This window comes from Bos javanicus, chromosome 9, assembly GCF_032452875.1.
Source record: "Bos javanicus breed banteng chromosome 9, ARS-OSU_banteng_1.0, whole genome shotgun sequence".
In the NCBI taxonomy this organism is placed as follows: Eukaryota; Metazoa; Chordata; class Mammalia; order Artiodactyla; family Bovidae; genus Bos; species Bos javanicus.
The window spans coordinates 81,570,893-82,724,325 of record NC_083876.1 but is presented as its reverse complement, the minus strand read 5'-3'; the positions used below and the strand labels follow the sequence as shown (position 1 = coordinate 82,724,325).

General features: G+C 39.3%; 2 protein-coding genes and 1 pseudogene across 14 annotated transcripts; 1 reads left to right on the top strand and 2 right to left on the bottom strand.

The window, feature by feature from the left end:
• The first annotated feature begins 98,751 nt into the window (after positions 1–98,751).
• On the top strand, positions 98,752–101,681 carry LOC133254372 (transcription factor IIIA-like; annotated as a pseudogene).
• Positions 101,682–424,042: 322,361 nt separating this feature from the next.
• LOC133254371 (histone H2B-like) lies at positions 424,043–441,666 on the bottom strand. Its single transcript, XM_061428647.1, has 2 exons — positions 441,603–441,666; positions 424,043–424,363 (listed from the first exon to the last, which is right to left on the bottom strand). The coding sequence occupies exons 1-2, from the start codon at positions 441,664–441,666 to the stop codon at positions 424,053–424,055; spliced, it is 375 nt and encodes a 124-aa protein (XP_061284631.1). The 3' UTR covers positions 424,043–424,052.
• A 110,279-nt stretch (positions 441,667–551,945) lies between these two features.
• Positions 551,946–1,107,312, bottom strand: UTRN (utrophin). Of its 13 annotated transcripts, none has more exons than XM_061428217.1 (75): positions 1,106,887–1,107,312; positions 1,100,835–1,100,997; positions 996,343–996,404; positions 976,629–976,721; positions 975,316–975,393; positions 974,880–974,972; positions 972,630–972,802; positions 970,184–970,299; positions 969,310–969,476; positions 965,524–965,727; positions 963,907–964,088; positions 962,911–963,061; positions 961,141–961,260; positions 958,856–958,957; positions 955,499–955,606; positions 955,040–955,219; positions 953,704–953,873; positions 949,008–949,131; positions 944,954–945,041; positions 938,643–938,884; positions 937,468–937,648; positions 935,217–935,362; positions 933,862–934,074; positions 921,895–922,008; positions 920,839–920,994; positions 916,600–916,770; positions 915,366–915,545; positions 910,380–910,514; positions 907,553–907,702; positions 905,671–905,832; positions 904,969–905,097; positions 903,876–904,049; positions 901,538–901,693; positions 896,267–896,437; positions 891,262–891,441; positions 888,813–888,941; positions 886,383–886,553; positions 883,939–884,100; positions 883,376–883,513; positions 875,935–876,123; positions 874,874–875,046; positions 864,538–864,688; positions 863,166–863,341; positions 854,696–854,831; positions 852,903–853,052; positions 849,302–849,377; positions 839,715–839,929; positions 836,313–836,430; positions 833,933–834,138; positions 828,593–828,747; positions 809,380–809,569; positions 720,888–721,060; positions 706,249–706,405; positions 683,413–683,542; positions 668,461–668,729; positions 659,859–660,005; positions 657,052–657,130; positions 653,878–653,938; positions 629,849–629,910; positions 628,267–628,341; positions 620,276–620,477; positions 613,754–613,839; positions 607,499–607,656; positions 604,750–604,916; positions 603,727–603,838; positions 587,826–587,962; positions 581,861–581,899; positions 581,569–581,634; positions 579,760–579,825; positions 568,405–568,563; positions 567,776–568,016; positions 562,887–562,995; positions 561,316–561,414; positions 557,473–557,495; positions 551,946–553,959 (listed from the first exon to the last, which is right to left on the bottom strand). In XM_061428217.1, the coding sequence occupies exons 2-75, from the start codon at positions 1,100,911–1,100,913 to the stop codon at positions 553,951–553,953; spliced, it is 10,311 nt and encodes a 3,436-aa protein (XP_061284201.1). In that variant the 5' UTR covers positions 1,100,914–1,100,997; positions 1,106,887–1,107,312; the 3' UTR covers positions 551,946–553,950. The 13 variants fall into 13 exon arrangements, with proteins under 13 accessions (XP_061284201.1, XP_061284202.1, XP_061284200.1 ...); XM_061428218.1 differs by lacking the exon at positions 1,106,887–1,107,312 and adding an exon at positions 1,106,149–1,106,382; XM_061428216.1 differs by lacking the exon at positions 1,106,887–1,107,312 and adding an exon at positions 1,106,154–1,106,382.
• Between the last annotated feature and the right edge of the window lie 46,121 nt (positions 1,107,313–1,153,433).

Below are 1,153,433 nucleotides of genomic sequence, written 5' to 3'. Positions count from 1 at the left end.
TCTCTAACACTGCAGTTCAAAAGCATCAATCCTTTGGCGCTCAGCTTTCTTTAGAGTCCAACCCTCACATCCATACATGACTACTGGAAAAACAATAGCTTTGACTAGATGGATCTTTGTTGGCAAAGTAATGTCTCTGCTTTTTAATATGCTGTCTAGGTTGGTCATAGCTTTTCTTCCAAGAAGCAAGTGCCTTTTAATTTCATGGCTTCAGTCACCATCTGCAGTGATTTTGGAGCCCCCCCCCCAAATAAAGACTGTTAATGTTTTCATTGTTTCCACATCTATTTGCCATGAAGTGATGGGACAAGATGCCATAACCTTTGGGTTTTGAATGTTGAGCTTTAAGCCAACTTTTTCACTCTCTTCTTTCACTTTCATCAAGAGGCTCTTTAGTTCTTCTTCACTTTCTCTATGACTTTAGGAATGCATAATTGTATTTCTTTTTTGCATTATTTTTCTATACATTCAGCTCTTCACTCTACTATCACATCTTTTGAAATAAGATTAATCCACCTAAATATTTAGCATAATGTGTGTTTCAATGTTAATTATAAAGTTAAGACATTTCTACATGAAACTGGTTTTAAGAGCTTGTACTACTAATGGAGAAAACTGTATATAAACCTACCAGTTCATAGTATGGACTATATATACTAAGGGAAGAGTGTGAAAGTATCCATAATTTTAATGGAAAGAACAGAGTGAAACAAGGAGGAAAAATTGTGAAATGAAAACATCCCCTGCCATATCAATAAACATGAAATATCATAGCCATTAGCAATTTCTGGCCTCCAAATGTGAATGAGGGCTCCCAAAACTGTGATCCAGCAGATGCCTGCCACCCTCCAATGGTGATTGCTGAGGAGCTTGAGGGAATGCAAGAAGCAGCCATCTGCCACTCCTTAAGGTGAACAAGGAGACAGGATTTGCCCCAGATAGCTAGCGTGCATTTGAAAGGAATGAGTTCAGTGAGCCCAGCGGCTTGCATCTTCCCATACATAGAACGCTAAATTCCCTAACTTGATATCTGAGCTTTGATGTTCAGACTACCTGCTCTCTTTGATGCAAACTGTGGATAGCCTGACTCCCCTTCTGGCCTCCTTGGAGCAGTTTTCTCAAAACCACTGAAATTTTATCTCCTGGGGTCCAAGTACTAAACTTTCCCACCAAAGAAAATAACTCTCTCCTTTCAGGTTGTAACTATATTTTTTAGTCTACAAATGTTCCAACTTTGTCCTCTCTTGGCCTTCTGTGAACTTAAGCCTGTAGTGAGTTGCTTCTTTCCTGAAAGGGTGAGGACTGATGCTCAATTCCTGAAATATCAACCATGGAAGAATTCAATGGAAACTCATGCAGCAGTGTATAGTAAATACGGCTACATTCTTTACAGAAGTCATTAATAATTATTTTTTATCTTATTATTCTAGAAAAATTTTCACATTCCTACATAGATTTTTATATAGAGAGTTTAAAATGTCTAACAATGGATTTTGGTAGAATCAGTTCAGTTCAGTTCAGTTGCTCAGTTGTGTCGGACTCTTTGGGACCCCATAAATGGCAGCATGCCAGGCGAATAGAAAGCATTAATCTTCATGCAGTCAATAACAATTGAGTCTTGGTGGGGAAAGTACTTCATAAGGATACCTAGACAGATTATAGTCTGTTTAAGTAAAAAGACACATCATTGCGCTAGACAGACATAAGACAATATGAGGCAAATACACAGTCTTACCTTCCAGCTAATGGTTGTGTGTCTTCATTTAGGAGCAAATGTCTCAGAAGAATCAAACAATCTCCTAAAATCTGGCCTTCATAATAATGAAAGTAAAAATGACAACAAATACTATGTGTAATTCATATGTTTTCTTATTCTTTTCTGAATCATTCCCAAATATCTGGCTGCTTTTTATAGGAATGGATTGATTTAAAGAAAGTATAACTATTTGAAAAACTAACTCAATAATGTTTACAATGCTCGTTCTTACTGCTTACTAGTTTTATTTCCATAAAATGATAGAATATTCAGACAATGACTTATGCAGAAAGGTATCAGTTTTAATTTTATGTATGAAAAGACACACAAACTCAACTACATACTATACTGTACTTATATAGCTACATATAGATTAGATAGATAGAGATGCATAAAGATAGTGGATCCATATGTATCTGTAGCTATAACCAGTAGAAGGACCATTCAGTCATCATATTCTAGACAGATGTATACTGTGAATTACTCATTCACACTATGATGTTGACAGTAATTATTTATACTTCAACACTTCTATTTCCTACTTTACTTGTCTCCCTGTAACTAATATAATCTTTCTGAATAGACCATACCATGCTATTCATTAGGCTATAAATAAATTTAAAATTTTCCCATTACAGCTATTTTTTTTCCTCTCCCAGTTTAGGAAATTTCCTTCAGTTTAAAACAAGCTCTTGCAGACAAATATGCAATCAATTCAAAGGTACCCTCACTATCAGGTTATTTCTCAATTTGCTTCTTCCTGTCCTAGATGATATTTGGAATTAAGGGAAGGTTTATTGTTCTGAAGGGTTGGGACAAGGTGCAGGGTTTTTGCTGGTTTTAGTTGCAGGGGACCTGGTGACTGGTTGGTATTTGCTGAGGTGTGTTTGGGCTGTTCCTATCATGGGCTTCCTGCTGGTGGCTGTCCGTGTAGATCACGGGTAGCACAACCTGTGCAGTATTCAGCTTAGGCCATGCTCTGGGAAGCACAGGCAAATTACCTTGCTGGTGGATCCCATTGGCCCTACTCGTATCATAGACACCTGGTTTCTGGCAGACACTCCCATATGCTAGAGGAAAAAAACCAAATAAACAAAACAGCAAGTCTGATAATCAAAGTGAAAAATTACTTCTTTTTCTAGATGAAAATATATTCTCTCCCAGAGGAAGAAAAGCAATAAAATTTTGAAATAGATTAGAGAAGCTTAAATCAAGTGGTTAAAAATGATTAGCTGTTGAAAATTATTGTAGGATTTAGAGGAGGCAGAGAAGAGATTTTAAAAAGAGACAGGAGTAATGATAAAAAAAAAAATGATGAAGATCTGAAAGTAGAGAGTATGGAAAGAGACCATACATTTTATTATGCATTTTACTTTTCTGAATCCCTCTTGCAGCTTAGTAAAATGGACTCTAACTAATAATACCTACTGAGTGACTATAACTTATATTTGAAAATATATGACCAATATTCTTTCTTATATAACCAGAGCTAAACAGTTTTAGGTAAAAGTGAGTTTGTCTTTGGGTGAAATGCTTACAACAAAAATCTCTGGTGATTAAGCACAAAAAATAACAGCACTCTTGTGGGTACCACCTTTTTCATCATTTGCAACTATGTAATTTCAGTTTAGGAAGGGAAGTCAAGAGGCAATTTATTTAAAAAGGAAGGGGAAGTAGGATAAAGATAACAAAATTGTTTTCTTACTTTACTGCATATAAACTGAGAAAAAGTCAATCATATATGTCAAAAAACGATGGTAATAGAGTTGGTGATGGGGAATGAAGACGTTTTGACCCGTTTCTAGAGTCAGCAGTTTTCCTGATGACAATAGATCCCCGAGGAAGGTAAATCGGCCCACGTTTAAGTGACATGAGATACAATTCGGTTTGAGTAACATTTGTGGTTTCTGGTGACATAAAGATAACCAATTTTTCAGATATTTTGCACAAAAGATGACACATATATATAGGTGTATGTCATAGCTATAAGGAGAAATCTTTTGACTGACTGACTCAAAAAGACAAAAATTAGAAAATGGGGGGAAAAAGTTTTCCAATTGTGAAAGGTACAAAATCAGTACTTTCAGTCATTTTAAACTAAATTTCAATCATAAACATATATAAATCCTATTTAATCTAGTATTTTTAACAGGTGAATTAAGAACTATACTTTTCTGGATTTTAAAAATCTTTGTAATTCTATCAATTTAATTTGAAAAATAATATTTTGAAGATATGGCTAAGTGACTTTTTGAAAATGATGGTGTTACATCTCCTTTTGTCTGTTTTAGTAAACTTTTTCCTTAAATTACCATTTTCTCTGATAGTAATGTATCTTTACTCTTTGTCAATTGTATCTTTTACAGTTACCTTGTTTTAGACCTGTCTTTTGGCTTTAGATATATTTCTTATGAATAGAATTTAACTCTTATTTTTAATCCAAATTGACATTATCTACATTTAAAACCTATTCCATTCACATTTATTATTATCACTGGCATATTTGAGCTTATTTATGTCACCTTATTTTAATTTTCTGTTTACCTTTTCCTTTACTTCCATATTTTTATTTGCCTTATTGAAATGTGAAAGTTTTTACAAATTATGTTTAATGGTTATACTTGAGTTTTTAAATAAGCATCTGTAATTTCCCCAAAAATCTCCCACAGAGATTTAAATTGCCCTGCAATGCTCATTTCTCCTGAAGTGCTTAAAAAGTTATACCTATACTTAAACATGAGGTATTACAGAAAATTCCCTCATCACTTCCCAAAAACTATGCAGTAGCACAAAAAAGTGTGTGTTATTCAATGTTAAGCAAGTAGCAAGGCACAACATTTGAGTGTTTCATGGAGGAAAGTATACCATGTTAGGTCGGCCAAAAAGTCTGCTTGTGTTTTCTCATAAGATGGTACAGGAAAACCTGAATGAACTTTTTGGCCAACCCAATACAATGTTCTCACAAAGTATCAGCTTCTTGTTTGGTCCTTCATTGTCCATTTCCAGCATGTTACATACTGGATTTTATCTCCTCCTGAAGAAACAGTGAATGAAACTTGCAAAACAGACTGAGTGCTACAACTGTGAAATAAGCCAGAGTATCAAAGCATCTGTTCTCACGTAGATGTGCTTAGGTAAGATGTAGACAGCTGAATGGTATAATTATTATCATAAATTTCATACTCCATTGTCCTTCTGCCAGTGTAATTATTGTTAAAATAATTAGAAGTGTCCTAAGTGGATGTTCACTGCCAAGGTAAGGAACTAGTTAGATTCATGATAGGCTTTTAAATTTTAATCACCTCATTTCTTCAAACAAATGTTTCTTACCTGTTTATATAAAAAGAACATATAAAAGGTAAACAAAGAGCAATGAAGAGGATGAAGTTATAAGGTACATAATTATATTCATGCAAGAGCCTCCAAAATTATTGATGCAGCAAGGATAAAACATAACTTTAAAAGTTCTAGTAGGAACATATGGTAAACAGTTTGCAGAAATTGCAGAACATAATAAGCATATGGGTTTATTCCATATGATCTGAAGCAATTTTAGGGGCAGAGAATATCATATCAAAGAGTATGCTCTTTTAAGTATCAAAATAGAGCAATGTTAAATATTGTTGGCCTGGATCCTATGGTGGTGGTGGTGGTATAAGAGTGTGTGAGAGTGTGTTAAAGAGAAAGAGACTATAAAAATAACTGAGAACTTAATTAAAATAAAATATATTCATTATAAACATTTAATTGGACACTTAGGAATTGATTATGTGAAAGCTCATTGGCAGTTAGAGAGCATGGCTTTGATTTTACTAATTTTAACTTTTCTCCATCAAAAATAGCCAGTAATGCTGAGCAGAAATGATGACTCTTATTTAAAAATATTTAAAAATTTTTATTTAAATAGTTTTAAACATCTTAACTATTCAATGTTTAATTCATGTTTTATTTTAGCTCAGGAGTGTATATTTGATTTACTTGGACTATTTTCCCTTTTTTGTATTATTCACATTTGTTATATATTTCATTAATAACAAACTATTCAGAAAGTTTTGATAACAAGTTATTTTTGATTAGTAGCATTTAGTTGAGCTTCTCAGAAACATGTTCTTTTGAACACTGAATTCTAGTTCTTACATGACCACATGAATGGTGATAATATTTAATGCAATAAAATTTTCTAAACATAGTGTGTTAAGAAAAATAAAGTTATTTTTCAAATTACATGTTTTTTTTTCCCCAAAAAATTTACACCCCCTATTCTGAAGAATTAAAATCTGAGGAGTCTCACAAGTCCCAATGAATATATTTGCCACAAGTTTTATTGTTGTATAATACTTAAGGCAACTCACATCAAAATCTTTCAAAACTATTCCTCCAGTTTTTGAGATTTGATTCCTGTTTCTATTCATAGCTCTCCATCTGCTTTCACTTTAAATTTTCTTTCATAACCTGTCTGAAACAGTTATATATTTAAAAAAGTATCTCATCAGCTCAAAGGATATTAGCCCTAGAAGAACCTTCAGAAATATCCTAGTCCAGTAGAGTATTTTTCTATCTAACACATCTGAGTGCTGTAACACCCTTCTGTTAGGAATGAAGGCCCACTGGACTGTAATTTTCAATGGTAAGGTGATGCATGGAAAGTGTGAGAAGAAGGGCGAAACTTTTGACAGAATTTGCCTTGAGAGTAAGTGTGTAAGTTTTCAAAAAGCCACCCAAGAGATCTGAATATGTCCTCATCATCAGGAATCTTTATTCTGTAGGTAGAACATCGTGAGAACAAGTAAATCCCAGCTGTCCAGAGCAGAAATAGAACTAGAGCCAAGGCGTTCTGACTCCTAATCTAATGCCCTTCTTCAATACCATGTTACCTTCACCTATTCAAGTCCAATAAAATCTAGATTTCTTTATTTTCAAGCAACAAAAATTGAATATTCATTGGAAGGACTGATGCTGAAGCTGAATCTCCAATACTTTGGTCACCAGATGCAAATAAACTAACTCCTTGGAAAAGACCCTGATGCTGGAAATGATTGAAGGCAGGAAGAGAAGGGGGTGACAGAGGATGAAATGGTTGGATGGCATCACCGACTCAATGGACAGGAGTTTGAGTAAGCTCCTGGAGTTGGTGATGGACAGGGAGGCCTGGCTTGCTGCAGTCCATGGGGTTGCAGAGTCAGACATGACTGAGTGATTGAACTGAACAAAAACTGACTTTTGGTAATTTAATTCAAAAAGAATTTTTTTTAAAGTACATAGGATAGCTCATGGAACTGAAAAGGAAATGTAAGAACCAGGCTTCAAAGCAGCTCTGGGCACTTTCCCTCAGGAACAACTGAAGAAGGGTTGAATTCCTAAATAAAAATTAAGCTGTTAATAATATTCAAGTGAGGATGAAATGGAGGTGGGCTGCCAGAGCAAACCCTGTCCACTCCAGCGCCCATCTTGAAAGAAGTCTCATTCCAGCAGAGTCTTTAATCCCTGTCTTTTCAGTGACAATCTTGGCATCCGTCTAGATGCCTGTGCAGTGGTCACGAGCAGAGATTCTCTTCCCAACTCACGCCGTTCTCCTACCTATATCCTCCTCCCGCTTAGCCTCCACTTGACAGATGGGAGAAGACACACAGTGGAGGAGGTATTCCTGGAAAGAAGCTTTACGGAAAGGAATAAAATAAGAGTGAACAAAAACTGAACAGAAAACATTTAGCGTTGGAGAGGAAGAATTTGTGGGAATTCATGCCAGCTCTTTTCTGTTTTCTCACTTAGAGCATTGACTGAATGTTACTGAGTCCAAACTCATGCTGCTTGCTGCACGACCCACCAAATAAATCAAGAGATGAGTTGTTGAGGCAAGGAATACGGACTTTATTTGGAAAGCCAGCAGAAGGAGAAGATGGTGGCCTAGTGTCCCAAAGAAACATCTTGCCTGAGTTTGGATCCTAGTTTCTTTTATAGAAAAAGAGGGGGAGGTGAAGAGGTAAAGTAAAAGAGGTGATAAATTATTGCAAATATTTCCTGATTCTGGACATGATCTGGAGGGAATGTGTTCTTCTTTTTTACAGCCACCCACAGGTGGTTCTGGTCAAGATGTTTCCTGTGAACTAAACAAAGGTGTTTTATAGCAATGCTCGGGCATGGGAGGCAGGACTCCCAGAGATGGGCCATTATGTCTACCATAAGCTATAGACAACATCACTTTACTGACTAACTTGTAGCAAAAGCAACAGAACACGAAGGTTAAAGTAAAACATCTCGATCCAATATGGAGTCAGACTTGTTCTTCCATATTACATAAGGAGAGATTATAGGAGTGTTAGAGCCAGCATGCAGCCGACTAGAGGTTACCTAGAAGCCTGTTTCAGAAGAAAGACAGAAATGTGCAAAGACCAGACCGGGTGATTAGACTATTATCTCCTAGTTCTGCTCTTCTTCCCTTCATGAGGCTGAGTGAAGGGAGTAGAAAGTGGAATTGAGTGGTGAAGGACCCAGTGGGAGTAATGAGTTCTTGGGGACTGTGGTGTGAATGTAATTGACATTTTGATGATGGAGTCCAAGTAGAAGGGAATTGAAAGACGCTGGGGTATGGACAAGCTGAGCAACTGAAAACTCTCATTTCAAAGAGCTACTTTTTTGGTATGTGGGGTGTAGACGTGAGCAGCCACAGGAGCTGTGACCATGGGGAGGATTTTCACCATTTGGGGTTCAGACGTGGAGTCTGATTCATGTGTGTGATTGAGGTGAAATAGACATAAAGTTAATAGGACAGGAGCAAAGTCTAAACTGAGGAAAAAATCACTCCCTCAGATTTAAGAAAATATCAAAAAAATAATGAATATAAAAATGAGTGATGAGAACTGATAAGTTATTGCCTTGAGTTGCACTTAGAGTCAAATTATATTGCAGCCTCATCTAGCACATCCATCTTACAGTTCTTTTCTGGGAGGGTTATTCTTTTTCTGGCAATTATGAATGTACCATGCTATGAAAAAACACACTTACTATAGAGAAGTTTAGCCTCTGAGCCTAACTCAGGACTCCATTTTTTAAAAGCTATAAAATGAAAGAAAAGTGACAGACCAACTGCCTGGAATGCTGAAGGGTCAAAGCATTTGTGAGACTGCCAATTTTAGAAACATATTCTGTGGCAGGAGATGCAAAAGTGTGTTCTTCCATGTGAATCATAGCGGTACCATTTTATAGACTACCTCAGGATTTGCTACTATTGAAAAGCAGGATGGTAACACGAGCTTGAAACGCTAAGTAGGAGCCAGCTAAAGGGAAAGGAAAATTGAAATAAGTGAAGGGCAACTAAAACCTCTGGGAAATCTTATCTAAACTCTTGGTTGCACACCCCCTCTCACAAGCTCCCTAAGCTTTGTCGGCAATGCCAACCTGGTCTTAGCATTGCCTCAGGCACTGTGCAGCCTGCTTGGCTAAGAGAGATTTCAGACATTAGAAGAAGAGGGTCAATTCCTCAACACAGGGAATCTTTCTGTCCTCCAAACATCCTGCAGGAACCATTTTTATAGATTTTGTTTGTTTGTTTGTTTCCTTTTACCAATCTTTTCACAAAATGCACTTACTCTGGAAATAGAATAATGGTAAGAAAAAGAATGAATAAATCAATTTATATTTCCTACAACCCCTTAACATCAGTCAGCTTCGTAGCATTGCTGGTTTGCCTATTTTTTTTAACAAATCACCTATATTTTAATAACAAGAATAAAAGCACATCCTGTAATGCTCTATGCTTGTATGTAAAAGCATTCCAAATCATTTTGCATGAGGAAATATGGGATGTCTTACTTGAAAATAAAAGTACCTTTGTCTAGGCTAAAGGCTTTTTTTTGATGATTCAGTGGATTTTGGCAATTTGATCTCTGGTTCCTCTGCCTTTTCTAAAACCATGAACATCTGGAAGTTCATGTATTGCTGAAGCCTGGCTTGAAGAATTTTGAGGATTACTTTACTAGTGTGTGAGATGAGTACAATTGTGCAGTAGTTTGAGTATTCTTTGGCATTGCCTTTCTTTGGGATTGGAATGAAAACTGACATTTTTTTCAGTCCTGTGGCCACTGCTGAGTTTTCCAAATCTGCTGGCATGTTGAGTGCAGCACTTTCACAGCATCATCTTCCAGGATTTGAAATAGCTCCACTGGAATTCCATCACCTCCACTAGCTTTGTTTGTAGTGATGCTTTCTAAGGCCCACTTGACTTCACATTCCAGGATGTCTGGCTCTAGGTCAGTGATCACACCATCGTGATTATCTGGGTCGTGAAGATCGTTTTTGTACAGTTCTGTGTATTCTTGCCACCTCTTTTTAATATCTTCTGCTTCTGTTAGGTCCATACAATTTCTGTCCTTTATCAAGCCCATCTTGATTTAAAAAAAAAAAAAAAGCAAGAGAGTTCCAGAAAAACATCTATTTCTGCTTTATTGACTATGCCAAAGCCTTTGACTGTGTGGATCACAATAAACTCTGGAAAATTCTGAAAGAGATGGGACTACCAGACCACCTGACCTGCCTCTTGAGAAACCTATATGCAGGTCAGGAAGCAACAGTTAGAACTGGACACGGAACAACAGACTGGTTCCAAATAGGAAAAGGAGTATGTCAAGGCTATATATTGTCACCCTACTTATTTAACTTATATGCAGAGTACATCATGAGAAACACTGGGCTGGAAGAAGCACAAGCTGGAATCAAGATTGCCGGGAGAAATATCAATAACCTCAGATATGCAGATGACACCACCCTTATGGCAGAAAGTGAAGAGGAACTCAAAAGCCTCTTGATGAAAGTGAAAGTGGAGAGTGAAAAAGTGGGCTTAAAGCTCAACATTCAGAAAACGAAGATCATGGCATCCGGTCCCACCACTTCATGGGAAATAGATGGGGAAACAATGGAAACAGTGTCAGACTTTATTTTTCTGGGCTCCAAAATCACTACAGATGTGACTTCAGCCATGAAATTAAAAGACGCTTACTCCTTGGAAGGAAAGTTATGACCAACCTGGATAGCATATTCAAAAGCAGAGACATTACTTCGCCAACAAAGGTCCGTCTAGTCAAGGCTATGGTTTTTCCAGTGGTCATGTATGGATGTGAGAGTTGGACTGTGAAGAAAGCTGAGCACTGAAGAATTGATGCTTTTGAACTGTGGTGTTGGAGAAGACTCTTGAGAGTCCCTTGGACTGCAAGGAGATCCAACCAGTCCATCCTAAAGGAGATCAGTTCTGGGTGTTCATTGGAAGGAATGATGCTAAAGCTGAAACTCCAGTACTTTGGCCACCTCATGTGAAGAGTTGACTCATTGGAAAAGACTCTGATGCTGGGAGGGATTGGAGGCAGGAGGAAAAGGGGATGACAGAGGTTGAGATGGCTGGATGGCATCACTGATTCGATGGACATGAGTCTGAGTGGACTCCGGGAGTTGGTGATGGACAGGGAGGCCTGGCGTGCTGTGATTCATGGGGTCGCAAAGAGTCAGACACAACTAAACGACTGAACTGAAGTGAACTGAACTGAGGCTAAAGGCATGCCATGTGCAAACTCTTCCTGTAGAGGCAACGCTCGACTGACTCATCTCCCATAATTCCCATCCTTCAGGCTTCCTACCATCCCTGTATTTATCTGCTCAGTTTTTAATTCCTTGAAGTCATTAACACTACTATGGCTCAATGTGGGCTGTTTATATAATCCTTTATGAAACAAAAGCTGGGCTAGTAGTGGTAAAGTTTCATAAGAAAAAGCATTGAAGAAATGCCAAATTGTAGAACTGGAAGTCATCTAACATAGTCCCAAGGATCATGCATTAAGATCATCACATGTGTTGGAAAATTGACTTCATTTTGTGCTAATAACAAATCTACATTAATGACAGCAATGACCATAGGTCTTCAGAATGATGGGCTATGTTCACGGAGGATATTGTGTCCTAGGATCACGCTTCCACATGGGGAGAAAACAGTAACTCCTGAGGGGTCTCTAAACTGGGAGCTTTAGATTACTCCTTCTGTTGGCAATGACTGATGAGCTTCCTCCCTGAATGTGACCCCAAGCTCTGCAGCAGTGAGTCATGACGGCACCAACTAGAGGACACAGAGCAAGGTTGAACCAAAATTCGTGTTCTGGAGTAAGGCAGGCCTGCGAAGCAAGTCAACTAGTCAGGTCTAAAAAAAGAGTTGAAGGGCAAGAAAGGGAACCACATCAGCAGGTTTGCAGTTTGGGTCAGAGAAGTGTGAACAACTGGGTTTGGAGCCTGAGGATTTTCCTGAGCAACAGAACCCAGGGCTGTAGTTCTCTGCAGAATGTCTGTGGCAGAGCTGGTGGGAGGCAGAGGAGCTATTATGAGCTGTGAGAGGTTCAGTCATGAACAGAATAGTTATAATCATCTCGGTGCATTTTTAGAATGAGATAAGATAATGTACATGACAGCACTTTGGAAAGTGTGTGTCATTATTGTCATTAACATTATTATCATCTTCATAAAGCCCAGAACATCTAATACATTTGCCTGATGGAAAAGAATGAAAAAAAAAAAGAATCTGATTCTTTACCCAATAACTTAGATGCTAAATATCAGGTACGGATATAATTGAAAGTAAAATGATGTCATTAATGTGTGTGTGCTGAGTCGCTAAGTTGTGTCCGACTCTTTGTGACCCCACAGACTGTAGCCTGCCAGACTCTTCTGTCCATGGGATTTCCTAGGCAAGAATATGGGAGTGGGTTGCCATTTTTTCCTCCAGGGGATCTTCCTGATCCAGGGATTGAACCCATGTCTTTTGTGTCTCTGGAATGGCAGGAGGACTCTTAACCAATAGCACCATTTGGGAACCTTCATTAATGTGCAAAAACCTAAATTTAAAATGCATCTCATGTACAAATTTAGGGAAAATTTATGTTAGTGGTACAAAGCTAAGGCAGGTACAACTGTGGACCTAACATGTTAAAAAGTGTTAAACTAAAAAAAAAAAATTCAAGAAAAGGGGATTTCCATGTCAGTCCATGCTTGCACTGAGAGCGAGGGGCATGGATTTGATCCTTTGTTATAGAACTAGGATGTCACATGCTGTGTGGCTGGAAAAAAAAAAAAAAAAAACAGGGTAAAATAGGTAGTCCTTCTGTGAACAACGTGGGAAGCCTTCACGTATCAGAAGAGATTTTAGGATTTGAAAACTTTTTAGTCCTAAATTTTATGGTCCAAATGAAAACCTGCACATTTTCAGATCAGATATTTTAACACAATGAGTAATCTCCTTTTTTTTTTTTTTTTAATGTGTTTTGTCCTGACTAATGAAAGTGAAACTCCTTAAGGGTAGACCTTAAAGTCCCCTGATCTTGCATACTGTCAGAAAACCATTAAGTACACCGTAAGTATTTAGTGAGTACTTGTTGATTATGGCTGAAGTAGCAGTGTGGTCAGAGCAAGGACCAGTTTTGACTAAGGACATAGTCCCAGTGCAGTGAATGAGTAGAGTAACTAGGAAACAGGAAACTAAACAGGACACAGGAAAAAAAAAAGTAAACTAAATGAGACCTTTGAAAAGTGGCTTAAAAAATAATCTTTTAGACCTGAAGAAAGTCACCATGAACTTTCTACAGTGAAAGAAAAAACAATACGCTGAAAAAACAGAGACAGGGACTATTAGTGGACTGAGGAAAGGATAGGATATTTTCAATGGTAGGAAATCCAATGACGGGAAATTATAGGATGGACAAGACTGAGGAAGAAAGTACTATGTAGAGGAATTTGACATCCAAATTGAACTTGAAAATCAAAAGACGGAGTAGACAAGAGAGTGAAGCGTGATATTTGTGTATTAGGATGTTAAAGCAGGACTCTTTGCCTCAGTTTTGTTTGAAGCCCCAAAGAAGGAGGGCAACACTGAGGTGCTAAACACTCCTTTCATATTTCAAAGTATGATGATAGATCCCTTGTGCAGGAATTATAAGGGGAATAAAATACAAGTCAACAAATCTAGTGGTAGATAAGGGGTTGATGTTACAAAGAGGTGGGCCTGGTTTTGGAGATAACTCCTTCAGAAGTAGCTACTCCAGTGCTGTGACAGTCTTGGTGCTCCCTGACCCTCCTCCCCGCTATCACTACAAGGAGTCAGGGGAGGAATGTACTCGTGCTTTCTCCCCACGTCAAGCAGAGACAGATGAGCTTCAAGAAAGCCACTTGGAAAGCTTGACTTGGAAATCTAAAGTTGGTGAGCTTCAGAGACTGGTACCAGACTCACACCCAAAACAACCAAAAGGCAAGATGGTGGCTGGCCAGCTGCCCAGCACAGCAGAGCAGAAAGCGCTGCAGTGGGAGTGGCTATAGTTGTGCTCAAGGTGGAAATGTGGGGAGAGCTGGAGTTATTTTGATCCTGCCTAAGAGGCTCACCTCGGAGAAGGCAATGGCAACCCACTCCAGTACTCTTGCCTGGAAAATCCCATGGACAGAGGGGCCTGGTGGACTGCAGTCCATGGGGTCACTAGGAGTCAGACACGACTGAGCGACTTCACTTTATTTTTTCACTTTCATGCATTGGAGAAGGAAATGGCAACCCACTCCAGTGCTCTTGCCTGGAGAATCCCAGGGACGGGGGAGCCTGGTGGGCTGCCGTCTCTGGGGTCGCACAGAGTCGGACACGACTGAAGCAACTTAGCAGCAGCAAGAGGCTCAACTAGAGGAGTAATAGGACTCTAGATGCATCCAGCCCAGACAGCATCAGTGCCATACCATGGTCTTACCCATCAAGTAAACCTTCCCTGGCTTCACCAGCCCTCTCTCCTACTCAGTCTGTTTCTAAGGAGAAAGGAGCGGCTATCTAGAGGAAGGTGAGGGAGGAGAAGTATAAGGAAGGGAAATGGAGAGGGAGCTGCCTAACAATCCACCACCCCTCACTTTTCCCATCATAGACCCAGGAGAAGAAAATAAATGAGTCAGCCTAGAAGTAAGAAGCCTTTCGTCTACAAAAAATAACTTGCTTTTTCATGGCCCTAATGCTTTTAGGAATGATGCTAAAGCTGAAACTCCAGTACTTTGGCCACCTCAAGCGAAGAGTTGACTCACTGGCAAAGACTCTGATGCTGGGAGGGATTGGGGGCAGGAGGAGAAGGGGACGACAGAGGATGAGATGGCTGGATGGCATCACTGACTCAATGGATGTGAGTCTGAGTGAACTCCGGGAGTTGGTGATGGACAGGGAGGCCAGGTGTGCTGCGATTCATGGGGTTGCAAAGAGTCGGGCACGACTGAGTGACTGAACTGAACTGACTGAATGCTTTTAACTATGGCCAACGGGTAAAAGGTGAAGGAGCAATCTTCTGTCTCTGTATAAGGAGACAAAATTCACTTTTTAAAATTGAAATTTAAAAAATTCAATTTCAAAACTCAATTTTTAAAAAATTTAATATATCTGACATACGGCATTTTGTAAACTTAAGATATATGACATGCTAATTTGATATATGTATATATTATCATTGTAGCAATATTTAGGACATTTATCATATTACATAATTATTCCTTCTTTTTAGTGGATGAGCTAGTTAAGTTTTAGTCTCTTAGCAAGTTCGATGATTGGAGAAGGAAATGGCAACCCAATCCAGTATTCTTGCCTGGAGAATCCCATGGTCAGAGGAGACTGGCAGGCTAAAGTCCATAAGGTCGCAAGAGTAGGACATGACTTAGTGACTAAACCACCGACCACCAAGTTTGATGATTATAGTACAATATTGTTTTCTGTATTCATTATACTGTGCTTTAAATGTTTACAGTTTATTTTCTAGTTTTTTGAGAAACATCGATCTTATCCCCGTGTCCTGCATCTCCTTGTATCCACCATATTGCTCTTTGTTTTTGTAAGTATAACTTTTTAGATTCCACACTTGAGTGATATCACACAGTACTTGCCTTTCTCTGACTTATCTCATTTAGCATAATGTGCTTAAGGTTTCACAAATGGCAGTAGGTTATCCTCTCTCCTCATGGCTACATAGAATTCCATTGTGTGTGTGGGTGTATATGTGTGTGTATATATATACACACACACAGACATGTATTTTTCTTAACAGAACACCAAACTTCAGCATCAGAATTTGCTAAATTTCATCTTATGAGGAGTTCCTAGAATCATAGTAAGAGCATATTTCCAGAGTGTTTGCGGGATCTTCCTAATCTGTTTACAGTTAAGATTCTATGAGCAAAATTCCTAAGATTTTGTTCCTGCCTTTCTTCAAGTGCTAGATTTAACTTTACAGGGCATGGTGGTGATTTCAAACTGCATAATAAAATTTTAAGTCTTCATTATATAAAGTTGTCATAAACCTTTAATGGCCCCCATGAATACTTCTGAAAATAATTTGGCCTGCTCTTGGTTAGAAATCATTGAAATATAGCCAGTGGCTAAGTCTTAAAAGTTTTCTCCTTGATTTCCAAATTCCCCTCCAGAAATTCTCTGTATTTAGTGACATCATTTCATTGCAACTGATCCAGTATAGTGACCTTCAAAATGAATTATTTATCCCCCACGCACTGCATTGTTCTTACGCTATTCCTTCGGCACAGTCTCTATGGATTTCATCCACCTTAGTAAGATAGAAAATTGATAAGACATAAAGAGCAAACCTTGGAATTCGTTACCATATTTAATTTACTAAAGAAGCCTATTGTCTGCCAAGCTGGAAGCAACTGATAGAGTAACGTTAGGGTTCAAAAAGCCACCCCAGGGGAGCCAAGCAGCAGAGGACCCTGCTTGCCTTCCTTCCTTCTGTTTCCTTAGCAACAGTCACAGGTAACTCTCAGGCCTGTTGTGAAAACACATTTCCCTGCCTCCTATAACCATGACAAGTACACCAGGATGCTCATTTATTTAACATGGCAGTTCTGACGGAAGTTATACCTTTCTCCCTATTGATAAGGCAGTGGAGTGGATGGGAAGTGAACAAGCCTCAATCAGCTTATTGAATTTTTCAGTAAATCTATTCTGACTTCTGATTATGTGTTGAGCACAGTCTGGGTTCCATGAGAAAGGCAAAATAGAAATCAGACACAATCCCCTATATGTTAAAATAATCTAAAGAAGGGGCCAAAATCAAGATCAGTGTTCAGGAATAATGCTAAATGTTACCAGAATTCAGTAAAACAGGAAAATGAACTTAGTTTTATCTTCAGAATCAGTTGACATGATAGGTATATGATTCAGCCACTCTTATTTTTTTACTCCCGTGAATAAACTTGCATTCGATTCAACAAGTTTTTGACTCCAGCTAGTGACTCACAGAAATTGGTAAAGTTAACACACATTTATTGTTTTTTAAGCCACTAAGTTCTGAGGTGATTTAAATAATAAGTAGAAAAATAATAGTATATAACTTACCTCCCAACTGCATTGCAAGCTCCTTCAGCATAGAATATTTGTTTGAATTCTTAAAATCCAGGCAGCTATTTACATAACTTTCAACACTACAGCAAAATTAGATACTGCATATGGGATTAGAGAAAGGAATCATCATTTACTGAATGCTTACTAAGGGACTTTCATATGCATGAGCTTTATATGCATTGAAATGGCTACATACATAGATAAAGAACAAGATGTTCTCTAAAAACATAAAACGTTGCACCCAAGCTGAAAAGTTATGAAGTCGATTTTTGCCTTTCTTGCCAGACATAGTTTTTTTAAAGTGAGATTATGTATGTGAGAGCATCTAATAAGCCATAAAGTGTTCTATAGACATAAGGCATCATGGCTTGCATCAGTTTATTTATCCTATCAAGTTTAAGGATTTTAATACTTCTACTCCGGTGCTGGTTTTGCCTTTCTAATACTAGAATTAGACATGTCACTGTGATACAAACGCCTCTGACTTTCTGAAAACCAGTGGAAGCACAAAAGAAAGAAATGGGATGGTTATGGTACTGTTTTATTTCTTTGGTTGTTACATACCCAGCAAATATTTGTGAACAAAATTGCAACAGTCAAGGTTTCCTTCTCTGAAGGAAAGAGATGGCCCACTCGCATGGGTAACTGAGGACAGTTTAACAGGGTTAAGAGAAATGAGAGGAAGACAGGGAAGAGGCAATGGAACTCACTAAGAATGACTGCAGGGAAAGGCCTTCCAGCAACTGTGGGCTTTGGTGGAAAACACAGCCAAGTGGTCTCAGCCTATCAGGGAGGGACCACAGTGGGGCACTTCTCAGACTTCATCCTCCCAGTGCATTTTTCTCTCCTGCCCATGCTCCACACTGGCTGAATGCAAACCATTGCCAGAGAGTAAGGCAGTCAGCTGGGATGATGCAGTTTATACTGATCAGCTTCCTGGAGTATAGGGCAGATTGGAGAGGAGTAGAGAATTAATTGAGGATGGACAATAGAAAATTTCCAACACAAAATGTAGCACTTTTTTATAATGGCAAAATAACCCCATTGATGAATGGTAGACACAGAAAGCAGAGATTTATTTCAAGGGACAGATAGACAGTAGGGCTCATATCAGGTAGGGTCTCAGAGTTGAGATAACAGGAGAAGTAAGGGACTATGTCCTCAAAAAGCAAGAGCTCCAGGAAGTAAGTTAATCATGAAAAAGGGCTTAACGTTCCAAAGGGAATATTAAATACATAGCTATCTTAATGTCACTGCTCTTTAAATCGGTTACATACAATTTCTGAGCTACTTAGGTATATAAATATTCGACTTACCCAGAAGATGTTGAAAAAATCACCTACAAGCTTCAGTCAAACTGACAGTATTCCGTGTTCATTTACAATGTCTTGACTTGATGACAACTTTTAAAAATAATTTTAATAGTAATAATCCATGCCTGACATGAGTAAAAGTTCACATTTTCATAACAAACATAACTAAAACATCTTTCTTATTTAAACTATAAAATTTATGCAATGCTAGTAAAGTCAAATAATTTTTAGACACATAACTTGGAAAAATCTGCTAAATGGCATTTTAGTTTAATTCATGCAATACTTTTACAGTTTTAAATTGTGATAATCCTTAGTTATAGGAAAGCTAGTAATTTTCTCGTATTTTGCATAGGTGTGCAGAACTTGCGGTAAATATGCATTTATGCTGTAGCCGTTTTTTTTATTTGCTCTCATTATGTCAATGTGATATGATAAGCCTATAAAATATTCCTAATTATGTGGCTGATTTTAGAGACACTTCCAGGGTTATATAATCTCTGACAGGAGTCTCTTAGTTGCCTGCTCACAGATCATATTTTTCCTAAGACAGGTACTTTGCTTAATTTAGTGTAAATGCCTGAGATTGCCCAAATTAGAGCAAATGTTTTAAATAATTTTAGTGCATGTCAATTGTCTCAATGTACCTTGGCCAGATTTGTGAACGTAGTTTCACTGGAAATAAATCTCAAATGTTCTTTATCTATGTGTGTGTGCCTGCTAAGTCGCCTCAGTGGTTTCCAATTCTTTGTAACCCTACAGATAAGAGCCAACCAGGCTCCTCTGTCCATTGGATTCTCCAGGCAAGAATACTGGAGCAAGTTGCTATGCCTTCCTCCAGGAGATCTTCCCAAACCAAGGATCGAACTCGTGTCTCTTAGTCTCCTGTATTGGCAGGCGGATTCTTTACCACTAACATCACCTGGGAAGCCCCTATCATCTGTACAGCAGTTTTTCTTTTTCAGGTCTGGGAAACTTAGCTGCTGCAGACAATGGCTAGTGAAATATAACCCTGGGTTCAGCCAAAAATTGTGTCATCAGAATCAGCACACTTGGCATTGCCACTGGGCATGACTCTGCTTCCCCAACATTCAGTCAGCTCCTTTCCAACTGAGCTTCTAATCAAGTCCTCATTGCTTTCCTTGGAAAAATCTTTACTTCTTCTAGACCAGTGGTTTTCAAGCTTGAGAGTCCAGTAGAATCATCTGAAGGACTTGTTAAAACACATCTATACTGTAGAGTTTCAGGTTCAGTAAGTCTTGAATGTGGCCCAAGAATTTGCATCTCTGCTAATTTCTCAAGAGAGGTTAGTGCTATTGGTGAGGGACTCTCACTTTGGGAAATATTAATATCATTTATTCTTGGTAAACATTTTTTCCCTAAATCAATACTGGCCCAAGATATCTGTTATTCCTCCTGTTTCTGAGATACTCGATTTCCATAGAAAACCCACTGTCTCTAATGCAGTATCATTACTGACGCTGTATTCACACCACCTGTCCAGCTATTCCATCTTACCTGACATTTTGTGTGTGTGCATTCTTAGTCACTCAGTCATGTCCAAGTCTTTGTAACCTCATAGACCATAGCCTGCCGAACTCTTTTGACCATGGAATTTTCTAGGCAAGAGTACTTGAGTGTGTCATTTCCTCCTCTAGGTGATCTTTCTGATCCAGGGATCGAAACAGCATCTCTTGCATCTCCTGCAATGGCAGATGAATTCTTTACCACTGCGCCACCTGGGAAGCCCCATCTGACATTTTGGTAGCTACCATTAGAGGAAAGAATTGCAGGAACTTCCTTGGTGATCCAGTGGTTAAGACTCTGTGCTTCTATTGTAGGGAGCACAGGTACGATACCTGGTCAGGGAACTAAGATCCAGGGAAGGAAATTCCAATCAGATAACCAGCACTTCTCAATTATGTGTATGCATTTGATAGGACATTGGAGTGGGTAGCCTATCCCTTCTCCAAAGGATCTTCCTGACCCAGGAATTGAAACGGGCTATTCTGCATTGCAGGTGGATTCTTTACCAGCTGAGCTATTGGGGAAGCCCTGATAGGACATTATCAGACATTATTCCTATAATTACTTTCACATGTAATGATTGTCTGTTTAAGAGTGGAAATTAAATGATAATAAAAGATCCAGTTTCAACAGCGGCACCCTTATTCTGAAGCATCTCCATTAGAATCAATGATCTAGCATTGTATTAAGTCTTGTATATGAAAAGAAAAGGGTTATTTGAGGCTTCTGGTATATTAGTCCAGATCACTTAGGAATTTTCATGTTCACCTTGCCATAGCTACCTTCCTATTCTGGCAAAGGATGAAAAACAGTGACTAGTTCATTTTTGAATTAATCAAATTTTTAAAACATCCTTTGGTTGTATCAAAAGCAGCAACCTTTGGCAACAACAGCCTTTGGCTTCTGGTTATGAATGTTATTTCAACAGGAAGAGGCCTGCATTAATAATCTGAAAAAGAAGAAAGAAAATTATTTGCATATTTTCATGATGTTAAAGAAATATAAATGATGTTAAAAATATAAACAGAATTTAAATATACAGTGGTTTTGTGTGTTAAAGAAATATGATGTTAAAGAAATATAAACAGAATTTAAATATACAGTGGTTTCATATGTGTGTGTGTGTGTTTGTGTAGAGGTTTCTCCATTATTAAATATTCCTCCTAAGAGTGTTTAACAAGAGCTTAATGTTCATGGATAGTCAATTTCAAATAACACTAAGGAATAATTAGATTGAAGAAAAGTTGTAAACTGGGTTTAACCACTCATGTAGCTTACAGTAAAATAAATTTAACACAAAAAGTGGAGGTATACTAGACAATGGCTTTTCAAAAATCTCTAAAATAACTACTTCTGACTGCTGCTGCTGCTGCTAAGTCACTTCAGTCGTGTCCAACTCTGTGCAACTCCATAGATGGCAGCCCACCAGGCTCCCCCGTCCCTGGGATTCTCCAGGCAAGAACACTGGAGTGGGTTGCCATTTCCTTCTCCAATGCAGGAAAGTGAAAAGTGAAAGTGAAGTCGCTCAGTCGTGTCCGACTCTTAGCGACCCCATGGACTGCAGCCTACTAGGCTCCTCCATTCATGGGATTTTCCAGGCAAGAGTACTGGAGTGGGGTGCCATTGCCTTCTCTACAATCTAATGTAGTAGTTCTCCCACTTGAGTAGAGCCACAAGTTTATAAGTTGACATTAAATTCAACAACTTCTTTTGGAGGCAAACTAGATTAAAATAATAGTCCTGATTCTTATTCTTTAGAATTAAAGAAATAATTTTGTATACTTCTGATGCTTTATTTTTAACGATTTAGAAAGGAGAGTTCAAAACTGATTTTGAAAGCACAGTCTACATGGGAAAGAAACTCAAGTCTGCAACTCAGTTCAGTTCAGTTCAGTTGCTCAGTCGTGTCCGACTCTTTGCGACCCCATGAATCGCAGCATGCCAGGCCTCCCTGTCCATCACCATCTCCTGGAGTTCACCCAAACCCATGTCCATCGAGTCGGTGATGCCATCCAGTCATCTCATCCTCTGTAATCCCCTTCTCCTCCTGCCCCCAATCCCTCCCAGCATCAGAGTCTTTTCCAATGAGTCAACTCTTCGCATGAGGTGGCCAAAGTACTGGAGTTTCAGCTTTAGCATCATTCCTTCCAAAGAACACCCAGGGCTAATCTCCTTCAGAATGGACTGGTTGGATCTCCTTGCAGTCCAAGGGACTCTCAAGAGTCTTCTCCAACACTACAGTTCAAAAGCATCAATTCTTCAGTGCTAAGCTTTCTTCACAGTCCAACTCTCACTTAGGAGGTGCTAAAAGAGCCCTATACTTGGTTCCAGCCATGGTAAGGGACCAGGCCAGCTCATCCAGAAACCTGGCGAGAGACACACCCATCTATGCCTCTAAAGCCATGTTTGCAGACATTAGTCTTAGCTGTGGAACCTACAGTGTCCCTGGGGCTTAGATTCAGTCTTACTCAGCTGTGGTCCAGAGTTATTCCTGCTAACACAGGGGCCCATCCAGGCAGCAACCCTTCCCAGGAACTTGGTGGGAGTCACTTAGGCCACTCACCTGGGAATAGGCCCACTATCTGAGAACCCAATTGTTGACCCTGAAGTAGATCCATGTCCCAGTGCTACCCCATTGAACAAGGTCCTGGAGGCCATCCCATCTACCAGGCACCAGACAGGATCCATGTGCACCCAACTCCCTGGTAACATGCTCGTCAACTTCCAGTCACACTGTATATATGTCCTGCAACAGCCTCATAACTGGCTCTGACCAAACATTACTGTGATTTCAGAGGCAACCTCAAGAAAAGTTCTTTGCCTGCTCAAGTCAGTCATGCGTGCATGCATGCTAAGTCACTTCAGTCGTGTCTGACTCTTTGCGACCCTATGGACTATAGCCCACCAGGCTCCTCTGTCCTTGGGATTCTCTAGGCAAGAATACTGGAATGGGTTGCCACCATGCCCTCTTCTAGGGGATCTTCCAGACCCAGGGATCAAACCTGTGTCTCTTATGTTTCCTGCACAGGCAGGCAGGTTATTTACCCCTAGTCCGCAAAACACACCTTCCCTGACCAGGAACTGAACCCAGGCTGTGGCAGTGAAATGCTGAATCTTAGCCACTAGACCACCAGGGCACTAGTCTAGTCTGTCAAACTGGAAACAGAAGCTTGCTCCTTCAAATGTATAGACCCAAAGCAAGGTTACATAAATCACAAAAAATCAAGTAAATATGACACCACCAGTGGATATTTATAAAGCACTAGCAAATGATCCCTCAAAAGTGGAAATCTACAATTCATCTAACACAGAATTCAAAATAATCATCTTAAAGAAATTGAATGAACTGCAAGAGAATTTGAAGAGTCAACTAAACAAAATCAGGAAAACAGCTCATGAACAAAATGATAAGTTTAATAAAGAAATAGAAGCAATGATAAAGAACCAAAGTAAAACTCAGGAGTTGAACAATATAATGACACAACCAAAAATTCAATAGAGAGTTTAACAACAGACTTAATCATGTAGAAAAAAAGAATCAGCAAAATCAAAGACAAGTCATTTGAAATTAGCAAGTTAGAGGAATAGAAAGAAAAATAATGAAAAAGAGTGAAGAAAATGTAAATGAGACACCATCAAATGAAAAAAAAAAATTTGAGTAATAGAAATCCCAGAGGGAGAAGAGAGAAAGAAAGAGGCAGAAGTTTATTTAAAATAATAATAGGTGAAAACTTCCCAAATCTTGGAAGAGATTACAGATATCCAAGTACAGGAAGAACAAACTCCAAGCAAGATCAACCTAAAGAAGATCATTCCAAGGCACACTATAATGTTAAAAGTAAAAGACAAGCAAAAAATCTTGAGAGCAACAAGAGAAAAAAAGACTCATTCTATACAAGGGAACTCCACAGGCTATCAGTGTATTTCTCTGCAGAAAACTTTCAGACCAGGAGAGAGTGGAATGACATATTCAAAGTATTGAAAGAAAAACTGCCAAACCAGAATAGTATACTAGAAAAACTGCCCTTTGGAAATGAAGGAGAGACAAACAAAAGCTGGGACCTCCCTGGTGTTTCAGCAGTAAAGAATCTGCCTGTCAACGCAGAAGACACAGGTTCAATCGCTGGAGAACGAAATGGCAACTCCCTCCAGTGTCCTTGCCTGGGAAATCCCATGGAAAGAGAAGTCTGGCTGGCTACAGTCCATGGGGTCCCAAAAGAATCAGACATGACTTAGAAACTAAACAACAACAACAAGCAAAAGCTAAGGCAATTTATTACCACAAGAGATGCCTTGCAAAAAATCCTGAAAAGAAGTTCTTCAAAACTCCAATGGCATTTTTCATATAACAAGTAATTCTAAAATTCATAAAGACCATAGTTCAGTTCAATTCAGTCACTCAGTTATGTCCGACTCTTTGTGACCCCATGAACCGCAGCACACCAGGCCTCCCTGTCCATCACCAACTCCAGGAGTTCACCCGAACCCTTGTCCATCGAGTCGGTGATGCCATCCAACCATCTCATCCTCTGTCGTCCCCTTCTCCTCCTGCCTTCAATCTTTTCCAGCATCAGGTCTTTTCAAATGAGTCAGCACTTTGCATTAGGTGGCCAAAGAATTGTAGTTTCAGCTTCAGCATCATTCCTTTCAATGAACACCCAAGAGTGATCTCCTTTAGGATGGACTGGCTGGATCTTTTTGCAGTCCAAGGGACTCTCAAGAGTCTTGTCAAACACCACAGTTCAAAAGCATCAATTCTTCAGCACTCAGCTTTCTTTATAGTCCAACTCTCACATCCATACATGGCCACTGGAAAAACCATAACCTTGACTAGATGGACCTTTGTTGGCAAAGTAATGTCCTGCTTTTTAATATGCTGTCTAGGTTGGTCATAACTTTCCTTCCAAGGAGCAAGCGTCTTTTAATTTCATGGACCACATGATAGACTACATGATATCTGATAGACCACAGATAATCCCAAATAGCCAAAGCAATCTTGAGTGAGAATAAAGTTTGAGCATCAATTTTCTGATTTTCTTACACAAAACTGTAGTATTCAAAACAGCATGCATGCTGCATGCTAAATCACTTCAGTCGTGTCCAACTCTTCGTAACTATGGACTGTAGCCTACCAGGCTCCTCTGTCCAAGGGATTCTCCAGGCAAGAATACCGCAGTGGATTGCCATTTCCTTCTCCAGGGTATCTATGTGAACAAGGGATCAAGCGTGCATCTTTTTCATCTCCTGAATTGGCAAGTGGGTTCTTAAATGCAGACACACAGACCATCAGAGTAGAATAGAGAACTCTGAAATAAAGTCTCAGATAAATGGTCAACTAACTTATACGCAGAGTACATCATGAGAAACGCTGGACTGGAAGAAACACAAGCTGGAATCAAGATTGCTGGGAGAAATATCAATAACCTCAGATATGCAGATGATACCACCCTTATGGCAGAAAGTGAAGAAGAACTAAAAAGCCTCTTGATGAAAGTGAAAGTGGAGAGTGAAAAAGTTGGCTTAAAGCTCAACATTCAGAAAACGAAGATCATGGCATCCGGTCCCATCACTTCATGGCAAATAGATGGGGAAACAGTGGAAACAGTGTCAGACTTTATTTTTCTGGGCTCCAAAATCACTGCAGATGGTGACTGCAGCCATGAAATTAAAAGACGCTTACTCCTTGGAAGGAAAGTTATGACTAACCTAGATAGCATGTTCAAAAGCAGAGATATTACTTTGCCAACAAAGGTCCGTCTAGTCAAGGCTATGGTTTTTCCTGTGGTCATGTATGGATGTGAAAGTTAGACTGTGAAGAAGGCTGAGCACCGAAGAATTGATGCTTTTGAACTGTGGTGTTGGAGAAGACTCTTGAGAGTCCCTTGGACTGCAAGGAGATCCAACCAGTCCATTCTGAAGGAGATCAGCCCAGGGATTTCTTTGGAAGGAATGATGCTAAAGCTGAAACTCCAGTACTTTGGCCACCTCATGTGAAGAGTTGACTCATTGGAAAAGACTCTGATGCTGGGAGGGATTGAGGGCAGGAGGAGAAGGGGATGACAGAGGATAAGATGGCTGGATGACATCACTGACTCGATGGACAAGAGTCTGAGTGAACTCCGGGACTTGGTGATGGACAGGGAGGCCTGGAGTGCTATGATTCATGGGGTCACAAAGAGTCGGACACGACTGAGCGACTGAACTGAACTGAACTGAATTTTTGAGAAAGGGACCTAAGAATACTCAATAGGGAAAACCGGATATGCAAAAAAAATGAAGTTGAACACTTATCTTATACTACTCACAAAATTTATCTCAAAATGGATTAAAGACTTTAGTGTAAGACCTGAAAAGTATAAAACTCCTGGAATAAATCAAAGGGAAAGCTGCTTGTCATTGGTCTTTGCAATGAATTTTTGGATATAATATACAACAAACCAGAAATAAATAAGTGGAACAACATCAATCTAAAAACCTACGCAGCAAAAGAAATGGTGAATACAATGAAGATGCAACCAATGAATAAGAGAAAAGATTTGAAAACTGTTGATCTGATAAGGGGCTACTATCTGCAATATATAATGAACTCATATCACTCAGTAGCAAAATCCTCCAAATAACCCAATTAAAAAGTGAGCAGAGGACACGAACCAGCTTTTTTCCAAGAAGACATACAAATGGCCAATGGATATATGAAAAAATGTGTAAAAACAGCAATCACCAGGGAAATCCAATCCAAACTACAGTACTTCCTCACATGGTTAGAACGGCCATCAACAGAAAAAGACAACAAATGTTGGCAAGGATGTGGAGAAAAGAAAATTCTTTTGCACTGTTAGTAAGAATGTAAATTGGTAAAACCACTATGGAAAACAGTGTGAAGTTTCCTCAAAAAATTCAAGTTAGGGGTACTCTTTCTGCCCCCTTCTGATGCCTATGTCAGAAGCTTTCTCTATCTCCTTTATACTTTAATAAAACTTTATTACACACACACACAAAAAAAATTCAAGTTAGAATTATCATATGATCTAACTATCCTATTTCTGGCTATATATAAAGGAAATAAAATCACTTTCTTGAAGAGATAACCACACTTCCATGTTCACTGCAATGTTATTCATAATAGCCAAGACATGAAAGCAACCTAAGAGTCCATCAGTGGGTGAATGGATAAAGAAGATATAGTATATATATGTACAAGGGAGTATTATTCAGGCATAAAAGAAGGAAATCCTACTATTTATGGAAAGGAATGGACCTTGAGGGCTTTATACTATATGAAATGTCAAGACATAGAAAGACAGATACTCTTTGTTCTCAGTGATATATGGAATCTAAATCTAAACTTATAGGAATAGGGAGTAGATAGTGCTAGCCAAGGGCTGGGGGGAGGGTAGAAAATAGGGAGATATTGTTCAAAGGTACAACCCCCTGCTATAAGATGAATGAGTTTTGGGGATCTAATATGCAGCACAGAGACTAAAGTTAACAATCCTGTATCATACACTTGAGAGTTATGCTAAGGGAGTCAATCTTAACTTTTCTCACCAAATGAGAAAAAAACATAATGATGTGAGATAATGGATCTGTTAATTAACTTTACTGTTTCAATCATTTCACAATATGTATGTATATACCTTAAACTATTACAATATTATACATCAATATATCTCAATCAAACTGAAAAATAATTTTTTAAAAATTTAAGGGAAAGAAATACAATCTACATAGGACAGTGTTTTATCAGAAAAAGGTTATTACAGTCATTTCTGCTTTGGGCATGAACGTCATCTTTTTTAAATTTTGTGTTTAACTCTGTTCTCATTTAATACTGGTATTCAACAGTAGAAAGCCTCACCGTAGGATGAAATTACATTAGTAATTATGTGATGTAACCAGAAGCCACAGCAGGCAGGCAGATATGAAGTTTGGGTCAGGAAAAAGACTTTTGTGATCAGAACATAAGGCATAGAACTGACAATGAGCCAGTGTGTGTTTGGCCAAGCACGGAATCAAATTGCACTTCTGAAAGAGGGACGTGATGAGTGGATTTGACTGATTATACATACAAATTCAAATTCAACATCTCCATAGGTGGTACTGTACTGTAAGCCCAGTTTTTCTAACATTGTCAGCAGCTTTTCCATTCACAGCAGCAGCAATCCAATTAAAATGGCCATCAGAGCAGAGCTGATCTACATTAAGTGGCTTCCATTAATGTCATATTTAATTTAGATGTACGGTGTTGAAGGTGCTCATTACTGTCCTCTGCAAATCTTCATACAGCTTGTGGACATCAAATTTTATAAATTATATTTACATCTTTTATGAAAAATGAAGATCAATTGGCTTGTATTTCAAAACCACTGTGTTAGGTTTTTATGTCCTTTTGAATCCATAATAGTCAAATCACCATGCTTAAACCAGTTTTCTGTACTAAACTTCATGAAGGTGTGAGAAGAGAGGACATATACTTTAAAACAAAATTCCAAAGCAAATCTCAAACTGCTAGGAGCACTATTTAAACATGTGTTCCAAGAGACAAAGGATTGAATTAGAAATGTATTCTATTGGATTTTCAGAATTGATAATGTTGAGCCTATTTACCACAAAATTTAGAATCAGGGAATAAGAAGCTTTGATGATAACAAACAAACAAACAAAAATTTACTGAGGAGCCCTACTATTGAAATGGGCTGCAGAGAAGCCATGGCAATAACTCAAGTTCTCCCAAGCATCCATTCAGCACATGACTCAAGACTGGTGAGCTTTAACCAGTCTTGATATTTTCAGCCTGTGAAAGTGAGAGTATTAGTCACTCAGTCCTATCTGACTTTTTGTGACCCCATTGACTGTAACCTGCCAGGCTCTTCTGTCCGTGGGATTCTCCAGGCAAGAATACAGGAGTGGGTAGCCATTCTCTTCTCCAGGGTATCTTCCTGACCCAGGGATTGAACTTGGGTCTCCTGCATTGCAGGTGAATTCTTTACCCTCTGAGCCCCCAGGGAAACCTATTATCAGCCTATCCACCCTTATTCTGACCCTCAAAGGCAAAAGTTTTTAGGCAAACATGTACATATGTAAAACTAGCGGTTTGCATAGACAATACAGTATATAAAGAAATAGACATCAAAATTCTGCAAGCCAGTCTTCAATACGTCAACTGCGAACTTCAGATGTTCAAACTGGATTTAGAAAAGTCAGAGGAACCAGAGATCAAATTGCTAACATACTTTGGATCATCGAAAAAGCAAGAGAATTCCAGAAAAACATCTACTTCTGCTTTATTGATTACGCCAAAGCCTTTGACTGTGTGGATCATAACAAACTGTGGAAAATTCTTCAAGAGATGGGAATATCAGACCACCTTACCTGTCTCCTGAGAAATCTGTATGCAGATCAAGAGGCAACAGTTAGAACTAGACATGGAACAATGGAGTGGTTCCAAACTGGGAAAGGAGTGTGTGAAGACTGTATAATGTCACCCTGCTTATTTAACTTATATCCAGAGTACATCATATGAAATACTGGGCTGGATAAAGCACAAGCTGAAATCAAGATTGCCAGGAGAAATATCAATAATCTCAGATACGCCGATGATACCATCCTATGGTAGAAAGTGAAGAGGAACTAAAGAGTCACTTGAGGAAAGTGAAAGAGGAGAGTGGAAAGGCTGGCTTAAAACCCCAACATTCAAAACACTAAAATCATGGCATCCAGTCCCATTGCTTCATGGCTAATAGAAGGGGAAATAATGGAAACTGACAGACATTTTTGGGGCTCCAAAATCACTGCAGATGGTGACTGCAGCCATGAAATTAAAAGACACTTGCTCCTTGGAAGAAAACCTATAACCAATCTAGACAGCATATTAAAAAGCAGAGACATTACACTGGCAACAAAGGTGTGTCTAGTCAAAGCTATGGTTTTTCCAGTAGTCATGTATGGATGTGAGAGTTGGACTGTAAAGAAAGCTGAGCATGGAAGCATTCATTGTTTTTGAAATGTGGTATTGGAGAAAGCTCTTGAGGAGCTTTCTTGCAAGGAGATCCAACCAGTCAATCCTAAAGGAAATCAGTTCTGAATATTCATTGGAAGGACTGATGCTGAAGCTGAAATTCCAATACTTTGGCCACCTGATGTGAAGAATTGGCTCATTGGAAGAGACTCTGATGCTGGGAAAGATTGAAGGCAGGAGGAGAAGGGGACAACAGAGGATGAGATAGTTGGATGGCATCACTGACTCGATGGACATGAGTTTGAGCAAGTTCCTGGAGTTGGTGACGAACAGGGAAGCCTGGCATGCTGCAGTCCATGGGGTCACAAAGAGTCTGAGTGAATGAGTGAATGTGACTGAGTGAATGAAGTGAGACATCAGAAAGAAAACAAAAATGAAAATATTAAGAATGGGCAAAAGATATGAATAGAAAATCCATGGAAGCAAAAACTCAAATGTCTAAAACACATGAGAATATGTTGAAATATAAGATTATTCAGAGAAGTACAAATCAAAATAGTTTCATAATTACCAGAGTGGTGAACATTAAGTGTAATGGTATCAGGTTTGGACAAAGTTACGGAGTGTGGGAACACTGCTGGAAATGTAAACTGATGAAACAACTCTGGAGAGAAATTTGGTATTAAAATAGAAAATCCACACTAAAATTTAAATGTCTTTTAAATTGAAGTCTCAATGTTGGATTGATACTGTAGAAAATAATTCAATATATATGAGTATAAAATAGATTTATCTCTCCATAACAATTTTTTTCCTTTTCACTTTCTATTTTAATATAAGTTCAAACAAGCAGAGAAGTTTCAAGAACAAATCAAATAACTCACCCAGATATTCCAAATGGTAAGTCATTTGCCTGTGCTCTCACACTGTTAATCTACACTAAATTATTTTTTTGAATGATTTAAGAAAAAGTGTCAAACACAATGTTCTATCACTTTTTAGATATGTCAGTGTATGTTTCCTAAAGAAAAATAATTCAGTCAGAAAGCTTCAGTTGATATTTAGTCACTAAATCATGTTCAACTCTTTGTGATCCCATGGACTGTAGCCTACCAGGCTCCTCTGTCCATGGGATTTCCCAGAAAAGAATACTAGAGTTGGAGTGGGTTTTCATTTCCTTCTGCATTTAACCAGAAAAAAATTATATAAATCAAGAAATTAATCTTTATTCCATATTATTACTTACTTTACTGACCTACTGAAATTTTATCAATTGTTTCCTGGTAGCTCAACTGGTAAAGAATCTGCCTGCAATGCAGGAGACCCTGGTTCGATTCCTTCGTCAGAACGTTCCCCTGTTGAAGGGATAGGCTACCCACTCCAGTATTCCTGAGCTTCTGTGGTGACTCAGATGATAAAGAATCTGCCTGCAATGTGGGAGACCTGGGTTCAATCCTTGGGTTGGGAAGATCCCCTAGATGAGGGCATGGCAAACCACTCCAGTGTCCTTGCCTGGAGAATCTACATGGACAGAGGAGCCTGGTGGGCTACAGTCCCTGGGGTCACAAAGAGTTGGACATGACTGAGCTTCTAAGCACAGCACAGCCTCAAACTTATCCTTTATAGCATAAAAAATTCCAGCTCAAATATTCCATTCCAATGTCACGTCTCGTCTTTCTCATTTCTGACATTTGAGACCTTTAAAGGGTAATAGGCCCATTATTTTGTGGAAATTCTCTCAGTTTAAATGTATCCATGTTTACTCACAGTTAGATTCAGTTTACATGTTTGGCAGGGGCACCACAGAAGTGATGCTGTGTTCTCAGTGCATCTATCAACAGGTGCGTGATATCAATTAGTTTCATTAGAGTGTCATTTATCTTCATCACCTGGGTAAGAAGGTATTTTCCAGTTTTATCCATTTCCAAGTTATCGTCTTTCTCTGTAATTGAGAAGTAATTTGGAGGGAAATATGTTAAGACAATGTAAATATCCTATTATTCCCTGAACTTTCTCCCACTAGTTTTTTTTTTTTAAATACTTATTATTTATTTGGCTGCATCAGATCTTAGTGGCAGCACCCTGGATGTTCATCACACACGGACTCTGCAGAATGTGGGCTCTGCTGCATATGGGGGCCTTAGTGCCCTGACCAAGGATTAAACCTGTGTCCCCTGCATTTCAAGGCTGATTCTTAACTGTTGGACCACCAGGGAAGTCCCATCTCCCACTAGTTTTAGTATCTATTGATAATTCTTGCCTAAGGATATAAGTTTTCTGATGACTGTCAATGGTACTTTTCTAATTTTGCCATTCTTTTCACACGTATTAGTTGGCTTTCTAATCTAGGAAAAGTTTTCCTTCTTTCTCTATTATTTACTCATTAATTGTATTACTATTGACACACTAAAATAATTCTTATTTTACTCAATGGTTTGTAATCTTTACTATCATTATTTTCTTTGATGCTCAAATTTTCTCAGATTTGGCCACTGAAAACCAGCTCCTGTGTCCTTTTGTTCTGATTCCCCTATAATTTAATCACTACCTTATTTTCTGGCACACACAATCAAAACGTTTAGTAGTAAACTAAGAAACCTTAGGTGTTTAAAACAATGCCACTTAACAAAGTACTTAAGAAGCAATAAAGTTTGTTAATGGAGACCTCAGCCCATGAACTCAAAAGACTTGGGTTTAATTTTTACCTTAATCCTTTCTAATTATATACTGTCAGTTATTAAATTTCATTAATCTTCATATTAGCTCGCAGTTTTTCAGGGTAGAATTTAATAAGACCACACATGGAAAAGTCTTTGCATTGTGCCTTACACATGGTAGACCAAAAGTCAAATAAATATATTCTAGACATCAACAAGAGGAGTGACTAGAAATATAATATAAATTATTATTCCTCTTTAAAATGATACATTTATATACAAAGGATGTTCTTTGCCATTCTGGTCATCAGACCTTAAAATTGAGATCAAAGATCTTGGTAAGGTTAGAGCACATTCAATTAAAAAATCAGGAAAATAGGATACGTTTAATAAAAAATATAATATAAAGATGGGTACAAGTATGTGCATGACAAATACTCCATAAATAATAGTTTTCATTTTCCCATTAATGTGTTACTTAAAATTATTTTTGTTGTATTAGGCCTTACGTTTTATTCCTTTGTCTATTCTCATAGACTTGACTACTATCAAAAAAGACAAACAAAACAACAACAACAGAAATGTTTTTTTCTATTAAGTTGTTGGTACATTATAATAGTATTGTATTAAGTACAGTAAGTAACCTACATCCAGGTACTTTTGTAAAATTGTGAACTTTTTTACTTTAAAAATTGTGAACAATTTTACTTTAAAAATTGTGACCTTTTAAAGATGTGAATGGAGAAGTAAATGGCAACCCACTCCAGACTTCATGCCTGGAGAATCCCATGGATGGAGAGGCCTGGCAGTCTACAGTCCATGGGGTCTCAAAGAGTTGGACATGACTGAAGCGACTTGGCAAAGATGTGAAAGTGCATTCCATCCATGTTGGGTGTGAGTGAGATTGCCGCTTGCCCTCTGTCTCCTATTTTTGACGATCTTTCAGCTCTATCGACTCCCACCTCTTATCCCTCTTCCAGTCAGTAACTCTCCTTGCCTGTTCACTAGATGCCGGCCCAGGTACGCCAGCTGTTGTACTGTACTACTGGACTTGTCAAAGAACTGTGTACTGCTAGATTAAAAATGTTTTCTTTACTTTATTTTTTGTATTATCTGTGTGAAAAGTATTATAAACCTCCTATTAACCTATTAGAGTACAGGACTATATAGCTGATTGTGTTAGTTGGGTACCCAGAATAAATTTATTGAACTTACAAACAAATTAGACTTATGAATGCACTCTCAGAATGGAACTCATTCTTATGTAGAAGACTTACTGTATGTTAAGTGCTGTATTAAATTCTTAAACCCTTTAGCAAAGTCAAAAGTACTTTATTAGATACTTATTTCTTTTAAGCAACAATAAAAAGATTTTATTTATAACCCAAGAAAAAGTGACAAATGAGTGTTATAGAAAAGAATGATTTTGTTTATTTGTGAAGCAAATGTGAAATTGAAATTCCTGGGAGGCACAGTAGCATTTCCTCTGTGCCAGGCTTTCTGTTAAGGGTTTTGCATACATTCTCTCATTCAGGCCTCACACCAATGTATATTATACAGATGAGGAAAGTGCAAGTCACTCAGTCGTGTCCGACTCTTTATGACCCCATGGACTATACAGTCCATGGAATTCTCCAGGCCAGAATACTGGAGTGGGTAGCCTTTCCCTTCTCCAGGGGATCTTCCCAACCCAGGGATCGAAATCAGGTCTCCATCATTGCAGGCAGATTCTTTACCAGCTGAGCCACAAGGGAAGCCCACAGATGAGGAAACTAAGCCTCAGTAAGGTAAGTCAGGCGGCAGGAAGTGCTGGAATCAGGTTTTTTCTGTCTAATTTTAACAACACAAACTTTATTTCTTTAATATTCAACATTTTACAATTAATTTTTATTGATGTGGAGTTGATTTATAATGTTGAGTTAGTTTCAGATATATATCAAAGTGAATCAGTTATACATAAGCATATATCCATTCTTTTTTAGATTCTATTCCCAAAAAGGCCATTACAGAGTACTGAGTAGAGTTCCCCGTGTTAAATACAGTATGTTCTTATTAGTAGATATTTCTCCACTTAACAGTTTCTCTTTCTGCAGAAACACTCTTAACAATCTGCCCCAGTCCCGTCTCAGACTACATCCAAAGCCCCATCAAGCAGACAGTAAGCCGCACATCACCAATCCTTCTGGCCAAAGACATATGAACAATTTGTCCAAATATTCATTGGAAGGACTGGTGCTGAAGCTGAAGCTCCAATACTTTGGCCACCTGTGAAGAGCCAACCCATTGAAATAGACCCTGATGTTTGAAAGATTGAAAGCAGGAGGAGAAAGGGACAACAGAGGATGAAATGGTGAGATAGCATCACTGCCTCAATAGACATGAGTTTGAGAAAACTCCAGGAGATGGTGAAGGATTGGGAAGCCTAGTGTGCTGCAGTCCATGGGGTTGGACATGACTTAGCAACTGAACAACAATAATATAGTTGTAAAACATGACCAAGTTGAACCAGTTTGAGTGCTTCCTAGGAACTCTGTATTCAGAGACAAAGAACATAGAAAATCAGCTATAATGAGGATATTGAAGGTTGAGGCTGGTCAGACACAGTATACCTTGTATATTTGAAGGGCAAGCAGAGAAACTGGGTCTTGGGAAGAGAAAAGGTGATATGTAAATGCAGCAAATATGAACAAAAACACATTAGCAATAGTCAGAGTAAGAACCAGAGAGAGCAAGAAGCCAGAAGAGATTGAGACCATGAAAAAGAGAGAGAGGGGGGAAAGAGCATCAGGGATAAATAAACGAAAACTTTTGCTTGTCTGAGGAAAATAAGTGGTCCTGTTAAACTATCACTGGGAGTGTCTGGCAGTGGAGCAATCAATTAAAGTTTGGAAAGTTTATGCCACTGTTGGGGAGGAAGAAATTTTCCTTGACCCCTCTAGATTCTTCTGGCTGATCTAAGAATTAAACTGACTCAGATTGCTAGTCTTCCCCAAGTCTCCAGTCTGCTGGTCTACTCTGTATATTTTAGACTTAACGAAGTCTCTACAATGGCATGAGCTAGTTCCTTAAAATAAGTCTCTCAATAGATGACTGATAGATGATAGATAGAGTTAGAGATACACACATCTGTTGGTTCTGTTTCTCTAAAGAAACTTGGCTAATATACAGGATGAGAAAAAAAAGCATAACTATTTTAAAATTCTTTATATTTCCTTCTGTCATGAAGATATCTGTATGCTTGATATTTTGTAATATTTCTATAAGCTCTCTCAATGCCTAATTAACAAAGAAAAGTTAAATAAATGTCAGAATTGACAGTACTGCAGTAATAGGCTCTCATGAGGATGGTCCAGATCATGGTCACAAATCTTGAGGCTGGAGGAGCCACCCTTTGTAAGCTCTCCAAAAATGGAGGGTAGGAAACTTTCATTGCTTATCATGGAAGAAAATTTCACAAAATAAGGTTGAAAAATTATTTATTCATTCACCAAATATTTCTGGAACACCAATTATGTGCAAGGTATTGTTCTAGGTAATTGGGAAATTATAGTACAAAAAAAAAAAGGTCATAGATTTCTCTCTTGTTTCAGCCTACTCCATGGAGCTTACAATCAAGAGGAGGCAGAAAGAAAAGATAAAAATAATAAATATGTAAAGTATATGTGCATTAAAAGGTGACAAAACTTTGGAAAAAAGTCAAAGGGAGGAGAAGGGTTGGTTTTCCACTTTTAAATATAGATAATAAGGTAGGCTTAATTGAGAAAGTGAGAGTTTAAAAGCTGGCTTAAAGCTCAACGTTCAAAAAAATAAGATCATGGCAGTTGGTCCCATCATTTTATGGCAAATAGATGGGGGAAAATGGAAACAGTGACAGATTTTATTTTCTTCAGCTCCAAAATCACTGTGGACAGTGACTGCAGCCACAAAATTTAAAGACGTTTGCTCCTTGGGAGAAAAGCTAGGACAAACCTAGACAGCATTTTAAAAGGCAGAGACATCACTTTGCCAACAAAGGTCTGTGTAATTAAAGATATGATTTTTCCAGTAGTAATGCATGGATGTGACAGTTGGACCATAAAGAAGGCTGAGTGTCAAAGAACTGATACTTTTGAACTGCGGTGCTGGAGAGAACTGTTGAGAATCCCTTGGACAGTAAAGAGATTAAACCAGTTCCCTTATAGCTCAGTTGGTAAAGAATCCGCCTGCAATGCAGGAGACCCAGGTTCGATTCCTGGGTCGGGAAGACTGACTGGAGAAGGAATAGGCTACCCACTCCAGTATTTTGGCCTGTAGAATTTCATGGACTGTATAGTCCATGGTGTCCCAAAGAGTTGGACATGACTGAGCAACTTTCACTTTCACTTTCATAACAGAAATCAACCCTGAATATCCACTGGCAGGACTGACACTGAAGCTGAAGCTCCAATCCTTTGGCCACCTGATGGGAAGAGCCAACTCACTGGAAAAGACCCTGAGGCTGGGAAAGGTTGAAGGCAAGAAGAGAAGGGAATTGGCCAGCATTATATGTGGGGAAAGGGAGCAACAGGCAGAGGGAATAACCAATATAGAGAGGTAACTGTGTGTACATGCCCAGCATCTTCAAAAGTGATTAATATCCAGGAGTGGCTGTAGTAAGTAGCTATAGTGGGGTGAGAGAGAGATTAATAAGGGTTGAGGTAAAGAGAGGTGACAAGGGAGGCCTATTCTTGCAGAGATGTGTAGAGATTTATAGGCCATTGTAAGGACTTGATTTTTACCCTTAGTGAGATGGAGAGGAGACTTCGGAGGGTTTCAAAGGGAGGTGAGACATTCAGTTCAGTTCAGTTGCTCAGTCATGTCTAACTCTTCATGACCCCATGGACTGCAGCATGCCAGGTTTCCCTGTCCATCACCAACCCCCAGAGTCTACTCAAATTCATCTCCATTGAGTCCTGATGCCATCCAACCATCTCATCCTCTGTCTTCCCCTTCTTCTCCTGCCTCCAATCTTTCCCAGCATCAAGGTCTTTTCAAATGAGTCAGCTCTTTGCATCAGGTGGCCAAAGTATTGGAGTTTCAGCTTCAACATCAGTCCTTCCAGTGAACACCCAGAACTGACCTCCTTTAGGATGGACTGGTTGGATCTCCTTGCAGTCCAAGGGACTCTCAAGAGTCTTCTCCAACACCACAGTTCAAAAGCATCAATTCTTTGGTGCTCAGCTCTCTTTATATTCCAACTCTCACATCCATACATGACCACTGGAAAAACCATAGCCTTGACTAGATGGACTTTTGTTGGCAAAGTAATGTCTCTGCTTTTTAATATGCTGTCTAAGTTGGTCATAACCTTCCTTCCAAGGAGTAAGCGTCTTTTAATTTCATGGCTGCAATCACCATCTGCAGTGATTTTTGAGCCCCCAAAATAAAGTCTGACCCTGTTTCCCCACTATTTGCCATGAAGTGATGGGACCAGATGCCATGATCTTAGTTTTCTGAATGTTGAGCTTTAAGCCAACTTTTTCACTCTCCTCTTTCACTTTCCTCAAGAGGCTCTTTAGTTCTTCTTAAGAGTAGTGTAGTCTGCATATCTGAGGTTATTGATATTTCTCCCAGCAATCTTGATTCCAGCTTGTGCTTCATCCAGCCCAGTGTTTCTCATGATGTACTCTGCATATAAGTTAAATAAGCAGGGTGACAATACACAGCCTTGATGTACTCCTTTGCTGATTTGGAACCAGTCTATCATTCCATGTCCAGTTCTAACTGTTGCTTCTTAACCTGCATACAGATTTCTCAAGAGGCAGGTCATGTAGTCTGGTATTCCCATCTTTTTCAGAATTTTCCACAGTTTATTGTGATCCACACAGTCAAAGGCTTTGGCATAGTCAATAAAGCAGAAATAAATGTTTTTCTGGAACTCTTTTGCTTTTTTGATGATCCAACTGATGTTGGCAATTTGATCTCTGGTTCCTCTGCTTTTTCTAAATCTGGCTTGAACACCTGGAAGTTCACAGTTCACTTATTGCTGAAGCCTAGCTTGGAGAATTTTGAGTATCACTTTACTAGCCTGTGAGATGAGTGCAGCTGTGCAGTAGTTTGAGCATTCTTTGGCATTGCCTTTCTTAGGGATTGGAATGAAAGCTGACCTTTTCCAGTTCTGTGGCCACTGCTGAGTTTTCCAAATTTGCTGGCATATTGAGTGCAGCACTTTCATAGTATCATCTTCCAGGATTTGAAATAGCTCAACTGGAATTCCATCACCTCCACTAGCTTTATTCATAGTGATGCTTCCTAAGGCCTCTTGACCTCACATTCCAGAATGTCTGGCTCTAGGTGAGTGATCACACCATCGTGACATAATATGACATTTAAAAAAAAATGTTTTTCATCATGGAAAGTTTTAATCACAGAAGTATAGAAAACAGTGTGTCAAATCCTTAAACACTCAGCACCAAGCTTCACTAACCACCAGCATCATTCTGCTATCTTTGTTTCAGGTATCCACCGTGCTGCCCCCTCCCCCACCCTCACCTTATCCTTTTCCTCTCAACTGTGAAATACAACACATGGATCTCAGAAATACAGTTCAATATGCAATGAGGTGGGACAGATGTATACACTAGTATAGCCATCACCCAGATCACAGCACAGAACATATCTATTACCCCGTGTGTTTCTTTTCAGACAAACCCTTTCAGCCAGAAAGTAAAGCACTATTCGAGTACTTTTCATTGTGATAAATTCATTGCTCTTGTGCCTGCACTTGCTTCTAGAAACAAAATTTTGTGACCCTTAGCTCACCTATGATGATTTCATGTCCCTCTGGAATTTGAGTCCACATTTTTTTGAAGTTTTATTTTAAAAACCTGTAACTTAAAAAAAAAAAACACAAAAAACCTGTAACTTTAGTTTATCTTTTTTTCCCTTTGCTGTTTTCAGGGGAGGAAAACCTTTCTCACACCCTTCTACCTTGGAAGGAAAGTTATGACCAACCTAGATAGCATATTCAAAAGCAGAGACATTACTTTGCCAACAAAGGTCCGTCTAGTCAAGGCTATGGTTTTTCCTGTGGTCATGTATGGATGTGAAAGTTGGACTGTGAAGAAGGCTGAGCGCTGAAGAATTGATGATTTTGAATTGTAGTGTTGGAGAAGACTCTTGAGAGTCCCTTGGACTGCAAGGAGATCCAACCAGTCCATTCTGAAGGAGATCAGCCCTGGGATTTCTTTGGAAGGAATGATGCTAAAGCTGAAACTCCAGTACTTTGGCCACCTCATGCGAAGAGTTGACTCATTGGAAAAGACTCTGATGCTGGGAGGGATCAGGGGCAGGAGGAGAAGGGGATGACAGAGGATGAGATGGCTGGATGGCATCACTGACTCGATGGACATGAGTCTGAGTGAACTCCGGGAGTTAGTGATGGACAGGGAGGCCTGGCGTGCTGCGATTCATGGGGTCGCAAAAGTCGGACACGACTGAGCGACTGATCTGATCTGATCTACGTTGTAACCAGATGTGGAGCTCCCTGACTGGATGAGACCTGCCCCCAGGCAGTGTGAGTAGACAGAAAGGAGATAAGGAACAAAAACTAAGCCATGGAATGCTCTCTTCCAGTGCCTGACAAAAACAAGATAAACAGCTACTAAGATTGTCCAGGAAGAGACAGATATGAGTGTGAGGAGATAAGGAGGATGATGTGTGGAGTTCCCCCTTGATATTTGTTGGCTGGAGGCACCACCATCTGGAGAAAAGAGACTTGAAACCTGAAGTTTGGCCACTCACTTGACGCCTGTTGAGAACATTTAAGGAAGTTTATTGCTCTTCCTACTGTGCAGAACGCTTTTGTCCCCAGTGATCAGGATGTGAAAAATTGGGGGATGGAAGGTCTTCTTCCCAGTGTGTAGTTGTTCTCTTTGCAAATATTATTTATTATGTGATGTAATTCTGATAAGACAATAAAGCAATCTCTGTTGAAAAACTTCTGGTAAAATTGTCTTTTTTTTTTTTTTTTACCGTTCTCTCCTTCACTAAAGGAAACACTTGAGGACTCTTTCAAAGGGGGTATCTCTGCTGGATTTTGACCAAGAATTCAAGTAGGTGGTTGATGTCTTTTCTATTCCTAGTTCTAGTCCTCTGTGAGATTCTAGGAAACTACCTGCCTTTGGAGACCCTAAAGTATTTCAGCAGTCTAAGAAATCTCCTTTAGAAAAAAACAAAAAAATCATAGATTCCTTTAAGTAGGTTTCTGTTACTGGCACTCGAAGGATTTTGACTAAGTCAAGGGGGAAAAATCACTAATTATTACAGATGACAAAATTTTGGTTTAAGATTGCCTGTACTGTATCTGGCTCATACTTCTCATCTTTGTAATGCCACTAAACCTAAGCACTAAGAGTGACACCATCCTAAATGAAATGGACATTACATGTCTAAATCTTTCAATTTTCTATCTTATCAGGACGAATATTTAGTTTAAACAAGTACTGTGTTTAAGACTTAATGTTCCAAACTAAATGTGGTTGGAAAGGTTGTCAAATGTGGAGGGCTTTAAGAAAAAACATTTTATTTTTTCTTCCTATATAAATGCAATTGGGCTTCCCTGATAGCTCAGTTGGTAAAGAATCCACCTACAATGCAGGAGACCCTGGTTCAATTCCTGGGTTGGGAAGATCCACTGGAGAAGGGATAGGCTACCCACTCCAGTATTCTTGGGCTTCCCTTGTGGCTGAGCTGGTAAAGAATCCACCTGCAATGAGGGAGACCTGGGTTTGATCCCTGGGTTAGGAAGTTCCCCTGGAAAAGGGAAAGGCTATCCACTCCAGTATTCTGGCCTAGAGAATTCCATGGACTGTATAGTTCATGGGGTTACAAAGAGTCAGCCACGACTAAGTAACTTTCACTTTCATAAATGCAATTTCAATACGGCCATAATCAAAGTGGAATATCTAGTGAAGTCTGTATTACATGACTAAAACTCTCAATTTCAAAGCTTTTAGAACCGTTTTAAATGGTTAGTAAGTTTCTTACATACAGGAAAATTTTAATAATTCAGATTGCTTAGAGTATCCTTTTGTGTTATACAAAAGGCTTGTTTGTTTTCAGTACAGTTTGTGTTACCAAATAGCACAGACTAAAATCAATGTTGTTCAAGAAGTAGTTGCAGGAACCGTTTAATGAATTCATTTATTTGTTCAGTATAGTTTTTGAGAGCACAAATGCTGAACTAGGCTCTGTGATTATATTAAGATAATCATAACAACCTTCGATTTTATGCTATTTAGTAACTGAATATGGTTTGCTATAGATTATAGCTTTCCCTTAAATCTTGTTAATATTTTCAAGAACATAGTATTGAATGTAGTAGTAAGGTTGTTTAGTTGTTAAGTTGTGTCTGACTCTGTGACCCCATGGACTGCAGCCTGACAGGCTCCTCTGTCTATGGGATTTTCCGAGCAAAAATACTGGAGTGGGTTGCCATTTTTTTCTACAGAGAATCTGCCCAACTCAAGGATCAAATCCACATCTCTGGCATTGATCGGCATTGGCAAGTGGATTCTTCTGAGCTACCAGGGAAGCCCAAGAACTATAGTACTCTTGGGTTATTTTATTCATTAATTTTGTAACTAATAAAGTAATAGAAATTGAAGAGTGTTAGAGATCTGAATGAAATCTCTATGGGGTGTAGTTCTGTTTACAAAAGTCTGAACCTTACAATGAATTTTAAGGAGACAGCAGAGAATATGAAGAAAATATAGAGTGAGAAAAACCAATAGACAAGAAACATTGTATGATCTGGAATAATAAAAATTAGATTCATATATAGCAAGCAATGGGTTATTACAAAAATGACAATTCTTAAAGAGTGTAAAATGGGAATATTTGAATTATTTACTGTCCTAAATTAAGATGGTAGTTGGTGACCCAGAGGTTTCATTAACTGATATTTTTATTATGCCCATTTCTTGCCTGTAAAAAAGGTTCAAAATGTGAAAACACCATATCCTATGTCATGTAAATAAAATGGATTCTTCTGTGAGGCTGTTGCTATTTGCAATGTAGCAAAAAAACCAAAATCAATTCTACTTAAATTTGATAACGTTGAATGTTTATATGAAACAAAAACTCAATAAACAGCTGCAGTTCAGTATTTGATCAGTTCAGTTCAGTTCACTGGCTCAGTCGTGTCCGACTCTTTGTGACCCCATGAATCACAGCACTCCAGGCCTCCCTGTCCATCACCAACTCCCGGAGTTCACTCAGACTCACGTCCATCGAGTCAGTGATGCCATCCAGCCATCTCATCCTCTGTCATCCCCTTTTCCTCCTGCCCCCAATCCCTCCCAGCATCAGAGTCTTTTCCAATGAGTCAACTCTTCGCATGAGGTGGCCAAAGTACTGGAGTTTCAGCTTTAGCATCATTCCGTCCAAAGAAATCCCAAGGCTGATCTTCAGAATGGACTAGTTGGATCTCCTTGCAGTTCAAGGGACTCTCAAGAGTCTTCTCCAACACCACAGTCCAAAAGCATCAATTCTTCAGCCGGAATATTAAAAACTTTTCTCATTCAGAGTTATATTTTTAGTACAAGATCCCAAACCAAATACATGGTTTGAGTTTATTCAGTCAAAAAATTGATCACCTTATTACATAGGAAGCTATTCAAAGGCAAGTGTCTGGAAAAAAGTGTCATTTGCTCTTGAATCCATACACTAATCCTTAATCATCTTCAAATGATTTTCTAGATCGGTAAAAATGATTTTCAATCAATTCTGAAATTCTTTTTAAAAAAGAAAAGTCCCTTAACCACTTCCTAGGATTCTAGAGCCATTGTTTATTATATTAAAACATTTGAAAAACATTTATTCATAAGCTATTTTTATTTTTCTTGATATTTAGAACATATTGATAGTGATTCACTATTCCTATCTCTGTAGTCTCAGTTCCTCCAAATAAGTGACTGTGTGCTTAGTCATTCAGTCATGTCCAGCTCTTTGAGACCTCATGGGGTGTAGCCCACCAGGCTCCTCTTGTCCATGGGGATTCTCCAGGCAAGAATACTGGAGTGGGTTGCCATGCCTTTCTCCAGGGGATCTTCCCAACCCAGGAATTGAACCTGAGTCTCCTGTATTGCAGGCAGATTCTTCACCAGCTGAACTACCAGGGAAGCCCTTAGTAAAACTAAATGTCCGTTATTTAGGGCATGGTTGGACTAATTATATGCATCAAAAGTATGGAATATTATGCAGCTATTCATAAACAAATTGCTGTCTAGTTAAAGCTATGGTTTTTCCAGTAGTCATGTATGGATGTGAGAGTTGGACTGTAAAGAAAGCTGAGTGCTGAAGAATTGATTCTTTTGAAGTGTTGTATTGGAGAAGACTCTTGAGAGTCCCTTGGACAGCAAGGAGATCCCACCAGTCAATCCTAAAGGAATTCAGTCCTGAATATTCATTGGAAGGACTGATGCTGAAGCTGATACTCCAATACTTTGGCCACCTGATGAGAAGAACTGATTCATTGGGAAAGACTCTGATGCTGGAAAAGACTGAAGGCAGGAGGAGAAGGGGACAACAGAGGATGAGATGGTTGGATGGCATCGCTAACTCGATGAACATGAGTTTGAGTAAACTCCAGGAGTTGGTGAAGGGCAGGGAAGCCTGGCATGCTGCAGCCCATGGGGTCGCAAAGAGTCAGACACGACTGAGCAACTGAACTGAACTGATTAATAAACAAATTAGTGTTATATCTATTGAACTGGACACTTATCTGTTCTTTTGAATTAGCTAGTGAGTAAATGGGTTGAGGAATAGTGAATAGTATGTTTCATTTCTTAACAAAAGCACAAGTGTGTGTGGTTGTGTATACACACACAAATATTTTAAAAATATAAGCGTGTATATATATATATATATATTTGAAAGTATATGTGTGTGTATGCTGTGCTGTGCTTGGTTGCTCAGTCATGTCCGATTCTTTGCAACCACATGAACGGTAGCCCGCCAGGTTTCTCTGTCCATGGGATTCTCCAGGTTAGAATACTGGAGTGGGTTGCCATGCCCTCCTCCAGATCTGTGTATATACATACGTACGGAGAAAGGTATGGAAGGCAATGTCCATTCCCCATGTACATGCCCTGGTCTTTGTGTCAGCTCTGTGTATCCATCCCAGCTTTGGCATGTTTTGCAGCTAAGACTTACCAGTGACGTTGAAAAGTTGCTTTGGGCAGGGGACTAACTCATTCTTACGGGAGCTGGAAATACTTGGGAGTTACAACTATTCCTCCCCACCCCCTCTCCCATGGACTTTTGTACTGGGCTGAGTACAAAGCCTTTGCCTGCAGGCAGACAAACTCTCAAGGCATAATTTACACTCCAGAGCTTTATGTGAGAGCAGATGGAGTTTGGGCCTTCTGAAATTATACTTTTGCCTGGCTCTTTCCCTATTTCTATCCTCTGTCCTCCATTTCCTTACTGGTTTCTCCTGGGTGTAAATCCTTAGTAAAGCACATCCACCCAAATTGTTGTTTCAGCTTTTGCTTTTGGGAGAATTCAACCTAGGGCACTAGGCTCACTTTGACTTACCTCAGGAGGGTATGGAGTGCATCAGTGATTGATTATACATTTTTGCATGGTTACAATAATTACAATAAATACATCATTTAATTAAAAATACAATAAAACATTTAAAAAAATCAAATAGCTTCCAGTATGCTTTGCTTCATATGTAGTGCTCAGGATAGCTAAGAAAGAATTTCTCAGCACCTTCTTATTCACCACAGAGGTAAGTGAACATAGCCTTATATCTGTAGCAGCCCCTGATGTTACACTGCTGCGTTTTTGCTTATGATTTTATGGCAGGGTACCTCAGAATAAAACAAGTCCTTTGTTACCTGGCTTTGTTTGTTCCTGCTTTTAACCATGCAGAAGAATCAGAATGAAGATCCAAAGTTCACTTCAACTTCTTCCTTTTATCATCCTGCCCAGTCTTCAACCTCCAAGTCCACTTTTTCCCTACAAAAGAGAAATATTTTCTCTTACAAAATAGAAATATTTTATAAGTAGGAATGTCTAGAGACAGCTTTGTTTTTAACGAAAACTAAAAATCTCATGCATGCACATGTATTTCCCAATGGTTCTTCTCTGAAAGCTTTTCTCAGATATTCTTCTTTGCCAAAGAAAATCAGTCCTTTCTTGGCAGCTGGCATCTAAATTCAAACTCTAGTCAAGTACTTATGCTAAAAAAAAAAAAAAAAAAAAAACCTTTAAATAAATTGCTGTCTAGAAAATTAACCTCTGAAATTGCATTGAAAAAAATCTAAGGTAATTGTATTTCTCAGAGTTTCCGTTCTCTTTTAGGTTCAAACTTGAACATTTTTTACTCTAAAATATGTAATCAATGGGGCAGACACAAAGCAAGAGACATCACTGATTAATTTTGTTAACTGCCTTTTGGAATGTGTATTCTTAATTGTGTCCCATATCATCACATTATGTTTTCCAATAAAACAATTTTAACAACAACAACAACAAAAACCACTTTGCATTATTTTACAGGAAAAGGAGTTCTCTTTTTGACCAAATATCTACATGATATTTTCATATAATTTGATAAAAGTGTTCTCATCCAGGAGAAATTATTTTATAACTGAAAAAAAGATATGATGTACATAGATAAAATCTCTCTGGGTGAGAAGAAAACCAACAGGTGAATTAACTTGCTAACATATTTGTAAACTATTTTGTGAATGAAGGAAAATGCCTGTTAAAATTGCTGCTGCTGCTAAGTCGCATCAGTCGTGTCCGACTCTGTGCGACCCCATAGACAGCAGCCCGCCAGGCTCCCCCGTCCCTGGGATTCTCCAGGCAAGAACACTGGAGAGGGTTTCCTACTCCAGTGCATGAAAGTGAAAAGTGAAAGTGAAGCCGCTCAGTCGTGTCCAACTCTTAGTGACCCCATGGATTGCAGCCCACCAGGCTCCTCCGTCCATGGGATTTTCTAGGCAAGAGTACTCGAGTGGGGTACCATGGATCCAAATACACATATGGTACTCTATTATGATGAACTCTGTTGAACTGATGGTGGTATTTGTTTGTAGACAATTTCAATAAACATGATTCAGTAAAACACAAAGTAAGAAGAAAGTGTAACAAATGTAGATATTTATGATGGATTCAGTATTTACCAAAATTTTCTCTTTGAATAAATAGATTTGGTATCTCTCTTAATTTTTAAAATTGGAATGTAAGTTATATATAGTAAATTATATGCAATCTTCAATGAGTTTTAGCAATAGTATGTACTTGTGTAATCCGCACACCAAAGCAAGATCGAGAACATTACCATCACTCTAGGAATTTAATTCATTCTATTTTTCAGTCAATTCCACCTAAACAGAGCAGTCTAATTTTTGACTTCCATCTCCATAAAGAAGTTGTTTTTTTTCTTACGCATTCAGATCAGATCAGATCAGATCTGTTGCTCAGTCGTGTCCGACTCTTTGCGACCCCATGAATCGCAGCACGCCAGGCCTCCCTGTCCATCACCAACTCCCAGAGTTCACTCAGACTCATGTCCATCGAGTCAGTGATGCCATCCAGCCATCTCATCCTCTGTCGTCCCCTTCGTCTCCTGCCCTCAATCCCTCCCAGCATCAGAGTCTTTTCCAATGAGTCAACTCTTCACACGAGGTGGCCAAAGTACTGGAGTTTCAGCTTTAGTATCATTTCTTCCAAAGAAACCCCAGGGCTGAGCTCCTTCAGAATGGACTGGTTGGATCTCCTTGCAGTCCAAGGGATGCTCAAGAGTCTTCTCCAACACCACAGTTCAAAAGCATCAATTCTTCGGTGCTCAGCCTTCTTCACAGTCCAACTCTCACATCCATACATTATCTATATGTAATTAAGCAGTAAATACTTTTTCATGACTACTGTTTTGGCTCAAAACAATGTTTTTGAAATCATCTATGCTGCTGTATCAGTAGTTCATTCCTTTTCAATATTGAATAGTGTTTTGTTAGAAGAATGTACCATGGTTTGCTTATCGTTTCTCCTTTTGGTGAACATTTAGATTGTTATTAGTGTTGTGAATTAAGCTGCTGGAAACAGTCATGTTTAAGTTTTTATGTAGACATGTGTTCTTGTTTCTCTTTGGTAAGCATCTTGCTGGGTCATGGGGTAGAGGCATATTTAAAATTTAAGAGCTGACAAATAATTCTCTAAATAAGTTGCATTATTTTACATGATTACCAACAATGCCCAAAGAATCTCAGTTTTTCCATATGCTTGTCAACAATTGGTATTGTCAATATTTTAAATCTTAGTTTTTGTAAAGGATTGTTTTTTGGTAGATTTCATGAGATTTTCTACTAGTAAATAAGCTGTCTAGTAAATATCAAGAAGAAATGGTGACAGCATGGACATCTTTGCTTTGTTTCTAATCTCAAGAAAAAGTTTTAATGTTTCACCAGCTGGTGTGACGTTAGCCATAGTTTTTTGATAGATGCCTTTTATCAGATTGGGGAAAATCACTTCCAAGTTTTCTAATAATTTTTATTAATAATATGAAATGAGTGTTGAAATAGATATTGGGTTTTGTCCATAGCACTTCTTATATCTATGAAAGAGCCCTACCACCATCTTCCTTTCCCTTGGAAGCAGTGAAATGAATGGGATTTTTAAAACAAAATTAGAAACAATCAACAATTTAGGAAAATATGCTTACCACCATTATGGCACCTGGTTAGCATTATAGCAGTCACATAAGATTAAAAGGAAAATACGAGAATCAGTGTTCCATTGCTAATGGGCAAAGAATATAAGCAATAATTCATAAAAGATGAAATGCAAATTGCTTAAAAGCATATAATAATTGATTAACTTAAACAATAATCAAATAAATGGAAATTACAGCCAGTTATCTCATTATTCATTAATTTTATTTGCATAATTAAGGAACAATATTCAGTGTTGTGCTGGTAAAGTATTTTTTTGTCAGACAGGTATTCTCATCTGACAATGTAATCTATTTAGAAAAAAATTTGCAAACAAGGGTCAGGAGCCTTAAGAACATGCATGCCCTCAGTTTCACACATTAAAGACTTTTAAATGTATATAACACTAATTGTTATATACTTTAAAACTCAGCATGATTGTGTACTAGAATATCATACAGCCATTATGATTATATTTAAAATAATGTTTATAATATGAGGAAATGAATAATACAATATTTTAATAGATGATACAGCCTCAACTATTTAAAAAATTTCTTTAAGTACTGGAAAATATATGCCAAATATTAACTGCATTTTTCTGGGTTAATAATATCATGGATAACATTTTTGTTCTTTTAAAATTATTTTTGGGCTTTCCAAATTATCTTTTGCAGTCAGAAAAGAGAAATTGTGTATATATTATACATATTAAAATTCTGAATAATGAGGAGGGCCCACATTAGAACTCAACCCTCTTGGTTTTGTTTTAGTAAAAACATTTAATACTGAGCTAGAAAGTTGATAGTGAAACAAGATATAAAGAAAAAGTCTAAAATTCCACACTGGAAAATTTGAAGATAAAAAGCTAAAAAGTCAAAGTCAAAATAAAAACATTTCATAGAAAAAGAAAGAATTATCAATAAATTTACTGAAAACAGAAAAAAACTAAGAATAAATAAACTCAACGAAGGGAAGCCAACTGTCTTGAAATGTTCAGAATACAGCTCAATTTGAGGTTAATGATAATTATTAACTTTTTATCATTCTGCCTTTTAAAACAATTTTTCAAGAAAGAAGGAAAATATGCTAAAGCTAAAACCTTAGAGTATTTTTATTGCTATAATTAAATGTAATCAAAAAGTTGAAAATTATGCACCTAGAGGTTGAAAGCTGATTTAGTACTCTTGAAACAAAGCTCAGACTATGATTTATGAATTAAGTAATTTTCTCTGGTGATAATAGTTTCTTAAAAATTGGAGCAATGGTAACATTTAACTATATGGGGAAAGAGTTGTAAAGGGAAATACAGATACAGCTGATCAGTTTTTCTTCTCCAAACAGTACTGTGACTGACTCCACCAGCTCAGTCCCAGTCCTGGCTCGGACAGTAAAGAATCTGCTTGTAATTCGGGAGACCTGGGTTCAATCCCTGGGTCGGGAAGATATCCTGGAGAAGGGAATGGCAACCCACTCCAGTATTCCTGCCTGGAGAATCCCATGGACAGAGGATCCTGGTGGGCTACAGTCCCCAAGGTCACAAGGAGTTGGATGACTGAGCGACTAACATTTTCACTTTACTTTTACACAGATATAGCTGATCAGTTTTTCTTCCTAAGCAGTACTGAGAATGACTCCACAGTCTCAGCCCCAGTCACACTGAGTCAGCCGTTTGGTAGCTGATTTCCCTGGATGAGCTTCAAGCATTTCTGGACTTGAATTTTCTCTTAAAATGCATGTGTCATAAATGCTGCCACTCTTTTTCCAGTTCCTCATTCACTTTTAATGTACTTTTCAATGGTGTAATGCAATTCAATCTTCAGAATTTTGAAAACAAGGTAAGATGACACTTCCTCACCTCTTTCTTGGAGAAGGGCATGGCAACCCACTCAAGGGTTCTTGGCTGGATAACTCTATGGACCACGGAAGCCTGGTTGGCTACGATTCATAGGGTCACAAAGAGCTGGACAGGACTGAAGCAACTTAGCACTCACAGCACCTCTTTCCAGCTGAGAGAAGTCATGTGACTTGTCCTGCCCAATCAATTGTAAGAAGCAGAATATTCTTTATTGTTCAACATCCCCAACTTTCTTTAGCCTCTCTCATTACAAGCAGAAAAACTGATGGTGGCTGTTGCATAAGCCTGCGTGCTGGGGTGCAATTCATATGAAGCTGAGCCCCCAGTCAACCCATAATGGACATGCATTATGATTAGAAATAAACTTTGTGGTTTAAAGCTACTACAATTCAGGAGTTATGTGTTACTATAGCATTAACCCTATCTTAACCAAAATATTAAACAGTAGAGACTTAGTTAAATGGTTAGTAATATAACATACCTTGGGGCACTGTGTAGTCATTATAAATTTTAATGTCAGACTACATTTTGAAAAGGTGGTTACAATATATTAATATTACTAGAAAGTGGTCTTATTGTAGTATATGTAAGGCAAATTAACACACATCTATCTGCATAAACAAGGATTCAGTCTGTTCAATTCAGTTCAGTCGATCAGTCGTGTCCGACTCTTTGCAACCCCATGAATTGCAACACACAGGCCTCCCTGTCCATCACCAACTCCCGAAGTTCACTCAAACTCACGTCCATTGAGTCGGTGATGCCATACAGCCATCTCATCCTCTGTCGTCCCCTTCTCCTCCTGCCCCCAATCCCTCCCAGCATCAGAGTCTTTTCCAATGAGTCAACTCTTCTCATGGGGTGGCCAAAGTATTGGAGTTTCAGCTTTAGCATCATTCCTTCCAAAGAACACCCAGGACTGATCTCCTTTAGGGTGGATTGGTTGGATCTCCTTGCAGTCCAAGGGACTCTCAAGAGTCTTCTCCAACACCACAATTCAAAAGCATCAATTCTTCGGCACTCAGCCTTCTTCACAGTCCAACTCTCACATCCATACATGACCACAGGAAAAACCATAGCCTTGACTAGACGGACCTTTGTTGGCAAAGTAATATCTCTGCTTTTTAATATGCTGTCTAGGTTGGTCATAACTTTCCTCCCAAGGAGTAAGCGTCTTTTAATTTCATGGCTGCAGTCACCATCTGCAGTGATTTTGGAGCCTAAAAAAGTGAAGTCTGACTCTGTTTCCACTGTTTCCCCATCTATTTCCCATGAAGTGATGGGACCAGATGCCATGATCTTTGTTTTCTGAATGTTGAGCTTTAAGTCAACTTTCTCACTCTTCTCTTTCACTCTCATGAAGAGGCTTTTGAGTTCCTCTTCACTTTCTGCCATAAGGGTGGTATCATCTGGATATCTGAAGTTATTGATATTTCTCCCAGCAAGGACTAGAATATTTTATACTAAAACAGAATAATGGCAAAATACTACATACCAAAATATTAGCCAGGATAACAGGTAGGTGATACTTTTCTTTTTGCTTATTTCTATACTCTCTTGTTTTCACAGTAAATACATAAAATATGAGTGACATAGAAGGAGTCTAAAATGAGAGAAATGAAACATGTTTGAAGTGTGCTGTAATGTGGCAGACTTTCTATGTAAGTATATTAAAATACTAATTTTCCAGTTCTTAGTATCCAAATCAAACTGTGTAATAAACATACTTGATAAAAATTGTAAGACACTTAACTCTAGGGTAAAAAGGTTGTCCCACCGACTGTTATAATCATCACAGTCTGAAATATCTTGTCTTAGGTTGAAAGACAAGGGTTTCAATTATAGAGGAAAATTCTAAAAATGTGACACCTTCCTGTGGTGACAATAAGACTTGACAAGTAGTGTTTGCCCTGAGGCGCTCCCTGATCTTATTTTCCTCTTCAGAAATGGCTCAAAGAGCTCTTTAAAGGCAGCCCTACAGCAGACATCTGACCTTTTGTGTTTGCTCTGACCCTACTTTATAATAAAAGCTCTGAGAATTGTCAGAGGAAGACTGCCTCAGGGTGTGCATGTGGTCACATTTTAAATCAACTTTCATTAAGTAATGCTTGGAACTTTCTAGCAACACTGGGAAAGATGAGTCCAACTTCCTGAGTTGTTCCAATACTTAAACTTTCTGGAGTCGGTTTTATCCTTCAGTAAACTGAGCACAAAAGCCTCCTTGGGAATATTGACAGGGCTAGATTTGGGGATGTTTCCCTTAGATAGATCTAAGGGCAAGATTTCAACACCCTTTAATGTAACCTTTTAATCTGTTAAGGGTATCTGTGAAAGGGAATTGCCTACAGGCTTTCCTTTGACAGTTTTTTTTTTTTTTTTTTAATTGATATAATGATGCCAATGTACTTTCACCTTCTTTGAAAATGTTCAAAACCTTTCCAACAGAGCGTAAAAAGCAAAATCTGAAACCTCTCTATAGGTAAATCAGGCTCCAACTCTCAACATTACCAAACTTGGGTTTGGCTGCTTGCCTCTCAAAAACCAATAATCGAGAGGCAATTGCCAATAAAAAGAGAAGGTGGTCAGATAATCAGAAAAGCTGGTTATTCGGGTAGAAGGTGGACTCACATCCCAAGATGAACTCCAAAGATTCTGCTCAACCCTGACAGTTTTTAAAGGGAAAAAAGTGGGAAGAAGTTCAGTGAATCATGGAAGCAGGAGGTTGGACTGCGTCCTTCTTTGTTGCATGCAGGCTGGCTGACTCTCTCTTCAGATTTTATCTTGCTGTTGTGACCTGTCTGCAGGATTGCTAAGGGGTCTGTAGATGGTAGTGAGCTAGTCATTCTTTAATACTTAATTCTTCATTTTAATTTCTTTTAGTCTAGGGAAAGAATCAACAGATTGGGTCTCCTGTGCATTCAGGAGAGCTTAAATCAGGAATTAGTGATCTCATTCCTATAATTAGGTTCTTTCAAGTTTACAGGGGAGCATAAATGTACAAACAGGAAAACGGGCAAAAGAGCTACTTTCAAGGTTAGCTTAGCTTAGATGAGTCTTCTAAAATACTAATCTGCAAACATACAAACAGGTCCCCCATTCCTCTGCCTAAGTAAATGAGCTTTGTATGACTTTTCTTATTACTCGCAGAGTCTTGAGGGGAAGAGGGATCCAGCCAGTTAATAGAGTTGTTTTGTTGTTTATCTAGGATTTCACACTTTGAGAAATACTTAGAACTCTCTAAAATGGAGCCAGTAGGCCACTGAAGAAATGTGATGTATGCACATCTCAGCCTGGATGAAATATGACCTTTGACAACTTATTGTCCTCAAGAAGCCATCCAGAATATCCAGAATCTCAAGATACTTACTGGACCTCCCATCCTAAAATAACCCATTGTTACTTAAGCTCAAGTGTTTGCTGGCTGGAGTTAGAGTCAATCACAGCTCCCATCAGGTAACTTTTAACAACTTTCTGACTTTTTGTCTTTATAAGCCCCTGACTCTTTTTCTTCTTCAGAACACTTTCAGCTTTACCCAAATCTGTGTCTCCCAAATTGCAATTCTAAAGACTTCAAATAAACACTTCGCAGCCTCTGTATTGCTTTGTGGTCAACAAGCGCCGTCACCACAGTGCCTAGCGGGTGAAAAGACCCCACTGCCATAATTCTGACCTTTCACTAAAGCCTTACCAAAAGCCACTGCCTTATCACAGCTGCAGAGTTAGGAACAAAGAAAGGTTGGTCCGCACATAGGGAAGGGACTGAATGATGGAGAAAGATGACATCAAGTTTAGGTTAAGCAAGTACTTTGACAGTACTAACATAATCATAAGAAATTTGGGAGATTTGGTAAAGAAGAAATTATTGAAGATAAAAGAAAGGACAGTTAATTGATGAAGTAAAATGCTAAAGGAGAAAGGAGGGAGAAATCAAGCGTAAGGAGAGACAGTAGGGGGAAATATTGAAAATGATGTTGGATTTCAAGAACAGGATGTTATATTTTTTTTCTCATCCTTTAGTGTGTGTGTGTGTGTGTGTGTGTCTTGTGGCTCAGCTGATAAAGAATCACCTGCAATGTGGGAGACCTGGGTTCAATCCCTGGGTTGGGAAGATTCCCTGGAGAAGGGAAAGGCTACCCACTCCAGCATTCTGGCCTGGAGAATTCCATGGACTGTATAGTCCATGGGGTTGCAAAGAGTTGGACACAACTGAACGGCTTTCACTTTCTTGCACGGTGTGTGTGTGTGTGTGTGTGTGCGCGCACGCATATAACAATATAAAAATGCAAGGCCCATTTGTTCACCCAGTTGAGGAGGTTAATATATGTTGTTGTTTTGTAGTCGCTAAGCCATGTCTAACATTTTGTGACCCCATGGACTGCAGCCCGCCAGCTTCCTCTGTCCATGGGATTATCTTGGCAAGAATACTAGAGTGCCTTGCCATTTCTTTCTCCAGGGGATCTTCCTGACTCAGGAATCGAACCCACATCTCCTGCACTGCAAGCAGATTCTTTACCACTAAGTCACCAGGAAAGCACTTGATATATACTCAGTGTACACCAAATTGACTAGGAGGCCTTACATTCTGATGCCAGGAGCTGTTGGCAGACACAGAAGCACAGTGAGTCTAGCCTTTGGTTGCTAAGAAAGAGCAAAGAGAAAACTAAGCGCACCATCCAGAGGCAGAGCAGGAGTAAGAAAGAAAGGAAGTAGTCCAAAAGGCTCATTGCATTCAGAGGGCAAAGGCAGAGGGCAAAAACTGGGTGTGTGAGGAAAGGTGTGTCATAGGCTGAGAAGATAGAGTGAACACGTTCTGGAATGGATATGGGGTACCAAGCCTGGAGCAAGACCCCCCAAAGAGTTCATATGTAGAGTCAGACCTATTCTATAAGGCGTGGGCAGTTACAGGCATGATCATGCCAACAAGCGAAATGGAAGTATTAAGCTTGATCCCCCTTAAGGTTTAGAGAAATATAGTACAAATACATAGCAGAAATCATTTGCTTTCAAGAGAGTGTCCAATTGAATAAGTAGTTGAATTTTTGAGGCAAGTCAGTGTGTTTATTTTTAGTTAAATGGAAAATGATAATTAGGATCCATTTATTTGCCTTTTTATTTAGTACAAGCATAATAGCAAATGCAGAGTGGTTTATAATTCCTTTAAAATTTATTTCCCAAGTCAAATGGTTAATTTTATAAGGCAGCCAGTCCTGTGTTTCATTGAGATAGAAGACCTCCCTTTGAATTCCCGTCTACAAATTTACTTGACTTGCTGAGGTTTAATTTTCATGATTCTGATTAACAAACGGCAGAAGTCAAAAATGCCACTTATTTCAAAGAGTGAAACTGATTTAAGAGATGAAACCAAGGCTTATTCATTGCATATCCTAAAATGTAATTGATCTCTTGGTGAAAGACTTGATGGACAAATTGCTTTCATTAGTCCAAGAGTCTTAGGAAGGCTGATTTAACATAAACAGGTCAAGCACTTTCCAGCTTGATTTCTCCTCATGTAGGCCATTTTTGTAGAGTAAGGAAGTCTGACAAATATTAAACTCTAACATTTTACATCTTTCTAAATTACCTTCCTACTTAGTGTATTTGGACTTCAATCTACATAACAGTAATCAGTGTATATATGTTAAATTGACTCCTTTGCCATGTAGTATCATGGCATATATGTATTGTGTAAGTATCAGAATACTTGCCATTTTAAGTGCATTTTTAGTGTGTCAAAACTAAGTTTTTTGCTTTTATTTTGCTTTGTTTTTCAGTTAGTTCAGTCGCTCAGTCAGATCTGACTCTTTGCAACCCTATGGACTGCAGCATGCCAGGCTTCCCTGTCCATCACCAAGTCCTGGACTTTGTTTTTACTTATTCCTTTAACATTGTTCATCTGGGCTGTAGTCAGTTTTACACCTTGGCAAGTGGTACATCTTTGCTTGATCACTATTGCAGTCTGGCACAGGGAGCAAAGGGAAGCCTTTGTCCATGTTTCAGTGACCTTGGAATCAGAGGAAAATGCAAGTATCAGGTCTGGGGAAAACAAATGCAACCTAAAAGAAGTATCTGCTACAGAGAAGAGACAAGACAGAACACAGGCTGGGTGGTCTGAACAGAGTTGAGATGAATGCTAATGTCTGCGTTGTCTGCACTGCTTCCCAGGACTCGGTCTGGTCTTCTACAGGGAAACAATCCTGGCTCTGCTGTCTAAGGAGAGAAAAATTAAGCGATGAGGGCTTCCCTGGTGGCTCAGATGGTAAAGCATCTGCCTGCAACAGAAGACCCGGGTTCAATACCTGGGTCGGGAAGATCCCCCAGAGAAGTGGCAATGGCAACCCACTCCAGTATCCTTGTCTGGAGAATCCCATGGACAGAGGGAGCCTGGTGGGCTACAGTCCATGGAGTCACAAAGAGTCGAACATGACTGAGTGACTAACACTTCATACAGCTTTATAAAGATGTATTTGATAGCAGATTTACCAAAAAAAAAACACACAGGTCTTACACATGTAACCATTTGAAAAGGTTCTTTTTGAAAATGGAGGGCACAATGTTAAGTGTTTTCATAGTCATTTTCACTTTTGAGTTCTTCATAAAAATGAGGACAATATTAAAGTTATGTGAAGGGCTTTCCACTAGACAGTAAATTTTCAAGTTCAGGTGTGTATTTTCTGGAGATTTAAATGATTTCAGAAATGGCGCTCAGAATAAATTTTAGATTTCCTTCCTATTGCTGTACCCAAACTGCTCTTGTTGAAATTAACATGACTTTCATGTTGCTAATTTCAGTGCAAATCTTTAAGACTAATCTTATTTCACCCTCCAGGAACACTTAATGCTTCTTTCTGCCTAAAATTCTTTTTTAATACTAGTAGCTTACATTTAGCATGCATGATGCTAAGAACTTTACAGCCACATAATCAACTTCATTTACAGGTGAGAAAGCTGAGGCTCAGAAAGATTAAGTAGCTTAATGATCATCTCATAACTGGTGAAGCCCAAACCCTGTGTGTCTGATTCCAAAGCTGGTGCTGCTAACCAGGATACTATCTTGCCTACCTCCTGCCTATTTCTCTATATCCTTCTCCTCTCCCTACTTTCTTTCAGTACACCTTATCTGGCACAACAGTAGAATTGAGAATCAGTAGACAATGGCACCCCACTCCAGTACTCTTGCCTGGAGAATCCCATGGATGGAGGAGCCTGGTGGGCTGCCGTCTATGGGGTCGCACAGAGTCGGACACGACTGAAGAGACTTAGCAGCAGCAGCAGCAGCAGCAGCAGCGGTCCTTAGCCGGACTCCACACTAGTGTCACCTGGGGATTTTTTGTTAAATGTAGATGCCCCATCTTGCTTGGGATCAATGAACCAGAATCTTGGGGAGTGGAGCTGCCTGGGCATCTGTAGGTTTAAAAAGTTCTCCAGGTGATTCTAATGGCAAAAAGGGCTGAGAACAACAGAGCATCTAGAATAGTTCCTGTACATGTGTGCTAAATTGCTTCAGTCGTGTCTGACTGTTTGAGATCCTATGGACCATAGCCCACTAGGCTCCTCTGCCCACAGAATTTCCCAGGCAAGAATATTGGAGTGAGTTGCCATATGCTCCTGCAGGGGATCTTCCCAACCCAGGGATCAAATCCACGTCTCTTACGTCTCCTGCACTGGCAAGCAGGTTCTTTACCACTGGTGCCACCTGAGAAGCCCTAGAATAGTTCTCAAATAGGATTTACTATTAGAGTTAACTGAGAATTTAAAAACCCTGTCTGGGATGGACAAAGAATCTGTGTTTTATCAAAAAAACCATAGAGATTCTGATTATGAATCAGGTTCTCTTTTGATTATCTGCTACTAAAGAAAACTTCACATAGGAGCTTTATGGTGTAGTTATTCTGTGATGTTAAAACATAACAGACCACGAAAAATAGCAAAGCGAGATTTTGAAACACAAATAGAAGTGTTGGCAACCTCCTTTAAAAAAAAATTTTTATTGGAGTATAGTTGATTTAGAGTATTGTGTTGATTTCAGGTGTACAGCAAAGAGAATCAATTATACAGATACATATAGTCACTCTTTTTAAGATTCTTTTCCCATATGGGCCATTATAGAGTACTGAGTGTCCTCCACTATGCAGAGGAATATGTAAAGACGTGGTGCATAGATACAATGGAATATTACTCAGCCATAAAAAGACCAAGATGATGCCATTTGCAGCAACACGGCTGGACTCTGAGACTGTCATACTAAGTGAAGTACGTTGGGCAGAGAATAAATATCATACGATATCACTCGTGTTTGGAATCTAAAAAGGGGTACAAATGAACTTATTTACAAAACAGAAATAGAGTTATAGATGCAGAAAGTAAATTTATGGTTAACAAGGGGTAAAGGGTGCCGGGGTCCAGCCCCGGTGGATCCAGGGAATTCGAAGTGGGGACGGCGTCGGCGAGGATCAGGAAACAACTGCTTGATTAAATGTTAATTAAGGATATAAAGAGTAATAGAATAAGGATAGCTCAGTAGGAAAATTCAGTGAAGAAAAGAGGCTGAAATAAGGATAGCTCAGTGAGGAAATTCAGTGGAGAAAACAGGCTGAATAATTCAGCCAGAAGGTGAGAGAAAGAACGACATGGGGAGACCAAGTTTCGGTGAACAAGGCTCGCACTTTATTTTCCAAAGTAGTTTTTATACCTTAAGTTATGCATAGAGGATAATGGGGGAAGGGGTAGAGTCATGCAGCAAGCCAGGCTTTCTTCCTGCAAACCTATCATATGCAAAAGTTTAGGTGATTTGCATCATCTTCTGGCCCGGAGGCCTGTTAACATTTTAAGACCCTTTCTTCAGAAAACTTATTTTTCTCTAAAGGTGATAAGTCAAGCGCCACCCTCCAAAAGCATTAGATAAAGTTGCATTCCTACAGAGCAAAGGTGTGGTGGGCTATAACAAGAAAAAGAATTAATTCAAGGGTCCCGGGTTACAAACATTAAAGCTACTACTTACACCAATTATATTAATCAATACACTGCCAGGGACGCAGCAGGTAAGGGATATGGAAACTTAGCAGCAAACATTGGCCCAACAAGTGAAAATCCCTTCACCAATACAATTTCTAATCAATCTTTTAACTGCTCAAAGGAATCTGTATTTAGACAGTTTAGAACATCTCATGCCTCTCACAGTTGGGAGGCTCTGAGCAATCACATGTGGCTGGAAAAACCTATTCAGGCAGGCTAGAGGATTTCCAAAGGAGTTTGTAGGTTGAAACACTGTCACACCCAGGAATTATTAACTGGAGCTGTAAGCTAACTCTTTTTCAGAGAGAGGTAGTGGGGGACAGCCCCCCGTAAAGTCAGAGGTGTAGGTGAAAGCACAAAGCAGAAAGTAGGCAGACTCTGGTTTGGGGGGTAGATGCTCAAGAATTTCCAGGGGAACTCCTGAGGCTCGATCCGCCAAGCCTCCTTCCTCATGACCTTTGTCACGGGTGGAGCTCGCTCCCCGCAAAAGGGGAGGGAGGGATAAACTGAGAGATTGGGATTGACATATACCCTTGCAGTCCAATGGACACTCAAGAGTCTTCTCCAACACCACAACGCAAAAGCATCAGTTCTTTGGCTCTCAGCATTCTTTATGGTCCAAAACTCACATCTGTACATGACTACTGGAAAAACCATAGCTTTGAGTATACCAACCTTTGTTGGAAAAGTGATGTCTCTGCTTTTTAATACACTATTTTTGTCATGGCTTTCTTCCAAGGAGCAAGGATCTTTTAATGCCATGGCTGTAGTCATCATCTATGGTGATTTTGGAGCCCCCCCAAATAAAGTCTGTCACTGTTTCCTATTTTCTCCTGCCATCTATTTGCCATGAAGTAATGGGACTGGATACCATGAACCTAGTCTACTGAATGTGGAGTTTTAAGCCAGTTTTTTCACTCTCCCTTTTCACCTTCATCAAGAAGCTTTTTAGTTCCTCTTCGCTTTCTGCCATCAGAGTGGGATCATCTGCATATCTGAGGTTATTGATATTTTTCCCAACAGTCTTGACTCCAGCCTGTGATTCATGCAGCCTGGGATTTCACATGATGTACTCTGCATATCAGTTAAATTAGCATTTAAGTTAAATATTTGTCCTCGAGACCATTTAAGTCCTCCGCATCTGTGAAGCCTCCATGGAGGCAGGCAGAGGGTCAGGATTAGGTGGTACAGGCATGTGATTCCTAGCACTCTGTGCACTTCTCTGTCACTCCATTTATCACATAAAATTGAACTGCTCTGTCCTTGTGTCTGCTCACCAACCAGCCTGTTAGTCCTGTGAGAACACTGACCTTGTATTAGCCATCTAGGTGTTCTCAAACATTTTTCATACAACTGTAAAAATAAAATGTTTCTCATTGAAGAAAACTTCAGAAAAAATATAAAATCATAGGTAGAAAAACAAAACCCCCCACAGTTCTAGAGATAATCACTGTTGATGTTTGGTTTATTTCTCTCCTTTCAAGCAGACTGAGTACATAATTGAAGCTATTTTCTCCACCATTATGTATGATGTATGTGTATGTTTCCCAGTTTTCTGAAAGATAAAGAATCTAAATTTTTAAGAGAAGTTCTGGTTTTGCCCCTAGAATGCCTTGCCCCTGTTCATACCCTGAGAATCTGATTCTTTTTGTACTCATTCCTTGCCACTCACTTTAGCTCTGTCATGCTCTCTACCAGGGCCAGGCTCCATATCACTTTTGTATTCAGTTCTAGAGAAACTGATTGATTATTTACCTCAAACCAATCACTGAAATAAACATTATGGACCATATAAAAATGGGAAGACAGATTCTTTCCTCAGTGATCTATGAGCAGGGAAGGAAAGAGAGACACCAGATGAAAGACTGAAGATGCTGTATTTGGGGGTCTTGTGTAAAGGAAGTTTACTTAGAGGGGTAGTCAAACAGTGGATGGTGAATCTGAGCCGAGTTTTAAGTCTGACAGATGGAGTAGGGCATATTTGGGCTGAAATCAGCAAGAGAAGAAACAAGACTTGCTCAAAGCTCACTTCAGTTTCTTGTTAGAGAGTGGGATTCCTCTCCCCACTGCACTGAGGAAGGGAGGCAATAGGAATATTATCTTAACAAGCACTCCAGGTGATCTCAAGCTGTTGATTTGGAGACAGGCATTTGGAAAGATTAACGTTCAACTTGTAGTCTTGGGTTTCTGTCCCAAGGCTATGGGATATGACACAGGGAAACAGACCTTTTCAGACAATATTGTGGAAGTCAAATGGCAACCTACACAGTTAGTACCTAATTTCTGGGGCAACAGGGAACCATGAAAGATATTTTTGAGCCAGGAATGATGTCATCAGAGCTGTGATTTAGGAAGACAAAAACACAGGGCTTCGTTGCTAAACTTTGGTACCTGCTGCTGCTGCTGCTGCTAAGTTGCTTCAGTCATGTCCGACTCTGTGCGACCCCATGGACTGCAGCCTACCAGGCTCCCCGTCCCTGGGATTCTCCAGGGAAGAACACTGGAGTGGGTTGCCATTTCCTTCTCCAATGCATGAAAGTGGAAAGTGAAAGTGAAATCGCTCAGTCGTGTCTGACTCTTAGCGACCCCATGAACTGCAGCCTACCAGGCTCCTCCATCCATGGGATTTTCCAGGCAACAGTACTGGAGTGGGGTGCCATTGCCTTCTCCCAAACTTTGGTACCTATGGAATCTAAATAGAGCTTTTAATACAGAGGATCAGGGTTTGCATCTGAAATATGGAATCAGTTGCTCAGTGTAGACCCAAAGCCTCCACATTTTTAAGTTCCATGAGAGAGAGATCAGGTGCAGACTCAAGTCCTCAGACCCTATGCCAACGCAGGGATTTTCTCACAGAGGTTGACCTAAGAATTCTGTGAGAACTTGCCTGCCACTTTGTGGTTTCAAATCCTCAGAATAAGACAAATTATCTCCCAGCTTCAACAAGACCATTATAGGGTCTTGTTCCTCTCTCTTGTGGAAGAGCTCCCCTAACTAAATTATCTTGGGCTCAGAAACTAAGCTGAGAAACTAGGCTGCAGGTCTAGCTGAACTCCCTTAAAACCGTTACCTGCCACGTGTGCTTCATGCTCATTGGTTAACCTCATATAGAAGGTGTTGATTCAAGCAAAATAGACATCCAAGCACAATTGAAACGTTACAGGCCAGATTCACATAAACCTCTTTTCAGAAATGGAGACTAGAAAAAGTAAAGTTGCTTATTATCAAGTGGTAATCAGGGACAATTATGATTAAAACTCTATAAATCACTGTCTTAGAATATTTGTTTTGTGTTTTACTCAGATTCACAAATGGCTATTTCATGCTCTCTAGCTTATCTGCAATGTGCGTGCATGCTAAGTCACTTCAGTTGTGTCCAATCCTTTGCAACCCTACAGACTGTAACCTGCCAAGCTTCTCTGTCCATGGGATTCTCCAGACAGGAATACTAGAGTGGGTTGCCATGCCCTCCTCCAGGGGATCTTCCCCACCCATGGATCAAAACTGCATCTCCTGCAGTTCTGCATTGCAGGCAGATTCTTTGACCATTGAGCCACTAGGGAAGCAGCTTTTATGTAAAAATATAAACTTAAGACATGAACCGCTTTAAGAAATAGATGAGCACAGTATCATTTTATATCATTTTATGTTTAAAATATGGCAGCAAGTTTCTCAGAACCAGTTGCTTAATAGAAGGGCTATTATCTAGTAAACAAGGAGCATTCTTTACTCAGATGTATTAATAGTAGTTCATATAATTTTATGAATTTTTCAAACTTGGAAATAAGAAAAGTAAAAGTGAAAGTTGCTTAGTCGTGTCTGACTCTTTGCAACCACATGGACTTTATATAGTCCATGAAATTCTCCAGGCCAGAATACTGGAGTGGGTAGCCTTTCCCTTCTCCAGGGGATCTTCCCAACCCAGGGATTGAACCTAGGTCTTTACCAACTGAGCTATCAGGGAAGCCCATTAACCAATTAACTCTTTTTTTTTTTTTTCAGGTACAAAACCTGAAGCTCTGCTAGGTAAGCTGTGGAGAAAAGACTTGAATCTATGTCTTTCTGAATCCACGGCATTCTGCTGTCAAGACACCTAGGTTTGAATCCTAGGTTAACATCAATTAATCATAGAAGATTTAATAAGACACTTCATTCAACCTTAATTTTCCTTATTGGGTAAAACATAATTAAATTCACTATTTAAAAATGCCTGTGCAGGACTTCCCTGGTGGTCCAGTGGTTAAAGAATCCACCTGCCAATGCAGGGGACATGGTTTCGACCCCCAATCTGGGAAGACTCTTCATGTTGTGGGGCAACTAAGCCCGTGTGCGACAAGTACTGAGCCCACGCCCCATAACCTGTGCTCCACAACGAGAGAAGCCACCTCCATGAGAAGTCACGCACTAGGAGTAGCGACTAGAGAGTAGCTTCTGCTCTGTGCAGCTAGAGACAGCCCGCAAGCAGCAACAAAGACCCAGCACAGCTTCGATAAACAAATGAATAAAATAAAACCCCTGTGTAGTACTAAGAGTCTATGACTTTGACTTTCACTATTTGTCTACTTTCTAAAATTATAACTGTCACTTTGCTGTTGTTTAGTTGCTCAGCCATGTCCAACTCTGTGACTCCATAGACTATAGCCCACCAGGCTCCTCTGTCCATGGATTTTCCAGGCAAGAATACTGGAGTGGGTTGCCTTTTCCTTCTCCAGGGGATCATCCTAAAGTCAAGCTATTTAGATGCTCCTGATTCCTAATCTGCATGTATGATTGTTTGATCATTTCTGCTATAATACTTTAGATCAGAATGCAACTTATATTTTGCATAGTATGAAGTAGAAATTCTGATGTTCTCATTTACTTGAAATAATTTGCCATTACATTCAAAACTGAGAGAAAAGTCCATTCAATTAGAAGTATTTCCTATTTTGAGTTTTCCTAGGTCATATGAACAGAGAAGGCGATGGCACCCTACTCCAGTACTCTTGCCTGAAAAATCCCATGGACAGAGGAGCCTGGTAGGCTGCAGTCCATGGGGTCGTGAAGAGTCAGACACGACTGAGTGACTTCACTTTCACTTTTCACTTTCATGCATTGGAGAAGAAAATGGCAACCCACTTCAGTGTTCTTGCCTGGAGATTCCCAGGGACGGGGGAGCCTAGTGGGTTGCCGTCTATGGGGTCGCACAGAGTCAGACACGACTGAAGTGACTTAGCAGCAGAAGCAGCAGCAGCAGCAGGTCATATGAATCACTTAGAATTGTGTTTTTAATTGGCATATATATATATATATATATATGGAGATTTTATTTCTTATTGTTTTTGACTTCTAATTTAATTGCATTGTAGACAGTGAGTACTTTACAGGAAATTTTGAAATTATTGAGAGCTGTTTGGTAGATTTACTAGAACCTGAATTCATTTGCTTCATTTTTGTTTAGGAAGATAGTATCAATTGGATGCTGACCTATATTTCTAGATTAAATCAGGCTTACTAAGTGGTGTTCTTCGAATCATTTATATCTTTACTAATTTTACCTATTAATAATAGCAGATTGTGTTGAAATCTCCCACTGTGTTGGCAAATTTGTCCAAATCTTTCTTTAGATACCATGGGCCTAATTCATTTGTGTACAAATTTGAAACACACATTTTGATGAGCTGAACCTTTTAACTTTAAGCAGTGACTCTCTCCATCTCTACTGGCAGCTTATTTTGTCTGCTATCCAAGGTCTCTTCAGTTAGTATTTGCTTAATATCTACATATTAATATATTTATTTCTTTGTATTTTTTTTAATAGATACAGTTTTTATTCATTTTTTGTTTGTTTAATGGTTTTTTTTTTTTTTCTTTTGACTGCACTGGGTGTCTTGTAAGAGCTTAGTTCCCTGACCAGGGTTTGAGTACAGGCCCTCCGCATTGAAAGCATGGAGTTCTAACCACCGGACTGCGAGGGAACTCCCTGTTTTAAGTGTGTCTCTTATACAAGGCATGTACACCAAGGTACATAACTATTGCTGTTTTTCATATAGCTTACTGGAATTTTCTCAGGTAATATTTTACATATAACTGGATATAAATTCTAGTTTAGATTCAGTTCAGTTCATTGCAGTCACTCAGTCATGTCCAACTGTTTGAGACCCCATGAATTGCAGCATGCCAGGTCTCCCTGTCCATCACCAACTCCCAGAGTTCACCCAAATCCATGTCCATCGAGTTGGTGACGCCATCCAACCATCTCATCCTCTGTCATCTCCTTCTCCTCCTGCCCTCAATCTTTCCCAGCATCAGGGTCTTTTCCAGTGAGTCAGCTCTTCACATCAGGTGGCCAAAGGATTGGAGTTTCAGCTTCACCATCAGTTCTTCCCATGAACACCTAGGACTGATCTCCTTTAGGATGGACTGGTTGGATCTCTTTGCAGTCCAAGGGACTCTCAAGAGTCTTGTCCAACACCACAGTTTAAAAGCATCAGTTCTTCATGCTCAGCTTTCCTTATAGTCCAACTCTCACATCCATACATGACCACTGGAAAAACCATAGTCTTGACTAGATGGACCTTTGTTGGCAAAGTAATGTCTCTGCTTTTGAATATGCTATCTAGGTAGGTCATAACTTTCCTTCCAAGGAGTAAGCATCTTTTAATTTCATGGCTGCAATCACCATCTGCAGTAATTTTGGAGCCCAGAAAAATAAAGTCAGCCACTGTTTCCACTGTTACCCCATCTATTTGCCATGAGGTGATGGGACCAGATTCCATGATCTTAGTTTTCTGAATGTTGAGCTTTGACTTCTTAATTTTTAATTGCATTTTTATAGTTTTAATTTTCTTGTCTTATCCCATTTACCTCTGTACCTTAGAGAGCTTTCTGCTGCTGTACAGAGAGTGTCTCCTTGTTACAGAGTTCCGGTTATGGAACCAGAGCCTACTGATCTACTCTTATGTTATTACTGTTATATTTCTTATAAGGACTAACCTTGGATTTCATTTCATATATGTGAAAATATATCTATAGGATAGATTTACAGAATTGCAATTCCTGGATCAAAGTGTCTATGTACTTGTAATTTTTGAAGAATATTGCCAAATTACCCTCTAAAATACTGAACAAATTTAAACTCCCGAAGGCAATGTATGAGAATGTTTGTGGACTCAAAGAGAGAGTATTATCACACCTTTAGATAATAATTAGTCTGATTGAAAATGTTTTAAATCACCTTTCCCTTACCATCATTAGCATTAGGAATATTTTTAATAAGTTTTAGGGATATCTGTAGTTCCTTTCATGTTAACTATATGTTCATATGTTTTGGCATTTTTCTATTGCAATGTTTGTCCTTTTTTAACCCATCACAAACACTTTCTGTGTTTGATTAGCCTTTGGCCTATGAGTTACAAATGATTTTTCTCAGTGTTTCATTTGACTTTATTTTCATATTCTTTTCCTTTTTACCATGTAGAAGTTTTATTTAATGTTGTTAAATATATCAAACTTTTCTATTATAATTAATAAGTCATTCTGAGTTTATAAATGAATCATCTCTAGTTTTTTTCCAGTACTTTCATGATTTTAGTTTTTATATATAAATCTTTTGACCTGTTTGAGTTTTTTTTCTAAGTTCCAACTACATTACATTATTTTTAGAAGGTTATAAATTTGTTTCATTTATTCACTGTCCAAAATTTCTGCACTATTTTGAAATGCCATGTTTATCATATACTACTTTCATATGTACTTAGGTCTGGTTTTGGACTTTATATTCTATCATGGGTTTATCTCTGTTTCAAGTAGCAAGAACACGTTGTTTCATTATTGAGGCATTTTAATATGTATCACTATAAGTATTTCCATTTTCCAGGAGTTGTCTCTTAGGAGAACTCAGAAAGTACCCCTGATGATCTGATTTGTCTCCCCCAAGCTGCTGCGTGTGTTTTACTAGCTCATCTAGCAAGGTTCAGTCAGCATGACATCATCAATGCATTGGGCCAGCTAGCTGTCCTGTGACTAGCAAGGTGAGCAAAAAAAAATGAAGGTATGTCCTACTATCTTCCAGCTCCTTTATTTGCATCAAGAAATCTGCTTTTATATCCTTTGTTGGTTATCTTAATTTCAAGTTGATTCCCTTTGAAGTCCTTAATCTTTAGTGTTTTACAACTACTAATATAATGTTTCCTGGCAGACTTTTTGGATTCATCCTGCTTAGGGTACATTGAAGTTTCTGAACCGAATTGATGGTAAAAAAAAATGGTGTGGAATAGCTCAGTCTTTCCAATCAATTTCTTCTGTATTCATTGTTTCAAGCTCTGGATTCAGCTCATTTTTTTTTTTTTTTAAAGAGAGAGGAAACTTTCAGAAATTTTATTTTATGAAACTCCAAAATGCAAGCAAAAGTTTGTTATATTCAGTATCTAATTATATTTTAGTGGGGGAGGCCTTTGAGGTGCTTTCCCTTGAAAATATTCAGCCCAGATTATCTAACACAAATTCTATGTCTGAAATAACCATATTGCTAAAATAATGGGATGATATAAAATAATTTCAAAGATTGTAAAAACACCTGGTATTTTAAAAATAGGAACTCTAGCTGTGTTAAAAAAAATTAGAGTTTATAGGTATTAAAATTGTTTTCTTTCTTTAATCACTATCCTGGAATCTCATTCTGAGTCTTCCTGCTCTGCTTTCTAATGCTGGAAACATTCTGAAGGATTTACTTTTGTTTAATATTTATATATTCTAGATTTCTTACTCTTTTCCTGAAGGCTATATATATATATATATTCATAGTGAATTATTTAGCATCAATCATGGATAACCTTGATGCTGTTTCTTTTCATCTTTTGACCAAGAAGTGATGTTCCTGTAGGTATGTAATGAAACATGGTTTTGAGAGTCTTTAAAGGAGCAGTGTATTAATACCTTTTGAAAATCTAAGTGAAATGGTTTGTTTCCCATCATCAACATTAATATAATGATATCTTTATTTCTGGAGTGGCCTATAATCACATATTCAAAGTTTTAGAAAAACTCTTCTATTCTCTTTGCCAATTTTCTCAAACATTAAAAAAGTATAGTTTATTGTGATTTTCTTTTTAAGAGTAATATGACAGTAATAATCTCTTTCGTTTCTAAAAAGGGAAGACTCATCTTTTGTAGTTATTAATAAATGACACAATCTAGAATTCCTGCTACACGTTCTGTATCAAGCTCTAGATGTTTTACGTATCACCTTAAAATTTTTCTATTGGAGTATATAGTTGATTTGCAATGTTGTGTTAATTTCAGCTATACAACAAATTGAATCTGTTATGCATGAGTGCATGCCAAGTTGCTTCAGTCATGTTTGACTCTTTGCAACCCTGTGGACTGTAGCCCTCCAGGCTCTTCTGTCCGTGGGATTCTCTAGGCAGGAATTCTGGAGTGGGTTGCCACGCCCTCCTCCAGGGGATCTTCCCAACCCAGGGATCAAACCCAAGTCTCCTGCAGCTCCTGCAGTGCAGGCAGTTTCCTTACCACTGAGCTACTGGGGAAGCCCAAATCAAATATACCCATATCTCCTTTTTGAGATTCTTTTCCATATGGGCCATTACATAGTATTGAGTAGAGTTCACTGCAGCCCACATCTGCCACACATCTCCATTACTTCTCTGCCTTGGATTCTACTCCAGAGTTTTCAGTAGTTCCTTGTAAACTTTTATGTAGTAAACACTGTGGTTCTTATTATTTCCATCTTATACTTGAGGAAACTTAAGCTTAGGAAAATGAAATTACTTGGCCAAAGCCACTCAGCTTATAAATAACAGAGCCAGAATTTGAAACAGGTTTGTTTGATTTCAATGACTCATTTCTTAACCACTAGGCTACACAAAAATGTTGAGAATCCTCGCCTGACCTTGGTGCATGACACTGGAACACTGTTCTCAGACGTGTGCTCACATGTCTCTCTGTGGTGCTTTGCTGCCAGCTCCTGGCATCCTGAGGCAAGGTTCCTCTGACTCTAATGAAGTATTACTTTTAGTGTATGTTCCCCTGGAGAAGGAAATGGCAACCCAAAACTCCAGTATTCTTGCCTGGGAAATTCTGTGGACAGAGGAGCCTAACGGGAGACCTAGGTTCAATCCCTGGGTTGGGAAGATCCCTGGAGAAGGGAAAGGCTACCCACTACAGTATTCTGGCCTGGAGAACTCCATGGACTGTATAGTCCACAGTTGTGAAGAGTTGGACAGAACTGTGTGACTTTCACTTTCACACTCTTGATACTGTGTATAAAATAGATAACTAATGAGAACCTATTGTATAGCTCAGGGAGAAGGAAATGGCAACCCATTCCAGTATTCTGGCCTGGAGAATTCCATGGACAGAGGAACTTGGTAGGCTACAGTCCATGGAGTTGCAAAGAGTAGGACACAACTGAGTGACTTTCACTTCCCTTCACTTCATCCTATAAATAACAGGCAAATAACAGAGAGGTACATATACAACTGCACACCACACACATGCATAATCACCAGGATCAAAGCATCCTTGGGAAGAGAAAACACTGGCTCTTTAGGGGAGCATAGTTGTTTAGTTACTAAGTTGTGTCCGACTCGTTTGTGACCCTGTTTTCTTGAGTAAATGGTCAATAAATAAAATTAGGATCTTTTACATAAAAATCGGATTCCAAGCACTTCTTAAAAGTCAGGAGACCTAACAGCACTGGGCTGGACTGAGAAACAACCGTCCGTGAGGGAAGGTATGGGTTTCCTGTGCCCCTGCCCTTCCCTGTGGAGTCCCAGTCACTGAGACCAAAGCACATTGCCTGCAGCTGTCCCACATCAACATGACAGCAGAGTTGACAGGCAATTGAAATAAGTCATATGGTGTTTTCTCTATCAAAAGTGAGAAAATAAAAGAGTGTGTTTCAAGAAAAAAATATGTGAACATATTTTGTTGCTAAAGTGAAGACTAGAACTATGAGTTTTATATAAAGAATGTTTGTGATAAAAGAAAAAACTGATATATCATGAAAAATAATCTATGATAAAAACTGTAAAAACATGTGGGGAAGATGTATGATTTTAAAAATGAAGAAAGAACAATATTTAAAATATTTTGCTTTTCAAGATGATCTTGCTGTGAAATGCAACTATGACTTGAGAGAGCTAGTTTGTATTTCAGTTTGAGACTCCTGGTCTTGAAGGCTGGATTTTGTTAGCCTGCTTAGGAAATTTATTACTAATTACTTAATTTTATTACAGTAGTTATGCCTGTTATATGAAAGGAAAACTTATAGGAGATATAATTTGTGATACAAAGATATATAGGATACCTGATTTCAGGGAAGTATCTAAATGTTGTCATCCATTATTTCAACATTTATTGAGTTCCCAGGAAGGTCAAGCCCTGTGCTGGACTGGTGATTCCACAATGAATAATAGTCTCATCCTATAAGAATTTATAGTCAAGCTGGAGACATATATAACTGAGCAAGTGAGTACAGTGCAGAGTGATCAGTGGGATGAGGGTGGGCGCAGGGCACAGCGAGAACTTAATGAGGCAGATGATGAGGAGGGGATGGGGGGCATGAGGAAGGCAGTGGAAAACAGAACCAAGTATTCTACAGGGAACTGCTTCTTCAGGAAGTCTCATGTGTCTCTTTTCCTCTTAGAGTATCTTTTGCTCTAGACTATCTTTTCCAGGATATCTGTATAGAAAATAGCCTTGGAAGACAGATATCTACCCCCAGAGTAAAGGGCAGGCATACTGACAATCTTGTATAATAAAGATAAGGTCTCCCTCCAAAGTCTTCCCGTTATAAAACTTTAGGGGTTTAAGCTCAGGGTTCTTCTGCTGTAATGCATCCATCGAATATGCAGGTGTCAAATGCGCCCAGCCACATTGTCCCCTGTCCCTTAGGACCTGAGAACAAGGGGAACTGGTGCAAATATGTCAATCCTCCTGCTGCTTGCTGTGCCATGAGCAATAACATCCTTCTATGCTTCTGCCCGCATTCATGAAACTAGCAAACTAACTTGTCAGCTTATACATAGACTAAAATCTCAGACTCTTCACAGTATAGTCTTCTGGAAGGATTTTTGTCTTCTACCTTATTCCTCTGAAAACTCACATTCTGGTGACATCTAGTTTGGAAGAGAGATGTGTTTAAAAAAATAGAACAGGGGAAAGATGCTTTGAGAAAATAGAGTTAAAGACTCTCCTTATCACTGTTCACATTTCTGTGAAGGTGAAATGCAGATAAAGTAGACATCAACTATAATCTTGATGGAGATAGAAGTAGGGGAATAGGGTTTCCTAAAATAGCAGCATGTAGCCAAAAAAATAAGTGTGGAACACTGGAAATGTGATTATTACTGTTCACCATCTAGGGAGGGCCTGGGTCATTAAATATAAACTTCAAACTCCTATCACTATCTACGTTTCTATATATGTATCTATCTGTGCATCTATCATCTATGGATCTATGCGTGTATGTGTGTATGTATGTATCTATTGTCATTTTTCAGTCACTAAGTCATGTCTGACTCTTTGTGACCCTATGGACTGAAGCACTGCAGGCTTCCCTGTTATTCACTATCTCCGACAGTTTGCTCAAATTTATGTTCATTAAGTCAGTGATGCTATCTAACATCTCATCCTCTGCTGCCCCCTTCTCCTTTTGCCTTCAATATTTCCCAGCATCAGGGTAGTTTCCAATGATGCTCTTCACATCAGATGACCAAAGTATTGGAGCTTCAGCTTCAGGATCAGTCCTTCCAATGAATCTTTAGGATTGATTTCCTTTAAGATTGACTGGTTTTATCTCCTTGTAGTACAAGGGACTCAGAAGAGTCTTCTCCAGCACTGTCTGTCTGGAGTTATACCAGTTGGTATAACTATATCTATCTAGTTATACCAACTGGTATAGACACATTGGCTGTCTGGTTCCCACAGTCTTTTCTTACCCTCCTCAAATCTGTGTTCATCCTCCAGCCAGACTGAGCATCAGCTGTTGTTCTGCTGTTTCCTCTAAATGGTTCTGTACAAGGTCACTTATCTCTCATGCTAACTGTTGGGCCCAGGCATGCTCTTTGGTCATGTGGTTGTGTCCAGGAGTTTCCCAGTCTATGAGTCTCTTTAAGGACTGGACATGTTAGCATCTTGAAAAATGTAAACCAAAGATGACCACATCCATTGAGAAGTTACATTCTGAAGCTGGTTTAGATTTTCTGTAACTCTGCTCTTTCTGCCTTAAAGCCCTAAGCCCCTCAATGTGTCTATTTCTGTCTCAAACTTTTCCTGTTCATAAAAAAGTAGTTATTTTGCTTGGACTTAACATTTGTTCTGTCTGTCACCCATCGGCACAGCACCATCCCGGGAGCATGATGCTGGATTCACAGTCAGACAAGCACACACTTCTCCCTTTCCGTAGAGGTTCATCTCAGTAAGTGAATGACCTGGCTGTAGGATATTAGCCTAGTTAGACTCACCATACACATCACACAAGTGTTTTAAAACACACACATTAAAATAAGTCAGGAGGAGGCTGTGATCAGGTTCATTAGGAGAAAGTCTCTTCCTTCAAATCAAGAGAGAAGGTCGGATCTCACTGTGGGGATCGGCATGGATAAACACCACAGAAGAGGTGACAGTGACAACTGAAACCTGGGGGTGTTTTCCACAACCTTTGTGCGTCTGCTCAGATACGCATCATTCAGCTAACTGTCCATAAAACAGGCTGTTTCTTCCTATGTGTGCTTTCTGGGGTGTGTGTGGATGTGGAGGTGGAGGTAGGGGAGTGGATTTGTTATAGAAAAGAGATCAAAAGGGTGAGCGGGTGAAATTTACTGAACATGGCAAAAGCAGACAAAGTGCAAAGTGAAGGGTTTGTGTTTAACTGAAGCTAACAGTGGAAGAGGGAAAGGCAGTTTATCCTCAGACACCACGTTGAGTTTGGAAGCCCAGTCCAGGCAGGGTGATGTTGGATGTCAGCCCTTCCATGAGAACCCCCTTTAAATCTCTTTTTCTCTCTATTCATTCAGGACCAGGTATTGCGCTACTGTGGCAAGGCTTCAAAACTCCCCCTTGCTACAGGTCTTTTTCTATTTTTCTTGTCTCTCTGGTTGCTGAATGAATACCAAGCTCACAGGCTCAGATTATCTTTGCCTAAAGGAAGGCAGCACTTGTGTGCTCTGTAAGATGACGGTTTATCAGCCCAGCTGAAATGCAGTCTTTTAGGATTTGTGCTGTTTTTCTCCAGCTCTGTGCTAATCCTCCTGTTATCATCTCTGTCAGATTTGTTGACTACAATCAGTTTGTCACCTGAGGTAGGCATATCTGAAGACAAGTAGCTAAGCCTGCATCTCACAATGAGATGTTTGCAAAGGGCTAAATCTTATCAAGTTTTAAGCCATGAGTCACCTTTTATCCAATAAAGACAAAAGCCATCTATCATCGTCCATCTACGTATTTGCCAATTCGTATGCATGATCAATTGATATAACTCCCTTAGCTTCATGAACAAGAAAATGCAAGTAAAGGATTCATGCTGATTTGTTCACTGGTCAGTGAGGCAGCCAGGATTGGATTCAGGTACTCAGTGAAATGTTTACAGGCAGAGAGGTTAAGCAGTGAGATAGATTTTCTCCTATAGGTACATGTCTATACATACACACACGCACGCACACACACACGCACACACACACACATGCGCGCACACACACACACACACACACGCGCGCACTTTGATTCCACTAATCTTTAATTTCTGGCAGGAGTAAACTGGATGAGGAAGATTTAGGGCAGTAATATAACAAATTTACATTTAATTACTTCTATGGAGAGTTGTTTTGGAAGAAACACTTTGATAGATAAATGAAGGTAAAGAATGGAATTCTGATGCCTGCTCGGCCTTTAAATGATGATTTACAAAACTTAGCAGCAGCAGCACTTTATATAAACCAAGGACTTTATGCTGTTTGGAAACGGAAAAGAGAAAAGGGAGAAAAAGAGGAAAATTTTAGGCAATGACTCATAGATGGCCATGTCCTGATGGAAGGGACTTTTTCCTCTGACTTTTCACTGTTTCATAATTTTAGCCAAACTCAAAATTTTCTGTGTGGGAATAATTTGGTTGAACCAAAAGAGGATAGAGACATTAAATTAATACATATGTAAATATATAACTTAATAGAGTGATATATGTTATAAAGAAAATGAACCCGGATAATAAAAAACAGTTGACTGGGGTTGCCTGGTTACAGATGATTAGGAAAGGGCTTATAAATGAGATGACATTTATGCTGACAGTGTGAATCAAAAGGATGCCCCTGTTTTTTCTGAGTTAATTAATATTCATGTTCTACAAGGAGTTAATATCTAAGAGGAAGAATCAACAAATGTACAAGGCATTTAATAAAGTTCTACACATTCATTCAGAAATAACTTGATTTATATTAGCTGGAATTAATCTCTATAGGAGACAAGAGAATGACTGGCTGGCCCCACATTAAAGAAGTCTTCCTGGACAAGGAAGAGTATACCAGTTAAGCCTCTTGATTGCAAACTTAAAAATCTAACTCCATTTTGATTTAATAGAAATGGGTAATTATTAAATGAGCATAAAGTGTATCATAGAAGTGATGGAAAAATGAAGAATGGTCTTGGAAAATAGGCAGGAAACAAGATGGCACCTAAATTTGTGTAGCAGCAAAAATCTGACTAAGATGCCACCAGGTCATCATTTCTCTGTGCCCTAGTTGCTGCTGGGGACATTACCTCCATGATGGAACCCAAGCCTGGCAGATATGTACATAGCCTGCTGCACATTAAGCAAATTTTAATTGTCCTGTGCTCTTGAATTACTCCCACAGTTTCAAAATCCTGGGCAAATATATTCAATCTTTTGAGCGAATGTACTATTCCCTTTCCAGGCTCAGGAAGCAGAGAAAGAGTAGATCTGGCTGGTTCCTCTGGCTTTCATAGTGAGAGATAAAGCTTTGCATTTCATTAAGACTCACCCAACAGGAATTTTCCTGGAAAAGAAGTGAGGTTAGATTCTTAGCAGGAAAAATGACAACCATCCAACACAGTTCACCATTTTTGGCTGCCCAACATCCATGTACACATTTCTCTTTATACTAATATTCCAAAATAAAAAGCTCTTGCCTAATGTAACTAATACTTGTTTTGTCAAAAATTGCACTCACTCTACTCCAAGACCAGAATCCCTTTCATCTCTTCCATTTAAATTCTTCCATTTCCAGATCTGTGACAATCCCACTTCAAGAGTGTCTAATGCAGAGCCTAAACACAGTTGTGAGTAGATCATTTAAAAAAAATATTTATTTATATATTAAGGACTTCGCTGGTGGCTCAGATGGTAAAGAACCTGCCTGCAGTGTGGGAGACCCAGGTTCGATCCCTTGGTTGGGAAGATCCCCTGGAGAAAGGAATGGTAACCCACTCCAGTATTCTTGCCTGGGGAATTCCATGGACAGAGGAGCCTGGTGGGCTACAGTCCATGGGGTGGCAAAGAGTCTGACACAACAGAGTGACTAACACAATGTTGTATCCACTTGAGAAGCTATCCTTCCCTGGATGTTTAAAATCCCAATGTCCCTAACTGGTAAGATTGAGAAGCAGAGTTGTGAGAAGATCATTTTTTTTAATATTTGTTTTTTTATTTGGCTGCACTGGGTCTTAAATGCAGCACTCAGGATCTTTGATCTTCATTGCAACATGCGAACGCTCATTTTGGCCTATGGACTCCAGTTCCCTGACCAGGGACTGAACCCTGTCCCTGTGTATTGGGAGCATGGAGTCTGAAGCTACTGGGCCACTGGAAGTCCTGTGAGTAGGTCATTTTTTCCAAATGCCTGTATTCTGACATGAAAGTAGCTACCCCGTATATTGTTTACTGGTTCAGCAGGTGTAGCAGGTGACCATGTGTTCAGTCATGTCTGACTCTTTGCATCTCCGTGGACTGTAGCCCATCAGGCTCCTCTGTCCCTGGGATTCTCCAGGCAAGAATACTGGAGTGGGTTGCCATTTCCTTCTCCAGGGGATCTTCCCAACCCAGGGATCGAACCTGCATCTCTTGTGTCTCCTGCATTGGCAGGTGGGTGTTTTTTTTTTTTTTTTTAACCAGCTAAGCCACCTGGGAAGCTCAGAGCACCTATTATATCCTACGGTTTTACCTCACAATCTCTCCTGACATTGCCTCCAAGCTGGCAGGTGCCATAACTAAGTTGTCAGTCATTCTTTCTCTCATTTTTCTAAGGCCAGTTGCTTCTGGGCACAGAATAAAACCAGTGACTCTCTTTGGCATCAGGATGGGAGGTAGGACATGTCTTCCCACCAAGACTTGTATCAAGAAGGATTTCCTTCAAATAAGAAGGTGGTTTGAACTCACACAATTAAAATGTTAATATTGTTATGTCAACTTCAAACTGGATAACAAGGAATTATGTAGGATGGCATATCTGGTTTGCCACAAAATGAGGTCAAATATTTGTACTTTAAAATAAACCTTATGAGTATTGTCAATAATCAGACTTATCCATTAATATACAAAAATATTTGATATCTCAGTTAATTTTTCTCATATATTTTTAATGCAGTCTTGGGCATTAAATCTCTGATGAGTATAATTTGAATTGATTTACATGTCCTAAGGTAAAATAAAAGAATTTCCTTTAAAACATTAGATAAGTCTGAGTTTTGTAATTGAGATGGATCTTCTTGCTATTCAAGCTAACAAATGAATTTTCTGTACATGTTATGCTCCACGGGATATGAGTGACCATCTAGACATTATCCAACATATGATGATCAAGGTCATTCAAAACTACGTTGTCAACTGAATTTTTAAAAATGTGCATAGGAAAGCAAATGTCAATTTATATCTGGTGGCCTAATAGAATCATTTGAACTATTTGAAGTGAAAACTTCATTTTGAAAATTTTCAAAATTAGCTACAGTTGGGAAAATAATCTCCAACATAGTCAGAATTTAATTGGTTTTGCTTGATGATGTCTTAAATATGAGCAAAAAGTATCTTTAAAGTTTTTTTCATATGAGACTTTTAAATACTTATACACATACATGCATGCCATCATAAAAGTAAATCATGGAAGTCCTCCCAGAGTACCTGATACTTAAGCTTTGTTATGAAGGTAAGATTTCTCCATATGGAGAACACTGTATGTATCAGTTGAAACACCTGTATTAATTAACAGTGTATGGAGGTAATGAAAATCACCATGTATTATAAAACTATAGGGGACTTAGTATGACTGGAACAATGGTGTATATATATATATGAGCATGGGGTTAGAAATAAATGGGAATCAAGTCACAAAAGGTATTATATGTTATCCCAACAAGTTTGGATTGTATTCTGGACTTCAATGCCTTAACCTCACAGACATTATTTCCAAGCTGGCACCATATCTAAATCTTCAATCATCATTCTTTGAATTCTACTAGAGCTAACTGCTTCTGGGTCCAAGATAAAAATCTAATACCTAGATTTAGCAAAAAGAAGTAGGCATTTCACAGAAAAGTAGGCTATTTGGAAATTATACATTGCAGACTGTGAAATAATTTTATGTAGATATCTTCCCCTGGTTTCTGGCATGGAGTTCCTGAGACCCATACAATTTCTTGTGATAAGAGTACTAGACACATCTTTTGTTCTAACATCATTTCCCTGATTCTAGTTCCTGACATACTTCCTAAGTTCCTAGGAGCTTCCTAGGTGATAGGAATGTCTTATATTCTAATGAGGCAACACTCAGCAGGCTCCTAGATGGAAACTGTTTACCAGAAAGACCAAGCCATGATTAAGTGCTTGGAACTTTTCAGTTCCATCAAAAGATTGAGTTAATAATCAATCATGCTCATGTGATGAAGCCTTTAAAGAATCCCCAAAATTGGAGGTTTGGAGAGCTTCAGAGTTTGTGAACACATCTTCATGTGAGGAGGAGGATGCCTCTTGATTCCAAGGGAACAGAGGCTCCTGCACTCAAGATATGTCCAGACCTCCCCTTCCTGTATATGCTGGTGAAAGAAATAGACCTGGAGTCTAATATATCACACTGAGCCCTGGCCATTGCCAGCCTCCCAACTTCCCAAGTCAGCTCCTGAAAAGCCATCATTTCCCCAGAAATGACCTATTTCTCCACCCATAAAGTCTGAAATTCTACATGTATTAATACATTCCTTTACAGAAAACATTTTCTTCCTGTCATTCTTTCAGGGTCTGCAATGTGCCTGGAAGAATAACTGCTTTCCCCTAGAACAAAGTTCAGTTCAGTTCAGTTGCTCAGTCATGTCCGACTCTTTGTGACCCCACAGACTGCAGCGTGCCAGGCTTCCCTGTCCATCACCAGTTCCAGAGCTTGCTCAAAGTGATGTCCATCGAGTCGGTGATGCCATCCAACTATTTCATCCTCTGTCGTCCCCTATTCTCCTGCCTTCAATCTTTCCCAGCATCCGGGTCTTTCCCAATGAGTCAGTTCTTCATGTCAGGTGGCCAAAGTATTGGAGTTTCAACTTCAGCGTCAGTCCTTCCAATGAATATTCAGGACTGACTTCTTTTAGGATGGACTGGTTGAATCTCCTTCCACTCCAAGGGACTCTCAAGAGTCTTCTCCAACACCTCAGTTCAAAAGCATCAATTCTTCGGTGCTCAGCTATCTGTATAGTCCAACTCTCACATCCATACATGACCACTGGAAAAACCATAGCCTTGACTAGATGACCTTTGTTGGCAAAGTAATGCCTCTGCTTTTTAATATGCTATCTAGGTTGGTCATAGCTTTTCTTCCAAGGAGCAAGCATCTTTTAATTTCATGGCTACAATCACCATCTGCAGTGATTTTGGAGCCCCAAAAATAAAGTCTATCACTGTTTCTATTGTTTCCCCATCTATTTGCCATGAAGTGATGGGACTGGATGCTGTGATCTTAGTTTTCTGAGTTTTGAGTATTAAGTCATTTTCACTCTCCTCTTTCACTTTCAACAAGAGGCTCTTCAATTCTTCTTCACTTTCTGCCATAAGGGTGGTGTCATCTGCATATCTGAGGTGATTGATATTTCTACCAGCAATCTTGATTTCAGCTTGTGCTTCATCCAGCCCAGCATTTCTCATGATGTACTCTGCATATGAGTTAAAAAATCAGGGTGACAATATACAGCCTTGAAGTACTCCTTTCCCGATTAGGAACCAGTCTGTTGTTAATGTTCAGTTCTAACTATTGCTTCTTGACCTGCATACAGATTTCTCAGGAGGCAGGTAAGGCAGTCTGGTATTTTCACCTCGTGAAGAATTTTCCACAGTTTATTGTGATCCACACAGTCAAAGGCTTTGGTATAGTCAATAAAGCAGAAGTAGATGTTTTTCTGGAACTCCCTTGCTTTTTCGATAATCCAATGGATGTTGGCAATTTGATCTCTGGTTTCTTTGTCTTTTCTAAATCCAGCTTGAACATCTGGAAGTTCATGGTTCACATATTGTTGAAGCCTGGCTTGGAGAATTTTGAGCATTACTTTCCTAGTGTGTGAGATGAGTGCAACTGTGCAGTAGTTTGCACATCCTTTGGCATTGCCTTTCTTTGGGATTGGCATAAAAACTGAACTTTTCCAGTCCTGTGGCTGCTGCTGAGTTTTCCAAATTTGCTGGCATATTGAGTGCAGCACTTTCACAGCATCATCTTTTAGGATATGAAATAGCTCAAGTAGAATTCCATCACCTCCACTGGCTTTGTTTGTAGTGATGCTTCCTAAGGCCCACTTGACTTTGCACTCTAGGATGTCTGACTCTAGGTGGGTGATCATACCATCGTGGTTATCTGGGTCATGAAGATTTTTTTTTTGTATAGTTCTTCTGTGTGTTATTGCCACCTCTTCTTAGTATCTTCTGCTTCTGTTAGATCCATATCATTTCTGTCCTTTATTGTGCCCATCTTTGTATGAAATGTTCCCTTGGTATCTCTAATTTTCTTGAAGAGATCTCCAGTCTTTCCCATACTATTGCTTTCCTCTATTTCTTTGCATTGTTCACTGAGGAGGCTTTCTTACCTCTCCTTACTATTCTTTGGAACTCAGCATTCAAATGGGTATATCTTTCCTTTTCTCCTTTGCCTTTAACTTCTCTTCTTTTCTCAGCTATTTGTAAGGCCTCCTCAGACAACCATTTTGTCTTTTTGCATTTCTTTTTCTTGGGGATAGTTTTGATCATTGCCTCCTGTACAGTGTCATGAACCTCCATCCATAGTTCTTTAGGCACTCTGTCTATCAGATCTAATCCCTTGAATCTATTTGTCACTTCCACTGTAGAACCGTAAGGGATTTGACTTAGGTCATACTTGAATGGTCTAGTGATTTTCCCTACTTTCTTCAATTTAAGTCTGAAGTTGGCCATAAGGAGTTCATGATCTGAGCCACAGTCAGCCCCAGGTCTTGTTTTTGCTGACTAAATAGAGCTTCTCCATCTTTGGCTGCAAAGAATATAATCAATCTGATTTTGGTATTGACCATCTGGTGATGTCCATGTGCAGAGTCTTCTCGTGTTATTGGAAGAGGTTGTTGTCAGAGATCCCAGGGCGGCTTGGGCAGGGCACATAGATGCTCATATATGCATCCCTAAACGACCCTAAGCATCTTTTCTCCTAACCTGAGAAGAGGCTCCAGTAGTTGTATCAGATGGCCTTAGTTGCCTCTGTCATGTGAAATCTTCCAATAACATGGTTCAAACCTGTGTCCCCTGCATTGGCAGATGGATTCTTAACCACTGGACCGCCAGAGAAGTCCCTAAACTTATCATTGACCACAAGGCTCTTCCCACCTGTTAACTCTGCGTGGAGGTTGGTGTCCATCCACAACCCCACACCACTGGCCACTCGTTCCCTCAAAGATGGCAGAGTAGAAGGACGTTTGCTAATCTTCTCCTACAAGAACTCCAAAACTACAACTCACTGCTGAACAACCATGGACAGGAGAATGTTGGATTCTGGAACAAAAGGAATTGAGGAAATGTGTGTGCTCAAGTCAGGGGGAGTAGAGAGAGACATATCTTTAAGGGGAAAATGTCATGGAAAGGAAACATTTTTGAGAAATCTGGGAAAAGCTTGCTTAATTTCACAAGGTTGCTTATGACTGACATCCCATAATTATCTCATGAGCATAGACCCCTGCTGATGAAAAAAAGAGAGAAGAAAAGATCCAAGTACATTAAATCTGCCTTAGGCACATGGATTGTCTTTAGGCATTAAATGGCTTCTTTAGAACTGTGGCTCCTTGGCAAGAGGTTATTTTCATGACTACTATATTTCAACAATTGCATTCTTCCTCCTTGGATTTTTTCTTGGTTTTCAGATAATACTCTCAGGAATCTTAAATGAATACTAAAAAATACTAGGGTAACATGATTACTAAATGTGTTGCTATATTTTTACTACTCTATTTCTTCTCATAGAGAATATAGTATTTTTGATGACAAACAAAATAATAGAAGAGAAAAACAATACAAAAAATGACTACTTACAAATACAGTTGGTTCTCAAAGAATGTGTCTCAAGTGGGTATGAATATAGCTACACACCTGCCAAGATTGTTCCATCAGATGTGTTGTGTGGTGCAAATTAAGAAAGTGACATCTCTAATGAGATAAACTCTCGCAAAAATATTCCCTGACCTTAGAGTTTTCATTGGGAAATTTTGCTAGTAACACTTTCATTGAAGGAAGTTATATGACTTAACCAGGTCAAATTTGATAATATTTATAGCCTTAAAAGTTTAGAGTGATTGCTCTGTCATTGGCCTGGAGTTATTATTAGGGAATGATAGGGAACGCAGAGAAGACTTGATGTAACCATAAATTTTCAATGTCCCTCTCCTCTCTATTGGGGTATGGAATTGAGAACCATTTGCCTTGCATAATTTAATTAACCTGTCACTTTATTTTGGAGGCTTGCTAATTCATGATCCAAAAGGACTGATTGATGGAGCATTGCGAGGACAAAAGCTAGATGTTGAATAGAATTAACTAGCATAAGCATAGTGTAAGAGTAGAATTATTTTTGAATTAACATCAATTATAAAATGAGTTCAGAAGATTATTTACTGCTTAAGCTGGAAATTCTGTGGTTTATTCACCTGAAGTTTTAGAACCTGACTAGAGTTCCCTGATGTTGCTTACTGAAGAGTTAGAATAATAATTAAATGTAGTAACAACAATCTTTTAATTGTGCCAATGATCTACCTGATATTACATTAGTTTTTATTTACATATATATTTTGTATTCTCACAAAAAGTTGCAAAATGAAAGCTATTATTAATGATTATCAAACTAAGGTCAAGGAGTTTTTATTCCAATTTAGTTTACAAAAAAGTTATTATGGTGCCAAAGAAAAATGAAGAATGTATGAAAAATGAAATGAAAGAACAGTAACATTTGCATTTAGGAGACTATTCTTCAAAAAATTTTAAGTGCTAAGAATCATTTGGGAAAGGTCTCCCAACTATCAATTTCCTAAACAATATCAAAGAGATAGTCTCTTTTAGACTATCAGAAAGTTATCTTGGAAGCTATACAGACATGTGTTCTTTAGAAGTTGGCAGCGTTTAAAAACAAAAGAAGGAGACTGAGTGATAAAAAGTGCAGACATGTTAGTTACAAGGTAAACAAAACTATAAACTTGGTCTTTGAACAATAGTCTTTTCCTTGTTTGGGGGGATAGGAGTGTATGTATTTGCCTAGCACTTGTGGATGTGACTGGTGATGAAAGTAAAGCCTGATGCTGTGAGGAATAATATTGCATAGGAACCTGGAATGTTAGGTCCATGAATCAGGGTAAATTGGAAGTGGTCAAACAGGAGATGGCAAGAGTGAACGTTGACATTCTAGGAATCAGCAAACTAAGATGGACTGGAATGGTGAGTTTAACTCAGATGACCATTATATCTACTACTGTGGGCACGAATCCCTTAGAAGAAATGGAGTAGCCCTCACAGTCAACACAAGAGTCTGAAATGCAGTTTGGGGGTCCAAACTCAAAAACTACAGAATGGTTTCTGTTCATTTCCAAGGCGAACAATTCAATATCACAGTACTCCAAGTCTACACCCCAACCAATAATGCTGAAGAAGCTGAAGTTGAATGGTTCTATGAAGATCTAGAAAAGGAAAGATATACCCATTTAAATGCAGAGTTACAAAGAATAGCAAGGACAGATAAGAAAGTCTTCTTCAGTAAACAATGCAAACAAATAGAGGAAAATAATAGAATGGGAAGACCTTCTGGAATGAACACCCCAAAGAGATGTCATTTTCACTACAGGGGACTGCAGTGCAAAACTAGGAAGTCAAGAGATACCTGGAGTAACAGGCAAATTTGGCCTTGGAGTATAAAATGAAGCAGGGCAAAGGCTAATAGAGTTTTGCCAAGAGAATGCACTGGTCATAGTAAACACACTCTTCCAACAACACAAGAGAAGACTCCACATATGGACATCACCAGATGGTCAATACTGAAATCAGGTTGATTATATTCTTGGCAGCCAAAGATGGAGAAGCTCAATACAGTCAGCAAAAACAAGAACAGGAGCTGACTGTGGCTCAGATCATGAACTCCTTATGGCCAAATTCAGACTTAAATTGAAGAAAGAAGGGAAAACCACTAGACCATTCAGTTCAGTTTAGTTCAGTTCAGTAGCTCAGTCATGTCCAACTCTTTGCGACCCCATGAATCGCAGCACGCCAGGCCTCCCTGTCCATCACCAACTCCTGGAGTTCACTCAAACTCATATCCATCGAGTCGGTGATGCCATCCAGCCATCTCATCCTCTGTCATCCCCTTTTCCTCCTGCCCCCAATCCCTCCCAGCATCAGAGTCTTTCCCAATGAGTCAACTCTTCGCATCAGGTGGCCAAAGTACTGGAGTTTCAGCTTTAGCATCATTCCTTCCAAAGAACACCCAGGACTGATCTCCTTTAGAATGGACTGGTTGGATCTCCTTGCAGACCAAGAGACTCTCAAGAGTCTTCTCCAACACCACAGTTCAAAAGCGTCAATTCTTCGGCGCTCAGCTTTCTTCACAGTCCAACTCTCACATCCATACATGACCACTGGAAAAACCATAGCCTTGACTAGACGGACCTTTGTTGGCAAAGTAATGTCTCTGCTTTTGAATATGCTATCTAGGTTGGTCTTAACTTTTCTTCCAAGGAGTAAGCATATTTTAATTTCATGGCTGCAGTCACCATCTGCAGTAATTTTGGAGCCAAAAAATAAAGTCTGACACTGTTTCCACTGTTTCCCCATCTACTTCCCTTGAAGTGATGGGACCAGATGCCATGATTTTAGTTTTCTGAATGTTGAGCTTTAAGCCAGCTTTTTCACTCTCTTCTTTCACTTTCATTGAGAGGCTTTTTAGTTCCTCTTCACTTTCTGCCATAAGGGTGGTGTCATCTGCATATTTGAAGTTATTGATATTTGTCCCAGAAATCTTGATTCCAGCTTGTGCTACTTCCAGCCCAGCGTTTCTCATGATGTACTCTGCATATAAGTTAAATATGGGAATACCAGACCACCTGACCTGCCTCTTGAGACCATTCAGGTATGACCTAAATCAAATCCCTTACAATTATACAGTGGAAGTGACAAATAGATTCAAGGGATTAGATCTGATAGACAGAGTGCCTGAAGAACTATGGACAGAGGTTCATGACATTGTACTGGAGACAGGGATCAAGACCATCCCCAAGAAAAAGAAAAGCAAAAATGCAAAATGGTTGTCTGAAGAGGCCTTACAAATAGTTGAGAAAAGAAAAGTGAAAGGCAAAGGAGAAAAGAAAAGATATACCCATTTGAATGCAGAGTTCCAAAGAATAGCAAGGAGAGATAAGAAAGCCTTCTTCAGTGAACAATGCAAAGAAATAGAGGAAAACAACAGAATGGGAAAAACTGGAGATCTCTTCAAGAAAATTAGAGATACCAAGGGAATATTTCATGCATATATGGACAAAATAAAGGACAGAAATGGTATGGACCTAACAGAAGCAGAAGATATTAAGAAGAGGTGGCAAGAATACACAGAAGAACTATACAAAAAAGATGTTCATGTCCCAGATAACCATGATGGTGTGATCACCCGCCTAGAGCCAGACATCCTAGAGTGATGGATGGGCCATCACTCCAGGGGTCAAGTGGGCCTTAGGAAGCATCTCTACAATAAAAACCAAGTGGGCCTTAGGAAGCATTTCCACAATAAAAGCCAGTGTAAGTGATGGAATTCCAGTTGAGCTATTTCAAATCCTAAAAGATGATGCTGTGAAAGTGCTGCATTCAATATGCCAGCAAATTTGGAAAACTCAGCAGTGGCCACAGGACTGGAAAGGTCAGTTTTCATGCCAATCCAAAAGAAAGGCAATGCCAAAGAATGTGCAAACTACTGCACAATTGCACTCATCTCACACGCTAGAAAGTAATGCTCAAAATTCTCCAAGCCAGGCTTCAACAGTATGTGAACCATAAACTTCCAGATGTTCAAGCTGGATTTAGAAAAGGCAAAGGAACCAGAGATCATATTGCCAGCATCCTTTGGATCATCAAAAAAGCAAGAGAGTTCCAGGAAAACATCTACTTTTGCTTTATTGACTAAGCCAAGGCCTTTGACTCTGTGGATCACTACAAACTGTGGAAAATTCTTCAAGAGATTAGAATACCAGACCACCTTACCTGCCCTGTAAGAAATCTCTATTCAGCTCAAGAAGCAACAGTTAGAACAGGACATGGAACAACCGACTGGTTCCAAATCGGGAAAGGAGTACATCAAGGCTGTATATTGTCACCGTGCTTATCTAACTTTTTGCAGAGTACATCATGCAAAATTCTGGGCTGGATGAAGCACAGGCTGGAATCAAGATTGCCTGGAGAACATGAGTAACCTCAGATACTCAGATGACACCACCCTTTTGGCAGAAAGCAACAAAGAACTAAAAAGCCTTTTGATGAAAGTGAAAGAGGAGAGTGAAAAAGTTGGCTTAAAACTCAACATTCAAAAAACTAAGATCATGGCATCTGGTCCCATCACTTCATAGCTAATAGATGGGGAAACAATGGAAACAGTGAGAGACTTTATATTTTGGGGCTCCAAAATCACTGCAGATGGTAACTGCAGCCATGAAGTAAAAGACATTTGCTCCTTGGAAGGAAAGCTATGACCAACCTAGATAGCATATTAAAAAGAAGAGACATTATTTTGCCAACAAAGGTCCATCTAGTCAAGGCTATGTGTCAGGAGCCGCATTAGGCATTACTGACAAAATGGAGGCACGGCCCCCAGCCCCCTCTCCACATTCCTCAGGCACGGATCCCGGGATGAAGGAGTTAGGCCTTGTAATTCTGACTTGTCTTTTCCTCTCCTTGGCTGAGTTGACTGAAAAGGAATATTAAGGTGCTTATTGTTCTTGAGAGGAGCATGAGAAGGCACAAAGCCTTCTGCAGTTGTGCTCAGAAAATAATTCATAAAGTTAATCACTGACATTTGTTCAAGGACTTTTACAAAAGAGTGTTCCAGGATGAGCACATAGGCTGTAGCTTGAGGCCATGGGAGGGATTGTATCTGAAGCCTATTTGTGAGGAGAATGTTTGTGGCAAAGGAGTTTACTGAGTTTAGGGCTTAGAAATAATTAAAATAGTTAGAAGTTAAAGATTTAAGGAATGTTGTAAAGTTAGCATATTTTACTATAGCTTATACAAGTTAGGAATTTTTAGAGACACTATAGCTAGAAGCCTTTTTAAGAGAGAGTGAGCTCAGGGTGTTAGGAGCAAACAGGATTTAGGAAGATAAGTAGTAGACTGAGGAATGTAGCATGAGTTACAATGTAGTCACAAGTTAACTATAGGACACAATAGAGGAGGTAAATAATAGATGATAAGGCTGATTCCCAGAGAATCAGTGAAGCAGGAACTCTGTTCGAAGAGCAACGATGATTTATGGAGATGATAAATCTGGGAGAGGGGGAACTGAAAATGTCAAACCTCTGGCCTAATGTTTTTGTAAACGTATAAAAGAGAATCTTAAACTTGGAATAAACAGGCACTCCATAGGAAAATGAGAGGCTGTCTCATTGCCGACACCGTTCACCTCTTCAGGGTGAATCCCTGGTTGCTGGAGTTGGACTCTGGCAGCTATGGTTTTTCCAGTAGTCATGTATGGATGTGAGAGTTGAACTGTGAAGAAAGCTGAGCACCAAAGAATTGATGCTTTTAAACTGTGCTGCTGGGGAAGACTCTTGAGAGTCCCTTGGTGAGCAAGGAGAACAAATCAGTCAATCTTAAAGGAAATTAGTCCTAAATGTTCATTGGAAGGACTGATGCTGAAGTTGAAACTCCAATACTTTGGCCACCTGATGGGAAGAACTGACTCCCTGGAAATGACCCTGATGACCAGAATCAGGGTCATTCGGGGAAAGATTGAAGGTAGGAGGAGAAGGTGACGATAGAGGATGAGATGATTGGATGGCATCACCAACTCGCTGGACATGAATTTGAGCAAGCTCTGGAAGGACAGGGAAGCCTGGTGTGCTTCAGTCCATGGGGTCGCAAGAGTCAGAAAAGACTGAGAGAGTGAACTGAGCTGAACAGAGCACTTGTGCGGCAGGTAAGAGAGGGTTTTAAGTGAATAATATGGGTTGAATGTGGCTTCCCAGGTGACCCCAGTGGTAACGAACCCTTCTGCCAATGCAAACGATAGAAAAGATGCGAGTTTCATCCCTAGGTTGAGAAGATTCCCTGGAGGAGGGCATCGCAATCCACTCTAGTGTTCTTGCTTAGAGAATCCCATGGACAAAGAGCCTGGAGGACTACAGTTCATAGGATTGCAAAGAGTTGGAGACAACTGAAGTGACTTAGCACCCATGCATGAGTTGAGTGGGGCTTTCACATGTGCTAAAAAGTTCTAGTTATTCTTTCATATGCTTGCAGGTCATTATGGGTGAAGGCAAGGAATGAGCTACAGGTAAATGGACCACACAATCAACCTCACATGGGATGGTTAACCTCTCATCACTTGCAGCAATTACTCTTTTTAGACCGAGATAATTCAAGCTCGTTACATGTATTGTGCACTTTGTTTCTATTATTTCCAGGCAAGAATACTGGAGTGGGTAGCCATTCCCTTCTCCAGGGGATCTTCCCTACCCAGGGATTGAACCCAGGTCTCTTGCATTGCAGTCAGCTTCTTTACCATCTAAGCCACTACGGAAGCTCTCATTATTATCACATTGTGATATATAATGAAATAATTATACAGCACACCATGATAAAGAACCAGTGGAATGCTAACATGAACCTATAGGGTGTGGTTTAAATGCAAATGAAACTTTGCTGGGTAACCCGCCTCTCGCCTCCTGCTGTGTGGCCCAGTTCCCTGGAAGGAGGCGGATACCTGGTACAGAGGGCACCCTCTGGGCCCACTTTTGGTTCTGCATCACCCCTCACAGTAGGGGTTCATGGTACTAACACAACTTAGATGCCAGGACCCCACACCTCTCTCTCTAGGTCATGCTTGGGTATCAGAGTTCACAGAGTTTCTTGCTTACTGGTCCTGGGCCTGATTCTAGGGCTCTATGAAATGTAGTCTATTCCCCTGAGGATGGATCACACTACATATGTGATTATCTTTATGCCTAAGGGATAGTCAAAGGGAGGCTGTGCACAGACATGTGAATATACATGAATGTATGTGAGGTGCCTCTGGATGTGGGATGAACAAGACAAGAAGTACCCCAGGTAGAGGTTAACACTGAGACGTGTTTTTTCCTGAACTCTATGTTTCAGCACAGAATTCCAATTAAGATCCCATCCCTCCATAGCATTAGGAAAACATATTTGTCAAAGGAGGAGAATAGACCTTATTCTATTAAAGACTGTGAGCTTTGCTTATAACATCCAAACAGTCAAACAATGTAGGTGAGTTTCCCTTTGTACTCAGCCTGAAAAAGGGGGAGTGTTACTCACTCAGGCATGTCCAACTCTTTGCAAACCCATGGACTGTAGCCCACCAGGCTCCTCTGTCTATGGGATTTCCCAGACAAGAATACCAGAGTGGGTAATCTTTCCCTTTTCCAGAGCTAGGATCTGTTGATGTTGGGGGTGGACATACCAAATTCTTTAGATGAAACTTTTAAAATTTACATTTGCTAAGAGCATAGCCTCTTTCATCCTTAGCATTAGTACAATGTCTGATGTGTAGTAAGTACTCAATAAAGATTTGTGGACCATAAAACTAAATTTAACTCATTTTTATAAACTGAGTGATGAAAAATCACATTCTGGAGCAGAAACTCTTGGAGTGGGAGGTAAGACCTAATATTTTCTACAACAGAGAGTAGATTGCTTGTGTAAATCACTTAGCAGTGTTTCTGTCACTTAGTAAATCCACAGTAAGTGTTACCTACCATTATTAATTATACAGTCTATGGATGATGAATTCTAGAGATTCCATCAGTTGAGACTCAGTAAGTATAGTTTCTGTAGTCACTTTAAAATATGTGATCAATTTCTTAACATCACAAAAGTTCCCATGAAAAGATTTCTTGCTACTTGAAAAATCTAGCATCTATACCAATTGGTGGGTTCCAATGCTTGTCAAAATAGTTATTTGACTAACTCTGCAACTATGACATCCTCAGAGCAGGCATACATTTTATTTTAAACAATTTAAAAGTGAAATGATTTTGTTGCCTTCATGTTCTCATCTGCCTGTTTGACTTTCGTTTTCATTTGTAGGATTCATTAGCACACTCAGTCTTTGGTTCCTGAAACACCCATGTAGTGATCCTAAACACACTGCATGCTGAAACCAGCAAAGACTTTGATTAAGTTACAAAACAGAACATTGTACTATACATAATTGGTCTTTGAACAACATGGGTTTGAAGTGCCTGGGTTCACTTATATCCAGATTTTTTTTTTCAATAGTAAATATTCAAGTAGTACATGGTCTGCAGTTGGTTGAATCCACAGAAGCTGGCTAACCATAGAAATGGAAGGCTGACTATTAATTATAATTGAATTTTCAACAGTGCAGGGAGTTGACACTCTTAACTCTGACTTTGTTCAAGCATCAACTGTGTATTCGATAAATGAATGAGGGAATGCATCTGTTAAGAGAACTTGCTCTAAGAGTGCAGCATCTATGCGGTAGTGTGTCCAAATCTTCCCTTAGTTTATCCCTAACAAGCAGCTGAGCTATAATTATTTGAGGCCTCTAAAAAACAAACAAAAATACCTTAACTGGGTTAGATTCATGTAAACCATTGTCCATATAAAAAGTCAATACCACATTTGCCTATTTGAACAATGCTTCTGTAATAAAACAAGGATTAGGGTTAGGGTTAGGGTTAGGGAGAATGGCATTGAAATATGTATAATATCATATATGAAATGAGTCGCCAGTCCAGGTTCGATGCACGATACTGGATGCTTGGGGCTGGTGCACTGGGACGACCCAGAGGGATGGTATGGGGAGGGAGGAGGGAGGAGGGTTCAGGATGGGGAACACATGTATACCTGTGGCAGATTCATTTTGATATATGGCAAAACCAATACAATATTGTAAAGTTAAATAAAATAAAATTTCAAATAAATAAATAAAATAAGGATTACAATGGCCTACGTTTAATCAGAGAAACCCTCACCTGTCTAGAAAAGTGTGCATAGCAGTGGTGGGACAGATAAGTTTATTGGCCTATTTGACTATGTAGCTTGAGTTGAATCTCTTTTTCTTTAGGAGGTGACATAACTGAAGCCAATCCATTTTCAAAGAATAGTGATTAACTCATTGTAGGGGACAAGTGAAGTCTACTGATATGTTTTTCTGATGTGGGGTCTCTTTCATTTTTATTTATATTTCTCTTCCTTTCCTTAATTTTAATTATATATGTCACTCAAAATCCTTTTGCAAATGGCAGGACACAAGTACTATAGCTCACAGTATAAACTCACCAAAAGCAGGGTTATGATACATTTATAGTACCTGTTCCAATGCCTGCCTCTAGTGTGCTTGCAATATATGTCTGCCATGAGAATGGGAAGGACATTTAATATATCAGAGAGAACCAAAATTCTAATAAGGGATTGCAAAATCTAATAAGATTGCAAAATTTACATAAGCTCTAATTTTACAAGGAGAAATTCTATCTTGGGCAAGAGAAATCAAATTTCAGTGTCTCCGAAGCCCATGCCATCTAATAGCATTACTGACTGAATCAACCCTGCTTACTTTACTGGCACAACCTGTTGCCTGGGAAAAGGCACAGGGGATAGAAATAGAGAGGCCAGTTTTCTGGAAAATTATTTGTTCAGTGTCCTCTGCCACTCCAAAAAAAAGTGAGATATTCACCAAAGAGATATTTAAATATTTAAGAGAATGGAGAAGGCAATGGCACCCCACTCCAGTACTCTTGCCTGGAAAATCCCATGGACAGAAGAGCCTGGTAGGTTGCAGTCCATGGGGTCACTACTAGTCAGACATGACTGAGCAACTTCACTTTCACTTTTCACTTTCATGCATTGGAGAAGGAAATGGCAACCCACTCCAGTGTTCTTGCCTGGAGAATCCCAGGGACGGTGGAGCCTGGTGGGCTGCTGTCTATGGGGTTGCAAGAGTCGGACACGATTGAAGTGACTTAGCAGCAGCAGCTTTGATTTATCACAATGAAAATTGAAGCTAAGTGGGAAAAGTACATTTGACACCATCTTTCTGGATGCTACTCCCTTACATTCCTAGAAAAACACCCATTTTATTCCATATATACTTTCCCATGGTTCACACTGAGGAGTTGTATTCTTGCTGCTCTACTGAGGAGCAGTGCTCACTGGGTATCATTCATCAGTAGACTGGAAGAGGTGATCACAGTCAACTGTATCATGATGAAGGTGAAAGAGGAGAGTGAAAAAGCTGGCTTAAAAAACAACACTCAAAAAACGAAGATGATGGCATCTGGTCCCATCACATCATGGCAAATAGAAAGGTAAAATGTGGAAACAGTACAGATTTTATTTCTTGGGCTCCAAAATCACTGTGGATGGGGACTGCAGCCATGAAATTAAAAGATGCTGGCTCCTTGGAAGAAAAGTTATGACAAACCTAGATAGTGTATTAAAAAGCACAGACATCACTTTGCCAACAAAGGTCTGTATAGTCAAAGCTATGGTTTTTCCAGTAGTCATTTATGGTTGTGAGAGGTGGACCATAAAACGGCTGAGTGCCAAAGAGTTGATGCTTTTGAACTGTGGTGTTGGGGAAGACTCTTGAGAGTTCTTTGGACAGCAAGGAGAACAAACCAATCAATCCTAAAGGAAATCAACTCTGAATATTCATTGGGAGGACTGATGCAGAAGCTGAAACTCCAATTCTTTGGCCACCTGATGCAAAGAGCCGACTCATTGGAAAATACCCTGATGCTGGGAAAGATTGAGGGCAGGAGGAGAAAGAGATGACAGAGGATGAGATGATTGGATGGCATCAACAACTCAATGCATGAGTTTGAGCAAACTCTGGGAAATAGTGGAGGACAGGGAGGCCTGGTGTACTGCAGTCCATGGGGTCGCAAAAAGGTGGAAACAACTGAGGGACTGAACAACAACTGGTATAATACTGTATTCTTAGCTTTCACATTATCTCATTTGGTCCTCACAATACCTATGCAATTCAGAGAAAATAAATGTTACTCTGCTGAATTCAGAGTTGAGAAAACTAATACTCAGAAAGATTGAGGCACTGGTTCAAGTTCACACTATCGCTAAGACAGAAATGTGGCTCTGGGTCTTGCTCTCTGTCTGGCTATGTCCTTTAGGACACAATTAAAATGAAAATTAGTCTGAAAGGAGGAAGAAAAGCACATTGCATAGTTTTCAAAAAAGGACTGTTTTCCTGAAGATTCTGCAAGAATGAAAAAGGAGGATCAACCTAACTAAAGTCCTTAGGAAAATAGTATAAATATTAATACTATCTAAGGCTTTCCCGAGTTGCATAATGTTACAATTCAGTAAAATTCAGTACCTGTGCCATATTGAACCAGCACTGCCATAGATCAGATGAGTATTTCTGCCTTCAAAAAGTGACTTTGTATTATAAGTTAATTTATTCTTTCTCTCAAAAAATGTGAGATGTGCTCATTTTAATAATAAGTAGGTATGCTAAATATACTTACTACATGTCCGGTAATTGTCTAAGTAAGTTTATATATTTTTAACCCACTGAATCTTCACAGTAGCCATAGGGAGTTAGTTCAATAATTATGCCTATTTGACAGACGAAGAAATGGAAACATCCAGTGGATAATACACTGCCCGAGATCAAAGAACTAGAAACTAGCAGAGGCAGAATTTGAACTGGTCCCATAGTTTTGATTTTGAACACTAGGCTCTAACGTCTCTGATAGAAACTTTGCCTAAGTGATAAAGTTTCTTAGTGATGAGCTTCCTCTCACAAAATTTACTGCCAAATATAAAACACAACATTTTATTTTGTGTACTTCCTACTCTCTAGCAAAGCAAATACAATGGTGTGGTCACGGTGATTTCAGGATCAAATGAAACAGAGCAACATAAAAGGGCCCATTTTCACTTGACCTCCTGGGCACTCCAGATGTTAAGGCCTATTGTTCTCTCATATATTTTTTGATGTAAATCTCTAGGAGGAGATAAAACAGTGATGAGACCAGAGTGACTGCCTGTGGATCAGGTGAAGTCAGTTAGCTAAAATCTCTTGAAAGTAGAGATTGTATATCTTATATGAAAAGTCACCACTTTCATCCAGAGACTGTCCTCTCAAAATTGTTCTTTGTAAACACACACAAAAAAGTACAGATAAAGGGTCTAAAAGGAAATATAAAACATGACATAGAAGTTACCTCTAATTGGTAGAGCAAAAATGGGTGTTATTATATTTATGTCTTAAAACTTCTGGAGTACTTGCATGCTGCTTTTAAAATTATTTGGACATTAATATATGTACATTGCTTTAAAAATTATTAAAAAATACAATAAATTAATTACTAAGACAATTAAGCAGAAAAAAATGGTAATTATGTGATGTGATATGGGTATTAGCTAAAGCTATGGTGACAGTCATTTTGTAATATGTAGGGTGGACAACAGGCTGTCCACCTTAAACTTACACAATGGTATGTGTCAATTATATCTCCATGAAACTAGAAAATAATTTTATTTATAAAACCAGGAAGCTGGATGGATTTGGCCAGCAGGTTACAACGTTGACCCCTGTATAAAATACTATGTTCCAAGTACAGAGTTACAAACTATTCAAGCTTGAGGAAAGAAGAAGATGGAAAAAAGAGAACCTATATGATCAGCATTGTTTGTAACAGAAATGAGCAATGTTCACAATAACAACAGGCAACATAATGTCCACTGATGAATGAATGAATAATTGTGGCATATTCATTCAATTTATACATTGTTGTGTGTTCTGTAATTTACAACAAATGAAAATGGAAGAACTGGATTCCATGCACCAACACAAGTGAATTTAACAAACAATTCTGAGCAACAAAGGCAATTGGTAAAATATATACAGTATAATACAATTCTTATAGAATCTAAAAACATGCTAAATAATTCTACGTATCTTTAGGGATGCATAAATATGTATTAAAAGTGCAAATTATGCATTTTCACTTTAGAGTTTTTAAAATTTTTAAAATTAATATTAAAAAATATTATGACAACTTCAGGGGTGATGGAGGTAGGAATGAGATCAAAGAGGAGTTTCATATTTTAAATAGCACACAGGATAAATATTAATATTAAAATAAAATGAAATAGAGACCTAGTTTGAAGATTCCCCAGGCAGACAAAACCAGCAAGCAAAATTTATTTCATGAACATGAGCAAAAATTATTTCTTGTATATATGTCTGATAATCATAAATGAAACTTAAGTCACCTTTTTAAATAAAATGACATAATCACTTTTAACCAATCCCCTGCCATCTGGAAATCCCCACTGTAATAACCAATCATTTTGAAAGTTAAACAGCTTTCTCACTTTCACTTTATAAGCCATCCCAGAACATGGTGCCTCTGAACTTCTTACCAGTTTCAGGTCTGAAGCATCCCTGTTCATGAAAGTTTATTTCTCACTCAATAAAAGATTCATATAAAGTAAAGCTCTCTGAATTTTCTCCTAACATCAGTGTACAAATATTTTATGAGTGAGGAAATGTAAGGAAGAGTAAAGAAAATAAATTCAATAGTCAACAGATGAGATGTCCTCACAAGTTTGAAAGATTTCTGGAGTGGAAATGCTGGATAAAGGGAGCTAGAAGTATAAGAGATGGAAGTTAGAAGTCAGTTGCCAATATTGAGTGCAGGGATTTAAGATTTAGGGTGGTAACAAAATCTGTAATAGATCCACAAAGTGGATGGCTGTAATGTGGAGAAAAAGATCATTACTATTGAGGAGGTCACAAAGCTATAATACAAGGGCCACTGTGTAGGGAAATCCTCTCCCTGGAATTGAAATTGATCAGACTGATAACAGAGTGATAATGGGGAAGAGGGCTGTGGTCCAGTTTTAGTGTATTCATAGGTATAGTCTGCCAGTCTGTGCTGAAGCAAAAAGCAGGGGCAACAGGGTACAGTCTGATTTTAAGATCTGTGTTTTTGGTTTAATTGTTTTTGTTTTGTCTTAATAAAAAAAGAAGAGAAAAAAAATTGAAAGTAAATGAAGAGCAAGGAGGGCATAAACACCTGCTGGTCTAGGCACATGGTGGGGGAATGGGGGGAATTTTACTTGATGATACTCCAAAGAAAGCAATACTCCAAGGGTGTAGCTAATTTCAATTCTATCTAGATCATGAAGACAATGTCCAGAAAAGGGACTGAGGCTTGTTAAAGGCAGTTGCTGTTGACTTTGTCCACTGAACGTGCAACAGCTCGCATGTGCGGGAAGGTGTGGGGAACTGGAATGGGATGGAAATCAGGTGGTTTGATCATATACTCAGCAGTATATATACTGGGATACTGAAGAATGACCTGGGAAACTTGGGCTTCTAATAGCACTGTGAAGCATGATGGTGCTAGCCCTGGCCGTGTCTATAGGAAGGGAAATAACTGATTTAAGTTAAACACCCTGGTAAGTAGAGAAAGAAGATAAGCTTTGTCAGCTTAGAATTCCATTTTTTTCTGCTTTCCTCAGCTCTTCTGTCATCATTCTTCAACACCCAGTTCTACTCAGATCAACCCACTTTCTCCTTGTATGCTGATTCAACTATCACTGTGGTATCTCTTCTGTTTCTCTATGAAACTGAGATGGTCTTTTAAATATTGGTTTTCCTTTTGAATCCCTGACAATACCTAGCAAAGTGCTGGATGCACAGTGATTGTTTAATAAATATTTGATGGATTGGGCCATAAATTTCATTTGTCTAGGTTATAACCAGCACTCGGGCACTCAAGATATGGCTGTAAATTGGAAGGCTAAGGACCCCAGCTTTTATTACAAACTTTTTTATGTTTAAAAGAAAATCTTGGTTTGCAAAGATTTAGCCATTACTCTTGCTTCCTTCTCATCTCCTCACAATCTAAGATTTATAAAAACAGAAGTAGTTGCTGTGGAGACAACAGCTGGGCCCTAGAGGAGCTATTTGAGAATAAAAGCAAAAACTGCTATAATATTCAATAGCAAGACTTTACATTAATCTTTTTGCCTTTAATGATAAAACTGAAAATAAAATACAGAAAAAATGTCAGATACTGTGAACTCACTCTCTTTGTTGCAGAGTTAATAATCTGAGCCATACCAATAGACGCTACCCCTCGTTAAGATACTGAAATCATTCCACACTGGTTACGAAATAGCCATTACCCCTGGACCTGCCCTGAGACCCTCCCAATGGCTCTAGCTTCCCATGGCTTGCCCCTGTATCCTCCCCATTTAGTCCTAATCCAGCAACTGAAGGTTAATATCCAGTTAAGCATAGGCTTAGTTAGCACTGCGACTGTAGCGGACACACCAGTTGTTCAACATGGTGAATTTATCAACTGTTAAAGATAGTGAATATCATTTCTGACTATACGTCAGGTGTTACAAACAAGAGTCCTATATACATTATTTATGTGGTCTTCCTAGGATTTCACATTCTTCTAAAATTGTCAATTAACATTTAAAACTTTAGTGACGTCAAGGGATAATCCAAATCTTTAGCTCCTCCCCCTAAAATTGGAAATCCTGGCAACACTGGGTTTTCATTTGAAGAAATTCACAGAGCAGAGTATGAGTGCCCCCTTTAAATGCTGCACACACTCTCTACTCACCAGGCTTCATCGTATTCCATTGTTCACCCTGTACTGTACTTTTTCATGTAACTAGCTCCCCCTGTGGATGTTTAAGTATCTGTGCCCTGCTCCACAATAATCCCAAATCAGATTCCCTGGGGCTGGGTTTGATTCTAGACTTTATGGGTCATTTGGTACAACACCAGCTCAGTGGGGGTACACTCCTGCTCTGCCTCCTCCCTCTTCCAGGTTCCTTTTGCATCTACCAATTGTAACAGCAACTCACTTCCCTTCTAATTCAGGATGGCATATCCAGACTTTGCAGACAAGAAAACCCTGTCTATGGCGACTACATTCCTAAATAGTTGCAGAAAAGATCTAGAATTGAGGAGAAGTGTACACTCTAGTCTAGATGTTTACCACCAATAAAAGATAGGGATGAAAATTTGTGATCTCTGCTATGTACCTATTTTCTCAGTAAGTGAAAAATTAATATCTGTGGGAAAAACTGCTGCCAACAATTATGCTGCTATTTTTGGGGAGAAAGAGCTCTATCAGGTACAGGTCCAGGGCTTCCACCTGCTCACCTACAATTTCCTCCCTTAACTGTGACTGCTATCTACCAGTGTGTGAATTATCAGCTGCAGCTAATGATAAACCATAGGGAATATTTGAACACTAAATTTATTCAGAAGCCTTGCCTCAGTTTTCTATTCTGCATAACATACCACCCAAAACTTGGTGGCTTAAAATAAGTTGTTGTTTTGTTCATGATTCTGGCACTCAGCAATGTGGGACGGTCTGGCTGGGGTCACTCAGGCCCTTGTAGTCACCTGGCAGCTCAACTCTGATCTGAGATGGCTCCTCCCATACGTCTGACAGGGGAGCATCTGGGTTCTCTCCCACATGGTGGACCCAGCTTCTCGACATAGTGGACTCAGAGCAGCATTCCAAGAGGGGTTGAACGGAAACTTCAGAGTTCTCATAACATCACTTCCACTACATTTACTAGCCAAAGCAAGTCATGAAACCAGTCCAGGCTCTAACCATCAGGAAATAGTCCCCAGTTTCTCATAGAAAGAGCTACAAATCATAGGCTATGGATTCAGGAATGAGAGGAGTATCAATATTACTGTTTTCTGTGCAAACAACCTGCCATATTCCTGTAGCTAGAAGGGATGAAGGCTTGGGTTCCACAATAACAGAAGAGAGGAATTATGATTTAAAAAAAAAAAAAAAAACCCTTTCAAATATACTGGGATCATATACATTGGAAAGTCCCTAGTGAGATGGAGAATGGAAAGATGACGAAGCTTCTGAAGTTGAGTCCTGATTTGGAATTTATCAAAGAAATTATAAAGGTAGGTAGAAAAGAGGGGTGGGAATAAAGGGCAGGTAGTGAGGGCAGGAGGATTTGACAGGAAGAATCCCAATGGGAGAACCTGTTTCTTGAAACAAATGTCAACCAGCTGCCACAGTGGAACCCAACCTCATTTCTTCTGTCTCTCTTTCAAAGCCTAGGCTGTGTTTTCCGATCAACCCACCCTCTTTCCTCTCATTCTCAAGTGTAGGATCTCTGCATCTCAGATCTGATTACTATGGTATTATCCAAACAACAACTCCAGATTTTCCTCTTTTGGTATGTCTTGTGTGGCACACCTGCTTGGCTTATTTTTTTTTTTAATATTTTTACTTCTTTCTGAATAAGTAAAGTATGTTCATATTACAAAATTCAAAAAGTACAAAAGTTACACAGACAAAAACCAGAGACAGAGAAGCAATTTGTTCCTAAAAAATGGCAGAGCCTGGATTTGAATGCAGGCTGGCGTGACACCCATGCTTTTGACCATGAACGGCACTGCTGAGTTATAAAATCAGGGCTTCTCATCAGTTCTGCTCACAGAGAAGTTAGAAATTACATTTTCCTCCATCAAAACTAATAAATCGACCTTGATTAGTGAGAGCGAAGTACATACTTGCACTCTTCTTGGCTGAATCAATAAAGAACAAGAAGACTTACAAGTAGTCAGCATTGTCCCTGTAACAGAAATATGAAGACACCAAACACTACTTGTAAGAAAACATGATGTATTAATTTTGGCAACACTTGTACACCATGTCATGCCAATAAAGACAAGGGAATTGAAAGCAGAAATTGAAAGCTGGATGTGACCCGCTTCTATCAGCATCTCTGGAGTCAGTATGAGATGTGGGAGGAGAGGAGACCTTTGGGAGGTGGGTGATTAGCTCCAGGGACAAAGGAAGGTCCTCTGGCTTCTCTCCCCATGTTTAACTAACCTTCTTACTTGAAAACCACCTTGGAGGAGAGACCTCTGCCATTTTTCTTCAGCATCTCACTGACGAAAAGAGACATAGGAAGAGCCCGCCCCTCCGCGATCACGCCCCCGGAAGTGCAGTGGGCCCACGCGTAGGGTTTCCGGAAGCAGTCGATAGTCACTGGTTTCACGGCATGTGAGTCAGCACGTGGCTGAGTTCTTCGCCCCCAGGAGTCTGGATCGTAGGCCTCTGTCACTGAGGCGGTGTTGTCCCTGACTATCACCGACCCATTCGTTGCAGTCGGCGAGAGTGCGGCCCCGCCTCCCCGCTTCCCCCAGCGGCCCCTCAGAAGTTCATCTGCTCCTTCACCAACTGCAGTGCCGATTACAACAAGGCTTGGAAGCTAGACGCGCACCTACACGAGTACTGGGAGCAGGGGGCGCGGAAGAGACCCTATGTTTGTGACTATAAAGAAAGCTGGGTGCAGAAGAATTGATGCTTTTGAACTGTGGTGTTGGAGAAGACTCTGGAGAGTCCCTTGGACTGAAAGGAGATCCAACCAGTCTATACTAAAGGAGATCAGCAGTACTGGGTGTTCATTGGAAGGACTGATGTCGAAGCTGAAACTCCAATACTTTGGCCACCTGATGCTGGCCGAAGAGCCGACTCATTTGAAAAGACCCTGATGTTGGGAGAGATTGAGGGCAGGAGAAGGGGACAACAGAGGATGAGATGGTTGAATGGCGTCACCGACTCGATGGACATGAGTCTGGATGAACTCCAGGAGTTGGTGATGACAGGGAGGCCTGGTGTGCTACGGTTCATGGGGTCACAAAGAGTCGGACATGACTGAGCAACTGAACTGAATTGAACTGATGAAGGGTGTGGCAAGGCCTTGGTCAGGGACTACAGTCTCAGCTGCCACGCCCTGGTTCACACCCTTGAAAAGTCCTTTGTACAGCTAGCGGCTGTCATCAAAAATTCAACAGAAAAGAAAACTTGGAGAAACATTTTGACCACAAACATGTAAAACCAGCAAAAACAATATGCATGTAGTTTCAAAGGTTGTGAGAAGACCTTTAGGAAACATCACCAACTGAAAATCCACCAGTGCCAGCACACCAACGAGCCGCTGTTCAAGTGTGCCCATGAGGGATGTGGAAAACACTTTTCCTCCCCCAGCAGTCTGAAGTGGCACAGTAAGGTCCACGAGGGCTATATCTGTCGAAAAGAATGTTCTTTTGTGGCAAAAACATGGACAGAGCTTCTAAAACAAGTGAGAGAGACCCCTAAAGAGGACATAATGTGTGGCGCCTGCCAGAAGAACGTTTAAGTGCAAAGACTTCCTGAAGCAGCACATGAGGATGCACGCCCCCGAGCAGAACTTGTGCCGGTGTCCACGGGAAGACTGTGGCCACACCTACACCACTGTGGTCACCCTGCAGAGCCATATTCTCTCCTTCCACGAGGAATGGCGCCCTTTCATGTGTGAGCACACTGGTTGTGGCAAGACCTTTGTCATGAAGCAGAGCCTCAGCAGGCATGCCGTTGTGTGTGACCCTGACAAGAAGAAAATCAAAGTGAGGCCATCTAGTGAGAAGGGGAGCCTGGCCTCTACACTCAGTGGGTACTCCCCTCCTAAGAGGACACAGGGCCTGGCTGTGCCAGGCCCAGAAACGGGGAGCTGATGAGCTGCGTGGAAGGCCACACACTTTCCATGTCGCCATGCTCACTGCAGCTGTACACGGGACTGTGCTGTGTGGAGGTCCACAGACCAGCCAGCTCGGTTCTCTCCCAGAAGCACTTGTTTGTTAAAGTCACTGGGGCAGGACACCAGATGTCCCATCTTTCTCGTCTTTCCCATTTCAGAGTGTCTCCTCTCGGGGTGCCCCGAGGTGCTCTCCCTCCTTTTTGCTCTAGGGAGGAAGAACACACATCACAACCTTGCCCCCTCTGATGGGCTGTGACCTAGATGAGAAGGTTGCAATTCTAGAAATGGTCTGGACAAATCTATTACATGTCTCCTCCTAGAAGAGGAAACAAAAGGCTAGTGTAAAACCAATACCTCTGGTTCTTTCCGGTGTTAATGCTTATCTAATACCCATAAAGGCCAGCATTCTTGAATTGCTATATAAGGGATTTGCTAAGTCAAATCATATAGACCTGGTTAAGCTAATGGAAACCTGTATAATAACCAGGTGGTTATACGAACTCCATGTAACTAGGCCAGTGCGCTAAAGGCTTGATAGTTTTGAATCCTCTGTCATGGCACCAGAGAGGCTGTTTTTGACCCAGATCACCCGTTCACAAAAAGTGCAGAGTGGTGGGTTTGGGCACTGGCAGGGCCCCCTTATCCCCCCAGGTTGTCAGCCCAGTGCTATTCCCAACCGTCCTTCACAGAGTCATTGAAGTGGTTAGAAAAAGACAGACATGTGGTTCTAGAGATTCTGGGTGGGCTGGACTGGGATCAGGGCCTCGGTCACTCTAGCCTGGAGGTAGGGCTGAAAACCACTGGAGTAAATGCTGCCTTTATTGGCTGCTAAGCTGTGTAACTCCAAAAGCCAAATCCTCCAGACTTATCCTGGGACAGTAAACTGACACTTTCTAGAAGAATTTGGCTTGAATGCTTCTCATAAGCATTTATAAAGAGGAATCATTTTAAAAAGATGAACCCATACAGTTTCTCGTTTTCCTATTTAAATGTTAGACCCTCTACAGTCTGTGAAGTAGAATAGTATATAGCCCTTAAGTTAGGAAGTAGTGTTCTCACATGGTGAAATACTTACATTATGGTGGAAAAAAGCTGTATACATTTTGCATTTTGAAAACCCAGTTAGAAAGCTGCTACCAAGACTGGACAGAATTATTAGTTACTTTTCTCTGCCTTTATGTTTTCCAGGTTTTCTACAGGTGTATTTATAAGATCAGAAAACAAAAAGGCACAAGCAGTCACTCAGGCCTGTTTTCACTTACCATTTTGTTCTAGGGTTCGTCCGCACTCTTTCCTTTACCGTAATCTGGACTTGATATGATTTTTTAATCCACTGTGGTATCTGTTTACTCTTTGTGTCCAAATCATGTTGTCCAATATTTGAAGAAAAATTAGTTGCTTGGTCAGGGTGGGTCCTAGGTTGACAAGAGTGAGATCTGGGGCTGGTCTTTGAGGCCTGTGTTTTATCACACATTCATCCTAAGGTCTACACTGATACAGGCCCTCCTGTCTGCCTGGTATTAATGGTTTCACACTCCAGTTAAATAGAGGACACAGACACAAGGTGAAATACCACTATTTTAGTTGCCGAGTAAGAGTACCTGGACAGGGAATGCTTCCATTTATCATTACCATTGTTTGATGAAAGAACAAAAGAATGGTCCTTTAAAGAGAACCAGGTAATCCTTTTTTTTTTTTTTTATTTTGGGTGGTGGATAACAGGTGTTCACTGTATTTTTTCTTTATGCTTTTTTAATTTAAATAAAAGTAATTTTTCAAAAAAAAAAGACATAGGAAGAAGAATGATCATTTCGGTTCTGAAACACAAATCTTGGCCTTTGGGTAAAGCATCTAGATATATGTATGCTACAGATAGTGCATGGTGTCTTCGTCTGTGTGTGATCCTGCAGTGTTTGCAGGGATGTGCACACTGGCCATTGAACATTTACCAACAGTACCTTCCGTGTGGTACACCTGCAAGGCCCATGGGTCTTGAACATTGGTGTTAAGAGCAGAAGGAGAAGAGGTAAGGTCACCCTGCCTGCTGGACTGTGCACAGCTCCATCCTACAGTCAGGCAGACTTATCTGAAGCTGGACTTTTCAACCACTCTTAACTCTGTTAAATTTCTGGTAACTCCTTCCCACTTACTACACACAAAAAAATGTCTTGCTAAAAGAAATTTTTATATTTCTGGTCATTTGGACCTATTCTTTCATAAGATGTATTTGTACCCAAAGGATAGATATGATCCATTTTTGGAAAAAAAAAATCATGTGAGGCAGTTTCTGATGCTTTTAATCAGTCACCTAAGCCACTTAGACCAATGAAAGGTAGGTTGATCTTCCTGCTGCTTAACAAATGAAATTTTCCTGTATCCACCATGCCCATGTTGGCCTGGACTTTAGCATTTGTAAACAAAAATATTTTCCCTGAAATAACATTAATCCTCAAAGCTGGAGTTTGAGTCCAATTCCTCTTGTAGAAGAAAATTCTTTTTTTTTTATTTTCTCCTTTCCCTTGAACTGATAAATTTAGGGGAGGTTAATAGGTCAGAAGAACAGTGAGAATGCTTCTGTACATTACATAAATTCCTATGATTCAACCATAAAAACTACTTACCTGAACACCTTAAGTTATTCCCCATTAAGATGGATAAAGGCAAGTACATACAGGTTGATAAGATTGCTTGTTATACATAAGAGGCTGCCTGGATTCTCAGAAATACCAGACCATGCATCTTCATAAAGTGTTATTCTACTTCATATGATATAATTTTGTAAAAAAAGAAAAAGGGTGTATGCACATTTGTAAAATATAATTTGAATGTGTATGTAAAAATGTTATACAAATAACTATTTAAAATGATAGAAATTATATCTGTTGTGTGATGTATTGTTCTTGAAAGGTAAAATTTGGCACTGCCTTATCTCTGTGAGTGCATGCATGTATGTGTGTGTGTGAAAGTAGAAGGGAATACAAATAAGGGTGAAAGGTTTAGCTTCCTATTTGCATTCTGGAGACAGCTGTATACCTTCTGTGTCTTTAGCAATTGCAGTCTAAGTATGGAATTTGAGAACATGACCACCAGGGTTCTTGCTCCAGTAACAGAAACACCAAGACCAAGGCAGGCAGGGCCCAGAGCCAGGCTTCTCATGACCAGGCAGTCATCAAATACCCTTCAGTCACTCAGTCGTGTCCGGCTCTTGTGACCCCATGGACTGTAGCCCGCCAGGCTCCTCTGTTAGTGGGATTCTCCAGGCAAGAATATTGGCATGGATTGCCATTTCCTACTCCGGGGGATTTTCCCAACCCAGGGATCAAACCCCCACCTCTTGAGTCTCCTGCATTGGCAGGCAGATTCTTTACCAACTGTACCACTTGGGAAGCTCACTACAGTGGAATATAAATCATACCTTTATGCTGTGGGGTGACAGTGGCCTCTGCCTTACAACACATGTTTAGTTCATAGTGACAACAGTAAGCAAGTTTCTCAAATAAAATATCATTTGGATGAGGATCAGAAAGAGAAACCCCTCTCCTTCCCACTGAAATAAGTGTTTGCTTTAAAAAAGAAATACGAAATCAGTGCTAGACTAAAAGCCAGTGCTAAGTACAACCCCCTGCTTGGCCATCAAGACTGTAGATAACATGGGCAAATTCCTCTTCATCTCTGAATTTTTAGTTTCCTCATCTGTAAAGCCAGGCAGCTGGAACAAGATGATCTATTATGTCTATTCCAGTGTTGAAATTCTATGATTTTCTGATTCTGTCTGAGTCACTAACAGAAAATAGAAATAAGCATCAAAATATCAAAACATACATATTGCCTTTCATCATGAAAACACATCTCCAAACTCTCAAATCCTCAGTTCATCAAATTATATTTCATAATTACCATGCAATATCTACTGGTATTATCTCCAAATGCTGTATTTTGTCAAGAATTAGCGTCTAAGAGTAATTAAAAATTCAGAATATTGAATTCCTTACAGAGTGCACTCATCAGCCACCAATGATTATTCATTTTTTGTTTCACTGTTATTAACTTACCACTGGTTTTATTATTGTAATGGTTCTAGTGCCCTCATTTTTACCTAGCTTAATAATCTTCCAGGAACATTCAGAGAAATATTAAAGTAATATTTTTATAATATCAGGCTGAGATACAGTTAATAATTACTTTTTGGAATATGAAGCAACAGATGGTAATCAACTATTTTTCATTTCCACAAGGGACAAAGAAAGGCTAAAGAAAGAACAGGAAAGTTTGTGAATACAAAAAGAAGTTCTGGTAATTTTTACTTTATAGAATTTGGTACCAAGAAATATCAGCCAACCTGTTTTTCTGAATATATTTGAGAATATGGCTGGTATATTTGTAGAGGCTGAGTTGAAGGGCCTCATGAAAATTAGACAGAAAATTATATTCCTCCCAGTCCCTTTCATGAACACAGTTTCTACAAACTGTATCTAAGCTCAGCCCTGGGAATCATAAATATGCCCCCAGGTAACCTGGACAGACCCATCTCTACTTCAGCATTTCCATGGGAAAGTTTTCTAAAGTATCTTGGCTATTCCTTTGGGGGTTCATAAGCTCATGAGGACTGTGTCATTTTTATCTATGGTCAGAAGTCATTGCAGAGCAGAGAATAGAATGGGCTGAAAAAAGACCTGACAAGAATTAAACAATAAATTAGTATTCATGACAACTGTATGTTACCAAATTTTACACATTCTCTCATATAATTTCCACAACAAACCCAAAGCCAGATTCTCAGAAATGTTCACTTGCCTATAGTTTTGCAACTACTAAATGGATGAGTAGGAATTTGAATCTAAGAGTGTTGAGAGGACCAATCATGAACAATATTTCAAATAGATGATTGTTGATTTGAGGGTCTTTATCTACATGTTTATCCCATTCATTTATTTGACCTTCTGGGACCAATAATTGATAGAATTTCAAAGCAGTGAAGAAAATATGGATTCATTAATAAAGAATATTAGGTAGTCATCTAGGGAAAAAAAAAAGTTGGATCCTTACATGTTGGATTCATATTGTTCAAAGATTTTAATAGAAACTGAAAATGAAACCATAAAAATACTTGAAGAAATATGGGGGGGACTTTTTAATAATCAAAGAGTAGAGAAGGCTCTTTTAAGAACAGCATAAAACTCAGAAAACATAACAGAAAAGTAAATTAGACTATGCTAAAAATAAATTCAACAATATGTGAACCGTGAACTTCCAGATGTTCAAGCTGGTTTTAGAAAAGGTAGAGGAACCAGAGATCAAATAGCCAACATCTGCTGGATCATTGAAAAAGCAAGAGAGTTCCAGAAAAACATCTATTTCTGCTTTATTAACTATGCCAAAGTGTGGCATAGTGACTTTGTGGATCACAATCAACTGTGGAAAATTCTGAAAGAGATGGGAATACCAGACCACCTGACCTGCCTCTTGAGAAACCCGTATGCAGGTCAGGAAACAACAGTTAGAAATGGACATGGAACAACAGACTGGTTCCAAATATGAAAAGGAGTATGTCAACGATGTATATTGTTACCCTGCTTATTTAACTTACATGCAGAGTACATCATGAGAAATGCTGGGCTGGAAGAAGCATAACCTGGAATCAGGATTGCCAGGAAAAATATCAATAACCCCAGATATGCAGATGACACCATCCTATGGCAGAAAGTGAAGAGGAACTAAAAAGCCTCTTGATGAAAGTGAAAGTGGAGAGTGAAAAAGTTGGCTTAAAGCTCAACATTCAGAAAACGAAGATCATGGCATCTGGTCCCATCACTTCATGGCAAATAGATGGGGAAACAGTGGAAACAGTGTCAGACTTTATTTTGGGGGGCTCCAAAATCACTGCAGATGGTGACTGCAGCCATGAAATTAAAAGATGCTTACTCCTTGGAAGGAAAGTTATGACCAACCTAGATAGCATGTTCAAAAGCAGAGACATTACTTTGCCAACAAAGGTCCGTCTAGTCAAGGCTATGGTTTTTCCAGTGGTCATGTATGGATGTGAGAGTTGGACTGTGAAGAAAGCTGAGTGCCGAAGAACTGATGCTTTTGAACTGTGGTGCAAGTCCCTTGGACTGCAAAGAGGTCCAGCCAATCCATCCTATAGGAGATCAGTCCTGAGTGATCATTGGAAGGGCTGATGTTGAAGCTGAAACTCCAGTACTTTGGCTACCTCATGCGAAGAGTTGACTCATTGGAAAAGACCCTGATGCTGGGAGAGATTTTGGGCAGGAGGAGAAGAGGACAACAGAGGATGAGATGGTTGGATGGTATCACTGACTCAATGTACACGAGTTTGAGTAAACTCTGGGAGTTGTTGATGGACAGGGAGGCCTGGTGTGCTGCGATTCATGGGGTTGCAAAGAGTCGGACACGACTGAGTGACTGAACTGAACTGAACTGAAAAATAAATTCAAGATGGCTAAACCACTATAAGCAGTCAAAAGAATGCCACCACCTAGAAGAAGATTTGCAATTTGTATCATAGTCAAAATTTTTCTAAAGTGTAAACACAATATAATTTTATTAATTTATTAATTATATGATAATTAATTATTATATAATCAATATATTATATTAATTAATATATTATAATTAATTAATTATATTAATTTCATGGGTAATATAAAAATACCCACAAAAGGCTGTTGATAATAGAGGAAACTATGTATGTGTGGGAATAGACGGTTTGTGGAACTCTCTTTGACTTCCGTTCAGTTCTACTGTGAACCTATAACTGTTCTAAAAAATAAAGTCTATTTTAAAAATCCATGAACATCCAATAGGAAAATGGAACATAGAAGGTCAAGAGACAGTTCACATGCAAAAAATGAAAATAGCTCTTAAAGTTAAGAAAAGATATTTAATCTTACTCATAATAAGAGAAAATAAATGATGTTTTAAAGACACTACCTTTTGTGTATTATAGTGGCAAAGATTAGAAGGTCTAACTAACACATCCTGTTGAAAAATGTGGAGAAATAGATCCCTTCACACATTTCTAAGGGTGTTGCTATAACCTCCATATAGGGTAATTTGAGAATATCTCACAAAATTTTAAATGCACATATTCTTTTCACCCAGCAGTTTCACCTCCAGGAATTCATCATTCTGATATAATCCCATATGTGTGAAATTTTATGTGCAGAATGGTATTCATTTTTGAATATTCATATCCATGATTTTTTTGGTAATAGCAAAAGACTGAAAATTCATATACATTACATTTTGTAATAGTAAAAGATTGGAAGCACCTCTGGTGTCTATCATTAAGAGACAAGTTAACTACATTTGAGTGCAGTCATAATGTTGGGGTGTGGAGAAATGTTACTGTCATAGACTTGGTTTTCAACAGTAAGAGTTTTTCCTTAATGTTTTAATATCTTGCACCACTGCTTCCTGAAGTGGATTGCCTAATTATTGAGTTTGAGTGAGAAACTGCCAGTGCACCTGATCTGTTTGCCCATCTTTCTTTTGGGGATCTACCTGCTCCATATTTATGTCTATTTCATCAGGTCATGAGCCTTTCGGGAAAGCCATTCATGTAGGAAGGTCCATGACTCTCTGAGTACTTCTTACTAAGTTGGTAAAGTTGGTAAGTCTGTCTAATTTGAGGGTTCAGTGTTAGGAAATCATTGTCATTGTGTATCTGAGCTGCATTCTCCAGCATCAGCTTTACCAGTAATACATATATATTTTTTCATCTTCATCTGCTTTGCACAGTGTTCTCTCAGAGGTTTCAAAATTCAGGTGGGACACGCACAGGTGTCATATACTGTTCCTCTTCTATTTAACACACACATTTGGATCCTATCCACTCACAGAAATGAGAAAGTGTTCTGGGTACAGAGAGGATGAATCTCCAAGTTAAATTGATGGCAGAAAAGAGCAAGGTGCAGAACAGCCTGTGTAGAGTGCTACCATTTGGCTAAAAGAAAGTGGAGGAAAGAACATATGTTCATTTGTATCTGCCTAACATATCTCTGAAAGGATAACACTTGAAATTGATAGCAATTGGCTGCCTCTACAAAGGGAAAGAGTGTGGCTGGGGAAAGAGATGGGAGATTTTCCAGTGTCCACTTCTGTGCCATCTAGATTTTGAATATATGAGAATGTATGTGAATTCATTTCCTCTGTAATACATGCTTCTAAAATTATCTTTTTCTCTTCCCTCTCTTTCTTGCTCCCCCATCAATGTCTATTCCACCAGTGCTGGTGTTCGTGTGTGCTAAGCTGCTTCAGTAGTGTCTCTCTGCAATCCTATAGACCATAGCCTGCTAGACTCTTCTGTCCATGGGATCCTCCAGGCAAAATTACTGGAGTGGATTGCCATGCCCTCCTCCAGGGTTCTTCCCGACCCAAGGATCAGGCCATCTTCTATTATCTTTTCTGCATTGGCAGGCAGGTTCTTTACCACTAGTGCCACCCGGGAAGCCCACTGCTGTTCATAAAACAATATAATTGTGCAATGTGAGAAGGGGAAAGACTTACCTATGACAATTCTTGGTCTTTATTCTTCCCTGACACCTAAAAAGGCTTCTCTCTGCTCAGTCCCTTGTTGGCCCTCCTTATCCATGAAGGGCTCTTTCCACCAGGTGACTGGGGCTTTGATGATGCAGAATCAAGAGACAGGGATTCAGGTGGAAGTCAGCTCAATGGGAAAGAGGCTGGAGGGGGAATTCAGGTTGTCTGAGAGGTTGGCACAGACTGAATTGAGAGATATGTGGAAAGTAGGTGTAAGTATGAGGGAAGTAAGGTGTAAGTATGAGAAAAGTAGGAAGTATTCCTGAGAATTGCATAAACTTCATGGTTCTGAGACAGGACTGTGTGGGTCATAGTTTCAGTGGACTTAACAAATATGACTTTTAGCTGAAAACCATTGTGATTGAGCCTGGCTTCTTTGGATGACCTCAAATATTAGACTGCAGCCATGAAATTAAAAGACACTTGTTCCTTGGAAGAAAAGCTATGATAAAGCTAGACAGCATATTAAAAAGCAGAGATATCACTTTGCCCACAAAGATCCATCTAGTCAAAGCTATGGCTTTTCCAGTAGTCGTGTATGGATGTGAGAGTTGAACCAAAAAGAAGGCTGAGCACCAAATAATTAATGCTTTCAAGCTGTGGTGGTGGATAAGACTCTTGAGAGTCCCTTGGACAGCAAAGAGATCAGACCAGTCAATCCTAAAGGAAATCAACACTGAATACTCATTGGAAGAACTGATGCTGAAGATGAAGCTCCAATACTTTGGCCACTTGGTGTGAAAAACCAACTCACTGGGAAAGACCCTGATGCTGGGAAAGATTGAAAGCAGGAGAAAGTGACAGAGGGTGAGATGGTTGGATGGCATCACAGACTCAATGGACATGAGTTTGAGCAAACTCTGAAAGATAGTGAAGGACAGGGAAGCTTGGCATGCTGCAGTTGTGGAATAGCAAAGTGTCAGACAGGACTTAGTGACTGAATAACAACAAAAATAACAATATCAGCATTCAGTAGACATATAAAATAAGTTATAAGGATTAAAACCCTCCCATTGATAGCCTTCTACTGATTCATTTACTATGGAGAATAAGTGAAAGTCACTTAGTCGTGTCTGACTCTTGCCAACCCCATGGACGACATAGTCCATGGAGTTCTCCAGGCCAGAATACTGGAGTGGGTAGCCTTTCCCTTCTCCAGGGGATCTTCCCAACTCAGGGATCAAACTCAGGTCTCCTGCATTGCAGGTGGATTCTTTACCAGCTGAGCCACAAGGGGAGCCCAAGAATACTGGAGTGGGTAGTCTATCCCTTCTCCAGCAGATCTTCCCAACCCAGGAATCAAACCTGGGTTGGGAATCAAACCTGGTCTCCTGCGGGCAGATTCTTTACCAACTAAACTAGCAGGGAAGCCCTTATTACAGAGATGCCTAGCCTATTACCTTTTCCTTCCAAAAAATACAATAAGGGCACTGATATCCTGTGTCCTAGGAGCTTCTAGTGAACAGATCTGTGTGTTTGTTTTTTCACCAGCAGGTATCAGATACAAGCAGTGGGCATGCACTGTGGACACTGAGCTAAGTTTACTGGCACATCCATGCCATAAAGTCTTGATGGAGACCTAAGTGAAGTCAAAGCCCTTCTGGTGGTGGGGAGAGCTCACCCAGACCCTTTTCCCAAATCTACTGACCCTATGATTCACACATCTCCCATCCCTGACTTCTGTTTCTTCCTCCAGCTGATCTGCAAAATGCTTGGTTTGAATGTTCATATAAGACATATTTTCATTGGTAAGACTGAGTTCTGTTTATATTATAAAATACAAAACTACGCCATTTTATGCAGATCATTAAAGAAGTATCAGATTGTCTTCCTTATAAATTTTCTTTCTTCTCAACATGAAATTCTGTTCACATATTTTAAGTTTTCACAGTTTGTTGCTCATATAGCTCATTACTTGGAAATACATACACTCAGGGAAACTTGGGCTTAAGTAAGATTTAGCAACATTGCCCCTCTCTGCTGAGATCTGCTGGGGATTTTGTTAGAATCCTTGAGTTCTGGAATTATCATTGGCTTCTATGACAATGGGAGTAATACGAAATAATCACTGGTAAGAACTCATTTCCTAGTCAGAGAGGTTTGGGATATATGGAGAAACAGCTTAAAGATTTGATTTAAAACTTGAGGGAAAAAATTCAACAATAAATGTTGAGTATCATTCAGATACCTAAGTAGAAGCAAATTCCCTACAGAATAGAAACTTTTCTGAAATACATAGCAAAAAGACTTCCTTTCTTAGACTTTTTATAATTATCTATGGAAGCAGGAAGAACAAAGCTAAAAAACGATATGCTCTGGATGCTTTTCAATGCTCTGATTTTATTTTCAGCTATATCCGCCCCCTCCCTCATTCATGAAAGTCAAATCATCCTAGCCAGATATTATTTTCACTTGGGAATGCTGCTTTCAATAGTAAGGTTTAATAACATTGAATTTATAGTATGTATGGACTTTCAAAACCTTGTAGCAGTCTCCCTGTATTTCTAAATCCACAAGTATTTCTTCTCAGTGGAATATACTAATTCCTTGAATTGCTTGTGGATTAGCAGTTATAAGTCTATTTGTTCACTTACACAGAATTGCATTTTGTTTAATAAGACATCACCAGCAAACAGTACCCTATTTCCCTAAACTTTGATGAATCAGAGTAAATGACAAAAGAACACCTCTTCCCTCTTTTCAAGGCAAGCTCCCAACACCAACTACACATTGGATGATGCACATCAGTGGCAACTCCTCTGATGCAAAGAAGAGTAGGGAGCCCTTTCCTGGGCCAGATCCCTGAAAACTGGGAAAGCTTGGAAGCACTGCTCATGGAAAAAAAGTGAACATGAAAGTTAGTCTCACCCTCGTGTCTGACTCTTTGCAATCCCATGGACTGTAGCTTTCCCGGCTTCTCTGTCCATGAAATTCTCCAGGCAAGAGTACTGGAGTGGGTTGCCATTTCCTTCTCCAGGGGATCTTCCCTACCTAGGGATTGAACCTTGGTCTCCTGCATTACAAGCAGATTCTTTACCAACTGAGCCACTAGGGAAGCCCACTGCCCATGGAAGAGCTGACCAAATACCCGAAAACAACAACTGGCCTAGTCTTGTGCCTAGAAAGGCAATTTAGAGCAAGGGATTCTGTAGTTCCGAATTTGTCCTTCATTCTTGGGATTCTTCCTGCCATTCCACTGAGTTTTTTAAGGCATTTGATTGAACAGTGTTATTGTAGCCCTCACTTTTCAGATATGACTTCAATGGAAATCCCGCTAAGCCTGGCATATACTGGGCTAGGCAACAAGTAGCTTGATTCCAACTATGACGTAGAAGGGGGCTTTCCTGATAACTCAGTTGGTAAAGAATCTGCCTGCAGTGCAGAAGACTCCAGTTCGAATCCTGGGTTGGGAAGATCCCCTGGAGAAGGCATCAGCTATCCACTCCAGTATTCTTGGGCTTTCCTTCTGGCCCAGCTTGTAAAGAATCTGCCTGCAATGCAGGAGACCTGGGTTCAATCCCTGGGTTGGGAAGATCCCCTGGAGAAGGGAAAAGCTACCCACTGCAGTATTCTGGCCTGGTTGCAAAGATTCAGCATGATCCCTGGGTTGGGAAGATCCCCTGGAGAAGGGCAAAGCTACCCACTGCAGTATTCTGGCCTGGTTGCAAAGATTCAGACATGACTGAGTGACTTTTATGTCCACTTTCTTTCTTTCATGACACAGAAAAGGGGAGGGAGTAGGGCTGGTGGTAGATAATATAAAGAGGTGAGAGTCATAATCTCTTTTGTTCTATTTTCTATTGTGATGAAAAATAAGACCAACTAAAATCATCTTCTTCTTCTTCATCTCATCTTCTCAATTTAATCATCTGATTATAGAATGTTTAATGGTTCTCTCATATTTCCCATCATTATGAATTTTGTTTTCCTCTTTGGCATTTGGCCATTATATTACATGGAAAGAACGGGCCACAGGCACCTTCTCTTGCCACTCATACGGTTAAGAGTTTCATGATGCTCAAATGCTATGTAGTTGCTATAAAATTGCATGCATGAATAATCAACCAATGTTATTCTAAATTTGAAGGATAAACAACTTGCTACATCTTGGTTACAAAACTGCAACTATAATCAGTCTCTGCTCAATTTGGCTGAAAACGACTAATGATTAGAACAAGGTTATATCACTCCAAGAGCATGTCATGTCTTAAAGTTACAGCCTCAAGTAATAGAAAACTGCCTTGCCACAGTAAAGACTGAGATTACAGTCCTACTATTTAAGGTAGAAATACTCTGTGATTTGTCAACTCAACTTGTAAAAAAAGAGGAATCCATATACTAAGGGAATCCACCCAGTGTCTTGAACTGGTCTACCTCTACATGAGTGAGTATATTAGGGCACCATTATGTGCCACCTGATAATCTGGAAATGAATTTGTCTCTGTTAATTTAAGTAAAATTCACATCTCATATTGAGTGGGCTTCCCAGGTGGCACTAGTGGTAGAGAATCCACCTGCCAGTACAGGAGATGTAAGAGATGCAGTTTTGATCTCTGGGTTGGGAAAATCCCCTGGAGTAGGACATGGCACCTCACTCTAGTATTCCTGTCTGGAGAATCCCATGGACAGAGGAACTTGGCAGGCTACAGTCTACAGGGTTACTAAGAGTCAGACACATCTGAGCAACTGAGCACACATGATTACTTGTGGGAGTAAATTCTTAGAGATTACCAGTAGATGATTGCAAAACCTCAATAAATGTGGTCAACTAGTAACTTCAGAATTATTAATCAGACTCTTTCAAGATGGCAATAAACAAAGACATACCGTGATTACCTCAAATCATGGACAGTAATTGTAAAGAATCACAAGGAAGGAAAAGAGTCAAGAGACATCCTCAGGAGCCTTATAACCAGGGACTTTAGACCCTGAAAGTCTGCTCTGGAGTCAATAGGAGCCAAGAGAATCGCTTCCATCATAACAGGTCATCTGCGGCTCCATCTCCAAGCTTTGCCACTGTGATGAATCGACAATTCCACATCTCTGTTGCTTCTGCTCCCCCCATTGCTGACTCAGTGCACGCTCCTTATTGGGGAGGTTTCTTCTTATTTAAGGCTTTAGTGCCTCATGGCTTTTTGCTGTTTCTGATATTTTTTTGCATTCATTTTGCATTTCTTGCATTTTTGCATTGCAACTATTTTTTTGCATTCTTCTAATAAGCCTCTTGATGAAAGTGAAAGAGGAGAGTGAAAAAGTTGGCTTAAAGCTCAACATTCAGAAAACTAAGATCATGGCATCTGGTCCCATCACTTCATAGGAAATAGATGGGGAAACAGTGGAAACAGTGTCAGACTTTATTTTTTGGGCTCCAAAATCACTGAAGATGGTGATTGCAGCCATGAAATTAAAAGATGCTTACTCCTCGGAAGGAAGGTTATGACCAACCTAGATAGCATATTAAAAAGCAGAGATATTACTTTGCCAACAAAGGTCCATCTAGTCAAGGGTATGGTTTTTCCAGTGGTCATGTATGGATGTGAGAGTTGGACTGTGAAGGAAGCTGAGCACCAAAGAATTGATGCTTTTGAACTGTGGTGTTGGAGAAGACTCTTGAGAGTTCCTTGGACTGCAAGGAGATCCAACCAGTCCATTCTAAAGGAGATTAGTCCTGGGTTTTCTTTGGAAGGACTGATGCTAAAGCTGAAACTCCAGTACTTTGGCCACCTCATGTGAAGAGTTGACTCATTGGAAAACTCTGATACTGGGAGGGATTGGGGGCAGGAGGAGAAGGGGACGACAGAGGATGAGATGGCTGGATGGCATCACCAACTCGATGGACATGAGTCTGAGTGAACTCCAGGAGTTGGTGATGGACAGGGAGGCCTGGCGTGCTGTGATTCATGGGGTCGCAAAGAGTCGGACACAACTGACTGACTGAACTGAACTGAACTGACCTAACTTCCAGGCTCCTTCCCTGCAAGTCTCCATTGAGTGTGTTGTAGGAGAGATCTAAATAGGATGGCCAAGTCACTAGTTCACAGCGTCCTCTTGAACAGGATTTTCATATCAAGCCACTTGCGGATCCACTGGCAGATCTCTGGCCAGCACAGAAACCTCTGCCTTGGGGTCATAGGCCCATTCAGCCTTGTCCTCATCAGCTGTGCCCAAGGAAGCAAGAATGTGCAGTACAAAAATGACCCACTTAAAAAAAAAAAAAAGACCCCTATGTGTAAGAAACACTTCAGAAGGGTGTGGCAGGCATTCTGAGGATACTAGAGGACCTCCTTCCATGAAATCAGGGCAGGACTGTGACTTAGGCAGTGGAACCTAGTATGCTGTGTTGTGTTATATTGATAGAGGCACTCCTAGATGGTAAACAACGAAATTCCTAGAAGCAGTAGGAGTCCAGTTGTTGCCCAACAGAGAACAAGCTTAAGGGTCAGTCCATCTGAAATCTGCTTCTATTGTGGAGAGGTGTTTCTTTCATTGAAACCATATATTAACCTTCCTTCTTCTGAGCTCAAATAACCTTCACATAAAACCAACTTTATGTGATTTGACTACAGGGCAAGTATATATGGCTCTTTCAACAGGAGGATATGTGTGTATACAAACAAATCTACATATAATACAAAAAGTCCCTGAGTTAGGATGGTTAAACTTAAAAATTTTTTTGACTTTATGACGACATCAAAGAAATATACATTTAGTAGAACCTGTCCTTTGAATTTTGAGTTTTGATCTTTTCCTGGGATGTGCATTACGATACACTAATGATACTGAGCAGGGTAGTGAGCTGCAGCTCCTAGTCAGCTGCAAGCTTGTGAGGGCAAATGATTGATACATTTACAACCTTTCTGGTTTTCTCTTGCAGTGAGTACTGTATTCGATAAATTACATGAGATAGTCAGCACTTTATTATAAAATAGGCTTTATGTTAGATGACTATCTGACTGCGGGCTAATGTAGGTAAGCTAAGCTATGATGTCCAGTATATTAGGTGTATGAAATGCATTTTTGACTTACAATATTTTCAATTTATGATATCAGGATATAACTCCATTGTAAGTTGAGAAAAATCTGTATATCTGTATGTGTTTATAGACAATGTACATAGACACAAATAGATTTATATAACATATACAGTAATGTGTAATATGCATTATATGTATTCCATCATATCATATATATTCTATTATAAATGAAAGCAAAAGTCGCTCAGTTGTATCCAACTCTTTGGGACCCCATGGGCTAATACAGTCCATGGAATTGTCCAGGCCAGAATACTGGAGTGGGTAGCCTTTCCCTTCTCCAGGGGATCTTTCCAACCCAGGGATCGAACCCAGGTCTCCCACATTATAGGTGGATTCTTTACCATCTGAGCCACAAGGGAAGCCCAAGAACACTGGAGTGGGTAGCCTATCCCTTCTCCAGAGGATCTTCCTGACCCAGGAATTGAACCAGATCTCCTGCATTGCAGGTGGAGTCTTAACCAACTGAGCTATCAGGGAAGCCCCATTTTATAAATGATAGAAATATATAATATGTAGTATACTCTTGCCTGGAAAATCCCATGGACAGAGGATCCTGGTGGGCTGTAGTCCATGGGGTCGCTAAGAGTTGGACACGACTGAGTGACTTCACTTTGACTTTTCACTTTCATGCATTGGAGAAGGAAATGGCAACCCACTCCAGTATTCTTGCCTGGAAAATCCCAGGGATGGGGGAGCCTGGTGGGCTGCCGTCTATGGGGTCGCAAAGAGTCAGACATGACTGAAGAGACTTAGCAGTATATATTTATAGATAAAATGTAAATAAATATGTGTATCATATATGTATATATATTTCCATGATACTTACAAATGTAAATTTATCCCTCAGAGATAGAAGAACTCACAAAAATTAAGATTCTGGCCCTCAAAAGTTGAGAATCAGCCCCTAAAATATGATAAATGCCTCCAAGGGAAATTTCTAGCTGCAGCTCAACAAGCCTCCCCCTTATTCTACACCTCTGACTCCCCATGAACAATAAACCTATTGGAAACTTCAATACAAAGCACTTCCTTGTCAAGGGAATCCCATATGTATTCACTCAATAATTGATAGGAATCATTTTAATTTAGCCGGACTGTTGGCTATTACATTGCACACCAGACTCACAAATAATTTTCCAAACTGAGTCATGGGAGATGGTTAAAAGGATGAAAAAAATGTTTCCAAGATGTTCTTAAAAACAACCTGAAATGGAGATAAATATACTATTATTTGCAGATTTTAGGCTCAACCTTGGCTATTCAACAGCATCAGTTTTCCACCGTCATTTCTGCCTCCCTTCTGTTCATGAGCACAATACACTTCCATTACTGACCACTCTCACATGCACAGTGAGTTTCAGTAAGGTGGCATGCACACAGCAGAGGACCATTCTTCCACTGTTCTACCTTATGAAGACTTTCAAAGCACTGGTCTACTGCAGTCTAGGTAAATGGCATCTGGAGTTGCACAGTGTATCGACTGCACCACTGTGTGCCTCAGTTGCATATAACTGACCTTCTAATACCTTTGTTTGGTATACAGTCTAGGTTTAAACTACTCCTGTCTATTCACTTTGTCTTTTGAATTCTTAGAAAGCATGAAAGGACTAAAATTACAAACAATTAGGGGACAAAAACTCCAATGTACACACAGGTACTAAAGGCAATCGGTGATGAAATGTTTAATGCTCAGGCTCAGTGAAAACCACAGTGCTGGTGGAGTTATTTACATCATTCTTCAAGGTTCTGAAAGAAGTAAACTGTGTCAGGAGGAAATATTGCTTTGTGTCTGGGGCCGAGGCTTGGAAGATGAAGGTTAAATACAAGAAATTGCTTGGGGTGGATTTAACTGTGGTCAATAATTCCAGGGAACACACTATTTTTTCATTCTGTGGAAATTAGCTTCTGTAAGTTTCCTGTGTGTGTGTATGAGAGAGAGAGAGAGAGAGGCAGGGAGGGAGGGAGAAAAAGGCTGTATATATGCAAGAATGTCTCAATTCCTTCAATCAGAAAAATCATTTGGAGTAAAAATTGATTGTGGAGGTGGTTATGAGATTCTTTCAACTTAAAAGTAGCAATTCTCCACCCCATTAATTTCGTCTTCAAAGTTCACCATTATTTAAACATTGCTGTTTGTCTCCTCAAAGTTGCTGGTTTGGAAAGACTCCTGCCACATTCATTAACCACTGAAGCAGGCAGGGCTCCTGTTGCATTATCTTATTAAATGACTGTTTGCTTTTTAAATGCCTTATATACAAAAAAAAAAAAAAAAAGGCACAAGATCTATTTCCTGTCATGAAATAACCACATTGATTAAAACACAAATCCAGCAAGATGGCCTCAAAATTTGCTTCTGCCAAATTGGCAATGACTGTGAAAACTAAGATTGCTGTAAAATAGCTTTAAGATGTGAAACCCCACCAGTAACTATTATTGTGAGGTAGGAACAGCATGAAAATAAACAGTATTCTGAGAAGAATCTGGCAAGGCAGAATGGTCTGAACCATATGCTAAAAATGCTTCGAAGCATTTAAGGTGAGTATGAATTAGAGACCTAAGGAACTTAATACCAACTGACTGGCCGTGGCTCTTACCCACTGGCCTTGATCTGTCCCTCTTCCTCCTTCAGGACAGTTCCCACACTGCCACCAAAACATTCTTTCTTAGATATTAGGTAATTAAAACTGCTAGATGTTTCCCTCCTACTTACAGATCAAGTCCAAAATTTTGGCATTGAGTATATTGCCCTCCCTCTGTGTGTTCTGATTTCTTTGTCTCTCCAAATGATGACCCTCTCCCACCCACGCTGGAGCACCAAACCCTGCAAAATCTCTCTGTATCCGTGTTGTCCTCTAAAGCACAACTGATCCTTTCTACCTGGTGTGCAATTCCTTTGTGGTCTTTCAAAATCAACTTCAGAGATCATCTCTATGGGATCCCTCCCCAGACTCCTTTCCCTCCTCTAAATATTTTGTGGCACCTCTCACTCTGGTAGGATGGGACACTGGTGGAGTCATCTGCTAGAAGTATTTGGGGATATTTGAGGCTGGAGTAACTGCCTGTAAGTTGTGGTTGCTCCATAAACACACTGACTTACTTTGACCAAATGTTCGTTTGGAGGATTTAGGGATGCTGATAGAGGCATCTGAAGCCCCGAGGCTTCAGGGTAGGGGCACTGAGCCCTCTTAGCCTGTCTTGGCAGCCACAAATCACACAGCTTATGTTTACACCTTCCATCCATGCCTGCACTGAAGCCCCTTTGGGGCAGAAGCATTTTCATTTCTGCATCCTTCTGGCTCACAGACACCCTGAAGTACTCAAGAAGTGCTTGCTGAACTGAATGCTTCCATCAGTCAGAGCAAACATATTTTGAATATTTAAATCCTAATGGACAAAAACATAACTTTCCTGAGAAAAGAGCAATCGTTCATTAGGAAGTAAACCAATCTTTAGAATTCCTCAGGAAATTGACACATATTTCATTTAACCCTCACAAATAACTCTGTGAACACAAACCACAGCATAACAGAAGGCACCATCAGACAAACATGAGAGATTATTAGCTTCTGCATTACTTCCTCTTCCTGAGTCTGGCTTCATTTCTCATCCCTCCCATGCCACGCTGTTACCAGGCAAGGGCTGTGTTCCAACCAAGATAAGTTCTAGGGCTGGCAGAGAAATCTCACAAATTGAGTTTCCTACAGTAAAGTTGCCATGGACAAAGGCTTAATCCTTTGTCCCAAATGAATCCTTAGTCCCAGTTACAAAGGCTTTGTATCTTAATACCTTCCCTCAAGGAAATTTTCCTTGAATTAAAAAAACATGGATTCTTTCTAAATGGTCCCACAAGACTCTGTATTTACCTCTGTCCAAACTCTTAACTCTCTATATTGTTAATATCCATGTCTATCTTATCAGATTACTGACTTCTTAAAGACAAGGTTAGTCCTGTCTATCTGTATCTCCTTTAGAAGTAGGATGTCAGTACAGGTTTGATAAATAATGAATGACTGAATGTATTCAGTTTGGAGATGTTTAATCTTCTGGACAAATGTCATAAGATTCTGAAATATAAAACTATACTGTCAAGTTAATAGTTTCACATTTGGAAAAATAGCTGTCAAGCTATAGCAACTTCATGTCTTTGGTCACAAGGTATGTGGCAAATTTGGAAAACCCAGCAGTGGCCACAGGACTGGAAAAGGTCAGTTTTCATTCCAATCCCAAAGAAGGGTAATGCTAAAGAATGTTCAAACTATTGCAAAATTGCACTCATCTCATATGCTAGCAAAATAATGCTCAAAATTCTCTAAACTAGTCTTCAGCAGTACATGAGCTGAGAAATTCCAGATGTTCAAGCTGGATTTAGAAAAGGAGGAGGAACCATAGATCAAATTGTCAGTATTCACTGGATCATAGAAAAAGCAAGAGAATTCCAGAAGAACATCTACTTCTGCTTCATTGACTATGCTTTGACTGTATGGATCACAACAAACTGTGGAAAATTCTGAAAGAGACTGGAATACCAGACCACCTGACCTGTCTCCTGTGAAACTTGTATGCAGGTCAAGAAGCAACAGTTAGAACTGGACATGGAACAACAGACTGGTTCCAAATAGGAAAAGGAGTACGTCAAGGCTGTATATTGTCACCCTGCTTATTTAACTTATATGCAGAGTACATCATGAGAAATGCTGGGCTGGATGAAACAAAAGCTGGAATCAAGATTGCAAGTGGAAATATCAATAACCTCAGATATGCAGATGGCACCACCCTTATGGCAGAAAGTAAAGAGGAACTAAAAAGCATCTTGATGAAGGTGAAAGAGGAAAGTGAAAAAGCTGGCTTCAAAATCAACATTCAAAAAACTAAAACCATGGCATCCAGTCCCATCACTTCATGACCAATAGATGGGGAAAAAGTGGAAACAGTGACAAATTTGATTTTCTTGGGCTCCAAAATCATTGTAGATGGTGATTGCAGCCATGAAATTAAAAGACACTTGCTCCTGGGAAGAAAATCTACAACAAACTTAGACAGTATATTAAAAGGCAAAGATATCACCTTGCTGGCGAAGTTCTGTATAGTTAAAGCTATGGTTTTTCCAGTAGCCATGTATGGATGTGATTTGGACCATAAAGAAGGGTGAGCACTGAAGAATCGACGCTTGTGAACTGTGGTGCTGGAGAAGACTCTTGAGTCCCTTGGTGAGCAAGAACAAACCAGTCAATCCTAAAGGACATCAACTCTGAATATTCACTGGAAGGACTGAAGCTGAAGCTCCAATCCTTTGGCCACCTGATGCAAAGAGCTTACTCATTGGAAAAGACCTTGATGCTGGGAAAAATTGAAGGCAGGAGAAGGGACAACAGAGGACGAGATGGTTGGATGGCTTCACTGACTCAATGGACATGAGTTTGAGTAAACTCTGGGAGTTGGTGATGGATGGTGAAGCCTGGTGTGTTGCAGTCCATGGGATTGCAAGGAGTAGAACACAACTGAATGACTGAGCAACAATACATATAAAATATTAGAAACAAGAATCTAGCAAGTTTTCTGAGTATAAAATACATTTTTAAAGGCTCATTGCATTTCAATATATGAGCAAAACCAGGTAGAATGTATAATTTAGTTTAAAAGATGGCATTAAAATAACATTTAAACAGTAAGTATTCTAAAAATTTAAGGAAATTTAAGGAAAAAAAATCAAATATTGTGTGCTCATTCGGTAAGTTGTGCCTGACTGACTCCATGGACTGTAGCCCACCAGGCTCCTCTGTCCATGGGGTTTCTCAGGCAGGAATACTGGAGTGGGTTGCCATTTCCTTCTCCAGGAGATCTTCCTGACCCAGGGATAGAAACCATGCCTCCTGCATTGGCAGGCAGGTTCTTTACCAGTGAGCCACCAGAGAAGCCTCTAAAAATCATTAGATGCCACAAAAAAGATTGACAAAAGACTTTAAGAGCCATGTCATCAAGGAAGTCTCTGTGGTACATCACAGAAACAAACATGTGAAAAGATACTCTAACTCATTAGTGGGCAGAGAAATTAACCACAGTACATTCTCTTCTTACCAGATTTGCAAAAATTAAGTGTTGTCAGTGATATGGAGTTACCAGTATACTTAAGCACTCCTGGTAGCGTGTAATCACTTCAGCAAACAATCTAGCATTATCTAATAAAGTTGATTTCTTTTAGTGAATGCAGCTCAAAAATTCCACTGGTGGAATATCTAGGAAATACCCTAGAGAAACACTTTGACATGTACAAATGCCTATCCACACCAGAATGGGAAAAATACAAAATAATCATATGATAGATTACTATGTATCAGGGGAATTGAATGCATTTCAGTTATCCATAAAAACACAGATAAATATCAAGAACAAAATTGAAGAAAAAAAGCAGAGTTGAAAATGAATATGTATATATATATATGTATATATATATATATATATGATGATTACATTTATAAAAGTTTAGAAATAGGAAAAACTAAACACTATATTATTTAGGTACAGTCACATACTTAATAAGTCTATAAAGTAAAGTAAACACAAAAATCAGAGTAATCATTATGAATTAGAAAGGAAAGAATGGGATATGGTTTTTAGAAGGACATAGGGAGAACCTGAGAGGTAACAGCAAGTTTTTCATCTACATGGTGAATACCTAGGCAGGGCAGATATTCAGCTGGTACAAACTAGTAACTAACATATCCTTGTTGTTGTTCAGTCGCTAAGCCATGTCGGACTCTTTGTGACCTCATGGATTGCAGCATGCCAGGCTACTCTGTCCTTCACCATTTCCCGGAGTTTGCTCAAACCAGGGGAAATGTATTGATGGTTGAGGCTCTGGAGTGAAGAGAAAGGAGGCAGAGTGGACATCGTTCCACATCCTCTGTAGCTGCCAATCCGTGGGAGAGTAGAATAACAGCTAGACATGCGTGTTAGGCCCTTTTTAATTTTTTACTTCAAGTTTAGTCAATCAGCTCTCTTTAGAGTGTTAGTTGCTCAGTCGTGTCCAACTCTTTGCAACCCTGTGGACTGTAATTCACCAGCTCCTCTGTCCATGGAATTCTCCAGGCAAGAATACTGGAGTGGGTTGCCATTGCTTTTAGTAACACATGTTTATTATTTATTCTGAGTTGGGACATGCTTAGCTATCCTACCTACAATAAATATAATAATGCTTTTGTTCAGTCACTAAGTCATGTCCAGCTTTTTGAGATCACATAGATTTCAACATACCAGGCTTCCCTGTCCTTCAATATCTCCCAGAGTTTGCTCAGATTCATGTCCATTGAGTTGGTGATGCCATTCAACCATCTCATCCTCTGTTGCCCCTTCTGTTCCTGCCCTCAATCTTTCCCAGCATCAGGGTCTTTTCCATGAGTCATCTCTTCTCATCAGGTGGCCAAAACATTGGAACTTCAGCTTTGCATCAGTCCTTCCAATGAATACTCAGGACTGATTTCCTTTGGGATTGACTGGTTTGATCTCCTTGCTGTCAAAGGGACTCTCAGGAGTCTTCCTGACTCCTTCAGGACTCTCAGGAGTCTTCTCTAGCACAACAATTCAAAAACACCAATTCTTTGGCATTCAGCCTTCTTTATGGCCCAACTCTTACATCTATACATGACTATTGGAAAAACCATAGCTTTGACTATATGGGTGCTTCCCTGGTGGTTCAGCTGGTAAAGAATCTGCCTGCAATGCAGGAGACTTGGATTTACTCCCAGGGTTTGAAAGATCCCCCAAGACCCAGTTTCCCACACAGTCAGTCTCTCCCATCTGGAAGCTTCTATAATCCTCTTATCCATCAGAGGGCAGACAGACTGAAAACCACAATCACAGAAAACTAATCAAACTGATCCATGGACCACAGCCTTGTCTAACTCAATGAAACTATGAGCTATGCTATGTAGAGCCACCCAAGATGGGTGGGTCATGGTGGAGAGTTCTGACAAAACCTGGTCCACTGGAGAAGGGAATGGCAAACCACTTCAGTATTCTTGCCTTGAAAACCCCATGAACAGTATGAAAAGGCAAAAAGATATGAAAGATGAACTCTCCAGGCCAGTAGGTGCCCAATACGCTACTAGAGGAAAGTGGAGAAATAACTCCAGAAAGAATGACGAGATGGAGACAAAGCAAAAACAATACCCAGTTGTGGATGTGACTGGTGATGGAAGTAAAGTCTGATACTGTAAAGAACAATATTGTATAAGAACCTGGAATGTGAGGTCCATGAATCAAGGTAAATTGGAAGTGGTCAAACAGGAGATGGCAAGAGTAAACATCAACATTTTAGGAATCAGAAAACTAAAATGGACTGGAACGGGTGAATTTAATTCAGATGACCATTATACCTACTACTGTGGGCAAGAATCACTTAGAAAAAAATGGAGTAGCCCTCATAGTCAACAAAAGAGTCAAAAATGCAGTACTTGGGTGAAATCTCAAAAATGAAAGAATGATTTATGTTCATTTCTAAGGCAAACCATTCAGTATCACAGTAATCCAATCTATGCCCCAATCAGTAATGCTGAAGAAGCTGAAGTTGATTAGTTCTATGAAGACCTACAAGACTTTCTAGAACTAACACCTAAAAGAGATGTCCTTTTCATCGTAGGAGACTGGAATGCAAAAATAGGAAGTCAAGAGATACCTGGAGTAACAGGCAAATTTGGCCTTAGATTACAAAATGAAGCAGGGCAAAGGCTAACAGAGTTTTGCCGAGAGAACACACTGGTCATAGTAAACACCCTCTTCCAACAACACAAGAGAAGACTCTCCACATGGACATCACCAGATGGTCAATACTGAAATCAGGTCAATTATATTCTTTGCAGCCAAAGATGAAGAGGCTCTTTTCAGTCAGCAAAAACAAGACCTGTAGCTGACTGTGGCTCAGATCATGAACTCCTTATTGCCAAATTCAGACTTAAATTGAAGAAAGTAGGGAAAATCACTAGACCATTCAGGTATGACCTAAGTCAAATCTCTTACAATTATACAGTGGAAGTGACAAATAGATTCAAGGGATTAGATCTAATAGACAGAGTGCCTGAAGAACTACAGACAGAGGTTCATGACATTGTAAAGGAGGCAGTAATCAAGACCATCCCCAAGAAAAAGAAATGCAAAAGGCAAAATGGTTGTCTGCGGATGCCTTACAAATAGCTCTGTAAAGAAGAAAAGTGAAAGGCAAAGGAGAAAAGGAAAAATATACCCATTTGAATGCAGCGTTCCAAGGAATAACAAGGAGAGATAAGAAAGCCTTCCTCAGTGATCAGTGCAAAGAAATAAAGGAAAGAATAGAATGGGAAAGACTAGAGATCTCTTCAAGAAAACTAGAGATACCAAAGGAACATTTCATGCGAAATGGGCACAATAAAGGACAGCAATGGTATGGACCTAACAGAAGCTGAATATATTAAGAGGTGGCAAGAGTACACAGAAAAACTATACAAAAAAGATCTTCATGACCCACATAACCACGATTGTGTGAGATCACTCATTTAGAGTCTGACATCCTGGAATGTGAAGTCAAGTGGGCCTTAGGAAGCATCACTGCAATAAAAGCTAGTGGAAGTAATGGAATTCTAGTTGAACATTTTCAAATCCTAAAAGATGATGCTGTGAAAGTGCTGCACTCAATATGCCAGCAAACTGGGAAAACTCAGCATTGGCCACAGGACTGGAAAAGGTCAGTTTTCATTCCAATCCCAAAGAAGGGCAATGCCAAAGAATGCTCAAACTATCACACAGTTACACTCATCTCTCACGCTAGCAAAGTAATGCTCAAAATTTTCCAAGCCAAACTTCAAGAGTACATGAATCGTGAACTTACAGATGTTCAAGCTGGATTTAGAAAAGGCAGAGGAACCAGAGTTCACATTGCCAACATTTGCTGGATCAGAGAAAAGGCAAGAGAATTACAGAAAAGCATCCACTTCTGGTTAATTGACTATGCCAAAGCCTTTGAGTAGGTCGATTACAACAAACTGGAAAATTCTACAAGAGATGGGAATACCAGACCACCTTACTTGCCTCCTGAGAAATCTGCATGCAGGTCAAGAAGCAACAGTTAGAACTGGACATGGAACAATGGACTGGTTCCAAATTGGGAAAGGAGTATGTCAAGGCTGTATATTGTAACCCTGCTTATTGAACTTATATACAGAGTATGTCATGCGAAATGCCAGACTGGATGCAGCACATGCTGGAATCAAGATTGCTGGGAGAAATATCAATAACCTCAGATATGCAGATGATACCACTTTTATGGCAGAAAGTGAAGAAGAACTAAAGAGCCTCTTGATAAAGGTGAAAGAAGAGAGTGAAAAAGCTGGCTTAAAACTCAACATTCAAAAAATTAAGATCATGGTATCCGGTCCTATCACTTCATGGCAAATAGATGGGGAAACAGTGGAAACAGTGGCAGACTTTATCTTGGGGGGTTCTAAAATCACTGCAGATGGTGACTGCTGCCATGAAATTAAAAGATGCTTGCTTCTTGGAAGAAAAGCTATGACCAACCTAGACAGCATATTAAAAAGCAGAGACGTTACTTTGCCAACAAACATTTGTCTAGTCAAGGCTATGGTTTTTCCAGTGGTCATGTATGGATGTGAGAGTTGGGCCTTAAAGAAAGCTGAGTGCTGAAGAATTGATGCTTTTGAACTGTGGTGCTGGAGAAGACTCTTGAGAGTCCCTTGGACTGCAAGCAAATCCAACCAGTCCATCCTAAAGGAAATCAGTCCTGAACATTCATTGGAAGGACTGACGCTGAAGTTGAAACTCCAATACTTTGGCCACTTGATGTGAAGAACTGACTCATTGGAAAAGACCCTGATGCTGGGAAAGATTGAAAGCAGTAGTAGAGGAGTACGACAGAGGATGAGATGGTTGGATGGCATCACTGACTCGATGGATGTGAGTTTGAGCAAGCTCCTGAAGTTGGTGATAGACAGGGAAGCCTGGCATGCTGCAGTCCATGGGGTTGCAAAGAGTCGGACACAACTGAGCAACTGAACTAAACTGAACTGACTGTATGGACCTATTTCAACAAAATGATGTCTCTGCTTTTAAATATGCTGTCTAGTTTTATGATAGCTTTTATTTCAAGAAGCTAGCGTCTTTTAATTTCATGGCTGCAGTCACCATCCATAGTGATTTTGGAGCCCAAGTCTCTGCCAAAATGATGTCAAATTGAATCTTTGGCCTTGATTTTTAACTCTTCTATTATTAGATGTATATATAGAAACAGAAATCTGACAGCGATGATAGCAGGGGTTATTGTGACTTTATAAAGCATACATTTTCCTTTTTTCACTTAATAAGCATATATTACTAAAATCATACAACCCTGTGTAATACAATGAAGCAGAAAGAAAGATAAATTATCTTAAGTATTTTTCCTCAAAGAGTACAGAGTCTAAGAGCAAAGATAAAGACATGGTACAGAATGTTTACTAAGGTTTCATTTCTTTCATCTTCACAAACGGTTGTTTTTTGCATTTGTTAATAAAAATAACCAAAAACAGTTAAATGCTATCTAAAGTACTTCATTTTCTATTTAAAGTAGGAGCTTTTTAAAATTATCTACTTCTATAGTGAAAGAGTCAGCTGTCAAAGTAGTATAAAGGACATGAAGATAGAAAGCTGCCTATTTTTGTTTTATTATGAAGGAAAAAGCAGTCAATGACTCAGGGCATTTTCTTTCCGCCACTGACTGACCTTATGACCTTCAGGAAGTCAATTCAACCCTAAGGTCTTTGGGTTTCCTGTCATTCAGATATCTTTTCCCAGTGTAGTTTTCAAGTTTGGGGTTTATTTTAAGGTTTGTCTTTATTGTTTCTCCTTGTCTTTCTGTTCAAATATCTTTCTCTGATTTTGCCCGGGAAGACATCCTGGTGACCTGAATGAGTCTGACACCCCAAACAGAGCCTGGTCTCTGGAATCTGGACTCTCCCAAATCTCTTGTCACTCTGCTTTCCTATGTCTCTGTCCCCTAATCCCTTCTCTCAATCCTATTTTCTGCTTCCAAGGACTTAGCTACCCTGATAAACTAACATGAACCTATGTGTTCATAAGCCTGTTGCTTTATTCCCATCTTAAGTAACACAAATGTAGGACAAGTATAGTTTTATGGAAGAATTTTCTTCCCACAAAGAGCACTGCTAAAAAGGTGAACATGAAGTTCCTTGGTGTGTGGGATGACAAGGGAAGTCCTGCATCTCTGGCCGATCAGTTGGCTGTTCCTATGACAGAGAATGGACATGTCTATAGATAATTTCAAGAGAACACCTGCCATAATATCTTCTCCTATCAATAACATCTCTCCATTTAGCCAAATTTAATATCCTCCTGAGCTTACATTGGTTATATAACAGTGCATAATGAAAGGGTGTTGAAATTTGATCAAATACTTTTTATATATGTAATGAATCATATGGTTCCCTCTTTTCTTTCATAACTGTGCTGAATTATGTCAGCTGTTTTTGAATGTTAAGCCAAACTTGCATTCTGGGAATAAACCCAACTTTTTATGATATGCTACCATTTTTGCATATTCCTAAATTTGATTTGCTAATAGTTTGTTTAGGATTTTTGCATTTGTAATTTTCCTTTCTTGCAATGTCTCTGTAAGTTCTGGTATCAAGGTTATGCTATACTCATAAATAGAATTGGGAAATATTTCTTCCATTTTTACTTCTCTAGAAGACTTTATGCATATTTAGTGTTATCTCTTACTGAAAAGTTTGTAGATTTCATTGCTAAAGTTATCTAACCCTGGAGCAATTTTATTGAATGGCTTTTAAATTATATATTTATTTTTATTTTATATTTGACTAATATGTTTTATTTCTTTGTATCAATTTTTTGATGTATTTTTTTCAAGGAATTGTTCCATTTCATTTAAATTTTCAAATTTATTAATATAAAGTTAGTTATAATATTTTTTAGTTATCCTTTTAATGAATAAAATAACTATAATGTTTCCTTTTTCACTCCTGGTGTTTTTAATTCACACCATCTTGTGAATTACAAAGAGTTTTTCATTTTTATTTAACTTTTCAAAAAAGTAATTTTTGACTATGTTGACTGTCTCTATTGCATGGGTATTTGCCGGGAGCCAGTGAGGCATTCCACTCGTGACAAAGGTCATGAGGAAGGAGGCTCAGCATACGCAAAGGCAGGATCGAGCCTCAGGAGTCCCCCTGGATATTCTCAAGCATCTTCCCCCAAAAAACCAGAGTCTGCCTACTTTATTGCTTTGTGCTCTCACCTCTGACTTTACTGGGGGCTGTCCCCCACCACCATCTCACTCTCTCTGTCAAAGAGTTAACTTACAGCTCCAATTAATGAAGTTCCTGGGCAATTAGGAGTGTTTAAACCCAAACCCCTCAGATGGCTCTCTAACTCACCTGACAAGTTTACCCGGACTCCTGCAGCTATGCATACGATTGTTTACAGTCTCCCAGCCTCGAGAGGCACAGGAAGCTTAAGATATTCAAATAGCTTAGAACATCTCAGAGAGTTAGAAACTGTCAGAGTAAACTAGTAAAGGATTTCATTGATGAGCCAATGATTGTTGCCAAGTTTTCACATCCTCTGAATTGTATCCTTGAATATGTATTAATTAATAGTTGGTATGTAGAAAAAATAAGTAGTGGCCTTGGTGTTAGTAACTTTAGACCCTTAAGGTAATAAATTCTTTCCTTTGTTGTAAACCCATTACACATCCGCCCTATAGGAATGCAATTTTATCTTCGGAAGATGGCGCCAAACCTTAAAATAATTACTCTTAGAGAAAATAAGTCTTTGTTGACAAGTCATTGTCAAGAGTCATAAAATGTTAATAGGCCTTCTGGCCAGAAGATGATGTAAATCACCTAAACCATTTGTATACAATAAATTTGCAGGAAAGAAACCCTGGTTTTTGATAAGAATCAAAGACTGCTGACTTTGCATCCCCTATTATCCTCTATGTGTAACTTAGGGTATAAAAACCCCTGTTGAAAATAAAGCTAAGGGCCTTGCTCACCAACGCTTGGTCTCCATGTCATTCTTCCCTTTAACTTCCAGCTGAGTCTCCATCTGGAGCACAGAACCCACCATGCTTACTAATTTTTATGCCTGGGCTTCTAAGACCCACTTGAGAAGGTGTCTAGGGTGAGGCACCTTCTGCTATTCGAGAGGGCGCCTGCGGCCTACGTAAGTGGTGCAAACTTCTTGTCTTGAAGTTTTATTGGTCTCCCGAGTAAACCAAGCTACTCAGCTTCTTTTCTCCACTGAATTTTCCTACTGAGCTATCCTCATTCTATTACTCTTTATATCTCTAATTACCGTTTGAATAGGTCGCCGACACCGTCTCCCCTTCGAATACCCTGGATCAGCCGGGGCTGGACCCCGGCAGGTATTTGAAGTTTTATTCTTTGAGTTTAATTTATTATTTTTCTAATATTTATATGGATACTTACAGCATTGATTTTCAGCCTCTTTTATTTCTCACACTTGCATTTGGAAACAAATTTTGAATAGTGGTTTTAGAGGCATCATAGGTGAATGATATGATTATAATGAAATATATGGTCTGATTCCCACTATGATTTCTTCTTTGATCCATGGTGTACAGAAAGGAATTAAATCTGACTGCTAGCCTTTGAAAGGCCTACAACCAAAATTGGCTCTTGGCTAGCATCTAGGAAATTACATCTGGGGAGTTTCCACCATTCTCAGAACTGATAAGAGTGGCTTACTCAGACTAGTCTATACAAACAATATGGTTTATGCTGATGAACTGCTGTCCTCCTGGAAGTCTGGAATTTTGGGACATATAGGAAGAAGCTGGTCTGACCAGCCCCCAGTAAAAACCCCAGGCACTGAGTCTCTATGAGAGTCACTGGTTGGCAGTAGTTCACCATGTGGTCACATTTGTTGGGGGAATTAAGTGCATCATGTGTGACTCCATTGAGAGAGAGTTCTGGCAGCTTGCACCTGATTTCCCCCAGATTTTGCCCTAAGTACCTTTCCCTTTGCTGATTTTGTTCTGTATGTAATAAATCATAGCTTTGAATACGTCTATATGCTGAGTTCTGTGAGTCCTCATAGTAAAACATTGAACTTGAAAATGGCTCTGGGGACCGTCAACATATATGAGTTCAAACATTAAGAGTTTTCTCCCTTTTAAGTGCATCTGTTTTGCTTCATTGCACTTAATTGTCAGAGAATGTGAGATGAACGATTCTAATTTTAAACTGACTGTATGAAAAGTCTATATGAATAAGTTTTCCATATGTAGTTGTAAGGTATATTTATTTGGAAGTAGTGGGCAGTGTTTATATAAATCTACTAAGTCAAGTTTGTTAATTTTAGTTTTTAAATTTGCTGATTTTTTTGGATGTTCTACCAGTTAAAGAAATGCATTAAAATAACCTACCATGATTGTAAATTTATGTATTTTTCTTGCTATAAAAATTATATCTATTTTGCTTTGCATATTTTAAAGCTATGTTAGCTATATTATTACTTGCATTAAATATATAACTGATAATTTCTTCCTTATAGACTGACCATTTTACTATAATGAAACTTCTTATCACTAATAATATTTCTTGTTTTAAAATCAAAACATTATCTTCTCATGTTAGTGTATGTGTATGTTGCAAAGTGAAAGAGGAGAGTTAAAGAGTTGGCTTAAAGCTCAACATTCAGAAAACTAAAATCATGGCATCCAGTCCTATCACTTCATGGGAAATAGATGGGGGAATAGTGGAAACAGTGGCTGATTTTATTTTTTGGGCTCCCAAATCACTGAAGATGGTGACTGTAGCCATGAAATTAAAAGACGCTTACTCCTTGGAAGAAAAGTTATGACCAATCTAGACAGCATATTCAAAAGCAGAGACATTACTTTGCCAACAAAGGTCCGTCTAGTCAAGGCTATGGCTTTTCCAGTAGTCATGTATGGATGTGAGAGTTGGACTATAAAGAAAGCTGAGCACAGAAGAATTGATGCTTTTGAACTGTGGTGTTGGAGAAGACTCTAGAGAGTCACTTGGACTGCAAGGAGATCCAACCAGTCCATCCTAAAGGAGATCAGTCCCAGGTGTTCATTGGAAGGACTGATATTGAAGCTGAAACTCCAATCCTTTGGCCACCTGATGCGAAGAGCTGACTCATTTGAAAAGACCCTGATGCTGGGAAAGGTTGAAGACAGGAGGAGAAGGGGAGGAGAGAGGATGTGACGGTTGGATGGCATCACAGAATCAATGGACATGAGTTTGGGTAAACTCCAGGAGTTGGTGATAGACAGAGAGGTCTGGTGTGCTGCAGTCCATGGGGTCACAAAGAGTCATACACGACTGAGTGACTGAACAAGATGGAACTGATGTTGCATGTGTTCTTTCTTTAGGTTTGCAAGGTACATATCTTTTCTATTTGGTGATATTTTATATTTCTGTGTCTTTATATTTAGGTATGACTTTGTGGTTGCTTCCCGGTGGCTCAGACAGTAAAGAATCTGCCTGCAATGCAGGAGACCTGGGTTTGATCCCTGGGTGGGGAAAATCCCCTGGAGAAGGGAATGGCAACCCACTCTAATATTCTTGCCTGGAGAATACCATGAACCAAGGAGCCTGGTGGGTTACAGGCCACGGGGTTGCAAAGAATTGGACATGACTGAGCGAATAAGCAAAGCACATCCTCCAATAAATTGGACTGTAAAGAAGGCTGAGCACTTAGGAATTGATGCTTTAAAATTGTGGTGCTGGAGAAGCCTCTTGAGAGTCCCTTTGTACTGCAAGCATATTCAGTTCAGTTCAGTTGCTTAGTCATGTCCAACTCTTTGTGACCCCATGAATCACAGCACTCCAGGCCTCCCTGTCCATCACCAACTCCCAGAGTTTACCCAAACTCGTGTCCATCGAGTCAGTGATGCCATTCAGCCATCTCATCCTCTGTCGTCCCCTTCTCCTCCTGCCCTCAATCCCTCCCAGCATCAGGGTCTTTTCCAGTGAGTCAACTCTTCACATCAGGTGGCCAAAGTATTGGAGTTTTAGCTCCAGCATCAGTCCTTCCAATGAACATCCAGGACTGATCTCCTTTAGAATGGACTGGTTGGATCTCCTTGCAGTCCAAGGGACTCTCAAGAGTCTTCTCCAACACCACAGTTCAAAAGCATCAATTCTTCAGCACTCAGCTTTCTTCACAGTCCAACTCTTACATCCATACATGACCACTGGAAAAAACATAGCCTTGACTAGACAGACATTTGTTGGCAAAGTAATGTCTCCTACATCAGTCAATTCTAAAGGTAATTAACACTGAATATTCATTGGAAGGACTGTTCCTAAAGTTAAAGATCCAATATTTTGGCCACTTGATGCAAAGAACTGACACATTGGAAAAAGACCATGATGCTGGGAAAGATTGAAGGCAGGAGGAAAAGTGGAGTGACAGAAGATGAGACAGTTGGGTAGCATTACTAACTCAATGGAAATGTTTGAGCTCACTCTGGGAGATAGAAAACAACAGGGAAGCCTGGCATGCTGTAGTCCATGAGGTCTCAAAGAGTCAGACATGGCTTAGTGACTGAACAACAACAAATCTTCTGAAAAATTGTTTTTACAAAAACAAGCAACCAACCCGTTCATAGCCAATCTTTCCAGCTCTTTCCAATATTTCCAACTCTAGAATCAATTACTTTTTTCTTTATCAGAGTCCCAATCAGTTCCTCCATTAATTCAAATAATTTTGCTTTTTCTTTTTTCTGTCTCAATATGTTTTACTGATTTATTTTCTAATTCACTGATCTCTTCCGTGTGTCTAATCTGTAATTAAACCATCCATTGTATCCTTAATTAACTATTATATTTTTTACTAAAACATTTTTTCCATTCGATATTTACATAGATTCCAGTTCTCTGGAAGCTACCTATTCTCTCATCTCTTTCCTTTGACATACTAATCATACCTGTGTTAAGTATGACTGAGCAACTGAACAACACATTAAAGTCTATAGCTATTAACACCAATATTTAAATGCCCCATAGTTATATTTTATTATCTTTTTCTCTGGGTTTTCAGTCATTTGTTAACGTCTTCTAGTCTGCTTGGTAAAGTAATAATTGTGTATGAAAATTATGGAGATAATTTGAATCTCTAGCCAGTGCTATCTTTTTCCAGATAGAATTAACTTTTGCTTTCTTGTAAACTTTCAGAATAGGGTAAGTAATCTAAAATCAGGCTGGGATACAGTTTGAAGGTGTATCAATCTTTTCTGTATGCTGGTTAGTTTCTTCTTTAACCTTAATCCTAGAGCACAGATCCTATGGGAGCCTCACTGGAATTCTAGAAGCCCCTTCCCTTATAGGTTTTGATTCCAAGTTCAGTGTCCCCACCTTCGTGAGGCTGTTGGAAACTCAGTTCATCGCCTATCCTCTTAGGCAAATCTTTCTGCTCTGATCTGTAGCCTTTAGCTCTGCACTCCTTATGGACTGGTAACTACCTCAAGGGGAAATGTAGTGCATGATTGGGTTTACTTCACTTGTTGTTCCTTTTTCCAAGACCATTTCTCAAGTCTTGACTGTGGTCATAGTGTTGCTGTTCAGTCTTAAGTGAGACCATTTAAAGCTTTGCTCATGATCCCAGCCCTTACCTTCCACAGAGTCTCAGCTTTTGTTAGACTTTTAAAAGACCTCCACTGGTCACTGGATTATTTCTTTCCTGAACTTGTAATAATACACTTATTTCAGCTTTAGTTCACATGTCTGTCTAGGCTACGCATTCCCTTTGTCAGAGCCTAAAACTTTAAGATGGCAGAGTACTGTCTTCTGGGTCTCAACTTACCTTGATAACATCAAACAGACATCCTTGTTGATTAGAATTAAGTACAAAATAGTAGTTATGGTGGTTTCTTCTTTTTTAGGAAGGAGGGAAGTATCACTAAATTAAGTTGAGCATTTATCAGACGTGCTCCTTTTAGCCAAAAGAGATTTTCAGCAGATGTATAGCATGTTGAATTACACACAATACTTACTAAATCTTGCCTCTCAGATAGTTTTGTGATTTGTATTAGATCACAAAATCTCAGTCTGTGAAACAAATATAAGGGGAAAATGCCAAACTGGAAAATCAAATCAGAAAAAAAGAATAAAAGGAAAACCAATTATACATACAAATGAGTAAATGGAGGGAAAACATAAACATATGTGAGTTCTAATTAGTTGTTGATTTCTTTCTAAATTGCAAATATATGACCACTTATTTATATATAAAACTGAAAATGCTTAAAATAAAACATATTTAAAGAATACAGAATGGGATTTCAAGTAGAAGTTGACTTTGACTCCAGCACCAAAGTACCAAATCTGGAGGGAAATAAGGAGAAAGGCTTGTAAACTCAGCCAGCCAACTTATTTCCAAGGGTGGACCAAATGCTGGTATATGACTGCTTTCTCCAGACCTGTCTGTACCCGCAGCAGGCAACTCCAAGGAACAAAGTGATCAAACAACAGTGGAGCTGTTGCAGCAGGAGTTGGTGAGCTACCTTTAAGACACATTCGGATGGAATTTACATGTTAATGGTGTTGGCAGGTGTGTAGAATTTTCAAATGGGCATTCTAATTTTAGCTTGATCTCCAAGGGCCAGATCTCCCTCTAAAGTGGCTGCAAGCTGTGCTGCTTTCCATTCACTTCAGGAAATATACAATTGAATAAGCCATCCTGGGGTTGGCCAGATCCTCCTCTCTGGCTCCTTACAGATGGATTCTCTTTTTTTCTCTCCTAAGCAGACCAACAACCAGGTGGGAATTCAATATCAAAGATGATTGTATTTTCTGATTTAATCAATATGTTTTACATAAGATTCTGTGTGGCATTGATAGTTCTGTTCCCTCAAACGTCTGTGTCCCCTTCTACAATGCAGTTGTACTTGGGGAGAACGTGCCTCATCAGTAATCCCATTTCCAAGCACTACCACTTCCTGCTAAGTGGTGCCATGCGACTAATTCTCACCAGTGGAATATAAGCAAGTGGTGAGTGTCACTTCTAACTTGGATATGCATATTCTAGTCTCTTTTCCCATCTGTTAGCTGAATTTTGTTGCTGCAAAAAACCAAAGGTGTACTTGTTGAAGGTAGTAGAATCTCCTCAAGCTGGGTTTCTAATAGGTACCAAAAAAGAGTATGTTCATTCTCCACCAAGCAGGAATACATACACTAGACTTTCCCAGAGCAAGAAAAATATGTCTAGTGTGTTAAATTGCTGAGAATTTTGTTTTATGAATATGTTAGTTCCAATAGCCAGCATTATCCTCACTAATGGTGCCCTTATGGACTCCTACACCTACACACACACACACACACACACACACACACACACACACACAGATAAGGACTTTTAGGCAACTTCTTACTTCATATTCTCATGGACTAGCTGTTTCAATCAACATTCAGATGGAGATGCACAAACTTCCATAGGATGTGTATACACATGAGAGTAAAAATGTTAGTTGCTCAGTTGTGTCAGATTCTTTGCAACCCCATGGACTGCAGCCTGCCAGGCTCCTCTGTCCATGGAACTCTCCAGGCAAGAATACTGGAGTGGTTTGCCATTCCCTTCCCCAGGGGATCTTCCCAACCCAAGGATCGAACCCAGGTTTCCCGCATTGCAGGCAGATTCTTTACTGTCTGAGCCTCTAGAGAAGCCCATGTATATACATAAATACCAACATACACAATAAGTATATTGTGTGTGTATGTGTGTGTGTGTGTGTGTGTGTGTGTGTGTGTGTACAAAGATGTTTGTTACAAAGATTTGACCTTACTTCAGTTGTGGGAGGTAAGCCATCTCAGTGAGGCTGTTGTCTCTGCATCTGATTCAGGAGTCTGAGATCCACAGACAGGCTGTCTGAAGGCAAGATGCTAGAGTGTAAGGGAAGGCTAGGGTAATTTGGAATCCACAAGGACAGACTGGAATCAGTGTCAGTTCTTCATTCTCAATGCTTCCAGAACTAAATATATGAGTATTCCACAGGACACACTGTCACCCTTCATCATGGTGCTAAGCTCAGTGTAACATACAAGTGGCAGAAACTCAAGGAGGATCTGAGGGCAGGCAAAGTTGTTTCAAGCCTGGCTGCTTCTCCATACCAAAGAAGTGAGAGCAGATAAGCAAAAATGAGCTACAAAAATATCAGACAACCTTGGTTCAACCTTAGGCATTAAAAGACAAGATGGGTGCTGCTTCTCTTCCACTCTCCAAATTTCATGCAAAGAATGTCTTTTGTGGATCATTCTAAAAGAAAACATTTAGAAAAAGAATATCCTGTAAACATAGTTGAGCCTAGCCAAGTTGACATATTACACAGCCCCCATCCAGTCTGCTGATTAAATTACCAGACAATTGTTCCTTGAAAAATTACTACTTACTTATTCAACAACTGTGCATTAAATGCCATCTATTTTTCAGTATCTGGGAAGCACTGAGGATAAAGATATGCATAAGATGTGTTCCCAAACTTCTGCAACCCATTATCCAGTGGAGGAAACAAAACTATAAACAAAATCATGATGCTGTCACTGCAATGGTATCACTGTTCACAGGGCATTGTGCAAACACAGAGAAGGAGCAGTGTAGGGTACTTAAGTTTACAAGCTTAAGTACTAGACTACCTTGCCCACACCAACACTTGGTATTAAGGCAGTGTGATGTCCCAATACCAACAACTTCCAATATGCTTTTTGCCATCAGCAACATCCCCTACTATCTTCCAAAGATGTTAAAATAAGAGTCATGTAAGTGTAGAAAGAAACAGTGAACTTCATCTTAACTTTAGAAATCAGACATGAGGCTAAAAGCAATCACTAAAAGAAAATGACACCAACTGCTTTACTTTAAATTGAAAACAGTATAGAGAAGAGGCTAACAAAAAGTGAACAAAGATCTATAGACTTTGTATAGAGTCATTTTTCATATATATTCACTTCACCAGAAGTATGACTTAGTAATATAACAAGCAGAGAACTGACAAGAAATAGGGATTCATTTTTCCTTCCAACACATTGAGCAGTAAATTCTATGTCGGTCCATCATCAAGGCATGGAACATACAAAGTGCTATTCATACTGCTGAAGGCATCTCACCAGAATTCTCTAATTAGCCAACAAACATGAACAAAATTAAAAATCAATTAGTATAGCCTTCACTTCCCAAGTGGGAAAACTGAGGGCAAAGACAGACTTTTTCAAGATGAGGAAAGATTTATGACAAAGTGAGGAAGCCCGTATCTCTGACTCTATTTTGGTGTCCACAGTGCTGGCCTCAAGCACCCTGCAGTAAATGAAATGAATTGTAGGTTCAGGATATTCCACCTGCACACTTAAATTGACTTGCTATTTACTTGCTATTTCTTCTCCTCCTCCTCTTCCCTGAGCACTGGGTGTATGACTAGCAGTGTCTATTTCAAGTGGTTTAAATAATCTGAAATATTACTTCCTGAGGAATACAACCCAAGTAAGGGAGATGCAAATTTGTGGGTCCCAGAGCAGGTTAACCCTAAAGTGACCCAGACTCCTGGAACTTGGAACTTCAGTTTGCTGCCGTGTCGAAGGGATTTTGACTCTGACACTAGATGGCACCTTTTAAAAATCAAAAGCACTGAGTGTAAATGCTGAATTTTTTTTTTAATGAATTATTTTTTAGTGTTTAATAGTGTGCTGCTGCTGCTAAGTTGCATCAGTAGTGTCCGACTCTGTGTGATCCCATAGACGGCAGCCCACCAGGCTCCCCCGTCCCTGGGATTCTCCAGGCAAGAACACTGGAGTGGGTTGCCATTTCCTTCTCCAATGCATGAAAGTGAAAAGTGAAAGTGTCCACATAGGTAGAAAGATACTGTTTATCATTCAAACTGGGGTATTTTTGAAAATGAATGGAGGCTGATTAGTTATTATGCCCAGAAAGTAAATAGAAACAGGGTTTCCTGGATAAGCTGAGACAAACCAGATCAACCTAAATTGTAGCATGCTTTTTTTGTTAATGGATGGGTAGAGACATTGGCACCTTTGGTGAATATCCATATCATGTATAATTAGTTTGCCTTGGTAAGCTGCTTACCTTATTGTCCCTCATTTTGAGGATCTAAATTTAGATAGCATATTAGTTTCCTAGGGCTACTTTAATAAAGCACCACAAATTGAGTGGTTTTAAGAAACAGATACATACCACCTCAAAGTTCTGAAATCAAGGCATTGGCAAGGAACATTCTTTCTCTGAAGGGTCTCTGGGAGGATCTGGTCCATGCTTTTCTCTTAGCTTCGGTGTTGCTAGAAACCTCAGACATTTCTTGGCTTTTAGCATCACTTCAATGCTCACTCCATCATCACCTGGCATGCTCCCTGTGTGTCTGAGCCTGAGTCTTTTTTCCTTTCTTCATGAGGACACTAGACATTGGATTCGGGCCCACCCTAATGGCCTTATCTTAACTTGATAACATCTGCGAAGACTATTTCCAAATAAGGTTGCATTCACAGATCTCTGGGGTTAGAATTTCTATGTGTCTTTCTAAGGGACACAACTTAACCTCTAACAGGTAGCAATGGGATCAAAGAGCATATATTTAGAATGAAAAAAGTAACAATGGCCTGGTTGCTTCTAGAACATACTTTTCAGTTCGTACTTTGTTTCTTGGACCAAAGTACCTATAGAGAGGTTGGGGACAAGTGACTGAAAGAGGATATTGGAGAACTGCTGATCACAGAGAAGGTTATTTGAATGCAAGGTTCAAATCTATAATCTGGAGAAAATAGTCTTTAGGATATAATGTGCCTTCTTTATGGCATATCCCTTTACTGAAGCATTTCCCGGCCTTGAGATAAAGTCTGTAATTCAGGCAGCACAACCTTTTGATTATTTCTTATTCACTGTGTTAGGAAAAATTGCCACATCTGTTTTAAAATAGCTCTTGGGACAGCTAGTGATCCAGTGCTCGTGGCTGTGAGCTCCAGTGACGCAACAGGATCACATGGCCAACTGCTCACCTTCATAGCACACAGCTAAATATAGCCACTGATGCAGTTGATAAATTATTCATGCTATTTCTGCCTAAAAGCAACACTACCGTTAAATGCTTATCAGATCCACTTCTTCGTTACTATATTCTGATGTTTTCTGTAGACAAACACCTAGGAGAAATCATTATCATGTCTTCCTGAGGTATCATTAGCGGCTTCATGCTATCATTTCACAGGTTACATTACCCAGAAATAAATTAATTTTTATCTGGAGTGATATAAAATCAGAGATGGATTGTTATCTAGAAAAGCAAAAATAAACAAGGGAGAAAATATTCATGCCTTCAAGCATTGGTTTATGTTTATAGAGTATTTCACATTTTATTGTTCAAGTTTATTCCACTAAAAATGCTTTGGGCTTTTACTCCTATAATTTATGGAATAATGCATTTTGAGACTCTTAGTTTATTCACTAACAGTGACATAGAGATATGTCTCAAATGCAATTAAACACAATCAAAATATCCAAGTATGAAATCACAGAAGTGATTTATTATACTTTAGTATAATAAAGTATGGCACCCCACTCCAGTACTCTTGCCTAGAAAATCCCATGGATGGTGGAGCCTCGTGGGCTGCAGTCCATGAGGTCGATAAGAGTCGGACACGACTGAGCGACTTCACTTTCACTTTTCACTTTCCTGCAAATGGCAACCCACTCCAGTGTTCTTGCCTGGAGAATCCCAGGGACGGGGGAGCCTGGTGAACTGCCATCTCTGGGGTCACACAGAGTTGGACACAACTGAAGTGACTTAGCAGCAGTAGCAGCAGCAGTATAATAAAGTATTTATTATACTTTATTGGGAGACAACAGTTACTGTTATAAGCTTCATGGCATATCACAACTACTCCATAAACTTTTTTCAGACCTACTTAAAATGGATCATCTTCTTTTTGTCCAGAAAATTGGCATGCATTTCTAAAGGACTGGTTTACTTAATGCAAATGGATACTGCATACTGTATGGTAAAGTCTCAATTACACATGCCTTCAACAGTAACAGTTGCTTTGTGTGCTGTGTGTTGGGGAGATTTTATTTTATCTTGTGTTTTCATGTGTCACTGTGTAGACATCCAAGAGGTAGATTAAGAATGTTTTCAGTTAAGCAGTAGAGCGGAATATTTTAATCAATTTGAGCTTGAAAAGGGGAGAATACAGGGGAATTTGATCAATAATAGAGACAATGATAGGATTTCTGGTACTGCCATGACAGGTAAAGATGATGACACTGACCTTATACTAAGAATGAAATGCCCCCAAACTGCAACGGACTTCAATTTTTAAATACCATCAGGTGTCATACACTGTTCTTACTAATATTATTAATACAACACTTTACCTCCTAAATATATTGGAAATTATGGTAAAGTATATCTTTTACATTTATAGTCATTTTGACTCAATTTCTTCTCACAGCCTTTTTGTTTTAATAAAGACTAATGTGTGAAGAACTCATTAATTGCTCAGCTGCTGCTGCTGCTGCTAAGTTGCTTCAGTCATGTCCGACTCTGTGCGACCCCAGAGAGGGCAGCTCATCAGGCTCCCCCGTCCCTGGGATTCCCCAGGCAAGAACACTGGAGTGGGTTGCCATTTGCATGAAAGTGAAAAGTGAAAGTGAAGTCGCTCAGTTGTGTCTGACTCTTAGCGACCCCACGGACTGCAGCCTACCAGGCTCCTCTGCCCATGGGATTTTCCAGGCAAGAGTACTGGAGTGGGTTGCCATTGCCTTCTCCAAGTGTCTAGTTAATGGATCAGTAGTATCAATGCTTTTCTTTCCATTGATTTATAGTCATTTATTTATTCTCTCCAAAAGTTGCTTTAACTCCTAGGAATTTTTATGCCAAATAAGATCGTCTTAGGAATACTCTTTGAGAACACCTGTGTCGTTCATTTGCCAGTGTAGCAAGTCAGAAATGAACTCAGGAATGGTTCCAAATGGAGTCACTGAAAAGCAAACTTTTGCACATTCTCCCAATTCTCTTTAAAATTGATACTTTATTATGCCCTCTAAAGGAATTGATCCTTTGACCTATTATTGTATTGACATCTACTGATAGGAGGAGGGAAGTTATAGGAGATCTGCATCAGTTACAAAATCATGGGTCTTGTTAAAGTGCTGTGATGAACTAAACGTGTCCTCCCACATTCATACACTGAGGTACTGTCCCCAGTGTATTTTTCCACCCTCCGCAACCTTACGGAAGAGATTTCATTTGTGCATGTTTCGTAATGCTATGCAGATAACCTTAAGCATTTGTCATCTCTTTATTTTGGTTAAAGTTCTCCTTGCCTGAACCAGAATATGACTGCTCTGTTAGTTGGTAAACTAAAACAAGCCAGATCTCTGTGAAATTTGGCTAGGATACCTATTACATGAGCACTAGGAATAGTAATCATAAAATATTAGCAGCCAACATTCACTTTTCCAGGCATTATTCTAAATCAGTTCAGTTCAGTCGCTCAGTTGTGTCTTTTTGCGACCCCATGAATTGCAGCACTCCAGGCCTCCCTGTTCATCACCAACTCGGAGTTCACTAAAACTCATGTCCATCGAGTCGGTAATGCCATCCAGCCATCTCATTCTCTGTCATCCCCTTCTCCTCCTGCCCCCAATCCCTCCCAGCATCAGAGTCTTTTCCAATGAGTCAACTCTTCGCATGGGGTGGCCAAAGTATTGGAGTTTCAGCTTTAGCATCATTCCTTCCAAAGAACACCCAGGACTGATCTCCTTTAAAATGGACTGGTTGGATCTCCTTGCAGTCCAAGGGACTCTCAAGAGTCTTCTCCAACACAGTTCAAAAGCATCAATTCTTCAGCCCTCAGCTTTCTTCACAGTCCAACTCTTACATCCATACATGACTACTGGAAAAACCATAGCCTTGACTAGACGGACTTTTGTTGACAAAGTAATGTCTCTGCTTTTGAATATGCTATCTAGGTTGGTCATAACTTTCCTTCCAAGGAGTAACCGTCTTTTAATTTCATGGCTGCAGTCACCATCCAAAAAAATAAAGTCAGCCACTGTTTCCACTGTTTCCCCATCTATTTCCCATGAAGTGATGGGACTGGATGCCATGATCTTAGTTTTCTGAATGTTGAGCTTTAAGCCAACTTTTTCACTCTCCTCTTTCACTTCCATCAAGAGGCTTTTTAGTTCCTCTTCACTTTCTGCCATAAGGGTGGTGTCATCTGCATATCTGAGGTTATTGATATTTCTCCCGGCAATCTTGATTCCAGCTTGTGCTTCTTCCAGCCCAGCGTTTCTCATGTTGTACTCTGCATAGAAGTTAAATAAGCAGGATGACAATATACAGCCTTGACGTACTCCTTTTCCTATTTGGAACCAGTCTGTTGTTCCATGTCCAGTTCTAACTGTTGCTTCCTGACCTGCATATAGGTTTCTCAAGAGGCAGATCAGGTGGTCTGGTATTCCCATCTCTTTCAGAATTTTCCACAGTTTCTTGTGATCCACACAGTCAAAGGCTTTGGCATAGTCAATAAAGCAGAAATAGCATAACATGTATTTTCTCACCTGATCCTTATAACTCCTTAAGACAGGTATTATATTTGTCCTATTTTACTCTTGCCTGGAAAATCCCATGGATGGAGGAGCCTGGTAGGCTGCAGTCCATGGGGTCATGAAGAGTCGGACAGGACTGAGCAACTTCCCTTTCACTTTCATGCATTGGAGAAGGAAATGGCAACCCACTCCAGTGTTCTTGCCTGGAGAATCCCAGGGATGGGGGAGCCTGGTGGGCTGCTGTCTATGGGGTAGCACAGAGTCGGACATGACTGAAGTGACTTAGCAGCAGCAGCAGCAGAGATGAGTGAACTGAGTCATAAGAAGTTAAGACCCTAATAAGTAACAAAACCAGAATTTGAATGCAGGCAGTCTGATCCTAGAGCATATTGTTTTAAGGCTTTTCTGAACTGAGGTAATATTAACAGAAAGGCAACGGGGAGAGAGACAGTGAATACAGTGGTGCTAGTCTATTTTGGGATGAAGGTTTCAAAGTGTAATGGACCACTAACAGTCCTTGAAGCTGGTGTTTACAGCTGACACATTTGTCTAACCTGTTTCCAACCACCACAAGTGTCACAAGTCTTTACTCTACCGCCATTAATATGCCTACCATGCTTTAAGTCAAAAGTACACAAAGCAAGAGCAGGTGCCAAGGATGGGAAATCTGGGGAGTTGCAAAAATACAGTTAAAAAGTTAAGAGAGGTGATAAAACGAATTAATGTTGGTCCCAATGCAAATTAAGGCTAGAAAATGCTTCTAGCAGTATAAGAAAGATGTGGACTTTCTTCAGTATGAAACCGACACAGTAGTGGCTCCATCCAAGGTAGAGTTTACATTTCCCAAGTGGGTGGAGTGTCCTTCACCTCTTAGGACTTCACATAATGGCCATTGGGAATTTAAAGAACACCTTGCCATTTGTGCAGAAGCCAAAATTATTGCCAAGAAACAATTTGATCCAACATTATCCCTTGACAGGGATGTCATCGTTTGGAAGTCACTAAGAAGCAGCATAGCCCAAATTGCTTGCCTCCCCCTCAGTGGAATACACCACACAACTCCCCATCAACAACAAACAGGAGAGTAAGAAACTCACTGGGAAAGACAAAGTTGTGACTTTCATAGAGGAAAGAGGAAAAAGAAAAAAGCATTTAAGAGAAAAATGAGCCTGCTTTTGAACGTTGCTAGAGTAAGAGGAAAGGGAGACCACAGTGAGGACCATGTGGCTGTCACTTGCCATATTTAGTGTACTAAGCACTGCAATAGACACTGATACCCTATTGTTAGGAGTTATTATCTCTATTTTTAAGATAAGTTTGGAAAAATAAAGCAATTTGCCTTACATTCCACAGCCATTCTTTCAGTGCCTAGATGTAAGCCCATTTTTCTGTTACAACCAGAATTGTACTCTCCACTGCTAAACTCCACTCCCTCTGAGTAGAAAATAAGGCTCTAATTCCATGTTTCAAATGCTTGTAGACAGAATTCGTTCATGATGCTGCATTCCCTGCCTGACTAGACTGATTTCAGAATGCACTAAGGAGCTATCACAGAGAACCACAGGGGTCATGGTTTTTCTGTAAATGGCCCAGAATTGAGTGGTCTCCTGTCCCCCGCTCATGAGGCTCCATAGAGATCTGGTTATGTGATACATACACTACCCTCCTGGCCAAAGGGATTTGGACAACTTTTATGCAAATTCAGCCTGAGTATGAACCTTGGTTATTTTTCAACATGGCATGCCTTTTGTTAATTAGATCATAACCCTTGTTATGCAGCAAGATCACCTGAAAAACACCGATGCATACTCTTGATTGGAGGTGGAGCCCAGGAATCCATGTTTTTACTTAAAGGACCCCAACTGATTCTAATGTGCAGTCAGGGTTGCAGAAACACTGCTCTGCCTGATAGACTCTGACCCAACCTTGTCTTCTATATTCTGACTGTATTGTAGTTCATCTGACTCTCTTATCTTACTGATTTTAATTTTTGTCTCTAAAGATCTCTGTCCTTCTGTTCCCAGGTGGTAACCTGGCTTCAGTTGTGACTACTCTCTGAGTTCCATTTTGGTTTCCTTGACCCTAGACTGCAGATTTTAATTAATTTGCTCTAGCATTTCAGCAGCAAAAGCTGAGTTCCTTTCTCTGATTCTCAGTAGAATGCCAACTCATCTCACTGACAACCAAGAAGTAGGGAGAAATTCTGGGACTGACAGGTGGACCTAGAGAGACAACAATTGACACTGCAAAGGATAATTGCCAAGTTCCATGTTCAGGAAGCTTTCGTTTATTAGTTCCATGTAATTTCACCTCCAGGTTGGCTAGATTGTCCTTGGTCTCCAGCAGTGTCTAGTTAAATTCTTCTCCTAAGCAGCCTCTTGAGACTCAGAGCTGGTGGCTCTATCCTCTGACTGTCACTACTCGGAAATCCTGACAACCCTCCTGGAGAGGCAAATCCTGAACTCTACCTAATCAAGGTGAGTCTTCACTTTGATTCTATAAATCTCCCAGTCAGCCTGCTTCATGCCACAGAGCATGAACAAGTAGAAAATGGAGCATGCAAGCATTCTCCTTATCATAGTCCTGAGGCAACAGAGCAGAGAATGTCACCACGCCTGGATCCTTTTGTTGATAATGTGAAAAGTAGCGATCCTTCAACAGAGGGTACAAGAATTTTTTTATAATGCCATCCACACATATTTAAAAAATAATTGATAGGTTATATAAACTCATGCTGTGCTGTGCTTCGTCACTCAGTCCTATTCCACTCTTTTCAACCCCATGGACTATAGCCCACCAGGCTCCCCTCTTCATGGGGATTTTCCAGGCAAGGGTGATTGGCAGGTGAAGGTCCCGCAGAACAAGACTGTGAGGCAGTTATTCACTTGGAAGCTCATCAAGGCCAGTACTCAGTTTAACTTCTTCCTCTGCCAAACCCTGTTCCCTGATTCCTTTCATAGGTATCAGTTCAGTTCAGTTCAGTCGCTCAGTCATGTCCTACTCTTTGCAACCCCAGGAACCCCAGCACACCAGGCCTCCCTATCCATCACCAACACCCGGAGTCTACCCAAACCCATGTCCATCGAGTTGGTGATGCCATCCAACCATCTCATCCTCTGTCGTCCCCTTCTCCTCCTGCCCTCAAACTTTCCCAGCATCAGGGTCTTTTCAAATGAGTCATCTCTGTGCATCAGGTAGCCAAAGGATTGGAATTTCAGTTTCAACATCAGTCCTTCCAATGAACACCCAGGACTGATCTCCTTTAGGATGGACTGGTTGAATTTCCTTGCAGTCCAAGGGACTCTCAAGAGTCTTCTCCAACACCACAGTTCAAAAGCATCAGTTCTTCGGTGCTCAGCTTTCTTTATAGTCCAATTCTCACATCCATACATGACCACAGGAAAAACCATAGATGGACCTTTGTTGGCAAAGTAATGTCTCTGCTTTTTAATGTGCTGTCTAGGTTGGTCATAACTTTCCTTCCAAGGAGTAAGCCCCTTTTAATTTCATGGCTACAATCACCATCTGCAGTGATTTTGGAGCCCAGATAAATAAAATCAGCCATTTTTTCCACTGTTGCCCCATCTCTTTGCTGGTCAGGTGCCATGATCTTAGTTTTCTGAATGCTGAGCTTTAAGCCAACTTTTTCACTCTCCTCTTTCATTTTCATCAAGAGGCTCTTTAGTTCTTCTTCAGTTTCTGCCATAAGGGTGGTGTCATCTGCATATCTGAGGTTATTGATATTTCTCCCGGCAATCTTGATTCCAGCTTGTGCTTCCTCCAGCCCAGCGTTTCTCATGATGTATTCTGAATAGAAGTTAAACAAGCAGGGTAACAATACACAGCCTTGATGTACTCCTTTTCCTATTTGGAAGCAGTCTGTTCCATGTCCAGTTCTAACTCTTGCATCCTGACCTGCATACAGGTTTCTCAAGAGGCAGGTCAGGTGGTCTGGTATTCCCATCTCTTTCAGAATTTTCTACAGTTTATTGTGATCCACATAGTCAAAGGCTTTGGCATAGTCAATAAAGCAGAAATAGATGTTTTTGAACCCCAATAAATATATTTGGTCCAAATTCCATCTCAGCATTTGTGGCAAACACCCAACATTTTTCATGCACTTATGTGCCAGGAAATCCTCTAAGATTTATAAGCATTATCTTGTTTTCTTCTGCCAACACTCTTACAAATTAGGTATTATTACTACTCCATTTTGCAGAAGAAGAAACAAACATAGAAGGTACAGATTTAGAATTTTGACCTGAACTGCCCAACTCCAAACCTGGGTATTCAGTCACATTTTATTTTCTATATTTGGGGAATATTTGGTGTTCTCTGGTAGCTTGGTATACAAGGTATGGTTGGAAGACTAAGAATATGAAAGGTATTGATGAGAAAGAAGATTTGACATTCAAGAAAGAAATTAATACAGGGGGTAAAGATTAAATCAGCAAAAGAATCAGTATGAAAAGGTGATCTACTGGAGATCTTTAGGGGGTGAGCAGAGTAGTCAGGAGTTCAGAGTTCTCTGATCTCAGAAAACTTAGGTCCTTCTCCAGTATTTCTTAGAAGAGGAATAAGAGGACTGGGTCAACTCTGGAATTTTTTTTCTTTCTAGCTAAGAAGACAGAACATGATGAAAGAAGAGACATTTGCTTTGTTTCTTCCTTCCGGTCTCAGTGACAGGCACTCGATCAATTGTTCTCAAGCTTTGGTCCATATGGGAATCAGCTGAGGAACTTGGTAACTCACATAAAGGCCTATGCTGTATTCAAGGAGCCTGGGCCTCTCTCGGCTTTCTCGTCCCTCTAGATAATTCCAATGCACAACAAAGTTTGAGAACTCCAGCTAGAGAAGTAGTTCATCCAGTGTCTGAAGGAAATTTAGAAACACTGGTCCCCAGATGAGATGCTAAACCAATCCCAGCAATGATTTATTTTCAGGCTTCTTGCCATGTAAAAAGAAAAAAAAAAAAAAAACCTACTTAAGTTATTTTAAGTAATTGTGGCTAAAAGAATTCTATGTTGATACACACCCAAAGCAAAAAAAGGAATCACAACCAATTTTAATATCTCTGATGCCCATAGGATCAAAATGTTCCAGTTGCTCAGAAAAAATTCAACTTGGGTCCTGAGGCCAAAGAAAAATCACTCCCCTAGGCCTGCATAAAGGAGACACTGCTTGCTGTGGTAAATAATACTTTCAGCAATATCCCTACTAGAGATAAAAAAGAGAACATTTGGTACCATCTTTTTACAGTGTCTCATTGCAAAATACCAAATCGTATAACGGGAAAAATGATTCCGGGGAATAAGATATAGATTGCAGGGTATCTGAATTAATCTAAGAATGAAGTTTAAAATGTTTGGATGATTAACAGTTGCATAATATGAGAAGGTGAAAATCAAGAAGCAAAACTATGAAAATTGGTTTGATTTATTAGCATTGATGGGCTTATAATTTAGCTTGACAGTTTTTTCTCTCTTCTGATACAAACACAAGCTTCTAATTTATTCATAATTACCCAGTATTTACCAAATAGAACTTAATAGATCTATTTTCCTCAACTTTATCATTAGAGTACAAATCAATTTCAACTCATCTTGTTCCAGTTATATTTTATTTTTTGCTCTGCATCTCTAGGTATATTCTCAAGCTATTGTACTTACCTATCCCAGCAATTTCTAAAAAGTGTTCAAACACTGCTGCCTTTAAAGAAAAGTAAGAATTGCCTTAGCTAACTGTGGTCAGAACTACTCAGGGAAAATCAAGGGAGAACAGCCATGAATGGAGAACGTTGGGCCACGTGACACAAGCACTGATGAAGCAGAATTGTCCCAGGGCTGGCCCAGCAGTACTCTCTTTTTTTTTTTTTTAACTGATTTATTTAATTGGAGGCTAATTACTTTACAATATTGTAGTGGTGTTTGCCATACATTGATATGAATCAACCATGGGTATACCTGTGTTCCCCATCCTGATCCCCCCTCCCACCTTCCTCCCCATCCCATGCCTCAGGGTCATACCAATGCACCAGCCCTGAGCACCCCGTCTCATGCATCAAACCTGGACTGGTGATCTATTTCACATATGATAATATATAGCAGTACTTTCAAGGTTTAGACCTGGAGCTGGCAGTATGTAGCAAAACTATTGTCTTATATAGTAATAGAAATTACAGTCTTGTGCTGACATGGCTTAATTATCATTCACAAAAAATCCATAGTTCAACAAGCCAGTATCTCCTTTTGCCCACACTGAAGACAACCAAAGCTTGAGTGCATTTCCATGAGATTCAGGGGAACAGACATTTTAATTATCTTCCTTTTTGCCTTAGATTTTTCTCAGGGTCTATATCTATACTTTCTTCCTTTAGCCCTGTCTCAGAGGAAAGATTACTTTGTCTTTTTGTAAAATCATCATTCCACTTGTTATCTTGATGCCTTTCATCCTTCTGTCCTCTGGGACTTTACTCCATCAATCATCTCTGCTCCTTCATCTTGAATCCTTCACCTTCCTCTTGTTTCTTCCTTCTGATTACAAACGTGTTTCTCTGTATCCTCCCCCAAAACAAATCCCTCCCTTGATCTTGCTTCTGCATTAAACTACTGTCTAATCTCTTCCCGTTAAGAGGGAACTTCTAAAAATAAGAGGCAATGCTCTAAGACTTCACTTATAACAGCCTCCACTCCCTCTTCAGTTTATTTTCCAACATATTGAAAATAGGATCTTTACCTAACAATCCATTTTATTTTGTTTTGTTTTGTTTTTAGAATGACTTCGATAAACTAATTATCCAAGTCAATTGCTTTTCTACATTTTTATGTTCCTCTCTATGCCATCTGACATGACTGATCACTCTGTGCTTTTGAAATTTTCTTCACCCTTGGTGTCAATAATGACACTATTCTTCTGATTCTTACTGTAACTTCTATTCATTCCTGACAACTTTTAACAGTTTTCTTCTCAGAGAAATTTGCTGCTTCCCCATCTACTAGTATGTATGTGTGCATGCTCAACTGCTCAGTCATGCCTGACTCTTATCAATGCCATGAATTGTAGCCTGCCAGGATCCTCTGTCTATAGTAAGAATACTGGAGTTGGTTGCCGTTTCCTCCTCCAGGGTACCTTGCCAACCTAGGATCAAATTCATATCTCCTGCATTGCCGACGGATTCTTTACCACTAAGTCACATGGAATCACACACACACATACACACACACATTCATATACATGTGCGCACAAAGGCTGCTGTGGGAGAATGATGCCACATCCACTCTCATCCTCAACTAAAAGTGACTAGTCACCAATGTCAGGCTAAGTTAGGGGAGTAAAGTGAGGTGATCGAGACTTGGAGACTTAGCTCTCCTTGGAATATAGGCAATCTCAATACCCTAATTTTGTTCCTGGGCCCTTTCCCATCTCATTTTGATGATATGCTGTTATTCAGTCTCTAAGTTGTATCCCAGTCTTTGCAACCCCATAGATTGCAGCATGTCAGGCTTCCTTATCCTTCATTATCTCCCAGAGGTTGGTCAAATTAACCTCCATTGAGTATGTGATGCTATCTAACCATCTCATCCTCTGTCGCCCTCTTCTCCTTTTGCCTTCAATCTTTCCCAGCATCAGGGTCATTTCCAATGAGCTGGCTCTTTGCATCAGGTAGCCAAAGGACTGAAGCTTCAGCATCAGTCCTTCCAATGAATAGTCAGGGTTGATTTCCTCTAGGATTGACTGGTTTAATCTCCTTGCAGTTCAAGGGACTCTCAAGAGTCTTCTCCAGCACCACAATTCGAAAGCATCAATTCTTTGGTGCTCAACCTTCTTTATGGTCCACCTCTCACATCCATATATCACTACTGGAAAAACCATAGCTTTGACCATAAGGATATTTTTTGGTGATTACATTAATCATAATTTATCCCTAAATGACATTCACATTTATTCACACTCAGCTTCAATCTTTCAATTCCAATTCAGGTCAGTATATCTAATTGCCTGTTATTCTTATGACTAAACTGACAACCTCTCTAACGCCTCTCTAACAACCTCTCTTTTATGTTCAAAGCTAAGTCACAACACCCAGGACTAAGCACGATGCATTGTTAAATAGCAAAACAAATATCTGTTTAATTGTTTATCTATAGTTCAGAAAGTTTAAACAACTATATATTATTTCAATAAAACTAGATTTTAAAGCATATTGTGCATGAAAATTATGTCTAGTGACCAGTATTTTTAAAGCCATGAGGAGGTTTTACCATTGAGCTACCTTGAATGACAAGGCTTAATGTATTCATGGCTTTTTGCACTATTTTCCAAATACATAATTTTTAGACCCTTTAACAGCAGGGGTAAGGGTTAGAGGTTGTTCCTCTCTGGTCAAAGTGTGTTTTATAAATATTCTTTTTAGAAACATGACTTCTGAAATTGTCAAAATAACAGTTCAGGACTATTGTATAACTATGTAAGTTTTGTAGACACAGCTAACCTAATAACCAGTTCGGCTTGCTATTGGGCTGCTTGCTTCAATTTCAAGTAATAACTAGGGTAGCATGGACTTTATGTGTGTGTATAATAAGTATATAGATGAAAAGGAAAGTGATGTTGAACAAGGGTTGGGATTTCCCTTTTATAGGTAGGCTGTCCCACAGTGCCATTCCATCAGCAAATATAACATTTAAAAATGGATCCACTGTTTCTTGAAAATAGATGTGGAAGTAGAAAAGTAGGTCTTTCTTTAAGTTCCATGGATGCTCCAGTATGATTCGATGATTAGACAACAGATGGACAAACACATAAACACTAAAGAAATATGTGCCAAATTCATGTCCCAGGATTTATTCATGAGCCTATGAAAACTTGAACACTCATGTGTGGCTATGCATATTTATGAAGCTGAAAACAATGGTATATTATTATTTCCTAACCTGCAGGGCTCTTGATTTTATGTGTGCATAAAATGACTATAATTTTGAGATGCAACATTTTTCACCTGCAGCTGTCTTCTTACATGATAAGCGAGGGAGAAGGGCTCCAATGTCATATAGATTCATCTAGAATCATAAAGCTAAAATTGAATTCAAGACCTCATCTGACTATTAAAAATTGTCAATTCTTTGCTATTTGCTTTATTGAGGAGTATGATGACTTTGAGAGGTCTGTTAAGTCCCCACTAAAGGCAGCCAAAGCCAGTATTAGCCATAGAAAGAGCTGAGTCCAAGTTTATGCAGCAAAAATTGGGCCCTGTATTATTGTTACAGTTACTCCGTGAGGTGAGGTAAAAGTGGAACTGATTTCTCATGCTGAATATCCAAAAAAATAGCAAGATTAATTAACATTTTTGAGGGTTCCTGTGTGCCAGGCACTGTTAAAAGCACTTTGCATGTATATTAATTCATTTTAACGTCATCATAACCCATCAGAATGGGTAATATTGTTAGTTTCCATTATACAGATAGTAAACATGAACTCAGGGGCAGTCTCATTGCTAGTAAGAGTAGAGTCAGATTCCAAATTTAGGAAAAGTTTTCCAGAGTCAATGTTTAACTTTTCTGTTATGTTAGCAGTTTCTCAGATAAATCCAAGTCACATTTTAATTTAGTGGTAATGCTGTACATATTTACTTCTGCTGTTATTCGCTCAATTATCCACAAAACTCTTGAAAACTCTAATAATGAGGCATTCACTAACTGAAAGTTGAAAGTACAAGATGCCAATATTTGGGGTTTGCCACAAACTCATCTGCCTTATAAAACTTTTCAAGGAAAATACCTCAAAGTTTTGGGGAGCTGTGCCCCACCATCTCAATGCATCGATATGAAATTTTGTAGTACGACTCAGTCACCCCAGCCACACCTCATCCCTGGGATGGGTGCATGATTTGACTGAGCCAATGACCGCTGCCTTGGGAATCTTGGGAGAGGGGGCGCCTGAGCTGTGACATGTAAAACATGAACATCTTTTGAAAGTAACATTCCCCTGTGTGGAACAGCACAAAGTAAAAAAAAAGTACATTCATGGGGGAAAATCCAAGATAAAAGACACACAATAAAGGTTTCCCACCAGAGGACCAATCCTGTGGCCCATTTTTAAGCCCAGCAGAAGCATGCCTTTTGGTTCCATCACATCTTTAGCTTACATACACTTTGGGATATATTTCTGGTATCTTTTCTCTTTTGGCTTTAGCTGGCTCTAATTACATTTCTCCTACTTGCAACCATAGAACCCTAACTAGTTTACAGTGAGACACGTTATATTTAAACAAGTTGTACATATTTTATATTCGTTATGTTTAATTAAATACATTTAGAAAGTATTTTAAAAATATTTGCTGAAATGTGTGTCAACTATTCTTACCAGCTACATCAATCTGAAGATTAACCCTTTGATGGTAGAATTGAGAGGATAGTTAGGTTTTACTAGGTAAGATTCATCAATAAAACTGAGCCATTTACAGCTCTGCTTCCCCAAGGACATATAGTTTTTTTTCTCATGTCTATTATGTAAGATCATGAAATTAAGTCTCCAGCATGTCAAGAGAATGTTGAATGCATCATATTTCTTTTGACCTCTATTTCAAGTTCCTGAGTCAAAATGTTACCTGACTTGGGCATCTTTCCAGCCATGCTGTGGGCCTCTCAAGAGCCAGAGGCTCTGGGACATTGGTTATGAGCCAGGTGTACATGTGGGCAGAGTAATGGAACTTGAAGAATAATGACTGCCCCTACCCATCTCTGAATATTTCCCTCAGATGCCTTTCCCAGTGAGAGTGCTTTCATGAGAAAAAGAAAAGAATGAAACCCCAAAACCATCCCACCACTGTCCAACTATGTTGGTCAAATGTCAAGTCAGGAGTAGAGACAGTCATAGAATGAAAATGCTGTCACTCAAAGGAGCAGTGACCAATATGGTCCATTGACTAGACAATAAAATATTAGATCAGAGCCAATTTTGTGGCATTAGCAGAGCCTGCATTTTATTTAACTGAACTGTTCTCAAGTTTAGGTGGTACTTTTATCATCAGGAACCAGGTGGCTAGAATGTAATAGTGCTGTTTCATTTAGTGAGAGTATTTACTCTGCAATAGTTAATGGGTGCTCAGTGTTTGAGAGAAAGAAAGAATAGGGGAAAATTATCACGGGTAATCTGAGTTAATGTTCAAAAGAAATCATTGCAGTTTTAGTTTGGCTGAATGGTAAATGGTTCTCTCAAATATTTGAGAAAAGTGTGCTCAGTGTTTGAAAGGTAAAAAGAATAGGAAAAAATTATCACAGGTAATCTGAGTTAATGTTCAAAAGAAATCACTGTAGTAATAGCTTGGCTGAACGGTAAATAGTTCTCTCAAATATTTGAGAAAAGTCATTCGCCACTTAATTTAATAGGTCATTCTTGTTTTGCCCAGCGCTCCTTGCAGTCATGTCCATATTTGACTGTAGATACAGATTCAGCCTATGCGGTCAGAATCACTGTGTATGGGACAGAGAAATAAAAGTAGCCACATCCTGGAAGCAAAGGCCAAATTCCTGGAGCCTAGGAGTACTACGTGTTTCTGAAACAGTCACGTGGGTCAAGAGAGCTGCAGGACAGAGGTGGAGAAGCTGCTCTAAGAGCCCAGGAGAGTTCTCCTGAGAGAATCAGCTGTCCCCTGGTCCCAAGAGCCCCAGGTTTGTCTATAACAAGTTCAACCAAGGTCTTTACCACTTCTTTCTTCTCAGTTCCTACAGAAGAAGCATCAGAAAACTAGGTGGCAGACCAGGCAAAGGAAGACAACTGAAAATAGAACAATAGAAAAGGTATCACTATATTACTGGGCTTTCCTGGTGGCTCAGTGGTAAAGAATTCGCTTGCCAAAGGAGGAGACATAGGTTTGATTCCTGGGTCAGGAAGATTCCCATGGAGAAGGAAATGGCTACCCACACTAGTATTCTTGCCTTCGAAATTCCATGGACTGAGGAGCCTGGTGGGCTACAGTCCACGGGGTCATAAAGAGTCGGATATGACTTAGTGACTACAAAACAACCTCATTATAACTTCATTTTCCATTGAAAATGGAAGTTTCACCTAAAGCAAGGGTTGGGGGGAACTTGATATTATATCAAGTTGAGAATTATGGTTACAATCTAAGACTAGGAACCTGGTTTCTAAATGAGAATACACTCATTTGTAACTTAGAGTGATCCAAGACACTGTTACCTAAAAATGAACAGAAAAGCCAAGGAGACTTTGAGCAATTTTAGGTAGGGATCAATGATGAATACATTTTATCAGGTGGCAATGGGAGACAAAAACAAAGCATTCATTTAAATTATATCCTGAGTTTTCCTTGTTCATGAATTTTCTAAAATTATTATTTTATTTTCCGGGCACTATACTAAGTGATTTATATGTATTACTTCATTTTATTTTAACTCTCACATCAAATATATGAATTAGATATAATCGTTTCTCTTAGGAAAAAAATAAAAATTTGAGAAGTTCCATATTTTGCCCAAGGTCACATATTTAGTAAGCAGAAGAGCTGGGATATTAACTGGATCTGTCTGACTAATAAGTTCATGCTCTTAAGTACTATGCTTTCAACCACCATCATGTACTACTGGCACAAATAAATCATTCATACTTAAGTAGAAAGGTTTGAGGGAAAGGTCTTTCATGAAACAGCAAGTAAAATATCCCAGTTTCATAAGTTAAAAGATGGATAGCTGGTGGGAAGTTGCTGTGTGGCTTGGAGAGCCTTGTCTGCTGCTCGGTGATGGCCTGGGATGGGGGCTGTGGGATGGGGAGGGGAGGAAGGCTCAGGAGGGAGAGGATATATGTGTGATAGTGGTTGATTTGTGTTGTTGTGTGGCAGAGGCCGACGCAGTGTTGTAAAAATTTTAAAATAAAATAAGTATTTCTATGTGTGTATGACTATGTGTAAAATGTTTTTAAAGCATAGAAGGATATACCATTATTTTTCTCCAGTTGTTTGGAGGTTTTTCTATTTGTTTAGCTTTCTTTCTTTCTTCTTCTTCTTCTTCTTCTTTTTTTTTTTTACTGTTATTGCTTTTATAAAAGGAAAACATACTTAATTTTTTTTGCAGTAATTGAAAGTATGTTGCTTCTCTGTCTTGTGTTTTATTTCCTTGAGTTTAATTATGTGACTGCTCCTTTTTAAAATTAATTTCAATATTTCTATCACTGTTTGGTTTAAATTGGTAAATTCTGGCCCCCTGAGTGGCTTCTCCTGGTCCCCATGTTGATTGCCAGTGCCTGAAGCTCCCCAAGAAGTGCTTCATGGTTAGGGAGACAGCTTGCTTTTTCATACAAGGATGTTTGATCATTTCAGAGCTTATTGCACAGAATCTACACATTAATTATTTTCTATCAAAATATAACTATTTAAAATACAATGAAATTGTATGGCATCACTTGCGTAACTCAGCAAAGGGAAAATGAGTAGAATAGAAAGCAGATCAGTGGTTTCCAGAGTCTGGGAAAAGGAGCAGGGTTTGACTACACATAGACAGAGGGTAATTTGGGGTAGGGGGTAATAAAATTGTCCAATAAGGTGGTTATATAACTGCATATATTTGTCAAAACTTGGCGAACTGTACACTAAAAATAGTGGATCTTATAGGAGGTATATTCAATCTTAATTTTTAAAAATGAGAAGAAATACAACATATATCCTGCTGTTCCATTGTCAATTTTTCTTTTTTGTCATATGAGAAAAATAATATTCAAGAAAAGAGCTTATTGCTCAAACTCTCTTCTTTCTGTCAACATCACTGTGCTTAATTTTTCTTCTCCTCTAGCTCTCTCTTCTCTTCTCATGGTTAACAAGCTCACTAAAGAAAACTGTTACAGCCACACATCATAAAGGCATCATCTCACTCCCTCTCTAGCCTCCACATATCATGGATCAAAAATTAACATTTTAATTCTTTGTTTTAAACAATTAACTCAATCTTTAAATTTCATTATGAGGAAAAGCCTGCTTCTTCAAGAAAAAATGGTTAAGATCATTATTTTATTCATTCTGGAAAACATCTAGAGCAGAGGCTTGAGATTTTGGCTGCACAGTGGAATCACTCAGAGAGCTTTACAAAAATCACTGGACCTGGGATGGTACCTCTAGAGATTCAGACATATTGTTGGGATACAGACCGAACACAAGCATTTTAAAATTTCCCCAGATCATTCTAAAGTGCAGCCAAATTTCAGAGCCACAATCCAAAGTTTTAAGAATAGACTTTTCTCTTATAGAAACTTCTTTCATAGCTATTCTTAAAGAAGGAAATGCTTATTTTTAGCAAAGAAATTGTGTGTGTACACAGAAAGCCATCACACTGTGATGTCCTCATTGATGAACTGATGTGAGACTGTGTTAACGACTAATGATGGTTCATTACATTTCCTTTCCAGGTAACAACTGTAGCTGCACCAAGGTCTCAGTGACACCTCACCTTGGATGCAACTTACATCTATAGTCAGTTGACTTTAAGCAGAGCAGGGTAACCTCAAAAGTGTGGGTGAGCCTCATGCAGTTGAAGATCTTAAGAGCAAATATCTGAGTTTTCCCAGAGAAGAAGGAATTCTTCCTTGAAGCTGAAATGCAGAAATTCTGCCTGAATTTCCAGCCTGCTGAACTAGCCTGTGGATTTTGGACTTGCCAGCCTCATCCATGTGAGTCAATTCCTTAAAATAAATCTTGATCTCTGTTTCTTTATGTGTATATATATATATATATATATATATATATATATACACACTCTCTCACTCCATATGTATACATATATATTATATAAATATCATCTCTTTCTATATATATATACACACATATATTTTATATAGAATACATTCTATTTTATGTTAAATAATTTTAATATTATATTAAATAATAATATATTAATACTTTCTGCCTGTTCACCTTGGTGGATGTATTATTATAATATGTTTATTATAGATATGTAATATATTATTAAATAATAATATACTTCCTGCCTGTGCACCTTGTGGATGTCTATGAATGGTGGTTGTACTGGGCAGAAATTGCTAATTCAAAAAAATTCTCAAACATTTTTGTTGCTTACATTCTTAAACAATAGTTAAGAAAAGTTCAGACAGGCATTGGAATGTCATTAATAAAAATTTAAAATACAAAAAAGTATTCTTGGTTTCTCTGGGCTCTGTGGAAAACTAAAAAATCTATACTGGAACTATGAACAGCCATCAGGAAAGCCCAGTGAAATAAAATACTCCCTGAAACAGAATATTGATTCTCCACATTATTTTTTAATGCAAAAGAAGAGCTCTTCACTAGCTTCCTGGTCACCTTAAAGTGCTTCTTTGAAAATGGTCTAGGTGGACGCAAGCTCCCAAGATGTACTGAGTCAAAAATCTCGTGCAGAACAGTCACCTCCTTCCTTTCTGAGCACCCCTCCTCTTACACCATCAGCCAGGCAGGGCCACAAAGAAAGCCAAGACTTGGAATGATGATTTACAGCCAGTGGTGGCTACAGGAATAAAACGCTAAGAATTCCTTCTGAATCTCCCACCGCGTTGATCCTTTATTACAAACACAGAAGGTGTCAACCAGCAGCATCTTTACAACCCAGGTGCACAACATCACAGGTCTGGCCAGGAGACCAGACTAAGAAAGCACCTTCAGGATCCAGCAGAAAACCCTGGGCCTCAGGAATTGCATCTGTACATGTGCTCCTGCACTGGTCTTCCCTGGTGGCTCAGACAGTAAAGCGTCTGCCTGCAACATGGGAGACCTGGTTTCCATCCCTGGATTGGGAAGATCCCCTGGAAAAGGAAATGGCAACCCACTCCAGTACTCTTGCCTGGATAATTCCATGGACAGAGGAGCCTAGTAGGCAACAGTCTATGGGATCACAAAAAGTAGGACATGACTGAGCAACTTCACTTATTTACATGTGCTCCTACTAGGAATCTCATTTCTGCTACTAGGAAGACAGAAGTCTCATGCACCATCAAATTGGAGAGTTATTTCACTATAATCCGATGATCACAGGCAAAGGGAACAACTCATTTTTTTTTTTTTTTTACCCTGAAAGGTCTACCTATACTTACTGCAAATAAGTGTGGTTATTTATTGTTGTCAGTCACTAAGTAATGTCTGACTCTTGGTGACCCCGTGGACTACAAGACTCCAGGCTTCCCTGTCCTTCACTCTCTCCCAGAGTTTGCTCAAACTCATGTCCATCGAGTTGGTGATGCCATCCAACCATCTCATCCTCTGTCATCCCCTTCTCCTCCTGCCCTCAAACTGTCTCAGCATCAGGGTGTTTTCTAGTGAGTCAGTTCTGTGCAACTGGTGGCCAAAGGATTAGAGCTTCAGCTTCAGCACCAGTCCTTCCAATTCAGGGTTGATTTCCTTTAGGATTGACTGGTTTGATCTCCTTGCAGTCCAAGGGGTTCTCAAGAGTCTTCTCCAGCACCAGAATTTGAAAGCATAAATTCTTTGGCCCTCAGCCTTCTTTATGGTTCAGCTCTCACATCCATACATGACCACTGGGAAAACCATAGCTTTGACTATAAGGACCTTTGTTGGCAAAGTGACACCTCTGCCTTTTAATACACTGTCTAGGTTTGTCATAGCTTTTCTTCCAAGGTGATAATGATAGAGTCTAACTTTCAGTTTCATGCCAAGGTCTCCTGCTGATTTCTCCCTTTTGCTTATTTCCTTAAATCTTTTTAAAAAGTAAACTTTAGCATCCACCTGAATATTTTTTTATTTGGGCTTTGTTATGTGTTCTTGTTTTGACTATTCAGCAGCTACTGGAAACATTCTCAGTTGAAGAGTGCTAGGATCTTTTCCCTAGAAGTTTACTTCTGCCTGTGAAAAGGGTTATTTATTATTTTAATGAGCAGAGATTTTCATTCTTGACTTTTTAAAAAAACAAACAAAATAGAATGTCCAAGGATACTAGGATTAAAAAGATAAAGTTTGTAGTGGGGACTAGTTGTCAATTTACTTGGCCCCTCCTTGATTCCCAACTTTCTTCTTTTTTTCCCCATTTTAATTTTGTGTGCACTTTTTCCCCTTCCCCTTGACCTTCATAGCTTGTCCCACAGGACTGGAGCCGTTTGCTGACCAATCTCATAACTGTTGTTGTTTAGTCATTAAGTCATGTCCAACTCTTTGTGACACCATGAATTGCAGCACACCAGGCTCCCCTGTCCTCCATTATCTCCCAGAGCTGGCTCAAATTCATGTGCATTGAGTCAGTGTGCTATCTAACCAACTCATCCTCTGTTGCTCCCTTCTCCATTTGCCTTCACTATTTCCCAGCATCAGGGTCTTTTCCAATGAGTCGGCAGTTCGCATCAGATGGCCAAAGTATTAGAGTTTCAGCTTCAGCAACAGTCCCTCCAATGAATATTCAGGGTTGATTTCCTTTAGGATTGACTGGCTTGATCTCCTTGCAGTCTAAGGGAAGCTTAAATAGAACAATGATGTCAAAGACAAACCCAAACAGTGCAAATTTACCTTTTCCTTTCCTAGAGCTTCAAGATGCAATGGAGAACATATATTTAAACCAGCATTTAAACTCCCTACCACCATACTAACAGCTAAAAATAACTATGGAAGTTCAAAAGCAGAAGCTGTGAATTTCTAAGAAAGGACCACGTCTCAGATGTTGTATCGTGAGGATACCAGCTTCCTTGCCTCTGCTGCACCCAGATCCTTCTAGCGGTCTCTCTCTCAGACGCCTGCCAGACTGGACTCAGGCAAAATGCCAGTCAAAGGGACGCATTTAAGCTATGCTTATGCTCCTCCACAAAACGTTTCAATGTTTTCAGTAACTTAAAGTAGAAAAGCATTTAGAATCCTCAAAACTCTCTTTTCTCCAGTGTTTCACTCCCTTGCATGTTCCACAAACACCAGATCCCCAGTGCTTACGACCTAAGGAGCCACTTTTCCTTCAACCCCCATTGACCAAGAAGAGGCATAGGAGGAAAGAAAACTCGACTCCTTTATTCTTTTCCACTGATCTCATTATCTCCTCTTACCTCTCTGAAGAGTGCTCTTACATTTTCCCTGATTGTTCCCCCACTGAGGGTGTCATATATTGGCGGAAACTGTTTTCAAACAGTTCCTATTCCTAAGATCATAGGGTTAATACCCAGCCAAGTAGTGTGGGGTGCATCATTTTATGCCCCCATCTTGTTCCAATCATCCATCTGTATCACCACAGAGAAAGTGTTAGAAGGAATAGGTTCTTTATCTTGCCTTTTTGTCTTGATGTAAGCATGAATTATTTTTTAAGCAGGAAGCTCAGCCTCCATGAACTTAGAGGTTTCAATCTATTTCCTTCATTCTAGGGGAAATATTAAATTGATACTATTCTAACCCAGGGCAAGCAGGAAAATAAAATAAGAGTGGGAAGAAAATTATTGAGCATAGATTTCCTTTAAATTTTGCCATTCACCTTCCAACAGGGTATCTCACTAAGCTAAAAACTATCCTGTAAATCAGGTATTATTCTTCCCAATTTTATTTGAGTAAATAGGCTAAAAGGTTAACTAACTGCCTAAATTTAACTCAGAGTCGTGTAAAGCATAGAAAAATAAAGTGAAAGTGAAAGTGGGAAGTCGCTCAGTCATGTTGATTCTTTGCGACCCCATGGACTGTAGCCTGCCAGGCTCCTCCATCCACGGGATTTTCCAGGCAAGGATACTGGAGTGGGTTGCCATTTCCTTCTCCAGAGGATCTTCCCGACCCAGGGATTGAACCCAGGTCATCTGCTCTGCAGGCAGACTTTTTACCGTCTGAGCCCCCAGTAAATCATAGAATTTATTCACAAACGACCAATTGTTCCTAACCAAAACACACTGTCTTTCAAAAACAACACAAAACAAAGAAGGGTGGAGAATTCAAAAAAGACGGGAAAATTAACGGAATCATTTTATTAGCAAGTAGGCAAGTCTGCAAGGGATTCTCAGGTGGTGCTCATGGTAAAGAACCCACCTGCCAATGCAGGAGAACCTGTTTTCTAGATAGGAAAAGGGCATAGCAACCCACTCCAGGATTTTTGCCAGGGGAATCCCATGGACAGAGGAGCCTGGTGGGCTACAGTCCAAAGGGTCCCTAACAGTCAGACACAACTGAAGTGACTTAGCATGCCCCAGGGAAGTCTGTGAGTGCTTTCACTGACTCTGGCAACACCCAGACCACACCCGCTGACAAAAATCCCTCCATTTTGATACTCTTTAGCTTAAAAATGATTCCTGGTAAAGAAATTATGCAGAAACCAGTATATTTTTAACAATTTTTTTAAATCAATTATACTTTTAGTGAAGGAACTCAATCCTCTTAGGAAGAAGAGTTACGTTTAATTTCCCCTCAAAGCATTGAAAACCCTGAGCATTTGGAACTCCTCTGCTGAAACTGTGTTCAGGGCCAGTTTATCAACCACATAAAGATATCTGTTTCATTGCACATATTCACATATTTTTATAAACCCAGTTTGTTTATCTGCTTTTTTTTTTTTTTAATTGGGCTCTAAATAGCTTTTAGCTATCTCCAAAATGAAATTCAGTATTAAAGGATAAAGATTGGCTGCTGCCAAAGACAGTTCAAAAAATGTATGTTGGATTCTGAAAAGAATTCCAAGGGCATTTTAAGCAAGAGCAAAGAGGGTAAATATATGACTTTCAAGGAGCTACTTTTTGATGGTGCTCAAATTCCTCTGAATGTAAAACTTGGGGTATGTTTGTCATCATTTTCATTACCTGCAGAGTAGCATTTCTACTTAGAGCAGGCAAATTAAAAAAAATATATAAAGCCCTCCTATTTTCTAGATTGAGGAATCCAGGCAGAGCATTTGACATGAACCTGCATGATTCATAGAGGTTCTCAGAGCACTGCTTTTTGGCAGTATGATCTTTTGTCAGTCTGCAACTTGTAAGATAAAGGGATATATATAGACCAGCAGGATCGTGAAGGAGTAGGAGGCAGCTCTGCACAGTGTGCAAAAAGTCCAAGGATAAAACTCCCAGAGGCTGCTAGAACCCCCACTTCCTGAGATCTTCTCAAAAGCACAGGCAACTTGACACGTCAGTTGGAACAGATACTGGCAACAAATAAACACTGAAGCTAGAATGTTCAGCCAAGTAGTATAGGACAAAGAAAGAAAAGATGGAAAAACTGTCCAAATGTGACACATATTGGAAAACCTGTCCATGATGTTACAGACAAAGCACAGAAGCTCAAGACTGAGCCCTCTTTGCCAAGATTGATGGAAGGAGGGAAAGAAGGAAGGAGAGAGGGAGGGAGAGGGAGAGAGAAATAAAGAAAAATAGAGCTTCTTGTCTAACAAGAGAACTTTGTGGAAACCAACAGGAAAACTGTATCTTGAGTGAATACTGATCTGAACATTAGGAACATCTCTGTTCAGAACTATTGAAGCAAGTCTCTATTGGGAGACAATTCTCAGTGGGTCTCTCCTATTTGTGCTGGAGGTACTGACACCCTTTTCTCCTGGACTATCTTTTCAGGGGTCTTCGTTAAGCAAACAACTCTGGAAGACAGAAACAGTGTCTCCCTCTGGGGCAAAGGCAGACTTTTAAATTTATTTTCTATTTTTTGTTGTTGTTGTTGTTGTTGTCTAGGGCAATAAAGATAAGATCTCTCTCTGGGGCAAAGATTGAATGTTGTTTGCTGACAGTCCCATTAAAAGAATATTTCCTCAGCTCCAGTTCATTACCTGGGATACAAGGCCACACTGTGGGTATAACATCTACCTCGGCTGCCCACTTGGGACCAGGGAGCCAGGGAAATAATTATGGACATGACACCTAGAAGGCCTGCTGTGCCATAGTAATCAAGTCCTTTTTTTCAGATGCAAGAGTTCTATGTCTTCTGCTAGCATCATCCGTGAAACTGTTGCAGGTTACCTTTTTAACTTGCAATTAGGGTAATACTTCAGATCTTTCACAGTTTGTGACATTCTGCAACTTCCAGAGAGAGATTCACTAGGATGTTTCTATAATCTTTCTCAAAGCAACAACATTTTATCTCTTAGAAGACAATTAAAGCAGACATAGATGTCGATGAGAAAAAGACAGGCCCAAGCATGGAGGAAACACACATACATACACACACACACACCCCCAGTATTAAGCACAGGATGAAAATGATATTTTGATATTTTGAATAACATAAAGAGAAATGATAGGTATAGATAGAAAGATAGATGAGCATAGAAATAAGAGCACAGAGACAGACAAACACAGGGACACAGAGAATAAAGTGCGTATTTGGGGGTGTGAGTGTGTATCTGTATTTTTCATGTGTGCGTATCAATACTGAGCATTAATATACAAGGTAAGAACACATCATATAAGAATAAAATACATTTTAAGATTTTGCAACTTAGAATTTTTATTTTAAAAAGTGTTTCACAAGATATTGAGCCCCCCAACGAGATGAGTGGAGGATGAAGTAGGTTGATTTTCTCTTTATTTTTCTCTTTGATTTCTATCTTTGGTGAACCTTCAGGAGAAATGATGCTGTATGAAAATTAGGTTTAAAATTGGATCATTCATTTCAATTTTATTGCTTGTTCCCTAAAAGAAAAGTGGAAGAGCAATAAACGATCTCTCGCCTCAGCGTTATCAATTTGTATTCACTGTGCTTTATATCTCCCATTTAGACATGGCTGTGTCCTGACCTTCCTTTTAATTTAGTTCCAACATATTTTTAGCATTTCATCTCATGGTCAGTCTCAAAAACTTCTAGAGCATTTCGCAGCTTGCTGAGGTTACATTTCATGAAGGTCTCAAACAGTTTTTTTTTTTTTTTATACATGTCACTTAAATGCAATGAAAACTTTTGTTTCAGAGAATTCAGATAGACTTAGCATATTCCCTTGGACTTTGTTTCTTCAGGAAAGTTGGTGTATCAGCACTAATCTGGGCAAGAAAAAGAACTGAGGCAACCTGTAGGTTTTATCTAATCCCTGGAAGACATTTTAAAAGCAGCATACACAAAGTAAGAAAATCTTTCATCTCCCCTAAACCACTGAGTTTGTGAAAAAGACTTCACTTCATAGGGTGAAATGAAGAACATGAGTGAATAGGATGAATTGACATGAGGTCAGAACCTCAGAGGTGAGCTTCCCAAGCTGCGTGTGTGCTAAGTCATTTCAGTCGTGTCCAGTTCTTTGCGACCCTATGGCCTGTAGCCCACATGGCTCCTTTGTCCATCAGATTCTCCAGGCAAGAATACTGGAGTGGGTAGCCATTTCCTTCTCCAGGGGATCTTCCTGACCCAGGGATCAAACCAGTGTCTCTTCTATCTCTTGCATTGGCAGGCAGATTCTTTACCTTAGCACAAGCTGGGAAGCCCAAGGGAGGAGGGAAGCCTAATGTGAGGTCTCTTCAAAAAAATGGTTTGGTCTCTCACTTTTGACCTCATTACTTTTCCTGCAGTAGTGAGCATAGTTCCATTTTCCAGAAGAGCATATATTTCTATGAAAGTGATTGAAAGAATTATTTTTGCTCACTTGCTTTTAAGACATAAAATTAAAAATGTGTACAACGAAGACTCTGAGGTGGGAGGGTTTATTGCACCTGCTGGTCCTGACTCTTTCCCAAGAGTTTGTTATTTCTTCTCCTCAGAGTTGTCAGCTTTGGACACAAAACAAAACCACAGAGTATCTTGTCCAGACCTCATGAAGGTCTAGCCAAGTGTCACTAGCATCACACCTCCACTTAGAAAGTTCCCAGTCCTCTGTAGGCTTTCTTGGCTTTAACCCAATCTTTTTCCACTTTCGATCTCTACTTTTTTCCCAGGTCCTCTGAGTTCATTTTCTGCTCACAGGACATTTGTGGAGCAGTTACACTTAAAGATTCCTGGTTTTCCTAAAAGTTGAAACCCTTCCTTGATCTGCCAGAGCTGCCAGCTCTGTCACTTTCCTGAGTTCCTCTTGGATGACGTGTCCCTGTGTGAATTTCTTGGAATCTTGTCATTGTAACTTTATGTAGCAGAACTATTTTAAGCATACAGTAAGAACATGCTTTTTATTCCTTCTAACTCTTCACTACCAGAATGTTTTCTTTAGTCATTCAACAAACATTCCAAGTGTCTACTGTGTGCTGGTTAAGCTGCTAGGCACCAGGAACATAAGATACTTTAGACATGGTTTCTGCTTTTTTGAGGTTCGAAGCTCTCAGAAATATTAGCAGGTGTCTTCTTTTATTGTACCTAATCAATCACTAACACTCCAGCTATGAAATATCAAATGCACTCAACTCTTTGAGTTCCTTCTCAATTCTATATCATGCCTTTCATTGACTAGTCTACATAAACAACTCTTAATGGATAAAACTTAAAAAGGAAAAAGCCTAGCTAGAAAGACATAGCCTTTAACATAGATTTCACATTATAAGCTATTTAAGAAAGAATTGTCTGTAAGTGAAAATGAAAAAGCCCTCAACCAATATTGAGAAAATATGGGCTCAGTCACCAAAAAATAGCTAGATGGCTGCAGAAAAGCCACTTAACCTTTTAAATTTCAGTGTCTGCATCTGTTAAATGATGGGTAGGAGTAAATGTCCTCTTAGTTCTCGGATCTAAAATTCAATGAATTTAAATGTAAAAGTATTTCAGTTATGAAATGCTGTTTGAAACACATTTCTCATGGAAATTCAGAGAAATGTAAAAATTCAGGCAGCAGACACAGGAGGATTCACTAGATAAATAGATGAGGAGTTACACTAAAACTCCCCATCTTGAGCACTCTAGGAGGAGGGCCAGATCTGCCCAGAGGTATGAGGCATATTTGGCTCTGAATCTGCTCCACAGCTCAACTTCCTCTCTCAGCAAAGTCACACACAGGGCCATCAAAAGATTTGGGGTTGACTGTGACTTTTCTTCTGTATCTGGTGATGATCTTCCCAAATTTATCAGCAAAATTTGACTGAAAAAAAACTACTTGTTATTGGATATGCAGGCTGATCAGAGACATTACTTTGCCAACAAAGGTCCATCTAGTCAAGGCTATGGTTTTTCCAATGGTCATGTATGGATGTGAGAGTTGGACTGTGAAGAATGCTGAGCGCCGAAGAATTGATGCTTTTGAACTGTGGTGTTGGAGAAGACTTTTGACAGTCCCTTGAACTGCAAGGAGATCCAACCAGTCCATTCAAAAGGAGATCAGCCCTGGGTGTTCTTTGGAAGGAATGATGCTAAAACTGAAACTCCAGTACTTTGGCCACCTCATGCGAAGAGTTGACTCATTGGAAAAGATTCTGATGCTGGGAGGATTGGGGGCACGAGGAGAAGGGGATGACAGAGGATGAGATGGCTGGATGGCATCACCGACTTGATGGACATGAGTTTGAGTGAACTCTGGGAGTTGGTGATGGACAGGGAGGCCTGGCGTGCTGCAATTCATGGGGTCACAGGGAGTCGGACATGAGTGAGCGACTGAACTGAACTGAAATGAACTGATGCAGGCTGATCAGATCAAGACAGAGAGGAAATCATATAATAATATGTACATGTGATGAAAATGGATCTTTTCTGACCCTGTAGAGATCTGCCATTTCCAATGCTGTAGTTTACAGAGAACCAGAAAGTTAAATGTGGCTTATAAAATCATATTAACAATTGCTGAGGGAAATCCTAAACAGATGGGAATACCAGACCACCTGACCTGCCTCCTGAGAAATCTGTATGCAGGTCAAGAAGTAACAGTTAGAACTGGACATGGAACAACAATCTGGTTCCAAATAGGCAAAGGAATATGTCAAGGCTGTATATTGTCACCCTGCTTATTTAACTTATATGCAGAATACATTATGCAAAATGTCGGGCTGGATGAAACACAAGCTGAAATCAAGATTGCCAGGAGAAATATCAATAACCTCAGATATGCAGATGACACCACCCTTATGGCAGAAAGTGAAGAGGAACTAAACAGCCTCTTGGTGAAAGTGAAAGAGGAGAGTGAAAAGGCTGGCTTAAAACTCAGCATTCAAAAACTAAGATCTTGGCATCCAGTCCCATCACTTCATGGCAAATAGATGGGGAAACAATGGAAACACTGACAGACTTTATTTTTTGGGGCTCTGAAATCACTGCAAGATGGTGACTGCAGCCATGAAATTAAAAGAAACCTGCTCCTTTTAAGAAAAGCTTAAAGAAAAGCTATGACCAACCTAGACAACATATAGAAAGCAGAGACATTACTTTGCCAAAAAAGGTCTGTCTAGTCAAAGCTTTGATTTTTCCAGTAGTCATGTATGGATGTGAGAGTTGGACTGTAAAGAAAGCTGAGTTCTGAAGAATTTATGCATTTGAACTGTGGTGTTGGAGAAGACTCTTGAGAGTCCCTTGGACTGTAAGGAGATCAAACCAGTCAATCCTAAAGGAAATCAGTCCTAAATATTCATTGGAAAGCCTGATGCTGAAGTTGAAACTCCAACACTTTGGCCACCTGATGCAAAGAACTGACTCCTTGGAAAAGACCATGATGTTTAGAAAGACTGAAGACAGGAGAAGGGGGCAACAGAGGATGAGATGGTTGGATGGCATCACTGACTCAATGGACATGAGTTTGAGCAAGCTCCACGAGTTGGTGATGGACAGGGAAGCCTGGTGTGCTGCAGTCCACGGGGTCGCAAAAAGTTGGACACAACCAAGCAACTGAACTAAATTGAACTGAATAGCAGTTGCAGTGATGATGATGGTAGTTGTGGCTTTCCCAAGGACAACAAAATAGGGAAAAGAGCAGACATTTTCTTTATGCAATTTTATGGACTTAAAGAAAGAAATGTTTGTACATAGAACTAATTTTTGTGCAAAATAGTCTTAGAGATGAGTATCCACTGCTCATTTAATGATTATTTGAAGTGTATTTTGGGATATTGATTCTGAAGAAAAAATGTGATATTTTTCCTTTTAATAATCATTTCTGCTTCTGCTATTCTTTTTGTTAAAGATACATTTTTAAGACTACCTCTTCTGAGCCTTTGGTTCCGTTTGCATATCATGAAAAAGTTATTTGATTTTTTCCATTGTTTTATAATGGATAGTGTCATAAACTAATATAAGCCTTAGTTTCTACTGGCTTAAAGACATAAAGTCAATGACAGATCTCCAGTTTTCCATTTAATGGCCAACACAAGGCATTCTAAATTAATATGCTTACCTTCATTAGACTTTGGTCAAATATGAAATTATATAGCAAATTATTCATAGGCATACATTGGACTGGCCAAAATGTTCGCTGGGGTTTTTCCATAAGATCTTACAAAAACATCCTGAATGAACCTTTTGGCCAACCCAGCAAATACTACCGTAAAATCAACTTCATGGTGCAAGAATTATACTCATTTTATATATTCCCCATGTTATATTTTGGAAACGCAATATTCATCTCTAGAGAAACATAATTTAGCTCACGGCATTCATAAACCTGTGCTATGAGAAGGAGATCTCCAATGGCTTTACTATAGATGTATATATAAATATTACTTGTGTTTCAGTTCAGTTTAGTTCAGTCGCTCAGTCGTTTCTGACTCTTTGTGACACCATGAATCGCAGCACTCCAGGCCTCCCTGTCCATCACAAAATTCCAGGGTTCACCCAAACTCATGTCCATTGAGTCGGTGATGCCATCCAGCCATCTCATCCTCTGTCATCCCCTTCTCCTCCTGCCCTCAATCCTTCCCAACATTAAGGTCTTTTCCAATGAGTCAACTCTTCACATGAGGTGGCCAAAGTATTGGAGTTTCAGCTTTAGTATCAGTCTTTCCACTGAGCACCCAGCACTGATCTCCTTCAGGATGGACTGGTTGGATCTCCTTGCAGTCCAAGGGACTCTCAAGAGTCTTCTCCAACACCACAGTTCAAAAGCATCAATTCTTTGGTGCTCAGCTTTCTTCACAGGTCAACTCTCACATCCATACATGACCACAGGAAAAACCATAGCCTTGACTAGATGGACCTTTGTTGGCAAAGTAATATCTCTGCTTTTGAATATGCTGTCTAGGTTGGTCATAACTTTCCTTCCAAGGAGTAAGCATCTTTTAATTTCATGGCTGCAATCACCATCTTCAGTGATTTTGGAGCCCCCAAAAATAAAGTCTGATGCTGTTTCCACTGTTTCCCCATCTGTTTCCCATGAAGTGATGGGACCAGATGCCATGATCTTCATTTTCTGAATGTTGAGCTCTAAGCCAACTTTTTCACTCTCTCACTTTCATCAAAAGGCTGTTTAGTTCCTCTTCACTTTCTGCCATAAGGGTGGTGTCATCTGCATATCTGAGGTTATTGATACTTCTCCTGGAAAACTTGATTCCAACTTGTGCTTCTTCCAGTCCAGCGTTTCTCATAATGTACTCTGCATATAAGTTAAATAAGCAGGATGACAATATACAGCCTTGATGAACTCCTTTTCCTGTTTGGAACCAGTCTGTTGTTCCATGTCCAGTTCTAACTCTTGCTTCCTGACCTGCATACAGGTTTCTCAAGAGGCAGGTCAGGTGGTCTGGTATTCCCACCTCTTGAAGAATTTTCCACAGTTTATTGTGATCCATACAGTCAAAGGCTTTGGCATAGTCAATAAAGCAGAAATAGATGTTTTTCTGAAACTCTCTTGCTTTTTCCATGATCCAGCAGATGTTGGCAATCTGATCTCTGGTTCCTCTGCCTTTTTTAAAACCAGCTTGAACATCTGGAAGTTCACGGTTCACGTATAGCTGAAGCCTGGCTTGCAGAATTTTGAGCATTTCTTTACTAGAGTCTGAGATGAGTGCAATTGTGTGGTAGTTTGAGCATTCTTTGGCATTGCCTTTCTTTGGGATTGGAATGAAAACTGACCTTTTCGAGTCCTGTGGCCACTGCTGAGTTTTCCCTGTTTGCTGGCATATTGAGTGCAGCACTTTCACAGCATTATCTTTCAGGATTTGAAATAACTCAACTGGAATTCCATCACCTCCACTAGCTTTGTTGGTAATGATGCTTTCTAAGGCCCACCTGACTTCACATTTCAGGATGTCTGGCTCTAGGTGAGTGATCACACCATCGTGGTTACCCAAGCTCTTTTTTGTACAGTTCTTCTGAGTATTCTTGCCACCTCTTCTTAATATCTTGTGTTTAATATATGTATTATTACCCTCTATTGTTATCTGAGTCTCTCAGAAGCAGAACAGACTTTAAAATATCTAGAACTGTACAGATTCTATACAATTTGAACAAAAACAACCATTTTCCTTGATGCTATACAAAGTTAAAAGACTATACTGGATAGAAACAAATTTTATTGTTTTCTTTTTAGTTTTCAAATGTAAAAATTAGTATCACATATATGTATAAATAAATCACTTTACTGTATACTTGAAACTAACAACATTGTAAATTAACTGCACTCCAATTAAAAAAAAAAGTTGTATCAGGTCGTGGTTATTGGGTGTCTAGAAACTTGTGTGCCATAGTAAAGATCTGAAGAGATGGGAAATATTTTTAGTGTGTGGGTTGATGGGTATGTTGAATGTTTTCAAATTTTATGTGTTATGCAAACTAACTATGATATTACTTTAGAGTCACTAAAAGTTGTCTTAAAATTGTTTTTTTTTTTTTTTTTGCCAAAGCTATCTTTTTTTACTCCAATTCTCACCTTCTCATAAATATTCTACCAAAAATTGCTGTGTGCTTACATAACTCATTTTATGGATTGAGGCTATAAGTATTAACAAATTAACTGCAAGAGAATTTGGCAGCTTAAAACTGTGTCTATCTTCTTCAGAGCTTGCTAAGTCAGTTTATCAAGTGATAGAGGTCAGTTCAGTAGATATGAACTAAATTGTAAATCTCAGATTAAGGGAAAATCATGTATGAATTTTCAGTATATGCCTGAAGCCTGGGGCTTCTGAAACATATACTTTTTTTTTTAATTAAAAAAAGATTAAGTTTTTTGTTTTGTATTGGGGTATAGCCGATTAACAGTCATGAGAGTTTCAGGTGGATAGCAAAGGGACTCAGCCATACATAAACATGTATCCATTCTCCCCTAGACTACCCTCCCATCCGGGCTGCCACATAACGTTGAGCAGAGTTCCATGTGCTATTACAGGAGGACCTTGTTGGTTATGTTTTAAATTTGGCATTGTGTACATGTGTATTCCAAAGTCCCTGACTATCCCTTCCTCCCAGCAACCATAAGTTCGTTGTCTAAGTCTGTGACTCTCTTTCTCTTTTGTAAGTTCAAGTGTATTATTTCTTTTTAGATTCTTGCAATGCAGGAGACTTGGATTTGATCCCTGGGTTGGGAAGGTCCCCTGCAGAAGGGAAGGCTACCCACTCCAGTATTCTGGCCTGGAGAATTCCATGGCCTGTATAGTCCATGGGGTCACAAAGAGTCGGACACGACTGAGCAACTTTCACTTTCACTTTCAATTGTAGCATTTCTTTTTAGATTCTCTATATAAGGATATCATATAATACTTCTTCTCTGCTAAGACATATGTGCTTCCCAGGTGGCACAGTGGTAAAGAATCTGCCTGCCAATGCAGAAGACTCAAGTCATGTGGGTTTGATACCTGAGTCCAGAAGATTCCCTTGGAGTTATGGCAACCCACACCAGTTTTCTGGCCTGGAAAATTGCATGGACAGAGGAGCCTGGCGGGCTACGGTCCATGGTGTTGCAAAGAGTCAAACATGACTGAGCATGCATGCATGCTAAGACATACACTTTTCATTCCACCCATCTTCTCCATCAATAATGGAGGTTTAACTAGCATTTTCTCCTCTTTTATAAGTCAGCCCAAATGGAAACTCACTGGAAACTTTCTGAATGGTTTTCTGATAGTGCTGACAAAGTATTAAAGCAGAAAGCATATCTTGTAGTATCAAGTAATCAAGTATGCTATAACATAAATGTCATATAACATCATATAATTATGTCATGACATTTGTCAATAACATCTTTCCCAAGAATATTGTTGAATTATCCTGGAACACACTGGCAGGATAAACTTGGAGGAAGAGTCCATCTTTCTCCGTTAGAAATGAAGATCACTGGAGTAATTTGTTGGGGAGCTTTGGCAGGAATTTGACATTCTCACTAATCTTTATCCTCCTATGACCTCAAAAATGCACTGTAATTTTCTTCCCTCAACAAGGCTAGTGAATTTAAGATATTTTGATTTGGTTATATGTGTCAGGGCTTCCCTCATAGCTCAGTCAGTAAAGGGTCTGACTGCAATGCAAGAGACTTGGGGGGGGTTCGATCTCTGGGTTGGGAAGATCACCCAGAGAAGGAAATGGCAACCCACTCCAGTATCTTTGCCTGGAGAATCCCATGGACAGAGGATCCTGGCAGGCTATAGACCCCAGTCTATGGGGTCACAAGAGTCAGACACAACTGAGTGACTAAGTGTGCATATGTGTCAAATAAAATAATGCACTTATTAAAATACAAACAGACACAAGATGTTAGTCTAAATTTACTAAATCATTTGATTGAAATAATACATTTATTTAAATAAAGAAGCCAGAATACTTGAACCGCTATATGCTACCTATGAATTACATGAAGTCTATAGGTGGAGAAAATTTAAGAAATTATAGGAGTTATATCATTAAACTGAGAAATGGAATTATAAGGAATTAAAGCATTAGATGAAGAGAATCCACAAGTGGCACATTGCATACGTAAAGGAAAAGCAGACATGTAAGAATTATGATAATCCATATTCCTCAGCAGGTTTATCAGGGGCTTTGGGGGGATCAGGCTAAAGTTTGCATTGCAAAAACATTTTAGTAATGTCATATATATTCTTATAATTTTATGCTTCCATTATCCATAATATTTTGGTGATTCTTCCCTGAGTACCCAACTTCAAATAATTTGACCTAATCAGTAATCTACTTAAATTAAGCTTTTCATTGGAAAGTAGTCATACCAATTATAGAAGTTGTCTGGGGATTTCTATATATAAAGTAGATTAAAATATGAGCAATATAAATTCAAGGATATGCTAAAATGACATGTTTTTAAACAATTTCAATCATTTTTAAAAATCCATTCTTCTTTGTGCTTAAAACTTTGATGGACATTAGATTTGTTTTCACATTTTTCAGAAACTATGCTTGATGTGCACATTTTCCAAAGTGAATTCTCATAAATATAGCTCTACTTAAGTTATTCTCCATTAGCATAATGAGCAACAAGGGAAATAAGAAGGCAAGTGGGAAGAACTTCTACTTCACTCTCAAAGGCAGTATGTACATATAAATGTATAATATACAGTTTTGTCCTTTGTTGAGAGATTCAGACTTATCTTTGGAATTAATATTCATTCTAATTAGAAAGACATGGATGGCAGAGAATTCTTAGTTCTGGAAAAATTATGAACTTGATTATTATGCTTTTTTTTAAAAAAGTAGGACTTACATTTGTTGCTATTGCATTTGTAGAATACCTATTCTTTCAAAAACGTAAAAGACTTCAGATCACAGCCATTTTGGATAAATCAAATTGGGAATTTTGAATTTATATAATCAATAGGGCAGAATACAGTTTTTGAATAAAACCTTGTACTTAAAGGATTTTCAACCCAATTGCAGCTAGTGCCTACAGACATCTTTAGGATTCTCCTTTAAGCAAGAATAAGTACAAAATTATGAATGACAGAAGCTTAGAGTAAAAGTGGGTTCCCAGGCAGTGGACAAATTGATCTGAGAGAGATATTTGAGGTGTCCTGAACAAAAGGAAAGAACTGTAAAGCTCTACTAAAAAGTAACTTCTTGGATTTTAATTCAAACATCCAACAGGTCTGTTCAGGTGGGTACATGGTCACTTTTCTTTGGTGTTGGGCAGAAAGTGAAGAGGAACTAAAGAGCCTCTTGATGAAAGTGTAAGAGGAGAGTGAAAAAGTTGGCTTAAAGCTCAACATTCAGAAAACGAAGATCATGGCATCTGGTCCCCTCACTTCATGGGAAATAGATGGGGAAACAGTGGAAACAGCATCAGACTTTATTTTTGGGGCTCCAAAATCACTGCAGACGGTGAGTGCAGCCATGAAATTAAAAGACGCTTACTCCTTGGAAGAAAAGTTATGACCAACCTAGGTAGCATATTCAAAAGCAGAGACATTACTTTGCCAACAAAGGTCCGTCTAGTCAAGGCTATGGTTTTTCCTGTGGTCATATATGGATGTGAGAGTTGGACTGTGAAGAAAGCTGAGCACCGAAGAATTGATGCTTTTGAACTGTGGTGTTGGAGAAGATTCCTGAGAGTCCCTTGGACTGCAAGAAGATCCAACCAGTCCATTCTGAAGATCAGCCCTGGGTGTTCTTTGGAGGGAATGATGCTAACGCTGAAGCTCCAGTACTTTGGCCACCTCATGTGAAGAGTTGACTCATTGGAAAAGACTCTGATGCTGGGAGGGATTGAGGGCAGGAGGAGAAGGGGACAACAGAGGATGAGATGGCTGGATGGCATCACCGACTCGATGGACGTGAGTTTGAGTGAACTCTGGGTGTTGGTGATGGACAGGGAGGCCTGGTGTGCTGCAATTCATGGGGTTGCAGAGTCGGACACGACTGAGCAACTAACTGATCAGCATACTAAGCTCTTAATGATTGAAGTGTTCATTTCACTCAGCAATTTTCCCTCTTGGGCATCTCTCCAATTAGACAGTGAAAAGTTAGTAGAAAACAAAATTCTCTTAAAAAATCGCTTCTTGTGCCTATTTTGCAATTCAAGTGATATGGAAATTAATACCTGTGTCAAAAGGGTTTTCATCAGGCTTGAGTGGAGGCTGGACAGAGTGTTTTCCTAAAGCTCTGCTTTCTTGGGAAGTACACAGTGTTAAGATAAATATGGAATGTTGTATAAATTTTGTTGTCTATATACCTAATCTGTAGGACTATGCTTGGGCTGTGGAGCCGAAAGCAGGCCTTGGACCTATGTGGGGGCTTCCCAGGGGCTCAGTGGTAAAAAATCCGCCTGTCGATGCAGGAGACCTGGGTTGGATCCCTGGATCAGGAAGATCCCCTGGAGAAGGAAACGGCAACCCACTCCAGTGTTCTTACCTAGAAAATCCCATGGACAAAGGAGCCTGGAGGGGGTCAGTCCATGGGGTCGCAGAGAGTCAGACATGACTGAGCACACATGCACACTTGGGACCTACGTGACTACACGAGTACAAAAGATCTGTGGTAAGTCTGGCTCCTGTCTGCAGTGACTGCACTGGTCTTGAATGGGGAAGAGAAGAGAGGAGGTATGTACCTGAGTAACTGCCGTTCCCCCATGAGGTGATGCTGAAGCTTTTGCCCTGTAACCCTCTATTAAGCTAAGAAAATGTGGCCTCAAAGCTTATTTATACCTTGTGAGTCTCACTGCCAATTTGAACCTCTACTTATGACCACGTTGATACAATATCATTCGAGGCTCTCCTTTCATCACCCCTTCTGCCCTGCTTTCCAACCCTGCAGATGTGGGGAATACCAACACAAAACACAAATTAAGAATGTGACTCAAAGACTATGTATTGAATGCCCGCTATGTGGGAGGAGAAATGAGATTTTCAACAAAATCTCTGGAGAAAGTTATTTTTTTCTTTTTTTCACAAAAAGATGCATACGCAGCTGCATACTCACAGACATACACACAGCCTACGTGTCATCTCTCTGCACCCAGGTAGAAACAAATGGGAGGAAAAGTCATCTATTACTACAGGCTGTGACAATCACTGAGAAAATTTACTGCAGAAAATTAGTCAACAGTATTTCAGCAGGAGGTCCAAAAATGATCTATCGAAGATTCAGAGACTTGGGGCAACATTTCACCTCATTTATTCAAATGCTTTGGGCAAATAAAATTATGATAAAGCCTCTGGCAACCTGTGTGTCCTGTGCATTTTGACAAGATTACTGCTAATTGATTATTTGGGTCCAGTTTGAACTCAAAAAAAAAAAAAAAGATTACATTTAATTTTAGTTGACATTTCATATAAGGGCATGTAATTTATTTTTATTTAATTTTATGAAGCTGAAATTCAATTCTGTAACTCCTCAGGAGGAAATAGAGGGATCATGATTTGGCTCCATTCTATGGTTTTCAAAAGCAAGTGACAAAGTAGCCATCCAATTAACAACACTATGAAGAAACAATTGGTCAAGCATTTGTAAAGCATGGGTGTTAATCCTACACCATTTAAACGAGCCAATCAAACTTGGCATGTGGAGAATGTTATACAAATAAGGACACAAACAGATTTCCAAAAGTGGTCTTCAAGCTCTGTTGCTGTTGTTCAGTTGCTAAGTTGTGTCCAACTCTTTGTGACCCCATGGACTGCAGCACACTAGGCTCACCTGTCCTCTGTTGTCTCTTGGAGTTTGCTCAAATTCATGTCCATTGAGTTGGTGATGCTATCTAACCATCTCATCCTCAAGCTTAGCCATTTTCAAGTAACCCATATCAGTGTCTTAACCCTTTTTGGTCCTGGTAAAACCTAAATATATTTTAGGAGATGTGGCAGCCATGTTAACAAAGGGTTTGAAAGCGTCCTACTTGGAATCTGCTTTTAATGTACTGATAAAGCTGTAATTTAGATGACATAAATATATCAGCATTAGCAATTAACCAACCGTGGGATTCACCAAATACGTGTTGAAAAGCTTTTGTTAACCCTTGTGCAAACAACTCTAAATAAGAAACAGACTCATACTCAGGCAATTCAAGTCTACTGCAGGATGCCAGATGGCTAAAGAGCTAACAGCAATAAAACACAGTGAAGGGAACAACAAAAAAAAATGTGCATAGGCTATTTGGAAGTTCCTAAAAGGTATGCTAAGCCAACCTGCTCAGACTAGGTTTCCTAAATGTGGTAACTGGACAACAGGATCACCTAATAACTGACAATCAGTGCAGAAAGTCAATTTGAAGGTCTTCTAGTACCATGAGTCTCAGGGTCAAACTAGGAGTGGGCAGGAATATACATGAGGAGACATGTGTACTTTTAGAAAGTATAGAATGGGCTTTCTTAAGCTAGAGAACAGGGGTGGAGTTGCACTAGAACTAGAAAAGCAAAGTACTCCTAACCAGAAGGCATGCTATCTTGGAAGCCAGTTGTGAGCTAAGAAGCACGGAAACACTGATCTTTTTGGTTGGTTTTGAGGAGAATTAAGGTCTTGTCAGAAGGCATTGTCAGTAAAAATTTATTAAAATCCTATTGTACACAAGGTGATGTCTTAAGATTGAAATTAAAATATATGGTAAAATCTCTTCTGTCCAAGGTCAGGGAAAGGAAAAAAACTTGCCTTTCTTTTGTAAAGGAAGTTGAAGTGTGCATGAGAATATGAAAAATTAGACAGAGAGAAAGAAAGTTAGGACACAAAAGTTGATCAGGTTATTGTGTGCAAAGGAGGAAGTCAAAGAACAGGGAATGTGAAATGATGTGTAAACAGCATCACAGAGAATGTGTGCTCCACCACGTGTTTTTGTGCAAGACAGGCTAGGGACAAACAGTGCAAAACTCAACAGACATAAACAGCTGAGACCTAAAGAAAAAAAATGTTCATGTTCACATCCTCTCCCCACTCACCAACTGCTTTTTGGTGTCATCAGTTACCTCTGCATATTTTAAGTTTACTTTCAGTTGAAGAGTTTCCATCCCATTTAGCATTTATTCCAATAAGAAATTTTTACCTAGCTTCTTGAAAAAAGACAAACACTTTAACATGGTGAAACAGACTACATTTTCCTTGTAAATGTTTTGTAATAAATGAGAAACTGTACAGCAGTTAGTTCAATATTACCCATGCAGGATGAAGTCTCTGAGCAATTACCTTGTTTCCATGGCAACAGCATATCTGCCCATCCTTCAGTGTGATACAGGAAAGCCACCAAATTGAGCTTGTTCAGTAAAGCTAAGGAAAGCTCAGTGAATTGGGCAGAAGGAGGGGTAAGGGGGATTGTAAATGTGATACTAACGGGGTTAACAAACAAACAAATTGCTATTTATATTATTTATCAAGTGGTTCATTTAACCAACTGCAAGGAAATTTCCAACTGCAATGCTGGAAAATGGAAACCAAAAAAAAAAAGTTTGTTAAAAAAAAGAGGACAATGACAGCTAGACTTTCTAGTACCTTTGCCAATACCTAACCCCTTAAGAGAAGACCTCTGAAGAATTTCAGGATCTTGAGTGCAGAACGGAAACTGATATCCATAGACAGCCACGACAGGACATTTACCTGGACCCTTCACTCCACATACAGCCTGCCTAGGCCAGGAGCTAAACCTTCTATTTTTAAGCTTATTCTGGAAAAGGAGGCCAGCAAGTGTGCCTCTGACACTGATGAGAAACATACTATTACTCTAGCTGTTACACTCCAAGGAAGTGCAAGAAAAAATAAGTCAGAAAAATTGTATCAACAGACACTGAGCTATATAGGGCAAATAGAAAAGCTGCTTCAGGCTGAGACTCTCTGGTCAACTACAGCTACCTGTTTCGAGGAGGTTTTAAATAGAGATTTAAAGTTGGAAATTAAAGATATACTCCTCAGGGGAAAGTGGACATTATAACAATGTTGTGTCTGGTTACCACACTTGATTACAGGCTCTCGAGGGAGCTGCTTCTCAAACAGTTTTAGAAATAGGATGTAATTTGGAGACATTTTCTTGGTGGGGATGATAAGGGAGGCTCTGAGCAGGAGGTGGGGAAGGGGAAGGGGATGTGGAAAAGGCACCGGGAGGATGCTGGCAGAACTGTAAGCTGATATGTCACACTGCTTGAGCAACATGACATGTAATTACCTCTAATTACAGGCATCTCTTGGAACTTCGACCACAGAGTTGCAGATAAATATAAATGCTTTGGAGAAATACCTGGGCTGATATACTCAAGGACTTTTTCTATTAATTTTTTAAAATTAATTTTTATTGGAGTATAGTTGCTTTCTAATGTTGTGTTCGTTTCTACTGCACAGCAAAATGAATCCTGCCCGCCCATTCAGGTCATCACAATACATTAAGTAGAGTTGCCTGTGCTATATGGTATGTTCTAGCTAGTTATCTATTTTATACATAGCATCAATAATGTATAAATGTCAATTCCAATCTCCCAATTCCTCACCCCTGCATTCCCCCCCCCCAACCTTGGTATCCATACATTTGCTCTCTGCATCTAAGTTTCTATTTTTGCTTTGCAAACAAGATCATCTATACCATTTTTCTGGGCTTCCCTAGTGGCTCAGTGGTAAAGAATCCACCTGCCAATGCAGGGGACATGGGTTTGATTCCTGGGTCAGGAAGATCCTCTGGAGAAGGAAGTGGCAACCCACTCCAGTATTCTTGCCTAGGAAATCCCATGGATAGAAGGAGCCCAGCAGGCTACAGTCCATGGAGTCGCAAAAAGAGTCATATACAACTTAGCAAATAAGCAATAACAGCATATTATTCTTCTAGATTTCACATATATGCATTAATATATAATATTTGTCTTTCTCTCTCTGACTTCACTCTGCATGATGCTTTCTAGGAAGGACTTCTATTTAGATGAATAAGCATATTAATACAGAATCTCTAAGTGTTTATACTTCTGAGAAATTTGCTTCTAGTGAGGACCAAAGAAATATTTTTCTGGGAAGCAAAAGGCATAGAGAAACGAAAAAGTGGAACACAAAAGTATTCAAGGGATTATTCTATTTTATAAATTACTCTGCCTTTAAAGTGCTTACCTTTTAAAAAGTGAAAAGTTAAGCATGAAGGTAAAAAAAACTGATAAGTGAAAAGATAGACATACTTTAAAAATTATCTTAAAAATAGGATTTTGAAATAACAACTTTGTGAATCTCTTTTCTATATAAGGACTTGGGAACACATTATTTGTATTTTAAAAACTATATGTTTGCATTGCCATATCAAAATTCCTCAAGATTGTCAGGAAAAGTATTTCTAAAAGTAATATTCAAAGAAAATGTTTTGAGGAAATACCATTTTCCTTCCACTTGTAAAAGCATATATATATATTGAAATTTTTATTGCTTAATTTAATGATACAAAATTTAATGTGTACAAAAAGCAAATATATTAGATAACCTATGTTAGTTAAATATTTAATATAGAAAACTATAATATAAGAGATCTATGCCTCAGTGCTCACATTAAAATCACCCATAGATATAGCTAGATCAAATATCAATATTCAGTCTGTTCAAAATTAATAAATTCAGTTCAGAAATTTTTACCAGTATCTAGTACTAGGAAAATCCCATGGATGGAGGAGCCTGGTAGGCTGAAGTCCATGGGGTCACCAGGAGTCAGACAGGACTGAGCGACTTCCTTTTCACTTTTCACTTTCATGCATTGGAGAAGGAAATGGCAACCCACTCCAGTGTTCTTGCCTGGAGAATCCCAGGAACGGGGGAGCCTGGTGGGCTGCCTTCTCTGGGGTCACACAGAGTCGGACACGACTGAAGTGACTTAGCAGCAGCAGCATACTAGCCTAAGACATAACATCAGCAATCGTAAACAGTAAACAAACATTTGTTCAATGAATTAGTTAATGCAAGTCGAAATAATCAGTTCATTTTAATTCACCAGAGTTCACCACATTGTTTGGGAATATAGGTGTAACCACAGGTATGTCTAAATTATCCATCATTAAAGGACTCTTGCTCCCTCCTATAATGAATGGCATTATCTCTTCTTCATCCCAAGTTCCTTCTGCAGGTGTCTTTAACTTTCTTGTCATTATGGAGTTCATCTTCATTGTCTTTTTTGTTGCCTACAACCTCCATGGTTTTTCCGGTCAAGATAATCACACAAATTTAACAGACTTACTAAACATCACCTTCGTGTCCACTGCTTCTTTTCACTATGAGTTTCAGCATAGTTTCTACACTAACCTATTGGGAGAGGTAAGACAGACACACATAAGGAACAAATCTACAGTGAATGATTAGACTGATAAATATAGATGGTGCAGAAACAAAATCCTATGGTAGCTTACAAAGAGCATTGGAAGAGAATGAGTAGAAACTCAATAGATGGAAAAATACAGGAAAATAACCATGGAGCAAATGTTTTTCATCAGACCCAATGAGAGGGGATTTCGTTTCATAGTATTTCATTTATTTCTCACATCCAAAGGTTGAGATGTACTTTTTCATAATTATATAAGATATGAAGCCTAGCAGGGTTTCAAGCCTTGCCTTGGACAATATTGATTGTAGGTCTCTAAGCAGACATTCTAATTCAAGTTGATGCTATTTCCATCCCAAGAAGGAGGAACATGAGTGTGCACTAAGGCACCAGGCTAACATTATGTACAGGTGTGTTGGACAGACTTGATGCAGAATCACATCTAGAGCAGAGAGAGGTGGCAAGACACAAGCTTGGAAATAGCAGGTTTGGAGATGCACAGACTCTTATCTCTAGCCTCTTTTTTGGTTTTCATTTTCCTTAGCATTTCCAGTAGATGACTATTGAAATAATTTTAAAAATTGATGAGTGAATCTCTGTTTTAAAAATTCCTACATTTACATATGTTATTGCATGTTATCTACTTTATCCATTAGTGTCCTTAGTATATTAATCTTTTGTTGTTCAGTCACTAAGTCATGTCCAACTCTTTGTGACTCATGGACTGCAGCATGCCAGGCTCCTCTATGCTCCACTATCTCTTGGAGTTTGCTCATATTCATGTTAATTGAGTCAGTGATGCCATCTAACCATCTCATCCACTACTGTACCCTTCTCCTTGTGTCTTCAATCTTTTCCAGCATCAGGGTCTTTTCCAATAAGCTGACTCTTCGCATCAGATGGCCAAAGTGTTGGAACTTCAGCATCAGTCTTTCCAATGAATATTCAGGGCTGATTTCCTTTAGGATTGACTGGTTTGATCTCCTTGCAGTCCAAGGGACTCTCAAGAGTCTTCTCCAGCACCACAGTTTGAAAGCATCAATTCTTCAGCACTCAGCTTTCTTTATGGTCCAACTCTCACACTCCTTTTAAATTCTTGGTCTGCTTAATTCCAACATCCCTGCCGTATCTGGTTCTGTTGCTTGCTCTTTCTTCAAATAGGCTTTTGGCATTGGAGGGAGGGGGGTTGTTCTTACTTTTTTGCCTTTTTTAATAATTTTTTCTTGATAGGTGGACATGGAGTACTCAGTAAAAGCAACTGCTATAAGTAGATCTTTAGTACAATAATACAGTGGTGAGTGTGGAGGGCGGGGAGCATTCTGTAGCCCTGTGATTAGGTCTTAGTCTCTGAGTAAGTCTGTGTTTCTGAACTGTGGAATTCACCACTGCTTCTGTGGTTTTTTTTCTCTCCCCATAGGTGGGACAGGATGGTTGGAACTGGCTGGATGGTTTTCTTTCCCTAGGTTGATTAGACTTTGGTAATACCATAGCAGGTTAGGATCCAGTTATACTCAGACTCTTTAACACAGCCAGTGAGGCCCTGTGTGACCAGATCTGGCCTCTGTCCTCATCTGGTCCCCTCACCCCTTTGCTCACCTCCTACTCCAGCTACACTGATCTTTCAGCACCCCCAGGGACCAAGCACTTCCTAGCCATCAGCCAGAGGCCTCTTCTCCCAACTTGCTGCCCAGTTGGCCCTTATATCCCATTAGGTCTCAGCTGAAATACTACCTCTTCAGGGAGGTCTTCTCTCACTATTGGAAGGTAATCCCCTATCCCATTCTCTCTAGCCCTAATATTCTATTTCAGTGATGTGTGTTCCTAAATGTTTACATTTATTTGATTATATCCTTATTTACTATCAGTTCCTTGGCTGTGTTGGAGCATCTTGAAGACATTACGCATGTCAGGTTTATTCATCACAGTTTAACTGCAGTCAAGGACTAGGCCTAGAATATAAAGGTCAGGCAATAGGTAACTGTTAATTAATTAAAGAATAAATAAATGAATGAATCTTTTTTTTTAATTTTAGTCTTAGCATGAATCAATAAAATAATGTCCACCACTATTGTTTAAAATCTTTTAAATAAATGATGACTTTTGACAAAACTATTTAAAAGTGACAGGTATTCACAGCCAGAAGGCAACAACATATGGCCACTGGTAAAATGATAACTATAATGTGGTGAGAAATCATAAGAAAACAAATTACTTTTAAAGTTAAATGTTACTGAAATCCTTATGAGCTGAACAAGAACAGTATTCCACCCACCTTATCCACAGTTTTGTTTTCCAATGTTTCAGTTACCTGCAGTCAACCATGGTATGAAAATATTAAATGGAAAGTTTCAGAAATAAACAATTCCTAAGTTTTAAATGAAGCACCATTCTAATAGCATAATAAAATCTCATGCTTCATCCAGCCTGGGAGGTGAATCGCCCTTGTCCAGCTTATCCCTCCTGTTAATGTCTTAGTCACTGGCTCAGTTATCTGATCCACTGTGGTGGTGTCACAGTGCTTGTGTTCCAGGAGCCCTTATTTTACTTAATAATGGCCTCAAAATGCGAGAGCAGTGATGCTGGCAATTCAGATATGTCGAAGAAAAGCCATAAAGTGCTTCATTTACATGAAAAGGTGAAAGTTCTCGACTTAATAAGAAAAGAAAAAAATCCTATGCTGAGGCTGCTAAGATTTATGGTAAGGAAGAACTTCTATCCATGAAATTGTGAAGAAGGAAAAGAAATTTGTGCTAGTTCTGCTGTGACACTTCACACTGGAAAAGTTATGGCCACAGTCCATAAGTGCTTAGTTAAGATGGAAAAGGCATTATATGTGCACAATAAGATATTTTGAGTCAGAGACCACATTCACATAACTTTTATTACAGTATATTGTTCCATTAGTATTTTATTATCAATCATTTTGTTAATCTCCTACTGTACCTAAAGTTATAAATTAAACTTTATGTGTGTATGTATATATATATATATACTATTCATGGTTTCAGGGACCCAATGGGGGTCTTGGAACATACCCCCCCCCCGCCCCCAGGTTACAGGGAGTTGACTAAGTTATCATTTTTATTTATAGACATCATCAAACCTGTCGTGGAGTTTTCAAATAAACAACAAAAAAATTTTTTTTCTGTGACCCCAGCAGGATTTGACATTCATAGATGGTCTCACTTTTGCCTTCATTTGCAGCTTTTTTCCAGCCCCAGACTCAGGTTACACCTGGCAGGTCTTTTAAGTCTGCACTTTCTCAGAACTTGTGATCCTTGCATTAGGTAGCAGGTTTAATGTCAGAACTACCTCCATCATTAACAACCCTCAACCATGTGTGCATAGGAAGGGACTCTCAGGAGAGAAATATGTGTATCAACAGTGGTTGTATTTGGATAGTGGGGTTAACAAGCAATTTTTAGCTATTCCTTGCATTTTGTTTTTCAATTGGGAAAATAAAGTAAAATAGCTTTGTTGTTAAAAAATAGTAATAAAACCAGCATGATCCTTGAGCTTACTTATTGTGAAAATGAGCCACCTTAAGGTCAATTTCCTCACTATTAAAGCTAATAATAGAACTGGTGAAAAGAATAGACTTCACGTGGTGCTCTCCTGATGACATTTAACCAACTGTAATAGTAGGAATAATAGAGCTGATTGTCGGTATTATATTGAAATATTTAGTGAGCAATTACCATGTCAGGCACTGTGCCAAGTGCTTTACATAATCTTACCTCATTTAATCCTCACAAAAATTACATAAAATATTATTATTTCCCCCATTGTACACTAAGGATAATAACAAAGAGAATTGAAAAGATGGGTATTGGCCCAGTGTTCAGTTCAACTCTGAGATATCCATTTCACATTTTATTTTAAACCATTCTTTCATATGTTTATTCAACAAGATTAAGCATAAACTATGTGCCGAGGCCTATCTTAGTCATTAGAAATATGTAGATAATCCCTCAAGTACTCAAATCTAGTGGAGAGACAGTTGTATAAACAGACAACCATAATGAAGTGTGCTAAGACAAAAAGAGGCAAGTTTTCAGAAGGACACAAGAAAGGATCCCCTAAACTAGACATGGGTGGGAAGGACAGATCAGAGAGAGTGTCTTGGAGATGGTGACATCAGATCTGAACTTAAAAAACAAGTAGCAGTTGAATTTTCCTAGGTGGCTCACTAATTTGGGAATGATGAGTCAGAAAACATTTAATATCATTGAGTCTAAACCAAACGCCTGAAACCAGAGACTTCACAGCACATAAGAGGAGGTATAAGCATTGAACTTGGACTGGTGATCTATTTCACATATGGTAATACACATGTTTCGATGATATTCTCTCAAATCATCCCTCCTTTGCCTTCTCCCACAGAGTCCAAAAGTCTGTTCTTTATATCTGTGTCTCTTTTGCTGTCTCATGTATAGGGTCATCATTACCATCTTTCTAAATTCTATATATATGCATTAATACACTGTATTGGTGTTTTTCTTTCTCACTTACTTCACTCTGTGTAATAGGTTCCAGTTTCAACCATCTCATTAGAGCTGATTCAGATGTGTTCTTTATAATAGCTGAGTAATACTCCATTGTGTCTATGTACCACAGCTTTCTTATCCATTCATCTGCTGATGGACATCTAGGTTGCTTCCATGTCCTACCTATTGTAAACAGTGCTGCAATGAACATTGGGGTACACTTGTCTCTTTCAATTCTGGTTTCCTCAGTGTGTATGCCCAGGAGTGGGATTGCTGGGTCGTATGGCAGTTCTATTTCCGGTTTTTTAAGGAATCTCCACACTGTTCTCCATAGTGGCTGTACTAGTTTGCATTCCCACCAACAGTGTAAGAGGGTTCCCTTTTCTCTGCACCCTCTCCAGAATTTATTGTTTGTAGACTTTTTGATAACAACCATTCTAACTGATGTGAGATGGTACCTCATTGTGGTTCTGATTTGCGTTTCTCTGATAATGAGTGATGTTGAGCATCTTTTCATGTGTTCGTTAGCCATCTGTATGTCTTCTTTGGAGAAATGTCTGTTTAGTTCTTTGGCCCTTTTTTTGATTGGGTCGTTTATTATTCTGGTATAGAGCTGCTTGTATATTTTTTAGATTAATTCTTTATCAGTTGCTTCATTTGTTGTTATTTTCTCCCATTCTGAAGGCTGTCTTTTCACAGGGCACTCAAAGCCAGTGCACTGGGACAACGCAGAGGGCTGGGATGGAGAGGGGTTTCAGGATGTGGGGCACATGTATACCCATGGCTGATTCATGTCAGAATATGGCAAGAACTACTATAATATAGTAAATTAATTAGCTTCCAATTAAAGAAAATAAATTAAATTTTTTTAAAAAGAGGAGGAATAACACATGAGTGAAGAGACACCAAGGATTAAAAGATCAATGAAATGCCAGGCTTATATTATAGAAACATGACTTCAGCACATAATGAATAACCTAAGAAAGACTTAAAAAGCTAGAAATTTTGTTGGGAAACTGATGAAATATAACAGTCAAAAGAGAAAAAGGGCTTTCACTGGGGCAGTGGTGTCTGAGTTTCCGGGAAAAGGGAAGATTTGTGATTTGTGAAATATTTATGAAATAAAGCTTGCAACATTAATTTACAATGAATGAGAGGTTCAGAAAAAAATTAAAAATAACTCTCAGAATGTCAGCATGCAATATTAGGGCAGTGAATCCCTGTGTTCTTGTTCTCAGTGGAGACAGAGAAGGCAAGAAGAGAAGCGGATCTGGGAAAATATTCAGACAGGCCAAATGGAAATGACTATGGGATATTGTGTGGCTATCCTTAAAATTTTGGAGCTTGTAAGAGATTTGCACTGGACAGAGATTTGAAGATCTCATATTAGCAGTAGGTGAAAGCAAACCTCTGGCGAGATATTTCAAGGAGGGTAGGAAACATAGAACCTTGCAAAGAAATACAAGATTGGACTTTTGAAGCATAGAAGCAGCAGAAGAATGAGATGGGTCATGAGCAAGGACAGAGTCTGGAAGAAGGGACATTTTAGGGATGGTTCAAGACAGAGGAGCACACAAACCCATGCAGGTTAGGATTGATATCAGAAGTGCAGAAAATCAAATGACAGTAGTCATTTATAGGCATTCACGCCCAAATTCTGATGGTGGTCCATACTCATGACATCAGTATAAAATTCTATGCCCTTGGATTCTGTTAAACTTTCTTTAAAGATCCGCATCCTTTGGAAAAAAAGTCCTGGCACTAGCAACTTATTTTTTTCTTTAAATTTTATCAGACTTCCCACTGGATTGCTATTCCTTGATATGTTTATAACCTATTTAGTAAATGACCTTCTTTCTACCTTCCTGAGAAAATTGAAGTTGCTGGGCATAATGTATCTTATTCAACTTTCTCTATTACCAAATCTATCTACAGCCATTCACTCTTCCCTCCATTCCAGCAAGCTTAGTGGGAACAATGTTTTTAAGGTCAACTCACTCCTCTACACCCTTACTTCCAGCCGCAACCATCTCTTCCCACACAACCTGTAGATGTGTCACTACTCTGAGATGATATTCCTCCTCATCTCCTTTCAACATCATTCTATACATTAAATCACAAATTAACCCTGCCCAACCAAAACCACAGTATCACTCCCCAACTCTTTTTTAAAAAATATTTTGGGGGTATAAATAGTGAAGGACAAGGAAGCCTGGCATGCTGCAGTTCATGGGGCCACAAAGAGTTGGGCATGACTTAGCAACTGAACCACCACACCACCTAATGCAAGAATCACAGGTACTGAGGAAGTGCAGATTCAAAAGATCTGATGAGGGGATGAGGATAAAGCAAAGGGTAGAAACCAACATCACCCAAAGATCCTGGAGGCTGAGTAAGGCCATGAGAGTGTAGGATTTCTCCCGACTCCTGAATACAATGAGAATTTGGGGAAGAGGGTAGGCTTTGGACCTGCACAGACTACAAATTTGAAGATCTAAGCTAGTCTGAACCACTGTCCTGGAACACTACTGCTCCCACTTTAGCCCCCTGGCCAACATCTGTGATGCACAGATATTCACTGAGCAAAGTTCAGGCCAAATATTTAGGTGGAGCTGTTTGATAGATAAGCAGCAGGATGAGAGAGGCCATAGCATCATTTAATCCCAGAACATAATGGGAAGAAATATTAACTAGAACAGTTTTGACTCCAAACATCTGACAATTAAACAGCATCCAAAATAGACTCCAATATGAACAGATTGCTCCTTGAGAAAGAAGTACAAATATCTCATAAACATATGAAAAGATGGTCAACCTTACTCATAATCAGAGAATTGCAAATTAAAACTCTAGTGAGATGTCATTTCTACTTAGTGGAGAAACAGGCACCTCCTAGGCAACTGTTGGCCAAAGTGTAAATGGGTACATTTGTGGAGGGTAATTTGGCAATATTTACCTAAATGTAATGAGCTTCCCTGGTGGCTCAGTGGTAGGGAGCCCACCTGCCAATGCGGGAGACATGAGTTCAATCCCTGAGTCAGGAAGATCCCCTGGAGAAGGAAATGGCAACCCACTCCAATATTCTTGCCTGGGAAATCCCATGGACAGAGGAGCCTGGCAGGTTACAATCCATGGGGTCTCAAAGAGTCAGCTACAACTCGGCAATTAAACAACAACAACAACATTCTAAATGTAAGATATTTTTCAAAATGTAAAATGTTCATGCACTTTAAGTCAGCAATTCAGCTTCAAAGAATATCCTATAGCTATTACAACTAGTACTTGTAAGAAATTGCACATATAGAAAACTTTTCATGGCAGAATTATCTCTGATAGCCAAAGGTTAAAGCAACCTGAACATTCATTGGTTTGACATTGATTAAAAATAATAAGGATGATGCAAGCATACAAAGAATATTATACAGCTATGGGAAATAATCAGCAGATCCACATGCACAGATGTAGCAGAATCTCCAAAATCTAGTGTGAAGTGAAAAGATGTAAGATAGTGTCGCTCAGTCATGTCCGACTCTTTGCGACTCCATGGACTGTTGCCTGCCAGGCTCCTCCATCCATGGAATCTTTCAGGCAAGGATACTGGAGTGGGTTGCCATTTCCTTCTCCAGGGGATGTTCCCGACCCAGGGATCAAAGCCAGGTCTCCTGCATTTTAGGCAGACTCTTTACTGTCTGAGTCACCAGGGAAGCCGCAGTGTCTATAATGTTCTACCAAACATGTATACACACAAACACACACACTTGTGTGTTTATAAGTGTTGTTTACAGGCACACACACAAATGTTTTAACTTGTGTATTTTAGAGCACATATCTAGACAGATGTATAATATATTTGAAATAATCATCATCTTCTTAAAAGGAAACTACATATGGAAGTGGCAGGACCATAAAAAACTTGCTTTTTACTATATACCTGTGGCTGAGTGGTAAAGAATCTGCCTGCCAGTGAAGGAGATATGGGTTCAGTCCCTAGATTGAGAAGATCCCCTGGAGAAGGAAATGGTAAATGCCATGGACAGAGGAGCCTGGGGTGCTACAGTCCATGGGGTTGCAAAAGAGTTGGACATGACTTAGTGACTAAACAACAACAACTATTTTTTAACCTTTTGAATTTTGATGTTGTACATGTATTGATTACTTGAAAATAAGTTAATTAAAGTAACTACATAAAGCAGAATAGCTTCCCTGTTGTTTTGGTTGAAGATTAGCCTCAGCAATTTGCAGTGAGAATGAAGGGAGGAAAAACAAGAACTTAAAAAAGACCAATGGACAGATTTAGTGATCCACTCAAGTTGAGGGACCACAATTTGAGAGGGTAGAACTTGGCATGGCTAGGGTGTTTTTTTGTTTTCCAGAAAAACTGATGAATTCTGTCATTAAGAATGAGGCAGGTGAAGGAATTCCCTGGTGGTCCAGTGGTTAAGACTTTGCCTTCCAATGAAGGGGATGAGGGTTCAATCCCTGGTCAGGGAACTAAGATCCCATATGCCTCTCAGCCAAAATAACCAAACATAAGCAAAAGAAGCAATATTGTAACAAAGTCAATAAAGACTTTAAAAATAGTCCACATCAGAAAAAAGAAAAGAAAAGAATGAGCAGGTGGATTTTCAGCATTTAGCACAGGATTGAAATTTTGAAGAATAGAAGCAGCAGCAAGATTGAGTGCCAATAAATTGAGAATGACAGTATGAGAAGAATTCAGCTGATCAAGTTTGGGTCTGGCCTAACAGACCAGAAAGATATGCCAGAGGGACAGATGGAATGAGAGAAAGCAGCAGCTTCAAAAGCCCAGACGTCTGCAAGATACCAAAGACAGCTCCAGTTGGAGATGAGACGGGAAAGGTGGTATATCGGACAGGAAAAATGTCTAACTAGGTGTTTTCCCAGTGAAGACACGGTCCAGGTTGGGGGTAGCTGATTGGAGAAGAGGTAAAGGTCACCTGAGGAGAGAGGACCTGAAATTGTGTTGTTGCATCATTGAGTGTTTTGTCTATCTGGGTGTTGAAAACATCCAGAACTCGTGTTCAAACGTGGGGAGGAGATGCATACTATGAAATGGGCGCCAGTGGTTTTTTGGTGTGTTTTTATTATTTAGAGGAAGAGACTGATGTTGAGGGTAACCTGTGATGGGGTGAGAATAGGGGAGAGAATTATAGTTTGCAATACTTAAACTGACTTTAAAGATAAGTTTAGATGTTTGATCTCTGTTACTAAAGTTGAGATTTGAAGAGTCCACGCAAAATGAACCATATTCAGAATAGTTAATATTTTAATGTAAGTTGGGGTTAAAAAAATTAACTCTTATAGTCAACGAGCATGAACCCCACAGGTTCTACAAGCTCCAGCTCCAGTCATGTCTTCCCTGAGTCTTACCACTTCCTCCTGGGGTCACACTGTTCCGGCTCACAGGTCTCATTGCTGGTCCTTAAACTCTCCAGGCCAGATTTACATCATAGCTTGGCACGGCCCACTCCCTCTGCCTGGGAAGCTCTTCCTCTGGTGCTGCAAGCTTCCCTCGGCTCTGTTCATGTGTCACCCTCTCAGTGAGGTCTACCTGGACCACCCGCATGTAAAGCAGCAACTTTCATCTGCCTTTCTTCCCTGCTTTGTCTTAACCCATAGCACTTATCATCTTCTTAATCTTGTTTCTTAAATGTTTCCATGCACTAGAACAGAAGCTCCTTGAGGGCTGCAGAATTTTTAAAAATTGTCTTTTAAACTATGTCTTCAATTGTTATCTCCCCAGTTCCTAGAACAGTGACTGGCAATATTTAACAGAAAATAAATATTTGTCAAATGAATGATGTTAGTTTTTGAATAGGTAAATAAGTAGTGGGCTTCCCCGGTGGTGCTAGTGGTAAAGAACCCACCTGTCAATGCAGGAGACATAAGAGACGCAGGTTCAATACCTGGGTGGAGAAGATCCCCTGCAGGAAAGCATGGCAATCCACTCCAGTATTCTTTCTGTGAGAATCCCATGGACAGAGAAGCCTGGCAGGCTACAGTCCATAAGGTTGCAAAGAGTCAGACATGACTGAAGTGACATAGCAAATAAGTAGTATTCTCAAAACAAATTATTTTCCTGGATATGTGCACTCAAACATAAAGTGCGTTGAATGTCTCACCGATCAGTTTTTTCTGCGTTGCCAGCTGTTTAATGAGCATTTTCCAGGTGCGAAGCACTCTGCTGGCATGGTAATTGGAAAGATGGTCTCAAAGGTTCCTACTCTCAAGGATTTCACCAACTGGTGGGCATTTGAAGACCTCACTACAACTCAAGGCACAACAAAGTAGGGACAGCCAAAGTGCTGTAGGAATCCAGAAAAATCAGCAGTTTATTTGTTGGTTTCCAAAGTCGTAAATAGAGGAACGGTTTGCAGCAGGTAAGTGTGATACCTTGATGGCACTGAGAGCGGATCGCCAGCAACAAAGTGAAAGGCGATGGTGGTGACTAACGTGCTTGGTTTAAACACATTGCACGTATTCTCTCATGTCAGATTCTTAACTGCACAAGGCAGCTGCTATCATTACTTGTTTCACAGAGGAGGAAGTTGAGATGCAGTGAAGTGATGTAACTTACCCAGGGTCACCAAGTTCATGGTAGAGCTAGCCTCTTAAAAAAAATTATATTGGAGTATACTTGCTTTACAATATTGTGTTAGTTTCTGCTGTATAGCAAAGAAAATCAGCTATATCCCATTTAGGTCACCATAGAGCACTGAGTAGAGTTCCCTGAGCTATATAGTAGGTTCTCATTAGTTTTCTATTTTATACATGGAGCTGTAGTCCATGAGGTTGCAAAGAGTTGGACACGACTTAGTAACTGAACAACAATGATACATAATACTGCTGCTGCTGCTAAGTTGCTTCAATCGTGTCTGACTCTGTGCAACCCCATAGATGGAAGCCCACCAGGCTCCCCCATCCCTGGGATTCTCCAGGCAAGGACACTGGAGTGGGTTGCCATTTCCTTCTCCAATGCATGAAAGTGAAAAGTGAAAGTGACGTCGCTCAGTCGTGTCCGACTCTTAGCGACCTCATGGACTGCAGCCTACCAGGCTCCCCCATCCCTGGGATTCTCCAGGCAAGGACACTGGAGTGGGTTGCCATTTCCTTCTCCAATGCATGAAAGTGAAAAGTGAAAGTGACGTCGCTCAGTCGTGTCCGACTCTTAGCGACCTCATGGACTGCAGCCTACCAGGCTCCTCCATCCATGGGATTTTCCAGGCAAGAGTACTGCAGTGGGGTGCCATTGCCTTCTCCATACTAAGTCACTTCAATTATGTCTGACTCTTTGGGACCCTATGGACTGTAGCTTGCCAGACTCCTCTGTCCATGGGATTCTCCAGGCAACAATACTTACTGGGTTGCCATTTCCTTCTCCACGATACATAATAGGAATCTAGAAAACTGGTACAAATAAATGTATTTGCCAAGAGCTAGCTTTTGAATTCAAGCAGTGTGCCTCCAGAGCTCTTTATTTTTTGGGGGGGAAGGTTGGTATTGTTATTATATAATTCTTTGATAATTCTATAATAATTTTTATTAATCGTTATATTATAATTTTATAATTATTAAATAATTACTCAATTATTATATTATTAATAATATAATTACAGTGAAAATTATTATATATTAAAATAATAATTCTATAATGATAATTCTTTAAATTATTTTTATTGAGGTATATAATTGATGTACACTGATGCTTTTGAACTTTTGAACTGTGGTGTTGGAGAAGACTCTGGAGAGTCCCTTGGACTGCAAGGAGATCCAACCAGTCCCTTTTTAAGGAGATCAGCCCTGGGATTTCTTTGGAAGGAATGATGCTAATGCTGAAACTCCAGTACTTTGGCCACCTCATGCGAAGAGTTGACTCATTGGAAAAGACTCTGATGCTGGGAGGGATTGGGGGCAAGAGGAGAAGGGGACGACAGAGGATGAGATGGCTGGATGGCATCACTGACTCGATGGACATGAGTCTGAATGATCTCCAGGAGTTGGTGATGGACAGGGAGGCCTGGCGTGCTGCGATTCATGGGGTTGCAAAGAGTTGGACATGACTGAGCAACTGTACTGAACTGAACTGAACTGTGTAAGTAGTAGAGCTTCCTGTTCTTAACAGCTGTATGTTACTTTCTCATTTATCAGCTGAAGAGGACCTTGAGTAGCTGAGCGAGGCTGGAACAGAGTTTGTATGGAGGCAGGTGGCAAGAGAGAAATTTGGATGGCGTAGTCAGAGCAAGGCTGTAGGGGACCCTGAGCTTGTTGCTTTTAGGTGAGGACATCACTCTGTCCAGTGGAGAGCTATTTTAGGGTTTTAAGAAAGGGCATCATCTGTCCTGGGTTGCAAAATGAGAGCTAACAGCAGCCTGAGAGAGAAGGAGAGAGATGGTGAGTAGGTAAATTCGGCTAAAGGAAATGTATCAAAGGAAGTGGGTCGGGAGATATGTCAGAGGTGTAACCAGTAGAACCAAATGACACCCTGAGAGCTTGAGGCCGGAGAGGTCTGTTAATTGAGAGACAGCACACAGGAGATAAGCACAGAGAGTTATTAGAACTACACCCATTTTTATATTCACTAGTGTCAAAAAACTCCTTATTATCTAGCCATAAGGATAAACATTCTAAGTTTAAATAGTTTCCTGAGCAGAAATGGAAATTAAATATTCCTCCTTCCAGTCTAAGAGAGATTTTACCACCTGCTGGTGAACTCAATTTATCAAGTTAATTAAACTATCTGTAGTAAAAAGTGTACATATGTTTCCCTGAAATAGCTTTAATGGGGTTTGGAGCTTTTATGGGAATCTTTACCTGAGTCTGGGATTATATATTTAGTTTTCTATTAAATTTTTCTCTTACATTTTCCCCTAGAAGCGGGGGGGTGGGGTGGGGTGGGGGTGGGGAAGGTTGGGAATGACCTTCCAAAGAAATTAATTTTAATTTCAACTTATGTTTAAATATTTACTGTCCTGAATATGGCTCACTTTTCCTTAGACTCTTCAAATCTCAATTTTAATAGCAGAGAGCAAGCATCTATACTTATCAGTAATGGTCAGCAGGGTTCTGACAGTGGTGAAGACTGCCCTGCAAGGCAAGAAACAAATTCTCAGCTGCTACTGCAGCAAGAAAACCTCAGACATCACCACACTCGCCTGAGCCTACTTCCCTGATACTCCGTAATATTTATTCATGTTTTTATTCCATTGTGCATATATTCAGCAAATACCCATCCAGGGTCCACCCTATGCAAGTCCTGGAGAGAGAGAGAAATGAATTGCTGCTAAGTCGCTTCAGTCGTGTCCGACTCTGTGCGACCCCATAGACGGCATCCTATCAGGCTCCACCGTCCCTGGGATTCTCCAGGCAAGAACACTGGAGTGGGTTGCCATTTCCTTCTCCAATGCATGAAAGTGAAAAGTGAAAGTGAAGTCGCTCAGTCGTGTCCAGCTCTTAGCGACCCCATGGACTGCAGCCTACCAGGCTCCTCCATCCATGGGATTTTCCAGGCAAGAGTACTGGAGTGGAGTGCCATTGCCTTCTCCGAGAAATGAATTAGCCACTTCCTATTATCAAGGAGTTTTCAGTTTGAGTATTACAAACTAAATCCTTATGATTTTAAAGATTAATATACTTCCCTCGTGGTCCAGTGGTTAAGAATCTGCCTGCCAGTGCAGGGAATACAGGTTTGATCCAGGTCTGGGAAGATCCCATATGCCATAAGGCAACTAAGCCCAGATGCCACAACTACTGAGCCCCTGTCCCTGGATCCCGCACTCTGCAACAAGAGTAGTCCCTGTTGGCCACAACTAGAGAAAGCCTGCACTCAGCAATGAAGGAAAAAAAATCCTCAAAGACCTCTCAAAGAAATGATCTATATTTTGAAGCCAAAGTAACCAATCCACTTAAACACATTCAGTACTTTTGATAGGTGTTTCCTGAGTAATAGTTTACTTTTTAGCCTTTGTAAAAATGGCTAGACTCAAACAATTAAGGAGGAAAAAAGCCAGCCTGGATCAAGTGCCTTTTGTCATTAGTATCATTGTGCCATATTTGTACAAAGAGGTCTGACTCAAGAAAGCCAATGGAGAGCTTCCAGGAGACTCTCAGTTCTCTTCCAGCCCTGGCTTTCACATTTAAAAAATAAATTGCTTGTCTTTGGGTATTATATGGGGCAGCCTCTGTAACTTTAGAAATGTCTGTGCTTCTGACCCCTCATGCCCTCTGTTACCCACTGTCTGCAGACATAGAGAAGGCCAGGCCTCCTGGGTTGGGGGTAGGCAGCATGTTTTCTAGGAAATGGCAGGAAGACTGCACGGGGGCAGCTTTTGACAGCCTGTCTCACATGCATTTATCTTCACTGACCAAGCTCCATTTCTAGAAAAAGTGTCAGGGGTCCTGCTGTCAGGCAATGGGGTGACCATGGGAAGCCTAGTTGCTTGTGACAGGAAAATGTTCCCCACTGGGCTGGCAGGACCACAGCTGTCAGCACTGTTTAGACAGAAATGCTCCCTGTTCCCCACTTCAAGGATCTGAGTAGAACATCATTCCCACAGGATAATACAACAGATCACCTCTCTTGTGCTCAGTTTTTCTTGTGCTTTTACCCAGGAAGCACCAGTATATTCTCAGCCATCTTCAGAATATGAAAGACATCAGAGAAGCTGAGTGTTCAGATCTCCTGATTCGTTGGAGGCTGAGATACGTCTCTTATTAGCAACTAGTCCATGGCTTGGATAATGGTAGATCTATGCCTCCAAAATATGTATTGAATTAATTCATTAATGATTTAGTAATATAATTAATTTATGGGCCTATGCCTGGCTGAGCACTGAAGAATTGATGCTTTCAAACTCTGGTGTTGGAGAAGACTCTTGAGAGCCCCTTGGACAGCAAGGAGATCAAACAAGTCAATTCTAAAGGAAATCAACCCTCACTATTCATTGGAAGGAATGATGCTGAAGCTGAAGCTGCAATCCTTTGGCCACCTGATACAAAAAGCAACTGGATACGAAGAGCCAACTCATTGGAAAAGACCCTGATTCTGGGAAAGGTTGAGGGCAGGAGGAGAAGGAGACTACAGAGGATGAGACGGTTGGATGGCATCACTGACTCAATGGACATGAGTCTGAGCAAAGTCCGGGAGATAGTGAAGGAAGCCTGGCATGCTGCAGTCCATGGGGTCACAAAGAGTCAGACATGACTGAACAACTGAAAAACAGCAACAATATGCCTGGCATTTTGCCTGGCATGGTACCTGGCACATGGCAAATGTCAATAATTATTTGATGAGTGGATGAACCAGCTGCAAATCTGCAACTCAGTTAAGCTCGGGCTCCAGCACCAGATCCACGGTCATGACTTGATGGAGCAAATGAAGTTGTTCCAGCCTCTCCCATCCTCACTGTCCACTCCAGAGCACTCTTATCAGGGCCTCCTCAGCTCACTCTAAACAACCTGTCTGCGTGTGGTGTGGTCCCTGGACCAGCAGCATCAGTATCACTTGAGAATATACTAGAAAAGCAAATTTGTGGTCTCCACCCAGATCTACTAAATCAGAAGCTCTGTGGATGAGGTGTTATAAGACGTCTTTCATGTGGTTTTCTTGCATACTAAAAGTTTGACAACTACTGCTTAGGTTTCTGATTTTGTTTATTTCTAAAAAACCAAACAACAACAAAAAGTACCCACATGAGGCTCACCCAGGAGTGTTTTCTGGACAGATGGTTTGGCCTCTCCCCTAGATACTAAGAATCTGAATCTCTAGGGCTGCAGCCAGGAGGATCTGCATTTTGAACAAGTGATTTTTTTTACGTGGTAGAACCACTTCCCCAAAGATTTGCTTTATTTCCATCATCCATTAGTTTATCAGTTTCAGCAAAATTTTCTAGTGGATTAGATTCATTTTATTATATCAAGTAAGGTGATAACCAGAGATATTTTCATGTTTAACAGGGAACTAACGTTCCCTCTGTCCTAAAAGAATAATGTGCCAATATAAGAATGGAAATTCAGAGCCTGTCGTAGGCAGTAAAGGATGCTCTGGGTAAGGGTGGGAGTTTTGCCCTCAAATTAAAAGGCATCACTGGATTCCTAACTGACACAGTGAGAGGGATGAGGGTCACATTGTGTTATATCAATATATTGGCTATTATGTCTTTAGAATTCATCTCTTAAAAAAGATGTGGCTCACATGTGAAGCTTAACTTGCAGATGTGTGAGATATTTTTTGACCATTAAAATGTGCTTTATACATAGAAAACTACTATGTAAAAATCTGAATTGCCATCCATCATGACTTGAAAGTTTGAGACTCTGACACATTGTATGTATAGCCATCAACTAGATGGTATGGTACCCATCTGCATGGTAGCCATCAGCTAGATCTGAGTAGAAGCTGCTCCTTCTAATTCAGTAGTTACCACTCCTTCCTGCTCCCCATTATCTTACTGACCCACGTCATCACCATCTTACACTGCATTCCTGTTCTCTGTGGGCATTTGAGTTTGTAACTTCTGCTTTACATAATCCATGTAATATACATGTTTCAATGCTATTCACTCAAATCATCCCACCCTTGCCTTCTCCCACAGAGTCCGAAAGTCTGTTCTTTATATCTGTGTCTCTTTTGCTGTCTCGTATATAGGGTCATCATTACCATCTTTCTAAATTCTATATATATGCATTAATATACTGTATTCATGTTTTTCTTTCTGACTTACTTCATTCTGTATAATAGGCTCCAGTTTCATCCACCTCATTAGAACTGATTCAAATGTATTCTTTTTAATAGATGAGTAATATCCCATTGTGTAAATGTACCACAGCTTTCTTATCCATTTGTCTGCCGATGGGTGGACATCTAGGTTGCTTCCATGTCCCAACTATTGCAAACAGTGCTGCGATGAACATTGGGGTACACGTGTCTCTTTCAATTCTGGTTTCCGTGGTGTGTATGCCCAGCAGTGGGATTGCTGGGTCATATGCGAGTTCTATTTATCTGCTTTACACCACCATCACCTCAGAGGGAAGCCTTTGGGGAAGAGGAGGGGTCCTTATGGGGCTAAGAGAATGGATGCACAGGTATCCCAGGCAGTCCTGCTCTCTCTGCTGTTGCTGCTGCTAAGTCGCTTCAGTCGTGTCCGACTCTGTGCAACCCCATAGACAGCAGCCCACTAGATTCCTCTGTCCCTGGGATTCTCCAGGCAAGAACACTGGAGTGGGTTGCCATTTCCTTCTCGAATGCATGAAAGTGAAAAGTGAAAAGTGAAAGTGAAGTTGCCCAGTCGTGTCCGACTCTTCTCGACCCCATGGACTGCAGCCTACCAGGCTCCTCCGTCCATGGGATTTTCCAGGCAAGAGTACTGGAGTGGGGTGCCATTGCCTTCTCCGCCTGCTCTCTCTACATCCCTTCAAACGATGAAGATGCTGTGGCTGTCATCTGACCCCCATTACTCAGGTGTGTGTTCAGGTAGTACTTTCTTTTTTTTTTTTTTTTTTTATTTTTTCAGGTAGTACTTTCTAAGCATTTGGGTTTTAATATGTTTTCTTGTCTCTTTTAGCCAGGGCAGGAGGATTTTCTAGGCTTCCATTCCTTAACTACTGACTTTCTTTCTAGAATTCTGCTTAGCATTTTAATGCATTTTGTCAGGTTGCAATATTTTTTCCCCCCAAAAATTAAATAAGTATTTTATTAGAAACATTTTTCATGTGTTAAAATTGAATCACAACATTCACTTCAGCTAGTATTCATTTGATTATGATAATGGCCATTTTTAACTAAGCATATAATAAGACAATACAAATTATTGTGGGTCCACTTAATAGCATTTCCCCACATACCTATCAGAAATATTATACTGCTTACACTATCACTGTATTGTGCATAATGCATTAATAAATAACTTTATAAGTTTATGTTATCTATTCCCACTACAAATAATTTCCCCCACCAAATATTCCCGGGATTTCCTAAGCACATGAATTAAATAAGTAAATGTAGCAACTGCCATTCAACCCACCCCCTCCGACCACCATGCACACACCTTTTCCTGCTCTGAAATCTATTTGGTGCTTTATATTCATTTCATGAGAAACCTGGGAGTGAGAAGATTTAAATTTACAGCTCTAATAGCCACTCTGAAGTAGAGGTTAAGGAATCATAAGGCTTGCTCATGATAGAGTAGGTCGGTTGAAAGACATCATAGCCCTTTCCTACTGATGATTTTCACAACTCCATGCCAAGGTAGCTGTTATTTCCCCGGTGCTCCTCTAAGGAATTTCTATTTGCTAAATCAGAAGAATATTGTAAAACAAGAAGACTATAGAGACCTGAAACCATCCCCACATCCATGTAGGTCACCATCCACTTTTAACAGTACCTAACTATTCCACAGCCTTTGTCAACAAACAGGACTTTACCATTCCAGAAACTCCTGCCCAGGAACATAAAAGTCACAGCTAATGTCATAGTTTACTTTGGAAAAGTCTCCAAAATCCCATTTCACCTAGTATCAGGCTGTCCAGCTTTCTAAGAGGTAGAAGCAAATGACTGTTGACTCTCCAAGGCTCTTGGAAACCTCATCATAAAACCCTTGCCTTGCTGTACCCACTAATTTTATTTAATTTTTCACTTTACTTAGTATAATTGACAAATAAAATAGTAAGCTACTTATAGTGTTCAATGTGGTTATTTGATATGCATATACATTTTGAAAGGATTCCTCCATCAAATTAATTAACACATTTATCACTTCATATATTTACCCTCCACTTTTTTGGGGCTTCCCTGGTGGCTTAGCTGGTAAAGAATCTGCCTGCAGTGCAAGAGACCTGGATTTGATCCCTGGGTTGGGAAGATCCCCTGGAGAAGGGAAAGGTAACCCACTCCAGTATTCTGACCTGGAGAATTCCATGAACTTTATAGTCCATGTGGTCACAAAGAGTCAGACACGACTGAGCAACTTTCACTTTACTTTTTCGGTGAGCACATTTATTCTCCTCTCCTAGCAAATTTCAGCTGTAGAATAGTGTTATCAACAATGGTCACCATGGTGTACATTAGATCCTCAGGCCATTTCCTTATAACTGAAAGTTTGCATCCTTACATCTGCTGCTGCTGCTGCTAAGTCGCTTTGGTCGTGTCTGACTTTGTGCGACCCCATAGACGGCAGCCCACCAGGCTCCCCCATCCCTGGGATTCTCCAGGCAAGAATACTGGAGTGGGTTGCCATTTCCTTCTCCAATGCATAAAAGTGAAAAGTGAAAGTGAAGTCACTCAGTCGTGTCCGACTCTTAGCGACCCCATGGACTGAAGCCTACCAGGCTCCTCCATCCATGGGATTTTCCAGGCAAGAGTACTAGAGTGGGGTGCCATTGTCTTCTCCATCAACCGTTCCTATTTTTCTCTCCCCCTTGTTTCACTGCTGGAAAAAACTTTGTTACTCTGTTTCTGAGTTCAACTTAAAAAAAAAAAAATTCCACACATGTGATTCCAGCAGTATTTATCTTTGTCTGGATTGTTTCACTTAATGCTTTCAAGCTTCATTCCTATTATCCAAATGGCAAGATTTTCTTCTTTTTAAGGGCTGAATAATAATCTATTACATATAAGTATATGTAATTTTATACGCACACGTACTCACCACGTTTTCTTGGTCCATTTATACACTGACAGACGATTGGATTGTTTTCATACTTTAGATATCTTTACTCTGATGTTCATTACACCATCACATTCATTACCATATCATGGTTTCTGTGTGTGTTCGAACCTAGGTCTCCAGCATTGCAAGCAGATTCTTTACCATCTGAGCCACCACGGAAGCCCATCGTGGTTCTTACCCAGTCTCAACCCACAATTACAATAGATGCCAAAGACTCAAAAATATCCTGAGTTTGCCCTCCTTTCTCTTTGACTTTGTGAATAGTAAACTCAGATTTGCCTAGTCATCCAGGCTTTTCAGGGGCATTTGAAGACAGCCAGCATCCAATACCCCAAATGACCAGACTCATCAATGACTCAGTTGGTATGTTTACCAACAATCTCTTTTCCAAACACCCTTCACAAAAGTTTCTGAGTCTATTTCAATTGATTAGGTTCTGCCCCCAGTGAGACAGGAAACTGATCAGGACTGCATTCCAGCTCTGCAGCTTCCTATGACTGCTCGACCTGGTCAGTGAGCTCCATCTGTTGCTCTCATTTGCATGGAAGACAGTGTTTTATTGTCCTCAGTTTTTATCATTTGCAACACACCTTCTTCCGGAAGAAGAACTAGCTTAGTCACAGAGTAAGCCTAATTCTGGCCTCATCACACAAATACTTTAGCCACACATTACTCACTGTTTTTATTTCCAGGATATACAAATACAAAGGAACACATTCCTGGGTCCTTGACAGAATTCAGTGTTGTGATGTGCTGAGCCAGTTTAGTATGTATACCCCAAAGCCGATTCCCATCAGAAGGAGGGATCCCTTTATCCTTGTGCAAATATTAAGTGCTTTAAAATACATTAAAAATGATTGTAAAAATCATAACTCATTAATTCAAAGTGTTTTTTCAACAAGTACAGTATATATAGCAGAGAGGTCTTATGTTCAGCCCTGGGTGTACAGTGGGGAAGAGAACTGATGCAGTGTCTCCATGATGGAGATTAGTCTAATTTTGAGTGTCCATGAAGAAAATATTTGCAAAATAATTGCCTACGTTGCAATTGTATGAAATTCTATGAGGGAAATAAAGAAGGCTACCTGTAAAGTACATGCTGGGAGAACCTAGCCAAACAGGAACTTGGGGAAGCTTGTGCCAAGAAGGTGATCTTAATTATGTATTTTTTTCTATTTTTTGACAATGGGATCTTGGTTCCTCGACCAGGGATTGAACCCATGTCCCCTGCAGTGGAAGTGTAGTTTCTTAACCACTGGACTGCCAGGGAAATCCCAGAAAGTGATCTTTAAACTAAGACTTAAAACTATGTGATCCAATCTGGCTTCACTGGGAGATCTTGAATCTTATGACATTAGTTATCAGCATAAAATCTTAAAAGGATGCATGTTATTTCTTTACTTGTTTGAGATACGTATTCTGGTAAAAATTTTCCAAGATATCTAAGAAAAAGAAAAGATTGGCACATTGAAAGTTCATGGGTGAAATTCCTGATACAAATTTCTCTGGTTGAATGTGTCCAGTTATTACTGATGAATGTCTTTTGGTTTTGTTGGCTTGTTGGTCAACATAGATATTCATTTGCATATGAGAGATATACTGTGATAATCCTCAAATTTCTGGTCAAAATTTTGTTTCATCTTCTTGTGTCTGTAAAGCTAAGAACTAAAATCTCACCTAGTGATTTATTTTAATTTTCATATCTTTGAAAACTATTTTACTCAGTTTCATTTGTAATATTTTTAGCTTTCATATACTATTTTTCCTCCTGCTTATAGTGGACGGAACATGTCACAAAATGACAGGGCTATAGAACATCCTGGAGAGGTTAGACGATTGTATTATATCTGTTTAGAAAACACAAATGAGAACTTCATGAATATAAATTAGTGTTTTATTTTTTCTAGTGTCACATACAATAAATCAGTTGTCTGGCAAGTGACAGTGATATGAGCAGTAAAACACCTCCTCATCTCTATGCAAAATAAAGGATTTGTAGATAAATGAAAGGAAAACCTGGGCACGAAAAGAAAAGCATTCTTGTCTTAGATAATAACAAAGGGTGGGTAACAGAGAAGGAGGAGGGTTTCATAATCGGGTGATTCCCACCGCACCACGGAAATCAGGCAGCAATCCTAGTCAAGCGTGGCTTAAAAATTTCACAAATATCTTGAAAATCAATATACTAAAATAGGGTATTTTCTCAGCCAATCCTTCTATAATTTCCACCTATGTCCAGAAAGCAATATAATAAGAAGGAAGAGGAGAAGGAAGGAAAAAAGGAAGGAATGATGTGAGGGAAGGAAGGAGGAATTGGTTGAGGAAGGAAGGAAGAAGAGAGAGGACTTGCCTCCTTTGCCACATAGACAAACAGGCTTTGTTTTCTGTTTAAATAAAGAAAACTACCCAAAACTAACATTTTAGAGGGCCTAATTCATACCTACTGAAAATGAGTTTATTTACAAATATCCTAAAGAAATCGGGGAAATAAGTGAAAAACCATTCTGTAAATATATAGACATGCAAAATCATACATGCTGAAGATTACTTGGTCCTTGAGAATTCAGGGAGAAAAAAACACTGAGGGTTTTGTGCTTATATAAGTGTATTTTCAATTGCATTACGGTATTAGAGTCCTTGTGTTATTAAATTATCTCTCAACTCATCCAGTTCCTGTTTCCTGTTTGCTCTACACATCTACATCCAGAGCTGTCCCATGAGATAGCAAGGTAAATTATACTAATTCCAGATTGAGCTATCTTTATTTTATTTTATTTTTTATTGCTGCAGCCCCGGTGGGGCGAGAAGAGCTGGGTGCTCTCGGCTCAGAGCCAGCCGTTCTACCCGGGACCGTAGCTGCAGCGGCTCCTGGGCCTGAGCTATCTTTAATTAAAGCTTTTCTATGCAAGAATTTCCTAATGACCACAGAAACATATGGAACTCAGAAGTCCTAACATCTTAAAGTTTAATCAAATTGATTAAAGTTCTTCATAAAGTTGCTCATCTTTGCACAACATAGGAAAATCTTGCCCCTTAGGCCTTATGATGAAAGCTCTCCCTAGAGTCAACAGTATGTCTCTCTGTTTAGCTGCTCTCTTTTTCTTTGCTTTCTTTGGATTTCCAGTTCAGGAGCAAGATAATCTTCCAACCAGATATATTACCCCAACTTTGACATCTTCTGTTTTTAAAGTCTGAATAACATTTTGCACTTGAATGCTAATGAAGCAATTTATCTGAAGAAAACACTAAATTGGACTCAGAGAAATTAAGAGAGACAATTTCAAAATGCCAATATAATTCCTTAATCTGTCTGTTAAGCTGCTGCAATAGCTTAAAATGAGAGCCAAACAATTTGATCAAGTGGCTGAGTTACTCAACAGGAAAGTCTTGGTCCTCTGCTTTTCCAGGATCTCATCAGGCTTCTGGAAAACTTAGCTGAATATGGCTCAAAAATTTTCACCCTTTGTCAGATTTTCTATACCTCTTATAGTATGCTTGGAACTAGAAAGATGGGTGTATCAGTCTCCAACACAACATAAATGATAATGAACCTTGGTCATATTGCCCTGGAGTGATTGGCTGTACTCTGATATCCAAGTTTTCATCACCTTATTTTTTTTCCTTTTTTTGCTTTTCTTTTTATGACCCTATAAAGTTTTTACCATAACAAATAATCTGATCATTTGTTCCTGAATGTTTAACTGTGATTCTGCCACAGAATATAAAGGAATAGAGTTGGCCTGTGCTGTTCAATCCAGTAATCACTAACCACATATAGCTGTTTAAATTTAAACACACATTAATTAACATTTAATAAAATTAGAAACTTGGCTCTTCAGCTCACAGCTACACTTCAAGTAGTCCATAGTTATATGTGGCTCATAACTACTGAATTGGCCAGTAAAGAAAGAGAACATTCCCATCTTCACAGAAAGTTATATTAGACAGTGCTGAGCTCAGTGATTCAGGAAACTCTGTGTGTGTGTGTGTGTGTTCAGTCACTCAGTCATGACCAACTCCTTGTGACCCTTTGTATTGTAGCCCACCAGACTGCACTGTCCATGGGATTTCCCAGTCAAGAATACTGAAGTGGGTTGCCATTTCCTCCTCCAGGGAACAGTCTCCACTCAGTGATTGAACCTGCATCTCCTGGGTCTCCTGCATTGCAAGCAGATTCTTCACATGCTGAGCCATCAGAGAAGCCCCTAAGGAAATTGATTCCTTAATTCAACTGGGCTAAGATTTTTTTCAGCATGTTCTTTAACTTCTCAACTTCTTTAGAATATAGACATGCCTCTCAGAAGCCTATAGTTAGGCTAGCATCCAACTTGAGAGGTTAATTCAGTATCCAGGGAAGAGTTTATCAGGCTGCGTGAGCAGATGCGGAAAGAGGATGCCATGCCAAAAAGAACCATTTGAATTGGGCTGTCTATCTGGAAGAGGCAGGATTTCAGGAAATCAATGAAATTCTTTTTTATGGAGCTGAAGTTATGGACTAAATCGGAGGACAGAACAGCAGAGCAGGATGCAAATAAGAAGGAAAGTTAAAGCCCAAATGCAATTGCTGGCAAAGGAGCACAGAAGGGCCAGGGGTTCCCCAAGTGGGAGTCAGAGTACAGTGTCAGAGGGAAGTGGGTCCTGTTTAAACAGAAAGGCAGATTGTGTGTCCAGACCACATGGGAGGGCTCACCTTCCTTTGAAATAGCCACTAGAATTGCCAGGCATGGCACTTCTTGGTTCAGAGGACTGGGCTCATGCAAAACTGAGAGTAGCCTACACTGAGGACATTAAAGAAAATCTACTCTCTGTGAAGAGAGGGTTCTCTCTCACTTATCTCTCTAGTTTGTGCCCACTCTCTCCTCATAGATGCTTCTAATCACTAGTTGTGATATTCAATATCTCAATTTGTACTTGGGGAAAACATCAGTGTGTGTACATGTAGGGGGAAATACAGTGTGTGTGTGTCTGTGTGTGTGTGTGTAGAATCAACGACCTAAGTAATGGAAGTGTGAGCCCGAGTCCACACCACTAATGACTGCAGTGCTCCACATGGTGGGGCAGGGGACGGGGGGACGGGTGGGTGGGCGGGTTTGGGGAGGGAAAAAGTACCAAATTATCCAGTGCTGGAAGGTTATGATTTTGGAGATGTTGGGATGGGATGACTGTATTTTGCTTGTGGGAAGGATATGAATTTGGGGAAACCAGAGGTTGGACTGTAATGGATTGAATTGTGTCTCCCCAAAAGATGTGTTAAGTTCTAACCTTGATACCTGTAAATTTGATCTTATTTGGAAATAGGTCTTTGCAATATAATCAAGTTAATGTGAATCCATACCAGATTAAATGAAAGTGTTCAGTCATGTCCAACTTTTGCGACCCCATGGACTATACAGTCCACGAAATTCTCCAGGCCAGAATACTGGAGTGGGTAGCCTTTCCCTTCTCCAGGGGATCTTCCCAACCTAGGGATTGAACCCAGGTCTCCCACATTGCAGGCAGATTCTTTACCAGCTGAGCCACAACGGAAGCCCATACTGGATTAAGGTGGGCTTTAATTCAGATAGCAATGTTGCTATAAGATAAGGGAAATCTGAACATGGACACACTTATGGAAGAACACTGTGTGATGATGGAGGCAGAGACTGGAGTCATGCATCTACAAGCCAAAGAATGCCAAAGATTGTCAGCAACACCTGAAGCTGGGAAAAGACAAAGAATGACCCTTCCCTAGAGGCTTGGAGAGCATGGCTCTGCCAATACGTTGATTTCAAATTTCTAGTCTCTAGAACCATGAGATGGTAAATGTCTTTTATTCTGAGCTACAGTCTGCTATCATTTGTTACAGAGGCCCTAAGATAATAACACATCCAAGTACATGTTATATCCTATTCCTATGGTTGGATGTACCTCAGCAGAGAATGCACCTCAAGAGAGTCCAGGAATTGCACCATTTTACACGGTTACCAGATCAGTGTTGAGGTGGTAGCTCTGTTCAAGGCAGATTGCTCTTCAGTAGACAAGGTAGATATTAGGATGGCAGGACCATCTGAGTTTTGGTGACCTTATATGGCAGCAATATAGTAAAAATGAGAACAGCAAATGGCCTGACTATTAAATAGACTATAATGCATTCCTGAGGTTGTCGCAGTTGTCACAAAAGAGATTTCAGGAAGAGAAAAAAGATACTCTTGCAAACAGGTGGGATAAGGGTTTAGCATCATCTAATTTGAATATGGGGTTTCCTTGGTGGATCAGATGGTAAAGAATCTGCCAGCAATGCAGGAGACCTGAGTTTGATTCATGGCTTGGGAAAATTCCCTGGAGAAAGGAGTGGCAACCCACTCCAGCATTCTTGCCTGGAGAACTCCAAGGACAGAGGAGCCTGGTGGGCTACAGTCCATGCAGTCACAAAGAGTCAGACACAACTGAATGACTAACATACACACACAGTTTGAATAAGAGAAAAAATATGATCTATTTGATATCTCAGGACAATGATGCAGATGTATTGGTTGCAATAAAAATTCCTTCCTACCTGACAAGTTGCACATTTAGGTTTTAAGAAATCCACCCCAAGGACAGGAGGAAGAGAACATACTCTACTTTGCTTTAGGACCAAAAGCAGTAAGAACAAAAAACTCATATAAAGATGCTTTTTGTGATCCCATGGACTGCAGCATGCCAGGCTTCCTTGTCCATTACCAACTCCTGGACCCAAACTCATGTCCATCGAGTTGGTGATGCCATCCAACCATCTCATCCTCTGTCGTCCCCTTCTCCTCCTGCCTTCAATCTTTCCCAGCATCAGGGTCTTTTCTAGTGAGTCAGTTCTTCTCATCAGTTGGCCAAAGGATTGTAGCTTCAGCATCAGTCCTTCCAATGAATAGTCAGGACTGATTTCCTCTAGGATTGACTGCTTTGATCTCCTTGCAGTCCAAGGGACTCTGAAGAGGCTTCTCCAACACCACAACCTGGACCTAGATGCCTGTTCTAAAATCTGCCACTCAGGCACTAGCCACTGGGATGTGGGCCCTTGGTATAAATGAGCACCATGGATCTGGAAATAATCCTGGAGATTCAGAAAGGAATTTTATTCTATGGGTATCAGTCTATGCCTCCCCATCTACCCAGCTTCATATATGGAACCAACCTCAATGGTCCTTCTACTGAGATCCTTTGCTCTCTCTGACTATCTATCTTTCTGTAGGATTAGAGACCAGTCCTGAGGGTTTAGCTAGCCAATTTGAGGAGCTGAGGCCATTAGGTCTTTCTTCTTCTTGCCCATTTCTGTTGGAACTCTTCTCATGGTTCTCAGTATCAGCTTGTACCATCCTTCCTTGTTAAGAACCTGGCAGGCTCCACACGACCCTGAGAAGACATCTCCCCCAAAGGACAGGGCTGTGCAACACCTACGGTCATGACACCTGAGCAGGGATTCCAGATTGTCACACATTCATTAACTTAGGCTCCTGGTCCCTTCCCAAGAGGGAAGAAGGAAGGAAGAAACCTTGCTCCACTACTCAGGTTTTCCCTATCCTGCCTCAGCCCACAGTCTCGTCCTATCATGCTCATTTCTCCTCTGGAATAATGCAGTATAGCTGGGGCCCCACCATTAGCATAAACAGCAGAGGATCTATTGCACACATGGAAACTATTTTTTATATTAAGCTATGTATTTGGAAGCTATTTTATTATTACTGATATTTCTTTATTGCTTTAGGAATTGAAGTGGGAAAGGTATGCATGATTAAGCATGTTAATCCACCAATAGACTAATGTACCACCAAATAATAGCTTCTTCTATTTAATGTGCTGGAATCTTCAAAAAAAAAAAAAGATGCACAATTTTTTGACCAGTGAATGTATCATTCAAACTACAGTGATGATGAGAAAGAATTGCTTTTACCTTGGTTCATTGGCAGAGCATATTATTGGGACATGCTTGAGCAGTTTTCAGTTTTATATTTATCTTTTCTTTTGTGATATTGTATCAACTTTCTCTGTCCCCTGGAGGAGGGCAACCCACTCCAGTATTCTTGCCTGGAGAATCCTCATGGATAGAGTGGCCTGGTGGGCTACAGTCCAGTGGGTCACAAAGAGTCAGACATGACTAAGCGACTAAGCACAGCACATACAAGTCTCCCAACTTCAGGGAATATTAGTGTAAAACTAAATGCAAATTACTTGAGATATTGGAAATCACCAAAAAAATCTCTGAGTACATACAAGAGATCTACAAAAATTCAGTCTTATGCTTAAACTTTGAAGTACGATATACTTTACTTTTCTTCTAACCTACTGGCCAGGTTACTTATTCCTTACCTTCTTTTCTGAGTTTCTAAAACCTGGATACTAATTCAGGTATAAAATATTTCTGTTGTCAATGTGGTCAAATAGGTAACTTTTATTCTAACAAATATGTTTGGCCACCATCACATTGGAACATATAAAAATGAACTTACTTATTGAACAGAGACAGACCATTTTTGGCAGAGTTATACCAGAAACTTTGGTTAAACTTAATCACTGTTTCCTGTACAACAAAATCCTAAGTGACACTTCTGAATGCCTGTCAACTGTGCTTCCATTTATACTGACAACAATAATTAATTTGACCCAAAGTTGTCACCAAAACACTTCTTGGAAACCATGGCCAGGAAGCAGGGAGTCACCAATTTGAGGTAAGGACCATCTTCAGAATCAAGGGAGAAGGTTAAAAGGTTATTCTCAGAATTGAATCCAACAAAGAACAAGATTAAAGAACGCTATGAATTTCTTTCTGAAAAAAAAAATCTTATTTCAATAGATATTTTGTTAAAAGTATTGCTTCCATCACACAGCAGGAATTGGAATGGAATGTTAGGACTTGGAGCAGAGGCACCAGGGGCTCTCCTCCCCTATTAAGGGATGGCTCAGTGCACAGAACTCCACCTGAAATTGCCCTGGCTACCCTGTATCATGTTACCACTCTTCTTTTATTAGTGGGGTCAGATCCTTAAACCAATGCCACTTGATCAGAGGCATGATTTAATATCTTGACAATTCCAGACTTTGGGGTAAAAGATATCATATTCTAAGATTTTCTACAATGGAGAGGTCCTTCAAGTCTTGTGGCTCAGTTGGTATAGAATCTGCCTGCCATGCAAGAGTCCTGATCTCTGTGTCAGAAAGATCCCCTGGAGAAGGGAATGGCAACCTACTTCAGTATTCTTGTCTGGAGAATTCCATGGACAGAGGAGCCTGGTGGGCTGCAGACCATGGGGTTGCAAAGAGTCGGACATGACTGAGTGACTAACTTTCACACTTTCACTTTTGAAACTAATAGGGCCCAGTCTCCAAATTGAGACTCTTGGTAACAAGCTAGTCTAAACCGCTCCTGGAAAGCTTCTTTTGGGGGGATTGTGTGTGTTGGATCATCCAGCTCTGATTGCTGGGGTCAGCCTTAGTAGCTTGCAATATTTCTCCTGACCAGTGCCCTTTGCCTTTGAGCTGAGTGTTCCAGAACCAAAATAACTTTATGGTGTAACATCATTTCTATTTCTCAGAGGAAACCACAACTCAGAGCTGTTAAGATGTTGTTCAAGGTCATGTAGCTAAACTAGGTTCTCTGAAGTCATTTTGTCTAATTCTAGACCATCTGTTCTCTTCACATTCTCTTCTCTACCACTCAGTCTCCCATTATTTCTATTCTGAATAATTCCAAAAAGGATTTAGAACTTTAAAATTAATAACTGAAACCTGGTTTGTAAATCAGCCTCCTGTGCATTTGGGTGGAGAAGGCAATGGCAACCCACTCCAGTGTTCTTGCCTGGAGAATCCCAGGGATGGGGGAGCCTGGTGGGCTGCTGTCTATGGGGTCGCACAGAGTCGGACATGACTGAAGTGACTTAGCAGCAGCAATGCATTTGGGTAGCATGAACAGATTCAGTGAAATTGAACTTAGTGATAAATTGGTCTTCAGTATCGTAGATCCAGAAACTGGACCGATGATTTCACCTACATGCAGACACCCCATGCATGTGCACGTGTGTTAGTTGCTCAGTCGTGTATGACTCTTTGTGACCCCCTGGACTGTAGCCTGCCAGGATCCTCTCTCCAGGGAATTCTCCAGGCAAGAATATTAGAGTAAGTTGCCATGCCCTTCTCCAGGGGATCTTCTCAACCCAAGGAATTGAACCCAGGGCTCCTGCATTAGCAGGCAGATTCTTTACCATCTGAGCCACCAAGGAAGCCCTAGACACCTGTAACAAATGCTCTAATCGATTGCGGGTATGGAAACTAAATGGGAACAGTTTGGCCTCCACAAGTCTCCATGTATCCACAGACACTCTGGATAATGCCACTTAAGAGACTATTATACACTGAGACTTGAGATCAGTTGCAATTGTCCTGGCCTCCCAACCAGTCACCTTAACAGCAAATTGAGTTTAATGATTAAACCTTATCTTCAAGCTCAGAATAGCTGCACTGGGGAGCAGAATGAGTCAGTCCCTTCAATACATTCTCACCTTATCTTACCACATTGTAGCACCACCCAGCTGCTGGCACAGAGATCTCTCCATAATTCTCCCCAGCTCTTTCAGCTGGATCTTAATCTTGGAAGCCCAGTGGGTATTTGCTGTGCTTCACTGATACATTTATCCCCACTTCTTTTCACAGTGATTCTTACTGGATCTCCTTTAAATAGAACTTTAAAGCCTTCTTCCTTCTTAGTGGGCCGGTCTCATTGGCTATCTATCTAAAGAGTTATCGCCAACAGTCTGACTAATGTTACACACACTCTCAACATTATGTTAGCTCATTTACTATCCAAGCCTCAAAAGCCAATTTTTCAATCTCTAAAAAAGAAATGAAGGTTTTCTCAAAAATGGCAGGGCATTTCTTTACTTGGTCTGTTCTTTAGTAACACAGTGGTTGGGAAGAACGTCTCTGGATTCACAGATGAGTACAAATACCAGCACTAGCACCAGTTATATGGTCGTGGGCATCTGCCTTAACCTGTCTAAACTTCAGTTTCCATTTCTATCAAATAAGACTAACAAGCTACCTTTATATACATCAAGAGAAATGTAGATAAGGCACTCATAGCTATTGTTATTCATTAAAATATTATCATAAATCAAAATAAATGAATATCTCTGAAAATGAAAAAATGAAAATTAGTGCTTGAGAGGTGGAGTAGAGAAAAGCATGTGTGTAACCAATGTATTCATATGTGTCCCCTGGATTAGGGTTCCATTTAGCTTTAACATGTCTCCTTTCAACTTTCCCCCTATATGATTAATGTAATACATGTAGCAGAGGACTGATGGTGTAATATCTCTAATACCTGGCAATAATTCAGTTCCATTCTGTTCAAAAGACTTCAGTGGATCCTCATCATCAAATAATTCAAACACAATGCAATCTCTTTGTCTTGACACCCTTCACCCCTATCCAAAGGGCCTTGAAATGTTAACTATGAAGAATCTAGCAGAGGGCTTGGGACATAATCAGCACATATCAAGTCTGGCTTTACCTTCCTTTCTTTGAAAATTATTGCCCAACTCAGTTACAACTCCCTCTGCACTTCCGTGGGTAGGGACAGCTCAATGTCTCCTGAAAAAATCCAATATTCCCATCTGCCTCCGCTCCTCATCCCATCTGTCAAGACTCCTTTTCCTTCTAGCTCAACTCAAATGCTAACCCATCTATAATTCTTTGCCTCGTATTTCTCTAAACTCTCTACTCTTGTATAGTTTATTACCTACTTCTAGAATTCCCCCAAAGTTTTATACTTTGTTGGAAATGCTAGGGAATCCCATTTTAGCCAAAGGTAGTGCTATATGAAAAATGGCCTGTTAGGAACCCAGCACCCCTCCAAGTTTAGGAGTTGACTGAGGCCTGAGCATATGAAAAAGGTTTTGAAATCTGGTGATCTGGGTTTGAGTATCATCTCTGGGATCTAACAATTACCTGGCCACGGGCCATTCCTTTACCTCCATGAGAACTGGTTTCCTCTAATGAAAATGTTAGTCACTCTGTTGTGTCTAACTCTTTTGAGACCCCATGAACTCTAGCCCGCCAGGTTCCTCTATCCATGGGATTCTTCTGGGAAGAATACTGGAGTGGGTTGCCATTTCCTCCTCCAGGGGATCTTCCCAACCCAGGGATCAAACCCAGGTCTCCCACATTGCCGGCAGATTTTTTACCATCTGAGCTACCCAACTAATACCCATTTTTGAGGATTTGTCCTGCAGATTTGCAATAATACATGAAAATCTCAGAGCCCAGCCAAAGAGTATCTGCTGAGTAAACAGCAAATATACTTATTATTTAATCAACTGGCAAAACTATTGGTCTACTGGGTCAACCAGTCAATCCTTAAGCCTGTACTTAAGCCTCATAGGCGTTCATGGAGTTTTTCTAGGGATTAGGGTTTAGGTGAAGGTGTCAGTTAAAAAGTTCAGCTCAGCTATGAAACCCCAAGTGATATCTTGCTTTGAGAGGCCCAGTCAGATTCTTCCTGAAGAATATGAATCATTTTCATGAACACATTAGATCACAAAAGAAGTTATTCTGACTCAGCGTTATATCCATATTTCCCTTTGAGAAAGCAGACTTACTGGAAAATGCACTGATTCTTTATCTTTTAATGTAGGCATGAGGATTACATCTTCATGTGTAACTAAGAAATATGAGTCCCAGGCATAGATGTATGTTTGTCCAACATTTCATACTTATCTAATGTTAGAACTAGCTCTTAAAACTAGATTTTTTGACTCCTAAATCAGCCTTCCCTATATGAGGTACCTGAAAGAGCCTAGCATATCACTAGCATACTCAATAAGTATTCCTTTTATCTCCCTTTGTTTTTCTTTTCACTGATTCCAGGTTGAACCTCTATTAATTACAACTGCTCCAAGCTTGTTTCAGTTGGGAAGTTGCTTTTGTTTTTGAACAGGAAGAGAAGTGGTCTAAACTGATGGCAATATAATCCCTTTTCCCATGGTGAAGTTGTATATTGTTCATGCAATGGAATCAATTTGGCTAAAGAATTCAAACTTTAAAGGAAAATCTCTTCATCTCTTCACAGTGGGTAAGAAACAAGCACTTCTTTTCTCAGTATGGAGAAAATTGAAGTGCAGATAGATGAAAGCTATGTCTAAAAGATATCAAAACCCTTTTTCACTCTGCATCTGGATGTTTTTGACATTATGTAGAGTCAAAGCAAAGTCTTATAAAATCAGAGTAGAGGAATAAAGAGTAAAATCGAGATTTTCTAGGCTTCTCTTTTATCATCACTTTATACAGTTGGCAGCAATGCTTCTGTACTCTTCATGGCTTCTAAATGTATCTATATTTTTTCTCAAAATCAAAGTTGCTTTTGAAAATGTTTATCATCCTTAAAGTACAGGAATTACTTCACAACCCATTGACTGACAAACTAATTATTTTTGGAGACAAAGTAAGAAATTATGTTAGATTAAAATTCTCATTGATGAGCATTCCAGGATGCTGTTTACCAAGCACTCTTATGTTTGTTTTTTAAAATGTAATATTAGATAAATGGGTATTTGTGCAGTTTTTTGGGTGAATTAGCTTTTTGAGTAGGCACAATTCAAACATATATTTAAAATACTTCAGAAGGGGTAACCCGATCCATCCAAGAAAAGAAAACCTTCTTCTGTAATGTTTTATAGGTCAAGATAAGGAGTATCTGAAGGAATACAATCTTTATACTAGACAGAGAGAGGCCTCAGCCATTCCACAACTGAGGAAAGCATTCTCTCAATTTTTCTTCAAAATTTACACCAAAGGAAAGCAGAAGTAATTGTAAAAAATAGTCAGATTATTCACCAGATCTATAAAGATTCAAAACCTAATTGGGTTAAAATTGTGTATACACATAGAATATCTTCAGTATGAAACAGCCGTTCAATAAAAGCTGTCCATTGATTGCAGTAAAGAGATCCCGTAACAGACACTTTGTTGCCTATTAACTATCCATTGCCTTTTATTCTACATTATCACAATCCCAATTGTTTCCATGATATCAATTTTTCTTCATTAAAAAAAAAATTCCCAGCCTCCTTTGCAAGTACGTGTGGCCAGTGACATTTTCCTGGCTAATGAGGTGTAAGCGGAAGTCATGTGTGCTTCTCAGAAAACTCTTTAAAAGCAGGTTGACAAAGACCTTTGACTCTTTGCACTTTCAATTCTTCCTGCACGGAACACTGATGTGATGGTATAGATAGACAGCCATGGGTTAACCCTGAGGATACAAACATGAAGAATCTGAATACAGGGCCTCGAGTGGCATCATGGAAACTCTTTACCAGCCTTGGAATTCTAACTTCATGCATTCCTTATTCTAGGGGACAAATAAAAATAAAAACAATTTAAAGAGCTACAACTGAATAATTGGAGAAGGAAACGGCAACCCACTCTAATATTCTTGCCTGGAAAATCCCATAGGCAGAAGAGCCTGGTGGACTACCATCCATGGGGTCGCAAGAGTGGGACACTAATTGGTGAACTGAATAATACATAATATAGTGAGTTTTCTGTTATGTGCATCAAGTATTACTTTTTCTCTTAAATAGTAGGCTTATTTATCCTTTGAAAAGGAGAAGTTAAAATCAACATTGCTTCCTTGTGGCATTATTTTGTGATAGAATGGATATTTTATCAGCAGCATAAGGATTTCTGTATTTATCATGCTCACCTTGGAAATGTCCACAACCCCAATTAAAATAAGAATATTTCACTTAAGTCAGAACCAGTAACAGAACTGATTAAATCATCAAGGAAGATAGGAGGACCTATTTTATATGGACTCAAAGTACTCCTAGACAGCATACCAAAAGGTAGAGACATCACTTTGCTGACAAAGGTCCAGACAGTCAAAACTAAGGTTTTGCCAGTAGTCACATAGAGAGGTAAGTGTTGGATCATAAAGAAGGCTGAGCACCAAATAATTTATGTTTTTGAATTGTGGTGCTGGAGAAGACTCTTCAGAGTTCCTTGGATAGACAATCCTAAAGGAAATCAACCCTGAATATTCACCGGAAAGACCGATGCTGAACCTGAAGCTCCAATACTTCAGCCACCTGATGTGAAGTGCCAACTCAGTGGAAAAGCCCCTGATACTGGGGAAAGACTGAGGGCAGGAGGAGAAGTGGGTGACGGAATTGAGATAACTGGATGTGAAAGTGCTGCACTCAATATGCCAGCAAATTTGGAAAACTCAGCAGTGGCCATGAAAAGAAAGACAATGCCAAAGAATGCTCAAACTACGGCACAATTGCACTCATCTCACATGTTAGTAAAGTAATGCTCAAAATTCTCCAAGCCAGGCTTCAGCAATATGTGAACCGTGAACTTCCTGATGTTCAAGCTGGTTTTAGAAAAGGCAGAGGAACCAGACATCAAATTGCCAACATCCGCTGGATCATGGAAAAAGCAAGAGTTCCAGAAAAACATCTATTTCTGCTTTATTGACTATGCCAACGCCTTTCACTGTGTGGATCACAATAAACTATGGAAAATTCGGAAAGAGATGGGAATACCAGACCATCTGATCTGCCTCTTGAGAAATTTGTATGCAGGTCAGGAAGCAACAGTTAGAACTGGACATGGAACAACAGACTGGTTCCAAATAGGAAAAGGAGTACGTCAAGGCTGTATATTGTCATCCTGCTTATTTAACCTATATGCAGAGTACATCATGAGAAACGCTGGGCTGGAAGAAACAAAAGCTGAATCAAGATTGCCAGGAGAAGTATCAATAACCTCAGATATGAAGATGACACCACCCTTATGGCAGAAAGTGAAGAGGAACTGAACAGCCTCTTGATGAAAGTGAAAGTGGAGACTGAAAAAGTTGGCTTAAAGCTCAACATTCAGAAAACTAAGATCATGGCATCTGGTCCCATCACTTCACAGCAAATAGATGGGGAAACAGGGGAAACAGTGTCAGACTTTATTTTTCTGGGCTCCAAAATCACTGCAGATGGTGACTGCAGCCATGAAATTAAAAGACGCTTACTCCTTGGAAGGAAAGTTATGACCAACCTAGATAGCATATTCAAAAGCAGAGACATTACTTTGCCAACAAAGGTTCGTCTAGTCCAGGCTATGGTTTCTCCTGTGGTCATGTATGGATGTGAGAGTTGGACTGTGAAGAAGGCTGAGTGGCAAAGAACTGATGCTTTTGAACTGTGGTGTTGGAGAAGACTCTTGAGAGTCCCTTGGACTGCAAGGAGATACACCCAGTCCATTCTGAAGGAGATCAGCCCTGGGATTTCTTTGGAAGGAATGATGCTAAAGCTGAAACTCCAGTACTTTGGCCACCTCATGCGAAGAGTTGACTCATTGGAAAAGACTCTGATGCTGGGGAGGATTGGGGGCAAGAGGAGAAGGGGATAACAGAGGATGAGATGGCTGGATGGCATCACTGATTCGATGGATGTGAATCTGAGTGAACTCCAGGAGTTGGTGATGGACAGGGAGGCCTGGCGTGCTGTGATTCATGGGGTCGCAAAGAGTCAGACACAACTGAGTGACTGATCTGATATGATCTGGATGGCATCATCAACTCAAAGGACATGAGTTTGAGCACACTCTGGGAGTTAGTGAAAGACAGGGAAGCCTGTTTTTGCCTGACATGCTGCAGTCCATGGGGCAGCAAAGAGTGAGATACCATGAGTGAATGACTGAACAACAAAGCACTCTCTCTTTACTTTCTGTGCTGTTACTACTACTGCTCTACTCTATTACTATTAATATTAATAATGCATAGAAACACTGAAATATATTGAAATGGGAGGAGTTCTCTTTTTAGACACAAATGGCTAAAGCAGATTTTTTCAACTCAATTCAGTTCAGTACAGTCGCTCAGTCATGTCCGACTCTTTGCGACCCCATGAACCGCAGCATGCCAGGCCTCCCTGTCCATCACCAACTCCTGGAGTTCACTCAGACTCACATCCATTGAATCAGTGATGCCATCCAGCCATCTCATCCTCTGTTATCCTGTTCTCCTCCTCACCTCAATCTTTCCCAGCATCAGGGTCTTTTCCAATGAGTCAGCTCTTCGCATCAGGTGGCTAAAGTACTGGAGTTTCAGCTTCAGCATCATTCCTTCCAAAGAACACCCAGGAGTGATCTCCTTTAGGATGGACTGGTTGGATCTCCTTGCAGTCCAAGGGACTCTCAAGAGTCTTCTCCAACACCACAGTTCAAAAGCATCAATTCTTCATCGCTCAGTTTTCTTCACAGTCCAACTCTCACATCCATACATGACCACAGGAAAAACCATAGCCTTGACTAGACGGACCTTTGTTGGCAAAGTAATGTCTCTGCTTTTGAATATGCTATCTAGGTTGGTCATAACTTTCCTTCCAAGGAGTAAGCGTCTTTCAGTTTCATGGCTGCAATCACCATCTGCAGTGATTTTGGGGCCCAGAAAAATAAAGTCAGCCACTGCTTCCCCTGTTTCCCATCTATTTGCCGTGAAGTGATGGGACCAGATGCCATGATCTTAGTTTTCTGAATGTTGAGCTTTAAGCCAACTTTTTCACTGTCCTCTTTCATTTTCATCAAGAGGCTCTTTAGTTCGTCTTCACTTTCTGCCATAAGGGTGGTGTCATCTTCATATCTGAGGTTATTGATATTTCTCCCAGAAATCTTGATTCCAGCTTGTGCTTCCTCCAGCCCAGCATTTCTCATGATGTACTCTGCATAGAAGTTAAATAAGTAGGGTGACAATATACAGCCTTGTCATACTCCTTTCCCAGTTTTGAACCAGTCAGTTGTTCCATATCAGGTTCTGAATTTTGCTTCTTGACCTGTACACAGTTTTCTCAGGAGACAGGTAAAGTGGTCTGGTATTCCCACCTCTTTAATAATTTTCCACAGCTTGTTGGATCCACACAGTCAAAGACACTAGCATAGTCAATAAAGCTGATGTCTTTCTGGAATTCCCTTGCTTTCTCTCTTATCCAACAAGTGTTGGCAATTTGATCTCTGGTTCCTATGCTTTTTCTAAACCTAGCTTATACATCTGGAAGTTTCATTTCACATACTACTGAAGCCTAGCTTGCTGGATTTTGAGCATAACCTTAGTGGCATGTGAAAAGAGTGCAACTGTGAGAGTTGGAACATAAAGAAAGCTGAGCGCCAAAGAATTGATGCTTTTGAACTGTGGTGTTGAGAAGATGCTTGAGAGTCCTTTGGACTGCAAAGAGATCCAACCAGTCAATCCTAAAGGAAATCAGTCCTGAATATTCTTTGGAAGAACTGATGCTAATGCTGAAGCTCCAATACTTTGGCCACCTGATATGAAGAACTGACTCATTGGAAAAGACCCTGATACTGGGAAAGATTGAAGGCAGGAGGAGAAGGGGATGACAGAGTATGAGATGGTTGGATGGTATCACCAGCTCGATGGACATGAGTTTGAATAAACTCCAGGAGTTGGTGATGGACAGGGAAGCCTGGTGTGCTGCAGTCCATGGGGTCGCAAAGAGTCAGACACAACTTAGTAACTGAACTGAACTATACAGTAGGCTGAGCATTCTTTGCCACTGTCTTTCTTTGGGATTGGAATGAAAACTGACATTTTCCAGTCCTGTGGTCTCTGCTGAGTTTTCCAAATTTGCTGGCATATTGAGTGCAGCACTTTCACAGCATCATCTTTTAGGATTTGAAATAGCTCAGCTGGAATTCCATCACCTCCACTAGCTTTGTTTGTAGTAACGCTTCCTAAGGCCCACTTGACTTCACATTCCAGGATGTCTGTCTCTAGGAAGTGACCACACCATCGTGGTTATCCAGGTCATTAACATCTTTTTTTGTATAATCTTCTGTGTATTCTTGCCACCTCTTCTTAATCTTTTCTGCCTCTGTTAGGTCCTTATCACTTCTGTCCTTTATGTGCCCATCCTTGCGTGAAATGTTCCTTTGATAGTTCCAATACCATGGATCTTCTTTATCCATGGTAATGTTCTTTGTTTCAAAAGTTTACTTTGTTTGATGTTAGTATTAAAGTACTACAGCTTTCTTTTGATGTGTATTTTATTATTTCTCATTTTTGATCCTTTTACAATGAACAACCTGGTCTTTTATAATTAAACCACATTTTTCTAGATAGCTTATGATTGGGTCTTGCTTTCATATCAGTCTTACAATCTCTGCCTTTTAATTATACTATTAATTTTTAATGAAATTATTTTTAAAGTAAGGCTTAAACTTACTCTGGCTATTTGCTTTCTATTTGTCCTACCTAATGTTTGTAGCTGGGATTTTTTTCCTCTTTCTTATTGTTTTGATTTTGATTAGTCCCCTTTATCTACATTATTGACTCATTAGTTAAACTCTTTTGGGAGTTTTAATTGTATTTCTAAAGTTTTCAATATATATCTTAAACTTCTATTTTCTGGTAATATTATACAACATCGTGTACAGCATAAGAACTTACAACAGTGTATTTCCATTTCTCTGCTTTTTCTGGCCTTTGTATTATTTTTTCATATTTTATTTTACATGTTATAGATCCCAAAATATACTGCTATTTTTGCTTTTAAAAGACTATTATCTTCTAAAGTCTTTAAAATACTTTTGAAAGCTTTTAAATGTTCCCATGTAATTACTGTTTCCAATGTTCTTCATTCCTTTGTGTAGATCCAAACTTCTGGTAACATTTTCTTTCCTCCTGAAAGATTTATTTTAATCTTTTTTTGTAGAAAATATCTGATCATAATAAATTATCTTAGCCTTTTTATATCTGGGAAAAGTCTTCATTTTAATTTTATTTTTAAGACATAATGTTTCCTGGATATGGCTTCCTGTGTTGATTTTTCTTTTTTTCTACGTTCTTTAAAGATATTCAGCCATTTGCTTCTGGCTTATGTGGTTTCTGATGACAAGTTGGCCATCACTCCTTTATACTTAACATGTCTTTGTTTTTCCTGGATGATTTTAACATAGTCTCTTTAGCACTGATTTCAGCAATTTTATTAGGATGTACACTTTGTGATGGTTTCTTCATGCTTATTCTGCTTGGGGTAATTTGGGGCTAATTTGTCAACTACTGAGATAATAACTTCCTGAAAACTGTATCCAGTGCTCTGTGCTTGAAGGTATTTCTCACTCTGGTTTTGAGGAAAATTAATTGTTCATGAGGCTTCTCTGGTGGCTCAGTGGTAAAGAATCCACCTGACAATGCAGAAGACATGGATTTGATCCCTGGGTGGGGAAGATCCCCTGGAGAAGGAAATGGCAACCCACTCCAGTATTCTTGCCTGAAGAATCCTGTGGACAGAGGAGCCTGGCGGGCTACAGTCCATGGGTTGCAAAGAGCAACTGAGTGACTAAATAATAATAACACAACAACAACAATTGTTCATGACCCTATGTGCACTCGGGATTGTTTTGCCTGCTCCTTTCCCTGATTCTTTACCCTGAGTCAGTTAGTTTCCTAATATGCAAACCTAGATCAGCAGTCTGATAAAGATTTGAGAAGTCTCCTTTTCAGACACCTGGAAATGTAAATATTTTATATATATCACGAATGAATATATACATATATACTCTCTGTCTCTGGTCCTCTGCCTCACAAGCATGGCTTCTTAGAATTTTCAAATTCTAGATTCTTTCCTTCCTATAGTAAGACTACTGGATTCTCAGCACATTTTTAAAAATAGGTTAAATTTACCCTTGCTACTTTTCTGATTCTTCTTTTTTTTTTTTGGTCTCTCTTACATTTCTAGTCTCTTTTTTTACGCTTCTGGGCCAAAAGAGTTCCAGAACCACCCCTTATGTCTTTAGTACAATGTAAGGTTACTTTTAGATACAGCTGAAATCACAGTATGATGGAACTTACGTCCACCAGGAATCAAGTGTTCTGTATTCCAAAATTACCTATCTTGCCTTCCTCCAATTACTGGAGGTCCCAAAACCTAATGTAGAATTACCATGTTGATAAATAAAAGAAACAATGAATGTGTTATAAATTTTAAATAATAAGCCAAGCAGTTGTCCATGTGGTATAATTTAAGGAAAGGCTACCTGTTCAGTCTAGTATTGAAGTTTAGGAAATTCCACCAGCTTCTAGTGACTCAAGTAAATGCTAACTTATCTGTTAAACTAAACTGGTCAAACCAATTTAATTTGTTTATGACTTAGTGGGGTTTCAGAATTGTAAGAGATCATATAATATAAATAAGAAAATTCCTATTATTACATAGCTGTGCAATTTGAGAAAGAAAAGCACAGATGCTTGCCTGAGATGTTTAGCAGGAAGATGATAAAATTGGGACTAGATCCTTCAGGATTTATTTATGAATGAAGGAAAGGAACAATGAATACCTGGGCAGAAAAGAACTAGAAGGTGAGGAAACACTAATATAAAATTTATGTGATTTTGACTTGTTGGAATGTTAAATAGAGCAACCTGAAAAACTCAGATGAGCATTAAAAATAAAAAAAATCCAGAAAAAACAAAACCCCAAATGAGGCTAATTCACAAAGGAATACAAACAGTAACACACAGTATCAAAAACTAATCTAAGGTAGAAACATTTGAATTAAGATTATCTACCTCCACATCTAAGTAGCCAAATTTGAATTACAATTGTAAGAAGTACCACACAGTTGGGATGGTAAATTAATAACTAGAAGAAGATATATAACTGAATACCATTTTTTTTTCTTTCAGATTAAAGTTTCATGTGGTCTTGGATTAATTTTACACGGCTTCAGTTAAATGAGAATACTGATTCAATGAAGGAATTTTACCTTTCTCAATATTTTTATGGTTTGACTAATCTAGTTTCTATTTTTCTTGCCTCTAAATTGCTCCACCAGATGGCAGTAACTGCACCACCTAATACTTTTAAAAATGGAAACAACCTGCTGAATCAAACAAAGTTTATCTCCTAGTATTTGACAGAGTTAAATTTTCATTGGCAGGAGGAAAAGATGTGCAGAAAAAAAGTAGGTTGACTGTTTTGTATGTTAAACTAGAGATATTGTCAGAAGGCCCATGACAATGAAAAAAACTTTTTTAAAAACCAAAATGGAAAATACAAAACTCTGACCCTTGTAAAAAAATTACAAGTTGAGCCAATAAAAGTGAAAAGGCCAAATTGGTCACATTTTAAATACATTTAGTAAGTTTTAGGTTTTTTTTTTTTTTTAATACTGGTAAATTATGGTGTCTTTGAAATAATCTTAGATTTTTCACTTGTAAATATGTTTGTTTCTCCATAATTTGACCAAAGTACTTCAAATAGATAATTAATATGTATCTTCAATGTCTTTCAATTTACTGAAACCAGTCAAGAGAATTGAACTTTTAATTCTACCAAGTATTACAGCGGAGCTTTCTTTGACTCAACTTAATCTAGGTCAACAGATTGCAGGATTGTCAAAATGGATCAGTATATACAATCATAGATTGCATTAACAGAACTGCATTAACAGCATTCAGAGCAAAGGAAGGAATAGTCTAGTCTATTTACATTGGTTATCCTGAGTCATTAGGCTCTGAAACTTTGTCTTTAAGGTAAAGTGAAAAAGAGTTTCTACAGAGCTTTGATTTCTACCAAAATCTGAGTAAACTGAGTAATGGTGAATATTAAATCTATAGAAAGGAAATAGAATGCCATAACTATCTGCAAATATATAAAGGGCTGTTATGCAGATATACCATTCTAAGTGCAGAAAGTGAAAAGAACTAGAGTACTGCAATGAGGATGAAAGAAGAGTGTGAAAAAGCTGGCTTAAAACTCAACATTCAAAAAACTAATATCATGGCATCCAGTCCCATCACTCAAGGCAAATAGATGGGGAAAAAATTGAAACAGTAACAGAGTTCATTTTCTTGTGTTCCCAAATCACTACAGATGATGATGACAACCATGAAATTAAAAGATGCTTGCTCCTTGGAAGAAAAGCTATGACAAACCTAGACAGTGTATTAAAAAGCAGAGACATCACTTTGCTGATTAAGATCCATATAGTCAAAGCTATGGTTTTTCTAGTAGTCACGTACAGATGTGAGAGCTGGACTATAAAGAAGACTGAGCACTGAAGAACTGATGCTTTCAAACTGTGGTGCTGGAGAAGACTTTTGAAATCAAACCAGTCAATCCTAAAGGAAATCAGTCCTGAATATTCATAGGAAGGACTGATGCTGATGCCGATGCTACAATACTTTAGCCACCTTATGCAAAGGGCTGACTCACTGGAGAAGACCCTGATGCTGGGAAAGATTGAAGGTGGGAGGAGAAGGGGGTGACAGAGGATGACACAATAGGATGGCATCACTGACTCAATGGACATGAGTTTGAGCAAATTCTGGGAGATAGTGAAGGACAAGGAAGCCTGGCGTGCTGCAGCTCACATAGTCGCAAAGTGTCAGACAGGACTTAGTGACAGAACAACAACAATTATGTGAAAAAGGAAGAAGACCTTTTAGGTGGCATCAGCAGACAGGTGGAAACTGCAGTGAGAAATCTTATAAAAAAGGAACATCTTCATAGGACAGAAAAGAAGAAGAAAAGAAGGGATTAAGGTGGGATGAGAAACAGGACTGTTACTGGATCCAGAAATTTACCCTAATGACAGTGTCTCTAACATTGAGTCAATGAAGGAATTTAAATCTTGGGTACAGAGAGGCAGGCAGTTAGAAAAGAAATCCCTGCAAAGAAGCAGAAACCTGAAAGGGATACTCTAAATAAAAGGTGGCTGGAGAAAACTCTTGCCTACCAAATCAGAGAGAAGTTTGGCTGTATTGTGGTGGAACAAAACTCTTTCAGAGTCCAGGCTGCCCAAGTTCCCACTGTAAGAGGGACTTTTCTCCTGGCTGACATTTCCCAGAAATGGGATTTACTGCCTCAGGGGCTGGTGAGCTCCTAGCCTTTCATACCATGGAAATAATCAAGCAAATGCTGACTTTGGCAGAGCCCCGAAGCTCAAGTCAGCGTCTGGCAAAGGGGCTCTTTAGGTGGGATCCTTGAAACACACTAATAAATACAAATTTTAGCTTTTGTTAAATGACACATCCCATAATATACAGAAGCTTTTCCAAATTGTATTGGACCTATACCTTTGCCAGAGTCAAAGCCTAACTTCTAAGAAAAGGAAACAAAGCCTTGAGTCAACTGTCTGGAACATTTGACTGTTTCCTATTTTGGAAACAGATGTTGCCCTTTGTCAAAGAAGGGAGGAGATACCTGGATTTCAGGAGGTTCACCTGCTTTTAACTAAAAACACTTTGAAGTTATGTCAAACTATGTATCCTCTTTGGCTATATTTAATTAATTTCAACATACTTGTGAAAATAATAATGACAATAGCTACCAGATAGTGTGTCAGAACTCAGTATGTGCCATGGAACAAGCTAGACACTTTGCTTTTTTTCTGTTTATCCTCAGAAAAGCAGAATGAGGAAAAGTCTAATGAAGTATACGGAGAAGTCAAAGTTTAGGAAGGTTAAAAAGTTTATCCAAGGCCACAAAACATGTCACACGCACCATGGGACTTTGATCTTTGGAAACTCCAGCTCCTAACACGGCTCGATTGCTAACTGTGTGTTACTTAGGGATGGCTCAAAGGACCTGTCTGGGGCCTTGTGGGTGTAACGGCGGTAATCGGCTGGCTGAACAGAAGCCACCCGGAAACTCCAACAAGCAGGCTCCAGGTCTCCACACTGGAGATGCTGATTCTGAATGAGGGCCCTAATACCTTATTTTAGTGACTTGGTTCCTTTGGTGATGCTGAAGTACTTCTACTTATTTAATTTTTTCTTTTTCTTTTTTTGGTAGTAAAAGTCACATAAAACATACCATTTTAACTATATGTAACCGTACATTTCAATGACATGAAATACATTCACATTGTTGTACAACTCACCATCATCCACCTCCCGCATTTTTCACTTTTCTAAACTAAAACTCTGTTCCAGTTAAACACTGACTCCCCATTCCCCCTCCCCCTCCCCCACCCAGTCCAGCCCCTGGCATCAACCAGTGAAGCACATCTACTTTATAACCACCATCACAGAGAATACAAACTCGTATGTCATGTGAGTTGGCATAGAATAATTCCGTCTCCTTTCAACTTGCGATTATTTTAATTATGTGAGAAATGATTCAGTTCAGTTCAGTTGCTCAGTCGTGTCCGACTCTGCAACCCCATGAATCGCAGCACTCCAGGCCTCCCTGTCCATCACCAACTCCCGGAGTTCACTCAGACTCATGTCCATCGAGTCAGTGATGCCATCCAGCCATCTCATCCTCTGTCATCCCCTTCTCCTCCTGCCCCCAATCTCTCCAGCATCAGTCTTTTCCAATGAGTCACCTCTTCACATGAGGTGGCCAAAGTACTGGAGTTTCAGCTTTAGCATCATTCCTTCCAAAGAAATCCCAGGGCTGATCTCCTTCAGAATGGACTGGTTGGATCTTCTTGCAGTCCAAGGGACTCTCAAGAGTCTTCTCCAACACCACAGTTCAAAAGCATGATTACAGACCCTTGAGCCCAGAGAAGCTGGCCATCCAGAAGGAAAATGAGTCAACAGACCCAAGCTGCCTACAAAAAAGACAGCATTTCAGGTTTAAAGATGTTTTGAAAGAGCGTTCCATGCCTTCCTATGGGAGAATGGCAATCTATCGCAGTACATTAAACTGACAATTTCCAGTACATTAGATTGACAATTAAACAGTAACCTATTTAATTCTATTTAATCAAGCATTTCCTCAACATATTATTAAATTTTTATTTGTTTTAATAATTTTATTTTTTGGTATGTAGCATGTGTAGATCTTAGCTTTCCCCACCTGAATACCCCACATTGGAAGTGTAGAGTCTTAACCACTGGACTGCCAGGGAAGACCCTCCCCAATATAGTTTAACACTGACTTTTCTCTTGTAGCACTTTTGAATTCCACAGGAATATTTAAGATTCAAGCACAAACATTCTGGTAGCTGTACCAGCAACTGCTGTCAAGACATCCGGCTTTCTGTCCTATAAACCCTTTGCTTCCCAGATCCTCTCTTCTTTAGCCTTGAGCTTTTCTGCCCTTGCCTGGCTGCCTAATCTCACAATAACCAAGCAGATCTGCATAGCACATCACACTCCTGCCTTCCACTTTGGCCTTAACGCATTGTAAGGTGGATTTGACACCTCTGAGGTGTTTAAACTTTCTCAGCCAGCATTTCTCAATAGCTGGTGCAAATACTGTGCTAAGTTGCTGAGTCCTGTCTGACTCTTGTGCAACCCCATGGACTGTAGCCTGCCAGGCTCCTCTGTCCAAGGGATTTCCCAGCCAAGAATACTGGGGTGGGTTCCCACTTCCTTCTCCAAGGGATCTTCCCGACCCAAGGATTGAACTCGAGTCTCCTGGCTTCTTTACCACTGAACCACCTGGGAAGACCTGGAGAAGTCCAAATGAACAGAGTAATAAGCCAGGAGGTTGACTGTACCCCTGTATTATCTTCACATATTTAAGAAATAGTCCTGCCTCTAAATATTTAAGAAATAGTCTTGAGGAAATGGAAAGCTTGTCCTCTGTTTTTTCAGGGGCTGTAACCCCTGAAAAAGTATTTGGAGAAGGAAATGGCAACCCACTCCAGTATTCTTGCCTGGAGAATCCCATGGACAGAGGAAGCTGGCAGGCTAAAGTCCTTGGGGTCACATGGGGACACAACTTAGCGGCTAAACCACCACCACCAGCCATTACTTTTGGAAAAGGACTTTGTTCTATCCAACACTAGAGTGGGAAATCCCATCACCCAGTATTGTGACTTACCCTTGACAAATTCAAGTTATGGCTGGATACCATCCCCCAAAGTTAGCTTTTAAAAGGATGCTTGTAGAAATCTGGGCTGGATAATCCAAATTCTAGAAGCCTAGTCTTTTTTAAAGAGAGTGCACATTCTTTATAGAACATTTGCCATGGGTGAGCTGATTAAATCACATCTCCAGTGGTTTTAATGTAATTAGCAGGGCCTGGCAAACAACTGAAGCAATGACATAACCAGTCTGACTGTTTAAATATTCAAAGCCAGAGTCAGGGAGGACCCCTGAGGATGGAGGAATTGTGTGCTCCACTTAAACATATGCCCCATACTAAAATGAATCTGCAAGTTTCAATAGTTTAGCCATTTGACTAACCTAGTGAAAAGGCATTATAGAAGAATTACATGTACACTTTGGTACATGGAAAAATGTAAAATATTTAAACTGTCTATTTTAAAAGCAAGTAAAATGAAATGATTACTAATAGATTATATATTATGTGGTAGGGGTGGCATTGTCCTATTTTCTTTCCTTCTAGGAGCATATTCCTGTGCATGACAATAGGAAAGGTCATTTGCTATAAAAAATATACTTCATTACATACAAATCAGAGAGACCCCCTGATGTAAAACTGAGAATATCTGATGCTGGGACCTTTTTGCCCATTATTTATTTGCAAATGAATTAGTCCTTGATTAGATTTTTGCAAAATGAAGTTTTTGTATTAGACAATTTGAAAGAAGATAAAAGTTATCCTACTGTAATAAACCTAGTTGTGCTGCTTTGTTCAAAAGCAGAAAATTTTTATGGCTGATCTTAGTTTTGGCAAATCTTCAAAGAGCTCTCAGCAGACTTATTAATAGAATTTTGCAGTGGAAGAAATTGATGAGGTTATACAAAGAATTGGTAGCAGAATGAGGAAGAAAACATTTAGGATTCCAGAGCCTTATTTCTGGAGATGCACTGCCTATCAGATCCTTGGAAAGTGGTGTCTAAACTCTTTTCTTAAATTCTGGTTAATTTTCAGTTGAGTAAATAGCAAGAAGGCAGCAAAATGTCACCAGAAGAGTCAAGGGTCATAGGGATGAAGATCAAAGAAAATCAACAGTCATGCCTTCAATCTGTGACTACCTGACACACTCCAAATGTGCTGAGCAAGTAACTCTGGAATGGCTTAGACAAGGATAATTGACAAAGGTAAATGAGCTCTGTGAGTAGAGGTAGGTCTGCTGCTGCTGCTGCTGCTAAGTCTCTTCAGTCGTTTCTGACTCTGTGCGACCCCATAGATGGCAGCCCACCAGGCTTCCCCGTCCCTGGGATTCTCCAGGCAAGAACACTGGAGTGGGTTGCCATTTCCTTCTCCAATGCAGGAAAGTGAAAAGTGAAAGTGAAGTTGCTCAGTCGTGTCTGACTCCTAGCGACCCCATGGACTGCAGCCTACCAGGCTCCTCCGTCCATGGGATTCTCCAGGCAAGAGCACTGGAGTGGGGTGCCATTGCCTTCTCCAGGCCTTACTCAAGTCTATATCTTTACAAGGGAAACATATCTTTACTAGGTCTTACTTAGTAGGTAGGTAAGGTAGTAGGTAGGTCTTGCTCAAGTCTATATCTTTACTAGGGAAACAGTAAGCACTAGATGAATGCTGTTGAGTAAATAGATGGATACTATATTATGTTTATAATTTAAGTTTAAATATAGAAATAAAATTTTGGACAAGATGGTTAGTCAACAGAGTAATTCAAGGTTTTATTAATAGAACAGAAACTGAAGGGAAGTAGTTTAAAATCTGTGAGAGCAGATTTCAACATCGTGAGATCCTGTAAGAAAGAGGACCCATCCTACGTGAAGAGAAGAGAGGAATCGGTGTCCTTATTTTTTCAGTCTATTTAAAAGTTTAGTTCAAAGTTATCACTTCTTTTTTCCCTCTCAAATTAAAGTAAGCTTAAAAGAACTTAGTCATCTTTTGAGGTGGTACAAGTCTGTGACTCTTATTACATGAAAATTTGATTAAAATATATTTCCATTACAAAAATATTTTCAGAAAAAGGAATTTAGATTCTTTGATAAAGTCTAGTGATTCTGTTCTGTTTTGTTTTAAAATAATGATGCCTACCATTTTTAAACAAGCCACCTAAAGAAGATGTGAATAAAAAAGCAAAATTAGAAAAGGCAATTATTAAAATTTGATAGATAAGGAAAATTTGCATCATTTCTAGCTTTTTTTTTTTCTAATTAGCTGTGTTTTTACATAGCACTGTATCTTATCCCTAGGCCATACAGCTAATAGGGGAAATGGAGCCTTTTTATAGACTTTCTATACTTTTTCTTTGTGCATTGTCTAATGCTGTCTGATGCCAGAAATCAATTAGTGATAATTCAGCAATGAGAACTTTAAGGAGAAACATTTGGAGTCAGGAAGTGTTATCTAAATTTAAATATGGTCTTTGAAGTACTTAAACTAATCAAGCTAAACATTTACTGACTCAAAACCACTTTTACTATTCACCTATAAACATGATATAAATGGTTACCATAAAGAAGACTGAGTGCCAAAGAATTGCTGCCTTTGAACTGTGGTGCTGGAGAAGACTCTTGAGAGTTCCTTGGACAACCGGTGATCAAACCAGTCAATCCTAAAGGAAATCAACTCTGAATATTCATTGGAAGGACCAATGCTGAAGCTGAAGCTGCAATCCTTTGGCCACCTGATGCAAAGAGCTGACTCTTTGGAAAAGACCCTGATGCTGGGAAAGACTGAGGGCAGGAGGAGAAGTGGGTGACAGAGGATGAGATGGTTGGATGACCTCACCAACTCAATGGACATGAGTTTGAACAAACTCTGGGAGAAAAAACTCTGTCTGTGAAGGACAGCAAAGCCTGGCATGGGGTAGTCCATGGGGTCGCAGAGTCAGACATGACTTAGCAATTGAACAGCAGCAACACCAAATGGTTAGCTTGCTTTCTGTTTGGAATAGCTCAGATATCTCAAGCTAACAAAAACCTCAGATATGCAGATGACACCACCCTTATGGTAGAAAGTGAAGAAGAACTAAAGAGCCACTTGATGAAAGTGAAAGAGGAGAGTGAAAAAGTTGGCTTAAAGCTCAACATTCAGAAAATGAAGATCATGGCATCCAGTCCCATCACTTCATGGCAGATATATGGGGAAACAGTGGAAACAGTAGCTGACTTTATTTTTGTGGGCTCCAAAATCACTGCAGATAGTGACTGAAGCCATGAAATTAAAAGACACTTACTCCTTGAAAGGAAAGTTATGACCAACCTAGATAGCATATTCAAAAGCAGAGACATTACTTTGCCAACAAAGGTCCGTCTAGTCAAGGCTATGGTTTTTCCAGTGGTCATGTATGGATGTGAGAGTTGGACTGTGAAGAAAGTTGAGGGCCAAAGAACTGATGCTTTTGAACTGTGGTGTTGGAGAAGACTCTTGAGAGTCCCTTGGACTGCAAGGAGATCCAACCAGTCCATTCTAAAGGAGATCAGTCCTGGGTGTTCATTGGAAAGACTGATGTTGAGCCTGAAACTCCAATACTTTGGCCACTTGATGCGAAGAGATGACTCACTGGAAAAGACCCTGATGCTGGGAAAGATTGAGGGCAGGAGGAGAAGGGGACGACAGAGGATGAGATGGTTGGATGGCATCACCGACTTGATGGACATGGGTTTGAGAGAACTCTGGGAGTTGGTGATGGACAGGGAGGCCTGGCGTGCTGCGGTTCATTGGGTCACAAAGGTCGGACATGACTGAGCGACAGAACTGAACACACTTCAGAGTTAGAGAATGGACCACTGAGCCGAACTAGAGCCTGACTCATTCTTTGTGTCCCCTGATCTAAGTAGCTAATACAGCACAGATTCCTGTCTGTACCCTATCCAATATAACCTGCAAACATCACTCCTTTTAGTGCAAAATGAGATTTTTCTCCTCAAAATTTGTTTGTTTTGAAAAAAAATTAGTTTTCCTTTTCAGTACTTACTATTAAATAATATACACCAGGCACTGTGCAAGGTGCACCAAATTTATTACATCTTTGGAGACTCATTTCAGCTCTGCTAATAGGTCATTATCCTTGTTTTATATAGGAAATTGAGGCCTGTTAAGACAGTTATTTAGTCATTATTTTCCAACAGCAGTTTTTCCTCTAAGTTTGGGGAATCGTTTGAATCTTCAGAAATGATCTGTATCTCTTAAAGAGAATGGATTTGGTGACAACAAGATGGACTCCATTTTTACTATTAAATTTCCAACTATTTGACTTCAGTTTAGATCTTTATCTGGTCCTCATTTTACTGCCTATCCACCCTAGTTTGTGGGCTTCCCAGGGGACACAGTGGTAAAGAATCCACCTGCCAGTTCAGGAGACACAGGAGATGCAGGTTCAATCCCTGGGTCAAGAAGATCCCCTGGAGAAGGAAATGGACTCTAGTATTCCTGCCTAGAAAATTCCATGGACAAAGGAGCCCAGTGGACTACAGTCCATGGTGTGGCAAAGAATATGACACGACTGAGTGACTGAGAACACTACCCTAGTTTGTGAAGTCAAGTGTGGGTGTATTGTGAAAACCTGGGTTCAAGATCTTCAGAATGACTATTAGAAATCTGATTCTGGGTGTCACAGAGGATTTCCCACCAGATAGGGTAAAGAAATGAGATTCCAGTATTCTCTGCCATCCACAGAATCATAAATGTGCCTGAGGCGAGCACAGAAAGCAAAGGCAAACTCAGAGAAAAAAAATGAGCTAAACCAATGGCTCCTGTTGGGGCTCCAGGGAAGATAGGAGCTGAACGAAAATGATGGGCACTGTACATCGACTGTACGTTGACTATAAGGTAATATTTTGTTTGTGTGGCAAATATACCTTGGCTTCTAGGTTATGCCTCTCTTCTAACTGGTAGCATTTCACGTTCACCCAGTGTACTTGTATCTAGAGTTTGAAGAGACCGTGCTTCAGTGGCAGTGGGCACAGCAGGGAGTGGGGTGGGATGGCTGAGAGGTCAGGGCAGGAGACTTGGGGCCCACCGCTATCTGTGACTGACTAGCTAAGAATATTTTAAACAGACCCCACAATATCTATGAATCTTACTTTCCCATAAATTCAAACACATACATCATCCTTAGGGCCATTTCCAGATTTATGATTCTAAAACTCCATGAGTATTTTCTTTTAATTTCAGTTTCTTTTCCTCAGTTATTACTTCATCCACTCCATGTTCAACTGGCATATATTGTTTCTATCTGTACCTGTCACACTGCTAGTATTAGAAATGGTCACATACAGAGTACTCATGACATATATACATATTAATATAAAATATGGAATTCTGCCTCCTTTGTGTGTGACTAAATTAGACCATATGGATGTATAAATTGGTAGTAAGCTAACAATTATTAGCTTTAGAATATTTATTTGGTTAATAAAACCATTTCTTATGATATACACAATCCTATGGAATATTTTATCATTACCAAAATGAAGAAACTGAGACTCAAATTAAGTAAGCGTGTCAAGATTAATCAATGGATGATTAATTAACCCATGTTAACCCATATTCTTCTAACTTCACAAATTAATTTCTTTCCACCATACCATGTTTTAAGTGGCACAAACATATTGCACTTGTTGCAATTTAGATTCGAGAGTGAAAGAATAGCATTATGAAGTTTGTGTTTCCAGGTTAAATGAGGCCAGAAGTTGTGTTTGCAGTCATTGATCAGTGAAGGAAGCTTATAGGCTAACATGGTCATCAAAGGGGTCTCCAAGAAACATTTTCTGAAATAATATACAACCACTACTGGGGAAAGTCAGGCTTATTTCTAGCAGAGTCTAAGCAATGGACATTTCTTCTTTTTTCCTGCTAAGCACTAAGTAAAGAGCAAGGATCAGAAGATCTGAGGCATGAGATGCTGATGACACATTTATTAGGACCTAGGACCTCTTGGATTTCATCAGGACAGTGAGCCAAGGCACGGAGGAAGCAGAGGCTGAATGAGGAGTAGACCAGATGAGGGAGGTGCTGACTGCTCAACCGTAGAAAAATAACTGGTGCTCAGGGAAAAGCGCATGCTGGGAGATGAGAAATTCTCATTGCCACACCTAGCATCTTTCCTCCCATGAGAGATACAAACTAGCCCCTCAGATTTAAGCCATTTACTAAGAAAGCATTTGCTTTCTCCTGCTAATGGTTGCAAAGAAAAGTGCATTGCCAATCTTCTTTAGAACTTTTTTTTAAGGGCTTCAAAATCCAAATAGAGTACCCTTGTGAAATCTCTTTTGTAATCAAGGAGGGTGGTTCAAAGCTGTCCAGGTGTGGTTTGAAGTCTTTAAAATATTCCCCCAAAAAAGGACACCCCCAAATGAAGGTGGCCTGGCTATAGCAGACACGTCTAATGGTATCAGCTCAACACAACCACTCTTTTTTTTTCCCACTGTTTCAAAAAGAATTTGGCCAGAAGATTAATTTCCCCAGGAAGAGGCAGAAGGACAACAAACTAAGTTAAGATGATGCAAGGAAAGCCTTTAAAGAGGTTCATTTATTTGAAATCGGTCCTGAGGAAGAAAATGCTGCTTTAAAAGCCTTGCAAAGGGCCTCTTACCCCTAGGCAAGCTCCTGGATGGAGGTAATCACCTCCAGCTGACCTATAATTACCTAGTTTGGACCAAATCCACTCCAATCACCTACGGTCAAATGGATTTGACTGAAATTCAGATTTGCTAAAAATAAAATTGCTAACGACCCAGAGCAAGTTAACAGTCTCTAGATGATTCATCATAAAGCCTAAACTTAGCTAGATTATCATGTCTGCTTGCCAGAGCAGTTGCTGTCTTGCTTTCATGAACATGAAATTTCATCTTCCTCTAAAATGTTTGAAAATCAGCAATTCTGTGGAAAGCCACATGTGTCTTGGAGACTGAACTATGGCTTTGTGAATAAAAAACCAGCCCTCTAGCCAGAGGCTACTGCCATGATGACAGTAAGCCATGCAGGGAGCAGTCATGATTGCTTAGCCATGCTGCGCTGAGAAGGAAAAGCACCATTGCACTAATGCACAAAATTCTATGACCCATAAGACGGATGATGGTGGCTCTTACTGACTTACCACTGTGCACAAAGACTCAGTATGCTGGGAGGGGAGGTCACACAGTTGGAGATACAGCCCTTGCATTGAGGAAGCTCCTCCCATCATTAAAGAGACCAAAGAGACTAGCTATGTGTACCTGGAGGGTCTCCCCTACGATTCACCTGCTGGGTGAATTAGGGCAAGCAGTAGAAAGCGAATAGTATGAGGATAATAATATTGTTCTTTTTTAATTAAAAAAAATATTTCAGTATAAGTGATGTATAACATCGTATTCGGGCTTCCCAGGTGGCTCAGCAGTAAAGAATCTGCCTGCAATGCAGGAGCCGCGGGTTCCATCCCTGAGTCAGGAAGATCCCCTGGAAAAGGAAACAGCAACCTACTCCATTATTCTTGCCTGGAAAATCCCATGGACAGAGGAGCCTGGTGGACTTACAGCCCACAGGATCGCAAAGAGTCTGATACGACTGAGACAACAACAACATCGTATTCAGGTGTACAACATGATTAAATATCTGTATGCATTGGAAAACGATCCCCACAAGAAGTATAGTTAACAACCGACACAGTTACAGATTTTGTTTGTAACTATGATGTGATGAAATCTTTTAAGAACATTATTCTTAAATGAGATGCTCTTTTGTAAACACAAAAGCAGACAAATGCTAGTTTCGCTTATCAGAAAAGTTGACAGAAATGTTTACTGAGGGCTTCAAGTCTAATGTGTTTGAGCCCCTCTTCCTTCCTGCCCAATTCGCTTTGCTGGCTCTTCCTCAGCCCACACATTGTAGCAGCAGCAATCGGGATGCTCAGCAGAGCATAGTCACTAAAATAATGTTCACTCTGGAGCTCGAGGATAGAAACCTTAGGCAAGCCTCATTTTTTAAACTCATTCACAGGAATGTTCTTCAAAAACATATATGGTTGGTTGTTCCTTTGATACTGGCCCCTCATGTTAACCTTACAGAGTAAGGGGAAGTGAACAGATTTGATGAGCAGGTGCTTGGTGCTTGCACTGGAGACGAGAGAAGACAGATCTCATTTTGGTCCTCTGCCATCCTGTTAATTGAACACGGTACACCCGACCTGCACTCACAGACCCAGATCCTTCTTTCCAAGGATGGCCATCCTCCATGGAAAATTTCTGCTCTGCTTTTCGACTAAGATTGAGATTGGCCAGCCCCCAAATAACGCTCATGAGTAGAGAGCTGACATCTACAAAATGGGACAAAATACCTGTCTAAGTTTCAGGAGACAAAAGCCTAGCATGATGGGAAAAACAAAGCCAATGTTCTCTGAAGTTGTCTGCAAATAAGCAGGGACTGTTTATATAGTGTAACTTCATTATCAGTTTCACTATGCAAAAGATGATAGATGCTATTTCAAAACTGTATTGAGATGGATTTCCAAAAGAAGGAGCCACCTCCTACTTGTCTTAGGCTGACAATGTCTAGGAAGATATGTTCTGAATCCGGGACAATTCTATTTTAAACAGTTTTGCATTTGGAATCCTATATAATCAATTTTTGACAAATTAACATTTCAAATCTGGTCATTTAAAAGGTAGTGGAGGACTTCTCTGGAGGTCCACTGGTTAAGACTCCACAGTTCCATTGCAGGGTACGTGGGTTTAATCCCTGGTTAGGGAACTAAGATCCCACGTGCCACAGAGTGCAGCCAAAAAAAAAAAAAAAAAAAAAGTGGCATAAGCCTAACTTAGTGAAAAACACAGAGCTGAAAAATCAAACTGTATTTTCAGCCCTGCCAGTTATTGAATGATTAACAAATACTTATTGTGTGTGTTAATCGTTCAGTCATGTCCTACTCATGACCCGGTGGACTGTAGCCTGCCAGGCTCCTCTGTCCACGGAATTCTCCAGGCAAGAATACTGGAGTGGGTTGCCATTTCCTTCTCCAGGGGATCTTCCCGACCCAGGGATCAAACGCTGGTCTCCTGCATTGCAGGCAGATTCTTAACCACTGAGCTATCAGGGAAGCCGCTACTTATTGAGCTGATAAACAAAACTAGGAATGACCTTGGGCAAGGCATGTAATCTTTCTGCCTCAGTTGCCACATCTGTATGAAGGGGAGAGTAATACTTGCTTCACTATTTTAGCTCTCAGGGCTATTGTGAAGACAAACAGGAAGATATAGGAGAACACAGTGTCCTTCAGAGTAAATGGTCCAACTAGCTAAGTTTCCCAATATTTTTAGTATTGAAAAATGCGCTGCTTATCATACGTAAAGGAAGCACTTTGGTTCATCCCAGCCCGATTTTCCCATCTGACATGCTTCTAATGTAGGGAGAGGAAAGTGCTATTAAAAGATACTGAGCTCTTCCCTGAGAGTTCTGAATAATAAACCAAGGGCTATGTGACCTTTCAGCCCTTACAACAGCATGAGGAAAGGCCATTTTATAAAGCAGAGGAAACGCAGTGTCACAAGTGTATGAGTAATGATAGAATCCAAGGACATTTGATTCTCAGTGGCAGTGTGTGCGCTCTGCTTTAGCAAAGGCCTACCTTATCACTCTAATAGCATAAGTGAATCCTTTCCCAAAATGGAACTTCACATTGATATTTCTGCTGCTGCTGCTGCTGCTGCTGCTGCTGCTAAGTCGCTTCAGTCGTGTCCGACTCTGTGCGACCCCATAGACGGTAGCCCACCAGGGTCCTCCGTCCATGACATTTCTAGAGGCTCCAAAATGCACAAAACAGGAAAACAAGGAAGAAGGACCCTATCTGAGGTGTTTCGGTTTTCAGTTCAGTCGCTCAGTTGCGCCCGACTCTTTGTGACCCCATGAACTGCAGCAGGCCAGGCCTCCCTGTCCATCACCAACACCCAGAGTTCACACAAACCCATGTGCGTTGAGTCGATGATGCCATCCAACCATCTCATCCTCTGTTGTCAATTCTCCTCCTGCTCTCAATCTTTCCCAGCAACAGGGTCTTTTCCAATGAGTAGCTCTTCGCATCAGGTGGCCAAAGTATTGGAGTTTCAGCTTCAGCATCAGTCCTTCCAATGAACACCCAGGACTGATCTCCTTTAGGATGGACTGGTTGGATCACCCTGCAGTCCAAAGGATTCTCAAGAGTCTTTTCCAACACCACAGTTGAAAAGCAGCAAGCTTGCTCTGGGCTCAACTTTCTTTATAGCCCAACTCTCCCATCCATACATGACTTCTGGAAGAACCATAGTCTTGACAAGATGAACTTTGGTGACAAAGTCATGTCTCTGCTTTTTAATATGCTGTCTAGGTTGGTCATAACTTTCCTTCCAAGGAGTAAGCATCTTTTAATTTCATGGCTACAATTACCATCTGCAGTGATTTTGGAGCCCAAAAAAATAAAGTCAGCCACTGATTCCACTGTTTCCCCATCTATTTGCCATGAATTGATGGGACCGGATGCCATGATCTTAGTTTTCTGAATGTTGAGTTTTAAGCCAACCTTTTCACTCTCCACTTTCAAAACCTTCATCAAGAGGCTCTTTAGTTCCTCTTCACTTTCTGCCATAAGGGTGGTGTCATCTGCATATCTCTGGTTATTGATATATATCCTGGCAATCTTGATTCCAGCCTGTGCTTCCTCCAACCCAGTGTTTCTCATGATGTACTCTGCATAGAAGTTAAATAAGCAGGGTAATAATATGCAACTTTGACGTACTCCTTTTCCTATTTGGAACCAGTCTGTTGTTCCATGTCCAATTCTAACTGTTGCTGCCTGACCTACATATAGGTTTCTCAAGAGGCAGGTCAGGTGGTCTGGTATTCCCATCTCTTTCAGAATTTTCCACAGTTTATTGTGATCCATACAGTCAAAGGCTTTGGCATAGTCAATCAAGCAGAAATAGATGTTTTTCTGGAACTCTCTTGCTTTTTCCATGATCCAGCAGATGTTGGCAATTTGATGTCTGGCTCCTCTGCCTTTTCTAAAACCAGCTTGAAGATCTGGAAGTTCATGGTTCACATATTGCTGAAGCCTAGATTGGAGAATTTTGAGCATTACTTTACTAGTGTGTAAGATGAGTGCAATTGTTTAGTAGTTTGAGCATTTTTTGGCCTTGTCTTTCTTTGGGATTGGAATGAAAACTGACCTTTTTCAGTCTTGTGGCCACTGCTGAGTTTTCCAAATTTGCTGGCATATTTGAGTGCAGCACTTTCACAGCATCATCTTTTAGGATTTGAAATAGCTCAACTGGAAATACATCACCTCCACTAGCTTTGTTCGTAGTGCTGCTTCCTAAGGCCCATTTGACTTCACACTCCAGGATGTCTGGCTCTAGGTGAGTGATCACACCATTGTGATTATCTGGGTCATGAAGATCTTTTTGTACAGTTCTTCTGTGTATTCTTGCCACCTCTTCTGTCCTTTATTGAGCCCATCTTTGCATGAAATGTTCCCTTTGTATCTCTAATTTTCTTGAAGAGATCTCTAGTCTTTCCCATTCTATTCTTTTCCTCTATTTCTTTGCACTTATTGCTGAGAAAGGCTTTCTTATCTGTTCTTGCTATTCTTTGGAACTCTGCATTCAAATGGGTATATTTTTCCTTTTCTCCTTTGCTTTTCACTTCCCTTTTTTTCACAGTTATATGTAAGGCCTCTTCTGACAGCCATTTTGCTTTTTTTGCATTTCTTTTCCATGGGGATGGTCTTGATCCCTGTCTCCTGTACAATGTCACGAACCTCCTTCCATAATTTATCAGGCACTCTATCTATCAGATCCAGTCTCTTAAATCTATCTCACTTCCACTGTATAGTCATAAGGGACTTGATTCAGGTCATACCTGAATGGTCTAGTGGTTTTCTCCACTTTCTTCAATTTCAGTCTGAATTTGGGAATAAGGAGTTCATAATCTGAGCCATAGTCAGCTCCCGATCTTGTTTTTGGTGACTGTATAGAGCTTCTCCATCTTTGGCTGCAAAGAATATAATCAATCTGATTTCAGTGTCGAGCATCTGGTGATGTCCATGTGTAGAGTCTTCTCTTGTGTTGTTGGAAGAGGGTATTTGCTATGACCAGTGCATTTTCTTGGCAGAACTCTAGTAGCCTTTGCCCTGCTTCATTCCATACTCCAAGGCCAAATTTGCCTGCTACTCCAGGTGTTGCTTGACTTCCTACTTTCGCATTCCAGTCCCCTATAATGAAAAGGACATCTTTTTTGGGTGTTCTAGAAGGTCTTGTAGGTCTTCATAGAACTGTTCAACTTCAGCTTCTTCAGTATTACTGATTCAGGTGTACAGTTGGATTACCGTGATATTGAATGGTTTGCCTTGGAAATGAACAGAAAGCATTCTGTCGTTTTTGAGATTACATCCAAGTACTGCATTTCGGACTCTTGTTGACCATGATGGCTACTCCATTTCTTCTAAGGGATTCCTGCCCACAGTAGTAGATATAATGGTCATCTGAGTTAAACTCACCCATTCCAGTCCATCTTAGTTTGCTGATTCTGAGAATGTTGATGTTCACTCTTGTCATCTCCTGTTTGCCCACTTCCAATTTGCCTTGATTCATGGACCTAACATTCCAGGTTCCTATGCAATATTGCTCTTTACAACATCGAACCTTACTTCAATCACCAGTCCCATCCATAACTGGGTGTTGTTTTTGCTTTGGCCCCGTCCCTTCATTCTTTCTGGAGTTATTTCTCCACTGATCTCCAGTAGCATATTGGGCACCTACGGACCTGGGGAGTTCCTCTTTCAGTGTCCTATCTTTTTGCCTTTTCATACTGTTCATGGGGTTCTCAAGGCAAGAATAGGTGTTATGTCAACATAATTTACTGGAGGACTTACACTCCTACCATCTCCTTGATAGTGACCAGGATCAGGGCTAAGTGTTGGCCCCAAGTAATCACCATGTTCCCTGTTCTGTTTGGAAACATCCAGCACAGTACTAGGACACAGTAGGTGTTCTATAAAAGCTCAATGATACAGAATCTAATGTCACACCTCCTTTACTGACACTCTTCTCGTGTTGACTATCCCTTCTGAAAGATCAAATTTCATTTTTCATTCAAAGAAGTTTTCACACACTGAAAATCTTTTGAGAATTTCATATATCCAAAGGGCATGAGCTCAATAAACTTAAACATAGACCTTATCTGTGTTACAGAAAGTAGAGCTGCAAACTGGATCACATAATCGCTCCTACTCATCAATCTCACCTGAAGAACTCCTCCCCTGGACATTCTAAAAGAATGACCATGAAACAGTGCAGCTGTCCTCCCTTCTTAGAGCTCAGAGGTGACTGTCCCTGACCATCCAGTACCCAGTGATGACTGAGGATCTGCTGTGCTGAGAGCACCAAAATAGAGGAAGCAAGCTCAATGTTTAGAGCAGCACTATTTACAATAGCCAAGACACAGAAACAACCCACGTGTCCATCAACAGACCACTGGTTTATCCAGACTCGCAGACTTAGAGAATGAATTTATGATTGGAACTGTCTGGGGGGGGAGCGGGTAGGAATAGTTAGGGAGTTTGGGATTGACATGTGTCAGTTCAGTTCAGTCACTCAGTCGTGTCCGACTCTTTGCGACCCCATGAACCTCAGCACACCAGGTCTCCCTGTCCATCACCAACTCCCAGAGTTCATTCAGACTCATGTCCATTGAGTCGGTGATGCCATCCAGCCATCTCATCCTCTGTCGTCCCCTTCTCCTCCTGCCCCCAATCCCTCCCAGCATCAGAGTCTTTTCCAATGAGTCAACTCTTTGCATGAGGTGGCCAAAGTACTGGAGTTTCAGCTTTTGCATCAGTCCTTCCAATGAACACCCAGGACTGATTTCCTTTAGGATGGACTCTTGGACCTCCTTGCAGTTCAAGGGACTCTCAAGAGTCTTCTCTAACACCACAGTTCAAAAGCATCAGTTATTTGGGACTCAGCTTTCTTCACAGTCCAACTCTCACATCCATACATGACCACTAGCAAAACCATAGCCTTGACTAGATGGACTTTTGTCAGCAAAGTAATGTCTCTGCTTTTGAATATGCTATCTAGGTTGGTCATAACTTTCCTTCCAAGGAGTAAGCGTCTTTTAATTTCATGGTTGCAATCACCATCTGCAGTGATTTTGGAGCCCCCCAAAATAAAGTCTGACACTGTTTCCCCATCTATTTCCCATGTATGCATTGTTATATTTAAAGTGGATGACCAACAAGGTCCTACTGCATAGCACAGGGAACTCTGCTCAATGTTATATCACAACCTGGGTGGAGGAAAGTTTGGGGAAAGAATGGATACATGTATATGTATGGCTGTGTCCCTTTGCTGTCCCTTGAAACTATCACAACATTGTTAATTAGCTGTACTGCAATATAAAATAAAAACCTTATACAAAGAAACAGACCATTGGGTTAAGAAGATATTGTGTGTGTATATCAGTTCAGTTTAGTTCAGTTGCTCAGTCCTATCTGACTCTTTGCAACCCCATGGACTGTAGCATACCAGGCTTCCCTGTCCATTGCCAACTCCCAGAACTTGCTCAAACTCCTGTCCATCAAGTCAGTGATGCCATCCAACCATCTCATCCTCTGTCATCCCCTTCTCCTCCCATCTTCAATCTTTCCCAGCATCAGGGTCTTTTCAAATGAGTCAGTTCTTCGCATCAAGTACGTAAAGTATTGGAGCTTCAGCTTTAGCCTCAGTCCTTCCAATGAGTATTCAGGGTTGATTTCCTTTAGGATTGACTGGTTTGATCTCCTTGCAGTCCAAGGGACTCTCAAGAGTCCTCTCCAACATCCACAGTTCAAAACCATGAGGTTTTGTTGTCTTGGTAGGTAGTTTCTCTCATATTGATGACTTATGAAGTGTTCATTCCTGTTTATCCTATTGCCTTCTTTGTTATTGGTATGTACAGATTTTATTATTTTGAACTTTGAGACATTAATAATTAACATCAAAACTAGATCTTCATAGAAAAGTCCATGATAACTTCAAGTTCTTAATCTTGATGCAAACAGAGGGAGTGTTTCCCCCAAATCCATCAAAACATCATAGATTTTGTAGAGTGAAGTATGAAAGAATGATTCAAAATTTGTGATAAATAAAGCACCAAAATGGCATTGCACTGCAGCCAGGATTCATTTGCAATGCACCATGGCTGAGCTGACATTTGATGACCTTTCTGAACTGGCCATCTACAACCCATAAGCATTTCTCAAGCTGTCAGATGAAGACTGGTAAAACAACAAGAAACAAAACTTACCACTACTTCTCAGTGTTAGATAGGCTAAATAAATAAGACAATGACACAGGCCAATTTTATTGGTTGTACTGTTTTTGGTTGTGGATCAGTGCGGGTAGTGGCACTGAAACTGTAGTTCTCATGAATCTGTAGGTTGAGATGGGACTTTGAATAAACCACCATCAGCATTTGACTGGCTAGGGTAGTAAGGGCTGACTTACCAACTCATGTAAAAGAAGTTTTACCTCTCCCCCAACCCCCCTGCCAGAAATACCACTACATACTTTTATCCTGCTTTTGCAGTTGTGACTTTGATGGGCTTTAGAAAAAGACTGCAGAAATCCCCTCCCCAGGAGACATGAGAAGAAGGCATAGTGGTTCTGGGATGCTTCACTTTTAACCAGGAATCCTGACCAGCTCTCTGTGCTTAACTGACCCTTTTTTGTTTTTTCTATTTTTCTTCTTTTGTTTTCCTGCTTATCTTCTTGGTCTACTCATTTTATATCCTATTCTGGGGCTCCTTGTCCTTCCCTTTCTTTTGACTGTTTCCTGAGCACCTACTATGCCCCAAATTAGGTATTACATTCTGGGGCACAGAAAGGTTCAAAAGACAAGTTCTCTGCCCTCAAGGAAGCATGGTCCAGGGTAAATGTTATCTCCTTTAAGCCTCACAAAAACCCCTGCTGCTGCTGCTGCTGCTAAGTTGCTTCAGTCGTATCCAACTCTGTGCAACCCCATAGACGGAAGCCCACCAGGCTCCCCGTCCCTGGGATTCTCCAGGCAAGAACACTGGAGTGGGTTGCCATTTCCTTCTTCAGTGCATGAAAGTGAAAAGTGAAAGGGAAGTCGCTCAGTCATGTTCGACTCTTAGCAACCCCATGAACTACAGCCTACCAGGCTCCTCCATCCATGGGGTTTTCCAGACAAGAGTACTGGAGTGGGTTGCCATTGCCTTCTCCGCACAAAAACCCCTAAGAGGTACTTATTAATTATTTTTGTACTCACAAAGGAAGAAACTGGAAGTCAGGAAGATTAAGGGGTGGGCCCAAAGTAACACAGCCAGAATGAGGCCCTGAGGAGGCTGATTCAAGGGTCGGCTTCTGAGCTTCTCCATCAGCCCTCAGCTCCCTGAATTCCCCACCTCACTCTACCTTCATTCCTCACTTAGTGCTTCCCCAGTTTTATTCTAACTTCTAACAATTTCCCTTCTGTGTTCCCCTTAGAAAAGGCAGACAGTTATTTTTAATTGATAAAAGTCCATTGGTTTTCAACTCAGTTTTTAAAAGCCCTGTGAAAAGAAAAAGATTTGATGTTGGCCCAGCCTTCCACAGATGATCATGAAAACCAGACTTCAAAGGGACTTGGAGAAAATTTGATCGATTCCTTACAGAACCCTTGCCTAATTCTCCTTTGGGCTATCTGATCTTTTTAAGGTTTATGGGTGTGGGGATTGGACCCTGATTTCATAACTCAATGTCTTCAAATATTTTCCTTGACCCCATTGTTAAGAACTGAAATATGTTTCCCAAAGCAGACCTGGAATATAATAGCTCAGGAAAAGAAAGGAGGAAGGGAAAGAGAGAGAAAGAGAAAGGAAGGAAATAGGAAAGAAGAAAAAAGGAAAAAAGAAAGAAGGAAAGTCTACTTTCCAAGTAGAAAGAATAGAATGCCTTCATTCATATGTTGTGCAAGTTTGCTATTAACCAATCCCAGGGTATCATTATTAAAATGACTTTCCACAAGAAAACAACAGGAAACAAAAGGGAGACCATGAAATCTTTGGTACTAAATTAATGAAGCAAAGAAACAAGTATAAATAATATAGTATAATAAGCTCAGTGGTATCATTCCAGAGCAGGAAAGAGAGAAATAAATCAATCTCTTCATGTCAAACTTCAGGAAAACAGACTTCTTAGAAACAAACACTCCTACAACAGAATTGATCTCTTAGAACAAGAGAATGGAGAAGAAACCAGTAAAGCAAAAAAAGTAATGAAACCGAAATGTAGGGTTAATGTTCACTCATCAACACCTCATGACTCAGTGGTAAAGAACCCAAGTCCCAATGCAGGAGATGCAGGTTTCATCCCTGGACCAGGAAGATCCCCTGGAGAAGGAAATGGCAACTCACTCCATTTTTCTTGTTTGGGAAATCCCATGGACAGAGCCACAGAGCCAGGCTCTGGTGGGCTACATACAGCCCACAGGGTCAAAAAAGAGTTGGACATGACTAAACAACTGAACAACAACATCAATACATAACACCTCAGATTAATGAAGCCCTGGCAAAAGAGTCTAACTTTTCCATATCACCAACGTCCAGTGGAAAAGGATGTGATTATCAATCAAAACATGATAACAAGGGAAGGGAATCGATCACTTGCTTCTCAGTATTAAATGAAGGTCGTTCACAGAAAGAGCTGGAGCCTGCCTACCACCGCCCTCAATAAGAAAACAAGATGGCATTAATAAGACTTCATCTGTGAAAACTTTCCATCAACACTCACAAACCACACTGTAAACAAGACTTTCTACTGGGACAGGGGTCTGGATTAAAAAACAAACAACAAAGCTTTACCTCTGATTCAATCTGCAACTAAATAATGGCATAAATGGAATGCTTTTAATAGCAGATTGCAAAGTTTTCCCCCTAATGCATAGCTTTTAAAAAATCATTACTTTCCTGGCAAGCACTCTAATCTGATTACATATCTTTTAACATACTTCTATCTGAATTTATAGTAATTACATATATGAACAAATACAAATCAATTCGTTTCATTGCCATCATTAAATTATTTAAGACATTCCAAATTTTTAATAATTTTGGTTCTGAAATATATGTTTGGTTAATAGAATTTGCAGCAAATTATATGGAGAGAGGAAGAGAGTACTTTATCTCCTTCAAACAATAGAAGCACATCCATTTGTTATTTTTTAAATGGTGACAGCAAAATCAATTCCAAGGGGGTGAAAAGAAAATGAGATTCTGAAATTCTCACCATACCTTCTCATTCCCCTTGACACACTAATTAGTCTCCCACCCTCTTCTCTTTTGCCTTACAGAATGTTTGCCTGGAGGAAAAATGAAACTGGCAAAACAGAAGAGAAGCAGCAGTGACTAATGAAAAGGACAAGAGAGAAGTGACAATTCCTTTGAATGGTGCCATTAGCTGCACGCTGTTTTCAGGGCTCCAGGCCTCAATATTCTAACATTTTCAATTGTTTACAGAAATTCCTATGGAGACTTATAGACTGTACAAAGCGCCATCCTTGATAGTTTGCTCTTTGTACAATTAAGGATGGCATGCCCTTTCTAAACCACTTTTCAAGACTATTATTAATCTTCTCCGAGACACAAGAAAAGACACATAATGAATATTGTCTCCTTACTACCACCATCCTGTAGTGAAGTTCAGAAGAAAACCTTTGCCAGGTTTTGCATATCAAATGACAGCAAAAAGTCTCCGATAACTTTGAAAAGCAATCATGCACACAGTTTGTGATCAAAATTTGATATTTTGAAACACAAAATGTGTTTCAATAAGGGGAACTATTTGAACACATATTTTTAGGGAATCCTTGACACAGAGAAAAATTAGAATTGAGACTTCACTAAAAATTACCCAACCCTGGAAAGTATGTGACTGAATCCACTGTAATCAACAACTTGTGAGTACTAACACAAAAGAAATGTCTGTTATTGTGTTGCTTCAGGTACATTTCTACATAGAGGAACTTGTTACTCAAATGTCCTGTATATGCCTGAGGACAAATAAAGCATATGTAAAAGGGGAAAGCAAACACACATACAAGGAAATGTCTTTTAGCTTTTTCTTTCTGTCTTTAGCTATATCTTCCAAAACTAATAAGAGCTAATTGATTTTTTTTTTCACTGCAGCATGATCTGGGGTTATTTGTGCCTGTTAGAGTTCTGAAAATTTATAAATAGAATTAGCATTACCTAAGACATGATTTTAAAATTTAGAGTAAAAGCATCAAATTGACATTTGGGGCCAGTGCTCAGGGGGAAAAAAGAGTATAGATGCATACCTTAAATTGCTCTGTATCCAAAGGTTAATTCTGACTTTAGGTTAACCTTATACATACACACACACACACACACACACACACACTGAACCTGAAGAGACAAATCACCGGCTTTACTTAAAGAAAGTGATTTCCTGGTAGTAGTTGCTCACCTATTGTTACAATCAAAGATGGTTCCTACTAGTTGACAAGGTTTGCTGGATCATAAAATCCAGTTCGTTTCCTTAGGGAACACCTGTCTGGGAATAGTCCTGTCCACTTCATGGGCTTCTCTTGGTGTCTTTCCTCTATGGCTTGTTGTTTAGTCTCTAAGTCCTGTCCCACTCTTTTGAGACCACGTGGACTATAGCCCAACAGGTTCTTCTCTCCATGGGATTCCCAGGCAAGAATACTGAAGTGGGTAGCCATTTCCTCCTCCAGGGGATCTTCGCAACCCAGGGATAAAACTCACATCTCTTGCGTTGAAAGATGGGCTGTTTACCGCAGAGCCTCAGGGAAACCCTCTATGACTTACAACCTTCTAACATTTGAGTGAATTCAGTGGTTCCAGGGACGGCAGAGGAAATACCAAGAAAAGACCTGAACTTCTACAAAGAAAGCTGATCATGCATTTCTGCTTGCCAGCTTCTGATATTAATGGACATTTCATCTCTCTATGCATCTCTGATTTCTGTCTATAAAATCTGAGGCACATTCTTTCCCTACCAGAATGATGAGTATTTAAAAGAAATTTCTGTCAAGTCTTAGAAACTGTTTGCTAAAATTAATGCCATAATAGATATCAATTTAGCAGTTTAGTGAAGACAACTGAATCATCAGAGTTCTTCAGGTAAAAGGCCCATAAAAATGTCTTTCAAGTTCCAATATGGACTAATTATTATGAATATGTGGATTTTATCCTGACTTGGAGTGTTGAACAGCTGTTTGTAGTGGCCAGGGGCTTTGGTGTTTTGTATAAATTGCTTGTCTTGAACAAAAGAATTTGTATTTCTTCTTCACCAGCAAAATCAATCCACAAATGCTACCTTGCAAGAAAGAAACACCCTGGCTTTACAAAATGGCAGAAGGAGAAAATCCAACATCAAAATATTTTGATCTAGTTTTATTCTGCTTTTATTCAGTCTTTTTCTCTTTTGAGCTTTGATCAGTCTTTATTTTTTTCTGTCTTTCTCTGTCAGGAGAAGAGATTAATAACTAGAACAAAAATTGCTACTAAACCATATTTTGAATTTTAACTCAATATTTCTATTCTTCATTTACCGATCAGGACTGTCATGGCAAAAGATGGATTAGAATCTTTGTTTTGAGACTTTTGGTCAAGTGGATGGAGATTTAAGGAAATCAACTCTGAATATTTACTGGAAGAACCAATGCTGAAGCTGAAGCTCCAGTACTTTGGCCACCTGATGAGAAGAGCTGACTCATTGGAAAAGACCCTGATGCTGGGAAAGATTGAAAGCAGGAGGAGAAGGGGGCAACAGAGGATGACATGGTTGGATGACATCATTGACTCAATGGACACGAGTTTGAGCAAACTGCAGGAGACAGTGAAGGACAGGAAAGCCTGGCATGCTTTCAACCCCAGTTCATGGGGTTGAAAAGAGCTGGATGTGACTTAGCGACTGAACAACAGCAACGATTGTCCTTATAACTAGGAAAGCTGTATAGTGAACAAGAAGTACAGATTTCAAAGGTAAGCATATTTTAGATATCCCATTTCCTATTTAATATTAGTTCATAATATGTCGAATAATAGGAACAGAATTGATCCAAAATGCTTTAAGAAAGAAATGAAAAAATATTTGATCAGAAAAAAATATGGGTCCCAAGCCGGGTTGTCCAGAGGTCCATGTCATATGAACTTTTACATTATTTTCTGCAATTTTCTCCTGTTGGTTCCCCACAGATAGCATCTCTGAAGGAAAAACTTATTCTGACACTTGTTACAACAGTTAGGCATGCTTATTGTTATAAGCACAGGGACTCTTAACAATGAGGTTCTGCAGTAGGGGATAGAGATTGGGCTCGACTCTAAATGCAACAAGGAAAACAGGATCAATGGCCAAGAAGCAAGGGAAGGGGGTCAGCAGGTGGAAAGTTATTAAGAGAAAACATCAGGGCTAAGAGAGATTCTGTCTAAGCCTGCTTGACAGGATTCTTGCTGAAGATAAGCCAAGGTGATCGATCACATATCACCTGAGGGATGGTGACATGAGAAATCTGATCAGATATTAAGGGTGATCAAATATTGAAGGGGAGGGATTCTCAATAACCTGGATTAGGATTCTTGTTAAAACTGGGCTCTTGAGAAGATGCTCAAGATAGGGTCTAGTTGGGCGCAGAGGAGTCTGTCTAGGGTTTGGTCAAGAGAAGAGTCTTTGCCCCAGTTCCAGACACCCCCCCACCCCCGTCTTCAAGGGACACCTTGTCATGGACGTGAAGGAGCCCAGGTCCCAGCCTCCCTGCAGTGGTGCAGGGTACACCCTGACTGGGCCATCCTAGGACAAAAACTTCCCCAAGAAAGTGAAGACACTCAATTTAACCGAAAGCCATCAGAGCCCACCTCAAGAATTGGAGTGGGGCCATTGCCACTCAAGCAACACAGTGGATAAGTAAAGAAATACAGGTGGTATTACAAGAAATAAGGAGGAAAGATGCTGCCAGTCAGCAAACAGCAGAAGTGCCTCCCTCTGAGCACTGATGGCCTCATAGGTCTCTGTGGGACTCCTGTCAATGGTTAAATACCTCTGCAATCCCTAACATAGCATTTGGATTATTTTACAAACACGCAAATACTCGATTCCTTTCTATGCTCTTCCTGCAACTCATAAATAACAGTGAATTTTTAAAGAGACTTGGTCAGACTTACATGGGCTGCCTATCATTCATGGAGCACGGTTTTCTTTGACCCCCAAATGTCCCCCAGTTGGTATATCAGCGTAGTAGTAACTGACTGAAGTAAGGGACAACATAAGGTAGAGAGCACCATCATTCCTTAGATCTTCCTCACGACCAGATTTCCTTTTCTCTGTATCAGCCACAAACGTCTTAAGATGATCATGCTGGGGGATGACACATACCCAAAGGCTGCCCGTCTACAATAGGGTCCTGCCACTTCCACTTTTTTCAGAGGTCTGCATTGCTCCTGGGCACAGAAAACTTCACTCCCAGAAACTCCCCTAAAGGCTCATAAGCACTAAGGGAATATTTAAAACATAATGGAAGGCATTCCATACGTTTAGTTTCAGCTTGTGACATTATGAGAAACCCCCTTTTGGAGATGGACTAGAATACAGTGGAATACTTTGAACTGCTTGTAATTCACTGAGTTTCCTCTATGTAAGGATTGGTGTCTTTCAAGAATTATGATAAATTCTCATTCACTATCCCTCAGATATTGCCTCTTGAATTTTGTTGCTATTACTTATCCCTGAAATTATATATATAATATATATTACATGTATTAAATATGTACCTTGCCATTCTTAATAGTCCATAAGCACATATTATATATGTATATACATCACTCCTATCCTCCATAAGACTAGTAGTTATTCTGTTTTTCATAATTCCCTTCATTTGTTTTTCTGAATCTATATTCTGTACTTTTACAGTTCTATCTTTCAGATCACTAAGTTTCTTTCTCTTTAGCTCTGTCTAACCTGCTATTCAATCTATCCATAGGATTTTAAGTCTATTTTGTATATTTTTAATTTCTAAAATTCTATTTGATATTTTTCCTGTGTGTTAGGATATTTTTATAGTCATCTCTGCTCCAATTTTCAAGCTTAATTTGAAGTGATTTAGACATATTCCATAGTTATTTCATATTAAATTTACAATAATCTCCAAAGTCTTTATGGGTCTGTTCTGGTGTCTTTTGTCCCACATGTTCCCATGGGGCTTCATATGCTTTGGGATTATTGACTATGGGCAGCTCATTCTCCTTGGAATTTTTTCTGTAAAAACACTTTGAAGGCTGAGTTGAAGTTAAGTCTCTCCAAAGGTAATTAGTATTTCCTTGTGTCACTAGCCTGGAGTCACTTCCAAACAAGGATCACTCTAAATTTGCTACTTGAGTTTTTCCAGACTACATGTATAAAATAAATCAAGATCACACATATCCGTGAGGGCTGAATTTAGTTACACATTCTCAGATGAGATTTTTTTTTCCTCTGCCCCATGTCATGGTAAACACAGTTAAATTTCTTTGCTCTCTCTCCTTCTTTCCTACTTAACTTATCAGTTCATTTCAGTTCAGTTATTCAGTCATGTCCGACTCTTTGCGACCCCATGAACTGCAGCATGCCAGGCTTCCCTGTCCATCACCAACTCCCAGAGTTTACTCAAACTCATGTCCATTGAGTCAGTGATACCATCCAACCATCTCATCCTCTGTCGTCCCCTTCTCCTCCTGCCCTCAATCTTTCCCAGCATCAGGGTCTTTTCAAATGAGTCAGTTCTTCACATCAGGCGGCCAAAGTATTGGAGTTTCAGCTTCAGCATCGGTCTTTCCAATGAATATTCAGGACTGATTTCCTTTAGGATGGACTGGTTGGATCTCCTTGCAATACAAGGGACTCTCAAGAGTCAAAGCATCAATTATTCAGCACTCAGCTTTCTTTGTAGTCCAACTCTCACATCCATATCATCTTCCCTATGGCTCAGAGGGTGAAGCACCTGCCCACAATGTGGGAGACCAGGGTTCCTTCCCTGGGTCAAGAAGATCCCCTAGAGAAGGAAATGACAATCCACTCTGGCACTCTTCCCTGAAAAATCCCATGGACGGAGAAGCCTGGTAGGCTGTAATCCATGGCATTGCAAAGAGCCGGATACAACTGAGTGACTTCACTTTCACTTACACATCCATACATGACTATTGGAAAAACTATAGCTTTGACTAGATGGACCTTTGTTGGCAAAGTAATGTCTTGGCTTTTAAATATGCTATTTAGCTTGGTCATAACTTTTCTTTCAAGGAGCAAGCATCTTTTAATTACATGGCTACAGTCACCATCTGCAGTGATTTTGGAGCCCCCCAGAAACAAAGTCTGTCACTGTTTCGACTGTTTCCCCATCTATCTACCATGAAGTGATGGGACAAGATGCCATGATCTTAGTTTTCTGAATGTTGAGTTTTAAACCAACTTTTTCACTCTCCTCTTTCCCTTTCATCAGGAGGCTCTTTAGTTCTTCTGCCATAAGAGTGCTGTCATCTGCATATCTGAGGTTATTGCTATTTCTCCTGGCAATCTTGATTCCAGCTTGTGCTTCTTCCAGCCCAGCATTTCTCATGATGTACTCTACATATAAGTTAAATAAGCAGGGTGACAATATACAACCTTGACATACTCCTTTCCCTATTTGGAACCACTCTGTTGTTCCATGTCCAGTTCTAACTGTTGCTTCCTGACCTGCATACAGGTTTCTCAAGAGGCAGGTCAGGTGGTCTGATATTCCCATCTCTTGAAGAATTTTCCACAGTTTGTTGGGATCCACATAGTCAAGAATATAAAGAATGTACTTCTCCAGGGTTCCAGCTTTATTTATAAGGCTCTTGTTAGGTCTTCTATTTTATGCAGTTCTGAGGACTTCCATCCATCTCCTTTGCTTGTATAGCCTCAGCAGGAAAGCTCAAGGTATCAGTGCAGATAACTCTTGAGCAAAAGCCAGCATCAAAACTTGCTCACTCCCCAGCATTCCCATTTAACTTTTGTTCTGTCTCTGCAAATCCCTTCCTTTTTATCAGTGTGTTTTACCAGATGTTGAAAATACCTTTTATCCAGAATTTTAATTGCTTCAATCACAAGATTCATTTTCAGTGTCTAATTTACTACATTGACAGAAATAGATATCCTGGGAACAAAGTTATTTAGATTTATTTTTAGATTCTGTTTTTGTTTTAATTATAATTTGTTATGCACTTTGTGTTCAGTCACTCAGTTGTGCTGACTCTTTGCGACCCCATAGACTATAGCCCACCAAAATTCCTGTCCATGGAATTTTCCAGGCAAGAATAGTGGAATGAGTTGCCATTTCTTCTCCAGTTATGCACTTTGCAATAATATAATTCATGAGTGTCCTACTCTTGTTCCGTTTACAGTGGGCAATGTTTACAAACTGATACTTGATAAATAATTGCATACAAAGTTAAATAGAGCTAATTTGTCTAGGAGCCCAGCATCTAACTTTTAAACAACTGGGGGAAAAAACTGTGTCACTGATTCTTCATTAATCACAGTGTAAGACCAGGACTAAAATAGATTCTATGCATGTCACCTGTTTGTCAACCACAAATCATGTACAGATTGCTACAGGACTGACTGGCATAAAATAATCTGGGGTAAAGTAATGGATAGCAACTGAAAGTCAAGCAGTGTCGAGTAGAAAGTCAACTATCAATAGTGAGCCTAATTACTTTGGTTTACATTATGTCTTTATACCTTTGAACATTTATTTTTATCATTATTTGTGAAATCACACAAATAAAGTCATTTAGTTTCATAGGTTTTCTTAATAATCAGTTTGAACTTCAGATTTATAACTCTAAATTTTCAAATTCTATTTTTAAATATTATTGGCTAAGTAGTTCGCTATTTTTTGTCAGAACTATTTTTTAAATTCATTCTTTAAAACTAGCTTTGCCTTACTCAGTTGCTGACAATTGTTTAAAAGCTTTCTTTCAAATGCAGATGATAAGATAATTCAATAAAGCTGTTGCCTTTTTTTAAAAAGTAGTTTTATTTATTTATTTTTGTCTGTACTGGGTCTTCATTGCCCTGAGGGCTTCTCTTTAGTTGTGTTGAGCGGGGACTATGCTAATTGTGGTGTGAGGGCTTCTCATTGTGGTGGCTTCTCTTTGTTGCAAAGCATGGGTTCTAGAGCACAGGCTCAATAGTTGTGGCGTACAGGCTTAGTTGTTCCACAGCATGTGGGATCTTCCCAGATTAGGGATCAAATCCAGCTCTCTTGCATTGGCAGGTGAATTCTTTACCACTGAGCCACCAGGGAAGCCCCAAACTATTGCCTTTGACATGGAAGAAAATTATCACTCTCTTGATAGCCTAATCTGCTCTGAATTTTTGGATACATCAGTAATCCTACAAACGTGTGAACTATTTTGAATAGTCATGAAAATAAAACTCTGGTCTTGTTGACCACAGATCTTATCATCTACACAAACCACTATCAACATACTAATACTTGCTCTCCGCAAGCTTTATTTCACCTTAAAATATCAGTTACCAAGTGACACTGGACATCTTAATTTCTTTTAGAAATTAAGCAATAGCTTATATAAATTGACCACAGGCTTCCCACACTGACTTTCAAAACATCAGAAAAATTTAAAAATATTTAATGGGTAAGAAAAATGTGGGAGTGACACCAGTCACCAAACTCCTAATCACATATTCTTGGTCCAAGACATTTTATTCTTGAAGTTTCTTCTACAAATTGGATGTAACCATTGGTAGATTTGAGGCTGATAACTCCCACACTCCCAATGGTTTGTTGAACCATCTTTCTTAGGGATGTTTGCTCTTAGAACAAAGTTTACCACTCAGTTGCCCCATGCCTGAGTTAACTAGTCATCAAAAGCAGGCATGGTCTTGGGTTATGCATCTTATCTAAGATGTTGAAAAGTTTATTTGTCACTGATTTATTTATTTCTAAAACCCATTCAGAGAATTCAAGTTTTATTAATTATTGGTTCAATTGATTTAGCATACTAAAGAAAAATCAAAATATTCTTCCAGTTGGTATTATTGATTAACAAATACATTTATTGTAGTTTTACACCAAAATACATTTGATATCTAATTCTAAATGAGCCTGAATTTTATGACATTTTCTATAATCTTAATATTCTATGGAATTCTCCCCTACCAGTAAGAAAATCACAAACAGAATTAACAAACCTATTCAGAGATGAGAAGGGAAGGTAAGAAATCAAGAATGACTTGGAAATTTGGGGCTCAAATGACAGAGAGATTGTTGGGAACCATAAAAAGAAATAAGGAAGTAAAGAGAAGAAAGTAAGTCTACAGAGATATAAAAGAGGCTAATTTAACTTTTTTACTTATTGATTTTGAATTAAAAATGCAGAAGTGAAAGATTGTTGAAAAGTATGGGTAATTCAAATTCTAAGAGCAATTTAAAATATTAATAAATATGACACTTTATGGAAACTTTTGAAAGACAAGAAACATCACAAGTAAAGTCTGAAGACAACTGATAAACTGGATTTTTGGCAACTGATAAGTAAAAGGCTAATATCCTTAATTTACAAAGGACTCCTAAAAATTGAGGATTAAAAAAACCACATACAGCAGCACAGGAAAAATAAGCAAAAAAGTATGAATGAGCAATTCACAGAAAAACTAACTAAATTTTAACCATAGGGAACAATGATTAGCCTCACTCATATGAGAGATACAAATTTTAACTCACTATGAAACCACTTCCACAGATCGTGTAGACAAAATCCATAGTCTCTTTTGATAAAACTGTGGGGAAACAACTGTTGTAATGTATTCTTGGTGGGAATGCAAAATTATATAACCCACATGGAGAAAATGTGATAAAACATAAATAAATTAGAAGTGTATTTATTTTCCATTGATTTAGTAATCCCACTTCTAGGAGTCTACAATATGTATAAGATATATGTCATATACATAATATATGGCAATACTATACATTAATATTATCTATATTAACGGTAGTAAATATAAAATATTAATACCACATACAGCATAATTTATGTTTACTATGCTGCTGCTAAGTTGCTTCAGTCGTGTCCGACTCTGTGCAACCCCATGGACTGCAGCCTACCAGGCTTCTCCGTCCATGGGATTCTCCAGGCAAGAACACTGGAGTGGGTTGCCATTTCCTTCTCCAATGTGTGAAAGTGAAAAGTGAAAGTGAAGTCGCTCATTCGTGTCTGACTCTTAGCGACCCCATGGCCTGCAGCCTACCAGGCTCCTCCATCCATGGGATTTTCCAGGCAACAGTACTGGAGTGGGGTGCCATTGCCTTCTCCCATGTTTACTATAAAAAATTAATAAACAATATAAATATTAATATAACAATATACAATTAAGCAACTATTATATATATAAATTTATACTTTCTTTTCTTATGCAAAGTTAACAAACTATACTATTCTGCACCTGCATTTTTTCACTTCACTTTCTATCGAGGTGATTACCCATATGTAGAAGTTTACTTTATCCTATCTTATAGTTGAATAGTAGTTCTTTGAAAAGATGTGAATAAAAGCAGTTTCTTCAACCAGACTGCTATTGCTGGACATTTAGGTCTCTTATCTTTCGCTATTACAAAAAAAATGCCACTATGGTGTTGCCTTAGCTTTTATAGTAGCTTTTTTATAGCTTTGCTTGCAAAGACCAGAAGGAAAGATTCCAATGATCAGAATAGAAGTATGCTTTTTGCTAAAGTCATTAGGTTAATGGGGAACTTTACAATGAATTGATCAGATTGATATAAGGAAAACCCATGAAAATATTAACTTTTGTCAAACAAGACAAGTCATGATATGCCTAATGAAAGGATTTCTTAGGAAATTCACAGCATCACCATGTATGATACATTCTTCCAGCCTCTACATCTAATCATAAATTTACAGACATTACTGGGTATATATGAAACAAGATTGGAAAAATATTGATAATTTTTAAGTTAGGTGATGGCAACATGGGAATTCATTGCATTATTCTGCCTTTCATACATACTTTGTGTATTATGAAATTTTCCATTAAAGAATTTTTTTAAAAAGAAATATAGCAAATATGGAAAATTCAGCAGTGGCTACAGGACTGGAAAAGGTCACTTTTCATCCCAATCACAAAGAAAGGCCATGCCAAAGAATGCTCAAACTACTGCAAAATTGCACTCATCTCACATGCCAGTAAAGTAATGCTCAAAATTCTCCAATCCAGGCTTCAGCAATACATGAACCGTGAACTTCCAGATCTTCAAGCTGGTTTTAGAAAAGGCAGAGGAACCAGAGATCAAATAGCCAACATCTGCTGGATCATGGAAAAAGCAAGAGAGTTCCAGAAAAAGATCTGTTTCTGCTTTATTGACTATGCCAAAGCCTTTGACTGTGTGGATCACAATAAACTGTGGAAAATTCTGAAAGAGATGGGAATACCAGACCACCTGACCTGTCTCTTAAGAAACCTGTATGCAGTTCAGGAAGCAACAGTTAGAACTGGACATGGAATAACAGACTGGTTCCAAATAGGAAAAGGAGTACGTCAAGGCTGTATATTGTCACCCTGCTTATTTAACTTCTATGCAGAGTACATCATGAGAAATGCTGGGCTGGAAGAAGCACACGCTGGAATCAAGATTTCCAGGAGAAATATCAGTAACCTCAGATATGCAGATGACACCACTCTTATGGCAGAAGAACTAAAGAGCCTCTTGATGAAAGTGAAAGAGGAGAGTGAAAAAGTTGGTTTAAAACTCAACATTCAGAAAACTAAGATCATGGCATCTGGTCCCATCATTTCATGGCAGATAGATGGAGAAACAGTGGCTGACTTTATTTTTCTGGGCTCCAAAATCACTGCAGATGGTGATTGCAGCCATGAAATTAAAAGACGCTTACTCCTTGGAAGGAAAGTTATGACCAACCTAGATAGCATATTCAAAAGCAGAGACATTACTTTGCCAACAAAGGTCCATCTAGTCAAGGCTATGGTTTTTCCAGTGGTCATATATGGATGTGAGAGTTGGACTGTAAGAAAGCTGAGTGCCGAAGAATTGATGCTTTTGAACTGTGGTGTTGGAGAAGACTCTTAAGAGTCCCTTGGACTGTAAGGAGACCCAACCAGTCCATCCTAAAGGAGATCAGTTCTGGGTGTTCATTGGAAGGACATTGGAAGGATGTTGAAGCTGAAACTCCAATACTTTGGCTACCTGATGTGAAGAGCTGACTCATTGGAAAAGACCCTAATGCTGGGAAAGATTGAGGGCAGGTGGAGAAGGGGACAACAGAGGATGAGATGGTTGGATGGCATCATCAACTTGATGGACATGGGTTTGGGTGGACTCTGGGAGTTTGTGATAGACAGGGAGGCCTGATATGCTGTGATTCATGGGGTCGCAATGACTGAGTGACTGAACTGAACTGAACTGAATGGAGAAATACATTGAAAGAAAGCTTAAGGTTATAAATTAACAAGGAAGTCTACTATACAGAAATGGAGAGATTAAATAAATGAGATTACTTAAAGATGGCAAGAAAAGAGAATCAAGAAAAAGCTGTAGGCAAATACAATATTAATAAGTATGAGGGTAAAAGGGAGTAGAGATATTTTTACAAGAGATAGAGACCAAACCGGGAGGAAGCTACATTTTAGACGCCTGTGTCAGTACACAGGGCTGATGATGATCGTATGATTGAAAAGAGAACAAAATGATGCCTATCTTGAGAAGGGGAAAAAGAAAGGATGGGTGTCAATATTAAAACAAGGCAAATCTCCTCATCTCCTGTGACTGGGTTGCTGAGAGGAATTGCTCTAACTCAGCAAAAATAACTCATTCTTTCCTCTATTTGTAACCAAGAAATAGGCAGCTTCTTAGACATGGATGCCTGGCTATTGAGAAGATGCAACTAATTGCATTTGACATGACAAGAAAGGCTATATCATTGGCATAGAATCCCCTTAATGGAGTTTTTCTCTTTGATAAGAAGATCTAGAGGCTACAAAATCTGCCAGAAGAGGGAAGGTTTATGGTTCTATGATATCTTGATGAGACGATATTATCCTGCACTTAGAAAATACCACTTAACATTATTCTCTACTATAAGGTCTATAATTAATACCCAGTATGTACTATAATTCTCAGTCTTACCTCATATTGAATTCAATGTTTTTCTTCCAATTCTTGAAGGATTTTTGCTTTGGGTAACCCCTGGGTATAGGTGATAGAGATATGGAATTGTGGATAGAATTTTTAAAAATATTTTCTCCTTGCCTCATCCAATTTTCTTCAGAGGCAGACATAATTTCTCCCAACACATCCGTTACATTATACAAAGTCTTTTGTCCAATCTCCAAGGAATAAAATTCAGGCTTCTTATTGCTGAAACCTATAAGAAAAATTAATTCCAAACATATTGTCAAGTATAATACATCTGGGAAAGAAAGTTACTCATGGCCTCAGTGAAATTTTGGCAGGATTTTCACTGTCACACCATTAGTGTCTACAAATGGGAAGAACATGTGTATTAACAATTAGAGAAACCTCATATGGGATGACATCATCTATATACGAGCTGAAGTGTATACTCCTATAAAATAAAACCAAATATTTTTCTGGCAGAAATCTAGCTCATTAAAACCTCTAAAAAGTGTAGCCTGAAACAAAATTCCCAAAAGTTGGCACATACAGGTGAGCTTCATCAGTTCCCAGCTTTACTCACAACCCCTATGACACAGTATGATGATGTTTTGATATGCTATGCGGGAGCATAAGTGCCACTAAGATGTGATCTTTGTTCTATATTTTGTGGTGTGCTTGGTGAATTAAGATGCCCTTTTCATTATAGGGGACTGGAATGCAAAAGTAGGAAGTCAAGAAACACTTGGAGTAACAGGCAAATTTGGCCTTGGAATACGGAATGAAGCAGGGCAAAGACTAACAGAGTTTTGCCAAGAGAACACACTGGTCATAACACTGAAATCAGATTGATTATATTTTTTGCAGCCAAAGATGGAGAAGCTCTATACAGTCAGCAAAAACAAGACCGGGAGCTGACTGTGGCTCAGATTATGAACTCCTTATTGCCAAATTCAGACTTAAATTAAAGAAAGTAGGGAAAACCACTAGACCATTTAGGTATGACCTAAATCAAATCCCTTATGATTAGACAGTGGAAGTGAGAAATAGATTTAAGGGCCTAGCTCTGATAGATAGAGTGCCTGATGAACTATGGATGGAGGTTCGTGACATTGTACAGGAGATAGGGATCAAGACCATCCCCATGGAAAACAAATGCAAAAAAGCAAAATGGCTGTCTGGGGAGGCCTTACAAATAGCTGTGAAAAGAAGAGAAGCAAAAATTAAAGGAGAAAAGGAAAAATATAAGCATCTGAATGCAGAGTTCCAAAGAATAGCAAGAAGAGATAAGAAAACCTTCCTCAGTGATCAATGCAAAGAAATAGAGGAAAACAACAGAATGGGAAAGACTAGAGATCTCTTCAAGAAAATTAGAGATACCAAGGGAACATTTCATGCAAAGATGTGCTCGATAAAGGACAGAAATGGTATGGACCTAACAGAAGCAGAAGATATTAAGAGGTGGCAAGAATACACAGAAGAACTGTGCAGAAATGATCTTCACGACCAAGATAATCACGATGGTGTGATCACTGACCTAGAGCCAGACATCTTGGAATGTGAAGTCAAGTGGGCCAAGAAAGCATCACCACGAACAAAGCTCGTGGAGGTGATGGAATTCCAGTTGAGCTGTATCAAATCCTGAAAGATGATGCTGTGAAAATGCTGCACTCAATATGCCAGCAAATTTGGAAAACTCAGCAGTGGCCACAGGACTGGAAAAGGTACGTTTTCATTCCAATCACAAAGAAAGGCCATGCCAAAGAATGCTCAAACTATCGCACAATTGCACTCATCTCACACGCTAGTAAAGTAATGCTCAAAATTTCCAAGCCAGGCTTCAGCAATACATGAACCATGAACGTCCAGATGTTCAAGCTGGTTTTAGAAAAGGCAGAGGAGCCAGAGATCAAATTGTCATCTGCTGGATCATCGAAAAAGCAAGAGAGTTCCAGAAAAACATCTATTTCTGCTTGATTGACTATGCCAAAGCCTTGACTGTGTGGATCACAATAATCTGCGGAAAATTCTGAAAGAGATGGGAATACCAGACCACCTGACCTGCCTCTTGAGAAATCTGTATGCAGGTCAGGAAGCAACAGTTAGAACTGGACATGGAACAACAGACTGGTTCCAAATAGGAAAAAGAGTATGTCAAGGCTGTATATTGTCACCCTGCTTATTTAACTTCTATGCAGAGTACATCATGAGAAACGCTGGGCTGGAAGAAGCACAAGCTGGAATCAAGACTGCTAGGAGAAATATCAGTAACCTCAGATATGCAGATGACACCACCCTTATGGCAGAAAGTGAAGAGGAACTAAAAAGCCTCTTGATGAAAGTGAAAGAGGAGAGTGAAAAAGTTGACTTAAAGCTCAACATTCAGAAAACTAAGATCATGGCATCTGGTCCCATCACTTCATGGGAAATAGATGGGGGAAACAGAGGAAACAGTGTCAGACTTTATTTTTCTGGGCTCCAAAATCACTGCAGATGGTGACTGCAGCCATGAAATTAAAAGAAGCTTACTCCTTGGAAGGAGGGTTATGACCAGCCTAGATAGCATATTCAAAAGCAGAGACATTACTTTGCCAACAAAGGTCTGTCTAGTCAAGGCTATGGTTTTTCCAGTGGTCATGTATGGATGTGAGAGTTGGACTGTGAAGAAAGCTGAGCGCCAAAGAACTGATGCTTTTGAACTGTGGTGTTGGAGAAGACTCTTGAGAGTCCCTTGGACTGCAAGGAGATCCAATCAGTCCATTCTAAAGTCCTGGGATTTCTTTGGAAAGACTGATGCTAAAGCTGAAACTCCATTACTTTGGCCACCTCATGCGAAGAGTTGACTCATTGGAAAAGACTCTGATACTGGCAGGGATTGGGGGCAGGAGGAAAAGGGGACGACAGAGGATGAGATGGCTGGATGGCATTACCGACTCAATGGATGTGAGTTTGAGGGAACTCCAGGAGTTGGTGATGGACAGGGGGGCCTGGCGCACTGCAATTCATGGGGTCGCAAAGAGTCGGAGAAGATTGAACGACTGAACTGAACTGAACTGGTGGATTTTGTTTAGGGATATTTGGTCAGTCGGAAAAGAAAATCCTACCAATAAAATGTATCTCAGTAGGTATAGCACTACTTCCCTGGTGGCTCAGCCATAAGGAATCCACCTGCAATGAGAGAAATGCAGGTTTGATCCTTGGATTGGGGAGATCCACTGGAAAATGGAATGGCAACCTGCTCCAGTATTCTTGCCTGGAGAATTCCATGGACAGAGACGTGCTGGCTACAGTCCATGGGGTCGCAAGAGGTCAGACACGACTTAGGGAATAAACGACAACCACCACCACCAGGTGATAATAATGAACTGAACCAGACAGCCAGAGGAGATGCTAGACAGGACTAAGTTCATATAATAGAGTGAAATATTTGAATGTTATCAGTTTTCCCAAGTGTTGATCATATAGCAAACCTTTGGGTAACATCCACTTTCAAGCCTGCTAAAAAGATACCCTCAGATCATACTATTTACTCAATAAAAATTCAATTAATTGATCCAGCCCATCACTTAACAACAAGCAACCTGAGATTCTTGTACTCCCATGGGAAGGTGGCTAAAGCATATGAGAACAGGGAATTAGTTAAAGACCTGAGTGCCCATCCTGGCTCTGTCCCTTAGTAGCTAAATGACCTTGAGCAGGTTAGTGAACTTCTCCTATACCCTTTCCTCCTGATTTAAAATGGGAAAAATAATAACTATCTCACAGGATGAGATTAGTGAACATATGTAAACATTTTCTTCTATTTTAAACTGACTCCTGAACATCAGGCCTTGGGAGTCATCATTTTCCCCTCCAAAATGTTGACATATAATATTTGTGTTCCATGTTATTTCTATCAACTAGGTAATTAACTTGGAAAATATTTAAACTGCATTGCATATTTTATTAACTCTACTTGTTTCTGATAGATGCTTAAAAGTTGGTTCTAACTCTTAAAAGGTCTATACTCTTTGCTTTTTACACATTTAAAAAATAATTCTTAAAGTATCTTTATGATGGTTCTTCATGCCTCTTTTAGAGTATTGGGAATTTAATTAGATGTGTATAGGGTTTAAGCCCAAGCAATGGAAGCTAATGGTAGGAATTCAATAGGTTGAAGAGTGAATGATTTGAGAACAGATGGGCTTTTCTAGTGACCACAAGCAAATTTTATCAAAGTAATACCTGAAAGTGCTTCTGAGTATGAAAGTCATGGGTGCTGAGCTAGCATCTCAAAAGAAAGTTCAAGGAAGCACTCGCTAGAGTTGTCCAGTAGAACTCTGTGATGATGGATGGTCAATATCTGGACTATTTAACCCTGCAACCACTAGGTACATCATGAATACTCAGCACTTTGAATGTGGCTACTGTGACTGAATTTTTTACTTCATTTTAAAAAGAATGGATATACACGTATACATCACGGAATCACTTTGCTGTACACCCGAAACTAACACAACATTGTAAATTAACCATACTCCAGTAAAAATAAACTAAAAAAGAAAAAAATTTTTTTTATGTAAATTGGACAACCTGGTTCTACATACTTCCTTAAAGCCAGAACCCCTCTAACCTTCACTAGTTGTACTTTTCTGTCTCTTATGTTTATTCAGACAAGTTCTATGATTTTTTTTGATATGTATATCTGACAGCCATCATTCTTTTTCTATTTCCTTCACCAGCTTGTTTAGGGACCCCCCTCAATCTATGCCAGTGAAACCTATCAGCTTCCAATATTCTTGTTTCTAGATTCTCCCTCTCTAATTCAGTTGCCATTATAGCTTCACAAACTACCAAATTTACTACTGCATAAAATCTTCCTTCACCAACACTGTGAAAATTCATGTTCTTAGCTTGACTTCAAGACTATCAGTTCAGTTCAGCTCAGTTCAGTTGCTCAGTCATCACTGACTCTTTGCAACCCCATGGACTGCAGCCCACCACATTTCCCTGTCCATCACCAACTCCCAGACCTTACTCAGACTCATGTTCGTAGAGTCGGTGATGTCATCCAACCATGATCCTCTGTCATCCCCTTCTTTTGCCTTCAACCTTTCCCAGCATCAGGGTCTTTTCCAATGCGTCAGTTCTTCGCATCAGTTGACCAAAGTATAGACTATATTATGATCCAAAGTTAAGGTCTAATTATGACTTGGTATGAGGGTTCACTTCCAAACAGGTGACACTTATTTTTCTTCCAAGAAGATGTTGTGTTTGGTATTCTCTTATTGCCTGTTCATTCTGTTCCTATAAGTTAATAATCTTCCCCAGTCCTTCCATGTATTCACACATTGCTGCATTTCTGGATCCTCTATGATAGTGCCTTTTAAACTATTGTTTTTACTATAACCGATAAAAGGAAAATTTTTATCATGATTCTATTGGGCTTCCCAGGTGGCTCAGTGCTAAAGAACCCACCTGCCAACAAAGGAGACACTGGCGACACATGTTCAATCCCTGAAAAATCCCCTAGAGGAAGAAATGGCAACCCACTCCAGTATTCTTGCCTGGACAATCCTATGGACAGAGGAGCTTGGCAGGCTACAGTCCATGGAGTCACAAAGACCTGGATACAACTGAGCACAAGAACAATAGGATTCACACTGATATCTTCTATTCTGTTGTACTTTATCCTATTCCATTCCTTTTTTTAATGCTGCTTTAAATCACTAAACTGATTTCATGATGATACTGTGTCATGGGCTGAATTCTGTCTCTTAAAATTTATATGTTGAAGTTCTAACTTCAGTACCTCAGAATGTGACCTTATTTGGAGATAGAGTTTTTAATGAGATAATGAAGGAATGATGAGGTCTCACGGTGAGCCCTAATCCAATATGATGGCTATCTTTATAAGAAGAGGAGATTAGTACATGCACGCACATAAAGGAAAGACCATATGTAGACACCCAGGGTAGAGGGCCATCTATAAACCAAGAAGGAAGTCTTTAGGAGAAAGCAGGCTGCTGACAGCTTGACTTTAGACTTCTAGCTTCCAGTACTGTGAGAAAAAACATTCTGTTAAGTCATCTATTGTTTAAGTTTGCTAGCGTGGAAGCGCTAGCAAATTAATACAATGCTTTAATGGGCTGAGATCCACAGTTCAAAAACCACTGCTCTACAAGGCTTTCCTCAACTCCCACAGCACATTTTAATCATCTTATTTTGTAGAACTTACTTTCTCTACCAGTCATTTAGGCATGAAATTATATACTAATCTTCAGCTTTGAGTGTATGCCTTGCCCCTCTGCCTTGATTATAAGATCCGTACAAAATAATCTTGTTTTGTCATCTACAAAAAAACAAGTACTTTCATAAACACATAATTATTAAGTATATTTTTGTTCAGTGAATGAGATTTCTCTTTTTTCAAGGCAACCAAACAAAATCTAACCACCAAACCCTGTAAGCCCTCTGTAAAATCTTTTTTTTTTCCATACCCATCTTCCAACATCTCAATCTAAGTCAATGATAGCAACATGCTGTCAAACACAGCCTCACAGCTCTTCTTGGCCCTGCTCCAAGCAGCTATTCCCAGTCTATCCAAGCTGTCATCATTGTTCAGAACCAACATCAGAGTTGGAATGAATGGAGTAGGTATGCAAAGGTATTCTACATTCTCTCATCTCTAAAAATTATTTTATTTGATTTATTACTTTTTTAAATGAAACCACCTTGTACCATTCTGCCTCCTTCAGTTTCAGCTCTTCCACAGTTAAACCTCTTGAAAGATTCTATATCCACCCTGTTTCCACTTTTCCATCTGCCATTCTTTTATCAATCCACACCAATATGGCTTCTTTCCCACAATCCACTCAAAAGACTCTTGCCAAAGTCACTAGGAATCTCCAGCAAACCAAATGCCATAGATGGGGTCTTCCCTTATCTGTCCTACCTCCCAGCATTACTAAATATACTTGCTCATTCTTTATTACTTGAAATATTCTCTCTTGAATTCTATGACCCCTGTGTTTCCAGTTTTCCTTATACTAACACCAGTTATTTTACTATTCCCCATTTGCAAGATCTCAAAGTATTATTGTCACTCAAGACTTAACTCCGGGCCCTCTTCTTTCCTCTCATCTTAATGGCATGTATGTCAAATATATGTACGTGTATATATATGTGTGTGTAAATATATATATATATATGTATGTGTGTATGTACATATACATATAGACAGTTTATTGGAATCATCAGTTTCACAAAATAATAGGTTTATGCATCTGTATGATTCTCTCTCATACTTTCTACTCCATTATATCTTATTCTATTTAATTTTTTAAATATTGGTCTTAACCCACTAAATTGATGTGATAACACTAATGGATTGTGACTCACAGCTCTAAAAACACTGCTTCCCCTGCAAATAACTGCTTCCCTTTAAATAACGTCTATATGCTAAACATTCCTTAATTTATCTCTGTCTCCTCACTTCCAGGCTTATAAATCCAACTGCTTCCTTCCTTTATCCATTTGGCCATCTAGCAAGAAATCAAATGTAACCTCACAAAAACTAAGGTCTCTACTTTTCCCACAAATCTACACTTTTCCCAATTAGCAAATGACACTGCATTAAATCTTGTTGAGCAAGCCTGAAAACTCTGGGCCTTGGTTTGCCCTCTTCTTAGTTTCCTTCACTCACACAGAAAGAATGGACACTCAGGTCTTGTCAATTCTACACAGGGGCAAAGGTGATGAGCAGGACAGTGCAACAACTTCATTCTGATGTCAAAGCATGTCAAAATGGCCTGGGGTCACTCAGGGGCTTGGTCCCAAAGCTGCACTTCACTGCTTTGGGACAGCTGTGTTGCACCAGGCCTGTCAGGGTAGGTCAGCTCTCTCAAGGGTCATGAATTTCTCTCTCCATGAAGCCCCAAGTGTGTTTCTGCCTCATCATCTCTGAGTGGACAAAGAAGTACAGCTGAGGCCTATTCTGAGCACAGTTCTGCAAGCCTGTGAGTTTCACCCATTCCTTCCTTCCTGGTCTCAAAGCTGGCCTGTAAACGTCGCCTCACAGCTTGACTGTTATAAGAAAGAGAGGCTATAGTGGACTCAGAGTTCACTGAGAGGCCACACATTAAAAGATCAAGTTATCAAATGGTTAATTTCCTACTTTTATGTATTTATTAAAAATAAATTATTTAAACTGTTTATAATGCCTTTAATACTTAATATTGGGTTCCCTTGTGGCTCATCTGGTAAAAATCCTTCTGCAATGCAGGAGACCTGGGTTCGATGCCTGGGTTGGGCAGATCCCCTGGAGAAGGGAAAGACTACCCATCCCAGTATTCTGGCCTTGGCTGGACTGGCAACGTTTACAAAAGCTGTGGGAAGCCAGGGCTCCAGGGGTCCAGATCTGCACATCCCTCTCCCTGCCTCAGTCTCTCTTTGCCTGGGACTATAACCTCCATCTTTCTCCCACTGGCAGTAAGTTCCCATACCTTGCCTGCCAAGAACCAAGGCAGAAGAGAGAAAGGAGTAGGAAAATTGAACGTTCTTTTTAAAAAGTTGTTATCGAAAGGCAAAACTATTCTATGCTATTAGAGGTCATAAAATAATTCAGAGAGATGCCCGGAAGGGTATGAACTGGAAAAGGGGTACAGGGAATGAGCTTTCTGGGTGCTGGAAATGTGCAACATCTGGACCTGGTTACACAGGCATATATGCATGCTAAAATTCATCAAGCTAGTGGTGTGGAGAAGACTCTTGAGAGTCCCTGGGACTGCAAGGAGATCCAACCAGTCCATCCTAAAGGAGATCAGTCCTGGGTGTTCTTTGGAAGGAATGATGCTAAAGCTGAAACTCCAGTACTTTGGCCACCTCATGCAAAGAGTTGACTCATTGGAAAAGACTCTGATGCTGGGAGGGATTGGGGGCAGGAGGAGAAGGGGACGACAGAGGATGAGGTGGCTGGATGGCATCACCGACTCGATGGAAGTGAGTTTGAGTGAACTCCAAGAGATGGTGATGGACAGGGAGGCCTGCTGTGCTGCAATTCTTGGGGTTGCAAACAGTCGGACACAACAGAGTGACTGAACTGAACTGAACTATCTTTACCACTTATTTGTTGTTGTTCAGTCCTTCAGTCATGTCCAACTCTTTTTGACCCCATGGAATGCAGCATGTCAGGCTTCCCTGTCCTTCACCATCTGCCGGAGCTTGCCCAAACTCATGTCCATCGAGTCTGTGATGCTATCCAATCATCTCATCCTCTATTGTCCCCTTCTATTCCTGACTTCAATCTTTCCTAGCATCAGGGTCTTTTCCAATGAGTCAATTCTGTGCATCAGGTGGCCAAAGTATTGGAGCTTCAGAATCAGCATTAGTCCTTCCAATGAGTATTCAGGACTGATTTCCTGGACTGGTTGGATCTCCTTGCTGTCCAAAGAACTCTCAAGAGTCTTCTCCAACACCACAGTTCAAAAGCATCAATTCTTCTGCACTCAGCCTTCTTTATGTTCCAACTCCCACATCTATACATCACTACTGGAGAAACCATAACTTTACTATATGGACCTTTGTTGGCAAAGTAACATCTCTGTTTTTTAATATGCTGCCTAGGTTTGTCACAGCTCTTCTTAGGAGAAAGCGTCTTTCAATTTCACGGCTGCAGTTACCATCTGCACTGATTTTGGAGCCCAGGAAAATAAAGTTTGTCACTATTTCCATTGTTTCCCCACCTATTTGCCATGAAGTGATGGGACCAGATGTCATGATCTGAATATTGAGTTTTCTGAATGTTGAGTTTTAAGCCAGCTTTTTCACTCTCCTCTTTCACCTTTATCAAGAGGCTCTTTAGTTCCTCTTTGCTTTCTGCCATAAGGGTGGTATCATCTGTATCTTTGAGATTATTGATATTTATTCTGGCAATCTTGATTCCAGCTTGTGCTTCATCCAGCTTGACATTTCTCATGATGTACTTTGCATATAATTTAAATAAGCAGGGTGACAATATACAGCCTTGATGTACTCCTTTCCCTGTTTGGAACCAGTCTGTTGTTCCATGTTCAGTTTTAACTGTTGCTTCTTGACCTTTATGCAGATTTCTCAGGAGGCAGGTAAAGTGCTATTTCTATGTTATACCTCAACACAGAGTAAAAACTGAAATCCATGAAAATTGCTACAAATATTCCACATCATACTAATTTTTATAAAACTTCTACACAGTCAAAAAGGCTTCCCAGGTGGCTCAGTGGTAAAAAAAATATATAAATACACACACATATATATATGTATATATATATACACCTGCCAATGAAGGAGATATGGGTTTGATACCTGGGTTGGAAAGATCCCCTGGAAAGGAAATGGCTACCCACATCAGTATTCTTGCCTGGAACATCACATGGACAGAGCAACCTGGTGGGCTACAGTCCATGGGGTTGCAAAGAGTCAGGCATGACTAAGCAACTGAACATGCCTGCATGCACATAGTCAAAAGAATTATTTTTTGATAATTTTGGCAAATTTAGTCGTTATTCACATAGCAACACCTAAAAAACCCTAAAAATTGACAAGATGTTTACAGGACAGAAAATGACTTCAGAAAGATTTGCAAAAGAGCCGGTTAAAACTGAAAAATCCCATGTGATCCACCAATACCACTAGTGAGCACATACCAGAGAAAATGGTGACTCAAAACAATACATGCACCCCAGTGTTCTTTGCAGCACTATTTACAATAGTCAGGACGTGGAAACAACCTAAATGTCCATCAACTGAGGAATAGATGTAGATGTGTGGTGAATATATATGATAGAATATTATTCAGCCATAAAAGGAACACAAATTATGGCTTTTGAATTATGGTTTTCTCTGGGTATATGCCTAGTAGTGAGATTGCTGGGTCATATGTTAGCTCTATTTTTCATTTTTTAAAGAACCTCCATACTGTCCTCCACAGCAGCAGTATCAATTTACATTCCCAACAGTGTAAGAGCTTTACTTTTTTTTCCACACCCTTTCTAGCATTTATTGTTTGTAAATATTTTTGATGAAAGCCATTCTGGCCAATATGAGGTGATACCTCATTGAAGTTTTGATTTGCTGATATTGAGCACCTTTTCGTGTGTTTGTTGGCCATCAATATATCTTCTTTAAATAATAGTCTATTTAGGTCTTCCACCCATTTTTTGATTTTTTTAATATATATATATATATATATTGTGTTCAGGAGATGATTTTATGAGCCCAAATTCTTGCATCTTTTCACATCTAAAAAAGCACTAAAGTCATTAAGAGAAACATCTGCTGCTGGTGATAACCAGCAACCTTCTCACGACTAGCAGCAACCTTCTAGCAATCAAAATATGTTTGATTGCACATATCCCCCAAATCACATAAACACTGGCCTTCCCCCCTTACCTCTTCAGAGAAGTTCCTTAGAACTATCTGATAGGCTGTCTCCTGGGCTATTGTACTCATTTTGTCCCAAATAAAACTTAACTTACAACTCGCACATTGAGCATTTTTTTTTCCAGTCAACACCAGATTACAATGAGTTGAGGCATGGGTGGGAGAAGATGATACAAAGATATACAATACAGTTTTTTTTAACTTGGCTGCAAGTGAAATAAAAGTGTGACTAAGAATGCAAATGTAAAATTAATTCAAATATCAGAAAGTCACATTCTACCCTAGAATCTCAAAACTTAACATTGAGTAAACGTTGAAGTAGACCTACTTTAGACTGCTGAAGCATCAAAAGTAGTTTTATAGAGATGTTTTGCCTATAAGGAAGGCTCCCCAGTGTTCATTCCAGGAGCATATTGGAGGAACCTAGGTCACTTACCTACGCACTCTACACACACTCCTGAACAAGAAGGTACTCTTCATTCATTCAACATTAGACAACTGGACCCTGAAGGCCCACAAAGGATGAAGCCCCACACCTGGTGCTAAGGACACAATAGCAAGCAAAATGGACCCAATCTGTACCCTTCAATTACTTGTATAGATTCACAAAAATAATTCTAAGGGCTGTGAGGAAAAGATGCAGAGTAAGATCACTTAACAAGAGGGACTTGAATTAGTCTGAGGGATGGGAGTGGGGTACGAAAGACTTTGCCAAGGAAGTAGAGTTTGAGGTGAAATCAGAAGGATGAAGAGGAGTTACTTTGACTGGTGGAGGTGGGGGTGTATGCACTGGGAGAGGGGAAGCATTTTAGGTGTAGGAGGGAGAAGGCCGTGAATGAAAGATGGACTGTGGTGGGAGAGCTGAGACCAAGGGAGTGGGCGGTAAAAGATGAGTGAAGAGTCAGGTAGGGGTAAAAGCATGAAGGGTCCCATGGCATGTTTCAAAGACTTTGGAAAACCACGGAAAGCTTTGTTTTTGGCTGTGCTGTGTCTTCATTGCTTTGTTTGAGCTTCCTCTAGTTGCAGTGAGGAGGGGCTACTCTTTATTGTGGCCCACAGGCTCTCATCGCTGTGTCTTGTCTTGTTGTGGAGCACAGGCTCTAGACCTTGAGGGTTTCAGTAGCTGCAGAGCCCATGGAGCTCAGGCTCAGTAGTTGTGGCACATGGACTTAGTAGCTCCATGGCATGTGGGATCTTCCCAGACCAGGGAATCAAATCCATTTCCCCTCCTTTGGCAAAATAATTCCTATCCACTACACCACCAGGAAAGTCCCTTTGGAAAGTCTTTAAGCAAAGGAATAACATAACCAGATTTTAATTTTAAAACATTTTAGCTGAAAGAAGGATAAATTGAAGGGACATGGTGATGATAGGAGAAGTTAAAAAAAAAAGACAAAATTTTAGCAACATTAATAGGGTTTGGCAAATTAGTGAAGAAAAAAGGTCTTAAAGATTGTGGGATATAATGAGCATAGAGTCTAGAATACTAAGAATACTTGTTCTATGGGTCCCTTGATATTCTGAAGAAGAGCAACAGCAAAATGAGCCACCAAGGACATACTAAATTTGCAGCTTCCTATTTCTGCCTATTTGTATGTCATAAGATGATATAAAACCAAGTACAGTGGCTTGACTGAGTATCTGGCTGGAAGGCAGTCCCACAAATGTACATCTGCAAGGTCTGGACCGGACGTAATTAGAAAGTCTGAAGAAAGTCAGGTCATCTCTTGAAAACTGTGCCCTAGGTTTTTTGTCCTGTATAGAACTGCTAGCTGGAAATAGCGGGAGAATGCTATTTGTAAAATTGAGCTGAGTGTTGGTTGCAGCTAAATTAGAGTAATACATCTGGTGGACCCAAGAACATCAGGGCATGCTCCATTTTCCCCTCCTTGATTGTGTGTATTTATTCTTGAAGACTAAATCTGTAGGTCATGTTGTGAGCCGTCTGTCTCTCTTACTGTTTAAGGTACACACCACAAGCATTCTGGTCTGACTTGGCTTGATTAGATACTGTAGAGCAATCTAGTCACATGTTGGCAAGATGTGTTAATTCTTGTAGGCAGGTAGCATCAATTAGCACTTGGGAGTGGTCATTTGGTCAATTCAGTTCCAGTCAATCAACATTTATTGAACACCAGGCAGTAATGTACTAGGCACTGAGCTATACACTAGGAAGTAAAGATCCCTAGGAAATAGCCATTGTCTTCAAGGAGTCTATAGTGTAGTCTGGGAGTTGCTGATGGACAGGGAAGCCTGCTGTGCTGCAGTCCATAAGGTCGCAAAAAATCGGACACAATTGAGTGACTGAAGAGACTGATAGTGTAGCCCAAGTGGCGCTAGTGGTAAAGAACACATTTGCCAATGTAGGAGATGCAGGAGACCAGGGTTCAATCTCTTGGTCAGGAAGATCCCCCGGAGGAGGGCATAGCAACCCACTCCAGTCCTCTTGCCTGGAGAATCCCATGGACAGAGGAGCCTGGTGGGCTACAATCCATAGGGTTGCAGAGCTGGACATGACAGAAGTGACTTAACATACTTACCTACAAGGAGCTACAGTTCCCAAAGATCCTCTGTTCATGGGATTTTCTAGGCAAGAATACTCTAGTGGGTTGCCATTTCTTTCTCCAGGGGATCTTCCCAACACAGGAATCAAACCTGCATCTCCTGAATTGGCAGGTGGATTCTCTACCACTGAGCCACCAGGGAAGCCCAATTCTGTACAGATTGTTAAAATCTGTTTCAGTGAATACCACATCATATTGTTATTGAATTCTCATACATTTATTTCTCTCGGTAGCCAGTGACTTCCGGAAGGATGAGGGACATGTCTAATTAATCTTTATAGCCCCTAAACTGAGTACAGTTTCTGGAGTATAGATGTTCAATATGTATTTATCGAGACGGAGGTTTTATCCCCGGCTCTATTGAGCAATTCATTTAATAACTATGTGCTTTTAGCTTCTTGTGAAAATGTAGATGAGAATGGCCTGTCTGCCTCCACAAGGTCAAATGAGTTAATAAGAGTGAGAACACTTTGGGAACTAACAAGACAGAACCGATAAATTATTATTGTTATGAGGGAGGGCCAGACTGTTTAGTAAAGCGGTAGAACTGAAAGTTGTCTATAGAATATATGGGGAGATTGCTTTTGTGTTCCTCTTATTTACATGCAGTTCTCCAAATGAAATGGAAAAACCTTGGAGAATTGCATGTAAATTCTGTCTCTGAGGGGAGACAGAAGACAAGAGGAGAAACAATCACCCAGGTCCCAGAATCCTATGACCAAATTCTCACCCTTCATTACCTGCAGTGTTTGGTTAGTGATTCTCCTCACACAGGAGGTGGCTCGGGAACACTACAGCAGAGGCTGCAGCTGTTCTGTCCATCTCTCCCCCAAGCACCCACTGTTCTCAGGGACACCCACAGCTTCTGACTGCCACCTTCTAACTTTCTGCTCAAGGTTTTCTCTGTGCTCTGTCTGTACAAAACCCAGGCTCGAATTCCTTGGTGCTAATGTGCTTGGCAGCAGCCGTCAACCAATTATGGAGTAGATGTTGGTGGATAAATACCCCAGTTTCCTCCCCTTCTGGATGGGAGAACCCAGAGCTCTGCTTTACAAAGTGGCTTAGAGGCCACCTGAGACATGGAGCCCTAAGTGCCCAGAGCAGACTCTTCTCACTGCGTATCTGCAGTGGCTTCCCTTTTATCCCAGTGCCTTTTTCTCCACTTCTTTGTCAGTATTCCTAGAATCCCCCTGCCAAGAAACTATCTGTATCCAAATCCTTATCTGTGCCTCTAGCGAATCCAAGTCAAAATAACCCACCTCCCACAAAGCATTTGTTTTAATACAAAAAAAATATATATTTGCAAGTGAGTTTCCCTGGTGGCTCAAAGCATTTGTGTTTTAATATAAAATATATTAACAAACAGGTTTCCATGGTGGCTCAGATGGTGAAGAATCTGCCTGCAATGTAGGAGACCTGAGTTCAACCCCTGGGTTGAGAATATCCCCTGGAGAAGGGAATGGCTATCCACTCCAGTATTCTTGCTTAGAGAATTCCATGGACAGAGGAGCCTGGAGGGCTATAGTCCTTGAGGTAATGAAGAGTCAAACACAACTGTTTCACTAAAACACACATGTTAAAAAATATAGAGATTTATTAAACAATAACTATAGATGTAAAATAGATAATGTGAACATATAAATAAAAACATATAAACATACGGAAACAGACCTCAGATATATTGCAGGTTCAGTTCCAGACCACCACAACAAAGCAAATATCACAATAAAGCAAGCCATGTGAAGTTTTTGGTTTCCCAATGCATATAAAAGTTATGCTTACATTTCATTGTAATCTATTGAGTATACAGTAGCATTATGTCTAAAAAAGTACATATCTCAGTTAAAAAAAATATGGCAAAGAAATGCTAAAATAATTACATAGTAATATAAATAATCACTTTATCAAAAATCACAGATCAGCATAATAACCATAATAATAATGAAAATTATGAAATAGTGTGAGAATTACTAAAATGTGATACAGAGACATGAAACGAGCAAATAGTTGTTGAAAGATGGCACCAAAAGACTCACTCTACTCAGATTTGCCACAAACCTTCAATTTATAGAAAATGCAGCATCTGCAAAGACCAATAAAGTGAAGTGCAATAAAATGAGGTATGCTTGTAAAATAAATAAAATGATATGAAATTAAAAATTACTACTGCCTCTTGCGCAAATCCATCTTTGGGTTCATAAAGAGTCTTTAGTACAGCATTGTTTTATCAGAAGAACCAAAGGGCAGAATAGGTTACTGCTGACACTGGAATCACAGGAAGCTATTTCAAGAGCATCATTCCAGGGGGTCAGGTGGACATGAGGTCAATCTACTGCTCCCTGGGCGAGTGTAGGATGGTGGGGCCCAGGCTCAGATCTTCAAGGATATCAGTCCTTCAGACATAAGATGAGATTTATCGCAAATGACCCAAGTACCTTCACCCTTAGTGCCGGAGCTTCAATCTCTTTCCTGAGTTTCTTTTCAGTCACTGGGAAGCAAAGGACAGGACATGTCCCTTGTCTTTTTCTTTCTCCCAATGTTGAAATGGTTGATTAAAATGAAGAAAGACCGCCTTTTATCAGCATTCTGACAGCCATGGCAGATTATTCCTCAAACTTTACTACCTTTAGATTTCTAGCTTCTTCCCCAATATTGTTTTCAACATTTCAGAGAATAAATTAGATACAATTTTTACTGTGGCTTGAATATACACTATGGATATCAGAGCTGAAGCCTGCCTCCTTACCAGTAAGGTAGGTCCCAGAGAAGTAAAAGACAACCACAGAAATCATTTAGTCCCAGAACCATGGCCAGGGGATAAAAAGTGCCATAGAGAGTGTAGAAATTGAAAAAAGCGTGCACATTTTAGCAAACAGACTGAAATCTTTTACTTTTTAAAAACTCACTTGAGATCTCTCAAGTGAGAGATTAATGAGTGATAACAAAGCAGCTCTGGAGACAGCTGGAGAGGGATAATATACAAACTTGATCTGAACATAAGGGTGTGCTCTAGCCATTTCAGCCACTTTCCCAATCAGACCTAATGGCAGAGAGTAAGTCACGCTGATTGCTGAACAGCTGAAGTGATTACGTCACCCACTGTGTAACCGTTCGGGCGTTTGCAGGTGACAGGGCATTTGCTGTGTAAAGTGACCGCTGGCAGCTGTTCAGAAACCCTAGCTAAATTTAGAAATGGGTTTCAGAACAGTATCAGCTGATGTCAAATCAATTCAATAATTGACCCTAGGTGAAGAAACTAAAAGGGAGCCTGTTTTGGAAACAGAACATTTTCAAATTAAAGGGTTGATTTTGTCATATCATCTTCATTCTGGGATTCTTTTTCATTTGTGAATTGCTTATTTTACTGCTTCTGCACAATTAGTATAGTAAATTGTTCACTAGGCATTTCACATTTCATTCATTCATTCATTCTATACATATTTATTGAGGACTTACGACTACCTAAAATTTACCTAGAGAGAATTAAGTTATTGAGGATATGGACTGTGTCACGTAACTGGTCATGGCAAACATAAGGCTGATGGAACTGAAGATACTAGCAGGATCTGGAATGCTGTGTGGCCTCTCTCTCCCTGTCTCTCTCACTCTCTCTCTCTCAGACAGACACACACACACACACACATACACACACACACACAGACTCAGCATTGTGAGCATTCAAGGTCCATATAAAAATAGCAAAACTATAACAGTAGAAAAATACCTCCATGATTTCTGGGAGTTAAGAGACCCAAGGGCTAAGCTAGATTCTGCCAGTGACTTTCAGTTTGACCTTCAGCAAATAAATTCATCTCGCTCCACCTCAATTTCCTATGAAAGTGAGAACTTTCTGTTAGTTTTTCTGCTTTATCCTCAGCTTCCAGAATAGAGCCTAGCACTGGTAAAAGCTCAATAAATATCTCTTGAATGAATGAGTAAAATGGTTTGGCTTCAGATGGCCAGGGTGTGGTGGGCTAGACCACAGATGAGTTAGAAAGACTCGTTGACTGTCTCTGACCTATGGCCTTACTAAAAGCAGACTGAGTGGCCTTCACTGGCCTTTCCCTTTAGACTCTCAAACTAATCTAAGTGTTAGATCTCTAGTCACTCTGATGGTGAGGGCTGGTGAGCCTGAGAAAAAGAAAGAGCAAGGGGAAAAATTCACTCCAATGCCTCACACAGAACTGGTGCAGGTGTTGGATACAAGAAGGGTGAAGTGGGGTGCGTATGGGGAGATGGTTTTGGTGGAGATAGAACACATATGAATTTCAGTCTTGTCATAGTAAAAAGGCACTGAAACAAAAAATGTCCAGCAACATCTTTTCTGATTACTTTGGGCAAACTTCAGTGCTAATTCCTCTGTGATTCCACTCCATCTTGTATTACTAACACTATAGTTCATTCCCCTTCATGAATCACAACCTTGTCGTGGTGAAGGGGCTTGCATAACTCAATGAAGCTGTGAGTCATGCTGTACAGGGCCACTCAAGATGGACAGGTCATAGCAAAGATTTCTAACAAAACAAGATACACTGGAGGAAGGAATGGCAACCCACTCCAGCATTCTTGATGTTAGAACCCCAGCAAGAATATTGTTCTTTCATGAATAGTATGGAAATGCGAAAAGATATGATACTGGTAGATGAGCCCCTCAGATTGGAATGTGTCCAATATGCTACTGGGGAAGGGTAGAGGGCAATTACTAATAGCTCAGGAAAGAAGGGAGCACCTGGGCCAAAGCAGAAACAATGCTCAGTTGTGGATGTGTCTGGTGGTGAAAGTAAAGTCTGATACTAAAAAAAAAAAAAAATATATATATATATATATATATATATATGTATATATATATTGCATAGGAACCTGGAATGTTAAGTCCATGAATCAAGGTAAATTGGACATGGTCAAGCAGGAAATGGCAAGAGTGAAACATCAACGTCTTAGGAATCAGTGAACTAAAATGGATGGGAATGGGCGAATTTAATTCAGATGACCATTAATCCCTTGAAGGGATTAATATGGCCAAGAATCCCTTTGAAGAAATGGAGCAACCCTAATATTCAACAAAAGAGTCAAAGATGCAGTACTTGGGTGCAACATCAAAAATGATAGAATGATCTTGGTTACTTTTCAAGGCAAACCATTCAATATTACAGTAATCCAAGTCTATGCCCCAACTACTGATGCTTAAAAACCTGAAGTTGACCAGTTCTATGAAGATCTACAACATCTTTTAGAACTAACCCCCAAAAAAGATCTCATTTTCATCATAGGGGATTGGAATGCAAAAGTAGGAACTCAAGAGATACCCAGAATAATAGGGAAGTTTGGCCTTGGAGTACAAAATGAAGCAGGGCAAAGGCTAATAGAGTTTTGTCAGGAGAACCGGCTGGCCATAGCAAACACCCTCTTTCAAGAGACAACTCTCCAAATGGACATCACCAGATGATCAATACCAAAATCAGATTAACTATGTCCTTTGTAGCTGAAGATGGAGAAGCTCTATAAACTCAGCAAAAACAAACTGGGAGCTGATGGGCTCATATCATGAACTGCTTATTGCAAAACTCAAGCTTAAATGGAAGAAAGTAGGGAAAACTGCTAGGCCATTCAAGTATGACCTAAATCAAATTCCTTATGATTATACAGTAGAAGTGACAACTAGATTCAAGGGATTAGATCTGATAGACAGAGTTCTTGAACTATAGACAGAATTTCATAACATTATATAAGAGGCAATGACCAAAACCATTCCAAAGAAAAAAAAATACAGGAAGGCAAAGAGGTTATCTGAGGAGGGTTTACAACTACCTGGGGGAAGAAGACAAGTGAAAGGCAAAGGAGAAAGGGGAAAAATACACCCCACTTAATGTAGATTTTCAGGGAATAGCAAGGAGACATAAGAAAGCCTTCTTAAACACACAATGTAAAGATATAGAGGAAAACAATAGAATAGGAAAGGCTACAGATAGCTTTAAAAAAATTAGAGATATCAAGGGAATATTTCACTCAAGATGGGTATGGTAAAGGACAGAAATGGTAAGGACCTAACAGAAGCAGAAAAGATTAAGAAGAAGTGGCAAGAATAAACAGAAGAACTACACAAAAAAAGGTCTTAATAAGCTGGTGGTGTGAGCTGATAACCTCAATGGTATGGTTATTTGCCTTGAGTCAGACATCCTGGAGTGTGAAATCAAGTGGGCCTTAGGAAGCACTGAAACAAAGCTAGTGTAAGTGATGGAATTCCAGCCGAAGTATTTAAAACCCTAAAGTATGATGCTATTAAAGTGCTGCACTCAATACGTCAGCAAATTTGGAAAACTCAGCAGTGGCCACAGGACTAGAAAAGGTCAGTTTTCATTCAAGTCCCAAAGAAGGGCAATGCCAAAGAACGTTCAAAGTGAAAAGTGAAAGTGAAAGTTGCCCAGTAGTGTCAGACTCTTCACAGCCCCATGGACTATACAATCCAAAGAGTTCTCCAGGCCAGAATACTGAAGTGGGTAACCATTCCCTTCTCCAGGGGATCTTTCCAGCCTAGGAATCAAACCCAGGTATACAGTTGTGCTCATTTCACATGCTATCACGGTTGCGCACAAAATCCTTCAAGCTAGGCTTCAACAGTACATGAACCAAGAACTTCCAGATGTACAAGCTGGGTTTAGAAAAGACAGAGGAACCAGGGATCAAATTGACAAAATCAGTTGGCTCATAGAGAAAACGAGGGAATTCCAGAAAAACACCTGCCTCATTGACTACACTAAAGCCTTTAACTGTGTAGATTGCAATAAACTGTGGAAACTTCTTAAAGAGATGGGAATACCAGATCACCTTACCTATCTCCTGAGAAACCTGTATGCAAGTCAAGAAGCAGCAGTTAGAACTGACATAGAACAGTCCAGTTCAGTTCAGTCGCTCAGTCATGTCTGACTCTTTGTGACCCCATGAATTGCAGCACACCAGGCCTCCCTGTCCATCACCAACTCCCAGAGTTCACTCAAACTCATGTCTGTCAAGTCGGTGATGCCATCCAGCCATCTCATCTTCTCTCGTCCCCTTCTCCTCCTGCCCTCAATCCCTCCCAGCATCAGAGTCTTTTCCAATGAGTCAACTCTTCGCATGAGGTGGCCAAAGTACTGGAGTTTCAGCTTTAGCATTAGTCCTTCCAAAGAAATCCCAGGACTGATCTCCTTTAGAATGGACTGGTTGGACCTCCTTGCAGTCCAAGGGACTCTCAAGAGTCTTCTCTAACACCACAGTTCAAAAGCATCAATTCCTCGGCACTCAGCTTTCTTCACAGTCCAACTCTCACATCCATACATGACCACTGGAAAAACCATAGCCTTGACTAGACGGACCTTTGTTGGCAAAGTAATGTCTCTGTTTTTGAATAGCTGTCTAGGTTAGTCATAACCCTCCTTCCAAGGAGTACGTGTCTTTTAATTTCATGGCTGCAGTCACCATCTGCAGTGATTTTGGAGCCCCCAAAAATAAAGTCTGACACCGTTTCCACTGTTTCCCCATCTATTTGCCATGAAGTGATGGGACCAGATGCCACGATCTTCGTTTTCTGAATGTTGAGCTTTAAGCCAACTTTTTCACTCTCCTCTTTCACTATCCTCAAGAGGCTTTTTAGTTCCTCTTCACTTTCTGCCATAAGGGTGGTGTCATCTGCATATCTGAGCTTATTGATATTTCTCCCGGCAATCTTGATTCCAGCTTGTGCTTCTTCCAGCCCAGAGTTTCTCATGATGTACTCTGCATATAAGTTAAATAAGCAGGGTGACAATATACAGCTTTGACGTACTCCTTTTCCTATTTGGAGCCAGTCTGTTGTTCCATGTCCAGTTCTAACTGTTGCTTCCTGACCTGCATATAGGTTTCTCAAGAGGCAGGTCAGGTGGTCTGGTATTCCCATCTCTTGAAGAATTTTCCACAGTTTATTGTGGTCCACACAGTCAAAGGCTTTGGCATAATCAATAAAGCAGAAATAGATGTTTTTCTGGAATGCTCTTGCTTTTTTGATGATCCAGCGGATGTTGGCAATTTGATCTCTAGTTCCTCTGCCTTTTCTAAAACCAGCTTGAACATCTGGGTGTTCACGGTTCAAAACCAGCTTGAACATCTGGAAGTTCACGGTTTAAAAGCTGAAGACTGCCTTGGAGAATTTTGAGCATTACTTTACTAGCGTGTGAGATGAGTGCGATTGTGCGGTAGTTTGAGCATTCTTTGGCATTGCCTTTCTTTGGGATTGGAATGAAAACTTACCTTTTCATTCCTTTTCATAGAACAGTGGACTGGTTCAAAACTGGGAAAGGAGTACAACAAGACTGTACATTGTCAACCTGTTTATTTATTTTATATGCAGAGTACATCATGCAAAATGCTGGGCTGGATGACTCACAAGCTGGAAACAAGATTACCAGGAGAAATATCAACAATCTCAGATATGCAGATGATACCACTCTAATGGCAGAAAGTGAAGAGGAACTAAAGAGCCTCTTGATGAAGGTGAAAGAAGAGAGTGAAAAAGCAGACTTGAAACTCAACATTCAAAAAGCTAAGATCATGTTATCCTGTTCATGGTATCCAGTCCCATAACTTAATGACAAATACAAAGGGAAAAAGTGGAAGCAATGACAGATTTTCTTTTCTTGGGCTCCAAAATCACTGTGGATGGTGACTGCAGCCATGAAATTGAAAGACATTTCTTAGAAGGAAAGTTATGACAAACCTAGACAGCGTATTCAAAAGCAGGTGATTCATGTTGATGTATGGCTAGAAACCAACACAATATTGTAAAGCAATTATCCTTCAATTAAAAATAAATAAATTAAGAAAAATATCAGAGATGTCAGTTTGCTAACAAAGATCCATATGGTCAAACCTATGGTTTTCACAGTAGTCATGGACAGATATGAGAGTTGGACCACAAAGAAGGCTGAGAGTCAAAAAATTGGTGCCTTCATATTGTGCTAGAGAGGACTCTTGAGAGTTCCTTGGACTGCAAGGAGATCAAACCAGTCAGTCATAAAGGAAATTAACCCTGAATATTCATTGGAAGACTGATGCTGAAGCTGAAGCTCCAATACCTTGGCCACCTAATGCGAAGAGCTGTCTCATTGGAAAAGTCTCCGATGCTCAGCGAGACTGAAGGTGATAATAGAGGATGAGATGGCGATATAGCATCACCAACTCAATGGACATGAATTTGAGCAAACTCCAGGAGATGGTGGAGGACAGAGGATCCTGGCCTGCTGCAGTCCACCAGGTGGCAAAGAGGCAAAGAGTCCGTTGTTCAGACTTAGCTACTGAACAACAACGATAACTGTAGTTCATTCTCAACATTTGTTTGCATAACCCTAAGGTTATGAGTTCACAGAGACTAAAATGCTTAGAACACAGTAGGTGCTTAATACAAACATTTTAAAGCTTAGTTTATATGTGATAATTTTCTTGCCCGAAGAAACAAAGATGATAATGCACCTTTGTTCACAAAATGAAAGAGGGAAGCTGTTTCCTCACACTGTCCTCTGAAACATTTTTCAGCTCTCTTCTTCTTCCATGCAAATGATTAATGACTTCCTTATCTTCCAACAATTGGTGCTTTAGGTCACCCACAAAATGCAAACATAACCTGGTAAGGTAAAGAGATCTTGTTCTCCAAACAGACAGCATCTTTTTTTCTGTGGTGAACATACTGTGCTTGCAATAAATAAAATCAGAAAGAAAGAAAACATTGGCTTCATTACAGCAAATGATTCCCATACAGCCAGGAAGTGGTTTTCACATGGATTCATCAGGAATCGTTATTAAACAAAATTTATTGTAGGCAAGCAAACAAACCTGTAAAGCATAGTTACAATCATCCATCTGCCAGTTTATCATAGACATAGCCTCTTTGGATAGTCCTTAAGTTCATTCTAAAATGCTTCATTTGAATACATTTTAATATGTTATATGGCATTATAAGTTGGGAAGGGACCCCCCAAAACAACCTGTTTGTTCATTTAATTACCTGGGGGCACCATTGCCAGTTAGTAATTGGCTCCAGCCACTGCCCCAGGGTGGCTCAGGGAATTGGCTCCAGTGATAAACAAAAGTGAAGTGAATTGGATCTAGTGATAAACAAAAACTTGATGCGTTAGGTTCAATGTTTGAAAACTTGATGCATTTGATTTCTTAGATAGGGATTCTAGTTGTTGAGGATCTGAGTGAGAAGGCAGAGGTTCAGCTTCCTTGTCAAGAGGATGGGGTCTTCTAACTGTCTGATTTACAAGCCACTAGGGACTCTCTGAGCTAATTTTTTACCTGAGTTCTCTTAACTACTTCACTTGGAAACTGTTGGACTTTCCCATCTCCACTCCCTGGCATCTCAGAGTAGCTCACTGGACATGATTCCTTCACGGAAAGTGACCTCTGTAGAAGGAATGCTGACAATCTTTGGTTTATAGGGCTTTGCCCCTGAAATTAAAAGACGCTTACTCCTTGGAAGGAAAGTTATGACCAACCTAGATAGCATATTCAAAAGCAGAGACATTACTTTGCCAACAAAGGTCCGTCTAGTTAAGTCTATGGTTTTTCCAGTGGTCATGTATGGATGTGAGAGTTGGACTGTAAAGAAAGCTGAGCGCCAAAGAATTGATGCTTTTGAAGTGTGGTGTTGGAGAAGACTCTTGAGAGTCCCTTGGACTGCAAGGAGATCCAACCAGTCCATTCTAAAGGAGATCAACCCTAGGATTTCTTTGAAAGGAATGATGCTAAAGCTGAAACTCCAGTAGTTTGGCCACTTCATGCGAAGAGTTGACTCATTGGAAAAGACTCTGATGCTGGGAGGGATTGGGGGCAGGAGGAGAAGGGGATGACAGAAGATGAGATGGCTGGATGGCATCACTGACTCGACGGACATGAGTCTGGGTGAACTCCAGGAGTTGGTGATGGACAGGGAGGCCTGGCATGCTGCGATTCATGCGGTCGCAAAGAGTCGGACACGACTGAGCAACTGAAATGAACTGAACTGAAAGCAATAATAAATGAGCTTTCTTTCAGGCTGGGCATGGTGAGATGACCACTCTTTTACTTTGTTTATGTGAAGCATTTTAGGCTTAAAATGAATGTCTTTTTTCACCTTTGTATATGAGGGATTCATCAGTTTAACTTGAACTGCCAACTCAGGTTAAAATATGATAAGAGTCAGTGATAGTGACTGACTATCACTAAGATAAGTGATCTTATTTATTATAAAATTAAATTTCATTTATCATAAAAGTTTTATTAGTAAAATTAGGAAAGAAACATTAATTCAAACATTGGTAAACTATTCTATTCATTCAACAAATTTGTATTGAAAGCTTTTTATGAACTGAAGTGTTGTGTTGGGTTTTTAAATAAGAAGGACTCACAGTCTATTACAGGAGATTAAGCCTAAGAATATATTACTACTATACAGAGTAAAAGTGAGAACATTGAGAAAGGACCTTGACTCAATTTCACCTGAGTTCCTATCCTGTATTATGAGCTCCTGGGTATTTTACATTGTCTCACTGCTAAAAGACTGACATAATCAAAGAATCATTGAGAATAGTAGTAGCCATTTTTACAACAGTTAAGGCCTTAAAAAGACATTTTTATGCACTCATATGGAATCAGTTCAGTTCAGTTGTTCAGTCGTGTCCAACTCTTTGCAACCCCATGAACCACAGCATGCCAGGCTTCCCTGTCCATCACCAACTCCCGGAGTCTACCCAAACCCATGTCCATTGAGTTGGTGATGCCATCCAACCATCTCATCCTCTGCCATCCCCTTCTCCTCCTGCCCTCAATCTTTCCCAGCACCAGGGTCTTTTCAAAACGAGTCAGCTCTTTGCATCAGGTGGCCAAAGTATTGGAGTTTCAGCTTCAACATCAGTCCTTCCAATGAATATGCATAAATAATTCAGGAAGTGTGCCTGCATAAAAATAGGTGCTTGATCTTTGTCCAGATGGAGATGATGGGGGTAGAGGAAAAGAGAAGGTGATAGACGAAGAATTTGAGAAGGGTTCCTGAGAACTGTAGCTAATGTAATAGCTGGAACATTTTCACTTATCCACTTGTCTACTAACCAAGTGCACGTACTTCCCTATATAGAAGTGGTCATTTAAAAAGAAAGAGATCCTGGCAGGAAGAGATTGGTTAGAAAGAAGAAACCAGGTAAATGTATCTGGGGAAATGATCTGTTTCCACTTGTCCTGCCACAAGCTACTGTTAATGGGCATCAGCTCTACACGAGGCACTAAACCCAGACGCACTGAGAAAATCAGCTCAATTCCACAACACGGTACTAGCCAGGCATTGTTATCCACTTGTACAGATGAAGACGCCAGCCTCTGAGCAGTAAAGGATGTATCCAGACTGACTCTTAGTGGCAGAACTGGACTAGGAAGCCAGGTCTGTTGTACCCCACTACCTATACCCCACCACCACCCCAATTTAGTGTTGGACTGTGCATGCAGAAGAATGTGTGATAGCCAAGATTAAACAGGGAAAATATTTAGGGATGTCCTTGGGGAAAAATATCAGAGCAAAAACATATTCACTTGCATCACAGAGGAGACAGACTATAAACTCCAAGTTGCTCATTTCTGCTGGCTTGCTTTTGCCTGATCATTTCTGGGTTTGTATTTGGTATTATAAAAACCGCCAATGCTATAACATAGAATTAATGAGACTGAAATGACAAAAGCTATAAACAAAGAGAGACAGGTTTCATCTAACACTAGTAAGTGAAATATACAAAAAAGAAAATAAAGTGGCAGGTTTCATAAAGTTCAACTTCTGCAAAAGTAAAGGAAAAATATGTTTCATGTTCTACTAATAGTAGTAAATGTATCCTTTATGAGTAGTCATGTAAATTTTTAAAGTATTCAATTTTCCCTTCTTTTTCTTATTTTACAGTTTCTTACACTGACTTTATTTACAATACCTTCCTAATTGCTAGGGGTTTTTTTTTTTTAATTGGCTAGTGAAATAATTACAAACAACCTTGCAGTGAAATTCTTTGAAACTAGGAACTCTTGGCAATGATACTATGTCAATTCAGATTTCTGAACTTTCAAAATTGTTGGCCCAGTAATAATGTTTGATTGGTTATCTTTGTCAGGAGAGCGTTCTTAAGTTTCAATTAAAAAAAAAATCTTTGACATCCTTCACAGCATTTTTGTAGACCAATTATTTTCTCCTTGGGTTATTACTAAGATCTCTGCATGGTATACAAATTTTGCTTTCTGTTTTTCCATTTTTCCATTCAAAATGTAACTTCCTTATAGACAATCAAGACAATAAATGTCTTGGTCTTCAGTACTGTAAAAACTTGAAGCTCTATTTTGACTAGGCTTCCCTGGTAACTCAGCTGCAATGCAGGAGAATCGCAGGAAGAATCCACCTGCAATTCAGGAGACCCCAGTTTGATTTCCAGGTTGCGAAGATCCCTTGGAGGAGGGCATGGTAACCCATTCCATTATTCTTGCCTGGAGAATCCCCATGGACAGAGCAGCCTGGCAGGCTACAGTCCATGGGGTTGCAAAGAGTCAGACACGACTGAGCAACTAAGCATAGCACGTAGTCTGACTAATTGTGATGATGGTACCTTGTTAGAACAGGAATAGAAATTTAGCTTTATGTTTTATGTTTAGCTTTATGTTTCCAAGATCAAGAATTTTCATACCTCAAGAAACCCTTTTACTTGTTTGCTAGAATCAATGGCCAGACTTATACTTTCAAATACCAACGCCTTCAGATAATACGAACTATCAAAAAGACTTCTAGGACTGGTCCTTCCAGCCTAAATCTGATCTCTCTATTCTCTCTTGGCTGGTGTGTGTGCATGTGTTCATTTATATTGGTATGAATCTTGAAAGACAGATAAATGAATTTTTCAAAAGGCAGGTAGGAATATACAAAGAAAAAAAAGGGGACTGAATGAAATAGCACTATACAATAGCCAGGGTTAACTTCTAATGCTAGTAAATAAAATACACTTGAAATATCTGGGAAACCTGCCAGATAAAAAATATTGAATATATGTTTAAGGTGGTTTTTTTTTTTTTCTTTTTTAATGGTTAGATTGAGACTTATGACAAAACATCCTGATAGAATGGGGAAAAAATCAGTCAATTGTATGAATATTGTGTCTCCAGATTCACATCCAGCCACGGGTGAATGGCCAACTTTCACATTTTCTCCCTCCCCAAACGTTTCACTCAACATTTGGAATTATGCAGATAGGACTGAAACATAATCAAATGAAATAAGAGACAATGTCCCTGAAAACATTTTGTGAATTGCAAACAACCACAGAAATATAAGGTATTGTTTTCAAATAAATGATCCTCTTAAGAGCATTAACTATAAATAGTAATAGAAGCCAGACAGCAGATTTATTGAGAGCTTTCAAATAGATTTCCTTTGTTGTGTCCTTCCCTGCTGGCCCCATGAAATAGGGATGAGGGAGAAGCTGAAATCAAGACTGTGAGATTGTGAGACGCTTCTTGCCTTAAGAACCCCTGAATTTCTTTAACAGCAACTGTGGGAACATATTTGTTCTCTGCTACATTTATTGAACAATTTTTGAGCATAGTGATTCAAAGCCTGAGGTTTGGAATCAAGCAGAACAGTACTGTCTCTTATCAGAACTGAGACCTAGGGCAAACTCTTTAACCCCTCGAAACTTATCTCTTCACCTATAAAGAGTGGGGATCCAGAGTTATCATTTATTCTCTGTAGGGTGCTGTGCTTCTTTGCACTAATGCTTACTCTTCAGCATTTAGACAGTGCTCTACAAAGCCCTTAGCACCTTGGCAGCACCCAGAATTCCTTTATCCACACAATAAGGATTACGTTGTTCTTAAAAACAGAGCCAATAACTCTATGCGAAACATTTGTCATACCTTAAAATATAGCAAATCAAGCAATACATGATATGGAACAGAAATATTCCTGTTTTGTTTTCATGTCAGTCTCTCCAACCCATCAGAGCAAATCACAGCAGAGTAAATGGAGTGCAAATTTAAGTGAGCAAAACTATACGCCCAGTCCCTTGAACGTGCCCACCTACGAGACAGAAGACCTCTGTGTCCCGGGGATTCTCTAAGTCTGTCACTGCAAACGAGCATTCCCTCTGCCAGCTGTCTGTTCCATCTCCTCATGCTCAGGCTCTTGACCTCTCAGACAGACATCGCTGGGCTCTGCCTTTACCTCCTGCAGATTAACTGCAGCTTGAAAACCATATCTGCTCCAACTTTGTTTACTCTCTGGATACCCTTGATGCGCTCTTGGTTCTTGCCTGACTTCTGAAGGTTTCCAGTGGGAGAGAAAAGGCCACTTCACTCTTGAGTCTGTCCTTCACAGCTCCCCCTCTCTGAGACGACTTTGTGTAACATAAGGAACACTTAATGAGATAGTCGAAAGCATTTGCATTTCAACACCTGCATCTATACCCCAGCTTCTGTAACACTAGTAAGTGAATACTCTCTTGGTAATTATATGACTAGGGGTGATAGGGCCTTGCCGTCTTGATCAGAAGCTAAGTTTTGCCACCAGTTTTAATGCCAGTGTTTAAGATGATCGATAGACCATGTCCAACTCTTTGTGACCCCATGGACTGTAGCATGCCAGGCTTCCCTGTCCATCACCAACTCCAGGAGCCTACTCCTGAATATAGTTATGGCCAAAGAAAGAGTTCTACTGGACTACCACCTGCCTCACCAGTCATGGGCTAGGTCAGGGTGAAGAAGGTTTCTGTGCAGAAGAGAGGGCCATAGGAGTACATGTAGGCACAGAAACTTAATTTTTGTAGCCCAGGTGGTTCTCTAGACTCACAAAAACCTGGTTTTACTGCTCAAAATGTTAACACTTTGCTCTAATTGTAGGTAAACTTAGGAATGAGGTTAAATTGGCTACATGCAGAGGGCGAATGAGTAATCACATAAAAGGTGCATGGTGAGGAAACCACCCAAAGAATAATTGCCATAATAAAAAATGTGCACCAAACCAATACAGCCTGGTAATTTGCCTTTGGACTCTAAGGATACTTATATCTCGAGGACATTTTGGCCCAATGTAGGACAACTTCAGCTCCGGGACACCTCGTGATCAGTTATAAGGCCATGATTGAGGCTGCATCAGAACTCTACATTTTCCTCTATTCCATCTGACTTTTTTGTAAACGAGAGCCAAATCCTATATATTCCATTTGGTTTCCGTGTATACCCATCTGTGATGCTCTATTCATACCTATCCATTCTTTACCTCTTTTCTTTAAGTGTGAAGACTGTCTCTGTTAAAACAAGGAACATCTAAATTTACCACTTAAAAAAAAAAAGCAGGGGGGTGGGGCTTTCCATAGATTTCATTATGGAGTTTTGGAATTGATGCCGATTGCACTAGTTATCCTAATTAGTGGAATTGCTTTCATTTTACAGACTTGGACTTAGAGCCTCTTGAACTTGATATACACAGCTGAGCAAAAACATCCACATGCTTTTTCCCCCCCCTTTTTTTTTTCATTTTCATTAGGAAATAAGGGCACATTATAAGGACTAAATTTTTCTTTTGTAGTGATAATCCACAATCAAAAATATTTTGAAAAATATCAAACATTTTTTTGAAAAATTTTTGACTTTTGAAAAATATTTCCAGAGACTAAGACTTAATCATTTCTTAATTGGTATTCGTGAATCTCTTGAAGTTAGGCTATTTCCTCTCCAAAGCCCACAAGAAAATTCTTCATCCATGAAAGGACTATTGCCATAATGCTGCAGGCAATGTAAAATTAAGCTCCCAAGAAGACTAATTTCTTAACGATTACTACCTCTTACTATGGTAGCCTAGATGAAGGGTCAGCAAACTATTGTGCAGAGTCCAAATCCTGGCCAGTGCCTGTTGTTGCAAATTGGCAAAAAACCAGGTCAATTCATTTACACATCGTCTGTGGCTACTTCCGAGCCATAGTGACAGAGTTGAGTAGTTTCAACAGAGACCACTTTAGGCCCACAAAGCCTAAAATATTTACCATCTGGTCCCATGCAGAACAGATTTGCCAGCCACTGGCCTAGATTTTTGTATTACTTCCTTATCTCAGGAGAAAGCATGGACCTTTGAGAATAAAAATCAAAACATGTACTTTTTTAAATGCCAGAGTCAATTAAGTTGAGACAGAGAGCTATCAGAAAGATCTAGACAGAACCAAGAGCACACACAGCGAGGGGCACTGCTCATGTGGACAGTAAGCAAGCCTAGCAGTCATTCTTGACCCAGAAGGATGTTGATTCCTTTGCAGATGAAAAGTACTATTAGATAGAAGTATTTTCAAAGGGTATGGTTTTTTCTAACATCTTAAATAATACAGTACAATGAATATGACAACTAAAACCAATGTACTCGCCTCAACTGGATCTTGGATTTAAAGATAAAACATAACAGATATTATTATGATTAATATGGAAATGTTAATATGTGCAATAAATTAGATAATAACATAAAATCAATGTTACATTTACTAAGTTGATAATTGTACTGTAGTTTTACAGGAGAAAGTCCTTGTTCTTAGAGGACTGAAGGTTCATAATTATCTGCAACTGAAATTAAAATGGAACGTTAAGAAATCAGAGAGAAATTGAAAGGGAAAAAGCAAATGCGGCAAAATGTTAACAATTGGTGAATATACTTAAATGACATGTGGGTATCGAATGTACTATTCTTGCAAATTTTCTGTAGGTTTGACAGTTTTCAAAATAGACTGTCAGAGAAAAAGCTTTTAAAAATAGATATTGAAAGTTTTTTTCCTCCCATACTTCAGAAAAGAGTGGAAAAGATAAAATCCCATTCTTTTTACTGAGAGTTAAATTTGTTATTAGCAAGTTTATTTAGATATGCACATAAGATTATATTTCCTTCTCTTTTTACCAAGTCTCATCTCAGATCTCATTGTACCCTTAAACTCTTCATTTGGTTTCCTACACATAAGAAAAACTGTATAAATATTTTCTCCAGGAAAACATTATATATATTACACATGAGTATACCTAAAGCACACATTATAACCATATCCCTCAAATAAATATTTTGCTCCAGTTAAACCAATCACTGTTTTAAAATCTTTTGAGGAGTATGTCATGTTATGATACAAAGAGAAGATAAACAAACTAGATCCAAAGGGATCTCCAACACATGTCCCTCATCACTTCTCAGAAATATGGTAGTGTGTAACCTTGCAAGATTGACACGTTCACAGATGACAGTAGACAACACCAAGGGGAAAACAACTGCGTCTGGCATCATAATTTATGCTGCTGCCAACTGCGGACAGATATTCCACATGGGGTTTGGCTTTGTGGTTTCAATATGAATTTTGAATTGTATTTGAGAGTCTACATCTCTGAGAAATGGAGGGGTAGCTTTCCCAGTGTCCTTCATAGCAATTCCTGAATGTTACTATGTCTGCCTGCAAAGAGAAATATGACCAGCAGCCTCTTGGATAACAATCATCTTGTCAGAGAAGGGGGCCACTGCCCAGGTAGCTCAGACCTCACTAGAGTTGTTAAACAAAACGGTACAGGTCTCTGATTCCCAAACCTACAACCGATATAAAAAATTAGGTTCTTAATTTGAATTCATTTCTTCTGCGCAGAAGACATTTTACTTAACTGAATTGGAGACTGGATCTTCCTATACTCTAGTTCTAACTTTCAATTTTCAAAAAAAAGTTCCAAGGCTTTTCAGTAGACACTACTTTTCCTTAGAGTCAACAGCTAGGGCAGAGGTACACCACAGCATTATGCAGGTGGCCAGGAGAATGGAAAACTGTGCAGTAAAAGCTCTATATGTATCCATTGAGGCTAAAATTGATAGGCTGCTTACATATGTCAAATGAGTTTATATCAGAATGACAAATTCTGCCCTGTCCCAGGGTTTGGTTGCAACACAGGCAAATGGGCTGACAGAGTTGTGACATTAAACTATTATAAGAATAGATAACACCAAGGATGCTGTGTTACTTGCACAGTTCCTGTTCGTGTTCCACATGTGAAATGAGCAAAACTCCTAACAATCCATTATGATGAGGGGGTCAACAATGTGTATCTTTTCTGGGTTAAAATACCAAGTGCATCTCAAGGAAATTTACTTATTTTTTAAGACAAATTAAGTAATTCTTTATCTTAAATATGTAGTTTGTGGGGCTTTTTATCTCCCGAAATTATCTAGCAAAGATCTAAGTGCTTATTTTATTGATGGAGGTAGACAGGATAATGATAAAAGATGCCATCTAAACTCCTGCTTATTTACCAGTTACACTATGGGAAGAATAAAACAAACTATTATTTTTTTGGCAGTGGGGGACAGAGCTGGTTCAAATAAGCCAAAAGATTCTGTGGCTTCTACAAAGTCAACATATATGTCTGAATAGTAGGATATTGTTATTTTAAAGTAAAAGAGAAGACTCAGTAAATCAGGTCATGGGTACTAATTGGGAGAGAAGCATAGAATACATCATTTAAGTTTTCTGTCCTATTTCTTCAGCCATAATGTCTAAGATCAAAATAATCCATATGTTTCCCACACCCTACCCCTTTTTATGAGCTTCTAAATAGTAGATACTGTTCATGACTTATAAGGACAAAAAAATGAGGTTAGAAAATTAGTCCTAAAGCCTTGGAAAGCAAAAGAGATAAGATATAAGTTAAGTCATTATCTGTTTATCTAAAATGAATCCTTGGGAACAATTACCACTTCATTTAAAGAAATAAATATGAAACTGTAAAACCTGCATCAGAAGCCATCTACACCCGATGGCCAACTTCATCAGCATCCAATGAAAGAATATACAGACTATAAGAATAGCTTACAGTGGATAAATCTCTACCTCGACCTAACTGTTCTTGTAATTAGAAAGGAAATGAGAACTAATAAAAACGAAGGCAAAACTCCAGGGGTGGGCTGACCGGCTGGCTCACTTAACAAAATTAGTCTATATTTTGTTTAAAACTGGAACTCATGACAAAGTTTCAATTTTGGTGATACACCACATAAATAGCATTGACCACAGAACACCCCATCCACAGTATTCACACGCCATTCACAAGTCCCTATCCTATCTAACTTGGAGCCTGTACACAGTAAGCATTTGGGTAATAGTGAAGTTATGGAAGGTAAGAGGGATGGTATGAAGACGTGAGTATGTGAATATATGCGTGAAAGTGTTAGTTGCTCAGTTGTGTCCTACTCTTTGCAGCCCCATGGACTGTAGCCCACCAGGCTCCTCTGTCCATGGGATTCTCCAGGCAAGAATACTGGAGTGGGTAGCCATTTCCTACTTTAAGGGATCTTCCCCAGGGATCAAACCTGAGTCTCCTTCATTGCAGGCAGATTCTTTACCATCTGAACTACCAGAGAAGTGAAGGGTGAATATGTGAGTGAATAAAGAAATAAATGTTGAGTTGATTGAAATAAGCTGAGAAAAATTACTCACATTAACAAACATCAGAGCTTCATTATAAGAATCTGTTCAGGCAGATTAACTGCTCATAGTATATAAAAAATACATAAATTGTGTCTAGATGTTAGAAAAACAAAGCTTAGAAAGCTGTGTCTATCACTGCTGTCAGTTCAGAAAGTGCCACAAGCAAAGTTCAATGAGAATTTTCACAAACTTTCATCATGAAAGATTTGGTTTGCTTGAGTACCTTGTCTCACCAGTTCATTTCACTCCTCTTGGCTTCTGAAGGACAGACTATGGGCACCAGGCTCAGTATGGGGTGAGGAGGATGGGGAACAGATGAGAGAATAACCAGCCACCCTTCTCAAACATTCCTGTTCATTTCAGGTTTTTGTTTTTAGGTTTTGTTTGTTTGTTTGCTTGTTTGTTTTACAAAGCCTTTAGTTCTTTGGGTGGCGTGCCTTCTCATCAAATGTGTTACTTTTATGTTTTTGTCCAAAATGTTTTATAACAGTCTTCCATAGTATTTCTGTAGCAATTTGCATTTCTTCCCCTGAGAGTTGTCTGATTTCTTTTTCTGTGCTTGGTGTTTGAGTTTCTTTTGCTTTATTGTCAAAGAAAGAAATTGCACAATCTGGTAAGCCTCTTAAGAAAAGCCACAGAAACCCCAGTAATCTACTTTGGGGAACATATAGGTGATTGAATATGGTTTCCTATAGAATTAGGAGTAGCACTGAAAAGACTGAGGAATCCATACCTCAAGCTGCTACCTAGTTCCTACCTAGCCTTGATTAATGACTTAACCTGCCAGAACTCCTTTCCCTTCCCTCTAAATGGTTGGAGAGGGGGAGAAAGAAGAAGGGTGAAGAATGGGTGGCAGCTTAGTTTCCTATCTTCCTCAATTTCAGGGACTACTGTGAAGATTAAAGAAAATGTGAAAAGATTTTAAAACAGGAAAGGAGGGCCTTACTAGCTAATTGGGATTGCTTTAAGTTGTTAGACCTTACTAGTTGCCTGTCATGCTGCTGCTGCTAAGTCACTTCAGTCATGTCCGACTCTGTTCGACCCCAGAGACGGCAGCCCACCAGGCTTCCCTGTCCCTGGGATTCTCCAGGCAAGAACACTGGAGTGGGTTGCCATTTCCTTCTCCAATGCGTGAAAGTGAAAAGTGAAAGTTGCTCAGTTGTGTCCGACTCTTAGCAACCCCATGGACTGCAGCCTACCAGGCTCCTCCATCCATGGGATTTGCCAGGCAAGAGTACTGGAGTGGGGTGCCATCGCCTTCTCCAGTTGCCTGTCATATTCTCCCTAATTATGGTAGCTACTTATTCTTTTGATTCTTGACCTATACAAAAAGCTGAAATGGTCCCCAAATTAGCACAGTGTCAGACAGAAGGTCTGTAGCTTTTGAACTGTTCTAGGTTCTTATTTGGGAAGATGAATGGGACTGGGGAGAAAGGTGATCTAAGATGGGGCATTCCCAGTATCTCTTGATTGAGGGAGGTAAGCAGAAATTGGCCTGGATGCTTAGGGGGTACCTTTGTTGGTAATAGGATCTTCCTTCAAGGATGCTCTTGCCCTAAGCAAGACCAAGAGAGTTCTTTCCTCTCAGGTACAAGTGGTTAAGAATCTTAGTTTATAAATGCCCACAGCCATGGAAAAATTATTCTGAGACAGAGATGACTATGGAGAGAAATCAATGGGAGAGGCTGAGAAGAGTGTCCTAAGACTAGCATCATCCCTGTTCTTTTTATTTTAGTTTCAAGATTTTTTTTTAACTTAAGCTGATTTGAATTGGGTTTCTCTCATTTGCAACCAAGAAGGCTGGTTGATAAGACAGCATTCAAGTTTGCAACACTTCGGAATAAGAGTGCTGACTGACCCCTCTCCTTCTCTCACACCCCCAGATGCAATCCATCAGCGAATTCCACTAGCTTCTTCTTCAGCAGCTATCCAGGATCTCACCACTTCTCACCTCTTCAAGAACTACAGGGTTTTTGGTCACCATCACCTTTCCTCTGGATTCTTGCCTTCTATCTGGTCTCCTGTTCCCATGCTTTCCCTACCATACTCTTTTCACAGTGGCCAGAGTGATCCTTTGAAAATAATTATTTCTCCAACTAAAATACTTCAACGACTTTTCACCTCACCCAAAATAAAATCAAAAATCCTTATCATGGCCTCCAAGACCCTCCATGATTTAGCCCCTTCTGCCCTCTCTGACCTCATCTCTATTACTCTGTTCCTTGCCCACTGCACTATACCCATACTGGCCTCTTTGATGTTTCCTGGACACACCAAACAGCCTCCCAAGTTAGGGCCTGAACTACCTCTGCCAGGAAAGTTCTTCTCCCAGCTAGTGCCTGCCACTGTCCGCTTTTCACTCAGGTCTCTGCTCAAACATTAGCAGAGAGACATTCAGTGCCCACCTCAACTGTAATAGCATCCTGCCAATAGTCCCAGCCGCATTTCAATCTCGATCCTCGTTACTCTACCTCATTTTTAATAGCACTTGGCACTATCGATTATATTAAACCCATACGTATATATTTTCTTTCTTCCACGGAATATTTCCTGAGGACTAGGACCTTAGCCATTTTGCTCTATCAGCACCTAGAACAGCTCCTGACATTCAGGAGGACTCTGGATATGAGTTGCATAATGATACACACATGGCTGAGCAAATCCTGTGCTCACTCTAGACAGAAATCAAACCATAGGTAACTGGCCTATGAAAGCAAGCAGATGCAGTCAGAACTTCATCAGCTACTGTACATTAACCTCTGCGAGGAGCCCTACGAAACAAGACACTATGTAGACAGAATGAATGATGCTGGTCTCCGGGCTCACTCCTCTCAGTCTCTTCTAGGAGGACATTGGACAGTAAGTCATCCAGCCTCCCCAGGTGACAATAATAACAACAACCATAACCCAAGATCACCTACTTTATGCCCACTGTTTTAAGCGCTTTGCTTTTGCTAGCTACTTTTTTTAAGTGTCACAATTTGTTCATTTTTATAAACATATAGTTGCTTTTAAATGTGTTTCAGGTTTATATCAAAGTGATTAAGTATATTTATTATTTTTAAGGTTCTTTTCCAAGTTTGCTGTTTTCTTTTTTTTTTTTTGGCTGTGTCATGCAGCATGTGGGATCTTAGTTCCCTAACCAGGGATTGAAACTCTGTCCCGTGTATCACTTCACGGAAGCTCAGAGTCTTAACCACTGGACTGCCAAGGGAGTCTTTTGTTAACTTCTTTTAATGACCACAGTGACACTGCTAGGAAGGCCCTGTTATCACACTCATGTAAGATCAGAAAATAATGTCAGGAGTGGTCTGAATAACTTGCCTAAAGTCGCAGAACTACTTAGTTGCAAGCCGAGGTTTGAACCATCACATGCTGGTGCACAAATGTAGATTAACCACACCGCCACTGGCCTGCACCATGAATTATAGTTTGAAATATAGACCTCATTGTCTCCTAGTACACACACACACACATCGTAAAAAAAAGTAAAAGCTTCACAAAACAGTGTTTGCCCACTAATTATATACTATAATTATCTATTATCTATCTTATGACCAGTGATACAAAAAATAAAACAAAGGGCCCTGTTTGAAGTCCTCTCTAGTCCCCACCACATCCACCTCCATCTCTAATCTTACTTTTAAACAGATTCCAGGGGTTAATTACACTTAAATCCCCGCTGGCTCAGTGAAGGGACCTTATTAGACAGTTCAATCTATAAGGAAAAGGACACATCCAGAAGAACCCACCTAGAGAGAGGAGAAAATAGGACGAGAAGGACATATTAAGTTCTCCTATCGAACAATGCTGCCTAAGGCTACCCCCATCCTGCCTACTGGAGAATTTCTACAGAACAAGAGGTAAAACAGTGTTGTGCAAATAAGAAGGTCGCTTCGATTGAGGCTTAGTAGCATTCCTCCATGTCTGAGGAATGTTAGCTCAGGTCCCTTTCTGCTGTTTAGAGGGCAGTGCCTATACACCGAGGGACCCGCTGGGAGAGGACAGGATGTGCTTGTGCTCAGTCCTCAGTCATGTCCGACTCTTGTGACCCGTGGACCGTAGCCCACCAGGCTCCTCTGTCCCTAGGATTTCCCAGGCAAAAATACTGGAGTGGGTTGCCATTTCCTTCTCCAGGGGCTCTTCCTGACCCAGGGATCAAACCCACATCTCCTGTATCTCCTACATTGGCAAGCATATTCTTAACTACTGAGCCACCTGGGAAGTGGTCAGATATTTATTTTTAACTTCATTTATCTAAATGAGGTTTTATTCATATCTCTTAGCATTATTGTTAGATCTTTAAGATATTTTAACTAATTGCCTTTTTATCTCTCATATTTATGCCTTAAAACAGTTTATAGGTGAACACTTTCAAAATAGCTAAATAAATGATTAACCTCTGAATAGAATGATTATCAGCTTTTATAAAACCTCAGGTGTTCACTTGTACAGTCACTGTGTTACCCAAGGTAGCTTTAAAGTTCTTCTCTAGATATTCTAGAATACAGTATACTTTATCTGAATGGCAGCTGTTGGTGAAAATATTGGGATACATTAGTAGGCTTTATAATTAACTTATCAACCTAAAGCTTAGTTCAAAGAATCAATGATGGAGAAATCTACTAGGAAGAGTTTTATCTAGTTGTAGTTATGGCTAGTTGTATTCATGGTTTTTGACCTATTTTCAATGGATTATTCTAAACACGGCACAAGGTCTTCAAAAATCTCAAATCCTGATTCTAGGTACTATGTAAAATGTCTTGTGTTGCTTCTGCTCCTTTATTTTCCCTAATATTTCACCACTCACTTTTAAATTCCCAGGTCTCCTCTTAGAAAACTAGTCCAGGCTGATCCCCAACTCACAGCTTGTCTCTGAGTTGCAATCCCCAGTTACAAACACCCCAAGAACCTAGTCCAAAATTTAATTTGCAATTTCCTCAGTGAATATGCAAAGACATGGAGAAAGTTTTTTTTTTTCCCCCCTTTGGAAGCTCTAGAATTAGCTCTTAAATTATTTCTCCTTCCAAAATAGCTCTTAGGGTGCACAGTAAAAACTTTAACCATCTTAGTTGCACTGCACTGAGTAAAAGTATGTGGTCTTGGAAATAATTAAACTCAGAAGGTCACAGTTCACATCTCAAATCTACTGTTTATGAGCCATGTGAGCTCTGGCCAGTTCTTAGGTTGGGGTGAGCCTCTGATTTCTCATCTAGAAAATGGAAGGTGGTAATACTTCCTTCCCTGCTGTGGCTGGTATCAGCAATATCACAGGGAAAGCACCTGGCACATGTTATCAATTAGATGACAGAGTGCAAGGCAGCCTGGTACTAAGAGGACAGGTTTTAAAGCAGGTCCAGAGCTAACGCTAGTGGCATGCGTGCTGAGTCGCTTCAGTCGTGTCTGACTCTTCGCAACCACATGGACTGCAGCCCGCCAGGCTCCTCTGTCTATGGGGTTCTCCAGGCAAGGATGTTGGACTGGGTTGCCATGCCTTTCTCCAGGGCATCTTCCTGACCCAGGGATCAAAGCCGTGTCTCCTGTGTCTCCTGCATTGCAGGTGGATTCTTTACCCCCTGAGCCACCTGGGAAGCCAATACTGGTGGAAACTTTAGCAAATTATTTAACTTCTTTGTGTCTCTACTTTTTCATCCATAAAAATGATAACAAAAAAGCACATAGATCACATGAGGGTTTAAAATATTTTAAACATTCCAAGCAAATCTTGTCACATAGTAAGGAAAATATGTGAGCTTTTAGATCCTAAAAATTAATAATACACATCCCTTGATGCATTCTGGGGGTAATCTGAGGGATGTGGGATATTTTCTTCAAAATGTAGAAATCACATTTATCTTTCTCCCCAAATGGGCATTAAAAAGAGAAACACTGAAGGAAAATTTTCTCTGCAACTCATTTATGTGTTTGTTTCCTGAACATAAGGCTATTAAAATCATTTAAGTTCATAGAATGTTAAAACATATATTAGACCAAGGGAAATGCTGATGCTGAAAACACTTGCTTGCATTATGTGGCTGGTTAAATAACAGAAGCATTTCATTTGGCCAGCGAAATATTGCTTCTCAGAGAACTCGGAGAAGATGAATTACCCAAATGCCCCCGAAAGTTCCCTCTGCATAAATCCAATCTAGCCTAGAGGCATAACTGACAGCAGAAAAAAAAACCAAAAACTTAACAAAAGCTGAGCCTAATGTGTATTCTACCTGGTGATGAATAATTTAACTAGTCTCCCAATTTTTGAGAATCATGAGAGGAAAAGTTTTACTGTGCATATGACAAGGTGTAGTTACACAGGAGAGAAAGCCAGAAAGATTTTCCCTCTTGGCGATAATGGAAATGTCCTAAGTTAACTGATTTAGGACACCTCGGGAAAACTTTTTGGAATTGTACTAGTTCAGCTTTGCTTCCATCATTGAAGTGCACATTTAGGAATTAAAAAATGTATATTGTCCATGGTATGTTTTTGAGTAGCAATAAATAGCAGAAGGATCAAGTCAAGCTGAGAAGAACTCATCTCATTAAAAGCTGAGAAGAAAAACTCATCTCATTAAGTATAATTTAAAGGGTTTTGTATTTTCACTTTACAAGCTTAGTGCCATCAGTCCTTCCCAAGTGGTGCTAGTGGTAAATAACCTGGTTGCCAATGCAGGAGATGCAAGAGTCACAGGTTCAATCCCTGGGTGGGGAAGATGCCTGGAGAAGGAAATGGTAACCTGCTCTAGTACTCTCACCTAGAAAATTCCATGGACAGAAGAGACTGGCAGGCTACAATCCATGAGGTCACAAAGAGTCGGGCACGATTCTTACACAATGCCATCAGATCATTCTTACTATAAACCAGAAACGACTAGAAACAGTATTATAGGGCAATGCAGTTCACCTCTTTGTGGGTTTGACACTGCATTTGCTTGGGGTGATCTGGAACCTGTGGAATGGGCTGTCAGATTTTGGAAGGTCTCCACCTGGCCTAAGCAGCTATAGTTCATTCTATAATGAAAGGTTAGAACCTGAAGAAGGACCTCTACATGGATGTTGGTCATTGGACTATGGAGTCCCACTGATATCCTAAGGCCCACTGATCTTAAAAAGCAGTCACCACTTCCCACTGCTGTCTCTACACTGATCTTAGAGAACCCTGAACTCATTCTAGTAACTAGCAGAAGTATAATTCCAACCTGACCTTGTGTACCTGATGGTATAACTGATGAAAGGCTGAAACATTTGGATTAAGACTTTCTCAAACTCTCAGCCATAATAAAAGAGGAAAAATATACATTCCTAGAATAAGGTGACTGCAGATACTCCTACTTAATGCATCTCACTTGCTTTCTGGGGCTCACAGTATCTAACTCATCCTCTTTCTGGGTTCATCTCCCCACAGTGGATACCGGCATTTCCTCCATGTCTTCTGGGAGACATGGAGCTAGATATGCACACTCTTCTGTTCAGAACAAAGAGAAAAGACTTAGAGACAAACATTGTGTTCTCTCCCCTCTACCTAAGACCTACCTTCAGTCTTCATTTCTTATCTGAGAAGCTCCTCTTGCCCTTAATTGACATCAGACTAACAGTAAAGAATTGCCTGCAATGTTGGACACCTGGGTTCAATCCCTGAGTCAAAAACATCCCCTGGAGAAGGGAATGGCAACCCACTTCAGTATTCTTACCTGGAGAATTCCAGGGCAGGGGGGTCTGGCGGCTACCATCCATGAGGTCACAAAGAGTCAGACATGACTAAGTGACTTTGACTTTCACTTTTCACTTTCCAGCCATTCCCGTAAGAGAGGCCATCAGTGTTCCACAAACAGAACTAGTCTATGGGCCTCAGCTGAACAACCATATCTCAGTACATTATGGCTCCTGAATAAGAACAAACATACATATTTTATTTCATCCTTATAGCACCCCCTTGATTTGAATAATTGGGTTCCTCGAACTAGTAGATTTTAGCTTCTGCAAATAGTAAAATTTGTATTACTTTGGAAGAACTGAAAAAGTTCTGTGATGCAAATCTGGGAAATGAATTTCAAAAGAAACATGCTATCAAATAAATTTTTTATACCGTAAGTTAACACCATTAAGTCATAGTATTATGCATAGAACATTTAATATAAACTGAAAAGATCAATAGAAAAAAAAACAGGCACATGAGAGTATTGCATGTTGATAGGACCTGGGGGTTAGGGTAGGAGATACCAAATTTCTGCTTTGTCTGTCTCTTCAATGATGCGATGCAGGCCACATAAGCAATATCAAAAGATTGAAAGATTGAAAGTTTCAGTATATAGTCTAGGTTCCTATAATATTCAAATTTAAAAGATGAGCTAAAATAAAATATATGGAAATAAATTATTTATAACTGGCAAATTATGACATGAAAATAAAAATATTATTCTCACTTTTGGCATTTTTCCGGATTCTCTTTCTTAGATTTCACTATGTATTACCCACCACTAAAAATACTTGAGGGGGTTAAAGCCCAGTAGTTAGAGAAACACAACTCAGAGAGAGGCACTTAAGATTAGCTCACGACACTTTGTACTTTTTAAGATAAAGAAGCTTTCAGTCAAAGTCTTGGAGGTGATGAAATGAAATTACACTGAAAATACAGTGATATGAGTATTTATATCACGGGGGAAACCTGGAAGGAATTCATAAGAAACAGAAAAAAGAAGAAAAGAAATGAATTTATGAAGTTTCTAGATGTACTTCCTAATTAAGATACATTATTGACTAAAGTGTAGTTTGCAGTTGTTCCTTCCTACAGTTTTTGATTCATTTACTTCTGGTTCATTTGCTTGTCATAAATTCCAGAGTCCCAGAGTCACTGCAAATGCATCACTGAATTGCTTTTTGCCACAGGAACCTTTTATCTCACTGCTTGAGGCACACATTTCTAGGTTGCAAGTTTATCTGGGATAACACCAACTAACTCAGATAGTACAACCTCAATGGCAGCCAAAAAACTTTCGGCTTTTGTACAACAAACTTTTGTATAATTGTACAACAAATGTTTGTATAATTCAGACAGCTTCCTACTGCCTGTAGCCCCAAATTTTCCCTAAATCCACCATCTACTCATTTTCTTAGCCACGCTCACTGACTTTTTATTAACACTTATTCCTGACACTCAAACTCTTTGGAGACAATGGAACTTCACTTAAAATGTTCAACCAGAGAGAGAATCCTTTCTTCATTTGTTCTTTCCTCCCTTCCTTCCTTTTTTCTACTTTTCACCGATACTCCCTTCTTATGCATTCAATGAACATTGAGAATCAACCATATGACGGATTCTGTCTAATGGATATATACTTATAACTGTGACATAGTCTGTTGTTGTTGTTCAGTCACTAAGTTGTATCCAACTCTGTGACCCCACGGACTATAGCATGCCAGCCTTCTCTATTCTCCTCTATCTTCTGCTGCTGCTGCTGCTAAGTTGCTTCAGTCGTGCCCGACTCTGTGCAACCCCACAGACTGCAACCCACCAGGCTCCCCCGTCCCTGGGATTCTCCAGGCAAGAACACTGGAGTGGGTTGCCATTTCCTTCTCCAATGCATGAAAGTGAAGAGTGAAAGGGAAGTCGCTCAGTCATGTCCGACTCAGCGACCCCATGGACTGCAGCCCACCAGGCTCCTCTGTCCATGGGATTTTCCAGGCAAGAGTACTGGAGTGGGGTGCCATTGCCTTCTCCATCTTCTAGAGTTTGCTCAAATTCATGTCCACTGAGTCGGTGATGATATCTAATCATCTCATCCTCTGCTGTCCCCTTCTCCTTTTACCTTCCATATTTTTTTCCCAGCATCAGGCATCAACACTTTGCATCAGGTGGCCAAAGTATTGGAGCTTCAGCATCAGCATCAGTCCTTCCAATGAGTATTCAGTGTTGATTTCCTTAAGGGTTGACTGGTTTGATCTCCTTGCAGTCCAAGGGACTCTCAAGAGTCTTCTCCAACACCACAATTCGAAACCCTCAGTTCTTTGGTGCTCAGCCTTCTTTATGGTCCAACTCTCACATCTATGTATGACTACTGGAAAAACCATAGCTTTGACTATACAGACCATTGTTGCAAAGTCTGGTCTCCACCATAAAAGATGTTACAGTTTGATGGAGAAGACAGACCCTTCAACATACTATGACATTGAAGTGAGATGTGTAAACATGTTGCTTTGGGAGCAGTGACACAGATGGTCTCAAAACTCTGTTAGAAATAAGAGGGACTGCTTCCAGAATGTGGAATGTTTGAGCCAGTAGAAGAAGCTGAAAAGGTAGGCAGGGGCAAGAGTAACTGTACCAAGGAGAGTAAACTTCATCATGTGGACTGGTGGTAGGCAAATACGGACCTTGGGCCAAGTCCCCATCCTGCCATCAATTTTTGTAGATAGTTTGGCTGTAATCCAGCCACATCCGGTTTATTCAATATTACCTGTGGCTGTTTTCATGTTACAATGTCAAAGTTTATTTGAGACAGAGATTATGTGGTCCCAAAAGCCTAGTTATTCACTACATGATCCATTACGGTTAAGGTTTGCTGACCTCTACCATACAGCAGTGATTTCCAACTTCCCCTGACACATCATGGTATGCAAGGAAAATGGTAACATTTGAACAGTACATTGGGTTAAACAGAGATGCTACTCATGACCAGAAGCAGCCAGTCTGGAAGCCTGAGCTACACAGAGCCCTCTGTAAACAGTCTTATGCGGGCATGAGTGGTAGTGTTTTATCAGGCTAGGACCTATTACTAGCATGTGGGTTGGGGGGAAGAAAAACACCCTTTGTATTGAGAAGTCACTAGAGAATGTTTTAAGCAAGAATGTACATATATAATGTTTAGCCAGGAAAAAAAAAGTCAATGAGAAATTCAAAAATAACTTCCTTAGGGAAATCAGAGGTTCAAGGATTTATAGTTCTAACCAGCAAGTCAAAATCAATCGAGCAAAAAAAAAAGCACATATTTAATAACTTTCATCTGAAAAAATATTCTATTAGGTTCCAAAGGGAGACAAAGATACAGGCCTGACATCATCATGGAGCTTGAGTGTTAGCCCTGCTTCCCTCAGAGGACTGGAAAGAAGGGTGCCCTCTGTCTGCCTGTTTATTCCGGAGCTGAGGAGTGACAGAAACCACTTCTTGGAAGCCTTTTGTGACTTGATGCTCCTGACTGAGAGAGAACCCAGAACTTTGAGAAATGCCAGGAGCTGTCTTCTGCTCACAAAAAACAAGCATATTTGGGGATGACTTCATCACTGCTCGTAAGACTACCTGCTGACATTTGTGGCCCAGGACTGTCCCATTACCAGAAATTCTGTCATTAGGAATTCTAAGTTGAAGAATCCCTTATGAAACTGTAAAGATTCCCACCCCCAGAAGTGGCTGAGATACTTTCATCTAAGAGCTTGCCGAAGCTTCATTCACTCATGAAAGACATATTGGGCACATTCACTATTGTAGGTATTGTGCTAAACCCCAGATATCAGGTAAGTCAATGGCTGCAGCTTAGTTGAGAAATAACTAGATCAGGTTCTGTACGAAGAAGACTCAGGGGTGTGTGTGTCTGTGTGTGCATATGAGGGCACTCGAATATACTGGGTGCATGCTGGGGAGATGGCAAGGTCTTTAGGCAAGAGGCAGAAGCAGGAACAGAAAGCAGATACCCTAGAGACAACTTTCAGCCACTTCATACTTGTGCCTCAGGCTGTCTCTGTAAGATAATTTCTTTTTATAACACATTGCAAGAAGCAACACCACCCATGCCTCACCTGCCTGCATGAAGTATTTACATATTTTCATCAGTTTTGTTCTCAGATACCCAATTACTAATATACTACTTTAAAAATCCACCCATTCTGACAGCAAGCCAGGAAAGCAATAGACACAAGAGAAAGATTCTTATGAGAACCAACTGACACATGAAGCCAAGGTGGCATTTTGATCAATAGCTGCTGAGCAGCTTGGTGGTGCTATGGCCTTGGAGGTGCCATTCTGCATCCCTGTGATTTTCATCATTCCTCTCCATCTTTATAGCTGCCCCTTTCCTAGTTTTAGGATGATGGAAAGGAACTAGCCAAAAAACTGATTCCTCAACAGGTAATATTTCAGTAGCTTATGAACAACCATTTCAGGGACTATGAAAAACGATGTCATGAATCCTAGGGTGCACTTTATACCCTAGGTCTTTTCAGTTTCATCCATTTGTAGTATCTGCATTGTCCTGAGACACATAAGATGCATTCTGATTCTCATCCCATTTCTTTACTGGGAGTAGATCTGGTGTCACAGTCCTCACAATTGTGGACCATTAAGACTAGATTGTCTTTGAGATTATTTACCTGATAAATGGCTTATGTCATACTCCAGCAATATAGCCAAGCCTTTATATAATTGCCTCATTACAAAGGGAGCAATTTAAAGTCTTTGCCAGCATAGGGGATCATTTGGTTCAATGACTAAATTTATTCTATTAACAAGGCATAAAGTGATACTTAGAAATGTCATCTGGTGTTAAACCTTAGAAGATATGTTTATATCTGATTAATTTGATGTGGTGCTTTGCCATACACCCAAAAGATAATAGAGAAGTATCATGTTATTTACCTTTTTCTTGCAAATTGCTCTTGAGACAATGCTACTCCCCAGAGCCAACTCACCAAACACTTGTTTCTCAGAACTTGTTTATATAACATTCAAGCCAGTTTAATAAGCATTCTTAGAGAATCTACTATAGCATGCACAAGGTATTGGGCTAGGTACTAGGAACCCAGCAATTTACAAAATGCCCCTACTTTCTACCTTCAAGAAGCTTGGCAGGAAAGAATGGGAAGTCAGTGGAACTGCTATCTACATGGGTGGCAAAATATTCTCCATTTGTATCCCAACCCCTCAGATACTATCTTGGATTTTCCCAGTCCTCTCTACCCCCAACGTCTAACCTACATGGATACTGTGGTGGTTAATCTTATGGATCAACTTGGGTAATACATGGTGGCTGGCTGTTTGGTCAAATATCAGTCTAGATGCTGTTTGTTGTTGTTTCATCACTGTCATACCCAACTCTTTGTGACCCCATGGACTACGGCATGTTAGGCTTCCCTGTCCTCCACTAACTCCTGGAGTTTCCTCACCTTCATGTCCACTGAGTCAGTGATGCTATCTAACCATCTCACCGCTGCTGCTCTCTTCTCCTTTTGCCTTCAATCTTTCCCAGCATCAGGATCTTTTCCAATGTGTTGGGGGCTCTTCACATCAGGTAGCCAAAGTATCAATGCCAGCAACAGTCCTTTCAATGAAAATGCAGGGTTGATTTCCTTTAGGATTGACTGGTTTGATCTCTGTGCAGTCCAAGGGGCTCTCAAGAATCTTTTCCAGCACCACAATTCAAAAGCCTCAATTCTTAGGCAGTCAGTCCTCTTTGTGGTCCAACTCTCACATCCATACATGACTACTGGAAAAAACCATAGCTTTGACTATACAGACCTTTTTCAGTAAAGTGATGTCTGTGCTTTTTAATACACTGTCTAGGTTTCTCATAGCTTTTCTTCCAAGGGGCAAGTGTCTTTTAATTTCATGACTGAAGTCACTGTCCACAGTGATTTTGGAGCCCAGGAAAAGAAAATCTGTTACTGCATCCACTTTTCCCCCATCTATTTTTCATGAAGTGATAGGACTGGATGCCATCTGTTTTGAATGTTGAGGTTTAAGCCAGCTTTTTCACTCTCCTCTTTCACCTTCATAAGAGGCTCTTTAGTTCCTTTTCACTTTCTGCCATTAGAAATGGTATCATTTGCATATCTGAGGTTGTTGATATTTCTCCCGGCAATCTTGGTTCCAGCTTGTGATTGATCCAGCCTGGCATTTTGCATGAGGTACTCTGCATATAATTTAAATAAGCAAGGTGACAATATACAACAACCTTGTCCTACTCCTTTCCCAATTTTGAACAAGTTTGTTTTTCCATGTCTGGTTCTAACTGTTGTTTCTTGACCTGCATACAGGTTTCTCAGGAGACAAGTAATGTGGGTGGTCCGGTACTCCCATTTTTCAAGAATTTGTGTGGATCACACAGTTTGTTGTGATCCACACAGTCAAAGGCTTTAATGTAGTCAACGAAGCAGAAGTAGATGTTTCTCTGAAACTCCCTTACTTTCTCCATGATTCAATGAATGTTGGCAATTTGACCTCTGGTTCCTCTGCAGTACATGAACCAAAGTTCCCAGTTCACGTACTGCTGAAGCCTAATGACATGGTCAAGTAGGAGATGGTAAGATTGAACATCAACATCTTAGGAATCAGTGAACTAAAATAGATGGGAATAGGTGAATTTAAAAGCAAATGACTATTACATCTACTACTGTGGGCAAGAATCCCTTAGAAGAAATGGAGTAGACACTACTATGAAAGTATTTTTAACATGTGATGAACATTTAAATTAATGTACTTTGGGTAAATCAGATTATTCTCCATAACACAGGTGGGCCTCATGCAATAAGCTGAAAACCTAAGAGAAAAGACTGAGGTCTCTTAATAAGGAAGGAAGTCTACCTTTAGACCCCACTACCATCTCAAGATTACAGAGAAATCTTCTCTTGTTCTCCAATCTGCTAGGCTACTCTGCAAATTTCAGACTTACCATACCCTACAGTCAATAACACTCTTTAAAATAAATCTGTCTCTTTCTCTGTGTGTCTCTGTCTTTCTCTCTTCATATATACGTATGGTCTTGTTTCTCTAGAAAACCCTGAGTGATATATCCGTGGGCACTGTATTCTTTGGCTTTGCATTTGCTTTGGTCAACAGGAGGCATAGACAAGGAGATTAGAGGGAAAGGGGAGAGTGAGGTGTTTCTTGGCTCCCTTCTTGTAGGACCCTTGGTTAGCAATGACTGTGTCCCAGTTATGGCTGTGGCACCTGCGCAGTGGCTCTTCCTATTTTAATGTTCTATGTCTCTCTTTTTCTGAGTTATGATAACCACTCTGTCATCTCACCTCTTCAGGCTAGGTGCAGCTATAGTGTATCATCACTGTTTACTTGGGATATTCACCACAGCTTTTCAGGTGTCCTTCAATCCCATTTATACCTATGTAAATAGTTATTTCAGCTAAATTCTCCTAAATGTGTACATTTGAGTGTGCCAGTTATTTCCTATTGAGACTGTGACTCTAATTCACAAACATTCAACAAAATCTCTTCTCATACTTTAATAAAAAATAGTTTTGTAATATAGAGTATATTGGGATCCAATGAGTGGATCATTATTTCACAGTGTCTATTAATTTTTTATAGGTAAATTCTCTTCAGTGTCAGCCTATTTACAAGCAAAGGATTTTGCTCAAAAAGTTTTAGAACAAGAAGGAAATTGATTAATTGTCCAGTTCAGCAGTGATCCAGCACAATTTTCACACTGAGGAAATTAAATATGGAGAGCTGAAAAGACCACATAGGATTACACAGTTGCCATTGGGACTGATTCTAAAAACTGTGTTAAACTTTAAATTGTTAAGGAAATTTTTAAGTCTTAAAATCTATGATTTCAAAAATATCTCAGATGACAAGATATGTGCTAAACAGACTGCAGAAGAACTGCTATAAAGTCATTCTACAGATAAAAGGCGATCTCACCGGTGAATTCCTGCTCACTGGGTGAGCCGATAGTGTGTTTTATTCTCAGTTTGCTCCGGTTACAAGCTTTTCATCCCAAAGTATTGACACTTCACCCTCTTAGCCTAAGTATATTTTTGCACAAAGAACTGTAACTGCTCATACAGAGACCTCCTCCCACCATGATAAAGTACAATTAACAGATAATGTCATTGATGCCTTGGGTGGTGATAAAGGTTTGGTGAATTATTAATAATAAAATTGTGCAACTGGTTTCCATCTTTTCTTATTTCAAATCTTGTTTGTCAATATCTGAGGCCATATTAATATTTATAATTTCTGGTAAATTGGATAACCCTATCTGTCATGGACTGAATGTTTATGTCCCTCCCCTGAAATTCATATGTTGAAACCCTAATTCCAAATGTGATGGTATTAGGAAGTGGGGCCTTTGGGAAGTTATTAGGGTGGTGAGGATGGAGTCCTCGTGAATGGTATTAGTGCCTTACAAGGGGCAGAAGAGACCAGAGTTCTCCTCTTCTGCCTAGTGAGGACAGAGGTGAGAACCAGGAAAGAGCCTCATCAGACATCAAATCTCTTGGTGCCTTGATCTCGGGCTTCCCAACCACCAGAACTGTGAGAAATCAATGTTTGTTGTTAAACCAACTAATCTATGGCATTTTTATCATAGTATCTAGACTGAACTGAGACATCTATCTAAAGTAAACATTATTTCTGAATATGGATCTTAATGTAGCTATAATACTTCACACCTGGGCAATTCTCTCTTATTAACATTTTCAGAAATTTGGAGTAGACGTATATGAAACTACATCACATATAGTCGAGAACTCAAGGTAGACTTTTTTGAAGGCCTATAAAATATTTGTCCAAAGGAACTCAGCAGCTATCCCCACTCAATTCTCATAACCACTGAACAGCTGACGGGCCTCCCTGACACACTCCTACCTGTCTTACCTGGATCAAAACCACTGAAGCTGAACCTGCGGTACTTCACTTGCTAATCCCTGAACCAGGCAGCCCTCCCTCACTGTAAAAAAAGAGATCTTTTTCTGGCTTCCCGCAGGCTCGAGGGGAAAAGAGTTCATTTAGATTTAGATAAGGCTGAGAATCCATCTGAGCCCCAAAGCCACAGGAGGCTCTCCCCAGCTGAGGGCTCAGGCGCCTACATCTCTGCCCCAGAGAAAAGCAGCCATGGCTCCAGCTGAGTGGGGAATATTGCTCCTCTTCATCCCTCCCTCCTCCAGGGCCTTGTCATGCCTGCCACATACTTTTTCAATATAGATTAAACACTTGTAATTCCCTTTTTGGTTAAACTGTATTTTGTCAGCTCCCAGGTGTTTCCTCAGACACCAATGTAGAGATGAGCTTGTGATTTATCTTCTGAGTTCTGCACAGGATAACAGGAAAAAAGAGCTCAGTGTGTTGAGGGATTTTGGGGGGAGAAATGCATGATCATTTAATATAAAGGAAATGGCCCCTGGCCTTTGCTTCTTTATCCTCAGGCTGCGCAAAAATCCACCTCCACAGGAATATGATACCTGCATTGTGTGAAGCCCAACACATGTTCCAAAGGGTCAAGAACGACACCCTTGTAGTTCAGGTGCTCTAAACAGGAAGGAAGAAAGAAAAAATGATGAAATAAAGGAAGAGAAAAAAAGGGAGGGAAGGAGAGAAAAATGGAGGAAAGAAGGAATCAAAGAGGATTAAGAAGGGATTCACATTTTCATGCAGTTCATTTATCTGACATTTATCAACCTTACTGAGCGCTGTGATAGGACCAAGCCAACTTGCTGCTACCTCTCCAGCCAACTGGAAGGGAAGGAAGCCAGTGCACACTGCGTGCTTGCTGTGTGCTGGGTGCCTCACATATTCTGTAATAAAAATAAGAGCTTACGTTTATTCAACTCTGTGTCAGACATTCTTGGGACACAATTTATGTACTTTGTTTTAATGTTTACAACCTTAAACAGGTGCTGCTATTATCCCTGTTTAAAAAGAGGAAAATGGATGATGCCCTAGGACTTAACTAAGTGCCAGAACAAAACTTCGAACACAGGACACTACAAAGTCAATCAGCTTTATTTTTAAAAACTTCTGACTGCCTTAAAAATGTTTTAGTCCTGTTTTAAAATAGAAATAAACAAGAAAACTGAGTATGGACCTAAGTTATCGAACTCATCGAAAATCAAGCTTCCATTGAGTGGGAACAGCATCTGAACCCAGTTCTATGATGCCCAAAGCCTAAATTCCATCTGTGGCACCATCTTAACTTCTTGATTTCTGACTGAAATCCCTGTGTTTATAATCGAAAAAGTGCTGGGTGATGGAGACTTTGAATTACAGTGTTCTCACCCCACCCCTCCTGCCTTCTCCCATATACAAGTCTTCTAAGAAGTTGAACTTGAAGTTCACCTGCACGGCCTCCTCATTGCCACAACTCACCTCGCCTGTATTCTGGCTCTCAGCCTCAAGACCGTGAAGTCCAGGATCCAAGGAAAGAGGGTTCCAATAGTCATTCAGCGGTTTTGTCCTACAGTAGATCCAGACATGCAGCACTCCTGACATTCTCAAGCATCCATTCCACAAACATTTACTGATTATCCCAGTATGAACTATGATAAGTCTTCAAGCTACAGAAATGTGTGTAGTGCAGTGAGAACTCCTGCCCCCAAGAAAAGCCAATGTCCAGTATAGAAACAGACGTACAAACCAAATATTTACAAATAAATAAATTCCCGGGGGCTTTAAGTCAAGTCTAGATTCTGTAAATTGGATCTAAATGGAAGTAGACCAAGAAAAGGGCAGCAGATGTCCTAGAGGTCTCAGAGAAGTTCCTTCAAGACAGGAACTAGCCTATCTTGAAGGAAAAGAAATAGTTTACCAGATCTAAAAGCAAAAGTTTTAGGCAGTGACCCTTCGCATTTGCAAAGGCAGAAGTGAAAGAACACATGAAATTCTAGAAATGACCATAGTTCCATGATGGGAGTGGGATGTAGGGAGACTGGCTGGATCATGTTCTGTAAACACTTCTTGACTGTATTTTATAGGCCACAGAGTCAATACAGAATCTAAATTCCTGGTTGCAGCTTGAGGGTACTGAATCCGTCACTAGCTCTGCTTGGGGGCAGGAGGTAGGTTCTAGGAAGTGGGATGTTCCACAGATGCATCTGCATCATCTCCCTTAGATCTGGGTGAAGGGAACGGAACTAGACTTCCAAGGGCCTCTTGTCCCTCTGATATGCTAGAGTTTCCCAGCCAAAGTGCTGACTGGCCATCACAGCTTCCCTGGCTCAGCTCTCCTCTCTCCCTTCCTCCTGGCAACACTTTGAATCTAAAATAAAATCAGCTTCTGCCCGTAGTGAGTAATTACAATAATAATGGTATCTCTAAGAGCTTTTTGTCTCCCTCCCCCTTTCTGTCCTGTGGCGGCCCCAGGGGATGGATAAACTCAGTGAATTTTACATGATGTGAAAACCAAATCTTTTACCCAAAAGCTGCCTAACGAGGTTACTTTGGAAAGGAACACTACTCATAAAACAGAAATCAAAATGCCGAAAGGCAGAGGAAGAAATGTTTCAATAGTTGCATTCCTGACACCCACAGGCAAAGAAAATACAGAAGGACAAGTGATACTTAAAAGTAATCAAAAGCCATGATGTTATTTTAAGGCGGATCATCTCACAGGTGAGAATATAAATAAGAATAATTCTTTACATCTCCAGAGCAGCATAGCTCTTAGCTTTTCCAAAAATGTTTTCACAAATACCATCTCAGTTGAGACACACAACTGTTTTGTAGAGAATTCACACTCAAGGAAAGTAGGGGTCAAGTGTTTAAAGAATTACCCAAGGTCATGAGACCCATAGTGGTAAAGCCCATATGGAACACACGCCTTCTGCCTCATGGTCAGCATTCTTGTGATAAGCAGAATTTCCCCCTGGAAGAAGCTTTTATTATTCCACAGACATATGATAGTGCTGATTGTGTGCCAGTCAATATTCTAAGTGTTTAAGAATATTGATATATTTAACGCTGATAACAATCCTTGAGGCCTGGAGAGATTTAGTAACTTGTCTAAGCTGCCACAGCAAAGCCAGGACTTGCACTCCTGTGGTCAGATTTCAGAAACAGAGCTCGTAACCTCTAGGTTTGGCTGCTACTCTGAGTTCATATTCATAATTTTCAAACAAAGAAAAATGTTTCATCTCTAATCTGTTGTTTACTTACTTTCTAAAGACTGACCTTTTAGAGGTTCACTTTTGAAAGTTCTTCAAAGTCAGTGCATTTTAATGTCTTAGACCACAGGATCCTCAAGGCCCTATCATGGGATCTTTGAAGCTAGAACTACCTTTATAATAATATCAGAACATTATTTCCCTTTTCACTTTCATTCTGTAGACAAGTGTACAGTGAAGGTTTCCAGAGGTTACCTAATGTATGACATTGCAGTAAGTTGCATACAGAAACAGGATAATGTAGCTTTCATCTATTAAACCAGACATTAAAGTCATTGGCAAAAATGTAAAACAATTCCACTCTTCTCATTACTTGTCTTTATTTGGAAAAGCAATTATTTTTTTTTCATTAAAAATATGTAAATATGTAATGGATTTATTGTTGCTTTTCAAATAAGTTTATTTAAAATTTTTCATTTTTAATTTCCAGTAATGTAAATATCAAAAGATAACTCACATGGGGTCTTTGATGATTGAAAAAGTATAAATGGCTCCTGAGACCAAAAAGTGAGAATTCATCATTCAGTACAGTCATGCACCTCAGGGAATCTAACATGTCCATTGTTTTCCTGTTTGAGATTCTTCCTGGAGCTTTGGCCCTTCTGATCCAACATGTGTGAACTAGTTGCTCTGTCTCTCTGATACACAGTAGGCTAAAATGGGGACTTTCTCTAATGTGTGCTCAGTCGTTCAGTCATGTCTGACTTATTGTGATCCCACGGATTATAGCCCACCAGCCTCCTCTGTCCATGAAGTTTTCCAGGCAAGAATACTGGAGTGGGTTACCATTTCCTTCTCCAGGAGATCTTTCCAACCCAGGGATCAAACCTGCATCTCTTGCATCTCCTACATTGTCAGGCAGATTCTTTACCACTGTGCCATGCGGGAAGCCCTCCTCCTTCCTTTAATAGTTAATTCCTTTTTCTTCCTCCTGTGTTGAATGATCTTTTTCATGGATAATATGTCTTCCTCTTTATTGAGTAGTTGTTCCATTAGCTGGACAGGAAGAGCTGTATGAGACGTAAAAAACTTTTGAGAACTTGCCCATATAAAAATGAATTTATGTGACATTTACATTAGTTTTTTCTTGATATAAAATTCTAAATCAAAATTTTCCTTTGGTGTTTTGAAAGTCACTGTTCCCTTAGCTTCTAGCTTCAGTGCATTGTTGAAAATCTAGTGTCAATCTGATGCTCAGTCCTTTTTGGGATGCCTAGTTTCTCTCCTCCTTAGCTGTATTCAGATACTGTATGATGACAGAAGTCTTTTCTTCTTCACTGTGCTGGGCACACAATGGATCCTTTCAATGTGAAATCATATTCTGTATTACTTCCTTGACAATTACCCCCCTACCAGTATCATTTTATTTATGATTTATTTTTTAAATTTCTACTAATCAAATATTGGGCCTTCTTGATTGCTTCTATAAATTCTTCTTTCCCTAATTTCCATTTTAGCCCTACGTTCTGGGAGCATTGATCAATTTTTGCATTCCATTCTTCTACAGATCTCTTTGAAATTTTTACCACCATGGTTTTACTTTCTAAAAGTCCTTTCTTATTTTCATTACTTTTTTTTTTTTTTTTTACAGTATTCTCTTCTCAATTAATGGAAACAATATCTTCTGTGAGAATGATCAATTATAGGTTTTTAGATGACAGTAGTTTCTTGGGTTTTTTCCTATTTATTCTTCTAAAATTTCTTTTTGTTTATTTCAGTTTATTTCATGTTGGAAGCTTTTCTCAAGTGTCCAGTACAGTTGGTTTTTCACTCATATTTAAGAATGGGGTACTACAGATTTAACAACTGCTTTTCTGTGTGGTGAGAAGGAATGATGTGCTTTAGCAAGGATGCCACCAAAGTAGACATATCTATTGGTCTTTTTAGCTGGTAAAGAAAAGCTGGAGGTTATAAACTTGGTAGGCGGTACTCTGGGAACAGGGTGGAGAGCAGATGATGTGGCAGAGCGATTAATGTCTCTACTGAAGACTTTATTTAATCCTTTGGTTTTTTTTAGCAGTTGACTCCTGCTTTTCAATTTTCCAGGTGCTACATACTGTTATATTGAGTGTGGAGTCTGATTTTCTTCCTGGTTTTTATTTGTCTGGGTCTTGGTTTTGTTTTATTTTTTAGATAAAATACACAGCTAGTCTTGTAATCCAACTGTAAAAAGTTTAAAGTTATGCCAATTTAATGCACAGCAGTTGTAGAGACGGGAATATGGTTGAATGGACAAATCCACTGATCTTGCACCTGAATGATGCTGTCATGAAGCTATGATGATATGGAGTAAAACTATTAATAATAAGAAAAATATGTTTTTGGAAAATGGTACTTACTGTTTTTCACTATGATAAATGCCACAGAGGAGGAGGTGGATGATATAAATATGAAAGCTTTCTGATGGCACTAGTTTAAATGGAAGAGATATATAGTAGTCACAAGGGATCTTCCCAAGAAAGACTTACTACAATCCAGCAACTGAACTGTGGTCTTTGGCTCTATTTAATAATGTAATTATTTCCTCACTAAGGTGAAAGTGATGCCATCCAACCATCTCATCCTCTGTCATGCCCTTCTCCTCCTGCCTTTAATCTTTCTCAGCATCAGGGTCTTTTCAAATGAGTCAACTCTTCGCATGAGGTGGCCAAAGTATTAGAGTTTCAGCCTCAACATCAGTCCTTCCAATGAACACCCAGGACTGATCTCCTTTAGGATGGACTAGTTGGATCTTCTTGCAGTCCAAGGGACTCTCAAGAGTCTTCTCCAACACCACAGTTCAAAAGCATCAATTCTTCGGTGCTCAGTTTTCTTTATAGTCCAACTCTCACATCCATACATGACCACTGGAAAAACCATAGCCTTGACTAGACAGACCTTTGTTGACAAAGTAATGTCTCTGCTTTTCAATATGCTGTCTAGGTTGGTCATAACTTTCCTTCCAAGGAGTAAGCCTCTTTTAATTTCATGGCTGCAATCACCATCTGCAGTGATTTTGGAGCTCAGAAAAATAAAGTCAGCCACTGTTTCCCCATCTATTTACCATGAAGTGATGGGACCAGATGCCATGATCTTCGTTTTCTGAATGTTGAGCTTTAAGCCAACTTTTTCACTCTCCTCTTTCACTTTCATCAGGAGGCTCTTTAGTTCTTATTCACTTTCTGCCACAAGGGTGGTGTCATCTGCATATCTGAGGTTATTGTTATTTCTCCTGGCAATCTTGATTCCAGCTTGTGCTTCCTCCAGCCCAGTGTTCCTCATGATGTACTCTGCATAGAAGTTAAATAAGCAGGGTGACAATATACAGCCTTGACGTACTCCTTTTCCTATTTGGAACCAGTCTGTTGTTCCATGTCCAGTTCTAACTGTTGCTTCCTGACCTGCATACAGGTTTCTCAAGAGGCAGGTCAGGTGGTCTGGTATTCCCATCTCTTGAAGAATTTTCCACAGTTTATTGTGATCCACACAGTCAAAGGTTTTGGCATAGTCAATAAAGCAGAAATAGATGTTTTTCTGGAACTCTCTTGCTTTTTCCATGATCCAGCGGATGTTGGCAATTTGATCTCTGGTTCCTCTGCCTTTTCTAAAACCAGGTTGAACATCTGGAAGTTCACGGTTCATGTATTGCTGAAGCCTAGCTTGGAGAATTTTAAGCATTACTTTACTCAATGGACATGGGTTTGGGTGAACTCCGGGAGTTGATGATGGACAGGGAGGCCTGGTGTGCTGTAGTTCATGGGGTCACAAAGAATCAGACATGACTGCATGACTGAACTGAACTGAAGGTGAAAGTATCCAGTTGAGAAGTGGGAGAAAACTAAAAATAGAGAGGTACAATGAAATATTATTTTTTCCTCTGAATACTGACTTTATGATGAATTTTTTAAATTGTGTGTTTTGTATTTTGGTTTTGTGTGTGTGTGTGTGTGTGTGTGTGTGTGTGTGTGTGTGTTGGTCATGCCACATGGCTTGTGGAAACTGAGTTCCCTGGTCAGGAATCAAACCTGGGCCCTTGGCAATTAAAGTGCTGAGTCTTAACCACTGGACCACCAGGGAATTCCCTTTAAAATGGTTATATTGCACTAATTAGATTAGATTTAGATTACACTGAGTGTACAATTCAATGAACTTTTCATGTGTGTATACCTGTGGAACCAATATCTTGTTAAGACAGAAAATATTCCCAGAATTCCAGAAACTTGTCATGTGCTCTTTTCTAGTCAAATCTTCATTCAGGGCTAATTACTGTACTGATTTCTAAATCTATAGCTTAGCTTTGCTTATTCATGGACTTCATAAGAATATAATCACAGTTTGTACCCTTGTTTCTGGCTTCTTTCATTTTTTCATTATATCTATGAGTATCTGGAATTTCTTCTTGTTGTTGTTTTTTTTTTCATTCTATTTAATGTTCCATTATATGAATATTCCACAATTTATTTCCATTCCTATTGATGGAGAATTTTCTTACTGTTTCCAGTGAGGTTATTATGAATAAAACTGCTGTAAATACTGTTGCACATGTGTTTTTGTGGGCACATGCATTCATTCTCTTGAGCATATCTATAACTGTAGCATTGCTGAGTCATGGGTTAGGTATATGTTAATTTTGGTAGATCCTGCCAAACTCTATTCCAAATATAATTGAGGTTGTTCACTCTTGTCAACAATGTAAGAGTTTCAGTTACTCCACATCTTCTCTAACAGCTGTTCAAATATATGTATTTATTCATATGTTCCAAAATTATCCTATCAATTGATTTCATTCCATCAAGTTTAAATTAAAACCAATTCACTGAAATGTCCTGATTGCAATGATTAGCTTAGGATGAGTTTGCCATAATGGTACCTACCATCCACTCTCTAATAGCTGGAGTTGCATACAACACTTCCTATTAATGAATGACTTTTGGGAATTTTTTAGTCTGGCACTTTCTACACCCTATGTTACTGTTAATTCCCTGAAGTGTCCTTCAACACTTTCACTTTATGTTTTTCATAGAAGAACCTTTTCAGACTGAGTCACAATCATCAAATCTAAATTACTGTTTCTCAACAAGCAGCTTCTTATTTCTTGGTCACCAAGCCGATTTTTTAAATTGATTCAATTACTTGAAAGAATATGGAAGAAACTGTGATACATCTACCAAATGAGAAAATACAGATCAGGTACAAAGAGTCCTATAACACTCAATAGGCTTTATTTTAATGCCAAAGGGGAATTATTCCTATAAGAAGAATTCTGTTGAGTGAATATCTTTTCTATTATCTGGAGATTATTCCATGTTTCAATCGATTTCTTTCCATTGCTCCTCTTTCCCACTTTACATGTAAAACTGAAAACTTAAATTTAATTCCAATAAATTGATTCTTAATTTCTTATTCAGATTGAATGAGCTTATGAAGAGGAGCAGCTACTTGGTTTAACCTAAAATTTTAACACATGATTTAGAAAATTCTGTTACAGGTGAGTTGCTCTTTTTTAAAAGTATATTGTATTAACATGTTTAATATGTCCAAAAATGGTAACATAAGTCATTCTTGAACCTTTATGAATAACTATAAATAAGAAAAGGAAAATCTTGTGGCAATATCAAAGGGTCACAAGAAAGGGGCTGCTTGTGTCTTTACAAGAGGTCAGCTAACTCAAAAAATATGTAACTAGATTCAGTTTGTGATCCTAGCTTTTAAGTTTGGCAATTTGATTTTGTCAGCATACAGAGAATAAATTTATCTCTTATGTCTAATTCATTCTAAATCAAACCCACATAAGACTTGTCCAAAAACCAGAATTATAATTTATGAATTAAAAATGAGAAGTGTAATGATTTTAGTGCTTAGAACACATCAGCATGTTCATTGCATTTTCCCCCAGTAGACACAGAAGATAATCATGAAGCTGTCTCATAAGCAAGGGAGTTACAGCTAAATGTTTACATAGCATCAGACTCTGTAAATTCAATGTCTGCATTTCCACCTAGAAAATAGTGAAGGATACTTTGTCCAGGGCATCCCTTCCTCTAGTTGTGCAAATTTTAAAAATCCACTGTACTTAGTGTAAGCAGAAAAATTATTTATTAAAGAGCATTAATCAGTTTATGGAATCTTGAAAGGGCTAGAGACTTGGAGTCTATGAGCCGGGGGCAACACCAAATCACATGTGCAAGAGTACTGATGACGTCACGGCTTCAGACCACACTAAGCACAGATACTGCTGTGGGCATGGGAATCTTACCTACCGATTCCTGAGAAAACAAAGCAACTCCACTGCTTTTCACACCAGAAAATGAAACCTACTTTGAGCACCTGCTTCCTCATGTTACTTTATTCTGATGCAAGCTTTCACTAAGATGCATTTAATTGGCGAAGCCAAGGTCACATGACTGCTGCAAAGAAAACTGAGAGAGTGAATTGTGGCTTATCCCTTGGGTAGATGAGAATCAGGATGTGGGAAGGTCCCAAAGATCAGCAGGTTTTCAGAAGTTCCTGCTGCTGCTGCTGCTGCTGCTAAGTCGCTTCAGTCGTGTCCTACTCTGTGCCACCCCATAGACGGCAGCCCACCAGGCTCCCCCGTCCCTGGGATTCTCCAGTCAAGAACACTGGAGTGGGTTGTCATTTCCTTCTCCAATGCATGAAAGTGAAAAGTGAAAGTGAAGATGTTCAGTCGTGTCTGACTCTTAGCGACCCCATGCACCGCAGCCTACCAGGCTCCTCCGTCCATGGGATTGTCCAGGCAAGAGTACTGGAGTGGGATGCCACTGCCTTCTCCATCAGTAGAAGTTAAGTTGGCCACAAAGCATGACAAGTACCTGTAGAGGACATTGCCAACGTTTGGTTAATTCTGTAACTCTTTCCCCTGATGTCCAGAAATTTGCTCTTTCCATCAGGGAAGTGGTTATGAATATGGCTATATAAAAATATAAATTTTAACGAATTTTGGATTTAAGATTGGTGCACTTTATATATACATTACAGCTCAATTTTAGAATGACAAATGATAAACAAGGACAAGATATGCTTTCATATTTAAGGACTGGACATCATTTCACCATGATCCTTCATTAATTTATTCCCTAAGTATTTAATATTTCTTTTCCCATATTTTTCTAATTATACAAGCAAAGTAAGCCCTGGTACACCTCTGGGTGCATGGCTTATTCCATGGGAGACATTATGAGAAGTGAAATCACTGGTGAGACATGATGAAATTTTTTTAATGTCTTCGTGCACATTGCTGAATTATCAGAAAAGCTGCACCACTATATCTGCCACTATCAATACCTGGGTGTATTTTTTTCATTCCCCTCAGCAGTTTTATGAGTTCCACTTGGCCTATCTTTATGAAATTAATTAACAAAAAAGTTTTCTTGTTTTACTCTGTACTTCTTTGATAACCAGTGCTGTAAACATCTTTGAATTAATATGAAATCATTTTCTTTACTGTCAGTACATGCTACCCAGAGAGCAGAATACAGTCACACTATGTCATTCATTCTATTCTCATGAAATGGTTTATATAAATCTTAATAAGAGAAAGAAAGGGATAGTGCAATCTGTTCTTTAGGCTTCATTGTATCATAAAAATGTGCAAGTCTGTGCAATTTTATATCGCTATTAGCGGACTGATGGAACCTATTTCCAATGCCTCAGAAAACAAAACACAACAAAATAATAAATGGAAAGTTGTGTTTGATGACATCATTGTCTTTTTTGGTCTTTAAAGAAGGAAGCAGATCCCTCTAGAGGAGAAACTGTGACCACAGTCTCACATGAGATAGAAGAATAAAGCCCCAGATTTCCTTAGGCATTTAATAGAATTTCAGGAAAATGTTACCATCAACAGAGGGCTGTGAAATCGATTCAAGTGATATTTTATTTTAACTTAATATTGTATTGGGGAGAAAATCAAATAACTTTATTGAATAATCCTTCAAACTAATGTCTGTCTCAGAGTTCTTACCCTTTCATCTAATCTTCTGTAAAAAAGAAAAAAGAATTAATTTGGGGCTTGGAAAGAAAAAGAGGCACTTTTTGCTATTTGAACAAAATAAAAATTCCTGAAACCTCTGTTCTCATCTGTAAATTTTTCCTAAAACTTTACTTTCATTTGTCAAGTTCAAAAAAAGTTATACAAATTTAAATTGTTGTAGAGTTATAACATTAATCGAGACAGATTTTTTTACCTTTAAAATACTGAATCTTTTGATCTAGCTAGAAAGCCGGTCTACTCTCATATCTTCCTTAAGTTTTTGTAATTTTCTTCATATGAGACATGCACATCTCTTTTTTCATTGCTTCATAATTAGTTAATGGGATTGGGGCTGTATTGCAAATGGATTTTTCCCCCATTACTTGCTTACCAGTTATTGCTGGTATAGAGAAGTATTGACTTTTGTGCATTTCTCCTGAATCCTATGCTCTTTGAACTTCCACTAATTTAAAATTTTCAATTGATTCACTTGGATTTTCCAAGACAATTTTAGATGTATTGACACTGAAGCCAAGTTATCCCACTGCAATAAGGTGACTCTGCCTCACCCAGTTCTGAGCCTTTCATCCTCATGTTTATAACAGTCTCATTTCAAAGTCGATTGGCCCCACCCACAATGAATATACATGTGCATGTACACACACACACAAATCTTGCCCAAACAATACCTAAGAGATTTATAACAGTACCAGGAATAGCCTTTATCCCCATGGGGCCAGCTTTAGGTAAAACTTGACCCAGTAGCCCTGAACACTGTCACCAAGGGCCTAGGCTCTCTGTCTCCCAACTCTGCATAGTGTCTGTGTTAGTCCACCCTGAGACACCCATTCCATCTTCTAGGACATCCGAGATTTCTTCCTGTGGAAGCCAAAGCCTAAAGTAAATTAAAGCAAATTAAAACTTAAAAACAAATGAATACCAATAATAAAAGACACCAGTTTTGGAACTTACTTTCTTACATTATCCAAAGAAGAATGACAGAGAAGGAGTTAATTTTTTTCTTCTAGAAACTTCTCCTTCATGTCTCCCTCAGCAAACATCTCACACCTAATTCTGTCCACGGGTGTGACATGAATATCCCTGATTCAGTCACTCTACTGAGACACACTGATAGATTCAAGACAGTCAAGAACCACCCCTGGAGACAGGGATGAGGTCAAAACCACACCCATGATGACTGAGAACAGGCAGTAGTGGCCAAAGGAAAGTGAGGAACGAGGACGAATGTTGGACAGCAAAGAACAGATATTCAGCACAGATAGTAGGTGCTAGCTACAAGCTTTTTCATCTCTGTACCTTACAAATCTATACTTATCCAGTCCATGCTTGTCTTAAGGCTGCATCCCTTGCAAGAATTAAAGTCCCCAAATCAGTGCTCAACCAGCATGAATTCCTCATTACTATGATTTCAGCCTGAACAGAACCACAGTACCAGGGTGTGTTTATGATTTCCCAATTCCTGTCTCCCCTTTTCTGAGGAAGCGAAGGCAGAAAGCTTTGTGACCAGAGGGTCTTTGGATTCACTGTCCACTAAAGCCTCAGACTGAAGCACTATTCCTGGTTTGTCACAGTTCCCAAATAGTCCAGGAGGGAGAGGACGAATAACTCAATGGAAAGCCACCACCTGCCACTGGGAAGCCGATTCACACTCTCCCTGCTGTTTCTCGTGGGAATACTGTTTGTTGTAAAGAATAAATTTGCTTTTAAGCAAGACTGTGGTCTTGCTCATACTCACTTTTGATTTCTATCTTTACCCTGGAGGATACCATCGGGTTCTTCCAGATGCAGCTACTTCCTCTGTGACCCAGGCCCCAGCTCCTCTGGACTCTGCACCTTGCTCTCAGATCTGATCATCTCCCACCAGGTCGAGTAGCTGATTGTGAACAGGCCTTATCTCAGTATCCTTGCCTGATTTGTCTGTCTCCTCTACAATACTGCTGACAATGCTATAAACATTCTATGTTCTCAAAAAATATATTTAATGACTTGAGAATTTTATTCCCTTGGAAGAACTACATACTCCCTGAAGTGGAACAAAGCAAGCTGAGACTGTACACATTTCCATGGAAGACAACCCATATTAGTCATTTCTCAGTGAACTTCCTCTTAGATTTTAATATGCACACTTCATAAAACACATGTATCTTTTTTTTTAACTTTTATCACTTTTTAAATTTATTGGGATATAGTTGCTTTACAATGCTGTGTTAGTTTCTGCTATACAATGAAGTGAATCAGCTATATGTATATATATATATATATGTATATATATATCTCCCCTCCCTCTTTGACCTGCCTCCCACCCTCCCACCGTCCTACCCATCTAGGTCATCACAAAGCACCAGGCTGTGTTCCCTCTGCTACACAGCAGCTTCCCAGTAGCTAGCTATTTCACAGATGGTAGTGTATATATGCCTACAAAGCCATAGCAAACAAGACAGTACTTGCACAAAAACAGAAATACAGATCAATAGAACAGGATTAAAAAGCCCAGAGATAAAAATCGTGTACCTGTGGTCACCTAATCTATGATAAAGGAGGCAAGAATACACAATGGAGAAAGGGCAGTCTTTTCAACAAGTAGTGCTGGGAAAACTGGACAGCTACATGCAAAAGGATGAAATTAGAACAATCCCTAACACCATACACAAAAATAAACTCAAAAATGTTAGACAGGACACTATGAAACTCTTAGAGGAAACTGTAGGAAGAACACTCTTTGACATAAATCACAGGAAGATCTTTTTTGACCCACCTCCTAGAGTTACAAAAATAAAACAAAAATAAACAAATGGGACCCAATTAAACTTAAAATCACATGTATCTTTAAATACATGTTTCCCCGTCAATAACGATAAAGGAAAACATTATGTCACCAAACCTCAGTGCAACATTATTAAGAACATGACGTGCAGATAAAAGTCTTAGTAAAAGTGAAGGTGAAAGTGTTAGTGGCTCAGTCATGCCTGACTCATTGTGACCCCATGGACTGTAGTCCACCAGGCTCCTCTGTTCATGGAATTCTCCAGCCAAAAATACTGAAGTGTGTAGCCATTCCCTTCTTCAGAGGGTCTTTCCAATCCAAAGATGGAATCTGGGTTGCAGGCAGGCAGATTCTTTACCATCTGAGCCACCAGGGAAGCCCTAAAATCTTAAGTTACATTCAAAATACAGCCTATCAAAATGCTGTATTTTGATAGGCCTACAAAAGGTATGGGCCTATCCCAGCTATTGCTGGTGTAAGAAAGTGGATCCTAACAGTGGACTGCAGCATGAGGGATCCTGCAGATGCAATGACAGAGATTATCCTGGAACACATTGGTGATATGACAAGACTGTAGTGAAAAACTTAAAAAAAAAAAATACAAAGTTGGTTGTTTTTAGTATTTCTGCATCCAACAGCCTCAACCAGCTCCTTAAAGATTGATCAGTCTTCTGTTCAGGAGCCTTTAGAGATGCCTCAGAACTTCAAAGCTGTTCCTCTGATTTTGACAGTTGCCTGAAATTGCCCTTTTTCATCCAGGCATGCCAACTCCTTACATCACCTCTTTCCATAATCTTTGACAAACAATGGCTTCAACCCTTCTCCCCAACTCCATTCTCAATATTTTTCAGCCTACAAATGACAAGTAATTCATTACAAGAAATGAACTTTTTATTGTAAATTTTTATTAGCTTTTTCCCCTAACACCTATATTTATTGCTATGTATCCATTTCTGTGCTCTATCGTAAACACAATATTTATGACATGGAATAAAAACTGTACATGTTACTGCATAAAATGCATTATTAATAGTCTTACTAAGTGTTTGCTGATCAGGAAGGAATGGTTAATCTTTTTACTTTCCAACTTGTCAGCTACTTCTGCTTAGACTTTTTACTGGGTTGTAGTTATATTTGAGGAAATTGGTTGGTTGTTGTGTGTTGACATGTAATAGATTATAATTTTTCTCCTTTTAAATGGTGAGTCATACAATTTGGTTAGCATTTTCATGCAAAATATCTTATTTTCAGGAACAGATTCTTATCATTACCATTTCATTATATTATTCTGGACATAATTTTTCAGCATTTTTGAACTTTCTACTGTACTCAAAGCACTAGGCTAAGTAATACAGAGAAATCAAGGTGATCATTATGTGATTCTTTCACCCTCAAACAGCCCCAGAATAGTCGGGGAGGTAGACATCTATTCATCAAATGACAATGCATGTCTAATTGTGGGAAGCAACAAAAGTGAGCAACAAAAACAAAGCTCTGTGTAAGCAAAGAGATGCATTTATTGCAATCAAAACAAAAGATAGAGATTTGACAATAAAGCTTAAAACTATCAAGTTAAAAAAAAAAAAAGAGCTTCCAAGCATTAACAAATGTGTTTGTGCATATTCATCACAGCACTAGGACACTAAAGAGAATGGCGAATATGCCCAAATTCTCACTTATCCCCTCAGTAGTAGGGATGAGGTACAATTTTGCCATGTTGGTGAAAAGCGAAGTCTATTAAGAAAACAAATATGGTAAGCAAGAATATAAATGAAATATCTACTTCCTAAGCAAATACGTGCTTGGATTATTTTAAAATTATACATTAGTCATATGGCCTTGGGCACTTACTGTTGGCTTCATTTTTCGCATCTGTAAAACTGGGACATGAATTAAATGATTTCTGGATGTCTCATAAGGTAAAAATGCTATAATTATATCATTCACACACAATTCAAATTTTTATTAAGTGCCTGCCATGTATACAGTACCATATGCACTGGAAAATATTGAATGAACCTAATACACAATGCATAATGCATAGTGACGTCTTTTTGGAGAGGTCGTCAGTGTCAGGATTCATGTGCCCAAGTGCCAAAAGACAGAGTCTAAATAATACACAATTTGGGAATTGAGAGAACAAGAGGATGTTGGAACCACAGGAAGCATCCTGGGGAGGAAAAAAAGGACTTAAAATATTTCACAAAAGAAGTTAGTATCTGAGGATAAAATTAGGAGGAAGAAGAGACCCAAATCCCCTAACTAAGGTACCCCAGAGGGAGTGTACAGGAATCCTTAGAGCTCCAGATGGGTTTCTGGAAAATACTACCTTAAAAATTACTCACTAAAAGTAAATATCTAGGCTATGCTTCAGTGCAATTAGCAAGGACTGGTTTTCAAGTCCTTTATAATATGTAACTTATATTTTGTTTTCTGTGAGTACTGTTCTTAGTTTTATGGGATCATCAATTCAACCTTTGAAAGTAAATCCACAGTCTAAGGAATAGCAATAATGATGAAAACCTTATAATACCTTATACCTTATTCCTAGTGTGTATTATTAATGATGGTAGGGTCTGTTCAATGATTCATACACCTCCCTCCTTGAATGTTCAAGGCTGCTATTAGCTTATTGTTACAGGCATTGTCACTGGGCATACTATTCCATGAGGTGTAATGGTCTTCTGATTATTACATTGTAGCATATGAATAAGGCACTCCATCACTTCATACACAGTCTTGAATGAGACTATATTACTATTTGAGATTTATCAGGAAATGAGGATGAAATTTTAATATCAGAGATGCTTCAGTTAAACACATGGACTTGTTCCCAACACAGTAATCATAGATATTCATTGACACAACAAGTTGGGAAAACTGAAAAAAAGTGAAGTGACTTAGCACGCATGTACTCAGCTCTGTATTTTTTTAACTCACTGCCTTTATGACCTTTCTCTGCCAACCTTCCTAATGAACTGTGTAGACTTCTGACTATTTATTTCCTGTCAGTCTGTCTTTTCTTCTAACTTCATAAATCAGTATCATTATAAATACCTCTGGAGATTGTAAAATTAGGTGGATTTTTTATTAGTTTATAAGGAGTCTGAGAGCACTCAGCTGTTCATGTAAACATATTACCAAGTACTGCATAGATTCAGTGAAGTTGAACAAATTCTACCTTGAGGGAATATGAACCATGAGAAAGGTCTGGCTAATGGCTGGATCACACTAAATATCATGACAGTTTCCCTTTGAGTTCTAAATTTAAATCAAGACTTGTTCCTGATTTTTAATCTCCAAACCACGAATCCTCCTTTGAGAGGCTAAATGGAAATGGAAATCCAAGATTTCAGAGGGAGCAACAGCTATAGTCCTATTCTAGAGCCCTTGCAACAAAGACATTTAAAACCTCAATACATCAAGCCCTTGAATATCATCCTTTGCCATCACATCTAAGGAGGCTGTGTCTCATAATTTCTAATATGACAGGAAGCACCAAAATCCCTTTTCTTGGATCAAGAGACAAGCTTAAGGATTAGAAAGAAATTTGGAAACTAGGTGCTGTTTATCTGGACTCTAGAAGCATTGTCAATTAATGTATAGCTTCAATGAGATGCAAGGTGGAGGGACATCTGAAAAACAAGGAAACTGTGTGCTTTTGTACATTGAAAAGGCAAGGTTTTTCACTTCATGAAAGGTATGACTAAAATTTGTTAAAAGGAGGAATTACACATTTCTTATGAAAACTACACTTGGATGATTTTTGAGAAAAAAAAATTAATTCTCATGGTCACCACATTGTTTATGGTAAAAACATAAGGAGAAAATCAAATCACAGCTCTGTTACTGGGTAAAGATAGAACAAGAGCTGAAGCAACTTTCATTCCCTCAACTCCACCTTCCCCAGGACCAGTGGGCCCCCTTCAGCCACAAGGAGACTTTAAGAACAGAGGAAGCTCCACTGACATCCAGCCAAGATACCTGGGGATGAGACTGGAAAGACACATGGTACTGAGGAAGGTCTCTGAACCCTTGGGTGTGTCCAGAGGGAGAATGTGGAGATAAAAAGGGTTAAAGACAGCTGCATGAGAGGAGTTAGACCATTGTAGGGATTGCCAAGGAGAAGGCTCAGCCACACGAAGTAATTTCAAAGGAAGATTTACCAAGGGAGCCCCTGTTGTATATGTTGTGCTGTGCTTAGCTGCTCAGTTGTGTCCGACTCTTTGTGAGCCCCTTGGACTGTAGTCTGCCAGGCTCCTCTGTCCATGGGATTCTCCAGGCAAGAATACTGGAGTGGGTTGCTGTGCCCTCCTCCAGGGGATCTTCCGAACCCAGGGATCGAACCCAGGTCTCCTGCATTGCAGGCAGATTCTTTACTGTCTGGGCCACCAGGGAAACCATGTTCTTGTGTTATACCAGGGCTTAATTCCATGTGATTTTATCTTGAGGAAAACAGGCAAGGAGGTAGCACCAGGAAGGCACTGGTCAACTCCAGGGAGTGTACAAACCTGCATTCATACCCAGCCTGGGGGACTTTCCTATGAGGTCCCAGAGGCTTCACCATTCCCCTGCACAGACGATCACTAGGAACCATGCTTAAATCTCATAAGTCTTCCGTGAGAACATAGATTCAGTCTGTCTGGCAGTGCTTAAGCACATCTTAAATCATGTCTTGCGATGTTTTAGAATAAATTCACACAAGGTAGAGGTTTGGACTGGATTATTTGTTTGTTTGCGTAACTGTTCTATAACTTCATTGGCAATTGTTCTAAAACTTCATCTGGGTGAAGTAAAATCAGGGTCCTCTTGATTTTATTTTGTACAGACACAGAAGAAGTGGGAGGAGGAGGAGGAGGAATCAAATAAAGAGGAGAAGGGAGGGGAAAACACAGCACAACCACATCAGAGTACTTTATTTAGCCTTAAAAATCCCAGTGCTCAAAAGTCTATAAAAATTAGGTTGCTTTCTTTCTCTAGGCAATATGGTACTCTGCCACTTATCTCACTGGGCTTGAAAACTCCGAGCACCATGAGACAGCCAAAAGTGTTCCACTGAGCCTTTATTTCCTAACAAATGTAGAAACAATATCCAGAAATAACTTTCACTGCCTCCTTCTGCCTGAAGATTGGATTTTCTAATTATCTAAACCATCTTGAACACACTTAGAGAGATTTTCCAAGGAACTTCTTGACATCAGGGACAGTGACACCATCAGCAGTTTCTTTTCAGAAACCTTTCCTAAAAATAGAAAGTCCTTTCTGTACTGGTTTTGATGGCTGGAAGAAGATCACCATAGTGGTTCTTTCTTCTCCTCTATGCCACCCTTGACTAAGGTCCTGGATATTGACAAGTCATTTTAAAAAGAGTTGCCACATCTAGGTGCTGATAGGCTTCCACAAAATGGGAAATGATAAGGTCTGGAACTGTCTATTATGCAAAAGTGAAAAGAAGTGAAAATGAAGTTGTTCAGTCATGTCCGACTCTTTGCGACCCAGTGGACTATAGCCTACAAGACTCCTCCATCCATGGATTTCTCCAGGCAAGAATACTGGAGTGGGTTGTGAATTCCTGCTCCAGGGGATCTTCCTGAACCAGGGATAGAACCCAGGTCTCCTGCATTGCAGGCAGATGCTTTGCACTTTGAGCACCACTTCACAGTGTCCATCATGCAAAGATGGGCACAATAAAGGGAAGAAGTGATATGGACATAATAGAAGCAGAAGATAGTAAGAAAAGGTGGCAAGAAGAACTACACAAAAAAGATCTCAATGACCCAGATAACCACAATGTTGTGCTCACTCACCTAGAGCCAGACATCCTGGAATGCGAAGTCAAGTGGACCTTAGGAAGCATCACTACAAACAAAGCTAGTAGAGGTGATGAAATTCCAGTAGAGCTCTTTCAAGTCCTAAAAGATGATGCTGTGAAAGTGCTGCACTCAATATGCCAGCAAATTTGGAAAACTCAGCAGTAGCCACAGGACTGGAAAAGATCAGTTTTTATTCCAATCCTAAAGAAAGGCAATGCCAAAGAATATTCAAACTACCACACAACAGCACTCAGCTAACACACTAACAAAGTAATGCTCAAAATTCTCCAAGTACATGAACCAAGAACTTCCAGGTGTTCAAGCTAGATTTAGAAAAGGCAGAGGAACCAGAGATCAAATTGCTAACATCTGCTGAATCATCAAAAAAGCGAGAGAGTTGGAGAAAAACATCTGTTTTATTGACTATGCCGAAGCCTTTGACTGTGTGGATCACAACAAACTGTGGAAAATTCTTAAAGAAATGGGAATACCAGACCACCTGACCTGCCTCCTGAGAAATCTGTATGCAGGTCAAGAAGCAACAGTTAGAACTGGACATGAAACAATGGACTGGTTCCAAACTGGGAAAGGAGTACATCATTTAACTTATATGCAGAGTATATCACGCGAAAAATGCCAGGCTGGATGAAGCTCAAGCTGGAATCAAGATTGCTGGGAGAAATACCAACAACCTCAGATATGCAGATGACACAACCCTTATAGCAGAAAGTGATGAGGAACTGAAGAGCCTCTTGATGAAAGTGAAAGAGGAGGGTGAAAAAAGATGGCTTAAAACTTCACATCCAAAAAACTAAGATCATGGCATCCAGTCCCATCACTTCATGGCAAATAGATGAGAAACAATGGAAAAAGTGAGAGACTTTATTTTCTTGGGCTTCAAAATCACTGCAGATGATGACTGTAGCTATGAAATTAAAAGATGCCTGCTCCTTGGAAAAAAAGCTATGACCAACCTAGAGAGCATATTAAAAAGCAGAGGCATTACTTTGCCAACAAAGGTCCGTCTAGTCAAAGCTATGGTTTTTCCAGTAGACATGTGTGGATGTGAGAGCTGAACCATAAAGAAAAGTGAAAGGGAAGTCGCTCAGTCATGTCTGACTCTTTGTGACCCCATGGACTGTAGCCTACCAGGCTTCTCCATCCATGGGATCTTCCAGGCAAGGGTACTGGAGTGGGGTGCCATTGCCTTCTCCAGGGTATTTTCCTGACCCAGGTATAGAACCTGGGTCTCCTGCACTGCAGGAAGATGCTTTACCCTCTGAGCCACCAGGGAAGCCCTAAAGAAAGCTGAATGTCAAAGAATTGATGCTTTTGAACTGTGGTGTTGGAGAAGACTCTTGAGAGTCCCTTGAACTGCAAGGAGTTCAAACCTGTTAATCCTATGGGAAATCAGTCCTGAATATTCATTGGAAGGACGGATGCTGAAGCTGAAACTCTAATGCAAAGAACTGACTCACTGGAAAAGACCCTGATGCTGGAAAAGATTGAAGGTAGTAGGAGAGGGGACAACAGAGGACAAGATGGTTGGATGACATCACCGACTCGATGGACGTGAGTTTGAGCAAGCTCCGGGAGTTGGTGATGGACAGGGAAGCCTGGTGTGCTTCAGTCCAGGGGGTCACAGAGTCGGACACAACTGAGCAACTGAATTGAACTGAACTGGAACTGTCCACACCATGGCAGCCTGATACCATACATTTGGAAGTAACATGCTTCCTGAAGTAAGTGGCTCTGCTACCCAGTTCTCTGTGGTCATTATTGTCTAACACTTTTACATCAATTAATTCAATGCAGGTTTTCATACTAAAGTCTCCAATCGGTTTTTCTATACTACCTCCGTTTAGGGTCATGATGCTTGACTTTGTTATGAATATGTTTAAATGATCCATCTCTCTGTATAGGAAAAAAATTGAACAGATACACAAATATACAATATTTTGGAGGGTTTATGGACTCCCTGAAGCCCATGAACTGATTCCCTAGGTACCCACGGACATTTGGTTACTAAATCCTATGCAACCACATTGCTTCTGGAAATACTTATAACATTTAAGTTGTCTACAGTTGTACTTTGGAAAATTAGCAGCTCCAACTCATTTAAAAAGGCTCAGTCACTTTGGTCCAAATGTGTCTTTAAGGTGAGGAGATGACATTCTCTTAAAGAATGGAAGAAAATTGCCCTAAATGCCAGTAACTAGACTTTAAGCATTACAATAGTACCACAGAAAACTGAACGATAGAACTGTACAAGGACAGGACACATGTCAAAGATACTCAAGAATACATTTAGATAAAGTCTCTTGCCCACATTTGGACTGAGAGTTTCTATACACTTGCCATCATTGGAATACTCAAGAATTACAAATATTTGTCATATTTTATAAACTACCAATCTGTCTTATTATACAGTCAATGTAGATCAGATCTTAATGGAATTTTATTACTTTAATACTAAATCTCACTTTATAATAAAAACATGCAGCTCAACCCCAATGGCGGAGTTTTAACTATAATCTTGCATTATGTTGACATGAAGCAATGAAGCCAATAGCATAATATCTTAAGACAGCAAAGAGCAAAAACATACATAGTCAGTAGGAAAAGAAAGGACAATGAACCCAGAAAGAGGAAAACATCGGAGGCAGAGAAATATGGAACTTTAATCCTTTAGACATAAACTTTAATCCTAGAAAAATACAGAAAGTGAGACATGAAGGAAGATTTTAATACATAGATTTACATAATATAAAAGAAACATTTTAAAGACAGCATGTACTTATTCCAAAGCTAGGAAGGTATAGTATATATATATACATAAGGACAACACCAGCTTAATCCCCTAAAACAAACCTCGAAATCATCATAAAGCACTTAGAATTTTCTCAGAGAATCAATTTAACTTGCAATTTAAGGTAAAGTTTAGAACTGAAAAAAAGCTGACAACCAAAATTCTTTCTGCCTGTTGGTATCAGATTTCATATCTTTCTAATGAAGAAGACCATCTGGCTTGCTTTCTTTATGTATGCTGTCTTTTCAGATGTGGCATTATTTGCTTCTGCTTAATTTTGTAATATTCTCTTTTCTTCCTTTACAGCTTTCTTCTCAAGCATGCCTTAGAGAACAACAGTCTCTAGAATACTGCTGAATTGCATGACTTCTGAGATTCTTGGGGAAACATTTCATTCTTTATGCTATGAGAAAAATCTTTGAGGAAAGTTATTAGTATAGTACATTAAAAATAATAAATATTTATTAGCCCAAGTGAGTAGGAAGTTGGTCTAGATTTTTTTCCCCTTCCAATTTTATTGAGTTATAGTTGACATACAGAATTGTGTGAGTTTAAGATACAGCATAATGATGTGACTTACATACATTATGAAGTGATTACCACACAAGTTTAGTGAATACCCATCATCTCATGTAGATACAACATTAAAGAAACAGAAAAAAATTTTTTCCACTTGATGAAAACTCTTAGGATTTACTCTTTCATGTATAATGTTGGGCAGTGACTATAGATATTTTTTAATGCTAATTTTGTTTTTAAATTATGTAAAGTGTTTATAATTTTCAAAGTCAAGTCTCTGAAGGTTGGTTTGTTTTTCACTTTTTGCAGGTCCATTTTATTTATTTTTCATAAATTTATTTATTTTTAATTGGAGGATAATTGCTCCACAATATTGCATTGGTCTCTTTCAGATATAGACAGTGAACGAGACAGAACGAGAAAAACAAATATCATATACTAATGCATATATATGGAATCTAGAAAGATGGTGCTGATGACCCTATCTGCAGGACAGCAACAGAGACCCAGACATGGAGAACAAACTTGTGGACACAGTGGGGACGGGAGAGGGTGGGATGAATAGAGAGAGTAACGTGGAAATATACATCACCATATGTAAAAGAGAGAGCCAGTGGAAATTTGCCGTATGATGCAGGGAGCTCGGATCAGGTGCTCTTTGATAACCTAGAGGGGCGAGATGGAGCTGGCAGAGGGAAGTTCAAGGGCAGCAGGGGACATATATATACCTGTGGCTGATTCTTGTTAATGTATGGTCTAGATTTTTATATGAGAATATTTTATATAAGGATCTATGACTTTCTCACATGTAGGTTAGAAAAGATTGTTCATGGGCTCAGAAGGCTTGCAATCTAGTCTTCAGACAGAACAAAAAGATACGAAATTTCAGGCAGTGGATGATCAGTGTCAAATAAGTGGGACATACAAGTGTTCGGAGAAAGCAGGGGCTCAGGCAGGGTTGGGGTAATCATGAAAAGTTTCAAGGACCAGTTAGTAACTAATTGCTCTTCACATGGATACCTGAGTATAAGATACATTGGATGAAATATTATGATTATGATTATGATTATGATGACAGAGACTTTGAACCTCATGTCTTACTCATTTTCCTGGTCAAACCAGCTTACAGTCTTTGTGGCAAGTTCTACATGTCTACCCAGAGAACCAAACTCTAATAAAATTCCAGGGATTGAAAAATCAAAGTTGTATTAAAATCAGTCTTACACTTGCTCACTCACTTGATATAATAAACACAAGAAAGGAGAAAAAAAGGCTGTGGGAAAAACATAAAGTAGTAAATGGTGTATATTTAATTGCACTGTGTTAGCCATTTTTCTCTTCTCAGGTGAAGCTAAGTGGCTCCCAGAAGAGATTATCATGTCTTCGTTTTTTGGTTTTATTTTTTTAAAGCTTAGTAAATTTGGTGATTCATTAACATGCTCTCTTATTGTTGGAGTACTAGTGTTTTGAAACTCAATGAAAAATGGTTTCACCACTTATTTTATGGTACCAGATGCCAGCATTTCATGCCAATCTCTCTCACACAGTGTTGGAGCATCTAATGGATGTGTAATAACTAGAAATGACTCTGGATAGAGGAATTTAGGAAAAACAAAAAATGCTTATGAATACTTGAAGAAGATGATAGAAGAAACATACACATCTTCTGGGCCCTGCTACTCTCTTTTGAACTTTAAATTCTGTTTGATGATTTTTGCTTTTGGACCAGATTGAATAGATCTGGTCTAATGAGTAGAAAAAAAAAAAAAATGGATTCACTCATCTCAGTAAAGTCAGAAAGTCAGAAAGATATACACAGACTCCTTGTGCTGGGTGTATACTCTAGATAGTTTCTAATAGGAAAGTATTTAGAAAATAAATTTGGTTTAAAAACTATATAGTTATACCATTAAAACATTTTTCCTAGAAAGATCTTTTACTATTATCAAGTAAAATTTACTAGGTTTCCAGGGCACAGATGGATAAACTAGGGGATAATAGCGTAAAGTAAGACTCTAACTCACATTTCAAACTCCGCATCTCCTTTCCCCCTTCTCATTTCGTACCATCTGGCCCACAGGGAGTAACCCTGGCAATGTGAACCTCAGCTGACACCATAAAGCACAGACTACCTGCTGTTGAGGCATTGAGGCTCCAGGGTCCTGAAATCTACAGGCACAGAATTTATCATCTCCATTCCTAAGATCTGAGGCAAACAGTAGCTCTTCTCACCCAGCCACATCAACCTGGGAAAAGCAAATCAAACCACCTTGGCATCTAACATCCAAAGTCAGTGGGATTCATTCACAGGAGACTATTTTCAGTAGGCTAGGATTTAGGGCATCCCCCACAGCAGGGATGGGGAGGTGGGCATTTCCAACAAGTTCCCAGATGCTGCTGCTGCTGTTGCTCAGGAGACCTCACTTTGAAAACCACCGGTCCATCAATCAACTCCCTTCTTTCATTATCTCTACCCACATGGCCATTTCCAGGCATGCTGAAATCATACAGAATGCCAGACCTCCTTTCTGTGGGGGCAGACTCTTACATAGCGGCACAGCATCTAAATAACTTTCCATATCTGTTTTGAAAACAGTACAATATCAGTCCACAAATGGCATTATGGCATGCATCTATGTCCTCATTGGAGTAGATGGAACAGAAATTGGCTGATTTCAACAATCTGTTTTGTTGTGAAGTGCCTCTTCCATGGCAGATACACTCTCATGGGTATTAATATGCAATAGAAATATCTTTACACTTTGTATTCATACCATATGCCCATCAATGTGCCTCTCCCCAATCTCCATGTCCCCAGTCTTCTCTTTCCCAATCTTCCCATCTTTCTTCTTCTAGACTAGCCAACCAAACCATTCACTATTGCCCAAGTGTTTAGTTTTGTTTTGTTTTGTTTTAATGTGGACCATTTTTTTAAGTCTTTCTTGAATTTGTTACAATATTGTTTCAGTTTTATATTTTGTCTTTCTGATCATGAGGCATGTGGGATTTTGGCTCCCTGACCGGAGAAGGCAATGGCACCCCACTCCAGTACTCTTGCCTGGAAAATCCCATGGACGGAGGAGCCTGGTGGGCTGCAGTCCATGGGGTCTCGAAGAGTCAGACACGACTGAGCGACTTCACTCTCAATTTTCACTTTCATGCTTTGGAGAAGGAAATGGCAACCCACTCCAGTGTTCTTGCCTGGAGAATCCCAGGGACTGCGGAGCCTGGTGGGCTGCCGTCTATGGGGTCACACAGAGTTGGACACGACTGAAGTGACTTAGCAGCAGCAGCAGCAGACCAGAGATGGAAACTGTGTCCCTTGCATTGGAAGGCGAAGTCTCTTGCCAGGGAAGTCTATGTGTTTTATGTTTCATCCTTGAGGCAAAGTAAAAGACCAGATGCACTGCCTGGATACTACCCATTGGGAGGGCTTTTGGTTATCATCTTTTTTCAAGAATATGCCTGAATGGCACTATAGTGCAACCCCCGATCATTTTCAGCTGCTCCTCTTATTAACAATGCTTAGTCTTTTTCCTCTTCCATCAGTTGGTATAAAGGATGACTAATGTTACCAAAGATGTAGACTGAAAAAGAGCCACTAAGACAACAGTGGTGAAGAAAATGGGTATCTGTTCTACCTGCTAGCTCTGACTGTTTGTGCCCCTACCTCTGTTTATGATCCCAGATGAGCATCTTCCACCCTGTGAATGGTTAATTGATACACCTGATCTTACCATGCAGTAACTCTGATAAAATCCACCTCATAATGGACTGCGGCTGCCAAGTCGCTTCAGTCATGTCCGACTCTGTGCAACCCCATAGACGGCAGCCCACCAGACTCCCCTGTCCCTGGGATTCTCCAGGCGAGAACACTGGAGTGGGTTGCCATTTCCTTCTCCAATGCATGAAAGTGAAAAGTGAAAGTGAAGTTGCTCAGTCGTGTCCGACTCTTAGCGACCCCATGGACTGCAGCCATGGACTTGCAGTCCATGGGATTTTCGAGGCAAGGGCACCGGAGTGGGGTGCTATCGCCTTCTCCATCTCATAGTGGACAGTTCTGCCCAAATGAGCACTTGGTGTCCCATGGCCGGGTGTCTGTCTCTTCTAGGGCCAGTAATATGACAAGAGCTATTATTTAGAAGATGTACCGTTCTCTGCTTATAATGGCATAGCCTTTCTCCAATACCTTGTGAACATGTGCTGTCACTTTTCCCAGAAGAACTTGGCATAAATTCTACATGCTGCATTTTTCCACCACAAATATCTATTACCCCACTATATGGCCTGACAGATCACACAGCTCAGTGGCAAGGCATTCACACTGCACACTGGACTTGATACAAGGCTCTTGCTTGCTGTGGGCCTAACTCCAAACTGGCAGCCTTTTGTGTCACTCAATACAGGTCAGAGTGTTATTCTCAAGTGTGGGATATGCTGCATCTAAAACTTAAAAAGTCTACCAAGCATTGGATATTCCTCTTTATGGGACAAGTCACAAAATTAATAACCTATCCTTTACTTTGAGGAGATGTACTGATGTGGAGGACGTGAAGAGTCCCTGAATGTTTAGCCCCATTTCTCTAGGACACATTTGTCCTCACAAAGTTCTCCAACATACTACCCATTTCTTGCTTATCCTTGCTGTTTTACATGATGTTATCAATATAGCAAACCAGTGTCATGTTCTATAGGATGTTCATCTGATCCATATTATGACAGCTAAAGAGAGAGTTGCCATAATACTGGAAAAAATGGTAAATACTACCGTCCAAAGTGAATAAAACTTTCTGTTGGATAGAAAAGAAAGCTAAGGAAAAATTCCTAAGGAAGACTGATGGCTAATGGACATCTTCTGTCAGCCCTTCTATCAGCTGGGAATAGTAGTTCTGGAGAAGGATTCTGAGCAGGCCATAAAACACGCGCACTACACAAAAATTAATATTCTAAGAATTATGAGTATTATTAAAACCAATTTTCAAAAAATAATGTGACTATAGGACACTTTACTATTCATGAAGTATCTTGAAAAATTACGTTTTTCTTTACAACAACTCTGTGAGAATATTGGGTTGGGTACTATTATCTTTAATTTATAGATGTTTAAAACCCTGAGGCTCAGAGAACTTAAACTAATTCCTTATGAAAAACTATCACTTGATGTTTGATTTTTTCACAAATATCAAACATTTAATATTCATATAATTATCAAATGATAAAAAGCCCACAGAACCTGACTTCAAGTTAAGAGCATTTCCCACTCTCCTACTGAGGATTTTTGCATGACAAATAAGATGAAAGATGCAATAATAAGAGTATAACATCACTCTTTCCCTCTAGAATATGAGTGAATTTTTTTTAAACTTTTCATTACAGCTCTGTTCTTTTACACTAAGAAATAATTATAAGGACTGACACTCAAGAAGCAGGTCAATCAGTGCATTAAGAATAGGATTATTTTTAAATTAAGAGTGCTTGACAGTTCTTGCGAGCTGGAGGGAGGCGGCTGTTCAGACTCTGAAATAAAATAAATATCTTCTCGGAGAGCTAAAAAAACATCAATGCTTAAAGGATTAGAAAAGAATTAAGCAAATTCATCTTTGAAAGAAAGACTAGTACCTAGACCCACGAATTTCAGCTCCAATCAGAATGAAAATCTAAAGAACAATAGCAAGCCATATGAAAGGACTTAGTTAACCACGGAAGGAGAGTGGCAATATTGACATTACCAAGTCAGCCCTGTCCCTATTAGAGTGTGTCCAGCCAAGAACTGACCACCAAGGCCCAGTGGGAAGCAGATTCAAAAGACGAAAATGGATGTGAGCTTCCCTGGTGGCTCAGTGGTAAAGAATCTGTCTGCCAATGCAGGAGACAAGGGTTCGATCCCTGATCCAGGAAGATCCCACATGTCACAGAGCAACTAAGCTCGTGCACCACAACTAATGACACTGCTCAATTGAGCTACAACTATTGAGACCACGTGCCACAATTACTGAAGCCTCTGTGCCCTAGAGCCTGTGCCCTGCAACAAGAGAAGCCCCTACAAAGAGAAGCCCATGCACATAACTAGAGAGTAGCCCTCGCTCACCACTACTGGGGAAAAGTCTGCCTGCAGCAGCGAAGACCGAGCACAACCAAAAGTAAATAAATTAATTAAATTATAAAAAACAACAACAAAAAGAAGAAGATGGATGTACTAGGCCATCTTTGGTGGAAATCACCAAACATCTTTGTGAAAATAAACCCTATGCTGATGCTGGCAATGATTTCTATCAATTAGTTAATTAATTAATTTCACCAAATTCATTAATTAGCACCAGTAGTTTTCTGATGGAATCTTTAGGATTTTCTATGTATAATATCATGTCCGCTGCAAACAATGACAGTTTTACTTCTTCTTTTCTAATTTGTATTCCTTTTATTTCTTTTCTTCTCTGATGAAGCATGGATGGACCTAGAGTCTATTGCACAGTGAGGTAAGTTAGAAAGAAAAACAAGTATCATATATTAATGCATATACATGGACTCTAGAAAAATAGTACAGATAAACCTATTTGCAGGGCAGAAACAGAGACACAGATGTAGAGAATGGACATATGGACACAGAGCAGGAAGGGGATGATGGAACGAATTGAAAGAGTAGCACTGACATATATCCACTACCAGGCTTCCCTGGTGGCCCAGCTGGTAAAGAATCCTCCTGCAATGCAGGAGACCTGTGTTCAATCCCTAGGTTGGGAAGATCCCGTAGAGGAAGGTGTGGCAACCCACTCCAGTATTCTTGCCTGGAGAATCCCCATGGACAGAAGAGTCTGGTGGGCTACAGTCCATGGGGTCGCAAAGAGTCAGACATGACTGAGCGACTTCACTTTTCACTTTCATGCATTGGAGAAGGAAATGGCAACCCACTGCAGTGTTCTTGCCTGGAGAATCCCAGGGACAGAGGAGCCTGGTAGGAGGCCATCTATGGGGTCTCACAGAGTCAGACATGACTGAAGCGACTTAGCAGCAGCAGCAGCAGCAGCAGCAGCATACACCACCATGTGTAAAATAGCTGGTTGGAAGCTGCTGTATAGCACAGGGAGCTCAGCTCGGTGCTCTGTGATGACCTAGATGGGTAGAATGGGAGGAGGGAGACTCAAGAGCGAGAGGATATATGTATACATGTGTGTGATTCACATGGTTATACAGCAGAAACTAACACAATGTGGTAAAGCAATTATATTCCCATAAAAATAAATTAACTTAAAAAATTAAAAGCAAAAACAAGTGCTAGTAGTAAAATTCCACTACTAAAATTCTACTGTCCAGGCTCCTTATGCCCATTCTCCACCAAAAAAGAAAAGATTGTCAAGTCACAATGCCTTTCTTGCATGGCAGCCAAAACATTTCATGGAAACTCCCCAGCCACTGGAATTTTTAGACTCCTAATTTTTCACTCAGTTTGTTCTTGGCACCTAGAGAGGAGGAGCAATAAGTATCACAAGACCCATATGGCAGGAGAAGGCCATTTGCTCTGCACAGACTAATGGATAGGCTGACTCCAGAAAGCTTCAATTTCCAGGAGGAATGACAAGCCAGAATCTGTGCTATTCTCTTCTGAGGCAGCCAGGGTTTCTTTAGCAGTGCTCAACCATCACAACAACCTTATAGTAGGAAGATCACTATAAGGGACTGGACCCAGGAAGAACGCCTCTCCCTCAGAAGGCTCTCCTTTCATTGCAACCCTGCCAATGACGCGCCTCACTAGAATCATAACTGTGAAACATTCTAACTGTACAGCTCCTCCTCCAGCTCAGCCTCCAGTCACGGTCATGCTCCATAATCAGCCAGACTCTGGCAAGGAGTACCCTACATGAGCTCGACATAATCTGTTTCAGTGTCTTGCGGAGATAAGACATCCTGGGGCCTATAATGCCCTTAGTGCTTTGTAGGTGTAAGTTGAGAAGAATCAGGGGCTGTGCTCCAGAGGCAGTGGCTCCATCTAATGATGACCGAGTGCCATCTACATTCCTTGGTCTCCTCAGCTATAGCTGAACATCAGTTTTCCAAAGAATCCTCAGGCTACTTCAACATTCTTCACCAAAAGTGAGTGAAGTGATACAGTAAAATAAGTCTATCAAGGAAAAAAAGGAAATGTCTATTACTCCCTTCTTTCTGCCTCTTCTTTACCTTTTAGTATATAATTTGATTGCTTTGCATATAGTAGTAGAAGATAATACATAGCTAATACTCTCTCTCCCCACAAGAGTGTGAGTTTCTTGAGGAGCTGTAAAACTAAACAACTCCAACCAAATGAAAAAAAAAAAGCAAAGGTTATATCTATTCAGTTTAGTTCAGTTCAGTCGCTCAGTCGTGTCCGACTCTTTGTGACCCCATGAATCGCAGCACACCAGGCCTCCCTTTCCATCACCAACTCCCGGAGTTTACTCAAACTCATGTCCATCAAGTTGGTGATGCCATCTAGCCATCTCATCCTCTGTCATCCCCTTTTCCTCCTGCCCCCAATCCCTCCCAGCATCAGAGTCTTTTCCAATGAGTCAACTCTTCGCATGAGGTGGCCAAAGTCCTGGAGTTTCAGCTTTAGCATCATTCCTTCCAAAGAACACCCAGGGCTGATCCCCTTCAGAATGGACTGGTTGGACCTCCTTGCAGTCCAAGGGACTCTCAAGAGTCTTCTCCAACATCACAGTTCAAAAGCATCAATACTTCAGTGCTCAGCTTTCTTCACAGTCCAACTCTCACATCCATACATGACTACTGGAAAAACCATAGCCTTGACTAGCCAGACCTTTGTTGGCAAAGTAATGTCTCTGCTTTGAATATGCTATCTAGGTTGGTCATAACTTTTCTTCCAAGGAGTAAGCGTCTTTTAATTTCATGGCTGCAATCACCATCTACAGTGATGTTGGAGCCCAAAAAAATAAAGTCTGACACTGTTTCCCCTGTTTCCCCATCTATTTCCCATGAAGTGATGGCACCAGATGTCATGATCTTTGTTTTCTGAATGTTTAGCTTTAAGCCAACTTTTTCACTCTCCTCTTTCACTTTCATCAAGAGGCTTTTTAGTTCCTCTTCACTTTCTGCCATAAGGGTGGTGTCATCTGCATATCTGAGCAGAACTCACTGTATCAAGGGAATCAGCAGCCATACTTTGTATTTGGTAGAAATACAAATTCAGGCAAGAGAAAGCTTTATAACTGCTAAAACTGGAAGGCTTCAGGTGTGCTCTGATTGGAAGCTGTTGGCATGAGCAAGAAGAGGTAGGCTAAGCAGAAGTGGTGTGTCTTGTGTGAATAGTTTGGAGAACATGTTTGGCTTTCTGATTGGTCTTGATTTGGAAACAGAGGCAAAAAATAGGGATGCTGGCACTCATAGACCAAGTCTTGACCATTCTTGGCTGATTGCTACAGACTGTGAGTCAGATTTTTATCGTCATATACAATCTGGTCACTGTCCCTTTGTGTGTCAGTCTCTCAGTCTCCCCATTTCATCACTGACACTTTTGCAGAAAGTTGACCAGTTCAGGAAAGGGTAGATATAAGGATGGATACTTTACTGCTTGAGGATTCTCTAGTTGTCTCCATGTTCAACAGTATTACAAAATCTTTTTGACCTTTTTGTTGTTATATCATTCTGACAATCATCTGAGTAGGCTGTGCAAATGCATTTAAGAATCTGGATAAAATACAACAAACCAGCATCATGACCACTAAGACAGAAACAAGAATAATGAATAGCCCCCATAGTGAAAGTGAAAGTGAAGTCGCTCAGTCGTGTCTGACTCTTTGCAATCCCATGGACTGTAGTCTACCAGGCTTCTCTGTCCATGGGATTTTCCAGGCAAGAGTACTGGAGTGGGTTGCCATTTCCTTCGCCAGGGGATCTTCCTGACCCAGGGATCAAACCCAGGACTCCTGCATTGCAGGCAGACGCTTTACCCTCTGAGCCACCAGGGAAGCCCAATAGCCCCCATAAGGTGATTCAAAATCAGGAACTCTGGTTGCCTAACCCAGGACAGGAGAATAAATCTTATATGCTATGAAGATCAGCCTTAGAGAACAAATAGATGTTTCCCTTAAGGTTTTTTTCCTTAAGCTTGTTCTACTTTCCTTGCACCCATTTCATTGATCCAAGTATAGCAAGAAGTATTGACAATGTCACAGATGACACCAGAACCAGCCAATAAGAAACAGTATTAGAAGCTTGCATCACTACTCATGCCAACCAGTTGAAACTGATATGTTTTCCATCTAAGGCGGAGGTGATATTGTTAAAAAGCAGCTATTTGTCTCTTTGTCTCATTACCAACGCTGTGGATACTTCTCTGTTTGCATAAATGAGTCAGTAATTCTTCCAGGGAGAGTGTTTGAATAATTAGGAGCGCCTTCATATAGGGACTTACATCTGATTTATGGAATCATAAATAAGATTTTATTATTTACAAACTTGTATAAATAAAATATCTTCTCTCCAGCTTTGGTAACTTAAAAAATTAAGTTCTCTCCATATGGAGAATACTCAGAATACCTTTCCTGAAGTAAACGAGATGTTGGTGTAAAGCAAACAGGACCAGTGTGCTGGCACGCAAAGGAAGCAGCATCGTATAGGGGCACATGGAGACCCAGGGGAGAAGGAGTCATTTATGACATAAAGTTGGAACCTAGCCATTACATTATCTGGGTTACACATTTGGATCTCCATTAGTCATTTCCAAATGACAAAATGTTTGGTCATTGCCCTTCAAAGGTCGTTGAGTTAAAATTTAGAATTATCGAGGATCTGATCAAGAGATTATAATAATTGGCTCTTTTTCTGGAAAAGAAGGTCACTAGCAAAGTCACAGGTTGATTTTTTTTTTAAGGTCATCTGTTCATGCAGATGCAAGTGGAAATATCACCCTACAGTCTCATTTGATGAAACCAAAATTGCCCAGAGGTTTTGATGACAGGGTCTGGTGATAGACGGCATTTCTAGCAATCAGTGACATTAAGGGGAGTGGATAGCATTTAGGATAACCTAAGAATGAAATTAGTTTATACTCTAACAACTGTTATTAGGAAGGAAGGGAAAAAAATAACTGCAGGTCGGCAAAATCCAGTGATCTTTAGAAAATGATTAAAAGGGTGAATACACAAGCAAACCAAAAACAAAGCAAGAATTCGGCAGGTGTTTCAGTCCAATGTCTTGGGGAAATCTATACATTATCTGAGGTCATTTGTTTGTTTTAAAGTTCTTGGGTTACAGTTTATTTCAGAAAATATGCTGTTTGGAAGGATTTCTGAGAATTCTCAGTTTGAGGTCCCCTATTGGAGTCGTCTTTCAATTATGCAGAATTTCAAATGACCTCTTTAGTTGTGAAAGGTGAACCCAAAGATTGACTCCCTGGAGTTTCACTGCTGTATTTGATGTTAACGTTATCAGATAAGGTTACTTCCAGAGAGGTTCAAGGGCAGTTCTTCTCTGATGTCTCTTCCAATAGATGAAAACTCTTGGTTATCATGAAGCTCCTTGGGAAGATGCAGGAAGGTGGCAACAGGGAATGGATATAGCACATAAGTACCCGTAATATTTTGTCCTATCTGTGTGCAGTAGGGAAGATGAAATCACTAAATGCATGAGCCTTCCAGTCACCAATGTGTCTTCCAGGGAGTGGACCATAGGGCCATGAGACCTAGTGAGAATACTTTGGCCAGGGAGACTCAAGAGTTTCTGAGGTTTCTCCTAATTTTAAGTTAAAGAAGATTTTTATTCTTTCAACCTTTCCAGATCATAGGCAATAATGGGAGTAAAGGTTTTGAGAAACCTAGAGTTGCTTGCCTGGAAAATCCCATGGATGGAGGAGCCTGGAAGGCTGCAGTCCATGGAGTCACTGAGGGTCGGACACAACTGAGCAACTTCACTTTCACTTTTCACTTTCATGCATTGGAGAAGGAAATGGCAGCCCACTCCAGTGTTCTTGCCTGGAGAATCCCAGGGATGGGGGAGCCTGGTGGGCTGCCGTCTATGGGGTTGCACAGAGTCGGACACGACTGAAGCGACTTAGCAGCAGCAGCAGCAGAGTTATTATTCCCCATATAGTGTGTGCCTTGTTCACTGATACAAAAGTTGATATGACAGAGGTTGGAAACACAAATTTAAGCAGATTTTTAGCATCTCCAGGGGCTGTAGATTTCAGCAAGGAAATGCCTCAACCTCTTCTGAAAACAGACAGGCAATAACTAAAACAGTCAAATCACATGGAGGTGGAAGCTGGATAAGATGCATTTGATCGTGTTCAAAAAGCCCTTGAGGTTTTGGTTTCTGGCTATTTCTTACCTTTATAATTTTTTCAGCAGTATGTTGTTGACAGGAGAGGCATGACCCCCAAATAATCTCAGCTTTGTTTTTTAAATTTCCCCACCAAAATTAATTTAAGATAGTAACCAATTTCTCTATTCTATAATGAATAGTTTCAGGCCAAAGAATAGTTTCAGCATTGCAGTGAAGAGTGCAACCAGATCTTTCCCATTCTTCCATTTACAAGCCAGAGGCTAAATGTTGGTAATTTATAATGGCTTCTTTGCATCCCTCTGGGACTTATCCTTTCAGGGATTAGACAGGATAATAACCCGCTTGTTTGACACACTGATCTGCTGGAGTACTTCCTTTAGTTTCTATATTATGTCTTTTTGCACAGGAGAAGGAAATGACAACCCACTCCAATGTTCTTGCCTGAGAATCCCAGGGACGGGGAGCCTGGTGGGCTGCCGTCTATGGGGTCGCACAGGGTCGGACACGACTGAAGTGACTTAGCAGTGGCAACTTTTAGCAGCAGCAACTTTTATAATAGTCACCTCTCTAGGAAAGCTGGAATGTGTTTAAAAGTTCCTTAACTGGCTTTTCATTTCTAATGGGGGTTCTAGCAGAAGTGAGAGTCTTCTTTTGTTTCCAAAGCACTCCAAAGCCATATGCGAAAAGCATATCTGCTGTCTGTATGTATGTTTGTTCTCTGGCCTTTGGTTAATTGACAAGGTCTAGTATGAAAATCCCATGGACGGAGCAGCCTGGTAGGCTGCAGTCCATGGGGTTGCTAGGAGTCAGACACAACTGAGAGACTTCACTTTGACACATTGGAGAAGGAAATGGCAACCCACTCCAGTGTTCTTGCCTGGAGAATCGCAGGGACAGGGGAGCCTGGTGGGCTGCCGTCTATGGGGTCGCACAGAGTCGGACACAACTGAAGCAACTTAGCAGCAGCAGTATGTACAGTAAGTTCTCCATTAGGTCTATTTTACATATGATAAGGTCTTCCCTGATGGTTCAGCAGTAAAGTATATCTGCCTGCAATGCAGGAGATGCAGGTTCTATTCCTGGATAGGGAAGATCCCCTGCAGGAGGAAATGGCAAACCACTCCAATATTCTTGCTTGGAAAACCCCATGGACAGAGGAGCCTGGTGGGCTACAGTTCATAAGGTTGCAAAGAGTAGGACACGACTGAACAACTGAGCACACAGAACTATATCTACCTATGGAAGAGGACTATATTCTAAAGGGGAGTTTGAATTAGTGATAGCGTATCCTGTTTGATAACCTTCAGTTTCAGTTTTGAGGCATGATCCATTAATAATCAGATCAGAGTTCTCAATGAGAGGCTCCAGCAAACACGAGCAGAGTATAGAGTTCCCCAACCGAGGTATGAGGCTCCCCTTCTAACTGTAACAGGACAGTGAAGGGATTCAGGGTATTGCAATGGAGAATAATATGAGAGGGAGACAGTGAAAGAATTTCATGAAAAGTTAACTGGCTGGCTGAAAAGTGTTGCGTGTTCTCAGGCAGCACTGATGTTTGTACTGTATGAGAAGCCATGAGGTCAAGAACGGAGCCTAGACCTAGTTCAGCAGAAGTACCAACAAATTGTACAGCAGCAGCTATCCTATCAGGAGTGAGGTTATAGCAAGCAATGAGTTTTTGATGATTCCCATGAAACTGAGTTACAACTGCAAAATCTTGTCCAGATTGCACAGATGGACAAAAGGGCTTGTTGTAGTTAATGATATTGAAGTGAGGTTGTTGAAGAGCTCTCTCTTGTTAGAGAAGGCCAGTTAATGCTTGGACTTTCTGAAGAGAGAGTTTCTTTACTGTAGCCTCAGTCAAATCCTAAAATGCTGTTGTAATTTCAGTGAAGAGTGGCACCCACCGTCTAGAATATCCAGTTAAACTTAGAAATTCTTTTAGTAGCTATTTTTTGAAGGGTCTAGGATAAGTTTAGATTGTTTTTAATCTATCAGGAAATAGTGTTCTGTCCCTCATTATATAGGTCGTATCCTAAATAATGAACGGTATTTTAGCAAATTTGTCTTTTGAAACTATATGTTCCTTTTCTGCTAAGGCTGAGAGAATGTAAACTGAATACTTTTTAATGAGTTTCCTTGTTCTCTGAAGAAAATAGGAGATCATCCACATATATTTCACAATTGACTCACAAGGGAAATTTAATCTTTAAGTATTGATTTGAGGAAAAAAAGAAAAATACCCGGGGTGTGATTGTCCAGGTATACTGTTGTCTTGCTCAGGTAAAGGCAAAAAGATATTGTCTATTCTGTTCTAAAGCCACACTGAATAAGACAATGATCTAATATAGTAAAGCAAGTGGCTTCAGGCAGAGTTAATAATAGGGTGGTATTTACATTAAGCACTATCAGGAACCAAAGGATAACAATTTTACTAATGGCCCTGAGGTCTGAACAAACTGATATCCTCATCTGTCTAGTTTCTTTACTAGCAGGACACAAGTATTATGAAGATTACTGAGTCATAGCCTTGGGATATAAAGCTTTCAACTATAGGGTTAATCACTTCTTTGGCTTCAAGAGATATTGGGGAAGTTTGTATAAGTTTGGTAGGATCTGCCTGAATTTTGCTACGTTTTGCTTCTATTATTTTTCCTATGTAAATGGCAACTTTAGCTAATAGTGTCAGATATGATGTAAAGACCTTTATCTGGGCTATGTAGCAAATATAATGGAGAAGATAAAGGACCCACCAGAGAAGACACAACTTGATTATGAATAAGAGTACCCTTAAGAACTGTCCCTCTGGTGTGTATTTAATGTTATACTGTCATTTCAGTTCAGTTCAGTTCAGTCGCTCAGTCATGTTCTACTCTTTGTGACCCCATGAATCATAGCACGCCAGGCCTCCCTGTCCATCACCATCACCTGGAGTTCACTCAAACTCACGTCCATTGAGTCGGTGATGCCATCCAGGCATCTCAGGCTCTGTTGTCCCCTTTTCATCCTGCCGCAATCCCTCCCAGCATCAGAGTCTTTTCCAATGAGTCAGCTCTTTGCATGAGGTGGCCATAGTACTGGGGTTTCACCTTTAGCGTCATTCCTTCCAAAGAACACCCAGGGCTGATCTCCTTTAGAATGGACTGGTTGGACCTCCTTGCAGTCCAAGGGACTATCAAGAGTCTTCTCCAACACCACAGTTCAAAAGTATCAATACTTCGGTGCTCAGATTTCTTCATAGGCCAACACTCACATCCATACATGACCACTGGAAAAACCATAGCCTTGACTACACAGACCTTTGTTGGCAAAGTAATGTCTCTGCTTTTCAATATACTATCTAGGTTGGTCATAACTTTTCTTCCAAAGAGTTGCTGCTGCTAAGTCGCTTCAGTCATGTCCAACTCTGTGCGACCCCATAGATGGCAGCCCACCAGGCCCTACCGTCCCTGGGATTCTCCAGGCAAGAACACTGGAGTAGGTTGCCATTTCCTCCTACAATGCATAAAAGTGAAAAGTGAAAGTGAAGTTGCTCAGTCATGTCTGACTCTTAGCGACCCCACGGACTGCAGCCTACCAGGCTCCTCCGTCCATGGGAGGAGGAGCATTTTCATTTCTTCCATCCATTTTCTAGGCAAGAGTACTGGAGTGGGTTGCCATTGCCTTCTCCCTTCCAAGGAGTAAGTGTCTTTTAATTTCATGGCTGCAATCACCATCTGCAGTGATTTTGGGGCCCCAAAAAATAAAGTCTGACACTGTTTTCACTGTTTCCCCATCTATTTCCCATGAAGTGATGGGACAGGATGCCATGATCTTTTTCTTCTGAACTTTGAGCTTTAAGCCAACTTTTTCACTCTCCTCATTCACTATCCTCAAGAGGCTTTTTAGTTTCTCTTCACTTTCTGCCATAAGGGTGGTGTCATCTGCATATCTGAGGTTATTGATATTTCTCCTAGCAGTCTTGATTCCAGCTTGTGTTTCTTCCAGCCCAGCATTTCTCATGATGTACTCTGCATATAAGTTAAATAAGCAGGATGACAATACACAGCCTTGACGTACTCCTTTTCCTATTTGGAACCAGTCTGTTGTTCCATGTCCAGTTCTAACTGTTGCTTCCTGACCTGCATATAGGTTTCTCAAGAGGCAGGTCAGGTGTTCTGGTATTCCCACCTCTTTCAGAATTTTCCACAGTTTATTGTGATCCACACAGTCAAGGCCTTGGCATAGTCAATAAAGCAGAAATAGATGTTTTTCTGGAACTCTCTTGCTTTTTCCATGATCCAGCAGATGTTGGCAATTTGATCTCTGGTTCCTCTGCCTTTTCTAAAACCAGGTTGAACATCTGGAAGTTCACGGTTCACATATTGCTGAAGCCTGGCTTGGAGAATTTTGAGCATTACTTTACTAGCGTGTGAGATGAGTGCAATTGTGTGGTAGTTTGCACATTCTTTGGCATTGCCTTTCTTTGGGATTTGAATGCAAACTGTCCTTTTCCAGTCCTGTGGCCACTACTGAGTTTTCCAAATTTGCTGGCATATTGACTGCAGCACTTTCACAGCATCATCTTTCAGGATTTGAAAGAGCTCAACTGGAATTCCATCACCTCCACTAGCTTTGTTCATAGTGATGCTTTCTAAGGCCCACTTGACTTCATATTCCAGGATATCTGGCTCTAGGTGAGTGATCATACCATCGTGATTATCTTGATCGGGAAGATCTTTTTTGTACAGTTCTTCTGTGTATTCTTGCCATCTCTTCTTAATATATTCTGCTTCTGTTAGGTCCATACCATTTCTGTCCTTTATCGAGCCCATTTTTGCATGAAATGTCCCCTTGATATCTCTAATTTTCTTGAAGAGATCTCTAGTCTTTCCCATTTTGTTGTTTTCCTCTATTTCTTTGCACTGATCGCTGAGGAAGGCTTTCTTATATCTTCTTGCTTTTCTTTGGAACTCTGCATTCAGATGCTTATATCTTTCCTTTTCTCTTTTGCTTTTGGCTTCTCTTCTTTTCACAGCTATTTGTAAGGCCTCCCCAGACAGCCATTTTGCTTTTTTACATTTCTTTTCCATGCAGATGGTCTTGATCCCTGTCTCCTGTACAATGTCACGAACCTCATTCCATAGTTCATCAGGCACTCTATCTATCAGATCTAGGCCCTTAAATCTATTTCTCACTTCCACTGTCTAATCATAAGGGATTTGATTTAGGTCATACCTGAATGGTCTAGTGGTTTTCCCTACTTTCTTCAATTTAAGTCTGAATTTGGCAATAAGGAGCTCATAATCTGAGCCACAGTCAGCTCCCGGTCTTGTTTTTGCTGACTGTATAGAGCTTCTCCATCTTTGGCTGCAAAGGATATAATCAGTCTGATTTCGATGTTGACCATCTGGTGATGTCCATGTATAGAGTCTTCTCTTGTGTTGTTGGAAGAGGGTGTTTGCTCTTACCAGTGCATTCTCTTGGCAAAATACTATTAGCCTTTGCCCTGCTTCATTCCGTATTCCAAGGCCAAATTTGCCTGTTACTTCAGGTGTTTCTTGACTTCCTACTTTTGCATTCCAGTCCCCTATAATGAAAAGGACATCTTTTTTGGGTGTTAGTTCTAAAAGGTCTTGTAGGTCTTCATAGAACCGTTCAACTTCAGCTTCTTCAGTGTTACTGGTTGGGGCATAGACTTGGGTAACTGTGATATTGAATGGTTTGCCTTGGAAACGAACAGAGATCATTCTGTCATTTTTGAGATTGCATCCAAGTACTGCATTTCGGACTCTTCTGTTGACCATGATGGCTACTCCATTTCTTCTAAGGGATTCCTACCTGCAGTAGTAGATATAATGGTTATCTGAGCTAAATTCACCCATTCCAGTCCATTTTAGTTTGCTGATTCCTAGAATGTCAACATTCACTCTTGCCATCTCCTGTTTAACCAATTCCAATTTGCCTTTACAAAGTATTTAATAAATCTTTTGCTATTAAGTTTGCAGGCGTGGTGTCGCAGAGCAGGAAGGAACGTTTTTAGTCAAGGGCCCACTGGTTACAGTTAAGGACTAGGAGATAGGGAACACCTATGGTTATTTGAAATACCTACCATCTGAGTGGTGTGTTTAACTCTTAGACAGCTGAGCAAACGTGGTAAAGCTTAACATAGATAAAGAGGAGTGTCTATGTCTACCAGTAATTGATGAGTCTAACCACTTATATTTATATTTAATTCACACTGAATATTTAAAGTTGAAAATACTGAGCTCTTTTTCCTTCCTTGCATCATCCCTTATTCATCTAAATAAAATAATTTTTCTCCACCTTGGTTTTTCTTTGGATGGGACTACCTTTTTTTTTCCCCCAGTGTCAATTCAATTTACAAACATCTACAACTCATCCTTGGCAATAGGTGGTTAGTTTGGAAGTGAGCTACCTAACAATGTGATCTATAGGACCTTAGGATTATTTGGGTTCTATCTTGTTTTTTGTTCTAAAGCCATTTTAAGATGTTCTGTCAGGTATAATTCAGGTAAAGGGACTATTTAAGATTCCAATTTCATCTTTATTTCCAATTTCATATTTAACTCCATTGTCAAAATGAGATGAAAGGACTGCCCCTTCTTGAATTTCCAAATATATATTTTTTGAAAGTATTTTCCAATCTTTGTAAAAATTTCCCATTATTTCATCTCTCTTCTATTTACATGATTACACTGTGGTGCAGCCAAATTTTTAAATGTTTTAAATTTTTTTAAATATGAAATTATGGTTAAAAAGCATGTAACATAAAATTTAAAATCCTTAACTACTTTTAAGAATGCAGCTTAGTAGTGTTGGGCTTCCCTGGTAGCTTGGACAGTAAAGAATCCACCTGCAATGCAGGAGATGTGGGTTCAGTACCTGGGTTGAAATTATCGCTTCGAAAAGGGAATTCACATCACGACTGCCTGGAGAATTCCATGGACAGAGAAGCCATGAGGTCAGAAAGAGTCAGACACCACTGAGCAACTAATAATAGTGTTAACTACATTTACATTATCATGCAACAGATCTTCAACTGATTTTTACAGAAAATATTTTGGGTATGACTTTTAGGAGACTTTGCTCTATTGGCAGGTGCATTTTTTTGACTCTCAGGTTTATTGAGGAAGGAAGGATCCTGCAATTCCCTTTCTGGGTCAGTCCAATCACCTTTTGCAATTCAGAATTTAGCATCTGAGATTGCAACCAACATGTGTATAACTTAATATAGATCAGATAACCATGGGTCTCACCTGCAATGCAGGAGACCTGGGTTAGATCCCTGGGTTGGGAAGATCCCCTGGAGGAGGGCATGGCAACCCACTCCAGTATTCTTGCCTGAAGAATCCCCATGGAGAGAGGAGCCTGGCAGGCTATGAGTCCATGGGGTCACAGAGTCATGACTTAGTGACTAAGCACAGCAAAACCATGAGTCTAATGCACTCCAAAGAGCTTTAAGTTGTTCTATTTGGTCTTGTCTGCATTTAAGGATATCTTAGTTATAGCTCATGATTTAGTTTGGTTCCAAAGTTTAAATTCTACAGTTGCTTACACATTTGATTCATGGGAGGGATGGATCTTAAGAGGAAACTGGAGTTTCAATTCGTAAAAAAATTAGGTGATCTGGACAAGAAAGACAAAAGGGAGGAGTCCACAGAGGTACAAACATAGAGATTAGAAAGGAAAAAAGAAGAGGAATATTTGATAGTGGGAGGCAACTGGAAGACAAGCCTGGGGAGGAATTACCTCAGAAATGCGTCTTATCTTTTAATATACGAGCTTGTCAAATTGCTCATTGTTGTTAGTCAAAGAATCTTCTAGTAAAGAAATTGTTGATGAGAATTTTATTTGGAGGCCTCTGCTACCAATAAAAAATGTTGCTCATTGGGCTTGAAAAATATTATTCTCTTTCCTTCTAGGGTATCTCTAAAAATGATCAATTAAAGATTGGAGACAAGATGGCAGAGTAGAAGGACCTTGAGCTCACCTCCTCTCAGGAAAAGACAAAATCACAACTGAATGATGAACAATCATCAGTACAAAAGACTGGAACCTATCAAAAATAATTCCACATTCAAAGACATAAAGAAGAAAGCCAACAAGAGGGTAGAAGTCACATTTGCAATATAGTAAAATCCCTTACCCTCTGGGTGGGTGACCAGTTCTCCCACAGGAGTAAGAGTTCTAGCCCCACATCAGACTCCCTAGCCTGAGAGCCTAGATCAGGAGTCCCCAGAGCATTTGGCTTTGAAGGCCAGTGGGGCTTGATCGCTTGGGGAGAACCAGAGATTTACTTTTGGAGGGCACACAAAAGGTCTGGCACGTGATGCCAGAACCCAGGGCAAGAGCAGTGACTTCAAAGAAGCCTGAGCCTACCTGCTAGTCTTAGAGGGTCTCCTGGGGAGGAAGGGGGCAGCTGTGCCTCGCTGGGGTCATAAAAGCTGGTGGCAGAAATATCAAATGAACAATTGTGCTCAAGTCAAACATTCTCCAGGTGGCAATATCAAATGAACAATCGTATTCAAGTCAAATGTTACCCAGAATGGCCACTAAAAGCCAAATCACCAGTGAAGTTATGTCATTAGAGAAATAGATGCAAGATTTAAGAGAGGATTCATAAGAAGCAGAACTTTTTCTAACAAAAAGAGGTGATTCAGACTTAGACAAACTCGTAGCAATGGTCACTGAAAAATAATGATTATGTACCTCATGCCTTGGGCCCCAACTAATATTTATTTGCCTCCAAACACAGACAGTCCTCCTGACAGTCTGCACCTCACAATAGGTGTCAAGCTCTCAGAACTCTTAAAATCAAGCTCTCAGATCAGGAATTACAGATGGAAGAAGACCTCTATCCAGTTTTGTTGTTGACACATTTCTTTTTTTCTAAATGGACACTGGCTTCAGAGACCATAAACTCAATGGTTGATGAAGCTAGCTTTTGCACAATAGGCTTATACCCTATAAAGGTCTTAAACCCTGTAAGTGTCTGTGCCTATTTTCTACTCAATAAGTCTCCTTCTTATCACAACACATTTACAGACACAACCAAACATGGAAGCACAAAAGGGGATGAAAAGGAGTGGCTCAATTCCACCAAGGATGCAAAACAATTGGAAACCAATAACAAAACCCTGGTACCAAACTGAAAATAATACAAAAGTAATTATTGTATTACAAATAATTGTATTTGTAATTTTTGTATTACAAGTATAATAAAATAAAATACAAAAAATTATAATAAAATAAAATACAAAAAAAATTTTATATTACAAGTATAATAAAATAAAATTTTAAAAAACTTTGTATTTTTGTATTACAAGTAATACAAAAACAGCCAAGTTTAGGCCTAGTGCTGGCTCACCTCAGCAGTGTGGATTCAACGAGCATCAAGCAGCAAAATGCAGCGGCCTCCATGAGCATCAGACTTCAAAGTGACAGGCAGAGCAGAGTGGATCTCAGTGGAATCTTCAGGAAAACTGTGGAAATAAACAAAGACCATCCAAATGAGAACGAACAGGCCTACTTATTGAGAACTTTCTACAGCGTGGGAGTCAGTCACCATCACTTACATTTGACAGAGACTCAAAAGCAGGCAAGGGAGTGGAAAACTTTATAGTGTAAAACGGAAGACCCCAGGTGGGCTTTGATTAGAGATTTGTTAACACGGGAAAGCAGGAGCTGGGCTGACAGGAAGCCAGGTATTCTATGTGATTGGTTTGGAGAACACATTTGGCTCTCTCCTGTTGGTCCTGAGCTGAAGTGGAGACAAATAAATAGGGACACTGGCACTCACAGATCAAGTCCCGACCATCCTTGCCTGATTGCTGCAGAAGTGTTGGTTTAACTTTCCAGGCTGGTTGCTGCAGAGATGATGGGTCAAAGCTCTACTGTTATATGTGGTTTATCCATTTGTAAATGTAGTGTCTGAGGGAAAATCCTATGACTTGTATTAACTTTTCTCAATGAGTTCTAGCCCCAGTCCTGGTAAAGAATAGAAGTTCAATAGATATTTGTGAAGAAGAAAGTTGATGAGAGAGAGAGAGATTAAAAGCCCAAATAGCAGTGAACCCTAATTAAGGATGATAAACTAAAGGAAATGTCAGTGCAATGAAGCCATTTGAGAAGATCATAGGAAATATGCCTTCAGGTGGTATTGTTTAGCTGTGATCCACAGAAAGAGTAGTACAGAATCCTTCAACATGATATGCAACATTCTGAAGATGTCACTTAATCAGAGAGAAGCTACAGGACATTATGTGAAAATGAAAAGAGTCATAATGACTGGCAAAAAATATTGTCCTCCCAGGCAAAAGGGATGGTCTTTGAGGTAGTGTCTTGTGGGACTACCTGTTCAAGTAAGTGTCTTTTCAACCCCTTGCCTTTGAGGAGACAGCACTGTCAGAAACTTCTGAAACATGGTAGTAAATAAAAAGTGGCTGTTTACTTCCAGACGGAAGCTTATATTGCTCCCACAGGTACCTGAGGCAGACAGGACATTAATCCAATGCCTTTGCTTAGCACAGACACCTGCGTGCCTGTACACCACCCACACCCCACCGCTACCCCCACGCCCACATACACACAAGGGATAGAGAGAATTTAAATAGAGTCCAACATTACCTGGAGAAAAATAGTTATGGGTTCTCTAAAAAGGAAGCATCAATAAATCAGTGCCTAAGGTATCTGTGAGAGGTCAAGTTAAGAAGCTGGCAGTAAACCAGGGGAGGTTAGCAAAGAAATAAATTGTATGTTAATTTCAAATTAGCATTTACACTGGTTCCAGGCTTCAAAGGACAAGGATCTGAGAGAAAGTACTCAAGAGGAGGAAAATTATTCATCCTAATTGAAAAAGGACTGTTTTGAGGGATTTATACTAGGGAGGAAGGCTCTTGGGATTATTTTAATCTGTCCCCTGTATTTGGCTGAGCAGTATGGAAGTAAAAGCCATCTCCCAGGGCTGAGAAGCTGGGTACCCCATCAAATCAAGTGATGGTCTACGGCATCAAGAGATATTTGGTTTTTAACTCAGAGCTAAAAGGAAATCAAGGAAATTTTAATACCTTGAATGGCCAACAGCTATCTCAAGGTGCTAGAACTATACCAATAACTTCAAAAAGTCTAAAATGATATGGCAATAGAAGAGGAAAAATAATTTTCCCTCAACTCTTGGCTGAGACCCCTGTAATAAAAGAGATTAACAAGAGAAAAACAAGATTTTTAATATGCATACCTCATGTATGCATGGGAGATACCCAAGGAAAATTGAGTAATTCAAAGTGAAGTCTTAAAACTCCAGCTTATACATAGCATCTTCAATAAAGAACTATAAACTCATGGAGAAATGACAAGAGAAAAGAAAGCTGTTTTTGACTTTCAAAGGTAACAAAATGTGGGAAGGTAGATCTATGGGAGGAAGATCAGATCAGATCAGATCAGATCAGTCTCTCAGTCGTGTCCGACTCTTTGCAACCCATGAATCGCAGCACGCCAGGCCTCCCTGTCCATCACCAACTCCCGGAGTTCACTGAGACTCACATCCATCGAGTCAGTGACGCCATCCAGCCATCTCATCCTCTGTCATCCCTTTCTCCTCTTGCCCCCAATCCCTCCCAGCATCAGAGTCTTTTCCAGTGAGTCAACACTTCGCATGAGGTGGCCAAAGTACTGGAGTTTCAGCTTTAGCATCATTCCTTCCGAAAATCCCAGGGCTAATCTCCTTCAGAATGGACTGGTTGGATCTCCTTGCAGTCCAAGGGACTCTCAAGAGTCTTCTCCAACACCACAGTTCAAAAGCATCAATTCTTCGGCGCTCAGCCTTCTTCACAGTCCAACTCTCACATCCATACATGACCACTGGAAAAACCATAGCCTTGACTAGACGGACCTTTGTTGGCAAAGTAATGTCTCTGCTTTTGAATATGCTATCTAGGTTGGTCATAACTTTCCTTCCAAGGAGTAAGTGTCTTTTAATTTCATGGCTGCAGTCACCATCTGCAGTGATTTTGGGGCCCAAAAAAATAGTCTGCCACTGTTTCCAGTTTCTCCATCTATTTCCCATGAAGTGATGGGACCAGATGCCATGATCTTAGTTTTCTGAATGTTGAGCTTTAAGCCAACTTTTTCACTCTCCACTTTCACTTTCATCAAGAGGCTTTTGAGTTCCTCTTCACTTTCTGCCACAAGGGTGGTGTCATCTGCATATCTGAGGTTATTGATATTTCTCCCAGCAATCTTGATTCCAGCTTGTGTTTCTTCCAGTCCAGCGTTTCTCATGATGTACTCTGCATATAAGTTAAATAAACAGGGTGACAATATGCAGCCTTGACGTACTCCTTTTCCTATTTGGAACCAGTCTGTTGTTCCATGTCCAGTTCTAACTGTTGCTTCCTGACCTGCATACAGGTTTCTCAAGAAACAGGTCAGGAGGTCTGGTATTCCCATCTCTTGAAGACTTTGTCACAGTTTATTGTGATCCACACAGTCAAAGGCTTTGGCATAGTCGATAAAGCAGAAATAGATGTTTTTCTGGAACTCTCTTGCTTTTTCCATGATCCAGAGGATGTTGACAATTTGATCTCTGGTTCCTCTGCCTTTTCTAAAACCAGCTTGAACATCAGGAAGTTCACGGATCACATATTGCTGAAGCCTGGCTTGGAGAATTTTGAGCATTACTTTACTAGCGTGTGAGATGAGTGCAACTGTGCCGTAGTTTGAGCATTCTTTGGCATTGCCTTTCTTTGGGATTGGAATGAAAACTGACCTTTTCTAGTCCTGTGGCCACTGCTGAGTTTTCCAAATTTGCTGGCATATTGAGTGCAGCACTTTCACAGCATCATCTTTCAGGATTTGGAATAGCTCAACTGGAATTCCATCACCTCCACTAGCTTTGTTCGTAGTGATGCTTTCTAAGGCCCACTTGACTTCACATTCCAGGATGTCTGGCTCTAGGTCAGTGATCACACCATCATGATTATCTGGGTCATGAAGATCTTTTTTGTACAGTTCTTCTATGTATTCTTGCCATCTCTTCTTAATATCTTCTGCTTCTCTTAGGTCCATACCATTTCTGTCCTTTATCGAGCCCATCTTTGCATAAACGTTCCCTTGGTATCTCTGATTTTCTTGAAGAGATCTCTAGTCTTTCCCATTCTGTTGTTTTCCTCTATTTTTTTGCATTGATCGCTGAAGAAGGCTTTCTTATCTCTTCTTGCTATTCTTTGGAACTCTGCATTCAGATATGCTTTTGGCTTCTCTTCTTTTCACAGCTATTTGTAAGGCCTCTCAGACAGTCATTTTGCTTTTTTGCATTTCTTTTCCATGCAGATGGTCTTGATCCCTGTCTCCTATACAATGTCACAAACCTCAGTCCATAGTTCATCAGGCACTCTATCTATCAGATCTAGGCCCTTAAATCTATTTCTCACTTCCACTGTATAATCATAAGGGATTTAATTTAGGTCATACCTGAATGGTCTAGTGGTTTTCCCTACTTTCTTCAATTTAAGTCTGAATTTGGCAATAAGGAGCTCATGGTCTGAGCCACAGTCAGCTCCTGGTCTTGTTTTTGCTGACTGTATAGAGCTTCTCCATCTTTGGCTGCAAAGAATGTAATCAATCTGATTTCGGTGTTGACCATCTGGTGATGTCCATGTATAGAGTCTTCTCTTGTGTTGTTGGAAGAGGGTGTTTGTTATGACCAGTGCATTTTCTTGGCAAAACTCTATTAGTCTTTGCCCTGCTTCATTCTGTATTCCAAAGCCAAATTTGCCTGTTACTTCAGGTGTTTCTTGACTTCCTACTTTTGCATTCCAGTCCCCTATAATGAAAAGGACATCTTTTTTGGGGGTTAGTTCTAAAAGGTCTTGTAGGTCTTCATAGAACCGTTCAACTTCAGCTTCTTCAGTGTTACTGGTTGGGGCATAGACTTGGATTACTGTGATATTGAATGGTTTGCCTTGGAAATGAACAGAGATCATTCTGTCATTTTTGAGATTGCATCCAAGTACTGCATTTCGGACTCTTTTGTTGACCATGATGGCTACTCCATTTCTTCTGAGGGATTTCTACCCTCAGTAGTAGATATAATGGTCATCTGAGTTAAATTCACCCATTCCAGTCCATTTGAGTTCGCTGATTCCTAGAATGTGGACATTCACTCTTGCCATCTCTTGTTTGACCACTTCCAATATGCCTTGATTCATGGACCTGACATTCCAGGTTCCTATGCAATATTGCTCTTTACAGCATCGGACCTTGCTTCTATCACCAGTCACATCCACAGCTGTGTATTCTTTTTGCTTTGGCTCCATCCCTTCATTCTTTCTGGAGTTATTTCTCCACTGATCTCCAGTAGCATATTGGGCACCTACTGACCTGGGGAATTTCTCTTTCAGTATCCTATCATTTTGCCTTTTCATACTGTTCATGGGGTTCTCAAGGCAAGAATACTGAAGTGGTTTGCCATTCCCTTCTCCAGTGGACCACATTCTGTCAGATCTCTCCACCATGACCCGCCCATCTTGGGTTGCCCCACGGGCATGGCTTAGTTTCATTGAGTTAGACAAGGCTGTGGTCCTAGTGTGATTAGATTGACTAGTTTTCTGTGAGTATGGTTTCAGTGTGTTTGCCCTCTGATGCCCTCTTGCAACACCTACCGTCTTACTTGGATTTCCTTTACCTTGGGCGTGGGGTATCTCTTCACAGATGCTCCAGCAAAGTGCCGTCATTGCTCCTTACCTTGGACAAGGGGTATCTCCTCACTGCTGCCCTTCCTGACCTTCAACGTGGGATAGCTCCTCTAGGCCCTCCTGTGCCTTCCTCCCCTCCTGGGAGGAAGATAGGAGCAGATAAAGCCTAGTTAGCTGTTTGTTATGTAGATTTCTCTGGTGCCTTCTACAACCTAAAGCTGTTTAGGCACAGAGGATTAACTACTGGGGACTAACTTTTGTCCTTGCTGGTGGAGAGGAGAAGGGGGACACGTTTATGTGCTGCAAAATCTATTTAGGCAAATAGGAGGGGAGCAGGGAACATTCCTTGTACCTGCTTCTTCTCAGTTGCTGCAGCTCAAAACAATACTTATGCCAAAGTGGCATATTTGGGGGTGGCATATTCTACTGGGCGTCCCTGGTGGCTCAGATGGTCAAGAATCTACCTACAATGTAGAAGACCTGGCAGGCCACAGTCCATGGGGTCTCAAAGAGTTGGACACGACTGAGCAACTAACACTATTCTACTCCTCCTCCAGGGTGATGGATTCTTTATGCCCTGTATTGGGTTAAACAGTGACACACCACACAGTCCCTTCCCATCCCCCACCCCCAGTTTGTGTCTACCTAGGAATTATGAGGGCTTCCCTGGTGGTCAGAAGGTAAAGAATCTGCCTGCAATGCAGGACACTCGGGTTCGATCCCTGGGTCAGGAAGATCCCCCAGAGAAGGGAATGGCTACCCACTCCAGTATTCCTGCATGAGAAATCCCATAGACAGAGGAGCCTGATGGGCTACAGTCCATGGGGTCACAAAGAGTTGGATACGACTAAGTGACTAACAATGATTGATTGACCAGGACCTTTGATTGTGGCCTTATTTGGAAATAGGTTCTTTGCAGATATAATCAATTTAAAATGAAGACACACTGGATAAGGGTGGGCCTTAATGTAATGACTGGGTATCCTATTAAGAAGAAGGAATCTGACACAAACACAGGGGAGCAGGACAGAGGCAGAGGGACTGTAGTGATACAACCCAAGGAACTACAAGAATTGTAGCAAGCACCAAAATCTAGGCAGGTCAAAGGAAGGATTCTCCTCTGGGGCCCTCTGAGAGAGTGTGGTCCTGCCAACATCTTGATTTGGGACATCTAGCCTCCAGAACTACGAGAAAATAAAATTTTGTTGTAGTAGTTTGTTACAGCAGGGAAGGCAATGGCACCCCACTCCAGTACTTTTGCCTAGAAAATCCCATGGACGGAGGAGTTCCATGGGGTCGCTAGAGTCGGACACGACTAAGCGACTTCACTTTCACTTTTCACTTTCATGCATTGGAGAAGGAAATGGCAACCCACTCCAGTGTTCTTGCCTGGAGAATCCCAGGGATGGGGAAGCCTGGTGGGCTGCCGTCGATGGGGTCGCACAGAGTTGGACACGACTGAAGCGACTTAGCAGCAGTTTGTTACAGCAGTCCTGGAAAACTAGTACAGCCCTGAGAAGAAAACTGGATGGCATATTCAAAAATGGATGACAAATTTCAATACCTATTTATTGTGCACTAACTGTGCCCCAAATTGCGGCTGCAGAGAACACAAAGATACATATGACCAGATCCTGCTTTGGAAGAACTTAGAATCAAAACTGTCCCTGACTTTCGTAGGGAAAAAAAAAAAAAGTTTTTCTTTTCCTTTCAATGACCCTGTCAGGTTAGCAACACAGTGGGGGAAAGATACAAGAGGATCAAAGCTGTGAGTACTCAGCACTTAGGCCATACTACAGATGACTTGTAAACCACTGCAGAGTAAAAAAACAAAAAAAAATTATAATAATAACTTCAGGACAAAGTGGTACAATGCAAATCAAATGGTTTCTTAAGCAGTTCTGTAGAGAAAAGGAAACTTTTTGAACTACTTTTTTTTTCCCTCCCCCCAGGATTCTTTCTTTTCCATAATTAAGAAGCCAACATGAAGCAGCAGGAAGCAAAGTGTTGGTGGGGAGGTAATTACTAATAGCAACATCAGTGCTGACACACACTTGCTAGGAAAAATCCTCTGGCGTTTTTACCTATAACAAACCTGTCATCAGTAAAGGTACTTAAGAAAGCTTCTTTGCTAGTCTTCCGAACACTAGAGAAAATAATTATGGTAATATAAGGCATTTAACAAACACTTCATGAGTGAAAAATTCTTTTGCCCAGTTCTTTCTCAAATGATTAGTTCTTAGGGATGGAAATTAACTTCTCTTTGCCCCCAGATGATCGAATTAGACCAACTCTATCTAGTTTTAATCCCTGAAATTAAAAAAAAAAATGATAATTTATAAAGCCTGGAACTTACTATAGTGTTAGTGTTAATTGTTCAGTCGTGTCCAACTCTTTGTGACCCCATAGACTGTAGCGCACCAGACTCCTCTGTCCATGGAATTCTCCAGGCAAGAATACTGGAGTAGATAGCCATTCCCTTCTTCAGGGGATCTTACTGACCCAGGCAGGGATGGTAGGTCAAAGGACACAGGTATCCTATATCACAGGCAGAATCTTTACCATGTGAGCCACCAGGGAAGACCAACTGACTATTGCTATTACTGAAGTTAATTCCTCATGTGACCTTCCACATCTTCTAATATCTTATATCTTCTTATATCTTTCCTGGGTCAGGAAGATCCCCTGGAGAAGGAAATGGCAACCCATGCCAGACCTCTTGCCTGGAAAATTCCATGGATGGAGGAGGTTGGTAGGCTATAGTACATGGGATCACAGAGTCAGACATGACTAAGCAATTAATTTAATTAATTTATATCTTTCCAACACAGTGTAGGTTTGAGATACATCAAAGAAAAATTTCACTGCATACAGTAAAATAAATGAGGATTTTATTCAAGACCAAGCTGGTTTTAGAAAAGGCAGAGGAACCAGAGATCAAATTGCCAACATCCGCTGGATCATGGAACAAGCAAGAGAGTTCCAGAAAAACATCTATTTCTGCTTTATTGACTATGCCAAAGCCTTTGACCGTGTGGATCACAATAAACTGTGGAAAATTCTGAAAGAGATGGGAATACCAGACCACCTGACCTGCCTTCTGAGAAACCTGTATGCAGGTCAGGAAGCAACAGTTAGAACTGGACATGGAACAACAGACTGGTTCCAAATAAGAAAAGGAGTACATCAAGTCTGCATATTGTCACCCTGTGTATTTAACTTCTATTCAGAGTACATCATGAGAAACACTGGGCTGGAAGAAACACAAGCTGGAATCAAGATTGCCAGGAGAAATATCAATAACCTCAGATATGCAGATGACACCACCCTGTGGCAGAAAGTGAAGAGGAACTAAAAAGCCTCTTGAGGATAGTGAAAGAGGAGAGTGAAAAAGTTGGCTTAAAGCTAAACATTCAGAAAACTAAGATCATGGCATCTGGTCCCATCACTTCATGGGAAATAGATGGGGAAACAGTGGAAACAGTGGCAAACTATTTTTTTGGGCTCCAAAATCACTGCAGATGGTGACTGCAGCCATGAAATTAAAAGACGCTTACTCCTTGGAAGGAAAGTTATGACCAACCTGGATAGCATATTCAAAAGCAGAGACGTTGCTTTGCCAACAAAGGTCCGTCTAGTCAAGGCTATGGTTTTTTTCAGTGGTCATGTATGGATGTGAGAGTTGGACTGTGAAGAAAGCTGAGTGCCGAAGAATTGATGCTTTTGAACTGTGGTGTTGGAGAAGACTCTTGAGAGTCCCTTGGACTGCAAGGAGATCCAACCAGCCCATTCTAAAGGAGATCAGTCCTGGGTGTTCACTGGAAGGACTGATGCTGAAGCTGAAACTCCAATACTTTGGCCACCTCATGCAAAGAGATGACTCATTGGAAAGACCCTGATGCTGGGAGGGATTGGGGGCAGGAGGAGAGGGGGACGACAGAGATGGCTGGATGGCATCACCGATTCGATGGACATGAATTTGGGTAAACTCCAGGAGATGGTGATGGACAGGGAGGCCTGGTGTGCTGCGATTCATGGAGTCGCAAAGAGTTGGACACGACTGAGTGACTGAACTGAACTGAACTTGTTGTAGCCACGCATTCCAGAAACCAAACTCACTCAGAAGGACAATGCAGATAGTGGAGTGCAATTTATTACATCGGCGGGCCCAAGGCAGAGTCTCCTCTTAACCAAGGACCCTGACCAGCATTTGTGAAAATCTTTTATACCCCATGTGTACGTGTCTGAACCCACCACTCCAAATTCCTTGAGACTTACATAAACCAAGGAAAATACAGTCCCAATAACCCCATCATTCACAAGCTATGTGCTCATGTTCTCAAACAGTCAAACAATTAGCCAGTAATCAATAAACCCGAGGTTACACTCCAATAGATACAGAAAAATTTATGGCCTGTCTGGAGGAAGGGGTGATTAGTGTATGTTTTCTCTTAGGCGATGAGTAACCTAGATACTTAGATACCTAGATCTTCAAGGTTCCCCTGTCTGGAGGGGGTCTTATCCTTCTGTTATTGTTTTCGTAGGCACTAAACACAGAGTTCAGAGTCCATTGGAAAGGTGGCCGAGCATGATCAGCATGAACAGGCCTAAGATGGAGTCCAGGACCTGTGAATTCCTTTTTCAAACTGATCTCAGTAGAGGTCGTTGTTGTTGCTCAGTCGCTAAATTTTGTCTCACTCTGTGATCCCATGGACTGCAGCACACCAAGAACCTCTGTCCTCCACCATTTCCCGGAGTTTGTTCAAATTCATGTCAGTTGAAGTCAGTGATACTATCTAACCATCTCATTCTCATCCTCAGCCACCCTCTTCTCCTTTTGCCCTCAAGCTTTCCCAGCATCAAAGTCTTTTCCAGTGAGATGGCTCTTCCCATCTGGTGGCCAAAGTATTGGAGATTCAGTAACAGAGAGAGATTGAACATAACTGTGGAAACCACCAATAGCAGCTGGGTATTTGTAGCCAATGGCTAGGGTGAGGGAGTAGAAAGAAAGTTATGAGGAATTTCGTTTGGTGTCAAGGATTGAGGGGCCCCCTAACTAAACTGGTTTGGCAGGATTCTTGCTGAACTAGGCTGACAGGCCAAAGATAAGGCCTAGTAGAGAAGAGGGCTCAGAGCAGCCCAGCTAAAATGTAGTCATGGAGTGAGAGTCCTTTCAGATGATACACTCAACCAGTCTTCACACTAACAGAGGTGTGATCGCCCAGGGTCCAAGAACTGGAACACATTTACCCACATGTTTGATTGTGTTTGTTTTACTTTCCTTTGGTTCACTGGCCAATTGTTCAAAATAATCTTAGAAATTATTTTGAAGGCATAATTTAGAAATCACCTGAGTCATTTTTAACTAACTGGTATTTGTGAATTTACAGAAAGGCTACAATTCAAATAACTGATATGCTTATATATCAATAAAAACCATCAGGGGACTTCCGTGGTGATCCAGTGGTAAGACTCCAGTGCAGGGGGCCCAGGTTCAATCCCTGGTCAGGGAATTAGAGCCCACACGCTGCAAGTAAGAGTGCGCATGCCACAGTGAACGACCCCGCATGCCACAATGAAGGCTGAAGATCCCACATGCAGCAGCTAAGACTTGGGGCAGCCAAATAAATATATAAAATATTTTATAAAAAATTAAAAACAGCTTTCATGGTAAGTTTGCTTTGTTCCTTGTTCAACAGTTGTTACACGTAATGGAGAAAAGAAAGACAGAGTAGACATCAGTCAGGAACAGGGCCCCGCCAGGTGCACACACAGCCATTCCCTTCTCCAAGGTACCTTACTGACCCAGGGATCGAACCCGGGTTGAATCCCCAGGGACCTCCTGAGGGCCTCCCAGTTCTCCCCATTAGGAGAGCTTCAGACTCATTGTCTGAGTTGCTCAAGGTCACATGCAGAAGCCAGGATTTGAAGCCAGGCCTGTCTGACTCCAAGATAAGATCCTTTCCATTACACCAGCACTTCCCAAACACGAGGCCTTGGACCTGGGCCAACTCAAATTAAGTTATAAGCTGTCAGAAGCAAAATGAAAAATACAAGGACAATGTAGCAGGGTTTTTTGTTTGTTTTTTTTTTTGAACAAAATTAATTCAGTTTAAAGCATTGTTCTTTTTCTGAGATTGTGGCCACTTCTAGTGTTGAAAATGTTCTTTCTATTATGAAATGATAGTGGTTATGATGGTGATTACTTGTGTTTGTTTTTGTTTTTCAATATCCTTACCAGACAAAATTTAAAACTTGGCCAAGCTGTAAATGACACCTGAATGTTTTTGATATTTTGTCACTCATGGAATTTTAGAAACTGGAAATCGGCTCTGCCAAAAGGTAAGTTCCCATGAAACACAGGGGAAATAAGCAGCTTGCCTTGTACATTTAGTGCTTCCCCTAGTTCCATGTTCACATCAACTTCTGAAATTTAGAGAAGTCACTCCAATTAAAAGAAAAATTAACATCTCTAATTGTTTTGGTTTTCTGATTTTTCTTTTTAAAAAAATTTTATTGGAGTATACTTGCTGACCAATGTTGTACTAGTTCCTGCTGTGCAGCAAAATGAATCAGCTATATGTATATATATATCCCCTCTTTTTTGTATTTCCTTCTCATTTAGGTCACCATAGAGCACTGAATAGAGTTCCCTGTGCTATAGAGTAGGTTCTCATCCATTTCAGTCTAGTCCCTCAGTCGTGTCTGACTCTTGGTGACCCTGACTCTTTGCGACCCCATGAATTGAAGCACACCAGGCTTCCTTGTCCACCACCAACTCCCAGAGCTTGCTCAAACTCATGTCCATCGAGCTGGTGATGCCCTCCAACTATCTCATCCTCTGTCTTCCCATTCTCTTCCTGCCTTCAACCTTGCCAGCATCAGGGTCTTTTCCAGTGAGTCAGTTCTTCGAAACAAGTAGCCAAAGTATTGGAGCTTCCCCTTCAGCATCTGTCCTTCCAATGAATATTCAGGACTAGTTTCCTTTAGGATTGACTGGTTTGATCTCCCTGAAGTCCAAGGGACTCTCAAGAATCTTTTCCAACACCACAGTTCAAAAGCATCAATTCTTCAGCACTCAGCTTTCTTTATGGTCCAACTCTCACATCCATACATGACTACTGGAGACTTCTGACAAAATGTGGTCCACTGGAGAAGGGAATGCCAGATCACTTCAGTATCCTTGCCTTAAGAACCCCATGGACAGTATGAAAAGGTTCTTATTAATTATCTGTTTTATACATAGCAGTGCATATATGTCAACCACAATCTCCCAATTCATCCCACCCCTCTTTTTCCTCCTTGGTGTCCATACATTTGTTTTCTACATCTGTGTCTATTTCTGCCTTGCAAATAGGTTCACATTTGTACCATTTTTCTGGATTCCACATATACACATTAATACATAATATCATGGAACAAGGACAGACACCAAGGCACAGCTAGAGAGGATGAGAATGGAGACAATTCTAAGGAGTAGAAGAAAACCAGCCATTGGAGGGTCTAATGGCAGGAGGAGAAGCCAAAGGATATTGCTCAGACTGAGAGGCAGTATGTACGCTATTTCTTCTGCAGAGAGCACAAGCAGAATCATTATTCTCTGTGGAATCCACCTTGTTTTTTATCTCTCCAGGGCTCCACCCCCTGGAGGGATGCTCACCTTCACCCATGAGGATGCACGTTCCTCAGTGAACAGGCAGCAGAAGTACAGACCGATCAGCATGCCTGTATGTGCAAGAAGGTCTTACTTCCCAGGTTCCTCATTTTCAAGGGCTACTATTTTTAGATGACCATTTTTGAAGATGACCAGACATCTCTGACATAACAGGCGGTGTTTTATTTTTCACTTTTGCCTGCTTGCTTACTGGATGTAATAGAAAAAAAAAAGAAGGTCTCATTTCCTACTGAACCAAAACAGACAGTATGTCATATTTAAGAGCCTTACAGTCAAGAACACTGGGTATGTAGCGGTCCATATTCAGTGGGTAATTCAGCTCTCTAAACTCTTGCGGCCTCTGTTTCCTTGCTTATAAAATGTGAATAATAATATTCCCCACTTAATAAAGTTGCTGTAAGAATTGAAAACTGTATGTTCACTACTACATAGACCTCCAGGTATATCCAAACAGTTCAGTTCAGTCACTCAGTCGTTTCCGACTCTTTGCGACCCCATGAACCGCAGCATACCAGGCCTCCCTGTCCATCACCAACTCCCAGAGTCCACCCAAACCCATGTCCATTGAGACAGTGATGCCAGCCAACCATCTCGTCCTCTGTTGTCCCCTTCTCCTCCTGCCTTCAATCTTTCCCAGCATCAGGGTCTTTTCAAATGAGTCAGCTCTTCACATCAGGTGGCCTATTGTTACATGGATTATATTTACTGTAAGTAGGATAGCTGAGCATGTCCTAACACACAATAAATAATAAACATGTACTACTAAAGAGAGTTAATTGCCTAAACTTGAAGTAAAAAATTCAAGGGGGCCTAACAAGCACGTCTAGCTGTTGTTCTACTCTCCCACTGATTGGCAGCTATAGAGGATGAGGAATGATACCCACCCACCCCCACATTCTCCTCACTCAAGAGACTCAACCTTTAATACAGTTCCCTATGTTTCCACATTGGAGTGGAGTGGAGTATGCAGTGTTAGCTATCAGCCACAAGAACTCTAATGATGTTGGTCCCTTCTAGCCAGTAAAAAACACAGTCGAAAGGTCAATAACTCTCTCCTTAGATTGACTCAGACACTGAGAGAAAAATACCATGACAGAATGAGGGCTAGGGCATAGGTGTTATTCCTGAGGCTGGTCAGCTACTTCCATCCTTGTTCCAGATTTTGGGTGGGAATCCGTTTTCCAAAGCTCTTTCAAATTCTGGATAGCTCTTCTAAGTTTATTTCTAAGTATTGGTGTCCTTTCTTATTGCTTCCAGATTATCTCATACACAACCTTTATTTCTCTTTAAGCTATCATCAGAGTTCATTTTAAACCAAGTCTTCTTTTTCTTATTAATTTTTTTCATTGTAAAGTTGATAATCTTATTAGTGTTAAGAGATTTGTGAAACAAAGTTGGATTACTATGAGGGACATCTGAAGCCAGATTCCTGAAGTCAGGAGTTGCTGAACTACAGCCAGCTGGCCAAGTGGCCCTGCAGCCTCATTTTGTAAATACGTTTTTATTGGAACATGGTCACATCCATCCATTTACGTATATTCTCTATTGCTGCCTTCTTGCTACAAGAGTGGAGTTAACTAACTGGAACAGAGGTTGTATGGCCTGCAAAACTGAAAGTATTTACTATCTGGTCCTTAACAGAAAAATGTACTGTTTCCATGCCTCAGATCACTATAAGAAAAAATGGTCAACTCTGAGAAAAATTAGTTGGCTACCATCATGATAATTAAGTAGCCAGTTCTGTCTAAAATTGTCCAGGATCGCAATGTGTCTTAATGAGATCTGACACTTGAAAACATTTTCTATTTTGATGGTTCAAAAGGGGACCCAAATTACCATCTTCCAATGGAAATTACCGAGGTTCTTCTATATGAAGATTCTCTCCTGAAAGCTACCTCCAGCTAATTAGAGTTGAAAACTGAAAAAGCCTCATTGCAGGTCGTTTTGGTGAGAAAAGAAAAGGAAATGACAGTCAAAAGTCTAGATTACATTTAGTGACTGGGGGGTGGGGGTGGAGAATACCTCCAAATTTGAAAATCTTTGAAAGAAAATTTGAAGAACAGTTTACTAAAAATAAGTAAAGTTCCTGTCTCTTTTCTCTTCACAAGAAGCCAACTGTATATCACAGGGGTATCAACACCAGTATTTCTGAGTCAAATCTTAAAACAAATAATGAGCACTTATTATTAATTTGCATTAATAAAAGAAATATATTCTTGATGGGTTGCTCCATTCGCTGAGTAAGAGACAAAGTTTAGGAAAGTGTGACCAAAAGAAGGAAGACCAGAGGAGCTACTTCTGGCTCTTTATGCAAAGACATGCTTATAAATTCTAAAATAAGTAAGGTATACTTCAGTTAAAGCACCAGAGAGGATCATGTTCTATTAAAAATGAATCTTTCTAATATATCTTTATTTATTTGGTCACATGTCCCATGCAGTTCTCCTTTTAGTGGGTTGTGTACATCTGGGTCATACACATTCTGAAGGATGTTTAGCTTTCACTGACTTTCCTTAATTCAATCACCCATGAAATTTGCCTCCCAGTTAAAACCGTCACATCTCTTGTGGAAAGCAATTTGAGGAAAACATTTTAGGAGACACAGAGTGTTCACAGCCTTTGACCTAGTTATCCCACTGCTGGGAATTTATCTTAAGGAAATAATTCCAAAGAAGGAAAAAAAACTTCTTATTAACTAAAGAATTATTTATAATAGCAAAAGAACCCTTTACATCCAAAAATAAGAGAATAATGAAGTGAATTATGATACATCAACTAGAAGAACTGTTAGTTATACAGTCATTAAAATGATTATGGAAACTATGTAATAATACTGAAAGTATTCATGGAATAATGTTAAGGAAGGAAAGCAGAATGTAAAATTGTATCTGCATTGTGATTACAATATGAAAAACAATGTCTGCATGAGAACAAGGACCGGAAGGAACACAAAAATGATTTTTTTTGATGAACTGAAGTACAGGATTACTTAGGGTGGTAGAATGAAGGCTATATTTCTTTCTTTAATAAATGTTGTTTATAAGCTTAAAAACAGAGAACATCTCACTTTCCCCCTTCCCTTTAATATTTAAAATAATTTAAGAACTGTATCAGTCATGGTCCAGTTACAAAGAAAAGAAACCATTCCAACTAGATTAAGCCAGATGGCATTTATTCCTGGACTGAGGCAATGGTTGAGGAAACAGACTCTGAACTGACTTTCCAGAGATGTCTTGAGGCTGTCACGCAGAACTGGACACCCCAAAATGCTGCTTCTCCTGCCATGACCAGTAAGCAGCTTGCAAAACTAGAAAAGGAACACTGCCTCTATATGCACTGCACCAAGGAGATGGAGCTTCATGCTTTTTTCTCTTACTGTGTAACTCAGTTTTGAGTATAAGTTTTGAAAAAGAGCATCAGATTGACAGTACCTAGGTCACAAGCAAAAGGCTTTACAGCTTCCCTGGTATAACCTCAGATATGCAGATGACACCACGCTTATGGCAGAAAGTGAAGAGGAACTAAAAAGCCTCTTGATGAAAGTAAAAGAGTGAAAAAGTTGGCTAAAAGCTCAACATTCAGAAAATGAAGATCAAGGCATCTGGTCCCATCACTTCATGGGAAATAGATGGGGAAACAGTGAAAACAGTGTCAGACTTCATTTTTGGGGGCTCCAAAATCACTGCAGATGGTGACTGCAACCATGAAATTAAAAGACGCTTACTCCTTGGAAGAAAAGTTATGACCGACCTAGACAGCGTATTGAAAAGCAGAGACATTACTTTGCCAAAAAAAGTCCGTCTAGTCAAGGCTATGGTTTTTCCAGTGGTCATGTATGGATGTGAGAGTTGGACTGTGAAGAAAGCTGAGCACCAAAGAATTGATGTTTTTGAACTGTGGTGTTGGAGAAGACTCCTGAGAGTCCCTTGGACTGCAAGGAGATCCAACCAGTCCATCCTAAAGGAGATCAGCCCTGGATGTTCTTTGGAAGGAATGATGCTAAAGCTGAAACTCCAGGACTTTGACGACCTCAGGAAGAGTTGACTCATTGGAAAAGACTGTGATGCTGGGAGGGATTGGGGGCAGGAGGAAAAGGGAATGACAGAGGATGAGATGGCTGGATGGCATCACTGACTCGATGGTCGTGAGTCTGAGTGAACTCTGGGAGTTGGTGATGGACAAAGAGGCCTGGTGTGCTGCAATTCATGGGGTCGCAAAGAGTCGGACATGACTGAGCGACTGAACTGAACTGAACTGGTACACTGAGGAACTAAAAGGAGGCTGAATAGTTAGTAAACAAGCCAGTCTCTAGAATCTACCCCACAAACAATTCCCAGATAAAATTCGAGACACCCAGTTAAACTAGAATTTCAGATAAACAACAAATAATTCTTAGAATTTTCCAAATATTGCAAGGGACACATTGATACTAAAAAAATATATATTCATAACTTACTTGAAATTCAGACTTATTTGGGCATTTTACATTTTTATTTGCTAAACATTACAACCCTACTGCCATGGAAACTGATAGAAAGTGAAATCATTCCCAATTCATACAAAGTTTTGGTAATATTTATTCTCAGATAAGGATTCCTGCAGTAGAGTACCCACAGATTTCTAATGGAAGCATTTTCTTCTTTTAAACTAATAGACATTCTCTCGAATTTATAATTTCTCCAAAAATAGGAAGCAAACAGATGTTTGTATGTTGGTTAGATTCTCGAAACCAGTCAGAAGATATCAGTGCCGGATGGCTCCCTAGAGAGAATGCATTCCTTGGAGGGAACTTTTTTAATCTACTGCTTTCTTTTAACAGATAAGTTAGAACAGAGTTCTCAGAGCCCAGGACTCTCAGACTTGATCCTTTCAGTCAGGTGCCTCGGAAAAGAATAAACCTCCTTTAACAGTTGTGGTAGGTGCAAACTTAAGTTGCTAAGGCAAAAATATGGAATCCTGATTAACCTCTCATGATCACTGAGTGCCAGGGAAAGCATGAGTTGCCACTCAAGAACTGTGGGAGGCAGATTTCCCTGGTGGTCCAGTGGTTAAGAATCCACCTTCCAGTGCAAGGAAGCAAAGATCCCACAAGCCATGGGCAACTAAGCATGAGCACCACAACTACTGAGCCCACAAGCTCTAGAGCCTGTGCTTCTCAACAAGAGAAATCTGAGTGCCGCTACAAAGATCCAGCACAGCCAAAAATAATAAAAAAAAAATAAATAAAATACGTAAAAAAAAAAAAAAAAAGCTGTGGTAGGAAAATCTCTCAACCAGGATGGCCTGGATTTTAGCCCTGAATATATTACCACCCTGCTCAATAAGCTTGAGCATGTGATCACTCTTCTGAGTCACAGTTCCCTCATCTTTAAAAATGAGGTCATTAATACTTTTCCTGTTCCCTGTTCAAGTTTGCCATAAGGACCGAATAAGGACACATCTGCAAAGTTTTTTGAAATGCAAGAGGTGCCATATAAGGAAACTTTACATAGTCTCATGACTGAGAAGTACTAAAGTTTAAAATATTCAATATTTCAACCATGGTCTATCTGTGGTGGGATCGTTAGGTGCAACTCCTTCAATTCTTTCTTATTTTGCTGCTGCTGCTGCTAAGTCACTTCAGTCGTGTCCGACTCTGTGCGACCCCATAGACGGCAGCCCACCAGGCTCCGCCATCCCTGGGATTCTCCAGGCAAGAACACTGGAGTGGGTTGCCATTTCTTATTTTACCCTTGAACAAAGTAAGCCTGGGGCTTCCCAGGTGGTACAGTGGTAAAGAATCTGCCTGCCAGTGCAGGAGATGCTCATTATGTGGGTTTGGTCCCTGGTCCTGGAAGATCCCCTGGAATAGGAAATGGCAACTCACTCCAGTATTCTTGCCTGGAAAATTCCAGGAACAGAGGAGTCTGGCAAGCTATAGTCCATGGAGTTGCAAGAGTCAGACATGATTGAGAACACATACAATGTAGGCTTAAGCAGTGACAGAAGTCCCAAAGTAGAAATGGTTTAAACAAGATAAACAATTATTTATTGCTGAAGTAAATGAATTTTGGAGGTAAATGGGACTTAATGATCCTTAAGGACTCTAATTTCCTCTATTTTGTTCCTCTGTCATTCTCATCATGTGAATTTCACCTGATTTCCCAAGATCCTAATCAACTCTAACCATCACATCTGCATTTCAGCCATCAGAGGGGAAAGTTTTGAAGAAGGCATACACCTTCATTTTGAGTTGAACATGTTTTCTGGAAAGTAAACACGATTTTCACTTACATCCTGTTGCCATAATTTCATCAAGTGGTTACGTCTAATCATAGGAAATTGTAATTTGAGATAGCCACTTGTTCACCTATAAATTGAGATCTCTATAGCTGTCAGTCAAGATTGCCTGCCACAGTAGGTAAAAACCAAGAATCTTTCCATGTGAATTAGAGAGAGACTTAGTTTGGGCTTTTATAAGAAAGCACCATAGACTGGGTGGCATACAAACACTAAAAATTTATTTTTCACAGCCAAGGTCTAAGGTCAGGGTATCATGTCTGGTTCTCATAAGAGTCCTCTTCCAGATTGCAAACTACTCTTCCATGATGGAAAGAAACTGAAAGCTCTCTGGGCTCCCTTTTATAAAGGCATTAATCTCATTCATGAAGGTTCCACCCTTATGACCTAATTACTTCCCAAAGGCCACACTTCCTAATAACATCAACATTGGGAATTAGAATTTCAACAAATGAACTGAGGAGAAGGTAGGGGTCAGATAGAAAGATACTCAGTTCATTTCAGAGTAAAGACTAGAATTTTTTTTTTGAAGATCTAATTGAATTTATTAAATGACTCATGAATCAGGCAATGTCTCATCTGGCATAACACAGAGGTGCTCCAAGGAGTCACACATAATAGGTTTTTGGGACAAGGAAGTCATCAGTAAGGGGGAAAAAAAAAGAAAATTCACTGAAAAAAAGTAAAAGTTCAGGTGAAAACAGCTCCTCATTGGCTGAGCTGAGGTGTTTTTCACTGACTGCATTTGTTGATGGGCAAGAAAGAGGTCTTCCTCCTACTGGAGGAATAAAATAGTTGTACTTCCTGCTTGGGAGTGAAAGGTACCACTCTTCCTGTTGAGGTCAGTAACTCACATTTTCCTGTTAAGGTAACTGAAATCTTCCTTGAATAAAGTCAGTTAGATCTTAAACATTATTCAGTTGTGCCTTCTAGTTCAAGATGGCGGAGTTGAAGGCCTTGCACTCATCTCCTCCTGCTAGTGTTGGAGGGTCTCCTGTGGAGGCATGGGTTGGCAGTGGCTACTTGTGAGGATCGGAGAAGGCAATGGCACTCCACTCCAGTACTACTCTTGCCTGGAAAATCCCATGGATGGAGGAGCCTGGTAGGCTGCAGTCAATGGGGTCACTAAGAGTCGGACACGACTGAGCGACTTCACTTTGACTTTTCACTTTCATGCATTGGAGAAGGAAATGGCAACCCACTCCAGTGTTCTTGCCTGGAGAATCCCAGGGATGGCGGAGCCTGGTGGCCTGCTGTCTATGGGGTCTCACAGAGATGAACACGACTGAAGCGACTTAACCTAGTCGACTTAACACGACTTAACAAGACTTAACACACATGTTAAGTTAAGCGACTTAACGTGACTGAACCTAGATAGCATATTAAAAAGCAGAGATATTACTTTGCCAACAAAGGTCCATCTAGTCAAGGCTATGGTTTTTCTAGTGGTCATGTATGGACGTGAGAGTTGGACTGTGAAGAAAGCTGAGTGCCGAAGAATTGATGCTTTTGAACTATGGTGTTGGAGAAGACTCTTGAGAATCCCGTGGACTGCAAGGAGATCCAACCAGTCCATCCTAAAGGAGACCAGTCCTGGGTGTTCATTGGAAGGACTGATGCTGAGGCTGAAACTCCAAAACTTTGGCTACCTGATGAGAAGAGTTGACTCATTGGAAAAGACTCTGATGCTGGGAGGGATTGGGGGCAGGAGGAGAAGGGGACAACAGAGGATGAGATGGCTGGATGGCATCACCGACTTGAATGGACATGAGTGTGAGTGAACTCCAGGAGTTGGTGATGGACAGGGAGGCCTGGTGTGCTGCGATTCATGGGGTCGCAAAGAGTCAGACACAACTGAGAGACTGAACTGAACTGAACTGAATTGACTTAGCAGCAGCAGCTATGAGGATGGGGGCACTGGCAGCAGCCTAAAATCTTATTTTAATCCACACATGGACTAGAAAAGCCAAACCACAGTTGCTTTAATCATATAATTAAGTCACTGTCTAGCTAGATTATAAGTTCCAGGTAACAATAATACAGTGTCTGCCACGTGTCTGATCATTTATAAATATTTGAAGAAAAAAAACAACTGTTAGAGGCAAAGAGCAAGGAATCATAAATTTTATCTTTGAAGAATCAAGGCTGCCAAAAATGAAATCATTTTGGTATTGAGAGGTGAAGTACAATTACAACTTGAAAAACTGTCTAAACACAAAACAGGTGAAAGTGAAAGTGAAGTCACTCAGTGGTGTCTGACTCTTTGCGACCCCATGGACTGTAGCTTATCAGGCTCCTCCGTCCATGGGATTCTCCAGGCAAGAGTACTGGAGTGGGTTTCCATTTCCTTCTCCAGGAGATCTTCCCAACCCAGGGATTGAACCCCGGTCTCCTGCATTGTAGGCAGACGCTTTACCATCTAAGCCACCACTGTGACATGCAAGCAAATTATTTAAGCTCCAATTTCTCACTTCATTCAGACCCATATGTTCCAAGACAAACTACAAGCTGATTTAACTTTGCCTAAATTCATAAAATCGCTAATTGGAAAACTCCCTAATTTACAAATTCTGACTAGTTCCTGGGAAGCCTGGCCCATATAATCAACTCCAGCCTGCAAGTACATTTCCCTAACTTCATCTTTCTCAAAACACTCTACAGCTACATTGGTATGTATCAATAAATACTAACAGATTTAATTTTGATTGGGTATATTTCTGATGTTCTTTGGTCAAGAGTGATAGACTGTGTGCATGAATGCTATGTAGCTTCAGTTGTGTCCAACTGTTTGTAACCCCATGAACTGTAGCCCACCTGGCTCCTCTGTCCATGGGATTCTCCAGGCAAGAATACTAGAGTGGATTTCCATTTCCTCCTCCAGGCGATCTTCCCAACCCATGGATTGAACCCATGTCTCTTATGCCTTCTGCATTTGCAGGCAGGTTCTTTAACACTAGTTCCGTCTGGGAAGCCCAGTGATAGACCGTGTTTTATTAAATATCACACCTATTTTTAAAGTTTATTTTCACAAAACTTTCTTGAGCAGTAGACATATCAATGTATTAAGAATTTTTTTCTAACACAAATTATATGTTATTTAAATTCTCCCTGGAAAAAGAGAAAAGAAATGAGCTGAAACATGGAATCAGTTCAAATAGACAACGTCAGGAGAGGGAGCAAGCACAGGAAAATAAATACTTTACAATCACTAAATGAGTCAACAGATATCAGCACACAAGTCAGATGAATTTTATCCTTTTGAAAAGTATTGTACTCCAATATATTTGGTCTTTTCTACATGCTTTAAATTCTCATAATTTTAAGTTTACACTCAGAATAAATATAAGTATACAATTTAATTTTGTTTCTTATAATGTATGATGGGGCATATATTATCTGAGTTTTAATTCTCTCATTTGTAGAGATATTATATCACATTTAACTTTGAAAAGCCAACCAAATGGTTCTCTTTTACATAATTAAAGACACTATAAAATTATATTTTATATCTGCATACTTCATTATATATAATCGTTCTGCATACATTATATACTGGTGATATTCACTTTACTATGTATAACTGTATACACAAAATCATGTTTATTACACTTTCTGAGCAATTCAAACAATTTTTTTGACTATATACAGTATTTGCCTGATGTGCTGATTTTAGAAATGAATCATCAAGTAATTTTTTATTCTACTGCAATACCTACAACACAGATGGGTTGATATGAACACATCAAAAGAAAAAAATGGTAAAACTGTCAGTATGCAGTCAGTTCTCCATTTTGTTGACCAAATCTGAATTTTTATTCCTAAAGCCTAAGACAAGCATGTTTAAACAATATAAACAGAAATAGAGTCATCTGTATAGCAAAGAAAATGACTATGTTAATGAGAGCACACAGAAGACCACCAGAAGATGGCAGTCTCATTTCTTTAAGGACTAGGATGACGCTGAGATGAATGGTTGGGACACAAGATGACAGAGAGTGCGGAAGATGAAATTGTTCAGGTCACTGCTGGCTACTGCCTGTTGGCATAATTCTTTCCCCAGGTAAGGCCAGTGAACTCTTCTTGCAGAAAGTGCAAGAAACTGAAAAGCCTAACTTTCAATGCTATGTATTACACCACAAATGATTACATAAGGAGAGAAAGAAAGAGTTCACAATTCACTGGAAACTTTTTCACCACTGCCTTTTTCTCATCTTTCCCGGCGCATTCCTCTCTCATGCTGCGTCAGCACACGTGAATGCTGAGATAAAACTGAGGGCATTCCTCTGCTGTTTTTTCTAGACTCACCAACTGAAAGAGAAAACAGACTTACTGTGGCCAAGAAGAGACTTTGAGGCCAATAATCTAGTCATATCCACATCCTTCAAAGAAAATATTCCAACCTGAAATACATCTAAATCTAAAATATATAAGTATTGATTAACCTCCTTCTCAGCTCTGAGGAGTCAGGCATTAAGGCGTCAGATTGGCCTTCATGCTGTGTGTCTTCAAACACCCTCTCATTGATTTTTGTGACTTTCAGATGCACCACCATGAGCTATAGGCCGAACACAAAGAAATCAAAAATTCTAAATTGAAGTTCTATAATAGTTACCCTGCTCTTTTATTTCCTGCCTTTTTGATAAGCTGCTTCTCTCTAACCTATGCATATAGAACAGAAACAATTTGGTTTGTCCTTGAAGAATCCCTCCCCTACCAAAAAAGAACACTGGCATTATTCATATTTTCCCAATACGGATTTATGTAATGCCTTTTTTTTTTTTTTTTCAGTTCCAATTTGAAGGCTTGGAGAGTGGTGAAAGCTCATATTATTAAGCACACCCATTTAATTTCCAAAGTTAATGAGTGGAGCTCAACAGATTGAGTGCATTGTATCAGAATAACTTTGAATTCTTTGGAATTGCTCTGAAACTCAGAGAGGGTATGATGACCAAATGGTGCTAAACTAATGATCTTTTCATATTAGGATCGGAAAAGAGAGAAACAAATATTGTAGCATGCATAGCAATATTGTCTCAATTTGTAGATGACAAAATGCATTTCATCTCAATTAGCAAGTAGACTTTGTTATGAATTGCTAGCCAGATTGCTAATAATTAAAGACTCAATGTGTCTTCAGTCATTACAATTGGGCAGTGATGAGAGGTTGTTAAAAGTATTTGAATTCTGTTTGCTCTATTTATTTGGGGAAAGGAAAAAAATCCTGATATTCATAATGACGAATTAAGAAATAGTGCATATGATTATTCTGGATCTTCTGGAAAAGATATTATTTCAGTGTTTGCCAGTGATGATACCCCAGTAGAGAAATGGTCCCCAGAGGACCCCAGGCAAGTTCAAACAAGTAACTTTCCCAAACAAGTAACTCCTGGCCCTTGTTCCAAATTCCTGTCTCCCTCCTATTTTTAAAATAGGCTCACTTGTTTAAAAGTTAGCAACTGAGAGCTTAATACATGTATGCTTTCCCATATTTATACTCTCATGTAACTCACCTACATGGCCACTAACACTACAGTGTTAGTGTGTTTTTTTTTTATTTGAGCAAACTAACTGCTTTACCATCTTGTGTTGAGATTACCTTAGTCACCCATTTCTTTCTCTTCCTGCAGTTTAGGTATGTGGGCATGATCTCATGCATGTAAATTATCACTAGCATCAATTTTTAAAACCCAAATCAGTTTAAGACATCCATTTCCTATATATTTTATGCTGAAACCAATTGGTAATGATCTTCAGTATTTATTGATGACTTTTTCCCCCAAAGATTTTTAAATAATGAGCTTTTGCCCTTTCAGCAATTTGCTATTGCAAAGTCCATGTCATGCTGTGGCTTCATATCTTCGGAACGGGCTCTTATTCACCATTATCACTGTAACAAAGAAAATGGACCCTCCTCCACACGTGGCCAACTACGCCAGCTGCTATACACAAAAAGTCAAAAGAAGCACCCTTCGGCCCATCAGAGCTTTGTTTTAGAATTTGTTTCAATTAGATCTCAAGTAGGATTATGATATGACCATTCCTGGCTGAAAAATCCAGACTGAATTTTCTGGCACAAATATTACTGTTTTATGCTGATCCAGAGCTCATTCTCCAACAACAACAAGAACAACAAAACGAAGAGATCAGCAAATGTTAGGGTATTTTTTTATCAGAGTTAGACAGCCATTGTATTTAATTTTCTTTCACATTATACAGACTGCATTTCCCATTTAATCCCAAACACAAAAAATTTGCTCATGTGTGACTCTAATTGACAAGTATGGCAAGACTGAATTTTATATACTCATACTGGTATTTAATATAGTTGGGTGAAGAAATGATTCAGATTATTTAAATCTATCAGATTATTTAAATTATTTAAACCATTTAAATCTATGATACTCACAGTTCAATCCCTATGGTGTTTGACTTAAAAGGTCAAAAGTCTATCCTATGTTCTAGTTTATTTATTTCTCCAATCTCCTAGAATTGTAGAAAGGAAAGTATAATTTTTTTTTTTTTTCATTTTTCTCACTGGCCTTGTGTGGTGCAATTTAGTTGACTTGCAGTAGTCATTCATTCGCAACCTACTGCTTCTGCTGCTGCTTAGTCACTCCGTTGTGTCCAACTCTTTGTGACCCTGTGTACTGCAGCCCATCAGGCTCCTCTATCCATGGAATTTTCCAGACAAGAATACTGGAGAGAGTTGCCATTTCCTACTCCAGGGAATCTTCCCAAAACAGGGATCAAACCCGTGTCTCCCGCATCTCCTTTATTACAGGCAGATTCTTAACCAGTGAACCACTAGGGAAGCCAGATGAATATTTATTGAGCGCCTATTTCATGCCAGAGACTATGCTACATGCTGGAGATCGAATAGTAATCAGAGCAGACACAGTCCCTACTCCTGAGGGGTTTTCAGACATTTTAATAGACAAATTCTGGAAATTAACTCTAGCGGTTCCTTCATTTTCAGATCATTTCTTTATCTACTAAGGTATGATTACCAATAAATTAATTATTGCATATCTAATATTTCCTCAACTCTCACTAGAGTATTTTGACGGAAATATTAATGATATCGGATACTTTCAGATATCATTAATTCAGTAGCAAAAATGTTACAAACTGCATTAATGTCCAGAAGGTAGAATTCTTAATCTTACTTACCGAACTTGGCTATTTTTTATTTTCTCTTAACTGAACAAATAAAAATGAGAAAATTTTTATTTTCTTACAGGAAAATTGAGAAAATATCTTTGGCTTGGAAACTTTTTAACCTAGAGATGTCTTTTAAGAAATATCTTGTGCATTATAGTTAGGTCGTGAATGGCTTTATGAATGAATGAAATCCAGGAAAACCAAATCTCTCCTGGGTTTTTTCACTTCTATGTTTTCGGCACATAAAACTGAGTACCTACTGTGTGTTGGCAATAAAGAAGTGAATTCATTTATATTTATATCAGCAAACTAAAATGGACTGGAATGAGTGAATTTAACTCAGATGACCATTATATCTACTACTGTGGGCAGGAATCCCTTAGAAGAAAGGGAATAGCCATCATAGTCAACAAAATGCAGTTCTTGGATGCAATCTGAAAAACGACAGAATGATCTCTGTTTGTTTCCCAGGCAAACCATTCAATATCATGGTAATCCAAGTCTATGCCCTGACCAGTAATACTGAAGAAGCTGAAGTTGAACGGTTCTATGAAGACCTACAAGACCTTCTAGAACTAACACCCAAAAAAGATATCCTTTTCATTATAGGGGATTGGAATGCAAAAGTAGGAAGTCAAGAAACACCTGGAGTAACAGGCAAATTTGGCCTTGGAGTACGGAATGAAGCAGGGCAAAGGCTAATAGAGTTTTGCCAAGAGAACACACTGGTAAGAGCGAACACCCTCTTCTAACAACACAAGAGAAGACTACACATGGACGTCACCAGATGGTCAACACTGAAATCAGATTGAATATATTCTTTGCAGCCAAAGATGGAGGAGCTCTATACAGTCAGCAAAAAACAAGACTGGGAGCAGACTGTGGCTCAGATCATGAACTCCTTATTTCCAAATTTAGACTTAAATTGAGGAAAGTGGGGAAAACCACTAGACCATTCAGGTATGACCTAAATCAAATCCCTTATGATTATACAGTGGAAGTGAGAAATAGATTTAAGGGTCTAGATCTGATAGACAGAGTGCCTGATGAACTATGGACGGAGGTTTGTGACATTGTACAGGAGACAGGGATCAAGACCATTCCCATAGAAAAGAAATGCAAAAAAGCAAAATGGCTGTCTGGGGAGGCCTTACAAATAGCTGTGAAAAGAAGAGAAGCGAAAAGCAAAGGAGAAAAGGAAAGATATAAACATCTGAATGCAGAGTTCCAAAGAATAGCAAGAAGAGATAAGAAAGCCTTCTTCAGCGATCAATGCAAAGAAATAGAGGAAAACAACAGAATGGGAAAGACTAGAGATCTCTTCAAGAAAATCAGAGATACCAAAGGAACATTTCATGCAAAGATGAGCTTGATAAAGGACAGAAATGGTATGGACCTAACAGAAGCAGAAGATATTAAGAAGAGATGGCAAGAATACACAGAAGAACTGTACAAAAAAGATCTTCATGACCCAGATAATCATGATGGTGTGATCACTGACCTAGAGCCAGACATCCTGGAATGTGAAGTCAAGTGGGCCTTAGAAAGCATCACTACGAACAAAGCTAGTGGAGGTGATGGAATTCCAGTTGAGCTATTCCAAATCCTGAAAGTGCTGCACTCAATATGCCAGCAAATGTGGAAAACTCAGCAGTGGCCACAGGACTGGAAAAGGTCAGTTTTCATCCCAATTCCAAAGAAAGGCAATGCCAAAGAATGCACAATTGCACTCATCTCACACACTAGTAACGTAATGCTCAAAATTCTCCAAGCCAGGCTTCAGCAATATGTGAACTGTGAACTTTCTGATGTTCAAGCTGGTTTTAGAAAAGGCAGAGGAACCAGAGATCAAATTGCCAACATCCGCTGGATCATGGGAAAAGCAAGAAAGTTCGAGAAAAACATCTATTTCTGCTTTATTGACTATGCCAAAGCCTTTGACTGTGTGGATCACAATAAACTGTGGGAAATTCTGAAAGAGATGGGAATACCAGACCACCTGACCTGCCTCTTGAGAAATCTGTATGCAGGTCAGGAAGCAACAGTTAGAACTGAACATGGAACAACAGACTGGTTCCAAATAGGAAAAGGAGTACGTCAAGGCTGCATATTGTCACCCTGTTTATTTAACTTATATGCAGAGTACATCATGAGAAACACTGGGCTGGAAGAAACACAAGCTGGAATCAAGATTGCCAGGAGAAATATCAATAACCTCAGATATGCAGATGACACCACCCTTGTGGCAGAAAGTGAAGAGGAACTCAAAAGCCTCTTGATGAAAGTGAAAGTGGAGAGTGAAAAAGTTGGCTTAAAGCTCAACATTCAGAAAATGAAGATCATGGGATCTGGTCCCACTACGTCATGGGAAATAGATGGGGAAACAGGGGAAACAGTGTCAGACTTTATTTTGAGGGGCTCCAAAATCACTACAGATGGTGACTGCAGCCATAAAATTAAAAGACGCTTACTCCTTGGAAGGAAAGTTATGACCAACCTAGATAGCATATTCAAAAGCAGAGACATTACTTTGCCAACAAAGGTTCATCTAGTCAAGGCTATTGTTTATCCTGTTGTCATGTACGGACATGAGAGTTGGACTGTAAAGAAGGCTGAGCGCCAAAGAATTGAGGCTTTTGGACTGTGGTTTTGGAGAAGACTCTTGAGAGTCCCTTGGACTGCAAGGAGATCCACCCAGTCCATTCTGAAGGAAATCAGCCCTGGGATTTCTTTGGAAGGAATGATGCTAAAGCTGAAACTTCAGTACATTGGCCACCTCATGCGAAGAGTTGACTCATTGGAAAAGACTCTGATGCTGGGAGGGATTGGGGGCAGGAGGAGAAGGGGATGACAGAGGATGAGATGGCTGGATGGCATCACTGACTCGATGGACGTGAGTCTAAGTGAACTCCGGGTGTTGGTGATGGACAGGGAGGCCAGGTGTGCTGCGATTCATGGGGTCGCAAAGAGTCGGACACGACTGAGCGACTGATCTGATCTGATCGGATCTGATTCCGTTTTTAGATTTCAAGCATTTCCCCCCTTTATTGTTTTTGTGAAATCTGTTAGTGTAAGACTGGCTTTGTTGTAAGTAATCTGTCTTTCTTTTTGGCTGTTTTTAAGGTCTTTGGTGTTCTACAGTTGCATTACAATGTGTTTACATGGGGATTTCTTTCTTTTTTTTTTTTTTTAATGTATCCTGCTTAGGACTATCTTTGTTTTGTAGAATCATTTCTCTCTTCCGTTCTGGAAAGTTCTCACTCATTATCTCATTGAATATTGCTTCTCTCTTTTTCAGTTGTCTCTTTCTGGATGCATGCTAAATGCATATGATATCTCCTTATTCTCTTTTCCATCTTTTAGCCTCCCTCACAGTTAATCTTTTTTCTAATTTTGTTGTTTCCTGATGGATTTTTGCTATGTCTAGCTTTTAGTTCAAAAATTGTTTCTTCACTGTGACTAATCTACTCTTCAATTTATTAAATGATTCATTGAAACAGCTGTATTTTTCATTTTTGAGACTGTATTTCAGTTCTTTCCTAAACCTGTCTGCTTCATTCTAATGGTTTATTAATTTATCATGTTTTTATTTCATTTCTTCTTTTTATAATGATTTATACTACATCTTTAAAGAAAGTAATATGAAACTTGATTTCTCATTATGTTAAGTTCTTAGAGGACCTAAATTTGCTTTGTGATACTTCCGGTGACACTTGCTCTTGGTCCAATGTAGAGATCATGGCCCTACAGAAATGATTCACTTTTGCATTAGTGTAGTGTGTCCTGGGGACAATGCTAGTATGCATTATCATCACAAGTACTCAAGAGGCAAACATCTTTTCAAAACAGTGAATAAAGTGAGGCCAGACTTAGGCTTACAAATTCTCAGGGGTGACTTTTTTTTCTTCTATCTACCACAGATATAGATACTTTTTCTCATAGTCTATCTCTGCTGGCACATTTTTTTTTTTCTCAGCCCATCTTTTCACCAACTGTTAGGATTCTGGTTTTATATGGAGTTAAATTTAATTAATGTTCCATCTTACAGAGAACAAGTCTCTCTCCCACTCCAAGGGGAAGTTAAAGCCTGGTCACTAAATCCAGCAAGTGCCCCTAAGACAGTTCAACTACTTGATTTTCACCTTCCTCTCATGGGAGTTTTCCCTTTCTGTCTTTAAAACTCAACCATGCAATAAAAATGTCTTGTTAAATTTTGCCTACCAACATTTGGGAGGCGGTAGTAAGATACCTGGTCAGTTATATTGCTGAAAGGAAGTTTTACAAGGTATTTTTAACTCTCCTTTGTTATTTTACTTTTGATCTTGACACACATAAATCAAAGCTACCATTTTCATCTGAGTTGAAGGTAAAGAAAAGACGATAGACAAACATTTCTCTGGTGCTGGGACATCTGTACTCCTGCCAGAAAAGATGTGAACTTCCAGGCTCCCTTCCTAATGGTACTGCTGCCTGTGTTGCAGGGTACGAAAGAAGTGAAGACTGCACACATATAGATTAACACTGCAAATCAGTCCTTATGAATGTTACTGAACCTTTATTTCTTCTCTTGTTAACATTTCTGTATTCCTTCCTGGTATCCCCTTGACTTGCAATTCTGTTTGAGTCAAGGACTTTTTCTTGAGAAAAAGAATCAGATCTCATCCGATCTGAGTAACATAGAAACACTTTACAGGACCATACCCACAGACTAGGAGCACAGGCTCCCAAGTCATTGAGAGAGAGACAATTCATTCCTATTTTCAAGCACCTGTTTTTCCTCCAACCAATTTCCAGGTAAGGAGGGTGCTTTGTTGTTTAAAAGGAAGTTATGTGCTGTAAAGATAGGAATAGCAATAAAAAAGGAGAAAAAACAGTCCTTAAAAACATCTTCCAGAATGGAAGTCTCCCAGCATGTGGAAGTCATCCAGTGCTCCTGACAAGTTAAATCAGTGGCCTAATTATTTTTGCACAGGAAAGGTGACTCAGAAAGAATATGAAGAATGTCTTACAGAAATCTGCATATTTATCTCATTCTTAAACCTACTCTTTTCAACTCCTACTCCCATATTTATGGACAAAGGAAAGGGTGAAAAAAAAAGTTTAAAGGCCACATGATGTGCAGGCTGATTAAAAGTGAAAGCCAGATCTGCTGACAATTGACAAAAGATCAGGCAGTCATTTATTTAATTAGACTCCAAGTGACAGGAAGGTGAGATGATTATCGAAGAGATTAGTCCTTTGTTCCAACCTCACTGTTTAAGTCATTTCCAATGGAAAAGGAACTTTTTCAATTTCTCTAGGACACCTGCCTGAAGAGATTTTTCAATATTCATCCAGGTAATCAGGATCAAGAATATCATTTGCCTCCCTCACAGAAAGAAGAGGTGATGGGCCACTGAAATGGAAGGGCTGGGAATGTTGGATTTATTACCTCAGCTACATGTCAGTGAGATACAGGGAAGTGAATACTCAGTCTGCGCAGTTTAGTTCTTTGTTCAATGGCCTAAAAATATGGTTCAAAAGAGAAACCCCCAACTTCCTCCCTATCTTCATTGACCTACAGAAAAATTTAATTACTTTACAACTGCTAGAATTCTGACCCAGGAGCATCAGGCTTTTGGTACAGAAAAACTAGATACTGGAAGCAAGCATACAAATATATTTTTCATCTTCTTAGCACTAGATTGATAAGAGAAGAAAGAATTAAAATTTGCTGAGTACCCAGTAAGTGCCAAGTAATGTGCAAGGCACATTACATATTTTATTACATTCTCACAATAACCTTATCATAAGAAGAAAATAGCCCAATACTTCATAGAGGTAAAAATACTTTGAAAACACTATCATTCATGTCTCCAACACTTGGGGGTTCGATTTAAAGATAAAAAATAAGAGTTGACTCCAAGTTAGAGAGATGTGATAGTCATTGTTGTAAAGCTCAAGTGCTGGTCACTCTGATCAAAAAATTACTGCCTTCAAGAGAATGTTAAACATTTGCAAGGCAAACTGAATCCCTATGAATTCTTAGCAGCTAAGGGGCACCTTTAAGGAAAGGGGGAGTAGTGACCCATACTATAATCCTTTCATGAGCGATGACATGGTAGCCTCCCACCATGCTTGATGATTTCATTTCCACAGTATAGGGTTGGAATACATAGGCTAGCTCCGAATGGAAGCAAAAAAATATCTGGAAAAGCATTGCTATCATCAAATTAAATTTTAGTTATTAGTAATACGCGAATACAGGCCACTCTAGAAAGGTGGATGAGGATGCCGTCATCAGGCCTTGGGACATAAAAGTGGCACTGTACAGGCTGAGTGGAAGAGTCTGGAGTTTGGAAGCCTCCCATCCATTCACCAACTCTCCTGTTCCAGATGAACACAGCTCTAGGAAGTTGTGGGTCCCACAAGGTTAACCCAGGAGACCTATGTCACCAAGAGAGGGGGAAGTACCAGATGGTGGCCACACTGAGGTGAGAGTAGGGAGAACCTCTTTTTCTTCTTCTTTATAAGTTGACTGTTAGACCACCTTCAGAAGGAGAGGATCAGATGACCCTTGCCAGAGGTATGTATCTCTGTCACTGCATAGAGTTTTATGTTTATACCCATAAAACAAGATCACCCATTGAGCAGAGACATGAACTCTGAGCATGTCTAGATGATGGGAGAGCATCTTCTCCTCTTGATCTTAAAATATCTCTCTTCCTATGTAGAGTATTAATACAGGATTCCTGGAGGGCAGGGATAAGACCAGCAAGCTACTTTCAACAGAAAAATAGCAAGTGTGGTATAAGGATTTTTTAAGAGATAAAATTCTCAACAGGCTGAATCATAAAGAACACAGGCAACAGCCTTAGGGGGACAGCACGGGCCACAGCTCAGCAAGGATCAGGGCAGGAAGTTGACTGATCATTTCTCTCTTTTTTCCTAGAGTGCAGAAGTCTTTGCTGTAACTAGGAAGTAGCTTTACATAAAAGTCTGCCAATCTCCAAAGGATGCAAACACAACATATATGGTCAATTCATGTCCCAGTGCCTTCCTGAGGCCATCTTTGAATCAGATCCAGCCATGGTCACTGCTAAACTAGATTGTAAAGTCCTGTGATCTATCACTTAATAGGTCCCACCTCCTAACAGAGTAAGCAAGTATTTCTCAAACTATACTCCATGGAGATAAAGATACAGTTATAGATACATAGATACAGATATACTGAAAAACGCAAAGGAATCTGATTAAGTTTATGTAAGTCAATGATTGCCAAACTTATCCAACCATACAACTCTTTAAAAAATAACAAAGTCTTCTGGGACTTCACTGACCATATTTAATAAGCAGTGGTCAAATGGGTAAGTGTATCATTTATAGTCCCTGGGGTAACTGGAAATTCAGCCTTATCTCACTGCCTTTGAGTTTATTCATTCATTTAGTCATCACAAATTCATTCAGAATAAACTACATGTCCACTTTATAAAAATTGCTACATAATACACAGGTAAACAAAACAGATATAGTTCCTGTCATTTGGGAATAAAAATCAGGCAATAAAAAACATCAAATGATTACTAGTAGTATCAAATGCCATGATGAAAATAATCAGGATGCCTAAAGAAATGTGGTCAGAGAAGGACTGGAATGGGGCCAATCCTTAAAGAATGAGGCTGAGCCAACCATAAGAAAGTTGGAGCAGAGGCCTACGGCAAGACAACTAAAGCCAGATGAGCTTGAGTGAGATGCTACTTTATTTTCCATACTGAAATCATACATTATATTTCTATTTTAGGAACTTCCATCAATTAAAGAAACTTTGAAATTCAAGGAATTGTCTTCTTGTTATTCTGAAAGCAAAAGTTGGGATATTACATTTAAGTTTTTTACATTATTCTGTGTTTCTTTTTAAATTAATCATCAAGTTTATTTCTTGTTTCATATCCACCTACCTTGATGAAGTCTATGTTAATGAAGAGTAAAGATCACGCCTATCTTATCACTTGCTGTATCATAAATATTCAAATGTCATTTTTTATATGCTTCATATAATTTATTTTTATGAATAAGTATCTTGATCCTCAGGAATCTGGGCAAAACACTACAGTATCTACTACAAATACCATCCTTTTGGTTGATGTAACCTTCATATTCAAGTAATTGCATTTATTTCACTTTGTTTTTATATATGGATCATTTACGTGTAATTGATTTGGGACACAATTTTTAAATTATTCAATATCTAAAAATATTCTGTAAAGCATGTAATAAAGCTCATGTGTATGTTTTTTTAATTAGAAAAAATATTTAAAGTGATTAATGTGCATTAACCATCTTTAGCAAAGGCTTATCATAGAATATATATTATGAGCTGTATTTTCTATAAGTAAGAAAATATAAATTTTCAAAAATGACAATGATTGAATAAACATCATTTACATTTCAGAGTGAAAGGATGGATGACATAAAAATAACATTTATTTTAAAAAGCAGAGACATTACTTTGCCAACAAAGGTCCATCCAGTCAAGGCTATGGTTTTTCCAGTAGTCATGTATGGATGTGAGAGTTGGACTCTAAAGAAAGCAGAGCACTGAAGAATTGATGCTTTTGAACTGTGGTGTTGGAGAAGACTCTTGAGAGTCCCTTGGACTGCAAGGAGATCCAACCAGTCCATTCTAAAGGACATCAGTCCTGGGTGTTCTTTGGAAGGAATGATGCTAAAGCTGAAACTCCAGGACTTTGGCCACCTCATACGAAGAGTTGACTCATTGGAAAAGACTCTGATGCTGGGAAGATTGAAGGCAGGAGTAGAAGGGGACAACAGGAGATGAGATGATTGGATGGCATCACTGACTCCATGTACATGAGTTTGAGTAAGCTCCAGGAGTTGGTGATGAATGGGGAAGCCTGGTGTGCTACAGTCCATGGGGTTGCAAAGAGTCGGACATGACTGAGAGACTGAACTGAACTGAAGAAATCCACATTCAGTTATTGTGACATTTCTTCTCAGCCAAGCAACTGAGTGACTAAAAAGAAAATGAATGAACACTTAGGAGGAAAGATGTCTAATAATTGATAAGCCACTCTTCCATATCAGAATTAAACTACCTCAGCTGATTAAAAATGCTGTAATTTCAAAAAATCAAACAGAAGTAAAACAAATATATTTGGGATTTTCAAAATTGCCGTGAAATAAACAGAAGTAATTCTGACAAATATCTTAGTTCTAGAACTTACTTTTTTGATGATGATGATGATATACGTGTATGTGCCTGCATGCAAATGTATGTATGTGTATCTGTGTTTTGTGTGTGTGTGTATATATATATATGGAGAAGGCAATGGCAACCCACTCCAGTACTCTTGCCTGGAAAATCCCATGGGCAGAGGAGCCTAGTAGGCTGCAGTCCATGGGGTCTCCAAGAATCAGACATGACTGAACGACTTCACTTTCACTTTTCACTTTCATGCATTGTGGAAAGAAATGGCAACCCACTCCAGGGTTCTTGCCTGGAGAATCCCAGGGACAGGAGAGCCTGGTGGGCTGCCGTCTATGGGGTTGCACAAAGTCAGACATGACTGAAGTGACTTAGCAGCAGCACCATATATATATATATGTATGTATGGACATAGTTCAGTTCAGTTGCTCAGTCATGTCCGACTCATTGCAACCGCGTGGACTGCAGCATGCCAGGCTTCCCTGTCCATCACCAACTCCCGAGGCCTACTCAAACTCATGTCCATCAAATTGGTGATGTCATCCAACCATCTCATCCTCTGTCGTCCCCTTCTCCTCCCACCTTCAATCCTTTCCAGGATCAGGGTCTTTTCAAATGAGTCAGTTCTTTGCATCAGATGGCCAAAGTATTGGAGTTTCAGCTTCAGCATTTGTCCTTCCAATGAATATTCAGGACTGATTTCCTTTAGGATGGACTGGACCTCCTTGCAGTCCAAGGGACTCTCAAGAGTCTTCTCCAAGACCATAGTTCAAAAGCATCAATTCTTTGGCGCTCAGCTTTCTTTATAATCCAACTCTCATATCCATACATGACCACTGGAAAAACCATAGCCTTGACTAGATGGACCTTTGTTGGCAAAGTCATGTCTCTGCTTTTTAATATGCTGTCTAGGTTGGTCATAGCTTTTCTTCCAAGGAGCAAGCATCTTTTAATTTCATGGCTGCAATCACCATCTGCAGTGATTTTGGAGCCCAAAAAAATAAAATCTGTCACTGTTTCCATTGTTTCCCCATCTATTTGCCATGAAGTGATGGTACTGGATGCCATGATCTTAGTTTTTTGAATGTTAAGTTTTAAGGCAACTTTTTCACTCTCCTCTTTAACTTTCATCAAGAGGCTCTTTAGTTCTTTGCTTTCTGCCATAAGGGTGGTGTCATCTGCATATCTGATGTTATTGCTATTTCTCCTGGTAATCTTGATTCCAGCTTGTGCTTCATCCAGCCTGGCATTTTTCATGATGTACTCTCCAAGTTAAATAAGCAGGGTGACAATATACAGCCTTGACATACTCCTTTCCCGATTGGAACAGTCTGTTGTTCCACGTCCAGTTCTAACTGTTGCTTCTTGACCTGCATACAGATTTCTCGGGAGGCAGGTCAGGTGGTCTGGGATTCCCATCTCTTTAAGAATTTTCCACAGTTTGCTGTGATCCACAGTCAAAGACTTTGGCGTATATAGGCTTCCCGATACATATATAATTGCCCCTCATATCTCATTTGGTAAAGAATCTTCCTGTAAGGCAGGAGACCCAGGCTCAACTCCTGGGTTGGGAAGATCCACTGGGGAAGGAAATGGCAACCCACTTCAGTATTCTTGCCTGGAGGATCCCATGGACAGAGGAGCCTGTCAAGCTATATAGTCCATCGGGTCACAAAGTCAGACACAACTGAAGTGACTTAGCACACACACATGCTTGCATGCATATATATATATATAAATAAGCTATATTACGTGTGTTTTCTGTGTATGTATATATATATATATATATATAAAAGGATCCCTCAGTTGATATTGTGGTATTCCATGTGGCCAAACATATGGTCTGTATACACATTTGTCACCGCTTTATCCCTTAATCTTATGAGATGCACAGTGTTAGTTAGAACTTAGATGCGTCAAATGCCCTGATGTCCTGCAAACACAGAATGTGAAAAATGAAAATCTCTCAGTCATTTCCAACTCTTTTTGATCCCATGGGCTGTAGCCCACCGAGCTCCTCTGTCTATGGAATTCTCCAGGCCAGAATACTGGAATAGGTAGCCATTTCCTTCTGCAGGGGATCTTCCCAATCCAGGGATTGAACCCAGGTCTCCTGCTTGGCAGGAGGATTCTTTACCATTGAGCCACCAGGGAAGCCCAAGAATACTGGAGTGGGTAGCCTATCCCTTCTCCAGGGGATTTTTCCCTACCCAGGAATCAAACCGGGGTCTCCTGCATTGCAGGCAGATTCTTTACCAGCAGAACTACCAGGGAACGCCTGAGTACTTGCTTGACACTGATGTGTCCTTCCCACGTATCTCTGTAGAGGGCTATATATAAGAAAATCAGTCTGACTCACAGTATGACTCATCCATTCCAGCAGTTGAGTTAAAAACTCCCAGTAGTTCAATAATATCCCCTACAGCAAGGCTGCTGTTTAAAAAACATTGTTGAGCACAAAGCTCAGGCCTTGAGGACCAAATGTGGTCTTTCACTTTCTCCAAATCTGACTCTTAAAGCCACCAAGTTCATTTATTTCTAGAAAGAGAGAGGGAATAGCTGGCCTGCCCAAGGTGAGTCTGGCTCTGACTAGTCCTCAACCTCTTAAAGAGTGGAAGCAGGAGGTGAAGGTCCTGGAGAGGACCAGAAAACTGTCATGCATTTTTGTGAACACATAATTACTCTGATTACCAGTTACAAGGTGATTTAGAAAGCTAACCTTTGGCATATCTAATGTTTATATCCATTAGGAAAGCTGGTAAAATGCATGTGCCTACCCAGAAAAAGAACAGAAAAGATTTATAAAGAAAATATTAAAAGTGGCTCTCTCTTGGTGGTGAGATATTTACATTTTATATTTTTTGTGCTCTTCTGTATTTTTCCCAGTGGAACTACAACATTCCTATAATCAAGAAAACATATTTTTTTAATTCTGCTGTTTCATATTAACTTTGACTTTTAGTTTATGGTCATGTTAGAATGATATTCTAGGTATCTTATGAAGGACAATATGGCTTTTTAATTGCAGTTGATCACATAGGGAAACAATGATTGATGAATTCTTTAGTGCCATATTGTTAATATAAATCTTTCATAGGAACAGGAGTGCTGATTTTTCAGTTTTGTCAGCAGTCTCTGGTTACATTAACCAAAAGTAGTCTATTTAGAAACATATTTTCTTGGAAAGAACGAAACATATTCAGAATTCATTATTTCCTTTATTCCGTGTTTGAATTCATTGATTGACTTCTATACATGGGGTTTATAGAAATGAACAAAATATAGTCCCAGACTTCAAGGAATTCATAATCTAGTGGGAGAGACTAATAAATTGACAATCATAAACAGTTATATACATATACATACACTCCTGAGCCAGATTCATCTTGCCTAACACAGAGAAGCCAGAAAGCTGAGACACCGAGGTTTGTAGAAAAGGGAAGACTTCTTTACAATGTAGCTGAGCAAGAAGACAGGAGAACAAATCTCAAACCCACCTCCTGAAGGGAAGGGGCTCAGGGTATTTATGTGATCAAGAATAAAGGAGAAGGGAGGTCTGAGGTGTGGGAACCACGGGGAAAAATGACTGGGAAAAGATGTGCAGGCATAACTAAACTACACATCTCTGATGCTCAAAAGGTCACAGAGTTGACTCTTGCACGTGCCCAGTTAAAGTGTAGGTGGCCCCATCCAGTCTTAACCAGCTCAGCTGGAACTAGATGACGCTGACTCCAAGGTTCTGGGAAACAACTTAAGCAGATGTCTCATTGTTTAGACTACCTACCACTTAGAAGATATGCAAGTCTTAAAACAACCTTGATTAGTAAGGCAGGTGAAATGGATTTGACTAATTATCCATGGTTTCATATACAATACGCAGGTATATATGTGTGTGTGCCTCTGTGTGTGTGTGTGTGTGTGTGTGTGTGTGTACACGTACGTGGGCTTCCCAGGTGGCTCAGTGGTAAAGAATCCACCTGCCAATGCTGGAGATGCAGGAGACCTGACTTGGATCCCTGGGTCGAGAAGATCCCCTGGAGGAGGAAATGGCAACTTGCTCCAGTGTTTTTGCCTGGAGAATCCCAGGCAAGAGGAGTCCAGTGGGCTATACCCATGGGGTCACAAGAGTCAGACATGACTGAGTGAGCATGCAAGCATGTATGTACACAGATACACACACACACACACACACACACACACACTATATATATATATATATATATATATATACACACACACACACACACATAGAGTTAAGGACAAACTAAAAGGAACTCTTTCTAAATGAAATGTGAAAGTTGCTTAGTTGCGTCTGACTCTTTGTGACCCCGTGGACTTTACAGTTCATGGAATTCTCCAGGCCAGAATACTGGAGTGGGTAGCCTTTCCCTTCTCCAAGGGAATCTCCCCAACCCAGGGATCAAACCCAGGTGTCCTGCATTGCAGGCAGATTCTTTACTAGTTGAGCCGCAAGGGAAGCCTTTCTAGAGGAGATGATGCTGAAGTTGAGTACGATAGTTAACTTGGCATTCTAGAAGGGAGGAGAGGGAACGATCTGTCCAGCAAAAGTAACAGTATTTGCAAAGCTATCAATTTACAAAATACTTTGTGGAATTCAGTGCCGGGAGCCGGCATATTGCATATTGAGTGCATATTGAGTGCATATTGCATATTGAGTGCAGCACTTTCCACAGCATCATCTTTCAGGATCTGGAATAGCTCAACTGGAATTCTATCACTGCCGGGAGCCAGCGTGAGGAACTCCGCCCATGACAAAGGTCATGAGGAAGGAGGCTCGGCACACGCAAAGGCGGGATCGAGCTTCAGGAGTCCCCCTGGAAATTCTCGAGCGTTTACACCCAAAACCAGAGTCTGCCTACTTTCTGCTTTGTGCCTTCACCTACACCTCTGACTTTATGGGGGCTGTCCCCCACTACCTCTCTGAAAAAGAGTTAGCTTACAGCTCCAGTTAATAATTTCTGGGTGTGACAGTGTTTAACGTACAAACTCCTTTGGAAATCCTCTAGCCTACCTGAATAGGTTTTTCCGGCCACATGTGATTGTTCAGAGCCTCCCAACTGTGAGAGGCAGGAGATGTTCTAAACTGTCTAAACACAGATTCTTTTGAGTAGTTAAAAGATTGATTAGAAATTGTATTGGTGAAGGGATTTTCACTTGTTGGGCCAATGTTTGCTGCTAAGTCTCCATATCCCTTACCTGCTGTGTCCCTGGCAGTGTATTGATTAATATAATTGGTGTAAGTAGTAGCTTTAATGTTTGTAACCTGGGACCCTTGAGTTAATTCTTTTTCTTGTTATAGCCCACCACACCTTTGCTCTGTAGGAATGCAACTTTATCTAATGCTTTTGGAGGGTGGCTCCTGACCAATCACCTTTAGAGAAAAATAAGTTTTCTGAAGAAAGGGTCTTAAAATGTTAACAGGCCTCCGGGCCAGAAGATGATGCAAATCACCTAAGCTTTTGCATATGATAAGTTTGCAGGAAGAAAGCCTGGCTTGCTGCATGACTCTACCCCTTCCCCCATTATCCTCTATGCATAACTTAAGGTATAAAAACTACTTTAGAAAATAAAGTGCGGGCCTTATTCACCGAAACTTGGTCTCACCATGTCGTTCTTTCTCTTACCTTCTGGCTGAATTATTCAGCCTCTTTTCTCCACTGAATTTTCCTACTGAGCTATCCTTATTCTATTACTCTTTATATCCTTAATTAACGTTTAATTAAGCAATTGTTTCCTGATCCTCGCCGACGCCATCCCAGCTTTGAATTCCCTGGATCCACCAGGGCTGGACCCCGGCAATTCAGGAAATTTGCACTGATTCAGAATGGCTGAAATAAGGACCAAATGTGAGTATGACAAAAGATGAGCCTGGAATTAGATCACAAGGATTTTATAAAACCCTTCTGAAGAAATTTGATTGAACTCTTTGGCAATGGGAAGCTATTAAGCATGTTTGTTAGTAAACTCAGAAATCCCAACATCACTTTAAACTCAATACATCCAAACTTAACACATCTAGTTTCTCTCCAAAACTAGCTCTTATATGGAATTCCATATTTCAGGGAACGTCACCATTATCTGGGCTTCCCTGATAGCTCAGTGGTAAAGAATCTACCTGCAGTGCAGGAGACACAGTTTCTATCCCTGGATCAGAAAGATCCCCTGGAGGAGGAAATGGCAATCCACTCCAGTATTCTTGCCTGGAGAATCCCACAGACAGAGGAGCCTGGAAGGCTATAGTCCAAACGGTCACAAAGAGTCGGACACAACTGAGCGACTAAACACACACACCATTATCTGTGCTGTTTCATAAGCCAGAGGTAAATGTAGTACCCTTGATATTAAACCTCTTTGTCCCCGTCTTCATCATGTTGCCAAACCGCTACTAAAATGTCTTTCTAATCATCATTCTATCTCTTCACCCACCATTGCCATCCAAATCAAAATTACCACTCTCTCTCCAGTCTCCCCTATCTCTTGCAATCTGACATTCATATCAAAGCCAGATCTGTTCAAAATGCAAATCTAATACCATCTTAACATGTTTAAAACCTTCACACTTAAAGCTTATAAGAACCTGCATAGTTAGGCTCTTGCTACCTTACCCATCTCTTCTCACCTCCCTCTGTGAATTATAGCCATTGCAGCCTCCTCTCAGCTCTTCAAATGTATCTTGTCCCCCCCTCCTCCTACTCCTATTGCTCATTCTGCTTCCCCCTCTCATCACACTTCTCTTCCACTGTCACTATAACATTCCTGACATCCCTGTGTCATTACATGTTCTTTAGTGTAATTACTTCATTATATGTCTTTCCCAACTGAACTCTCAATGGCAACCCACTCCAGTACTCTTGCCTGGCAAATCCCAGGGACAGGGGAGCCTGGTAGGCTGCAGTCCATGGGGTCGCTAGGAGTCGGACACGACTGCGCAACTTCACTTTCACCTTTCACTTTCATGCATTGGAGAAGGAAATGGCAACCCACTCCAGTGTTCTTGCCTGGAGAATCCCAGGGACAGGGGAGCCTGGTGGGCTGCGGTCTATGGGGTAGCAGAGTCGGACACAACTGAAGTGACTTAGCAGCAGCAGCAGCATCTAATTAAGTATCTGACAAATAGTCAGTGCTCAATCAATCTTTTTTTTAACACATGAAGGAATAACATTAACAATTTGTGATATTAAAGTTTATTCTGATAGCAATATGAAAATTTTCTTGCATGAATAAGATTAAAGGTAAGGAGAGGATCAAGAAATAAATTTAATCATCAGACTAGAGTTGATAGTTGTGTGAGTCATACATGGCAGTGAGAATGGAGGGGAGAGGACAAATCTGAGCAGTATCAAGAAGTTGGAATCATGCGGTATGGCTAAGATTTCATTCTGAAATCAGGAAATACCTATAAGCTTACAGGATTTTCTAGATGACTGTCAGAGAAATGTTTAGATGCTTCTAGGTCCTTGAATCAGGAATATTTCCTCAAAGCAGAAATCTTTATTCATTATTAATGTATAAGATTTTTAAAATAATGACAAGATGGACTTCCCTGGTGGTCCAGTGGTTAAAAACCCACCTGCCAGTGCAAAGGGCACAAGTCCCATCCCTGGTCTGGGAAGATGCCATAGAGCAACGAAGCCCATGCACCCCAACTACTGAGCTCACACTCTAGAGCCCATGAGCTGCGACTACTGAGCCCTGCAGCTCGAGCCAGAGTCCCACACCTACCGAAGTCCACACACCCTGAACCAATGCTCCACATCAAGAGAAGTCACTGCAGTGAGAAGTCTGCGCACCACAACCAGAGAACAGACCCTGCTCACCGCAACGAGAGAAAGCCCACTCACAGCAAACAAGACCCAGCAGGGCCAGAAAAATTGTTAAATAAATAAATAATAAAATTAATTAAAAAAAAAAAAACAATGACAAGAATTATCCTAAGATAAATTTAAGTTTCTCCTGGCAATCTTGATTCCAGCTTGTGCTTCCTCCAGCCCAGCATTTCTCATGGTATACTCTGAATATAAGTTAAATAAGCAGGGTGACAATATACAGCCTTGACGTATTCCTTTTCCTACTTGGAACCAGTCTGTTGTTCCATGTCCAGTTCTAACTGTTGCTTCCTGACCTGCATATAGGTTTCTCAAGAGTCAGGTCAGGAGATCTGGTATTCCCATCTCTTTCAGAATTTTCCACAGTTTATTGTGATCCACACAGTCAAAGGCTTTGGCATAATCAATAAAGCAGAAATAGATGTTTTTCTAGAACCCTCCTGTTTTTTCAATGATCCAGCAGATATTGGCAATTTGATCTCTGGTTCCTCTGCCTTTTCTAAAACCAGCTTGAACATCTGGAAGTTCACAGTTCACGTATTGCTGAAGCCTGGCTTGGAGAATTTTGAGCATTACTTTACTAGAGTGTGAGAAAGAGGAAAGTGAAAAAGTTGGCTTAAAGCTCAACATTCAGAAAACGAAGATCATGGCATCTGGTCTCATTACTTCATGGGAAATAGATGGGGAAACAGTGGAAACAGTGTCAGACTTTATTTTGAGGGGCTCAAAAATCACTGCAGATGGTGATTGCAGCCATGAAATTAAAAGACATGTACTCCTTGGAAGGAAAGTTATGACCAACCTAGATAGCATATTCAAAAGCAGAGACATTACTGTGCCAACAAAGGTCCATCTAGTCAAGGCTATGGTTTTTCCAGTAGTCATATATGGATGTGAGAGTTGGACTGTGAAGAAAGCTGAGTGCCAAAGAATTGATGCTTTTGAACTGTGGTGTTGGAGAAGACTCTTGAGAGTCCCTTGGACTGCAAGGAGATCCAACCAGTCCATTCTAAAGGACATCAGTCCTGGGTGTTCTTTGGAAGGAATGATGCTAAAGCTGAAACTCCAGTACTTTGGCCACCTCATGCGAAAAGCTGACATTGGAAAAGACTCTGATGCTGGGAGGGATTGGGGGCAGGAGAAGAAGGGGACAACAGAGGATGAGATGGCTGGATGGCATCACTGACTCGATGGACGTGAGTCTCAGTGAACTCTGGAAGTTGGTGATGGACAGGGAGGCCTGGCATGCTGCAGTTCATGGGGTCACAAACAGTCAGACACAACTGAGTGACTGAACTGAACTGAAATTTAAGTTGGTGATATTTTGGAAGGGATGCAGTTGGGAGAGAAGAGAGCTTTCAGAACGTGTATTTCAGTGGGTTTCTTATGCAATACTGATATAACCCCACCCCTACTTCCACTTCCCCTTATTGTCCCTCTGATAAGCAGTTTGGCTTGAATCCACTGGGGATCAGAGATGACTGTTACCAGTATGCTACCTGTAGCTTCAGGAATATGTCAGCTCTGAGGAGGGTTTGGTTTTTTTTTAGAGGGTTTTTTTTTTTTTAATAAAGAGCTTATTTTAGATGAATAGAATAATATCCTGTCTCATGTATGTATCAGATGTCTTAGACAAGACTAAGCCATCATAGTGTAGTCTTAGGCCACAATGAATTCCTGAGAAAATCTGACATTGCAGTAATCTATTTCAATGGACTTAGAACAAATCTGAAGACTTGACTATGATAACTCCATGTTCTCACTATCAAATATTAAAAAACAAAATTCAGCTAAGTAAAGAATTGACTTCATTCAATGATTCATGAGTCAGGCAGCATCCCACTTACTAAAGAGAAGGGTGCTCCCAGGGATTGTACAAATGGGAAGTTTTTTAGGAAGAAGAGTAGGGCGAGAGAGTAAATAGTAAGAGGAAAAAAGGATGATTTCTAGGCCAGCACATGTTTTAGAGGGGTATGGCAAGGGTTTTATCATGCAGATGATCTCTTCTTCCTGTGGAGGAGGGGGGAATGGAAAGGATCCACAGGACAGACGACTTTATTGGTGTGTACCAGAGAATTCCAGACTGCTTGATTAACATTACATTTCTGATGAAGGTCAAAACTGCACTCAGGTTAGTTGTTGCATCTAGGTTTGGTATCATGAACTTTCAAACAAGTGACATCATTTTGGGCCTGCGGTTTCTTTCCTTTAACACAACAAACACAAACATCAATCCAGCTCCTTCACATATATCTCTAGGGATTTTCAGTGTGTTTGTAACCCATGAATGTGCCTATTACAAGTCATTTGCAGAAATTTCTCTTTCAGTTGGTGTGCTTCTCTGTGAATGGGCTCATCTTCTTAAATGTGGAGAAACATTAGAGTCATTCAAAGAAATCTGCAAGATGTCTATTAGGGATGCAAATGTGCAGAATATGGACAAAACCAGTATAGTTCCTCTTGTGAAACATTTGGATTATGGAAATTTAACTTACAGAGAAGGCACTGCCACTTTCCACTTGAGAAAAGGTTTTTAATTTTAATTTCTGCATATTTCCTCTCTTATCCCCAGATGTGGTTATGCATTTAGTCCTTGGCATTCTAATCTTCTTGTTCTATACTATGTACGTCAGAGCTCTCATTTACTTTCTTAGCCTCACTATCAAATCTTTGCTTTTGACTTCAAATTTACATCTGCTTCTCAGAAATTTAGTCTAGCATCTCCCACTGCAAACTGGGACATTTTCAACTCAAACTTAAGATGTCATGTATACACCAAGTACATCATTTTTCATGTCCCAGTCAGAGAAACATATTCTATCAGTGGTAATAAACTTGGTGTGAGCCTTCAGTTAAGACTTTCTATGTTGACCCATTCAGATGGGTGATCAAGTGCTATAACTTTCTTACCATATCCTATTACTTCCCACACCCACTCTTATCCACTGGCATTCCCTCCACCTTGCTCACCAATCACTTTTTCTGTTGACAAGCTGGGTATGGAGTTCTTGCTCTCTAACTTTCACCCGTCTCTCAGAAATGCTTATCAACATCCTACCTCCCTCACTCTCAACAGATGTTCAGGCTGTCTATCACAAGCTGCTTAAGCTTCTCTACTCTCCATCTCCAAATCTGTTTCTCAACTTGTAAATATCTGTTCTTTTCGATTTCAAAATAAATATTTTACATTTTCAGTAGTATATCCACTTCCCTGTGTCCTGAACTGTTTCTGCTTACTTTTCCCAGCCTTTAATTCTATCATTTATCTCTGCAGTTCCTTCATTTTCATTCATTTGGTATCCATCGGTATTTTTTCCTCATTTATAAGTGTGTTTAAAAAAATAAATGTGTTTATATTTTACATTATCTAAAAAAAAATTTTTTTTTAAACTGACTATATCCCTTCTAGCTACTGTTCTAGCTGTCTTTCACTTCTGGGGAAAAAAATGTACAATAAAATTATCACTGTATAATTTATCCTCAGTTTTTTCTTCACCTAAGTAACCATTTGCCAATACATGATCAGCCATTGCCCTACTAATGAAATCACACTTTCAAGATCATCAAAAAATCTCCTAATCACCAAACTCAACCTTTTTCAGTCTCCCTTTTTCCTGACTACCCTGTATTACATACCACTTAACTGTTTTTTCCTTCTTTATCTCTTTTACCTGGTTTCCATGACATTGCCCTCACTGCTAAGCAGATCTTTCCCTAACTTTGACTAATCTTTCTAATCTTTAATTGGTTCCCTAAAGTCTGTCTCTATGGCTACGTAAATTTTTCTCCATGACCTTTTATTTTCCTTCAACGACTCCACAGTCTCACTTGTTAATTTTTCTTTTCCTACTGCTTCTACTCCAGGACTCATTTCTATGGAAACAGATCTCAAGTTTCGTGTATCCAGTCCCAAATCTCTTCCCATTCCTCAGGCAATGATTCATTATCACTGCATTTCCCCAAATTCTACATGCCTAAAACCAAACTTACTATCTTCATCAAATGTCTCCATGTCTGTAGTGGACCAAGGATGTTTCCAGTTCCACATTTACTACGTGTATTTATTCAACAAACATTTACTAAGCTCATACCTGTCCCTTTGAAGATACGAACACAAAACCAGAAACTGCTCAAAATGTTCTGTGCAGACAAAAGTTAATACAGGAAATGGGTTACACAAGTGATGGAAGTCAAACAGGGGATGATGAGGTAGCTCATAGATTAGCAAAACCGAATCCTGGCTAGAAGAATGAGGAGAAGAGATTTTAGTAGAAAGTTCAAGATTCAAGATCACCCAGAAGAAACTACAATCATTGGCAGAAGGTACAACAAAAAAAGATGCAGCTGTTGCCAGAGATGCTGCTCAAGCAGGAAGAGAGAGTGAGGAATAAGCTGAATTCCCACTTCGTTTTGTCCTCCAACGTCAGCTAATACCTCTGTCTGGACAAACCAATCCAGAAGCCAGTGGTCATTATAACCCAGAAAATGCAGTTCACAAAATCACCCCCTCCCCACAACCGGAAGGGAAATTATACAGAGCAGAGTCAAAGAAGAATGAAGAATGGATCAGAGAGCAAAACAAGCCAGAGATGGGTCATGATCCATCTCTTCTTGCCTTCCCACCTTATTTTATTCTCATACACCACCATCAGGCTTCTACCCAATATGCTGCAAGTCTTCTTTGTAGAAAGTTATTCTCATACTTACCTCAAAGAAAGGAGACGCAAAGTTCCATCAGTAATTTTGTCTTAATAGTTCATGAACTTCAGGTGATACGCAGTCATTCACATCTATTTTGGGTGTGGTTTCTCACTGGTCTAGTGACTTGTGTATCAAATTATAAATTTTAACACTACCAGCTTCCCTTTATAATAAATATATATATATGTGTGTGTGTGTGTGTGTGTGTGTGTGTGTGTGTGTGTGTATACATATACATAGAGAGAGAGAGAAAGGAAAAGGCTAAGAGGAGAGAGAGAATATCCAGAGCTCCTGCCACCCCCATTTCAGTAACTGCTGCCAAGACCATAGCTGATTTTTTTAAAATAGCAGTTTTATTGAGATATAATTCACATGCTATACAATTCACTTATTGGAAATATGTAATTAAATGGCTTTTAATATAGTCATCAATAATGTGCAACTGTCAGCACAATCGATTTTAGAACATTTTCACTATTGCCCCCAAAAAGAAACCCTATATTCATTAACAGTCACTCCCTATTTCCTCCTACCCCTTGTTGAAGATCACCCCATTTCTCTGAAGATCAATTTAAAATCCAGTCACTCCAGCTTTCAGGCACTACTCCAGACTCTGAAATTGGAAACATTTACTGTCTGGCCTATTCATTTGGATTCCCCACAGTGCTATTCATCTTTTTATGTATATGCTCTGTTTCCCCAATTAGATTATAAGTCTCTCAAGAACAAGACCCTTGTCTTGATTGAAGAGATGGAAAACATATTTAGAAATGTCGCTGCCTCACTGAATTTAATCCTGTTTTATTTGTTCTTTGATTAACTCATATTACTGAGAACTTTTCCCCTAATGGAGATTTTCTTCCTTAATCATTTCCCCCAAGAAAATAATTCAAAACTGATGGAATAGATTTAACGAGCAAATTTAAGGAGTTCGTTAAAACACAAAAATGGAACTGTTAAGAAAAACACATCAAAAATTATTTGTGATTCTCATCTATTGCCAATATGCATTTAAGATGTGCTGGAAATGCTAATGTTTCTTTTGTTCCAGCATGACAACAGTGTCCCTTCACTGTGGTAGATAACAAAGCGTGATACTAACACAAGAAGGGGAATGAAACAGATTCATTTCCTCTAATAAATGTTAAATTTACAAGTTAAATATGGTGTTAGATCTAGTGTACTTTTAATCAATTCTTTCAAGTGTATACATAATTATATGTGGTTTAAAATATGTAAAGATACTTTTTGGTCTATTTCTTGAAATGAAACACTTGAATAATTAACACTTTTTTAAATGTCCTTATTTTTCTTAATAAATGTCAGCATTTTGGATAAGCAAAAGTTCCTTTCTATATCTGTATTTCTTTTCCTTTCTCTTCTGCTTCCTTCAGTCTTCCTTCATTCTTTCCTTTTCTCTCTTCTGTTCTTACTTCCTTCTCTTTTCATTCCTCTTAAGGAAACATTAAGATAACTTCTTATATTTGTTAGGAACAATGTTGAAAAGCTAAAAGAATTAAATTACCTATGGAAGAGGAAGACTGTATAAAATTAGTATCGATTTCTCTCCATTTCTACATCTTACAGTCGTAATGAAAATAATAACAGGTCATATATCCTGCTTTATATTAAGCTCTGAAATAAATCCTCACCTTGTAAATTCTTACCTTGAACAGTTCTTTGAAACAAATAATTTCCAAATTAGACAGCACCAGGTAACATATTTATAGTACTTATTTTGTGTCTAGAATTGTGTAAATGTTGGAGATGTTTCACAATCTAGTGAAACATATAAATGACATATAAATGATAGGACTTCTTTGGTGGTCCAGTGGTAAAGAATCACTTCTCAATGCAGGGGACACAAGTTTGATTCCTGGTCCAGGAAGATCCCACAAGCCATGGGGCAGCTAAGCCCATGCAACACAGCTACTAAGCCCACATGCCTAGAGCCCATGCTCCGCAAGAGAGAAGCCCAAGCACCACAGGAGTAGACCTTGCTCACTGCAACTAGAGAAAGCCTGCACATAGCAACGAAGGCCCTGTGCATCCAAAAATGAATTATTATTTTTTAAAAAGACATATAAATGAAATAATGGCAATGTAGTGACAAAAACGCTATCTGAAGAGCCATGGGAGTGCTCAGCAGTGTTTCACTTCAGCAGTGTTTCTGAACACCATGCTTTTGCCGGCTACTATTCTAGATGTTGGGAATACAGAGTTATTTTCCTTCAAGCAAATCACAGTTAATACAGAATTACCCCCACAGTATAATAACCAATTGCCAAGTTAAAATTGAGGCCAGAATGTCATGGAAACCAGAGGATGGAAGTAGGACAGAGGGAGAGATTTCAGGAATGCCACAAAAACTGTTGAAAAAGTTCACTGCACAGTGGAATCTTAAATGATGAGTAGGAGCAGAATGTACTTAATCTCATAAGAAAAGGGGTGTGTGGAGATAGGAAGGATAAAGAGGACCACGCCAGGCAGCAAAGTTCTTTTTTTTTTTTTAATTTTATTTTATTTTTAAACTTTACATAATTGTATTAGTTTTGCCAAATATCAAAATGAATCCACCACAGGTATACATGTGTTCCCCATAGAGATGAAAACAATGTGCTGCCTTAAAGGACCAAGACTTGGAATCTCTGAATTCCAAGATTCTCCTGAAGACTTTGTAAGAGACTAGACTGCAAGTAAGGACGAGAAGCATGAAAGAATCAGCATGAAAATCTTCTGTTCTGTGCTTAAGGACCATATATTTTATCCTGAAGACAATAGGGAGCCCCTGAGGAATTAAAAGAGAAATAACATGATCAGCTCTGTTCTTTAGAAGACTCAGTCTACTTTCGCAGTGACAGGATATATTAGTGGATTGAGGGTTGTGGGAAAGGTCAGGAAGACAAAGAAACTCACAAAGAATTTCTCTTGTCACTCCCCAGGTGAGAAATGCTAAGCACCTGAATTAAGGCAGTGACAATGGGTATGGAAAAGAGCACCTGAATTAAGGCAGTGACAATGGGTATGGAAAAGAGAGTAAAAAGCTAGAGAACTCAGAAACAATAGGGCTTATTTCTAATTATATAAGAAGGGTATAGAAGAGAGGAAACAAGAGTAATTACATCTCTGGCTTGTAGAACTTGTAATGAACTGAGCAGAGGAATAACTGGGGTGAGAGGGGGGAGAAATTTTGAATTTTGAACATAGTATATGTGAACCAAGAACTTCCAGATATACAAGCTTGATTTAGAAAAGGCAGAGGAACCAGAGATCAAATTGCCAACATCCGTTGGATCATAGAAAAAGCAAAGGAATCCCAGAAAAACATCTACTTCTGCTTCATTGAATATGCTAAATCCTTTGACTATGTGGACCACAACAAATTGTGGGAAATTCTTCAAGAAATGGGAATACCAGACCGCCTTACCTGACTCCGGTGAAACCTGTATGTGGGTCAAAAAGCAACAGCTGTAACCAGACATGGAACAATTGATTGGTTCAAAATTGGGAAAGGGGTACATCAAGGCTGTATATACTCACCCTGTTTATTTAACTTTTATGCAGAGTACCTCATGAGAAATGCCAGGCTGGATGACTCACAAGCTGGAATCAAGATTGCTGGGAGAAATATCAACAACCTCAGATATGCAGATGATACCACTCTGGTGGCAGTAGTGAAGAGGAACTCAAGAGCCTCTTGATGAAGGTAAAAGAGGAGAGTGAAAGAGCTGACTTAAAATTAAACATTCAAAAAACTAAGATAATGGCATCCAGTCCTGTCACTTCATGACAAATATAAGGGGAAAGAGTGGAAACAGTGACAGACTTTATTTTCTTGGGCTCCAAAATTGGTGGACAGTGACTGCAGACATTAAATTAAAAGACTCTTTCTCCTTGGAAGAAAAGCTATGACAAACCTAGACACCATATTAAAAAGCAGAGATATCACTTTGTCGACAAAGGTCCGTATAGTCAAAGCTATGGGCTTTCCAGTAATCATGCATGGATGTGAGAGTTGGACCATTCTTCTGAGCACCGAAGAATTGATGCTTTTGAACTATGGTGGTGGAGAAGATTCTTGAGAGTCCTTTGGACAGCACAGAGATCAAACTAGTCAATCCTAAACAAAATCAACCCTAAATATTCATTGGAAGGACATATGCTAAAGCTGAAGCTCCAATACTTTGGCCACCTGATGTGAAGAGCCAACTCATAGGAAAAGACCCTGATGCTGGGCAAGATGGAGGGCAGGAGGAGAAGGGGGCAACAGAGGATGAGAATGTTGGACGGCATCACTGACTCAATAAACATGAGTTTTAGCGAACTCTGGGAGATAGTGAAGGACGGGGAATCCTGGCATGCTGCAGTCCATGGGGTCGCAAAGAGTCAGACATGACTGAACAGCTAAACAACAACAATACCTACCCCTGTAAGAGAACATAATGAAAGAGGCTGGTGCTGGATGTGTGTGTGATAAGGTCTTCATGGATGAGACCCTGAAGACAAGTGGAGAGAATGTACACAGTAAAAGAATGAGAGGAGACTAGAACCAAAACAGAACCCCAAGATTCCTGCAGAGGAAGAAGGAACTGAATGATAAAGGGTAGATAAGCAGTTCTGGAGAGAGTACTAGAACCACATGACTAGTTTCAAGAAGGAGTAAATGAACATGTCAAATTCCACAAGGAGATATGCATTTATTCCTTTTTACTTTTCTATTTTTTACATTTTTTTCTACCTCCAGCCTACATTTTAACATATAAAAACTCTCATATATAACCACCAGTGCTCCATCTTTTACCTATTCTGCAAATTATTTTATTAGAAAAAAAAATCTATTTTTAAAGCCATGTGGGATGACAGAATTTGTGCTTTAGAAGGTCAGACTAACTGAGAGCAGTTTGGAGGTTCTAATAATAGATCCAGAGAAGATGGAGGGAAGGGAATGCAGTCAGTAAATATCACGCTTATTGAATTGATAGAATGTTATATTTAAGTGAAAGTGAAAATTAGAGGGAAAGAGTAAAGGAGATGAAAGAGCACAGATATTTAGAGATATAAGGCTTGAATATCCAGAAAAGTGAGATTTGAAAAACAATGCAGACATTGGGCTGGAGAGGGCAAAGGCAAAGGCAAAGGATAATGAAAAGCAATCCAGTGTGTTCTCCTGAGTGTATTCTATTTGTTTTTCATCCCAGACAGAGTCTGGTAGTTCTGGGTGATACTCATCATATATTCCTGCTTCCCCACCTCCCTAGCATACAGTAGAACTGCACTTCTTGCCTGTAGCACCTTGTGATAAGCCTTAACCAATCTGCTGTGAACAGGAGGAACCAGAGCACTTTCTTGCTTGTGTGAGACTCCCCAGAGCTCCCTTCCTCCTGACCCTACCTGCCCACCTTTAAGTCAGCAGCTATTCAGACAGCCTGAGTAACTGAATGATAACAATGAGCTGCTAACCCACAATCAACACGAATCATGAATGAGAAGTGGACTCTGTTGCTTAAAGTCACTAAATTTTGGCGATACCCTAGCATAACCTAGCCTATCCTGATGGACACACATTCCCTGGGTGATTTGATAAACTTCCATAACTTCAGCTATGCACTACTATGAACAACTGTAGCTTGATCCTTATTTCTAGCTGCTTTTTTTTTAACTTTTTTTTTTGTATTGAGGTTACAGCCAGTTAACAATGTTGTGACAGTTTCAAGTGAACAGCGAATGGACTCAGCCATACATATACACGTATCCATTCTCTCCCAAACTCCCCTCCCATCCAGGCTGCCACATAACATTGAACAGATTTAGATGTGCTATACAGTACGTCCTTTAAAGTTATCCATTCTAAATACAGCAGTGTGTACATCCCTAACTTTAGGATGTTACAAGCATTTCAAATTGAACATTCTAAAACCAAATTCATTGAGTGACTATATTTTTTTCCAAACAGTTACTCTGTCCCAAGTGCTTATCATACCTTTTATGTAAATTTCATTTCATAGAACAATCATAGAAAATCATTTCATTCACAGAACAATCAAGGGCAAAATATCATCATATCCCAGCTTTAGACTACAAGCTCTAAGAACAGAAAGTGATGAAGGAGAAGAAGTGTTACTAGAGCAGTAAAAGGAGAACCAAGAGAGTCAAAAGAAAGGGGAGTGATAACTAATGCTAAATATCACAGATAAGACAAAGGAGGTAGAAATAAAGTGACTCCAACGCTTTGCAATTAGGAACTTACTGGTGACTTTTAAGGAGATATGAGGAGGTAGAGAGAGTGAATCCTGAAAACTCAAGCACCTTTAAGTGAACAGAGGAGATAAGGTATCAGCTGGAAAAAGGTTGAAAATTTTACTTTGGGGATTGTTTATAAAGAGATGCAAGCATGTTTACAGGCTAAAATGAGAGTTTAAACATATAGGAGAGAGAATGAGAGGTTAGTTAGTTGATGATGCAAACTTTAGGAAGAACTAGATAGAAATGGTACCCTGAGCACAGGTGAAGGATTTAGAGTTAGGCAGGAAGGGGGATTTCTGTTCTTCTGAAGTTAGGTAAGGGTTAGGGCAAGGGCACAGGCAGGTTTAGGGGGAGGAGTCAGGGTTTAAAACGATTCATATTGGTCTCCAGAATCCTTGTTAATGTGGCAAGGCCATCTGCTCAAAATATTTATTTGAGCTTAGAAAAATAATGAGGTTAGAAATAAAACATTAAAGATTCAAATTGGAAAATGTTTTTTTAGAAAATAGTCAACCCCACAACGAGTGAAGAGTGAATGCTGATTCTCAGTCATAACCACCTTCAATTTAACCATGCACGAAGCTATGTATGGCAAGATGATTGGAGCTTACAAGTAATCTTGAACTTCACTGTTGTCAATAGTTTTAATTTCCTCCAGGAATAAGCTTTTTATCAGAGCTACTGATGTGTCCCTGATGTGCGATTTAAGTGATTTCTCCAAGTGGGAAGAAGACTAGTCAGGTGGAAAGATCATTGAACAGAGACTTAACAGATCTCACCCCCAAACCTAGCTCTACCACCAGCTAGTCAGCATCTCCTGAAAGCTGCCTCACTTCTCTGTCTACGCAATTATCCACAAGAACACTCCAGTTCAACTAGTCACTTCTACTCCAGCACCTCATCCACCTATCTCCACATATATAATATTATATAGCAACTATATTTCAGTAAAAAAAAAAAAAGAGAGAAAGTACTGTGATATATGTGTGTGTATGGCTGTGAGTAGTGTACTATTTTACTGTAAAAGTCATTTCTTCTCTTTCATGCAACAACCCAACGTAAGCCTCCTGGTTGGTGAATGTTTCTCTCTTATGCTGTAGGTAGTCCAGAGACCCTCAGTCTTATGACTCTACCATTGCCTAAGGTTTCAGAGCTCACTGCATCGAGGGAGAAGGGGCAATAGAGGGTTGAGAAGGCATTTCTTAAACAAAGAATGATACATACCACCCCCTTGGTGAAGTATTGATCACATGGCCTCACCTTGAAGGAGGTGAGGCTGCTAACGGTGGCCCTTCACAAGGCAGCATATCCCACCAACACTGAAGGTGAAGCATCAGTATTTATGGACAGGAAGCCATCTCTGCACATCTGGTCCCTCCGGTACAGCCCTCTTTCCGTATAGAATACACTCACTGCCTCCCCAAAGATGTCAACCCCAAGTCCCATCCAGTCACTGTATCTGGGACCACACCCAGGATCCCTTGGTGGTGGGTGTGTGGTGTTCTTCATCAGGGCCAGGTGAGTCTCCTTGTGGGCCAGTGACTCACAGTCCAGTGAAAACTTCCTTTGTGTAAAGGGAAGAATGGTTATACTTAGCAGCCATGGCCCACAGCAATAGGGAATCTTTCCAGGAAGAAATAAGAAAGACCCTCTGCCTGAGCAATGGAAGAAACTCCATGCTTTACTCTGCTTTTGCTTTTTCTGAGAAACTCCCTTGTCTATAGCTCCCCAGAGCCTCTGGTTCTGTTCCCTGGGAGTTTCCTTTTGTCTATTATCCTCCATGGTCACCTTTAAAGTGGTCACCTTTAAACCTCCCTCTGTGGAGGTTACACACTGTCTTCAGCCCATGTCCTAATGGTACCTTCAGGCTGATTTATAAACACAGGCCTTTCTCAGTCCAGGCTTGTGATGGCTTTGGCAGTACAATTCCCTTAAAAGCTCACTAACCCTCTGATACAACTGTTTCTGTTCAGCCTCATGTGCCAAGAACTTGTGACATTATTACCCAACATTGCTTAATACATAACACTCATGCTCTTATGTCTTTCTTCTTAATGGTAGCTCCTTGAGGACACCTAAAAAATAGACTTGGGTGAGAAAGAAACATCCTTAATAAATTCTTTGTAGCCAGAGTATGGTTTCTATTTAGCCACAAAAATCCTAACACATCTTTGTTCAAAATTCTTTTCATTCACATTACTTGGCGTTTTGAGTCCAGAAACTAGATTTTCCAACCCTGAAAGTCCCCAAATTTTGAGAATCTCCTCTATTACTTCTGTTCAGAGTCTCCAACTCTTGCCTATGCTCATCTTCTACTTCTGATGACTGTGACATTCCTTGGTTTATGGCCACCTTACTCCAGTCTCTTGTCTCTTTAGTCACATTGCTGCCTCCTCTTCTGTGTGTGTGTGTGTGTGTGAATCAGAGTTCTTAGAGCCTCCCATCAATATTTTTTTCACTTTCATCATCACTAATATTTGACACCAACATCCTATCCAATTCAGATTTGGTCACAACCAAAACTCACAGCTTAATGAAAGGAGGAGCACATTCAGGGCTTCCAGCTATGAGGCTCTCTGTCCAAGAATCTGCATTAATTATTAGCACAGCTTTCTATTTTCTTAAGCTACAGATGAGATCTCCATGCCTCGACGTCCCCTTGAGGGCTTGGGAATTTATTAGATAAAATTGCTCACTCTGGCCTCCTACTAAAAACTCAGAGTGAGAAGAGTTCTAGGGGCAAAACTCTGAACCGTGTCCTTGAGTAAAACAGTTAAAGTCATCTCAACCCTGCAGTTGCCTTATTAAGGAGGTAAACAAAACGAAGAAGTGGGAGGGGGCTCTGAAAGGAGGGGGAATAAGAACACCTGCTTCTTGCTCTGTTGTCTCTACTTTGGTAAAGCAAACAAAAGCCCAGTATTTTCATATACATGAGGTTGTCTTTGTTGAGCTACCTTGTCAAATAAATTGAGGCTTTAATGTGCAGAATGTTTCCCACCCCCTCCCAAACTTTCACTATCAAGAAGACACAGTATCAAAGGGCTGCACACACTCAATTTCACGAACCAATAAACACAGCTTTTGCATTAATTATCATTTTCAGCTCCTTGGAATAGAGTGACAAGAGTTATCAAGAAGATGTTCATTATTGCCAGGCTTTATCTGATGGTAATGGATGTCTGGCTAGTCACAAATTGAAGATTCCCAAATGAGGATTGGCTCTCTCATTTGAGAGAATGGGACTGGTTGTTCCCAGATAGTCCCTTGTACATTTTATTAGCAAGGACAGCTATAAAATTTCTTCCTTATGCGGCTTTCTCTCCTTTGATTGCCTGGCTCGATAGAACACCAGCATTTCTGGGTTTGGTCCTGATACCAGTTCAGATGTCTGTTGGTCAAGCCTTACTCTGTGACTTGTGCCCCGGGCCATCACAAGAAGATCCAGGTAAGGGCTCAAGCTCACCCAAGCTGGATCAGTCATAGACTGCCTCCTACTGTTGGGGAGTGACATTTACTGGAGCTGAGGTGAGGTGATGCCAAGAGATGAAGACGTGCGTGCACAGTCCTTCAGCTGTCCTCATGGACTGTAGCCTGGGGGTCCTGTATCCTGTATTCATGGGATTCTCCAGGCAAGAACCTTGGAGCAGGTTGCTATTTCCTTTTCCAGGGGATCTTCCTAACTCAGGGATTGAACTCGCATTTCCTTTGTTTCCTGCATGGCAGGCAGATTCTTTATTGGCTGAGCCATCAGGGAAGAAGTTGATGAAAGGACATTAATTTCTGCATCTTTGACTCCAGAGGATCTTCCTTCCAAACTCCAGGATCTTCTACTTTTTCTTTAATTTCATGAGCTTCCCTAATATCTTTCCAATGAATTCCTTCTTCTTCTTTAAGCTAGAAAGGATTGGTTTCTGTTTCTTGCAACTTAAAGAAATCAAATTAATATTTCCTTGGGGATGTAGCTTAGAAACCTCCAAGCTCATTATATTTTCAGTATATTGCTGAAAATGAGTTCTAAATCCTCCTGGAGAAGGGCCTCAACATTTTCGGTATATATATTACCCTCCTAACTCTCTCCTCACTTCCCCTGACTCTTAAAAGCAAATTTCAGGAGACTTGAAAATTTATCACGCTCTTCCTACAGACTTGGCCTGTTTTATATCAGAGTGCGGTTGGAGTCAGAACTCCCTGACAGAAGGCAGAATATTAACTAAAGCACAGGGTTAGAGAAAATCCTGTGTTCTGGATGCTAATCCAGAAATCTCCCTTGATAGCCCTTCCCACCTCCCACCCAAGGCAGCAAAGCCCCCTGGAACTGCAGACAGTGGATTTCCAGTGAAAGTCACAAGCCTGAGCCACGGTGATCTCTGTGCCACCCCGTGAGCCGTAGCCAAGTGCTCCTCAACGAGGTCTGGATCTCAGTGCTGGAGGGGTCATTTTCCTGGGCTCTGCCTCCCCTGGAAGTGGCTGCTCCTTATCTTTACCATTTTTGTACCCTACGGTTTTCTTCCTTCTGTTAGTCAACCCTTCACTATATCGTTCTTCTGTTTACAATTTTTATGCTAAACTTTTAATAGTCTCTGTGTAGTTTTTGTCTCCCAGTTAGACATTGGCTGACTGATATAATTAATATCATATACCATAAATACCCAACATATGAGTACGTTCATAAGTCCAGTTGGTTCACAAGTTCAACAAAGTTAGCCTAGGTACCCAACCAACACAATCAGTTATATAGTACTGTGCTCTAATAGTCGTATAATACTTTTCACACAAATAATACATAAAAAACAAACACACACACAAAAAAACGCTTTTAATTTTACAGTACAGCACTTTGAAGAGTACAGTAATGCCAGCTATATCATCTCTGCTTTTGCACTTGCTTTCGGACATGCTGGGCTTGAAATGAAGACACTGTACTGCTGCACTGCATATACTGCTGTACAGTAGAGCACACAAAAGCCTAACCGCTTGTAGGGCAGGCACACAATGACAATGTGTGCCAGACACGTGAACTAACTTACATGATTGGATATACGAGTGCAATTAGCATTTTTAAAGGTTCACAACTTGAAGGTTTATATGTAGAGGACTTACTATATTAATATGATGGTTAATATTATGTGTCCACTAGACTGAGTTGTAAGATTCCCAGATACCTGGTTAAGCATTATTTCTGAATGTGCCTATGAAGGTGTTTCCAAAAGAGATTAGCATTTACTTTGTTTAATTAAAGTAGATGGTGATCCCCAGTGTCAGTGGGCACCATCCAATCTGTTGAGGGGCTTGAATAGAACAAAAATGCAGAGGAAGGTTGAATTCAGTCTCTATCTACCCTTGGCACTCCTGGTGCTCAGACTTTCAGGCTCAAACTGGAACCTATATCATTGGCTGTCTGGCTCTCAGTCCTTCAAACTGGACTGTTGGATTCCTGGGACTCCAGCTTGTAGACAGTAGACTGTTGAAGTATCAGCTTACATAATCATGTGAGCCAATTCCTCATAATAAATCTCATTATGTCTAGATATAGATGTAAACCTCTATATGTGTCAGGTAGAGATGTAGATATATAATAAATGTCATAATGAAAATAAATATATTGTTGCTTCTGTATCTCTGGAGAATTGACGAATATACCTCATTTTAGAGATGAATAAACTGAGGTTCAAATAAGGTAAAAAAGATACCTATGGTCACACAACTACTAAGTAGAAGAGACCGAACAAAACTACCAATTCTGTCTAATTACCAAGGCTCTCCTTCGTGACCTGGAGGTTCCTGTGGCCCACATAATTCTGGACATGTTCAGTAATTTAGTGGGGCAATTGCAGATAATGCCTTTAGGCTTCATGTTTTCTAAACCAGGGCTCCTCAGGGTTGTCTGTGGACCTATGCCAGTTTGCAAATTGTTTGCTACCAGTTTGCAACAAGATAAGTTGAAGAACAGACTGAGCATGTACAGCATTTCATATTGCTACAACATTTGTATTGGATTTTACAAAAGTATCAGGTCCATGACAAATTAATAATTTTGAGAAATAGCTAATTCCTTTCCCATAGATAGTTTTCTAAACTTTGGGCTTATTATTAAGTATAAATATACCTCTGCAGTTCTTGCTGCTCTTTGAATCAAATATTGAAAATCTATTATCAGGTATAATATACCAGGTGTATTATAGCTCGTATAACGGCTACAGAATATAGATGTGTAATAGATAAAAGGTAATTATACCTGGCATAACTGTTACACATCTATATTTGATTCAAAGAGCAGCAACAACTGCACAAAGCTACCCAGATGTAGAAATACTTTAAACCAAGATAATGTTTCAGAAATTACCGTGGGGCAGCTCACGCATAGTACAATTTGGAAGACCAGAGTCCAGTTGATCACCACCTGTCTCACATAAATACCTTTCCTTAGATTCTAATGGATGTCACCATGGAAAGGAGAATGAGTGTCCCAAGTTTTCTTCTGCAGAAAATATAAAAGCCTTCCAGCTTCGGCCTGGTAACTATTTCTTTGTTTGATTCTCCTTGATGATGTAATAGAAATATAATTTTAAGGGCATAGGAAAAAATTTTTTGGAGAGGGTTAAGATAAATTCACTTACTATAACCCTGCTTCCCTTACAAACATGTTGCATTTAACAGAATTCTCTGGTTAAACAAATGAACTACCCACATAATGATAGTTTCCTCTTACATGTCTTCTTAAACATGTTTATAGGAAAAAAAAATATTTAAACACATTATATATATATTCCTGTCTTCTTAATTAAAAGGCATTAAATATAATTTTACTTTCAAGGGAGATAGAATCAAAGAACACAGAGACTATGCCCCTATACTCAATGGAATGGATTGGAATTTTTTGTTTTATTTTTAGATTTAGAATATTTGCCATTCTTGCTGTCAGGCTCTATGTTTTCTTAAATTGTAATTAGTGCCTTTGCTTATTGTAACTGCAAGTTCTTTACCCTTTGTCATTTACTTCTTTTCCACTGATATGAACTAATAAAACAAGTAACCAAACACACTAGAATTGTATCTAGAATAAGGTTTTGAATGAAAATTTGAATTACTCTTCAAGAACTTTAGGTCTTTGACATATATCACTTGACCTTTTATTTGGAAAACCATGTTAACACTCTCTCAGAGATTATAAAAATAATTTATTTATTATAGCAAACTGAAATCATTAGAATAGAAAGTTTAAATGATCATAATGCCACTTCCTAGAGACAATTTCATTTCTATATCCCAAAGAAGCTGAGCAGGACTTCTGGAATAGAAGTATCATCCCAGTCTGTCTGTGACTGTTCACCCAAGAGAGGCCTTAAGAAGACTTTCTGATTCCTAGGAGGGCTTCTCTGGTGACTCAGGGGTAAAGAATCCACCTGCCAATGAAGGAGATGTGTCTTTGATCCCCAGGTCAGGAAGATCCCTTGGAGTAGGAAATAGCAACCCACTCCAGTATGCTTGCCTGTGAAAATTCTGTGGACAGAGGAGACTGGTAGGCTGCAGTCCATGGGGTTGCAGAGTCAGACACGACTGAGCACGCACACTCGTACATACACTGATTCCCAGGAGATGTGACTTTTCATTCCTGCTGTCTACAATTTGATGTCTTCCAAAAAAAAAAAAAAATCTACCCCAATCATCGGGCTTCCATCCCCAGAGAATCCAAGTTTATGAGGACAACCACAAGGCAGATGGGCACCCTCTTCAGTTCGTTGTTCCCACACTGATGTGCTGTCCATCAAATGCTGGCACTTCTCAAAACTACAAAATCATCCACTTTTTGGTAAATGTATCATATTCTATATAAAGAAATGTTGTTATTTTCAATCTTACGAAATCAGTTGGATTACAGTCAGTTTTTGATCAGAGGTTCCTGTAAAAATAAAACTACTAAGGAAAAAAAAAAAACAAAACTGTTCAACCTTGGTTAAAATTAAGAGACAATGTAGCACCCAATAGTATCTAATAAGCCTTGGAAGGAAGCATTCTGCTGACATAAGTCTATTATAGTTGTCTGCTGGAAAGATAAAGTACAAAAGGTTTAAAAAAAAAAAGTAAGGTTCCTTGAAAACAGGATCACAGTGAACAAAGTGCATTTATAAAAGATGAGCCTGGGGAACACATGTATGCCTGTGGCGGATTCATTTTGATATTTGGCAAAACTAATACAATTATGTAAAGTTTAAAAATAAAATAAAATTGGAAGAAAAAAAAAAAAAAGAAAAACGTATTAAAAAAAAAAAAAAAGATGAGCCTGTAGGGGAAAAAAAAAACCCTCTCCTTTACACCCTTACAAGTCCTGTCTCATTATCTCTACTAAAAGCAAGCACAGTGCTTCCAATATGTTTAACTATTAACCATGGAGCTTCTGCTTAAACTCTTAGGAATATAACCTTCAGCCACAAAGCATGTAAAGATCACAAAGCTCATAGAACATTTTGATTTATGAAATAAAATTCACTCCCATAATTTACAGAAGAGCACTCCAAGCCTTATCCTTGATAACTCTTTTTATTTGGATATCATTCACTACCTTCTATTAATCAAATGTACCTCTGCATCTAGTTTTCTCCTTGAAGATGCATGAAGTAAAAAGTGTCTGCAGATTCGAATCTAAATGCACAACCGGAAGGCCATTTTCTTCCACGTTCCTTAAAACTAGTCTGCAAACAAAGTTTCACTGGTCTACACACTCATTCACCAAATGATGATGGAATACCTATTCTGTGGCAGGTAAACACAGTCAGCTCTTTTTCTCCAACACAAAATGTATTAAATTTACAGACGACCTGTTGTGATGTTATGTTCTTCCTCTTGTTTGAGGGTTGAAGTACAGTGATGCAAAATGAAATTGCCTCTTTTTAACATCCTTACTTGGCAAAGTAAAATGTTAACAACCCAGTGCCTATTTGCAATATTATTGCTCCATGAAGTCCAAAACAGCTACAACCACTGATCTTGCTCCTTCCCATCATCCCCAGACTATGTCTATTTGTCACTATATTTTCAGCATCTAAGTCCGTGACTTCCAACTTATGTTTATTGAATAAATGATTACTGGATGGATGGATACATGTATCCATCATTTTGAGGCAGGCAACTTACTGCTTAAAAAGATGCAAGTTGGACCAAACCAGGGAACCAAGGTGTGCAGACATGTCTAAACGGATCACATCTTTCAGTAATAATAATAATGATAGTCAACCATCATTACTACTAATTGCTTAGCATATGCTGTATTGCTGTAAGTACTTTGTGTATGCTAAATCATTTAGACCCCAAAATTAACTTCTACAGAAAAGAGTTGTATAAGCCCCTTTTACAAAGAAGAAATGGAATTCACAGAGAAGATAATAAATGTGCTTAAATGGAGAAGTCCCAGAGTTCACTCTGAATAACTACATTATGCTGCCTTCCTTTACAAGGAGAATGGTAAAAAAAACAAACAGAAAACAGTGACTTCCATCCAGTCCTCATCAAGCTCCCACTCATGCGGCATGAGCTGCAAATTCTAACGGATAGCAATGCTACTCTATTAAATTAATCATAACATCAAGCAGCATCTATATTTATTTCCAAATGTTATTTGTCATAACATCAAGTAACATTTATTTCTAAGTTTTCTGCTGTGTTTTTTTAAGACACATCCCTCAGAATCTCTTCTATCCATCACAGGGCCTAGCATCATGTCATGTTCACAGTAGGCACTCAAAAATACTTTTTGGATTCGGTTAAATTATTTGGGGACTACAATGAAGCCTTTGAGGCTTCCCTGGTGGCTCATACAGTAAAGTGTCTGCCTACAATGCGGGATACCTGGGTTCAATCCCTGGGTGGGGAAGATCCCTTGGAGAAGGAGATGGCAACCCACTCCAGTACTCTTGCTTGGGAAATTCCATGGACAGAGGAGCCTTGCAGGCTACAGTCCATGGAGTCGCAAAGAGTCGGACATGACTGAGTAACTTCACTTCACTTCACTTCTAAATCCTTTGACTATGTGGATCACAATAAATTGTGATAAATTCTTAAAGAGATGGGAGTACCAGACCACCTTACCTGTCTGTTGAGAAAATTGCATGCGGGCCAAGAAGCACCAGTTAGAACCAGATATGGAACAACTGGCTGGTTCAAAACTGGGAAAGGAGTAAGACAAGGCTATGTATATTGTCACCATGCCTATTTAACTTATATGCAGAGTACATCATGAGAAACGCTGGGCTAGATGAAGCACAAGCTGGAATCAAGATTGCTGGCAGAAATATCAATAACCTCAGATATGCAGATGACACCCCTTAGGGCAGAAAGTGAAGAAGAACTAAAGAGCCTCTTGATGAAAATGAAAGAGGGGAGTGAAAAAGATGACTTAAAGCTCAACATTAAGCTAATCATGGCATCCGGTCCCATTACTTCATGGCAAATAGATGGGGAAACAGTGGAAACAGTGGCTGACTTTATTTTTCTGGGCTCCAAAATCACTGCAGCCATGAAATTAAAAGATGCTTACTCCTTGGAAGAAAAGTTATGACCAAACTAGAGCCTGGGTGTTCTTTGGAAGGAATGATGCTAAAGCTGAAACCCCAGTACTCTGGCCACCTCATGCGAAGAGTTGACTCATTGGAAAAGACTCTGATGCTGGGAGGGATTGGGGGCAGGAAGAAAAGGGGATGACAGAGGATGAGATGGCTGGATGGTATCACGGACTCAATGGATGTGAATCTGAGTGAACTCCAGGAGTTGGTGATGGACAGGGAGGCCTGGCGTGCTGCAATTCATAAGGTCACAAAGAGTCGGACACGACTGAGCGACTGAACTGAACTGAACTGAACTGAGAGAGCATATTAAAAAGCAGAGACATTACTTTGCTAACAAAGGTCCCTCTAGCCAAAGCTATGGTTTTTCCAGTAGTCATGTATGGATGTGAGAGTTGAACTATAAAGAAAGCTGAGCACCAAAAAATTGATGCTTGTGAACTGTGGTGTTAGAGAAGACTCTTGAGAGTCCCTTGGACAGCAAGGAGATCCTACCAGTCCATTCTAAAGGAAATCAGTCCTGAATGTTCATTGGAAGGACTGATGCTGAAGCTGAAACTCCAATACTTTGGCCACCTGATGTGAAGAACTGGCTCATTTGAAAAGACCCTGATACTGGGAAAGATTGTGGGCAGGAGGAGAAGGGGACGACAGAGGATAAGATGGTTGGATGGCATCACCAACTCGATAGACATGAGTTTGAGTAAACTCCGGAAGTTGGTAATGGACAGGGAGGCCTGGCGTGCTGCAGTCCATGGGGTCACAAAGAGTCAGACATGACTAAGCAACTGAACAGAACTGAACTGATATATTCTCACCCTGCTTATTTAACTTCTATGCAGAGTACATCATGTGAAATGCGGGGCATAGATGAATCACATGCTGGAATCAAGATTGCTGGGAGCGCGCGCGGTGAGTTTGTGGCCTGTGCCCGACGTCGGGGGCCCCGGGGGCGCGGGGAGTGGCCCGAAAAAAAAAAAAAAAAGATTGCTGGGAGAAATATCAATGACCTCAGATATGCAGATGATACTACTCTAATGACAGAAAGTGAAGAATTAAAGAACTTGTGGATGAGGATGAAAGAGGAGAGTAAAAAAGCTGGCTTGAAAGTCAACATTCAAAAAACTAAGATCGCTGCATCTAGTCTCATCACTTCATGAAAAATAGATGGGGAAAAAAGTAGAAGCAGTGAAAGATTTTATTTTCTTGGGTTCCAAAATCACTGCAGACAGTGACTACAGCCATGTAATTAAAAGACACTTGCTCCTGGGAAGAAAAGCTATGACAAACCTAGACAGCATATTAAAAAGCAGAGACATCGCTTTGCCAACAAAAGTGAAAGTGAAGTCGCTCAGTCGTGTCCAACTCTTAGCGGCCCCATGGACTACAGCCCAACAGGCCCTCCATCCATGGGATTTTCCAGGCAAGAATACTGGAGTGGGGCGCCATTGCCTTCTCCGTTAACAATGGCAAGGCATATTATATTTACTTGGAGCTGGTATACTTGGTGACAGCCTTAGTGCCCTCGGACACGGCGTGCTTGGCCAGCTCCCCAGGTAGCAGCAAGCACATGGCGGTCTGGATCTCCCTGGATGTGATAGTCGAGCGCTTGCTGTAATGCGCCAGGCGCGATGCCTCGCCAGCGATGCGCTCGAAAATGTCGTTGATGAAGGAGTTCATGATTCCCACGGCCTTGGAAGAGATGCTGGTGTCTGGATGGACTTGCTTCAGCACCTTGTACACGTACACGGAGTAGCTCTCCTTGTGGCTGCGCTTGCGCTTCTCGCGTCCTTCTTCTGGGCTCAAAGGTAGAGTCAAAGCTATGGTTTTCCAGTAGTCATGTATGGATGTGAGAGTTGGGCCATAAAGAAGGCTGAGTGCTGAGGAACTGATGTTTTTGAATTGTGGTGCTAGAGAAGAATCTTGAGAGTCTCTTCGACTGCAAAGAGATCAAATCAATCAATCCTAAAGGAAATCAACCCTGAATATTTGTTGAAAGGACTGATGCTGAAGGTGAAGCTCCAATACTTTGGCAATGAACCAACTCATTGGAAGAGACCCTGGTGCTGGGAAAGACTGAAGGCAAAGGAGAAGGGGTGGGTTAGGAAGAGATGGTTAGATAGCACCACTGACTCAAAGGACATAAATCTGAGCCAACTTCGGGAGATAGTGGAGGACAGAGGAGCCTGGCATGCTACAGTCCATGGGGTCGCAAAGAGTTGAACATGACTTAATGCTTGAACAACAACGACAAAAAAATTATTTTGGAGTTGCTAAGATTTGAATCTCATGGTTGAGTTCTATAAACCCACATGATTGAAGGAATAAGATTAAAGCACACAGAAGCAGAGGGACAATTCCTGACATAAAAGAACGTCTTGAGGGATTAAAATAAACATGTATAGAAATCACCTGAGGCTCTGGAAACTTGATTAATTGTTTCGGGAAAATCAGGAAAATATACCAGCCTCGATAAAGCACTAAGCAAAAGCTTTATTATGCAGTACTTTCTTGGTATACTGAAAGTACACCATTAACAGTACTTCTTAACCACTGGCTGCTCAAAGTTACATAAATTATTGCCATGACAACTATTTCTTTAGCAATAAAATTATGAAAACCGCAATTTCCCCTACAGATAACAAAGCCTTATCATTTGCTATTCACAATGAGCTTAATGTTTACCCCTCAGCAGTCATCACAGACAAAGCATCTGTGTAGCAACACAGACCCTACCAACTTGGAAAGGAGGTGCTCTAAAAGAACTCAGGAAGAGGGCTATTTCAATTGCAGGAAGCTTTGTCCCCAGAGGCAAACACATAATAAATAATGGTTGGAGTTCCACACACATCCACAAAGACCTAAATTAGTCATAATTTGGTTAAAATGCACAATATTGAGGAGGGGGGAGAAAATAGTGTGTCTAGATTCACAATTAAAAAGCAGGAACAGTAGTAGAACTGAGGAGTGAAACTCAGTCTGAAAAAGAACTCTTGGACAGTGTCAAGAGCTTCAAGGCTGAACGCAGTTTTGTTACTTCACTTTGTTAATGAACTTCATCTCTAGCCCTCTCTGCTCCTTTCTCGCAGACTTTTATTTTTTCTTCAACCTTTGCAGGCTCCTCTGAGCTCAGGGTCTCTAACATGATGCTTATTCTGTCTTTGAAGCTCTCCCCATCCACCCAGCTTCCCCATGTCACCTGGCTACCACTTACTCATCCTCAGATCTCAGACTAGGGGGCCATTCAGATGAGATCTGGCCCTCCTTATAACACTGCATAGCATCCTGGGCTGAGAATCCATGCATTTCATCTCTATAATAATTATTAGGAATTAGCACAATTTCTTGTGCTTAGTATTTCTTTAACCTTGTCTTCCAACTACAGACAAGCTCCATGATATCAGGGACACTGTTCTTGTCACCTCTATGTTCACATTACATAGCACAGCCTGTGCTCAATAAGTATTTATTGTATTCATGTGTTTTTAAAGCGGCCTCCCTTTTCTTTATAAAAATGTAATATTCACGAGAGTTTTACACCATGATATGGTTTGAGGATATTGCTTAAGAAATGAAACAAAGGAAGAGAAAAGAGATCTTGCCTGAAAGGAAGGGAGGTTAGAATAAGCACAGAAGAATAAGCTTCAGGAAATAAAAAGTCAAAAGAAATGGGCTAACATATCTTTTGAATTCTCTCATTTCAAAGGGAAGAAGCAATTGGTAGAGAGAAACCACAGCACCATACAATGTCTAGACCTGACTAGAAGGAAGTATCATGCAGATAGCATAAGGCTGTCTGCATCAACAATGGGGAGGGGGTAGAATGAAGCCAAGACATATCTGGCAATTTCTTTGTTTAGTATGAACACAAATGTTTGTATTAATAGCTCAGGGAATGGCTTTGCAGGGAAGTATTCTTTTGACTTGACAAACATAGCTTAGTGTATCTTATTTTTTAACTCTTCTTCATTCATTTAAAAGTGTTTTTTTGTTTGTTTGTTTGTTTTTTTCTGAGCACCCATTATGTTACCAAGTCCTGAGTTAGGTCTGAGATACAAGATTAACAAGATGAGTGCTGTTGAAAAACTCACAATGAGCCAACTGGACAAATAATTATGAGACAGTGTGTCAAAGTCCTAGGCTGAAATTGATCCAAGTAAATAAATCATCATGTGGGCTTGGCCAGAAGGAAAGGGAAAAATGTGAATGGGGTCAAGAGAGCTTCAACTGGGCAGAGGAGGCTTGAAATTGAGACTGAGTGAAAGGAGTTTCTCTCCAACAGAGAAGGAAAGATGCTCCTAGAGAGAGAGGAATGTGTGCAAGATATGGGAAAATCCTTTGGCTTGTTTGAGAGAAGAGCAGCGATTCTCTGTGACTGGAATAAAGAATGCATATCCTGGGCATCAGTGAGCCTGGACAAGAGGGGCTAGATCTTAAAGAGCCTTGCAAGTCATGAGTTTAAAATTCCCTCAAGACTAATGACATTCAAAATTCTTCTAAACACAGGCATTCTTTGAGAAAATCTTATACCGAAGCCTATAAAGTAGATAAGACCATAGCTGCTGTGGGCTGCTGAGTGGCCACCTGACCCCTTGCCTCCAACCTCCACACACAGCCTAAGGTCCTTCCTTGAAGACCACAGACCATTGAACACTCTGCCTGTGGACACCACAGAGTTGTTAGGGCAGAAAAGGTGCTCAGTAAATAAACTAGCTAGAGTCATGTGATCAAATGAGACTTTCGTTTGTAGCTCTAATTTTTGCTTTTGAGTTTACTCTGACTGCAGTGGGGAACGAACAGGAGAAGGGAAGCTAACTCAGCATGGGACAGGCATTCATTGAGCAATCCAAGGGTGGAAGGAGGCTAAATGGTGGGACAGTCTTGTTTCAGGCTCACTATATTTTCCCACCCTCCCTGACAACCCCCTCTCTGTTGGGTCTAGAGCTGCAGGGGAAAATTATGTGATTGCTCCCACAAAAGAAGTTGTCTTGTGACCTTTTCAGCCTAAGTGCAGCTGATTCCAGGAAGAAGAGAGATTTGAAGATGGAGCAAGAAGAGATCTTCCCAAAGTGGAAGGAAGACTAAGATGAGAACAGACCAGACCAAAGGTTCATGGGTCTGAAGCTTATACAGTTTGAGAGATCTTCTAAGAAAATGAAGTTATGAATACAAACTTAAATTTAGAAACATAAATCACAAGTTACAAATTTTAAAGATATTTAAAAAGAGAAAACATCACAAATCCATAATTACATTTTTATGGATGAACTGCCCCACACACCCATGATAATGCTTTTGTTTGTACTTTCCAGCTGCACACTCTTCTATTATTTCTTCATATGATAACCACATATTTTCTATAGAAAAGGTACATAATTCACTATTTCTTCTAGCATGGTCAGTTGCATTTTGATATATTATCATCTTTGATTATTACTTAAAGTTTGGAAAATTTTCTTTCAGCTTACTCCTTTTTGGTAATATGTAAATTTTAATAGTCAAATTCAGGAAACTTCTATCAAGTCAATTTTATTTATGAGGTGGAAGACTTCAGGTTATTTCAAGTTTCCTTTTCCTGTGACAAATCTTACTCTTTCAATTGATGACCTGCAGCGACGTTTGTCACTGTCTTCATTGTAGTGTTGCACTGTGTGTTTATAATATGATCACTGAAGCCACTTTCATGTCAAAACAACAAGAAGTTTAAATTGTTTTCCAATGTGTCCATGTGAATCACTCCTCTTCATTAATTAGATTATTAAGCAATCCAAAGGCAAATTCGATATCTTTTTGTATCAAGTCCTGTCTCATACAGAGAAAATGTTTGGCTGGCGAAAGAATTTAAAATCATTCATAGGATTTCAGTAAGAAGAGTAGCATATGCTAGCCAACCAGTCGAATATGGCAAAGACAACAATCAAGTGTGGCTTCCCTGGTGGCTCAGTGGTAAAGAACCCACCTGCAATACCGGTGATGTGGGTTCAATCCCTGGGTTGAGATCCCCTAAAGAGATGGAAATGGCAACCCAATCCAGTATTCTTGCCTAGAGAATCTCTTAGACAAAGGAGCCTGGCAAGCTATAGTCCACGGGGTTGCAAAGAGTCAGGACATGACTGAGAGCCTAAACAATGACAATAAAGTAGTAATGTCTGGCATCTGTTTTACTTACCTAACACTTCATTTTTACACTCTTCCCATTATTTAATTCTAAAAAATGATTTGGGATAATTAAGTCACATTTCCTTTTCATTTTGACATTTTTCAATGTGCTTATTAGGGCTTCCCTGGTGGCTCAGATGGTTAAGCGTCTGCTTACAATGCGGGAGACCCAGGTTCAATCCCTGGGTTGGGAAGATCCCCTGAAGAAGGAAATGGCAACCCACTCCAGTACTCTTGCCTGGAAAATCCCATGGACAGAGAAGCCTGGTAGGCTACAGTCCACAGGGTCACAAAGAGTCAGACATGACTGAGCAACTTCACTTTCTAATGTGCTTGTATAAAACTGAATCAAACGTAGTAATCTGTTCAATAAGTCTTATGACTTCAATAATTATCATTATTTCAAGAACATCACTTTTCATTGTAACCTCTGAAAGGCAAATCCCATTCACTTGAAAATTTAATTGGCATAAGTACTCAATTAAATAATAACACTAAATATTGTCAATAAATCTGTTCTCTCTCCCTTTGGTTCTTCAAGGTGTTCATTTAGTGCATTTGTATTTGATTGATGTGTAATTCAAGAACCTTCTTGTCTGTGGAGTCCTCCTGACTTTCAGGAAGTTCTAATTTACTGAAAACATTTTACAAATTATATAATAATACAATATATACAATGTCTTATCTTGGACTCAGTAGTTGGAATCTTTTAACAGTTGGAACATTGGGTTTTTTGCTGTTGCTCATAATATCTACTTGAAAAATATTTCTAATGTCTATTGTACATTCTGTTTAATTCTCTGTAAATGTTACTGCCATCATGATTTTAGGGGAGAAAAACAGCTTTCTTTCATTAAATTGTACTATCAGGACAAATATGGTACATATCAAAGTCAGTGAATTTTCCCAATAAAGTTGTTGAAAGCCCCTCATGCTCTTGTGATTATACAAGCTTTAGTTTCAGTTGCAATAAGAGGTTTTGGTGTGCCAAATTCTGTCTTTTTGTGTCAAACTGTCTTTTGTCAAAATTGCCCATTACATTTTTTGGTTTCTACTAGAATACTCTTGGAGAAGGCAATGGCACCCCACTCCAGTGCTCTTGCCTGGAAAATCCCATGGACGGAGGACCCTGGTAGGCTGCTGTCCACGGGGTCGCTGAGGGTTGGACATGACTGAACGACTTCACTTTCACTTTTCACTTTCATGCATTGGAGAAGGAAATGGCAACCCACTCCAGTGTTCTTGCCTGGAGAATCCCAGGGACGGGGGAGCCTGGTGGGCTGCCGTCTATGGGGTCGCACAGAGTTGGACACGACTGAAGCTACTTAGCAGCAGCAGAATACTCTATTCCCATAGTACCTGAATTTGTGTGTAATTAATAATTCTGGGTAATGATGTATTTAGCTTATCTGAAATTAAGACATATAAAATTCATATTTATAGTCTTCTACCACTGTAGGGACCTATATAGTTGTATAATAATATTTCTCTAAATTAAATACACTGACACAACAAATATGTGTAGGAACTTTGTCCCTGGACCACTTGTTTCTTGATGTTTTGCTATGCTGGTGGTAATTTGGCATCTCAATTCTTCTGGGACACCCAGACTACTTCAGGACATGTGTACGCAAGCTTAGTCACTCAGTCGTGTCTGACTCTTTGTGACCCTATGAACCATAGCCCGCCAGGCTCCTCTGTCCATGGGATTCTCCAGGCAAGAATACTAGAGTGGGTTACCATGCCCTTCTCCAGGGGATCTTCTTGATCCAGGGATTGAACCTGGGTCTCTTAAGTATCCTTCATTGGCAGGCAGGTTCTTTATGACTAGAGCTACCTGGGAAGGCTCAAATACACTAAGATGTGAGCTAATGTGTTGGGTTTTTACAAAAAAAAAAAAATGTGATTTCACACACAAAAGCACCAATATTTAAAGTACTGTTATAGATTTATGCTCCACAAATATAGAAATTCTGACAAATAATGGATTTTTTTATAACTTGCATTTTACAAAGAAAATTCATGTTATATTTATGATTGTATATAATGCATCAACAAGTGTATTTCCTTATGGAAAATGTTCTGGTTATGCATCAGTAGGAACTGCTTCAACACTAACATCTGATAACTGGAAGAATTTTCCATAAAACAGCTCCTGGCTCCAAACTTTTCAAAACTCATCCTTTCTCCACTGCCTACATATTTCCAGTGCCTTGTTATTGTTGTTTAGCTGCTCAGTCATGTTCAACTGTCTGCAACCCCATGGACTGTACTCCGCCAGGCTCCTCTATCCATGGGATTCTTCAGGCAAGAATACTGGAGTGGGTTGCCATTTCCCTCTTCATTCTAGTGCCTTAGGATATATTTATATCACAGTGGTCCTGCACCATTGTTTCGTGGTGCTGAATGAGTCCTGGGAGGATTTCTAGAAGCCAGTCCTATACTACACCTACCACTGGCAATAACATAATCACACACTGAAGGCATTGAGCATGATCTAAACAAACTAAGCATTTCTGCAACTTACCTTCCATGCAGTGTGACTTCCAGCATGCTAGTAAATACCAAAGCCACCCAACAAGAGAGAATCAGAGTGAAGACAATAATCCTCACTGATCATTGTCAAAATAAACGATCGTACAAATACACTGCAGAGTCCTTCTGAAGAACCGTCCCTGTAAATGAGGCACTTTGAAGCCGGATTTAATGAGCTTTCTAGTAAATCCCTGATCGCTCAGTTGGTAAAGAATTGGCCTGCAGTGCAGGAGACCCCGGTTTGATCCCTGGATCAGGAAGATCTGCTGGAGAAAGGATAGGGTACCCACTCCAGTATTCTTGGGCTTCCCTTGTGGCTCAGGTGGTAAAGAATCTGCCTGCAATACAGGAGACCGGGGTTCCATCCCTGGTTTGGGAAGATCCCCTGGAGAAGGGAAAGGCTACTCATTCCAGTATTCTGGTCTGGAGAATTCCATGGACTGTATAGCCCATGGGGTCGCAAAGAGTTGGACATGACTGAGAGACTTTCACTTTCCCTTTCTTTCTAGTAGATCTACCTCCTGGCAGAGGAATGCAAGGAGCACCTCCAGGGAGGACTAAGAAATGCTCCTGACAAGGCTGAATTCTTGGCATCAAAACATTCCCTTGCCAAAATGAGACATGGAAGCCACACAGTCACTAAGGACCTCAAAAACTTGAACAGCTGCATTCGAACAGAAAACTAGAGGGAACACTTTGAAGTTAAGGTATTTTATTGCTATTAGTCTTGTCATTTCTACTGCCACTGTTGTTTTCTAATAAACTGGAAACTCCCTAATTCCCAGTAATGACCAGCTTCTCACCAGCCTAAGTAATAGGACAGGGGCTCAGAATAGACTTGATCTGACAATAAAAAAACATAACACAACTTACATGTCCATGTTGATATTATGGTTACAAATCCACGCCCATTATTATCTCAATATTTCACATGAGATACTTGTTATTTCTAACACCATCTCAATAAACAGAGAGGTTAATAACAAACGTATATCATTATAAATACAAGTATGACACTAGCTGAGAAAAGTATTAAGACATTATTTTCACTGATTATAATTTCAAAGAACAGTCCATGACACCCTAAAGAGATTTATTCATATTCTTATTTTCAGAAACAGTTTAAAAAGTGACTGCCTTTCAATTCTGTAGTTTTATTTTCTTAATTGTTTAGGACAAAAATTAAAGTAAAAATATTTCACTGCAAAAGAACAGTGTTCTGCCTTGCACCTGGGTTTTTCCATGACCCCCTTCTGCATAGTAATCAGAGACCCTAATCTGCTCTTGCAGCTCCATGAAAACTTCTGGATAAAATCACTATGTTTGCGAAGCTCCCCTGGTTTCTGACCAGCCTTAAAAAACAGTGAGGGTTGCAATCATGACTTCTGCAAAGAATACTGTACACTACTGTTACATAAACTGATACCTGACAGATAATCAGTTCCCAGAAAATGATCTCACTGCATGGAGTTCCTAGTACTGAATAAAATAGAGATTATATGTTTGGTAGCCAATCTGAAATGTGAAATATGTTGAGCTATTCCAGTGGGTGACATACAAAAGCATTTCAACCTGTGACTAGTACTATGCTGTGAATGTGTATCATTGGGTGAGAATTCAAAGAAGGAAAAAGGGGGTGGCATTCCACTCCAACTTCCTGGGGGAAGGAAAAACAAATTACAAGTGACAGAGTCAAAATAAACTGCATAGGACAGGATGTCAGAGATGCTTATTTTGAAACATAAGCCCCAGTTCTATTCTGCCACAGGGTAAAAATATGTTGATTTTTTCATTCAAATTAAAAGGAAAAACTATGAGTGCTTTAGTAAAATTTAAAGAAGGATAACACTGCAATCTCTTCATTTCCCAGGGAGACCTCCCACTAGCACCTCCAAGAAGTTTATGTCCTTGCAAATGTTTTGGCCACTCTGAACCTGTAATATTATGTGCAGAAACTCATGTCTGGAATTAACTGCGGATCCTCAGCAACTGAGGTAGATGGCATGTGACTGACCACTCTGTGCTCGCTCTCACCTCGTATCACAGATGCCTCAGGCTGGTGCCTGAAAATATATGGCTCAACTGGAACATTTTTTTCAAAACTTAGCATTACTCACTTCCATGTTTGGCTCACTGATTTCAGGTCAAGCCCAAGGAAGTAGGAATATCCGTGGATGGAGCTGTGCTAATGCTATGCCATGGCTCCAAACACACCATTTCTCACTAGGCACAGCAGTTAAGATAGGCTTACCCTGAGGCCACACCAGAGCTCACACCTGAACTCTTGTTGCTTTGTGACTTTGTGCAAGTGTTTGTTCCTCTGGATCTCAATTTCTTCAGTATCACAAGGAGATCCAAGCAGTCCATCCTAGAGGAAATCAGTCCCGAATATTCATTGGAAGGACCGATGCTGAAGCTGAAACTCCAATCCTTTGGCCACCTGATGCAAAGAACTGACTCATTGGAAAAGACCCTGATGCTGGGAAAGATTGAAGGAGGGAGGAGAAGGGGACGACAGAGGATGAGATGGTTGGATGGCATCACCGACTCGATGGACATGAGTTTGGCTAGGCTCCGGAAGTTGGTGAAGGACAGGGAAGCCTGGCGTGCTGCTGTTCATGGGGTTGCAAAGAGCCGGACACAACTGAGCAACTGAACTGAACTGAACAGAGATGATGCTAGTGCTTACCTCTTATACTAGACAAAATAATATATGTAAAGTACCTGGCTTAAGATCAATGCTCATACACTGGGGCCAGTATTATTTTGCAACCCCAGATAGCTTTTCAGCTTTGATTCATCCATTCACCATTCTAAATAGTTGTTACAACTTATTCATGAAATATGCATGGGGCACCAGTTCTGAGCCCAGTTGCTGTCCTGGGCACTGAAGACACAGCCATGGGCAAGACACAGCCGTGCTTTCTGTCCTGCTGCAGAGTCAACTCAGGGCAACTTGTCTGAGAAAGACAAGTTCTTGAAAGGGTGTGCGTTCTTCTCCTTGCCACAGCGGAATCCTCACAGAGACTGAAAAGGCAATCATCAGAAACAAAGCATCCCCTTGAAATTTTTTAGAACCAAATGGAGCAAACAGCTTTATGGATTTTTTAATACTAAAGGCCATAATTCAAATAAATAAATAAATTCAATTTTTAAGGTCTTGAGACATTTCTTCAGGAGTCCACATTATAAGGTACAATCTCTGCCTCCACATACTCCTCTCCCTCACATTTCAGAAGTCCCGCTAACATGCATATATACATTGATGCCTATAAACACCTAATTCTTTAAAACAACTCCAAATTCTGAGCCAATGCTCCTTATTGTTGCTCACTTTCCCATGAGGCTTACCCACAGATGGAGAATTAACTCCTTATGCAGACCTGAACATGGCAGGCAGCACGAACAAATGAGATTTCTCACCACGAATTGATAACTAATCATTATATTACTTATATGTGTACATCAGTCCCTCGTTCAACAGATGTTATTGAGTTCCTACAGTGTACCAGGTTATGCCGCAGATGTTAAAGGCAGAAGAGTGAATCTGTGTATGGGTCATGCTCAGTTCAGTTCAATTCAGTCGCTCAGTCGTGTCCGACTCTTTGCGACCCCATGAACCGCAGCACACCAGGCCTCCCTGTCCATCACCAACTCCCAGAGTTCACGCAAACCCATGTCTATTGAGTCAGTGATGCCATCCAACCATCTCATCCTCTGTCATCCCCTTCTCCTCCTGCCCTCAATCTTTCCCAGCATCAGGGTCTTTTCAAATGAGTCAGCTCTTTGCATCAGGTGGCCAAAGTATGGAGTTTCAGCTTCAACATCAGTCCTTCCAATGAACACCCAGGACTGATCTCCGTTAGGATGGACTGGTTGGATCTCCTTGCAGTCTAAGGGACTCTCAAGAATCTTCTCCAACACCACAGTTCAAAAGCATCAATTCTTCGGCACTCAGCTTTCTTTATAGTCCAACTCTCATACCCATACATGACTACTGGAAAAATCATAGCCTTGACTAGACGGACTTTTGTTGACAAGGTAATGTTTCTTCTTTTTAATATGCTGTCTAGGTTGGTCATAACTTTCCTTCCAAGGAGTAAGCATCTTTTAATTTCATGGCTGCAATCACCATCTGCAGTGATTTTGGAGCCCAAAAAAATAAAGTCTGACACTGTTTCCCATCTATTTCCCATGAAGTGATGGGACCAGATGCCATGATCTTAGTTTTCTGAATGTTGAGCTTTAAGCCAACTTTTTCACTCTCTTCTTTCACTTTCATCAAGAGGCTCTTTAGTCTTCACTTTCTGCCATAAGGGTGGTGTCATCTGCATATCTGAGATTATTGATATTTCTCCCAGAAACCTGGATTCCAGCTTGTGTTTCTTCCAGCCCAGCATTTCTCATGATGTACTCTGCGTATAAGTTAAATAAGCAGGGTGACAATATACAGCCTTGATGTACTCCTTTTCCTATTTGGAACCAGTCTGTTGTTCCATGTCCAGTTCTAACTGTTGCTTCCTGACCTGCATACAGGTTTCTCAAGAGGCAGGTCAGGTGGTCTGGTATTCCCATTTCTTTTAGAATTTTCCATAGTTTATTGTGATCCACACAGTCAAAGGCTTTGGCATAGTCAATAAAGCAGAAATAGATGTTTTTCTGGAATTCTCTTGCTTTTTCGATGATCCAGCAGATGTTGGCAATTTGATCTCTGGTTCCTCTGCCTTTTCTCAGTTATACTCAGTTGTATCCAACTCTTTGTGACCCCATGGACTGTAGTTTGCCAGGGTCCTCTGTCCATGGGATTTCCCAGGCAAGAATACTAGAATGGGTTGCCATTTCGTTCTCCAGGGATCTTCCCCATCCAGGGATTGAACTCTCAAGTCTTGAGTCTCCTGCTTTGGCAAGTGGATTCTTTACCACTAGCACCACCTGGGAAAAGTGAATTAAGCAGATAAATGTTAAGTCTTTTAGGAGCCTACATTGTGAGCTTCAGGAATAGCAGTTTCTCCATTCTTCAAGGCATTGGCTATAGGACTCAGACAATGGTGTAAACAAATCTACACTGGAACATGGACTGTCATATTGTATCCATTCTAAGATGCACATTTCTTTCACCTGTTAACATCTCTGAAGCCAAAGAACATCCTACAGTGGGCAGACTCTTATAGTTACTGCCATTAGTGGCATAGTCTGTGGGGGCAGGGGGAATCAAAGTTTGATTATTCTGATAAGATCAAGAAAGCACCAGTACACTAACAATAACTAATAATAATAGCAGGCAAACCTCAACTCTTACTGACTAAACATAATAAAAGATCATTTCTCTCTCAGTCTGATGCTAATGTTCCATTTTGGAGCACTCTCCTCCAAGCACTAATTTAGAAACCAGATTCACAGTGAAAACTCTCCAATCCAGGACTCTGTGTTTCCCTGCGGGTCTTTTCCATCTGGCCAGGCAGAAGGGAAAGAGTATGGAAGATCACGTGAGGGAGATACGTGCCAGGCAGGAAGCAGCCTGGGTCACATCTGCCAACACTCACTGGAAAGCGCCCAGCCACTGGACACACCCACCTACCCTCTCACTCAGCAGGCGGGGCCTTGAGAGAAGGAACAGCAACTGCACCTGGGAACGAGAATCAGGCTCAGCCAAGAGAAACTGTGGATCCTGGACTTTGCTGACGCCAGGGCACAAGCACGAGAAATAGGATGCTCATCACATATCCCTTGCTTAGTACATTGGGTTTTTAAAAGCTATTTCATGTTTTCACTCTCGCTTACTCCACAAAGTAACTTTGGGGGATAGGTATCTTTAGACAAATGAGGGATGAAGACAAAAGAGTTACTTATTGGCCTGATTCTATATGATATTACTAGAGTGACCATATCATTTATCTTTTAAACCAGAAGGAGAAGGAAACAGGGCAGTCTTACTAACTGCACTGGAGAGCAGGCATAAATTGGGATAACCTTGGGTAAACTGGGATGTATTGTCCTCTACCCATGGTGGGCAGCGTATGGATCAAATCACAGAGCTCCAGACCCTGAGTCTGATGTTCTTTTCTCTACACTCTAGCTGGCCTTTCAGTCTAACTGAATCTAAGAAACACTTATGGCAAACAGTACTTAGTTCATTCTAGAGAACTATGTTAAAACTGAGCTTTTAATGGTTTCAAATAATATATTTGCAAAATGTAAACCAACCCCAAAAGATGTGCCATAAAAGTCATAGGTGTTTAATCCATACAAATGAAACAAACAAGGCTTTCAGTTCAGTTCAGTTCAGTCGCTCAGTCATGTCCAACTCTTTGTGACCCCATGAATTGCAGCACACCAGGCCTCTCTGTCCATCACCAACTCCCAGAGTTCACCCAGACTCACATCCATCGAGTCAATGATGCCATCCAGCCATCTCATCCTCTGTCGTCCCCTTCTCCTCCTGCCCCCAATCCCTCCCAGCATCAGGATCTTTTCCAATGAGTCAACTCTTCGCATGAAGTGGACAAAGTATTGGAGTTTCAGCTTTAGCATCATTCCTTCCAAAGAAATCCCAGGGCTGATCTCCTTCAGAATGGACTGGTTGGATCTCCTTGCAGTCCAACGGACTCTCAAGAGTCTTCTCCAACACCACAGTTCAAAAGCATCAATTCTTTGGCGCTCAGCCTTCTTTACAGTCCAACTCTCACATCCATACATGACCACAGGAAAAACCATAGCCTTGACTAGACGGACCTTTGTTGGCAAAGTGATGTCTCTGCTTTTGAATATGCTATCTAGGTTGGTCATAACTTTCCTTCCAAGGAGTAAGCGTCTTTTAATTTCATGGCTGCAGTCACCATCTGCAGTGATTTTGGAGCCCAGAAAAATAAAGTCTGACACTGTTTCCCCATCTATTTGCCATGAAGTGATGGGACCGAATGCCATGATCTTCATTTTCTGAATGTTGAGCTTTAAGCCAACTTTTTCACTCTCCACTTTCACTTTCATCAAGAGGCTTTTTAGTTCCTCTTCACTTTCTGCCATAAGGGTGGTGTCATCTGCATATCTGAGGTTATTGATATTTCTCCCAGCAATCTTGATTCCAGCTTGTGTTTCTTCCAGTCCAGCATTTCTCATGATGTACTCTGCATATAAGTTAAATAAACATGGTGACAATATACAGCCTTTTCCTATTTGGAACCAGTCTGTTGTTCCATTTCCAGCTCTCTGTAGGTAATTTGGTTTTATCTTGAAAATCCAGGGGCATGTGGGCTTCCCTGGTGGGTCAGATGGTAAAGAATCTGCCTGCAATGCTGGAGACCTGGGTTTGATCCCTGGGTTGGGAAGATCCCCTGGAGGAGGGCATGGAAACCCACTCCAATATTCTTGCCTGGAGAGAGGAGCCTGGTGGGCTGCAGCCTATGGGGTTGCAAAGGTTCAGACAAGACTGAGTGACTAAGCACACAGGACAGGGGCATGTAGATTTAATGGGTTCCATTTTACACATGATGGAAGAAATTGGACACAACAGTTCATGCTGTGGCCAGTGGTTCATATGAAGAGGAATCTGACACCAAGTGTATGTGTGTGTGCTGGAGAGATTTCCCAGCACTTGGACTTGTGAACAGAGTGATCATTTAACTTATCATCCAAATCACAACACTTTTAAGAGTGAAGGGGTTCCAATATTAATGTCAGGGGAACAGATATAAATTTGGACTGCCTAGGGCAAACTGGAATATACAGTCATCCCTTACAAGGGGAGGGGGCCATTACGTTCTCAGGGATTTTCACTCTCACCTGGCCTGGACAGGCTCTAAGTGGGGGAGCCTGTTACCATTCATTGCTACTTCACTGGTCTACCTTTTAAGAAGTGGGGCAAGAGAATGTTTCCAAAGTGGTGTTTTCATTCACAAGTCTGGTGCCCAGGCTGAGATGACTTAAAGTCTGAGATGACTTCAGGACTTCCCTGGTGGTGCAGCAGATCGGAATCTGCCTGCCAATGCAGAAGACACAGGTTTGATCCTTGGTCCAAGAAGATCACATATGCCATGGAACAACTAAGCCCATGCCCTGCAACTACTAAGCCTGTGCTCTAGAGCCCAGGAGCTGCAACCACTGGAGCTCGCATCCCTAGAGCCTGAGCTCCACAACAAGAGAAGCCATCACCACGAGACGCCCTCACACCGTAAGAGTAGCCCCTGCTCACCGCAGCTAGAGAAAGCCCACGTGCAGCAGCGAAGACCCAAATGCAGCCACAAATAAATAAATAAGAAGAAAATACACAATTTTTTAAAAGGACTGCTTCAACTAGGACTGCTGAACAAAGCATATACAAGCTGTTCTCCATATGGTTTGAGCTTCTCTTAGCATGGAGACTGGGTTCTGGGTGGAATTTCTTAGAAAGAGAGAGTTATAAGCCCAGGAATAAACTACATCGTCTCTTCTGCCCTAGCCTCAGATATCATCACCTGACCTGAAACTGTTGTGATAAATGCACCCAAATTCACACGGAAAGGACCCATTTTTAAAACTGCAATATATTGGGTTGGCCAAAAAGTTCATTTGGTTCTTTCTGCTGCTGTTCAGTCGCTCAGTTGTGTCTGACTCTTTGCAACCCCATGAAGGACAGCACACCAGGCTTCCCTGTCTTTCACTATCTCCTGGAGTTTGCTCAAACTCACGTCCATTGAGTCTGTGATGCCACCCAGCCAGCTCATCCTCTATTGCCTCCTTCTCCTCCTGCCCTTAATCTTTCCCAGCATCAGGGTCTTTTCCAATAACAATGTGCTTTCTGTAACATTGCAGTAAATCCTGAAAAAACTTTTTGGCCAACCCAATATGATGTCTCAAGCATGTCCCTTTTTCTTTCATTATTATCAGACTTGCATTTGGGGCTAGCCAGCAAAACCACCACAGTAACAGCCACAAATTAAGCTTCATTTTTAAGTATTAAGCAAGCAAAGAGAAGACTTGTGTAGTAGAAAAAATATTGTTGCCAAAACTTCGAAGATGGTAAATAGGGCTGAGTATACATGGAGTTGAGAAAATATTGAATCCAAATCCCAGCTCCGGACAACAATGGGACAGAACCCATGCAAGACCTTCCGTGGGCCACTGTCAGACAAAGGTTTTACCCTCTTTCTACTCCACAAGCAGCGTAGACTCAGTCACAGCCCACTGAGACATCATTCCATAACCAAGTGGATGGGTATCACCACTGCTTCTTAATTAATCCCTATCTTCAGTCTGACAGCCAGCATGCATTTGCCTCTGTTCCTCTCAGACTAGTTTTTGAGTAAAAATAACATTCTATGACTACAAATAGTTAAGTAGGAACAGGAGCTTGAAATGAGGGGACCATTACTACAGGTTTCATTCTAGGTGTCTAAGACCCTGGAACTTGATAATCCTTTGGTTATTCCTTGTTAGTATGGGTGGTGGTGATGGTAGTATTAGACCAGGGTTTTAATGGTGATAGGGCTTCCCAGGTGGCAGTAGTGGTAAAGAACACAGCTGCCAATGCAGGAGAGTGGGCTTTGACCCCTGGGTCAGGATGATCCCTTGAAGAAGGGCATGGCAACCTACTCCAGTATTCTTGCCTGGAGAATTCCATGGACAGAGTTGCCTGGCAGGCTACAGTTCACGGGGTCTCACAAAGTCGGACACAACTGAGCATGCATGCTCCTTAATGGTGATAGAAATAATTGGGTTAATCCTCTTTTTCATTCTGGTCATAGAAAAGTATTCCAAAAAACCAAGAATGACACTTTTCCTCTCCTCTAGCTTGATTTTCTATCCCATCTAACAAGTAAAACAATCCTGTTCTCCTTGGTCCCAATACGTGGGAAACTGATAGAAAAATTCAAATGACTGTGTATGTTCAAGATTCAAAGTTTGTGTTTTCTATGAATTCCAGCTCTGCCCTTTTCTACCTGTATTACCTTGTGCAACTAATCTCAACCAGTTTTCCTATCTGAAAAAATGATGAGAAAAATAATATCTATTTTAAATGGTTGTGGTGAAGTTAAAGGAAACTCTGCATGTAAAGTGCTTAGCATATTATAAATATGCAGTAAATCAGTAAATGTTAACTGTTCTTAGCTATTATGTTTCTAGTCCCAGCTGGAGTTGATGATTTTAACTTTTTCCTCCTCCATTCTGCATAATCGCAGTTTTGAAGCTTCATTTTCTCCAAAACGTTACCATTTCCATGCTCACCCTCGGTTGATTGCTTCTATACAGAGAAAATCTTCCTCCAAGGGGAACCCAGACATTCTCAAAGCCCCTGATTGCCCAAGGGTTTAGAGTCCTGGGTGCTAGTATGCAAACTCCTGACATGTCCCTTTTCCTCTGCCCCACCTTCCTCCATACGCATGTACATTACACAGAGCATGGCAGATGCAGAAGTTGGCCTGGTCTTCATCACGAGTGGCCATTCTTTGGCCAAGCTTCCCCTTGAAATGGGCCAGTTTATGCAAGGGATGCTTTATCAGTGATTCAAACCACTGGGAATCTGGGAACCAGACCAGAACTTATTCTGTTAACAGTTTCCTATGCAAACCACAACATGTCAGTGTCCACACTTTTACCAGGGACAATGGACAGGATCTGTTCCAGCTCTAATTTCTCATCATTATGATGTTTTAATACTTCTGTGCTGTGGCCAGCGGTGTTTTGGAGCCCACTTAGCCTGGCTTACAAGAGCTGATTAGTAACTTTTTAAGAATCTTGTGAGCAGTTGTTATACATAGCCATTATTTAAAATTACATTATGCAAACTTACATATTAAAGGAATAATATTAAAAATAAAGACAATAAACACTTAAAATGCATCACATCCTTATTATTATACTACATTTTTTCTGTTATCTCTGCCTTTGATGTTGTTTACACCTACTCTATCTGTGTGGTAGGAAGAATTTATGACTATACACCACTGCGTATCTCCTCCCCACTCTGCGATAAGTGGTGCCATGTTTGTAGCTTTAAATTGATCATGGTGGCCACCAATCAGAGATTGATTTATTTTTTTGTTGATTGTCTTGACATGAGAAGTAATGAAGAAAATGTTAACAATGCAGATTAAACCTGTAAATTTCTGTAGCCATTACAGTGTGAGTAGCACAAAAAATTGAGGGCTACTGCCCCAGTATTTGAAGCAAAAAAATTGCTCATGTCACTCACACACTGATGAAGTTCTGATAAACATCTTCATTGTTTTGCTTTCAATTTAGTCTTACTTATTAATATAAATAATATCAACTAACATTTATATCAGAACTGTACTCATTCATCAACAGCCATAGGTTGGCTAGATATAAATAGAGTTCAGCAAAAATCATTCTGTGAGAATCAATTGGCTATATGGCATTAGAGATAAAGAGCATTTATATTTTATTATTATTATCAGTTGTGCTACACATCCTTTATATCATTAAGGTTGATAATATACTTATGTACACCCATGTGTGCATGCTAAGTTCCTTCAATCTTGTCCGACTCTTTGCCACCCCATGGACTGTAGGTCCCCTGGCTCCTCTGTGCATGGAATTCTCCAAGCAAGAATGCTGGCAGGGGTTGCCATGCCCTCCTCAATGGGATCTTTGGGATTCAGGGATCAAACCCACAACTCTTACATCTCCTGCATTGGCAGCTGGGTTCTTTACCACTAGTGCCACCTGGGAAGCCCATTTATGTACATATATATGCACAGATTTTCTATTGATTCCTTATAGAAGGGTCAGACAGAGCTCAGAGAAGTTTTATCTATTTTCAAATGCACATGTAAGGAGTTCCAAAATTCTCATGTTATTGATTTTTACTTCTTCAATACTCGTATGGCATTTTGGCCTTATTTACAGAATGACTATGATGTAATGAGGTTAATCTGATAATAAACAGACATGAGGAGCCCAATAAACAGACCAGTGCATGGTAAGTCACTTCAGTTGTGCCCAGCCTTTTTCAACTGTATGGACTATAGCCCACCAGCTCCTCTATCCATGGGATTCTCCAGACAAGAATACTGGAGTGGGTTGCCATACCCTCCTCCAGGGGATCTTCCTGACCCAGAGATAGAGCCTGCATCTCTTTCATCTCCTGCATTGACAGGTGGGTCTTTACCACTAGCACCACCTGAGAAGCCCAGTCACTTCAGTCACTCAGTCGTGTCCAACTCTTTGCAACCCCGTGGACTGCAGCATGCCAGGCTTCCCTGTCCATCACAACTCCTGGAGCTTGCTCAAACTCATGTCTATTGAGTCAGTGATGCCATCCAACCAACTCATCTTCTGTCATCCCTTTCTCCTCCCACCTTCAATCTTTCCCAGCATCAGAGTCTTTTCAAATGAGTCAACTCTGCCCATAGGTGGCTAAAGTATTAGAGTTTCAGCTTCAGTATCAGTCCTTCCAATGAATATTCAGGATTGATCTCCTTTAGGATTGACTGGTTGGATCTCCTTGAAGTCCAAAGGACTCTTAAGAGTCTTCTCCAACACCACAGTTCAAAAGCATCAATTCTTCAGCACTCAGCTTTCTTTATAGTCCAACTCTCACATCCATACATGACTACTGGAGAAACCATAGCTTTGACTATACGGACCTTTGTTGGCAAAGTAATGTCTCTGCTTTTTAGTACACTGTCTAGGTTGGTCATAGCTTTTCTTCCAAGGGAATCCCAGAACCCTCCACTAATCTAAGGAAGTAGCTCTGGATTTAGGATACATCTAAAGCCAGTATCTGCTTTTTGCTTGATTATCAGTGAAGCATTAGGAGAAGGCAGCAAAATTTCCCTGTGTGATGCCAGAGTGAAAGAAGGCATTGGATATGCTCCTTTTCTGGATTGTTCTCCCACCAACTCATTGAGCCAAAACCTGTGGTACATGTAGCTCTTCCTGCCCCTGCCCTACTAGGAAGATGCACCACGCCTCTGCCTAAATTTGAGAAGGAATCTGATTTAAGCCCTGGGTATAGGAGGGATTGGCTTCCCTGGTGGCTCTGCAGTAAGAATCCATCTGCCAATACAGGAGATGTGGGTTTCATTCCTGGGTTGGGGAGGTTCCCTGGAGAAGGAAATGGCTACCCACTCAGTATGCTTGGTGGGCTACCGTCCATGGGGTCTCAAAGAGTCGGACACAACTGAGTGACTAAACAATGACATAGGAAGAGACATGCGCTGGGATGGATTGTACACAGGATCTCATATGCACCTTAGCTCCCAACAACTTGGCCAACACATATAATAACAACAACCCAGAAAGATTCTGCAGTCAGATGGGACAACATATTGAAAACCTAGTAGAGCTAAATTGTATATAATAGAAAAGACAAGACTCAGCGGAACATAGTTAAAGACTATAAATTCTTTCAAGGTAACAATGAAAATGCAAGAAGAGAATTGTTGGTAGCATAGGTCAGTAAGAGGAAATGAAGACACTATGATACAAAATAAGAAAAGCTTTGCCTTTAATTATAGAAAATATTTTGAAAATAATCAATTCTATAATTCTTTCCCAAGATGAATAACCTAAGATTCCTTTTTAAACAGGTATTAAGTAATACAATAAGGATTGGATAACTCTAGGAAAATTACAATGAGGAACTTTTAAAATGAATGATGCTTCACTCGAGTATGCTTATTATGATTTTATGCCAATAGATTATATAAATAGGTAGGCTAACATTAAAATTTTAACTTTTTCCATAGGTTCATTGCATCTGTGATCATATTTTTCCTAAGAATTTTGCTTGCATAGTAGTAATAGAAACTTGAATTTTTCTGCTGGGTATTTCTCATGATAACAAGCTCATTATGTGTGATTTCACTGAATCACTTAACTGCAAGTACAGATTAAATTTCACTATAACTGAGTTTCAAGTTGTTAAATTTTTACCTACTAACCACACAACTTAACAAGGACACCCTATTTAATAACATGTACCTTTGCAATTTCTAAAAGTATAGGCTCCAGGAGAATCTGCAAAGGGTATGCCTATCTCTAAATGGTTTTTTTGTTTGTTTGTTTTTGCAATAGGTCTGTTATTCTCAAATGGAAATGAGTGAAATGTTTGATGGTTTTTAAATAGTTGGTTATAAATAAGCCTCTTGACTTTAATTTTGAATGCATGATTTTTTTTAGGAAAAGAAGTTTAGTTTGAAAACACTTAAACTTAGGTTCTAATATAAAGTGAAAGATTTGTTTGATCCTCTGGAAACCCACAGGTGGAAGACAGTGTACGAGCAGGTGAACACATCACAGACCTCTGTATACCCCAGGCTGGAATTCTTGGTGGAGTATGGACATATGGGGAAGAGTTAGAGCGCTGGGTGGACTTCTGGAGCCCAGTTGTTTGCCCCGAGTGACATACATCCCAACATCAAAATCAGGTGCTGCCTTCACTACATAACTTGTCCAAGAGACTCCACGCTCTCAGCAATCCTTATTTGCATGTTTTATGTCATCTAATCTAAATTTTAGGTGCTATATTTTATACTTAATTTTTTGGCTTTACCATATAAGATATGAAAAGAAAAGAGAAGCAAAATTACCCTTCACTTTATTCTTTTCTTCCTATTTCTGGAGATCACCAAAATAATCTCTTCTGGACAGGAAAACCATCCAGTTCTTGGCTATTGCAAGGGATAAGCCTAATATTCTCTGTGTGTGCACTTCATGATGTTTTCATCAGTTTTACTGAAGCCCTACGGTTTTCTTGCTCAGGGGCTTAATTTATCACATGTGAGCCCAATATACTTCATGTCACTAGAGGTTAGAGCTTTGGACCATCTCAGAATCAGTCCCCCCAAACAGTGATAGCAAAAACTTTTTATAATTGCAAAAAATTAAATATCCATCCCCAAGAAATTATTCAATTCATCACAGTAGAATTTTCTCTATGCTCATGCGTATTATCAACACTTGGGCACATAGCCAAGCCAAAGTTTAGCTAGATTAAGAGACCGCTACACTTCATCTAATGTAACACTTGAAATAAATAGTCTCCAGCACGCCTATTCAAAGGAAGATAATGAACCTCTTTGTTAATTCCCAATGATGTGTATGTTACGTAAAGAAAGATTCTAGCAAGGATCAGGCTGTGAGCCATTATCTGAATTGCTCCAAGCTATTTTTCAGTCTCAGAGAGGATTTTTATTTGAAATATTGCCTAACCAAAAGGAACTCATGAACATCTGGAGCAAATGCTAGAAAAACTTGTAGTGGGTATTCACATCTTTATTCTACAACAATACCTTCCCACCCAAGTCATTTAGAATCCCTCTTGTTCACTGAAGGAAGTCTGGCCAAAGGAGCTTTTCATCAGAAATGAAATAAATTGATGTAGAGTTTTACCAAACATGTATTGATAGAACATATAACTGATTTATTGAATAAGTGGGGCACAGCAGAGTACGAAGACATAAAAGAAATCTTTATTCTTTCTCATGTCTATCTTTCTTTTTCTCTCTGGGCAATTGCTTACACAGTTTTATTGCTTCTCCATTGTCTTTTGGATAATAATAAACAGTATTATCTTTAGGTATAAAAAAAGTCTGTGCTTGTGTTAGTCACTCAGTCATGTCCGAGTCTCTGCCACCCTGGAGACTGTAGACTGCCAGGCTCCTCTGTCCATGGGATTCTGCAGGCAAGAATACTGGAGTGGGTTACCATGCCCTCCTCCAAGAGACCGTCCCACCCCAGGGATTGAACCCAGGTCTTCCACATTGCAGGTAGATTCTTTATTGTCTGAGCCACCAGGGAAGCCAGAAGTCTAGTTTTGTCTCATATTAAGTTTCACCTTCTCAACTGATTTAAAGTTTTTTTGACTCCTCTGACCTGAACCTAACCCCAGCTGAAAACCCACAGAAGAGGAGGAGCAGGCTGTTCCTGGTCCCTGTCTCTTCATCTTCCTCTTTTACTCCCTCCCTCTCACTGTGCTGCCCTTGGACGTGGGGACTTGCACTGGCAGAGGGGCTTCATAAGGGGAATAGATAAAAAGGCTCCCTGACTGTGGTAACGTCTCATCACAGTCCTCTCCTCTAATGTTGGTTCTTTCTTTCATGGGACACTTCTGAAGACTCTTTCTCCCATGCCCACAGAGACTGCTCCCGCAGAGGGTCCGTCTTCTGGCCCATGTAATCTCTGGCTGAACACCGAGAAGCACTCCTCAGTCCTGCTCCCAGTGCTGCTGTCTCTGCAGGGTTCTGTCTGGTATCAGGCCGTCCTTCGGAGGGGGACCCTTTTAAGGATGAAAAGCAAAACACTCAGTACCTTTTCCTGCCAAACCTGAAAGGACAGGTGGCTCTTTCTTTTCTAAAAATTCTTTTTCACAATTTTTTCCCATTTAGGTTATCACAGAATATGGAACAGAGTTCCCTGTGCTATACAGTAGGTCCCTGTTGATTATTTTAAATACAGCAGAGTCAGCATTTCGGTCCCAAGCTCCCAGGCTATCCCTGGCCACCACCCTTCCCCCTGGTAACTGTAAATTCATTCCCTCAGTCTGTGAGTCTGTTTCTGCTTTGTGGATCAGTTCATTTGTATCGTTTTTAGATTCCACATGTAAATGATACGATATTTGTCTTTCTATTCTTACTTTATTTAATATTATAATATCCAGGTCCATCCATATTGCTGCAAATGGTATTATTTTATTATTTTTATGACTGAGTAATATTCCATTGTATATATGTACCACATCTTCTTTATCCATCATCTGTTGATCACATGCCACCCATAGGAGACTTTTTCTTTCTGCTGCCATCAGAGTCAATGTCAGCCAGCTCCTTGCCTTCAGACCTTCCAGGTGAGAAGCAGACACAGTCTTTGACACCCCAAAGTCTAGGGGCACAGGTCAAGTTCTCCAAGAACTTTCCCTTCATGCTTTTCTCTCATCTGGGGTAGTCCCTCAATGACAGAGGACCACGTCTTAATGTCTATGTCATGAGAAATGGCAGTTTCCTTCCTAGCTGATATCCCAGCCAACGTCGAGATGGTTTCTTGAGGCCCTCTGGCTTTCTCTTGATATCCTGGAAAGCACCCCTATCAGCTCCCCAGTGTAAAGAGAAGGCCACTGCACAGGCATCCATTTGTTTACTTCAAGGAAACCCTTATCTTGATATAATAGAGCATCCTTTTCAGAATGTGGGGAACTTGCCCTACTGTTCTTAGCTTTGAGGCCTCAGCTATGAGTGAAACAGCAAGAAGAATCTTACCTAACATCCTGTTATACACACCTGCTCTATTCAGAACCCATTCTGTAAAAGTCTTTGTGGGCTTATTTGCCTTCCTTTGTCCATCCATCTAGGTGTCTACCCAGGGTACTCATTCCTGCTGTGTGGCTCACCTTGCTCTACAATTACATGGACTGAAAGTAATGTTTTTGAATGCCATTCATATTCTCTCATGGATTTCCCAGGTGATGCTAGTGGTAAAGAACCCGCCTGCCAATGCAGGAGATATAAAAGACATGGGTTTGATCCCTGGGTTGGGAAGATCCCCTGGAGGAGGAAATGGCAGCCCACTCCAGCATTCTTGCCTGGAGAATTCCGAGGAGAGAGGAGCCTGGTGGGCTACAGTCCACAGGTTCGCAGAGTCGGATAGGACTAACGCAACTTAGCACACACATATTCCCTCAGGGCTACTGGAAAGATCACGGGTCATACCCAGCCTGTGGCACACTCACAAATCTGAAAAAATGAGCCCATTACCCCAAGCTGGAAAACTGGGCTTCTTTCCTTGAAAATCTGGAAAAATGTCCCAGGGATGCTTAGGCTGCTGGCAGAGGTGAGAAAATAAGATCTCAGCACATAAAAATGGTTGTTAAAACAAATATAATAAGCATTCACCAAGGGAAATTCCACTCTGCAGGTGTGTATTAAATACAGGAGAGAGAGGTATCAAGAGAAAGAGCACAGCTAGGGGTAGGGGGTGGTGAGGTAGCATTAAGGCTGGTGAAATGAGAGTTTTAGAGGGAAGTAGAGTGAAGATGAGACAATTTGGCAGGAGGAGGGGCTTGCTTTGCTTTATTTTGTTTTGTTTGGAAACTGTGTGGTCTTTAGGCTTGACCAGAAAAACTCTGTGAGGAAGGAAAAGAGATTCATGTCTCCTTAGATGAGGCACTGCTTAGAAAATAATAAGCCAGAATTTTTTCCTGCCACAACTGGAAGTCCTCAAAAATAAAAAGCTTTTCTAGACCTTTCCACTTCAGGAAACACATTAACTTTCACATGATTTTCTTCTAAAAAAATAATCTCAGCATCAGAGCAGAATTGGTTGGTAGGGAATTGACCCAGCCTAATATTATTGGCAAGGTCCAGATTCTGTGATGATGTTATTTAAACATTCTCAATAAAATCATACATAGAATTGTAACAGTGATTTTGTTGAATTCCTACTATGTGCAGGGCACAGTGTTGGCAGAAGAGATAATTTAAATAGAATATGTATGCTATGAGCATTAACTCTGGGGGAGCTGTAAAGAAGGAATTTCTTAAAGAAAACTTACCTCCACATTACTGTCTTCAGAAATTTCCATGTTGCCTATTTAAGAGACAAAACTTCACCTCTTGATCATTCTAAATCAAGAATTTTGAATACATTTAACACTTAAAAAAAAAAAAAAAAGAGGATGCTGGAAAGGAAAAGAAGGAAATGTAGAAAATGATATCAACAAACAGATTCAATAATTTACCATCAGAAGTTTCCTCAGAGCTGCCAGTAAATCTTTTGCAGAGTACATAATTAATATTTATGAGTGAGGCACTGTAGGGCCTATATCTGCCATTGCTTGGTAATTCACTTAACTTTCTCTAAGGTTCCATTTTCTTAGCGCTAAGGTAGAATCAATTGACCCCAGTCCTTTGGGTAAGGAAGACTGGTTTGGTGTGGAAGAAGAAAATATTTGAAACTCTAGAAAGGTAATCGGAGGCAATTCATCCTTCTTGGATGGCAAAAAGAAACAGATTTGCATCTGGTAGAGATTCTGGTAATTTGATCCAAGTCCAGGAAAAGGTCAAAGGCCCTCAGAATAATGCCAGAGTTTATTGTTCTCAAGAAGCAGGCTGACTATTCTTTCTGCCTCAGACATTAGATCTCCTTGATGTCCAAGGGACTCTCAAGAGTCTTTTCCAGTACCACAATTTGAAAGCATCAATTCTTCTCAAACCAGTCAATCCTAAAGGAAATCAACCCTGAATATTCATTGGGAGGACTTGATGTGAAGATTCAACTCATTGGAAGAGACCCTGATGCTGTGAAAGGTTGAAAGCAGGAGGAGAAGGGGGTGACAGAGGATGAGATGGATGGATGACATCCCAACTCAACGAACGTGAGTTTGAGCAAATTGCAGGAGATAGTGAAGGGAAGCCTGGTGTGCTGCAGTCATGCAGACATGACTTAGCAACTAAACAACAGACCTTTGACTGTATTATCCCAGAGAAAGTAATTTGGACTGTAACAATATGTGCCAGCATCCCAGGTAAACTTGTGAGGAAATCCTCTTGGTTCATCTCTGGCAAGGAGACTGAAGTGGACTTGAAGTTTCTATCTCCATCAGCACTGGCAGGACCATGGCCCCTAGTCTGGCCTCTAAATAACTAATGACTGTGCAGACAGGAGCACAGTTTTGAATTAATAATTGGGCTAAGGTTTAGGAAGGTAAAAAGGATGATGGATGCATCTTCATGTAGAAGGTAATGGACATTCTCAAGGAAAGGTGTAGGAGAATGGAGAAAAGATTGACAGGAGAGGCAACAGAGATGAAAGGGATGAAAGAGAGACAGAGTTTTGAATGGTTCACCCTCCTTTTGAAGACCAAGTTCTTAGATAGAGATCACTCTCTTCTGAAATCTGAGCCATTAGAAATCTTCAACCTCCATCATAGTTGAGTATGTGATGGGTTGGAGAAGACAGCAGGATGGTGGCAAGAAGGAGGGTGAGGCCCAGGGGGAAAGGACCACCTTCCCCCATGTTGGAAGAGGCTTGATCACAGAGGGAATTGATGAGGAACTCCTCCATCCCAGCCCCAATCCCACCCCGATCCTGGTGTTTTGTAAGCAGGGCCCCCTGTGACCTACAGGCACCCTGGAACTACAGAAAGAGAGAGGCACCATCGGCCCACAAGGCTACCCACCAGAGTTTAGTAAGGAAAAGTCTTCAAGACCAGAATAATAAATTTTCCAAGGTATACTGTGAGTATCAAATGAGACCACTTCAGTGAAAATTCTTTTCACGCCATAAAGTGCTACACAAAAGCACTATTGTATAGCAATATCAACCACATAATCTTGATACAAAGTTATTGGTCTGGCTTCCTGTCTCTAATTCCAAAGTAATCTTTTTTTAATGCCTATAGATTATCATTCTGAGTCGAAAGTCATGTGGATTAAGTATATATTCTTTTCCTTTTCTTTCTTTTTCTTTCCCCCACTTTGGTACATATTCTTTATTAACCAGTTGGCTTGTTCCCAAGGTAGGCTAGGACAGAAGACATTGGAAGCCCAGAGCATAAATAAGAAGGCACTGTGTTTCATTTACTGAGCTGCTTTGGAGCATCTGCTTTGTCCCAGACAGTGTGAGAAGTACCAGAGACAAAAATAAGTAAATAAAAGAACAATTTGTACTCTCAGGAGACCTCAGTCTGGAGGAGGAGACACAACAATTCCGCTGAGTTTAGGACAGGATGTGCTAAGACATACAATCACTCTTCCTAGGAATGGATCAGGGAAAAACACTGTACCCCAAGGAGCTGGCCTTGCTTATGTGGACAACAGGGTCAGCATAACACCCACGCCTATGAAGAGGGAGCTGAAGTTGGCTGCCTAGTGACTGAGACTGGCAGGTCTGCTGTCGCCCAGAACTAGATTACATAATTAGGAATTCTGGGTTGTGGAATTCTGGGTTGTAAGGAACACAAATCCCATCTAGAATATGGTGTGTGAGAAAGTGAGCAGCAAAATAATACTAAACATAAAAAAACAAATATCAACCATGCAGAGTGGTTTTGTATGGTTGGTTACAGTTTGGGCTTTCAGTCATGCCACCTGCATTTGAATTTCGAGTTTTATTCCTACCCACTGTGTGATGTTGGGCAAGTTATTTAACATTCCATGCCTTGGTTTTTCCATATTTTAAATGGGGTTAAAGAAAGTACTTCAAAAAATTGTATTGTGGATTGAAGAGAAAAATCCCTGAAAAACTTTTTAAACAGTTCTGGCCAAAAGTGAGAGCTCCATAAATGTTATCATTCATCAGTGTTATGTTTCTATGCTTCAGCAAAAGCTAAATGGTAAGAATTCTTGGGAAGGAAAATCCATCTCAGGCAGGCAAGCCTCATGAAGTCTGGGATATCATGAATTGGTAAGTCACTGAGAATCTGGGCAGTGCTAATGACCACGTTATTTTATTTCCTCCCTCCCCTAAACCCACCTCAGCTATAGATCTATTTGTTTTCACCCATCTTCACCACTAATATGACTCAACTTTTCTCCCTGCAACTGTGTCTACTGCTTCTTGACTTCATAGCTTCTGCCTTTCCAGCTTCTGCCTATTCTTGATGTCCCCCTCCTGCTTTCTCTCTATATGGCACTGAACTTCTGCCCCCAGTACTAACCCCACTTGTCTCTGTATTTTACACTCAGATTTCCATTAGTCTCAATGTCCCTGCCAAGCAAAACAGTCCTATTAGCCACTTAATAGGTGCTTGGCGAGTCAGTCTCCCTTGAACCGGGCGTATGCTCCTGGGGCTTTCAGTAGCGGCCAGCAGAGGGCGCTGGGTAGCATAGCGCACAGCCACTTGAGGGTAAGGATGCACTTAAGTATGCTTCCTACGGGAGGGCTTAGGCCAGAAGCTCCCAGAAGTGGGCCCTGGCTTCCTAAAGGAATGTGAGGCTTGAACTCTACCTCACCAGTACCTCCAACCATTATCTGTCAGGAAAAGGGAAACAAAAACTTTTTAAAGTGCACAAAATACCCATATCTTCTAAATTTCAAACACAATAATTAACATGGTTGAAGTCATTCATAGCCATCATATCACCTGTATTATAGAACTTGTGTCCTCTTTCATCAAAGAATCTATAATGTTGTTCTGTTAAATTTCTGCCAAACTCTAAAGGATCTAATTTTCTTTTTCAGTAAAATGAGATGATTGCATTCTGTTGATCTTGACAATTGCCAGCTCTGATGCTCTATAATCTATGACTTTTTATAACATGTCCTGCACTGCAGACTACATCTAACATCTGTAGGGTCCATAGTGAGAATACCAATGGAATTCCACACACATAACACAGCATAATATCATAGCACAGAAGTTCTACAAATCAAAGGGAAAAGCAGCTAAATGAAATATGCTTGATAACATACCTTTAAAAAGACCTGGGGGGCTAAATTTGAATTCAGAATTCCTGGACTCCTTAAGAGTTCTGGAATGTGGTAGCACTGGGAGGGCCAGCCCCTGCCTGCCCGGGCCTCCAGCTCACAGCCTGTTTCCTCTTTGTTTCTCATCCCAGGCTGTATCCTGCGTGATGGGGGGCTCGTGCACACACGTGGCCCACCCGCACCTCTAGTCCATATATGCAAGTCCTCCACTCCATCCCCCAAACCTCCGCTCCTCGGCCGTGCCTGGGACTTAGGGTTATGCATACAGCCAGGGGTCTGCTTATAATGGAGAGACTGGGGGGAGGGGTGGCCATTTGAGCAGGGAATTTGGGGATCCCAGGAACTTCACATGTAGTAAAGAAAGGAAGGTGGGGGCTCTAAGTGGGCACATCCTTTGGCCTCCCAAACTCCTCATCTGATAAAGGGGGCTTAACCAGAGTAGTGGAGAAGGCAATGGCACCCCACTCCAGTACTCTTGCCTGGAAAATCCCATGGATGGAGGAGCGTGGTAGGCTGCAGTTCATGGGGTTGCTAAGAGTCGGACACAACTGAGCAATTTCACTTTGACTTTTCACTTTCATGAATTGGAGGAGGAAATGGCAACCCACTCCAGTGTTCTTGCCTGGAGAATCCCAGGGACGGTGGGGCCTGGTGGGCTGCTGTCTATGGGGTCGCACAGAGTCGGACACAACTGAAGCGACTTAGCAGCAGCAGCAGCAACCAGAGTAGGGCCAGAGTAGGACCCTCTAAAGTGTGGATCCCTAGGCAAGAACCACCCTTACCTGTGTCTCAGAGAAGGGTACTTCTCACCATTACTCCCTGGCCCACACCTACCAAATAAACTACCAGGTAACTGTTTTGTCCCTAATTCATTCTTTTGACCTTGAAATTCTACACAACTAACCTAATAAAAGGATAAATAGAAACAGTTTAGGGAATAATGGACTTATTTGATAAACTTTTCTTTGCATTCTACTGTGTTCAAAAATGCCAGAAAGAAACTTCCTTTGTCTTTACAGTGATAAAGGATTCTTTAAGTTCCCAATCTAATCCCCCTTAAGTCTGACCTTGTAGGTTTCATGAGGCACTCTCACTTTATAGATTTCTGAGTCACAAATTTCAGAAATACAGCACAATGAGACAAAAAGAGATGACATGGTTTGACCACAGTAGTTTGGAAGTCATCACACGGGGCTCAAACCAACTCTGACCAACTCCAAAGTCCAGATCCCCAGCTATTCTCAATTCCCATGAAATGAAATATGTTCAAATGACCCCTGGCCACATTCCACCTTATTGGCATAAGTCAAATCATCTGAAAACATTTTAATTTTTCAAAGTAATATGTTTTATGCACAACTGAATTCCTGTGTCATGCATGAATGCAGAATGAAAAGAACTATGTCTTTAAATTCAAATCAATGGAGACTGCTCCAGGACAATAAATCCATTTATTATAGAGTGAAATGAAAATCAGTGGAGCCAAGGGAACAAATAAAGCCTGCTCTCTCTTGGTACAACCTTAAAATCCAACTGAGTCCAACCAAATATACATACACATATACCCACACACCCACCCACACCCACCCACACACCCACCCCACACACACACACACACACACACACACACACACACACACACAGTACTTTTATCCATCATGGTGCAGGCTATTGTTGAACTTCTCTGAACTAAATAATGGAATTTCTACTTCTAAAAAATTAACTGCCCATTAAAAGAGAAAATGCTATATTCACTAATGCCACCCCTGGATAAAGAACAACTTTTTTCTAATCGCCAGAATTACTGCAATTTTGAAATTCTTCAGTTCTGCAATGGCAAGGTTCTTCGCTTTCTGGGCAGAGTTACGGATGAGCCCTGTCCTCACTTGGCTATAAGCCACTCCCTCAGCAGGCCTTCAGGTCCCCTTGTCAGGGAGCTTGGTCCCCTCTCCAGAGGGTGCTTGCCCTCTTCTTTGACAACAGTAATTTAAACCCTTAATATGTAAATTTCTAAAAGAGATTTGTTAAAATATATTTAATAAATATCTATTGTGTGCCTTTCTTGTGATTAGCACTATTCTGGCTCTGAGAACAAAGCAATGAAAAAAACAGACAAAAACCTTACCTTCATGGAATGTACATTCTGGTGACGGGACACAAAGAATAACAAAATAAATAAGATAGATGAGTAGTAGATGGTGAGAAGTGCTATGAAGAGAATCTGCTTACAATGCCCTAGTTATTAATACAAGCTATAATAGAACAGCTTTATCTTTCTAGAATTACAGTCCCTACATCAGGCTAGGTAGCCAGTAAAAGTAACGTATTAATAAAATAAAAGTTATCCTTCCATAGGGAGTTGTTTGGGATGAGAGAATAACACACACAGGTATATATATACACACACAGGGATACACACACACACATACCCCTATTACAACTTGCATCTCAGACTCTATAAAAATCCTTGATTCTTAGACATGAAAAAAAAAAACCAGTGAATTTGATTTTGGGGCCTTTTTCTCCTAGGTTTAGGACAAATAAACCTCATCACTGTGGAATACCATAGGAGACATGGTTAAAAATATAGAAATTATTACATCTCTTAAATTTATGACAAGTATTCCAACAAATAGAACTCCTGAAATTTGATAACTTACTTTATTGGAATATTTTGGCATTTAATTTAAGAGGAAAGAAATAAGAGAAAATAAAGGTATACTAGTAATTAAGGATCCCCAAAAAGTGAAATTTTCAGATGATGTCCTTGGGTCTGTAAACATGTATCCCAATCTTTCATGGTTTCTGTATTTGCAACCATAATTTTAGAAAATGAAAACAAATATTCATGGCATGGAGGCATGGGAAAATCCCCCAGTGTTCAAGAGAAATAGGATTACTTACACAGTATTGAATTTACTAAATATGGAGACTGCTCAGTTTCAGCTCAGTTCAGTCACTCGCTCATGTCCAAATTTGTGACCCCATGAACCACAGCACACCAGGCCTCCCTGTCCATCACCAGCTCCCAGAGCCTACTCAAACTTATGTCCATTAAGTCAGTGATGCCATCCAACCATCTCATCTTCTGATGTCCCCTTCTCTTCCTGCCTTCAATCTTTCCCAGCGTCAGGGTCTTTTCTAAGGAGTCAGTTCTTCATATCAGGTGGCCAAAGTATTGCAGTTTCAGCTTCACTATCAATCCTTCCAATGAATATTCCGGTCTGATTTCCTTTAGGATGGACTGGTTTGATCTCCTTGCAGTCCAAGGGACTCTCAAGAGTCTTCTCCAACACCACAGTTCAAAAGCATCAATTCTTTGGTGCTCAGCTTTCTTTAGAGTCCAGCTATTACATCCATACATGACTACTGGAAAACCATAGCTTTGACTAGATGGACCTTTGTTGGCAAAGTAATGTCTCTGCTTTTTAATATGCTGTCTAGGTTGGTCATAGCTTTTCTTCCAAGGAGCAAGTATCTTTTAATTTCATGGCTGCAGTCACCATCTACAGTGATTTTGGAGCCCACAAAAATAAAGTCTCTCACTGTTTGCATTGTTTCCCCATCTATTTTCCATGAAGTGATATGACCAGATGCCATGATCTTCGTTTTCTGAATGTTGAGCTTTAAGTCTACTTTTTCACTCTCCTCTTTCACTTTCATCAAGAGGCTCTTTAGTTCTTCTTTGCTTTCTGCCATAAAGGTGGTGTCATCTGCATATTTGAGGTCATTGATATTTCTCCCGGCAATCTTGATTCCAGCTGTTTTTCATCCAGCATGGCATTTTGCCTGATGTCCTCTGCATAGAAGTTAAATAAGCAGGGTGACAATAGACAGCCTTGGTGTACTCCTTTCCCTATTTGGAACCAGCCTGTTGTTCCATGTTAAGTTCTAACTTGACCTGCATACAGATTTCTCAGGAGGCAGGTAAGGTGGTCTGGTATTCCCATTTCTTTAAGAATTTTCCACAGTCTGTTGTGATCCACACAGTCAAAGCCTTGGGCATAGTCAATAAAGCAGAATGGAGACTGTACATGTTCATATTAGAAAGAGCTCTACCTAATGTTAATATAGCAACAAACACTCATATTTATACATTTATAAGCATATAAAATATCATAATCTGTATCATGTGTCTTCTTTCCAACTCAAGTATAAAAAGAGCTCTTGACAAATATTGTAGAGGTCCTGAACTCTAAGATGGCAAGAGAGGGCTCTCTTCACAAAAGGGAGCCTTGAATCTCTGAGCAGTGAGATGCAGCACATCCCTGAGACTTTCTTTTCCTGGAGTTGGAATAGTTCTGTCTTTATTGAACTTAGGAATGGATGCTCTTCTACTCAGAATTCTAAAAGGCTGAGCAACCAGAGCACTAGGTATGAACCTAAACGAATTAGCCTTGTCACAAGCATCCTTCAACGACCAGGAGAACTAAGCCCAAACCCTCTTTGAGAAAGCGGTAGCTTTTAAACCTTTGTCTTACATACTGTGTTGTGGACAAGGAACAGATCTGCTTTGGGAATATTCTGATGCTCTGTCCTCTGTAGTGTCACTGAGAAATGTACCAGAGCACATCCAAGACCATTCAGAGGAAGAAAAGTGAATCCATAAAGAGGTCTGCCAACCGCAATGCTCTGATGGATGAGGCAAGAGGGAAACATCTTTCAGCTTTCCCTGAAATGGTGATTGGTTTACTCTCTGAAGCGTGAGGGCTGAGTTCCTTACGATACCATTTCTGCTAGAATTCTGCTGTTGCCTTTTTACATCCAAAAAGTTCCCTTTGTTAAACTTAAAATATTTGTCTTAAAAGTATATGCCAGCAATGCAGGTTCATTATACAAGAATCCCAGCATGAGACTGAAATGATTAAGGTCATGGTTATAAGCCATTTAAGGTTGTGGTTATAAACCATTCAATCTTCGAAAAGTATTTCTTGACCACTTGCTTTGTGCCAGACCCTGCACAGGAATTGAACAGAGCAGTGTCTGCAGTGGAAATAGCTCCTGGCGTCATGGAGTCTGGAGTCTAACAAAAAAGAAGATAGCTGAATAATTACCACTCAAATGATGGTTATAAATAATATATAAGATACAGTGGGCTTCCCTGGGGGCTCAGTGGTAAAGAATCCACCTGCAGTGCCGATGTGGGCTCAATCCTTGAGTCCGGAAGATCCCCTGGAGAAGGAAATGGCAACCACTCTAGTATTCTTACCTGGAAAATCCCATGGACAGAAGAGTCTGGCAGGCTACAGTCCATGGGGTCGCAAGAGCTGGATATGACTTAGCAATTAAATAACACAGCAACAACACATAAGGTGCAAATAACAGAATTTTGGGGACCCTACCTTTGGAAATATCAGGCAAGATGTTTCCTCCCAAAGTGACATTAAAGCTGAAATGTGAAGGAGTGAAAACTGGTCCTATGAGTACAGAGGAAAGGGTGTTTCAGGGAGAGAAACTCCAGAAAGAGGGATGAGCAGCCTTCCAATTCACAGAACGTCGAGCTCAGTGTGACTGGTGCACTCTGAGCAAAGTGTGGTGGCAGAAAATGACCAATGGACATAAGTCAGACTCTTTATGACCCCGGTGGCTGTTAAAATATGACCATTTCCTCAGGGGCACTAGGAGACTTTGAAAGATTTAAGAAAGAGAATTAAATGACTAGATTTTAATATTTTCAAAGATTGCTCTTGGGGAGGGAGGTCAGAGGGAGGTTCAGAAGGGACGGGACATGAGTGTACCTATGGCTGATTCTTGTTGATGTTTGACAGAAAACAACAAAATTCTGTAAAGCAATTATCCTTCAATTAAAAAGCAAATCAATTAAAAAAAAAAGATTGCTCTGTGCTCAGTCTGAGGTTTGTCCTCAAATGTGTAGAAAGAACACACAAGTCTCTTCTCTGGGCAGAAAATGCAGGCTAAATGCCAACCTATAAGGATATATTGGGCAAATGTGCTTACAGCAGGGCAACCCACCCTCACTGTTAGAACAACTTCCAAACACATGCTCCTATGACCATACGCAGACTCATGGCCTGGCACATCTCAGTTCCTCACAAAAACAGAAATTTTAACGTGCCTTTCATTGACATTGACCAAACTATAGGTGCAATAAAGTTCTCCTTGAAGGTTTTAAAGGCCCATCCTGTAACTCAGGTCATAGCCTAATTTGCAAATAACTCTGTCAAAACTCAGACACCAATACATCGTCAAAGAGACTCGATTCCTCTGCCTCACTATTTGCACCAGGAAATCAACTGATCTTTGGTTTACATCCCAGTCTAGGATTGCTGATTTCTCCCAACTTCAGAGGTGGGTGTTTAGTTCTAGCATTAGTTACAAAGCGTGTTTGGGAAAATAATGTTGGGCTAAGGAAGGAAATGATCTTCTTTTCCTTCCTTTGACTCTCTGCATCCTTTCTCATCCTTTTTTCTGGAGTCAGTAGCTTAGGAAAGGGTCTCAGGCCATTTCAGATTTGGTTACTACCTGCATGCTCCATCATCAGTCTCAAATATGTGGTTGTCAATCTACAGTGGCCACATGTAAGCATGTTGGATTCCATCTAGAACCAACCAGCACAACTTCCTGAACACCTGAGAACAAAGGGCTGTGTAATGTCTTTAGAAGTGTAAATGTCCTAAAAGAGTGGTTCATCAAGTGTGAGGTCCACATGTTCTCTTGGATCCTAAGATCAGGGTGATGAGACAGAGGTTGGCTGAGCTCTCATTCAAGTAGTTTGCCTCTGTATCATAAGGCCCATAGGGAGACCAAGTCTAAACTCCCTTCTGGCTCCAGGATTCGGCCAACCTCCTGCTTTAGGCATTTTTATTTTATCAGATAAGAGAAAACTTTGAGTGGATGGTTTTTGAGACATCAGAACTTTGGAACTGATATTCATCAGAGTTTCACATGGTTGAACAGTGAGAAGGCCATTGGATGTGAAGAGGAGCGAACAAGAAGAGTAGTAGGATTTTAAGAGAAATCTAGTGAGAAGCCAGATTATTCAGATCTTGGAGGCCAGTGTAAGGACTTCAGCTTTTACTGAAGATGAAGTAAGGAATCACTGCAAGCTCTTGAGCAAAGGAGTGAGATGATCAGGATGACATTAAAATTGGCCACTTGTGGACTGAGAAGGGGGAAAGGGACGAGATAAGAACAAGTTAGAAATAACTGAAATAATTGTAATGAGAATGGATGGTGACTTAGGTCAGAGAGATGGTTGTGAAGAAATAAGAAATGACTGAATACTTTTCGGTCTTTCTGTGTCTATCAATCCAGTGTAGATATTACCTCAGGTTAGCAAATAATAAAATAAAGTAAAATAGAATTATAAGATGTTTGCTGATAGCTCTAGGCCATGATGATATAAAATTCTGAATAACATAGTCAAAGGTTCACACCACAGAGTGTCTAAGATTCAATTTTAATGGTGTGATCACCTGACTGATCCTTTGACCCTCTCAGCTGAGGAAGTAAGAGTTTGGGGAGATTGGGTTTGACCACAAAGGACAACAGAGAAAGAGAGAGACAGATGGACAGACAGACAGGCAGACAGAAGCAAAGACTGCAGAAGTTGTGAGACTTCAGTGCGAATGTCTATATGGTCATTCGCTTCCCACAATTTGACTGTCCTTCACGGTCACCAGGCACTCTCCTAGTCCACAGTGATGTTATTGCTCTACGTGTAAACCAGAGACACAGCAAAGGATAGAAGCACAATGCAGGTACCATTAATCTGGGCCTGGTCACACTCCAAGTGAGGTCTAGAATCCTGGGAGAAAATGTAGCATTGAGAGAACCCAGCACCGCGTTCTACTCCCTGGAGGAGTGCGTTGTCTGGCTCCTGAGAAGAGCCAGGCTTATTGTTTTCATTTCTTTCTCCTTAGTATGATAAAGGCCTCTGCTCTCTGTGGAGTTACTTTTCTTTGTGCCTTATTCTCCTGGAAAACATACTCTTTCAATCATTCCCACTTTTAGAAAGTCTCTTCTAAAAGTCAAAGGGTGTTTCTCTCGACTAGCTCAGACAGAGTTTCCATGTGCTGCAGCTCTGACGAGATGGGAGGACTTTTCTCCCATGTGCTGGGTCACCGAACACCCTCTCTGGTGGATTTAATCTAACTCAGTCCACCGAGGCCCCTAAACTGGCCAGTTGGTTGTCATCGCTAATTAAAGGGAACATTTTAAAGTCATTCCATGAATGATTCACAGACATATCGCAATGTCCTTTGTGTTTGCAATGGCATTCGCAAAAGCAAATGTACTTGAAAACTGTCCCACAGCTACCAGGAACTACTTCAATCAATATTTGCTTTTTTCTCCTTGTCCTTAGCCCTGTCAGGTCACCTTATCCTTGAATTCTGGAAGATTTTTCTCCTTTTTCTCATAATTTACTTCTAAGTTAGTCATCCCTTCACCATTTCCCCCCTAAACTCCATGATTTCTGTTCTATTATTTCTATGCCCCTTAATCCTTCGTATCATTCCAAACCATTCACCTGAGGTGACTGTGTCATAGTTGGCCATCATTAATGTCTTTCACAAAATGATCTCCAAAATTATTTTAAATGTCCCGTCACCGACTCTAAAGCCAGTGAACCAAGCCCATGAAAGGCTATTAATCAACTGAAGACACATTTCTGAAAACCATCACCAACTGGGGTGCCACAAGTTTTTCACGTCATAAGCCAGAAGGCAAAACAATCATTCGGCATCAAGGTTAACATTTTATTACTGCACTTTCCCTCAAGGATTCTCTTAAGATTCCAGCCTGCTCATATTAAGTGCTGGAAGACAGTAGCAGTTAGAAGGAAGCTTCCATTGCTTGCTTAGCATCCCATGTCTCCCAGTAGGTGGCTCCACAGCGTGAGAAAGAGTGCATCATCTCCTTTCGTGACGCTGCCTCTTGACTCACTTCTGCTTGGACTGACAGAGATCAGTGCACTGGGCCTCCCCTTTCACTGACCCAGTTTTCCCTGTTGCTGAGAAGAAATAGCACAGTGCTTTGGTACCCAAATTGTACCTCAAATAAAGGGAAATGTGTGCTTCAAGAATTAAGACTTTCTGGTTTGCTTCTTGATGTTTGGGGAAGATGCCAAGGCCAGGTACAGAATTGTCCATGCAAGGGAAGCTCAAATACTTTGCTAAAAAGATATACCTCATCAGCATCATGTGTGTTGAGAATATAGAATCTGTGTCTTCACAGTTTCAAAAGAATGGTGGGGCAAGAAAGAAAGGAATGACCACATGGAAAGGACTTAACCTTCAGAAGGCTGTTTTATTACTAATGATGTGTATTAAAAACATAAACTATCCTGAATTGTCAGTTCTTTAAAAGAGTACCTGACATCCCTACTTTAGATTATACTTCTAACAATTCTACAAAATCAGTAAGAGAGACCAAAATAATAACAAATGACTTTTTCCCTGCATCAGCCAGGGATTTTTCTGTCGCAGAATTTGATCTTTAGATTTCTAGAGCTTTGGGCTATGGCTTTATCAACCATACCAATGAGATTTCCAGGTTCTAAAGAAGGAGCAGGTCGAAAATAAGCCTACATGACAGGCTAATAGTTTGTGAAAAATAAGCACCAGATAAAAGGCATGGGTTACAGGAGGACAGTCACCAGAGAAAGAGGCAATGGAGGCAAACAAGTGAGGGTGAGAAGCTAATTAAGGAAGGCGATTTCTTCTTCCATTACTGAGCCCAGAAGGCCCTTCAAGTTTACTAAAAAAAAATCAATGGACCTTTATCCGCAAAGTACACATTCAGCATTCTGACCAATCCCTGCTTCCTGCGTTCTACTTCAGGTTGAACTGAAGTCTGGAAACTATTTCTTTGTGCTGTGGTACCACTGGTCTCTGGAGCACAGTGCACACATGTCCAGTTAAAGCACAAATCTTCAGGGTCAGAATCAGTCACGTCACTTGTAGACTCCAAATGCATTCTATTGCTGAGAAACTTAAGGGGGGTTAGTAATTGGTCCAAGATCACACAGTTGCTAGGCAGAAGGGTGAGATTTAGGACCAGCTCGAGATGGTTGCAAGTCTGTTGTGTAGTACTGTGCCTCATGTAAAAGGTGATCAGTCAACATCCTTTGATGGACTAGATGGTAAGAGAGTAAATAAAGTTAAAAAAATTTAAATCTAAACATGCCACCAAGTTGAGAAGAATATTTCCATATTTCATGTTCTAGTTTCCTTAAAAGGACATAGGAAGGGATTCCACGAGGAGCAAGCACTTCTTTCTAATTCATCAGAAATTAGAAATTTCCTTTTGTAGTCATTGAAACTCACATGCTTTTGTTTCTCTGAAAAAAGGAAGACATAACACCAAACATTAGGTTATGCTTCTTAATTAGTTTAGAACCTTAGATGACAACACTATGTCAAACATTAGAATAGTAACTAGAATTTTAGGACATATATTCCAAAATTCTTGATTATTTATTTTAAAAATAAATAAATAGGGAAAACAATCATGGATGTGGCCTCTCCCACTTAAACCGGCTCTCTTGAGGTTCACTGAAGAGTCTCAGCACAAAGATCCAGAGAAAAATCTAGGAGCTCCACCTGTAGCCTGGTCCACCCCCAGTTACTTCAAGGGATGAAACTGGGGCTTGTTTAAGTATGGGCTATCAATCTTGACCCCCACACAAAATTTGAGAGAGTAAGGCTGGAAAGAGGAAGAAATGTGTTCTCTAGACACAGAGCAATTTATTATTGTTCCGTTAATTGTACTGAAAGAAACACTGACTGATCACCTACTATGTGCTCTGTGTTGTGTATATAATCATAAGCAGTATGAGGTTCTGCTCCCAAGAACCTGACAAAAACCCTAATTAAATTCCAAGGTGACACAATGGTGTTTACATAAAATAAGGTGAAGGCAGAAATAAGGGAGGGAAACAGTTCTACTAGAGAAAAAGAGAGTTCTGAGAGTAATGAGTAGGGAAGGGCAGAGAAGCAGTGGGAATAGCATACACAAAAGGACAATGGCATGAAACACAGAGTAGAAGTGAAGAAAAACAAATAATTTAGTGATGATAATAAGAGCTGGGGAGTGCTGGAGAGGAAGGGGACACGGTGATGTTTGGGAAGGAGACAGAGACTATAGCATAAAAAATCTGTAAGCCTGGTAAGAAATTTAGGTTTTAGCTTAAAACTATGAGATTTTAAGAGATGTAAACAGGAAAGTGCTTTTTAAAACACTTAAGTCTGACAGAGTTGCAGAAACCAAGAGAGTATAGGAAAACTCCATGAAAGTTTTGAAGGCCTAGACTGAGACTTTAACGAAGAGAATGAAAACTATAGGCTGGATATCAAGGTGGCAACATCAACATGATTTGAAAATCAATTCAATATACATAGATAGAAGTCAATTAGATAGGTGGTACTTCAGTTCAGGTGTCTGGCTTGGATAGCAAGATGATGGGTGATGCCATTTCACCATGACAGGCCAGATCTGTGTGCTGGGATAAGGTAATAATGTGACGTCCCACACACTGCATTTGTGGTGTCTGGGGAATAGAAATCTGAGTGAAGACGTCCAAGGTCTTGAACAGACAGAGACTCAGTCCATGGATCCAGATTATCATGTGTCCGCGTTAAAACTTTGAGATCAGATGTCATTGTTTAGGGATAAAATTATAGAGCAAAAAGCTAAAATCTAAGGACAGAGTCTCAGAGAAGGAATAGGCAAAGGGAGAAGGAATAGGCAAAGGGACATGACTCTCCATGTCATGTCTCAGACATGACATGGAGAGTCATGTCCTAGAAGTCAAGGAAGAAGAGGAGTCTGCAGGAGGAGGGGGCATCACCACTATCAAATCTTACAGGGCAAATGAGAAAGTATTAATAGCATCATATTGGTCAAACAGAAGATATATATATATATATATATATATATATATATATATATATATACACACCCATTTCTAGAAGCAGAGTGAATGGGTCCTGAAAAAGTGAAGATAAAAAATAGAAACTACTTTTCCATATGCCTGGTTGTGAAGGGGTGCCCTGATACAGGGCTCTAAGAGAAGGAATACAAGGGACTTACACAGAGGTTAATTTCTAAATGAGAACAACTTAGCATGTTTCTGAGGTGTTGAGAAGCTAGTGAAGAGGATAAGTTTAAAAATACAGAAGAGGGGTAAATATAGAAGACAGGAGAGAAGATGAATGAGCTTAAGATCAGCTGCAAATAGAAGTGTCTTTCCCTAAGGCTGGAGGGAAAGAAGTGAAGATGTGACTGAGCATAAAGTTTATCCCACTTCAACTTCAATTATCTTTGGGATGCAGACAGCAGCTTTACCAACCAGAAGAGGAAAGGGCAAGTGCAGAAAAAGGAGCTTGAACAGAGGAGTTAAAATCTGTGATAAACATGGGGACAGGGAGAGGAAACTGACCAGAGGCAGACAGAAATCTTGATGAGCCATGTAAATGGGTCATCTGAGACTGGAGACCATAAAAAAACCCTGATACTGAGAACTCAGGTGTGTGATGTTCTCTAAAGGTTAGATTTATTACAAGATTTCATAATGGAAAAACAAGGATAATCATTAAAACACTCAGAAAAGAATTTGGTTGAAGCAACAAATTGTGGGGTCTGTTCTGAATAGATAAGAATGATAAATCATGAGAATGAACAGGGAAGAAAAGAGGAAAAGTTAAGGGACTAAAAATCTCAGTGGTAGTGAAGAATGAGCAAGCCTACTAGATATTTAACGTGTGGAAAGATGGGATGAATTCATAAAGGAAATTTACATATTGTCCCCACTGTCCTTTAAACCTGTCGGGTAAGGGGATGGGGTAGAATGTTCTCTGCCTCTAGAAGAGCCTGGCCCCTCTTAAGTAGTGAATGGTTCTACAGCTCCTTTAATTCGCAAACATTCCAATAATCAAAATTGGCCAGTACAATACCAATCACAATTCAACTCTCATTGAAAGATGAAGCTTATCTTCTTCTCCTTGAGCTAGGACTAGTTATAGCTGAGCTGCCCACCACTTGGGAAGATACATTTCTAGTTGTTTTCTTCTCCCTTTCTCCCCACAGACCAAGCTATTTTAAATCTTGCCAGAACTAAAGCAGAGCCAAGCTGAGGGAGAGTAAGGGGGACTGGAAAGTTCTTATTTGACTATAACAGTTTAAAGAAAGTTTCATGCTCTCTGAATATGGCCAGGATTTAAAGCTTATTCTTCTCCCCAGTCATTTTTGTGCCTTCTTCACAGATTCCCCTTGTGGGCCCCTCTGACTGCAATTATCATCATGGATACAATCTTCTCATTCACCTAACTACTCCCAATTCCCTCCAAATTTCTGTCCTGGCTTTTTACTACTTGACCCCTCACCCAGCAAGGCAACAACTTTATAAAAGATGAAAAGGAGGGAAAAATACACAAACAAGATTATATATACTTACATATGTATTTCACATCATCCTGTGAATTTAAATTACTGTCTAATATTATTTCATTTCAACCTGAAGTTCCTTGAGCATTTCTAGTAAGACAGGTCGGCTAGCAACAAATTCCCCAAGTTTTTGTGTACCTGGGAGTATCTTTATTTCATCTTCACTTTTGAAAGAGAGATTCATCGTATACAAGACTTTCGAAGGACAGTTTTTTCTTTCTTTCAACATTTTGGGTATATCATTCCACTGCCTTCTGGACTCCATTGTTTTGGATGAGAAGTCAACCATTCATTGCATTGACATTCCCCTGTATGTAATGAGTCACTTTTTTCTTGCTGCTTTCAATTTTTTCTCTTTGAGTTTTGGATTTCATCAACTTCATTATTATGACCTATAAGTGACCTTTTGTGTTTATCTTAATTGGTGTCTATTGAGCTTCTTGGATTTGTAAATGAATGCTTTCATCAAATTTGGGAAGTTTTCAGCCATTACTTTCTCAAATATTTTTTCCTGCGCTTTTCCCTCTTTCCTCTCCTTCTGGGAGTTCCATTACACATATACTGCTATGCTGACATTATTCCACAGGACTCTGCTTGCTTTTCTTCCATCTTTTCCCCTATGTTCTTAAGTTTTCTCTAACTTCAAGTTCACTGATTATTTCTTCTGCCATCTCAAATCTGTTCTTGAGTTCACCTGTCGAATTTCTCATTACAGTTTTGGGAATTTTTAATTCAAGAATTTTATTTTGTTATTAGAGGATTTTGTCTCTTAAGTTTCCCTGTTTGTTGAGTCATTGTCATAATATCTTATTTAACTTCTTTGCACATATTTGAAGTCTTAGTCTTCAAGCCTACACTTGAAACTACTCAGAGTCAGTTTCTATTAATTGTTTTTTTCCTTGAGTACAGGGTCATACTTTCCTATTTCTGTGCATCTCTCATAATTTTTAGCAGAAAATGGACATTTTAGATAACCTATTATAGAAACTATAAATTTGTTTTATTTTTATGACGGTTGTTTTCATTTGCCTGGATATAAACTGCAATGCTTATGTGCCCACAATGTGCAATGAACAGAACTGTTCCTTTTTCTTATTATTATATATCAGCCTATCTTTTTAGGGGCCATACTTGTGGCTACATACCTTTGTGATTAGGCAATAATTTGTGTTGACACATTCTGACTATTGATTTATATATGCACCAGGAAGTACACTCCAGAAGATCAAAGGAGAAGAAACCTCTTTGCCTACCTATTTCAGAGGTTAAAGGAGAAATCACTCCAGATGGTGAGTGCAGCCATGAAATTAAAAGACGCTTACTCCTTGGAAGGAAAGTTATGACCAACTTAGATAGCATATTCAAAAGCAGAGCCATTACTTTGCCAACCAAGGTCTGTCTAGTCAAGGTTATGGTTTTTCCAGTGGTCATGTATGGATGTGAGAGTTGGACTGTGAAGAAAGCTGAGTGCTGAAGAATTGATGCTTTTTAACAGTGATGTTGGAGAAGACTCTTGAGAGTCCCTTGGACTGCAAGGAGATCCAACCAGTCCATGCAAGGAGATCCAACCAGTCCATTCTGAAGGAGATCAGCCCTGGGATTTCTTTGGAAGGAATGATGCTAAAGCTGAAACTCCAGTACTTTGGCCACCTCATGTGAAGGGTTGACTCATTGGAAAAGACTCTGATGCTGGGAGGGATTGGGGGCAGGAGGAGAAGGGGATGACAGAGGATGAGATGGCTGGATGGCATCACCGACTCGACGGACGTGAGTCTGAGTGAACTCCGGGAGTTGGTGATGGACAGGGAGGCCTGGCATGCTGTGATACATGGGGTCGCAAAGGTCAGACACGACTGAGTGACTGAACTGAACTGAAAAGAGATTTAGGAATGGAAGAACTCAGTTGTAATGCAGTAAATTAACAATGCATTATAAGAATCTAATAATTCCTGTCTTACTTTTATTTTACTTAATTAAGTAGGTCAGTTTTCATTCCAATCCCAAAGAAAGCCAATGCCAAAGAATGCTCAAACTACTGTACAATTGCACTCATCTCACACACTAGTAAAGTAATGCTCAAAATTCTCCAAGCCAGGCTTCAGCAATACATGAACCGTGAAATTCCAGATGTTCAAGCTGGTTTTAGAAAAGGCAGAGGAACCAGAGATCAAATTGCCAACATTCGCTGGATCATCAAAAAAGCAAGAGAGTTCCAGAAAAACATCTATTTCTGCTTTATTGACTATGCCAAAGCCTTTGACTGTGTGGATCACAAGAAACTATGGAAAATTCTGAAAGAGATGGAAATACCAGACCACTTGACCTGCCTCTTGAGAAATCTATATGCAGGTCAGGAAGCAACAGTTAGAACAGGACATGGAACAACAGACTGGTTCCAAATAGGAAAAGGAGTCTGTCAAGGCTGTATATTGTCACCCTGCTTATTTAACTTATATGCAGAGTACATCATGAGAAACACTGGGCTGGAAGAAGCACAAGCTGGAATCAAGATTGCCAGGAGAAATATCAATAACCTCAGATATGCAGATGACACCACCCTTATGGCAGAAGGTGAAGAACTAAAGAGCCTCTTGATGAAAGTGAAAGAGGAGAGTGATAAAGTGGGCTTAAAGTTCAACATTCAGAAAACTAAGATCCTGGCATCTGGTCCCATCACTTCATGGCAAATGGATGGGGAAACAGTGGCTGACTTTATTTTTCTGGGCTCCAAAATCACTGCAGATGGTGATTGCAGTCATGAAATTAAAAGACGCTTACTCCTTGGAAGGAAAGTTATGACCAACCTAGATAGCATATTCAAAAGCAGAGATATTACTTTGCCAACAAAGGTCCATCTAGTCAAGGCTATGGTTTTTCCGGTAGTCATGTATGGATGTGAGAGTTGGACTGTGAAGAAAGCTGAGCACTGAAGAATTGATGCTTTTGTACTGTGGTGTTGGAGAAGACTCTTGAGAGTCCCTTGGACTGCAAGGAGATCCAATCAGCCCATCCTAAAGGAGATCAGTCCTGGATGTTCATTGGAAGGACTGATGTTGAAGCTGAAACTCCAATACTTTGGCCACCTAATGTGAAGAGCTGACTCATTTGAAAAGACCCTGATGTTGGGAAAGATTGAGGGCAGGAGGAGAAGGGATGACAGAGGATGAGATGGTTAGATGGCATCACCGACTCAATGGACATGAGTTTGGGTAAACTCCGGGAGTTGGTGATGGACAGGGATGCCTGGTGTGCTGCGGTTCATGGGGTTGCAAAGAGTCGGACACGACTGAGCGACTGAACTGAAACTGAAAGTAGGCAAAACGCAAGAGTCATATCTCTCAAAAGACAGTGCTTCAATACTGCTAATGTTGGACCAGAAAGATTTGTTGAATGAGCACCTCAACTTCCCTAGTGATGTCTTCAATCAGAGAAGACTTCAAGTGAACAATCATCTCTATGGGGTGGGGGCGGGTTGGGGTGCATGATGAGATATGGCACACACGTGCATAGTAAGCACATTTATTTTATACGTATGGAAATACAGCTGTTTACTTAAATAATTTTGGCATCTACTGGAAACATTAAACACACTGTTCGGCAAATTCTTTCTCGTGGTCTCAGTTTCTTCATCCATGTAATAAGAGAATTTAACTAAAATCACAGATAGGAAATAAAATTTGTCCACCAAAGCAGAATGGTACTTGTTATATTAGTGCCATAGAGAAAAGAATTTTTGAGGCTATACAAAAGCCTAGGAGAAAAGTGTACTATGATGGGTAAGAAATGTTTTCTACGGTCAAAGGATAGGAGAATGGTGATTTAAGTTGCAATTTTGCCATCCTTGGAAATATATCTGAGGATTCTTTAACATTCTATGATTTTATAACTCTATGTTATAGTCTGTATTGTATCTTCTAGAACAAGGCAGTCTGGTTTGTAAACAGAAATAGATCCACTCCACAGAGAACTGAGGATGAAACTGGTTTCATTTGTGGGCAGATCAGTCACTCATTTTTCTGATGAGATTTGGGAAAGCAGAGTGGATAGAGTTCTCTTGAAGCACTAATTCTAGACATGCTTTTCATGGGTCAAATTTGTTTCTACAGATTATATATAATAACCCCTATGAAAATAACTCACCACACTAAAATGAAATTGAATAATACCAATGATCTCATATATTTAAATTGAAATTTTAACTTTATAAAATGCTTTCACATTCATTTTTCTCCTGCATCATTGTCATTTCACAATAACCCTGTAAGACAAATATCCATATTCTTTTTTCAGGAGAGGAGTCTGATGCCAAGTAAGGTTAAGTGAATTGGTTCCAAGACTCCCTGACTAGAGATGGTACGTGTTAGAGGTGGCACATCAATGCAGTGCATTTAACACCATGTTCAGAGATTTTTACATCACAGCTGATCCTTTTCAGGAAGTAGTTTTCAGTAGGAAGGTGAGAAAGGACATAAAAGCAGTAGGTGCTGGAGAAGGCGGGAAGGGAGGCTGGCGGTGATGGTGGTCAGATGTTTGGAGAACAAAAGGGAAATCAAAATCTCTGAGCCACACATCACTGACTCCCACATTTGTTTCTCAACATCCTTTACTATGTATCAACCATCACATCTACATCTCCAAGAGAACTCTTGATTTTCAGCCTACTCTTCTACCCCACCAAATGTACTCCTTCCACATTTTCTATATGCTATTACATGGTATATTAGCCTGCTGGGGCTGCCATAACAGAATACCACAGACTGAGAGGCTTAAACAACTGAAATTTATATGCTCACAGTTCTGGAGGCCAGAGTCACGATCAAGGTGCCAGCCGGGTTGGTTTTGGTGAGAGGTCTCTTCTCAGCTTGTTAACAGTAGACTCCTGGCTGTGTCTTCACATGGCCTTTTCTCTGTGGGTGCAGAAAGAGATCTTAGGTGAACACCATCCTATCAGATTAGGTCCCTGATTTTATGGCCTCATGCTGCATGCTCAGTTGTGTCTCTTTGTGACCCCACAGACTGTAGCCTGCCAGGCTCCTCTGTCCATGGAATTTTCCAGGCAAGAATAACGGGATGGGTTGACATTTATGGCTTCATTTAACTTTACCACTCTAAAGGCTCTATCTCCAAATACGGTCACATTGGAGTTAGGACTTCAACATACAAACTGGCGGGGGCAGTGGGGTGGGGGACACAATTCAGACTATAGTACATGGCATACAAACTTTCACCTACTGTTCAAGCCAAAATACTAGGCATTATCCTTGATCCCTCTTCTTCTCTCATATCCCACATCCAATGAATCTACCTTTACTATTTTTTAAAATTAATTTATTTCATTGCTCCATATTTTAGTTGTAGCATACAGGATCTTTGATCTTCCTTGAAACAAGCAGGATCTTTAGTTGCAGCATGTCAGATCTAGTTCCCAGACCAAAGATCAAACCCAGGCCCCCTGCACTGGGAGTGTAGAGTCTTAGCCATTGGGCCACCAGGGAGGTCCCAATCTACCTTTAAAACATACCTCTACATCAGTGACATCTCATCACCTCCCCAGGTATAGCTGAAGACCAAATCATTTGATCCTTCACCCAGACCACTGAGATAGAACCCTATCTGGTCTCCCTGCAAGGCTGTCCTTTAACCCTATAAGTCAGATTATTCCTCTTTTGAAAGCCATTAATGTTTCCCATATCACTTAGAATTCAATCCAATTCCTTAGGGCTAGGAAAGTCCTGAACAACCTGGCTCCTGATTGTCTCTCCAAAGTAATTTCTCCCCAGAAATTACTAGGCCCCCCAGCCACCCTGGTTCTCTTGCTGGTGCTTGAATACTCCACAGTATTCCTATCTCAGGTGCTGGCCCTTTTCTCTTCCTCCTACCCGGAATCCTCTTTTCAAAAACTGCCTATGACTCACCCTTCACATCAGTAGTCATCAACATGACCAAACTAAGTGAAATAGCCCCCCAGCCCTCTATCTCAAACACACAGCTTACCATTTTCACCAACAGGACTTCACCATCCTAGGAAACTCTTGCCAAGGAAGATTGATTTGCAGATAATGATATTGCTTATTTCAGAAACTTTTCAATATTCATTTATCCAAATAACACTAGACTTCATTCAAGTAAATTAGCTGGGTTAATCACTTTCCTCTTCAATTTCAAACCCAAAGTGTGTTCAACAATCTCAATCTGGACTAACACTGAAAAGACTGCCTTAAACTAGACCTTCCAAAATTCATCAATATCCCACATTTTCTTTCCCCACCTGGGGCACATCTAAGACTGTTAAGGCATTGTTCTTCCTTTCAGCACTGAAATTGCAATAGTGATTAGCTCAGCTTCGCTTACTCAGTGGGTTATTTTGATGATTTGGGAGAGGAGTTGGCACTTGACTCTGCCCACCTTTCTACTTACCCTGTTTAATTTGTATTCATACCATTTATTACTAACAGATACATACATAATCATTTACTTGTTACTCATTTATTATTTTGTCCCTGGAATAAAATATAAGATCCATAATGGCAGGGATATTTTTGTCTTATCCTTGGCAGAAATCCTGGCAAAAATAGGACACTGGCACATAGTAGGCACTCATTAAAATTGTTAATAAATGAGTGAGCTCTGTAGGTTGGCTGAGCCAGGATCAAGGAGACAAGGCACACATAGAAGTCTCCTCATACTCAGTGAGATGAAATGAATGAGATGAAGGATCTCTGGAAAGATTATAGAGGCTATAGACTGTCCCTTTGAATCCTGCACAGCACTGAACCAGGGCACAGATGCCCTGGGTACCACAAGGCTGGTCTCATCAGAATGAGCTGATTCTGCTCATTCTGGTACCCCTGCCCCACCAGAGCAAACACAATCATCACCATTTTTCTGCTCTGCTTTCCTCAATCATCTTCATTCTAATTCTTTCCTTCCATCCAAGAAAAAAAAGGATATGACAAAGTAGGGTATCTAGAAACATTTCTGGTCCTCCCTGCCCTTTCTCCTAAAGTTTGAACGCTATATAAAACCTGGCAGGAGTGAAGCTATGTAAGAGACATATTCACATATTGGGAGGAGCATGTTTACTAGGTCTGCTGGGTAAAATGTAAGATGCCAACTTAATTTTGAATTTCAGGTAAACAGTGAATCATATTTTAGCATAACAGAACCAATATTGCATGGGATGTACTTAAACAAAAAAATTAATATGCTGTTTATTCATATTTAACTGAGTGTCCTATATTTTTGTTTGCTAACTCTGGCAACCCTAATCAATTAACTCATAAATAGGCACAGGTAATAAACAAAAGCAGACAATTGAATGCATGTCCCCATATATTAAGGATGATTGGGACTTTTGTAAATTATTTTTTTAAATACAAATCCCTATGAAACTGATTTCTCATTAAAATATCATGAAAGTACTGCAGTAAGGAACACATGCCAGGCCAATTAAGGGTATGGCCGTCTCTAACTCTTAGGCATATCTTGAGATTCATACAAGAACAAATTGTACACACTAAATAAATGCTATGGAGAAATAAAGACCACACAAAGAGAGCAAGGAAAGCCTATATTCAGCCTCTAGCAAGGAGTCAGCCTCTGTCACTTACACTTTGGCAGAGACTCAAATGCAGACAGCAGAATGGGAAAGCATTCTAGTCGACAAAAGAGAAGGCTTCGGATGCGCCCTGACTGTAGGCTGTTGGCATAGGGAGTCGTAGAACTATAGGTTCACATAGGGTGAACTAGAGCAGGGGATCCTACGTGATTGACTAGGATTATGTATTTGGCTTTCTCTGATTGGTCCTGAGTTGGAAGCAGGGACAAAAATTAGTGAAGCTGTCAGTTATTAATCAAGCCCTGGCCATCTGTGGCTGAACGTTAGGGGTGATAATTTGGCTTCCTAGTTGTTCCCAGACATAGTAGTCTGGCTTCCTACCAACCTGAGGTATAGCAGGCCTCCTGGATTGGTTTTCTGGGCAGCTTACTGCAGCTTGTGGGTAAGAGCTCTATTTTTTTGTGGTATGGCCATTGTCTGTTTGTATATTCACTCCCTCAGTATGAGGCTGCACTATTCAGTACGGTAGCCACTCGACACATGTAGCTATTCAAATTTAAATTAATGAAAACATAACATTTTAAATTCAGCTCCTCATTCACATTAGTTACATTCCAAGCATTCACTAGCCCTATGCGGATGATGGACTACCGAGCTGGACTGTGCAGATATAGATGGTTTAATAGAAGAGATGACAAAACACTTTTACAACTTTATTTGTTAGACTTCCAAACTCTAGAAAATGCAAGCACCAATATCATCTACTGGAAAATTTCCACCTTCTCCCTTCTCCCTCTGAGTCTCATTTATACTGTTTTTCCACAGCTTTACATTCTCCATTCTCTTCTTTAATCACCAGACTGTGCCTCTGCCCTCTTTTATGCTTTCCCAGTTTGCTGGGTTGATGCTTTCCTTTATTCACAAATTGTTTTGAAAAGTCACTCCAGTGAGCACTTACTGAATCATCTCACTAACTCTGGTTTTCTAGAAATTACCTCCTTTGTAGCTAGCCACAAGGTTATTCCAGAAGCTGACACATCGCTACTCATGTCACCCCACACCCACATCCTCTGGTCCCATTGACTGGGTACCTGATCCCGCTGGGTAATCAGTCTGTCCCCTGGAAATAAAGAAAAACAATTCTTTAACCACAGCAAGCAGGAGATCTTTTCCCTTTTGGGCCACTGGTCTGCAGTAAGCAACTATTACTTGGAAGCAGGAGGTACCAGCCATTTTCTACCAGGCCATGCAGCTAATAGGAAAGTAGTGAGAGAGAGCAATGAAACATGAACAGAGAGAGAGAGGCAGAAATCAAAGCTGGAGAGAGGGCTTTCTGGGTCCCCTGCAGCACCACAAGCTATTGTTCCTAAGGTTCAGCCACTTCATTGCCCTCAAATTCAATGACATAGTCCATTATCCTGCCAATAAATTTTCTTTTTGGCTTAGAGTAGTTTGATTTTCTGTTATTTGCAAGCAAAGAGTCCTAATCAATATAAACTGTAATCAAGGGAATTTGGAACTTGCCTACTTAGACCCTTTTTCCTTCTCAAAGCAACACACACATGATCAGCAAGCCCTCCTTTACTGCAAGCTGGAACAGGATATATACGGTTCATTTCTTAAGAAGCAACAAAGCAACACAGGAGATAATGTGCAAAGTAGGATAGTCTGGGGGATTACCCAGGTGGCTCAGTGGTAAAGAATCTGCCTGCCAATACAGGAGACATGAGTTTGATTCCTGGGTGGGGAAGACCCCCTGGAGGGGGAGATGGCAATCAACTCCAGTATTCTTGCCTGGAAAATCTCATGGACAGAAGGGCCTGGTGGGCTACAGTCTCTAGGTTTGCAAAGAGTCAGACACAACTGAGCAAGCAGGCATGCAGGATAGGTTTACTTTTAGAATAAAGTAGCTCAATTAATAATGCTTACTTTAGAAGTCCTACCAGTAAAAATTGGAAAGGGAAGGAAGAGGTGGGCATTTTCTGTAATGTTATTTAAATCATTAAAAATCTCATAATCAGTTTTTGAAAAAGGAAAAAATTAAATTCTTACTTTTTATTAATGTATTATGTATTTATTCAGTAAACATTCATTGAATATCTTTTAGGTAGTGGGGACTATGAAAGACAGAGGGATTCCTACAGTGTAATTGTCAAAAAGCTGAAATTCTTACTTATGTATAATTATAAAATGAATGCATATCAAAGATTTTATCCAACTCATTAACAAAGGCTCTGTTGGAAGCCAGTCCTCTCTCTATTACTCCACATTCCCACACAGTGTGAGTCTCCTGAGCACTGAAAGTGACTCGCTAGAATGATAGGGAATGTCTTCTCTCCCCCCAGAACCATCTGCTCTTCACAATTGAAAGGTATTCCTCATGAAGCTGCTTGACTCCTTCAAGGCAGAGGCATCTGCTCCCATTCAATGATTCATAACATCATTCCTATCCCTCCCCAAGCCAAATGTGTCCATCCAGGGTAAAGATCTGCTCTCTTCCCAGAGAGGATTTGTTTACACTCTGAATAAAAACATAATCTTTTCTCTTTCCCTAGAAGGGAGGAAGGGTGAATGTACCAGCTCCTATGTAAGCTCTGAGATTCACAATTCAGGGGTTCTTCATCTGTGATGCAACCTCCTACATGCACAGGTGTAACCATCTGGCTCTCATCACTTCACCTAGCAAGGTGCTAGGCATGAGGAACCAGTGCTATGCTGTTACCGCTATGAATAACAAAGGTGTGACATCCTGTTCAGAGTCTAGTATTTCTGTGAGCAAAGGAATATCTCAGATCCTTCACTTGTTGACTTAATAAGGAGTAAAATGTTAAAAATAGTTCAAAGAAGAATTTGAATAATGAATAGAAATATATTGATAATACTAGTTATTATTCATTATATGTATATAATCAGAATAAAAAACTGCTGAAACTAACTAACAGATGGAAAACTGGTTAATATCCTATATGGCAGTAAAACATAATATTTGCACTATTATTTCAACAAGACATAAGCTATCAGACAAATTCTTTGTATTGCTGTAGATGAGAATCACTTGTGTAACTATCAGTTTTCTGTAACTTCCACACACATAATTCAACAATAACTTAGTACAAAGATAAAGGTGTAAATCCGTAGAGTCAGAGATAATCTTTGGAGGGTCCAGTTCAGTTCAATTCAGTCACTCAGTCATGTCTGGCTCTTTGCAACCCCATGAACCACAGCACACCAGGCCTCCCTGTCCATCACCAACTCCTGGAGTTCACCCAAACCCATGTCCATTGAGTTGGTGATGCCATCCAACCATCTTATCCTCTATCATCCCCTTCTCCTGCCTTAAATCTTTCCCAGCATCAGGGTCTTTTCCAATGAGTCAGTTCTTCACATCAGGTGGCCAAAGTATTGGAGTTTCAGCTTCAACATCAGTCCTTCCAATGAACACCCAGGACTGATCTCCTTTAGGATGGACTGGTTGGATCTCCTTGCAGTCGAAGGGACTCTCAAGAGTCTTCTCCAACACCATAGTTCAAAGTATCAATTCTTCTGTGCTCAGCTTTCTTTATAGTCCAACTCTCACATCCATACATGACCACTGGAAAAACCATAGCCTTGACTAGACAGACCTTTGTTGGCAAAGTAATGTCTCTGCCTTTTAATATGCTATCTAGGTTGGTCATAACTTCCCTTCCAAGGAGTAAGCGTCTTTTAATTTCATGGCTGCAATCACCATCTGCAGTGATTTTGGAGCCCCAAAAATAAAGTCTGACACTGTTTCCACTGTTTCCCCATCTATTTTCCATGAACTAATGGGACCAGATGCCATGATCTTCGTTTTCTGAATGTTGAGCTTTAAGCCAACTTTTTCACTCTCCTCTTTCACTTTCATCAAGAGGCTCTTTAGTTCTTCTTCACTTTCTGCCATAAGGGTGGTGTCATCTGCATATCTGAGGTTATTGATATTTCTCCTGGAAATCTTGATTCCAGCTTGTGCTTCTTCCAGCCCAGCGTTTCTCATGATGTACTCTGCATATAAGTTAAATAAGTAGGGTGACAATATACAGCCTTGATGTACTCCTTTTCCTATTTGGAACCACTCTGTTGTTCCACGTCCAGTTCTAACTTTTGCTTCCTGACCTGCATATAGGTTTCTCAAGAGGCAGGTCAGGTGGTCTGGTATTCCCATCTCTTTCAGAATTTTCCACAGTTTATTGTGATCCACTCAGTCAAAGGCTTTGGTATAGTCAATAAAGCACTAGACAACAAAAGGACATCCAGCAACCTCTTTTGCCCATGTTCAAGTTTCAGACAATTTTTCCTGAGAGTTTAAAAGAGCAAAGATAGAGATGGCCCTGACTTTCTGGAGCTTGGTCTTGTGAAAGATTGATATTAATCAACTAATGACAAAACAGGTGAATAATTGCAAATGGATAAATAAAGATATACAGTGACATGAGAACATATCTGGGGAAACTGATATGGCTGAGGATCAGAAAGTGGCCCTTAGTAAAAAAATATTGTCATAGACCAAGCTTTTATATCAACTAATTACTTTTTAATTGTGGTTAAATTCAGGTAGTACAAGTCAAATGTACTGGTGATATAAGATGAAGGATAATTCTCCTCATCCCCAGTCACCCTGTTTCACTCCTGGCAAGAATTCGTATGACAGTTTCTGGTGCATTCTTGCATTCTACTCTAAATGTGTGCATTGTTGTTGTTTAGTCACTCAGTCATGTCCAACTCTTTGTGACCTCATGGACTGCAGCACTCCAGGCTCCCCGTCCTTCACTATCTCCAGGATTTTGCTCAAACTCATGTCCATTGAGTCGATGATGCCATCCAACTATCTCATCCTCTGTCATCCCCTTCTCCTCCTGCCCTCAATCTTTCCCAGCATCAGAGTCTTTTCCTATGAGTCAGCTCTTCACATCAGGTGGCCAAAGTATTGGAGCTTCAGCTTCACCATCAGTCCTTCCAATGAATATTCAGGGTTGATTTCCTTTAGGATGGACTGGTTTGATCTCCTTGCTTTCCAAGGAACTCTCAAGAGTCTTCTCCAGCACAATTCAAAAGCATCAGTTCTTCAGGCTCCGATTTCTTAATGGTTGAACTCTCACATCTGTACATGATTACTGGAAAAACCATACCTTTGACTATACGGACCTTTGTCAACAAAGTGACAGCTCTGCTTTTTAATACTCTATCTGGGTTTGTCATTACATATGCATAAAGGCATACAAGTATTTTTACACACATTTTTACACTGAAAACTATATACCAGCCAGTTCTCTCTCTTGCTTCTTTTTTTATTTAACAATTATTTTATATCAGTACATATACAGTGATTTATTCTTTTTAACAACCACAAAACTGTCCATTGAAAGGATGTATTAATATCATCATTTAGTTAACCAACTGGATATATTTTTAGTTGAAGAAAATATGAGTATGACGATTTTAACTAGAATGTATGCAGTGTTACTCTTTTCACACGTAAGATTCATTTTGCCCAGGTTTTATGGGCAAAACCCACTGTTTGTGAAGACTACTACTGCTCCTTTGAATAGATATCAGCCCAAGTCATGGCTCTGTTAATTACTAGGTGCAAGATCTTGGGCAAATTGCTTAAATTTATTTACCTAGAAAATTTGGATTATAAATGCCTGCTCAATCTGGTTTGAATTTAAGGTAGTAATACATGTCAGTGGTTTTCAAATTTGATCCATGCAGCCCTAAGAGGTAGAAATCTTAGGACTCTGAGACACACCTTCCCTTCCACTCTCTACTACACACTTATCAACTGAGCATCTCAGCCATTTAATCTGGTTATCTATTTTAAGCTTCTAAGTAAGATTTTATTTGAAGACAGAAGGGGAAATTTTTTTTTTTAATTTGAAGAAAACCTAGAAAATTATTAACTGTACAGTCAGTCAGTGTTAATTGCTCAGTCGTGTCCACCTGTTTGGGATCCCCAGGATTGTAGCCCACCAGGCTCCTCTGTCCATGGGATTCTCCAGGCAAGAACACTGGATTGGGTTGCCATTCCCCTCTCCAGTGGACCTTCCCAACCCAGGGATCAAACCCAAGTCTTCTGTATTGCAGGCAGGTTCTTTACTGTCTGAGCCACCAGGGAAGCCCCAATTGATATTTATTTATATTTATACAGCAAAGCAGAGAAGGCAATGGCACCCCACTCCAGTACTCTTGCCATGGACGGAGGAGCCACGAAGAGTCAGACACTTACTGAGCAACTTCACTTTCACTTTTCACTTTCATGCATTGGAGAAGGAAATGGCAACCCACCAGTGTTCTTGCCTGGAGAATCCCAGGGATGGCAGAGCCTGGTGGGCTGCCGTCTATGGAGTCGCACAGAGTCGGACATGACTGAAGTGACCTAGCAGCAGAAGCAGCAGCAGCAGCATACAGCAAAGCATAAATATAAGGTATCATTGTTATTATCTTTATTGGGATTGAAACAGAATCATAAAAACGGGCAATGCAATCAGAAGACCAGCAAAGGCACAGGCGCAGTAGGGATGGCCTGAGAGGTGCAACTGAACCCACTCCCCTGCTGTGTCCCTCCCTGAGATGAGGCAGCCCATCAAAGGTGATCTTCTATCAGAAGCAACTGAAAAGGACCATTTAGGGAAGAAAGCAGGAGAAGGGAACTCAATGCTGGTTTGATAACTTGAGAACAAAAGCCTGAGAGCAGAAAACTGCAAATGAATGACTAAGCATGCACTTCACAACCAGAGTGTTAAGGGCCTAACAGAATCCTGAATGGAGGTATTTTCAGTAGCCTGGGGGCCTGATGTTATTCTGAAGGACGACCCTACTCAGCCTTTTCCTGAAAAAAGTGCATTTCATCACAAACATACACAGTGTCCTAGGCTTAAAACTTCTGTAGTCTCTCTTGGATGCTATAAATTATCTTGTTTTTAAGATATAATATCATTAGTTAGTTCGTGTTAGTTGCTTAGTCATGTCCAACTCTTTGCCACCCAACGTAGCCTGCCAGGCTCCTTTGTCCATGGGATTCTCCAGGAAAGAATACTGGAGTGGGTTGCCATTTCCTTCTCCAGGGGATCTTCCCAACCCATGGATCAAACCTGTGTCTCCTGCATTGGTAGGTGGGTTCTTTACCACTAGCGCTACCTGGGAAGCCTTACAATATCATTATGTAATATAAATATTATGTCAACTCTCCACATGTGTTTCTACCACACACACATTTAACACACACACACACACACACTTTCCATCTTTGGTGTCAGGTGATCAAGGACGTGTATATATATGGCAAATCTTTTTCTTCCAAGTGCAGTCCATTCAACAAAGAAAGATATGCTATGCCTTCTCTTCTATGGCAAATGCTGCATTAGGTACCAAAAATACAGAAGTGAAGGAGACAGTCAGACCTGCAAGGAGCTCGGTGTTTGGCGAAGTAACCCAGCAAATGACTAGGAAGGGCATAACAATTAGAAGAATATATTGGTGAGAATTATTAGAATTAATAGGACTAAACTACTACAAAAGTAGGAGACTAGACAATAGACTAATAGTTAATGTGTGTGTGTGTGTGTGTGTTCATTCGTGTCTGACTCTTTGTGACCCCATAGACTGTAGCCCACCAAGCTCCTATATCCATGAGATTTTTCTAGGGTAGAATACTGGAGTGGGTTGCCATTTCCTACCACAGGGGGTCTTCCCAACCCAGGGATCACACCCATATCTCTTGCATCTCCTGCATTGGCAGGTGGATTCTTTACCACTAGCACCACCTGGGAAGCCCTCTAAGTAACTGAAAACATTACAGTGTTTGACTCCACTCTCTTCTGGTTCCACTTTTCTCTTATGGTGAAGTTTATCTTTCTAAATGCTCCGCCTAGTCAATACTTACATATTAGCTCTTGAAAAGGATTTACATGTTATTTATAGTTTTGAAACCAGTGTTACTTTTTCTAGTAAATTTTTCATTTATTAAAGGTGTAATGAAACATTATTGAATTTTCTATAATGGTGAGCTCTCTTTTAGCCTATAATGTTTGCCCATTTATCTTCTTGATCTGTTTCTTGAGATGCTAATACTCTCAAGCAATGACAGTTATAACTTTTTCTTTCTGATCTTTATACCTTTCTTTTCTTTCTCTTACTAGAAGGACTAGGACCTACACACTTTGATGGTAATCAATATTAGGAAGAACAGGCATTCTGTCTTATTCATGAATTTAATGGAAATACATTCTGACAGTTGATCATTAAACATCATGTTTACTTCTGATATTTTATATCCTTTACCAGGTTAAGAGAAGTTCCTTCTCTGTTAGTTTGCTAAGAGTTTGCATTGCCAACAGATTTACCATGAGTTGATGTTGAATTTTATCAAATGTGTTTTTTTTTCTGCATATGCTTCTTCTTTATTAATCTCCAGGTATTGTGGAGCATTAATTCTAATGCTGAACTATCATTTCATTCTGCAATAGACCAACTTGTTTATGATGGTTATTTGTTATATGCTGTTAGATTCAATTTCCTGGCCTACAATTTTATTTTTTGGGGCTGTCTTTTTCTAGTTTTTATAACAAGGTAATAAAAATGAATCACACAGCTTTAGCTCTTTTTATAGTTTCAAGTATATTTTTTATAACATATTGCTTAACTAAGAAAATTTGCAAAAATTTGCCTATAAATTTGGTCTAGTATATTTTTTGGTTGAATAGGTAAGAAAAAAAATTTATTAGAATTTTATTTCTCTAGTGGTTAATAATCTATGCAGTTTTTTGTTTCTTTTTAGTGTGTTAATTTATCATTTTCCTTTAAAAATGTCTGATCATTTCATCTATTTTCAATTTTTCCCACAAATAATATTCTTTCTTAACTGATGATAAATCTGATGATTTCTTAATGTTTTATTCTCAAGTTCTTAGCAGATACTAACTTTGACAACTAACCTGTCCATTTTTCTCCTTGTCAAGGCCCAATATTAATCAGTCTGTGCTTTGACACACTAGCTCCTTTCAAGAATATCAGATGTTGGTGTCGTTCAGTCACTAAGTTGTGTCCAACTCTTTGCGACCCCATGAAGTGCAGCATGCCAAGCATCCCTGTCCTTCACTATCTCCTGGAGTCTGAGAAAGTGGAGTCTGTGCACTGAATCGCTGATGCCATCCAACCAGGATCTCCTCCTCTGCGGCCCCCTTCTCCTTTTGCCTTCCATCTTTCCTAGCATCAGACTATCAGTGGGTATTACATAACCCAACTGTTGTCCTTGACTTGTGACTATAAAAGCTTCTTTAAGGAGATTGTTTGTGTCCCAACTACTTGAAGAAGTAATGTAGCTTCAGCCCAGAGGAAAAATTATTTCTCCCTATTTGAATATTTTGCATTTGCAATGGCTTATTCATTCTTGTGGAGCAGGTCAGAAGCAAAACCACATTTTACAAACAACAGGAAGACATGCAGGTAGACTATGCCATCTATCCTTTATTTTAAATTTTAGTTTGAATTTTATGAAGAACAGGGAGCTCTTAGCTACTTTTCAGGAGCTATTTGGGGGCACAAGGAGAGTATTCCTTTGTATGACACAGTTAAAAGAATCATGACCCTAAAGACAATGTAATCAACAAGGAAACAGTGTAAAAGTTCTAAACGGACCCAGAGAGATGCATTTCATTTAGAATGTTTAGTTCATGGAAGCATTCAACCAACAACAAACAATAAATGCTTGCTGTCTAGAGGTTGTCAGGCAACAGTGCCTTTTTTCTTCTTGGAAACAAAAAACAAAATCCCCTCCTGCTCCCTTGAAGTGTAAGTCAACCGACTTCAAAATCCTAAATCACTTCCATTTACTTCAAATATGGTCCCTTAATCATTCTCCCTTACTCACCAATGACTTCAGCAACTCTCCACCACACACTCCGGCATAATTTATGGTGATTTCAACATCCACTTTTGACACTTCTCAGGTTCTTGATGTTTTTAGTTCCTATTTTTCTTCTCTCAATCCCACCTGAGCCATGCAACTGATGGCCATACCTTGTCAAGATGAAAGACTGAACTGAAATATCCTTTCATAACTTCACTCTTTCTGATTCTCAGGTTCTGTGTTCGTGTATTCTCACATTTCCATTCCAGTAATATTTTGACATCACTGAGCATGTGTGTGTGCAATACTTTCACTAAATACTATGACACTAATGTGCTCACTTCTCCCTGTGAGCACAATAAATTCAATGCAGAGCAAACACATTTAATGTCCTTTTCCCACTCTCCCTCCCCTGAATTCCCTCAGCAACACCCAATTCAAGTAGTGCTACCTACTCCTCACCTGCATCAAATTAGCTGAATGAGCCTGGAGAAAACCATACAACTGTGGTGAATGGACTCACCTTAATTAATTTAAATTTAATTAAATTTTATTTTACCATAAATTATAACTGGACCCATTAACTTGCCAAAATAGTGCTACTGTATATTCTTCAGTTCAGGTCAGTTGCTCAGTCATGTTCAACTCTTTGTGACCCCATGAACTGTGGCACGCCAGGCTTCCCTGTCTATACCAACTCCGGGAGTTTGCTCAAATTCATCGAGTTTGATGGTGTTCATTGAATTGATGATGCCATCCAACCATCTCATCCTCTCTCCTCCCCTTCTTCTCCTGCCTGAAAACCTTCCCAGCATGAGGGACTTTTCTAATGAGTCAGTTCTTCACATCTCTTGGCCAAAGTATTGAAGCTTCAGCTTCAGCAAAAAAGTGAAAGTGAAGTCACTCTGTCATGTCCTACTCTTTGTGACCCCATGATATGTAGCCTGCCAGGCTCCTCCATCCATGGGATTTTCCAGGCAAGAATACTGGAGTGGGTTGCCATTTCCTTCTCCAGGAGATCTTCCCAACCCAGGGATCAAACATGGGTCTCCAGCATTGCAGGCCAACTCCTTGTCTGAGCCACGAGGGAATCCCAGCATCTGTACTTCCAATGAATATTCAGGACTGATTTCCTTTAGGATTGACTAGTTTGATCTTCTTATAGTCCAAGGGATTCTCAAGAGTCATCTCCAACACCACAGTTCAAAAGCATCAATTCTTTGGTGCTCAGCCTTCTTTATGGTCTAAATGTCACATTCATACATGACTACTGGAAAAACCATAGGTTTGACTAGACAGACCTTTGTTGGCAAAGTAATGTCTCTGCCTTTTAATATGCTGTCTAGGTTTGCCATAGCTTTTCCTCCAAAGAGCAAGTGTCTTTTAATTTCATGGCTGCAGTCACCATCTGCAGTGATTTTGGAGCCCAAGAAAATAAAGTCTGTCACTGTTTCCAGTTTCCCCATCTATTTGCCATGAAGTGATGGGACTGGATGCCATGATATTAATTTTTTGAATGTTGAGTTTTAAGCCAGCTTTTTCACTCTCCTGTTTCACCTTTTCAAGAGGCTCTTTAGTTCCTCTTCACTTTCTGCCTTTAGGGTGGTGTCATCTGCATATCTGAGGTTGTTGGTATTTCTCCTGGCAATCTTTATTCTAGCTTGTGATTCATCCAGACTGGTATCTTGCACGATGTAATCTGCATAGCAGTTAAATAATCACGATGACAATATACAGCCTCAATGTATTCCTTTTCCAATTTTGAACCAGTCCATTGTTCCATGTCTGGTTCTAACTACTGCTTCTTGACCTGCATACAGGCTTCTCAGGAGACAGGTAAGGTGGTCTGATATTCCCAGCTCTTTTAAGAATTTTCCACAGTTTGCTTTGATCCACACAGTTAAAGGCTTTAGCATAGTCAATGAAGCAGAAGTAGACACTTTCCTGGAAGTCCCTTGCTTTTTCAGTGATCCAATAGGTGTTGGCAATTTGGCCTCATTCCTCTGCCTTTTCAAAATCCAGATTTTACATCTGGAAGTTTTCGGTTCATGAATTATTGAAGTCTAGCTTGAAGGATTTTGAGCATTACCTTGCTAGCATGTGAAATGAGCACAATTTTACAGTAGTTTGAACATTCTTTGGCCTTGATTTCTTTGGGATTGGAATGAACACTGACCTTTTTCAAAACTATGAATTGAGTTGGCTATATCTTTCCTTTTCTCCTTTGCCTTTTGCTTCTCTTTTCTCAGTTATTTGTAAGGCTTCCTCAGACACCACTTTGCCTACTTGCACTTCTTTTTCTTTGGGATGGTTTTGGTCACTACTACCTGTACAGGGTTATGAACCTCTGTACATAGTTCTTCAGGCACTCTATCTATCAGATCTAGTCCCTTGAATCTATTCATTACCTCCACTGTATAATCATATGGGATTTGATTTAGGTCATACCTGAATGGTCTAGTGGTTTTCCCTACTTTCTCCAATTTAAGTATGAATTTTGCAATAAGGAATTCATGGTCTGAGCCACAGTCAGCTCCTGGTCTTGTTTTTGCTGACTGTATACAGCTTCTCCATCTTCAGCTGCAAAGAATATAATCAGTCTGATTTTTGTATTGACCATCTGGTGATGTTCATGTGTAGAGTCATCTCTCATGTTGTTGGAAGAGGGTGTTTGCTATGACCAGTGCATTCTCTTGGCAAAACTCTGTTAGCCTTTGCCCTGCTTCATTTTGTACTCCAATGCCAAACTTGGAAGTCTCCATAAATATTCCCAAAGTAAAGTGTTCATAGAGCTTCCAGAATGCTGAACATGGGGAGATACTGGGAGAGTGGGGCACCCAAAGGAAACATGGAAATTCCAGGCCCCTTCCCACATACCCTGCTCCATGCATCTCTTCCATCTGATGTTCACCTGTATCCTCTACCATATTCTTTCATTTTTATTATTATTATATAAGTTTCAGGTTTAGTTTCATTTTAGTCCAACATCTGTATATATCACATACTTTTTTACAATAAACTGCTTCACAGTGAGTAAATTGTTTTCCTGAGTTCTGTGAACTACTTTAGAAAATTAATTATATCTGAGAAGGGGATTGGGAAACCTATTTATAAGCCATTGGTCAGAAGCAATTGGCAACTAAAATGGGGGTTGGAGGCAGTCTTGTGGGATTGAGCCTTTGACTTGTGAGATCAGAATTAAGTTAAATTGTAGGGCATCCAGCTAGTTTTGCAGAATTTCTTGCTGCTGGGGGTGGGGGAAAAAAACACATCTAGTTTCGGAAATGTTATACTGTTGTGTGTGTGAGAGTGACAAAGAAACACGTAGAAGTATAGGTTCTCTTTAAAGTAAGTTTTCTTTAACCTACCCATCTTGGGTTCTCTGTCTAGGACCTTGTAAATTAAACTAATAAAATATAGATTAACAAGAGAAAAACAAACAGAAGTTTATTAACATGTACAATCATCAACGCACATAGCATTCAGCAATAAGTAACTCAAAGGTGTGGTCAGAACTAGAGCTTGTATAGCGTCTTAACAAAAGAACAATAAATTTTTAGAAAAGTGACAAGACAAAGGAAAAGGAAGGACTCTGGACTTCTGGCAGTGGCAAACTGTGGGAAGGCTAATAGGCTAAATATGGGGAAACTAATCATAGATGGGGCTATGTGATATATAATAAATATATATTTGATCATACTCATTTCTGGCAAAGAGTGACCAAAACCCTAGGAATTTCCTAGGCAATAAGAGCAATGGAAGAATCTTCTGTTAGAAAGTTTGATTTCTTGCCTTCAGTTCCTGAAACTGCTTCAGAGCCATAAAGGCAAAATGGGTGTCTTGTTATTCATAACAAGTCCCTTCCCACCACAACTTAGTTTACACTAAATAGGTGACTTTGGGAAATTCCGTAAAGATGGAGGTGAGGGAAGGGGAGTGAGGGGAACACTGGTTGCCTCACACTTGGGAGCCAATCATGTGATTAGAGGGTTTGGACTTTTAGTTTCCCCTCCCAATTCCTCGGAAGGGAGAGGGGCTGGAAGCTGAATCAATTAGCAATGGCCAATAATTTAATCAATCATGTGTACGTAATGAAGCTCCCATAAAAACCCCAAAGAAGAGGTTCAGATAGTTTTCAGGTTGGTGAACACATGGAGACTGGGTGAGAATGGCACAGTTGGATATGGCATGGAAGACCTGTGCCCTTTCCCCATACCATGCTGTATGCATGTCTTCCATTTGACTGTTACTGGGTTAAGTTCTTTTATAATAAGCCAATGATATTGTAGAGTTGACTTATTGGAAAAGACTCTGATGCTGGGAGGGATTGGGGGCAGGAGGAGAAGGGGACGACAGAGGATGAGATGGCTGGATGGCATCACTGACTCGATGGATGTGGGTTTGAGTGAACTCCGGGAGTTGGTGATGGACAGGGAGGCCTGACGTGCTGCGATTCATGGGGTTGCAAAGAGTCGGACATGACTGAGCGACTGAACTGAACTGAACTGAATGATATTGTAAGTAAAATGCTTCTCACAAGTTTTATGAGCTTCTCTAGCAAATTAATGGAACCCAACATGGAGGTTCAAAATTGGGAAAGGAGTATGTCAAGGCTGTATACTGTCACCTTGCTTATTTAACTTTTACGCAGAGTACACCAAGTGAAATGCCAGGCTAGATAAAGCACAAGCTGGAATCAAGATTTCTGGGAGAAATACCAACAACTTCAGATATGCAGATGATACCACCCTTAAGGCAGAAAGTGACAAGGAGCTAAAGAGCCTCTTGATGAAGGTGAAAGGCGAGAGTGAAGAAGTTGGCTTAAAACTCAACTAAAAATTTTTTTTGCCTATTCAAGAAACTATATATAAAACCATCTGACTAATGCTTAAATAAAAAGAAAATCTTATTTAAAAAAAAACTCAACATTCAAAAAACTAAGATTATGGCATCCGGGTCCCATCACTTCATGGCAAATAGTTGGGGAAACAATGGAAACAGTGACAGACTTTATTTTCTTGGGCTCAAAATTCACTGCAGATGGTGACTGCAGCCATGCAATTAAAAGATGCTTGCTCCTAGAAAGAAAAGATATGACCAACCTAGACAGTGTATTAAAAAGCAGAGACATTCCTTTGCAGCAAAGGTCCATCTAGTCCAAGCTATGGTTTTTCCAGTAGTCATGTATGGATGTGAGAGTTGGACCATAAAGAAGGCTGAGCACCAAAGAATTGATGCTTTTGAACTGTGGTGTTGGAGAAGACTCTTGAGAGTCCCTTGAACCATAAGGAGATCAAACTAGTCAATCCTAAAGGCAATCAGTCCTGAATATTCATTGGAAGGACTGATGTTGAAGCTGAAGCTCCAATACTTTGGCCACCTGATGCCAAGAGCCAACTCATTAGAAAAAACCGTGATGCTGGGAAAGATTGAAGGCAGAAGGGGACAACAGAGGACAAGATGGTTGGATGGCATTACTGACTCAATGTACCTGAGTTTGAGCAAGCTCCAGGAGATGGTGATGGACAGAGAAGCCTGGTGTGCTGCAGTCCATGGGGTTACAAAGAGTTCAGACATGACTGAGCAACTGAACAAAGCAGAACAAATAACGTGGAGGTGACTGAACCTTGAATCTATAGCTAGTTGATCAGAAGTACAGGTGATAACCTGGGCTTGCAAATGGTATCAGAAGTTGTAGGAGGAGCAGGTAAGGCAATCTTAGATAGTTGACCTTAACCTGTGGGACTTAATACTACCTGGGATGCTATCTCCAGGTAGACAGTGTCAGAATTGAGTTAAATTGCAGGACACCCAGCTAATGTCTGTAGCATTGTAACATTGCTGAATTGTAGCACTCAGCTCCTCATATGCTGGAATTGGGTACCCAAGACCCTCGGGCTAGCTTAAGTAATGTTTGTTACTGTTATGTAGATTCCTTTGGTGCCCTCTCTGGAACAATCAGAGTTTAGAATTATGTCCAGTGATTAACTTCTGTCTTTCCTAATAGAGAGGGGAGAGGGGAAATCTTCAAAAATATATATCTTGCTTTTAGGCAAATAGGGAAGAGGGCAGAAAGATTTTCTTTGTATCTGCTTATTCTTAAACACACTCAGCTCAAAATAATTCTATGCTACAGTAGCATATTTGGGGATGACATATTCTGCTACCTATCATTTATGTGTATATGTTTGTGTGTGCACAAAGAGGAAGGTACAGGCAAACATCAAATATGGCAAAAATGTTAACAAATGTGGACAGAAGATATATGGCTGCTCACTGAAATATTTCTTTTTACTAGAAGGTTTAAAATTTTTCAGAATAAAAAATTGGGGGAAATGTATCATGATCAGTTTAGATTCATCCCAGAAATAAAAGTATGTTTCAACTTTAGAAAAACTATACTGTGATTCTCAAAATCTAGACATTGATGGAAGGAAAAAAATAATGATTTTACCACATTCAGGAAAAGCATATAATAAATTCGATTCCATTTATGATTAATTGATTAATTTTTTTAAATCTTATGTAATTGGTATTAGAAGGGAACTTTCTTCATTTGATTAAAGATCTCTACTTAAAATCTATAGCCAGCATTATTCTGAATGGTGAAAATACCATTAAGGTAGAAATTGAAGGTCCTGGCAAATTAAACAAGGAGAAAAAAAATACATATTTTTGATAGGAAGAAATAAAATTGTCATTTGATGCAGAATATGACTATCTATGTAGAAAACCCAGTAGGCACATCAGTTTCTGTCAATGTAGCATGCTACCAATAACTAGAAAGACACTCTTCTTTAAAAAAAAATCTATACATTTTGGAAAATATAATAAATATATCTAAAGAACTATCAATTCTTAAGGGCCAAAACAAAGAGGAGAGTTAAAGACAAGCAACAGCAGAAGTGATGCTGTAGCCGTATGGAATTGAGGTGCATTTCTTAATTATCAAGCAGCTTGGGTTCTAGAAGACAAGGAAAAGATGTGAGGCTTTGAGTTCATACGAAGGAAAAGGTTAGAACTAACAGCCTTCTTGTGAAGCCTAGACTCTTAATGGGCTATAACCTGCATAAAAGGGTGGATTATAAACATTATCCATCAGATCAGGGAATGACAGGTCTCTTGTCTTCCTAGGGCTAGCATCTAGGTGAAAAAATAATTCTCCCCAGAGAGCATATACCTGTGTTCACACACACATGGAGTTTGAATTTATACCAGCTATGTCATCAGAGAACAAGTAGAGTGAGAAATAAACTTAAAAATTATCCAAAGATGGTGGTTATGGAAGCATAAGGAAATGCACATATTGACTGGGAGAATATACCGCTTTCAAAACACACAGGGTTCTACAAATTATGCCCTGCTAAACAGGAACTCACCTACAGGGATAAAATTCTCGATAAGCAGAAGCCATCAGACCCAATCAAAAACAAACTTAATGCCCTAAAAACTTGAGATAATAGAATTATCAAATACAGGTTCAAAATTAAAATGATTAAATACTTATAGTAAGAATTTATATTGATTCATAAAATTAAAATCTCAGTTGACAAGTTAATAGTAATTAGGCACCAATAAAGAGATCATTTATAAAATGGAAAACTGAGCTCAAGCAGTTAACCCAAATTCATCAAAATAATTAAGTAGTTAGAAAGAGAAGTAATGAGACAGAAAGACAGAATGAGGAGATGAAACATATACCTTTTTCATTTAAACATGGTTTGGAATGGAAGATTAGAGAATTGGGACTAGCCAAGAACTCTCTAGAATTGACAAAAAGATATGAGTCACCAAAATAAAGAACATTTGGATGTATTCCAAGGGAAGATAAATAAAAAGAAATCCACAACTAGCATTAGGAATACGTGGTTGTGGTGGTTTACTTGCTGTTGTGTCTGACTCTTTTTCAACCCCATGGACTGTAGCCTGCCAGCCTCTTCTGTCTATGGGATTCTCCAGGCAAGAATACTGGAGTGGGTTGCCATTTCCTTCTCCTGGGAATCTTGCCGACTCAGGGATCAAACCCGAATTTCCTGCATTGCAGGTCAATAGCTTACCTCTGTGTCACCAAGGAAGCCCTCATAATGAATACGTAGAATAGCAAAAGCCCTAACGGAAATATAAAGAAAGTACTGTGTTTTAAGATAGAATTAATTAGACTAATTCCAGATATATCAATGTCAACAATTGAAAGCAGAAAAGAATTGAATAATATCTTCAGATCTAGCAAAGAATGATGAAGGTGAACAAAAAACCATTCAGATGGACATAATCTAAATGAGTTCACTTTTAACACTCCTGGAAAAAAATAAAAAACAAATGCAATCTTCAGATGGAACAAAGAATGAAGGTTGAATAAAAAAGCCACAGATAGACATAAACTGAATGAGTTTTCTTTTGACACTCCAGGAGAAAAAAGCAAACCTAGGAGTAAGTGTTGAGATTCATAAAAGAATTACAAGTGAGATCTCAGGCAATGAAGATAAATCTCCATAAAGATTAACAACATAAACAAATAGTATTAATAATTTTGGCTATGATGAATTCTGATGGTAAAACTAAAATTATGAAAAATGACATGTAAGATGGGGAAAAAAAATGATCAGAATTGAAAAGCTCCATCACTTATAATTTAGGGCTTTCTAGGAAGCAGTAGTGGTAAAGAATCCACCTGCCAGTGTAGGAGATGCAAGAGATATGGGTTTGAGCACTGAGACAGGAAGATTCCCTGAAATAGGAAATGGCAACCTGCTCCAGTATTCTTGCCTAGAAAATCCCATGGACAAAGGAGCCTGGCAGGCTACAGTCCATGGGTTGCAAACAGTCAGACACAACTGAGCAACTGAACGCATTACCTGAATAATATCTTCAGATCAAATGAAGAATGATGAAGGTGAAAAAAAAAATTAAGATAGACATAATCTAAATAAGTTCACTTTTAAAACTCCAGGAAAAAAATAAAAATAAAAAGCAAGACTTAGGAATGCACACGAGTTAAGAATATTAACTTTACATTCTATGTAAAGATACACAGAAAATTTTTGAAGGAAACATCAAAAATAACTTTTGGTAAACCAATTTCTGAAGCATTTTTCAGAATATATAAATTCTATGATCACTCTACAAATCTAATTTTTAAGATGAGTAATGACTGTGATTAAATTACAACAGAATAAATCCAAATGGATCACAAACAAAATAAATGACACTGAACTTCATCAGTAATCAAAGGAATTTAGATGGAATCAAGACAGTCTGACCCTTTCAAAGGTGGAAAAGACATGCAGATATGGAAATATTTGGAAAGCAGTTTACTAGTATGTATATAAAATAGAAAATGAACATAGCCTGTGATGAGCAGTCCTATTTATAGTATATAGTTTGGAGAAACTCTTGCAAATGTGCACAAGGATGTACAGTATAGAATGACTTGTACAAGTCAAAATTTGAAAACAACACAAATGAGAATGGTGTTGGAACTCCTTATAATGGAGTACTATAGAGATACTTGAATTATCAGGAAGTTCACGGTTCACATATTGCTGAAGCCTGGCTTGGAGAATTTTGAGCATTACTTTACTAGTGTGTGAGATGAGTGCAATTGTGTGGTAGTTTGAGCATTCTTGGGCATTGCCTTTCTTTGGGGTTAGAATGAAAACTGACCTTTTCCAGTCCTGTGGCCACTGCTGAGTTTTCCAAATTTGCTGGCATATTGAGTGCAACACTTTCACAACATCATCTTTCAGGATTTGGAATAGCTCAACTGGAGTTCCATCACCTCCACTAGCTTTGTTCATAGTGATGCTTTCTGAGGCCCACTTGACTTCACATTCCAGGATGTCTGGCTCTGGGTCAGTGATCACACCATCGTGATTATCTGGGTCGTGAAGATCTTTTTTGTACAGTTCTTCTGTGTATTCTTGCCATCTCTTCTTAATATCTTCTGCTTCTGTTAGGTCCTTACCATTTCTGTCCTTTATCGAGCCCATCTTTGCATGAAATGTTCCCTTGGTATCTCTGATTTTCTTGAAGAAATCTCTAGTCTTTCCCATTCTGTTGTTTTCCTCTATTTCTTTGCATTGATCACTGAAGAAGGCTTTCTTATCTCTTCTTGCTATTCTTTGGAACTCTGCATTCAGATGCTTATATCTTTCCTTTTCTCCTTTGCTTTTCGCTTCTCTTCTTTTCACAGCTATTTGTAAGGCCTCCCCAGACAGCCATTTTGCTTTTTTGCATTTCTTTTCCATGGGGAATGGTCTTGATCCCTGTCTCCTGTACAATGTCATGAACCTCATTCCATAGTTCATCAGGCACTCTATCTATCAGATCTAGGCCCTTAAATCTACTTCTCACTTTCACTGTATAATCATAAGAGATTTGATTTAGGAAGGCAGAGGAACCAGAGATCAAATTGCCAACATCTGCTGGATCATGGAAAAAGCAAGAGAGTTCCAGAAAAACATCTATTTCTGCTTTATTGACTATGCCAAAGCCTTTGTGTGGATCACAATAAACTTTGGAAAATTCTGAAAAAGATGGGAATACCAGACCACCTGACCTGCCTCTTGAGAAACCTATATGCAGGTCAGGAAGCAACAGTTAGAAGTGGACATGGAACAACAGACTGGTTCCAAATAGGAAAAGGAGTACATCAAGGCTGTATATTATCACCCTGCTTATTTAACTTATATGCAGTGTACATCATGAGAAACGCTGGGCTGGAAGAAGCACAAGCTGGAATCAAGATTTCCAGGAGAAATATCAATAACCTCAGATATGCAGATGACACCACCCTTATGGCTGAAAGTGAAGAGGAACTCAAAAGCCTCTTGATGAAAGTGAAAGAGGAGAGTGAAAAAGTTGGCTTAAAGCTCAACATTCAGAAAACGAAGATCATGGCATCCAGTCCCACCACTTCATGGGAAATAGATGGGGAAACAGTGGAAACAGTGTCAGACTTTATTTTGGGGGGCTCCAAAATCACTGCAGATGATGACTGCAGCCATGAAATTAAAAGACTCCTTGGAAGTCTTGGAAGTCTTACTCCTCGGAAGGAAAGTTATGACCAACCTAGATAGCATATTCAAAAGCAGAGACATTACTTTGCTAACAAATGTTCGTCTAGTCAAGGCTATGTTTTTTTGTGTGGTCATATATCAATGTGAGAGTTGGACTGTGAAGAAGGCTGAGTGCCGAAGAATTGATGCTTTTGAACTGTGGTGTTGGAGAAGATTCTTGAGAGTCCCTTGGACTGTAAGGAGACCCAACCAGTCCATTCTGAAGTAGATCAGCCCTGGGATTTCTTTGGAAGGAATGATGCTAAAGCTGAAACTCCAGTACTTTGGCCACCTCATGCGAAGTGTTGGGATTGGGGGCAGGAGGAGAAGGAGACGACAGAGGATGAGATGGCTGGATGGCATCACTGACTCGATGGACGTGAGTCTGGGTGAACTCCGGGAGTTGTTGATGGACAGGGAGGCTTGGCGTGCTGCGATTCATGGGGTCACAAAGAGTTGGACACGACTGAGTGACTGAACTGATAGAGACACTAATGAGACTGCAATAGCTATGTGACACATCCACACACATAAATCTTAGAATATTAGGTAGAGTAATAAAATCACTACATATGCAACACATACCATATTATGGCATTTATCCAAATTAAAATAAATGTTCACAAACATGTATGTGGATATATATAATAGTAGCAATTGGTTCTCTAGTATATGAAGGGAAAGGGGACAATGGAGCAGGCACCATTAGCAAAAGACCTTAGCTATATTTGTAATGCTTTTTTATCCTATCTTTTTAAAAACAAACAAATATAATTAAATGTTAAACATTGCTAATTCAGGATGGTGGGAATATAGGCATTTGATGTTTTCTTTTAACCGTTCTAAATTTTTAAAATTTCTCAAATTAATTAATTTTATTTTCCTGGTTCAAGATGGTGGAGTATAAGGATGTGTGTTCATCTCCTCCTGTGAAAGCACCAAAATCACAACTAGCTGTTTAACAGTCATTGACAGGAAAATGCAGGAACCCACCAAAAAAAGATACCCCACATCCAAAGCCAAAGAAGTAGCTGCAGCAAGATGGTAGGAGGCAGCACAATCACAATAAAACCAAATCCCATACCCAATGGGCGGGTGACCCACAAACTGGAAAACAATAATACCAAAGAAGTTATCCCACTGTTGTGTAGAAGTCTTCCCACTGTTGTGAAAAATAATACTAAAGAAGATCATCCCAGCCTGCAGATTGACAAAAGGACTGGGAATCATGAGGGAATCAGACCTTGAAGGCCAGTGGAAATTGATTATAGGACTTCCACAGGACCTGGGGAACCAGAGACTCCAGTCAACAAAGAACATCTTGCTTGCACCAAGACCCAGAGGAAAGGAGCAGGGTCCCACAGGTTGCTGTTCAGTTGATAACTTGCAGCTGACTCTGCAAGCCTACGGACTGCAGCATGCCAGAAATCCCTGCCCTGCACTATATCCTGGAGTTTGCTAAAACTCATGTCCATCGAGTCAGTGATGCCATCCAACCATCTCATTCTCTGTCACCCCCTTCTCTTCCTGCCCTCAATCTTCCCCCAGCATCAGTGTCTTTGCCTATAAGTTGGCTCTTTGCATCAGGTAGCCAAAGTATTAGAGTTTTTGCTTCAGCATCAGTCCTTCCAATGATCTTCCAGGATTGACTGGTTTGATCTCTTTGCTTGCTTTCCAAGGGACCCTCAAGAGTCTACTCTAGCACCACAGTTCAAAAGAATCAATTCTTTGGTACCCAGCCTTCTTTATGGTCCAACTCTCACATTAGTATGACTACTGCAAAAGCCATTGCTTTGAGTATACAGACCTTTGTTGGCAAAGTGTTGTCTCTCCTTTTTAATACACTGTCTAGGCTTGTCATAGCTTTTCTTCCAAGGAGCAAGCGTCTTTTAATTTCATGGCTGCAGTCACCATCCACAGTGATTTTTGAACCCCAGAAAATAAAGTTTCCCCATCTATTTTTCATGAAGTGATGGGACCAGATGCCATGATCTTAGTTTTTTGAATGTTGAGTTTCAAGCCAGCTTTTTCACTCTCCTCTTGCACCTTCATCACTTCATCATTTAGTTCCTCTTCACTTTCTGCCATTATGGTGGTGGCATCTGCATATCTAAGGTTGTTGATACTTCTCTTGATTCCAGCTTGTGATTCATCCAGCCAGGCATTTGGCATGGTGTACTCTGCATATAAGTTAAATTAGCAGGGTAACAATATACAGCTTTGATGTACTCCTTTCCCAATATTGAACCAGTCCATTGTTCCATTTCTATTTCTAATGGTTGCTTCTTGACCTGCATATAGGTTTCTCAGAGGCAGGTAAGGTGTTCTGGTAGTCCCGTCTCTTTAAGAATTTTCCACAGTTCATTGTGATTCACACAGCCAAAGGCTTTAGCATAGTCAATGAAACAAAAGTAGATGTTTTTCTGGAATTCTCTTGCTTTTTCTATGATCCAACAGATGCTGGCAATTTGGTCTCTGGTTCATCTGCCTTATCTAAATCCAGCTTGTACATCTGGAAGTCCTTGGTTCATGTACTATTGAAGCCTAGCTTGAAGAATTTTTAGCATTACACTGCTAGCATGTGAGATGAGCTCAATTGTATGGTAGTTTGAGCATTCTATGGCATTGCCTTTCTTTGCAATTGGGATGAAAATTGACCTTTTCCAGTCCTATGGGCTGGAGAAGGCAATGGCACCCCACTCCAGTACTTTTGCCTGGAAAATCCCATGGACAGAGGAGCCTAGTAGGCTGCAGTCCATGGGGTCGCTAGAGTCGGACACAACTGAGTAACTTCACTTTCACTTTTCACTTTCATACATTGGAAAAGGAAATGGCAACCCACTCCAATGTTCTTGCCTAGAGAATCCCAGGGACGGGGAAGCCTGGTGGGCTGCCGTCTATGGGGTCGCACAGAGTCGGACACGACTGAAGCGACTTAGCAGCAGCTGCAGCAGTCCTATGGGCACTGCTGATTTTCCAAATTTGCTGGCACACTGAGTGCAGCACTTTAGCAACATCATCTTTTAGGATTTGAAATAGCTCAGCTGGAATTCCATCACCTCCACTAGCTTTGTTCTTAGTAATGTTTCATAAGGCCCACTTGACTTCACACCACCAGATGTCTGGCTCTGGGTTAGTGACCCCACAGAAACAACCAAAACTACCTGCTAGTGTTGGAGTGTCTCTGTGGAGGCATGGGTTGGCAGGGGCTAACCACATGGATCTTTATTTGTACAGTTCTTCTGTGTATTCTTGCCATCTCTTCTTAATATCTTCTGCTTCTGTTAAGTCCGTACCATTTCTGTCCTTTATCGAGCTCATCTTTGCATGAAATGTTCCTTTGGTATCTCCGATTTTCTTGAAGAGATCTCTAGTCTTTCCCATTCTGTTGTTTTCCTCTATTTCTTTGCATTGATCGCTGAAGAAGGCTTTCTTATCTCTTCTTGCTATTCTTTGGAACTCTGCATTCAGATGTTTATATCTTTCCTTTTCTCCTTTGCTTTTCGCTTCTCTTCTTTTCACAGCTATTTGTAAGGCCTCCCCAGATAGCCATTTTGCTTTTTTGCATTTCTTTTCCATGGGGAATGGTCTTGATCCCTGTCTCCTGTACAATGTCACAAACCTCATTCCATAGTTCATCAGGCACTCTATCTATCAGATCTAGGCCCTTAAATCTATTTCTCACTTCCACTGTATAATCATACGGGATTTGATTTAGGTCATACCTGAATGGTCTAGTGGTTTTCCCTACTTTCTTCAATTTAAGTTTGAATTTGGCAATAAGGAGTTCATGGTCTGAGCCACAGTCAGCTCCTGGTCTTGTTTTTGCTGACTGTATAGAGCTTCTCCATCTTTGGCTGCAAAGAATATAATCAGTCGGATTTCAGTGTTGACCATCTGGTGATGTCCATGTATAGAGTCTTCTCTTGTGTTGTTGGAAGAGGGTGTTTGTTATGACAAACACATATTGTCATAACAGATTTTAAGAAGAGATGGCAAGAATACACAGAAGAACTGTACAAAAAAGATCTTCACCACCCGGATAATCACGATGGTGTGATCACTGACCTAGAGCCAGACATCCTGGAATGTGAAGTCAAGTGGGCCTTAGAAAGCATCACTACGAACAAAGCTAGTGGAGGTGATGGAATTCCAGTTGAGCTATTCCAAATCCTGAAAGATGATGCTGTGAAAGTGTTGCACTCAATATGCCAGCAAATGTGGAAAACTCAGCAGTGGCCACAGGACTGGAAAAGGTCAGTTTTCATTCCAATCCCAAAGAAAGGCAATGCCCAAGAATGCTCAAACTACTGCACAATTGCACTCATCTCACATGCTAGTAAAGTGATGCTCAAAATTCTCCAAGCCAGGCTTCAGCAATATGTGAACTGTGAACTTCCTGATGTTCAAGCTGGTTTTAGAAAAGGCAGAGGAACCAGAGATCAAATTGCCAACATCTGCTGGATCATGGAAAAAGCAAGAGAGTTCCAGAAAAACATCTATTTCTGCTTTATTGACTATGCCAAAGCCTTTGACTGTGTGGATCACAATAAACTGTGGTAAATTCTGAACGAGATGGGAATACCAGAACATCTGATCTGCCTCTTGAGAAACCTGTATGCAGGTCAGGAAGCAACAGTTAGAAGTGGACATGGAACAACAGACTGGTTCCAAATAGGAAAAGGAGTACGTCAAGGCTGTATATTGTCACCCTGTTTATTTAACTTCTATGCAGAGTACATCATGAGAAATGCTGGACTGGAAGAAACGCAAACTGGAATCAAGATTGCTGGGAGAAATATCAATAACCACAGATATGCAGATGACACCACCCTTGTGGCAGAAAGTGAAGAGGAACTAAAAAGCCTCTTGATGAAAGTGAAAGTGGAGAGTGAAAAAGTTGGCTTAAAGCTCAACATTCAGAAAACGAAGATCATGGCATCCAGTCCCACCACTTCATGGGAAATAGATGGGGAAACAGTGGAAACAGTGTCAGACTTTATTTTTCTGGGCTCCAAAATCACTACAGATGGTGACTGCAGCCATGAAATTAAAAGACGCTTACTCCTTGGAAGGAAAGTTATGACCAACCTAGATAGCATATTCAAAAGCAGAGACCTTACTTTGCCAATAAAGGTTCGTCTAGTCAAGGGCTATGGTTTTTCGTGTGGTCATATTTGGATGTGAGAGTTGGACTGTGAAGAAGGCTGAGCACCGAAGAATTGATGCTTTTGAACTGTGGTGTTGGAGAAGACTCTTGAGAGTCCCTTGGACTGCAAGGAGATCCAACCAGTCCATTCTGAAGGAGATCAGCCCTGGGATTTCTTTGGAAGGAATGATGCTAAAGCTGAAACTCCAGTACCTTGGCCACCTCATGCGAAGAGTTGACTCATTGGAAAAGACTCTGATGCTGGGAGGGATTGGGGGCAGGAGGAGAAGGGGACGACAGAGGGTGAGATGGCTGGATGGCATTGCTGACTTGATGGACGTGAGTCTCAGTGAACTCTGGGAGTTGGTGATGGACAGGGAAGCCTGGCGTGCTGCGATTCATGGTGTTGCAAAGAGTAGGACATGACTGAGCGACTGATCTGATCTGATCTAACCACATGGACAGAGAAACTGGCAGCAGTAATCCTGGAAGTTCCCCCTTGGCTTAAGCCCTCTTGGAGTTCTCCACTAACCCTACAATAGAGCCCATAGACTCCAGTGCTGGATCGCCTCAGACCAAACAACTAAGAGGGAGGGAGCACAACCCCACCCATTAGCAGATAATTGGACTAATGATTTGCTGAGCAAGGCCCTGCCCATCAGAGCAAGACCCAATTTTACCCACCACCAGTCTCTCACATCAGGAAGTTTACACAAGCCTCTTGGCCTCATCCATCAAAGGGGAGACATAAGAAGCCAGAAGAACCACAACTCCACAGTGGTTAGGACAAAAACCACATTACAGAAAGTTACTCAGGATGAAAATGCAGAAAGTTATGTCCCGGATGAAGGGACAAGATAAAACCCCAGGAAAAAAAAAAAAAAAACTAAATGGAGATAGACAACCTTCCAGAAAAGGAATTGAGAATAATGATGGTGAACATGATCCAGGATCTTAAGAAAACAATGGAGAAGATGCAAGAAATATTTATCAAATATCTAGAAGAACTAAAGAACAAACAAATAGAGATGAATAATATGTTAGAAGGAATCAATAATAGAATAACTGAGGCAGGAGAATGAGTAAATGGCCTGGAGAACAGAATGGTGGAAGTCACTGCCACAGAACAGAATATAGAAAAAATAATGAAAATAAAAATGAAGACAGCCAAAGAGATCTCTGAAAGTGAAAGAGAGAGTTGCTCAGTCGTGTTCAACTTTTTGCAATCCCATAGACTATACAGTCCATGAAATTCTCCACGCCAGAATACTGGAGTGGGTAGCCTTTCCCTTCTTCAGGGGATCTTCCCAACCCACGGACTGAACCCAGGTCTCCTGAATCGCTGGCAGATTCTTTACCAGCTGAGCCACAAGGGAAGCCCAAGAATACTGAAGTCAGTAGCCTATCCCTTCTCCAGCAGATCTTCTCGATGCAGGAATTGAACTGGGGTCTCCTGCATTGCAGGTGGATTCTTTACCAACTGAGCTATCAGGAAAGCTGGGACAACATTAAATGTACCAACATTTGCATTATAGGGGTCCCAGAAGGAGAAGAAAAAGAGAAAGGAACTAAGAAAATATTTGAAGAGTTAATAGCTGAAAACTTCCCTAAGATGGGAAAGGAAATAGTCAATCAAGTCCAGGAAGCACAAAGAGTCCCAGGCAGAATAAATCCAAGGAGGAACACACCAAGACACATAGTAATCAAACTGACAAAAATTAAAGACAAAGATAAAATATTAAAGGCAACAAGAGAAAAATAGCAAATAACATACAAGGGAACTCTCATCAAGCTATATGCTGATTTCTCAACAGGAGCTCTACAAGCCAGAAAGGAATGGCATGATGTATTTAAAGTGATAAAAGAGAATAACCTACAACCAAGAATACTCTATCTAGCAAAACTCTCACTCAGATGTGATCGAGAAATCAAAAGCTTTCCAGACAAGAAAAAATTAATAGAATTTAGCACCACCAAACCAACTTTACAACAAATCCTAAAGGAGCTTCTCGAGGCAGGAAACACAAGACAAGGGAAAGACCTACAGAAAATAAACCCAAATCAATAAAGAAAATCAATAAATAAATCAATAAAGAAAATTATTGATCATATGTATCAATAAGCACCTTAAATGTAAATGGATTAAATGTATCAACCAAAAGACATAGTCTGGCTGATTGGATAAAAACATGTGCATGTATGCACTTCCACTTACCACATCACTCTGCTTGATCCCCCACCCCCCAATTGTATGTAATTATTTTATATTGTTAGGTTAACCATGTTTCCATTATGGCTTGCAACTGTAATGATCTTTTGTTTTTTTGTCTTGCTATTGATTGTGAAAAATTATAAATGTCTTATACTGTTGTTATTTTTGCCTAATACAATAATTGTATTATCATTGAACAACAGAAAATATTAGAATTCTATATCACTAAAACTACCATTTAATAAAAAAACCTTTAATCACTTTTTAAAAATTCAGACACATATCAGAATTTCCTTGGAACTTTCTGAAAAATATAAATAGGCCAGGTATTGCTTTTTTTCATCCAAAGTGCCAGTTATGTTTCTAATGAGCAGCCATATTTAAAAACAACTGGACTATATAATTGGAGAAGGAAATGGCAACCTACTCTGGTATTCTTGCCTGGAGAATCCAAGGGACAGAAGAGCCTGGCAGGCCATGGTCCATGGGGTCATGGAGAGTCAGACACAACTGAACCAACTAAGCACGCATGGACTATATGATGATCTTTCACTTTTATCCAGTTTGTTTCACCTTTTCTACTTCATATAGTTGTGATAACTAATTTTTGTTGATGCTGTTCATACCTTTGAAATTGTAAACTCTTCTATCATTTTGGACTTTATGTGCTAAATCAAATAACATATGGTTCTCATTAGACAAATAGATATGTGAAATATGAGTAGGAGAAATATGATGGCTATTGAGAGTTTCCTGTTGGCAATGGTAGTGTCTCTTAGAATACTTGGGGCCAACACCTGCTCCCTACAGGCAGGTGGTAAGGAGGTTAACACGCTGTCACAAGAACTAACCTACAAGTAAGAGAAGTTCATCATATCCTACATTTTCAAGACATAGACCCTCAGGTTGGTAATTGGATCTCAGCATTTATTCAGTGTAGTTGTTTAGTCCAAACAACTTCTACTTCCTGTTTGAAACCCCCAGAGTCATGAAGACAAGTCTTTTTACTTATCAATCAATTTCAGAGTCAAGTAACCATTTGGAGACATTTATATTAAGGTAACCAGTTAAAAGCTGAAGCCAAACTATCACTCAAGCACTAAATGAAAAAAAGAAACAAGGAACTTCTGCTTCTGGATACGATGCAGTAACAAATACCAAAATTCTGACCATGTTAAACAACTTAAAAACTGGATGAAATGTATGAAATAATTACCTTTAAGCACTAGACAGTAAGCAGTATCAGAGTGTGATCTCTGAGAAAAGGAATCAAACATGGTGAGCATTTAATTACTCAGGATATCTGCTTAGAAAGCACTATCTGAAGCACTAGAAGAGAAAACAAAGAATAACATGGTAGAATTGCTGTTTGAGAAGATTAAATGCTTTTTAAGAAAATATCAATGACTTGAAAACAGTAATATAGATTGTGCCAACTAAACACAGAGAGAAAAAAACAACAAAAAAAAATTGTCTTTTAAAAATTCTAAAAGAACAGCTTCTTTGTGACTTCTGAGACAATATCCTTGTCTGATATACTGTAATTGAGGTCCTAGAAGAAGGAAATGGCTACAGAAAAACATATAAATAAATTATACAGAAAAACTTTCCAACTGTAATGGAGATTATAAATTCATAATTTCGAGAAAATTAACAAAACTCAAGCAGAATAAACAAAGAAAAACTACATCAAGGTGCATAATAATAAAGCTGCTAAAAAAACAATGATAGAGACATTTAAAACAACTGGAGAAAAAGAAATGAATAAAGACCTCATGTCAGAAAAAAGAAGGAAGCTAAAAAATAGTGTATAACATTTTCAGTTTCCAAAAGAAAACATTACCAATCTAGAATACTATATTCAACAATAATATCCTTCTAAAATAAAGGTGAATTATACGAGATTTATCTCAGGAATGCAAGGGTAGTTAAGTATACAAAAATCAATCAATACAATATTTACACCTTAATAAAATTCAAGGGGATAAAGCCACATGATCATCTCGAGGGACATACAAAAAGCACTGACACATGATAAAAACACTAACAGATGGAGAATAAAAGGGAAATTTCTCAACTTGATAAATGACATCTGTGAAAAACCCATAGCTCATATAACACTCAATGATGAAAACTGAAAGCTTTCTTCTTAAGCTCAGGAATAAGTCAAGGATGCCTACTTTCACCACTTAAATTCAACATTTTACTAGAAGTTCTATAAAACAATAAAACAATTTTGAAAGAAATTAAGGAATACCTAAATAAATGGAAAGACATCATATGTCCTTGGATTGATATAATACTATTACGATAACAATACTCTCCAAAGGGATCTGTAATCAATGCAATCCCTATGAAAATGCAGTGGCTCTTTTAAAAAACCATTATAAATGCAAATCAAAAATACAATGAGATAACACTTCATACCCACTAGAATGGTTATAACTTTTTAAAAAGGAAAGTAACAGGTGTTAGCAAGGTTATAGAAAAATCAGAACCCTCCTGCATTCCTAGTGTGAATATAAAACAGTGCAGTCACTATGGAAAACAGTTTGGTGGTTCCTCAAAACACTAAACATAGTATTAGCATGTGATCCAGCAATTCACTCTTAGGTATACATTCAAAAGAATTGAAAATAGAGACTCAAATAAATACTTGTACATGAATGCTCATAGCAGCACTATTTACAATAGCCAGGAAACAACCCAAGTTTCCATCAATGAATGAATGGACAAACAAATCACAATATATCCATACAATAGAGTATTAGCTATAAAAAAGAATCATGTACTGATATGTGCCTCAATAATGTACTGATATGACAGACTCAAAAACATCATGCTACATGAAAGAAGTCAAACAAAAAATGTCACATTTTGTATGATTCTATTTATATGAAATAATCAGAAGAGGTAAGTGTGTGGCCACAGATTAGTGGTTGCTAGGGGCTAGGGCATAAGAAATGAGTTATTGCTTAATGGGTCTCCTCTGGGGGAGATGAAAATGTTCTGGAAGAGCAGATAGAGGAGACGGTTGGATAACACTGTGAGTATACTAAATGCTACTGAATAGTACACTATCAAATGGTTAAGTTTATGTGCTTTACCTCAGTAGTGACAAACAAATAAATAAAACTTTTCCCCAATTGCAAAAAAGGTGAGAATTTTATCAAACAAAATCTGAGAGAATTTACATGACTATAAAATCTCTGTAAACCAGTAATGGAAAGCCTGCTCAACCTCCTAAAGAATGTGTGTGTGTGTGCATGTGTAAGTCAAAAAACCCTACAACTAATTTCATATTTAAGAGATGAAACCTAAACTCCACTTAAAATCAGGTATGAAGTAAGGCTTCTACTTTCTCTGCTTCTAATTCAACATAATTCTGAAGAGCCTACTGAGTGGAATAAGATTTTAAAAAAAGAAGAAGAAATAAAAAGCATATGGATTGGGGGGAAAAAATCTGTCATTTTTGGGGATATGTAATCATGTATGTAGCAAATTCTAAAGAAACCACAAGTTATAAAAACTAATGAGTGAATTTAGCAACATCCTAAGATACAGGATAAATCAGTTTATCCTAGTATTTATCCAAATACTAACAAAATTTAATTATATTTATAAATGCTAACAAAAATCAATTGGGAAATGAAAATTTTAATATCAAAGTTTATTTCCAAAAAGTATTAATAACATGGAATAGTTGGGAATAAATTTAATGAACTATGTGCAAGTCCTATAAAATAAAATACGAAAACACTGCTGATAAAAAAGATTTGAAAACATAAATAGATATACCAGGGTTATGAATTGGAAGACTCCATATTAAGATATCCATTTTCCCCAAGTTAATCATCAGTATATCACAACCTCATTCAAAACCCCAGCAACTTCTTTTTGTAGAAATTGATAAGTATATCCTAAAATTTTATACAAATGCAAAAGTTTTAGTAAAATAATTCTAAAATGGAAGAACAAAGTTGTAAAATTTACCCTACTTGTTTTTTTTTTTTTTAAACTTTACATAATTGTATTAGTTTTGCCAAATATCAAAATGAATCCACCACAGGTATACATGTGTTCCCCATCCTGAACCCTCCTCCCTCCTCCCTCCCCATACCATCCCTCTGGGTCGTCCCAGTGCACTAGCCCCAAGCATCCATTATCGTGCATCGATCCTGGACTGGCAACTCGTTTCTTACATGATATTTTACATGTTTCAATGTCATTCTCCCAAATCTTCCCACCCTCTCCCTTTCCCACAGAGTCCATAAAACTGTTCTATACATCAGTGTCTCTTTTGCTGTCTCGTACACGGGGTTATTGTTACCATCTTTCTAAATTTCATATATATGCGTTAGTATACTGTATTGATGTTTTTCCTTCTGGCTTACTTCACTCTGTATAATAGGCTCCAGTTTCATCGACCTCATTAGAACTGATTCAAATGTATTCTTTTTAATGGCTGAGTAATACTCCATTGTGTATATGTACCATAGCTTTCTTATCCATTCATCTGCCCCTACTTGGTTTTTAAGACATTATATTAATAATACAAAAGTCAGCAAGACAATATTGGTGTAAGGATAGAAATATAAATCAATGATAACAGAATATCAATGATAACAATGATAACAGACTTTATTCTGTTATCATATTAGACATACATACGCAGTCGACTGATTTTTTAGAATGCTAACTGAGAAAGAAAAGCTTTTTCAACAAACGGTGCTTGCATAAGTGGAAAACCATATTTTAAAAAGTGAATAAAGAGCCACAACCCCTTATGTCACAAAGAAAGGCTGACTGAAACTTTTAGGAATAAAATACAGGAACCTTGGGTTCCCACTCTTGGGCTAGACAAAACTTTCTTAGAGAGAACACAAAAAACATAAAACATAAAAGAAAAATTGATAAATTAGACTTCCTCAAAATTTAAAACTTCTGCTATTTGAAAGATAACATTAAGAAAATGAAAAGTTAAGCTACATTCTAGGAAAAAAGATTTGCAATATATACATTGAAAAAGGACTTATATCCAGAATTGATAAAGAAATTTTACAATGTAATTATAAGCCAACCTAATAAAAATGAGCAAAATATTTTAGCAAACTAATGATGTTATTAAACACACGACTAATAAGCACATGAAAATATGCTCAACATCATTAGCCATCAGGAAAATAAGATTCTAAACTAGAGACACAACTGCTGCTGCTGCTAAGTCACTTCAGTCGTGTCCGACTCTGTGTGACCCCATAGACAGCAGCCCACCAGGCTCCCCTGTCCCTGGGATTCTCCAGGCAAGAACACTGGAGTGGGTTGCCATTTCCTTCTCCAATGCATGAAAGTGAAAAGGGAAAGTGAAGTCGCTCAGTCGTGTCTGACCCTCATCGACCCCATGGACTGTAGCCTACCAGGCTCCTCCCTCCATGGGATTCTCCAGGCAAGAGTACTGGAGTGGGGTGCCATTGCCTTCTCTGAGAGACACCACTAGAAACTCACAAAATTAAAAAGACAAGGGACATTCTTGTCGGTCCAGTCATTAATACTCCATGCTCCCAATGCAAGGGGCACAATTCAATCCCTAATCAGGGAATTAACATCCCTGCATTCCACAGGGAGATCCTTAAAAAAAGACTATCAATACCAAGTGTTGGAGAATCACTAAGGATATAGAACAATTGCAACTCTCACTTCACTGTTGGTAAGGGTGTAAAATGGTACAATTATTTTGTGAAATAGTTTGCAGTTTCTTATAAAGTTAACTTATTCTTAAAAATACAAGCCACTAATTCCACTTTTAAGTATTAACACAAGAAAAAAGAAGACAAAGATCTGTATGTAACATCTTGATTTAAAATTGCCCCCCCAAAAAAATAAAATAAAATTGCCCCTAACCGGAAACAACCCCATAATTTAACATGTAAATGTGCAAGATAATGGTAGCAATATACATCCATATAATGCAATATTACTCCTTAATAAAAAGCAATAACCTTTCATTACATAGAATATCATGGGTGAATCTCACACACACACACACACACACACACACACACACACACAATGCTGAGTGAAAGAATATAGGTACAAAAGTACATACTGCTTAATTCTATTTATATGAAGTTCTAAAACAGGCAAAACTATAACTCTTTCTGTAAAACTATACAGAGAGATTAGTTTCCGGAGGCTAGTACTGGGTGCTGAGATTAATTATAAGGGGCAAGAAGAAATCTGGGAGATGATGAAAGATTTACTTTCATGAAGTTTACACAGATCTACACATTTGTTGAAACTCATTAAACTCTTAAAATTGTGTATTTTATCTTATGTAAAGTTGTTTTTAAAAAGTAAGAAAAGCAAAGGACATATATATTTAGCACTACTTATGGAGTTAGGGCCTCCAAAAATGAGTGAATATTTAACAACTGCAGGGGATTTTTTTCCATGCTGTCTTCACCATTTCAGAAAATCCAGGGCAGATTTCTTCCTGGCAGACAATCTGGAGCAAGAAGGAGGAAGCCATTCCTTGTCATAAAACTTTACATCATCTCATTTCCAATTACCTCATCAATTAGGTAGGAACTTCCAGGAAACCCTCAAGAGCAGAGATCAGAATCAAATCCAAGAGAAACTTTTAATTCATCATGAAAGAAAATCTCAGAAAATCGACTTGGCTGTGAACAAAAAAGAGTGCACAGGGCCCTACATCATGCTTTTAATAATCAGACACACTAGGAGTAACTTTTTTGAACATTACAAATCAAAGGTGAGGGCTGTGGCATTTCAGAAAGAAAACTCTAAATCACCTGTGGATAAGAGACTCTTAGAACAATCTTTGACCTTTACCAATCCTCAGAAATCTCAACTACTGAACCCCAAGGGACTTGGAGGACAACACTGAGTCAACAGAAACATAACCGTCAGGATAAAAACAGAATTCCTCCCTTATGCTTCTTCTTGCAGGAGGTGAGGAATTTTTGTCGCCAGAGAAATTAGAAATTATTCTATCTCCACCTGACAAATTAGTTGATTTAATAGACTTAAAGCCGATGTACCTATTTACTTAAGAGTATGATTTTAAGGTCTGATGAAAGTCTTGAGGATTCTAAGCAGAGATGCCAATTATCTTGAAACCGGAGTGAAGAGGGCAGGGCACAGACTATAAAACAATGACAGAGCCATAGGATGTGATGAAAACCGGTTAGAGCCAAATAGGCCCAAGACAGCACACAAATCAAATTCCACCAAACCTTGAGCCTCACTACACGTTCTTCTTTTTTTATTACACAGCAGTAAGCTAAGTGACACACCCACCAGCACTAATACAGATCCAAGGCCAACCATCAAGGATCAAAGAGTGGACAGTGGCCCAATTCCTGGAAATCCCTGCTCTGTTTCCCCACATAGTTGGAATAATCCTCTCACTCATTGGTCTATGAAATGTCAGCCTATAAAAACTACCACACCATATTTTGGGGTCTCTCGCCCTCTGAGATGGCTGAGACTCCATCTATAAAGTGTGTTTCTCTCTAAATAAAGCTACTTCTTACCTATCACTTTGTCTCTTACTGAATTCTTTCCACACTGAGACACACAGAACCAGAGCCTCAGCAAGTCCAGACGCCAGGTGAGTGTTTAAATTAAAAGGCCATGGGGTCAAGTCCCAATCTAGATTTAGGCTTGGTTCAAGTCCCAGCTCATGGGTTCAAGTCTCAATCAGAAGTGTATGATTTCAATTCCAATTGGTTTCCATCACTGACTCTAGACTGTGGGATAAAAAGAGTGGGGCTGGACTTGAGTCAGAGATCAGAATGATGGCTCTGTCACATGGTGGAGTATCACCTGGGGAAGTCACTTGACTTCTTGTATTTCATTTTCCTCATTTGCAAAATATGTCTTCCTAGACCAGAGTCTGTAGAAAAGGAACTAGAACCTGCACACGGAGAACACACAGCATGTAGGAGGGCTGAGTGTGTGGACCTTGAGGTCATGGGTGAAGTCAGGGCTGCAGTACTACAGGGATGAAGTAAGGGGTGTAACTCAGAAATGAAGTCCCTTGCCAGGAAATTTCCACGGATAATCCTGTGAATAATCTGTAGATGAGTGTGGCTGGCTTAAAGGATCTGACCAGGTAGACAATCAATACAACAATTCAGGATCATGGTGAGGAATAAACAAGAGCATAAATGCCTATCACACTGGCTGGCACAAAAGAGCACTCAGAAAAAAACTTCAGGTGTTTGTTATGGGCTGAATTGTGTCCCTCCACCATCCACCCTGTTTATTTAACTTATATGCGGAGAATATCATGCAAAATGCTGGGCTGGATGAAGCACAAGCTGGAATCAAGATTGCCAGGAGAAATATCAATAACCTCAGATATGCAGATGACACCACCCTAATGGCAGAAAGTGAAGAACTAACGAACCTCTTGATGAAAGTAAAAGAGGAGAGTGAAAAAGTTGGTTTAAAACTCAACATTCAGAAAACTAAGATCATGGCATCTGGTCTAGTCACTTCATGGCAAATGGGGAAACAATTGAAACAGTGACAGACTTTATTTTGGGGGGCTCCAAAATCACTGCAGATGGTGACTGCACCATGAAATTAAAGGACACTTGCTCCTTGGAAGAAAAGCTATGACCAACGTAGACAGCATATTAAAAAGCGGAGACATTACTTTGCCAACAAAGGTCCGTTTAGTCGAAGTTATGGTTTTTCCAATAGTCATGTATGGATGTGAGAGTTGGACTATAAAGAAACCTGAGTGCCAAAGAATTGATGATTTTGAACTGTGGTGTTGGAGAAGACTCTTGAGAATCCCTTGGACTGAAAGGAGATCCAATGAGTCTATCCTAAATGAAATCAGTCCTGATTATTCATTGGAAGGACTGATGTTGAAGCTCAAACTTGAATACTCTGACCAACTGATGCAAAGAACTGACTCACTGGAAAAGACCCTGATGCTGGGCAAGATTGAAGGCAGGAGAAGAAGGGGATGACAGAGGATGAGATGGTTAGATGACATCACCGACTCGATGGACGTAAGTTTGAGCAAGCTCTGGAATTTGGTAATGGACAGGGAATCCTGGCATGCTGCAGTCCATGAGGTCGCAAAGAGTCGGACATGACTGAGTGACTGAACCGAACCCTCCACCCCAAAAATTCATATGTTGAAGAGACAACCTTAATATTTACCTCAGAATATGACTGCTTTGGGAGATTAAGCTGTTAAAGAGGTATTTAAATTAAAATGAGACCATTAGAGTGGCCCCCAATCCAATCTGACTGTGTCCTTATAGGAGAGAATTTCGACACCCAGAGACACCAAGGATTTGCAAGCACAAAGGGAAGGCCGCATGAGGACACCATGACAAGACAGCTGTATGCAAGCCAAGGGGAGAGGCCTCAGAAGAACCAAACCTGATGGCATCTTGATCATGGACTTCTCAGCCTCTGGAACTATGAGAAAATTAATTTCTGTTGTATAAGCCATCCAACCTCTGCTGTTTTGTTATGAGAGCTCTAGCAAACTAATACAGTGTTCAATATGAACTGAGTCAAAAAGATGAGCTACCTGTTCAAGTAATAGGGAGTATGTATTTGTAAAAAATATGAGAACCAGAAAAGCTACTTTCTCACTCACACTGTGGATTCTGTAACAACAACAACAACAACAAAAAACAATGTAAAGAATATTTGCTCGTGTTCCTATCAATAATATGCTAAATGACTCATAAATATTCTTTAGAGTGTTCATAATACTTTTAAATCTGCTCTCTAGGGAGTAGTCTAAGGCACAAAAAGATAAGGATGGAGGACGAAATCCAAGTATTCCTCTATGATAAACTGATGATATTCTAGAACTTTCTGGGAGTTGGAGTGCGAGCATGTCCCCCTGAGCCAAATTGTTACATCCTCCACAGTGCCCCAACTACTCTCAACAGGTTTGTCTAATGGTCCAAAGATACATGCTAGATGGCTTTGGGGGAAATCCTAATGTTCTCTTCCTTTTAATCAGTAAAACAATGAACACAGGTTGTTCTGCCTGATGAATCAAGAAAAAAGAACACAAACCAACAACCGTCCTGCTTTTACTTAGAAGAATAAAGTGAATTTTGGAATTCAGAACTCGGTAGATTTCATACTGGCAGCATCCCAGAACAGAATTCTTTCTGCTTTGAATGGCAGGCTTTTAAAAAGGAACAGGGAAAGAAAATGGGACAATTAGGCAGAGAAAGACCCCACTGAGAAAAGGGAAGATAAACAGCGGGCGGCCTCCTTGCTCCAAGGCTGCAACTCCTTTAGGTTTCTCTCCAGGAGGGTTTAGGGAGGGGTGGGGAGTGGGAAAGACGTCACAGATTGTCCCAGTGCAATGGCAGTCCTGGGTCGCTTGAGACAGCTCCCTTGGGGGAGAAACGTCTGCTTCTTGTGCTCCTGCTCTGACTGTGCCCCCGGCTCTCTAATCATGCACATCAACATAGGCAGAACCGCGAAGGCATCTGGCATTTTCCAAACCAAGTGGGGCCAGTGAAAAAGCCACCTATCTATCATCTGTCCAGCCTGCAGGATAACTTATTTCTGTGAACCTAAGGGATGTTCCTTCAGAGTAACGCAGGTGACAGAAGAATACAAATGACCTGTTTACAGATGTCAGGGCTGAACAGAGCAGCTGGCTAGGTGGACAGCATGAAATGTTGACAGATTTTAATACCTTGCTGTCTAGCCATGGGAGTGTGTATACTGACTCACAGACTCACCCACGACCTTGGAGGGGCATCTTTGTTTTTCAGTCTACAAACAAAATAAACTTTAGTTAGCTATATAGAATAGAATTTATCTACCATTTATGTTTTCATTCTTCAACAAGTGATCATGGAGAGGCAACTGTGCCAAGCACTGGACTAAGTACAAAGGAATAAATCATGAATAATTCCAGCAACTCCCCTCTGCCCACCCTCTTGAGATGACTAAGAAACATGCCAACATACCTGAGGACCCTACGGTCTTAGAGATAGAGTTGGAGCATCTTCCCTTGTCTAGGAGGAAAGTGGAGCAGGTTTAATGGATCTAAAACCCTCTAGAAAGGGAGACTTTTTAAATATGCATTTATTTTGTTGCACTTAGTTGCGGCACACAAAATCTTCAGTCTTCGTTGTGGCAGGTGGACTTTTCAGTTGTGGCATGCCAACTCTTAGTTGAAGCATGTGGGACCTAGTTCCCCAACCAGGGATGGAAGCCAGGCCCTCTGCACTGGGAGTGTGGAGTCATAGCCACTGGACCACCAGGGAAGCCCCGGGGGGTGCTTAAAGTAATGAATCAGCAACAAGATGGTCACCAATATGTTCAGGGTTGGCAGAATTTCAAGATTTTTTCTTCCCTTTTTCCTTTTATATACTGTTTGGATTTTCTACAATGGGCTTGAATTATTTATTTAACTAGAAAGATATTCTGCGTTTATTCATCCTAAAAATCACTGGATTGGACTAATCAATTGCCATCATCATCCTCCCCCAGCCCCCAAACGCATACACCTATACACAGCTTCTCTCTTCTGTTATCTCAAAATGATTAGTAACACAGGGAGAATAAAGTTATACGTTCCTTGAAGTCTCAGTTTTGGGTGAATAAATCTGCCACCAAGTCTGTATCCCAGAGCCACACCTGTAGATCCAGAGCCTGTGCTGCTCATTGACTCACCACACCCTTTGTCCCTCAGAGACAAACAATCCTGTGCTTCTTAATTTCCCACAGGTTTGACATGCTCTTCTATTTGGTCCTTATTTATCTTTCCCACCATTAACTTGTTCTCTTTATTGAGATAAAGATTCGTAATGTCTTAAAAGAGAGGGTGCAGATTCAACAACTGTTTCCTTTGTTTCTTTTGTAATTTTTATATGAATTCAGTCAAAGTCAGTTCCTACTCAACATGCTTAGCAACCTTTAACTAAGTTGCCCATGACATTCAATAAACCAAAGGCAGGACTCCAAACAAAGAGGTGGAGCTAATTAAACAAAGAGGGTCTCATTTAATAGTCTTTCCGTAGACTCACTGGCAGCAGTAAGTCAGTCCCTCAGGTTGAGTGAAATGATCAAGAGAAAGGAACAAAGTTTAAATAAATCAAAGAGAGTTCTCAAAATACAATGACAGTAAGAAGCAATGGAAGAAGATGAACTTTCCCTCTGGAGAGGCAGGGTGGAGTGGGGGATACCAGAAACCAGCACAGCAGGTGGGTCCTGACTTCCAGGGGCTGAACGCTGAGTCCCGTCCTATCAGGCAATGGTAGCCACCCCTCCTCCAGGCTGATGAGCCCTTCCTTACAGGTCTGCTGTCATGGTTCTTTAATCAACTCCCCTGGTTTGCCAGGGCTGGAATAGAAGAGACCTGTGACACTCAGGCTCAAGACCACAAGCAGCCAGTCTGGGCTGGAGATTGCTGTTCTTCTAGATTTTCATTGGAAATGACTTCTTCCACACCCCAAATCGCAACTTGCCTCTTTGCCACCCATTTTATGTTTTGCTTTTCTCCTTTGACTCCAAATGTTACTTACCTGTAAGTACACAAAGCCACAAAAGCTTCTGAGGCAGAGGTGCTTTTGCCCCCAGAAATGTATAGCTATGTCTGGAGACATTTTGGTTGCCACTAGCATCTTGTGGGTAGAAACCAAAGATACTACTAAACATACTACAGTGCTCGGGACTACCCCACAGCAAAGAATTATCCAGCCCCAAATGTCAACAGAGCCAAGGGTGAGGGACCCTGCTCTGGAGGAAGATTAGATCTGGGGGGGGGGGGGAGCTTTTAGGCTCCTCGAGAGGAGGAATTCTAGAACCCAGCCTTCCATTCCACTAGCCAGACATCCTCCTCTTTAAAAAATAAAATAAAATTATGGAAGTGAAGAACATAAATATTAAAATGGCCTCATTATACAGATGATGAAGTTGAGGGCCCAAGGGAAGATCCAGATTTCTCGAGATCAAACAGTGAGGCTGGGTTGTCTGGAAACTAATGTCCTATTACAGAAAAACTTGCCATTACCCCATTTGGCAGGCATTTTATTTTGGAAAGGAAATGAGGTTAGCCTGACCATAGCCTCTGCACAGTTCTGCCCTGTGTCCTTCTGTTGTCTTCAACTGACAATTCAACTTCATTCTTCAGGCAGATTTCGGAATTATTTTAGTTGATTTGATGCCTGTATCTTCCTCTACTATAGAAAACACGGTTGTCATCCCTGGTATACCTGGACTATACTACTTCATTTAGTTGTTTATTACCTCCCAAGGCAACATTTTCACTAGACTGATTCTTGCACAATAAGACATCCAGTGACATGGTGCAGCACTGTGTCTTTGAGCTTCAGTTCGGGAGTGACACAAATTTGGATTCAGCATTTTGCCAATCTCCTTTTCAGTTGTTGTGATAGCAGCTCACACTATCTTATCTTAAAAATGGAGTTGTCTGACTCATTTATTTGGGAAGTTCATGGTTATTTCTGGCTTCAGGAAAGGATGGATTTGAGGATTCAAACAATGTCTCAGAATGTGTTTTCCCTTTCTCTGTTTTCTTCTACGGAGTTTATTTAAACCAAGACTCTCTCCCCATGTAATAAAGATGACCCTCCAAAACCTCAGTTTCAGGCAGTCAGAGTCCATACCTGTGGCCTCTTTTTTTCCAGCATCCAAATCAGTCACCAGAAGGGTCTCATTTAACCTCATCTGGCAAAGGAGTTGGGGGGCTCCTTTGTTCCCTGGTGGCTCAGATGGTAAAGCGTCTGTCTACAATGGGGGAGACCTGGGTTCGATCCCTGGGTCGGGAAGATTCCCTGGAGAAGGAAATGGCAACCCACTCCAGTACCCTTGCCTAGAAAATCCCATGGATGGAAGAGCCTGGTGCAGGCTACTGCGCATGAGGTCGCAAAGAGTCGGACACGACTGAGCGACTTCACTTTTGTTCATCAGGTTTATAACAATCACTTCAAGTGGGGAACGGGGACCTTAAAGAAAGGAAGCATTCAGAAGCAGAGGAAATATTAACAGTTTATTCAATTTAATAAATGTTGACATCTCTCTCTCTCTGTTTGTCCCTGCCTCTCTGACTCTTTGTCTCTGTCTCTCTCTATATATATATACATACACATATAAAGAGATGCTGGTTCGATCCCTGAGTAGGGAAGATCCCCTGAGGAGGGCATGGCAACCGACTCCAATATTCTTGCCTGGAGAATCCCATGGACAGAGGAGCCTGGTAGGCTACAGTCCATAGGGTCTCACAAAGTCAGACACAACTGAAGCAACTTAGCATGCACACATATATTTATACACACACATGCTGTGAAACTATCACTTCAGTCAAGATAATGAACATATCCTTTCTCTCCAAATAGGTTCCTTTATGTCCCTTTGCAACTCCCTGTATCACCCCTTCCCACTTTATTCCATCCCTCTCCCCAGGCAACAAATAATCAGCTTTCTGTCACTATAGATAATCATTTCCAATTGCTAAATTTTAAATAAATTGAATTATACGGTATGTCTTCTCTTCTGTCTGGCCTCTTTCACTCAGTATAATTATTTTGAAATGTATCCCTATCATGGTACACATGAATACTTTCTTTTTGTAACTAAGTGGTATACCATTGTAAGGATGTCCTACAAATTGCTTATCCACCCCCTACTGATAGAAGTTTTGGTTGTTTTTAGTTTGGGGTTGTACTGGATTAAATTGAGTTCCCCAAAGACGAGCTTGGGTCCTAAGCCCCAGTACATGTGAATGTGAACTTATCTGGAAATAGGGTCTTTGCAGATGTAATCAAGCTAAGGATTTGGGGATGCCATCTTCCTGGATTTAGAGTGGATCCTAAATCCAAAGACTGGTGTCATAAGAGACAAGATATTTGAGACATACAGAAATACAGGGAAGAAGGTCATGTAAACACAGAAGACAGCTGAGTTATGCAGTTACAAGGCAAGGAATATCAATAGCCATCAGAAGCTGGAAGAGGTAAGGAAGGAGTCTCCTCTCAAGGCTTTAGAGGGTCTGACTCTGCTAATATCTTGATTTCAGGATTCTGGCCTCCAGAACTATAGAAGAATGCATTTCTGTTGTTTTTAGCCACCAGGTGTGTTGTAATGTGTTGTGGGGCTCTTACAAATAAAGCTGCTAAAATTCTTGAACAATCTTTTGTGTCATTATACGCTTTCATTTCTCTTTAATAAATACCTAGGAGTTGAATGCTAGGTGATATGGTAAGTATATATTTAATATTCTAAGAAACTGCCAAACTGTTTTCCCAAGTGGTTGTATCATTTTACATCCTGCTCAATAGCATATAAGAGTTTCAGTTACTCCATACCCCTAAAGATATTTAGCATGGTTAGTCTTTTCAATTTTAGTAATAAATAGGTCCACATTATTGTGGTTAGGTTTGCATTCCCTTAATTATTAATGATATTTTTTCATGGACTTTTATCCATGCCATACTTTTTTTGATGAAGTGCTGTTTCAAATCTTCTGCCCATTTTTACTGCAATTTTTTATGTTCTTGGGATTTTTATATCTCTAGATACAGGTCCTTTATCAGATATGTGATTTACAAGATTGTGTTCCATTTTGTGGCTACTCTTATCGTCCACAATGTCTTTATATAAACAGTAGGTTCTATTTTTGATAAAGTTTAAATTCCCTATATTTTCTTTCATGGATTGTATTATTAGTGTCATGTCTAAAAGAAATATCCCTAACTCAATATCACAAATCTTTCTTTCTTGCATGTTTTTTTTTTTAGTTTTCTAGTTTGTGGTTTTATAGTATGTGCTAATTTTTTATACAGTTCAGGGTTCATTTGTTTTGCAAATGCATATCCAATTTTCCCCATACCAGGTATTGAAAGCCTATCCCTTCACCATTGACTGTCAAATTGACCACATATGTAGGAGTCCATTTCTAGATTATATCCAGTTTCATTGATTTATTGGTCTACCATCATGTAATATCATACTATCTTGATTATTATACATTTTAATAAGATTTGGAGTCAAGAAGAAGCTCTCTGACTCTCTTTTTTAAAGTTATTTTGACTATTCTAGATATCTGCATTGCATTTCTACATTAATTTTAGAATCAACTTGTCAGTTACTATAGAAAATTTGTGCTGATATTTTGAATGAGATTGCATTGAACCTACAGATTGATTTTAGGAGAATGGCCATCTAAAAAAAATTGTATCTTTTTATTCATAAACATGGTATATCTCTCAATTTGTTTAGATTTTTTAAGTTTCTCTCAGTGATGTCTTGTAGTTTTCCACACACAGATCTTATACAGCCTTTGTCAATGTGATCCCTAAGCATTTTATATCTGTCATGCAATGTTGAGTGGTATTTTTTTAATGTTAACTTCCATTTTTTCCATGTATTACTGATTTACAGTAATACCACTGATTTCCATAAATCGATTTTAGATTGTACAACCTTGTTAAACTCACTTTTTACTTCTAGTAGATTTTTTGTAGATTTCATAGTTTCCTTATTAGAAGATCATGCCATCTGTGAATAAAGACAGTTTTTACCTGGTGGTTCAACTGGGAAAGAATTTGCTTTCAAACACATTCAGGCTGTTGGAAGAATTCATTTAGAGGTCACCTTTAGCTGTAAGAGGCCACTTCTAATTCCTTACTTCATGGGCTTCCTCAACATGATTTCTTACTTTATCTGGCCAACAAGAATACCCACAGTGAGTCTTTTTGGAAAATAAGCTTATATAATTTAACATAACAACAAGACTGACATCCTGAAACCTCAGGGGAAGAAGGTTATACAAAAATATAAGCACTGGAAAGCAGATCACACAGGGTCTGCCTACCACAGATTGTGACATGGGGTAGTAGTAACCTGGCTAAGTGTTTTGTGCTTGGGCATAGGGGCAGGTATGGTGTGTGTGTGTGTGTGTGTGCGCGCACACATTTGTTCCTTTCTTTCTTAAGTAGAAGGAGAATAATCAGGCCGTCTGCACTATAGTCAATTCTGTTTACAGTTTTCCCCTCCCTGTTTTATGAGTCAAAATATGCGATGGTTAATTTTATGGATCAACTTGGCTAGGCTATCAGCCCAGTTATTTAATCAAACACTAGTCTCAGTGATGCTGAGAAAGTATTTTGTAGATGTGGTTAACGTTTATAAATGAGCTGACCTTAAATAAATGAGATTACCTTCCATAATGTGTGTGAACTTCATCCAACCAGTTGAAAGTCTTAAGAACAAAAATAGGTTTCCAAAAGAAGAAATTCAGCATCAACTCCTGCCTGATTTTCAGCCTCCCAGCCTTCTCTACAAATTTCAAACTTTACAGACTTCACAATTACATGAACCAATTCCATAAACTAAATCTCTTTATAGATATATAGATATAGATATATATACACACACACATATATGGTGACTGCAGCCATGAAATTAAAAGACGCTTACTCCTTGGAAGAAAAGTTATGACCAATCTAGATAGCATATTCAAAAGCAGAGACATTACTTTGCCAACAAAGGTTCGTCTAGTCAAGGCTATGGTTTTTCCTGTGGTCATGTAAGGATGTGAGAGTTGGACTGTGAAGAAGGCTGAGCGCCAAAGAATTGATGCTTTTGAACTGTGGTGCTGGAGAAGACTCTTGAGAGTCCCCTGGACTGCAAGGAGATCCAACCGGTCCATTCTGAAGGAGATCAGCCCTGGGATTTCTTTGGAAGGAATGATGGTAAAGCTGAAACTCCAGTACTTTGGCCACCTCATGAGAAGAGTTGACTCATTAGAAAAGACTCTGATGCTGGGAGGGATTGAGGGCAGGAGGAGAAGGGGATGACAGAGGATGAGATGGCTGGATGGCATCACTGACTCGATGGACGTGAGTTTGAGTGAACTCTGGAAGTTAGTGATGGACAGGGAGGCCAGGTGTGCTGCGATTCATAGGGTCACAAAGAGTCGGACACAGCTCAGCGACTGATCTGATCTGATCTGATCTGAATGCCCCTTTGTTCTTGCCTGGAGAATCCCAGGGATGGGGGAGCCTGGTGGGCTGCCATCTATGGGGTCGCACAGAGTCCGATACGACTGAAGCGACTTAGCAGCAGCAGCAGCAATGCCCCTTTACTATAGTTTTAATGGAGTCTTACAAGGAAAACTATAATACAACTCTGTGCTCAATCTTAAAGTGGGTGTCAAGGTATATTTTACTTGGTTGGGTAAAATCTGAACCTTTAATGCAAATGGGCTACATGCATGCTTTTAAAAAATATGTCTCTTTAGAGTTTTCTTTAAATAATGTTATTTATATGTAAAATGTAATGGAAAAAGAAAAAGACTCATACAAGTTATGGAATTCCAATTTCCAAATAAATTTCTTTAACATTTATGTAGGAAAACCAAGAGCGAGAAGCACAGATAGTTCTTAGGTACCATAATTCATTCAGAGAGGTCAGCTATAATCAGGCAGAAACAGATGGCTACTTTGGTCTGTTCTGATGAGATACCCTGAGGAAATTTCATTTTCTTGACTCTTCATATAAAAAGCCAAGAAATTTGCAGCAGTTTTCCTACCTGTATAATGTATTTACAAGTGAGCATGAAAGTGTTAAAAAGCAAGCCATCAACTAGACTAGGCAATTAACCCAGCCAGTGCTGCTAGTGTGCATGTGGAGACAGGAATGCATTTGGTGGTCAACAGAGAAAAGTGAACATTACTAAATAATGGCAAGACGGCTTTACTATTTTAAGCAGGCATGACTTTTCTCTACCTGTTGAAGTGTCAAAATTAACAAATATATAAGCCCTTTTACTGCATTAACACAGAAAAAAGAAAGCTGGGTATCTATAACAGCTGTGACAGGTATGTTGGCAGGCACAGAAGAAAGTCACACTTCTATTTCAGGATTACATGGCTCTGGGTAGGAAACAACAGGAAAAGAAGTAACGACCTAGTAAGTACTTGGGTATAGGTTCATAAAAATTTTAAGTCTGAAAATCCAGTAATTATTGAGATACTAAAATTTTGTGCAACAATAATAACACTAGTATTAAGTTCTTCCAATATAGAAGGAATGCTTCTAAGTGATTTTCATGTCCCATGATGGAGACTTCTTATCTCTAATCTCTCTTGCTGCAGACTCTCCCTAGCATAAAAGGTCTCAATAGAGTATCTTATCAGACCAAAATAAGTCCCATTTTATTGGTCCTGTTTCATTCCTGCTTCAGCTCTAGAGACATCATGATATGACTGCCATTCTCCCATTGTACTTTATCTTAAACTTCCATTAATTCTATCCACTTGACTTCACACACACAGACATGTACCTTTAACTCTTTCCCCTATACAGCTTCAGTCTTTTCTAGCCTTCATTACAATCCTTTCCAGACTGATCCTTTAACATCAACTTAAGCCTGAGCTTTCTGCAACAACAGTTACTCTTTTTGTTCCCCATAAGGGAATGGTGACTTTATTTACTATTAAAGTATAGTTGGTTTACAATGTTGTGCTACTTTCAGGTATACAGAAAGTGATTCAGTTGTGTGCGTGTTCTTTTTCAGATTCTTTTCCCTCGTGTTCTTCTTCTTGTTCAGTCTCTAAGTCATGTCTTACTCTGTGACCCTATGGACTGCAATACACCAGGCTTCCCAGTCCTTCACTATCTTCCAGAGTTTGCTCAAACACATGTCCATTGAGTTGGTGATGTCAACCAATGATTTCATCTTCTGTCACCCACTTCTCCTCCTGCCCTCAATTTTTCCCAGCATCAGCGTCTCTTCTGAGTCAGCTCTTCACATCAGGTGACCAAAGTACTGGAACCTCAGCTTCAGCATTAGTCCTTCCAATGAATATTCAACGTTGATTTCCTTTAGGATTGACTAGCTTGTTTTCCTGCTGTCTAAGGGACTCACAAGAGTCTTCTCCAGCACCACAATTTGAAAGCATCAGTTCTTTGGTGCTCAGCCTTCTTTATGGTCCACCTGTCACATTCATACCTAACTACTGGAAAAACCATAGCTTTAACTACAGGGATCTTTGTAGGAAAGTGATGTGTCTGCTTTTTAATATGCTATCTAGTTTTGTCATAGCTTTTCTTCCAAGGAGCAAGCCTCTTACAATTTCATGACTGCAGTCCCTGCAGTGATTTTTGGATCCTAAGAAAACAAAATCTATCACTGTTTCCATTATTTCCCCATCTATTTGCCATGAAGAGATGGGACCAGATGCCAAGAACTTAGTTTTTCAAATGCTGGGTTTTAATGTTGAGCTGGTATGTGTCAATGTTAATCATTTAGTTGTGTCCAGCTCTTTGTGACCCCATGGACTGTAGCCTGCCAGGCTCCTCTGTCCATGGAATTCACCAGGCAAGGAGACTGGAGTGGGTGGCCTTTCCCTTCTCAGGGAATCTCCCCAACCCAAGGATTGAACCCAAGTCTCCTGCACTGCAGGCAGAATCTTTACCTCTGAGCCACAAGGGAAGTCCTCTTTTCCCTCATTAGTTATTACAAAATATTGAATATATTTCCCTGTGCTATACACTCATTATCTGTGGTTATCTATTGCTGGTTATCTAGGTCCTTGTGTGTTACCTACACACAGCAATGTGCATCTGTTAATCCCAACATGCTAATTTATCCCACTCTCCCTTACCCCACTGGTAACCACAAGTTTGTTTTTTATGTCTGAGGACTGATTCTGTTTTGTTTATATTAGTAAGTTCATTTATACCATTAATTTTTTAAGACTACACATATAGATGATATCATATGATATTTGTCTCTGTCTGGCTTACTTCACTTAGTGTGATAATCTTTAGGTCCATCCATGTTGCTGCAAATGGCATTATTTTATTTTCTCACAGCCGAGTAAAATTTCATTGTGCATGTGTGTGTCTGTGTGTGTGTGTGCTACTGCTACTGCTAAGTCACTTCAGTCGTGTCCGACTCTGTGCGACCCCATGGACGGCAGCCCACCGTCCCTGGGATTCTCCAGGCAAGAACACTGGAGTGGGTTGCCATTTCCTTCTCCAATGCATGAAAGTCAAAAGTGAAAGTGAAGTCGCTCAGTCATGTCCAACTCTTCACAACCTCATGGACTGCAGCCCACCAAGCTCCTCCGCCCCTGGGATTTCCCAGGCAAGAGTACTGGAGTGGGGTGCCATATATATATATATATATATATATATATATATATATATATATACACACACATACCACATTTTCTTTATTCATTCATCCATCAATGGCCATTTAGGTTGCTTTCATGTCTTGGTTATTCAAATAGTGCTGCTATGAACACTGGGGTACATATATCTCTTTGAATTATGGTTTTATCTGGATATATTCCATCACTTCATGGAAAACAGATGGGAAAACAGTGGAAACAGTGACAGACTTTATTTTGGGGGGCTTCAAAATCACTGCGGATGGTGACTGCAGCCGTGAAGTTAAAAGACGTTTACTCCTTGGAAGGAAAGTTATGACCAACCTAGACAGCATATTCAAAAGCAGAGACATTACTTTGCCAACAAAGGTCCATCTAGTCAAGGCTATGGTTTTTCCAGTAGTTATGTATGGATGTGAGAGTTGGACTATAAAGAAAGCTGAGCACTGAAGAATTGATGCTTTTGAACTGTGGTGTTGGAGAAGACTCTTGAGAGTCCCTTAGACTGCAAGGAGATCCAACCAGTCCATCCTAAAGGAAATCAGACCTGAATATTCATTGGAAGTACTGATGCTGAAGCTGAAATTCCAATACTTTGGCCACCTGATGCAAAGAGCTGACTCCTTAGAAAAGACCCTGATGTGGGAAGAATTGAAGGCAGGAGGAGAAGAGGACGACAGAAGATGAGATGGTTGGATGGCATCACCACTTGATGGATGTGAGTTTGGATAAACTCTGGGAGTTGGTGATGGACAGGGAAACCTGTCGTGCTGCTGTCCATGGGGTCACAAAGAGTTGGACATGACTGAGCAACTGAACTGAACTGATGCCCAAACAATTACTCTTAATAATTACAACTGATTACTATAATAAGCATCCTTATAACTTGGATTATGGTGGTTCACACATATTTCTTTGTTGGTGAACCTGACAAGGATTCCTTGATTGCCCAGAATATTACTATTAAATTATATTCATGTGTAAGGCCTGTCTCTGTTAATAAGCCAGCCAGTGAGAAGACACATGAAACAATCAGAGAAAGTCATAAAATAAGATGTGCTGAGTTTAATATAATTTTCCTTTTGAAAATCTTCTACTGGCACCTCTACTCATACCTGCTCCTGAATTCCTATAGACTATTTTTCTCCTCTTGTTCCATTCTTATATATGTCGAATTTTCTGTAGATACTTCCTTTACCTTCTATTTATTCTGTCTAGTTAAGCAAGGTATAAGATCTTGTCAAAGTGGATCAGCACTACACAGCTCACTCAGTAATAGACTCTCGGTAAATATGTTGGGAATTGGCAGATATACAAAGAATGCTGGAATTATGTCTTCAGTTCCTGTTTCTTTTTCGGATGTTTTCAGGAGGCAGAAAGAGAGAGTGCCATTTCTGGCCCTGGCTCTGAGCAAAGTGTAAGCCCACACGTATGGTGACTGAGTATTTTACACAACAGTATGTAAAAGATTGGGATTTTTAAAAGTCCGAAGTCATTATTTCCCTCTTCTATACTCCATGGTGGAATCTGTAAGAACATCACTTAGATAACAGTGAAAATAAAGGACTTAGACACTCAAATCATATCCTTAAATATCCCAGTATGATTTACTATTGTAGTAACTAAAATTCTGGGCCTCCCTGGTGACTCAGTGGTAAAGAATCCAGCTGCCAATGCAGGAGACTCGGGTTCAAACCCTGGTCAGAAAAATACCCTGGAGAAGAAAATGGCAACCCACTCCAGTATTTTTGCAGGGAAAAATCCTAGAACAGAGGAGCCTGGCAGGCTACAGTCCATGGGGTCCCCAAAATTTGGACACAACTTAGTGACTGAGCATGAGCACTTTAATTCTAATTAAAGTCTAACAAGTAAAAAAACAAACATAAATAACTATAGTCCCTGCCTTTTCCTGTTTTTCTCTTTTTACACTCTGTAGGAAATATACCATGTTACTTAAAAACATTATGACACTAAACTCTTATTTTTGATTTGGACCATTAAATCCTTTTCTATTTTGGTGTTATCACAGTTAAGAACATTTAAATACAGACTTGCTCTTGGAGTTTATCAGAGAGAGGTGTGATGACTACAAATATGCCAATATTCCTGCTCTGGCTTGAGATCTCTGGTGATGGAATCAAACATAGCCCCCCTGGCCTAAGGTCAACCTGGTTATAGACTAGGAATGCCCAGGATAGTGCTCAAGAGCAAAAGGTGCTGCCAGGCAGGCCATGCAGACTTTCTCTGGGTGGAATCTGGATAGGGAAATTAGAGAGATAGCCAATGGGTGGGTAGTGAAAAGAACAGAAATATAAAAAGACAAGCAGAAACCAAAGAAAGGAGCATAGTCACACATACACATAGTCACAGAGTTGCTGGACCACAGAGCAACTGTGGATCTTCAAACACAACTGTTCCTGTTCATGTTTCTTGGACAGTTCAATCACTCTTCATGCCGCTCATCTCACTATAACCCTATTGCTGGAGGTGGCTGTAATCTCCTGACCAGCACAGGGCTTAAACCAATACACTCTTTCTTATTATCACTCATTGTTGTTCTTGACATTCAGATCTGATAAAAACTTACAAGTGCAGTGCAGTGCATACTGTTAGTCACTACTTGACATCTATTCCCATTTGTAGCTTTCTTAATTTATAGAAAACCAAGATGTGAAACGGAATTGTCTAGGCTTCTGAGTTTTCTGGTTCCTAAGAAAGCTACAGGAAGATACATTCTTCTTTTCTTCTGGTTGCTGGCTTGTTTGAGAATGAAGCTGACACTGAGGGAAGCAAAAAAGAGGGAGGCAGACCAGGTGCCTAGTGACATGCCTAAGCCATTAAATCAATATAAAGCCAACTCTCCTCCTGGACTTGCCAATATTCAAGATAAAAAAATCTTTTATGTTTAAACCCTTTTGAGTTGGATTCCTATTACCATGTGAAATATGTAGTTGGAGTTTGGCATTTCTCCTTTTTATCAGTTGAAGATTTCTTAAAAATAAGATGATGGGGACATTTGGGGTAGGGAGAAGGGTACCACTGGGTTTTCCTATGACAGAGAAGATTTTCAACAGTGACCCTGGCATCCTACCTCCAGACCTGACACTGCATCCCCACCGTGCTAAGAAAGAGAAGTCAGTCCTCTGGTCCGTAGCACGTCCTTCAGCCTGAGGCTCCAGGGCAAGCGCCGGAGTTGGAGGCCTAAAGTACAGGAGCCCTCGAGAGGACCAATGTCCACCCAACACATCTCTCCTGGTTCCTGATAATCCACTTAGATCTTCAACCCTGGGACTCAAAGTAGGGATGTTAAATTCAAATGACATGAGAGCCCAGAGAAAGGGGACATTTCAAGGTCTCTTTGTCAGGTATACTTCAGTGTGAATGATTTTGTGATGCTTTCTTCAAATTGAGTTTTCCTATGGGAGAGAGAAAAACCAAAAAGGAGAAGGGGAAGGAAACAAAGTTTCTGGTAAAAGCAAACTTTTAGTCAAATAGGGGCATCATTAAAAAAAACAAACAAACATAGATTGAGTGCTTAGACATCTTAAATTTAATTTGTCACAGTTCTGGAGGCAAGAAGTCAGTAGGTTTCCTTTCTCATGAGGCCTCTCTCCTTGGCTGGCAGACACCTGCCTTTTCTGTGTCCACACATGGTTGTTCCTCTGTGCCTGTTCACCTCCTGTCTCTTTACATCTCCAAATTTTCTCTTCCTCCAAGGACATGAATCACATTGGATTGGGGCCCACCCTAAGGGCCTCATTTTAATTTACTTGCCTCTTTAAAGGTCCAGTCTCTAAATAGTCACATGCTGAGGTTGTGGAAGTTACAGCTTCAACATATGAATGGGGCACAAAGCAGCCCACAACAGGGAAGGATGGGATTTGTGATACCAGTGAAAAAATCCTTCCTGAGCACCGAGAGATCACTGGTTCCTTGCAACGTTTAGGAAATCTGTGCACATGTGGTAGGTGAGAGCCCAGGAGAGCTGGTCCAAGGACCCTCAGTGGTGGCCTTGCCCAGGCCGAGCTCAAAGTGCTGCGCTTTTCTCATGGTCCACGCTGTTCCCTGCATGCCCATCTCCCCGGTCCTTCTAAAATGGAATCAGCTTCCCGGTTCAGAGCCACATGAGTTACTATAAATTCATGGTTTTTAACGACAGCCACCGACAGGCTTGCTGGATTTCCACACATGTTTAAAAGCCATGGGCTTATCCCCTGACTGGCCAGAATGCTGAATGCCATTAAAAATATCAGAATCTGAGAACACCCGTGGCCAAAGTCAAACAGGTTTTATCTCCACATGCTGGGCAGTGCTGCTTCCCTGAATATTTATCAAAGCAGATGAGCAACATTCAATCACATGGATCTCCTCTTCTGAAAATATCTCTTCTGTGTCAGCAACCAGGTGGGATTTCTACCAAAGATTCTTCTTGCACAACAGGCTGACCTTGAACTCCATGAGTTTCAGGAAAAGCAGTGGGGTGTTTCTTGTTGACCAACCAGAATAAACATTTCCAAAACCCATTGCCATCTGTCACACTGGGACTCCAGGTGCTGTCTCGTGGAAAACCGGCAATTAGTCATACACAAAAACAGAGCAGGAGGAGAGCTGTGTTTCTAGTGATTATTTTCCAATTTCTGAACACTTAATGTTATCATCTACATTATATTTGATAAGCTGCATTTTTTTCCTCTTGTGTTTCCCATCATGTTTACTTCCTAGCCTAACTGGGCTTGGTACGCACAGGAAATCTCTGCCTGTCAGCCTCAGGTGGTAGAAAGGAGGAGATGTCCTCAAGAGCAGCAGGGAGCCGGGCTCAAGGCAGGCAGCCATTCATGGGTTTCCTCCAGGCTCTGTCTTCCTCATCTCCAACTCTGCTTCACACAGTCTTTTTGCAGGTCCTTCTGACACTATGCTATAAGCCACACATATAGCCCCCTGGCCATACCCTGCCCCGCCCCAATCCCAGCTTCTTTGCCATCATAAGATGTTTGAACACCTAGTGACAAATTTACCACGAGGCTGGGCTTTCAAAATGATCTGCAATTTCATTTGCAAGGAGCCAGTTTTCAGAATGCTTCTTTCTGGCAAGCTCCACATTAACATCTCCAGAGGTTTCTCTGTATATTCCCAGTGCACGTGCTGGCAGGAAAGATAAAGCCTGAATGTATCCATGTGCCTCCAGGGACGCATTCTGTCTCCCCTAGCCTCTCCAGCTTTCTGTGAGTGAGCAATGGGATGAGGACATTCCAGCTGATGGCTCTAGATGGGGAGAAAGCGCCCTCATCCCCATGCTGGAAATTCTAACTTTCAATTATGTAATCAGCAAATTCAGTAGAGTGGAAGTGAGAATGTCGCACAACAAGAAGGGTCCCTGGTACCTCTTGTCTACTGAAAGTGAATCATGACACTTCTGTGGCAATGAACCTGAATTGCCTGATATTCATTTCTGTCACAACTAGCCTTGGGTTTCTGCCTCCAAGGGCATGTGTTCATTACAGTTAAGAGAAATGTGAAACAGCAAAGAAGTGACATTCTTACTCAACCCCATGTTGTGCTCCATCAAGGTTTCACTTTTTTCCCCCACACCTGATTTTTATGGAAAACTGGTAAGAGCTATAATTACTATTAGAAACAAATAGGTCAGAACTACTCTTTTGCTTGCAAAGAGGGCCTCAGCGGCAAAGGAGAGGCACTTGAACAGAGACACTACTTGCCACTCTGTCTTCCTGTTATGGGTTAAAACCTGGTCAGTACCATCCACCAAGACAGTGGATGAAAAGTGAAATCAACCCCTTATCTGTCAGGAGTCAGAGACAGGGAATCTATCCTTGTTGGTAGCTTGGTGCAAAACTGTCAGTCTGACACCCTCTCACTCCTTTCTAATTCTATTTTCCCAAAGTGTAAAATGATGGAACCATTTTAAATGTGTGCCATATTATATAGAGGAAGAAGCTGAGCTCAAGCCTCAGAAAAATTGCTAATAGCAAAGAAATGAAGGGAAGTCCTGTAGAACTATTCAGGAAAATGATAGCCATCTTAGATACACACTTCTGGCCAGTTGGCTCCGCAAGTGTCTGACAATGTTGCTTGATTACAAGCTCACCACAGCCATGGGGCAGAATTAAGAAATCATTTACTTGTGACTGAGGAACCAGTTAGAGCTTCAAGAGTGTTTCTGACTTACCAGCTGATGTCACCTCAGTCTAGCTCTACAGCTGCCTCCTGCTACTCAGGCTGCCCGCATCTCTGTGACTGTCTTACTTTCCCTCTCTGCAGCCTGACATGGTTCTTGTTCCTCATTTTGCCTCTTCCTGGGAAAGCCAGTTCAGTGGAAGCATGAGTCAGAGGGAGCTGCAGTGGAGATATTTTGGTAGACAGTTCAGTTCAGTCGCTCAGTCATGTCCAACTCTTTGCGACCCCAAGGACTGGAGCACACCAAGCTTCCCTGTCCATCAGCAACTCCTGAAGCTTGCTCAAACTCATGTCCATCGAGTTGGTGAATCCATCCAACCATCTCATCCTCTGTCATCCCCTTCTCCTGCCTTCAATCTTGCCCAGCATCAGGGTTTTTCCCAATAAGTCAGGCCAAAGTATTGGAATTTCAGCTTCAGCATCAGTCCTTCCAATGAATATTCAGGACTGATTTCCTTGAGGATTGACTGGCTGGATCTCCTTGCAATCCAAGAGACTCTCAAGAGTCTTCTCCAACACCACAATTCAAAAGTATCAATTTTTCAGTGCTCAGCTTTCCTTATAGTCCAACTCTCACATCCATACATGAGATGTGAGTCCAACTCTCATATCCAAACATTTTGGTAGACACATAACTCCAAATTCCATCCAAATGTCCAAAAAATTCATGGCAATGTGGCATTCTCCTTGTATTTATGTGGTTTCAATGTCCCCCAGAGTCATGTAGGTCAATCTGACTAAAATAGTGAATTTTAAGGCCTGTTGGAACCTGCATGTGATTTCTCCTGATTCTTGATCGTTAGCTTGCTCAGGGTGCCTAAGATCTCCACCCTGTGTCCATTTCTACTGCCTCAGTCACTGCCAAGCGACAGCCTCACCTTTGCTGGTAAGGGGCGGAGCTGAGACTGGAGTTCACAGTCTTTGCCTAAGTGTTAGGGGGAGTAGAAAAGGAGGTGGATAGTGGTGGTAAAAGGGGATAACCATATAGAAAAACAGGAGAGGAATCTGACACCAAACGGGCCAATAGAGTGACATGAACTAGAGGCTCAGTGCCCAGAATGTGAAGGTGTTGGGGACAACACCGACCTGGCTTATCTAATCTATCACCCTGTGATATACCTGAAGGAAAATTTGGAGTTCTATAGAAAAAGCTGTCATTCCCAACCCTTATTTCAAGATGTCACTGCCTCACTAGAGTTTTAACCTGACTGATGCTGAATTATGTGTGGCACTCTTTCTCTTTTAAGTGGCTGCTTTTTGAGGTAAGAAAACACTGTTGGAGTAGGGCATACCTAGGTTCAAAGCCCAGGCCTTCTTGTTACCTGTCAAGGAAGCCACCTTGCTGAACAGGCTCTCTTGTCTGTAAGAAGGCATCAAATTACTCATCTTTAGGGTGTTATGAGGACTGGAGCAATGTGTGTACAGAATCTAGCACAAGTGCCCAACAACATAGAAAGTGCTCAAGGAAAGATATTTCAATTTCTGGTAAAGTGCCAGGGAAGAATGGATTCAGGAACCTAGCGGCAATTGAATGCATCTTCCCAATACCTGGGCTTCCCTTGACGCTCAGCTGGTAAAGAATCTGCCTGCAATGTGGGAGATTTGGGTTTGATCTCTGCATTGGGAAGATCCCCCTGGAGAAGGGAAAGGCTACCCACTCCAGTATTCTGGAGTGTATCCTCCATGGGGTCAGAAAGAGTTGGACACGACTGAGCGACTTTCACTTTCACTTTCTTTCCCAATACCTAGAAGCATTTAACAAGTAACCAGACTTAGGGACACATTTTTCACTGGGGAAATCATTTATGTACACATGAAGGCCTGAGCACATTTTAAACACATTTGCAAGAGTTCAACAGAAACAGCACATTCTTTCTTAGCTTTTTCAGAAATTATGTTGTGAAAGGAATTACCATGATCCTTGAAGAAAACACCTAGTTCTTGTTAATCACAGAGAAAACTGTAACCTCAAACTGAGAAATGGTCTCTCTTGCACTACTCAGTGGTGTCTTGCTATTTTTAAAATGGATAAATAGGAAAGTTTCCTGCTCAAAGGATCACAAAGTGTTCCTTGTTGCAAACAGGAAAACACATTTAAAGCAAAATCACTTTCTCAGTATTCAGTTCAGTTCAGTCACTCAGTCATGTCTGACTCTTTGAGACCCCAAGAATCGCAGCACGCCAGGCCTCCCTGTCCATCACCAACTCCTGGATTTTATGCAAACTCATGTCCATCGAGTCAGTGATGCCATCCAGACATCTCATCCTCTGTTGTCCCCTTCTCCTCCTGCCCCCAAACCCTCCCAGCATCAGGGTCTTTTTCAATGAGTCAACTCTTCGTATGAGGTGGCCAAAGTATTGGAGTTTCAGCTTCAGCATCAGTCCTTCCAATGAACACCCAGGCCTGATCTCCTTCAGAATGGACTGGTTGGATCTCCTTGCAGTCCAAGGGACTCTCAAGAGTCTTCTCTAACACCACAGTTCAAAAGCATCAATTCTTCGGTGCTCAGCTTTCTTCAAAGTCCAACTTTCACATCCATACATGACCACTGGAAAAACCATAGCCTTGACTAGACGGACATTTGTTGGCAAAGTAATGTCTCTGCTTTTCAATATGCTATCGAGGTTGGTTATAACTTTTCTTCCAAGGAGTAAACGTCTTTTAATTTCATGGCTGCAATCACCATCTGCAGTGATTTTGGAGCCCCCAAAATAAAGTCTGACACTGTTTCCACTGTTTCCTCATCTATTTCCCAGGAAGTGATAGGACCAGATGCGATGCCATGATCTTCGTTTTCTGAATGTTGAGCTTTTAGCCAACTTTTTCACTCTCCTCTTTCACTTTCATCAAGCGGCTTTTTAGTTTCTCTTTACTTTCTGCCATAAGGGTGGTGTCATCTGCATATCTGAGGTTATTGATATTTCTCCCGGCAATCTTGATTCCAGCTTGTGCTTCTTCCAGCCCAGTGTTTCTCATGATGTACTCTGCATAGAAGTTAAATAAGCAGGGTGATAATATACAGCCTTGACGTACTCCTTTCCCAATTTGGAACCAGTCTGTTGTTCCATGTCCGCTTCTAACTGTTGCTTCCTGACCTGCATATAGGTTTCTCAAGAGGCAAGTCAGGTGGTCTAATATTCCCATCTCTTTCAGAATTTTCCACAGTTTATTGTCATCCACACAGTCAAAGGCTTTGGCATAGTCAATAAAGCAGAAATAGATGTTTTTCTGGAACTTTCTTGCTTTTTCGACTAGAAAACATCATTTTTTCCCTCCTGTTTTCCATAAGGCTTAATGGTAAATGGAGACCAGATTGGGATGATTACAGATAGTGAACATTATAATTTCTATGTGGAGGGGTTTTTTGTTTGTTTTGAGGTCAGAGAATTAGATCCCCTTTGCCTCTGAATTTTGACTGTGGGTGTGAGAGAGGCTCAGAGACAGACTGTTACTCAGAGAATGGATACAGGTTTACTCTACTAAAGAGAAGATCTAGGTCCCCAAAGTGGAGTTTCAGAGATGCTTCCTTGTTAACTGAAAAATAAGATATACAGAACTTTCTTAAATTCATATTCTTCTTGGGGACTATGCAGATGAACTAAAAAAGAATACACTAAAATTACAGATGTGGTCTTTCTTGGTGTGAGTTTAGCTCCTTCTCCCTTATCTTGACATTTTTGCCCTGGAAAACCAAAATCCTCTGAAATGGAGATCCCATCTTAAAATTACGTCTCCACTGCTACTCAATGCTTCATATTATATTCCTCATTCCCTTTTATAGTTACACTTCTTAAATGAGTGAATACAGATTATTTCCAAGGACCCCCTTATTCAATTAGCCCCCTGTCATCTACATATACCTCCAGTACCCTACTAAAAATGAAGTCAAAGTTTCTAACGATCTCCTAATCAATTTTCACATCTTTTCTTGACCTATAAGTTCTTTAAATGTACTGGATATCTACTCTTCCAGTTTCTATACTTTTTCCTTCAAAAATTTGAGTACCCACATTATTTTTCAACTGCAAATCCCTAGTCTTAACCTTGTTGCTTTTGCTTCAGTTTGAAATATTCAGCTGCATGGTTTTAATATCTATGGTTTTCTTGTTGATTTAATGAGCTATATAAAATTATTGAAACATGTTCATTTCATATTTGTATAAGAGTCATGTTTTTAACTTTTTAATAAAGTTAAAACAATTGTTTTCTAACTCTGGCTTCCCAGGTGGTGCCAGTGGTAAAGACCCTGCTTGCCAACGCAGGAGTTGTAAGAGACGCAGGTTCAATCCCTGCCTGCCAATGCAGGAGTTGTAAGAGACACAGGTTCAATCCCTGCCTGCCAATGCAGGAGTTACAAGAGACGCAGTTTCAATCCCTGCCTGCCAATGCAGGAGTTGTAAGAGACGCAGGTTCAATCCCTGCCTGCCAATGCAGGAGTTGTAAGAGACACAGGTTCAATCCCTGCCTGCCAATGCAGGAGTTACAAGAGACGCAGTTTCAATCCCTGCCTGCCAATGCAGGAGTTGTAAGAGACGCAGGTTCAATCCCTGAGTGGGGAAGATCCCCTGAGAAGGAACTGGCAACCCATTCCAGTATTCTTGCCTGGAGAATCCCATGGATAAAGGAACCTGGAGGGCTGCAGTCCATATGGCTGCAAACAGTTGGACGCGATTAAAGTGAAATAGCACACACAAAACAATTGCTTTCTAACTCTATGGGCCCTCACAGATCTCTAAAAATACACTTTGTTAATACCACTGTATTTGCTAAAATTTGTTAATATAGCTCTCTGAAGCTCAACTGATTTTACTAAAGAAGTTTCAAAGTAATATTTGGGGCCCAAAACATTCAGAAGAAACATGGCAATCTATGTTTCAGCACAGTTTGACTCTGTCCTACAGTACGGGCTATCAAACTTGAACCTGTATCAGAATCATCTCTAGGGCTCATTGAAGCAAGATTTCCAGGCCCAATCCCAGAGTTCTGAGTCACTCAGTCTGAGGTGGGGGCCCAAGAATTTGTGTTCTAACCAGCTCCCAAGGACAGTGATGCTGGTGGTCCAGGGACAATACTTTAAGAATCACTATCTGTAAGTAAACCTAAATTTATTGATTATATTGCTTAGAAAGATCATCTAATATTGGTCTAGCCCCTTCATGGGTCACTGATTTGCCATGACAAAAGGGCTTGCGTAACTCAGTGAAGCTATGAGCTGTGCCCTGCAGGGCCATCCAAGATGGACGGGACCAAGTGAAGAGTTCTGACTAAACTCGGTCCACTGGAGGAGGACATGGCAACCCACTCCAGAATTCTTGTCAGGAGAACCCCATGAATAGTATGGCAATGCAGAAAGATATAACATCAGAAGATGAGCCCTCCAGGTGAGAAGGTGTTTAGTATGCTACTGGGGAAGAGCAGAGAGCAATTATTAAAGAATCAGATACAACTTAGTGACTGAACAAAACAACATTGGTCTAAAGATTCCACTTTATCAATAATAGCTCTTTTCTTTCCCATAAATTTGACAACCATTTTCTCATTTAATGAAAGTTTACTGGGGTTTTTCTTAAATATCCCATCTCCTTCACTAAATTTTATTTATATTCAAAAGTAAATCAAACATTTATACATTGTTTTTAGTTTGATTTGGCAAAATAAAACTATCCTTCCCACTCCCCACCCCACCTCTCATCACTGGCAAAATGAATTACCTATTCTGTTTTTCCCCCTTAACATGAGGCTTTCTTGGACTCAAAGTACAAAAATCACAGCAGAATTTGAATACATCTTTCTTATGTAAGATGAAGATAGAATGAAAATATGTTATTTAAAACCTATTAACTATGCTTACTGGCTGATTTTAATATTGCTAAGTTGCAGCCCATTTTTATCAATAATATGACAACTGCACATGCAGTTGGGGTACTGACATTTTGCATATATGCAATGCTCTGAGAAGTATGAAAATATAGCTACAAAATCTAGCCCACACAGCTTACTGCTTCTGTTAATGCAATTTTTACCATTAGGCCATCTTCACTAACATTAACTTTAGCATTTCACTATCTTTGTCAACATGCGTTTACTATTCCAAGAATCTCTTGCCCAGGAAGATAAAAGTTGCAAATAACTTCATTGCTTATTCCAGGAACTTCCCAAAACACCATTTAAATGAATATCACACTGTTCAACTCTTCAATAAATAGCATCAAACATCTGTTTACTTATCACAGCTCTTTAAAACCTTTGCCTTAAAATCCTTTCCTTCTTGGATCTATTTAGATTTTGTCTAAACTAAAATCCTAAACTACTCTATCATGATACTTATCCAATCCTAATCAAATACCTGTACTAAAAGATCTACCTTAAACCAAACTCCAAAAGCTCATATACATCCCCATCCAAGACTCTGTTAAGCAGTGCTCTTTCTCCATGGTAAAAAACAAAAAACAAAACAAAAAAAACCTCTCAGCTTTGTCTTTATCAAGAGGTTATTTTAATGTTTTGGGTTTTTTCCAGGAGCCAGTATCTGACAATCTTGCAATTCCTACCAACATCCAATGTAGCTCTCCTTACTGCAGTAAGTCAAGACCCTTGACTAGGACTTTGCTACTCTGAGTCCCCTTGACATCCTGCCAGGGAAACTTGTTAGAAATGCACATTCTTAATCCTGCCCCATCCCAAAATTACTCAATCAAAAAACTCTGGTGGTGAGTTTCCAAAATGCTGAGATTAACTTCCAGGAAAAAGGAACCCATTTTAGGAATTCTTTATTGTCTGCTCATATTTGAAAATGAACAGAGGTCCCAGTATGTCGCTTTATCATACTGGCCCTAGGAAACTGAGAAGTTAGCTAGTTTCTTACCTGTCCTGGTCCCTAACCAAATCTAAGAGGACTTTTCTAAGGTTTGATTTGTTTTGTCCATAGGAGTCCAGGTTGGGAAAGATTTCTCCAAGCTTTTCCAACTTCTGAGATTAATCAGATATGGCTGAGCCATTAGGCTGGAGGATTACAGTCATGAGGTGCACAAACCACCCTCTCTAACCACTCCCAGACTCCTGTGGGTTTATCTCCATCCATATATACATCTGCATTCCCTCTGAGCCAGATGTCTAATTCTCATATTTTTAACACTACAACTGCAAATCATGAGTTTAACTGTCTAAATGACATAATTCACCAAGGATAATTTAGAATTACAGCAGTCACTTCAGGGGAACTTTATGATGTAACCAAAAGTGTTCATTTGAGAGTGATCTTAGACCCAAAAGGGGAACAAAATTTTAAATATCCAATTTTTGTAAATTTTGATTAGCATAGGGAAGTGGCTAAAAGAAATTCAGATCCAAAGTTACTTCCTTAAAAAAAATTCTCCAAAGCATGGTGTGAAAATTCCCTCAAATTACAAAATGAACTTAATAGTTTTTATCGTATCATTCTTTTCCACCAGACTATATACCTTCATTTCTCTCTACTCTAGCTCTCTCTCTGGCACTCTCTCTTTCACTCCCGGTTGGCCAGAAACCCTCGAACCTCGATTAACTCTTTATACTGCCCTCAGACCAGGAAAAAATCTCCTATGGTTGGTTTTAAGCTGAGGTCTCACTGTGAGTTGAAAGCCACTGTCAGTTCGTTTCCAAAGTCTATATAAGATAGAAAAAACTTTGCAGAGGAATGTAGAATAACTTTAGAAACCAATAATCCAGGGCTTCCAGGTTTATACCGATTAATTAATACATTAGTGGAAATTCAGGTGCAAAAAATGAGAAGAATGAGGCAGAATGAGAAGATCTCAAGGGTAACTGAGTCAAGCCTAATTAAAAAGGGATCTAGAGAGTTTTAGAAAAGCTTGAATGTTGAGCACAGTCTTTTGGTGACTATCCCCAAAGACTTTTCTACGAAAATAGATGGGACTATGATACAGTCTTGCAGCAAAGCAAGGCGAAGTTTATTTGATATTTCAAGGACAGACTCTTTACTATTTAGGCAAAATTTAGGAGTAGATCCTGAGGCAAATGGGACCCCAGCTTTCTTCTCATTTTTTATCAATAGTCTTAAGCTACAAATAGAGGATTTCATATGAAAGCAAAAACTAGATTGGGAAATAGCTTTTACCAGGCCTTAAATACTATTTTGAAAAAGACTTAGAACAAAAATAGAGTAAGATTCAGGGTAAATTTATGCCTTTACAGAAAACAAAAACCAAAAAACAGCCAGATACTTCCATCTATATGGGATCCTATATGGGAAATCAGTCATTCTATATAGGAAAAGACCATCTACTGATGAAGCCATGAGTAGCTACTATAAGCAGAACTGCACTGGAAAAACATGACCTTGTGTTAGCCCAGAAACTACAGCGACAAAATGAAGTGAGAAATCAGTAAAGGTGCTCCAAGGGGGACCCAATGCCCTGTTTCACTTTCAAACTTACAAGGAAACATTTCTCTAAGCGTTAAAGGAAAGCCTGCAAAATGTTTATCGATACAGGTGCTACGATATCCACCTGAAATCCTACCACTGTTACACAACTTCATTGAGGAATGAACTTTTAGAATACATTCAAACAAAGCACTGAACTATTAGAATACTCAGTGGTGGGTGTCTCTAACAACCCTGGCACTCCCCATGTTCCAGCCATAACCATCACCCTCGGATCTTTAACCAAGTAACTTGTTTTCCACCCAAGTGATCACACACACATGCTCACTCACACAAGTGGTTTACGTGCAAACTGAATTGCCAAACAAAACATGCTCCTAGTTCCTTTCTTGAAGTCCCCGAGGGCCTCCTATTCATCACAACGGCAGAGCTAATTTGGACAGTGACCTGCCAGTCAATATCAGTATATCTAACGCAAGCTCACGGGCAAATCTCGAGGTACCAGACTTCTCCTGGGCAACATATTCTAGGACCTCTCCAGGTTAATACTGCCCCACCAAAGTGACAACTCAAAGTTTCACAACAGCTTCTTAGCCAGAGTTAAAGACAGACTACAATCAACAGACAAAATAGAGAAGTACTCATTATACCTTGTCTCATTCCCTGTAACACTGGTAACATTCCCGTTAATAATCCACAGGACTCAATACCTAGCCCGGTTCCGTCGAGCCTGGGTTCCCCCCTAGCCTGGGATCTGCTGAGCTTGGTTCCACTTAGCCTGGGTTCCACCTAGCGTCGGTTCCACCTAACTGGGCTCCTCCTAGCTTGAGTTCCACCTAGCTGGGTTCCACCTGTTGCTGCTGCTGCTGCGTCGCTTCAGTCGTGTCCGACTCTGTGCGACCCCATAGACCGCAGCCCACCAGGCTTCCCCGTCCCTGAGATTCTCCAGGTAAGAACACTAGAGTGTGTTGCCATGTCCTTCTCTAATGCATGGAAGTGAAAAGTGAAAGTGAGGTCGCTCAGTCGTGTCCGACTCTTAGCGACCCCATGGAGCCTACCAGGCTCCCCCATCCATAGGATTTTCCAGGCAGGAGTACTGGAATGGGTTGCCATTGCTAGGATGGGTCAAAAATATTTGGGAAAAGAAAAGTTCATAAAGTTCCAAAACCCTAAACTTGAATTTTTCAGTTATTGGCAACTATTTATACATCATTTGCATTGCATTAGATATTGTACCTGGGTTCAATCCCTGGGTCAGGAAGATCCTCTGGAGAGGGAAATGGCAACCCACTCCAGTACCCTTGCCTGGAAAATTCCATGGACAAAGGAGCCTGGTAGGCTACAGTCCATGGGGTTGCAAAGAGTCAGACACGAGTCACTTTCAAAGATGATTTAAAGTATACAAGTGAATGTGTGTAGGTTATTTACAAGTACTATACTATTTTGTATAAGAAACTTGAGTGTGAATGTTGTTATCCACAGGGGTCCTAGAACCAGTACTTGCAGGATTACCCACTGACAATTTTATGTACTTGTCCAGGACATGAGGACAATTTGTTCCCTGCTTCCCTGTAGTACCAAACTCAAATATTGTTTTCTTTTTGGTGGTTCCTGAGACTAAAATTCTACAATAATAAGTCTGTGTTCTTGTTTTAGTGATCCTTTAGGTCAAAATTATCAATACTTGTTTGCCTTCTCCTGGAAAAATCTACAGTCTGCCTTGACTACTGTGGCCAAAAGTGTTATTGATGCACCCTCCTTCTCTTCATAGATCTTCAACCACAACCTCAAGGATCCAAATTTCTTTGTGATTCTGTTCTTATCTAATATGTGGATGACCTTTTGTTGTGTTCTTAAAATGAAGTGAACTCTAAGGTTGATTCCATCTGCCTGCTTATTGTTTTAGCTCAGAAAGGGCACAGGGGTCTCAAATATACAATTTTGTTAAAGTAATACAAACTAAGTTTTGTCTAGGTGACAGAACATGACTTACCCTGTAAGTCAAGAAGTACATTTCTTTCTCTTAACAGATTTGGTTTTTCAAAACTTCACCAGGCCATTAATTGAGAGACAATTAAGAGGATTCCTAGATCTCACTAGCTGCTGGAGTTTCCAGCTTTTTGAAGTCTCTGCATCACTGTAGGACTCAATCAAATCTTCTGAATCAACCTTTTCGAAAATCTAAGGACAAACACTCCTTTCATGAATTAAAACTAACTTGAAAAACCTCCCACTCTAAGTCTAATTATCATGTACTTGTCTAATTGTATATATTATAATATAAGAGATTTGAATAAGCCCTGAGTATTCTGACTCAACTTTTGTGAGTCATTTAAAGGGTGATAGCTTACTATAGTTTCTTTCTTGACCCAGTGGCAAAAGTCTACTCATCTTGTTAAGGGCATAAGCCACAGCAGCCAAATTAATGAAGGCTCTATTAACTGTTTTTTAGGGTCTCATTTAAACTTGACAATTCATCATGTTGCACATTCTTTATTGCTCATTGAAAATAAACAATGCTTCTCCACAATTAGACTTACTTTCTAGGAAGTCCTATTCTTTTCTCTCTCACATATCTCCATGCATCACTGTAATGCTTTGAATCCTGCTACTCTTTTACTATCATCTTTAAGAGACACTTGGGTTTCCCTGTTGGCAAAGTATCCATCTGCAATGCAGGAGACCCTGGTTCGATTCCACTGGCAAAGGGATAGGCTACCCACTCCAGTATTCTTGGGCTTCCCTTGTGGCTCAGCTGGTAAAGAATCCACCTGCAATGCTAGAGACCTGGGTTTGATCCCTGGGTTGGGAATATCCCTTCGAGAAGGGAAAGGCTACTCACTGCAGTATTCTGGCCTGGAGAATTTCATGGACTATATAGTCCATGGAGTCTCAGAGAGTCAGACATGACTGAGCGACTTTCACTTAACCTTTGCAAACTGTCTAGGCTCTTCAATAGGCTAGAAACTAGTTTAGAAAATCAAGACTTAGTTTTCATTGTTGACAGGGCATATCTTAAAACTGGGAGTTTCCCCAGTGGCTCAGCAGTAAAGTATCTGCCTGCCTGTAGGAGACTCAGGTTCAATCCCTGGGTTGGGAAGATCCCATGGAGGAGGCGTGGCAACCAACTCCAGTATTCCTGCTGGGAAAATACCATGGACATAGGAGCCTATGGTCCATGGGCTCACAAAGAGTCAGACGCAACTGAAGCAACTGAGCACATTTGAACACTGAAACAGGAAAATAGGTGGTTCAGAATATAGCTGTCATGTAACATGGCTCTCTAAAGGGAACAGGTGCTATTTTAGAAGAAGGATGTTGTAATCACATCTCTTTAGACCTCTCTGGTATCTAAAATATTACTGAGATCCAGGATGCAAACAAAGAAATTATAAATTTGAAGATTTTTGCTAATAACCCCATAGTTAATTGCAGGCTCTTCAAATGGGTGATTGTATTTATTCTCTTGGTTTAGGTTGTGGCTCTTGAGAAGTGGAATGCAGATTCTGATCACTAACCTTTCCTTGCTGTTTGTGCTGCAGTGTTCAGATCTGTGATCCCCAGAGTTTTGCATACTGTGTGGGTAGCTGCTGTCCCATTTAATGACCCAACAAATGATTCTCCAACAAAAAGAACAGGAAAACCTGATGCTTGGGGCAGTTGAAACAATTACCCCAGAAATATGATACTTAATTGTAACAAATTGCCCTGAAGTTGTGACTTGATCACACTTCCAGATATTAATAATCTTAAGCTTTAGCTCATGCTAAAGAAGCTGAGAATTGAGAGTATCTATACCCACTCAACTCTGTCTACAGTCTCATGAGTTTAGAATTCTATTTTCTTCACTAATATAGCTTTAGTATTCTTCTGTCTTCATCATGGCTTTATTATAACTTCATTGTTCCAGAAACGTCCTGAAGAAAAAGTGTATATGAACATCAGACTGTTTAGTTCTTTTTCCATCAGATAGCATCAGACCACTTTCTTCCCCCAAATTCTTCAAAACTTTGGCTTCTAAACCTTCATCTTACTGTGCCTTCCAATCATAAACTATTATATCCCTTGTCTGCAATCCTAATCAAACACTTTCCCCTCTGACATGTTACAAAAACATCCATCGAGTGGTGTTTTTTCTTACTACGTTTATCAATAAACTCAACTTTCTCTTATCAACAGGTTATTTGGGGTCTGGGGAACTAGTAGACTGGCATAACAGAGATTCCTAAGCACAGCCTATGGACTCTGGGTGATTCTGAGGATGGTGACACAAGAATCTCAGTACTCTAACATCTAGCTGCGTTTATCATTTTACATGCTGGTTTAGATTACACTAATTAACTAATTACTCTTTGATGCCAGGCCAATTGCAGCATAAATTCCAGTCCCTCTTGTTTATGGGTTTGGTTCTAAACTGTTCTGATTTAGGAACTCCACTTAAATAATTTATCTATGGGAGTTAAAACCCAAGAGAACTGACATTTGATAACTAATCTTGAGAGGATCCATTACATTCACTCATTGCATTTCCCTTTCATTTCACTCATGCTCATTTCCAAAAATTGCTTTCTTCAACTCCTTTGTTTGCTACCAATAGTATGTGGGAAATGAATTTAATAATCTATAGATATTTTCTCAAAACACTAAAGGAATAGATTTAGAAAATCATTCAAACAGATTGTGAAAATCCAGAACATTGTTTTTCTATTTTAAAAATATGAATAGATTTGGAGGAAAATATGACTGGGTTTTTACCTGCATGTAAAAAAAGCCAGATTGCAAAAGAAAGGGGTTTTTGGAAGAGAGAAACTATATGCTATTTATAGCTCCACTTAACATGGCAATCATGGTGGGGTTTTTTTTGTTGTTGCCTTTTTTTTTTTTTTTTACTTTTTGGCTGTGAGGACTGTGGGATCCTGGTTCCCTGACCAGAGATGAAACCTGTGTCCTCTGCATTGGAAGTACAAGCTCTTAACCACTGGGCCACCAGGGAAGTCCCAGTAATCATATTGTGATAGGATAATGTTTGGGTCATTTTTAGCAGACACAAGGAATTCCAATTATTAGTTAAGCAAAGAAATTGTTTTGAAAAGTGGTCTTAGGAAACAAATTTTGGATACTTCAGCCATTCCTAGATCCTGTGATTTTTATAATACATGCCTGGTTTAGTAACACCTGCTATGCATGGCTTGTCTAGGAAGACATGGATTTTAGAAATAGAAATTATTTTCCTCTAGAAATATAAATGTTTCCTGAACCGAGAACAGAGATAAACCATCTTGATTCCCATTAATGCTTTAGCATATCTCACTAACAAAAGGAATATATTGATTGTCACACAAGATTACTTTCTATTTTAAAATTCTGAATTAATACTGATAATTGTCTTACTTTTGTCATTTTCTAGATTTCATAGGCTCACCACCTACGTATATTTGCAAGATTAAGACCTATGACATTAATTCAGCATCCAAAGAATACATTGCAGAAAGTTTACAGGTCAGCAGAAAAAGGATTTTGTTGCTTAAAGCTTTAGAAATGTAGAGTAATAAACGGTTAGACCAACCTAGACAGCATATTAAAAAACAGAGACATTGCTTTGCCAACAAAGGTCCGTCTAGTCAAGGCTGTGGTTTTTCCAGTGCTCATGTATGCATGTGAGAGTTGGACTATAAAGAAAGCTGAGCACCAAAGAATTGATGCTTTTGAACTGTGGTGTTGGAGAAGACTCTTGAGAGTTCCTTGGACTGCAGGGAGATCCAGTCAGTTCATCCTAAACGAGATCAGTCCTGGGTATTCATTGGAAGGACTGATGTTGAAGCTAAAACTCCAATACTTTGGCCACCTGATGTGAAGAGCTGACTCCTTGGAAAAGACGCTGATGCTGGGAAAGACTGAGGGCAAGAGGAGAAGGGGACGACAGAGGATGAGATGGTTGGATGGCATCACCGACTCGATGGACATGGATTTGGGTGGACTCCGGGAGTTGGTGATGGACAGGGAGGCCTGGTGAGCTGCGGTTCGTGGGGTCACAAAGAGTCAGACACGACTGAGTGACTGAACTGAACTGAACACAGTTAGACAAGTTTCTTTAAGGATTTCTCAAAGCTTTTATGTTCATGTGCATTGTGAATCTCCAAAGTGCCTTAGAGCACACATTGTTTCTCAAAATTATTTAGCCAGAGAATCCTTTTATTGGGGAAATGCTACATTCATTGTATTTTAGTGATCACTGTGATGTCTTCTTTGGACTACTAACATCACCAACAAGCACATTAAACATCACAGCGAAATTACTACGATACGGTTTCACAGGAAGCTGTTAATTCCACACATTTTTTTCATGAAATGTAGCCTTATATTTGGATACACAACTTGTGGGGATCTAGAATGCACTACAAGTTTGTATGTGCTGTGCTGTGCTCAGTCGCTCTGTCGTGTCTGACTCTTTGCAACCCCATGGACTGTAGCCCACCAGGCTCCTCTGTCCATGGGGATTCTCCAGGCCAGAATACTGAAATGGATTGCCATACCCTTCTCCAGGGAATCTTCCCAACCCAGGGATCGAACCCAGGTCTCCTGTACTGCAGGCAACAAGTTCTTCTAAGGGCCTGCTAATCCTCCTTCCAGCTTCCATTTCTATTATCAATATTATACCCTCTTGTTTATGTTTGGGCCAATCTACTAGATTAGACAGGTAGAGATTTGTTCCCTAACTCTTTTCAGCAACTTAAACAATGCTTTGCCCATTGCAGGCACTTAGATACTTTGTTTCCAATTCCGTTACAGCCACTAAATTTCAAGTCAAGGAAGAATTCTGATTCATGGTTAACATCCTCTAATCAGAAAATTCCTCTTTGCTTTTAAAATCGTATTATTTCATCAATACTTTCAGAATATAGTATCCAGCATGCCTTTTGTTTTGCACTAAGCAACATCTTTTCATACTGTTCATGGGATTCTCAAGGCAAGAATACTGAAGTGGTTTGCCATTCCCTTCTCCAGTGGACCACATTTTGTCAGAACTCTCCACCACGATCTGTCCATCTTGGGTGGCCCTACATGTCATGGCTCATAGATTCCTTGAGTTAGACAAGGCTGTGGTCCATGTGATTAGAACATGAACAGTATGAAAAGGCAAAAAGATAGGACACTGAAAGATGAACTCACCTACCCAGGTTGGTAGGTGCCCAATATGCTACTGGAGATCAGTGGAGAAACAACTCCAGAAAGAATGAAAAGACGAAGCCAAAGCAAAAACAACACCCAGTTGTGGATGTGAATGGTGATGGAAGCAAGGCCTGATGCTGTAAAGAGCAATACTGCATAGGAACCTGGAATGTTAGGTCCCTGAATCAAGGCAAATTGGAAGTGGTCAAACAGGAGATGGCAAGAGTGAGCATCGACATTTTAGGAATCAGTGAACTAAACTGGACCAGAATGGGTGAATTTAACTCAGATGACCATTATATTTACTACTGTGGGCAAGAATCCCTTAGAAGAAATGGAGTAGCCATCATAGTCAACAAAAGTCTGAAATGCAGTACTTGGATGCAATCTCAAAAACGACAGAATGATCTCCGTTCATTTCCAAGGCAAGTCATTCAATATCACGGTAATCCAAGTTTATGTGCCAGCCAGTAATGCTGAAGAAGCTGAAGTTGAACGGTTCTATGAAGACCTACAAGACCTTTTAGAACTAACACCCAAAAAAGATGTCCTTTTCATTATAGGGGACTGGAATGCAAAAGTAGGAAGTCAAGAAACACCTGGAGTAACAGGTAAATTTGGCCTTGGAGTACAGAATGAAGCAAGGAAAAGTCTAATAGAGTTTTGCCAAGAGGACACACTGGTCATAGCAAACACCCTCTTCCAGCAACATAAGAGAAGACTCTACACATGGACATCAACAGATGGCCAAAACTGAAATCAGATTGATTATATTCTTTGCAGCCAAAGGTGGAGAAACTCTATACAGTCAGCAAAAACAAGACCAGGAGCTGACTGTGGCTCAGATCATGAACTCTTTAGTGCCAAATTCATACTTAAATGGAAGGAAGTAGGGGAAACCACTAGACCATTCAGGTATGACCTAAATCAAATCCCTTATGATTATACAGTGGAAGTGAGAAGTAGATTTAGGGGACTAGATCTGATACAGTGCCTGATGAACTATGGACAGAGGTTTGTGACATTGTACAGGAGACAGGGAGCAAGACTATCCACAAGAAAAAGAAATGCAAAAAAGCAAAATGGCTGTCTGAGGAGGCCTTACAAATAGCTATGAAAAGAAAGGAAGTGAAAAGCAAAGGGGAGAAGGAAACATATTCCCATTTGAATGCAGAGTTCCAAAGAATAGTAAGGAGAGATAAGAAAGCCTTCCACAGGGACCAATGCAAAGAAATAGAGGAAAACAATAGAATAGCAAAGACTAGAGATCTCTTCAAGAAAATTATAGATACCAAGGGAATATTTCATGCAAAGATGGGCTCAATAAAGGACAGAAATGGTAGGGACCTAACAGAAGCACAAGTTATTAAGAAGAGGTAGCAAGAATACACAGAAGAACTGTACAAAAAAGATCTTCATGACCCAGATAATCATGATGGTGTGATCACTCACCTAGGGCCAGACATCCTGGAATGTCAAGTCAAGTGGGCCTTAGGAAGCATCATGACAAACAAAGCTAGTGGAGGTGATGGAGATCCAATTGAGCTATTTCAAATCCTGAAAGATGATGCTGTGAAAGTGTTGCACTCAATATGCCAGCAAATGTGGAAAACTCAGCAGTGGCCACAGGACTGGAAAAGGTCAGTTTTCATTCCAATCCCAAAGAAAGGCAATGCCCAAGAATGCTCAAACTACCGCACAATTACACTCATCTCACACGCTAGTAAAGTAATGCTCAAAATTCTCCAAGCCAGGCTTCAGCAGTATGTGAACCGTGAACTTCCAGATGTTCAAGCTGGTTTTAGAAAAGGCAGAGGAACCAGAGATCGAATTGCCAACATCCGCTGGATAATCAAAAAAGCAAGAGAGTTCCAGAAAAATATCTATCTCTGCTTTATTGACAATGCAAAGTCTTTGACTGTGTGGATCACAATAAACTATGGAAAATTCTGAAAAAGGTAGGAATACCAGACCACCTGACCTGCCTCTTGAAAAACCTATAAGCAGGTCAGGAAGCAACAGTTAGAAGTGGACATGGAACAACAGACTGGTTCCAAATAGGAAAAGGAGTACATCAGGGCTGTATATTGTCACCCTACTTATTTAACTTCTATGCAGAGTGCATCATGAGAAACGCTGGACTGGAAGAAACACAAGCTGGAATCAAGATTGCTGGGAGAAATATCAATAACCTCAGATATGCAGATGACACCACCCTTACGGCAGAAAGTGAAGAGGAACTAAAAAGCCTCTTGATGAAAGTGAAAGTGGAGAGTGAAAAAGTTGGCTTAAAGCTCAACATTCAGAAAACGAAGATCATGGCATCTGGTCCCATCACTTCCTGGGAAATAGACGGGGAAACAGGGGAAACAGTGTCAGACTTTATTTTTTTGGGCTCCAAAATCACTGCAGATGGTGACTGCAGCCATGAAATTAAAAGATGCTTACTCCTTGGAAGGAAAGTTATGACCAACCTAGATAGCATATTCAAAAGCAGAGACATTACTTTGCCAACAAAGGTCCGTCTAGTCAAGGCTATGGTTTTTCCAGTGGTCATGTATGGATGTGAGAGTTGGACTGTGAAGAAGGCTGAGCGCCGAAGAATTGATGCTTTTGAACTGTGGTGTTGGAGAAGACTCTTGAGAGTCCCTTGGACTGCAAGGAGATCCAACCAGTCCATTCTGAAGGAGATCAGCCCTGGGCTTTCTTTGGAAGGAATGATGCTAAAGCTGAAACTCCAGTACTTTGGCCACCTCATGCGAAGAGTTGACTCATTGGAAAAGACTCTGATGCTGGGAGGGATTGGGGGCAGGAGGAGAAAGGGACGACAGAGGATGAGATGGCTGGATGGCATCATCGACTCGATGGATGTGAGTCTGAGTGAACTCCAGGAGTTGGTGATGGACAGGGACGCCTGGCGTGCTGTGATTCATGGGGTCGCAAAGATTCGGACACGACTGAGCGACTGATCTGATCTGAGCTTTTGAAACTGCCCTCAGGCATATCCCAAGCAGCATACGTAGCTGTCTCAGTTTGCTAAGGGGTAAACACGGCTCATATAAACAAGACTATTCTAGACTTTGATAGGCTCACTTGGGTCAGATTTAAGTTAGAATGACTTGATTCTTTCCAACAGTTTTATAATGTCATTTTTTTCTAAAAAGAAAAATATGATTCGAAGTAAAAATTTAAAAATCAGTATTTTGATACTTTTGAAAATGGTTCTTAAAAGATAATATCAGGAATTAATTGTAATTACATCCCATGGCAGCCTGGGAACTCTCCTCATTTAATTACAAATTCAACATTTGTGCTTTCTCGGTTGACAACAGGGCAAGACTGCAGGCATATTATCAATTAACTTTTCCTAATTACTCATGTACAAAATTCAAAACAGTACCAAAAATAAGCTATCTGTAAAAGAATAGCTGAACCCAAGCATACACTGTAAATATTCCCAAAGTATGAAAACTATGCTACCAATTGGAATGCCTTCACAACGCAAGATTAGTGCCACATTTGTAAGCTTAAACAAAATGCAAATAAATTGCATATTTCTAAACAAATGCCTGCCAGGGCACAGTGTCACATGTACCTACTCATTTGTTCAATGTGAAGAACTTCCTATGCATTGTGTGTTTTTTCAGCTAAAAATCAACAATTTAATTTGAACACACCTTCTGAGAAGTTGATAATATCCCTTTTATTCCATTTCTCATATAGATTTTTTTTCTTTTTCTAATTTTACTGCCGGTCCTTTTCTATCACGTCTTCTGCTTCTCCTAGGATTTGGGGCAGAGACTTGCTAAGTCTTCCTACTTGCTTTTCTCCTGAAATTGGGGCAGAGGGGCTAATCTTCTTGACCTTTATTTTAGAAGAAAAGTGAAAGTTAAAGTCGCTCAGTCGTGTCCGACCCTTTGCTACCCCATGGACTATACAGTCCATGGAATTCTCCAGGCCAGGATACTGGAGTGGGTAGCCTTTCTCTTCTCCAGGGGATCTACCCAACCCAGGGATCGAACCCAGGTCTCCCACATTCCAGGCGGATTCTTTTTGTTTGTTTGTTGTTGTTTAGTCACTAAATATGTCCAACTCTTTTGCAACCCCATGCGTTGTAGCCTACCAGGCCTCTATGTCCATGGAACTTCCCAGGCAAGAATACTGGAGTGGGTTGCCATTTCCTTTTCCAGTGCAGGCCGATTCTTTACCAGCTGAGCCACAAGGGTTTTAGAAGAAGGCCTTGTGAAAAGCCTACTTCCTTCCCACTCCATTGAGGCAGCTGACATCAGTGTTTTAGCCCAAGTCCTCTGCTTTGCCTTCCTCTAAGTTTAAAAGGTGAAATTTGATGGCCCTTCCCCAGCTTAGCTATACCCTTTGTTCTGTGGCTCTGCAGTTTCTCTCACAACAGAAGTGGATTCTATTCCTCATACTTAGCCTTGTAATTTGCTTTGACTAACAGAATTCAGTAGAAGTGATGATGCACCAGTTCTCAGCAAAGCCCGTCTACATTCCAACACTTCCGTCATTGCACAATAAGACACCTAGTGGATGTCATGCTAGTGGATGAAAGAACTCAGCCCAATATCCCCAGTCATCCCAGTCTAGACATCCCACATCATTCAACAGCCAGTCAACTCCAGATAAGTCCAGATGGAATCAGAACAGTCCTGTCCAGATCAGCCGACCCTCACATCCCATAAACTAAATAAAGGTTTTATGACTGCTGTGTCCCATTATTGTGGTGAGCAATAACTAATGCCACAGGTAGTGAATGTAATGTGACTGTGATTGGGCCCTGGCCTCCATCAAAAGCTTGCTTTTGTTAATTAACCTCAAAAAACACAAGCTGATATTGTATGTCAATGAATTTTCAGGATACTACTTATAGTGTTAGGTGGTGTGATATTAGTGGCTTCAGTTCTATTCAATTCTCAACTAGTGGTTTCAGTTCAGTTCTATTCAATTCTCAACTAGTGAATTAAGAAATGAGCCTGAAAAAGTTGGTCAATTGAAACAGTGGAATGGTGGTGGTGCATAGGGTTGGGGGAATAACCAAAGGCAAACTATATTCTTAAAAAAAAAATTGTATATTATTGTTTGTTGTTTAGTCACTAAGTTGTGTCTGACTCCTTGTGACCCCATGGACTGTAGCCCACCAGGCTCTTCTGTACATGGGGCACTCTTCTAAAATAAAAAAAAATATATATATATATATACACACACACACATATATATGTATGTGTGCGTGTGTGTGCATGCATGCTAAGTCACTTCAGTGGTGTCTGACTCTTTGCCACCCAATGGGCTGCAGCCCACCAGGCTCCTCTGTCCATAGCATTTACAAGGCATGGAAACTGGAGTGGGTTGCCATGCCCTCCTCCAGGGGATCTCCTACACCCAGGGATTGAACCCGTGTCTCCTACATTGCAAGTGGATACTTCATTGCTGAGCCATTGGGGAAGCCTATATTTTCACTATCTACTCACCTCTATTTTCACTTACCTACTCAATAGGTTGCTGGAAATCAACAACTGGTTCTTTAGGAATGCTTAATGTGAATATTACTTTGAAGTAGACAGGATGCTTAAAATGTATGTTCATTAGAATGGGTCAATTTTCTTTAACAAACTATAAATAAGGGGACTTTTCTATTTCATAGCTTTTACTTTCAGAATCAAGCAACATGATTCTCAGCACTCATTCCCATGGGGTAGCTTTGAAATGGATTAAACTTCTGCTAGAGTGGTAGAATCCAGTGCATATATAAAAAGCGCATTATTTAAGAGCTTGAAGCTGAAAGTGGATTTGAAAGAGTAAGTGACTAAATACCAATAGCATCTAAGATATTAAAACAAAAGCTAAATAGGTTTCACATATATATTTTTAACATCCAATATTATTTTTCCCTAACCTATCTGTAAAGAAAATTGAGAATTATGTATATATATAAAAGAGAGAAGAGAGAAACACAGAGAAAGAGAAAGTGAGACAGTGAGAGTAAGAAAGAATGTATTAGGGCGTATGAGAGAAACTGCAGGAACACATGTAGATTATCAGGATATAGGCTGTCTTTCTATTTTATTTTCATAATCATACATTCAAAGTTCTAAGTCTATCAGTAAATACCACTGAAGAATATCAAAGTCACCTTGTGTTAAAATTACTTTTATTCAGGATGAAAAATACAACATGTAACCAGTTTAGATGATAGTCTATGATTAGTTCTTTACCACATATTTCAAAAGAACTACATACTTATTTCCCCTTGTTGTTACTGCAATATATTTCTTTATATTTACCGTTACTTAAAAGGTTACAATGTAGTGTTTTATGTAGCTTTTCCTTAATAGCAGATAGAGAACATGTTGCACACAATTACAGGCAGAAAAAAAATTAATACATAACTTTTCAAAGGAAGGACAAGGAAGACACCAAATCTACAACTTGTAGTTCAGAGTTCAGGGATTTTTTTTTTCTTTAAATAGGTACTTTTACTGGGTATGATGTGATCTGATAGAAGCTCTAGATTTTTCAAACTGCAGCGGCATAAAGCTATTTCCAACGCGATGGATGAAGATGGATCTGAGGTAGAAAGGTGGTCATGGCTTTCCTCTTATATAAAACAATTTTCTTCTTCTCAAAATATCTTTACTGCAAATAGACACCCTTGCCCCCCAACCCACCCAACCTATTCTAAAGAATAGGAATTTCTAACTTTAAGCCTCCTTCTGGCCAGATCCCAGTTAAAGAGAACTCAAAGTTAAAATGTCCTGATGTTTTAAAGCACATATGCTTCAATCAAAACACATTATTTTTACTTTTTTTTTTTTTTTGGTTTCTTTACATTTGGTAAATGACATGGCATGTTTAAACTGAACCAAATAAATGTTAAATCAGGAGCTGAACCAAATACCTAACTGAATGCACTCAAAGGTGTAAGCCAGGATTCCACCATCTAAGCATTAATTTCATTCTTCTATAGAAGCAGTGATACAGGCTTTTGATAAACATCGTTCCCAAATGCATTGGTCAAATGAAGGGTAATATAACAAGCTATTCCTTCAAAAAGTAAAATGAGACATTCATTAAATTTGTGTCTGCTTTCAGAAGGAAAATAACCGGGGGTTTCAAGAATCATTGAGGGCTTGAATATATTAGAGACATAAACAACCATCAAAATTTCTTCAAAGGGAACTAAAGACAGCCATGGATTTTGGTATCACAATTAGGTACAGGTCTGCTGTGTACTGAATGATGAAAATCAAGACCTGGGAACTAGGAAAAGTTGGACCAAGTCTTGTTTCTGTGTCAAAATGAAAATATGCTTAAATGGGCAACCTTTGGTAAAATAATCTTTGAGATTATTATAATTCTGTCATACAGATTGGGACATAAAATAAATAAAGAAATCAACACCAACTTATATAGAGCAGGGAGATAAAAGACAAGGGGAAAAAAATCCCAATAGAAATGCCTGTTAGGCCCACAGGATTTTTATTGCGGTTATCCAAGTGGTCACTAAAGAAATAAGTGTATGATGTGAAGTAAAGTTAAATAGTATACACAGAGCTGTAGCCTAATCCATAAACATATAATATTTGATTGACATATATGAAGTTATTAATTTGGCCAAATCATGGAAACAAATAAAATCTATTTGGTCATGTGGCTTATGAATTATAAATAACCAAAACATAATGGTAAAAGAGTCAAAGAAACAAATGAAGTTATTGTACAAGGTTAATATGAAGGAATGTAAAAATGTAAAATTGTCTTCTAATTCTGATGCATTTGTTCACGGTTATTAAAAAGAAGGTCTCATATTAGAAACCCCCCACCCACTTTCCCAATACTGTATACAGTATACAAATCAGTGACAAATGTATTTCCATTTCCAAATACCATTCTGTTCATTAATTTACAGTTGCATAGAAAGGGAAGAAGAAAACAATAACATATGATTATTATAAAAACAAAATATCCTTTCCTCTTTGGATAGTCAGTGTTTTACTCCTTCAGTAGAACACACAGTCAGCACTCAACAGCATAATTCAAAGAGCCATGGAGCTTCTGATTAAATGGAACTTGACACTGGCATTTGCTGAAAAGGGCAACACTGTAAATCAAGAAATGTTGGTTGGCTAGATGAATACTTCACATTGCCTGTGGGAAGAGAAAATAGCACTGTCAGAACAACATTTACAGAAGGCATTACAGGTAGCAGAGACCTGTCAACTCTTAAAAAAATAAAAGTGCTTCTTTCAGCATAGACAAGCCCTCTTTTGCTACATTCAATGGGGATACTTTACTCCCACCTGACTTTTGTTCCTGGAATGAAGTCCTTTGCTTTCATCATAAAGTTTCATAGCCTGCTTTTCATCAACTCAGCTGATATAGAGGAAGTCTGGAAGACTTTTCTCTTGTCCAGGCTGGAAACCAAGTTAAAACTGAGACGATTTGTCTTTTCTTTTTTTTTTTTTCCTGAGAGGTACTAATGTTGACTGAATTAGGTTGGTGCAAGCACTCTGTGTTCCTCTGAGGGTCTGTGGGAGGTCTTCTGCAGAATTGGTACCCTGGACAATTCCAGGGTACCAGCTGGATCCCAGCTGGGATCCAGACAATAAGAACTCAAGACAGGAATCACAGTCCAAGGGTGTGCGATGGTGCCAGTTAAAGGCTCAGCGCTAATGTACAGAGGCAAGGAAGGATAGAAATCCAGGTCACACTCAGAGGAGTGGCATCAACCTTTCAGAGGTCAAATGGTTGGGTCCATTATCATTAAAATCTATGTCATCAAACTCTTCTCTAAATGCATCTTTCACTGGCTTGCTCTAATGGATATCTACATCTCCCTAAAGGCACAGCTTCCTCCATAGAAAGAAAGGACTTCTTTACATAGGACTGTTTTTCATCTCTCACACTCCTCAGATATGGGATAGGTTCATATTGTGATTTTCAGGGCCTTTTCTCTCTCTCCTTCCTTAAAGTACCCAGCTTTGAATCTCTTGTCATCAAACCATACCACCCACTATGCAGCTCTAAGCTCATGTCCCCTTACCTCTTGAAGAAAAAATGGCTGTCATTCATTGGTTTTAAATGTTCATGATTTCAATACATAGATGGTTTCTCCAAACCTGTGGCCTCTTAGCTCCTTGAGCTCCACTCCTCCCAGAATCTGTCCTTTACCCTTTCTCAGCCTTCCACTCAAAGTTTCAAATCTGGATGACTGCCAACACCTGCATCCCTTCCAATATTTCAATTTCAATCATCCCCCTTTCTGACAACCCACCTGTATCTTTCCAGCTTACTTCCACTAGGACCCAAACTTCACTCATCCTCTGGTACTATGGCCTACAGATTTCCTGTCTCCCACACCTATTGCACCCTCACTGTTCTTCCTACCAGACTTGGGTGCAAGCATTATCATCGCTCCTCTGCCTCTTCCCTTGAACTGTTGTACTCTCTTGGCCAAACAACTACTTCAACTTAAATGCAATAAATTTCAAGTTAAATGCAATACTTGGCCTACTCTGGTGCCCGTGCCCATGAACTTGAATGAGGCTGAAGGGCAACACATAGTCCTGCAGACAGGCCTCACGTTAAATTCACAGGCAAGCAAGTGGTGGCCTTTAATGCTCCCTGGCAGTCACTCTGTTTCCACATACTCTCCTCAGCTCCAAGCAGCTACTGCACATCTTCCAGTCTCTCCTCATACCTCCAAGGCCTCCTCCCCAGCCTCACTCTCTGCTGAAGCCCCTGCTTCTGATTCACTAAGACAACAGAACAATCACAAGACTTCTGCTCTCTGGGATGAGGTTCTTCCTTCTCACAGGCTCTCACACCACAGCCACTGATCTACTTCATATTCCCTTGTGTTCCCTCCAGTTACTAAAGATGAACCATTGGTACTTCTCCTTAATATCTCAGCCTCTTGGGCCATTAAGGCAGTAGCACAATCAGAGGGTTCACGGTTTCAAAAATATTCATAAAAGATGCATGAGGAAAAATGTTCTCCAAAGATTTACTGTGGTCTTGGTACACACTATTTCTAAGACTACCTGATAAGGAAAATACTGAAAAACACATGGGCTATATCTGCCAACAGTTCTCAGCAAATTCTTAAATGAAAAATCAAAATCTTCTCCCCTCAGAATAACAAAAGCAGCTTTGTGTACTGCCCCAGGCATGGCTTTTAAGTCCATGTTCTGTGGTAGCTGTCTGAAGTACATGTTTGGGAGAACCCTGTCAGCTAAACCTATCTGGGGTAATTTTACATAGTACATATAACTATTAAAGGCTTGAGTCTACTGAGCGACTTTCACTTTGGGCTTCCCTGGTAGCTCAACTGGTAAAGAATCCACGTGCAATGTGAAGACCCTGGTTTGCTTCCTGGGTCAGGAAGATCCCCTGGAGAAGGGAACAGCTACCCACTCCAGTATCCTGGCCTGGAAGACTCCATGGACTGTATAGTTCATGGGGTCACAAAGAGTTGGACACGACTGAGTGACTTTCACTAAAAAGCTGTTAGAACACAAAAGATCTGGCAATTGGGGCATCTGGAAAAACTGGTGTGGGAGGGTTCCCCTCCTCAGGCTGACAAACTGCTGTACCAAATCAACTAACATGTCAAGCAAGTTTCCTTATTTACATGGGGAATAAATCAACAGTGCTGGGCTGTGCTTGGTCACTTGTCATGTCCAACTCTTTGTGACCCCGTGGACTGTAGCCTGCCAGGCTCCTCTGTCCATGGGATTCTCCAGGCAAGAATACTGGAGTGGGTTGCTGTACCTTCCTCTAGGGGATCTCCCCAACCCAGGAATCAAATTCATATCTCCAGCATCTGCATGGCAGGCAGGTTCTTTATCCACTGAGCCACCCGGGAAGCCCACTAGGACCCCCTAAACCTTGTTTCCATTAGCTCATGGTATCAGAATGTGGAGAAGCAAACCTACAGGTCTGTCTCCTGACTACCTTCACAAGCATGTCACTGGTCTGTTATCAACTGCACACGTGGTTTCTCCAGCCTTGCAGAGCTCTTAAACTGCAGCTGTATGCAACACAGGCAGTAAGCAAGGGCACCAGTATAAAGACAAACACTGACTGAATAGTGTCAGAGCAGCATTTCACGTACTCTCATCAAGCACAGGATATGAAGTAAGTAAAGAGCAAAACAGGGAGAAATCATGTCCTAGGGCAGGGCTGGTAGGCACTGCGAGTGGGCTGTGCAGGAGGGTCCTGTCCACTAGCAGGAAGCCAAGGGATAAACTCCATATCATGGTTCTACCACGAAATGAGAAGAAAGGGGTCTAACAGGAAAACATTCTGTCCCTAAATAAAAACAGAGCATGGTTCATGGACTCTGAATGCACATTTATAGCATAAAAGAATTTCAATTCTCTGTTTTCATAAGGTGAAAATATAGCAAAAATCAAAAATCAACAGTAGGTAATCGCTTAAACATTTTATTTTTAAATAAAGAAAGGAAAAATAAAAATAAAAAAGCAAACCGGCCATCCTGTAAAGCATGTGGGATCTTAGTTCCCTGAACAGGGATCGAACCCTGACTCTGCATTGGAAGCACAGTCTTAACCAATGGATCACCAGGGAAGTCCCACTAATTGCTTACTCCAAGTTATAATCTGTAACACCTAAACCAGTCAACCCATGAACTCTTACCTGTGGCCTGCTGGGGAGATTTGCTGAAAGAGAAAACAAAAACAGTCAACTGCAGGCATTTCTGTGGTTCTCCCTTTTATGCATGCAAAAGTGTAAACTGCACCATTCCCAGCTGTTAAATGGATATTAATAAGAAAATAAGAAAGAGCTTTGGGGAAGTTTTTTTTTTTTTGGCCAGATGCTTCAACAGGGCTAGTTTCCCTACTTAGCTTTTCATATCCCATGTGCTTTAAGAAATAAAAATTCCACCAAAATATGCAAAAGATACGCCAGCTCTCTCAAATCAGTACATGCTAAAGCATTCAGTGAATAATTAGTTTTGCAAAAAAAATCTCAAAATTTCCCACTGAAATTATGCCATATATTTGGTTTATGCATTAGAACAGAGAAAATTCTGTATATTCTCCTGAATAGTACAAATTCTGACCAAGAAGTCATTAAGGAAATGCCAGGGCCAGAGTCTTTAGTTTCTGCCACCCTTACCCCAAAGACCAGGAAGATGGTGGCAGTAGCCTAGTCCTCAGCACTCAGGAGTCTTGTAGGAACTTGGGTTAATCCTGTGCCTTCCATGGGCTAAGTTAAGAGCATGAGATAAGTTAGAATACGGTGTCTAATTTGCCTTTGCATCTGAGCAGCTCAGCTCCTCCTTGGTGGCAGAGGGCATGTGCAGTGAAGCTGATCCAGTACGACCTGAAAGGGCAGCCACTAGCACAGCTCTTCTCTAAGGCCTCTGAGGTTTCATCTCTCCCTTTCACTGTGACATCTCACAATTTCTGAACTGGTACTCAGCCCTGGGAGAGAGAGGCGCTCCACTGCTTATGATGGTAGCATCTGTTCTGGGTCATTAAAGATCGTCCCTAATCAAACAGCATGTGACTACTTTCATCATTCTATTTTTTTGTTTCCCCCTTTTTGAAGGGAAACAAACAACAAACAAAAAACCTGTGACCACACAGTAGGTGCTTCATGAGAAAAAGATAGAGCAAGAAGCGGAAGCTTCTTATGATGCCCTGGAGGGAAAGTGTGCACCCCAGTAGTATTGGGGGGAATAATCAAGTCCTACCAATTGTGTAAGTTATATCAGGGAAAAAAGAGTGGACTTTCTTACACAGGAGAATTACACTTGCACAGAACTACACCCTCTTGAGGGAAAGCTTAGTTGCATGAGCATGAAGTATACCATAGGCAGAGGTAAGCTTCTCTTCTCAGTAACAAACAGCCGAATCCAAACAGAAATCAAATCTGTTTTGCTGCAAATCAACATTTTAACCCTGTAGCCTCTTATTAAATAAAGGCTACAAGTACCCTCTTAAACAAATCATAAAATACATATTTTAAAGAAATCAGGAAATCATTGTATTTTAGTAGGTCTTGAAGTTTTGATGAATGTCAATCAAGCTCAATAAATATAGGCAATTCACAGTAAGAATATGCCTGCAGATAAAAAAAATAATTTAAAAAGCATTTGTTAGTCTATTAGTGAAAATAATATTCAGCTTACTACTAGCATCCTGTATATTTGGATGACATAAAAGAAAAAAACAACAACAAAATGATGTTACACTGAAAAAATTAGTTACGGCAGTCAATGGAAATTTTAGTATATCAGTTAATAGGCAACACGATTACATTCCCTTCATTAACTCCTTGTCAGGAAGAGATGGAAATGCTTGCATCTCTGCTCTGAAACTCAACATACATAATTAAAAGAAAACTTTAAAAGGCCATAATTCAAGGATGCTATCAGGACCAACTAGGACATTAATCCAAGACAGAGGAATTCTAAAGTGTTATGTGCAACAATCTACAGACACAGCAAGAAAAAAAAGTCATGTTTAAGTAGACAATTCATACAATTAGGATTTAAGAATACAGTTTCATTTTAATTCCAAGAGTGCCAGGAGGGGAAATTCGCTTGTGACCATGCTAATGTTTAATTCACAAAGGATCAAAAGTCAAGATTAACATGCAGATCAATTCACTGTATGCTGGTGACCAGCAATTTTAAAGTTCTCATTAGTTACAGGGGATTGGCTTGGCATTGGGAGGATGCCAATCCGATTTGCTTTCAAATACTCTCCAAAGATGGTCAGTAAGCTTTGGGAGTTTGTGATGGACAGGGAAGCCTGGCATGCTGCAGTCCATGGGGTTGCAAAGAGTCAGACATGACTGAGCGACTGAACTGAACTGAAGCTTTGGAAATGCAAAGGCTTATTAAAATATTTGCTAGCTTGTACAGCTTAAAAGGGGCAACAAAGCAAAGGAATCCAACAGAACCTTCTAAGTACTATCTAGTACTATCAATTAAACCTTCCTTCCCAACAGGAAAATTTTATCATTCATTCATTCACTCATTCAATCCAGAAATATATTGGGCACCAAATTTGCGGCAGGTGCTCATTTCTATTTTACATCCATTAAAAAAAAAAAAAGTTTAATCAATCCAGGCAGAATTTAAAAGTATATGTCAATTTCATAAATAAATCAATTTATGTTTTTATTTTTATGAAAAGCTATCCCTATCTTGGGAGACTTTTATATTATCAACGTATAAAGACTCTTTACTGTCATTTAAAGTGGTATTTTCTGAGGAGAGGATGGAAAGGGGTGTAATGACAGGCTGTTTTATATACTACATATATATGATGAATAATATATAATAGTGCTGTGCTGAGCTAAGTCACTTGAGTTGTGTCCAACCCTTTGCAACCCCATGGACCATAGCCTGCCAGACTCTTCTTTTCATGGGATTCTCCAGGCAAGAATCCTGGAGTGGGCTGCCATTTCTTATTCCAGGGAATCTTCCCAATCCAGGAATTGCACCCGAGTCTATTATGTCTCCTGCATTGGCACGTGGGTGGCTTCTTCACCACTAGCACCACCTGAGGTGCAGTACTAAAATCTTAGTGTAATGGCTGACTAGAGCTAATCACCCTAAAATTATAAATATAATTTTTAAATAATATATTCTGATTTCTTTAAAATATTATTTAAAATATAATTGCAGCATTAAGTGGTGTGTATGTATGTACAGTAAGCTGTTTGTTTGAAACAACAGAAATGTTTTTGCTGACAGCTCAGTAGAAACTGCAAGACACCAAGGTGCTGAAGACAAAATGCTTGGGGGAAAAAAATCAATAAATAACAATTATACAGTTTCCTCTGGGATTTTTATTTGGTTATTTTCTGGCTCTTGGTTGTTCATATGGAGAATTCACAGGGTCATAATCTGCCATGCTTTAAACTGTTTGGCCTTTCTTACAGTGACTATTTTATTCCTCAAGAAAAGAACCCATGAACCTAAAAATAAATAAAAAAATTAAAAAACCAAAACAAAACCCACACCAAAACAAAAGATGAGGGGTGGGGTGTGAAATTGAAAATAATCCCTTTTTACATCTGAACTTGATGACATCAGAAGACAATATCTAAAGAAAAGAGAAGGAATGACTTAGAAAAAGCTATTTTCAGACTTTGTCTGGCATACCACAAAAAACACTCTTTTGGAGAAATACACCTTTCTTACTATGGCCTGCACTGAAGAGGATAATTTCTCCTTAAAGACAGACTTGTTTTATGTGCCCCAGGTTGTCGATCACAGGGCAGATCAAAGGATCTCAAAGAGCAGGGTGGCACTGGCCCTCCACCCTGGGATGTGATGGCATCCAGGTTGGGCTTTGTTTGCCTTGCTGACATATGGAAAGCTTGATTTATCTTCAAATAATGTTCAGTCTCGCTCCCAATATTGCTGTTATCTCACCAAAGAAGACAAAGGGCCTCACACAGGAAAAAAGAAATGGAAGGAAAAAGCATAGCAGCGGCGTTACGATCTTTCATACTCACGGCAACAGGATGGAAACGTACTGTTGATCTGCTCCATGACCTCTGTGAGGTCTGTGCTGGTGTCATGAGGGGGTGCCAGCGACTCCTCTGCCGCCGTGCCTGCAGATACAAAGAACAACAGACGCTCTCAGATTAACGTCCGGTCTTCCACTAAAACCCAACTGTGGGGGAAAAATGCCAGTACTGGCCTCTAAACATCAGTGTGAAAATAGTCTCCTTGCAAAGAATAATTTTAGGGGGAAATTCCAAAATCACTTTTGCATTAATTTCTGGTAACAGAATTTTACATAATTAAAATGTATTAGATGTTTCTATAGAAAGAATTCAAGTGCCAGGGGAAAATTCACAAGTGAAAAATAAGTAATGGGGTCATATTATTTCTTAGTTAGAATTCCACTATTTTGCACAGCTATTTAAAAAATAACTCTATTTATTTTTGGCTGTGCTGGGTCTTCGTTACTGCATGTGGGCTTTTCTCTAGTTGCGGAGCACAGGCTCCAGGGCATTGCGAATTTCGGTAGTTGCAGCTCCCAGGCTCCAGAACACAGGTTCAATAGTTGTGGTGCAAGGGCTGATTAGTTTCTCTGTGGCATATGGGATCTTCCCAGACTAGGGATTGAACCTGTGTCTCCTGCATTGACAGGAGGATTATTTACCACTGAGCCACCAGGGAAGCCCATCAAGTATATTTTCATATGAGAAATATATTCCATCAATTTTTTCCTTCCTTCTTTATGGAGACTTCAGCATAGGCTAGCTTACACTGCTACAAAGTTAGAAGTATTTTATAAGACACTTTCTATTTTGCTGTTTATTTAGTCTATAATCAATAGCAAAATAATTCTCTTATTTAACAATTTAAAATAATTTCACTATTTTAGGTTTTCCTCTGATACATGCAGCAAAAGGATTCCCATTATCAAATTATTTTGGTTCAAGTATGGGGTTCTCAGTAGGATTTTAGAGCTTAATTTCATCAATAACAAAATGTCATTCCAGAATTCCTGGTTGACAGAGCCCATCCTTGCAGCAGTGACAGGTCCCCATTGTGACCAAGGACAGGCTAGGTGGGACTTCAGCCTCAGATGGGGGTGGCTGAGGCAGAAATGTCTCGGGGAACTAGGACGGAGAAAGCAGAATACTGAGTCCCCAGCCCTGGGCAGAGAAAACTATATTTGGTGTGATATTCTTTAGTCGTTTATTCTGAATGTGTACAACTATGAAATTTCAGAGACAGAAGTTTACTGAAAAAAAAAATCATTCCTAAGGCAAAGAACAAAGTAAATTGTTGCTCATACCAAAAGGAAGGAGCTCTTTCTCCTCTCTCATCAAAATTCGATTCACTACTACACCTTACACAAACAAGTGCATTATAGTTTATTATTCTAAAATGCTTGCTTTTTTCAGTATTGTTAAAATGGCTTTGTACTCAGCTGAGATGAAAGAGAATACGAATTCCCTTATGCTTAAGGCCGGCATGTGCAAGAATGTTATTTAAAATGAAAAGCGCACAAATGGCAAAGCCCAGGGTAGAGCAGGGGAGAGAGTAGCCGAGTCTTGCGGACACAGACCTGCCTGGTGGAACTGCGGGCCCGGGTCTGGATCCAGCGAGTAGTTCAGTGCCGACTGCTGAGGGGAAGCCCAAGGGGAGACGCCATTGATTTGCGAATCAGATTCAGGCTGAAATCACATTCAGAGGTTAAAATTGAAGAGATTCAAAAAGTGATTAAAGAAAACATTTCTGTTTCTAACTGCCCTTCCCCAACTATGGATAATTAAATCACATAACATCCTTCACCCTCAGTCATTTTCAAATACGCTTTAACGTCAGTTGGTGGACTCACTAGTGTTCAGCTGAGGACCAAATGGTCTTTCCCTTTGGATCTGAGAACTTTGAAGAAATCACTTGGTTATTTGGCAGGATTTACCTAACAATGTCAGGGTCATTCCCTCAATTATTCTATTACTTTTACGTCAACCAAGCGATTTTGGAAACATGTTTCATTCATCTTTAAAATTAACACTGCTTCCCATTCAGTAAATTTATCTAATTTAAAAATTATGCTAATTTTTTAACTTAAATCAATATTTAAGAGCAATATTGGAGAGTGGTAAAGGGTATGATAGAGTGCCTGATGAACTATGGATGGAGGTTCGTGACATTGTACAGGAGACAGGGATCAAGACCATCCCCATGGAAAAGAAATGCAAAAAAGCAAAATGGCTGTCTGAGGAGGCCTTACAAATAGCTGTGAAAAGAAGAGAAGTGAAAAGCAAAGGAGAAAAGGAAAGATGTAAGTATCTGAATGCAGAGTTCCAAAGAATAGCAAGGAGAGATAAGAAAGCCTTCCTCTGCGACCAATGCAAAGAAACAGAGGAAAACAACAGAATGGGAAAGACTATAGATCTCTTCAAGAAAATCAGAGATACCAAGGGAGCATTTCAAGCAAAGATGGGCTCAATAAATGACAGAAATGGTATGGACCTAACAGAAGCAGAAGATATTAAGAAGAGATAGCAATAATACACAGAAGAACTGTACAAAAAAGATCTTCAAGACCAAAATAATCACGATGGTGTGATCACTGACCTAGAGCCAGACATCCTGGAATGTGAAGTCAAGCGGCCTTAGAAAGCATCACTATGAACAAAGCTAGTGGAGGTGATGGAATTCCAGTTGAGCTATTTCAAATCCTGAAAGATGATGCTGTGAAAGTGTTGCACTCAATATGCCAGCAAATTTGGAAAACTCAGCAGTGGCCACAGGACTGGAAAAGGTCAGTTTTCATTCCAATCCCAAAGAAAGGCAATGCCCAAGAATGCTCAAACTACCGCACAATTGCACTCATCTCACACGCTAGTAAAGTCATGCTCAAAATTCTCCAAGCCAGGCTTCAGCAACACGTGAACTGCGAACTTCCAGATGTTCAAGCTGGTTTTAGAAAAGGCAGAGGAACCAGAGATCGAATTGCCAACATCCACTGGATCATCAAAAAAGCAAGAGTTCCAGAAAAACATCTATTTCTGCTTTATTGACTATGCCAAAGCCTTTGACTGTGTGGATCACAATAAACTGTGGAAAATTCTGAAAGAGATGGGAATACCAGACCACCTGACCTGCCTCTTGAGAAACCTGTATGCAAAAGGCTGTATATTGTCACTCTGCTTATTTAACTTATATGCAGAGTACATCATGAGAAATGCTGGGCTGGAAGAAGCACAAGCTGGAATCAAGATTGCCGGGAGAAATATCAATAAGCTCAGATATGCAGATGACACCACCCTTATGGCAGAAAGTGAAGAGGAACTCAAAAGCCTCTTGATGAAAGTGAAAGTGGAGAGTGAAAAAGTTGGCTTAAAGCTCAACATTCAGAAAACGAAGATCATGGCATCCGGTCCCATCACTTCATGGGAAATAGATGGGGAAACAGTGGAAACAGTGTCAGACTTTATTTTTCTGGGCTCCAAAATCACTGCAGATGGTGACTGCAGCCATGAAATTAAAAGACGCTTACTCCTTGGAAGGAAAGTTATGACCAACCTAGATAGCATATTCAAAAGCAGAGACATTACTTTGCCAACAAAGGTTCGTCTAGTCAAGGCTATGGTTTTTCCAGTAGTCATGTATGGATGTGAGAGTTGGACTGTGAAGAAAGCTGAGCACTGAAGAATTGATGCTTTTGAACTGTGATGTTAGAGAAGACTCTTGAGAGTCCCTTGGACTGCAAGGAGATCCAACCAGTCCATTCTGAAGGAAATCAGCCCTGGGATTTCTTTGGAAGGAATGATGCTAAAGCTGAAACTCCAGTACTTTGGCCACCTCATGCAAAGAGTTGACTCATTGGAAAAGACTCTGATGCTGGGAGGGATTGGGGGCAGGAGGAGAAGGGGATGACAGAGGGTGAGATGGCTGGATGGCATCATTGACTCGATGGACGTGAGTCTGAATGAACTCCGGGAGTTGGTGATGGACAGGGAGGCCTGGCGTGCTGCGATTCATGGGGTCGCAAAGAGTCAGACACGACTGAGCAACTGAACTGAACTGAACTGAAAGGGTATGATTTTGTTTTTTTTTTGTTTTTTTTTTTGTTTTTTATTGAAGTTGCTTTACGATGTTGTGTTATCTTCTTCTGTACAGCAAAGTGAGCCAGTTATACATGTGTACATATACCCACTCTTTAGATTCCCATATAGGTCATTACCGAGGACTGAATAAAGTTCCCTGTGCTTGAAGAGCATGATGTTGGATTCAGCTGCTTGGATACAGACTTGGTCACTCAGAGTTGTCTAATTCTGAGGCAATTTTATAACTCTTTTTTATTTATAAAAACCTAGATTTTTTTAAATTTAAAAATTAGGGTTGGTGATAAGGGTATCTGCATGATATATCATGTGTTGTGAAGGAGGTGATCAGTTAGTATTTCTGTCGTGATTAGAAAGGAATCTGACACACCTAATAAATACTTCACAAAGGCAGGAAGTTTGAAATGGTGATGGATACATGGACAGGTACATGGTCAGATTAGAAAAGCGTGATTCATTGTAAAGGCAGTGCAGAAGTTCCATTGATTTTGATGCTGTTTGTTTCCATTAAATCTATATTAGCTGAAGTCTGGCAGTTTTGCTAGTTTTTACTATCAGAGTTGAATTTTCCATCAACTTTTGGCATTCATGCTAGGTCATTAAGAAGAGATAAGAGCCTTATAGTCTAGAATATACAGAGCTATTTAGATATCCGATATCTTGTAAAGCATTACTGTGCGATTCTGAAGGCTCATGAGCCATTAGGCAGCTCGGTCTTAATGGGAGGAAGAGAGTAGGGGGAGGCAGGGGGTGAGCAGGAGAGCCTTGGCTCTGTTCAGAGCATCACCAGGCTATAGAAAACAAACTTTTCAAGCACAGCTGCCTTCCACAGCACTTCTACCTGTGCACTAAGTCCCTAATACTCAAACTTCATATTCTAAATAAGAGAGTCCGAGGAAAAAGTCATCCTTTGTCCAGGCACCATTCAGAAACATCATACTTACAATATTGACAATATAGTTCTGCCGCTGTATGGGAGTGACATCAAGGTGAAAACCTAATATACAAAGGACTAAAAGAAAGCCTGCCAGGCCTTGGGGAAAGTCTAAATAATGCACAGTTTCTAAGCAAACCTTCTCCCAAACAGTGTCACGCAAAGTCTGAAACAGTGACAGACATTCAGAAAGGATAAGGGGTGTTCTGTGGCCCGCTGTATAGGTAATGCAAAAATTACACTGTTTTGAATGATTCTGACAAGTTAAAAGACACTGCTAAGCAACTGTGAAAAGATGGTTTTCTAAAATTTGAGAAAATCACTGGAGAGAAAGTTGTTTCTGCCTTTGATTCATACATCATTTCTGGAGAAAAGCATTCCTATTCACTGTCTAGGGGCCCCTCATACCGCATGGGCCAGAGAAGAAAGCAAAAGAGAGCATGGATGTGGATGTCAGGGATTTTTCAGGAGAGGCAAGTTCCAGGCCCATCGTCTGGGATTCTTCACATCAAACACCTGCTGCAAAGACATCTTCACCACTAGCTCTGTGACATGATCCCTGCTCTTCAGCTGCTAGGTGTAACCAGTTACTTCATTCTCCACAGTGTGTATGTCTCTATAGATGATATTATCTTGTTATGTATCATACTATCTTGTTATGGTCCCTAACAAGATTGCAGAAACTATATCTGATGCTTCTTTTATATCCCAAAGAACAGTGTGTTTCAAAATCGCAGGCTATTATCCACTCATGAGTTATAAAATTGGGCCTGACCAACACTAAGAAAGATAGATGAAAAATGAAAGGGAAGAGGCGAAGGAAGGGAAAGGAAGGAAGAAGGGAGGAGGAGGGGGAAGAAAAATAGAAATAGGCAGTATTTTTTAATAACAGCAATTAGCATTTTGTACTCCTCACACTTGTATGCATTCATCATAATGCAAATTGTATTTTTATTGTCAAGAAAGTTTGCAAACAACTGCCATAAAACATGGTGCTATGTGAGGAAATAATAGCTGAAAATTAATAAACATCTGTTACTTAATTTCTTGAAAATAGTTTACGGGAAGGAGGTTTTAGCGTGAAGAGTTCAGGTCACTTCCTTTCCCTTAATATCCACAGATGTTTCCCAAATGTAATTTATGCAGATGTATGTGATAGGATCTTTCCCCTTAACCTATTCAGAGCTGAGACAGATTTAATTGTTAAAGAAGAATGAGCAATTCCATCTTAAGCTGGGAAAATGCATTTTTTTTTTTGTTTTTGGTGCCAGTGAGGATTGAATGCTTACGTTTGTAGAGGGATTTCTAAGCCAGTTGAAATCAACTATGGAGAGGAGAAACGAGAAGTGAATCTTCCTACTGACTCTGGGACTGAGCCCCATGGGACATGGGACCAGGGCAGATGGCGTGGGGACAGGGGATGCCAGGTTCTGCACATTCTACCTGCTCTAGCAGCTGCCGAAGTCGGTGGAGCTGAGACTCCAGCTGCTTGTTGTGATCTTCTAAAATCTGCATCCTAGCCTCCAGCCGACCTTTGTGCTGCCTGAGGAGTTTCGCCTCTGCTATAAGTTCTGAATCCTCAGACGTGTGATGAGGGGACACAACAGAGTCTGGAGGGGAGCCGACAGGGAGGCCCCTTCTCAAGTGCTGCTCTTTCAGCTGCTCATATTCCACCTGCAGATTTCTAGTGGAGAACCGAAAACTGGAATTAGTATTGGACATATCACCTTCTTTCCAAAATTGCCCATGAGCTCCAAATGTAGTCGAGACTACTTATTTCCTCATAGGTAAAAACATTTATCAATGAGACAAGCAAGCATGAATAAAACTGTAGCTTTAAATAAATAGATGTTCTAATAGACAGCACCCCTGAACCCTAAAATGTAGCTGTAATCTGCACCCAGCTGCCCAGTGTGTTAATGACCTCTGAAACTTTGCCTCCACTGTATTTCCTGGACAATAGTCCTGAAAAAAGAATGGGTAAGGCCATGTGGAAGTGCATATGAAAGGATTTCCCATGAGAAGTCTTCCCGGGGTGAAAGACTTCTTGATTTCTCCGAAGTCTAGCACACCTTTGTTCTTCCTCCAGGTCGGCAATGATCCGCTCCAGTTCTCCACGTTCTTCCCTTTCTACTGACTTCAGGATCTGCGCTGGACTCTGGGGCTGGCTCACTGGGGACTCGCCTCCGAGCGTCTGGCAGTACTGCTGGATGAGAGCATGCTCGTCCTCCCTGAGGTGGCAAAGCAGACACACACAAAGGCTCACATTTGGAGGTGGATGTCGCTGGACATAGAGGAAGTGAAACAATGACGGTCAGGCTGGCTGCTGAGGCTCTACTGCCTTAAAACTCAACGTCCCTATGATCTTCCTTTAAAACTCTGGGAAGATATTTTACCTGATAGTGTATGTACACTACACACACACACACACACACACACACACACACCAACATTTCATGCTTGGCCTTGGTCTAGCATGTGTATCTCACAAAACTTAGAAGAGATATTTTACTCAGCAAAGTATATAAAGGACAACACTTACATAGTTAATATAAAAGATTTTATAGGCAAAATTAAAAAACTGAATGCCAAAAGAGTAACTTAAAAGATTGTTAACTAAAAATAAACTGCTATAGGAACTTCTCTAGTGGTTCAGTGGTTAAGGCTCCATGCTTTCAATTCAGGGGGCATGGGTTCCGATCCCTGGTCAGAGAACTAGACCTCACATGCCTCACATTGCATGGCCAAAAAAAAAAAAAAATTGCTACAGTCTGAGTGTTTACTTCCCCTCCCTGAAATTCACATGTTGAAACCTAATCCCCAGTGTAAAGATGTGTGGAGGTGGGGCCTTTGGGGGGTGATTAGGTTATGAGAGTGGAGTCTCCATGAATATGATTAGTGCCCTTATGAAAGAGATCCCAGAGAGCTCCCTTCCTCCTTATAACCTGTGAGGGAGCTACAAGGTGATAGCTATGAGCCAGGAAGGGGGTCCTCATTAGACACTAAATCCACTAGCTACTTGACCCTGGACTTCTCAATCTCTAGAACTATAAGAAAAAATGCTTGTCATTTATAAACTGTCCAGTTTAAAGTATTTTGCAATCACTGTCCCAATCAAGTACTTGATTTTACTATCTTAGCATGTGGTTGAAAGCAATTTTATAATGCTTTGTGAAGAAAGCTGAGCCCCGAAGAACTGATGCTTTTGAACTGTGGTGTTGGAGAAGACTCTTGAGAGTCCCTTGGACTGTAAGGAGATCCAACCAGTCCATTCTAAAGGAGATCAGCCCTGGGTGTTCTTTGGAAGGAATGATGCTAAAGCTGAAATTCCAGTACTTTGGCCACCTCATGCGAAGAGTTGACTCACTGGAAAAGACTCTGAGCTAGGAGGGATTGGGGGCAGGAGGAGAAGGGGACGACAGAGGATGAGATGGCTGGATGGCATCATTGACTCGATGGACATGAGTCTGAGTGATCTCCGGGAGTTGGTGATGGACAGGGAGGCCTGGCGTGCTGCGATTCATGGGGTTGCAAAGAGTCGGACACCACTGAGCGACTGAACTGAACTGAACCCAAAGGGGCTAAATGTTACATTCTTTCATTTAAGTAACTTAATATAAATTATAATTGTAGATATTTATAAATATCTGTATTTATTCTATTTGATATTATCAGCACATCATTTCTAGGATCAATCATTCTGTATTAAACAAGGAATTCCATTTAATTCACTTGGGGTCTCCCACTTTTCTAACTTCTTGTCTAATGGACTAGATGCATTAATAATGTGGTCAAATGGAATAACTGACAAAAACAGAAGCATGAGAGAGTAGACAGAACTGACATGTTTATGGGAAGGAGACGCTTACCAGCAAGCTTGGAATCCCTCTCCTTCTTTTACCAGAAATCCAGTCAGTCAGTGTCAGTCGCTCAGTCGTATCCGACTCTTTGCATCCCCATCAGATCAGATCAGTCACTCAGTTGTGTCCAACTCTTTGCGACCCCATGAATCGCAGCATGCCAGGCCCCCCTGTCCATCACCAACTCCCAGAGATCACTCAGACTCACGTCCATCGAGTCAGTGATGCCATCTAGCCATCTCATCCTCTGTCGTCCCCTTCTCCTCCTGCCCCCAATCCCTCCCAGCATCAGAATCTTTTCCAGTGAGTCAACTCTTCGCATGAGGTGGCCAAAGTACTGGAGTTTCAGCTTTAGCATCATTCCTTCCAAAGAAAGCCCAGGGCTGATCTCCTTCAGAATGGACTGGTTGCATCTCCTTGCAGTCCAAGGGACTCTCAAGAGTCTTCTCCAACACCACAGTTCAAAAGCATCAATTCTTCGGCGCTTAGCCTTCTTCACAGTCCAACTCTCACATCCATACATGACCACAGGAAAAACCATAGCCTTGACTAGACGGACCTTTGTTGGCAAAGTAATGTCTCTGCTTTTGAATATGCTATCTAGGTTGGTCATAACTTTCCTTCCAAGGAGTAAGCATCTTTTAATTTCATGGCTGCAGTCACCATCTGCAGTGATTTTGGAGCCCAGAAAAATAAAGTCTGACACTGTTTCCACTGTTTCCCCATCTATTTCCCATGAAGTGATGGGACCGGATGCCATGATCTTAGTTTTCTGAATCTTGAGCTTTAAGCCAACTTTTTCACTCTCCACTTTCACTTTCATCAAGAGGCTTTTGAGTTCCTCTTCAATTTCTGCCATAAGGGTGGTGTCATCCTTGCAACCCCATGGACTATGGCAACTCCAGGTTCCTCTGTCCACGGAATTCTCCAGGCAAGAATACTGGAGTGGGTTGCCATTTCCTTCTCCAGGGATTTTCCTGACCCAGGGATTGAACCTGGGTCTTCAGCATTGCAGGCAGATTCTTTACCATCTGAGCCACCAGGGAAGCCCAGAGATCCAGTCAGATCTCCTTGTAAATATGCAAATGATGGATTTCCTGGTTAATGCTAGCAGGAGAGTCCTGCTACAGAATACCTTGGGCAGATTGTACCTGATCTGTTTTTTATGGCTTTTGGTAAACAAATCCTGGAATCTATGGATGTATTCAGTGCGTGTGTGCGTGCTGTCGCCTTAGTCGTGTGTGACTGTCTGTGATCCTATGGACTGTAGCCTGCCAGGCTCCTCTGTCCATGGGATTATTCTCCAGGCAAGAATACTGGAGTGGATTGCCATGCCCTCCTCCAGGGAATCTTTGCAACCCCGGGATCGAACCTGCACGTCTTATGTCTCCCGTATTTTCAGGCAGGTCTTTACCACCAGTGTCACCTGGGAAGCATGTACAGGGTAGGGCTTCAGAAAAACATCTTGTAAGTTATGTAGCAATCAGAGTGTAAAATGGAGCTATCCCATGCCTGAACCAGCTCCCTCCTGTGTAATGATGTGACTGTAAATATTCCTTAAAGAGCTTGTCTGTTACCCTGGGGTCAGGGCATATCCTATCACAGTCAGAAGGAACCAGGTGAGTGGCACGGGCAGCCCTGGACCTTTTGCTTATGCCCTGGAGCTGATGAACATGCTTGATACTGGGTAAGATCTGTGACTCTGAGTCTCGCTTGAAAATCTAACCTTGTGTTATCACAGTTTACTCTGATAAAGAGAGGACATGAAATTGCATCTGAGAGGTAGTACATTCTTAGAAAAGTTGTGTCCTGATCATTGAGATCAGAGTGATATAAAGAAGCAAATGAAAATAACGAAGGTTAGGGCTGCAAAACAGCCAAAGCAAAGGTTCAAATGAGTCCCTTGTTAGTTTACATAGCTCCTTTATCAGTAAACTTCCCTAACTCACCTTCCTTCTATTATCAAATGAATAAAAAAGGAGTAAACTGGAAATAAGAAACACAGATGGGAAGGATTGAAATAAGCTATAGCATCATCCTTTGATGACCAGTCTTGCAAAAAGGCGGTATCACTGTGAAATAAATAAGGGAGCCTTGAGAAGAATCTCCCACTTGCTCCTAAATTTAGAAGGATGAGGATAAGAGGGGAGAATGGCTCCTGCACTGCTGCAGGGCACAGTGTTTGAAAGCAGAACCCAAGCTCTTAGGAGGCCCATGTAGCAAAGTCAAGCTGAAACGTGGCAAGGAGGTATGTGCATGTGCATTTTGAGGAGGGAGAGGGTATTTTCTTGATAGGGAATAAATGGGTAATTTATTATTATATCCTAAACCTGACTGTATTATGAAGGAGCAGAGGCTATGCGGCTAATGGGCCAACACCACAGGGACACCACTTAGCTGCTAAGGATGACAAGACTAATTCAGTAATGCTTGGAGTCACTCTACCCAATTTAAGGGAAGAGAAAGACCGAAACAAGAGGGGATTATAAAGTACAGATCCGATATATGCACAGAACAAATGGACAAATTAGAAGGATGCAGTGTGTATAAAACAAATCATAAAATAACTAAAAAGTAAGAGTAAAGCAGAACATTTAAAATATTTTTTAGGCCAAAAAAGATGAGTATAGAAACCAAAAAGACTGAGTATGCAAAAAAAGAAGTAGTAACAAAAGAAAATACTCATATATATCCCAGTGAAAATTTTCTCTCATCAGAATAAAGCATCACAAGCAATCAGCCAGAAATCAAAACAAAACAATAAATCATTTACAAAGAAGGAAAAAGGTTTAGCCTCCTACTCTCCATAATGTTTAATGTCCAAAGATACTGGTCAATGCCTATAGTTCTAACCTAGCCATTCTTCTGACCAGCCAGGTTATGTAAATGTACAGCAAAGCACTTTGTCCACAATGCAAAAGAAAGAAAGAGTAACAATAATGCAAAACAGAACCAAAGTAGGTGGTAATCTCAGGGATCGTAATAAATAAGATCGATAACTGATGCTCACATTGGTTTAAAAAACAATTAATTATATAATTCCTATGAGTAGCTCACCTAAAAGAAAATGGAAGACCAGAGTAAAAGTTAAAAAAAAAAAATCTATAAGGATAAGATGAGTTAGAGGAAAGCCTGGCCCCTATAAGCTCCCAGGCAGACCTATGAATGGATCACAGACCCTCACATGGTGCCTCTCCCATATTCCCTGACATTAATCCATTTATGTCCTTGGAGCACTTATGCCTTCAGGCACCTGACCTCAGGAATTATACTTAATGCTGGATATTAACACCAACTAAATATCTGTTTTAGATATCTGGGGACTATCCACAGTGAAACAAATACAAACAGCTAAGAGTTAAAATTTGACCTGAGATGCATCTTGCTGTCAACATTTATATAGATTCATTTTTGGGGGGAAGTGTATGGGGCTTTAACATAATATTATTATTTTAAAAATATAATTACCATCATCATCTCTATCATTACATTCTTTTAATAAGGTGTCTGGAAGAAAAGACATTTTTTTCCAAAACTAAGAATTTAAATATCATTCATATATAACATATAATTTTAGTCTTAAGTGGTTTTCACAGACTATTAGTCCTAAAAGTTAAATATAAAAATAGATATAGTTGAGTTCTTAATTATACAGTCATGAGGTACTAGATTAAAGTCATTCAACATCAATAGTGTGCCCAGTGCTAAAACAGAAAATGCCACCAACATGTGGGACTGTACCAATGAAACACAATTAGACAGAACACCATTACACTGTATTTAAGTCTTGCATAGTAAACACTGTCTAGATTACAAAATTAGTACTTATCCAATGACAAAAGAACTGTGATTCATTGAATGACCTTTTGCAAGTAAGACATAAACAAAAATAACAATAATTTCCTTCCTTTAAGGATTTGTTTTGTTCCAGGCTCCAGAGTTGCAAACAGCAACGCCAGTGCAAATCATGCCTGTGCCCCAATTTGATCCTTCCACATACAACAAGGTCACTTAAGAGGGGAGGTGGAGTGAGATACCCTGATGCCAACGGCCTAAGGAAATGTCCTTGGGTTTCAGCTACTCAGATTTCCCAGGACTATCCTCTTTTTGAGACAGGCCCGGTTCATTCTTTGAAATGAAAGAAAATTAAGTCATATCTGACTTGCAATCCCAAGAACCATAGCCCGCCAGGCTCCTCTGTCCATGGGATTCTCCAGGCAAGAATACTGGAGTGGGTTGCCATTTCCTTCTCCAGGGGAACTTCCCAACCCAGGAATTGAACCCAGGGCTCCCACATTGCAGGCAGATGCTTTACCAACTGAGCTACTCAGGAAGCCCTGAAAGAAAATTAGTATCTTTAAAATGAATGCCTTTACGATTTCCAAGTTAGACTTTCAGAAGAAAAGGGAGTACTGTGGATTAGGTTTATGTGAGGTAAAACGCCATGAGATTGATTGAGGTCTAGGCTGAAGAAGTAGCAGCCCGTGATGCATGAAGGGTCAACAACTCTTAACACTTAGCCAGCTTCACCAGGTGGCACTAGTGATAAAGAACCCACCCGCCAATGCAGGAGACGTAGGAGACGCCGGTTTGATCCCTGTGTTGGGAAGATCCCCTGGAAGAGGACATGGAAGCCCGCTCTAGTATGCTTGCCTGGAGAATTCCACGGACAGAGGAGCCTGGCCGTCTACAGTCCATGGGGTCGCAAAGAGTCAGACACAACTGAGTGACTAACACTTTCACAGAAGATGAATGCTGTGAGGAGCCAGGGAACTGGTTCCATAGACCAATTTGAGGGACAGAGAATGGCTCAAATTGCAGGATAGGATACAGATGACTAAAAGGGCCAGGGGTAACTTAGAATTACAAGCTCAAGTCTCAAAATTTGTACCTCAAGGCAGGGGCTTTCTTTTACTGTCAACAGCTGAGACCACCTAAAAACGAAATTTGGGAGGTTGGGCACAGCAGATGTTGAATTACAAAATCTTCTCCTTGGGTCCAGACTGTGAAGCTGGAGCACAGATGCACATGAGCAGAAGCAGAACGAGGACAGAAGGGACTGGAAGGATGTGTGGATGCTCTGACCCTCCCACCTCCCCCACTGCAGGAAGCTCTCCCTTCCCACACCAGTTGAGGCAGCAAAGTGAGGCAGTCAGGCATGGTCAGGGGTGCCTGTGCCTGGAGCCAGGATGCCTGAGTCTGAATCCCAGCTCCACCACTGACTACAAAATCCTGGGCAACCTCCTTCACCTTGTGGGGTCCTGATTGCTTCCTCTATAAAGTGGTGTAATGAGAACAAGAGCATCATGGACAACCGAATAAGCGCCAGTGGGCACAGTGCTTAGAACAGCGCCTGCCTGGCTCTTGCATGCGTGCATGCTCAGTTGCTTCAATTGTGTCCAACTGTTTGAGACATTATGGACTGTAGCCCACCAGGCTCCTCTGTCCATGGGGAGATTCTAGGCAAGAATACTGGAGTAGGTTGCCATTTCCTCCTTCAGGGGATCTTCCCAACCTAGGGATCAAACCCATGTCTCCTGCATTTCCTGCATTGCAGGCAGATTCTTTACCACTGAGTCACCAAGGAAGCCCTGCCTGGCTCTTAGGAGTCTCTAAATCAAGGAGGAGATGGTGGTTGTTTTTGCACCATCACCATTATTATTCAAGAGATATTTACTAATATTTCTTTACCCTTGCTTGGAATAACAAAAACCTCAACTCAAGAGGGCCTACGAGTAAGGTGGAGAATTCAAGAGAGAGAAAAAATTCCAAAAATTATTGTGGAAGTTTGCTAACATACAATTTTTGGCTTAAGGCACTCTGACTTGTTTTCTTAACCCTTCCCAACAACAATAAAAATTACTAGTACCTTGGGATTTAAATTGCTAATACTGATGTTGGTTGCCTCAAGACAGATCTGAGAGTGAAGCAGAAGAGCCAACCCTGCCTTAAAAAGCCACTGATCCCTCATTCAGAAGTTGGCAATACTGTTAGGTGGCACTGAATACTGTCATCTGTTGTCTTGGGGGATTGTATCAGGATCCTACCAATGCCAGAGCCTTAAGAAACTTCCAGGAAAAGGCCAGGGTACTGAGAGTACATTGCACACACGTGTGTGTGCTAAGTAGCATCAGTTGTGCCCGACTCTTTGTGATCCTATGGACTGTAGCCTGCCAGGCTCCTCTGTCGGATTCTTCAGGCAAGAATACTAGAGTGGGTTGCCATGCCCTCTTCCAGGGGATGTTTCTGACCCAGGGATTGAATCTGCATCTCTTAAGTCTCTTGCATTGGCAGGCAGGTTTTTTACCACTAGTGCCACCTGAGAAGCTCCTATTGCACATATACTTCCTGCTATTATAATAGGTCCTGTAAGAAACAGATAAGCCTGATCCAAGCTAAAAGCAAAGAAAGAACAACACTGTGTCTTGTTAAGGGCAGCAAACATTTCTTACTCTATCCTGTGACCCAAGATGCTAAATTATTAGATGGGAAACTTAGCAGGAGAGCCAGGAAAATAGTTAAGTTTCATTCTTAACTCTGCTCTCATGAGGAGCACTGTCAATTCAAAGGAGGGAATAGTCACCCTCATTGGGACGAGTTATCCATTGGGAGAAAAGATTATCGTATTACTTATTCACTTTGTCAAGTCAATAATGCCAATTAAAATGAAAATGTTTGGGGCTTCCCTGGTGGCAAAGTTGTAAAGAATCCGCCTGTAATTCAGGAGACGCAGGTTTGATGGCTGGATTGGGAAGATCCCCTGGAGAAGGAAAAGGCAATCCGCTCCAGTGTTTTTGCCTGGGAAATCCCATGGACAGAGAAGCCTGGTGGGCTACAGTTCATGGGGTTGCAAAAGATTTGAACATGACTTAGTGACTAAACAACAGCAATGAATTTTGTCAAACCACCGGACTTTAGGTCCAAAGTAGGACTTCGAAGGTTGAGTCCTTGTTAGCGTTCTCACTTGAATGATCCCTGCATGTTCACAGGAAAAGACCCTCAAAATACTCCATAGCTTAAAGTGCGGAAGAGCAATGGACTTCCAGATTGGCTTGATCAAAGTAAGACTTCTTAAAATATCCATTAAAATATTAATGTATCAGTAACTAGACAACAATTTCTCTTTAGTGATTTATACATTCTTACACTATTAATTTAATCTCCCACAAAAGGGAAAATTTGCTTCCTTGCCTTTTCCAGTACCTCGAGGCCATCACATTCCTTCACTTTCAAAGCCAGCAGTGTAGCACCTGTAAAATCTCTTTGTATCTCACCTCTGCTCCCCTGGTTACCTCTCCTATCCCAAACTCTGATTCTCCTCCTTCTTACGAAGATCCTTGCGGCTACACTGGGCCCACCCAGATAACCCAGGCTAATCTCCCCATCTCAAAATCCTTAATTTAGTCACTTGTGCAAAGTCCCTCTTGCCATGTAAAGTCACAGTCATAGGTGTCAGGGATTAGGACGTGGATTTCTTTGGGGGCCTATTATTCTATCTACTTTAAATGCCCTCACCATGTTTCTGAACACTTATCCATCTCCCTGCTAGCCCATAAGATTCCTGAAGACAGCATGGACCTTTACAGGGCTGGGCACATGTCAGGGGTGTGCAGCTGAGTGTTCACCAGCAGGTTCTCTACAAGATAAATAAAGAAAAAGGCCCTGCTTTGTAGCATTTTTAATTTTTATGGTTTAAATACTTTCAGTATGGCCAATTTAAAATAATGACTTCACTGAATGTAGAGCTGAAAAAAGATACATAGTTGCACACCACTTGACTCCCCAAGAGCACAGGTAATAGGAAAATGAGGTAAAATAACTAAGATGTGATAAGTTCTGAGTATTACTTTTGTTATTATTTTAATCTAATCTGTTGGTTTGCAAGTACATACATGGGCTTCCCAGGTGGCACTAGTGGTAAAGAGCCTGCGAGCCAATGCAGGAGGTGTAAGGACACGGGTTCAGTTCTTGGGTTGGGAAGATCCCCTGGAAGAGGGCATGGCAATCCACTCCAGTATTCTTGCCTGGAGAATTCCATGGACAGCGAAGCCTGGCGGGCTACAGTCCATAGGTATATACAAATGAATTTTAATAATGTCTTTGTTTAACAAGCAGCTTACAAACTTCTTGAACATTTAACAACCAGCTCTCACAACTGCCTCCAGCATACCACCACAACGTAAGCATGCCTTAAGTATTTTTTTGGATGGAAGAATGAGTTAATATATCTCTTGACAGTATATTAAAATGTATTCAGCTGTTAGTCATATTTTTTGTCATTTCTCAGACATTAGTGCTAAATTTAAAAGTCAATAGTGCCTTTTCTAATTTACTAAATTTGATTATTGCCTTTACTTGGATCACAAGGTGTGACAAACACATTTAAAGAATTTAAGTTTGGTTTTAATTAGTTGTTTTAAATTTTGTTTAATTCTTTAGCTATTTCTCAACCTTGATGGAAAAATATGTTGATTTAGGATATTCAAGATACTTAACTGCTTTATAAGAAAGACATACTAGGAGTTTAAATATGAAACAAGCATTATGAATATGCTATTACCTTGTTTTGGGAATTGTTCCAAACACACAGTACATTAATAATAATGTATAAGTCACTACTGTATTGTTATAAAGAACTAACTTGCTATTTTTTGAAATTGAAAAATCTCCTGAGATCTTTAATTTATAAGCTTAATGATAGTAAAACAATTTTTAAAAAATATTGACCAGAAGACATTTCATGTGAGAGTACCTTAGGTATTTCAACTTGGCTGTCTCTACAATGTTTTTTAGTATAAAATACCTAAGAACCAAGTTCGACAACTTTCCTGGCAACCTTAGAGCTTCCCACCAGATCCAAACCACAATGACTGGGTGAGTCAACTGAACTCGACACTATTGAAATCATAGACACCATTCAGAACTGAAGATGTTAATTCCAAGGTGGTGGAGGGTGGGGAAAGCAACAAAAGCAAGATGGCACAGGACAGTGAATAATCAGAGATAAAATATCTGCCAAGAAAGGTTTTTAAACAGCATTCTAAAGTTAATGAGGCTTTTCCTAGTTGCTAATAAAATCAAATTATTGGCAGAGGAGTTAACACTTTCCAGTGAAGGGTAAGGAGTAGATGTCCAAGCCTGTGTAGGTCATAACTATTAAATGGCAGAGATTATGGAGAAAATATGAGCACACAGAAGGAAAAGAATTTTACAGAATGACATATATTCTATAGAATTACATCTGTTAAATTAACAAGAAATATCAGATAAATGGAATGAATATCTATACCTGTATTTATAAATAAATCAATATGATTTTCCTAGGGCAGATGAGTAGCCAAATATAGGATTTTCTTCAGTAACTTATATGAAACTAAATAAATAAACATATCCAATTTATACTATCATGGCTTGAAACCATAAAATCTATGTAGACATTTTTATAACCACACTTATCAATTTTGATTTGGATCAAAATTCAGAGCCACAGTCAATGAAGATTACTTCTGACAGCCATAATATAAGAACCAGCTTCCCAAGGCAGCACTAATTTCATGATTTACTTACACACTTCCTGTGGTAGAGCTGCTATCAGTGAGGAAAGATCCATTAGTTCTTTCCATTTGGGCCAGTCTGTAAAATGAAAATAAAGAGGTTAGAGAATGTGGCCACATAGGGTATAGTTGACTGGTACAGCCTCAGTGTTTCTTAAACTGTCCTAATTCCCACAAAATCCAGAACAGCTCAAACTCCCTAACAAGACTTTGAAATGAAAACAACCTCTAACGTTGAGTTGTGTTTCTATCACCACCGCAATAAGGACTAAAGACTTTTATTTTACATCATGTTATGTAGTTTCCTAGTGGGCCTAGATTCCTAGTTGATTTCTCAGACTCTTAAGTTAGTCTTTACTTGCTCACACATCTGGTTATGTCCCTCTCCCTCTCATGTTTAAAGATTCTCCATAATGCCTCTTTACCAAAGGACAGAAATCTTACTCCTTAGCAAGTGAAAGTGAAAGTCACTCAGTCCTGTCCAACTCTCTGCAACCCCATGGACTATACAGTCCATGGAATTCTCCAGGCCAGAATTCTGGAGTGGGTAGCCTTTCCCTTCTCCAGTGGATCCTCCCAACCCAGGGATCGTATCCAGGTCTCCCGCATTGCAGGCAGACTCTTTACCAGCTGAGCCACAAGGGAAGCTCAGGAATACTAGAGTGGGTAGCCTGTCCCTTCTCCAGTGGATCTTCCTGACCCAGGAATCGAACCAGGGTCTCCTGCATTGCAGGTGGATTCTTTACCAACTGAGCTATCAGGGAAGCCCATCCTTAGCAAGTGGGCCCCACATTACTGGACTTCAGCTTCTGTCCCTTCACTCTGTCTTGTCCTTTCCCCTTTCTCTACTTGCAATTATTTAAATAAACTGTATTCTTTCTGAGCTCAATACTTTAAAGCATGTTTTTCCACTTTTTCCTGAAATTTCTACTTGGCCTAGACTCAGCTCAAATGTTACTGTTTTTATTATGTTGCATGAACTATAGCCTTTTATTATCTATTTTTTCAGGTATTATATTTGTCCTTAAGATTTTTCATACCTTTTAAAAAAACTTTTCATTTTATTTTGAAGTATGGCTGATTAGCAATATTGTGATAGCTTCAGGTGGACAGCAAAGGGACTCAGCCATACATATACATGTATCCATCCTCCTCCAAACTCTCCTCCCATCCCGGCTGCCACGTAACATTGAGTCGAGTTCCCTGTGCTATACAGGAGGTCCTTGTTGGTTATCCATTTTAAATACAGTAGTGTGTACATGTTTATCCTAAATTCTCTGACTGTCCCATCCCATCATCCTTCCCCTCAGCAACCACAGGTTGAACTATAACCTTGTAAAGCATAGCCAGTTACTACACTGTCAATGCCTGGTACATATTTGGTTGTATAAAAGTTTGTACAACCCAGTAAGACCAGCTTATACTTATATTATTTGGGAACTCCAAAATAAACCTCTATTGTAAAGTATTAGCATACATTTAATTACATATTGTAATTCATATGTACACCATCTCCTGAGAATACTTTCATTCATTGAAACTGGGTTACATTATCTAAATCCTATTTGTACAGTGTTTGCATTCTCATGAGCTCACTAATCACATCCCATGGAGATTTACTCAGTAGAATATATTGCAAGTGTTTGGTAAAGTGCAAATTACAGTATAGAAAGATGAAAGCCCAGATTTCAAATGTAACAGAATCACCACTCCTGTAAAACTGTATCTCTTAAATCAAGGCATGTGAATGATATAAGATAATACAGAAAGAGATACATTCTGGGTGGCAGTGCAGTGGAGGGATCCCAGCAAAGTTTCTTACCGTGTAGCATACTGTTCTATTCTTGAATGGGTATCATCATGAAACAGCTGAGGAGACTGCGAAGGGCTGGAAGAGAGAAAGCAAAGAAACAGTTTTATGCCCAAATATTGACAGATATTACTATTAGGAATGTTAGCTTAGTTAAATAATGAATTTGACATGCAAACAAACCACTAGGATTGTTACCCAGGAGGCAGAACTATTATTTTAGGATAAGAGTTTAGTAATCACCCCATGCTAGTAAAACTGATTAGAACATCCATCTTGTGCATACGGAGCTGTGGATACTCACTCATAGTGCTCCGGCCACATACTGATGAGTGTGATAGGACTGCAAAGAGGGCAGAGGGAGACAAAAGTCATAGAAAAAACACTTTAGAGCAATTTAAGACAAAAGCAGTCAGTCAGGGGGTGGGGCGTGGGATACATTCTCAATCATCTCCCACGCCTGCATTTGGTTGCCCTGAGGTCCACCATGAAAGAAGTCAAAACAAACAGAAATGACTGTTTATTCTAGAAAAGATGCTATGTATTCAAGTGCCTGCAGGGGCCTTTCCACAGATATTATAGGATATTTGTTATAGACAGCAAACACATTTAAATAGTCTGATTGGAAAAAGAAAGAGAATGCTCTAAAATAGCTCAAAATTATGGGATAATTTAAAAAGTAATGTTTCATAATGTACTGGACAGAGGTGCAATCATATTTTTGTTTTTCCTGTAGAAGAAACTTGATCAGAAAGGAAAAGTTAAATACCAAGGACTACATTATATACTGCTGGCAGAGTTGCAATAAAATGAGAATGTTCTGAATCTTTGCTCAATTTTATTTATTATTTTTCAAAACAACATATTTTCCTGGCTGCAGCGCATGGCATGTAGGATCTTAGTTCCCTGACTGGGAATGGAACCCGTGTCACTTGCATTGGCCACTCGAAGTCTTTACCACTGAACTGCCAGGAAAGTCCCCTTTGCCCAATTTTAAATAAAATCCAAATAAAGGTGTACACAGAGTACCTCAACCTCACAGATACACTGAAAAAAGATGCAGCCTAGATGTTCTCCTCTATACCTGGCCAAAATTCTCAATTATCCATAACTTGAAAGCAATGTTGCTAGATCATGATACACTTTTATCAAACAAAATTTTATCCAGAAGTTCTATCTAAGAAACTGATAAAAGGAACACTGTCTACTAGAATCAGAGCTTGAGATTGGAACTTGATTATTCAATATCATTCCTAGCCCTGGAGATATACTCCAGTCTCACAGCACTGCCTAGAAAACCCCAAGTCTGTAAGAAATAGCGTTTGAAAACAAATGATCCTAATTAAAAGTTAGTTCAAACCCTAACCCTTTTTTATTGGGGGTGTTGGGAGGTGTGGGGGAATACTGATGAATGTGGAAATTTAAAAGCCTAAAGAAAATTAGTTGTCTAATTAAAAAAGTCTCCTGCAAAAGCTAATGCTGGTTGAAACAAAGAAGGAAAATTTATTCTAGATCTATTTGATTCTCCTATTTCTAATATATATACATACTTAAGAAAAAGTTAATGATCTCATTATCTCCCACTGAGAAGCAAAAGTTGATGTCTGCAAAGCGAAGATTAAAAGATGACGGAAAGTCATCTTATTGGTGTGGAAAACTGAGATTCTTTGGACTTGTTTCAAAAAAAGGCATTTATCTGGTCTGTGTTTGTCAGACATTTATACTATACATAGACTTAATTACTCATGTGTAAAACAGACACAACAATGAAACAAAACAGCATTATTCAAGTCTTTTCTTATCACTACTTTTCATTAACTCTGAAATACAGATGTTAAGTGTCAGATAAATGATTTTCTATACACTTTCCCTGGTGGCTCAGATGGTAGAGAATCTGCCTGCAATGCAGCAGACCTGGGTTCAATCCCTGGGTCGGAAGATCCCCTGGAGAAGGGAAAGGTTACTCATTCCAGTATTCTTGCCTGGAGAATTCCAAGGACAGAGGAGCTTGGCAGGCTGTTGTCCATGGGATCATAAAGAGTGAGATATGATTGAGAGACTAACACTTTCAACACTTTCTGAAAAACATAGGAACTGCCCCAGAGATCATTTCTAAAATTCAAGTATACCACAACATTTGCTGTGAGCTTTAAATATAAGAAAAATACATGTATATATATATATATTTTTTAAATCTTAATTGAACTCAGAAAAGCTTTGTGAAACTGCTTGACTGGTTCCCGTAAAGTTAATTCAGTTAGTACAATAGTGATTCACTGAACTAAGATAAGAATGGCAGAGGCAAAAAGCTGAACTGAAGAGTGTCAAAAGAAAGCCTCTTTATGTATTATGAAAATTTCTGAGAAAAGAAAAAGATTAAAAAAAAAAACTTTAGGCTTTATTGACTTCAAAGTACTTTGATTTGTAGAGAATATATTAACTGATAAGCTTTTTCATTTAATTCCAGAAAAAGAAAACTGGGCAATATTCTCCCTGAGTTGTTAGCCTGTGTTAGCCCAGACTTCATAATGCTGCCTCTCAACTGCGTTCCAGAGTGGTGTCTGAACAGGGTGTTTTGGCTAATCACACACTAATATGCAAGACTCTACTAAATATACTTAATGTTATAGGAAATATAATCCAGACTTTCTTTGAAGATTTTAGAGACTTTTCAGTGCCTTAAATTCTCAGCAGACTTCTCACACTTCCGTCTGTTTGCCTTCTGAAGTCCATTTGTCGCAGAGCAGGGGTCCCAGCGGCTCTAACAGATAAAGCTTCAATGCCCCCTCCCTCCTGCTCTTGAAGACTACAAACATCTTCACCTGCTTTACAAGGCTGATCATGATCTGCGTCCTGCTTTCCTTTCCACTCCCATTTCTCGTCATGATTCTCAACTTCCCATTCCAGTTTCCAAAACAGGGTTGTCTTTCGGCTTTTGAAAATGTTTGCCTTGCTGGGAAACTCTCCCTCTCCTCCCCGGGTAGCAAACACTGAGTTTTGGGCCCTATTCATCTTTTAGTCTGGGGATGAACTGTCACTTCCCGGTCCAATGCTCCCACAACCATAATTCCATTTACTATGAGATGGTTCTTGCTACCGTAAGAACTTAAAAAACCAAGAAACTCATCTATTCCACCTTAACCAATACACGTGGTAGTGTGGTTGTTTAGTCGTTAAGTTGTGTCTGACTACTGAGACCCCATGCACTGTAGCCCACCAGGTTCCTCTGTCCATGGGATTTCCCAGGCAAAAATACTAGAGTGGGTTGCCGTTTCCTTCTCCAGGGGATCTTCCCAACCCAGGGATCCAACCCGGGTTTTCTGCATTGCAGGCAAATGGAAGCCCAACCAATACCAGGGAGAGGTGCCTATTTTATTCCTTTTAATTTTCAGGGAAACTAAGCTACCTTTTTAGCCAATAAATCTCACTCAATTCTCAAATTACTTTGTCACCCTTTGAGCTTGTTTTTCAGGTATATTTTCAATGGTAATAACTCTTTCATCAAGCTCTACTCATTTATTTTGATTTATTTTTGTGAAAAAATCTTGCATAGTTATAAAATTAATTGAATAAACCGAAGCATGGGTTTGTTTACCTCCTTTTAATAACAACTAATTTTCCCATAAATCCCCTCCATGCATGCATGTATAGGGGATAAGACATTACATTTTGCAGGGATGAAAGAGAAAGAAGCAAAAGGAAACTCTAATCAGCTTCATAAATAACTTCAACACATTTACCACTTCACTGGTTTTTCTCCAATGTTCTCCTCCCACAAATAGGAGAATAAATGAAATCAAAATTTTTACTACCTATTCACATAAATTGTTACACCAGAAGATTAAGTGGCCCTGTACTAGAAAGGGCTCAGTAGAAAAATGAACTATACCAACTCCAAGCATACATTCTAGGATTAAAAAAGGAAGAAAATCTGCCCAATGTATCCAGTAGCTCATAAATCTTTTTCAAAAAAGGATCTCATGACATCTGATTTAATCTTACACTCCTTTTCTTTCCCTCATTTTCCTCTCACTGAAAATGCTGGTACATTCATCTTTGATGAAATGAAGCATCTTCAGAGTTACAGCCAAAAATCATAGCACAAAATTATTTGGCACACACTTTTCTGTTCTCTTTTCCTTTAACTGAATCACTCAGAATTATTAACGTCAGTCATTATTTTGACAGTGAAAGGCAAATTATCAAAATTGCTTAAAAGCAATTTAAAAGATCTATCTATCTGCATGACTCATACAAGGGATGTAGCTATTTGGAACATAAAATGCCAATGGTTTATCCAAAGAGTCAAAAGCACATCACTATTTCAAACCTATCAAATTACCTTGTAAATAAAACCACTGTGTGATAATTCTATGCTTCAGGCCCTTACTCTAAAGGTTATTTAGATCTGATACCAAGATAGGCAAAATTTTATCTTTATTAGGTATTCAGCATAGTTAAACTATATATTAGACACTAAAACAAATAAGAATGTATTATATACGTTTTGAAAGAAAGGGAAAAAAGTCTATGCGCAAAACAAAGACAGGATCAAAAATATACCTTTCTTTACAGATTTTAAGTATTGCAGGCAGATTCTCTACCAGTTGAGTCACTAGGGAAGCCCAAGTATCCTGGAGTGGGTAGCCTATCCCTTCTCCAGTGGATCCTCCCGATCCAAGAATCGAACTGGGGTCTCCTGCGTTGCAGGCAGATTCTTTACCAGCCAAGCTACCAGGGAATCACAAGTATTTCAATAGTATGCCTTAACTTAAAATCATTTCAATAAAATTTCTTCTTAAATGTACTGTGGAAAAAAATGACTGGGAGGCATATATCTTAATTGTATGGAATTTGATATCAAGCAAAGTTATCAAAAAGTTTGAATTTTTTGGTATGCTTTAAATGAGTATGTGGTATTTTTGGAGCTATCTACATATATAGCCATGCTGTATTTCTTCTTCATGCACATCCATAATATTACCTGTGGAGGGATAAAAATACACACTTTACTTTGTCTGTAGTCTTCCTTTTATTTCTTAGTAGTTAAACAAACTAAAAAAAAAAATTGCATATAAATGTAGCAAAGCCCCTGGTCCAAAGGGTTTTATATGGATAAAAAAAATTGGACTAAATGGTCTATCCCTCTATTTTGACATCTTTGAGACATGGACTGTCATAATACACTGGACTTCTACTGTTCTCTAATTATCTCCCATATATACACAAAGAAGTTAACTACGAGCTTTGAAGGTTAAATGTCAACACATTTTTATAGTTCTTACTTCAGTTTTCTTTACTGTATAAGGTAGAAAACTCCACACTTCAGAGCTTCTCTTCTGTAGTTACTTGAGAAGGAATATTTCTATAACTAGAACTCCACTATTCTTTATGACTAGGCACTCTGGTGATGATTAGCAATAAAACTTAATTTTCCCCAAGATTCAAGCATAAGAAAATTGCCTTGGCAGGCATATTTATGCTGATATTTAAAAAAAAAAGTAATTCAAAGATTTAAAATCATATTTATTTTGATCTTGACATATAATTGCTTAGTAATTTAAATTTTGTTCTTGCATTTATTCTGGTTCATTTTAAAGTTTCTTTTCATTTCAGGCTATAAACTATTATCCTTCATTTTATAATCCCAAAGTAATTTTGCAATCTGAAACTTTGTTTCATTTATGTTTGTAAACTCAAATGATATACTTTTAAGAAAACTTTGTCTATTACAGGTTCTATTTAAAGCTATCTCATTTCGCTGCCATGTTTAAGAAAAAAAGAAATTAGAAACGCAATGTGAGATTTTGATGAGATTTCATATAGATATATATCTGAAGCAAGGAATTAAACACTATTAATAAACATATTAAAATAAGTAAAATTAGTGCAAAACATATAAGAAATAGTAAAAAAAAAAAACCCACAAAGAGGGAAAAATGGAAAATAAAGTAATGAAAGAGCATAAATGCAACAATTTGCTTAAAGTATTTTTAAGAGTAAAAGAGATGACCAGTGCAAAGGTGGACACATTATTACATATTTCAAAAGTTTAGGAAAACATGCAAAATTAAACCTGTGCTGTCAAAAACAGTCAAAATTCATGTTGCCAAGACTGAGTCCAAGTTTATTTGCCCTTCTTGTAGATGAAACATTTTACCAAAACACAACTTCTTTTTGGGTATCAGATTTATCTTTTGTCACTAATATAAAAGTATCAGGTATAAGAGCACATACAGATACAAGTTTAATAGTAAAATTAAACTTACGTCTCTAAGTTGTCACCTTCAAGAACTGTCTGGACAGGCAGGTAGCCAAGCCGAGGATGCTTGGCAAAGTATTTCTTCGATCTGAACTTATTCTTCAGCACCTTTGTGAAGTCCCGTACATCTTCCCCAGATGTTGTCTATGAGGTTGAAAAAAATTACACTTATCTCATTAAAATGGAAGGAGACAACTATCTACAATCAAATTAGAGCAGATGTAAATTGATGCCATTAAATGACAACACTTTCAGTAGTTCTATGTATTTTTGGAATAGCACACAAGGTCATGAGAACACATGGCAATCAAGACTCATCATTAAATATTTTCAGCAATCAGCTTATAATTTTTAATTTTCTGTTGAGAATAAGCAATAAGTAAATCATTCCCCCAATACATTAAAATCAATTTTGGCAATGTTATTCATTAATTCCTGTCACTAAAAAAGCTGCAATTTGCTGCTATTAAACACTTGGTGATGATGTATTCTGGATATTATATGATTTTAGCTAAGTAATGAGGCACACACATCCTCATAATTCACCTATATATATATGTATATATATACATATATCCTGTACCGACTTCACAGAAGCCAGCACAAATTGTAGTCTAGCAAAGGAGAAAACAGTACACAAGACAGAAAGCCCAGGGCCACGTTGGTTCTCTGTACTGCAAGGAATACTCTCAGATTCTTTGTTCTTTCCCATCCATATAAACGTATACTTATTTGACATGGGACTTTCCAGGTGGCACAGTGGTAAAGAATCTGCCTGCAATGCAGATGTGGGTTCAATCCCTGGGTCATGAAGATCCCCTGGAGTAGGAAACACAGCCCACTCCAGTATTCTTGCCTGGAAAATTTCATGGATACAGGAGCCTGGCAGGCTACAGTCCATGGGGTCTCAAAGTGTCAGATATGACTAAGTGACTGGAGCGCACATACACACACACACACACACACACACACACACACACAGAGCATGCATTTGACATGGACTAAATTACTAATGGTGATATAAAATGTGACTTTTTAAAAAAGCATTTCAATATGATTAGTTAATATAATCGTTTAGGGTGACTGACCTACCTGCCACCCACTCCCCCCAGCCTTTGCACCCTCCTCAGTCTGTCTTTTCCCTCCTGACAAGCATGCCCTGGATTCACACAAACTTGTTTTGCAAACAGAAGCTTAACAAAGTATTATTTTTTGAAACAACTGAATTGAGTCAATCCTTACATGGTTTTGTTACTTTCTATTTGCTCTCATGACACCTAAATATGTTTTCTTCTAGTAAACAATTAAGGGAATTTTTGATTCTCTATGGAGAAGGTAATGGCAACCCACTCCTGTTTTCTTGCCTGGAGAATCCCATGGACAGAGGAGCCTGGTGGGCTACAGTCCATGGGGTCGCAGGAGTGGACACGACTTAGCGACTAAACAACTACTACTACTACTACTTGATTCTCTAACCTTGAAGAGCAGAGAGATAACATAAATCAGCCCAAGCTGTGTATACATCCGTTTTCTCTTTATTTAAAAGAATATGTATAGCAAGCAAAGCCCATGTTATCACTGGACCTTGCTATCAGACCCACAATGTCAAATCTTTTTCTGAGTAACAAAGAAGAAACTATATAATACCTGCATTATATAGATACAGACCCTCCCAAAATATGATATGTAGAAAATAAGCTACTGGTGCTGCTGCTGCTGCTGCTAAGTCGCTTCAGTCGTGTCAGACTCTGTGCGACCCCATAGACGGCAGCCCACCAGGCTCCCCTGTCCCTGGGATTCTCCAGGCAAGAACAATAAGCTACTAATTGGGGGAGGGGGGAAAGAATCCAAGGCACTCTATACAGGGAAAAAGGGTTGCTATGAGATGCTGGTTTAGGGGTATTTATCTCTAACCAGGCAGAACAGGGGAGAGGCACAGATCACAGCTGGGAATAAAGAAGGCAATATTTAGAGACAGTCCTGAGAATAAAGCCAAAAGGATATATCTCTGCTATAAAGGACATTTGGACTTTCAGCAATGGGTATCACAGCCGCAGATCATTAAGTTTATAGATATGTTTATCCTGAATATTTTGGTAAAAATAAAAAAAAAAGGAGCTTTCCATGATAGAAATACAAAAAGAAGGCCCCATGCAAGAATAAGCATTTATGACCCAATTTATTTCTGTGTCTGCTCTTAACACATTGTTAATATACAAGGAGATAGGGAAGTAATGGCCTCCAGCTTTTACTTGGTCTATTTTCATCTGGCAATAAAAGAGTTTATATTGTTCGGATCAGTGATTTTCAAGCCATATCCAGGTCTCTAACTCAGGCAACCCTGAGTGGGCGGGTGGGAGAAAGGCCAGGTGGGCAGGGCACCAGGCCACTTTCCCAGTGTGCCTCCTCCAGGACAGCCTACAATACAGGGCCCTTAGGTATATTCATGGTGGTGTGCAACCATCATCACTATCTAATTCTAGAATAGCATCATCACCTCAAAAAGAAAGAAAGCCTGTACCCATTAGCAATCATTCCCACCCCCACTACCACCCCCATCTCCTCCCCTCAGCCCCTGGCAACCGCTAATCTACTTTCTGTTTCTATGGATGTGTCTATTCTGGACATTTCTTATAAATGGAATCATATAATATATGGTTTTCTGTGACTGGCTTCTTTCACTAAGCATAATGTTCTTCTAGCTTATCTCTATTTGGGTTTCATTGTGAACTCTTGATGGGGAAAAAATGACATATCATTTAAAAGTACAAGTCCCATTCCACATCACACATTCTTTAGGTAAAGACATTCACGATATGGAAGAAGAAAGCAAAACCAGACAACCAATGAAAACCCTTCTCTCTCCCACAAAAAACATACAAAAAACAACTACCTGCCTCCCAAAAAGTTATAGAAGGGGTTTCTGATAATGCTCAAATTTTATTTTTAGAAAAAATGAGTGCATTCTTATATAAAGAATGCTAATGAGGAGAAAGTGCCCTCATAATCTAAGGGCACTAAATTTGCTATCACCATAAACTTTATACAATATTAAAAGAAAAAGTGAAAAGCAATTCATCCCACAGAAATGTAATTCCTTAGTTGAGACAGAACCAAGAAAATGAATTATGCCTATTTTCTCACCAAAAAAGGTTAAAATATATTTGTATATATGTGGTCTAATTTGCTATCTAATGATAGTACCTAAAATTTCTCTGTTTGAAGGTGCTTGAGCAACAGTTGGTAAAAAGGTCAAACAGAGGACCACCCACCTAACACAATCAATATCATCAAACTCAACTCCGTCTCCATGCTAGTATGGAGAGTTGTTCTTTTTTAAGAAAACAGCTATTGATAATATGATGTGAAGATGAAATTGAAAGGATCATTCATTACTACACAAATTATCCAGCATTTTAACTTATCCATGCATTTCCTGAAAGACTTGGTTTTCATTTATTGCTCTAAGCAAAGAAATAAAAAGAACAAAAGATTTTGTAGATCTCAGTAGATGTAATGAGGGTGATGTATTAGCACAGAAGTCTCACCTTACAAACAGCTTTCCTTGAATTTCTTTTTACTATCAAGTGTGATGAGACCATCACCACTTTTTTGACCCAAAAGGAAAGTGACACTAAGGCTTAGAGGGATTCAGATCAAGAAGGTCAGGAAAACTTGCAAACCTACATCTGTTCACCAGACTGGCACTGTGTCATCTCTAAGAAAAACTAAACAGTTTTAAGTTTTGTAAGAAAAAGAAGTCACAGCCATTGATTAAACTATTATAATATTCTGAATTTGCCCTTTAATTTAAATAAAGTCCTACCAAGATACCCTGTGGCTGATTTTTACAAAATTTATATTAAAATGTCACTTTCTAATTTTAAATTGCATATCTAAGAAATGTTCAGTGGAAGTACAATTAGAAAAAAATACACCTGAAAGAGAAAAAAGAAACATTAAAATTACCAGTTCCTCTATCACCCAGAGATAATCAGTCTTAAAATGTCTGGTACTGGGTCAATTTATTTTTAATCCTTTTTATGGCAAAATAAAAGACATATATAAAACTGTATACAGCAGACATATGGTTTAATAAAATAAATTATATGGTAAATACCATCAAGTCAGGAAATTGAACTTTGTTGGACATTCCAGAAGACTTGTTCCAGTTATAACCCCTCCCCTCCTCCATAAAACCATCATCCTCATTTTTGTAACAGTAATTTCCTTGTGTTTTAAAAGTAGTTTTATCACTCCAGTGTCTGTCCTTAGATCCTATAGTTTAGTTCAGCTCATTTAAAAAAATATGATATATTTAAAGTCACTTTTAATCTATCAGATTTCTTCTTCATACTGTCTATTTTCTTACAACTTATCTGTTGGAAAGCCAGGCAATTCGACCAGTAGCGTTTTCTATTGTCTAGATTTTGCTGGCTGCACATTTTTGTTGCAGTTTAGCATGCTTCTTCAAATTGGCAGCGGGATCCAGAGAATACATGAGACTCAGGTTTGCACTTCTGGCAAGATTACTGGTGGTGTTTCATAGGATTATAGGAGACATGTGATGTCTGGTCATTTCTATCATGTACTTCCTAGCACCTTTCATGCTAAATTCCTATATCCATCCAATGAGGACTTTTAAACGGTGATATTCTATCATTCATTTATAGTTTAAAAAATTAAAGACATCCTCCCCATCTGTTTAGTTGCTCAGTAGTACAGTTCAAGAAAGGCAAGATTACATGTTTGATTTTTCTCTTTTATTGACCACTTTGCTCTGTAATGGACTGGTTTTGTATCATCTTCCAAAGATGACCAATTTTTAAATTGTTTCAAAATATCATTATGAATTCATAGATTAATATATTTATGAGTTTTCATCTATTGATGAAAGGGTCAATTACAGTTGACCCTTGCACAACATGGGTTTGAAATACGTGGGTCCACTCGTATACTATTTTTTTCACTGAATATGCACGATAGCACTACACAAACTATGAATAAGGAGGACCCACTGTAATGGATTTTCCACTGTTCGGAGGGTTGGTACTCCGAATCCCTGAGCTGTTCCAGGGTTAACTATATTTTCATTACTGAAGCTCAAACTGTCCCACCTTTGGCCTGTAGGGGGCCTCTTCCTGGTTGTCCTGTTTAAGTTCTACTAAGCTGTGTATATGTTAATCGCTCAATCGTGTCCAATTCTTTATGACCCTATAGACTGTAGCCCGTCAGGCTCCTCAGTCCGTGGAATTCTCCAGGCAAGAATACTGGAGTGGGTAGCCATTCCCTTCTCCAGGGGATCGTCCTGACCCAGGGAACAAACTCAGGTCCCATGCTTTGCAGGCAGACTCTTTGCTGTCTGTAAAAATGTATTTAATGTTGTTAATCCATCAGTCCCTAGGTTGTTATTTCTCTAGTTACTTAAGTTATCTCAAGTCTAGCCTCTCAAAAATTCCCCAAGAAGTGTTCATAGGGCCAATATTACCTGAGTTATTACATGTTGATGACAGACTTCCTGTGTTCTTTGCTAGTTACTAGAAAGTTGGTTTTTCTAGATATAAAATCCTTGGCTCATATATTTTTCCCTTGAGTTTCCTAAGCATGTTCCTCCATTTTCATTTGTATAAAGTATTGGTATCGAAAAGTCTGATGGTTATTTAATTTTCTTTCTTTTCTAATTCAGTTTTTTTGTTTGTTTGTTTAAATGACCAAAAAGACTTTGTTTTACTTCAAAGACAAGTATATTCCAGGTATATACCAGGATATTCCATAGTGTTGGAGAGCTCAGGCATAATATACTTTTTCAGTATAGAGATTCACTTTTTCTTTTTTTTTTTTTTTGGAGAATGGAAAGATTTTTCTCTATAAAATAATTTTGGAAGTAGAATTGATTAGTTTTCCTTATTTTCTGGCATTTTTATTAATAGTGCTTGTTCTACTTTGGGTTTTTTCTTCATGGACTCATATTGTCCATATTTTCCATTTTTTCTTTTTTTTTATGACTGTCTTCAATATTTGTCATTTTCTCTTGATCCTTTATGTTGCTTTCTTTACTTCTCTTTGAAGTTTTTTTTTTGCTATACAGTATATTCTCATTAGTTATGTTTTATACACAGTATCAACAATATGTGTCAATCCCAATCTCCCAATTCAACCCCCTCCACCACTGCTTTCCCCTTGGTATCCTTAAAATTTGTTCTCTACCTCTGTGTCTCTATTAACTTTTCTTTGAGCTTTAAAGTTCGCCTCTTATTCACCTTCTATTTTTTTTTACGGTATTTATGTGCTCTGTTTTTTAAGACTGAAATTAATTAGTTTTAACTTTCAAAATTATTTTTCTTTTATTTCTAGTTTTTTCCTGAGTTCTATTACCCCAAATATGACAAAGGGGCATACCAATCAGTTGTTAAAGTGACTTGAAAACAGCTAGTGCTAGAAGAACACTCTGATCCTCCTCTTTGCCCCCTGAAAGCGGGAAGTCATCTCCCATGTAAAAGGTAGTCTCCCTATACCAGGAGGGACAGAGACATCCTTATCAATGGAAAGAGGGACTTCAAGGCCAAGAAAGCTGTGTAAACCATCTGCTTAGATGCTTCACTAAATGGTACCCAAGCCTAAATTTCCTCGCATTATCAGTTCTTCACAAAGTTATTTTGCTGGTGTTTGCTTGTCTTAAAGGTACAGAAGCTGCCTGCTTTGGTCACTTCTTTGAGTCTCTCATATGCACAAAATTAACGTTAGATTTTCTTCTGTTAATCTATCTCGTGTCAATTTAATTATTAGATCAGCCAGAAAAATCTAGAAAAGGAAGAGGTAAATTTTTTTTCCTCCCCAACAATATCTTGCAAGTTTTGTGACTGATATGGCTTGTTACCACCCAGGTTTATTTTGGGGATATCTCACTACCTAGTTTTGTCGTAAATATTATCCAGAGGTTTGGTACTGCTGTCTACCTGCCGTGTCTCTTTTTAAGTCACTGCTTTACTAATGGGAAGAAAATGGCAGAGGCAAATAGGCTGAAAAACTCTGAAGCCACTGCTACCACCATCTCCCCCGAATCCTTCTGGATTGATTTGTAACAATTATGTGAGAACTCACTTATTCAAACAAGGACTTTCATTCAAACTGTCATTTTTGGAAATCTAACGAAGGTGAGTCACTGTGAAAAACATTTTAAAATTGAACCTACATAGACAAGTGGGTACTTATGTTTTCTTTCACTACTATGCTGCTACTAAGTAGCAGTGAGATAATAATGAAAACTTATTTGGATAATAACAAGTAATTAGTTCTTGACTTGGTCCCTACCAACTAGTACAAATCAATTATTTAAAATGTGTTGCTGAATTATAAAAGGCAGCCTGCAGTAACTCTCTACCAAAACCCCCAAAACTCCTGTGTAAGCTGGCATGAGATCATTTTTAACTCTTGAATTCTATTTCAAAAAACAAAACTATATTCATTTTAAATCTTCTAAAAATTTCTTTGGTCAATTCATAACTTGGGATAGCAGTATTATCTAATTCTTTACCAAATACTCCCAACATCATATTTTTAACTTAACTACATATATGCATAAGTTATAGGCAGAGGAAAACAGGCTAGAACAAGGAGGAAAATCAAGGTTACGTAAGAAATAATATGATCTTTGGCACATGACTAGAATAATTAAATAATACTATTTAGGCCACGCACAAGTACAAAAACCACTGTTGAACAAGATTCTCATTAGCAACATTTACTTCTTAAATATATAGTCAATAGTCTCAAATGACAGATGCAAAGTGTAAAAAGTACATTGCATTATCATAGGGCTAATCTTAAAGACATTCTAATAGTTTTTAAAAAAATGAAAAACAACCTCTCAGTTTTGCTTTAAGTTTCAGTGATTTCAACAATGATATTCAACAAGAATTCAGACACTGAATTCTATAGGTAGGATGAAATTAGTAAGACAAGCTTCAGAGCATTCTCAGTTCTAATGGAAAAACATGAAACCAAAATATTAGCATTAAAAAAATCATCAAGGGGTCAAGAATAAGTAGGGTAAATGAGTCATCCAAACAATAGATTTTGTTCAAATGTCACCTTAAAAGTGAACAACGCAATCTAAATGCACTCAACTTACTGGGATAACAATGTAGACTGGGCAAGAACTAAAAAACCACTTAGGATGCTGAGGTCAGAGAAATAGCAATGATGCTGCGTTTTTAGCATATTGGCAACGTCCCAAGTCTCATCCGAAGAAGTAAGACTGCCAGAAACAAACTACACTAACTCAGTGGAGAGCTTTCCCAAGAATGAATCTGCATGTTCTATATTTGATGTTTATAGTCCTATGAATACATTGATGTTGGCAGGAGTAGGGAGGGGTCGACAAAACAACTATGCCTAGTTTTTTTCCTTTGTTCTTTTTGTTTCTTGCTAGTGACATATTGTTTGTAAAAAAAGGAGTGATTTCACTTTTAGCTTTAAAAATAAAACTTTTTCTGTTTTTTTCAGAAGGAAACTGATTTTTCTATACCTCTAAAAACACTAAAAATATGAAATTTTATTTTTCCCCATGTGTTAACCAATAGTGAGAAGAATATTCTTGAATCTATTTCTTTAAAAGTAACATACACTTTCTAAAAAAATGCAATAAAAGTCTGTTCTAAGTGTTGCTAACTTTTAATAGACTGTTACCTATCTTCCTCTCTTCTCACCAGGAACTCAACATGGCTATCAGAACAGACTAGTCCTGTGTAAACCCAGCATGTAAGTGAGAATTTTGCCTTGATTCCACTCCCAACAATTTGAATGCTGGAAGTAGCTGATGTTGCTGACTTTGCTAGAAATAAAATTTTACAAATATCTCATCCCTTTTCCCTGAGCTAACATGATTCTCAAAACATCTTCCTATCTGGGCTACCGCTTCAGTTCCTGATGTCCGTATTTACCAATGAGTAAGCACTCTGTTCAGTTTCCCCACTTTCGCAATGTGGATCAGGCCACCATCCACAGACGCACACAGCCTCTATTAATCTTTTATTTTTTCCCTTTTAGCTGTTAGTGTGGATGCTGTGTTTTACTTATGAACACATTCCCCTACATCTTGTTCATAACTGCAATTCAACCTTCCTCTTTCAGTGAATACTGATGCTCCCATGACAATCCCATCTCCCCTACAATCCTTTCCATCACGGACTATAGAATCAAAGAACAAGAATAAAGGAGGTCTGTGCCATTTCCCCCTTAGCCTCAGCCTTAGTATCTATGACCAATATGCCTATCTGCTCCCCTTTGACTGCTCTTGGCCAATTGCAGCTATCATCAGTCACTTCTTTCTAGAGACATACTTATGACCTTCTAAATGCCATCTCATCTCTAAAACCTCCTATATTGCACCTCTATCATACACTGGGGGCTGGCCTCACCTTGGGCTTCATTCTAACTTAAAACATCTTTCAAATTTGAATTTTTAATTCAAAAAAATTCAAAAAAACCTTTCAGTAACTCAAACCTTCAGGCTCTTGCGCCTACTTCTTGCCCCCATTATCTTGATCTAGAGCCTCCAAACCCTTTTGGTTTCTTCAACATGAGGTTCAGTTCAGTTCAGTCGCTCAGTCGTGTCCGACTTTTGTGACCCCATGAATTGCAGCACACCAGGCCTCCCTGTCCATCACCAACTCCCGGAGTTCACTCAAACTCACATCCATCGAGTCAGTGATGCCATCCAGCCATCTCATCCTCTGTCGTCCCCTTCTCCTCCTGCCCCCAATCCCTCCCAGCATCAGTCTTTTCCAGTGAGTCAACTCTTCGCATGCGGTGGCCAAAGTACTGGAGTTTCAGCTTTAGCATCATTCCTTCCAAAGAACACCCAAGGCTGATCTCCTTTAGAATGAACTGGTTGGATCTCCTTGCAGTCCAAGGGACTCTCAAGAGTCTTCTCCAACCCCACAGTTCAAAAGCATCAATTCTTTGGCACTCAGCTTTCTTCACAGCCCAACTCTCACACACATACATGACCACTGGAAAAACCATAGTCTTGTAGCCCAAATCAATTCTAGTATCATTAACACCTTTGAATCACACCCTGCCTTGGCCTTCAATTCTACCTACCATCTTTTCATTCCAAACTCACTAAGCAATGATGGAATCACAGACTGCAAATCCTTGCCAACCAACCTCAGCTGCACTCTGCAGCAATGGAGCAATTTACTCATCTCTTGGTGACTCATGCTTGCCTCCAGTAGCGTTTCCAAATGTTTTGCTTTCTCATTCATGGTTAACTATCCAGCTTCTCTCACTGTCAGTTATTGCATGAACTCTTATAAATCATACATGAAATACATCATCCCCCTCTCTAATTTAAAGAACTATCTACTGTATGTCCTAACGTAAAAATGTTTCTAATTGGAATTAAATTTAGTTACTTACAACAGAGAACATAGACCTTTTAAAAAATCAAATTATGGTAATTTTTCACTGTGAAATTAAATGATCATTAACTCATTGCAATAAACAAAAAACTTAAAATTTGAGTATCTTGCATATAAAATGTAACTATTTAAAAAAATGTTAATCCAGAATTCAAACATACAGTACACAGGTAACAAGAAAAATATGTGAGTATTATCTTAGTCCATAAGCTTAAAAAAACATTATATATAGCCCTGTTGAATTTATCTACATAAAAGCCTTTTTTCTCTCTTTTGTTATTTTTTTTCTATATCTCTAGTAACAAGTAAAATGCCTGGCATACTCAACAAATACAATATTCCCAGCAAGCATACATAAAACACTGTTAATGAGCTAAACTGTATATATATTTCCCAAATGTAGATAAATCACTAAATCCATGCCACTGACTTTAAACAAATCACTTACTTTCTCTAAGACTTAGTCTTTTTTAAAAAATGAGGATGACTTAGGTATTTTCTTAGACTCTTTCCAGCTTTAATACTCCATAAATAGTATTTATAATATCAGGTATGAGCACATTCAGTTTTTGTGTACCAGAATTAACCATGCATATTAGGAAAAGTATGAGTCATCCTTGTCCCAAGGAGTGAAAAAGATAGTTGAAGAGGCAAAAACACCAACAGAGAAAACAATGCAAGGTAACACAGAATCAAATACCAAATGGTAAAGCAGAGGCTAGTGGTCAAAACCACAGAATGACTTGTTTTGTTGAGCAAAGGCAAAAAAATTTGGGAAGATTGCACACACAAAATAAGAGTCATGCTGTTTTCATGAAAAAGTGGGATTTTCAAATGAATGGAGAAATAATGGTAACAAGCATTAAATATAGTTTATGTCATACTGTCTGTTTTAGATGAACTCTTTTGGGGACTCATGAAAGAATTTTAAATGTACAAATCTGGATTATAGAATGGTGGAGAGGAAATAAGAGTTTTAAAAAGTCATTTCCTAGCAAAAGAAAAATTTTATTTCATTTCTGTAGATAAATGCTTTACTATCAATTTCATAAAATATCTTCATAAATTAGGATAGTTAATTCATACACTATTAGTCATTCTGCACCTAAAGACAATAGATAGGTAATACAGTGTTTTTCAAGATACATTTGAAAAAAATATTTTTTGAGCTTTGAGGGTTTAAAATAAGGCTTATAAGCTTTGGAAAGCTTTTACCAACAGAAGCATTCAGATTCAGCTGAAAAACAAACTTGAATGGGAAAGAAATCAAGTCAGTAATATGACTAGGGTATTTTCCTAACTATAAGTGGAGATGCACTATAAGAAATGCCAACATCAGGATTTATACAGAAAGGTCTAATCCATTTAACATTTAAGTGGTGCTTACTATGACTGTATTGAAAAATTCACATTTGAGTTCATTTTATAAGGCAGACATCAGATGAGTTGACAGAACACTGGATAAAAGATGAATATACCATAAATGAATAAAGCTCACTGAAAGAAAAAGAAATTTTGGAAAGCAGTTAAATCAAATAATTCATTACTATTTGAATTTAATAGTATGTCTTTTAAAGATTCAATTTATATATATTTTTAGCCATTTTATCAAAAGTTGTGGGGTCAAATGCAGAGAATAACCTGCCCTAAGAGGTGACTGATGAGTAGGTTGCTGATTAATATTGCTATGCAAACTTCAGAAAGGGGCAAAAAACCCTCCCAGAACACATCTTCGAAAAGGAAGCCATCCTATACAATGCAGGGCAAGCTGTACTCTTAGGCATAATAACAGTGATTTTGCAAAGACAAGGTAACAAGAAGAGCTTTGGGTAATTTAGATTTTATCCTAAAATGATAGCCAGAGAGTAAAATTCATCAGTGTATCCGTGGTTCTCAAGCTCACCCCACTGACCACAGATTGATGCTGAAGAGCCATAGATTTCAAACTGTGGGTGTTTCTCAAAATCATTATGAATTATTATTATGAATCATTATGAAGGCCAAGAAAAATAGTAATTTTAAACACCTTTACTGAATTCATTGTTGTTCTTTAGTCTCTAAGTCATGTCTGACTCTTTTGTGACTCCATGGACTGTAGCCCCCAGGATCCTCTGTCAATGGGATTCTCCAGGCAAGAATACCAGAGGGGGTTGCCATTTCCTTCTCCAGGGGAACTTCCCAACCCAGGAATCGAACCTGGGTCTCCTGAGTTGGCAGGCAGATTCTTTACTGCCGAGCCACTGGGGAAGCCTTATTGACTTTGTTGTTGTTCAGTCAATCAGTTATGTCTGACTCTTTGCAACCCCATGGACTGTAGCACCCCAGGCTTCCCTGTCCTTCACCATCACCTGGAACTTGATCAAATTCATGTCCATTGAGTTGATCCCATCCAACCGTCTCATCCTCTCTCATCCCCTTCTCCTCCTGCCTTCAGTCTTTACAAGTATCAGGGTCTTTTATAATGAGTCAGCTCTTTGCATCAGGTGGCCCAGTACTGGAGCTTCAGCTTCAGCATCAGTGCTTCCAAATCAGGACTGATTTCCTTTTGGATTGATTGGTTTGATTTCCTTGCCATCCAAGGGACTCTCAAGAGTCTTCTCCAACACCACAGTTCAAAAGCATCAATTCTTCCATGCTCAGCCTTCTTTATGGTCCAACTCTCACATCCATACATGACTACAGGAAAAACTACAGTTTGACTATACAGATCTTTGTTGGCAAAGTAACATCTCTGCTTTTCAAAATGCTGTCTACTGACTTTATACATCTTAAAATGTGTAGTCACTTTTATACATCTTTAATGTATATTTATGATTTTTCCCATGTTGACATGAGTTCTTTATAATCAGTTTCCTAAATTTCTAGCTGTAATTATGCAAATTTCAATATATGTGCTGTGCTGCACTTAGCTGCTTCAGTCATGTCCAACTGTTCGTGATGCTGTGGACTGTAGCCCTCCAGACTACTCTGTTCATGGAATTCCCCAGGCAAGAATACTGCAGTGGGTTGTCATGCTCTCCTCCAGGGGATCGTCCCAACCCAGGAATTGAACCCAGGTCTCCCACATTGCAGGCAGATTCTTTACCATCTGAGCCACAAAGGAAACCCAAGAATACTAGGTTGGGTAGCCTATCCCTTCTTCAGAAGATCTTCCCGACCCAGGAATTGAACTGGGGTCTCCTGCATTGCAGGTGGATTCTTTACCAGCTGAGCCATCAGGTAAGTCCTTCAATATATATTTCACTCCAATCCAGATACCTTGTAGTGACCAGCAGGGTCTGCACAGCCTGCTAACTGCATTTCTCTTTAATCTCATCTCTTACCTTTCTCATTCTCTCTTTTGTGAAGGGAGAAATTCACTCTTTGTGAAACTCACAGAGTTTCTTTCTGTTCCTAGTCTTTCTGTTCTCACCTCCTTCCTAAACCCAGGGCCAGCTCTGCGGTGGTGTGACCTGTGCAGCTACAAAAGGGTTCACACTCAGAGTCTCCCTGAGCTTGGCTTAATGATCTACTGTTACCATCTTGAAAGTCTTAGCGAATTTTTAGCAAGGGGCCCCACATGTTTACTTTGCTCTGGGCACTTCAAATAGCCAGGGCTACATACCACACTCCCCTTGGGCAATAATACAGTCCATTTTCTTCTATGCTCCAGTCATGCCAACCTCTTTCCAAAATACCCTTCGATACCAGTTTTTTACACATCCGATTCTTTCTCATCCTTCAAGCTCAAATAAAACGTTAATTTCTCCAAAAGACCGTCTGTGATTTCTTTACCTAAAGTGCCTCTTCTAATCTTCTACCTCATTATCCATTTATTTCTTTCGAGGCACTTACTGCAATCTGCAATGATCTCATTTATTTGTTTCCTTGTTCTCTGTCACATATCTCCTCCTCCTGAATGGAAAGGAGTAGGAGAGTCAGTGATCTTGTCTATCTTGGGAGTACACTGATGAATTATCAGAGCCAAAATTAGCATCTGACACATGGCAAGTCCTCAATATTTATTTGTTGAGCTTATGAGCATGCTAATCATAGTAATAAATGGTGCTTCACAGATTTTCTTGGCATTTTTTTCCTAAAGTTATTATGCACTGCATTCCATCTATTATAATTCAGCAACATTCTAGAGATTTTTCTCCACATATATGGTACCTATTTATTTGACATAAGATACCTAAGAATGTGAGTGAGATTTATGTGTGTGTATTTTATAAGTATTGCTGCCTTTCTGTCAATTTATGACCCAAAAAGTAACTCAATTCCCTAAGCCAAAGAAAATGTACAGCTCTACGAATAAATTTTGGTTCACTATTTGGAAAGAAGCTGAGAAATAGTTATTGACAGAAAAAGAAGATTATGTCCGAAAAAAATATTTTAGATCAAAGGAACAACAGGAATCAGTATCTAATACTAGCAAAGCACTAACAAAGTGTTATAACGACGTAAAGTGGTGAACGGATTAGCTGCTCAGTTGTGTCTGACTCTTGGTGACTCCATGGACCCACCAGGCTCCTCTACCATGGGATTCCCCAGGCAAGAATACTGGAGTGGGTTGCCATGCCTTTCTCCAGGAGATCTTCCCAACCTAGGAACTGAACGTGGGTCTCCCACGCTGCAGGCAGATTCTTTACCATCTGAGCCACCAGGGAAGCCCAATGTAAAGTTGTATAAACCTCTTCTGGAAAATAACTTGACATGAAGTATTTTGGCCACTGACTCAGATCATCTACTTCTAAGTGCTTTATTCTACATAAATGTAATTTATGTAATATGTGGAAAGTTATTTTCACAATGATATTTATGAATGTAGCTTATAATATCAGAAAATTGAAAACAAACTAAATGTTGAAACCTAATGGAATGGTAAAATAAATTATAATAATTCACTCCCATATTCTGTAACTAGGAAAAATTATACTGCATGACAATATGTGGGAATGCTTATTATATAAGATGTTCAGTGAAAAAGGCAGTATCAAAATTACAGAAATATGAAAATAAATAAAATCTTAAAATCAAAGATATAGAAGAATATTGCAAGCTATTTTATTCAGCAGCTAGATTTATGACTTTTTTCCTTTCTCCAGTTTTATACATTTTGTTAATGTAAATACAATGTTTAATCATGTAAATTATTTTAAATATGTCTAACAAAACAACTTCTTATCACAGTATTGTTTTCAATATAGGTCAGGGTGAGCTCTTAAAAGAGTTTGCTACTAAGAATGTTAAGTTCAAAATCAAAACATAGATGTAAATAAAATTTAATAAGTTAATTTTTCTGAAAAAAAAGTATAATTATTCTGTGCTAAAAATTTCAACACAGATGTATTTGCCTAAAAGAAAACAACAAAAAAATATGGTTAAGCAATTTAGAAAAGCACTTTTTTTCAGACTATATTAAAACTGAATAATATTAGACACTAATTAATGAAAAAGCAGTATGTTAAAAAAAAAATAAGCAAACAATGGTTCAGTACTCACAGGTATACAATATTCCACCATTGGGTAATGCAATTTGTGACCTTTCGCTGTTCGACCCGAAAAAAAGCAACTCTGGCAAACATCATAGTTAAAATGCTTCAGGCTTCTATACCTAGAGAGAAGAAAAGAAAATTCTTTGATTTGTAAACTTATTATATAGTCTAAAACATGTGTGGTAAGGAATTTCACTCATCTGAATCACAATGAAATTAAAAGTTATATTGGCCAGAAATGTAGAATTTGCTGTTGTAGTATTTTAGCTCCAAATTAGGACAGAAAGAATCTTAAATTTCACAAACAAAATTAAGGAAACCGTCTCCTAAGTGAGGGGAGAAGGCAAATTTTTGTAGTTGAAATCTCTAAATCATGTTTTCATCTGTTTCAACATAATGAGATGACAAATATCCATGTCAAAAGATTTTCTATAATGTTTGAATGTGAACGCAAAATGACAAAGAGAAGAGTTATGTTTATTAGCTTGACACATCAAAATTTAAAATACCACCTTTACCATCAATAAAAAATGAATCTCAAAATTTCCTGACAAAGACTCCTTGTGTGAAAGTTGGCTTAATCTCCATCATGTCAAACTTGGCAGAAGTAACATGAAGTAATCTGATTACTTCTCAGTTAGTATTTAAATGCTACTTCTTGTTTATCAGGTTTGATCTCAGAGGTCTTAGAACATCACCAAATTCCATCAGGGTCATATATACATAAAGAATCATGCAAAATATTATGCATGAACACTTCTCTGACCTATGGAAATAGGAATTCAGAAAGATCTCTGGTTCTGGAGCCAAATAGTATAAGTAAGAACTATAAAAAAAATAAGCTTCGTGTCCTGGCTATTCGAGGGAATGGTATTTTCAGATAGATGGTACGTATCAAGCATACCATTTCTTTGGGAGGCAAACCCCCACAAATGGGAACAAGTGGGAAGGAATAATGGACAAACACTGAAACTACACAAATGGAAGAGAAAAAAAGCCTCCTGACACCACTGGGAGTGGATCACCCTACCTGAATCCAACAATTGGACATTCTTTACAGATGTTGCATTTGGCCTGATGTTTTGCAGTCTCAGCTGCTGCCACACGATGTAGAACCGGCAGCCAAACCATGGACTGTGGCTCCAGACGCATCCAATCTATAAACTCCTTCACACTTATCTCTGGCTTGTTGTTATTCTGGGCAAGAAACAAGTATGTTAAAAGTGAAGAAAATGTCTCTAATTTAAATTGCAGCAACTGTTATTGCTTCAGACTCTTCTGAAAATCTGTATAGAAGTAAAAGGAGAATTATAGAACCCTTTCCAGGTCACTTAAATCACAAAATATTTAAGGTTCATCAAGGAAAAAAATTTTAGAATTGGAAAAGAGAAAAAGAAGAAATGTCATATATGAAGAAGAAAACAAACCTCAAAATCTTAATAGACTCAGATTTAAAAAAAAAAACAAAAAACCCAACGCATACAATTCTAGGTGCTCTTCACACAGATACTTTAAAACTATAAAACTCATTCATCTAAGACTGCACTGAGAAAGTAGACTCACTGATAAGTCCCCAAACTTGAAAGCCATTGTAAATGCTAAATAAAAGCCATTATTTCTACAGTTTGCCAGTTTTTCTTATAATTCTTTGGTTGTTTTTATGTGATAGAAACAAAACATTACAGATAAAGTTGAAGACCTAATTTTTACTTGCCACTCTCCCCACAGCATTCACTTTCCTTTTTCTGTAGAAGAAACCGCTATCATACATTTGTATATATTTTTTCGGTCATTTTTATAAATTTTACTTCATATAAATGAATCCATGACCCAAAAAACTGTTATTCCTCTGTTCTTTTTCAGTCCTGGTATAACATCACACCAGGAGCACATTCAGTTCAGTCACTCAGTCGTGTCCGACTCTTTGCGACCTCATGAATCACAGCACGCCAGGCCTCCCTGTCCATCACCAACTCCTGGAGTTCACTCAAACTCACGTCCATGGAGTCGGTTTCAGCCATCTCATCCTCTGTCGTCCCCTTCTCCTCCTGCCCCCAATCCCTCCCAGCATCAGAGTCTTCTCCAATGAGTCAACTCTTCACATGAGGTGGCCAAAGTACTGGAGTTTCAGCTTCAGCATTATTCCTTCTAAAGAACACTCAGGGCTGATCTCCTTCAGAATGGACTGGTTGGATCTCCTTGCAGTCCAAGAGACTCTCAAGAGTCTTCTCCAACACCACAGTTCAAAAGCATCAATTCTTCCGTGAATGTATTTTGCAGGATTTCCAAATGTATTGTGATAAACTGTATGAAATGTCTTGGTGTCTTTTTGAATCCTAAGTAATTTTCACATGTGCAAAGTTTAATTTGTACCAACATCCATCTCCTGCTGTTGTCAAGGTCATTCTATGAACCAGCACATATGAGAATCATATTTAGAATTTTCATTTGGTATTTTTTGTTATCTCTAAAACAACAAACGGAGCCATTATAAAATGTAATAACCCATAACATCAATTCTTCTTAAAGAGATGGTGTAGGCATTTTTTCCTCAGCAATGATAAATCACTGGATGTGCCATGGAAAAATATCTACAGGCTTGTGCTTTATGCATATGCATAACATCAGTAGTAACATTCCTAAAATGCTTTTCTATACAGTGGGCATCAAAAAGAAACAAACATGCTTCTCCTGTTTAATAACAGTAACTTAGATCAGTATAAAATTTTGTACATCATTCTCCTTTTGTACATATGTCTCAAAGGAAACAATGCAATTTCGACAACATCTTAATATTTTTAAAGAATCCTGCCTATAAGGAGCTCAGGGTAATTTTATTCATTTATTTAATAAACAACTATTAAGTAGCTATGATGTTCAAGACACTGTAGATAGTGATACAACAGTAAAAAGATAGAAACAGCCCTTGTTCATGGAGGTTTGTTGTTGTTCATTTGCTAAGTGTGTCTGACACTTTGAGATCCCATGGACTATAGCCTGCCAGGCTTTTCTGTTCATGGATTTTTCTAGGTTAGAATCCTAAAATGAGTTGGATTTTCTTTCTCCAGGGGATCTTCGCTGACCCAGGGATCAAACTTGTGCCTCCAGCACTGGCAAGTAGATTCTCTATCACTGAACCACCAGGGAAGCCCTCATGGATCTTGGGTTTATACAGAAGAATAACCCACTAAATCACTAAACAGATAATTATATAATTCAGTATGTAATTATCAATTTTAATGAGCATGTGAAGAAGGCAGAAGAGATTCAGGTGAATATAGCAGGCACACACAGCTTCATCTGGGGGAGTCAGAGGTTTTTCAGAGGATGTGAGATTTAAGGGAAGATCTGAAAAAGGATTAGCAATGAGAAGAGAGTTTGTGGGTAGGCGGTAAAGAACATTCTGAACAGAGGGCACATGTCCAAAGAGATTAGCACCAGAATGAAGGAACTAAAGCAGCATGACTGGCCAACAGACAGCAAGGGGATCGGTGGTGCAAGACAAAGTTGGGGCAAAGGCAGGGCCTAATCATAGCAACCTAGTGGTGCATGGTCAAGATTCGAGGTTTGATCCATTGAGGGACAGTGAGTCTCCTTGAATGGGCTGCTGTTTCTTGAATCAAATGTGCTTTAAGAACTAAAACATACACTTCCTGGGATGGTATTCAGTGTCTTCCACCACCTGGTTCCAGCCCAAGACCCCTGTTTCATTTCTCAGAACATCCTCAGTACCATTCCCCACACACTCTATACACCAATGACCCTTCAAAAACGTTTACCTGTTGGAAGCAGCTGCGAACGCTGGGCTCAATATTACTGCCCCCGAAGGCTGCTACCTCCCCCAGCTGCCGAGGGATCTGGATTGCATCATGCAGTAACAGGCCCAGCTGTCTCTGGTCACACATCTCCGTGGGCCCTGCCACTTCCTTAAAGAGATCTACAAGGAAGAGAGGAAAGGGTTAACTTCCCATACTGATCTTTTAAGTAAAATATACCTTTGGTTGTGTGGGATGAATGATGCAGACTGATAAAAACTCATGGGGACATGGATTACATTACTTGTCTCCTGAACTCTGACAACTTTGATATTCTGTATGTTTGTAATCAGGAACTGGTTAAGCACATGTTTCCTAAAACAATCTACTGTAGTATATAAGTATATATGAACAGACCAATAAATATAAATTTCCTTTTTAAATGGCCAGTGTATGCACGTGGAGTCATTCAATGGTCTCAAATAGGTTTCCCTTCTTATTGAAAAAGAGAGAGCTAAAACCAAGTTTTCTTTATGACTTGTCAAAGGAATTAATGTAGCTAAAGTAGCAAATCTTTAAGTTTTAAAAGATTTGTTCATCAACTTTTTGTGTTTACTTCTAAATTCAGTATTTATTAAACATAGGTATTTTAATTTCTTTTAAAGTTTCTAGACTCACATCTGCTTTGCAAAAGAAACATTGAACAGTGCAAGGAATTGTCTTTTTTTTTAGGGTTTTTTTTTTTTTTTTTAGGCCCAATCAGACTCTCATTCCTTATTAGTGATAAAAATTATTTTTGTTTTACTTCACTTTATGTAACAAACTACATTAATTCCAATGTAAAGGACTTAAGAAAAATACATACTTTCATAGTTCTTAGGCTTTTCTATTCATTTAAAAATGTTTAAAAAATATTTTTAATTCAGTAAAACAAAAGCTTTTCTCCCTCCCAGTATTGGCTTATCTTCTTTTCATCACTTGTAATATTTTGAAGAACAAAATTGTTACCATATTTCCAGCAACAAAGTTAGCATACTTAAATAAGTTATTTTGGAGTAGGGAGAAATTTCACATAAAAACAATCCACTTAATTATAGAAACTAATGCTTTTTGGAAAGAAATTTTCAAGTTCTAAAAATTCAAAATTGTACAGATTCTAAATGATTTTCATATGAGGTTTTCCAAGAATAGAAGAAAGGAGAGTAAATATTTTTTGGATCCTAAAAACCATTTTCAAATTACACCTGATAAATTAGTATCAGATCAAAATGTATCATTCCTCTGCCCTCCCCTCCTTTTTAAAGAGAATAAGGCTAGATTTAACACTGTCAACAGTAAATTTTCAAGCAAATAAACCAAGCTCAGTGATATTGACACTGAGTAATTATAATGAAATATGACTTTAATTAAAAGCATACATAGGGAAAGCAAATTCAATTAAAATAAATTTAATTTTTATCATTTGTTCACTTAGATTTGGTTAGAGTTTACTTGTTTCTTCTCATTTGTTAAAAATAAGACCATTCTAGCCAAAATTATTTATCCAGAGTTCTTATTTTTAATTAATTTATTTTTAATTGAAAGATAATTGCTTTACAGAATTGTGTTGGTTTCTGCCAAACATCAACATGAAACTCTCACTGTTTGCAGATGACATGATACAATACATAGAAAACCCTAAATATACTATTAGAAAATTACTAGAGCTAATCAGTGAATTTAGCAAAGCTGTAGGATACAAAATCAATACAGAGGAATCACTCGCACTTCTATATGCTAAAACAATGAAAAATCAGAAAGAGAAGTTAAGGAATCAATCCCATTCATAATTGCAACAAAAAAATATTTAGAAATAAACCTACCTAAGGAGACAAAAGAACTGTATACAGAAGACTATAAGACACTGATGAAAGAAATCAAAGACAACATAAACAGATGGACAGATATTTCATGCTCCTGAGTGGGGAGAATTAATACTGTGAAAATGGCTATACTAGCAAATGCAGCCTACAGATTCAATATGATCCCTATCAAATTACCAATGGCATTTCTCACAGAACTAGAACAAAAAATTTCACAACTCATATGGAAACACAGAAGACCCCAAATAGCCAATCTTGAGACAGGAGAATGGAGCTGGAGGAACCAATCTTCCTGATTTCAGACTATGCTACAAAGCTAGTCATTAAGACAGTATGGTACTGGAACAAAAACAGAAATATATAGACCAATGGAATAAGATAGAAAGCCCAGAGATAAACTCATGCACCCATGGGCACCTTATTTTTGACAAAGTAGGCAAGAATCAGCCTCTTTAATAAGTGGTGCTGGAGAAACATAGCTGCACAGCTACATGTAAAAGAATGAAATGAGAACACTTCCTAATGCCATACACAAAGATAAACTCAAAATAGATTAAAGCCCTAAATGTAAGATCATAAATTATAAAACTCTTAGAGCAAAACATAGGTAGAACACTCGATGACATAAATCAGAGCAAGATCCTCTATGATCCACCTCCTAAAGAAATGGAAAAAAAAAACAAAAATAAACAAGCGGGACCTAATAGAACTTAAAAGCTTGTGCCCAGCAAAGGAAACCATAAACAAGGTAAAAAGACAACCCTCAGAATGGGAGAAAACAATAGCAAATGAAACAACTGACAAAGAATTACTTTCTAAAATATACAAGCAGCTCATACAAGTCAATATCAGAAAAACAAACAGCCCAATCAAAAAGTGGGGAAAAGACCTAAACAGACATTTCTCCAAAGAATACATACAATGGCTAAAACACACATGAAAAGATACTCAACATTGCTCATTATTAGAGAAATGCAAATCAAAACTACAATGAGATATCATCACACACCGATCAGAATGGCCATCATCAAAAAGTCCACAAATAATAGGGTGGAGAGGGTGTGGAGAAAAGGGAATGCTCTTGCACCGTAGGTGGGAAAGTAAACTGATACAGCCACTATGGAAGACAGTACAAAGACTCCTTAAAAAACTAGGAATAAAACTACCATATGACCCAGAATTCTTATTATGATTCTCAGAGTAAACCTGTTCCTGGGATGAGGCCTCTGAAATCAATACAGAGTTGATGCATACATGTAATAATAATAATCTCTAGAGAGAAGTGCCCATATTCAACAAGATCCATCCTGCCCACCTTTCCCCTTTTGAGGAAGACAGCTACACTACTATGCCACTAGTAAGGTAAAACCACACGCAAAACAGAAATGATTTCCTAACATTCCGACATATTTCTGAATTCTTAGAGAAGTTCACATTTGGATGTTACAGTCAGATACAACAAGGAGTGTCAGGATGTGGGGATGGATCACAGGAAAGTCTCAATCTAAATATAAGTAAGCAAAAAAGAGATGCAAAAGGCCATTTGAAAGCATCTTTGTAAATGTGCTCTGATGAGGCCAGGAAACCACTGAGCTCTAAGCAGGAAGGCCAAGGTGCTGTTAGAACCTAATCAAGTGACATTCCCAAGAAGTCACAAAGAGAAAGAGGGTGTCACCGGGGTAGACACACTGACATGAACCGTTGCAAAATCAATGTTCAGATGGATACCAATTCACCCAGAAGAGCAGCTCTGCCCCTGAGTTTGGAGAACAAATTGTCCTGAATATTAATTCCAACAAAGAAAATAATAATGAGAAAGTGTTCTGATACCACTGGGGAAATCACAACTGGAATGAGAGTTGCTAAGGACCTCAAAGTAAAAAACAAACAAAAAAACCCAGAATATTCTGAGTCTCAATACTCTCAAGAAAGATTTAAAGATTTCAACCCGAAGATTCCTTATTTAATTTCTAAATGGCATGTGTATGCATGCCGTGTGGCTTCAGTTGTGTCCAACTCTTTGTGACCCCGTGGACTGTAGCCCACCAGGCTCCTCTGTCCATGGGATTCTCCAGGCAAGAATACTGGAGTGGGTTGCCATGCCCCTGTCCAGGGGATTTCCTGACCCAGGGATTGAACCCACGTCTCTTCTCTCTCCTGCATTGACAGGTGGGTTCTTTACTACTGGTGCCACCTGGGAAGCCCCCTAAATGGCATACTTCATGGATTAAATTAAATATCAGAGGTTTTCGTTGCAGGGCTTCCTCTTCCCCTACCACAATCTGAAACTTTAATGTTGAATTATCCAGAGTATTAAGTTTACCGATATTTGTGGAAAGTGTGTCCACTGTAGTTCGAGTGTATGAGTACATGTATGCTGAAATACCTCCTCATTTGAAAGATTATACATTTCAGAAGTATGTGTGAAGGTATGTGTGTAGATAAGAGATTTTTTATATTGCATAGAATTTGGTTTCTGCTCTAAACCTACGGGGATTCCCTGGTGGCTCAGACGGTAAAGCGTCTGCCTGCAATGTGGGAGACTTGGGTTCGATTCCTGGGTAGGGAAGATCCCCTGGAGAAGGAAATGGCAATCCACTCCAGCACTCTTGCCTGGAAAATCCCATGGACGGAGGAGCCTGATAGGCTACAGTCCATGGGGTCGCAAAGAGTTGGACATGACTGAGCGACTTCACTTCGCTTCACTTCTAAACCTACAGACACCATGTTGTAACTCTTTTGGCCTTAGCTGACTCTCATAATCAGCTTGAAAAATAAAGGGAGGAGGAAGAATTGTTGATCTAGAAAAATAGATCACCATTACATTTTAATAGTATTCATGATAAACTCTGCAGTTGTATTCACACTGTTTTCAGAGTAGGTTGAGCCCCATGACATAACTAACTTTTCAACAAACCCTAAATTCTTTCAGGAACACATGAAAACAGCAAATCACAGTTCTAATCTGATACACTGATGATTTCATTAACATTTTTCTTTCTCACTCATTATAGTAACAACATTTTTAGCTTTGAAAATGATATCTTTTGACAATTATGATGCTGAAGACAATTTAAATTCTAGATAAAGTGCCACCATGCAAAAGTCTGGGTAGAGATTTTTTCTGCATGGTTTACTGAGTTCTGACTCCATCAAGGCACCTCACCTCCTGATACTACAATCAGCTTTTCATTTCATACATATCCACATCTCTTTTCATTGGCATTCTTGTCAAACTGTGTAAGAACAAGCCATCATGACCTAGCCCTGGAATTCAAAATCAAACTACCTCACAGCTGTCCCAGAAAATAAATGTATTTTAAAATGTATTCATATTCAGAGAAGATGCAAAACTAAAATTTATAGAAGTTGAGGTCAAATATTCTCTTTCTGTGGTATCTCCCATTCATGAAATATCCCCCTCTCCCTCTCTCTCGAAAGTATGGCTAGATGTATCTGTACAGAATCACAGGAGGCTATGCAAGACATAATCAAGTAACTCATATTTTATTGATATAATTAAATAAAAAATTTACAGTAATTAAGAGTTTGGAGACTTAGCAGTATTTACTACCATTTATTCAACAACTGCTATTTTAGGTAATTACTTTCAAAGCAAGAATTATTAATTTCACTCTTCAGTTGAAGATTTGCTAAGTTTCAGCTTCCTGAAATGTGAAATGGGAGTATTCTTACTACCTCTTAGCTGTTGGTATTCAGTGGAATCACCCAGCCACCAAGTGGTAGAGCTGAGATTTGAAGGCAGGTCTTCTGGCTCCTAAGCCTGTTCATTTCCAAATGCCAAGATGCTGACCTTTATTAACTGATAGTAAAAAAGTCACCACTGACTTATTTGCTGAATAAAAACAAATATAACAAAAAACTTTTTTAAATGTACTACTTTTAATTTTTTCATACTATAAAATACAATTATTTGTCTCACTGTAACTATAACAGTTGTAGTCCATCCCGATTTTCTTAAGCATTGGAAATATATGGAAATAGAAAAGGCTGTAGCTTTATAGTCAGAAAAATCTACAATCTAATTCTAGCTCCACATTTACTGTCTCTGAAGCCTTAACTAGATTTTTAACCCATCCCCAGCATTATTTTTTTTTCAGCTGGAAGATGGACATCACAATGCCTATATTACGGGATAATCATTCTAAGAATTAAATGAGATATAATCTGTAGTCTGTTCTTACACCATCAAGACACCTCACATCTTGATCCTATAAATCAGTTTTCTATTTCATAGAAATCCACATCACTTTGCACCAATACCCTTTGTCTAGCCGAGTACATGCATAGTCAAGGTTTTTTAAAAAATGGGAACCATTATTACTAGCAAAAGTAATATCCAATAAATTGTTATTATTACTAAAAACGGTACTGCTGGAGGAAAAGTCTTACATACATCTGTATTTTTCTTCTAACAGGCCTTTGGAGAGAGCAATCAATCCAATCTTCAGACTCTGCACTCTTATTTTTCCAGTCCGGCCCCTGAAATTGTAAGAATCTCAATGTGTTATATGCCTTTAAAACTGTATAGGGTATGTTAATTATTTCTGGATGTCTATTTTCTTGAGGGTAAACCATAAAAAAGCTGCATCTTAATGCAACTTTCTATTCAATTTTATTTATTAATGTTAAGCCCATACTGTAAGTTCATGACAAATTGTAACAGTATATCTGACTTAGTCTGGAAGAATATACAGCCTAAAATCACTTTACACAACATATGAACTAGAAAGAACAAAATAAAGCAAAATGAAAGTGCTAATTATAAAGCTAAAAAGATTTCATTTTTATAAACATTGAATTAAAATTTGTTAATAATTATATATGCAATATACAAAATAGCTACTGATATATATAATATGCATGTGGCAATATAGTAAGAAAGGGATAATGATGTATCTAAAAACAGATGTAAATTAGCTCTATATTGAGGGTTTATAACTTGTTGAATACTTAAAACACTTGGTCTTCATTGTTTTTTTTTTAGCTCTGTCAATGTGGTTTCTATAAATTACTACTGCAGTTATAATAGTCAATGATCTTAAACACACAGGTGTGCAATCTTTATTTGGGGAAGTATCAAATTACAATTAAACACAAAATTTATTTAATTAACCCTTCATATTATGCCAAAGAGAGACCATTTCAATTTCACATATACTTTGACTAGAAAAATAACTTTATGTTTAAAAGCATGGATTTTATTTATTTTTTTGTTAAAGAATTTTAACAAAAGTTAAAATATTTTGTTAAATTTGTATTTATTCTTTTGTTAAAGAATAAATGAGTTGCTTTATCAGATGTCATGCTGTACTGGATCTTGGGGCTGTGGAAAGGAAAATGCAGAAGCTACAAACACTAATAACACATGATCCTTGCTGTGAAATAACACACAGTCTCAAAAAAATAAAGATATAAAGACTGCTATCTTTACTATTTCATATAAACAGGATTAGTTTTCAATTTCAGTTTCTATTGTGAATTTTCTTATGTTTTCCATATACAATTACAACACATTCAAAACCTATAACTAAATGTTTACATAATTATATGAGTACATAAAATGTAGTAATTCATAACATTTAAAAACATATAAATATTTGTCTCATTTAATTTTAGGTAGTCTTATTGTCAAACTGGACTTAACTCTGGCTTATTGATATTTTTATTATTAATGCTAATTGATATCTTTCATTCTCAAATTATAAATAGTCAAGTAAGTTTCTGTATTCACACTATGACATATAAAGTATAAAATAAGTTTATAAAAAGGAAAACATGCTTAGGGATTAGTAAAATGCATTTTCAAATAGTCCCTTGTGGAAATTCCTTGACTGTCCAGTGGTTAGGACTGTGTACTTTCACAGACGAGGACCCAGATTCAATCCCTGGTTGGGGAGTCTGCAAACTGTAGGGCACAGCAAAAAACTTAAAAAAAAAAGTCCCCTGACAGCCTAGAGTTTATAATCTATATTAAATCATACCCAACAAACATACTTAACCCTTACTATGTATGTGTACAACATTCAGAATTGACGTATGAAATAACTAATACTTAAACTTTAAAATAAATATACCCATTTAAGCAGAAATCTACTCTATATACATTCCAGTTTCTCACAATTATAGAAACACAGGTTTCAAATTAGCCTTAAACTGAGCCATGCTATGAAATGTGTTTCTACTTCATATTTTTAAGGTCTTTCCTAATTATCACATGAAAAGAAGACTGTGTCTGTTTTTTACCCTCCAAAACTCAGGAAATTATATTCTCTGGACAACAGACTTGCAGAAAATAACAAAAGGCTGTGCAAATGGACTAGCACATGAATGTGGCTAAGAACAAAGTAAGCCCTTAAGTGGAAAAAAAAAGATCAAACTCATACATATTGGAGGCTGACCTCCAGTCTATGGTGACAGTACAACAAAGGATCATCATCAGGAAGACTATTGAAAATGTCAATCATCCATTCATTGCACCACCAATGACTATGGAGGCTTACTGAGATCCCAGCATCGTTCTGTATACCATAAGTTTAAGACATGATTCCTACCCATGACTAGCTGGACAGGTGAGACAAGAAAACAGCTAGAGAATCACAAGGAAATACAAGACCGATCTTACGCATGGAAATAATCAAATACAAATTGGTGTTTAGCCTAAGTAGTTACTAGCCTCACGATATTTGATAGAGAAGATAAGTCTAAAATCAGACATTGAAGACATGACGCAGCTGGACTACCCTGACTAGGAGAAAGCGAATTATCATAGGAGAAGCCCAGACAAGGGGACAGGGGAAGGGGATATGAGCACTAAAGTCAAGACTCATCAGGCACAGCAAGAACTTGCATCAAGGGTACATGACTGATAATGTTGCCGAGGTTATATGGACCCAGATGAGAGAGGGCTTTAATATTAAATATGTTGCAGAATTTGAAAGAGAATAGGGAGACAATAAAATTTTTCAGTGAGTAACATAACCCTATATTTCAGTATTTAGTTCCCTGATAGTTTTCATAAATTCTCCTGAAATTAATTCAACCAGAAAGATATGTATTATACCTTATAAATAAAATTATATCCACCTTGGATAGTGGGGAAAATGACTTAACAGTGCATCAAATGAGATTAATATTTTCTGCAGGGACAAAAATATTTAAACCAAATAATCCAGACTACTGCTTTAAATCTTGATTTAAATGAACTCAATTTCCATTAAATTTAAAAGGAAGATTGTGGAATTAAGACTTTTTAGCCCAGGAAGATCAAGACTGAGTGAGGCTGTGAACACATAAATGGAATCAATCTTATCTTTATAGTTTATAAGGTACTTTCTAAATATACTATATCATTTGCCCTTCACAATCACTTATGTATGAGAAGCAGAACAGATAATTTTATCTCAGTTTTTCACCTGGAAAAATTAAGATGCCAAAAATTAAGTGGTTGCCAAGTTGTAAAGCAACCAGTACCAAAAATTTGAATTCTTATCCTCCACAACAAAAGAAAATAGATTTTTTTTCAGACAATTCAGAATATTAGAAGGTGGCAACATGTTAAAAGCCGAAAGAAACAGCAAACAATATAATTTATAAAGTCCCATTTTTCTTAGATATAGCAGTATAGTAGGAAAAATCAAGTGATCGTCAAAAAACCTGAATATTAGTTACATATCTACCACTAATATACAGTAGATAGCTGTGGATAAATTGTCTTATCTCATTGGGTCAGTCTCTCAATCAGTAAAAAGAGGACAGAATGGAAGATCCTTGAAGTCTTTCTGCTTCCAGAATTCTAGGACCTCCTGTGTGTGCATCATTTGTTATTTCAAGAGCTGGTTGAATATATTTCAAGAGCTGAAAATACCAGGTCTTGTTGCAACATGCTACACAAAGCAATGCAGTTATATATATATAGTTAATAGATGAATGTCAGATTAACTGAATGAAGAGAAGAGTTTGGTCATGATACCATTTCCAAGTTCAGAGACTTTTTAGGGGTCCATGATGTCCTGGTGCATTGAATGCTGTAGATCACAGTTCTACCAGTTTCTCAAAGGAAACTAATGACTTGAAAACAGCTAATAACTCTTGTGTGAAGTGAAGTGAAAGTCACTTACTTATGTCTGACTTTTTGTGACCCCGTGAACTATAAAGTCCATGGAATTCTCCAGGCCAGAATACTGCAGTGGGTAGCCTTTCCCTTCCTCAGGGAATCTTCTCAATCCAGGGATTGAATCCAGGTCTTCAGCATTGCAGGAGGATTTTTTACCAGCTGAGCCACAAAGGAAGCCCAACATCTCTTATTTAGATAAATGAATAAGTCATACTTGCTACAGAAATTTGGGTAATTAACTCTGGCCCTCTGAGACTACCATCAGAGGAGTAACTGTTTCCTTAGGTGAATTAGCGGCGTTTCTCTTCAAAATGGAAAACTCAACTGAATGGCCACTGCTCTAACCCAGCATGGTTGTTGCAGTTTCTTTGGCATGCTGTTGTTGTTCAGTTGCTAAGTCATGTCCCTTTCTTTAATGTCTCCTGGAGTTTGCTCAAACTCATGCCCATTGAGTCAGTGATGCCATCCAACCATCTCATCCTCTGTCACCCTCTTCTCTTCCTGCCTTCAATCTTTCCCAGCATCAGGGTCTTTCCCCATGAGTCAGCTCTTCACATCAGGTGGCCAAAGTATTAGAGCTTCAGTCTCAATTATCAGTCCTTCCAGGGAATATTCAGGGTTGATTTTATTTAGGATTGATTGATTTGATCTCCTTGCTGTCCAAGGGATTCTCAAGAGTCCAGGACTCTCTTTGGCATGGAAAGGGGATAAATCCTAAAAGCTCTTTTCTTTTAAAAAGGAGAATTTCAAAATACTGTCTTTCTAAATAAGAAACACTTATCTCTGTGTTGCATTTCTCATGTGTTCACATTTGATGGTAGAAAGTGATAATATGCCAAAATTTAACTCCCTGGAATATGAATCACAACATTTCACACACTGCTTCCTTCCCAACTAAGTGGCACTGTTCCCTGTGGGCAGTCCAGTGAAGACAGCATATGTATGTGTTATGGGCTGAGCTACGTTCCCCTAAAATTGATATGTTTCAGTCCTAACTCCCAGTACCTCAAGATGCAACTAAATATGGAGAGTCTTAAAATTGGCAATTAAGTTAAAATAAAGCATATAGGGTGGGCTCTAATCCACCATGATTAGAGTTCTTAAAGAACATTAGGACACAGACATACCCAGAAGCAAAACCATGTGGGACACAAGGAGAAGACAGCCATCTAAAAGCCAAGGAAAGAGGCATCAGAAGAAATCAGCCCTGCTGACATCGTGAGTTTGGACTTTCAGTCTCCAGGACTGTGAGAAATAAATTTCTGTTGCTTAAGCTACCTAGGCTGTGCTGTGATACTTACGGAAGCCCAAGCTGACTAATATAGTGTGTTAGAGTCACAGATAATGCCGAAAGAGAAGGGCAATTTAATATCTTCTCCAGTTCTTCCTTACAATATAGATCAAAATGCACACTTCTTCCAAACTCCATAGAGCTAATGAAGTTCTTAACTATAACTTTCTGGGACATAAAATTAAGTGATAAGCTTTGTAGATAAAACACCTAATTGATCTGTTATTTTAGTGAATTTACTACAGAAAATGTCTCTTACAGGTTTAAAAAAATTGAAGACCAACTTAACAGTGAATTAATGCTAACAGTCATGATTTATCCTAGAAGTATAAAAATTGGAGTAAAAATGAAATGTATTAAAATGTATTAGACAAGGAGATAGCAAAGCCCATGTTCATCATGGTAATGGAGATTCATGCTATCTGTTCTTCAGTGAGTTTCTTAAGAGTTCTCAACCACACAATGGCAATTTGATTATTAAAAAAGGCTTTGTTATGATATTCGTAAGTAATGAATGATAAAAGATTTTTCTAACCAGAAGAATAAATGAAATTTTAATTAAATCATCCTGAAAGCTATTGTAACTATCATTTACTTCTTATACAGAATCAATCAGATGCTTGCATTTATGAACTATCATCTATTTTCTTTCACTCTAAATCAAATAAAAAACTGACAAGCACAAATTTTCATATAGCTAATTAATGGAAAATAACTTTCAGAGTCTGAGAGAAAAACAAAAGTTCTAATTTTCTTATTTCATCTTTGCATACTTTAACCCCCTACCAGAAGAATGAATAATTCCTAATGTTTCAGAAATGTCAGCCCACAGCAGGGCTTTCTAGAATTGATTATTTCACAAATGCATTGTCACATTCAAGAAAGTCAAATTAATGGCAAATGAGTCATGCTGGAAGTAGGGAGTGCTCTCTCTGTAACATTGAGTATCTAATTAAATTACAGATATTAGAGTGGCCTAAAGCATAAGTTATTTAAAACACAATACATACACATAACCACAATGGCAATAAATAAAGCCAATACCAAAAGAGAAATTAAATCCTTTTAACTGCCATCCAAATTGCTCTTAAGTAGTCATACAAAAAAATGCAGAGTGGATTATTATGAACCAATAAATTTGTAAACTCAAAACAATAAATATTAAATTTTTTCTTTTGAAAAAATACTATAAAAAATTGAGGAAGGAAATCAGACTTTTTTCATTAGGTTTCCTCCAGCATAGAGACTAAAAACACTACAAATTTGACCATCTTTATAAACTGAAGCAAGATCTTAAAATCATAGATGGACATTCTTTTTTGTTCCATTGTTGGTTAAGAACTCAATTTTTGGAAAGTCATTCCTTCTCAACAATTAACATAAATATTTCCACTGGGAAAAGTACTTTGAAAGTACTTTCTTAAAAATCCAGTTACAAAAATTCAGATATTTTACATCATCAAAAAATATCATCCAATGATTACATTTTAATGAAAAGAACGCAAACTTACGTATCATATACATTGAGTAGCCAGTTGAGACACATATCCACACAGAGAGGAACGTTGACCAGATTCTTATGCATTTGTTCAAGGCCATCATAAGTTGTTGTCAGACAGTTGATGACATCTGGAACACTAAGAAGCTGATCATTTTGGTTCAGTTTGTGCTGTTCGAAAACTTCATTTGTTGTATTCAACTCTAAGAGATCCACTAATCAGGTGAGAAAAAGGAATATGTACAGTCACTACATTACATAACAACATTGAAACAAAGTCACTTCCAGTCTTGAGTTTTAGCTTGATTCTTCAATTTAAGAATCTATCCTTTTAACTAATTTCAATTTTTAAAAAATAAATAGCATTTCCATTCTTACATCTCTAAACTCTTCTTTTATTCACATCTCTTACATTCACACTTTTGAATCTATACTCTTGACATGTCTCAATATGACCTCATTTTTCACTCTATAGAATATTAGTTTTTCCTGTTTTATTTTTCTGGTTTTCCTCTCTTCAGCTTCTTTGTACTTTTGAGTGTAGGAAAGCATAAATCTCTAAGTCTATTCCTTGTGGGGGGTGTGTGTGTGTGTGTGAGTGTGTGTGAGTGTGTGTGAGTGTGTGTGTGTGCACTCAGTCGCATCTGACTCTTTGTGACCCCATGGACTGTAGCCCACCAGGCCTCTCTGCCAATGGCATTTTCTAGGCAAGAATACTGGAACGGATTGCCATTTCCTAACTGTAAGAGTACAGAGATCTTCCTGACCCAGAGATCTAACCCGAGTCTCTTGCATCTCCTGCATTGGCAGGCGGATTCTTCACCACAGTACCACCTGGGAAGCTCTATTCCTTATGGTAGAACATCTAGAATATGACACTGCTCTTTTTCAAACTCCTGAGAACAGCCCACTCACCACTCTCCTATTCATTCTTTATATCACTGTGAAACTGATCATTCTTAAATAGTTTCTCCACATGCACATGATTAAATACAAAGTTCACTGAAGATATTTAGTTCCTAAAACAGGTTCTGTAGAAAAATAATAGCTCTCCACTGCCTACTGAGTCAAGCCTTATTTATGTTCTAAGTCGCTTCAGTTTGTCCAATTCTTTGCAATCCTATGGACAGTAGCCTGCAAGACTCTTCTGCCCATGGGATTCTCCAGGCAAGAATACTGGAGTGGGTTGCTGTGCCCTCCTCCTGGAGATCTTCCCAACCCAGGTATCAAACCCATGTCTCTTATGTCTCCTGGCAAATGGGTTCTTTATCACTAGCACCACCTGGGAAGCTCAAGCCTAATTTATAAGGCCCTCAAAATCTGGCCCCAACCTGGTTTGCTTTCCATGACACTTTGGCAAATGTGTAACTTGTAACTAGGTAGGGGGAAAACAGGCTCACGGGCCAGGACACCCAGCCACGACTCTTCATGTATTTGCTTCCACTGCTTACTCTTCATGGACGGAACCTCTACATGGGCATGGCTGGTGCTAGAGCATGCAGGGTGGGCACAGAGGAGAACGTAGAAGAGCCCTGCTCTCAAAGATCACCAGTCTGAGAAGGAGGATAAGCATTCTGATAACTTTAAAAATGCCCTAAGAGAAGACATCAATTTCTATGAGCGCTATTACTGCTAGGGGAGTAGAAGCAGCCTAGAAAAAGCTCCCTGGGAAGATGGGATTTGAAATGGACCTTCAACAATAGATAAGATACAAGAGATTCATGTAAAGCAAGGAAAGAATTCCAGGAAGAGAAAATTGCTTGAGAAAAGACAAGAATTCAAAGAAGTCTAGGCAGCTCCAAAAAATGATGATGGCAGTATGGATGGTGTGTGGTCACACGCTGGGGGGCATATGGTTACTGCGAGGCAGACACACAGAGGGCAGGCCATGTCGGCCCAGGGGAGGCCCTCCAAGGCCAGGAAGAACAGTTTGGACAAATAGAAGAACTTTACATAATCTTTTCTTTTAATTCACTTTGAGCCAATCATTAGCTAACTGAAAACAGGAAAACATGTTAGATTATCAAACTACCACGTATCTATACATTTATTGAGTATGGAGATGCTGTCTAAATCTAAACCTGTAGGTTTGGAAAGTTACAGAACCCATGTGAACTTAAGGTGTGCTCAGGGAAACTACTGCATTATAAAATTCTTCCCCTATCACCATACTTAACTTTTTAACGTTAAAAAAATAAGCTTCAGAAAACTTTTTTTTAATATGTAAATAACAGTTTTCTTTGTGCATGATACAAAATTGTTCCCTTAAAAATATAACTTATGCTGACAGTTTAATATAATAAACAAATAGCTTCCTTTGTATTTTTGTTTTTAACCATTGAATAACCACTAATTTTGAATTTTTAAAGACATTTATGAAACACCATAGAATGATTTATTTTGTTTCCTAAGCTATCTACAGTGGAAAAGAACTGCTGTAAAATTGTACAGATTAAAATGATTTCTAAATCAAAAGAGAAGTCATTTCTTTCAACAGAGAGAAAGAGAGAATATAAAACACACACATCTAGATAAAAGATGAATCCATTTCCTTCAGACAGTAAAATGTCAGCTAATCACAAAAGTAACCTGTGTAAGTGTCACATGCATTCTAGATGGTGTCAGAAAAAAACATAAAGAACCATCGAGAATTTTCATTGTCATTTTTACCCCATTTCTTGGCACTGTACACTATTTTCAATTATAACCTTGAAGAGGACAGGAGTAAAATTCAAATTTGTTCTTCAGAGTGCTTGACAAAGAGAAGTGCCTAATAAATGACAGAGCCATAGAACTAAAATTCCACACAGACACAGAGAAACATAGTCAGATACTGCCAAAATGTTCTAAGTTTTCTGAATTCCAGCACTAATTCTGCCAGCAACATAGCACCGCTATTACATTCCCACATGGCATGAAGTGACAAAAGACCGAATTCCAAAAGGACCATTTCCTGGATCAGGGTGTCCTTGAATTTCTTCTAGAAAAGCCTCCTTTGTGATACACTTTGTAGCTATGACAGTGATTTGCCACATCCCACAGACGACCATGTCTTCAATTTTCAGTGATTTATTCTGACACTTTACCTTAGTGCCTAAGCCAGGAATACATCTCCCTGAAGTGTGTCACATTTAGGTACCTTTAACGACAGACTACATTTAAATCACAGAAAATGATGATTTTTTCTTTTCAAAGAGAGACAAATGACAGCTCAGTCATGCAGCAAATGAAATAAACAGAAGAATCATTTTCTACCAACTTTAAGGCTTTTCTTTAAACCCACAATGAAGCAAAGGGGGTTGAATGGAATTGGATCACCTTTCTTCGGTTCTGCAAAAACACATACTGCTTCGCATCTGACCTTGGGCTTCTATGGCTCTCCTCCTCTTGACATGTTTAACCATCCCTTCATAGCACCCTTCCTGGCTCCTCTTCCCCAGACATCTCAGAAGTGTCAGTGGTGCTCCAGGTCTCATGTCTGCCCTTTCCCTCCATAAGTTTGATGCTCTCGTTCACTTTCATTACTGCAGTTATTACTTCTCTCTGGAAGACTCTAGATGCTCTTTCTCATCTCCTGCTTGAATATCCAATCCACATTCCTGCTGCTTTGTTCCCAGTCGGAGCTATACTATCTTCTTCCAGGAATCTCCACCTTAATACGTGCAAATAAAGGTCTTGCCTTTTCATGACACAGAAATCCAGAGATGGTTCGATAGATCACTGACTTAATAGACATGAATTTGAGCAAACTCTGGGAGACAGTGGAGGACAGAGGAGTCTGCCATGCTACAGTCCATGGAGTTGCAAAGAGTTAGACATGACACGAATTAGTGACTGAACAACAAGGCTGTTACTACCGTCCATAGATCATCAGTCTGTAACTCCCAAGATACCCTAACACTTTCTTTTCACTCTCTGCAATCTATCAAGTACCAAATCTCCCAGTCCTTAGTTCTCCCTCCTCCTCACAAATCTGTGTTCTCATCTCCCCTCCAACGCTCAGCTTTCATCATCTTTCACCTGAGCTCTTACTTTTCCTCTGTTCCCTTGGTATTTTGATCTTAGATATCGCCTAACACAGAGGATGAGAGGGCTGGATGGCATCATCGATTCGATGGACATGAGTTTGAGTGAACTCCGGGAGTTGGTGATGGACAGGGAGGCCTGGCGTGCTGCGATTCATGGGGTCGCAAAGAGTCGGACACGACTGAGCAACTGAACTGAACTGAACTGAACACATACATCCATGAGTGGCTCTATCTCCTAACTTACGCAAAATAGAAAGCATTCTATAGTACCTCAATCTATAAAGAAAATATCCAAACATCAAATATAACACTGTGAGAGCTTGAAGAACAAACAAGTGTCACATTAGGAAAGAACTGAATCTATGAGATGCAAAATCAGGAGTGACCTAATTTGGAGCCGAGTAGCCAAGAAAGTCTGGTTAGAGATGCGTGACAGTTAAACTAGGACCTAAAAAGAAAGAATGAGCTCTTCAGGCAGGAGGAGCAGAAAACAAAGCTTGCCCTTTCAGCATCCACTAGAACTGCAAGAGTCTACCGTGGGCCATGATGAATGAGGAGGATGGAGAGACTGGCCAAGGTAAAAGCCGTTCCATGCGGAGGGCAGCAAGACCTGTTGTAAGCAGGGGGGTTGTGTCTGAATTTACATTCCTTGAGTGTGGGAACCAAGTCTCTATTGTTTTATCCCCTGCCCAATCTTGGAGCCCAATAAATGAAAGAACAATGGTAGCAACAACAATATGCCCTCTTTGTGAGGACACTATGCTGGCAGAGATTTACACAGAATGAGAGACAACTGTTGACTCAAAGCAGGTGTTGATGCAGACGGCGCAATCCTCCTCACATTATCTGCCACACAAAGGCACGCGACCGGTGCTTGATGGGAGAGAAAGTCGTTACAGGCCATCATAAAGTTCTGGAAAAGCTGGAGGCAGGTGGGATTAGCTTGTAAATGTTTCCAAAAGAAGTAAAATTTTAACAGCATTGGAAGGGAATAAAGGGTTGCAGACGATTGCAGAGGAAGGGTCAAGGCATTTCAAGTAAACACAAAAGATGGGAGAGGAAGGAGGAGATTAATCATAAACAGGTGCGCTGGATCAGGGGCGCCAAGGCCCCACTAGGAGCTTAATGGGGCAGAGACAGCTGAGAAAGTGGAGCCCAGGTGGCCCTGAGGACATCGCCTGGAACGTTCACAATCAAACACAACCCAGCCCATTTCTAAGTGAGTGTCACTAAAGGTCGTTTAGTTTAGAGGTGGGAGGTATGTCTCTTCTGCTCCTCTCCAGTTTGAAGGGATGAGTTGAAGGAGAGAGTTTGTTCCTTAAGACTCAGAGAACCCACAGAATTAAACAAGTAAATGTGTTTAATCTGTTTATCTGCCCACAAGTATTACTGAGAACTGTACCTGTGTTCACAGTGATACAAAGCCATCTCCTGTCAATGGAGAGGGTTCCCTGATAGCTCAGTTGGTAAAGAATCCGCCTGCAATGCAGGAGACCCTGGTTCAGTTCCTGGGTTGGGAAGATCACCTGGAGAAGGGAAAGGCTGCCCACTCCAGTATTCTTGGGCTTCCCATATGGCTCAGCTGGTAAAGAATCCACCTGCAATGTGGGAGACCTAGGTTCAATCCCTGGGTTGGAAAGATCCCCTGGAGAAGGGAAAGGCTGCCCACTCCAGTATTCTTGGGCTTCCCATATGGCTCAGCTGGTAAAGAATCCACTTGCAATGTTGTGGCTGAGTCATCTGTCCTCATTCTACAGCTCATCCGGCCTGAGAAGTCCTTCCAGGTCTGTCAGCTGGACACCAGACATGCAGCTGAGCCTCTTTCAAAACTGTTGGCACCCTGGCCCGACTGAGCTCCCTAAAATTCCTTCTGTGTGCTCCCAATTCACTTCCTATTCCCTTCCGGCTGAACATACAGATCACCAGCCAGAGTGCGCAGGCTTTCTATTTGGGAACTGGTCATTCTGCCATCCTTGCTGTGACTGCTACAATCTGCCAATCATCTTTGGCGCTCTGAGGATGATGGGCTTCCAGACCATGTCAGCCTCTTGCCTATCGCGTCACTTGGAGGTTTTTTCAGCCCTTCAGATAGCTCTTCCACATGTAGCTTCCACCACATTAGTCGCTCAGTTGGGTCCAACTCTTTGTGACCCATGGACTGTAGCTCGCCAGACTCCTCTGTTCATGGGATTTTCTAGGCAAGAATACTGGACTGCATTGCCATTCTCTTCTCCAGGAGATCTTCCCAACCCAGGGACTGAAACTACATCTCTTGCATATCCTGCATTGGCAGGTGCGTTCTTTACCAGCTGAGCCACCAGGGAAGCCCAAACATAGCTTAAATGTTTCTTATTCTAAAGCTTTGCCTTGCTATATTTTCTTGGAATGGTTCTACACATCTCTTTACTCAACTCTCCTCACATAACCAGCTTAAACTGTACTTTTCATTTCTACTGACCTAGCAGATTTTTAACTGTAATATATCATTTCTAAGGGTAACCTGCAAAGCTTCACTGAATGGCCTAGACATACAACAACTGTTAACAAAAGGTAGCAACAAGAATATTTGGCATTATTCAAGTTATGCTGTTATAAACATAAAGGCACATGTCACTTTGCATATTAACTACCTGATAAGGCCTAAAAGTTCTTTGAGTAGACTCAATCATTAAAGCTATAGAATAGAAGCTACAGATAGAATGCAGAGAGCATGAATCTATATTCTGTTGCAAAGCATTCATATTGATACTTAAATTTGGGTTATGGGAAAAGGAATAAGCCTTTAGTAAAACTACCATGTGTGTGTGTTAGTCACTCAGTCATGGCTGACTTTTTGCGACCCCATGGATTGCAGCCCACCAGGCTTCTCTGTCCATGAGATTTTCCAGACAAGGATACTGGAGTGGGTTGCCATTTCCTTCTCCAGGGGATCTTCCCAACTCAGGGATTGAACCCAGGACTCCTGCACTGCAGGCAGATTCTTTACCAACTGAGCTATAAGGGAAACCCCAAATTATCATAGATTACCATTATGAACATAGTCTCTACAGGTTAAAGTTCATATTGATAATATTAAATGTTTCAAGACACTGTGTTACATGAACACAGAGCTTTAAATGAACACAAAATTGTGGTGCTGGAGAAGACTCTTGAGAGCCCCTTGGACAGAAGGAGATCAAACCAGTCAATCCTAAAGGAAATCAACCCTGAATATTCATGGGAAGGACTAAAGCTGAAGCTCCAATACTTTGGCCACCTGATGTGAAGAGCTGACTCACTGGAAAAGACCCTGATGCTGGTAAAGACTGAAGGCAAAAGAAGTGGGTGGCAGGGATGAGATCATTAGATAGCATCACTGATGCTAGATAGCATGCTATCTAACGATCTCATCCCTGACTCAATGAACAAACTCTTGGAGATGGTGAAGGACAGGGAAGCCTGGCGTGCTGCAGTCCTGGGGTTACAAAGAGTCAGGCAGGACTTAGTGACTGAAGAACAACAATGGTCAATTCAAATTTGGATCAGGAATATAATTTTTCAGTATTTCTTTATTATATGATTGCTCTGAATTAAACTGTTTCAAATCCTATGCTCCAAATGAATCCTACAGATGAATACAAAGTACTAAAAAGGCAATGATCTACTACTTAAATTCCTTGATTTAATCCTTTTAAATTGGGTGGCAGCATAATTTTTGAAAAAGCTTTTTATGTGACTCCTGTATTTTGGTTAATTTTGTTCTCCAACTGAGAATGGCATATGTTCATTTGTTTTACTACTTCATGCTTGCTGATGGGGCGAATAATAGAGCATTCACAGAAACACAGCCAACTCCTTGAGTGAGGTACACTGAAAATCAGATTAACTCAACAAACACATCACCCTCTTCATTTATCTTTGTCTTAAAAAAAAACAAAAAAAAACAAGAAAGGCAATCCAAACAGCAGAGTGATTCACTCTGGCAGAATAAACTCACAACATAGTGCTTTTTGGAGTCTTCGGATTTTGATGGCTGTACGGTAGGCAGAGAAACGTACGTTATTCAGGTCAGCTGAAATGGAAAATGGAACATTCAAAAAGCGTGCTTAGGATTGTCTAACTTACATTGAATGGCAAGAATATATCTGTTCCCTTCAATGATGGAAAATTACTATGTCTTTTCACATGAAAAGGTCTTTTCCTAAAATCCACAGCGTTTATAAGAAAATAATTAAATGCTCATCACACCATAGGCTGCCTTCTCTACTGCTAAGAGGGATTCTCTTCCAGGGCATTTCCCCACAAGGACAATCAGTTTTCTGCCACCTAGGCTGTCCATCTCACTACTCGCAAAGCTAGTCTTATTTCTATACTCCTTCTGTCCTGCTCTATTTGCTTCTTCCACCCTTTAATCCATCTGGTTAAAATTATACAATAATCAATATTCAAACCTTTAGAAATAATAGATTAACTCCAGTTAATAATACCATATTGCCTATTCAAAAGTTGCCAAATGAACAGATCTTATAAATTCTCATCACAAGAAAAAGAATTATGTAACTATGTTTGATGATGGATGTTAGCTAGACCTACATGGTGATCATTTCACAATATATAAAAATATCAAATCATTATGTTGTACACCTGAAACTAATGTAATGTTATCTATTATCTTAATTAAAAAAACCTGAAAGATTTAGCATCAAATTGAGAAAAAAAGACACTGGAACTTCTATCTTTGTCTTCTAAAGATAGAGTATCCATAAGAGAGATTAGAAGAGTTAGTCTCTAATTCTTAACACTGGCGTGCTCATTTTACAAACTAAAACAATCCAGTGGTTTGTCTTTTGTTCGTTCAACCTTTGTAACTGTCCTCACTCATCCAAGAGAAAGCTCACACAGAAGCCTGGTATATAAAGAGATAAAAGGAGTGCCCCCTCCTTGCTGAAATGGCAGTGCGAATGAGCGCCTTGGGGTGCCACTCGCCTTTTCCAGTGGCACTTTAGATCCCCTCTAAGAAAATTCTTTCAAAGCCATTGGAATGACCTACGAGAAGCAGTAATAATAATCAGCTCACAGCCATATTCTACTGGAAATCTACAATGTTAGGATTCTCATCTCACGTGTTCTTATGCATTTTTATTAAAGTGAATTTAGCTTTTAATGATCACTTAGACAAAATGAAATTAGACAAGCTAATTTAATAATATTTAATAAATAAACAGTGAGCAAAAAGTAAATATGAAGCAGTGGATTACAGGCTGCTGTACTCTATTGTTTTTGTTTTCACACAAAGCTGAAGCTTAAGATGATACAATATGAGGGAGGTGAAACCAATTATACTTCTTTTAAAATCAGCCTTCTTGAGTTCATGCTATTGTGAGCCATACGTTCTCTTAAGAAAAGTAAAATCTGTTTACTGCTTTGCCCTTAGAAATTCAACTGCTTTTACATGCCTGTGACTTGGTCCTGTAAACATAATATGCCATGTAAGGAAAACTGGTGACTAGAATCCATTTAAGAATACAATTCTCAGTTGTTGAAGACAATTAATTACTATTAACTAAAATAACACTCACCAAGGGATTGAAAGAGTTCGGTCATTTTAGGATGATCCCAACAGGTTGTCTGTGTTTGATGACTAGGAAAAAAAAAATAATACATCTAAATAAAAGACTGTATAAAATAGTAATTGCCACACAGAAAATACGCAAAGTGAATTCTTATTCAAATTTTTAAGAATACATACAAAATTATCCCCTTGATGGATCACTTAGGCTTATTAATGTTTTGGCCAAAAAGCTTGTTTGGGTTTTTCCAGTTATTATGTGGCCCAGTTATTATTGTTCTGGCCAAAAAGCTCATCTGGGTTTTTCTGTAACATCTTATGGAAACCCGAATGAACACTTTGGCCAACCTAATACTTATATGAAACAACATTAGATTTTTGTTTGAGCAATTATATCATGACAATATAGATGAATAAATATGCTTTATCTGTTTCAGAAAGAATTACAGCTAAAGATTAAAACCTAGGTATAAAATGTGACTGTCACGGACCCTGGAGCCTCAGGCTTGAGGCGGCCAGACAGGTGTAGGCTCCAAAATAACTACCTGTGTCCGGCTGATGTAGATTCTCATTCAGAATAAATTCTCTGAGAGCAGAAGTGCTCTGAAGAGTCGTTTAACTTTAGGAGTGCTAATCAAATTTCCAAAGAGGGAAATGAGGAGAACTGTGAATAACACCTCCATCACACAATCCATTGAGTCTTCCTCCTCTTTAGCCTCAAGTCTTTCCTTCTTCACTGTAAATGTGCCCTCTTCTCCTGTGGGGATTCACTCAGACCTCACACCCTTAGAGTACAAAGATTAGCACAAAGATTATCTTAAGTTGAAGACATCTGAGAATCAACAAATGGAGCAAGAAGCTTTGTCAGAGCTTCCTTTATCTGGCTTAAAGTAGTATCTTCTGGGAAACAAGGCTCTCCAAGAGTTTCAGGACTATGAAAATAACAGAAAAAAACACTCACACCTGCACAAACAAATATTATCACAAACGTTCTTATCTCATGTTTGTTCTCCTCAAGAAACACGTGTGTTTCCTAAAGAAACCTACTGGGTCTTCTCATAAGAGCCTTTCTCTACCCAGTTCTTTTCCCCTACTGCATTGGGTATATAAGCCCTAAATTCTAACCACTTTTTTGAGTTACTCATCACTGTATGCAGATTGCATTCATAAATAAACTCTTTTCTCCTGCAAATTGGTCCTTTGTCATCTTAATTCATAGGCCCCCAATACCTGAACCTAAGAGAGTGGAGAAAAAGTTGTTTCTCTTCCCTGACATGCTCTTCATGAACATCTAGATTCTTCACTCTCCTTACATATGGATTTCTCTTTTGCCATTTTAATTTCATACTCTTCTTTCAGCCTCCTCCAGTTAGCCAGTATTTTTTATAAGTATTGAACTGTTTTTTTTCATGATCCTTATCCTTTGCTTTAAAAGCAAGTTTTTGTACCTTGTCTTTTTCAGTAACTTCCAAAACTAATTAGAAGTTTGGGGGAATAAGGTGAGGGTAATACAGATCAATGCACAGCTTAAATTAGGTTCCTTCTTTGTGTGTGTATGTGGTGAACAGTTCTTCAGTGGGTCAGTGGCCTTATTTAAAATAGTTTACTGTTCATTATCTAGGTCAGAATAGAGTAATAACATTTAATAGTACTCAAAAGACTTCTTAGATAACACTCAGTTCTTATAAAACTGTTTAGTAGGCTAAATAAAATCGCACAGTACACAAGAGACAGTGATATTAAAATAGTCATACAATCAAATGTCAGGGAAATTATTTTTAAAGCCTAAGTAATATATCAAGAAGTGAGGCATGTCACTGGAAAAAGAACATAATCAGTGTTTTTGTACACAAGTAATAAAACTCCCAAATAACTCATACTTTACTTTGGAAAAAATTTCAAGTTTAGATTTGAAATTGGATATGTAAAATGTCTTAGAAATTTCAAAATCTCAAACAAAATAACATATGTTCAATGTGAAGGTCTGTCTTGGGAAGAGTTAGAAAGTTGTCTGACTCCTTTACCTGGTTCCTGATACCAGTGTGAAGGCAAATATCTCCAAACACCTTGGTACTAAATACCAACCAAATCATTCTACCCTTTGACTATCTAAATTATTCCAAAGACCATGGAAAAGGTACCAAAGTTATGTGCCCTGAGGGTTTTTTTTTTAACTGTTCATAGTGTGGCCTGTGCTGAATTGAAATGCAAAATCTCAGATTTCTAATTTGACTGAATCAGAATCTTCATCTCATCAAAATCTCAAGTGATTAATAAGCACATTCAAGAAGTACTGACCTAAAAGACTCCTAATACAAATGAAAGTAAAACATGAAAAAGATACCTCCAAATTTTGCTAATAAAACAGCTTCCTCCCTATTACCAATAAGAATTTTAAAAGAAAAGGGAAGAAAAAGAATTAAAGAAGGATTTGCTGAAAATAGAGTACAATCCAAAGAAATTCATCACAGGCTCCCAGTTTTTAAGACAGCCTACTAGGATTCACTCGAGCTCTTGTCTCCTCTTTGGAGTAATTTCAATCCCCATGGCAACACTACCGCTTAGAGACGGACACCCCATCGTGAAGGACCAAACCAAGGCTCAAGAATCAAACTAAAACTATAAGTAATGCAGAGCCAAACTTATACCTAAACAACAAACAAACACACACTTTCTCTAGAATCACAAGTGTGGTGCTTTGGCAAACAACCTCTATGGAACCACAAGGGAAAAATACCAGCAAGCAGTCAGACAGAGGACTGAGGAATCAGTGAGAACACCCCCTTGCTAATGGCTCTTTTTAGTTGAAGCCACCACCACGAGGTGAGGGAACACACACATTTGGCAAACAGATGGAGGGCGGGAAACGGCACCTCCCCTTGTGAATTCAATACCAGTTGATTCATTAGGCAGAACTGCCAAAGCTGAAAATAAACACAGCCTCTGGTTACAAAAGTAAAATTGCAGCTTACCAAACAACAGTTTTTTTTTTTTTTTAAGTAGTAGATGCAATTGATTGTTGGGTTTTCTTTCACTCTTTTTTTTTTTTTAAGTGGGGGGAGGGTTTTAAAGCAAAATCCACAATCAATCCAAAGGCTCAAAGTATTTGAACAGCTGCAGATTGCTCAGTTCCTCCTGCCAAAATGCTTCCAGTCCTCCCAGAGGAGGCAACCAAAACAGAATAAAAGTAGCATTTCCCCCCCCCAAAATAACAACAGTTTAGGTTCTGGCCAATCTCAAATATGAAAAAGGAGTAGAACTTAATATTGTACAACTTGACAAACTGTAAAATAAAATTCAAATTTTGTTACTAAAAATCCTCATTTTAAGAGGGAACCAACACAGGAGTCTAAGAATAAATGAAAAATCAAAAAATCCACCAAAGCAGCAATTAGGAGTTAAGTCCAGATCATGTGATGCAAACAACAGCAAGAATATATGACATATAACTAAGCAGGTGCCTAGCCTGCTCGCATCAGGGAAAACTGTGAAGGCCTTTGATGTGGGCCAGAAATTAGTGAGTGATACACCTGTGTAGCTGTGATTATCTTTAAGCTATTTTAAACTCCACAAAATGAAGAAAACCGATAGTAATGCAAATGATATTTTTGTCCACAGAAATGCAAATTGTGTCCACTCGAATGCAACTGATTATTGTCCTGATGGATACTGACCAGTCTGTCAGCTTTGCATCCATTGTTAATTCATTTCAGCATGCCTTACTTAACTATAAAGACTAATATTTAGTATTCTCCTTGGAACCTGCTAGAACTTCTTATCCATTCTCTTATTATTTACTGAATGCTCTTTTTATATTTGTACAAGTCAAGGTTTTCCATAGTTTAAATTTTATTTTATATATTTAAATTTTAAAATTAAAAAATTTTTAATTGAGATACAATTTGTGGTGTCTCAAGGATGAAAGAGCAGATAAAACCAAGGAGGTTCTTGGAATGCAGGAATGGAAAAACCAGACCCTTATGGCCCTCCCTCCCACCATGTTGTAACTATTAATGGATTTCAGGTCTTCCTGAGCAGTATAAACTGTCTCCCCTCCTGCCCCATAAGGAGAAAGTATTTGTCTTACTCTTCCCCGACCCAGTATACATGCCTCATCCAATCAGCAAATGATCTACAGGACCCCTGTCCCACTCCTTGTACCCTGGGTATAAAAGTGGACTAAGGACCCCCACTCAATGTCGGTTCTCGCTGGCCCACTATTCTAACAGCATCTCCCATTCTAATAAGCTTTATTTCCCTCTCCTTCTGTCTCATGCCTGGAAAGTCTCTTCCAACCCGCACCTGGACCATGACACAAGTAACATACAACACTGTATAAGTTTAAGGTGTACAGCGTGTCGGTTTGATGTATTTGTATACTGCAATATGATTACCGCTATACCATTATCTAACACCATCATCACATCACACAATCATCATTTCCTCTTTTTGTGGTAAGAACATTTAAAGTCTAGTCTCAGCAACTTTCAAATTTATCCTACAGTGAAAGTGAAGTCGCTCAGTCATGTCATGTCTGACCTCATGGACTATAGCCTACCAGGCTCCTCTGTCCATGGAATTTTCCAGGCAAGAGTACTGGAGTGGGTTGCCATTTCCTTCTCCAGGGGATCTTCCCAACCCAGAGATCAAACCTGGGTCTCCCGCACTGCAGGCAGACACTTTACCGAGCCACCTGGGAGGCACTTATCATACAGTATCGGTGTCTATAAATCACTGTATTGTGCATTAGATCTCCATTACCTAATTTTTTAAATTATCCTTCAAAACTTGGGACAGTCCTGTATTATACCTGCTGTCACATATATTAAAGTGTCTCAGTATCCTTAAGTGTTCCAGTTTGGACAACATATGACTCTATATTTTATGGACTTTGATGCAATATTAAACCAGTATGGTTAATAAGTAGCATATGCTTCTAGCTATTATTATTCATAATGTGTTCTCACAAGCCACAGAAAGGTAAATGCAAATAAGACTGTGCACCAATGAAGAGAAGACAAAAACTGTTGGGCCACAACACTTGCCCAGTATATAATATAATGAACCAATAGCAATTTACAAATAACACCAATATGATACTGATTTCTAGGCAAAGACTGCTCTGGGGAAGATATCTGTTGAACCCATTTGTTCTCATTAGAGTGGTCTCATTTTTTTCATTAAAAAATGATAAGATGGGATGCTGGATATTCAAAAACCAACACACACTTTCTTGTTACTTATCTATCTAATTTAATGTTTGAAACTGGATTTTGTGGGGTTTGCTATTTATCATTCCATTCCAATTTTAATTATAAAGGCTTATAAGAGAAAAAGCTTCCCAAGTGGTGCAGTGGTAAAGAATTCCCTGCCAATGTAGGAGACATAGGTTTGATCCCTGGGTTGGGAAGATCCCCTGGAGAAGGAAATGGCACCCCACTCCAGTATTCTTGGCCTGGAAAATTCTACAGACAGAGGAGCCTGGTGGGCTACAGTCCATGGGGTCGCAAAAAGCCAGATATGACTGAGTAACATATATAAGAGAAAAGCATTATAGGTGAGTTAGCTAATTAAAAATATAAAAGTAAAATATAAATGTGTGTGAGAATATAATGCTCTGGCTAAGACAATCACAGAAAGAGAAATATTTCTTCTTCGTGGTACACGTGTACACGTGTGCTCAGTTGTGTCTGACTCCTTGCAATTCCATGGACTGTAGCCTGCCAGGCTCCTTTATCTACGGAATTTCCCAAGCAAGAATACTGGAGTGGGTTGCCATTTCCCACTGCAGGGTATCTTCCCGACACAGAGATCAAACCTGCGTCCCTTGCGTCTCTTGCATTGGCAGGTAGATTCTTCACCATTGTGACACTTGGGAAGCCCAATTGCTATACACAGGAAAACTTAATACACTAGGTGAGGATATGTGACATTAATTACAGTAATGGCCTATTATTTGAATGCACAATTTATACCAAGTACTCTCCTAAACTCTTTCTATATATAAATTCAAAACCAAACAATAATTCTGAGTTCGGTGCCAATATTATCCCCACTTTACAAATAAATGAACCTAGGAAAAACTTAGATAACTTGTTCAAGGTCATAGTTTGTAAATAGTAGAAATGGAATTTGAACCCAGATGGTCTGATTTTAAGCCTGAGTTCTTAATACGGACGTGTACTTGCACGATTGAGGTTTTAAAATATTTCTGATGAAGCTGTCTAAATTTGAGTCTGAGGTCCATCATTATAATCATTACAAACAACCTCATCCCCCTTGCTTCTCTCACTCCTGGCAAAACCGAAGCATGGATCAGCTCAATTACTTGCCTTCTCTGGATCAGAGCAGCTGCACATGAATACAGCTGGAGAAAATCACTCAACAGACTGATTTTACTTTAAATGTTTGACTTCAAACCTCAAATGTCCAAGTGCTGGCAAATGCACTACATTCCCTAATAAAGTGCTTCCCAGAGCCCAAGGCAACAATTACCGCCGCCGTCTCACTCCCCAAACCTAAGTAAATTTCCCCGCCTGTCTTAGTATCATTTAACTCTAGCTCACACTTCATCTAAAAAACTAAAAATCATCAGACTAGATTTCCTTCATCTTCCCACCTCTAAATCAGTAAGTTCCCTGCATCTGCCATGTTATCTGCTTCCCCCTTTTTTTAAAATGAGAAGTGACCCCCTTTCCTATGAAGGGCCAATTCTTCCCAAAGATTTCTAAACAATACTTGTGCTGATAGGTTCAGAATGCAAATGTAGAAGGGTTCAGATCAGATCAGATCAGTTGCTCAGTCGTGTCCAATTCTTTGCGACCCCATGAATCGCAGCACACCAGGCCTCCCTGTCCATCACCAACTCCCAGAGTTTACTCAGACTCACGTCCATTGAGTCGGTGATGCAATCCAGCCATCTCATCCTCTGTCGTCCCCTTCTCCTCCTGCCCCCAGTCCCTCCCAGCATCAGAGTCTTTCCCAATGAGTCAACTCTTCGCATGAGGTGGCCAAAGAACTGGAGTTTCAGCTTTAGCATCATTCCTTCCAAAGAAATCCCAGGGCTGATCTCCTTCAGAATGGACTGGTTGGATCTCCTTGCAGTCCAAGGGACTCTCAAGAGTCTTCTCCAACACCACAATTCAAAAGCATCAATTCTTCGGCACTCAGCCTTCTTCACAGTCCAACTCTCACATCCATACATGACCACAGGAAAAACCATAGCCTTGACTAGATGGACCTTTGTTGGCAAAGTAATATCTCTGCTTTTGAATATGCTATCTAGGTTGGTCATAACTTTCCTTCCAAGGAGTAAGCGTCTTTTAATTTCATGGCTGCAGTCACCATCTGCAGTGATTTTGGAGCCCAGAAAAATAAAGTCTGACACTGTTTCCACTGTTTCCCCATCTATTTCCCAGGAAGTGATGGGACCGGATGCCATGATCTTTGTTTTTCTGAATGTTGAGGTTTAAGCCAACTTTTTCACTCTCCACTTTGACTTTCATCAAGAGGCTTTTTAGTTCCTCTTCACTTTCTGCCATAAGGGTGGTGTCATCTGCATATCTGAGGTTATTGATATTTCTCCCGGCAATCTTGATTCCAGCTTGTGTTTCTTCCAGTCCAGCGTTTCTCATGATGTACTCTGAATAAAAGTTAAATAAGCAGGGTGACAATATACAGCCTTGACGTACTCCTCTTCCTATTTGGAACCAGTCTGTTGTTCCATGTCCAGTTCTAACTGTTGCTTCCTGACCTGCACATAGGTTTCTCAAGAGGCAGGTCAGGTGGTCTGGTATTCCCATCTCTTTCATAATTTCCCACAGTTTATTGTGATCCACACAGTCAAAGGCTTTGGCATAGTCAATAAAGCAGAAACAGATGTTTTTCTGGAACACTCTTGCTTTTTCCATGATCCAGTGGATGTTGGCAATTTGATCTCTGGTTCCTCTGCCTTTTCTAAAACCAGCTTGAACATCTGGAAGTTCACGGTTCACGTATTGCTGAAGCCTGGCTTGGAAAATTTTGAGCATTACTTTACTAGCATGTGCGATGAATGCAATTGTGTGGTAGTTTGAGCACTCTTTGGCATTGCCTTTCTTTGGGATTGAAATGAAAACTGACCTTTTCCAGTCCTGTGGCCACTGCTGAGTTTTCCACATTTGCTGGCATATTGAGTGCAGCACTTTCACAGCATCATCTTTCAGGATTTGGAATAGCTCAACTGGAATTCCATCACCTCCACTAGCTTTGTTCGTAGTGATGCTTTCTAAGGCCCACTTGACTTCACATTCCAGGATGTCTGGCTCTAGGTCAGTGATCACACCATCATGATTATCTGGGTCATGAAGATCTTTTTTGTATAGTTCTTCTGTGTATTATTGCCATCTCTTCTTAATATCTTCTGCTTCTGTTAGGTCCATACCATTTCTGTTGTTTATCGAGCCCATCTTTGCATGAAATGTTCCTTTGGTATCTCTGATTTTCTTGAAGAGATCTCTAGTCTTTCCCATTCTGTTGTTTTCCTCTATTTCTTTGCATTGATCGCTGAAGAAGGCTTTCTCACCTCTTCTTGCTATTCTTTGGAACTCTGCATTAAGATGTTTATATCTTTCCTTTTCTCCTTTGCTTTTCGCTTCTCTTCTTTTCATAGCTATTTGTAAGGCCTCCCCAGACAGCCATTTTGCTTTTTTGCATTTCTTTTCCATGGTAGAAGGGTTGATGCTGCTGCTGCTGCTGCTAAGTCGCTTCAGTCGTGTCCGACTCTGTGCAACCCCATAGACGGCAGCCCACCAGGCTCCCCCGTCCCTGGGATTTTCCAGGCAAGAGTACTGGAGTGGGGTGCCATTGCCTTCTCCGGGTAGAAGGGTTAGCCATCCTTAATCTCAATCTCTCTCTGTCTCTCTCTGTCTCACACACACACACACACTCACTCACACCCTATGTTGAATCTGCATTTCCTGCCACCTAGGACCCATTTTGTCTTCTTTACAAAATTTTCATATGAATAGTTCACATCCTCCAGATTCATTCAGGACTTAAGTCACTTCTATTTGGATTTTAACCTCACTCCACCCAAACTGGTCCTGTCAAAATTATCAAGGCACTCCATGTTGTTAAGTGGAATGCCTGCTTTTCTGTCTTCAGCTCATTAGACCTCTCCTCATAAGCAAAGAGAAATAGGGTAGAGGCTTCAGAATTAAGTTGTCTACTGTAGTAGACGCTGAGAGATGCTATGTAAAAAACAGGATATCCAAAATGAAGTTGATGTAGGCAAAATGTATGCTATCTGAACACCTTCTTTACATATACAAGTTATATATAGGGATCAAGTAGAGCTCCCAAGTAATCAAATTGGCATTCAAGTAATGAAAGCATACAGACTAAAACACATTTTGGCAACCTCATGTGATATCATTTATCCGAGTAATATCTTTTTAAAGATCTAAGAGGTGACATTTTGGAATTTATAATCCCCTCAATCTTGATTTCATCATCCTTGAATATATGAAGAATATGGCATACACCTGTCATAATGTTGATTCATGCTTTGTGTGCATGCTTGTGTGTTTGTGTGTGCTTGTGTGTGTGACTAGGGTTGAGCGGACTCGGGAGGGGACAGGGCAGTAGATGAGGATGCTGTGTGAGGGTAAACATATTTGTTTCTTTGGTTATATCTAACTTCTTGAATCTTCACCAATACTTTCTACCATTCTCAAATCTTTTAAAGGCATAAAATCCAGGATTATACTTTTGGAAACATAAGAATAAATCTAAGGGAAAACTTGAAGTGTGAATGTCAACATTTCAAGAAAAAAAAAACACAACAAAAACCTTTCTGTTCAAAATCCAAATAAGATATATGATCCCATAGATATCATACAACCATAAAAAATGCCATTCGTTTTTCATGATAATGAAGACATAGTTGTAAACAATGGATAATCTCTTGGATTCAATTATAAAATGCTATTAAAAAGAAACAACAAACCCAAAATGAAGTCACTTGGGCTAAACCCCACCAAGACTTAATACCTAACCCAACTGCAGTTTCACCCTCTCCCAGGAGTGGAATAAACCATTAGTCTGAAAGTTCCTGGTCAGCACTCGTGAGGGAATCTATATAAGAAGACTCTTACATTCCCTTCCCCATAAAATAAGATGACCTGGCCTGAAACAATCCTTTCTTTTCTTTGGCTAATAACTTCCTTGTTATCAGCTCCTTCCTTTCCCTCCAGTTTCTAAAAAAGCCTTCCATTTTGTACAGTTCCTTGAAGCTGCTTTCTATTTACTAAATGGGATGCTGTCCACTTCATAAATTGTTGAATAAAGCCAATTAGAAGTGTAAATTTACCTAGCTGAATTTTGTTTTTTAAAAATGCACTTAAAAGTTCTCTCACACGTAGGAGTAGGCTCAAAGACACAAGTACGTAAAGAGCTACCCCAAAATACATGTGTCAACACCCAATGTGTGGATGATGGAACAATAAGACAAGGTTTGTTTGTGCGTGTTTAAATAAAGTAGTAGAATTTATGACTAAAGTGGATGTGCCTGGGTGTGAGGGGAGATACAGGAGAGACAGGTGACAACTGTCTTAAGGCAGTGGAAGACTGACTGCAAGAATAAAACATTTGACAAATGCAAGAGAACCTCCACTCTGGTAATATCTCTACTTCAGCCCAGAACTCAAAGGAAGCCCTGAGCTCACCCAACTCTACCCTCCTGTCTCTTTAAGCCCTCAAACTAGGGAGAATCAGACCACCAACCAACACACCACCAACAGCACTGACCCTGCTGTGTACGCCCTTGCCTGAGGGTGTTAACCTCAGGTTTACGTTCCTACCAGAGTTCAATTTATTGTTGTATCCTTTAAGTTTTGTTTTTCAAAGCTGAACTTATATCATTTAGTTTTTTAAACAGAACTATTTTTTCTCTTTCACATTTATTTTTATTTTTTTAAAGTTTTTTTTTTAATGTGGACCATTTTTAAAGTTTTTATTGAATTTGTTACAATATGGCTTCTGTTTTATGTTTTGGTTTCTTTAGCCCCGAGGCATATGGCATCTTAGCTCCCAGGGACCCACACCCCCTGCATTGGGAGGCAAAGTCTTAACCACTGGACCACGAAGATAGTCCCATTTCACATATATCTTAAATGAGAAATTAATTCTAATTTTTACTATAGGGTTGTATTAAATTTTTTTTACTGTATCACTTCAGGTTATAATCAGTACAGAAAAAGATATTCTATTTATTTCACTATTTATGTGATCATTATTACTTCTGTACCTTTGCTAATTGTAGTGACTATTTTAAAAATTGAATCATTACAAATTCAAGTTCAGATATCATTTTTTTTTCCTTAATGATCCCTCAGTGATCCTTCCTATGCTATATGGTAAAATTTATTAATTGCTTCCCTGACCCTAAAAATCAAATTGTACAGTATGACTGATGGTGCTGTTATAAATCAATGAAGCTGAGTAATCCAGAAGATTCCAAGCCAAAATTCCACTTCATGGTTATAATATCTCTGGCACCAGCAACATATGGATGAATGGCAGGAAAGATATCTTCTCAAGTCCTGAGCTAGTCGATATATTTCTAAGACAACGTCAGCTCCACCTAAATTATCTCAACAAACCATTTACACTGGTAAGTACTCTAGAAGTTGCCCGTTTGGGGCTGCTGCAGAGCAGGCAGTCTGCTGCTTGGTTTCCAAGTGAGCTAAGGTACGCTCCTTTGTCTGAAGCTGCCCCCAAGCCCAGGAGGTTAAGTGATCCCAAGGTACTTAATTTTCTCATAAAGCAAATTCATTCTTACCTCCTCATCAGCAGATTCAGCCCAGTGAGTTTTAAATATTTTATTTTCAATAAAAATAAAGTCACAGATCATTTCTCAGAAAAGCAGACTCTCTAGGACATTCTCTTATATTTCTGTTTCATTTATTTCTTTATCATTAAAACCAAAAACACAAACCCCATTTCTGGAAAAAAAGACTTCTCCACTTAAAATTCGGGGATCAAAAAGACACCCTTTCCCATCCTGATGAAGGTGGAGAGAGATGAGGGCTGCTTTGGGAAGCCTTTCAGAGAGAACTGTATCTTTCATTGTTAGAAATATCTTTGTTGTGGATTTATTTTGCTTTGGGATGAGTTTCCTTAACCTTTAAAGATAAAATGTTTTATGTTAATTTCTTTTTTGATGTTGTTATACCTTTGTTAGCTGTGATTTCCTAGTGAGGCTGGATATTTGAATTTCCCATGCTGCCATTCCTCTCTGCTCTTATTAAGGGGAGAAATATTTCACCTACATCATCTAAGCAGGGTTCACAATTCCTCTAAAGAAATAAGCATTAATTCTCTCCTTTAGACTGTACATACATAATGAGACAAGTATATACAGTTTATGCAAATAAATTGCATGACTGCTATAAAGAACAACTACTTGCTCTCCAAGATTTCATTTACAAATATAAACTTCATCTTTTTTTCTAGGAATTGATGAATTAGGGCAGCAGAGGGTACCCTTGGGAGGCAAGAGAGGGGTCCAAAACAGTATTGCAGGATTACCCATAATGAACACAAGGATGGAAAAGGAAAATATAAAAGAGACTAAATGTAATAAATGTAGGGAAATCTTGATTTAGACCTATTCATAAGGAGGCTTTAGAAAAGGCAGAGACTGCAAGGTAGTGGTATTTGTAGCTGAAGATTCATTTATTCTGGTGAATACATTGTAAGATTGAGGAATGTCAGCTGTAGGGAAGGTGACAGGTATTATCTATATAATCAGAGATGACTAAAGTCTTCATGTTAAAGCTGGGTGTGTGTGACTGCATTAGAAAGAATTAAACTTTGTACTTCAGATTCTAATGGGGAAAATAAAGCTATAGAACTGAGCTCTGAGCTTGAAGCTGTCATAAAGAGCAGAATCATCATCTGTATTAAGGCTTACTGAAAAGTCACACATGTGGGGTTTAGAGAAGCCACTGTGGAGAGAGAGAGGAAAGCTCTATTTCCTAACTACCCCTCGTGAAATTCTATGAACCAGGATGGCTTACTTAACAAGCTGAATAAGGTAGAGCAGCAGCTATGCTAAAAGCCCCAAGGGACCTATAAGCCAGCTTTGCTGGCCATGCTCCTCACAGATGGAAATCTCCCCAGTGTCAGAAACCTCCAGACCCTGTGCATGAGAAAAAGTAGAGGAGGGCCAGACAGTCTTCTCCCCACCACCTCCGAACTGTCACCATCCCACTGGCAGGACTGTGGCAAACGACATTCACTACCTACAGAAGAGCACCTTAGTCCATTGTCAGACCACAGTGTGAACTTTTCTTAATCATATATTGTTGCTGAGTCATGTTTAACACTTTTGCGACCCCATGGACTGTAGCCCTCCAAGCTCCTCTGTCTGTGGGATTTCCCAGGCAAGAATACTGGAGTGGGTTGCCATTTCCTTCTCCAAGAGATCTTCATGACCCAGGGATTGAGCTTAGGTGATGCCAGCTCAATCGACAGGCGGATTCCTTACCACTGAGCCCCTAGGGAAGCCCTGATCATACATCAAGCCTACAGAAAATAGCTTATGGAGAATCCTACGGAAAAGGCAAAGTGCAACATGGAAGAAAGCAAGGCCTTGTCCTAAGACAGCCCTGAATTTCACTGTTGACACATGGCAGGGGCACAATAGATGGTAACCAGTCTACAGTATGAAAGAAAGGATGTTTGCTCCTAATTTCTCCACTTGACTGCATTCCCTAAATATAACCTTTCATCCCATCCCCATTTTCCATGAACTAAAAATTTCTGTTCTCTACCTCTTCTAACACAGAGAATAAGAGGCAGTAAATGCATACCTGCCAAGGTTTCAGGCCCTGGAGTTTGAATGCCAGCTCCGACATGTACCAGTTATGTGATCTCAAGCAAGTTATGTGTGTACTTATGACTTAGAAAGTGAAAAGTGAACGTGAAGTCGCTCAGTCGTGTCCGACTCTTTGAGACCCCACAGACTGTAGCCTACCAGGCTTCTCAGCCTTGTCTATAAATGGGGTAATGATAGTACCTATGGGCTTCCCATAGCTCAGTCGGTAAAGAATCTGCCTGCAATGTGGGAGACCTGGGTTCGATTCCTGGGTCGGGAAGATCCCCTGGAGATGGAAATGGCAATCCACTCCAGGATTCTTGCCTGGAAAGCCCCATGGACAGAGAAGCCTGACGGGCTACAGTCCATGGGGTCACAAGTGTCGGATACAACTTAGCAACTAAACCACCACCATAGTACCTATACTTCACTGGGCTACTGTGGGAATTAAAAGAGATAACCCAGGCATAGGATTAGCACAGTGGCTAGCAAGTGAATATTCAAAACGTATCATTTATTACAATGATCATTATTATCACCCTCTATGACTATGAATTATTATTATTATTTCTGCATCAAAAAGAGAAGCAATGAGTTTTACATGATAATGATGACATATTAAGAAAATTCATCTCAAGGCTTTTATTCATCATTCCCTTTATACCTGAAACTCTGTGGATGTTAACTTTTAGTTGAGGAAATGAACAACTTGTACAAAGCACAATGCAGGGCCAAAAATTCACAAAGAAAGAGATCTTGATTTTACAGTATTATTGTACACTGTGAAGGCAGCAAGAGTCATTTCAAATTTTCCTAAATTGATGGAGCAATGAGTTGGCATTGGACTATAGTAGAAAAGAAAAAATGATTAGATCAGCTCTGGAAAGTCTATCTTATAAGCAGCAAGATCACTGAAAGATATGAGTTTCAACTTAAGATATTAACAGAGGGACTTACACTATACAGATTCTTACAGTTCAGATCTATATCCTATCTTTTTCTAGAAATAAATAAGTCATGGAACCATGGCAGATCACCTCAAAATATTAATAGAGAGAAAGAAATGTATTGAGGAACCATCCAAGTATGTTTTAACTGACCAATAAAATTAAAATACAAAATAAAAATAATTTGTCCTTCGTATTCTCTGCCAACTTTCTTACTATCCTCTAGCACTAGAGTACATAAAACTGTATACTTAAATAGTGAAAATATCTAATATTTCTACTGGAATATTACTTTCTTGTTGGTCAAATTAATATATCTTAATATGTTCCAGGAAACTCTAGTTGCGTGACAATCATGTAAAACGTGTTTCTAACATTTTTCTTCTACTTACTTGTGCAACCATGCAAAGGGAAGGATATATTAAAATCCTTTTCATTCATTATTTACTTACTTATTAATTTATATGGGAAATAAATTTTGTTTTCATAATAATTTTTCATCTGGAAACACTGGCCTACATAACCTTATCTCTAGTGATGTGCCTTCTTTACGAGGTCTAAATAAACTGTTAGGTTTATTATCAGAGCAAGTAATGGAACAATCTGGTTAAACAAGTTTTCTAAATATAAAAAAATTCATTCTATATACACAGGCAGACTTTGAAATATTTGAAAATCCTAAGACATTTAACACTAAAAATTTAAAATACTTAAGAAAATCCAATCTTTCATTAATGGCATTCAAAATATTTCAGGATGCTACAATCCTATAGGCCACATTAAAAATATTGGCCATCAATGTGTTATACTCATTTTGAAATGCTAGTTATACATTCTAGCAAATAAAATGCCAGAGAAACCAGCCTTCACTTTACCTGCCTGCCCCATAAGGACTTCTAGACTGTGTAAGGAAACAGTTCAGCTAGATCCTCCCCAAATTATAAAAATATTGATCTAGTGAAATTTTGACTTAGACAATGTAATGCTCAGTCACATTTAATCAACTTGAACATACAAAAATTCCTTTTAATTTAGGGGAAGGAGGTGGCAGGGGGGTTCAGGATGGGGAACACGTGTACACCCGTGGCAGATGCATGTTGATGTATGGCAAAACCAATACAATATTGTAAAGTAAAAAAATATATATATATTTTTATTTGCTCCAAAAGTCAAAGAAAGGGGATGTGCTCTCAGAACCTTCAGAGAGGAACACAGCCCTGCAAACCTTGATTCCAGCTCAGGGAGACATGGATGATAATTTGTTACAGTAGCAATAGAAAACTAATACATGTACCATACAAAATCTAGAGGTCCATATAAATACAGTCCATACAGTCTGTGCTGTAACAAATTATTATCTATATCTCTCTAAGCTGGAATCAAGGTTTGCAGGGCTGTGTTCCTCTCTGAAGGTTCTGAGAGCATATTGCCTTTCACAGCTTCTAGAAGCTGCTTGCATCCCTGGATCATGCCCACTTCTACATCCTCATATAACCTAACCTATTCTCTTCCAGGGGTGAGGAAGTGGGTATCTTTACATGGCCAGATTCTGCCTACTGCAGTATGTCAGATTTATATCAAAACCTGTAATATTCAAGTCAATATTCACCAAGCAAATTAAAATTCTCTAATACTATAATTATCATTATTATTATGTGGAATAAAAATTAAAATGTCACATTTGAATTAGATGATTGCATCTTCTCTTTTTTTAATTGGAGTAAAACTGCTTGACAATGTTGTGTTAGTATCTGTTGTACAATGAAGTGAGTCAGCTATATACATACACATACGTCCTCTCCCTTTTGGACCTCTCTCCCACCCCCTCACCACCCCATCCATCTAGGTCATCACAGAGCACACATCTGAGGCTCCCAACCTAAACATCCAGACAGAAAAATGAATAAAGAAAATATGGTATAGAGAGGCGGTCCTAAGACAGCACAGGAATAGGATGGGGAGACCACTTTCTCCCTGACAAATCCATCGGAAGATCATTTGAACGCTGAGCAAATACCATAAAACAACTTCTGAACCCTGGCAGAGGACACCAGGCACCCAGAAAGGCTGCCCATTTTCTTCAAAAGGAGGTAGGACAAAATATAAAAGATAAAAAGACAGACAAAAGGGCCAGGGATGGAGACTGTCCCAGGGAGGGAGTCGTAAAAGAGGAGAAGTTTCCAAACACCAGGAAACCCTCTCACTGGCGGGTCTGTAGAAAGTTTTGGAATCACAGAGGGCAACATAACCAGGAGGAAAAAATAAATAAATAAAACCCACAGATTATGTGCCTAATTGCAACTCTCAGGGGAAAAGTAGGGAAAAGTAGCCCAGAGGTTCGCATCCGCCACCAGCAAGGGGGCACTGAACAGGGAGGTGCGGGCTGCATTGCTTAGGGTAAGGACCGTGCCTGAACGCCCTGAGGACAATCTGAGGGAGCTAATGTGAGATAGCAACCCAAACTGTGAGATAGCCAGAGAGAGAGAAAAAAAGAAAAAGAGGAAAGAGAGAGAGAGAACTTTCCCAAGAAAAGCTCTAATCTAAGGCACTGCCGGCCTGCTCACAGAACAAAGGACTGAGCGAATACCAGAGGAGAGCTGGCCAGCAGCGGACCAGCCCATCCCCCGCTGGAGGCAGGCGGGGGCGATAGCCAGAGCCAGAGGCGAGGAGCAAACTCGCCCTCAGAGACTGCATCCTCTACCAAACTGCGAGCAGCCTCCCAGTTGCTAACTAAGTCTTCCTGGGATCCTGGATGGTTGACAGCCGCCAGGAGGATCGCAGCCAGAGATCAGCTCCCCAGAGGAGACGCACAGCGCACCTGAGACGGCACGCCCACTGCACATCGGGAAACCAAGCGGCAGGGACAGGGGAGGTGATAAGATGCACCGATCCACCTGGGGAGAGTGTGCTCACCAAGCACCTGGGAAGGGAAAGGTCGTGGGAAGGGAATAAAACGCAGGCCCAACCGAGTCTGTGCCTTTGTGGAGTACCCAAGAACCTGAACCTGAGCGGCGTAGACCTGGGAAGTGCACGCAATGCAGGGCCTGCTTTAGACAGCTCCTGCAGAGCAACCTGGAGCCTGAGCAGTGTAGACGGGGAAAGCACACACGCCCGTGAGCAGGGGCAAATCCAGTGTGGCCCAGACACTGTGAGCACTCCCCACACACGCCAGTGATATTTGTTTGCAGTGCTCCCCCATCCCACAGCACAACTGAACAAGTGAGCCTAAATAAATGACCACCTTTACCCCCTTGTGTCAGGGTGGAAGTTAGATACTGAAGAGACTTGCAAACAGAGGAAGCCAAAATAAACAAAAAAAGGAGAAACGCTTTGTAAGTGACAGGTGCAACAGATTAAAACCCGTGTAGTTAGCACTGACTACATTGGAAGGGACCTATAGACCTTGAGAAGAAGTATAAGCTGGAACAAGGAACTATCTGAAACTGAACTGACCCCACACTGCCCTCAACAGCTTCAGAGAAATTCCTAGATATATTTTACTATTATCATTTTTAAATTTTTTTAATTAAGTTCTTTATTACTGCTTTAATTTTCATTTTTAACCTACTTACCTTGCCAAAAAAGGCCCTATTTTTAAAGCAAATTTCATGTTTTTTTTTATAACTTTTGTGATTTTGTTTTGTTTTTTTTTAATATTGTATTTTTGAGAGTCTAAACTCTACTCTAGATTTTTAATCTTGGCTTTTTGGTATTTGATATCAATTTTGTACCTTTAAGAATCCAATCTTCAGTATTCATTTTTACTTAGGACTGTGATTACTGGCTTGATTGCTCTCTCCCCTTTTGACTCTCCTTTTTCTCCCCCAGGTCACCTCTATCTCCTCCCTCCCCCTTCTCTTCTCTACTTAACTCTCTGAATCTCTTTGGGTGTTCCAGACTGTAGAGAACACTTAGGGAACTGATCACTGGCTAGACTGGTCTCTCTCCTTTTGACTCTCCCTCCTATCCTCCTGGTCACCTCTATCTCCTTCCTCCCTCTTCTCTTCTCTATGGGACTCTGTGAAACTCTCTGCGTGTTCCAGACTGTGGAGAGAAAACAGGGAATTGATTACTGGCTAGACTGCTCTCTCCCCTTTTGATTCCCCCTCTTCTCCTCCTGGTCACCTCTATCTCCCTCCTCCCTCTTCTCATCTCCATGTAACTCTGTGAACCTAGATTGAGGGCAGGAGGAGAAGGGGACAACAGAGGATGAGATGGTTGGATGGCATCATCCACTCAATGGACATGAGTTTGGGTAAACTCTGGGAGTTGGTGATGGACAGGGAGGCCTGGTGTGCTGCGGTTCAGGGGTTGCAGAGTTGGACATGACTGAGTAACTGAACTGACTGAACTGAACAGGAAAAAAAACTATTAAAAATACAAACATATGTAGGCTAAACAACACACTTCTGAATAACGAACAAATCACAGAAGAAATCAAAATATGCATAAAAATGAATGAAAATGAAAACACAACCCAAAACATATGGGATATAGTAAAAGCAGTGCTAAGGGGAAGGTTCATAGCAATACAAGCCTACCTCAAGAAACAGGAGAAAAATCAAATAAATAACCTAACTCTACACCTAAAGCAATGAGAAAAAGAAGAAATGAAGCACCCCAGAGTTAGTAAAAGGAAAGAAATCATAACAAATTAGGGTAGAAATAAATGAAAAAGAAACAAAGGAGACTATAGCCAAAATCAACAAAGCTAAAAGCTGGTTCTTTGAGAAGATAAATAAGATAGACAAACAATCCACCAGACTCATCAAGAAAAAAAGGGAGAAGAATCAAATCAACAAAATTAGAAATGAAAATGGAGAAATCACAACACACAACACAGAAATACAAAGGATCATAAGAGACTACTATCAGCGACTATATGCTAATAAAATGGACAACTTGGAAGAAATGGACAAATTCTTAGAAAGTATAACTTTCCAAAACTGAACCAGGAAGAAATAGAAAATCTTAACAGACCCATGACAAGCACAGAAATTGAAACCATAATCAGAAATCTTCCAACAAACAAAAGCCCAGGACCAGATGGCTTCACAGCTGAATTCTACCAAAAATTTAGACAAGAGCTAACACCTATCCTATTCAAACTCTTCCAGAAAATTGCAGAAGAAGGTAAACTTCCAAACTCATTTTATGAGACCATCATCACCCTAATACAAAACCAGACAAAGATACCACAAAAAAAAGAAAACTACAGGCCAATATCACTGATGAACATAGATGCAAAAATCCTTAACAAAATTCTAGCAAACAGAATCCAACAACACATTAAAAAGATCATACATCATGACCAAGTGGGCTTTATCCCAGGGATGCAAGGATTCTTCAATATTCGCAAATCAATCAATGTGATTAACACCACATCAACAAACTGAAAGATAAAAACCATATGATTATCTCAATAGATGCAGAGAAAGCCTTTGACAAAATTCAGCATCCATTTATGATAAAAACCATCCAGAAAGCAGGAATAGAAGGAACATACCTCAACATAATAAAAGCCATATATGATAAACCCAAAGCAAACATTATCCTCAATGGTGAAAAATTGAAAGCATTTCCCCTAAAGTCAGGAACAAGACAAGGATGCCCACTCTCACCACTACCATTCAACATAGTTTTGGAAGTTTTAGCCACAGCAATCAAAGAAGAAAAAGAAATAAAAGGAATCCAGATTGGAAAAGAAGAAGTAAAACTCTCACTGTTTGCAGATGACATGATCCTCTACATAGAAAACCCTAAAGACTCCACCAGAAAATTACCAGAGCTAATCAATGAATATAGTAAAATTGCAGGATATAAAATTACCACGCAGAAATCCCTTGCATTTCATATCTCACTAACAATGAGAAAACAGAAAGAGAAATAAAGGAAATAATTCCATTCATCATTGCAATGAAAAGAATAAAAGAAAAGAAAAGACCTGTATATAGAAAACTATAAAACACTGATGAAAGAAATCAAAGAGGACACAAATAGATGGAGAAATATACCATATTCATGGATCAGAAGAATCAGTATAATGAAAATGAGTATACTACCCAAGCAGTCTATAGATTCAATGCAATCCCTATCAAGCTACCAATGGTATTTTTCAGAGAACTAGAACAAATAATTTCACAATTTGTATGGAAATACAAAAAGCCTTGAAGAGCCAAAGCAATCATGAGAAAGAAGATTTGAACTGGAGGAATCAACCTGTCTGACTTCAGACTATACTACAAAGCTATAGTCATCAAGACAGTATGTTATTGGCACAAAGACAGAAACATAGATAAATGGAACAAAATAGAAAGCCCAGAGATAAATCCCCGCACCTATGGACACCTTATCTTTGACAAAGGAGGCAAGAATATACAATGGAGAAAAGATAATCCCTTTAACAAGTGGTGCTGGGAAAACTGGTCAACCACTTGTAAAAGAATGAAACTAGAACACTTTCTAACACCATACACAAAAATAAACTCAAAATGGATTAAAGATCTAAATGTAAGGCCAGAAACTATAAAACTCCTAGAGAAAAACCTAGGCAAAACAGTCTTTGATGTAAATCATAGCAGCATCCTCTATGACTCACCTCCCAGAATAATGGAAATAAAAGCAAAAATGAAGAAACAAGACCTAATTAAACTTAAAAGCTTTTGTACAACGAAGGAAACTATAAGCAAGGTGAAAAGATAGCCTTCAGAATGGGAGAAAATAATAGCAAATGAAGCAACTGACAAATAATTAATCTCAAAAATATACAAGCAACTCCTGTAGCTCAATTCCAGGAAAATTAGCGACCTTATCAAAAAATGGGTCGAAGAACTAAAGAGACATTTCTCCAAAGAAGATATACAGATGGCTAACAAACACATGAAAAGATGCTCAACATCACTCATTATCAGAGAAATGCAAATCAAAACCACAATGAGGTACCACATCACACCAGTTAGAATGGCTGCTATCAAAAAGTCTATAAACAATAAATGCTGGAGAGGGTGCAGAGAAAAAGGAACCTTCTTACACTGTTAGTGGGAATGTAAACTAGTACAGCCACTATGGAGAACAGTGTGGAGATTCCTTAAAAAACTGGAAATAGAATTGCCATACGACCCAGCAGTCCCACTGCTAGGCATACCACCAAGGAAACCAGAACTGAAAGAGACACGTGTACCCCAATGTTCATCACAGCACTGTTTACAATAGCCAGGACATGGAAGCAACCTAGACGTCCATTGGCAGACAAATGCATAAGAAAGCTGTGGTACATATACACAATGGAATATTACTGAGCTATTAAAAAGAACACAGTTGAATCAGTTCTAATGAGGTGGATGAAACTGGAGCCCATTATACAGAGTGAACTAAGTCAGAAAGAAAAACACCAATACAATATATTAACACATATATATGGAATTTAGAAAGATGGTAATGATGACCCTATATGCAAGGCAGCGAAAGAGACACAGATGCAAAGAACAGACTTTTGGACTTTGTGGGAGAAGGTGAGGATGGGATGATTTGAGAGAATAGCATTGAAACATGTATATTATCATATGTGAAATAGATCTCCAGAACAGGTTCGATGCATGAGACAGGGTTCTGAGGGCTGGTGGACTGGGATGACCCTGAGGGATGGGATGAGGAGGAAGGCAGGAGGGAGGTTCAGGATGGGGAACAAATGTACACCCATGGCTGATTCATGTGAATGTATGGCAAAAACCACTACAATATTGTAAAGTAATTAGCCTCCAATTAAAATAAGTAAATTAAAAAAAAAGAAAATATGGTACATTTATACAGTGGAATATTACTCAGCCATAAAAGGAACAAAATTGGGTCATTTGTAGAGACATTGGATACACTTAGAGTCTGTCACACAGAATGAAGCAAGTCAAAAAGAGAAAAACAGACACTGTATATTACCACATATATATGGACTCTAGAAAAATGGTACAGATAAACTTATTTCCAGAGCATCTTCTCTTAATAAAAATGTCTGTTTGTTGAGCCTCTGACTTCTTTCCTTTCATGCCTGCATACGTTTGATACCAATCCACCGCTTTGTTACCTTATACTAAATTTATCACAACTCAGTACATGGCGGATTATACACTGATAAAAGTATTAAGTTGCATTAAGACAATGTAACATATATTGCTTATTATATTTGCTATGACTATGGCAAAATTATTTGCTTTTTTAAATATGAGGATATATTTCAGACCACAATAAAACCTTCATAGGAAAATGGTATTTCTTAAGCATTTTGATTCCACACACAAAGTTTTTAGGAAGAGGGATACTGAAAAAATAGATTATTAATCTTGGCACAAATTTTGAAGATACCACATGCCACTTTAGGAAAGATATAAAGGAAACTTGGCCGAGAGATCTTCACCTGACTTGCCTATGGTCATAAGACTAACCTGAGACACAGTTAACTCCAGATAATAGTGAACTTTTCCTTTCAAAATGAAACCACTTTATATATAAAATAGATTCAGCTAAAACTCTCATCACCTTTATCACACTGTAAATCAATAACTTACACTTCAAGGGATGTGTAAGATGTATTTTACCATTCTGCCCAATGACAACACACAGACTAAGGCAAGGATCAAATCCTATGCAGACCTTGTTGTAAATTATACAAAATTTATAAAATGTTACATAATATGGAAAAACTTACTATGTAAAAAAGGAGAAATTGTTAAGTGGACAACAAAAGTGCAGGATATTAAGCCTAAACTAATTGCAGATAATTTCCACAAGTTGAGAAAAAACTTGAAAATATTGAACTTTTTAATGATAAAATCCTATTTCTTTTTGGTGGACTAAAATGGGAAGAGTACAAGTACTTTTTAGATGAATTTTCTGGAAGACAAAAATGGCTTAGAAGCAATACAGTTGGAGAAACTGTGTTCATTATGTCAAGAATATTTAGGAATTTTGACCTTCTCCCCAAATATTTTAATATCTGCTTTATAAAAATATTAGCTATATTACCTATAGCCTAATATAATGAATTACAAATATCAGTCTGATTTTTAAACTAATTTTTTCAAATATTAAAATATATTCTTTATATCCATATAAACATATAAATTCCTTCTTATAATAGGTTTGAAATCCAGTTTTTAAAGTTACATGGGAAAAGCCTCTTAAGTTATTAACACAATTTTATTGTCTTGGTATCATAAAGGAGAATTAAAATCAACTTACTTGATGTAATAGGGCACTTTATTATGTGAAATGGATCTTTGCCACGGCAGCTGGACTGAAGCTGAAGAAACAAACGGAGGTTATTGGAAACACTTCTAACTCTTATGTCTTACGCCTTAATGCAAAACAACTGAACATGTTTTATAGCAAATTCAATGAGAACTGCTGGATTCCTATAATTATGAAATATGCTAGGCCAAACAAAGAGTGGCTTTAACGATTCATTTAAAGCATGGAAAGAAACAATGCAGTCTCAATTTCTAATGCCAACTCTAATTGAACCTGTTGATATAAATATTTTTAAAAATCACATTTTATTGTTTCTAACAATCAACATTTAAAACTTATTTGAAAATACATATGCTGTATAAATTTTGATTAAGCTAAAACCAAAGTTAATTTTACCTAGGCAAAATCTAGGTATAATCTACAATCTATGTATACCAAGATTGTAAACTAGATTACTTAAGATTGAATTTTCCAGGTCACTAATAATACTCTTTACTTTGCTTCATAGGCACAGAATAACTAGTACAGATGTCATTTAAACAAACTCAATTATATGGATTTTAAAAGGAGAAAATTAAACATAGCCTAAAGGTTTTAATGAACTAAGGCAATTATCTAGATAGAAGAATTCCAAATACTTATTTTCATCTGAAATGCATAGGAAATACAGTTCCCTACTTTTATACACTAGACAGCCCTATGATTGAGATTTTATGTTTTGTTTTACTGAGGTATAAATTTTTTACAATTCCATTTACTATTTATAAAATTTTTTTCTACATTAATTATTTTAAGACTTATTCAAGTAGAGTTGGACCTATGCATCTAGAACCTTTAAGGAATTTTGGTAAATAAACTAAAAAAAAACAAGCAAATCCATCTAAAGTGTTGCAAATATCACTAGATTCTCATATAACCAGTTGTTGCTAATTTTTTTTTTCTCCTGAATAGGGTGTCATAATCCTACTTACTAATACTTAGCATTTTAAACTTTACAGAGCATTTTCAATATGTCTGTTAATATGGAAGCCAACAATGAGGAACTAAATATTAGACATGAAATAATTTGCTCAAAAATAAATGGCTGAGCCCAAACATGATTTTAGGATTTCGGACCACCAGTCAGCAATATTTCTATTTGACAACCCTTCCTCTCTTTCTAAAGTGTGAGCATTTCCTTCTTGAACTATGTCCATGAAAGAATAAAAAGAGGATGACAATGTGGAACTAGGTATACTAAATTTCTCATTAGAGCCAACCTCTTTTCAGCACTGGCACCAAGCTAATTGGTCAGTCTTTATTTTGTGCCTAACTAAACAGGCTCTTTTCATAACCATGGCTAAAGTTCAAGAAATTTAATAAAGCCAAAGATTTCAAGCAGCAGTGGATAACAATTACTAAATTTATTAATTGGGATTTTTTTTGTACAATTCTCCATTCATTTTAATTACTGTTTTGATCTGAATAACTTTGATTTCCTAGACTGTTCATGCCAGGCAATGAAGGGCAATATGCTGGAGTTTCACAATTTTTACAATGTTTCACTTGCTAAAGAGCAAAAGTTTAATTTTTATTATGAAAGAATGGTTACTAGGTGAAAGTGTTCAGTTTCATCAATACTAATAAATACATACACTGTAGAACTATATAGTCTCAATGATTTGTTCAATTTCTCTTTACTTTGGTCTCAGCTTATAGCTTTATGTTCCATAAAATTAAGTGTAAGTAATCCGGGGTAATTCATAGCTAATGAATAATGAAGCAAACCTATTTACTTCATGAACATGGACAGTATCCAAACTTTGGACATGCACTATTGCATCCAGGTAGACAGAATATTCCAGGAAGGACTCAACATTTCAAAGACAGGCTACCTAAGAGCTCAGGTGTGTGAAACAGGTGTGGGAGTGATGGGGTGAGAGAGGACCGGGGAGAGACAGGGAGAGATGAAACAGAGAGACAGAAACACACTAGAGAGAGCTGGCTTGGGCACTAGAGAGGCGTAGGACAGGATAATCAGGAATGACTGATTAGGATTCTTGAAATTGTGAGAGTAAGAAAAGCCTGACCTTGAATTGAGGTAAAGCGAATTATCAAGCATGATGAATATTAAGAGAAAATATAAATGTAATAAATTTAGTTGGAAGACACAGTGTTATTATTTGTTTTTTCTATGGCTGTAGATACAAAGGTACCATAATTGGAAAAATAAGCTTTGCATTAAGTTTCAACCTTCACTTAAATTAAATTAAACTAAGTGCTTGCTTACATATGTTTTCCAGAGAAAAGGAAAGGAATACCATTTAGAGAAAGCACTGGTGCCAAGAACTGTGCTAGGTGTTTTGTGTAACTTGGTATGTTTTCTTATTTAAATCTCAAGGCAATCAGAGGAAATAAGTATTATTTTAGTAATTTTAAGATAAAAAAATGAACTTTCAGGACTTCACAGTCCTGGTAAAAGGGAAAATTAATATTTTAATCTCAATCTGGGTGACTCTGAATCAGATATTCTTTAATTTCCTTAGCAGTGAGTGATAAAGAGCTCAAATTACTTATTAAAGATCTCATGAACAGTCAGCTCACAAAATGAAAAATTTCATTTGAAGACTATTGCGTAAAACTCTACATATGTGCTTTGGCTAAATCTGCAATATTTAATTAGAAGAGAAGCTAAGTATGATTGCAATGAGCCTAATAAACCAGAATCTTCTCAAAGATTTACGGGGACTTTTTTTTTTTTTCTTTTTAAGTCTCCAGGTGCATTGAAAATAAACATGCATTTTTTAGTAGGAAAATTAATTTAAAAATTTTAAATATAAAAATGATTTCTTTGCTGTGAAGTTCAAAATCTTTGCATATGGCACAGCAATAGGATACTATATTAGTTATTACAACAGATGGTTCAGTGAAAAACCCTAGCTAAAGATGAATTAATTTTTGCTTCACTTCAAAGACTTACCATGACCAGATGATAGACCAGTAGCCAATAAGCACTGGGTATTGATTGGTCACTGATGTTGAGATTTTCTTCTTTTATATTCATCTAATAAAGCACATATATTTATAACAAAGGATATAGTTTCTTGAGTTAAAGTGAAATAATACGCTGATTCATTCAATTAATGAATTGAAGTCATTAATTGAAGTCAGCTTATTGGTACTTACTAGAGAGAAAATGCTGAGAGGATGGTCCAAAATCCCTATGGGCTTCCTGAAGCTGTTTAAGGCGATCATCAACGGACACCTGCACATATACATACAAGAAATAATTTGATTTCAAAACAATGACCTTAATAATAAGCTTGATTTAAGTACTATAATAAATGGTACTATAGCCCAAGATATGATTGCTGGTACAGACTCTTCTAAATTTGGAATCAAAGTATGGGTATGAAAATAGACTCGACATCAAGTAACAGTAAATAGTGCCAGGTACTCTTCTAAGTATTTTATGTGAATTCTTTTAACTCTCACAAAACTCACATTGAATAAGTATTACTCATTATAATCATTGTTTTACAGATAAAGATGTGGAGACCTAAAGAGGTGTTCAAGGAAATAAAGTTATTATTATGTGGCAATGTTAGTATTCACACCCAATCCATCTGATGTCAGAAGCTATGTCTTGACATTATTCAACACTTTAGTCAAAAGCAGTAACACTCTAAAGCATCTAAAGTAAAGATGTGGCCATGGGGTCAGTGGCTACTCATCTCTCTTTTGTAAGGAAGGTGGCACAAAGGGCTGTAAAAAGAAGTCTAAAATTTTCCAAGGGGAAAAAATAGATGATAATGATGATGAGACAGATGACAGATATAGATGGAGAGTGGAAGGACATATAAATATGGATGACTTATATTCCTCCAAGTTCATGTCTATCATCTTGACTTGGGAGTATTCAAGTAGATACCAGGTGAATAATACACTCTATCTATCTGTTTACACACAGTCTTAGCTGTCTACATTTTGAAAATGCAGATTTGGTACCCTGAGAAATTAACTGCAAATCAATAACAATTGCACACAGCCTACTGAATTTCCATTTCCTCTTCCTGGTCTTTGTCTAGCAGTGCTAGTGAGGTGTTCCACTTAGATTGCCAATCTTATTTTCAGCTGCCTTTAAATGGAACGCGTGTCTCTGGCTCACTGGGCACCTCCTTTTCTTCCTGGTTAGCTATCAAAATTACATTAGCAGGTACTTGGTTTGTTGTGACCAAAAGCATTCAAATGCCACACTTTTACATTCCAGAGAACACAAGATGCTACTCTTGAAATTTAACACCACTGTCAGCCAGCATAAATTGAGCTCCTCATATTTAATCAGCAACTACCATCTGAGCAACCCACTCCAGTTTTCTTGCCTAGAGAATCCTGTGGACAGAGAAGCCTGGTGGGCTGCTGTCCATGGGGTCGCACAGAGTTGGACACAACTGAAGCAACTTAGCGTGCATGCATGCATTGGAGAAGGAAATGGCAACCCACTCCAGTATTCTTGCCTGGAGAATCCCAGGGATGGAGGAGCCTGGTGGGCTGCTGTCTATGGGGTCGCACAGAGTCGGACATGACTGAAGTGACTTAGCAGAAGCAGCAGCAGCAACATCTGAGCTCTAGTGGTTACCAAGCTCAGAGATCAAGATGAAAGAATAACTTTTTCATGCATAATGTATTCCTTGACTTCTAATCTTTGCAGATGGTAACAAAAGAAGCAGAGTGGCAAGGGAATCAAGATGGACCACAGCAATACCAGTATGAAGATAATGAATTAGAGAAATGGAGGAGAGTCAACTGAAATAGAATAAAAGTCAAATGCTTCTCTGTTCTACTCAGTAGAAAAGCATGTATGAGTTTAACAGATTCTGCTTTACTAATCCCAGATTAATATTCAAATATTCAAATAGTCTTCAAATAAAAGAATATTCTTTCAAAGACAGAGAAGACTGTTTAATACTTTTTACTCATTTACAACCTCTTCAATTTCATGAAGAAAATATAACCCACTAGGTGTTTCAACAGTTAAATTAATTCAGGACCTATCATGGGGCTTTCCTGGTGGCTCAGACGATAAAGAATCTGCCTAGAATGCAGAGGACCTGAGTTCAATCCCTGGGTCGGGAAGATTCCCCGGAGAAGGGAATGGCTACCCACTCCAGTACTCTTGCCTGGAAAATCCAATGGACAGAGAAGCCTGGTAGGCTATAGTCTATGAGGTTGCAAAGAGTTGGACATGACTGAGTGACTTCACTTTCACTTTTCACTTAAACTATCCCACTACTTTTCAGGGGAAAAAATTATTATTTTGACTCCTAGAAACTGGACACTCACTGTGACAAAGCTCTACAAAGACTGAGCCAAAAATTACTGACTGGAACATGTGGTAACTTGCAGATAATTAGTAACACTCAACAAGATTCTTCCTGGTTTGACTCTTTTAAAACTGAAATGCTCAGCTATATTAAAACAACTACATTAGAGCAACTAAGATCTAAGAGCTAAAGGTAAAATACCAATATACTAAAGTGTGCTAGCTGGAAAAAAATGAGCAAGATACATAAAAAGCAAGCAATGGAAGAAGGATGGAGACTTTCTTAACTTTTCAAAAGAAAAAAAAAAAACAAAACACAATTCAAGTAAGAAAAATGACTCCTTTATGAGCCATTATGGAAAGAATGTTTCTGTGACCTACCATAGGTTTCAATTACTGTGATTTATTTGACCTTTTGCAATTTTCTACGAAAATCCTATGAAGAGAATGCTATAAAATTACATTAAAATTACATTAAAATCTATATTCAAAAGTAAATGAGGCCTTTGGGTTCAAGATACAGAAAGACAAATAACTAATGTCATCATATGCTAGAAATCCATTATTAAATACAACTCATAAAGAGTAAAGGATGCAAGTGGTAGGACAGTGGGGTAGGGCTTAAAGACCGAAGTGTGAGCCTGCATTATGAAGAGGAATCAGCTGACACCTGCAAAAGTTTCCATCGCATATTAAGGTCATCGAGCTGGCGAGACATCTTTAGAGACGGGTGCAAGTCAAGAGGAGACAATTGACTGGATAAATCATTCATTGTTTTAACTTTTAAGTTGATTGGTGCAATTTCTTCTCTAAATGCCTAGGAGAAAACATAAGAATAATGTCATCAGAAAAGAATAAAACAAAAGCTAGTATTCCGTATTTCCTAAAATAAATAAATAAAAAACAAAACACCAAGATCAGCTGAAAAGTCATCTATGATACCTGCTCACTCAACAACTGACTTGACTGAGGTCTTGAAGAACCAGGACCTCCAGCCAGAGTTCCCCTTTATAAACCAGAGAATCTAAATAGATGCCTGAAGAGAAAAATTATAGCACAAACACATTTAAATGATTTATGTATTTAATGATTATGTTTTTCCTTCAAATTTTCCATTTATACTGTTTATTCTGGAAAAAATTATTATCCATTTTACTAATTTTCAGACTGGATTTTATCTTTAATTTTCTTTCATATTTTCCAGTTTTTCATATGGATACTTTAATATTTTTTCACTTGATGCAAAAACTCAATTTGAAATGTCTCTATTTAAAATTAAGTTAGAAAGTGGGTACAAAAAGCTTTCCTAACCATAAAATCCATGCCTATTATATACTTAAGATGTAAGTTTTCTCTCTTTCAAAATCATTTTAGACCTTTCTTTGTGGTTAGAGGTAGGGAAGGAAGAGCAGGGTCTATCAGAAAAGAAGTAAACGAAGCTTAGAACTGAGGAATGACAGTTTTGGGCAGAGTAAGAGACCTGGAACAGGTGGGGGTTGATGGGATGCATGTCAAGAGGGAGAAATAAACAAAAAAAATTGGGGTTCAGTGACAGTGATACGTCCTGTGAGAACGAACAATAATGAAAACACCAAGTTTTTCTCCTTTCTCCACATAATTTCAACCCCCTCTATATTCATGTATCTTTTTTCCCATAAAGTTTTGCTTAGATTCCATCCATCCCTTGAAAGACTCACTGGCATGCCCCACCTATTGGAAAGATTTCCCAGAGGCCTTTCCTATTCCAGTCCTGGTTGAAGGCCCTGCCCACGTGTTCACCAGCTTTCTATCCCTCATCTCCAAGCCAGGCAGGATTTCCAAGCTGCACATCTCTGGACACACAAATCAGCTTTTACAGTGGGGGCATTTTTTATTATATTGTGCCATATGAACCACTTATTATAGATTTTATATACTACTTCTTATTAGAGCTCTTAGTTCCTGGTAATGTAAACATTCATATTTTAATATCTCCCTCCATATAATGGAAGCTTCCTGAGAATAGACACTCTCCAGTACTCAGTACGAAGTTAGTAATAAAAGAGGGACAGAGTTCATTTCTAATGATGAAGGTTCAAAAATGGTATTTGAGGCAAGATTAAGTCAGTAGAGAATCTGCCTGAAATGCTGAAGACTGGGTTACGATCCCTGCATTAGGAAGATCCCCTGGAGAAAGGAACGGCTACCCACTCCAGTATTCTTGCCTGGAGAATCCCATGGACAGAGGAGTCTAGTGGGTTACACTCCATGGGGTCACAAAGAGTCAGACACAACTGAGCAACTAACACTAACACACGAGCCAATATAGCACCAGGAACGGAAGTGGGATATTAAAAGACACTTGAATATTTTAAATTCTTTGTTATGCTAAATATTAACTGTGTACCAAACATACAGGCGTTAAGTGTTGTGAACATTCTATTAGACTAAGCTCTCAAGTGTCATCGTTTCTGCAGTTTTCACCCCTTAAGAGAGCAGGCATATGCGTCTCAGTCCCATTTCTTCTTCTCTTTCATCACTCTAAGTTTAGCTAAAGCATAATAGATATCAACACTATAAAGTTTTGAACACTATAAAGTTTTATTAAAACACTACAATATTAATTTTACTTCCTCCTCGTACTTATAAAAAGGAAACCTTTAGCCGCTTCCCAAATCCTCTTTTTATAACATGAAAAGGCTAAAAATAATAATTATGGTTGGTAAACATCAAAATAACATTACTAACATAATTTTGTTTTTAAAAACAAAATTAATTTTGAACAAAAAAGATAATACGTTTATTTCAAAATTCTCGAACATGTCCAAAAACCACATGAAGATGCTCAAGTTGGAGAGTCAGAAGAACAGATCTGGAGCCCATAGACAAAATGAAAGCTATAGACCACGGAGGTAACTGTGTAACTGACACCTGAACCAGTGCGCATGGAAGTCAACATAGAAGGAAATGTCACCAGAACCTTGAAGACACTAGCATTTCAAATTTAGGCCTTGGACGGACATTTCATTTCAGCTGTAAATAAATGACTGAAGTGGTGGGGTTAAATAAATTACTCTGTAATCAAGCATAAAGTAAAAAAAAAAAAAAAATTCAAAATCAGATAGAAGAATGGAAGCCCATGAAGATGTGACAATTGCTGCTAGGTGGAAGGAATTCACTTTGTGATAGTTTTTCTCCATGATTGCAGATGTTGATCATTCACGGGTGACAGAATGTATACAACTAAATTCACAAATGCAGGTCAATGACAAAGGATGTAAGATAACAGAGACATTAGAGGTTTAAAGAATTCGTATTTAATAAAAAAAGCATGGGACATAGAGAGGGGTGGGAAAAGAGAATTTTTCAGTCTGGACTTTGAAAAGGCCTGAGTTTCCTCAGATTCAGTTTGAGAATAATTACAGAACTCATATCTTTCAAGCTTTCTTCAGTGGCGATCTTATACTATAAGATTCGGCTTTTAAAATCAGTATCTTTGTATTTTAAAGGCCTTAAAGATGAAAAATAAAATGCTAGAAAATATTCTCAGGTTTATATAATTTTAAATAAAAACCAGTTTTATTACTAACGATGGTGAAAGTTCTTTAAAAATTATAACTTCAAGACAGATTTTAGAGATGACAAGAGCTTTTTCCTTGGAATCAAGACCATCCCCAAGAAAAAGAAATGCAAAAAAGCATACTGGCTGTCTGAGGAGGCCTTACATATAGCTGTGAAAAGAAGGGAAGTGAAAAGCAAAGGAGAAAAGGAAAGATATACCCATTTGAATGCAGAGTTCCAAAGAACAGCAAGCAAAGATAAGAAAGCCTCCCTCAGTGATCAATGCAAAGAAATAGAGGAAAACAATAGAATGGGGAAGACTAGAGAACTCTTCAAGAAAATTATAGATACCAAGGGAACATTTCATGCAAAGATGGGTTCAATAAAGGACAGAAATGGTAGGGACCTAACAGAAGCAGAAGATATTAAGAAGAGGTGGCAAGAATACACAGAAGAACTGTACAAAAAAGATCTTCATGACCCAGATAATCACAATGGTGTGATCATCCACCTAGGGCCAGACATCCTGGAATGTGAAGTCAAGTGGGCCTTAGAAAGCATCACTATGAACAAAGCCAGTGGAGGTGATGGAATTCCAGTTGAGCTATTTCAAATCCTGAAAGATGATGCTGTGAAAGTGTTGCACTCAATATGCCAGCAAATGTGGAAAACTCAGCAGTGGCCACAGGACTGGAAAAGGTCAGTTTTCATTCCAATCCCAAAGAAAGGCAATGCCCAAGAATGCTCAAACTACCACACAATTGCACTCATCTCACATGCTAGTAAAGTGATGCTTAACATTCTGCAAGCCAGGCTTCAGCAGTATGTAAACCATGAACTTCCCGATGTTCCAGCTGGTTTTAGAAAAGGCAGAGGAACCAGAGATCAAATTGCCAACATATGCTGGATCATGGAAAAAGTAAGAGAATTCCAGAAAAACATCTATTTCTGCTTTATTGACTATGCCAAAGCCTTTGACTGTGTGGATCACAATAAACTGTGGAAAATTCTGAAAGAGATGGGCATACCAGATCACCTGACCTGCCTCTTGAGAAACCTGTATGCAGGTCAGGAAGCAACAGTTAGAACTGGACGTGGAACAACAGACTGGTTCCAAATAGGAAAAGGAGTACGTCAAGGCTGTATATTGTCACCCTGCTTATTTAACTTCTATGCAGAGTACATCATGAGAAACGCTGGGCTGGAGGAAGCACAGGCTGGAATCATGATTGCCAGGAGAAATATCAATAACCTCAGATATGCAGATGACACCACCCTTATGGCAGAAAGTGCAGAAGAACTAAAGAGCCTCTTGATGACAGTGAAAGAGAAGAGTGAAAAACCTGGCTTAAAACTCAACATTCAGAAAACTAAGATGATAGCATCCAGTCCCATCACTGCATGGCAAATAGACGGGGAAACAGTGGAAACAGTGGCTGACTTTATTTTTCTGGGCTCCAAAATCACTGTAGATGGTGAATGCAGCCATGAAACTAAAAGACGCTTACTCCTTGGAAGGAAAGTTATGACCAACCCAGACAACATATTAAAAAGCAGAGACATTACTTTGCCAACAAAGGTCCGTCTAGCCAAGGCTATGGTTTTTCCAGTGGTCGTGTATGGATGTGAGTTGGACTATAAAGAAAGCTGAGCACCGAAGAATTGATGCTTTTGAACTGTGGTGTTGGAAAAGACTCTTGCGCGTCCCTTGGACTGCAAGGAGATCCAACCAGTCCATCCTATAGGAGATCAGTCCTGGGTGTTCATCGGAAGGACTGATGTTGAAGCTGAAACTCCAATACTTTGGCCACCTGATGTGAAGAGCTGACTCATTGGAAAAGACCCTGATGCTGGGAAAGATTGAGGGCAGGAGGAGAAGGGGACGACAGAGGATGAGGTGGTTGGATGGCATCACCAACACATTGGACATGGGTTTGGGTGGACTCTGGGAGATGGTGATGGACAGGGAGGCCTGGCGTGCTGCAGTTCATGGGGTCGCCAAGAGTTGGACACAACTGAGCAACTGAACTGAACATAAAAATTATGCTTTTTTCTTATAAGCCACAAGTAAAAACATTAAAAGCCCTCAGACAAATAATGCATTTTAGGCTTAATTTTGTTTTTGTGGTCCAGTGTTTTATGGTAATAAGGAATCTTTCCATTAAGAAAGTTTATCTTTTGGGCTTTAAGAGCTCCAAACTAAGGCACTTTCTGAAATAAAGCAAATTGTAAAATGGTTTCAGATCTGCTATGTGTTCTGATGTAAAGAACAAATTTATCATGATTTGGCTGCATTTTCCCATGCGAGAATAAAATCTATGAGGTTTTCTTTGCTATAAAAACAGAAACATCTGCATGTGTTAAGGTGCTGACCAGCAGCCTGTTGGCAGATGGGAATCTCAGCTCTTCTCCTGTCAGAGTTGTGTACTCCACAGATAAGAGCGATTAAGTATAATTCAGGAACTTGAAATTATTCAATCACCCTAAAATATTTTGTTTTCCAGTTGCTTTGGTATATTTAATAATATTTAACAATAATCAGAACTTATTTTCACCTGCCTATAACTTCAGGAGTATTCTTTAAGCACATATGAAACCTGCTGAAGTTTGAATATATTTATTTGGCTTAAAGAGACCTAGGTTTTATTTTCTTTTTTTCCTAATAAGATGTTAAAATATTTTAATCCTTGGTCTTAAATATTAACTGTATTTTTCCTAACTTTCCCACATAAGCAGAAATGTAAACAGAAGGATTTGGATGCAGAGGTGGGTAATTTCTTCAGTCAAATGGCATTAACAAGTCCCAAAATTTTAGGCCAGATATAACTTCATTTTTCCCTCAACACTAATCATCCCATATTAAAAACTGATGCTTTCAAATTCAAAAAGGTAAATTCTTACTCAAGAGTCAGTTTTGCAAACCAACAGAACATAGTTTCTGTAATCTGTTGGCTTAACGATTTTTCAGTGTTTGAAAATCATCTTTTAAAACACAAGAAGTGTGCAACTTCCAAAGAACTTATCCTATCTTAAAAAGTTGTATTTTCAGTTTGCTATCTTAACTCAGATTTGTGGATACTACGGCTGACTTTATTTTTCTGAGCTCCAAAATCACTGCAGATGGTGACTGCAGCCATGAAATTAAAAGACGCTTACTCCTTGGGAGGAAAGTTATGACCAACCTAGATAGCATATTCAAAAGCAGAGACATTACTTTGCCAACAAAGGTCCATCTAGTCAAGGCTATGGTTTTTCCATTGGTCATGTATGGATGTGAGAGTTGGACTGTGAAGAAAGCTAAGCGCCGAAGAATTGATGCTTTTGAACTGTGGTGTTGGAGAAGATTCTTGAGAGTCCCTTGGACTACAAGGAGATCCAACCAGTCCATCCTAAAGGAGATCAGTCCTGGGTGTTCATTGGAGGGGCTAATGTTGAAGCTGAAACTCCAATACTTTGGCCACCTGATGTGAAGAGCTGACTCATTGGAAAAGACCCTGATGCTGGGAAAGATTGAGGGCAGGTGGAGGGGATGAGATGGTTGGATGGTATCACCGACACAATGGACATGGGTTTGGGTGGACTCCGGGAGTTGGTGATGGACAGGGAGGCCTGGCGTGCTGCGGTTCATGGGGTCACAAAGAGTCGGCCACAACTGAGCGACTGAACAGTTACATGAAGAAGCCTACTTAATTCATGGTCCCTGGAAACATGTATATTTACCATGAAAGATGGCAAGATGGCAGACCCCAATACTTTTTAATAATAAATATTTTGTTTAAAATATAATATGTAACCTTTAAAGATTCAAATTCAAATAGTCGATCAAAATTGAGCTTAAAGACAATATTATCAATGTGGTCTCTACAATGAAAGAGAAGAGCAAGAAAGTAATCCTGAAACCCCACCATTTTCTAGCTGTGTGGGCATGAAGCAATATCTATAGTTTTATCATTTGTAAAATAATAACACTTAGCTTGCTGGGTTGGTATGGGAGTTAAAAAGGATACCAACGCAAACTGGCTAAAGAACAGTTCTTGGCATGTACTAAGCATCAATAAATGCTATTATTATTCCTATGTCTATACACAAATATATATATACTTATGCAATTTGCCTGAGTAGGATTCAGTTAATTTCCTAGACCTTTCTTCTATTTCCTATTCAGCCACATGCAAAACAAAAAGGAAACTATTATCCAATGTCTGTGCACAAAAGATGCATATCTTTTGCAATAAAAATCCCATTCACAATATTGATATTTTCAGTCTGATTTGTCATTCATTTATTCTTTGTTTCATGACTACCTACTATATAGTTCACTGCATGCTAAGCTGCTTTTGTCATGCCTGACTCTTTGGGACCCTATGGACTGTAGCCCTTCAGGCTCCTCTGTCCATTGGATTTTCCAGGCAATAATACTGGAGTGGGTTGCCATTTCCTCCTCCAGGAGATCTTCCTGACCCAGGGATCGAACCCCTGAGCCTCCTACATTGACAGGCAGATTCTTTACCACTAGCTTCACCTGGGAAACCCATATAGTTTACTGTGCTAGTATGAACCTCAATGGCTTCCCTGGTGGCTCAGATGTTAAAGAACCTACCTGCAATGCAGGTAGACCTGGGTTCAATCCCTGGGTTGGGAAGATCCCCTGAATAAGAGAATGGCAACTCACTCCAGCATTCTTTCCTGGAGAATTTCATGGACAGAAGAGCCTGGTAGGCTACAGTCCATGCGATCACAAAGAGTCAGACACGACTGAGAGATGAAGACTTTTACTTTTTCACAAATCCCAATACATTCTAAATCTGTTTATTTGTGTCTTTTACTGCCTAAATTCCACTAATCTCTTTTCTGGATATGTCCTAGAATACAAGAGCCAAAGAGAATCTAGACCAGAAGTCTAACATCCTTAACTCTGGGCAATATTACAGACAGAATTTATAGCTAAAATAATTCTTCATTATATACTGAGACAATAAGATAATTAGTAAAGAATGCCCAGTAGAACAGTACACTTTTGATTAAAGCTCTAACCACCCATTTAAAAAGCAACCTGCCAGACTACCTCATGTGGATGCCATTCTGTAAGAGCCACATTGTGAAAAACACTATAAAGGAAACAATTCAGTTTCTTCAACAAATACCTTGCAGAGAAAATAAAAGATAGAGGGGAAATCTGGAGATTAAAAGGGACTTTAAAGTATTCTTACAAAAACAGATAAAACTAAATCTATACTGATTAGGAATTCACAGCTGGGTGAAAATGTATATCACGAAATGAAAGTAAAGTATTGTAAAAGTCACCTTTGTTGCTGTTTTGGTGGGGAGGGGAGTTCTGATGGTGAGGGGCATATGGAAAACATCTGTTGTGTCTAGAAAAGTTCTATATCCTGATTTTGGTGGATGTTGTCACAGTGTCGGCCTTATAACAATCCTTTGTAACAATTTATATAATGTATGTGGCTCTCCTTATTTGTGTTATATTTAACAATAAAGTGAAGTCGCTCAGTCCTGTCTGACTCTTCCTGACCTCACGGACTGTAGCTGCCAGGCTCCTCTGTCCACAGGGATTCTCCAAGCAAGAATACTGGAGTGGGTTGCCATTTCCTTCTCCAGGGGATCTTCCTGACCCAGAGATCAAACCTGAGTCTCCTGTATTGCAGACTCTTTACCCTCTGAGCCACCGGGGAAAGGATTTCTTAAAACCCTTTATCTGAGGCAGGGATGCTGACCATGGTTTTCTCAATGTGGTCCTGAAGTGAGTCAATGAGCAAGTCTCCCACGGGCTTCCAGCCATTCCGCACAGCCTCTGCCTCCTTCAGGTCAGCATCCAAGTCATCCATCGCTCCCTGCAGGTCTCTGAGCTTTTCCAACGCCTTGTCCACTTGCTTTTGCCAACTGCTAGTAACAGCATTTAGAGTTTCCCACTTCTCTTTGACTTCAGAAGACTGCTTGCGCATGGCTTTGGCAATCTTTTGGGCTTTCTCCTCAGGAGTCAATTCTGTAATTTAGAAAAAATTAAAAAAAAGAATATTTGGATGACTGGTCAACTCTACTTTCTTATAGTCAAGTGTAAATACCACCTTTCAAAGGATAGCACCTAAGCTACATTAGCCAGAGTAAGAAAAACTGTCTCCATACTGCTTCTACTTATCCCTGCTCTTCTTCAAAATAGACAAGAGCCACTCAGGGTAATAAGCAGCCCTGTGGTTTTGGTGACTTTTGAATTTTAATATATTTGCAAACCTTGAAATGTAGCAACTCAAGAAATAAAGCAATTTTTCTTTAACACAAATTTGGTGAAGTAAAATCCAAAGACAGCTTTTTGTTAGTTTTTTATTGTTCTCTAGAGAAATGGGAAAGATAATTGGGAGAGAAACAGCTTTAAGTCATGTGGGAAACTTTGAGAAAATAAGATTAATTTATCATGTTACAAAAAAAAAATACTACTGACATACCAAATAACATAACAAATATAAATAACATATCATAGATTCTTCATCATGGCTGAATCTGGCAGTTAGTTCATCTTTAATACAAGTCATTCTCTGTAGCCTAGAAGTATAACACAACCACACATACTTCAACAAAAAGACAGCAAGACTTCAAGGACCACCCTAAATATTTAATAGACCAACAGAACTTGGGCTTCCTCAAGTGGTAAAGAACCCGCCTGCCAATGCAGGAGACAAAAGAGAAGCAGATTCAATCACTGGGTTGGGACGATCCCCTAGAGGTGGACACATCAACCCACTCCAGTATTCTTGCCTGGAGAATCCCTCGGACAGAGGAGCCTGATGGGCTACAGTCCCTGGAGTTGCAAAGAGTCAGACTAAAGTGATTTAGCATTATCATCAATGGGAGTTGAAGAATTTCTGAAATAAAGTAGACTTTTCAGACAGGAAAGGGCAAGCATAATGCAAGATGCTGCCACAGGACAGGGGCGGTAAGAGAGGGTAAGAATCCAGAAGACAAGCAAATAGAAATCAAAGTCAGGTTGAAAGCCAAGAGTTAGAAACAGCGATGAGAAGCTGGCAAGACAAGGACAGGGGAACTGGATGGTCGTAGAAGAGACACTCCTGAAGCAGGTAGAGATCTCCATCTAAACACTCCTGAGCCTCACTACCCTTAACACCCTAGGATGCCTCCTTTCCTTTCTAGCAGCTGGTTTGATGGTTCTCGTGCTTGTCCCGTGGAAACAGAGAGGCAAGTCAGAACAAGATAAACAAACTGTATATTACTTTAGGATAGAAGTGCATATTCTTCTCTGTAATAACATCCCATCTTTTAGTATCAATCACATTAGCGACATCCACTTCACCTCAAAACACTCACACCACTCATAAAATGCACTGAAGTTCATCAAAACTTCTGATAAGATGCATGGAAGCAAGCCCTTCTAAACTGTAACTTTTCTATGCAACACACATCTGTCTGCCTGTCTTTATTTAAATATTATTTAAAAGTCGAGACAAAATGGACAGAACATTTAATTTTATCTAAGTTTCCAGAAGAGCCAGTTCACTGGGAAAGACCCTGATGCTGGGAAAGACTGAGGGCAAGAGGAGAAGGCAGTGACAGAGGATAAGATGGTTGGATGGCATCACTGACTCAATGGACATGAGTTTGAGCAAACTCAGGGAGATCGTGAAAGAGAGGGAAGCCTGGTGTGCTGCAGATCATGGGGTCGCAGAGAGTCGGACACAACTTGTGTAGTGAACAACCACCACAACCAGCTTCCAGAAATTTCTAGACCTCAGTGTTTAAATGTAAACAGCTATAATAAATCTCCAGGAATGACATGGATGATGAAGAGTTTAGAAACCCAAGAACTTCGAGTGTGCTGCTGAAGGATATGAGGCTACACAGAAACATGACCAATCCCTTAGCAGATGAATTGATTATAAGAAGAGACAATGTTATGATAGACAGATTGAGTATACTAGTAAAAGATAAATAAGGAAAATAAGTGAATTCGAGCCCAGCTTTCAGGACTGCTTAGAATTAGATACACAATCCAGTACAATGGTGAGGGAAGGGAGTTAAGAATCCTGGAGAAAAAATTTTTCAAACTTGTTACAGGTCAGGGTTTCAAGGTTCTTGATTAAAAAAAAAGACTTTGTGAGGATGGGTACATCATTAAAAAGGCAACTTTATTTAAATCCTTAATGCTTCAAGATTTTTTATAAATCAAAAAATATGTTATATTAATAAATACTATTCATATTTTATATAAATATAACATGCTATGTGTAAGAGAAAAAATCATTCTTAGCCTGATAAGAAAGGGAGTCAATAATTTTTATGATGGCAACAGCTGTACTTGTTAATAAATCACTTGAATTTTTTGAAAGATATATTTTAAACACTCTTGCTTTATTGACTTTTGTAAAAAACATAATACAGTGCCAATTTCAGAAGAGACAACTTAATTATGATTATTTTCTCTAGATAAAGTAAAAACTGTTTCTAAGTCAGTCACTGAATAACCTGGTAGGGAGGCACACAGCTTCTTCATCCTGTGACAAAATAGCCAACTCTGGCTGTGACTTTTTGTCTTCATTTAACGTAAACTCTTTTTATTGAGCAGTTCTTCTGTGGTATTTATAATAAAATTCCCACTCAAGCAGCTACTCAAAGGAAAAGTTCTACATTCAATTCACCATCTGTTTGCCAGAAAGAAAGCATATTAACTAATCACAGAATCAGAATAAAAGTGCCTCCTGTTGCAGCAACAATCTCAGTTTAATATATACTTTAAACCAAGAACAGAGCAAAGTACAAAGCCAAACAAAAACCTTCCAGAACTTTTGTAAAATAGGTAATAAGAAGCAACATGTGAAATCCCAATTTATGACAATTTGGGCTAAGAAAATAGAATAAATCAAATCAAAACAGAAAGAAAGCATAAAAGATGAAAATAATAAAGGGATATCCAGACTTAAAAAAAAAAAAAAACAAAAAACACCTTCTGTTACTTGAAAATCAAAGGACGAAGTTCGCTTCAAATTTTCCAACCAGATATTTTGCAGTAAATTTCAAGACCCTCATGCAAGAGCAGAGAATCTCTTCGACCAGTGGTGTGGAATTCTGGTAACATACTAGAAACGTCCAGGAGAGAGTCTGTCTGTTTACTTGTTTGTTTTTAAATGCTGATCCCCAAGGACCAAGTATTAAAAGATTCTGGCTTAGTTGGTCAAGGGTGAAGGGACGCATGGATATATTTTAAAAAGCTCCCTAAGTAACAGTAATTGTTGCTAGGATGGAGCAGTGTCAGTGCATTGGATTATAAATTGATTTCTCTGGTCACTGCTGCTGGACAGAGTGTTTCCACCCCATTGAGCTGTTGTGTCATTCCCATGCAGAGCAGGGCGCTAACTATTGAAGGTGGGAAAGCAAATGAAGGTTGGTGATAAGAGGGGAATCTAATTTGCATTTGAAAAGGCAGTAATAGAGGCTAATAGACAGAGAAAACAGTAGGATAAAACCAAGTAAATTTAGTGACAATTCACAGACCAGAAGCACTTTTCCTAGGTCACTTTCCTACTCCCTGGTGTGTGTGTGTGTGTATGTTTTTGAGAGGGAATACTTTGCTTCACTCTCCATTCTCCCATTCTTCTCCCTTTAAGCCTTCCTATTTATCTCTGAGGATGGGACTGTATTTAATTTTATATTTATAATTGTATTATAGGCTCAAAAGGAAAGAAACTGCCTACAATGCAGGAGACCCGCGTTTCATCCCTGGGTTGGGAAGATTCCCTGAAGAAGGGAATGGCAACCCACTCCAGCGTTCTTGCCTGGAGAATTCCATGGACAGGGGAGCCTGGCGGGCTACAGTCCAAAGAGTCAGACTCAACTGAGCAACTAACACTTTTACTTTATCATTACATATAGTATAATGTGTTATAAAGTATTATAAATATTAACATATTTACTTTATATTTATATAATTAAAATAGAAATTAATTTATTGTGTTACAAAACAGTTAATAAAGAGTAGATAACTATCTTTTAGGAAGGAGAAACAAGAGAAAGAGCAGAGAAAGGAATGACCAACCCTGAAGCTTTCTGTCAGGTCCAGTGACCTTTATTCTTCAAATATGCAAATTAATCGGATGGCACTTACACCGCGCTCTTTCTACCCTGTATTCTACGCTTCACTGGAATACAGATGGGAAACAAACCTGGACAGGAAGCAGGGACTAAGACTTGCAATCAGCACTGCTCCCACCCTGCCCTTGGCTCCCAGGTGAGCTAGATGACCTGCTTTATCAGTGGGAACTCTATGTTCTCATGCTGGGAAAAGATTTTACACAGGGCCCCTTTTACCTCTAAAATTCAATTATAGAAGAAAAACAAAGCCACTGTGTGTCTCAAAGAAGTCTCATATTAGAGGGAAAAATATTTTTTTTCCCTCTTTTGTGTACTTATAAATTTTTTTACATTTAAAAACATTGAAATATATGTTGCCCCTATGAGATACCATAGAAACCTGTAGAAATTAGAATCAGTTCAGTTATTTTAAATAAAGATTTCCCACATTTGTCATATTTTCTTTCTCAATTTTGGAATTAACACATAATCTCCATAGTGACTTTTTATTCTTAGATTCTAAAGCTTTATGTCATGCATGTTTGTTTCTGCTCATCTTGGTTTTACAGCATTCGGTCTAGAGACTAGTATGTCTTCAATATATATATATTTACTGAATTGAAATTTTCAATTTTCTGAATGGAATTTTCAAGTTTACTCTTTATTGAGAATATTCAACTTCATAATTTTAAATGGAAATCTTTCCACTTATATTTTTCTTCCTTCACCCTAAACCCATTAAAGCATTTCCATTAATTGTCATCATTTTTTTACTGTGAAAGAGAAGGATAAAGCTTATGCAGTCATTTAAAGTATGGTAATTTCATCTCATTTGTACTGTTTGCTTATTTTTTGCATGTATCTATAATCTTCTTATACTTCATCAAGAGATAAAGAGGACATGTTAAGACAAACAAGTAGAGGACAAAAATTCTCCAGAGTAGCCTTTTCATCCCGTGGACAATTTGGTGCAAGGAAGGATTAGTTTGTATGCCAATCCAATGCTAACTAGTTATATGTTCATAGCATAGATATATTCCTTACCTCTTTGAACTTGAGTTAATATCTATAAGGCTATTGACACATGCCTGACAGAAAAGCTTCAGGAAAGGTTAATTTCTTTCTTTTTAAAAATGATTTAGCTTAACGTCTGGGAGGTTTAGCTATCTCTAGAGATTTTTCACATAAGCAAACTAAGCTGATTAGCCAACAAGAATTCACAGGAAAAAAAAAACAAAGCTTCCTCATATATCTAGAGACTAGACTTCACTCTGTCTCCCTCTTTAGCCCCATTCTGTTTTTCTGTCTCCTTCATAACCAGAAGATGTTTCTGATTAAGATAATGGAAAATACGTTCTTCTCAAAGTTTCTGATTACATGATTAAGATGAATTTAATCTCTCTGAAATGATCAGTGTTGAAGAGGACCCTGCCCATTTCCTTTTCTGCATGATGACTGGTGACAACAGTTCATTAGGAACCAGATTACAAGTGCACCATCAAGTGCCAGCATCTGATTACTGTAATATTCCTCATCATATTCATCTAATACATTATAAGGATGACAATAGTAAGACAATACCCAGAGCAGATTAACCTGATAATGTATAAGCCTAAGTCTTTCAGTAGGTATATGATAAACATGATAAGGATCCATCATGCTGCCAAGGAATTTGCCAAATCCTTAAGAGAAAGAAGACAGTGAACAGAAACATTTAGGTCAAGAACTCTACAGTAAAGAGATTTAGGGAAAATCTTTCACAAATACCAAAATACAAGCTATGAATGAGAGTCAGGGGTGGAGGTGGGGTGGATGGAGAGAATAGGAACAGAGACCACAGGGTGGAGAGGGATGAACAGCACTTCAGAGCAGAAATCAATGAAGGCAGAGCTAGAGTCTGAATACTTTAATGTGCTACCCTTCTCTCAAAGTGGGCCAAAGCAAATAAACCTAGCATAGGGCTAAGGATAAAAAATGAAGAGACCATTAAGAAGGTTAACCGCCAAGGAAAAAGGTAGAAATAGCAGAATGGCCCTGGGACAGATCTAGCTAAGACACTTGAGACCCAGCTTTCAATGTTCTGTAATGGAATATTCCCTGAATTTCCTAATACCAATGGTAATTTTATAACTTATTCAAGTCAGTTTTGAGTGCTAGACAGCTATAAACAGGTCACTGGAAACAGGGGAGTGGTCCTGAGAGGTGGAGAAGAGAAGCTGGGACTGTAAGTTCCAGGAAGGCAAAGATGTGTTTTGTTCACTGCTGTCTCCCCAGCATCTAGAACACCACCTGGTACAAGGTGGGCTTTCAATAAGTACTGGTCAAGGAAATAAAAAGATGTATGTACGATATTTCTTTGTTTTGGAAAAAATCCACTTTAAAGATTAGAGGACAGGAATCTTCCATTAGCAGTCTTGCATTTGTTGCCACATTGCTGCCCATCTCTCCCCAGGCTGCTTCCCTGAGGAACATAGCAGCTAATGACCCATCAACATACAAAGAAGTCCCAGGCTTTCTATTCAAGCTTAGTGCTTCTCACTAAAGAAGTTAAGCACGTCCTAAGTTTACGTACTTCCAAAATGAGAAGTTTAAAGTGGAGAATTTACTCCTTGGCTAGGATTACATTTTTTAAAAGATAGTAAAGCCTCCAAATCACTCTTGAGGACACCAGCTTTCAAGATGAGCAGCAATAACAACAGGAAGAAAAAAACACACCACACTGAAAGCATTGTCTCCTCCTAGTCTTTATGTTTAAATCAGAGAGTGACACCCCAGATGTTAATTTCAATAAAATACATACATGTAAATTATTGCCATCTTTTTTTATGAGGCACATGTGATTTATGTATAGCCATAATGGTGATGAAAGACCATAACAGATGGTAAACAACTAATTTAAAATGCTATGTCCATCAAATTAACCTTTGTTCTCATATAAATCTTCATCAAGAATTTGATAGATTTAAATTGAATTTCACTATGATGGTATTCATTAGCATGCAAAAAAGGTTTTGAAATTTTTATCCAATTAATAGGGCTACTCAACTAGTTTGTTATATTTTAGGAAAGTTGAAGAGTGGATTCAGTACAACCATCCATACATTATGGAACCTTAAAATGGGGAGGATCACGTTGCTGCTCTGTAGTTAACACTGAAAATGGAAGTAACATTATATGTTTCTGTGCTTTTGCATGCATGACAACTTTAATAATCTAATTTGGACTTAAGAAGCTAATTAAATTATTCCCTTGGTCTATAGACCTGAAAGCAATTATTTATCCTTCCAGTTTTTATATGAAAATTAAAAAGACAAAGTCTAATATTGCCTAAACACCCTCTCCCTTGGTGCTAGGAAATCAGCGAACTGGTACATCATTTTAATAAGCAACCTAATAGTTCAGTAAAGGAAAAGTAAGAATGAAGGTAAAAGCATATTAACTGTTGTACTCATCTTTTATAAGTAGACAAATATAGCTAAGATAGTTTGCTATGATGGTTAAAGCCAACAAGGGATGTGACAAGCCTGAGTTGGCATTTCGGATGTGACAGTATGCATCCAAATATCACAAAGTCTCAGTTTCCTCATCTGTCAAATGGGTAGTAAAGTACTCATACCTCAAAGAGTTGTGATGAGAATTTCAGGAAACAGTCCCTGGCACGTTTATAATTTATTCAAGGATAAATGTTGGTTTGTGGTGAACACTCATGTGGACTAACATTTTTCTCTTCTTTCTTCCTTCTGGGCATTGATTCCTCTTCCATCTGACATGATGCTTATAAAGCGGAGGGTGTGGGGCGGGGTCTGCCCATCCCACAAGACCCAAGCTCCATGTTACTCAAGCTAAGTCAGTTGCTGCTCTTTCTTGAAAACGTGCTAGATCTAAAGAAGGGCTTTCCCTCCCTGATATGTGATTGTGAGGTACAAGGTCATAGGAAAGCAAAGAAAATGAAAACTTGTGGAGAGAGGTAGAAAGGGCCAGCTGTGTGCTTGGTTCCTATGATTAGCTGTGTCCTTGTGTTCAATGTAATTTTGTTATGGGGTTTAATATTGATGAATCACCCCCTGTGTCTATGCTTATGGAAGCTGGGTGTCTGTCACTTACAATGAGTGAGGTTCTAACTAATAAACTGGTTATTAGGAAAACAAAAAATTCCCTGGGGGAAAACACCCATGAGTTTTACTGCCTCATTACTTAGGTTATATATAATTTGGTCTCATTTTATGAGACGCAAGGAAATAATTACTGCCACCATTTTTATGTGATCTTATGTTATACTGAGAATCAATATAAGAGTTACTTCTAAACTCTATGATAATTTCACCTTTTCACTCATTTAACGGTCATGAAATTTTATGTGTACAAGTTTGCTAATACTGGCACAAAATGGACTGACATAGTGGACTGAAAAATGTCATTTATTATTTCTTTGTTATATCACAAAATATATGAGATTTCACAGAGGTGAAAAATACTAATTGGCTTTCTAAAATAATATGAAGCATTTAATAATTAAAAGAAAATAGCATATTCTGAGTTAAAATATTAAACATTACTAAATATACACACAGTTATTAAAGATCAAAGAGGAAAAACACTAATCCATACATACTTTTCATCTGAAAAGTTTTTTATTAGCCATGAATTCCTGGTGGCTCAGACGGTAAAGAGTCCACCTGCAATGTGGGAGACCTGGGTTCGATCCCTGCATTGGGAAGATACCCTGGAGAAGGGAACGGCTTCCCACTCCAGTATTCTGGCCTGGAGAATTCCATGGACTGTATACTCCTGCTACTGCTAAGTCACTTCAGTCGTGTCCGACTCTGCGCGACCCCATAGATGGCAGCCCACCAGGCACCCCCGTCCCTGGGATTCTCCAGGCAAGAACACTGGAGTGGGTTGCCATTTCCTTCTCCAATGCATGAAAGTGAAAAGTGAAAGTGAAGTCGCTCAGTTGTGTCCGATTCTTAGCGACCCCATGGACTGCACTATATATACTATATACTATATAATGTTTTATTTTTTCTTCTATCATTTAAATGAAACACCAGACTGAAAAAGAAACAATGTTCAAACAGCCTTCAGTAAAATAACAGTTGTAGTAATAGTAATGTCTTGATGGGAATAAATTTTAAAGAAGACTCAAAGGGAAATTTATGAGCAAAATAATGCAATCTTTTTTTGTCTTAAAATCAGAACCTGAGTAGAGGAAAACAGCTTTTCCACACCCACATTGACAATCATTTGTATACTTTTCTGAACACTTTTAGAGGTGAACTATACTGTTAAAGTGTTAACTGTTTTGTTTAATAATTGTTACCATAGCTTCAATTCATAAAATACGTATGTGTGTGTGGGCGTGTGTGTGCACCTGCCTGCATCTGTGTGTGGGGTAGAGAGGGGGATGCAGACATGACTCTAATTCCATGTGCAATTTTGACTTCACTTTCACTTTTCACTTTTCTGCATTGGGGAAGGAAATGGCCACCCACTCCAGTGTTCTTGCCTGGAGAATCCCAGGGACGGGGGAGCCTGGTGGGCTTCCATCCATGGGGTCACACAGAGTTGGACACGACTGAAGCGACTTAGCAGCAGCAACTTAGCAGCAGCAAGAGGCTCTAGACAGTGAGAGTCAGGAAAGAGCTAGGAGGTCAGTGGCCAGTGAGCAGAGGGAAAGAGAAAGGAGAGGAGAATGAAGGGATGAGTTGAAAACAAGCCCCCAAACCCAAGGTTAAGGAAGGTTACCAACACACAAGGTTGGTTCTGTTCTTTGATCTACTCCATATTAGCTGATGACCTTGGTCAGCACCACAGTATTTTCTTGGCTTTGTGTTTTAACTTAATTTTTTTTTAAAAATGCATGCTGTACAATCTGCTCAATTCATTAGGCCAAATACAAAAGTGGTTTGAAGAGTACACATAGTAAGACCAGTATGAATGATGATGAAATGTTTGCTGTTTCATTGTTCTACTTTTTAACAGATATAAACCAGGTGGTTAAAATCAAATAAAAAACAATTCAGTTCAGTTGCTCAGTCATGTCTGACTCTTTGCGACCCCATGGACTGCAGCATGCCAGGCCTCCCTCAGGAGGGAGTTTACCCAAACTCATGTCCATTGAGTCAGTGATGCCATCCAACTATCTCATCCTCTGTCGTCCCCTTCTCCTCCTGCCCTCAATCTTTCCCAGAATCAGGGTCTTTTCAGTTCAACCTCACTAAAAGGAAATATTATACATTGACATGATACAATTCAAGTTAAATTAAGTAGTTCCCTATCACTCAAGGGAAGGAAACTATTGACAAAGTTGTGAACTTTGTTAAATTTCTATAATTATTCAGATAATTTTAAGTTCAAGTAAAAATTATATTGACTGAATAACATTACACAGGCAGAATGAGTAATTCTGGGAAGCTGAGTGGTCCAGATGGCTATATTTCATTCATTTAGCCCTATTTTTGTATGGTTGCCATTTTGGAAGGAAATTTACTAAAATATAGAATAAACTCCTATGCCTTCTCTTAACTGATTTATACTCTATCTTCAAAAATAAACAAACCACAGCTCATTGCTTCAGCTTTTCTTTTATTGTAAAAATCCCCAAAGACTACTCTAGTTTGTTTTATTTTAGAATTCTCATGTATCCTTTTTATAATTTTCTTTCTCCTCATTGCTGTCAGACTGCCAGACATCATTTCTCACTGCCACCCTTCCCCCTGCCGTATCATTTCCATCTTGCTACATACCCATAATTCACTGGAAAACAAGGGAAACTAGTTACAACAGTGGCTAAAGGAAGAGTTAATACCTCTGCGAGAGTGGCTTTTCTACAATCTTCACTATATTTTCGACATAATACTGTCTTGGCTGCTCAGATAATTTCTCACACTTTTTCAGATTCTCAACAAATAGGAGAGGTCACTAAGCAAGGGCAGGGCTGAGCTTCAGACACAGATATTAGTATATAGTCAGAGAGGCGACTAGGTACCAGGGAGCAAGGAGAAGAGCTGGAGAGGAATGGGTTCAGGGTGACACACAGCCTCAGTGAGTGGGACAGAATGAGCAAGGGCTGGGTAGGCAAAGGAAGAAGGAGTTGGAGATCAGGCAGAAGAGACCAATAGGCAGAAAAAAAATAGAATGGACAACGAAATCGTTACCTGCAGACCATCATGAGAAGTTGGTGTTAAATGACATTAGTTTGGAGCAGAGAGAGGAATGAGATGCTACTAAACAGAAAAATGAAGTGAAAGTGTTAGTTGCTCAGTTGAGTCTGATTCTTTGCAACCCCAAGGACTGTAGTCTGCCAGGGTCTTCTGTTCATGGAATTCTTCAGGCAAGAATACTGGAGTGGGTTGCCATTTCCTTCTCTAGGGGATCTTCCCAATCCAGGAATTAAACCTGGTTCCCCTTCATTGCAGGCAGATTCTTTACTGTCTGAGCCACCAGGGAAACTGAGGCCAAATCACTGTGCAGCTTTGCATGACAGGTAAAGGAGTTCAGATCCTATTGCAGAGGCTACTAGAGGTTTTAAACCAGGGTAGCAAATGCTAGCTCTGTGTTTTAAATACATCATGGTAGCATCTACCTTGATGCAGGGATACCAATTAAGAAAGTATTGCAACAGTCCTAGGAAAAGATGGTAAGGACCTGAAATAGGGCAATTAATGTTAGTAGTGATTTTTAGTGTTTAAAATATACATACTTGAAAGTTGTTAGGAGACTAGATCTTGAAAGTTCTCATCACAAGGGAAGAAGTTGGAACTATGTGAGATGTTAGATGTTCCTAGTCTTATGTGGTGATCATTTAACAATATATACAAATATTAACTCATTATGTTGTACATCTTAAACTTGTACAATGTTATGTAAATTATATGTCAATAAAACTGGGGGGAAAAAAGAAAATTTTTAGCAGAGCGTACCTGATAAGATTCTTGGTCAACAACTGATTATTTGGTTGAAATAATTAGCTTGCTTGTTTTTTTAACAGCATTTATTAAATGCTGCCTGAGAGCAACTCATCCAGTGTTACTCAGTAAGAAAATGAAACTCAATAAACTATCATAAAATGCACATATACACATATGCCACTATGAGACAGTAATTGATAATAGAAAAAAAGAAGCTAGGAGAAAAGGTTTCAGGAGAGAAAAGTCATGGGGAGAAGTATTTTCTGAAATAGTTGTTCAAAAGTAAAGAAACGGATTCACCTTGGTGTGTCCTTTGGTACATTACACATAGCATACTCAATAAATGCTTATTAAATAGAACCCCCCCAAAAATCATACATAGGTTCTCTCAGCTCTATTTCCTTTAACACTGAGTACTTTGAGTAGCATCAAAAAAGATAACTAATGTTCAAACACTCTCTGTTTCTGGCAGCAGAGGTTCATAAGTCACAGTAAACAACAAAGTATAAAAGCTATTATGGGTAATTTTCTTTCATTTACTTTTAACAACAGGTAAAATCAGCCAACATTATACAAAATAATATCAGGAAAGGAGAAAGCATGGGAATGACTAATTGTAAAAAAAAATATATATCATAAAGTTACACTGACATGACTTTTTTTTCTTGCCTCCCAATATAGTATATGAAAATGGACCTTAAAAATTCCCAATATAAGGGCTCAAAAAGCAGTATGTTTTTACCCTTTGAATTGACTAATCACTGAGGAAGAAAATTGATAGCAAAGTGAAACTCAAGTGATGTAACACTTTTCTACTGCTATGAAGTAACTGATTATAAAAATTTTTCCTCTATTCTCTGAAAAGTATTGGGGAAACAAGGAGATGAGGCAGGCAGATTTAAGGTAGAGTTTAAATTGGATAAAGTAAGACAAGTGAACTTATTTTTCTTCCAAGCTTAAAAAAACAAGTGAACTAGCGCGTCTTCTTGCTGTATTTAAGTTGAAATGTGCTGTCCAACCGCCCAGGGCCTCTGTAATCTGCTCCAGCCAGCACGCACAAACTCCTCGCTCGTTCCTCCCGTGCAGGCACAGTCCCTGACCACCCTCCCTCCATCACCCCCTGCCCCTCTTCCTGAGCTCTGCTGACTTGCCCTGACACACAGCTGCTCTGCTCCTCATGCTGGGCTGCTGCTTCCAATAGTTTTATCCTAATTAATCACTTTAATCCACACCCAAGCGTGCTCAGTATCCAATCCACACCCAAGCGTGCTCAGCATCCAAGTCATTCAACCACCTACTATGTAGGTGTGTGCATACATTATGTCTGTGTGTGTATATGATACGCATATAATTTCATCTATAACAGAGTACCCAGAAGGCATAGTCCTCCAAAGATAGAAATAACCATCATGAACGATTTGCAGACTGTGAGAGGTGGAGACTCAACAATGATTTAGGTCCCCGGGTAGGCTGACTGGAAAAACAGTGATCCTGCCAGGAGAGAGTAGTAAAGCAAAGCTGCAAGAGATGATAAGCATGCTGTGTGTGTCTCTGTATGTATACACACACACACACACACACACACACACACTCCCCCAAAGGGTCAAGAAAAGTGGTATGATCCTGATGGGAAATTTATTCCCATTGAAGTAGAGCTTCCCTGACAAAGGCTGAGAAGGAAAATGGCTACTTTCCAAATGTCTGATCCGGTTCCAACTACAGTCAAAGCATTTTCCAACACTACATCCCTTACAAGTAACAAATGCTCATGAATTACACCTCTGGACACAGCATGAGAAATCGTTCAGGTCTGCTTTTACTATGGAAAATGAATGATGAGAAAATATTCTGAATGGCATGTTTATTTTTTAAAATGCATCAGAATGCTTTTATGCCAAAAGTGAAAAATCAAAATGAAGATATATGTTGGCCCCCAAGTTCATCTCTTAAATCTACTATGTAATTTATTACTAGTTGCTAGTAAGGTAGATACCATTTCAGTTTTAAGCCAAAGTACATAAACAATATAAGTTGTTAGCATCTAAATTAAATAAATTCTGTGGTCTGCTTATAAAAGAAAGGCATTTTAGTGTCTTATTTAAATTTGTAATCTTGAAAAAGAGAAGTTAAAAAACATTACTTTATAGATATTTAAATAATTTATATGTTTACTCATATCCTAAATATCATTCTTCTATATATAATTATTTATCATATAGTTTAAATGTAAGAAATGTAACTATTTATTTCTTAAAGAAATTATTTGTAGTTACAGACAATTTTAATAAATTAATTTGTCTAGTTAATTCCCTTTTAAAATAATGATACTGAATATACAGTCATTTCATTTTTTAATTTAAGAATCTAGATATTTATTAATGACAAATTTGACTAAAGTAATAGTTAGAAGAAAAAATTTAATACTAGGCCCTGATATTCTGTAAGGAATTTAAAAATATCAGGTCCTCAGTTCAGTTCAGTTCTGTCGCTCAGTCATGTCTGACTCTTTGCAACCCCATGAATTACAGCACGCCAGGCCTCCCTGTCCATCACCAACTCCCGGAGTTCACTCAAACTCCTGTCCATCGAGTCCTTAATGCTGCAAAAAAATTCTCTAGTCGATTTTGGTGTTTTGTTCTCCTCATATATATTTTTATGACATACTAAAGAAACCAGTCTCACCTGTTTTTGATTGTAGGTTTCTTCTTGGTTCTTCAGGGGCCTCAATTGGCTGATCAGCCAGGAAAACTCGAGCTTGGTCTATAGCATTCAGGACAGAATACTCTTTCTCCTTTAACTCACGTCTCAGTGCCTTTGCAAAGAGAAGGAAAAGTTGAATTTGTAACCCAATGTGTTCACCAAGTCATGGAATATCTTCAGTTAGACCCCTTCTGTTCACACTTGTCAAGGCAATGGCTAATCACCAGCATATAAGCAAGGTTAAAAAATGAAAATGTAAATTCTACACATTGGAATGATGAAACATGAATAAAAGCAAAAAGATGATTCCTGTAGAACTAACATGAAAAAACCCACCAAAATCCCCTAAATTTACAATATTCACCTGAGGGAAATTGCTAGAGTATATCTGAACTTACACAAAATGTACTTGAGAGTTACCAGATTGCTAAAATATAAGAGCCTGGTCTAAGATACTTTTCTCTTATGAGACTGACTGACCAAAAAGACCACATCCAATGATACAGAAAGAGGCAATTTCACAAGTAGTAATGAGATCCTCAGAAGTGTTTTACATCCTTTGGAATATATTAAGAAAAAAAAAAATTCAGAGACAGAAACAAATTAAAGTACATGAAATCAAAACTAAACCAAAGAGAACACATAAAAGACAATCTCCAATTATCTTAAAATATATTCTATCTCTCATGCTGAGGCAATTACAATTTTTCCCTTGTGACATTTTTCATACAAATCTACGAGTCTCGCCAACAGTGTATCTATAGTATTTTGGCTGTTCTCAGTAGGGTTGAACTTTCACCTCTGCCCCTATAAATGTTTGGTGATTAAGACTAATTGACTAGGGTTTAAAAACAACAAAACTCATCCAGTGTCTACTGAAAGATAAAAGAAGACTTTCTCATGTGCTATTTCAATACTGTAGCTAGATCAAAATTATTGTTATCCTGTTAAATTATGTACCTAAACACCTACTGGCTCTAATATTTTGCTTTTAATACAGTTCCTTGGCAATGCATTATGAAAACTCAACATTTTATTTTCTAAAATATTACCCTCTAAACTGTATGTTACAATCAACCAAATCCTCTGAACCTAAGTATTTTTAACAGCATTTGATATACTGGGATGACAGGGTATTTGGAGGCCATATCCTCATCATCCACAGTAAATAAAAACCAAAAATTCTAAATATCTAGAAGGAGAAGGAAATGGCAACCCACTCCAGTATTCTTGCCTGGAGAATCCCAGAGACAAAGGAGCCTGGTGGGCTGCTGTCTATGGGGTCGCAGAGAGTCGGACACAACTGAAGCGACTTAGCAGCAACAGCAGAAATATCAGAATAATCTTATGTAAAAAAACCTGAACCTGAGCACCAGAAAAACACTGGTAATGAAGTTGAAAGAGACCATCACAGGTGGGGAGGTGTGAGAAGAGCAGGCCAGGAGTAGAGAGAAATGGAGTTGACAGTGTTGGTTTTTGTGATAAGCACTGTAAATATTATTTGACTTATAAATTGTATAAGCATAAACTGTATACAATTATTACTTTGATAAAAATTTCAAATTAAAGGAATAAAAGTACAAAACAACAATAACAAAAATACCAGCCCATAATTTGTTGTTGTTGTTTAGTAGCTAAGTCCTATGCAACTCTTTTGCAACCGCACGGACTACAGCCTGCCAGGCTCCTCTGCCCACGGGATTTCCCAGGCACAGGGTGTTGGCAGGGAATGTCTCCTGAACTCCTTGGATGCACCAAGGAAGGGAAGTAGAGGAGGCAAGTGTGGGCAGGTGGGAACCATAAAAATATGGGGTTCAAGCTCTAATGCCAACTCACCACTCAAATATCCTAGGGAACAGCATACATTCCACATCTTTTCATACTCTATTTTGCAAATTTAATTTTGTTATTCAATTTGTTCTATTCCAATTATATTTAATTGCATGTCAGAAATGAGTTTAACTTTCAACAGCACTATACATATAATCATTCTACCACCCTTTACCTCTCAATTAGACATAAAAGAAAACCAGCATTTCCTAACCACCTGGTGCACGTTAATGATAAGATAATTAGACTCCAACAGAGTTGTTTTGTACACAGAGCTACAAAGTGGCATTCAGCTTTAGGTTCTAATATCACATGACATATGAACTATCTTAAATGAGCATAACAGTATCTAATTGGAATTTCTTCTTTTTTAATGACTTTATATTTTCATTCAAAACAATTCTGTTCTCAGACAATAACAAGTATTAGCAAGGATGTGAAGAAGTTGGAACCTTCATAAACTGATGCTGGAATGCTTAAAATAGTGCATCGACTTTGAAAAACAATTTGGAAATCCCTAAAAATGTTAAACACAGTTACCTTTTGATCCAGTAATACGACTCCTGGATATATACCTAAGAGAACTGAAAGCATATGTCCCCATAAAAACTCACACATGAAAACTCATGGCAATGTTATTCATAATAGCCAAAATGTGGTCACAACCAAAACATCCATCAAGTGGTGAATGGATAAACAAAATGCTATATATCCATATAATAACATCTCATTAGGCAACAGAAATGAATGAAATAGTGATACATGTTACAACATGGATGAGTCTTGAAAACATTACACGAAGTGAAAAAAGACAGACACAAAAGCCCATTACTATGAAATGCCCAAATAGGTAAGTGTATATATAGAATAGATTGGTGGCAGCTTAGGACTTCAAGGTTGAGGCAAGAATGGGTGAGTTAACCGCTCATGGGCATCAGGTTTCTTGGGGCAGGAGGTAACAAAAATGTCCTAAATAGATAGTGATGATGACTTACAACTCTGAATATACTAACAGCCACTGACCATCTGGTCCCATCACTTCATGGCAAATAGATGGAGATAAAACTGATATATAGATCAGTCTTATGGACTCTGTGGGAGAGGGAGAGGGTGGGGAGATTTGGGAGAATGGCATTGAAACATGCATAATATCATGTATGAAACGAGTCGCCAGTCCAGGTTCGATGCACGATAATGGATGCTTGGGGCTGGTGCACTGGGATGACCCAGAGGGAGGGTATGGGGAGGGAGGAGGGAGGAGGGTTCAGGATGGGGAACACAGGTATACCTGTGATGGATTCATTTCGATATTTGGCAAACTAATACAATATTGTAAAGTTTAAAAATAAAATAAAATTAAAAAAAAAAAAACAAACAGAAACAGTGGCAGATTCTATTTTCTTGGGCTCCAAAATCACTGTGAATGGTGACTACAGCCATGAAACTAAAAGACACTTGCTCCTTGAAAGAAAAATTATGACAAACCCAGACAGGGTATTAAAAAGCAGAGACATTACTTTGCTGACAATGGTCCATATAGTCAAAGGTATGATCTTTTTAGCAGTCATATACAGATGCAAGGGTTGGACTAGAAAGAAGTCTGAGCACTGAAGAACTGATGCTCTCCAACTGTGGTGCTGGAGAAGACTCTTGAGAATTCCTTGGACAACAAGGAGATCAAACCAGTCAATCCTAAAAGAAATCAACCCTGAATACTCACTGGAATGACTGATAACTCATTAGAAAAGACCTTAATGCTGGGAAAGATTAAGGGCAGGAGGAGAAGGGTATGACAGAGAATGAGATGGCTGTATGACATCACCAACTCAATAGACATGAGTTTGAGCAAACTCTGGGAGATAGTGAAGGACAGGGAAGCCTACCATGCTGAAGTTCATGGGGTCACAAAGGGTCAGAAACAACTTAGCAGCTGAACAACAACTAAATTGCTCACTTTAATGGAGTGAATTTTAATGCTATGTGAATAATGTCTCAAAGTTATTAAAATAAAATAATCATGTTCTTTCCCCCAAAATAGTCCCCTAGGTAATCTCTTTATTTATGAACCTCCATTCCCACCCATCTGCAAGGTAATTGCTCATCCTGTATATTAAGTATGTTCCCACCTCAGCATTTCCAGGGACAGCTCATCCTCATATATCTCTCCCCTCCATTGTGTCTCTCCCCTCCATTATACTGTTATTTCTTCCAGGTGAGGCTCACCTCTTAATTATTCAAAATTCTCAGTGCCTGTTTAGATATATACAGAATATATATATGTATGTATGTGTGTGTGTGTGCACATGCACACTTAGTTGCTCAGTCATGTCCAACTATTTGTGACCTCATAGCCCAACATGCTATTCTGTCTATGGGAATTCCCCAGGCAAGAATACTAGAGCGGGTTGCCATGCCCTCCTTCAGGGAATCTTCTCAACCCAGGGATCAAACCCAGGTCTCCTATATTGCAGGCAGATTATTTACCATCTAAGCCACCAGGGAAGCCCAAGAATACTGGAGTGGGTAGCCTATCCCTTCTCCAGGGGAACTTCCCAACCCAGGAATCGAACCGGGGTCTCCTGCATTGCAGGTGGATTCTTTACCGGCTGAGCTATCAGGGAAGCCTATATGTATATATATATATATATATATATATCTATCTATCTATCTATATATCTCCTATATATTATATAGATAAAATACTTTATTAAAATTTAATGGGGTAAATAGCATACTTAATATATTATTGGGCTTTCCTTGTGGCTCAACTGGTAAAGAATAAGCCTGCAATGCAGGAGACCTGGGTTTGATCCCTGGGTTGGGAAGATCCTCTGGAGAAGGTAAAGGCTACCCACTCCAGTATTCTGGCCTGGAGAATTCCATGGACTGTATAGTCCATGGGGTCGCAAAGAGTCAGACACGACTGAGTGACTTTCAATTCACATATATCCTATATAAATACACATATAAATATACATATATATATATATATATATATATATCCATTTATTTCCCCAACAAATGCTTGGGGAACAATGAATAAAAGAAGGCATGATTTCAGAATTAAATTCTAAATTCTGACAAAGTAAAATACACCAGAGCCCCCAGACTCTGACTATCCTAAAATGGAATAATTACTGGATTCCAGTTAGCTCTGGATTATTTGAATGATCTGCTTTGAAAATTACTGGTAAATAATTTTGGATGCAAAGTTAATTTTCTGTTATCATTTAATAAGTAGATACATAATCTAGTAACTCAGTGATTAAGTAGTATTTCGATTTGCTGTTGGTCATTGTTTTATTAATAACAAATATCCTTTTCTCTCTCTAACCAAAGAACTTATCTCACTGAAAGAAGTGATATAAGCTTACTTCATCTTGCTTATTTTTTCCGCATCCTAATTCATGAGGCAAATGCATAGGGTAACAGTTCCAAAACTGATGCAGTCATTAGGTAGAAAGTAGCACCTGTTATTACTATCATATCAAATTCATCTAAACGGACTGACTTAAAAAAATGACAACTTATTTGTCATGAGTCTATGGATTGCTAATTTGACCAGCTCTTCTGCTGCTGTCATAGAGAATTGCTCGTGAGGCTGTAAACATCTGGGGCTTGAATGGGATTGGAAGTCCAAGACGGTCTCACTCACATGTCTGGAATTACTGCTGGCTATTGGCTAGAACACCATGGTTTCCCTCTATGTGATCTCTAACTGCCCAATAGGCTGGACCAGGCTTCTTCAACAGAATGATTGGTGTCCCCAGAGGGCAGAATGAAAACTGCAAGATCTTTCAAGGTATTAGCTTTAGAACAGCTCTGTCCAACAAAACTTTCTACAATGATGAAAATGTTCTAAAACTATGCAGGCCAATAAGGCAACACTAGTCATGTATGGCTATTTGGTATGCCCTTGAAATATGACTGGTATAGTGGGGGAACTGAATTTTAAATTGTATTTAAAATCATATAACAGAATCTGGCTATGTTGCTGACTCAGGCTTGGCTATCAACCTAACAGTTCTCTGTGTCACAAAGCTTATGCATTTTCTATTCTAGTACATAGGCAGAAAGACCCTAATCCCCTCCCAGAAAAACATGTGTAAAATGAAGCTTGGGCTTAAAAGCAATAGACCACGATCAGATGTAATAAGAGGAAGATACGGAATAATTTCAAAAAATACAATTGAAATTATATTGTATGCTCCCTTCAGTCATGTCCAACTCTGTGTGACCCCATGGACGGCAGCCCATCAGGCTCACCCATCCCTAGGATTCTCCAGGCAAAAACACTGGAGTGAGTTGCCATTTCTTTCTCCAATGCATGAAAGTGAAAAGTGAAAGTCGCTCAGTCAATTTAAATTATACAATTGAAATTATATCATATGCTCCTGCTGCTGCTAAGTCCCTTCAGTCGTGTCTGACTCTGTGTGACCCCATGGACTGCAGCCTTCCAGGCTCCTCCATCCATAGGATTTTCCAGGCAAGAGAGACTCAGCTACCTCAAGTCAAAAATAAATGGAGGGCACAAGGACTGTCTCATGCCCATAAGAAAACATTCAACTTCTCTGCCATCCCAAGGTGGCATGGGAATGTACAACAGAATTTTCCAACAAACATTTCCACCAACATTAAAATTTCAAGACACATATTACATTCACATAGTCTACAAAGAAGGGCTTCCCTGATGGCTCAATGGTGAAGAATCCGCCTGCAATGCAGGAGCCACAGGAGACGCGGGTTCAAACCCTGGGTCAGGAAGATCTCCTGAAGGAGGAAATGACAATCCTTTCCAGTATTCTTGCCTGGAAAAAATTCTATGGACAGAGAAGCCTGGTGGGCTACAGTCCATGGGGTTGCAAAGAGTCGGACATGACTGAGCGACTTAGCACAAGCACAAATCTATAAAGAAATATGCCAGGCAACAAGAGAGGACAGCAGTTAACAAGCCCATGATCCAAACTCTTAAGGAACTTAGAGTCTGAAGAGAACACAGTGCAAGTGAGAACGTGTTGGTGCCACCAATCTTTAGAGATGTATACATGGGCACTGAGAAAACAAAGAGGAGCGGGGAGGCAGAGGCAGTTACAAGCAACCTTCTCAAAAATGTGTAAACTTTGTACTGAAAAAGAAATTGGAATCAGATTAAATGTAATTAGGGGAAAAGCAATTCAAGAAAACAGAATAAACCGGTAAGCTAATTTAGTCTCTCATTGTTTTCCTATTAGGTAGCTTCTGTATGCTCATTTAAACAAAATGAAGCCCCAGAACAACAGATGGATGAAGACCTGATGTGCATATCAGAATTTAACTACTAAAATCCCAGAGTTTTCATCTTCAGTAATTTCTATGAACCCAACACCCCTTCAGCGGAGCTCTTCTTTCCTCCCACTTCTCTTCAGTGGCTCCGGCTGTTTTCCCATGAGTGTCTGGCAGCTGAGTAAATCAATTGCTTCTTACTCAACTTTAAATGCCTAAAGAGAGATTCTCAATGATCCTTCTGAATGGTCGGGGAACATTTCTCCCCACCCGCTATTAGTTTGTGGGAAGGCACGGGATTAAGGGATAAGGTGGTATAAAGAAGTGACCCGTGTGGCTTAAGTTAGAGAGCCTCATGAATCAATCAGCTGCTCTTCATTTTCATCATGAAAGAGGCATCACTCACTGGGATGGCTGAATCACTGCCAAGGAAACAGCAGTTTTATCCGTTGTTTCTGGCCACTGACATGGACGAGGACAGGATCCTGCAAGCTCCTTAATATGAACACAGAGTCTGAGCGAACCTAGAGGGAGAAGGGAAATCCCGCCATCTTCCCTGTCCTCAACTGGAAACTTGGTCACACTAGACTGAGAAGAGGGACAAGAATGACAAACCTGTGGGTGTGAACTAAATCCTGGCATCATCCCCTCCTCTATAAACAACAACTCTCCCCCTCCTCTCTTTAATCTAAAGGCATTAATCACCCACACTGTCTGTATGTGTGTGCATGCTAAGTCGCTTCAGTTGTATCCGACTCTTTGTGACCCTGTGGACTGTAGCCCACCAGGCTCCTCTGTCCATGGAATTCTCCAGGCAAGAATACTGCAGTGGGTAGCCATTCCCTTCTCCAGGGGATCTTTCCAAACCAGGTATTGAACCCAGGTCTCCTGCATTGCAGGCGGACTCTTTATCATCTGAGCCACCAGGCCAATCTAAAGTCCTACCCATAAATCTCAGCTCTTCTCCAAGACTAAGGTTCTTTCTTCAACTTTTATTCACTATTATTTGTGGGGGAAGTACTAGTATTCTTGCCTTGAGAATTCCATGGGTGGAGGAGCCTGGGGGACTACAGTCCATAGGATTGCAGAGTCAGGCACAGCTGAGCGACTAACACACACACACACACACACACACACACAAGACTCTTATGTCACTTCAGATTCTTAGAAGGCAAACAATTGTAGTGTCTATTTGTGAACCACTTGTTCCAGAATAAAACAGCAATGTAAACCTCTGTGGTGGTAAAAATGGTTAGCCAGGTTACATCACTCATCCTAACTTGGTAGAAATATCAAATTTCTTCAACTGTTCAGTCCAACAAATGGAGACTTTTTTCCTGTCCTTCTAGAAGCAGCAAAGTCAAACAGAGCCACCAGTTTGTCCTCTTTCTTCTTTTTGGGAGAGAACTTAAGCCAGACATCCTAAAACAACTTTCTAAATTCCCATGCTGACACGGAACACCAGCATTTTAATTCTAACGATACAAGATATACAAGAAACGGGGACAAAAATGAGAAATTACAAGCAAGATTTCCATGAAACTCTACTTCCATGTGTTGGTGGAAGCAGAAAATTAGTTCAATCATTTGGATAGTAAGTTGGCAATCTATCAAGAGTCATTACTGTGATCATATTGTGTGAAACAAGAATTTCACCTTCGGGACTATATCCTAAGAAAATGATCCAGAAAGAGCTACAAACACAAAAGTTTTCATTATAACATTATTTATGATTTAACAAATGAAAGCAACTTAAATATCTAATACGTGGGAAATATTTAGATTCACGACTACAGCTACACTAGGGATCATTAAGGAAATAACCCTGAAAAATGATTGTGAAAATGACTGCATAGCAATGTGAAGAAATAGGTATGACATGTATCTCAGTGAAAAAGACAGGGAAAAAACTATGGAGCCGATTAAAACTGTGTGAAAGGTGAACATGCAAAAATAAAATAACCCAAAATGAAAATGGTTATATTACAGTAGTGAAATTATGGCTAATATTTTGCCCTTTATTTTATAAGATCTGTAATAAATTATTTTCAATTAAAAAATATGCTTTTAAGAAAAGACTGCCAAAAGGAATCAAGTTCATTTATAATGGAACAAATTACAATTTTTGAACAGCATTATTAAGAATTTCAAATGTGTTTTAGAAGCAAACTTTTCATATCTATAGTGATCATAAAACTTTTGAATTATGTTTTACATCAATGAGAATCTAGATTTACTTGTAAAATGCAATTCAGGACATCTCTGAAGCTAGAGTTACTTATAAAATTAATACATGACAACATAGTTACCAAATGAGAGACTCTACATGTTTATGCCACTCCCTATGATTGGTAGGGATCTTAACTCATCTAGCTTTTTTTTTCTTTCAATGTTTATAGCAACTTTATTCACAATTGTTTCAAATTGGAAAAAACTCAAATATCCTCCATCTACTGCAGAATGGGCAGAAAAATGGTATGTCAATATAATGGAACACTCAGTTCAGTTCAGTTCAGTTCAGTCGCTCAGTCGTGTCCGACTCTGCAACCTCATGAACTGCAGCACGCCAGGCCTCCCTGTCCATCACCAACTCCTGGAGTTCACTCAAACTCACGTCCATCGAGTCAGTGATGCCATCCAGCCATCTCATCCTTTGTCGTCCCCTTCTCCTCCTGCCCTCAATCCCTCCCAGCATCAGAGTCTTTTCCAATGAGTCAACTCTTCACATGAGGTGGCCAAAGTACTGGAGTTTCAGCTTTAGCATCATTCCTTCCAAAGAAATCCCAGGGCTGATCTCCTTCAGAATAGACTAGTTGGGTCTCCTTGCAGTCCATGAGACTCTCAAGAGTCTTCTCCAACACCACAGTTCAAAAGCATCAATTCTTCGGCGCTCAGCCTTCTTCACAGTCCAACTCTCACATCCATACATGACCACAGGAAAAACCATAGCCTTGACTAGACGCACCTTTGTTGGCAAAGTAATGTCTCTGCTTTTGAATATGCTATCTAGGTTGGTCATAACTTTCCTTCCAAGGAGTAAGCGTCTTTGAATTTCATGGCTGCACTCACCATCTGCACCATCTGCAGTGATTTTGGAGCCCAGAAAAATAAAGTCTGACACTGTTTCCACTGTTTCCCCATCTGTTTCCCATGAAGTGATGGGACCGGATGCCATGCTCTTCGTTTTCTGAATGTTGAGCTTTAAGCCAAGTTTTTCACTCTCCACTTTCACTTTCATCAAGAGGCTTTTTAGTTCCTCTTCACTTTCTGCCACTACTCAGCAATAAAGAGGAACAAAATCTTTTAAGAAAAATGTTTTTATAGCCATCAAGCTGTACGTTATATTCCCCAAATTTATTTATCTTATAACTAAAAGTCTGTATCTTTTGACTGTCTTCACCTGTTTCTACCAATCTCTTCTCTCACTTCTGACAGCCACCAATCTGTTCTCTTTTAAGGTGTCAAATTTCTACACAATAGTGAAGCTCAAGCACTGGGAGAATCTAGTGGTACTCAGCACAAGAGGGTAAAATAATAAGCTATATTTTAAAATCTACCTCAACAATCAAAGATATTCCAAATCCTTTCCCCTCATAAAAAAATCTTTCCCACTCTGTTTTGAATAATGTTGGCAGTATTAAGACAGGAAGAAGGTAACCTCTTAACTGACTACAATATTAAGGCATAAAGAAGTATAATGGTATTGATAAATTTTCTTACAACTTCAACCATGTTATTTCCAGCTCTTGAAGAAAGATTGTTGATTACATTTCTGTCAGCTATTACCTTTATTAAAGATTCACCTATATAAAGTAGAAATATCTTCAAAATGTATTTCTTTTTTGAAAAAAAAAAAAGGGATTATAGAGAGATAAAGAGGAAAAAGGAACATTCATAACAAAGGACCTTTATTTTGGGGCATTTTCATTCACTCTACATTCAACAAATATTGACTTAGCATCTAGAGTGCTAGAAGTAGACAAAGACACAATAGAAAATGAGTAATTGGGTGATTATAAATGCTATGGAAAAAGAGAAAAGCAGAAGAGAATTAGAGAGTTTAGGAGTATTGGGATGGGGATTACAATTCAAGTAGAGAAGTCTAAGTAGGCTTCATTAAGAAGGTGCTATAACATGAAAAGATGCTCAACATCACTCATTATCAGAGAAATGCAAATCAAAACCCCAATGAGGTACCATTTCACGCCAGTCAGAATGGCTGTGATCCAAAAGTCTATAAGCAATAAATGCTGGAGAGGGTGTGGAGAAAAGGGAACCCTCTTCCACTGTTGGTGGGAATGCAAACTAGTACAGCCACTATGGAGAACAGTGTGGAGATTCCTTAAAAAACTGGAAATAGAACTGCCATACGACCCAACAATCCCACTGCTGGGCATACACACCAGGAAACCAGAAGGGAAAGAGACACGTGTACCCCAATGTTCATTGCAGCATTGTTTATAACAGCCAGGACATGGAAGAAACCTAGATGTCCATCAGCAGATGAATGGATAAGAAAGCTGTGGTACATATACACAATGGAATATTACTCAGCCATTAAAAAGAATACATTTGAATCAGCTCTAATGAGCTAATTATACGGAGTGAAGTAAGCCAGAAAGAAAAACACCAATAAAGTATACTAATGCATATATATGGAATTTAGAAAGATGGTTAACAATAACCCTGTATGCGAGACAGCAAAAGAGACACAGATGTATAAAACAGTCTTTTGGACTCTGTGGCAGGCGGGGGGATGATTTGGGAGAATGGCATTGAAACATGTATAATATCATATAAGAAATGAATCGCCAGTCCAGGTTTGATGCAGGATACAGGATGCTTGGGGCTGGTGCACTGGGATGACCCAGAGGGTTGGTATGGGGAGGGAGGTGGGAGGGGGTTCAGGATTGGGAACACGTGTACACTCGTGGCAGATTCATGTTGATGTATGGCAAAGCCAATACAATATTGTAAAGTAGTTAGCCTCTAATTAAAATAATTGAAAAAACAAAAAGAAATTAAAAAAAAAAAAGAAGGTGCCATAGAGCAAACATTTGAAAGCAGTGGAGAATTAACCACATAAATATCAGGGAAAAGGCATTCCAGGCATAGAAGTCAGCATGGTGCTGTGACTGAAGGCACAGCATGGCTGAAATCAGCATATAAGAGAAAAAATACTAAAATGAGACGAGCAAGGTGTGAGTGGGAGGTAGGTCAGATTATGCAGGGTTCTGGAGACCATTATGAGAACTGTAGCTTTCATTCTGAATGAGACAGGAAGTCACTATAGACTTCTGATTTATTTGAATATGAATACTCTGGCTGTTGTGCTGAGAACAACAGAGGTATGCTCTGAACAGCTGGTAAAAAGTAGACAGATTCAAATTCTATGTTCTGAACACACAGCCAACAAGATTTCCAAAAGATTTCCAACAAGAGTAACAGACTGAGTATGCAAGAAAGGCATGATTGAAGGTGATTTTTTTTTTTTTTTACCTAGCAGTCAGAACAGGATTCTATCAACTGAAATGAGGGAGACTGGTTAGATCAAGTTTTGAGGGGCAGGTTCAGGAATTCAGCTCGGACATACTAATTTGGAAATGTCTATTAGATTCCCAGATGGAGATGGTATGAAAACATATAAATTTGAGAGTGACCATATAGATGACACATAAAACTCATCAGGAGGTCAGACGAATGAATGAACTCATCAGGAGTTCAGGAAGGAATGAATATAGAGAAGCTGGCATGGCCTGAACCACAATGCATCTCAATTTTAGAAGGCTGAGGAAAGAAGGAGCAACTAGCAAAGGAAACTGAGAAGGAGCTACAAGTAAGGTGAAAAGAAAATCATGATATAGTAGTATCTTAGGAGCCAGGTAGAGAGACAGAAGTACTGTTAGTGAGCCAACAGGAAAAAGAGGACCAAAAAATGTCACAAGTCAGCCAACATTAACAAACAGCGACATAAGTTACGATGAGGGACATATGACTCAAGAGTCGGGGCTCAGGGTGGCTTACTTGAGAAAAGAGATGCTTGTGGTAAGTTTAAGAGGCTTTTGTTCTCGTAAAAGTGCCGCTTTATGATTGTCAAAACAGACACTGTTTTTCTTTTGGATGCAAGCAGCTCTGGCTATAAAATTTGCAGAGCCCAGTGTACAGTGAAGTTGCAAGGCCCCTTTTCCAAATATTACTAAGAATTTCAAGATGGAGGCAGCAGAGCATTAAATCAAGTGCAGAGCCCTTCAAAGAACAGAACCTTGTGTGATGGTGACTGCATGGGACACACACCCACGACAGAAGGCATCTGAACTATAGTAAATACAAGTATTGCTGGTACAGCAGGCTTTCTGAGCTTCTGGTTTCAGAAAGCACTTAACTGCTTACTAGAGAATGCAAGCAGAAAAAAAAAAAAATGACACAAACATAAGGAGAATCTGTTAGAACGTAATTTACTTTTCTCCCCAACTTGCTTTCAAAGCTAAATCAGCATATATGGATCTGAAGTCATTATAGTATGACAGCAAAAAAGGGCAGAAGAGTCGTTAAATTTGATAGCACTAATAAAACTACATGAAAAAAGGCAAAGAAAACAAGCTTACTTCTCATTGGTATGCAGACAAAAAAAATTTTTTTTTTTTAAAGAATCTCCATAGTGTTTTAAGAGTTTTGGTTAACATCTCTGAATGAACATTTAATATATAAATTCATTTTGGTTCTACCCCATTGACATAAAAAATGATGCTTGAATCAGAAGACCAAGTATGAATGCTAAAACTAAGACAGGAATCCTCAAGCTTCTCACAGTAATAAAACAGTAGTCTTTCCTACATTTAAAAAATATGTGCATATATAAATGTATCCCTTCATCTAGCAAACATATTTAGTGTTTACTATTACAAGGCATGATATTAGGTCCTGAACTTGTATTCTCTTTCTCCTTCAGCCTTGTTCTAAATATAATCAGAAAGAGAATGAGCAACATCTCTTGCTCTGTTGCATACTCCAAGTCACACCGAGTCATGGCCAGTTTTGAGGATTTTCCCTCCAGGAGTTTTGATAACACTCTTTAGTGAATTTTTACTCCAAGGTCTCTTTCCAGCTCAAAAGCTACATACTTATTCTATGGAGCTTTTCCAATCTTCTCAAGTACAAACAGCCTTGATTCATCTGTATCTTCCTGGCTGTGTATACATACTCACATCACAGCGATTTTGATATCTACTGTAGTCGCTTGTTTTTGAGCCTGTTTCTGTTCTTAGATGATGAAGTCTGTGACAGCAAAAACAGTCTTAGGAATTGACGCATGCTCAGCACCTAGCAAGGAATGTAGCAAACATCAGGGGCAACTTGGAAGTTTCCTGAATGAATAAATGAACTGTTCGATAAATGAAACTATCTCTCAGCTAAATATGACCAGAGGCAGTTTATTAGGAAAGGGCGGAATGAAGGGGAGAACCATATGGCTTGGTTTCATGGACCTCAACTTGCCTACATCTGTTGTCCACTCTTCAATTTCACCACTAGGCAGTGATAATTATTAGGCTGCCTTGCCTTTCCCTCTAAACTTAGATATTCTATGGCCCTTTGGGGTGAGGTCCTCAATGCCCATGTCAGGCTTGGGAGGCAAGTCAACTGCAGTCAGCTGAATGGGTAGGTAGGTGCAGACTCACTTACAGAACTGTTGCTTTTTAGGTGTTTCACACAGTCTTAGTTTACAGACCTTAGATGGCTGTGTTTTTGATAAGAAAGAAGTCAACACAGGTGGCAAAGGCTGAAGGGGAACTTGGGAAATAATTTAATCAATTTTAGAAAAAGACCGACTTTTCACATTAGGTAACATTATAACAGAGGAACCAGAGATCAAATTGCCAACATCTGCTGGATCATTAAAAAAGAAAAACATCTATTTCTGCTTTATTGACTATGCCAAAGCCTTTGACTGTGTGGATCACAATAAACTGTGGAAAATTCTGAAAGAGATGGGAATACCAGACCACCTGACCTGCCTCTTGAGAAACCTGTATGCAGGTCAGGAAGCAACAGTTAGAACTGGACATGGAACAACAGACTGGTTCCAAATAGGAAAAGGAGTTCATCAAGGCTGTATATGTCACCCTGTTTTTTTAACTTATAGGCAGAGTATATCATGAGAAACGCTGGGCTGGAGGAAGCACAAGCTGGAATCAAGATTGCCGGGAGAAATATCAGTATCCTCAGATATGCAGATGACACCACCCTTATGGCAGAAAGTGCAGAAGAACTACAAGGCCTCTTGATGAAAGTGAAAGTGGAGAGTGAAAAAGTTGGCTTAAAGCTCAACATTCAGAAAACGAAGATCATGGCATCTGGTCCCATCACTTCATGGCAAATAGATGGGGAAACAGTGGAAACAGTGTCAGACTTTATTTTTCTGGGCTCCAAAATCACTGCAGATGGTGACTGCAGCCATGAAATTCAAAGACACTTACTCCTTGGAAGAAAAGTTACAACTAACCTAGATAGCATATTCAAAAGCAGAGACATTACTTTGTCGACAAAGGTCCGTCTAGTCAAGGCTATGGTTTTTCCAGTAGTCATGTATGAATGCAAGAGTTGAACTGTGAAGAAGGCTGAGCGCCGAAGAATTGATGCTTTTGAACTGTGGTGTTGGAGAAGACTCTTGAGAGTCCCTTGGACTGCAAGGAGATCCAACTAGTCCATTCTAGAGGAGATTAGGCCTGGGTGTTCTTTGGAAGGAATGATGCTAAAGCTGAGACTCCAGTACTTTGGCCACCTCACGCGAAGAGTTGACTCATTGGAAAAGACTCTGATGCTGGGAGGGATTGGGGGCAGGAGGAGAAGGGGACGACAGAGGATGAGATGGCTGGATGGCATCACCGACTCGATGGACGTGAGTCTGAGTGAACTCCGGGAGTTGGTGATGGACAGGGAGGCCTGGTGTGCTGTGATTCATGGAGTCACAAAGAGTCGGACATGATTGAGCGACTGAACTGAACTGAACTAAACTGAACATTATAACACGGCAAAACCTTGAAATTACAGGTTTTCAGGCAAAGAGTAGCAGGGAGAATAACATATTTAATGGGGAGAATAAACACACACACACACACACTCTAAATTTAAAGGTGGCATGTTTCCGTTTTAAACACAATGTTCAAATTTGTTATTTTAATGAGTAAACTTGCAAATATATCTTGGCAATTCAGTTTAAGGCGCAAATGTCCTGATTTTTATATAACGAGGTTTGAATATAGGAATTAAATTGAATTAAGCAAAGGACAGAGTAGCCCTGAAGGAATGGAAAAACTCATAATATCTTGCACCTGAATCATACACTTTCAATTATTCTGGGTGATTTCCTTCTCTAAAATCAAGCATGCATTACATTGCAGAAAGAGCATTAGAGCTCTGATAACTGTCCCTATATAACTTAGTATATATACTTTTATGAAAATGAAGTGCAAAGCAAAAACTGAATCTGCAATTTTATCCAATCTTCAAGTATCTGACTGAAGTAATTTCATAACATTACAAATGAATGCTATATATATTATATGTGCTTTCTAAGTAATTGCTGATTGAACAATAATCTCACACTTTTGAAAGTGAAGCTACATATAAGGGATTTTATTTCCCAAAAAACTTTTAAAATTATACTAAGTAGAAAAATTAAACTTTTTCAATGTATTCTAAAAGTCATTAGAAATATTATACATTTTATAGTAGTAATTTATTTCAACATTTAAGGGTATTAAACTTGGACCTACATGAGGAAAAAAGATAATATGATTGTATTATTTACCAAACAGAAACCTAAAAAGTTTAGAGCATGATTTCTGCTTAATGTAACAGGTTGACCCTAGATTGTAATGGGAAGCTAGTTCTGCTGGACAGTAAATAACAGATATTAATATGGTTTTATTTAATTAGCTAAAACAACTCATATAGCCTATGACAGTTTTAAACAAAATAAATATAATCAAAACTATCAAGACAGATTCTCAGCAGTTATGGGAGATGAGACCAGCCACCATTTACTGTGGACCAGGTGCCAAGCCAAACACTTTACCATCAAGGCACTTTGACTTATGATTATGATTTAACAAGTTGGCCTATGATGGGCTGTTAAAACATTGAACAAAGTATTTATTAGAATTATTGCTGAAAATCTATCAGTGTTCTAAGTCACTGGTTAAAACATCCAAGAAAGTATAGATATTTAATTAAGGGTTCAAAATGTATTGATGTTTCAGAATATCAGTTCCTGGGACATTTACATAACAGAAGGAAAAGATGCCAATCCATGAGTCACGCATTTCCCTGTATAAGACAGATTGTTGAGCCAAGCCTTTGCTATGGGGGCTTTCTGCTTGCTCATTGCCTAGGACTGCTACATTTTTCCAGAAGCATCAACCCTACTAGCTTCTTTGCTTTTCTGCATTGTTTCTGATCTACAGAATGTCTGTTGTATTTTGGAGTCCAATTTTGCCATGTTTGATTTTTCTGTTTTTAACATTTTATCTGTAATTGTTAGGCATTTGAGCGGATGAGGTGCTTTGAAATATGACCTTACAGTATCATTCTAACTGAAGTCTCAGAGCCATCACCTAAATATTTAAATGTATATTTCTTCTGGATACAGTCATAAGCATAGAGCATTTAGGTATAAGAATAACTGAAATATGTTACTGAAGTAGTGGCTGTGTCTTACTGCCCTCTGTATATTTAGTATCAATTTCAAAATATAAGTCATTCTGTGAATAGTGGAGGTAGATAGATGGATGGATGGAAGAAGGATGGATGATGAAGTGACTGGCACTGCTATTATCAAAGAACAGTTATGAAAAAGTGTCATTAAATCACTGATATACATGTAAAGTACTAGAGTATAAAAATATATGTGGGACTCAGAAAATTTTGAGAATATATGAGTTTCCATAAATCAACCTCTTTGTATCAGAGGTGACTGAACACATACATCTGAGATAAGCGAGTCTCTTACCATCTGCAACATTGAAAGTAGACTGGACCCAGGGTAAGGAGATGTAAATATAAAATAATGCATATTTTATATTTTATACATTTGTGCTCTTTTATTTATAAACACTCAAATATTGCCTTTCAAGGTAATTAGATTCATGGTTAAATATATATAATTTGCCTATTACTCTTAAATAAGTTGATTAAACGCAGTGTATGCACATTAGTTTTATGGGTTTGGCTTTTCCATGATAAGTTGTTTCTTTTATTATGAACAAGAAATAATTCACCTTCCAGTTTCTAAGTTCATATCTTATTCCATATAAATTCTCAAAAATATTGTTGTTTCAATGGCTTCATCCATTATTTTGAGGAGTCCAAGTTTGCTTAAGGCACCAATAGGCTAAAACAATAAGTATAGGTTATGATATTAAAACTTAGAGCACTCAAACATAATAATCTAAGGAAAAATACGAAATGCAGACAAAGAGCAACTAATATTAAAAATATACTATAAAATATAAGCTTAAGTCCTAGTTTAAAGAATAACTCCAACATCTGTTGCTTTACTTACTATGTGTACCCTGCTAAGTGGTCATATATAGTGATGATTAGACAATATGCCCCAAAGCTGGGATTACAAGGCTGGTGTGTGTATGTTGGGGGCAGGTGGGGGTGGTAACTGAAACCAGGTCTACCTAAGACCATGTGCTGGGTTCAATAACTCTGTATATAGTCAGGTCCAACATAAGTTGTCTCAGAATAGAGAATAATACACCACTATCTAAGTGAGATGAGCCAAAGAAAGTTTTCAGTGAACTTGAATACATATACTGCTGAGGATATGGGTTAAATCATCAGATGCCTACCCATAATTATTTTCTCCAAATTCTTCAAATAAATCTTTGACATCAGATTTTGACCTTATTGGAAGCAACTTTTGAGTCATCTAAAGCACATTGAGTTTTCTACACGTAGTGACTCTACATCCACCTAAGGTACTGAGACACAGGTTTGTTTTTCACTTTGTATATAATAATGCCACTGGAAATTTTAATGTAAAACTTAAGTGCTAATTAAGTGTAACATCAGCACAGGTGGTTATTTGGGGCATCTGGCAGATGTGTATTTTTGTCTTGTCCATAACATAACATATGGTGTCACTTTCTAAACTGATTTTTAAAAGACTTCTGTGCAATGACATTCAAGACTTGCATTTATGTGATCATATCTCCTGGAATAATTAACAAATCAGAGTAAATTTCTTTGTCTTTTACTTAAAAAAATCCATCTAGTAATCTCTAGACATTCTAATTGAGCACACAGAGATTATATCAAATTTATTCAACTTCTTTAAATAGTACAGTGTGATTTAAAATAAAATAATTCAGATAGCCACCTATAAAATGAGTGTGAGTTTGAAATAAAATACAAGGTCTCCCCTCTTTCTAAAGGAACATTTCAGAAAATAAAATATCTTGCCTAATATTAATATCAAACCACACAAGGGTTGAATTTCATTGTCCTAACTAGGTAAGTCAAAAGGCAAGAGTTCTTTGAAGTTAAAAAGATATTTTTAAACTTTATTATGACAATTAAAGACCTAAAATAGCAAGTCAGTAAAAAAAAAAATTACAGAGTTTGTAATAATAGGAAAAACTAAAAGACTAAATGCTAAATTTAATGCTAAGCATATCTGTAAAAATTAATTTAAAAATTATTTTGTGTTATGTTTAAAGCTATACCATAATGTTATAATTGAAGAGAACTCTACAACCCATTAAAGAAAGAAAATTGGTAATAAATGTACACATGAACTGAAAACATGCATAGATTATAACCAAAGGACCAAAGTAAGGGTTAGAGAAATGGATGATTAGGCAGACAACCAGAGATCTGGGACAGCAATGTGCAGTTCACAGCTGAGCTACAAACCTTGCTGGCAATGATTTCTCACCGCACAGAGAAGACACAGGAACTCCAAGGTGGAGAAGGACAAACGTAAGTTCTACCTGCCTGCCAGGCCCATGTCTGTCTTTTGTACCAGTGCGGCACCCCACTCCAGAACTCTTGCCTGGAAAATCCCATGGACGGAGGAGCCTGGAAGGCTGCAGTCCACGGGGTCACTGAGGGTCAGACACGACTGAGTGACTTCCCTTTCACTTTTCACTTTCATGCATTGGAGAAGGAAATGGCAACCCACTCCAGTGTTCTTGCCTGGACAATCCCAGGGACGGGGGAGCCTGGTGGGCTGCCATCTGTGGGGTTGCACAGAGTTAGACACGACTGAAGCGACTTAGCAGCAGCAGCAGCAGCAGTCCTTCTACTACTGTGCTACCAACTGCCAGGCTCACACTAAGTAAATGTTGAGTATTTGCTAGAAGTGAAGGAAGGAGGAAGGAAAACTCAGATATGAAATCATATGCTTCTTATAAATAAGGGGACTGGACTGAATTATTTCTTGGGTTCCTTTCAGTCCTAACAATTGATAATTCTAAGTTGTACACACACACACATGATTTCCTTGATAAAAAGCATATGAAGGCCGGGGGAAAAGATATCTCCAAATACCCAGGAAAGAAAAATCTTGCCTGAAACATAGAGCTACCACAGGTACATCCAAATGGATTTTGATTTTAAGAAAAGACTGAGGACAGAATACTGGCAAGGCGGAGGTTTTACTACACTTGGACTATTCTACGTCTATAGCCGACAAGGTTCAGTAAGAAAAGGAAACTCATATTACATGTAGGTGTCACATCTTTAAATATTGCCTTGTTTGTACTAACACACAGGGATTCACCCTGCTTGTAATAATTTATGGCAATTAGAAACATTACTCTTGGCAGTTAGGAAAGGTTACTTTTTACCGAATGTGACAGTATTGGTAGAAGGGTTTTTAAAGAGCTAACCAAATTTAAATAAGGCCATTCATTGGGGTGGACCCTAATCCAGTATAACAGGGGTCCTTATAAAAAGAGGGCATTTTGACCAGTTTTAAGACACAGATACCCACAAAGTGGACATCATGTAAAGACACAGGGAGAAGACAGCCATCTACAACCCAAGGAGAGGGGCCTCAGAAGAAACCCACCCTGCTTGCGTCTTGACTTCAGATTTCTAGACTCTAGAAATATGACAAAATAAATGTCTGATGTTTAAAACACCTATTTAGGAACTTTGTTATGGTGGACCTAGCAAACTGATACATTTCCACAAACTTCACTCTAAAATCTATTGCCTAAGTTATTTTTCCTAGCATCTTCACCTCAGTTCCCAAAGTAAAATATGAAGCTTTCATCAAAACATTAATAATATATAATATTAAGAGAATTTATAGTTTTGGATCATTGATAAATTTAGAAGGTAGACTATGATAAAATATGTTCTACAATCTAGAATCAACATGAACCTGTAAAAGGAAAAATCATTTCCCACCTCAAGATTTCAGTTTTAATCAAAATGGTAGTACAGTCACAAACACATTTTATTCCTTAACAAAACAATTCTATTAGAAGAGCTTTGTAATATTCCATTTCATCACTAATACCTGAATCCTCAAAATGGGTACATGAATAATCAATAGAAGACAAAGCTGAAAAAAGTAAGGAAACATTGATTTTTTAAATCAGTAATTTTAAATCTTCTATCATTATTATTACATACTGTATCTTCCTTTTTATCTCAATCTTAGAGCTATTTCTATACTATATTCTCTTAAAGTACAAAGAGAAAATTTACCCAAATGGTAACTTGAATAACCTGATCACAAGCATTTGAAATAAAATAAATCCCAGGATCTTATCATTTTGCATTGAAGCAGCTTATAACATAGAAGACATCTTCCTTTAGAAGAAGCATATGTTAGTGTTTGTCATTTTTTAAAATGGGAACAGAGTTCTAACATCACAGCAAAATGTAAAGATTTAGAATAAGAACTTGTGTTGCATGTGAAGAGTAAAACAATATAACAAAACAAGGTGATATGTGATATATGAGAAAATGGGTATGAAGAGATATAAAATAAATGAATAGAAAGTTAATGAGGCAAACAATTTAAATAATTCAAGGACATAACAGTCAATGTGTCACTTGATAATATTCAGTATATCTGCTTTTCGAAGTAAAAGTACAAATTTGCATAGAGATAGATATTTAAACAGAATAAAAATGCAAGAGTTTTTTTTTTTTTAATGCAAGAGTTTAAGATAAAAAAAAAAAAAAAAAGAAAACTCCACAAACCTGTAAAACAGTTTTAAACACAAAGGTCTTCATTTGCTTTTGGACTTATATCTATACTATTTTCTCACTACAAGTCATTATTTTTCTCCAGTTTCATTTAATAAAACAAAATAGTTTGTAATTCTTTATGACTCTTTAACTTCTGAATTTAAGATTAACTTAGAGTAAATATTTCCCCAATATAATATATTAACAATTTAAAATCTATAAGGAATAGATAAATTTCATGATCAGCTAAGAATACTATTATGCTTTAGATACCTGCAACATTTGAAAAACTCTTCAGTTAAATATGAAGAGAAAACTTAATCTGAAACAAAAGGGAGCAAGGCATGCAATTTCAATAAGATGCCTAAATACTAGTAATTAGAAACAGAGGGAGGAAAAAAAAAATCCTGTCATAATTGGTTCCACTAACATATTTATTTTATTTGGAATATTTACTTCACAAAATAAAAATGAACAAAGAAAGGTACCCACTGTATGTGGTCAACTTACTTTACAGTGATCATATTGGAGCTGTAAGGCTGGGACATCCCCTCCAACAGGCATTTGTTTCTTAAGCTCTTCATCTTTCATATTCAGCCATTTGATCAGTTCTTCTAAAGACGTCAGCAATCTGTTCCATTTCTCAGCACTGGCCTCCAAATGAGCCCTGTTGAGAGATAACACTGACCACATTTAAACATTTGAAATGCATCTGAAAAATTACATACCCTCCTTTGGCCTAATAATCTTGTATAACGAACTAATGCTCACATCTAAGAAAGAGACTGACACTTTATAAAAAGGATATATATTTCCTGTAAAAAATAGTTCTTTTGAATAAGCTAGACTAGTCAGGATGTGTTTGTAGTATTTGTCAAAAGTTAAAACATACACCTCCATGTCACAAAGGCATCTATAAGGCTTTCAAGAAGAATGCCCATGACATAATGCAAAATTAAGCAAGTTTCAATAGTTTATATATGGTGTATATGCACATTCAAATGTAACTTTTTTCATTTCTTCTATCTATATAGGAAGAGAGGTATACAAGAAATTATATGTATATAAAATGTTTAGAAAGACACATACCAGATGTAGTTACTACTAAGAGCAAATTAACCACTTAATTTTTATATATTTTGGTACTAATTGAGTATATTCAACAGGCTTATGTGATTTTTCTTTCCAAAAAAGCTAATTTTGAGAGGGATTACTAATGTCTTAATTTCTCTCATAGTCAAATAAATTACTGAAAGCAGAATATCACCAATATTTATCTCAGAATATTGAAAAACAATAAGACATTACTTGGACAGAACACTATTTGGCTTTTGGATGACTGATATCTAGTGACATATGTCCACTGTGAAAAGAAAATAATTGGTCAAAAACCATTGATTGCATTATTTATACTCTGAATCAAAGATAAGGTCTTTATTCCAGTAAAAATTTCTGTTTTTAACACAAAGTTCCTTCAGATTCTTAAATTGTGAACTTAAAATTAGGAAACTTTATTTAAGAAATACATTTTTATGTGATGAATATTTAAATAAGAGAAAAGCCTTTGAAAATAGACATGTAAACAAAAGACAAATTTGCTAGATGCTCCTGTTAGAGGCTTGGAGAAAGCCCAGTTATACAGCCTCAAGCCCACACCACATGGGTTTAAAAGGATGAATCAGTCAAAAGCAATTCAAAAGCCTCAAGGAATCAGTGTTTCCTCATTCTTGCAGCAGACAGACCATGAACGTGGACTTACAAGCTAAACTGCATGAAATGGAATTACCTTGACTGTCCATGACCTTTCAGAATGAGAGAGGCAAGGCTAATGGAGACAGACATCAGCTTTGTTACATAACAGCTTCTAAAGACTAAAGATTTATGATAGATAAAGATGACTCATTTGGGGCAACCCCAGGGACATGAAACCTCTGTTGACCAGGCTTCACATCCTTTCATACACAACTTTTACCATAACACTGGCTTATGATCCACGCTTCCACAAAACCGCTGCTTCACTGAATGGTATAAAACAAATCAACCAAGCACAACTACTGTCTCTCAGACTGATCAGTGATTTCCTTTTTGGGAAAGGAAATCCGAACCTTTGTCTCAAAGCTAATAATAGCTTGCTCTAGCAAAAAGCAAATATTTCCCCAATGATCACATTAGGTGATCTCAGCAGTGGATATTCAACACTATCATAAGTCTTGTTTAAAAGTTCATAATGTGTTCAGAAGAACAACTACATATCTCTGATTTCTAGTTTATCTCTAATTCCTAAAAAATTGGCCACAGTCTAGCAGCCAATATTCTTGGCTAAAAGAAAAAAAATGGTAGTTCTGTATATCTCTAAAACACCAAGAATCTGCATTCAGTCAAACAAGACCAACTGTCCTGCAATCTATTTATAGTTCCATTGTCAACTGGTTAAGATAAAACAAACTCTTCAAACAACAAAATTCTATGTCTTATAAAACCAAGATATGAAATAATTTTTAGGAAAATTAAAAATACAGAAAGAAGTTTAAATTATAAGTTTAAATCTTATAATTTAAATTTTTATTGTATTCTCTTGTATTTAAAGTCTTTTCTGTTCATTCTACAGGTGCTAAGATTGACCTCACATTACAAACTTGTGCTGTAATGAGATCCCAGTTCTGTTTGCTGGCCAACTTTTCTGTGTTCATATTGATTAATTTTAGGCCAAATATGTAATTACCTATCACTGATAAATAATAATTTTACCTGGCACAGAACAGAACTAAATAATTTCAATTATGAAAGTGAAAGTTGCTCAGTCATACCCAACTCTTTGCAACCCCATGGACTATACAGTCCATTGAATTCTCTAGGCCAGAATATTGGAGTGGGTAGCCTTTCCCTTCTCCAGGAGATCTTCCCAACCCAAGGATTGAACCCAGGCGTTCTACATTGCAGCTGGATTCTTTACCAACTGAGCTACAAGGTAAGCCCAAGAACACTGGAGTGGGTAGCCTATCCCTTCTCCAGCTAATCTTCCTGACGTAAGAATCAAACCAGGGTCTCCTGCATTGCAGGCAGATTCTTTAGCAACTGAGCTATTAGGGAAGATATTAACTGAAAATTCTCTCTGCCAGTTACAAAGCATTTTGTCAACTATATTTGGTGCAATTTCTTTCCAATATTTTTAAATCCCCCAAATAAATAGAAAAATAAACAACGGCTAGAAATCAGAAGTCCTTAGTCAATCAATAAGTGCTTGAGTGTCTTTGTGTGCAAAACACTGATGCACACACCCTGACCTCTTATTTTAGATTATTTGATCCTGCATCTTCAATATCTATAGTTTAACGCTTTAATCAATAACCAAACCAGACATTACATTCCTTTGAAAGCCAATTACATACTCATTGTATTGAAGAGCATGCAAAAGTCTTTTCCAGTGCAATTAACTTTTTGACTGCACAGGGATAATGAAATTGATCACTGAAATCTATGGCATATGGGACCTGAATAACTCTTTATAAAGATGAAGGAAATACATTTTTAAGAGAGATACTGAAGTTACTTTGAAATAAATAAAAATAACATTTGCGTATGTGCTTCTCAGAATCTTTCCCTTTCCATAATAAAAAACAAGCTGATCTGACAGAATCTTTGCCTGGAAAATCTGTTCTGGTTATTCTCTGATAGATTATAAATATGTGTTTAGTGGATCACTACCATATGTCCAAATAAATGCATGCTTCTGTAGTAGCCTTCAGTGTCCTAGTTTCAATTTAATTCTTTCATCTTTCAAGATGAAAGCCTTTTCTTGGGCACTAGGTTGAATGGTTTACAAAAAGAAACCTTACATTTGTGTTTGGTGTAGTTGTACTTCTTTAATTTTACTTTAAACATTCTGAAGCTTGTATTTTCCCAAGACTACAGACAGCCAGTCATCAATCATGCTTTCAGAATCATCACTTAAAACATTTCTTTATCCCACACATATCTGCAGGTACTCACATTTTGGATAATAGACTTATTATACCCTCACCTGCTTCAGTTCATTCTTTGGGTACCTAACATGTGCAAAGCAATAGATACTTTCATTTTGCTATTAACTCAGAGTGATATCTACTACATAAAATGCTTTACAAAAGTTACTTCTTTTAGATTGAATAACTTATTTTACAACTTTGTAAACAATTTTAAGTGATGAGTTATTTTTAAAACTATAACATGAAAACATTTTAGAAGGTAAATAATCATTAAAAAGCACCTCATCATTTAAATATAGTAGAAAAGGAACTATGGATAAAACTATGTATTAATATACATTCTAAACCCTTAATTCTAAACCCAAAAAACTACTTATTATGTTTCTCAAAGAAGTATTTATTCCTTTTCCCAACATACAGATACAAAAAAAGGAAAAATAAAATAGAGTAAACAGTATGAGAGGGACATCTATTTAAAAAAAATATAGTTTTCCATTTTTTTTGATTTCAATAAAAGCAAACACCTATGGAGCACTCCAGAGAAGGCAATGGCAACCCATTCCAGTACTCTTGCCTGGAAAATCCCATGGACGGAGGGGCCTAGTAGGCTGCAGTCCATGGGGTCGCAAAGAGTCGGACACGACTGAGCAACTTCACTTTCACTTTTCACTTTCATGCATTGGAGAAGGAAATGGCAACCCACTCCAGTGTTCTTGCCTGGATAATTCCAGGGACGGTAGAGCCTGGTGGGCTGCCGTCTATGGGGTCACACAGAGTTGGACACGACTGAAGTGACTTAGAAGCAGCAGCAGCAGCATGGAGCACTTGCTCTGATATCAAGCACTACCCCGTTTCAGAAATATAAAGTTCTAGGGTCAAGTTGGAGAAGGAAATGGCAACCCACTCCTTGTTCTTGCCTGGAGAATCCCAAGGATGGGGGAGCCTGGTGGGCTGCCATCTATGGGGTCGCATAGAGTCGGGCACGACTGAAGCGACTTAGCAGCAGGGTCAAGTTAGGAGAAACAGAAGTAAACCAAATATACTTTGAGATAGGAAACCTCCTAAGAACTCTCTGAGGCAACTACAGCTCAGAGAAGAAAGAAATTTGCTCAAGAAGCCGTGGTGAGAATTTGGAATATTCATACTCAATTCTAAGCCCTTTATACTATGTTGCTTTCATCATGGAGAACACTCAAGAGGGCAGATAGAAACTGCCCAGATATATATGTAGACAAGGAAAGATACATTTGGAAAGTAGTAGGTCTGCCAAAGAATTTGATGATTCAAATTAAGAGGAGTAAAGATATACCATCCCTTGTTGTGTAAGGAAGGAATTGTGCTTGTGTTTGTGCTCACTTGCTCAGTCGTGTCCAACTCTTTGCGACCCGTGGACTATAGCCCACCAGGCTCCTCTGTCCATGGGATTCTCCCAGCAAGAATACTGGAGTGGGTTGTCATTTCCTACTTCAAGGGACCTTCCGAACCCAGGAATCGAACCCATGTATCTCATGTCTCCTGACTGGCAGGTGGATTCTTTACCACTGGTCACCAGGGAATGCACAGAATTAAATATCCACTTTGGCATTCTTACTACACAGAAACTTTTATTTCATGGTAAAACCCATAGACTATACGTTCAGTTATAATGAAAAAAAAAAAAAGAAAAAAAACCTTCATTAGTGCAAAAATCACCAGGAACATTAAATATGAGATATTCCTGCTCCCAGAAAAGAAATTAAGACTGACTACAAGAAAAAAGTGGAGTTCTCAGAATTCAGACTGTTCTGAAAAGAACACCAAAGCTGTGCTTCCAACATTATAGCCACCAGCAACATGTGACAATTTCAGTTTAAAGCTTCAGGGGGGACTTCCTTGGTGATCCAGTGGCTAAGACTCTGAGCTCCCAGCACAGGGGGCCCAGGCTTGATCCCTGATCAGGGAACTAGATCCCATATGCTGCAACCAAGAGTTATCCTGCAACTAAAGATCCTGCATGCTGCCACTAAAAAAAGAAAGAAAGAAAAGAAAAAAAATTCCATGTGCCACAATTAAGACTCAATGCTGTCAAGGAGTCAAATAAGTATTAATCTTAAGGTAACTAAAATAAGTGAAATGGGGAATTCGGTTCACCAGTTGCACTCGCCACATTTCAACTGCTCAACTTTCCACATATGGCTGATGGCTACTGTAGAGAACATGTCCATCACTGCAGAAAGTTTTACAGAGGAGCACTTAGCCAGAGGGAAAAATAAGGAAAGCTGCAGAATCTTCTTCTATGAGATTTGAGAGAAGAAAATTTTAGTAGTTTTACAACATGGCTAGCAAAATCAACTCGCTTAAGTTAAAAGCGGTGTCGATGACATGGTAAAAGTGTGGTAACATCAGATGTAATGACGATGTTAAAGGTTAATCTTCTCTAAGGGCTTTTAAAAAGGTGCTCTGAATCTTTAGGAGGCTCATAAAGGGAAGGGAAGATAGAATTTTATCTTTGAACTCTGTTTTCATTAGATTTGACAATTTCACTGGCCTTTGAAACCATATGTTAATAAGGATCCATATTAAACATCATTAAGCTGATAAGTGAGCATTTAATTAATATAATTCTAAATGACACAAATGTAACATAAAAGTTTAAGCCGTGGCATTCACATTACTGAATTTATTAGTAATTTCCAATTCACATTTTTTCCAGGAGGTAAAATATTGAATACCCTGTCAAAGTTCTTAACCACCTATCTTCTAGCTCAAGTTTCAAGTTACTAGCTATCTTTATATCCATCTAAATGGAATATATACTTGTAAGCATCGTTTTTTGATTGCAGAAGAATAGTTGGCAAATTAGATGTCACTATTTTAAAGGTGTAGTCGAAGTTATCTGCAAAGACTTGAAAATAATATTTAAGATATTAACCCAAGGCGTTGAGCCACATATAATTCCATAGTTCTAATGACCACATCGTGGTCAAAGGAGGTAATATCAAGCATTTCTTATAGGCATGTGGAATGTTCAAAAATATTGACTGTCATTATGATCTTTGACAGATGTTCTCTTTTCTAAAAATGATAAATTGCAGCAAATACTTTCTGCCACGACAATATTGACTTCAGCACAATTACAGCACAATTTGAAAAAAGAATGTACAGAAAGGACATCTATCTGATGGCCTTATATTCAGAAAAGAATGAAGCAAGGCTGCATGTCACGAAGATTTGGAGAGGTTTTGGGAGTTAAAGAGGAATCAAAATCTTCAAAAGTTAGAGATAGTGGTGAATACGATAGAAAATCATTCAGAATCACAATACCAATTCTAAGTAAAAACTGTCAAATTATAGTTGAAGAAATTTTACCATTTTTCACTTTCCAATGCAACACTAGGGAGTCCAGAATTTAGATCAGGGGATAGGGAAGTTGACTTCTGTTGACTACAGAGCAGCAAAGGCTGGAAAAGCAGACACAAGTTCAAGGAGGACAGGGATTTCAAAGTCCTGACATTACTGAAATGGCTTATAATGAAATCCAAGCTCAGTAGAAGAGGTTGATGAAGTCTGAAAAGAGGAAAATTTTTAGCAACTTAAGATAAGGAGAAAGATGGACAAATTGGGGAAGAAGAAGGAAAAATAAAAAGAAAGCTAGGAATTCCACCGTTGAAAATATTAGTGGATGTGCATTTTTAAACAATCTAGTTGAAGTATTGTAGATTCATTATATATACAGAATAAAATGATAAAGTTGGAGGACAGTATATGGTAGGATGGTCCTGGTATATAAGAAGCTAATGGAGGAAGGTCTTCTTCATAAAATCCGTAACTTTCATGTGAAGGACAGTTCTTTTACTGATGATGTTCTAAACAATCCTGATTTGCTACAACAGAGGGCTCTTCTCCAACTAACATGGTAAAATCAACAGCACTCAGATGCTCATGGCCTGATGGGATGTAATAAAATAAAATGTGTGTTTTGAAAACAATTTGCCCTTGCTCTCTTAAGATTGATCATCCCAGGGATGCCAAGATAACATGGGGTGTTAACTGAGTCCCAGGCATGGCCAGACCTATGGGGCTTAGAAACAAAATGGGAATAAAATCATTTACAGATAAAGTAAAAAGAAACTGAGAAGTCAAAATATAGCAAGTTATCAAGAGAGATATCAACACCAAGGATGACAGTTGAAGAAAGGATGGAGAATAAAAAGGAAGTCAGATGCTCAAATCAATGAGTGAAGTAGAAGAGTGCCCTCCAGATCAGGAGGAAGCAGGACTAAGACAGTGAGAGGGTAGAATAATGGATGTATTGATTTCTAAGGAGAAGTTGTCGAGAGGTGCAAAAGCAATGCTTGAGAAACCAGTGAGGCTGCCAACCTTCTCTCTTAGCCCTGGGCAGCAGGGCTCTTGTTCAGCCAGTGTCTGCTGGCACCATATTGAGAGTTTATGACTGGAATTCTAATTTATTGCTGTCCACAGCAGTAGTTATATATTAGATTCTTCTTGCTGACTGCCAGGTGAGGAAAATGGGAAAACTGAACTCTATTAGAGTGTTTTAAGTAAAGCAGGGAATTAAGGGGACAACACTAAACTTTGGAGAAAAGTGATGGAAAAGTTTACAGAAATATTAAAAATAGAGGAGAATTTGTTCACAGTAGAGGCCAGTGCAAGGGTAGATGATACTTTAAAAGAAATGAGAATCAAGAACACAGAAACAGAAATTCATAGCACACTCAGCATGCATTATTTTCAGTAAGGACTGAAGCAGGCAGTTGGCTGGGAGGTTGGGGGGTTGTAGATTACTCTACACTTTTGTTAATGAGAACACTTGCGCATCCCAACTTTTTGGGAAGGGATTTTCTCACTAACTGTAAGCACATTCCTGGCCACTTCTCCATCCCTGTAGAGGGAGACTGAGAAATCTGATTTGTAGGTTTGGGAAATACAGATATACTTAGATCAGCCCAATCTTCCCTTTTGAGAACAAACCTGCAGAGACTGAGTTCTTTTCTATCCTTCCATGTAGGGTTTCCCACATGGGAGACCATACTGGCCAGTAACTGCTGGTGATTCTGCCTGCTTCTGGAGTTCAGTTAACAGTTTCATTCAGCTCTCACTCTCAGCTACCTCTTATAGCCTGGCTTCTGTCCGTAATTAACATGACACTGATGTTCTCACTTGTTCTTACTTTTGTTCACTTTTTCTTGCAGCCAGGAAAGAAGGATGTTAGTTCTCCAAAATTCCTAATATTAGTGACCGAGAAAAAAGATGGAGTAGGGAGAATTTCTATGTCTTTTGGACTAATTAGTTCCAAACATAATGGTTGGTAATCAATGAGAATAATAATAATGAAAAAAAGTCAGTGAAAGTGTTAATCACTCAATCATGTCCAACTCTTTGCGACCCCATAGACTGTAGCCTGCCAGGCTCCTCTGATCATGGGATTTTCCAGGCAAGAACACTGGAGTAGGTAGCCATTCCCTTCTCCAGGGGGTCTTCCAGACCCAGGGCTCAAACCCAGGTGTCCTGAATTGCAGGCAGAGTCTTTACTATCTGAGCCACCCAGGGAATAGTTAACAATTATTCAGTGCTTACCATGTGTTTTAGGCACTTTATAAAGGCTAAATTAATTATTCATGATGACTCTATAATGAAGTTATTCTTCATATCCCTATTTTGCACATGAGGAAATACATATTGGGTTACTAACCTCCTCCACAGTATCACAGCTGCCAAAGACAAAACTGGTGTTTAAATCTAGGTGGTCTAGCTCCAAAGTATTAATGCATCCTGTACTTCTCTCTGAGGTGTGCTTCCTATATGAGGGCCCATTACTAAGAATAATGAACCATTTTATCTTTTTTTAATTGAGATATAATTGACATATAATATTAGTGTCAGATGTACAACATAATGATTCAATATTTTTATTGATTACATGCCATAGTCATGATAAAATACTATATTTCCTGTTTTGTACATTATATCCTTGAAACTTATCTATTTTATACCTTAATTCTTTTTACTATCTTTACTATCTTAATTCTCTTTATCCCCACTTCCCTCTGATAATCACCAGTTTGTTCTCAGTAGTGAGTCTGTTTCCATTTTGTTATATCTTTTAATTTTTTAGATTCCATATGTAAGTGAAAACATACAGTATTTGTCAGTATATGTCTTTGTCTTATTTAAATAAGCATAATACCCTTCAGATTATATGTTTTATATATATATATATATATATATATATATATATATATAGACACACACACACATACATACATATATATATATGGTGGCGGTGGTTTAGTTGCTAAGTCATGTCCCACTCTTGCAACCTCATGGACTATAGCTTGCCAGGCTCCTCTGTCCATGGCATTCTCCAGGCAAGCATACTGGAGTAGGTTGCCATTTCCTTCTCCAGGGGATCTTCCCAACCCAGGGATCAAACCTGGGTTTCCTGCACGGCAGGCAGATTCTTCACCGACTGAGCTTTGAGGGAAGATATATATATATATAGATATAGATATATTATATATGTCAGCTCATATACATGTATATTCCATAATATGTGTGTGTATAGTGACTCAGCAGTAAAGAATCCACCTGCAATGCAGGAGACACAGGAGACATAGGTTCAATCTCTGGGTTGGGAAGATCCCCTCGAAGAGGGCATGATAACTCCCTCCAATATTCTTGCCTGGAGAATCCCCATGGACAGAGGAGCTTGGTGGGCTACAGTCCATGGGGTTGCAAAGAGTTGGGCATGATTGAAGTGACTTAGTGTGCACACGCATGCACGCACACACACACACACACAGTGGAATATTACTCATCCCTAAAAAAGAATGAAATTTTACAACTTGTGACAACACAGATGGACCTTCCCAGATGGCGCTACTGGTCAATCTGCCTGACAATGCAGGAGAAGCAAGAGATGTGGGTTTGATCCTGGGAAGATCCCCTAGAGTAGGAAATGACACAACACCCCATGCTAGTATTCTTGCCTGGAAAATTACATAGATAAAGGAGCCTGATGGGCTACGGTCCTTCAGCTACTCTTTACTGGGCTGCAAAGAGTCAGAAACAACTGAGAGACTTGAGCACACACACACATACACAATTAGATGAATATTTATAAAAAAATTATTTTGTTATGTGTATGAAGTGAACTGAAGTCACTCAGTCGTGTCCAACTCTTTGCGACCCCATGGACTATAGCCCACCAGGCTTCTCAGTCCATGGGATTTTCCAGGTATGAATACTGCATGAATACTGGAGTGGGTTGCCACTTCCTTCTCCAGGGGATCTTCCCAACCCAGGGATCAAACCCAGGTCTCCTGCATTGCAGGCAGACGCTTTACCGTCTGAGATACCAGGGAAGCCCATACATACAATCTTTTTTATGCATTTAACAGTTGATGAACATGTAGGCTGTTTCCTATATTATGGCTATTGTAAAAAATGCTCCTATGAACAATGGAGTGCATATATCTTTTTGAACTGGTGTTTTCACTTTCTTTGGCTCTATAGCTAAAGCGACTATAATCAAAATAGTATGGCACTGTCACAAGAACAGAAACATATATCAATGGAACAGAATAGCCAGAAATAAGCCCATGCACAGAAGGTCAATCTACAACAAAAGAGGCAAGACTATACAGTGGGGAAAAGATAGTCTCTTCAATAAGTAGTGTTGGGAAAACTGGACACTACCCAGGAGAAATTAAACTAGACCACTTTCTCATACTGTATCTAAAAATAAACTCAAAATGGATTAAAGATTTACAGGTAAGACCTGAAACCATAAAACTTCTAGAAGAAAATATCTATGCAGTATACTCTGTGTTGGTCTTATTTTTTTCGGGTGATTTGTCTCTTTAGGCAAAGGCAACAGAAGCAAAATTGAATGACTGGGATCTCATCAAACTAAAAAGTTTTGACACAGAGAAGGAATCCATCAACAAAATGGGAGAAGATATTTGCTAATATGTCCCATAAAGGGTTAATATCCAAAACAGATAAAGAACTCATATAATTCAGTATAAAAACAGTCCAATTTTAAAATGGGCAGAGAAGCTGAATAGGCATTTTTTCCCAAAGAAGACATACAGAAGTCCAACAGGCACATGAAATACATCCCACATCACTAATCATCAGGAAAATGCAAATGAAAATCACAATGAGATATCACTTCACACCTGTCAGAATGGCCATAGTCAAAAACAAATAAATAACAAGTGCTGCTGAGGACATGGAGAAGAAGGAATCCTTATCCACTGCTGGTGGGAATGTAAATAGGTACAGCCACTATGGGAACAGTATATCAATACTTAAAAAAATTAAAAATAGAACTACCATGGGATCCAGCAATTTCACTCTTGTATTTATCTGACAAGGTCTCTTAGCAGCTCTCCTTGTCTTTAGAACTTTGCTTACCTAATAATGCACCCTCCATAGCTGTGTGGGAGGGATCTTTCCAAAGCTTATTTTTCAAATTTTATAACCAGTGGAATGGAGCACACTACACACAGGTGTTCCAAGATTCTGTCTTACCTCTCCCTTCACCCTTTTCTCTAATCACAATCTTTCCTCTCTACATCATCAGCAGATTCTATTCTCACTCCAGATTGAACTTCTTAACTGTTCGGTGAAAACTCAGTGTTATTTCCAGCCTCCTGTTTAGATGTCTTTTTCTAGTCTTCAACCAGTCCATCTGGGGAAAGCTATACATCTTTCAAGGCTCAGCTTAACCATCACCTCTTTTTTGAAGCCTTTGATAATCATCTGAAACGGAAGTAACCACCTCCTCCTTTGGACTCCCCTTATCCTGAATAGAACTGTGAAACCTCTATGAGTAGGGGCCATAACTTAATTATGATTAGCAATGCCTCAAACTTAGAAGTAAGTTCTCATTAAAAGCTTGAATCTCCAGAGATGGGTAATGAGGCTGAAAATTATTTTAATTCATTATCACATTAATAACACATTTTACTGGAATGTATGATTTGTCTTGATGCAGAAGTCCACTGACAAAAGCTTATTCTCCAATCTTCTAAAAATAACATCACTTATTAGATAATATTCCAATGATAATTTATGAATTCTTCCTTTCCAGGTTAGAAAAAAAAAATGTGACTTGACAGGCTTAGTCAATAAAGGCCATGAAGAGTCAAAAGAAGGTTTTTTGTCTTCACTGAATTCTCCTTTCTGAAGAACTCATCCTCCAAACTCTCAAAATTTCAGCACCACATGCACAATCTTGACCAGGGCCATCCCTGTGCCTTTCAGCTTGTTAGACGTGTTGGTTGTTCTAGAACCTCAGTGGACATTTTTCACTATGTTTAACACTTTAAATCTTTTTATTTATTTATATTTATGGAGAACAGAAAAGGGAAAACCAGTGGGATCTGGCTAGTTGAAAATTCAATTTTTAGCAAGCATACATATATTCTCTCAGTGTATAACACTCCCTAATTTTCCTCTCTTACTGGAAAAGAGCAGTGGGTGGGTGAAGTCCAGCAGGATCTTTACACAGAGGCTTCCACAATCAGGCTACAGTACCTCCTCTTTAAGTGTAAAAAGAAGTACAAATTTCCCGTCATGAGTCTTGAAGAATAAAAAACCTTTCGGGAAAGATAATTTTAATTAAAAAAAATTTCATTCATGATAGATAGCCACTGAAAGATTTCTGCTCTATACGAAGTAGTCTATGAAATGTAGAAACCAGTTGAAGCAGATTCCCTGAGCCCCTTTATGTAAGAAAAAATAAAACCAGATGCTACAAAATTTAATATAGATTAAGGAACTATCAGATTACCACATTCAATCTTCACAGTAATCATGTGGGCTAAATATTTATATTTTGATATTTAAATGAGAAAACCAAGGCTCAGAGAGACTTAGTGACTTGCCCAAGATCAGTAAGTAAAGAGTAAAGTCAAATTCAAGATCATTTGGCTGAAGGTTGTACATTTTTCAAGACATCATACTGTTTCTGAACTTTAAAATTTAAGAAACCAACCCAGGTGCAAGATCCAGGTCTTTATACCAACATTCATCTTTTGTACCTTTGCTCAATAACATATTCTCAGTCACTTTCTGCTAAACTCATATCTAGTTAGGTATTATCCACCATTCAGTAAACATAATTCTTAAATGTTCTTAACTCCCAATAATATTAATAGTTGTCACAAAGGTCATTTTTCAAGGTCCTTTCTTAGTCAACATTCTAGTTGTCAAAGTCATCCTTTTTTAATTTTGAAAGTGAAAGTGAAAGTCACTCAGTCTTGTTGGACTCTGTGCAACCCCATGGACTATACAGTCCAAGGAATTCTCCAGGCCAGAATACTGGAGTGGGTAGCTTTTCCCTTCTCCAGGGGATCTTCCCAACCTAGGGATCGAACCCAGATCTCCCCTTTCTCCAAATGGAGACACGTCATCAGTTTCCATTTTAGTATCCATAAGTGACATGTAATTTCTAAAAGTACACCTTCAAATTGGACATACAAATAGCACAATGAAGCAAAACACATTCATTGCCAAAAGTCAAAAAGATCTAGATTCAAATCCTGATATGAAACTGCTGCTACTGCTAAGTCGCTTCAGTTGTGTCCGACTCTATGCAACCCCATAGACGGCAGCCCACCAGGCTCTGCCGTCCCTGCGATTCTCCAGGCAAGAACACTGGAGTGGCTTGCCATTTCCTTCTCCAGTGCATGAAAGTGAAAAGTGAAAGTGAAGTCGCTCAGTCATGTCCGACTCTCAGCGACCCCACGGACTGCAGCCCACCAGGCTCCTCCATCCATGGGATTTTCCAGGCAAGAGTACTGGAGGGGGCTGCCATTGGTATGAAACTAGTTAGCTCAAAAACTTTTCAAGTACTTTATATTCAGTAAGCCTCAGATACCTCATGTAAGAAAAGACTTTACTATGCACTTTACAATGATTTTTTTTGAATACTAAATCAAGCAATATTTGTAAAGATTCTAACACAGTACTTATTCAAGGTAAACTGTCAACAATTAGCAGGTACTGGTAACATCATTAGCATTATTAAGTTTAAAATGTGATATGCAAATTTGTAACTAGGAACAGCTGACAAAGGCATTGGACACTGGTAAGGCCTCTTGTTCTCTTCATGATATGCAAAAATCATGAAAATCCTGCCCCCCTGTTATTTTGGACACTGACATCACTGACCTGATGCTGGCGGATTTAGCTTTTAAGTCATTCCATCTTTGGTTCATATCATCCAGTCGATGCTGAAGCATAGTTGCCTCTTCAGAATTTCCCAAAGCTTTTACCATCTTCTGCCTGTTTCCATCAATGCTTTTAAATATGTCATTGTGGGCATCAATTTCCGCCTGGATGTCCTGAACAGAAAAAGGCAAAGAGGTAATACAAATATTAGATATTAGTGTCAACACTACTTGGGATTGCTGTACAGAGCTGTATTCTTTTATATTCCACAGATGAGCTTTTTAAAAGCAAAATAGCTAATTTTACCTTATATGATAACAAATTGACATGTTTTCACAATTTCTACATTGAAAATAATAGTCTTTAAATCTTTAAGGCACTGATTACCCCATTCTTAAAAATACAATGTATTAAAATCTACATTTCAAGTACCAACTAGTTAGATGTTCAAATTCAATGAGAAATTTTTGAAATTTTGTGCAATTGTGATGGCCAAATCACTCAACTTTACCTAATACCCAAACAAATTCTTTCTCCCCTTTCCACACAGACAAAACTTCCCTCAAAATATGAAGTTTTACAGAGGTCACTACGATATCACATAATTTAAAAATTTTTGTCACATTTAGACAAACTTACTAATAGTTCATCCTTCCAATCCAATAAAATTCATTCCTAAACTTAAAAAAGCATTTCACAAAAATGTTTATCCTATTAAGAAATAAAAAACAATGACAAAATAGTATTTCTCCTATTCAAAAGGAAAATATTTGGTTCACTTTTATAAAGTAAATTTGAGTATAGTTTAAGTAAAATAAGAATTATTATAAATTAATAATAAAAATTGGTTCAGACTTTGAGAAAGCATTTTGGTAATTTGTATTACAAGTCTTAAAGCTGTTCAAATTACCTATCCTAAGAAGATTTAAGTATAAACACATTAATCACATTGATTGTTTTTAAAGTAAAAACCATCATAATACATTAATGCTGACATACTATTGGGTTTTAAAATGGAGGATATTGTGATGTCAATTTAATTTTTAAGGTAGGTGTTTAAATTAGCATATGTATTTGTAAATCATTGAACACACATACTTTAGAAAATCGTAAGAAATAAATCAGAAGAGTGTAATCTCTGTTTAAGAGGATTAAAGGTGATTTTAGCTTTCTTCTTTACATTTCTCTGAGTTTCCAAGTTTCTATAAAAAACAGGATTTCTTTCTGTAATTAAATAAATATAACAAATTTAAACTTTAAAATATATCCAGTCTTATGAAGTTTTTGGTATTCCCCCGTTACAAAGTTGTCAATACAATTTTTTGTATTAATTTGGCAATTACCTTTCCTTCATGAAATAAATGGGACATGTGGCTAACTCTACTGTGATAGTCATTACCATACAACAACCAAGCATGAACTTACAAATGGAAAGCAGACAGCAGAGGGGCCCTGAATTTGTGGGGTAAGTCTCCAAGGCATTAATTAGTAATGAATATTAAGGCAATGTACTGCAGAAATAAAAATTATATTTCTGGTAATGAACGAGAATTAGTAAAAGGAAGGTATACTCTTAAACACTATCAGATCAGATCAGTCGCTCAGTCATGTCTGACTGTTTTGTTATATTTCTCATCTTCAATTTCCCTTACAAACCTAATTCTTAAGTTTCTCCAATTTTAAATGAGCATCGTAAAGAATTAAACAGAATGTTTTCCAATACTCAGAAAGCTGTTACTAGTTTAGAGCTCACTCCTGATAAGCAATTCAGGCATTCCATTATGAATCAAGGCTTAGAGGACTTCCCTTCTGTCCAGGGGTTAGGACTCAGCACTTCCACTACAGAAAGCCTAGGGTCAATCCCTGCTCAGGGAACTAAGACCCCACAAGGCACGAGGCACAGCCAAAAAAAAAAAACAAGAGGGAGAAACATTCCCTCTGACCCCCTAAAAAAGAACCAAAGCTTAGTGGCCAGCATCAAAGTAATTGTTTTTCAAGCATCTACAGACCTAGGACACATGGAAAAGCCTTTTGTGCCTCATTATTCCAATCAGCATGGTGAAAAGATAACACTTACATGAGGTTAAGGGATAGAACTGTTGTATTATAACTTCTGAGAAGATTTGAGATGTCTAGCATGACATTTGGTCAACACCGAAATCAGATTGATTATATTCTTTGCAGCCAAAGATGGAGAAGCTCTATACAGTCAGCAAAAACAAGACCAGGAGCTGACTGTGGCTCAGACCATGAACTCCTTATTGCCAAATTCAGACTTAAATTGAAGAAAGTAGGGAAAACCACTAGACCATTCAGGTATGACCTAAATCAAATCCCTTATGAATATACAGTGGAAGTGAGAAAGAGATTTAAGGGCCTAGGCCTGATAGATAGAGTGCCTGATGAACTATGGAATGAGGTTTGTGACATTGTACAGGAGACAGGGATCAAGATCATCCCCATGGAAAAGAAATGAAAAAAAGCAAAATGGCTGACTGGGGAGGCCTTACAAATAGCTGTGAAAAGAAGAGAAGTGAAAAGCAAAGGAAAAAGGAAAGATATAAGCATCTGAATGCAGAGTTCCAAAGAATAGCAAGAAGAGATAAGAAAGCCTTCTTTAGCGATCAATGCAAAGAAATAGAGGAAAACAACAGAATGGGAAAGACTAGAGATCTCTTCAAGAAAATCAGAGATACCGAAGGAACATTTCATGCAAAGATGGGCTCGATAAAGGACAGAAATGGTATGGACCTAACAGAAGCAGAAGATATTAAGAAGAGGTGGCAAGAATACACAGAAGAACTGTACAAAAAAGATCTTCACGACCCAGATAATCACGATGGTGTGATCACTCATGTAGAACCAGACATCCTGGAATGTGAAGTCAAGTGGGCCTCAGAAAGCATCACTACGAACAAAGCTAGTGGAGGTGATAGAATTCCAGTTGAGCTATTCCAAATCCTGAAAGATGATGATGTGAAAGTGCTGCACTCAATATGCCAGCAAATGTGGAAAACTCAGCAGTGGCCACAGGACTGGAAAAGGTCAGTTTTCATTCCAATCCCAAAGAAAGGCATAGCCAAAGAATGCTCAAACTACCACACAATTGCACTCATCTCACATGCTAGTAAAGTAATGCTCAAAATTCTCCAAGCCAGGCTTCAGCAATATATGAACCGTGAACTTCCTGATGTTCAAGCTGGTTTTAGAAAAGGCAGAAGAACCAGAGATCAAATTGCCAACATCCACTGGATCATGGAAAAAGCAAGAGAGTTCCAGAAAAACATCTATTTCTGCTTTATTGACTATGCCAAAGCCTTTGACTGTGTGGATCACAATAAACTGTGGAAAATTCTGAAAGAGATGGGAATACCAGACCACCTGACCTGCCTCTTGAGAAATTTGTATGCAGGTCAGGAAGCAACAGTTAGAAGTGGACATGGAACAACAGACTGGTTCCAAATAGGAAAAGGAGTACGTCAAGGCTGTATATTGTCACCCTGCTTATTTAACTTCTATGCAGAGTACATCATGAGAAATGGTGGACTGCAAGAAACACAAGCTGGAATCAAGATTGCCGGGAGAAATATCAGTAACCTCAGATATGCAGATGATACCACCCTTATGGCAGAAAGTGAAGAGGAACTCAAAAGCCTCTTGATGAAAGTGAAAATAGAGAGTGAAAAAGTTGGCTTAAAGCTCAACATTCAGAAAACTAAGATCATGGAATCCGGTCCCATCACTTCATGGGAAATAGATGGGGAAACAGTGGAAACAGTGGCTGACTTTATTTTTCTGGGCTCCAAAATCACTGCAGATGGTGACTGTAGCCATGAAATTAAAAGTCGCTTACTCCTTGGAAGGAAAGTTATGACCAACCTAGATAGCATATTCAAAAGCAGAGATATTACTTTGCCAACAAAGGTTCATCTAGTCAAGGCTATGGTTTTTCCTGTGGTCATGTATGCATGTGAGAGTTGGACTGTGAAGAAGGCTGAGTGCCAAAGAATTGATGCTTTTGAATTGTGGTTTTGGAGAAGACTATTGAGAGTCCCTTGGACTGCAAGGAGATCCAACCAGTCCATTCTGAAGGAGATCAGCCCTGGGATTTCTTTGGAAGGAATGATGCTAAAGCTGAAACTCCAGTACTTTGGCCACCTCATGCGAAGAGTTGACTCATTAGAAAAGACTCTGATGCTGGGAGGGATTGGGGGCAAGAGGAGAAGGGGACGACAGAGGATGAGATGACAGGATGGCATCGCTGACTCGATGGACGTGAGTCTAAGTGAACTCCAGGAGTTGGTGATGGACAGGGAGGCCTGGCGTGCTGCGATTCATGGGGTCGCAAAGAGTCGGACACGACTGAGTGACTGATCTGATCTGATCTGAGCATGACATTAATGGAGTCATATTTGAGAGGTGGAAGAGGTGAACACAAAGTCTGATGGATAGCTTCTGCAAAATTTATGCTCCAAATTTGCAAATCCATTGGTCTCTGGGTTATCTAATGACAAAGCCAAACCAGGTCTCCCTGCAAAGTGTAATCTGAGTACACCCAGAATTAGCATTAACAAAAAAAAAACATTAACTAAACAAAAACTCTAGGACTGTTGACTCTTTTCCACTTTACTAGCACCTCCATCCCAGACAGTACAGAACAGACAGTGATGGGGAAGCAGTGGGACACAGCCAGATACTGATTCAAGGTTTTCAGGTTGAGCAACATTATGCGTGCAAATGGCAATCTGGTTATAATCTTAGCTTGGGATGTTTCAAATAGAACTTCTCAGTAAAAAAGAGAAGGAAAAGTAAAGTTTTGCTGGAAAATCTTTCACGACATCTCCTGAACAACACAGTGCTATCATTTAGAAGAGAACTGTTCTGTTTTTGTGTCCTTAAGTGCATTTGAAGACATCCAAAGAGATACACTGAAAGCCAAGTTTTAAAACTTAGGCTGTAAATATGTACGATAGCCATTTTTCTCAAGAAGCTCAGTGACAGAGTAAATAAGGTCTGCGTTGCCAAGGAGAAACTGGCCTCAAATTTCCTGTGCAGGTTCCTAAATACCATTATCAGTGGACCACACCAAAAATCACAAGGCAATTTCAAAACACAGCTTCCTGACTCAGCCTATTTGCTTCTTTTCATATTCAAGAGACATAGAAAGGCATAGACATAAGATTCATAAGCAGTTGTGTAAGTTTCACAAGAGCATTCCACAACATGAGGAAATTTGGATACCAACAGCATGAAGCAAATTTGGCTCTTCACATCAGATCAAGTGATGGGTTTTCCAATCTGGCCACAATTACAAATGGAGTAAAACAGAACTATGTCACTGGCCCAGTCAATGATTATAAGTATTTCTATAAAGTTGTGATTAACGGCACCAGCAGTGATCATATACTCATGTTGGAATGTAAGTTTCAATATGTGGAAAACCCTTCCACACATGAGCCTCATCAAAAGTGAGGAAGAAAATCAACAGCCAGAAAATGATCAAAGAAGAAGAAACCAACATACATAATTTTTTTAATTTAACAGTCGGTGGCATATTTATTTGGTCAAATGTATTAAGAGTTATTAAAAACAGACAATCATCTTAATATTCCTTCTGTATCCTACACAGTTTCTGTCAAACACAAAAACAGATGTAGATAGATATATATAGGTATAAATAGACTGTTGTAAAATGCATAAATGAATGTTCATCTGATAGACTAGCATATTAACCACTGTAATGCCAAAAAATCAGACAAATAATTAGAAGCAAATGTAGCAATCATTTTGCTTAATCTCTTCATTTCAAAAATGTGACATGGAGAATCTAAAATTACTTACAAGCTTGCATTGCCAAGCCTTGCCTCAACTTCTCACTGGAAATTTAGAATTACACGCGGTTAATGAATCATGCTCCTTCATAGATCCCTGTGTAATGATGCACTGGTTTTTAAAATCAAGATGCCAGCATGGGAGGCTGTCAGATCACGACCTTGATGTAACATCAAATGCTAAAATAAATTAAAGTTCTACGAAAGAGTGTTGAGTCTCACTGCATAGCCGGCTGGCTTGCCCTACTAATGTTCACCTCTGTCACCTGAAACTCTCTGACCATTAAAGAAACATTAAAGCATGAAATGCTTATTGATAATTAGTTATGGGAATGTAATCCCTCTAGAAGCACAAAGCAATGTTCCTCCAAGCATTTAACATAAGCCAGTCATATGCACAGAGGGGCCTTAGCAACATATTCAAGCAGTTAAACTAAGATTTGAAAACAGAATACTTCAGGAATTCATGTGAAAGGCTTGCAACACACCTTCAAATAACGTAAGCATCATGCAGAAGGTTACAGAAAGCAAAGGGTTAGAATAAAGAGATTACATATTACTCTGTAAGTGAAATAGTGGCACAGTAGTAAAGAATCCTCCTGTCAGTGCAAGAAATGCAGGTTTGATCTCTGGGTTGGGAAGATCCCCTGGAGAAGGAAATGGCAACCCACTCCAGTATTCTTGCCTGCAAAATTCAATGGGCAGAGGAGCCTGGTGGGCTACAATCCATGGGGTCGCAAAGAGTTAAACACAACTAAGTGACTGAACACACACACACACACACACACACTCTCTAAGTAAAATACCATCAAAAGCCTAAGATGCACACTTACAGAAGAACTTTGCAGAAAACAGTTACAAGAGTTCACAAAGGTTCACTGGATGAACAATTACTCTTTTTATACAAAACACCCATTACCCAGGTCAAAATAAACTATGCAATAAAGAAAAAGCATTTATTTATTTTCTTACTCAATAGTTGATATTTTAATACCAGCTTTACCCTAACTGAACATTTCTCTAATGATATAACCCCTAGAGATATTATATGCAAACACTTTGTACTGTAAATCACATACATTTTATTTCTTTGTAAGGATCAAATAGCAGCTGTAGTTATGTAAGAAAAAATGTTTCCTTAGACTACATTAAACAGAACTGTTTTAGCTCCCTGATAAGAAAAAGAAATTCAGAACGGTACTACTAGAAAGTCTTCAACAACTAATTTGGTGTTAGGATAGATTCATCCCCTTTGTTGACATAATTTTGGTTTATTCTTGCATGGCATATTTACCTAACCCTACATGGTCATTGCAATGTTTTCTCTTAAGGAGTTCTGACCCCTTTCCTGAAGGCAAAGGAGTGAGGTTAGCAAAAACTTCCCAACTATATCCCAAGGCTCAGGCTAAATCAACAAAGTTAAGCATTAGGGAAAAAGAAATCTACTGTTCCTTTCAAAAGTAAGACCAGAAATCAGAGACGATTTAGGATGGATTGTCGAGAGCCCAGTAGGATCACTACCAAAATTTCAGGTTTTGAAAATGAGGGATCATGAATATCTTTAAAATTAGGCAGGTGTTACCTAAAAAATACACAACCAAACAATATCCTCAAAGGTCATTAATGGGCTATGTAAATATGCTTTGAGACAGTTTGTGAGACTTCTGGAATGGTGAGTAACTGCAGTTAGTCAATTAATTATTACAATTAATTTGTTGATGTCAACAAAGCATTCAATTAATTATTTATAAATTATATTTTCTTTCAATAGCTAATCTCATAAGTTTCAACCACTCTATTGATAATTATGGAAACGCATATTGACATACAAAAGAAAGTGGTATCCTCTGGTATATAGGAGCATTTTAAAAGTAAGAAATCAATGCCAGTAATGTTCTTTTCCCATTATCTGTGATTATAAATACATGTAGACAATTGAGTAGGAAAAAAGTTAAATTACCAAGTGGAACAAATTTACAATTAACTGCACTTGCAAGACAATTTGAAGAAGCCAACTTGAAATGATAGAGAATCAATAAACAAACTACATTTTAAATTCCAAAAGAGCAAACACCACTATCAAGAAAGATATCTTTCATAACAAAAAAAAAAGGTGTTCAAAATCCTTGAATCTATAGCAACTGTTACTAAAGCATACTGACATCCGAGTGAGTTAAACCATAGTGGCTGTCCTTCTGAGGTGCGCTTTATATAAGCAGCTTGATCTGCACAGGGACATGAGCTTAAGAACAGCTATTAACCAATGTTTTCATGTAATCGAACTATTGTCCTACCATAATTCTCAAAATTGAATTGTATAAATAAAATCGAACAAGTTTGAAAACTCAAAGCTTTTTGTATTTTAAATATTTTAAACTACAGTTCTGGGGCACCCTACTTTTCAACTCCTAATCTGTGAAAAGCAGTGCTATTGCCCAGAAAGCTCTCCATTTCTTCCCCAACACAACCCCCACCATACACATATCAGCACACAACTTCAGTTCCTTCCTTAATTTTAAAGTCATCTTAAGTCCCAGCTTAAATGTCATTTCTCCAGAGGAAACTTCACTGCACTCAGATTAGATTATGTCTACCTCTTATACTTACTCACAGCTTCCTCCTTTTGCTCAATGACAGACTTACATAATACATACTTGTTTAAGGTCTATTTTCTCCTACTAGGCTACCAGCTCAAAGGAAGGTCCTCCCTGTTATCCACCCCATCTTTGAACTCATCCCAGTATCTGGTATATAGGGTGCACTTCTCAAATATTTACTAAATTTATATTAAAGAAAGAGTAGATCTTGAAATTGGATACTGTGTCTTTCTAGGATAATTTTTTTGGAATTAGATACTACAAATTGAGCAGCAAAGTATAGCTTCAAATTATATTTTTAAATATTGGTCATCCTAAAGGATATCAAAATCATAAAGGAAATTTAGCATTGAGTGGTTTCTCTCTGTCTTGTCACTATAAGAAACATCTTTTCACCAAGAGGGTGCACTTACACACACACACACACACACACACACACACACACACACACATACCCTTAGAGAACTACTATTATCATTAATCATTGAGTAGCAGAAATGCATAAATAAAAGGCAACAGTCACATAAAATGTCACTAAGCTAAAATTGTCCACTATTCTATCCTCTGTGACTACTATATAAATAAGTGGAACACACAGAACATAGTGTACGTGGCTCAAGTATGACAATATTAACAGCCACTAAGTCCTTCACGTACTTTCTTTATGAAGTAATTTCAAGGAGAAAATTTATTCATTAAAATAAAAGCAGCAATAAAACAACTCACAGGCTGGACTTCAGAAATGTGCTTTAGTGGATCAGCTTACTGTGTCAAGTCAACTCTGAGTGTGAACTCTTTGTTTACACCCTGATACAAATGCTCACCCCTCATCACCTGGTTGAGTGATTAGGACCTGCTTGCTGACTGGTACTTCTTGCCATAAGGTCATCCTCCCCTGATGAGAAGTTTCTGTTTCAATCTCCTCTTTAAGACTACTCTGGAGAACATGTGGTTCCCTTCAGTTGGAGTTTCCTGATCCCTGGTGAGCTGTCACCATGAGGAAACACTACAGAACACTTCCTGCCACCTGGGTCCCCAGGAACCCTGAGTACCAGGTACAATCTGCCCATCCTGCTTATGGTGGAAAACCACAATTCTGGCATCACACATTTGGGACTAGCTAACCAAACTGTAGATCCTAACTATATGCCAAACATCTATGTATGAACAGATACCCAATGTAAGTCACAAACCACTAGATTTCTCTAAAATTCAAAAACATAAATACCCCCTTTCATTTTACAAACTGCTGTCCTGAAGTTATGTTGAAGATCGAGTATCAACTGGAAATTTCAGTTATCTGACCAATCTGGAATTTTTCAGAAAACCGATGACTATGGCAAACTTGAACTCTAGCTTTCTAAAAGCCTGAAATGGCTTCAGGACACCAGCAAAATATTGTTTTGCTCTGAGAACCCAAGCATAAGCCTGAACTATTACAGTTAATAGTTGAAGCACAGGCAGGATGAAGCACAAGCTGGAATCCAGATTGCAGGGAAAATACCAATAACCTCAGATATGCAGATGACACCACGCTTATGGTAGAAAGCAAAGAAGAACTAAAGACTCTTTTAATGAAAGTGAAAGAGAAAAGTGAAAAAGTTGGCTTAAAATTCAGCATGCAAAAAACTAAGATCATGGCATCCAGTCCCATACTTCATGGCAAATAGATGAGGAAACAACAGAAAACAGTGAAAGACTCTATTTTCTTGGATGCCAAAATCACTGCAGATGGTGACTGCAGCTCTTTGGAAGAAAAGCTATGACCAACCTAGACAGCATATTAAAAAGCAGAGACATTACTTTGCCAACAAAGGTCCTTCTAGTCAAAGTTATGGTTTTTCCAGTAGTCACATATGGATGTGAGAGTTGGACCATAAAGAAAGCTGAGCGCTGAAGAATTGATGCTTTTGAACTATGGTGTTGGAGCAGACTCTTGAGAGTCCCTTGGACTGCAAGGGGATCAAACCAGTCAATCCTCAAGGAAATCAGTCCTGAATATTCACTGGAAGGACTGATGCTAAAGCTGAAGCTCCAACACCTTGGCCAGCTGATGCAAAGAACTGATTCACTGGAAAAGACCCTAATGCTGGGAAAGATTGAAGGCAGGAGGAGAAGGGGAGGACAAAGGATGAGATGGTCAGATGGTCCAACACCAACTCGATGGATATGAGTTTGAGCAAGCTCCGGGAGTTGTGATGGACAGGGAAGCCTGGGGTGCTGCAGTCCATGGGGTCACAAAGAGTCAGACACAACTGAGTGACTGAACTGAACTGATTACAGTTACTGATGAGAAGCGAAAAGTGTTAAATCACCAAGGTTAGTATTCTCTTTAGAAGCAGATCACTAAGCCTAAGGAAAAGATAAGACTAAGGAAACTAAGAATAAAGGGACTGTGGGAAGACTGTTGCTCAGTTTCCAAAGGTATCATGAACCTTTTGCTTTAGAGCAGTAAGCCTTAGCCTTTCCCTAGAAATGACATTTTTGCTTCCAGAGCTGGGGCGAATGTAGCTGTATTTGAGAGCTGTGAGGTAGTGGTACCTTTCCATAATATAGTTTTCCTGGCAAGGGATCAATGTAGCATAGGCTAAATATATGAGATAGCTTTTGTGAAAATACACAAAGGATTTTTTTTAAAAGAGACTTAAGTTGGAGAAAAATACACTCACGTATGACAACTTCCTAAAAATGAAATATGCTAAAGAGATTAACTTACAAAAATAAATATATATGGAGAACTTCAGATGATGAATGGCAACAAAATTGTTTATTTGATTTTGCTCTGTTTCAAAAAAAAAAAAATCCTAAATCAAGCCTTTGACAGGACTAAGTCAGTAGGCTTCTTTTACTGTCAATTTAACTACTAAAATAGAAACATGCAGGTACTAAAGTTTGGGAGTTAAAGAAGAAAACAAAGGAATATGACCACAACTTGTAACTTCGTCAATCAAATGGCCAAAAGGCTGAAGCAGGTTACTAACCTCCAGGATCTGACCTAGGCTTTGGAGACTAATAACAGCAATTACAATACAAAAGTCCAGCTATTGCCCACAATTACTGCTTCTCAGGGGGTCTAAGTAATGAATTATTTATGAAACATATGCCCTATACCTTTTTAAGAAGAAACAGAAAAATCTATGCAAACCAAGCTAACAGACCTCTTTATGGTCATAAAGTTTGTCACCTGCTGTTACCAGCTGCCATAAAGAAAGTTTCTCTAATCTCCTCCACCCCTTCTAAATGGTGGGTGAGTTAACCAGGAACCATCCTTTATCCTCAGGAATGTAGGTGCTTAATAACATATTAAAGGGAGAGGTCAAAGTGAGTCCTGAGTTAACAGCCCTTGTTAGGACAGTTGGGGTGCAAGGAGAGAAGCCAGGAGGAGGGATCATTTGACCAGCAGAAGTTGAATTCTTCCACCCTCTTTTCACTGCACTGTTTCTACCATCAGGAGGCAAGCAATGACTGCAACTGTTTTGGAAAAGCTTTCAAACTTTTCATAAAATGACGCGGTTTTATGCTCTTTTCCTCTGGCAATTGTGGGTTTGTAAGAAAAAGCTCATTATTCTTTCAGTGACTCAATATAGTCTTGCTTCTGTTTGTACATTCAATGAACCATAGGGTATTCGTGGTGAAAGCCCCTGAGTACATCTTTAACAACTGATAAGTAATTGATTTATGCACAGCAGATCCTCTGCCCCTTTTCTTTCCTTTAAACATGGGAAGTTGAAAGAAGATAGATGTTTGGTATCCAAAAGCTGAGGAAGGCAGGAACCCATGAGCAGCACGCTGGGGGTTTCTGTTTTGTTTAACTATAAATGTAAGGTAGCATTTGGCAGGCTAGACTCAATCCCAGAGTGTGCCAAGAACTTTCCTATGGAAAAAAAGAACTAAATGCAAAAATAAAGATCAAGCATGAAAGCTCCACGGTGCACACAAGCACTCCGCATTTAAGACAGACATTTAAGACAGACCAGCCGGAAAGAAAAAGGAAAAGTCTAGGATCAAATGGGCCATCATCCCTGGGAGGCATCCTCCCCCGACTCTCAGAACTGAAACTTCAGAAATGAGGCTAGAAAAGTCAGTGCTTGGCCACTGCAGGGAGAGAAACCTGAGGGGTATGGAAAATAGAACCCACGCCTGATGAAGTCAGACTCTGGCATGAAAACAGAGTGTTGTTACTGTTTTTTTTTTTTTTCCAAAATAACTTTCAATTAAATTACCAGCCGACCTGACTACAAAGGATCTCTTCTGATGTGAAATTCTAAAACTGACAGGCATCATGACAAGCCCTCCAGACCAAAGGAAAGAGTGCTAACTCTATCCTTAGTTGAAAAAAAAAAAAATAATAATAAGAGGATATCAAATCAAATGCCTTAGAAATTATATTAAATAATCAGAATTGATAGAATATCTGCCATCCAAATGCATAGTAGAAAGAAGAAGACAAGGAAAGGAAGAAGAGAGAGGGAAAAAAAAGTACATTTGTGAAGTCTGCTTTCTGCATACCTTTTCAAATTTTGTCAGCAATTCCCGTAAGCTGAAGTTCAGACCAATCATTGTCCAGTAGCCCTTGAAGCCTACATCTTTCCGGCAAACTTCCTTCAGACAACAGCATTTAATTTCTAAAAACCGTATCTTTTCTGGCTATACTTTAAAATCCTTTGTAAAATCCTTTACAAGCTTTGCCCTTGAGCTATGGTCCATGAGCAGCAGCAGCTTGCGTTGGGACATTTTAGCCACTTCACTGAGGCTCCGGGACTTCATGGACTTCGGAGTTCATAAGGAAAAGACCTGTCGGTATGTTCTCTGCTAGCTGCGTTCCACGAGGCTGGCATGGTCTCCTTTTTCTCTGGGAAGCTTAGGAGTCCCTTCTGTTCACCTCACTAATGACCTGCAGCCCACAACTGTTCTCTCCTGGGCCCCAAACTTAGAGTTTGGTCTCAATTACGCACAGCAAAAAAAGAAGTTATATCCTGGAAACTTGCATGAGAGAAGGCCAAAAAAAGAAAGAAAGAAAAAAAAAAGAATAAAAATAAAGAGCCAAGCATTACCAACTTCCTCCATTCACACTGGTTTCAGGAAGAAAAAGGAAAAAAAAAAAAAAATCCTGGGTAAGGAGCCAGTTTTCAAAAAGCATGACTTATGTGGAGTTCGAACAGCGAGGAGGGCACTCCTGTCTGAAGAAACACCCAAACCCGGGACAAGAAGCCACCGGCTTGCACGCTCACAGACACCGGCAGCCTGTGTTGCTATGGTAACCACCAAGCTAGTTTCAATCCATTTCCCTAAGTCAGGCTGTGCCTAAGGGATGCTGTGTCAGAGCAACAGAACTAAGTTATTTAAAAAGTGGTTCTATGCACCCAGAGAAAAGTGTAAGCAGCAGGTCTCATGGGCCCCCTTGCAGAGCGTGCAACAGGGCAGGCAGCCTCATCAGCTTTGGCAGCTCCCTGGGCCAATCTGACAGGAGTGTGGTAATCCACTTCTCTTTCAAGCAGTTGTTTATTATTTTAATCAGCATCCTCCCTTCCACCACCCCTCACACACAGTTTGAAGTGAAGCTCACTCCCACTTCCTGGAGGTCTCCCCGCCCTGATCTGTGGTACCAGAACCTCTCAAATTGTCTCAGTCCTGAATAACCACAGGACCCATATTCCAGTTCAGAGCCCACCCATGAAAACATGAGGGACTGGAAGGGAGCACAGCACCATACAAATCATCAAACAAAATAAGTGTGATCAACTGCATTATTTCTAAATAAGGTTTTAACAGCAAAATGGATGGGAAAGTCTTTTTAAAAGGAAAGTATTTTTTTTTTTAATCTCATTGACAGTTTTTATGGAGGGAATCTACTTGTTTCTGAAATAAAACTTAAGTGAAATTACTCAAAATGTGAGCAATAACTAGTTATTTTTAAATGTGCCCTCTATATTGATGTTAAATTACTCCTGACACTGAGAGAAGCACTATCTTCTACAAAGTGTTAAAGAGTTTAAATGCTTTCAAGGAAAAAGTTGAATCCAAATGATATATTCTTTGCACTGCTATTAGGGACATCATTCCAAGGCAAAAATGTGATTTTGTTTTTGCATTACATAGCTATTTAGTATACCAACAAAAATATAACAGATATGATCATACAAAACATACTTCTTTAATTGTGTGCAGAATTTCATCATAAATATGTAATGCTCGTAAAAGTGACACTATCACAAATGGAATGAATTTAATCTTAATATAACTAAGCTTTTTTTTTGCATCAGTACTTAGAGCAAAGGAAAAATAACCTTGAAATTAGAATATGTATCTCCTAAAAAGCTATTTGAATTACTTAAACATCAAAATTATTAGCACTCATTTAACCATATGGAGAAAGAGATTCCAAACACAAGGAAAAAATAAATGCTATAGGGGAACACTATACAATATAGTTACTATTTTTTGGATTTGCAAACAATTTTTCTTTCCAAGTCATTCCCAACTTATTCATATCAGTATTGAAGTAGCATGTGTTTTACATATGCAGATCTATACAAAATTTAACAGGCTTTAATAAATATTTTCATCATTTATTCATAAAAATCAACATGTCCCCAGAGGCAAGCTGGCTTTATGAGATCCCTAGTGGAATGTGTTTTCAAAGTGCCCATTTCAGATTTATACACAGACACTACAATTTCAAACACAAGCATAGTACACTGATTATCCAGAAATTTAGAAATAAAATTAGTCTGTGCAGTGTACATCCAGAAGGAAAAAGCACTGACATCGGCATGAAGACCAATCATCAAAAACGGGGTGAAGAAAGTTACATAGAAATTGACCAGGGCAACCTTGATCTGGGAGGGCTCGGAGGCACATGCTGAGATCTCTCAGCAGCAACAGATAAACTTTTTACATAAATACAAGACAAAAGGAACCACCAGCATGGACACCACCTCCAGCACCACCACCACAAAAAAACAAATAAATAAAGGGGAGAGAGAGGAAAAAAAAAAAAAAAAAGAACAATCTTTCTCAGCTGGGCAAACGTCCAACTACCACCCAGGGTGCTGGGTGACTGTGATCAGAGACGTGTGCAAACATGAACCGCCACCCCCAACTCCGTTCCATGCACATATCAGAAGAGTGAATTAAATACAAACTCTCTGTAACAGAGAGGAGGAACATGTCTTTCCCTAAAGTAGAGCCTTCTGTTTAAAGGGGTTTTAAACCAAGACAAGAATGGTATGATACAAATAGAGCTCCGAGTATCCCGTATCCTTAGGCAAGGCTAATCTTTACGAGGGAAAAGAAGCAGCACCCTGTGGGTTAGGGTACCTTCCCTGAAGAAAAGAGCAGGGGGAACTTTATCAGCATGACTAAAGCTGGCACTTTAGTACTAGAAGAGATAAAGACAGAACAAACCAGTCAATCCTAAAGGAAATCAGTCCTGAATATTCATTGGAAAGACTGATGCTGAAGCTCTAATACTTTGGCCACCTGATGCGAAGAGCTGACTCACTGGAAAAGACCCTGATGCTGGGAAAGATTTGAAGGCAAAAGGAGAAGGGGGATGTAGAGGAAGAGATGGTTAGACAGCATCACTGATTCGATGGACATGAATTTCAGCAAACTCCAAACTCTGGGAGATGGTGAAGGGTGGGGAAGCCTGGTGTGCTGCAGTTCATGGGGTCTCAAAGAGTCAGACACAACTTAGTGACCGAACAACAACAAGGGAAGAGAAGAAGAATTCCCACACGGAATTCAAGAGTGGGGTGTCCAGAAGTCAGAGGCTCTACCAACCTCACCGCCCTGATGTTCCCTGCAAATGTTTAACACTCATTCTCAGAACTGACATCCTCTGCTTGGGCAGAAAAGGGAATACTTAAACAAAGCTCCCTACTCCCAGTTTCCATCCCTGGGTATGGAAGATCCCCTGGAGGAGGGTACAGCAACCCACTCAGAATTCTTGCCTGGAGAGGAGCCTGACAGGACAGAGCAGCCTGACAGGCTACAGTTCGTAGGATCACAAAGAGTGCGTCATGATGAAGCGACTTAATATGCGTGCAGGCACACACTCAAAATTATAAAATTCCAAAAAATAAGATAGTGATGAACCTAGCTATGATGATATCTTCTTTCGGAGAAAAATGGAGCCATTTAAAAGAAAAAAAAATTTTTATTCTCACCTAATTTTAACAAGACTGTAACTATATCTTCACTAAAACACTGTAAAGTTACTAAAAGTGTTAGTTGTTAATTGAGGCAGAAGTGATATTAATAGTTTTATTTTTAAAGGGTTAAAGACAAATTATTTTATGTAATGTCCAAAGATATTCCATAAATTTCAAATAGCTATTTAGTATATTATTCAAAAGGACTGTGCCCTATGTAACTGAGTGACACATTAGAAGTAAAACCTATAAAATGTGAATAAGAATTGTTTTTATAACTGTGAGCACATTTTACTATGTGTTTGGCATCTATAAATAAGAATATTTTCTCAGTTTAAACTCTGTACACAAAATAACCTCTTGGTAATATTCCTTACATCTCCATAGTCCTTTCTGTTTTTAACCAAGCACCTCTTTGATAAATTATCTTCTGTAATCCTGTAATTATTAAAACAAACAAAGAAACAGGCCCCCAGTGAAAGTAATATATCCCCACAGAAACTGAGTAAACTGGATGGTGAAATCTGAAGCAACTGACATTTTGCGTCTAAACTAATGTGCAAAGAAATTGTGCACTCAATCTTCAAGTGGAATAAACATCATTCTACCAATCTGTTTGTAACAGATCAAAAAACACTGACTATTCTAAGATTCTCCAGTTAAATAAATCATGTCTCAAATGTAGACAACATAGTCCCATGAGAAGGTGAAGGTTACAGAACCAGAGAGAAGAACAGGAAAAGTCAATAATGGAATCAATAAAATCTAAACCTACATTACTTAATAAAAATGACATTCCACTGCCAAAATGAAGAGAGCTACATGTATATATGGCTTTGGCAAAAACGTTCAAAGGATAAGCTAATTTAAAAACTTTTTACACTTCAAAACAGTATTTTATTTAGTGTGTTAAAAGATGACTTAGTTTTTAGCAATTTCATCAAGGCAAGAAAACATTCCCTAGGGTTCAGTCAAATATAAGCAAAAAGAGAAGTCTAAATGCATTGCTGAAAAACAGTTTATGCCATACCCAAATAGTGGATCTTAAAGTACCCTTCCCACTAAACATAAACTTCACATTTATAAACACTGCAAAGACACAAGTATGTTTCCTATGCAAAACCTAACAGGTTTCTCTTTACATTGATCAAGATAACAAAAAGAAAAGAAAGCATTCTTGGGAGTTTCTAAAGCAAAGCATATGGAGGTCAATAGGTGATTACAAATAAATCGGTACATCATGGCTTTATTCAAAATGAAGAGCTTTGGGCGTGGGTAGAAAAATTTACTTATTACAAAGCCATTCAGACTTAAGATCCCGATTATAATGGCTTTGAAAGGACTATACACAATTGTCTTTTCTCATAACCTTTCTAACTTGGGGTTTATGTCAAAAATAAAATAGCTTCTAGACCCTAATCATGATCTGAGATTTCCATTCATTGTCTACTGCCTCTGTAGTTCTCGTAAGGGAAGACTACTCAATACATTACTGCCGTCTAGTTAACAGCAGCCAGAAACCCAGTCTGTCAGCTGGTAGCTATTTAAAATAATATACAGCCCTAAAGGGCAGAAGGTTCACTCTAAAATGGAGGCCTGAGCCCCCTGATGAAAGGCGGAACTCTCCTTTTATCCCAGGAAGTTTAGGCAATATGCTTGGTGCACAAAGAGTTATTTTGCACCTTCATCTCTTCAATAATGTCATCTATTTTGATAATTATGCAGGTAGCAATTGGGAAATAAAAATTATAAACTGTAAAATAAAAGATTCAATATAAGGTTTCCATAACCTACAGGCAGAAGACTCTCCTGACATTTTTAAAGGTACAAAGAGCTTTTTCTTCTTGTGGGAAGCGGATGGGTGCGGTGGAGTCTGAGGAAGAAAAATCCAGCTGATTTGCTTCTGAGTTAGTCAACCAGGTGCAGGGGTCAGCCTTCAGCAACCTTCTCAATATTTAATGATTCAGAGAGTACTTTATTAGGTGGCTAAAATAATGCCAAGATAAGTTAATGCTTCAAAACCATATCCTTCCTAAAAACTATGCATCATCAGACAAGAGTGAAACCATCCCAGATGGCTGAACCTCACAATTCCAGATGTGTACTGATAGCGGAATAAGCAACTAAATTGCAAGGGCTTTGAAGAAGGTCCTTAAAGATTTTTAAAGGGTTTTTCCAACTTTCCGTAGCTCTTCAGATTAAGACATTTAAAGCCAAAATTAAAATACAAATTTTAATAATAAAGATGAATGTGTCAAGATAAATCAAAATCGAAGGTGCTGTTTTCACTCCTGAGTAAAACACTGGTACTCTTCCCAGGAGGGCAGTGTTCCTACAATCTCAGTATGGATTTAAGGAACTGGACATTCAGTGAACCACGAAGAAGTTCGGACTAACCTAGTGAGATCAGAGAGGCTTCTTTGTACAATAAAAGAGGTGGGGCTTTTGTGAGGATTGTAGGCCAATCCATTCAAAGCTGAGTTACTGCTTCAGCTCTGATCCATGCTCCTGCCATCTTCCTGCTTAGCATCTCACCTGCAATTCTCTGCAAAATCACACCCCAAGTCTAATTTGACTCCCTAAGCATAATTCACCCTCACTAGTCTCAACAATAACCAATCAATACACATACCACACAAACCTCTTATACTTACAAATATGGCTCCCTACAAAGAGTATAGTCATCCTTTTTTCTCCCTGAGGATATTTATTTACTATCTGTATCTTTATCTCCATTCCCTAGTCTGTTTATACTAAGCAACAAGTTCTACATTATGTCTTTATTTCCTCCCCAAAAAGTTTCAATAAAGTACTCTATAGACAGTGAACCCAGACAATCCATTATGCAGCTCATAATAAAACCTGATTATGGAATGAGGAATTCCTATGTTTGATAGCATTAAGTTAAGCCATTACATTTCCTGAAGATTATTAAAAGCAGCAGAGTTGACTTTTAAAAATCCGCCTAACTTGGGGCTGGAGATCATTTAGCAAAATTCATCAAACATTAGAATGCATATAAACTTTGAGTCAGAAATTCTATCCCTAGGAACTTAATTTTCAAACATACGAACAGACGTATGTACAAGGATGCACAGTAAGTCATATGTGACAGAGCAAAAAGCTGAAAACAATCTAAATGTCTGTCAATAGATAACTATGTAAATAACTTATTGTGGACTCCTAAAATGGAATGCTGTACAGTTTTAGAAATGATGGAGACGACTGCTATGTGCAGATAAGAAATAATCTCTAATTACATATGTATATGGGATATATATGTATACACTAAAAAAGCAGAGATAATTGATATAGTTACATAAAGGAACAATATATGAAATACAGACAATATTTCTGGAAAGAGATAAGACAGATACCTCTAAGAGGGGGCTGGAGATGTGAGTGCCTACAATGCGACACTATTTTGTCTTTTATTCAGTGTGAAAATTTTACTACAGAGCCATGTTACTTTTTCCACACAAAATTAAGTCAAGAAATAGATGGAAAATTCCCAAGTAAAACAAAATTATCTTTCAAGGTAGATACCTATTTAAAAATGGTAGCCTCATTAGACGTGAAAGTAAATGCCACTGCAGACAATCATTTTTGTCTCTGAAAGTTTCACAAACGTTGAGGTGCCAGATGGTCTGACATTCTAGCAAATCAAACCTCAATAGAAACAAGCCTTCCACAGCAGTGGGTTGGTCAATGGTAAACTTTTCTAAAGGAGATGGGGACAAAGCCTTTTTGTTCTCATAAGTTACTCTATAACTAGTAACTCCAGCTTATTTAAGTAGTAACTTTGTGTCTAAATAGGCATTGTACAATTCAAGCTATTCTTTTTCTAAGGAAACCAGTAATCCTATTGTCATCTAATACTGTGATATTCTACCCTATAAAAAATGAGGAATGCTTATAAAACCCATTGATATACACCCCAAAAAGAATATCTAGCCTGAGTTGCTCAAGGCAATTGAAGTATGGCTTCACCTTTCAAACTGGGCTACGTGATCTGACCTGGTGGGTTGGCAGAGAGAGTTGAGTACCAGAGTCCACTAATGGCTTAAGAGATGCTGCAAATACAAACAGCAATTTCTTTCCTAGATCTAAGTTACAGTAGTGAGAGAGAAAAGACCATGGACTCTGCTTTGCTTGCCATGTCTGGAGTGGGTATCTTTAATAAAATACTGCAGGAAATATACAACTACAGCTTAAGCAACCACGGGACACCGAGATCTGGCAATTTCTTGTTTAAGGCTATATCAAATAGTAGAAGGAGGTCTATAATGTCTGTGTTGTTGCTTAGTCGCTGACTTGTATTCAACTCTTTTGTGACCCCCATGGACTGTAGCCCACCAAGCTCCTCTGTCTGTGGGATTTTCCAGGCAAGAATACTGGAGTGGGTTGCCATTTCATTCTCTAGTTACCTTCCCAACACAGGGATTTAACCCTCGTCTCCTGCATTGGCAGGAGGATTTTTTACCACTGAACCACTAGCTCTACATTAAATATTGTCAAGCCAAGGCTTCAGAGCACTATTTAAATGCAAAATTTGATCTGGCAGGTGTTTTAACTCTAAAATAAAATTATGAGATGATTGCAGTAATAGAGCCTTTGAGAGCACAACACCAAATCTAGTATTTAGGCTTATAAAAGGAATACTGGCATCAAAATTATAACCTTGGGAGGCTAACCAAATAACCAAGCAATGTTGCTACTGCACAAAACCTTTTTGGAATATTGTTTCAGAGACCCTTTTATAATTAACCAGAGAGCCAAATAATAAAACTTATCTCAGTTTTTTAAACATATTGCCACTTTTACCAGTTTTTGATACTATCATATCAGCCCTTCTATCTTTATTTAATGATTCTTTACATCCCAACTCCAATATATCTAAACTGTAATACAGCATTGTCCAGTAAAACTTTCTGCAATGGTGGAAATATTCTCTATTTTTGATGTACCTAAGAGCAGAACGGCTCTTACATGGCTGATGTGACTGAGGAACTACATTTTTATTTTGTTTAATTTTAGTTCATTTTAATTTAAATGTAATAGTCACATGTGACTGGCGACCTTGCCATACAATTCCAGGTATGATCTCCACACAATATTTTCAAGGACATGTTTCTCTAACTTTCTGCAATACATACTCAACTTTTTCTCTAGTGATACGATCTTTTCCTCTCAAATAATAGCCTCCCTTTTTTCTATCTGTTCAAGTTCTACCCAGCCATTAAGTTCCATTTCAGTTTCCACCCTCTACTCAAAGCCCTGTATTATATAGCTTTAACTCAACAATTTTCTTTCCTCATTTCTCCATTATGCTGTACTATCACCCTGCACTTTACCTACAGGTATTAATAGCATGTTTTGTTTAGAGGTTGTTTTGTGAATTTGTTTTAACTTTCCTTTCACCTCATTAGAGATTACGCTCTTTGAAGAAAAAAGAGGGAGAAAAAGTTAATTTGTGCCTCAAATGCCCTGTAGACTGCTTAACACACAGCCACTGTCCAATAAATAGTTTTTAATTGACAAGAGTAAAACAACAAGAATTTACTAAAATGATACACCCTTAATGTGATTTTAAAATTGAAGAGAAAGCCATGATCTTATTAGACTCTTACATAATTAAAAAGTTACTGAAGTAGTTCATCTCACAACTTTAAAGTAAAAAATTCTAGGGGTTATTATAATTCATCTTTTCATTTCCTGAAAGGATCCCAAGTTACTCTAAAATTTTGCATTTATCTTACTCTTAAATTTCCCCAAAGAAAGATAGGTGCTAGTCCTTCTGTAAACCACTCAAGCTTAACTTCAAGACAGAAAAAGTTAATTTGACTATATTTTTAAGAGTCATACTTTAAATTTTAAAAGAAAGTGCTGCCCTCTTGTGAAATGAGGTAGAAGATTTGTCATTTTACTGACAGTTGAGTAAATACTTCAACAGGATTGAAAGTTGAAATTTAACATTGAAACAAAATGGAGTTTCTTTCCAAATTGTGTTTCCCCTGAGGTCTCTTCCTCCTGCTCTTGGTGAATTTTCCAAATAAAGGAAGGATGGATCATCATGGTAAACTTGCACTTGTACTAAAACTGAAGAACAATGAAGGAGTGACTGGTACAGTTTCACAATAATAAGGATAAAAGACTGTAACTTTTAATTTATATTACTGAGGGGAGAAAGGGAGCAACAGCCAGTGAAGGAATAGATGAGTCCATGACAACATGGCAAGTCTGAAGTCAACTCACTGCCTGACACTGGGCAAGAGCTGTCTTTGAGTCTGAGGGAGGAAAGGAACAGGCCAAGCTGACTCCATCTTGCACTTTCAGTGAGCTTTGGACTTCCCGGATTGATAAACACCGGATTCCATACCAAGATTTCCCGTCGCCAAAAAGAATGTAATAATCCCCTATGTAGTCAATCACCTTTGTAATCTTTATGGCACCCATTGGTGTAGGCTACAATGTATAACCAGCTAACCCTTCTGATTATCAATCATGGCTGTAACCTGATTATATCTCTCTTTAACACTTTCCAGGCTAGGTTTAAGGAATTTGGGGATGTGGGCTTGAGCAGTACACAGGTATATATGCTTTTCACAAAAGTTGGTCAGGGTCCTTGGCTAAGGAGACTCTGCCGTGGGCCCACTGGTGTAATAAACTGCACTCCACTATCTGCATTGTCCTTCTGAGTGAGTTTGCTTCCCGGAACGCATGGTTATAGCAAGTCCACTTGGTCTTACAAATAAGGTGAGTAGTACTCTAATAATGCCCCAATTGCACAGATTTGTATTAAGTGAAATAGCATAGGTAAAATAAAGTCAAACACTTGTCCAATATATGTTGTCCTTTACTTATGCATCCATCTGTAGTACTAGGTACAAGGTACCAGGTACAGTTACTAGGGACCATTTTAAAAAGCCATGAAAGTATTATTTTGAAGGAGCTCACACTCAAAGCTATTCATGAAAATACATGAAAAATCTTTTCACAATTTCACGGACAACAAATGTGAGCAGATTCACAATTCACAGAAATGACCGCTATAAATACTATGGGCTTTAAGGATTCGACTAAATAGATCAATTTACTAAAAACACACTAGAGGGACAAATTTGGAGTATTTTGATCTAAGGGTACTAACAACTAGAATAGGAGGTTAATACTTATTTAGCATTATCTAATTTAGTATTATCTAATAGTTTCCTCTCTTTCCACAGAGTGTGTTTCCTTTTTTAATATTTCAAGATTCTGTTTTTTTTTTTGTTTTTTCTTTTTTAAAAATTTTTATTGTTGTATAACACAGACGATGCTTCCTTGAGTGAAATTTCACTTTGTCTCCAACCCTCTCCTCTGGGACTGGGATGAAAGGATGAGAGGTTAGCAGGACAAAATAGTATATGGCAAAAGTAGACTAAGTCATCTTGACTGTTTTTTCAACATTGGCAATTCACAAACCATTTTTCACTTATCCCCCCACACTGGGACACACATGTCAATAGCATGCATTTACATATGAATATTAGGAACAGGTGTGCCCATAAAAGTGTTTAAAACTTGGAACATTCTTTGATTGGATTCTTAGCACACTAAGGGACTTGTCTATTTAAAGTAATCTTCAGGAAATTCTTTTGTAATGGAGAAGATCTTCTGTCAAAAACCACCTCCTGATATACTTGTTTTAGCAGTTTGAGTTTTTATGCATGAAAGCTTTTTTTTTTTTTTTAACTTGGGAAAACATTCCATTTTTTTGGTTGGTATTATGATAGAAAATAAAGGAGTGTCTAGATAATGAGGTGAAAAAGTGCCTTATGAAAGAGTGTGGATCTTATATTTAGTAATATAATACATTTTTTGGCACAGCTTCCTTTAAAAAAAAAATCCCCCTTTAAAAAAAAAAAACTATAAAAATGCAGGAATGACAATCATGCTGTTCTGTTATTCTAATTAGTTGCCTCTCTGTTCAAATACCAGACAGACACAGAGGAACCTAGTAACATTTTGGTGAGCTAATTGAGAAAAAGTCTCCAATTAAATGTTAAGAAAAGAACATTAACATGCACATAATTTATAACATTTTAAATTAAATAGTGCTTTGATTTTATTGGACTTAGGCAAAAGAAATGTTGACTCATCATACACTACAGGGAATGCTTCTAACAAATAAATGATGGTTAAGAAGGTGGGAAAATATATGCCTCAATAACTTTTCAAGCTGAATAAATTACATTACCTCGTAACCACTAATTTCCTTAATCTTGTAGAGGGGGTAGAAATTTGACAAAGTGAACTGTTAAGTAAGTACAGTAAAATAGAAGAAGTCGACCTAAGTCTTGTTACCATTTATCTAATCAGGTAAAACAGAATCTGTTCAATGACCCATATTAAAGATCAACAAGAAAAGGTTTTCAAGTTCAAAGACCAAGAGAAATATGCCCCCCTAGGGTGTGCTAAATAATGTTCTCCATAAAGGTGTGTTGATTCAATGTGATGGACCACTGAACACCATTTTGACATAAATTTTTTTAAAGAGGTGCTTGCTTTCTCCCTCCTCCGCTCCCTAGCAGTCAAACTATGGGCATCTCCCACTTGCTGCCAGTCAGAACCTTGCTCCCAGCAGCTCAGAACAGTCACCAGCAAGGCTTTCTACCTCTTTCCCTCCCCTGACTTCTTTTTTTTGCTTCCTTAAGCCCCAACTCCTCTATTCAGTACAAATTTCTTAATCACCACCTTTAAGGCTGCTTTCTCTGGTTCATTTTACTTTCTTCAGATTTTTACATATTTCCTCTAACCCTTAATATTTTGTCTCCTGTTATCAAACTACCTTACTGACTTGTATTAACTATCTTATTAGTGTTGCAAAGCACCACTCTATCATGTGGATCATATTTGTGTCATTTACCTAAATTCTTGTGTTTTCTCTATTTTCAAATTGAAGTAGGTGCAAAGTCCAAGTTGGAATACAAAAATTGTCTTTAGAGCCATTAATTTTAAACACATCTTCAAAACAAAATACTTTATAATTAAACAGTATCTAATAAGTTCTGTAACTTTTTAAACTATAATTCTATTGCATTAGATAAACAAAATTATGCACAATAATAGGACAGACAAAAATGATTCTTTTTCACTTATTTAACTTATATGCAGAGTACATCATGCAAAATGCTTGCTCAATGAAGCACAAGCTGGAATCAAGATTGCCAGGAGAAATATCAACAACCTCAGATATGCAGATGACACCACCCTCAAGGCAGAAAGCAAAGAATTAAACTTAAAACTCAACATTCAAAAAACTAAGATCACGGCATCCAGTCCCATTACTTCATGGCAAATAGATGGGGAAACAATGCAAACAGTGACAGACTATTTTCTTGGGCTCCAAAATGACTGTGGATGGTGACTGCAGCCATGAAACTGAAAAATGCTTACTCCTTGGAAGAAAAACTATGACAAACCTAGACAACGTATTAAAAAGCAGAGATATCACTTTGCCGACAAAGGTTCATATAGTCAAAGCTATGGTTTTTCCAGTAGTCATGTATGGATGTGAGAGCTGGACCACAGAGAAGGATGAGTGCTGAAAAATCAATGTTTTTGAACTGTGGTGTTGGAGAAGACTCTTGAGAGTCCCTTGGATGGCAGGGAGATCAAACCAGTCAATTCGAAAGGAAATCAACCCTGAATATTCATTGGAAGGACTGTGCTGAAGCTTAAGCTCCGATACTTTGGCCACTTGATGAGAACAGCCAACTCATTGGAAAAGACCCTAATGCTGTGAAAGATTGAAGGCAGGAAGAGAAAGGGGTGACAGAGGATGAGATGGTTGGATGGCATCACCAACTCAATGGACATGAATTTGAGCAAACTCAGGGAGGTAGTGAAGAACAAGGAAGCCTGGAGTGCTGCAGTCCATGGGGCTGAAAAGAGTCAGAAGTGACTGAGTGACTGAACAAGAAAGAAAAAATTATATGAGAATAAGAAATCAATTTCATAACTGGTATGGATATACTTCCAAGACTTCAGAGAATCTATGCCAACTAGACTTGAATTCATTAGCACTATTTGTTAAAAATGAGATAAAGCTGGTTTCTCTGATAAACTAAGAATTATGAAATGATAGCTATTAAAAAAAAAACACTATGGAAAAATATAACTAAAAAACAGAACAGCTGGGGGGAAAAATATACATTAGTCCTCTAAAAATAAATGTATGATCAAATATATAACTAAACATGTACCTAGCTATCATAATTTCCTCTTTATTATAAAGCTCTTAGACTTATTATTAGGTTATTAACAGTTTATAAAACTATATAATAGCACATGTGTTATGAATTTTATTCTTTTAATTCTTAATCACCCGGATGAGAGGTCATTATACCCCAAATACTCTGGTACTTTATACCAGAAGCTTAATTCAGTTTAGAAAATGATTGTACCTCTGTATGAAACTCTGTATTTTGGATATCTGGATCAAAAATCACATAAACATCAGCCATTTGAACTGGTCAGAGAGGCTTTTCCAATACTAATTTTCAAGTTCATTTAAAACAACATAAGAGGATAATGAAAGTTGTATGGACCCACATACAGGCCATCCCAGTAGTCCAGCTCAGGTCACAAATCGGAATCTAAGTCAGCCTGCACTTCTGGGAAACACCTCTTGTCCAGGAAAGAGCATCATCCACCAATCATAATCAACCACAGCTGGCTTATCTTACCCTAGAAAACAGGACCTCTCAGCCTTATAAGAAACTCCAACTTCTTAGCCAGTCATGTCCTTGTTTCCACACTGCTTCTTCTAAACGCAATAAAACTCACTCTTGAAGGACTTCCCTGGTGGCCCAGTGGCCCCTTCCAATGCAGGCGATACAGATTCCATTCCTGATCTGGAAAAGAGCAAATAAGTCCCTGTGCCACAACTAGAGAATCCTAACACCTCAGTGAAAGACCCAGCATAATGCAGCAAAGATACCACATACTGCAATGAAGACCCAATGCAGCCAAATAAATTTATACTGGGAAAAAAAAAAAAAAAAAACCTCACTCTTGCCCCAAATCCCTTGGGAAGAGTACCCTACTGCTTGTGAGGCACTGCACTCACCTTGTTTGACTTGAATAAAGGACATTAAATGTTAAATGGTATTATCTCTGTCCTTTGACAAAGACGACGATTAGGATTTTTCCTTAATAAACAATGAGTTTCATACATGTTTCTATAGGGTTTTGCTTTTCCTACATGATGCTGATTCACTTCCAAATTAAGGAGCCATGCTTTTATTCATATATATATCCCTCTTTTGCAAATGTAAAAGTAACCTTATAATCGTATGTGACATATTAAAGAGAACAATATCCTACTGGTTTTTCTCTTTTCAGGAAGACGATGAAAATAACAACCTAATCACAAATATGGCAAGCCATGTAAAAAGTGTTAATGGCTCTGTCCTGTCCAACTCTTTGCAATCCCAAGACTCTAGCCCTCCAGGGTCCTCAGTCCATGGAGTTCTGCAGGCAAGAATGGAGTACGTAGCCATTCCCTTCTCCAGGGGATCTTCTGAACCTGGGCCTCCTGCTTTGCAGGCAGATTCTTTACCATCTGAGCCACCAGGGAAGTCCCATGGCAAGCCATAGACATTAGGAACTCAACTGTACATTCAAAACACCATTGTGAAAAGTGAACACGTGTATGTATGTAGAAGTATACAGCAGTACAATTTCTGACCCAGTCTCAGTGTTGCTTCAGCATAATTGATATAAATCTTTAATAAAGCCCAATTACTTATAAAAATAAACAGGAATTTGCATATTTCCACTGAAACTATCCAATCCAACCTGCTCTTCATCGGACAAAGCTAAACTCATTTTCTTGTTTTTCCTGCACGCAATACTCACACCTGAACCTACACTTTGGGTGTATTTGTAGTTCCCTTAAAATACACTATTTTCTAGTTCTTTCGATAAATCCAAATTTAAACTTCCACCTTTAAAGTCCCCTCCCCACTTCTTCCATGAAACTCTAATTCTAAAATGATGACCACTCATTTTTAAAAATTTTTTAAATTGAAGGATAATTGCTTTACAGAATTTTGTTGTTTTCTGTCAAACATCAACAAGCATCAACCATAAGTATACATATGTCCCCTCCCTTTTGAACCTCCCTCCCATCTCCCTCCCCATCCCCCCCCTCCAGATTGTCACAGAGCCCCTGTTTGAGTTCCCTGGGTCATACAGCAAATTCCCACTGGCTATCTACCTTACATATGGTAATGTAAGTTTCCATGTTACCCTCTCCATACTTCTCACCCTCTCCCTCCTCCCCTACCTCCATGTCCATAAGTTTGTTCTCTATGTCTGTTTCTTCACTACTGCCCTGCAAATAAATTCATCAGTACCATCTTTCTAGATTCCATATATATGCATCGTATATATACGATACTTATCTTTCTCTTTCTGACTCACTTCACTTTATATAATAGGCTGTAGGTTCATCCACCTCATTAGACTTCATTTTCTAGACTTTATCACTTTCTGAGAGAGACAAGAATCTTTTTTTTTTTTTTTTCCTTAGTATTTTTATTTGGCTGTGCCAGGTCTTAGTTGCAGAACACAGGATCTTTAATCATGGCATATGGGATTAAGTTCCCTGACCAGGGATCCAACCCAGGCCCACTGTGTTACAAGCCCACTTGAATTGGAAGCATGGAATCTTAGTCATTAGACCACTAGGGAAGTCCTGAGACAAGAGTCTTTGATGACAGTACCTTTAACTTTTGCCTTATACTTTACCCCATGCATCAACAAACTTTCTAGGGCAATGTACTTCAACTTTAACTAAAGTTGTGTGATTATTTTGGATGAAAGAGCAACTAGCAAAGAGTGCTTTGGGTTCTGAGAGACTCCATGGGAAAATCAAAAGTTTATCTATGTAAATTCAGAAGGAGAAAAAAGTGTTAAACTAGGCTCAGGGTTAAAATCTTCTTGATGATAGGACATCTATTTAAAAAACATGGGATTCCTGGGTGGCTCAATGGTAAAGAGTCCAACTGTCAATGCAGGAGACGTAGGCTTGATCCCTGGGTTGGGAAGATCCCATGGAGGAAGAGGAAATGGCAACCCACTCCAGTATTCTTGCCTGGGAAATCCCATAGACAAAGGAGCCTGGAGAGCTACACTCCATGCGGATTCAGAGTCAGGCAAAACTAAGCAACTAAGAACACATGCACGTATCTAAGAAGCACATCCATAACATACTGCACAGTTATAAATATAATTTATGCAGGGAAGTCAATATAATAAAATCAAACTTATTTATTCCCCTAATTCTCAGGTGACCACCCTTTACACTCAGAATAAAACAACTACCCTATTAGAGAAAGATCTCCTCCTTCATGGGTTGGTGATACTGTGTCAGTGTCTTTAAAAATTTCCCAAAATAAAGCATTTCCAGTTTAAAAAGCCAAGAAAATGGGAAGTTATAGAGCTCCTTGAGATGGTGGAGGAAGTTGGTAGATTTGTGACATTTTATCTCTAAAATGACCTTCTGTCACTGCTTCATAAAGCAGCTGGAATTGAGCCTTAAGTATTGCAATTTGCTTGAGAGGGAGAAATACAAACACAGAATACAAAAATTTAAAAGTATCCCTCCTGAATCCTTCAAAATGTATTAATTTTTCCGCTTGGGATTAGGACTAGAAAAAACAAGAGATCACATGAAAAAAAGAAATTGATTATGGGATAAATGACGTAGGATTAGCAGGAAGTTAAAGAGCAATGACTGGAAAAATCTTAATTTTACTCAGCCAACTAAGAAAAAAAAAAATGAACATTTATACAATATGTACAACCTCTGTGGCCTCACACTACAAATTAAATCCACACCTGTGAAATTTCCAGGCTCATAATACAGGGTATTTGTACAAGTAGTATAAATTTAAAGGAAAATTGGCCATAATAAAAAAAAAGTTTAGATCATGTTTTTGCAGGTTTGTAGCTAAGTCAAAATTAGCTAATCCATACACAGACACTCATTAAGAAAATATCATCACCTTTGCAAAAAGGACATACACTCTATGCCTTGTTAAGATCTCATTAACTTGGAATAAGTTATAGTCAAAGACAAACAGATTTTACATACCACACTAGATTTTAATTACAGCTAAATATAGTTGCTAATTTTATATTCATGTAAACACCTGCATTGCCTGTGTCAAGATTTCTGAGCACTAAGATTTCTGTGAACCTAAAAGCATCAAATGAACCAATCACAAATTAATTACCTTATTCATGGAAATATTATTCAGGTCTCAAGTATTTTTTCCTTAGGAACTGAGTCCTGCTCAACTGAATTTACTGAAGGCAAGGCAAGCTGAAACTCTAAAATTAGTATTTTGTTATATTGCTTAATATACATTGCTTAATGATATCCAGAACTCATGACTACCTTAGGACCAAAGAATAATTTCACTAATGAGTTATTATCATTGATGAGAATGTGTTAGGATCACTAGGATACTAACATTTAAGAGTGTAATTTTTATTAATTCTCACCCTTCTCTGTTCCAGAAAAAATTCTCTCATTTTTCTTATCAGTCTGAGATAGAAATTCTTTGTCCAAGAACTTCTGGTCTTTAAATAAAAGAGGGGAAAAAAAGACTGGCAAGACAAACTATTTCAACTATATGAAATGAAAACAACTCCAGTACATTTTGGATTTCAAAAACAACAAAGATCACAGTTGAGAAGCAGCTCTTTTCAAAACATTTTGATCTATAATATAAATATTGAGACCATGTTGGCAGACTTTCATACAAACCCCTAATAATAACAGTTGTTGAAACAACTATACATATAGCAATTTTCATGAGACCAGAGCTTTGAACAAATAAATATAAACTGTTTCATGATTCTATGTCTCCCCACCTCAAATCTAGATGTTGCAAGATGCTCTTTAAAGAATACAGAAATAAAGTAAAATATTTCTTTTCTGGCAATTTCTCAGGAAATTATAAACTAATAATCTTAGTTGAGAATAAATATATACATTTTGTTTATGATACCTGATCAGAAAACAGATATAAAAGAAAGTTCAGACTTTGTCTATTAAGTAGTTTATTCTTGCAAACGCTTTCAAGTTTAACAGTAAACTATTAAGTGTCTGAAGTTCTTTAGTATCATAGCAAAGGATGTTTGAAGTGGACTTTAGAGGGCCCTCTAAGCTACCTTTATATAATGATTCAGTTAATATAATGATTTCCCATAATTGTATTATTAGCAGTATGAACATTGTAACAATCAGTATGATGATTCCATCTACAATATACTTGATAAGTATTTTCCAGCTTCTATATGAACATCTGGAACAGTAAAGATTGCCTCTCAATGCAGCAGATCCTAAACTTTCTTCTTTCTATTAAAGCAGGGGGAAATGGTACCCTTGTGCTGTTGCCCTACCTTCCCCTCCTGCTGATATCACAGAACAAACTCCCATTTTCAAAAGATGATCCTTCCTCTATTTAATGTAATGATCATGACTCTTTTAGTTTCTCTCCTTTTTTTTTTTTCCTTAGCCTAGAAGTTTCTTTGCCAAACCATTTTTCCTAAACTCCTTTTTAATGTTAGATTTTTAAAGTTTTGTCTTAATGTTACCTGCCTAGTTTCTGGCACATGCTGGAGCCTTTCCTGGGAATATATCCTCTCTCTCATTCCCCTGATAAGGCCTCATGTCCCTTTGGCCAGGATAATGCTAATACATTCTTCTATCTGCAGATGGCAACTTCTAGACTTTGACATCTCAAGGCTTGGTTAAGTGCCTCCTCCCTCTACCTAGCAACTCCCATTGCAGCTTCCTGCAGACACCCCTAATACAACCTATTACCTTACCTTCTCTGTTTACATGGTTTTGTGATTCAAGAAATAATGGCAGTAAAAGCAGTAAGACAAGAAAGAAAGTAAGAAGCAATAGGACTTGGTATTAGATTGCCTGGATGTGACAAATGATGGAGAGAAAATCTTCAAGGAGGATGCCTAAACTTCTGTCTTGGGTAACTGAGCAAGATTAAGGGGGAAAAGGAAATACAGTGAGAGACATGGATTTGGGTTTTAAAAGATCTGTGAATTCACCAACTGAAATATCTAGTAAGCAGTTAGACAGAAGAATTTAGAGCTCAAGAAAGTCAAGGTCTAGAGATAAAGATTTGAAAGTCATCAGCAAATAGAGAAAGAGGCCAGAGAAGAGTGCACTAAGTGAAAATAAAATCTGTTTCAGGACAAAATTCTGGAAAATTAGCTAAGTATTGAACAAAGGAGAGAAAGCCAACAAAGAATAAATGGAAGAGATAGCCAACTACAGCAATAAAAGTAAGAGTATGTGATATGCCAAGAGATGAGAACACTTGGAGAATATTTCCATGTAAAATGGTACAGAAAGACAAAATTAGGTAAGACTTGGGAAAGTGTAAGCAATAAAGTCATTGATGATCCTGGCAACCACAGCACTGATGTGGTTGAAGCAAAAGCTAGAATGCATTATATTGAGAGCAAATGGGAAGTGACGATGTCAAGACTGTGAGTAGAAACTGTTTCAAGATGTTTGACTGAGAGAAATGATGAATGAATGAATGTTACAGAACAGCTTATCCTGATGATTCATAAAAACACTGAAAAACAATCTTGGCTAAGCTAACCGCTAACAGATGCAAGAATATAGGAATAGTAGTAATTCTAGTCCTAGTTCTTTTAATTAAATAATTGGAGTCCTAGCAATAAAGTCACCAGACAATGATTGACCAGTTCATCTCACTGCCCTCTAGAAAAGGATCAAAACCAAGAGCCACAATTTAATACATGGACATTAAGTCATATAAGAAAAAGACAATAAACCACACACACACACACAACTTCCAAAAATAACTTTTAATACTACTACTAATCTGGAGCACTAATTAGTAACCCTAACTGAAAATCAATTCTAATCTAATTTTCCAAACAGACATATTTCAGGCCTGATTTCCTTGCTAAGAAAATGATACTGAGCTCCTAAGAATTCTATACATAAAGGCAAATGAGGACAGACCTATGTGAAATGACTTCCTTCACTGAAGCAAAAATTCTAGCAATTTACCACCTGTGAATCCATGTTCAAGGGAATCACCTAGGGTCCAGAGATAAGCGGTCCCCAAGGGTAATAAAATCAATGTTCACTACAGCCAAACCATAATACTGCAGACTCAGAGAACTACAAAAATCCATGAAATACATTTCCTATTTAAACATGTTGCCAAAGAATACAGTGTAACTATATCAACAAGGATGATAACAGATGCACAAGAGTTTATCTTAAGGATGAAACAGTCACTACCCTAAAAAAAAAGAAAAGAATCATCCTCTATTTCAAAACGGTTTAAAATGTTTCAAATAGAAAATCATTAGTGTCTTTTTTTTTTTAAATAATGCTCTCATTAGATTAAAAAAATACTTTCCTGAGTTTGTGAACTATATTAAAGTAGTTTATTTGGAGTACTTCAGCACCCACTATAACACTGAAAAAGTAATTTCCCAAATATTATCTTGATGTTTAGAACTTCCAAAGTCATAAATTATACAGAATAGCATCTAACAATAACTGGTGCATAAGGTCAAATAGACGTCTTTTTTAAATAATAACTTTTCAATTCTCCTATTTACTAAAACTGCTTACATGGCTCATGTAAAGAAGATATAATAGCCCACTTCCCACCAAAAAAAAAATTTTTTTAAGACAGAAGACAAATTAAACCAGAAAATTGGTCCTTTAATAGGCAACTGTAATTGGACAGATACTTACTCCTTGGAAGGAAAGTTATGACCAACCTAGATAGCATATTCAAAAGCAGAGACATTACTTTGCCAACAAAGGTCCATCTAATCAAGGCTATGGTTTTTCCAGTGGTCATGTATGGATGGGAGAGTTGGACTGTGAAGAAGGCTGAGTGCCAAAGAATTGATGCTTTTGAACTGTGGTGTTGGAGAAGACTCTTGAGAGTCCCTTGGACTGCAAGGAGATCCAACCAGTCCATTCTGAAGGAGATCAGCCCTGGGATTTCTTTGGAAGGACTGATGCTGAAGCTTAAACTCCAATACTTTGGTCACCTCATGTGAAGAGTTGACTCACTGGAAAAGACTCTGATGCTGGGAGGGATTGGGGGCAGGAGGAGAAGGGGACGACAGAGGATGAGGTGGCTGGATGGCATCACTGACTTGATGGACGTGAGTCTCTGAACTCCGGGAGTTGGTGATGGACAGGGAGGCCTGACATGCTGTGATTCATGGAGTCACAAAGAGCCAGACACGACTGAGCGACTGAACTGAACTGAACTGAATTGGACAGAAGGTTCCTGGGAACTGTGAGCCCAGAGACCCCTGGCTGCCAAAGCAAACATAAAAGTAGAAATTAGTTATATCACCCTTCAATGTCAGTTCTAGATGGGGTGGGGGCAAGGAAGTCAAGATATTGAAGCATATGTAATGTATAAAATAACAACATTTCCTTAAAAAAATGTATGTGAATATAAGTGTGTGAAATGTATGTATGTATAATAACATTTTCAGGAAAGCCACATTCAAAACTGGTTGTTCTGGGTTGTGGTACTTGGGAAATAAAGAATCAAAGTGTGGGAGATATCTCACTGTATAATTTATAAGCTTTATATTTATGTTTTTCTTAAAAGAAACATATTTTACATCTCAAAATCTAATATAAATAAAAGCAAAATAATAAAGAAGAGAGTGAGTGTCAATATAATCTAAGGGCCAAATGATGCTTTCGATTCTGAACATGATAACATGATGAAAATAAAGATGCATGATTTCAACCACATGATTACAAAACAGTTATCATAAAAAGACTCAATGTTCTATTACAGTGTGAATTCAAATTTAAAGATAGCTCAAAGCAGAAATCCAACCACGTTATTTCACAGGACCAGTGAGAGACGAGAGAAAGGGAGTGTTAAAGGAAGAGAGAGGATGAAATAAATAGGAAAAAAACAAGAACTATGCTCAGAATGACTCATAAGAAGAAACTAAAAATCCAAACACATAAAATTCATACTGTGAACAACTATATTCTCAAGTTATGGTCCTGGAGTAAACCATAAAGACAGCTACGAAAATGTCTAGAAAAATAGAGAAAAGAATATTTCTGCTGGTCTAGTCTATCTTTATTATCTTCATCATTAAAGGAAAACTTCGCTGAAGAATCCGGTTAAAAATAATTAATCTCATTACAAGCATAATGAAGTGACAAATCAAATCATGGGAGTTTGCATTTCAGTGTAAGGAAACTATTAACAACTTGTAACATATTATACCTTAGAATTCTCTGTTTAAAAAAGTCAACATACATATATTACCATTCTTAAGACACTTAAAATTCATGTATATAAATTATAAGCAAGAACCCTTACATGGTGCCAAAAGTCATCACATTCTTATAAAAAAGTAACAGAATAACTGCCAAAGAGACCACAAGCCAAAGAAATTCAGAATAGGCTTAAATATTTTAAAAATCTGGATAGAAAAGAAGGGCTAGCTACTAACAGTTCAGAAAACTTGACTGTACTAAAAGCAAAAAGCCTTTTAATGGCAACCACAAATAATTTGAGGTTTTATGTTATTGATAAAATAATTCACATTAGCTGATAATGGCCCCAGATACATACAAAAAATTACAACATATTAACCAGCCTAGCAATTCTACTCCTACATGAAATATGCAAGATAAATTACATGTTCACATTAAAAAAACTGTATAGGAATATTCATAGCAGCATTGTTCATAATAGCCAAAAAGAAGACATAATGCAAATATCCATCAACTGATGAATGAATATATAAAAAATGGTATATCCTACAATGGAATATGACTTAGCAATAAAAAAATACCGATACAAACTACACCACGGACAATTCTTGAAAATATGATGCTTAGTGAAAAAAGCCAGTCAAAGAGTACCACAAACCATATGAAACCATATGAAATATGTGGAATGGCAAGTCTATAGACATAGAATATAGATTCGAGGTTGCCAGGGGGCTGGAGATTAGAAAACATTGGGAAGGCATTAGGGGACTTTCCTTTCAGAGTGATAAAAATTATTTAAAATTGACTGTGGTAATGGGTGTGCAACTCCATGAATAAACTAAATACCACTGAACTATACAATTTAAAAGGGTTAAGTTACATGGTATGAGAGTTAAATCTCAATAAAGCTGTTAAAAAAATTTTTAATATATTAATAAAACAAGTCCTTCCCCCATTGTACTCATTGATCCCAACCTTATAAATCCTATTTCTGAACCAACTCTGCCAGAGGCAAATAGACTCTGAACCATTCCAGCCTGAATCATGGATAATTACTGCAAAGTCTTCTTGTCACCCACATGGCAGCTCTAACCAGGGATGACCAGCCCTCAGTGGATAGTCAGAAACTGATAGGCAACCATTGCCAGGTTTGCAACAGATCACAGGGCTTCTATGCCCAAATTCTTCAATCCAAGATACCTCTTGGTGTCCGACTATCAGAATTTTTCTACAGCCTTGTCCTCATGACCTATTTATCCTGCTTGTATGTGGGCGCAAGTCACTTCAGTTATGTCTGACTTTTTGTGACCTTATGGATTGTAGCCCACCAGGCTCCTCAGATGGTATGGACCTAACAGAAGCAGAAGATATTAAGAAGAGATGGCAGGAATACACAGAAGAACTGTACAAAAAAGATCTTCACGACACAGATAATCATGATGGTGTGATCACTGACCTAGAGCCAGACATCCTGGAATGTGAAGTCAAGTGGGCCTTAGAAAGCATCACTATGAACAAAGCTAGTGGAGGTGATGGAATTCCAGTTGAGCTATTTCAAATCCTGAAAGATGATGCTGTGAAAGTGCTGCACTCAATATGCCAGCAAATTTGGAAAACTTAGCAGTGGCCACAGGACTGGAAAAGGTCAGTTTTCATTCCAGTCCCAAAGAAAGGCAGTGTCCAAGAATGCTCAAACTACCGCACAATTGCACTCATCTCACAAGCTAGTAAAGTAATGCTCAAAATTCTCCAAGCCAGGCTTCAGCAATATATGAACCGTGAACTTCCTGATGTTCAAGCTGGTTTTAGAAAAGGCAGAGGAACCAGAGATCAAATTGCCAGCATCTGCTGGATCATGGAAAAAGCAAGAGAGTTCCAGAAAAACATCTATTTCTGCTTTATTGATTATACCAAAGCCTTTGACTGTGTGGATCACAATAAACTGTGGAAAATTCTGAAAGAGATGGGCATACCAGACCACCTGACCTGCCTCTTGAGAAACCTGTATGCAGGTCAGGAAGCAACAGTTAGAACTGGACATGGAACAACAGACTGGTTCCAAATAGGAAAAGGAGTACATCAAGGCTGTATATTGTCACCCTGTTTATTTAACTTATAGGCAGAGTACATCATGAGAAATGGTGGACTGCAAGAAACACAAGCTGGAATCAAGATTGCCGGGAGAAATATCAATAACCTCAGATATGCAGATGACACCACCCTTATGGCAGAAAGTGAAGAGGAACTGAACAGCCTCTTGATGAAAGTGAAAGTGGAGAGTGAAAAAGTTGGCTTAAAGCTCAACATTCAGAAAATGAAGATCATGGCATCCAGTCCCATCACTTCATGGGAAATAGATGGGGAAACAGAGGAAACAGTGTCAGACTTTATTTTTCTGGGCTCCAAAATCACTGCAGATGGTGAGTGCAGCCATGAAATTAAAAGACACTTACTCCTTGGAAGGAAAGTTATGACCAACCTAGATAGCATATTCAAAAGCGGAGACATTACTTTGCCAACAAAGGTCCGTCTAGTCAAGGCTATGGTTTTGCCTGTGGTCATGTATGGATGGGAGAGTTGGACTGTGAAGAAGGCTGAGTGCCAAAGAATTGATGCTTTTGAACTGTGGTGTTGGAGAAGACTCTTGAGAGTCCCTTGGACTGCAAGGAGATCCAACCAGTCCATTCTGAAGGAGATCAGCCCTGGGATTTCTTTGGAAGGAATGATGCTGAAGCTGAAACTCCAGTACTTTGGCCACCTCATGCGAAGAGTTGACTCATTGGAAAAGACTCTGATGCTGGGAGGGATTGGGGGCAGGAGGAGAAGGGGACGACAGAGGATGAGATGGCTGGATGGCATCACTGACTCGATGGACGTGAGTCTGAGTGAACTCCGGGAGTTGGTGATGGACAGGGAGGCCTGGCTTGCTGCGATTCATGGGGTCACAAAGAGTCGGACATGACTGAGCGACTGAACTGAACTGAACTGAGGCTCCTCAGTCCCTGGGATTCTCCAGGCAAGAATACTGGAGCAGGTTGAGAAGCTTTCCTCCAGGGGATCTTCCCAACCCAGGGACTGAACTTGCATCTCTGATGTCTCCTGCATTGTCAGGTGTTTGTTTACCACTGGCACCACCTAGGAGAGCTCTGAATTCTCAAGTTCTTGACCACTGGGAAGAATGCACATCCACAAATCCCATGCCTGGATTTGTCCTCTTTGGGCTTCATCCACCAGCCTGAACACCTATCTGGAGGTGGCTGACAGCAGGAATTCCCTTGGGCAGCCTTATCTGACTGCCAGCTTGTACAGCTAGACGTCTGCAGCTAACAGAACACCTATCACTGCCCATCGAACTCCAGAACCTTCCACCTCGTAAGCAGATACTAATCAGACAATATGTGAGATTATAGAACAGTTAAGTATTGATGAAACATTTTCTGAGAAAGTACAAAATAAGATTTTTTTCATTTATTTTCAGTTTCCTGGGGTTGAATAAAATCATTTGGAAAGAATTTATCATACTGCAGGGAAGATAAAGAATGAAAATTATCCTAACAGATCACTAAAAATATCCAGTCAATCTCACAAACAGAACTCAAGAGAATATTTGTGTATTATAGCACATTAAATGGTAGGTGTTTCTTTTTGATGATTATTCCGGTGACTATCTCAAAGAAAATGTGCGTTCACTGAGAAAATGTCCTCACTGCAAAACAACAGATAATTCAATACCACAGTTCTGAAAAATAATGTATTTCTGTTTTCAAAATGAGAAGTGGGAGATTATATTTCAAGTTTCTTAACTCCTTAAAAACTATATTATCTGACTGAGTAGGTGAAAGAATTATAAATGTACACTCCCAATTCATTCTCTTAAATGCCTCTTTGCAAATAAGCAATGAAGTATTGGCAAAGTACTAAATTATGCCATTTATTAATTGCCTAAAAGCATACTGAAAGAAAGGTAAAAGTTTAAAATGGTGTATACTCTTACACAGCATCTCAAACATTTGTGAAAGCTAATCATTGGTAGGTTCTCATTATTACCACAGAACGAAAATAAACATGTAAGTCTAGATATTAGCAGCCATTTGAGAAGTGAGTTTCCGTGGTTCAATACTGAAAACAAAATTTTATAAAACTGTATATCTCTGCTGTTAAGAAAGACAATATAAAGGTCTGAGGACACAGAAGCCATATTTGCTAATACTTTAGTCCTCATACTTCTGGAATTTCCCAGGGAAAAAGTAGTTAAGATAAAAACCTTTCCTTAATCTGGCTGTAAATTTCTGATACAGTCAGCTCTCCATATCTGTGGGTTCATCTTCCTCAGATTCAACAAACCTCAAATCAAAAATGTTAAAAAAAAAAAATTCCAAAAAGTCCCACAAAACAAAATTTGAATTTTCTGTGCTAGCAACTAATTATATAGCATTTACACAGTATTAGGTATTTTAAGTAATCTAGAGATGATTTAATGTACATAGGAAGAGGTGCATAGGTCATATGCAAATACTCAACTATTCCATGTATATGGATCTTTGGGTTTTGGTATTTGCAGGAGGTCCTGGAGTCAGTCCCCTGCAGACACCTGGGGGGCGGGGCGGGAGGGGAAATGCCCAGAGACTGTATCTGTGTGCATAAATGTTTCTCAATTCAATTTCCTTTTTTGTTTCAGTGTATTTAGAAAAGACTTCTTTATTGGATACAGTTGTTATGCAGAATACAGACAAGACAAATAACCAAAAATCCCAATTTTTAAAAAAGAGTTTCATATATATCCTTTAGAGCAGCTGGGACTTAAGTTGCTTTCTAATAGGACTAAGTCAAGAGAAAATTGAGTTTTTCCTCGCCAGAACTTTTTCTCTCAAGATACTCCGAAGGCTGGATGAGCCTCAGGGAACTCAGAAAGCCTACAGAGAAGCAGGTACTAATAAATTTCCTTTACATCTTGATGTACCCTGGGGCCTCCTCAGGTCCCTCAGAAGCCAACACATCTGAGGGACTTTTCCCTTAACATCTGAATGTCAGTCCTCCAGGATTTCTCAGAAAAGTTCAGGATTACTTCACCATGGAAAAGTTAGCTTTTCTTCCTTCTAAATTCTTTTCCTTGCTTTTCTTTGCTTTTCAGAGCATTAGTATGCCATAGTGAAGTACATTATTGCCTTCCCAATGTCAACTGGAATTTCAACAAAATTTTAAACAAAATGAAAGACTTTTTTTTTTTTTAATAAGAGGGGGAAAAAAAAAGAGCTTGAAGCCCTCACAAACAAGAAACGGGAGAAGCAGCAAACTCAAGGAGAACTGACCCATAGCAGATGAAATGAAAGAAAATATTCTATATTTCCTTGAAATCGTGACAAGCACTGCTCTCAACATCTTTGATTACCTGCTAAATTATCGTCATTTTCCAGTATCTACGCCCAGCTCTCTGTTCGGCCTTCTCCTCCTTTCCAACACAAAACCAGTTTTCCCTTAATTATTTGTTCCCACAAATTACTCTGTCGTTTCTGAATTTTAAAGAATGACAAATCATGAACCATGAATATTTTACAAGTTCTGTAAAATGAAATTTCTTTACAAGCTTCCTCGCTTTGTTCCAACACTTGGAACATGAGCTGTATGGTAAAAATATCCAAGGACCAGCAGAGCTGCAGTTTGCCAGGTGAAATGAGTGAATTCCAGGCAGGAAGTTACTCAGGAGCAGGCCCAGAACATCTTAAAATGAATAGTTACAAATGCACATACACACATGGGTTTTTACTTCTAGTAAAGCAATTGCACAAGTGTGCCTTCCACTCTTATCCTGGGAGAGGGTGTCAGTTAATCAGGCTCAGTAACAGACCAGGTCTGAGAAGAGTCTTCTCAATATAGTTGATCTGACAGTCTCTGCTCCATCGTGACCAGTGTCAGGGGACATCATTTCTAATACATTACACGGACAAAGTGACGAGAGAGCCAAAATTGAAATAAGAAAAGTATCTTCAAAAGAAGATACTTGTTCCTTTTCTCACTCAGATCAAAAGAAGCCCGAAAAGTCTTCTTAGGATGCTTATTGTAAAAGATGGGGAATTGAGTGATGGATAAGAAAGGGTGAAAATTAAAGCAAAAGACAGAGTCAGGTAGGCCAATACTGTTCTCAAGTCACTAAACAGAGGAAAAGTATTAGTGATGTGCAGAATGACTGAAGAACACCTATGACAAATGAACCGTTCAGTTCAAGACTACTCAGTAAACATTTATTAATAACCTGCTATGCATAAGCACCCTGAAGACCATCAAAGTAAGACTAAGCTCTCTTTTTGAATGTTAATCCTTCTCACAATAAAAATTTAGTAATTCCCAGATGCCATTTTTGAATGCTCTACAATTTAAAAAACTGTCTTCCATTTTCCAAAGCTCCGTGCTACATTAGCAGGTATGCAATATGTCTAAAATAACATGAATATATTAAATTCTGAAGCGCTCTTATAGGTGGAATTACTTTTCAAATCTCTAAATCACGTCCTGGTGATAAGAGGAGCAAAGTTTCAGCTCAGGTACTATAATTACACGGAAACATCTACAATGTAGTTTAAAAAAAAAGATGAAGAATTCATCAGTGCTTTAGAGGCTCAGTCTCTATATCTGAAAAATATATGTTAGCAAGGGCTTTTAGGATTCAGTGTCCCTGCTTCTTTGCTGGACAGAGAGAATGGTCATCACAAAAGTCAGAATTGTGGTCAATTCTTAAGAGAAAGGAGGCTGGTCGAACTAGGGAGGCACACACAGATTTAAAGGACTGGCAACACCTTTTTCCTGAGGGCTTGGTTTTTTTAATTTAAAAAATGTTTCATTAATTTATTTTTGGCTGTGCTGGGTCTTTGTTGCACAGGCTTTCTCTGAGTTGCGGAGGGTGGGAGCTACTCTCCAGTTGCTGTGTGTGGCTTCTCAATGTGGTGGCTTCTCTTGTGGAGCACAGGCTTTAAGGCATGCAGGCTTCAGTAGGTGTGGCTCCTGGGCTCTAGAGCAAAGGCTCAATAGTTGTGGTGCATGGGCTTAATTACTCCACGGCATGTGGGATCCTCCTATACCAGGAATTGAACCTGTGATGACAGGCAGATTCTTTACCACTGAGCGCCAGGGCTTGTTTTTATTATGATTCTTCATATTGAACATATATGCTTTCTATACAATTCTATATATATGCGCCAGGGGCTTGTTTTTATTATGATTCTTCATATTGAACATATATGCTTTCTATACAATTCTATATATATGCTGTACTGCACAATAAGAAGAAATACACTGAGTGTTCCTAGAACACACAAAAAAACTGGTATCAGTGACTTGTCTCATGGGAGAAAAATACTCACTACACATCCTTTCCACTTTTTAAACAATTAAATATATGCAGCACTTTTTGAAAAATCAGTAAATGCCAATATGTTAAAACTTCACCCACATATCACATTAACATCAAGGGTAGGTCATGAAGATTTGCATTCACCGATAAAGGGAAAGATCTCAAATATGAGAGTTAGTGTTTCTAATGCCCACATTCAGTATAAAAAGTTTTTTTTAAAAAGAGCTGCAAATGTAGTAACCAACTTTCCATACACATGGTGGTGGTGGTGATGGTGGCAGTTTAGTAGCTAAGTCGTGTTCGACTCTTGTGACCCCATGGACTATAGCCCACCAGGCTTCTCTGTCCAAGGGATTTCCCAGGCAAAAATATTGGAGTGGTTGCCATTTCCTTCTCCACACATGTGGTAATCATCAAATTTAACAGCTGTAGAGCCTTATTTCTACAGCTCAAATATCCAAGATGTATTAGAGGTACAGGTTAAGTGACCTGATTATTTAAACCAGATCCTCCCACCTCCCAGGGCAGGTTGTTCTTCTCCAGAGACTCAGCTTGAGATAATGCAAGAGGGCTGGAGATGGACAATGGTGTGGTTGTACAGTGCCGTGAAGGTACCTAATGCCCCTGAGCTGAACACTTACAAATGGCTAAAATGGTTACCAAACGGGGCCTGATCTACTCAGGCACAAGCTATTCCCCAGAGCTGCAAACTGAAATGCGGGTACCATAAACGCACAAAGTGAACAGTGTGTAAGAAAAATAATAGCACAAACTTGATGTCAGATGGGTGACACACTCGATATTGGCGAAAACACAGCGGTTGGTCAGGCTACTGAGGAGCAAAGAACCAAGGACCATCCACTCACTTCCAGACAGTTGCTGCCGTGTACAAGTCCAAGGTTACCACAACAACCAATTCTCCAAGAGAAATTATTTTGAACTAATGGCAATGAAGCTTCTCATAAAATACAGCTCTGGGGTTGTATCTTGAAGGTGGAGTACAACTGCAGAATGAGGGACTGCTCTGGTGATTCGGTGGATAAGATTTCACACTCCTGATGCAGGGGACCTTGGTTCAATCCCGGGTCAGGGAACTAAACCTGTGCGCTGCAACTACTGAGCCCTCACGTCATAACTAGTAAGCCCGGGCACCACCATGAAGATCTTTCACAGCCAAAACAAATAATTTTTTCAAAATTGCAGAATGAGAGTAGAAACTATTTCAGGTACCTATAAGGTACTTGGTCCTTAATCTAGTAGAAGACCTAGCATTAGAAAAGAGGTACTTTAAACTCACTGTGCAATTTTTGCCACTTGTCTGTAAAGTTTAAAATTATATCAAAATTAAGAGAGTTTTTAAAATTTAAAAAAAAGGAAAAGAGGTACTTTGTGAACAGAAAATCTGCAGATATTTCTGAAAGCCATGTTAAGAATTATGGACTATTTATTACTGATGCATAAGCTTTATTACTGATGCATAAGAGCTTTTCAGATTTATTGAAATAATTTTTGTAGTACCTGAAAAACAAATGGAAAAGGTTAGAGATTATAGGGGGACTGGTTGAAAAATTTAAATCACCAGTCTCATTAATTCTGTAAGTAAATATCAATTACTTAATATATATATATATTTTTTTTCATTGAAGTATAGCTGATTTACCATACTCTGTTACTTTCAGGTATAGAGCATACTGATTTGTCTTCTGTGTATTTTTGCAACTTATATTCCATGATAGGCTATTAAAAGATATTGGGTAGCATAGATAACTCTCTATGCTATATAGTAAATCCTTATTTCTTATCTACATATATTTTAATCAAGAACTTTACAAATCTACATTCACTTTCTTTAAAAGTTTGAGGCAGTGAAACTTTACTGGCCACTGTCAGGCCTTAATTTCTGTGATACAGCTACAGAAATATTGTCTCAAAAGAAAACTATTTACTTGGCCCAGTGTCAATGGAAAGATTTTCAGCTGGAAATTGATTTTTCCCATTTCAGTCTTAGAACTAAGCTTCATAAATCTCCAATTTTGTTTCTATTTTCAAAATAATTAAGCATCATTCAATGTTTCCCAATCATTTCTGACATATATGCAGGTATAAAAGGGAGGTAAAATTTATTCAGCTGATCCAAAGAAATAATTTATGCTTTGTTCCACGTTGCATAGAATTGATTCTAATAAGTAACAGACGACTGAAAGGTTCTAGGAAAAACATTCAGACCAAATCAATTCACAAGTATTTTTATTATTACATTTCCTCATAAACTTGGTAGCTTTTCTCTGAACAAAGCATACCAATTTTTTCCCTTGAATCCTCAAGCTTCTAAGCCACTTCCTTTGAAAAATCTAAGGGAATTCTAACTGCAGTAGTTTTGTGTCAGATATTGTTTATAAACCAAAAACAGGCAAAATGCTTTCTTAACAAAGTTCAAGTTTTCAATTCTGAGAATTAACAAAGTCGAAAAATCACAAGTATCAAATGTACATAGGAATCAAACATACAAACACCTTACCAACAAATGATCCTATCAAATTTCTCCATGGAAAACGTACACCATAAAAACACAACTCAGAATTATGTAAGTACACAGATTTTCATATGCCAGGTAGCCTGTATAGGTATTTGAAATATCTGATGAAGGTAGAAGAGACATTTTTGTAAGAATCTATCTGGTACTGGGGGCTTCCCCAATGGCTCAGTGAGTAAAGAAGCCACCTGCAATGCAGGAGACACAAGGAGATGCAGGCTCCATCCCTGGGTCAGGAAGATCCCCTGGAGAAGGAAATGATAACCTACTCCAATATTCTTACCTGGAAAATCCCATGGACAGAGGAGCCTGCTGGGCTACAGTCCAAAAGGTCCCAAAGAGTTGGACACAACTGAACGACTAAGCACACACATCCAGTATCAGTTAATTCATTTTGTTGTTGTTCATTCATTGCTGACCTAGTATTATGGATGTTTACTGTGTCTGCTCTGTATTTGAAACTTAGCTTTCTTGTGTATTCAAATTATATCCATCGATTTCTTTCCAGTAGCATCTCATCATTTCCTCCATGTATATCGTCTAACTGGATATAAGTCTCTCAGCCTCATGAATTTGGTTTCATGGCATTTGGTTTAATTCCACTGACTAAATAAATAAATAATAACTATAGTCATTGCCTCATGAAATATTGACTTTTAAACTAAGTTCCTAAGACTCCTTACTTAAATGCTTTCTTAAAGGTCTAGGACTTTCTATACTAGCCTAGTACTATCTTGCCAAGAGCCTGCTGGACATCTCTAGCTGGAGAGGTGACATATGTCAAAATCTCAATGAATTTAGAGCACAATTCTCCATCCCCTCGCATTGTTCCTTCTGTCCAGTCTCAACCAACCTTAGCCTCGCTTCTTTTTCTGGTAATGGTGCTCGCAACCATGCCTCTGATCCTCTTAGCTGAAATCTTGGAAAGGATCTCCAACTCTTCCCTCTTCTTTTCTTATATACCCCTGATAACCAGATATCGGTGACTATTTTCTACTAATTCTAACTGCCCAAATCAACTAATGCTTGTTGACTTTCACTCACATTTCCATCCTTGTTTATTGTCTTGCCTATAGTATTAATAACATCACCATACCTGGTTCTCCCCGTTCCTTCCACCTACCTCTATGTTACATACCGTGGCTGGATTAATCTTTCTAAGATACAGTGAGGCCCTCTCCTTTGCTCAAAAACCTTTAACAACTTCTTTGAATCTAGAAAGCATCACACTCAAAAATTTTTACAAGAAATCCAAATTCTCTGACCTAATTCTACCCTTTTCCTTTTAATAAGTACTACTTGGTGATACTGCCTTAATACTGTTTCTAAAACACTACCCAAACTGTCCCTTCCAACCCTGGGCCCTTTCCCCCTTTCTACCATTCTCGCATTCCCCGGATTACCAGTTTTCCCAACTAGAAGCAATGTCTCTCAAATCAGAATTACTATAACACTTTGTGCCTCTCTTTCAATAGTAACTTCACCCTACTTGTCTTCTTTTATTGCTACAGTGATACAGTTTTATCTGCCCTCTAAAATTCCAGAGTTTTTTAAAGGCATCACTATCTTTCATCTTTATATCTTTCTTTCTTCTACCAAGGCAGGATAATTTCCCTAAGATGTGCTCTACAACCTGTTGTTGAATGACAGGAACAAATTTCATAAATATTCATGAAAAAAAAGAAAAAAGCCTTGAAATCTGTAAAACACTGACACAGCAAAGAATGAATTGGGAATATTGAAGCTAATATATTTCCTCTTTCTACAGCTTGCAAGGCCCTAGGACCTTTTACACCAAGAATTTCAAACAGCTGACTTAGTCAACTATTCCAAAGGGGGCTATTCTTTTTCTTCACTAAATTCTGTGTGTACCATAATGAAATTGAAAGAAACCCTCCTCGGTGTCCTAAACGAGATCCATTTCCGTCTATGAATGAAATACAAATACAACACTTTGTAAAGAATTTCAAAGATGCATTATATCTAAGTTCCTTATGATTAAAATACTTTGTAGATGTAAACTTTACTGATGTCAGTAATGTTTCTATTAAGATTTATAAAATGTAGTGCCTTGGACTGCAAGGAGATCCAACCAGTCCATCCTGAAGGAAATCAGCCCTGAATATTCACTGGAAGGGCTGATGCTGAAGCAGAAACTCCAATACTTTGGCCACCTGATGCAAAGAACTGACTCATTGGAAAAGACCCTGATGCTGGAAAAGACTGAAGGCAGGAGGAGAAGGGGACAACAGAGGATGAGATGGTTGGATGGCATCACTGACTCGATGGACGTGAGTCTGAGTGAACTCCGGGAGTTAGTGATGGACAGGGAGGCCTGGCGTGCTGCAGTTCATGGGGTTGCAAAGAGTCGGACATGACTGAGCGACTGAACTGAACTGACTGTATTAATTAGTCTTCTCTAATTTTCAAATAGAGGTGGTTCAGAATGAAATAGATACCATTTGCAACAATCATTGGCCCAGCATGAGAAAAGTCACTTTCCAAAGCAGATGGGAGTTTCTACAATCCTTTCCTGTTTTCTAGAGTGAAACTTCCTCTTTTGGAGGAAAAATGTGTGAAAGATCCATTTATAAATAAAATTCTATAAATGTTCATGCTTTATTTCCCCTTGAATTAGATGATACAGCATCTAATACAGAAGATTTCTAAAATACCTGTGAAGATATCAGAACAAAACACCTATTATTAATCCCATTTAAAAATAATAAACCAGCATATCTCTCTTATCAGCTGATCCCATAAATTTGTATATGGCTATTGTTCTTAAATCTGGTGTCATAATTCTACTATTTTTTTTTCTTAATTATAGAACACCACCCTTTGTAAGACCAAAAAACAAAACAGATTGGGGTTGGATACTGTATTTATATAAATAGCTTATACACAGAAAATAATCAACCAGTTATTAATTAAAATTTCATGAAAATGTAATAAAATACTTCATAAACAGGATGAATATCTATTTATACCAAGATTAAGTAAATCCCTAAATGGACGAGCAAAAATAAACAGTGACTTTAAATAAAGTAACTATAGTGAAGGAAAGAAAGTGAAGTCGCTCAGTCGTGTCCGACTCTTTGCGACCCTGTGGACTGTAACCTACCAGGCTCCTCTGTCCAGGGGATTCTCCAGGCAAGAATACTGGAGTGGGTTGCCATATCCTTCTCCATAAAGTAACTATACCATAAAGTAACTATACCACCACCCCCCAAAAAGAAAGAAGTAGGGTTAAAGAAAGAAGAGGAACAAGGAGGAAAAAGAAAAGAAAATGGAAATGGAGCAGAAGAGGAAGAAAGAAAATAAGCATTTCTTTTCCATGACAATCCAGATCACCCTACCAGTTCCCTTGAGCATTTCCTGGGATTTGAAGCCATGTTTACTACACTATCAAAATGGGATCTTATAAGCAGGATAAAAGGCATGGCGGCGTCTTAAGTACGAAGCGAATCTTACCTGTGAACACTAGGCGAATCCTATACCTTCCCTAACCAAGTATTAGTGACATTCACCTGTTTGGGCCATTCACAGATGGCCCACGTTGATTATTAAAATTTACAAGATTCTGCATTTGCTAATAAGGAGGGAATACACAAATGTAAGAAGATAGTATAAGTGCCATATTAAAGATATTAACTTTATAAGCACCATGGGAGTCCCTGGGAGAGGGTAAACTAATTCTGCCCGAAGGTATTCCAAGGGAATTCTCTGAGAAGACAGCATCTGAGATGAGCCCTGAAAGATCAGTAAATATTTCTAGAAAGAAGGCATTCTGGGCAAAGGAAGGGCACAAAATCAAAATAATGCATGGTTCCTTTGAAGACCCATGACAAAATTGACGTACAGTGTGGTCTATTCGCATTAGCGATAAAATAACTATTTCTCTCTAAAGCAGAACTCAGATTGCTATTCCCACTATGGCTAATAATTATTAAATAAGAAGATTACAATTAAATAAGCATTTTCCTACACATTTTGTCTATAATAGCTCATTTAATCCTCACAACAACCCTGAGAGGTACGTGCTACTATTACTCTCCCCATTTTATAGATGAAAATACTGAGGCCCAGAGAGGTTAACAAAGTCACACAATTTGATTTCAGGATGTCCTTAGAGCCATGTTCTAACCCATATACTAAAATGTCAATCCTCATGATACTGCACCAGGGCAGCCCTTACTCTTCAAGCATCTCCACATGCCTATCTAATACACTCTGTACAAAAAGAAGGAAGATCTGAGACCTCACACTCACCTCTTGCTTCTAGTTAGAACCCTTTTCCACTTGTCTACTTTTCCTTCTTTCCTCTCATTTTTTCAGACTTTGACTTTCATTTCACTCTCTGAGAATCCCTTATTCCCCCTCATTCTCACGGTAATGTCACCAACAGGGCAGGAGGATTAAAAGCCAAAGAGTTCAGTGTCTGTGTGAGACAGACAGAGAAATCCCTGGGCTACTTGTCTCCAGCTCCCCATGCCTCTACAAGAGAAGGCAGATTTTAATGAAATACAGAAACAAAGATGTACAATGGATGGGAAAAAGCAGTATTTAAAAAAAAGGAAAGTATTATTTGTGATGCTATTTCTCATTCATTACAATTCAGCAGGTCAACAGCAGAAATTGACTGTCTCTTAAATAATACATTTTACAGTGTCATAGTTCTTCTTGCCCTTTACGAACTATCCTTTTTCAAGTTGACTTTTAAAATACGAAAGGGCTATATGTTTACCAATTTGGCAGATGGTACCTTCATTAGAGCAAGAACAGAAGCTAAAAGGGAAACAGCACAGACACACGGACTCATTTACCTACGTATAAGAGTTGAAGGAACCAAAACTGGAGCAAAAACACATTAGCCAATAAAATTCAAATGGAGAGTTTAGCAGCACAGGTGGGTACTTAAAAATGATTTAAATGAACTGGCATGTAGTAGTGACATTTTCCATTCTGCAATCATGGCCATCACAATGTGTTACGATCTCTTTAAATTCACAAACCAACCCCAAATAAGTCAGGCTCAATAGAAGCAGACAGTACCCAAACTAATGATACAAAAGGTATACATTACATTGCTTTTGTATTCTCACCAAAAAGGAGAAAGAAAGGGAGACAGATAGACAGACAGACTCATATATGCATTCAGGATACCTGGCTTAGGGCTATGGCTCACACTTAAACAATATATGTGGTGAGTTATTTCAGAGTTGCTGCTGTTGCTGCTAAGTCGCTTTAGTCATGTCCGACTCCATGAGACCCCATAGACGGCAGCCCACCAGGCTCCCCCGTCCCTGGGATTCTCCAGGCAAGAACACTGGAGTGGGTTGCCATTTCCTTCTCCAATGCATGAAACTGAAAAGTGAAAGTGAAGTCGCTCAGAAGTGTCAGACTCTTTGTGACCCCATGGACTGCAGCCCACCAGGCTCCTCTGTCCATGGGATTTTCCAGGCAAGAGTACTGGAGTGGGTTGCCATTGCCTTCTCCAGAGTTAAAGACCTTTTTTTAGACACCAAATGCATTTTCTGGGTGGTCTGGATTTAATCACTCACGTGGTTTTAAAACACTTCTTTATTTCCAACTCAACTGTAATATAAACATTAATTCACAAAAGTCACACTCTCAGAATTGGAAGAGATTTTAAGAGGTCATTTAAATTCTCTTCTTTCCTATGGAGTCAGTCAAACTTTGTCTTCTCCAGATTACGTGCTTCAAGTCACAGAGGTAAGATACTTTATGTTTTTGGTACATCGGCAAACTCAAGCAAATTTCAGGGCAACTTCAGAAAGATGAAAGGAACTCTCCAGAAATAAAGCACGTAGAACAATAAATGTATTCACCATTGGGTACTTCCTGAGAAATTTCACATGGCACATTATCACCTTTTTCCATGCAGACACCAAAACGTTTGAAGGGTAGATTGGACCTCTTCCATATTCTGGTTTAAGAGGTCATAAAGCTATATTCTGCTCCATTTGTTAGTTATTCTACTTAATCCCATAATGGACTGCATTTCTAGACTGGATAGGTATATTCTCAAATGAAAATGGCATCATTTAAAGTAGAAAGTACTGCTTAAATGCCAATATTCCTGATGGCTTAAGAAGCAGTTGTACTTGGCTAATGAATATGAAATTGGTCATACTTCTATTTATTGATTGAAAAAAATTAATGTTAACCTAAAAGCCAACTGGAGAAGGAAATGGCAACTCACTCCAGTATTCTTGCCTGGAAAATCCCATGGACAGAGGAGCCTGGTAAGCTACCATCCACGGGGTGGCAAAGAGTTGGACATGACTGAGAAACTTTACTTACTTTACTAAAAGCCAACTAGTCTACCGGCACAATAATAAAATGTGTATATTGACAAATTTGATCTGAATTTGCTATGCTCATTTAGTCACATATATAGCAAATTTGTAATATGCTACCAAAACTTTGAGAGAGTCATTTATTATTTTAAACTTACTGTGATCACAAAGCAATTATATCTAACATAGTGGGCTCTTTGCTAAGTGTCAAAATGCACTGATTCCATTTTAAAAGACTAAATAGTTTAATTTCGTTAAGAATTACACATGGTCAATTTAACTCTCCTTTTACAAATAATTCTTCTTGAAAAAAGTATAAATTCTGATGGAACATGAAGCTTACTAAACACTACATCTAAGTATGTCATACTAAATCTCTGAGTATAAATAAAATGTATTTGGTGCATCCTGACTTTATTGGCTGTTATTATTGTGTTTGGTGACACACCTTCATGAATAGCTCTAACAAATAAATCATATAACTGTAATGTATTTTAATCTCCAAAAATTAATAATGACAGAGAAAAAGAACTGAGCAAAGGTTTTCATAGGGCCAGGTATATAGTAGGGGCTTCCCAGGTGGCACAGTGGTAAAGAATCTGCCTGCCAACGCAGGAGACACAGGTTCGCTCCCTGGGTGGAAAAGATACCCTAGAATAGGAAATGGCAACCCACTCCAGTGTTCTTGCCTGGAAAATTCCAGGGACAGAGGAGCTTCACGAGCTAGTCCACAGGGCTGCAAAGAGTCGGACATGACTGAGCAACTGAGCACAGGTACATGGTAAGCACAAATAATTGTTTGTTAAACGAATGAATAGCTGGACAGATAAAACTCAAATGGGCTCCATTGTTTTAAATTTCATGATTAACTACTAAAATTAGCATTAAAATTATTTGAAACAAATGGATTTTGAAAACTAACTCTAAAGCTTTTTAGTCTGTGCCTAAAACAGTTAGCAATTTCCTGTGCTTTGTACTTACCTAGTTTATACAGAAGAATAAATTCAAACTGAAGATTAGCTCTGGCAGAGTAGTCATATATGTTGAAGAAATATTATTAAGGAATATCACATGCAATGAAACATTGTGCCTCATAGTATTAAAAATTAAAATTAAAATTTAATTAAAAATTAAAAAATAAGTATAATTTGAAAATATATTCAGCTGACTATATTTCCAAGTTTTGAAATAGTGTAACATTACTGAGAAGGGGGGAGAACCTCAAATTTATGTCCCAACTCTTTTGTTTTCCAACATACGACAGTTACATTGAAAATTATTATCCTAATTCTAACTATCAAATAGTGACATATGACTTCTCTTAATGGTCACTATACCTTTTAATTTAGTTTGTAAAGTAACCCACCTTCTGAATTACAATGCAAGTGCATTAACACTCATATGTACTCTCTTTCTAAAACACCAAGGTGCAATTGAATTAAAGTAAGCTTTTAGAGAACCAATCCAATACAGTCCAAGTAAGGGACTTCCCAAAGGTCTGCTAAATCTAGGGACAGATTTTGATGATCTGGAGGAATGACTGAATCGCATATTTCAGGTAATCCTACCTACCTTCTCAGGCCAGGGCTGAATGATACTGAGTGGGGGGCAATAAATTTGAGATTATGCTCCCTGCAAGTATACTTCCCAGTAGAGTCGTAAGTCTATCTATATAGCTTATTAAATGCAAAGTGATCATGCTTAACAATCTGGCCATGAAGAACAGGGCTGATGGATTTTATAAGGAGTTAAATTTTAAAAACCACATTTCTTAAGAAAAGTCCAACTCAACTCTCCTGACATGAAGTACAGGGGCTAAGATCACTCTCATGTAAACCCAAGGACAATCAAATTCCTAAAATTCATCCATAGAGAATGGTCACAACGACTTTAAACTGGAGGCTGTTCAAAGCAAATATAACCCAACACTCACAGCCCTAGCTTTCATGGACATAACCTCAGCAGATCTAGCTTTAACACATGTGCTCTTCTGATAATGTTAAAAGGAATTAGCTGTGAAACACCTGGAACCCAAGTTTCCAGATTTGGAACCTGGGGACCTAATTGAGACAACTTGCTTTTTCATACTTCTAATCATACTAGTTTAAATTCAGTGACTATCAAGTGAGTTTTAAAATGATGGTTTTAAAATAATGAACCAATGGCAAGGACTGAATAGCTAAATCAATGGGTGATTTAAAATATTCTCAGTTCCTGTTACTAAACATGTTATCTGCATTCTAGAGAAAGCTTTTCTATTTGCCATGTAAGGTTATAATGAATCTAACTCATCCCAAACTAGTATTAAATCATTAAGAACTTAAAACATGTGGACAGATGGAAGACAAGAACACACTCCTGTCTAATATCAACAAAAACTGCCTTCTGATTTCTCAAGAGATCACTCCCGTTGACCCTGAATGTAACCAACAGTATAACAATATTATAGCACTAGCTCTGCTTGAAAATCAATAATACAGTGTCTGAGTTGAATTCATGGTGATTTATTCAATAGTGGATTTCTGTTCACAGATTCAAAGGCAAAGGAATAGTCAATAAAAGCCACTAACAGTCTTCTCATACTCCTGACAGATTTCTTCACCAGGTGGTGGAGCACCATGGCAGGTTGGCTGGGCTGCAGCCCACCTGTGCCTGGAGCAGAACATGGCACAAGAAATGCAGGCTAGCAATTCACAAGAGCAGAACTGGCATAAATTTCAGAGAGACTATCCAGTGAGCCATTGGGCATATGATTTGGAGAGACAAAAGAATTCTTTTCAAACATTGGAAAAACATTCTGGGTCTTAGGAAATACGAAGAAACTCTAACAACATAGATGAAAAGCAGAGTTTAAAATCTATCCCATATGTTCACATGCGTAAATTTTATGTTACATGAAATTCACCTCAATTTTTCAAATCCAAAAATAAAAAGGCTATCAGTGAAAAATCTGCTAGAGAAAACGCAAATTTCCAAAGCAACCACTGATCCATGACTGAAAAAGAAACAAATATAACTGACTCACAATTGTGATTAGCATCACAAGGCTTTCTGCTGTAGGTTATCAGGCTTGGTGCTTAATCCAAAGAGATCGGCTAACAATTACTTCCTCTCATCTGTGTGAATCGTCTTTATTGTTTGAAGATATCTAATAAATTCCCTTCAGATTCCAACCCCAAGCCTCACTTAATTAAGTAGTTCTTAAGCAACAATGCTAATTATAGTTAACTGTGAAAATTATTTGACAGTTCAAAGTCAGTAATTTCTTAAATGTTTCAAGATTTCACCCTGATATACTGTATGGGCCTCTATTTATCTCGCTCAGAGTAACTGAATGAAACACCGGATTAAACATGCATATCCTTAGAGCCCAATGCTACTGCTAATGAGGAGTGACCACATAGATATCCATGAAAATTGTTTCAAGATAAGGGAACAGTGGTGCAAAGGCTTTGTGGGAGGAATGAATTTGATGTGTACAAATTGAGCCACATGTGTCAATGTGGCTCAAGTGTAGTTGGCCAAGGGGACAGGAGTGATTTTTTAAAACAGTAAGGCCGGAAAGACAAATGGATCCCTGATCATGCAGGACCTGGTAGGGCAGGTTGTAGTTTTAGCCACTCGATCATGTCCAACTCTTTTGTGACCCCATGGACTGTGTAGCCTGCCAGGCTCTTACGTCCATGAGATTTTCTGGGCAAGAATACTGGAGTGGGTTTCCATTTCCTTCTCCAGGAGATTTTCTCGACCCAGGGATCGAACTAGCATCTCCTGCATCACATACGGATTCTTTGTCATTGAGCCACCAGGGAAACCCAGGACAGGTTAAAGGGTATGAAATTTACTTGAAGTGTAATGGGAAGCCTTTAGCGTTTTAAGCAGAGACCTGATGAGAGAGTCAGTTCCTAGGCAGGTTGATAAGGAGTCTAGGGGTCCCCAAAGAGAGAGGGGTCTGGAATTCTCAAGGAGGAAGAAAGGACAAACATTTTTTCCTTCTCTACATTCCTTAGGATTATATAACAATAATGTATCCTGCCTGAGGACAGTCTCTGGATTAAGGACAGTCTCTGGATTAAACCTTCTGGTTAATTCTGTTATCTTAAAATGTAAATTATGGGAGTAGGTCTGGTGGGGTCTTTACAACCTCCAGACATTCTTTGGATTCACTGGAGAGTATATAACTTCATTGTTAACACTAGCAAGCAGGTACTCTTTCTGCCCCCTTCTGATGCCTATGTCAGAAGCTTTCTCCTTTATACTTTAATAAAACTTTATTACACAAAAGCTCTGAGCGATCAAGCCTCGTCTCTAGCCCTGGATTGAATTCTTCTCCTCCGGGGGCCAAGAATCCCGGTGTCTTCGTGTGATTCAACAACAACCTTTCACTGACATGACACCCGGTAGCTCAGTTGTAAAGAATCTGCTTGCAGTGCAGGAGACCCGGATTCGATCCCTGGGTGGGGAAGATCCCCTGGAGAAGGAAATGGCAAACCACTCCAGAATCCTTACCTGGAAAATCCCATAGACAAAGGAGCCTGGTGGGCTGCAGACCATGGGGTCGCAAAGAGTCGGGCACAAGTGAGCAACTAACAAACAAGATCACTGGGGCTGCTGATCAGACTGCAGGGAAGTAATAACAGAAGCCAAAACAACACTTAGGTGGCTACTACATTTGTATATTTAAAATGGCATGGCTTTGACTGATTAGCAGTGAAGATGAAGAGGATGGTCTGATTGAGAACCTGCTTTGAAGACAGACCAACATGCTCCCTGATGTGGACTAAATAGGGATGGAGCAAAAGACAGGTGAAAAATGAGCAAAGCAGCATTACTTTCAGGGCTTTTTTTCAAGCTAAAAAATTCAGAAACTAATCAGAATGAAGATAACAAGGTGGGAAAGGGTACTACATGAGTAGAGAGAAACTCCAAGGCCAGGTATCTGAAGGAGGAAGCAGTCAGGCGGGCTTTCAAGAGCTGAAGGAATTAGAAGACTCCTAAAAAGAACACTCTACATAGTCAAAAGGAATAATACTTAGTAAGGGTCAGAATCAAAAGATTAGGTCCATACATCTGAGAAACTGAATTATGGTCAAAGAGTAAAGGAAAGGACTTTTGGAAGTGAGCTGTCAAGAAGTGGGCAACTGTTCATGATATATATACCGACTGACTCCTCACTGAAATTGATCCTTACCCAAACAGATCCATCAGTTTGGGACACTGGGTCAATAAAAGTATTTCTGAACAATGATAAGCTTTTCATATACTGAAACGCGATAGATTTTAACACTATTTTAAACAATTTCACCATTTTTTCTGATCTTAATTTCGTTATCAATATTTTATACCCTGCAAAGGAACACCAGGAAAAAGCCACCTCTTACGTACAGTACCCAAGGTGAAACTTTTGATAAAGGAAATACAGTGCTCTAATTTGGAATACCTTTGGAATACTTAGGATTTCTCAAAGACCCATATATTGAAAGATAGATGTTATTTTTGTTTAGTATCAGAACTTCTTCTAAGCTCTTGTGATTATCATACAAATACTTCACTGGGAAGGAAACAATTTAGGAAGAGGTTATATTTCCAACCTTATACTGACTGCACAGCTCAAAGCACTGAAAGGAATTTATCCTTCTTCACATTTCATACCACTATGCACAACATTCAACCACTTCATTTTTATAAACATGACTAACTAACCCGCTGCTGGTAATGGAAGCTCCACCGTAGGTCAGAGGAATCTGACAACCAGGTCCCTTACATTCATTCCTCTGTTCATTCATTTTGCCAGCAGAATATGCAATGACACAGAATTCATATTACATACCTGAGAAAATATGACATTTGTATATAATTTGTATTTTTCACTCATTTTTCTCCTTTATCTGCTCTTCTAGAATCTGCCGAATCTTTTTCCTTGCTTTACTGTTTCTAAGGTAACATTTGAATTTATGTTCTTATTTACCACTAAGAATCACACTCAACACATCTGAAAACAGCACGTTTTGGAAGCAGGCAGAAAGCATTAAACACCGGCGCTGTACTGCATAATACATCATATATATTTTATTCCATTAAAGGATTAATGATGGACAAACCAGGTTGCTGAGAGCACTTCTAGTGCTAAGAAATAAATGAAAATTTGGAAAAAAGGAAAAGGATCTTGTTCCTAATAGGAGAATTCCTTCTTTCCTATAGCAATGAGGTGGGGAAAGTCAGGAGAAATGAGTAACAGTCTGACCTTTTAGTAGCAGTAGTCGATATAAAGAAAAGTGTGCTTTTTAAATATGTATGTGTGTGTGTGTGTATATATATATATATATACATGTATATATACTTTATATTTCACAAAATATAATTAAATCAACAATTTTTTTAAGGTTCCTTTCTCAGTTTTATACCTCTTACACTCAATTGAGGACCCTGAAGCTCATAAAATAAACCACAACTCAAATTCACCATCCTATCAACATATACAACATTTAGGTGAAAAAAACATAGCTATGGACTTTTCTTTGGAAAATATATGTTATCCTCATTTACTCATTAAACCTTTCCAAAAAGTCACAAATGGTGGTGATACTGTTTGGTTTTGTTTTTTTCTTTTAACTTAAACTTAGTGTTTTCCATAGAGACCTTTCAATCCATTTATTGTCCACAAGGGAAAAGCACAGTATATAAAGCAGAAGAAAGTCACTCTTGTTACTGTTTTGACTAGGAAAGATGTCATTTCTGAACATTTAAGACTGCCCTTACAACTTTAAAAAAGCTCTCATCTTATGAATTTTTTTTGCTAATGTTCCAATATTACTTTGGTGAAAGTTCTCTACAAACCTACTTTATTCAATATTTATTCAATTTATTTAAATATTTTTTATTCAATATTCATATTGCATGGGAAACTGACATGGCTGTATTCCATATGCATAGCAAAGATAGTTCCCAAAGCAGATTTTGCTACTTTGCTATTTTTTCAAACATCAGATCAGATCAGTCGCTCAGTCGTGTCTGACTCTTTGCAACCCCATGAATCGCAGCATGCCAGGCCTCCCTGTCCAACACCAACTCCCAGAGTTCACCGAGACTCACGTCCATCGAGTCAGTGATGACATCCAGCCATCTCATCCTCTGTCGTCCCCTTCTCCTCTTGCCCCGAATCCCTCCCAGCATCAGAGTTGTTTCCAATGAGTCAACTCTTCGCATGAGGTGGCCAAAGTACTGGAGTTTCAGCTTTAGCATCATTCCTTCCAAAGAAATCCCAGGGCTGATCTCCAACATAGATGAGGTTAACTAGAATGAATGAATGGTGAACTGTGCTACTAGGGAAAATCTGTCCTCCCAGGACTCCTGAATGGCGCTCCCCTACCATCACAGCATTTGCCTAACTCCCCTGCTAGAATGTGAGTACCAGGAGGGCAGGGCTTTTGTGGTCAGATAGTCCATTACTGTATCCCCAGCCATAAAATGTTGCCTGACCACAGCAGGTACCGAATCAATGCTCTGGAAGTAAGTCTGACAATGGATAAGTAAATACAAAGAAGATATGCATCAGCCACCCTCAAGCAGATCAACCCAGAGATATTTTAATAGAGCAGGGTTGCTTACTAATACTAACTTTAAAAAGCCATTTTTATTTTCTTATTCTGCAAATAACCCAGCCCAATCGCCTTGTAGTGTTGTTATGAAATACAAAGGAGAGTCATCTGAAGGGCCACTCTAGTAACATCATTCTCAAATTCTTCCCTCCCTGAAAATATGTGTATATAGTCTATTTGTCTACCAGTCTTCCTGAGAGGGCAAGGAAACCCAAATTTTGACCTTTAAAACACTAATACACCTCTCCTTGGATGGGGAGAGAGAAAAGGATGAGGCGCCACTGAAAAAGGCAGCATCATCTTTATCTTCACTCAATTAGCCAAAACAGAAAAAGTTAAATATTTTCTCAAAATTTGCCTTACACTATGTTCTATGGACTCTTCAGTTGAAATGAGCAACAGTTAATGAGTTTCCTCTATCCCATAATTCTGAACTTCATATTCTTTTTTTAACTTTTTATTTTATATTGGAGTATAGGTGGCACTAGTGGTAAAGCTCAACATTCAGAAAACGAAGATCATGGCATCCGGTCCCATCACTTCATGGGAAATAGATGGGGGAATGGTAGAAACAGTGTCAGACTTTATTTTTCTGGGCTCCAAAATCACCGCAGATGGTGACTGCAGCCATGAAATTAAAAGACGCTTACTCCTTGGAAGGAAAGTTATGACCAACCTAGATAGCATATTCAAAAGCAGAGACATTACTTTGCCAACAAAGGTCCGTCTAGTCAAGGCTATGGTTTTGCCTGTGGTCATGTATGGATGTGAGAGATGGACTGTGAAGAAGGCTGAGCGCCAAAGAATTGATGCTTTTGAACTGTGGTGTTGGAGAAGACTCTTGAGAGTCCCTTGGACTGCAAGGAGATCCAATGAGTCCATTCTGAAGGAGATCAGCCCTGGGATTTCTTTGGAAGGAATGATGCTGAAGCTGAAACTCCAGTACTTTGGCCACCTCATGCGAAGAGTTGACTCATTGGAAACGACTCTAATGCTGGGAGGGATTGAGGGCAAGAGGAGAAGGGAACGACAGAGGATGAGATGGCTAGATGGCATCACTGACTCAATGGACGTGAGTCTGAGTGAACTCCGGGAGTTGGTGATGGACAGGGAGGCCTGGCATGCTGCGATTCATGGGGTTGCAAAGAGTCGGACACGACTGAGCGACTGATCTGATCTGAGTGGTAAAGAACTTACCTGCCAATTCAGGAGACTTAAGCAAGGCATGTTGGATCCCTGGGTTAGGAAGATCTCTGGAGGAGGGCATGGCAACCCACTCTACTACTCTTGCCTAGAGAATCCCATGGACAGAGGAGCCTGGCAGGCTACAGTCCATAGGGTCACAAAGAGCTGGACACGACTAAAGCAACTAAGCACACATAGCTATATTAACAATGTGTGATAGTTTCTACTGCACAGCAAAGGGACTCAGCCACATGTATCCATTTTCCCCTAAACTGCCCTCCTATGCTGCTGCTGCTGCTAAGTCGCTTCAGTCGTGTCCGACTCTGTGCGACCCCATAGACGGCAGCCCACTAGGCTCCTCTGTCCCTGGGATTCTCCAGGCAAGAATACTGGAGTGGGTTTCCATTTCCTTCTCCAATGCATAGAAGTGAAAAGTGAAAGTGAAGTCGCTGAGTCGTACCCGACTCTTAGCGACCCCATGGGCTGGAGCCTACCAGGCTCCTCCATCCACGGGATTTTCCAGGCAAGAGTACTGGAGTGGGGTGCCATTGTCTTCTCTAGGCAGGCTGCCACATAATACTGAGTAGAGTTCCCTAGCACTTCATATTCTTAAAAGAGTGCAGGAATTCACTTAAATTTTTGCTAACCTGACTCTCACTGGAACTGAATGAGATTTGGAATTCCAGCAGACTACAGCTATCTTTTGTTGCTTTCCACATGCAATGTAATTGCCCTTTTCAGCTTCATGTCCTCTGGAATTGAAATGGCTTGCATACCTGGGCTTACTACTTACAAAAGAAAAAGAGATCTTTAAGCAAAAAATAATGAGTTCAATTACAAGATGGCTTAGATTCTGACAAAGAAAAAATATTTGAGAGTAAAATTGATGAGACACCAGGACAGGCTAACAAACAGAGCTGCACAATCATTCTTCTTGAACACTATTTTTTAAAAAAAGATATTATTTTTTTTAAGTTACTGTCTTCTTCCTTTGGAAGACTCTGACCTTGTGGAATGTCTCCTTAAGTTAGAGTCTGTGAGAACATTATTGAGTATCATGACAGATAACAATTAAACATCATAAATCCTTTTCTGTAGGCAAAATCTGGTTACATTCACTGTTGTGGACTTTCAGTATTGAAAAACTGTTATACACTGGGACAAAAGAGATTTTTCCCAGGAACACTGTCCTCAAAGTAATATTAATTAAATTGGTACCACAGTAAGAAGATGGTAAATTCCTGTCCTTAGGTCTGGAGAAGTGGCAGTAGCTTAATCAAGTTTTCTAATGTCTCTAAAGAAAGCTGAGTGCTGAAGAATTGATGCTTTTGAACTGCGGTGTTGGAGAAGACTCTTGAGAGTCCCTTGGACTGCAAGGAGATCCAACCAGTCCATCCTAAAGGAAATCAGTCCTGAATATTCATTGGAAGGACTGATGCTGAAGCTGAAACTCCAGTACTTTGGCCACCTGATGCAAAGAGCTGACTCATTTGAAAAGACCCTGATGCTGGGAAAGATTGAGGGCAGGAGGAGAAGGGGATGACAGAGGATGAGGTGATTGGATGGCATTACTGACTCAATGGATATGAGTCTGAATAAACTCCAGGAGTTGGTGATGGACAAGGAGGTCTGACATGCTGCAGTCCATGGGGTCGCAAAGAGTCGGACATGTCTAAGTGACTGAACTGAACTGAATGTCTCTAAGAAAGCAAATGCCTCAAAAAACAAAAAGAGAAAAGAAAAGAAATGCCTCAGAAAAAAATGGTGGCCAACAGAGAAAAACACAGAAGAACAAAATCTGTAACAAATCTTTGACAAGGTTCTAGAGAAAAAAAAAAAAATATATATATATATATATAATTTATTTCTGTATATATATATATATATATGCACAGACATATATATATATGTATATACATATTTAAACAGAAAAGGCTCTACCAGGAGATCAAAGTCACCACGTGGTACAGTAGAAGCCCCCCACTTTGGGCTCACTTGAGGCTTGGTGGGCGACACATCCCTCTACCAGTCGGGATTCACAGGTCAAGAATCAATGGGATACATGTCAAATTAATCTAATTGACTTCATGAGCTCCAATAAGTTTTTAAGTTTATATTGACACCAAATCTCATATTATGAACTGCAGGATAAATGATCAAGATAAGAGAATATGATCAGGGGAAAATTGTGTGCTGCAGGTTTGGGGGGAGGTGGATTGTTAACTGGGTGGGAATCTAAATCGAGTAGGCTCAAACACACAAAGATCCAATTCAAGGGTGCTGGATAACATATGTTTATGACAATTTGGATCAGTGCTAGTTTGATCCACTGGAGAGACAAGCTTTAGGACCAGATCAATTTAGAGATAAGGTCTGAAGACTATTTTAAATATAATACAAGGCATTCATACAAAAATGCATATTTATTGAAATAAGAAAACAGAAAACTAGTAAAAATATTGAAAATGTCAGTACATTGCGTGGCACTTAAACTGAGCATTAGCTAATTTTAAATGATTGCTTTCTCCTCCAAAGCTGCCAATATTGCCAGCAACAGATGTTGTTACTGAAAATGCTAATTATTATATGCCCTAGCCACCATCTAGCTCTCTCTCTGTCTCTCTCTTTTTTGTTTTGTATTAGCAACTACATCTGTGCATGTATAAACTGCTTATGATTTGAAATTGTGTTTTGTGTAGGATGACATCACAAAATCAATATAGCAAAGAGATCACTTATTTTATTTCCCAATATTAGATACTGTTTTATAAATAGTACTGAATAAAATGAAGTTCATCTATGGTCTCTGATTTTGTCACATTTCAGGTCAATGGGTTATAATCAGAATTTATTTCCATTAAGTTCTAATAAACAAATACCCTCAAAATATCAATAAAATGTTAAGACATAGAAAAAGGTCACAAAATACATTCCATGTTTAACTTTCCAAGAAAGAGTCACTGCCGTATGAACTTAAATATCATTAAAACAGGTATACACCTTAAATATTACTCTTTTTAGCAACTCAGAAAGGCAAACATTTACAAAGAAAAGGGAGATCCAAAATTAGACTAGACAGCTGTCTGAAACCCTAAAATAATTTCTCCTGTTTCATTTCTAAATATCTTAGATACCAAAAAACTTACTTAACCTGCATTTATACTAATGAAATCTGAAAATGAAAATTTATCACTTTATACCTGGTATTAAATTCAGTTGTTAGATATAAAAGATTGAAGGTTTAAAAAAACACTGCACACACTAAAGTTAAAGGATTCTGAGATTCGATACCAAAAACAGGTGACGCAATTAATAGAATATTGATTCATTTCTAAGTAATTTTCTACAAGTAGTTGACAGGTTATTTCTTGCCAAAGTGATGATAAGGGGAAAGTTATTCAGTCATAATGAAAGAAGAATGGGAACAGATCTGGAATTGAAGTTTAACAATGATATTGCAGGGGAAGTTCTATTATCAATGCCCTGCCTAGCAACTGATATTCTACCCTAATTTATTCCAAATACTTTTGAATATCTATTATGTGCCAATGCTGGCTATCAAGGCTGTGATTTTCTGTGCATAGCAAACCTTTGACAGATGCACTATACAATTTTGATGCATAGAAAATCTATTTTTGTTATAAATTTTGTACCCTGCTGTTTTGAATATAACTGTCAGAAATAAGTGATGAATTGAATAAGTCCTATGAGTTGGTACAAAGGCAATTCAACGAAGTCTAAGACCCAGAGATAATATCAAACTCTTGCCAAAGAGAGATCCGTATTTACTGTGAACTTGGAAGAACCTTTTCAGGGCAGTAGAATTTTACTCGATGGCAGCAGAGCTGTAGGGGAGCCAAGGATAGACAGTGATGAACGGATCTTTCCATAAACAGTGCAAGAGATTAGGCTCAGATCAAATACTTGCAGACTTTAATTTTCATCTCTCTCTCTCCTTCTCTCTCTCTCTTTTTGGACTACAATTGCTTTACAATGTTGTGTTAGTTTCTGCTATACAACAAAGTGAATCAGCTGTATGCTTACATATATCACCTTTCTCTTGATGTAGGTATACATATATCCCATCTCTCTTCTACTTCCCATTCTTTGTTCTTTCATAATTATGATGATCTTTCTGAAGACCATTAGGGGAGGGACAACTACAGCATTTTTGAGAGAGCTCCTACATGTGCATGTTATGTAGGACTCTTGCCATGTAGAGTCTGTCTTATGGACAACTCTTGGAGATACGAATTACTATATCCCCATCCCACCCATCTAGGTCATTACAGAGCACCGAGCTAAGCTCCCTGTGCTATACAGCAGGTTCCCACTAGCTAACTATTTTGCCCATTGTAAACTACATATGTCAATCTTATTGTCCCAATTCATCCCACCCTCCCCTCGCCCCATGTCCACAGGTCCATTTGCTACATCTGAGTCTTTATTCCTGCCCTGCTAGAGTTTGACATACAGAGAGAAGTAAGTCAGAAAGAGAAAAACAAATAGTTTATACCTTTTTAAAGCCATCAAAACATACTACCAAACTGCAATATTTAGAATTAATCAACAATCACAAAATGCCCTATCCATTACATTGGAGAGAGATGATGGAAGAAGGACAAAAGAACGTATCTTTTATGGAACTCATTGAAACAGAAAAGTACAGTGGTGGCTGGCAGAGGCTGAGGAGTCGGGGGAATGGGGAGATGTTGGTCAGAGGGAACAAGCTTTCAGTAATAAGAGGAATAAGTTCCAGGGATCTATGGTATAGCATGCTGACTAAAATTAACAATACCGTATTATCAGTACATGTTATATGTCAATTATATATGAACATGAGCCTATAATTTTATGAAGTGTTTAAATAACACTAAATTGTTTAAACCCTTAAAATCAGATCATTGATTTCTTAAGACTAGATCATTCACAATCAGGTGTAACAGAAGTTACACCTACCTCCCATTCTTCATTTTCTCTCATAATCCTGGTGATCTTTCAGAAGACCATTAGGGGAGGGACAACTAAAACATTTTTGAGAAAGCTCCTACATTTGTATGAGGGACTCTTGTCATGCAGAGTCTGTCTAATGGACAACAGAGATATGAATTACTGTGCATACCACATAGATGTGGAAACAGGGTTCATATTCATATAGCTTAAAAGTGACAAAAGAGAGTGTCATCAAAGACTTTGGAATTACATGGAAAGAGAAGTAGAGATAAAGATGCAGAGGTAGACAAAAATCTATATTCTAGAAGGCCTTATATTTCAACCATACCTAAAAGCACTTAATTCAAACATTTTGTTTATTTAAATATTATGAGAATACGAATATTGATACCCTATTCCTGTGTCAGGAGCAGACTAGATCCTTTCAGAATTAATTTAAAATATATGTAAATTCCCAAGGAAATATTAATTGCTTAAATAAAGCTAAGACTATGCTTGTAACTTCTGCTTTTATATTGAGGACTAACAGATATATCTGCAAATCAGCATCTTTAGCAAACAGTGGAATATCTGATCTTTTTCATAGATGTCAAAACTTTTTACTCTAGAAACTGAGGCATGCGATTTTGTTCTCAAATACCCAGGAAACTACTTCATAACTTCAGTGACGGAACTGCTTTCTAAGGAATTTGAATCCATAACATCAACTAGATGTTGGCCAGGTATTGATATATCAAACAGATATAAAACAGTTCAAAGAAAATTCAAATTTTTTCATAGAAAAAGGGCCAAATAAATATAAGAAAAAATTCTTACAGGTCGTCCGTGATTTCAATGTAAAACTATCAAATCAACATGTATCTTAAATTATAAAATTCATGGCTCACAAGAGTATGATGAAATCAGTAGCCTCATATATTCAGTCAGTTCAGTTCAGTAGCTCAGTCCTGTCTGACTCTTTGTGACTCATGGACTGCAGCACACCAGGCTGCCCTGTCCATCACCAACTCCTGGAGCTTACTCAAACCCATGCTCATTAAGTCAAAGACGTCATCCAACCATCTCATCCTCTGTCTTCCCCTTCTCCTCCCACCTTCAATCTTTCCTAGCATCAGGGTCTTTTCCAATGAGTTAGTTCTTCACATCAGGTGGCCAAAGTACTGGAGTTTCAGCTTCAGTATCAGTCCTTCCAATGAATATTCAGGACTAGTTTCCTTTGGGATGGACTGGTTGGATCTCCTTGCAGTCCAAGGGACTCTCAAGAGTCTTCTCCAACACCACAGTTCAAAAGCGTCAATTCTTCGGCACTCAACTTTCTTTATAGTGCAACTCTCACACCCATACATGACTACTGGAAAAACTAGCGCTCTGACTAGATGGACCTCTCATACATTATAGGAGTACATCTGGGAACAGTCCACCTGCCAGTGTACAACTTTTGATCCAGCAGAACGACTTACACGAATTCATCCTAACAAAAAATTACAGTCCACTAGAGTCAGATCTTTGTATAGAAAGAATCCACTGCAACATTATAAAGTCAAACAGAAAAAAGGCATTTTTCCAGTTTACAAAGTACAGTGGAATATCTAATATTACCATAAAAAAATCATGATCTTTTAATATAAAGAAATATAAAAAAGCTTATAAAATACTATTATGAGAGGAAGAAAGAAATCAGTATTCAAAAAGACAAAAGCACAATATAAAATGATTCCAAATTTGTATAAATATGCTTTACATAAATACATTTATACAAAGAAAAGTAAAGTTAAATAGAGAAAGGCAATAACTTCCCCTCCTGAGCAGCAGAATTAACTGGTAAGTTTTATTTTCTTCTTCCTTTCTTTCTGCATTTTACAAGAAGAGCACTTTCTCTTTAATATATTCAAGAGTAAAAATGTAAATGCTATCTTTAAAACTAATGAAATCTGTTTCAATTTGCCAAACAACATTCAAGGTGGTTTGCTATATATATGCACATATGTGTTTAAAGCTGACTGTCATTACTGTCTTTGATGACAGAATAATTTTCAAATTTTAAAAACAATTTTTATACCAACTTTTTCAAGATGAAAAACCAAGGCTCAGCAAGGTAAGTGCTGTGAGCAAGGTAAGACCATTTCACTCAACACAACACAACTTTTGTGTCCAGAAAGATGATCTCTTCATTCCCCTTCCAAGGTTCCCTCTACTATCTCTTGCTGCTTCAGAAGTAGTCATTCCACTGTATCTGGGGATGAATGGTTCCAGGACTATTAGAGATAATAAAATCCATAGATGTTCAAGTCTCTTATATAAAATGGCATAGTATCCACACACATCCTCTCACCTTCCCACATACTTCAAATCACCTCTAGATTATTTATAATAACATACTGTAATGTAAATCCTATGTACACTCTTGTAAGTACAATGTAATACTATGTAAATAGTTGCTGTGTGTGTGTGTTAGTAGCTTAGTCGTGTCTGACTCTTTGCGATCCCACGGACCATAGTCTATCAGGCTCCTCTGTTCATGGGATTCTCCAGGCAATAATACTGCAGTGGATATGAACCCTCATCTCCCATATTCAAAGGCTGGGGATATCACAAATTCAAGTTATGATTTTTGGAAATTTCTGGAATTTTTTTCTTTTCAAATATATTTGAGCTGTGGTTGGTAGAATCTATGGATGCAGAACCTGCAGATAACAAGGATCAACTATATCTTAATTCTTTATTTAACCTCTCAAAAGATGTTTTCAATGTAAAATGATAACATGGAGAACTATTTAAATGAGTACCTCCTCAATTCCTTCCAGCCCTAATCTACCATCCTATTTCCTGATACACACTTGTCCTAAATAGGTATATATCAGGAAATGGGGTGGTGGAGTCCAGGTCTTCAATTTCTGGTTTTTATTAAAGCAAATACTCTACTATTTTACATCACTTTGAGCCTCAAATGAGATTTCTCCCAGATTGCAATAAATATTTGCTAATTTTGATTTAATTTAAAGAGCAGGGAGGTTAATCAAGAGCAATTAATCAAGAGCACACACTACATGTTACAAATAAATAAATATGTTTTGAAATCTCACAACAACTCTTCCAGTTATTTATAGTCTCAGAATATGCCATTCCAATTCAGTCTTAGAAAATAGTATAAAACGTGTTCCATATAATTTTCAGCAAATAAGGAGCAACTCTAAGTTTCAACTATTACAATTTCTATCATTTCTTCACCAGATGAGAAATTTCAGTTTATCTGGCAATGCGAAAAGTATTATGGATATTGAGGTATAAAAGACAAAAAGCTTAAAGATAATAGCACACGTCCTGAAAGAAACCACACCATATGTGATTAAGTCATATTATAAAGCAGCAGCTTTAAATGTCAACTCATAAGAAATGGGAAAAATTAAAACAAAAAGATGCAAATATAAATAGTTTTTATAATAATCTACCAGGAGTAAATTGCTTTTGTGATAAAGTTTGTGTGTCTTTCCCAAGACAGGATTAAGAAATTAAGAATTTCATCTTGATAAACTTCTACCAACTAAGATAAATGTGAAAGTCAAAGACATTATGTCAATACCCAAAATGAAAAGGCCCTCCTCAACAGAAGTTATCAGTTCCAAACAGGATTTGGAAAATCTTATTAAATAGGGGTGCAAATCAAACTTTCCTACTGCACTGAATTTTTAAAAATAAATGCTTTCATAAAAGACAATCTTCTTTCTAATCTCTATAGGAATTACTAAACTATAATAAATGAGGGTGTCAACACTACAGATTTCCTGCCTTGGGAAGTCACAAACTTTAGCTGTAGGCATGTATAGCTTTTGTAAAAGGAAAAATGAGAATTTTAAAATGCCTTTTGTTCAAATTGAAATGACCTAAAAGAATGAAAAGCTACAGAGCAAATATTGACCACCAGGTAAAAAGTCAAGACACTTTTAAACTAGTTTGTATTTGTCACAGTCTTCAGTTGACAAAATGTGAAAAAAGCACAAAGAGGGCAGTTGCATTTTTTAAAAAGATCCTCAACAGTTATGTCTGGAGAGTTTCAAGTAATCTCTTCAACCATTATCAGAGTAGAGTTGCTGCTGCTTTTGAAACATTTTATCAATGGCACCCCACTCCAGTACTCTTGCCTGGAAAATCCCATGGATGGAAGAGCGTGGTAGGCTGTGGTCCATGGGATCGCTAAGAGTCGGACACAACTGAGCGACTTCACTTTGACTTTTCACTTTCATGCACTGGAGAAGGAAATGGCAACCCACTCCAGTGTTCTTGCCTGGAGAATCCCAGGGATGGGGGAGCCTGGTGGGCTGCCGTCTATGGGGTTGCACAGAGTTGGACACGACTGAAGCGACTTAGCAGCATCATGAAAATACCCAAGCATACAGAATAGTTGAAAGAATGGTATACTGCCATATACTGACAACCAGACTTAACAACTGGTAAGATGTTACCATATGGGTTCTAGCTAAAGAGATATATTTTATTTATTTATTTTGGGGAATCATTTCCAGATAAATCATTCATACCAACTACTTGATTCAACTGATGTCTGTCCATCTCAGGAATCTATAAAATATACTTTTATAATACAGTCCCATAAAACCCCCAAAATAGAATATACCCTTATCAAAACAGTTCAACCACTGCCACTATTAATAGGTCCTAGGACAAATCACTTAACCTCTCCAAGCCTCTGTCTTCTCATCTTTAAAAAATGAGGGAGCTAAACTTGAACATATCCAATGTCACCTTTGGTTATGGGCTTCCTTGGTGGCTCAGACAGTAAAGAATCTGCCTGCGACGTGGGAGACCTGGGTTCGATCCCTGGGTTGGGAAGATCCCCTGGAGGAGAGCATGGCAACCCACTCCAGTATCCTTGCCAGGAGAATCCCATGGACAGAGGAGCCTGGCGGGCTACAGTCCTTGGGGTCGCAAAGAGCTGGACACAACTAAGCACACAAGCACCTTTGGATATAGTGTTTATCATCTCAACACTACAAGAAAACTGCTCTCACTGGTTTCTTCAATCTTGATATGAAATTCAGATAAATCTTAAAACACCTAAAAGGTACAAGACACCTGGTCAGAAGCAGTCCTCTCCCTCACCTCTCAGTGCTGTGGATGCATTTCTGGAAATCACTCCAGCTTTAAAGCAAGGATGACAATGGTACAAGTAAATTATTGAACCATTTAATTGTCTTAAAGTGTTGATTCTCAACTACATGAGATTTCCCAAGATTTTGGTTTACATTATAATTTCTCCAATCATTCATTAGCTTCCTATCAAGATTCACTGCTCAGCTTTTATAAATAAGCATAAGAGGTCATTAGGCTTCCATTAGAAGCAATTACTTCAAAAAGAGCAAATGTTCCCTTTTCTCTCCCTCCACATCACCTATCTCCCACAACGACAGGCTAGGTAATGAAGAAACCTAGGGTTTGCTTCAATTATTAATGCAGAACAGCACTCATTCATTATAGTCATTAATTCAAGTTATTCACTACCTATCAAAAACCTCACTCTCAAAACAGAGATTAGGCCAAAATCATCTGAGAATCATCAGAAGGTTTGATTATTGAAATTCAAGAAAGATCTTCCCCTGAGACTCCCCAAATCTAACACATGGCCACCAGCATCTGAGATAAAAAGTACACAGATTATAAAAATTATGGCTGCCCTAATTTTGTAATTTTTTTTTTTTTTTTTTTTTTTGCCATGTTGTATGACTTGCAAGATCTTAGCTCTCCGACTACAGACTGAACCCGTGCCCTTAGCAGTGAAAGCACAAAGTCCTAACCACTGGACATCCAGGGAATTCCCACTACCCTAATTGTAGATTGAACAAAAATGTCAGAATATTTCTTTTCACTAGATACTGCGGCCTCAGAGGCCATTAGTCACACTCAGAAGACACGGTCCCTTTCATGTAGCTCCAATGGGAATCTAAGTTGTTTGGAAATTGTATGATTTTGCTGGCAGAGAATGTACCTTAAAATGGAAGTTGGCTTGGTGCCCTAGAAAAGAAGAAAAATGAAACAACCCTGCACTGCAGAAAGAGGTGGTCGGTATGCAACATTCTGCCACCTGAGTTGAGACAAACAGAAACTTTTAGCTAACATGTTCTTCCATTATTTCAAAAATTAATCCAGCAGTCAACAATAGTAAAGCATGTGAATAAATACTGTCATGGTTTTTGTTTGCTTGGAGAATAAGAAATTGCAGAAAATCTAATATTTCCATTTAGTAATACTCTAGCCGTACATAGCGGATTCATGAACATTAACTTATCAATCCTATACTATCTTTCTAAAATAAATAGAATGCATATTACTCCCACTATGTAGAAACTGAGGATGGATATACCACTTGAATATTGCAATAGATCAGACAGCAAATAAGACAATCAAACAGAGGTCTTCAGATCCCAAATTCAGCATTTTCCCCATGATATTTCACTTTTAATATACTCTAAAGAACTAACATGATAAATAAATTATACATTTTGTAGTTTACAAATTATTTAGCAAAGAGTGCTGGGCATGGCAACCCACTCCAGCATTCTTGCATGGAGAATCCCCTGGCAGGCTACAATCCATGGGGTCATAAAGAGTTGGACACAACTGAAGCAACTTAGCACACACAGCACAATATAAAGTTTATAAATTGTTTAACCAAAGCTATTCTAATTATTATTAACAATCAACACATTCCAAAACTATCAAATTCTGTAAAATAAAGTCATAAATTTATCACAATAAATTTGAAATATTTTTCCAGTTTTTTAAACCTAACATTTATGGTTTCAAACTCTTACTCCCAATCTAATGCTAAAAAGTAGAAAAGGCAGAAAGTAGATTAGTGGTTCCCTAGGGCTAGAAGGATATGGCTTCTCCAGTAGTCATGTATAGATGTGAGAAATGGACCATAAAGAAGGTTGAGCGCTGAAGAATTGATGCTTTTGAACTGTGGTGTGGAGAAAACTCTTGAGAGTCCCTTGGCTTGAGAGTTCCAGAAAAACATCTACTTCTGCTTTATTGACTATGCCAAAGCCTTTGACTGTGTGGATCACAACAAACTGGAAAATTCTTAAAGAGATGGGACTACCAGACCACATGGCCTGCCTCCTGAGAAATCTGTATGCAGATCGAGAAGCAAGTTAGAACTGGACATGGAACAACAGAATGGTTCCAAATGGGGAAAGGAGTATGTCAAGGCTGCACGTTGTCACCCTGCTTATTTAACTTATATGCAGAGTACATCATGAGGAATTCAGGACTAGATGAAGCACAAGCTGGAATCAAGATTGCCGGGAGAAATATCAATAACCTCAGATATGCAGATGACACCACCCTTATGGCAGAAGAAAAACTAAAGAGCCTCTTGATGAAAGTGAAAGAAGAAAGTGAAAAGTTGGCTTAAAATTCAACATTCAGAAAACTAAGCTCATGGCATCTGGCCCCATCATGTCATGGGAAATAGATGGGGAAATAGTGGAAACAGCGGCTGACTTTATTTTGGGGGGCTCCAAAATCACTGCAGATGGTGACTGCAGCCATGAAATTAAAAGACGCTTACTTCTTGGAAGAAAAGTTATGACCAACCTAGACAGCATATTAAAAAGCAGATGTATTACTTTTCCAACAAAGGTCTGTCTAGTCAAAGCTATGGTTTTTCCAGTAGTCATGTATGGATGTGAGAGCTGGAATATAAGAAAGCTGAGCACCGAAGAATTGATGCTTTTGAACTGTGGTGTTGGAGAAGACTCTTGAGAGTCCCTTAGACTGCAAGGAGATCCAACCAGTCCATCCTAAAGGAAATCAATCCTGAATATTCATTGGAAGGACTGATGCTGAAGCTGAAACTCCAATATTTTGGCCACCCGATGTGAAGAACTGACTCATTGGAAAAGACCCTGATGCTGGGAAAGATTGAAGGCAGGAGGAGAAGGGGATGACAAAGAATGAGATGGTTGGATGGCATCACCGAATTGATGGTCATGAGTTTGAACAAGCTCTGGGAGTTGGTGATGGACGGGGAAGCCTGGTGTGCTGTAGTCAATGGACCGCAGAGTCAGACATGACTGAGTGACTGAACTGAACTGAACTGATGGCTAGGAGGATGGAGGAGAGGAAATAAAGAATCCTCATGAGTAGTGGGTTTCTTTTTGCGGGGGAGTACAAAAACTTTAAAATTTCATTTGTAGCAATAGTTACACAGTCCTGTGAATATACTAAAAAACACTGAATTTTATACTTTGAGTGAATTGTATTGTACGTGAATTACATCTCAATAAAGCTATTTTAAACAGGAAAATAAGGAGTCAAAGTAGAGCATTTTTACTTATAATAACATTACAAATCTAAGGACAAATTGAAATTTGGATTATTTATTCAACATTTATGAATACTTGCTCTATTCAAAACACTCTTTTAAAATAAGATATGACCCCAAATTCAGGAAATTGACAATACTTCAGAAAGCAAGATGGATAGTGAATTTTAATACCAGAGAAAGTTCAATATAAACTATATAAAAAATAAGTACACATAAAATGTAATGGATACTAGAGTGATCCCCTGGAAATTTAAATATGTAGCCAAGTATCACTTGGCTGTGTGATCTTGGGAGCATAAAATAATATATTAAAGCACATTAAGAACAAAGCTCTACATAAATGTAAATGCACTGTTTTCTCATAAGTAAAATGAAAAAAATGGTAAAATAATTTCTACAATTTTTATATACTCTAAAGTCTTATAAGTCTACAATTTAGATTAATGCTAGACAAACTGATTTCTATCATGAATTATTTTTCATTTTTGCTTGAAAAATTGTGTCAATGTCTCATCAACGGAGTATAACTATTTTTGTCACTATTATACCGAAATGACTCACATGCAAAGGAAGGTCATTTCATTTAAGGGAGACATTCAGAAGAACTGTTTTCTTATTTCAAAGATGTGAATATTGAATAATTTCAATATTATTCAATAATTTTTAATTTTAGAATGCTATCTTGGAAATGCTCTCCATGTTTGAATATCTCCAATATTCACAAACAATTTTTCTTTAAAACTGGTCTAAATTTTGGAAAAAGTCAAAAGTCAATGACATTTGACTGGCATTCAAAAGAGTAATTCTTTTTATTAAGATGAAAATATTGATAAATGAATTTCATATCCTGATAAACAAGTACCCAGTGTTCTCTGAATACAGTCAGCACACTTCTATTGCCTATGTCTTTGCTCATTAAAGGTTTATTTCCAGAATTCTCTATTCAATTCTACCTACTCTCAAGATCTCTATTAAATTTTACCTTTCTCTAAACTCTTCTCTTACATTTTCAAGTCAAAATATACTCTCTACTATGTTCAGACAGGTTTGAACTTTATTGTATGCTATTTGTCACATTCCATTTAGACAGTGTTTGGGTTCCCAGCACAGCACCTGGAATTCAGATAGTTTGGAATAGACTATTTGGTCCCAAAATTCAGTAAATCAGTTAACATCACTATATTTTAGTTTATATTATACAACATGGTTTCATTTTTCATCTGAAGATTTCATAAAATAGTTTTAAATGATATCACCTATTTTCTGGGAAGATATAGGAAAGGAGAATTCAAGCTGCCAGTAGGCATGTAAATAGTTTGTCTTGCCAGGGGAAAATTTTGCAATATATAGGAAATGTCATTAAATGCAAATCTGATCCAGTTATCCTATTCTATAATGCAAATATATCCAGGAGATAATCAGGATGGTCTCAATGATTTATGATGATGTTCACCACAGAATTATTTATCATGAGAACACTGGTTATAACCTAATTATCTAACCATAACGGATCCCTTAAATAAATTATCCTTCAATAGAATTTATATTTACCCCATTAAAAAACCACAATACAACAAAATGTTTAATGACATGGAGAAAAATTAATGGCTTGTAATGTTTGGACGTGAGTTTGAGTGAACTCCGGGAGATGGTGCTAGACAGGGAGGCCTGGCATGCTGCGGTTCATGGGGTCACAAAGAGTCGAACACGACTGAGCAACTGAACTGAACTGAATGTTTAAAAAGAAGGTTATAGAATTCCAGGGAAAACCTAATCATAAATAACAATTCCTTTGCTTTCATATCACAATCACACAGGCATGAGTGTTGCAAATTGCCCAGAAGCTCCATGCCAGGTAGGCACACGCCCACCTTCATTTTTAAAAAATTCTGAGTAAATATGATTTCAGATAATGTTTTCAAGCAAAAAAATGCAATACTTTTGGTACAGAAACTTTAAATTATGAATCAAAAACCAAAATCAACTGTATTAATTTGCATTAAAATGAACCAATCCATCTTCTTAGACCCACAAAATGAGCCTATTAAAAAGCATCCAGTGAACCAATTTCAATAAGAACAAAGTCTTTATCCTCTTAGAGTTATATAGCCAGAACTGAAATATCAAAATATCTTTAAAAAGAACATTTTTCACTTTGCTTAAACTTCCAGGAGAAAACAACTACATCTCCACCTCACAGAACTGGCAGCAATAAAGCATCCATTACAGATGATCTGTTTCCTCATCTGTAAAATGAAATGGCGGAACTCAATGGTTTCCCACATCTCCTCTTGCTCCAGGATTCTCTAGCTCATGTCTTAAAGGATACTGCTAACTGCTGCTAAGTCACTTCAGTCGTGTCCGACTCTGTGTGACCCCATAGACGTCAGCCCACCAGGCTCTCCTGCCCCTGGGATTCTCCAGGCAAGAACACTGGATTGGGTTGCCATTTCCTTCTCCAATGCATGAAAGTGAAAAGGTGAAAGTGAAATCATTCAGTCGTGTCTGACTCTTAGCGACACCATGGACCACAGCCCACCAGGCTCCTCCGTCCATGGGATTTTCCAGGCAAGAGTACTGGAGTGGGGTGCCATTGCACTCTCCTTAAAGGATACTAGCAGAAATTTATATAACTGAAAATGAAATGTACATAAATTTAGAAATAATACTATTACTTAGTTAATGTGACTTCTCTTTCTATATCTTCAATAATGCATGGTTCATTTTAGTCCAGTATAATTCCTAAAACTATCTGAAGTTAAGTGTAAAAAGACACTGAATCTGGAATCAGAAAGACTGGGTTTAGTTTAGGTTGTACCACATATTAGCTGAGCAATTACTGGCATATTTCTTAACCTACCAATTTATAAAATCTGTTTCTCCACTTGCTAAATGGGAATAGTGACAAATTTCTTTCCTACCTTGCTCTTAAGGAAAAATAATCATGTAGTAGTTAATTAATGCCATATGTATTAATGATGACATATATGAGAAAATGCACTGTAAATTCTCACACACTCTAAAAATAAAAATAAACTGCACCAGTAGTAACAAGACTTTTTTCAGTCATGGAAGCTTGAAGTTATTTTATTGCTGTTCAATTTTCCTAAAGCAAAAGTAAAATAGTCTATTGTGGGAACAGTTCAATGTGTTCTTCCATTTGATTCTTTCCCAAACTTCTTACTTAAGCTTTAACTAGCCATACATTCATATTGGCTTATTATTTATTAAGCATTTAAAGGTTCTTTCTGCTTTTATAAGTGAGCTTTGTTATAAATTAATCTTCTAGAATTTCACAGAACTGAACAAACTAGAAGAAGAAAAATGAAAAGAAATCCTCTGATGCACTTCATATGCTTTCCAATTTCAATTATTTGGATTCATTTACCTTGCCCAGAAATGAATATACTTTGTGAAACTGAGCAAGCTACCATAGCATGAAATTTTCTCTATTCTTCTATCTCTGTGGTAGGAGTTCTACTAATTGCTTATTTTAGAGGGCTAAAAATAAACTACCAAATATACAAAGAGAAACAGGAAGTGCTCACAGTCACTACTAAGGGGAGTGGATAATATCTGTACATTTAAAACCTATCAGTGCATTCCTCTTGGAAATTTCCCCTTGAAGTTTAATAAACTTTATCCCTAGGTTAAACACAAATCACCAATATTTTAGTTTAAAATTTCAATACTCTAAAGGAGATCTTTTATCCATAGTCATAATGCTATACCAATGCTGTCAAAATGGCTGTTTGTCCCCGATTTCTAGATTACAAATCTAGACTTAAGCAAATAATGATATCCTGGCTGTTAAAAAAGCAATTTAGAAGGCAATCCTGTTGAATGGTTTCAATTATTTTTTAGTTAATTGGAAAACCATTACCTCATATCTGATTATACTGCCTTAGCTAAAAGTCACTAATAGCATGAGTTTTCTGATTAACAAAATGTTAATTTGATAACTTTTTAAAAATAATTTTGAGATACACATTGACTTGAGGAGCTATGTAAAATACAGATCAGGAAGTCATATAAATAATGCTGCCGCTTTTGGAAGCCAGAAGAAAATATCTGATGACAAATAGGGAGGTAGATACCGTCTTTCTTGACCCGTTGCACTTTAAGCTGTAATCTGAACCCACTGAGCAAGAAGAAACACAGTTGAGAGTAAGGAATGTAAACTTCCCAGGTGTCCCTACAGCCTTGAGGCCACAGACGCAGCACACTGATGGAGATGGGCAAGATATACGTCAGTCCTTCCACATTTGGCATTTTCCTCCCATTAAATATCTCAGCCTTCCAAAATTTTTGAACTATCCAAAATGTGTTTATCATATAACCAAGAAGAGACAGTCTTTTTGTGATCAACTGGAGTTCTGCCTCCAGGCGAGAAACCACGACTCTGACCATTCTTAGAGTTCAAACAATATGTGTATGATTTGATTATGGAAAGAAACTGAGGGAATCTAAGAGATGACCATCAAATATCTACATCTCAACACTCAAATAAAGACAAAGTAAAGTTCTATCACCCTAGAACACTGGAGGATTTAATTATTCAACAAATGCAAATTTTCCACCTGCAAAAGAGGACATTTAAAGGAATAAAAAATATAAAATGTAGCTATATGGAGTGTAAATCATTTGAAAATATGCCATTCCACTCTCTATATTCTTTAAAAATGCATCATCAATCTTAACTACCTCTAAATAAAGGGGGCCCCCATATGTAGATGAGAAGTGGTACATAAACTTAATTCATCAGTGAATCTGAAACTCTATTCAGAGATCATGCACCTCTGTCATCATATACCCTTGTGTTCTGGCACCATAAGCTTCCACATAGCTCTGTGTTGTCTACATGCAAACATACACACTACACACAATGCAAGACATTTGTAGACATCACCTATCAATCCCGATTTCTGGGGGGCATCTTCCCATCTCTGTTGTTCACAAAGTACTCAGAGGCAGCTGCTCTGGTACCACAGAAGACACGGTTTTTCAGAGAGGACTGAGATCAGTACAGTTCTGAAAATCTGAGTCCTCCAGAAGACTAGGCTAAGAATAGTCAGAGTTTCACTGTAAGGATGAATCAGTAGTTACCAAAATGGTGTGTGTATATATCACATAGGAAGAAAAAGACAACCAACTGGGTTGCAAGAAGAGAACAGTAGAAAGTATACTCTACTAATTTTTTAAATGCTTAAATCATGAGGAATCCAATTTATAACACTAATTTTATATCTTTCTCATTTTTCTATAATGGTTAATATATCAATCTACTTTACAAACAGTTGCTTTTACCATGTCCTCAAATATTTCCATATCAAATATTTTATGAAAGTTGGCACTAAGGAAAAGAATGGCACTATAAAACATAAATTTATTCAGTTTCTAGTGCAAAGATTTAGTGATGAAATATCCCCAAATAATCAGATAATGAAAACAAATAAAAGTCCATTTTATTTTTTAATCATTTACATTTACCTTTGCTTTTACTGTACTCTATTAGGAGAAAAAATATCTTGATAGTCATTAATATTTTAAAGGAACTAAGCAATCAAAACCAAATCTGGAAAAATTAGCATCCAGTATAAGACGATTTTAGGTCATCAGGGCAATTTCAATGTTGTTAATTATACCTTCAAGCAAGCAGCACTTATTTTTCAGTTTCCCATCTAAATTTTATGTATAACCAGAAAGAAATATTTTAAGTGCCAAAAATACTAGTGAAAGTGTAAATAGGTTAAGAGAAGGGAAAAAGTATATTTTAACTCCAAGAGTTATAAATTCCAAGTGCTTCTTTTCACTCCTCCCTAATCTTCAAAACATACAGGAAAAAAAAAGAGAGAGAGAATATTCAACACAAATTTCCAGTTCTGTCATACATAAGCTATTTTCTTACAGATAAAAGGTATATAAATAAATATAAGCAAAAAAAGAGACAGTATCAGAAAGGAAAAGGTCCGATGAAAGGCTGAATTTCCACTTAATATGTAAAAACAGAGATCCTAAATAAAAATTTAAAAGAGGGATAAACTAGATTTCAAAACACAAATATGAATTTAAAATAGTCATTTTCTCAACACTATTTCCAATTCATTTCAGTCTGTAAATGTACTTACAATAGACTGCCTCTACATTTTTATGAAGAAACACTGCAACTTAGAGCATTTCCTAAGAAACTAAATTTAGAGAATGTAGGAGGTAATAAGGAAGTGATATTCATGATAGCATTTAAAATGTAAGGGGTAAAAAATTTACAGTGTCTTAAAGTAAACAAACACCAAACTTATTTAAACTTTTAAGTATTATACACAGAACACTACTGATAATTAAAATACAATAAAGTACTTTTGATTGGTATAGATATTTCACTTATGTCAGTATTTCAGATGGCACTTGTTTATTAATATGCAATTCTGCAACCAAAATTTTTATTTACATTATATCAGCTAATATAGTTCAGTAATTAAGATCAGTTCTCAAAATATAACCAAGCAAATAAAATATATCCATTACTAAGTGATTTATTTCCTAGTAATTTGCCACTTCCTATTTTAGATATCTAGTTCTTCAGCCAAATTTCATATATCACTGACTTACATTGACACCTGCTGGAAAGTACTGGAATTGTTTATTTCTCATTTCATTATCTGGACAGTTGTTAATTTTACTTTTGAGAAAAAAAAATGTGAAAGATAAAAAACTGAGAATAATGCAAATTTTAATTTTTTAAGAGAAAAAAGTAACATTTAATTCTAAACATTTAAATTGTAGTGGTTTCTTTAGGAAATTAAAATCTCAAGAAGTCAGCCCAAAGAGTATTTCAGTTGAGAACTAACTTATCCAAGGACTTTATTAACTTAAGTTGTACTAATTTGGGAAGTAATTATGAAACTAAGCAAACTTCTCCAGTATTTGAACTTCTGCCTTTCATCTTAAGACCATCTTAATACCTTGGTCACATGACTTGAGGAAACTATCTAATTTTGTGAAAGTACACATACAAATAGATGAGAAAAAAGATCCAGTTAATGAAACAGGATGTTTTATATATTCATACTTTCAGATAAAATGATAAACTAATGAGTTAGTGAGTGAGCTTTTCTTCTCTATTATCAAAACTGCCTATTTATGAACTATATAAACATTTCACCAGGATAAATTTATTACCTGAAGTGAACCAAAACATAAAACATTTTGAATAAATAATTTATGAATTTTTACAAGTTAAGTTGTATTAAGTTTTAATGAACTTCAAATGAAAACGCTTCTATTTCTGCAAAGAATGCCCATCACCATAATCTGTCTGCTTAAACTTTTCAAAAAAATAAAAAGATTCCAGACAGAAATACATTTAATTGGCCAAAATGTAAGAAACAACAATATATGATAAAGTTAACAGAATTCTGCTTTCCCCTGTCTAACCCACTGCCATATAATAAGCATGATTTAGGTGCTCAGACATGTCATATTTTATAATGTCAGAAAAATAACATTGCCCTAGAGACAGCTGTTTGAATTATAAATGACTTTGGCCAACAGGGCAACAAGATACATTCTCGGGAATGGTACTAAGAACATGATATGAAGGAAGAATATTGTACTGCGGTGCTGGATAAATTTCTTCAGCATTCCAGTTATAACTCCCCCCTTTCTTTTTCATACCAAATCACTCCAATTTCTGACAAAAGTAATAAGAAAGTATGAACATAGTTTATATAAAACAAAACAATGATCAAAAATACAATAGCTAACTTAAAAAATATACAGAAGCTCATTCAGTGGTTTAGGATGACGTAGTATTCGAAATTGCAACTGTCAAACAAGTTGCCTTCACAAAGTGTACTTAAATCCACCTGTCCAAACAAAATTCAGTTCTTCATGTTTAACTATAATATATGAAGATTCAGGAATATGGGGGATATTTTACCATGAGATGTGTTTCTCACGGTAGTTTCTAAAATGTTTTAATTTTTTAATTGATAAATAATGAACTATAAAGATGAGCAGTTTTTAATGAATCTACTAAAAGATTATTTTAAACTTTTTAAAAATCTACTGACATTTATGTAAAATTAATTGCCCATTTAGTATTAAGACCACAAGTACCTCAGAGGTAACAGGTCTTAATGAATGTAGTTTTTGCTATTATTTTCTCCAAACAGTTCACTAGTCCTTTACAAAAAACAAGATTTTGTCAATTACAAAATAAAATAGGCACTAAAATACTACTTGCTCCTGATTCTGAAACAAAATGTAATTAAGCAATTCACTTCAACAGCTTCTACAGTCAGTCACTAAGAAAAGGAATCTTTCCTTGATAAGAACCCTGAAAGACTAGATTTTAGAGCCCGAGAAACAGTAGAATTGTCTGACACCAGAGATCCTCATTTTCAATCACTCAGTTACCTTACAGAGCTTCTGATACCGAGGAGAAGAAACTGCCATCCTTTGTAAACGATGTAACAAAACCACAACTTTCTGCAGAGATGTTCTCACCACAGCCATCATTTTAAGTTTACCACACTTCTGCAGACACCTCAGAATTTGCATTATAAATGAAGAGCAATGATCATTTCCTCCCGGTCACTGGACAATGATTTGCCAGTTCTCTGAGCATGCTCGTTTCCAGGAAAGCATTTGAAAAATACAGGGGACTTAGGTGCTAGGCAGAAGGAGGCTGGTATTCCTTCAACTTCTTCTCAATTGAAAAAACATACACAAACGCCACCCAGAAAGCCCCCAGCAGATGCACACAGCCAGGACTTGCTCAGCCCAGCGCGGCCAGACAATGAGGCAAGTTGTCGGGCAGCCAAACGCTGCCTGCTGCTGGGAGAGGAGAGCGCTCAGTAGCCAAAAAGGATATTAAGTGAAACATTAAAGCTGCAGATACAAAGCAGATATCCCCAGGGAACAGAGATTCAACACATCACCAAGATGCATGCCTTGTAGCAGGTTTATATTAAGCGATCCAGTGGCATTCACTCTCTCACTTTAAAGAGAGATGCGTTCGCTACCCGACTAAACGCAGCTCTGGCTGTGTTCTATGGGATGAGTGAATAGAGCCCATGACAAATCTCGAGCAGAACAGAAGGGGACCTGACTCTAAGGATATCAGCCCAGACGTTAAGTGTTAATAAATACCCTCCACGCAGGTCTCAGAACAAGACCATCTGAAACAAAACAAAAAATACATGCCGGGGACTTCACCTAAGATACCCTAAAAGCAGAGTCGTCCATAGGCTCTCAGATGCCTGCTTAGCTAAGAGGAAAGCCATCAGAAATCAAATTTCTAATGTCAGGTTAAGACTCCCTTAATTACACAGTAAGGTTAATAAAACAAAACAAAACAAAACAAAGTCTGTAATTGACTACTAACACTCAGATTACCACATTTTCCCTTAGTATCTTCATGATCTTGTTTTATTTGCCATAAAGCTGTTTTTTTTTTCATAAAGCTGTTTTAATTTTAGAAGACATGATGTACATGTCACATAGACAGAAGAACCCAGTACAGAATTTTGAGGTCTTATGTTTGTGTGTATATATTTCAGATGCATTTTCTAAATACTTCAGCTTTTGAATACCGCAGTAAATATCAACTGACGTAAAGTACTGTTAGGTAATAAGCAAAATAACCCAGAATGATTCCATGACCAGGTTAAAGGGCACAGCCAGAAACAGAAGCCAGACGTTTCTCATTATGTCCTGCTCAAATTAATAACCTGGGTAAGTCTGCATTTTTACCTTTCTGCATCATTGTCATGACTCTTTAAAAGAAAGGCAGCATTTAAAAATATTCGTTTCTCATCTTTTACTTTGTCTGCCTTCTTAATCCTTCATTTTAGCATGATTTAAAGCCCTAAAGTGGGTCTTAGAGGGTTGCGTTTATCAAGCAGCGTTTTTTTTGAGTTTCTGTTTGTCTATTTTTTCCCGGCAGCTGTATACTGAGAACCTATACTGCCTCCTTCTGGAGAGTCTACCAACATCAAAATATCTATACAAAGCCCAACTCGGAAGAGGTCATCAAAGAACGAGGTGATTAAAACTAGCAATTTTTTAGGCAAATATATAGACACAGGAAGTAGATTAGTAATTATTTGACAGTCAGAGAATTGGCAACAGAGGATTGACAGCCAAGAGGTATAGGATTTCTTTTTGAGGTGATGAAAATGTTCTAATTTGATTATGATAAAGGTTGCACAGCTCTGTGAATACAGTAAGAACAATTCAATTGTACAACTTAAAGGGATGAAATGGAAGGATTGTAGGGTATGTGGAATGTTAATAAAGCTGTTATAAAAAATGAAGTTGTAATTCCTGTCCCTAAACCAACAGGTGAAGCTTCCACAGTACAGGTAATACTGCCTAAACACCAGAGAGCTGGGTAACAGACAAGATCTGAAATGATCTAAACAACCAAAGTCCACACCTATGGAAAAGAGGATACAAATTAGGCTGAAAGAGAACACAGGAGACAAAAACAGAATTATCTCAAAGCACATATTATTAGAGAGTAAAAACAGCAACCCCAGAAAGGCAACAGGGCAACAGAATTTTACTCAGGAAAGAATCAAAGCATGTTAATTAATTGGTACTGATAAAATTTAAAGCTTATATTTTGAAATATAATTAAGGTAATGATAATAATATCTAAGAATACAGGCAGGAAAATTAAAGAGTAAATGCATTTGAATTAATAGACAAACTGGGAAATCAATAATAGACTTTCATTCAAAAGCAAAAAAAAAGTTTGTGCATCTTTGGTCAAGTTCTCTCATTTGAATACAGACCCACAGTGACAACTGTGTGCCAGGCATCTCCTCCTGAACATTCCTCAGATGCCGCATTTCCACACAGTCCAAATGGAACTTACCATCATACTCTGCACTAACTTGCACTGCTTCCCTGACTTTTTCTTTTCCTGTCGTCCCCAATCTCAGATTCTGACACCACCTATCGGTCTTCTCTGTCAATAACCCTTCTCCCACCCTTAGTCTATTCATACTATCAAGTCATTAGGTCTCTCCACCCATGCTGCCTCATTTCTAGTCATTTTCATCCCTGACCAGATGGCTGGAGTATCCTGTTTGGCTGTCAGTCTTGCCCAATTCAAACACATTCTCCATAAAGTCATCAGTTAGATTCCTACAAAATAAAGTCCCACTGTATCACTCTCTTGCTTAATATTCTTTAAAGACTTCTCTTCTTTGCCACCAGGTTAAAATACAAAATACTTGGCAAGTCATACAAGACTCTCTATGATCTGGACCACTCAGATCTCCAAGAGCTTTTGTCTCCAAAAAGATCAGGTTTTCTCTTGCCAACAGTTCTCTGCTGAGGAGAAAAACCTAACCGCCATGCAGCAGGGCAATGAAACATAAATTCATAAATCCAAGTGATCATTTATTCTTATCAGAAGTGGTATGTATCATGGCATACTCCCAGAAATTAATCTTCATCTTCCCATGTGCTTCCAAACTATGCTTTATCAAAAGTTACCCAAATTCACCTTAAACCAAATACAGAATAAATTTCTTCACCTTTATGAAATATTCCCATGGCCCTGCATCACACTGTGTTAAGACACAAAGCAAGTACAACTAGAGAATGTGTCATGTAAGCAGTTCTACACACAGCCTGGTACACAGAGCACACGCTCGCCGAGGTCCTTACTCCATCGTTTTGTGCACACATGTCCTCCACCACCATCACCACACCAACAGAACATGTGTTTTATAATTCCAAGTGCTTTTCCTCATTCTTTTTCTTCAACAATCTTTCCATTTCCATTTCCAAATAAGTTTTCATTTTTAACTGCCTGTTCACTCACACAAAAGGAGAGTCATTAAAACAAAAATCCAAAGGAAAATTAAAATTCTATTGCATCAAAAATACTAAGCAAATGGTGAGTGAGTGAGTGAGTGAAGTCACTCAGTCGTGTCTGACTCTTTGCAACCCTGTGGACTGTAGCCCACCAGGCTCCTCCGTCCATCGGATTCTCCAGGCAAGAATACTGGAGTGGGTTGCCATTTCCTTCTCCAAGAAAACGGTACTAAGTCTAAAACTCATCTACCTATAAGGTACGCAAAGCAAAAAGCAAAGCCATCAATTTTCTTTTTTTAATAAAATGAAGAGAATGTTTTAAAATTAAGAGCATTTAACAAGGAAGCAAGGGAGTGAAAACTCATGCAAACTACCATAATGTGAAACATTCAAACCATAAATAAATGAATGTGCTTATCTTTAGGTAGAGAGATGTTAATAAGCTTTTAATAAAAGCCCTCTTTATTATTTCTTATGAGACAAAATAGATTATTTTAGTGACATTAAACTAGTTGCAAGAAGCATTTACCATTCATGCTATAATGTATAACAGTAACCTCTTTAGTCAGTAACCTCTTTTTCCTGATGCTGGTTGCCATAAGACAAGTAGTCCTGTGTTAGTTATTTTTATTCAGAAAGATTTTAAACATCTCTATTTATATGTATTTTTTACACAGTTTGAATAATTCATTAAATATTGAGAAGAGTTTTTGGCTATGTAAAAATATATCCCAGGATAAAATGTTTTTAAAGACATTATTACACTCCAAAATAGGTTTGTGTTTTACTGGTGCTCATCAACAAGGTTCACTTCAAGCCTCCTTTGTTCATTGTCTAAAAGGGTTACCTTCTCAAATGCACAACCTGCGTATGTTTGAGTTTAACATCATTATATAAATTGAGTATCTGTGAGCATTATTGGGTCAGACTTATCATTAAATCATAAAAAATAATATATTCTAGCATATAGCCACATTCAGAGCTCTCCATAACCCTCTAAACATGAGATGATAGCTAAATATCTTATCAATTAACATGTATAGTGACCTCATAAGACTCCAGAGGGTAAGACAAAACACACACAAAAAGAACAGATTTATCTTCAACATTTGCCTGCTCATTCTCATTATCAAGACCCAAGGGTATTATGTAATGAATCAATGAATAAAATATAGTAAGTAATGTAAGTAAACAGATTTTTGTTGAATTAATCTTGAGAATTCAACCATCAAACATTCTAATAGTCAATATGCATGGGAATAAGTTATTAATAAGTCTATTCCAAAAGGGTCTTTTTAAAAAATTTATAACTTTTTAATGATAATAATTTCAAACAGACAAAATTTGTAAGAATTAGAATTGTTCCAAGAAAGTTTCTGGACCCTTCATCCAGACCCAAATATCTGTTAACATTCTGATATTTTGAGGGAAAAGATTTTCTAAGAAAGAATTCAAAAAAGGTCATCACACTGTATTTCGTAATGATGATGTTTTAGGGCCCAAGGGCAGCAGTCAGTATTTACTTAGAATTTCCACACAGAGTTCTGCATAGGCAACAGTACAGAATAACGTGATCTCTGCCCTTGAAGAACCACATGATCAACTAGGAGAGGGGGAGACAGGCATCCGATGACAATGGATCATGAGTTCACAAGCATCAGAAATAATACCTGTCAAAATGTTGTGAGAATGACATGGCATAAAGAAGTAATCAGATGTAAAACTCTGGTAAACAAGGAGACTTCTCCAATGAAGTTGGTTTAAGACCGAATTCTAAGTGAGAAGGCCTGTGACTGGCAAGAATAGGTCATTCTGCACAAAGAAAATGGGAAATTCAAGGGCACTGAAGAGCTGCACTTGGGGAGGAAAAAAGATTCAGACATGCTTCATAAGATTCCTCAAAACTTCTTTTAAAGGAAAGATTTTGTATTATCATATTTCATGTGGAAGAAAATTTGAACCTCAGACTGCATTCACAATTGTAGTTATCAAGCTTAAGACATAAAAGCAATACCTTCAAGCCTAATATTCTTAGTTGTAAACCAAGCCACAGGGCCTTTGCAGCTTTTATATTAAGTATTTATAATAAATGAAAAAAGAAACAACTTCATATTAAAAGGAAATACCCTGATAAATCAGGTTTCAATAAGGCTAACTGTAATAGGGCTTAAGATGACATAAAATGGAATAGTTATGAGCCTATAAGTCTAAATAAATAATTATCACTTCCATAAAACAAGGTGTTTTTTTTCCTTAATGATCAACTAAGAGTATTTTATAGACCTCACTTCTGGAAACCAATTATTCACAGAGGAGTATGGATTTCATAACTGAATAAGGTGATAGCCTCACCTTTAAACTGTAATAAATTTTGCATGTAGATGGATCAAAACAGGATGGCAAAAAATTAAAATAGAAGGCACAGTTTCCCACGCACTTGCCTGCATCTGCTGTGTGAGTTCTCTGGCCAGGACAGTGTCCTGAAGAGCATTCTCCCGCTGAGAGGCATCTGCAAGCACATTAACTGTGGTTTCTGCTTCTTGTATCCACTTTAGGAAGTTCTCCAGATCCTTGCGAGAGCTTTGCACTGTCCTTAGCTCAGCCTCCAAGGCACTCTGTCTATCAGCAATGCTGCAAGTAACAAAATGATAGGCACACCTCCATTACTTACAGTGTGACAGGCCACATCAAGCACACCCTAAAGAAAAATTAACACATAGCCTCCAAGCAACCTTTACTTAAGTACCTAATGTAACTAGATCTGTTTCTATGTGTGTCTTGAATAATCCTTAATAGTAATGTAAATTTTGAGAGGAAGGAGTGGGTGAGAGATATAAATATTAACAAAATCATATCCATATCATAAAATAATCATCACATTTTACAACTTGTAATTATACATTAAGTTAGTCCCCATACATTTTATTCTTCCCTGGTGGTAAAGAATCCACCTGCAATGCAGGAGACCTGAGTTTGATACCTGGGTTGGGAAGAGCCCCTGGAGAAGGGAAGGGCTACCCACTTAAGTATTCTGGTCAGGAGAATTCCATGGACTGTATAGTCCATGAGGTCGCAAAGAGTCGGACACGACTGAGTGACTTCCACCAACACTCAAAAGGTAATATCAATAAATATTCATACATGTGACTAAATGAATTCTAGAAAGAAGTAACATCTGAATAAATGGTTAAGATACAATCAAATTATTTAAAGGACTTACTTTATATATTTTAAACACTTCAGATCAATGCAAATTGGTTCTTTAAGCTGACATAATAATATTCATAAGACATCAGACAATCAAGTTTTTATAAAGCATTCGTTAAATCTACACCAAAAATTAAAGCATATATCTTGAAGTTGCATGATGTAAGATACACACACCTGTAAATCCAATCTGTAAAACTTCATGTATCTCAAAGCTCCATAAAAAGAAAACAACTTAATTTACGAATGGACACCAACAAGTTCACTCCTAAGTATTTAAACTCAAGAGAACTGAAAATACATATCCACACAAAAACTTGTACACAAATGCACCATTACTTATTTAGAAGAGTCAAATAAAAGAATTGACCCAAACATCCATCAATTGAGAGAGGATGTGCTAAACAAAATGTAGTATATTCATCCATGAAATATTATTGCATCATAAAAAGGAATGATATACTGATACATGCTCAATATGGATGGACCTTGAAAGCATTCTGCCAAGTGAAAAAAACAGATGTAAAAGGCCATATATTTTGTGGTTTCATGTATATGAAATTTTTAAGAGGACCAAATCCATAGAAGGAGAAAGTATATTAGTTGTTGAGTAGGACTGGAAGGTAAAAGAAAACGGGGATTGACTTGCTAATGGTTGTGGGTTTCTTTGGGGAGTGATTAAATGTTCTGAAATTTAGAGTGTTGTGATGAAGCACAACAGGGAAAAGATACTAAAAGCCACTGGGTTGTACACTTTAAAAGGGTGAATTTCATAAACTATCATAAACTGTACCACAATTTAAAAATCAGCACATGTAATAAGATCTTATGTACATATTTTTTCCAACTGTCCATCCACTCATTCATCCATTCACCATCATCCATCCATCTGTATATACAAATAGAGGGAGAAAGGTCTGGAACACTAACTTAACATTAAAATAGTTCCAGGTGCTGGATTCTAGTGTGGTTTATTTCCTATTAGAACTTTTCTGCATTCTTTGAATTTACAATAAACAAGCATCTTTCTTACATATCAATAAATGCATTCATTTAAAAATGGATGAAAATTTTAAATAGACATATCAACATAGACGATAAATGGATAGCAAAAAAAAAAAATCACATGAAAAGATGCTCAGCATCATTAATCATCAGAAAAATGTAAACTCAAACCACAATGAGCTATCACTACATATTAGAATGGCTTTAAGAAAATGACCAAACCAACGGCTGGTAACATTACAAAGTGTAATGACTGCAACTCTCACAGTTGATGGCAGGAGTATAAAATGGTACAACCATCCTGAAAAAGTCTGGCAGTGCCATGCACTTAAAGATACAAGCTAGGAATCCTATTCCCAAGTATTTACCCAAGAGAAATGAAAACACATGTCCACACAGAATTTAAATGCAAATGTTCATAGCAGCTTTATTCATAATGGTCTAAAGCTGACAATAACTCAAATATCATCAACCCATAAACAGATAAATTGGGGCATATGCATGTAATGGAATACTACTGAGCAGTAAAAATATAAATGCTAATGAAGGATGCAACAACATGGGTGGAACCTCAAATGCATTTTGCTAAGTGGAAGACGCCAGACATAAAAGCTACATACTGTGATCCCATTTACACAACATTTTGGAATGTCATCAACGTCATCTCAACACTTACTTTTGAAAAATCTCCAACAGTGTTTGGCTGCCTACAGAACAAATTGAAATTGCTTTCCTGGAACTCAATAATAATCCTCCATAATCTATCACTAATTTACTTTTCCAGCTTTACCTAGTACTTCATTCCAATGATTCAAATAAAAGTGGGAGATTCCTTTTCCTCTAGAATATTTTTAATACCATGTCCACATAAAAATTTTATACTCACATAAAAATGTCCTCCTGCAGTGATGAAAGAAATCAAAGATGACACAAATAGATGGAAAACCATACCATGTTCATGGATCGGAAGAATAAATATAGTGAAAATGAGCATACTACCCAAAGCAATCTATAGATTCAATGCAATCCCTATCAAGCTACCAACAGTATTTTTCATAGAACTAGAACACATAATTTCACAATCTGTATGGAAATAGAATAAAACTTCAAATAGCCAAAGCAATCTTGAGAAAGAAGAATGAAACTGGAGGAATCAACCTACCTGACTTCAGAAGATACTACAAAGCTACAGTCATCAAGACAGTATGGTACTGGCACAAAGACAGAAATATAGATCAATGGAACAAAGTAGAAAGCCCAGAGATAAATAAATCCATGCACATATGGACACTTTATCTTTGACAAAGGAGGCAAGAATATACAATGGAGAAAAGATAATCTCTTTAACAAGAGGTGCTGGGAAAACTGGTCAACCACCTGTAAAAGAATGAAACTAGAACACTTTCTAACACCATACACAAAAATAAACTCAAAATGGATTAAAGATCTAAATGGAAGACCAGAAACTATAAAACTCCTAGAAGAAAACATAGGCAAAACACTTTCTGACATAAATCACAGCAGGATCCTCTATGACTCACCTCCCAGAATAATGGAAATAAAAGCAAAAATAAACAAATGGAAACTAATTAAACTTAAAAACTTTTGGACAAGAAAGGAAACTATATGCAAGGTGAAAAGACAGCCTTCAGAATGGGAGAACATAATAGCAAATGAAGCAACTGACAAAGACTTAATCTTAAAAATATACCAGCAGCTCATGCAGCTCAATGCCAGAAAAATAAACAGCCCAATCAAAAAATGGGCCAAAGAACTAAACAGACATTTCTCCAAAAAAGACATACAGATGGCTAACAAACATCACTCATTATCAGAGAAATGCAAATCAAAACCACAATGAGGTACCATGTCATGCCTGTCAGAATGGCTGCTATCAAAAAGTCTACAAACAATAAATGCTGGAGAGGATGTGGAGAAAAAGGAACCCTCTTACACCGTTGGTGGGAATGCAAACTAATACAGCCACTATGGAGAACAGTGTGGAGATTCCTTAAAAAACTGGAAATAGAACTGCCATCTGACCCAGCAATCCCACTCCTGTGCATACACACCAAGGAAACCAGAATTGAAAGAAACACGTATACCTCAATGTTCATCGCAGCACTGTTTACAATAGCTAAGACGTGTAAGTAACCTAGGTGTCCATCAGCATACGAATGGATAAGAAAGCTATGGTTTTACATATACACAATGGAATATTACTCAGCTATTAAAAAGAACATATTTGAATCAGTTCTAATGGGGTGGATGAAACTGGAGCCTATTAAACAGAGTGAAGTAAGTCAGAAAGAAAAACACCAATACAGTACATTAACGCATATATATGGAATTTAGAAAGATGGTAAAAATGACCCTATATGCAAGACAGCAAAAGAGACACAGATATAAAGAACAGAATTTTGGACTCTGTGGCAGAAGGCGAGGAGGAGATGATTTGAGAGAATAGCACTGAAACATGTATATTACCATATGTGAAACAGATCACCAGTCCAAGTTTGATGCATTGAAACACTCAAAGCCAGTGCGCTGAGACAACCCTGAGGGATGGGATGGGGAGGGATATGAGAGAGGGGGTTCAGGATGGGGTACACATGTATACCCATGGCTGATTCATGTCAATGTATGGCAAAAACCACCATAATATTGTAAAGTAATTAGCCTCCAATTAAAATAAATAAACTAATTTGAAAAAAAATATGTCCTTCTGACTATCTTCACCTATCAAAATCCTTCCAGTCCTTTAAGGGTTAAGGACTACTTCCTCCAAAACATCTCAGTCTAATTAGGTTTCCTTGCCCAGAGTTCATAAAAGGTCAAAACTCCTCTTCAGAAATTTATCACATGTATCCTGAAAAAACCCTTAGACTGTGATCTTATCTCACTCTTACATTTTACTTTAACTATATCATAGAGATTTCTTGTCTTCCTCCCAGTTCCATAAACACACAATAGGCAAAAGCAGTCTTTTGCATCTCCATATTTCTCAGAGTCTTTATTATAGCATTCTGTGTAAGTTGTTCAGTGATCCCATGGACTGTAGTTCACCAGGCACCTCTGTCCATGGAATTCTCCAGGCAAGAATACTGGAGTGGGTAGCCACTTCTCTCTCCAGGGCATCTTCCTGACACAGGGATCAAACACAAGTCTCCTGCATTGCAGGCATATTCTCTACCATATGAGCTACAGGTAAGTCACTATTATAGCATTATAATAGCATTTATAAAATAATGAAAATCTTTTTATAACAGGACTTCAAAATTACCTCCCAAATACCACTTTTCAAGAAGCTACAGAGTGAAGGCCTCTAGAATATTCAGTTTGTAAATCCAGAAAGAAGACAATATATTAAGAAGCATAAAAACAAGAAACCCAACACATGGAGAAGCAAACAGGTTCTCACGTTAATGGTGAAAGGAGATCTCAGACAAAGGGTTATATATTCAAATTGGATCAGATGAAGCCTGTCTTCATCATACCAACTGCTCTGTTTCTCGTTTCGATTTGACAAAATTAACAAAGAACATACTCCGGCAAAACAGTCTTGAAAAGTGGACAAACCCAGGTGTTATTATGGGTACACAGGTTAAGCTTGTGAAAAGTACTGTAATTTTAACTTATGTGTCATATGTCAAATATGTTGAGGTCTGCACTCTCTTTACATTAGTATGACATTAAAATCAACTTCACATCCTAACAGAAAAAAAAAAAAAAGGACAAAAACAAATAAACAAAAAACTCCATGAGATCCTATGAGGAAAACACAGAAAATCCCTAGGATAATGCCTGTGCACCAGGCTTTGAAAACTGTCTCCAGAAGAGATGTCTGCAAGAAAAATTATTAGAAGTGATAGACTGCTTAATGTGATTGACCTTGTAGGAAATTGTACTGTCAGGCCATGGAAAATGTGGGAAGAATTAGCAATAGGTGCAAAGAAAACTAAGTATATAAAAACAAGGCAATTATTAATTTCAGGTAAAATAAAGAAAGAAACAAAATTATAGTAAATGTCAGTGCATGGCTGTTAATGATGCTTAGACATAATACTGTCAACATTGAATATCTGCTTCTCTAAAAATTCAATGATAAGACGATACAGACACTATGGAAAACAATATGGCAAGTCCTCAAAAAATTAAAAATAGAATTAACATGATCAAGCAAGGAGAGGAAAAATGTTGCCCCTAGGGAGAGGGCTGTGGTGAGTACTGAGAGAACCACTGTAAGTCCCCTACACGTGAACCTCAGGTTGCAAACATTCAAAGATGCAAATGTGCATTTCCATGTCTAGTCATGAAAGCTAGTTCACATGCCTGGCATACTTTGCATGTGCGTGCATGCATCCTCTACAAGTGGCTGTTCTTATGTACTTTACTGCACAGTGCTGTGTAGAGTATGGTAGTATGGTACCTTTATTTCAAGCCCAGAATGACTGGAAACAAGCACACAAGAGGCAGTGATGTAGCTGGGACTACTCAACTTTTCAAGGTACTGTACAGTAAAATTAAAAGTGTCTATTTTTTGTGTTTGCTTGTTTTTTATGTATTATTTGTGGGGAAAGTATTTTAAACCTATTACAATACAGTACTATATAGCCGATTGGGTTAGTTAGGTACCTACACTAACTTCATTGGAATTAACAAGCAAATTGGGCTTATGAACATGCTCTCAGAACAGAACTCATTTGTTTGGAGGGGATTACTGTATTATAAATCTTTCAATTTTTAAAGAATTTTTAATCATATGCATGTATTTCTTTTTAATATTTAGAAGTTATCCACCAGAATTTGCGTGGTTGGTGGTGATGGTGTTTAGTCTTCCACCTAACCCTGCCCATATTTTCAATTATTAAAACATCAACTAAAAAAAAATACTAAGAATAGCCAAAGGCTGCACCAAAAAAAGTATCAGAATTAAAGGAGTACACATGCACAAGTAATCAACCATGAGCAAATGATTCTAATTTTAAGAACATTCACACAAAATTTAGTCATTATAAATTTACCAGACTATTCTTATTTTAAGAACACATAAAATTTAGTAGTTATAAAATTTAGTGAAGTCAAACACTTTCATTTTACATAATAAGTGTCCTATATTCTTAAGAATAAAGATGTACATAACATGTACATAACAGGTTATGTGGCAAACAGCTAATGTAAAAATCACATCATTACAGATTAGCTCTATTAAATCCTAAGAATGCCCAGACTAGGGAAGAAGGAAGAGGACACAAACGTCTAAGAACCTCATGGGTGAACTCAGAGAGTCTCTATATAAGAGTCATTTATATACTTAACAAGCATGAAGGACTAGCCTAGCAGGGGAGGTGAAAAGTATAAAATGATGCTTCAAAGGAAAAGGGAGGTAAGAGGATCATAAGCACTTGACCTTAGACAGTACTGGATCCACTGAGCTGCATTAATACCAGCAGCACACTCTGGTAACCAGCAGAACATTCTGAATTCAGAAACTAGGGCATTTACTATAAAACTGTCAAATTATCTACTAGTCATCAGTGGAAAAAGAGATTGTCCTTTAAAAATATTCACTTTGTAGGAAATTGCTGCAAAATAACTTTTAGGCAATGGTTAAGAGACGTCTACTTTGTCGGTTACTAAAGCAAAAAGAACTGAACTGAACTGACAGTAAAAAGAATACAGGTTTTGAATCAAGGCAGATATGGCTCCACCACTAACTAGCTGTAAAAGCTAGGGCAGTGCCCACCTCCTCCCACATAATTTTCATCATAAAGTCCACTTGGCACCTAGGTTTTCCACGGTCTGAGCCTTGCTTACTTCTCCTAAGATTATTTAATCACTCCAAGCCTCATGCTTTATCTACCTACAAAAATGAACCAATGACTAACCCTCAAAGTGGTTGCTATTTCACATTTAGAGCTTTATTTTTTACTTTAAATATCCTTCTTTACTCCTCCCTCCTCCCACTGACTTTTCCCTTTCCGCCTGGTTAATTTCTACTTCCCTTTCAGAACCGGGTACAGACACCTTCCAAACCTATGGTATCTCATTCCCACAGTTTCTTTAATGCTGGCTATTAGCAGGTCATTGCTACTGTAACAACAAATCACCACAAATACAGTGGCTTAAAAGATTTTCCCTAATTTGGTGAAATACTAGGAAATTAATTTTATTTATAGGATGCAAATGTGCACTTTAATAATAAATGTCCTGGGGGATTTTTTAAATTCACAAATATCTGGTGTCATATTTTCTTACCATGATCATAACCAACTACTAAAAATAGTGAATACACAGAAAACTAAATTCTGTGTACAGAAGTCCAAATTATCTTCATGTTATTATAATAAATACACATTTTAAAATCACAATCACAGTATTTATATTATAGTCTTATTTTTGAAACTAATATAAGTTCATATGATATTTCTAACAGAGCATAGCTCAAAGGTATCAGTTCTCCACATCACTCATTTCATTCTTTTTTTAAAATGTCTAGAAAAGTTACACTGGACACTACAAAATACTACAAGAATCTTTTACTTATTTTCAAGGAATTTCACATCATTTATCATAATACCATAAGGCAAAAAAAGTCACTAAAATTAGAGGCCCAGGAGTCTGTATGCACACTACAGGACATAGGCTAAGTTACTTTTACTACCATTTGTACACTGTTCTCAGAAGGAAACCACCTAATTTTACCACCTCTGCTATTTACTAGATATATGCTTTGGGATAAACCACTCAATCTCCAATTTTCTATGGAGCTTGGGCTAGTTGAGTAAAGGGCTCATGTCAGAATCAGAATCTCTAGGGGTCCTTTGAAAACTGCAGAGGCCACCAGAGATTATAAAACCCACTGCAAGAGTTTATCCATTCTCACTCCATCCCTAGTCTCAAATTCAGCTTCATGAAGAATCACTGCATGTAAATAAAATGTTACTGATGGGAATGGATATGTGGTGCAGACAGCAAAGAGGTCAGGAAGCACTAACGTGCAAGATTCAGTCCTAACATCACATCCAGCACTGAATTTACACTAGGCCACGATTCTCAATGCAGAGCTCCTATCTGGCACTCCTGGTTGCTACATCTCAAGAAAGATCAGAACAGAGCTGGAGGAAGTTCTGAGAAATGTAAATGAGAGGGTATAGCAGAAGGAACACTGGCAATGAATGGGAAATAGTTCTAAGTTCAGGAAATTGTGGCTACTAGATAAAGATACAGAAGTTTGTTTTTTTTTTAAATCTTTCAAAATCCACAAATCATAAAGCATAAAGACAGGCTGAAAATCTAAAATACACAAGTTTTGATGTTTAGAAGGATAATTTTAGCAGAAATAAAAAGTTTTTGTTCACACAGAACTAATAGATTATAGAATTCTTTAGAGGAAGAAATGGTACAGAACAAAAGTATAATAACTTACCATAAAAGATTTATGGAATGCATGGGTGACCAATTTATAAAGGTTCGTATTAAAAGGAACTGGGATTTTTAAAATGCAAATGCTTATTTTTTAAAGAAAAGTCTGTTATACAAGCAACTAGCTGATATGCTACAAAATAGCTTACAGTCATTTTGCAGCATTACAAAACATGGTCACCCACATAACTGACTTTTTTAAAATGTGATTTTAAATGTTAAATAATACCTCATTTTTTAATCTATAAGATATAATATTGTTTAATATGCACGTGCTTATCATTAGTCTAAAGAATGTCTGAAGGTAAATAGGTGAATCTTTTGTTTTTTTAAAGACTTCAATGGAAAAGAATGTCTTAGCAAATCTAGAGATGTGTCTTGCTAAATTTTGGTATACTTTAAAGGCGACCTTTACAGTCACATGAGATTTAAATACATTTTTCTCTTCTACAGTGGAAAGTAGTAGCATCAGTAGTTTGAGTGGCATGTATAAAACTTGCAATGAAACAATTCCTTAAGCTTTCCAATGAGTACCTTTACAAGGTAATTTGTCCTTTGGTGTATACAATATCATTTAACTAGGAAATATATTAAAAGCACGCTTTAATGCAGTGAGGAAATGCAGTGGATTTGATGATGAATTAGTCACTGGAGACATTCCCAACCCTCTATGGCATTTTGTGACCAATCTTTGTTACCTAAATATTGGGTTCTCATCAAACACTTAAAAATTCACTCCACTGAATTTAAGGACATTGTTCTAAGATGCCAATGCCACATCACTTGGAAGCTTAAGAGAAGTTCCCCATTCCCACTGCATAAATATTCAAGACAGAACTATTTCCCTGTGAGGATTCAGCACTGCTGCTGCTGCTGCTAAGTCGCTTCAGTAATGTCCAACTCTTCACGATCCCATGGACTGCAGCCCACCAGCCTCCTCCGTCCATGGGATTTTCCAGGAAAGAGTACTGCAGTGGGTTGCCATTGCCTTCTCCAGAGGATTCAGAACACCACATCCTATTTCCCTTTGCATTAAGTCAATTCAGTTCAGTCGCTCAGTAGTGTCCAACTCTTTGTGACCCCATGAATCGCAGCACGCCAGGCCTCCCTGTCCATCACCAACTCCCGGAGTTTACCCAAACTCATGTCCATCGAGTCAGTGATGCCATCCAGCCATCTCATCCTCTGTCGTCCCCTTCTCCTCCTGCCCCCAATCCCTCCCAGCATCAGGGTCTTCTCTAATGAGTCAACTCTTTGCATGAGGTGGCCAAAGTATTGGAGTTTCAGCTTCAAAATCAGTCCTTCCAATGAACACCCAGGCCTGATCTCCTTTAGGATGGACTGGTTGGATCTCCTTGCAGTCCAAGGGACTGTCAAGAGTCTTCTCCAACACCACAGTTCAAAAGCATCAATTCTTCGGCGCTCAGCCTTCTTCACAGTCCGACTCTCACATCCATATGTGACCAATGGAAAAACCACAGCCTTGAGTAGACAGACCTTTGTTGGCAAAGTAATGTCTCTGCTTTTGAATATGCTATCTAGGTTGGTCATAACTTTCCTTCCAAGGAGTAAGCGTCTTTGAATTTCATGGCTGCAGTCACCATCTGTAGTGATTTTGGAGCCCAGAAAAATAAAGTCTGACACCGTTTCCACTGTTTCCCCATCTATTTCCCATGAAGTGATGGGACCAGATGCCATGATCTTAGCTTTCTAAATGTTGAGCTTTAAGCCAACTTTTTCACTCTCCTCTTTCACTTTCATCAAGAGGCTTTTTGGTTCCTCTTCACTCTGCCATAAAGGTGGTGTCATCTGCATATCTGAGGTTATTGATACTTCTCCCGGCAATGTTGATTCCAGCGTGTGCTTCTTCCAGCCCAGCGTTTCTCATGATGTACTCTGCATAGAAGTTAAATAAACAGGGTGACAATATACAGCCTTGACGTACTCCTTTTCCTATTTGGAACCAGTCTGTTGTTCCATGTCCAGTTCTAACTGTTGCTTCCTGACTTAAATACAAATTTCTCAAGAGGCAGGTCAGGTGGTCTGGTATTCCCATCTCTTTCAGAATTTTCCACAGTTTATTGTGATCCACACAATCAAAGGGTTTGGCATAGTCAATAAAGCAGAAATAGATGTTTTTCTGGAACTCTCTTGCTTTTTCCATGATCCAACGGATGTTGGCAATTTGATCTCTGATTCCTCCGCCTTTTCCAAAACCAGCTTGAACATTTGGAAGTTCACAGTTTACGTATTGCTGAAGCCTGGCTTGGAGAATTTTGAGCATTACTTTACTAGCGTGTGAGATGCGTGCAATTGTGCGGTATTTTAAGCATTCTTTGGCATTGCCTTTCTTTGGGATTGGAATGAAAACTGACCTTTTCCAGTCCTGTGGCCACTGCTGAGTTTTCCACATTTGTTCGCATATTGAGTGCAGCACTTTCACAGCATCACCTTTCAGGATTTGAAATAGCTCAACTGGAATTCCATCACCTCCACTAGCTTTGTTTATAGTGATGCTTCCTAAGGCCCACTTGACTTCACATTCCAGGATGTCTGGCTCTAGGTGAGTGATCACACCATCGTGATTATCTGGGTCGTGAAAATCGTTTTTGTACAGTTCTTCTGTGTATTCTTGCTACCTCTTCTTAATATCTTCTGCTTCTGTTAAGTCCATACCATTTCTGTCCTTTATCGAGCCCATCTTTGCATGAAATGTTCCCTTGGTATCTCTAATTTTCTTGAAGAGATCTCTAGTCTTTCCCATTCTGTTGTTTTCCTCTATTTCTTGGCACTGATTGCTGAGGAAGGCTTTCTTATCTCTCCTTGCTATTCTTTGGAACTCTACATTCATATGCTTATATCTTTCCTTTTCTCCTTTGCTTTTTGCTTCTCTTCTTTTCACAGCTATTTGTAAGGCCTCCCCAGACAGCCATTTTGCTTTTTGCATTTCTTTTCCATGGGGATGGTCTTGATCCCTGTCTCCTGTACAATGTCACAAACCTCCGTCCATAGTTCATTAGGCACTCTGTCTATCAGATCTAGTCCCTTAAATCTATTTCTCGCTTCCACTGTATAATCTTAAGGAACTTGATTTAGGTCATACCTGAATGGTCTAGTGGTTTTCCCTACTTTCTTCAATTTAAGTCTGAATTTGGCAATAAGGAGTTCATGATCTGAGCCACAGTCAGCTACCGGGCTTGTTTGTGCTGACTGTATAGAGCTTGTCCATCTTTGGCTGCTAAGAATTTAATTTCACTAAGTCACTACAAAATATTTGATCTTCATTAGCCAGCCGATACTGAACCATACCTCAACACTACTCCACACCTTCCCCAATCTACCCTCAAAACCCTTCTTCCATTAAACCTGGAAACCTATCCTACTACTGGCAGACTCCTCAGATTAATCCCTTCACCTTGTCAACTGAAAATGGTTTCCGTAAGGCCATGAATTTATCTGAACTTTCAAAAAGCTTTTTCTTTTTTCTCTGGAACCTTATATGCCTGGGGTAAAGCATTCACATGAGGGTCTGCCTCCTTCGCATGGTTGCTTTCCAAGCCATTGTTCTCCTATCTTCCAGACAAAATCTCACTCCTTCAAAGCAGAAGACATTCTCCACTGTGTTCATATGCTAACCTCCATGTCCATGGAAATGGCACATAGACACTGCTCGCTGCCTCAGCAATGAAGTAGAGTCTGAAATTGAACTCAAGATCTGCTTAACAAGCCACAGGCTCCAGTGAGGGACTTCACCCCACAGGGAAAGGGACATGATAGACACCATTATAGACTAGAAGGTCCCAGTCTCCACTCCCTTACAAATACCTTCCTCTCCCCCACTCCCTCTCTGTGTTTCATCTGCATTCTTTTGACTTACCTCCAAGTAGATACACATTGCTAAAGAGCACTACAACAGGACTATCTTCCCTTTAAATGTAATAGAGATCACAAAAAGGGACCCAGCACTGCCCAGCACTGAAGTTCCCTTGGGAAGCTATCTGTCCCATCCACCTAGACTGATTTTACAAATGATCCTCTTTCGTCAAACTTCTCGCAGTCCCACCTCCAATCTCACTAAGAGGATGCCTCATGGATCATAAAGAAAGCAGACGTCATTGCACTAAGAATCTTTCAACTTCCCACCACTAAAGCTCCAGGCCATGGACATCTGCATTCATCTTCTCACTGCTCTGTCACAGTATTGAATCATACCTTTACCATATCAACCATTTCCACACATCTCGCCTTCTTATTAACAGAAAGCTAGCTCTTTAGAATTCAGTTCTCTCTACCCTTCATTGCCTTCCAGGTAGTACCTAATCTCTCTATCCCTCTTAACAACAAACTTCACTATAGATGGTCCCACAAATTGTTTCTACTTCCTCAACTTCACCTAACTCTCTAGCTTCTACTGCATCACTCCTTGAAATTGTACTTTTCAAACTAACAAGAATCTCCAAGATGTGGAATTCCAGGAATAGTGTTACGTCATCTTTTTGGATTTCTCAGTTTAATGAAACACAATGGATCATTCCTTGCTAGAAACATTTTCTTCTCTCCATTCTTTCTTTAAATATTCTCTTTGCTACACTGCTGGACTTCCCTGGTGGCTCAGACAGTAAAGAATCCACCTGCAATGAGGGAGACCTGGGTTCCATTCCTGGGATGGGAAGATCCCCTGGAGGAGACCACTCCAGTATCCTTGCCTGGAGAATCCCAATGGATAGAGGAACCTGAAAGGCTACAGTCCATGGGGTCGCAAAGAGTCAGACATGACTGAGCAACTGAACTGAACTGAACTGAGGGCTTTGAGAGACAATTAGGTCATGAGGGCAGAGCCACCGTGAATGAGATTAATGGTCTTATAAAAGAAGCCTGAGAGAGTACTCTTCTCCCTCCTGCCACATGGGGGAACAGGAAGTCTGTCCAGAGGAGGGTCCCCACCCAACCACGCTGGCACCCTGATCTCAGACTTCCATTTCTGTAGTTTATAAGCCACCCAATCCGTAGTGTTTGTTATAGCAGACTGAACAGACAAGGACTCCAACCAAGAAAGCTGCATTTTCTAAAAGTTCCATCTGTTAATAAACATTTAGAAAATCTATACTGTACTCAGTAAATCAGATCATCAAATATTTTGTCACTAATTAAAGCAGAGACTATTCAAAATGACTATAGACAAACAACTGAGGATGACTCAGCCTTCCGCTCATTTAACCACAGACAGTACTGTCAAACAGACTGAAGGCCAATGGATTTACAAGGAAGACACAGTATAACAGAGCAGATGATAATAATTTGGGGTAATCTTTTGTTGAGCATGTACCATGTACAGGGAACTTTTATACATAATTTTTGATCTTCACAATAGTCTCACTCATTAGATATTATGTTCTGTACAAGTCAGGGCTTCCTTCGTGGACTCAGTGGTAAAGAATCTACCTGCCAATGCAGGAGATGCAGGTTTGATATCTGAGTTGGGAAGAGTCCCTGGAGGAGGAACCCACTCCAGTATTCTTGCCTGGAAAAATCCCATGAACAGAGCAGACTGGCGGGCTACAGTCCATGCGGACACAAAGAGTCAGATATAATTTAGTGACTAGAACAACGAACAACAACAAGAAGCAAGTAACTGAAACTCAGTAAACTGAAATAACTTGGTCAAAGTTCACACAAATAAGTGAATAAAGTAGTGATGTCAATCAAGGACTATTATATACCATAGCCGGTGTGCTTTTTGTCCTGCCTACACAAACCAAGAAATGCCTTAAAGTAGGCAGCAAAAGCTGGCTTCCAGGGAATGAGGACAAAGAGAAAAATATCCAGTAATTAATGATCTATAGGATCATTTATTCTTTATAACATAAAGTTATACTGTCTCATTTCCCTCACAATATTTCAGGATAAATAACTGTGTGCACATGTATGTGTGCAAGTGTCTGTGTATGTGTATATACATACACATATACATGAATATATGCACTCCAGGGTTAAAATAACATTTCAGATCCAACTGAGGCAACTACACTCCAAAAGTTACTGTTAGTAACTTTCAACTATCATTATCTCAATGTGCGCTATAGAATTTGTTAATGGGCATTAAGAAATGTAAGAAAAAAAATTCACTGGTGAAAAGAATGGTAGTCAAGATATGTCCTAGGCTTCCCAGGTGGCCCTAAGTGGTAAAGAATCCACCTGCCAATGCAGGAGACACAGGCCAGATCCCTGAGTAGGAAAGATCCCCTAGAGTAGGAAGTGGCAACCCACTCCAGTATTCTTGCCTGGGAAATTCCATGGGCAGAGGACCCTGGCAGGATACAGTCCATGGGGTCACAAAGAGTTGGACACAACTAAGCACAAGGTATTTCAATTAGTTTAAAATGTTAGACACAGACCTGTTGGTTACAGAATCCAAAATATCGAGAGCCAGCTATGTTTAAGAACTAAGAATTTTTTGTACATTAGGAAATCATTATGAATGTATCTAAACTGCATATTAACCCCAACTACAGTCTGAAGTAGCAAACACATTAATATTTCTGCAGCTAGGAACAAAGTTATTTGCACTAAGCAGGATAAATAAAGACTATAATAAATAGCCTCATGTCAATTCAAAGCATTCTGTTATCAGAGCCTATTGGATTTTGCTATGACAGATAAGGGACTGTGGACCTGTAACTGCGAATGGCCAAATTACTTAGTCAAACTGCAATTCAGACAAAACATTTCCTTTGAAAGCTGATATTAAACTTCACATATTATGCCGCAATAACAGTGTTCCATGGCAATCTAACAACCTTTCACCCCTCCAGAATCTGGCTGACAATGATGTACATTCAGAATATGGCTGGACAATAAGGGAAAAACCACAGTATAAGGCTGTTCCACGGCCACTACAACAGGCACAATGGCCACGTTCTGGAAGAGAGTTACATTTATTCATAGCAGATGCTCCTGTATCTTTAATCAGATCAGGTTTCTAAACTCAACATAGATAAGAACCAGTAACTGGAATGCCAAAGATCCAAGAGATGGGCACACAGAGCCGTCATCAGCAACAGCTTAAAGTTCTGATAACAAAGAAGAAAAATAAAACTACTTTAAAAGGAAGGTAAGAGCCTGACAGCATAGGCAAAAAGATTTGGATTCCAGGCTCAGCTCTGTCCATATGAGCTGTGTGATCTTAGGTCTTGTTTAACTTCTCTCTGCTTCAGTTTATTCATTGACAACATTGATGAAAATTCTGCCTATCTCTTGTGGTTGTTGTGAGGATAAAATAATACAAGGGAAGAGCTTAGCACAGAGCCTGACCATGAGGAGATGCCCAACAAAATTTATACACGAAAAACAAAGCACAGAATCTCACAAAGCATAGCAACCTGAATAAATTTGCTACCAATTCTTCAGAACATGGAGAGCAGTGTCACAATTCAGTTTAGAAAAATGTCATCTTGGCTCTGCTCTGTGCCTTTGAACATGTCATTTACCTTCTCTGAGCCTAAGAGCATTACAGGAAACCAAGTATTCTCAATGGAAGAGATAAATGGTTTTTTGGTGGGGTGAGGTGGTAAACGGAGTGAGAAAAACTGACTCTTTTTAGGAAGAAATCATATAACTATAAAGTACCAAGACAGATCACAGTATTACAATGTTCTGGGAGCAGGAAACTGAAAATGTTCTTTTAGGGGGATGATGACCTTCCCTGGTGGCTCAGACGGTAAAGCGTCTGCCTACAGTGTGGGAGCCCTGGGTTCGATCCCTGGGTCAGGAAGATCTCCTGGAGAAGGAAATGGCAACCCACCCCAGTATTCTTGCCTGGAAAATCCCATGGACAGAGGAGCTTGGTTGGCTACTGTCCATGGGGTCGCAAAGAGTCGGACACGACTGAGCGACTTAACTATCACTATAATGACAAAAAGGTTAAGAAACACCAATTTAAGTGAACTATAAGGTCACGTACAGCTTTTACAGTTCCTTAATTCTATCTTCATAACAATAATGCCAAGAATTCAAAAAATGTTTAATATAGGTTCACGTACTATACTTAAGAAGGCAAGGAAAGATTTCTATATTCTAGAGACATCTCCAATTAAACAGCTAAAAATTGTAAATATCATTCTGTTTAAAAGAGAAAATCCTAGCACTAGAGCTATTATTCATGCTGGGATTCTGTGAGCCACAATTTTGTTGTATTTTCTTTGCTTTATAGATAATAATATATCTAAATCATATCTAAATATTAACATGTTTATTTATTTCCCCCCAAAATGCAGAAAGAAAATAAAGAGAATGACTTGTTAACTACTATGAAACTGGAACACTGTGGTCGTCTCAGCTTTGATAAATGAAAGATCACCTTGGAATATAATTCATTTTTAATTGCCTCTTCCATCTAATCTAACTAGTGCTGTAGGCTGTCTTAAAATATTTACAAAGTAAAAGCAAAAAAAAAGAACTGGAGTTGCTAAATAAAGCAGGCCACACATTCCAAAGTGATCAATTTTTCCGGTATTGTTTACAATATAAACAAAGTCATAATTCTTACAGATGGAATATTTGGAAACACAGGCGAAGTACGCTGAAGGATGATTTCTCTCAGTGCTACGTTTGGGGTTTCTATCTGAGATACAATTGACGTATGCAACTATATTCGCTTACCATGATCTGATACATGTATATATTGCAAAATGATTTGCATAGCAGGTTTAGTTAACATTCATGGCCACACATGGTTACAGATTTTTCTTGTGATGGGAACTTTTAAGACTTAGTAACTTTCAAATACACAATACAGTACTGTTAACCATAATTACCATGCTTTACATTACATCCCCAGAATGTAAGTTTGTACTTTAAAGATGCTTTTAATTCCCCTTCTTTCCCGCCTTAGTTTTAGAATCCTTACTATGCCCAAATTATCTGTCACAACAAAAGAAAAGCAGTTGTTCTAAAATGCTAGAAAGATCAATATTGCAACTATATTCTGCTTTAACCACTTCAGAGTTTTGTATTTCCTACACTTGTTTTTATTTTCTCCAGAATCCAAGGGAGACAGAGCAACATATTCATGTTCATGAACTGCCTCATAATTTTCTTTGAGTTTCCCAAAATTTACAATATAGATTCTAACTAAAAGTGACATTTTAAAAATGTACAAAATACATCCAGATCAAACTGTTACTAAACATTTGGCTATAATTCATTACCAGTAATATGTATAATAAAGTGTTCTATTTTATTCACTGCAAAATAAATGTGGTTTTGATATCAAATTAGCTTTCAGGCATTTGCATCTGAATATATAAGATGTGTGTGAAGCCATAATTTCATTTAGACACAGGTATTCCCAGTACTATGCAGGAAGTACACACTTTCTTTTACTGAAGATGAATATAAATATGCAGCCTTAAAGAGATGCTAACCACTGTTAACGCTGCCTCAAATTCTAGATGTTCAAGTGACAGAAAAATTTCTCTTATAAACACATGCTATTTTAGACTGCTCCAAACATACTGACAAGACAGAGTAACGGAAAGAAAAGATAATAAATGAGTTGGAGCCCAATATACACTTAGTATATTTCAGGAGTCTAGTGTGCATCCATGTATTCTCAGCCTCAAATGAGGATAACCTGGCCACATAGCACATGTTTCACTATTAGGCATAATGTTACCCTGAGGTGCCATAATACCAAAGTGTTCCTTACCATCAGAGTACCACCAAATGTATTCTAGGCAATGCTGAGACGCATAAGAAAATCAGAACTCATAAAATGATCACTGTCAAGGTTTAGACTTACTCAAGGAAATACTCCATAGCAGAAATTCAATTAGCTAACGTATCACACTATCTTAAGTGTGATAATACTAACTTGGTACAGCATAATATTTTTTAAAAAAATAATAAAATATGCATCTACTAGGGACATCTTCTACATGCTTCCATGAGAAGGCCAAAGCAATCAAATTCTCAACTTGACAATATACATACATACACCTGTCAAGGCCTCAGCAATACCTTTGTTTTAGATTGATCCATGATGTTTTTAAGTACTCCGTGGTTTCTTTCACATTTCTTGTGTCATCACTGCCATATTCTTCCAGCAGTTTCTGCAGGACATTATCGAATGCCATTACAACACCATCTCCAGCAGCCAGTTCTTGAAGCAGCATCTAAGGTGTAATTTCAGATGTAATCATTAAGACTGGATCACTCAGTTACAAATATGACCAAAACACTTCGTCTTTTCAATAGGTTTTAATATGTTTCAGACACAGATATCAAAAGAAAGGAACACATTATAAGACAAACTCTTGCATGTAAACTCAAACAAAAATAATTCTGGAAGTGAAAAGTGATCAAGTACATAGCAAGTACATAGCAGATGGTGTTTAAAGATTACTGTCTTTTCCTCTTTGATATATTTTAATTCCTCGAACCATTTGCCTTGTTCATTACAAATGCTATGCATCTGATCGTAAGAGGAATACACATCTCACAGGAATGAATTTACTATAGAGTTAGTTCCTCTATATGCACTTGGAGATGCAGAAAGGTCGACAATATGGAAATCTTCTTGCCCCTGGATCACTATGCCTGCTTACAAAGTTAACTGTTGGGTGAATTCAGTAGTGAAGCAAGGGTTACTGAGAGTGCCTGAATAAATTATATTGATGCTGTGTGTCCATAGGCACTGGCTTTATGATACATTTTTTTTCCCTGAGAGCCCTTGCATCAAGATGCTGCTGCTGCTGCTGCTGCTGCTAAGTCGCGTCAGTCGTGTCCGACTCTGTGTGACCCCATAGACGGCAGCCCACCAGGCTCCCCCGTCCCTGGGATCCTCCAGGCAAGAATACTGGAGTGGGTTGCCATTTCCTTCTCCAATGCATGAAAGTGAAAAGTGAAAGTGAAGCCCCTCAGTCGTGTCCAACTCCTAGCGACCCCATGGACTGCAGCCTATCAGGGTCCTCCGTCCATGGGATTTGCCAGGCAAGAGTACTGGAGTGGGGTGCCATTGCCTTCTCTGCCTGCATCAAGATACTCCCTATGAAACCGAAATGACAAATGAATGTTCTCATAATTTTTGTAGCAACTAGCAGAAAAACCCACCCTAGAGTACCAGAAGAACAGAACCATGCTGCTAATTCAGTTCAGTCGCTCACTCATGTCTGACTCTGTGTAATCTCATGAACTACAGCATGTGAGGCTTCCCTATCCATCACCAAGTCCCAGAGCTTGCTCAAACTCATGTCCATCGAGTCAGTGATGCCATCCAACCATCTCATCCTCTGTTGTCCCTTTCTCCTCCTGCCTTCAATCGTTCCCAGCATCAGGGTCTTTTCCAAGGAGTCAGTTTTTCACATCAGGTGGCCCAAGTATTGGAGTTTCAGCTTCAGCATCAGTTCTTCCAATGAACAATCAGGACTGATTTCCTTTGCAATTGATTGGTATGATTTCCTTGCAGTTCAAGGGACTCTCAAGAGTCTTCTCCAACACCCAGTTCAAAAGCATCAATTCTTAGGTGCTCAGCTTTCTTTATGGTCCAACTCTCACATCCATACATGACTACTGGAAAAACCATAGCTTTGACTAGATGGACCTTTGTTGACAAAGTAATGTCTCCACTTTTTAATATGCTATCTAGGTTGGTCATAGCTTTTCTCCCAAAGAGGAAGCATCTTTTAATTTCATGGCTGAAGTCACTGTCTGCAGTGATTTTGGAGCCCCCAAAAATAAAATCTCTCACTGTCTCCATTGTTTCCCATCTATTTGCAATGAAGTGATGGGACTGGATACCATGATCTTCATTTTTTGAATGCTGAGTTTTAAGACAGCTTTTTCACTCTCCTCTTTCACTTTTATCAAGAGGCTCTTTAGTTCTTCTTTGCTTTATGCCATAAGGGTGGTGTCATCTGCATATCTGAGGTTATTGATATCTCTCCCAGCAATCTTGATTCCCGCTTGTGCTTCATCCAGCCGGGCATTTCTCATGATGTACTCTGTAAATTAGTTAAATAAGCAGGATGACAGTGCACAGCCTCGATGTACTCTTTTCCTGATTTGGAACCAGTCTGTTGCTACACCTCCAGTTCTAACTGTTGCTTCTTGACCTCAATACAGATGTCTCAGGAGGCAGGTAAAGGGTCTGGTATTCCCATCTCTTTCAGAACTTTCCACAGTTTAATGTGATCCACACAGTCAAAGGCTTTGACATAGTCAATAAAGCAGAAGTAGATGTTTTTCTGGAACTCTCTTACTTTTTCAATGATCGAATGAATGTTGGCAATTTGATCTCTGGCTCCTCTGCCTTATCTATATCCAACTTGAACATCTGTAAGTTCACAGTTCACGTATTGCTGAAGCCTGGCTTGGAGAATTTTGAGCATTACTTTACTAGCGTGTGAGATGAGTGCAACTGTGCAGTAGTTTGAGCATTCTTTGGCATTGCCTTTCTTTGGGATTGCAATGGAAACTGACCTTTTCTAGTCCTGTGGCCACTGCTGAGCTTTCCACATTTGCTGGCATATTAAGTGCAGCCCTTTCACAGCATCATCTTCCAGGATTTGAAATAGCGCAACTGGAATTCCATCACCTCCACTAGTTTTGTTCGTAGTGATGCTTCCTAAGGACCACTTGACTTCACATTCCAGGATGTCTGGCTCTAGGTCAATGATCATACCATTTTACTTATCTAGGTCATGAAGATCTTTTTTGTATAGTTCTTCTGTGTATTCTTGCCACCTCTTCTTAGTATCTTCTGCTTCCATTAGATCCATACCATATCTGTCCTTTATCGAGCCCATCTTTGCACGAAATATTCCCTTGGTATCTCTAATTCTCTTGAAGAGATCTCTAGTCTTACCCATTCTATTGCTTTCCTCTATTTCTTTGCATTGTTCACTGAGGAAGGCTTTCTTATCTCTCCTTGCTATTCTTTGGAACTCTGCATTCAGATGGATATATCTTTCCTTTTCTCCTTTGCCTTTCACTTCTCTTCTTTTCTCAGCTATTTGTAAGACCTCCTCAGATAGCCATTTGGCCTTTTTGCATTTCTTTTTCTTAGGGATGGTCTTGATCTTTGTCTCCTATACAATTTCACAAACCTCTGTCCATAGTTCTTCAGGCATTCTGTCAATGAGATCTAATCCCTTGAATCTGTTTGTCACTTTCACTGTTTAATCTTAAGGGATTTGATTTAGGTCATACCTGAATGGTCTAGTGGTTTTCCCTACTTTCTTCAATTTAAGGCTGAATTTGGCAATAAGGAGCTCATGATCTGATCCATAGACAACTCCCAGTCTTGTTTCTCTGACTGTACAGAGCTTCTCCATCTTTGGCTGCAAAGAATATAATCAATCTGATTTAGGTGTCGACCATCTGATGATGTCCATGTGTAGAGTCTTCTCTTGTGTTGTTGGAAGAGGGTGTTTGCTATAACCAGTGCATTCTCTTGTAAAACTGTTAGCCTTTGGCCTACTTTGTTTTGTACTCCAAGGTTAAACTTGCCTGTTATTCCAGGTATCTCTTGACTTTCTACTTTTGCATTCCAGTCCCCTATGATGAAAAGGACATCTTTTTTGGATGTTAATTCTAGAAGTTCTTGTAGGTCTTCATAGAACTGTTAACTTCACTTCTTCAGCAGTACTGGTTGGGGCACAGACGTGGATTACTGTGATATTGCATGGTTTGCCTTGGAAACGAACAGAGATCATTCTATCGTTTTTTAGATTGCACCCAAGCACTGCATTTCAGACTCTTGTTGACTATGATGGCTACTCCATTTTTTCTAAGGGATTCTTGCCCACAGTAATAGATATAACTATCATCTGAATTAAATTCACCCATTCCAGTCCACTTTAGTTCACTGATTCCTAAAATGTCAATGTTCACTGTTGCTATCTCCTTTTTCACTACTTCCAGTTTACCTTGATTCATGGACCTAACATTCTAGGTTCCTATGCAATACTGTTCTTTACAGAACTTTACCTCCATCACCAGTCACATGCATAATTGGGCACTGTTTTCGCTTTGACTCCATCACTTCATTGTTTCTGGAGTTGTTTCTCCACTCTTCTCCAGTAGCATATTGGGCACCTACCAAACTGGGGAGTTCATCTTTCAGTGTCATATCTTTTTCCCTTTTCATGCTAATGCTGCTAATTAGAAAAGAATATTCTGAATATAATGATTGAAACACTGATATCGCTTTCAATTGTATTCCTCTGGTTAAGAGTCCAAGGGCTTTGCTGATTATTATTTTTTTAGTCATTTGGTTAAAACAAATCAGCAGATAACATAGAGAACGATAGTGATAGCATAGCAGATAGCATAGAGATAGATAGAGAATGATCCAGAAAACCAGGATACCTGGCCACTTGATTTTTAAATAGCAATCATGGAAAGTCTACAGGTCTAAAGAATAAAAACATGCTGTCCTGTTTCAGATTCTGCTCCCCATATATTCTATATTATATCCTTCACAAGCATACACCTTCATCTAGGCTATCTGAAGGGCAAATCAATGTTACACCACATATAACCTAACAACCATAACCTCCAATTCAAGAATATTTTCTATGATTGTAGAGAGATTTAATGTAGCACTTTGAAGTACCATAAGTATTCAATATCATCAACTCTATAATCAAACTAATCATAAAAAAGGTACTTGCTCTGATGATACTGATAAAACAGTTTGGTTACAAAGGTATTAAAAGAAACTAAACTTAATATTTGATTTGTTCACTACATGTCTGGTAAGTCTCTTCAGTCACGTCTGACTCTTTGTGACCCTCTGGACTGTAGCCTGCCAGGCTCTTCCTTCCATGGAATTCCCCAAGCATGAACACTGGAGTGGGCTGCCATGAACTCCTCCAGGGGATCTTCCTGATCCAGGGATCAAACCCACATCTCTTAAGTCTCCTGCATTGGAAGGAGGGTTCTTTACCACTAGTGTCACTGGAGAAGCCCTTGTTCACTACTTTAGCCCTCATGAACATTTTGGGAGATTTCATAAATAAAAATGACCTTCAACATAAATACAGAAGGAAGCAAAAGGAGGATTCCTGGGATTCTGAAGGTGTTTTCTTTCTAGATGTTGGTTCATGGGTGTGTTCCATCTGCAAAGAATCAGTGAGCTGTAATTCTGGGATACAAGTACATTTCTACTCGTTATTACTCTGGAAATTTTCCAAAACAACCTTCCTGGTCAAATTCTTTACATAAATTTCAATGTACATTCTAAGCACTTGGGAAAACTTTATGACAAGGGTCCTAAAAATTATGGCTAACAATAGACTAAAAAAGCATATCCCACAGATTGGTAATGCCAGAAAGTAACTAATGAGCCTTACTTACTTGACTATCAGAAATCTGTTTGACAAGTGGATCCCTTCGAGCCTGTTGAAGAATATAGAGGCGAGCCTCATACTTTCTCATGAGCTCTTCAGTCTCCTCCCTGTGGTCATCCCACTGGAGACTGTCAATAATCATGTCCTCCAGCTGCTGCCGTCTTAACTCCACACCGTGCTGGGTGTTATCCCACTGGTTCTTGACCTTTTCCACTGGAGGAGGCATTACATTAAAAAAAAAAAAAAGATCCCAGAAAGCAGCCATTAGGAAAAGGAAAAAATACATGACACCAAATTCATCATAAATAAGGTCAAATATGGAAAAGAGAAAGGTAGCCAAATGGTACATACATTTTAAAGGAATTTTATTATGTCTGCCATACTATATGACTGATACATTTCTGAAATCATCCTTGAAGAAAAAAATGTTGAATTAAACTCTATTCTGATCACATTAAAATATCTCATAATAAAGATATTTACTATTTTAAACAGATAAACAAAAAATTATTTAAAAATTAATTCTTACCCAGTTTATATTTACAGAACCTGGTCTGAAAAAGGGAGATTACAGTACTTTTGACAGTACTTTATGATATACTTTTATGACCATAGAAACAGTCACTTGTCATCCTCTAAGGAAATGCTCTGAGGTATTGATTTTAAGAGAAAACAAACTATTTAAGAGTTCTTTTCACATTTGTTTTTCTGTAGCATGAAACCTCTCTAAAAGGAAGTGTTTTTATATATTTAAGAGAAGCACTACAAGTAAATGAGATTCAAGTTCTATGTATCAACAGTTTCTATTATAAAAAATCCATATTAACTCTTTTCCTCTCTCTTTTTTTTTACTCTTTCTTCTTATTTTTGTTTCTTTGATTTTCTTTTTGGTCCCCTTCTCTTCTCCTTTTCTCTCTCCTACTTTCTTTTCTCTTCTACTTTTAAGAGGGAGTTACGAAAAAGAAGGGACTTCCCAGGTGGCACTAGCAGTAAAGAACCCTCCTACTGGGGTCAATCCATGGGTCAGGAAGATTCCCTGGAGGAGCAAATGGTAACCCTTGCTGCCTGGAGAATCCCTTGGACAGAACAGCCTGGCGGGCTACAGTCCATGGGGTGGTAAAGAGTCAGACATAACTGAACACACACACACACATCTATCAATTAACTTAAAAAGAAATAAAATGGCTCACTTAGCAAAAACAAACCAACATTGTGAGATACTAAAAGTTCTCTGCTAACTCATCTCTTATAATAATTTTGCTGGTGCCACATTCATGTTGAAATCAAAACATGTTTAATAGGGGGAACAGTTGACTTTCCTTGAGAAATATTAGGCAAGGTAATAAACTACCTTCCAGTTCATATTATGCCATAAATATTTATTAAGTTCCTAATTGGTACTGAGCAGTGTTGGAAATCTTGGGGCCAAAGAGGTGAATATTCACAACTTACAGAAGGGAGAGAGAATTAATAGTGAGATCGACAATGAAATTATAGGGGGGAAAGACCATAGCAGGAACTAAAGATAGAAAATACAGTTCACCAGGGACTTAAAGAGGGTGGGAAAGACTTTGCAGAGTGGGTGACATTTTATCTGCTGAGTAGAATTTCACCCGGGGAGAGAAGGCCAAGAAGAAGAAAACATAACGTGAATAAAGGTAAGAAGACTAGGAAATGTCAGGACGTTATAAAGAACAGACATCGTTCAGAACAGCTACAGACAGTGCTGAGGGCTACAGAGAGGAAGCGGGTGATGCAAACACACAGTGATTGTCCCTACATGACATTCTTAAGAATCCTGACTGTTCTGTATGTCATACAGATTTAACAGATGCCTGTAGGCCAGAAAGCCAATTCCAAACAGGGAACTTTGTTGCTGCTGAGTTGTATTTAATTTTTGTTCCATGTTGTATTTAACTAAAGTATTCTCAAATTAGAGCCAGATACACAGGTATATAGTAGCTACTCAACACATATTTTTGGAATGAATTCTGAGAAGAGGAGTTAAAAGACATGGTAAGATTTGGTTTCAGTGAATATAATAGGAGAATGGATTTGCATTCCTATGGGTTTCTCTAACTTTTGTCTCTTTGGTTTCTTTAAAAGAAATTCTAACCTAAATGAAAAAACAAACAAACAAACCTTCAATGTATTACTAATTACTTAAAAACTAACGCTGTTCATAGTTTAAGGGATTCATAAAGGAATTATGAAAATCTTCACAAAAAATAAAAAAAACAAGGGAAAGCTATTTCATTAATAGAGATTATCAAATATCAAATTATCAAGTAATAGTAATTTCTAGCTGAATAATCTTCAAAAATGTGCATGTTATCATTTTCAAGGAAAATGAATGATGATGTATACTTTTATTTTTTAAATCTTACATTTTTCAGTGATTGCTGTTCTCACATCTGAACTGGAAGCTTTATTTTTCAGATTCTGCGCCAATGTAAAGACATAATCGAGCTGAGGATGGCGCTGTTCTAAGTCAGCCTTTGTGATCTGTCAAGACAAAATGATCATTAAGACAGGTTAATAAGCTGTACGATAAAAACACTAACAAAGCATAACTGGTGTGCTGCCATCCAAGCTGTTGTTTTCCTCCTGAAAGGAGCAGTGAGCCATCAGCGCTATAGAGGAGAAAAGTGCAGGATCTGGGGTCAGAGGCCCCAGGTTCGAATCTTGGCTCTCCCACTTATTATCTGGATCACCAGGCAAGGTACTTTACCTCTCTTGTTTCCACAAAAAGAAATAATAAAAACACCTGCAGTTCAGCTATATCAAGTCTGAGAAGATTAAATGAAGAAAATCCCTTTGAAATCTAAAAAGTATGTTCAAAACATTAGCAAGGGGACTTCCCTGGTGGTCTCTGGTTAAGAATCCACCTCCCAGTGCAAGGGATTCAGGTTCAGTCACTGCTCTAGGAACTAAGATCCCACATGCCTTGGAGCAACTAAGCCTGCAGACCACAGCTACTGAGCCTGTGAGTCACAACTAGAGAAACCCATGCCCTGCAACAAAGAGTGCAACCAAAAAACAAAAACATTAGCAGTGATTTCTGCAACTGATGCTCTGCACATCTGTCCTACAACGGAAATGAACATAAACTAATGGCACCTACAGGGTGGAGATGAGGGGGTAGAAAAACTCGAACTAGAAGAACTGCAAATTAAATAACCCTAAACACAAAGAGTCGGACACAACTGAGTGATTAAGCACAGCACAGCACAGACAGAAAAGACTGCTGCTTGAGAAAGTTAGAGTTTCTTAGGAGGGAAAAGTTAACAATATTAAGAAAATGGTGTGTTTTAAGTATAGAACTCACACATAGCCATAAAGATTAAAATATACAACTTCCAAAGAGAATCCACAGCTCTTCCTCTGTGAATTCCCTAACTTTTCAGATTTCAATTATTCCTATAGTGTCAAGTATTATTTCTAAATGGCTTTATTCACAACCTCTAATCCTGAATCACACAGAGACAGTTCAATGAATGCTGATCATTTCCTTGTAAGTGGCATAAGGACCTTTCAACACAACGTATCTGAAACTAAATCAATCAAACCCTTATTCACATTCCATTTCTTCTGTTCCTGATTTCCGCTAATTGCAATGACATCATCTCAGCCACTCAGAAAGGGCTTTTCTCCTTGTTTTAAGCACCTCGTGCACTATTCCCAGTCTTCTTACTCAAGCAGAGCATTGTTATGATCAGTCTCCAGCCACAGTTTTAAAAAGAAAATGGGAAGAAAAGATGCTTACCGATTGCTTACAGACTAAAAATCCAAAGAGCTTTGCTTAGTCCACAAGCTCCTTCGGAAGGTGGACTTGGTCTGACTTCATTGACTTCCCACTACACCTCCTTACTGCACAACTGTTGAACCATCCCTCATGCTCCCCACCTCAAATCTTTATTCACCCTGGTCACTATACCAGGAATGTCATTTATTTTGTCTCTAAGCATCAAAATTCCACATAGTCTGCATTCCTTCACTGTGAATGTAACCCCTTCTTCATCCTGGCTGCTCTACCACGTGGCTGTACCTGCTCAGTGGCTTTTTTTAGACTGTGCCTCTCACATATATCTTCAATATGGGAATAAAACTGGTACCTACTTCACAAGATTGTTAAAGTGAATGAGATAATACACGTCAAATACTTAGAAAGACACCGAGCACACACTAAGCACTTAGTAAGAGTTAGTAATAGCTGCTATTATTTTATTATTTTTCATAGTTCATTCTTAGTTTCTATCTGATATATTCATTTCAGCATCCTTACACAACATATAGCCCAGGACCAAAAATACACTGAATATGGAGAAAGAACTTTAAGATTGATATCAAATGGCATATGTATAGAAATAAAATTATAGTCAGGAGAGTCTCACTGATGATGTCAACAATTAAATAAGCTCATTATTAAATATAGGTTGAAAAGGCACTTCAACAAATGCCTATATGACATTAGGGACTAAATTAACACCAGTTTACATTTATACTGATACAGCCAGATTTAGGACGTCAGTTTTAGCTTGTAAAAACAGAGTCTACAGCTCACATTCTTAACCAAAACAACACAAATGCAAGAAAAGCTTTCTTCATCAGAGCTAGCCAGCGTGGCTGACAGATCAAGAATTTTTTAAGAGGGACGTGGACTCCACTCTGAGGGGCCGGAGGCAGCTGGGTGGTCCACGTCGTGAGCGTCTTGGAGGCGACCTGGTAGGACCGGGCTGCTTCAGACCTATTGCCTCTCCATTTAGTGCATTGGCACCCAAGCTTGTGCGGTGCCATCGGGACCTACGAGTGGACGGAGGCAATAACTTCGCTGAGGAAGGGCTCATCGCCGTTCACTCCCAGAGTCCCCCTAATTAATCATTCTGGAGGTCCTGCTTTCCAGATGCAAGCACAGTTGCTCTCCTTGTGAAAGTGAAGTGAAGTTGCTCAGTCATATCCGACTCTTTGCAACCCCATGGACTGTAGCTTACCAGGCTCCTCAGTCCATGGAATTTTCCAGGCAAGAGTACTGGAGTGGGTTGCCATTTCCTTCTCCAGGGGGATCTTCCCAACCCGGGGATCGAACCCGGGTCTCCCACATTGCAGGCAGACGCTTTACCATCTGAGCCACCAGGGAAGCCCCAAAAGCAGTTTATTAACAGAAGAGTACTTAAAATTAGAGGAGAAGAAAGCTGTTGGGGCCATGTACTGTGAGAGGCTGGGTGACCTGCTTCAGCGGTTGAACTTTGTAATGTTGGCTGTGAGCCTGATGCCCCAGACCCAGGGCATGATCAGGAGGCGGGAACTGAGGTTAATGAAGCCCACCATCATCCTTATCAACATCGGCAGAGGCCTACTAGTTGATCAAGACACCCTGGTGAAAGCCCTTCAGACTGGGTTCATTAAGGCAGCAGCGTTGGATGTGACGTATCCAGAGTCCCTGCCCAGAGGTCATCCTTTGTTGAAGAACGTCACTCTGACACCTCACAGTGGACGTGCAACTCGTCAAGCAAGTCGGACAGATGATGGCATATTTGGTTGAAAGCATCCTGGCTTCTTTCAGTGGCCTTCCTGTTCCTAAGGAAGTGCTGCTTAAATAATTTATGTGAGTTAAGAATTCAGTGGGATGAAAACACGGCAGATTAAATGGACAAGAAACACTTAAAAAAAAAATTTTTTTTTAAAGCTCATTCTTGCAGAGTTTAAGATAAACAAAAGCGATCCATACAGATCTTGTCTACTCCTGTGCTGTGGTGTTTCCATGACAAACCTTTACACTAGGTACCTACTTTCATTCGCGAAATTGTCTTATTGATCTCTTCTACATCCCCGACAGTGACAATGTTGGACTTCAGCATCTGGTCGATCAATACCAGCCAGTCGGCTAGTTCTGTTATCGTCTTATCCAGATCCGCAGGAACTGAAATTTCTGAAGCACGAGGAGATGGGACAGGAATATCTGATGCAGATGATGCTAGCACCACCTTTTGGACACTGGGATGAGCTGAAATTAAACATGCAGCAAAGTGTTAATAACACAGCAGGATAATCTGATATTGGTTATATAATGGAGATGTATGCATATGTGTATTTATGTAAATTTTAGTTTAAGTAAAGTGATTGAAAGAGGGTTTTTTTATTTTAATTGGAGGATAATTGCTTTACAGTGTTGCATTGGTTCTGTCATACATCAAGAATCAGCCATAAATACACATACATACCCTCCCTCGTTTTTTCTTGTTTAATAATGAAATGGCAATATTATTTCCTAAAGTAGCTACAAGGCTTATGGTTGCAATAAAGCTAATTAAAGACAGTCTCACCGTATCTGGGGCTTCCCAGGTGGCACTAATGGTAAAGAACCCAGCTGCCAATGCAGGAGACAAAAAAAAAAAAGCAGCTTCAATACCTGAGTTGGGAAGATACCCTGGAGGAGGGCATGGCAACCCAGTCCCGTATTCTTGCCTGGAGAATCCCATGGACAGAGGAGCCTGGCAGACTACGGTCCATAGGTCGCACAGAGTCGGGCATGACTGAAGCGACTTAGCATGCACACAGCCTATTTGAGGGCAGCAATAATTCAAAAGCAACTAACAGTAACTAAGACTGACATCAAGAGAAAATTTTTTAAAATACATCAATCGTGAAAAAGTTAGGAGTGTTATTTTATTTTATCAAGATGTTTTTGCTTTAACTATAAAGCCAATTTATCTGTAATTTTCTGTCCTTTTTTTACTTAACTTTATAACATGAGTATTAGTAATTCTTAATAAACCTAGGTAATAATCTTTATTTACAGTCACTAACTTTTAGTTACCCCTTTTCTTACAGCTGGATACTTAAGACTCCTCTTGAACTTTTACTTTAAAAAAGATTTGCAGATACAGTCAACTAATATTTGACAAGGGAGCCAAGAATATACAATGGAGAAAAGACAGTCTTTTCAATACATAATGCTAAGATAATTGGACATTCACATGTAAAAGAGTAAATTTGGGCCTATGTCTTATACCACTTGCAAAAACTAACTCAAAATAGATTAAAGACTTAAATGTAAAACCTGAAACTATGAAACTCCTAGAAGAAAACACAGGAGATAAAGCTCCTTGATACAGGTCACGGTATTCTTTGAATAAAGCTCCTTGACAGAGGTCATGGTATTGACTCTTTGAATATAACACCTGAAGAATATAACTGAACAAGTGGAACTACCATCAAACTAAAAAGCTTCTACACAGCAAAAGAAACCATCAACACAACAAAGTGAAAAGACAACATACACAGAACAGCAAAGAATAATTGCAAACCATATCTCTGCTAAAGGGCTAATATTGAAATATATATGTATACACATAACTCAGATATTAAAAAATGAGAAAAATCCTATCATTTAAGATAACATGGATGGACCTTGAAGGTATTATGCTAAGTAAACTAAGTCAGCTGCTGCTGCTAAGTTGCTTCAGTCGTGTCTGACTCTGTGCAACCCCATAGATGGCAGCCCCCCAGGCTCCCCCATCCCTGGGATTCTCCAGGCAAGAATACTGGAGTGGGTTGCCATTTCCTTCTCCAATGCATGGAAGTGAGATGTGAAAGTGAAGTCGCTCTGTTGTGTCCAACTCTTAGCGACCCCATGGACTGCAGCCTACCAGGCTCCTCCGTCCATGGGATTTTCCAGGCAAGAGTACTGGAGTGGGTTGCCACCAAGTCAGCTAGAGAAAGACAAGAACTGTATGATCTCTCTTATATGTGGTATCCAAACAAGAAAAAAAAAAAAATTCATAGGAAAAGAGATCAATCAGACTTGTGGTTAAGAGAAGTGAATGGAAAGGGGGAGGAGAAATAAGAAAAGGTGGTCAAAAGTCACAAACTTCCAGTTACAAGATAAACACTAGGGGTGTAACGTACAACATGAAGGCTACTGTTAACCCTGCAATGAGATACAGAAAAGGTAAGACAGTAAATCCTATGAGGTCTCATCATAAGAAGAAATGTTTTTCTCTTTTCTTTTGTTAATTACGTGTATATGAGAAGATGATTCATTTATGATAATCACTTCACAATACATGTAAATCAGACCATCACGCTATACACCTCAAACTTATAAAGTGATATATGTCAGTTATTTCTCAATAAAACTGGGGGGAAAAAAACTAGGTTTGAAGATGCAAAGTAATACGGTATGAAACTCAAAGTTAGTCATAATAAGCTAAAAAAAGACTTTGCAATTCTAATGTTTCTATTAGTGCCAGATGCTGAGCACAACCTCTTACAGGCAACAAAGAAGGGTGGAGGATGTAAGCGCCTCACGAAAAGTGGCACCATGACTAGGAGACACCTGCTGGCAGAATTCCACTCAGTTCACTTAACGCATAGGTCCTGACTATTCCTGTTTTCAGTTGCCTTTCTTGATCTTCACAGGTTCCAAGACAAGAATGTCATTTTGGGCTGTCCACCTGATATATTTTCCACTTAGACTTATGCTACACACTTAAAGACAGAGACTGTAGTCTTTCTTCTCTGTGATTGAAGCTTTTAGATTATTGACTCAGTCCATTCCTGCTCACTGATTTTCAGTACAGATTTTACAAGCACAGAAAGCACAAGCCCTTGGTTTTGCTTTTGCAAAACCTTGACATGCTGGGCCCACAGATTTGATGTGGCACATAAGCTAACTCTGCCAATGTAGGTCAAAGCTGATGAATACTTGGCACAAGGGCTGTCTCTTTGTCCTCTTTCTTTGCATTCCAGACATTTCTAACAATTACAATTTTTCTCAATGACTTAAAATGTACCTTCTCAACACAACATTCCATAGAGCCACTACCAATCAAAAGAAATCAGTAAATACATTAAAATCTTTAGCTTCCATTCATGGCTCTAAGGGACTTGAAAATTAAGATATTTTCTGGTCATCCATCAAAGTCCATTCAGATAATCTAGATTAACCCTTTCCTTCCCTAAATAGTCAAGTTTTGACCTAAACTATGTATGTGATTACTTTGCTTTTCTTCTGTCCATATGTAGGGGCTGATCAGCCATATGTAAATGTTTAGATATAATATTCCAAGTTCAGAGAAAAGCTTGATAAATCAGGATCCCTCCCATCAATAAATTTAATTAACAGCATTATAGAGTGGTTAGTAATACTTTTAACTCTTTGTTTTTTGAAAACAAAAAGAGCTTAAAAATCATTATTCTGAAAGCTTTAACACAAACTTTTTATACCTAGGTATTTAACACTTGTCAGTTTTCAGGTAAGCTATTATCAACAGAACTTAACACAGGTACAGTTATATCTATCAAGGATACTTTCAAATTCCTATCACAACACTGAAAGTCAGAGAACATAGAATACTCTTAATATTAAGGAATATTAAAGAAATTCAACAAAAGTGATTTTTCTGTTAGTCTTTGCTTACTTGTCATCTTCTAAATGAGGTCTTATGCCACTCTTTTTAAAATCTCAATATTCTCTCAGCACACCTGATTTCTTCACATGTTCCAGAGCCAACTCAGTGGCACAGTCTCTTACACATCTGTTTCTCTTCTAACATACTACGTATTTCATTCATTTATGTGTATTTACTGATGAATCCCTAACAGTTAGAACTATACCTGGCACACAGTAGATGCCCAATAAATATTTGTTGAATTTTTTAAAAAATAAAACAACTTGCAAAAACAAAGCAACGAAACTAGAAAAATAAGAACTTGTAAGATGTATCTTTTTGTATCTTTACATTTCTTTATAATTTTGTATCTTTACATTTCTGATTGCCATCTTAGTAGATAATCCCCAAAACAGAATCACTGGAGTAAAAAATATGAAAACATTTAATGTATTTACTACTAATTGCCAAGTCTTTTTCCTTAAAAATTGGAAATGTTTAGAAAAACCCCAACAGGTTTGTAACTTGACAAAACTATATATTCGAACTCTGATTTTAAAATTAATTTGGAAAGAAAAGGGTCAAGAACAGTCAAAACAATTTTTTTTGGATAGAGGGTTATGCCTTACCAGATATTTAGTTGTATTTCTCAGCTAATAATGAATGATTAACTTTGAGTATCATAGATCCAAACATTCAAATAGACCATGAGAAGAGAAGAACCACAGTGCACAGGTGGCAGAGAAACCTGACCTTGGCAGAGACTACACTGTAGATCAGTGAAGAAGAATTCACTGGTCAATAAGTGATGCTGGGAAAAGTCGTGACCTATGGCTGCAGTTGGAAGGTAATAGGACAGATTTTGATCTCATATGCACCTTAGGAAAGCTAATTCTCTGTCGAATGAAGGACCTGAATGTGAAAACTAACATTGTAAAATACAGAAGAATATCTTTATGATTTCAGAGGACTAAAGGAGCTCTAAAATAAATCACAAAAAAGAAAGCTATTAATAGATCACTAATGTTTAAGAATTCTGAAACTAGTACCACAAACAAAAGTTTTAAAAGCCACAGATTAAGGGAGAAGGTAGGACTTCCCTGATAGCTCAGTTGGTAAAGAATCTGCCTGCAATGCAGGAGACCCTGGTTTGGTTCCTAGATCAGGAAAATCTGCTGGAGAAGGGATAGGCTACCCACTCCAATATTCTTGGGCTTCCCTTGTGGCTTAGCTGGTAAAGAATTGCCTGCAATGCAGGAGACCTGGGTTCGATCCCTGGGTTGGAAAGATCCCCCTGGAGAAGGGAAAGGCTATCAACTCCAGTATTCTGGCCTGAAGAATTTCATGAACTGTATAGTCCATGCGGTCACAAGGAGTCACAAACAGTTGGACACGACTGAACAACTTTCACTCACTCACTCATCATTTGCGATGCACATTCCAGACAAGGAATTAGTAACTTAAGTATTTTTTTAAAACTCAAAAGACATCAACCAATAACCCACAGAAGAGGAAGTAAGAAAGACAGTAAACATACTTTTTAAAGGCTCAAGCACACAGGTAACTGAGGAAACACAAATTAAAATCAAGCACCCTATCTCCACAGGTCACATGTTCCAAATGTGACGTCTGGGGATCTCTGGGTCCTGAGAGATCCTTCCAAGCAATGTGGATGCCTACACCATAAGCATCATCATCGTAAGTTATTTGCCTCTTCCTGCTCACTCTTTCTCAAATGTAAAGTGTCATTCTACCCAAGGCTACAAGACATATGATATCACAACTGAGCAAACGCAGAAGCGGATACAAGAATTCAAGTTTCTTCACTTATGCCAGAAATTTAAAGATTTTCAAAAATGTAATGCTGTCACTTTTCTGATTTTTCTGTTTCTTATGTTAATATCTTATAAAATATTTTGTTGACAGAATGTATTTTTATTATTGTCTTTTGAACAAATTAATAAACAAATAATCTTGGAAATTCCTCAGTTTTACTTTCTAATTAGGTAAACACTGATAAACATAACACACAAACAAAAGGTCTTTGGGGGTAATCAATAATTTTTAAAAGCATACAGGAGTTCTGGGGATAAAATTTTGGAGTGCTGAGAACAATGTAGAACAAGGAGTGGAAAGGTTCATATTCAGCAGGTGGATAGGTAATCTGGAACAACTAGTCTAGACTGCAGTTAATGAAGTAAAGTTGCCAATATTCACTATGGTCACCCCAGTAATTCACCATGATATACCCTAGAGAATAACTCACCCATCATTCTGCCTGATCCTCACTGTTACTTTTTGTAGTTTTAAAAAATTGAAAACAACCTACATTATCCATCCATTGCTTCATCAACATCTATTAAAAACCTATTATATGCAAGGCACTTGACTAGATGCTAAGGTATGGGAATGTGTAAGACTTCCCTGGTGGCTCAGATGGCAAAGCATCTGCCTACAATGCAGGAGACCTGGGTTCGATCCCTGGGCTGGGAAGATCCTCTGGAGAAGGAAATGGCAACCCACTCCAGTATTCTTGCCTGGAAAATCCCATGGACAGAGGAGCATGGTAGGCTGCAGTCTACAGGATTGCAAAGAGTCGGACATGACTGAGCGACTTCACTTCACTTCACTTCAAGACAAAGGCCTTGACCTCGTGGGGGTTGCATTCTGATGGGAGTGGATGGATATATGAAAGAGAAAATGTTGGTTGCTCAGTCATGTCCGACTCTTTGCGTTCCCATGGACTGTAGTCTGCCAGGCTTCTCTGTTCATGGAATTCCCCAGGCAAGAATAGTAGAGTGGGTTGGCATTCCCTTCTCCAGAGGATTTTCCTGACCCAGGGATCAAACCTGGGTCTCCCTCATTGTAGGAAGATTCTTCACCATCTGAGCCACTAGGGATGGATATATGGCATACAGTAAATCTAATGCAAGAAGCTGGAGAGAGACAGGATGGATCTTGGAGAGAAGATGTAACTGAGTTATGGTGCTCAGGTCAGGAAAGGCCCATCTAAAAAGGGAATATACTGAGAATTTTATTAACAATTTTAAAATTTGTAAAGAAATGAAAGATTAAAATAGGGTGCAACAAAGAATGATTTATTTGGGTTTTGGCTTTTCTTTTTTAAATGAAATTCTGTTGATTTATAAATGAATAAATAAAGTCATTGTTGGAATTAAAAAAAAAAAGGGAATATATGAGAACTAAGTGAAGTGAGAATGTGAAACATGTAATAACTGAGGGAAGGACATATGGATAAGAAAGAAAGAAGAAATAGCAAGCACAAGGGCCATAAATGGAAATGTTTTTGACATATTAGAAACAGCAAGAAGACCAGTATGTCTGAAGGAGAATGAACAAAGGAAAAAGGGTAAGAAATGGGATTACAGAGATAGGCAGCAGACAGATCATACATGGTCTTCTGGACCATGGTAAGGGAGCAGAAATCACCTATGTATGGTGGAAGTGATTAAAAGACTGAAATCAAAGGAATAATACATCAAACTTGCTTTCTAGAGCTATTGCTTGGCTGCTATCAGCATAATCGATGAGGGATAAGATAAGAATAGAATCTGAACAGTAAGTTAGAATATTACAACAATCTACATGAAAGATAAATAGTTTAAGACCAGGGAAGTAGTTGGGATGGGCCATGGAACTGGAAAAAAGTGGCAATGGATTGGATATGAAACCCAGAAAAGAGTCAAGGGTGACTCCAAGTGCACTGGCCCATGGCCAAATTACCTAAAGTTATAAAGTGTCTAAAGTCATGGGACTGGTGAACAAAGCTAGAGAAGACAGTTCTGAGGATTGAGGTATACCCATGCCATGAAATACCATACATGAGTTTAAATGAGATACTAGATCTACAAGCATTGAGATGTATGCAAATGAGAATGATCCAGTAGAGAGGAGACAATGAGGATCAGTTAAACTCAAGAGAAGATGTGATCTGTAGCACAAGTGGAGGAGGAGATGGTCTTCAAAATGGAGACTCTTCCACTGAATAGGAAGAAAGCATGTAGTTTGTGGGTATACCGGTAGGTAGGTGGAGGGAGTCTGTGATGGGAAAAAGAAGACCTCATTGAATAAACAGTACTTTAGTTTTTAAAAATGAGATGAGGTCATTAGTAGAGAAATGAGCAAGGGGCACTCAGAAGAAAGTGCAGTGGGTTGCTCTTCAGTGCTGAGTGCCCATCTGAGTGCAGTCAGCCAGAAGCTAGCATGTATAGACCTCAAAGACAATACACAGGGGCAAGAAGCACTGGATGGTCCCATTTACAGGAAATATCCAGAGCAGATAAATCCATCGAGACAGAACACAGATTTGTGGTTGCCACGGGTTGGGGCTAGAAGGGAAGGGAGACAAACTGTTGAGTAAGAGTTTTTACTCTGGAGTGATGGAAATATTTTCAAACTAGACAAAGGTGGTGGCTGCACCACACTGTGGAATGTCCTTGAATTGTTCACTTTAAGACAGTTAACTTTATTTTTTAATATAATTTTTAAAGGAATAATAAAAATCTGAATTACAATACTGTACAGGAGGCGCAGAACACACTGGAATTAGCTTCAGGTTTCACACTTCAGGGAGGAATATCTTATGAAGAATAAACTGCTCACCTAATGCAAGGTGTAGTTTTGCTGGCAGCTTTTTGTACTTTACTTTTTATTTTTATTGTTTGGATATATACTTTTAAATTTTTATTGGAGCATAGTTGATTTACAATGCTGTGTTTTTTGTACTTTTAAATATGCATTCAAATTTTCCCCACTCCTTTGCCATGATGTTACATAATGATGTAAGCCATTGGCACTTCTCTGCAAATCTACAGCATCAGGCCAAACAGAAAGAGAAGAATAGTATATGAATACAGATGATGATATTTTCAAAAGTAACCTAATGTGCTTTTGCAAAATGCATCAGGCCTTTTCCCTATGGTTATGGAGTTGAACTTGAGGTGACAAAGCAGCAGGACCCAAATGCTAATCCAAGTGTTTTGGATCTTGAGCGACAAAACCAATCAGATGCCAGGTATCTCCTGTACAAGGTACTGGGAAATACAATTAAAAACTGAATACAAACTTGGCCCTGGACAAGCCTCCAATCTCAAAAAAAGAAAAAAAAAAAAGTCTTGTCACTCATCAGTTTCTGACTCCAGAAGGGGAACAGGAGAAAGAAGGCGGGAGTAGTGAGAAGAGAGGAGGAGGAGGAGGGGCAGAAGGAGCAGGAGGAAGAGCAGGAGGACAGAGGAGGAAGGGGAGAGGCAGCAGATGGCACACAGGAAGCAGATAGGGTTAATCACATCTGAGGTTCTGCCTGGTGACTCAACAGCAAGAGAGCCAGCCAAGGTGGTTTAGAGAGCTTGCAAAGCAGTGATTAATTAGCAGAGGTCACAGTGGCTATGGGGCAGTAGCCTGCACTCTAGTCTCAGCAAAGAGAAGGAAATAAATAGTGAGAAAACACTCTTCATTCGCCTAAGTGATCAGCATTTGTCCACAAACAGCCTCCCTGAGATGGACAGCTCTTCCGAATCCCTGACTCCTGCTCCCAGGGGTATCCAAACTTTTTGTTTTCAGTCATCATCAGCGCCTAGTTACACATCTCCAGAACACGCCAACACAATGACTTACCATTGATTTGCTGAAAAGCTGCATGTTCCTAGAAAACTATTCCCCCAACGTCCCCACCTTGCCTCTCCCCTCGCCTTCAGCAAGCTCTTTTGGGGCTCAGGTTCCACACTGGCCTCAAGAAAGGCTAAAACTCTTAATTCCTATGAGAGGAAATGCCTTGCACACACTAGGCAGTGAAATACATCTTGTGTTTAGAGACGATATTCTTTTCAAATGATTGAAAGCAGAATAATAAGTCATAACTGCATTGTGTTTTTAAATAAGTTTTCCTAATTCACATACAATGCTCATAATCATAAAATTCTGCTATGTTTATAAAAAATTTTGTGAAGGAAAAAACTGTATCTTACCAGCAATTCTCATCTGAGCAACGGAACAGGGATCCTGGAAGCGCTCCTTCAGCACACCAGGCACTTCTCTGCATATCTACAGCATCAGGCCAAACAGAAAGAGAAGAATAGTACATAAATACGGATGATGATATTTTCAAAAGAAAGCGTTCTTCTAAATGATCTTGCTGCTGCTTTCCTGCCCCTCTTCAATGCCTAAGCTTCTGTGTCCACTTTCACTATCCACTGCGGTCTTCCCTGACCCCAGCTGACAGCAAGAACATCATCCAGTCCTTAGCTGGCCTGCTCCTGTACAACATTTAATGCTGCCACTCCCTCTTCCTTGATTCTCTTGGTATTTTACAATGGTGATTTTACCCCCACCTCTGTGATAGATATTCTATGCTTCATCCTGGCCTCTCTCCCTGGGTCCTGGTTTCTAATTGCTTCATTTATCAAATGGAGTTTCAAGAGACTGATGACTTTCCAAAACAGATCTTCAGTCGTACTCTTCCTGTCAACTGTATATTCAGATATGTCCAAGTGTGGATCCATCACCTGTGTCCCTGACATCTTCTTCACTCTCTGTCTCCTCTAGCTCCTGTCATTTATGCTTCTTTTCCCTGCAATGTCTTTCCCTCCAATCCTCCATCTGACTAACACTCATTCATCTTTAGTAAATTAGCTTGGATATGAACTCCACAAAACCTTCCATGGCTACCACCCAAAGTTAGGGAGGTTCTCCACTTATATATTCCCACAGATACCTCCTTGTTATAATTGCTTATCTACCTGTCTCACCCACAATGAGCTCTTTGGGTTAAGGAGCATTTTCATACTCTTGGCTACATTTCCAGTTCTTAAAACGGTACCTGGCATAAAATGAGAGCCCAGTAAAATCCTACTGAGCAAATAAAAGCATGAATGAATGAAAAATCCAGATTAGTATTTCCTAAAATGTGTCTGTTGAAATTCTCTACATGATAAGCCTTCCTTTTGCTTGGTCCTAGATTCCCATAACTCACATAATTAGTGTAGAATCTACATGAAGTCCTGCGATAAAGGAAGCTCTGTCTGACATTGTGCTCCCAAAGTGGCCACCATGCCCTGTTCTACACAATACCCACTGACATCCTTTGTGTTAAACAAATACATGTGTTCCGCCTGAATATGCACAAGCTGAGTCTGGCATGTTGGACACAGGGCCAACATGTCTGAAAAAAAGCAAGGAGAGAGCGTAGCAGATGCAGTCAGGGAGATAACAGGAAGCCAGAACACGATCAGCCTCATAAGCCACCGTCGGGACTTTGGCCATTACTCTGAATGAGACGGAATACTATTAGCGGGGTTTTCTCAGGAGATTTACTTGACCTGAACGATTCTTAACAAATACTTTGGTTACTTTGTTAAGAAGAGACAGACAAAGGGAAAAGTGAGGAAAATGGGAGGCCAAGGAAGTGGCCATGGCAGGAATCACACAAGAGATGACGGCAATGATGATCACACAGGAAACAACTTAGTGGCCATGGAGGCAGTGAGAAGCGGCCAAGTTTATGAAATTTTGCAAACCTAAGAAAAGATGAAAGAATTGCCCAGGGAATACCCATGTGCCACTCAATATCGACATTTGTTAAAACCGCTCCATTTGCCTTATTGTGTATCTACTCATGTAGCCTTCCATTCAAACCACCCATCAAGGAGACAGGAATTTTGAAGGAGAAGCTGATGATGGTGACTCCAGGGTTTATTTGTTTGTTTGCTTTTCACTGAGATAAAATTCACATGTCATAAAACTGAGTCCAGAGTTCTGGCATAAACCATAATAAGGATGTGATTACCAGTAACTGAGGTGGGAAAAGTAAACTAAGACCCCAGAGGGAGGTGGAGTCAGGTACTCAGTCTTGTATGTTAGTATCAGATGCCTGTTAGATATCATAGATATCAAAGTACAGATGCTCAGCACGCAGCTGTGATGAAGTCTGAATGCAGAGAGAGGTCAAGGCCAGACATGCAGCTGTGTGAGTCATCAGTAACAGTGACCCATAAAGGGAGTAGTTCTCAAGCAGAGAGGCTAGATCAATAAAGCACCTAAATCATTAGATATAGAAGGATGGCTATCATTTTAAAAGGATGGAGAGGAAGAAAAATGACTGATATGGGTCCTGTCCAAAACAAGACAGAAACATATCTGTTCAATGTCCCAGACAGACTTCTTACTGAGTGTGTGCTCATCTGCTCAGTCATGTCCAACTTTTTGCAACACCACAAACTGTAGTCCGCCAGGCTCCTCTGTGTGCGGGCTTTTCCAGGTAAGAAAACAGGAGTGAGTTGCCATTTCCTACTCCAGGGGATCTTCCCAACCCAGGGATCAAACCTGGGTCTCTTGCATCTCCTGCATTGGCAGGTGGATTCTTTACCACTGTGCCACCTGGGAAGCCCCATTATGCTATGTGCCCAAGCCAAAATAAATAGAAGCCTATTACTTTACCTCTGATTCAAATGCAAAAGAAGCAATGATATGAGAAAAAGACTTTATCTTAATCATATTGGTAGCCACATACCATTACAACCTACTTCAGTTCAGTTCAGTACAGTCACTCAGTCACGTCTGACTCTTTGCAGCACCATGAATTGCAGCACGTCAGGCCTTCCTATCCATCACCAACTCCTGGAGTTAACCCAAACTCATGTGCATTGAGTTGGTGATGCCATCCAGCCATCTCATCCTCTGTCGTCCCCTTCTCCTCCTGCCCCCAATCCCTCCCAGCATCAGGGTCTTTTCCAATGAGTCAACTCTTCGCACGAAGTAGCCAAAGTATTGGAGTTTCAGCCTCAACATCAGTCCTTTCAATGAACACCCAGGACTGATGTCCCTTAGGATGGCCTGGTTGGATCTCTTTACAGTCCAAGGGACTCTTGAGTCTTCTCCAACACCATAGTTCAAAAGCATCAATTCTTCGGCACTCAGCCTTCTTCACAGTCCAACTCTCACATCCATACATGACCACAAGAAAAACCATAGCCTTGACTAGACGAACCTTTGTTGGCAAAGTAATGTCTCTGCTTTTCAATATGCTATCTAGGTTGGTCATAACTTTCCTTTCAAGGAGTAAGCGTCTTTTAATTTTATGGCTGTAATCACCATCTGCAGTGATTTTGGAGCCCCCAAAAATAAAGTCTGACACTGTTTCCACTGTTTCCCCACGTATTTCCCATGAAGTGATGGGACCTAGTAAATACATGCTGAATGAATAAAACCATTTAAAATAAATCTATATATATGAAAAGTCACATGCAACATCACAAAGTTATTTTAAGGCTTTCATTTTTCAGAGCATAATTATTAGCATTTTATTGCCTAATTCTAATATACACTCATTATTTAATATAGTATATAACATATAAAATCTTCTATGCCAAAAAATCCCATGTGAAATAAATATTCTTTGAGAACATAAGCTTCCATCTATGACAGATGAAAAAAACATAATTATCAATACTAGTAAGCATTAGTAAAATGTGCCCATATTTGGGTATACTTAAAACAGTTGTATAATCCCACTTCTTTGAGAACAAAATCAATAAACATGAAAAAGGTATCACAGTAATTCTTAAGGCACACCTTATTCCATGACGAATTTACAGTTCTTAAGCTCTCTGAAACTTTTTCTCTTTCATGTAAACTCAGACTTTTATCTGAAAGCATTTCCAATTCAGTTCTATTCAACCACTTGAGTTTCTCAGCTTGTACATCCATCTCCTGGGTTAAGTCCTAAGCGAGTCAGAAGAGAGGTATGGTTAAAAGGTTGTCATACCAGTGAAAGATCAAGAACTGTGTTAGAAATCTCTATGGGAAATAGTCCTATAAATGTGGACCTTTAATTTCTTAAATGGAAAATAAACTTCTAAGAAACCTGAATTGACATTAACAAACTGTAACTAATTCGGGAATGAACTTCCACTTCCAGGAAGCACTGTGTGAACATGAATTACTACTCCCAACCTGCACCTCTTAACAGGGTCATATAAAATCATATTTATCTTGACAACTTAATATTCTGTTCTTAGATAAAAAATAAAAATGGTGTTTATTCTAACAAAAGGCCAAAAATCCCCAGAAACAATGGAAGCATTTTATGCTTGCATGTCTACCTATCCCAATATACTGTCCTAACCCTTGTGACTGACCCCAAATTGTTTACAAAAGGCATATTCCAAGGAAACTACTAAAATTTTTATAATAAACACAAACTTATTATATATTTGTCAGATTTTGAAATGAAAACTTAATAACCACTTGCCATATATTTTTCATCAGTATTAACATTGTCTTTCCCCAAATACCTCAATCATATTCCTTTAGACAAAATCTCTAATGAGATTAGTGGGTATCATTTTAGATATTCCTTATTGCACACATGTATATGCATCTATACTCACACACAATTTCTTTTGTTTAATAAAAATGTGAGCACATTTTGCTTATTGCTCTACAAGTACTTTAATTCTTAACACACAAAATATAAAGTTTGTGGATATAAAAATGTATGGAAATTTGGGTATATTATTATAACATACCTATATACCTTTATGTATTTTTATATGTTGTATACCTATACAATTTTAAACAATTCTTGCGGGTTGCAGATCAACAAAGAAACTTTAATTAATACAACTGTGACAATAAGACCATAATAAGCTGCAGTAACTCTCCAGTCACTTGGAGTCTTCTTGTAGAACTCATTTTATAGATCCTGCTGCTGCTGCTGCTGCTGCTGCTGCTAAGTCACTTCAGTTGTGTCCGATTCTGTGCAACCCCATAGACAGTTCACCAGGCTCCCCCATCCCTGGGTTTCTCCAGGCAAGAACACTGGAGTGGGTTGCCATTTCCTTCTCCAATGCATGAAAGTGAAAAGTGAAAGTGAAGTCGCTCAGTCGTGTCCGACCCTCAGCGACCCCATGGACTGCAGCCTTCCAGGCTCCTCCGTCCATGGGATTTTCCAGGCAAGAGTACTGAAGTGGGTTGCCATTGCCTTCTCCTCATTTTATAGATAGTAATCAGTAATTAATACTCTTCTAAATCCAAAAGGAAAAAACTATACTTCACAGAATTATTATATTCTAAAATGCTGATGTCTGTTTAAAATATTCTAAAATCCTTTGGTCCAATACTTAGACCCACATGACATCACTTTTACATGAATGAAGCCTTGCCTCTGCAATGATGAAATAACAGTTGCTCTTTAAAATTAAAAAGTGTATATATGTATATTCCTCTTTAAAGTTCACCAGTCTTACCACAAATACAAAGCTTCTTCCCCTTTTCTTATTTAGTCATCCAATATCTTATTTTTAGTGTAAATGTTCATGCATCAAAAAAGCATCAGCAAACATAGAGACAAATAAATCACTTACTGTTAATTCTTGCAGGTTTTCTTCCAGTTCAGTGGTTGATCTTTTTTGTACAGCATTCTCAGCCTTTGTTAACCAACAGATAATCTCATCTAGTCTTTTTCTATAGTCCATCACCTGCTTACTTTCTCCTTTCAACCTAAAAGGACAAATTATTAAAAAATATTGAGAAAATTAACAAATTAACTAGAACATTATACATCTGCATTGGATATTCTGACTAAATATGTCACACACAAAAAAATAATTATCTTAATATGTATCAATTATTTTAACATATATTTCTAAATGAGTATTAATAGTAATGTATACATTTTGCAAGGTTATATGCAAATATAAGAATAAGATTTCTTCCTTCATTAAATTAAAAAATATTGAAACTAAAAAATGTTGTCTTTCTTCATCATAAAAACTATGTAGAAATTTAATACAAAGGACTTTTTAAAGCTAGACACCACCGTACAGCATAATGGAGGCTTTAAAAAGAAAACATGAAAAATGTCTTTATCTAAAATAATAACGAAAAATACATAATTCTCTTTGAGTACTCCATGGAGATAGAAAGGTATCATTATATGACATTCACATTAGGGGGCAACTATTACTCTACTTTATTCATAGGAAAGAAAGAGCAAGAACAAGGCAAGATACCAAAAATGGGAAATTTTTAGAAATATTAGGAAAGACAAGAAAAATGGGAATTTGATGAGCTCATTAAAATAAGTATTATATTTGAATATAGCACCAAGTTACAAAAAAGGGTTTAGAAAAAACAAAGCCAAAGTTTTAAAGGACATAAGGAAACAGTCATATGAATATAAAAAAGGAACTGCCTTAATTACATCTTTTAATGTTATAAGAATAACGTTTATAATTATATAAACCATCTGTCAAAAGATGAGAGTATGATTAGAACTCATTTGACAAACAAGATTATGTATCTTGAAGAAAGAGTTTGAAAGCTATTTAGAACTTGGTGGTGGTATCACTTCTATAGCTCCAGCTATTAGCTGCTGGCTTAAAAATAGAATGCAATTTTTTGAAATGAATTACATTATGTCATCCCTAATAAGAATTTACATTTTTATGGCTATAATTTTTTCTTTTTAATCACAAATACACCTAACACAATGATGCAATACATATAGATAAAATGCTAAATAAATCTTATATATTTAATAGAGAGTCAGTGATATTTGAAGGAGAGTATTTTAATGTTTAAAAATCTAATAAGGGAAAGGGGGAGGAATAAATTAGGTGTTTGGGATGAACATATACACACTACCATATATAAAATAGACAACCAACAAGGACCTACTGTATAGCACAGGGAACTATATTCAGTATTTTGTAATAACCTGTAAGAGACAAGAATCTAAAAAGAATAGATATATATGTATATGTATAACTGAATCACTTTTGTGGTACACCTGAAACTAATACAACATTGTAAATAACCTTTAATTTTAAAAAATTAATGATAATCACTACAGAATCACATCTTTCCCCAGTAGCTCAGTTGGTAAAGAATCTGTCTGCAATGCAGGAGACCAGGGTTCGATCACTGGGTTGGAAAGAGGCACTGGTGAAGGAAATGGCAACCCACTCTGGTATGCTTGCCTGGAAAATCTCATGGACAGAGGAGCCTAGGGGGCTAGGCTAAGAGGTTGCAAGTGTCAGAAACGACTTAGAAACTAAACTCCACAGGATCATAAGTTTTCATTTTTAAGTATTCATCATGAGAGAACACTGCTTCAAGATTTAAATAAATAAATAAAGCTATATATGAATTGTTTAGACTATCAGAACCCAAACAGGTAATTCACCCTCTGTATCGAAGAGTTTTTAAATAACAACTGTAAAAACAATTAAAATACTACTATTGACCTTGTGTTTTAAAAAAAAGTAGCAATTTAAATTCCCAGGGTTTCATAATCACAACTAATGTATTATTTTGAAAATATGTCTATGACAAAAACTAACATTATCAAGTAATTTCAATAAGACATATTTGAGTCACACAAAATTTTCATCTGCAAACTAGCTAAATATAATCTACATTTTAAATGTTATCACTAAGTAAAAACAAGTTATAAATTCATATTCAAACAGTAGATAACAATTACTCATTAAGGAATAACACAAGTTGCTGAACTGTGCAAATATTTAATAACAGACACTCAATACAAAAATAAATTGAGCTGTGTGCTATTTCTCAATGAGTAATAACAGTACACATAATAAGCCCATAAAATTGCAAGGTGGCCCCAATTTAAGACAAATTCAAACCTAAAGTTAAATGTGAATTTATGAAAACAAATACTGCTTTAGTTACAAGATGCTAGAGAAGAGATTCATTATTCTTTCCTCTTCTCAAAAAAATGAGTCGAGCCTCTTTTAGCTTCACCATGTCAGTCCAAGAAGCAATAATTATCACATTCCACAGAGATCCATTTGAAATTGATTAGGGAAATTTCTACAGTTATTGCTAATACCATACCAGCAAGTACATCTTTTTCCTTAAGAAGACCAGACCACCTGATCTGCCTCTTGAGAAATCTGTATGCAGGTCAGGAAGCAACAGTTAGAACTGGACATGGAACAACAGACTGGTTCCAAATAGGAAAAGGAGTACGTCAAGGCTGTATGTTGTCACCCTGCTTATTTAACTTATGTGCAGAGTACATCATGAGAAAGGTTGGGCTGGAAGGAAGCACAAGCTGGAATCAAGATTGCTGAGAGAAATATCAATAACCTCAGATATGCAGATGACACCACCCTTATGGCAGAAAGGGAAGAGGAACTAAACAGCCTCTTGATGAAAGTGAAAGAGGAGAGTGAAAAAGTTGGCTTAAAGCTCAACATTTAGAAAGCTAAGATCATGGCATCTGGTCCCATCACTTCATGGCAAATAGATGGGGAAACAGTGGAAACAGTGTCAGACTTTATTTTTCTGGGCTCCAAAATCACTGCAGATGGTGATTGCAGCCATGAAATTAAAAGACGCTTACTCCTTGGAAGGAAAGTTATGACCAACCTAGATAGATATTCAAAAGCAGAGACATTACTTTGCCAACAAAGGTCTGTCTAGTCAAGGCTATGGTTTTTCCAGTAGTCATGTATGGATATGAGAGTTGGACTGTGAAGAAAGCTGAGTACTGAAGAATTGATGCTTTTGAACTGTGGTGTTGGAGAAGACTCTTGAGAGTCCCTTGGACTACAAGGAGATCCAACCAGTCCATTCTAAAGATCAGCCCTGGGTGTTCTTTGGAAGGAATGATGCTAAAGCTGAAACTCCAGTACTTTGGCCACCTCATGAGAAGAGTTGACTCATTGGAAAAGACCCTGATGCTGGGAGGGATTGGGGGCAGGAGGAGAAGGGAATGACAGAGGATGAGATGGCTGGATGGCATCACCGACTCGACGGATGTGAGTTTGAGTGAACTCCGGGAGTTGGTGATGGACAGGGAGGCCTGGTATGCTGCAATTCATGGGGTCGCAAAGAGTCGGACATGACTGAGTGACTGAACTGAACTGAACTGAACTGAGACTGCAGCAGGCCAGGCTTCCCTGTCTATCACCAACTCCCAGAGTTTGCTCAGACTCATGTCCATCAAGTTGGTGATGCCATCCAACCATTTCATCTTCTGTCGTCCCCTTCTCCTCCTGCCTTCAATCTTTCCCAGCATTAGGGTCTTTTCTAAGGAGTCAGTTCTTCACATCAGGTGGCCAAAGTATTAGAGCTTCAGCTTCAGCATCAGTCCTTCCAATGAATATTCAGGACTGATTTCCTTTAGGATTGACTGGTTTGATCTCCTGGCAGTGCCAACTCATTAGCATGACACATAAAATCCTATGGGACTCCCCACTCTGCCCCTCGTCCCCTGAGCCCTTCTCACCTTCTAACCTTGACAGATTTTTTACTCAGCCACACTATTTCATGCCTCCCACCTTGCCTGTTCTGTACCTTTTCCTTTCAAGACCATCCCTAAGAAGAATTTATAGGAAATTGCTATAAATGGTTCAACACCAGCTTCAGGATCCCTCCACTGCATGTCTGAATTCCACAGCCCATCACCCCTGAGTCTATGACAACACACTATCTTCTTATAATAATGATGTACCCTTTAATCACATCAGATTACTTTTTCCTTTAAACATTTTCTTCGCCATAGTCCCTCTGAGTTCTTTAGTCATACTTGTATCCCCTGTGCTAAACACAAAGTTCATAAATACTGATCAAATCATTTAATCAATCATTGGCAAAACAGCAATACCATCCTTGGAGAATAAGTCATAGGATAGCTTACAATAACAGAACTAGATCTTCTGAGTGCTTAGTATGAATAGATAGGGCATAAGCTTTCTACAAAAAGTGTCTCCTTTAATCCTCATGATACTCCTCTGAGAAGATACCCCAGTTCTCATTCGCAGAGGAGGAAAATTAGCCAGAGAGCTCTGAGGTCTACCCACCTTTTACATGCACAGTACTCATGAGATTAAGTACTGTTACTAACTTTCTATGAGACCCTGGACAGTTATTAATACTTCACTTCTCCACTCTGAGCCTCAGGTTTCCAAAGCTGTACAATGGATATAAATAGCCCCGTCACAGGGTAGTTGTCAGGATTCAGTTCAGTTCAGTCACTCAGTTGTGTCCCACTCTTTGCGACCCTATGAATCACAGCACGCCAGGCCTCCCTGTCCATCACCAACTCTCAGAGTTCACCCAGACTCACGTCCATCGAGTCAGTGATGCCATCCAGCCATCTCATCCTCTGTCTTCCCCTTCTCCTCCTGCCCCCAATCCCTCCCAGCATCAGAGTCTTTTCCAATGAGTCAACTCTTCGCACGAGGTGGCCCAAGTATTGGGGTTTCAGCTTTAGCATCATTCCTTCCAAAGAACACCCAGGGCTGATCTCCTTCAGAATGGACTGGTTGGATCTCCTTGCGGTCCAAGGGACTCTCAAGAGTCTTCTCCAACACCACAGTTCAAAAGCATCAATTCTTCAGTGCTCTGCTTTCTTCACAGTCTCACATCCATACGTGACTATTGGAAAAACCATAGCCTTAACTAGACGGACCTTTGTTGGCAAAGTAATATCTCTGCTTTTGAATATGCTATCTAGGTTGGTCATAACTGTCCTTCCAAGGAGTAAGCATCTTTTAATTTCATGGCTGCAATCACCATCTGCAGTGATTTTGGAGCCCAAAAAAATAAAGTCTGTCACTGTTCCCACTATTTCCCCATCTATTTGCCATGAACTGATGGGACCATATGCCATGATCTTAGTTTTCTGAATGATGAGCTTTAAGCCAACTTTTTCACTCTCCTCTTTCACTTTCATCAAGAGGCTGTTTAGTTCCTCTTCCCTTTCTGCCATAAGGGTGGTGTCATCTGCATATCTGAGGTTACTGATATTTCTCCCAGTAATCTTGATTCCAGCGTGTGCTTCTTCCAGCCCAGTGTTTCTCATGATGTACTCTGCATATAAGTTAAATAAGCAGGGTGACAATATACAGCCTTGACGTACTCCTTTTCCTATCTGGAACCAGTCTGTTGTTTCATGTCCAGTTCTAACTGTTGCTTCCTGACCTGCATATAGGTTTCTCAAGAGGCAGGACAGGTGGTCTGGTATTCCCATCTCTTTCAGAATTTTCCACAGTTTATTGTGATCCACACAAAGGCTTTGGCATAGTTGATAAAGCAGAAATAGATGTTTTTCTGGAACTCTCTTCCTTTTTCAATGGTCCAGCGGATGTTGTCAATTTGATCTCTGGTTCCTCTACCTTTTCTAAAACCAGCTTGAACATCTGGAAGTTCACGGTTCATGTATTGCTGAAGCCTGGCTTGGAGAATTTTGAGCATTACTTTACTAGCATGTGAGATGAGTGCAATTGTGCGGTAGTTTGAGCATTCTTTGGCATTGCCTTTCTTTGGGACTGGAATGAAAACTGACCTTTTCCAGTCCTGTGGCCACTGTTGAGTTTTCCACATTTGCTGGCATGTTGAGTGCAGCACTTTCACAGCATCATCTTTCAGGATTTGAAATAGCTCAACTGGAATTTCATCACCTCCACTAGCTTTGTTTGTAGTGATGCTTTCTAAGGCCCACTTGACTTCACATTCCATGACGTCTGGCTCTAGGTCAGTGATCACACTATTGTGATTATCTGGGTCGTGAAGATCTTTTTTGTACAGTTCTTCTGTGTATTCTTGCTACCTCTTCTTAATATCTTCTGCTTCTGTTAGGTCCATACCATTTCTCTCCTTTATCGAGCCCATCTTTGCATGAAATGTTCCCTTGGTGTCTCTAATTTTCTCGAAGAAATCTCTAGTCTTTCCCATTCTGGTGTTTTCCTCTATTTCTTTGCATTGATAACTAAGGAAGGTTTTCTTATCTCTTCTTGCTATTCTTTGGAACTCTGCATTCAGATGCTTATATCTTTCCTTTTCTCCTTTGCTTTTCACTTCTCTTCTTTTCACGAGTACTTATAAGGCCTCCCCAGACAGCCATTTTGCTTTTTTGCATTTCTTTTCCATGGGTATGGTCTTAATCCCTGTCTCCTGAACAATGTCACAAACCTCATTCCATAGTTCTTCGGGCACTCTATCAGATCTAGTCCCTTAAATCTATTTCTCACTTCCACTGTATAATCTTAAGGAACTTGATTTAGGTCATACCTGAATGGTCTAGTGGTTTTCCCTACTTTCTTCAATTTAAGTCTGAATTTGGCAATGAGGAGTTCATGATCTGAGCCATAGTCAGCTTCCAGTCTTATTTTGGCTGACTGTATAGATCTTCTCCACCTTTGGTTGCAAAGAATATAATCAGTCTGATTTCAGTGTTGACCATCTGGTGATGTCCATGTGTAGAGTCTTCTCTTGTGTTGTTGGATTAAATGAGGTCAAATGCTGTCTTTGCCACATGGCAACCTCTCAGTCAAGACACACAACCTATGACTTGACTTTTACCAAACCACACGAAATAAAAGATGATGTTAGCTTATAAACAGTTGCCAGGTCTGCCCTGGTGGTCCAGCGGTAAAGAATCCACCTGCCAATGCAGGGAACACGAGTTCCATCCATTGCCCAGGAAGATCCCACATGCCATGGAGCAGCTAAGTACATGTGCCACAAATACTGAGCTCTCACTCTGAAGCCCACGAGCCACAAATACTGAAGCCCGTGTGTCCTTAGAGCCTGTGCTCCGCAACAAGAGAAGCCACCACAATAAAAAGCCTGCACATTACAACTAGAGAGTAGCCCCTGCTTGCTGCAACTAGAGAAAAGTTGGCCAAGGAACAACAAAGACCCAGCACAGCCAAAAATTTTAAATAAATAAACAAATAAAAATTTTTCTAAATTAGGCAAAAGCCCTTTTTGCAACAAGCATGTATTATTTTTACAATAAAAGAGAATAAATCTTTAAAAAGTAGCCACAAGCCAAATACTCAAAGTTCAATATTTTATGTTACGCTATAATACTGAACTTGATAAAGTATTAGATTGGCCTTGAACAAAACAATAGTTTATCACTAAAATAATATATCATCTACAGAGTTAAAATTATCAGAAAAAAATATCTCGGAGATTTTAAAACAAAACTACCATTAACTCACCCTCTCAAGGTGAAATGTATTAAGCAAAATAGGAATCATCCATTAAATCCTGAATGTCTCAAACATAATTTCAAATAAGGGTAAAGTAATACATGAAATAATATGTGCAATGTTGAGTATTATATTCATTGGTCATCAAACATGTTTGCAACCAGAAGACACCCTAGTATTAATATGTGGGGCAATGCAACATAATCTGACATAAAAACACAATAATAAGTTATATTTACTATGTCATATAGATGAGGAACTGCATTATGTACACAGCACTGACGTAGAAAGACACAGGGCACCCTTAGACACCAGGAATTCCTCAGTGAGACAGATTCCTCATCAAGACCCAAAGACCCTGTCAGGAAGAGAGGGAGGGAGAAGTTTGCCCTGAAACCCCCTTCTTCAGCCAGAAATTCCAGAGTGTTCCTCCACCTACTTCAAATTCCTGTCACAAAGTCGCTGTGTCATAATAAACAGTGAGAAAAAAAGAGGAATGAAGATTTTTTGACATATCTGAGTAGAAAAGTTAGACTATGGTGGGCCTTTTAAACATAGAAAAACACAAAAATACAGAACGTGGACAGTGGAAGTCTTAAACGCCAACAAAACTCTTGTAATGTGAGAGCAAAAAGTGAAAATGTTAGTCACTCAGTCGTGTCTGACTCTGCAACCCCAAGGACTATAGCCCACCAGGATCCTTGGTCCATGGAATTCTCCAGGCAAGAATACTGGAGTAGCCATACCCTCCCCCTAGTATCAAATGATAGAAAGAACTTGGAACTCATCGTCTTGGATCTCAAAAGGTTCTGCCCAAATACCCTCACCCCGTGCCCTTGAGTTATCACGGCTTAATCACCTTGGTCGCCGATCCTTCACTTCTGCAGCGATTGCACCCCAGCGTTGGTTTAAACCTGCCAGCTTGTCCTTCAAGAAGCTTCCATCTGTCGGGGAGAGTTTCTGTATAATCCCATCCCCCGTTCTGTTTAGTGCTGCAAAACTCGGCTGGTGGCTGCTGATCCCCTCCTCGAGTTCCTGTAACAGAGAACCACTCAAGATTAACTCCACTGCTAAATTAAACTGTTCTGAGGCAGTGAATCCATTTTCACGGAGTGGTGTCGATATAAGTGTTAGAGAAACAAAGCCCTGGAAAGATACTTTATGTACACGAAAAAGACATTTTTAACACTTTAATTACATTTCAATCAACAGATTAAATGAAATCTACTTTGAAATCTAACCCACTCTTATGAATGTCATCAGGCAAAATACAGTGAAAGAGAACAGCCTAATAACATAAAATAAATAACAGCTTTTTATATTGACACATAAGCATCAATCATGCTTGATTAAAGTGAATTCCTTGTCCTCTAAACACGGGCTTGAAAGTGTCTCTTAAAAAACTGTTTAAACCCTCTACTCTCATATTTTATTATGTCCTACCATATGTAAGTAAATCTCAATGTGCATTTTATTGAGACATTGCTTCACTGGTCTGTAAATTTTTAAGCAATGGATTAAGAAAGGATATTTTAAAGTCAAATTTAAGTACTTCTCTACGACCCTAAAAATAAGAAAAATGTATTAACATATTGATGAGAAAATAAAAGCATTCTCTAACTCCTCATAAACCTTCTACATTAAATATATTTTTAAAAATTTATAAAAGAGAAAATATTCTCAACAAGGGTAAATTGAAATTTTAACCATGATTTCTAAAGTCCTATTACTGTCAGCAGAACTGATTTAGCTATTGTGTTGTATTTTCCCAAGACTGAATTAGACTTACATGAGCAGCTGCCCTGATATAACTCAAAAATAATTTACTTTTATAATAATGATCAATGATAAAAAGAAAAGTAAGATCTCTAAGTGTTTAACTATAGAAAATAAAGGTGAGGTATACAGATATCTTTTTGTCCTTGAAAGAGTCTTGAGTATAAAGTTTTATAAGTTCTGAATATAAAATTTTAAAAATAAAATTGTTTTCATATTTTTCACTAAAAAGTATTTTTATTTAAATTTCTTTAAATTCCTAATTTAAATTGAAAGACTTTTTTTCTTAGACTTTTAAAACTGAAAACTAGAACTGGAACAAAAATGACAGATTGTCTGTATACCCCTGAAAAATTAATACTGTAGGCCCCTCCTTTTAAAACCTGTCTTAAATGGTGCATACTAAATAAGCCAAGTTTTCAGCACATCCCCAGCCTCTTACAGAAAGCACTCACCTGCTGATGTATCCTGGCCTTCTCTAAGTCCAGGCCACCATCCGGAGCAAAAGTACCAGCCAGTAACTCTTCAGCTTCTGTTATCCAGTGTGTGAGGTCATTAAGGTCACAGTGGAACTGTCTCCATTCCTCCACAGCCCTATCAAAATAACTAAGAGACAACAAACAAAATAGGTTTCCAAACTTTCCAGGACCATCTAGAAGCGATTTTATAAGAAGGAAATTTAAATCTCATTTAAACCGAAAGCCTCAAAATGAGTGAATTCACAGCTCACTGCTCTGTAAGCCCAGTTTTCGTAATGGATTACTGTTAATGATTCCTCTTAGAGAAACATGCATCATACCAAGAGTCAAGCAATCTGCATATACCTCCCCCCTCACATTCATGCACAGAGACACACACACATTAGGCAGCTTTCTAACTAAATAGAGAGGCATCTCTGGCTGCGAAAATCAAGATAGATTAGCTTTAGGCATGTTAATCCACCCAACTTTGAACACTTAACATTTCAGATATCATGAAATGCAAAATATGATTAATTACTTTATTCTCTTAGGAAAAAATTAGGGTATTTTATTTCCAAAACACTTAGTTCCCAGCTAGAACAAAACCTAAAGGCCAAAACACTTCAAAATTTCCTTGCAGTCTATTAACTCTGTGCTATAGACTGAATTGTGTACCCCACCAAAATCCATATGTTGAAGCCCTAACCCTTAACATGACTATATTTGGAGACAGGGTGTTTAGGGAGGTAATTAAGGTTAAATGAGATCATAAGTGTTACTTTCTCAGTCATGTCCAACTCTTTGTGACCCCGGGACTGTGGCCCAGCAGGCTCTTCTGGCCATGGGATTTCCCAGGCAAGAATACTGGAGTGGGTTGCCATTTGCTTCTCCAGGGGGGATCTTCCTGACCCAGGGATTGAACCCATATCTCCTGCATTGCAGGTGTATTCTTTACCATCTGAGCCACCAGGGAAGTCCAAATGAGGTCGTATCGGTCACTAATCCCATAGGACTGTTGGCCTAATTAGAGAAAGAGACATAAGAAATCTCTTTCTGTGTGTCTCTTTCTGTCTCTGCTACTGTCTGTCTGTCTGTCTCTCTCTCTGCAAGAGCATAGAAGAAAGACATGTAAGGACACAGCAAGAAGGTGGCCATCTGCAAGCCAGGAAGACAAGCCTCACCAGAAACTGAGCTCTGCTAGTACCTTGATCCTGGACTTGCAGCCTCCAGAACTGAGAGAAAATAAATATCTGTTGTTTAGGCCATCTGCAGTATCTTATTATGGCTGCGCTAGACTTAGCAGCAGCAGCAGCAGCAGCAGCAGCAGCAGCAGCAGTAGCAGCAGCAGTAGACTAATGTATACTCTGTGCGGTAACTAACCTGGTGTGTGTCACTGATCAGAACACAGCAAGATGGCAGAAGCTGCAAAGCTCAGGTTAGGCAATGAGACAAAGACTACTAAGACTTCTATTCAAACCTAACTCGTTAGAAATGAGACAAAGTCAGACTCCAGTGCTTGTCGTATCTGGAACAAAATAAAATAAATATGAGGTGGAAAAGCCTTCTTGGCTTGGGACCCTCTGTCATTTCTGTCTACCTTTTTATTTAGAGTAGTGGTACCAGGAGAAGTTTAGAAGAGATCTCAGAAATTTTAGTGACAATACAAAATAGTCTGTAATAAAAAGGTAATAATAATATTTTAAAAAGCAATAAAATGGTCCCTAACATTGCTAACTGCTAAATAATGTTTATGTTTCCTTCTTCCATGAAAATCATTTTGAAAATTCAGTTAATATTTGCTGAGTGCCCACAAGGAAACAACATTCTATTGGGCATGTCAAAAATAAGAGCACTTCAAACAAAACATGATGAGAAGATATTAAGATAATCTTCACTATGATTTGTAAAAACATAGCAAACATAAATTCTGACTTCTGAGATGGTGCAGTGTGAATAGAAAATATTGCTAGAAAGGCTGTTCCAAAGATCTAAAGACTGAGAATAGAAATGTTAAACTTAGTAAAGATAATTACCATCAAAACAGAACATAAATTCCAAATAAATCTAAGCATCATACTTGCGGATTTTATATTTAAAAAAAAAATGACAGAGAGATCCATGTTCAGATGGGATACAAAGAACTATCTCATACTCTCTAATCCAGCCAGCTTATATGGGAGGCAGCAGGGAATTGTGAAGGACTATGGGCTTCCAGAAACTCACAGGACTCAAAGTATAAGTCTTACCCCATCTATGGTTTGTATTTGAAACAGAAGCATGTAAGTTTACTGTCTCTAATATTCCAACTTGATATATTCCCTCCCAAACACATCTTATTGCAAAGGAGGCATAAAGGAGTTCTCAAAGAAAGATATCTGATTATTTTCAAGGTATTTATCTTTTGCCACAGACCAATAATACTAAAAAAAAATTCATAGGCAAAACAGCATAGAGACCTCTTGTGGACAAATGGACTTGGTGGTCACCAGCTGTGATTATCACCTATAACTGAAACCAATGTAAGCACAGGGTATTTGCCACTGCCTTGACGTTCTACGAAAAGAACAGAATAGAAAGGAGTACTCAAGTATTGCCTATAACATTAGACATACAGGAAAGGGGGGAAAAATAAACATTTTAGGATAGGTTACCAAGGTTGGAAAAGGAAAGCAAAACAAAAATTAGAGGTATGAATAAGAACGTAAAAACTAATGCATCCAAGTGCTGGGCCAAACCAAATAAGAGAGACAACCTCCCAGCAACTGAAATCTATTAAGCACAGAAAACAAAATAATAAAATAAAAACGTGGTAGAGAAGAACTTTCTAACATAAAAGAACACTGCTCTGTGCTCAATTAAAAAAATATCTAGGAAAAAACTATTTTTATAAGTTAAAATTTATAAGCTAAATTTTTTATAATCACAAAAATGGCATGAATATTGGCAATCAACATAATCCACAACGTCCTTGAAATTCTGCCACATTAGCCAGATGCATATATGCAAATAGGGTAACTGAAAAAAGAAGAAACAAAATCATATATACAACTGATGTGCCATAAGAAAGGCTAAGAAAATAAATTTTATACCCATATACCAAGGTGTACACACACACAAACAAATATACACAGTGCAAAATATGCATAAGTTACTATACATCAATTCTACAAAACGAAGAAAAAAAGGACAAAACTACCAAGTGATAGTCCTAGAGAGAAGAGACTAGAAGACTATTCGCTGAGTCGTGTCCGACTCTTTGCGACCCCGTGGACTGTGGCCCACCAGGCTCCACCATCCATGGGATTCTCCAGGCAAGAATACTGGAGTGGGTTGCCATTTCCTTCTCCAGGGGATCTTTCTGACCCAGGGATAGAACTCAGGTCTCCCACATTGCAGGCAGACGCTTATGTAGATAAATCTTCAAAACCTTACTGAAGACACAGAAAGGATCCAAATGAATGAAAGAATACATTTCAAATTGACCATTTTTTCTAAAATTGATTGAAATGACTAAAATTTTACTGGAAGAATAAATGTAGAAAAAGAGCATGAATTTTAATGTTAGAATAATTAGAGAAAACTTACTGTGATGGATTAAAAAAATTTATAATGCTTTAAAGATGAAAATGCTATGGTATTAGATTAAAATTGATGGTGTGATAAGGCAGAATTAGCAAAATTAAATAAATATAAAGTAGAAATTCCTTTAAGTTTATGATAAAGGAAGTATCACCAACGATAATGGAGAGCTGGATTATTCAGCAAAATGTATAGAAAAAATTGGCTGCTCATTTAAGAAAAATAAAGCAAAATAGAACAGATAAGTGTTTCTTAACTCAGGCTCCACAAAAAACGTCAGCTGGGAAGGGTTCAAGACGTAGATATGCACGGCCTCTACTCTTGCTACTAAAGAGCTGGTGGTGTATACAGACATAGAAAACGGACTTGTGTTTGCCAAGAGGAAGGAGAGATAGTGGAGGGACACATTAAGAGTTTGGGATTAGCAGATGCACATTACTACACACAGAACGGATAATCAACAAGGTCCTACTTTATAAGGAACCATAGTGATCATGGCAAAGAATTTTTCAAAAGAGTTGGTGTATAGAAACACCAAATCTGTTCTGTGAAAAACAGCATGCGTGTTTTGATAGTTCAGTTCAGTTTAGTCGCTCAGTCGTGTCCAACTCTTTGCAACCCCGTGACTGTAGCAGCCCAGGCTTCCCTGTGCATCACCAAATCCCGGAGCTTGCTCAAACTCACGTCCATCGAGTCGGTGATGCCATCGAACCATCTCATCTTCTGTTGTCCCCTTCTCCTCCTCCCTTCAATCTTTCCCAGCACCGGGGTCTTTTCCAAGGAGTCAGTTCTTTGCACCAGGGAGCCAAAGTATTAGAGCTTCAGCTTCAGCATCAGTCCTTCCAATGAATATTCAGTGTTGATTTCCTTTAGGATGAACTGGTTGGATCTCCTTGCAGTCCAAGGGACTCTCAAAAGTCTTCTCCAACACCACAGTTCAAAAGCATCAATTCTTCAGCACTCAGCCTTCTTTATATTCCAACTCTCACATCCATACATGACTACTGGAAAAACCATAGCTTTGACTAGACGGACATTTGTTGGCAAAGTAATGTCTCTGCTTTTTGATATGCTGTGTAGATTGGTCATAAAGGAGGAAGTGTCTTTCAATTTCATGCCAGCAATCACCATTTGCAGTGAATTTTTGAGCCCAAGAAAATAACCTCTCTTACTGTTTCCATTGTTTCCCCATCTATTTGCCATGAACTGATGGGACCAGATGCCATGATCTTAGCTTTCTGAATGTTGAGTTTTACACCAACATTTTCACTCTCCTCTTTCACTTTCATCAAGAGGCTCTTTAGTTCTTCTTTGCTATCTGCCATATGGGTGGTGTCATCTGTGCATTTGAGGTTATTGATATTTCTCCCAGCAATCTTGATTCCACCTTGTGCTTCATCCAGCCTGGCATTTGACATGATGTACTCTGCATATAAGTTAAATAAGAAGAGTACAATATACAGCCCTGACATACTCTGATCTGGAATCAGTCTGCTGTTCCATGTTCAGTTGTAATGTTGTTTCTTGACCTTCATACAGATTTTTCAGGAGGCAGGTAAGGCGATCTGGTATTCCCACCTCTTTAAGAATTTTCCACAGTTTGTTGTGATCCACACAGTCAAAGGCTTTGGCATAGTCGATAAAGCAGAAGAAGATATTTTTCTGGAACTCTCTTGCCTTTTCAGTGATCCAACAGATGTTGGCAATTTGATCTCTGGTTCCTCTGCCTTTTTTAAATCCAGCTTGAACATCTGGAAGTTCTCCATTCATGTACTGTTAAAGTCTGGCTTGGAGAATTTTCAGCATTACTTTGCTAGCGTGTGAGATGAGTGCAATTGTGTGGTAGTTTGAGCATTCTTTGGCATTGCCTTTTTTGGGACTGGAATGAAAACTGACCTTTTCTAGTTCTGTGGCTATTTCTGTGTTTTCCAAATTTGCTGGCATACTGAGTGCAGCACTTTCACAGCATCATCTTTTAGGATTTGAAATAGCTCAACTGGAATTCCATCACCTCCACTAGCTTTGTTCTTAGTGATGCTTCCTGAGGCCCACTTGACTTCACATTCCAGGATGTCTGGCTATAGGTAAGTGATCACACCATCATGATTATCTGGTCATAAAGATCTCTTTTGTATAGTTCTGTGTATTCTTGTCACCTCTTCTTAATATTCTGCTTCTGTTAGGTCTATATTGTTTTTGTCCTTTCTTGTACCCATCTTTGCATGAAATGTTCCCTTGGTATGTCTAATTTTCTTGAAGAGATCTCTAGTCTTTCCCATTCTGTTGTTTTCCTCTATTTCTTTGCATTGATCACTGAGGAAGGCTTTCTTACCTCTCCTTGCTATTCTTTGGCATTTTGCATTCAGATAGGTATATCTTTTCTTTTCTCCTTTGCCTTTCAGTGTTTTTCTTTTCTCAGCTATTTGTAAGGCCTTCTCAGACAACCATTTTGCCTTTTTGCATTTCTTTTTCTTGGGGATGGTCATGATCACTGCCTCCTGTACAGTATCATGAACCTCTGCCCATAGTTCTTCAGGGATTCTGTCTATCAGATCTAATCCCTTGAATCTGTTTGCCACTTCCACTGATTAATAGTAAGGAATTTGATTTAGGTCATACCTGAATGGTCTAGTGGTTTTCCCTACTTTCTTCAATTTAAGGCTGAATTTGGCAATAAGGAGCTCATGATCTGAGCCGCAGTCAGCTCCCGGTCTTGTTTTTGCTGACTGAATAAAGCTTCTCCTTCTTTGGCTGCAAAGAATATAATCAGTCTGATTTTGGTATTAACCATCTGGTGATGTCCATGTGTAGAGTCTTCTCTTGTGTTCTTGGAAGGGGATGTTTGTTATGACCAGTGCATTCTCTTGGCAAAACTCTATAGGCCTTTGCCCTGCTTCATTTTGTACTCCAAGGCCAAACTTGCCTATTACTCCAGGTATCTCTTGACTTTCTACTTTTGCATTCTAGTCCCATATAGTGAAAAGGACATCTTTTTTGGGTGTTAGTTTAAGAAGTTCTTGTAGGTCTTCATAGAACTGTTCAACTTCAGCTTCTTCAGCATTACTGGCTGGGGCATAGACCTGGATTATTGTGATATTGAACCGTTTGCCTCGGAAACGAACACAGATCATTCTGTTGTTTTTGAGATTGCACCCAAGAATTGCATTTCAGACTCTTTTTTCTGACTATGAGGGCTACTCCATTTCTTCTAAGGGATTCTTGCTCACAGCAGTAGATATAATGGTCATCTGAGTTAAATTTGCCCGTTTCAGTCCATTTTAGTTCACTGATTCCTAAAATGTCAGTGTTCACTCTTGCCATCTCCTGTTTGACCACTTCCAGTTTGCCTTGATTCATGGACCTGACATTCCAGGATCCTATGCAATATTGTTCTTTACAGCTCTCCACAAGATGGTGGAGTAGAAGGATATGCACTCATCTTCTTCTGAGAGAACTCCAAAATTACAACTCACTGCTGAACAATCATCAATAGGAGAATGTTGGATCCCACCAAAAAAAGATACCCCACAACCAAGGGTAAAGGAGAAGCCCCAGCAAGATGGTAGGAGGGGCAAAATCATGTTTAGAATCAAACCCCATACCCACCAGAGATTCTTGAAGGGCTCAAACAAAACTTGTGCACACCAGGAGACCCCACAGAGACTGAGCCAGACCTGCCTTTGAGTGTTTGAGTGTCTCCTGTGGAGGTACAGGTCAGCAGTGGCCTGCTGCAGGGGTTGGGGCTCTGGGTGCAGCAGACCTGGGTGTGGCATAAGCCCTCTTGGAGAAGGTCACCATTAATCCCACCAGAGAGCCACCAGAATTTACATAGGACTGGGGAAACAGATTCTTGGAAGGCACAAACAAAATCTTGTGCACACTAGGATCCAGGAAAAAGGAGCAGTGACCTCACAAGAGACTGACCTATACTTGCCCATGAGTGTCCAGGAGTCTCCGGCGGAGGCATAGGTCGGTGGTGGCCTGCTGCAGGGTCGGGGGCACTGAGTGTGGCAGTGTGTGCACTGGACCTTTTGAAGGAGGTTGCCATTATCTTCATTACCTCCACCATAGTTTGGTCTCAGGTCAAACAACAGGGAGGGATCACAGCCTTGACCATCAATAGCAAATTGGATTAAAGATTTACTAAGCGTGGCCCCACCCATCAGAACAAGACCCAGTTTCCCCCACAGTCAGTCTCTCGCATCAGGAAGCTTCCGTAGGCCTCTTATCCTTATCCCTCAGAGGGCAGACAAAATGAAAACCACAATCACAGAAAACTAATCAAACTGATCACATGGACCACAGCCTTGTCTAACTCAATGAAACTATGAGATATGCCATGTAGGGCAACCCAACAAGACAGACCATGGTGAGAGTTCTGACAAAATGTGGTCCACTGGAAAAGGGAATGGCAGACCAATTCTTGCCTCGAGAACCCCATGAACAGTATGAAAAGGCAAAAACATATGACACTGAAAGATGAACTCCCCAGGTCAGTAGGTGCCCAATACACTACTGGAGAAGAGTATAGAAATAACTCCAGAAAGAATGAAGAGATGGAGCCAAAGCAGAAACAATGCCCAGTTGTGGATGTGACTGGTGATGGAAGCTTTGATAGGGATTATATTGAATCTGTAGTTTGCCATGATTAGCACGTACACTTTAACAATATTAACTCTTCCAATCCATGAGCACAATATATCTTTCCATTTATTTGTACATACACTTTAACAATATTAACTTCTAATCCATGAGCACAATATATCTTTCCATTTATTTGTTGTCTTCAGTTTCTTTTATTAGTGTCATATAGTTTCCAGAGTACAAGTCTTTCACCTCCTTGGTTAAATTTATACTTGGGTCTTCTATTCACTTTGATGCATTTGTAAATAGGATTTTTTTCTTAAAGTTCTCTTCCTGAGAGTTTGTTATTAGTGTATAGAAATGCAACAGATTTCTGGATGTTAATTTTGTATCCTGCAACGTTACTATAGTTATTAGTTCTAGTAGTTTTAGATGGAGTTTTTAGAATTTTCCATATATAGTATCAATCTCTTCAGTAAGCAGTGTTGAGGAAACTGGACAGCTACATGTTAAAAAAAAAAGAAACTTGACCATTTTCTCACACTATATTCAAAAGTAAACTCAAAATGGATTAAAGACAAGTATAAGACCTGAAGCCAGCCATAAAGCTCCTAGAAGAAAATATAAGCAATATGCTTTTTGACTTAGGTCTTAGCCGTATTTGGGGGGATGTGTCTCCTCAGACAAGGACCACAAAAGCAAAACCATACAAATGGGACTACGTCAAACTAAAAAGCTCCTGCACAGCAAAGGAAGCTGTCAACAAAATGAAAGGGCAGCCTGCCACCTAAGAAGAAGTTACTTGCAAATGACGTCTGACAAGGGGTTCATACCCAAAACATGTAAAAAACTCACACAACTCAATATCAAAAAATCAAACAATCCAATTAAAAAATGGGCAGAGGCTGAAGAGACATTTCTCCATAGAACATATATGAAAGGCCAACAGGTTCCCTAAAAGATGCCCAACTAGTGTCATTAGGGAAATGCAAATTAAAACCACAGTGATATATCACCTCCCACCTGTTAGAAAGACCATCATCAAAAAGGCAAGAAATAGCAAGTGCTAGTTTGGATGTGGAGAAAAGAGAATCCTTGTCCACTAGTGGTAGGAATGTAAATTTGTACAATCACTAAGGAAAACAGTAAAGAGGATCCTCAAAAAACTAAAAATATAACTACTCTACAATCCAGCAATTTCACCTCTGAGAATACATCCAAAAGATATCTACACCTTCATGTTAGTAATAGCTTTACTTACAATAGCCAAGATATAGAAGCAACTTAAATATCCATCAACACACGAATGGATAAAGAAGGGTGTGTGTGTGTGTATATATATACACAAATATGTATATGTATATGCATATATATATATGCACTTAGCTGTAGAAAGAATGAAACCTTGTCATTAGCAACAACATGGATAAACCAAAAGGGTATATGCTAAGTGAAATAGGTCAGAGAAAGACAAATACTATATGTTTTTACTTATATGTAGAATATAAAAACAAAAGAAACAAATATAACAAAACAGAAAAAGACACACAGATACAGAGAACAAACTAGTTATCACCAGAGGAGAAAAGGGTAAGTGGAATGAGTGACACAGGTAAGGAAGGATTAAGGGGAACAAACTACTGGTATAAAATAAACATGTTACAGAGATTTAACACACAGCACAGGAGATCAGTCCTGGGTGTTCATTGGAAGGACTGATGCTAAAGCTGAAACTCCAATACTTTGGCCACCTCATGCAAAGAGTTGACTCACTGGAAAAGACCCTGATGCTGTGAGGGATTGGGGGCAGGAGGAGAAGGGGACGACAGAGGATAAGATGGCTGGATGGAATCACCAAGTCGATGGACGTGAGTTTGGGTAAACTCTGGGAGTTGGTGATGGACAGGGAGACCTGGTGTGCTGCGATTCATGGGGTTGCAAAGAGTCGGACATGACTGAGTGACTGAACTGAACTGAAATGAACAGGGAATATAGTCTATAATATTGTAATAATTTGTATCTTACATAATATGTAAAAATATTGAATCACCATGTTGTTCACCTGAAACATATAATATTGTAACTCAACTATGCTTCAATAAAAATAAAGTACATATGAATTTACAGGTCTTTTAAACAATTAAATATTATTTTAATTTGCACATACCCTTTACGATCATTGTACATTCTATTAATTCTATCCCATTTTGCATTCAACTGAGTAAGTGTATCCCGAATCTGAATGGCTTCAGGTCCAGAAGCTTCGAGGATAACATCCGGTTGTTTTTCATGAATGACTGCAATCTGCTCTCCGAGTTTGTCCAATTGATCTTTGATATTCTACAAAGATATTTTCATAAATTAACAAAAGCCAGCAAAGAGATATAAGAATGGAATCACAAGAGACTAAAATTTTATATTGAACAAGTTACTTAAAAATAATGAGACATAATTTCTGCTCATCAAAACTGGAAACTTTAAAAAAAAAATAATATCCAGTACAGGCCAATGCATGAGGTATGCTACATAATATTCTAACAGCAGGGAAAAACATCTTGTGATGTTCAAAGTGGCATTTGTACAGGACATAAAAAGCTTTAATAATATTCTGTAAAGGTAATGAAGTGTAAAGGTAATGAAGTGTTTTAAAGCTAGAAATTACATATACTTTCAAACATCTAATAATGCTAATTTAAATGACAAAACTGAGTTACCAGATAAACCTATCAACTCTATCAGCGTTTATTATGACATGATACAAAAATGCAATCAAAATATGAGTCTTGATGATATCAAATAGTTTTTGCAAATTACCTGAAAACTTTCAGACCCCTAATTAACTTACAATCAACATGACATTCCATTTCCAACCACTAGACAATCAAATTGTTCGTTCTAGGTGGTAAGATAAATGCTGACATTTTACATCAAATGACAATCAAGTTTCCAGTACAGGAATATAATTTGTACATGTGTTTGATTTTAAAATATCTCTGATGTTGCCAAAAAAACTGTGTAAATTTAAAAATCGATACCAACTATTAATAAATTAAAATTTTTGACAGCATTTCATTGGCAGTATAGGAAAAGTTTGTTTTTCATACATATTATTGATTCCTTGGCACAAATGTAAAAGGCTAAAGACCATTTAAGTAGGCACAGTGACAAATTCCTTGCTTTATTTCTATGTTAACTGCAGGTATTCAAATGTACTCCCTGGATATTTACCTTCAGAGAATCTTCCTGAAACGAGAATTCTTCATAGACAACAGAGCTTAGCTCTGGAGCATTAAGTGATAATTCAACATCATCCATGGAAAGTAAAACTTTGTTAATTTCAACCAGGTAATCTGTGGGAAGGGGTGGTGATCTAATTCCAGAACCGAGCTGACTTGTTCTCTGTTGAATAGGGACTGCCTGTATAGACATCAATAATAGCAATACACATCTCTTAGAATATCCCCACAATGAACAGCAGTAAATAAAAAACTTTTTTAAAAATCAACATTATTTTGTGGAGAAATTCAATACCATAAACAGAAATTTTAAAACTTGCTTTAATTTTTTAAAAGTTTCCCTGCACTGCTATGGAAACCATTAATAATCTCTCCATAGCCTGCTGTTAAAAGGCTTAAATAAGCTGTTAATGCTTGAAAGGTTTTTCTTTAAGACTTACACCACTAAACTCATTTAGAAAATAGGAAAGCATAACGACTCCTTTCCAAAGTTATTGAAGAAATGAGAATATGCTGCAAATCATGAAATTCTGTATGAAATAAAAATTTTAATACCATTGTTATTATTAATAATAATAATACCATTATTATTACACTCCTTTTTTTTTTTTAATTTCACAATTAGATTAATCACTTCTGGGCCTTGCTGGTGAAAAAGTAAATAAGGGTGAAACATGTATTTGTAACATAAATTGAAAATGCAATGGGACGTTTAATTAAAATAATATCCAGGCAATTCAGTATATAATCTTAATCTTTGAGAACAATAAAACACAATATGAATGCCCTACGTAAGACGATAGGTCCTACCATGCTAAATTCAGACAGGTTCTAACTTAGGTGGACAATTATTTATACTGGTGTAGTATTTTCTGTATCCTCTAATCAGAGCTTTCTAAACAGTAAAGTGCTCTCAGGGATACGCCATTAGTCCCTGGGTTCAAGTCCTTTACTCTTTGACAGCTACTATTTAATAATTGCTGTCTACTGCTTGCCAATGGTCAAAGAGCATCCGACTCATGAATTAGGGTAGTTTCCTTGACACTTTCATCAGATTTCTATATTGAACTTCTGAAAAATGGTCCTCCTCTGAAAACTCAAAGATGACACTGAAAAGGCTTTCCTGGTGGCTCAGTGGTAAAGAATCTGCCTGCCAATGCAGGAAACACGAGTTTGATCCCTAATCCAGGAAAATCCCACATGCTATGGAGCTGCTAAGCTCGAGTGCCACAGCTGCTGAACCTGTGCTCTAAAGCCTGAAGTTGCAACTACTGAGCCCATGTGCCGAAACTACCGAAGCTTGTGCGCTACAGAGCCTGTGCTCTGCAACAAGAGAAACCATTGCAATGAGAAACCCACACACCATAACTAGAGAAAAAGGATGTGCAGCAAAAAAGACCCAGTACTACCCAAAATAAATAAAAAATGAATAAATAATTTTTTTAAAAAGATGACAGTGAAAACGGTCATAACTGAAAATGGTTACAATTCCTAAATGAGACCTAAAACCAAGATTAAAAACAGTGAGTGATTAGGATGGTGTTGACTCTTGCAGTCTGCATTTATCTGTCTCCTACAATCTGATAAACTACGACTTCCACCAGTTGATAGGCAGTCCTGGATAGCCAGGTGAAAAGCAAGTCCACTGATTTCTTAACTGTATCCACAGGTTTGTTTCTACCTGACACTAATATTAATTTTTATTAGACTAACGCCACACATTAAAATTTCACTCAGAAAACATGTCTAGGTATTTACTTGTATGTCTAAGAAGGCAAACTATACATTTTAAGTAAATATAAAAGAAGGCTGAAAAAAAAAATTGTGTATACTCAGGAACCAATTTTAATAAAAAGATGTGAAATATTTCTTAATAATATCTTTTTTCATATTTTAATTTTAAACAGGCCAATTTTTTGGCACATCATAAAAGGAAACTCAGTTGTTCCTCTTCTTAACTTTAAGGAAAAATAAAAAAGATACAAAGAAAGTACTTAACAGGTTGAGTAATCACAGCAAAGGAGTGAAAAAACTGGGACCTGTTCCCCTACTTGGCTACTTAACAGGTTGAGTAATCACAGCAAAGGAGTGAAAAAACTGGGACCTGTTCTCCTACTTGGCTTTTGCATCTATCAACCAGTGTCTTGTTCAGAGAGCCTCTGTTTTTTCAAGACCAAAAATTACTCCAGGCCTCCAGCTATATTTGATCTGTGCTTGTAGGACATTCAACTTGATAGTATTTTCCTCATTAGCATCACTAAACATCCTATGCCAGATTGTCTTTTTCAATCTGCAATGTTGGATGACTGGTGAGAGTCACTTGTATGCCTTAACAACCACTACAAGGCGAGGAATTCTGTGCTGTTTCTTCAGTTATACAACAGATTGTGATTCTGCAAGGTCACATGTATCCGAGTCAAGGTGAACTGGGCAGGTCAGTCGGTATTTTAAACAGAAAGTTCGAAGGGTTTTTCTTTTTTTAGAAAAAAAAAAACTATGTTCGTTAAACACTGTATTCTTCTATTAATGCATACATGTATGTTCAGTCACTTCGGTCATGTCCCACTCTTTGTGACCTCCTGGACTACAGCCCACCAGGACCCTCTGTCCATGGGATACTCCAGGCAAGAATACTGGAGTGGCTTGCCATGTCCCCCTCCAATGGATCTTACCAACCCAGGGATCAAAACCAAGTCTCCTGCATCTTCTGCATCACAGGCAGATTTTTTACCCACTGAGCCACCTGGAAGGCCTTTCTATTAATACTATACACATAATCTAGGATTTCCTGAGTGAGCCTCCGTACCATTGCAGAAGCAGCAAGGCCATTCAAGATTCAAATATAAGCTTATGCTATGCTATGCTCAGTCACTTCAGTTGTGTCCGACTCTGTGTGACCCCATAGACGGCAGCCCACCAGGCTTCCCCCTCCCTGGGATTCTCCAGGCAAGAACACTGGAGTGGGTTGCCATTTCCTTCTCCAATGCATGAAAGTGAAAAGAGAAAGTGAAGTCGCTCAGTCGTGTCCGACTCTTCGCAACCCCATGGACTGCAGCCTACCAGGCTCCTCCGTCCATGGGATTTTCCCAGCAAGAGTACTGGAGAGGGGTGCCATTCCCCAAATAGGTGTTATCCCAAGAGAGAGATCAATCAAAACACCCGAGGAGAAAAATAACATCCTCAAGATCTAACCTAGACTTTACTTCTCGATGTTTTTAAAGAATTCAGCTAGAACACAAAAGTACAGATATATATAAGGTAGTACTAAAATTAGACAATACTACATGATGCACCTCATGCCATACAGCAACCTAAATTCCAGATACGTTAAAATTGATTTTAAATGACATTTTACAAACATTTCCCATGGGCAGAGGGGCCTGGCAGGCTATTGGCCATGGGACCCAAGAATCGAACACACCTTAGCGACTAAACTATTACCACCGTTACCAACACTTTCTAAGTTTTGTTTTTATCAAACCATAGGGAAAACTTGGGGCTTCCCTAGCGGTTCAGACAATAAAGAATCTGCCTGCAATGCAGGAGATCTGGGTTTGATTCCTGGGTCTGAAAGATTCCCTGGAGAAGAGAATGACAACCTATTCCAGTATTCTTGCCTGGAGAATTCCATGGACAGAGGAGCTTGGCAAGCTACAGTCCGTGGGGTTGCAAAGAGATGGACATGACTGAGAACTAACACTAACACACATAGGGAGAACTTGGAACTAAATAGAGTTGAACATTCATCAACTCTCTGGAGGATAAGGACAGCTTTTTTAAAAAAACTCAAAAAGGAAAAACCCAGTCACGTGTGGTTAAACAAAAATTTTAAATGGCTGTATATTAAAAGTAGAATAACTAAAAGATAAAAATCAATAAGATGATACTTTTAAAGCAAATATGACAAGGTTAATAGCTTTAGTTTATTAAGAGCTAGCATATAATTTAAAATAGCAATACCCTATTAAACAAATAAGAAAAGGTAATTCAATATATAATTCAAATAAGAAAATGAGTCCTTTTTTGAGTTATACTCAGAATTTTTTTAAAGCCATCTATATTGCTTTGTAGGAGAAACCATGTGAAAGGCAGTAGATGAAAAGGAAAATGATAGACAGGAACCCCTCTGTGCTCAGGGGAGACTCAGGAGGTCTCTGACCTGAGGAGTTATTTATGTTATAAACATGGACGGAAGAGAAGGAGACACTGAGGATGAGTGTGATCGTGACTGAAAGCTTAATGCCCCTTCCCTGACAAAAACTAAGGACTCTGATTATGATGTGTCAACAGTGTCAGTCTTTATTTTGGGGGGCTCCAAAATCACTGCAGGTGGTGACTGCAGCCATGAAAATAAAAGACGCTTACTCCTTGGAAGGAAAGTTATGACCAACCTAGATAGCATATTCAAAAGCAGAGATATCATTTTGCCAACAAAGGTCCGTCTAGTCAAGGCTATGGTTTTGCCTGTGGTCGTGTATGGATGTGAGTGTTGGACTGTGAAGAAGGCTGAGCGCCAAAGAATTGATGCTTTTGAACTGTGATGTTGGAGAAGACTCTTGAGAGTCCCTTGGGCTGCAAGGAGATCCAACGAGTCCATTCTGAAGGAGATCAGCCCTGGGATTTCTTTGGAAGGAATGATGATGCTAAAGCTGAAACTCCAGTACTTTGGCCACCTCATGTGAAGAGTTGACTCATTGGAAAAGACTCTGATGCTGGGAGGGATTGGGGGCAGGAGGAGAAGGGGACGCCAGAGGATGAGATGGCTGGATGGCATCACTGACTCGATGGACGTGAGTCTGAGTGAACTCTGGGAGTTGGTGATGGACAGGGAGGCCTGGTGTGCTGCGATTCATGGGGTCGCAAAGAGTCGGACATGACTGAGCGACTGAACTGAACTCAACTGAACTGAATGTAGATTTATCAGTTGTAACACACATACGTCTCTGGGGCGGGATGTGGATAAAAGAAGGGGCTGTGTGTGTATTGGGGGTGAGGGGACAGGGTGTATGCAGAAACTCTTTGCTGTGAACCCAAAACTGCTCTTAAAAAAAAAAAAAAAAACAATCAAGAAATTTAATATCCCTTCCCAATAGGCTCTGGTTCCCCACTGCCTGTCACCTCCTTCCATTTTCTCTCTTCACCAATCTCCACCCAATTCTCCTTTCACTCCTTTCCCATTTCTAATCTGAATTCATAAGGAGGTTGAAGTGAAGTGAAGAGAAAGTGTTAGTAGCTCAGTCATGTCCGCCTCTGCGACCCCATGGACTGCAGCCCGCCAAGCTCCTCGCTCCGAGGGATTCTCCAGGCCAGAATACTGGAGTGGGTAGCCATTCCCTTCTCCAAGGGATCTTCCCATCTCAGAGATCAAACCCAGATGTCACTGCAGGCAGATTCTTTACCATCTGAGTCACCAGGGAAGCCCAATAATGAGGTTAGTCCAAATGAAAATTCACTGAGGAGGAAGTGAAAGAATTTTCTCAGCTAAAATCCTCCTCATGCTCCAGGTTTTTGTAGGTGCACACACCACCCAATCCTTTCTAGGCCCTTTCCCCACCTCCTCTCATCCACATAAACTTTTTTAAATCATTTAACCGGGGGTAAAAGATTACCCATAACATGCAGTGGCTCACTGCTCACCTGAAAAAAGAGAAAAGAAAGAAAAGGAAAGAAGACAAGTCCTGTAAACTGGTGGTCCTCAATGCTGACTGTACCTTAGACTCATCTATAAAGTTTTCTTTTTCAAGTCTCCACAACCTGAAAGAATTTGATTTAACTGGTTTGAGGCTTGATTTTATTTAAGCTACTCAAGGGATTCTAATGTTCACAGTTAACAGTTTTAAAAACTATGGATTTGAAGAAGAATATAGGTTCATGTAAGAGGGACAAAAATGCTTTAATATTTTTAAATCATTTTATTTACAATAACTGATATTAGTGAAATCAAAATGAAGCCACCCTGTAATAGTATACATTAGTACATTCAAAAAAGCAAACATATTTATGTATTAAGTCTAAAAATTATCTCTATTTTGGATCATTAATGATTTCTGATTTGGGGCCCAAAGATGAAGTTCCAGAAATTAAAGATACCTTTAAAAGCAACAATTAAAGAAAGAACTATAATATAATCTAAAAGATGTTAGAAATAAAAATAGAAACAAGTCTTAAAAGACAACATATTTTTCAGATAAAATAAGAAGATAAAACTCACACCGGGGAATAACATTAAAATTAGCAAGATTCCAGAGGTACTAAGGCACCAGTTGAAAAAAGGTAGAAAAAACCAGTACAGCTATACTATATGGGGAATGACAGTTAATCACAGAGGTCAAACCACAGCCTCTATATATCATTGCAGTAACAAATCTTACACCTAAATCTTTTTCTGCATTTCACAATATTCCTGAACAAGTTCTTTGGAATAGGAATCGTATAATCAGCCATGACTTGGGGGATGAGGAATAACCCTGAGAAAAATACAGAAAGTGGGCTGGAGCTATGGAAAGCTTGGGGAATAACTAATAGGTAAAAATCACAGGAGTCTGAATTATGGAAGGGATACAGGACTTAGGAAGTTACTTTCCCAGGTTCATAAAACAAGTAACTGGCAGAACTGGATTCAACTGCCAGTTCAGGCCCGTATCTTATTTCATTTGGACATACTGGCTTTAATCCTTCCTCAATGTGGTGTGAGGAACAAAGCCTATGAGGAACAGGAAAGGATTGAGAAGATTTTGAGGTTTCTACCTTGAGAATGGATAGTTTTGAAAAATAACTAAGATAGGGAATAAATTAGGAAACAGGTTCGGGGTAGTGAGAGGGCCAGTTCAACTTGGAACCTGTTACAAGGCAGCAGTATAAACAGACGGGGACATCTTCTCGTAGATTCCAACATCATCAACGAAAACTGGTTCTAGGATTACCTAACAGACCTCTATGGAACACCAGCATATTTACAATGCAGCTGCAAAGATGGCCATTGAAAAGGGAGCTGGTGGTGAATCTTTTTCTAGAATATAAATCACATTTTATCAATGTCACAAATTTAGTTATTTGTAAACTAGAATTTTTTTTAATGTGGTCAAGACCTCCACACATAAAATACAAAACTGAAGGAAGAAGTCACACCCCAAAGGTTTAAAACATTATCAGAAATCCAAAAGGGATGTCCTATAATAAAGTTTTATGTTTCTATTTTCTTAGTGTTGTCTCATCCAAAAATATAAACCTATCTAGCAATACACACTAGAAAGGAGAAGGAAATACCATTGCAATTGGTTTGTTTTGAGACATCATTGATTTGAGGTCTCATTGATTTGATAAATCATTTCTCAAATGATTTCAGGAATCATCTGATTTGCAACATCAAACATCTGAATGGCAAGAGCTGAAAAAGTTACGTAAGTGGAAAAGAATCTCCCCCATGACAATACCTTAGCTTTATTGTATCTTGTGTGCAAAAGTAGTAACTGCAAACGGATCTTTTCTTTTTTAGTATCTTCCATAGGTTGATGCAACATTTGTTCTCCTCTTTGTAGAACTTCCTCAATCTGGGCTCTCTCCTCATCCATCTGAATGTTTGAAAGACATAAATTACTCAAAAGGAAATAGCACAAGGTCAATTACTATCAGTTCCAAGCAGAACCAACCTACAAAGTACAGTATAGTCAACATATGTTTATCTGCATGATACACAAGAAATGTTTGTGTTTTTCTTAAAATATTTCATATATGAAGTTAAAATAGCTCATAAAGACTGCTAGTTTAGAAGTTAAATAGCACTAAGATAACACTATCGTCAGAAAATATGTCCATTTTTTTAAGATATTGTGTAAATCCCATGACAAATCTCACTTTGACACTTTGCAGAAAATCACATTTAAATCTGTTCTACCATGTTTGGCAGATATCTGGGTAAACATCATTAGTGTAAAGATGTGATTAACACAGAAGAAAAGTGACAGCACCATGGTTTTGAAAATCTCCTTGAACGAACCTTTTCATCTTCATCACTGGATTCCAAGTGTTTTTCCATAACCTTTAACATATTATCTATGTCACTTTCTAATTTTTCCAAGTCAGAGAAAGGCACACCAACTTCAAATGCTTCACTGGTGACCAGACACGGATATGATAACGGTTCCTGGCCAATTAGCAACTGTGGAGGGAAAAACGTTCCTTGAAAAGATGGTCTTAACTTGACCTTTCACCATTAATCAGTGTCAAAAAAGAACCAGCATTTATTTGAATTGACTTTAGTTTATTCACTCACACAGCAATAATTTTACCAACTTGGGTGTCTCTGATTACCACGTTCTCCAAACTCCAGGCACAGATGTGAAGTAGTGTGCAAGTGACCCTGACTGCCTAGAGTATGTGAGGGGCATTCTAGGACCACAAACAAACACATCAGGAAACAGTACCATGACGCAGAAGCCAGCCCTGCCTTGGCCACAGAGAGGAAGAAAGACCACCTCCTAATACAGGAACATCACGAAGAATGACTCCCAATTAATGTTCTCCAGTACAGGGCCCCTTGTATTGTGATACCCAAACTTCACAAAAGTATACCTTTCTCAATGTGGTACTTTCAGACAATATCTACATAGAAATAGTTTATATGGACGTGCCTAAAATCAATGTGTGTGCACGCTCAGTCGCTTCAGTTGTGTTTGACTCTTCACCACCCCATGGACTGCAGCCCACCAGGCTCCTTGGTCCATGGGATTCTCCAGGCCAGAATACTGTAGTGGGTTGCCGTGCCCTGTCTCCAGAAGATCTTCCCAACCCAGGGATCGAACCCATGTCACCTAAATCTTCTGCAATGCAGGCAGATTCTTTACCAGTGAGCCACTGGAGAAGTCCAAAATCAATGTAACAACTTTAATAAAATGAAATGCAGGAAAACTGGCAGTGTTGACTGAATATGGGGAAGCTAGCAACCTCTCTGGAAAAATCTATTTACAGCAGTTATATGTACAACTTTCACAACAATTTCAAGGAATTCTACAAAGTGATCCTAAGGGCATATTAAGAGACAAGCAAAAAGACATGCGTAAGAGAATTTTAACAAGACAATATTTATAAAAGCACAATAAAAGTGGAAAACTGACTTAAAAAGCACAACAGATCATATAATTGAATAGCTGTTAAAAACCTTGTCAAAAGAGAATACACAAAACAATATAAAAATTTTGATACTTTAATATCACATACATATATGAATAGAATTACATGCCAAAATGTTAACAGAAATTATTTATGGGAAAAATAATCATTTTCTTCGTACTTTCTTTCAGTCCACCTCCTATGTCTCCTGTATTACTCTTTTACACTTGTAGAAAAATCTCCCACAGACCTGCTGAAAAAACTAAATAAGTAAGCTTAGGTCACAAGGTAAGGAAGGCAAGAATTAAAGCAAGATTTTTGTTTGTTTTCTTTAAGTTGCAAATAATCTAAATATATTCTTAGGCTATGAAAGATAGTTTGGCCTATTATATCAGATATTTTGGGATTCCCTGGTGGCTCAGTGGTAAGAATCTGCCTGCAAATACAGGAGACCCAGGTTTGATTCCTGGGGCAGGATGATCCCCTGTAGAAGGAAATGGTTAACCCATTCTGGTATCCTTGCCTGGGAAATCCCATGGACAGAGCTGCCTGGTGGGCTGTAGTTCATGAGGTTGCAAAGAGTCAGACAGGACTTAGCGACTAAACGACAACATCAGATATTTCAAAACAAAGCAAAGTTAGAGAATATTTGCTGCTGTTCCTGCTGCTAAGTCATGTCAGTCGTGTCCGACTCTGTGTGACCCCATAGACGTCAGCCCACCAGGCTCTCCTGCCCCTGGGATTCTCCAGGCAAGAACACTGGAGTGGGTTGCCATTTCCCTCTCCAATGCATGAAAGTGAAAAGTGAAAGTGAAGTCAGTCAGTCATGTCCAACTCTTAGCAACAAAAATGAGGACCCTTCCTCTTAGATAATTTCAATACTTGAAACCTTTTCTCAAATGGGTTATTATCTTTAATACTAACTTCTTAGATTCTCTCCTTCATTTGCACAATCATAAATAAGAACAAATGCTCCAATCAAAGAAAAGTGATAAAACCATTTTCGTTTAATTTTTTGTTGTATATACCATATAATTGAGGCTTCCCAGGTGGCGCTAGCAGTAAAGAACCTGCTTGCCAATACAGGTAGATGTAAGAGACGTGGGTTCAGTCCCTGGGCAGGGAAGATCCCCTGGTGAAAGGCATGGCAACCCACTCCAGTATTCTTGCCTGGAGAATCCCATAGACTGAGGAGCCTGGCAGGTTACATTCCATAGGGTCACAAAGAGTCAGACACAACTGAAGCAACTTAGCACTAGCACCATATAACTACCTACCATTCAGCTACATATGTACAAGAAAATAGTTTTATATAAAAACATAATTACTTACTTTGGCACTTCTGATGTGTTGAGAGACCTTTTCAAAATTTCTGTTCAATTCAGCTAATTTTGGTTCTACAAGCTCCCGGCTTGAGCCTCCACGTGCATTCATCAAAACAACAGCTTGATCTCGGACATTTTGTACTTGGAGATTGACATCATCCATCTCAGAGAGTAAACGCTAATTGTAAGAAAGCATGAAATTATCACATGGGAAAAATCGAAATCAAACATGGGTGCAGTGTTAACTGGGAAGTAAAGGGAGCTTAAACAAATGTCTGAGACTCCTAGTAAGAGACTTCAGTACCATCAGTTTGAATAAGAGCTGTTCATATATTTAAAGAGAGAGAGAGAGACTCATTCATGCTATACGGGAAGCACTTTAAACTACTCCTAGTTTATATAAAACTTTACTTTATAATTGAATAGTCTATAAGATTTATTGTGTCATTTATTTCCTCAACCATCTTATTCTAAGAATTGCGAAGTTTCTTGAGGCTGATAAAAGATTAAGTAGCAAGGAACAAACTTTAACTTCTTTTCCCCCTAGAAATCTTGTTTACCGCCATCCCCCTTCCCTTGGTGAAGGTAAACTGATTTGGAAGGGAGTTGAATATTACCATTTAGTTTTTAACTAAAATGCACAACATTACGCAGTTTCCTCTGGCTAATTTCATAATGGTCATTAAATTCATTTTCAGGCCTAAGAAAGGGATGCAAATACCTGCCTCAATTCCTACTTCATTCGTAAGTTTTTGAAAAGTGCTGGAATTCTCTCAGAAGTATGGCTATGAGTACATGTTGAGTGAAGTACTAGCTTATCTGTATGTGTCTATAAATTCTGCAGATGTTTTCCTGGTGATTGACAAGAATGAAGGATACCGCAAGGCACTCAGTGATCTAAGACGTGGAGCCTAATCCACTGAGCTGAAGAACCTGCTTACTTGTTAGGGTGGCTGAGAGAAAATAAGAAGTCTGAGGAAGTTTTAAAATTAGTGTATGTAGCTAGAAACAGGAGAACATCAGCTTAACTATGGAACTTTTAGAATGTGTTCTCTTGCATCTAAATCTGATTGTCATATTAAAAAAACAACAACAACCACCAGCCACGGCTTGTCTCAAATTTTGCTAGTTGTGTAGCGATTCTTGAAATTCCCTTTAAGAAAAATCAAGCAGAAAGAAATAAACACTTTGCAGATAGGTCTTGGCTTTTATGAAAAAATTGTCTAAAGGTTATGTTAAACATATGTTAGTGATTTAATGTAATAAATTTAATAAATTCACTAAAAATGTAGTCCTGGAAATAAGGAAAATGTAGTGAAGAAAGGAATCTATCTCATTCTTTAAAGGTTTTATAGACGCATAATTAAACACTCTAAAATGGTTTTGTTTCATATGAACCATTCGGTGTGAAAAAGCTCTGTAACGTCTAAAGGACCTGAAATAATTGTTATTTTGCTGCCAACAGACACATTCTTTATTATTTGCAGGTTCCTCATCAAATCTTTAATTATGCAGTGATTCCTGTCATTAATAAACAACATGAAGGGGAAAACAGATTCATTCAGTAATGTCTGCAAAATGTTGCGAGAGTATATTTGTAACCCAGAATTCAACTGTTCATCCGTGTCTGATGTGTCAGAGAGTTCCAAAGAAGGATTGGTGGGGCCTGAGCAGTAGATAGAAAAGATTTCCCAGGGGGAATTCTTAAAAGTTAGGTCTGACCTTCAACTTTGAAACAAAATGTAAAAACACAGGAAAGAATAAGGGCTACTCTTGGCACTTTTCTGAGACTCTGGAGTCCCCAAGACAAAAATTTCTTCTTTGCTTATCACCAGTGAGTAAGGGTATCAAGAAGCTGAGCAAAGTGAAGAAGTCTGCCATACTGCACTTCTGAAAAAGTGTACTATCTTTTTTTTCACAGCTGATCCCTCTAAAAAGCTGGGTCGGTGGAGAATATGCACCAAGAAATGAAAGCCAAATATACTCATTATGAAGTCAGTTCTGCTCCAACTTTCTATAAATTGAAGAAATTGAAGAAACTTTCAATTTCTTCCAAATGTTGCAAGTCATGAAAAAAATAACTTTTTCATGCACTTTCAAGCACTTTTGCTGTTAACTAACAATGCAGCATTCAACTATGCAGCATGACAAAATGAAGAAGTATTTTCTGTTTTCCTAAGCTTATTAAATTACAATGGAAAAATTATGTTAACAATCCCATAATGTGGCACTTTCAGATGCCAATTCTTACCTAAGGGGAATGGAACAAAAATTTAGCTAAGACAAAAACCAAAAAACAAACAAACAAAAAGACTCATTCTGTTTATCCCACCAACATAAAAGCACGTGTGTACAAGTAACTTGAAGGATTCCTCAAGAGAAAGGTGACAGCTAAACCTTCCATTCTCAGAAGTGCTACTGATCCTCTGTCTGCTACCTTCACAATTTCTTCCCGTTTGCTTGCTGGCTTCTTTTCAATCTCATCCAATAGTGCTTCAGCTTGATAAAGCCAGGTGCTTATGTGGGCAACATTTCCATCAAATATTTCCAACTGGTTCTGATGGTTCTAGAAAGGAATTAATAAAACACTGATACAACCATATGAAATAATTAAGACAATAATCTTCAAAGACATTTTAAAAGTCTTCAAAGACCTAAGTAATGCTGAATTTCAAGAAGAACTTCTACCTTCCTGCAAAGCTCTTCCTCAATGGATAAATCTCATTCCAAAATATGCACAGATGTAAAAGTGAAAGTGTTAGTCACTCAGCCATGTCCGACTCAGCAATCCCATGGACTGTAGCCTGCCAGGCTCCACTGTCCAAGGAATTCTCCAGTCAAGAATACTGGAGTGGGTAGCCATTCCCTTCACCAGGGGATCTTCCCAACCGAGGGATCAAACCTGGGTCTCCCACATTGCCAGCAGATTCTTTACTGTCTGAGCCACCAAGAAAGCACAGCTGTGGTTGGGTACTTTTTCATTTTAATTTAGACCTCAACATAATGAAAAATTGAAGAATAAAAGGCAAAAAGTTTCTTTATAAATTTCATTTTATTTTAATCCCTATTTCTCATTCATATATCACAAATAATCTTTTTGGCCTGTCTTGATCATATTAGTTAAGAACTCATTTAAGGCAGCAGCAGCATTTAAGGAAGTACTAGTAAAAAAGTAATTCAAATATGCTTGAATAGATTTTGCCTACTCAAAGCTTGAGTGCTTGAGGCAGGGCCCATGTCTTTTCACCTCAGTACCATCAGCACTTAACATGACACTTGGCATAGACCACAGTGATATTTCCTGAAGCATGATATAACATGTGATTGAGAGATAAATTTGAAAACAGAAGCAAACACTTAAGCCAATTAAAACAGGGCAGACTTCCTGAGGCAAAAGCAAGAATTTAGAATGTGATCAAAAAGAGTGCAGAAGCCTTATGATGAAATTAACAACTTTTAGGAAATATATTTTATAGGATGAAGGAAGTTTAAAAATAAGCAAATTATTAATCTATAACATGAAATAAATCATTGAAAAGTAAAATGAGAATAAATGACATAAGTAAAGTTTTGACAGTGGTCTGGATTCTAATTAAGAATTGATAAACATCAGACCAAAGCAGATAAATCAAGTGAAATAGAAAGATATTATTTGAAAGGAGAATTTAGAAAGTACAGACTGCAGAAGACAGAAGGACGGACCATGAGAATGTGGAATAAAACTAGTTAAAATAAAAATGAATGTATAAAATAGTTAAAGAACATATTCTATGAGCCAAGATTTCACATTTGTTATTCAACACTTAACAACTTTGTTAGATATGTTCTTTTAATTCCATTTTATATATAGGGAAATTAAAACTTAGTGAAATTAAGTAATTAACACAAGGTTATGAAGATAGTAAGTTGTAGATGAACTCTGAACATCAATCTGACAGGTCAAGATGTAAGCCCACCAACTTCAATGCCCTACACATTCTGATTGATTTCAATAAATATTGAAACACATGATAATTTATTCTTCTCTGTTTCTATCCATTACCCAATAATTCTACGAATTTGGAAAAAGTCCTATCTCAGATATATCTGAAGAAATAATAATTTATAGATGAGAACTCTTTTTGAGGGAGGAGACGGTGATGCTGCTACATAGTATTCATTGCTAGTATTAATACAAGAGAAACAGAAAACATTATGAAAGTAGAGGGTCACTATTTTCATGAAATACTAGTTAATTGTGTAGTGGTGTAACAAAGATTAATAGCATATAACACTTAATTACTATAATTATCATAGTAATATCTAAAGTTGTTTTTAGTTATATAAGAGCACTACATGTTTTATACTATATAATCACAAAAACTGTATGAGGTAAAAATTATAATAATGTCCATTTTACATATGAGAAAACTGAGATTTAGAGAATGCTTAATTTAAGTAATTTGACCAAGGTCCTCCGGTTTATAGTCAAAACTTTAACTTGGGTTATCCAATATTAGAACCTGTGCCCTTAACTAGTACACCAATTTTAGAACATTATAAACATTATATATATATATATAGTCTATAATAGTATGAAAATTTAATACAATATTAAGTCATTTAAATGTAGCAAATAAGTTACATTTAGTAAGATGTTCAAGTACATATTTCTAGGTATATCACAAATGGTTTATTACTTAATAGAAATGAAGTGCTTTAAACTCGTTCTGGTTATTATCTTTTCAAAGCAAAAGATAAAATGTAGTCTAAATGAAATTAATTCACAAGCAAAACATTATTGTGACAAACAGAAAACAGGCTTTGGAATTCCAATCCAAACTGTCTTCATTTTCACGTATTCCCAAGAGAAACGATTTCGCCATGAGGCTCTTGCTGCAACTCACCATCAGGGTGCTGCACCAATCCTCAGCCCAGGTACGAACTCGGCTCCAGCCAGCACTAAGCACACAGAGTTTCTCTTCCAAGACGGCCTCGCTGCCCTCGATCAAGTTCCGTAGGGCAGCACTGCTCTCTGTGATGCTGTTCAAATCAGCTTTTCTTTTTTCCAGATCCTTCAGAATATTCTAGAAAATAAAAATTCCAAGACCCACTTGATCTTGCAGAACATTATAAAAGTTTACACAACCTTCACTTTTAAAATATTTTTCTTCCATATATATACAACTCCCTAGATTGCTTACACACGTCAAAAGTGCACAAGATTCCCCAACTTGCTAACATGAGAGTTTTTAAGTTTCAAATAAAAATTAACTATTTAATTATATGAATACCAAAGACTGTAATGATCTTAGATGTGGAAAGGTAATTATTTCATTTATTTTTAAGTATAAATTTATTACACACCAATAATTATCTGCATCGTAAGTTTAGATATAAAGAATCAATTTCATTTTCAGTAACTACAAGCGGGCGAAGCAGAACTACCCCAGAACTCAAAATTCTAAAATATTCATAGTGAATTTATCTCCTTGACTACTACAGGAAACAACTAACATGCGCTATATTTATATGCAAGGACTACAACCTGACGTGAAGAACCGACTCATTTGAAAAGACCCTGATGCTGCGAAAGACTGAAGGCGGGAGGAGAAGGGAACGACAGAGGATGAAATGGCTGGATGGCATCACTGACTCGATGGACATGAGTCTGGGTAAACTCCGGGAGTTGGTGATGGACAGGGAGGCTTGGCGTGTTGCACTCCATGGGGTTGCAAAGAACTGGACACAACTGAGCGACTGAACTGAACTGAACAGCCCTATAACTTAACATACAGTCTGTTTATAAACATTACAAAAAATATTTCATCTTAAGTACATCACAGGAAAAGTAGCACGTCTAAGCTTTGATTCTGCAATTGTCATATTATGTAACGGTAATACTCTGGATGGTATTATGATAACTTGATTCTCACATTTATAAGTTTGACCAGAGAATTATAAAGAGAATGTTGGGTTCCAAAATTAAAACTGCAAAGTTCTTTCAATCAAAAAGTGGCATGCACATATCTACCCTACTGCTGTTGTACCTTTTTAGAATAATATTTAAATAAATCATTTCAAGGAGCTCAAGTCCACATTCAGTCTCACATCATTCAATCACAATTTGAAAGATAAAAATCGCAAGTGAGTCAAGATGTAAGACTCATTTGGACTCATTAATGACCAGTATATTTATAAAGACATCAAAATACTTCTCTCAAGTAAATGTTCTTCTCCAGCAAGGAGGGGGAAAAAAAACAGAAAAACATAATACCCACAGCCATGCTCTCTTCAGTTATTAACTTTTTACATTCCTTCAGTGGCTATGGACTGATTGGCTGCAATAGTCTTTAAAAACTATAAGAAATAATTAATTACATGCAACTAAATTTAAACAGTACACAAACTATGTTAACAGATTTTATTGTAAAGAAAATGGCTACACCGAAAATGCTGATTTTTAAGCTATGGAATAAAAACATTAAATTCTGGAATGAAGATGCTATTTAAACTTTGCATTGGAAAATAATTTTATATGATTTTATAGTGGTGGAATGGAGAAGGCAATGGCACCCCACTCCAGTACTCTTGCCTGGAAAATCCCATGGACAGAGGAGCCTGGTAGGCTGCAGTCCATGGGGTCACTAAGAGTCAGACACGACTGAGCAACTTCACTTTCACTTTTCACTTTCATGCATTGGAGAAGGAAATGGCAACCCACTCCAGTGTGCTTGCCTGGAGAATCCCAGGGACGGGGGGCGCCTAGTGGGCTGCCGTCATGGGGTCACACAGAGTCAGACACGACTGAAGCGACTTAGCAGTAGCAGCATAATGGTGGAAATACACTGAAGAGTTGTAAAATACGCATGGTTCTTAAATCTGACAATAAAACATTGAAAAAATTTGGTGATAACGTTACGTACTGATGTTTCATTTGGTTTACTTTAATGATGTGAATGTACTGTGAATTTGTGATTTGTATTATTTCAAATCTGAAATAAGATTAAGTGGGAATTTAAGAGTGAATGGTTCCAGAAGAAATAAATATCATTACTCACTGTCTTTGCCTTAAAAATGATAAGAATCAACTGAAAAACTAATTGAATTTATGTGAGTGCACAAAGATGATTAAAAATTAAATATGCAAAAATTGATATTGCCTGTGTACCAGGTATAAGGAATTAGTTTAAAATAAAAAGAAAAGTATACTTTTTACATACCAATAAAATAAACACACAGGAATAAACTTTTTGGCATATATGCATAATGTTTACAAAGCATTATGTAGAGAGGGAATTTGGAGAGGAAATGAGACATTTACATGTTACTAAAAAGACTTAATTTAGTAAAGATGTCAATTCCCCTCAAAACAAATTTATAAATTTATGGCAATTCAAACCAAAGTTTTTAAAAGAATTTTTTTAAGAATTTAAGAGTAATAATTTTAAAATTCATAGGAGTATATACAAAGGAAGGAACATAAAGTCAGGAAATCCTGTCATTAACTACATGCTGAAGTTTATTATAGAACCACATATTAAATACTTGAAGAACTTTTCAGAGGGTCAGATCAGTGAAGTAGAAAATAAAGGAAAGTAACAGACAAAAAGAATACATGAATTGAGCAGGTCAAATCAGTGAGGAAGGGATAATTATTCAACAAGTAGTGCTGAGATAACTAGCAAACTATTTGGGGAAAAAAGGGTTAGAGCCTTACCTCATTACATACACCAAACTAAATTCCAGAAGGATTAAAGTATTAAAGGTAAAAAAGATGAAACTATAAAAGAGCTAGAAGAGAATATAAGTAAATAATTATGTAATTTTGTTGTAAAGTTGGCCTTTCTAAACACTAAAGGCAGAAATAATTAGGGGAAAAAAAAAGATTGTATTCTTTAAAAAATGTATAAAAACTGTTTTAAAAATATACAGAACAGAAAGGAAACTAGATGGCAAAAAACTGCATCAATACACAACATATTAAGCTTTAATAATTGTAACAGGTAAAGATCTCCAAATTATAAGATCAAATGGAGACAGAAGCTACAAATGGCCTATATGCTAAAGGAAAATGTTCTAATTAAATAACCAAGACATGTTATTTGCCTACCATTGTCAAAAGTTTAGTTAAAACAGGCAAGTAGGAATTCTCACTCACAGCTGTTGGGTAAAACATTTCTCAAGGACAATTTCATAACCAGTATTAACTTTAAAATGGATACATCCCTTGACCCAATATTTTTAGAGCTAAGAATTTATCCTCAGAAAATTAATTACAAATATATGCTAGGATTTTACCACAAGTATACTCATCACAGCAGTTTTTACAATAGTGAAAACTGGTAATAATTTAAATGGCTATGAATGGAGGAATGGGACAATAAGAAATAAAATATTCAATGAAATGCTATCTATCTCCAATGTGTGACACAAAACACTTGCAGATACAAGAAAATGTTAAAGATATAACCTGCTTTTCAAAAAGGTAATGAAAGACTAGATATAATTCTTTTTAAAAGATATACTTGTGCCTCCATGTCTACATGGGCCTACAAAAAAACTGAAATGATAACAGGGTATTCTTTGAACAAAGATCATTTTTGCTCCTGTCTCTTTTTTGGTATTACACTATGCAAATATCATTCAATTAGCTTATAAGACTCATGGGACTAATAAAAAATAATGACTTTCAAAATGTATTGTAGAAAAAAGATAATATTTCCTTGACAAAACTTTAATTAAAAAAAATACATAGTTAAGTGCCTTTGGTTGTCATTCATCCACCGTAACCCATGAATTCCAGTGTTTTTCACTTCCTTCCTGTATCCCTTTTACTCCACACAGCCCACAGCAATTATACATTCCATGAGCTATTAAACTGAGAACATTCTTTCTAGTGACTAATATCTTGAGTTTCTTACAACAGCTAACTCCAAAGAGCATTCAAATTAAGGAATTATATCACACCACCTCAGAGCACTTCCCTCTTCACACCCCAAAAGTCGACACCTGTAGAAGTCAAAACTGATACCTGGGGTTTTATATAAAGCTCTGTCACAGTACTGATCATTTATTTTCAGCATTTATCTCTAGTATATATGCTTCTTAGAAAATGAATTGAGAAAAAGAGAATGCCTTGGTTAAAAAAAAGAAAAACTACTTCGTGTTTCATTCAATTCTTTGTCCACCTCAAAAGAGAATTGGCAAATCAACTCTCTAATCTATGTGATTTCTAAGTAAATATAGGACTAGAGAAAATTCTTTGATCATTTATTGATTTTTTTTTAAATTCTGTTTCTCTGCTCTCTACAGTTAGCAATTAGCTTGCAATAGAAAGATTAGTTACTGGTACAAAACTTACTATAGAAGAATTAATAAATTCAGCACAATACTTTGTGAAGAATGAACACTCAAAAAATGTCACTGATTTTGAAGGTGATAGTTACACTGTATAAGTATAATGACTACAAAGACTTTGTTGGGCCATGTGAGTTTAACTCTTCAGCATCAAGATAAAAATACCTTCTGGGGAATTCCTTTCCAGTTGTTTGGACTCTGCACTTTCACTGCCAAGGACCCGGGTTCAATCCCTGGTGGGGAACGAAGATCCCACAAGCTGAGAGGTGTGGCCAAAATCAATCAATAAATCTTTCCCCTATCTTAATATACACATATGTATATATTATATGTATATGTGTATAATGCATGTGTGTGTGTGTCTTCTGAAGTTAGTTGCTTTTAAAGTATTCTTATTCTTTTATAGGATAGAGATGTGGAAAAAAGAATGGAAAAAGGAAAAGATGATATTTAGTAAGAAATGGAGACAAATGACATAAACCCAGATTTCTCTGATCAAAATGCCACAGATTATACTGGTAATTTTTGTGGTTCACCTGAACTACAACTTACTTTAGCCCAGGAAATTTCTGTATCCAAATCACCAAGCAAAGTTTCTGAAGTGGATTTCTGTACCAATTCTGTTTCGGTAACAGAAAGCCATTCAGAGAGAGAAGCAGCCTCTTTCTTCATCTTCCGAGCCAACTGGGATGCTCTTTCCAGATCCTGTTTTCCCTCTGTCACCTTAAAAAAAAAAACACGAAAGAGATGAACATGGGTGGAAACAAATATGAACTAAAGATCCACACAGATTCATAGTTAATCCCCAAGACATACCTAACCTTTATCTCTGGCACCTAGAATCACTCCATTCTTGCATTTCTGCAGGAAGACAATATACTGTAGTGGTTAAGTGTCAGGCAACCCTGGATTTTCATCTTAGTTCTACCACTTAACTTCCTAAGTGACCCTGGTAGAGATATAGCCCTCAGAAGGTTGTTATGAGTCTTTAGTGAGGAAAATATATACACGAAGGTCTTGCCCCAGTCCCTTCAACAAGATTAAGGAATCAATTAATATCATCTTTCATCATTTTGAGCAGAAGATGTCTTAAAACCCTCTCATTGAGGGATTCTGTTTAAAAAACAAACACACATCAACATGAGGGAGAAATAGCAAGATATTTTACAATCATATGTTTCACAATTAACCGCTTAATTTAAAATACATTAAATGGCTATGGATTACAAACTTTTATTACTATTTTGTTCTTACTGTTGTTGTTAGAAAGCAAAATGAACTTAACAGACATTTACCAGCCTCTCATATTATACTAACGAATCTACACATGTTATACAATAAAACCCTCTGATCAGCACTATTTTTTCCACTTAACAGAACAGGACAGTGAAGCTTAAAAAGGTTAAGGCCATGAGCAGAGCGGCATGACCATGAGACTGAGCCTGGTCTGACCACTGGCATTACACAATGGTACGTTCAGACTAAAGTGATTCGCAACCTAATGCTGAGCTGACACTTTAAAGGATGTCAAACACAATATATACAAGAAAATATGTTCCTCCTTTTATGTACACGTATGTATAGACGATAATATTATAAGTAGTACAGTGAAATGTCATGTATGGGATGAAATTTTTTAGATGATATAAAATAATATAAACTTTATTAGATATAGAAATCAAGTTTTCTTAGTAAGTAAAATGGGATTGCACTTCTTACTCATCCTATAAGTTTATTTTTACTCTTGCATGTCTCAAAGATTGATTATTATTCAATTCCTTCTTAAAAATGAATTTTTTTTCCTATGGAGTTTAATTAAAATTCATGACTCTAAATTAATAGCACCTCAAGGCAGACTTCAGGAGAAAAATATTTGAATTATGTTAAAAGATATTATGATACTTATCTGACTGACAAGCCCAGGCAACTACACAATCATCATAAAACTTAATGCTACCAAAGATTTTGGTATACCAGGAAGAAAATAATTTACAGTTCAACTTATAACAATTTACACTCTCTTCAGCTGATCTAATCAATACATTTTAAGATGTACTGCATATTAAATTAGGCAGTATCAATTGTAAATCTTTTACCTAATCATTTATCCCTTCTCTCTCCTAGATATGCAAACATTCCTTCTCAACAGGATCACTCCCACCAAGGATGAAACATACTCAAGTATCTGTCTGTCTATCTCTCTCTCACACACACACACACACATACACACACAAATTTCCTCCTTTGGCCCTACCTTCCCTCTCTCTCTCCTACCTTTCCCATACAAATTCTCAAAACCATTTGTCATCCCCCATACAGTGTTCAAGCCATGACATTCTGGCTTCTACCTCCATCATTCCACAGAAATCATCTTTGCTAAGCTCCGTGATGACCCCAATGGCAAAAGAGCTAATGTATGCTTTTAAGTGGATGCCTTGTTCAGTAATATTCCAAACAAAAACCTACACTCATTCTCCAAATACCCTCCTTCCTTCGGCTTCCCAGACCTAGCACGTTTCTGGTATACTACCACACTTCTTACCACTTTTTTATATGTAGTTTCTCATGCATATAAAATATATGGTGGCACAATGTATGTTTTTAAGGTGTATACTGTAATCATTTTATACACATATACACTGTGATATGAGTACCACAGTTAATTAACACCTCCATCATTACATAGTTACCTTTTTCTGCGGTAGATCTTAGTTAGATCTTAAGATCTACTTTCTTAGCAGATGTCAAGTTTGCAATTATGGAAAACAACATGGAGGGCCCTCAAAAAATTTAAAAAAGAAACTACTACTATATGATCCAGCAACTCTACTCCTGGTACCCAACAAAGGAAATGAAATCATTATTTTAAAGAGATATCTGCATTCCCATACTCACTGCAGCATTATTCACAATAGCCACTGATAAATAAATGGATAAAGAAATGTGGTATACACACACACACACACACAAACACAAATACATATATACTTAAGTCTCTTTTAAAAGCTCAGTCAGTTCAGTTCACTTCAGTCGCTTAGTCGTGTCCAACTGTTTGTGACCCCATGAATTGCAGCATGCCAGGCCTCCCTGACTCGATGGACTTGAGTCTGAGTGAACTCCGGGAGTTGGTGATGGACAAGGAGGCCTGGTGTGCTGCGATTCATGGGGTCGCAAAGAGTCGGACACGACTGAGTGACTAAACTGAACTGAACTGAGGCCTCCCTGTCCATCAAAAACTCCTGGAGTTCACCCAAACTCACATCCATCGAGTCAGTGATGCCATCCAGCCATCTCATCCTCTGTCGTCCTCTTTTCCTCCTGCCCCCAATCCCTCCCAGCATCAGAGTCTTTTCCAATGAGTCAACTCTTCACATGAGGTGGCCAAAGTACTGGAGTTTCAGCTTTAGCATCACTCCTTCCAAAGAACATCCAGGACTGATCTCCTTTAAAATGGACTGGTTGGATTTCCTTGCAGTCCAAGGGACTCTCAAGAGTCTTCTCCAACACCACAGTTCAAAAGCATCAATTCTTCAGTGCTCAGCTTTCTTCACAGTCCAACTCTCACATCCATACATGACTACTGGAAAAACCATAGCCTTGACTAGATGGACCTTTGTTGGCAAAGTAATGTCTCTGCTTTTCAATATACTATCTAGGTTGGTCATAACTTTCCTTCCAAGGAGTAAGTGACTTTTAATTTCATGGCTGCGATCACCGTCTGCAGTGATTTTGGAGCCCAGAAAAATAAAGTCTGACACTGTTTCCACTGTTTCCCCATCTATTTCTCATGAAGTGATGGGACCAGATGCCATGATCTTCATTTTCTGAATGCTGAGCTTTAAGCCAACTTTTTCACTCTCCAAACTCATCTTCTTCAAACATCCTCCTAAGTGATGTAATCCCTCAAAACTTACTTAATTCAGGACCTTTTCTTTTTTCTCTATTGATATATCCTCTCCCTAGGCAATCTCATCATCACTGAAAATTTTAATTATCACCTCTATGCATATGACTCATAAAATTTATATCTTCATCCCAGATATATTCTCCAGACTTGAATAACTGTGTGAATATCTGACACATGCAATTAACTCTCTCAAAAAGAAGCTCTTACCATACATGTTCCAGATGTGCAATGTATCAAAAATGGTATACAGTATATCACATCAGTAATCTAATCTTGCAGAAGTGAAATCCAAATTGCCCAGGAAATGTATGACTGTTAGTAATCTCAATGTGATCACAAAATTTCAGCTTGTATTCTCTGGGCTTGTGTAGAAACTTGGTTAATATTTAATAACCACAGAAGGGTCTAATATATTATCTAACACAACTTTTCAATATTAATGAGAATGTTTCACTTCATTTGTTTCTGTGTTTTATCTTGTTTTTGCTTGTCTGGTTTCAGGGAAGAGATTCTCAATAAGAGAAGATGTTAAACTTAATGGATCAAGTCAGTCACTCACAATAAAGGGCCTAACAACTTCCCCACAGATTCACTAAAATGTCCAAATTATAGATGTTTCTGAATAGGATTTTAAATCCTGCTGGATTAATGTGAAGTTCCTGATACTATTTATTACAGTCCTGATGTTTTTAACATTTCTCAATGGATTGTTCAATCTAGAAATCCAAGGACCAATAACCTGTGTTTATACAGAGACTATTACTTGTGGAGTTTCCTCATAATAACTTATGAAATGTCTGTAGCCTTTGAAAATATAGAAATTAGTCTGGATTAAATATTAAAAATACATTTCTATGTAACTATTCATCATTTTAATAGTAACATACTCTGTGAAAAGGTAAAAAGATATGATACTGAAAGATGAGCCCCACAGGTCAGTAGGTGTCTATATGGTCTATAAGGTGTCTATAAGGTCAATATGCTACTGGAGGAGAGTGGAAAAATAGCTCCAGAAGGAATGAAGAGGCTGAGCCAAAGTGAAAACAATGCTCAGTTGTGGATGTGACTGGTGGTGAAAGGAAAATCCAATACTGTAAAGAAAATATTGCATAGGAACCTGGAATGTTAGGTCCACGAATCAAGGTAAATTGGAAGTGGTCAAACAGAAGATGGAAAGAGTGCAAATTGACATTTCAGGAATCAGTGAACTAAAATGGACAGGAATGGGTGAATTTAATTCAGATGACCATTATAACTACTACAAAGCTATGGTTTTTCCAGCCATCATGTATGGATGTGAAAGTTGGACTATAAAGAAAGCTGAGCACCAAAGAATTGATGCTTTTAAACTGAGGTGGTGGAGAGGACTCTTGAGAGTCCCTTGGACTGCAAAGAGATCCAACCAGTCCATCCTAAAGGAGATCAACGCTGAATATTCATTGGAAGGACTGATGCTGAAGTTGAAACTCCAATACTTTGGCCACCTGATGCGGAGAACTGACTCATTGGAAAAGACTCTGATGCTGGGAAAGACTGAAGGCGGGAGGAGAAGGGGACGACAGAGGATGAGATGGTTGGATGGCATCACTGACTCAATGGACATAGGTTTGAGTGAGCTCCAGGAGTTGGTGATGGACAGGGAAGCCTGGTGTGCTACAGTCCATGGGGTCGCAAAGAGTCAAACATGACTGAGCAACTGAACTGAACTGAACTGTCGGCAAGAATCCCTTAGAAGAAATGGAGGGGCCCTCATAGTCAACACACACTTATAAAGATATATAATAAAAATTATTGAAATAAATGAAAACATGTATTATTGATGTCATAAAATTCAAATAAGCATTCTTCTCCCAGAAGTAAAATTTTAGAATACACAAATGAGAGAGACAGAGGGGCAGTGCACCTGCCCTGCTCACCTGGGCACCCAGGTCATTGTAGAGAACCTTCAGAGAAGTCAGCTGCTCATCCATCCCCTTAGGGTTGTCGGTTTGCTGCTTCTGGACAATGTGCCTTCCTGTTTTGATTACAGTCTCCACTTCAAGCTTGACTTCACTCAAAATTTTATAGAGTTTCTTAAAAATAGAGCCAGACAAATTATACATATTAGTGAAAATGTGGTAACTGGAACCATTTCAGAACATGGATGACAAAGATTGACAGCTAAAAACTAACCATGGAGATCAAAGGGCTTTATCTCTCTCAGATCTGGTTCAAAGAATGAGTAAGATGAAATCAAGGTTGAAATAATTTTTTAAATTCAGATAAGAAAATACACTCATAGAGATTGCCTTTTTTCAAATAAGACTAGTATAATCTCATAGAGATTATACTAGTCTTATTTAAAAAAAAGGCTCAAACCTGTATCTTAAAGGCTTAGGAAAGTACTTGATAATATGAACATTTTTCCTACAAAAAATGGGAAAACATGAAGACTAAAAATTGAAAGTCTAACATTTTTTTTAATTACATTTTTCAAAATCCTAAATGCCATTACTAGAAAAAAGCTAATGCTGGCTATTTCTGGCTGTGGGAATTTGGAAATATTAAGATTCAATTTTTTCTTACAGTTCTCTGAAGTACAAAGTCTACCACAATGAGCACATGTTAGTTATATAATGAAAAGACATATAAAACTTCCATACATCAATATGTATATGACCATAGAAAGTTGAAGTTATACAGGTCAAATTCAGAGATGCCCTCATCCTCGTTGCTTTGAAACTGAAAAGTGTTATCCTGGGCAAGTTATCTTATCTCTGTTCATCGTAGTGTTGACCTGAAACACCCATGTGGCATGGCCATGGACTAGATGACACAAGGTCAAGGGCAGTGCTTGCTTTGGTGATCTCTGTGTTCAGTAAATATGCATGTACATTCATACATGCACATGCACACATATTATGTATAAAAATTCATCCTATTTTTTCATCCTTCCATTCATTCCAGTTTTTAAGTAATCAAACAACCTTCAGTATGCAATAGACATGTGGAGATCGCAGTTTTGAAAAGCACAAAGAACTCTTCCCAGACTTTTCTTAACATGTGTCATCTTCAGTTTTCTCATGATTCTTCTCAAGCAGAATACTAATTCTAAGACTGTGAATACTCAGGCACGTGATCTTTAAATTTCTGTGCAACTGAATTTTAAAGTTCAAAATTAAAAGAGTAATAAAGTCTTTTAAATATTTTTTTCTTTTACATCTTAAGTTTAGATTTGATTTAAAATTTTATTTTCCTAGAGAATGATTTTTATGCTACCATATTACTGACATCCATACTAAGTATAATTTCTTCTTTCACACTTTAGGCTTAAACTTTATAAATTAATATTTAAAATTTTACTTTCTTTGAGAATGAATTTGCTGTACATTGCAATATTCCTGACATTCATTCTAAGTATGGTTCTTCTGGTGGTGGTTTAGTTACTAAGTTGTGTCCGACTCTTGCAACCTCATGGACTGTACCCTGCCAGATTCCTCTTGTCCATGGGATTCTCCAGGCAGGAATACTGGAATGGGTTGCCATTTCCTGGTTCTTCTAGCTAACTCAAATTTATCCTTTCAAATTTAGCTGATTAGCCACATTCTGTCAAAGCCTTCCCCAACTTCATACTGTAATTAAGATATGTTTTCCTCTTGTTTTTAAATCATGTTATATACATGTCTATTTTAGTTTCCTTATCTCATTACACTGTACTTCAGTTCAGTTCAGTTCAGTCACTCAGTCGTGCCTGACTCTTTTCGACCCCATGAATCGCAGCATGGCAGGCCTCCCTGTCCATCACCAACTCCCGGAGTTCACTCAAACTCACGTCCATCAAGTTGGTGATGCCATCCAGCCATCTCATCCTCTGTTGTCCCCTTCTCCTCTTGCTCCCAATCCCTCCCAGCATCAGAGTCTTTCCCAATAAGTCAACTCTTCGCATGAAGTAGCCAAAGTATTGGAGTTTCAGCTTTAGCATCAGTCCTTCCAATGAACACCCAGGACTGATCTCCTTTAGAATGGACTGGTTGGATCTCCTTACACTGTACTAATTGATTTTAATCTCTGCTGTCTCTCTCTCCTATCTCTTCTAATTTCCTAGGAGGAAAGGACCATACTTCTAAATTTCTAACCTGTTTTTCACCATTTTTCCCTATTCTTAGCACATTTTAGACTAACAGCAATTGAACAAACCATGTACATAAGCACTAGATGAAGCCATATTAGCAACAGGAAAACCCACTGGACACATTAACCGCCCAGCGGCCTCACCATACACTTGTCCAGGTGGGTCTGTATGACATCAGGGTCCACATCCCTCACGTCCAGAACATGAAGCTCCGCTTTCACACCATCAAGCACGCGCTTGCAATCAAGCATGCGCTGTTCAAAGTTAGCAGGCTTCTGGAAAAGCTGGAACTTTGTGGACACCTCTCGAAGTTTCCTCTGTTGGCAGAAATGAAAATAATAATTCACATTAGAATGATAATCTCTCTCAGCAGAGAATATTAGTATAACACATACTTCAAGAAGGGGTAGAATAAAGGAACAACAAAAATACTCCTTAACAGAAATCTGTGAGGTTGCCTGATCATCTTAAGGAACTGTACAGCCCAGTGTCATGAATTCCTTGACACTCAGGGTCTCAATCTGAAATATAATGAAAGGCTAAGCTAGCCTCTCTATGATGAAAACCACATTAATTTTCTCACCTGTCTGAAAAACACAGTTCAGAAACCTAGAATTCATAATGCCCTTCAACACAAGCTCAAAGTGAAAGTCAGTCTGCTTCTTCCATCACAAGGCTAAGTCCTACTGTGCCCCATGGACTCAGCCTGCCCAGCGTACCAGCCACACCAGTCCCGCTGGAGTGCATGCATGTAGTCGTGTTCAACTCTCTGCAACCCCGTGGACTGTAGCCCGCCAGGCTCCTCTGTCCATGAAATTTTCCAGGCAAGAATACTGGAGTGGGTTGCCATTTCCTTCTCCAGGGTACCTTCCCAACCCAGGGATCACACTCATGTCTCCTGCGTCTCCTGCATCGCCAGGCAGATTCTTTACCACTGAGCCTTCGGAGAAGCCTGTACTGATGGAGGTTCTGTGTCAATGGAAAGACTTATACAAAGTGAACTTCTATATTGACATTGCTCTGTCTTCTCAACTCAACTAGAAAATTCAGATCCAATCGTTTCCACCCAAACAACAATTTGTTTCTGCTGCCCACCTTAGGACATAGTGTGCCTTCAACCAGCCCCTTCTTCACATCACAGAGAAGACCAAAAGCATCCCAGTCATCAGTTCTTTCTCATTTTCTTTTTATGCCCAACACACTGAGAAGTAAAAGGAAGCTGCTCTCCCTCCTCACCTGCAGCACATCCATCTGACTTCCTCCCCTGGCAGTCCGGCCCTCTGGGGAGGTCTGTGGTGGAGACCTCGTATTTCTTCTTAACTCCTCTAGAGTCAGCTCATGGGCTGAGATCTCTGCTTGGATTTTCTAGAGAGATTAGAAAAGGAGGAGAATGTCGTTTTTAAGTTTCATAGAGTCATACAACAGGTAAAAACACACTCTGATACAAACTTTAATCCGCGTGCAGCATAATAATAACGTGTGTGTGTGCCCAGTCACTCAGTGGTGTCTGACTCTTTGCAGCCCTATGGACTGTAACCTGCCAGGTTCTGCTGCCCATGGGATCTTCCAGGCAAGAATACTGGCATGGGCTGCCATTTCCTCCTCCAGGATAATAACAATATGGCCACCCATACTGTAGGACTCTGTGCATGGTGCATGAAGGTCTTTGCACTGGTCATTTTGAATGCTCACCAATTATTTACAAAGACAGAATTTTCCCAATTTCATAGCTAAGAAAATTAGAATTTTTAAATGGTGGCCATTCACTAGGATCTCACATAAAAACTATGAGAACCCCCAAACCCACATGCTCCCCTGTAAGTTCAGCCTCTCTCATTGACTCTGGGTTGAATGGCGGGCAGGGCTGGTTCCCATGCAGGTGAGATGATTACAGATGCTCCCTTTATGACTGGAACACCCTCACAACCATGGCAGTACCTGGGCTTCTTGAGGAACTTGGAAGGCATCTACCCTGTCAGTCAAGTACGTTGTGAGCTGCTTGTCCAGCTCCCCTAAGCTCTCCTGCAAGACCTGAAGCATGTGGTCAGTTTCCCGCAGGACCTGGAGCTGCTTTTCCAAAGAAATCTGCTTGCTCTCTGCCTACAGGAGGGGAAATGTAATCATTAGTCTCTCAGCACAAACAGAAATGGCTGAATATAAGAAAACCCTTGTGTTCTAACCACCAAGAAAAAGAGCAAACTATAAAAGCACTACTTCAAGACTTTGGCCTGCACTATAAACAATAATTAGCAAAATGGTGAAATTGTCCTTCTAATACCTTATGCATCTTGCAGGAAATTACTTCTTTCTATATATGTAACATGACAAAATAGGAAAATGCTTTTGCAGGCACTATGTTAAGTGAAATAAGTCAGAGGGTAAAGGACAAATACTGTATCACCTACTTATATGGGGAATCTAAAAAAATAACAAAAACAAGAAAAAAACAAAACAAACAAAAACAAACACCAAGCTAATAGAAACAGAGAATTGGTGGTTGCTAGAGGCTGGGGGCAGGGAGTAGGCAAAAAGGGTGATGAGGATCAAAAGTTACAAGCTTCTAGTTATAAATATATCAATCATGTATTATACTGTTTTATATTGTATTATGTATTATATCATGTATTATACTGTATTATACTGTATAATACTGTTAATACAGTAGTAACAATACTGTATTGAGAGATTAGATCTCAGAAGTCCTCATATTGCAACTATGTATCATACCAGAGGTTAACTAGTCTTATAGTGGTAATTAATTTCTGCTGCTGCTGCTAAGTCATTTCAGTCATGTCCGACTCTGTGCGACCCCACAGAAGGCAGCCCACCAGGCTCCCCTGTCCCTGGGATTCTCCAGGCAAGAACACTGGAGTGGGTTGCCATTTCCTTCTCCAATGCATGAAAGTGAAAAAGTGAAAGTGAAGTCGCTCAGTCGTGTCCGACTCTTAGCGCACCATGGACTGGAGCATACCAGGCTCCTCCATCCATGGGATTTTTCAGGCAAGAGTATTGGAGTGGGGTGCCATCGCCTTCTCTAATTAATTTCTAATGTATACAAAAATCAGATCATTATGTTATACACCTGAAACTAATAAATGTCATATATCACTTATACCTCAATAAAAAAAGGGGGAAATGTAAAGATTTTTTACGTAACATACTAAAATAAAGGAAAAAATAAAAATATGCCATTTATTAGACATTTAGGGCATTTTTAGGACTCAATAAAAAGCCTATAAACAAAAATATAAAATATAACAGAATGTCTATAAATAGAGTGAATACATAAATCTCTATTTTTCCAAAGTTTACAAAAGTTCTACAGATATGCATAGTATCGAACCACTATTTGTTGCACTTTGGGGTTAAGTTTAAAGCTATTCATGATCTAATCATCAACAGTTATTTTTTAATATGTGTCTAAAAACTTCTAATACCCACTTATCCCTTCTATAAAGACAGTCTCCTTTCTTTGCTTACTGATATGAACATGCATGTTTGATACATTCTGAGTATATATCTAAGAGACAATGAATGGCTCTAATGTTTACTCGGATAATATGAGTTATTATCTTTATATAAAACTGTAATATAATCCTTAAAGAAAATTAAATAGTTCACAAGTAGCAACAATCTCAAAATTAAAAACTTTTTAATCATTAAGTTCTGCCTGCCTTATAAAGTCTGCTCCTCTCCACCTAGTATTTCAATGTCCTCAGCACCCCCATTGGTAACCAACTTTTCCCCTTGGTATAAGTTTTTGAGGTCAGCTCCATATCATAAACATTTAACCAACACTCAAGCGTGGCTCCATTCTTACCAGGTGACTGAGATCTTCATATCGACTGTTGAAAGCCTCCAGTTTCTCACTGATTATGTCATCAAGGATTCCTCCATCAATCAGAGTCTGGCCAAGTTCCCGAATCTGGGTGCGATTGTCTGCTGGATGTCGCAAAACAGATTCTAAAGACTGGACAGGGACAAAGAAAAACAAATAATGCATTTACCAAGGCAAAATATATCAACGATCCTAAAATTGTTCACTTTTTTAAGACAAGCACTGTATAATATCACATATATGTAGAATCTTTAAAAAGTCAAATTCATGGAAACAGGCACTTGCTGGGGGCGGTGGGTGGAGGCGAAGGGGAGAAATTGGCCAAAGGGTAAACATTTCCAACGATAAAATGAATAAATTCTGGGTGTGTAATATATAGCATGGTGATTATAGTTAACAAAACTGTATAATATATTTGAAAGTTGCTAAGAGAGTTGAAGGAAATGGCAACCCATTCCAGTGTTCTTGCCTGGAGAATCCCAGGGACGGGGGAGCCTGGTGGGTTGCCGTCTATGGGGTCGCACAGAGTCGGACACGACTAAAGCGACTTAGCAGCAGCAGCAGCAAGAGAGTAGATCTTAAAGGTTTTCACCACAAAAAATAAACGGTAATTATGTAAAGCAATAGAGATTTAACTAACCCTGTTGTGGTAATCATTTTTCAATATATGAGTGTATCAAATCAATCCACTGTACATCTTAAGCTTACACAATATTATATGCCAATTGTATCTCAATAAAATTGGAAGAAAAAACAAAATTGTTCATTTTTTTAAAGAAATAATTCTGCCTTCTAGAAATCTATCAAAGGAACAAGATCACAAATAATTAGATAAAATAAATAAAACAGAATTCCACATGAATGATGATATGATAAATCCACAAAAATAATTTCAATAATTATTAATTACATAGAGAAATGTTCATGGTATGATTCAAAGTTTAAAAACAAAAAACAATTATTATACAAATAGCATTATTTCAAACTGTTATTAATTACATTATTAAAAAATAGGTTCTTATTTTTCTACAACATATATAAAATGCAAGGCACTGTTTTATACACACACACACACACACACACACACACATATATATATATACATGTGTGTGTGTTAGTCACTCAGTTGTGTCCAACTCTTTGCAACCCCATGGACTTTAGCCCACCAGACTCCTCTGTCCATGGAATTCTCCAGGCAAGGATACTGGAGTGGGTTGCCACTTTCTCCTCCAATATACACACACACACACATACACACATAAATCTAATCATCGGGCTAAATACTATTTTCATATTACAGATGGGAAAACTGAAGCTCAGAGATATTAAGTAATTTGCCAACATACACACAGTAAAAAGAAGAGCTAAGGATTCCAACTTGGCTCCTAAGCTCCAAAGCCTTTGATCCCACCACTAAAAGTACTACTTTTCAGCATGTAGATGTAAAAATAATAAGAAAAATAATTCTAAAGAAGTACACTAAAATGTTTTAAAGTGTTATCTTAGACTTGACTTTATACTTTTCTCCATGTTCCATATTTTTAGAATGTATATTTTAACTCTCATGTTAGGAAAGTATGTGTTTTTAAAATAAGCTTTGATTTTTTTTTAATACATTCAGCCTCTGACTCTATTTTATCTGAGAAATGACATCTTCTCTCCAGCAGAGCATGTGGTTCCTAGAATTTAGATACCACATCTGACCTATTTCAAAAGCATCAAAAGAACTGATGCTTTTGAACTATGGTGTTGGAGAAGACTCTTGAGAGTCCCTTGGACTCCAAGGAAATCCAACCAGTCGATTCTGAAGATCAGCCCTGGGATTTCTTTGGAAGGAATGATGCTAAAACTGAAACTCCAGTACTTTGGCCACCTCATGAGAAGACAACTCTTTGGAAAAGACTCTGATGCTGGGAGGGATTGGGGGCAGGAGGAAAAGGGGACGCCAGAGGATGAGATGGCTGGATGGCATCACCGACACGATGGACGTGAGTCTGAATGAACTCCGGGAGTTGGTGATGGACAGGGAGGCCTGGTGTGCTGCGATTCATGGGGTCACAAAGAGTCGGACATGACTGAGCAACTGAACTGAACTGAACTCTGACCTATTTCTGACCTTTAATCCAGTCATCTACTTAATCACTTCATCACTTTCCGTTCTTACAGTTTTAAAAGCATAGCTACAATCTTCCTCTTTTAAGAAAATCTGTTCTCTCCACACTTTATTCCACCTAAGAAAGTTACTAAGTTATCATGCGCCACAGGCTGTGTTGGTAACTGGGGAACAACAGAAAATTCAGGCACATTTCTTGGCCTCAAGGAGCTCACGTTCAGGCATGGGGATAGGATCCCAGGCCTCTAACACTGCCATTTTCAATCTGTCCTCCAACTTTTCACATCTGAAGAAAACAGAGTAGGAGTCACTGTAAATACAGTGGCTCCTTGCCATGTCTAAGGAGCAAAAATAACTTCATGAAGAAACGAGAGAGCAACTGTCCTAATAACATAAGGCAGAGTCTTATCCAGGGACTGGTAAAAAGAATCTGGAGAATCACTAGAGTGCTTTATGGTGTCTAAAATGTACTAATCAGAAAACAACTAACCATCTCACGAGGCTGAGTTAGTGGCTCACCAATAATCTAAATATATGATGGTATGAATATTTCAGGCAATGCAAGAAAACACAAGTTACACCGAAAACCACGGAGGAAGCAAAAGCGTTTGCTGGCAAAAGGCATTATGTTCCTCATTTGAATTCTCTTTCAGCCTCACTGCAACAAAAAGCTCCACTCAGAACGCAGGCTCCTACCTCCAGGGCTTCGCTGACAGCTTCTGTCTTCTCAGGCAGGGCTTCTGTGCTCTTCATGCGCTCTTCCAAAGTGTTTAGCCAGGTGGTCTCAAGATCCAAATAGTGAAGCAGTTCAATCCAACAAGACCATACCTCCTGAAACAGGTGCGGAAAAGTTAGACAAGACACGAAGCCATTTAGAGATACAGTGCATCTCTACGACTGCGCATTCTCTCTAATCAAGAATAATTTCATTTAGACATGAGTATAAATGGGCGTTCAGAAACTGATGAAGCTGGAATTTCAAACAAGTGGAATAAAATCAAATTCTTCAATTAATTGTATTAGACCAGTTAGAGGGAAAGTCAGTCAGTCCCTCAGTCGTGTCCGACTCTTTGTGACTGCATCAACTAGCGTGCCAGGCTCTTCTGTCCATGGAATTCTCCAGGCAAGAATAGTGGAGAGGGCAGCCCTTTCCTTCTCCAGGGAATCTTCCAGACCCAGGGATCGATCCTGAGTCTCCTGCATTGCTGGCAGATTCTTTACCATCTGAGCCACAAGGGGAACCCAAATGGAGGAAGGTGGAAGGCAAAGAGCAATTAGCTGCCTCATCTTTTTACCCTAAGATAAATTCCAAGGGTCTGTTTAAATGCCAAAAATAAAATTATGTAATTAGTAGAAGACGCCAGGAGGGAAACACTATTATTATGTTTTTTTTAATAGAAAGTTTTAAAAAATATACTCAGACTTGTAACTCTTTTTAACAACTATAAAGGAAATTGGAATTCCCTGGGGACCACCGTACTCCTATATAGACTTTTTCCAAATTTTTTCTAAATTCATATTAATGTGTCTGTATATGAAGAGAACCATATTTATCCAAATTGGAGTTTTACTATGCTTACTATATTAGCTGCTTCCCAGGTGGCTCAGTGGAAAAGAATCCACCTGTAATGCATGGGACCCAAGAGATATGGGTTTGATCCATGGCTCGGGAAGATCCCCTAGAGAAGGAAATGGCAACCCACTCCAGTATTCTTGCCTATGAAATCCCATGGACAGGGGAGCCAGGTGAGCTATAGTCCATGGGGTCACAAGAGTTGGACACAACTTATTTTACTAAACAATAACAGCAATGCTATTAGTTGGGATCGACTTACTCCCTATTCCTATGGGGAGTTGGGTGTTAGAGCATGAATTTATCCTCCAGTTCCTAAGAGTAAAATTATGGGAGGAACATGCCCCTTGGAAGAGCCTATCTGACTGATAAACTTAGGAGACAGAGCTCAGCATGGAGTCTCCTGCACTGGTCCTCTTTCATGCACTGGTCCTCTTTCAGACCCACTAAGAGAGGACACATTTTAGCATGGACTCCATGTGAGATATTCTTACCATGTCAGGGGTCAGCCAATTTTCCTATAAAAGGCCAGATAGTAAATATTTTAGGTTTTACAGACCACATTTGGTCTCTGTCACAGATTCTTCTTTGTTTATTCTTTCTGTCTGTGTTGTTTTGTTTTTAACAATGCTTTTAAAATATACAAACAATTTTTAGCTCCTGGGCCATACAAAAACAGCCACAAAGCAGATTTGACCTTTAGGCTATAATCTGCCAACTCCTGACTAAGACTGGAAGGGAAAAGAGGTTTCTTGTCCCCCACATTTCTATAGGCAGGAAGCAGGCTGAGAGATGTACTCAGCTGAGGGACTTCCCTGGTGGTCCACTGGCTAAAACTCTGCGCTCCCAATGCAAGGGTCCTGGGTTCGATCCCTGGTCAGGGAACGAGATCCCACATGCAGCAATTAAGAGTTCTCATGCCACAACTAAAGACCCCACATGCTGTAACTAAGAACTGGCACAGCCAAATAAATAAATATTTAAAAAGAAAGAAAGAAATCTGCTGTAAAAAAGTCATAAAACTGGTGGAGAGAGACCTGGAGGAGAGGCCATCAGGAAAGTTCCAGCTGAGATCCCACTTGAACGCAGCAGCGACCTGAGTGGAATATCCATAAACCACACAGAGCAGAAGAGCCACCCAGCTCAGCCAAATCATCCCACAAAACCATAAAAATTAATAAATGGGTGCTTCTGCAAGCTATTACATTTGGGAGAGCTTTGTTATGCAGCCATGAATAACTGAAACATGAGAGTATACACTAAAAATATAAAAACATGTTTGGGAAGATTAAACACCATCTTCTGGATAACAGTTACTTCAAGAGAGGGATCAAGAGATGGGATGGAATGGGAAAGAAGGGAACAGGTTCTGTAATGCCAATGTATTCTATTTTAAAAACAAGATCTGGAAAAATTTGGGGAAATGTTAACATTAGCTATATCTGAGGGATGTATTTATGGGTGTTAGTAATATCATCTGTACTCTTCAAGAAGTTTGTAATACTTCATAATTTAAAACACTTTAAAGGAATATAGAAATAATCAAGGTAATAAAGTCGGACTCTTCAGAAGAAAGGCATCCTTACTTTAATTTAGAAATTTGGGCTGTTTCTACCCAAGGTCCATAATTCTGAGTGCTTGCATTCAAATCTCTTTCTTTTTGCCACTTTTCCATTCAAAGATACCAAGGTGTCATCTCTTCTCTTTTATCTATATTGTTTTCTTACACTTTTCCTTTATTCTCTTAAGCTAATTCTCTCAAATTAATTCCCAAATAATTCTAAAAGTATTTCTCAAAGCAATACTAAAACCTTGAAATATTTTCATTCTTCATTCTCAAACTACCACCTCTGGGTGATAAAGACACCATGAAGAAATGACACAGAATTTATGGTGGTCTTTCATTAGCTTGGGATACCTTGGAACTCTATTATTTAAACATATGGTGAGTAGCTATTTTGGCTATAAATAAACAGGAAAACAAAGAAATAAAAGCAAAATTATGGATGGTTAGGACAGAAAAGACAAGACTGTAGTAGAACTCAATTCCAGGATCATCCAGCGGGACTTCAGATTAGCCATACATAATGTTACACACATGTTCACAGAATTTTAAATTCTCAGATGAGTAACCTCAGGCGTTTCATGTTAGACAATATCTTAATAAAGAATGAAGTAGCATTTGACTTGCAGCTTCCTTACTGTGACTTGATTAGCAGCAGTGCCTGTGTAATCCAAATTACACACAATTTATCTTAGCACAGGTCTTCCCTGGTAGCTCAGACAGTAAAGAATCCACCTGCAATGTGGGAGACCTGGGTTCCGTCCCTGTGTTCGGAAGATCCTCTGGAGGAGGGCATGGCAACCCATTCCAGTATTCTTGCCTGGAGAATCCCATGGACAGAGGAGACTGGCAGGCTACAGTCCATGGGGTCACAAAGAGCCGGACACGACAGAGCAACACAGCACACAACACACATCTTAGCACAAAAGAGATTCAGAAAGAGTGACTAATGAGTGAATTTACTTTATAGATTACAATTGTCAGTGACATTTTAGGATTTATCACAATAGAATCATTTGTTTTAGGTTGAACTGAATTTAAATTAAAACTGCTATAAATTGAAGAGCTTCTTCGGAGAAGGCAATGGCACCCCACTCCAGTACTCCTGCCTGGAAAATCCCATGGACGGAGGAGCCTGGAAGGCTGCAGTCCATGGGGTCGTTGAGGGTCGGACACAACTGAGCAACTTCCCTTTCACTTTTCACTTTCATGCATTGGAGAAGGAAATGGCAACCCACTCCAGTGTTCTTGCCTGGAGAATCCCAGGGACGGGGGAGCCTGGTGGGCTTCCGTCTATGGGGTCACACAGAGTCGGACACGACTGAAGTGACTTAGCAGCAGCAGTAGCAGTAGAAGAGCTTCTTAAGTTTTTTCAATGAGATGTAACAAAAATCACACACATGAAAACGAACAAGCAAACACTTAATATTAAAAAAAACTTCACAGAATCATCTACATCTTAAAGCCAATGGCCAAGGTACAGGAAATGGCCCAGCAAAAATACCAGCACATTCAAGTTAGTGTTTCCTTCATTCTCAGTAAAACCTATAATTTTGTGTTCAGTTACTCAGTCACATCTGACTCTTTGAGACTCCATGGACTATAGCCTGCTAGGCTCCTCTATCCATGGAATTTTCCAGGCAAGTAAACTGGAGTGGGTTGCTTTTTCCTGCTCCAGGGGATCTTCCCAACCCAGGGATTGAACCAGCATCTCCTAAACTGGCAGGCAGATTCTTTACCACTGTACTGTCTGAAAAGCCAAGGTAATCACCACCTATCTATAATTTCTTTTAATAAAATATAAGTGGGAAGGTATAACATTAAGTATTACACTATCATTCTGGAATTTTAAAATGACACATGTACACATTTTTAACAATTATACATATTAAGCAGATACAAACTGTAATTTCCAAAAAATATTTAAAAAATTAAGCTCTGAAATTTTTGGCTTATAAAAATAACCTTAAATGCAGGATGTCAAAAAGTTTAAATAACTATTATGATGGTCAGCCACATATAAGCCACATTTCTTTCAAGTTTAAAGTACCTCTCCTAAGAACTGGGCTAATGGTCGATTCTTCATTTATAAATTTAGACACCACTGTAAAAAAGAAACCTCAGTTCATCTCTGTGTACTACCAGGCAAAAAAAGAGGAAGTACTCATTGTACATTGTTTTAGAATTTCAGAACAGGAACAGACCCCACAGACCATCGGTATTATGAAAACCTTGCTTTCACATTTAGTCAATGCCTAAAGCTAAGAAGAAACTTTTCCAAGAACCTTCCACCAACTGCAGTCAGAGCCTTATATCCAATTTTCTTTTCTCTCTGCTTCATTTTTATCAACCTATTACCTAAATTATCATCTAATAATATAGTGTAACTATTATTATTGCCAATCATTATCTCAATCATTAAAGAACTACTTTTATGATATAGTATTTGAAAAGAAAAATGGAGGGGTTTTTTCCAAGATATGGAAACAGCCAGTACATTACAGAGTTTGAATCTCAGAAAGGCATCTGAGAAAAGATCCCGTACCTCCAGGGTGTGGCACTTTCCTCGAATTCTATTACAAAGAAGTTGATAATTCTCCAGCACGACATTCAGCTCAGATGTCAGCTCCTGGCCACCAGAGGGCACTTTTGCAGCTAGTAACTTGATGCTGTCCTTGAGAATCTTCACTCGCACCTCCTTCTGCAGCACGTCCTCTTTCGCCCTCTGTTCCAACACAGAATGAACTTAAAAATCAGCTCCCTGTCTCAGTAACCAATTTCTTCTTCAAAAAATAACCAAACCAAAACTAAAACATCCAGATGATTCTAACTACCTAGTTGGAACTATAGAGTACTTTTTGAAATAAGAGTGCTAACTACAACAGCAGAAATTAATACAACATTGTAAAGCAATTATGTGAAGTGAAAGTTGCTCAGTCGTGTCTGACTCTTTGCTACCCCATGGATTATACAGTCCATGGAATTCTCCAGGCCAAAATACTGGAGTGGGTAGCCTTTCCCTTGCATTGGTAAAACATAATCCTTTTAAAAACTATCTGCACAGAGACTTTTTGCTTTTGTTATACTTATAGGCAAGGTGCAACTCATTTTTTTTTTTAAGTAGCTTTCAAGACACTCTGTCCTTTGGCCTCAACACTGAAGGACTTTGAAATTGTTCTTTTCGTATATATAAAAAAGAGACTGGGCAAGGCTATTGACACGGGAATGTAAGTTTACAAGCAATACATCCTGTGGACCCCACTGACATTGAATCCCTTGACAATATTCCTATGACTATTCTTACCTGCCCCAGTGAAATGTGTGGTATTCATGTGTGCCCTATGTATTAGCTGGAAGAATATGGCTGGTGAAATAAACACAGCTCCCAACTGAAATGGGTAAGTCTCGCTTGTTCCTTATGAAAAATAATTCTTCCTGACAATACTGGGAAATAAACAGTGGTGATGGTTACACAACATTGTGAATATAAAACTGAGGCCAGTAAATGAGTCATTCTCTGCAGCTCCTCAAGATTGTAACACAGAAGACTTTGTCAGGGGCCCTCATGGACTCAACTCATGGCCGAAGTTCCACACGTGGAGTCTCAGCTTCCTACCCCTACCCAAATCATTAACGGTAGCTGCCCTTCTACTTGTTTGAAATTTTCCTGTGAGAGATTTTATGTACATACTACCCTCTAAGGCTAGGTAGATGACTGACTGATTTAAACAGAGGAGCTGAGACATCAAGCCCCTTGACCCTAACTGCCCCAGGCTCACCTTCATTTCTTCCACAGCACTCTCAAGTTCTTCTGGTGACTTGTATTCAAAGTCCCTCTCCAGGTAGTCCTCTTCTGCCTGGGTCATCCATTCCTGCATCTCCGCCAAGTCTTTTTTCAGGTTCACCACTTTTTCCTGACTTTCCGACAACCTATTTTTTTTAATAGCAATCTACAAAGGAAAAGTCATTCGCTCAAATAAACAAATATTAATATATTAAATGTCAACTTCTAGTCTTTAAAATCTAAAGACAGAGTAATAAGTTTCCCCCAAGAATCTCAAGATTTAAAAGTCAGATGAAGCCCTTAATACATTTGGTCCTGATGCTGTGGAATATAAGCAATAATGAAAACAACAATTATAACTGGGATTCACTATCACATTTTGGACATTAATGTGGAAATATCTAGTATAATTTTGAAAATGCAACCGAAGGACTCTAACTTACATCAATAAAAGCATACATCTCAAGGAAATCTATTAACTGAAGCAGCCAAAATGTCCATTTTCTCCTTCTTAACAGGATTCCGCATTAAAACTGCATTTTTAGAAAACAGAGAAGAGGGACTTCGCTGGTGGTCCAGTGGTTAAGAATGTGCCGGCTAATGCAGGGGTCACAGGTCTGGGAAAATTCCACATGCCGCAGGGCAACTAACCACTGACGGCTAACATGCATGCACCATAAATACTAAAGTCCACATCCCTAGAGCCCGCGCTCTGCCACAAGAGAAGCCACTGCAATGACAAGCCCATGCGCTGCAACTAGAGAGAAGTCCCTGCTCTCCACAACTAGAGAAAACCCGCAGCCACAAAGATCCGGCACAGCCAAAACTAAATAAATCAAAAATAATTCAAAAAATAGAGAAGAGAAGACTACTACTAAAGATATTCATAAAACACTGCTTTACAAAACTTGGGTTTTGATAACCTGCTCTACTGGTATATTTCACGCAGCTACAAAAAAGTTACATTAGAAGATAGATATGTGTCTGAATCTGGTTCAATAACTTTGTCAACTATTTCAGGGAGCCTGAAAACACCCTTCAGAGAGATCCTACCTCTAACCACACACTGATTTCTACTGTGAAAGAAGATATCATACCACGTAGATCATCCAGGACTCATTTCACTATTCAACTTCCCGCTCAAATGAAATTTCACGGTACTGGTCACCTTGCCAGGGCTTGGTTGGCTGTGAAACTGATGGTGACGGAAGGGCAGTACAGGAATAGGATGGCTCTCACAAGAATAAGGGGGAATTCTTACTGGCTTTCCTGTTCCACTGTCCAAACAGGGTCATGGTCATAAAAATAGACGGGCACTAAACAAGGGCTTGGATTTCACTGCCCAACATGGAACTCAGAAAGCCTACTGCCAGCAACCCACAACAGCCCTGCTGAGCAACACTTCAACCTGATGAGCTTTAAAAAAAAGGAAATACAGATTTCGGGGACCCACATTCCCCAAATTCTTTTCACAAGTAGTCAGTTATATACAATTTTCATGGAGTCTCAGAGAAGTAAGAAAGATAAAGACACTGCAGCAAACTTCTCAAAAAAAGAAAAGCTCAAAGTTATCATTAGTTATTCCGAGATTATATACTTTCTATATTTTGGCATTAAGATGTTTTCCTTTCATGAGATTGGGAATATGGAAGACTGCTTTTACTTGTTGATTTTATGTCTGTCCTTCCTTAGAAAAATAAAAATTTCGCAACATGATGTTTGTCCAAAATTTCTTCAACCTTTTTACTACTCAATGAAATACAATAGTTTAGAACTGCTTTACATAATTACTCACACAGCACATGCTTGCCTCCTTGCTGGAGACACTTAAAAAATTTTCCTGTGCATTTATCCCCATACTTTGAGTTAATACTAAGTTGCTGCTAAGTCACTTCAGTCGTGTCCGACTCTGTGCAACCCCATAGACAGCAGCCCACCAGGCTCCCCCGTCCCTGGGATTCTCCAGGCAAGAACACTGGAGTGGGTTGCCATTTTCTTCTCCAATGCATGAAAGTGAAAAGTGAAAGTGAAGTCGCTCAGTCGAGCCTGACTCTTAGTGACCCCATGGACTCCAGCCTTCCAGGCTCCTCCATCCATGGGATTTTCCAGGCTAGAGTACTGGAGTGGGGTGTCATTGCCCTCTCCATATATACATAGATAGATACATATCTATCTATCAATAGATTAATAGATATAAATATCTACATGTATCTAAGGCTCTATCTATCAATCTATCCATCTATCTCTTGTCTTCCTTGGTCCTCATCATCACTTCCAAACCATTTTCCTTATTTACTTCCCCAAAATACCCCAGGTCCTTTTAAGCACATATCATCAAATTATAACACATTTAGAAGAGTCTGAATTTGACTAGAATATAAGATGATATTATGAAAGCATTTTCTTAAGTGTGACAATGGTATCATACTTTTGTAAAAGACTGTCCTCATTCATGGAAGAAGCATGCTGAAGTATTTAAGAGTGAAGTGTCAAAATACTTTCAACTTCCTGTCAAAACTGCATGTAGCAAAAAAAAAAAAAAAAGGCAAACATGGTAAAACACTAACAATTGGCAAATTTAGGAATGGCTTATGGCTGTTCCCTCAACCATAACTTTAACTGTTCCTTAAAATTCCACTTGTTCAAAATAAGGAAATTGTGGGGAAACAAAATACTCAGGGATGTAAATATAAAGTTTTCTTGTATAAACATTAAATAAAAAAACACTGTATTGAGAGATATATACCATCTACATGTAGAGTATTCCTGCATTTCACATTTTCACTTCTCATTCTTTTATCCCTTCTCACTCACTTCAGCTCTATGCAACCTCACTATTATTTCACTAACAAAATAAAACAATCAAAAGGAAACTACTACACCGTATTCCTACAGTACCCACAGTTGCTGCCCCATCCATTACCAGAGAGGGACCTCCTAACAGGAGCTCTTTCACTTAAAGGGTGGACCTCATCCACTCTTGCCTAACCACAGACTTTATTTCAGTCATTATCTTCTCTCAGTCTTCTGTATCATCCCCTCTTTCTAAGTGAAATCTTTTTTGACATGCAAACTTTCAATAATATATTTGAAAAAAAATAATTACAAAAACACTTATTTGGATCCCCATGTCCCTTCTACTACAAATCTCATTTCTCTGTTCCCCCGAATAGAGAAATTCTCAAAGCTGGTTACCCTTGCCCCAGGACCTCATCTCCTTTCCTCTCCTCAACACTCTGTAGTATGACTTTATTTCCCACCACACCATTGGAACCACTTTTCTCAAGGTCATCAAAAGCTTCCATCTAATGTGCTTTCCAATTTTGGAAAGTTTTCTCCACCCAGCTTTTGGGGTCTTACTCCTCTGGCATTTCCCCTGGGGCAAACCTTTCCTCCTTAGCATCCTTGGCTGGTGATTAGTGCTGGAAACCCCATTTGCAGGTACTGTAATTTTGAATTTAGTCCCAGTATGGGCAGCATCACTTGACCTATTCCCACTAGAGCTTCTCCTTGAGTTTTTCACCATTTCAGTAAATGGCACCACAATTTACACAAACTGGAAGCTTCGCAAAAATCCAGAACAGTTGCTAACTATTCACTTTTTCTCATATCACATTAATCTATTACTAGACTCCCATCTCCACTTCCAAAATTTAGTCCAAACCTAACACTTCCCATGACCTCCACCACTATCTCCCTAGTCCAAGGGGCCATCTTCTTTCTCTGAGACTGCAACAACCTTTTAAGTATTCTCCCTATTTTTATTCTTGCTTTCCCAGAGCAAATTATCCACATGGAAGCCAAAGTGATCTTAACAGATCTATCATATGTCAATTCAATGCTCAAAACCCTCTGCTTTCTAAGTGAAATCATACTTGAAATAAAATTCAAAACCTATGCCTCAAAAGCAATACACAACCCATCTCTTCCTACCTCCCGACCCCAAATCCTTCCCTCCAACCTGCTACCTCTTCCCCTCCATTCTATTCCAGCTACAATGACTTTCTTGTTCTTTATTGCACACATCAAGCTCATTCCCATCCAGGGACAGAGTGGACAACAGTCCCCACCCTTCATTTAAAAAGTTATCCAATTCTTGTCCCAACCTGCCACCCATGCTGTAGTTATTCTAGATCACTGGTTTTCGGTCTGGATGGGATATAAAATTATTCAGTCAAGAGAAGCCATTATCTACCTCTTGAAATTCACATGCAGGTTAAGCTGAAAAACTTACCTCCTTGCTAAATTTCTCCAGTTGTGATTGGCAGTCAACTAGTTTTGTTTGCATCCAGGCTTTGATTCCAGCAACTGGACAGCTTCGAAGGTTAGCCTCTATTTCTTTCATGTCTTTCAGAGATGATTCGATTGTTTCTATTTCATTAACAAATGCCTGAACACATAAAATAAGCCCTTGTTGAGTCCATTCCGACATAAGTGGATGCCATTATTATAGTCTGTCTGCCTCTATCCCTGCAAATATTTTAAGAACATACTGCTTGAGAGTAAAGATGTTTAACAACTTAAGAAATATTGTGTCTTAAGAAATTCATTTCACCTGGGTGATTCAAATAGCCATCTGCCAAATTAGACTGCAAATACTTGACTTTAAGAAGGGAATAGTACTTTTAATTATTTTTTTTTTAAGTTGCTCAGTCATGTCCGACTCTTTGTGACCCCATGGACTGTAGCCTACCAGGCTCCTCTGTCCATGGGATTTTCCAGGCAATAGTACTGGAGTGGATTGCCATTTCCTTACAGAAGCCTAATGATTCCACCAAATATAAAACGCATGAAGTATTACTGGCAAACTTCATTTGTAAAAAGTGTTTTTCTTAAAGTCTCACCATAAGTACAGTAAGAGTGATATACAATTGGTAATTATGACACTAAGACTGTCACTGCAACGTAAAACAGCAGCCACTAATGAACTAAAATTGCTCTTGTATTCTCCATCCAAAATTTATTCTGTAGTAACCTATGTGGGAAAAGAATCTGAAAAAGAGATAGATATATGTATAACTGAATCACTTTGCTGTATATCTGCAACTATGTTCCAATATAAAATAAATAATTTTTTTAAAACTTTATAATCACAGCCAAAAATAGAAACGTGAACTATAAGTCATTCTTTGACTAGCTACAAAGTCAAAAAACAGGTTTATATTGAAACATATTTTATCTAGGTTTCTTGTCATGCCATATTCTTACAATTTTAATAAAAGCAGCAAATAATAGAGGAAGAAGAAAATTTTATTTATTACAGCAGATTCCCCAGATCAGCAGAACTCACAGAGCATTGGTCAAGCTGTCTTTGGAGCCCTTCGGCATCTCCTTGGACAGCCTGCTCTTTCATTAAGAAGTCTTTCACACCATCCATCCACTTCTCAATGACTTTCGAATCAGCCTAGATCGAACACAATAACAAAGGGGGATATTACTCAGTGACATTCAACCTACTACATCTCAAGATCTACTGCTACAGGAGAAAAGGCAACTTTTCAAAACTTTGATAGCATCATTTTCATTTATTTTCTTTAAAAAAAAAACTTCCAACATTGAAAATAATTATTTCCTTCATTGTTGCCTAAAATCCTCATGAGATGATATCTTGGTGATCATTCTAAAAATTTCAAAATGTCCTCCAGTGAACAAAGCTATCTTGCTTAATAATGAGCTATATCTAAGATTAAAAATTCAAATTAAAGGGAGAAATGCTTTTCTAGGTATAATCAGCTTAAAAAAATCTCTCATTCTTATATAATTTAGCACTATTTTCTCCTTAAGTTAGCTACTCAAAGCAGGATTTGAAAAACAGCACAGTGGAGGGAGTCCAGTAGACTGCTCTTAGTTCTGTTACTGGTGCTTTGTTATCTAAGAACCCCGTATGGTCCACTACCCAGCGCCATGCCTTCATCCAGCACTTACTAAGCACTCACTGTTATCCAGTTCCTTCGTGTGGTGCTGGGGAAATGAGAAAGCAAACATTTTGCAGAAAGAATGAGACTTCAGAGACGTAGTAACATTGGAACTGGACCTTAAAGAATGCAAATAACTAGGTCCAACTTCAGCTCCAAAACTACATTAAAGTGATGGTCATTTCTTTCCAGGTGCCCATTCATCACTGGTCAGTACGACTTGTTCCTTTCCTTGTACCTTCCTCAATTATTTGTTTCTTGTTCCTCCCTCCTCTCCAGGAATGGAGATAAATTAACTATCTTATTCAAAAATAACCTTCAGGCTGGAAAGCAGCCACTATGTCTTCCCTTAGTCTTTTAGTGGTTATAAACTCATAATTCATGCTGTAATGTCTCTGGAACATGATACTCAGATACTGTTCTCAACACCCTGATCAACATGCTCTGGTAATTACATCAACTTTTTAACATATTTAAAGTATGCCATAAAGAACCAATTACTCTCATCCTTAAAATACTGGAATGAATGACAAAGAGGGAACCTAAGTGGTATTTCAGTTATAGTTAGTAAATTCAGAAAATGTCATCTAAATTTTTTTTGTTTTATTTTTCTTATTGTAGAGTTGCATTTTGTTTCCTTTACAAAAATTTTTATAGATATATATTATTCATAATATTATGGTTAGCTAAAACTCCAAAATTTCCATAATGACCTCAAAAGGATATTTTCCCTACCCTATATTGTTTAATTAATTTCTGTAATAAATTCAGAACTTGAAATTTACAAATATCAACAATATTTAACAATACTACTTAGTAATAAAATAATAAAAAGCCAACAGAATGATTTGAATTTTTAGTCTCTCCACTTTCTTATCAGCTGCTCTTCCCAGTTTTCTCTTATCTGCAATCTGACAGTGAGGCATTGTTCTTCTGTTGGCTTGGGTTTTTTGTTGTTGTTGTTTGGTTGGGTTTGGGGGTTCTTTCCCAGGTGAAAAATAAGGCCAGTTACAGTGCCTTCCTGAGCATCCCCCCATGAGCACATCACCTCGTTCATTAGCCAACAAACTTCTCGGCTTAGTTTTCAAAACATGGGATAGCATCTAAGTAGCATTCCACTTAGGTTTTAAGGGATGTTCCCAAATACTTTACTGAAATGAAGCTTTACCCATAATGATAGTCTGTGAGCACTATTTAAGCTAAATGAGCACACATGAAATGTGAGACTATGAATCTGTATATCTAATAATCTAGTATCCTCCTCCAGAAAATAAATAAAAGAAAGCAGTACTTAAAGAAATGAGGTCTGGACAAGGCTTCTGAGTGGTATCCATGCTGATTCCTGGGGACCACCACACTCTTTCCTAAGCACAGGTAAGGTCTCTGGTCAATCATTTATCTACAGCTTTGCCAGGAATTGACATCAAGCTTAGTGCAGGTCCTTAGCTTCTAGAAAAGAATGTTCCCCCTTATTTAGGACATTCACTCATCTCCCCCTTATTTAAGACATTCACCCATCTCCATTGTCCTGGTAATTTCCTCACAAGTCGCATAATGCGACCTTGAGATCATGGGTAAAACACCACATTACTGGGGATGTAGATTTAGGCATCAGAAGGACTGCGTGGCTTTTCCATCTAACTCATAATTCAGGCTCTAATGCACTCTCAGTAATGACCATTCTCCACTTTCCAGCTTGCAAGGTCATTCTCTGATGAAGATGGGAAGCAAAGAGGGCTTATGTGGCCGAGCCTTTCTGTCTCCTCTATTCATATTATACCACCCGGAGCAAGCATTTCTCATTCTCCTTGTCCCAAGCACAGCTTTGAAAGCCCTTTCAGTCACACTGAGCTCTTTCCCCAAGCTTCCTTTCCCTCTGCTCTTTAGCCTGTTTCTGTCACTCTTCTCATACATCCATGCTACTCTGATAATATTTTCAATCGGTGACATCTCTCTTCTTTTGGGCTGGCTTCAGCATTCATGGGTCTTATCCAAGAAGACTGCTTAGGAAGATATAGTCAGGGCAGGGTAGGGTGGGGTGTGCAAAAGATAAAAACTGCAAAAGGAAAGTATAAATACATCTATAGAGTTCATGAGGGCCTTTTTAAACTGTTCACTTAATTTGTTACCACTTTTTGCACTGTTAATCTCTAGTCTGAACTTTTTAAGAATTCAAGGCAGCATTACAGCTGTGTAACTGGGCAATTCATTAAATCGAGTTTGGAGTAAGGAAAATTGACAGTCTCCCAGGCCAAGAATTTTTGAAATTTATATGGAGGTTTTAACCACAATCAGCCTTGACTGAAGTGAGCAGCCTGAGTGATCCCTGCCATTGGTACAGAAAGGGAAGTCCTGTGCCATCAACCTCTTTCTTCTCTCCCTCCTTCAGATACACACAGACCCTTGGTGAGCACACACAATTCACATGCACACACCCATTCCTCTTCTTACAGTTACATGTGTGCATGCTCAGTCACTCAGTCGTGTAGGACTCTTTGAGATCCCACGGACTTCAGTCCGCCAAGCTCCTCTGTCCATGGTATTATTCTCCAAGCAAGAATACTGGAGTGGGTTACCATGCCCTTCTCCAGCAGATCTTCCTGACCCAGGGACAAACCAGCATCTCCTGTGGCTCCTGCATTGGCATGCAGATTCTTTACCACTGAGCCACCTGAGAAGCCCCCTTGTACAGTTAAACATGAGAAAAAAGGAAGAGGGAAGCAACAGACACCAACAACCCATGGAGACCAATGGATCATCCCAGTGATAACAAAGGGAACAGAGAGGAATCCGAAAGCTGTTTTCACTACTAAAAGTCCTGCAGGTAATCCTGACCATGCTCAGTTCTAAGGCAGTGTGACCTTTGAAAAGAAAGACCAAGGTCTGACTACCTAGCTCAGCACCTAACCAGCCACGAGACCTTGAGAAACTTCTCAGTTTCTCTTCTGGGAGCTTCCATAGCTCACCTATAAAACAGGAATAATAACAACTACTTTGCCTGACTATACTGAAAAACAGAGATGGTTTAGATTGGCTCTGGTACAGAGTAGGTTTGTAGTAAATGGTAGCTATTATTACTCAGACCTACAAAATCAAGTGCCTTATTACCAAGGTTAAGCCCACAATAGAATTACCCCTTTGGGTTCTGGTGTCTGTTCCCAACAGACACTTGGCAGAACCAGCAGCAAGGGTGAGGACATATTTGCATAAGCAGCAGTGTAAAGAGCTCAACTGCTGTCAACATCAATGCTGGCTCCATCCTATAACTGCTCAAAGTGACTGTGTGAAAGGGCTGCTGCTTTATGATCTTTCTCACCAGACCTGGCTGAATTCAGCTCAGCAGAAGGAACCCAAGTACATGAGAAAAGGCCCCAAAGAAAGGGGCCTGATAACAGCAGCTGCACAAGGCCTCTCTACCCGGTGGCTGTACTGTGTGGGAAAGGTTATGAGGTCACTAAGATCACTACAGCAGCGACTTGTGTGCAGCTAAACCTGAAAGATGGAGAAGCCTTCCAATATCTCCTCTTTCCCTAGAAGAAAAATAACTGTCTTAGTCCACTTGTAGCAGATGTTTCCTGTGCTTTTAAAAAACACCGAAATCTGCTCATCTTTAAGTGAACTGTATAGATAAGAGGTTACAAAGAAAGTGAAAACGCTCAAATGAACAGTGTTTCTCTGTCCATTTAACAATCACTCAGCTGATGCCTTTATGAGTTTCTAATGTACACTAATGTGTATTTAATTTTTTTTTTTACCATCTCCATCCACTTGCAGAATGAATATAGGAATAGATAAATAGAGATAAAGAGAGATACTTAAACGGGGCAATTTCTAATGTTCTCTCTTCATTGGAGGGACTTCAGTTCTTTAAAGCATAACAAAAAAAATTGTTTAAATCCTAGTAAATTTCTAAAATGAATGTTATTATTTCACATGCAGAAACACACTATAAACACTAATCGAAGGTAACCATTTCTCATTCCTATTTATACTCATAAATTCTCAGTGAAATATAAAATGACTAATGCGGAAGTTATGAAAACCAAAGTATCAAATACTCCAGTTTGAAGGGGTCAAAATGCTGCACTGACCACCACGGCTCAAAAGCACTGATCTGTAAGCACTTTGGCTGAGCAACACCTGCTGCTGGGTCACAGAAGAGGAATGTGAGGTCATAAAAACAATTCCATTAAGCCTACACGTCCATCTCCCACACCCCAGCCCCTGAACCAGGGATGGAGGAAATCTGAAGCCTGGTCTCTCTGGACAGACGACAGTAAGATTCCAAGGTACACAACTACCACCCAAGATTTTATTTACAGTGAAATTCTTGGCATTTTATCTTGTTCCTCCCCCATCTGTTGGAACATCCACAGCTTTTTAAATAGCCAATATCTAACCCAAGCCATAGGCAAGAAGAGTTGTGAAACCAAATTTAAAACAGCAACTTAGGGCAGTATGTTTCTGTTTTCTTTGATTTATATTCATTAACCTCAAAACACTCTCGGTGCTCCCTCACTTAGTAGAGAAGGCCAGCAGTGACACTGCTACTGCATTTATTAATCTGAAACCAATGGAATTCTTAACTTTAAGATCCAAAAAGCACCAGTATTTCCTGGATTGCAGTAAAACGCATTCACAATGAGGAGAAGAAAAAAAACCCCTATGAGATCATTCTATCAGTTACATGTTACCTAGAAAGAATTAAATCAGTTACACAGCACATTACTTTTAGAAAACGTTTACCGTCGGGTTTTCACCCTGAAATGTGTTCCAGAGTAATTTCTAAACCCGGTTCTCTTGTTTCGGAGCTCCAGCACGTTCCCTTCCGCACTCCGGGTGAGAACACACAGAGTGTTCAGTGTGCGTCTTTTTCCATCAGTTGAAGGGAGGGTGTGACTACACGGGTGTCCTGCCAAGGACACCCAGGCATTTAGACTTTATAACAGATCCAACCTCACTAGAGAGGTATGAACGCGTATTATGCCTGCAGGCACCTGCAAAGCAGAGCCGTTCACATCCACTTGCCTGCTACATGCCAGACAAGGTTTCTATGCTCAAAGAGCTGACGCCGTGGCAAAGGACAGACATACAGGTCTCAGCCTTAATAAAAGGTGGCCTGAGATTGGGTAACTGTGAAGGTGTAAACAACATGTAGTGGAGGAAGGAATAATTAGCTGTGAGTGTGATGGTGAATAAGACCAAAGACTGCCCATAGAAGCATCTTCTTTAAGGATGAACCGAGAAAAGGAGGCTGTAAATTCCTAGCAAGTAAGTGACTTTTCCGGAAAAGGGCAATCGTCCGCTGTGTTCTTTGTGACCCACTACACCGTCTCCCCACCCGACACAGCTCACAGGAGAAGATGCAGGCAGGGCTCGAGAGCAAGGAGAGGGCAGGAGATATGAGATGCATGAGAGCACTTTGTATTATCGTGGCAAAGACAACCAGACGCTTTCCAGAAACACAATTCTGGTATTAGTGCAACAGTGAATCCAAAAGAGAAGAGGCTGCAAGCAGGAGTCAGATTTAAACAGTAGTGGGATTATCGGGGCATCAGGTTACAGAACAGTCTCCGAACAGAAGGGGCAAAAGAGAAGGTGCAAAGAGGAGGGTGGTAAATATGAGAGTTTGTGTGGGCCTTGAGGACAGTTTCATGACTTGGAGGTGCTGTGTCCAGCCCTGTGGGACTCTATGGACTGTAGCCACAAGGCCCCTCTGTCCATGGGATTTCCCAGGCAGGAATACTGGAGTGGGCTGCCATCCCTTCCTCCAGGGGATCTTCCTGACCCAGGGATCAAACCCACATCTCTTAAGTCACCTGTATTGGCAGGCGGGTTCTTTACCACTAGCGCCACTTGGGAGGCCCATGACATGCTACAGGGGATCTTGAACAGGATGAAGGAAACCATAGGAAATACACTTGCAGCCCCTGAACTCAAAGATATTACTGCTGGTGATAGCAGTGTCTTAGGACTTTATAACATTTAATCCCCATAATTCATAAGAAACTCATGTCAGTAAAATCAATAGTAAAACTTTTTATATGTTTTAAAATATTTTGCTGCCTGGAAAGAGCGGTAGGACTTTCTGTGAGAGTTTTTTTAAAGCACCAGTCTACATTTTAAGTACAAGAACTGAGATCATTAATTTGGCAAAAAATAGATTTAAAGAATTTACAAACATATTTGAACATGACACTGTGAATAACAATGCTGGCCCCACCACTATCTATATAAAAGAAACCAGCCATGTAGATATGTGAAAGGCAGGCATGTAAGAAAAACACTATTTGCCAACAAATAACAGAAAACTAAAATTGGCACATAAAAAGATACCAAGATCACCTTACAAGTATTGAAGGGATGGTAGGGAAACTATAAGTACACAGCTTTGAAAATACTCTCAAAGTTTAAATGTGCTGTGTCAATAAAAAGCATTACTATTTTGAGTAGCGAAATTGATACTCTAATCCATATTCATGCATTTGTATACCATCTATTTAAATAGACGTGATACTGAGATACAAGTAATACTGGGAGTATCAATGCAGTCCCTCATGGAGTCCCAGTATCACTTGGTTCTGTTAGTAAGGGGGAAAATGATTAGAATTAGTCATATTCATGAACTTTTCTTTCTTACTTTGAGTATGTTTATCTCCAGCAAGGATCGCTGTTACTGTTCACTGCTCCCAGGAAAGGAAATGGTATTGGGGAAGAAAAGTGAAAGCTGGTCACTCAGTCACATCCAACTCTTTGCAAACTCATGAACTGTAGCCTGCCAGGCTTTTCTGTCCACGGAATTCTTCACACAAGAGTCCTGAAGTGGGTTGCCAATTCCTTCTGCAGGAGATCCCAACCCAGGGGTTGAACCTGGATCTCCTGCATTGCAGGCAGATTCTTTACCATTTGAGCCACCAGGGAAGCTCATTGGGAAAGAAAGGGAACTTCTCAATGCTCATTCTCCATCTCTATTACTCAATGTCTTCAATGAGCAGTATGTATGTATTTCTTACACAGTTCAAAATGCATTTGAAAAATAAACAAGTCAACCACTTTGTTCCTAAGAAACATCATCATAAATTGGCAGTGAATAGAAAACCTAGAGTACTTCACGCCTTAAAGACAAAATAGAACTTGAATGCCTAGAAAAAGACACCAGGTCAGTAAAAAAGGAAAAACAACTTTAATCTACAAGTGAATATTTATTGCAATTATCTTTAGGGAAAAAGTAAAAGTTTTCCTAAGTGAATTGTGAGTAGTTAAATAACAAGCAATTCATTCAAAGCAAATATAGGAGCAAAATGTTTTTTAGAACTGAAGAAACATATATTTCAATAAAGAAGCTGCATGTCTAAGGAATACAGACATCGCCAACAGTCTTACAGTTAGGACACAAAAAGTAAATTAAAAATTTGTAATTCACATTAAAATCTGTTAATGTAACACAAAACAACCAAAAAATCTAAGTATCCAGACACATGTGCTTGAAGTGAGTGAGACATTTTTAGTGGAAATAAAGTTGGCGTATGCTCCAACTGGGCTTCCCTGGTGGCTCAGACCGTAAAGAATTTGCTTGCAATGCAGGAGACCTGGGTTCAATCCCTATGTTGAGAAGATCCCCTGGAGAAAGGAAGGGCTACTCAGTCCAGTATTCTTGCCTGGAGAATTCCATGGATAGAGGAGCCTGGCAGGCTGCAGTCCATGGGGTCACAAAGAGTCAGACACAACTGAACAACTTAAGAAAAAGAAAAGTTGGCATATGCTCCATTTGGCCTGGATTTGCAATGACAGAATTCTAGAACTCTCTTTTGTGTTCTGGAGGAATACTTATTCACTTTAAATTCCATATTAAAATATTGGCATGCATTTAGCTAACCCTAAAATAACAACAACAGACTGGTTCCAAATAGGAAAAGGAGTTCATCAAGGCTGTATATTGTCACCCTGTTTATTTAACTTCTATGCAGAGTACATCATGAGAAACGCTGGACTGGAAGAAACACAAGCTGGAATCAAGATTGCCAGGAGAAATATCAATAACCTCAGAAATGCACATGATACCACCCTTATGGCAGAAAGTGAAGAGGAACTAAAAAGCCTCTTGATGAAAGTGAAAGAGGAGAGTGAAAAAGTTGGCTTAAAGCTCAACATTCAGAAAACGAAGATCATGGCATCCGGTCCCATCACTTCATGGGAAATAGATGGGGAAACAGTGGAAACAGTGTCAGACTTTATTTTTATGGGCTCCAAAATCACTGCAGATGGTGACTGCAGCCATGAAATTAAAAGACGCTTACTCCTTGGAAGAAAAGTTATGACCAGCCTAGACAGCATATTCAAAAGCAGAGACATTACTTTGCCAACAAAGGTCCATCTAGTCAAGGCTATGGTTTTTCCAGTGGTCATGTATCGATGTGAGAGATGGACTGTGAAGAAGGCTGAGCGCCAAAGAATTGATGCTTTTGAACTGTGGTGTTGGAGAAGACTCTTGAGAGTCCCTTGGACTGCAAGGAAATCCAACCAGTCCCTTCTAAAGGAGATTAGCCCTGGGTGTTCTTCGGAAGGACTGATGCTAAAACTGAAACTCCAGTACTTTGGCCACCTCATGCGAAGAGTTGACTCATTGGAAAAGACTCTGATGCTGGGAGGGATTGGGGGCAGGAGGAGAAGGGGATGACAGAGGATGAGATGGCTGGATGGCATCACTGATTTGATGGACGTGAGTCTGGGTGAACTCCGGGAGTTGGTGATGGACAGGGAGGCCTGGTGTGCTGTGATTCATGGGGTCGCAGAGTCGGACACGACTGAGCAATTGAACTAAACTGAACTGAAAATAACACATCAGGAAGTCAGAAGAGATTAACCCTTGGGTTAATCTTCACCTGTAAATTTTCCTAACTACATCTCAGAATTTATGAAAATAAAGCAATGATCTTTTGAAAAGATAGGAAATACTTTAACCAGCATTGCTCAACCTTGGCCCTGATGACATCTGGACCAGAAAATTCTTCTGTTGTGTGGGCTGTCCTGTGCATCAGCTGTAACCATGGCCTCTACCCACTAAGTTGCCAACAGAACCTACCCTTTCCCTATAGTTGTGATAACAAAAAATGTCTCCAAACGTTAAAAACATGTCCTTCTGGGGGGAAATTTACCCATGGTTGAGAACCACTGATAATCCAATACTTGGAACATAACAAAAATTTAAAATCACAAATAAGAGTAATTGTGGGTTTTAATATTGGAAAGAATGACAATTGAAGACTGGTGGCTCAGACAGGAAAGAATCTGCCTGCAAAGCAGGTACCTGGGTTCAATCCCTGGTTCTGGAAGATCTCCTGGAGAAAGGAATGGCTACCCACTCTAGTATCCTTGCTTGGAGAATTGCACGGACAGAGGAGACTGGAGGGCTGCGATGAGGTTCGCAAAGAGTCTAACACTATTGAGCAACTAACATGCACGCCCACACACACACACACACACAAAGGGAAGTGGATCCACTCACAAATTTAAATAAGCCAAAAACACTGAACTACAGAAAAACACACTCCTCTTCAAAATTAATGGATTGTTCGAATGAGATCTCAGTGTAGAACTACAGCTTATACTTCAAGAAAACTAATTCCTTCCACTACGACCATACACACACAGAGCCCCTGCCATCCTTATTCTCCTGTCATGCCTTGGACCTGTCCATTAGTTTCTGTGTCAAACAGCTTCCCTCATATTTCGGTGATCCCCTCTCTTGCTCATCTTCCTGGATCCTGCCCTAGACTATATCGCCTACCAGCTTCTACCACATGCTCTGATTCTAATTTTTAAAACATCATTTTCGTAAGTTTTGTCTTCATTTCAATATTTCCACTGTCTTTGAAACAACTTTTATAAAAATTCTCATATATATAAGTATATGTATAAAAAACATCTCTAAGTATATATATATATATATATGTGCACATCTAAATCTCATATTACTAATCTCATTTCATTCACTGAAAAATATCACTGCATGTCTTCTCTGTGCCAGGCACTATATGAGAAGTATACCTTGGATACATCAGTAGAGAAAATAAACCACAAAAGACTGAGGTAAAGAGGCACTAAAAGTGAAAGTGAAAATCCCTCTGTTGTGTCCTACTTTTCATGACCCCATAGACTATATAGTCCATGGAATTCTCCAGGCAAGAATACTGGAGTGGGTAGCCTTTCCCTTCTCCAGGGGATCTTCCCAACCCAGAGATCGAACCCAGGTCTCCTGCATTATAGACAGATTCTTTACCAGCTGAGCCACAAAGGAAGCAAGGAGTGGGCTACAAAGAGAGTGTAATCAGGTCATCCTTCATCCCGACCTTGCCTACAAGGTGAGAAGGTAGAGAGGTTCATCCTTCTCTACCCGACCTTCATTACTTCCCTTCTTCATCCTCCTTGCAGGTGAAACGTTAAATCCTGACTGTCCCATCTGACATGGACCTTGACCAGTTTCTCCTTATATCCTCACATTGTACTTTCCTCTGGAACTTTCTATCTGCCAACATTTTCAGACGGAACAAAGGATCTTGTTTCTGAATACCTCGGTTGGTAAAGAATCCACCTGCAATGCAGGAGACTCCTGTTTGATTCCTGGTTCAGGAAGATCCCCTGCTGAGTGGATAGGCTACCCACTCCAGTATTCTTGGGCTTCCCTTGCAACTCATATGGCAAAGAATCCGCGTGCAATGCAGGAGACCTGGGTTCGATCCCTGGGTTGGGAAGATCCCCTGGAGAAGGCTACCCACTCCAATATTCTGGTCTGGAGAATTCCATGGACTGTATAGTTCATGAGGTAGCAAAGAGTCGGCTTTCACTTTCACTTTGCCGAATTTTCATGTCCCTCAAATCACCTGCTTTCCCAATCTGATACTGGTTGTTAGTAGCCTAGTTCAGGTTTTTCAAAGGTCTAAAAATGTCTGAAATCTTAACGGATCAGCTTCAAGAACTCAGCTATCTGCTACTATCCAGGCAACTTCTACCACTCTAACCGAGTCTCCACTGCAATCTAACCACCAGCTATTTCATGTGGGCTCATCTCTGAAACATTATTTTGACAATTTTAAGCAATTTTCTCTTATCTGCAAGGTCCAGTTTACTGCTACCAATAAACCTTTTTGCCAGGCAAAAGGAAATAAATGTGTTTTCCAGCACCACTAAAAGTATGTCTTTGGTTGGAGTTTTATATCCCATCTTAAGTACATTAACAAACATGGGACCAGAAAGAATGCAAACTGCTCAAATAATAGATATTTACTAACAATTACTACTTTACTCTGTAATAAACTAAACGCCCTAGTGGCCTTTAGATTTACCTCAAAAGTTCTGAGTTTGGGGGTAATTTCTTCAAGCAAATGCAGATCTTTGGAAACCTTGACCTTCAGTTTGTTCCACTTTCCTTGAACATCATCAAATTCTTGCTTATATGTTTTTTCTATATCTGGAGAAACATTTTTCTCCAAAGCCTTTGTTTCTTCTGCAAGTTTATGTAAGGTAGGTTTTTGATTCACCAGGATTTCATCAAGAGCCTGGAAAACAGAGTTCAAGATTAAAAATACTCATATAATCTATCTGTGAAGATATTCAATAATAATGGTTATAAACAGTCAAAATCACTTTTTAAAGAGAATTTGATCAAAAAAGAATGGTGAAAAACTCATGCAAAAAGAATGTGCCCAGTCGCTTCAGTCATGTCCAACTCTTTGAGACCCCACGGACTGAATCTTTGTGGCCATGGGTTTCCCAGGCAAGAATACTGGAGTGACCTGTCATTCCCTCCTCCAAAGGATCTTCCAGATTGGGGGATCAAATCCACGTCTGCTGCATCTCCTGCATTGCTGGCAGATTCTTTACCACTGAAACACCAGGGAAGTCCCATGAAAAACCAATAAGTATAATCAAAAAAGTCATAGCTTTCCCTATGAGTTGTGTGTGGTTTCAAGACAATATATTGGGTTGGACAAAAGTTCACTTGGGTGTTCCTGTAATATCTTATGGAACACCTGAACAAACTTTTTGGCCAATCCAACATTCTCTGCACTAAAAACTAACAGAACAACAGGCCCAATGAGGGCCCAGTGTGCAAGGCTCGATGGGGAATCAGTTATATCTGATGAAACAGTGCAGACACATGCTCTAAGTGACCAGGGAAGCATTTTCAATCAACACAGAAAAAGAACACAATCAATATTCTTGATTTCATTAAAGATATTTTATCTAGTTGAGAATTTTAAGCTAGTCACAATAGAAGGAGAAAATATGCTTTTATTCTACTAGAGGGTTTCCCAGGTGGCACTAGTGGTAAAGAACCCACCTGCCAATGCCATAGAGCCACAGGCTCGATCTCTGAGTCGGGAAGATCCCTGGAGGAGGAAATGGCAACCAGCTCCAGTATTCTTGCCTGGAGAATCCCATGGACAGAGAAGCCTGGCGGGTTATGGTCCATGGGGTCGCAAAGAGTTGGACACAACAGAAGTGACTTCGCAAATTCTATTAAAAACATTTAATAACTATCTTGTATCTGAGATCTTAAATTATAGTAACTCAAATTACAAGAAATATAAGCAATGTTTGATCAATTTTGACCAAAATGAATACATTTTTAAAAAACATTTCAAAATATATATGTTAGAAATGAACCTAGACCACTTAGGCCTAAAACATATATTACCTTTTTTTCTTGGAGGGCCTTCTCCACCTTTGCCAGATCATTCAAGACATTCAAAGACATCTGGGCCTTACTTTCAGAGTCATTTAGCAGATCTGTCAGTGTTTTCAATGTTTCCAAATACACACGTCCAGGTCGGCTCTTCAGTTCTGTTCATGGAAAAGTACTCACTTTGAGAAACTATTGTTAGGAAATTAATATTGCTATATCTATTGTTAATCTTCATATATAATAGGTGAATTCTATTACACAAGAAGTTAAACTCCATAATTAAAATTACAAAGGGTCTCTCTTAGAGATCAAATAAATCACTCCACTGGCATTTCTTAGAGTCAGACAGTGGTGACTTCATTCCTGCGGATGTTGATGCTTGAAATATTAAGTAACCCACCATCATTTTTCTTCATTTCATCATGATGAAATGTCTCTCTGAAGACGGTACTACAATGATCCTTTTGTCTCATATAATCTCCTTTTCCCCAGTAGCTACACAAAGAATAAAAGGAGACAAAGATCCCCTCAGCCAGTTATCCTCTAAGTTCAAGTGTGTAGACAGACCACCACCCGCAGAGCGGTGGACGCTGTACAGAACACCACAGCCAGGCGCACAGGTACCCTGAGAAATAATGGCTGCCCCAGCCAGCTGGAGGGATGGGTACTTCAGCCACTGATGTCACATTTACAGACAAGCAACACTAGAGCAGAGAGGAAGCCAGCTCATATGAAGCACAAAGAGCTGAGACCAGCCAGCAGCAAAAGAAACCAGAAGTATTAGTCACAATAGCCGAAGGGTGGAAACAACCCAAACGCTCATCTATAAATGAATAGATAAGCAAAACATGAAGTCTACAGAAAACAGAATACTATTCAGCCTCCAAAAGGAAGGAAATTCTGACATACCCAACCCACAAAAAGGAACTCTGAGGATAAGTGAAATGAAGCAGTCAACAAAAAAGAAAAACTGTCTGATTCCACTTAGGAGAAGTTTCTAGAATAGTCAACCTCATGGAAACAGAGAGTAGAATGGTGGCTGCCAGGGGCTGGGGGGAGGAGGAAATGAAGAGCTGCTGCTGAACGGGTATATAGTTTCGGTTTTACAAAGTGAAAAAGTTCTGGGGCTGGGTTGCACAACAACGTGAATATATTTTACACTCCTGAACTCTACACTTTAAAATGGTTTAAATGGTAAGTTTTATGTTATGTATATGTTACCACAATCAAAAACAAAAACAAATAAACTTAGCAATTGTTTTAAAGGTAAGAATAAACATTTAAACTGCTCTTGTCAAAAATAAAAGCCTATTTCATAACAGCAAATTGAATAGGAGGTCCTCTCAAACCCTTCACAGTCTAGATTAACTGAGTTCAGTCAACAGAAGTATGGTGTTCAAATGCCTTTCCAAAAGAAAGGAAACATGACCCAATCACTCACCACGCACACATACAGAGTCTTACATGTCATTACATAACCTACAATTGCCTCAAGGAAGGGTATGGTTAAATGTGTAGCTTTTTAGCATGCCTTTCCCAAAGTATTACATAATGCAACACAATTCCTGACTTAAAAGCCAAGGAGAAAATAATATATGAGGAATGAGTTTTAAAGATCTATAGGAATTAACTTTCCCAGACCAGTCCTAATCCAAAGGTAAAAATTCTTCAAAATGTTTCCGATGTTTAAAGAGGAACACTTTCTTTGAAAAGAGGAGATGGTATTGCTAAAACTTTAACCATTTGGAGCAAACAGGAGCAAGCAATCAGTCTTTTTAGCCCTGTTAGTAATGATATCAGCTGGCCTCCTTCCGTGAAAGGGAGAAACAACACCCTAAAAAAAAAAAAAAACTCTTTAAAAATCATTATATCCCATTAACACAGTCTGAATAGCATGTGAAAGATGTCGGCATTTTCACAAGCAAGTGTGAATCCAGGAAATAGTCTGAATGTACTTTAAGAAGTGGAACAGTGGCAGGCACAGAGGAAAATACAGTGAGGCTGGTGTAAAGCAAGCAAGTGTACTGAAGGTCTAAATGCATGCTATGCTATGTCACTTCAGTCGTGTCCAACTCTTTGCGACCCCATGGACTACAGCCCACCAGGCTCCTCTGTCTATGGGATTTCCCAGGGAAGAATATTGGAGTGGGTTGCCATTTCCTTCTCCAGGTTTAAATATTGGGAGTAATTTTTAAGTTAAGTCAAACTGAGAACGCAAGATGGTGGAATCATCTAATAGAAAAACGCAAGAGAGTGGGTTTACCGTTATCGACCTGTTGGTGGCGCTCTTCTAAACCCTGTCGCACGGCTTGGTACCGGCCCACCAAGCTCTCTAAATCCTGCTGGACAAAATCTGGGGCGAAAGGCCGAGACTTCAAGGCTGAGCAGCTTGAACGCAGCATTTCAATTCTGGGGTGGAGGCTACGGAGGTTTGTCAACTCCCGCTAGGAAGAGAAAATGTGATCACACAACTCGCTGAGGATGAAAATCCTCACAGAAAGTCAATCAGAGCAGAGTTCACCGAAAGCATGTGATACAAGGCGCATCTTCTTTATTTTTTTTAAATGTATACATGTATCCCCTCCCTTGTGAGCCTCCCTCCAACTCACCCCACCCCATCCTTCTTGGTCATCACAGAGCGCCGAGCTGAGCTTCCTGTTCTAAACTCAGGTAGCTATTGTGTGCAAGTCAAGGTGCTAGTTGATCAGTTGTGTCCGACTCTTTAAGACACTATGGATGATAGCCCACCAGGTTTCTCTGTCATAGGGATTCTCCAGGCAAGAACACTGGAGTCAGTTGCCATTCCCTCGTGCAGGGGATCTTCTCGACCCAGGGACTGAACCCAGGTCTCCCGCACTGCAGGCAGATTCTTTACCAACTGAGTCACGGGGAACTAGCTATTTTACACACAGTAGGAGAAGGAAATGGCAACCCACTCCAGTATTCTTGCCTGGAGAATCCCAGGGACAGAGGAGCCTAAGTGGGCTGCCGTCTATGGGGCTGCACAGAGTCGGACACGACTGAAGCGACTTAGCAGCAGCAGCAGCAGCAGTAGCAGTGTATATATGTCAGTGCTACTCTCTCGATTGGCCCAACCCTGCCCTACCTTCCTTGTGTCTATAAGTCCATTCTCTGTGTTTCTATTCTTCAATACTACTTTTCTCAATTCCTTTTATAGCTCAGAGGTTAAAGCGTCTGCCTGAAATGCGGGAGACCTAGGTTCAATTCCTGGGTCGGGAAGATCCCTTGGAGAAGGAGATGGCAACCCACTCCAGTATTCTTGCCTGGAGAATCCCATGGGCGGAGGAGCCTGGTGGGCTACAGTCCACGGTGTCGCAAAGAGTCGGACACGACTGAGCTACTTCACTTTCACTTTCTTTCATTAAATACAGAACTGGACATAGAGCCCTTTCATGTGCTGGATGGCTGTGTCTTTACCTGATAGGCGTCCTTCAAGCTTGGCAAGGACTCCTGGGGAGATTCTGAAGAGGCAGTGTGTTTTACCCACTCTTCTTTTGTCTTTATGGTCTTTTCGAGCTCATCAAGATGCTTGAAATAAGCATTAATATCTTCCTGCAGCTGTATTTTTCTTGCCTGATCTTCCAAACGCTGTGATATATTCTTCCATTCCAATAATACCTTCTCTAAAATATTTTTTACTTCTTCGGTAGGAAGACCTTCTATGTAGACATAAAAAATAAGCAGACACTTTAGGTATTATTACAAAATTTGTTTTCAATTTACTGTAAACATTTTAACACATTGAAAATAATGAGGCAGTATCATATTTACTGATCACTCTCTTACGTTCCTTTTTACACAACAAACATTAAAATGATGCTCTCAAAAATAATTATGCTTAATTCCCTGATAAAAACAGGAGAGGGGGAGCTTATACTAGCAGTCCAGGAGTGGGGTGACCATCACAAAAAGCGTAACAGTGGAGTGTCAGCCACTGCCTTCTCTATAGGATGTGTGTTTCTGTCCTTAGCAACCTACTGCTCTACTAGTTTTTAGTCTGAGTCTGAGAAATAAAATGAAGGGTTTGGATTTGTCTGGGGCTCTGACATCAGAAGGTAGGCCCTCTGTCACCAGGAAAAAGAGAGAAAAAGGAGGAGACAGTTTGAGACTTTGGTGACCAAACCACACGTCATAGGAATTGCAAAATGAATGTCTAGAGCCCCTAGTGCTGGGAGCAACCTGGTAAGTGCAGGAATAGGAAGCCAGCAGGCAGGATTCAGCAAAAGGCATTAGCAAACCTATTGGAATGTTACACACAGACCAGGAAATCCAGTGCTGAGATTATCTACTTTAGAAACATATCAGGAAAAAAAAAAAAAAACATTATGTTTATTGTTGACATCTTATAATTTTGTTTGTCTCATATTTTTGAGAGGTAGAGAATGTACATAAAAATAAGTTTTATATAATAACAGGCTTTATCATAGTCTTTCCCTTAATATAAAATACCATCAAGTCATAAAATTACTATGAAAATTATGGGAAATCTGCAAAAGAAATGTTATCTCCTGAGGAGGGCATGCATGTTGAAAAGATGGGCTTAACATCTTTATTATTTAAGCAGGAGGGCAATAAAACTTTGTAAATATATGCCATCAAAATCCAGGGTAATGAGAGCTCTAAGGGGGAAAAAATGGCATGTAAGACAAAAGATCACTTAGGATCCAGAGATGATGCAATTTTGAAAATTTTTCTACTACACCACATCCACTGAAAATTAGAAATACAAACGTGACATTACATAATGTGTATGTATCACCCATGTCAATTGCTGAAGTAAACTGTCCATCATTACAAAGATAATACAATACCACACCTAGACAAAACATTCACACCACAGTTCAAGTTCAATTATCCCTGTTAATTCAGGTCATAAACTAAATAAATTACTAAAAAAAATAGTTTTTTTCTGACAAACTACCTGAGCAATGGAAATCTAGCCTGTGCTTCTGCCTGGCCATTTCCATTTTAAGTGAGCAAAGAAATAACATCAGCCACTTCAAATTTACATGTCAGGGTAATTTATGATAAACAAGAAAGGAAATTAAGCTGGCAAATAAAATTCCTGAGATGGAAGATTGTCACCACAAATCCAGAAAATAGGTAAGAGGTACTTATTTTAGGTTCTAGGCAAGCTGAAAAATCTTCAATTTTTTTTTTTAATTCACTGACGATATTTCACCATCCATTCACTTTGCCCTTTCAAACCGGTTCTCGAAATTTAAATCTCCCTCCTCTAAGACTGATATTATTATAGTTTGGACCAGTATCAAAGTAATAAATAAAGCGCAGTTTACATCTTAAAAAAGGAAAACCATACACTGTCTTTTAAAACAATTGTTTTGCTCCTAGAGGTCCAGAGTTACAGCTTTTCTATTTCTATAGAACATCCAACTCTTAGATGACTGATCGAAAGCCAAAATCAATATCCCATCCTCGTATTAATTTTCTAGAAGAGATAAAATATAACATATTCTGGCTACTTATTCTCACTTGACTTTAGCTTTTCAATCTATCACTATTAAAATCAGGGAAATGTTTGCAAAACATTTCATCATTATCAAATTCCATAGGCTTATGTGTGTGTTAGTCACTCAGTCATGTCTGACTCTTTGCAACCCCATGGACTATAGCACACCAGGCTCCTCTGTCCATGAAATTCTCCAGACAAGAATACTGGAGTGGGTTGCCATTTCTTTCCCCAGGGTATCTTCCCAACCCAGGGATCAAACCCGGGTCTCCCACATTGCAGACTCTTTACCATCTGAGCCACAAGGACTTTGCCAGACAAACAGGAGTCAGTTATTAAAGCTACATCATCCAAGTGCCCCACTTTCCTGTTATAGTAATTAACGATCTTTTGGAATAAAATAAGCTAAACCAAAAAAACCAGGTTTGGTGTGGCAGTTGTGAAAGTCAAACAAAACAAATTATTTCACTTTTTAAAAACATTTTTGCGCTACAAGAGATGTCACAAAATGTAATTCACACGTTAGTTAGAAAGGTCCTAACAGACTGCACTGTGCTGGAAGGTTTTGATGAAACTAGTTTGAGAAAACCAGTGATGCAATTATTTGAACATCTGTCTACTGAAGAACTTGATGTGCTTTTCTAACTGAATTGATTCATGTATCTGCATCCTTACATAGGCAGACACTGGGTAAATTTACACTCTATAAAAAAACTTCTACATTGATTATCCAAGGTCCAGGATTTATATAATGGCAACCCACTCCAATGTTCTTCCTGGAGAATCCCAGGGATGGGGGAGCCTGATGGGCCGCCGTCTCTGGGGTCGCACAGAGTCGGACACGACTGAAGCAACTTAGCAGCAGCAGCAGCAGGATTTATTTCAAATGTATTGAGGAGAAGGAAGGGCAGGGAGGATCACCCAGTTGTTCTTTCATTTCTGTTCAACATCTCTGGTTTTAAAACAGCAGTAGGATTAACAGCACTAACCACATGTTAAGAAGGAAAATGCAACACCGTAAAATTAGAATAATGGATAAAATGGAACGACAGTGGGAAATTTTTTAAATCACTTTTATTCTCTCACTATGGCAACCCACTCCAGTGTTCTTGCCTGGAGAATCCCAGGGAAGGGGGAGCCTGGTGGGCTGCCATCTATGGGGTCGCACAGAGTCGGACACAACTGCAGCGACTAAGCAGCAGCAGCAACAAAAGGCACAGACTCCCCCAAAATGAGAAAATTAAACCCATAATATATAGACTCTGTTCAGATCGATGTCCCATTTCAAAGCTTCCCATCCCATCTTAAAAAATTTTAACGACTGATGTTTTTTACAATAAACAGAATTGGGGCCCTGTAGGAATGAATGAATTTCCACTTCTACCAAAGCTAAAAAAAAAAAAAGGTAATGCAGAATATCAAAGATTCACTATAAAATTAAACAAGTATACATAAGGTCACAAAACTCACCCCTTTATAAAATATCATATATTCCCTGATATTTGTACTTGATCTTTTGCAAATAGCACTTTCACATGAACTCAGTTTTCAGAGTATATATTATAGAAAATGCCTATTCACAGCAAGATTTTATCAAGCAAAAGTGTAGTCACCTATCGAAACTTCTTCACTTTCTAGACAAGGGAGCAGAGTAACAAAAGGGTTACTTGATTTGCCCGATGACACAAAACTAGGAAAAGACAGGAGACACCAAGGTCTCCCATTCATTCCCCAATTGGGTGCGATTCTTACTTCAACATATCACCTCTCACCACCTCCCTCCCTATGTAGTCTTCATATGAGTCTCTGAACTCTAAATCTGCCATACCCACCAAATGCTGACCCAGACAAGAAGTTAATTCAGTTCACAGACTTATGAAATTACCCCTTCATAACCCAGATAAAGTCTGGTTTCCAAGCTCAAATGTTGATGTAGAAGTGAAGAATCTATGATTGTAACTAACATGAATTTAACACACAATTTATTGTAATTATTGAAGTATCTTAAAGGATATTACAGTCTCTGTCTCTAGATCCCTTCAAGTAAATACCTGAAAGAGTAATCTTCAAGTGGGGTGCCCATACCCAGGAATAAGACACTTAACAGTGGACTGTGAAAGAAATTACTATTCTACTTGGAAGGGGAAGTAGAGAGACAGGGAGGGGAAGAGAGACAAAAGGAACGAGGGAGGGAGAAGGAAAGAAAGAAATTAAGCTGTAGTAATAATTTATAAAATGGTATATTTGCATAATTAATAAATGTATATATACTGGGCACATACATGTTTTTGTGTATGTGTATGTGACCTCAGTATATATACAAAATAAATTGACGTATTTTTCAAAAGGCAGAGGGAAAAACAATCTAAAGTGTTTTAAAATGTGGTTTTCTGGGATGGAAGCAATTGATTGATCCATTACAGACACCAGGAAACTTTCTGGAGGGGTGGAAATATTCTATATATTCATAAGTGTGTGTAGGTTTGTCAAAACAACACAGTTTCATATATTTCAATATAACTTTAAAAATGTGAAAATACTAATAATGATTAAGTGGATGAGGAGTGAGTAGGAATACACGTAATTCGGGAATGGTGGACTATCATTAATTACTGAAGGGATAATTGACACAGGAGATGCACTGTACTATTCTGTCTGCTTTGTGTATATTTCCATTTTCTATAGTAAGAAGTCAAAAAATAAAAAGGTTGAAAACTACATTGTTGAAGAGTCTCATCTACTAGTATTCACAACTCGGTTTTGGGTGTCTCTGGCTTTTATCAAGGAGAACTGCAACAGACTTCCAAATCACTTATTGTTGGAATAAAGAATAGGGCTTATAAGAAAAGCCTTTCAAAGCAAGACCCAAAAAGAATCATATACAAAACTGTATGGCAGAAATATTAATCTTTACATTCTCCAGAGCCACTGGGTCTATGGGGGAAAAAAAGTTCTTTAGGTACAAATTTCAAATACAAGTAACACTTTGTCAAATTTAACTAAAATAAAACACCTGTACTAAGTCAACATAATGCACTGAAAGCTATCAAAAATCAAATAATCTCAACGAATTTACCCTAAAGTAACTTCACATCCTTAATATTGCCAAAGTAACATTTTCTTTTACTGCCTCCCTCCAATATGTAACCCCAAGGACGAGATTTTAAAATGTCCCACACGATTGGATTTTAACTCCTGCTGAGGTATGAGAGTTTTATTTGGGTTCTCTTATCCATATAAATATCCATATAAATCCTAAAGGAAATCAGTCCTGAATATTCATTGGAAGGACTGATGTTGAAGCTGAAACTCCAATACTTTGGCCACCTGATGGGAAGAGCTGACTCATTTGAAAAGACCCTGATGCTGGGAAAGATTGAAGGCGAGAGGAGAAGGGAACAACAGAGGATGAGATGGTTGAATGGCATCACTGACTCAATGGACATAAATGTGAGTAAACTCCAGGAGTTGGTGATGGACAGGGAGGCCTGGCGTGCTGCAGTCCATGGGGTCGCAAAGAGTCGGACACGACTGAGTGATTGAACTGAACTGAACTGATCCATATAAAAGAAAAACTTTGCTATTATCTATTTTATATAATCAGCTTCAGCATAAATTTTCATTTCTAAAAAGATTCTGCTGCCTAGAAATTTTTATGAAAAACCATTTTCCTAGCAAAAAGAGGGCTAGAGTGTTACAAGTAAATATTTGATTGTTAAACTGTAAATAGCATTACTTTGCCAACAAAGGTCTGTCTAGTCAAAGCAATGGTTTTTCCAGTAGTCATGTATGGATGTGAAAGTTGGACTATAAAGAAAGCTGAGCACCTAAGAATTGATGCTTTTGAACTGTGGTGTTGGAGAAGACTCTTGAGAGTCCCTTGGACTGCAAGGAGATCCAACCAGTCTATCCTAAAAAAAATCAGTCCTGAATATTCATTAGAAGGACTGATGCTGAAGCTGAAACTCCAATACTTGGGCCACCTGACCAGAAGAACTGACTCATTTGAAAAGACCCTGATGCTGGGGAAGATTGAAGGCGGGACATAGGGGACGACAGATGATGAGTTGGCTGGATGACATCACTGACTCGATGGACACGAGTTTGAGTAATCTCCAGGAGTTGGTGGTGGACAGGGAAGCCTGGCATGCCGCAGTCCATGGAGTTGCAAAGAGTCGGACATGACTGAGTGACTAAACTGAAACAGCATTCAGTGTCACCATCTAAGAAAATATTTTTTAAAAAGCAACGTTCTCACCTTTTCCCATTTGCTCCAAAAGGATTTGTCCAGTTTGGTTTAATTCATCCAGTCGGGGTTTTATTTCCATCTGTTCTTTTTCTAATCCCTGAAAATAAAGTCCCAAATAAGAATAGTTCAAACTCTCTTCTCAGTATAATGCTGATGCTTCTTGACATTTTTATATTTTATGGCCCTCTCATATTCTCTTTAGGGGTTACAGTCAAAGTTTACCTAAGAAAATACTACAAGATAAAACTATGCCATTTCAGGCTGCCCTCCAGAATGCCAGAGGTTATTAAATGTCAACGGTAAATGCAAACAAACAGTATAAAACCCTCATTTCTTTTATAAGAGAAAAAGTTGTACACTACATTTATGAGTTCCTATCAGGAGGAAATAATTAAAATTAGTATTTTAGATCCAGGATATCTAGTCACGTATATGAAGTCAGTAAAAATAAGTCTGAATCAAATGAATGTGCTATGAAGACAGAGATTACCAAACAAAAATTATTTAAGATTTAAGAAAGAAATAATGAGTCTCAATATCATTTGTTTGTTTTATATTAAGCATAGGGTATAATGCAAATTTTAACCACAAGCATAATTCACACATAATCTTTAGACACTGACAATATGTTTCAGGACCAAACTAAAGAATTTTATTCTTTATATTTAAAAAATGGCTGCTAATTTTCATATTTATGTCTGTATGGTTTGATATTCTCAATGTCCCTATATCTCAGAGACAGAAGAACACAAAATCTTCCAGAATCAGTAAGAAAGGGCTGAGCAAAATCATGGACACACACAAACACACTCAAATTTTTGTGTACACAGTCAATATTAGAAATTTCTCCAATTGATAATTATCTATTAATTAACTACTCAAATAGTGTCCAAAATAGCACAATCAAATGTTCCAGGCAAAAATAAAAACTTCCAGGTAAACCATATTATTTCAACCAGATAATCTGGAGAAGAATTCCACTTTTAAGGTCTATGCAGGTAACCACTATCAAATATTCAATAAATTTAGCTCACCTATTTTGATGCATACAAGCTTTACTGCAACTTAGCCATTTTTATAGTCAAAGATCAAGAAAGAACATGAGATTCTAAGAAACACTACTTACTTTTGTTAAACTAACTACCAATGCAAAAAAGTTACCATCAAACTGGAGAAAATTATTACCTGCCTTATACTAAACTGATGTCCTGCTACTTTTTATGGCAGTGGTAGATTGAACAAAGGATTCTCCACTCAGATATTGCATCAGTTAGAACAAATTATTCCTTCATTAAAGCAACACTAGCTGATATTTCCCAAATTTGCAAGTAAAATTAGCAATGGTTAAATTTTCTTTATTTTACATATTTCCCATCCCACTGACACTATTTATCTAAAACAACAAAATAAGCAAACTTAAAAAGGAAAAACATAAGAACTGCCAATCATGCCTTACATACACATGTCAAAGTTGCTCAGTCGTGTCCGACTCTTTGCAACCCCATGGACTATACAGTCCATGGAATTTTCTAGGCCAGAATACTGGAGTGGGTAGCCTTTCCCTTCTCCAGGGGATCTTCTCAACCCAGGGATCAAACCCAGGTCTCCCACAATGCAGGCAGATTCTTTTCCAGCTAAGCCACAAGAGAAGCCCAAGAATACAGGAGTGGGTAGCCTATCCCTTCCACAACTGTTATTTTTATCCTCTCAAATATTACAATAACAATTTCTGAAAGAAATTGTTTCTAGATCACAGGATGAAACTTATCAATATTTTATGGGATTTGTTCCATAAAGATCACTATAACTTCCAAGTTCTCTGCCAGTTTACTGCCTTTGATTAATATTCTCTACTGGTCTTTCAGAAACACATGAAATCATGGAACACGGCTCCCACACCTGGCTCTCTTGATCCCCTGTGCAGAGGCTCTGATAATGGTGCTTCCACATCCCCACTGTCCACAGTCATCATTCTCTCCTTCCATAAGCCAAGAACTTTACAGAGTGCTGAAAACACAGGCTTCCGTGGAAAATCATCCTCACTTTCTAAGCACTGGCAGCAGACATATAAACAATGATGTAAATGCAGTAAGGGTTTTCACAGAGGTATGGTCAAAGCAGTATGGAATCTGCCTATGGAGGCTAATGGAAGCTTTCTGAAGTAGAGGGCGTTTCAGCCACAAAGCACAAAGGCTTACTAAACGGCCATCTGGAGCCCAGAAAACAACACATGGAGAAGGCAAAGGACTGAGAAAAGCAGAGGAGCCAGGAGGACTGGAGCTCTAAGGAGTGAATGAGAGCTGCAGAGGCTGTGCTGAGAGGTAGAGAAGACCCCTGCCTGGGAGGCCTTGTATGCTGGGGCCCGGCAGCGTTCCCATCGTCTCCCCACAGCAGTGGGAAGTCATCAATTAACTGCAAGCACTGGAGCTGCAAAATCAGATTGATATCTTAGACTGACCATTGGTCAGAGAAGCTAAGGCTGTGAGAATTTGAGAAGGGAAGGTGAACAGTGGCAAATGCTGCAGAGAAAGGAGATCTGAGGAAAATAGAAATCTATCCTTTTGAAAGCAATAGTCAGTGGTGACCTCTAACTAAGAACAGTCACAGTGGAATGATAAAGCAAAAATCAGTCTCAGCTTCTCACGCAAACATTCAAAGTCAGGTCTAACCCCAAACCACCTCTCTAGCCTTAACTCTCTACCACTTTTATACACACATCTAGCACAAAACAAAACAAATTCTCTGTTCCAAGAATTACAGCATGATTGCCCCACTCTGAACCTCTGCTCAAGGGCACTGCCTGCCAGGTTTGCCCTTGAGCCCAGCTCCAAGCCCCTCCCTTCAGTGTCACCTCCCCCTCTGGACTTCACCAGGAGATAGCAACAGCTGTAATCCTGGCCTCCTCTCAATTCCCATAGTACCTACTACTTTCTAACTCACATCATGAACATCTATATACACATCTTATTTTTTAAACGTTGTCCAAACTCTTTTCCAACAAAGGTCCGTCTAATCAAAGCTATGGTTTTTCCAGTAGTCATGTATGGATGTGAGAATTGGACCATAAAAAAAGCTGAGTGCAGAAGAATTGATGCTTTTGAACTGTGGTGTTGGAGAAGACTCTTGAGAGTCTCTTGGACTGCAAGGAAATCAAACCAGTCAATCCTAAAGTAAATCAATCCTGAATATTCTTTGGAAGGACTGATGCTGAAGCTGAAGCTCCAATACCTTGCCTACCTGATGCAAAGAACTGACTCACTGGAAAAGATCCTGATGCTGGGAAAGACTGAAAGCAGGAGGAGAAGGGGACAACAGAGGATGAAATGGTTGGATGGCATCACTGACTCGATGAACATGAGTTTGAGCAAGCTCCAGGAGTTGGTGATGGACAGGGATGCCTGGCGTGCTGCAGTCCATGGGGTTACAAAGAGTTGGACATGACTGAGCAACTGAACTGAACTAAAACTCACTCCACTGGTGATGGAGATGGCAATACAGATCTGCTCAAAGTGCCCAAATTATTGGGCATGCAAAGATGCACAGAGACTTCATGAACACCAACGAGATAAATCACTACAACCTCCTGCTTCAATTTACATTACTACTCACGCAGTATAAAGTAGCACAGCCAAGATCCCATACATTTTATAGTATTTATTTTTTAAAATACATCTCATCTTAAAAATATATATATAGAAGAAATCTGGAGATTCAAAATTGCTTATTGTATTCAGAAGCCAAAACATCTTCAGCTTACATGCATATAATATTAGGTGTCAGATTAAGATAGATCTAATCAAGCTAAAAAAGAATAGTAACAACTGGACCATGTTAGCAAGTGTCCCTTCCTGCACATCTCAGTGGTTAAAGAAGGAAGAAAAAAGGGAATTGATGTCAGCCTGCTTGAACAGATTGAAAATGTAATAGAGAGTTCTAAAAGCTACCTTATGGTTACATTTATTTTACAGGAAGATTTTTGGATCCCATCACATCTTTATGCCAACAGCAGATCCATTCTGATGAAATATTTTATTCACTGGGATATTTTTGTTTTATCTTTTACCTTCAACTTCTTTTTCATTTCTGATGTTTCTTGCATCTTCTTATACTCTTTTATCTCTGTGGCTTGAATGGCAGTCTTTGATTTCAAGATCCAGTTCAACAGCTCAGCACTTATAGCATCAAACCTGATTTAAGATTCAGATGTTACCAACTATCATTCATTTTCTACTATTGTTTCACTTGGCTCAAGAAAGAGAGCAACCACAACACCAATACAGCATGTGGTTTTAAACACTCCTCAAAAATAAAAGCAACCCAGAAATACAGTAACCACACAAAATCACATCATACATTTACAGTTTAAAGTATGAAAACAGAAACAAAGTTGTAATGTTAATAAATAAAATTATTAAATAAAAATTTTAAACATTATACGAGCTTGTATTTTCACAAGCTTTTTGTAGATCATGAAAAACAGATATGGTGAGATACCCACAAGTAACAACAAGTACAGAGATTCCTAAACTAATACCTTCTTTAACTCAACATGTATTACTGAGCCTCGTATATGCCAGGCACTGGACTGGGCTCTTAATATAAAGGTAAACCAGAAACAATCCCAGAAATTCACAGGATGCCTCCTAATTCAACTGGGGAGGGGTGGCTTCCTGGAGAACAACAGCTTTATGCCCAGGAGTTATCCTTGCAAAGGGAAAACAAAGAAAGGGAGGAACACACCTTGAGCACTGTAAGTAGTTAAGTGCAACTGGAATAGCGAGTACTAACTAAGCAGGGAGGAACGATAGATGATGTGGCAGAGAGCCTCTCGGACCAGTAACTGGAAGGCCCTGCAGGCTAGCTGAAGGAGCTGGACCTTAACCGAAAGGCAACAGAAAGCCAGTGAGGGGCTTAAAGCATGGGACTGACATGATTATATTTACCCTTTTGGGTCCCTGAAAAGAAAGAATAGAGACAAGTCCAGAAAATAGACGGTGGTAGTCACAGGAGCCAGAACTAAGTAAGAGTGGAAAGGAAAAAAGGGAACAGACCTGGGAGGTGTTGAGAAGGTCAGTTAAAACCACAGTGATGAGGAACAAGAGGAGAAACATTCAGTGGGCGCTGGCCATATGCCAGGCCCTTTCCAAATGGTTTCTGTGCATTATTAACTCCAGGAATCCTCACAACAACCCTGTGAGTATACACTATTATTATCCCTTCTAATGATGAAGGAATTGAGCTCACAGAGGTTTTAAATAACTTCTCCAGACCACAAAGCTAACAAAGGCTAGAGCTGGGATTTAAGCTGAGCAGTCTGTGCTTGTAACCAGGACTCTGCACACAGAACTCAAAGCAACTTCTGGATATTTTTAGATGATTCTCAGGTAAGCACAGGTTGTCCTTGCTGATTCTTTTGGGAAACTTGGCTGAACGGGTTTTCAGTGAATTCTGAGTATTCGTCTTTTCACCAAGGTAAATTTGTCTTGTCATTTGAATGGGATTTTGTGACACTCTAAGTAAATAACCAAAGGTCACAGTATCAGTCAAACCACAGTACACTCCTCATGTCATCTTCACAGCAGATTTCTATTTAATCTTTCAGGAGCACAAACCAAAGATCGTGTTTTAAATGACCTTGGAGACTGAGTCCATCTCTGCCCTCAATATGAGCGAGAACAATGTGAATGCATTAGAGCCACCATGATCATCTCAGGTCATGTTAATAGATAGGAATCTAGATTATAGGAAATGACTGTTACTATGGTGTTAAAAGAAAAAAAAAAAAAAACAGCCAGTAGCAGCACAGCAGAGGAGAAGGGGAAATAAACCATTACTTCTGAAGCATGTATTATAAGCTATGCTACGCAGTTATTCAAGGTTCATACCTGTTCGGACAGCCCATTTTAAGACAAGCTAATAGTGCTTTCTACATCAGACTAAAAATAGTAAAGGATCTGAAAATCAAGTCTCACTAGGATGCTTAACAATATTTTGGACTTTAGGACAATGTAAATTAGATTATGAAACGTATCCTTAAATTCTGAAGAGGTACCATATTGAAGGGGGTGATGTGGTTGCGTATCACTCCAAAATGCAAAACTAGCACCATTAGTAGACTCAGAGGGGTTTTAAAGTTTAAAAAAAAACACAATATTTGGGCAAAATTTCTAATAATGAAATTTCACTGCTGTCTATTATAACAAACTGAATGTACTCAAGTCTCTATGTGTCTAAGAAGGAACTGAAGCCATTTCTGCATCAATCAAATCTCAGAAGACTGTGGAACTCACAACTGGTTGACCACCCAAAAGACACCTCCCTCCCCACATTTCTTCCTTGCTGCCTGAGTACCCCCAGAACACAACTACAGAGATGGAAAATGCAGGATAGTTTCAACCTCCCAGGAACCCAGGGCAGGGCAAATGTCTGAGTTTTGGCAAGTAAGACCAGAGTCAGGGAGTTAGTAATATCTTCCATAAAAGGTCCTTCTCCCTGATTAAAAAAAGAAAAAAGTTTTGTTTAGAAGACAAATAAGGAAAAACTTCCCTGCCTGCATATAAAGCAGGTTATACAAAGTTGTTACGCCAAGTGCTACAGCAGCATCTTGGGATCATGAGAAGACAGGTTTTGCCTTTTACCTTGCTAACATGCTGAGGATGGCAGAGACAGGGTGCCACAATGCTGACCCACACCATCCCATTAAAACTGCCCCACCTCCGGACTTCTTGCAACATGAGATAGTCAATGACCTCATTGTATAAGTCACTTTGGGCACAGTATTCTGTTTCCTGCAACAGAACTCACCCTATACAACATGGACATGTGTAAGATTGTATAGTTAGGCACCGTGACATTGCGATTTATAGTAAGAAACAAATATTTGGTCTTCGGCCTTGTTTCTAACACAGAGTTCCCAAACTCTTGGAATTTCCAAAGTGATAAGAGCAACAGAGGAGTCATTTGTCATGTTACTGAGATAACTTTTGAATCCCATCTAAAAAGGTAGGCTGGTTGTCCAGAGACCCAACCTTGTAATTAGAGGGTTGGAACTTTAGTCTCACCTTGCCCCCCTGACCTCAGGGGAGGGGAGAGGGGCTGGAGGTTGAATCAACCGCCAAAGATCAACGATCTAATCAATCATGACTTTGTAATGCAGCCTCCCTAAAAAGGCACAAGGATAGGGATCAGAGAGCTTCGGGTAGGTGAGCATGTGGATGTTCAGGGAGACCAAGGCACCTGGAGAGGGCATGGGAGCCCACACCCTCTCCCCATGTCCTGCCCTGTGCAGCTCCTCAGTCCGGCTCTCCCTGAATTGTATCCTTTTATAACAAACCAGTCATCTATTAAGCAAAACATTTTCCTGAGTTCTATAAGCTACTCTACGAAGCTAACTGAAGCAGAGGAGGTGGTGTTAGAAATCTCTGAATTATAGCCAGTTGGTCAGAACTATAGGTAACAACCTAGATTTGTAACTGGCATCTGAAGTCCAAGGAAGAGGTGCTGGAACCCTCTAACCTGTAGCCAGTTGGTAAGAAGCATAGGTAACCTGGCATCTGATCTGAGATGGGGCAGGAGCAGGAAAAAGCAGACCTGGAGGAATAAACCTCTAACCTGTGAAGTTAGAATTGGTACCAGAACCTATTCATGCACCCTAGTCTTTCACAGCCTGCCCAGCTTCCAAATGCACAAAATCAACTGGCCGATACACGGACAGAATATAGACACTCAGGAAATAAAAGGTCCACAGTAAGATCAACATCACAAGCATCTCCCTCATCTGCTGCCTTGGCTCCAGAAGTAAAAGTTCCACAGCTATTGTTTGCAACTCAGAGGTCCAACTCATGGTCCTAAAAGGAGATGCTGTTAGGATGCAGGAACGCAGCCTTATTACCAAAACTAAAGTCAACAGGTAAAACTGCAATCCTGCTTTGTCTAACAAAAGCTGAATTGGGGAAATCATATTATTTTTATTCAGGCAAAAATAACTGCCCATGTACCCAAGCACTGGAATTCTACTGTCAAAGGGCATGAAAACAGCAGTATTCAAGGGCTGCTCTGAGACTATCTGTTCCAGGGCCGGTGAGCATGGTCCCTGGCCCATAGGAAAGCGCTGCAGAAGATTCAACACTAGTGAAAGCTCAATGCATGCCAGATATGACTGTTCCTCTTGTAAAGATCCTGAGTTTCTTTTGAGTCAGAAAATGAAACAAATTTTACCAAAGATGGATCTTTGGTAACATGAAGAATCTGTTACTAAAACAAAGGAATTAACAAGGAAAGAAAGAAGACATGAAGACAGCAAGGGAAGGAAAAGAGAAAGATCTAAAGGAATTACTTCCCTTAATTAAGTTTCTTTTAAAGGTAAGAAGAAGGAGAGTCACAAAGAATAAGGAGATAGATCTAAAGCAAAACTGTAGGAACTGTGACAGTGGAAGAAAGAATAAACAAAGGATCGTGGACAATTATATCCACCCACAGTAAATGATGGGAAAGAAAGAACTAAGGAAACGATATGTTCTGTCCATGAAGGCTACAGGCACACAGTTCTACCAAATGAACCAAAGATAAATAAAATCCAGATGACTTAGATGCTTAACCAGTATAAAGTGGAATATTCAGAAGACTGAGAGGTAGTGAGTGGTTCAGTAGTTGAATTTCCATTACAGTAATTATGTTTAAATTTGCATATGATTAGTGATCAGTACAAAATAAGTACCGAGCACAAAATATTAATATATCATGTGCAAAATAGTTCTCACTTTTTTTTAGCTTCCAAATCCACAGGGATCTGTCTCTTCTTTGGGGGAGGAGGAGGAGGCAGCTCTTGCTTAGACCTTTTTGTAGTTACTTGTTCTCTTAGGCGAACCGTCTCTAAAAGATCCTTCTGAGGAATCTGGGACATTCCCAGCTTTGCAACAGCCTGAGTGACCTGAAATAAAAATCAACCAGGTTTAATGTTTTACAACAGCTTTATTGAAATATAATTCACAAGCCATAAAATTCTCCCTTGGAAAACATATGATCCCATGGTCATCAATACATTCAGAGTTGTTGTGCAACCATGCCCACTTTCTAATTCCAGAATAAGGCTTATCATTTCAAAAGGAAATCCCATACCCAGTAACAGTCACTCCCATCCTTCTCTCCCTCTTGCCCCTAGAAATGACTAATCTCCTTTCTGTCTCTACAGATTTGCCTATTCTGGATATGTCATGTATTAATAGAATCAGTGCATTAACCTTGTGACCAGCTACTTTTACTTAGCACAATGTTTTCAGGGGTTCATCTCTGTTGTATCATATATTGGTACATTATTTTATTATTACTTAATAATATTCCCAGGTGGCAGTGGTGGTAAGGAACTTGCCTGCCAACACAGGAAATGTAAGAGATGCAGGTTTGATCTCTGGGTCAGGAACATCCCCTGAAGTAGGAAATGGCAACCCAATCCAGTGTTCTTGCCTAAAGAATCCCACGGACAGAGGAGCCTAGAAGGCTACAGTCCACAGGGTCGCAAAGGGTGGGACATGACTGTGTGACTTGGCACACAGCACACAATAATATTCCATTGTATGAATACACCACATTTTGTCCATCCATATATCTATTGATGGATGTATGGGTTGTTTCACTTTTTGGTTGTTGTGAATTTTGCTGCTCTAAATATTCATGTACAAACCAGTGTTATTTTTGATCAAGATGCTAAAATATTTTTTTAATTTATAAAATTATTTAAGATGAAAAAATCATTTTCGAGAAGGAAATGGCAACCCACTCCAGTATTCTTACCTGGTAAATCCCATGGACAGAGGAGCCTAACAAGGTCACAACTGAGTGACTGAGCACAAAGATCATGTCTAAGTGTTACCAGTTACTAATGGTCGAATGACTGGATATCAGAAGTTTTTTAAGGTCTGTTAAAATTCACTTTAGAAAACTAAAGAAAATACATGTCAATTTTTCAATTTTACAGTTAACCAGGTATAAAAAAACAACTTTTTAGTTTAACTACTACTTTTATTACACCAACACTAAAACAAAGCTGAATGTATAATTTCTACTTAATGGCACAAAGTATTCCCAAAGCATAGGTACCTGGTTGGAGGAATCTTCTAATCTCTGAACCAAGGAATCCCACCTCTGAGTCAGCTCCTCTGAGTCCCTGTTGATCTTCTTGGATGTCTTAGGATTATCAAGTAATTGACCCACATCCTGGCCAATCTCACTCAGCTGATTCAAAGCTTGGCGCTTCATTTCCATGTCTTCCTTCAAAATCTAGTATTTCAGATATGTATTAGATCACTGAATCACTTTAAACAGGAACGTATCTTCCTGTTCCCCCGTCAGAAAATGTAAACCTCTGTATTTTAGAGTAAAATTTACCTGCTTTAATTCCCTAAAGCTAAAACATAAGACTTCTGGTTTTAGATCATTGCAGAGCAGCATTCTAGTGTTAGGGAAATGAATTCACTCACTACATTCTATCAACCATTGACATAAAACACTAAGATATCATAGGCTCACAAGAGAGGTGCTGACAGCAACATCACTTACAGCCAGTCGTCGAACACTGACGCTTAGTTCCTTTTGGTCTTTGAAGTTGCTCGTCTGGACTTTATTTAAAGATTCTTCTTTTTCAGTTAACCATGCTTTCAACAAGCACTGCGAATAATAACCAAAGTTAGAAATATATTTAGGGAATCATTTGGTAGTTCAACTCAATCAAGTTCTAAAATCTCTTATTTTTATGTTACTGGAGGCTTTATCCACATCTGGGAGAAGAAGGATTTCAAACCCCTAAGCCTGAGGCATAAAAAACTCAGAAAGATATCTTTGCTTAAGATATAACCCTTCACAGATTTGCAACTGATCAACCTAAAATTAACCCCAAACCTGGAAAATTAAACCTAATTCTCAGGGAGGCTGATGGCTCTAAAAGGCTAAATCCAACTATCCAAGTCTCCAAAAGAATCACTTTATAACTCTCCAGATGCCGAGGGAAGGTCAGAGATTTTCTTTTCTCAGTCCCTCTGTTAGGCAAAAAAGAGAGAAAAGTCAAGTTACATGGCTTGTAAACTGCAGAGCCAGATCACAGACCCACACCCCAAAGCTGATGGATTTTCCATGTATCTTGCAGGACAACCACACTAATGCTCCAGATTCAACAGCAGTTATGATTAGAAGAGGAAGCCTGAGGCTACTCCAAAGCCAATATGAAAATCTTTAAACTTCATTGGCTAACAATGCATGTCTTTTAGACATCAGATATTTAGTAAAGAGATAAATTTGAAGGAGGGATAAAAAAAATGGCTGCCTTAATATAATTTTTCTCAAAATGTAGTATTTACCACAGAAACTTTCTTCTATAGAGTTGAGGTGGACAATTCTTGGTTGTGTGTTTGGAGTCAACTCTTTCTCAAGTTTGATTTATCAGTTTATTTAACAACCATTCTCTGCCTTTATATTTCACTCAGAAAAGGACAAATATTAAGAAAATAATGTAAATATGAATTCTGTCCTCAATGTAGTAAGAGTTACCACAAAAATACCCATGGCACCAGATAGAAAGTGCAGACACCACAAAGAGACTGCTTCCAGTTTTGAAACAGTGAGGGAGGGAGAGGGAGTTCATAAATGACTTCATGGTCCCTGATGGATATGTCACTGGCAAAGTCCACTGGGATACTGGGAAAAATAAGGTGGAATCTAGGTGACATGGTCTGACCTCTTTTGGTTTTAGTCTAGCTTCACTTGCTTATAGGGGGCAGTGTACAAAGCCCTCACACCTAACAGGATGGATTAGTGTTCCCAGAGGAGAGTTACTGTGCCCAACACCTCAACTGGGCAGCCTGTGTGCACAAGTGCTGTGTGGGATGCCTCAGTCCAAGATGGCGGCGACAGGCATAGAGAGGCTGCACCTGGCACTGTGATCTGGAGCCAAAGAGCTCTGCCCCCTCCCGCCAACAGGAATCCTCTAAATCAGCCCCACCAGTGACTCACTGCCAGGGAGAGCACTGACTAGAGCGCAAGCTCACTCCTTTCCATTCTTTCATCAAAGAATAAAATTCTCCTTTGCTTCTGAACCAGACAGTTTCATTCTATGGGCTCAAATATCACTAGGCAAGAGGGCCCTCGTAGGAGCTGGACTCAAAAGAGTTGGTAACAGGTGGGGAGAACTTAAAAACAGATAGGCAAAAAGACATTTCAAGGCAGATGCCACACTTAAACAAAAACACAGAGACTAGAAAACTAGTTCGCTCTTTCAAAAAAAATGAAAACAATACAAAACCCATCAGGAATCTACCATGGACCATGCATTGAGAATACAGCACTGAAAAGAAGTAGCACTGCTCTGCATTGAGAAGAAGCACTACACTGCATGGCCACAAGGCCACGGCAGTCTTGGAATGAGCTACAAACTGGGAATTCAGGATTTGAACACTGAGTACATGAAAGGACAGAGGGAAAGTTTGGAAGGGTAGGTTAAAGTCAATCACAGAATATCCAGCTGGTCACACTTGGCTCATGCTGGAGAAATTTTGAACTAATTCTCAGAGCCCATTTCTAACTATCTTAAAGCCTCTGCAACTAAGTGAACAATAATCCCTTGAAAGACTGTTTAATTCAGACACAGTTGATTGGTCTTATTCTCTGTAACAACAAATTATCAATTAAGTACCAATGTTGGCTTCGTTTCTACATTTTAACAAGATTTCTCCTTCCATATCACTAACAGAAGGCCATTCAAAGGTCAGTTTTAAACCTAACATAATAAATGGCCAAAATCCTAGCCACTCTCTATTTTTAAATATTTGTGATTACCAAATTTTGATTCTTTCTGAATTTTAAATTATTTTAAGAAGAGTAACACAATGGTTCCCTAGCAATCAGTCTCCTACAATCATTAATGAAGTTAAATTTCAATTATTCTATGTGACTTTTTGGCCTGAAGAAAAGATAAGTAAATTTAAACCTTTGTAAAGCAAAATGTAAACATTTCAGAAATCAGAATCAGGTCTATCATGCAATTCTTAAGAGGAAAATTCTGGCCAAAGATTGAGGGCAGGTGGCAGTAGCTTACAATTTACATGGGGACAAATTTTGCAACCTGCTTTTTAAGAGTTCTCTCTGCCACCATATTTAGTAAATCACAAAACAGCATACATTTATCCCATGAAAAGAATATAGCTGCTTTTTGTGGATGGAAATAAAAGGCATTTAAAAGAATCACAGTGAACCCTGGGATGTGGGAACAGAGTATCTGTTTATTTTCTACACCACAACTCTTTGGCATTTTGAAGAAAAGTCTTGCTTATTTGTATTCTGTTTTGATGGTTGCTTTTCTGGAAGGATGGAGATGGGCAAAAGGCCACCAATCAGACTGAAAACTCTAAGTGGCAGCTTTGCACCAAAGGTTCATTTTCTATGTTAATCCTTGGTGGAAAAAAATTAGCTACGTGTTCAATCATCGGTGTTGCTAAATAATATTTTTCTTGTTAATTTCAGCAGTTATTCTGATTAAAAATCACAGGTTTAAAGTTCACAAAATACTGAGTGGATTCATTTATCATTATGTACTGAGCACAAGCCATACACTAGGCTGTATGGCTACAAGTCCAAATACATTATCCAACACAAATGCAGTAAAAATTATGTCAAGTAAATCCTAAAACTAGCATATCTAAAAACTAATCTAACTAATGAACAAGGTCAAATTGTTATTACAATAGAGCTAATTTATAATGCAATCGCTATGAAGAAACTGCATAATGGACTGAAATCTGACTTTTAACATAACAAATAATTATAAATTTTCGTTCTGAAGAAATATAAGTGATTTATTCAAATGCAATAATTAATGATGGTTACTGTTCACCATGTATTTTGCCCATTATGTATACAGCTTCATACCTGTTCTTCCAATAATTCCTGCCACAAAATGTTGATTTCCTGTAACCTATTCCAGCGTTCTTCAGTCCATCGGCACACAGCCGTCCAGCGTTCACCGAGTTTCTAGAAAAGGAAAAACCGATCCTTCATCAACAAAGCCTGAAGGGATAGTTATCACAATCCTTAAAGAAATTCTTGACATCCATTGTTCTTTATTACAGAGTAGTAATTATGAAAAATATTATGAATGTTGCTTTAAATAAAACAGATGAATTCTATAAAATTATAGATAAGACAAACTAATTTCCATAGAATTTAACTATTTCATATTACACAGTTAGAATATGGCACAACTGGAACTCTATCTTGTAACTTTTTACTTCAAACTCCAGCTCTTTTCTATTTTATTGTGGCTTTTATATGAGAATTTGACAGTTTCACATACACCTTCAAAATACAGCAAATGTATCTACTTTCAAGGCTTCCATTTTTTCAGGCTATAATTAAGACAAAATTCAGTGCGTGGCTCATTTCTTAACCATTTTTACATGCCAAGACAATCTTCATCGGTAGTACCAAAAATTACGGAAAAAAAAAACTGTTTCGATTTGTTCTGTTTATATTGCATGATACACAGAAAATTCCACCAAACAGCAACAGAATATTATAAGTATTAGCAAGACTAAATCAATAAATTTGATACATTTAAAAAATCAATCTTCATGATGACTTTCCCAACTAATTACTTTATTACCACTTTATAAATAATGATTAACAAATTCTGTTTTGTTTCTTCATTACTTACCTATAAGCAAGAATTATTTAATGCATATTATCTTATTTCATTTGTATTATCAAAATAGGCTTTGCATTGCACAAAAGTAGAGAACGTAGAGCCATAAGAGAGATCTCTCGTCTCCGCCTGAAAACTCATTGCCTATTTAAACCTCGGGGCCTCCACTCAACCACTATGAATACCCTCACTGTTAAATAGACAAGACATGAATGCCTACCTCTACGATTACTGTAAAAACTAAATACTGTTGCACCAAAATCTCAAAACCACTGCCCAGTTTTAAATGTTGCAAAAGAAAAAGAATTCCATATGATAATTTATAGTTACTAAAAATCATCAACTGAAAGTTACTGAAATCATCACCTGGCAACATTATATCAGGTAATCCAAGTTCAAATAAAATACAGCTGACCCTTGAACAATTGGGCGGGTCCACTCATACTTGGATTTTTTTCAATAAATACATAGGAAAAAATTTTGAAGATTTGTGACAAAAATTTGAAATTAAGATGAACCACACAGCCTAGAAATATCAAAAAAAAATTAAGAAAAAGTTAAAAATTCAGGAATGCATAAAATATCTGTGCTGCTGCTAAGTCACTTCAGTCGTGTCCGACTCTGTGTGACCCCACAGATGGCAGCCCACCAGGCTCCCCCGTCCCTGGGATTCTCCAGGCAAGAATACTGGAGTGGGTTGCCATTTCCTTCTCCAATGCATGAAAGTGAAAAGTGAAAGTGAAGTCGTTCAGTCGTGTCCGACTCTTAGCGACCCCATGGACTGCAGCCTACTAGGCTCCTCCATCCATGGGATTTTCCAGGCAAGAGTACTGTAGATACGTATATAACATACAAAATATGTTCTAATGGACTATTTGTTACCAGTACAACTTCCAGTCAACAATAGGCTATTGTTAGTTAAGTTTTGGGGAAGTAAAAATTATACTAGGATTTCTGACTGCTTGAGAGGTCAGTGCCCCAAACCCCATGTGTTTAAGAGTCAACTGTACCAAAAACTCTCTTTATAAAGACTTGTAAGCATACACTATAGTCACTGAGCAAAAAGAAGCAAGTTTTTGGGGTTCCCAAAACTGATGCTGACATTTACATATTGATCTACTAAAGAAACAGGGATATTAAATCCTACATGACTGAAATTCTCAAACTTGACATTTTTTTACATATTCACTGGCCCCACTCCCAGTGAGGCCCAGAAATATGCATTTTAACAAATTCATCAAGTGATTCTGGGCAAGAAGGCTGTGGATCATTTGTTGGGATCAGTTCTTGAGCTTCAAAATCTTGTTCATACACCCAAAGGCTGAAGTAAATGAATGATACCTTGGTTCTCCTATAAACCCCCATGCTGTGGAACCCCAGCTGGGAAGTACAACCTAAAGAAGATGGTTTTACTAACCTAAATAAACAGACTGAACATGAAGAATAGGAACAATGTGTGACTGCGGCTCAGACCCCAGGTGCCTTAGCACTATCCTACTTTATAAGTCCTTACCTGTAATTGATCTTCCAAAATAGCTGTAGCACTCTCGCCACTGTTTTCATCAACAATCACCACCATGTGAGTCAGGGAATTCACTTTCACTTGTTCAGCCTCAAGATCATTCTGCAAACTCTAGAGAAAAAATTCAGATAAACCATTATGTCTACTCTTTCCCATTTACATATTTAAAATCTACCCAGTTGTCAATAGTAATTAAGGACACTTAATGAGGCATCCTGTTTTAAATTTCCAACCATTAGCCTAAGTGTTCTCCTAAGGAAACAAACCCATTATATATCTTTACATTTCATTATGAACCAAAGCAATTTGAAAATGCAATGTCATAACAGACTGCAAATGTGATGTCATCACTTTTATTATTTTTATTCCAAGTTTTGGCTGAAAGAATAAGAGAAAAGGTGTCACATAATCAAGTTTAGTGCATACAGTAGGAATTAAGAATATAGAATCATTAAATCAAAAAAGTTCCAAATTTAAATACACAAAGTCAGAGATCATTTTATCTAGTACAGCACTGTATAAAGTGACATAAGTCAAATGTGATTTAATAGTCAGAAGCTGTTCTGATTCGTTACCCAGGAAAGCAACTGGGGTATACAGACAATTTTCTTCCCACCTCTTCCATGGGAAGAGAATGCCAGGTCACAAGACATATATTTAGGTATATAGGTAATTTATTCAAATACTACCGATAGTGTTGTCAACTGCCTTGAGTTTTTGTGTTTAATGTATCCTTAAAGCTTAATTTACCCATTTATCTAGTTATTTCATTGAGAAATAAAATTCTTCAAACACTTTGCAGAGAAGCTATTTTACTCTACCTTTCCTTGACTATGAAAAGTTATCTCCTAAATTTGTGACCTCCCTCATAGCTAAGTTGGTAAAGAATCCACCTGCAGTGCAGGAGACCCCAGTTGGATTCCTGGGTTAGGCAGATCCCCTGGAGAAGGGATAGTCTACCCACTGCAGTATTCTTGAACTTCCCTTGTGACTCAGCTGGTAAAGAATCTGTCCGCAATGCAGGAGACCTGGGTTCGATCTCTGAGTTGGGAAGATCCCCTGGAGAAGGGAAAGGCTACCCACTCCAGTATTCTGGCCTGAAGAATTTCATGGGCTGTACAGTCCATGGGGTCACAAAGAGTTGGAAACAACTGAGCAACTTTCACTTTTCAAACCACTCACAAAACTCATGAATCCTCACCTAGGAAAAGAAGCAGTAGCTTTCCTGGAAGGATTATGAACAGACCAATCTGAGGGTTTCCTTATTTCCCAACACGTTGCATTCATGCAATGGACTAGGGTTCTTAACCACTCATGAGTCCAAAATACAAAAAAAAACTTTGAGAATCTTATGGACACTATGTACTTTCATAACAAATCTCTGCTGCTGCTGCTGCTGCTGCTGCTGCTGCTGCTGCTAAGTCACTTCAGTCGTGTCCGACTCTGTGTGACCCCATAGACAGCAGCCCACCAGGCTCCCCCGTCCCTGGGATTCTCCAGGCAAGAACACTGGAGTGGGTTGTCATTTCCTTCTCCATAACAAACCTCTACATACCCATATAAAATTTGACCTGCGTTTTCATCCCTGGCTCAGAAAACCCACATCCCTATGCACTCCACCCTGCAAGTTACTGAATACAAGAGTGCACTGAAGGAGTGTCCCAGCTCTGTGCTAACGATAGACGCCATCAACCCCTGAGAATTCTAAGTGCTGCTTTTTCATATTTGATAAGGTATAAAAGAAATATGAGCCAGATTTACTTTATGATCTTCCAGCAGCTTTTGCAGGGATTTTAAGTCATCATCCAGGGGGCAAGTTTCCATCTTTTGAATGCGTTCTTCTGTGAGCGTTAACCAGGCGGACAGCTGCTGTAGCTGTTTCCTCTGGAGTTCCATGAGGACATCGTGCAACCTGTCCAAGGGGAGCAGAGCGTTATCCCTACTCCTTCTTCCCTTTGCAAAGGCAAACACACACTCCAGGCATCAAGGAAACGGGGCAGGGAACACACTCTTGTCTAACCTTTTAAAGCAACATTTAGTCTTTAAATATAGAAACCAGCAAAAAACTTATTTTCTTCCTAAATGCAGTCAATTAAATGCACTCCAAAAATGCAAATAACAGCACCCTCTATTTGTATCAGAATCATTGTTTCTTTAATCAGGAATTCCTGCCTATTAAATAGGTGGAAATTGCAGTGGAATAGTTTGCTCCTTAACATACAATACATGAAATAAAATGAACTGTACTCTTAAAAAAGGTTACAAAAGGGAGTTCTAGATAAATAAAACAGCCCTATCTTCATGTCAGAGTTGGTGGTTAGCCAGCTTTAATACTGCAAAGTCCACATACAATGTCTTTGCCCTTTTTTTGCTGGTTTCTGTATGGCCACTTTTACCTTTTCATTTGGTTAACATATCAAAGGGGAAATAAAGATCATAAAAATTCCAGCAATGCTACATACAGAAAAGAGTCAAAATTTGACAAGGCAAGTTCCCACAGACATGTAGACTTTTAGTTGTGTTAAAGTGGGCAACTGGGACTTTCAGTGGTTAAGACTTCACCTTCTAATGCAGAAGGTAAGGGTTCAATCCCTGCTCAGGGAACTAAGATCCCACAAGCCTTGTGGACAGAAAAACAGAACATAAACAGCAGAAGCAATATTGTAACAAACTCAATAAAGACTTTAAAAAAATTTTTTTAAAGAAAACAACTAGGCCCCATCTTGCAGCAGTGTTCACTCCCGGGCCTCCACTCACCGGGACTGTCTGTCCATACTTTCGACCCTGAGCGCCTCCCATCTGGCATTCAGCAGGGACATTTGTTCCTGAATCTCAAACTCCTCTTCATCTGTCAGAGTTCCTTGTGTTATCAGTTGGTTTCCTGCCTGCAAGACGTTCCCCACGCTGCTCTGGTGAGCCGTCAGTTCCATCATAAAAGCCTGGGAAGGTACATCGTTATGATCTATGAGCTGCTCATTGAAGAAAAGCAAATCTTAATAAATTGTTAATGCCTAAATATCAATGCTGTGGGGGGAAAAAAAAGTAACCATGCAGACTTCAAATAAAGCAGACTTTGATCCACTTTTTTGTAAGCTCTGAATATAGGAAATAAGCAGCTGACCTAAGGAAAAAGATAAGATCAAAGAGGACCATATTATATCTGATAACACGAGCTATTTTTATGTCAATGCTGATTATGCGACTGATAGATCATTAACATGGAACTAAGAGAAGATATAATAAATAAAACACCACGCTCGCCCAAAAGGACTTGCTTAAATAAAATGACCATTTGTATTATTTTCAAACCAAAATAGCAAATAAAACCTGTCAATTAACATACCACCAAAAAACTACTTAATCAAAAGAATTCTTCACATAACCCAATCACTACAAAGCAATATATTCCTGAAATAGTAGGAAATTTTCATTATATAAAAGTATACAAGAATACTGGATACAAGTTTGTTTAATCATATAACAAATAAAAATAACCACTTCCTAGGGAGCATTCAAAATTTAAAGACTTGGTGTACTGATTAGCCATTTTATGTCTTAACTATAATAATACACTTCCAAAACGAGCAGTACTAAAGCGCTGATTTTTGTCAGTGGCTCCACTGAATCTACAAATTATGGTAAGACCAAAATCCAAAATTTAATTCCAACATAGAGTTAATCATGCACGCCAGTTTTATAATGAAGCCCTATTTAAAAATCTTAAGTCTTCCAAAAAAAAAAAAAGTGTAAAGCAGAGACATTACTTTGTCAACAAAGGTCCACCTAGTCAAAGTTATGGTTTTTCCAGTAGTCATGTATGAATGTGAGAGTTGGACTATAAAGAAAGCTGAGTGCCAAAGAATTGATGTTTTTGAATTGTGGTCTAAGAGAAAACTCTTGAGTCTCCCTTGGACTGCAAGGAGATCCAACCAATTCATCCTAAAGGAAATCAGTCCTGAACATTCATTAGAAGGACTGATGCTAAAGCTGAAGCTCCAATACCTTGGCCACCTGATGCAAAGAACTGACTCATTTGAAAAGACTCTGATGCTGGGAAAGATTGAAGGCAGGAGAAAGGGATGACAGAGGATGAGATGGTTGGATGGCATCACCGACTCAATGGCCATGAGTTTGAGTAAGCTCCGGGAGTTGGTGATGGACGGGGAGGACTGGTGTGCTGCAGTCCATGGGGTCGCAAAGAGTTAGACACAACTGAGCAACTGAACTGAACTGAACTGAACTGAAGTTCTCAAATAATGCCATGAAATTTCTGTGGAGCAGAATTCAGTAAACAATATATATCAGGGTGCATCTCCTGATTAAGACACAGGCACCATGGCACATACTCCTGTTCATCAGCTACAGATTACTTACTTCATGGGTTGCAAACTGGTCTTTGACTTCTTCCACATCATCAGAAATGTCATCCTGCTCCTGAAAAGTGTCCTCGGCAGAAAGCAACCAGGTCAGCACTTCCTCCAGTGCTATCTGATAGGTGTCTAGATCCATATCAACCTCCGTGACAGTGCTGGGGGTTTCAGCTCGGGGACTCTCTTGCTCCTCCTCTGGTGCCGAGCTCTATGAAAACAAATCCAAGAAAATCCACAAGCATCGTGAAGACCAGAAGGTGTTCAACAAAGGCACACTGGATGGAGACCCAAGGTAAAACACCACTGTGTCTTAAGGTATCTGTTGGACTCTCAGGAGCTGGGTGAGCAATGCTGTGAACTAGTCAGAAAGCATTTATTCATGCCAGGATGGCAAAGAGTACAAAAGCTGTATCACTCATGGATTTCATACTCAGACATACTCTAATATAGCTGTTATTGTTCAGTCGCTCAGTCCTGTCCAACTTTTTGCAACCCCATGGACTGCAGCACACCAAGCCTCCCTGTCCTTCACTATCTCCCAGAGTATATAGTTGGGAAGAGACAAATAACCCACATGAATCACTTCTAAACAAAAATAAAAAGGCTCTTAACAAAGTTATAAATTCCATGGGTCTAACAAGGGATGTTATTTGAATTCATCAAGGGATAGATCAGGACGTTTCACAGAGGATCTGGAACATGGTGGACCTTGAAAGGGTAGATGTCATTTAAAGAGAGCAATTAGAACCCTTGTTAAATTGCTTTTACTGAATAGCATCTTAGCATTGCATTTCAGACACTAAAAGACAGCCATACATATACAGGCTACTGTACTGATGATATTTTTCTGAGGCAGTAGCCCTCTAGTTTACTAGCTGTTTTTTTTGTTTGTTTGTTTGTTTGTTTGTTTTTAAGAGCCTGTGGAATAAGTTATTCCAAGCTCCTTCTAAGCAATGGAGTATTTTCTTATATACTTCAGAATTGTATAACCAAACTAACCACCTATCTCATTCACTAGTTCCCTTCCAGAGCAAAGTTCTTTAAAATTTGCTTATAGCCTGTCTCTACCTTTTCACCTCTCATCCACAAATTTCATGTATCTGAAACATACAAACATGTATAGAAAACAACATAAGAAAAGGTCATGTATTTCGCAACTGCTTTTGTTAACACTCCCTTTCATGCTGATCAGGTCTTGGTCCCTACCACACACCTGGAAAGTATTTTGCCACTGCTACCAATAACCTTCTCAATGACAAATACATTCTTCTAGCATCATCTTCAGGATGATCATGTAATGAACACAAAACCAGAACATTTTTTATAACCAAAGTGCTAGAACAACATACATAAGCCAGAACTGTTTAAAGCAAACCCAGAAGTCTGGTCACCTTCTGTTTCTTAAGCTCCCAGGGCATTCTATACATCTGACCTGTCCCCACCCTCTCGAAGTTCTCCTTTCCCTGCTTTAATAACACCACCTTGGTTCTTCTCCTAGTTCAAAAGCATTTGCCAACATGTAAGTACTGAAGCTCCTCAAAATTAAGTCCAGGCCCTTTTTAAATTCTCCTTATGTACTTGGCCTGCAAGGTTTCATCCATTGCTATTAGATTTCAAGAACCCTCTATTAATATATCCTATTACCTTTATATTTCTCGTCCCAAACTCCTATGTCCCACCTTCCTTAACATTTCCACTTCAATTTTTCATAGGCATATCAAACCTTGTCAATATTCAAACCCTTCATTTTTTCCCCCAAACCTCTCCGAGCTTCCCATTTCAGTAAATGGCTCCTCCGTGCACTTAACTCCTCCAGCTAAACACCAGGGGGCCAGACATGGTTCCTCTTTTTCTTTCCCCTCCTACATTTAATATGGATAAGAATTCCTACCTTCAAAATTTATCTCAAACCCATCCAGGTCTTTCCATCTTCACAACTGTCATTTGACTTCAGCACTACAACAGCCTGATCACCAGTGTCTTCAGTTCCCTGTTACTATCCAGACGTCTACCTCCACCATCCACTTCTCACAGAGCAGCTGGAATGATGTTTGCAAAAATGCAATTATATCCTAAGACTTCCCCGCTTAAAATCTTTCACTGCTTTCTCAATGCTTTTAAGATACAATTGAAAATTCTTAACATAGTTTGTAAAAATACTGTGACAGCGAGAAACAGAGTGAGCGAGTGTGTGTGTGTAGGGCCGGATTTCAATTAGGTTAATCCGGGAAGTCTTCTCTGAAAAAGTTCCATTGAAACTGGGGAAAGATGGGAAACTTGCCATGTAAACAGTGGGTGGAGGAGCGTTTCATGGAGATCAGCCCACAGGTACAAGAATCTGGAGGAAGGAGAGGAGAAGTCCACCACGACTGGAGTTCACTGGCCTGAGATGAGTTGGGGCAGTGGGCTGGGCCTTGTAAACTACAAGAGGAGATGAGGTCTTTAACAAGTATGAGAGCTGGAACAGACAGTAAACATACCCCAGGATATTTTGAAGGAAGAATCCAAAGGGACCCGGTAAATGACATGCAGGAGCTAAAAACAGTGAATCAGTGAGCCCATAGACGCAACACTGGATAATTAGGAGACAGATGATGCCAAAGAGAGAGAAGGAAAAATGAGTTAAATTCTGGACCTAAAACTCTGAAACTGGAAAGCCAGCATGATCCTGGAGATCATTTAGTACCAAACCTCCATATTCTAATGAAGATATCTGAGAACTAGGAAACTTAGTGACCAGCTAAAGGTTATTAAGATAGGCACTAGGATCTATGAGGTGGAAAATGGAAGGCGTTATCTGACTGCAAGTGTCAGAAGGTATTCATTCAAATACAAGAGGAGATTTTTGACTGAGAGATCAATTTCAAGAGAAACTCAGGAATTATTTACTGATCACCTAATGCTCTAAGCACATACCTGTAGAAAGAGAAAGAGAGGAAGGCGGGCTATTAGCATTCATTGAAAAGTAAAAGATAGCAAGATACGTCAAAGAGTAGATGATTACAACTTGACCACATCATATTTCTTCCATTAACTTAATTCAACTTCTAAGGCATTAATGAAAGCATGCAAATGAAGAGTTTAATATCAATATACTGCTCTTTTTCATTAGTCAGTTATACATATACATGTATCTGGGCTTCCCTGGTAGCTCAGACAGTAAAAGAAGCCACCTGCAATGCAGGAAATCTGGGTTTAATCCCTAGGTTGGGAAGACACCCTGGAGAAGGGAATGGTAACCCACTCCAGTATTCTTGCCTGGAGAATCTGTGGACAGAGGAGCCTGGTGGGCTCCAGTCTATGGTGTCATAAACAGTCAGACACGTCTGAGCGACTAACACATACTCTCACATATACACACACACACATATCTATAGTCTTTCTAAAATTCTTTTCCCAGTTAGATTGTTAGTGAATATTGAGCAGAGTTCCCTGTGCTAGACAGTAGGTTATCCATTTTAAATACAGCAGTGTGTACATATCGATCCCAAACTCCCTAATACACTTGCTCTTAATCAAACAGCATGTTATGCAAAAGCATGACTATCCTAGGCCCTAACTCCAGCCTTGCTATATGAAACATACTTTTTCCCTTTTAAAAAGTAAAATCAGTAAAGTTGTGGTTTTCCATTACATGCGCATGATGGTGTCAGCACGCTAACTGACAAACTGAAGCTTTGATGCTGAGAAGTCAAGATTTCTCAGGCAAGCGAAAAATCCTCAGAATTATCTTACCTATTACCTTACAAAAAACAAATACGGCAAGTCAAATATATTAGTAAAAATTTACCTGTACCTGTATGTTAATTTCTCCTTCTTCACATTCTTTCTTATATTTCCTTGGAAGTGTTTCTACCTCACGGATGGCATCTATAGTGACTTGCTGAGGTAGCACTTCAAACAAAGACGTTAAATACATAATTATGGATTTCTTGTCAGGAAGCTGAACAGCAACATCTAATAGTGAAAGAAAATAAGAACCAGCTTAAATTAGATGTCCAAAGTATGTGAATTGCTCAATATTAGATATAAAATAACTGTCCTTAGTGCCCATAAACAATACTAGTATACTATCTTTGCAATACCACAGCTTGGTAACTTTCATATAATATATGAGACACAGGTAAAGATGATTACCTATGGATTTTTGTGCAATATCCCATTTCTTAAAAATCTTCCCTAAAAGTTTCCCCCACAAGGCTAAAAGATAAGCTACCATTTAAGGTAATGTCACAGATTTCATTCATATTATGAAAATAAGTCTAGACTTCAGTCTTGCAACATTCATAAGTAATGTTTTCACATCATATATAAGAAGCTTGTTTCATACAAAAAACACATTTTAATTAAATGAACCAAACACTAAATTGCTTGTCTAATAATTTTGTTTTCCTAAAACATTAAATCTTATGCTGATATTTATTAACTATTCTCCAGTGATGTAATTAAATTTCCTCCTGAAGGATCCTAGAAATTGTTAAGCACAGTATTATGTCTATAATAAAAAGTCTTGTACCATATTTCAAAAGAAAAAACACTTCCTTAACTCTCACAATTCTTTCTACAAAGAGAGAACAACAAAAACAAACAAACAAAAATACTGCATTTCAAATATTCAAAATTATAAAGCAAAACCAAGATTGAAATTAAACACTGAACAATACCTTCAGGATCTAATAGCTTTTCAATTCCCAAATAAGTTTGAGCCTTGCTGAAGGCATGTTCAAGTCTCTCAGTTGGGGACATTTTGACAACTCTATCCCAGCTGAAGAGATCAGGTCTGAAATTAGCATGCAAATTAAATTTAGTGATGATAAAATATGTGGGGAAAAAGTTGTTACTGTTATAATCATATACATTTCAGTTTTTTGCTTTTTTATTTGTGAATATAAATTTAAAAGTTTATCTTTTATATCCCAAAAGCTTGTCAAATATATAATACTTTATAAAATATAAATATGAAAATGACAGGTAAAACATTCTAAGATTTTTGTATTGGTTAAATATGCTGTTAAAATTCTGGAGTAGCCACTGAATGACTAGAAATGATATATTTCCCAAATGGTGAAAGAAAGAAAGAAAAACAGGAGGAAGAACCTACAAGAAGACAAGAAGAAAAAGTAAGAAAAGTGAGCTCAAAATAAATTTAAGAAGGAACTTCTATAAATACATCAGTTATCACAATAATGTTAATGGACTAAAATCTCTGATTAAAAGACCAAGATTAGCAGAACAGAAAATCCAGCTCTAATCACTTCACAGGATTTTTCTAACACAAAAACCCCTAATAGAATTTCCATCCACCCCACTCCATAGAGCTATTGTTTAGTATTTCATTTCTATCATGATTTTCTTTTAATCCCACAAACTGGACATTATTGTCACCCTGACTGCTTAAAAGCTGATCATTTTCTTTGCGCTCTATCTGCTCTTGCACCTTGGACCAATCTACCTTTCTGAGATTTGCCTCCCTCACCCCCAACCCCAGTTCCCTCTCTGACTCCATCTCCTGTTACACCCCTTACTCACACCCCTGCACCCAGGGACCTCCCACATGCCAGGTAATTCCTCTCATCTTGCCTGATAGATTTTTCTTCAGCAATATTTACCACTTCAATATGCTACACAACTTACATTTCCATTTTTTAAAATTGCCTGCTTCCCTCTATTTGAACATTAATTCCAAGAAGGAGAACTGGGATTTTTGCTTGCTTTTATCTCTGTTCTACGTCCTATGCCCAGCACACAGAGGACACCGCATACATTTTTGTTCAGTCAAGCAATAGATAGAAAAATGTTTTAGCTACAATTCAAGTTTTCTGACAGCATCTCTTAACCAACTAGAAACAGAGGACAACCTCCTTAAACTGATAAAGGAGATGAAGAAGACTGGGTTTTTTTTTTTCATCAGATAAAAGGTATATGAAAAAAAATACAGCAAATAACAGCGTTATGGTAAAACATTAAAGAACAAGACATTCTGCCTCAGTACTACCAATTTAGATCAATATTGTATTGAAGGACAAGGCACAAATGAAGGGAAAGAGAAGAGGAGGGAAAGAAAGAGGAAGGGAGGGAAGGAGAGAAAAATGATTATAATTCATGAAAAAAACCTATAGTAACAAAATAAAACCTACAATAACAAATTCAAAATTTATCAGAATTTAACAATCTTCTAGATATAAGCCATAGAAAAGTCAACTGCATTTTTATATATCAGTAAAGAACATACAGGAAATAAAACTTGAGACAATAAATAATTTATAAGAGGGATAAAACACATAACAAATTTTGCCTTTCACAATTAAATTCTTGCTGCATCTGGAATTTATTTGGGATATGGTGATGCAGGGATCCAATTCATGCGTTTCCACTTATTCCATACCATCTATTAATTTGCAGCATTGACTCAGTTGTAGATCAGAATGGAGCTATTTCTGAGCTATTTATTCCCTTAGGTTGAACTACACGAAACTGCCATTCTTACGTATCAAAACAGTCAAATATTGGCAATTTCTTATGCTTCAGCTTTTTATTACATTGTATTTTATTTGTAGTGCTATATAGTCTCAATTAATATAGCTTCATAACTAGTCTTGCTTTCTGTTTGGAAACTACTTTAGCCTGTCTCTTCTTCAAGAGTGAAGTGGCTCCTTTTGATCCCTTGGTCTTTTATTATAGAATCAGACTATGATAACAAGTTTCATGAAAAAAAAATCATTTATCTATTTTTAATTGGGGTTACACTAAATTTATAGAGTTTTTTTCTTTTAGCAGAAGGCTGAAAAGTATTACAATTCTTTGTGTATATTATTGGTGTAGTGCGGAATGAGTGGGCTTGAACTATGTGAATTCTTTTACATTTTTTAACTTACAAATACATACAAGAAATCATGGATTTTGTGCACTGTGGCATTTAAGTCCTATGGAAATAAAACATGATGGGTGTTTTTTTTTCCTATGATATTTCTTTTTTTTATGTTTTCAGAGAGCATGTACAGAGGAGAGAGTGGTCATGGGAAGGGACCTTAGGAGGGATTAAGCAGGGAGAGACAGAAAGGATGTACAAATTTGTACAAATCTGCACAGCTAAGAAGAGTCACATCTCACTTATGTCGGTGGAGCACGGCGTTAAAGGCAAGCCCATCTGTCCAGCTGGTGGTGAAGTTGAGGACGTTGACCTGACTGTATGGCCTTGTGGACTGGCGCACCCAGCTCAGCAGGATCTTTTCGCTGTTCGTCTGCTGCAGGTCTGACATGATATCCTTCATGACATCTTTCACCTGTTCAAATGAAACAATGCCTGCCGATAACTTCAAGTGGTAACCAGAATCAAGTCCCTGAATGCCGCCGCTGCTGCTGCTAAGTCGCTTCAGTCATGTCCGACTCTGTGTGACCCCACAGATGGCAGCCTACCAGGCTCCGCCGTCCCAGGCATTCTCCAGGCAAGAACACTGGAGTGGTTTGCCACTGCCTTCTCCAATGCATAAAAGTGAAAAGTGAAGTTGCTAAGTCATGTCTGACTCTTCGAGACCCCGTGGACTGCAGCCTACCAGGCTCCTCCATCCATGGGATTTTCCAGGCAAGAGTACTGGAGTGGGGTGCCATTGCCTCCTCCCCCATCAGTGTGCACAGATATATAAATGAATAGATAAACAGATACAGAGAAACAAGAGACGAGGGAAAGCTCTTCCTCACAAGTGGAAAGATAATTAACAAATGTAGAAGAAATGATGAAATTAGAAAATCACTTTGCCAAGCACCATAACAATAACTGATGGCTCAGTGGTAAAGAATTCGCTTGCCAATACAGGAGACATTGGTTTAGTCTTTGGGTCAGAAGGATCCCCTAGAGAAGGAAATGGCAACCCACTCCAGTATTCTTGCCTTGGAAATCCTATAGACAGAGGATCCTGGCAGGCTACGGTCCATGGGGTCACAAAAGAGTTGGACATGACTTAGCGACTAAACAACAACAACAAGAACTACGAATGGATCTTAAAAATAATGGACAAAAGTTTGATAAGCAGCTGAATATTTACAAAGCCTCAAAATAGATCTCCACAAGATACTTTTCAATAACAAAGGGCAGTCACCGTACAGTGGAGACACTGGCAGAGTTCACCTTACCCAAATGATGAGCTAATACAGCCGGAAAAAAAAATACCAGACAGCACGTGCTTTGTGATATGGTATATTAAACTCAGCATCATTTTTGTGGTGTTTATCCCACAAATGAATAACCTTAAGTCTAATCACGAGGAAATATCAGTCAAACCCACATGGAAGAACATTCTACAAAATAACTATTCAGTATGCTTCAAAAACGTCAATATCATGAAGTGCAAAGAAATACTCAAAAATTATGCCAGATTAAAGATGACTAAAAAGACAAGGAAAAAGAATGTAATTCATAATCCTGTATTGTTTTCTCTAAACGATATTATTGGGTCAATTGACAAAATCGCCATCAGATTTCTAAATCACATAATTATTTTGTTTCAATATTATCTTCCTGATTTTACTAATTATATACTATTTGTTAGGGTATAGTATAATAACTGTATAATGATTAATATTAGCATTATAAATATTATAATGTATGAATATATTTATAACAATATATAAATATTATGTACTCAACATTTTATATTAATATATTATAGTTATATAAGAGAACTTCTTGTTTTTAGAAATAATTTGCTTTTACAAAATACACACTTAACTATTTCGTGAAAGAGGGAAAGAGAGAGAGAAAACACAAAAATACAAATAGCTGTTAACATTTGGAAAATCTGAGTGAAAAGTATCCAGGAATTCTTTGAGTTATTTTTGCAATGTTTCTATAAGCCTGGTACTTTTCAAATTTAATATTTAAAAAATAGATACTTTTTCTCTATGCCAGGAAAATAGAGCAGTTTGTCAGGCTTTTTATTCAAAATAAGTTGAATTATATCCTTTCTCCAAATTCGTATGTTGAAATCCCAACCCCCAGCACCTCACAATAGGGATGTATTTAGAAATAGAATCTGTAAAGAAGTAGTTAAGGTAAAATGAGATGACGTGGGTTAGCCCTAATCCAGTGTGACTGGTATCTTGGAATAAGCAAAGGAGATTAGGACACAGACATACACAGACCACATGAGAAGACAAGAAGAAGGGAGCCACCTACCAATAAAGGAGAAGAAACCAACCTTGCTGACACCTGGATCTCCGATTTCTAGCCTCCAAAATTGTGAAAAAACAAATTTCTATTGTTGAAGCCACCCAGTCTGTGGTACCCTGTGGCAGCTCTAAGAAACTAATACACATATGATCCATTTCCAATTCCTATTAAAAAGTAATTGAAAATTTCCCCACCTGCCAGTGCAAAATGATGCTCCAAAGTAATCCTAAAGTCAGTTTGTGGTTTCCATCTACAATGTCCGTTCCTCCTATATTCACTAAATCCACCTAGTAAAATGAAAAAATAACTTTTAAGACAATTTTTCTACAGAAACCCATATTTTTGTTTTAGCACATTTGGACAACAATATAAGTAAACGATAAGAAAAATTTCACTTTAGAGAGTCAGGTAAACCTAAGTCACAAAAATGTATTACTTAAACAATAGATCAATAAAGCAATCACAAAAAAGCACAACTATTCCTTCACTCATAGAAAAGGTTCAATACTTCTCATATGAGAAATGTTTCTAAAAAATCGGTTGACACCGCTGCCCAGAGCAGGTGGCTGGTTTCGTAATAAATCATCCCAATGGCATCAAAGGACCCCCAAAGTCCCATGACAAACTTACATTATTCTGATGTAAAACCTGCAGCACTCTGTTGACATTATTTAAAGCGTGCACCCTCGTGGAGCCACGTTCTTTCGGCTGGAAAGCAAAACACAAAAGCAAATGAGACAGAATCCCTCCATGTTGCTGTCAATCACTGACACTGAGAGGCAGGTGAAACAGCAGCTCAGCCTACAGGTCCTCTCTGTGCTAGGAGCCCACGCTGGGTTCTCAGGCCACCGTGGAGGCCAGCATTGACGGAATGCAAATCCTCCCACGAATAGCATCCTAAGATAGTAGTTCCTTAGCATGCCTGAACACTGGAATTCCCCAGGGATCTTCCCAAAACACCAATGCTGTGTCCAATCCCACTCCCTATGATTGTGTTTTAATGAGTCTTTAGTATAGTCTGGTTTGGGAATTTGTACAAGATTTCCCTGGTGATTCTAAGGTACAAACAAGCTTGAGAATCAATGCTCCACCAGGGAAAAAGCATATTCTGTCTCAATTGGGCTGGAGGCACAAAGATTTAGAAGTTATGTCCCCTCCACCTGCACTAGTGTAGACAGAGCAGAGAGGATTCAGAGGTGCTATACTAGGATCCAGATAGCATTACGAGGGCCCGCGGGGAAGACTGGAATTGCCACCTGGGAAAGGTGACCTGGGATGCTTCTTTCTGCCTCACTGGCCAGGGAACCTTATCTAAGAAAGGGATCGGTTTCTCCAGTAGATGCCTACCCACCATCTGGTGCAAAAGGTAGAGTGTAACAACCCACACTCTAGCAAGAAAAAAATTCATCTTCAAAAGTGCATCTCTCTATACCTTTTATAGTAATTCTACCTCTAGTGTCAAAGTTTGTACCCATAAAATGCATCCTTTTCATTGGCAAAGTTACTTCTGTGTGAGAATTAGGTACCATGCACCTAAAGTAATAGAGTCGGATTTGATGATGAAACAAACATGAAGATAATACTGAAAATCTGAATAAAAATAGACGTCATCAGTTTTGATAACCTTTTTTAAACCATTTGTTAAATAACATTAAACATATTTGTCTCTACTTTCCACTATTCAGAATATCATACCTTCTTTACATATCCATCCTTCTTTGTAATTCTCTACTGCCTGAGAGCAATAAAAATAAAAAGTAATTTTTTGGATAAAAATAGAATCCTCAATAAAGCCTAAATATAGTTCCACCAAAAAATTCATTAAAACCCTTTTTTTATGTTCCTATATCAGCCTTTACATTGTAAGGACCCCCAGAGGGTCTTCAAGTATCAGCAATAAGAGATACTCCATTAGACTGGTTCTTGAAGATAACATCTCTCACCAGTGAGGTTCCAGTGAGGCCTTCTAGAAGATCCAATAGCTTCCTTCCATCCTTGAGGTCTGTGAACATATCACTGATGGGTGGTTTTCCACTCTATAAAAGAAAAATACAACATCAGCAGCAGAAATTTCACACATAAATTGCAATTTTTTTTCTCTAGTTACAAGTCTGGGTGATCAGCAGACAATACAAATTTGCCTTGTATGGAAAAAAGTACAAAGAACTTTGAATTCTATAAAAAAGGTTATAAGCTGAAAGATGGAAACTGCATTATTTCTTAGAAAAGGAGTAAATAAAACTGTGGTTAATGTCAATATGCTTTGACTATGGTAAATATGGTTGACCATTGAACAACACAGTTTAATCTTACAGGTCCATTTACAGGTGGATTTTCCCTTTTTTAGTAGTAAATACTACAATTTGGCAATAAGGAGTTCATGATCTGAGCCACAGTCAGCTCCTGGTCTTGTTTTTGCTGACTGTATAGAGCTTCTTCATCTTTGGCTGCAAAGAATGTAATCAATCTGATTTCGGTGTTGACCATCTGGTGATGTCCATGTGTAGAGTCTTCTCTTGTGTTGTTGGAAGAGGGTGTTTGCTATGACCAGTGCATTCTCTTGACAAAACTGTATAAGCCTTTGCCCTGTGTCATTCCGTATTCCAAGGCTAAATTTGCCTGTTACTCCAGGTGTTTCTCGGAGAAGGCAATGGCAGCCCACTCCAGTACTCCTGCCTGGAAAATCCCATGGACCGAGGAGCCCGGTAGGCTGCAGTCCATTGGGTTACTAAGAGTCAGACACGACTGAGCGACTTCACTTTTACTTTTCACTTTCATGCATTGGAGAAGGAAATGGCAACCCACTCCAGTGTTCTTGCCTGGAGAATCCCAGGGACAGTGGAGCCTGGTGGGCTGCCGTCTATGGGGTTGCACAGAGTCGGACATGACTGAAGTGACTTAGCAGCCAGGTGTTTCTTGACTTCCTACTTTTGCATTCCAGTCCCATATAATGAAAAGGACATCTTTTTTGGGTGTTAGTTCTAAAAGGTCTTGTATGTCTTCATAGGACCATTCAACTTCAGCTTCTTCAGGATTACTGGTTGAGACATAGGCTTGGATTACCATGATATTGAATGGTTTGCCTTGGAAACAAACAGAGATCATTCTGTCATTTTTGAGATTACACCCAAGTACTGCATTTCAGACTCTTTTGTTGACCACGATGGCTACTCCATTTCTTCTAAGGGATTCCTACCCACAGTAGTAGATATAATGGTCCCATCACTTCATGGGAAATAGATGGGGAAACAGTGGAAACGGTGTCAGACTTTATTTTGGGGGGCTCCAAAATCACTGCAGATGGTGACTGCAGCCATGAAATTAAAAGACGCTTACTCCTTGGAAGGAAAGTTATGACCAACCTAGATAGCATATTCAAAAGCAGAGACATTACTTTGCCAACAAAGGTCCGTGTAGTCAAGGCTATGGTTTTTCCAGTGCTCATGTATGGATGTGAGAGTTGGACTGTGAAGAAAGCTGAGCACCAAAGAATTGATGCTTTTGAACTGTGGTGCTGGAGAAGACTCTTGAGAGTCCCTTGGACTGCAAGGAGATTCAACCAGTCCATCCTAAAGGAAACCAGTCCTGGGTATTCACTGAAAGGACTGATGCTGAGGCTGAAACTCCAACACTTGGGCCACCTCATGTGAAGAGTTGACTCATTGGAAAAGACCCTGATGCTGGGAGGGATTGGAGGATTGGAGGCATGAGGAGAGGGGGACGACAGAGGATGAGATGGCTGGATGGCATCACCGACTCAATGGACATGAGTTTGGGTGAACTCCGGGAGTTGGCGATGGACAGGGAGGCCTGGCATGCTGCGATTCATGAGGTCACAAAGAGTCGGACATGACTGAGCGACTGAACTGAACTGAAATACTACAATATTATATGATCCGTGGTTGGTTGAATTCACTGATATGGAACTGGGACAGGAGAGAGCTAATTAAATTATTTGTGGGTTTTCAATTCTGCAGCATCAGCACCTATAATACCCCATGCTGTTCAAGAGTCCAATGTATTCCTGAGAAGGAAGAGGTGTTAAAAATATAAATGAGCATAGAGCACCTGGGTACAGAGACCAAAGAAGACAGCGTATTCTTATTCCAGCTCTACACTTTACATTCACAGTATAACCGTGGCTTTCGCTATTTCCATTAATGGAAGCAGGTCATGTCATCATCAATTTCAGCTCTCCAGTTTCATCTCTGGTGCTTGGTCTGTGCTTGGTCTGTATTTCTAGCTACTAACTTCTGAATGATTAGGATATTTTTGGCTCTGTGTCTAAACTCAGTATGAGTCCTGTATTTTAAATGACAAAACTTACATAATTTCTAAACTCTTTGTTTCTGATGTTGTTAGTTGCTCAGTCGTGTTCAACTCTGCAACCCCATGGACTGTAGCCTACTAGGCTCCTCTGTGTATGGGATTTTCCAGGCAAGAATACTGGAGTGGGTTGCCATTTCCCACTCTTAGGGATCTTCCCAACTGAGGGATTAAAGCTGGGTCTCCTGCACTGAAGGCAGATTCTTTACCATCAAGCCACCAGAGAAGCCTGAAGTTCCCCTGATGAATATATCCTATTGTCTAATGCCAGAAAATCCAAATTCATTCACAGATAGACCTTGTCTCTGTGTGACATCATAGTTGTATGCAACAGGACAATTACTCATGGAAAATCTCAATATGACCATTAACTAAGTAGTGAACCTAAATCACCAACTTACCTGTCTTCTAAATCACAGGTTATTATAAAAATCAAAAAATTAATATTAGGTGAAAAAGTTATAAAGCACAATATAATAAGTGTTTCATAATTATGTTGAATCAAATTATTCTCTTCCAACATGAAATCTCCAGAGATTAAGTCTTAGTTCTTATCAGTAATAAAGATATTTTATAATGATTAATTATTGTATCTTCATTATTCTTTACTTTAAAAAACATGAAATCATATGAAACAGAATTATAGTGAGCTTGACATGGATAAGCGGGAAGGAAACCATTCTGAAGTTTCCTAAAACTTTGCATTTTCCCTTTTTTTCCTCTCCTCTTGATTTGTTACAATTTTGATTCTATATAACATATACTCAACCAATGGTTTTTATCAGGTGGCTTTTCCATAGTTCACATATTCTAAATGAAGGGAAGTATGGTAAAGTCTTCACCGAAGACTTCACAGAAGTCTTCACAGAAGTCTTCACAGAATCAGTAAAGAATAAACTATCATTTATTTATATCTGAAACAAGGCTGCTTTTTTATTTCCAGCTACCACTGCGTTAGCAGCAATGATGTCAGAAACATATGGATGATCTCCATCTATCACATAATAAACAGATTTGCGTGATGCAGGAGACCAGATCCAGAGGCAATGCCTTGAGGCAGAGCAGGAAAGATTCCTGCACATTAAAGACTTCTTGGGACGGTTCCATGTTTCCAATGCAGAGGTATGGGTTAGCTCCCGGGCAAAGAAACCAGGATCCCACATGCCTCGAGGTGTGGCCAAAAATTTAAAAAAATTTTAAAGACTCCTTACCTGCTGTCAATAAAAGCAAAGAGCAGAAATGGCCCCAGTCATCTGCTACCCCTACCTTCCTCCTCTCAAAACCCATCCAAGTACACTTGAGCAAAGTAGCCACCAAATACCCAGATTCCCTTTCAGGAAGAGGTGAACAACTTTGGTCTTAGAGCAAAGAGACAAGAAATCAGGTAAAATTCATGGAAAAAACAAATAGGGATATCCCAGCACAGAAAGGATCTTAAGAATACGGAGGACATAGGCAGCTAAATAATGTCTGGGCAGCATTTGTGATTGTTGCTGTTTAGTCGATAAGTCATGTCAGACTCTTTGCAACCCCATGGACTGTAGCCCACCAGGCTCCTCTGTCCATAGGATTTCCCGGGCAAGAATACTGAAGTGGGTTGCCATTTCCTTCTCCAGGGGATTTTCCCAACCCAGGGATCGAATGCACATCTCCTATATTAATAGGTAGATTCTTTACCACTGAGCCACCAGGAAAGCTCCTGGGTGGCATTTATCCATTCTCAAATCCACTACATTATCCATTTTCCAAAAAAGAAATAAAGTAACACAGACCAGCACAGAATAAAATATAGTACATATATTAGTCAAGGACTTCCCTGGTAATCCAGGGGTTAAGAATCCACCTTCCAATGCAGGATTCCATGTTCATTCTAACTTGCTGCTCAATCTCTGGTCAGCAAACTAAGATCCCACATGCCACAGAGCAACTAAGCCCTCGCACCGCAACTAGAGAAAGTCCACAGGCCACAGTGAAGAGCCTGTGTGCCGCAACAAACAGCCAGTGCAGCCCAAAAACAGAATAAACACATAAATTGAAAAATACATAAATAAAAGTATTAGTCCATATTACAAACAATTATGAATGCCCATTCAGAACCTAATTGTAGACCAGCCTCTTACCAGCCATGTAACTTTGGAAAAGTGGCCTTTCTACATCTACTGACTCATCTGATGATGACAGAGATTCAATTAATGTTTGGAATTATCATTCATATCAGAAGCATAACCTTCATGCTTTCTACTGTCATAAAAGTGCCATAAAATGTCAACAACAGCTGAAGAAAGGGTAAAACAAATAAGCACTTCATCTCAGGCAGGCATGTAAAAGCAAACTCGGAACTTGGGTATACGTTAGTATCACTTCACAGAGAAAGATCTTCCAAGTCCCAAATTCACCAATTCAACGACCCGTATGGATACATCCCATTCAAAGACAATGAACATGATTCTACAAGAGCACACCCGCACTTTACGTATGCACCATGAGACAAGCATAACAGCAGCAAACGCAGTAGATTCTTCCTTAAGCTCCAGTGCTGCTCAGTGGTTAAAGCAGGAGGCATTCATCAAGAGGCAGTGTTCATTTTCCTGCATCAGACACCCTTTTTCTCTCTCTCGTCCAGCTCATTCATTTGTTCACTGAGCAACAAATCTTCAGAAAAACTCCTTGTGAAGCATTCTCTTGAAACAAAGGTAACTGAGACATAGTTCTGTCCTTCTAAAAGTTAATCACTCATACAAGGTAAATCAATGCCTTTATATTTTTAAAAAACCAAAACAAATCCAACAGTAACAACTCAACTGCTTTATTCATTTTCCAAATTTCAGGAAAATACTGATGGCAATCCTTATGAAATATGCTTTGTGCTGTGTCCCTATTCTCCTAACTCCCCCACCCCACTCCCAATGATGACATGGTCATTGTGACTTCCACCTGGTACCTTCAGAAGCACCACATACACCTGCAGGAAGGAAAATACAGCCCATGGATCTCCTCAGTGGAGATTTTTTCCCTTAAATTAGGTTTCATTGCAATATAGATTATACTAAGCTCAGGAGACCCTGGTTCGATTCCTGAGTCGGGAAGATCCACTAGAGAAGGGATAGGCTACCCACTCCAGTATTCTTGGGCTTCCCTTGTGGATCAGCTGGTAAAGAATCACCTGCAATGCAGGAAACCTGGGTTCGATCCCTGTGTTGGGAAGATCCCCTGGAGAAGGGAAAGGCTACCCATTCCTGTATTCTGGTCTGGAGAATTCCATGGACTGTATAGTCCATGGGGTCATAAAGAGTCAAGAGTCTGGCACGACTGAGCGACTTTCACTTTCATGAAAAGACACTTAACATCCATCAGAGAGAGGCAAATTAAAATCACAATGAGAAACTTACCTCACATCTAAAATAGCTAATTTAAAAAGCAGCCACAACAGAAAATAACAAGATTGGAGAGAAATAACAAGTGCTGGGGAGCAAGTGAAAATACTGGAACCCTGGACTTTGCTGGCAACAGTGTAAGATGATGCAGCCACTCCAGAACACTGCTCCGTCATTCCTCAGGATGTTAAAGTACCAGACAACCCGAAGGCCGGAAGGGACCAGGGCTCCTACAAATTCAAAACTGTGATCCAGAACTTACATGTAAAACACACATTCACACTCCCCACACCCATGGCCAATCACTACAAAATGCTGCATATTCCTGAAAAAACACAATTCAGGAATGTCCCACACACAGATGGAAAGAACCACGACCCCTTTCCACCTACCAACTAGTAGAGTTACACCTGTAGGTATGGTAATTCAGTGCTTTGTGTCTTACAACAGAGGGCAGAAAATGTCTTTTGTAAAGCTTTAGATAGTATTTCATTTAGTCTTTGCTGGCCAGGAGGCCCCTACAGAAACTTCTCAAGCCTGTTGTCATGATGTAAAAGCAGCACAAGCAGTATATACACAGATAAGCCAAACGGAATGGTGACTGTGTTTCAACAAACTTGATCTGTGAACACTGAAATCTGAATTTCATATACTGTCCATGCATCATGAGATCTTTTTTTGATTTTGCTTTCATGCGAAGAGTTGACTCATTGGAAAAGACTCTGATGCTGGGAGGGATTGGGGGCAGGAGGAGAAGGGGTTGACAGAGGATGACATGGCTGGATGGCATCACTGACTCGATGGACGTGAGTCTCAGTGAACTCCGGGAGTTGGTGATGGACAGGGAGGCCTGGCGTGCTGCAATTCATGGGGTCGAAAAGAGTCAGACGCGACTGAGCGACTGATCTGATCTGAAAAATGTAAAAACCAGTCTTAGCTCATGGGCCATACAAAAACTGACAGTGGAAACATGAAAAGTTTAGACATAATAATAGGATGACTTACTATGTATCGGTTATGTTCTAAGAGATCAATACAGATTTAAATGCAGTCTTTGTTTCTTTAAATACAACTATAAGGCAAGAAAACTGAGACACAGACGTGACATGGCAGGTGAGAGGCAGAACCAGACAATGATACCACAGGTCTGACTCCAAACCCAGGTTCTCAAAGTCCACACTGAATTGCAAATAAAATTATGAGAGCACGGGGTCCTGACATATAGGGAAGAACAGTTAATCAGAGGTGAGGTGGGAGGAGAAAAGGATGGGGTATATTAATTTAATGACTTCCCAAAGACAGCAAACAAGATATATGCCACAAGTAAATGAACTAAGAATGAAAATTCTGTTCCAAGTTCATGGCTTTAAAGCACCTCTGGTACTTTCAAATCACAGGCTCTAAACATGGGATCCATCCTCGGAAACAGCTGGAAATGTCAGAAGTCATTGCTGAATAAAAATAAAAGTTGATTCAGCCCGACAGTTAAACTCTTATTTAGATTTTTAATTCTCTGCCGAGGCTTATCTGCAGAAGCTTCTCTGACAGAGAGAATACAGTTTAATAATTCAATTGGACAAATATTTGGTGAATAACTCCTTTGTGCCTGGCCCTGCAGAAATGCCAAACTCAAGTCACCCTCCCCATTTACAAGTGAGGGTTTCCATAGTTTTTCAATAAACACAAAATAGTACAAATGAATAATCCTGAATTTGAAAGACAAATAAGACTTGAGCAGCATTTAGCATTTTTTGTTGTTTAGTCACTAAGTTGTATCTGAATATTCTGCAATCCCATGGTCTGTACCCTGCCAGGCTCCTCTGTCCCTGGGATTTCCCACGCAAGAATACTGGAGTAGGTTGCCATTTCCTTCTCCAGGGAACCACCCCAACCCAGGAATTGAACCCAAGTCTCTTGTGTCTCCTGCATTGACAGGCAGATTCTTTACCACTGAGCCACCTGGGAAGCCCCCATAGATATGGCATCAGTTCAGTTCAGTCGCTCAGTCATGTCCGACTCTTTGCAACCCCATGGACACAGCCCACCAGGCTCTTCTGTCCATGGGGTTATTCCAGTCAAGAATACTGGAATGGGGTGCCATTTCCTACTCTAGAGGATCCTCCCAACTCAGGGATCAAACCTGAGTCTCTCGTGTCTCCTGCATCAGCAGGTAGATTCTTTACCACTAGAGCCACCTGGGAAGCCCATATAGTGTACATGCCATCATATTTTTTGCATTCTTCTCAGGTCAGTCTGATGCCCCAATCAATTTTAAAATGATGCTCCAGCATCTGATAACATATTGTAAGTTTTATAGTCTCTCTCTCTCTTTTCTTTTGAGTGATTTTTTTGCAAGGAGTTATTTTAAAAACTCAAAAGAAGTGAATGATTTGCTTTAATACTTCTTTTAATATTTTAAAAAAGAATCCTTAATTTATGAATCCCAAATCTCAACACTAATAAAAATGTACCTCTTGTAATTCTTTTTTTCCTTAAAAATCAATAATGTATCAGTGAGCACTATGTACAATGTCATTTTGGTTAATTATGTGTATGTGTAAAAGGATTTCTTTTAAGTATTTTACAACAAAAATGTACTTTTTCTCTTGATGGCAGAATTAAAAGTGGTTTTAAAATGTCTCTTTGGATTTACTCTACCATCTAATTTTTGTAATGTGTACTAACATATAAAATAAATATACACTTTAAAAAGTGAGGTGAAGTGAAAGTCACTCAGCCGTGTCCAACTCTTTGTGACTCCATAGACTACACAGTCCATGGAATTCTCCAGGCCAGAATACTGCAGTGGGTAGCCTTTCCCCTCTCCAGGAGATCTTCCCAACCCAGGGATTGAAATCAGGTCTCCCACATTGCAGGTGGATTCTTTACCAGCTAAGCTACCAGGGAAGCCCAAATCATTTTAAAAATGGTATCAAAGGAGCTTCTCTGGTGGCTTAGATGGGTAAAGCGTCTGCCTGCAATGTGGGAGACCCAGGTTCAATTCCAGGGTTTGGAAGATTCCCTGGAGAAAGGAACAGCAACCTACTCCAGTACTCTTGCCTGGAAAATCCCATGGACGGAGGAGCCTGGTAGGCTATAGTCCATGGGGTTGCAAAGAGTCAGACACAACTGAGCGACTTCACTTCATCAAAGGTCCGTCTAGTCAAAGCTATGGTTTTTCCAGTAGTCATATATGGATGTGAGAGTTGGACTGTAAAGAAAGCTGAGTGCCAAAGAACTGATGCTTTTGAACTGTGGTGTTGGAGAATCCTCTTGAGAGTCCCGTGGACTGCAAGGAGATCCAACCAGTCCATCCTAAAGGAAATCAGTCCTGAATATTTATTAGAAGGACTGATGCTGAAGCTGAAGCTCCAATACTTCAGCCACCTGATGTGAAAAACTGACTCACTGGAAAAAACTCTGATGCTGGGAAAGATTGAAGGCAGGAGGAGAAGAGGGTGACAGAGGATGAGATGGTTGGATGGCATCACTGACTTGATGACATAAGTTGGAGCAAACTTCAGGAGATAGTGAAGAACAGGAAAGCCTGGCATGCCTGAGTCCATGAGATCGCAAAGAGTTGGACACAACTGAGCGACTGAACTGACTGAACTGATCTCTAGTAAAAATTAAGCAAACTGATGAAATTAGGTTCATAATAATTATAAAGCATACAGCTTAATGGATGAAATGAAGAGTGCATAATCTTCAGTGCCTACTTTATGATTCAGTCCCGTGGCGAAAGAGTGAAAGCTGTACTGCTTTCAACTGAAAAGCAAAACAAGAGCAATAAAATGCCAAGGAGATCAGTAAGCACCTTGACAAAGGAAAACCGGCAAAATGCGCCACAGTCACTTGAAGAATGAGTGAGTGCGTGGCTCTCGGCCAGTCTCTTTAAGAATTCGTGGTGGTCTGCACAAGTCCTTATGCGCTGGACAAGATTCCATTTAGAAGCTTGTTTGGAAGAAGGGAGGGCAAGAGGAAATGGAAGGAGAGAGATTCTGGAGAAGCAGATGGCTCAGGCAATCCAACTCACGTCACAGTAGCTACACAGCAGTGATAATTGCTGTGCTCACAAAGGAGTCAAAGTAATGAAGGTGCATTTGCCTTAGAAATTATAGAATACCCCAGAGGGAGGGTATGGGGAGGGAGGAGGGTTCAGGATGGGGAACACAGGTATACCTGAGGCGGATTCATTTCGATATTTGGCAAAACTAATACAATATTGTAAAGTTTAAAAATAAAATAAAATTTAAAAAAATTATAGAATACCATAAAATACAAGTTAAATCCAATAATATCTTTCAGAAAATCAAAAGTAATACAGAGAGAAGTAAGTCAGAAAGAGAAAAACAAATGCCATATATTAGCGCATACATATGGGATCTAGAAAAATGGTACAGATGAAATCATTGTGCAGGGCAGGAATAGAGACACAGACACAGAGAACAAACATGTGGACACAAGCAGGACAAGGGGGACAGGACGAACTGGGAGACTGGGATCGACATACATACACTACCATGAGCAAAATAGACAGCTAGGGAGACGCTGCCGTACAGCACAGGGAACTCAGCTGGGTGATGACCTAGATGGGTGGGATGCAGGGCGAGGAGGTCCAAAAGGGAGGGGACATAGCCATACATATAGCAGATTCACTTTTTGGCACAGCAGAAACTAACACAACAGTGTACGGCAATTACACTCCAATAAAAATTACTTAATTATTTTAAAAGGTCATACACTATGTAACAAGAAGTGCCTCAGAAGGTAAAGAACCTGCCTTCAATGCAGGAGACCAGGGTTTGATCCCTGTGTCAGGAAGATCCTCTGGAGAAGGCAACGGCTACCCAATGCAGGATTCTTGCCTGGAGAATCCCATGGACAGAGGAGCATGGCGGTCCACAGTTCATGGATAGGACCGTGCAACTAACACTTTTGGTAAAAACAAAAGTAACTGAGAAATACTGAGAAAACTGGGATGATAAGGAACACAATCCTAAAAGAAATCAATCCTGAACATTCACTGGAAGGACTGATGCTGAAGCTGAAGTTCCAATACTTTGGCCACCTGAAGTGAAGAGCCGACTCACTGGAAAAGACCCGATGCTGGGAAAGATTGAGGGCAAGAGGAGAAGGGGACAACAGAGGATGAGATGGTTGGATGGCATCACTGACTCAATGGACCTGAGTTTGAGCAAACTCCAGGAGATGGTGAAGGACAGGGAAGCCTGGCATGCTGCAGTCCATGGGGTCACAAAGAGTCAGACATGACTGAGCCACCGAACAACAAAAGGCTCCCACACCCAGCAGCCAGGGGCAAGGCTACTTGCACGCTCCATGAACAAATAACCAGGTGAGGTCTGTTGAACCAATAAACAATACAGCTCATTCCATATATGCTCAACTAGCAAATCAGTGGAAATGGCTGCAGAATCCAGTGCCTCAGCAGACAGGCTTCCATGGAAAAGGGCAAGGCATCAGTTAGGGCATTGATAGTGGTAATGTAAAGGTAAAGAAAAGATTTCTTCTGTTTAACAAAGGAGAGGCAGTCACCCTGCCCCTTCCTTCTCCTTAGGGTCTCTCCTTAAAGGCATAACAGGCCTAATTTTGGGGCCAGGAATTTGATAAATCCATCCCCAATTTTCCAGTGCAAAATAACAAAGACTTCAAAATTATCTCAGAAGTCTCTCAGGAGATTGACAGGAGACCAGCACAAGGAGCATCCGTTTGTCTTTCCAGGAGAAACATACTTACTGGTCTTTGTTCTACTTTATTGTATGTTTGTATGAAATTCTGTCCAGATTTCTGGTCTTTTACCAACGGTCTGTGTGCACCTTATCTGACACAAACATTCAATAATAAATCGTGTTTTCTCTGTATTCTATGTTGAATAGAGATCTTGTAGTTGCCAGGATTTTTTTTATTTCCCCAACAAATTATAAAAATAAAAATAGCAGTGTCCGCTCCCCCTACTTCCCACCCAGTCTGACTCCCACCAGGACTGGTCATAGTTGAAGAGTGGCTACCAGTAGCCATTGGAGCCAAAAGCTTCCTAGGGCAAGTACAGTTGAAAACGGTTCCTAGATCTCATAGCCCTCTTTAACAGAAAGAGCTTCTTTTCCCCCCAAAACCACCATCTCTTTAAGAATCCTCTCTTTATAACTCACTGGCCCACAATGTCTTAGGTCTATACATCCATGTGCCAATCAGAGCCCATTTCTGAAGGTGGAGATGGTGGGGTCACATGGCTGAATGCAAAAGCACAAGGTAGGTGGCTCTGCTCTCCTCTCTCTAGGGGAAGGCTGAAAAGCCATTTCCTATCAGCAGATCAATCCCAAAATTGATTATCAATGACAAAGGCTTAGCATATACGACCAAATTTCCAAACTTGTTTACCGATTACAAATACTAAAGTTCAGTCGCTAAGTCATGTCCAATTCTTTGCAGTGCCATGGACTGTAGCACACCAGGCTCTTCTGTCATCCAGTCATCCACCATCTCCCAGAGTTTGCTCAAATTCATGTCCATTGAATCAGTGATGCTTTATTTAACCGTCTCATCCTCTGCTGCCCACTTCTTCTTTGGCCTTCAGTCTTTCCCAACATTAGGATCTTTTCCTATGAGTCGGTTCTTCGCATCTGGTGGCCAAAGTACTGGAGCTTCAGCTTCAGCAATTGTCCTTCCAATGAATATTCAGGGTTGGTTTCCTTTCGAATTGGCTGGTTTGATCTGCTTGCCGTCCAAGGGACTCTGAAGAGTCTTCTCCGGCACCACAATTCAAAGTTTCAGTACTAATAAGCTCAATCAAAATTATTTATTAAATCCTCAATATGTATGAACACAGCATGTTAAATAATGTTTAATATATATATTTTTAACTTAACCACAGTAACTAAGTGAAGGTCATGTTTGCAAGTATGTTTGGAACCAAACCAATCAAACTGCATGAAAACAACAACAACAAAAACCAAATATTTACATAATATAGCTAAAACATGTCAGGAAGCCGTTCAGGAATATGAAATGCACTGTACTGTTTGCTTTATGGGTACTGGTGAATAGACTTAAATTGAAACTCAAGGAACCATGTGAATGTTTGCAGCCCCCTAAAATAATTAGTTGGCCACCGTACACATATTCATGAAAATAAGTCAATAGTAAACTCAGTGTGTAACTCCAACTCAAATCTCTACTACAGATGTTATTTATGGTCAAACAAGGAAGCCTGTACAGTCTCCCTCATGACACTAAGAAGGGGACTAAGCACATACAGGCAGCTTTTGTTGCAGTCTCCTACACATCCTTTCCCACTCCTATTTTTGTGACCCTCCACATCCAGTGTGAACAGAGTTGCAAACAACAGGACTCTGAAAGCAATGTCCCACTGTCTCCAAATGGAACATACTGGGAAAGCTCTTCACATTGAAATGGTTTTAAAATGCTTCACAGATTTCCTTTCTGATGTTCTACACATCTGAAGTTCAAGTTTGGAACAGTAACGAAATGAAAACTTGACTCATCTTTGTCTTCGAAAAAGGAAAAGCAGAAATCTGCCCAAATTGAAGTTCAGCATTTTTAAGTGGGCCTATTCTCTACCTAACCTTTATTCTTTAAACTTCTTTTGAGAACTGCCTCACCAAACTGATAAAAGAGCTTCTACAATTTGTACATCTCTGCTCTGACAGATGAGCAGTTCTGAAAGTCAGCCAAAGAAAATGCAGGCTTAAAGTCAGAACAAATTTCCAAACACTGAAAGAGTGAGGCCTTCGCTGCCTCCCTTGGGAGAAGAATCTGCTAATAAACGAGCCTCTTAAAATCAGACTGAACAAAACACTCAAACTTCACCCACCGGACCATGGAATAAAGTGGGCTTAATGAGCCAATGCCTTTTTCCATTTCTGCTTTAAAATATATGTACAGCACAGATCAGGGGTACCACAAATTGGAAGGGTCCCTGATAGAGTTTTAATTTAGCATTCCTAGGTAATTATAATCTCCTATAAAGTTTCACAATAATGCCTCAATATTTCTTAGCAATATGAGGCAAGTAATTGTGCTCCAGTGTGTTTTATAGCTAAAGGAATAAAAACCAAGTGACCTGGCAAAAAAAAAAAAAAAAAGCTGGCTAATAATTTGCCCGAGGTCATAAATAAATGAGCAGCATACCCAGGAATAAGTGTTTAATTTCCAAATTCTCCTCTAGATAATCATTTTTCCCATGCTTTCCATAACTTCTCAAACCCAACACTCCTAAATTATTCTACACTGTGTGACTTCTCAGGATAACCAGACTCCAAAGTGGCATGGATTCTGTGATATACTAACAAGGACTTGCAGCAAAAAGAATATATATGTATAGTAAATGCTATCTTAGCTATGAAAGTGTTACACAGTATTCTCAAACTCTTAACCAAACCCCTTATAGAGGAATGAATTGAGCAGATTATAAGTTTTAAAGTTCATTTTTCATCATTTTGCACTCAGTAGGTACATCCTATTTGAAGAAGCCTCTCCCATAAATAAGAGAACCATACGTATTAAATCCAAATAATGATTTAACAATCTTTCCAGCACATCTCCAAGACACCAGGTGAATGTGGAAACTTTGCACAGTTGGATTTGTTTTTGTGGATAAATGCAGCAAAAGCCCTAATGTTTGTTTCCATGAAATAAAGCAATTTATGCCATTCTGCACTCAATTCCACACTCTACTCCATCTATTTCCGAGACAACCACTTTCACCTGGTTTTTGGACATACATACTGTTAGGCATTTAAATGTATGTTTCTGTCACTGCCATCCATTTATTTATTAAGCCTACAGACACTCATTGAATGCCTATTAAATGCTAGAGGTTGTCCAGTTAATAAAATAGACAATCCCTGCACCCATGGAACATACCACCGTCTAGAAAAGGGAAGACAAGTATTTTGAGATGCAATTAGTTAAAAGACAATTATGGTAAGTGCTTCAAAGGTTAACACTTTAGCATACAGAACATATCTGCCCGAGTCTGGGAGCTCAGAAAAAGTGTCCTTGGGAAAGTGACATTTAAGCTCAGGCAAGAAAAAGGAGTAGGAGCTGCCTAAAAAAAGATGGAGGAAAAAGAATGTGCTAAAGCCATGAGAAGGTCCATTGCAGAGGCCAGAGTATAATGAGCTAGAGTAAAGTGAAATTAGAGTAGATTGGAGGGGCAACTTCTTAGGCTCTTAAAAGCCAAATAAGAACAAATAGACATTGAAAGATTTTACTGAAGAGAAAGAGGTATTTAGGCTTACACTTTAAGATACACTCCAGCTATTCTGTAGAAAATAGAAGGAAGGAGATGGATAAGGCGAACCATGGAAAGGAAGACCTAGTGGTAGATTATGATAATGGCCCACATATTCAGGGATAAATTTCCCAAATAGTAAAGTCATGACTGTCAAACAAATTTATTATTAAAGTACATTAAAGGCTTTAACTCATTAAGCAATCAGGAAACCAGTAAGGTATTACAACTGGTTCAAAGAAAAATTTTTTAAACCACATGTTAAATGCAATAAAGGAAAGTTGAAATAAATTGACAACAGATGCAAAACCTAGTCTACCCAAGGGGAAATAATCAATTGCATTCCAGCCACTCTGCATTTTTATGGATAAGAATCATTTCCATTACTATCCGTTTTCCACAACTCACTGAGTTGTACAGTAGCTCAAAGATGATGGAAGGCAGATACAGCCTATGGCTGAGCTGACAGGATTCCTACAGATTTTCTGCCCATCATAAAGGCTTTTAATTATTCTTAACTCAAATAAAAATGATTTGGCAAAAGGGGGTGTCAGTGTCAGGAAAGACGGAGAAAAATGGACAATGTTGAATGTATATGGTACTAGAATCAATAAGATTTGGCATTTGAGACTTTGGTTGGCAGGGGGGATGCTCAAGGAGATGTCCAGGGAAGGAATTTAAAACAAATTCCTAAATGGCAGAAGAGGCCATAAGGGTCTACTTGGATTTCTTAGCACAAGGACAGTACTACTCTGTAGAGAGACTCACATTGCACGGAAAAAGTAGACTCGATCAATAATTACATTTTAAAGTCCACCACAACATACCAAAGGACATGGATAAAAAAGAAATGAAATAAAATCCATTCCCTTCAATAGTACTTTATTTTCTCTTGCTAACCTCTGGAAAGAGGAGAGTGAAAAAGTTGGCTTAAAGCTCAACATTCAGAAAACTAAGATCATGGCATCCAGTCCCATCACTTCATGGGAAATAGATGGGGAAACAGTGGAAACAGTGTCAGACTTTATTTTGGGGGGCTCCAAAATCACTGCAGATGGTGATTGCAGCCATGAAATTAAAAGATGCTTACTCCTTGGAAGGAAAGTTATGACCAACCTAGATGACATATTCAAAAGCAGAGACATTACTTTGCCAACAAAGGTCCGTCTAGTCAAGGCTATGGTTTTTCCAGTGGTCATGTATGGATGTGAGAGTTGGACTGTGAAGAAAGCTGAGTGCCGAAGAATTGATGCCTTTGAATTGTGGTGTTGGAGAAGACTCTTGAGAGTCCCTTGGACTGCAAGGAGATCCAACCAGTCCATTCTAAGGGATATCAGTCCTGGGTATTCTTTGGAAGGAATGATGTTGAAGCTGAAACTCCAGTACTTTGGCCACCTCATGCGAAGAGTTGACTCATTGGAAAAGACTCTGATGCTGGGAGGGATTGGGGGCAGGAGGAGAAGGGGATGACAGAAGATGAGATGGCTGGATGGCATCACTGACTCGATGGACGTGAGTCTGAGTGAACTCCGGGAGTTGGTGATGGACAGGGAGGCCAGGCATGCTGCAGTTCATGAGGCCGCAAAGAGTCGGACACGACTGAGAGACTGAACTGAACTGAACTGAACCTCTGGATTACCTAGTGACACCAGGCCCAAATACAACCTGATCCCAAACTCAGCAAGAATCTGTGGGGAGTTTATGGAAATCTTCCAGTTCAGAAGTTCCCTTTTCTGATCATCAGTGTGGAAGCAGCCCGACTTACAGAATCAAAACAACGAGAAGAGAGGAAACAATGTGCTTGGAATTTAGTGTGACAGTTATGAGCTCTCCTCTTTATATCCAAAGAATCATAAATCCTTTGATAACTGTGTTCTAGGCTCCTCCAGATTTCCTTCTAGACTTTGATTTCTTACCAGAAGTAATCAGAAAGGAAATGTTTCCAGGGGCAGCTCTACTTTGATATTTTTTTCTCCAAACAACCTTTTAATAGTAGCCATAATAAAAAATTTTTAAAAAAAACAACTGTTCTTAAAAAAAAAAAACCTAATAGTGGTCTTAACAAAAGTTGTTCTTGAAAACAACAACAAGCTTTTAGCTTCCATGTCAGTCTACATAACTGGACCTTTTACTATAACTGATAATGTTACTTAATCATTTCATTGTCTTGCTAATAATTACAAGCTTCCTGGGGCAAAGAATTTACAAGGGACTTAAAGCCCATTATAAATGTATACATTTAAATATCAAATTCACTAAACAAGCTATTCCAGTACTACCGGACTTTGTGTTCAGATCTTTTTAAAGACATCATTGCTGTGCTGTGCTTAGTTGCTCAGTCGTATCCAACTCTTTGCAACCCCATGGACTGTAGCCCACCAGGTTCCTCTGTCCATGGGATTCTCCAGGCAAGCATACTGGAGTGGGTTGCCATGCCCTCCTCCAGGGGATCTTCCCGACTCAGGGATCAAACCCAGGTCTCCAGCATTACAGGAGGATTCTTTACCATCTAAGCCACCAGGGACACCCAAAGATATCAATGACCCACAATAAATACTGAGTTACTTCTTGAAAGAATTCGGTGGGGTGTATGACCCACATGATCAGTAAATACTGAGAACCATCCAGTGAAGAAGTCCCAGGACAATAACAGAAGTGAGGATATTTTTAAAGCTCAGAGTGAAGGAGTACTTGGGCAGCACTGGGTTCAAGGGTCTAACTTTACATGTATCAGCAATGGCTATGGACCTGGAAAGGACGTGGATCGTCCGGGTGATGCCCCAGTTCAATTATCTATCATGTGCCGTTAAGGGAGTGTCTTGTCTGGGTCAGAGTCATGGCAACAATGATAAGCTTAAACATTTTCAGTTATTCTTGCTCAACTGTCATCTCTACTCTACTTTTCCTCTTTTTGTGTCCTACGGTACTATCTAGGTCTCTCTAGTCTCACAAACAGGAACAAAGCAATTCACCTAGTTTCAAATGTTACCTAAATGCAAGCCTATCAATGCTACAAAGTTTTCAAATCAATCTTCAAAATCAGCTCTAAGGTGATTCTTCCACAATGACTCAAGCTGCTAAAAACAAGGTCTGCTTAACTTGGGCTGTCTAGAAAAGGACCATATTAACCTCAGTAATAGTCAAAATAGAGAATCTCACACAACTGAGCACTCATGAGACCCTTGGGATGAAACATCTCCTGTATAGATTCTCTTCATTCCTAAAACCATGTTGCCCAGAATCTGGTCCACATGAAGACGATTACTTCAAAAGTTTTGAATAATGTTGAATCCAAAGCACCCAGACGTTAACTGTACCTCTTGAACAAAACAAATAAAATTTTACCAAAAATCACCTATGTCTGCTTCAGAGTAATCCTACACTCAAAACCACCAATTATGGAGTAATTCTCTTCCTTGACCCTCTATCAAAGTCAGGCAGTTTTCACATTCCTTACATTCTCAGAAGCAAGATAAAATATTCCTCAACAAAAACTTGGAAAACCTAAAAATACACTGCAATCAAACAATGAACTGTAAATAGTGGGACGTGGAACAACTTTTAAACTGCACTGCAACTCAAAGTAATATTAAAACATTCTGATTTTGCCTCAAAGAAATGCCATGTTTATTTTCCTGACCTTTGCAACATTCTCAAATGGAAAAATAAGAAATTTTAAAACTAAAAACCCCAAAACAGGGTTTCTCTGAGAAACCTTTAGTTTTTTGCATAGTCCTATAATCAAAAAATCTAAAAATTCTTCTCCCATCTCAGATTTAGAAGACAAAATTCCAACTCCAATGACCAATGAATAATTATATTAGAACTAGTTGAAAAAGAGTAATATCAATTTCTCTCTTCAGCATTCTTGCTCCTAAAAAAATATTAATCAAAACTTGATTATGATCCAAGTGGTTAGAAATGCTGAGAAAGAACAGATTTGGGGGAAATAAATCAGGAAGTTCAAAAGAACGGAACAACAGGGCAGTAAACATTATTAGCCAGACCTATCAGTATGACAATCCCCAAACACTGCACAAGGTAGAAAAGGCTACCTGAATGATAGCAAATTTATTTTAACCAGGCAAAAATGAAATCATCATCTTTTTAGCTAAATAAGCACAAAAATTTCCCAATGAGATATTATTTCCTAAATGCACCAAGAAGTCATAGAATCCAAAGCAGCAAGCTAGCAGCTTCATATCTAGAGAATGCTGTTGTTATTTTTTTAGTTACTAAGTTGTGTCCGGCTCTTTTGCAACCCCATGAACTGTATTCCGCCAGCCTCATCTGTCCATGGGATTCTCCAGGCAAGAATGCTGGAGTGGGTTGCCATTTTCTTCTCCAGGGTATCTTCCCGACCCAGGGATTGAACCTCTGTCTCTTGCATCTGCTCCACTAGAAGGAGGATTCTTTACCACTAAGCCACCTGGGAAGCCCCTAGAGAATGTTAGATAAAAATACAGAGCTTTTTTACCATGAATGTTTATACCATAAACTTCTTACACCAGAATTTCTATTTAAACTTATTATAGAGAGTAAAGGAAAAATAAATGTATCTGCATACTCAGAAGATTTCTGTTAGGTCACATTTCCTGGGGAAAATTCACTGCACCTTCAACCAAACTCTATCAACAAGAATGAGGTATCCAAATCATCAAAGTTTTTGAAAGTCTCCATTACCTTTGAAAATCGAGCATTTATCCATTTGGTAAAGGTTTTCTTCTGCACATCATTGTGTTCATCTGTGGGTGGGAAAAGGAGAGAGAAGGGAAAATATTAGAGTTTATAGTTTTACTCAGGTGCTAAATAAGATTATCTCCATCCTGGAGAGTTTTACACTGTCTATTAGTAGAGTTCCTGAGGCACAATGATCCATAGTTAATGAAGGGATGACTGATGGGTTCAATATGTATGGAGTCTGCTAACAAACATCCATAGCAGAGGGAGGCCCAGACACCTTTCCAGAGAAGCTGGCTTTCTCACCCCACATCTCAGCATGTCGCCACCAACCATTAAATCCATGTTCATGAGAAAAGAATCAAGACGTTGCTTTCAAAGTATTATATACATATACACATAGACTTTCTATTGCATTTTGTTTAAATACAGTTTCAGCATGACAAAAATGTTATAGCATGTTCAAGACAAAAAATGGGAGTTCTCTTTTTAAAAAAACTAAGAAACTCATGATTTCCCCCCTTTTCATACAATTCCTATAGAACAAAAACTACAATAAAGTGTATAGCTAATTGTGTAACCCATTTTCCTGTATAAAGACTGACATGACCAAGTTTTAATGATCTTATCTTTGAAAGCAATCTACACCCACCACTGGGCACATACCCTGAGGAAACCATAACTGAAAAAGACACCTGTACCTCAGGGTTCATTGTAGCACTATTTACAATGGCTTGGACATGGAAGCAACCTAGATGTCCAGAGACAGATGAATAGATTAAAAAGTTGTGGTATATATACACAGTGGAATATTACTCAGCCATAAAAAGGAACACAACTGAGTTAGTTCTAATGAGGTGGATGAACTTAGAGCCTATTAGATGGAGTGAAGTAAGTCAGAAAGAGAAAGACAAATATCACATATTAACACATATATATGGAATCTAGAAAAATGATACTAATGAACCTATCTGCAGGGCAGCAATGGAGATGCAAACAGAGACAACAGACTTGTGGACACAGGGTGGGAAGAACTGAGAGAGTCGCATTAAAACGTGTACATTACCATATGAAAAACAGAGAGCCAGTGGGAATTTACTGTATGACTCAGGGAGCTCAAATCCTATGCTCTGTGACAACCTAGAGGGATGGGAGGCGATGGGAGATGGGAAGGAGGTCTAGGAGGGAGGGGACACACATATACCTATGGCTGATTCATGTTACTCTATGGCAGAAACCAACACAATAGTGTAAAGCAATTATCCTCCAACTGAAAATATACAACCTCCCTAAAAAAAAAAAAAAAGGAATCTACACATTTTACAAGCAGAGAAATCACAGAAGTTTATTTCTTTATTTTTTAATGACTAATGTTGGCTTGAATTACAAATTCATTGTCCAGGTCAAACAAATAAAAATTGACCTTAAAAAATCTAAAGCATCCTGAACCTCTTGAAGATGGGGAAAGTGATCTAATTAGGTATAAGGAAGTCATGTGAAATGGGAGTTAATAACACTTACAAGGCACCGTGAGGGCTGGTGGATACAAGCGGAAACACTTGGCAAAGAGCTGGCATTGAGCTCTTTGTTGTTATTCTAGTTATAATTATTATGATAGTATATGTGTGAACAAGACAAAAATATCCATGTTACCCTTTCTGTTACTTCTAATCATACCCTCTTCAATTGCTCCTCAATTATCTGTTAAAATGAGCAACAGTCACTGTTGGCATAAATCCTACAAAGGAGCATGTTAATAGTCTCTGAGTTGTTCTAAAAGCGTGTAAGGAATATCTGGAATAATGCAGAAAGCTTGCGGTACTGTCTGAACACACACACATACCTTGTTCCACCACTGTCCATGTAAGGAAAATTTGGCAGAAAGCTTGTGGTACTATCTGAACACACACACACAAACACACACCTTGTTCCACTACTGTCCATCCTGCCAGGCTGCTTCCCACATGATAACAGTAAAACAGTAACAAGAGAAGGCTCAAGTGCGCTCTGTCCTCAATGCATCAATTTCACAGAGCTGCCTTCAACCCAGACCTCCTCACTCATCTCTAATAGCATAATTACAAGTTCAACCATGACTTCACCAAGTTAGTGGTATCTTTGGGCCTTATTCTGTTCTGGAAGGAGAGCTTGTAATTAAAAGGTCACTCCTGCAACAAATATAGCAACAGTTTCAGAAAAGAGTGCCCTTCTACAGATCTATAAAGGTAACTGGAGACTGACTCTGAAACACAAAGACGGCAATGGATGAAAAAACTTCCAAGCAACTTCGTGTTGTCAACTGAGCTTAGACTTAGCCTTTCACAAAGGACAACAGAGTCAGCATCAGCCTCAATTTCAGGCTTTCTACCATCTGATCAATGCCACATATGAGCCATTTATTAACCAAGAGGACTTGCTGACACACTCTGAATGTTGCAGCCTTGACCATCACATGGAAGAGAGTCAGAGCTGAGGTTATACGCAGTATGTAAGGCACACACCAGCCTGCACAGTGCCATACCAGCCACTAATATGAACTTAATCTTAAATATGTGTTCAGAGTACATGGCAAATTCAATTATTTTGCTATGAACAAAAATATATGTATTGGTCATAAGTATTACATTTTCTCAGACCCATAAAATTCATTGAATTTAATAACTTTTACCAAATTATTGGGAATTTGGGAAATTCTGAGAAGCAATTTTTATTTCACATTTTATTTCTCTACATTTCTACATTTTTTTAAACCTCTTTTCTGAGCATTTAACCTTCTTACTTTCAAAAAATATATTAAAATAGCTAATAAATACTATATGGGTTCCTCTCCAGAGATAATGCAAACAAAGAAATGAGTACCTGTCACCTTATCAAATGCTGACTGTGTGGGTACTGTCATTTCAGTCATGTCTGAGTCTTTGAGACCCCATGGACTATAGCTCACCAGGCTCCTCTGTCCACGTGATTCTCCAGGCAAGAGTACTGAAATGGGCTGCCATGCCCTCCGTAGGGGATCTTCCCAACCCACGGATCAAACCTTCATCTCCTGAGTCTCCTCCATTGGCAGGCAGGTTATTTATCACTAGTGCCACCTAGGGAGCCCCCAAATGATAACTAAAAACCTCCAGTTGTATCACATATAGAATGAGATCAACTATTTAAAATAGGTTCCCATCATACAGCTGCTAAGTCACTTCAGTCGTGTCCGACTCTCTGCGACCCCATAGACGGCAGCCCACTAGGCTCCTCTGTCCCTGGGATTCTCCAGGCAAGAATACTGGAGTGGGTTGCCATTTCCTTCTCCAGTGCATGAAAGTGAAAAGTGAAAGTGAAGTTGCTCAGTCATGTCCAACTCTTAGCGACCCCATGGACTGCAGCCAACCAGACTCCTCCGTACATGGGATTTTCCAGGCAAGAGTACTGGAGTGGGGTGCCATTGCCTTCTCCGATACTATATCCCATCATACAGAGATGTTTGTAAAAACTAGAAGTTAATGTTTCTATAATAAAAGTCTTTATCTTTGGTTCAAATAAAAGTCTGAATATGTGTTTAATTAAGTAAATGATATGAAATGAAGTTATTGTTGTTTAGTTGTGAAGTCATGTCCAATTCTTTTGCAACCCCATGGATTACAGCCCGCCAGGTTCCTCTGTTCATGGAATTTCCCAGGTGAGAGTACTGGAGTGGGTTACCATTTTTTTCTCCAGGGTATCTTTCCAACCCAGGGATCAAACCTGCATCCCCTGCATTGGCAGGCAGTTCCTTCACCCCTGAGCCATCAGAAATAACGTACTGCATTGTAAAAGATAAAATGTCTTGCATTCAAACTTTTTAAAAATACTCCAAACTTGATAAACATTCTTCTTTATTCATTTTCCTGGTACAGTTAAAGGGGAAAGGGGGAATTTACATCTCAATAAGCCTTGATTTCACATTTCCTTTTCACACAACACACACATACACACACACACAAACCTCTTATTTTCTATCAGATATGAATTCAGTAAAGGAATAGGAATTAGCCTGCAGTTTTTCAATTATGAGATTTTTTTTTTAATGTAACAAATTTGGAACACTTACTAGTACAGAACTGCCCTCCACACCACAAAAAATTAAGCTAACAACTTTGGCCCAAGTCAGTGTTTCAAGGAGACAGAAATTTGCTAGCAAAATTGGTAGCATGACAACTAAAATCCTAAATCATGTTACTACAATCAATTTTTTTGATCATATATATAGAAATTTATACCAAATTTCAAATCTCAAATTTGTTCAACTCTCCATTACAAGTCAAGTAGTTATTTTAATGTTTCCAAAATAAAGATATGTAAGCAGATAATACAAATTTACAGATAACTGGATTATTTATATGTGTATTAAGTGAGTATAATTAACATGCTAAATATATTCTTTCAGGTTTCCAAACAAGTGTTTTCTTTATATTTGAATTTTAGAGAAAACATCTAACTTTTGAAAGCCTTTTTTGGCTTAGTAAATCTTACCCATTAACGACCTTTCTCCATTAGGGGGACAAACACGTGACTGAATTAGGAGAAGAAAAATGTGTTAAATCCCTTAAGGCTGATTTTCCAAATTCTTCCTCTAAATATTTTGCTCTTCTTAAAATGCTTTTGACAAGCTCACACAGATCCAAGGGCTGCTGCCCAGCCTGGAATTTTATTTTTGTGATGGGTAAGAGAAGTGAAGCAAGAAACATCAACAAAACCATCTGATAAATCTTCCAGGAAACTAGCTAAAATTTTTGTTCACTTCACCAGCTCAAGGGCACATCAAAAATTCTTTTAGCAGAACCTAGAAACAAATCTCAATTTAAATCTTAATCAAAATTGTTTCTGTAAAAAAAAATAATAATCCAACACTACAACCATAAAACAAAATTCTGTATTTCCATAGGTCTATCTATATGTATATAATATAAACATAAACTTAGGATAATTGCTGTACAATATTCTCCCTTCACCTCGCTTGTCCACAAGTCTCTTCTCTATGTCTTTGTTTTCATGCTGCCCTGCAAATACATTCATCAGTACCATCTTTCTAGATTCCATATAAATGCATTAATATATATTTCTCTTTCTGACTTACTTCACTCTGTATAGCACACTCTAGGTTCATCCACCTCATTAGAACTGACTCAAATGTGTTCCTTTTTATGGCTGAGTAATATTCCATTTTGCCTATGGACCACAGTTTCTCTATTGATTCATCTGTTGACAGACATCTGGGTTGCTTTCATGTCCTAGCTATTGCAAATAGTGCTGCAATGAACACTGGGGTACCTGTGTCTTTTTCAATTATGGTTTTCTCAGGATACATGTCCAGTAGTGGGACTGTTGGGTCACTGGGTAGTTTTATTCCTAGTTTTCTCCATAGAGATTGCCTTTTTTAAAAAATATCTTTCTGCAGATATAATTCACATATCATATAAGTCAGCCATTTCAAGCATGCAATTTAATGAGTTTTGGTACATTAAAATGTCAATGTTTTTATGTAGAATATATATAACATAAAATCTGCTATTTTAATTATGTTAAAGTACTCAATTTAGTAACATTGATTTCATTTACAATGTTGTACAACCATTCTCATTATTTTCAAATTTTTCATCCACCAAAACAGAAATTCTGTAACCATTTAGCAACACTTCTCCCATTCCCCCACTTCCCCAGGCCCCAGTAACCTCTAAACCACTTTCTAATTCTATGCATTTAACCCACCTTAATATTTCACAGACGTGAATTCACACAACGTCTGTCCCTTGGTGTCTGATTTATTTCACTTAGCATAAGGTTTTCAAGACTCATCTGTGTTGTAGCCTGTGTCAGAACCTCATTTCTTTTTTGTGGCTAGTCATAATATGTAGTAGTCATTGCATGTATATGCCACATGTTCTTACCCATTCATCTGTTGATAGACATGGGCTGTTTCTATCTTACAGCTATTGTAAATAATGTTACAGTGAAAACTGTATATTAGTGTCTGTTCCAATCCCTGCTTTCAGTTTCCCTGGATATACACCTAGGAGTGGAACTGCGGGGTCATACGGTAATTCTATCTTTAGATTTTTGAGGAACTGCTGAAATGTTCTCCATAGCAGGTGCATTATTTTATACTCCCAGTAGCGATGTATATGGGTTTCAAATTCTCTACATCCTCACTAACACTTTCTTTTTTTAAATTATTATTATTATAGCCATCCTAGTAACTGTGAAGTGGTATATAATGGTTTGTATTTGCATTTCTCTAATGACTTAATGATGCTGACCATAAAAAGGCATTTTGGAAACTAAAAAATTACCAAGAAAAATCCCCTAAACTCTGAAATTTCCTGAAGACTCCAAACTAGCCCAAGTTCAAAAGCATACTACTACAAAGTGGCTAGGATTCAGCGACAGCTCTTTTGCACTTAATCCATAAAAGATTGCAGAACGATTAATTTATTCCTCGAAGAATTATTTTCAGAATTTGATACAACCATTAATTCCTGTCCATCTTCTAATTCTAGAGTGTATTTACCTCTTACCTATTTTCTCCTTGATGAGTTCCTCATGCTTTTTAAGTGAATGCACAGGAATACAGGAGGGAATGTTTTCCTACTTTAACTCTTTATAACTGCTAATCTTAACTGAAGAGTGTCTGTAAGTCCTACAGGCACCTGGCATTGTTTGAAACTTTCTTTGTGGAAGTATTCTTTGGAAAAACTTTTTACATCTTAGATATAGCCATATTATATGTGTTGCAAATACAGAAGAACAAGGAGAAAGAAACTGTAAACTTTACATACAAAACACTTCACTTTGGACTTCTATCCTGAGAGTAAGAGAGTTTTATTAAAATCACTGGAAATATCACAGAATAAGGAGAGGTTATTTAGGAGGAGCTAAATGAGTCATAAAGATGATGAGTCACTGTCATGAAAAGTCAATAGAAAACTAATTGTTTCTTAATGATTGACAAAAGTTAGACTAATTAAAAATTTTTCTGTAAATCTTGATTCTTCACTTTATTCCAACTAAATAAAGATCCATTGTGTCCTAAAAACTGTCTTCAGTTCAGTTCAGTTCAGTCACTCAGTTGTGTCCAACTCTTTGCAACCCCATGAACCACAGCATGCCAGGCCTCCCTGTCCATCACCAACGCCCAGAGTCTACCCAAACTCATGTCCATTGAGTCGGTGATGCCATTCAACCATCTCATCCTCTGTCGGCCCCTTCTCCTCCCGCCCTGTCTACGAACCCTCAAAAAACTATTTCCTAAAAATATATCTCAAGATGGAGAAAATCCATGCAAGTAAGTTTCCATGAAAATTCTCTAAAAGAATCCCCAGGCACATTTTTAAGTTGACAACCAATATTTATAGTAAATTTAAATACTGAAACAGACATAAGTCCTAGCACATCGTTAACGAGGTACAAACCTGATCGTTTGATTATAGAAAATGTCTCCTCTATTCCCTAATTGGCAAAACTAATGCCTCATTGTCAAAGTAATAGCTAAATCAGACATAATTTCTGACATGGGAAGTCTGACTTTAGTTTTCTATTTAAAGACACATTTGGATTTTAAAGATTCGGTAATAAAGAGCCTACAATCTTAAAAAATTAAAATGAAATAAAATAGAAACCACTTTCAGGGAATTCCCTTGTGGTCCAGTAATTAGGACTCAGTGCTTTCACTACCAGGGCCTGGATTCAATCCCTGGTTAGGGACTAAGATCCGGCAAGCCTCACGGTATGGTCAAATAAATAAATTTCAAAAAATTTTTAAAAAATTAAAACTACTTTCACATGTACTCCAGGGCAACAACTCAATTCAGAATTCTGATTCTAAGGTGAGTGGATGGATAAACAGATGGATGAATGGATGGACGAAAGGATGGATGGATGGATGGGAGGACAGAAAGAGGCACAAAGCCTGGCCCCAGATACAGTAAGTCACTGACTATTTTAAAAATTCTTAAGGAAGTGTTCTTTACTTTGCATTCCTAAACTGCCCTGTGTTTGGAGCCTCACAATAATGCAGTCCAGTAAGATGGATGAAGGGTAAGAAGTATGTCCTCCTCTTGAAAACTGCAGGAGGAGAATTCTAAAAGGAAAGATGGGAAAGCAGAAAGCAGGTACCTAAGATGCCTCCTCACGTGGCTTAAACAACTTGGAAAAGTTGGCTACAAGGGGACACACACATGCCAGTGTGCAAACCACTCTAGGGGCTTGCTCACAGTTGTCCCAACCCAAGATAACACTCCAGAGATGATGAGCTGTAATTTAATTAGAAAGGCTAAACTCCAGAGGTGGCTGCTACAAAGGCATCAATTATCTTTGTCTCCATTAACAGCAGAGCCTTTGCTAATTAATTTAATGAATGTGAGAAATGCGCTTTTTCTGTGGCTTGAGAACTGGCATAATTAGAAGGTTGGAAACAATCTCCGACTAGTGTATTTAGTGTTATTCAATGCATGTGAATTGGCCAAAATATTTAACAGACGTGTCCCAACATCAATTAAACAAGTGAAATCTAGCAAGTCTAGAAGGCCCTGCACTCGGCCATGAGCTGGGAGGGTACTAGTTGTCCAGTGCTGTCTATAAGTCTAACTAAATTGTTTCTCTAAACCAGCACTGTCCAACAGAAAGACACATAATTTTAAATTTTCTAGTAGGCACATTAAAAAAAAGAGGTAAAAATAATTTTAGTAATGTTATTTAACCCAATATATCCAAAATAGTATCATTTCAATATATATTCAATATTTTTAAAACTATTAATATCTTATATTCTTTTTTCTGTCTTTGAAATTCAGTGTGTATTTCATACCTTTAGCATGTCTCAGCTTGGACCAGTCACAACAGCCTTCACACTGCACTGCACAGGTCTAGAATATTGCTGCATCTCTTGCAACTAAAACCTCATGTCCTTCAAAAGGACAGAGCACCAAGCTCATGAAACAGGCTGCATGAACTTTTTCTGAGCCTGCTTGCTAATAATGATTGTTTAATAAATGCCAATGTGCACGCCAGGTATGGTCCAAAAGTTGCCTTCATTTTAACCCTGATGGTGGGACAATGGTTACCCTTCACACCCTACTTTTAAGCACTTGGAGCTAGCATTAACTGAGCAAAAATAAAGCAGAAATTTACAGGTGGGCATGACCAAATTGGTCTTGTTCATTTTGTAAGACTTTTGGTCTAAGAAATAGACAGTAAGGATAGGAAATATTTCTAAGTCATTCTTACATTCATCATTTAGTTTTAATATTTTCTACTCTTTCAATGGAAATCAGTTGTTCATCTATTTTGAGGAAAACATTATATAAAGAAACAGACGGTGACACTTACTGAGCACCAGACAAATTCTATTGGTCCCAAAAAAGATCCAAGGGCTGCTTTTAAGAAGCTATCAAGGGGAGGTGTGTGAAGAAGAATTGGGAGACGGGTATGAGGCAAGTACATAAATAACAGATGGACAATTATAACTAACACATTAGGGGTGTGTGTGTGTGTTAGTTGCTCAGTCATGTCCAACTCTTTGTGACCATAGCCCAACAGGCTCCTCTGTCCATGGGATTTCCCAGGCAAGAATATTGGAATGGGTTACCATTCCTTCTCCAAGGGATCTTCCCAACCCTGGGATCGAACCTAGATCTCCCACATTGCAAGCAGATTCTTTACCATTTGATGCCCATATATTAGGTACAAATATGTTTATAAATTCAGAGGAAAAATGTTTCTTCTTGGTGGAAGTGAGGAGGAGATCAGAGAAGAATTCAAGGAAAAAGTTGCATTAGGCCTTGAATTGACATGTTAAAAGCATATATAAATGGGGGGGGGGGGCGGCATTCATGGAAGAGACCAGCTGAAGCGAACAGTCTTAAAGACCTGAAAAGAACAGGACAGGCAGACAAAAATGTGAGCCCTTTCTCTGGCTGGATGATTATGGACTGGAGTTACAACGCCCCAGACTCCTCTGTCGATGGGATTCTCTAGGCAAGAATACTGGAGTGGGTTGCCATGCCCTCCTCCAAGGGATCTTCCTGACCCAGGGATCAAATCCACATCTCATGTCTCCTGAACTGGCATGCAGGGTCTTTACCAGTAGCACCAACTGGGAAGCCCGGAAGGTCAATAGTGTCTCTCTATTAGGGAAAAAAAGGACCAGAAGAGAAATGGATTAGGAAAGGAAACTCTTTTCACCTGAGTTAGAGATTAGCAGGATATTTGGGTGAAGATACCAAGCAGGATTAGAGCAAACGGGAGAGAGTTTTCAGATAAAGGAGACCATTTCAGAAGCTCGAGTTTTCAGAAGAAAGACATAACCCACAATGTGAAAGCAAGTTACCAGAATTGCTGGGGAAAATGAGGCCTGAAAAAAAGATAAGTGAACTTAACCCCTAAGACCAGCTGACATATGATGCTATGAGGGAACAGGGAAGCTGGGCTGGCAGACCTGCCAATTATTACAAGTTTCCTGGCACAATATAACAGTATCTATATTAAAATATTTTTATATTACATAACCATTGACCCAGAAATCCTGAGAATTTATCTTACGAAATCATTAGACACACAAATATTTAGAAATCTTTCAAAGGATGTTTTTCAAAACATTCTTCATAATTGAAAAAAAAATTGTTATTCTAAATGTTCATCCTTGGGCATTATTCAGAAGTATATTTTCATGTATAAATGCAAACATCAAAAATGATACTAAAGAAGAATATATAAAGACGGGAGGATTTTTCACACTATATTAAGGAATGAAAGTGCAGGCCGAAGAGTATATACAATGCGTCATTTATATAAAATGACCAGAAAAGTAAGAGCCAAAACATTAGCTCTGTTTATTTCTCAAGAGAAAAAGAGCCTGAGAGACTCTTACAGTCTACTATATTTTTAAGTTCTGAAATACACACATAATACTCTGCACATAATACACACAATTTTCTTTAAAACACTGACCCTGCAAAAGGTATTTTTCTCCATTTCAATGTGCACAAGCAGAATGGTTAGAGAATTTAGCAGCTATAAAAATAAACCAGGCTTGGAGGAGGTCTGCCTGCCTGTCGGTCTGCTTTAGACTGGGATGGCGAGAATAAAGAGACTTCCGTGTGTTTGTAATTACATGCAGACAGGAAGGATCTAGTGGGGAGGGAGAGATCGTAGATGCCAAGACTCAGTACCCGAGAAGGGTTCCCTCAGGGAACCAAACCCCAGAGGATGAGTGAGAGAAATGTATCAGAATCCACACTTCTAAATTAGATGTAGTTAAGGGCACATATTTCTAAAAATGAAATTCTCTAGGTTAAATTGCTTGTACTGCCTTTCTAGTGAGTTTTCCACTCTAGTCTGAAGAGATTATTAGACAGATATAAAATAAAGGTACCTAAGTTGGTCCATCTCTCCCCACCTTCTAGTCTATTCACTGTGGAAACACTGTTGAAAAGGAGGTTCCATCGTTTAAAATACACCACTTGCAATAAATTCAAGTATATCTAGGCAAAATGATCAGGGCACTGATCAGTTAGGAAGATGAGAAGACAAAATGTAAGATTAAGGCAAAACAGAATGTTATCCACAGTTCAGGCCTTCCCTCATAGTTCAGGTGGTAAAGAATCTGCCTGCAGTACAAGAGACCTGGGTTCAATTCCTGGGTCGGGAAGATCCCCTGGAGCAGGAAATGGCAACCCATTCCAGCACTGTTGCCTGGAGAATCCCATGGACAGAGGAGCTTGTCAGGCTGTAGTCCATGGGGTTGCAACAGTCGGACCCGACTTAGCAACTAAAGAGAAGAGAGATCCACAGTTCACACAAGCTACCTAGACTTTATAAAAAGCCTAATATTATACTCACTTTGAGAAAAAGAACATATACCTGGGGAAAAAAGAAGTATTTGTCCTTTGATCATGTACTCTGATGAAATACCATGCAGTGCAAATGCAATTTTTAAATTAAAAAAATATAGTATATCAGAAGTAGCTTTTGAACTTTTTTCCTCTATTTTAGAATGTTTTAACATTGAGCCACAGCAAAATCAAGATGTAAGATAATTTTTTTAAAAGGAAGTCATTTTACTAAATTTTCAAAATTGCAAGTCCATTAAAATGCAATCCTTTGCCCAAGATAAATATTTATAATAAGCAGGAAGAAAATGCCAGAAAGGAACACTATGTTTCCCCTTAAAAACTCGGGGGTAAAGATTTTTCCCATGAACCTCAGAGTTAAGAAATCAGCCCATGAAACACAGCACTCTTTGCTTAAAGGTGTATAAATTTAAAGTTAATAAACAAATTAAATATAGCCTTTATGTTGAAAAATGCATATTTCCTCATTTTCAATTTATATAACTATGTAAAAAGTTCACAGGAGTTATTAATAATTTTTATTGAAAAGCTTATTCAAGTAGGGTTAGACAAAGGAACTAAAAGATAAAATCTAGAGTATGAACAATGCAAGCAACCACTCCCCAGCACACTAAAGTTATCGTCTATGATCATTTATCCCCTAAAATCACTGTTGAAAATTAGGATCCTGCTTCAAATTAGCACTGTCTTTATTTAATAGTCTACAATGTGGGTCTGATTTTTTTGCTATTTATAAAAATTCGTAAAGTCAGTTTATACCATTTCTGGGAATTGCAAACTTGGCAATTATTTCTGTATATCATAGATCTTCCTTCTCTTTGTCTTAAATGTACCTCATTAAAGCATCAAAATGGGCTTCCCTGGTGGCTCAGATAGTAAAGAATCTGCCTGCAATGTAGAAGCCCTGGGTTGGGAAGATCCCCTGGAGAAGGGAATGGTAACCCATTCCCTTCAGTATTCTTGCCTGGAAAATCCCATGGACAGAGGAGTCTGGCAGGCTACAGTTCATGGGGTCACAAAGAGTCAGACATGACTGAGTGACTAATAAAGCATCAATAAGTCTAGATTAACTTGAAGATTAATTTAATCAATTTAGTTGATGATTAGAAGAAACTCTTGCTTGTTTTTCTGAAATAAATGATTTTATAGCTAGTAATTATATCTTCTCTCCTCTTCCATCATTTTGGACTGAAAAGTCTTAATCATTTTAGTCAGTTTTATAAAAACACCAAAAGCATTTGCTGCAAGATTTATGCTTCCTTACTAGACCTCTCTCACTCTCAAATCATTTCTAAAGTAGGAGACCAATATTCCCTGTGCACAGTCAAAACAGCTTTGCAAAGAAAGGAAAATGTTTTCTGTTTTCTCCCATATTTCCTTCCTACTGACCCTAACAACTAGGGTCCTTTGACCTTGCAGCAGCCCAATGACAGTCTTCTGAGAACACTGCAATTGCTACCTCTCCTCCATCATCCTAGACATTATACTGTAAAACATAATTCATGATGACAAAGGTTTTTTGGAGTTAGCAAGAGAGTGAATTAAACAAAAAAGATTTGGACAGATAATCTTTCTTCAGAGCATTAGCACTTCCCTCAGGATAAAGTAAACTAGCAAACCTGACTGAACCTGAGTTAAAAGGACACGCAAAAATATGCCCAAAAGAGCTGAAAACAGAACCTTGAATAAACGTCTGCACACCCGTATTCATAGCAGTATTAGTCACAATAGTTAAAAAAATGGAAGCAACCCAAGTTTCCACCCACAGATGAAATGGATAAACAAAACATAGCACATACAGACAATGGCATATTGCTTGCCCCTCAAAAAGGAAAAAATTCTGACACGCTGTATGACATGAATAAACCTGGAGGACATTTTGCTAAACAAAGTAACAAGAAGAAACATACTGTATGATTCCATTTATACAAGTTGCCTACAGTAGTCAGATTTATAAAAACAGAAAGTAGAACAGTGGTTTCCAGAGACTGGGGGAGAGTCAGGAATTGGGAGTCATTGTTTAATAGGTACAGAGCTTCCGTTTTCCAAGATAAAAAGAGTTATAGAGGTGGATGGTGGTCATAACAATGTAAATGTACTTAATATCACTGAATTGTTCACTTAGAAGTGGTCATGATGGTAAATTTTATGCTGAGTATTGCATCACAAAGAAAAATTAGGGGGGGATAAAGCACATCAATAACCATTTTCATTTCTATTTTCAAATCAAAAACACGATTTTCAAAGAAGAGATATTTGATATGTCTCAATGCATATATTCCCCAACAAGACAAATAAGGAAATTTTTCTTGGTTTCAATTTCATCTTTTAAAAGCCATGTATTAGAGCTCAGTAGCTCAGATGGTAAAGCGTCTGCCTACAATTCGGGAGACCCGGGTTTGATCCCTGGGTGGGGAAGATCCCCTGGAGAAGGAAATGGCAACCCACTCCAGTATTCCTGCCTGGAAAGTCCCATGGACACAGGAGCCTGGTAGGCTACAGTCCATGGGGTCGCAAAGAGTCGGACACAACTAAGCAACTTCACTTCACTTTCACTTTGAATAGAAAGGCTGCTGCTGCTGCTGCTAAGTCGCTTCAGTCGTGTCCGACTCTCTGCGACCCCATAGACGGCAGCCCACCAGGTTCCCTCGTCCCTGGGATTCTACAGGCAGGTATTGTGAATTCTAGAATCAGACTTGTTTTTCACTATGACCATACCTCTTAGTCATCTTCAGAGGGAAACACTGGTTCAAACTCAGGGTGGTAGATAATGCTGGTTTCCTACTCAGTCCTCCTTTTCCCTTCCTTGCTTTCATGTCTAATCTCACTTTTTTCTTCCTTGAAGCAAGTTAGCCATTTATAACAGTCACCTCCCCCTGAAACTAAGGATAACCATATGGCCCAGTTTGCACTGATGGTGAGCCAAAAGCCATGTGCATAAATCATCCCAGGATCAGATCTTCCAGCCTCAGTCAGGCTTGCAGTCCTGGCCAACACACTGACTGCAACCTCATAAGAGATCCTGGGCCGCAATCACCAAGCAAAGCCACTCCCAAATTCCTGACCAAAGAAATTGCATGAGATAATAAATATTTGTTTCAAACTGCTAAAGGCTGGGATAATTTGTTAGACAGCAATGGATAACTAACATAGATTTGATGCTAAGTGTCAGAGTAATTTGTTATGCAGCAAGAGATAAATAACACAGCAGGCATTCAGCCATCAATCTGACACCTGCACAGACTCATTTCAAATTGAACACATCTGAAACTGAACTGCTGGTCTTCTCTCAAATCAGTTCTGTCCAGTCTTTCTTAACTCAGAGCATGACACCTTCATCCACTTGCTTTTTTATGCCAGGACCCTGAAACCAATCCCTGGCATTCCACAATCTATCTGATACCACAATCTATCACCAAATTTTGTTGGTCCCAATTCCTAAATATACTTTAACTCCAGCCAAAACTCTTCATCTCCCAGCCATCTCCAGTCCGAGCTACTGTCATCTCCTGCTTGGAATCCACGAATCTAAAACCAATAACCTGGCACCATCTCCTAATTTCTGTTCTTGTCCCTTTACAATACACTTTCTAAATGTAGCCAGCTTAACAATGAACTTTGAAACAATTAAGTTAACACGGTTTACAAAGCTCTGAACCTTCTGACCCTTGCCTATGCCAAGTCTTATCTTGCATGCCTTCTCCTCCTCTCTGTAGCTCCAGCCAGTGGCCTCTGTGTTTCTCAGATGTGCCCAGCCCTTTCTGGCCCCAGGTATTTTGCTCATGCTGCTATGTCTACTTAGAGCCCATTCTCAACCTGCTGAACCTATATGGGTATTTCAGGTCTAATTTTAAACATCTTTTCTTCAGAGCAGACTTCTAACTTCCCCAGTCTTTCAAAGTATCCAGCTTCCTTTTGCACCCTATATCTATCTGAATGTGGTTATATTTTGATTTGTGTAAGCCCATTAGGGCAAGAAAAGTCTACTTTGATCACCATAGTATACACAGCTCCCAATACAGGTTGTCAATTTTAAAAATTTTTGAGTGGATGTATTTAATGTGTTCATTAAGTTCAAACAAACTATATATTGACTATAATTCAATCTAGACTTCACAACTGTCCACTCCAATAAAAGAACATGAATCTGCTATATCTATGGCCTTTCTATCTATCCATCTGCAAAATATTAAAACCATGATCACTGAGATGACCCAGATGTTCTTTCTCATTTCCTCTTATCCACGTGCTTAAAGATCATTTTATTATTGGCAAAGAATGAAAATGTGACTTCTAGAAACATTAAAAAGAAGAAGAGCAAGAACTAAAATAGCCCCGAAAGGCAGACAAGAAAAGTAATTCTAAAGCTCATTAGAAAACTAAATTGACCCCTGATTCCTCTAAACAAGAACGTTTTATCCTGGTGCTTAGAGTTTTGATGAACAATCATTTCCCTTTCCAAAGCTTGGCTGATTTGTGAAGGCAGGAGGATCATGGCTCTGTACAGGATGATTTTGTGATGAAATCAGAGACCTGCTGCTGGGAGAACCAAGAAATACTAATAAGGGCAAGCTGGAGCACAGCATAAAGCAACCGTCCCCAGTTACTCACTGCCAGTAAGTACTACCCTGACTTGCAACCAGAGAAGGAGCGGGTCTGGGAGCAGACACTGCCGGTTCTGAAGCCACACCACACCCAGTGAGCAGCCCGATGACAATGCCAGCAGCAACTGCAGAGAAGAAACTGTGCAGTGCCCTCCCCAGCAGGAAGAAGTAGAAACCACGCATCAGTCTTTGCCCTTTACTCACACACACTGGCCATCAGCCCAGCTGCAAGACTAAACTCCAAGAGCACACGGGTACATAATACAAAGGCATGACGGTGCCAAACTTTCACAAACAGCACACATATTTTGACTTAATAGATCTATATGAATACACATTAGTAGAATACAACTGCAATTATACATACAGTCCATGGGGTCGAAAAGAGTCAGACACGACTGAGTGACTTTCACTTCACTTCACTTCATTCATATAAATACATGTTATATTATATTACACACATACACACAGAAAGAATGGTAAGTTTTTCGCTTCACTAAAAGTGAAGTTTTAATAAAAGAATTTAATCAAAGACACCTATGGCAGTCGTATACATAATTTTTTAATGTATAAAGTACTGGAGCTTACTGATTAAACTATTTTTTCTTAATAATAAAAAGAAAATAAATAACATTTAGGATATTATTATAGAAATTCTCAAATCAAAACAATAACCATATAAAATGTATTCATACATGAATAAGATTTTAGTGTTAATACTCATGTTAAACGATTTATAAAAAGCCTGCTACCTTTTGTTGGGGGGTTGGGAATCATGCCATAAAACTGCCATGCAGAAGGTAATGACCATCAGAGAGTCACTAGAACAGAAAAAAGGTATCCCCAGGCATAAGCCAAGCAGGAGCCAGGAAACAAGGATACCAGTTTTTAAAGCCATCAGGGGATACACTCCAACCAGCAAGCAAGACCAAAGCACCCAACTGGCAGGGCAACCAGGTAGGTCCCCACTAGGAAAGAAAGAGTCAGTGTAACAGCTCTATCAGAGGTCAAAGTGAAATAGCAAATCAATAGCCAGGCAAATCACAATGAGTAGAGATATATAATAATCAAAGACAAGTCAGGCAAGGTCACACATTCAAACAAGAGCCTGGCCAAAAAAAAAAAAAAAAGGTCACTGTGACACCCAGCTACAAGGAAACTGAAATGATCTTGTGTTAATATGGATAGTAATGAAATTAGAACATTCTATAAACTTGAAGGAGTACATCTAGAAATGAAAGTTACAGCTCAGATCAATTTCATATTCTGTAACAGGCAGATAATGTGCATTTCCCTAGCCATAAGCAAATATTCTAACATGTTATAAACTAGAATGTATTACAGTTCATATACTTGCATAAATACCATTTAATCCTGAAAACCATGAAATCCTCTCAAGTCTCACCTATTATTAGTCCTAAAAGGATCAGTGTTGAGGATAAGGTAGACTTATGCAAGATCTCCTGGAGAAGAGAATGGCTACCCACTCCAGTATTCTTGCCTGGAGAATCCCACAGATAGAGGAACCTGGTGGGCTACAGTCCATGGAGTCACACAGAGTCAGACATGACTGAGCGACTAACACTTGTAAACTTGTAAGTGTTATTCCATATAACTGACTACATAAAGAAAAGACTCAATTTTTACATATATTTTATTTTTAAAAATGTAAAACTAAATCCAAGTATGATTATGTTAGCATGTTATACTACTACAAGTTCCATACTATGTAGCTATTGCCAGGAGAAAAATTCCTGGTCTAAGAGTGGGAAGAAAAATATTGAAAGGAGATTTCATCAAGATTAAGGAATTCTAGATCATCTTATTCTTGATTTTTCTGCTTTTTATTCATTACAAGAGTGGACTTTATTACAAATCCAATCAGAAAAATGAAATGAAAGAGAGTAAAAAGAAAAAAAAAAAAGCCTATCAATATAAATGTCACTTGACTTGCCAAGAAGTACTCTATTTTATCTAAAAAGATGCAGTGGAAGCAAATGGAAAAGACATGCCAGCGGTAATCCAAAGGCTTTTCTTCACAGAACCTGTTCACAAATGCAAATCTTAAAAGACATTGTGAAAGCACCAAATTACTAATATTTGTGTAGTTTGAAGAAAATAACTAGAAATAATATAAGCACATTACAAGCAATTGCTCTTTTATAATAATGATGATAGCAATGGCAGAAGTAGTTAATATGTGCAGAGTTCTTACCACATGAGGGAATGGTATCACTCCCCTTTATTATCTTATTTTTTGGTCAGTTGAGATATAATTCACATGTCACAAAATCCATCCATTTAAAGTATATAATTCAGTGGGCTTTGGTACATTTGCAAAGTTGTGCAACAGTCATCTAATTCCAGAACATTTTCATTATTCCCAAAACTCTGTACCCTTTATCAGTCATTCCCCATTCCCTCCCCTCCCTCAGCCCCAGGCAACCACTAATCTACTTCCTTCGGTTATTCCTATTCTAGACAATTCATATAAATAGATTACATGGAACGTGATCTTCTGTGCCAGGCTTCCTTCATTTAGCATTATGTTCCTAAGGTTCATGTTTATATCAATACTGCATTGCTTTTTATGGCTAAATAATGTTCAATTGTATGAGTGCGTGTGTGCGCTCAGTTGTGTCCAACTCTTTGCGGCCCCATGGATTGTAGCCTGCCAGGCTCCTTTGTCCACGGGATTTTCCAGGCAAGAATACTGGAGTAGGGTGCCATTCCCTTCTCCACGGAATCTTTCCAACCCAGGGATCAAACCTGGGTCTCCTGCATTGCAGGCGGATTCTTTACCAGCTGAGCCACCAGGGAAGCTCAAGCAGTGCATAAGGGTTCTAATTTCTCCATATCCTCATCAACACTTCTTTCCTGTATTTATTATACTCATCTTAGTAGAATCTCATTGTGGTTTTAATTTACTTTGCCGTAAAGACTAAGGATGTTGAACATATTTTCATGAGCTTACTGGCCATTTGTGTATATCTTTGCAGAAATGTCTTTTTAAAAGTTAGCCCACTTTCCAACTGGGCTATTTGTCCTTTTATTGTTGAGCTGTAAGACTTCTTTACATATTCTGGATCCTAGGTCCTCATCAGAAATATGATTTCTAAATATTTTCTCCTGTTTGCTGCACTGTCTTTTCACTTGTGTTATCTTACTTAGTCCTCATAACAACCATGAGATCATAACATGATCCTGCATTTTATTGATGAGGAAACGGAGTTAATAAACTTGTCTGAGGTTTCATAGCTAATAAGAATTGAAGAACAGATTCCAACCCAGGCAGCATGCCTCCACTAATCAGTAGGATGTACTGTCAGAAACACTAAGTACTAAATAAATAAGCAGGATTAAAAATAATTAACTTAAAAAAAAAAAACAACAGCATTACTGAAGCTTTGCATAGAAATACCAGAGGGCCCTCCTCTTGTTTATACCAATCTTCTTGAGAAGAAAGGGTAGCTTAAAATAAAGCACATTCAGCCTTTAAAAGGCAAAACTTGGCCTCTAAACAGTGTCTATTCTTTTCAATTGTAGGAAACTTTCTTACTGAGTTATGTAGTTGAAACAAAGGAATTCAGAATATAAGGGGTATTTTTGCTGAGATTTAAACATTGTAAATCATCATAGTGGGTGTTCTGTTAGGTGGAGGCCCATTTCTTGGCCAACAAGCCCCTCTGTTCAAAATGTATGCCTCCCCCAGCTCTACACAACCACACTCGGAAGAGATGAACAAAGCAGAGTTTTAGCAACTAAGATGTCATTCTGACAAGTTGCTCTTGACTCTCCTCTTATTCCTGCCACCAACCATATTAAATATAAAAGTCAATCTACAAATGATTTTATTGTTTCTGTAGAATGATGTTCATGCTAAATAAAGAGTGAAGCAGTGGTTTTAAAGGAATACACTAGATCTACCACTACTGGCATGAAAAGGAATTCAATATGTATAGCTGAAGCAAAAACAAAAACCTGTAAAAAATATGATTTTGTATTTGTTAAAAATATGAATTATGAATATATAATAATATAGTCTGTGATCATATGTACACAAACAAACAAACAAAAAATCTAATGATGAGGCTTTCCCTCCCTAGAAGCAGGGCTTAATTTTTATGTGATTAAATGCTCAACTTTTTAAACATATATAAAAAATATTTTGCTTTTTTTTTAAGGGGAGCATTCTCTCCAGTAATTCCACAAACCTTAAAAGTCATGGAAATGAATGAATAAATATGAATAAATGAATGAAAGTTTATATTTTGTGCTATATCTGGATAAGTTTTAGTGACTTTACAAACTTCTTGAAGTTTGTGAGAAAAACTGTGTAATTGTATGTCATTTGGAGTGAGGGCAGAAATTCCACAGTTCTCATCAATTTTTAAATGACTCTTTGGCCCCAAAAATGTTTAAGCACATAATCTCAAAAGATTATTAAAGAGTCTCTGTTTATGAAAGGTCAAGACAGAAACTAAAGGATCAAATAACAAAACAAAATCCCTTAAGCCAAATATAGTACAGACATCTTCTAAATCATGAAAAAACAGTCACTAAAGATCCTCTTCTAAAATTCTTAGGATGACACTAAGCCAATCTTACTTTTAAGCTTATAATTTATAGGTCTAAACATGGAAAGATATGTTTCTCTTTCCTTTATTTACAACACAAACACCTTTCCCAAAGCAAAAAGAGAGGGAGGGAAAGAGGGAGTCCACCCTGGGAAAAATAACTTTAAACACATCTAGGAAGTATTTGATATTTCCTTTAATCATTGTTTATCAAGCATCTACTACAAGTCAGACTCACTGTTCTCTGTTTAATGTCATTCTTACTGTGATAGCCCAGGGGCTTTCCTTCTTTCTTCTACTCACTACAGAATATAGAAACTGAAGGAATGAATACACAGAATCAGGCCATCTTAAATGTCCATGTGATCATTCTCAACTGCCTGTACAAAAGATCTTTATTGGAAATGAAAAGGAAGAGTAGTGAGAAACTTGCCAATCCTTAGATCACCAAGGATTATCAAAATTCCCCTTACAAAGGGCACAACTTTCCTAGACTTTTTCTCTTGGCCTTCATCCAACAAATAATTATCTCCTTGAAGATAAGTTTCTCCTTGAAAATAAAAGCTAATCAAATTTATCACAGGAAAACAAAAGACTTAGGTAGTGTCTAAGCTAGTAGGCTATTAAACTGACATCTATCTATCTATGACAAAACCCTACTTTAACAGTAAACTATTTCTGAAATGTACACTTTCTAAAAATAATTCTAAATATTTGTTATTTTTTAAATTCTAAATATTAATCAGTGACAATTACATTATTTATATAATGATGCCTGGGATGGAGGTCAGAAAAAAATCACTATCTGTAAAGTAATCAAGGAAGAAGCAACATGTTTCAGTCTTGGAAGTATTTTCTTTTTTCTGGAAGTATTTTCTTAAATCCTTATTTCACATATAAGTCCTTAAAAATGTATGTAGAAATTTCTTGGAAGTGACATCCCCCAAAATATGCTCCTTAGTTCAAACTAAATTAACAGATTCAGTGGGTAAAGAATCCCCTTACAATGCAGGAGACGAAAGAGACATGGGTTTGATCCCTGGGTCGGGAAGATCCTCTGGAGGAGGAAATGGCAACTCCAGTATTCTTGCATGGAGAATCCCATGGACAGAGGAGCATGGTAGGCCATTGTCCACGGGATCGCAAAGAGTCAGACATGACTAAAGCGACTGAGCATGTGCTTACTACTATAACATATCAACTTTTATATTCATATGATAATTGTAATGTCCAAGTTCTTATGCCAACAGTAGAACGCAATGAACATAAAATCTGTATCATCTGCCATAATAACACTGAATGACCTGAAATAAATTCCTTCCAAAGGCCAAACTATCATTGAATTCACAGATGAACAAAGAAGCACCTTTTAACTAACCTCGACCTTCTTCACTTTTCAAAAAATGAATCATTTAAATTTCACTTTTAATTTAGCTACTCACTTGTTTTGTTCCCAAATACACTTCACCATGTTGGATATTTCTCCTTAATAACATCCTGCCAAATGACACTGACAGAAACCCCTCAATCACAGTAACTGAAGTACATGGCTTCAGAATGAAGTGCCAGTGGTTTACATGTTTTTGTCAGAGCAAAGTTAAGTCTACTCTTCACTGTTCATTCCAGAACTGCAGTCCTATACTGTCCTTGCAGTTGAAAGCACATGGGTCATTCCTTCCCTTTTCCCCATCATCAGATAAATATGCAGATCATAACACAATTACACACACACACACACTTCTTCCAACATTTTTAAAAATTAATTATAAGTCAGCTGCCCATAAAAAGTGCTGAAATTTATTTCAGACATGCAAGGAATGATTGGGGAATTAACCACCATGCCAAATTGTTTGCGCAGAGGTTCTTTCCCCCTGCCCCCAACAAAAAAGTACAAATCAAGAGTTATTCACCACAGCAGGAGAAGGACTTGACCCACCATTACTGGCTTTGAAGATGGAAGGGAGCCATGAGCCAAAGAACATGGGCAGCCCCTTGAAGCCAGAAAAGACGAGAAAACTGATTCTCCCCTAGGGCTTTCAGGAGGAATGGAGGCCTGCCAACACCCTGATTTTAGCACAGTGAGAACTATGTCTGACTTCTGACCTCCAGGACTGTAAGATAAAAATTTGTGGTTGTTTTAAGCCATCCAAAATGTTCACTTGGAAGGACTGTTGCTGAAGCTCCAATACTTTGGCCACCTGATGTGAAGAGCCAACTCACTGGAAAGACTCTGATGCTGGGAAAAATTGAAGACAAAAGGAAGAGGAGGCGGCAAAGGAAGAGATGGTTAGAGAGCATCACTGACTCAATGGACATGAACTTGAACAAACTCTGGAAGATAGTTGAGGACAGAGGAGGCTGGCATGCTGCAGTTCCTGGGGTTGCAAAGAGTCAGAGATGACTGACATTGCACACATGCAATGTGATACAGATAAGTAGATGTTATCTACTTATCTGCAACATTTCTTCATCATTCATCCTTGCCAGTGAATCACAAACTTGGAAATATAAAATCAGAAGTAATGATATCAACACAAAGCAGGAAGCGCAAAGCTATAGCTGTCTAAGCTTCTAGCCCTCCTTGGGCAAAATATACTTGCCCAAGGAGATCAGCAGCTACTAACAAAGCCCACACAAACTGCACCAAAAGAATGAAATTTGGCCTCAGAGCCTCTTTTTATCTTTCAAGGGAAAAATAACTAGGAAAAAAAACACAAAAGAGAGTGCAAAGACGACACAGATCACAATCGAAGCAGTTTCTGCAGGTATTGGCTGAGCTCCTAAACCAGAATCCAACACTGAACTTGCAACAGCAGGGAACAGTCATTCACACACAAGTTCTTTCAATCACAGTTACATCCAGGAGAAGGGCAAGCTCAGCTTTTGGCAGCAGAATCTTAAATACTTAAAACCATGAAGTGAGCTTTGCCATAACTCAAGTTAATTCTTCAGCAGAGCCAAGACATTCCCAAGCTACCAACTCCAGTGTCCAGATCCTCCATCCCTCTCTCGATGTACTACAAGTAGAACTATCTACCCTCCTATTTGCATCCTAAAGATTTTTGAAAGATTTAAGTTCTTCCGATCACAAGTCCTGCACACACAACATCTCCAAACATTACCCAATGCCTTCAAAGTCATGCAAAGTTATCTCTATTAAACAGTGCAAAGTAACCTACTTCACATGGCATTTGGCACACCTGCCTATAGTCACCCCCTACTCATTGGTGCCCTCTGCCTGGAAATTCTCCTCCAGCCCAGTACCCCCATCAGTGTTCATATCAGCTGGTAATCTGTCTTTCAAGAAGCCTTTGACAGATTTTCTCCCTCTATCCAGCTCTATACTCCACCCCCACCTTTTGTTTTTTGAGTTTTTGTGGGTTTTTTTTTTCTTTTTGGTTGTGCTGTGTCTTCGTTGCTGCACATGGGCTTTCTCTAGTTGTGGAGAGAGGGGGCTACTCTCTAGTTTTGGTGCACAGACTTCTCGTTGCAGTGACTTCCCTCGTTGCGGAACACAGGATCTAGGCACGCAGACTTCAGTAGTTGCAGCACATGGGCCTCACTGCTCCTCGGCAGGTGGAATCTTCCTAGACCAGGGATGGAACCCATGTCCCCTGCACCCACCAAGTGGATTTCCATCCACTGTACCGCCAGGGAAGTCCCACTCCCACCTTTTGAATTCACATTGTATTTTATTCATTACTTATAACAAAACAATTGGGGGGTTTTGAAAATTAGTAATATTATGAAAGTGTTAGTCACTCAGCCGTGCCTGACTCTTTGTGACCCCATGGACTGCAGCCCACCAATTTCCTCTGTGCATGGAATTCTCCAGGCAAAAATACTGGAGTCAGTTGCCATTCCCTTCTCCAGGAGATCTTCCCAACCCAGGGATCGAACCCAGGTCTCCCACATTACAGGCAGATTATTTCCATCTGAGCCACCAAGGAATCCCTAAAATATATACATATACATGGCCTATACACACACACACACATTATATATATCCATAATCCACATATTATATATCCATGCCTATGTTGATCTCCCCTCCTAATGAGATTCTTAATTCCCTGAAGGAAGAAATTTTCTTATTCCCTGGCCTCTCTCACATGGTTCCTTACACACCATAAATATACAATAAGAAATCACCCAATATATCCTTAGGGGAAAGAGAAAAGTCTTGATCATTAAGAAGAAATTAAGAGTTAGCCATGTAAGAAAATTTCTTTAACAGGGGTAATTCAATTCCAACAGAATTATAATGTTTGGGGTGAGGGGAGCTTTGTTGTGTTCTGTTTGCTTGCTTTAAGCAGGGAAATATTCTAATGGGAACTGATGTAATGAGTAGTTTGTATCTCTGCCCATCTGCAGTTATTCCTAGCACACAATCAAATTCCTACCTGCTGACTTACAGCCTAGAAGCTGTCCTGAAAGAGGAGATGTAAGACCAACTGGAAAGCAAGTAATAACAGGAGGAACAGAATGAAATCAGGCCCACTCACCTCTCAACCATTTTACATCACACCAGTCCTGGGAAGGCCAGGCTCTCAATGCACTGCTTTTCAAATGAATCTGTCCCAAGTATGTAACAGTTATAGCTACGAGATCTTGTGACAACTCACCATAGTAACGGACATGTGTGCATAAACAAATAACTAAGAGCAGGGGCACTTCCATCTCCAATGGATGGAAGTAAAAATGGACTGCCTAATCTCCACCTCACTTCTGATTCCAAAGCCCAGAAAACGCACAGAAAAGAAAATAAGCGCAAAGCACAGTCCTGGATGATACTGGGTTTCATATCATAATATTTTGTCTGTCTTTAAATTAAAGTAGTAAATTATTATGTGCTACTCTTAAATCATTATGCGTTATTCTTAAATTCTCCTGAAAACATAAAATTCAAAGTGCTAAGTACTGAGAAATGATTCAAAATCATATTTCAAAGAGCAAACCAATACAATATCAAACTTTAAAATCAAGCTACTAACAAAGCCAGATCAGATCAGATCAGTCGCTCAGTCTTGTCCTACTCTTTTCGACCCCATGAATCGCAGCATGCCAGGCCTCCCTGTCCATCACCAACTCCCGGAGTTCACTGAGACTCACGTCCATCGAGTCAGTGATGTCATCCAGCCATCTCATCCTCTGTCGTCCCCTTCTCCTCCTGCCCCCAATCCCTGCCAGCATCAGAGTCTTTTCCAATGAGTCAACTCTTCGCATGAGGTGGCCAAAGTATTGGAGTTTCAGCTTTAGTATCAGTCCTTCCAATGAACATCCAGGGCTGATCTCCTTTAGAATGGACTGGTTGGATTTCCTTGCAGTCCAAGGGACTCTCAAGAGTCTTCTCCAACACCACAGTTCATAGCATCAATTCCTCAGCGCTCAGCCTTCTTCACAGTCCAACTCTCACATCCATACATGACCACAGGAAAAACCATAGCCTTGACTAGACAAACCCTTGTTAGCAAAGTAATGTCTCTGCTTTTGAGTAGACATACCGATAACTAATTCTTCACCATATTTCTATTCTGAACAACTTGCACACAGTAGGTCCTCAAATGCACCTATATTTCAAAGTGTTACAGTGCAAACTCAGCTTCATAAGTCATCATCCATCCTAAGGCTCTAATGATCCGTTCACCTAACTAAAATCAACTTTCCCATCATATAAAGAACAACCTTTTATCTTTTTTTTTTCTTTTTTCTCTGCCTTGCTTCAAAAACTATCCAGGTGTAAATGCAGACCTATTCTCCATATCTTGGCAAAGCTTACTTTGAACAAGCAGTTTCTCATGACCTTCAAGTCTGTTTTCAACAATGAAATCATTTGGCACTACATCCTATTCAGTTATTAATCACAAACAACAAAGGAAGAACTTTCACATGAAAAATGTAAAACCTATGTGGGCCAACATTCACTATGGGTCACTCTGGGTCACGTTCATAACTAAGGTCACTGAAGCCCTTGGAATGACCTCAGCCTTTTAGAATACATTCAACATTGTGCTGGCGAGGAAACAGCCCAGTTCTGTGACTTCTAGATAAGTACTTCTCAAGGTCTGCATGGGGAAGAGGGTGTGCTGACAGACAGTGGCTGGGTGATGGGCAGACGGGAGGGTGTCGGGAGGGGCAGAGATGCAGGTGCCTCTGTGTGTGCTAAGCACTTCCCCTCCCTGGGTGGGCTCTTTCTAGGGGGAAAATTTCTACCCCATCTAGGGTACCCACACCAGGACCTCAGTATTCTGACTCCACCCATTTAAAGAAACAGAGTCATTGCTTTCTGACCAAATTTGACTTTTTAAAAATCAGCTCCAGTGAGTTGATTTTTTTTTAATTAATGAAGCAAATATTTTACTCCTTTTCTCTGTTTCCATTACTATTTCTATCCCTATTATTAATTTGGACTTTGTTTTTATACTTTAAATTTTAGTAAGGCAGTGGCAGCATAATGAAAAAAAAATCCCTGGAATCAAGTTGAGCCTCTAATTTAAAAGGCCCTTCTTTATCACCTGTCCCTTTTAGGTCTGTAAATAAACTCATCTAGTTTTCCCCTCAATTCCTTGATGCTTTTAACTCCAACATAGCCCTCCAGACTAAGCCTGAAATAGAAATTAATATTGCCCCACCTGCAGCAGAGGGGACGCAGACATAGAGAGCAGACTTGTAGACACAGTGGAGCAAGGAGAGGGCGGGGCGAATGGAGAGGGGAGCATGAAACATATACACTACCATATGTAAAACAGATAGCCAGTGGGGATTTGCTGTATGACTCAGGGAGCTCACACCAGTGCTCTATGACAACCCAGAGGTGTGGGATGGGGTGGGAAGAGGGAGGGGACATATGTATACCTATGGCTGATTCATGTTGATGTTTGGCAGAAACCAACACAATATTATAAAGCAAATATTTCCAAACTAAAAATTAATAATTTTTTTTTTTTTAAATATCGCCCTGCCTGACCCAGGACAGATGCAGCTCTTCTTCAGAGAACCAGGGTGGTGGGCCTGGTTGGGCCCATTGAGCAGAGGGAGGCAGACACCTGTCCAGCCACACAAGCTCTAAATGATCTAAGCTGCTACTCTGTGATTTGTGCGGAATGCTGGCCATAACTTAATGTACTGCAAACTTGTAAAGAATGTATGTAAAGTTTTACATAACAAAAAGTTTTAATTTTTACAAGTAAAAGTATGTACGTTGGTTGACAAGAAAAAAAAATGTTGTTGTTGTTAAGTCACTAAGTCACCTCTGACTCTTTCTGCAACCCCATGGACTGTGTAGCCCACCAGGCTCCTCTGTCCAGGGAATTTTCCAGGTAAGAATATTGGAGTGTGCTGCCATTTCCTTCTCCAGGGAATCTTCACAATCCAAGGACTAAACCTGTGTCTCCTGCATTGGCAAATGGATTCTTTACTGCTGAGCCACCAGGCTATATACATACATACATACATATATATATATATATATTGCCCTGCCTGTCAAACTAGCAGAGCTGCAAGCTAAATAGCATTAATAATTAGCTCAAATTCAAGAACAAAATTCAGAGGATAGTAGATGAGGATTTTTTTTCTTTCTAACCTTATTCTCTCTATATATGGAGAAAGTCACAAACTGAAAACCAGCAAGCCCTGGAATCACTCCATGGTGTGAAGGAAGTGGCAGAAAGTCACATTAGGCAGGGGCACGGAAAGCCAACCTACTGTGGCTTTAATCTCACCATGTAGTCCAGAGACTCTTTCCTGGCAGTAGCATAACTAGAATTTTTGCTTGTCCAAATGGTGTCTTCAGCCACTGAAACTAAACTCATCTACCTCCTACACAGTCAAGTCTTTCAAAGATTTCTGTTTTTCTGGTCTGTTTTTTCTCTCCTTCCACCAAGGTCAAAGGAAAAGTTGGCTAACAGCCTAGCCTGCTTTACCCCAGAAGCAGCCCATGAGATAAGGATTCTAGTATAAGTAGTTTATTTTGGAGACGACCCCAGGAAACACTGGTAGGACGAGACGAATTGAGTCAGGAAAGAAAAAGTAGCCAACAAAAGAATCATTTCAATTATCAGTGAATCTTAGTTCAACAGGGAACTTGGGAGAACCCATATAAAATGCTCATCTCAAAGGTATCTTACCTGAGATTTGCAAGAGAGCTAGGGACTTATACTATAGCAGTCACTGGCTGTGAGTTGCTGGGGGCTGGCACTTCCTACCAACCCTGGGTATGAGCTTTTCCAGAAAAGTAAAAGAATGCAGGTGCCTGAACTGGCAACCCCCCTGTGCAACAAAGTGTTGGAAGCAGGGGTTACGAGAAGGGCACCCACGGCCTCTGCTACAGCTAGGATCCGGATTGTTTCCAAAAGGGTAAACCAGAGGCAACCACATTAGATGACACATATCACAGAATACAAGGTTGAGTGCTTTTCCACCAAAATATCCTTCAAAAAAAGAGGATGCCACCTTATATTTAAATCCAGAAAGTTCTCATATTACAGGACACTGTCAATTACTGTGTCTTAATCTGAAACAGTAAAGGACTATTTGGGTAAAACACAGTAATCTGAAAGGACCTCAACAGTGTTCAACTTGGATGCTATTAAAGGTCAAGCAAAGAAACTTGATGCAAGCTTGCTTATTGAGGGTATGACTCTTCAACTTCATATGGCGGATGGCAAACAGCTCAAAAGCAAAAGTGTGGGGAGAAAAGGGGTGTCAGGATGGATAAGCCAGAATCCTCAGATATGACAACACAAATAAAGAAACATAGGCAATGCTTGTCTCGACTAGTAATTACAGGAACTGAAAATAAAACAATATGTGGTACTAACGACTGCATACTGGCTGGATCTCAGAGATACTGACATAATTATACGCAACTGATGGCATTTAACTTAACACAGTCCTTCTGGGGAGTGATATTTAGTCATACAAGTCAGAAACCCTAAAACTAAACCTCTTGTCCCAGAAATTCTGTGTCTAGGAACTTATCAGAAACAAGTTAACTGAAATGAAGAATGGTAGCAAAAAACAATAACAGTAATAACAAATATTTATATAGCACACATTAGAGCAGCGCCCAGCTGTTCTAAATGTTTTATTTCAGGGTTTCCGACTGAGAGCCAATCTGCCTTCTAGGACACACTGGACAATGTCTGGAGACATTTTTGTTTATCACTAGTGGGTAGCGGCCAGAGATGCTGTTAAACATCTACAGAGTACAAGACAGCCCCCCAGCAAAGAATTTTTGTGTATTTGTGTGCTCAGTCACTCAGTTGTGTCCAACTGTTTGTGACCCTTTAGACTGTAGCCCACCAAGCACCTCCATCCATAAAATTTTTTAGGCAAGAATACTGGAGTGGGTTGCCATTTCCTTCTCCAGGGGATCTTCTCGACCCAAGAATCAAACTTGCGTTTCCTGTGTCTCCTGCATTGCAGGCGGACTGTGTACCACCGAGCCATCAGGGACCCTCCAGCAAAAATGTACCTGGCCCAAAACAGCAATAGTGCCATGGTTGAGAAAACCTGCTTTATACCTACTCATTTCTATAATCCACAAGACAATCCTATAGTACTTTCATTACCTTCATTTTACACATCAATGAAGATTATTTTTCAATGCACTGTTACCCATAATGTTGAAAAACTAGTAATAAACTAAATACCAAAAAAAAAAAAAACACAGGGAGCTAAATAAATTATATAAAGCTACCCAGTGGAAACGTGAAAATTACTTATGAAATATTATAAAACTAAAATAACCAAAACAAAGAGTTAGAAGAGTTATGTAATTACAATCATTTTTAAGATATGAACACAAAGACTAAACAGGAAAATAAGACCTGAAAGGTACTAATGTGCTACGATGGCAGATATAGGAATATTTTTCTTTTCTAACATTCTTTCATATTTCTGTGATATATAAAAGAAAAATTACTCAAAAATGTAGGTAAGAAATCTGGAATTTCCTTTAAAGAATGAAAGTGTTTATGAAATAAGACATTATCTTTTTTTTAACAACACAAAAATTAACAGGCTGAGAAGATAGTTAATATCAAGACATTTAGGAAGAAGGATTTCCATGGAATAGCACCAAATATTAGTTCTCTAAATTCTGAAGTCATAATATTTCTGTTCAGTGTAAGAATAAAGAAGCTAGATTTTATATCTCTTTCTCTTCCCTGGTAACTCAGTTGGTAAAGAATCTGCCTACAGTGCAGGAGACCCAGGTTCAGTCCCGGGTCAGAAAGATCCCCTGGAGAAGGAAATGGCAAACCACTCCAGCATCCTTGCCTGGAAAATCCCATGGACAGAGGAGCCTGGCAGGCTGCAATCCATGGGGTTGCAGAGTTGGGCATGACTGAGAGACTAACACACACACTGTACCTATTTTATGGCTCACTATCACCTAAAGGGGTTTCCCTGGTGGCTCAGACAGTCAAAATCTGACTGCAATGCAGGAGACCTGGGTTCAATTCCTGGGTCGGAAAGATCACCTAAAGAGAATGGGCAAAAAGAATCAAATTTTAATTCAGCTAAGTTTGAGTCCTATTAGCATCTCTAAGTCCTCTCTGACTCTTTGTGACCCCATGAACTGTAGCCTACCAGGCTCCTCTGTCTATGAAATTCTCCAGGCAAGAATACTGGAGTGGGTTGCCATGCCCTCCTCCAGGGGATCTTCCCAACCCAGGGACCAAATCCGCATCACCTGCATTGGCAGACACAATTCTTTACTTCTAAGCCACATGGGAAGCCCATAATACTAGTCTTAGTAGTAGTAACATTATTATTGTTGCCATTATTAGCAACATGTATTTAATGCTTCCTTCATGGGTTACTATGTAATCTAACCCCTATAACATCCATATGATGTAAATGCTTCTGCTGCTGCTGCTGCTGCTAAGTCACTTCAGTTGTGCCTGACTCTGTGTGACTCCATAGACAGCAGCCCACCAGGCTCCCCGATCCCTGGGATTCTCCAGGCAACAACACTGAAGTGGGTTGCCATTTCCTTCTCCAAAGCATGAAAGTGAAAAGTAAAAGTGAAGTTGCTCTGTCGTGTCCAACTCCTAGCGAGCCCATGGTCTGCAGCCTACCAGGCTCCTCCATCCATGGGATTTTCCAGGCAAGAGTACTGGAGTGGGGTGCCATTGCCTTCTCCGGTAAATGCTTCTATGGTTCCCATTTTTCAGCAGAGTTCATAGACATTAAAAACTAAGGAACTTGCCCAGGGTGTACAGAGGTAGTAAATGGAGGTACCTGGATTGAAATTCAGATAGTCTGACTCCTCTGAAACCCAATTGCTCCAATCAAAATATAAGTGTGCTTGGGACAAGGTGGGGGTCGGGGGGAAGACAGGCTCTGTCCTTGTTCCTCTCCCTACGGCAATGAACTGACCGTATCTGATACATGGGATGTAAACCTGCCTTTTGAAGTACATATCCTGGGACCTCCCTGGCAGTCCAATGGTTACAACTTTAGCTTCCAATGCAGGGAGTGTGGGTGCGATCCCTGGCTGGGGAGATAAGATCCCTCAGGCCTTGCAGCCAAAAAAATCAAAACATAGGACAGAAACAATATTGTAACAAATTCAATAAAGATTTTAGAAAATGGTTCACATCAAAAAAAAAATCTAAAAAGAAAAAGAAATATATTTCCTAATTTTTCTGAGTAGACCTACCTAACAATGAGTTAACCAACAGGCTCTCACATTTTAAATAATTTTAAATCACTAAAATTAATTTTTATTATTGCAGATTTATATACCATAAATAATTATGATTTTTAATTATAATTATAATTTAATTATATTATGATTTTTAAAATCAATCAATATTGACAAATAATTATTTGTGAGGATGCAAAGGAGAAAAAAAATTAGGCTTTCAGAATTTTCATAAGAAGTCCTACAACCAACGATTCTCACTTGAGGGGATTTCATCTGATCCTGGACCCCTATTGGGATATTCTCCCTCTCACAGATCTGAAGATTAAAATAATAAGTCTATCTATCTCCTTTCAATAGGAAAATGGATACCTAAGACTAAGGAAGAAGGGATGTCTATTTAAACAATTTAAGCATCTGTTTCTAGAACACTGAAGAGGAATGGATAGGAAAGTTAAATATAAAACACTATTTGTAGATATTAAATTATTGGGCTTAAACGTCTCTAGTCGTCTCACCTCCCCAGAGTATTTATTACAAAATGAAGTGGCTGAAAACAAAATGCTGTGATCTTCTGAGATCCCTGAAGCAAAGATTAACTTAACAAATAACAGGGATCAGGACACTAATAACATATCATCATGGGAAACGAGGGGAATTTGGCATGAACCAAAGTGCAGGCTTCTGCCCAGGCTGAGCCACTATCAACTCAAAGCAGGCTACAGGTTGGTGTGAGGAAGGGGGAGAACAACAGATCTTTACATTCCACACCTACAGAAACCTCCAAATTCCACACCTGTGAGCTGTCTTAGTCACCGGCTACAACCTCAGGAAGGAAGACAGCAGGTGAGGAAAGCAGAAAACCTCCTTTGTGAACAGAGCTGAGATTTCTTCTGCACGTGTCTGACAAACTGAGTAAATATAAAAAAATACAGCCTTAAGAATCCTGATGCGTCTTTCTTAGTTAGCTGAATGCTTTTAACCATCACCAATAACTGAAATGAACACACCAACAACAGCAGCAATAATAGCAAGTATTTAGAAAGAACTTACAGAAGCAGTAATCAGTTCAGTTCAGTTCAGTCGCTCAGTCGTGTCCAACTCTTTGCGACCCCATGAATCACAGCATACCAGGCCTCCCTCTCCATCACCAACTCCCGGAGTTTACCCAAATTCATGTCCATCAAGTCAGTGATAGATGGCTCAAAAAGCTTTCTATCAAGGGTTTACGACCAGGAGCAATCATTCCCCATAGGAGACATTTGACAATGTCTGGAGATATTTTGGGTAGATTTTAGACATTAGTAGGTGAGCTTCCCCGGAGAAGGCAATGGCAACCCACTCCAGTAGTCTTGCCTAGAAACTCCCATGGATGGAGGAGCTTGGTAGGCTGCAGTCCATGGGGTCGCTAAGAGTCGGACACGACTGAGCGACTTCACTTTCACTTTTCGCTTTCATGCATTGGAGAAGGAAATGGCAACCCACTCCAGTGTTCTTGCCTGGAGAATCCCAGGGACAGGGGAGTCTGGTGGGCTGCCGTCTATGGGGTCGCACAGAGTCAGACATGACTGAAGCGACTTAGCAGCAGCAGCAGCTGAGCTTCCCAGGTGAAACTAATGATAAAGAATCTGCCTGCCAATGCAGGAGATGTAAGAGATGCAGGATGGATCTCTGGGTCGAGAAGATTCCCTGGAGGACAAAATGGCATCCAACTACTATATTCTTGCCTGAGAAATCCCATGGACAGAGAAGCCTGGCAAGCTTTAGCCCATGGGGTCAAAAAGAGTTGGACCTGACTGAACATCTGAGCACCAGGACTGACAAATACACTTGCCCACCATTATTCCTTCCAATGGAGAAGGCAATGGCACCCCACTCCAGTACTCTTGCCTGGAAAATCCCATGGATGGAGGAGCCTGGTAGGCTGCAGTCCATGGGGTTACTAAGAGTCGGACACGACTGAGCAACTTCACTTTCACTTTTCACTTTCATGCATTGGGCAAGGAAATGGCAACCCACTCCAGTATTCTTGCCTGGAGAATCCCAGGGATAAGGGAGCCTGGTGGGCTGCCGTCTATGGGGTCACACAGAGTCGGACACGACTGAAGTGACTTAGCAGCATTCCTTCCAATCATTTGGACATCATTCTGACTGGTGAGGACCCAGGCCATCAGTTCAGTTCACTTCAGTTCAGTCATTCAGTCATGTCTGACCCAGGCCATACCAGTTGTTAAATAGTTTTTTAATAGTATACCTCTACCTGGATACACTACAAATTGTTAAAACAAGCCTCATACCTAACAACACCTGAGAGGTCAATAAATATTTTCATTAATACAGAGTGCTTCAGATATATTAACTGAATGTCAGCCTTTGAAAATAACCTTTCCCTTTTCCAGGTCCCAAAAAACCAATGACACCTGAAAAATCTATTGCATAATCTAATTATCATAGGAATTAGCCCACTCGCTTTGTGAATATACTTGCAACTATGACTGCATGCAAGAATTCAAATACAAAAGCCTAACTTAAAGAAAAACGCGGTAGAAGTTATAAATACTGTTTCATCTGTAAATCTACAAACTTTTAATAATAACCCTTAGGGAGGCCTTTAGTTCATGTTATTTAATAATGACTTAATGAATAATAATACATTATTATTGTTCACTAATTGTGACATAGTAAGGGCTTCCCTGGGAATTCAGATGGTAAAGAATCTGCCTGCAATTCGGGAGACCTGGATTCAATCCCTGGGTCAGGAAGATCTCCTAGAGGAGGGCATGGTAACCCACTCTAGTCAGTATTCTTTCCTGGAAAATGCCATGGACAGAGAAGCCTGGCAGGCTACAGTCCAGGGTCACAAAGAGTTGGACATGACCGAGCAACTAAGCAAACACAAATATTACATAGTAATAAAATATATCAACAACAGAGGGAAGGGAACACAGAAAGGGGTATATGAGAATTCCCTGTACCATCTTTGCATTTAATTTCTATAATTGTAAAACTATCCTAAAATAAAATTTGCTTCAAACAAGGTAAAAATATAAATAACAAAGTTACAGTATATTTTTCTGGGCAAGAAAATTTTTTAAAAGCTAATTCTCATCTATCCACATTACATTTTCACTCTCACATGCTGTTGATTTACAAAACCATAAAGAAAAATGGTCAAGAATTATCCAGGTGGCTTCTGACTGTGCTGCTGTATTCCACATGCACACCTGCTCTCAAAACACTTCTGACTGGGATTCTATCTCATTCAATGGAGAGGGGGGAACAAAGCAACTAAAATGTGCCAGGAACTGTGGTAGGTCTGAGGATTCAAAGACAGGAACAAGCCCTGCCTCTAAGCTCAAAGTCTAGAGTTGGGGTTCTCGAACTGGCAAAATCACTTGTGGAGATTTTTAAATGTGATAGATCACACTTTCAAAAACACTGATCTATAACATCTGTAAATGGAAATCAAGAAGAAAAACAAATACCAAGGAAAGATAGGTAATTATCATTTCTAAAGTTTAATAAGTCATCAAACCAAAATATAAATTAGTATGTTCAAATTATGTTTAAAAGCCACCTACTTTATGTGCTGTGCCCTCAGTACATTTATATCATAAATATGGAGTTTATATGTAATCTATAATAAGATCTTGGGGCTTCCCTGGTGGTTCAGATGGTAAAGAATCTGCCTGCAATGTGGGAGATCCAGGTTCAATGAACAGAGGAGCCTGGCAGGCCACAGTCCATGGTGTTGCAGGGTCAGCACACATAACCGAGCACACACACACATGTAAGATCTTGCCTATTGGAAATATATGTTGAGCTAAACACAGTGAAGTAGGTGGCTCAGTGGTGAAAAAAAATCCACCCAGCAGTGCAGGAGACGTGAGTTCAATCCTGGGTCAGGAAGATCCCCTGGAAAAGGAAATGGCAACCCACTCCAGTATTCTTGCCTGGGAAATCCCATGGGCAGAGAGCCTGGTGGGCTATAGTCCAGGGGGTTGCAGAGAGTCAGACACGACTTAGTGACTGAGCATGATAATACCTGTCATAAATGCTGGGACAGATGAACACTCTAGGGATTGCTGACTTTGATCCTGGTGGGGAAGCTGTGCGAGAAGCAGAGAGGAGGGTAGCCAATCCATACCTGGAAGGCAGGAAAGAATTCCTAGAAAAGATTTACTTGACCAGCCATGAAGTAAATTGGTTTTACTCCAATAGCAGAACGAATTTGAGGGACTTCCCTAGTGGTCCGGTATTTAAGAATCTGCCTGCCAATGCAGGGGACACAGGTTTGATCCCTGGTCAGGGAAGATTACACATGGCATGGGGCAAGTGGGCCCCTGTGCTGCAACTACTGAGCCCATGCTCTAGAGCCTGTGCAATTAGAAGCCCACACACTGCAACTAGAGAGTAACCCCTGCTTGCCGCAACTACAGAGAGCCTATGTGCAGTAACAAAAATTCAGTGCAGCCAAAAATAAATAAATAAATATATTTTTAAAAAATAAAATAAATAGTTGTAGGATGGGAGAAAAAAAAAAAAAGAATGAAAGAACTTGAGGACACACTGCTCAGAGCAGGGAAGGCTCCGTACCAAGAATATTTACAGCTTCCGAAAGTAAGTGAACACTGGCTGCAAAGTACTGACCCTCTGCAGCTGGAAACCAGCAACACAGATTAGCCTAACTCAGGCCATCCAGGGTCAGAGAAGGGGGCTTTGTTCATTTGAATTCAAGTGGCTTCCCTGGTAGCTCAGAGGGTAAAGAATCTGCCTGCAAAGCAAGAGACCTGGTTTTGATCCCTGGGTCGGGAAGATCCCCTGGAGAAGGGAAGGGCTACCCACTCCAGTCTTCTTGCCGGGAGAATTCCATGGACAAAGGAGCTTGGAGAGCTACAGTCCACGGAATCCCAAAGAGTCAGACCCAACTGAGTGACTAACACTAACCCAGACAAAATATGCAAAGAGGACTTTAGAGCCTGAAAGGATGCTGCAGAAAACCATCCTGCCTCCTCTCACTTGCATGGTCATCTCACTGCGAGAGCTTTTTCACGTGCTAATAGTTTTCTCAATTTAGCCTATGTGAATAGCAAAATATTTGCGTCATACGGACTCTTGTTGCTTGGCTTTGACATTTCTTTGCTCTTTACTTTTTTGTCTTCTCTAGGATTAGCCTGCCAATAGGCCTGTCTCATGATTGTCAGTGTTTCTATTTTTAGCAGCCCTCAGGCCCCCTACCTTTCAAATTTACTTTCAAACTGAATATCATAGTCTGAGTTAAGGAAACAGTCACTAAAATGAGGGCCTAAGACCCATAAGGAAAGCTGAGCACGGAAGAATTGATGCTTTTGAACTGTGGTGTTGGGGAAAACTCTTGAGAGTCCCTTGGACTGCAAAGAGATCAAACCAGTCAGTCGTAAAAGAAATCAGTCCTGAATATTCATTGGAAGGACTGATGCTGAAGCTGAAGATCCAATCCTTTGGCCACCTGATGCAAAGAACTGACTCCTTGGAAAAGACTCTGATGCTGGGAAAGACTGAGGGCAGGAGGAGAAGGGGAAGACAGAGGATGAGATGGTTGGATGGCATCCCCAACTCCATGGACATGTGTTTGAGCAAGCTCTGGGAGTTGGTGATGGACGGGGAAGCCTGGTGTGCTGCAGTCCATGGGGTCGCAAAGAGTTGGACACGACTGAGCAACTGAACTGAACGGAAGACACTTCACTGATGTCCCCATCTGCACAGTGGTGATGTCCCTCAACATTTATGTGCAGCCTGCAGGGCACACAGCGGTCCTGGAATGCCAGTGAGAAGAATCATTTAGTTCAAACCCTGACTTAAAACACCCAGTGAGACTTATCTGGTGGTCTAGAGGCTAAGACTCTGAGCTCTCAACGCAGGGGGCCCAGGTTCTATCCCTGGTCAGGAAACTAGATCCTGCATGTCACAACGAATATCCCACATGTTGCAACTAAGACCTGGTACAGTCAAATAAATTAGTCAAACAAACAAACAAAAGCACTCAGCAATTACAACAGGACTCAGAAAACAGCAGGTCTCCATAAGTATTCTCTGAATCATTTATTTGGGGCTCTTTTTTTTTCTTATCTCTTATTCTTAACCATGTGTAGCTGGGATGAGATTGACAGAAAACTGAACACTACTCCAGGTAAGAATCAAGGATGAGAAAAATAAAATTAGAAACTTACAGGGAAATCAATGCTTACTTTCTTCCTAACACAAATCCAATATGATAAGAATTATTCATCATAAAACACCAGACAAATATTACCTAACTGACTGACTTTCAAATTATGGGAAATAAATGTCAATTCTTTATTACAGTAATCAAGAAGGAGATTTACCTTCAACACCATTCTTTTTTATTTAGATTTTATTACTTTGAGAAATTCTGCAGCATAAGGCCTAGCAACACATTCAGTAAATACACAGGACTTTTTTTAAGGATGCTCAGTTAATTCAGCCACAGACAATTCAACCACAACATAAAGCATAGGATTTTTCTTGTAACAGCAAAAGAAATGGATAGGAAGTAGCTGGATGGATAAAAAGGATCCAGTGGGACACAGAGGAAAATGAGAACAGCTTTCTCAACCCACTTGCAAAATATCCATAACTTATCAGCTTAAAGTCCATTACGATGAAATCCACCATGATTTTTTAAATGAATGTGAGTAAAGATGGAATATAATCTTTATTTTAAAGAATCCACATGGTCAGGGATAAAATATAGTAAGTATTTCATTTCATGATTTTTTTTTCCTTCTCCAAATGTCCCATAAATCAGTGGACCTGAAAATACACACAAACTTTAATTTTCCTTTGCCTGCTATAATACTAGTTATTCAGAGTTCGACAATAAATATTTGTTAACAACTAACTAAACAGTTATCAGAGTACTGTCAGATACCAGACTGCATGGGTAGGTCAGGGTTATCTAGGGAGCAAATGTACCTGACGGGGAAATATATTTCTTCCGTCAAACACAATCCAGGAGCTTCTAACACCAGAAAGAGAGTTATTGCCTGAAAGTCAAAGCAGAAATTAAAAGCACAGAATCCAGGAGTCAAACTAGAAAACAGGCCAAGTCAAAAGCCTGGAGACTCGCTATGGCAGCAGGTACCTAGCTGGTGGCTGGAGGGCTGGACCAGAAGCCTGTGTTGGTGTGTCAAGAGGAGCTGTTTCTCAGAAGGTCATGTGAATAGCTATCAGAGGAGGCACTCCCACTGATGATATATGAAGACTTCGTGCAAGATACCTATCTCAAAACTTCAGTGTAGCCCAGCCTCTAACAGTATCCCGATCAATGGCATTAAACTGAAATCTATCACGCTTCCAGACCATCACAACAGTTTTCCTCTATTTGGAGAAATGGTCCTCTCTACAGACTATACAAAGCTTTCTATATAATAGGCACCAAAAGGCAAACAGGTCACATGGCACAGATTCACATGGGAAGCTGTGCACCCTTTCCCTTTGCTTGCCTTGCTTGCCCGCAAACAATACAAACCTTTCTGAACAAATGAAAGTGAACTTTGAAACTAGCAAAACATTTCAGGCACCCTGCCACAGATACTCTCTAAGCAACTGCAGGCCGTGTGCCACCCTGCATAGCTTGAAATTTCTTGCCACGTACTGGATCTGTGGTTAAATGAGCCCAGCAGAGAATTACAGCTTTGATGCTTTGATGTGAAAAATCACTAACAGATCTTGATTGAAGGATGAGAAGAAGCTGGTAAATTTTCAGTATGATGGTGTATGTGGGCCTCACTGAAGCCAATATTATCTTCATTTAGCATCTAAACTGTATTTTTTTCCATTAACTTAAAAAGCTCTACTATAATCTTTCCTGCAATTTACCAAGTAATGTCCAAGAGATCTTACATGCATACACTTTTTTTAAACTTTTTCATTATATATTTTTATTTTTGGCTCTCCTGGGTCTTCGCTGCTGCTTGGGCTTTTCTCCTGTTTCGGTGAACGGGGGGTACTCTCTAGTTGCGGCCCTTGTGCTTCAACTGTGGTGGCTTCTCCTTTTGCAGACCACAGGCTCTAGGGCTCACAGGCTTCAATAGTTGTGGCTCCCAGGCTCTAGAGCACAGGCTCAGTGGTTGTGGTGCATAGGCTTAGTTGCTCGGAGGCATGCGGTATCTTCCCAGATCAGGGTTCGAACCCATGTCTCTTGTATTGGCAGGAGGATTCTTTACCATTGAGTCACCAGGGAAGCTCTTACATGCATACACTTTTAAAGACTTAGAACAGCTCCACTATCTCCATTTTGCAAAAAAGGAAACTAAGACTCGGGATGCAACATAGCTGGGATTCAACCATGCAATTCCAAGTCCAGATCCTTTCTGATAACTCTAACATGTTCCATAAATTGCACAGAACATGGGCTATTGTAAAAATAATCCTGGGATTCACCATCGCTATGAAAATAAGTTATCAGGATGTGAAAATGTAATAAAATAGTGAAGGCACCTAAATAATTACCAGTCTCAAGGGCTCCTAAATAATTATCAGCCTCGGCACAGATTGGGATGATGACAGCTTCCACAGCTGAAAGAGAACAAGAAAACACAGAGCCCAAGTCCAAAGACACAAACTTCTGTCCCAGAGACCCAGAAATCAGGTTTGTCTTTTAGATTGGAAGTTAAGCATCTTAAAACTCAAAATTCAAGTAAGTCATCCAAAATTTGCCATTTTGCATTAATTTCCTTTGAAATCAGTAGAGGTTTAAAAGTCAGGGATCCAAACACCGTGGGGGTGGGGTTGGGGGGGAACAATGCATGAAAAGGCAATTCATTGAAAAATTTGTCCAAAGAGCCAAAATATATATCAGAGTTCAATTTCACACACAAACACAATGCAAGTCCAAACAAATATATACTAGTTTTCATCTTTCTCCCTTTTGTAGATGGCAGTTTAACAGTGAAAGCATATTTGCCCCAGAAATTACCCAAATGAACTAAATTATATGTACACAGGTCATTATTGTTAATATTTTTTAAATGGGATACACTATGGCCAGACGGTTTCAACTTCAGTTTAAAAAAGAAAAAGTGTGCTTGTAGGAATTTAGACCTAAAAGTATACACTTGTACAGTCACAAAAAGAAAAGTTGTGGCAGGACAAACAAAACAATGATATGGGGGGAGAGAGGAACTGGAAATGTGCCACTTTGTATAATTTTAATACTGCATTGAATTTTTTAAGAAGGGATCTGATTATTTAAATATATCACTAAAAATTAGATTTAGGATCAAAAATGCACTTCAATAAACAGAGTGAGAAAGTGAAAGTCACTCAACTGTGTCCAACTCTTTGTGACCCCATGGACTAAAGCCTGCAAGGCTCCTCTGTCCATGGGATTCTCCAGGCAAGAACACTGGAGTGGGTTGCCATTTATCTTTCCTACCCAGGGAGCGAACCCAGGTCTCCTGCACTGCAGGCCGATTCTTTATCATCTGAGCCAATGCTTCATTAACTTGAGAGTAACCCCACAGAGAGGGCCACACTAATTCCCATCCAGCTCACAATCCAAATTTCAACACTTTCTGGTTTAGACAGAAAGTTTCTAAGCTGTGTTCCTTTAGCTCTGAACTAAAATTTCACTTTGTCACAATGGTAGGACTGGGCTATGACTCATCTTCCTCTGCCAAACAATGAAAGTTCTAGTTCAGTGGGAAAAAACTACTTGAGCTGCCAGTTCATTGAACTGTCCAAATCAAGGTCAAAATATTGCAGCAGGGGTGAGGGAGACACCAAGCCCAAATCCCATCTAATTCTCACACCGGTCTATCAGTGGCCCTCCAACCAAATCCTAAATTTGCCAACAATTAGAGTAGGAAGCACCTGGTGCCCTCTAACTAGGGTCAAAGAACCGTAGTGAAACATGAAACCAGGACCCATGTCATAACCATACCTTTCAAGTAATGCCAAGGAAAACCACAACTAAAAAGATGACAGAGTGTACAGCGTCAGCTTAAATACATTTTAAGTACCATTTTAAGCCTAAATACATTTTAAGTGCCATACAAACACAATATTTGATTTTCCATTCCTATATTGTAGGTAGCAGGCAAAGTTTATTATCAACTGTCTATACATATTTTTACAGAACTTACTATTCCTTTTATTTACCTGGAACTGTTACTACAGCTTGCAAGGTGCTTTAAAACGTTACCTAATTATTCGTGATCAAAATCACCTGGGGGATGCTACTGATTGGGGATCCGTCTCAGAAGTTCCACGACTTACACATTGATGGCACAGGCAACTGAGATACAGGTCCCCTTCCTCAAACAACTCTTCATTACCGTGTTAATTACACTTCTCATTTCCCCCCAAAATGCTTCAGTTTCAAACAACTCATTCCATCTACCCTTCACCCAACTGAACAATTATTTTTCTCTCAAGCCTCGGCAAATTACATTCCACCTGCTCTCCCTAACCACTAACTCATTTTCTTTATAAACATTAAGATCAGCTAAAATTTCACAAGCCCTGAGAAACTCCCTCAGACAAACCTCACTGCACTCTGACCACTCTAAATACTCATACAGCCTTTATATTCATACAGCCAATGGGTGGGTCAGGCAGACACTAATTCCTGGCAAAGATAATCACACTTCTTCCTTTAAAACTAACCCTGGCACCCAGAACCTCCCTGTAGTGTCCACAACGGGCCCCACCTCCATATTCAGACAGACACAGACACCCCAGCCCCTGATGACATTCTTATTCCAAAGTTCTCCACTTGCCTTGCTTCATGAAGACACTACCATCTAGGAGCTCTGTCTCTTCAGAGTCGTCTGTTCAGTGCACTCCGAGTTGGCCTATTCCCCAGTGATCTTCCAAGAGCTTCTTCCCAATGACAGCCATCTTCAGACAGACCACAGTCTCATGTAACACACTCTTCTCCATCAGCTCAAACCAGAAACCAGGAGGCCTGGTCCTCATGTAGCCTCCTCCAGCTCAGAGGAATTTGTTCATCCACCCATTCCTCAAGCAGAACCTGAGACTCCGCATGAGTTGAGTATGGAAGGACAGCATAAGCTTCCTTCTTGCCCTTCTGGAGCTTTCAGTCTAACAGGGAACCATACACTCCCCCATATGCTTCCACCTTGAATCCCCATCAGAATCACTTGGCCAGCTTTTGAACAGTTAGAGTCAAGGCCTCAGTCTCATTATATCAGGATTCCAGGTGTGGGGCTCCAGCACGCTGGTGATTCTAACGTGCAGCCAAGGTTGAGAATATGTGAACCCATTCAAAACGACTGACACAGAGTTCTGTCAGCCTGAAGAGAAAGCAGGAAGGATGGCAAGAAAAGCGAGGCCTCCCAGAAGTGGCTTCCTGAGCAGACCTAAATCATCTGTGCATCAGTAGCTGCCTACAACTCCAAGTAATTTTTTATTTCACACCTTCAAGCCTTTTTTTATTAAACTTATTCTCCTTCAATTAGATTATTTGTTAACATTTGGGCATTTGTACACAGACATCAAGATTAAGAAAAGGAAAAGGAAATATTTTAAATATTTTAAAATGTAATGATTCTATACCAAAGATAGATAGATACAGATAATCAGGTTTCAACTTACTGAGAGGCAAACACACTAAATTAGAGTTGCACATTTTAGAAGATAACACAGGGCAAAAGGATGGGCAGTTTCAAAAATAACACTGAAAGGCTTATTTTCAACAAATATATATTTCAATTTATTCCATTTTATTACTTGTTTTATTACTCCCTTTAGGTTCTGCAAAAGTCATTTGAAACCTCAACCCCAGTAACATCAACAGTTTAATGCAAAACACTTATGGTTTCACTCTTTCCACCTTACTTGAGGTCTGTAAATAAAGGATTCACCCCAAAGTTTAATCTATTATGGAGACTGCTTGAAGATCAAAAATAGCTACATATTGCAATGGAATATGCCATCCATAAACATGTACTTTTTTATACCTTTATTTACAAAATCACTATCCTGTAGATATGAGATATCTTATAAGATATAAGATATATAAGATATAAGGTGTATATATATATATATATATATAAGATATAAGATATCTTATAAGATATAAGAGAGCTATCCTGTAGATATAATAAAATAGTAAATTAATAACAGCCAATAAGAAAAGAACCTAGGCCCTTGCAAATCATATACACACTAATCTTCCATTTTTATTAAAATAATGTGCCCTAAAATATACTTTTTTTTAAAAAAAATGCTTTATAATGGCACCCCACTCCAGTACTCTTGCCTGGAAAATCCCATGGACAGAGGAGCCTGGTGGGCTGCAGTCTATGGGGTCGCTCAGAGTCAGACACGACTGAGCGACTTCACTTTCACTTTTCACTTTCATGCATTGGAGAAGGAAATGGCAACCCACTCCAGTGTTCTTGCCTGGAGAATCCCAGGGACGGGGGAGCCTGGTGGGCTGCCGTCTCAGGGGTCGCACAGAGTCGGACATGACTGAAGCGACTTAGCAGCAGCAGCAAAGCCTTTGGACTGATCACAGGGTAGGAAATAATGCTATCTGAATGAATGAGAATTCATATTTAAAGCTGAAGCCTACCCATATAAAAGTGTGCTTATTATTTAAAAGTTTATTTGATTTTTTTTTTCTAATTATCTTCCTATTTCTGAGACCCTTGGTAGCAAGATATTACTGCGCAGACTAGCAGGCAATGAAGATTATTCATGCTGGGAAAAGGAAGAGAATTAAGTGAAAGTCAAGAGAGATATTTGAAAGACTACAAGCTGCAATGCTGCTCTTATACCTGAGGTTTTAATTCAGGTTTCTGACAGATATTTTAATTTTCTGTTGAGACCACACGGTTCTTTAAATAAGAGAGAAAAGTAACAGCCAACAAAGTGAATTATAGCATGCTGATCTCTTATAACACTTGGCCAAGAAGCCAAATTTGCTAAGAAAACATGGGCTCCTCCAATCATTCTAGTTGAGAATTCACTCCAGGGAGAGGATGCCTCCCAGCATTTACCACCACATTCACATAGAGTTAGGAAGGAAAACTAGAGGGAAAGAGTAATTCCAAAAGAAAGAAAGCCATTTTTTAAAAAATTCTAGCCAGTCTAAAAGTTGTTCCATACTAACAACATTCAAACATGATATGTAAGGTCAAATATTACACATCACTTGAGTTTTTTATTTTTTTTCTCAGAAAGCTTATTGGACCAGAACATGAATATATAGATTAAACAAGATATGGACATTAGAACTAATCAACAAATCTAGGTCCCCCTGGAAGTAAACTCCAGCAACAGAAAAGTGCATGATCACATCTAACATGAAGTTTCGAGTCTGAGTTCTTCTGTACAAGACAGCCTAAACACAAAACCCCTCCATTTACAATCCGCCCAAAAGTACAATGTCTGATTCTCCCCTTAATCGGCTCTGAACCACTTTTAAAAGTAAAATACATTTTTAGTCAGCACAGTAAATCAAGTACAATAAACACTATCACTACACAACCGCACAAAGGAAACTTTCTCTATAGGACAGAAAATAGTCAACGCATAATAAGCTAGTTCGAAAATACACGAAGCACGTTTGTCACAATAAATATATGGTTCCTTGTGTACTTTTTTTCCAAGAAGCCAAGAACTGGAAAATCATCGCATTCTGAAGAAAAGATGAAACCCCACAATGCTGGTCTCGACTCCTCAGACTCTACAACAGATGCGACATCAGGAAGAACTTGCCGGGGTGTTCCCATCCCCAGCTTGGTCCTGCCTCCAGCGGCTCTGTTACTTAACACACTGGGTTCAGTAAGTGACTGAGAGAGCCCTGTCTTTGCTGACATCCTCTTTTCAAAACCTCACGGGAGGGAGGGCAGGGAGTCAGGCAAGCTGACAAACTTACCTGGTAAATGCTTGCCAGACTGGCGAGCTGCGTGTCCTGGCACATCAAATCTGTACTTTTTCCAACGAAACGCGGTGGCCGCCGGGCCGCTCATCACCTACATTTGCTTAAGTGACGAGGAAAAAGATGCAGAGGAAGTGGATTTTAACAGAAGCAGCCTGCGAACTGCACACTGGGATGTCCTGTTTCGCCGTGGCTTTTATTTTTCCCATGAGAGGATCTGACTAAAACCTAACTGAATCTCCTCTAAATACCAGACAGGATGTTACACTTCGCAGTTAGTGAAAATTCCTTAGGTCATTTTCTGTCACTGTTCTTTTAATTGTCACAAAGGAGGGCCTTTGAATGTTTCTGATCCACTACAAAGAGATTATAACTTTGCTTCCTGTTTTTGACAGTGTCAGCTGATAAGGACACCTCCACCCACCTCCTTACCCACATGCATATAAATAGAGGCGTTTGCCCTGGGTATACAACTGGACCGGAGAGTTTGGTTATATATTAACTCTACTTCAAAGCATAAATTGAACTTGTTATTTCACTTCAATATGCATATACACCTTGGGAAAAATGGAACTCAAAAGAATTTCTTCTTCATTCCTTAGAGATCGCTATTATGGAAAAAAATACATTCAACCACACAGAATCATAAGATCAGAGGTAACAGTTTTGACTCATATTTTCCAGCCTGTTCTATCTTGTGTATTTGCCTCGCTCTTTTATTATCACAGAACACAGACGTCAGGTGGCTCAGTGGTAAAGAATCAATGCTGGAGTCACGAGTTCAATCCCTGGGTCAGGAAGATCCCAGGGAGAAGAAAATGGCAGCCCACTCTAGTATTCTTGCCCAGAAAACCCCATGGACAGAGGAGCCTGATGGGCTACAGTCCATGGGGTTGCAAAAGAGCTGGACACAACTTAGCAACACAACAACAACAACATACAGATATCATCCACACACACACAACAGCAAGGAAAATCATGACCCATATTGCCTCATGGGCTTCTTTATTCCTGTTTAACTCTTTTTTTCTCTCCTGCTTCAAAACAGAAACTTTCGACTTATAAGCAAAGATTTTCATAACTTAAGTTCTCTTGTCAGGATACACACAGATTTAAATCAGAAGGCATCTCTCTTCCTGCTACTGGCTGAGATACAGTCAGTCCTTGCCCCACTCTCTTCTTCCTTATCTCTATTTTCTAGACTAGAAACCATATGCCTGGCAAAACACCCTCTCTAAGCCTCAATATCCAAACCTGTAAAATGAGAGTAGAGACCTCACCTGTCTCGTGGGATTGTAGTGAAAGAGTGAAAAGCACAATGCTATAGATTAGGTCACATGGTCAAAGCCTGATTTTTTTTTTTTTTTTTTGTAACAGCTTTATTTAGATATAATTCACACAGCATGCAATTAACACATTTAAAGTATATAATTCAGTGGTTATTAGTATATTCACAGAGTTATGTATCCATCACACAATCAATTTTAGAACATTTTCATCACCCCGAAAAGCACTCAAGCTCCATCTTCTCTCTGCACTGCCCCCAATTCTAGTCAACCATGAAAATCTAATTTCAATCACTTTAGATTTGCCTCTCCTGAGCATTTCACATAAATGAAATCATAGAATATGTAGTCCTTTATGACTGACTTGTTTTACTTAGCATAATGTTTTCAAAGTTTCATTCATGCTGTAGTATGTCAGCATATCATTTTGTTTTACAGCTGAATAATCTTCCTTGTATGAATATCCTACGTTTTATTGATTCACTTATCAATTGGCAGACATTTGGGTTGTCTTTACCTTTCAGCTAACATGAATAATACTGCTATAAGCATTCATGTACAAATTTTTATATCAATATATGTTTTTATTTCTCTTGAGTATAAATACCCAGGAGTAGCATTACTGGATCATACAATAGGATTCTACAGTTAACCTTTGGAAGAACTGCCAGACAGCTTTCCAAAGTAGCTGCACCATCTTCCATTCCTTCACTAGCAGTACATGAAGGATAAAATTCTCTCTATCCTCACCAACACCTATTTTTATCTAGTTTTTATTTTTATTTTTTTTATTATAGCCACCCTAGTGGGTGTAAAGTGACATATCATCATGGCTTGATATACATTTCCCTGATGGTTGTCAAAGCCCAAATACAAAAATGTATTTCAACATTTTAATCTGGTATAACATACCATCTAAATACTGCTGGTGTTCAAATTACATCTCTAAGAGGCTGCTAAAGCAGTTGGTTTATCTTCCCCTACCCAAGGGCTGCTTATGAAAACTTATTAAATTCTAAATCAGTTGTTTCCACATGTCTTTCTGTATTTGTCTTCTTTCTAAATAGAAACAAAGCAGCCTTTTATAAGTGAATAACCATAATTATTTATAGGAAGAAATTTTAGACAAGATTTGATTTAAGATTAAGGTTATTACAAAATTTTAAGGAAGCCAAGAGGAACAAGTCAGGATTCTAGACACTACCGATGTTTTTCCCTTTTCTCTAAAAAATGTGATATTGAGAGGATAGTAATTATTCTAATTCAAAGGGATTATCCAATAAAATTCAAAGAGATTATCTAATCCAAAATTCAAAACATATAATCCAATCTAACTTGAGGGATTATCATCTTTTCTAATTTGAAGTCTTTATCTAATCTAACTCATTCAAAGAGATGTTCATTTTTTTCAGATTTCTGATGTTTGAAAAAATTCATGTACAATAAATGAATTATCTTATTCCTAAAACATTCTATTTTAAATTATTTTTAATGCCTTAAAAAATTAAAAAGAATAAAGTCTACATAAAACACAAGAAAGAAAATACAAAAAGGCTACAAGCTTTAAAAAAATAACAACTTTTCCCCTGTTTTTCAGTATAAGGCCTCAGGCCCCACAAGATGTATTAATAATATGATTCATTCATCTTCTAAGAAATTTTCCATGTCCCAAGGCTGCACTATGCAATCCACTGTTTTCGTTATTTCTTGGCATACAGCTGACTATGAAACTGACCGCTGAACTTTCCTATGTCAAATAGAACTTTCCATTGTGGGAAATTTCTAAAACATTCATATTAAGCTAAGTGGAAATGTCATCAGAGTTCAGGAGCAAATACGGCTTATATCACCCAGTACAATTTCTAAATCAGATTTTACACAGGAATGGCAAACCATTGAACGAAAACAACAAGTACAAAGGCCACGTTGGAGTTTCTGTAAATACTTGACGGTGAAGAAAATCAGAAGCAACAATCAGTTTATCAAGGTTATCTGAAAGTTCTTCCAAAAAAAGTCTAAAAGAAGGGCACTTTTACAAACTGTTCTGTAATGTCTACCCACTGACCCCTTCTTCTGCTAGATTACACGGTGGCCTCATTTCTAGTTCTCGTGAAATCAATAGACCATTTATGTCCCAAGTATCTGTCTAGGGTATGCACTTTCTTATTCAATCTGGTGTTGACAGCAGTAATCAAATTTTGTACATACCACTAGCTCTATTATAGCTCAATGGCTACTGGCTGCCAGCCTAGGTCTAGTCTCACCCAAAAGGAAGGAAAAGAGTAGACTGCAGAGAGAATTACAGACCGAATCAGCTGAGACTACAGAAGGGGGTGTGGAAGTGAGACAGTGAAGCAGAGGGATTCAAGACAAACCCTCCTCCCACCAGAGAGACACACGCCAGGCACATCAGCACAGCCAACCTGGACCGTTAAAGGCAGACATTTTCTTCATTTCCTCTGCAAACCTCTGGGTTTTGAACATCTTATGACAACTTTCCATTCTAACCAATGAACCTACACCTACACCTGCAGAGCAGCAGACAAAAGCCAGAAATAAACCACACCCTCCAACACAAGAGAGACGAAAAGTGAGGGAACCTAAGTGACAACGCTTCCCATGAACCGTCCAGACACAGTTTCATGTTGTAACTAGGATCAAGGCTTTTTCTTGGATCAAAAGTTTTTCAATTAATCGTCTTCTGCTAAAACAAGGTCAGCTTTGAAAAAAAAAATGAGGAGGGATAGAAACCTGGAAGTCTACTCAACCTGCATTTTTAGAGTTCAAAATCTCTAAGAAAACCATACTCCTGCTAACAGATATTCTCTGCTTAAAGGGAGCATGGATGATACCACTTCTTGCTATCTAAGGCTGGCTAAAGCAACTATTTCCTCAATTTTTACAACTTGAAATAATTTTAGACTTACCCAAAAAGTTGTAAAAAAAAAATTGTACAGGGTTTTCATAGTCCCTTCATCCAGCTTCCCCAAATGTTACCATCTTACAGAACCAGAGTACTTCTTTCAAAACCAGAAAATTAGCACTGATTCAATACAATGAACTACTCCACAGATCTTATTTAAATGTCTCTAGTTGTTCCCTTTTTCAGTTTCATGATTGAATCCCAGGACCTGCACACAAGCAACACTTCAAAAACACATCCTTTCATTCACTCTCTAATGAATGTTTCTGATCCCCCCACCAAAAGTCCTATTTTCTTTCATGTTGATGAGGTGGTTTCATTATTAACCATTGAGTGTTCCAGTCTAGAAATGCTTATTTCCTCCACAATTCTCTCCACAACTAATCTGAGGGTCTTATCAGCCTCATCTTGTAAACACAGGTCAAACTGAGTCTCACAATTCCTTGTTCAGAACCCTTAGAACATAGAGGAGCTGCCAAATCAGAGCTTTTCCCACCTGAGAAAAGTTACATAGGCTATGCATTCCACTGGAGGAGCTAGTGGTAAAGAACCTGCCTGCCAATGCAGGAGACATAAGAGACAGGGGTTCCATCCCTGGATCAGAAAGATCCTCTGGAGAAGGAAATGGCAACCCACTTCAGTAATCGTACCTGGAGAACCCCACAGACAGGGGAACCTGGAAGGCTACAGTCCATAGTATCTCATAGAGTCAGACACAACTGAAGCGACTTAGCACAGCACACAAGACAAAAACAGCGAGATGTAGGATAATTTCCCCCAATCAAATACACTAATACTTCTGCAGTAAATATGTGTGTTTTAGGAGGTAAGTGTGATAAGGAAAGATTTCAAAAGCATCCCAACGCTTCTGGTCAAATTGCCCAAAAAATGAGCTCAGGTCAAGCTCAGGTTTTACTATCAAATGAATTACAAAAACCTTTCTGTTTTCAGAGTTCATTTTAACTATTATAACTGCAAATGAGAGTGTATGGACCTCTACCAATGAAATCTGTGGCTTCATGTGTCGCCCACCCACCCTCACACCACATCCTCTTTCACCTCCAGTGTTACCTCTGCCTCCAGGCTCTCTTCACTCCAGTCAACCCTCCCAGAGTCTCCAGGGTGACCTTTGTAAATTACTTGCAGCTCTCTAGCTGCAAAATCCTTCGAGATTTCCCATGCAAAAAAAAGGAGGTTGGAGTCTAATCTTATGAAGTTTAGTTTACAAGGCTCTCCACCATCTAAGCCAACCCTTTTGACTATAACAGTGCTACACCCAAGAAGAAAACAGAAGTGAAAAAGGTGTAATCTCTGTCCTCAAGATGCCGCCAATCTAATTCAGTCTCTTGAATATTTTCATCAAACTGAAAATATAGAATGTAGCTTCTCCAACCATCAAAGAAATATGGGAATATTTTTTTAACTCATTCTTTTCTAGCTAGGAAATTCTACCTTAGCTCTTGATCACATTAAAGATTACTAATAAAATCCCATATGTTGACATGAAAAGGATTTTTCACATGATTTTAACAACACGTCTAAAAATAATTGCTATGCTACTGTTCCAAATACAAAGAGCAAAAGCCAGAAAAACTTTTCTAAAAACAAGCAAACCCAAAAAAGCAACGTCAAAGATGGTATTTAATGGGCTGAGTGAGTTCTCATGAGATTGTTTTTCCAAAGCACAAAGATATAAATAAAATCTGAAACCATGTCTTTGTTTCCATATTAGTATATTAATGGAAGTGAATGATATTATAACCAGCAAAATTATGTTAGAGAGAGCTAAACAAAAATCCCCACTACCAAACAGCTCAGAATTTATCCCCAACCACAAAGAGACTTATCTCTGATGCAGACTTTAAGGAACATACACCAATGAAAGAGGAAAGAAATCATATTTTAAGTATTTTGGTTTTATTTTCTAATGTGCAAATAGACACAGAATGGTAAAAGTTCCTAGATATTGTATTTGAAGATAAATTATAACCTTTCTTACAATTATCTCAGGAAAAGTGCACAAAAGCAATAAGAGTAAGAGATAAAGAATAGTACCACTGAATCCCATAATGATGGGGGTAGAGAGAAGTGGTCGGTATATACCTGCTTCTCCCTACACCAAGAGAGGGGAGGAGGCTTCCCTCCCAGGGCTGTCTTCCTCTCACAGCAGACTGTGTGTGTCACTGTGTACACGCACACATGGCAGGATTTTCACTGGCCGTGTTAAGTTACTTCCAAACAGAAGTGACAACTGCTGTGATCCGACTGAGGTGAGATATACGTGGCTGACAGCAGTCACGGTAGAAAAGGCCGACACTGCATGGACATCAAGTGATGCCACCACTCTGTAAAAGCCAGGATCCACTCTGCCAGGGACCTGGTAGAATCCTGTAGTGCCTGCCGCTCAAGACGGGGGTTCCTGGGACAACCACTCATGTGGCAAACACCTCACTCTAGCAGAAGGAAGGAGGTTATCACCAGGGTTCTTCAGGGAGCAGGAACAGGTATTTAAGGAGACATAAAGAGACAAATAAAACTCAGATGCTTTAAAAAGTGGACTTTTAAAACACTACCAAACAAGAAAGGAAGGGAGTATTTTTCCTGAATTTTCTACATGTTCCGTTTCTATCAATCAGGCAAAAAATAGACATTGTCATTTTTCATTTACCTTTGTATTGTCATCCTTTAGTATCGGAGCCTGAAATGTTGTAAGGACTTAGTAAATGAGCATTTACTGAAAGACTAGACACAAGCTGATGTGGAAGACATCAGAACAAAAATAAGAGTGAACCAGGATAGTGAGAGGAACCCTGGGCATCTCTCACACCCACAGAGCTTCCACAACAAGGCCATCTGATGCAGAAAGGAGGTACCACAGTCTATGACATGAGCAAAATCAAAAATAGCAGTTCTGGGGCAGACCACAGCATTCCAGAAAGGGATCAGAGAACTGTGACCAAGAAGGGTGCTTTCAGGAATGTAAAAAGGAAGGATACATTTGGAAATAAAAGTGCTGTAAAGATAGAGGCAATATCATTTGCAACCTGCTGGGCTGTGGAGCAAAGATCAGCCAGTGAGTTTTCATGAAGTACATCTGCTGTCACTGTGAGGAAAACCTCTCTAGTTTCCAGAAGGTTCCAGAACCCTCCAGCTTCATGGAAAAGTATGAAAAAAGAAGTGTGGGGATTATTTTTTGTTGTTAGCTGTAAAAACATCTAGTGGGAGAGCTGACTTAAGTATCCTAGGGACTTAAAAAGCAGTCACAACCTAAAAGTTGAGAGGTGTGTTATATTCGGTGTGAATTTTTAGGACTTCAGGGCCAGGAGACAGCATCTCAAGTGACCCTCAAGAGAACTGCTCAGAGGTTGCAGGGGGAGGAGTCAGGTTATATAGAAATTTACAACAAAGGGCAGGTAGTCTGAACAACAAAAGTATTTTTGTGAATTAAAGAAAACCAGATTATCTCAAGTTAAGGAATTTAGTGCTTTTCTACGTATGGGAAGATGCAAGAGTCTGAGCTCACTGAAATCATTCCTTTCATATGCATCTCAGCTACCTGGGGCCAGTACTCAGTATTTTTTTTTCTCAGTGCTCACCAGAGGGAGTGGCTGCAGCCCAGTGGCTGCCAGATCACAGGTATTCTTCTCCTTCTTAGTTGCCCTTGAGGGCTGGAATCGCTGATGACTGTGACATCCTAGTTTATTGACACAGCAGGAAATACTCCATTTCTCACTCCCATAGGGCACAACACCCTGTGAAGCTGGACATGTCACTCATAACAGTTTGTCCTTTGGTCACCTGCAGTGACAATCTCAATTCAGTGTTTCCTGTGGAGCTCTTAGGCCCTTATGCAAATCTGAAGCTGTGGGCCACTCATTAGACAAGGGTATTAACTTGCATGAGTCATCTGTATATTCAGCCTGCAGCTGATACTACACAAAGATAGTCCTGCCTACTCACGGCACACCCACCCCACTCCCATGTGGGAATGAGACATAATCACCTGCTGAGGGCTGGGAGTGGGGAGAAAATGAAGGATCCAGGTAATAATGAGGCAGAACCAATGCCAAAGAACTGACCTTGGGTATTTTAAATCTGTTTCAGGATTTCTAGGATGATGTAGCTGCCAAGAGATATCCAGGTGCATGCTATGTTGCTTCAGTCGTGTCCAACTCTTTGCGACCCTATACAGCCTTCCAGGCTCCTTTGTCCAAGGGACTCTCCAGGCAAGAATACTGGAGAGGGTTGCCATTTCCTTCTCCAGGGGATCTTCCCGACCCAGGAATTGAACCTGGGTCTCTTGTGTCTCCTGCATTGACCAGCGGATTCTTTCTTTACCACTAGCACCACCTGGGAAATCCAATAACCAGGTGAGGAACAGAGAATGCAAGTAATGGTTGTCAGCGCAGAACTTATGAGCCATGCGACTTATAAACAAGGTGCCTGAGCCTTGGACCCATGGCAGTCAGTCAGCTAATTGATTTGTTGACTTAGCGCCTACTCCTGTTTCATGTGGTGCAGACAAGAACCAGTTCCCAGGCCCGGCAAAGTGAGGCAACTGCAGAGGGAATGTGTGGTGCCTGCTGTCACTCCCTCCGGGATCAGCCACAACACAGGCTGGGGCCTGCAAAAGGGGAAAGGAGAGGGCAGGGGCTGCCAAACGAGGTGGGAGTGAACACGACAGAGGCAAGAAATGCACAAACAGCCTATGATTAGAGCATCTAAGGAGTGACAGAGAACAGGGAGGAAGACGGCAGGGTGGAGCTCGGAAACAGCACCAGAAGGTACAAAAGAGAAAACAGCGATTCAGAAAGAAGAGGAGAAGAGAGCCAGGCCCGTACTCCAGGGCTGCCCCTGACAGGAAGCAAGTTCTTCCACAGTTTGCAGGTTGGGACCGCTTACGTGCCACTTCATTTCCATAAAATCTCTCTCCTCCAGATAATGTTCATGAGTAAATCCGTCTATCTATAAAAAGATTTAAAAATGGAGCCGATAGAACAAACCTGATTTTAAATGAGGAACCTGACACTAAAAATAACTTCCCTGAGGCTGCCAATTCAGTAGAGGGTTGGAACGACTCATGTTTCTATTGGAACCTCAGTCTATAATTCGGTCAGTAAAAAGTGACCAATTTTAGGGACCGCTGAACGTCAGAGTCCTTTCACATTTATTTTCATGGATGCCTGCAAAATTCTTACAGGTTAAGCTGTGTCAGTATCTCAGCCTCTCTTTAAAAAATGAGGTAACTAAGGTTTCATAACACCAAGTTAGTGGTACTCGCTCAGTTGTGTCCAACTCTTTGCGACCACATGGACTGCAGCCTGCCAGGCTCCTCTGTTCATGGGATTCTCGGGTCAAGAATACTGGAGTGGGTTGCCGTTTCCTTCTCCATTCATGACACCAAATTCATGCCGTGGGTGTTCTGAACCTCAGAAGCAACTCCCTGCCCCCAAGTATTTCCTCCCATCCCATCGTGAGCCTTCGAGAAGCAGCTCACTGGCTGTCAACAGCACTGCCTGAACCATCATGAAGCCCAGAGGTTTCAAAGTTGTTTCTAAGAGGGTAAATAATACTATATAATACATCCTCTCTTCCTCAAAGTCACAGCCAAAAACCAAATGAAACCAAAAGGAAATGCATGTTCCTCAACAGCAGTCAGGTCCCAGGTATCAGGTAGCCGGCTCCACCCCCATCGCAGTCCCAAACTCTGGCACAAACACAAGCTGCAGAATCTTGAGGCCAGTCAGAGGTGAGCCTTTCTGCAAGAGAATGACAAAAGGCCCCCGACACTTCCACTCCCCAGGGCATTAAAACCGTAGTCCCGAAGGAACAAGGTGGTTACTCTTCATCTGAGTTACTAAACTGAGCCCCTCCACGCCGGAAAGAGGGGGCAGGAAAAGGAAATGAAAGCAAGTGACTCGAGGTTCTGGATTTTGTATGCAAGATTAGCCAGCAACAGGTGCAGCGTTCCGGTGAAATTAAGCGTCTCCAAACGCCTCTTGTCTGCACCGCACAAAGGCCCAGGCACAGAAACCCAACATTAGCAGCGCTGTCAGAAGTGCAAGCCATCATCATTTTCTAGCCAGTAGCAATTTGGGAAAAAAAAAAAAATTACCAGGCAGACCACAAAATATTTCTCTGCTGACATAAGACTTCTTTCACATTATCCTCTTCCGAAACACTGTAAAATAATTTAAATGTTGGTAACCGTAAGTCATTTTTTAGTGCCTGGTGACCACCACAGTGCCTGGTACGGAGTACGTGGGCAGCAAACATTTACTGGATGAATGAATGAAACCAACAGGTAAATAAGATGTTGCCTTCACAAACAGCGATAACCAAAATCTCACTTTCAAAATAGTATATAAATGTATTTTTCCCCATTTCTCCAAGAAGGGAACAAAAAGCTGGGATCAGAAGCCAGGGAAAGAGATATGAATAATGAAACATATCAGGAGGTGCCAATCACACAGCCACTGACTAAAGCCGAGAAGCCCTGTCTGCCGCCCCTTGGGATTAACAGATCTGCACGGGCATTCTCATTTGGAGGAGAACAAATGGGGAAAACAATGATAACCATTGAAGCAATTCACTTTCGGATTTTCCTTTCACGCAGAGTGCCATTTCACGTAGCAGTTTCCACCTGCCATCACTATAGAACTTACAAAATAAATGTTGTTGCGTAATCTTTCAATATGATGAAAATAATCTGCTGACGGTATGTCATGGAAAACATCTTGTGCTATATGTGACATGTATAAGAAAATATGAGTGTGGGTAAGATGAAATGGAATTGAAGCCATTTTACTGACTCTAAGAACTGAAGAAAAAGTGGAGGGAAGTAGCAATGCAAGTGATGGGGAATGTTTATGAATACTGTTTTACATAAAAAGAATAATTACTAATATGAGAACACCACTGATTTATATAAGGGTTTAAATAATGATATTAATTATAAAAATAAGATTTCAGAGCACAGATAAGAGTAAATCACTAAAATTATCAGGACAAGTCAGAGAACTAAGCAGTACAAATAGAAATGCATTATAATAAATATTTTTATAAAATGACTATAAAGAATGACTTGATTTAATAATGCAGTTCATTCAGCTTTCTTTAAATTCACAAATTTCTCTTCTGTTTATAACTTAAGCCTTCTGAATAGAATTTCTCTCACCCTTGTATATTCAATTTAAAGAATCCTTAGATTTTTTTTTCACATCACTCCTTCCAAGATCCAGAGGAAATTCCCACTTTCTTTTACCTCAAGGTAACACCCAAAGGTCTTGAACAAACTTCTTCACTGAGATACTAAATGCCTAGTTAAGAACTACCTCAAACTTCAAGGAATAAACTGGAATTGCAAGTCCATTAAGAATGTGTTTGATGAACCTAGAGTCTGTCATACAGAATGAAGTAAGTCAGAAAGAGAAAAACAAATATCGTATACTAACGCATATATATGGAATCTAGAAAGATAGTGCTGATGAACCTATCTGCAGGGCAGCAGTGGAGACAGACACAGAACAGACTTGTGGGCACAATGGGGGGAAAGAGAAGGTGGGGTGAACCGAGAGAGTAGCATGCAAACATACACATGACCATACGTAAGATAGAGAGCCAGGGGGAATTTGCTGCATGACTCAGGGAGCTCCAACCGGGGCTCTGAGACAACCTAGAGGGGTGGGGTGGGGTGGAAGGTGGGAGGGACATTCAAGAGGGAGGGGACATATGTATACCTATGGCTGATTCATATTTATGTATGGCAGAAACCAACAAGATATTGTAAAGCAATCATCCTTCAGTTAAAAATAAATAAATTTTAAAATGTTTAAAAAATAAACAAAAGGACAATAAAAAAAAATGTCTTTGGTTTTCAAGTGAGGCCTTTTCATTCATTCCTTCATCCATTCATTCCCTCATCTATAAGGATCTATCATCCCTACGGGTCAGGCGTTGTGCAAAGCACTATGGACACACCAGTAAACATGGAACGCCCTGATGGAGATGACAGTCTGGGGACCTCTCAGCAACAAAGTAAACAAGCAATCAGCATTGTGACAAGTGAGCTGAAGCAAGCAACAGGATGGATGGTAGGAATAACAAGACGAATCTACTTCAGACGGGTAGTCAGGATGGGCATCTCGGAAAAGGTGCAATTTAATCCATCACCCAATTATAGTCAAAGGGGCTAGCCAAGAGCTGGGGAAGGTATCCAGGCGTAGGAAAGAGCCTGTACAGAGGCTGTTTCCGGACCTGCAAGCTGGCCGCGGCTGAGGCGATGGGCAGCGACAGAAGAGACTCATTAATAACTACAGAAACAGCATCTCACCACATAATTCACCCAACATGCCTATGCCCTGACACACACTTTCCCTTCAGCCTGGAATCCCTGTCTTCCTCACTCTCCTCTGCCATCTCGCAGATGCCTCCTCTGGAAAACATCCCCTGACTCTCCAAAGAAGAGTCAAACTCCAGAAATGAATCCCCCCTAGTCCATGGTCCCACCACCCCTAGTACTCCCCACTATTACGCTCCTTAGCAACTGGCTCTGAGTCATTCTTCAAAAGCCACTAAGCACAGGTCTTGCTTTATTTGTCTCTGTTTCTCAACAGTCTATCATGGAATTCGGCACCAGCAGACATGCAATAAATGAAGAGTGAGTCAGCGAACAAATCGAGAGAGGAATGGCCAAATGAAGCGAACACAGGATGGCTGCTCATGCCAATTCATTACTCAGCCTTGGAGCTTTGGAATAGCACCACGCCACAGTTTTAGCTGATTAACCCATTTATAGTTTGGGGATGGGGGGGTGGAGATTTCTATCCCTTTATGATTTCCATACAACAAACACTTTGGGACAAATCTCCTGGCATCACAGACAAATGATGGATAATTTTCAGAGTGTCATTAGATAAAGACTCCAGTCCATCCGCATCAACAAGCATGCGTAAAGTGCCAGGTTTGGTATTAGGCTCAAGGGCTGAGCGGTTCTGTTCTGCCCTGGAAGGTCTACAGCACTAGCAAGCAGAGCAAATCCTGTTTCCAAAATACTGTAAACTAACTTCTTTCATAATATTTTTACAAGAAAATGGTGGTCAAAAAATTCCAAGGTCACCCATGGGACAAAATGATTTAGAATCTGTTACTCAGTCATTTTTACACTAATTCTTGGCTTAATGAGTCCTGCTGAGGTTTCCTTTCTACAAGCAATGCACAAAAGTTTAAGGGCCATTGTAAGTTCTTTACCTGCCTGTGACCCTCCATCGTCCCCACGTGTAGAAGCGGATGTCACTTCCATTTCCTGATGACTCAGCATGTCCTCCAAAAGTAGTTAAGGTTCACAAGCCAACTGTGCATGTTTCCTGAAGTCACAAAGATGTGTGTACCCCTCGGCTGGAGAGTGTGCTTTGCTGGAGTCAAATTTTAAATGAGGGCCAAACAGTGTGGGAACTGTGGGGAGAAGAGTCCCTCCCCAACTGGCCTGACCAGAATGGTTGCATTCCTGCCCTGTGCTCAGCCCAATCCCCTTCTGCTCCGTCTGAGCCTCTGCCAGGCTGTGGAGCCTGTTGCCTTAAAACCCAGAAGAGTGAACAACACTTATTTGCCCAGGACTAGCCAGGTAAGGAAGGTGTGTATCTTTACAAACACGAAGGAGCGTAGCGCCTCCTCAATTCTCTTTAGGCTTTTCTTACATTTGTGCCAAATGAAAACATGGGTGAAGAATAACGTTTAGGAATTAAATGATAAAAAATGTTAAGGGTCCAGCTCTCTCAAGAAAGCTGGTTCTCATAAATTTTATAATCAATTTTTCAACCTATATACTCCAAACGAATTTCTAAAGCTTTTAGAGGTCGAGCCATTAATACACTAAATAATACATGCCATCAAGCTAAAAGGTAAACTCGGCCTCTTCAACCAGAAGTAAAAACATTACCGAGTGAAATACAAACTGCATCTTTTTGCCAAGCTCACCACACAGTCTCAGCTCACTTCGTTCCCAATCACTGGCCTCATTCAGGTTTTCCATGGACCAAGTTCCACCCTCAGACAACACCCCGGCATCAACTTAAATGTGGCTTCCTTAAGGAGGCCTTCCCACCACTAGAGCCCTCCCAGGTCCAGTGAAGCCCCCTGGTGACACACTATCACAGCATTGCAGGACATTCCTATGCCCTAGGCAATCACACTACTCTGTATATTCTGCAGCGTGGTGTCTGCTTCTTCTCCTAGTCTACACTCTGCAAAGGCTGGGCACATCACTGTGTGTTCATCGGTTTTGTTGACCACGGCCAGTACAGTGCCCAGCCTAGGGGGCACTCAGCGAAGAGTTATTCCCATTCAAACTGTTGTCCCTGTAAAAATACTCAACATGAATATCATATGATACAGCTTATAGGTGGAATCTAAAAAATTGGTACAAATGAACTTTCTTACAAAACAGAAAAAGAGTCACAGATGTAGAAACCAAACTTACGTTACCAAGGAGAACCGTGGGGGGAGAGAGAAATTGGGAGACTTGGATTGACATATACACACTACTATATATGAAATAGGACCTGCTGTATAGCCCAGGGAACTCTATTCAATACTCTGTAATGACTGTATGGGAAAAGAATTGAAAAAGGAGTGGACATATATATACATTTAACTGATTCACTTTGCTGCACAGCAGAAACATGTAAATCAACTATACTCCAATAAAAATTAAGTTAAAAAAAATACTTTTCATGACATATCGCTGTCACTGCCAAAGCTCTAAGGAAATAGATGTTCATCTTAAATAATCACCATCATCCAAGGTGATTACAACACCAAGCATCCCTGAACTCGGACAGGGGAAAAAAAAATGAGATATCCTCACCCACTTCTTCCATCCAAGTACTAACCAGGCCCAACCCTGCTTTGCTTTCAAGATCAGACGAGATCAGGCGCGTTCAGGGTGGTGTGGCCCTAGACTCTTCAACCCACTTGTAACAGAAATTTGCATCTCCTACTAAGAAGTTAGATCACAAAACACACTCTTAGGAGTATCTTTGGCAGGATCACCAACAAAAATCACAGCCATTTTCCCATCACATTATAGCTGAAAGTCATTTGGCTCATAATCACTTCAGAACAGACCAGACTAGACTAGAATAAAAGTTACCAAATCCACTGTTGGAACTTGTCATTCCAATGCATTAATATAAAAAAAGAATTACTCTATCACAGGTTTGTTCAGCATTTTGTAACTGAATTTCAATATGAATTGTTTTTCTTTGTAATGCCAAATATTTTATTCTATATGCATTTAAAAACATCTGCCTTGATTCACCTAACTGCCAAAGGAGTCCAGAGGTAAAACAGGAAAGGATGTGATGATAAACAATAAAAATCCTAATCTCTATCATTATCAAAAGATTTAATCATTTGATGTACTGAGAAACACTTCTTTTTTTTGTTCGGTTTTGGTTTTGGCCACACCACACAGCCTGCAAGATAATTACTCAAGTAGAGACTGAACCTCACCCTTGGTAGTGAAAGCATGGAGTCTTAACCACTGGACTACTGGGGAATTCCCAGGAAACACTTATATTCGGTTTTCAATGGGTTGAACATATATTTACTCACTGGGGAAATGAATAAAACATTTCCAAAAGAAAGACAATTTAAAATTAGCAGAATTATTAAACCAAGAAGTTATTTTTTATGATAAATAAAAATAAGTATTTCAATAGTTTTAGTATAAAATAACTTGTAAACAGGTGGCACTAGTGGTAAAGAACCTGCCTGTCAATGCAGGAGACGTAAGAGACACGGGTTCGATCCCTCAGTCTGGAAGATCCCCTGGAGGAAGAAATGGCAACCCACTCCAATATTTTTGCCTGGAGAATCCCATGGACAGAGGAACCTGGAGAGTTATAGTCCATGGAGTCACAAAAGTCAGACAGGACTGAAGTGACAAAGCACACACACAGTTTTTAAAGAAGGAATTCTCAAAGCACATTCACAGGTTTTAGTAGTTACTGTACAAGTCAACTGATATCGTCAACATACTATTTTTGTGATATATAGCTGACATATAATATTAGTTTTAAGTGCACAGCACAAATAATGGATATATGTATGTACTACAAAGTGATTACCACAATAAGAAAATCAGTTAACATCCATCACCACACATAATTACAATTCTTTTTCTTGTGATGAGAATTTTAAGATTTACTCTCTTACTAACTTTCAAATATACAATATAGTATTGCTAACTGTAGTCACTCCACTGTACATTAAATCACTAGAATTTATTTTTGTAGCTTTTAAACAACTTTATCCATCTATCCCTCCCCAATCATGCAACACTCGTCCCCCTTTGTATGACTTATTTCACTTAGAATAATGCCTTCAAGGTTTACCCATGTTGTGACAAGGGGCAGGATTTTGTGTGTGTGTGTGTGTGTGTGTGTGTGTGTATTTACATCTTTTTTGTGTGTCAGTAGACATTTAATTGTTTCTGTGTCTTGGCTATTATCAAAAATAATACAAAGAACATGGGAGTGCAGATACCTCTTGGAGATAGAGATTTCATTTCCTTTGGATATATACCCAGAAGTGGAATTGCTAGATCACATTGTAGGTCTATTTTTAATTTTTTGAGGACCTTCTATACTGTTTTCCATAGTGGCTGTACCAATTTGCATTCCCACCAACAGTGCAGAAGGGTTCCCTTTGCCCCACATTATTGCCAACACTTACTATTTGTTATTTTTGACAACAGTCATTCCAACAGGTGTGAGATGATATCTCATTCTGGTTCTGATTTGCATTTCCCTGATAATTAGTGATGTTAGCACCTTTTTTTAAACATATTCTTGATAATGATGAAACTTCTCCAGATTTTTTCCAGAAAGACTCATTTTTGGGTCACTAAGCCCCTGGGGTTTGCAAAGCACAGATACTAGGCAGGTAAGATTACAAAGGCTTCCCTGATAGCTCAGTTGGTAAAGAATCCATCTGCAATCCAGGAGACCCTGGTTCGATTCCTGGGTCAGGAAGATCCACTGGAGAAGGGATAGGCTACCTTCTCCTGTATTCTTGGGCTTCCCTTTGTGGCTCAGCTGGTAAAGAATCTGCCTGCAATAGGCCCATGGGATCACAAAGAGTCAGACACAACTGAGCGACTTTCACTTACATGTTTCAGGATTACAAAACATACCACATTCTAATTGCTATCAGGAGCTTCCATAGCAACAACTGAGGTTTACCCCATCTTGCTTCTGGAACAGCTCTGTGAGAATAGACACATACCCTCCAGGAGAAGTAAAGAGTAATCATTAACACCCTTGCTGTGAGTTCCTTTAATCAGCCAACCATTAATACCCACAACACTCCAATAAAAAGGGGGCCCCAGGAGATGCCAAGCCTAGATGGAGTTAGAAGGCCAGTGAACAACATTTAGGGGCTAGATCAGAGGGAAAAAGTTCAGAGAAGGTACAAACACCCAATTTTGCACAAACCTTGATGGCAGCAAGCAGGTCTCTGCCACATTGTAAAAACTGCTCTCGACTTAATACCACAGCTTTTCTTTCACATAAACCAAAAAGAAAATAACAAGAAAGAACTGGTGTTCACACCTCTACTCTCTTCCCCCTCCTTTTGTTTCCCCTCTCTCTCACCCTATCTCTGTTTGTGCTAAAACTGAAGACTTCAAGCCCAAGATCTGCCTGTTTTAATCCACAGGTGTATGTCGCATTTCTTTCAGGAAATTAACAAAACCCCTGGGCTTCCCTGGTGGCTCAGACAGTAAAAGAATCTGCCTGCAATGCAGGAGACCTAGGTTCAATCCCTGGGTCAGGAAGATCCCCTGGAAAGGGAATGGCAACCCACTCCAGTATTCTTGTCTGGAAACTCCCATGGACAAAGGAGCCTGGCGGGCTACAGTCCATGGGGTCGCAAGGAGTCGGACACAACTGAGTGATTAACACACACAGCACAGTAAATATAAACTTAGAATCCTTCAAGAAGTCCACAGACCCCACCCTTAAACATACAAATATTTCCTGGAAAGCTGTCTCTTCTCAGATACAAATCCATAGACAACCATCAAGAACAGAATGAGATTTGAAGGAAAGTGAGCAAGACATTTTCCTGCAGTCCAGGCAACCCAGAGAAGCAGAAAGAATATTGCGTCTGGGGCCACTGTGTAACCCAGGGAAAGTCATTTCCCGGGTCCTTGAATGAATTTCAACAATCATCAGGCAACGGATGTGGACTAGATGGCCCCTCAAAGCATCTTCCAGCTCTGACGTTCTGTGGAGGTCCATGTTTTCACAACAGCCATTCACAGTTATCAAATGAAGCGCTGAAGGAAGCCGTTTAACTCTAAAAAATGGTTTCTAAGTCCGGAAATGCTGGAAAGAGTCCACTTCGGCTGGAAGGTCTGCAGGCTCTCACTGTTCATTTAAAATGTTCCATTCCTCACATTTGTATTCCATTACAACCGCAACTTGTGAAATGTCTAACAGAAAATCTTCCCACCGTCACTGGCAATATGGAAAGTTCGTGGTGGTAACGTGAGGAGAAGCCTGTCTCAAAATAATCTGCATCTTTGCAGTTCACACGCACAATAAAGGATTTCAAAAGCCACAAAGCTTGCCAAGCCTGGCAGAAGGTATAGAAAATGGTAGGATAGCCATACCTAACTTGGCAAGAAGTTGGGTGCTGGAAAAAGATAGCGACTAAAAAAATTTAGGGGACCGTACTACTTCCGGAATTGCCAAAAAGTAATATTGTGCCGCATTTCCTATCCTGTCATAATTTTTTTCAACAAAATGATTTCTGAAGTAAATCTCTCATTACATGCTTCTCCATTTTTACCAAGGTAATACGTGCACATAGTTTTTTAAATCAAATAGGACTGCAACAAAATGCAGTAGTCCTGCTTCAGTTTTACTTCCATGAGGCTGCCCCCTTTCATCTGTTATCTATTTATTCTAACATTCATTTACCCATTTCTAAATACTGTGCTTGGGACTTCCCTGGTGGTCCAACCGCTAAGACTCCAGACTCCCAATCAGGGGGCCCAGGTTCAATCCCTGATCAGGGAACTAGATCCCACACGCCACAACCAAAAAGATCCCACATGCCGCAAATAAGACCCGATGCACCCAAATGAATAAATCAATATTAAATAAAAAAATAATGTTGAAGAGGTCTGATCCAGATTAAAAATTAAATAAAACATTCATTTAAAAAAAAATACTATGCTTACACTACTATTTTCTGACTGTCAGACATGATTTACAGAGTTTCCATATAACTTACATTCACTCTCCCAATTTCTAATGTCATACTTTCAATTTCCAAGATCTCTTATTCTCTGAATCTGATTTTTATAGCATTTTCTTGTTTCAAAGATGCAATTATTTTCCCAAATCTCTGATATATATAATATCAGGTATCATTTTCTCTGTTTCCCCTAAATTCCTTTTTCCTGTTGTTCGGGTGTGGCTGTAATGACAGAGGCTCCCCTCCAACATCTGACTTCTGGCATCCTCTCACATTTCAAAACAAGGCAGTCAACCGCCCAAGTTCTATGAGCTTGGGTGTCACCTGCCAAATCCTGGGCTCAAAGTAGGTCATCCAATTCCATGCTGTGACTTCACTGTACTCCAAGGGCTTCCTTAGTGGCTCAAATGGTAAAGAATCTGTCTGCAATGCAGGAGACCCAGGTTCAATCCCTGGATGGGGAAGATCCCCAGGAGAAGAGAATGGCAACCCACTCCAGTATTCTTGCCTGGGGAATTCCATGGACAGAGGAGCCTGGCAGGCTACAGTCCATGGGGTCGCAAAGAGCTGGAGACAACTGAGTGATTAACACTTTTACACTTTCATACTATACTCCCAAAAAAAGCATTCTCTGATTTGGGCTGGGATAGCTTCAAGAATTCTGATGTCCCTTCATGTTCCTGATGTCAAACCAGAACCTCACCATCCTCCGTGAAATGTATAAATCTCTGTTCTCCTGTGCGGGAGGGGATGAAGGGGGAAAGACCCGACAGACAAAGTATACTGTTTACCGTTTTTAGCCCCAAACTCCCTCCACTTCCCCTGACCCTACCTCAGACAGTACTGGTGACTCTAAGCCAGGCACCTGCCAAGTCTGGGAGGTGCATCAGGCCACCTCTGCCTGCCAACACCCTGCCCTGGCCCGCTGGGCAGTCCCCACCAGTCTACCATCATTTTCCTCAACCACACACAGCTACCTTGTCTCCACTTTCCTTTGGCCACGTAAGTTTATTCCTTTTGGGGATTTTGCTCTAACTCCAGTGCTATGACAGCAACAGCAAAAATAGGCACATACAGACTCTTTCACTTTTAACCACACGTTCTGCTTTCTTCAGTTTATCTTCAGGAAGGCTGCTTCCCCGGAGCTGGACATGGGTCGCTCGTGGCAGTAGGAGGCAAGTAAGACCTGGTTCTTGCAGTCTCAAATTCTAAAAGACGATCCTGCCGAATATTTTAGAGTCAAACCGGACTTTGCATAGTAATACCTGTCACATCAGACTTAACTGTGCTTTACTCATTCTCTCCATGACTGGGCCCAGTTTAGAAGTAGAATTCAATACTTACAGTACAACACAGTGACTGCATACATAACGAGATTTAACAGTTATAGGAGGAGAAGGGGATGACAGTGGATGAGATGGTTGGATGGCACTACCAACTCAATGGACACGAGTCTGAGCAAACTCTGGGAGATGGTGAAGGACAGGAAAGCCTTGTGTGCTACAGTCCACGGGGTCACAAAGAGTCAGACATGACTTAGCAACTGAACAACAACAAACGGTTACAGTATAACATTACATCTCTTTCTTTTATCTTCAAATCTGAAAATTTACACTTAGTAATTCAATACAGCCAAATTATAGCTGCTATTTGGGGACCTCAATGCAGGTTGACTGGTATGTACTGAAAATACTAAATTGCCCTAACAAAAATTAAATAAATTCAAATGAATTTTATCTCTGAAAAATGTATGCTAAAATAAACACAGAAATTCAAAGCCCATATTTACTAAAGAAAAAATTCTATAACCGTATCAAGGATACTGAAAGAAAAAACACCCAATGTAAGATGTTCCTATAACCCAGATGCTAACTGTCTCAAAGAACTGACTGTAAGCTTTAAAACACAGAAAGCATTTCCCATAATTTCTCAATACCTTACTTTTGGACTAGAAAGAATTTCACATCTAGATGTCAATATTCCCCTATAAAATCCAACAAAAAGAAAGAAGAAACTTCTCAAGCTAAGAAAGTAAAGGTTTTCAGCATATTCATAACATTGCAAACCTTTGCCCAAAACACTTCATTTACAAGCCAATCTGATTAAGCCTCTAAAAGTCATGGAAGCTCACAGAAAATATTTTACCAACATTGTGATATATCTTTAATGTATCACAAAAAGTTACTAAGTGATGACAGAAAACAAGAAATGTAATAATAGGTTCTTTCCTTTATTCCCTTTAAACCCTTTATGTGTTTCTAAGATAGATGAAGTTAAAAATTAAGGTAATTACTATTAAGTGACTTCAAACTTGAAAGCAAAATATGTATTAATATTGTGCTCCACGGATTCTGACCCAGGAATATTTAATAACTCTAACATTCAAAACAGAGGATCTCAAAAATATATTTCTTTGCTCTTTTCTATCATATCATTAGAGTGGGAGGATCATTTTGCTCTCATTCAAACAATAATAGTTATATCAATTATAATAATTACTCTTGAGGCGTAAAGATGAAGATACTAAAATATTTACAAATACTATTTATAGTATTTAATCTTAAATTTGCCTGGCGGTCATGACAATTTAATGGCCTACTGAAGTAAGTATAATTGATCCAATCTCATCAAATTTAAGAATTACTAAGAATTACCTTCTTTGTGTCTTTGCTACATAAATGTGGAAATTATTCCTTGAGTTCCTAGGCAAGCCAAAATAGTTCCTAGGCAAGCCACTCTCTACATCTAAACAGAATTCACCTTCTAAAAAATCAAAATCAAACACTCCCTACATTAATACGTATTCTACGTATTAATCCATTATACAAGTATCCAGTCCCTAAATGTCAAGCATCACTCTAGGCAGTGACATAAAATGGTCCATGAAATCCTTTTTCTTTTTCTCCAACACTCAGCGTACTGAAATATCAGTCTCACCTAACGGGTCTCTGTGTGGGAAACATTTCTGAGTTTCGTTAACTTCCGATACCTAATAAGGAAAGATAGAAGCCCTACATGACAAGTCACAACAACGTTTCTGGTGGCTGAAATAAATTCCTGGCCCACAAAGTTATCTGCAGGGCACTGAGAAAGGCCACTCACAGACTTCCGGGGATCGGTTGATACAGGTTTCCAGACGAGAGACAGTAAATTCCATGGACACACTTGCTGGGTGCTCACTAACGCAGGACACAGTTCAGGAAGTCACAAAGATGTTGGTCACAGAAACATCTAGACAATTAAACTCTCTACTTAAACAGAGATAGCCAAATCCCAGACAAAGGCCCATTTTGTTCCATGCCACAGAACCAGGTTCCATTTTTTAAATTACAGTTGACTGCTGAGCAAGGCGAGAGTTGATCCAAGTATAATGGTATAGCTGCCCTGCCATGTCCATGGCTCCTCCTTAGGTAGGGATTCAATCAACCTCGCAGTCAGGTAGCACTGTAGTATTTACTATTGAAAATAGCCATGTATATAAGTGGCCCTGCTCGAACAGTTCAAACTAGCAATGTCCAAGGGTCAACCATACATCGTTTTTAGATTTTCTTGTAATAAAAAAACTCTGGATGGACTTATCATGATTATTATTTGCCTGGAGTTAAATACTAAGCACCGAGAAGTACTACAGGGTAATGGTATGGACTGCGGCACAGCTGCTTGGATTTAAATTCCAGTTGAGCCACACACCACCTGTGCTACATTGGGTAAGTTACTTAACCACCCTGTTCCTTGATTTTGTCACTGTAAAATGCAAATAACGAAAGCACCACTTTCATACAGTTGTTGTGAGAAATAAATAAATGCATATGTGTGTGTGTCCATGTGTATATATACATACATGGATGTTTGAGTCAATAAGTAATATTAAACAGTTGAACAGTGGCTGGCAGAGGAAGCATGCAAAAACCATTAAGCTACTCTCCTTGTTACTGCAATGCTTCTTATACAACAAATGTTTTTACACGGCATTTCAGAAAAGCGTCTGCCTACAGAGTGGAAGACCCAGGTTCGATCCCTGGGTCGGGAAGATCCTCTGGAGAAGGAAACGGCAACCCACTCCAGTATTCTTGTCTGGAAAATCCAGAGGATTTTCCTCCTCCAAATGGATGGAGGAGCCTGGCAGGCTACAGTCCGTGGGGTTTCAAAGAGTCGGACACGACTGAGCAACTTCACAACAACAACCACTAAACGTGTGCAAATGTATTTAATATGATGAGGTAGAGATTATTTAAAATTATCAGCTGATTCCATACATCTGTGCCCATGAGGCTGTTCATACACAGCAAGCTCATGTGAGTGCCTTCAACCAACACTTTCTCCTACTCATCCCCATCAGCAGAAAAAGGCCATAAGAGAATACGGTCAATAAAGCCAGAGTACCATCTACCTTGGAGTTGAGAAAGTACTTAACAGATTCTAAAAAGCTGACTCTAATGAATGTTCCCAGTATTAAATGAGGCTTACGTGAGTCCAGCATCAACCTGAATGCTAATGTTTCACACCCAGACTGAAAGGAAGGGCTGAAAAACAAAGAGATTACACTGTTTTGATGAATGTTTTTACACTAATTTGTTTTGATTAATGTTCTTGTCTCAGTAATCCTACCTATGAGAAACTGTCCTTTGCTCCAGGATGCACCCTCTCACCTTACTTAATACACTTCCTCACTCTCTTGCTCTCCCCTTGTTCCCTACATTGCAAAACTCAACCAGAACGTCCCACTGTGTGAACATCAGGCATGTGGCAACCAACATAGTGGCCGGAAACATGGGTCAGAGTCCATTTGGCCAGACCTGGGAAACCTGGATCAACAGGGGCGCCCCCTGTCTCACTCCACAGCCTACCAAAAGTCAAGAGCAAGGATGCAGAGGGGAAGGGAGGGTGGGAATAAAGGCAGAAAATAACAATAATAATAACAGCAGCAAAGCAAGAGCCTCCAACAGAATTCACCACTCTTAACTCATTTAATCCTCACAGCAACTCTCCAGATTCACTAAAATTTAGTAGAATCATTCTTTTCCTTCTACTTAGTCCCCAGATTTAACATTTTTTAATTTTTCTTTAAATAAAGTGGAAGTGTTAGTCGCTCAGTCGAGTCCAACTCTGTGACAGCATGAAATATGTAGCCTGCCAGGCTCCCTCCAGGCAAGAATACTGAAGTGGGTTGCCATTTCCTTCTCGAGGGGATCTTCCAGACCCAGGGATCGAACACAAGTCTTCTGCACTGCAGGCAGTTTCTTTACCATCTGAGGCATCAGGGAAGTTTCTTTAAATAACTTGGGACCAAAAATCGAAGACAGATACAATGCCTCAAATAAATCTCATGATATATAAAATCCTACAGGAAAACACACCAGGCTCCCTTATTTATAGAAATGATGACATGAAAACAAGAAGCAGGATATGAGTGACCCAAGTTACTCTTAAGGAACAATCATCTAAATCTCTAGGACCAAGTGAATGTCTCATAAAACAAACAACTGAAAGCATTTTATCAAGAAATCCTTAAGTGTCAAGGTCTCCGGCAAAGGGAGCATGTTAAGTGCAAAAGCTGTGGTACACTCAGAACAAGCACTCCCAAGGAAAAGACCTTACAGACAGGAACACCTTGGGACATGACATCATATGAGTGAAAGATAAAGACATGTGGCTTCATCTAGAAAATTACAAAAGAACAATGGAGGGGGGGGAGTCTAATTAAATATTGCACAAATTCACTTAATTTCAAAAAGATACCAAGCAAGTCTGTCTTTTTACTATTTTTTTCAATACAGATGATACAGGAATTAAACTTGCTAACCATGTATTTCTTGTATCTTCTAAAGAAACCTACAGGTGTGAGAAAGAAGGAATATCCTGAAGGAAGATAATTCCTCTAAGAACTGGGAGTGGCAAGGAAGTCCAGAGCACGGCATCATTAGCAGAGCTGTTGTGTGACCTTATAAGAATTGCCAAGTGTCTTCAGGATGTATTACAGAGCAATAAAATCCTAACAGCAAAATGCCTAAGCCAAAAATGAGACTCAGAAAAAACAGGTAATAGGTCAAAAGATGAAAAACAGGTAATAGGTCAAAAGATGGTAAAACATAAGGATTTGAGGTTTGTTTAAAAAAAAAAAAAATTAATTCCCATCTGGAAGCTATTTCCAGGAAAGGAAAGGAAGAAAGACCAAAACCCAGAAAGAAAGCTTATGCTTAAGAATTACTGACTGTGAGACGAGAAATGTACACACAACTGTGGGAAAAGGTCCACACCACACGATCAAATATCAAAGGGTTTCTTGACAGGGAAGTCTGAGGACCACATTTTTTTAAAAAACCATTTCTGAAAAGAAAGATAAGAGTTGATGTTATCCTCGTATTACAACAATTTGATAACTGACCAAGGTAATAGGATCTTTTAAATGTGTTGCTGATTTGAGGCAAAACACCGGAGAACTTCTTCCCATATCTATTATTTTAAATGACTTTACAAATCTGTACCAGGTTTACAATAAAAGATGCCACAAGTCAGAGTCAGTCTATTTAGTCCAGATATCATGTAGAGCTGGGGACGCAGCTTTCTCCACATCATTCACTGTCCCATTACAAGGTACCAGGGAAAAGGTTTGGAGGGCTCAGGGCCATGAAAACAACTGTTTCACATTAGTAAATGTCTTTTTGAAAATTTATGTATAATGCCAGTCTTCTAACTAACCATTTTCCTCTTTGCATTGCCTAACAGACATTCTGAAACAAACCTGCATTCAAAGTTTAATAATAGCACAGGGCATTTTATGCAAAACAAATAGAATGTCTGTGCTCCAACTCCTCTTGGCCTTATCTTATTAACTGGTTCATTTCTTCTTCTCTCTGCACTTTCGTTGATTTTTCCCCCCAAATTCTACTTCTTATATGACTTTCTGTAGTAATCTGCAATAAGATGGGGGGTAAGGGCTTCTTTGGTGGTTCAGGCAGTAAAGATTCTGTCTGTAAGGTGGGAGACCCAGGTTCTATCCCTGGGTCAGGAAGATCCCCTGGAGAAGGGAAAGGCAACCCACTCCAGTATTCTTGCCTGGAGAATTGCAAGGACAGAGAAGCCAGGAAGGCTACAGTCCATGGGGTCACAAAGAGCTGGATATGACTTCATGGGAAACAGATGGGGAAACAGTGGAAACAGTGTCAGACTTTATTTTTGGGGGCTCTAAAATCACTGCAGATGGTGACTGCAGTCATGAAATTAAAAGACACTTACTCCTTGGAAGGAAAGTTATGACCAACCTAGATAGCATATTCAAAAGCAGAGACATTACTTCGCCAACAAAGGTCCGTCTAGTCAAGGCTATGGTTTTTCCAGTGGTCAAGTATGGATGTGAGAGTTGGACTATGAAGAAAGCTGAGTGCCGAAGAATTGATGCTTTTGAACTGTGGTGTTGGAGAAGACTCTTGAGAGTCCCTTGGACTGCAAGGAGATCCAGTGTTCTTTGGAGGGAATGATGCTAAAGCTGAAGCTCCAGTACTTTGGCCACCTCACGGGAAGAGTTGACTCATTGGAAAAAACTCTGATGCTGGGAGGGATTGGGGGCAGGAGGAGAAGGGGATGACAGAGGATGAGATGGCTGGATGGCATCACTGGCTCGATGGACGTGGGTCTCAGTGAACTCCGGGAGTTGGTGATGGACAGGGAGGCCTGGTGTGCTGTGATTCATGGGGTCGCAGAGAGTCGGACACAACTGAGCGACTGAACTGAACTGAGCGACAAACACACATGCATCTTTTAAATATTACAGAAACTTACTGTAAGATCCAACTAATAACTCAAATGTATCCTGATCTATAAAACAGAAATGACTATATCTTTCCCACAGAATTAGTTTAGGGAGTAAATGAAATAATGCATGTGAAAGGTCCCAGTACATAAGCTGACCTCTCTACCTCCTTCTCTTTTAGGAAATACTTTCTCAACCTAAAATTAATTTTCCTCATGTTCTTCTGTTTAGCAAGCAATCAACTCATTCACACATTGCTAGCTTTTATGATATAACTAACCAGTTACAATTCTAAAAGGTTAATGTATATCCAGATACTTCCCATTAAAAAAATTGACTTTGGCTAAGACTCCTGAACCCATCTATTACATGAAGTAAAAGTTTAACAAACTACGTTGAATTTTAAATAAGGGTCATATAAATGAAGACATTGTAACTAAGGGGTTGATATACTAACATATTTACCCAGACCTTCTGATTTCCAATATTTTCCTTTAACATGACTGCATTTCCCCACTCAGTGGCACACCAATGAGCCCACTATACCCCAAACTCAGGAGTGAGAGCTGTGAGATCAGTCAGAGCCAACAAGTGACAATTTCGCCAAATACTAGAGAAATAATATCTTCAATAATAATATCAGTTTATCCATTTTTAAATACAATAATGAAAGAGTTGTTGCTGTTCAGTCACTCAGTCGTGTCCGACTCTTTGCGACCCCATGGACTGCAGCACATCAGGCTTCCCTGTCCTTTACCATCTCTTGAAGTTTGCTCAAACTCATGTCCATTGAGTTGGTGATGCCATCCAATCATTTCATCCTCTGTCATTCTCTTCTCCTCCTGCCTTCAATCTTTCCCAGCATCGGGGTCTTTTCCAATGAGTCAGCTCTTCATTCACATTAGGTGGCCAAAGTATTGGAGCTTCAGCCTCAGCATCAGTCCTTCCAATGAACATTCAGGGCTCATTTCCTTTAGGATTGTCTGGTTTGATCTCCTTGCAGTCCAAGAGGCAGCAGAGACTGAAACGTTGGGGGAAACAGATACTGAAATTCCAAAGCTGCATCTTCCACCTAAGAGCAGGGAGTGGGCAGAAAATAGCCCTGACCAGGATACCAGGGAGCCAGGAGTCACTGACTCTTGAGATGGGCTTAAACAGCCCCCAGGGCCATGGCACTCTCATCTGTCACCTGGTAGTCACATCTACTCCCTGCGTGTGTGTTAGTCACTCAGTCGTGCCTGACTCTTTGCAACTTCATAGACTGTAGCTCACCAGGCTGCTCTGTCCATGGAATTCTCCAGGCAAGAATACTGGAGTGGGTTGTCATTTCCTCTCTTCCCAACCCAGGGACCAAACCCGGGTCTCCAGCATTGCAGGCAGATTCTTTACCATCTGAGCTACAAGGGAAGCCCCACCTACTCCCCAGTTCATCATAAAACAATCCCTAGGATTCTAACAAGGATACAGTGCTTTTCAGGCAGATCTCTACTAATGCCAAGCTGCCAGATTCGAAGTGAACTCTGTAAACAGTGTGAAGGCACCAGGTGAGAGGGCAGAGGGGCCAAAACCAGCCAGAACAACGACTCCAAAGAGAAGGAACACCATTTCTTGGCACAAAGGCACAGTCCACTAAGTCCAGCCATCGATTGCATCTCTCCAGAGGAGGTCGTGTTTGTCCGATGCCCACCTAGAAAGGATGCTCTGGCCTAATATTCATAAAGACAAAACATTGCCAAGCAGCAGCCCTAACAGATCCACTGGACTCGTCAGGTCTCTGATCCCTCTTTCAGCAGCGCCCATGGCAACCGCTCTGAAACAGTAACCAGTGCCTGGAGCTGGCCCTGACCACACAGTGTCAGAACCTCAGTCAATCTCCCCTTCCCTGACCTCTCCTATCACACCAAACACCCGAACCTTCCCCTCTCTGCCCTGCATTTTACCTACATCCCACCCACACTCCCACCAGCCCTGGAAGAGGGCGCTGACCCACTGCCTCTACCAGGCCTGGAGAAGGAGCTGCTGGAAGGACGATCACTACAGACAAGCCCAGTCCTGGACCCTGCTCCCACTCTGCAGGTGAGCCGAGAGGCGTTTATCAAGAAACGATGTTATAAAGGATGATTACCTCCAATGGCACTGTTAATGCTCTCATGTCTTTCTGTACCATTCAATGTGACATAGGATTCTGTCGGCTAGTTTAGAGTTTCAAACAAGCAAATCAGAAACTTTTTACAGCACAGTTAAGTGCCTCGGCCAGGGGTGCTGGGCCCCTCTTGATCACAACCAAGTCACTCAGAATCACAAAACTTCAGTTTCCCTATCTATAAAAAAGAAAGAAAGAAAAGAGATGGAGACAGAGAGAGGTGGGAGAGGAAGAAAAAGAGAAAGGGGGAAAAAAGAGAGCAAAAGACAATAAAATATCTTCTTCCTCCCAGATCTGCTGTGAGCACTACAAAACTCAATACACAGGACTGTCTGGTCACTGAGCAAAACAGTGACCATCACAGGCACACAATTCCTAATATATGATGCCAGCATCCAAAAAGCTCTGAAAACCAAAGGTTTTCTCATAGCCCACTCGGCAGCAAAACACGACCTGAACTGACCTGAGGCTATTTATAACCTTGTTTGTCTTCTATTTGTGTGAAATTCATACATTCTAATGCAGAAATATTCATCTATTTAATTATGGGATGCTGTCTCGAACTCCCCCCGAGACAGTTCATCATATTCGGCAGCGGTCCTCAACCTTTTTGGCACCAGGGATGGGTTTCATGGAAGACAACTTTTCCACGGACTGGGAAGGAGAGGGAGGGTTTCAGAATGAATCAAGCACGTTGCATTTATTCTGCACTTTATTTCTAATCTGATGCTGCCCTGATCTGACCGGAGGTACCGGTCCGTGGCCTGGAGGTTGGGGATCCCTGATATAGAGCATATGTACCATAAACTCTGAAACCAAAAAAAAACAAACCATACATCTGGTCCCAACGGTTTTGGATATGCAATTGAGGGTATATCATAACTCATCTCTCAACTGAAGGAGGGGGTATTTTGCTGAATCAATCCAAGAGCAGTCTCACAGGTTGGATTTCGACTTTATTTCCCATCAGGGAGTCGTCAGGCTGTCAGAGCAGCTGAGGCTGAGCCCTGGGACAGGTTGGGATCTAAGCGGGCCAGGCACAGGGTCAGAGAAGGGAAAGCTGAAGGCAGAGCAGAGAGTGGACGAGGAACCCAAGCCCGCTGCGGTACCTCATTTGCTGTTAGAGGACACACACCATCAAGCACATTCTTATTATAACTTGCTTAGTCACTTTTCTTTCTAAATTTTCAAAGTGAATCTAGTTTTCATTCCTAGCACTGGCTCCCTCAAGTCTGGGCAAACTGCCATTGAATCACAAGGGCCACTCAAAGGGACTTTTTTTAAGCTGTTGACAACATTAAGCTAAATAAGTGAATATTCTCCAGCCTCTTCCACTGGTGTCCTTCCCCACCTCACCATCCATTACAATGACACTCCATTCATTCCAAACATACTCCACTCCTAGTAGATTAAATATATAACAAGTATACTATAAATGATAAATATGAGTAAAATGTAGCATAGACAGGGAAAACAGAAAAGTTTAAGAACTAAATCAAGTTAATGTTTCCCTTTATAATACAAGCTCTGACCTAGAGGGGTGCTGCCTTCAACACTGCCCTTTGGAGGGGCTCTATTCTGTCTTCTACCAGCCTCATCCCTCCCCATGGGATGGAGAAAATACAGAGCCAAAGAGACACATGCACCCAGAGTCCACGTGACCTCTTCTGCCCAAACAAGCCCTGAGCTCACGTTCCAAGGGTGAGCCACACTATTCATCGCTTGCAAGTGAGATACGAAGAGAGACCGTGGAGGTTCGCCCAGGTGACCACCAGCTTGTGCACGTGGCCCTTCCCAGTGCAGAATGGAGCAGACATGGGAAAACCAGGGAAAAGGCTAGTTCTCCCGGCTGCCAGGTTCTGACACAAAGCTCCTCTACTTAGGAGGTAGAGAACTCTAAATTTAAACCTAGCCCACCAAGCTGTTATAACAGTATACTTGGCATTGTTATAAAAGTATACATGGCATTATCCATTCTTCCCTTCTTCTTTTTGCTATCAGACACCCAGCCCTCTTCTGTTCTCCTGCAATTTTAGGCTTAGCACATGGCCACCCACCACAAATCACACTTTCCAACCTCCCTCACCCCTGGATGAGACCATGTGACCAAGCTGCAGCCAACTGGACAACAAAAGGAAACCTGGATGCAGTCTCTGGGTCATATCTTTCAAAAAAGGCCATTGCTTATTTTTTACTCCTCTCTCCCCTTTCCTTGGAGTAGAACTTGGACGTAGTGTTGAGGGGCAGCCGCAAACAAGATGAGACAACACTGCAGAATGATGGAATTTATAAGAAAGAGGAACCAGGATGCCTAAGAGACCGTATGGGGCAGAGCCACCAAGGCACCCAGCAACTCTGAACTGTAAGATGAGAGGGAAGACAACTTTGCTCATTTGAGCCACTGCTTTGGGGTTTCTTTGGTCTAGGCTCTTTCTAAGTAAACATTTGCAAATGATCTAAATAAACCGGTTATAAATTTGATACTTGGGGATACACTAATGCATTCAATATGTCAACTATAGTGACCCCAGACAAAAGACGACAGCACCAAGCCTTAGTAAGAAAAATAAAATGCAGAAAGGGAGGAGGGATTTTTGTATGCATGCAGAGCTTCTGTTTTTCCTCAAAAATCCTACCAGAAAAATGTATCAAATATATAGCTAAACATACAAGAAAAAATAAAAAGCTCCAAATAAGAATTAAGCATAGCATGAAAAGGTCTATAGCATGACCTGAAGATGCTCAGTCTATCCTAGACTGCTTTCTTATTGAATATAAAAAAAGGCAAAATTTTGGATATACTTAAAAAATAAAAACACAAATCCTGCTCATGTGATATGATTGAAGCTATTGTTACATGCTTGTTTAGAAAGACAGGAAAGAATACAGCCACAAGTATAATAAGTTCTTATATGGCAGTAATAGCTAACATTTATTGAGTGCTTCTGTGTGCCAAAGTACTTTTACATATATTAATTTTTGCAACAACATGAGGAAGAAGGTACTATTACTATGCCCACTTCATTGATAAGGAAACTGAGCTGAGCAATTTGTCCAAGTTGACACAGCCAATGGGTGGTCACGTTTAGATTCAAAATCATATCTTCTGATACAGTTTTGAACCAATCCCTATAGTATTGCTGCAAGAGAGTATTGATAAAAATTTTAAGTACTGCAGGATTTTCATATTCTGCTTTTCAAACATTGTATGAAATAATAATATGCTATACTTCATCCCTAATCCTATTGAGACATTAAATGCTTAGCCCAAATGCTATCATATAATCCTTTCTATAATCCCAACAACAATACTGCCTATAAGAATCCAGGGATAGAGAATATTTGGGACAGTCATAAGATCAATGCAGACAAAACTGAAGTTCCAGCAATGAGGAAGATGGTAACAGAAATCACTGCTTCCCTAGCACAGCTTAGATAATTTTTGTTGATGTTATTTAATCGCTAAGGCGTGTAGTGACCCGATGGACTATATAGCCCGCCAGGCTCTTACGTCCACGGGATTTCCCAGGCAACGATATTGGAGTCGGTTGCCAACCCCTTCTCCAGGGGATCTTCCCAACTCAAGGATCGAACCCTGGTCTCCTGCATAAGGAGGCATGAGCCACCAGGGAAGCCCAATTCATTTATTTGAACAATTGGTTCTCTGGAGCTTCTGAAGCAATCTATGTAAGATCATCTAGCCCACAAACAAATTGGGTTAGAGCTGATTCTTACCCTACAAACAAATCAATTAAGTGTGCAGAGAAACTGACTAGTTAATTCAAGGCCACATACCTGGTTATTTGAAGAACAAAACTAGACCCTTACTCCTCTCTGAGACTAAAGTAAGATCTTCCTTTTTAATAGAGTGCCCAGATTTTCTAGAATTTATCAACTAAAGCAGTGATTTTTAAGTTCCAAAAACTATAAAGGACTCTCAGGGGCCTGAGGTGGGCTTCCCACCACTCCCATCCCCCAAAGCTACCCTCTACCTGTCAGCTTGCATTAAAGAGAATAGCAATGCATCATCACAGTCCTAAAACGGGCCTCTAGCTAAGACTTGTTTTCAGAAAGACTTCCAAGATCTAAAAAAATGAAAGAAAGGAAAGAAGAAGGAAGGGAGGAAAGTTAACACAGTTAACAAAGTATGAGCATCAGGAACCCTATACCTGGATCCTTTTGGAGTGCTTCATCTAAAGAAAGTTTCCTGCTGCCAAAATTCATCTCATAGAAAAATTACCATGATCATTTCATTAAATGGGCATTTTTGTGCCAAATAAAAAGTTAATGCAGTCTCAGAATAAATGACAGTCTTGGAAAAGAAAAGGCAGTTGACAACCTTACACTAACAAATATGTACATTACACTGGCCTTAGTCTTCTCATTTCATGTCTGAGTGCTGAAAACATAAAGCTGTCTGCCAACCAGTAATTGGGAAACAGCCATAGGCTAACATGGAGCTACTCGATCACTACAATAAAGATATAATAAAGATTAAACTGACATTTATCTCAGGGATTACACGTTTATTGAAAGCAACAGAAAACCTTTATTTATTGAACACAAGGACTTCCCTGGTGGCTCAGTGGTAAAGAATCTGCCTGCAGTGCAAGAGATGCAGGTTTGATACCTGGGTCGGGAAGATCCCCTGGAGTAGGAAATGGCAAACCACTCCAGTATATTCTTGCCTGGGAAATCCCACGGACAGAGAAACCTAACGGGCTACAGTCCATAGTGTTGCAAAGAGTCAGACACAACTGAGTGGCTGAGCCACATGTACAGTGAACACATACCATGTGTCAGGTACTGTTCTAGACACTAGCAACTGAACTCAGGAAAAGACCTACCCTCATGGAGTTTACATTCTAGTGGAAAGAGACACATGTCAGCCCACCACACAAGTGAACTGTAGACCGTGCTAGTGGGTGAGAAGTGTCATGGGAAAAAACTAAGCCAGGTAAAGCGGGTGGCTTAGACGGTGAAGTCTGCTTACAATGTGGGAGACCCAGGTTCCATCCCTGGGTCGGGAAGACCCTCTGGAGAAGGCAATGGCACCCCACTCCAGTACTCTTGCCTGGAAAATCCCATGGATGGAGGAGCCTGGTAGGCTACAGTCCATGGCATCGCAAAGAGTTGGACAGGACTGAGTGACTTCACTTTCACTTTCACTTTAAAAAGTGGGTGGAAAGTGCTTCAGAAAGGAGGGTAAAGGTAGTAACACAAGTCACAGAGAATTGGAAAGAGTACTCAAGGCAGGGCCCCCAGGGCAAAGGTCCTGAACTGGGAGGGCACTGGCTGTGTACAAGGAGCAAGAGGTCAAGGGGAGATAAAGCCAGATCACCCAGGGCCTGTGGGTCACTGCCAGGTCTTTGGCTTTTTCAATAAGTAAAATGGGAAGTAGCTGCAGAACTGCGAATGCAGAATGACATCATCCTGTGCTTATGCCTTAAACAGAAGTTTAAAACTTCTGTTTTAACAGGCTCACTCTGCTGCTGGTTCAGACCAGCCTCAGTGGGACAAGGACGGAAGTAGGGAGACCATGGAGCAGGGGAGGGAGGCTGCAGAAATTCAGGCACGCGTCACAGTGGCCTCGCCCACGCCGGTGGCAGTGGAGATGCTAACACTGGACTAGGAATCTGTCGGAAGAGGGTCAGGAAAATAGAGCCACCAGGACTTCCTGAGGGACTGGATGTGGTTACAAGAGAAAGAAGGGACCACAGAGATGACTCCAGCATTTTCAACCTTCAACCTGAGCAACTGGAAAAATCAGATTGCCTTTAGGAGAGATGGGCAAAATGGTGGGATCAGGTTTGGCCTGGGGGGAGATAAGGAGTTCAGATTTGGGCATGTAAGTGGAGATGACAAGCAGGCATCTGTTACTGTAAGTATGAAGCTCAGGGGAAGATGCTGGGGCCAGAGATAGAAATGTGAGTCCAGTGTTCAGACGGTATTTAAAACAAGACTGAAGAAGGACAGAGGGAGTAACTGGTAATAATGAAGAGGTCCAAGGACTATACCGTGGATCCTCCAATGGGAGGAAGAAGAATCAGCAAAGGAAAAGGAGAGGGAAACTGGGAAGAGTGTGGTGCTTTCCACTGGGAAAACTGTGGAAGACAAGTGAAGGAAGTGCTTCCTGGAGGAACAAACGATGGGCTGTGTTGACACTACTGAGAGATCGAGCAAAACGAGGACTGGAAACTGACTGGCAGATTTAGCAACAGGGAAGTCTCCAGTAACTTTGCCAAGTGCAGTTTCAGTTGCATGGTAGAAGCTATGCACTTACGTGCCATTAAAGTGGTTTAGGAAAGAATGAAAGGAGAGGACTTGGCGACTGTGTATAAAAACCTCTTCAGAGGAAGTATTTTTATACAGGGGAACAAAGAAATAAGACGATAAGTGGAGAGAGGTGGAAGATCAAGAGTGAAAGATATTTTTAGAGAATAAAAGTAGTAGTTCATATGCCGATGGAAAAATCCACCAGAAAGGAAAATAGTAAGGACGCAGAAGGTACACTGAAAATATCCTCGAGTGAGCAATACATGAACCATGAACTTTCAGACATCCAAGCCGATTTTAGAAAAGGCAGAGGAACCAGAGATCAAATTGCCAACATCCTCTGGATCATTGAAAAAGCAAGAGAGTTCCAGAAAGACATCTAGTTCTGCTTTATTGACTATGCCAAAGCCTTTGACTGTGTGGATCACAATAAACTGTGGAAAATTCTGAAAGAGATGGGAATTCCAGACCACCTGACCTGCCTCTTGAGAAACCTATATGCAGGTCAGGACGCAACAGTTAGAACTGGACATGGAACAACAGATTGGTTCCAAATAGGAAAAGGAGTACATCAAGGTTGTATATTGTCACCCTGCTTATTTAACTTATATGCAGAGTACCTCATGAGAAACGCTGGGCTGGACGGGAGAAATACCACTAACCTCAGATATGCAGATACCACCCTTATGGCAGCAAGTGAAGAGGAACTAAAAAGCCTCTTGATGAAAGTGAAAGAGGAGAGTGAAAAAGTTGGCTTAAAGCTCAACATTCAGAAAACTAAGATCATGGCATCTGGTCCCATCACTTCATGGGAAATAGATGGGGAAACAGTGGAAATAGTGTCAGAATTTATTTTGGGGGGGCTCCAAAATCACTGCAGATGGTGATTGCAGCCATGAAATTAAAAGACGCTTACTCCTTGGAAGGAACGTTATGACCAACCTAGATAGCATATTGAAAAGCAGAGACATCACTTTGCCAATAAAGGTCCGTCTAGTCAAGGCTATGGTTTTTCCAGTGGTCATGTATGGATGTGAGAGTTGAACTGTGAAGAAAGCTGAGCACCAAAGAATTGATGCTTTTGAACTGTGGTGTTGGAGAAGACTCTTGAGAGTCCCTTGGACTGCAAGGAGTTCCAACCAGTCCATCCTAAAGGAGATCACTCCTGGGTGTTCATTGGAAGACTGATGCTGAGGCTGAAACTCTAATACTTTGGCCACCTCATGAGAAGAGTTGACTCATTGGAAAAGACTCTGATGCTGGGAGGGATTGGGGGCAGGAGGAGAAGGGGATGACAGAGGATGAGATGGCTTGATGGCATCACCAACTCAATGCACATGATTTCGGGTGAACTCCGGGAGTTGGTGATGGACAGGGAGGCCTGGCGTGCTGCGATTCATGGGGTCGCAAAGAGTCGGACATGACTGAGCAAATGAACTGAACTGAACTGAGCAAGAGAGGATGGGATACCATTATATGGTGGGGATGGCCTTGGGCAGGAGCTGGTTAGAAGTAGATGGATTGTCAGAACTTATAGATTCCTCTTCAGTTGACTTCAGTTTTCTTAGGACAAGAGTAGGCAAAGTCATCAGCTAAGAGTCAAAATAGGAAGGAAGGGGTGAATATTTCAGGAAAGAGGAGATGGTATGAAATCATCATGCAGAAGAGTGGAAGATGAGTACCAAGTAGCGTGAAGGTCTCATGCATGATTTTACATTACACGAAGGCAAGGAATGAAGGATGTGTTTTTTTCCAGCCAAGGTCTCTGCATGGGGACTGCTAGAAAATAGGTAGAGACTTAGATTAACCAGGGATGGGGCTTGACAGCTATGACAAAGCAAGCACGTCAAGGGAATTGAAGGCATGAGAAAGGAATGCTTTTGATTGGCAATCTCAGTAAAGGGCAAAGGGATAGGCAACAGCATAATGACAGTGGGATGGCAGATTCTAGACTCTGCTGAAGCAGAAACTGCTCAACTTACGATGCAAGAGGGAGTGAGCTAGAAGTCTAAGATGTGGTGGCCAGAGAGTATGACACTTGAAATTCAGACTGTGGAGGACCTGCCATCCTAAATGATGATATGGTTTGGGCAGGATAGAAGCACTGAAGTGAAAGACAAGATCGTTAGAAAGAGAAACTCAAAAACTGAGAGTATAGTGTTGAAAGAATCATCTATGTTTACATTAAAATCATGAAAACAAGAGTATCTTTTAAAAATTTTTTTACTATAGTTGGTTTACAGTATCATGTTAGTTTCAGGTGTACAGCACAGTGATTCAGATATATATTTTGCTTTCTTCTTCTGATTCTTTCCTTTATAGGTTATTACAAAATGTTGAGTAGAGTTCCCTGTGCCATTTGTTGCTGCTCAGTCACTAAGTCGTGTCCAGCTGTTTGTGACCCCATGGACTGCAGCACGTCAGGCTCCTCTGTCCTCCACTAATCTCCCAGAGTTTGCTCAAATTCATGTCTATTGAGTCAGTGATGATACGCCCTGGGATTTCTTTGGAGGGAATGATGCTGAAGCTGAAACTCCAGTACTTTGGCCACCTCGCGCGAAGAGCTGAGTCACTGGAAAAGACTCTGATGCTGGGAGGGATTGGGGGCAGGAGGAGAAGGGGACGCCAGAGGATGAGATGGCTGGATGGCATCACTGACTCGATGGACTTGAGTCTGAGTGAACTCTGGGAGTCGGTGATGGACAGGGAGGCCTGGCGTGCTGCGATTCATGGGGTCATGAAGAGTCGGACAGGACTGAGCGACTGAACTGAACTGAACTGAGTCAGTGATGCTATCTAACCATCTCATCCTCTGGCACCCCCTTTTCCTTTTGCTTTCAATTGTTCCCAGCATCAGGGTCTTTTCCAAACAGTCGGCTCTTCATATCAAGTAGCCAAAGTATTAGAGATCCAGCTTTAGCAACAGTCCTCCCAGTGAATATTCAGGGTTGATTTCCTTTAGGATTAACTAGTTTGATCTCCCTGTGTCACACAGTAGGTCTTTGTTGGTCATCTGTTTTATATAGAGTAGTTTATATATGTTAATCCCAACCTTCTATTTTATCCCTCCCTGATCCTGTCATCTTTGGTAGTCACAAGTTTTGTTTTAAAAAGAGTGACTTTTAGAGAGAGTTAACAGTGAACCAAGAGGTAAAATGACCAAGAAATGAGAGGGAGTGATGGGGGACAGAGTGACATCTCAACAGTGACATTTAGTGGGTGATACAATTCAATGATATGAGACTTAAGCTGGGGGTGGCGGTGAGGGTGCGGTCTGGTCAGCATGTGGCATGAGAAGCAAAGGGTACATGACCTGATCTCTCAAAACAAAAAAAGAGAGGGTAGAAGAAAGATATCAGAAAGGCCATCAGGAAGTAGGGTTCTCATGTGAGGACCACTACTCTTACTCCAAGAGTACAAGAGAGACTGCTGGCCCATTTTCAAGTGACAAATATATCATCATTTGCAAAAAATGTTTGATGTTAAAAAAAATGAAGCATTGTGATACCCACTCCACCTGAGCTTGATGAAGCACAAGTTCCACTAATTAAAAAAAAAAGATCTGAGCCAGATTATTAATTAGCAATTTGTCTGATTATTTGCTACTTTTAGCAACAAAAGGGAAAGATTCATCAACAAATAAAAATTCATTATATGCAAAACTGGGATCAAACATTATCAGAAATTTTGCCCTTCAAGCTTTGTGTCTACTCACCCTCATCCTGGCAATCAGGTCTTTTGTTTGAATGGCCCTGAGACAAAAGAGGTGACATACAGGCAATAGTGTGGGTCCCCAAACTCATGTCAGCATGTCAGACCGCCAATTTAGTTCCCATCAGAAAAGACTGAAACCCTACAAGAGACTAATAAGATGTAAGTTTCTGGTGGATGATAGGCCTCCTTTGAGAAAAAAAATTAAAACTGTGGACACCTTTTTCCCAGAAAACATGCAGAGGCATATTTAGTAAAAATTCTGGACACATTACAAGCATTTCTTAATAACCCTCTCCACTCCCTCCCAAGCTAACCAAGTCAGCGAGAATAATATCTACAAGTTGGTTTCCTATGACTCTTGGAGATAAATACAGTCAACTCCGAAGGGGTTAACTACCAATATCTGCTAAAAATATTAAAAATCAAAAATCACTTCTTAATTCCTCATTTTCCACTGCCATCATCTACCATGTCTTAAATTACCCTTTTTCCAGATGCTCATTCTAGGGTCAGTCAAAAATCTCAGACAATATGAAAAGAAATAAAACAGTTCTTGACAAAATTTGAAAAATTTTAAGGATGTGTTTAAAAGAGTTCCATGGATATTGAGGAAAATAGTCAAGACTCCAGCTGTCAATTTTCAAGGATGTGATCCTAGTCTGGGCCACACTCCTAGGAGATGTAGATAATGGGTAGACAGGCAAACAGACAGACAGACAGAAGGACAGAAAGAAAGAATACATCCCCTAATCATCTTTCTCCCCTAAAATGGCTCAGAAGGTAAAGAATCTGCCTACAATGCAGAAAACCTGGGTTCAATCCCTGGGTCAGGAAGATCCCCTGAAGAAGGGAATGGCAACCCAATCTAGTCAGTATTCTTGCCTGGAGAATTCCATGGACAGAGGGGCCTGGAGGGCTACAGTCCATGGAGTCGCAAAAGAGTCAGACATGACTGAGCGAATAACACTAACACTCAACAATCTCTCTCCCCCAAAACTTTAACAGAAAGGCTACTCCTGCCAGGTGCTGAAAGCAGAAAGCAGACTCCTTCCCCACCACTCCATCCCATTCTGTCTATCTCTTGCCTAAAGCTTTCCAACTCTCCCCTCTTCTTATGCCAATCACCACTCCTTAGTTCAGGCCAACAATACCCCTCATTCTTCACCTGTGACAGTCACACAGTGTTCCTCCAGGCCTCTAGCCTAGCCCCATCCACCGCCCCCACACAAGTCATCTATTCTGCAAAGAAAAGCTCATCAGATCAGCCCTCTATTTAAAACTTCTCAGAGAAGCAAAACCTTCTAAAACCAGGAGTGAGAGAGAGGAGGACATCACCAATTGCCAGAGAAAAATAAATAGCGTGTGATCAGATACTTGAATTGAGGTTTATGTTGTAGTGTGTGTAATCTCTGTGTGTGTGTGTGTGTGTGTGTGTGTGTGTGTGTTGGGGGAGGAATTTGGGAAATATCTGGAAACTGGACAACTTTTTTTTTAATGCTGAGGTTTGAAAAAATAAGAACTATTTCAAACCCACAAACAGGAGAATGGCACGGTGTATATCATTGAAGGGATGCTAGGCTGTATTACACAGAAGACAGCACACACCTTCATTCATTCTTCCAGCAGCTCCAAGTGCTGGCGCTGAGAAGCCATAGCTCTGCATAGCTCCAGGAATGGCAGTTGGCCCAATGTAGTTGACTTGGCCAGACTTTCACTTCTCCTTCTGGGGTCAGCCTAAAGCCAGTACACAGGCCAAGACATGAGCCCCAAAGCTCGACACCATGGTCTCACTTGGGGAAACCTCTGAAGAGCCACCCCAGCTGTAGGGCTCTCTAAGGAGTCAGATGGTCCCCTGCTGTAACTGAGCTGAAGTTCAGATTTTTCCTACACTTTCCCAAACTTTCTTCCCTCATTTCTTTCAGGAACTATTCTCATATCCGGTATATCATTTCTACATTTTTTTTGGTATGGACTGCTTCATTATTTTTTAAAATAGTGTTAAATTTTAAATTAAAAAAAAAAATCCTTTCAGAGTTCCATGTGCTATACAGTAGGTCCTTGTGGTTACCCATTTTAAATAAAGTAGTGTATACATGTCCATCCCAAACTCCCTGACTATCCCTTCCCCCTATCCTCCCCACACCCCAGGAACCGTAACGTTGCTCTGGAAGTCTTTGCGTCTATTTCTGTTCAGTAAGTAATTTCATTTGTATCATTTCTTTTTAGATTCCACGAATAAGTGATGTCACACAATATTTCTCCTTCTCGTCTGACTTGCTTCCCTAAGTATGACACTCTCTAGATCCATCCATGTTACTGCAAATGGCATTATTTCATTCTTTTTAATAGCTGAGTAGTATTGAATGCAGGAGAAGGGGATGACAGAGCATGAGATGGTTGGATGGCATCACCAACTCAATGGACATGAGTTTGAGCAACCTCCGGGAGTTGGTGAAGGACAGGGAAGCCTGGTGTGCCGCAGTCCATGGGGTCACAAAGAGTCGAGCACAACTAAGTGACTGAACTGAACTGAATATTCCATTGTATATATGGACCACATCTTCTTTATCCATCCCCCTGTCGATGGACATTTAGGTTGCATCCATGTCTTTTGCTGTTGTAAACGGCTCACTGTTATGTGACAGCCTGGATGGGAGGGGACTTGGGGAAGAATGGATACCTATATGTGTATGGCTGAGTCCCTTCTCTGTTCACCTGAAACCATCACAACATTGCTTGTTAATCGGCTATACCCCAGTCCAAAACAAAACAAAATTTTTAAATCCTTTCAGAGTTACTCAGGATACAACCCAAACTCCCAACCATGGCTTATAAGACTTCAACAGTTGGTCTCAGCTTAACTTCCCAGCCTTTACTTTTACCTCTCAACCCCACTTCGGCCACACTGAGTGATCTGCGGTTTTAACCTCCAAACCTCTGACATGTCATTGACTCCCTTTATTTCAATAGCCCTCCTCATCTCCCTCTGCCCACTTTTTGTCTCACTTGTATTCACTCTTCGGATCTTAGTTTAAATATCTCTCCTCAGGAAAGAAACCTTTCCTGAGACCCCTAGACATCAGCTACCCTTCCAGGGAGCTCACACAGCAACCTGTGCTGTTTCACTTTTTAAAACTCTAACTGCCTGCTCAATCTGTTTACTTAAAAGCTTGCGCAACCGCCCTCTCCGGGCAAAAGATTAACTGACCTCTGAAACTGTGTCTTAGTCAGCCTGTGCCAATCCAAGGGCTTGACATATAGTAGGCGACAACACGCTAGTTAAAATGTCTTTTACAGATAGGATGGATGGACGGTTGGTTAGAAGGACAGATGGATGAATAGATAGATAGGGAAGTAGGTAGGCAGAGACAGACAAGTAAGTCCTTCCCTAACAATGTCCATAATAGAAAATAAAGCTGAATCTTGAAGCCAGATTCACAACCTCAAGATACAATTAAATTGGCCAAGTCAAAACCTTAGAAACCACAATATACAACCCAACAACATAGAATTTTCTAGCTAGCTCTTCTGTTTCTCCTTAAAGGTCAAGGGAATGACTGTTCTGAAATATCAGCTTCTATATTAGAATTTAAAGTTAGCCCACTGAATATTAGGATTTGAAAGACAGAACTCAAGAGAAAAAACAATATGACAATAGTAACTTCTTCTTTCTTCTATTCCTCAAACCTCTACAACAGAGCATCACATTAGGAAAAGCATCTGTTATCTGAATAATTATGATTTTTGAGCATCCCTGCTTTATTGACTGGACTCCAATGACCTTTGCACCACTTAATTGTTTCCTAAATGAGAGGTATTTCTCAACGTCTGTTCTTGATTTGTTTTTAATTTGCATTTACTCTATCCTAAAACTCCAGTACTTTGGCCACCTCATGCGAAGAGTTGACTCATTGGAAAAGATTCTGATGCTGGGAGGGATTGGGGGCAGGAGGAGAAGGGGACGACAGAGGATGAGATGGCTGGATGGCATCACTGACTCGATGGACGTGAGTCTGAGTGAACTCCGGGAGTTGGTGATGGACAGGGAGGCCTGGCGTGCTGCGATTCATGGGGTCGCAAAGAGTCGGACACGACTGAGCAACTGAACTGAACTGAACTGATCTGTTGAAAGTGAAATCAGTTATATAGGATGACACTATCCTCACATGAAACATCCTATTCTTCATTTAAGTTTCCTCTGAAATAGTTTTCCAGGCTCTTTTCACACATAAATTTTCTTCCCACTGTCCAAGACTATTCCCTTCAAGATAAAATTAATATTACCTTTCTTTGCCTCCTTTTCAAAGAGCTTTTATATTATCTTTTTTCTTATTTTAATCAACCTACTTTTTTCCTAAAGCATGACATTTCTTTCGGAATATACATATAGAAAAAAATTACAAATGCTATTAAAACAATTCAATTCAAAGTCACCTGAACAAGCCGACCAAGAGCGCTACTTTAGAAAAACAGCAATTGTTAATGTAATTAAGGAGTAAAAGCTACCTTTAAAATGTAGAAATTAATCAAGTTAAGCATATTAATTCTGGAGGAAGAGCAAATACTAAAAGGGCTGTAACATGATTTATAACATAATTTTTAAAATTATACATCTGATTGAAAAATATATATATGAATTATAATGTGAAAAGCTATCTATCAGGTTGAAGAATAGAAAACAAATCCCTTGAAGAGAAGTTTACCTTATAGCTTTATACATGTTGTTACTAACTGCAAACCATCTTTCAAATCCTCTCCCCTACTCCTCTACACTCATACCACTCTGGTCCAAGCTCCCATGATCTCTAACCTTAGTTATTTTCACAACTTATCTGCTCCCTTCCTCCATTCAACTCTGCTCCCTTTGAAATGTATCATTCATACTGTGCACCAAGCTATCTTTTTGAAAAACAATACTTACTCCATCATTAACCCACTTAAAATCCTATAGTAGCTCCCAACAGGGAAAAGATCAAACCTCTTAGCCTGCTTTCAAAGAGCTTTCAAAATCTGGTCCCAACCTCTCTCCTCATCTACAACACCCCAGCCACACTTACCTACCAGCTGCAGGCTCAAAATACACTGTTCTTTCCCATCACCTTGGAATGCCCTCCCTTCACAGCCACACAACTACCTCTTATGCATCCCTCAAGGCCCACCTCAACTTTCTTCCTCTTAGGGCTCTCTCTTTCCCAATGAAGTAGGACATGTCCTTCCTCCTCCCCTGATTCCCCAGCTTTGGATACACTACACAGGGTTTGTGCAGGGCTGTCTCCTTACACCTCTCTTCCCAACCAGCCTGAGAACACCTGAATGAAGCAGAGACCGATGTCTTGCTCACCTCTGGACCCATCATCGAGCTACACTGAATGAATGACAAGCATGTGCTGAGTGAATAAGGTACGTATAACATCAAGTCTGATTATTTTAAACCATAAAAGAACATGGCGAGCCTTTATTGAGCACTTAGTGTGTGCGGAGACTAAGCTAAAGGCGTCATCAGAAGGTCGTTAGGAAAGCACGTGCCCATACACAAGCAAGAGGAGCCAAAAATAGAAATAAAGAGTGAACAAGAGGGATTGATTGTGGCTCTGTGATCGATCAAAGACTAGAATGCTTTGTGGCATTTATGCTGATGTTTGAAAGATGGAGGTTTCAAAACCAAGGGGTGGGGAGGGAAGAACAATCAAACAGAGAAAACAAAGCAAGCCACGTCCCAAAGACAAGAAAAGGACCACAGGCCATCCTCACTAGCACCGTGCACCTCCCTCACAGGGTATTTTTTGGAGGGAGGGAGACATAAAAAGATAGGTCAGCATCAGACTTCCCTAAGTGTTTCATTGAAACTTGCATGCAAATGAGTTCCCCTCTCTGAGCAATCTGCCTTGATGCCAGGTCCCCAGAGTAAGATCTGTGCTACACCAAATGCTCCAAAAGGCTAGTCCCAGACAGACAGCAAGCATGCGTGTGCATTCTCCAAATAACAACACCCTTCTATCTTCTAACAGGCTACATCTCTTGAAAAAGCACATGTAAGTTAGAATAATTCAAGTCACTCTGATTTTTTTTCTAGAGACACAGTATTACAATGGGATTTAATACATGATTAAGGGTCTGTTCTTGATGAAAGTTAAAGAGAGTGAAAAAGTTGGCTTAAAGCTCAACATTCAGAAAACTAAGATCATGGCACCTGGTCCCATCATTTCATGGGAAACAGATGGGGAAACAGTGGAACAGTGTCAGACTTTATTTTTCTGGGCTCCAAAATCACCACAGGTGGTGATTGCAGCCATGAAATTAAAAGACACTTATTCCTTGGAAGGAAAGTTATGACCAGCCTAGATAGCATATTCAAAAGCAGAGACATTACTTTGCCAACAAAGGTCCATCTAGTCAAGGCTATGGTTTTTCCAGTGGTCATGTATGGATGTGAGAGTTGGACTGTGAAGAAAGCTGAGCACCAAAGAATTGATGTTTTTGAACTGTGGTGTTGGAGAAGACTCTTGAGAGTCCCTTGGACTGCAAGGAGATCCAACCAGTCCATCCTAAAGGAGACCAGTCCTGGGCGTTCATTGGAAGGACTGATGCTGAGGCTGAAACTCCAGTACTTTGGCCACCTCATGCGAAGAATTGACTCACTGGAAAAGACCCTGATGCTGGGAGGGATTGGGGGCAGGAGGAGAAGGGGACAACAGAGGATGAGATGGCTGGATGGCATCACCAACTCAATGGACATGAGTCTGAGTGAACTCCGGGAGTTGGTGATGAACAGGGAGGCCTGGCATGCTGTGATTCATGGAGTCGCAAAGAGTCGGACACGACTGAGCAACTCAACTGAACTAAACTGAACTGATGTTATAGAACTGACCACAGATACTATAAGTAGAAGCACAAAAATAAATAGCTTTACATTCCACAGTATAACATTTTCTAAACACCTTACAAAGGGACTATAAGGATAACAAAGTAAATAGAGTATAAAGTGAAAGTCGCTCAGTTGTGTCTGACTCTTTGAGACCCCATGGACTGCATAGTCCATGGAATTTTCTAGGTCAGAATACTGGAGTGGGTATCCTTTCCCTTCTCCAGGGCATTGTCCCAACCCAGGGATCAAACCCAGGTCTCCCACATTGCAGGCAATTCTTTACCAGCTGAGCCACAAGGGAAGCCCAGGAATACTGGAGTGGGTAGCCTACTCCTCCTCCAAGGGATCTTCCCAACTCAGGAATTGAACCAGGGTCTCCTGCTTTGCAGGCGGATTCTTTACCAACTGAGCTATGAAGGAAGTATCAAATAGAGTATACCTGGAGTTTTATCTCAGAGCATCCCAGGAGGTGGCTTCTGGATATGGCCCAAGGCCTTCAACACCAAAGAAGACTCAGTCACTCTCCCAGCTGTAAGTCAGACTTACATTTTAAAAGACAGTATTTTGATAAGGGGTCACTTTTCTTGCAAACTTTAGAATTCCCTTAGTAAAATCCAAACATGGCTCGTACACAAAAAGTAAAGAAAGATGAAAGAAAGAAGTAGACCATTCCACATGGATAGGAATCCATTTCACCGGTATCTCAGTTGGTAAAGAATTTACCTGCAATGCAGGAGACCAGGGTTCAGTCCCTGGGTTGGGAAGATCCCCTGGAGAAGGAAATGACAATCCACTGCAGTATTCTTGCCTGGAAAAATCTCATGGACAGACAAGCCTGGCAGGCTACAGTCTATGAGGTAGCAAGGGTCGGAAACGACTTAGCGACTAAACCTATGTATAGGGTTACCTACTGCAGTACTCTTGCCTGGAAAATCCCATGGACGGAGGAGCCTGGTAGGCTGCAGTCCATGGGGTCGCTGAGAGTCGGACACGACTGAGCAGACTTCACTTTCACTTTTCACTTTCATGTATTGGAGAAGGAAATGGCAACCGACTCCAGTGTTCTTGCCTGGAGAATCCCAGGGACCGGGGAGCCTGGTGGGCTGCTGTCTATGGGGTCACACAGAGTTGGACACGACTGAAGTGACTTAGCATAGCATAGCATAGCACAGCACTGTATAGCCCAGGGAACTCTACTTGGTGCTCTGTGGTCACCTAAACTGGAAGGAAATCCAAGAAAGAGGGGATATATGTATGCATGCATGCTCAATCACTCAGTCATGTCCGACTCTTTGCAACACCATGGACTGTAGCCCTCTAGGCTCCTCTGTCCATGGAATTTCCCAGGCAAGAATACTGGAGTGGGTTGCCATTTCCTTCTCCAGGGGATCTTCCCAACTCAGGGATCAAACCTGTGTCTCCTGCGTTGGCAGGAGGATTCTTTACCACTGAGCCATCTGGGAAGCCCAATGTATGTATACATATGGATGGTTCACTTTGCTGTACAGCTGAAACTGACACAGCAGTGTAAACCAACTATACTCCAATTTTTAGAAAAAGAGGCAGAAGTTGGAGGGATGCTGCCACAAGCCAGTGAAAGCCAGGAGCCACCAGAAGCTGAAAGAGGCAAGGGGAATTCTTTCCTGGAAACTTCAGAAGGAACAAGGCCCTGCTGACACCTCTGTCTTGGGCTTCTAGCCTCCAGAACTGGGAAACTATAGACTTTTATTGTTTTAAACCATAAAACTTGTGGTCATTGTGTTACAGAAGCCATAGAAACTAATACAGGGGGGTTGATCCTTGGTTTCCTTTACAAACTTAAACTCCTTTCAGCAGCTTAAACCGCAGTTGATGTATTTGATTATCTTTTAAGACAATTCAATTATCTGACAAGTAAACCTCAAATGTACTTAAATTCTTATAACTCTAATATTGGACTTGGAGGGCATTATCCTCCAAGCGAAATAAATGAGACAGAGAAAGACAAATGCTATATGTTATCACATGTGGAATCTAAAAAATACAACAAACTAGGGAATATGACAAAAAAGTAGCAGACTCATGGACACAAAGAACATACTAGTTCACAACATGCAGAATAGAGTTAATAATTTATAATAACTATAAATGGAGTGTAACATTTAAAACTTGTGAATTACTATATTGTACACCCACAACAGATTGTATTACTGTACATCAAACATGGCTCAATAAAAAATAAAGATTATTAAAAAAATAAATACAATTACAAAAACAAAGAGGCAAATACAATTGTAATACCTTATTAACCTTAAAGAAGATAAGAAAACTAGCATCAAGTTACTATGTTCTTGCACTTTATATCTTAGAGACCATCCCATATCAATACAGAAAGAACCTGTGATTTTTCATTGCAAATAATTACACTGTGTGAATAAATTATAACTTAAGTAAAAAGAAAGAAAATCAACATAAAGGATGGATGTGGGATTTTTCCTCACCATGAGTCAAACCATATCTGTCTTGGAAATTTTTCTTAGAAAAAACAGACAATAAGTTTTTATGATAAGCCCAGAGTATTCCATGAAAGAATTCAGGTTTCTACTCTAACCTTGCAGCAGGAAGAGGTTAAATGCACCAAACTGAAGACCAAGGTGCTCCAAGAAGAACTATTTCAAGGCTGAATATTTTGGTAGGATCTTCCAGTTCAACAGTCCACAATAAGAAATGCACCAAAGTTTCATCACTCTCCTGCTCTCTTTACACAATTTCACCTTTGCTCAGCACAAGAATACAAGGCAAAAGAAAAAAAGTCCAAAACCACAAAATCCACTACCTCTTAAAATTATTTAAAAAGAAGAGTTTGTAAGTAGAAATAGTCTTCAACATTGGACCGTAACTCTCCTTTCTCCTCTGAAATGCACAGACCACTTTCACTTTGGTTCCAAGAGTCTTAAACCTGCTTCCGTTGCCCATAAATCAATGGCACTAAACAGAGTAACTGCAGAGCTTGTTAGAACTCCAGACGCCGGGACCCCACCCCACGTGACTGAGTCGGAATCCCAAAGGGTGGTTCTGACATGCAGCCAGAGTTAGGAACTCTGAGAGGCTGAGCCCAAAACCCGACTTTCAAAATAAAAGCATATGTCGACATCTATGTAATTACTGAACTAATGAAAATCACAAGACTCACCCATAAGGAGCAAGAGAACCAATCAATTCGTATTAAAGCCTTTTTCACATAAATATCCTACACCAAAATCTTAATCAGAACAAGGCATGAGACAAATCTGCAAACATTCAAACAATGGAATTAGAGAAGATGATCTCATCAGATAATATCTTTTTAATCATGGGATTTTTCTAACGTGCCAGTTTAGAGACAGAAAGTCATATTTTTTACTGGATTTCTCTGCTCTATCAGAAATGTCATTATCAATGTGCTTGTCAATGTGCTTTGTTCTGATCTTCAGGAAAAAGAATGTTACATAATTCAATAAATTCAATACTGAGATTGATGAACTGGACAGAAATTATAATAATTAGCCTGCCACCCACCCACCAAAAAAAGTTCATTCGAAAATATTCACCTACAAAATGTTATTCTCCTGCTTTACACCTTGATTTTAATGACTGTGACAAACATAACAGATTTTTTTTTTTTTTTTGCTTTTTTAAGTGAACAGATCTCAAAATCGGTATAAGGTTGTGCCAATGCAAACTTTAATTTTTTTTTTCTGTTTATGTATATGTTTATTTTCTTTTTTTTTAATTATTTTTTTATTCAATTTTAATTAAAAAAAAATTATACATGTGTTCCCCATCCTGAACCCTCCTCCCTCCTCCTTCCCCATACCATCCCTCTGAGTCGTCCCAGTGCACCAGCCCCAAGCATCCAGCATCGTGCATTGAACCTGGACTGGCATCTCGTTTCATACATGACATTTCACATGTTTCAATGCCATTCTCCCAAATCTTCCCACCCTCTCCCTCTCCCACAGAGTCCATAACCCTGTTCTATACATCAGTGTCTCTTTTGCTGTCTCGTATACAGGGTTATCGTTACCATCTTTCTAAATTCCATATATATATAAATTCCATATATGTATATATATAATATATATATATTAAAACTTTAATCTTAACTGCCAAGAGGGCACACACACAAACAATTCCTATTACTGGCTAGGCTAGGAGAACAAGCTTCTGACAGAGAAGGTTCACAGAATATAAATAAATCTCAGGTGTTTGGTTGTGAAAAGGCACGAATGTCAAGGCCAGAGAGCTACATGGAACCTGGGACGATCTGCCTCCCACACTTGACCTATGTAAATCCAGGGGTAGAGCAAGGAAAGGGGAAAGGACTAGGTCTAGCTCAGATTTCTCAGTCCACAACCGTCATTTCGACAGTGAATATATACTAAAGTTTCACACCGATTCACCTCTCAAATACTAAACTGACTGTATTTATTATTAAGCAATTAAAGCACACCAAAAAATAAAAAGAGTAAAACAGTAAATATGTATGCCTACACACACACACACACACACACACACACACACAAACCGCTTAAAGAGGAAAAAAAAAATCTAACCAGTACATGTGAAACCACCTAAGTACTCTTTCGCAATAGAATTTTAACTAATATTTACAACTGCTTCAATGATCTTGCATGTTCCCTTGTTTCTTGAAAATCATCCTATCAACGTCTAGTTCAAATCTGGGCTCAAATAAGGTTCAATAAAACTGAGCTTTCCATTCTGTCTATATACTAAAGACTTCTACTGCTTAGAACATTCTCCAAAATTTATGTTTTCCTGTGGAGAACAGATCACCTACACAGCTTTCCCAACCTTAGTAACAGGTCATGAGAATTACATGAATGCAGAAATCTTTTTTATGATGGCACTATTTCAGCCTAATGAGGTACCAACACAGAATATTTTATGTGCATGACAAGAATAGCTGCTCTCCTCTGTTAGAGTTGAATTTCCACCAGGGTCACTGTCCCTCACCACAAATCCCCAGGGCTCATGGAAAAAAACCAAACACGCTCAAAGACTCCCTTCAAAGCACAGGCATTCCAGCCAAGTAATGCTTCTAGGGGGCGGGGGGAGAGAAAAAAAACTATTTTTCACAGTCCCTTAAACTCTTTAGGAAAATTCCCCACACAGATATTTCTTTAAAGGAAAGATAAAGAAGACCAATACAACGTAACCACTGTTTTTCCTAAAGAAAGGCTTCTAAAAGATAAACAAATAAGGTAACCTTCCTCCCAGCTTCATAAAACCACATCTTTTAAGAAAGTTTAAACATAGTATCATGCAAACACAGTATCATTGTCAGGCCTGTTATAAATGTAACCAGGTATAATATTCCATAGTAAAGAATTCATTTTATTTTTATTTCACTGGGCTCCCTTTTCTCCCCTCCCAGTCGACTCCTCCCCAACCAACCCTTTCAATGCCATAGATACCCATCCAGGCATCAGACCAGGCCTCAAACTGTGCCAGACTGCAGTTCATCTGAAATCCAGTACCTTTTTTTTTCACCAGCCAGTTAAAAGCCTTGAGCAGCAGGCAAAGGAAAAGAGAAAAGGGAATTCATGTCAGAAACAGATTATTAGTTTTTCTACCTTCCACCCAGAGGACTGCCAGTCCTCTGCTATTTTCCTTTGCTAACTTCTAGAAGAGAATGATAGAGACCAGAGCCAATAATCAGGGCTGAGAGCGGCAGGTCGTGTCTCCTGTGATCGACCTTCCCATGGCAGGACAGGATGCCCGCCAGCGGCTGGAGCAGCTCTATCTCACAGCCAAAGGCCCCAATTTTGTAACCACAAAGGCAGAGGCAGAGGGATGTAGCAAAACAATTAATACTCTGCAAAATTTCTAAGGAATTAATTTAGGCATGAAAAAAACAAAGGACCATCTGGCAGCAACAAAATAAACTACCTGGTAAATTAGGAAACTGGGTACTCTATACAGAGTTCGAATGCAGAGTTTCTGGAGTCAGATCAGCTGAGTTCTCACCCCAGCTCTGACATTTCTAACTCCGTAGCCTTTTTCATTGAATAGACATTCATTGCTTACCTGCTATGAGCTAGACACTGGGCTGAGTCCCAGGGATGCATGGGTCCCTGCTCTTGTGGAATTAAGCTGAGTAGGACATTGAAAGAAAAGTTCAGGTGTTAGTTGCCCAGTTGTGTCTGACTCTTGACGACGGCATGGACTGTAAGGCTTCTCTGTCAGTGGAATTCTCCAGGCAAGAATACTGGAGTGGGTAGCCATTCTCTTCTCCAGGGGATCTTTCCCACCCAGGGATCAAACCTGGGTCTCCTGCATTCCAGGCAGATTCTTTACTATCTCAGCTACCAAGGAAGCTAACACACACACACACACACACACACACACACACACAAAGAGAAACAAGAAAACTACCAGAGAGTGACTGGGCATAGGGGGAACTTAAATATACAGATACAGTCAAAAGTGACTGGGAGTGACCTTCCTCATGGTCTTCTGGCTAAGACTCTGCACTCCCGATGCAGGGGGCCCGGTTCGATCCCTAGTTGGAGAACTAGATCCCGCACGTCACAACTAAAAGATTCTGTATGCCGAAACAAAGACTGAAGATCCCTGGTGCCACAACTAAGGCCTGGCACAGCCCAACATTAAAGATTTATTTATTTGACTGTGCCAGGTCTTCGTTGCATTACGTGGGATTTTTCATCGCCCAGACTCTACTGTGTCGGTCGAGCTTAACTGCTCCACAGCATGTGGGACCTTAGTTCCCAGTGTTGTTGTTTAGTCACTAAGTCATGTCTGACTCTTTTGTGACCACAGACTGTAGCCTGCTAGGCTCCTCTGTCCGTGGGATTTCCCAGGCAAGAATACTGGAGCCGGTTGCCATTTCCTTCTCCAGGGGATCCTCCCAACTCAGGGATCGAACCTGCATCTCCTGCATCTCCTGCATTAGCAGGTGGATTCTTTACCAGGTTTAGCCACCAGGGAAAACCCTTAGATCCTGAACCAGGGATCAACCCACATTCCTGCACTGCAAGGCAGATTCTTAACCACTGGAGGGACAGGAAAGTCTTGTAAATAAATAGTAACAACAACAACAAAAAGATGACTGGGAGAGTTACTTCCTAAAGTCAGCAGGCAAGTTTTCTCAGAGGTGATACTAAAGCCTAGATCTACCTAATAAGAGGAGCCCATCAGGCAAAGACAGGGAAAGAGGGATGTGCAAAGGCCCTGAGCCAGGCATGGCTGGGCCACTGCAGAAATAGAAAGAAGGTCAGTTTGGCAAATTAGTTCTGTGTGGCTCATGTCTGTCATGTGTAAAACAGTCGTTGTGAGGATGAAACTCTGAGCACCACATCTGCACACTGTATGTATTCAATAAATGTCAGTTGCTAGAATTATCATAATCAATGAGATCCCATCACTAGAGGTGTGCAAGAAGAGGCTGGGTACACAGGGGCATGGCCAGGCAACAGGACCTCTCAGGTTCCATCAACAATTAGGTCAGGATTACACAAGAAGAGAAAAAGTGAAGGAAGCAATGATAAAAATGTTACACTCAGGCTTCCTGCCTAAAGGCTGTTAAAGAACGCTTTGAATCATACAACAATGAGGAGTTTTACCGACTAATTCATTCAACAAATGGCCCCTTCCCATGTGAAAATCTATGATTCTAATCCCTACTAGTCAAAATCCCCACAAAGAGCTAGTTGGCACAGTCTTTAGCCCTGAGGTCTACCCTCTTTATGGGGCTTTGAGCTAAAACTTACCAGAACAGCATTGAGAAGAACAGAAAAGGTTGACTTATTCTATGTTAGTGGCATTAAAGTGTCAGTATTGATAGAATAAAATAGCAGTGAGTCTATTCTTTGATTTTACACATATCTCAAACCACTTTATTAATTCATGTTTAAAATGTTCCAAGCAGAAGTTTACACACCACAGACTCCATTGATAATATATTTCACTTAAAAAAAAAAAAAAATCTTACTCTTGATCTACTCTCAAAATATGTAATAAACTGTAAAACTTTCTGAAGCTCACTAATTCCGGCTATCAAAGATGTACTGATTAATGACAGACAAATTTGTCTTGCATGTCTTTAAGTTAGGGAAAGATTTATTTTTACCCAACCCCAAGCCCTGAATCATTAAAGATCATATTCTTTCAAGTTCTTTTCTAAAATTCACTCAAATCCAAGACAAATGTATTACAATCATTTAAAAATACATGATTTTTATATTCATGAAATATTTCATCACCTACTCTTGATATTTCAGATTTCTGTTTAGTTGGTAGAAATTACTTTAAAAATTATTAAACCTCATACACTGCATAAAGCAAATTAATATTGAATGAGGGCAATATAAACAATCTTAATACCTTAATATAAAATGCACCAATACTTAAGCCAGGCTTTTAGACTGTTCAAACTTAAGGATTTGAGGAGGAACAAGATAAATCTTCACGAACCAAGACAAAAGTTTATCAGTATAATCTCAGCATCAGGTCTTCCCTACCCCAATCTCTATCCCCTCCACCATAACTAGACCCTCAAAAGGTAAAAACACAGAATAGATTTGAATCAAAATTCTCCTATAGGAGAATATGAATTATATGTATATGATTCCTTTGACTTACAGAAAGCAAGATTGACATTAACAGGCCCATTCAAATCCAAATTTATCTACTGCCTTTTGCAACATAATCCAGCCAAAAGAATGTGATTCAGATCTCAGCTATGCAACAGCTAAATTTTCAATGCTTTTTGAAGTAGGAGCCATCAAAAATAAAAAAGAAAGTAACAGTCATCACCTTGGCATTAAAACACTTGAAGCAATTTGAGATTTTTAAGAATACTTTAGAAATACTTTAAGAAGTAATACAAAAAAAAAAAAAAAGAAGTAATACAGGCTCATTGAAAAGCCTTTAACGTGCATATGAGTAAAAAAGAGAAAAATAATAATCCCCAAATACAAGGATGACCACCATTAACATTTTCATGTACATTCTATTGAACTTTATTGGAAAAAAAATTTTTTTCACATAAATGACTTTATATTGGACATAATTTTTATATAACAACATCAAGAACATGTTTCTATGTTCATATATATACATATTCATTAACATTTTTATGAATGTATAATCTTTACTTTATGAATACACCTTAATTAGCTCCACTGAGATTCTATATGATTTAGTCAAGTGCCCTACACTTAAGGAACAGCATAGGCTAATCATTGTTTCCTAAAGTTATTTGCCTATCACATTCTTTTTTAACTTATATATTAGAATTTACGCTTATTTCAAAAGTTTTGGTAAATTATGATTTTATCAACCCTCAGTATTGGATTTTTATGGTATTTCTAATTTTTTTTCTATAATAAAAATGCTATGATCAACTTTTTGCTTGTATATTTCTGTATCTTCCCTAGGAACAAAACTCCAAAAATAGAGGTACTGAGCCAATTGGAATGCCTATGTTAAAAATATAATAAGTTCAACCCAACTGTCCCCAGTAGTATATGAGAATAGTCAGTCTTTTGAAATGGTCATTTTTATTTTATTTTTTTTTAACTTATTATTTTTTAATTTATTTGGCTGCCTCAGATCTTAGTTGCTGTACACAAGATCTTTTGATACTGTGCTTGGGCCCCAAGGAATGTGGGATTTAAGTTCCCTGACCAGAGGTTGAACCTGAGTCGTCTGCATTGCAAAGCAGATTCTTAACCACTGGACCACCAGGGAAGTCCCAGAAATGATCATTTTTAATTTAAAGAGTAGTTTAAAAGTTATGTGTACTCATCATATATAATGAGTATTTTTAAACTTATATAATTACTTTTTTATGGACATGGTTAAAGTACACAGTTATAAATATCAAAGGTCTTACCATAATGGAGGTTGACTCAGAAAACTATTTAAGAACATAACTCCTCACAATTTATAGAACATGACAAGCATGGATACATTAAATTGTCTCACTGTCATCTTCCTCCTTGTTAACATCTATATTTTTCTGGACATACATTCTGTACTGTTTAGAAGATATTAGTAATCCCTTACATCAACACAGTACTTTATACAAGTAAAGCATTTAAATCAAGACAGATTTTAGGGGGCATTAAACTTTCTCGGAACATACTTTAAAATAGGATGTTAAGCTGTACCCCCCGAAAAGATCCTTCAAACTACACAGTAGTGGCTACACATTTAGAGCCAAGACTGTAATAACCAATCTTTACCAATCAACCAACACCAGGGCCATGAAGGGAAATATACCTTAAATGTGTGTGTGTCAGTAGATCAGTCATGTCCAACTCTTTGTGACCCCATGAACTGTAGCTCACCAGGCTCCTCTGTCCATGGAATTCTCTAGGCTAGAACACTGGAGTGGGTTACCATTCCCTTCTCTGGGGGATCTTCCTGACCCAGAGATCAAAGCCGGGTCTCCCATGCAGGCAGATTCTTTACCATCTGAACCACCAGAGAAACCCTCATCTCTATTAATTTAGAGCCTATTTTCAGTGCATATTTCTACAGATTCATACAATAAAAAGCAACCTTCTAACATAATATAAAGATGGTTCACATAGCAAAAACAGACATGAGGTTCCTTTTTTGGTTTTAAAGTGACACTGGGTATTAAGTTTATAGCCCAAACTAACTCTCAAAGTTACTTAAGTATAGTGTTCACACTCCGGGTGAAGTTCTGTGTAATTTTCAAAACTCAGGTCCTGGCTGCTCAAAAATATCCCCCCATAGAGTCTATCTCAGACTCATATTTGTTGCTTTTTAAAAATACCGAAATTTTTACTTAGTAGGTCTGGAGTGGAGCCAATTTCTCTGTATTAAAAAAAATAAAAACAAACCCTCCCCAGTTGATTCAGTTATACAGCCAGAGTGGTAAAGTACTTGGTTATATAAAAAGACTGGGGGAGGGAGTGATATCCTTACATAATCAATTTAAATCTTCAATGAAAACCATTCATCTGTCTTAATCTGGTTTCCTAGATAACCTAGGTAAAACTGTACCTTGAGAGGTTTATAAGATGCTTCGAAAAGGGAAACAGAGGTAGAAGAACACCTGTTGGCCTAGCACTGGATAGAAATGGGATGGGGGAGAGGGTGTATGAAAGCAAATCTCAAGAGGACTACCCACCCCATCTGAAACCACACCATTTCTTACCTAAAGAATCATTTTTTAAGCTGCATTTTTATGTTCAAGAGGTTTCTTATAAATGAACAGCAATCAGCTAACAGGTAGCAGTTTCACCAAGCAATGCCAATCAACATACCAGGAGACCAAGATGGATTGAGAAATTAAGACAGAATACACAGAGATATCAAGAAGGACATGGCAGCCCACTCCAGCATTCCTGCCTAGAGAATCCCCATGGACAGAGGAGCCTGGCAGGCTACAGTCCATGGGGTTGCAAAGAGTTGGACACAACTAAGCGACTAAGCACAGCACACACAGAGATATTGTATTACCTTTTACAGTGTAATAGTCATTTGTCAGATTTCTGTTTCTCAAAAGAAGTTTGTCTCATAAGAACAGTACAAAACAAACAAAATCTCATGTCTTCTAAGTAGCTTATGAACAAAAATCAGCCATTTTCTGAAGCTTCCATTACTTACCAGATCTGGACTTAATGATGTCGCTGAACTCATTCTGCCCATCGTCTGCTCTGGCCTCATGTTCTCCATACTTCGCCATCTTAGTTGTGTTTCAATATAATCCAAAGGCTTGACAAGATCCTCTTTTAACGACTCAATTTTCTATAATTATCAACATCAATACCTAAAGAGAAAGGGAAAACATAGATTTTAAAAAATATACAAGACTATATTAATATGTTGTAATATATTAATACATGCTGACATATTATATATAACATATTTCATATAGATGTAACATATAACCATAATATATATCAGAGCTGTATAATATATATGACTATAAATATTAAAATATATGTATATACATTATATATGGGCTTCCTGGTGGCTCAGTGGTAAAGAATCCACCTGCCATTGCAGGAGACGCAGGGGTCTAGGATTCAATCCCTAGGTCAGGAAGATCCCCTGGAGAAGGGCATGACAATCCACTCCAGTATCCTTGCCTGGAGAATCCCATGGACAGAGGAGCCTGGTGGACTAAAGTCCATGGGGTTGCAAAGAGTCGGACATGACTGAGCAACTAACACTTTCACTTTCATATATAATGCACTGATCTGGGCAATGGAAATATGACTATCAAAGAGACAAAACCTATACTAGTTTGAAATCCACAGACACCAAGCAATTAATTATATAATGGAGTGTTTCATTATACTACTAATATGTTACAAAAGTACAAAGGAGAAGCATAGAGTAATATGAGCATACTGCAGAGACGAATCTGACCTGCTCTGGGCAATTAAAGAAGGCTTTCTTGAAGATGTGACATTTGAGCCAAGCCTTCAAGGATGAGAGATGGGAAGAGAAAAAAGGTAAGAATCTCCCATGTAACATGACAGGAAGCATCAAAGAACATTCAAAAATCTGAGCATAGGCCAGTGCTTTTGGAGCCTAAGAGGAGAGGGATTTGTTGAACTAGGTGAGGTAACAGACAGGACCAGGAACAGGGCTGTGAATACAGCCTGTACATGATTTTGGTACTTCTCCAAAGAGCAGTAGGAAAATAGCAGATGATTTTGAGCTGGGAAGCAACATACGATTGTGACCTAAATAAGCGTAGATTGAAAGAAGTGGGTGGACATGTGGGCTATTAGATATTAAATGAAGGCCAATAGGATTTGGGAACTGACTGGATATGAGAGTTTCAGGATACTGAGGCAACAAAATGACTGCCCAATTTTGGCTTGGGCAATTGAGTCACTGGAGCATGAGTGTCTGAAGGAAGAAATAAGTAGTGTGATTTGGATTGCTGGAGTTTGAGATATACAAGTGGAGATAACCAAAAAGTCTGATCTCAGGAACGGTCCAGATTATATGTAAATCTGGAGAGTTACATGTTATATCCATTGACACAGATTTTTTTCTGGAAAACACATCATGTGAATTCTCCTGAGAACAGACATCACTCAAAATAATTTTAATCTTTTAGTAATTAATGAGTCGAGGCATGTTGAGAATTTACAGAATCGAGGATTCTACCCTGCACTACCACTTTTCTTTTAAAATGTCATCAATGAGACATGCACTGCCTTAGAACTTTCTGGAACACAATGCCAAGCAACCCAAATAGAATTCAAGTTTATGTTCAGCAACTTGGCTATATCCTAACATCCTCTTATGAGCACCCCAAATGCCAGCTAAATAAATCAATCATTTAATTGGGAAAATAACAGTCAAGACATCCCAATATTAATCTACAATAATAGACATTAATTCACATATTATAATAGATATCAAAACAAGAGTTTATTGTTAGCTAGGATTAGACAAAGGAGTACGTCAAGGCTGTATATTGTCACCCTGCTTATTTAACTTATATGCAGAGTACATCATGAGAAACGCTGGGCTGGAAGAAGCACAAGCTGGAATCAAGATTGCCGGGAGAAATATCAACGACCTCAGATATGCAGATGACACCACCCTTATGGCAGAAAGTGAAGAGGAACTAAAAAGCCTCTTGATGAAAGTGAAAGAGGAGAGTGAAAAAGTTGGCTTAAAGCTCAACATTCAGAAAATGAAGATCATGGCATCCGGTCCCATCACTTCATGGGAAATAGATGGGGAAACAGTGGAAATAGTGGCTGACTTTATTTTTTGGGGCTCCAAGGTCAACTGCAGATGGTGACTGCAGCCATGAAATTAAAAGACGCTTACTCCTTGGAAGGAAAGTTATGACCAGCCTAGATAGCATATTCAAAAGCAGAGACATTACTTTGCCAACATAGGTCCGTCTAGTCAAGGCTATGGTTTTTCCTGTGGTAATGTATGGATGTGAGAGTTGGACTGTGAAGAAGGCTGACGCTGAAGAATTGATGCTTTTGAACTGTGGTGTTGGAGAAGATTCGAGAGTCCCTTGGACTACAAGGAGATCCAACCAGTCCATTCTAAAGGAGACCAGTCCTGGGATTTCTTTGGAAGGAATGATGCTAAAGCTGAAACTCCAGTACTTTGGCCACTTCATGCGAAGAGTTGACTCACTGGAAAAGACTCTGATGCTGGGAGGGATTGGGGGCAGGAGGAGAAGGGGACAACAGAGGATGAAGATGGCTGGATGGCATCACCAACTCAACGGACCTGAGTCTCAGTGAACTCCGGGAGTTAGTGATGGACAGGGAGGCCTGTCGTGCTGAGATTCATGGGGTCGCAAAGAGTTGGACATGACTGAGCGACTGAACTGAGCTGAACTGAGGATTAGACAACTCAATTATTTAATTCAAGGATACATAATATGCCATTACTATTTTGTAATATAGTTCATTTTACATATCTATTCACTATTTGCTTCCCTGGTGGCTCAGACGGTAAAGTGTCTGCCCGAAATGCGGGAGACCCAGGTTCGATCCCTGGGTTGGGAAGATCTCCTGGAGAAGGAAATGGCAACTCATTCCAGTACTCTTGCCTAGAAAATCCCATGGAGGGAGGAGGCTGGTACCAGGCTACAGTCCATGGGGTCTCAAATAGTCGGACACGACTGAGCGACTTCACTCATTCACTATTTAGAAGTTCTTACATATTATGTTTACAATATACAACATTCAAAGACACATCATATTGTTTTATGATATATTTCATAACAATATAAATACATAAAATGTAAAATTTCTTTTCCTTAGTAGTTAGGAAAGGGTATGTTCTAATAATAAAGAGGTCAAAGTTCCCTTAAAAAAGATTTTAAATGTTAAAGTGTTTGAGGCAGATGAAAACTGATGAACTACTAAAGCTTTAGGAACAATTTCCTCTCCAAAAGGGAGAAATACATGAATTGGATCATCAGCCTGAATCTGAGAGATTTTGTGAGAGTATAAAAACATTTCTCACTTTTTATACTGTCCACTACTATTGCACTTTATGGATTACTATGTAATTAGGTTCCTTTTGGGGGTTAAATACCTGCTAAAGATTTGCTAAATTCTTAAATCTATTTTATTACATTCAAGTACCAAAAATTTTGTTCAGAAGAATACACATAAAATTTTACTATGAAAATCAGCTTTTCCCAACAAAAAATTCTCTTTACTGGAAAGCAACTAATTATGTCCTTTAAAATACATTTCTAATTCTCTCTTTCATAAGTGGTCTTAGCCAAGGTCTTCAAAAGATTTTTCCCATTCCACAAAAGAGAAAAGTAAACTGCTTGCACACAACTGTGTTTCATTTGCACATTAATATTCCTTCATCATAAAGTTCTACTTTGCCAGCTCCTTAAGATAATCTCAGATTTTCTCTTGATAATCAAAATCCTTTATAGGCTACACAGATTCAGCAGTAAGGGGGATCAGAGGACAAGGAAAGCCTGGGCAACTTGGGAGAACTGCAAATGACCATTTTAACAGTGACATAGCCACTGACTGATACTTTGTGCCACTAATTGGCAGGGGTCTCCAAGTTGAGTAACATCTGGCAGCAAGTCATTATTGGTTGCCGGAAGACAGGATCAAAGTTTCATCACAAGGTGCCTCTGTGCGACCCTCCACTTCCACATATATACTATGGAAACACCACCATCTTCCACACCAAGGTAGGTGACAAACCGAATAAAAGAAAGAGATATTGCTTTATAATTATAATTTATTGTTACCTCTGCTCTAAGTTCTGTTTCCCCAAAATGAAGTGCTGCAAAGTTTAGCCAGCTCTTTCTCACTGAAACCAATACCCTCAACTCTACATCCAGTTCCTTCTTCAAAACTTCTCTGGCTGTCATAGGGAACCAGAAGCCACCACAATAAGCCTGGGTTAAAAGGACGGGGGATGGCCTTAACAGGCAAAACTCATGCTTTAATTTTTTATTTTTTAATTTGGAAATTACAAGATGTAAAAATACAAACATGTTTAACAATGTACAATTATGATGGAAATATGCTGTAGGTCCTTGGGCAAAAAGTACTCATTCGTTTACATAATCCTAAGAATGCCAGAGATAGTGCAAAGGAAAGCCCGGGGGCCAGAGTTTGAGGCTCAGTGTGAAACTTAGTAAAAGACACCGCCCAGTGCCAAGAATTGCCATTCATTCTCGGAAGCGCTCCAAGGGAAGTTCATACTGTTGTGGTTAATGCCATTTACGGGGGCAATCAATTTCAGGTAAACAAACACCTGAAGGAGAGTTAAAGCGCAGTCTTCTCGGTCTCAGAAACTGGTCCAGGGGGCGGGGAATGACTCCGCGTAAACCATGGCCCTCGCCCCCCGGTGCTCTGGAAGCCGAAGCACCCAGGTGCTCCGCATTCCTGCAGCTGTCGCCTGATTCCCGGGTCCTCTGGTCCACTAGCAACCAGCCCAGGAGCGCCCACCCGACTCCCGAGGCCCATGCAGGTTACAAGGGAATAGATGGGGCTACTGCCGGGTTCCCAGGAGCACAAAGCTCCCGCCCGGACCCAGAGGATCCGGGCTTCCCAGAACTCGGTTCACTCCCCCACAAGGGGTTACAACCCGCGAGGCCCTGGTAACCCAGGTCACCTGGGAGCTGGCAAAGAGGAGACTCTCCCCGGGGCATGCCTGGCGCGGGGGAGCAGTTAGACCCAGGTTAGACCCGGGCTCCCCAGTTCAGTGGAAAACAAAGTGTGAGTCCTCTGGCTTCTGCAAGTCGGGCACACTCTCAACCCTGGAGTCACTCCCTTTCGTAATCTGGGGCTTGGCTTTAAAAAAAAAAAAAAAATCCACTTTTAACAGCGTGCCTTCTAAAAGTTGCACAGCGTAAAATTTGTGCTGTGTCGCTTTCCTAAAGGGGCCTTGAGCAACCAGTGCCTCGCACCCCAAGCCACACAAGGACATGAATTACCTTACCAATTGCCGCAAGAGATGCCAAGGATCCGGGACCCCAGAAGAGGCAATCGCGCGGGACTACGCACCGACTGAGCGCTCCTTGTCACCTCACCAAAGCCCCACCCTCGGGAGCAGCAACGGCCTGGAGGTCGAGCACGTTTCCTGCCAGGCGGATGGCTGGGAACGTCTCCCCACCCGGTCCTGGCGGACACCTCCGGGGCCCCGCCTTCCCGGGGCTGAGGGGTGTGTGTGTGTGTGTGTGTGTGTGTGTGTGTGCGCGCGCGCGCGTGTGTGTGTGTGTGTGTGTGTGTGTGCGCGCGCGCGCGCGCGACAGGCCCTCCTAGGAAGCCACGTCCCCTCTTGGAGATCACTGGCCCAGAGCGCATGGAGGAACGACCCTCTCACCCTAGCCAGGAGAAAAAATTCAGGGAGTCAAGAGGCTGCCCAGAACCAGTCGAAGGAGTTCGGGTCGTTAGGAAATACTACACGGATTCCGAGGACTTCCGAGCCCGAGCTCTCCCCCACGTTTCTGGCATTCCCTGTCCCGGGGCGGGGAGCTGAACTGAGGTTCCAAGGAAAGTGCACGCAAAAGTTGGTTACATCTTAGGCTCAGCCTTGAGAAGGAGCTCGGGATCCTGTGCTGATCCTGGGCACAGGAGCCGCTGAAAACTCCATCCTCCCCGCAGCCTACGTCCCGTGTCCCGGGGCTGTGGTCACATTACCCGGCCCGAGGCTCAATAATGCATGGACTTACCTGCTCCCATGCCCCGCGGGCTGCCTCGCCCGCCCGCCGCCGCCGAGTCCCAAGCCGGCCCGGGCCTCCTCGGATGTGTTTCAGGCGTAGTAATCGCGGTGTGTGTGCAAACGTGGGCTTTGTGGTGCGGTATATATATATATATATATATATATATATATATTTTTTTTTTTTGGTTTGTTTGTTTTGTTTTTTTAAGGAAATATGGAAAACCAGACCAGATCCGAAAGAAAAAAAAAATTTTTTCTTTTTGACACTCGATTGTAAACGCCCCTAACTTGTGCAATCTTCCTGCCCCGTAGTTCCTCCAAAAACAAAACAGTCCCAGTGCAAACCTGGAACGGGCGCACAGGCACCAAGTTTGCCAAACACTGGAGAGTTTTCCGTCTGCAGAAATGACCCCGAAGGAGGGTGGCGGAGGGTGGGGGGGCACAGCTCCCCGAGATTCCCCAATCGGCTTCGGGAGCCGGAGGCTCCTCCTCGCCCCTCGGCGGGAGAAAGCCCGCGGGCCGCTGCGGCCGCCCGCTCCCCTCCTCCGAGGAAAGGCGACTCCACAACTTCGTGCGCCGGCGGCTCGCGCCCCCGGCTCCTCCTCCTCCCCTCACCCGCCCGCCGGCCGGCCCCTTTGTTGAAGCGGGGAAAGGAGCGCCGGAGGCCGGGGAGGGCGGAGGACCGCGGGGTGCGCGCCGCCGCCCTCCTGGGAACCGGCTCCGGTCCCGGCACACGGGTTCGTCCTCCCCAGTAGAGGGGCGCCGAGCAGGTCCGGCTGCCCCTCGGCTCTCCCGTCCCGGCTGCCACAGGGCCGGCAACTTTGTTCCGGGAGATCAGGTGTTCTCGGCTCCGGGTTCGGCCCCGGCCCGGTCCAGGCGGCCACCGCAGGCTGGGCTCCGGGGAACGTGGCGCCCTGGGTCACCTGACCGCGCGCCCCGTCAATCAGCGCCCGCCCCGCGCTCCCTCCCCGCGGGCAGCAGCCGGGCTGGCACTCGGCTGGCCTGGAGCGGCGCACCCGGAGCGGACGGTGCGTGCCGAGAGCCCGGAGCTAGCATGGATGCCTGGTGCTGCCACGGTCCCGTTTATTCAGATTAACCGAAAATGTGAGTCACACCCACCCCAGGCCAACCCGGTCTCGTTTTCCTCCTTTGAGAAATAAATTCTCATTTGCCCCTCCACTCGCCCCATCTCAGTGTGTTGACGTTGTCAAATTTTTGGTCCTAGTTCCAAGGGTATATTTATTTAATATAATTTTCTTGGTGTCGTTTTTAATATTAAGAAAAACTTGACAATTTCGTTTTACATTCGTTCATACATATATACAAATAGTGTTTGCGCTGATCTTATTTTTCCATTTTTCCACTATACATACACACTAAAACATCTGTTACAGAGTCTATTTCAAGGCTAAGGTGCTGGTCAAAATAATATCTGGTAAGAAATGCCTTTGTGCTGTGTATGCATTTTTTAAATTTACATATTCCATTCCCAGTGTGTTCCTGTGTTTCTCTCACATGATCAATACACTTGGAGGGGAAAAAAAAAAACCAGCAACCTAAATTCCTAGTTCCTATAAACAATGAGAAAAGGAACTCTGGTTTGTTGCTGGTTTAATATTTGAGAGTTAACAACTTATGAGTTAGTAAAGACAAACGCTAGGGGCCTTAAACAGTTTTTTCAGAAAGAACTCACTAGTCTTTTATTAGTTACAGAGTAAAAGGTCTGAGGGTGGCCTGGAGGGGGTTGCATTCTGAAACATAGTATTCCTTATAAAATCTCTAGCTTAGACTCCTTCCTTTATGTAGAGTTTCTTCACATAAGCCAAATAAAATCCAGAATATTAATAGGAAATAAGTATAATTAATCATCTGCTTTCATTCATTCATTCATTTTACAAACATCAATTTGGGGCCTGCCAGGTTCACTGGTGCTATGAAAAATACACAGATAAATCTGGCAGAGATGTTGCTTTAAAGAATTTCAAATCTACTAAGTGAGATAAGGCAAGTAAAAAAATAAAAATATACAAGATCAGCGATAAGTGCTATAAGAAAAGGATAGATCAAATGCTTTCTGAGTCGGGCTATATCACAGGAGACTGGGGCTTCTTTTAACTGATAATTCTACAAGCTCTTAAAGCTACTTGCCATGCACTGTGACTTGGTGGAGTTAATGGAAACTCAAACCTCCTTGTTTAAAATAAAACCACTTGGGAATGTTTGAGGATTTCATTACTCAAAATTATGTACGTGAAAAGCAATTTGTAAATTGCAAAATGCTACACAAAGATTAATTTATTAAACTCAAAATTTTGAAGAAAAACAGTCATTTGGGAACCTAGAATTTCTGAGATTTCAAGCTCTGAGGGATGTTTAGTTAAGTTTCCCAGAAAACCCTAAGGAAGGGGACACAGGGACCAGTAGGCACCACCTGTATGAGACCAACTCCAGCCACATCCAGCTTCAGGGGTTTCCAGTGTCTTCCCTGGGACCTGTGCCCTGCCTGTTTCTAGCCCTTCTCTCACCCAGACACCGATTTTCTTTGCGATGGAGGCCAAAGAACTTGCTGCTGATGGCATAACCCAGTCGTCCCACTCTGGTCCTGCTCCCTATTTGCTTGGTAAGTAGAGAAACCACAGTTGGTTGGAGACTTTGTCCTCAGAGGACTACCTCTCCATACAGCAGCCAGTGTGACCTTGAGAATGGAGTTGAGGGGAAAGTGGAGACAGACCACCAGGACGTAGATAGCAGTTAGTGCACCTGCAATCAACATTATTCCAGCTGCAGTCCATGCAACAGGGACAGTAGCCTATAATGGGGTTTTGTCCCCTCAACCCCAAAGTGGATGTAGAACATTCAGAAAAAGTGATAGGAATGTGGCCCGTGTTTGTCATTAATTCAAACTCTGAATTGCCCCACAGTCACCAGAGAACATGAAAATTCAAGAAAACTGAACTGATGTCTCGGGGATAAAGTCCTTGACATAGGAGAAAATATGATGATATGAGTAGTGGATAGATTTCTATATAAAGATATATGCATATGTAGGTATATATAATGGAGAAGGCAATGGCAACCCACTCCAGCACTCCATGGGGTCTCTAAGAGTCGGACACGACTGAGCGACTTCACTTTCATGCATTGGAGAAGGAAATGGCAACCCACTCCAGTGTTCTTGCCTGGAGAATCCCAGGGACGGGGGAGCCTGGTGGGCTGCCGTCTATGGGGTTGCACAGAGTCGGACACGACTGAAGCGACTTAGCAGCAGCAGGAGCAGCAGCAGGTATATATAATATCAAGAGACATGATTCTACATAGATATGGTTCATATATAGGAAACTGCATACTAACATAAGAGCCAAAAAGAAAACTTTCCAACTAAACTTTAAATGCATATCCTCTCTGAACAATAGAAGCATCGTGAAACACACAATGTATTAAAAAGCAAGGTGTTGCGTAATATTCCGTTATATATATATGGAATCTAGAAAGATGATACTGATGAACCTATTTGCTGGGCAGCAATGGAGATGCAGACAGAACAGACTTACGGACATGGGGGTGACAGGAAAGGAGAGGGTGGGATGAATGGAGAGAGTAGCACAAAACCCATGCACTAACATGTGTAAAATAGGTAGCCAGTGGGAATTTGCTGTGTGACTCAGGGAACTCAAACCAGGGCTCTGTGACAACCTAGAGGGGTGGGATGGGGTGGGAGGTAGGAGTGAGATTCAAGAGGGAAGGGACATGTATGTACCTATGGCTGACTCATGCTGATGTGTGGCAGAAACCAAGACAGTATTATAAAGCAAATATCCTTTAATTTAAAATAAATAATTGTTTTTTAAAGCAAGGTGCTCCTTCAACTTTTTCCTTTGTGTTGACTATGAATCAGTCCCCCAACATGGAAGCATTTAAAAGAGGGACATAGGCTGGAGAATTCACCTTATCTTTTTCAAGTCAAGAGAGTATAGCTCTATGACTTATGTATAATAGATATTAGAATATTTGCTGAATATTTTTGCTAAATTCTTCAGTCTAATATCTAATATCTAACACTTGCACAAGTTAAAGGTACATATAAATAAAATTCTTTGTGATATAAAGAGGGGAAATTATAATGGATTTTTAGAGGATAATGATTTTTAGATGATAATTAGCACAATGGCAGAGTTTCTCACAATTTAGTGAATTTAAAAATTGCCAAGGAGCATATTTTGAATTCAGATTGTCTGCCAGCTGTGAGAAATTCTGATATACTGGTCTGGTGAGGCCCAGGAAGCTGCAGTTTTAATTAACAACCCATGAGGTTAGATCACGATGGTTGGGGAATCACACTTTGAGCCACTGTTCCCTAAGGGGTTGGCCTCAAATAGGCCATTCTGGATGATTGAATGGGTCTAGAAATTGCCCTACAAGGAAAAAAATCCATACTGGATCAATCATAATTTCAAAATACCCACAATTAGCCTTAACACTTCATATTCAAGTGTTTCGTTCAGTTGTAGATCACTCTTGAGATTACCAGAAGTCATTCACACCTCAGGAGCCATCTGGGCAATTCCACCTGCTCTGTGGTTCAAAGCCTGCCTGGATGATCTGCAAGGAAAAGTCTGATGGTGTGAGAGCAGAGAGGACAGGACCCTGGAGGGTACGCATGCTGAAATGCCAGGTCCAGGGAAACTAAGGATAAAATAAAAGGACTAAGCTGTTGGGGAGGAAAGAGCAACTGATAAAAAAGGAGAGAATAAAGGAGGCTCCGAAGCAGAAGGAAGGGGAGCAGAGAGTGGAAGGTGTAAATGCACACCAGCTCCTTCTCTGTGTGCCTGCCCACTGACAACCAGAAAACTGGAGTTATCATCAGTTCAGTTCAGTCCCTCAGTCGTGTCCAAATGTTTGTGACCCCGTGGACTGCAGCATACCAGCCTTCCCTGTTCTTCACCAACTCCAGGACCTTACTCAAACTCTTGTCCATCAAGTTAGTGATGCCACCCAACCACCTCATCCTCTATCGTCCCCTTCTCCTCCTGCCCTCAATCTTTCCCAGCATCAGGGTGTTTTCAAATGAGTCAGTTTTTCGCATCAGGTGGCCAAAGTATTGGAGCTTCAGCTCCAGCATCAGTCCTTCCAGTGAATATTCAGGACTGATTTCCTTTAGGATTGATTGGTTTGATCTCCTTGTAGTCCAAGGGACTCTCAAGAGTCTTCTCCAACACCACAGTTCAAAAGCATCAGTTCCTCAGCACTCAGCTTTCTTTATGGAGTTAGCATACTTGTTACTTTTACTTGGTTTCATTTACTTTGTATAATTTTATAATGTTGCCACTGGCAGAGATTATACAGAGTCTCTCCTTCAACCCTTTAATTTCATGGATAAAAAAACAAATGGACCCTCCTACACTGTTGTTGGAAATGTAAATTGGTGCAGTCATTATGAAAAATAGTATGGAGCTTTCTTAAAACTGAAAATAGAGTTACCATATGACTCTGCAATCCCACTCTTGGGCATATATCCAGAGAAAAACATGGTCCAAAAGGATACATGCACCCCAATACTCATTGGAGCACTGTTTACAATAGCCAAGACATGGAAGCAACCTACATGTCCCTCGACAGAGGAATGGATAAAGAAGATGTGGGATATATATTCAATGAACTGTTTGTTACTCAGCCATTAAAAAGAATGAAATAAAACCATTTGCAGCAACAAATGGTTGGACCTAGGGTTTGTCATACTGAGTGAAGTAAGCCAGACAGAGAAAGAGAAATATTGTATGATATCGCTTATGTGCAGAATCTAAAAAGAAATGATACATATGAACTGATTCAAGAAAAAGAAAAGGACTCCCTGACTTAGAGAACAAAATTATGATTACCAGGGGGTAAGGATGGGAGGAAGGGATAATTAGGGAGTTTGGGGTTGACAGGTACACACTGCTATATTTAAAATGGGTAACTAACAAGGACCTATTGTATAGCACAGGGAACTCTGCTCAATGTTATGTGACAGACTGAATGGGAGAACAGATACATGTGTATGTGTGGCTGAATGGCTCTGATGTGCATCTGAAACTATCACAGCTCTGTTCATTGGCTATACTCCAATATAAAATTTAAAAAAAAATTTTTAAGATATAAACAAATGAAAAATACAAAACTTACTAGGGAGTACCTTTAGGTAAAATAAAACAATCTTGGCAGAAAATGTCCAAATTACCAAGAAGGGGGAAGAGCACCACTAAGTTATATAAGTTCATTGTTAACCTGAAGGAGGAGGGCAGAAGATAGTGTAGCTGAAAGCCAACAGGCTGATTTAAGTTACCTGTGTGCATGCTAAGTCGTGTCCAACTCTTTGTAACCCCATGGACTGTAGCCCACCAGGCTCCTCTGTCCATGGGATTCTCCTGGCAAGAATCCTGGAGTGGGTTGCCATGCCATCCTCCAGGGGATCTTCCCAAACCAGGGATTGAACCCCATGTCTCCTTTGTCTCCTGCACTGTGGATTCTTTACCACTGAGCAAGTGCTTATTATTATACTGACACATCATTTGTATGAGGTTGTGGGACCTTGATCTCTAACCTCCTGTCTGTGAAATAAAACAATAGCTCCCTCAAATGCTGTTGTGAAAAATCAAATGAATCTCTTGATATAAACCATTTATCACAATGTTTGATACTTTTAAGCTTTTATTTTGTTCTTTCCTCTCAATTCAAAAGGATTTGCTGCCATTTTGTAATAATCTTTACTTTTTTTTTAACATTAATTTAACATAAATTTAACATTTTTAACATTTAACATTAAACATTCCTGGAACGCCCACTATCTGCTGAGGGGCTGGGTGTGCAAATGGGAATAAGCTACAGCTGTCTTCAGAAAGCTCCTGTTTGGTAAGAAAGACCAACACATAGACAATTATAAATTAATATGGATGCACATATAAATTAATATGGATGCAGTACAGCCAAGATGTAACATGAACCCAGAAAGGGACATGTAACCCAATAGAATTACTTTGCCAACAAAGGTCTGTCTAGTCAAAGCTATGATTTTTCTAGTAGTCATGTATGAATGTGAGAGTTGGACTATAAAGAAAGCTGAGCACCAAAGAATTGATGCTTTTGAACTGTGATGTTAGAAAAGACCCTTGAGAGTCCCTTGGATTTCAAGGAGATCAAACCAGTCAATCTTGAAGGAAATCAGTCCTGAATATTCACTGGAAGTCCAGAAACTCCAATACTTTTGTTACCTGATGTGAAGAATTGACTCATTGGAAAAGACCCTGATGCCAGGAAAGATTGAAGGCAGGACGAAAAGGGGATGATAGAGGATGAAATGGTTGGATGGCATCACCGACTTGATGGACATGAGTTTGAGTAAGGTCTCAGAGTTGGTGAAGGACAGGGAAGGCTGATGTGCTGCAGTCCATGGGGTCACAAAGAGTCGGACACAACTGAGCGACTGAACTGAGCTGAACTGAACTGAGGGGGTAGAGGGTATCAAGAAATGACACCCAAGTTGATCCTTAAGAGAGCATAGAGATCATAAAGGACATCTATGGTCTTGACTCTGCCCAACATCTTTTCTCCTCTTTTGGAAGGAATGTTACCTCTTCCTTTAAGTAATTGCTCCTCCCTTGCACCAGTCAAGTTTTGTGGAGTTGTCAATCACTTCTCTACCTTGCCTTGGGGTGGGCTTATGACTCAAGAACAGCCAATCATAGGCTTCAAACCCTGTGATAATGATTAACCTAAAAGAGAAGATGGGAGATCCAGGCTGGGCCCATCTGAGTCCTTCCAGAAGAGTTTTCACAATAACACTGGAAGGGAATCTTCTTTTTTCTCTTTGGAATTAGTTTACTAGAGGAGCATAAAATAGAATCTCTCCACACCTCTCTCCTACTCCTACTTCTAGCTTCAGTTCTGTACCTATAGAGGAGAAAATAAAGTACCACATCTGGAGCTGAATAAATGTGGAAAAGGAGACTTGAGGATGTGAGAATTCCCAGTTTCCACATACAAAGGAGTGCCCTTAATATGGCTCCTTTTTTCTCAGTGTTAGCCTGGGTTGGAATTCTATCACTTGTGACTGAACAAGCCCAGTATAATATAAAAATTAACCAGGGACTTCCCTGGTGGTCCAGTGGCTAAGACTCTGCACTTCCAAGGCAGGAGACCCAGGGTTCAATCCCTGGTCAGGGAACTAGATTCCACATGCCACAACTAAAGATTCTGCATGTCGAAACTAAGACCCGGTGCAGCCAAATATATAAATAAATACTTTGAAAATAACAATAAATAAATCATTATCTTCATGATAGGAAGTCAATAGTTAAAATCTAAACTTAAAAAAAAAAAAAAGAATGAGGAGCATTCCAAGCTTGTTACTTAGAGATTTGGAGGTAATATCAGAAGAATAGCTTAAAAGTACAAAGTAGATGCTTCTGAGAAAGAGGATATGGAGAAAAGCCATTAGAGACTGACATTTGTCTTTGCAAACTTTGTAGAACTAGCTGATTCTTACTTATGGGCATATTTTAATTAAAATAAAATAATAGGCTGACAGAATTCATAAGTGAATGAAGAATAGTATGAAAAGAAATGGTTTATGGTTAGAACTAGAGACCTAGATCTGAGTAGACCCTATAGGCACTTTTGACTCTGTGGCTCCCTCCCACTCTAATATCAATATTTTAAATTCTTTTTTATGTAATTTATATGCATCAACATTTTTTTTCTTCTTAGACAAAATTTAATAAAATTTCATGGGCTTTTTAAAAATATCATGGTCCCTAAGCACTGTACCTACTGATTAGATCCCCCTACAGGAGAAAGAAAGGAGAAACATAGAGAAAAATACAGAGTTCATTTACTCTGTAGTTAATGCTCTCTCTGCTAAGTATCAAAATTTCTAGGTAAGAATGATGGCAAATTAAATAATTTTATAAACAATAAAACTTTCTTTTGGTCTGATTCCAACACTGTTAGTACATTACACAGTATTTTCTCTTGATTTTTCTAAATTTATTTCATAGCAGTAACATCATATTGAAATGCTTGAACCTAACAGCTTAATATAGGCTTCCCTGGTGGCACAGCAGTAAAGAATCCTCCTGGAATTCAGGAGATGCAGGTTCAATCCCTGGGTCAGGCAGATTCCCTGAAGAAGGAAATGGCTACCCACTCCAATATTCTTGCCTGGAAAATTCCATAGACAGAGGAGCCTGGTGGGGCTATAGTCCATGGGGTTGCAAGAGTCAGACAGGACTTAGCAACTAAACCACCACCACAGCAACTTAACGTAAACCAATATTAAACTTGCTGGATGTATTTGCAATTTTCCATAGGGTTATTCTCAACCGAATACAATATTAAAAGGCTTTCTGTCTCCAGTTCTTTCTCTGTAATTATAAAGGGAACCTGATATTTGCCATTGAGCTACAGTCCTTCCACTTCTGCATGAAGATTATGGCATACATTGTGATCAACTTAATCATTCCCATTTCAGTTAGTTAAGTTGAGGAGATCAAGACTTTGTGCCAAAGATGCAGGTACAAATTAAAAGAATTTGTTTAAAATCTGTTTGTATAATAATCCCTGACCAGGAATTAAACCCACATCCCTTGCATCGGAAGGCAGAGCCTTAACCACTGGACCAGCAGGGAAATCCCTCCATTTCAGCATATCTAAAACTGAACTTCCCTTTACTGTTCTCTCCCTCTTGACTTAATCCAGTCTTTGGTACCACAATTCTGGTCACTCTAGCTTGAACCTAGGATTCTTGCCTCTCCTCCTCGTTTTGAATATCTAATTGATTAATAAGTTCTATTGGTTCTCTCTTCGCAATAGTTCATATCTCTATGGCACCACATCCCAGCCCCACCGTTCCTTCTTTTCTTGGTACTAAAACTTTCATAATGGCCTCCTAATTACAGCTCTTTCTCTTTCCATCCATCCTACACTTTTCATTGCAACGTGCTGTTAAAATCATGTTGTTCAAGAATCTTCAACAGCTCCCAATAAAATGGCCTCTTGCATAGCATTGGCCGTTTGAATCTGGTAGCAAGCTACTCTTTTGCTATGCTCAGCCTTTTTAATTTACTTTTTGTCAAAAAGTCTTTTGCAGTGTAGCTCTATAGCGTGGGTCACTCTGTTCTTTCCTCTGGAGATTCTTGGGACTCCCGTTTTATTAATGTGGCTCAAGTCCTTCTTCTCTTTGAAGCTTTTCCTGACTACTCATCACAAAACAAGGCTTTCCTAGGTGGCGCAGAGGTGAAAAATCCATCTATCAAGCAAAAGACGCAGGTTCAATCCCTGGGTCAGGAAGATCCCCTGGAGAAGGAAATCGCAACCCACTCCAGTATTCCTCCTGAGAAATCCCGTGGACAGAGGAGCCTGGTGGGTTGCAGTCCATGAGGTTGCAAAGAGTCAGACACAACTGAAGCAACTGAGCAGAATGCACATGGCTCGTAATGATTTTTGTCCTTTGGATTCCACACACTTATTCTCATTATCATTCATTTAAAAATGTATCATACTGCCTTTGGAGTTCCCTGGTGGTCTAGTGGTTAGGATTTAGCACTTTCACTATATTCTTTGCAGCCAAAGATGGAGAACCTCTATACGGTCAGCAAAAACAAGACCCTGAGCTAACTGTGGCTCAAATCATGAACTCCTTATTGCCAAATTCAGACTGAAATTGAAGAAAGTGGAGAAAACCACTAGACCATTCAGATATGACCTAAATCAAATCCCTTATGACTATACAGTGTAAGTGAGAAACAGATTTAAGGGACTAGATCTGATAGACAGAGTGCTTGAAGAACTATGGACGGAGGTTCATGACATTGTACAGGAGACAGGAACCAAGACCATCCCCAAGAAAAAGAAATGCAAAAAAGCAAAACGACTGAGGAGGCCTTACAAATAGCTATGAAAAGAAGGGAAATGAAAAACAAAGGAGAAAAGGAAAGATATACCCATCTGAATGCAGAGTTCCAAAGAATAGTAAGAAGAGATAAGAAAGCCTTCCTCAGGGATGAATGCAAAGAAATAGAGGAAAACAACAGAAGGGGAAAAACTAGAGATCTCTTCAAGAAAATTAGAGATACCAAGGGAACATTTCATGCAAAGATGGGCTCGATAAAGGACAGAAATGGTAGGGACCTAACAGAAGCAGAAGATATTAAGAAGAGGTGGCAAGAATATGCAGAAGAACTGTACAAAAAAGATCTTCATGACCCAGATAATCACAATGGTGTGATCACTCAGCTAGAGCCAGACACGCTGGAATGTGAAGTCAAGTGGGCCTTAGGAAGCATCACTGTGAACAAAGCTAGTGGAGGTGATGGAATTCCAGTTGAGCTATTTCAAATCCTGAAAGATGATGCTGTGAAAGTGTTGCACTCAATATGCCAGCAAATCTGGAAAGCTCAGCAGTGGCCACAGGACTGGAAAAGATCAGTTTTCATTCCAATCCCAAAGAAAGACAATGCCAAAGAATGCTCAAACTACCGCACAATTGCCCTCATCTCACATGCCAGTAAAGTGATGCTTAAAATTCTCCAAGCCAGGCTTCAGTAATGCGTGAACTGTGAACTTCCAGATGTTCAAGCTGGTTTTAGAAAAGGCAGAGGAACCAGAAATCAATCAAATTGCCAACATCCGCTGGATCATCGAAAAAGCAAGAGTTCAAAAAAAAAACATCTATTTCTGCTTTATTGACTAAGCCTAAGCCTTTGACTGTGTGGATCACAATAAACTGTGGAAAATTCTGAAAGAGATGGGAATACCAGACCACCTGACCTGCCTCTTGAAAAACCTGTATGCAAGTCAGGAAGCAACAGTTAGAACTGGACATGGAACAACAGACTGGTTCCAAATAGGAAAAGGAGTACATCAAGGCTGTATATTGTCACCCTGCTTATTTAACTTATATGCAGAGTACATCATGAGAAACCCTGGGCTGGAAGAAGCACAAGCTGGAATCAAGATTGTGGGGAGAAATATCAATAACCTCAGATATGCAGATGACACCACCCTGATGGCAGAAAGTAAAGAAGAATGAAAGAGCCTCTTGATGAAACTGAAAGAGGAGAGTGAAAAAGTTGGCTTAAAACTCAACATTCAGAAAACGAAGATCATGGCATCCGGTCCCATCACTTCATGGCAAATAGATGGGGAAATAGTGGAAACAGTGGCTGACTTTATTTTTCTGGGCTCCAAAATCACTGCAGATAGTGATTGCAGCCATGAAATTAAAAGATGCTTACTCCTTGGAAGGAAAGTCATGACCAACCTAGACAGCATATTCAAAAGCAGAGACATTACTTTGTCAACAAAGGTCCGTCTAGTCAAGGCTATGGTTTTTCCAGTGGTCAGAGCGCCGAAGAATCGATGCTTTTGAACGGTGGTGTTGGAGAAGACTCTTGTAAGTCCCTTGGACTGCAAGGAGATCCAGCCAGTCCATCCTAAAAGAGATGAGTCCTGGGTGTTCATTGGAAGGACTGATGTTGAAGCTGAAACTCCAACACTTTGACGACCTGATGCGAAGAACTGACTCATTTGAAAAGACCCTGATGCTGGGAAAGATTGAAGGCAGGAGGAGAAGGGGACGACAGAAGATGAGATGGTTTGATGGCATCACCGACTCAATGGACATGGGTTTGGGCGGACTCCGAGAGTTAGTGATGGACTGGGAGGCCTGGCATGCTACGGTTCATGGGGTCGCAAAGAGTCGGAGACAACTGAGCGACTGAACTGAACTGTACTGAACTGTACTGAACTGTCATGGCCCAGGTTCAATTCCTGGTCAAGGACCTGAGATCCCACATGCTGTGTGACCAAAAAGAAAAAGGCATCAAACTGCCTTTTATGTTTAGTTACAGCCTCCTATTTATGCATCTTGTTTCCTGAACAAGTTATAAACTCCTAAGGTCCTAGAGTCTGTCAGATTCTAACATGGTAGACATAGTAAGCCATGTTCAGTTCACTTCAGTTCTGTCTGACTCTTTGCGACCCCATGAATTGCAGCACGCCAGGCCTCCCTGTCCATCACCAACTCCCACAGTTCACTTAAACTCACGTCCATCGAGTCGGTGATGCCATCCAGCCATCTCATCCTCTGTCGTCCCCTTTTCCTCCTGCCCCCAATCCCTCCCGGCATCAGAGTCTTTTCCAATGAGTCAACTCTTTGCATAAGGTGGCCAAAGTACTGGAGTTTCAGCTTTAGCATCATTCCTTCCAAAGAACACCCAGGACTGATCTCCTTTAGACATGGCCTAACATGGCCACATAGTAGGTTCCCATTCAATAATTGATTGAGAAGAGAAAAATATTTTTGGCTGAACTTTTCCATTTCCATGCAGATAGCGGGCATTGTAAAATATATATGTGTATATGAATGTGAATGTACTTAATACCACTGAACTGTACACTTAAATATTTTATGTTATATAAATTTTACTACATTAAAATGATTATATGTATAGTAAACCAAAGTCCATGTTTTATATATCTTCAAATTATATCTGACAATTTTGATTACTATCTACTTGGTTTATTAGACATGAATGAGCTGGAAGAAAACACTGGGTTTGAGTCCCTGCTGTCAAGAGAACATCTATATGATGACCTAGGACACTTATTATTTTACGTTTTGTGCCTCCATTGCATGTTCTGGAAAACAAATGGACAGATTCACCAGATGATCTCCGAAGGCCCAGTTCTATGAGTCTGTAACTTCACATGTCTCTGGAGAGCACACATCATCTCCAGAATCATGTGAGAACTCTATCTGGCTCCCTTCCCAGATCCGCAAACCAAACTGTGCAGAGCATAATCTATCCCACTCCCAACCCTGGAGATTCTAAAAACAGTTTGGGAAACTGATAGCAGCTGTGAATTTGGAGGCCTGTGCTTCTGCCCCACCCTGGCTGTGCCTCTTTTTTGGGAATTCCAGCTAGGCGTCTGCTCAACCAGCATGCGGTCCTAGTAGGACCGACTGTCTTTCAGGTTTGGGGAGGGCTGGGGAAGGAGCCTTTTCTTCCCTCAACTACAACAGGAAGTGCTTGGGAAACCAGTCTCATTCATTACTTTAGCGAGATTTCTGAAGTTTATTAACCTCAAATTTTAAGTAGAGGAACTTTCGTCTGTTTTGCAGTTTGCAAAATCCTTTACAATACATTTTTCTTTTTTTAATTTCCCACATTGGGGTAAAGAATATTGTTCTGATGGTTGTCCTTTGAAATTAAGTATGGAGGCTGAGTTGGTGGCTTGTTTTTTGTTGTTTTTTTGTTTTTTCAAAATAATAATAGGTTTTGTTTGAACATGCAAAAACCTCTACATCTTTTAGCTCAGATTAGTTACCGTAACTACAAATCTGTCAACCAAAAAGGCAACAATATTAATAGGGTTTTAGAGTGCTAGCACATTGCAAAATCCCAAAGCCTCCATTTGTACAGGCAAAGCATGGGGCAAAAGAGTAGGGAGCGGGGATGACATCTTAATTGTAGATCAATGGACCACCCCAGCTTTCCAGGAGTCCTGAACAAAAGGCAGAGCTGAATATTTTAGGCCTGAGATCACTGCATTCTCAACGAATCTTTGTATAAAGAAAAGAGAGGCGAGAGAGAGAGCTAGAGAGAAAGGAGGGAGAGAGAAATTTCTTGCTGTCATTGTCTTAATAAGTATTTAATTATTTAATGATCTGCTGACTCTCCATGGGATTTAAGGTTATTTATATAATGATTAAATAAAATTCAAGCTAAATGGCTGAGGAAAGCTGAACCAAATTAAAATTATAGGTTGGAAAGATAAGATGAGGTCAGAAACAAGGTTAAGACACAAAAACACATGAATAAATTTTTGATTACTTCTTGGTATTGTGCCACAATGATTGTGAATAGCAATGCTTGTTTAAGTATCACAAAATGTTAGATGTTACCAGGGTGTTACTCATAGACCCTTCTTCAAGAGCTATTCCCTGAAGTGGCTCAATGCAGATGTGCCAGAGCCCTACATACTTTGCTTATCTCCCTTCAGATAATACGGTCTGTCCAATATTAACCTAAGGGGTCACTGCATGACAGGGCCAAGATTCCTGGGGTTAACTTCTTCAAATTCTCGTGTCTCCTTGTTCATCTTTCTGTCTTTGTGGTTGATTAATGGTCTTGGGTTGGCTGGATGAATACTGTAGTGTGGTTTCTCTGTGGCACCTCCTTGGACTCCACCGCCAGCCTCTCCAGTGGTTACCTTAAGAAGCCACGTCTTCGGATCCTGCCAAATAGAGATTCAGCGGTTAGATTCACTTTTCCGGTGATGCTGGAAAGGAGGCTTTTCTGTCAGTGCTTTTGTTTCTAATACCAGTTGTGTGGTTTTGTGATTATAATGCAATTTCTTCAGAACATTTCTATGCTACTTTATATTTTTCTCCATGAATTTGATAGCCAACATATTTTTAAAATATTAAAATGATACTGCTATTTTTTTAATCTAGAAAATTTTTCCTAAAAAGGAAACTCAATCCCAGTTTATTTATCGTTTCCTCTAAAAACCGAAGCTTAAAAAAAAATAAAAATAAAAACCGAAGCTTTTCTATCTTTAACCTAGTTGTTCAGCCTGTAGGCTAGGCTGGAGGTGAAAAGGTCACAGAAGAATTACTCCAAAGGAGAAAGTATTAAATATTTCCACACTCCATTGATGAATCAGAAACAGAGAAGGAGGGGCTGGATGATGGCTCATACACTAAAGAATTCTAGAGCTAGAAAAGAACGTTGCCCTTAGGCTAAAGATTTCACAGCTGTATTTCTCCCCTTGAAGTTGGCCTTGGGTAACAGAGGTCAAGAGTTGGGGGCAGGGTGGGAGGAACTGGGAGATTGACATATATATGCATGATTGATGGGCTTCCCTATATGGGCTCATCTGGTAAAGAATCTGCCTGCAATGAGGGAGACCTGGGTTCCATCCCTGGGTTGGGAAGATCCCCTGGAGAAGGGAATGGCTACCCACTCCAGTATTCTGGCCTGGTAAATCCCACAGACAGAGGAGCTTGGCAGGTTACAGTTGCAAAGAGTCAGACACGACTGTGTGACTTTCACTTCACACTATTGATACCATGTGTAAAATAGATAACTAATGAGAACCATTCTTTGGAAGGAATGATGCTAAAGCTGTAACTCCAGTGCTTTGGCCACCTCATGTGAAGAGTTGACTCATTGGAAAAGACTGATGCTGGGAGGGATTGGGGGCAGGAGGAGAAGGGGACGACAGAGGATGAGATGGCTGGATGGCATCACTGACTCGATGAACGTGAGTCTGAGTGAACTCCGGGAGTTGGTGATGGACAGGGAGGCCTGGCCTGCTGTGATTCATGAGGTTGCAAAGAGTCAGACACGACTGAGCGACTGAACTGAACTGATTGAGAACCTACTGTATAGCTCAGGGAACTCTACTCACTCTGTGGTTACCTAAATGGGAAGGAAATCCAAAAAAGTGGGGCTATAAGTACATGTAGAGCTGATTCACTTTGTTGTACAGCAGAAACTAACACAACATTGTAAAACAACTATACTCCAATGAAAATTAATTTTAGAAAAAAAAAAAAAGAGTAAAGGGTGGGACAGGGGCAAAGCAGAGACTATGGCTACTTTATTGTTTTTAAGTCAATTTGCTCCACTGTAAGTCCATGATTTGAGGAGGTGGGGGGCATATGACTGACACACTAAAAAGCTGAACATACTTAACGCATATGTTTTGGTGAGTTTGAAAATAAAAGTGTATACCATGAGACTATCACAATGCGTTAGTTGCTTCGGGTTTCCCTGGTGGCTCAGACAGGAAAGAATCTGCCTGCAATGATCCCTGGGTCAGGAAGATCCTCTGAAGAAGGGAATGGGTACCCAACCCAGTATTCTTGCCTGGTAAATCTCATGGACAGAAGATCCTGATGAGTTACAGTCCATGGGGTCACAAAGAGACACAACTGCTAGACTAATATGTAATCAGTACATAATCAATAATAGTTTTGAAAGTTTTGCTTTGGTTTTATTATGGGACCAAGCTATGGCCTTATAAAAATCTTGCTTTGTGTCATTTTCAAACCTTACAAATAGCTATGATATGTAATATGAAGATTAAAAAAAATTGAAACTCAGTACTATGGACTGAATGGTATGTGTTCTTGAAGTTCCTATATTAAGTTCTAACCTCCAACATGATAGCGTTTGAAGGGGGAACTTGGGGAGATAATTAGGTTTGGGTGAAGTCATGAGGGTGGATCCCCCATGATGGGATTAGTGCCCATATAAGAAGAGGGAAAGATCAGAACTTTCTCTCTCTGAGTCATACGAGCATACAACAAGAAGATGGCCTTCTGCAAACCAAGAAGAGGCCTCTCACTGGGAACTGAAGTCGCTGGCATCTTGATCTCGGATTTCCCAGTCTTCAGATATGTGAGAAATAAATGTCTGTTCTTTAGCCACCCAGTCTACATGGTGCAGTGGTGAAGAATCCACCTGCCAATGCAGGAGACACAAGAGACATAGGTCAGGAAGATCCCCCGGAGAAGGAAATGGCAACTCACTCCAGCACTCTTGCTTGGGAAATCCTATGGACAGAGGAGTCTGGCAGGCTACAGTTCCTGTGTTGCAAAGAGTTGGGCACGACTTAGCAACTAAACAACAACAACTATGCTATTTTAGTAAGATCACTCAAGACCACACAAGCAGTGAGTAATTGTACCAGAATTGAATAAGTGTTTGAAACCAAAGCCTTGCTTTTTCCAGAAAACTATACTGCCTACAAATGTCAGAGGGAAACTACTTGAATATCTCCAGACAGAATGTTCCTCTGGCCCAGCCTGAATCCAACAGCTTTATTTTGCTGTGTTACTATGTGTAAGTTACTTGAGTTCTTCGTGCCTTGGCTTCCTCATATGTCAAATGGACTAATGGTAATACTCTATCTCACAGGGTTGTTGAGATAATTGTATGAAGACCTATGAAGTGTTTAGGACAGTGCCTGGCATGTAGTTAAGTTTTAATATTATTGTTATTGTTACTAGTGCTTATAACTTTGGGGTTAACTCAGATTATCAGTCTTTGGGAGATGGGAGGAAAGAGAACCAACTGCTGTATTTTTCAGCACATATTTTAATACTTTATATAGTATCAATACTAGTATATTCCTTGTGGAATATTAACTTTGTGGTTTTCTGAAATCATCTCTGAAAAATTTACAACAGAATGTGACAGGCTGCCCAGCAGAGCCACCAGCAGAGCTTCTAGAAAACAGATTTCAACACACACTCTTACCCCTAACCCAGCTCCTATCCTCATGCCACCACTTATTCGAATCTGCAAGGATGGGCCAGAAATACGTTTTCTTTTTTTCTTTTAATATTTTATTTGTTTGGCTGCACTGGGTGTTCGTTGCTGCATGTGAACTCAGCTGCACTATGTGGGATCTAGTTCCCTGACGAGGGATCGAACCCGGACCCTCTACATTGGGAGTGCGGCGTCTTTGTCACTGGGTCCCTAGGGAAGTCCCCAGAAATACCTACTTTTAATAAGTATCCCAGGTGATTCAGATGTGCAGTCTTCTAATCTAGTCCATTTTAAAACAAGGGGAAAATGAGACCCAGAGAGGTTATGTGATTTTACCAAGACCTGGAACTCTTTCCACCATAAGGTGCTAACATTCACACAGATGTGCGGCCTATTATTCTAGATCTGTTGCCAGCAAAACCATTTTGTCCTTCTCAGCCAGAAGATTATAGACTCAATCAAAATGCCAAACTGGCCTCACAGATCCACCCATGCACACCAGGGATGTTAGGAAGCAGAGGGCTGGGGGAAGATTTGAGTGGCAGGTACCCAAACTCTCCTCCCCTCCTCTGTGAACTGGGGTGACAAACGCAGAGAGAAAACAACTCACTTAAGCTGGCCTGGACTCTGGGTCTGCACAAATATGATGGGATTCTGCAGGTAAACATGTCTTTTATCTTCTATTTGGTTTAGCCCTGGTTGAAAGATAATCCTAGGTTAGCCTTTTGAAAAGCATCTTATCTCTTTTATATTTTTCACCAGGTGTGAGTCTCTTTTTCTGTTTCAGCTGCTGTTGACACTGGGGTTGAGTTTGGACCTAATGATCTTTCAGAAGACGCCTAAGTTGTAGTTGTTCATTTACTTACCCTCTGACAAGCTTAACTGTGCTTATAGAGCCACCAAACAGCTTTCATAGCAAAAATGTTTCTGAGCTATTGACTTGTAAACATGGCCTTAAAGTCAATAAAGTCTTTTCTCTGAGAGCCCCCAGGTATGTCAAGAAATCTAAAACTGAAGAAAACAAAAAACTCTCCTTAAGGCTCCCACGAAACCAATTTGTAGATAAGGTCTAACAACTCTCTGAACTATTGTTTAAAAACATAGGAAAACAATCTTCCACAAGGGTGTTTCTTCTAAGTATCTCCCAGGCAGTGATAGCTTATAAAATGTGGGGAACAGCTGTAGACAGCAAGAAAAAACTTGGAGAATTGTTATAAATACCTAGTCTTGCTCAGCCGGCAGCTAAACTAGAAGAATGGCTACTCTTAAGAAGGATGTTTTGACTTTCCTAAAAAGGAAAAAAAAAATGTCATGAGGACTTGTTTCTACTTCTTGACACAATATTCCCTATGTGGAATCTTTCCTATGGATTGCCAGGAGCAGGGAGTTGGAAGAAATACATATCATTTTTTAAGCTAGTGGGTTTGCCCCTCAAAGCCCAAAGGCAAAAGAAATGCTCCCATAGCAAACATCTTGGTCTTGTACTTCCTTTATTGTTACACTCATCAACCTTATAACTGCTTGTTCAATATCTGTCTTCCAGTTAGACTACAAATTCCATGAGAGTGATTGTTTTTCCTTATTCGCAACCATATCTCTGGTATAGAGACCTGGCACATAGTTTGATGTTCAATAAATATCTTTTGAGTAAAATGCTGAATAAATTATGTTGAAGCCATAGCCTTCAAGAGAGATGATGGGAGCCAGTAGATTTAAATTGCAGATAAAACCACTAGGTGGATTTGGAGTTGCTATAGGTGTACAAAGTGATGCAGTATATAATGGAATCAATTAGATGAAAAAGTGAGAATTTTCTAGTTTTGAAGACGAAAAAGGGAAGAATCTTGCATTGACCCTGGAATGATTACATTGGTAATAACTAAGAATCAAAGAGAAAAATGTCAAATTGCCCCTAGGCCTGCCTATCTTAAAACATCTTTCATCTATCATAGAGCACATATTAGTATTTTAGGTTCAGTTGCTTCAACAAAGAGGGGTTGTAGATTTTTCAAAGTACTAGTGTCAAAGGAGTCACATCTATTATTAAAACTGTACAACGTCCGTGACACAATTAGCATCTTAAAGCCACTGGGGGTAGTGTAACATCATTGGTTTTCATACTGATAAATAAAGCTCTTGAAAAGTAAAACTCCAAAGTTAAATGTATAAAGTGTCTGTAATCATGTCAGAAATGCTATCTGTTTTTAAAAATTAAGAGAACAAGATTATTTCATAGGCAAAACCTCCTTTGATGGGATGAATATCAATCTGAAAATGCAATGATGAAAGAGTCTAATTGGAAAATGGTTGAGAAAATATTTCTGTTGAACTTCTTTATAGTGCTGCCTCTACTCAAGAAGACTGGGAGTGATTAGCTCAGAGTTGAAGAGCAGATCAGAATCAAAACCGGAGATCCAGGAACAGGCAAAGTACATGAGACAAATATACAAATACTGACTTTGTAGTGAAGGAATTTTGAATAGACTAAACTTAGAAAAAAAAATCACTTGAAATAACATATGCCTGCAAATTTAAAATTTTTACTTGTTTTTAGAAATCTGCAATATGATAGCTTTATTAAGGTATAATTACATACAATAAACTGTACAAATGCAAAATGTACAATTTAATGAGTTCTGACATATGTTTATATCTATGAAACCATCGCCACAATCAAAATCCATCAGTCTTGAAAAATTTCCTCAGGACCCTTCTCATTCTTGTTCCTTCTCCCAGGAAAACTGACCTCCTTTTTAAAAGATGTTTAAATTTTTTTTTAATTATCATAAAAACATAACATAAAAATTACTATTTTAAAGATATAATAAAGACTAGAGCAGAAATTAATGACATTTAGAATAGAAAAAGATTTTTTAAGTCAATAAAACTAATGGCTGCTTTATTTAAAAGACCAACATAATTGAGAAACCCTTAGTTCAATTAAGAAAAAAATAACTAAAATCAGAAATGAAAAGGGGGGCATTTCAACCAATACCACATACATAAAAACATTATAAGAGAATACTGTGAACAATTGTATGCCAACAAATTGGATAACCTAGAAGAAATGGAAAAATTCCTAGATACCCGCCAGAACTAAATTATAAAGAAAAAGAAAATCTGAACACACCAGTAACTCGTAAGGAGACTGAATCAGTAAACGAAAACCTCCCAACAAATCTCTGAGCTCTCAGACATCAGGGCTAGAGCATCAGGAAGACTAACAATTGCAGACTAACAAAAAATAAACCATGTTTCAAAAACCTGTATTACAGGTATTTTCTAGGTTTATGAGTCTCAAATAACTAGCAGTTTGGTTCTCAAAAGATCTCTGAATTGTGTGCAGTTATTTGAGCAAGTGAGTCAGGACTCTGTCATGAGACAGGTGAAAAGGGAAAATCCAGCCACAGTGTTTTCTCTAGCAATAAATGAGATGTTGTGATCAGGGGAAACGGAGATGTACCAAATGGGCGATGTCCGTCAAAAGGCGACACGGCACAGAATAGCAGCTTTCTGGCCAGGCCTCAGAGACTTGGCAGAACAGTATGTGAAAAAGGGGTCTTCGGAAGGGAAAGCAGGGGCAACTAAATGCACAAATAAAAAATAATTGGAAGTGACAAGCAAAAGCCGCTAGCTGCTGTATTTCTGAGTGACCCAACAGAAGAGAAGGCATGGAATGGATGAGTCTTCTTCAGTCATTGCTTGGTAGAGTCTCATTTCCAGATACAGTATAGTCTTTATCGTTTCTAATGACAGGGAGATCTATACAGAGAGAGACAGATGGATATATATCTCCCAACAAAGAAAAACTCAAGACCAGATATTACTGAAGAAGTTTACCAAACATTTAAAGAAATAATTAACTATAGTTCTTCTCAAACTCTTGTGAAAAAATTGAGCAGAAGGGAACACATCCAAATTCATTCTCTGAGTGTAACATTACCCTGATTCCAAAACCAGATAAAAACGCTACCAGAAACCTACAGACTAATTTCCCTGATGAAAATTAATGCAAAAACCCTCAACAAAATACTAGCAAACTAAATTGAAAAGCACATTTAAAAGGATTATACACCATGACTGAGCCGGATTTATTCCTGAGATGCAAGAATTGTTCAGTATATGAAGATCAACATAACAGACCAAATTCACAAAATGAAGGACAAGAAACACATGATCATCTCAACTTTTGCAGAAAAAATATTTGACAAGTTCTAACATTCCTTCATGGTAAAAACAGCCAAATAGGAGTTGAAGGAAACTACCTTCATAATAAAGCCAATATATGAAAAGCCTGCAGCTAATATCATACTCAGTGGTGAAAAACTGAAAACTCTTCCTCTGAGATCAAGAGTAAGACAAGGATGCCGACTTTAACCACTTCTCTTCAACACAGTGCTGTCAGTACTGGCCAGTACAATTAAACAAGAAAAAGAAGGAATAAAAGGCATCTAAATTGGAGAGGAAGAAGTAAAATTTTCTATATGAAATTACTTATCACAAAAGGACAAATGGTGTATGATTTCACTTACATGGGATATCTAAGGTAGTAAAATTCATAGAGACAGAAAGTAAAATAGTAGTTGCCAGGGGTTAGGGAGAAGGGACAACGGGGACTTGTTCAATGGATATAGATTTTCAGTTTTGTAAGATCAAAATGTTCTGAACATGTTTCAAACAATGTAAATATACTTAACACTAATGAACTGTACACTAAAAATAGTCAAGATGGCAAATTTTATTTGTTTAACCACACACAGCAATTCAATAAATAAATAAACTGACTATCCCAAGTATTAATAGCAATGTGAAGGACTGGAACTCTCATTCACTGTTAGTGGGAATACCAAATGGCACGACCACTTAGGAAAATACCTTGGAGACTTTTTTTTTGTATTATTTAAAAAATTTTTATTGGAGTATATTTGCTTTACAATGTTGTGTTAGTTTCTACTGTACAGCAAAGCGCATCAGTGATATGTATACATATATCCTCTCTTTGTAAATTTCCTTCCCATTTAGATCATGAGAGAGCACTGAGTAGAGCTTCCTGTGCTATGCAGCAGGTTCCTATAGTTATCTACTTTATATACAGTAGTGTATAGATGTCAGTCCCAACCTCCCAATTCATCCCACCCACCTCCTTTCCCTTGGTACACTTTGGGAATTTTGTAAAAATTAAAAATACATCTCCTATTTCACTCTAGAAATTTACCCAAGAGAAATTAAAGCATCAGTTCAGTTCAGTCGATCAGTCGTGTCCGACTCTTTGCTACCCCATGAATTGCAGCACACCAGGCCTCCCTGTGCATTACCAACTCCTGAAGTTCACTCAAACTCATGTCCATCGAGTCGGTAATGCCATCCAGCCATCTCATCCTCTGTAGTCCCCTTCTCCTCCTGCCCACAATTCCTCCCAGCATCAGGGTCTTTTCCAATGAGTCAACTCTTCGCATGATGTGGCCAAAGTATTGGAGTTTCAGCTTCAGCATCATTCCTTCCAAAGAACACCCAACATCCTGATCTCCTTCAGAATGGACTGGTTGGACCTCCTTGCAGTCCAAGGGACTCTCAAGAGTCTTCTCCAACACCACAGTTCAAAAGCATCAATTCTTCAGCGCTCAGCCTTCTTCACAGTCCAACTCTCACATCCATACATGACCACTGGAAAAACCATAGCCTTGACTAGACGGACCTTTGTTGGCAAAGTAATGTCTCTGCTTTTGAATATGCTATCTAGGTTGGTCATAACTTTCCTTCCAAGGAGTAAGTGTCTTTTAATTTCATGGCTGCAATCACCATCTGCAGTGATTTTGGACATATAAGAATGTTCAACTAGCTTGATTTGCAATAAATCAGAAGCTAGTAACAACTCAAATGTATATCAACAGTGAATAAATAAATTGTGTAAATTCATACAATGACATATTACATACAAAATAGGTGTACTTTTGGGATACTGTTATGGAGTATTTGTTGTGTACTAAGAATTGTGCTAAAGGCTTTAAACATGAAATCACAACTCTATGAGGTAGCAATAATTAGCCTTATTTTATAGATGATGAAACTGAGTTTGGAAAAGTTGAGTAGCACAGAGTTACACAGCCACACTATGCCAAAGCCAGAATTTGAACTTAGGTGTAAAGTAATGCCAAAGATAGAATGCAGAATCATTATAGTGTATTTCTTGACTTCAACAGGAGGAATACACTAATAAGCTAATAGCAAACCTCTCAGTTGAAGAATTCCTTAGAAAAAGGATGCTCTGGATCTCTGGCTATTCACCAGTGATACTAACTGATGTACAGAACAATGGTTGAATATGTGGACCATGATGATTATAAACGTATTGTGAATTCTCGTGCTTACTTCCCTACTTGTGTGAGCTATTTAATCTGTTTCTTTCTCTTTAGGATGGAGATAATTGAGTCTACCTCTGTCTCTGATTATATTTATAACAGTTTCCAGCAAGTAGAGTTTTACTTTAACTCCTTAAATTTAACTTTGAAAACTTTTAATCTCTGTTAAGGGAGATAAGCCACTTTTTTAAAAACTTCATTGAATTTAATGTATCAGAAACCTGCTCTGTGCAGTGCCCTGGGCTAGGCACTGTTGGGGATCGAAGCTGAGTCAGATGGCAGAATCTCTCTCCTTAGGAATTTTGCAGTCTATTAAGCAAAATGCCCTGTTGGCCGATTCAATATTGTTAATATTTACATATCCTGTGCTTTGTGATTGATTGGACTTTAAAAATTTGACTCTGTATCGCTCTTACCTATTTTGCATTATGAGGTACTTCCAGTGTGGCTTACTAAGTAGTAAAGAGTCCTCCTGCCAATTCAAGAGACTCCAGAGACATAGATTCTATCCCTGGGTCAGAAAGATATCCTGGAGGAAGGCATGGCAACCCACTCCAGTATTCTTGCCTGGAGAATCCCATGGACAGAGGAGCCTGGCGGAATATAGTCCATGGGGCTGCAAAGAGCTGGACACGACTCAAGCACACAATACACAGAGGTCTGCTCTTTGGAACTCAGGGAAGGTCTAGAAGGATGCAGCCTTTTCCCTACAAACAAGAAATGAGGGACACTGAAAGGCTTTGTACCCAGGAAGGCCCCACAGGGACCTGCTCAGTTTCAATATTTCATTTCCTTTTACTTCTGAAACTTAGTGAAAGTTACTAAGTTAAATCCACTTTGAAATAAAGTTTAAGCATTTTAAGCATCATCAAACATAACTTCTAGATATTGTAATGTTATACGCAGAAACCAACACACCCCTTTAGTGAGGGTCAGAAGAAATCAAAGGTTATTGTGACTTAAGGCAAATTGAGTTTTTGGAGTTATGTAGGTGACCTCGTTTGTTTATGAGAAAAACTTACTCACATTGGAGCTGGTGACTGTAGGACAGCTACATCTATTGAAGATCAAACCTAAAGCTAGGTTCAATTTTGGCACAGTGAAACTTGTCTAAATTGATCACTTGACCCCTCAGCAGTGTTGGCTTTGGGAAAGGGCAAATAGCACAACTACATCAGGTTCTGTAACTTAGGGATCAGCATTGTGAGAAGAGCTATGTAGTAGAAATCTGTTATGGGTTATGTCGACTGAAAAATTCTCACAACCTAAACGTTGAGAATTAGGGTTTATTCAGCAGACACACCATGGCTGGGAGACACTCTCCCAGATAGCTCTGAGGGGCTCTTCTGAAGAGGATATATAGGAAGATATAAGGGACGATATATAGGAATTTTTACAAAAAAGAAAAACAAACCAACAAATCCTCGTGGTCAGAACATCCAAAGACCACTGTTACTTGCAATTTCCCTGGTGGTCCAGCGGCTAAGACTCTGCACTCCCAGTGCAGGGGCACAGGTTTGATCCCTGGTCAGGGAACTAGATTCCACAAGCTGCAACATAAGAGTTCACATGCCACAACTAAAGATCCCATGTGCTGCAACTAAGACCTGTTGCAGCCAAATAAATAAATACACAAATATATTTTTAAAAATGATTATTGTTACTTAAAAAACATATCTCAAGTTAATATATTTAGTACTTTTCTATGTATGGGAAGATGCAAGAATCTGGACTCTTTGAAATCATCCCTTTGATATGCACCTTAATCTAGGGCCAGTGTTTAGTTTTCTTCATCCTGAATTCTCTCAGTGTGCACCATAGCAGGGGTGGCTGATGGCTTTATGACAAGGCAGTCAGTGATATTCTTTGTCCACAGCTGAAATGTGTCCCGTAGACATTCATATGTGAAGTCTTAACCCATGGTAGCTTAGAATGTGACCTTATTTGGAAATGGGATTGTTAACTTACATAATTAGTTAAGGTGAGGTCAGTAGGTTGGGTCCCTAATCCAATATGACTGATCCTCATGAAAAGGGGAAATTTGGGCGCAGGGATTGACACACAGGATGAACACCATGGAAGAGCAGAGTTATGCAGCCTTAAACCAAGGAACTACCAGAAGCTGGGGTTGGGAGGAGACTGAGAACAAATATTTCCCTGCACATTCAGAGGGCTTTTGGTCCTGCTGACACCTTGACCTCAGACTTCTAGCCTCTAGGGCTGTGAGATAGTAAGTTTCTGTTATTACAACCACTCAATATGTGTGCTTGGTTACAGCACCTTAGCAAACTAATAGAAGACAGGAAGGGAATTCTGTTCTTTTATTTATTTTTTTTTTCTCTTTAACATTACACTAATGTTAGAACTCTTCTGAAACACTCATGGTGAAAAAAAAAAACGTGAACCAAGGCATTGTGTCCCCAAAACACAAGTAGTGAGGCTTAGGCTGGAGGGTTTTTAGCCTAACTGTCTTCCTTAGAGAACACCCCTGGCAACCTTGACTTAAGTGGTTTCCCACCCCCGCCCATCCCTCTGTATCTCATCACCCTATTTATTTCCTTTTTCTTAGCTATATCACAGACTGTAATTCTTCTGCTTATTTACCTATTTATCTGTCTGTCGTCTGTAAGGGTAGTCTGTCTGTTATTCAGATATATATCCCAAGTGCATGCTCAATAAATATTTGCTGGAAGGAAGGGAGAAAAAGAGAGATAGAAGGGAACTGTATGTCTGTGTGTGTGTGTGTGTGTGTGTGTGCTGTGCTCAGTCATGTTCTTTGGGACCCCATGGACTGCAGCCCACCAGGCTCCTCTGTCCTTGGGATTCTCCACGTAAGAATACTGGAGTGGGTTGCCATTTCCTCCTCTAGGGAATCTTCTGAACCTGGGGACCACTTCTCCTGCATTGCAGGCAGATTCTTTACCACTAGCCACCTGGAAAGCCCCTGAGGGGAAGGATGAAAATGAATGAAGGGAGAGTAGAGGAGTACTGGTAAGTCAGGTCAGGATGTAGCGTGGAACCATAGCATGAAGAGGTTCTTAAAGTGGCAGACTAGAGACCCCAAAGGAGACCTCTGAATCAGTGTTCCAGGGGAAAGATTTGGTATTTGTATATATAACAGTTACTTCTGATGAGCCTTAAGCTCAGGCAAATTCGGGAAAGACTATCACAGTGGTTCTTGAAGTATGGTGCCTCGATCAGCAGCATCAGTATCATCTTGGAACTTGTTAGAAAGGCAATTTCTCAGTCCCCACTCCAGACCTACTAGCTCAAAATCTGCATTTTAACAAGGTCCTCAGATGATTGAAAACTGAGAGTCAAAATACTGCCTCTTACTATACCATCCAGTCTTAATCTTTTTGAGCTACTCTAACAAAAATACCATAAACTCAGTAGCTTGAGTAACAAGCATTTGTTTCTTAAAATTCTGGAGACTGAAAAGTTTAAGATCATGATGCCAGCAAATTTGGTGTCTGGTTTATAAATACCTGTCTTTTGGCTATATCTTCACAGGGCAGAAGGGGGAAGGGAGCTCTCTGGGGTCTTTTTTTATAAAGGCACTAATCCCTTTCAAAAGGGCTCCACCCTCATGACCTAATAACCTCCCAGAGACCGCCCCCCCCCCACCTCCAAATACCATCACACTGGCGATTAGATTTCAACTTATGGGTTTTGGGGACATAAAAAATTGAGTCTATAGCATACTTTGATGTCCTTTTACTGCTTTGCTTCTTCTAGGCCCGAGTAGAGAATTGGGCTAAATGTACTCTGAAGTAATGGGAGTCTTAGCACAGAAATCAGAGATATAAATATTCCCACCCTATTTGGGACCTATAGATAGATCTCGGGCCTCAATCATGAGAGTTCCTTAAAACTGCAACACACAAGTAGTCTTTTAAACAGAAGTTATTCTGGGACATTCCAGTCTGAAGCCAAAAATGATCTCCCACCCAAGAAAGGAACTCAAAAGAAAAACACCAGTGACAGTAAATCACGACAATTAGGAAAAAAAGACAAGGAAAAAATAAATCACACAAATAAACTCAGAGAAATAATCTGTCCATTTAGGAAAATGCTGAAATCTGTTTGTGGGGAAATCTTTAGGATAAAGACAGGGCACTAAAGGAGTAGAAACAGACCAAAATCCTTGAATGAATCACGGAATCTGTAAACTGGTATCAGATGTTCTCCATCAGTCATAGAGCCACAGGGAGCCTTAGCAACATTTCAGATTCTTCCAAATAAGGTAACCCCAGTCAAAAGCTATGCTCTTAAAGACAACAATTTCCTCTTACCTGCTCATCTACTTGGTTTAGAATGAACCAATTGTTTTCAGAACTAAAGTGCCTTTATACATGTAAGATTAGAAGAATTGTAAAGAAGATTTCTTTACACACACACACCCCCACCCCCCACATTTTTACTGAGTCAGACTTTCCAGTGTCAGTTGGAGAGAAGGATTTATAATCTGAGAAGAGAAGCTGTCTGTGGTTTCACTTGGTGGTTAGGGAGCAAGGACGATGTGTTTTCCCATTGTAACATAGCAACTTGATTTCATTGCTGTTCCTCTGTCATATGTACAAAGGGAGATGTCAAATATCCCAGAAGAGAATATTCCAGAAGGTGCAGAGGTGGTCTTTAGTTAGCCTATGAGTTTGCAGACCTAGAGACAAAAGGTAACTACTTCATGTTTTATGGGAGTTGTATCTAAAACTTGATTAGATTTAGGTTAAACAATTTTGGCAAGAATACTTCATGACACCACGTGTTTTATTTGCATCCCATCAGGAGACAGTGTATCACCAGAGATGGAGAGGGCCCCCAGCGCTCACTGGAGTTTTCATTCATTGCTATTCTCTGCAACAGCATTGGAGAGCTGACAAAGTAGAAAAATCATTTTATTTGATGGGTTACTAGTAACATAAACTGTATTAATTTATGTGAACTGTTTACTATTCTTTCCTAATCAGAGAACAGATTATGAAAATGTGAAGTAAAATTCGCTCAGTCGAGCCCAACTCTTTGCCACCCCACGGACTATAACCCTCCAGGCTCCTCTGTCCATGGGATTCTCCAGGCAAGAATACTGGAGTGGGTTGCCATTTCCTCCTCCAGGGGATCTTCCCAACCCAGGGATCAAAACTGAGTCTCCTGCATTGCAGGCAGACGCTTTACTGTTGAGGCACCAGGGAAACCCCTATTAATGATTACATATTTCATTAACTCCTGAGCCTAAATCATTTTGTGACATGTTCTATTTACTCAGACTGGAAAACCTTACACATGTAATCTTCATAGATTGCTGTTGGGCCAAATAAACAAACAAATGCATATTTTTTAAAAAGAGGAATAAAGCGAGAATCTATTTATTTAGGATTTACTAAGAAATGTGTCTATTTGATAAGGAAAATAAATGCAGGTGGGAAATCTTTGCATCTTTTTATCCCATCCTTATTATTCAATATATTTAGAGGAAGACTCTCATTTATTATCTAATTGTTTATTGCCCCTCAGAGTGTCCCTCCCCTCCATCTACTGCTCCTTATAATACCAATAAGAAAAATTCAGATAGTTCCCTTGGGCTATCATCTTGATTTTCTTCTATAGTGATGTAAACATTAGTAATTTCACCGCTATTTGATTCTTATGTTACCTTTTTATTGTCCTGGGTTATTTTCCCTGATCATAAGAAAGTAGAAGCGTTATCTGTTTCCACATCAAGCAATCTTAATGTTTATATGATTATAAACATCATAGAGTGAATTCAATAGATGATGTTTTCTGAACTTTGGTCATTTGAATATGGTCTTTACTGGTTTTGTGCCAGTACCATACTATCTTGAGGACTATAGCTTTGTAGTGTAGTCTAAAGTCATGAAGTGACTCTCCTCCTTTCTTCCACCTGCTGCTCCATCACTTCTCAGTTTTTATACTTTAATTTGTTTGCTATTGAAAAGGCAAAATGTATTCTATTATTTGCTCTATGTATAATTCTATTTTCTTTAATCTGGGGGTAGATATGAATGTTTGGGGGAAGCTTTTCATTCTGTTTCTAGACCTCCTTTGTATATAATTTTTTAAATGGATACTAGAAAGTCGACTCTGTGCACAGTGAAGAAGAGTTTGAAGATTTTAAATGACTTCTGCTTTTATTTCATTTGTTCTTATGGGCTTCCCGTGTGGCTCAGTGGTAAAGAATCTGCATGCCAAGGCAGGAGTGAAGGAGACGGGAGGTGGGGAGGTTCAGTCCTTGGGTCAGGAAGATCCCCTGGAGGAGGAAATGGCAACCTGCTCCAGTTTGTTCCCTGGAGAATCCCATAGACAGAGGAGCCTGGTGGGCTGCAGTCCATGGGGTCACAGAGTCAGACATGACTGAGCACATACGCATACATGCACTGCTTTAATCTCATTTGTTCTTATGGTCCTCTGAACATATTTTATGACTTTCAAGTTTTGGTATATCAATAGGCTTTTCTAGTTTTTGTTATGTTGTCTTTATAAAATGTTTATAAGATAAATAAATTTGCAGTCAACCCTCCAAAAAAAAAAAAAAAAGGAGTAACTACTTCAAACTGAATTTTGGATTTCATAAACGTGAAGAGTAAATAATGTAGCATTGTAGACTTCTAGAAAGAACTCTTGGGACTTCCTTGGTCATCCAGTGGTTAAGAATCTACCTGCTACTTCATGACTTTAGACTACACTACAAAGCTATAGTCCTCAAGATAGTATGGTACTGGCACAAAACCAGTAAAGACCATATTCAAAAGACCAAAGTTCAGAAAACACCATCTATTGAATTCACTCTATGATATCTCTGATAAGTGATTTAGAATGCTTTTAGACTTAGCAAGTGTATTATCAACACAATTTATCCGATTTTCAGACACATTAAATTGTTCAAATTGTAACACTTTGAGTTGAAATTTGTTTCCCAGGTTCTTGCTATTATGAATTCTAACTAAATATTTGAAGATATTTTTCTTTGTTATCCTGCTGCATACTTTTAACATCCTTCTTTTCCTGGAACACATACACACCAGACTTTCTTTCCTCAAGTCAAACTCTCTTAGATTTCTCTCTTTTAACATAATTCTGATCACACTCACCCACAATGGCAATTCTTCTCTAGGCTTATTCTAATTTATCAATGTCTGTCTTAAAATGAATTAGTAAAAACTATTTTTGTTGCATATGGCAGAAAACTCAGTTTAAGCTAGCTTAGGCCAAAAAAAAAAAAAAAAGGTTTATTGGCTCACATAATTTAAAATTCCAAGGTCAGTTTCATTTAAGACATGACTGGGTTCATAGAAGATCCCCAGAACCAGGATTTGCTATCTCTTTCATCTCCCAGCTCTCATCTTTCTAAGAAAGATTTTTTAGGCAGGCTTTTCCCTCAAGACAGTAAGTTGGTTAAAGAATTCCAGTCTTATCTTCTTACAGTCTCAAGTCTAACAGAGAAGAGTGGGAATCTTTCAGGAATTCCAGACAAAGTTTCATTGCATATTAGTAGCTCTGCATGTGTCAAATGCCAAATGCTTTCCCCTGAGCTCGCCCCTGTCACCAAAAGAATGTCATATGCTGACTGGTCAAGAGTAAGGAATAAAGACATCTTTATTGGAAATGCATGCACTTAGGTGGGGAAGCAGTTGGTGTCTCAGAGGGAAAGCAAGTTGTGTTTACTAGAAGAACTTCCCTTGTGATGTCCAGATATGAACTCAGTATCCTGGGTGAGGTAAGTCCAGAGAATACAGCAGGACAATCACCTCCTTTATAATGAATGTTATATATCAATATAGGAGGGACTGAGAGTGTGTTCTCCATTCTGAAACTATACCTCTTTCTTTGGGATTCCCTCGTAGCTCAGACGGTAAAGAATCCACCTGCAATGTGGGAGACCTGGGTTTGATCCCCGGATTGAGAAGATCCCCTGGAGAACAGCATGGCAACCGACTCCAGTATTCTTGCCTGGAGAATCCTCATGGACAGAGGAGCCTGGCAGGCTATAGTCAACGGGGTCGCAAAGAGTCAGACATGACTGAGCAAGTAAGCACAGCACACTTAATAACTGGAGCTGTTATTTTCCAATCCTCTTTCTACGTTGGTAACTCACATATGATGTGGGAAATGTAAAGCCCTACATCAACATACGACAATGTTCTTTGGTTTCCAGACCTAAGTATATGATTAAAATGACCTGGTGGAAAAAAAGAAAAAAAGAAGAAAGAGGAAAAGAAGGAGAAGAGAAAAAGGGAGTCCTAGTATTAGATACCATGATAGCAACCAGATATGGGAAATGACAACAAGAAAGGAAATAGAATAAACATACCAAGTGGTGACTATATCTCAAAGAACAGAGCAGAACTGCCAAAAAGAAAAACAAAGATACTAATTTCAAAACTCCATGTAAAACTACAGTAATCAAGATAGTGTGGTACTGATTTAAAAAAAAAAAAAAACAATTTATAGCTCAGAAACATTTATGGTCATTAGATTTTTAAAAGGGGGGGCAAGACAATTCAATGTGACTTATCTTTTCAACAAATGGTATTAGAATAACTAAATATCCACATGAACAAAGACGAATTTAGATTCTTACCTCACATATACTCCAGAAAAATTGAAAACAGATCATACAGCAAGGTGCAAATCATGCTAAATTAGACTTCATCAAAATTAAAACATTTTGCGCTTCAAAGGATATCATCAAGAAAATGAAAAGATAAGTTGTAGAAAAAGAAAAAAAATTTGTAAATCATATATCTGATAAATTACTAGTATCTAAAATATATAAGAGTTTTCCTTGTGGCTCAGATGGCAAAGAATCTGCCTGCAATGCAGGAGACCCGAGTTCAATCCCTGAGTCAGGAAGATCCTCTGGAGAAGAGAATGGTAACCCACTCCAGTATTCCTGCCTGGAAAATCTCATGGAAGACTTCTTTCAAATCAATAGTAAGAAGACATCATCTTAGGAAAATGCAAGTTGAAACCATAACAAGATACTGCTTCACACCTATTAGAATACAATAAAAAAAACCAGGCAATACCAAGTGCAGGCAATAATATGAAAAAATTGGAAATGTCGTACATGGCTGGTGGGAATTTTAAATGGTGCAACCACTTTAAAAAGAGTTTGACAGTTTCTTAAAATGTTAAACATAAATTTACCATGTGGTGCAGCAGTTTCACTTCTAGGTATCTACTCAAAAGGAAGTGAACCATATGTCCACACAAAGATATGCACATACATGTTCACAGGATCATTATTCATTAATAATCAATAAGTGGAAACCATCCAAACTTCTCTCAAGTAGTGAATGGTTAAGTTAGGTGTGGTATATCCATGCTATGCTAAGTCACTTCAGTCGTGTCCGACTCTGTGCGACCCCATAGACGGCAGCCCACCAGGCTCCCCCGTCCCTGGGATTCTCCAGGCAAGAACACTGGAGTGGGCTACCATTTCCTTCTCCAAAGCATGAAAGTGAAAAGTGAAAGTGAAGTCGCTCAGTTGTGTCCAACTCTTAGTGGCCCCATGGATTGCAGCCTAACAGGCTCCTCCATCCACGCAAGAGTACTGGAGTGGGGTGCCATTGCCTTCTCCGGTGGTATATCCATAATGGAAGACTATTCTACAATAAAAAGGAACAATACATGCTACAACATAGATGAGCCTCAAAAACTTTACACTAAGTGAAAGAAGACAGTAACAAAAAATCAAATATTATATGATCCATTTCTAGGAAATGTCCAGAAAGGCCAATCTATGGACACAGGTGGATTAGTGGTTGACAGAGGTGGAGGTAGGAATGGGCTCCAGCCAATGGGCATGAGGGTTGATCTGAACTGATGTAAATGTTCTAAAATTGGATTGTGGTGATGGTTACACAGTTCCATATATTTACTAACAATCACTGAAATGGGTGAACTTTACATGTAAATTTTATATCAATAGAATTGTTTTAAAAAAGCAGTTCTCTTGATAGAACATTCACAGTTATGCAGAAACAAACTCTGTAATTAAAAAATATGTTTCAACTAGATGGTGGAATTATGAATTATCTTTATATTTTTCTGAATTTTCCAATAAAAAGTGCATTTTTAGAGGAGATCAGGCACATTCAGGGTGCTATGACCAGAGACTGAAAAGTGTATTTTTAAATCAAAAGAAAACAATAAAGATAATTTTAAAAGCTACTGTCTGAAAATCAAACATAAACTCACTACATGACAGACCAGAGGAAAGTTGTGTAAAGTCACCTTGATAAAGAGACAGAGTGGCTTTCAGACCTGAAAGATTTGATAGTAACCTGATTAAAGTTAACAACACATTTGAAAAAAGAAGAAGCGATCAACAGAGAACACTGATCAATAAAGAAAGCAAAGAAAAGGGGCGGAGGGAGAGGCAAGTGTGGCCGGCCTTACTTGTGCCAGGCAGAGAGTCTGAAGGCTGAGCAAAGCAGGTGTGTGCAGTCCCAAGGTAGAGACGGAGGCCGTACATCTCACAGAGCTTCGGGCCATTAGGCATTCTAAATCTACCACATGCTCACCACAAAGTATTTTCTAACATTTTTTTTCCCCAAGTAGTCTTCTGTATAGGGAAACCCTAGTCATATTGATATATTGTGAATTAACACATATTTGGGTTTACATACGTCAGGCTCCTGATGTTTACACAGCATGAGTTGGCTTGTCCAAATTGAATTGACTCTAGAGTGATGGCAAGCTGGAAATTATGCATCTGGAAAACTGGGATAGTCATTAAGATAAATGCCACCTGGTGAGACCTCTTGGAAGCCAGCCCATCAGTCCACCTTTCTCAGTGACAACCCAACCTTGATGAGAGTTTCTCATTCAGACTTCAATATCAAGAAATCCAAGACACCAAGACATACTGAAATAATCATACGTGCAGCCTACTTTTTTAAGAAGCCACTTGTGAAAAAGTTTGCTTAAAGCTCAACATTCAGAAAACTAAGATCATGGCATCTGGTCCCATCACTTTATGGGAAATAGATGGGGAAACAGTGGAAACAGTGTCAGACTTTATTTTGGGGGGCTCCAAAATCACTGCAGATGGTGATTACAGCCATGAAATTAAAAGACGCTTACTCCTTGGAAGAAAAGTTATGACCAACCTAGACAGCATATTCAAAAGCAGAGACATTACTTTGCCAACAAAGGTCTGTCTAGTCAAGGCTATGGTTTTTCCAGTGGTCATGTATGGATGTGAGAGTTGGACTGTGAAGAAAGCTGAGCGCCAAAGAATTGATGCTTTTGAACTGTGGTGTTGGAGAAGACTCTTGAGAGTCCCTTGGACTGCAAGGAGGTCCAACCAGACCATTCTAAAGGAGATCAGTCCTGGGTGTTCTTTGGAAGGAATGATGCTAAAGCTAAAACTCCAATACTTTGGCCACCTCATGCGAAGAGTTGACTCATTGGAAAAGACTCTGATGCTGGCAGGGATTGGGGGCAGGAGGAGAAGGGGACAACAGAGGATGAGATGGCTGGATGGCATCACCAACTCGATGGACGTGAGTTTGAATGAACTCCGGGAGTTGTTGATGGACAGGGAGGCCTAGTGTGCTGCAATTCATGAGGTCGCAAGGAGTCGGACACGACTGAGCAACTGAACTGAACTGAAATTTTGTACTTGCTGACTCCAGATCCATCCAGTCCCAACAATAAGAACTCTAGCACCCACTGGTTCAATTGTACCCTAGTCATAAAATGAGTCCTGGTTAAATAGAGCTTCCTTTCAATACAGGGAAAGGTTAGTTTCCTGATCAGGGATCAAACCTGTGCCCCTGCATTGGGGGTGTGGAGTCTTAACCCCTGGATGACCAAGGAAGTCCCTATCAGCTTTCACTTTTAATTTTGAATGTAAAACTGTCTAAAATAAATAAAAATTATCTAAAACAATCTTATATATTAAGAAAAAAGCAAGAGCTGAAAGATTTCCACATGAAATGCTAATATTTTGTTAAATATTTTGCAAAAGAAAATAGTGAATTTTGTAAATTCATAAAAATATGACATATTAGCCTACAGATTAGCTTTCAAAAAAACTGGCCTTCAATGAATTGGAACCTGCATGTTATTTTCTTGGCTTTTGCTTATTACTAGTGTCCATCATATAAAATGAAGGGGAGAAGAGGCTGGATGGCATCACCAACTCTGGGAGATGGGGAAGGACAGGAAAGCCTGACATGCTGCAGTCTATGGGGTCACAAAGAGTTGGACACGACTTAGCAACCGAACAACAAATCATATAAAAATTTTTGCGTATGTGAAAATGATTTACAAAGAAAATGGGTTAAACCCAAATATTTTCCACTAATATTTCTTAAGAGATAGCATTTTTAAAGTGTTTAAAATTAAAAGGCAGGAGTAGGGAGAAGGAAAACATGAGCCACTTCTGATCCACCCAGGTTTTTCCCAAAGGCCTGGGAGGTACTCTTCAACAATGAACCAAGACATTTTTGCTGTAGAAAATAAACATTTTTAAAGCAGAACTTGGCAACTGTGAGAGGGTAAGAGGTCGTATTTGACATTAAGGCCCTGACACTGGCATATTTCCTGAAGAAAACAGTGATCATCTTTGTGCACATTATCCTTGCAAAGCCAGTTCAAGGTATATATATGGGCCAATTTTTTGGTCTATCCATCTAAAGAAAAAATTCTCCAGAAAACTTCTCTTTCTACCTCAGACTGGAATAGGAAATATATTTTTTAAATTTATTTACTTATGACTGCATCAGGTCTTGGTCGTGGTGTGCAGGCTTAGTTGGCCCATGGCATGTGGGATCTTAGTTCCCCAACCAGAGATCAAACCCAAGTTCCCTGCGTTGCAAGACAGATTTTTAACCACTGGACCACCAGGGAAGTCCAGGAAATAATTTTTTAAAAACTTCTTTTTCTGCCACTGTGAAGGGAAGGTAATTATTTGTGAGTAGGATCGCGTTTTAAGTTATCTAAGAAAAAAGTTGATGCTGAAGCTGAAGCTCCAATACTTTGGCCACCTGATGGGAATACTTGGGCCACTGACTCATTGGAAAAGACCCTGATGCTGGGAAAGATTGGGGGCAGGAGGAGAAGGGGGTGACAGAGGATGAGATGGTTGGATGGCATTACCAACTTGATGGACAAGAGTTTCTGCAAGCTCTGCGAGATAGTGAAGGACAGGGAAGCCTGGTGGGCTGCAGTCCAAGGGGTCACAAAGAGTCGGACACAACTTAGTGACTAAACAACAATGACGAAGAATGTTACTGAGAGAAAAAATGGCCTTCTAGAAATAAACCCTAGCACCTGAATAAAAACTTTGCTAGTCCTAGCACTGAAAGCTCATCCTGAATTCCAAACCTCTAGTTGTCAGTTTATCTTTGAGTTTTTGATGAATTTACCAGCCCTGAAAGCTGACACTCTAGGGCTCATACAAATCCTAATAAATAGGGACTTGCCTGGTAGTCCAGCAGGTAAGACTCCCCAGACTTTCACGGCAGGGGCTGGTTCCATCTCTGGTCCCAGGGACACTAAGACCCCACATGCTGCTTGGTGTGGCCAAAAAAATAAATCCTAATAAATATGTAACTATGGTTGGTAGTCTTTGAAAGGTAAGCAAAATTTCCCAACTTGTTCTATGAACCTCAATTATCTCAGACTATTAGAGGATCTGGAAATAGGGAGGGAAAAGTTAAGAGTTCAGAGCAATCAGAGCAGTTGGCTTCCAAAGTGTCATTTGGGTGGGCTAAAAGGTGCATATTAGTTCGGCTTTTACACCTCCTGCTCCTTTTCAGGAGAATAAATAATTACAGTGATTTATCTTTGAAATGTGCAGCTTCGAGTTGGATGTGGAAAAGTCACATAATGGTGTCAGCGCTTCAGCCCGAAGTAAATAAAATGGCGAAGTATATTTAGCACAAGATAAGGCGAGGCACTGAGAAACAGAGATAAAAAGAAGAAACTGTCTCTACATGATTAGAGAACTTTACCAAATACTCAGCGTTTGCAGAAAGAACATGATTTTTAAAATATAATCAGTGGGGAAAAAAAAGTCCAAGTTCCAGATTTCCATCCTAATTCTAGCTCCCAAAAGGCAGGGCAGTTTCTCAGGCACTTCTGGTTCCTTTTCTCCCAGTTTTCAGCCTCCCTGCCCATTTTAAGTGCCTGATTTTGGATACAGGGGAGCAGTTGTTTAGATAGCTAATGCCTTTCAAGGCTGATGTGAAGATTCAACCTAGCAGCGTCCATTAGGGCTTCCCTGCCGTTTCCACATGTTCCAACCAGGCACTTTGGCAGCACTATGGTGCCTGCCACTAGCTTCCCTGGTGGCTCAGACAGTAAAGAATCTGCCTGCATTGCAGGGGATGCAGGTTCTATCTCTGGATCAGAAAGATCCCGTGGAGAAGGGAATGGCTACCCACTCCAGTATTCTTGCCTGAAGAAATTCTATGGACAGAGAAGCCTGGCAGGCTACAGTCCATGGGGTCACAAAGTGTCGGATACGACTGAGCGATTAACACATGTAACCATAGGGAGCCTGCCAACCATGAAGATTTTACCCTCCAAGAAAAGCTGCTTTGCAGTTGTTCTCCTTCCTCTAACAGAGGCTGGGTTTGCACACAAATGCTAAGATGCATCAAAGGACTTGAAAAGTCCAGTCAACTGACTTTTAAACTGATTTTGCCATTGAATGCAAAAAAGAAAAAAAGCAGCCCAGTAGTTTGGGTGTTGGATGTAGCCTTGGATATATCTATACACAGAATCTCAGCCCTTCTCCAGCCCGATCCTCTCCCATCCCCAATCCTGCCACCTGAAACTGCTCGTTGCATCAGTCCTCACTGATGACCTCCTACTTGCTAGATCCAAAAAACTATCCATCAATTCGTATCTTATTTCCCAGGTCACAAGAAGTTGATACTGTTTGCCAATTGATCAACAAAAGGCACAGTAATGTCTTTTTCTTTTGCCAGCCAGGGATCTTAGCTTCCCAGCCAGGGATGGGACGCACACACCCTGCAGGGGAAGCAGGGGGTCCTAACCACTGGACCACCAGGGAAGTCCCAGATAGTGTCTTTTTTTGTTTTTCTACCGCTGACCACTTCTTCATGGTCTTCATTGTACTACTGATGCCCTTTCTGTACCCATTACTTAGATGTGAACTTTCTGCAGAACTTCATCTGAGACTGTCTTTTCACTGATCTCTTTATTCTTGATTGGATTCAACCAATCCAGTTGGATTCAGCCCTTTGCTTTCATTGTCACCTGTAGCTTGGCAACGCTCATCTAATATCTCTAACCTGCCTCTCTCCTGGGTTTTAATATCATATATCTGAAGGTCCTTGGGAGAAGGCAATGGCACCCCACTCCAGTACTGTTGCCCGGAAAATCCCATGGATGGAGGAGCCTGGTAGGCTGCAGTCCATGGGGTCGCTAAGAGTTGGACACGACTGAGCGACTTCACTTTCACTTTCCACTTTCATGCATTGGAGAAGGAAATGGCAACCCACTCCAGTGTTCTTGCCTGGAGAATCCCAGGGACGGGCTAGCCTGGTGGGCTGCTGTCTATGGGGTCACACAGAGTCGGACACGACTGAAGCGACTTAGCAGCAGCAGCAGAAGGTCCTTGGGCAAGCAGAGAATGGGAGGATCCAGAGGGGAGGGACACAATCATGAGGCCAGAAGCAAAAAAAAATTTAAGTATGTGAGTATTTCTCTAAGTCAATATTCAGGTACAGAAATTGAAAATTTAACAATTTTTTTTTTAGATTCTATAGCATTATTTCAGAGAAGGATTGAGAGGACATGATAAAAAAAAGAAAAAGCTAGAGTATTCTGGGGAGATGGTTAGTGACTTCTTTCTTGTATTTCTTATACTAATAGTTAAACTAATTTGTACTAATATCAGGTAGGTCTAGCATTGGCTGCAGATGAAAGAAATCTTCTCCAAGTAACAGCTTATTTCAGTCTTCATGAAAGTCTGAAGGTTGGTAGTCCAGAGTTGGGATAGAGACTTGACTAAGGCATCAGGAAAAAAACCAACTCACTTCTCTCCCAGTTCTGGGCTGTGACCTCCATCGTTATGGTCCAATACAATGGCTGAAGTATCAGTCATGAAATTGGTGTTCCCAGGAGCAGACAAAGGGCACACTGACACAATCTTTTAAGTATGTTTTCCTGGAAGCTTTCCAGTACCATTTATAAGTCACTGGCCAATTATTCACATTGCAGCTTGCAGTTAAAAGAAAACTGGACAATATGGTCTTTATTCAAGGCAGCTCTGTGTGCCCTCGAACACAGCTTCAATTACAACCAATGACATGAAGAATACATGTGGGGAGGGGCACAACATGCAGTCTAGCAATACTGTTTTCTGAACAATGGATAAAACCTTGAGAAAATACCTAGATATTTGATCATGAAAGTGAATGCTACTTTTTTTTTTGGCCACATGGCATGTGGGATCTTGGTTTCCCAATCAGGGATCACAGCCATGACCCCTGCATTGGAAGTTCAGAGTGGACCACCAGGGAACATGCCAGAAATGTTACTTTTGTTTTTGTAGAGAAAAATAAAGATATTCATATGGATAAAGTCAATGAGCTCATAAGATGTTTTCCAAGGATCCTCCTGCTTCTTCAGTTCCAGGTGCAATCCAGCATGGTGGGAATCACTTTAGCCGGGACTTAAAGGCCTGCAGGCCATTTTCCTGAGAGGCTGGAGACAGGGAACTCTTCCACAGAAACTGAGAGAGCCCTAGAGCCATCATCGACTCTGGTCCTGGTGGGTGGACTCGTCTGAGCAACTGCCAGCTTGGGCTGCTTTCCCACAGAAGGGCCTCTATTATTTTATGCAGTTCATCTCCGAGTATTCCAGCGGGAACTCCCACCACTGCTTTTGAATTTACAGACTCCTCTGTGGGGATTTTTCCCCCTGCCAGTCAACTTAAATCTTCCTTTGTTCAGACTCTTTCCTCGTCCTCTGTTCTTACCCCTTCAGCACGACCACAACCTCAAGAATGTGATCTTTGCACAAAACATTCTATCAAATCCAGCAAAAAGCCTCAATAGACCACTTCTAGTACTTGAGATTTTTGTTTGTTCCTCTGTTTTTTTTTTTTTTTGGCTAGCAATGCCACCTTCATCAGGTTCTTGGATATGGGTATATCTTCCGTGGCTTCTGTGGCATTTCTAAGCTGTAGATTTAGATTTAAAGGTGTTATAAAAAATTTGTAACTTTCTTGAACTAAAAAGCTGCATAAAAATCCATATTTGAAATATTGATATTCTGAGAGATAAAACAATGTTGACTAAATATTTCACATGTACAAATAATTAAATTTCATATTTGCGTTTTAGAAATGCTTGACTCTTGAAGAAACACACATGTTTTTCTATGTTAGGTTTCTATCTCTATATGTCCATGGAATTCTCCAAGCAAGAATACTGGAGTGGGTTGCCATGTCCTTCTCCAGGGGATCTTCCCGACCCAGGGATCAAACCCATGTCTCTTATGTCTTCTGAATGGGCAGGCGGGTTCTTTACCAGTAGCACCACCTGGGAAAACAAATGACAAAACAAAGGTTAATCTGGTAAGACTCAGGAGTTACCACTGTCTCAGGTCCCTGAGGGTGGGGTGGGGGAAGGGGAGGTGTGGGGCGTGGGGTCGGGGTCGGGGGGAGCGGAGGTATACAGGAAACTGTTATTTACAGGTTTTTGAGCCCTTTCCCAAGATGTCCTTGGCTGCAGATGGGAAAGAGGAGATCCTTTCCCCATCTCCATGTAAACTGATGGAGGTGTTGTAAAAAGAGCAAGGCTTTGGAGACACACCAGCCTGAATTCAAATTCCAGGACTTCATTTAGTAGCAATACTTTGAACAAGTTACTTAACCTCTCTGATAAGAAAGCCATGAGCAGTAGAAACCAGTGTAGATTCATTAATAACATCTTAGGTCAAACTAACATAATTCTTATCTTTTACAAGGTCACTGCCATGCATAGACAGAGTGCGTTTTAATTTTGGCACACCAGAGGGAAAAATACCTTAAGTTATTCTTGTGGTCACAATAAATAAAAGTAAACTGGATAATTATTAAAAGTAAGTCTGGAAATAGTTGAACAATGACATACACAGATGTGTATTAATGTATCAATTCTCCTAGAAAGAATATCTCTAATCGCAGGAAATTCTCGCTCTGTTATGTTTGAGATTTTATCAGCAACTTGAATATAAAATGTATTAAATGCTTGGGTGGTTCAACAGTAGGAGAGACAGTGGATGACAGAATCAAAATTCAAAATGATCTCAATAACCTAAAAAAAAAAATAGCTTAAAAAAAAAGGCTATTAAAAGACCTGTGTCAGGTTCAGTATTTAGATTCATAACTGCTTGGGATATGGATATGGCCCAGAATTGGGAAGGGTGTCAGGTCAACATGACCACAGCAAATGGACTGGGGCCACTGGTTGGCAAGTGTGGAAAGAGTCAGGTAGAAGAGGACCACCTTGAAGGGGCTCCCGCAGACCAAATCTTAAAAAAATCTGAGCAGTGAAATTTTAGTTGTGGATTGTATAGATTATAATTAATTGACTAAAATAGGAATCCATGAGCTTACATTGATAATAAATAAGTAAACAAATTAATAGGTAAGGGAGAACAGTCTTATAGAAAAAGGCCAACTAAGAAATACAGAAAGAACGACGGACGCAGAAAAAAAATCATAGTAATTTTTCCAAATAAAATCAACAGAGGCTAGTACTAGTGGGTGAAAGTATAAAATACTTAGTAAGTAATTTTACAGTGGAGAACCTGTCCAATACCATCTTATCAAAATTATAAGACCAGAGAGGCCTTTTTTATTTTTTTAATTTTTATTATTTTAAAAATGTATTTATTTTTAATTGGAGGATAATTGCTTTACCTTGTTGCATTAGTTTCTGCCATACATCAAGATGAATCAGCCATAGGTATATATATGTCCCCTCCCTCTTGAACGTCCCTCCCACCTCCCACTCTATCCCACCCCTCTAGGTTGTCACAGAGCACTGATTTGAGTTCCCTGAATCATAACAGCAAATCCCCACTGGCTATCTATTTTACATATGGTAATGTATATGTTTCATGCTACCCTCTCCATTCGTCCCGCCCTCTTCTTCCCCCACTGTGTCCACAAGTCTGTTCTGTATGTCTGTGTCTCTATTGCCTGCTACGTTGCTTCAGTCATGTCTGACTCTTTGCAACCCATGACTGTAGCCCACCAGGCTCCTCTGTCCACGGGATTCTCCAGGCAAGAATACTGGAGTGGGTTACCATGCTCTCCTCTAGGAGATCTTCCCACGCCAAAGATTGAACCCGTGTCTCTTACACCTCCTGCACTGGCAGGCATGTTCTTTACCACTACCACCACCTGGGAAGCCCCCCTGTGTCTCTATTGCTTCCCTGCAAATAGGTTCATCAGTATCCTTTTTCTAGATTCCATATATACACATTAATATATGATATTTGTTTTTCTATTTCTGACTTATGTCACTCTGTATAATAGGCTCTAGGTTCATCCACCTCACTAGAATGGACTCAAGTCCATTCCTTTTTATGGCTGAGTAATATTCCATCATATATATGTACCACAGCTTCTTTTATCCATTCATCTGTTGATGTTCATTGCAGCACTGTTTACAATAGCTGGGACACAGAAAGGCCTATCTTGATGAGTGAGAAGGTTGAAGACTTCTGATTCTAAGTTATATCTCAATATGTAAGTGTTAGAGCATGACTATAGAAGACAGAGCCAGTTGAACCAGGAGGAATACAGCAGCTATGAACACACGCTGAAGCAGGTGTGTTGAATCAATGACTCAAATGCCACCAATGCTTTTGCTGTGAGTGAAGTGAGTTTTCCAACATGGAAACAAACTCTTGATGAAGTTCTATATAAAACAAAATACAGTGTTCCCTTGATTTACATGGTAGTGGTATACGTTGAAAATCCACTGCATATTGAAAGCTTGCAAAAACTTTTTATGTTTAATATGAAAAATCGATTTAGTTTGTAGTTTCAGGTAAATGGGCTTTTAACCTACAGGGATGCCCTGCTGGACATTCCAAAATCTTGCAGGATGAAGGGTAATTCTTTAATGTGTGGGACACCCATACATTGCAGTATACCCAACATCTCTGCTCTCTCCCTAATGGCAGTAAACTCCAAAAATTATGATGACAAGCCCAAAGTGCCCTACTTTCTTCTAGAATGTCCCCCAGGACCAGTGTTAAGGACTACTGATTTGGAAACAAGTTTACATCTGGCAGGAGTCGGTGGGTTATTTCTGCCTTATTGGAAGCTTTGTCTATGTAAATCCCTTCAAACTCTAATCTTCAATAAGCCCACAATTACATCTCATGAAGCCATTACTTGTTTGCCTTCTGAAATACTAAATTTTTTGGTTCTTTGATATTCAAAAAGATACTCAATTTATATGAATATTAGTTATTTTAGTCAGAACTCTTAGCTTCAAATAACAAGAAACCAACACAAACTATGCCCATCCACATACAAAAGAAGACTTTACTGTCTTAACTCAATGGCTCAGTGGGTCAAGAATCTGCCTGTAATGCAGGAGACGCAGGCAACGCGAGGTCCATCTCTTGGTTGGGAAGATCCCATGGAGGAGGAAATGGTGACCCACTCCAGTATTCTTGCCTGGAAAATTCCAGAGACAGAGGAGCCTGGTGGACGATAGTTCAGGGGATTGCAAAAAGTCAGACACAACTGAGTGTGTGCGCGCACACACACACACACTCACAAACTTGGAACCAAGAGTGTACAGCTGGTTCTGAAATAACTGGATTCAGGAAGTCAAATGAGGGACTTCCCTGGTGGCACAGTGGATAAGAATCCACATATCAGAGCAGGGGACAAGGGTTCCATCCCTGGTTCCAGAAGATTCCACATGTGGTGGATCTGCTAAGTCCACTCGCCACAACTACTTAGCCCACGCACTGCAACTACTGAAAGCCCGGGTACCCTGGAGCCCACGCTCTGCAACAAGAGGAGCCGCCACAATAGGAAGTTCACGCACCACAATGAAGAGCAGCCCCTGCTCACCACAAAGAGAGAGAGCTGGCACAAAGCAGTGAAGACCTGTCCACCCAAAAGCAAATACAATTATTTAAAAAAAAACTTTTTTAAAAGAAGTGAAGTGAGGTCATGCCCTTATCTTCCTCCCTCCTTTCCTTCCTCTCGCCCTTTCTATCCTTCCTCCCCTCCTCTATCCCTCTTTCTTTCCCCTCCCTCTCTCTCTCCCTCTTTTCCTCTTTCTTTCTGTAGGCTGAATCCAGGCCGTCTCCCGGTGACGATGCATAGGTGGTTAAGGGCATCACTCACATTCTATCTGCTCTCTGAAAGGTCTCTGCTTCTCTTCTCCTACTCCGAACTGTGTCCCATGGTTCAAGAAAGACATTGTGACGATGAAAATGTTAATGCTGCAAGTAGTTAACACCTGCGTTCCCTAATAAAATGTAAGCTCTATTGACAGGACCTTGTCTTTCTTATTCATTGCTGTATCCCAGTAGCCAGCATAGCGTTGCTCATTCCAGTCACTTAAAAAATACTCACAGAGGACTTCCTTGTAGGCTCAATGGTAAAGAATCCACCTGCCAATGCAGGAGACACGGGTTCGATCCCTGATTCAGGAAGATCCCACAGGGAGCAATTAAGCCTGTGCACCACAGCTACTGAGCCTGTGTTCTAGAGCCCTCGAGTGCTGAATCCTAGTGCATGTGCTCCACCACAAGAAAAGCCACCGTAGTGAGGAGCCTGGGCACTGCGACAAGAGAGTAGCCCCCACTCACCCCAACTAGAGAAAAGCCTGTGCAGCAACAAAGAC

Coding starts and splice junctions, on each gene's coding strand:
- LOC133254371 (XM_061428647.1), bottom strand. CDS start 441,666: ATGAAGACCAGGCCAACTTCTGCATCTGCCATGCTCTGTGTAATGTAC. Junction 424,364..441,602: donor GTACATGCGTATGGAGGAAG/GTGGGGCAGAGG, acceptor CTTTGAGCCCAG/AAGAAGGACGCGAGAAGCGC.
- UTRN (XM_061428214.1), bottom strand. CDS start 1,043,055: ATGAGCGGCCCGGCGGCCACCGCGTTTCGTTGGAAAAAGTACAGATTT. Junction 963,062..963,906: donor AGTATGGACAGACAGTCCCG/GTGAGTGGAGGC, acceptor CCCCTTGGACAG/GTTGCACGATGTCCTCATGG. Junction 955,607..958,855: donor AGGAATTATTGGAAGAACAG/GTATGAAGCTGT, acceptor TATTATTCGCAG/TGCTTGTTGAAAGCATGGTT.